The 1,007,575-nt window shown below is 44.7% G+C and overlaps 1 protein-coding gene and 1 long non-coding RNA gene across 6 annotated transcripts; both read left to right on the top strand.

Annotated features, from left to right (window-relative positions):
* The first annotated feature begins 43,885 nt into the window (after window positions 1-43,885).
* On the top strand, window positions 43,886-678,007 carry ADGRG6 (adhesion G protein-coupled receptor G6). 5 transcript variants are annotated; one of them, XM_078648991.1, is made up of 26 exons: window positions 43,886-44,332; window positions 94,797-94,897; window positions 352,301-352,642; window positions 404,896-405,519; window positions 430,241-430,309; window positions 458,847-458,924; window positions 482,328-482,413; window positions 483,128-483,180; window positions 484,257-484,334; window positions 513,956-514,098; window positions 517,609-517,723; window positions 520,347-520,408; window positions 528,605-528,821; window positions 531,625-531,790; window positions 544,451-544,591; window positions 550,748-550,873; window positions 557,107-557,152; window positions 558,056-558,165; window positions 567,233-567,360; window positions 573,308-573,576; window positions 583,352-583,460; window positions 593,626-593,909; window positions 597,527-597,628; window positions 605,123-605,278; window positions 612,857-612,903; window positions 675,769-678,007. In XM_078648991.1, coding segments are annotated over exons 1-25 (3,621 nt in total). In that variant the 5' UTR covers window positions 43,886-44,330; the 3' UTR covers window positions 612,871-612,903; window positions 675,769-678,007. The 5 variants fall into 5 exon arrangements, with proteins under 5 accessions (XP_078505117.1, XP_078505114.1, XP_078505116.1 ...); XM_078648993.1 differs by lacking the exon at window positions 43,886-44,332 and adding an exon at window positions 45,698-45,761; XM_078648988.1 differs by lacking the exon at window positions 612,857-612,903 and having other exon boundaries at window positions 43,951-44,332.
* A 205,420-nt stretch (window positions 678,008-883,427) lies between these two features.
* LOC144761701 (uncharacterized) lies at window positions 883,428-939,032 on the top strand. The gene is made up of 4 exons (XR_013595858.1): window positions 883,428-883,471; window positions 915,623-915,676; window positions 923,415-923,444; window positions 939,005-939,032. It is a non-coding gene; the product is annotated as an uncharacterized LOC144761701 (long non-coding RNA).
* Window positions 939,033-1,007,575: the final 68,543 nt, after the last annotated feature.

The following is a 1,007,575-nucleotide window of genomic DNA, read 5'->3' on the forward strand; positions in this document are numbered from 1 at the left end:
CCCATATTGTCAAAGTGAATGTGGGGCAGTTTGTTCAACTGCCACCAATTTGCCAAACGGGAGGTTGGGGGTAATTTTCTCCACATTCTTAGTCAGGGATGAGAGGCAGTGAAAATGAAGAGGATTGAGTATCTGGAAGACTTTGTGGCCCACTATATGCTCCAGGCCACAGAGAAGTGAGAAAGATCACAGCTCACCTACTTTTCAGTTCACAGTCTGAGCACTGGGAAAGCTGAGAACAGTCCAATTTAACAGGGAAAAAAATAAGTGCCTGATAGGCGTTTTTTGTTATAACAGGGCACTAGAGCATACCCACACCGGGGTGTTAACACAAATGGTTACAATGTTTGATCTTTATGTCGAACAGCATTGTGAAAATGCATGGATATTGTTTATATTTATATATTGTTTACATTATATGATTTTACCATTGACATATAGCAATGTTATGCCTTGTTTCAGCTTAAACGGTCCCAGAAGAAGGTTATAGCGACCGAAATGCATTGGACTGACATAAGAACATTAACGTATTTACAAGATGTTTAAAATGATGAACACCATCAGCTAAAGAATGAACTTTGTGTAAAAAAGTTAAAAATATGAACAGATAAAACTTTGTGGAGTGAATTATATAGGAACTCTGGGCAATCCCCAGTAGGATTTTAAAGCAGTGCATCAAGGGATGCTTTCACCTCTATAGTGGATAGCACGACTTTGGAGTATTTATGGGACGCCCAAGGCAAGAGGCGCCGCTTTGATTGCACGCTTAATGTACAAGAATACATTTTGAACTGAAGAAACTCTAATTATACAGAACATAAGCAGTGCGCTCAGAACCTCTTCCTGTTACAGTTCTGTGTTTTTTCTTGCCACGGAGGTGAGCTGCACGCATAACAAACCATATCCTGTCTTGACTAAAAATGCAGTATGAAGAAATCTCAAAGAGTACAGAAGCAAGGGCAGATACTTTCGCTTTCCAGGAGGGAGAAGCCTCCAGAATGTATTCTTTAATTCAAGAAGAGATGACTCAAACGTCCTCAAGTAGGACCAAGGCACAAAACTTGAAGCAGTTAATTTATATCTCTAAACGCCATGTGAACCAAAAACTTCACGCGAGCACACTGATCCGTTATCACAAAGCACAGCGGATACCTAGGGGACTACGAATTGCCCTCAAACCCTCCCTCTGTAAAAATTCGAAAGCCTTTCAAGACAAGTGGTATGCCATCTTGAATAGATGCTCGTTGGATCTAATTTTACTGGTTATTGAAGAGCTTTCACTTATCTTGGTAGAACTAACTAAAGAGAAAGATGAACTCACAGAGGAGCTATCAAAAATGATGACTACAGAAGAATTAGACACAGCCTTAAAGGAAACGACCGAACAAATAGAGCGCCACACACAAGAAGTGAATGAACGAAAAATCAGAAAATTTAAACGAGATACACTCGATTATAAATTAGGGGAAGTGTACACATGGGCAGATGTGTATGCCCAGAGAAGGAGGAATCGCCCTTATACCCCATTCACTGACACTTCATCATCAGGAAGTGACGCCACAAATAGACCACCGGCCAGCAGAAACCAAGTACCGAGAAAGGCACCACAATCAAAAGAGGGAGTAACAATGGCAGAAAAACCGACAACTTCAGCAGATACCATTACAAGAGATGAGCATTTTTTAGAAGTAGGCCCAGACCTACAAGAAGATCCGGGTGGAGAAAAGGAGGCTCCAAACACAAGGAGTGTCACCATAAAGATGAAGGAGAAAGAAAAAAAGAAAACCACACCCAAGAACGCTTAGTGATAAACATATCCAAATACAAACTAACACCACAAGAATTAGCTGTATTGGAGAAAGGCACCTCCTTTGTCCCAACAACACCTACCAACTCACTTGAACTTGAAATCAGTTTCTTCAAACTGATGCGAAAATTGAGGTTACGTTATTTCTTTGATCATGTAGCTGATAAACGTACCATAAAGGAAGAGTATCAACTTAAAGGCTTAAGAACAAGAAGCACGTTTATGGCCCCATCAAGCCATAAAACATTAGATCTCTTTGAGACGATGGTCAAACAAGATTTGAGTAGGGTAAAATTTGACAAAAAGTCAAGAAGGAACCTCACTAACAAGGACATGGATACTCTTAAAAAACTTGCGTATAACATGGATATTGTATGCACAAAAGCAGACAAAGGCGAAGGCCTAGTTATAATGGATGCCACCATGTACCAACAAAAGGTAGTAGAACATTTAGCTGATTCCAATACCTATGCAGAGCTACATTCGAATCCCACCTATGAATATGCTAAAAAATTGAGAGAACTGGTTGGCCACGCAAAGGAGAATGGCACCATCAATGAAAAAACAAAAAATTTCTTGCTCAAAGAGAATCCTAGCAGCCCCTTGTTTTATATGACACCGAAGGTACACAAAAACCTATGGGATCCTCCACTGCGTCCCATTGTTTCAACGAGAAACAGCATTCATGAAGCTACGGGTAAATTCATTGACATATATATGCAACCGACAGTACAAAACATGACGACATATATCAAGGATTTCACAGATTTTTTAACCAGACTAAACCTTTTGGAAATAGGAGAGAATGAAGAACTACTGTTATGTACAGCTGACGTGAAGTCATTATATACCTCAATACCCCACGGAGCTGGAATTGAAGCGATGGAGGAAGCAATCTTGGCAACAGACTACAAAGAACCCATGCAAATATTCTTGATGGAACTGATAATATTTACGCTTTATCACAGCTATTTCAAATTCAACAACAAATGGTACCAACAATTGGTTGGAACTTCAATGGGCAATTGCGCCGCCCCAGTATATGCTAATTTGTACATGAAGACTTTTGAGGAACAACACATATTGAAAAACGCAACTTGGATTAACAATCTGAAAATGCTAGTCCGATATATCGATGATATATTCATCATATGGAAGAACAATGAAGAATCACTTCAAGAGGCACTAACAACATTGAATTCAAAAAATGACAGGATAGAACTCACCTGGGAAATTTCTAAATCTTCAATCACATTTCTGGATGTTCGAGTGAATTTACACCAAGGCAAGATAGAAACGGAAATGCATAGAAAGTCCACTGACAGAAATAACACTGTTCATTTTCAAAGTTTCCATCAGGACTCGCTAAAAACTCACCTACCTACATCTCAGATGATGAGAGCTAAAAGAATTACCTCGGATTCCAATAAAATACAAAGTACACTAGAAACCATGGGTGAAAGATTTCACAAGAGAGGTTATCCATCCAGCTTGGTAGAACAATCAATTGAGAAGGTGAAAAGTATTCCTAGATCAGAATTAATGAAGACACGAGTCAAAACAAAACAAGAAAGAATGACTGTAGTTTCTAAATACTCTACGATGAGTCACAAATTCAAGAAGATAATACGAACCCATTGGAATATCTTACGAGCTGAAAGTGACTTCGATAAGAGTTTTGAACTTTTTCCTATCTTTGCCTTCACCAGAGGCAAAAATCTGGGCGAATTGTTAAAACAAAAAAAATTGAAAGATGAAACATTTCGAGGTACCAGACCTTGCCTGCAATGTGGGCATTGCAATAACATTATCAGAGGAAGTGCTATCACACATCCAATGAAAGGGCACAGCATTAAACTCCATGTAAATGCTACTTGTGACACGGCCAATGCAATATATATGTTGAAATGTCCCTGCGGAAAGGTGTATGTAGGAAAAACCACCCGTAAACTAAAAACCAGACTAAATGAACATAAGTCAAATATCAGGCTTGGCAACATCAAGTCATCCGTAGCTGCTCATTTTTTAGAAGAGAAGCGCAATGTGTCTCAGTTACAATTCACAGTTCTAGAAGTGATCGACAAAATTGAAGGACGTGACAATAACAGATTTCTCCTTCAGAGGGAGAACAGTTGGATGTACTTGCTGAACTCACATAAGCCTTTTGGGCTTGATGATCGTGTGGAATTTACCTGTTACTTGTAGACATTGTCTATTAATGTATATAAGCACATGAGTGCTCTTCCTTACCTACGTTAATGGACGCCTGAGCCATCTGTCATACATTGATTTCATTTATTCTATTAAGTTTGTTTAATGACACCGTTTTATTAATTTTATGTTTGAATTTTTAGGAGACATAGATCCTTATTTGTTAATTAGCGCATTTTATTCTGTGACAATCCGTATGTTTCTGAGAACAGTACTTTTTACATGTTATTTTAGCGATAACTTTATTGAACCCTTTCTCGAGCGTTCACAATGAACCACAAGGGATAGACTCGCTTCCCATTGGCTCTAGTTCCGATCACATGATCGGGCATAAAGCCAATGAGAACGAAGTATATGGAAAAATGTGGACTATGTGCAGTTAAAGCATTAACGATTGGACCGGCTTCGTGCTAATGCCGGAACCTTTTGCCTCGTGTGTTGAATGAGTGCACAAGAGAGAGAAGACGCTGTTTCATTACGTTATTGAAGTGAGTAACATGGCAATATGAATTTGATGTATCTGATAAAATAGAGACAGAAACGTTATGGGCAAATATTTTTCCTTAGTTTTGATTCCGCTCGTTTTCTTGTTAATTCTCCATATAGTGTGCAATGTGAACTAATTTAACAGGGGAAAAAAATAAGTGCCTGATAGGCGTTTTTTGTTATAACAGGGCACTAGAGCATACCCACACCGGGGTGTTAACACAAATGGTTACAATGTTTGATCTTTATGTCGAACAGCATTGTGAAAATGCATGGATATTCTTTATATTTATATATTGTTTACATTATATGATTTTACTATTGACATATAGCAATGTTATGCCTTGTTTCAGCTTAAACGGTCCCAGAAGAAGGTCATAGCGACCGAAATGCATTGGACTGACATAAGAACATAAACGTATTTACAAGATGTTTAAAATGATGAACACCATCAGCTAAAGAATGAACTTTGTGTAAAAAATTAAAAATATGAACAGATAAAACTTTGTGGAGTGAATTATATAGGAACTCTGGGCAATCCCCAGTAGGATTTTAAAGCAGTGCATCAAGGGATGCTTTCACCTCTATAGTGGATAGCACGACTTTGGAGTATTTATGGGACGCCCAAGGCAAGAGGCGCCGCTTTGATTGCACGCTTAATGTACAAGAATAAATTTTGAACTGAAGAAACTCTAATTATACAAAACATAAGCAGTGCGCTCAGAACCTCTTCCTGTTACAAAGCTGAGAACAGCCCAGAGCTCTGTCAACATGCATATTGCAATTGTGTACTGAGCACTCAGTGAGCTGTGAACTGTTCACAGTTCTCTTTGTGCTCAATTAAAAACTGTGAGCTGAGAATTGGGAAAGCAAATAGCAGCTAATAGCTCTCCGAGAGCTCAGTTCACATTTGATGTTATGCTATGGTTTATTAATACAAGCATGTACACCTTGGATTCTTGGCACTATAGAACAACATAATTGGAAAAAACTGTGTAATAAAAACAAGGAACATCATAGAGAATTATAGCTGAAAAAGACAAAATACAGATTACATACAAGAGTCTTAAGGTTAAGGTTTTTTAATGCACAATACGGGAAGGTCATTCTCTAGCCAATGCAAATGAAAAGGCCCTCTCCCAAAAGGAAGATATTTTATTCCTGAGGACATTCTGCAAATTTTTATTTGTAGTGTGCAAAGTATAGGGCTGTAATATTAAAGTGTATCCCTGTTATAAAGAGGAAAGAGTAGATAAAACCAGGTACAATCACTAGGGTCTTTTATGTAAATGTAAATCCAGTACTTGTATAGCGCACAAATCACCCCCGAAGGGGTATCTTGGCGCTGGGGGCCATTGGGAAGAATAAGCAAGCTATTGCCCAGAGTCACATGGTGCTGGGCAGACCTCTGCCGCCGGAGCCGGGGATCGAACCGTGATCCCCAGCGTCCAGCATCAGTCGCCCTGGCCTCGGCGCCACACCTCTCACAAGAAGCCAGTGGAGGATCTCAAAATTAGTGTAACTTTTCCAGGAGTCTGAAAACGACACCTGGACAAGTTCAGCATATTTCTGTGTGGCCTAACTTCTTGGCAGGGTGGACGGCATTCACCCTGTGAAAGTTGTGGGTAGACACACACAGCAAATTCCGCTCCGACCTTTGCTTTCACTTAAAGTGGAGTAGAGTGATGCCTTAACTTAAACCCTACCAATCCACCCCCGCTGCTCGCTGTCCTTTTTTCCCAGCCGGCCCCGCTACTGGCCAGGGGCGGCAATCTGAGGGATAGCCCCGGGCGCCAGAAGCTCTAGCTACGTCTCTGGTTGTGGGGTTTATAGAGGTAAAGGGTGGGAAGTAAATTATGTTTAATTAATTATTAATTAGTTGTTCATTTATATTAACTAATTAATTGATAATTAATTATGGTAATTGTGGGGTTTTTTAGGTGTGGGTTGTGGGGTTTATTGGGTAAAGGGTGGAAGGTTTTTTATTTGTAAATAATTAATAATTAGTTCTTAATTGATATTATTAATTGATAGAAAATTAATTGCGGAAATTGTGTAATTAATTTTAAGTGTGGGTTGTGGGGTTTATAGGGGTAAAGTGTGGGAAGTAATTTCTGTTTAATTAATTAATAATTAGTTGTTAATTAATATTAATTAATTAATTGAAAATTAAATATGAAATGTGTGTAATTAATTCTAGGTGTTGGTTGTGGGGTTTTAGGGGTAAAGGGTGGGAAGTATTTTTTGTTTAACTAAATAAAAAATAGTTGACCATTAATATTAATTAAATCATTTATATTTAATTAGGGTGTTTGTTTATATTGTTTTGTGTGTGGGTTTTATTGTTATATGGGTACAGTGTGGGGAGTAAATTAATTTACTTACTTTATAATTAGTTGTTAAATACTATGTGGGTTGTGGGGATTATAGGGTAAAGTGTGGGAAGTTAAAACATTTTTATGAGTTTAAATTTGGTTTTTAATTAATAATATTTCTTTGATTGGTAATTAATTGTGTTAGTTGAGGAAGTATATATTTTTAATTTAGATGAGGGTGTGAATTGTGTGGTGTTATGGGCTAGGAAATAAAAAAAAGTACATTTATGTAATAATTAATGTTTTTGTTTCTAAAGAATTTTTTAAATAAAAATATTTATTTGTTTGGAATTTATTTTTATTTTATTTAATATGATATTTGTAGGTATTTGTTATATGTATTTAATATTATAAAATGTATTTTTTTAATTTGATATTAAATATATTTGTATTTGAATTTTTAACATATTTATATATTTTGTATTCATTTTGCTTTTTAAATATGTTGTTAAAAAAATGTTTGTTTTTAATTTTGAACTGACTGGAGTGAGGATATTTATTGTTGCTTCTCTGCAATCAAACACTTTGCCTACTGTTGCACTCACTGGACTGGGAATAGTAATTGTTACCCCTCCACTATCCAACATTTTCCCTACTTTTACAATAATTGGAGTGGGAATAGTACATTTTATCCCAACACTTCTTCTACTGTTGCAATCACTGGAGTGGGAATGGTAATGTTTACTCCTCCGCTGTCCAACACTTTCCCTATTGTTGCACTCACTGGAGTGGGCATTGTAATTTTTACCCCTCCGCTGTCCAACACTTTCCCTACTGTTGCACTCATTGGAGTGGGAATAGTACTTTTTACCCCTCTGCTGTCCAGCACTTTCCCTACTGTTGCACTCACTGGAGTTGGAATAGTAATTTTTACCCCTCCGCTATCCAACACTTTCTCTACTGTTGCACTACCTGGAGTGGGAATATTAATTTTTTATCCTCTGCTATTCAACACTTTCCCTACTGTTGCACTCACTAGAGTGTGAAATATAAGTCTGAAGATATTTAAATAGTTTAATGTTTTAATTTATAATAGAATGTTTTTTTTAAATCAGATTTTATGTTTTTGATACGCACACAGGCCGAATATCTCCTCCAATGGAGGACTCCTGGAGAATACTTCTATCTTTCTGAATCATTTTCTGGCACCTTTTGTCAAGGATTTAAGATTGTACTGCCAAGATAACACCTGCTTTTTGAAAATAATTCATGACATCAAATGGGACAAAGGTTTGTTGTTAATTTCTCTGGACGTTTGTTCACTCTACACTTGTATCAATCAGGAGAAAGGGGTGGAAGTCTGTTTGTATTATGTACAAAGAAAGACAATTGATTTGTATGAACATACAGTAATGTTGAAATTAATGAAGCTATATTGTTTACAGGAAAATATCTTTCTGTTTGACACAATGCTATATCGTCAAACCTCTGGCACTGCCATGGGCACCTGCTTCGCCCCCAGCCTGGTGCAATTTGTTCCTGGGCTGGTGGGTGGAACAGGTGGTATGGATTGATGCCAATGAGAATTTCACTATTCATGTGCCACTATGGCTAAGGTATATCGATGACCTTTTTATTATCTTAAATAGGGATACGGAGTTAGCCCTGATGTTCATCGAGTCCCTTTCATGCAACAATCTAAACCTACGTTTCTCACATAAAATAAGTGAAACACAATGTGACTTCCTAGACATATGTGTCATGGTGCAGGGTAACAAACTGGTAACCAACCTGTTTACAAAAGAAACAGCAGGTAATTGTACCCTACATGCACACAGTCATCACCCCACTTCTCTCCTAAACAGCATCCCTTATGGTGAACTACTGCGGGTCCACAGAAATTGCAGTACTGAGAGTGGCTATAAGAAAGAACATGACACTATGCTACAAAGGTTCAAAGGAAGAGGTTGTTCAACATTCTGTCTCAAACTACTACTAAGCTGAAAGATGTTAAACAGACAGATGCCCTATTTAAAAATGAGAAGATACCTCTTAAGAATCAATTGACCAATGTCGCTAGAATGATCACTACATACAATGCCAGATCCAAAAGAGTCAAATCCATCATGAGAAAGCATTGGGATCTCATTCAGGCAGATCCCATTATTGGGAGAAGTGCAGGCAATTCACCTACAGTAACTTATAAGAGACCAAGTTCCCTTAGGGACAAATTGGTCAAGACTTATCACCAAACTGAACCTACCACCACTTGGTTGCAAACAAAGGATTTCACAAATGCAATGCCTGTAAGGCATGTAAGAACAGTCAGAGTTGCAAAACCTTCAAAACATTGAATGGCAAGGAGAAATCAATCTCAAAATGTATCACCTGCACCACTGAATTTGTCATTTACGCTTTGGAGTGTACAGGTGGTCTCCGTTATATAGGAAGCACCAAACTGCTGGTAAAACAGATATTGGAACACCAAAGGGCATTAACAAACTTGGATTTCAATTATCCTATAGCCAGATATGTTTATAATGTCCACGATAGCAACAATATACTACTTAAGTATGTGGGTCTTGACAGGGTATTGAAACACATCAGAAGTGGGTACCGGGAAAAACAGCTGCGGATCCTTGAGTCCTGGTACATCATTGATTTAAATACCAGAATGCCCTTTGGATTAAACAAAGAGGAGGAGTTGGCCACACACATAGGGGTGTAACTACTACATATTTCCCTTGTGCTTATCAATAGGTTTTAAAAAACATTTCTTTCATTATGTAACTTCTTGTGTGTGGATATTTTCATTATTATTTTATTAAGGCTGTACTGAGCATTTATCTCATTGAGGTTGGATCCTATCCGGATTATACTAATTCATGTAAGGTACATAGGCACTTGCCCTGTATTTTCCCGTCCATTATGGTTTTTCCAGAACGGGGAACACTGGTTGGGCAACAATTCTGTTGTTGATCTAGGTCCATTTTTTCAGGGACTCCTAATGCAGCCCTAGTGATCTTTCCTCACAGTGGAGATAGTTTATATATTCTTTCACTTTGCCACCTATGTATTCACTTTTTCTATGAATACATTTTCTATGTGCCCGCATTATGCCTGCTTCATGCTAGGATTTTCTATTTGATCATTACCTAAAGTCTGCAGGGGACTTCATTTCGATTGTTCCTGGAATATCTCTGTTATGATTTGTAAATATGATTTTCCATCTAGGTGTATGGCATGAATTAATATGGCTATTATGATTCCCCCGAAGAAATCATGTGGGTTTCTCACATATCATATGTCTTCAAAATATAAATTGATTGTCATATTACAAGCACTATATTTTTATACCATTGTGGTTGCCATTGTACAAGATGTTTGTATAGAACAGTCGGGTTGACAGCTGAACTCTTATTTGAAATGTGCAATAGAATCGCCCATTATAAATGTTGATATACTTTTTTGGTATTGTTTCTTTCATTGCACTGTGCTCTTACAGCAAGGGCAACCTAAATCTCTCCTCTATGCCTACTGAAAGGTGAGAGATTAATCAGTCAGTCAGTCAGAGAGCTTTATTTCGGTAAACATACCATAAAAAGGCCAAACACAGATACACACATAAAATGACAATAAAAACTGATAATACAAATGTTAAGAATAATCGAAGGAGATTTCATATAGTCCTTTCCTCCCAAGGTTAAAACATCAATTAAAACACAAGAACAGCAATATGTAAGCATTTCCTATGATATAATCGATTGCAGTAGGTTACAACACTCCCCTAAAGATGGCCCTTAGCTCAGGGTGAAGGCTTCCAACTTTAATATTGCACATCTCGTGTACCACATAGACTGGAGGAATCTAGCTGTGGCAAACACTATCAGGGGGGAAGTGTCATATTTAAGAATCCTGAAAACCTCCCGGTAGTCCCTAAAGCCCCTAGCCCTACACAGCTGCAGAATCCATTTCTCCCTCGCCCTGGCGTAGGAAGGGCAGAAGAGCAGAACGTGCAGATCTGTCTCTCTACCGTTCAAACACCCCTGGCAGGAGCTCGCCGTTGGGAGGGCGTTCCGCCATTTATGTGTTACAGACCTCAGTGGCAATTATTATTATTATTATTAAATGAAATTTGTAGAGCGCGCTAACACCATGGGTTTCTTGGCGCTAAGGGACATCGAATTCTTAGAGCTGAGGGTCGGTGCAGGTTAGCAAGGTGGGGGAAAAAGAAAAGTTTTAAGCAACTTCCTAAAATGAAGAAGGGAGCTGCTTGATTTGATGTTCAAGGGGAGGGAATTCCAGAATTTCGGAGCCAGAGAGGCAAACCTTCGACCACCAAATTTGTTGGTTCTGATTTTGGGTGTGATAAGTGATTTAAGGTGGGTAGGGCGAAGGTTGCGGTTTGGACGGTAGGGAGTGATAAGGGAGATCAGAAAGGCAGGGCTGGCGCAATTGAGGGCTTTGTGCGTGAGGCAGCCCAACTTGAAGGCCACCCTTTGCTCTATTGGTAGCCAGTGAAGTTTGTACATCATGGGTTTAGCCGACTGCCACTTTGGAGATTTAAAGATGATCCGGGCTGCCTGGTTTTGGACCACCTGAAGACGGTGGAGAAGAGTTTTGGGAAGTCCATGATAAATGCAGTTGGAAAAATCCAGGCGGGAAAGCACAAGGGAAATGATAACCTGAGTCAAGGCAGGTGTGGGAAGCAAGTGGCTGACCTTCCGGATTTTTCTGAGCTGGAAGGAGCAGGATGAGATTACGGAGCCGATATGAGGTCGGAGGGAGAGTTCAGCGTCAATTATTACGCCGAGGCTTTTTACGGAGGTGGAAGGGGTCGGCGGGGGACCCAGTTCGGGAGGCCAGAACTGGGTACCCCAGGAAGAGAGGCTAGAGCCCGGGAGAAGGAGCTCAGTCTTCCCGGGGTTTAGCTTCAGTTGGTTGGAATTCATCCAATCTTGGATATGAAGCATAGCAGAGTGAAAGTTATCTATTGCATTGGGGGTGTTGAGTGGAAAGATGACCTGCAAATCGTCGGCATAGTTAAAGACTGTGATGTCCCAGTTACGGAGTGAATGAAGTAGGGGCCGGAGGTAGAGGTTGAACAGGAGAGGTGATAGGGAGGAGCCCTGGGGGACTCCGCAGGTTGTGGGGGTCTTGGGTGCTGTATATGGGCCCAGGCGGACGGCTTGGGATCTGTCAGACAGAAAAGACCGGATCCAGTTGAGAGCAGAGTCCTGGATGCCAGCCTGTTCGACACGGTTGAGCAAGATGTTGTGGTCAACCGTGTCGAACGCCGCCGAGAGGTCCAGGAGGACAAGAGCCTGGGGGGTTCCTGAGTCGGCATTTCTCCTCAGCAATAATCATAAAAAATGTGTTTTTTTTAAATTTCGTTCAAAAAGTCATAATTCACATCCAACAGTCATTTACAGTCAAAAAATTAAATGTTAAAATGTCATCCATATTGACCATTTTGGGAACGTTCGACAGGTCCGGAGTCATCGTTTTTCATCCGAAAATTGATTTTCTGGACTGTACCAAAAATGATTCAAAATGTCAATTGGATCGTGCCTCATGTTGAATAATCACTTTTTAAACCCTCACAGGGACCAAAATTGCCATTTTTACAGAGTTTTGCTTACACAAAAGCTTCAATTTTGACCAATTTCAGGCACAGAAATGACTTTAAACACACTTATTTTAGTTGAAAAAATCATAATTCACATCCAACAGTCAATCAATCAATCAATCACGACATTTTTAGAGCGCACTACTCACCCGTAGGGTCTCAAGGCGCTGGGGGGGGGGGGGTGCCGTTACTGCTCGAACAGCCAGGTCTTGAGCTTCTTCCTGAAGGCGAAGTGGTCTTGGGTCAGGCGCAGGTCCGTCGGGAGGGAGTTCCAGGTCTTGGCGGCCAGGTGGGAGAAGGACCTTCCTCCTGTTGTCGCTCTTCGGATGCGGGGGACTGCGGCGAGGGTGAGGCTGGTTGATCTGAGGTGGCGCTTGGGAGCGTAGAAGTTGATTCGGTTGTTGAGGTAGCTCGGGCCTTGGTCGTGTAGGGCTTTGTGTGCGTGGGTGAGGAGACGGAATGTGATTCTTTTCTTGACGGGGAGCCAGTGCAGGTCTCTCAGATGTCCGGAGATGTGGCTGTTTCGTGGGAGGTCGAGGATGAGTCTGGCTGAGGCGTTCTGGACCCGCTGGAGTCTCTTCTGGAGCTTGGCGGTGGTTCCGGCGTAGAGAGCGTTGCCGTAGTCCAGTCGGCTGGTGACGAGGGCCTGGGTGACGGTCTTCCTGGTCTCGGTGGGGATCCACCAAAAGATCTTCCGTAGCATGCGTAGGATGTTGAAGCATGATGAGGAGACGGCGTTGACTTGTCTGGTCATGGAGAGGGAGGAGTCCAGGATGAAGCCCAGGTTCCGTGCGTGGTCAGTCGGTTTGGGTGCGGTGCCCAGGGCGGGGGGCCACCAGGAGTCGTCCCAGGCGGAGGGCGAGGAGCCCAGGATGAGGACCTCCGTCTTGTCCGAGTTCAGATTCAGGCGGCTGGTCCTCATCCACTCGGCTACGTCTCTCATTCCTTCGTGCAGGTTGGTTCTGGCGGTGGCGGGGTTGTTGGTCAGGGAGAGGATCAGCTGGGTGTCATCGGCGTAGGAGATTATGCTGAGGTTGTGTTTGCGTGCGATGGCCGCGAGGGGGCTCATGTAGACGTTGAAGAGGGTGGGACTCAGCGAGGATCCTTGGGGGACGCCGCAGATGACTTCGGTGGCCTCTGACTTGTACGGTGGTAGGCGGACTCTCTGTGTTCTTCCGTCGAGGAAGGAGGTGATCCATTCCAGTGCCTTCTCCTGGATTACGATGTTGCCGAGGCGCTGTACTAGGGTGCGGTGGCAGACAGTGTCGAACGCCGCGGAGAGGTCAAGGAGGATGAGGGCCGCTGTTTCTCCGTTGTCCATCAGGGTCCGGATGTCGTCGGTGGCCGCGATGAGGGCGGTCTCGGTGCTGTGGTTGGCTCGGAAGCCAGACTGTGAGGGGTCGAGGGATCCATTCGTCTCGAGGAAGGCGACCAGCTGTTTGTTGACGGTCTTTTCGATGACTTTGGCTGGGAACGGGAGGAGCGAGATGGGAACAGTCATTTACAGTCAAAAAATTAAATGTTAAAATTTCATCCATATTGACAATTTTGGGAACGTTCGACAGGTCCGGAGTCATCGTTTTTCATCAGAAAATTGATTTTTTGGACTGTACCAAAAATGATACAAAATGTCAATTGGATTGTGCCTCATGTTGAATAACCACTTTTTAAACCCTCACAGTGACCAAAATTGCCATTTTTACAGAGTTTTGCTTACTCAAAAGCTTCAATTTTGACCAATTTCAGGCACAGAAATGACTTTAAACACACTTATTTTAGTTGAAAAAGTCATAATTCACATCCAACAGTCATTTACAGTCAAAAAATTAAATGTTAAAATTTCATCCCGATTGACCATTTTGGGAACGTTCGACAGATCCGGAGTCATCGTTTTTCATCCGAAAATTGATATTTTGGACTGTACCAAAAATGATTCAAAATGTCAATTGGATCGTGCCTCATGTTGAATAACCACTTTTTAAACCCTCACAGTGACCAAAATTGCCATTTTTACAGAGTTTTGCTTACTCAAATGCTTCAATTGTGACCAATTTCAGGCACAGAAATGACTTTAAACACATGTATTTTAGTTGAAAAAGTCATAATTCACATCCAACAGTCATTTACAGTCAAAAAATAAAATTTTAAAATTTCATCTATATTGATCATTTTGGGAACGTTCGACAGGTCCGGAGTCATCGTTTTTCATCAGAAAATTGATTTTTTGGACTGTACCAAAAATGATTCAAAATGTAAATTGGATCGTGCCTCATGTTGAATAACCACTTTTTAAACCCTAACAGTGACCAAAATTGCCATTTTTACAGAGTTTTGCTTACTCAAAAGCTTCAATTGTGACCAATTTCAGGCACAGAAATGACTTTAAACACACTTATTTTCGTTGAAAAAGTCATAATTCACATCCAACAGTCATTTACAGTCCAAAAATTAAATGTTAAAATTTCATTCCGATTGACCATTTTGGGAACGTTCGACAGGTCCGGAGTCATCGTTTTTCATCCGAAAATTGATTTTTTGGACTGTACCAAAAATGATTCAAAATGTCAATTGGATCGTGCCTCATTTTGAATAACCACTGATTTTGAGCCGTGTCTAAACTGGATGTACAGTTTCTTGGCCAAGGAAGGCTGGATATCGTCCAGGAAGGCTTCAAAGTGAGGGTGGGCCTTAATATTCAGAAAAGTTTAAGTCAACCTACCCAAGGTGGAATTACATGTTAAGAACTCCAATCGGTGGCTCCTTAGCGCCGCATTCAATAATTTCTTGGAGAACGATGGGCAAGTGTCTTGGGGGGACGATCACAGATCACCTCTGCCTATGGAATGGCAGAGATGTTTGATGTAATTCAGCCAAGGTATTTTCCCCGAGGAACCCCTTTGTAAAATGTCTCTCAAGTTCTCCCTATAGGACGACAGCTCCGGGGTCGCCCACAGGCATCTCCAGTACAGAAGAGGACGGTTGGCTACAATATCCTGTAAGGGTACCAAACCCAGATCCAGCCGCAGCGGGATCAGCGGGGAGCTCATAGGCAAGCGAAGCAAGCGCCTGATGAAGCTGTTTTCCGTAAGCGTAAGGGGGGCAACACTAGTATGGCCCCATAACTCTACGCCATAAAGCGCGCCCCCTCTTGCCTGAGCCTTGTAGATCTCGAGGGGCGGGTTGAGCAATTTCAGTGAGGTATCATTGAAGATCTTTAGGATACCGCCCGATGATTGGGCCAGCTTTAAATTGGCCCGGGCCTTTTGTGTCCCCCAATCCATTTTGTGGTTCAGTATGACCCCCAGGTACTCAAAAGTGGATACTTGTTCCAGCACCATTCCTTCCATATGTGGGCAGGGGCAATTAGCCGATTTATTATTATAGACCATGAACTTTGTTTTGGAGATATTGATCTCCAAATCTCTTAGACGGCAGAAAGAACAAAATGCCTCCAATGTACGCTGTATACCCCCTGACGATTTTGACACCAGAAGGGTATCATCAGCGAACATAAGGGCAGGTATCTTTCGCCTTGCTAAGCTAGGAGAGTCCAGGTCTGTTGCCCCCGAGAGGTGATCTATTAACCCATTAAGGAAAAGGGAGAAGAGGGTAGGGGCCAGAACGCACCCCTGCCTTACTCCCCTTTCTACCGGGAAGGGAGCCGATAACTCCCCACTCCTCCCATACCTCACTGTAGCGTATGTGCCCTGGTGCAGACGTTTGAGTAGATGACATAAATAGGGTGGAGCACCCATCTCCAGCAATAATGCCCAGAGTTTGTCCCTGTGTACCAGGTCAAAGGCTGACCTAAGGTCCACAAAGATCAGGAACAAACTACCCGCCCCAATGGTGACCGTCTTCCAGTAGACCAACTGTAATCTAAACAGTTGGTCTATAGTGGAGACCTTTGTTCGAAAGCCCGCCTGGAGGGAGGTTAGGATGTGTTGTTCATCCATCCAACTCTGTAACCTTGATAACAAAAGGCGGGCAAAGATTTTCTGGAGGACGTTGATTAGACTTATGGGGCGGTAGTTGGCCGGATCGAGGGGGGAAGCTTTCCTGTGAATGGGAATTATTTCAGCTCCCAACCAAGTATTCGGGATCTCCAAGCCCTGAAGGATGGTGTTAAAGTAGACACAGATGTAGGGAGACCACACCTTTTGTTCGCTACGGAAAAGGTCACCAGGAATCCTGTCAAGGCCCGGAGCTTTCCCTGGCTTCAGGCTTCCAAGGGCCACCTGCACTTCATGGATAGAGCAAGGTGGGCACAGTGGGTCCGAGGCCTCCAATGGGGCCAATTCTGGGGGGGGGAGTTTGGATTAAGGCTTCTCCAAGATGTTCCATGGGTCCGAGAGAATAGAGGGGCTTAAAGTGCTCTAACCAGACAGCTTCACTAAGGTTAGGGATAATGGCAGACTTCCCCTTGGCCAACCCATCTCGCACAAGGTTCCAGAATAACCTGAAATCTCGAGCTCCCATGGCCACCCCAATACTGACCCACCTTGCAGCGTCCCACTCAGACCTAGCCTCCTTGGTCAGGCGTTTGTATCTTTCCCTCGCCTTTCTGATGCCAGGGATTGAGCCCGATGTAACCTCCCAAATCAGACACCTCTTCGCATCACTACATGCTTTACCAGTGGTTTTGCTTTTTTGTCCTGTGGCGCTTAAGATCTCTGGAATAGAAGAGACTTGCCAGAGAACCAAAGAGTTTGTTGTGAATAAACTGCAACCCCTGAGGATGGGGGTAAAGGGGATCACTAGTAGTACCCAAGAGGTTAGAAACCTCTAAGAGGGAACTTACAACTAATTGATAAAGTTCTGCCAACCTGTCGGGGACCTGCGCAATCCTCTCCCATCTAAAACATCTCCCTCCCGCTGCTAAAACTAAATTGGGATCACCGCCAGTCTCCTGACGCCCCGATGCGGTGTGACGGCCCAGGGGTGCTAGAAGTTCTAATGATAATAAATTGTGATCGCTATCCACCCTTGGGATCACAGAAAAGGCTCTAAGGCAGGTCCAGAACTCTACATTCACCAATATGTAGTCTATTGTTGTTGATCCCGCTGGTCTGTTAAAAGTTCTTTTACCCGGAGCATCTGGGGCCAGTCTGCCATTACAGGCCCTTAATGAATGCGAGAAAACCATCTTATTGATTACAAGGGCCAGGGAAGTAGGCGCTTTTCAGGATACATGGTGCAGTCCGGAATCTGCCAACTTTCATCCTCCTCCGAGGATATAGAAGGGATCCCCAGGAGAGGTTCAAAGTGGCAGTTGAGATCTGCACCAATGATTTTATGAGCCGACGGGGGAAGGGATTGAAAGAGAACCTCCAATGCATCCAGAGTTAGTAGGGACTGCTGAAGCGGGAGGGGGCGCAAGTAGATGCTAAACACTGCACACAGAGTGCCACAAGTAAAATTCAGTAGCACACAAAGGATATCCGGGCAGTGGGAATCAATAACCTTTGCTGTACATCCCAGATGGACCGCAACCCAGATACATAACCCCCCCGATGGTCTACCCCTCACACCCTGGACTGCCGGAACATGAAAGGACGCAAAGCCTTCCCTGAGTGGAGGGGTCAACTGCCAGATCTCTTGAAAGAGACATAGATCATAGGAATTAATCAACTCTCCCCACTCAGGGTTTAACAGCTTTGTTCCTAGCCCTGCTACATTCCAAGACCCAATCAAAGGAGTATGGAGTGGCACAGACGCTGTCGAATGTACCAGCGTTTGGACCCCACTAACGCACAGGGAATCTAAATATAAGGAACTGTCCACTTCCTCGACGGGACAGGGCAGGCCACAAATAGGGGAAGATAAAGATATATTTGAGTTTGCCCCAAGTTGACCAGCTATCTGCCCAGGAAGGCTTTCCTCTATACTAGAGATCCCCACACCCTTGCTTGGGGGTACATTTTTAGCTACTCCTGTTGGACATGGAGTTGGTGATGGTCAATCTGGATAGCTTAATGCGGAAAATCTATTACCCACTGGGACATTTGCTTCAAAATCAAGGTCTACAGAAAAGTGGTAAAGAGATACAGGCCCAGCCATAACAGGGGGTTGAGAATAAAAATACCCCAGGTGAACAGTGTTAATCGTATTCCTATAAGAAGACCCTCTATTGCGTAAGATGTGTCCCACAACCCTTGGGTCCCGGAAGTTTACTAATACACAATCCCCGCTAATGTCCTTTTGTCGCGTTCCTAGCCAGCTAACTCTGCGAGCAAACAGAATTTCCCCCTGGCCAGCACTCATTAAGGGTCTGTGCCTGCTTAACCAGGAAGTAACTTTATTCTTCAATTCTGGAAAGGATTCCCCTGTTTCGCTGGAAAGAGGGGGAACACCTGTAAGCACCACCACTGGGGGTGGGGAGGAGATTTAGAAGAAAAACCCTGCAAGTTGTTATTCCGTGGTGGACCCTGTGAAGACCCGAATGCCTTTGTGCGCCGCAATGGTCCCCGGGTTTTTGGTCCAGACGCAACTGGCGATTTAATAAGGCAAACGTTAGGACCTGGGACATTTGTGGCTGGCAAGGGAGTCGACTTATTGGGAGGGGCTGGAGCAGGAGTGGGGGCATTGGGACAGAGGCTAGCACCCTTGGGTTGGCCTTGTGTGGCTGCCTGGGTAGATCCCGAACCAACTACCAGACTATTGTTCCCCACTGTAGTTGCTGGCCGAGCTTTCCCCAGGCCTTTACTATTTATCAATGAGACTAGTCTATCGATCTTGGAGCTTAAAGACTTAAAACTGGAATTAATGACCTGTTCCATATGCTCTTGGAGATCGGTCAAAAGGTGACTAGCCCAGAGGGGAGGACCAGGGATAGAAGCGCGAGAGCCTTGATCACAATCACCACAAACAGAATTAGGCGCTGGTCTCTTAGTGGGATTAGCAGCCTTTTTAGCTTTCTTGGCTCTAGGGCGTCTTATATGCTCCTTAGGGGGAATAAGGGAAGGGAAAGGGGAGGGTGGGGGTTGGACAGTCTCCATCTCAATATTTAAGTCGGACTCAATCTGGGCACAGGGTAAGTCTACAAAAGAGGGCATGAGGGAAGACATAAAATCAGCCGGAAAAGCTGTGGCTGCAGAGCAATCCTCCAAAAGGGTGGAGGAGGGCATGGCTGGGGTAATGGAGAAGCGCCTTTCAGTGTTTTCTATTGCATTAGCTACCACCCCTATTGTTTTCTGGAGCATCTTATCGATAGCGGTAAGACTAGGGTGTGGATGGGTCGAGGCAGCTAGTTGCCTGGTTATGGGGAGCGGGGCAGGCGTCTTATCAGCTTTACCCATATTAGTGCTATGCGCCACTACGACCCAAGAAAAAAATATAAAATAAGGCGCTTAGCATACACTAAAACCAAATATAAATCAGTAAAATGGCCCAATGTAACGACAATTAGAAAGTCTCACTCTGACTGGAAAATATAAAATAACATTAAAACAAAGTACCACACTACCAATAGCCCAGTAATATATAAAATCTTTTGTGAAGGATTTGGGGGGGGTGGACCAGCCCGGCCCTCTTTGGCCCCTGACGGCCACAGACGGTCCCGTTCTTGTCCCGGGCTTCTCCCAGGACGCTCCTGCGCGCTCCCGCGAGGCGGGGTTGTGGGGCTGGTTAAAATATACCTGGGCAGGGTGTGTCGGGAGGGCGTCTCTCTGCCCCGGTGGCTGCTGGGCAGTGTAGTTCCCCCTCTGGTAGTGGCAAGGTCCCCAAGCTTTGAGCGTTTCCAGCAGCAGGGACACAAGAGAGATGATGACTTACTGAGCCCCTTGGGGGCAGCAGGAATGCAAGCCAGAGGGTGGAAAGAGAGAACAGAGCACCAATATGTTCTAGCCAAAGTTGCAATATTCTGGTGCTTCTCACAACCTCTCTTCGGGCCACACCCGCTCCAACATTTTCTGTGTTAAACTAAAAATCAAGGCATAAATTGTACTGGATTGTGCATAATTTGCAATAATCCTCATCAAGTATAGTTTACTTGGGTAGCTCTTTCTCTTGGTACTAAACTTACAAAATCATGTTGTAACCTAGTGTATGATTTCCCCAAGGTTTGTTGAATAATAGGTGATCTTACAATTTAGAGTTGGTCGACCCACCTCATTAATTTCCATGATGTAGATTGCAAATGGCAATTGGCTTCGATTGACCACAATCACAGCGATGCATGGGACAGCAGACCACCATGTCTGTTATAGCATTTGATAACTTTTATTTATTTATTTATTTTTTGCAGCGGCTCATATTTCTGACGAGAGACAGGGATGTTTATGTTACATTGAAAGTTGGTAGTAGTTCCCAGGACCACTGCCTATTCTTCATGAAAATACTGAAAATAATCACAAAGCAGAAAGGATTCAAAACGGACTTTCCCCCTTTATGAATGAGTTCCCACCCCAAGTTGAAGTTCAGTAACCTTATAATTGTTTGTGGCCAGAATTACAGCTCCAACCCTTCATACATCTAATACTGAATACCTATGTGGAAAGAATGCACACAACATATCCTTCCAAAAATGCGATTCAGAATTCAGTCGCAGCCCCGTTTTGGAAATCCATAAAACTTTACAGATCCCTCAGTCCATTCACCGGGGATGTTATGGGAGGCCGGTAAAGCGGTGGTTCAGGGCGTGGCCAGAGTACTGGTCCACGCGAAGCGCTCGGAACAGACCGCCCAGCTTGTGCGGTTGGAGACTCGGGCCGTGCAGCTGGAGCGTACCCAGCTGACCGAGGGTAGCGAGGACTCCTCTAGACAACTAGCATTGGTCCGAGAAGAGATTCGTCGGATCTCACTGGAGTCCGCTAAAATGCTCTGGCGCTCCTCGGTGGCGCGTATTATGGATGGGGAGACAAGAATGGTAAACTTCTCCATAACCTAGTGTCCTACCCCAGGGCTAACCGTATCATCCCGAGATACGGACGACCTCGGGGTCTTGCCAAGTACAGTTGACGGCCATTGCTCGCACCTTTGCGAGCTACTACGCTGCCTTATACGCCGCTCGCCCTTCTTGCACCTCCCTGGCTGATTGGCTGGATGAGACCGGTACTCAGCTGCCGCGTCTCCCCCAAGAGGCGGCTGACACCTTAGATCATCCTTTCACCCCAGAGGAGGTTCACAGGGCAATTTGCCCGTTGAATCTGGGCAAGATGCCCGGACCTGACGGGTTTCCCCAGGAATTTTACGCCGCCTTCCGAGATTACCTGGTCCCCCACTTGGTTGAGCTCTTCCACCATGTGGTGGAGGAGGGATCCTTCCCGCCCGAGTCCCATGTGGCCACTATTGTGGTCATTCCAAAGACGCAGCCGCCCTCCCTGGAGTGTGCGGATTACCGCCCAATTTCATCGATCAACACAGAGATCAAGATTTTTGCCACTGTGATAGCTCAGCGACTCTGCCCCTTCCAGCAAGACTTGGTCCACCTGGACCAATGTTTGTTTATGCTCGCTAGGGGTACCCGTCACTGTATTCGCCGCCTCCATGTCGCAATGGCACACCGTCACCTGCTGACCCCGTATCTGGCGTTGCTTTTCGTTGACTTCGAGAAAGCCTTTGATACGGTGGACTGGAGGTACCTTGAGGATGTCCTGGAAAGGATGGGTTTTGGTCTTCCCTTCTGCCGCCTAATCAAGGTCCTCTATAGTAACCCTAGGGCCCGTGTCCTCATCAACGGTGAGCTATCCGAGGCCTTCCCGATCCGGAGAGGCATCCGTCGGGGATGCCCGCTCTCGCCCCTCTTGTTTGCGCTGGCGATGGAGCCCCTGGCAGCGCGCATCCGTCAGGACCCCCTCATTCAGGGCTGGGCCTGGGATCTGAGCCAAATCGACAAGATAGCTCTATATGCGGACGGCGTTCTGCTCTACCTGGCGGCCCCGGACTGTTCTGGCCTAGAGGCTCTCTTGGCATTTGAACGGGTCTCGGGGCTCCGGCTTAACCCGGCGAATTCAACTTTGGTCCCTTTACACCCCTCTCGGACTTGCTTTGATTTCCAGGCGGTGATTCCCCTCCGGAGGCACTCAGTCAAATACCTGGGCATGTGGGTTACCCTCCTGCCTGAGCTTAAATGGGCCTTGAATGTCGCACCCCTGGTCGCGCGGATGAAGACAGACCTTAAGAACTGGCAGACCCTTCCCCTCAACCCACTGGGCAGGAGTGCGCTTTTTAAAATGATGATCCCCCCCCGCTTCCTTTACACCTTACAAAACATCAAAATCCACCTCCCAGGTAGCTGGTTCTGGGAATTAGACAGCGCTCTCACCTGGTTTCTGTGGGGGGGAGGGCGGGTGCGAATGTCCCTGGCACACTGTCATGTTCCCCCTTTTGATGGAGGTATGTGGGTTACCAACCTTCACCTCTACTACCTGGCCACGAGACTCATCGTGATCCACGATTGGTTTGCGGGCGGCTGGTCTGACCCAGCTTACCGGGTGGAGCTCAGAACAATGGAGTTTGTGCTGATTCAGGGGTTCTTATACAGTTGCCCGGTGCCACAGACCCTACCCTCAGTCACAAGGTCGGTGCTCACGGCCTGGCGTACCGCCCTCCGTCATGTGCAATGGGATCGGAAGCTCACTAGGCAAACGCCGTTGTAGAGTGGCGCTTGGCTGCGGGAAGTCTCGTCTTTGAGAGGGTTCCACCGCTGGGATCTTGTGGGGATCTCGCTGCTGGGGAACGTGTGGGTGGGAGATCACATCAGATCCTTTGCTGACCTACATAAACATCACGACCTTCTTCATTCCCAATTCTATAAATACCTACAACTTAGACACGCTCTCCATGCACACAATCCATCCGCCATATCTCTCCCAGAATTCAGCCCCTTGGAGGCTCAGGTGATGGTGGGGAACCTGGGAAAGGGGGGGGGGGTGTCCCGAATATACCGGTCACTAGTGAATAACGGCCCTGCAACCCTGGACCGCCTTCGGGAGCATTGGGAGGGGTGGGTGGGCCCTTTGGAAGAGGCGGACTGGCGTGACGCCCTTATGGCACCTAAAACCCTGACTACGTCCTCTAGGCTACGCCTAGTCCAACTTTACTACCTCCACGCGGCCTATTTAACCCCGGCGCGACTCTTCCGGGCCCGGCTGCGATCCACACCGGCATGTGCGCGCTGCGACTCTGCCCCAGCAGATTTCAACGACATGGTGTGGCAATGCCCGGCGCTGGCGCCGTTCTGGCAGGGGGTGGAACTTGCACTCACGAGAGCCCTAAGTTGTGACGACCCCCACGATCTGCTGCGCTTGTTGCTGAGAGTGTTCGACAGACTGGCCGGTTCAAGGGCGGACAAACGCTTCCTGGGGACGGCATTAGCAGTGGCCAAAAGAGACATAGCGCCGCTTTGGTCCCGAGCAGAGACCCCAACCGTGCGGAGATGGAGGAAGGGGGTAGATTGGTGTGGTGTACAAGAGGAATCCCTCTTTGAAGCCTGGGGTTGCCCTGAGCTATTCGGTAGACTGTGGGGCAAGTGGTTTGGTTTACTGCCAGAGTGAGGGCCCGAGTCTTGGTGTACAACTGCACTGTATGGGGTTACCACACCCACTCAGGAGGGGTCATCTTTACCTTAATCGAATGTGTTTGACGAAATGTATTTTAACTGTGATGCTTGGTTTGCTGCCAATGATTTTGATTGTTCTTAAAAATGCCAATAAAATTGATTATCCCCAAAAAAACTTTACAGATCCATCTTTTGGTATAAAGGATTTGGCATATAGGGAAAACATTTTTAGCTATTGCAAACAGACAAATTCACCGAAATACAAGGTTTATAACCAGTAAAAAATGTCCTACATCTGACCCTTGGTTACTTATTCTTTCCGGATCTCTGAACATCCTTTTCGTGACAGTGTTAGCACAGTGAGATTCATGCAAACAGGAGACGTGTTTCTTTCTGTTTACCGTCCATACATTGTAAAGAAAGCACTTCACTTCTGTACCTATGTCCCAAGGTAAGGCTATGCTACACTGTTTGTAAGGAGCAACCACTCAGCCATCTTTTTTTGTTTCTGAAAGATACACTTCAAGAGAGTCTTCATAGTTATATTTAAATCCCCTTCGTTTTAAATATAAAAATAAGTTAATAATTTTTGAGTACTGGCTACCTCTGTTCATTTACAGCATTATATTGACTCAGATTATCTGCTCCTCACCCCAGATAATGTATAGGGCCGGTTTACTGTGCACATCATTGCACAATTATTGTTAAAGCCACACTAAGCTCCACACCTTTGTAAATATCAATGTGAGCTTATCGCAGGTGCTGAGGAGGTATAGGCAGGTGGCAGGCGGATGGTGTGTTTGAGAGAAAACATCCCAAATGTGTATGTGCATTGAGATTCATGGGGTTGTGATTGCGAAATGGAAAAAAGAAATGCCTATAAATTGACACGGAATGTATAGTACATTTTTACAGCATTATTCTCAGGGGCGTAGCTTCATGGGGGTGGTATGGGGTGTCACAACCCCCTAATTTATTGTCTAGTAAATACTTGGGTGCAAGTGCTTTCAGTCGGGTATGGTGAGGTGTCTGTCGGATTTCACTAGGTATTTTTACATAGACACAGACAAAAACACACATACACTCTCTCCTAGTGTCTCTGTTTTTAAAGTCTTCAAAACGGTTGATAGGTTTGTCCCCCTCACTTAGTACCCCCACCAATCTACATTCCTATCTCTTTCCACTGCCCCTTAAGCCCCTCTCATGCGCCCTGCCCACATATAATGTATTTTAACATTAAATGCCAACGTGATTGTTGGAAATGTAAAACTCACCTCCCCCAATCTTATAGACGAAGCTACCCCTCTGAATATACTCAGAAGGTAATGGAAGACAAATCATCATAATTTACACAACCCTGATAGAACCCCTGCAGACATTTTCAGGAAATCCCACCCTAGATTGAAGGCTGAAGCTCTGGATGTGCGTGCTTTGGCTGTAAATGACACTTTAATCTTTAATTGGTCCATATACAAACTTACAATCAATCTTAAGACTATAAATGCTGGCCATGCACAGAGTTCCATCAAACATGTTCAGCAGTAGTGAACATAGGGGAAAATGTAAAAAAAATGTCGGAGCACGGTGTTACGTCAAATTTGGCGACACCGCTCTCTGACATTTTCAAAACGCAGGGATTTGCCCTATTTACAAAAATAGGGCGCATCCCTGTGTTTCCACTAGCGATGGTGCTAAAAAAGCTGGGTGCCTGCACTGTGGGGGCAATTCTTTATGGGCAGTAAGGGACACCTTCCTGCACATGAACAATCAATAAAGGCGATTTGCTTCTTCTATGTGTGCTGCAGAATGCGGCACACATGGAAAGAGCCAAAAACGAGCACAAATTAATAATTTCTCCTCCTATCGCCATTCTAAGACCAGGTCTTTCCAGGCCTCCATTTTTGTCGCTGCCCAAGCATTGTAAAGCGTCAAAGAGCAATGGGTATTGCAGTGGAACGCCCACTGCAACACCCACTGCACGCCCTTTTGCGGCAGAGAACTGAGGCAAAAAGGGTGTTTATTTACAAGGTGGCGTTAAGCCACTGGCTTAGGATCACCTTGTAAATATAGTGACTGCTGCTATGGCACCAGAGCGAAACAAAAACTGACGCTCTGGTGGCGATAAGGGCTTGTAAATATGCCCCATGGTTTGTTCTTATTGGTGGGATGCCTGTGACAAATTGTGAAGGTGACGTAATTTAAAAGATGATTAATACCAAATAAACTGAAGGTTTGTGAGTGTAATAATAAATCTGGTAAAAAGAAGCCACTGCTGCATGCTAGTTGAAGAAATATTTGTGTAATCGCTCCCTTATCAAAGAAATTCTCGATGTATCTGAGCACAAGGAAAATGAGTGAGTGTATACATTTTTATTGAGGCACACCCAGTTCTCAGACTTAATGTAAATTCTAAAAACAATATTACTTTGTCAGCTTGTGTTAGACTTCTCTCAATGATGTTGAACAATAATGGATCTATTTGCCATGTTTGCTGATGGCTAGAATCTAAAAATGGAAAAATTTTAAATAGAACATAAAGGTTTTGAAATTTTGTTGGGAAAAAGACTGACACCAGATATGTACACGTGGAGTAATGTTTTTCATCAGATGGGAAATACCTGGAACTTTCATTCAGTAAAAGCAGAAAATCGAAGATGAAGTCAGAGTATTGTCCTGCTCCGGCTCTCAGTCTTCAAACTGAGATCCATATTTTGTTTTACATCGGCATCTGACACTTTGAACCACAGATGTTGTGGCACTTGTGTGCAGTTATGATTGTGGTTTTAATTTGTAGAGCGCAACGAATGCCTGGAGGCATCTTGGCGTTAAAGTAACAAGAATTAGGCAACCAGCTGCAGCTTCTAATAACTAAACAACCAGGTTTATAAGGAATTCCTGAAAACTAAAAAGAGAAGATGCAGCTTTCAGATCCCGTGGGAGAAGATTCCAATTTTGACCAGTGCAGATAACGAAGCTCCTGCCTCCCCAATAGGAATATTTGCGAGAGGGGACTGCCATCTTTCTGGGGGAGCTTGAACGGAGGGTCCTGCATGGTAAATACCATCTGAACCTCTCCTTCAGATAGGCTGGAATTAAACCATGAAGTGATCTGAAAGCAATACAAAGAGCCTTGAACATTATTTGCTTCTTCACAGGAAGCCAGTGTAGGCTACTGATTGCTTGAGAGGCCAAATGGAATCTAGGACCCTACAAAAACATCTGAGCAGCAGAGTTTTGAAGAACTTGCAGTTTATTCAGTGACCATTTAGGTAGATTTTGATAAAGGCCGTTGCAGTGTTCTCCTCGGGATAAGACTAGCACAGTAACTAACAAATGACTTTAACAGATCAAATGGCAAGAATTAAGCAATTTTCTTGATGATTTGTAAGGTATAGAAGAATGTGGAAATATCCTTGTTAACTTGCTCTCATTGAAACGTAATCTTTCATCTACTAAAATGGAGAGGTTTTTGACCGTCTTGGCAGGCATCGGAAGAGAACCCAGCTTGTCTGGCCACCAAGAAGGGGTCCAGGAGGTATTATTACCAAATAGGATGACTTCTAGCTTAGAGGTGATCATTTTAAGGCAGAAACGCAACAAGGCTAGAGCAACACCCTCGATCCCCAAACTCTGTAACTGGTCAATCAGAAGTTCATGATTGACCGTATCAAATCTGTGGCTAAATCAAGTAGGATAAGGGCTGCATTGCCGCCCTTATCCACAGAGGCACCTGATTTCCTCAGTGGCACAATTAGTGCCTGTTAGATCTGGGGGGCTATAGTTGGCAATGGTATTCACCTTTATCCAAATAGGGACCCTTACTTCTAAGTCAGGATAAGGGGATTACACTCCTTAATAACCCCTGCTCACCCCCTTGGTAGCTTGGCACGAGCAGACAGGCTTATCTGAGAGGCAGTGTGTTAAGCATTTGTGAATATACACAGTAATACAGTGATAACACTACAGATGGACACAACACAGGTTTTATCAAAATAAGTATTCTTTATATAGACTTAAACACAAGACCACAAACGACAAAAATCCACAATACTACACTCAAGATTACTTAAAAGATGATTTAAGTCTCTTAGTTCAAGTTGTTGGTAAATGCAACAATGTTCTCAACAAAGTACCTGGATGCGTAACGCAAAGTGAACAAAAGGCTCGCAAAAGGGGAGATGCGTCGGTTCCGTGACCCGGGGGAACGGTTGCGTCCTTCCTCAATGCTTGCGCAGAGTAGGGGACTCATCGTGAGCATTACTGGTGCCGAGGTGATGCGTAGATTCTTAGCTTGCGGGCCTGTTGCGGTGCGCAAGATGGCGCCTTGATGCGATGCGATGATCCGGTTGTGATGCAAGAAGATGGCGCCCTTGATGCGGCGATGCGATGACGATGCGATGACGCCCTGGCAGCCTTGCGACGATTCTGTACTTTGGAGCCACGACAGGCCCTGCGACGCGCTTCTCCGGTGATGCGATGGCGACCCTCTCGATGGCGTCACGCTTTTCTGAGGATGCGACAGCAGACAGCTTCGATGAACACACGCTTCCAGGGAGATGCGACGAAGGCTCACTTCTCCGGCGTTGCGATGATGTCAGCTGCGGCGGCGACACGCTTCTTCTCGATGCGTCGCGCTTCCAGCTCCCAGCGGCACGCAAGTGTCTGGAGTCAGAATTCCCAGCAAAGAAATTCAGGAGGGAGCTGGAGGTGAAGTCTTTTGTCCCTGAGACTTCAGCAGGAGGCAAGCACAGTTCAAGCCCTTGGAGAATATTCTGTAGATGAAAGTCCTTACAAAGTTCCTACTCCTTTCCCTTGGCAATGAAGCAACCACTGCAGGCCAACCCAGCAAACAGCACACTGGCAGAGGGGCAGTCCAAACTCCTGCAGCTTCCTTGGTTCTTCTCCTTGGCAGAAAGGTTTCTTGTTCCAGAAGTGATCTAATTTCTTGGGATCAGGTTCCCAATATTTATACCCCAAAATCCTTTGTTCTCTGAAGGCAGAGAGGCCTCTGCCTTGTCCAAACCAGTGCCTGAGCACTTTGTTTACATGACTCTCTTCTTCCTTTTACTGTGCAGGGCAGAGACATCAGCCGCCCCACAGGAGGTAGAGCCAGCACAGGGGAGGGAAGATACAGCTATGGAGCACTTTGTTGACATGATTCCTTCTCTCCTTTCACAGTGCAGGGCAGAAGGGGTGGAGCCAGCATTGTAGAGAGAAGGCCCAGCCCTATTCAGGTCCCAGGTGCAACTCCTCCCTCCCATCTAGATGCAGATCTCTCTATTCACCACTGGGCTGCCCCAGCCTGTCTCCTGGAATTCCCCAGCCCTGTCACTCACAAACCCAGACAAGGAATACACAACCCAGCAGAGGCAGGCTCAAATGGTTAGGCAAGCAAATACCTGCTTTCTAAAAGTGGTATTTACAAACACATAATATTAAAATAAACTTTACTAAAAGATGTATTATATTATTCTGCGTTCAGGCATACTAAATTCGAATTTCTACCATGTTCCCTGAGTCAGTTAGGATTATAAGAATGTAATAATCTAACTGCCCATTCTGGCCTATGAGAAATGAGAACCGGTAGCCTTCAATAGTAAAAAACGAAAATGGCTGTAATTCACTATTAGAACATGCTACACACATCAGAGCATGTCCTACCTTATGCTTACAATGCACCCTGCCCTTGGGCCTACCATAGGGGGCTCTAATATGAAGCAAAGGGAAGGTTTATGGACTGGCAAGTGGGTGCACTTGGCCAAGTCGACATGGCAGTGCTAGACTGCACATAGGCCTTGCAATGGCAGGCCTGAGACACACTTTACAAGCTGCTTCTGTGGGTGGCACAACCATTGCTGCAAGCCCACCAGCAGCATTTGATTTACAAGCCCTGGGCACACATGGTGCACTATACTAGGGGCTGACAGATAAATCAAATAACCCAATCATGGAATAACCAATTAGTACATCAATTTAACATAGGGAGCACTTGCACTGTGGCACTGATTAGCAGTGCCCAAAGCATATATCCAGCAAAAACATACCAAAACAGAGGAGGCAATCCGTCAAAATGGAAGGGAGACTCACGCCAATGATGCCAGGTCTAACAGGGCCAATTTAGTGCTGTGACCACTTCAGAAGCCAAACTCTCTGTCATCTAACAGATATTTGTTTTCTAACAATGTGGCTGATGTCCACTGTTTGGGAAAAATTCCTGAACTAAACATGGCATTAAAGATCTTAACCAAGTAAGAGGCCACTGAATCGAGCACTAGATGGGCGACCTTTGGCAGACATAGGTTTGATGGAGATCTTGATTTAGTAGCCAATTTGACTTGTGCCTCAGTGAGATAGTCAAGTTTGCGAAAGCTGATTCTTCCAGAATCCACCAGTCGAATATCATTACTGTTCCGGCATTCAGCGTTCCTAGAGGAAAATCTATTATAGATTATTTCAACAATCTCGTGAAAGAAATTTGCTAATGAATTGCAAAAAGCCCGGCTACTTAGCCGAATTCCTATTTTTGAAACAGTAGTTTATTCTAACTGCTAGCAGACTTTATTTGTGCAATGTAATTGTGAGAGCCAGCTATCTATGAAGAAGCAGGTCAGTGCCATCCCCTCCCCCTGCTTCCTCACTCTACAAATACTCAGGAAGGTTTTCAGATTGCTCCCGCACAACATCAGGCGAACTGTCACTCAAGCTCTCCTCACTAGCAGACTCGACTACAGCAAATTCCTCTATGTAGGAATCACCGCACAACTCTTGAGAAAACTCTATACCATCCAGAACACAGCAGCCAGACTCATCCTGTATCTCGGCAGACAGATGCACATCACCCCTCACTTCAAAAAAGTCCATTGGCTCCCAGTTATGAAATGATGCCAGTTCAGGCTGCTCACCCACACTTACAAGGCACTACACAATGAAGGACCGGCGTATCTTAACAAATGAGTGACCTTCCACCAACCTACTAGGGAACTCCATTCCATATATCTCTCCCTAGCAGCTACCCAGCACATCCTTCTGGTGAAAAAAAGAGGCCGCTCCTTCTCCCGCCTGGTGGCAAAGATCTGGAACATCCTCCCCTTACACCTCAGAGCAGCTCTGTTGCAGCTCTGTTGCTCCAACGAAGGACCTCAAGATTTTCAACCAATAGGAATGGGCAGTGGAATCCTGCTGCAGGACCCGAAGTGTCTCAAGACCCTCACGGGTGAAGCCGCAGCACTATACAAATCTTGATTGATTGATTGATTGATAAAAGGTAGATTTTTCCATCAGTAAGAGTTTTTTATATCATGCAATATATTGTTTATATTTTTCTTTCTCCGTCCGGTCATAAGCTTGCCTCCAAATTCGTTCCTGCTTGTGACAGCCTTGCTTTGCAACTCTAAGTGTGTCACTAAACCAGTGTGGAGAGGGCTTGCTTCTCCTAAGTAGTTTGGTGCTCACAGGGTCCAATTTGTAAACAGCAGATTTCATCCAGACTGAAAGTTAACCAACATAATATTGATGTCATTAGCATATCTGGCTGAGATCCAGCAAGAAGAGAGTGCAGCTAAGAGGCATGGACCCTATTCCATACATGAGAAGCAAATGGTTTTCCAGTGGTCTTGGTGAAGGAGTGTTACAGGGAAGCTTGATTTCCCAAAGTACTGTACTGCGGTCTGAGTAGGTTAAGGAGAGTGTCGCCGGGCTAGTAATGGCTGAATTATTAGTAAATATTCCATCAATAGTATGGGTGGCCAAATGCGTGGGAGGGTAGGCAGACAAAATACCGATTTTTAAATATCGACATACAATAATGTCGATGTTTAAATATCGAAGGGACATAACATAGAAGGTAAGTTATATCGATATTTTTAATATTGATGGGACAGAATTTCAAAGGTAAGCAATATCGATTTTGTTAATATCGATGTTAGTAATATCGATGTTACTAATATCGATGTTAGTAATATGGATGTTACTAATATCGATTTTTATATGATTTTTATGTATATTATTATGTATTTAATATGTATTTTATTTTTATTTATGTAATTTAAGTAAATTTTGTATTTTAGTACTGTAGAGGGTTGTGGGTTTATAGGGGAATAGGGTGGGAAGTAATTTAATAATACTAAATTAATTATTTATTTTAAGGAATTATGAATTAATTTTAATTAATTGGTAATACATTTTTATTAATTGGTAATTCATTTTTATTAATTGATTAATTGATAATTATGTTCTGTAGCGGGTTATGGGTTTATAGGGGAATAGGGTAGGAAGTAATTTAATCACACTAAAATAATTATTAATTTTTAGGAATTATAAATTAATTTTAATTAATTGGTAATTAATTTTTATTAATTGGTAATTAATTTTAATTAATTGATTAAGTGATCATTATGTTTTGTAGTGGGTTATGGGTTTAAAGGGGAATAGGGTGGGAAGTAATTTAATTATACTAAATTAATTATACATTTTTAGGCATTATAAACTAATTTTCATTAATTGGTAATTAATTTGAATTAATTGGTAATTACTTTTATTTAATAGCTTAATTGATAATTATGTTCTGTAGCGGGTTATGGGTTTATAGGGGAATAGGGTGGGAAGTAATTTAAAGGTAATTAAGTAATAATTTATTTTAATTAATTGTTTTGTTAATTTTATTATTGTTAAATAATTATGAATTGGTAATTAATTATTATTAATTGGTATTCATTATTAATTTACTTTTACTTAATTATTTATTGCTAATCATGTGTTTAATAATTATGTATTGGTATTTGTAAATAGTTTATATTTATTTAATAATTATTATTTTTAATATTATAAAATATTAATTTATTTATAAGTATGTTCTTTTTAACTTCTTCGCTATCCAACACTTTCCCTAATGTTGCACTCTCTGGAGTTGGAATAATAATTTTTACCCCTACGCTATCCAACACTTTCCCTACTGTTGCACTCTGTGGAGTTGGAAGAGTAATTTTTACCCCTACGCTATCCAACACTTTCCCTACTGTTGCACTCTCTGGAGTGGGAATAGTAATGTTTACCCCTACGCTATCCAACACTTTCCCTACTGTTGCACTCTCTGGAGTTTGGAATAGTACTTTCTACCCCTACGCTATCCAACACTTTCCCTACTGTTGCACTCTCTGGAGTGGGAATAGTAATTTTTACCCCTACGCTATCCAACATTTACTTACATTTTTAATTTACATTACATTTTTATTATTTTTAATTTATATTAGTATTTTATGTGTATAAATGTATTTGTAATTTATAATATTTTTATTTATTTGTAAGTTATTAAAATGATTTTTAAAAGTTATTATTAAGGAAGTATATATTATGTATTATATGTATATAATAAATAAATAGTTTTATTAAATTCTGTATATTATTTATTAATTTTAAATATTATAATATATTTTTAACTATGTTTATTACATTTATAAGTATTATTTTATTTATATTACATACCTTTTTGAATTAAAAAAACGATATTTTTTAATTACGATATTTTTGACATCGATATTTTTTTCTCGATATTTTTGTACTTATCTTGTTAGAGATAGCATGTCGATATTTTTGTAATCGATATTTTTGTTGCGATATTTTTGTAGGGCGATATTTTTGTAATCGACATTTTGTCAGACATTCGCTTGGGACAACCCACTAACTGAGCAAGTCCAAAACCGGACAGAGTATCAACTAAAAATTCACTGCCGGGATGCATTTGATTCTCCAAGTGAAAACTCAAGTCACCTAATAAAGTGAACTCAGATTTAAAGAGACAGAATTTCAGAAATGATCCTATGGCATGGGTGAAAGAGGCTTTTGGCCCTGGCGGGTGATATAAAAGAAGGCCATTGAAGGACTGTGTTTTAGTTAATTTCAAATTAAACAGAAGAGCTTCTTACTTCGGGTACGAAGTTGGTGTAAAAATTGCAGAGAATTAATCCTGCTAGATAACCGCTGTCCTGTCACCTTCTTGTGGGATCTGCCTATGGGTGCCGCTTCATTGATAGAGCCAATATGTGTAAGATTAATGTGTTGACACATGAAGTATGCTGACCCAAGACGTGACAGACAAAGTCTTAAGTCAATTACTGACAGTGACTGGTTGCAGGAATCCAATGGTTCAAAGGGGAAGACCCAAAGTTGATTCTGTACTGTTAGGAATGCTCTATTATTTACTGGTAATCTTCATTACTCCTGGTCCCGTTGTCCTTTTCGCCATTCATTACTTGTGGAGATAATCCTCTCCCGACAGAAAAAAAGAATAGAGGAATGCTGAGACCCTAACCCCAACCCCTCCCCCTGGGAGTACATAAGCAGTACTTACCCAGCATTCCACCTGAATTACCAGTCCCCCAACAGGGAGGCCAGCCATCTGGGAGGTAGGGCTGGGAATAATGAATGGGACGAGGACAACTGGACCAGGAGTAATGAAGATTACCGGTAAGTAATAGGGCATTACCCACAGGTCCCTCCCGCCCTCGTCCTATTCATTACTTGTGGAGAATACCAGAGCCAGAAAGCCGGCCTTCCAAAATCCTCAAGCACACCCAGGAAACCACAACGAAAGCAGCATCCCAAGTGAAGCAAAAGGGAAACCCACAGGAAACAACAAGCAGCGCACACAGCCCGGAAAGCACCCCACCAAAACGCATGGTCACACCCCTCCTCCCAAAACAAGCAGGAAACAACCAAGGCGAACAAAACAGGAAAACCTGCAGTGCCTCAACCCAGAGGGCAGCCAACACACACCAGGAACCCCCTGAATCAACAAAGGAGGAGAAGCACCCACCACGAAATAACCAGAGGGCGCCAACAACAGAAGGACAGAGAGGAGGCCACATGTGGAAGAAGACCCAAAGCGACCAGACACACCAGCAAGCCAGGAACAGGCCAACAGGGACACAACCAAGGACCAGAAACCAGGACGCCAGAAAGCAGAAGGTGCCAGTGGCACCAAGGGGGCAGTCAACCAGAGAAAATGTTATACAGGGCACCCAAGCCGTACGGAAGGCAACCCCCAAACCACCAAGCATAAAGGAGCACACTACACGTAGACAACAAGGCAAAGAAACCATGGCTATAAGAAGGCATCCCCATAGAGATCCCAAAGGCGAAGCCCCAGAAGGGAAACAGGGGATGAAGCAACCAAAACCCTCGGCACCCAGAGGACCAGAAAAGACAAAGCTCCAAAAGGACACGAAAAACCCGCAAGGGCGCGCACTGGACAAAAAGCTGAAAAGCCCAGCACCACAGGGCAGCCACACCGACCCGGCAGCAGTACTGACACAGAGCAAGCTGGAGCAAATAATGAAAGGGACACCCTGAAAGTCAACTCCCCCCCAACGATAGAGCAGAGGCCGGAAGAGGTGCAGAACCAAAACCATAACCGAAAGCACAGGAGGAGCCATAAGCAGGCCAACTGGCCCTCGACACAACAAGACGGCGTACAGCAAGCGACAAGGAAGACAACGAAATAGTGAAACCCCAACCCAGGACACAGAGCCGCTAGCAGAGGGACTACGCCCACCAAACCCTGCCCCCAAACCCCAGCACCAAGTATGGGAAGCCCCCCCATGTGGCGATGCAGAGGGGGACAGGAGAGGCCACACAGGCAACGTCTAGCTCAGCGACAAACAAAAATCAGAAGATCCAGAACAGCAGGCTAAGGACCACATGACACTCCCAATACCACAGACACAGCCCCAAAGCATCATACAGCAGAAAACCTCCAACTGCACAAGGGCCACGGAAGATGACCTCCGCTCAGGGAGACACTGTGTGAGAGACTCACACCCATGCAGGGTGAGGATCCTTTGACACCAAACACACAGGACCCTGCCCCAGAATGCACTGTTCACAGAGAAATAAAGACGAGAGGCACAAACCTCCAACACATACACCAGGAAAGCACACATCGACCAGAAGCTTGGGACTCACCCACTTGCCCACAAATGCAACCATGAGACAAAACAGGTTCAAATCGCAGATAAATTAGACTGTAACGCTTAGACTGAAACCCTCAGTCTCCCCAGTGAGAGTCTGAGAGCATAACCATGTGCATAACCATCAGCTGGCAACCTGAAGGAGAAGAAGAAAGTGGCAGAGATTGGATCCATGATACAATCCACTGACCCAGAAAGAAAGGAAACAGTCAAACCGCTATGCATAACTTATCCCTGAGGCAGGTACACACTCCAAACAACATCGCCTTTCAGAACCACGCCCCGACAAGGCAGCAGGATAGACACCACAGCGTCTGGAAGGCACCCCAGGCGCACACCAGGACAGCCCCTGAGCCTCCATGTATCCCCCTCGGCCCGCCCACCAGGAAGACGCACACTGTAGGCTGGAACTGACCGCGAGGCCAGCACACCAGCCACAAAGGACAAGCTTGTGCGCATGGGGTTGGAGTTAGGGTCCCAGCATTCCTCTGTTCTTTTTTTCTATCGGGAGATGATTATCTCCACAAGTACTGAATGGGACAAGGACAGGAGGGACATGGGGGCAATATGTCTGTTTGACAGCTTTGCTGTCAGAAGCCAGACCTAACAATTGTCCACTCTAAGAGAACAAGCCCTCGCTGGAAACTATTAAGAATCTTATCAATTAGCTTTAATCTCAAGGTCAGAATATGTTTTTATCTTAAGAGGCATATTTTTAATTCAACAGAAAGGTTATAATTCTATGTTCCATATATTGCTTCATCTCTCTGTGAGGAGCAATGCTTACAAAGAAATCATGCTTCTTGCACAGAGTCGAAGACATTAAAAGAAGAAGAGATTATGATTTATGTTGTTTCTTTTCATCTCCTGTATAGTGCTCTGCACCGCATCTTGGTCCTAGACCATGCTTTATGAAATGTCAAATAAAGAAATTAAATTAAAATTGTCATTTAAGTGACACTTGGGGGCCGATTCTGATCCGGTAAAATTACCGTCCGTACGATTCGCATCCGGAGCCGTCTCCGTACGACTCGTACACACGCCGTACGACCCGACGAGTACGATCCGGACCGGGGTATCAGGACGCGAGTCGTACGGACCACGTCAGGTAAGGGCGATTCGTACGGAAAAGCACACAATCACATACACACACCGTACGGCACGTACACCCCATGATCGCAGTGGTATGCGCCGTACCCCTGCGATCAGGGGGGTACGCGCCGTACACCCAGCGTACATGGGGTACGCACCGTACACCCAGCGTACATGGGGTACGGTGCGTACCCCATATGCGCTGGGTGAATGGCGCGTACACCCCATGATCGCAGGGGTACGCGCCGTACCCCTGCAATCATGGGGGGTACACAACGTACCCGGGGGGGACGTTCCGTACCTGTTTCGGGGTGAACACTGCTTTTATGGCTGTTTTCGGCTCCCGTAAAAAAAGGGCCGTACGGTGCGTACCCGACATGTATCGTACTTGCCGGGTCGTAAAAACCAGCCGCGAGCCGTACAGATGTCGCGTACAGCGGGTTCCGACGGAGACTCGTGCGGGGATTCGAGTCGTACGGTCTTCTGCACGATTCGTACGGATGCAGCTCCTGGTACGAATCGTACTTTGTCGTACCTACGCGGGACGTTGCAGGGTACGATTCGTATGGGAAAAACGCTCCGAACGGCTATTCGGAGCGGTTTTTCCCGAATCGGAATCGACCCCTAAGCTTCCCACTTGATATATCCCGAGGGTGTTAGGGCTCGGTGCAATCTGTGATATTATTCTTCACCTTCAATAAGAGTCTTGCCAAACACAATGATATGATCATGATAAACAATCACTTCCAAAAGATGCGTGTGCCTAACCCTATTCCATCAAACTGGGGAATGGCTCTAAAATTCAAGTGCCCTGCTGCATAGCTTTGAATTCAGAAAATCCAAAGGGGACTACTGAAGGCGGTTTTCTTTTTCTTGGCAATCATAGCAACAACAAAAAAAATCTCAGAACGCCCACTTCGAAGGTCTGAATAGAAACCCATTGACAGCTTGTTGGAGTAGGATGCCATCAACTCAGGGTGTCAGGTACTGGTCGGGTACAGTTCTGCTGTTTAGTGTGGAGTAGTCAATGCAAAAACTGACATCATGGTTGCATTTGTTAGGTAGAACAATTGAGATGCATATGGACTTGTGGTTCCTGGATTATTCTAAATAACAGTAATATTATTTGAATACATGTTCCACATCTGCTGTGGCTAAGAAACATGATTGTTCTCTTTCTCTGAATGGCCCATTATCAGAGAATCTAATGGTCCACGCAATGAACATTTCTGATGTCTCAGTCACAGGGAGAAATTTGTCAGACCTCTGCACTAGTTCAGTTCTTAGTTTCTCCATCTCTGGTTCTGAGTTAGGAGTATCTCTGAAGGTAAGTATGCAAGCTCCATGTCAGGAAAAAAACATTTTTTATGATGAAAACTTTAGCTATTGTAGAGGTCAAATTAAATGATGCTATCTTGCCTCCACTGGATCACGGTTGAAAAGAGTCTTTGGACCACACGTGCCTTTATCTTCTGGTGGTGGTAAGAAAGTATGCTACATCAATGTTTCTCTTGTTAAGGTGTCTCCTTCAGGTGCTTGCATTCCTAGAAACCTAGAGCAATGATTTTCAGGGATTCATGCTCCCACATGCACCATTTTTCTCTTGGCTTTGCTGGTGGTGTATCAGTGCAAGCAGAATTTAAGGTGCGAGTTTTCCCTCTCTAGTAGCATTGTTAGGTCTGGCGTTTCTTCCCAAAACATGCCTGGGGTACCAAAGGTGGTGAAATTGTATCCTCGTCCAATGGGATTGCTCCCCATCATCAGCAATCCTGGCAATTAAGACAAGGGAACACATGCCTTTCTTCATGACATTAACTTTTGATTGAATAGAGAAGTAGACTCTGGTTTAGTCTCATGCGTTCCTGTACCCACAGAGGAAAAGATTGATTCTTTGCATTTGTTTAAAAAATATGGTGTCTTTTAAGTTGTGTGTCATTTGGGTCCTTCCATAGTAACTTTTTTTACATCTTTATTTAACTAAATATGTTTCTAACACTGGTTGTGATTTAATGATATGATAGAAATTTCTTATAATAAATATGAGTATTTGTTGCTCACAGTTGTACTAGCTCATGTATAATGAAGAAAGATAAAACATTATTTTTTAATAAATATATACTTGATGCAAATAAGAAAGTTTCTGGTAATTCTTCATAGGCTTAGGTATGTCTGTCTATAGTTTGCCATGGTATATTGTTGTGCTTTAACACACATATTTGAAAACCTAACATCTCATCTTGACAGTCATTGTACTTTACAAGTGCTATGCCATTTTGTTCAGCACAACAAACGGGAACAGAAACCTAAATTTAGCCTGATTGAGTGACACGGCCTCTGCCAGGGTTTTCCGCTCACCGTTCTTCCTATCAACAGAAGCCCCGCCACACCAGGACCTACTTAATGCAGGCTGCAGCGCAACCCCATCAGTAGTCACCTGGACACCTAGCCTGCCACTTGCCTGTGCATTCCAGTTCCTGCTTGTTCCAGCCTGATCTAATGACATCACTGCTACCCTTGTTTCCTGTCCGTGTTTTCCCATTCACCATTCTTCCCACCAAAAGAAGCCCTGCCTACTCCAGGACCTACTTAATGCAGGCCGCAGCGTGACCGTATCAGTAGGCACCTGGACACCTAGCCTGCCACTTGCCTGTGGATTCCAGTTCCTGCTTCTTCACCGTTACTGTTCGGGTTTTCCTGTCCGTGTTTTCCCGCTCACCGTCCTTTATGCCAACAGAAGCCCAGCCCACCCCAGGACCTATTTAATGCAGGCTGCAGGGCGACTGCACCACTAGCATACCTAAGGTGTGCCAAAGGCATGCCCATTTGAGCCCGTCCTCACCTGAACCGTACTCAGCGCAACAACCCTTGGCCCTCCCGCTTCCCAAAAAGATACACCATCACCGAGCTCTACACCTTCGACCTCAGACACCGCAACAAACACTGCCACCGTGCCTACCCACGCTCCATGGTAGGTACTTTTCACCTGCACCCACTGCCACTTCACCTGCCACAGCACACACAACAGCCCACCAACCAGCCCCAACCCAAATACACCAGAGATACCACCTGAACAAAAACACTAATTCACATGCGCCCTTCTCAACACACGCTCATTATTCAAACATCCCACTGAGATTTGGGACCTCATCTTCACCCTCTCACCCGAAGTCGTCTTCCTCACTGAGACCTGGCTCAACCCCTCTTTTGTGCCCGACGTCTGTCATGTAGTTTCCACTAATCAATAGGAACTGTGCATTTGTGGGCGATTGTGGGGGTGCCAGACTGATCCCATGCACCCCCACAGGGTATGTTGTCCTTTGGACCAGCGAGCTCACAGTACCACCATAAGCCCCCTAACCTAGACAGGGAGAGAACAGTTCTGGCAACTACTGAACATGACAACCCTGTCCCCTCAGGAACCATGGTGACAGACCAAGGACCCTTCGCTCATACACTCGTGCTCCCTTTTGCTCACAGAATTATACAAAGAATATACAAAGAATATACAAAGGGGCATTTTCAATATTTATTGAACCTAAGTGATTCTTGTATAGAAAACATGTACTGCAATGATCAATAAATAGAAGCAGATGAAAGTTATAATAAGTGTCAAGAAACTAGATAAAACGAAGAGTTCCACCAACTTGCTGAGACAACTTATATATGCAGGCATATACAATATTATAACATAATATTCTTACGATGCAAATCCTAACCTACGGTGTGAGTGCACCTGTAGATCAATGTCTTCTCGAGGGAGGGTTGCCCATTATTGCAGGTATCACTGTGGTAGCACTGATAGTACCTCCGAGCCCTGTTGTTATGACCCCAGCCGCAGTCACTCCTCTGGTTGTAATTGTTCCCGTTATCCCAAGCACTAGTGCTACTGTAGATCCAGAAGCGAGATCATGGACAACAACAGCTCTCATAGCAAGTGGACTTGCTGTTGATGTAGACGAGGGCTGTGGGTGACTGTGAACCACAACCGGCCCTGGCAAAGTGCTTGGCCAGCCCCCCTCCCCACTCAGGGGGGGTTGGAGGTGCCGCCGAGCTCTTTGTCAGGGCCGGTTTTCGGCCGATTTTGTTACAGGGCCGATTTAACGGCCCTGTAACAAAAACGGCCCCCAGGGGTCCAAAACCGGCCCCCACCCATGCGGCGCACCGGGGGATTGCCCGGTGCCCGCTATGGCCAGTCCGGGCCTGCACCCAAGAGGAGCAAGAGACCCCCCCAACGAGGGTGTTGGATATTGTGAAAGAGTTTGAGGAAATCCTACAAGAGACACTGAAGGCAGAATTTATATTAGCAATGTAACAATGAAGAACCTTTTTTCTATTTAGAGATACTGCTAGGCCTGCATGTGAGGCTTATTAAGTTTTACAAGGGAATATCAGCAGATGTCCAAAAGTCAAACCCTGCAGACAAAATTAGAATGTTCATAAATGAGCAGACCCTTGCCAATATGCAGACAACATCGTTAAAATAACACTTGAGGGAATTGGTTGGGAGCATTCAGAAATGGGGCGACACTCGAAAGATCAAAGAACTGTGGGCTAAAAAGGTAAAGAAGAAGAGGAAGGATAGTGTAGATGAATGGTGAGAGGGTGAGGCTCGCAAAAGTGACTCAGAGGTTAGAACCTATCCTTTGAAAGATGTACTTGGGGGAACATATGTGCATGTGCCTTGGAGTCATGGTGCTCTTTTCTCATGACAAATCAATTTCCAAAATTGAGAGACAACCCTGATTTGTGGAACACACTACTGGTTGAAAGATTTGTGTAAACTTCAAAGGTGCTGTGGGAGGATCTGAATACCTTCATCAACATTGTTGTTCCGAATGACTTGTGGGTTGAGTGTAAAGTGTCAGTGCAGGGGTCAAGTGTAGAACCGCCAAGGGATGCCCAAACATATGCTCCCTCCATTGTAGAGATGGAAAAGTATACTCAGGTGATTAACTTTTGAAATCTAAGGTTCCCCAGAAGAAAGTTGATTGGTTGCAAATCTTGCGAACTACCCAAGAATCTAAAGAGTCAGTGCATGCCTTTTATGAGTGATTCATGCAGGTTTGCTGTCAGTATAGTGTGGTTAAAAATCTCTAGCAGGGAAACTTGAGTAATTTTGTGTCCCAGTTTGTCCTTGGGTTGCTTCCTGAGGTTAGCTCGCACATACAGCAGAATGTGATTTGTTGGCAATCAAAGCCTATATATGAAATTCTGCAACAAAAGAAAAATCAAGGCAAAAAATGTATGTTTGCTCAGACGAAGTTAGCCCAAAAGGGATTTCAGAATGGTCCATGTACTGTGAATCCTGGCTATGGTCTTGAAGTTATTATCCAAACAGTGGCTCTTGAGCAATACCCATACACTGTGTAGTTAGATACCCATAAGTATAATTCACAAGAACAAAGAAAAAATAAGGAAAAGGCCTGATAAGAACATACTACCGTGAGTAACCATGTACATAGTATAAATAATGTTAATGAGAAGCAAAAAACACTAAAACAATTACACTCCTACAAAACATAAAACAACACATAACATTCAGAAAATCAAAAACACAATGGCAGAGGAAAATATATATACAACAATCAACACAGTGTACAATCAAACAATAGTGTCCTCTGAGATTTAGGCCATGTTGGAAGCGTCGACGATGTTTCAACCCAAAGTTGTTTAAAGGGTCATCATCAGGACAAAAAGCTTCAGGAGTGGGAAGTGACCAGTTAACACAGTTTTCTTTAAAAGCTATTCAGCATGATACTCCTCCTTGTGTCGAACAAGAAATAATATTTTAATGAAAGTAATTTCATTGTACATATATATTCGCTGCCTCTGTATGTTGACATCTGTATAAACTGAAAGCCTAACAACTTAAGCCTGATTTAGATCTTGGCGGATGGGTCACTCCATCACAACCACGACGGGTATCCAGTCCAGAGAAATATAAATCCCATTATATCCTATGAGAATTATATTTCGGAAGACGGCAGGGCTTTAATTGGGCCGGGTCTCACCGATGCTGAGCACCGGCAGTTTTTTAAAGGGGCCCTCGTAACGGGTCTCTATCGGGCTCTGTTATGTGTCCTGGTACAGTCAGTCAATTTTTTTCAGACTTCCGGCACATTGATGTGCACCTGCCCACACTGCTCACTTCTCACTAGTGGAGAAGTTACGGTATGACGTCTTGCCAGGTGAGGGGAAGAGAAATCCTTTAAAGAGTCATTTTCTCTCTGGATTTTCTTTGTCTTTTTGAAACTCAGATGCAGCAACATTGTCGTGGTGTCACCAGGGCTTTAAGTGGAAGCTTTTTCAATATTATATACAAGCCATAGTTGCTGCTTAATTAGCTTATGCAACTAACAACCACTGGCAAAGCCAATAGTCCTGACTTGTAGGTATGCTGTAACTTGTTTTATCATATATCTGGATGCATTGACAGAAATAGCAAAATACAAGTCATGCGGCACACTATGCTAAGCACAGATTTTTACCCCCCCCCAGTGTTGTCATCCCACTTAAAGCCCTGGAAGACGTGATATCGGTCACCGTTGAGATGCAGTAGTAACCCCTCCACCGAAATTTAAATCAGGCAATTGGTGAGTTATGTGGCAGCTGCTGGGATCAGCCTGCAGGTTACACCTTAAAAGTGATTTAATTTTTTATGAGTAATAACTTCGGGTATTGTTGGGCTTGTTAACAAACAGCACACCTGTCCTGACGTGCTGTGTGCTGAGTCACGAAACGCTGGGCTCTGTATAATGTACACACGTTAGCTAGCTACATATGTGCATAGTACTGTGTTGCTGTGTGTGTTTCGCATGCTTCCTGATATTATTGTGTGTGATGCGCCTCGTTACCCACACTTGCTGTGCCGATCTCGCGCTTATGCAGGGAGCACCGAGCTGCAGGTGGGCGGGCCCACGTTCCTGCCTGGGCGGGGGCGGAGGGCAGGGCAGACACAGGCAAGTAACATATCATGTGCATGCTTTCGTGCTCTGGGCAAAGTGCTTCCCCGGAGGAACCCGCAGACCCCGTGTCACACTTTCGAAAGGAGGCGAGAGAGCGGCCTCTCGTCTGAGGAGGAGGGGGGCGGATCCAGGCATCTGCTCATGTGCGGGGGCAGACCAGCTGTGTGGACGGGGCTCCGAAAAGTGCCGATCGGGAGGCGCTGCTGGTTTTCGTGGGGGGTGTAGGATTTCAAACAACCCCGGGGCTATTGATCTCTATCGATAGAGGACCCCTGCCGGACTGTTCCCTTCTCCGCCCGCTGAAGAGGGGTCGGAGAATGACCCTCCACATCTGGTTGGCTGACACATAGCACAGCAGCAGCATGTAAGTTACAACTTTCACTACTTTTCGTTTCTCCATTCATGCTGAGAGCGAGCCCTGACTGCTGTGCAGGACTGCGGAAACGGCCACAAAGGACTCTTCCTTCGAAGAGAGTCAGATGCACTGATGCAAACTTGGATTGATATGAAAAGATCTGCAGATTTTACATAGATACGTGTAAGTTCTGTAGATCTATCTATCCGTCCCTCCATCTGCTTACCTATCTAGCTGCTCCCCCATCCGTCTCTCTGCATGTCTGCCTGCCTGCCTTCTTAACTTATGCCTGCCTACCAGTCAGCATGTCTGCCTGTCTATCTATCTTCCCGACTGCTTGGGGCCTGTGCATCCATAGATCTGACTGTTTGTTATTTGTGTGTATTTCTGTCTTTGTATGTGTTTGTTTTCAGTCTGTTGTCTATTTGTATAGCTACATGCCTATCAGGGCTCTATCTATCTATCTATCTATCTATCTATCTATCTATCTATCTATCTATCTACTATCTATCTATCTATCTATCTATCTATCTATCTATCTATCTATCTATCTATCTATCTATCTATCTATATATCTATCTATATATCTATCTACTTTGCATCCATGTATCTGCCTGTTATTTTTGTGGATTTCTGTCTTCGTATGTGTTTGCTGTCTGTCTGTTGCCTATTTGTATAGCTAACTGCTTATCAGTGCATCTATCTAACTGGTGCCTTTTCATCCATGTATCTGCCTATTTGTGTGCATTTCTGTCTTTGTATGTGTTTGTTTTCTGTGTTTGTTTTCTGTCTGTTGTCTATTTGTAGATCTATCTATCTATCTATCTATCTATCTATCTATCTATCTATCTATCTATCTATCTATCTATCTATCTATCTATCTATCTATCTATCTATCTATCTATCTATCTATCTATCTATCTATCTATCTATCTATCTATCTATCTATCTATCTATCTATCTATCTATCTATCTATCTATCTATTCGCTCCTCGATCTGTCTCTCTGCCCATGGTTCTGTTTTACACATATCACATATGTTTTTGCAGCAATGCGTGTGCGCTGTGCGTCTGTCTATACGTTTTTTGCCTGATTGTATGTCAGTCAGACGGTCACCTCTATCCATGTCAGTCGGTTTACGCGTTTATCTGTCTTTATCAATCCTTGTTATGCCCTTTCCTTCATTGTGCGTGTGCCTCAGTCTGGATATATCTCTCTCTGCCCATTTATCTGTCAGTCTGCGCATATGTCACCCTGCCTCTGCTAGGTTCCGTCTTTATACATAGCATAGGGCACTTGTGGGGTGTTTTTTACTCAAAGCGTGACAACAGGCAGACTAAGGTCACAGCTGGTGCACTGCTGGGGGCAGGAGAGCGTTGAACACATTCTGTGGCTTAAAGCAGCGACCAAGACGCGTTTCTTGCTCGGCGCAGAACAGGTATGACTTGTGCTGCGCCATCCGGCTCTGGGGCCGCCAATTAAACACCTCAGGAGAAACGCGCGCTCGGGGCATCTGTCTGCGCACCGGGACGGACGGATCCAGACCAAATATTGGTTTTTGGACAGGGTGGCTGAAGGTAGAATTATTCTTGGAACGGCTCGGCGGGGCCCCTGCTGAAGAAAAACAGAACAATCTTCTTATGGGGTGTTTGTATTATTTTTAATTTATCCAGGGCATGCCTGAAGGAAATTTCCAAATAAAATATTTAAAAACACAGTTTCTGGTTAGGAAAGCTGATTTATTAAGAGCAAGCTGACATTCACTACGAAACACACATATCCGGAAAAAAAAGGAGAATTCACTTAAGTGTTCTCAATAATTTAATTAGAAGAAAACAGCTGCTCGGAACATTTCGTGCCATCGAGTTGGGGTCGAGTTTTGCTTCAGACAATGTCACTCTTCACCAATATAAAAACAACCCATAAGAGTGTTTACATATGACCCTTGATGCACCAGGACATGGGTACTCTCAAATATTTTCTCAGGGGCCAAAGAGTTTGGTCTGTGATGTGACCAAGGGCCATATTGATACCAGCAGGGTGGTGGCAGTGTGGTGGGGGAGGGGGGGGAGGAGGGAGGGGGTCGGGTTAGAGGTCGGGAGCATGGGCGATTGGCAGTAAGGTGGGTGTTGGGAAGTGAAGCATATACATCTAGTGAAACCAGAAAACATGGGATTAATCCCGGCTTCCCCACTTAACCAAATTGTGTGATCCTAGGCAATTTCTTTATGTCAGTTTCCCCAAAATTTTTCTTCATTGTCATGTATCAGAGGCCCGCTAAATACATGAATTCAGGATGTGCGCTGTACAAAAACTCCTGTGTTTTATTTAATAAACTATAATATTCTTCATGTATAATAGGAACCCAGGGCATCCAAAGAGCAGCTGCGGCCTGTGCAGGTAAAAACGGTGGGGCCGGGTGAGGGCGGATTTTGACAGACGACGACGAGGGAAAATTAATTATTTAATATCCCCTTGTGGTTGTCTGTCGAATCCCTCCCTAGCTCGGCCCCACCGCTCTTACCTGCACGGGCCGCGGTTGTCAAAGAGAGCAGATTACAACCGATTTGCATCTTAGTTCACTATTGGCATTGTTGTCATGGTGGGGGAACAAATGAATGCTTATAAATTCATGTTGAAAACTATCTCTTTAAAAAAAAATACTTTCTAATGCACTGATAATCTGATGTACTATGGTGAAATGGTTCTGCATGTTAATTAACCACACTTTTGGAATTCTGAAGAGACTTTAGCATCATTTCAAAATGTTGCTGCAAGATGTTTTTAAAAAGGAAGGTGATCCTAAAGTTAAGAGGTGCAGGTTACCCTAATCACTTCCAGTCCTTTAATTGACTTTTATACAAATACTTTTCTGTTAATTTAACTTTTTTAAATAATAGTGCTTAATCAAGTAAGCAGCAGCACAGTGCTGCTGTTGACCAGGGGGCCACATATGAAGAACAGCAGGGCCGCATGCGGCCCTCAGGCCGTACTTTGAGTATTACAGCTAAGAAAATCACACAATTGTGCACTTCACTCTTTACTAACTAAATGGATTTTTCAAAGTCAGAACAACACAATCTAAGATTATTGTATATAGTACATTCTCGAAGCTTCATTTAGAAAGGAGCCTTTCAGACTTAATAATGACTTACACCAGTATAAAGGAGTAAATTATGCATGCATAAGTAACACCACAATCACAGTGATCAAAGAATAGTTGTGAGTCAGTAAAATAACAAGTGCAGCTTGCCCACATGCATATCTAACTCAAGTGTTCTTAAGTTGTGTAAAAGGAGTAGAAAGTTACATTTGGTGTATATGTCGTGCACACCACATTTTGGTGTAACTTTTAGAGTATTTACAAACATTTTTATGTGCATTTCTTACATTTATATCTAGACTTACACCAGGAAGGTCCAGACATAGCATAAGAAAGTATGGCAAAGATCACCAATCAGTGCAGTTCTAACAGGTGGGATTGAAGTGGAGGGAGAAAGGACGAATTACAGAAACAGATTTTTGAGTGAGAAGAGAATAAGTAAATGACAATTGTGTTCAATTTCTGAACTGACCTTTTTTACTCAATGCATGAAATAAGCAAATTTGGAACTAGAAAATAGACCTATGCTTGTTTTTGTAACAGATACCATATACTTAATAGGAAAGCTGTAATGTAAGAAGATAAGTAACTTAAAAGAGTAAATGGTTAGTTTTAGTTTAATAAACTGGATGAATGCAAGAAAGTAGGTTTCAGAGTGTTTGTGTGTGTAATATCTACGATGACCTTTCCTTCTTTAGGGTTACAGTCCCCACGGAATATGGTGCAATTGTTGTTTTTAGAGGAGTAACTGAAACCTCATTTGGATGTCTTATTTCGATGCTAAAAATAGACAGTTGACGTTTTCCTAACAGTAGATCTGATACCATGACATATATATATATATATATATATATATATATATATTTACATATCTTATTTTTTTCCCAGGCTTGCTGAGTATAATATGCTATTTACTATCCATTGTTGAGCGGGAGGGGGGACAAGACTCTTGAGAGGTGGAGCCTAACTTGAGTCGGTTATGATGTTGTTTCGTCACGTGTAGAAGTTATAAATAAAAGCATTTAACTAGAAACAGAGCACGAAGGGTTAAATCTGTGCAATGATATAAACACTGGTTCAATAGACCTTCTAAGTTTGGGCCCATTTGTTTTAATCTGCAAAAAGATAGTAGTCTGATACTGGTGAGGCAATAATCCAAGATTTCTCAAATTATCTACAATCTTCTCCTATGTTCTTCTCCCAGTGTCCAGATTTATAATTCCAGACCTGACCCCTTGTGTAGTCTTTTGAAACAGTTTACAGCAGCGCTTTTTACTTCTCTACGTCTCGCTGCCTACTGGTTGGAACCCTCCTTTTTACGTTTCTCCCATTCCCTACACATTTTAGGCACTGGTGTTATGATTACTCTTTACACTCACTCCAGTCTCATTGCGCTTTGAAGGGTCCCTCGGCGGCTTTCTCGCTTTATGCAGTCTCCTCATCCCTTTCTGGTGTTGTTCCACCACCTCCTAGTTTTCTATTTCCACAGTTCCAAAGTGCTGTGAAGTGGCAGGAAAGGGATATAGCAGTACATTCCTAAACATGTCTGAGTAGAATGTCAGTTAAGGTTTCTTACAAAGTAAAGTAAAGTAAAGTCCACATTTGTAAAGCGCACAATCACCCGTAAGGGTCTCTAGGCGCTGGGGGGCCGTCGGGAAGATTAAGCGAGCTATTGCCCAGAGTCACATGGTGCTGGGCTGACCTGCCGCCGGAGCCGGGGATCGAATCGTGGTCCCCAGATTACAGCGTCAGTCGCCCTGGCCGCGGCGCCACACCTCTTCCACAGTATGAACGATGGCTGTTCCAGACATCGGTACTGGCCAACCTTAGCCTATCCTTGTTTTCTGAGTGTCCAAGATAGCTTCTCACAAGAAAAGGTCACATGTTCAGAATTGCTTTATGGCAAGGGGCAAAGTGGGCAATTGCCCAAGCTTTCACCTTCCAAGGGGACCATGGGAAAGTTAAGTTTCTCTCTTTGACCTCTATTTCTATTTTTCGATCTAAACCTCTCCCCTTCTCTGCCCATCACTACCTCTGCATCTCTACTCTATATACTACTACAATACAATCTTTGATTTACATGGTTTCTAACAGTGCAATGCCATCTTAATGAGGTTTGCAGTCCTGGGTCAGACATATTTGAACACTTTTTGTGTGACCCTGTTAAAGTTCAACATATAATTTAGCATGATTTGGCATCCCGAGGGCCCGAGTTATCCGGAAATGGGTAATAAAATTAAAAACTTGCTGCGTAGAGGTGCCCCCAAAGTATGTCGGGCCCGGGGTCCCTCAAATCCTTAACATAACCCTGCACAAAACTCAAAGATTGTATTGTATTGTTATATGTATTGCTTTTTCCATTCCCCGTGCAGCCGATAGTAGAGTGCCCATATGTTACTCCTCGACGCTGAAAAAAGTATTTCCTTGTTTTCACTTTCCCAAAGGATCACTTTCTTCCCACCCTTTTGCTCTGGATAAATGGACGAGCCCTCCACAAGAAACCCCGGGGACAATTCTGTTTAGGCGCGCGGGCCTCGCCAGGCTGAGGCAATGACGCTGCGCGTGCTAGACGGCTCTCGCTTCGTACGTACCCAGAGTGCCTGCGCGTGCGACGTCTCCGCCTTCCGCACGAGGAACAGCGTGTTTCATTTTTGTACCGCTCTAACAAAAGCAGCGCGTCAGCAGCTGAGCTTTCAGCGCAGACGCCGGCCCCAGTCTTCCTGTGTAGGTTTTCAGAGCAGTGCATCGTTTATTCCAAGTTCAGACCCTCATGGGGAATGACTTGGTTTTATATTCTTGTTTACATGTGCTCCAGGGCTTCTTCGTATGGGGCGTAGCTATCGTTAGAGCAGCAGGTACAGTGGCACCAGGGCATGGGCGTTGGAAGTAAAGGTGAGGAGGGTGCTGGGACGCCCCAAAAATAACCACGCTGGAGTTCAGAAGGTGAATGAGCAATACTTTTCATGTTTTTGTTTATCTTGTCACGTTTGCTGCACATTCCGTGACACAGGAGAGGTCAAATGTCAGGCTTTGTCATCTGACAAGTTGGTGATAATTTGGAAACTGGAATTTACTTTTATTTCTCTGAGTACAAAGAGAGAGGGGTTTTGTAAAAGTGATATAGGTGACAATGTTGCTGGGGTACAGGACGTGTGACAGGCAAGGCTGTAGGATGTCGGTTCTTTTCTAAAACACAACAACATTTAAATGCCTTTATATGAGCTATACCCATATTTAATAACACACCAGCAATTAGGAAAGCAAAAATTAAGCACATTTTAATAGGATCAATATAAATCAACACACTTTGCCTGATGATGCACAAATGACAGTGGCTCTTGGTGACACATGAAAATGGCGGGTGAGTGAAGTGAATATTTTGACAGGCCCTGTGAGAAACCACCAATGTCTTTAGGCTTAATACCAAAGCTTTATTTGTTTTTTTGTGTGGCACTTGGAGTTTTCACAGTCCTTATGAGTTCAGAGATGTAACATTAATGGCAGCACTCCCACTCTGAAAATTATTCCAGCACCCCTTCACCAGGGTGCAGGCGATCAGTGCACCCAATCATGAATGTTTAAATGATGAACCAGTGAGAACTTTAATTGATTTACAAGAACAGCTGACTTTTGGCCATTGAGTAATTGTGAGGTCTACTGTGATTATACTCGCTTTTATTTGAGGAACTCCAACCTTGATCAGTATGAAATATTCAAACGTCATATGAATTACATAAACTAATGCAAATTCGATTCCTGTGTCCTTTCAGTGTTAAAGGTTGGTGGAACTCGGCCACATGTGTACTGTGACAATTGACTATGCAGCCTAGCCTCTGTTATACTGAAAGAATCACTTGAACATTTGTGGTTAAAGTGCCAACAGCTTGACCAAGTGCGTCTATGTACGTTTTCTAGTAAATTTTTTGACAATTTTAATGTGTTCAATCCTATGGACGAATGTATTCTTAATTGCGCGGTTACTTTTTTAAATTAAAATTCTAACCAGTCAGTAGGAAAAGAACATATTTTATTTCTAAATGTTTTTTTTTTTTTAGAAATTTCAAATCAACATAAATATGAGTGAATGAATGTTATTTGCTATCCAAAAGCAGAAGGGGACAATGTTACGTGCTTGCATTAGGGCTATATTTCATGAACAACAATGCCTCTGACACCATGAATAACACTCTTTCTTTTTACCCCAAGAGTCCCTTTTATTGACTTTGGGCTTTTAAACAAATAATTTTTCCATTACTTATCTTTTTTTTATATTGGTATTCGACTTTTAAAATGTACATGTGGTTTCCGTCTGTGACCTCAACATCAACTGTGTCTCTAGTTTTCTTCGCTGCACCCAACACTGTGTCGTTTTTAGATCAGGGGTTTGGTAGTGCAGCTTTCAAACAAATATGTTGCTAACAATATATGAGGAGTGGGCTTTGGGTCTGCCCCTTTGAGCCTCTGCCTTTCCACCATACGCTAAATCAACCATTGCAGTGAGTCTTTATTAATCATACCTTAGCTCGGCCCTGTGGAGTATTCATCTATTTCTTAATGCTATTATTGGCTGTTTTGTTGTATCCTTCTGTCTGTACTCAGTTGCTTAAATTGCACGACATGAGGGACTTGTTTACAACTTTAGCCTTCTCTGTCCATTCCTGCTGGCTCCCTCATGCATGTCTCGGTCTGACATGCTGAGGCTGCCAGCATTAGCACATTAAACCCAGACCTATTGACTTTGCTACTGCTTGTTTTTTCTTTTTTTAGTGCCCCTCCTGCTCATGATCTCTTCTATTGGTTTGAGGAAGAGAACAGGTGTAACCACAGTAAATGGGAGCAGGGTGTGCGGCCACAGGTTCAGACCGCTACCCACAAATGAAGTTACCGTTTTTCGTGACTCTTCGCCTCCATGTTGCTGTCTTCATCTTTTTTCCTTGTCTGTTTTTTCCTTGTCTGTCTATTTTGTTTTTTAAAATTTGATATGGGGAGACCCTGAAACCTTCCTTCGTTCTCACGCCTGTATTCCTTATTTATGCTTATTCTGCGATCGGAGGTGGTCTGATGAGGAGGTGGTGATGTATTCACCAGAGGCCATGTGCTGGGAGTGAAACATCTGCAATCCCACTGCTGCACACAGAGTCCTGTGGCAGCTGAACACTTACTGCACTGTTTTGACAGTAAACAAAGCAACAAAGCAATTATCAAACTGAAACACCTCATATATAATTGTATGAATACATTAATACTATGAATAAAAACAATAATATAGTTCGAATCACGATAGAAACTTGTGATGGCAGAGTGCTTTGAAATGTGTCTCTGTTAATTAAATGGTTTCCTTTCACCCTCATTTGTTTGAAGATGTTTGTTGCTGTTGTGAACTGATCCACAAAATACTCACGCGAGTCAGATGAATGAAGATTCTCCACACAAAACTGAAGATTCACCTAACTGATGTTTCAAAGACTGCAGCATATTACAAAAGTACTGAAACCATAGTCCATCAAAGTCAATGTTGTGAAAGTAAAAGCTATTCAGGCAGACAAAGCACTACTTTTTTTTTGTAGAGTTTTATATAGCGCGAACTAGACCCGAACCGAATCAGGTATCAGAGCGCTTTACATAGCACAAGTTACGTTTTACATGAGGACACACACTTTCATTTTTAGGCACGGGGAGATTAAAGGGCACATGCATCAACCTATTTAGGAAGTGCAAACGGTGCAAATCGGTAAATTCGGCCGTTTGCACTTCCTAAATACGTTTTTGGGATGCATCAAACACTTTTTCAACATTCGCATTTTTTTGCATTTCTAAAAAATGCAAATGCATTTAAGGAATCGCATTTGTGCGATTCCTTAAATGCAATGCATCAATTTAAAAAAAATGCGAATTTTGAAATTGGAAGTGCAAATTAACACGAGGTTGACCCTCGTGTTAATTTGCGAAAATCTTTCAAAATGTAAAAAAATGCATTTTTTACACTGTCATGTTACAGACACACATGTCCTTAGGACATGTGTGTTTGAAACATGCACTTTCAAATACATTTCAGGGGTGCAGGGGGGGGTCCTTTGGACCCCCCCTGCACCCTTGGAATCCATCAACAAATTGCGAATTCGTAAATGCCTTCCCATTGACTCCTATGGGCCTTTCGGCCCGTAGGAATCAATGGGAATTGCGAAAAAGCAGTTAGGAATTCGGTATTTATTTGCGATTCGGTAAAAATTGCGATTTTTACCAAATCACAAATAAATACCGAAAAAAATGATGCATAGCATTTTGCAATTCTTAATTTGCGATTCGGTAATTTTCGCAAATTAAGAAATGCAAAATGTAAGAATGATGCATGTGCCCCTAAGTGATTTGGCCAGAATCACAGGAGGTTTTTGGCGTCGTTACCGAGACTCGAACCCAGATCCCCAGGTCCGAGGTCGAGCGCCTTAGCCGTTAGGCCAACTCCTCTACCTTGTGGTTAATGGGAGGATTAGGGAATTCTTGAGCCTGTTTCTTTTTAGTTTTATTTAGCGCGAACTCGACCTGAAGGTATCAGAGCGCTATACATGAGCATCAGTTGCCTTACAAACGGACTCATTCATTTTGGTTAGGCACAGGGAGATTAAAGGAATTGCTCAGAATCACAAGAAGTTGAACATCCCTGCTGAGACTCGAGCCCAGTTCCCCAGCTTCAAGGTTGACTGTATGCTTGACAGCTGTCGTCTCAGTGGTGGTGCCACCCCCTTCCACTTTCTCGCCTGCGTGGTAATAATTCAGACCACACAAGCTAAGGAAGAATAAAGACCACAGATTGAATGCTAAGGTTCAATTTACAAGCAAATTAACTCAAAGCCCTTGCACCCGTCTCCAAGGATAATTGCTGAAAATCAGCAGCATGAAACTTAATGTGTAACTGCTGTGGAAACATAGACTTTCAACATGGTAGTCATCATCTTCTAGTGATCTCTAACTTACATCTTCCAAGCTAATTGTTAATTATTGGTGGCCTTTGGTTGACTCCTACCATTCACTCCTTCCAGTTGGATGACAATGTTTGGATCCTCTGCACACTGTTTGTGATTGACGGAACATCTACTGTTGCTATTCTCAGCGGTATTATACCTTACTCATGAACCTTCAATACTTTTGACCTTTGTTTACCACCTACCATTTAGTTGTCCACTTCTGTCACCTTCAAATTAGAATCCACTTCCAACCTTCTCAGCGTCCATTTGTTCAAGCTCAATGGCCACCTTTGATACTACATTCATTCTTCCTTGCAGGCTGCATATCCGCTTTCGGATTCTCTATCCATTGATTACCTCCATTTAACGCCCACTTCTGGTTCCACACCACATTCAACCTGCCAAGTCTACACCCACTTCCTATGCCCTAAAGCATCTGTTCTGTGAGGTCGTAGTTAGCTTCCTGTACATCTAGCAGTTACCTTTTCACCCTTGGTGGCTAATCACTTTTTGTATCATATTCACTCATTTAGGGTGGATGACCGCTATCAATGTCTCCATGCACTCATTACTTCTGAGTTCAGCATCACTTCTGGGTGCCTCACTCACTTGCATTTCTAAGTGCTTACTTCAATTCAGGGATAAATCCTTCCAGATCAAGGTTTTTTCCTATCTAGAGTATTTGCTTCAGAGTCATAGATAATCACCATCCTCCCAAAGGGAGCTTTGATCATTTGTGGCAGCTCCTTTGATACTAAGGGGCTGATTACGAGTCTGCGGGTGGCCGGCTGTGGAGTTTGGTGGTTTGGGAGCGATGTGCCAGTGTGGCGTCCCGCTCCCACACCGCCAAACTCATAATCAATCCCAAAGTTTGGTGCACCATTGCATTCTGTCTGTGGCCAGTCATTGTGACCTCTGTTTAGCACTAGACAGAGCGTAGAAGCGCCTTCCATTTTTTCTTGCGGACAGTGCTGCCTTTCTGTCGAGAATGGCATTGTTTCGTCATGCCCTGCAACATCAACAAACAGAGGGTGTTGCTGTTGCAGGGGCATGGTGAAACAGAGGGTGCACCTGGAGATGGAAAGGTGGGTGAGAATCACTGTATGGAGGTGAAAATTTAAATAGGACTCCCATATTCTCGCGGGCAGGTCCAGCCCTTCCAAGAACTTCCTGCTCTGTGCTACAAAGGAGGAGGGAAGCGACAGAAAGAAACCACACTCAGGTCCCTCGAAGAGTCAAAAGGGGGACCTCGCTCTCAAAGGTACAGCTGGGGGTTGTTCTCTTTACAGGAGCAACCCAATAAGGCTTCAGGCCCGCTAAACCCCAGTCCCCGGCGACGGGAAAATGGTACACAAAACATTTTACATTTTGGCATAGATTAAACTTTTTAAAACCATCTTTATTACAATTGTATAAATAACAATCAAGCAGTCTACTTTGCAATGACTAGAAGCACTGGTTCACCACATTCTCTGTTAATAAAATAGGCTTAACAACAAAAACTGTTATCATGCACATTAACTACAAAGTAGATTTATGTTAGAAGAAAAGACTGTCACTCTTCGTAAATTATATTCCTGCCTGTACTCAATTAAGGATAAGTCAATGAACAGCATAAAAGTAAACAACAACATTAAACTATCTTTACCAATACTGAGAGGCAGACTAATATTGCAGGGGCGTAACGCAGAAGACCTCTGCAGGGGTGCAGAGCAGCGGGGCTCCCAACCCTTCAAGCTGCCCCCAAACCTTCTTGGGGCCCCCATTCAGTCCAATGCTAATGTATATCTGTGAGAAATGGGGTACTCAGAGGCCCCTTATTACATGCTGCAGGGGCGACCAATCATTTTACATCAAGCCATTCTAATATTGGTAGGGTTGAGGTTGGTAGACATCATTTGTTAGCTCTATCAGGGAGATGACTTAGTCACTACGACAACTAAGTAAGAGTTAGTAAGAAAGATGGTGGATTAGGGTTAGAGGTGTGTGAGATTCGGGGCCCAGCTGCCAAGAAATCTAGTAAGTGGTATGTGTCACTAAATACATTAGATCTGGGCCGGTGTCCCCATCAGGATGAAGAAATATAAGAAGCTGGAGGTCTCAAAAGGATATAAGCGCTCCTGTTACTGCATCAGTGTATTGTCTTTGGGTCCTTCTTTCACATTTATCAACATGTTGCCCCAGTTGTTGGAGATCAGGGGCCTTAGCATTCCAATGACTTCGGCCATGTGGAAGGCGTTGCTTTTGGCCTCTGACTCGGCACCACGCCAATACTGTGAGAGGTATGGACGCCTTCTACCTCATAGTGACTGCTTGTTTGTCAATCAGTGAGGTGAGATCCAAAAAAGGTGGGCAGCTACCCTATCTTTGTTTCCTTTTTGTATAGCCCCAAAACGTAGACCTCCCAGCTATTTAAGTCTGCTACCGCAGTAGTAGCTATAAGCCTGCTCAAAGCTTCAGACCAGTGGGCCGCTATTGAAGGGCAGTTCCATAACATGGGCTGGAGGTCTTCTGAATCTGTAGCACAGCGAGGACAGGAAGCGCTCATGTTAGGAAAAAGTTTGAGGCGATAGGTAGGTTCTGTGTAGATCATTTAATTGTATATATTTAAACTTAACTTTGGACGAGATCGTGTGTGGATACACAGTTGTTAGGACCCTTTTCCGATCATGGAATGCTGTCCCTCCTTTGAACTCTCATGTGTTGCGCAAGGACTGCAGTAATGTTGCTCTAGAGTCTATGTCATTGGAATGCTTTATACAACCAACTGATTAGCCTCCTACAAGTACCAATCACAAATAAGTCTTGGACTCAAGAGTAAGCTGCAGGTTCATCATCATTAATGTACCATTTGACCCAAAAGTCACAGACGAGGACACCATGTGTCAGGAACTGTCCCCTGTGTATTATGAACTGCTCCCTAAGTAAGACAAAGGAGGGACGTTGTCCACCTAGAAATAGATTTACCGGTGTGGTGATACCTGCGTCCTGCCAATACTTCACCTCACCACCTGTAAGGCAGTCAAGGTTCTTAGGAAAACCAAGCAAAGGAATGACCAGGCCATAGGGCGTGACATCATTCTTTGGTGATAAGCAATAGATGTAACTTAGGTGCTGCTATGACAAATACATTGTAATAGGAATAGAGAGGGCAAATGGGGTTTTCTATTAAAGTACCCGCTTCTGCCCATTCACAGGCAAAAATATTGCACAGAGGCAGGCAAGCAAAGCATGGGCGGGCCTCGCTCAGACTGAATGTTAGGCTGTGGCTTTCCTATTGGGAGACAAGAAACAGCTGGGAAAAGCATCCCAAGCGCTGCACCCTACCCCCATACAGTTTTTAAATTAAAAAAAACACGATAAACCGGACAGCTGAGCGCACAAAAAGCAAAAAAAACCTTTTCTGCTGCATGTGTCTGCAGCTGAGCTGAGCTGCAATTGCTCATGTGTGTCACTAAGTACCTGTAATTTGGAGCAAATTCCTGCAGGACGTCAGAGTCCTCTTTGTTTTGCTAATCAATGTAATTGACGTCGTCGAGATACTGAACCGCTCCCTTTTTAACCTGTGCTTGCTAAATCACCAGAATAGTCTCCTGCCTTCCCCTATATATAACTTTGTAAATTTTTCAAGAAAGGCATGGTGATTTTTTGTGCCCATATTGCATCACATTGAATTAACATAAGGTACTTGTATGTACTGAACATAAGGCCAGAGGTACTAAGGTTCCGGTTTCATTGCATAAATAGTGACTCCGTAGGAATTGCTATTTAAGAAATACAAAAGGATATGTACAAAATTTGCGATTCTCTAATAGCGATTCCTACAGATCAGGAATCGCTATTAGAGAATTGCAAATATGAAATGCCATTGCATTCCCGCCTGTCGGAGAAATAGGAAATGGTTTGCATTTCCCAAATTGCGATTTCATAATAGGAAATCGCAATTTAAGAAATGCAAAGCCAATAGTACCGCTGGAGGCCCCCCGAATATCCTAGTGCACATATAAAGTCATATATGCCCTAGGGGCATATGCGTGCTTCATGTCACAATAAAAAAAAGTATTTGTAATAAAATAATTTATTTTGCACTTGGTTACCATCGACTTGAAGTCGATAATTGCATTTCCTAAATGCCCAATTAGCATTTAGGAAATGCTTTGTACATTTGCTTTAGGAATCGCAAATAGCTAATCCCTATTTGCGATTCCGAGATTGCAATTTGTGATTTCTACCATGTAAATTGCGACCGTTTTTAGCCCTTTGTACATCTGAAAAGGCCTATTAGCACTTCTTAACGGTCTGAAATAGTAATTTGGACAGTTAAGAAATGCTAAATGGCTTTGTACATCTGGGCCATAGTGTACTACTTGAGGTAATGAAATAACCTACTGGTGATAAAAGAAAGAAGAAAGGGGATTTTCATCCAATGTCTGAATGTACAGCCTGTAACCAGAGAAAGTGGGTTCAAATCGACTTCCCACTTGATCAAATTGTGGGATCTTTCATAAGGCCCTTTACTTTGCTGTACCACACGTTGATTGGGTATCAATTCTTTGGCACCCTTAAAGAAATACAGTTCAGAAAACGCAGTTTAGAAAATCACGACTCATATATTATTAATCGAAAATATAGATGGTCCGCTAATGTTAACATTGTTGATGATATATAGGTTGCGCCAAAACTTTGTTCACTCACGGCAGCGTAGCCAGGGTTATGTGGGTGGGAAAAAGTTTATATTTAAAAACTATTACTTTTAAAACATGTCAATGTAGTAATGTATTCGAATTTAGTACAATGAAACAGACAGTCTAAAAGATAACTATTTTTCAATTTGAAAGAGTCTTTATAAAATAGCTACATGATGTTTGATGCATCATTTACAAGCCAAATGTTTTGATGGCTCGGCTTATGATTGTCTGTTTGAGCTTAGCCAGAGAGCTGTCTTTACTCCCCCTCTTAATTTACTGGCTTGTCCACTTCAGATGTTCACTATAGTATTCAGAGGTGGGTAAGACAAGGAAGGCCTGAGCCTGTCTTGAGTCAAATGCCTGACTCTAGTTCGCCTTATCCCATGTGGATTAGCTCCAAAATAGAGCCAGGACAAGCTCCCCATAATAATGCAGTTTTTTAAACGCACAATCCGTTAGGGGGGGGGGGGGCATGGCGGGGCAGATGAACGAATAATGGTCAGGTCCCATCGAACTAAAAGCATAAAAGGTAAATAAATATCTTTTCATGACCATCTGCGTTTCACAGATGCACTTCACATATGTCGTGTGTGTGTTTGTGCGTGTGTGTGCTCATTTATAAAATATATGACAGAGTTGTAGATAGTAAATCTGTAGTTAGGGGTACGTCAAAGTTTTCACAGAAAAATATTTTTTGTGTTCTTAAATTTGGCAGAGTTAAATTAATCTGCATAAAGCTTTTTTAAAAAGTTCATTCACTTTGGGTTTGGCATGGCAAGTTTTAATACACATCCAGTGGGGGGCAAAAAAGGGGGTGGAGAAAAAGGGACTTTTTCCATTCTAACTCCCATAGCCTCATTTGCTCTCCACAATTGGGAGAAACCCCTGAATGGAATTACACCAAACACGACATGAAAGTAGAACTTTACTCACGGGGGGAGAGGGGGGCGGGGGCTGAAGCCTTTGCTTGCTTTGGTGTAAATCGGTGGAAGGCCATGCGTATCATGGGTTGACCGCCCGCAGAATGTTGGTTGCAAGGCCTGTTCATCAGCTAGACTGTGCTGTCAAACCCACAATATGATTAAAAGCAGCGTTCCCACAAAGGCATAGCCCTTCAACCAACATCTCTGCTGCGCACTGGCTACCTGTGGCAAGTTGGGCACAGATGTTTGGGTGCAGAGTCTGGGCTTTGGCTAGGCCTTACATGCAAACCCTCTAAGCCAGAGGTCTTCAAACTTTTGATGCGGAGACCCCCTTGTAAAACCTTTTTAGGCGTAAGGACCCCATTCCGACAAAAGTTTCTAGAAACTGGTACTCCTCATCATCAACAACTATCGACAACCATAAATGCGCCTGTTAGACCTCATCACATCCATCCATCCATCATTCATCCACCCACACTTTCACACATCCATCCATCCATCCTTCATCCATCCACCCTTTCATCCTTCCATCCATCCTTTATCCATCCACCCTTTCATCCTTCCATCCATCCATCCTTTACCCATCCACCCACCCATCCACCCATCATTCATCCACCCACCTTTTCACACATCCATCATTCATCCATGCAACCTTTTATCCATCCATACATCTATCCTTCATCCATCCACCCTTTCATCCTTTCATCCTTCCATCCATACATCCATCCTTCATCCATCCACCCTTTCATCCATACATCCATCCTTCATCCACCCACCCTTTCATCCATCCACCCATCCACCCATCATTCATCCCCCCACCTTTTCACACATCCATCCATGCATCATTCATCCATGCAACCTTTTATCCATCCGTACATCCATCCTTCATCCATCCACCCTTTCATCCTTCCATCCATACATACATCCTTCATCCATCCATCCTTTCATTCATCCATCCATCCTTATCCGTCCACCCTTTCATCCTTCCATCCATACATCCTTCATCCATCCACCCTTTCATCCATCCATTCACCCATCATTCCTCCACCCACCTTTTCACACATCCATCCATCCATCATTCATCCATGCAACCTTTTATCCATCCATACATCCATCCTTCATCCATATACCCTTTCATCCTTCCATCCATCCATACATCCTTCATCCACCCACCCTTTCATCCATCCATCCTTCATCTATACACTCTTTCATCCATCCATCCACTCATCATTCATCCACCCACCTTTTCACACATCCATCCATCCTTCATCCATCCACCCTTTCATCCTTACATCCATCCATCCTTCATCCGTCCATCCTTCCATCCATACATCCATCCACCCTTTCATCCTTCCATCCCTACATTCATCCTTCATCCATCCACCCTTTCATCCATCCATCCACCCATCATTCATCCACCCACCCTTTCTGTGCCTCTCTCATGGGGGGGGGGGGTCTGTATCTCTCTGCGTCTTCTTCCTTCTTCCTCTCTCATGGGAGGGCATCTCTGTGCCTCCCTACTGGGGGTGGGCGGGGGGGCGGCCGGCTGTAACAACATCTCACCATGAAGAACAGACTCTCAGGCACATTTCTCCCGCACAGGCTCTAGGTATGAGGGTTCCTGGGACTTGAACCAATGATTTATTGGACGTGTCGGAGGGAGGGGAGAGGACCTTTCATGTGCTTTACTGGCGGGACCCACAGCTCCAGGCCACCTTTTCACACATCCATCCATCCATCATTCATCCATGCAACCTTTTATCCATCCATACATCCATCCTTCATCCATATACCCTTTCATCCTTCCATCCATCCATACATCCTTCATCCACCCACCCTTTCATCCATCCATCCTTCATCTATACACTCTTTCATCCATCCATCCACTCATCATTCATCCACCCACCTTTTCACACATCCATCCATCCTTCATCCATCCACCCTTTCATCCTTACATCCATCCATCCTTCATCCGTCCATCCTTCCATCCATACATCCATCCACCCTTTCATCCTTCCATCCCTACATTCATCCTTCATCCATCCACCCTTTCATCCATCCATCCACCCATCATTCATCCACCCACCTTTTCTGTGCCTCTCTCATGGGGGGGGGGGTCTGTATCTCTCTGCGTCTTCTTCCTTCTTCCTCTCTCATGGGAGGGCATCTCTGTGCCTCCCTACTGGGGGTGGGGGGGGGGGGCGGCCGGCTGTAACAACATCTCACCATGAAGAACAGACTCTCAGGCACATTTCTCCCGCACAGGCTCTAGGTATGAGGGTTCCTGGGACTTGAACCAATGATTTATTGGACGTGTCGGAGGGAGGGGAGAGGACCTTTCATGTGCTTTACTGGCGGGACCCACAGCTCCAGGCGCGCAATGCCCATTGAACTCAAAGGGCTACAGCCTCCTCCCCCAGTCACTCTCCCCTGCCCCCCAGGTCCCCCCCCTCGTGTATGTGAACCCCAGGCCCGGACTGGCCATAGCGGGCACCGGGCAATCCCCCGGTGCGCCGCAAGGGTGGGTGCCGGTTTTGAGCCCCTGAAGGCCGATTTTGTGACAGGGCCGTTTTTGCAGCATAGCTGCAAAATCGGCCCTGCAACAAAATCGGCCGAAAACCGGCCCTAGCAAAGCGCTTGGCGGCACCACCAACCCCCCGAGTGGGGAGGCGAGGCCGGCCGAGCACTTTGCCTGAAACAGCTTCAGGGACACACACAAAGCCACACCGGAGTACTTCACAGGTCTTTAAAAGACCTTTTACTTGTTAATGAGGCTTTGATGTTTTTCACCCCTCGGTGTGAATTAGGCCTCCGCCCGAGCACCCTCAAGCAGCCCGCAGCCACTAAGACAAATGCTCTGACAGAATCTGCGACCCCCTTCCCAGGGCTCCACGACCTCCCTGGGGGTCGCGCCCCACAGATTGAAGACCTCTGCTCTAAGCACTGCCAAAGGCCATGCTCAGCGGGATAGGGTATACTCAGGTATGGCCATGATTTGTATATATATATATATATATATAGAGATAACTCTAACCACTAGTATATGCAGTAGACCTTTGTTCTCTCTACCATTCCTATGTGATTCTTAGAGTTTATCCATTTGTATCTCTTCCTTGAGTGACTTTACAACTTGTACATTTGCATTTTTTTCTGTTTGTATCCTTTATGTAACTCATGTAATCCTAAGTCCTTATGTATCGCAACTGGTTCTTTTGTAAAGCGCTCTGACACCTTCGAGTAATGTTCGCGCTATATAAAATCGTATTAAATAAATAAATAAAATAGTCAGTGGTGGTTGGTAATCTGCCTGAGCTGTGGGGCGCGCACACATATTCACACTCTCCCTTTCATATGAACACTCACGCACATACATTCATTCACAAGCGCTTACACATACACCCATCATTCACAAGCACATACACACACATTCATAAGACATAAAAATACACACACACTCATACATACACACAACAAAGTAAAAAAATAATAATTTTAAAGCAGCAGCAGTAACATCGGAGGAGGGAGGCAAGCCTCAGTGGTTCCTAAAATGTACATTCGAGGATGAGACTGCTGGAAGAACCCAAATCCTACGCTTATTGGCTGTCCTTGTCAAGGGTCAGCCAATTAGAGGAGGACCTTCCCTTATGAATTCGACTTCCCAGCAAAGTTTGGTTCAGGCAGTCAGGGTCATACGTATTTATCTCTTTACAGCTCCTGACTGCCTGATTAGAACATGATGATTTTCTGTCAGGCTGACCTTTGCTTAGTCTGACAGACACTCTGCATGCTTTAAAAAAAGGTAGTGGGGTGGAGCCCCTCCGCCCTTAACGACGGGCCACTCCAGGGTATACTTTCATAGACTCCGGGGTATACCTAGAAGCTAGATCAAAACTATAATATTAAAAAAAAAACCAGAAATGGTTATGAAGTCAAACTGAAAATCCACAAAAATCCACAAATTAGATTTGGCTCTGTAATCCACAACTCTTAGAACAGACAAACAAACTATAACTAGTACATGAAATATAATACGTATGTCCTTGCAAGATTTATACCAATAAATAGAAACACCTAAAAGCACAATGCAATTAAATAATAGGTACATAAACCAGTAAGTAATACTACCTACATAGACATCTCTTTCATAGTGTTATGGGTAACATAATATGTAATCTAATTTGAAAGATTATTTATAGCATTTGTAATTGCACCTGTCTCATCAAGGGTGAGGTCATGAGCACGTTAAAGATGTTTTTTAAATATACCTTATGGTGTTATAACCAAAGTTAACCATAACTTCACTTTAACCTTTTTTAAATATAAAATGCACCCTGGAGACAGATAACAGAAATATGCGCACAAACACCAACACAATTCAACCTTTGTCGGGCTTTGTCATGGTAAGCACAGCCATATTTCTATGTTGTTTTAGAGCATTGAAGATTCATCACGTGACACCCACTGTCCATTTCTAAGACTTCTGTGACATGTTGTTGATCATTACTAGTTGCTATCTAATAATAAAGTGCATCAAGATTAAAAGCAGTCATTTCTGCAATGTGACATGCAAATTAAAACTGGAGGTTCATTGTATCTAGATCTCGTCTGCCTAATAACAGGGAACAATTATTCAGTTAATTTCAACACACAGGATTTCGCATGTTTAGAATGCATCAGTTCTTGTCATACTCCTTGTCCCAACTGTATGTGGATTAATCTATCATGTAGTTGGTATATTCACTTGTCCATTCCCCCCTCATGGGTCCCCCTCGTCCCAGTCCTAACATAGTGAACCAGTCCTGCCTCCAACCAGCCAATCAAAACGCTTTAAACTTAAAGGCAAAGATCATATAAGCCACTCTCACCCACCACCATTGCCTGTTTTTTTTTGCTGTCCAACGGCAGTCGGAACGCTGATTGCTCCGTGTTGCCTGTTGCCGGTTCCGAGCTGGGCGGACTGTGTATGCGGTGCCGTGAGTTTTTACTTACTTTTTGGTCCGTAATGTTTCTTTACTGCAATTTCTGCACCCGGCCGCACCAGTGTTCCGGTCAGCTGCACACTTGCTCCTTGGAGAGTATGCATTTCCCTTCCATGTGCTGGGCTGGGGCGGAAGCTTTCTTGGTGTTCTGGCCTTGGGTCGTTCCTTCGCTGGGGGTTTCCAGCAGCGTCCGGCTCCCGCGGCCATGGTGCTTTGTTCTGTGGCTGTCGGGAGAGACTGCAGGGCTGTCCTTTGTGGTTTCCAAGTCTTGTGTTTCACAGGACTTGGTTAATTGGGGGCAGTATTTTATGGGAGCAGCTGGGCACTTCCTGGTGTGAGTTGGGCTTCCTGTGTGGTTTGCTCTTTCTGCTTGTGGCCATGAGTGATGAGGTTTCCTCTCCGGTGTCTGCAAAATCCTTGTCCAAGCAGCATAATATCCAGGAGTTGCAGGAGGATGACGTTTTGCAGATTTCCAGGGCAGATTTTCAGGATTTCATTAATTCTGTTGTCCAGTCTGCACTGCTCGAACCTGCGGCTAAACAGTCTAAGGATGATGATGAGTACATGGACAATTCCCCTAAGGGGAAGTATGTTCAGGGCAAGGTTTTTTTTGGACATGTTGGTCCATATTCAGGAGGTGCTAGGTTTTAACCCTAAGTCCTTATCTGATGAAGGGTTTTATTCCCAATATAGTTCCTCTGTGGTGGATGACTTGCCATTTCATGCTGTCCGAAAGGATATTCTGGCTAAGGAATGGCTTGAAGTTGACAAGCAGGGGATTCGTCGCTTTCTGGGGAAGAGGTATTGCCTGCCGGACTTTGACACCCAGTGCCCTCCGGTTCCCAAAGTCAATTCTCTTTAGTCCTCCATGGCTTCTTCTTCTTCTTCCTCTTTCTCTTCGGAGGAGGCTTCCCTGGTGGACCCAGTTGAGCAGAAGGTGTAATCCGCCTTCAAGCATTCTTATGCTGCTTCTCATTTTGGGATGCGTGCTTACACTTATTCGGCCTATGCTTCACAGGTCCTTCTCAAGGATTTTGAGAAACTGTTTGACTGTTTACAGGATCAAGGGGACCCTACTACTGTCTTGGTGCAGATGGAGGTCTGGGCGCCGTTTCTCTCTGATGTGACTTATGATTCTTTGTGAACCTTCTCCTCGGCTGCCGGGGCAGCAGTGGCTGGTAAGAGGTCTCTCTGCACCAAACCTTGGCGTCTTGATGCTGCTCAGAAGGGCTTGGTCCATAAGCTGCCTTTTGAGGGTCTCCGTCTCTTTGGGGATGATTTGAACATGATGGTGCAGCGGTCTGTGGAGTAGAAGAAGATGTTGACACCTTTTCAGCCTGTGCCTAAGAACAGATCCTTTTTCCATAAACAGGAGTTTCAAGGGGCTTTGCCTTCTCAGCGCTTTCGTGGTGGGGGGGCTGCGTTCCATTATAAGTCCCTACCTCAGTAGCAGCATTCCCCGGGTGCTGGACAAAAGTGACTATGCCATGGTAGAGGCTCAGCTCCAGTTATTTCTGGCCCATTGGTCAGGTCTGATTTCCGACCAGTTAGTCTTGTCTGTCATCAGGATGGGTTACCAGATTCCCCTCCAGGGCCCTCTCCCTCTGGACTTTATTTGGGTTACCCCATGGTCAAATGACCCCATGCGGTGGTCTGCCATGTTATCATGCATCACCCTTTTCTTGTCAAAAGGGGCTATTGTACCATTCCTGTGGAGGAGAGGTGATTGGGGTTCTATTCCAATCTGTTTCTGGTCCCAAACCAGATGGTCCCATCCCCCCGTTTCTGAATCTCCCTACTTTGAACAAGTTGGTGCGGCTGGATCATTTTCAGAGGGTCACCTTGCAGTCCATCATTCCCCTCATCCAGGAGGTTGATTTTTTGGCATCTTTGGACTTGGAAGATGCCTATTTTCACGTTCCGGTCCATCCAGCCAGTCAGTAGTTCCTGAGGTTTGCGGTGCAGGGGATGCATTTCTAGTTTCAGGTTTTGCCTTTCGACCTTTCCACTGCTGCCAGGACTTTTACCAAGGTATTGGCTCCTGCTGTAGGGGTTTCACAGCATCGGGGTTTCTCTGTGTTTCCCAATATTGATGATTGTCTGATCTCTGCTTCCTCCCTTGCTAAGGCTCTTTTGGCGGTGGAAGCTACATTGGCCTTGTTCCAGGATCTAGGGTACAAGTTGACTTTGGCCAAGTCTCATTTTGTTCCTGTTCAGAGTCTTCCGTTTATCAAGGGTCTCTTCGACACTGCTCTGGGGGCGGTGTTTCTCCCTCCTGTTCGGATTCTTTCCCTGCAGACTCTGTTGTGGGACCTATTGAGTCACACTTCTGCCCCAGCTCGGGTTTGGTTGCGGGTCCAGGGGTTGATGGCTGCCACCAGTGCAGTGGTTCCTTGGGCTCGCCTGCATCTCAAGCCCGTGGTGACTCATCTGTTGGCTGGGTGGGACCCCTCCCGGGAGGATTACCAGACTCTGGTTCCTCTCTCTCCTGATCTGGTTTGGGACTTGGACTGGTGGATTTGCACTCCCAATCTCGAGAAGGGGGTTTTCAGCTTCCTCATCCCCTCTTGTTGACTACAGATGCCAGTCTTTGGGGTTGGGGAGCCACGATGGGGTCTTTGGAGGCCAAGGGTCAGTGGTCTCAGAGGGACAGCGCCCGTTCAATTTGGGAGGCGGTGCAGTTCTTTCAGGTTCCTCTCCACGGGGCGAATGTGTTAGTTCATACCCACAATCAGGTGGCTCGTTGTTACTTGAACCACCAGGGAGGGACCAGGTGCGCGTCTCTGAATCTGCTGGCTTCAATGATTTGTGCCTGGCTGGAATCTCACCTGTTGGCCTTGAGGGCTGTTTACATTCTGGGGGATCTTAATTTTCATGTGGACGCCTTGAGCCGCAACCTTCTGTCCTCTGTCTGTGCCATCTCTCTGTTCCTCTGTTCCGGGACCTTTGTCTTTGGTTCAGGACTCCCTGGATAGATCTCTGCCTCCCCTTCCAATGCACTTCTCCCCAGATTTTGTTCGGAGGAGGTGTGTCCTCAGGTTTGGGCAGTGGATGCTCTTTCGATTCCCTGGCCTTCTGCTTTCTGTATGCCTTCCCTCCTTTTCCCCTCTCCTCCCAAGGGTGCTGCTGAAGATTTGGGGTGAGAGGGTGTCTGTGCTGTTGGCCTCGTCAACTTTGGTTTCCTCTCCTGATGCAGCTGGCAGGGGCCAGGTTTGTCCGACTTTCCTTAGTCCCGGCTCCGCTTCAGTATCCACTCCTGTCTCTGCCTTTTCTTCGTCGCTTGCATCTGACGGCCTGGCTCTTGAGCGGCTGACGTTGGTGTCTTTGGGCTGTTCTTCTATTGTGGCCCGTGACATACAGCTGTCGCATCGGTCTTCGACCCTTAAGTGACATGGTAGACATTGGGGCTCTTTTGTCTCTTAGTGCCCTTCGCATAGTGTGGATCCTGTGCTTGGGGATCTGGCTTCTGTTCTTGACTTTCTCCGGGATGGATTTTTGAAGGCCCTTTCCGCTTCCAGTTGTCAGCTCAATGGGCTGAGGTTCTTGCTTGTCAGGGTCCAGGAGCTTCCTTGGAGGTTGTTGCCCCTTTGGTGAGTTGGCCCCTTAGGAGCTTTCGGCTTTGTCGTCCAGTCTCTCCTGTGATTGTGCCTTCTTGGGATTCGCCTACTGTTTTGCGGGGTCTACAGTTGCCCCCTTTTGAGCCCTTGTTGGAGGCGGACTTGTTATGATTGTCTGCTAAGGTGCCTTTTTGGTTGGCCATCACCTCCGCTCGGCGGTTGGGTGAGTTGAGTGCTTCCCTTAGTTGCAGTTCCTGCAAGATATGGTTGTTTTGTGGTTTGACCCGGCTTTTCTGCCTAAGGTTTCCTCCAAGTTCCATTTACAGCAGGAGGTGATCCTTCCTGATTTGCGTACGGAGGGGGATTCCATTGTTCCTTCTTCTTTGGATGTTCACAGGGCTCTTCAGATTTGCCTCCAGCGTTATCTGGGGTTTCAGCTTTCTCCTGCCCTGTTTGTCTCCTGTGGGGGTGTTGCTAAACAAAAGAGGGTTTCTATTTCTACCATCAGTCGATGGGTGCATTTAGCGGTCTGCCAGTCCTATAAGTCTGTGGGTCTCCCTTCTCCATCTCAGATGCAGGGTCGTTCGACATGTTCTGTGTCTGCTTCCTGGCTGAGGCGGCAGAGGTCTCTATCCAAGAGATTTGTAGAGCGGCCACCTGGCAGTCTCATCACACGTTTGTTCAGCATTATCGCCTTGATGTTTTACATGCCTCTGTTGACAGTTTTGCTGTTGGCGTTTTGAACGCTGCTGTTCATTAATCATTTGTTTGATTACATTTTGTACTTTTGCATGGATCCCTGGTGTCCTGCTTTTTTTATTCTTGGTTCTCTGCTTGTTTGGACTGGGACGATGAGGACCTATGAGGGGGTAATGTCTTGTTACTTACCAGTAATCTTCATTACCCCAATTAGGGTCCTCCTTGTCCCAGTCCTCTTCCCTCCCTCCCTCCCTCCCGCTGCAATTGTGTCTAGGGCTTGTGTGACCTTTGCCTTAAAGTTTAAAGCGTTTTGATTGGCTGGTTGGAGGCAGGACTGCCTCACTATGGGGCTCATTATGATCGCAGACGGACTTGAGTCCGTCCGCGACCATGGAGGAGGAGGGAACCTCCGCATGGCCTGCTGAGTTCCCTCCTCTCCAATTAGGATGTGACCGCCACCCTGGCGGTCACATCCTCTATTTTTAACATTGCGGCGGGTGCAGCTTCAAGCTGTACCCGCCGCAATGTTAAAAATGCAACATTGCATTTGTATGCAGAAAGCAGGGGGGTACCATAGGTACCCCCCATGTGCACCCCCCACCCCCCCCTTCAACCAGGGGGCCCGCAACGGGCCCCCGCAGTGAAGCTCCGTATGCTTTTCCACGGCGGAAAGCCCGCCGTGGAAAAGCATTTCTTTTTGGGCATCCTAATATGGCCGGCGGTGTCTGAGAGACACCGCCACCATATTAGGGCTTTTCCGCCGCGCTTGTAAGCCAACCGTGGCGGAAAAGCTGCGACGTAAACCTGGACCCACCAGCCATCCTAATGTGGCGGTGGGTCTTTGGTGGGTCCGCTGCGGTTTTTCCGTATCCTCCGGGCCGGCGGAGGCTTCCGCCGGCCCGGAGGATACGGAAAAAACGGTATCGTAATCTGCCCCTATGTTAGGACTGGGACGGAGAGGACCCTAATTGGGGTAATGAAGATTACCAATAAGTAATAAGACATTCCTTATAGCTATACAAACTATATAAACCCGAATCTTGCTTTCTCACGTGAGGGGCCAACTTTATTCGTCTGATTGCCCTCATGTTTTTTCCAATTATTTGCCTCTAGTATTGCCAAAAAGACCTAGAGTTTTCCTTTCTTACTTTCTCACTTCATGGGTCAGTGTTTTTCGGGTTGTTTGTCCTCATATCACGCAATCATTTGCCTCTTGTGTTATCAAACAATTTCTCTAGTTAAATCATACCTCTGGTGGGTTTACCCATAAACGTGTATAAGGGTTTGTTCTTCTCAATTCTAATATCTTATACATAGTATGAGATGATGATGAATTCACAAACCATGGATGTGAATTTCCTTCGTATCCGTATATGCACAAGATTTATGGTGCCTTTGTCATCTTTTATTTTATGTCAAAAGTGCTGAAGTTTCTTCATTCAGGTTTGGCTACTACGAAAATACTGGTTTTCATGTAAGCTGTACAAAGCATTCTTCATCCAAAGCTAAAACCCTAGGGGTTATAATTTCCAAGTTGAGGATGTCCCAAGGTACTACTTTCTGCAAGACTGTTTCTCTATTACCTCCTCTTTCATTTTTATTTACAGTGCCGCTACCCCGAAATTTTAATTGCAGTCAATCAGTGTTATGTTTTGTTTCCATGTGCCTAGCCCTGGAAAGTTGCAATCTTGATTTATACTCATTCGAATGTGCTTCTTTTTTGAGTTAACAAGTTGTACTTCCCACGTATGTGTGATTCCACGAGCATGTTAATTTGTGTATACACATTTGATTAAAAAAATATTTTTTATAATTCTTCTTCAGTCTCTAAATCGGTACTCATTTGTTATGTCAGCAATTTGACAGATCTTAACCATGATTTTGTTTAAAGAATTCTCTCTGCTCTATCCACCAGCCACCCATTCCGGCTATTTTGAAGTGGCTATGTACTATTCTGTCTCTGGTGCTTTTGGTTCTCCTAAAAGTGACTGTGTGTCTTCCCTACAATATTTTGTTCATGGTCGGATTGCTGTTTAATATTTCCCAATTCTTGGATAGTATCCTCTCGATTTAATTGGCTTCTTTAGAGTAGCACATTATCATTCCGATGTTGTTTGTCTTCTCAGTGTTCTTTATTTGCTGTTCTTTTTTAGCTATCAATAATTCTGACCTGTTGCAGTCTGCAGCTCTAACTGCTACCTTTTTTAGGTATTATATGAATATCCTCTTTATAGAATTCATGTTATGGTATCTTCCTTCCTTTTTAAAACAAAGTCCCTTCACCGTTGAACAGTTTCGTTTCATTCTAAGGAAGTCCCTGTATGGGATACTGTTGTTTTAGGCTTTTGGCTTGATGGAAACTTGTTTCATGTAAAAAGTCTGTAAATCGATGTAAGTTTTTAATTAGTGTGCTGTGGATTTTCTCAACCTCAATAAAGAGCACAGAGTCTAAAAATGTTACACTGCTATTGCTGATCTCATATGTGAACCCAAGGTTATGTTCATTGTGATTAAAGATTTAGTGATATTTCTCAAATTCTTCTTTTGTTTCATCCCATATAATCAGCAGGTCATCAATGAATCTCAACCATGTTACAATTTTATTGAGGATTTCTTTGTTAGCTCACCATGGGATGACTTTCTCTCACCACCCCATGGTGAGTTTCGCAAAACAAGGTGAGAATGACATGCCCTTCGCAATCCCGACTTTTTTGTTTATATGGCACTCCATTCAATAAGAAGATATTGTTTTCTAAGCAGATCTTCATCATCTTTTCCAACATGTATGTTGAAGGTATTGAATATTTCTCTGATTCATAAACTGCCTGCAAGCATTCTGGCATGTTTAGTGCGTGATGCTTGTGTAAAGTGATAAAACATCTATCCACCACCACATCCACCACCGCCACATCCACCACCACCATGTCCTCCACCACCAAATCCACCACCACATCCAACACCACCACTTCCACCACATCCACCACCACCACGTCCACCACCACCACGTACAACACCACGTCCACCACCACATCCACCACCACCACGTCCACCACCACCACCACATCGACCACCACGTCCATCACCCACATGTCCACCACCACCAACACGTCCACCACCACCACCACATCCACCACCACCACCATATCCACCACCTCATCCACCACCACCATGTCAACCACCACCATGTCCACCACCACGTCCATGTTCCACCACCATGTCTACCAAGACCACCACATCAACAACCTCCACCAGGTCCTCCACCACGTCCACCACCACCACCACCACCATGTCCACCACCACCACGTCCACCACCACCACGTCCATCACCGCCATGTCCACCACCACCACACCCACCACCACCACACCCACCACCACCACATCCACCACCACCACGTTCACCACCACCACCAAGTCCACAACAACATACACCACCACGTCCTCCACCACCAACACGTCCACCACCACCACCACATCCACTATGTACACCACATCCACCACCACCACCACGTCCACCACCCCCTGTGACAAGTAAAGTATCACTGGAGGGCAGGGGTAATAGGAGTGTCAATCCCGGCTGTACATCGGACATTTAAGGATGCATTCGGTGCGAGAAGATGGGAATAGGGGCTAGAAGTATTACACCAGACCCAAGATACATTTTGAAGGGGCGCAATGTCACAGGGGCTCCTGTAAAAGCACTCGCAGCATCTCTACCTCACAGTGGGAAACTTGCACGAGCCACTCACTCAAAACAAGCATTGGCATGGCCAATAGGTCTTGCCTTTGGGACCTTATAAGTGTTTAGCCATGCAACACTTGATGTTGTTGCAGCAAGGATATTGTGCTGAATAACTAAACACTTTTACGGTCCCAAAAGCGAGATCCATTGGCTATGCCAATGCTTGTTTTCAATATGAATGTGGATAAAAAGAATAGTTAAGTTTTCAGAGAAGGAGTCGTGGACATAATATATTGCTCAAGATGTAGTCACCGTGCCATTTGGGAACAGGTCCATATCCTGAATAACACTTCCTGTTGGAACACAAGTCATGTTGCAACCTTGTGTGCATTTTTGTAGCAATAGAAGTGTCTCAGTGCAGTATAGGAAACACAAGGGCTGTGGGATAGTTTATGTTACTACAGACTTTGAAATGGGCTTCCCAAACACCTTCAGAGGAAGCTTATTGCAAGACATGATAGTATGTGTTTGCTAATGTTAGGGATGTGCAAAATTCACACAAATTTGCATTTGTGTAATTACGCAAAAATTGGGGGAAATTATTTAAAATTGCACTTAATTGCATGAAATGCAAAACTGGCATTTAGCACTATATTTTATCCCAAAATACATCCTCGCTTCTTAAACCGACATGTGGTATTAAAAAAATGTGCAAAAACACAAGTGCTGTAAAGAGCAGCCACTCGTGTTCTGGTTGATCATTTTGTTTCCTTGTGCTGGTGCTACATTTTTGCAGTGAAAGGCATGTTATGTGAGATTACGCTGTTATTGCAGAAATATAGCCAAAACCTAGCTAAAATGGCAATCAAAACACCTAATATTGACAGACATGCTCAGCTCTTGTCATTTTGGGTTACTAGTAAAAAAAGAAATGTATTGGTAAAGCACTAACTACTCACCCTTAGGGGTGCCGTCTTGGATATTAAGTGAGCTATTGCCCTGAGTTACATGGTGCTGAGCTGAGCTGAGCTGCCTTGGGTCCCGGGGATCGAACTGTGAACCCTGTGCTCCGAAATCAGCTGCCCTGACCACTGCACCGCACCTCTCCACTCCACCAGTAGCTTAATATAAAGTTTGATGGGCCAACACTGCATCCCTCCAAATAACGGCCAACTTGTTCCCATCTGCGGAATTAAAGACAGTGGTGGAGGGGAACTCTGCCAACTGGCAGTGGCAACCCTCATTTACACCAACCTCTGAGACGCCTAGTGCATGCCAATTCCCGACAGTAATACTCTGTGCCCAATTCTAATAGTGTGATCTAGAAAGATAGGATGCCAGCACTCTTCTAGTTCAGACATAGGGTTATCCTTGTTTTCCCCTCTCTAAGCATCATGGAATCCTGGGAAATCCTCACACTTTTCAATATGCATGCACAGTAGGCCATGGCTTGATCTCCAAGGACTATCCAACTCACTCCTGTGTGATTAGGACATTGGTTCCCGTCACCGCTGTTTATAGCCAGGAACATGGGTAACTCCCTGTATGGACCTTCAATGGATTTATGGCTATTGCTGCCTATCCCTAATGGTACCTCCCCTTGCTGACTGCATTGGGTAAGGAAGGCAAAATTCCTTGATTTCCCACTTGTGCAAGGGATACACATACATTGGCGCACTCCAAAGATTCACAATTCTTAGGGCAGTGAAACCCTTTGGATTTCCTCCAGAATACTGAGCATGCAATGATGCGGAATACTAAGTATTCTCTTCTACCATCAGGTACCAACAAGTAGACCTGCATGGCCACATAATGGATCCAGGCATAAACATTTCCAAAGCTCTTAAGCCAAGCTGACTGTGGCTATGCTTAGCCATGGCAGAGTCACCTCTTAAGCTAGTAGGAAAAACTAGCAGTACCAGTAGCAGGCAGTCATGAGCCATATGCCTTGGAGTGTCCCCACCCAAGGTTGGGTAGGGTTTGTCACTCCTCATTGTCATAAATGCCTCGAAGATAGGGCAATCAATAACCTCATTTGTCATATCCTGGCTGGGTGCAGTTGAAGGTCAAAGTACCCCAGTTGGAAGATAACATTCTTGCTGCAAGAATCCGACATAGGCCCATCAGACGAAATAAAGACACACATCTTGTCAGTTCATAAACTAAAATTTGAGGATTTTTTAATAAGTTTCTGAATCTCTGTATGTAAGAGGAGTATCTTTATGGACTCCTTGTTGAATCTCCGGTATATATGTCCGTGTATTCACACTAACAGCCATGTATTTGCACTTCACAAACAACTGTGTATTACTATCTAAAGTAATATGTTTAAAAACCTTAAATATAGAGAAAATACCTGCAATATTTCAAATGTATGCAATGCAGGTTTCTTGCAGATGTGTAATGTGGATGATAAACTCACTGAGATACATTGTCAGCTTTGTAACTTGTAACCTGCAGGGAACTCATGAATGCCTGCAACCAAATCATTAAGAAGCTGTCTTATATAAAACATCAATCTATGACTTTTAGGTTGCATTTTGTTATTAGAGGCACAACAACTATCTGAGTGATATGATGATGACTCAAACCTGTTACAAAAGGCTGGACACAAATATCTTCAGCAAGTGGATTGACCTCCTTAGTTATCTTACAAGTATTATGCTATCCTGAAACTTGCTGGACACACAAAGATCTCTGCAGCAGGCACCTTATCCCCTAAAGCTATCTTGAAATGTTATTTAATTCTAACCAATTAAATACGCCCAGAAACAACTTTACTATCACACTGTCCTTTTTGGCGATCACCAATTTCTTTGGCGGGAGAGTTTTATAAGCCAACTGCCATCAACACCGATTGTTGTGATGTTGTTCTTCATAACTCCGCCCTTCCTAACTTTACCCCATTTCTATCATCACCCTTACAAACTGCAATTAACTCATTTTGGGTGGGGGGTAAACGTTTTCCCATTTAGAGCACTGGCTCCAGTTTGATAAAACTGGACCTGTGCCGCTGATGCTCTTGTTAATTAAAAGTCAAAGGCAGCGGAGTCTGACTCTTCCACAGACTCCACCGTCTCACCAGCACATTGGGTTAAAGCTCACTCACCATAGATGTCATTTGGAGGTAGTCAGGGGTCGCAGCTGTGACCTGTAGCCTGCTCCCTGATACTCTTGGCACTTCCTTTCCCAATTCCCCTCCCCCAGCGGTGAATTTTACTAAAAAGTGTACGCTGAAAACTCTGAAATTAGAGCAGAAAAACTTTGGCTCCAGCACGGTGCGCTCTGGTCAGGGTACTTCCACCATTTGTGTGGTCTGGTGGTATTGCTTTCAGAGTCTTGGCAACCTTTGCATATGTGGGACTCTTAATGGCCAGTGAAAGCGGTCTAGAGGCTTGGTCAGTGAAGGTCTGTCTGTCCAATGCGTAGTTTAGTGATGCCTCTTTCTGGTTGACGGCATGAATAAGATGCGTCAAGTCTATCAGTGCCATTTGGTCTCCACTATGTATGGAAGTATGTGCCATGTAGGGGCTACTCTTGGCTATTTTGAAGAAATATAATGGTGTGTTGAACGACACAATAAGCACATATGGTGCAACAACACGCCCTCTATGCAGGCATGACGTAATGTACAGTAGAGAGAAAATGTCTTTGACCCGTCATATATGTGGGACAGCTTGTTTGCTGTTTTAAGTGAATATTGATATGTGTAAGAATCTTCTATGCACTTGCATCAACAAAAGCAGACAAGCCAGGGATAGATCTGAAAGAAAAGCTCTCCTGTGGCTAGGACTCCCACATTGTTTGCTAGCCTGGTGATGTCCCAATTAAATCTTCCAATTGTAAATGAAGTCTTTTAAAGTTAGCTTTGTTGGAAAGTAGCAAACATAACAAGAGGCTGGACGGAGTTAATGGGAACAGTCCAGCCCGAACTGCCAGGCCAGGTCCTCCCTGGATGGGAAAGAAGCATCTTTGGACCAGTTTTGGGGTTTCACCCCTCATCAGACAGGCTAGTTGGATTCCAGTGGCACAGCATTCCGTCCATCCTTTGTTCCTTTTGCTTTTGTCTCCCTAAGTGGGAAGGGTATGCCCAGACGTGGGACCCATGCTCACTGTTGCATTGGATTTAAGCTAGCCTGGCTGATGAGGGGTGATGTCCCAGAACCGGTCCCAGGATGCTTGTAGTTTGGGCTGGACTGTTCCAATGTGGAGCAGGGTCAGGACTGATTTGCATACTGCTGGGTCTGAACTAAGACCCAGCAGTGTGCTAAAGAATGATGGATTAAACCCAGATCTTTGTGACTGGGGTAAATATTTTCATTGTTGTTCAGCATTCCATCCCTCATTTGTTCCTTTTGCTTTTGTTTTCATTCACTGTCTACGCCATGTTGATTACCATGCCTTAACTTTCACCGATTCACCGTTAATAAACTAGTTTATTTGGTTTGTACAAAGCCTTAAAACTAATAAAATAATATAGAACTCTGGACAAGTAAAGTTCTAACAGACAAGCTAAGTAGATCACTAAAAACATGTTTTCAATTTAAAAGTAACAATGTAACACTATGCATCGATATTTAAATATCAGAATCTGTGATTAGTAAAGTCTAAGTTATTCATTGATTCACCAAAACAATACCTTTTTTGTCTTCCAAAAATGGACCAACATATGTCTCCTGTAATGGAAATAAGGATTTACACTTTATTAGCCAGTGATCTACAGTTTAATGCCTAGGTATAATCCAGAATATAGCCTTAGAGCCAGCTGTAGCGTGCTCTACCGCCATTAAAGACCAGCTCCAGCGTTAACTGCCTGAGCCAAAAGACACGGTCTTTAACAAGGGAGCGGGCCTTTGATGGTCGGTAGAGCCTGCTACGGAGGGTTCTAAGGCTATTAGAATATTCCACCGCTAGAGGGAAGAATGTTCTAATTTGTAAAACAAAGGCCTCATTGAGCCCGAGGGGATTGAAATCTCCTTGGGATCTGTGAGGCCTTTGTTAACCGCATGCGCGCTAGCGGTTTTCCCGCTGTGCGCTGCGATTTTAAAAATCCCGCGTTACGTGACGAGCTCAGCTCGTCATCCGCGTAGCGCAGGTTACGCCCATGACGAGCTGAGCTCGTCATCCGCCCCGAAGGGGTTAAACATTGGAATATTCAGGGCTTCTACTGGCCATTAGAACCCCGAAGCACTCCATTGTCGTCAATGGAGCGCTCAACATTCCAATGTTCTAATTGGCAGTGTCTAGACGCCTGCTGTAAGCCATCCCAGGAACCAAAAAATCAATAGATAAAGTTGATTAATGCCAAACAGCATGAAAATGCCTCTAGTTGCCACTAAGCTCCTTTACATGTTTTGTTACTAAACCAAGAGTTGTGAATATCTCCCGATTCAAACATGGATCTGTTTCCTCACGTATGATGGCGATAAAAGGCAAACATCACCTGTACATCTTTCCCTGATCAATTTCTATAATTGATCAGGAGTGATGTTTACATATCCTAGACTGGATCACAATGAAAACTCATCCTCCCATTTCCAGCAGTTAGCAAGAGCGCTAATAGAGTCATACATATTCTCATTTAATCCCAACAGGGAACTATATGTGGTATTCTTATGTATATACATGGTGGGTGGCAAAGGGTAGAATGTTCTTAGCTTCTGGAATGCTGTGAGTTCTATCAACTGTTTCGTGTATATTGGGATAGTTCGTGGAGTTACGGCGCACAATGTGGGTCATTCCTTGTCTGTTCCTTTTTGTGGAATAAATCTTCAGATTTACCTTATCTGTGAGACTCTACGCTTTTCATGTTGGTGACGAGTGGGAATACAGAAATAGACAGTGGTTCTATGGTCTGTCCGGTATCATTGTGCCACTGTCTGCGTCTCTCCATGATGGAACGCAGAAGGACTTTTCTGGGGACATGGGAGCATTGCCTGGAGATGTCCTGCATAGTGGGCAGGTATTGTGAGGAGGATTCAAGATGCTGGTGACTGTGGATAGGGTTCGAACTGTGCCAATGTCTATTAGTAAGGCATGCAGGTCGGCATCTCATTTAACTGTGCTGTGCAACGCCGCCTTTGAAAGCAAAGGCCTGTTAGATGTGGTAGACAGGAACGTAAATGTGTTACCACACTAAAGAATGCTGATACGCTGTTATAGACAGTACCTTGTGAGTGAGGTGGCTATTTTAATTGCACCATTTACCTGAATGGACTAAATCAGCAAGACACTAATGCTCATCTATGCACAGTACATTGTGCATGGCGCAACCATTTTGAAGGTACCGTTTGACTGAATGGAATAATCAGCAAAGTATATGTGAACATGTCAGATGTTTGTCAGCGATACTGCTCTGACTTTCGTGAAAAAACACCTGGGATCTTTGGACATTCTAAGTCTGTTACCTTTTCACATTGACTGTCCTTCAGTGACACATGCTTTTGTTTACATGTTAAGTTTTTCTTTGGAATATTTGTGCAATTGTGTATGGTAATTTCCTTGCTTATAATGCAGAGCCAGCATTACCACTGTTTTTAGGGCTCGGGCCTACGTCACCACGAAGTGGGGCGGAGCTTCCGAGCTCTTATGCATTAGAAAAAAAAAAATTCTTTAGGGGTCCGGGCTGCCACATTCCTTAGTGCGCGCCCCGTTTTTTATGGCATCTGCCTAGTGATTCGTCTTCGCTGTGCTGTATATTTAGTAGCCTTGACGTGATAGGCTATATTTACTTTTCGTCCGTCATTTATTTCAGTTTCATGGCATATTGTGTGTGGTTACGTGCACGGCAGACTTATTAATCTTAATTAGGAGCTGTCAGAGTGCCCGTGTAATGCAATACAGATGGTGGGAGCGCGTTCACCATTGCATTGCATGTATCATGCGCGCGTGTAACATGTACCTTTCGCGCACGGCAGTCCATTCATTTTAATTAGGAGCTGTCAGAGTGCCGCGTTCACGGCGGAGATAATTGAAAGCAGTTTCCTGTAGCTTCAAGGGCAGTCACAGTACTTTTTAAGATACCTCGCATATTCTTCAAGCTAAGACAAGCACCCTTGCCTCGCCAATCCGCGTGTCTTCTAAAATAAAAGTGCGCATTTGCCTCTTCTCTGCGAGGAGTGATTTCCGTTGCTGTTTTCTCCTCCCTTCAATATGTTAGAGTTTAACAGAGATGTCCAGGGGTGCAGCAGGTGCAGTGACACCGGGGCCTCGAGGGTCTCACTTAATCCAGACAGTGCTGTATTTTACTACCAGTGGCTGTGAGGGTGCAGCAGGTGCAGTGACACCGGGGCCTCGAGGGTCTCCCTTAACCCCGACAGTGCTGTATTTTACTACCAGTGGCTGTGGGTGTCCAGGGGTGCAGCAGGTGCAGTGACACCGGGGCCTCGAGGGTCTCCCTTAACCCAGACAGTCCTGTATTTTACTACCAGTGGCTGTGAGGGTGCAGCAGGTGCAGTGACACCAGGGCCTCAAGGGTCTCCCTTAACCCAGACAGTGCTGTATTTTACTACCAGTGGCTGTGAGGGTGCAGCAGGTGCAGTGACACCAGGGCCTCGAGGGTCTCCCTTAACACTGACCGTGCAGTATTTTACTAGCAGTGGCTGTGGGTGTCCAGGGGTGCAGCAGGTGCAGTGACAAAGGGGCCTCGAGGACCTAACTGAACCCTGACAGTGCTGTATTTTACTACCAGTGGCTGTGGGTGTCCAGGGGTGCAGCAGGTGCAGTGACACCGGGGACTCGAGGGTCTCCCTTAACCCAGACAGTGCTGTATTTTACTACGAGTGGCGGTGGAAGTCCAGGGGTGCAGCAGGCCTCACTTTACCCTGACAGTGCTGTATTTTGCTACCAGTGGCTGTGAGGGTGCAGCAGGTGCAGTGACACCGGGGCCTCGAGCGTCTCCCTTAACCCTGACAGTGCTGTATTTTACTACCAGTGGCTGTGGGTGTCCAGGGGTGCAGCAGGTGCAGTGACACCGGGGCCTCGAGGACCCCACTGAACCCTGAGAGTGCTGTATTTTACTACCAGTGGCTGTGGGTGTCCAGGGGTGCAGCAGGTGCAGTGACACCGGGGCCTCGAGGGTCTCCCTTAACCCAGACAGTGCTGTATTTTACTACGAGTGGCGGTGGAAGTCCAGGGGTGCAGCAGGCCTCACTTTACCCTGACAGTGCTGTATTTTGCTACCAGTGGCTGTGAGGGTGCAGCAGGTGCAGTGACACCGGGGCCTCGAGCGTCTCCCTTAACCCTGACAGTGCTGTATTTTACTACCAGTGGCTGTGGGTGTCCAGGGGTGCAGCAGGTGCAGTGACACCGGGGCCTCGATGGCCTCACTTTACCCTGACAGTGCTGTATTTTGCTACCAGTGGCTGTCAGGGTGCAGTGACACCAGGGCCTCGAGGGTCTCCCTTAACCCAGACACTGCTGTATTTTACTACCAGTGGCTGTGGGTGTCCAGGGGTGCAGCAGGTGCAGTGACACCGGGGCCTCGAGGGTCTCCCTTAACCCAGACAGTCATGTATTTTACTACCAGTGGCTGTGAGGGTGCAGCAGGTGCAGTGACACCAGGGCCTCGAGGGTCTCCCTTAACCCTGACAGTGCTGTATTTTACTACCAGTGGCTGTGAGGGTGCAGCAGGTGCAGTGACACCAGGGCCTCAAGGGTCTCCCTTAACCCTGACAGTGCTGTATTTTACTAGCAGTGGCTGTGGGTGTCCAGGGGTGCAGCAGGTGCAGTGACACCGGGGCCTCGAGGACCTCACTGAACCCTGAGAGTGCTGTATTTTACTACCAGTGGCTGTGGGTGTCCAGGGGTGCAGCAGGTGCAGTGACACCGGGGCCTCGAGGGTCTCCCTTAACCCAGACAGTGCTGTATTTTACTACGAGTGGCGGTGGAAGTCCAGGGGTGCAGCAGGCCTCACTTTACCCGGACAGTGCTGTATTTTGCTACCAGTGGCTGTGAGGATGCAGCAGGTGCAGTGACACCGGGGCCTCGAGCGTCTCCCTTAACCCTGACAGTGCTGTATTTTACTACCAGTGGCTGTGGGTGTCCAGGGGTGCAGCAGGTGCAGTGACACCGGGGCCTCGAGGGCCTCACTTAACCCTGACAGTGCTGTATTGTACTACCAGTGGCTGTGAGGGTGCAGCAGGTGCAGTGACACCGGGGCCTCGAGGGTCTCCCTTAACCCTGACAGTGCTGTATTTTACTACCAGTGGCTGTGGGTGTCCAGGGGTGCAGCAGGTGCAGTGACACCGGGGCCTCGAGGGCCTCATTTAACCCTGACAGTGCTGTATTTTACTACTAGTGGCTGTGAGAGTGCAGCAGGTGCAGTGACACCGGGGCCTCGAGGGTCTCCTTTAACCCAGACAGTGCTGTATTTTACTACCAGTGGCTGTGAGGGTGCAGCAGGTGCAGTGACACCAGGGCCTCGAGGGTCTCCCTTAACCCAGACAGTGCTGTATTTTACTACCAGTGGCTGTGAGGGTGCAGCAGGTGCAGTGACACCGGGGCCTCGAGCGTCTCCCTTAACGCCGACAGTGCTGTATTTTACTACCAGTAGCTGTGGGTGTCCAGGGGTGCAGCAGGTGCAGTGACACCGGGGCCTCGAGGGTCTCCCTTAACCCCGACAGTGCTGTATTTTACTACCAGTGGCTGTGGGCGTCCAGGGGTGCAGCAGGTGCAGTGACACCAGGGCCTCGAGGGTCTCCCTTAACCCAGACAGAGTAGTGAGTGCAGAGTAGTGAGTAGTGAGTAGAGTAGTGAGTAGAGTAGTGAGTGCAGAGTAGTGAGTAGTGAGTAGAGTAGTGAGTAGAGTAGTGAGTAGTGAGTAGAGTAGTGAGTAGTGAGTAGAGTAGTGAGTAGAGTAGTGAGTAGTGAGTGTAATAGTGAGTAGTGAGTAGAGTAGTGAGTAGTGGGTGGAGTAGTGAGTAGAGTAGTGAGTAGAGTAGTGAGTAGAGTAGTTAGTAGTGAGTAGATTAGTGAATAGAGTAGTGAGTAGTGAGTGCAGAGTAGTGAGTATAGTGAGTAGAGTATTGAGTAGTGAGTAGAGTAGTGAGTAGTGAGTAGAGTAGTGAGTAGTGAGTAGAGTAGTGAGTAGAGTAGTGAGTGCAGAGTAGTGAGTAGAGTAGTGAGTAGAGTAGTGAGTAGAGTGGTGAGTAGTGAGTGCAGAGTAGTGCGTAGAGTAGTGAGTAGAGTAGTGAGTAGTGAGTAGAGTAGTGAGTAGAGAGTGCAGAGTAGTGAGTAGTGAGTAGTGAGTAGAGTAGTGAGTAGAGTAGTGAGTAGTGAGTGCAGAGTAGTGAGTATAGTGAGTAGAGTACTGAGTGTAGTAGTGAGTAGTGACTGTAGTAGTGAGTAGTGAGTAGAGTAGTGAGTAGAGTAGTGAGTAGTGAGTAGAGTAGTGAGTAGAGTAGTGAGTAGTGAGTAGAGTAGTGAGTAGAGTAGTGAGTAGAGTAGAGTAGTGAGTAGAGTAGTGAGTGCAGAGTAGTGAGTAGTGAGTAGAGTAGTGAGTAGAGTAGTGAGTAGTGAGTAGAGTAGTGAGTAGAGTAGTGAGTAGAGTAGTAGAGTAGTGAGTAGAGTAGTGAGTAGAGTAGTAGAGTAGTGAGTAGAGTAGTGAGTAGAGTAGTGAGTGCAGAGTAGTGAGTAGAGTAGTGAGTAGTGAGTAGAGTAGTGAGTAGAGTGGTGAGTAGTGAGTGCAGAGTAGTGAGTAGTGAGTAGTGAGTAGAGTAGTGAGTAGAGTAGTGAGTAGAGAGTGCAGAGTAGTGAGTAGTGAGTAGTGAGTAGAGTAGTGAGTAGTGAGTGCAGAGTAGTGAGTATAGTGAGTAGAGTAGTGAGTAGAGTAGTGAGTAGTGAGTAGTGAGTAGAGTAGTGAGTAGAGTAGTGAGTAGTGAGTAGAGTAGTGAGTAGAGTGAGTAGAGTAGTGAGTAGTGAGTAGAGTAGTGAGTAGAGTAGTGAGTAGTGAGTTGAGTAGTGAGTAGAGTAGTGAGTAGTGAGTAGAGTAGTAGAGTAGTGAGTAGAGTAGTGAGTAGAGTAGTAGAGTAGTGTAGTAGAGTTGTGAGTAGTGAGTAGAGTAGTGAGTAGTGAGTAGAGTAGTGAGTAGAGTAGTGAGTAGTGAGTAGAGTAGAGAGTGCAGAGTAGTGAGTAGTGAGTAGTGAGTAGTGAGTAGTGAGTAGAGTAGTGAGTAGTGAGTAGAGTAGTGAGTAGAGTAGTGAGTAGTGAGTGCAGAGTAGTGAGTATAGTGAGTAGAGTAGTGAGTAGAGTAGTGAGTAGTGAGTGCAGAGTAGGGAGTAGTGAGTAGAGTAGAGTAGTGAGTAGGACATCACAGGCAGCAGCTGTGCAAGCTTCTTACACTCACAAGGAGACCACAGGCAGCTGAGTTGCAAGCTTCTCCCACTCACAAGAAGGACATCACAAACAGCAGCGGTGCAAGCTTCTCACACTCACAAGAAGGACATCACAAACAGCAGCGGTGCAAGCTTCTCACACTCACAAGAACGACATCACAGGCAGCAGCAGTGCAAGCTTCTTACACTCACAAGGAGACCACAGGCAGCAGCGGTGCAAGCTTCTCACACTCACAAGAAGGACATCACAGGCAGCAGCTGTGCAAGCTTCTTACACTCACAAGGAGACCACAGGCAGCTGAGGTGCAAGCTTCTCCCACTCACAAGAAGGACGTCACAAGCAGCAGCGGTGCAAGCTTCTCACACTCACAAGAACGACATCACAGGCAGCAGTAGTGCAAGCTTCTTACACTCACAAGGAGACGACAGGCAGCAGAGGTGCAAGCTTCTCACACTCGCAAGAACGACATCACAAGCAGCAGTGGTGCAAGCTTCCCTTACACACTCACAGCAGGTACTGTGCCAAGGCAGCAGCAGCAACAGAGCAAGAGTCCCTTACAAAGAACAGGCACAGCACAGAGATGCACAATGCAATCTTGTCATACTCACAGGCAGCAGCGGTGCAAGCTTCTCACACTCACACGAAGGACATCACAGGCAGCAGCTGTGCAAGCTTCTTACACTCACAATGATACCACAGGCAGCTGAGGTGCAAGCTTCTCCCACTCACAAGAAGGACATCACAAGCAGCAGCGGTGCAAGCTTCTCCCACTCACAAGAACGACATCACAGGCAGCAGCAGTGCAAGCTTCTTACACTCACAAGAAGGACATCACAGGCAGCAGCAGTGCAAGCTTCTTACACTCACAAGGAGACCACAGGCAGCAGAGGTGCAAGCTTCTCACACTCACAAGAAGGACATCACAGGCAGTAACGGTGCAATATTCTCACACTCACAAGGAGATCACTGGCAGTACACACCACATGAACACACTCCATAACACATAGCAACAATACATTGGCATTTACAATGCCATTAGCTCAAACTCAAATAAATCAGAGCCCGATTGCATTTCTAATGCTTGTTTCTGTAGGCAGTTGGGGGGGGGAATTGGGGTACCCAGCATCGCTGAAATTTGTGGTGTGGGAGTGAGATGCGTGTACTCCCTACAGAAATCTGGTACTCCTTAAGCACTGTCTTGAGTGTTTAGGGTTAAAAGAGTTCAAGGATCTTCCACTCTTAGAAAATGCTGGCAATATTTATGCATCTGAGTATGCCCATAGGCAGTTGGTATGGTCAGTCAGTCAGTCAAACATTCTTTATTCGGCTACGAATGAGCCATACAAGATAATAAAACAATAAATACAATACAGAATTATAATAAAAACAAGCAAAGATGTGTACAGGAACCATACTCAGTAATGCCACAACTACATGATCATAGTGCATTGCCATAACTTTTTCTAATCTTCAGAGACTCAAATATATCTTTTTTCTTATTTAAACTGCATTGTTTAAACAAGAACACATTAGCAGTAACTCTTTTTATTGCAATGTGCTCAGCATACAATACATCCAAAATACAATTGAGTACGGATGCCCATAAAGCAATCATTAATCTGGATTAATTAAGTTATAAACACAGTGAGGTAACATTCTCATCTCAATCTTGCTTCAAATAAAATGTTAAACTGTCAAACATATATATCAGGTGGAAGCTGATGGATTAAGAACAATGCATCCTTATGGGAACAAATATGAAAATTATTAAAAACTGATAATACAAAACTTTGCTTTAGAGATGTAAATAAAGTACAACATAGCAAAATGTGTAAAATGCTTTGTATGTATTATCACAAGGATGAGGAGCAATGTTCTTATCCATTAACCAGTAGTAGGGAATGCAAAAAGAAAATGCAAAAGGTTCAGCCTTAATCGGGTTAAATAAGAGCTAAACGGGGGGCCTCTGACATATAGTAGGTAGGTCTCAATTGCCTTTGCTAAAACCAGGGGCCAATGATCCCTTCCCACTGGAGAGCCTAGCACCTTAGCCAGCCCCTCTCACTCATATTGCTTATAAAGCTTGTCTGCTATTTTACATTTCACTGCTCCATCCATGCCATCTAGATTATCAAATCGTTCTGGCACTCCCAAATCCATAAAGTTTGTTTCACATCTTTAAGCCAAAGGATACCTAGAACATTATCTAACTTTAAGCAATCCTTTAACACAGCTTTTAAGAAGGCAGTTTCTTATTTAGCCCAAACTGAAATCTAGGTAAGAAAGTCAATATTAGGGGCGGGCAGAATGTTCCATTCCGACTCTGGAATTGTCAGAATTTTGTCTATGCCGCGCTGCTCTTTAACGTGGATTTCTGGCCAAATTTCACCAGTTGATGTGTGGCAGAATTTTCCTACTGTGATGCTCCAGAATATGCAAACTGGCAAGCGCATGTGAGATTTTGCATCCCTTTGCACAATTTTCTAATGTGGACGTTCGCGAGCGCCCACAGTCAGAGGGCCGCTGCTAAATTAGATTTGCTGCCCCTGGAGTGGATTTTCTGCATGAGCAGCAGCAAAATCAACTCAAATGGCTGCGCTCTCATGTGCACCGCATGGTGCCAGTCACACTGCTAAATTGTAGCATGAGCTGAAAATGTTCTGCCCGTTGACAAAAGTCTGCTGAATCTCGCTGAGTTTTTCTGTAACTCCTAATAATTCCATCCACCCCTAGTCAATATAGTGATGGAAAGATACACATTTTATTTATGGACAGAAAAAGAAGATGAGGCAATTGAAGAGTTTGTGTCTGCCCTGAGAGCGTTAGCAGGTTAGTGTGAATGTGCCCCCTTTTCCTATGATCAGGCCTTGAGATAGGTTGTGGCTCTGCTCGCAAATTACCTTCAGTGCCACTATTAACGTTGCCAAATGTATCAGCCATTCTGAAAGATTGGTTCAGGAGAGCAGAAGATTATTAGATAATAGCAATGGTAGTAGAATGGAAACAACATTTGAGGTTAATGAAATAAAAAGCCAAGAAAGCTTTAAAGGCAAAATAATAAAAATGGATATAGGAAACGGAGAAGGCTTTAAACAAAAGTTGTTCATGTGGCAGTTTTATCATTTGAGAAACTTTAAGGGGTCTCCTGCAGTGGACAAAACGTGTACCCTGTTCAAGGAATAAGGTCACTTTGGGAGAGTATTTAAAGCCTCTTCAGGAAGCAAAGACTCTGTTATAGACTATGATAATGATCCTAGCCTCCAACCTAATCTTGTTTTTTGTGTTCATACAGAAGTCTAAAGGGTTACAAAGTGGGTGATGCAAGTCAATGTTGTAATGATGGCAGATTTGTGTGCTTGGATTTGTGTATTGGAGAAATCTTTAGTTATGGACCATGAGGAGAGAGAAAATTGCTGACTCCAATATTTTACCTAGTGGTTACATTGGCCATAAACAATTGATTTTTGGGTGGATTTGAGGTTTCCTGGAAGGAAAACCAACAGTAAGATCAATGTAGCAAAGAAAGTTAATGATATCCTCGGGTGGTTTAATGAACAAGAATTCAGGTTTTGTTTGGATCCAAATGGGAAACCTTCATTGTTTGAAGTTGAACTTTGAAACTTAAGAACAAAAATTCCCTGAAAATATAATGAAGAATTGGTAACAATAGTGGGGTTTAGGTACAAAATAATCTTTAAAGACAGGTCTGTTCCAGTGAGTCATAGGGTCTGCTAGTTTTCTTGTCTTTTAGTAAAACATTAAGGAGTATTTTGAATAATCTGTGTTCCAAAGGTGTAACTGAACCTATAGAGTCTTCCTATTGGTTTTCTCCTGTGGTGATAATGTTAAAGAACACAGGGAATTAAGATTGTGTGTGGACTTGCCCACAGTTAACAATGACATTTGGATTGACAAGTATCTCCTTCATAACCTTCAGGAATTGGTGTCCACATTTTCTGGAGCCACAGTATTTTCCACCCTTGATCTTGCAAGCGCACGTTGTCAGGTGAAGGTGTACAAGGGGTCTAAGCACCTAACAGTATTTGAAACACTAGAAAAAAAATTTAAATTCCATAGGATGCCTGTTGACCTGACAAGCGCAATATCACTCTTTCAGCACATAATGCAGAAGGTTTTAAAGAAGTAACTGGCGTGATGGCTTTCCAGGATGACAGTTTGGTTTTTAAGAAAGATGAACATTATCAGAATTTGTTTGCGTTATTGAGTGAATTGAAAAAAACTAGTTGACTTTGAAGTTAATGAATTGTAAATTCAAGTGTGGTGAGTTTGAATACTTAGGACATAAGATCATTAAGGTGGAAATTAAGCCTCAGCAGAACCATGTCCTCACTAATTTGGAAGTTCCCGTTCCTCAAACAAAGAACCAATGACTATAATTCCTTGGGCTGGCATAGTTTTTTTTGCAAAGTTTGTTTAAACCAAAGTCAACCCTTTGTGATGTTTACTGAAGAAAATAGTGCAATTTGTGTAGCCTGTGGGGCAGCAGCAGTCTTTTTAGGTGCTGAAGCTTGATGTGAGAATGGCTGTTTTTCTCAAATCATTTGAATTGTGTAGAAAGTGTGTGGTGGCTTTTGATGCAAGCTTCTGTGGTAAAGGGGCTGTACTGTTACAGCAGGATGGTAAGAGCGAGTGGGTAGTGGCCTATGCCTCTTGAACTTTGATAGAATATGAATGGAATAATTCCATTATTGAATGAGGACCGTTGGTGTACACCTGGGCATCTGAGCATTTAAGACAAATTTGTGGGGCACAAGATGTACGCTCAGAGCAGACCACAAACCTTCAGTCAACATGTAGTCTCCTGCTTATTTGGCATGTTTGGTTGCCACGTTGCAGTCTTATTAATTTTAGTACAATACATGCCTGACAGGGCCAACATGCATATGGACTGTATGTCCCAATTTCTGCTTAATTCTGGCCATGTTTTTACGGATGGTGATGAGGAGCGTGAAGTGGCCTCTACAACTGATTATGTCAATATTTGGAATTGTGGTGGAATGTCATAGCTGTCGATATCAAAAGAGGTATGGGGGAGGGGGATGAATGCGGATGTGAAGATGCGTTTTTGGGAGTAGTTAAGAGTTGGCCAAAGGAATGCATGCTTAAAGGTGATCTTAAAGCATTTTTCAAGGTTAAGGATAAATTAATGAGGAATGATAGCTCGTTGATGGGGTGGAGATAAAATTATCCCTCCGTGATTCTGAGGAAGAGGATTTTTGAGTTGGGAGATGAAGGACACTTAGGTATGTCATCCACGAAACAGCAGCTGTTGCTAGGATTGACAGAATTAGGGACGGATGGGAGTGTGTATGTTCGAAGTATATGAATAGGTGATTTATTGGCTAATCTCTATGTTACTGGGTGTTCTTCTGTAGAGTGTGCCCAAGGCCCCTAGAGAAACTGAGGATTGCCATTTTGAATTCCGTTTGTGTGCTTTCAAGAAAGGAGGCTTTTGTCTTTGTATTGGTTGACTATTTTACCAAATGACTTGAGGTCAGAATGGTGAAGCAAGTTACTGCAAGTTCTGTGATTGCTTGAGTTTTTAGCGGATGTACTTTGAACAGAGGTTTTACTGAAGAAACAAATTCACATATTGGTCTCAATTTGTGTGTAGGGAATTAGCGAATTATTTGTTAACATGCATATTGTGCACAAGAAGGTCACAAATTATAGTCCCAAGCACAACAGTCAGGTTGAAAGAATTAATAGATTGGTGTAATATATCACTTATTGCACAGCACTTTGGTTTGATTTGATGACCAATACATTTTGATGAGAAGGAAGGGGAGGCTCAGATTACCTTATGTAGACTGAATAAATGTTTACCGTTATTCATAATTGAATAATTAGGATAGCTTCATTCAAGTTCAAGTAACTGTTCTATATGGTGTAAATGAAAGTTTAAAACAATGGGACCATTTCTTTTGTATCTTATTGTAATGCTATGAGTCATTTTCAGAATATTTTATACGCTTATTTTTTTACTGTACTATTTTTTATTTTGTTACTATAAACTATAAATCTGGTGCTACCATTCCAGCATTCTATCCTGTTGAGGTCTCTAAAGTAAATACTATTAAATTCAATGATATTTTTATTTTCAGTGCTGAGAAATAGCAGATGTAGTACTTTTGTAAACGAAGTAAGGCCCTTGTAGGTAATCAGTTCAGTAGCCAATAGTTAAGATTATATAAGTAGGTTTATTCAGTTACAAGTTAAATGGTAAGTATTGTGGCCCACAGGGAACAGTATCCTTCTGCTCAGCACCACTCACTCCAACCGATCACTCATCCAAACCATGTACTCATGACAATTCTATTACATCACATTCACACAGGCTGAGCTTGAAGGAACTAGGAGACTACAGGATGTAACGTATCTCCTTCCTTCAGGAAATAAAATAAACAAAAGGAAGCTAAGAGGAAAAACAGACATATTCCACGCCTCCTGTACATATAAGTGACCAATCCTTAAATTACAAAGAAAGACCACATTACATAAATTATTCTATTCCTTAGGTGGGAAATAAAATTACGTCACATAAGATCCCATTACATGAATCATTACACTCCTTGAATTGTAAAGTAAGATCACATAAGATCACATAACATGAATCCTTACACTCCTTGAATTGTGAAGGAAGATCAAATACGATCACATTACATAAATCATTCCACTCCTTGGATGTAAAGGAAGATCACACATATAAAGATCACATATTATATACCTTCTGATCCTGCAAGAGAACACCATATATATATTTAAGTTGCAGGATACAACTTGTACTTGTATCCACCTCACACCTCGCAGGACAAAGGAACTCACGCACCGCCACTACTGCACTCACTGCAGGACAAAGGAAGCAACACACTCCTACTACTGCACACACTGTAGGACAAAGGAACCACATGTTCCCACTACTGCACACCTTGTATGGCAAAGGAACTGATGCATTCCCACTACTGAACACACTACTTGACAAAGGAACCAACATATTCCCATTTCTGCACACCTTGCAAGACAAAGGAACCAACGTGTACCCTCTACTGCACACCTTGCAGGACAAAAGAACCAATGCGTTCTAACTACTGCACAGCTTGCAGGACAAGGGAATCTACGCACTCCCACTACTGCACACACTGCAGGACAAAGGACCTACGCACTTCCACTACAGCAAATTATAGGTATCTTCCAACCACAGATATTTCTACTAAAAGAAAATCTTAGCTCTGTCTATATTACAAACCAAACCCTCCATCATTCTTACACACAGGGAATTATATGTGTATATTCCAACTTACAAGCCGCACATGGTCTCAATATAAGACTTAACCAAACACTTTCCCACACATCGGAAACTATACTGTGCAACATAAGACATCCTACACACCCCATACTGTATAAGATCATGCACCCAACAGAAGTGCAACACTCACCAAAATACTGACTCACATGCAACACACATCCATTAAGCATGGTAACCAATGACTACAACAACCTTCAAGACAATATACATCGGATTCGAATAGCGCTGTAAAACACTTAGTTTGGAATGTAACAGTAGCTTAAAAAATCTGTTCAAGTATTCGGTGAGTGACCTCTCACCCGAGCCCACAACCTACTCAACAACTGTATGTGAATAACTCCAAAGCTTCTGACTCAATGTGCCACAAAGGAGAAATCTGCATTCCTAAATCCAGTTAGGTGCTCACACATAATGACCATATCAACAGATTGCGCTCTAGCCATACAGTTCATGAACACTTCAGGTGAGTACTTAATCCCAGTACAATAAAATGACTCTCCTTTGGCAACGCCGTGCAGCCCCCCCTGGCACATCAAAGATAGCCAAACTGCGCAGGCAGAACCGGTACGATCCTGCAAGTGCCGACTCTCACAGCCAAAGTTTGTAACATAGACATTGCACAGTCAAGTAGAGCGTACTCAGGCCTGTAATTAATTTGAGCATGCATGCACATCAATTCAGGGACGCAAAACACCCAATCCTAAAAGTCTTGTACTCATGCGTTGCATCAGTTCAGCACGACCGCTATGAGCCAACGCTGCCTACGATGACATCACAGCGGTTCCTTCCAAATAGCCGCAGCATTAACGGTTCTCCACAATAGAGGCGGTTGTTATGAAAAACACCCCATACAGGTGCTGCTGCTCGTACCCTCTTGAGCTCGCAACTACAGCTTAAATCACGCTGCTCGCGGACACTTCCGCAGCGACTCCACTGTTCAGCTATTCACGCCAGACTAACACATGGCTGCATGAACGTTCCTCACAGGGCTCGAGTCGGGATACCACGCGGTTGGACGGCGTCCCCCCACTTATTTTACTGGGAGCTCGATAACAAACTACTGCCAGAGACTAATGTGCGTGCTTGTTCACGGCCGTAGTGACAGCTCTTTTAGGGCCAGATGTAGGTCGGCAATTACCGGTCGTAACGGGCGATTTCGGCCGTTACCGACCGGTATTTGCAAATGGAGATGTAGGGGCCTTCAAATTTACCGATTCGGTAAATTTACCGATTCGGTAAAATACCGAATCTGTAAATTTACCGAATCGGTAAAGCCAGATGTAGGTGGCACCATTTACCATGTAATACAATTGCATGGTAAATAACGAATTCTTGTGTACATGCACATCTGTGCATGTACACCTGTGCCATGTGGCACACATACATGCCCTAAGGGCATGTATGTGTGTCACATGGCACACAAGCCAAAATAAGGGGTGCAACAGGGTGTCAAAGTGACACCCTGTTCCCCTTGCAAAATCGGTAATTTTATCGAATCGGTATTTACCGATTCGGTAATTGACATTGATTCCTATGGGCCTGCAGGCCTATAGGAATCAATGGCAATTACCGAATCGGTAAATACCGATTCGGTAATTACCAAATCCTACAGATTCGGTAAAAATTACCAAATTTTTACCTACATCTGATTTACCGAATCTAGAATACCGAATCGGTAAAATTCGGTATTCTAGAGTCGGTAAATCAGATTTACCTACATCTGGGCCTTGATCTGTAAAATACAGTACACATGAAGTGTCTCAGCTGTATTTACACGTTGGCTTCTCTGATGCAATCGCATCTAAGCGAGGGAAGGCAATGAGTCTGATGGTGCAAGCCACCTTTCGTGATGTTACTTCCTGTCATGACGTCAGCGTCTCCTCACTTCTTTTTTTAGGGCTTGTGCCCTGGTTCCTCATGACAACGGTGATTACCACAAGCGTGACTTTTTTTTTTTAAGATTCAAATGTTCACAACATGGTCTTCCTGCAAGCGTGTCACACTGGAGCTGTTGACTCTTCACCCACTAAGCTCTACCCAGGGCCCGACTTATGCCCCAGAACTAATATCTTAATTTAAAACATACAAAGCAGGCAATTCACTTTATGCATGTTAAGCCGGTACCTTCAAAGCAAACACTGCTGGTTCAGCAGAAGTGCACGTCTGGTTGCACTAAATTAACGGTGCCAGTTCATTAGTTCACACCAAATAACCTCTGTAACTGCAGTCAAACGTGCCTTCAAACAATGTTTCCAAATTTCAGATGACTGCAGGCAAGCTTCAAGCCACACAGGTTCTGTAGGCTGTCTGACAAGTTAAACATCCAAAACGTAATTCAGAAGGCTGTCTGTGCTCAAATCACATATATCAAATGCCCAAAACGTCAAATCTGTAAGTTGATTGGTGTAATAAACACCGGTGGGACATACAGGGCGTTGCTCAGGCTTCTTTTCAGACTCTAACAATCTTCTTTTCCATTCTAGTGCAATTTCTTGGCTCTTCACGGGTGGTTCTTTTTTTCAATTGTCACCACTTAGGCAAACAAAGTAATGTCTTAGTAGGTAATCAGCTCAGTAGCCAGTAGTGTAGATTATTTAAGTAGGTGTATTCAGTTACAAGTAAGATGGTAAGTATTATGCCCCACCAGGAACAGCATCCTGCTGCTCAGCACCACTCACTCCAACTGACCACTCATCCAAACCTTGCACTCATGAACATACTATGACATCACATTCACACAGGCTGAGCAGCGAGGAACTAGGAGACAGCAGGATATAACAAGTACGAAGCTGTATGTAAAAAATAGTAATTATTATTAGTACAAATGCTTGTACCCACTTAAATGACTCTATTTTAAAAAAGTGTATTACAGGATCCGATTGCTGTAACATACTGTCGTAGTACTCCGGGCTGACTCCTAAATTCCAGGAGTAAGCCAGGTGTACTACAAGAGGAAATAACACCCACGTATGTCAACATTTTTGTGAATCAGCGTCTAAGCGCTACCGCCCAAACATACAGTAAGTAGCTCGATACGGTTCGTCCTATGCGCAGCTGAGCTAAAGGCTTCATGTGAGACCAACAGACCATGAGGTGAACAGAGCTGCACCGCTGCCTGTTCCTGGAGCCGCGTAGTCAATTCGGTCTTATCATTTTAGAAAAATCAGGAAATCCCCCTTGCATGAAAAGACCACATTACATTGTGTGTTTTTGTCTCCTCAGGATGTCCCGCTTCAGCGGAGTATGGTGCATTCACTGGAAATGGAAGCTGCAACATTTTCTCTGCCTGGTGACTTTCTGCTCCATTTGCATTCAACAGTCGGGTGAGTAATGAAGGGAAGTGCCTCATTCATTTCACACCTAAGTTTAGCTATTGCGCCTTGCCATGTTTCGAAAGATAGTAGTGGGTGTGCTTCCGTTGCTTGGGGCTGTTTTTCCACATTCGTTATCAGTTGGTTGGCTTGTGATTTCGGTCATTTGTTCATTTGCAGATATTTGGTTTGTTCATGTATATTCTTCTGTGGTTTATTTTATGTTAGTCTTGCAAGAAAAAGCTTTTGCTTTTATGAGCTTGTGGCATGTTATTGCCTGTGATTACATGTCCTTTTCTGATTATGAATTTGTCTGTCTTTGCTATTTGTCTGCCACTTGCGACAAGTTCAGTTCATGATGTACCTTTGATGTGTACTATTTAATGTAATATGAATTAAAGTGGTTTTAATATTACTATTCCAAATTGTATTTAAGGTTTACCGTAACAGTATAGTCCTCACTTTGTGTTAGCAATTAGCTGTTTTCTTGCAAATTGTTGCCTTGTCAGGGCAGAGTTGGAAAAATATCGTGGCTGGCATGAAGGAATGTCTGGAGATTCTCAGTCTTCACATATTCTTTTATGTTCCACAACTCATTCATGTGGTCTACCAATGAGTCACAGAATTTTGCAGTAGTTGAATCTGAAATACAAAATAACCCTGAATCATTTCAATGGGTGTCTCCAGCGTAGACTACCTTGCCGTCTTTCAGCAGCGGTCCATGCAGGTAAGCGCGGTGGGGCGGGGTCGACAGACGTAAGTTGTTTGATGACTTCCCCCCTCCGCCCCACCGTGCTTATCTGCAGAGACTGTCGCTGCCATCGTTTGATCGAGCCTGTCTGCTGAAGAAATCAGTTCAGATTCATGTAGCGCAAGTCTTCCTTACCCATTACACCAACATCTTTTAAGACCCTGCACTGACCAACAGTGCAAACCATTTAACACAATGTGCATCCTCTGCAGAGCTTAATTAGATCTAGGTCCTAATCACCTAAGGCAAGTTACTGATGCGTACTATTTCATTAGGTGTGTTCATATATAAGATTTATTTAAGGGCCTGACCGACCTGCTGCCGTTTGAGTGTTTGTAAATGCTTGTTATTTACTGGTAATATTTCTATGTCGAGACCTAACCCATACGAGCAGTAGAGCATATTACAGGCCTCAAAGATCATATGCATTCACAGCACTAACTTAGGAGACGAGGTCCTGCAGGACAATTCAAATTAATTTAGATCATCATATATCACAAGAATGTCCAGAAGAAGACAGTCAGAGCAATGGAGTCATGATGAAATAAATACAGTTCATCAAGGTAGTTGCTCCTATGGTGGTCCTCAGGATGGAAATAGGGTAGGAATTACATTTGTCAACAAGGCAAGAGTGTATCTTAATGGTGTGAAGTTACTATTATCTTCAGAGGGCGGTGAAGTAAGATTTTGACAACCTGACCAAACAGAATACAGAATATGTGGTAACCCAACACTCACTTCCTCTGAAAAGAGTGTTGCTGGGGGAGGACATATGTTTACAGCTCTACTGATGGAGTTTGTCTTCACTGATTCAGATAACACAGTAGGCCTGCAGTAAGGAGGTGAACAAGAACTTGATATGTCTCAGGTACGTTCTAGACTACATACATCTCAGCCTAAGCCACGATCAGCTTGCACTCCCATCGGTGAGTTCTAGCATCAATTCTTTGCACCATCGTCTACAGAGGCTGGACTTCAAAATAGGGAGGATAAGTGTTCTGTAGAGTAGAAGTACCCCTGGAAAACTGATTTGGCGTGGAAAGCTGGAGCTCCAAGGAAATGAGTGAAAGTGGGGGAATATATTTGTCTTATTAGCCACAAGTATTTGCAAATGCACGCTTTCTAACCAGGGAAAACAAGCTTCTTCTTCGGACAAGAAACAACAATCTTATTGGTAATAACAAACATTTCTGTAAATTTGCATAAATGACAATTGTCATTCATGGCCATATTGCTGGTTTTAGTGCAGTTTATCTATCTGAGTCAACACATCAATATGTCCTTCTGTGCACAGAGGAACATTAATAAAACCTAGGGAGAGAATATTGTGCTTTTACATGCGTTGATGCTTGAGTTACCTCAAATTTGTGTTTGCCAAGGAATGTAGCCAAAGGAACGTTTCTTAGGCTTTTGTAATGGGAGACATATTGTTAGATATGTTTTTCCCATGACATAAACATTTGTTCGTCTTTTGGTGTGCCTATAACAAATCCACAGTAATGTGTGAAAGATATTTTTTGCTTAAACACCATCCTGCTCTTCTGAGCTCTGGGATGAGCCTTTAACAGAGGAGGTTTCCTACACACAATCACGCCTCCTGGACAAGAGTTCCTTCTACTGTTAATTTACATTTTAATAGCCTGAAAAGCGGGGGACGGTTCAGTTTTTACTGATTTACCTGATACTTTGACAGCCTTCACCTGAACACATCAGCAGAGTTGGAGAAATATCAGTCGTCTATGTGCCAGTATTGAGCCAAATGTCAGTGCTTAATTTGTGCAGGTGGTAGCAGACTGTGTTTTAAATAGGCAGGCTCTCTCGGGTACTGAGTTCCTGCACATCTGTAATTTGAAAAGGGGTACGAGTTTGTATCCGCAGGGGTGCAGTTTGCAACTCTCAGTGGCAAACTGTTACTCTGAAATAGTACATACCTTTTCAAGCCTTGGTTTTTATCAGGAGACCTGGGCCCAGAGAAAGAGAGAGAGAGGCAGCAAAGGAAAAAGAGCAAAACTGGATAACTGTGACAAAGGAAGAAGGCTAGGGGTGAAAAAGAGTGAGATAAAGAAATAGTAAGTGTAGAGTAGAGGAAGAAAGAGGAACAAGGTGGAATCTTAGATCTGCAACCGTGGCATTCCGCCACCTCTTCATTCGTCTGGACTAGCAGCAGTCTCCCGAGAAAAACGTTGGGCCCCTGTTTATTTGAATGTATTTATTTATTCATACAGTTAAGCGCTTCAAAATGTCCAGACATTCCTGTCGGCGTTTGCTTAACGTTGTCATTTGTGTTCCTCTTCTGCTTTGAGTCGTGGGAAACGAATCAGTGAGGAGAAAAGGGATGTTTTATGCTTCGAAACTCCACTCAGGGCCTGGTGTGTAAGGTGGAGTACTGCTGGAACGCTGACCTCAGGGGGCACGCGCAGCACAAGTTCAGCTGAGGCAGGGCTGGGCAGATGGAAGCAGTTAGGTTAGGCTGCGCTGGATTTCTGTATTTAGTCAGCGCTATGACTTAATACGGGAAGGATTCATCAAAGTAAACAGAGTGAAAATATGGAGCACAGCTCAGTGGCCGCGTATGAATATATGTTTCCTAGATCACCAGTCGCACAACCATGACTTGATCACGTTTCTGAGCGGGGGAGCGTGCTGAAGGGAAGTTTGGCAGGTGGAAAGATGAATGAAATTATTTTTAAAATAAAAATGTTGGTTTGGAAATCTGGTTTTTTTGCCGCATAAGTTGCAGCCCTAAGTTTAGGGAATGTTGATGGCCCAAAGAGCTAGGCGTAGCATCTGAGCATTTTCAGTGTACTGGGGATATACTGTTATGGTACAGAAATGTATGCTTTAAATGGGTTCTCTGTCACCCCGTGCCTCCAACAATGCCTCATTTGGTATCTCCTCCTCCTCCTCCTTTACGTTTTGACCAATACCATTTTAGCTTCCCTTGGATACGCCTTAAGAGTCCTAAGTCCATTCATCCCCCCTCTTTTCTGGTTCTGAATGCTTCTTTCCTGTTTTAAGGCTTCTTGCCCTGCCCAAAGAGCTTGGTTAACATCCTGTCAAATCATGTCAGGCCTGATTTAACCAGTGATTTGGGGATCATTTGTAACATGTAGAGTATACAAGGTGACGCTATAATGTGTAACGTTTTTAGCCTTCGTTAGAGAGGCAGAAAAAAGTGAAGGCACCTCTCACAGAGCTTATACATTCTGGGCCCTACGAAGATATCCAGGTGTGCTCTGTGTGTGGCCTGAATTAACTGCTGTGTTGCATGGGTGCGTGATTGGCACTACAATTTTGTGAAATGTATTTTATATATTGATACCGGTCTGCCCTCATTTACCCCAAAGGGGTGGGTTTAAAGATACTCTTAATTGGCTTATGTTTAATAAATTGTCAAGAGCATTGCTTATGTGTACCTTGCATAAGTCCCTTGCCAACACTGTGATTGACAAAGACCATAGCAAATAATAGATAAGGGGGCAACCTTGTTGATTGTGCCAGTGCGAATGAGAGGAGGTGAGTCTCTCTGTACTGCTCACTCCTTTATGTCACATTTGAGAAAAGCCGACCCAGTGAACTGTCAGTTGATCCACAGGGCCGAGAGCTTTCTGTGTGTTCAGTGGCCATACTACAGGATCTCTGGTACAGGCCAATTCAAGGTCAGTAGATCAAGCAATCTGATGTTGTCCTTGAAGTTGTCTTCCTAAATGAATTCCCTTTCAACCATGTGCACCAGCTCGATGAGTATGCTGAAATTGACAGTGGTAGATGCAAGATAGACAGGTTGCTATTTTTACTGAGAGCATAATTAGTAAATTCCTGCCAATTCCTGCAACCATAACTCTGTAGAAATATAGAGGATAATATCCCTCCCTTCTTTTTATGGATTTCAACTAGAAAGTCATCTAGATTCAAGTTCATTGCGGTGAATGCTGATGCATCACTCCAAAATGTGATGGGTCGTTATGTTCAAGTTTGTTTTCTTCCATTAGTTGCTGGAAGGTTAGGTGTGACAAGAAGTGGTCAATTTTATCTTCCAAGGTTCCATATTGACCCATCATAATATTTTTGAAGGTATTCAGGATTTCAAGAAATACTTGGGATCATCCGTTTGTCATTATTAATTTGGGTGACCGGCCCCCTGTAATCCAACACCCCCATTCTAGTAGCCAGCATTATGGTGGGGATGTTATTGGATTCATACAATCCCTGTATAGATTTCTTTAGGAGGCTGACACTTTCTGGCTCAATGTTGCAGGTTTTTGCATCTTGTAATCGATGTAATTCACACTTGTTGATATTGCATCTGCTTATGCTCCATTGTGAGAGCCTCTATCTTTGATGAGAGATCAGTCTCGGACTTCTGTAAACATTTCTTGTATGTAGTATAGCAGTTCCAACCACAGCCAGTATATAATCCCAGAACCAGCACCTGTCACGTGCTTTTTGCTGGGAGTGGGCGGAACTTGCAGAGTTTCACTCCGTGGAATTCTGCAGTTACAGAAAAACTCAGCGAGATTCCGCAGAATTCCGTCAGCTTGTACTGCAATGCAGTGCCAGTAGCATGAGCAGCACTGAAAATCAGCTTGAAAGGCACTATGTGTAGCGCAAGAGCACGAGGGCATTCAAGTGGATTTTGCTGCTGCTCGAGTAGAAAATCTCCTTGAGCTGCAGGAAATCTACTCAAATGGCAGCACTATGAAAGCGACTGCTCGCAAACACAAGTGAACACTCATGATAGAAAATTGGACTAGGGGATGCCTAATCCCACTTGCGCTTGGCAGCTTGCATATTCTGAAGCCTTAGAGGACTAAAATTTCGCCATGCACCAATTGGCGAAATTGGCCAGAACTCCGCCTTAAAGAGTAGCGCGGAGTGGCCGAAATTCCACCAATTCTGTGGGTAGAATGGCACATTCCACCCACTCCTACTTTTTACAGTCCTATGAACTATTCCGGGGTCACATCCAAATTCAAAGCAAACATTCTAGTAATAGAGCTTAAACAACTGTTCCCAGGCATATTTCTTTTTGATTATAGATAACAAACTTTCCATCCAGAACATCACTGTATATATTTTTTTTAATCCAGCTTTATAGACAAGGTCTGAGGCCTCCAGCATCTGTCAGCTGAGATGTCTATTATCCACACACCACCTTTCCCTCCACAATGGTGTGGCACAGACTTTTTTGTCATTGAAGGTCCCAGAAGCTCCATGCATCCCTCCTTAACCCCTTCACTGCTGGCCCGTTTCCGCTGCTGTGCGGTAAACAAACGAACAGGGCGGAGCCGTGACGAACCCCAGCCGTCATCAGCACACGAGCACCGCGGAGCGTGACGGCTGGGGTTCGTCACCAGCATGCAAGGGGTTAAGATAGTTAGGAGTTTGCAGTCAGGGTTGCCATTGGGCTAAGTGCCTTCGATACAGGCATGGGAGCTCCTAATTATAACTGCCTCTTGCAATTGTCTCTGCTTTTAATTCTTATATCATTTGCACCATTTGTAGCTTTATTAAAGAGTGCAATAGTCCTCACATATGCGGAAAAACAGATGAGATATTTTATATCCAAATACCCTTTGCCTCGAGAAAGCACACAACCTGGTCAGGATAAAATATAATCCCTCCCTCCTTAAACAATAAGAATACAGAAGGAACTGGTGGACCCACAAGTTTCTGTCCTGGCCACAGAATAGATCACTTTATTTTCTTCCGTTACTACAAGAGTATGAAAATGGCATATGGGGCGATCCACCGGTGGCTTTTGACTCGGGGTTCTGTACACTCTATACACGTGAATCCTCGGTCTGCCACAATGATGGCTTTGATAAAGTCTAGCATTAGGGTAGTGCCTTCCATATCCCCTAACATCCCAGCAAGCCAGTGGGTCTTGTTGGACAAGTGATCACCCAAACCCAGTCTTCCAAGTCCATGAGCTTAGCTGTCCTTGCATATCTTTTTGCTTGAAGCAGGTGCACCACCCTGCCTGTGAACTAAAGTTTTCACATAAACTACTGACATTGATCTAGGCCTTTGATTATGGTACCTAAGTATTGGACCAACTGCTTGTGTGGACTCTTGGTTCTCCATAGTTAGCCGTTAAGCAGTTATGAACGCTGGGGACCTGGGGAGAACACAATTGAAGATGCACTCTGTCTGGAGAGTTTGTTGACCGCTATCATAACCATGAATGTTCAAATGCCTCTAGGGCCTCACTGTGGATAGTACTACTGACTTCTCTCTTCCAAAGCATTCCTCAAGGTCACATAGAGCCCACACCCTCCCAAGCCCTTTACACTTAAATCAAAGTCATCTGAAATAACTCCAAGGAATGAGCAGTGGGAGAGTAAGGCATGCAGCAGCTCCAGAACCCACACTGCAACAGCAAAGACAGACACTGCTCAGGCCACAATATACTGTAATATGGGGTGCAAGCCCTTTATTCAGGTCACAACACAGTGCACTTGATAAAATTATGTGTCCACTGCGACACGTTCCACCTTACAGATGGTAAAATGGAGGGTACACAATACAAATGAGACTGGGCCAACATCACTCACCCCACCAATTGTGCCTTAATCAGGCACATGAAGCACTACTCGCAATATGGAGGGTCTATAGGGTCAAATATTGAGTGGTGTCATTTAAACCGCCGTGCCAAAGCTCTCTAAATCTGCTGCCTTTGAAGAAGTGTTGTCCAAACACGAAACGCGTCAGGCTAGATATGAACTGTGTTGTTTGACGGCTGGTTCCGTTGTACCCCTCAATAAAGATTAATGGATGATACTCCCCTGTTGCGGGCGTCTCTTTAGCAGGCAATTTTGTGGTTTGTATATATTTATAAAAAAAAAAAAATATATATATATATATTCATATTAAATGCATGTGTAATTTATGCCATGGCATTTTTCATGTTTATTGTGTTTTTAAAATATATTTAACCAGTACCAGGAAGGAAGGGGTTACGTTTGTGCTGTAAGATAAAGTCACTGGGTTGTTGCAACCCTTTTCAGAGGTTTTCCTGGTGGTGTCACTGGGTGTACTTGGGTGTGAACAGCTCGGTATGCAGTTACGTAAGTAGATCACAGGGACGTCTCCTTGACTCACGGTGCCGTTCCCTGAAGACTGCTGTAGTGTGGTAAAAAACATGATCTACTGGACGGATCCAGTTCAGTTAGCAATAATCAGTGACTTCAACAAGAGGCACAACATGTCACCATCCCACACTTCCGTCCGATAAATGAATCGATGAGCTGAAGGGCCTGAATTTGTGTACTTCATCCTCACTCAGGGCCTGCTTTAGGGCAGTGCGACTGGTGCGACCCGTGGAGGGGGCGCTGACCTCCGGGGGATGGGAGGGGGGTGTGTTTAGCAATAATGTGTGATTGAAGAGCTGAGTGACCCTTTTGCCCGATGGTAGTGAGAGAATCTGAGGAGGTGGTCATGAGTTGTGGCGGCGTCAAGAATGATTGTCGCCTCAGGCACCACCAGTGCTGAGGCCGGTCCTGTCCTCCTTCGTCGGTCATGCAATATCCTAAAGTCAATGCAGAGGTGAGAAGCTAGGTGAGACATCGAAGAAGGAAAGGAATAGGTCAGAAGGCACATTTGAAGAAGAGCAGGAGCACAGGCTATAAGGTATGGGAGAGAAAGGGCAGATGACAATGCACAGGTGACACAGCAAAGGTGAGAAAGCTGAGGCTAGAAGGCACAAGTGAGTAGGTACAGGTTATAAGGTATGGGAGAGAAAGGGCAGATAAAAATGTACAGGTAGAAAGGCACAGGTGAGAAGGAAGAGTCTAGAGGTACAAGCGAGCAGGCACAGGTTATAAGGCATGGAAGAGAAAGGGCAGATGTTAGTGCATAGGTGTGAAGGCGGAGGCTAAAAGGCACAGGTTATAAGTTATTATAGAGAAAAGGCAGATGACAATGCACAGGTGACAGCACAGGGGAAAAGGCACAGGTTATAAAGTGTGGGAGAGAAAGGGCAGATGACAGTGCATAGGTGAGACAGCACATGTGAGAAAGCAGTGGCTAAAAGGCAAAAGCGATTAGGCACAGGTTCTAAGGTATGAGAGAGAAAGGTCAGCATAATGCACAGGCGAGAAGGCAGACATTCAAACACACAGATAAGACAGATGGATGAAGGTAGAAAAAGAGAAGGTAAAGGTGAGAGACCAAGATTGGAAGTAAAGGGCACAGTGAGAAGACACAGGTGAATTGTCTCAGTTGAGGAGGCAAAGATAAAAGACACACAGTTGAGAAGTCACAGGCATGAAGGAAAAGATGAGAAGGTACTGGACAGAAGACAGAGGTGAGAAGGCATAAGCGTGAAGTCTTAGGTATGAAGGCAAGATAAGAAAGAAGAAGGTAAGAGCCATAGATGAGGAGGCACAAGTGCGAGGAAAAGGTGAGAAGGCACCTACAAGAAGACACACGTCAGAAGGAGCAGGTGGAAAGACACATATAAGAAAGCGCAGGAGCTTAGGGACAGGTGAGAACTTTCAGCCATGAAGGTAAAGATGAGAAGACACTGGCCACTTGTACAGGTAAAAAGATGTAGGTGAGAAGCCACAGGTGAAAAGATGGAAGTGAGAGGCATGGTATGGTATGTAGGTGCATCACCTGCTTTCGGAATCCTTTCCTATGAAACGAGGAATGGTGATTTTCTGATATAAAACACTTCAGTGTTATTAGTTGCGTTTAGTTTTGCTGTCTGGATGTTTGCAGACATTTGCTCATAATTTTCGCAAATAATGAAAATTCTTGCAATTAGATATACACAAGAACTTCGAAATTATCTTCTGTTGTATCCACATATATGCACTTTGGCTTATATTTCGAACACCCCACTATTCTTGTTTGAAATAATCCTTCAAATTAACAAATAAACAGAAGTAAAGTAAAAACATCATGAGTGACAGTGTGGTAAATTTGTGTAGTTTCCTTTTGAGTAATTATGCAAAATTTCAGAACAAATATGCGGAACTATACAAAATGTAAATCTGACGTTTAGGGCTTGGTTTTAGCTGAAAATGTATACTTGGACACAATGACGCATTTTTCACTAAAAAGCACAAAAAGCACAAATGAAGCAAACAACAGCCGCTCGCTCTCTGTTTGTTCGCATTGGTGGGCCCATACACGTACAATAGGCTTTTTACCCGAATGGACTTGCCATTATTCGAGATGGGGTAATGGCGAAATTTCACGATTTTTGCAAAACAAGTGTAGCATCAATTATTAAGAAATACACAAGATTACGCTAGCATGACAAACATTTTGCCCTTGCCTAACCGTGTCTGTAAAGGTCTCTAGGTATAGAACAGGCTGATTACATTGAGTGAAGTTTATTAAAAAAGAAATTGAGACTATTCAAAAGAACTTTAGTCATCTCAGTTTTCACACAAAGAAGAGAATGTCAAGGGATATAGTAGCAAAGCATTTGCAGTTAATCTTGACGTAATGAGGCTGGGCGCATTAAGCGTATTCGGTTGCTAACATTTTCATTTGCCACTTATGAAAATCACTCTGTTTTGGTAAAAAAAAGACCTAAAAATAAATTGTGAAAAATGAATCTATTTATGACAAAAAAATCTTGTGAGAAGCAAACAATACATTTGTGATACAGGCCAATCAACACTCAAAAATATATCTTCAGTTAAATAAGAAACCTAATCAGCACAAACATATATTTCTGAAAAAAGTACATACATTTGTGAAATAGGAAACAATTTACAATTTGTAAATCTAATTCATGAGAAAACATTCAGCTAATTCACTGTGCTGTGAAAATAAGCACAGTTTCCTATCTTTCTATTCCTATTTAAAATGTGTCTGTGCCCGCATAATAAAAGCACTCATTCGAGCCTATTTGTAACAGAGGACATCACACAGGCTGCACAGCTCTGCCTACTCTCAGTACCACAAGTGTTAACAGCCAGACTCTTTCGGCAGTTCTCATCTTCCCTTTGCCCTCCCCCTTGAATAATGTTTCTACTGTTCACAGTCCAGAACATCAGTACAGCAAATCCTTTGCACTCATTTCACATCCCCAGTTCAGCTCTCCCCCTCATTCCATGCATAATCAGCTGTTCCACCCCTTTCCTTAATGCTACATTATTAACCTGAATCCAATATCGTGTTTATGTGAATTAACTAGATCTAGGGGAAGGGGGTATGGGGTGGTGGTGAGAGAAAAGTTAAAAGGAGAGGTGTGCCAAACTATTTTTTATTTACTATAATGCCTTTGCCTCAATTTGATGGATCAGCATGAAATATGGAAGAGGCTTCGCATGTTTAGCTCACTATTGATATTTTCACGTTTGTATCAGGTCTTCGAGCCACGTCTGGTGGCTTAGTGGACCATTGCAGCCACTGTAGAAACCTGTGCACGACCTCATGGTCACATGTTCGAATCCCGTTGGATCCACTCAGCCTTTTGTCCTTCTGAGGCTGATAAAATTACCATTGAGTTGAGTAACAATAAGCATCTGTTATTCACCACCAAGATACCCTTGGGTGAAAGCGTGGTTTACAAGTACACAGGTTATGGGGTGGTGGAAGTTAAAAAGGAGAGGCGACAAGTGTTCATTTGTTAATCATTTTTGCACTGTATGATGAAGCTGCACAAAATTTGGCAGAAGCTTCGAAGAATTGTTTTTTCTATTGTATTTCATGTTTTGTGCCATTCTATTAAAAGAGGAACGTGGAAGGAGGGAAAGATAAAGAGGGAAATATACATTTTTTAGTCTTTTTAACTTCAACACTGACGAATCAGTATCAAAGGTAGCAGGCAGTGAGCAGTTTACGAGTGTTGTTATTTGAGGTTTCATTTAGATCAAACGGGGGTGCACAGTTAAAGAGGGGTTTTAAAGATGTTTTGAATTTCTAATAACTTTAGCACCTTTTGAGTAGAGGCGGGATTACGTCGTATAATTCCATGTAGCATAATCACATGGAATTAAACAAATATTCTGCGAGATCAACCAGAATTTTCCCTTGCAAAAATGTCCCCTCTCGTCCATAATAGATGCTAAGAATTCGTGCAAAATGCAAGAGAACATGAATAGCGAGCATGAGAAGCCAGTCGCGCTTGATATGTGTACACTATTTTCTCGCCCAAAATGGATGCGAAGATGCATTTTGATAAGAAACTGCGCTAAATGTAACAGAACACGAATAGTGAGCTTGAGTAGCCACTCCTGCTCCCTAAATGTGCTTTTGCAGTAGGATTTTCCCCTCAAATTACTCTTAATTACATGAGCGGGTGGAATCACATCATTATCGGTGATTCGGCATGAAACAGTAATGCGGAATGACCAAAATTACTCTGAATACACTGGCTTAATAGAAATCCCACCGAGGCATACTTTTGAGAGACCTGAACTATATTTCAGAAAGATTTAGCATGTTTAGCCCATACTTGGATTTCTCAGTTTCATTTAGAAGCATCAATAAGTGGGGGAAATTTAAAATGGTTTGAAGAAATGTCCATTTGCTAAAACGCGGGAACTGTTTGTTGAATACAAGCAAAATGTAGGAGACATTATTTGAATAGATCCATCAAGGAAGGGTGCAAAGGAAAATGGGGCGAGGGGCAATAAAAGTTACATTCGCAATAACTTTAGCGCTGTTCTGTGGATCTGCCTGACATTTCTGTGACATCATAACTTCTACCCCTGCCATGCTAAGAACACCCCTTAGCCAATGGCATGTAAAAAGAAAGGGCTGTGTACGAAGAAGAAAGAATGTTGGGATTGTAAGCTACAGTATGCATTGTGTGTTGCATACCATAACCGATGAATTTTAGGCCTTTTTTCAGTTTTGTGTTTGCTGAACCACAACAAACCTTCAAGCGTGTTTATCAGTGCATCTATTGCATTGGCATTGATGGTGGCAGTGTATTTATAGTTGGGTCTGAGTTTTCATAGTAAAAGCATTTTTATTTTCTTAATAACTTTGGTGCCGTTTGATAAATCTGCACAAAACTTTCCAAAAATGTGGTTCATCCTCTTTGGATAATAGAAAGTTTTGCATCGATGCATCATGGGTGGGTGCATCATGGGGGGGGGGGGGGGGGGGTCGAGAAAAAGGTGGGATCCAAAATAATGCAGTTTCCCATTTTAGTTCCCATTACAACATTTGCTGTCGGATAGAGACAAATAGATTACTAGAATTACACCAAGGAGGAAGAACTTTAGTCAAGTTAGTGCATTTACATTTTTTGTATACATCCCTTCAGTGCTTTTTGAGAAATTTGCAATTAAAAAAGTGATCAGGGTGGGCATAAATGGTTGAAAGAGATATCTGGACTGTGGATCCAGTGCTTGGATCTGTGGATCCCAGCGAGGTCCTCCTGTATGGATTGGTAGATACTCCCCAGATACTTGAATTGTCCCAAGATCTACAAATCCTTGGGCTATCTATGGATCACCTCAGGATTTTAGAATCAATAGAGAATGTGCATATTCGAAAATAAATTAAAAAATAAAGATAAAAGGGTCTGGTCCTAAATCAAGCCCTGCTGCCGTTATGCAGGCCATGTAAAGTGAGGTTCGCTGCCTGCAGTGAGTTGGCTGCAGGCTCTGGCATGTCTTCGCACAGCCTTTTGCAGCACGCAGCATGGGTTGGCCACTTGCAGAGGATTGAGTGGACTTGTAGCCAAATCCTGCTGCACCTTGCCTCCGGTTGCATGAAGCAGGTGTTGTCCACCCGCTGAGTGTTGGGGTCAGAGTCTGGCCAAATGTTCATCATAGCCACATGTTAGGTTAAAAAAAAACACTGAATAAGACAAAGGTTAAAGTGACGTTATAGTTAGGTTTGGTGATAAGATCTTCACATACATTAAAAAAATCACTGAAAAAAACTACTTTAAAATGCAATTAGGTTTACAAAAGAAAACCTAAAAATCATGAAATTCACTAGTTGTAGTTAAGTGAATTAACTACACCTTACACCCCTGTAATGCACTGCTTACAACTTCACATACTACCTTATTGATGGCACATTAAGTGGCATCATTGATGACAATACTGATGACATCTCACATGACATCACTGATGACATCATCAATGATACTCTTTTACACCATATACCTTACATGATTTTTTTGTTAATGATAGTAAAGGGGCTACATTCATGTACAGTGTAAAATGACTGTGTGTACACATGCTGGTGCATAGAATGGACATAGGGTATGCCCTGGTATCAAGACTGCCTGTATATGGTGAAAGTTATATAGTGCATGGGTTTACCCACCATTAAAAGTTTGTGTGTGAGCCGTACGGCTTCTTCAATAAGATAAAGGCTTTATGAACCTGGTGTGATTTGGATGGGCATGTTTCAAAGTCGTCTCTGCCTTAAAGGCAAGACCTGTTGCCAATATATATGAAAACGCCAGCACTTCTAGTGAGAACAGATGATCCAACTGTGGATGTTTGGGCATGTTCTTGGTAAACGGTTGTCATACATTGCTGTAGACAAATTACAAGAAAAGACAAGATGTAAAATGTGTGGATGTTTAATTGCAGCACTTCCCTGTATGTTTTGAATAAGTGTATGTTCTACAAGAGTGTGCATTGTAAGGGTGGCCCACTCAGCCATGTTTCAATTTACAATGTGATTATAAGCTAGTCTCTAACCATTTAGGTGAATCGAGTGCAAACACTTTTTAGGGGGTGTTGACGTTTTATAAAAATGGGTGACTCCATTAAAGTCTATAGAGACATTTTATTTGTTAAGAGGGAGAATACCTGTAGAACAAGCATTTACAATGCAACGGTCTCGCCTTTGCAAAAGTTAGAGCTATTGGCATTGTAATTACAACTTTTTTATTTATGTGTTGGTTTTGAAATCAGATAAATAAATGTCATTGTCATTTACAGTGCCAATAGCTTAATCTCTCGTAAATGTCAGACCTATTGCATTTGCACCCACACACACACACACACAGAGCCACACACACACACACACATGAATGTGGTGGTGGTGGATGTGGTGGCGGTGGATGTGGTGAATGTGGTGATGGTGGATGTGCTGGTGATGGTGGATGTGCTGGTGATGGTGGATGTGATGGTGATGGTGGATGTGCTGGTGATGGTGGATGTGGTGGTGGATGTTGTGGTGGTGGATGTGGTGGTGGTGGATGTGGTGGTGATGGATGTGGTGGTGGTGGATGTGGTGGTGGCTGTGCTGGATGTGGTGGTGGCTGTGCTGGATGTGGTGTATGTGCTGGATGTGGTGGTGGTGGTGGATGTGGTTGTGGTGGATGTGAAGGTGGTGGATGTGGTTGTGGTGGATGTGAAGGTGGTGTATGTGGTGGATTTGGTGGTGGTGGTGGATGTGGTGGTGGAGGTGGATGTGGTGGATGTGGAGGTGGATGTTGTGGTGGTGGATTTGGTAGTGGTGGATGTGCTGAATGTGGTGGATGTGCTGAATGTGGTGTTGGTGGATGTGGTGGTGGGGGTGTATGTGGTGGTGGTGGTGGATGTGGTGGATGTGGTGGTGGATGTTCATTTTGATTACTTTTTGTAAAATGGGCTCGAAGAGGTGGAATGTCCAGTAATGTCGCCTTGCGGTAAATAGAGCCTGTAAAATAGCTGCACCTCTAGCAGCCAGCGAGCTGTCGTATTTTTAGTTAAAAAATATTGCCTCCAATGTCTCACCTCCCAGCCTGATGCACAACAGGGCTGGTCTCCCCCACCCCAAGCACATTAGTGTAAGAGCAGAGAGAAAGTTATCTGTGCATGTTCAATATGAAGTAGCAAGCTGTACGTATACAAACAGTTACAGTAATCGATACTTGCGCATACGCAAAGCATGAGCAATCAGTGCGGTGAAACGGAGGTTCAACAAGCACATTTAATAGCTCAGTCAGTAAATGCATCACATAGAAAAATGACACACTGTGCTTGTAAATAACGAGCTTTTGCCGTTTGAACATGTCTGTGCATATTGTATTAGCTGTACACGCATGCATGGACTGTACAATTAAGGTACTCGGCTGTGGCTAGTACCCTATACTTGAATGCATGGCCCATTAGCAGTTCGTACACATGCATTCTATACATGCACTTTTCCATCAGTCTGTGCATGCGCTGTTTACACGGGTAGGTGGTGCGAGGCAAGTGTACATGCTAAAGGTGCTGTAATAAACCCTAAATGTCGGTCTCATCGTGACAGAGTGCAGTTGCCCTTGGTAATCAGTGCAGCCAGGCAGATGCCAGAGAGCCGCACAACGCGGCTCCGGGACAAAGGCTGTGGCCTCGGGAAGCACAACGAGTGAGTGAGGGGCTCCCTCCAGCTCTAAACTCACCCGAAAGTTCCTGCAAGTGCTGTAAGGTGACACAACAGGCGCGGGAAGGGGCTTCCGCAGACATCTCCCTGTTGCGCCCTTAAGTCTAAACATAGCAGCACCCCACTCCCCGGCCCGTAAACCGGACTCACCGGCAGCGAGCAGCAGCAGGCCGCAGCTCCCCAGCAGCAGCAGCGGGAGGCCCGGCTCCATGGCCGCCTCAGGCCGGTGGCTCCATCAGGCTCCGCAAAGCTCTCTGGCTTTTCTTAGCGCAGTTCCCGGGACACGGGGCAGACTTTTGTGCTGGCGAAATCGTCCCATGGAAATGATATCTCGCGAGAGTAGAAAAGGCGTTTTAGGTCGAGACAAGAAGACTTCCGGCGTTTATCTTTTGCGTTTATGTTTTTCGTATCAAAATAAAGTGTGACGTTTGCTAGAATAGTGAGTCCGTTCACCATCGCGTATTATGTTTTTTTGGGGCAGTTTTATATACCGCAACCTCGACCCGAAGGTAACGGTGCGCTTTACGCGAGCAACAGTTATATTACACAAGGAAATATTTATTTTCTTGTAAGCATGGGGACATTATGTGATGTGTTAGATCCTTGCAGGCGCTGCCCGGGTGAGGAGCGAAGAAGCCCCTCCCGCCCGGCGTCGACACTTCCGTTTCCAGGCAACGGCCCCACAGGCACCAATCCCAGCGCGGCTCCTCGTCTGACGTCAGAGGAGCTGCGCTTGGGATTTGTGAGGCTCCCGAAGGCTGCGGCGGTGTTTACGGGGAGGCAACTTTTAATTTCCCTACAATGCCGCTGTGAGAGGCGGCGGTGATTTCAGACCGCGCACCTTCTAGCACAGTGCCTTCCCATGCGTAAGGGGAGAGGAGCCCGGTGAGTGGGGTTGAGGGTGGGGGTGTACGCGCGTGTGTCTGTTTGAGTGTGTCTGTGCGTGCGTGCGTGTGTCTGTTTAAGGGGGGGTGCGTGTGTGTATGCAGCGTGTGTCTGTTTAAGGGGGGGTGCGTGTGTGTATGCAGTGTGTGTATGTGCGCATGCGTGAGTGTGGCTTTGTTTGCGAATGGGAAAATGAGGCACGGCGACGTGCGCGTTCACGAGGTAGAATCTCCGGCAGGAGACGCTCGTGACAGTCTGCAGTCCACATTCCCCTGAAAGTGATTACATAAGTTGTCTCGCCCTAGACAGCAAAAGCTTACGCTTTTGCTTTCATCTAGGCGAGACCTAAAAAGGGTCTCATACACCATGTAGTTGAGTTGACAAATATGCCATATGCCCTGCACGTCAGCAATGTTTATGTCCATTATCAGTTAACTGCCTATAGAAGATTGAACAGAGATCAAGCTTATTGAAATACTCATAATCCACAAAGTCTATAGCAGACTGCCACAATTATTGGTCAATATCATCTGTGATGTCATCAATGATGTCATTTAACATGTCACAAATGATGTAAAATGTGACATCATAAGCAGTGAATGGCAGGGCTGCAGGTTAGAGTTAGGTCGCAGAACTATAACTTTCGAATTTCAATGGTTTTTAGGTTTTGTTTTGCAACCATAACTGACCTTAATTGAGATTCTTTTTGTGAAGTTCTGAATCTTTTAAAGTATGCTGAGATGTTATCACCCAACCTAACTATAACCTCCCTTTAACCTTTGCTTTTTTCCGTAAATATCTGTTTTTTTAGGTACAATGAGATCTTATTTTGTTGCTAGAGGAAGTTCATTCCTAGAGGAAGAACAATTACAAGCAGTAGCGCTTGCTCTAAACTGGAAGTGGTGGGGCAACACGAATGGGGGTGGAGTAGTGGCAAAAATAAATTAAACAACTTACCTTCACCTCCGGCCGCCGCATCGGTTCTCTGCATAGGCTCCCAGGGGGCAATCACAACACAGCTCTCATGTTAGTAATATTATTTACCAGCATGAAAGCAGTCCTGTGATTTGCCTGAGTGGATTGACTTGACACTCGCTTAGGCACAGGGAGCCTGCAGCTTTTCTCCAACCCGGATGTACACCACTGCTGGGTTGGAGAAACCGAAGTACACGTCAGTTTGGCTGGCCTAAGACTGCTGGCCAAACTGACATGCGCACTTTTAAGAGCCCACCACTCCTCCCTACTGTGACGCTCCATCACGATGGTCCCGCCCTACCACTGGCTGGCAGTGGTAGGATTAGGAAAGTAAAACCAAATGGTAGTAAAATGGTTTTATTATCATTTTATTTTTCAGTGGGGCATCACTCCTCCGCCATAAAGGAGGAGCCACCCCTGATTACAAGTGCCGCACCTTTATGGTCTACCTCCCTCCTTTAACGAGACAATGAGGTCAGAAACACATGCTGCCATTATGCTTGTTCAACAGGTTATGCTCCTGCTGCAGAGATTCTAGCATACAAATTTAAATCGGGTTATAGACACCTTCAGCCTTCCTACGTCGATGAAACGAGGATCAGTATTTTGAGGATGATAAATGTAATCATTTGGCATTACAGTTGATGAAAGCAGTAGCGATTATGCATAAAGCGCTGTATGAAAAGAGGTACAAAATTAAATTATTTTTTCAAGCCTAGAAGGATTATGTGTCTGCAGACAAATAGGCGTAGTCAGGGCGCTAGACCTTGCCAAGTATGATCGCACCAACGCGAATGTTCTGACACAAAAAAACAGAGGGAACTCCATCGCACTCACTGTGTTTGTTTAATTTACTAATGAAAATGAGGCTTTTCTGATTATCATCTCCCCTCAAGCACTTCTAAACTCAATGCGGGGAGATCTCTTTACAAGCTTGAAGGGTACCTTTCATCTTTTCCTTTCTCCTTTAACAAATATGACACTGTAGCCCCCAGGATCGTCTTTCAAGTAAAACAAAAAAAATATATATTTGTAAAATCATTGTGAGCTCTGTCTGGGACAGTGTGGCACCTGCTGTAAAGAGACAGACAGCAGCGCCTCCGCGCTCTCCCAGGGACCCTGCAATTAGGATTCGTGAAAATACCCTGCAGGGCTGGAAACCCTGTGCGCTGAAAGCTGTCGATGACATATAGGAAGCACCTGCTGACTATGCCACTTAATTTAAAAAAAGCAGTCCATCATTGTCAAAAATCACTTTGGGTCTCCAGGTGTTTAGATCGATATGCGAAATATACACATTTGATTACGCCAATTGCAGAATAACAGGTGCAAGGGGGAGGCCTGGTGAGAAACCAGAGCGTTCAAGTTTCCCACGCCAATCTGTAAGTCGCTGATATTTTCCAGTTATCTTCTTTGCATTCTGGGAGTAGAAGTCCTGTTTTTTTAAAGCCTATACAGGACTACAAATCCCAGAATGCAAAAAAAACCTGGACTGGATGAGCTACTCTTGCACAGACATAGGAAATTTGATAGCTCTGTGAACGCGCTGGGACCCATAGGTTTTGATCAGAGCTTGTGGCGCCTGGTGCGGCAATCTTTTTTAGCATCCTCCCCATGACCTCCTCTCAGGGCCTGACTGGCCGTAGCGAGCACCGGGCGTTTCGCCGGTGGCCCGCTAGGGCGGGGGCTGGTTTTGGGCCTCTGGTGGGCCGTTTTGTTACCGGGGGTCGGCAATGTCGGCCCCCTGTAACAAAATCCGCCAAAACTGGCCCTCGCAAACTGCTCGGCTGTACCCCCCCTCACTCCATGGGAGGCCGGCCGAGACGTTTGCCAGGGCCAGTTTGGTTTCCCAGTCTGGCACTGCCTCCTCTTCAGTTACACTCGACAAAAGCCCCTCTCTACTATACATTTCCATTGTTTTAAAGTGCTGGTAAAGGCTGACTTTACTAATCCACTCAGCTATCCTCATAAAATACAGATGTGATATTTGCAGCCGGTATATTAACCCTCTGTGCTACTTTATGGCGAGGCAAAACTGCTACTAGACAGAACTCTGATAGATCTCACTAGCTGGAACATTAATCGCAAGAGCTATTTTGACATTTTTATTGCTGCCTGAAATTTGGACATGTATAAATTATTGCTAAACACAGTGCCCTCCTTCAGGTCAGCGCCCAGTGCAGCCACACCAGTCGTACTGCCCTAGAGCCGGCCCTATTTTTGATTGTGGTAGGAAATATTGAAGTCACAATATCAAACGGTCGCAATATTGTAACCAGAATTTCAAGGGACAAATTATTGAAGATGTCCAAACTGGCATGGCATGGTGAGCAAAATAACAATGGATTTAGGCCCAGATCTTTGTACTGGGGTGAATGTATAACATTGTTCTGCATTCTGTCCATCAAGAGTTCTTTTTGCATTTGTCACCTCGAGTGGGACGGGTATGCTCAGACCCGTGCTCTCCATGCCACTGGAATCTAGCTATCCTGGCTGAAGAAGGATGAAACCCCGAAACCGGTCCTAGGATGCTTGTTTCCAGTCCAGAAAGGACCTGACCTGGCAGTTTGGGCTGGACTGTTCCCATTGGGCGCAGGCTCAAAACTGATTTGCATATGGCTGGGTCCACACTGGCATGGTATGGTGAGCAAAAAAACTATGGATTTAGGCCCAGATCTCTGTACTGGGGTGAATGTATGACATTGTTCTGCGTTCTGTCCATCAATAATTATTTTTGCATTTGCCACCCCAAGTGGACTGGTATGCTCAGACGCGAGTCCCGTGCTCTCCATGCCACTGGAATCTAGCGATCCTGGCTGAAGAGGGGTGAAATCCCGAAACCGGTCCTAGCATGCTTGTTTCCAGTCCAGGGAGGACCTGCCCTGGCAGTTCGGGGTGGTCTGTTCCCATTGGCCGCAGGGTGAAGACTGATTTACATATGGCTGGGTCCAAACTGGCATGGCATGGTGAGCAAAAAAACGATGGATTTAGGCCCAGATCTCTGTACTGGGGTGAATGTATGACATTGTTCTGCATTCTGTCCATCAATAGTTCTTTTTGTAAGTGAACAGAAGGCAGTATGGATTTACTATTCTTGAATCCACATTTACATATCTTGAATATATTTAGGTCCCCTAGTTACATATATCTATTGTTAGGTATAGAAAACCTATACAAATTCACCTTTTGATATTTTGTACCGCAATATTCTTGTCACAATATTGTGACTCTTTGATATTCTGTCACAATATTCCTAACCCACACCAAAGTTTTTTAAAGCAGCCTGTCTCCAGCCCTGCCAAATGCTGCGAATGGCGCTGATCAAGGTTGCCCAGTTTTGATTCTACCTCATCCTTTTTCTTCCTCCAACCTACACTTCCCACTTTTTTTATCTCAATATTGCAGGATTTTTTCATCCCTCTATTCTCCCTTTGCCCGTATTTACCCATTTTTTCTCTCCTCCTCCATTCTTCCTTTTCTGCTTAGCTCTTGTTGTGGGTCAAAACCTGATGATGAATCTGGCACCCAAAAACGAGTGCTGGTGCCCGCCATCTGCAACCATCGGCAACAATGCCAGTAGACTTCTCAGAGTAAATATACATCAGTTGTGTGAAAGATTGACATAATTTTTTTTACACAATTCTAAAAGTCCCATTTTTTACAAGATTTTCTAGGAAATCCTACTTTAAAAGGATTTTTTTCCTGCTATTTATTTCGTTTTAAAACTCGCCAACCTTTGTCAATTTCATCAAACTTTCAATTTCGCAAAATAAAACTTCATGAAGCTTGTAAAGGAAAGAGTTACCAATTTAGCACAGCCCTAATATGCCCGTGTTACAACTCAAACACTGCCCTAACACAGGTCAATCGAGGAATTAGCTTGCCATTAAGAAACTCTGAAGCAGGCGTACTTCACACTTCCAGAGGTCCAATAGTGATTAGGTGTTTTTCGCTAATAAATTCTACCAAATAAGTGGTTCCGAATTGTTCTCCGTTGCAGGCGGTCTTGCATGTGGGTAAATGTCAATAATCCATTAGGCGGCATTTACTGTCAGACTTGTAGAGGGATAGTCAGAACCTCAGCATTTTTTAGCCGTACCACAGAAACAGGCCTCGTGCCATATTCGTTGTGGCCAAGTAGTCTTCAGGCTTGTTTAAGTAAGGCCTGATGAAGGAGGTGCAATAGCATTATCTGTTGCTTGGTATTAGTAGGTGTTCAGATGCAGAGGAAAGCGCTGACAAGATCTAGTCTGGATCTGGGTGGTGAACCAAAACTGAGGTTTTCGGAGAGTCTAGTCAACCTATAAGAACATCAGAAATCACAGAGGTGAAGAGGTGCCAACAGAGGGTTAAAAGCGATTTTAAGAGTGAAAAATGAAGGTCACCCAGAATTGCTGCCGTTTTCACAATTCTGTAGTGTTGAGTGACTACATGAGAACACTTAGAAACAGTGCTCTGCAAGTGAAGTTACTTCCAATGTAAGAATCAATATCCAGCCAGGAGGGAGGAAGGCGAGAGAACCAAGTTAAATATAATTGGGAAGACTATGGCCCTAATTACATTGTTGGGCGGCGACACGGTTTCTGTGTGGGAACCGCCCGACCATAGGTCGGCGGAGGCGGACACAATATTATGATGGGACTGCACATGGTGCGGTTGCAAACTCCCCTTTCCCTGTGGGAGCTTGTACAGTTTCCGCCCGAGGACAAGCACCCATAGAGAAATGGGAGTTGGTGTACATCCCTGCACCGTGTGACAGGTACCTCAAGGTGCCTGTCACACGCTGCAGGGATGGGGCCCCCTCGGCCCCAAACTGGAGGTCTCAGGGAGAAGAGGACCCTACTGGGGCCCCCAAAGTTGCTTTCTACTGTATATCATTGGCATGTGTTTATTTTCCATTCTGACTGCGTATTGCTTTACAAATAGTGAGAGGGTTCGCCCTCTCCTGCTAAGCCCCTTGTTTGTTAGAAGGTAGCATTGAAATGATCTCAAACAGTTTTAATTCAGATAAGTGGATATAATTTGACTTTGGAAAGCTCACTTGGGGTTATCCTTTGATGGCTAAGCAGCTTTCTAAGTGTTTCCAACTTGTGGAAACCTTGCACCTTTTTACCAATCAACCCAGCAGAAGCCATTTTAAAGAAGAGTGAGGGCATGTGAGGTGTAGGTATTTGGCATATTTGGCTGCACATGGCATAAAATGGCACTAATCTGCAAATGAGGTTAACCCTGGTGCAAAAATTGCAGTACATGTACTGGTGATGCTGCACATTGTGTATGTAATGGGTAAGGAGTGCCTCCAAGGGAGTTTGTTAAAGAGAATGTTTTGGATATTTTGAAAATATTTGTATAGGACAAGTTAATGGTCCTAATGAAGCTAAGTTCAGTTGGTCATGTGTATTAAATAAACTGCTAACTTTATGTACAAAGATATAATAAACATTTAAACAATAAACAAGAACAACAAGAAGGTGTATATGCAAAATATTAGATTTTATCAAAAAAGGGTCACAAGGGGTTTAAAATACAAATATACAGACAGGAAATAAAGGAAGAATACAATGAATTTCAGTTAGCTTCTCTATAGAACCTGTAAACACCTATCCAAAATGTAAATGTTATTAATTCATATGGGATAAGGTTGAGAGTCGACGTTTCGGTCTCCTATGAATAATTCCTTGAGACCATCATCAGGACTGATCGATTAATTTTTGTAAAGCCCTATGGAAGCGTCCTGTTTCAAAAGATAAAGTAAATGAAGCACCACGAGCAGGAACCAACCAATAAATCTCATGAAAATCCAATTGATCGTATTGGATAAATATCGACAATGCCTCCGAATGCCAGAATTTTTCAAGGAGCTTTAAGAACCGGTGGTATGACACCAGCTCTTGATTATATGAGGCTTATCGTAGCCAGGAATTTGATGGCTATTCAGAACATACGTGGTCATCTGGACATTTGATGGTTTTAGCTGACTGAGCATGTGGACCTGTACAGGTCATAAGATTGCATTATTATGGCACTTGAAGCTGCACTTGTGCATATGGGATCAAACTTGCAGGTAGAAGTTACACCTCCATTGAGGATCATGGCACATATGATGGTTGTACTAGGGCACGTGAAGCTTGGACCCGGATTTACATGCTCCTACCAAATATATGAGGATTACCTGGATTTAAGAATGTAGTAAATTGGCTTTTGAAGCTGCACACCCCATAGATAACAGTACCTGAACATATATGAGGCTGACATAGCTAATTAGGATTGTACCTACGCACTGCTGTGTGAGGTAGTATATGTTGTCTCTGGATGGTTTTAACAGTCTCTACCTGGGCATATGGTCGTTGTACATGGGATCTGAGAATGCACTTGGCATTGCACAGCAAGCAGCACATAGATAATGATGCAGCACCGGGCATGTAATGCTGAAATTGGGCACATAAAGCTGTACCTGACATGTGGTGATGTTCATGGTTATATGAGACGGTAAAAGGGTATACGGTGGCTGATACGTGGTATAATGTGGTTGCATCTGGGAAAATTCGTTTTTTACAGGAATAAGATATATTTGATACGTGACAGCTGTACATGATATATGAGATGTAACATAAATATGTAACTGCAGTGGGGCTTATGAGGCTGACCTAGTCATGTGATTGTTGCACATGGCCATATATGTCTGCAAGCTGCGTATGGTGGTTGCTCTTGGGCACTGAAAGAAGCACCTGGCATACGACAGCCACATCTGGATATGTGAGGATCTAATTTAACATATGTGGTTGCACATACGATGAAGATAGATTACCATGTGAGGAGCCAAGTCGCATAAAATAAAACCAGATCAGCTGGCTTTGTCAATGTATGTTGTCTGTAAATGGTAAACTATATCCTGGGTGATGTGTGAGTAGTATGAGCGCTAGAAATGAGAGTAGTCTTTTCTAAATTAATGAGCATTTCATTACATGTAACTGATTAGAAGAAAAATCGGGGCATTATTGACCTATCCATGTGGCGAATAAGTCACTATTGGCTGGGATTACAGCCTGGCTCCCTTTTTGAGGTCACAAAGAGAAGAACAGCTAAGTCCGCGGGCTTGAAAATTCCAGATGTAGACTACAGACATAGCTGAGTTTCCAATGAACAAATTTTAAAATTAGATGTCTCCTCTGGTCTCAGTTAATGAGCTAACTGTGCCCCTTCAAATACAGAATACTGGCAACTGTTACTCAACACCAGGGTCTCCAAAGTAGGTCCTGAAGGGTTGGATCCGTGCTGGATTTTAAGATAACTGCATTTGTCTAAATGGGCGTATGCTAAAAATGTGGCAGGACCGACTTTGGAGAACCCTGCTCTACACAAATGGGTGATCCGCACGGGTGCAGGACTGTTACCCTGTTTAGCAGCATGTTATCAGCTGAGTGGGGCCGCAAACTTGAATTTATAACCAGATTGGAGGTAAGTTCTTTGTCAAATCAGATTTTGAGAGGCACCCCTGCTATCTTCATTGTAGTGGGACTGGCGAGAGCCTGAATGCTGAAGCAAGTGAGTCGGCGCATGAAAAATCGTTTGGACATAAGAAGTATAAAACAAAGGCACCTAAATATAAGAAACGTATTGTTATACCAAGATCCCCTTTTGGTGGCCACCAAATATGCAGGAAGTGGAGGTAGAGGGTCTGACCATAAACCAGTACTTAATTTGAACCAATGGTTCCCGATGGGGGCCACTGGAACTCGTTTCGGGGACTGGCACTTATTTTTCTGTATCGAAAATCTACTGAGAGCAAGAGAGGAAAAAACACTCACAGCAGAATTGCGGAGGAAGAGAAACACAGAACAAATGTCACAAAAGGGGAAAGAAAGGACCAGCAGGAGAGACATAAACAGACAAGGAATGTCTGGTAGTGAATTAAACAGGCATGGCGTGGATTAAAGGGTATGCAGGTACGCCGACATGATACAAGCGGAGGGCTTCTGAGCAGAGCTTTGTGCACAGCCATCCTTTTTTTTTTTTTGTAAATTAAGCACTGCCGTAAACAGATAGAAAATATAGGGAGCGTGCCTTCCCATGCACATTGCAGTAAGAAATAAGCATTGGCTTGGGCATGGAGGCGTCCAGCTAACATTCTGCCAAGCTATATTGTATTGTAATTGCATTTATATAGCGCTTACTACCCCTGACGAGGCATCAAAGCGCTTTTTCGGCAAGTAGCATGCTACTCCGGGAGCCATAGAGGATTAGTGTTGAATTAGTATAGTGAAACATGCAAGTACATTTTAAGTGGTGGATAGGTTAGTCAGTTATTTGGAATAATAGCAGAAGGATAGAGGAGGAAGAAGGTTTGTATTTATATAGCGCTTGTTACCCCTGATAGGGTGTTGACGCACGCTATTCAGGAAGCCTATAAAGGATTAGTGGAGAATTAATATGGTGAAATATGAAGTAATTTCAGTGGTGTAACTCATGCAGAAAGATCATATGTTTTATTGCAGCCGGCCTCAATTCTTACCCTTATTTGAGATGACAGCACGAGACACTGATTTCAAGGCTAGGAGGGACAGAGAAGGGCGCCAGCCCCATACAACTCCCTTCCTTCCCTCCACCTACCTTCCTCCATCCCTTACTTTTGGCTTCTAGGCACAGTGATTGATTTCTATAGTTTGAGATCTCCGTTGAATCTCAGTAATCCGCTTTTTTCTGTACTACCATACCTTACCTGCATCGTGGTACTAAATTTGTATTAATATACAAATATTTCAAAAAGACCAAGGTTGAAAACAATTGAAATTGTCATGCTTTTCAGATATTGGCAGCATGTATTGGTAAATCATAAATTTCTCTTCAGACTTCGTTGGTTGAGGTCATATAAAGTGAGAAGCAATAGTGATTTTTTTTGTTCTTTGTTGTTTTTTGGTTCTTTGAAACAATAGGATTTTTGCAAATTTCTTGATGAGCGCAATGAAGACAAACTGACGTCTGTTTGTTTCATCACAGAGGGTTTCATTAAGACTTTTAGCCGTGGGACACACAGAAAGTATTTTGCACGTGAAGTAACTGTTACACAACACAATAACGGGAAAGGTCAGAATCTGACGATTGGATTAACTAACTATTAAGAGGAAGGAAATGGGAACGTAGGTCGGTGTCCAACACTTTGAATTTCAGAGTCACTTTAAACAGTAATTGACAAATTGAGTGCCTCTGTTACTACGACATTTCATCATCTGTGCTATTGCTATAGTGCACACTCATGAACTCACATAAAAAGCCTTCTTCTTCATTTTTTCTGACAAAGTTGTCTTTGTCTGGTTAGTAAGATGTTTGTAGGCAGTCTCTTGTGCTGACAGGCAATATTATTTATGTTTAACTCTTTGATTGAAGTCTGAGATCAGATTGTTGCACACCTGTACATTTTGTGACAGACATTTTGTTATCCAAATAACTGCCTAACATATTCACCACTCAAATTACTTTCATATGTCACTATACTAATTCACCACTAATCCTTTATGGGTTCAAGAGTAGCATGCTACTCGCCGAAATAGCGCTTCAACACCTCATCAGAGGTAGCAATCCCTATATAAATGCAAACCTTTTCCCTCTTCTATACCTCCACTATCCTTCTCAATCCAATAACTGACTAACATATCCACCACTCAAATTTCTTTCATATTTCACTATACTAATTCAGCAATAATCCTTTATAGGTTCTAGAGGAGCATGCTACTTGCTGTAAAAGTGTTTTGACGCCTCTTCAGGGGTAGTAAGCATTATAAAATGCAATTACAATACAATACAATGAAGATAAAGGACAGGTTATCGAGAAAGGGTAAAAGCGTGGACTTAAGTCCAAGGATCAACTTTAAGAGTGCCAGTGCAGCACAATGTGTATCTTTTGTGCAGTGTCATGCTTGTACTTTGCTTGTGTGAGAGAGTGCTATGTTTCTTTGCTTTTGGACATGTAAGAAACGTAGAAAAGTGGGGCATCAGCACAAGAATAGCACTTGTATGACAATGTTGCATAACAGTGTTTTAACCAAATCAAAAGCTACAATCCATGCAAGTAATACGAAATGTCACTTGCTCATGTAGCAGTTTTACAGTACACAACAGTTTACATTGTTGAAATATCTAGCTTAGGGCTTGACCTGCAGTTGGGTGGCAAAGGAAAACATTAAAATGAAGAGTAAAACTTTACACTTTATGTTAAGTATTCTTTTACTATCAAAATGAAAACAGGAAATTAGATGTTATCCAGTATGGTGGAAGGTTTAATCACCATTCGACTGGTGATACTATGAACTACTGCCATCTCTTTCTCTCTACTTATTGTTTTCCATAAAGCATCTTGTAGATGTACAGTGACTTCCATTGATTATGTTAACAACCAATGAGTCTGTGTATTCTTTATGAGGGGGAATGTAGATTCTGGTAGAAAGGTCCACCAGAGGTGGGGACAATGACTTCCACTACCCTTGCAAAGGACAATTTGTTCTATTTAGATATCCCTACCCCTGGTTGTTGGGAATCTCTGCTGTAAAGGGAACCCCACCTGTAGCAGCTCCCTACATAGCACTGACATGTTGCCATGCTTGCCCCATGTTTAATGCTAATGCCGTCTAAACATTTTTTTAGCTCAGAGAAAAGAGATCACTGACAGAATATTGGAAATAGAAAAATCGTGTGGATATAATATTGTGTCAAAAATATTGAGGACCAAAATATGGAGAAGATAAGAGCAAATCGGCAAGTATAGATTTACTATTCTTGACTCCACATCTACGTACCTTGAGGATATATATATATATATATACTAATTCACCACTAATCTTTTATAGGTTCTAATTCACCACTAATCCTTTATAGGTTCTAGAGGAGCTATACATATATATATTGTCACAGTACATATATGTGGGGTTATATATAGTAAACTTTGCTGACCTATAGAAACTTACCTTCACAATATTTGTGTCCCCGATATTCTCGACACAATATTTTGTCCCATGATATTTCTGTTTCTGATATTCTGTCTAGACACAGAAAAAAAAACGAGTTTCTTTTCTCTAAACAGAAAACAAATGGCGGCAATTTGCAAGGGAGTTTTCTCCCCGCAATTTCTCTGCCCATTCTGTGTCAGCCCTGTATCACATGGCAGACATGGGCAAAGAAAATCAGTGATGGTCCCCATCTCTTCAGCAGGGTGGGCAACTGTCACTGATCGGGAGGCCCCTTGTTAGATCAGTTGTCATGTTAGAGGTTTACATAGTGGAGCCATCAATGGCTCTCCTGGTTTAAACCCGTCACTTCCTCCAAATCCAAATAGAGAGGGGGGACACAAGAGTTTGATGAGCAGGAGCACTATTGATTTACGGCGGTGCTCCTGTTCTACCACACTCTAAATAAGGCTCTAATCTGGTGTCACAATTTGGCTTCAGTCCCTATTTTAGTAAGTCTTCTAGTGTCTATCGTCCTCAGTGTTCAGAAAATATTATCCTTCTGGTGGAGGAAATTCACTTGATGGATTCTCCGCAGGCTTTATTGTTATCCTCCAGAAAGGTGATGATTTTCCTAAACCACTAAAATGTAAATGAAGCACTTAGTTTGAAAATTTAAGGAGCACAAATTGTAAAGGAATGGAATAGCGAGATAGAAGAAAAGATAAAAGAGAATTTTCCTTTAACAACAATGTAGGATGATTAGAGATGCATATCTTGAGTACAGAACTTGTTCTAGAGCCATAAATGGTAGAAGTAAACATCATCCATACCATAAATCCCCAAACCCCAATGTGGCCCCTCCTACATTTAGATTATAAGATGTATTCATTTTGCGTGTAGGATTTTAATTGACCAACACATTTGGGCTAAAAGAACATGGTGTGCGGCTGCCAAATTCAGTAATTCTTTGTACTCAACTGGCAAGCAGCCAAATATTTTTGTAATAAAATATGAAGCAGAAGAACATTATAAGAATATTATACCCACTGAAGTTTCTCAGGAAGATTGCTCTTTCCTGAAACAATGTTGGAATTTTGATTAGTAGGAGAAAATAGTGTTCTTCACATTATCTACCCTTTCTTCTATGAAACACACAGGATTTAACACTTTTTTTTGAAAATGTGTTTTTTTTTTAGGTCTCGCCTGTCAATGCGCATGCGCATTGAGCGGAGCGAGAATATAGGGGCTTAAACAGAGTTCAACTAGACTGGCGGTTTAATGCAGTGCATGTGCGCTTTTAGCTCAATGCGCAATGAGTTAAAATGCCCGTGCACAGCATCAAATCTCCAGCCATCGCCATCTGTTCCCCAGCTTGGTGCCGCCAGCACCTCCCCTCTCTCTCCCCGCACACTGCCTTACTCGCATTTCTCCTCCCCCTCCCCAGCCGCCAGCACCTCCCCTCTCTCTCCCTGCACACACGCTCTGACTCAGTGCTTTAAGTTTCACGGCCGCCAGGCCGTGTCTCCTTTTATTTATTTTTCCAGATTTTTTTCGGTCTCTCTCCTCCCCCTCCCCAGCCGCCAGCACCTCCCCTTTCCCCTCTAGACGTTTTATGTATTTTTGCCGTGTCTCCTATTATTTTTTTTTCGGATTTTTTTCGGTCTCTCTCCTCCCCCTCCCCAGCCGCCAGCACCTCCCCTCTCCCCTCTAGACGTTTTATGTATTTTTTGCCCTTGGGTCATTCTACCACAAAAAGTGTAACATTACCTCCCCTTTAAACCAGATGAAGCTAGCATGACACCATTCCCAGCGAGGGGAGTAACCGTTCCTACGTGCATGCTCTTCGAAATCACCTGCTTCTGAAACCTATCCGCTCGTTTATATTCATTGAAGAGAGTGTTGAATTCTTGTTTTACCCGTCTCCTGGGGAAAAAAGAAGATCCATCTATCCAGGGCGATAAACATTTTTGGTTTGGCAGATGTCCAGTATTTCGGAATATAGTAGCATTCCTGCTTCTTTATTTGTGACGCTAAAACTATTTTTTTCCACATACATGAAAATGTGCCGTGAATAAATGGGGAAGGAGTTGCTATGGGCGAGCAGTGAACATCCGGGTCATATGCCAATGTGTTTCATAATAAGTCTCATTCTAGTTGTCAATTTCACAATTGCTTCCAGGTGACGAGCATTTCACTTCCTGAGTTTGTTAGTGAGGTAGTATTCGCTTGGACTTTCTTTTGTGCAAAGAACGAGCGCAAAGGGCTGGAACTGTTGTATAATTCAAGGTTTTGAAAGAGCTTTCGGCTATGCGGGCACTGGTCTCTACATAACTGAGTTTAGCTTATTTGCGAAATATCAAGAGTCTGCAGTGCAGATAAGGAACACGATTCTTTGTTTAGGTGTTTAAATTATACATTTAGACATAATGAAGGAAATTCGAGCTCACTGAGTAAGTATTAAAGTACTGGTGCATACTGGGAAATGCCTGGCCATACCTATGTTCCTCCTTTACCTTCTCGCGTTGAACAGAGAGAACCTTTAAATTTAGAAATCGTGAATAATGTATGTGCTGCTTTTACACTATTTTCTTTGGAAAAATATATATAATCTTTTTGGGATGCTAAAGATTTTTTTTTCTTCATTTCACTGTTACAATACTACTAAGGTCTGCGAAGTTGATGGCAGGAGTGTAACTAAGAGGGGGCGGCTTTTGTTAGGGGCCCAATTCAGCACGAGGCCAATGAATATTTCTGTGATGTGGAAGACTACTGGCCTAAACATTCTACAGAGGGGGACCATCATTTTGCGTTACGCCACTGATTGGTGGACAGCGGGAAAATGACCTTTGCTAACAATTGCACTGCATTTGCCATAACCTCTGACTTAATATACTTCAGCGTCCGTTGATTTTGCTGCCCATCAGTTAAAGCAGTGGTCCAATAGACTCCTTTTGGTATGGCAAAAGATAAAGAAGTGGCAGTGACGCGAGGATGCCTGTACTTAATTTTTAATAAATATTATTAGTTCTGTCAGTACTGTTTGCTTTTACTAAAGCTGTGTAGGAGCTTTAACATATGTTTTTGTTTAAGCTATTGCCATTATAAATTACAATCACTTTTATTTAAGTATTAATTATTTAAAAACTTAAAAGCCATTGTTATTTGTAATATCAATACATCTAAGTCACGTAAATACAAAACATGTTGCATTACAAATGCTATAGGTGTCACATTTGCGAAAGTTATAACTATTGGCATTGTAAATGACAAAGCTATTAATTTACCTACTTTAAAAAACAACGCATAAATAAAAAAATGTCATTGATAAGACCAATAGCTCAAACTTTCCTAATGCGAGACCTATTGCATTTCCAATGCTTGTTTTAAATAGGAGACTCTTAAGAAATGTCAGGGTGAAAGTTTGGCTGAATGAGTGATGTCAAACCATCCAAGTATGCCTTTGAGGTCATTTGTAGTTGGTCTTTTCACTTTCCTTTTTATGTTTCGCCTGCATAGCGCTTGTGCTGTGCTTGAGAAATATATTGCTTTAATATAAACTTAAACAGGACTTACATCCCATTTCCTGTCTTTCCTGGCTTCTCATTGGTTCTTGTGCGGGCCACTTACATTTCCTCCATTTCTTTTGGCTGTAGCATATGTTCTTGCATTTACTAATGCTTGTTCCTTGTCTGCTTCTCTTATCAGTTTCCCGCAGCCAAAACACTATTAACATCTGCTTTAGTGGAACTATATTTTCATAAAGTTTTGCCTTTTACTATTGCAACATATTTATATAACAAGTTATCACCTGAAGAGATTAAGTGATTTGCATAGAATCATACAATATTGTGCGGTGTCACCAAGACATGAACCCGGATCCCCAGCTCTCGAGTCAGCAGCTTTGGCCGCTGCGCCACATACTTTCCACCCCGTGTTGTTTGTCAGGGTGTGCTTTCCTTCTCCTGGATGATGATTGATGAAAACAGCTCTTTATTCATTACATAGGCGAAATCGATGCATTACCAATGCTTGTTCTATTTGTGAGGTCATAGTCCGAGAGTATAATATAAAATTATTTTCCTACCACAACACAAACTATCTTAGACTGATATCATTTTTAAAAACGAAAAGTCCTCTGTGTACTGCACATTCACTTCTGATATTTTAGGGGATGGTGAACGTATAGTGACATATCACCCTCTTAATACTAGTTCAAAACCACAAAGATTCAAACATAACCACATTGGTGATCACCCAGGGATATCCCACAAATACATGCAGGCTTTGGCTCTGGTGCATCCAGATGATCATAGTTCTACATTGCAACACATTGTCCCACACAACCACCATGTTATTTGGGTTGGCACAGCAATACATACCTAGTTGTTCTGTGAATAGTGTTTGCTTCTTAACCGCATGCGCGCTAGCGGTTTTCCCGCTGCGCGCTGCGTTTTGCGAAAGGCCGCGTTAGATGACGAGCTCAGCTCGTCATCAGCGTAGGAGCGCCGTAACTGATGACGAGCTGAGCTCGTCATCAGCATCGAAGGGGTTAATCTCAACCCTTCCTTCGTATTTTCCACTGTTTTAGTGCAGTTGATCAGTTTTTCTTGGGTGCTACATTTCATGCTTTTGAAAATGTCTTTGTTTTAAGGGATTGTTTTGTTAGATCGGTTCTTTCCAGTCAATATAGAAACTATTACCCACAGTGTCTCTGCTGCTCATTATTCAATGTTTTTGTGTAGTCATGCATGAAATTAATACTTGAATGCAAATAATGTATTTGTTAAATTTTCTGACATACTTGTCTTAACAGTCCCTGTATAGGAATGATGGTGCAGCACAATTGCTTCAGATATATGAAAATATGGCTGTTTTTTGTTCCATTGTTTTTTATGAAGCTGATGTACTCCGCTTATTGGCTTCTTAGTGGGTTGACCCAGACTGTTGGATGGGGCTTACGTCGCTGGACCGCCTCATTCTCAATCCATGTTTGTTTGCTTGGACTTCCAGTGTTTCCACTCCTGGCCAGCCTGGAATGCAATAATGTGGCTTGGTGTAGCGAGTACGGTCAGGTGTGTGGCTGTGTAATGTACCGTTGGAGACGTGATGTGGTGTTCGGAGGGGTGGCATGGTGTGTCGTGACATGGTGTTGTAAGTTGTTGTATGATACTGTTTCATGTGTAGTGTGGAGTTTTATAATGTTTGAATTATATGATTCGGTCTGCGTGCCTGTCTCTGTGTTATTATCACATGTTCTCCGAGCCTGTGTTTTCTGGACGGGTCAGGGCCCACAGTTTCTGTATCTAAGCTACTGTTCCTATGTTTGTGCACCCCTCCTGTTTCTTTGTTCCTTACCTCATGTTTCAGCCTCTTGTGTCCTTAGTCCTTGCCCTTCTATTTCTCCATTCCTGTCCCTCATTTTCCTATGTCTGTGCTCTTCTCTCTGTGAGTCTATGTCTGTCTCTTTAAGCCTCTATACTGTATCTGTTTTCCTATGTCTGTGTGCTGGTGTCTGTGATCTTCTTTCTTGAGTCTTTAATATTCTTGCCCTTTCCTTATGACTACCTATCCAATGAGTCTCTGGCCCTTATATCCCCTAGACGTCCCTTGTGAGCTTGAGCCACTTGTTGTTTTGCCTATCCGCTTGGGAAGACCCAGTGATTCTGAAGTTTGGAATATACTGAACACAATGCAGATGTTTAGGTCCGATAGTTACAATAACAGTGCATCTTGCACTATATTTAGATGGCCACACACATTGATGTACTCAGCAGGTAGCCCAGGCAGGAGCAACAACCAGCTCTTTTTTTTGCACTACATCAAGTCCGGTAAAATTGTATTTGTACTTATTTGGTACTGAAACATTCACACTTTTTTATTTTTCCTTGTTTTTTGGAAGTTGTACATCCGCAGAGATGAGTTTGTCTAATGTGTTCCATCCCATAGAGTTGAAAAATATGAAATTTGTATCAAAATTAGTAAGAATGAAAGGAGGAGCTGATTAACTGTGATCCCATAGCTTTATGCTTCTGAATTAACATACTATGGTAAAAGGTGCTCCACCCAAATATTTTAAACATGCATTGGAAAAGTCAGAAGGTCTGGGTTTATTGTGTTGAAACATATTGCATAAGTACATTAGAGCGAGAAACTCAGGAGAGGGCTAGGTGGGGTCGACAGACAGGGCCAAGCACTTGTGCAGAGGTGGAAGGATATACCCAAACAACCAATAGGTGATGGGAGAATACACCACTGGGCTGAGCCAAGATGTGATTGGCAAAGTCCCATGGCACTGGCAGGAAGCCTATGGTTGATAGGGGCAGAGCCAAACCCCACTCTAGGTTTATTGTTAGCAATAGGTCTGCTTGACATCTGTGCTGTCAACCCAGAGCAAAAAGCGCATGTCGGGTATGTCTAGGGTTTTTCCAAAGCACACTTACTTTTTTACATTCCCTGCAGAAAGCTGTATTATCATATAGCCACAGATTGAAAAATCGTTTGAATGTTTGGAAGTGGATATACAATTCAAAGAATCTTCCTGTTTTGCTCTCTATCTCCAAATGCACTACATGAGCAATGCCTTGTTAATGTACAGCTTTAAAAGAATCGTCACAGCTATGGACCTTTAGAGATAATCCACTGTGAAGTGATGATGACAGTCAGGACGCCAATATTTACTCTAAATTTAAGAGTAGAACGAGTTTGTCGATCCGTATTATATAACATGGAAGAATGAATTTGGGCCTTGCTCCAAACAGAGGGTGCCATCATGAGGTTCCTTGAGGAAGCGGCCATAGTTCCTGGAACTTCCCTCTGCACTGGGGGTCCCAATGCCTGCACGCTCGGATTGTGCTATCACTTGGTATATTAGATATAGTAGCAGTGCTTAATTTGAGCCAGTGGTTGCGGGTGGTGGCACGGCACTCATTTTTGGGGACAGGCACTTATTTTTCCTCAACAGACTTTGAGCCACAACAAGAGAGAGAAAAATACAAATGCCAACTTGAACAAAAATGTAACAGTGTGAGGAGGGGGCGAGGTGTCATGCTGAAAAGTACCTATGAGGCAATTTTGCCACACCCTACCCACAAGGCCCCTCCTCCAAAAACAACAAAAAAGCTTGCTGAGGCTGGTGCTGATATCCTGGGGTGTTTTCACACCCCTTAATGGACTTTGGCAGTTCAGAGCCTCTGAAATTGAGCTGAAAATCCACTATTTACAGTGGTTTTCAGCTTGTTTTTCCTGCCACTGCGTGATATCAGCTCCTCACTGGGTGACCGTGTGATGAGAGCCAATAATGTGTGTCACACGGTGGCACCGTGTGAGTTGGCAGGTCTGAAGAGGGAAAGTAGTAACACAGGAAGAAAGGAGGGATGGAAAAGGCCCTTCAGAATGATAAAAAAGAGGCATAGTGCGTTGTGGGGTTGCATTAAAGAGGCATGCAGTGGTATCGAAACCATGCAGCCTTACCACTTGGCAGGGCCGGCCTAAGGCATGTGCAAGCTGTGCACCTGCACAGGGCCGCCAAACCCCAGGGGCCGCCACGCCAATATATATCCTTAGATACATATTTGCGTGGCGGCCCCTGGCAGGGATTTGGCGGCCTCTGGCCCCCTACCTACACTCCCTGCTCAGGGCCTCCGTGAGCCTAGAGCCGGCCCTGCACTTGGCATCGGGACCTTCAAAAGTGTTGGTGGTCAGATTCTGAATAAAACTTTGGGCCCTGGCTCATATTCTCTTACAAATTAAGCACTAACATGAAGTACCGCATACTACAGTGAAAAACTCACTGGTTTGAAGTTTGTAGAAATGAATGCTAAATCAACATAGTGGATGCCTGTGGCCAGTTGCCCTGTGCACAGCCAGGTGCCAGTCTTCATGCTCAAACACTGTAGTATGAAGATGGTACACAGCTGTGCACAGGGTAACACAGTGCCGAAGGCGCTGTTACCCTGTGCACAGCAGGTTACAATCCCCGTACTGGAATCTTCAGTACGAAGACCGTACCTGGATGCTCACAGGGTACAACAGTGCTGAATTCTCTGATACCCTGTGCACGACAGGTTACAATCCCCGTACTGGAATATTCCGTACGAAGACCACACCTGGATGATACTAAAATCTTCCGTACCAATAGCACATCTGGATGTGGACAGGGTAAACACAGTGCTGAAGGCTCTGATACCCTGTGCACGACAGGTTTCAATCCCCGTACTGGAATCTTCAGTACGAAGACCGTGCCAGGATGCTCACAGGGTAACAGTGCTGAAGGAAGGCTCTGTTACCTTGTGCACAGCATGTTACAGTCTTCTACTGGAAACTTCAGTTAAAAAGGTCGTAATTGGCTGTGCACAGGGGAACACAGTGCCCACAGCTGTGGTACACTTTGCACAGTACGGTACAATCTTCATACTGAAAACTGTAGCATGAACCTGGTATCCACGCAGTGTTTTTAGTTTGAGCCACGCTTCCACGAGGGCATTACGAGCTATCACACATGGACCCCATTATTAGAGGAAGCAAATATTGCTAATGCCTTGACAAGAGTTCCCGTTCAGCAAACAGATTTCAGTGCTCACCATAAGTGCAGTTACAACCGGATGGATTTTTTACACCACTAAATTGCTATAAAACTGAACGAGAATTCTCAACAAACGCGGAAGTAATTCAATAACCGAACTCGGGTACTTGGCATACGAACATCACACTTGTACCTACTTTTGGAAATATTCTAAGACATGCAAAACAGAATTAATATGTGGAATTGTGGAGTGTGCACCAAATCGCTATATAAACCCTCATTTTGAGCGCTACCAAAACTAGATTTACTGAATTTTTGCATGCTATTAATACTGAATTAACTCCACTTTTTGATTTATAAAAATAACGAGCAAACAACGCAAATCTCTCTATTGCGGTTCCCCGTATTTGTGTGTCACCGTGCCTTCTGCCTGTGTTCTTATCCCTATGTGAGGCTCCTCTTATCAAGTCTCTGTGGCCTCTGCTGGTGTCTCCCCAGCACACCATCTATTTTTCCATCTTCACTCCTCTTTGATTTGAACTGAATTTCACCTGACTGACAAGGTGTTGTGGGGAATGCAATGGCTTTTAAGCAGCAGACTTTGCTGGAGGTCATTTCGCTCGGGTGATGATTGTTCGTTACCTGCAGTTAAATGAGGAGAATGTGGGATGTATTTTAGAGTCGTCGTGGGTGTGTGGCTTCGGTTCAAGTTTTAAGACATTTCTGAAGTGCCGGCTCTAGCGCAGGAGGCGGCCAGTGAGTCAATGTTTGTTGGCGCCACCCCACACCACCCCCATGACCTCCTTCTCCACGGATTCCCACACTACCAGCCTTTAACAGTGCCCCATAAGTCCCATAACCACTCTCTCTCATGCATTTCTTTTGTTTTATAGTGCCACTCATACCAGTGTAAGGTGTCGGAGCACTTTACATCACACACACTTTACACAGAGACAATGAATCCTAAGTGTGTAAATCAGTGTATTGGAAATGTTACATCAGACAGAGGACTACAAGGTGTAGGCGTCACATGTCAGCCATACTGGTAGGCAGTATATTTTAAGAGGGCTTGGTCTGGAGAAGCACAAACCTAGATTTTAAAATGTAACACCATTGTTGGGGGTTGCCTTTACCAAAAAGCATTGGCGTCTACCCAAGATAACCCTTCTTGCAACATTAGGATAATGAAAGTCTGAGGGGAAAAGTCTTAACGCTCCAATCTATACCTTCCAGTTAGTATGCAGCTCTTTGATGATAGCTAATAGCACACTGTTCTATATTGGTATTTAAACTTATAAACTGCAAGTAACAAAAGAGGCTCTCTGACAGAAGCAGTAACGCTCTGACCTATTTACATCATTTGCCCTCTGTGATCTGCATGGTACACGTGCTTTGCAGCAGGCATTTCAACCTCCTGCACTACCTTATGATGAGTCAAAACTTCCTCCAGACAAAACTCAGTAAGCTCTGCAGCAGGTCCCTCAATCACCGGAGTTACTTAACTTTTTGATGGTTGCCTGAAAATTGCTGGAGGCAAGAAAAGTGGCAGTAGTTGCTTTTAAAACCACATTGTACTTGAAAACATGGTGCCCCCCCGACCAAAGTCAGCGCCTGGTGAGGTGGCACCAATCACACCGCCCTAGAGCCGGCTTTGACTGAATATTGCAGATTAGTATTTCCAGGGCCGGCTTTAGCATTGGTGGTGCCCAGTGCAGCAAGCTATCTTCGCGTCCAGGCCACACTGACATCCTTCCCCACAGATTCCCTCATTACCACACACCAATGGTGCCCCTCATCTCTCCTTAGCCCCTCTTGAACCTTTATTTCTTTTGCAGTGCTACTCACACTCGTATGGTGTCAGAGAGCTTGAGATCACAACACAGCATACAGAGACAATGAATTAATGGGTAAATCAAGGTGTAGGAAATGTTGCATAAGACAATGAGGGCCGCAAGGTCTATGAGCTACATGTGACCCTTTAGGTAGTCAATATATGTTAGTACTTTATCTGGCGAAACAAAGAGGCAGATTTACTTTGCTTTATGCAACATAGTACAGTAACCAATGTTGCTGCAGTGTATTGTGTCAAAAGGAGAGAACAAATCAGCCTCATCTCTACTAAGATAGGGCTTTGTTGCTGTTTCACAGAGCACTGACTTACCTTAGGCTAGCTTGGACTAACACACATACCCTTGCAACTTAGTGCAAGGGTATGTGCCTGTGATGTTATGTTGTACTGGAAGCCTACCCTTTGGTTTTGTTCCATAAAGTACCCTTCCAGTGCAAACGTCTATGCTTTGACAAGGTTTAACATGTTACTACTTTGTATGTGTACTGAACATTTATAGCTGTTTCGAGGAAGTGTAATTCTTTTACACAAATCCCTTTCTACAATGCCAGACTTTTGAGATGAACATCAAAATCCATGGGTGGTTGTGTGCAAACGTCAATGTACCGCCCATAACATGTCACCTTGATACAAAGTAGCGCAAAGTAGAGCATAGTACTACTTCATGTTACCTTAGAGCTACTTTCCAACACAATTCGGAAGTTGTGCTTGGAATAAATCCCAAAACAACACTTTGTAACAGGTTTATGTTAATTTTGTGATGCAAATCTAGCACAAAGTGTTAGTAAATATGCCCCACAAACTACGGATATGTAACGTAACCCAGTGGTGGGGGCTGTGTATAGGTGTATAGTAATAGAATGGTCTCTGTGACAAAAGCAGTAACCCGCAGAGATATCTACAAAAAATAAAAAGCTGTTGCATGCTACACCTTTTGCTTTGAAGCAGGATCATCAACCCTCTATGCTACATTACCTTGAGTCAAAACTACCACTAGACAAATCACAGATCTCTCTATCAAGTGCATTAGTCACGCGAGTAGGCATGCTGTTGTATTATCCCTTGAAAAATGTAGCGCACACAAACATCTCTGCAGTCAGCTCTTATCTCCCAACCTGTTATTCAAATGTGATCTATCAACCTTTAAACCCGGTGCAATTTCACTGGTTGCACCGCCCTAAAGCCAACTCTGAGTTTGTCCCAATGGTCCTCAGTCCGCAAGAATAATTTGCTGTGCGTGGTTTAAGTTCATCTAGAGATTCTGAGGGGCAGATTTACAAACATTGTGCTAAGTGGTTTGCATCAGAAAAGTGACACAAACGGGCACAGAGTGTTTTGGGACTTAATTTATAGTGCATAGGAAAGTAGCCCTAAAGCAACATAAAGTAACACTTTGTGCTATTTTGAGCGATGGGTTTTGTCACAAAACACTCTCTTCTAAAAATAAAGTAGACAGAAAGTAATGCCAAAAATGAACTCCTCCACAAAGCTGGCATAAAGTTTGAGAAGAGCTTTCTTTTCTCAAATCATTCCCTATTTTGTTTGTGCGCTGCACTTCACATCACACATACAAAGCAGTAAAAGTACTAAGCCATGTCTAAACAGGATACCCTTCCAGTACCAAACCTATTCCTGGCATTACGCATACACCCTTGCAACCTAGCAAGGGTTAATGCGTGTCTGTTGCAACAAGGCAACCTATAGAGCACCGGCATAGGAAGAGAGAAACAGCATAATATCTTGCTATATATGATTCCTTGAATGTTTTGTGATGTGTACCTGGTAGCCATTCCAGAGTTTGCCGAGCTGCTATGATGTGCTCTTCTTTTGGGAGGATGTGGAAGAGCATTCTTTCTTCTAATGGAACCTTCTGAATGAGAATGCTGGAGCCCCAAGAATTGTGCATTTTCATAATCTAATTGTGTCATGACTAGTCCCATTAGAGGATGCAAACATTGGCTTTATTCCAAGTAAAGCATTATGCAGCACAGGGTGTAGAGGAGATAGAAACAAGTTTTAACTGCATTGTTTATGTGCTGTTCAATGGAACCAGGGTTGGATTGGTAAGGCGGACACTTGGGCAACGGGCTGGTAGCAGAGTTGCATCTGTGGGACTTTTTTAGCCAGCGTGGTGGGCAATATGGGCTGTGGTTGTGCAGTTCAGTTGCTGCCACCGGCCCAGTGGGGGCCTGAGCGGCCTTTCTGAGGCAGATGCACCTCTATTACCTTCCTTTTACCAATGGGGCAGAGGTTTAATTCCCCGTCTCTCGCTGCCCCAGCCTATTAATGTATGCAGATTGAGCAGGGGGCCTAACCAGAAGTGACCTCACTTATATTCAGTCAGGTGTGGTGCACCATTGTGAGCTAATGTGTAAACAAAGAGACCTGGCAACATTTGCATTTTTTTAAATCCTAGTGAAGTTAAGATAACATGCCTCTTTTACAGAAACCCCCATCCATCTTTTTATAATATATTAAACACTGAAGCAGTGTTTTGAAAAAAAAAACACAATCCCCTGAATGGAACTGCTGCGGTTTGGGTCAACCACATGCATACATGCCAACATTTCAGAAGAGCAAAGTGGGAGATAAAAAAAAAAAAATCGGGAGAATGGGGCCTTGAATCGGGTTACCGACATGTATGGGCTTTGGAAGTGTGCTGCTGCAGGATCGGACATTTGAAACGCAAATGCACTTTTTTCCCTACCTTTCAGAAGCATGGAGCGCAATGGCAGGCAGAGAGAGGGTGATGCAAGGGTTGTGCACTGGCCTGGCTGGTTGCTGGCACTGCATGCACCTCCCCGCCCCCGCCCCCTGTGTGGCAGCCCGGGCTGAAACAACTTCCCTGGCACACACACAGCCGCCCCCCCCCCCAGTACTTCACAGGTCTTTAAAAGACAATTCCCTTGTTAATGACGATTGGTTGGTTTTTCACCCCTTCTAGAGCCCCTGCACGTTACACAATTAATACCAAGCCCTGTCAGCTGAAACCAATCGGGTTTTTGCTTGCAGGAATCGGGAGGCGGGAGACTAGCCTTGAAATCGGTAGTCTCACGCCTGAATCGGGAGGGTTGGCATGTCTGTCAGGAACACATACATGCCTCTGAAATCCTGAAATGCCTGAACAAGTAATAGAACAAAATGTACCACAGTGTTTCTGGTGGATCTTTCGTTCCCACCAACCTGCTTGATCAGTGTAACAAGTGTAACAACCAACTAGCTGGGTAGAAATGTCCCACCTCTCATCCCAGACGTATGTGGAGCAGACAAGCTGTACCCCTTACCACGTTTGACCTCCCTTGTTACACTAGCTTTTTGGCATCTAATCCTGAGATTTAATCTTCTGCAGGAAACCTGGTCCTCCCCTCTGCGGCCGCCCTTTTTTGTCTCTTGAGCTATTATCTCTCACATTTCACAGTGCTGTCTTCTCCTCCAGGGTGCTACGGGCTGAGCCGTGACACATTTCTTCGATGCTTAAACAATGCAGGAGACGAAGGAGGACTATAAGCTTTGCAGGTCTCCCTGGCGTCGCGTGCAGCCAGGGTGATCACCCCCTCGAGATCATATAATCGGAAGGTGAATGCGTGCTGACGCTCTTACGTAACCCAGCTCTGGCGGGCGGCGCCCGGCGGGACAGGAAGGATGCACTCAGAACACAGAAGTTATGTTCGGCTACACCCCCTGGACGTGGCTACTTTTCTTCAGTTACTTAAGCAATGACGTGCCCGTCCTAATAAGTAATGCTTACTTTCTCAAACAAAAGCAAACAAGCAAGCACACGAAAGCGCATGGGCCCAAAGTCCTCCTTAGGAGCTAAACGTTGCTGAAAAGCTGGAATTGCTGAATACAAATGCGGCCTAATCTTGATTCCACCTCGAGCCACTGTCTTATCCCACCCACGCCTCCTAAATCTTTGTCTCAGCCCTGCAGGTTGTTTTTTTATTTTATCCCTATTTTCTCGCTTTGTCACTAGTTTCCTGCCTTTCTCTTACTCTTTCTTTTTTCCTTTGCTAACTTTCTCTCCTATACTCTGGTTCAAAGTCACACAGTAAAAAAAATATATATATAAGTCTCAGTCCGCAAAAATGACTGCCTCTGCCCTCAACCTAAATCCCCAGACACTAATTAATCACTTCTAAAAATGTACAATTAGGGAATGGAGGAACGGGGTGATGCAACTATTTTCCTTTGCATGAAGATTAAACTGCCTCTGCTGACCCAAGCAAGGAAAGAAGGCGCAAACATTGATTCCAAAGGCAGAAAGGAACTAGAACGACTCAAGTGTGTGGACATGTTTCCTGCTACTTATCCGCTTTAATTTACCAGCATAGCAGGCATGCGCTGAAAGTAAACTACAATTTTGCACAATAATTTGTGTTGACAGTGCTGGCCTTTGTACCAAAAAATTAGCAAGTGATGAGAGATACTTCATGTAGCTGTGAGATCAGCTTTCTGTGTACAGTTCGGTGCTTTTAACTCTTTCCACGTTCATGAGGTTGTCGCTGCATAGGATTACAGTCATGCAGGGTCATATTTTCTGTTGTGTAACGCAGTGTGCATTATGGTCAAACTACTTCATTAGTTGAGTTAGTCAGACAGATGAGGCGTTACCTGTTATTACTGTTAATCAAATGTGACTACTGTTAAATAGTGTCAGATTTTAATTTCCTGGTATCATTTCCTGGTATCATTCACAGAGGCTTCAAAACAATCACAGCAAAAACTAACAATGTAAAACAGACAACACTGCCACACGCCCGGCGAAAAAGCTGCACAGGCGCTGGCACATGGTGAATCAATACTTTATTTATTTATTTTTATTTATATTTATTTGAGTTTTATATAGCGCTGGCTAGACCCGGAGGTATCAGAGCGCTTTACAAAGGGTTCCACAAAGTTACAAAATTACATCAGTTACCAGTTACATCAGTCCATCACAGGATAGATTGCAACAAACGAGCACTGGAAAAATTGAAGGCATGGTCTCTGCCAAAGTGTTGGGATGACTTGTGCCTTAAATAGTTGAAGAGCTGGAGCAGGTCTTTGCTGTCACCTTTGACAGCGTCGATTTGTTCGTTGTCTTATAGGAATGGCTGGAAATGCAGCAGTATTTGATGATGTCAGTCAAGTAACTAAAGAGCCCACCTCCAGAGCATAGCACAAAACAAAACAGCCACTCAACAAAAACACAACTTGGGAGAACACATTAAGCTTTTTGAAAAAAAATGTAATCTTAACAATCACAGTACAACACAACTCAATGATGCAAAATAAAAATACAACAGCACAAAAATGACACACCACATCAACTCCACACAAAATGCAACACATTAACACTAACCTACAACACTCCACCAAAACAATGAAGCAGCTCAATCTAAAACATAGCACAACATTAAACACAAAAATGCCTCACAAAAACAAGAAAATAGCACACCCAAAATAACACAGTAGCACACTTACCAGGATGCTGATACAATAGAACATAGCAACATAACAAGTACACACACACAATGCACCACAATAACACAACAGCACATTTTTTCTTACACATAAAAAAAGAACAAAAGCACAATCAGAGCAATCTATAAAATCACCACACCACACCACAAAAACACAAAAAATATAATACATGTTAACACAAGCCAATCATATATTTTTGCTGGTATGTTGTTTGGTTCTGTGTTTTTGTTTTGGTGGGCTATGTTGGTACGATGTATTATAGTAGTGTATTAATGTTTTGTAGTAGTTCCTTTTGCACTGTCATTCTGTTGTTCCATTTTCATTTTGTTGGTGTGTTGTATCATGTTGTTATGGTGTTGTATATTTGTTATTATGTTCTTATGTAGTGTTGTTCTGTATTGCTATTCGTGGTGTGTTCCTGCAATGTGATATTGTGTTGTGGCATTGCTGTACCTCAACACCTGGCTTTCTGCAAAAATGTGCAGGAATATTTGTGTCACACATTACCACTTCACAAACCTATTTTAATAAAACCATGCTAAAAGGTAGTTTATCAAGCACTGCCTTCCATACCACGAAGGTACATATAGAGTTAATCTAAAATGTTTTGTGATCTGTCCCAAATCTCTGGTGGTGTGGACCATGGTGAAGAAAGAAGTGGAGGATTGTGATTCCAGAGTGGTTTTAGAGATAACAACGATTTACGTACGTAGTCAAGATTCTTATTGATTTTTGGAAGATGTTGGGGAGAAGGATATTCAATCATGGGAGTGGTTTTGTGGTGCACATGCCGTCTCAGTGGTGCTGAGTGTGCATCGTCTTAGGGGTATTGTTTCAGAAGACGTGAGGTGTTTGGTCAGTTGGTGAGTGAAGATTTTACTTTGCATTATAGGGTGAGTAGAGTTGATCCTGTGGATGGTTTGTACATCTTGGCTAGCATCTTGAGCTTACTTCTGTTATGAATTGAGAATTAACTGAGGGCAGGGTGAATGGGGGTTGTCAGGGAAGCCCAGGGTCTAATAAACATTTACTAATAAAGGCATATATATATATTTGTATTTTTTATATATATATATCTATATATCTATATATCTATATATATATATATATATATATATATATATATATATATATATATATATATATATATATATCTATATCTATATATATATATATTTATATCTGTCTATATACACCTAGAAACACAAGAACCTTTCTTTGGTTTCCCCAAGTATTATCAGCCCAGGTTTGGAGCATGCTGGGAGTTGTAGTGTCAGCAGCTCTACACTGCAATCAACGATCGCATGGTTGGGGGAGGCGTGCACCCATCAATTAAGGAGTGCTGCAGAGACTTTCATAAGCTGGGCGCACAAACTTTCAGTTGGGCAGTGGCGTCTGAGGAAGGCTCACGCTGAAATGCATAACGCCTTACCTGCTAACAAATAAAGAACCTCTCTACACAGTCCTCGCTTGTGGCTCCTTCCTTCGGTTTCACTGGAGGTTGTTTTGGATGTTTACGTGTCGTCCAGAGACACGTTAAGGAGCTCACGTTTCAGAAAGCTGGCTGCCTTTTTCTGGTGTCTGCGCAAGCAGTTTCTCCCGTCAAGGTATTGGCAACAGACAGCCCACCTACAGCAAAGCAGGAAAGCACGGGACGCTGCGTGATGGCAGTCTGTGACTTCATGGATGGTGTTGGTGCACTGTTACCGACCCACGACCTGGCGGACCTGTACCCTGCAGGTTGAAGCGGTATTGCGGGGACTTGAGGGGTTCCCATGTTTTTAAAGACTGTTTGAAGTTCGCCGAGCACTGCATACGCCTAGAAACACAAGAACTTTTCTTTGGTGTCCCCACGTATTATCAGCCCAGGTTTGGAGCATGCTGGGAGTTGTAGTGTCAGCAGCTCTACACTGCAATCAACGATCACATGGTTGGGGGAGGCGTGCACCCATCAATTAAGGAGTGCTGCAGAGACTTTCATAAGCTGGGCGCACAAACTTTCAGTTGGGCAGTGGCGTCTGAGGAAGGCTCACGCCGAAATGCACCTCTCTACACAGTCCTCGCTTGTGGCTCCTTCCTTCGGTTTCACTGGAGGTGGTTTTGGATATATATATATATATATATATATAGGTGTGTGCATGTTTGCCATTTCAATCCCTATTTAGCCAATGAACCTTGGTTAACACATTTAACCTTAACATGAATTGTCAAGGTTTTTGTCTGCAGTGTGGCAGCCAGCCTTTTTATTTTATCTGAAGAGAATAAGCACAGCTTCATAGAGGTTACTGAAAGTCATATATATGTTCCTTTCACGAATTGCATATGTTCCTTTTCCGCAGAGGAACTGGAACTAAGGCATCACAAGAGCAACTTCCTTTTATTAGAAGGCAAAATGACTCTGTTTAGTCGCCCATCACTATTCCAATACATTTGAGTAATTTAATCTTTGGTGCATTATGCGGGTTATATTTACATGTGCTGCAGGGAGCTATGCCTAGAATAGGGTAAGGGCATTGCTGGGTCATAGCAGCGCATCCTGCTTTGAAATCAGCCGCCATGACAGCAGCCGCCAGGAGGAATAACCTGTCTAATCCTGCTCTTGCCTCAACTGTTGTTCTGCGACGAAAATCACTCGCAGCATATAAACACAAGGAGAGATCACCTATCAAAGGAAACAAAACAGTTACAATAGGCGTGCACCACTTGGAACAACAAACACAAGCATCTTGCAATGGAAAGTCGATCACACAGATGTAAATCAGCTGCCTCAATGATTCCCAGTGGACCAAATTAGGGGCCGAAGGTTTAGAGCTAGACAGAATCTTCGTCTTTTCTGTTCTTGACTGTTTTTCTTACTGCTGCACATAAGCTATAACATGCTTTGAAGAACAAATTAATGAGAATGACTGTTGAAGATAGTATTGCCTTGAATTTGGTCTTTTTAAAGTCATATTGTTAAATATATGTTTACCCAAAACACATTTATTTAAGTTTTCTTAATCACTGTGCCATCCTTCTGTCTGCACTATAGAAATGAGGATTACGGGAGTCATTTCTACATTATGGTGTGACGTCGCATACATTCAAAATGATGGTCAGTTTAACGTATGGATGTAGGTTTTGCATGAAATACAGGTTCAAATAAAAGAGTCAGGCTCATGCAATGGGATTCACTTACGCAATCTATATCATGTTGGCTGTGGTGTCTGGAATAAAAAAGAATCTGAGGTGACAGCTTAACCCCTTCGACGCTTATGACGAGCTCAGCTCGTCATGAGGTACACCTCTTGTACACTCATGACGAGCTGAGCTCGTTATGAACCGCGGGTTTTTGCAATCTTCAGCGCACCGCGGTAAATCTGACCACGTTGATGGTGTTAAACAAGATTGCCTTCATATCTTTTCTGAACTTGACCTCATATAATGTCACTACCTCTCCAAGTGTGCTTTTTCAAAGGTGGTATTGTCACACTGTTGGATGATCCAGACACATGCTGCATGTTCTAGACTTGAAATTCTTTCCATTGTTTGTAACTGTGTGTAGATAGCAAGGTTCTTTAACTGTATTCTGTTTTTTTAATATATCCTGAGAGAGAGAGTGTAGAGGCTTTATACCAGCCTGCCTCTCGTTTTTCCAAGAAGAAATCTGAAATGTTATTGTAATCAATGCATTTGCAATTAAGCTTGTCTATTGATTTGCAGTGGTATGGCAGAGGAGATCAGTGGCGTAGCTGGGGAAGGGCAGGCGGTCCACCCCGGGCAGCACCCCCCACCCCTCAGGAACAAGTGGTTCCTACCCCCGATGTTGACCCACCCCGCTCTTATCTGCAACGGGCGCCAAACTGTGGGATCGCCCTGGGCAGCAATAGGTCTAGCTATGCCACTGGAGGATAGAGCCAGTGACATTCTGCCCAATACTCAACATTTCACAATTTTTAGTTTACTCAAGATACATCGTAAAGTATAACCTACTCTTAAAGGTATTTGGCATGAAATTTACCTGCATTGTTTGGGGCTAGTGTGACCTCCATGTTTTCCATCTTTTCATTTAGTGAGACCTCTTTTTAATATATAGCAAGTGTAATTTACGGTTTTTATTCTTTGCTGGGCTGCTTTATGCTCAAGTGTGGGTAATGGTTAAAGGTTTGCAGTGTATGTTTGCCCCTGGGTGTATGTGCGTGACCCTACAGAGATGAAAGGTGTCAGTTCGAAGTTATCCTTTTCTTCAAGATGTGGGTCTTAAGTAAGTCACACTTACACCATTTACTTACATAATACTCTTCTCAAAACAGACTCATGTTAGTCTATCGTTTATCTCAGCTCTTGCCAAATATATATTATCTCTAGAATACATAGGATTCTGTAATCGCTGTATAAACGTCAGTCTCTAATTTCTTTATAATCGGTGACTTGGGGCGCACCCAGTCACCGATTGTAAGACGTCAGAACTCGACTTTTAAAAGTTATTACAATCGAGTTCTGATGTCACAATGCCTGCTGCTAGAGCCAGTTGCTCAGGTGATAGGCAGGTCAGGTGAAGGAGCATGATTGTAGCGGAATGTTGCTTTTCTTTCTTCTGCTCTATTTTTCTAGCCTACAATGAATGGCAAGCAGAAAGAACATGTTCATTTTTTGCACTCCTTAGATAGTTAGAGAAAAGCTAGAATTCTTCTGCATGTTTTTACACATTCCGAGCTACTGCAGCTTTTATATTTTTTTAAAAACGGACTTGTTTGCGAGCACGAATTCAAATAAAACCTCTAGTACAAAATTAAATCTTGTGTCATGTGTTAGGTATTTTGATGAACAATTTTGTACTTGTCAGCGGTAACAATATGCTTCTTAGCTTTTATATTTCTACCAGAGGTCACTCAAAAGGAGAAACAGTGTGCATAGAAAGTCTTTTACTTCCTCTGTAAAATGTAGCAGCCACATATCCCCAGAGTAGATAATGTGCTGTTGGTTCTTTGTACAATCAACGAAAATCCTACTTGAAGAAACTGGTTCTGATTAATCTTTTTCGATCACCTAGAATAGCTTTCACTAGGTTCACGAAGCGTACCCGGTGAAAGCCATTTGGGCGATAAAATAATTATTTTCTTCAGATTGGGGTTTCTACCCTGTTTTAAAGGGAATTATGCACACCTCAACACCCTGGCAGCTCCCCAGCTTTAAGTTTTCCTTTTTTCCCCTAAATTTCTTTTCAAAAGGGGAGTACCACTATTCACTTATAAAGCTCTCACACTTCCCCCTGCCATTAAACCCTCTTGACCCCCTCCAGCATCCCCTGTCCAGTTACTTTTTTTCACAATCGCCTCGCTCTCCTCTTCTTTGTTTCCTGTTTCGCAGTCCTCTTGTTTCCCACTGGGTCACGGTAAACATTGTGGGGCACGGTAAACATTACAAAAGACTACTATAAACTTTAAAAAAAAAACAAAAAAACCTTTATTGTTAGAATTCCTGTTGTAATGGTAATTATAATTGTGTTTCCCAGACCCAGGAATCTATCCTGAGCCTGGAATCTTTTTCCAGGTAAATAATCTATTTTTGTGGAAAAGTTATTTTGTCGTAATGGTAAGGCTAAAAATGATCCATCATCATGATGCAATGCCGTTATGTTATTATGTTATTTGCAATTGTGTAGTACATTTCTACCATTTGCATGGTCGTATAGCAAGAAATCAGGGTGCTCTTCTCAGTTCCAGGATTCTTGTTGACCAGTTAAAATTGGTCTGTTTACCTATTATTAGGTTGTGTTTTACAGAGTTGAGTTGTGTCTCTTATTGGATTGTGCCCGGTAAGGTTCGAATAGACTAATTTATTTGTCCATAATCTGCACTTGGTATTGTTAAGTTAGTAAGCAATTTCATGAATAGAATGTTATCCCGTCAATTCAAATTGAGGATAGAGTAGCAAAAATAAATTCAGCTAAGGCTCTAGTTATGACTGCAGGCTTAAATTCCATTTCCTGTGAAAACGAGAGTTTGAGCTATTTTTATTGTAAATGACATTACCTTTTACTTATGTTTTGGTTTTTGAAACATAAATAAAAGCCATTGTCTTTTACAATACCAATAGGTCAAACTCGCGTAAATGCGAGACCTATTGCATTGCAAATGCTTGTTGTTACCGTAAAGCCCTTTCTACAGCGCATACTGGCTCTACTAACGTTACTCACAAAAACAAACAAGTACAGGTAAAGCACAAGATGGCTTCGTGTTACCAAAAGCACATGCTCCAGCACTGGAATTATAATCAACATAGTGTCAGAACTTAAATCCCAATGGCAGGAGTCAGGAGGCCTCACAAGGAACATTTTAACCTGTAATAATGTGCTAGAATCTGTTGGAGGAATATGGTTAAAGACCATTGTGCACACTGATGAGAGGAATGTGAGTCTAGGACAGTGTCTCCTATGAATGAGCAGTGCGGACCCTCAATAACAGTCTCTTAATCATGCAGTTTTGCCATCTACACTAGTCCTGTTATCATCTGCTCTATTCTTATTGTTGTCATCGGCACTAGTCTCGTAGTCATTGGCACTAGTCTCATTGTTATCATCAGCGCTATTTTCGTTGTTGTCATTAGTGTACTCATCAGCACTAGTCTCATTGTTGTCATCAGCGCTATTCTCACTGTTCTCGTTAGCACTAGTCCCACTGTTATCATCAGAGCTATAGTCATTGTTATCATCAGTGTTATTCTCATTGTTTTCATGAGCACTAGTCCCATTGTTATCATCAGAGCTATTTTCATTGCTATCATCACCACTAGTCCCGTTGTAATCATCAGGGATATTATCATTGTTGTCATGGGCACTAGTCCCATGGTTACCAGTGCTATTCTCTTTGCTGTCATGAGCAATAGTCCCATTGTTATCATCAGCGCTATTCTCATTGTTGTCATGGGCACTAGTCCCATTGGTATCATCAGTACTATTCTCATTGTTGGCATCGGCACTAGTCCCATTGTTATCATCAGTGCTATTCTCATTGTTGGCATTGGCACTAGTCCCATTGTTATCATCAGTGCTATTCTCATCGTTGGCATCGGCACTAGTTCCATTGTTATCATCAGTGCTATTCTCATTGTTTGCATCGGCACTAGTCCCATTGTTATCATCAGTGCTATTCTCATTGTTGGCATCGGCACTAGTCCCATTGTTATCATCAGTGCCATTCTCATTGTTGTCAGGAGCGCTAGTCCCATTGGTATCATCAGCGCTATTCTCATTGTTGTCATGGGCACTAGTCCCATGGTTATCAGTGCTATTCTAATTATTGTCATGGGCACTAGTCCCATTGTTATCATCAGTGCTATTCTCATTGTTGGCATCGGCACTAGTCCCATTGTTATCATCAGTGCCATCCTCATTGTTGTCAGGAGCACTAGTCCCATTGGTATCATCAGCGCTATTCTCATTGTTGTCATGGGCACTAGTCCCATGGTTATCAGTGCTATTCTAATTGTTGGCATTGGCACTAGTTCCATTGTTATCATCAGTGCTATTCTCATTGTTGTCATGGGCACAAGTCCCATTGATATCATCAGCGCCATTCTCATTGTGTGCAACATACCTGTTCGTTATCATCAGTGCTATTCTCATTGTTGGCATCGGCACTAGTCCCATTGGTATCATCAGCGCTATTGTCATTGTTGTCATGGGCTCTAGTCCCATGGTTATCAGTGCTATTCTCATTGTTGGCATCGGCACTAATCCCATTGTTATCATCAGTGCTAATCTCATTGTTGGCATTGGCACTAGTCCAATTGTTATCATCAGTGCTTTTTCATTGTTGTCATGGGCACTAGTCCTATGGTTATCAGTCCTATTCTCATTGCTGTCATGAGCAATAGTCCCATTGTTATCATCAGCGCTATTCTCATTGTTGTCATGGGCACTAGTCCCATTGGTATCATCAGTGCTATTCTCATTGTTGGCATCGGCACTAGTCCCATTGTTATCATCAGTGCTATTCTCATTGTTGGCATTGGCACTAGTCCCATTGTTATCATCAGTGCTATTCTCATTGTTGGCATCGACACTAGTTCCATTGTTATCATCAGTGCTATTCTCATTGTTTGCATCGGCACTAGTCCCATTGTTATCATCAGTGCTATTCTCATTGTTGGCATCGGGACTAGTCCCATTGTTATCATCAGTGCCATCCTCATTGTTGTCAGGAGCACTAGTCCCATTGGTATCATCAGCGCTGTTCTCATTGTTGTCATGGGCACTAGTCCCATGGTTATCAGTGCTATTCTAATTGTTGACATGGGCACTAGTCCCATTGTTATCATCAGTGCTATCCTCATTGTTGGCATCAGCACTAGTCCCATTGTTATCATCAGTGCTATTCTCATTGTTGGCATTGGCACTAGTTGCATTGTTATCATCAGTGCTATTCTCATTGTTCGCATCGGCCCAAGTCCCATTGCTATCATCAGCGCCATTCTCATTGTGTGCAACATACCTGTTCGTTAAAAGCTGGCTCCCTCGTGCGCTCCCGATCACACCCCTAGGCTGCAGCCAATCACGCCTGACGGGGGAGGAGTCTGAGGCGGGGAACCGCTAGAAATGCCGCTGGCAGCGCAGGCGCGGACACTTTAGCCTTCGTGCCGTTACCCTACATACTGCTTGTTGCACGCTTGTTCATTGTTTTTAAAAAGAAAAGCCTTAGTTTTAAAATTTATTGAAGATAAAAGTTGTTTTGAATTGTGTGCAACATACCTGTTCGTTAAAAGCCGTCTCCCTCGCGCGCTCCTGATCATACCCCTAGGCTGCAGCCAATCACGCCTGACGGGGGGAGAGTCTGAGGCGGGGAACCGCTAGAAATGCCACTGGCAGCGTGGAAGCTCAGCGGACGCGCCGGTGGTGCGCCGAAGGCAAGCCGTCTGCGCCTGTCCGTGCTAGGCCGGGCCCAGGGGCCACTCCCCCTGCACATATCACCACTTACTCCTCGCAGGAACTAAGAAGTCTACATCAGGTGAACTATACACTCTGTCCCGCCATCTACGCCCACCTGAAACACACTGGTATCGCTCAAAGCCAGAGTACACCACATGGGCTCCCGCGCACCATCCCTTATCAGGATCAGACTTTGATCCCTACTCAGGTCAAAAAGACCACACTACGGATACTCTACCTCATGGGTACTCACAAACTTTCTCTCGGGGGCCAAATTTACAGTGTGGGTTGTGTCCGAGGGCCGCACCAGTGGGGGCGGGGTCAGTGGGGGAGGGGGCGGGGCTAGAGCAACAAAAAAAAACTGTGACCATGAGGTTGAACACAGGTCCCTGCAGCGGACGGCTTCATCCACTGAGCCACTAGACCCGGCATACACACATCTCTCTCTCTCTCTCTCTCTCTCTATCTCTCTCTCTCTCTCCCTCTCTCTCCCTCTCTCAACCTCTCTCTCCCTCTCTCCCTCCATCTCTCCCTATTGCTCCCTCTGTCTCACTCAGACTGTCTCACTCCCTCTCACTCCCTCTCTCTCTCTCTCTGTCTCCCTCTCTCGCTCTGTCTGTCTCTCAATCCCCACCTCTCCCTCTCTGTCTCCCTCTGTCTCCTTCCCTCTCCCTCTCTGTCTCCCTCACTCTGTCTCCCTCCTCACTCTGTCACCCTCCTCACTCTGTCGCCCTCCTCCCTCTGTCGCCCTCCCACTCCCTCCTCCCTCCCTCTGTCCGTCACCCTCCTCCCTCCCTCCCTCCTCCCTCCCTCCCTCTGTCTGTCACCCTCCTCCCTCCCTCTGTCTGTCACCCTCCTCCCTCTGTCTGTTACCCTCCTCCCTCCCTCTGTCTGTCACCCTCCTCCCTCCCTCTGTCTGTCACCCTCCTCCCACCCTCCCTCTGTCTGTCACCCTCTGTCTCCCTTTCACTGTCTTCCTTTCCCGTTCTCTGTCTCCCTCCCTCTCCCTTTCTCTGTCTCCCTCATCTTACACGCTAACCGGACCCCAGGGAAAATGGGAGGTGGAGTAGCTGCTATTATTCATAAATACTCATTGTTGGCATCGCCACTAGTCCCATTGGTATCATCATTGCTATTCTCATTGTTGTCATGGGCACTAGTCCCATGGTTATCAGTGCTATTCTCATTGTTATCATGGGCACTAGTTCCATTGGTTTCATCAGTGCTATTCTCATTGTCGTCAGGAGCACTAGTCCCATTGGTATCATCAGCGCTATTTTAATTGTCATCAGCACTAGTCCCATTGCTGTCATCAAGGTTACTCCCATTCACTTAGAACAGGTCTTGAAAACACTGAAATGTGGTGCCTGTTGTGGTTGCTGTTGTCTTCCTGCAGATTTTGAAAAGCCCTTGCTGTTGACTTTACTTAAAGAGCAGATCTGCCTTCCGAAGAACCGGACACAGTCCTGGTTTCTGCTACAGGTGATTCTGGAAGGAAGCCAGGCGCTGACCAAAGCAACCTCCATGGGTGACAATGTATATGCTACGAATGTTGTCTGCTGTGAAGCTTAACGATTTCACCGTCTGCCAACCACATAAAATTAGGTAGACTTTGTTTTATAAACATCGCTATCCTGGGAGGTGTGAAAGTTGAGCCGAACGAAACACAGCTTCTTTCATTTAGTTGCTTCCCTGAGAAATGGATAAAAAAAAAAAGAACAAGCCCGCAAGTGGTGCGCGCGCGCGCCACTGCAAGTTATGTGGTTTCAATTATCACGCCTGTGTCTGGGCACGATAATTGAAACCACATGACGGCCGGTGCGCCTAATAGACACCAATAGGCCATGGGCGGAGCAATGCACCCGCTCTGGCCTATTGCGCGCTCTCTTGGTAAAAAAACACGAACGCAAAGTCCAATAGCGTGCCACAAAAGAAAAAGCACACGCTTGTGCATTTGCCATTCCTAGGTCAGCTTCTAAAACCCCATTTTTACCTACTAAATGTCTTGCGCTGCGGGAGCAATTCTGCACACTGCAAAGCTAGGCGCGAGACCTAAAAAGGAATTTACACATCTATAGGGATTAGGAGTGATGAGGTAATTACCGTACCTCGTGTAATTTTCCACTAACTAATTTTGTCTGGTGAAACCTGACAAATTGCATTAGGGGAAGATGCCAGGAAAGGAATCAAAACGTGAGCAATTTAGTGCAGAAAATACAACATTCACATGCTATGTCTTATTTCCTGCACCATAATTTGAAAGTGAGGTATTTACTTCACCAAGTAAATTCTACACACTGTGGTGTTTGTTTTTCTGGGTGCAAGAAATAACAGACACCCATCCTGACAACTCGTGATCAGGGCCACAGTGTTTGCTGTGTTTATTCAGATGTTGTACCATAATATCAGTGTCAGAATCTAGTCACATAAAAATATCATATCCAAAACATGGTCTAGAAACATTTCTCTCCATTGTGTTAAAAATATTTAATGAAAATCTCCCAATTGGAGTTAATAATAAGAAATCCAAACCATGAGGCAAACTATTTTTGTAAATGATATTTAAGACACCATATTTAAGTCAGATGCTATTTCTGGAAATGATTTTTTAGACATGCAATCTTTGTAATGCATTAAGTAGTAGAAGAGTTTGCTACCTCTTTCAGTCTGTTGCTGCCTATGAATACGCACACGTCTTGATTACTTGTGGAGAAATCTCTTTGCCAATGTGAATGCCTGTATTGTGGGCCATCACATTGATCCAACCTGCTAGCCTGAAAGGAAGTCTCTTGTCTTAATTTGATATGGAAAATAAAGTGTAGTTAAGTGTAATGGATGTTTTATCAAGTAACCAACCAAGCCACCTCTTACACATTTAATCCTGATTTCTGTTGCCTGCTTTTCAGGTCACAGAGATCACTTATTAAGTTCCATTATTCTATTTTAACCAGTTGTATGACAGAATATTGTAAAATAACTATTGTGCGACTTAAAAACTGCGCTATAAATGATATTTTATAAAACATTGTCCAGTGGGTGTAGATTTTCTGTTATTGATTTCAAAGGGTGACATTTTATAAGCTGATGTTTTGTACACAACATTTATCTCAGACCATATTCTGCCAATGATCTTATGAACCACTATTGAGACACACGAGGAGAGATGCTAAAGGTTAAAAACGTCCTGGTGCATTGTGGGACTTTTCCGTGAGCAATTCCCATGAGAGTTACCCATCTGGTTTCATTGGAAAACTCGAAATAAGCATCAACTCGTCTAGCTCTAAAACCAATCTTAGGTGTGAGATTCTCTGCTCTTGATGGAAGGAACCCGGACAGCACAACCTCTAATCATATCAACAAGGTCAATGCCTTCTCCAACATATTTCGTTCAGTAAGCAAATATACATGAACATCGACACCTCCCGCATTCTCCACAGTTTTATTGTAATTGCATTTATATAGTGCTTACTACCCCTGATGAGGCTTTGGAGCACTTTAGAGTGGGTACCACGCTCGCCTCTTACAGTTCATACAGTCCTCAAAAATGATTTGAACAACATCCCATGCCATGAGGAATATTATATTTGATTAATACTCTCAGAATAAGTTCATTCTTGTTTAGTTTTCTTGGCTTTCTTTTTCATCCTCAAAAGTATGTGAGATTTGTAAGATTTCTCTTTTGTTATCTTATGGAATTTTTTTTGGTTATTTTAGTTAAATATCTTCCAGCTCACAGCAGAACAAAATGAAGTCAGAGTTCTGCTTACTTTCACCCAAAACCACCATTTTATTGGCCGCTTCAATTTAAATTTCTTGAATACTTTCCAGTTAGTTTATGCCATTCTCTAATGAAAACAGCCATTATGCTTTAAGATAAGAGACACAGCCAGATAACATGATTCATAATTTTGTATATTTTAAAAGAATAGCCTTCTTTTTAAATTCATTTGCGATTGCAATTTCTTTCTGATAAAATTGCATCCTCATTATCTCTGTACACTAGCATACAATTGACATTTATTTGAAGTTTAATCAACGAAGTTTGATCGTGTCCTGGCCGCCATCTTTTTAAAAATGTATTTTTATGAATTGTCTGATTGAAGACCTTTCTAAATGTGTCTCTAAAGCCCGTAGATTGGGGAGAGAATTAACAACTTTTTTATTTGAAGACAAAGTTGCTTTGTTTCAATAGACACCAACTTGGCTTACAAATCTGTTCCTATTTTGTACTCCATTTTGCTCAGATCATGGCTTGGCTGCAAACAAATAGGTTGACCTCATAAATCATTTACTTTATGGTCCAAAGTTGGTGAAATATTTGAGAAAAATAAAATCAGCTTTAAAGCTGCTGTGAAAAGCAACCAATATTAGGTAGCGTTTCATAAATAAAATGACAAACACAGGTAAAGCCAGTAGGTCTGGCCGTGGCAAGGATGATTTATTAAACTTGTATTTGTTTACAAGCCTATGCAATAGGTATTGCAAGTGCTAAATTAATAAAAAAGTAAAAATACCACTGCCAAATGGTGGCGTGCATATGTTTGCAAAATTGGAACACTACATCTAATTAAAAAAAGAGAAAAGAAATGAAATAATAGGTTCGTCCCACCAGCCTTAGCACTAAAGTTGGCTACTTTTTAGGTGGATGTGCAGAGGTGAGCTAGCAAAATACTGTTGCACACAGTGAAAATAGCCAATGGCTGAAATGGGTTGCCCCATGCTTTATGGTGTGGTCGTTGGAAGTAACATTTGAATGACCATTAAACAGAATGTATGAACTCATACTCTCCCTTTTGGACAAGACCCCCAGCACAAAAAATAAGCACACTTCCTATATGACCAAGGTCGCTAACTGAATGAAAGCCAACCATCTCAAGCTTTATAAGACAGACGTAGTGATCTTCGGCAATAACACCTCACCATAGGATTCCAACTGGTGGCTTTCTAAACTCTGACGCACATCCACACCCTGCACCTGTGCCAGAAACCTCAGAATAATCATCAACAGCAAACCGGACATGGTCGCACAAGTCAACACCATCACTGCATTGTGCTTCCAGATACTGGAGATGCTGAGGAAGATCTTCAAATGACTTTCAATCAATACTAGAAAAACTGTCATCCATCCCTTAGTCACCAGCAAGTTGGACTACGGGAACACCATCAATACCGGGATCACTAAGCAACTCATTAGACGACAACAAACCTTCTATAACTCGGCCATCAGACTCATCTTCAACCTCCCACCAAAACTCACCCCACAGCTCAGGGAGGTTCAGTGGCTCCCGATACAGAAATGCGCTCATTTCAAACTCCTCATACACATATTCAAGGCGCTACACAACTTAGGCCCCACCTACCTGAACAGTTGCATCTCCTTCCACCAACCATCCAGACACCTCCTCTCAGCAGGACACTTACTTGCACACATCCCATGCATAAACAGAACCAGGTTAGTAGGACAGACGTTCTCTTACATCGCCCCTAAAGCGTGGGACGGTTTTAACTCCACATCAGACCCTCCACCTCTGTTCTTGAATTTCACAAGAGGTTGCAGACCTGACTTTTCAATAACTAGTCTTCTATTGGCAGAGCATAGCTAGGCACACACACCTGCTCAATGCTAGGATACCCTCTTGGGTGATATTGCACTTTACAGATACACATGACAGAACACAAGAAAACATAACAAGATGGTTGACCGAGAACACCTGTATATTCATAAATTATTTATAAAACTTGAGACTGGTGATACAGCTAAAGTTATCTCTAGGCCAGATCTAATAAACGTCACATCATCCTGGGGCCACATTTATAATTTCAACAAATTCTGATTTTTTTCTTGCCTTATAGCTTTTTGAATATAATGATTTATATTTAAAGGTATGAACTTTTATGTCTTCAAAGCAGATGCAGCTTTTTTCAAGAGATCTACCATTTCTTTTACACATTTATATGTTTTCATTCTGTGATTGACATCATTGGAGTTTTATATTTATATGGAATAACACTAAAAATAAATTCTCTATAGATTTTGAGTGACTTACTCCTGGACCGACAGTCTGTAAATCACATTATTCCATGGCCAGTAGGAACAAGTCAGAGAGCTTTGGTCAGTCTTTCAAGAATTTGTGATCACCATTAGAGAAGATAGATCTGTTATGATGTCTGCAAGAGAGAGGGAAAGATAGAGAGTAGGAGCTTGACTCACATCCTGAGTTGTGATGGATTAATATTTAAGTGAAGTATGTTGATGCTAAGCCGCTACATGGGTACTTAAGCTTGACACATACATCTAGGAAGTTAAATTGCAAACTAATAAACAGTCACTCAATCTTTGAGTTGATTGGGTATGTTTTCAAGGTTTCAGTGTAGCTGCAAAGCATGTGGCACACTTTTTACCATTTGCAAATGTCTTATATATTTGCGGGGGAAGTTTGCAAACACAATTGTATGAGCCCAGTCAGCTATTAATAAGGCGTCTCATAACTTGTACTCTCTTATTTTCCGTGTGGGAGTATTTTTCTTATCATTTTAGTTTCGAAGTTGTTTTACAAATGTATTTATTTGATAGCTTAAATTATGGTTCTTGTCTAGGATATAACATAAGATGTGTACCATCTGTACTAGATTACATGGTGCTACCTGGTAATGCAAACTTGAAAATAAAGCAAATCCTCCTTTCAGAAAATTGGTGATATGGTCAAGAGGCCACTAGCAGACCCATGTTTTATAAATGTCTCAGAGAAAGATATCCAACAGTTTGAATTGTTGAGTCTTTTCTAGTAAGAGTTGGGTAATAAATGCTTATGGAACCGTTAATAGGTAAGATTGTTATATAAGGGTTTAGGGTCTTGTGGTGTATGATTGGAAGAAAACTGAAGTAAGAAAGAAACTAAAACCAGACTGTGAAAAAAAGGTGCTTACTAGACACTGATTGTCTGAATACAAAAAAACAGACATTGAGCCAGAGATCTCTTTCATAAGTTTATTTATGTGAACATAAAGAACATGTGCTCAGTGGTTTAATTCCAAGCAAGTAGCAGTAATTCGATTTATCCTGTCAAATAGGGTTGACTTGGTCAATGGTCCCTCAGTTGGCATACCATGACTTATGTACTCGAGAAACAGATACATTTCACAAATACTAGCATGAATCACAAACTAGCATTGAATGGTGGAAAGGAGCAAAATTGAAACCTCAATGGATTTTCAATTTAGGGAGGAGTCCCATATCAACCAGACTATTGTTGGATAACCAAGGACAGGGAAAGAGGGATGTGTTAAGAGAACATGAGTCACTCTAAGTAGGTTAGAATCCAAGTTATAACAGGAGTATGGCATTGAGGCCTCAAAGGGTGGCCTAATGAGCCTCCACCTCTGTACGGGTCCCCAGAAGCATGTATTAAAAAAGGATTTAATGATGTTGGGAGGTAAGGAAAGAGTTCACACCTCTTTGTGGTCTCTTAAAATTGTTGATGGAGTGGGAAGCTGTAACACCGGCACCACATTTTTTAGGAACAACATACCTTTAAAGCCTCACATCAAACCTGGGAGTAGACATGTGGGAAAACAAGTGCTTTATCTTTCTTTTATTGACTTGCGGTGACTTCCTGCTTATCAGCCAAGAGTTATATTTTGGAGGGCTTAGGATTTTAGTGTCGATTTCGCATGGTAGGTCGGACACTGACATACCCAATGCCTCTATCACCACATCATATTCACAAGGTGTGCTCGTCTAAATGGATGGGACATGAAGCATGCACCAGCTAAGCCCAAATAATTTCTTTACTTGGTGTTGTCATTTAGTGCTGTGTTATTCTTGGTGGATAGCGCACTATCAGTCATTAGAATGGTACTGTAGCATACTTCTGTAGTCCAGAGTACGGCTTTGCAAATGTTTTAATTGCAGGCCAGAGCCTCATGTGAAGTTGTGGAGATGAGCAGTCAATATTCTCTGTAACCCCATCCCATCTCCATATTACTTTGCAGTCCTTGTCTCCTCTCCTCTCCCTCCCTCTACCTCCATCCACTTCACTGCACCTCCTCTTTCTAGTACCAATCTCGGCCCCAGTTCCCCTGCACTGCAATGCAACATGGCATTCTGGGCACATCGTCAGAAGATCATTGAAAATATCTTGCCTGAGTTATGGATCCGCTATGATCTGAACACTTGTCTTCAGAAGATTTTTTTTTTTGCAGCACCTCACACCTTTTTTCGGTTGGTGTTGTGGGGTGGCCAGAAATAATGTTGATGTGGACGTATGCCTTGCGTTCAAGCCTCTTCAGAGCTATGCATGCAAATGCATTTGGTGTGAGGAGGCATCTGCCCTTTTCCTAAAAAACATTAAACAGGCATACTGACACAGAAATTAGGACGCCATTAAAATAATGTGACTGTTTTTGTGGATGCACTCATCAATTCCAGCACAGCATATAGGACTCATTCCCCAATATTGTGTAGACCTCCTTTGCACGGCAACATGTCTTTTCTGGCTGAAACAATCATGTCATATGGAGTGTATAACTATTTTGCTTTATTTTATAGCAGAAACAAGCTTTTGCCTTAAATAATAGCGATAGTGTCCAAAAGGACCAGCCATTCTTTTTTTCTGAATAGATATTTAGTTTAGGAATGTAAGAGCTTGGGAACAGGTATGTGCTGAAAAGGCTTAAGCCCAGCGTTGCTGCTGCAATGTGAGTTTAAGGACTGTGGGGCATATTATCAAGAAAGGGCGTTACATTATTGCCGCTTTTATCCGCAGGAAACTGCTGATAAAGTGGCGATAATGTGCTTGATAATATGCTCTATGAATTCCAATCGAAGCCCATGTTAGATGTGAGTTTCAGATCTAGAGAACCGTTCCGATATAGGAATAAATATGAAAATTATAAGATCAAGGCAGAAAACATATCACCATAATGAAGAAACAATGAATCTTAATCAAATGAAAACATTCTCAAAATGGAAAAAAATATAGTAGCGGTCAATAAGAGGTATTAGTAGCAAGTACAATGTCAATAAAGTTCATTGAAAATTCTAATTCTATTCCATGTAAAATGAAGGTTCGCTTAAATGAGCACAAATCTAACATTCGCAACAAGTCCATAAAATCCACGGCTGCTAGCCATTTTCAGGAAGCTGCACATAATATCAGTCAATTGAGGTTTTTGATTTTGGAGACAGTTTCTAAACAAGAAGGAGTTGACAATAACAAACTACTCTTGAAACGCGAACATTTTTGGATTTACAAATTAGACACTTTAAAACCCAATGGGATGAATGATAGGGTCGAATTTAGTTGTTACCTATAGAATTAGAATTTCCAATGAACTTTATTGACATTGTACTTGCTACTAATACCTCTGATTGGCCGCTACTATATTGTTTTCAATTTTGAGAATGTTTTCATTTGATTAAGATTCATTGTTTCTTCATTATGGTGATATGTTTTCTGCCTTGATCTTATAATTTTCATATTTATTCCTATATCGGAACAGTTCTCTAGATCTGAAACTCCGTTCCAAAATGGCACTCATATTATCGGTTAGAATGCTTAGTCCTCTTTTTATGTTTACGGGCTATACCTTAGTGGGAGCAGAAACGCCGATCTACTTTAGACGCGAGCAGTCTATCGAGCGGACATTAAAAGCCTTGTTGCTTTTTACTCATGTAAGTCTACGATTGTTTAACTTAATGTTAGGCTTGGAGGAACATTTTGTGTCAATTTGAATTATTTACGCCATTCTGATTGTCTTATTGACTTATAACGCTTGTAGTAATAGCAATAACGCGTAATCGACTTCCTGCAGTCACTTTATTTTATTTTATTTTATGGTCACATGACAAGCGCGAAATTGAATTGTTAGAACTCTATGACATTTAATGCTGCCATTCATTTTACTACTTTATGCCACCTAACTGTTATCTAAGACATAGGAATATGTGAATATACTTGATAATAATTAATTTATTCATGTACTGTTTTTGATCAAGCCACGGGTGAATTGATTTACTTTCTGGAATTTAGTTTTTTGGCTACCCTGTGACTCATTTCTGGGGCGTTGGTCTATTCACTATTTCATATTTCATTTTCTTATTGTCGATAAGTAGTTTCTGTTACCTCATGTATTATACTTTCTTGATTGTAGACATATATCCCTGATGAAGGCTCATTAGCAGCCGAAATGCATTGGATGGTGGATATGCTATAAGGATGTCATTGAACAAAACTCGTTTGGATTTAAATTGAGATACGTTCAAGAGAATGAAGTAATTATTGAAAAAAGATAAAAGAAAAATAAACGAATGTGAATTAAACTACGTTGTTTTCTAATTGGAACTTATTATAAATTGAGATACCCCTTCGGGGAGAAGGAGCTGTGACTAGGGGACGTCTCCCAGAAGGGACACGCTGTGGATATTTGATTTGGACGCACTCCAGCACGGAGAGTGCACCCTAGAGCACGCTGGAATTGAACAGTTAGGCTTTACAAGAGTGTGCAAGTGTGACATTTTTCAATTTCGTTTTTCTGGAAGTGACACTCAGCTCCTGTGGCTAAATGATTTATTTAGTGTGTTTTATATATCTATTTATTTAGTGTGTTTTATATAGCGCGCAGATATCCCAACGGGGTGTCCCGGTGCCCAGGAACTCTGGTTTTCTTATTTTTCATTTAAGCCTGTTGACTTCCAAGGAATGCTAATCTCTGAGCATTGACACTTTTCATATTCTAAATGGTGTTGCCTCCTTCACCTCATCTGGAACATCTTCAATTGGGTGCTGCCTTTTCCACCCAGCCACAAATAATCCTTTCTTAGGAAAGTTTCCTCCTCTTGTAAACAAACCTTTGCACACATCTAATCAATTTTGATACCTAGGTCAAATTGTCATTTGGGCTCAAGGTTTTATGGCATTCTGTCTATATTTATTCTCAGTATTTTTTCACACCTTTTTGGTGTATTGGCATGCATATTGTGTGAAAAAAGGAGTTGCACTTAGTACATTCCCACATGTGTTTAATCTATAAATCTGCCCTCACAATTATTTGCTTGTTGAGCTTTAGTGATATAGTAAGCTATGTACGACAGTGCACTCATATGAAATGTGTAGCACTATATATAATACAAGCAGATGCACACATCTACAGATAGTTAAACCTCGTTAGGCAGTAGTAACTATGTGCCAGATGTAGTAAACACTGATTAAAAAAAACTTCACAATTTGTGACTAGTATTTTTGCGACCTTGTTTGGATTTTGAGAACTGATTTATTTACCAAAAGGTCGGTTACCAAAATTCCAGATTGGAATTGGTTGTGACTGACCCATCTCATTAACATTCTTGAGGTAGGTCACAAATTGCAACTAGACACAGTCAGTATCAGGGATGGTGACCAGCAAGGTTCAGCAGACCACCATGTCTATGAGTATGTTTAAGTAAATAAAACATGTTTTAAATGCAGCATATTTTCCTTAAAGTAATCAGGGTGGTTGTATGATAGAAGCACAAATGATTTTACTATGCGTGCCTCTACCACGCAGCCCAACCACAAATGTGTTTTAACCACGCCTTCCTTTACCACTCGTGCCTTTACCATGAAATTGTGTGGTATAGGTATATATGGCAAATGGCTAAGGTCGCCACTACCCCGCCTCCCAGCCCGACCACCCCACCCCTTTCCCTGCGCTGTCCCTTTAACGTTCCCAACCTCTTTCACTGCCCTAAAACCTACCCCGACCCCCTCAACACTAAAAACAACCCCAACTAACCATTCCCCTCCAACTGCCCTAAGGCCTAAAACCCTGCCACCCCCCTGCCCTTCTGCGGTCCCTTTAACTACCCCAACCCTTTCACTGCCCTAAAACCTACCCTGACCCCACTCTAAAAATAAACCCAACTACCCTTTCCCCTCCTATTGTCTTAAGGCCTAAAACCCTGCACCCAAGCTTACACTACCTGACCCCCCCCACCCCTCTGTGCTGTCTCTAAAACTACCCCACCCCTTCAAGTGCCCTAAAACCTACCGACCCCCTTCCAGCCCTAAAAACGACCCCAACTACCCATTCCCCTCCCACTGCCCTAAGTCCTAAAACCCTACACGAACCACTCCCAACCCGCGCTGTCCCTTTAACTACCTCAACCCCTTTCACTGCCCTAAAACCTACCCCAACCGCCCTAAAACGAACCCAACTACCCATTCCCCTCCCACTATCTAAGGCCTAAAACCCTGCTCCCTAACTGACACTACCCCGACCCCCTGACCCCCTGCACTGTTTCTTAAACTACCCCAACCTCTTCCACTGCCCTAAAACCTACCCCAACACCCTCCCAGCCCTAAAAACGACCCCAACTACCCATCCTCCTCCCACTGTCCTAAGGCCTAAAACCCTACACTACCCCGCCCCGTGCTGTTGATTAAACAACCCCAACCCCTTCCACTGCCATAAAACCTACCCCAACCCTGCCCTAAAAACTAACCCAACTACCCATTCCTTTCACACTGCCCTGAAGCCTAAAACCCTGCACCCTAACTTAAAACACCCCGATCCCCCTACCCACCCTGCGCTGTCCCTTAAACCATCCCAACCCCATCCACTGCCCTAAAACCTACCCGACTAACCTCCTAGCCCTTACAAAAAACCAGCCCTACTTACCTCAACGCTGCGTCCCTCTTCTTGCAGCTAGACCGCGCACAGCCATAACCACGCAAATGGATGTTTAAGGCAATGCGTGGTTGGATACGACATGCATGGTAGAGCTTGCGTAGTCGGAATGCGCGTGGTTCAGATAGCAGTGTTACGACTGTTTCTCAATCAGGACTATGTTTAAAATATAAGTTTTCTTTTTTAAAGAATTTACACTGAGAGTCTCCAGTGGTCCTCTGGACTACTGCCGACTACCCCTGAAACGTGTACAAACATTCTCAAAGCGCAAGGGGTCCAAAGGGTAGCCCTTCCTCTTTGCAAATGTGTTACTATTCCAACTTGGGAGTCAGTAACTTTTCAGTGATTTTCCACTGGAATTCGGGTTGCAAACTATTGATACATTAAACATTGATTCTGTATGTGAAAGGGACAACCCTTCCAAAAACTGAATTGGTATCCAGCCACACTCTCATATTGTGGAGAAGTGTGGCTCACTGGTTAGAGGAGGCAGACCTGGAAGCAGAGGTCAGCCCGGGACCAGGGTTCAATAACCCGGCTCGGCGGGGTCTTGAGTCCTAAAAATGTCCTGGACTTGACAATTCTCGCTCTGGTGCCTACTCGATTCACAGGTTCACACTCTGTGACTCTGGACAATAGCTTGCTTAATCTCCACAACAGCCCCTCGTGGCGGGATGCCTGGCTTTCACCTTGCGGATACCCTGCCGGGGTTATCTCACAGGGGAATACCAGGACGGGTTCCCTAAGCAAGCGCTTAGAAACCGCTCGGTGATTTGCGCTATATAAATTCCTGTACATTTACATTAGGAGTGGGTAAACATTTACCAAGCCTAAAATGGAATGTGTACATTGGAAAATCAATTTTTAGGGTCACAAACGACATTTTAGAGTGTTTGTGACCGAAAACATGACTAGTACATCTGGGCCTCTGTTTTTTCACTTCCCATGCTGTTAATCTGCTTTAAGTAGAGGTCATGAATGGTAGCATGGCGAGTTTCTCAAAAGAGGATACATGCACCTATTCACAAAGGCATTTACAACTGTAAACTTCAGTATATGGACTGCAATATAAATTTTACACCTTTGAGTCACTCACAAAGGGATTCCTGGTGGGCGAAAATGCATTTATTACTGCAGATTTCTCTGTCATACGTGCAGTGGTAAATTGCACTCAAAGGGTGGGAAGTGGGCGTTACAAACCATGCTTGCTTGTCGGTATTCCCAAACACCTTTCTGACCCCTTTCCACCCTGGAAATGGCTGGAGATTTACTCCAGATGAGAGAGTTACTAATCTTTAAGGATGGTATTGGAAACAAGTCACCCCATACTTGGTGGGGGTGTCGAGGAAAGGCTTTCTCCTATCGACAAAATGCTTTCACCCGCTGTGTTTAAAAAAAAAAGTAAAATACACCTGTACATGTCCAAAGGAGGCTGCTTTCCACCTACGTGGAGTTCTACTCTCTATAGCAGTCTGCATATTGGGAGCAGGAGCTCCTGGGTGATGCCACATGGTATTACTAGTAGCACACCTGAAAGTCTGCGCCAGGCAGAGCATTCCCGGTTTGCTTCTGGAAATATTTGGAAGTAGCAAAAAGTAGTAAATCTGCATCAATACGTAGGCTTACTTCTACAGGCGAAAATGTTCTCCTTTTTGCTAAATAAGATCGCAGTGTCCGTTTTTCTGCGTTGAAAAATAATTACAGACAGGGAAACAGATTATTTTGTTTCTGTAAATATGTGTAGGACTCATCAAAAACAGAAAACGGGCGCCTTAATTATAATTAATGTTAGCAGTAGAGGGATGCCTGACTGCGAACTGCCAAAGAGGCGCTAGGGTTTCTTTTTTGCATAGCTTCTAGAAGAACCCACATAGCAAAGAACCGTCAATGAGAGCTCTGAGGAACTCCTTGGTACAACTCCATCCTCTTCTTGAACTCTTTTGGGTCGTTTTCGATAGGCACACTGATGACAGAATAAAGCGCTCAGTTTCTGGTTCTTCTTTTATAAGTTGTTCTCTAGCAGAGAGTGGAAGAGGAGACAGATTCTAAGGAATTTACCATGGATCATACAGAAGACAAATTGTAGCAAGGATGGGAAGATGTCAATGTTTTCGTTCTGATCCAGTTGACATCTGCGGTACAAAAGGGGGTGGTGATGGACGGAGCATCTGAACCAATCAAACACTCACACCCAGTCAACAGATCTGGGTTGAATCCATCACCGTTCTTTAGCCCACTCTGCCACCCCAGTTCAGACATGGCCATATGCAAATCAGTCTGACCCTGTCCCTCATGGGAACAGTCCAGCCGGAACTGCCAAGCCATGCCTTCCAGTTGACATCTGCCCCTCTAGGAATGTCTTCCTAGCTTAGCACGGAAAGTTGAAACGCCCTAAGGTGGATTCCACCGAGGGACAACACTGATCTACCGTAGTCGTAACGCGGACTGTAGTATTATTTAAAGAGGATGTGACCTCGTGCTGGACCATTCCAAGAGGAGCAGAGATCAAATGTCCCCTCCGAACATGACCGTGTGACATTTTGCCATGGGCGATGGTCCCGAAGCCCTGCCTTGGGATGATGTCATGCTTTATAACCTCAGCATAATGGCTTAATTTATGCCCCGTTGAGCTTCAGTAATCAAGCGGCTCGTGCATACTCTGTGTCTCATTTCACAGGAATGCAGTATCTTTTAAAAAAATGTGGCTCTCGAGAACCTTGGAATTATGTGTTGATCACTGCTCTTGGAGAATGCCCAGACAGTGCAAGTGATCTTTGCTGTTATTTATACTAGTTTTTTCATGCACAGATAGGAAATGGACAGCACATATCGACAGCCAGGCACCAGTGAGACTTGCTGTTTCTGAACCTGATATAGTATCATAGATGCAACTTAGTGCCTTATTTAGAGTTTGTCGGATGGGTTAGTTGGTCACAAATGTGGCGGTTATCCCGTCGGCTGAATTACAAGCGCATTGTCCCTTGGCACTTGTAATACAGCAGACCGGCCAATTTTGTGACGGAGCATCTTATCCTCCAAACTCTAGAAATGGCCCGTAGTCTCCAACTTTATCTTTACTCACCACCGACATCATTACACCTCCTTGACGCCTACTGTCTTTTACTCACTTAGAGTGTACATTGTAGGTTTCTCTTTGATAGAGCTGTATAGTATAATATTTTAGTGCATTTCCATTTGTACAGATATTGGTTTGTGAAAGCTTCTTAACATTAGTTCTAAGTAACTCTCGACACGCCTCCCAGTGATATCTTCATGGCACTTTGAGACACCCGGGCAGTAGATCAAAGGATAAGTTCAGCTAGCCTCAGCAACAGGCAATCATTAACATCACAGTGCAAGCACACAAAAGACTGGAAATCTGAAACAGAAACATAGAAAAGCTTCACTGAATATTATGACTGTGTTGCGAGAAAAATAACAATGCCCATGATTTTAATTTGGAAAATGATCAAGGATAAAGCTATCAGTAGTGCAGCAGGTGCAGTGACAGCAGGGCCCACGAAAATTTAGGGGCTCACTGCACAACAATTGTGGCAGTTTTTTTTACCACCTAACCAAGGATCAGAGAGAAACATCTGCTTTGTTTGCGTTTAGTGTCCATGGCACACTTGCTTCCTTCTAACGACCTTCCAAAACCCTGTTGTTGTCACATGTTTTGGATGCACAAGAAAGTAATATCTTATTTTGTGAGACTTGTAGCCTTATAGACACTTCCAATATGATTTCTCACCATTACTGGCTTTCCACCTCCATATCCGACAGATCCTCGGATGCTTACCCGGTTATCCGCAGCAGGTCAGTCAACTGTTACGTCTGGCTCCTTATAGGTGGCTTCATGGCAAGCTTTCTTGAATGCGACCTGATTTCTCGTTTTTTTTTTAATCACAGGCATGTTCATTAAAAGGCTTCACTGACAAACCGAATGATGCATCTCTACAATATTGCCATAATAATGGGCTAATAAATTCAGAGGTTTTGTGATGTATTCTGTAATGATGAATGTGTTGGCACCTCTCACGTGCAGTTGTATTATTGAGGCAGGTTACCACATTTGCAAGGGAGTGTTCATCATTCTAATGACTAAATAACCATTACTGTGGAGCATTTTTCAGTTAAAGAACATTTGTCCGGGCACAATTCATGTCACCTAGGTACCGGGCACATTTTGCTTAATCTTAGCTTGGGATGGACAAGGACAGTCCAAGGGACTCTTTGGGGCCCCACACGTAGAACAATGACAGGTGGTGTTGGACTTGGCCCTTTTTGGCTAAAGTTCCTTAAACCTCTTGCCTTCCTCCTAGACCATTTTCTGACCTGATCTTGCTGACCTAGATGCTTTGGGCAGTTTGTATTGTTCATGAATCACTTTGTATGGAGCGCCTATGATCGCGCTGAACGGTCGACGGCGTTTCGATCCACTTGAATCAGGATCTTCTTCAGGACTGGGTTGGTAGCAGTGCTGTACAAGGAGGCAAAGGAATGGGGGTAAGAGGGGGGCGGGCACGGCCTGTCGTGTCTGAGAAGGGAAAGGCTAGCGGAGCGTCAGGCGTGTTTGGGCGGTATAGGCAGCCGTGGGGGTGCAGTTGCAGGTGTGACAGAGGGACTACGAGGCAGGATATCTCTGATGCCCAAGGCGGTGCGCGCGGTGGCGTAGGGCGTCTACAGGCATGAGGCGTAAGTATTGCAGGTGTGAAAGAGGAACTGCAAAGCAGGATATCTCTGATGCCCAAGGCGGTGCGTGCGGTGAGATCACGCCTGTGCCCCCCCAGGCACCCACTAGGCCCACTTCTGACATCAATTTAGACACACTTGATGCCTACCTCGCCCGCCTTACCCGCCTGTTCCTCTGCCGCCTCCCAGCGCCTCCCATTAGCACGCACCACACACGATATCTCTAGGTGAATTACTCACCCTCAGTGCCCCATAGTCAGACATAGTCGAGCATGTACAATACTTACGCCTTTTGCCTGTAGACGCCCTTGGGCATCAGAGATGTCCTGCTTCGCAGTCCCTCTTTCACACCAGCAATACTTACGCCTCATGCCTGTAGACGCCCTACGCCACTGCGCGCACTGCCTTGATCATCAGAGATATCCTGCCTCGTAGTCCCTCTGTGACACCTGCAGCTGCACCCCCACGGCTGCCTATGCCGCCCAAACACGCCTGACGCTCCACTAGCCTTTCCCTTCTCAGACACGACACACCGCGCCCACCCCCTCTTACTCCCATTCCCTTGCCTCCTTGTACAGCACTGCTACCAACCCAGTCCTGAAGAAGATCCCGATTCAAGTGGATCGAAACGCCGTCGACCGTTCAGCGCGATCATAGGCGCTCCATACAAAGTGATTCATTAACAATACAAATAGAAATTAACTCATCATTTTTCGTCATTTAATCACTGTATATATTTCTGCACGAGTCACTTCGCACCGACCTCGCTGATCACATTGTCACTTGTGCTTCTACTGTGTTCTTCACTCCATCACCCTTAGCACCAAGTACAATTTGGGTTGATATCAATTGTTTTAATTGTTTAATGCAGTTCTGTTACAACTGCCAATTGCTCTGTTTTCCTTCCTTTTTTCCTTACATTTCTACATAAAATGATGCCATGAGCACATGCAATAACCGAAAAGAGTCTCCTTACTTCCTTTTGATAATGCTGTATACATATCATTTCTAATTGCCTTTGAATAATACCAGTTGGGATATCATATGTTTATATCATACAGCAGTACCGGGGCCACCCTTTTAAGTTTACGACCGTTGTCTCTGTTGTTGGGGCCTAGTAGTGCCCGAGCTAATCGCGCAGATTGGCTTATAGCTTATTCTTGCATTATGAACGGCAATATTCTTGCATTATAAACTGCATTATTCTTGCATTACGAACTGCATTATTCTTGCATTACGAACCGCATTATTCTTGCATTACGAACTGCATTATTCCCGCATTACGAACTGCATTAGTATTTGCATTAAGGACTGTTATTTCTACATTACGAACAGCATTAGAAACTGCATAGCATTGCATTAGGACTGCATTAGATCATTGTGAACTGCTCATTAATACATCAAGAACCTACAAGGGATTGTTAGCCTAATAACTGGCCCAGTGAAATATTACGAATACGCATAGACTGGATATTTTTTATCGTTTGGTCTCATCATATTTCTACTGGATAAAGATACCTCTATTTTCCTAAATCAGTGTGGTGTCCATTTGTGGTGTTATCACTGTGTTACGGGAGTGTGGTTGCAAATACTTTACACATTGCCTTGGAGATAAGCCTGGCTGCTCGTGGCACGCTACTGGAGGGTGAGCAGGGGTATCTAAGAGTGTGTCTCTCTTTTCACTGAGTAGAAGCAAGTGTCCCTATTTGGACTAAAGTACCTACCTCAGCCAACTAGAGACCAGTGCCTGGCAGGGGTGGCTGCTCCGTTATGGCGGAGGAGCTTTGCCTCCCTGCCAGCAGATGCAAACCTGGGAAAAATAAAATGATAATAAAACAGGTCTATTATAATTTTATTTTTCTTCACGAGGCCGTGTTGGGGGCAGGGCCATCGCAATAGCATTCATGGAAGAGGAGTGGTGCGCACTGCAGCAAGTGCGCATGTGGATTTGGCAGGCCGTCTCAGGACGGCCACACCGACATGCGCACTGAGATGTCTCTAATGCAAGCGGCGTTGCCCAGTTGGAGACAGCAGGCACAGGCTCCCAGGCCCAGTGGGAGCGCAAATCCAGCCCACTCAGACCAATCCCGGCTCTTCTTTCATGCTGCCAGAAGCATGAGAGCATCATCTGGATTGGCCATAGAGGAGCCTGGGAGCCTCAGCCTGTGCTGAAGTGGAGCCAGAGGAGCAGAAGAGCTGCGAGGCGGCAGGTAAGTTCTTTTTTTGGGGTATTTTTTTATTGTCCAAACCTCCTCCCCAATCCCCCCCGGACTGCCCTACCACTTTATAGTTAACCCCTTCGATGCTGATGACAAAGCCAGCTCGTCATCAACGTTACCTGCGGTGCGCGGATGACGAGCTGGCTTTGTCACGATCAAGCCATTTTTGAAATTCCTGCGCTCCGCGGGAGAACGCGGTAGCGGTTAAAAAACCAAATTGAGAGCCTCTCAAGGCTTCCCATGCTTAAAAGAGTAGCGAGTAACCTGTGTTCAGCAGTCAAGTGCACCCTAACCGTGTGCGCCTGCGCACCAGAACAGATTGCAGAATAACTATTCGTGGCCCCCGAGATAATGCACACCAGCACAGAGGCCTCCACCTGCACACTTGGTACACGTAATTGTCAGGCACATATTTTATGATATCTCTTGTGAAAGGCAAAGTATATAACTCCAATTAGATTAATTGCTGATGACAAGCGAAAGAGCCAGACTTAATACAAACACATAAATTGTACCAACTCCGTTGATAAAGACAACATATTGACTTATGCAGTCGTGCAACAGCTGTGGAGTGGTATGTTGTGATTTGTTTTACTTTTTGCTTTTTCAGATGTTTTCTTCCAAGTAGATAATATTTGAAGAGCGTTTTGTCACCAGATAAACGCACAGGGTTTCTTGTAACATTTGGTCCTCACGAGACAGAGACAACTTGTTCTGTTGCTCATTCAGATTATTTCACTAAAGCATGTCTTTAAATGAACATTTTTGCCTTTCTCTAGAGCGATGAAATGAGTTAGGACGACCCTTAAAATGGCCAGGTGACGAGAGCAGAGGCAGGCATTAATTAAACTTGGTGATTGAGGTGCACAGACAGGTGCGTAAATGAAAATCAGGCAGTCACCCGACAAGCCCTTTTGAAACAATCGCATGCAAGGCGATTAGTTCCTAACGTGTAAACGGGTTGAAAGCTAAAGTAGAAGAGAGGAGAGAAACCCAGAAAATGGCTCTATCCCCCTTTCCGTTAATGGGGCGTAACTTATGTAACAAGCTTAAATGGTTAACTTATTAGCAGGAAAAACCTCTTTTAAACAGGTTTTAAGTTTGTCTGTGTATATTACTGTTTTTGAAATGTATATCTTAGCTGCCTACACTTCTTATGAAGCAATAGAAATAATACAAGATAATCGTATTTGTTAAGGCATTTACAGATTGGGATATAAAATGCGCTAAAAAATACAGATCTCTATTCAGAAATTAAAAAAAAATTCCTGTGATACACATATTAGAAGAAAACAAAGGTTCGCTGTTTTTGCCTGCGGTAGAATCAGTAGGCAATTTTTTCAGCTGGTAGAAGGTTCATGAAACGTTATAGCAAAGCGCCAAACCACAATATACTTTGATCACTTTATTCGTACACACCATTCTTTCTGTACGGACCTTCTTTTATTTCCCTCCCCTCCAGAATTGTTGCAGTCCAATTTAAAAATACAGGGTCATGTCTCAAGATTCTGACAGATAATGGAGGATGACAATATTTTTGCTCCCTGTGGAAATGCGTGTAGTTTACATTCACTTGTGTCACAGATTTAAAATAAAAGACGTTTGCTACTTATTTAAAACATTTTTGCCTGAATATTTCAAAGCTCTTTTCAAAATTTGAGCTCATAATTTTTATCCAGAAGCATCCTAACTGCATTTTTCCAGATTTGGTGTTTTCCATAGAAATGTGGTGCTGCTGAAATTGACGCTGTCTTCTATTTCCGCCTCTGGATATAGTTTCCAACCTTTCCCTACGTACGCTCATCAGTTTCTTGTAAAGATAAACGCTTCCAGCTTTGCAGCTGTGCTTCTCCCGCCTCTTGCATCCCCCACGCCTGACCTTGACCTCTGGCTACAAATGACTTCCAGCTGATCTCCATAATGGATGTATGAGATTGTAAGGCTCATTTCTACACGTCAGTACACTGCCTCCTGCAATCATGACAGCCATAGAGGAAGTGGCTGACTTACTGAGACTTCACCACCAGCGAGAAATAAACATGGTCCACTGCAGATAGATAAACGAAGGCCCCTTCAGAGAAGTACCACAAGCCACTGGAAAGAATGAAACACAGATCCCTGGAGAGAAGTAAACACAGACCACGGGAGAGAAGTAAATGCAGGTCACTGGAGGAAACTAAACATGGAAAGTGATCCTACATGACTAAGCTTGGTTCTTTGGCATTTGTGAGAGTAAATTCACATTTTGTCAATTCCAAATACCAATTTCCACTTCATCACACCATTTAGATCCTTAGGTTCAACCTAGGTGAGCAAATGACTCTGTCAAAAGATTTCTGACTAATTAAAAAGGTCAAATGTCATAACACTCAGGAAGTACACCCAATAATAAATTTCTTTCATAGTTTTGATCAAATGCTTCTACTTGATCGAGCCGTTCAACAATTCTCCAAATTACAAAAAAAAGCAAAAATGGACGCTTTCCAAAGAACAGGCTCAATTAAAGAGCAGGTTCATGTGTTGCACCTTCATCAGTTCTCATTTGCATGTGAGTCATTGCATTTCTTTATCAACTTGGAGTTTGCACTCTGACATCAAGGCTGGTAGACATTTTGCGTGCTTTCCACATTCGTCTCCGATGGTGCGATGCGCCTCAATGCTGTATTCCTTATTCCTGTTATCGCAGATGCCACAGTGCCAACAAGTGTCTCTTGAGTAAACATTGATCACTTATTCGTGGACTTTGCCCTCTTCCTTATCAGGCTTCTCTTCTGTTGAATGTGGTCATTCATTCATTAAGGAGTGCCCTCCATCTCATCCTGAGTGAGGACCACTGTATGCAGGGACACAAGATTTGCCGCACACTATGTTATTATATGACATCATTGGCATTTGTAAAGCACACAATCTGCCAAGGGCATGGCATTTCATATTTTGCACTGTGCAGTTTGTGAGTTTTTGCTTTATAGTAGCCTCACCAATCCCCATCACAACATCTTCACAAAAATGAGGCAATATTGAAGGTTTTCAGTGGCGACTGGTGTCTTTTGAAAGTGGTGGGGTACGCATGTATATGTTAAAATTATAATAATGGATTGTAAATGTTTTAAAAATTGAATGCGCCCCTAGGGCCGGCTTTAAAGCTGTTGGCGCCCGGTCCGATAATCATTTTTGCCCCCTGCCCCATGCCCACCACCTCTTACCCAAACAAACACTTGTCAGCAACATTAGGAATAGATAATAAAAGACTGGGGGGAAAACAGAACTTCCAAACCTATTTTATGCAGTTTGCATGCAGCTCTTTGATGACAGTTCGCAACAGTCACTGTTCTATAATAGGGTTGTATCTTATGAACTGCGGGAACAATCGCACCCCGCCTGCGCAACGTCATCAATCTCTCCCTCGAGACGGCGACCTTTCCAGAGGTCTGGAAACACGCAGAGATCACCGCCCTACTCAAAAAACCAAAGGCAGACCAAAGAGTATGTAAAGTGCTCTGATAACTGATTCGGTTCGGTTCTAGTTCGCGCTATATAAAACTCTGCAAAAAAAAAAAAAAAAGAGACCTCAAGAACTTCCGGCCCATCTCTCTGCTCCTCTTCCCAGCCAAGGTCATCGAGAAAGCCGTCAACAGACAGCTAACCCGACACCTCGAAGAAAACAGAATCCTAGACCCTTCCCAGTCAGGGTTCTCCAGCAACCACAGCACCGAGACTGCCCTCATCGCCGCCACCAATGACATAAAAGACCCTGCTTGTTAAACATAGCCCCCCCTTGAGATCAGCGCCCCCTTCCCAGATCAGTGCCCAGTGTGGCCGCATCAGTCACGATTCCCTAAAGCCAGCCCTTTGTGCCCTGATAACCTCTGCCTTACGAATTGAATCCTGCAGTGCAGAGGTGATCGGAGCACATTCTGTTTATAAAGTATCCGTTATACTGGCAAAATAATAAACATAATCTTACCTGGACATCTGGATTCACCTTGCAACTGCAAACCAGTACATCCAAGGTCACATTTTCCTGCACCGAGGTGCCAGGCTCCAAACGTGCATGCTGACCCCACAGAAAGCCCCAGCATCCCAGCCAATCCAAGCATTGCTTTCATGCTGCTTACAATAGTAAACAACATAAGAGCCGGGCCAGGATTGGCTAGGTCAGGTAAACACAGCGCTCCATCGTAGACCATTGGGACTGTGTCTCATCTGTTCAAACTTCCTGTCTGTCACACTCAAGCCTGGAGAAAGAGCACTGTAGCCTCACCCCTAATGGGGAAAAATGAATGGCACAGTTTGGCAGAAGTAAAATAATGAATGTCTCTCAGGTGTGGGGACTTGAAGTAGGGGGGTCAACACCCCCATTCCTCTATAAAGGGCCCGCCCCTGAGTGTTTTGTTCCTTGCCCATTTGTTTTTAATCACACTATGAGCAGAGACGGCAGACTTTGATAACCGCATCAAGTAGTTACACAAATTGAAAAATAGTCATCATCTTCGTTACTCACATTAGCTACAGCAATAGTTTAAAAGATTAGTTAAGTGTCAGAAATTGTAAAATGGTCTACTGTGGTGGCAAGCAGCAATATATAAGCAGCAATAAGAACGCCCAGTGACCCCAAAATGACTCCCCTCGGAACAATTTTAAGAAATTGCATTTATTGTTCAACTGAGGGCTTCTGAGTATGTTGACCAGAACTTACTTGGTTTTCTTAACCCATTTGCCGCGGCCGCGATTTCGCGGCAGTGCGGCACATCGGCAAAATGGGCGGGGCTGCGTCGGCCGTTTGACATGCGCAGCACTAGGAAGGTAGTGCTCGCGACGTCCAACGGCCGACGGCAGCACTTAAGGGCTTAACAAGATTGTAACCCATCTCAGTTGCAGCCATGGCTTGCTGGTGAACACTACCTGTCTAAAATGGATGATGTGTCTTTTGAATTCCCAACATGTTTATTTAAACCAGTCTGTTTGGAAAACGTGTTCTCCATAAACATGACCTAAATGTGGCTGGAAGACACCTTTTTAGTGCTTTTATTTGTTAAGATAATTGTAGGCGGTGTGCACCGGGATTCATTAATGGGAACACAACCTATTTTTCATCATCAAATTTTGACCCCGAGCAACAGATAGAAAGGCAGAACAAGGAGTAAGGAAGGTTAAGAGAAAGATGGGAAAACAGAGACAAAGGCAGAAAGTGAGCATGAAAAACCATTTACAATAGTCAGATAAAGAGATAGGAAGTGCATGGTGGTGGAAAGAAAGAGGTGGAATCAAGTCTGGGCTTTCTTTATAATCTACAGCTGTGACATTCACCTGCCCCGGCTGCAGCATCCTGAGAAAAATGTTGGACCCACATACTTATTTATTTACAAATTTACGCCTCTGCACTACGCACTACGCCTCTGCACTACGCACTACCACTCTGCACTACGCACTACGCCTCTGCACTACGCCTCTGCACTACGCACTACCACTCTGCACTACGCCTCTGCACTACACACTACCACTCTGCACTACGCCTCTGCACTACGCACTACCACTCTGCACTATGCCTCTGCACTACGCCTCTGCACTACGCACTACGCCTCTGCACTCTGCACTACGCCTCTGCACTACGCCTCTGCACTATGCACTACCACTCTGCACTACGCCTCTGCACTACGCACTACCACTCTGCACTACGCACTACCACTACGCACTAAGCCTCTGCACTACGCACTACCACTCTGCACTACGCCTCTGCACTACGCACTACCACTCTGCACTACGCCTCTGCACTACGCCTCTGCACTACGCACTACCACTCTGCACTACGCCTCTGCACTACGCACTACCACTCTGCACTACGCCTCTGCACTACGCCTCTGCACTACGCACTATGCCTCTGCACTCTGCACTATGCCTCTGCACTACGCACTACCACTCTGCACTACGCCTCTGCACTACGCACTACCACTCTGCACTACGCCTCTGCACTCTGCACTACGCCTCTGCACTACGCACTACGCCTCTGCACTACGCCTCTGCACTACGCCTCTGCACTCTGCACTACGCCTCTGCACTCTGCACTACGCCTCTGCACTACGCACTACGCCTCTGCACTACGCCTCTGCACTACGCCTCTGCACTACGCACTATGCCTCTGCACTACGCACTACGCCTCTGCACTACGCCTCTGCACTATGCACTACGCCTCTGCACTACGCCTCTGCACTACGCCTCTGCACTACGCACTACGCCTCTGCACTACGCACTACCACTCTGCACTACGCACTACCACTCTGCACTACGCCTCTGCACTACGCACTACCACTCTGCACTATGCCTCTGCACTACCACTCTGCACTACGCACTACGCCTATGCACTACGCACTACACCTCTGTACTACGCACTACCACTCTGCACTACGCCTCTGCACTACGCCTCTGCACTACGCACTACGCCTCTGCACTCTGCACTACGCCTCTGCACTACGCCTCTGTACTACGCACTACGCCTCTGCACTCTGCACTACGCCTCTGCACTCTGCACTACGCCTCTGCACTACGCACTACGCCTCTGCACTACGCACTACCACTCTGCACTACGCACTACCACTCTGCACTACGCCTCTGCACTACGCACTACCACTACGCACTACCACTCTGCACTACGCACTACCACTCTGCACTACGCCTCTGCACTACGCCTCTGCACTACGCACTACCACTCTGCACTACGCCTCTGCACTACGCACTACCACTCTGCACTACGCCTCTGCACTACGCACTACCACTCTGCACTACGCCTCTGCACTACGCCTCTGCACTCCGCACTACGCCTCTGCACTATGCCTCTGCACTACGCACTACGCCTCTGCACTACGCCTCTGCACTCTGCACTACGCCTCTGCACTAGGCCTCTGCACTACGCACTACCACTCTGCACTACGCACTACGCCTCTGCACTACGCCTCTGCACTACGCACTACCACTCTGCACTACACCTCTGCACTACGCACTACCACTCTGCACTACGCCTCTGCACTACGCACTACCACTCTGCACTACGCCTCTGCACTACGCACTACCACTCTGCACTACGCCTCTGCACTACGCCTCTGCACTACGCACTACGCCTCTGCACTACGCCTCTGCACTACGCACTACCACTCTGCACTACGCACTACGCCTCTGCACTACGCACTACCACTCTGCACTACGCACTACCACTCTGCACTACGCCTCTGCACTACGCACTACCACTCTGCACTATGCCTCTGCACTACGCCTCTGTACTACGCACTACGCCTCTGCACTCTGCACTACGCCTCTGCACTACGCCTCTGCACTATGCACTACCACTCTGCACTACGCACTACCACTCTGCACTACGCACTACCACTCTGCACTACGCCTCTGCACTACGCACTACCACTCTGCACTACGCACTACCACTACGCACTACGCCTCTGCACTACGCACTACCACTCTGCACTACGCAGTACGCCTCTGCACTACGCACTACGCCTCTGCACTACGCACTACCACTCTGCACTACGCCTCTGCACTACCACTCTGCACTACGCACTACGCCTCTGCACTACGCCTCTGCACTACCACTCTGCACTACGCACTATGCCTCTGCACTACGCACTACGCCTCTGCACTACGCACTACCACTCTGCACTACGCCTCTGCACTACGCCTCTGCACTACGCACTACCACTCTGCACTACGCCTCTGCACTACATGCAAATACAAACACACAGAACAGACCGCCAAATGAATGGACTGCCGTGCGCGTAAGGTAAATGTTAAACGCGCGCATGATACATGCAATGCAATGGTGAACGTGCTCGCACCATCTGGATTGCATTACACGGGCACTCTGACAGCTCCTAATTAAGATTAATAAGTCTGCCGTGCGCGAAACCGCCGAAAATATGCCAAATCGGGCACGCGTAAATTACATATAGCCTATCAAGTCAACGCTACTAAATAGACAGCACAGCGAAGACGAATCACTAGGCAGATGCCATAAAAAACTAAGGAATGTGCCAGCGGACCACTTTCTGAATTCTTTTTTTTTTTTAACGCATAAGAGCTCGGAAGCTCCGCCCCCCACTTCCTGGAGGCGTAGGCCCGAGCCCTAAAAACACAATGATGTGGTTAGCGCTGACTGCGTCATAGCATTTTTTCCTTGACTTTAAGCCATGTTGCACAGCAACTGGTGTCGCTGTGCAAGTAAAAAAAAAACATTGACAAAGCCAATAGATCTCACATAGGCAAGAACTATTGACTTTGCCCATATTTGTTTATGTTGAGACGCGTGATAGCGAAGCGCATACAGCATAGTATTGTTTATTACGGGCCAACCACAGAGTACATGATTTAGATAGTTCTTTAAGGCCACACAAAGCGCGCTAATTGCGACCCCCCCACTAGGGTCCCCCGTATGGCAAGTTATCGTATATCTATGGTTTTGTTCAGCTTCTAGTTCCCCTATGCACAAATTTCATGATAGATATAGCGCTTTAACCGCGCCCCCGCTAGAGTTTCTCGTCCTGGTATGGCACTCCTATGGTGGCGCTAGTCCCTCTGCCCCCGGGTGCCGGGATCGGAGCGTCGCTGTACGCCGGTGGGTCTGACCGAGTGGTTGTTGCCAGGTATGGGGCTGAGGCAGTCACGGAGGCCCTGGTTTTGAATTGTTGGGGCCGGGCTGGTGCCAGCGGCTACAGTGGTGCTTGGTTGTCGTTAAATATATATCCAGAGCGTTTTAGGCACAGGTAATACAATCGGTATCGATGTTATATGCGAACGACTATGGTGACACTATGCCCCAGATATAAAGTACGCTGGGAATTCACGTGTGCCCATATTGCTGCGGTGACGCTATAGGTCTACATTGGGTATTATACGTGTGCCGCTCAAGGAAAATAAGAATGTGCACATGAATAACAAGTTGCTCTTAAAGGGAGAAAGAGCAACTTGTTACCTTAACAGCCGAATGCGGAATCGTTTGCCCTTCTGCGTGATATAGCCCTAGCGTCAAGAGGATGTGGTCCGTCGGCTAGATTGCGGACTTTGGTGTTGGGGACCGAGGTTCGAGCCTCGGTACAGCGGCCAGGCAAATCACTTAATCTCCCGTGCCTGAATGTGTAATGTAAATATGGTGCTCATGTAAAGCGCTCCAATACCTTCGGGTTGAGTTTGCGCTATATAAATATGCATTAGGCACCAGTTGTTTGGTGCCCCCACCTCCCGGGTTTCATCGATGCCACGTGGGTGGAGGGACTTATGGGTTAAACCGTGCCTTTCAGCAGAACAACCAGAGCACCTGACTTCGTAGCGGGAAGCACCAGGTTCGAGCCCCGCCACCGACAGTAAGCATCATGTGTTTCTGGGGAATTCATATATCTCCATTTGCCATAATTTTATGTCCCCTTGTAAAGCATCTGGTGCTCAAGTAATGGCCTCTGATACTGACGAGCGAGTTAGCGCTATGCCTACCTCTCTAAGTTTGTGAGAGGCTGATTCTTTCAGGGAAGAACTGCATAGGGCGTATTTGTAGTGACTGTTGGGCGGCATGAAAGGCTTTCTTAGCGGTCGGAGCGGTGAACCAGGAAGCTACCCTGTCCAGTTCCTGCACCGTTGGCTCCCCAGCATGCAGGGACCTTGGGCAGATGACGTGGTTAGGCAGTCCACTTGGGATTCAGGGTCTCTGAGCTTTAACTGTTCGCTACTGGGAGTTTCTGTCAGAAATCTCGGGTTGTCCGTTTTATTATATTTACGATTGGAGGCAACTTTTCGCCCAGTTCACATTGCCCAGAACGATGTTACATTTGATATAAAAATAAATGTGACTGTTTTGGACTACCAGGAATAGTTTTGGACTACCCTGTTGTGTGTATATTCTGTTTACCGGTGTGTAATTTGTTTGTTTGGTCTTATTTCCTAGACATGGCTGTGAAAATCTTCTTTGTTGCATTGCTGGCAGCTCTGTTCATCCGTTTAGCTGCCCCTCCTGTGTGTTTTGTTGCTATTACAAGGTGAGGAGCTTTTGCACATCTATTAGAATGGTCTCACGGCATGCGGACAATAGTCGGCTCCAAGTTTAAGGTTCGGGGTGGAAATGGAGCGATTCGATGCCCCCTACGAATTTTCAGTTCAATTTGGAGGGCATGAGAGCGTGACTGTGATTAGAACGTTTGCTGTCTGACTGTCCAGTCAAAATTGAAGCTGTTTGGGAAAAATAATGTTTCCAACTTGTTAAAGGCACTGCCAAGTATTTTTGCGATCGGCTGCAGCTTCGACAGGCAAAAAAGTGAAGGGGAAGGTTTTGAAAGGAGTGATCATTTTAAAGGGTAGTTTAGCAGAAAGATTGACACTTTTAAAGTGGAAGTTTCAGTGGCTCCAGTTTGTATGTTTTTCACTTGGATCCTAGGTGATGTCTGCAGGCAGTTCTGCGGTAAAGGCCAGAATTGCAGTTGAGGTATTATGTGGCTAAATTGCCAGGCAGTTTATAATATATATTTATAATTTATAATATATATATAAAAAAAAATACAGGGCCTCTGAGTGCCACGCCACGACAGCTTGTCAGGGGTAGGAAGAATCTTGAGCTTGATCAGCCTCATCATTTCAGAACTGAAGCATGTTCACAAGTATTAGAACTGAGCCATAGTTGTTATTTTTTGGTAGGCAGCTCCGGTCAATGACAGTAGCTGTAGATTACTAGTAGGCATCACGCTAAACTAGCACCAATTTTCAGCTTACTGAGCTTGGGTTGTGGCTTTTTTTTTACTCATGCAACTATCGCCCAAGAAGTACGACTTGTTGGTGTAGCGTTGCTGCCTGGTAAGAGGTGGGCAGGACACGGCAGGGTAACCTGCAATCCCTGGGGAGGTTTATTGGACAGATGGGAATCGCACGGGGCAGCTATTGTTAGGTCATCCCATCTGAGAGTGTACAGTACGCTCAGCATTTCATCCTCCTGGGGTTGTTACTACACCCCTTTTCAGACAAGTACCTGGCTGTAAGTCCATGGGCCACTTTTGCTCACTGGAGGAGCTCTCATAGGACACTTGGAACAATACAATTATCACTAACATTCATAGGAATAAATAGGTTTAAAGTGCAAACTTGATCGGATGCCACTGAAATGGATTGACATGGTTAGGTACTATGAGGACATTCAATCATCTATATACAGAGCAGTTTAAGTGACTTGCTTTCGTTTGGTTTACTGAGGGGGGGGGGGGGTTGCTCCTCTGCAACCAGCCTGTTTCGTTGAAATCCCTAGGTGCCTGATCTGGATCTAGAGATAGACTTCTTGGTGTGTTGGAAATCTTATGGTAATTAGCCCTCTTCCATGGGAGTACACTCTGTTTTCCAATATGTCGAACGGAGAGGTAGACAAAGTTGGCAGAAGTACACCAAGGGCCATCTACTTTGCTTTTTACAGGTAGTAAGCATTTTACAAGGGCACCGGGACAGATTAGGTGAATAGGTTCAGGAGAGTCAAAATCAGCCGCACTGGTTTGATTGGATTTCCTCGGATTGCCTGGAGAAGAAACCTTGGAGGTTAAACAATAGGCCCAGGCACTAGCCAGCATATTTGATGATCTTATTTATGCGCCACCCACCTTGCCAGTTGATCCTTTTGCCGGGGGGGGGGGGGGGGGGGGGGATGCTGGCTGGGCTTTCACAAGTTATGCTTACATTGTTGGCGGCACAATAGGGAGTCCAGCCGGTGTGCTTATGTTACAGGCCAACTCAAATGGGATCTAATATTCGCTGAGTTTGAAGGGGCACTGTCTGTTCTAGGGGTTGGGGGCCATGTCTCCCACATAGAGTTTAAAACTAGTGGGCAAGGAGACAACCCGGTTTAGACCTCTTGTTGGGTAGAGTAGAAGCATTGATAAGTGTATTGGATTTGCAAATACCTTGTAGTACTACTTCCTAAGCTCAGTAGGAGCAGTTCAGAATGGCGGCTTTTGACATTCTTACACGACAGCCACAGTGGTTGCTTAATTATAATAATAATAATAATAAGTTCTTTATTCGGCTTATTCACAAAGGAAAAACCATAAAAGAGACAATAAATCGCATTCATTACATTTTGGATAGTTAAAAGAAACATTTTTCATAAAATTTCATACAAGAAACTAGTAAGTTAGAGAAAAATTAGTAAAAAAATTTTCTGGAAGGATCTGCTCGATGTGTCATTAATAGAGGCGTTTATAAATTTTTCCTGTGTTTCGTGATACATTTTAAAAAGTTACTCACAAAATAACAGACTTTTTCATTTTCCAACATTTGGAGTCTAAGAAGGGCGGGTCTACATTGTCTCAGTCCCCAGTTCCTTAATATTGGTAACAACCAAATTTTTCTGTGCGGTTGATGGTATTTACAAAGCATAATCACGTGTAGATTTGATTGTGCTGATAATCCATCACACGGACAGGGTGGAAGGGTCGCATTCCAACAGTTTTTCAGTGGGAACATAACCAGTCTAAAAAAATTATTTAACCTAAATCTTGTTAGTAGCATTCTCTCGTAAGTTGTTAAATGCAGAGTCAGATACGGATGAATGTCATAGGATATTTGGACCATATTAGCATGAACTACCGCCGTTTTTTGTGAGTTCGATGCCAATCTTAGGGTTTCCAAATGTCTTAGAGCTAGTTGTTTAAGATCTCTTTTTGGGATGTCTATTATAGATTCAGGTTTAAAATAGTAGTTCTCAAGCCCTAGATCTTTTAAAAAATTTCTTACATAGGACAGACACTTTACCTTAAAGGATTTGTCGAGAGCCATCATGTCAACAATGATAGACTTGGTCAGCTTGTTGTTTTCGGATGTCCATATACGCCGCCACAGCATCACAGGTTCTATTTTAATTAGGTCCTCTATATAGGGTATTCCTAATTCCAGGTGCATGGCATATATTGAGGTGCCTTTCGGGGTGGCAAAGAGGAATCTAAAAAAGAAATTTTCCGCCTTCTGGATGAAGCTAGTGTCAGTATACCCCCAGACTCCCGCCCCGTATACGGCGGTAGCCCGGCACTTGGCATTGTAAATTTTTAATAGCTCCACCGGGGGCCTTTTACCTAGTCTCTGAGAGAAGCTTGTTAAAGCGGCTGTTGATCTCTTGAATAGATTACCCCTTGTGACTACAGCTGGCTTCCATGTTAACTGATCATCTATCAAGATGCCCAGGTAGGGGTATTGGGGGGTAGCCTCAAGTTTTTGGTCTTCGAGGTAAATGGCTTTTGTTCTTTTTTGCCCCCTGCCTGCTGTCATGACGAAAGTTTTCTTCACGTTCACCCTTAGGTCCAGGTTGCCCATGAAGGTCATGTACCTATTCAGTGAAGATTGAAGCTCCCGAGGGGTGCGGGCGAGTATGACGGCATCATCCGCATAGAGCAGGGCGGGAATCAGGCGCTGATTTATACGTGGGAGGTCCTGAGCCCCCCTCAACATTTCCCCCTCAAGACCGTTTGTGTAGAGTGAGAAGAGGAAGGGGGCCAGGACACAACCCTGCCTGACTCCACGCCCTACGCCAAACGGGGTCGTCAACTCGCCATTTACACCAAATCGTACTCTAGCCGTGGCTCCGGAATAAAGTTCTCGTAGGAAATCCAGAAGAGGGGGTTCTACTCCCATTTGAGCAAGGACCGTCCACAGCTTTGCATGCGAAATGCAGTCAAACGCTGCGGAGAGGTCGACAAACACCATGTAGATTTTATTAGCCTTGGCCTGTATGTATTTTCCCATTATTAGGGTGAGGTTGAGGGCCTGCTCAACTGTTCCAAATCCCTCACGGAAGCCGAATTGGATGTCGGAGATAATACCTCGGTCCTCGCTCCACTGCTGGAGGCGCTCAAGGATGACTCTCCCCACTACCTTCCCAAGCGAGTCCAGCAGTGAAATGGGCCGATAGCACTTCACGTCTTGTCGGTCCCCCTTTTTAAAAATGGGGACCATTATTGATTTAGTCCAAGAACTTAACACTCCCTCGTTCACGGCAGCAATGCACACTCTTGTTAAAATCGGGGCCCAGAGATCTGGGTTATTTTTAAAAAAGTCCACTGGAACTCCGTCTGGGCCTGGTGCTTTCCCCGGTTTGCTTTTCTGCAATGCTTCCAATAATTCAGGAATGTCAAAGAGAAGTGGGATGGGGTACTGTGCTCCTGAGGGCAATACATCTGTTGGTGAAGTATTTTTAAAAATATTGGAAAAGTGTGTTACCCATGTCTTCTCATCTATGGCAACTTCTATTCTAGGTGTGCCATTGTCCGAGAGAAATGGGGTTTTGACTATGCGCCAGAACTGCTCGCCGTTTTTTGAGACCGCACTCTCATGGAGATCGTCCCAGAGTTTCTGCTTTAGTTGGGCGATTCTCAATTTTCGTTCTCCTATATATTGGCGCCTTAAGAGTTGGATTAGGGCTGTGTCTCTCGGTTTATTGTGGAGTGCTAATTTTAATTTTGTTAGAGCTGATGTGCAATTTTGGTTAAACCACCCTTTCTTTGCTGTGTAATTAGGTTTGGGTTTTGACAAAAGTAGCTCCTTAATGGACTCTAGAATTTGTTTAAAGTTCGTTAGAACTTCCTTGTGGTTAGACGAAAGGTCAAGACATTTTAGAATGTTTGGATATACTTGAATTATAAGTTTTTTTGTTATTTCGGTGGGGTTAATTTTAGCCCATCTGATTGAGTAACCATTCTTTTTGCTAATCTCTAATTTATTTTGTCCGAGCATATTTACGATATCCGAATTTAGGGTATTAGATGCAGACAAGTACAGGTTAATCCTTAGGGCTGAGTGGTCACTGAGTGGATTGCCAATGACCTCAAAGTCCTTGGTTATACCCAACAGACCAGACGATAAGAATATATAATCGACTGTTGTGTGGTGACCTCTACCCAGGTATGTCGGAGTTAGTAGGTTGGAATCTGCATTTTGACAATTGGCAATTTGCAGATCCAGGTCCGAGAGGACAGCGTTTAATGTGTTCCCTGCTTTACTGTGTGAAAAATGAACTAATGGGGCATCGAATTCGTCCGCCATCCCACAACAAAGTGAGTTAGTCTTTGAACATGGATGGAGATTGAAGTCTCCTCCCCAAATTAGATGGGTTGCCCCATTGCCAGATCTCCATTGGTAAGATTGTTTTAGGCTCTCATGTACCTGATTAAGGAGATTTATAAATTGATCTTCAGGAAGATTGTTATATAGGTTAGTCAGGAAGATAGTCTCCTTATTAGCCAGTGATAAGGAGAGGATTTGGAAGTTGGAATCCTGAGAGACTATGGCCATTTTTGTGAGGGTTAGGGTGTTCGCTATATAAGTTACTAACCCGCCTCTGGCTCTTCCCATTGTGCTACTTAGGGCTGGAATTGAGTAGGTTTTATAACCTTGTAGATGTAAATCTTCTAATGTCCAAGTCTCCTGGAGACAGATTATTTGGTGTGGGTTTAAGAAATCTTGTGCAGTCCCATCCTCAATTTTGGTACGAAGACCTGCTATATTCCAATAGAGTATGGAGGTCGGGGGAGTAGTATCTTTTACTTGTTCTACTGAAAGTATGACTTCAGAGTTCGTAAGTCCCGAGGGGATATTCAAATTCCCCGGACTGGGGGGTGCGTGAAGGTTGTTGGACGTGCCTTCGCTTGATGGTCAATCGACCATTTCGAGTCCGCTGTACCTATTTGACAAGGGGATGTTATGCCATGGGTCCCATCGGGGAAAATCTCTGATCGCCGGCCTTTGTTTGTAAGGTCTCCTATCTTCCCAACCTCCCCCCTGATAGCGTGGACCTACTGTGTTCCAAGAGTAATCTGGTTTGTAGAATCTAGGGGGACCATAATATCTGGGGTTCGCTGAATCATTATATCTAGGGGGTGGAACTGCCCAAGGAGGCTCTTGTTCCTGTAGTCCGTTTGTTTGCCTAAATGGATAGAAGAAAGAAAGCGATTTGATCTTTATGCCTCCGTTTGAGGTAATGTCTTCCCACGAACAGATGTAGTCTGCTATTCGTGGGTCCTCGAAGGTAATCGCTATGCAATCCCCAGGAATTGTTTTTCGTGTGTTGCCCACCCATGGAACCCTGACAACTGATCTAATCCTACCCTGCCAGACTGACGGGATCAGACGGTTCGTCTGCAGCCAGTGCTGAGCCTTATTTTTCAAAGACCAGCCAGGTTCCGAGTTGTAATCAGTTAGCTCAGGGACACTGGCCATAACCGCCACGTACGGTGAGGCCTCAGGTGGAAAATCTGCTGGCGGTCTTGGTTTGCCTAAATTTTTGGCGATATTTCCCCTGGACTTGACGGACGGGGTGTTTGAAGCTGGAGTCTGGGGAATCAGGGTTTTAATGGATGATTTGTTTGTAGATTTATTGGTAATTTTATTAGATGGCTCTGAATTCGATGGCAGAATGATTGGCGTTCCTTGGGAAGTCAATGAGGTGATATTGGTGGGATTGTCAGAGATGGTCGGGGTGGTTGTTGTGTGTGTAGGTTTGGCTGGTTTCGGAATATTGATATTAATGGGGGCACTGGGAATTGTAATATGAAGAGTCTTCTGCTGGGGATTAGTCAAATTTAAATTCCCGTTTGTTGTTTTTGTAGGGAATGATTTTTTAATGTGGTTTCCCCCTTCTTTATGCGAACCTACAGGATGAACAGGTTGTTGAGTTTTTACAAGTTGTAAGATCTGTGACTCCAAATTCGCTATTCTTTGTACTAAAGGTTGCAATGAAGTTTTGAATATATTAGCCATCTTGGTTAATAATGAATCGGGGACCTCCATCCCGCACAAGCCCTTAGGGGATTGTGTGACAATTGGGGGATCCAGATCTATCGGAGTAGGTGTTCCGATCTCTGGTTGATGTACTAAGACTGGAACTTCCAATTGTTCTGCTCTAAGCGGTCTTTCTTCTGCTATGTTTAGTAAGTGGGTCGGGTTATTTAATATTTGGGGATTTGGATCCACCCTTTTCTTACTTATCGCGCCCTCCCTTTTTCCCCTTTCTATCATTTTTTCTATGGAGGAAATAGGTGGGGGGGTCTGCGGGACTAGATCTGGTGTTTTTTCTAGATCAAAACTAAGCTGCGATTCAGCTAGTTGGGACACTGATAGATCAACTGTGTTCAGTAGGCTGCGTCTCTCTCTTGGCGGGTTAACCTCAGCGATTGTGACTCCTGTGGCTGGTGACCTGGCGTTCGCCAAGTTCCCCAGTGAGGATCTCTTGGCAAAAGCCAGGTCCAAGGAGACCCTTTCCTCCATTAGTGATATGCTTTGGTCTATGAAAGTGTTCGCCTTCGTAATGAAGTCATCCATAGGACCAAGCAATTTGACAACACTACCCGGGACTTTGGATTTAGTTCCTCTGGTAACAACCATTTTTGTTGGGCTATGAGGCTGGTGTTAGTAGTAAGGAGGGTAATGGTTTCGAATGGGGCCGAACGAAATGTGGCCCAGTCCAGTCTCTCAAGTCCTCGAACGGCCTCAAACGGCCCGCTCTTTGCCCGGTCTTCGCCCCGGGCTGCGACCCGCGCGCGTCCCGCGATGCGCGTTGTAACACTTAATTAAGTTCAGAATAGGAGGGTGGGGGCGGGCACTGGGAGGGGGCGCGGCTCACGCGGGAAGAGGACCCAGCTGGTGATAGTGAATGCTGGTCCTTGCAGTCCCGGGGCCGCGCCTCTCACCTCCTCTGCGGCCTCGCAGTTGTTCTTCTCCTCGCTGTGTCCAACGCTGGAAAGACGGGTCAGCAGGGCTACTCCTGTAGCAGAGACAGGGTCACAGGGCGACAAACAACCTCTAAACGAGCGGCTCCCGCGAAGCGGGGGCCGCGAGAGGTAAGGAAGGGGGGCAGAGTCAGCTGGGGGCGGGCACTGGGAGGGGGCGCGGCTCACGCGGGAAGAGGACCCAGCTGGTGATAGTGAATGCTGGTCCTCGCAGTCCCGGGGCCGCGCCTCTCACCTCCTCTGCGGCCTCGCAGTTGTTCTTCTCCTCGCTGTGTCCAACGCTGGAAAGACGGGTCAGCAGGGCTACTCCTGTAGCAGAGACAGGGTCACAGGGCGACAAACAACCTCTAAACGAGCGGCACCCGCGAAGCGGGGGCCGCGAGAGGTAATGAAGGGCAGAGTCAGCTGGGGGCGGGCACTGGGAGGGGGCGCGTCTCACGCGGGAAGAGGACCCAGTTGGTGATAGTGAATGCTGGTCCTCGCAGTCCCGGGGCCGCGCCTCTCACCTCCTCTGCGGCCTCGCAGTTGTTCTTCTCCTCGCTGTGTCCAACGCTGGAAAGACGGGTCAGCAGGGCTACTCCTGTAGCAGAGACAGGGTCACAGGGCGACAAACAACCTCTAAACGAGCGGCTCCCGCGAAGCGGGGGCCGCGAGAGGTAATGAAGGGCAGAGTCAGCTGGGGGCGGGCACTGGGAGGGGGCGCGGCTCACGCGGGAAGAGGACCCAGCTGGTGATAGTGAATGCTGGTCCTCGCAGTCCCGGGGCCGCGCCTCTCACCTCCTCTGCGGCCTCGCAGTTGTTCTTCTCCTCGCTGTGTCCAACGCTGGAAAGACGGGTCAGCAGGGCTACTCCTGTAGCAGAGACAGGGTCACAGGGCGACAAACAACCTCTAAACGAGCGGCACCCGCGAAGCGGGGGCTGCGAGAGGTAATGAAGGGCAGAGTCAGCTGGGGGCGAGCACTGGGAGGGGGCGCGGCTCACGCGGGAAGAGGACCCAGCTGGTGATAGTGAATGCTGGTCCTCGCAGTCCCGGGGCCGCGCCTCTCACCTCCTCTGCGGCCTCGCAGTTGTTCTTCTCCTCGCTGTGTCCAACGCTGGAAAGACGGGTCAGCAGGGCTACTCCTGTAGCAGAGACAGGGTCACAGGGCGACAAACAACCTCTAAACGAGCGGCTCCCGCGAAGCGGGGGCCGCGAGAGGTAATGAAGGGCAGAGTCAGCTGGGGGCGGGCACTGGGAGGGGGCGCGGCTCACGCGGGAAGAGGACCCAGCTTATGATAGTGAATGCTGGTCCTCGCAGTCCCGGGGCCGCGCCTCTCACCTCCTCTGCGGCCTCGCAGTTGTTCTTCTCCTCGCTGTGTCCAACGCTGGAAAGACGGGTCAGCAGGGCTACTCCTGTAGCAGAGACAGGGTCACAGGGCGACAAACAACCTCTAAACGAGCGGCTCCCGCGAAGCGGGGGCCGCGAGAGGTAATGAAGGGCAGAGTCAGCTGGGGGCGGGCACTGGGAGGGGGCGCGGCTCACGCGGGAAGAGGACCCAGCTGGTGATAGTGAATGCTGGTCCTCGCAGTCCCGGGGCCGCGCCTCTCACCTCCTCTGCGGCCTCGCAGTTGTTCTTCTCCTCGCTGTGTCCAACGCTGGAAAGACGGGTCAGCAGGGCTACTCCTGTAGCAGAGACAGGGTCACAGGGCGACAGACAACCTCTAAACGAGCGGTTGCTTAATTACCTTATGCGACTACTGGCCACAGCTGATAGGTGACAGGACGAGGAACCACATGGGTAGATGGGCAGAAGACTTGTCTGTTACTCATTGTGGGGTGCATAGGGGACCTTTCTAGAAGTTATCTGCAGATCAGTATTTGTGACACACAATGGGTTTTGCACACAGCAGGGGTAAGGGTCCGTACAGGTAGTCTTGGGCAACGCTATTGTCAATTTAGTACCTTGTTTAAACCCACCGGGTGAGAAAGTCAAGTCTGGATTTCCGTAAGCGCGGCAAGGGCCCTCCACTGATTTTCACCAGCAAGTTCTCCTGTGCTATATTTGACTAGGTGGTTAAATAATGTTGTTTTCTGGTGGGAAGCACTGTCACTATTGTCACCAACTGCACCCTGACAGTTTGCCAGGTGGTGGCACTGTCTGGCTTTTAGGGAAGACCACTAAAACAGGCAATCAGTAAGTCAAGATTTTGGTTGACGATTGCCTTCGGCCAAAGCCATCCTTTTAGCCTTAGGGGGGGCCTGGTTTGCCTCATGTGACACACTTCGAGCCCAAGTTACATAGAGGCTTGTCAGCCCTGCAATGTCGAGTGCAACATTTACTGCATGTCATGGACAGAGGATGAATGTCGCTTGATAAGTTATGCTTGCATGTGAGGTTTACATTGGACACCTATTCCTGCACAACACCAGATATATGGTACTTTCAAGGCACATGTTAAACGTTCCACCGACCCCGATGAGAGGTAACCACACATCTTCAGCGGTGTCAATCATTACGGGTCAAGAGGGGCGAGTAGGGGTTACAACTAGACTCTTGCAGCAGGGAGTGCCGCCAGGCAGCCAGGAGTTGGTAAAAAGTAGGACGGAAAGGAACTGCTGGATGCCTGCCGCCTGGCCACTGCAGGGGTTTATGGTGATCTCAAAGGGCCTAGGAGGTTTCATGGCAGAGTAATCCCAGGCTGATTCCCATGCAGGGCATGGTGGGGGTTGTCCCTACCTTGTTTCACACGTCACTCCCTGTCAGGTATAGCTAACAATCATCTCAGTTGTCTTAAAATGTAAAGCCTTTCATTTTGCCATCTGTGAATAGGTTAGCTACAAACATAAATAAAGCAAAACATGGGCCACTAATGATATAGTATAGCATCTAGTTTACCGGTTCTTCATGGGACCAGCACTAGCAACAACAGCTGCGCACATGGGTAGCCGTAAATGAGGGGCACTTTGTGAGAATTGGGCAACATGCTGGGGTCCTGTGAGCTATGGTGGTCCGATATTACGCCTAGGCTGTTTTGTAGGGGTGCGCGGTCAGGGGATGCCATGGAGACCTCGCGCAGGCGGGTGAACAGCGCGATGCACAAATTCACGGAGCAAAGAGGTTTTGGTTTTGTGAGGCATGGGTTGCTGCATGCGAAATGCACCGGGTGCTTTGAGGTTGATGGGATTCACCTGTCCAAAGTAGGGATGGACCTATTTCTGCTGGACTTAGGCGAAGCATTGGTAGCAGCAGGTTGTAAGTGAAAGGTTAGTATAAAGTGGGGGAGCCCTGGGGCGGCGGGGGCCACACCCAGAGCCATGGCGGAGTTACAGGGCGATCCAAAGGCTGTAAGGCACAGAAACACTGGAAAATCATAGAACATCTAGGAATCGAAAAACCACTATTCGCCTTTAAAAAGGGCAAAAATATAAGACAAATGCTTGTGAGAGCAGAGAGAAAAGAAGACAAAAAAATAACGGATCTAAGAGGAATGTTGAGATTACCCCCTATAATTGGCCATTACAGGTGTTTAAATTGTGTGGCCTGCACTTTGACATCTGACTCAAAAGAAATTGAAATTAATGGAGCTATGCACCAACAAAGAAGTTTTTCTAACTGCAATACAAGAAACACAATTTATTGTGTTACTTGCCCCTGCAAAAAGTCTTATATTGGGCAAACCACCCAGTTGGTCAAAAAACGCATCCTGCAACACAAGTCACGCATCAAATGTAAAACTTCAGGGGCTCCTTTAGTACAACATTTCGAAACTCATCAACACTCAGAGGAAGACATAACCTGGTCAGTACTTTGTGTACTAGATAAAATTAGACCAGAAGAGATTGAATCCAAACTGAATAGATTAGAAGCGAGAATGATTGAAAAATATAAAACAGCAACCACAGGGTTAAATGAAAAAGACGAAATCTGGTCCTTACTGTAATGATGAAATGAATTTGAGGTGTAATACACTGTAGTTCTGTTCCTTGATGTAACATGCAATGATACTACCAAAGAATAAAATAATGAAAACATTATTTAGATTGTGAGGAGCGACTGACCGCAAAAGATTGTAAATATGAAATTATTTGTGACATTAGAATCACTAATATTAAGGGCGCAACATTACTAATAATAAGATCTATTTTTTAAAAAATATTGTCCAAATATAGTCGTTTGACTGTATTAATTTGGTCAGCTAGTGAGTTTATATAACATATAGCTCGATTTTTATGTCAGTTTAGAGCACCTTATTGAGGGTGGGCATCGGGCAATGTCTCTCGAATAGAGAATTAAAATAGTCCCTTTTTTGTGGCAACTCTAGCAGCCAGGAAGTATAGCAGTCCTTTCTCCCTTTTTTACTTCGAACCCGGAAGAGGTAGTCTCATGTTTATGTCGTCTACATATAGAGACGAGTAAGCCACAACAGAGTTAGCAGAGCGACTTTGCATTTAGGAGAAAGAGACAAGTAAAAACGTAAGTGCCGTTTTAGACTCTTAAATATGGGCTAGCGCGGCATAGATAATTCGTGAGGCTTACAAGCGCGGGGTATGTTGTATTTTACAGACCCCGGGAAGAGAGCGTCATACACGGCCGAGCTCCGGTAAATGAACGCGAGCAAACAAAATGAAGAGGCGTTCCAATTGACAGCTGAGTAAGTGGGTGCCTCGTCGAGTTCGAGCGCGCGCCTTAGGAACACCGGCACTGTGATATAGTGTACTAACAGGGTTTCTCAATGCCCTCCTCTTCCAGATGCTGTAGAAAAGCTTATAGGGAGATATATTTCACCCAAGCACCGGCAGTGCACGTAGTATTTCTATTACCTGGATATTAGCCGAGCCCAGTGGGAAAAGAGAGATACAACTCGAAAACTACCTCCAGCCCCTGATGTCTCTATAACCCGGTAAAATTTTAAATTTCAAAATTTAAAACTTAAAATGTTAATACCCTGGCAATAATTTAAACTAAGATTGCACCATGTAAAATATAACTTTGTTTAAATATAACAAGATGTAATAACTCAGGAAACTATTGGAATGCAGTATATGAGGAATCTAGTCATCAGAAACATGCCCTCGTCTTTTTAATCAATCAATTAAGTGTCACAATGGTCAGTTTGCTCACAGAAGTAATATCGAGAAAAATGATGCTCAATCTAATGTTGATATGTATATATGTAGATAGGTAACTATGTTATTAGTCTATAGGATCTATAGGTGATGTCTGTCCCAATTTTTATTTTCATAGATGGATTTTGAATAGCCCTAGTCCTGAAGAGGCCAGAATTGATTGGCTGAAACGCGTCGACTGTAAAGAGACAACAGATATATATAAAACACTTTTGATTAATTTAAATAATTTGTTGAGGAACCAAAAAATCATTTGGTTGAAATAAGTTTTACCTATTTGTTTTCCTCACATTATTCTGTTTGATCTCGATAGGAATGTCCGGTCTACTCTTTCATTGTGACATCCTAGTTTGGAAATGAAGGGCTTCTTTTGTATATATGTAAAAATTATTTGTATATACAAATGTGTTTGAATTGAAAACAAATTTTTTTTTTTAAAAATCTCTTTACTTTGATAAAATAGAAAATAAAAAAATCAATCAGTAATAGTCCAAGGCGTATTGTGGTTCATGACGAGACAGGAGATTGTAAAAGGTATACATACATTAAGTGTGGCCATAGTGATATAAACACTTAATAAGGAATATTTGATTATTATTCCTTATTTCAATTGAAAATTTATACCGAGAACCAAGGTACCATTTTCATATTTATTTAGTCTTCTCTACCCAGGTACCGGCTGGTTTAATGGGTTTCCCCTGTTATTCATAGAGTAAGGCACAGAAGGGGTACCCTCTACAGGAGCACAGTAAGGGTGTTAAAGCCAATTAGCCCCAGGAAGGTCCTTGCGTGGGATCCTGGAGGAGTGACGGCGCCCCGTTAGTCCTATGGGCGGTTGTGGACCTGAGCAACCGAGGGTTGCCTGCAACCCTCCGCCCCCCCCGTAGCGGGGAGGGGCATGAGTAAGGGGTGGATGGAGGTCCGCCGGTGGAAGGGGCTATCCCTTCCCCCAAATTGACAACACCCCGCGGTTAATACCACTGGGGTTTTATGGCTCATCAGGTGGGCAGGTGGCGAGGGGCTGCCTGCCCCTGGATCGCCCGTAAGATAACCCAACATGTTGGCATATTGTCATGCAAATAAACCTGCAGCGACTTTCTCCACCAAACAATTGTGTTGTGTCTGTTATTCAGTCATTGTTTTGGGAGGGCTGGGGTATGTGCCGATGTTGGCACTATGACCACAACTAGAAGACAAGGTAGAAATGATAATAAAGGCGGCTAGGCAAGTTTCTCTGTAGTTCGAGACTACAAACCTTTTGCTGATCCGTATTGAAATGTACTTTAACTGGAATGGCCAATAATTTTGACCTAATCTGTTCATACCACAGCATACAGATATTTCTGGGAAGGCTAGATGGATTTTGGCTACTAAAAAGTCAGTGTTCTGAACTGAGCAGAAATTTCAAGAAAGTTCTCAAGAATTGTTGCTCACGCTTTTTTTATGGGATTGCCAGCAGGGTTGAGAAAAATACAGCCTGTCTCCTCTCCTTGACTCCGCCTGTTCTCTGCTGATTTCTTGGCAGCCACTGGCGGAAGGGATTTCAATACCCGGAAGTGATTGCTAAGATAAGTCTGTAATGAGCTTGGACAAGGTGTCGTGAATGAGCCCGATAGTTGAATTCTGCAAAGCAATGTGGATTAAGGAGCACCATCGTAGGAAAAATAGACTTGTTATTTGCTGATGTTACTTAAGCTCTGACTGCGGTTTGCTTTGGAAAGAAGCAATTGCTGTGCAGAAAAGAATATTATATTGCAATTTAGGTAATTACCCTTGTGTTTCTCGAACTTCTACAGCTAAAAGACAAGGAGTCTATTTACTGTATAATGAGAGCATATGCATTCCCATGTTTACACAGTATCAGCATAATAGCTCACAAATATAGCAGGCTGGTTTGTTGTGTTAACAAGATGAAATAAGCAATGCACGCTGACAGTTGAGTTTATTTCAATGTTCAGTTTTTTCCATATTTTCAAGGCATTTTGAATCACTAAATAAATAAAATGGGGTACTGGTTTTGACTTTTTTGGGGGGAGTTTTATATAGCGTAAACTCAATCCGAAGGTATCAGAGCGCTTTACATGAGCACCAGTTGCGTTACAGACGGACACGTTCATTTCGTTAGGCACGGAGAGATTAAGTGATTTGCCCAGAATCACAGGATGCAAGGGTCCATGCCAAGACGCAAACCCCGTTTCCGAGCCTCGAGGTCAACCGCTGTGGCCATTAGGCCAAATCCTTCTAGGAGGAGCTGTCATAACATGTGTCCTCCCGCAGCGCTCAGCTGTGTGCCTGTTTTGTAATGTGCTTGCACTGTTTAAGCTGCATATATTAACCCCTTGGCCGCAGCGGTAATTCCGCCGCAGTGCTGGAGGGGAGGGGGGCCGCGCGGCGCCGCCATGCTCATGACGGAACCACTCCGTCACGAGCCACGGGCGCGCTATGCTTGTGACGGAGTGGTTCCATCACGGCCCCGCCCGCTCAATAGAACGCTCAGCGCAGGCGCGGAATTGATGCCGCGCAGGCGCGGCGGTCGGGCCGTGACAGAACCACTCTGTCATTAGCACAGCACGTCCGTGGCTGGTGACGGAGTGGTTCCGTCACCAGCACGCAAAGGGTTAAACTTGGAAATTCTCAGAGTTAGTGCATATGCTACAGAGTCCACAGCTCAAAAAAACAAACAAACAAAGGCAACCACTGCTCACAGTTTCGATGTTGTGCTGTCTACCGCTCATGCACTAACAGAGAAATTTAGAGTTACATGTCTGTGTTACATACAGTACAATAGCATATCAGGCACACATTCATGATACGGTTCACAGGTTTGAAATAGCATATGGTGCAATCATATAGGTCCTCATTTTGAATGCTGCGTAAATCCCCTCTTATATGCAAAGGGAAGTTTGCCCCAAATTTGGATTCCAAGGACCTGATTTAGAGTTTTTATTATGTGTCCCTGAGGGAGCAACTGCCAGCCAAATTTTGAGATATACGCTGGATTTACAGGAAACTCTTTTATGGCGGTTCCTGTAAATGCATTGGAAGTTTGATGGACGTCTCTGTCAACATGATGGAGCCATGCAACAAACGTTCAATGTTTTGTACTGAGTAGTCTCCGTTGTTGACATACTGGAGGGCCGCCTAGTTCTAAAAGAGGTGGGTGGACCTTCAGTTTGGCAGAGAGGGCACTCCATCACTCTTGCGACTGAGTACCCTCTCTGCCAAACTATAAATCGGACCCTAAGTTTTTGTGAGACATAACACCCGTGCACACTTTTCGCTGGATACAGTAGCAAATAAATCTGGTAAAAGTGTGTCTGCGGAAAATAGTTGGAAAAAAGCAAAATGGGTGGTAATTGAGTGCACAAATTCTGAATCTACTTGTTAAATACAAACAGGGGCTTAGCTATTAGTGTTGCTGCCACTGAAATGCATTTGCTCTTCCCTTGTGGAGAGGGCTGGGGAGGAGCAGTGGCGTAGCTAGACCTTGTGGCGCCGATGACGGTTCATGCATTTGCCGCCCACGGCGACTGCATGTAAGAGCGGGAGTGTACTGGCAATTCCTGCGCTTGACTTGATGGCCACAGGTAAGAGAGGTGAGGAGAGGGCACCACCCCCAAAACTCGCGTCACATGGGGCGGACCCACCTCCCCTTGCTACGCCACTGGGGAAGAGTCACTTTCGTAGAGGTCCCAAACGGGTACTGGAAGAAGCAGAACAGAGTAGAGCTAGGGCAGAACCCCAGGCCAGTGGCGTAACAAAAGCCCTCACAGCTCCTGCAGTACGGGGGGCCCCAAGTTCCAGGGGCCCCCTCCGGCACTGGCAGGTCCCAGGCCTGAGAGCTGTGGACTGGGTCGGGGGGAAGGATGCATGCACTTTGCATGGGGGGTGCCTCACGTTTTCCTAGGCCTTACAAATGGGGCTCGCCTTGAACTGAGAGAGTAATTGGAAAAAACAGCTACTCAAGTTGGTACCTTGCTATCTGCCTGTGCTACACATGCGTTTTCTGGAACTTAGTGGAGGTGAGATAGAAACGGGGTAGAAGGAAAAGGAGCTATGCGGGGAAGAGGAAAAGGAGAGGTGAACAGTTGCCAGGGCATGAAAAGTGAGAGAAAGATGTGAAGAGAAAAAGATGCTGAAAAGAGGATAATTTGCAAAAGGAGTTAAGAAGGGAAAAGAGAAAACAGAGAGAGATAAGCATGCCTGGGAGAATAAGAGGGAAGAGATGAGAGAGAGAGGCAATATATAGATGTGCAGGAGAAACGTATGAAGGAGTAGAGGAGACTGTGGGATCAAAGGGAGGATGGAGGATGGAGAAGGGCATGATGTAAACAGCAAAGAAGAGAGCGGATTAAGGAGAACTGGGGACAGGAATGGGGAGGGAAAAAGAAGCAAATGGGTGAAAGAAGAAATGAATAGTTGATAACTTTAAGGGAGGAAGATAGACAAATCGCAAAGGGAGAGGAAACACAAGCAGAATGAGAAGATCAGAACCCGTAAGGTGGCTCTCGGCTGCATTTAGTGGAGTTGGTGCAGGGGTACAAGTGTCTAGGGGTCTGAGGTGTTTACCGGATCTTTTTCAGCAGATTTCAGCTGGTACGGCCTTCCAAAACTCCAAGGGTGCACTCTGTAATGAGGTGTAGTAAATGCCACACTTCTCATAGTTGAGCTCTGTGCAGGGTTTTCAATATAACTAGGAACACCTAATCGTGTGGAATGCCCAAACATGGCAACGATATAAAACCACTTCTATAAAAAGATTTTTTAAAACTTGAAGGAAGTAAGTGTGATAGTTACATTACAAGTATAAAGCAGCCTAATAAATAAGGGTTCGTTATGAAAACTGCTAAATTCCAGAATTCCATCTGGCTTGAATTTTATCAACATGCCTGCTATTTGTTCCTAAAAATTAGGAAAAGTCAGCAACAGCCTGTCATTTTTCCCTTTCAATAACATTATTGCAGAGGAAAGTACAGGTGGAAAAACACTCACTTGGGTGCTGCAGAGGTTATTAAACGATTTCCAAACATAGGCCGGAGCAGATGGAGTCTACATTCCCTGGCACATTTTTTTGTACATGAGAATTTCAACACTTTTGTCAAAATAATCATGAAAAGCACAGGGCAGGTCATTTTTTTTCTTGGAAAAGTGGCAACCCACTTCCGGCAATATCGTTTGTAAGACGTTTCTTTGAATCTGAAGCGCGCATGAGGATGAGAAATTGGGTGAAAAAGAGAGCTGAAAGCTGCCTTTGACAATTGTAAGTCTAGCTTAGGCACAGCTTCATGTTTAAAAAAAACATATTTAACATACGAACAGATGGGGTGTTTTGGTCAGCTCTCTTCAACCCAGTGCTTAATTTGAGCCGGTGTTTTCCAGTGGTCAGCACCAGCACTTAAGCACCAACACCGGCGCTTTTCATGATCACTAGTTAAGGACACATTCATTTATGGTAGGCATGGGGAGATGAAGTGATTTGCTGAGAATCACAGGTTGTTGAGCCAACGTCGAGACACAAACCTGGTTCCCCAGCTCCGAAGAACACAGCAGAGATTATGCCATATCCCCTCCTCACTTTCATGGTTAGTAGTTGGTTCTGTTTGAGGCGCTAACAGGAGAAATGGGCTAGTGCAAGCTTAGTGCAAGCTGGCTCCTGACGAGAACCTCGGCACTTATGTTTTTGACTAATTAACCACTGCTTCGTCTATTGTTCTGTTCACGTGTCATACACATTTTGTCGTCCCCTCCCGGCCGCAGCATACAGTATGGGGGCAACAGGTCCACATCCTGATTGGCTGTCATGCACTGTGAATAACATTTTGCCTGATCACCTGCACACTTACTTGAAAAGCAGTGAAATTCAATGCAAAGTCTGGTAAGCCTAGACTGCCGGACCCCTCTGAACGTTTTTGCATGTTGCATATATTTGCAAAAAATAAATAAAACACATTCTACACTTGCCAAGGCCAGATATCTAGGCTTTGATAACGCTTGCTATGATGTAATGTCCTTTCCAATTAAATTATGTGTGCAAATAAGTCCACCTCGTACAATGGTGAGAGAAGAGGCAAACACATGAAGCACGACAAGCAGCTCATTTTACAGTATACATTTAGAGTTGCATTTACTAAAATAGTCAGCTCCTTTCGTTGTAAAGATAAGTAAAGAACTTGCACAAGTGTCTGGTGATGTGGCTTCAGAGGGTAACTGGTAGATGTGGCAAGAGCTTCAGCCCTTGCACCATTTCCATATCCTTATCAACACTCGCACACAGTTTGCTTACTGAGTTACCTCAGTGCACTGTGTGGTATTTTATGTTAAAATTGATCTGTATCTGGGTATGTTATCTGGGACTGAAGAGCAGTGAAGTTGTCTGCTATGTCTACCCGTTGTCATGGATATATCAATGATTAGGTCCCTCTGCTGACTTTCTTTCTGGTGTGCTAGTCAGGGGTGGCTCCTCCATAAGGGCAGAGGAGCATCGCACCACAGCCCGTGCCAGCAAACAATAAATGGAATGATAATAAGACAATATTATCATTTTATTTATTCTGAGCCCCGCAATACAATATGTATAGGGTGGGGCTGGGCCGAGCTAAGGAAGAGTAATGCGCACTCATATGTGCGCATGTATGCTTGGCCGGGCGTCCTAGGCCGACCAAACACACATGCAAAATTATGTTTCTCCAACCCTGCTGTGTTCAGACCAATCCTGGCACTGCTCTCATGTGAAAGCAACGTCTGGATTGGGTATGGAACCTGTGCCCTGAGGGCCCATCCCCTTCTAGCCTTAGGGCGACGAGAGAAGCAGCGAGGCGGGAGCTGAAGGGAGCAGCAGGTACGTCTTTTTTCTACATATATATAATTTCACCCCCCCCCCTCCCCCCAACCCACCTCCCTCTCCACCCACAGCTGCCCTGCCACTTTGGGTAGGCAGCAGCCGCCACTGTGTGCTGCTTTTCGATTCTCAGTAGTAGCTTTGAAATAATCCCTAAATAGTGAGACTCCACCGAAGTCTAGGATGCAGAACAGCAGATGGACAATTTTATTAGTAACACCAACCTACCCCTTCCAGGCTGATGACGAGCTCAGCTCGTCATGAGCGTAACCTGTCGTGCGCTCATGACGAGCTGAGCTCGTCATGTAACGTGGTAATTTTAAAATTGCCGCGTACAGCGGGAAAAGCCGCCGCATTGATGCGGTTAAGAACCAGCAAGACTCTTTGCCTCTGTTTAGCTACCACTTGCTTTAGAAACTGCTCCTTTCTTGCCTTTAAGTTTTTTTTGCAGATAATAAATGTTTGGAAATTTGTTGGTTTGAGGTCTGTATTGGTAACTCCAGGGAGCCGAGTTACCAGGTGTCGCTATGGGTATCTTGCTATCATAGTAAGCCAGCTTCACTGGGAGTAGCATCTGCATTTCTTTACTATCTACCCGATTCTAAACAATTTGCTAAAATGCTTACATCATGCTTAGAACAATGTGTTTATTACATGTCCAAAGCAGTGACGTTGATTTGAGAGGATCTTTTTGTTTGATGACCCACTTTTGGGAAAAAGTGCTCTTAAGTCTCCTTTCTCCTCTCCCACCTAGATATTGTAATGCCATTTAGAGTCTACTACATCCAGCCCCCTGCCCTCGAATGCACTCTTCTGTTCCAAGCCAGAAGAAGTGCAAACTCTGGTTTCTCACTTAACCCGTTTAGCACGGCGCAAAACCCGCTTCGCTGAGGCCATTCTATTGCAGGGGCGGGGCCGCGTCGGCCAACGGACGTGCGCAGCACTACTGAGGTAGTGCTCGCGACGGCCGTTGGCCGACGGGCGCAGCGAAGGGGTTAAACATGTGGGGCATATTTATTAAAGAGCAACGCAGCGCAGCAAGAGTCCTTGCTACACTGCTCTCCATTACAGTGAAAGGGCAGCAATGTGTCGTATTTATCACAAAATGGCGCATTCCAGCCTTTTCCCAGCGCTGGCGCACAATGAGCTGTCTAGTACCAACGCAGACACCCTTGCACCATGGTGCAAGTGTTCCTGCATTGCATGCAGGATTGTTTTTGTGCAGGAAGGGCCACCTCAATACTTCAAATTTCGGTGTGACCCTAGCTCACTATATGGCTCCAGCGAAATTACAGAGGCACTAGTAATAAGGCTCTTAGTGATAGACTAGAGATACTGCTTGGGAGAGATCTTGAGGCAGAGCAACTGTTAACCCCTTCCAGGCTGATGACGAGCTCAGCTCGTCATGAGCGTAACCTGCCGTGCGCTCATGACGAGCTGAGCTAGTCATGTAACGCGGTATTTTAAAAATTGCCGCGCACAGCGGGAAAAGCCGCCGCAGCGATGCGGTTAAGTAGACCAGTGTTCAAAGTCAGAGTGCAAAGCTCGCTCATTTTATAGTCTGTGTTGTCAGGTGCTGGTGTCATCATGCAAATCATGCATTATCGGACCCTTGTTTTAATCCTTGAATGTCAGGGTGGCTAGAGGAAGTTAAATGACATTGTGTATAGTAAAATGTGGTGTAGGTGCACTGTGTTTGGCCTTGTTAATAATCTATAAATTGTCATTGTTGCAATTTCAAGTTCCTTCTTTAGGATGTGTGTATGTGTTGTCTTGGAGGAAATAGATATTGTCAATAGATGTTTATCGCTGGTCACTTGTTTTGGAGCACTGAACTGGGTGAGGTGGCTGTGTTCATGTGATAAACTGCACACGTGAGGCTCCCGAGTAATTATAGCATTCTTTCCAAGGATATAATTAACTTTCCTGAATTATTTAATTAAGATCGTATTCATAAGACCTGAACACTATTACGTAGATCAGTTAGGTGTGATTCAGTGTTAAATTATGCAAAGTTTGGTGTGTCTTAATTGAAGCTCTATACTCATGGGTACAAGGTATTTTGTCTTAGTGACTGATACTGTTGAGGTTATTCTACAATTTTGTGATGGGTTCCTTAGATGTGAGGAGATCATTCAAAAGATATTAGCACATTTCAACTGAACTCAACCCAGGCATCTTCTGTGCAGTGCTGTTCAGTGATGGCTTGCACGGATTGGAGGTGGTGGGCCAGAGTGTGTAAAAAAAACAACCGCAGCTTACCTTATCGCTGTGTCTCTCCTCTGTAATTTCTCGTGTCGGGCTGGAAAGAGGAAGCACCCAGGCTCCCCAAAGTCAATCACAATGCTGCAATGCAGCGTGGTGATTTGTCTGAGTGCCGTGGATCGACACTCAGCCAGGGAAAGGGAGCCTAGGCATGTTCTCACCCCAGGTTGAACATGAAAAGTGCGCATGACTGCTTGGCCTGCCTGAGACGGCCGTTCAGACATTCATGCGCACTTACAGAGTGTGCCCACCACTCCTCTCCCTGCTCTGGGAGCAGAGCAGCCCGCCCCACAAAGCTACTGCAGCAGAAAAAAAATAAAATGATAGTAATGTTGACTTGTTAGAATTTTATTTTTCCTTTTTTTACACTTCGAAAAGCAGTGGGGCGACACTCCTCGGCCTTACAAGAGGAGCCGACACTGGTGCTGTTAATAATTTGTTGACAAGTGAACTAATTTGTGTACATTGCCCAGTATGCGGTATTTGCTCAAGTATCCTTCAGGAGTGGCAGCTGTCATCATTACTGTTTTTCCCAAAAGTCATAAGCTATTGAGGTTAGAAAGTAATATTGTGTTTGCAATACTAGTATGAAGGAACACCTAGTGACACCTTCAATGCATACCAATAATACCCCTCTGCTGATATCTCAGCCATAAGCATCCCACCCATTGTTCATGATGGTAGATTGTTCCTTTGAGACAAGATTTGGGATGATTGATGCCGACACATTTTCTTTTGCTTTGCATTTTAAAGTGATTCACGTGGCTCGGTTTCGGCTGAATTACTGATGGATTAAAGCACTTGTTTATTGAGTTCCACTTTCCAAGAGTGATGTTCTTGCAGTTAAAGAGCAAGCTTGATTTCGCCATTTAAACATGGTTTCTGATTTGGTTATCCTGGTGTGGGAGGGTGAATGTGGTCCCCTAGTGCGGTTGCTTTCTCGGATACACAGTGCTTTAGGCATAAAAACACCTCTGATGAGATAAAGCATTGCACAAAAAATACATTATAGTGGCCTTGTCTCTGGATGTTAACTCGTGTCACAGAGCCTTTGCACTTAAACATAGAATTGTAAGGGTTTTCTTACCTAGATGTATCTAACCCTTAAGGCTTAAGACAAACTAAAGGAATATCTGCTGGCACCTTCCCTCAGGGCTGACTTTCTCTCAGTTATTGAATATTGGGCGGGGGGGGAGAACCATACAGGAATCTGTGTTTTTTGCTCTCTTTCCCCTGTTTTCTGCCAGAATTTAGTGCAGACACTCTGATTGAAATCCTCACAAGTATAATTGTTCCCATAGCTTTTATAATCCAACAGGGCTCCTCCTGGGATTTCTGGGGCCCTATTAATGAGGCCCAGGTGTTCCTTTTGGTTGACAGACTTCATGAGCCATGACCTAAAACTGCCTGCCTTCGGGCTATTATGACCACAGAGGGTGCAACTCCGCCTCCTCTCTTTTGAGTAAAAAACATTTGTCCACAGTTTTAACCCCTCCCAGACGTGCAACTGACCACCAGTCCCTCCCGGCCTTCCTCATGCACCTTTTTAGGTTTCGCCTGGCGAAAGCTGCGCAATGCGCAGCTTTTCGGCGCAGGCGAAATCCTAATGAGTTCAATATGTGGGCTTTGTTCCGCCTCTGTCTTTCATTGGCTAGCCCCAAAAAGCTTTTTTAGTGGGATGGGTTTCTAGTGAAAAAAGAAGAAAAGTCCTTCTTTGGTTTTTATTAAACCCCTCACTCACCGACCTAGTCGGTGACATGCTTCATCATCGGGGCCACCTTGACAGCCGAGTGCCATCAAGGTGTGCTGCGACACCTGAAATACAGTGGAGATGGTATATGAGTGATGAGTGCAAGAAAAAAGTGAGTGTGTTAAAAATTGTCCTGGTATGACTTATAGGAGAAGTATTTTATTCTTTAAGACTACTGGACAATGTTAAAAACGTGTGTGTAGATACAATATAGGTTATTTATGACCGTGTGTATCTGTAGATAAGTGAAAGGTCTACATGTTTCAAACCGTATTGGAAATTACCGTTTTTTCTTCAGGACCAAAAAAGAGGGAAAGGGTGGTCAGGGCACACTAACGCCCTGCCATACCTGCATTCCCTTGTCACCTGTTAACAAAAATCTGTTACAGGGCGGAAAGCTGTAACCCGGGAGTGGTTACGCTGAAAATAAAAAAGACCTGTAAGGAAAGAAAGAGAATAAGTCACAAAAAAAAAAAACTCGTTACGTGCCTGCAACGAAGTGATGTGACAAAATCTGCTGTCTCTGTGAGTCATCCCACACAGAATTAATGCGGACTATTTTAGTGCAGTGTGCTGCTCAATTACATAGAGATAACATATTGGCGCAATACAGCCATTGTGGCTACCTAGCACACCTATCAATAGTTGTGTGCTTAGTGAGAAAGATCCGTGAATTTTTTTCACTCGCATCCATCAATTCTAGGTGCGTGGCTAGGCAACAGTCATATCCTTAGAAGTGAAAAGGAGTAACGACGTGCTATTGATTCATCTTGATACAACCGAGACAATACAAGACAAACACAACATACAACACACAGTATCTTCACATAGTGCTTACTCCTTAACCAGGGTCATTAGGCTGCACGGGATTAGAGGGAAGGGTGGCCACTGTTGGAAAACATATTCTGCAATGAAAGGGAGAGAATGGTGGTACTCCTCTTTTTTGTTATATAGATACCTAGCCCAGGGGATTAGGAGAACTTTCCATCCACTCACGTGGATTAATTCCCTTGGCTCTCTCCATTTGTTTATTGTATTTCATTGGCTAGCTCCATAAATGGAGGCTAGCCATTGGAAGACAGAGCCGTCCGTCATTGTGCGAGGCGACTCGTGGGCGTTCCGGCGAATTTTTCTCATCCGGCCCCTTTGTGCACGTCATTCTGGCCAAACACGCCCCCGAATCGCCTTGCCATCTCCTCGCCTTCCTGCACCGGCTGATGCGTGATTTGTGGATTACTGCACACACGCAGACTCTGCAACTTTGCATTTAGTGACCGGCCATCTCCCATCAGCATCTCCACTGACCGGCCAGTTTAGAATCTATTTTTCAGTCGATACTTTGTCGTTCCTCCGTGCAAAAATGCCCAGTCATCAGTGCAAATCTGCTGAATCGTTAGTGAAATACACCACATCCTGTTCCAGATGTTCTTGAAAGCACTTCCTTGGTTGTCACTACTGCACCCACTATGACCCTACCGATGTAAACATAAACAAACATCGCAGGCCTGGAAGAATTGTAACAGAAACGCAGATTCAAGACCTAGCATACTAGGCGAAAAATACATGGCCCCTAAACATTCGCGAAAATATTTTCAACAGGAGAAAATGTGGCAAAACTGAAGTTGACGATTAAAAGGACGTTCTGACGAGTTCCTTATCCCTTTTGGCAGCTCTGGCCAAAACAACAGCATTTCCAAATCAAGCGACCGGGTAAAAAAAAAAACACACACCACTGCTCGACATGAGGCCCAGTCATAGAGCCCCCAACCCAGCGCTGAGCAGAATAGTATAGCAACCCTTCCATAAATAAGCACTGGCCAAAACAACTGCGCCTGCAGCCCGCCCGTGTCCTCGCACTTGCGCAGCCTCACCTTGCATTTTGGCCAGAGAGACGTTAATCAGCTCGCAGCCTGACATGTCTGTTTTACGTCCCCGGGCTCGCACGCTCCTCGCGGGGAGGGCCGGGCCTTCTCTGCTGCTCTCAGCTCCACGCACCGACTTCCTCGCTCTGTAGTCAGCGAGGGACGGAGGGCCGCGGCTGCTGCACACAATGGCCTGAAAGCCCCCCTTGAGTAAAGTTTACTCAGCCGGGGCTGACAGAAGCTGTTTGCAGGGCGAGGTCACGCCCACTGGTCCCTAACAATAACAAAGGCCTGACAAAGGAGCGATTACACAGTTTAGGAGCAGGGCTTTGAAAGGCTGCGCTGATCCTTGCTGTCACTCCTGTCTTTGAATTCCAGAGCAGGCACAACGCTCATTTCCACTGCAGCTTTGGCAACTTCATTCACTTTTTCACACTCCATCAATGAACCCCCTCTTATATCGCACAGATTTATTGTCTTTCAAATACTTAATGTACTAGATGTTTTTATATATCTGCCCGATTAGATTTTAGGTTTCGCCTGGCGAAAGCTGCGCACTGCGCAGCTACCCGGCGCAGGCGAAATCCTAATGAGTTCAATATGTGGGCTTTGTTCCGCCTCTGTCTTTCATTGGCTAGCTCCATAAATGGAGGCTAGCCATTGGAAGACAGAGCCGTCCGTCATTGTGCGAGGCGACTCGTGGGCGTTCCGGTGAATTTTTCTCATCCGGCCCCTTTGTGCACGTCATTCTGGCCAAACACGCCCCCGAATCGCCTCGCCTTCCTGCACCGGCTGATGCGTGATTTGTGAGATCCTCGGCAGTACCAGTAGGGCAGTCCGTTCTGTCCAGTCCTCAGTGAACTCCTTATATTAGGTAAGTGCTTGTTCTGTGAGGAAACCATTCGCACTTTCCAACTGCATACGGAAGTGATGTCAAACTCCCTTTTTGAGGTGCAGCTGGAGAGAAGCTGGAGAGAAGCACAAGCGGTTGCTGAGTGCGTGAGCGATAGGGAGTCGATTACGGGTTCCAACGCGGCGCGCGGGGCTAATTTATTTATCTGTTTTCAAAAGCAACACATAAATACAAAATTTGTCATTTACAATGCCAATAGCTCTAGCTTTTCCAAAGGCGAAACCATTGCATTGTAAATGCTTGTTATCCCATCTCAATAAACACTAGTTGAATCATTGTTGGTTCATAACGGCCGCAGTTTATTCAGAAACATGGAACATAAACATCACATTTTAATGGTCAATTGTACGCTCCATTATTTTAATACTTTATAACATCTGTAATCTTTCTCAACAGTTTGATTAATTGGTCCACAATAACTATTACAGCACTTCCAGCACACCACCCTGATTTACGGCCCTTTAACCCCTTGCATGCTGATGACGGTCCCCAGCTGTCATGCACTACGGTGCTCGTGTGCTGATGACGGCTGGGGGCCGTCATGAACCTGCCCACTTGCGATTTTGCCATACAGGCGCAGAATCGCGTCTGCATGCAAGGGGTTAACAGGTGTCCCGCGTTTAGGCTTCCCTTGCTACCGACAACTGTGTGGGCGGCCGTCAGGCCTTCCCCGGGCTTCAAGTGCTGTGTCCGCCTGCTGCTGACCCTTTGCTGGTCATTCACCGCTCCCAGTATACCTGCCATAAAGCATCCCAAGAACACTGTTTGAGCAGTTCCTCTTTCTAGGCTATTGTGCTTTATTGGCTGTCTAAGTGTGCTGTCTCCATGGCCTCCTTGCCCTCTTCCAACCTGTGGCTGCGACGCCAGCAATCCGGTGTGGGTGGGTCAACATGGAGAGGACAAGGTATGCCCAGGGTGTTGCACCCTGCCCTTTTAACTCTCTTCTTCTGCTGCACGCTTCATTCTGATTAGGGGGGTTTTCACCATGTTGCCTAATCCCCTGCTTCCAATTGTGTGGGTTTTGTAACGATTTTCTCAAGCCTACTGCCTTTTGTCATTCTCATTTTTTTCTCATTTTAAAGCTTTATTCGACATTTGTCATAAAAGCGTTCACCTAGCCCTAATACAATAAATACTACATATAAAAATAGTTCTAAAAATACATATTAAACATTAAATGTCGAATGAATACATGATAAAAATACATCAGATTACATCAGATTATCACAATTCTTAAAAAATAAATTTTCTAGGATAAAATACAATAATCCATGTGACAAAGTGCAAAATACATAATTTCTTTAAGATGCAATTGCCATTAACGATCGGGTACGAATTAGCCATGACCAAGCCAAAAATGTTGCTACCCCAACCACAAGCAATGTGGAACAATCTGTTTCAAGTATCCTGAGGGCTTCAGATTGGCTGCGGGTTCCCAAGTTTGAGCACACAGGTTTGAACCATTTACGTCTGGGGGACGAGTACAGAGGACAACAGAACAAGAGATGGGAAATGTGTTCAGTTTGTTCATTACAATGGTGACAATGTTCATCCCATGCCGGGGACCAGTGCTTCTTAAACGCGTTCAGCGGAAGTGTACCTATGCGAAATTGAAAATAAAGTTTTCTATCGTAAGGTTTTTCAATAATGTCCCAAAAAGGTTCGCAAGAAGGGTACATTTTTGTATTTAAGAAGCGAGATGTTAAATTTGAGCTTGTACTGTCACTAAACATTGTAAGATATACCATTTCCCAATATAGGTCTTTTAACTTTGTCTTTGTTGGGAAGCAAGTTACATCTTTGGTTTCCCACAGATATTCCAATTTCAATTTTATAAGGAGTCCCCGGAGCTCCCTTAACCATGGAATACTATGGAAGCGGTCGAATTTAATGACATCCTTCAATGCCGCTGCATAATGGCTTAGTTCTGGGGTTACCATAATCCGTCTCCAATATAGAAGAGGGCGTAGCCTCGCTATGTCCTCTATGGATTTTCTTCCCAGATCCAATTTTAGCGGGATTGTCGGTGTGCTTTGGGGGACCATCACAATCCCTCGTAAAAACCTGTTTTCAGCTCGACCCAGTTCTCTCAAATTTGAAAACCCCCATAGTTCAGAGCCATATAAACAAGCCCCCAGGACTTTCATAGAATACATTTCCAGCACACAGTTTACTGGCTTTGTCAGCGAGGTGCGATGTTTTAGTGTAATTGCGCCTGCTAGCTGCCTAAACTTTAATAAGGTTGTGGTTATATGTTGTTTCCAGCTCATGTTTTCTTGAAGGGTGATGCCTAGGTAAGAAAAAGAGTCCACTCTTTCTAGGGGTGTACCTTTGTATTTTATTACACCTTTGAAGGTGGACTGCTGGTTGAGGCACATGAATTTTGTTTTGGTGGTGTTCAATTCAAGACCCCTCCCATCGCAAAATACACCAAAGGCATCAACCACTTTTTGGAGCCCACTGGGGGTGCGGGAAAGTAAGAGTGTATCGTCCGCAAACATGAGGACTGGTACACGAGAGCCAGCAATTACTGGGGCGTCACTAGCAACCTTCTCTAGATGTTCGACAATACCATTTATATAAATAGAGAAGAGGGTTGGCGCTAGGACACACCCTTGCCTCACCCCACGTTCTACCGGAAAGGGATCAGTTACTTCTCCTTGTTTGCCCCATCTTATTCTTGCAAAATTATTTTCGTGAAGACGAACAAGGAGTGTAAGCAATTCCTGGCTTAAGCCTACGTCCGCCAAGGTCTGCCAGAGTTTTTCCCTGGGGACCAAGTCGAAAGCGGCTTTTAGGTCCACAAAGACTGCATACAATGTCCCCTGCTTTAGAGTAACGTTTCTCCAGTAGATGGTTAAGAAGTGGAGGACTTGGTCAACGCTACTAGTTGAGGGACGAAACCCAGCTTGATAAGATGACAAAATATTTTTTTCGTCGATCCATTGCTGCAGTTTGTTTTGGACTAATCGGCCCATTAGTTTTTGTGCTGTATCAATCAGACTAATGGGTCTATAGTTTTTAGCCAGGGATCGATCACCTTTCTTATATATGGGAATGATTTCAGCTCCCTTCCATGAAGCAGGCACTTTCCCTCCCATAGCCACCGCATTAGCCAGCATTGCAAAATAGCTACACCAGGACTTCCGGTCCGATAGAAAAATATCTGCCGGAATTCCATCCATACCTGGAGCTTTACCCCCTGCTACACAATCCAGTACAATACTCACATCCCTTTCAACAAATATAGGTGATTTGTAATAAACTTGTAGAGGAGGACAATCATTGTTAAACATAGGATTACGAGCATACTGTGGTTGGAAGTATTCTACCCAATTGCTTTTCGGGACATGATTAGTAGGCTGGAGTGCTATGCCACCCTTTGCCCATTTTACTGAGGCCCAGAAACGCTTTGAGTCCTTGGAGGCACACGCCTCCTTGAGTTCTCGCCAACAATCCTCATCCCAGCGCTTCTTTGCTATTTTTTGGGCCTGTCTATACTGGTTTCTCGCGAGCCTTACTGCTTCTGCACTTCCTAATCTTAGTTTCATGCTAAGATTATCTCGTGCTACCCTACAGCTCTTATCATACCACCCTCTAGTCTCTTGGACCTTTTTCTTTTTATTTGAGGCTACTGTTTTAACAAAAAAACTTTGAATTTTGGAAAACAGTTTCTCATGAGCAGCCATCATGTAGTCTGTGAAGTCAGTCATACCATACCTGCCTTTTGTCTCTTGGCAGTCCCGCCCTCAGGATCAGGACGTTCTTCGCGGGCCCTTCATTGGTCCAGCTTTGCCTTCCCGCAACTTGTTTTGGTGGCAAAAAAAATGGCGAACATTATGCAGGTGTTTTCCTGCCTACTTGGCATACATCAGCTAAGTACAGTTTGAGCCTGCTTTAGCTCAAATAACTTAGTATATGTAACCCTCAGTAGTATTAGTCTGACTAGTGCACTCTGTTCATTGGTATCTCTTACACACTATGTGCATTTTGCAATTGAACCATTTTTTTTGTGGTAATAATTTGGATGTTTTAGAATAATGTGATTGGTGCATTTCATTTACTAAGCATCTTCGTCTAGATCACCACAGAAGGAGTCATGGATAAAATTGTTCAAGTGGATTCAACCGTGTGATCCTCGGGTTACACACAGATCTCGACCATGGATGCATTAGTCCATTGAGCTGTGGTAACGGACGAGAGAAGCAGAAAAAGTGTGGAAGAAAGGCCTCCATAAATAATGAGTTGGAGGGCTTTGGAGCATCTTAAACACTCTGCTGTACTTCAAATTATTGCGGTATACATCTCTTTTATGATGCAGAAAACTAAAGTGATTGAACCAGATACATTTGAAATCACAAGTCAGTGGTTAATTTGTAAAAAGCAGAAGTGCCGGGCTCTCTTCAGGGAGCAGCATACACCAGCCCATTTCTCCTGTTAGTGCCGCCTAAAACAGAACCAACTACCAACCAGAAAGTGGGGAGAGGATGTGGCATAATGGCCTGAGCTGCAGACTTCAAAGCTGGCGAATCAGGTTCAAGTCTTGGCGTCGGCTCAACATCCTGTGATTCTGGACGAATCACTTAATCTGCCTGTAAATTAAGGCGTCCTTAACTGGTGCTCATGAAAAGCACCGGTGTTGAAAATTAAGTGCAGGTGCTGAGCACCGGCTCAAATTAAGCAGTGCATATAGTGTGGACATTGACACAGAGAATTAGGGTGTTCCAACAATTGTGTTGCGAGAGCAAACCTAATACAGTGCAAGCAATCACATATCTAACCCCATCAATTGTTATAGAAATTCTTATGAAGGCCTGTGATCCTAACAGAAGACGTTGTTAGACAGTTACAGTGGTAGACATCCATTGCACAGTCATGGTAACAATCGAAATGCATGTAAATGTGCCAAGTGGGACACTGGAAGGGTCCTTGGGAGAAAATCTGAGGTCTTTGCCTCTTCCACAGCTAAGCGTGGTTAAACCTCACTAACAAAGCTTAACAAGGCCAAAACTACTCTAGGATTGCTTGTGTTGCCTTTTGGAGGGGGTTTTGTCTGGCATTTTGGGATGTTCTGGTGCTGCGAAGAGCAGGGTCAGTACTGAGCTGCATAAGGCGGGCCACTGTCTAGGGTGACAGTGTGGAAAACACGATGGCTTGAAGTGTTACCTGGACCGATTACCAGTGGTTTATACTATTTGAAACAATTCCTCCCATTGTCTTTTGTGTGGTTACTATCACAGCCATTAGACCTGTGAAAATGCACATTCCTGCTTTTCCAGGGCATTCTCTGAAACCACAGTCTGCCTACAGGTCTATAATTTATAGCTTGCTTATGTGCCTGCTGAATGTCATGTATTTTGACCTTTGCAATCAAGTGCCACAGTAAAGTCAGAAGTGCACATTCTACATGATTGTTTTAGTGTATCTTCAATCACTGAGCATTTCAATGTGTTCAGAGACTGCTTGTTCATTTATACTTACAAACAGATGGAGCTAAATTTGTGTGCCCACTGTAGACACTAGAACTGCAGCATCAAGAGATCTTGACCAACTACGTCCATTTTGCTGTTACTGTGTACAGCAGCAAACAAGCACTGCAATGCCAGTAGCTTTATCTTTAAAGACATGTTGTATGGTAATGTGAAGCATTACAAGTAAATAGCATGGGAATGGATATGTATTTGTGTGGAAGCAAAGAACTGTAGAATAACATTGGTGTAAGTTAAAAGGTTAGGTGACAATTGCACTGTAAAGCCAGACCTAAACATCCATGTGAGTTAATGATTGCCCTCCTCCCATCTACGAGATTGCAATATTCAATATCTAGTTATCTAAGACACTTTAAATCCATTACAGTGCCATGTGTGTTCCCCTGAAAGTTCAAGCTCATGTATCTGCATAAATAAACAAAATAATGTGAAGTATTGCAAGTAAATAGCACGGAAATGGATTTGTGTGGAGCCAAAGAACTGTAGAATAATATTGGATTAGGTTAAAAGGTCAGGTGAGAGTTGCACTGTCAAGCGAGACCTAAACTTCCCTGTAAGTTAATGAGACACTTTAACCTGTTTTCCGCGGCGAAATGTCCGCCGCGGTGCGTGTGTTCTACGGAGCGGGCGGGGCTGCGTCGGCCAACGGTCGTGCACAGCACCCTGAAGGTAGTGCTTGCGTCGGCCAATGCATGGAAGGGGTTAATAGTGCTCAAGTGTTATGTTTGTGTTCCCATGAATGTTCAAGCTTAGGCAGCTGGATAAGTAAGCAAAATTATCACAGCTGGTGGAGGGCAAGCACTTTTTTTATGGAAGCACACAACTTCGGCCCAATCAAAATATGTACTTCTGTCTCCCAAGATTTGGGCAGGCCCACACCTCATTTCCTGGCAACAGCTGTGCTGTCAAGCCGGACCATAAAAACACAGAGCATCAGGCGTCATGAGCCCTGATTGTCTATTGCGACTGCGCTGTGAGGTCAGGCACGGGAGACAGCAACAGCGATACGTCTAGTATGCGTTGGTTTCAGAACCGCAGAGTCTGCTGAACAGCTCAGGCTTAAGACAAACTAAAGGAATATCTGCTGTGCACCTGCCCTCAGGTCACACCATCATTGGTTCTCTGCAACCCCTACCCCTTCCCCACGTAGCGCAACCTGGAGGGGGAGGTCTGCTTCAATGCCCTCGGGTTTTAGTCAAAACTTTTCATTTATAAGCACATGGGTGTGAGAAGTTGGCCAGATGTATGATGTCTCTAATTCTGGGGGCACCTTGTATCAGTCCAAACAATCCCTTATGGTGGTGGTTGTAAGTCAACCTTAAAAAGACAAGCTATCCTAATGGTAGCATGGACTAAGCAGCCTAAAGGCTTAACTCAAGAGGGCATGTGAAGCCAGCTGTTTTACCATATGCAATCCTGTAATGTCAAATGAAAGGACACCACACAAGTTATATATTAAAAAAATGTATGTATTTATTACTAGAATAATCATCTGTACTCTTTATGAGTATAGAAGCACAAGCGTTTAAACAAAAGCACAGTATAACATATGAAAGTTGCACAATTCTAGATAGGGCCGGTGGCCACTCAAACCATATATCAAAAAAGTGGTATAAGTATCACCTTTCGAACTGTGGTAAGGCCTGGGGCCTTGGGAATCGCTGGGACTACACTGGACTAACAGCAGTTAGGACGGGAGTAGCCCGCGGGAATCGGGTGCAGCGCTAAAAGCACACGCATGCACCAATGCAAAGTCAATGGTGCGTAAAAGTTATCAAGTTACAGTTTTAAGAGTCTTCCGACTGGAATAGAATTACCACACTTTAAACTTAGACACTAGAGGTGTAAACCACTACAGGAGCACCGGTGTTAGATTGTTACCTCACCCACAGGAAGCGGGTGCATAGGTGCCAAAGTGTGTCGGGTTTCGTCGTGTAGATCTATGGAGCCTGGAGATGAAGATGCTGCAGGCGGCCAGTAGAGAAGAGTCCGGTTGGATCCAAGGGTGGATCGAAGTTGTAGAGTACCTGAAAGCAGAGGGGACAGAGTCTGGGTCACTAGCCAGTGACCAGGAAGGAACCAGGCAATGTCGGGCGCAATCAGGTGCTTGACGGGAAGCTTGTCTCCGCTGCCACGTGGACTCTGGGACCCCGAGGATGTCCAGGAGTGGATCACGAGCTGTCCCACGAAGGCTCTCACTGTCGGCGGTGTCGGCTTCCGGATCGGAGTTAACAAGCCTTGGCAAGTGCAACCCACGCAGGATTGGAAGATCGCTTCTTGTTCGGACCAGCAAGGTCTGATAGATTGCTCCTTTTCAGGGGAGCGAGGGCCAGTCTGGAGCAACCAGACCAGCAGTGTAAATTCAAAGGATTGTCGGTATTGGGGCCACTAGCCAACAGGCAAGCGGCCGGACCAACGCATCGAGCAGGAAAATGCAAAAGGGCCCCACGCAGCACTCGGTGAGTGTGGAGGGGAGATCTTCGGTGCAAAAGCTGCTCGAGCTGGGGCTTCTCAAACCCCAATGCACAGCTTCGAGGGAGCCTCGGGAGCTGCACGGTCAGCACTTCGTAGTTTTTCCAAGATGGCCGGCTCCATGCTTCACGTCACCTCCACGGGTCTCAGATTCGCTGGGACTGTGGATCGGGCTGTTAGAAGTCGAGGGGAGCTGGTCTTGTCGATCTCTGTCGCTCGAGTTCCGGCGGGAACTGCAACAAAGCAAACGGTGAGGCGCTGGATGGTGCCTGTTTGCACAGGGTGGTCACTCATTGACCATAAGGGAGATTCTTCAGTCTTCCACGTCGAGTGGGATGTCGAAGGGTCCAGAGTTCTGTATCAAAGTTTCAGTCAAGATAATCTGATTTGCAGTGCCACAGCTCCTACCTTTATTCCAAATCAAGGGGCTGGATATCCTGCTAGGTCCCTCCTATGGGTGGGACCCAGGAAGGGGGTGGTTACACCCCTTTCCCTTTGCCCAGTTTCGTGCCAGAGCTGGGGCTGGAGTGCCCCAGAACCGGTTTGACTGGATTTTGCATGGGACACCTTGTGTGCCCTAGGCAGTGTCTAGGTTCTTTCAACCCTCCCTGCTCCAATCCACTATCTCCTGTCTGGGGTGGTGTAACACCTCCCTGTGATAGGAAACCCTTTGTCCAGGCCTCCCCTGCCAAGTTTCGGTCAGCAGCAGGAGGCCAGACTTGTATCGGGGCAGCAGCATCCATTTTGTGATGCTGAGGCTCTGGTTAGATTTAACCGCGTTTAAGTAAAGTAACATGTCTTCTCCCTCTAGAAGGGTGGAATGCTACCCCCGTCGCCAGAACTGGCGAGGGGGTAGTATTTCAAAGTGTATGACACCTTACACGACATGTTTTGATAAAGCCAAACCAAAGTTAGCAATAACCGCGAGGATTATAATGCATTTAAGAGTATATGGTATGTCAATACCCTGGAACAGCAGTAAGGAAATGGTTCCGAACACTGCAGACAGGCTCAGCTCATGCTAGAGCACCATCTCACATAAAACCAAGCACTCTGCCTCCAGGATTGTTAAGGCCTGCCATAGGAGTGACTTATAGGTGCATATGTGTCCAGATATAGGTTTAGACATAGGTATACTACATCTAAGCAAGGGGTGATTACACGACCTTGCCCCAGCTGAATGATCAGCCAGTAGTGTCAGTTTGGATGGCCAGCCAGGGGTGGCAAAAGATATGCTGCAGCCCCTGGTAGGCCTTGGATGCACCTATGCCCTGGGTACCTATAGTACACTGTACAGGGGCTGGTAAGGTGACCCAACCCAATTTAGATATGCACCTAGGGTACATGGAGTCCATTTTAAAGAGAGAGCAGATAGCCTGGGGCCTTGAATAGCAGGATCCCAGGCCAACTAAGTCGAAAACCAGCTAAACACTAGGCAAAAAATCTGGGGTAACCATAGTCAGGTATCCACCTTCCTACAATGGGCAACAGCTGTGCATGTTTCTTAAAGTGTGAAAGAACCCATTTTGTAAAAGTCAGAACATTAAAGATGTTAGGTAGAAGTATGGAACACACGACGGTCCCATTCCTATATCCTAGTCTTGCGCCAACCTTGCGCTTCTTTGTGTCTCAAATTTGGGGGCTAAAACAATGGTCAAATGCCAATTGAGTGCCCAATTTTGAGACACCAGTAGCCAAGGATGCGGCATTAGGGCTCAGGTCACACAAGCTCCCAAGCACACAAGTGCAGCGCAGGCTTGTCAAAAGTAACAGAGACCGTCCCCTGCCTGTGTTTAGTCCACATTAAAATACTGCTCAAATGTAAAATGGATGAAAATGACTGCTATGGTGCAATTCTCACTCAGGGCTACACCCAGAATCTAGCCATTGGTCAGGAGTGCTTGGCCTCATAGAGTAATCATGTTGAGGTCCCATGGGCAGTGCAACAAGCTCATCTGGGCCACTTTATTGCTGATGTCATGTATACCATCCGAACTCCGTTGTCATGCACAGTTATGTTATTTACCATTGCCGACAGCTATTCCAGGATTGTCCACTCACCCATATTCAAATAGAACAAGCATTTGCAATTTAATATGTCTATCATTTGCAAGAGTTTAAGCTAGTGGCATTTTAAATGGCAATGCTTTTTATCTGTTTTGATAATTAACACATAAATAAAAGGCATTGCCATTTACAATGTCAATAGCTGAAACTTTAAATGCGAGACCTATTTCATTTAGAAGAAGCAGCCGCCATTGTTCCGGGCCGCGTGGAAAGTGAAAGCGTGCATGGCACGCTGAATGTTGCAGGAAAGCATGTTGTGCCTGCAGTAGGAGAAACTCATTAAAGACAACAGTGCTTTCAGACTAAATAAGACATACTGTGTAACAACAGAAGTAACAGTGCTAGTCCTCATAGGAGGTTACAAATGGAGACAAGGTGGTACTAAGGAGGGACTATTAAAAAATCAGAAGCCAGCATTTACAAAGGACAATGACACAAGCCAATGAAAAATATGGGCGAAGAGTGGGTGGAGCTTCAAGTCCATACTCCAATCCAGCATGCCTCACAGAGCAGCGGATGCGGAGGCGCTGCCCAGGCTCGACCTAAAAATTGGGATCCCCTCGTAGGATCTGCATGATTCCTGAGTGTGACCCAAAGCCTTACCACTCAGAAAGGGAAAGTAACAGGGATGGTTCAATTATTTTCAGTGCTACTTATTAGGGCATCCACAATAGTGAATACTCTGGTGGGAATTACACTTCCCACCAGGCAAAGGAAAATGGTCACATTTGCATGGGTCACGCTCCATATAAATGCAGGAAGCAATGCAATTTAGTTGTACCGGTCAGTAGAGCATTTGAGAACCATGCATCAATAGCAGGGTTGTCTTAACAGCATTATAGATCCCCAGGCAAAGCAGCGCCCTACACAACCGCTCACAGGAATAAAAATGTTGAACAAAAAATTTGTGGTAAATTCTGGTCTGCATGAGGCCCCTATGCTTGTGGGGCCCTGGGCAACTGCCCAGCGTGCCCCACGTTAAGACGGAACTGGTCAATAGCCCTTTTTAAGCTGTTTTAGCAATGGGATCCAACCATAGGGGAAGCAGTAGTTTAACGTTACCCTTGGCACTTTGTCACCACCATTTGTATAATGGTGCCCTTTGAACCCCATGGCGAGCTCACTTTAAGGCAGTGTTTCGAGTTTGTGTAATTTGTGGATGACACACTCATGGTAACTGGCCATGGTACTTAGAAAGCTCCATGATCACTTTAATTGTATTGTTTTAATTGGCAGAATTATTTATTGAATGTTGGTTGGCTACCCATTTTCGGAAATTTGAGCTGATGGCTTCTGTCCCATGTAGGTTACTGGATTCCCACCTTTCACGCAGGAGTCTTGTTCTTTATTGCTGATTTGTCGAAGAAGACCTCAATTAGTAGATTTATATATTCACTTTTATTACAATCGAAAAATCTTGCCTAACGCTTGATCTACAAATGGCAGAGAAAATTATCTCGCCAAGTTACAATTGTACATTTCACAGAAGAGAAGTGTTTCGATGCCGCCAAACTTCGAATAAATTACAAAGCGCTAGTGTTGTTAACTTTGGAAGATTGAGCAGGCTAAATGTACACATCACACCCCCTATGCATTGATGGTAAAAATGTGACACGGTCTGCGTTTTTGTGACAAAAAAAATATATATCTTCCTGTAAGGTGAGTTATTTTTCAAACTTTTGAGAAGTAATAACAATAATTTAGTAGGCCGGCCAAACCTGAAGAGCAGGCAGCAGAGATGTCTGATGAGGGTGTGTGTGTGTGTGTAGGTGTGTGTGTGTACGTGCCAGAAGGAGCAGGGGAGGAGACGCAATCTTTATTAATGAGCAACCCTCAAGTTCCAGTTCTTTTTAATATGCCATTTCTTCTTCATTTGCAAAAAGCTTGATTTGGCCCCTTTTAAAAAAAAATACAGATTTCCTGGTGTCAGAAGAAACAAAAAGAGGCATTTTTAAAAAGCAGCGTTGAGTTCTGAAGTCAGGCCAAACATCTGGCGTTCGTAGCACATGTGCCTCGTCGGACTGCTCAACATTCTCTACTCCTCCCAGGATAGACAGGTCTCTGATCAGACGACGCGTGTCATGTATTCAGTTGGAATGCAGTGTAGAATTCAGCGTGATGGCGTATTCTGAATACCTTCAAAGGTGGACGTTTAACTGCAGACTTCAGCAGCTCTGGTACCGTGCACTTGCAGGCATCGGAAAACATAAATACGGAGTCCCCACACCCCATACCGCCCCTCCTCCCCGCGCCTGAGGCCCCTGTGCCACAAGGCCAAGTACATGCGGGGCGCCGCCGCCGCGCCTTAGTGACTGTGCAGGGCTTTAAGAGAGGTGGGAAAGGGGGCGTGGCCAGTGCAATTAAGGGCGTGGCTTAAACATATAAACTCAAATTCTGTGCTTCCTATAGAGTGCCACTCAACGGGTATTTTGGCGCCTTTCGAGCTTAATGTAATTGCATCAAGGTATATTAGACCTAAAACCGGCAAGGACTATTGGCTTTGACAAAGAATGTTAGCTCATTAAGACAAAGGAATACAACATTTTTGTGATAAATAAATAATATTGAAACGGTTTCAATTCTTAAGTTAATAAACTGTTGTAGTACATTTTATTAAGGTCTTCCGAAGGGGTAGTGGTCTTCAGACTGCTTCAATCACTCTTGTTCTCCCCTTCAAACTATTCTTCTCTGCAGTCTTTGTTAGACACTTATGCCCTTTTTCGCGCCACAACTTTCCGAAATCCTCCGTCTCCATATTTCCCATTTAATCTCTTTCCTCTTCAGCGCACACTTTGCTCGCTCTCCTGCATGTACTTCCTCGGATCTCCTTCACTTCACCCCCCCAAACACACAACGCACACACCCACTCCTAAGCACTGCATATTCTTTGAATTTTTGCCTTGTCAATGTTTGAAACAGGGCCGGATTGGTAACGCGGGCAATGCCCGAGGGGCTGGTGTCCAGTTCCAGCTGTGTGCTTCTTTTTGGAGCAGTCTGGGGGAACAATTTGGGCAGCCGCGGTCGGTAGGGGAGTACCTGCCGGGGCGGTGACGTGGGGAGGGGCAGGGTGGGGGTTAGTCATGTCATGTCATAGGTTTTTGTATGGCGCACTTTCACTGTGAGGTCTCAAGGCACATTAATGGGCCGGCCCAGTGATAGAAAGGGAGTGACACCTCTGCGCATTGATAAAAGGGAGGTAATGGACGCGCACTGCATTGCATTTGGGGATACAGTGCGCGCAATGAAATTCGTTTGATTTATTTAAATGTTTACTTACCTGCAACCCTCAATTATCCATACATTACTAACCTCCACCCTGCCCCTCCCCCTCCCCACATCACCGCCCCGGCAGGTACTCCCCTACCGTCCGCGGCTGGATTTGGGTGGTTTCTGCATTGTTCAGATACCGCCAGCGGCCCAGTGGGTGCCCGTGTGGCTTTCTGGAGGCAGATGGGCGTCCATTACCTCACTTTTATCAATGCGCAGAGGTGTCACTCCCTTTCTATCACTGGGCCGGCCCATTAATGTATGCTTAGCGAGCGGGGCAGGGGGCCTGAGCAGAAGTGGCCTCACTTGTTTTCAGGTGTGTTTCACAGTGTAAACTAATCTGTGCATTTTTCTATCCCCCCCTTTTTTTAAAATAAAATTTCTCTGAAGCAGTGTTTTGCTGAAAGGCAATATGCAAATGTGGGCCACTTTTTTTTAGCATGCCCAGGCTGATTTTTAATCCAAATACAAGCCTGGTTTTAACAAATTGTGTTTCTTCTTCACACACATCTGCATAGAATCACAATTGCAACTGGAATACATGGCCATTGGCCTGTGCACTCTGCAGAGAGGCCAAGAACTGAATGATCATTTTGATTTTATTTTGATTTTGTACAGCACAAGGGCATCTTTGCATTAGCGTTTGCAAGGACAGTACTGCTGTAAGGACCAAACTGCAAATTTCCAAAGATAAAAAGAAAAAACATGTTTTAAAAGCTTTCTAAAAGTCCACATATTAGAGCCATTGTGTTGTAAGTTCTCTTTGTATTTTTATCTAATTGTTTTACTATAAATATCTTATTATTATAGTTGGTACCTTCCTAGTTTCCCCCACCTTATTCCCTTTGTGCTATGCTCCATGAAACTCCTGGGAGTTCATGTTAGAATGTTGGAGTCCAGGTCTGTCAGTTGAAGTACTGGGTTTTTAAGAACCCAGCGGTGCCAGGGGACACACCCAAAGACTTCGGATTCTCCTGTCTCAGACTACAGAAACGCAGAGACTTCTTGGTGACGTCAAAGATCAGATTTATTGGCTGCAGCCAGTAACAGGTATCCTAGAAGTACAACACGGTGTATGTTCTCAGGAGACTGCTCAACTTACAAAGCCAGCCATCCCTTTTTATACAAAATATTATGCTTTAGGCAAACATGCCTTATTTTACAGTTGACCATTCACATATTTCTACGACAAAGAAAAGCAGATTCATGATGACAAGCCCATTTTCAGTTTGTCCAGCCCATAATCAATTACCCGGCAAGGCCCAACACTTTCCATCAGATATCGGACGGACCCCTAATAAAATCGGGCACCTCCTCATTGTAAAGCAGGCCATAAAGAAAGGAACAGGGACAGGTGTGAGTAAGATTAGACAAAAATGTGTGCAATGAAGGGTTTATGGTATGCTGTGCCTTGATCCTAATCTCGACCGGCCACTGGGAAAGGAACTGGCCGAACAGGTTTGGCTTCGGGCAGTGGAGTCAGCTTGCCCAGGTCACACAGAAGTCAGCAAAAGGTGTACGTGTCCAGGGACTCGGTCGACCTTAGTCATCGGCCTATGTGAGGGCAACCACAAAATGGCTGCCGTACACAAAATGGAACCTGAGGGTTCAGAACGGAATCCTCGATTTCAGGGTGATCTCGTTACCCGAATATGACGAAAAGACTTGTATATAGTATACTCGTCATTCTCGGTCTGCTGATACCAAAATCGTCATGATACGAAGATGATTATGACACGGGTCCAGAATTTCAGTACCACACAGTGAAGATACCTGGGAGACTGTGGTTCCTGTCTTTAGGTTCACCAAACTGTTTAAAATAAAGACTTTATACTTACTTCATATCCTGGATTTCTTCAGGCGACATCACTTCATTTTGGCAACGAGGATGGGATAGACGGGTAAAGATTTTGCATTCCTATTTAATTGCTACAGGAGGGACTCGCTTTACAGAGGACTCGGGTAGAGAGGAGGGCTGGAAAGGCACTAAGACAAACTCCACAGCTCTCAATCGTAGCCATTATAAACACCTGGAGGTGACTCAGTCAAAGTGTGCACTATGGAAGAGTAATATGCAGCCCAAAATAAAATACTGTAATAATATCCTGGAAAAATAAAGCACTCCTACAGAATGCTAGATTAAGTAAAACTTGTGAAATATAAACAGGAAAGTCTTGGATTACCTTAACGTTTTTTACATTCAAAGTTCAGAAATTGATCAGTGTCTTTGGCTGGAAAGTTAAAGACTGTCTGTTTTTAATTTCTACCGGATCTGTGATGTAGAGGGGCCCAGCCCACTTAAAGCCTTGGTGGAGGGTGTTTGTTGGGTAGTAGAAGAGAGGAAGAAAGAGAGCACACGACAAAGTAAGACAAATGCACAGTTCCTTCAATATAAAATAATGCAAATTTTGCCTAATGCACACATACTATGTTTCTGTCACTGATGTACGTTACAGAGTGCCCTCCTAAAAAATGTGTTTTCTGAGCAAATTACGCATTGAGACAGAATAAGTTTACACCCAACATTTCTATATCTATAAAACTATACATTAACTTTTCATCTGTTTTTCTAATTTATTATATTTTGTAACAGCATTTTTAAATCAATCTTTCTGTTATTGTTGCAGTGGTTTAGGAATAGCTACAGTTTGTACTGAATTATCATGACTTTTGGTCTCTATCAGTGTGTTCAATACTATATTTTTAAATTCAATAAAGTATTTTAAGTAAAAAAAAATCCCATACCTACCCCTGGCCTCACCGAAGCTTTGTGCTATACAAGAAATATTTCAGGTCTCGCCTAAGACAGTAAATGTGCTGTCTCTTAGGAGACCCTTTGTTACTTTACAGGCAGCGTAAAGGCCATCATTGCTTTAATGTTACTCTCTTTGCTTGCCTCTCATTCGTCAGCTTCTGCAGGCTTCCTTCTTTTCTTGTGTTTACCCATGCCCATGCCCTTGAGTATCAAGGAATTAATGTGCTCTTCCACGGCTTGCTTTTTCCGATGCTACTTTTTTCTTTTTGTATAAGCACTCTATGAGAGTGCATGTGTTTTTCAGCTGTCTTGCTTGTGTACTTCTGCCCCCTCTGTGTTACACTACCAGTCCATGATGCCCACCATTCCTGCATTGTCTGTGTGCTTCCCCAGTTGCTTCTGTCCACCCTGCATTGTCTTTGTGATTGCCCCTAGCCACTTCTGCCCGCTCTCCATTGTATGCGTGATTGCCACTCGCCCCTCCTGCGTACTCTTTGTCCATGTGCTTGCCCCAGGTCCTTCCAACCACCCTCTGTTGCACGTGTTCCCCATCCCTTCCCACCCGTCCTCTCCCACTTCAGATATTGTTCTCTTCCATCCTCCCTACATGTTGCCTCAGGAAAACAAAGCAAAAAAATTAAAAAGCGCCATTCTGTGCAGTAGTGATGGCCGTGTCTTAGAGCTCTTTTTTTGTTACTTTTAGCCATGCTACACAGCAGCTGCACTGCTATACAGCATGGCTACAAAACATTGCCAATAGTAAAGGTAGACAAGCCAACAAATTAACAGGGTGAGCCAGGGTGAGCCAAGGGTCTGGCTTGACCTTTAGAACCCGTGCATGAACAAGGCTGCGAAAATATTTGCCATGTAAATCACACAACAAACTTCATTTAAAATATAATAACGTCTCTTCATAATTAAAAAAAAGTGTATTTCTTTAACCTGCGGAAGCTTTGACATTAATATGTCACATTATCACACTGCACTGAGAAGTACTAATAAAAAGTGATATATTTTAAACATGAATTTCGAATCATTCATCCTGCCCCCGCCCCCGTTCTGGCGACAGTGCCATTAGTGAACTAAGAGGCAAGACAGTTGTCATGTGAGTACTGTATGTGTCCCGGATTGTCATAATTAGAGCAACGTCATAGTCTATTAAATCAAACACAATAGGTTTTTGTACAGCTGGTAATCTGACCTCACGTATTGGAAGGTGCCTCCATATGCGATAGTGAGAAAAAAAAGACGACTGGTAAAAAATAACATGGTTAAGGGGGAACCTACGATTAATCAAGATTTTCTGGTTTCACTTTGTACAAATCAGCCACTAATTGGGTAACCATTTGTCTCTCCTTTTAACCTCAGATGCTAATGCTTTGTTTTTGCCTCTCTGTGCATAAAGATAGAGCGAGGGCAGCAGGCAGAAGCGATTTGAAAGCTAATCTTGTTATGAGCTTGAGGTTCCAAGGGGACCTCGAGATGAGCCAAAGCCAGGCTTCAGGCTCGAGCTTTCAGCTGAGTGCCCACCTCTAGCCAATAGCTCCCAGAGACAAAATATATTGGCTTTGCCTGTGCTTGTTCCTTGCAGTTTGTGCTCTGTTCATGTATGTGGTGAATTTGGTGCAGCATTGCCATGCCACAGACAGCAGGCAAGAAATTTTAAGTTGCACAGTGAGAGGCATGGCCGGAACAACAAAGAAATTGTTTAGCGTCTGACATAATAGGCAGATAGAGTGAGCAAAGGCATTAGATATCAGCCATGTCTTCACCACTCAGAGAAATCGTACCCTAGATATGATATTACAAAGGACCGGGGGCAGAAATCCCCCAAATTCATCTTTTTTCCGTTGCATTTTCATGTCCTGTAGAGATAGAATTGAATTGAAGAAGAACAATGCAGTTGGTGTGTTCGGATCTCAAAGATCTTGTAGGCTGATATAGAGTCTAGTGTGATCTGAGCTATCCATGGCTTTACTGCCAAAGGAACTCGTAGACAATGCATGGGGTCCTCAGTTGACATCCTTGATAAACCCGGCATAAAGAGAAGCACTTAATAGCCGGAATGATATTGTTGCATCGTCATAGACCAGGCAGGAGTGCGATGAACCTGCTGAGCGCTGAAATGATAGAAAGTGGTCACCATGATACTGCATTTGGTTTACCAAAGAGTGTGGGAACCCAATGAAATATTTACTTATTTTAAGTGTTTTATGGTTGTCAGATTATGAAGTCTCACTCTTAATTTGAATGTTCCTCTCTTGCCTACCTTTTTCCTGTTTAAGTGTTAGGGAGTCAGGGTCGTCTTAAGGATTTTGGGGGCCCCGGGGCAAAACATATATTGGGGCCCCTGTATTACCCATTTGCTGCTAATTCAATCCTGCATGATGCCAAACACAACTAAATGATATGTTAAACTTCAGCAGGATCACAGAATAACAGTTGAAATATGTCTTGCTCAGAACCCAGACATCCTTATAATGATACAGGGTAGAGTCAGTGGTAATGGTAGACAGAGAGGGAGAGAGATTTAGCAAGAGAAATAGGATAGAAAGCGGGTAAATAGAGTGAAAATTCACTTTTCCAGGGGCCCCTTGGAAGGTGGGGGCCCTGGGCAATTGCCCACTTTGACCGTGCCTTAAAACGTCTCTGTGTGGAGTTAAAAAAGAATTATCAATCAATCAATCAAAGCATTTATATAGCGCACTACTCACCCGGAGGGTCTCAAGGCGCTAGGGGAGGGGGGGTCTGCTACTGCTCGAACAGCCAGGTCTTGAGCTGCTTCCTGAAGGCAAGGTGGTCCTGGGTCAGGCGGAGGTGGGTCGGGAGGGAGTTCCAAGTCTTGGCGGCCAGGTAGGACCAGAGGCTCCTTCCTGACACCACACACTTACTATTTCACACACAATCCTGTTCTTTTTTACTCAGAGGGTGTTGTTATCCTATATATCAGCAGATCTCACAGTAGATCTACCAACTCTTGGTGCCTTTTCATTCTAGTGCTCCCATTTTGCACCTCAATTCTATGTGGTTTGAACACACTTTAATGCAAAGCTGGATGCAACCAGAAGGCTGGGATGATGCCTTTAATTCCAAATTATATGCAAATGTGTACAGATTTAAACCCTAGCTGTCACCCACTTCTTCTAATACCACATTTTCATGATTTATTTTCAACTATTTTCTAAATCAGGCAACGTTATGTCAATCATGTTCAGGGTTTGTGAAAAATCCAGTGTTATTCAAAGTGTAGGAAATTAGCCATTACCATTTAGCAATTTGGAGCACAGTGTCCTAAATAAATAAAGTTAATTATGCTAGGGTACAGCCTGTTACACAGAGCACAATTTCCATTTAAATGCCCTATTGAAATGCCCATTAATGTCCATCAGTCATGCAGCTTTACTAATAAATCTATGAAGTGCTCCAACAATAACACGCTAAAATATCATTTCTGTCTATATTTATCATTTGTGCATTATACACGTAAAGTGTCTTCGTTTGTTTTGATGTTTTACAATCTATGTTACCTTAAACCTCATAATTACAAAAAAAATAGAAGGCTTCTTCCTGCTGATATATTTTGAAATATTTGTTAATTTCATTTACAAGTATTTAAATTGTTTTTTGTGCTAGGAACTATTTGACCTCATGCAGCCTTTCCTTTCATGCTTCCTGTATCGAGCATGATTGTCACTTGGTTCACATTAAAAAAATTGCATCACTTCACAGTCAAAGAAAAAAAGTAAAACCAGTGCTCATGTTAAACAACCAGCAGTTTTTCAGAAAATGTTGTGTGATACATGACTTCTGTCTTGGAACACACAACGAACGAAAGTAAACTGAAATGCCTTTTTATTGCTCATTCCCCTTCTGAACTTCAGCTGAGTTAACTTGGGGACACTGCAGCCCCCTCCAGCCACCTACTTCCAGCCTCCCTGTCTACCTGTCTATCCTGATTACAACTACGGTCTCAATATTTGCAATATTGGGGTCAGGAATCAGTGAGTTTATAAGGTGAGAGGGAATTTTCAGGGTTCTGAGAGGTGCCATGTTAGTAATGTGTGGCAGGATGGTAGCACCGGGCAGGACAGGGTGTTTGAGCATCTCTTCAGAACAGAAAGTGCCACAGAACAGGGCAGAAGCCCATGTATGGAGCAGAGTGTCGGTTAGATATAACCCAAGGATGTGTGTGGACCAGCCATTGGTTACCATTTGTTGGGGCATGAGACTTTGTGGCAACCCGTAATTGGGTAAATGACGTCGGAAGTTGTTGCTTGCAGTGGCGGCTCCTCTGCTAAGGCGGAGGAACATTGCCCCATTGTTTCCACAGTGAAAAAAAAGGAAAAGTAAAATAATAATAATTGTACGTTGTTATAATTGTTTTTGTTCCTGCTACGGCGTCTTGGCAGGTTGGGCGAATCTTCTCTGCTCTCAGAGCAGGGGAAGGAGTAGTGGGCACTATGTAACTGCGCATGAATGAGCTCCACCTTGGCTGCATTACAGCCTGGGTGGAGAACTTGCCCAGGCTCCCATTCACTGGCTGAGCACCAAACCACGGCGCTCAGACCAACCACAACGCTGCATTGCACCATTGTGGTTGGTTATGAGGAGAGGCGGCGGCCAGCCAGTTAGCTGGCTGGCTGGTAGGTTAGTGATTTATTTACCCCTACTTCCCCGGCCCACTGCTGTTTCCTGGGAGCAGCCGCCACTGTTTCTTGGTGATAAGTTAGGGGACTTGCATTTAGGGCAATGGAACACAGGGGAGGGACGGGTTTGCTCTTATTGTATGGGCCTCGGGAATCGAGTCTAGGAACAGCAAAAGAAGGAAAAGGTAAGGGAAAGGTGAGTAAGGGGCATAACTACAACAGAATGGTGGAGCGCAGTATTATGCCATAGTGCAAAGGTGCCTGCATTGCAGGGAATGATTGTTAATGTGCAGGAAGGTGTTCCTTCCTGCACATGAACAATCCCTACTGGTGATCTGCTCTTTCTACACATAAAAACAGCAAAAGCAAGGAGAAATTAATAATTTCTTCTTGTTGCGCCCGGTTAAGACCAGGTTTTGCTGGATGTATGACTATTCCAACTCCAGCCTACGTACAGTAGGGAAGGTGTTGGAATAATAAATCAGACTATTCCTTAGTCTAGAGCGCCCTCCAGCGCAAGTCGTGGTAACGACTTGCATTCTAAAATCTGCGTTGTAATGGTACTGCGGTGTTATGACCGCGTCGTAATGGTTGTTTCTCGGTTTTGCCTGGTCCTATTTCTGGGCGTGGCCCCATAGTTACACCACACTTGTAAATTGTGGTGGAACGCCCACTGCAACCCTTATTGCTTTCCCCTTTCACGCTAAGTGCTGCGTGAATAGGGGCATTATTTATAAGGCAGCGTTAAGCCAAACTAAATGGCTTAATGCTGCCTTCAAAATAGGGCGAAGGTGTTATCTCCACCAGAACGTAACAAAAAGAGGCATTCAGGTGGCGATTAACCCTTGTAAATATGCCCCTTAGTGTGTTGCTTCGCTGGACAAGACAGAAACGTATTGCAGGTTAAAGGTTGTATTGGGAAAAGAGTCGGACACAGAGGCTGGCAGTGCTAATAACTTTATTGCCCATTGCAGGATTAAAACAGTAAAAACTGTGGGTTGCCTTTTTACCCATAACGTGCCCTCTCTTTCTGCTATGGCTAATAGTGGATGTCTGGGCTATTAACAGTCGTCATTGCCTGTAGCATTATGCAGTAACACTAAATCAGCACTTTCCTTTGACTGTTCTGAGGCGGACAGTTAAATTGCTAGGAATGTAGTCCTGAGTTCAACCTAGAGACGTGTTAGTTGCAGTGTTCTTGTAACGGGCAACTGACTGGTGGAGGGGTGGGAAGGATGGAGCGGTGACCACCCTCGTACAATTGTGTGCTAATAAAATCATTAACCTTTGAGTAGGCGAGTAACACTAGTTATTTCCCGTCATCCTCCTTGGGGGCCTAAAACTATGTCTCAGGCACATAAATTACCGATTATAATCTGGTGACGGCCAAAAACCAGCATTAATGATAGGCTTTTTGGTCAATAATGCCACTGCTGTGCATAAAGATTTCTTTAATATTAATCTGCATGTAACGATAACAGCCTTTATGAATGAAAAATGTTACTGTAATTTGGCTTGTATAGCTATTGGTCTAGGCTACAGGATTTTGTCTGGTATTCACTGTTTAATAATGTATGTTTAATTAATTTAATTAATGTACAGTAAGGTGGCACTTCATTAATCTGAATTCAGACACGTTTTACACACTCCCAGCTCGATGATCTGATATCCCAGGACGAAGATCAGGTTATACCTCACCAGTCGCAGATGCCATTCGATGGGGTTTGCAGGGCCTTGTTGAGTGCAGCAAACCAAGCCCTCGCCGCGCCTCATGGCAATATTTCCATTTAAATAATTCAGGAGCTTTGTTATTCCTACACCCATCTCCAAATTGTTGTGCATACCTTTTATCCCATGAAGCTCCCTTGCAAGCCTTTGTAGCGTACTGCGGTCTGGAAAGGCAAACAAAGCACACACCTGGGTTGAGGCTCACTCGCCACTGAGCGAATTGACTGCAAAGAACAGGCTGTACTCCATGAAGCTGTGCTGAAGCGTGGTATCATGAAAGCTGCCCGTTTTTCAACAAATGCCTAATGTTTCCTGCCTCCTTTCAAGGAACACTGTGCACCTGTCAATGGATTTCCTGCATGTTCCACCAGGAAAGATCTCTGCATGATAGATATATTTTTCCGGTCTGTGCCGCTTTATAATAGCCTTGTCCCTATGAGCTGACCTATTATATCAATAGCCCTGAAGCAGTAGAGTTTGGAATTTTAAAATAGATTAGGCTGCTCTGGCTTGTACTATTTCCAAACAATTTCTATAGCAAAAAACGTAATCAGCTCTAAAAGGTGGCTTTTCAGGATCAAATGCGATTCACATTTCACTGCTCATTGGAATGCATTTGCTGGAAATAATTAACATTTTTAGTACTGGGACATGGACTGTGTCTTCTGAACAAAACCATTTGGACTATGTTTTGTGGTCTCTTTATAATGTAAATGAAGTCAGCTATTATGCTGCATGTTCTTTATTTTTTGAGAATGGTGCTAGGTTTGCCCGTCAGGGAGGCGCTTGAACCTCTCTCTTCTACCAACGTTTCAATGAGGAAATTGTTTCTTTTCTTACTCCTCAACAGCCTTGGCACCTGAAGAGCTCTTCCTTCGACATATACTCCATCGATATAATCCACACCGCTACAGACTTAATTTGCCTCTATTATACTTTATACATCACCAAGGGCATTTCAGAATGCAATCCCATATTTTTCACTTTTTGATCCGGAGAAGGTCCTCAGATAATGTTGTGAGCTTGCAAATCCCAACCCAGATGCCTCCACCTTTGGGTAAAATCCAAATTAATAAGTGGACATTGGTCATGAGCCTGGTGACTAGCACCTAAGACCTCATTAGTTAAAACTGAAGCTGAGTGGTAGGTTTCTATTTATTGCTAAAAGATTGGTAGAAATAATAGATTTTAGAGAGCATTTATATCTAAATTAAACCTAAACTGTATTATGGTAATTATATGATCTTTCAGCAAGTCAGAGGGAATACAACCATTCCTCCAAGACAACTGCCCTAAACGGTTTGTGGTTAATTTCTAAGGGCCCCATTACAAGTCTGGCGGTCCACCGCCATACTCGTGGGGGTGCAGTGGTGGCCGTCTCCTGACCTCCCGATTATGAGTTGGGTGGTCAGACCGTCACAGCCCGCCACAGACATCAGGAAACCGCCATTCCCTGGCAGTGTCACAGCAGTCAGGAGGCCGCAATATGCTTGGCAGCACCACTGTGATCCCGCCAAGCATATTACAAATTTCCTCTCTGCTGGCGGTGTCATGGAGGTTCTTACTCCATGAACACCGTGGCGGAGAGGAAACAAAGAGAACGCCAGGCCCGCCTGTGCCTCCTCTGCATATGGATACACACAGGGGGGCATGTGCATGAACACCAGTCCATGCTGTGCAGGAGATGCTTCTGGCGTTCCCTTGTGATACCCATTTTCAGGGCACCGCTGTTGGGATGCCAAAAAAAAAACACCAGTCACAAGAATAACTTGTAATCTGGTGGGTGGTCTGACCATGTCTTTGACTGTGCAGTGGCGGGGCAAACCCAACACTGCACCCCTAAAGTTATAATTGGGCCCTAAGTGTTTTTGTCCAGCTATTAGGTTGCATATTTATTTATCTTGCGTTAGTTTATATCTTGTGTTATGTTTCCTCAGTATCGTTATGGTAGGTTCATGGCTTGAGCTCAGCCAGGCTACCAAACCGTGAGATAAGATTATCATCGACAGCCTTTGCTACATTGCCATCAGCAAATAGTGGAACCTTTGTGCTGTGGGCTCTTGGGTAGAGCAGGTGAAGTCACTGCACTCTACTCGAACTCTGCAAGTCCATAAGGGATGTGGTTAGGCTCGTAGGCCTTACCTCTAAACTTTAATGGAGCTGTATATTGCATGTTTGTTATGTTTTCTGCACCCCCCTATCCCCCCAAAAAACTCTCTCAGCCTGCCTGGCATATTGGTGGACAAAAATATTGTGTGTTTAATATTGTTTACAAAAGTATCATCCCCTTGTGTATATATTTTCTATTTTAACCCCTTGACCGCAGCGCAAATTCCACTGCGGTGCTGGCGAAATAATGAGTGGGCGGGGTTCGGACGGCCCTGGCTGTCCTCCCCACACGCCAACTGTGACATTGGACGGCCAGGGGCCGTCCGACGCATGCAAGGGGTTAACTTCAATGGGGCAATATTTTTGTAAGTAATATTTAGTATGAAATGTTTTTCTCAGACAATATTTAGTCCACGTTATTGTGGCATCATACTGCACTCTTCGGACAACACAGTCTTTAGCTAGGACGAGTCCTACAATTGTCTTTCTAGAGGAGGTTACACCAACCATATTCCTCTGTGGTTGATGGGACTTTGTCACTTCTGCTCCCTTAGCATCTTAGTGACATTTTCATCTGATCCTGATGTGCCCTCATTTGTGTGCAATGCAATACATTTGGGACATCATTAACCAATCATCACACCTTTTTCAGTCCTCATTGCTTCCGTGACTTTGTGGGTATCGATAGCATTAAAACTGTTACTGTGTATTATCGGCATATCTCATCATTGAGGAGTCACCTTTACTCTGGATACCTTGTTTCTGAGGGTCTCGTCAGGCCTGTAAACTTTGTAGCAATTTGACTGGGACACTTGATAATATGAATACATCTTTCACAGAAGACTGATGTTTATGCAATGACAAGACACTAGAAAATTCAAGCAAAACAATGGGGCTTTACACTTTCTCCCTTTGAGTGTTCATAAATCTCCAAAAGTAAGCCTGTGCACACATGCGCGCACACACACACACACACACAGTTACACACGGCTGTTACAAGGATAATGTCAGAGTGACTCAGATGTAGCAGCAATGCTTTGCACGAGGTAACCAAAATATCATTCTGCAAATTAGCACTACAGCTAAAACTTACCTTTTGTAACCACAATCAAGAGTAACCACCAACCACAAAATAAATGAGCACACTACTTATAGGCTTAGGTTTTTCATCTCAAACCTCAAGCAGGCTATGGTCTGTTGCCTCAGCTGCTCTTCTACTTCGGCCTCAGACTCCTCTGGTCCCTGATAGCTGTGGTAGCCACCTCTTCACAACCCATTGAAGTGAGAAGAAACATACTCCACTAAACTACCCGACATCCCACAATGTTGCACTGTCACTCTTCACCAAGTCGCGGACCTCACAGTAACATTGGCATATCCAAATATCACAACCTTTTGGAGTGAATGGTGGTGAAAATGCACCCCCAAATACCAGTGCCGCACAGGTCAGGCCAGATGATGTACACGTTTTGGGAGGAGTACATAGTGTCAAAGAACCAGAAAGTGAGCATATCCTCAGACCTCAGCATGGGAGGGAAGTGGGTGGTGTGATATTGGTTCAATAGCAGTGCCTCTGGCAATAACCTACTAAAGGGTAGGTGGTATTGGTGGTAACAGGAGGCTATGCAGTAGTGGCTGCTGCCTCCGTTGGGACTGCAGGTGACTCTTAAAGGTGGGGTGAAAGTGATAATGTAGTGATAACATTGCCTCCTTGAAGAAACCCATGCCCGCCACTTTTCCAGTGACTCAGACGGAAACATCTCTTGGAGGAAGAGATGTACATGTTAAAATACTGGCCGTGATGTCTTTACCTGAAAATGGCTATACTAATTTCATTAGAACAATTAGCTATTTTAGAAATGGCAGTGTTGACCTCAGCAGAGAATTGCAATAGTAATCTTAGTGGGACCTGGAATTGTTCAGCTAAGAGGTATCTGCCAAGAGCATGTTTCCACACACCTGCCAATAAGGAGCTAATGGGACTACAACAATGACAAGGTATTTGCAATCATGAAGTAAATGCTTACTAAAGACTGGAAATGGCACAACCGTAACCTAATTGCTAAGGGACAATAGTGTTTTGTACACTACCGGCACTGATGGGCTAACTGGTGATAAGAAATAAACTGAGATCTGGTAGCAATATGCTTGACAGAACCGCCAACAATGTGCTAACTTGCAACCGCCAACAATAGGCTAACATGCAACTGCCAAAAATGAGCTAACTTAGACCCACCAACAATGAGCTAACTTGGAACTGCCAAAAATGAGCTAACTTAGACCCACCATCAATGAGCTAACTTGGAACTGCCAAAAATGAGCTAACTTGCAACTGTCAAAAATGAGCTAACTTGGACCCACCAACAATGAGCTAACTTGGAACTGCCAAAAATGAGCTAACTCTTGGAACCGCCAAAAATGAGCTAACTTGGAACTGCCAACAATGAGCTAACTTGGAACTGCCAAAAATGAGCTAACTTGCAACTGCCAAAAATGAGCTAACTTGGACACACCAACAATGAGCTAACTTGGAACTGCCAAAAATGAGCTAACTTGGAACCACCAAAAATTAGGTAACTTGGAACTGCCAACAATGAGCTAACTTGGAACCGCCAACAATGAGGTAACTTGGAATTGTCAATGATGAGCTAACTTGGAACTGCCAACCTTGAGCTAACTTGGAACTGCTAACAATGAGCTAATTTGAAACTGCCAACTATGAGCTTACTTGGAACTGCCAACGATGTTCTAACTTGGAACGGCCAACAATGAGGTAACTTGGAATTGTCAATGATGAGCTAACTTGGAACTGCCAACCTTGAGCTAACTTGGAACTGCTAACAATGAGCTAATTTGAAACTGCCAACTATGAGCTTACTTGGAACTGCCAACGATGTTCTAACTTGGAACTGCCAACAATGAGCTTACTTGTAACTGCCCCAACAATGAGCTAACGAGCATCTGGCAACAATTAGCTATTTGGAACTGCCAACAATGAGCTAACTTAGAACTGCCAACAATGAGCTAACTTGGAACTGCCAACCTTGAGCTAACTTGGAACTGCTAACAATGAGCTAATTTGAAACTGCCAACTATGAGCTTACTTGGAACTGCCAACGATGTTCTAACTTGGAACTGCCAACAATGAGCTTACTTGTAACTGCCCCAACAATGAGCTAACGTGCATCTGGCAACAATTAGCTATTTGGAACTGCCAACAATGAGCTAACTTAGAACTGCCAACAATGAGCTAACTTGAAACTGCCAACAATGAGCTAACTTGGAACTGCCAACAATGAGCTAACGTGCTACTGGCAAGAATGTGCTGAGAGGAAAGTGGGAATACTGAGTGGACCGGGAACTGCCTATGCTGTGAGGAACGTTTGCTCAACTGTTGGCCATGCTGTATTTTTTTCTGGGCATGAAGGAAACTTGCACTGCTACTTTTTAAGCTGTATATGTTCTGTGTGTTGAATAATATTTCCTTCCTGTTGTATACGTTAATGCTTGAAACGCAGTCCTAGTATTGTTGTAATACAATGCTTATTATTTTAGCAGTTAGCAATACTTTTCTCTGTGTGATGACGTTTCTCGTGTCCACTTTCCTTGTCATCCTTTGGATGTCTGCACATCTTTTACTTTCTCTCACTCGTCCCAGTGTGATATGTTTTCCACCTTTTGTCAGAACTCTGTTCCCCCTTTCACACTCTTTTTGTTCTTCCTTTTTTGTCCATCTTCTTTTGTTTCTCTCTTTAGCCTACTTTTATGGTTCTTTTTGATTTATCCTTTCTGTGTACTGACTTTTTCATCTTCTTTTGAGATAGTTTTGCCTTTCCAACGCTCTACTTTCTCTCTTCTGCACCTGTAAATGGTTCTCTTGATGTGGTGTTTTCATTATCTCGCTCCAATTTAGAGATTTATCTAGCTTTCATGTTATGTCATGCCACATTATTTACCTTTTCCAACCCAGTCTATTTAAATGTGGTCTGACGTCAGTACTGTTCAACCAAAATGTCTACATCCCTATAATTTTCTGTCTCCTTTATCTTTCTTTCCTCCGTGATCCCTCTTATGGCTATATTTCTTCCCATTTACTTGCTGTGTCTCAAATTCGCTTTGATGAGCCTGTTTCCCTAATGTCTCTTTTAAACATTTGTCTTAATCTTTGTGCCTCTGTTGCCTATTTACTTCTCTTTCTCTGTGCCAGTCGCCTCTCTTTTTCTCGCTCACTCTGTCTCTGGGGGGCTCTCCTTCTGACTTTCTCTTTCCTTGTCTCGTTCTCTTCCCTACCACATTCCTGCCCTTTCTCCGTCTCTCTGATGTGCTGTTTTGCTCTCCCCAGCTGTCTAGCTCTCAGACTCTCCCTCTCTCTGGCGCCTCTTTCTCCCTCTATGTCGCCCCTGCCCCAAATCCCCCCACCACCCTGGTGTCTGTCCCTCTCTGCCTTTTCCCCATCTCTTTCTCTCCTTTTCTCTCAGTGTGCTCTAAATCCGACTTCCTTTTCGGATTATTCACTTTTGCTGCTCTGTGCATTTTGCACTCGTGGGACATGTAATCTTGTTTACTCAATAATTGAGCAGGACTACATGTCCCAGAATGCATAGGAAAAAAACGTTGCACTAAAAACAAGCATTTGCAATGCAATAGGTCTCGCATTATTTAAGTTTGAGCTATTAGCATTGTAAATGGCAATTGTTTTTTGCTTTGTGCTATAGTTTTTTTTTTACATAAAAAGCTACATATAAAATATGTTTTATTAAAGTTATTTATGCAGTATCTAAATTTTGTTTGCATAAAAGAGTACAATAATATCTTAGTAAAAAAGTCAAATATTTTAATGGTAATTCACCAAATGTTCATTTATGTGTTGGTTTTGAAAATAGCTAAATTAATAGCTTTGTCATTTACAATGCCAATAGTTATAACTTTGCAAATGTGACACCTATAGCATTTGTAATGCAACATTTGTATTTACGTGACTTAGATGTATTGATATTACAAATAACAATGGCTTTTAATTTTTTTTAATACTTAATAAAAGTGATTGTAATTTATAATGGCAATAGCTTAAACTTTTGTAAATAACTTTTGTGAAGATTATGTTCAGTGTATTTTATTGTAACGAAATCCAAGAACAGAAGTGAAATATTAACATCTTTTTGTGACATTTGTAATAAAGCTTGAAACATTGAGAGAACATATTTGTGCTGTGGTGGTGCTGAGTGATGCTGTGGTGGTGCTGAATGGGGCTGTGGTGATGCTGAGTGATGCTGTGGTGGTGCTGAGTGGTGCTATGGTGGTGCTGTGGTGGTGCTGTGGTGGTGCTGTGGTGGTGCTGTGGTGGTGCTGAGTGATGCTGAGTGATGCTGAGTGATGCTGTGGTGGTGCTGAGTGGTGCTGTGGTGGTTCTGAGTGATGCTGTGGTGGTTCTGAGTGATAATGTGGTGGTGCTGAGTGACTGTACTCACTGTCACTCTGCACTCACTGTCACTCTGCACTCACTGTCACTCTGCACTCACTGTCACTCTGCACTCACTGTCACTCTGCAGTCACTCTGCACTCACTGTCACTCTGCACTCACTGTCACTCTGCACGCACTCTGCACTCACTGTCACTCTGCACTCACTGTCACTCTGCACTCACTGTCACTCCGCACGCACTCTGCACTCACTGTCACTCTGCACTCACTGTCACTCTGCACTCACTGTCACTGCACTCACTGTCACTCTGCACTCACTGTCACTCTGCACTCACTGTCACTCTGCACTCACTGTCACTCTGCACTCACTGTCACTCTGCACTCACTGTCACTCCGCACTCACTGTCACTCTGCACGCACTCTGCACTCACTGTCACTCTGTACGCACTCTGCACTTACTGTCACTCTGCACGCACTGTCACTCTGCACGCACTGTCACTCTGCACGCACTCTGCACTCACTGTCACTCTGCACTTACTGTCACTCTGCACTCACTGTCACTCTGCACTCACTGTCACTCTGCACTCACTGTCACTCTGCACTCACTGTCACTGCACTCACTGTCACTCTGCACTCACTCTGCACTCACCCTGCACTCACTGTCACTCTGCACTCACTGTCACTCTGCACTCACTGTTACTCTGCACGCACTCTGCACTCACTGTTTCTGCACGCACTCTGCACTCACTGTCACTCTGCACTCACTGTCACTCTGCACTCACTGTCACTCTGCACTCACTGTCACTCTGCAGTCACTCTGCACTCACTGTCACTCTGCACTCACTGTCACTCTGCACGCACTCTGCACTCACTGTCACTCTGCACTCACTGTCACTCCGCACGCACTCTGCACTCACTGTCACTCTGCACTCACTGTCACTCTGCACTCACTGTCACTGCACTCACTGTCACTCTGCACTCACTGTCACTCTGCACTCACTGTCACTCTGCACTCACTGTCACTCTGCACTCACTGTCACTCCGCACTCACTGTCACTCTGCACGCACTCTGCACTCACTGTCACTCTGTACGCACTCTGCACTTACTGTCACTCTGCACTTACTGTCACTCTGCACGCACTGTCACTCTGCACGCACTCTGCACTCACTGTCACTCTGCACTTACTGTCACTCTGCACTCACTGTCACTCTGCACTCACTGTCACTCTGCACTCACTGTCACTCTGCACTCACTGTCACTGCACTCACTGTCACTCTGCACTCACTCTGCACTCACCCTGCACTCACTGTCACTCTGCACTCACTGTCACTCTGCACTCACTGTTACTCTGCACGCACTCTGCACTCACTGTTTCTGCACGCACTCTGCACTCACTGTCACTCTGCACTCACTGTCACTCTGCACTCACTGTCACTCTGCACTCACAGTCACTCTGCACTCACTGTCACTCTGCACTCACTTGTATCTGTCTGTCTTTGCTTTATTTTTTTTATATCTGTACATGTCTGAATTAGCTCATATGTGCGTGAGTGCTTGTGCGGTCATATATGTAACAGTAATGAATGTAACTGCATGAACGTGTGGGTTTGTGCTTGTGTGTGTGCGCGTATTGGGGTAACTGTGCATGGTGTGGATTGCATGTTAGCATGTAACCAACTGATTTTGGCCTCAGAAGTTCACATGCCCACAATTACAGATTTCACTCACTGGATCAGGCTGAAATCCTGAGCCAACTGAAACGCCCACCAGTAAGCTGTAACACAAAGACAAAAGACCCACGGGCATTTGAAGTTCCACATGTTTTCAGGAGTCAGCAGCCAATTTAAAACACATTTATGCAAATACGCAAAGAAAACTTCCAATCCTGCATCTGAACTTCAGTAGCACGAACAGGAAGGAGAAGCCAGACAGGACCTGCAGTGTTTAAGAAAGAAAAGTCTGAAAGTAACGGGGGGAGTGGGTGGGGTGCAAATGAATGCTGAAATAAACAATAGAGGAAAATCAGGAAATGTACTTGCTGCTCCAGAATTGAATGCAGTCATCTGTAAATGAAAAGCAATATTAAACACTATTGCATACTGGATCATCGGCAATGCATTGTGATTGGCTAGAATGTCAATTTATACGTATCTGAGGCTTTCGACACAAAACAAATCAAGTGTAACACCTGCCTCGATTTTGAGGAAAGTTACTGTGTATGAAAAACTGACACTTGCAAAAAAGCTAATCCTGAAATGATACCACTGACTGACTGCACTGGACTCTACGGAAGAACTGACAGTGGTAACATAACGTTTTATAAAACTTAAGAATTCATACATATTTGTGTGCATTCATCAGAAGTTATTTCATATAGGTCCCGACTGCCACAGCTTGTGCGCAGTAAAAATTCAACAGTCTAGAAAACAAAACCCATAAAAGGTAAAACTGCATTATATTGTATTTGTTTTTTGTAAAGGTGTATATAATATATATATATATTTTTTTTTTAAAGAGCCTTGTATGCTATAATGTATATGGGACAAACCATGTTGGGTTTTTATCAGGTGGAAGGGTTTATTTTCCATGGGGCAGGGATGGCAAGCACTTTGGTCGAGTACATTAGATCCTGTATACCTGACCCTTATGATCCAGGCTAGACTATAAATCAGTACACTCACCATCTCTAGAGGCAATAACAATGTTGTGTGTAGACTGCAACTTAACGAATAATAAACATACAAAATATGTAAACCTCAGTACAACAGCAGCTGTCATTTAAAATCAGTGCTCATTCACACTTGTGGTAATCAGCTCAGAAATGAAGAGTTGCAATTTATCATGGCATTAAATTAATGCCAAATGCCGTACTGTACCATGAATACAGATTACTACCGGCTATCCGCGGTGCCAAACAAGGGAACCACTTTTTTTTACTGCAGACATGCAGCAGTGCCTCAACCCACTGAGCAATTTCACGGGTGGGTTGTGTCTGATGATCTGTGGTTACGGCAGGGTTAATATTACACGGCACAGCAGCTCGGAATGTATCAACCTGGGGAGGATGAAAGCTTCCTCTGGCGAGGCAAACCTTGTGCGGCAGGCACACGAACCCACCGAACTATCCTGCTGGCAGTGTCAGTAAATGGCTGCCACGTGCGCTACGCACTTGTGACTTGGACAGACTTTCTGCTTTTACACAAGTCTGGCGGCCTGGGGGCTGCGTCCCGGAGAGTGGGGGCAGAAGAGGAGTGTGGGGGCGGGGGCGCAAACACAGGCACCCCCCACAGGATTAACGCACCCCGCCTGAATGTAGCAGCTCACACAGATGGCATTCATTATCCGTCTATCAACCCACTCACGAGACCGAGAACTTGTGCTCCGTGAATTTCTTGGACACGGGATCGAGAAGGATCGACAAGGCCATTCGCTGCTGTTAGTCTGCTATCCCACATGACCGCCCTTTACCACCAGGTTCTTAAATGGAAGTTAGACCGATTGCCTTCTCTGCAGCGTTTCGCAAAGGGAATAGATCAGTCAGCAAGCGAGTTGTAACAAGCTGCATGTGAATACAACAAGCACTGCCATGGTGATAAACATCAAAAAGCACCAAAGACTCACAATCGAGGAACTTACATTTCAGGATGGCACAGTGTTTAATTTCCTGCTTACAAGAACAAGTAAATGAGATATCTGATGTTCTCACATTCAATAATGTGACATTATTACAGGGGGTTAGGCACACCGTAACAGACTGCTATTGCAACACATAAACCCACTGAAAACCCTCACCCACCCTCCGTATCCCCGCCGAAAAACCTACATCCAGGCACTAAAGTGAGCGTGGGTGTCCTCAACTTGGGAGGGGGGAGGCTATGCGCGCTTAATGTGCGAGTGTAGAGGTGGCATGTGAGTGCAAGGGGCGCCAGTACGTGGTAAGTGTGGGGTGTAATTAAATATAATGAAATGAGAACAAACTCCAAGTTGTCGTCCTCCTGCTGGGCTCTCACCTTCCTATACCACGCAAACACCAAACTGCCCATCCCCCTGCTCAAGCCGCCGGCCTCTCCTTGGAACAAGCATGGCGCGTGCTGCAGTCCGCCGCCGGCCTGCGACCAGGAAGTCAGGCAGGCCGGGCGGGACAACCGGAAACAGGAAGTAGGAGGGCGGGAGCCTACCCCGCCTCCCACGGAAGAGCCGCGATTGTTTTGAGCACCGGAGCAGGCAGGAGCCTACCCTGCGCCCCGGTGCCGAAGAAGGAAGGAAGAGTCCTGCTGCCGGTGAGAGCCGAGGAAGCCGGTGAGTGGGGCTTCGCCTTGTTGGGGGGGCATGTGTGTGCGCGCGCGCGCGTGCGGCGGCGGGCTGTGTATGTGTGTGAGCGTGCGTGCGTGTGTGTGTATGTGTCTTGGAGTCTGTGTGTATGCGTGTGTGTGTGTGACTGTGGGGGGTTGCCTGTCTGGGTGCCTGCGTGTAAGTGTAAATGCGTGTGCATGCATGCGCGTTAGCCTGACTTGCTGGGAGTATGGGAGGGAAGTGCACGGCGCAGGACGGAACGTGCGCGTTCGCGCAGCCAAATCCGCCTGCTAAAGCTCGTGACAGTTTTTTGTCCCTCATTCCCCGGCATCGGGCAGCTTTAAGTCTCCGTCCCTGGACGCATCCTTCGGATGCGAATTCCAGGGCGAGACCTAAAAACAGGTCACGTGTGTAGCTGGAACTGCCGAGCTCGGCTTCAGATCCCTGGGATATAAAAGAATATTGGTCGAACGCAGTTCCATTTTAGTACGAAGATAGTGCGACCCTCTGACTGATCTCTTTCCGTGTAGAGGTGTAGTCGCCATGTCCGTCCCTCCAACGGGCCCCTTTATGCAGCTGTGGCAGATTCCACGAGGCCTCTGGTGACCTTGTTCAGGTCACAGCATCCACGCTCCCCTAGGACGATTATCTATTTGATCATCCCAGGGGTTGTAAATGCTCAGCCCTCTTCTTGGAATTCCGGGATGAAGTCATCCCCTCTGCACGAGGTTCTGCATCGGGATCCAGTCCGGCTGCCCGAAGGCCGGGCGCATTCACCCGCGCCCAGCAGGCCCGCGAGAGTCACGAAAGCGCGCGCGCCCTGCTCTGGCCAAGTGGGACCTGCGCGAGGCTTCCAAGGCAGGTGTGTGGCCAATCACAGGACAACGGAAGCGACCACCGTGCCTCAATGCGTGCGCCCAGTGACGTAACGCAAAATGCGAGAACTCCTTTGACCTGAATAGTGCCGCATGAGGGGATTGGAGGCCCCTTGCCACCCCCGTACTGCAAGGGTTGTGCTATGCCCTTGCATACGGCTCGTTCATTAGTCTTTAATCTAAATACAGTGATGAAAAATATATATTTCGACGCCTGAGATAATATTGTTTTAGAATAAACAACTCACAGCTGTCAGCTTAAAATGGATACGCTTTTATAAAGTCATAACTAATGGTGCTGAAAATGAAAAAAAAAATACTCTGGGAACTCACTGGTATGCACGTGTGGGTAGGGTTTGGCGTACAATATTCGGAATGCCCACTCCCAGCCCTGACAAGTAAGCAGTGCTTAATTTGTAAAATATTAAGTGCCAGGGCTCTGACAAGGAGGTCACTGCAGCTTGCATCATCCATCACCCTTGTCATCACTGCCAAAACAAATACAAACCATCTCTCTTGCTTGTTAATGCAACAGTTACAATTATTCCAGGTCCCCAAAGCTAAAGAAATGGCAGGGGAGGCAGGTAAAAGCAATTTTAACCGCTTGACCGCAGCGAAAATTTCGCCGCGGTGTCGGTGATTTATGGCGTGGTTCGGACGGCCCCCGGCCGTCCTCCGCACACGCCCACCGTGACGTCGGCCGGCCGCCGGCCGTCCGACGCATGTAAGGGGTTAATATATATTGTATTCCTCAACAACCCTTGTTATTCTCATCTCTAAATTAGATGAGCAGCACCACCATGTGGTAGACTGTTGTAAGAAAGGTGTTGACAATTAGGTGCCGGTGCCGAGCACCAGAAACCAATTACGTGCCAGTGCTGAGCACTGGAAAGCACCGGCTCAAATTAAGCACTGCAAGTAAGGATGCAACACTTTGAGGATCCATAACAAGGGCGCAGGGAAAGGGCTAGGTAACTGAGCCACCTCCTGGACTTTCTGATACTGTGGGCAGAGGCGCAACTAGAGCCACATTTCCTGTGGGGGGGGGCTGCTAAAAATGTCCGGGGGGGGGGCTGATTCTTCCAGTCTTAGTTAGAGTGGAGATGTGGGGGCTCTAAGAAGAGGTGAAAAAACAACAAAGCCCTGTTAGCAAGTAAATGGTTTTATAAAGACCTGTGAAGAACTTGGGTGCAGCTGTGTGTGTGCCCAGGAAGCAGTCTCAGCCCAGGCTGCTACACACAACGGGGGTGGGGGATGATGGGGGGGCTGAAGCCCTTTCAGCCCAATGGGAGAGGATGTGGTCCATCGGCTAAACTACTGACTTTGGTGCTGGAAACCAGGGTTCAAGCCTCGGGGTCGCGTCCACATCCTGTAATTCTGGGCCAATCACTTAATCTCCCCGTGCCTGAATGTGTAATGTAAATACGGTGCTCGTGTAAAGCGCTCCAATACCTTCTGGTCGAGTTTGCGCTATATAAATATGCAACAACAAAAATGGGCATTGCACGCCTGACTGTGGGTATCAGTAGCACTGGAGGGAGAGGGTAGCGTTACTCTCCCATTAGGATTTTTTTGGGAATGACGTGCCAGCATGTCCAGTCGTGTTCGGTTTCTTGCATATTTTCCCAGGTATTTCAGCCAGACTCCAGTTGCTCTGGCTGGAAATGTATCAGGTGAAAAATCCAGACTATAGAGTTACTTATGTTGCTGCCTGCATCTGATTTACCGGGATCCTTGTGATGAGGCCCTCAGTGGGATACGGATACTCACAAGGATTGTTGCACTTTTGGTTTAGCATCACCAGGACTCAGCTGGGCTTGGTCCATCTTGTTGACAAGTACAGCACTTCTTTTCAGGGCTGTCATTCTTTCAGTGCCACAGTCTTAACACGTCTGTACAAGGCTTCTGTTCTTCAGGGCCCTACTTCAAAACGCAAAGCATCAGGACTTCTCTGCAGGCAGCAGATATTTAGTGGCCTAGTAATTGCATTTTTCTCCCACTCTTAGCACTTAAAATTCATAAACGTCTGCACATAGCAAAACACTTCAAGTAGAATATGGCACGTGCAATGCAAGTAGCCCCATTGTTAATAGATTACCCATTCAATGAAATGATTATATTGTGACATCTGCTTAAAAAAGAACTATATAAACAGTCCTGTTAAGGGCCTCGGGTTCAAGCATGAGGAGCTGTACTGTACTACTATCCCCAGAGCTTTAAGTGGGATGAAAAAACGGAGGGGGTCTCTAAAAGGGGAGTGGCTTATGTAATTAAGGGTGTGGCTTAAAACACATGCTAAATATCTGTGCTTAGCATAGTGTGCCGCCTGACTGGTACATTTGCTGCTTCTGTCATTGCATCCAGATATATAATACAACAAGTAACATTACACCTACAACAAGCCAGGGCTATTGGCTTTGTCCAGTGTTGTAAGTTGCATAAGGTAAATACGCAATAACGATTGCTTGCTTGTATATAATGAGGAAAATGCTTCAGTTCTGAAATGATGAGACTGGAAGAACTATAACAAGTCTCTTTGAAGTTGCATCAAAGGCAGTGAAGGGTGGCACAGATGCAGAGCTAAGATTTTTTTTCCACCCGGAGGGGGTAGAAAAAAATGGACAGTCCGATATTGACCGGTTTCAGTACCTGCTTTTTAGGACTGAAGGTGCTGAGTACCGACAGAACCCGGCCCACTTAAAGAGAAGGTATCATTGTAACATTTTTGTGTGAACGACCAGTTGAGAAAAGATACTGTTTGTCGTTCTCCATGACAATGGCACTTGATACCTGACAGACTTCTCATTGCAGGGGGCATGGCTGGAACAGGTAGACATGTCCTTTTGCGTTTGCTTTTACCGGTTTCAACTTAGAGACAGCTTGCATCATGGATACAAGGGTTCTCCCCCAGAGAAAAATTGAAAAAAACACACAACACCCCTTTACCTGAATCATGCACTGCTTATGTTCGCTGTGCAACATTGTCCTCCTCAATTCCTGGCATCCAAGCTGCATCACTGCGCCTTGCACATTCAGTACTGCTTTACCCATATACAAGGCCACTGGAATTATCCGGCAGGAGAGGGCCAAATTATGTGTCAGGGTTGAGCAAATTATGCAGATAGAAAAACCAAATATTTTGTAACAGTATTACTTCTTTATGTCATCATTTTTAAACTTGGTAACATTGTCTGGGCATTGGTTGCATCTCATTAGTACCAGTTTAACACCCAAATATAGCATTAAGCAACAGAAAGGTGTCCAGTCCAGCTTTGCAAAGGGTGTTTCACTGTGCGCCAACAAGTGTTGCTGCATTTGTAGTAATGTTTGAACAGTTAGAGCTAGAAAAAAAATACTTTTGCTAAAATCTGCAGATTATGCGGCATATGATGGATTATGTGGCAAATGTAGTAGATCTATAATAATGCGAAAATCGCAGTAGTCGCACAATCGCATAATTGCAGTGGCCCTAACCATAAAGCAGTAGCAATCACTACATGTATTGTATTGTAGTGCAACTTTTATATAGTGCTTACTACCCTGTAACGGGCTCAGGAGGAAAGGGCAGGAGTCGGGTTCTGGTCAAAGATGGTTTTAATGACGCAAATAGAAAGTCAGTACATGTTTTTCGGTGGTGTAGAGATCGGCGTGGGGATCGGCTCCTCCTATGTCTTCGGACTCTTGACTTGGGTGCCTTGGCTCTCCTTAGTCCCTCCGGGCTCTTCCTCGACAGGGGCTTGTCGACGTCCGTGATGGCACCTGATCACCGATAACCAAAAGAAAGAGAAGGGAAGTGTCAGGGGAGTGTTCTCAAACACAACAGTGCAAGGAATAGGGAGTGAGGGAGTATCCGTAGTGCAACACACAGGGCTCTCAGGCGGTGAGGGGCAGTGCTCAAGGATAGGGCCACCGGGATTGAGCTGCACTCCCAATCACTCGTCAGATGCGCCCTTCCTTCCAACCCAACCCGCAACTCTCCTCCGTACCTGGGCTAGCCACACACCTTCCCCGGGTGAGTGGCTGGGCGAAGCGCCGTGTCGGTGGCCTCCAGGCGTCTCCTTCGTCGATGGTACGGCTCTCTCTCTTCCGATGTTCTCCTCCGGTCTATCACTCTTCTCTTCGCTGCTCTCTTCTCTCGCCTCCTTCTCCGTTCTCCAACCTCCGGTGTACAAGCACACACTCTCGGACTCTGCTTCCGCATTTGACGCCGCCGCGTCCCTGGGAGGCCCCGCCCACTCGTCCGAGGGCTGCCAGTTAAAGGGCCAGTGATCTTCGTCGTCCTCGGTTTCCCTGGCAACCTCGTAGTCGATAGAGGAGAGTTCCTTCTGTACTGGGGAACAAGCAGGGGGTAATCGGTGAATGTCCTTTCGCACAGTCTCTGTATCAGTACTGGGTGGGGCGGGCATCGCCACCCTGCTACACACCACCCCCCCTGGACACTCCCGATCGGGGAGGGGATGGCTCGACAAATAATCAGCGCACACGTTGTCGGTCCCTTTCCGATGTAACACCTTGAAGGAGAAGGGTTGCAGGGACAGGAACCACCTCATCACCCTGGCATTGTTGGATTTAGCACGGGCCATCCAGAGTAACGGGGCGTGATCGGTGTAAAGAATAAACGGGTGCCCCTCCAGATAATAAGCCAACTTCTCCACCGCCCACTTTATGGCCAAGCATTCCTTCTCTATGGTTGGATACTTAAGTTCTCTAGGGAATAGTTTGCGGCTAATGTATAGGATCGGATGATCCAGTCCATCGTCCGCAACCTGGGACAGGACCGCCCCTATGCCATAGTCAGAGACGTCTGTGTGCAGTGAGAATGGTTTAGAGAAGTCCGGGGAGGACAAGACAGGAGTGGAGGTGATGAGGTGCTTCAAGGTATGGAAGGCGGAATGCATCGCTGGGGTCGGGACGATCCGGGTGGAGGACGTCCCAGTACTGCGAAGGGAATCAGTAAGCGGAGCAGCTAAATGGGCAAACTGGGGGAGAACCCGCCTATAGTACCCTACTAGGCCTAGAAAGGCTCTCATTTCACGCCTGGTTTCGGGGAACGGGGTGTCCGCTATAGCCCTGACTTTTTCAATTTGGGGCTCGATGAGTCCATGCCCCAAAACGTACCCGAGGTACTTCACCTTTTGATATGCCACACGAGACTTTTTCGCATTAATCTTCAGTCCCGCCTGCTTCAGTGCCTCAAATACTGTCTGTAGGTGTCTCAGGTGGGTTCTCCAATCGGGACTGAATACGACGATGTCGTCAAGGTAAGCGGAGGCGAACCCGGTCAGATCTTTTAACACCGTGTTCATCAACCGATGAAAAGTGGCAGGTGCCCCGTGAAGACCGAAAGGGAGGACGGTGAATTCGTAATGGCCATCATCGGTGGAAAATGCCGTCTTCTTTCGATCCTCCTCCCTTAGGGGCACCTGCCAGTATCCTTTTGTTAAGTCCAGCGTTGTGATATATTTGGCATTGCCTAGTCTTTCCACGAGATCATCAACGCGGGGTATGGGATAGGCATAAAATATTGAGACTTCATTCAACGCTCGAAAATCCATACAGAAGCGTCGGGTTCCATCTGGTTTTGGTATCAACACAATGGGACTGGACCAGTTGCTTCTCGAAGGTCGGATGACACCCAAGTCTAGCATGTCTTGTACTTCCTTCCGTATGTGTTTTCGTCTTGCCTCTGGTACCCTGTAGGGTCTTATCTTGACTATCTTGCCTGGTGTTGTCTCGATGCAGTGTTCTGCCATGGTGGTTCTGCCGGGTATATTCAAAAAGAGTGACTCTTATCGTTTCAGGGTGCCTCGCAGTTCCTGGGTTTTCTGTTTCTCCAGTTCATCATTTATAACCAACTGTTCTAGGGTTGATGTTAAGGTAGTGACCTCGGTGTCGGACGCCAAATGCACTCCGGAGGGAAGCGGGCCCAACCACTTTTTCAGCAGGTTTATATGATATATATGCGTCTTGTTTGGACTGATCTGGAGCTTGTAACTAGTCCTTCCGATCTTGGAAATCACCTTGTAGGGTCCGACCCATTCGGCTCTGAATTTCTGCGTGAATGACGGAAGTAGCACTAGGGCCCATTCATTTACCTGCAGGAGTCTCCACTTCTTGCCTTTGTCGTAGGTAAGTTTTTGTCGTTTTTGGCTTTTCTCAAGATTCGTGTAGGCCAGGTCCCGCAGCTTTCCTAGTTTGCTCTTCAATTTCTGGGCATACTCTAGGGTGGTCATTGTTTCTTCTGGTGTTTCCCTCTCCCAGGCTTCCCGTGTCATATCCAATAGAGATCGGGGCTGTCGTCCGTAAAGAAGCTCAAAAGACGAGAGGCCTAGGCTGCTCTGGGTCTGTCCTCGGATCACGGAGAGAGCCAGGGGTAATAGGTGGTCCCACTCCGTCCCGTTGACTTCTAGCATTTTTTTCAAGGTTGTCTTCAGGGTCCTGTTATATCGCTCCACCAACCCATCTGATTGCGGATGGTACGCAGAGGTCCTTATTTGCTGTATCCCGAGGTTATGACATACTTCTTTCATGAGGCGGGATACGAACGGGGTCCCTTGATCTGTCAAGATCTCCTTTGGGAAACCTACCCTGCTGAACAGTTCCACCATTTTGTCTGCTACTTGTTTGGTGGTTGTTGCTGTTAAGGGGAAGGCCTCCGGGAATCGGGTGGCGTAGTCCACCACGACCAATACGTGCTGATACCCCCTCTAGGTCTTGGGCAGGAGTCCGATGAGGTCCATCCCGACCCTCTCGAACGGTTTTCCGATGATGGGGAGTGGTTGCAACGGGACGGCTGGGGGTTTCGTCATGTTTCTACGTTGGCATATATCGCACTCTCGACAGTATACAGCTGCGTCCTTGTATATTCCAGGCCAGTACAAATGCCGAAGGATGTTCTGTGTAGTCTTTTCAGCACCCGTATGACCTGCGACCAGGTGGCTGTGAGAGTAGAACAATACCTGATCTCGGAAAGCCACCGGTACTAGGAGTTGGGAGGGGTCGTCCTTCTTCCCTTGTCGGTATAACAGATTGTTGAGGATGAAAAATCAGGGATATGTGGTTAAGGAGTCATCCGGAGCTTGATGGGCCTGTTCCCAGGCATTAAAGAGGGTGCGATCATTGGCCTGAGTGAACATAAAACTCCTGTCTAGGACCCATGGTTCGGCTGATACAAATGCTGGGAGCGGAGCGCGGGGAGAGCTTGTGCCTGCGCGGCCATGAGTGCCCGGTCCCTGGGCTAGGGTCTTGCGAAACATGTGTAGGAAACCCGGGTTGTCGGTGCCGATAATTAGGTCCTCGGGGAGAGAAGGTAGGACCCATACTCTAACAACGTGAGGCTCTCCTAGCACTGGATGGATCGGGACCTGGGCGACTGGATAAGGTCTAATGTCCCCATGTACACACCTGATGTTCACTATCTCCTGTGACACGTATTGTGAGGGGGTTACGTGTTGGGGTTGGATCACTGACTGCCGGCAACCCGAGTCTAGAAGGGCATGGATAGAGGACCCGTTTACCTTTACACGCACCCTGAATGTGTTCCCCATCTCCGCGGAGTATAATACGGCCTTGGGGAGGTAGCCGACTTCCATTGGTTCGTCCTGGGGCTTTCGTCGTGGGCAAAGTCTGGCTATATGACCCCACTGGCCACATTCGAAGCATTGAGTTCCAGCCGGGTGAGGGGGTTCAGGTTTCCTGGGGCGTGGCCGGGGAGTCTCAGGCCCCCGAGGGAGCAGTTTCTCGGGCTTAGGAGCAGGCCTGGAGAGTTTTTCGGCTTCCCATGCAGGGGTCTTTGGTTGTGCTCTGGAAAAGCTGGCGGCCATTTCAATGGCCTGGGTTGTGGTGAGATTATGGTGTTGCCGTAGCCACCGCTGTGTGGCGTACGGCAGGGCTTCAAGGTATTGCTCCAAATAAATCCGGTCCATAATCTCTTCTTTGGAGCTGGTGTTGGGGCTAAGCCATTTATCGCCGCCATTTTCAGTCTTACAAACAGTGTTTTCGGATTCTCCCCAGGGAAGGCTCGCTCGTTGCGGAACTTCAGACGGTAGGCTTCCGCGTCTAGCCCTAAATGGTCCAATATTATGCGTTTCACATCCGGGTATGGGGTGTCTCCAGTGGGGTTTGCCACTTGGTATGCGGCCTGGGCTTCGCCTACTAGGAGGGGTGCTAGAAAAAAGGGCCATTTGCTAACCGGCCATCCGCAGGCACGGGCCGCCCTTTCAAAGTTTAGGATAAAGGAATCAGGGTCCTCTCCGGGCTGATATTTCTGCAATGAGACCCCTGTTGGCCCATGAGGTATTATCCGCTCCTCACTGCCCCCTCCACGTTTATGGACTTCCGTCCATGTCTGTTGTACGGCGCCTTCTCTGGCGGTCAGGGCTTGCTTTAGGATGTCCCGGTCTGCCTGTGCCGAGGTCAGTTGTTGCTCTACAATCCACTCTAAGCGTTCCTGCCCCTTCACCAGTTGCTGCACCACTGTCTCCATGTCCACCTCTCCTATACAGATGGGCGCGCTGCCCGCATTCTCCACCACTGTAACGGGCTCAGGAGGAAAGGGCAGGAGTCGGATTCTGGTCAAAGATGGTTTTAATGATGCAAATAGAAAGTCAGTACAGGTTTTTCGGTGGTGTAGAGGTCGGCGTGGGGATCGGCTCCTGCTACGTCTTCGGACTCTTGACTTGGGTGCCTCGGCTCTCCTTAGTCCCTCCGGGCTCTTCCTCGACAGGGGCTTGTCGACGTCCGTGATGGCACCCGATCACCGATAACCAAAAGAAAGAGAAGGGAAGTGTCAGGGGAGTGTTCTCAAACACAACAGTGCAAGGAATAGGGAGTGAGGGAGTATCCATAGTGCAACACACAGGGCTCTCAGGCGGTGAGGGGCAGTGCTCAAGGATAGGGCCACCGGGATTGAGCTGGAATCCCAATCACTCGTCAGACCCGCCCTTCCTTCCAACCCAACCCGCAACTCTCCTCCGTACCTGGGCTAGCCACACACCTCCCCCGGGTGAGTGGCTGGGCGAAGCGCCGTGTCGGTGGCCTCCAGGCGTCTCCTTCGTCGATGGTACGGCTCTCTCTCTTCCGATGTTCTCCTCCGGTCTATCACTCTTCTCCTCGCTGCTCTCTTCTCTCGCCTCCTTCTCCGTTCTCCAACCTCCGGTGTACAAGCACACACTCTCGGACTCTGCTTCCGCTTTTGACACTGCGGCGTCCCTGGGAGGCCCCGCCCACTCGTCCGAGGGCTGCCAGTTAAAGGGCCAGTGATCTTCGTCGTCCTCGGTTTCCCTGGCAACCTCGTAGTCGATAGAGGGGAGTTCCTTCTGTACTGGGGAACAAGCAGGGGGTAATCGGTGAATGTCCTTTCGCACAGTCTCTGTATCAGTACTTGGTGGGGCGGGCATCGCCACCCTGCTACATACCCCTATGTCCAAAGCTGAAATGCCTAACTACATGATTAGTACACTACACCATGTAGAAAGAGTGTGTGGTTGGAAGTGCGTTTTGGTTTTATCTTATGTGGAAAGTGTTTCCTTGTCAAGCATGATAACCACGAGGTGCTGTTATCATGTTGTGAGATGCACTACTTATCAGTATGATGAGTAAAGAAGACTGAGGAAGAGACATGCAATTAATGTTTTTTCTTTAAGATGACAGCATTGAGCGGCCTTGAGGGTCGCTTTTTTAATAGTCCACTTAGCTGTTTATTTAGTGGGTTGTTCATTCTGAGATATTTTGTTTATAGTTTTGAGCAGGAATAGTTTGGAGGGAGAAACATTGTTAATATCATCCCATATCTGATTCTCATTGTGCGATGTCAAGAAGCGGCCATAGTATATAGCTTGCTGTGACATGCAGTGGTGGACTAAATTAAAGTCTTCCATTTGCTAGCGGCATGTGAGAGATCTCTTCTGCTATTCCATATCTGTTCAGTTGGTGATGGGTGATTTACGGCCCTGTGCTGGTACACTACTGGACGATGAACATGACCCACAGTTTTGTATTCTGTGAGTGTAACATTTTCAGACAGGCTAAGGAAATTATATTGCAGCCTATATTAATTACAATTAAATGCTGACCGCTGAGAGTTATGGTATTAGAGTCAGCCAGGAGGGTCATATATTGTGTATATTGGTGTATTTGCATATATATAGCGCTTACTACTCCTGACGAGAAGTTCAAACGCTTTACACTGGTCAGTATGCTGTTCCGGAATCTATGGGTATTGTAATTTTTCTAGTGGTTGCTGTTGGTTATTTGGATTAGTCTTGTGCTCTTAAGGAAACCATTCCATACATATACTCCAATTTCTACGTGGTAGATTAAATTAATACAAGTTAGAACATTATCCTTAAGTGGCTGGCGGTATGTGAATTCATGCAAATGTTTGGCTCTATTATTAGATGAGCTACATTAGGTTGGCTATTGCTAGGTTGCAGGGGCATGACTTTTAAAGGGAAGTTTGTGATCTTTGAAATAAGGTGTGGGCAATTTGCAGAACTAAAATAGTAAGCATTAAGGCAAACATGCATGCGACGCAGTAGGATGCTCTCAGAGAGCAGGGGCATGCAGGAGATAGAAAGTAAGTACAGTGTAATTTGAAAGGAAAAAGGAGAGGCATCGATATAAGGGGTATCTCCTTCACAGTCCTTTATACAAGCATGATTGTGCTGTTTTCCATACAGCATCTTAGTGCTCCCATTGGCGGAACGAAACTTGAGGGAGCCCCCCCCCCTGCAAAGTGCATGGAGGCACCCACCTCTGGGTTCAATCAGGAGCTCCCAGGCCAGAGTACTGTGCTGAGAGGCCCCCTGCAGCTCGGGCACACCCACACCATGGGGGCTGCGGGGGCCTATGCTACACCACTGAATGCTTCAGCTTTTGAGGCGAGACACCTCCATAAGATCTTTGTGTGTTCAATGGAAACTGTTTCTTTCAGCAGGGCTACAGTTTGTCCTAGTGTGTGTGGCATTTGTGCACACATGCATGCCTGTGTTTCATCCTCTGCTGCTTTGACCTTACTGCTGTTTCAGAGTCAGGTGCGCCCCTTTGCAGAAAGTTACCACCCAGTACTCCCTTCCTCTAGCTCCAAATGCTCATGCAGTTTTCCATGGCTCGAACCCCTTCACCCTGGATCACTACTGGTGCACTGATGGTTTCACTGGCCTCAGCCTCGAATGCATTTCCGGGCAGAGGATTACAATTCATGTCCTCTTTAACCGGCATTATTATTATCCCACAGTAAATGTATTAATTTGAATATTAAAAAGTCCCTCAAGGACTAAACTATGACAGCTACAGCTAATAATATTAAGAACAGCAGCAGCAACATCGACAACAATATTAATAATAATACATCTCAGCATCCTGAATTTTACTCAGCTGTGTGGTAAATAAATAAATAATTACCGGTACTATTTTTCTATGCATTAACTAAAAAGGATAGCTCAATAAATAAGAGGCAGAATCCGGGGTATCTGAGTCATATGGGCTTTAATCAGATGGCTCGAGCCAATGGACCATCGGGTTCCATCACCCGCAAAGGTTCAGGAAGGGACAGACACAAGAAAAAGGGGAATGGCAGCTGCACCATCTCATTAACATCATACAGTATATATAGTAAAACAGTACAATTGCATTGAATACAGTAGGCGTAACAAGTGACAAACGAAAGATAAGAACACATGGGCGTGAAAAGAAGGCGTGCACAGGGCGTGCACGAAGACATGTGATGTAAACGTCACAGAAGTGTCATAAGTGGGTGGATACATGGAGGGGGCTACCTGGGCAGCTGGAACCTTTAACCTACTGGTGCGCGCAAACGAGTCATGACGTGTAACTGGGGAGAGCTGGGGGCTCTGACTTCTGGCACTAGAAGAGGAGACTAAAGTCTGGGATGTCAGGACGACATGTACCTATAGCATATCTGATATCTCGTGTTTGGAGAACATGTTGATAGAATCTAAAAGTCATCAGGGCAAAGGCTACTTGTCACTAAGGCTGGTGCAGGCATATATTTCTTAATGTATTGCGTGTGCTATGAATCTTCTATGGATACAATTTCAGTAATTCTCTTGCATGGAGACAGGAAGACTAGACTATTAGATGAAGATGTTTATGCAGTTCGTTAGCTAGGAATGTGAAGCCGGGGAGCTGAACTGATAACTAGAGGCATAACATATTCTTGGCAGACAGGCAGGCAGGCCAGGCCGGGCACCGCGCTGCTTGGCAGAAAGTGAGTGAAGGGTCAGGGATGCGGGAGGGGCTGCATCTCTCCTCGGAGTGGTTCAGGAGACTTGAGACTCGAATCTGGTGTCCGGGCCCTGTGAGGCCTAAAAACGGGGACAACTCGATGATTTAACGTGCACAATGTAAAGACGTTGGCAACATAGGCCTAATACTTGTTGCTTTCAGGGGGACTGGATAACTGGCATACTAACGTTGGACACAACTATTAATTGCGTCTTTATTCGGGCAAGGGATAAATATGCATATCGATCATGCACATATAACATATAATGGGGAACACGTAGGGACCCATGACAGGGCAAAATTCAATTTTCCTCATTCCCTCCTTGTTCCCTACGTTTCCTTCAGGAAACATCAATATTCATGATACCATCTATCTGTTCATACAGCATCATTTGCTCGTCTCTTATTTTCTGGGAATGGGACTTTGGACTTGGAATACAAGAGGTAGCGCACAAGCCGCAAATTGCAGGGCCACATTGTAAACAGAGACAACAACTGAATATGATCATTACTACTATTCCTAGGAATGACAGTACTTTCCATCCCCAGGCAGATACTATACTCCAGAGCCAACCGGACCATGTCCAGGTGCCTGGATTCTGGTGTAGCTGATGGGCTATTTTATGAAGTCTAGTTATAGCTGAATATACAGACGGTGCGTTATTAGGAATGAAAATGCAACAACTAGATCCGATGACTCTACAAGCTCCGCCCCTATCGGCCAGTATGACGTCAAGAACAAGGCGGTTCTGAAGAACGACAAATCTCATAGCAGATTGTTCTTCTGTTAAGTTACCTAGAGCGGAAGTAGTCTCATTCACTACTGCTTCAAGGGTTCTGGTTAGCCTACGTATTAGCTTACTATTCTGGATAGGTCCTATGAAGAAAAAGAAACCTTTATTGAAATCTGTATACTGTTCTAATGCAGTTTCAGTTTGATCGACAATTGGGGACTCGATCTCCCTTCTGTGTCTGATGTGTACTAGATGTGTGTTTCTGTGATAATCGGATGGGGCTAGGAAAACTGGTGGCAGTAGGAAGGCAATGTAACATGTTCCATCCCAATCTAGGGGCAGACGTACATATGCGGTCTGACCACATATAAAATATGAATGACGTGAGGCTTTGAAAGTAGATTTCCCACTGTCACTATACTCGACCACAGTATTACAATCACTGTGTCCTAGATGTACTGAACCATTCCTTCTAACACATAACTCGCCTTTCACTGGTAGAACTGTAATAGCAGGCAAGTCTGGAGTAGTCTCGGACTGAACATTTAAAACCATGAAATTCGAGGAGAAATTACCTAGATCATATACTTCATTTTCTAGATCTAACCCTGTCCTATGGGAAAGACCTTCCTTGTCTGGAAAACATGTTCTATTCAAAAGGGACTTATCGTCTAAGGATGATGTTATCGTAAACCATGCTCCACACGAACCATTGTGTGAAAACGGATAGGGAAAGAGTGGCAGAACTCCCTTCGGTGTCTGAAAAGGGGGGAGTCGACCACACACCCAACGATTAGTGGCATTGCTGGTCTGGTGTGAATAGTGTAACATACGTATAAAAGTATTGTTGCGCATGGCAAGTCGATAGGATAACTCGTGAGGGGGTAGTTCACTAAATGTGTGCTCTACTGTATCATTAGAGGAAAGATGTACATGCGAATCAAGAGGAGGAAAAAATACATGTAAAACATAACTTATGCATGTGATCGTAAGACTCAGAAATAACATAAACAATAACGTAATAACGCATCTGCTGCGCAGATTCTTACAATAACGTATTTTCTTGGAGTTTCGTCTAACTCTCTCACTATGGGGGTCTATCTCAAACATGTCAGGAACCTGTCTAACCGCTTCACCCGAGAGGGACTTAAACAATTAAACTGTCTGACTTGCTAGACCTTAATTTGATTTTATACTCCTGCTGCGGAGTTTTCTCTAACAGGGGAAGTTTAGAGTCAGTATCGGGACAGTCCTTGAAAAAAGTCTTTGGACGGAGTCCATGAAAACGCTTGATGTGGCTGGAGTGTAGCCAGCCCTTCCGGCCCTCCAGTTTCACAGCGGTCCTTGTGGTCATCAGAACAAGTTTCGGCTCTTTCCAGCGGGGCTCCAGCGGGCTTGAACGATCGAAATTCCTTACGAGGACGAGGTCGCCTGGAATGACCTCGTGCGGTTTCACCTGGGTGTTGTCTGGAAAGGCAGCCGCGACCTGTGAACGACAAGAGAGTAGTGCAGACATCAAGGAAGCTAGGTAATCTGTCAGCATATTACTGTCAACATCGGTAATTTTACGTGGCATAGGTGTACCCCACATGTTTGGGGGACGACCAAATACAACTTCATACGGTGACAGACCTGAACGGGAGTGAGCGACCATTCTCATATAGAAAAGGGCGACCGGAAGGGCTACTATCCAATCTACACCTTTCTCGGCACAGACCTTTGCAATACGGATTTTCAGAGTTTGATTGTGTCTCTCGACGAGGCCAGCTGCCTCGGGGTGTCGTACGCAGTGGAACTTCCACTGGTACCCTAACAGAAGAGATACTTGTTTCATGAGTTCGGATGAGAATGGCTGTCCGTTGTCTGAATACACGACCCTGGGCAAACCATAGCGTGGGAAAAACTCACGAACCAACTGCCTGGCAGTGGTCGCGGCAGTGTAATCTGGGACTGGATATGCTTCTGTCCATCTGGACAAAGCGCAGACAACTACGAGGGCATACTTGAAACCTCGACATCGATCCATCTGAATGTAATCCATCTGGAGGACTTCAAAAGGGTGGTCAGGAGGATGGAATCCACCTTGTTCCACCGGAACACCTTTACCTGGATTGAACTGACAACAGATCATGCAGGTACGCACTTTCTGCTTCGCTGCTGCTCGTAAATGCTTGTTAAACCAAAGGTTCTGGATACTGTCTAACATGGCTTTTTCTCCTAAATGTGCTGGACTATGTGCTGTGTTAATAATGACTTGAACCATAGAGTCGGGGAGAAACCATGTGGCTTTTCCCTTCGTCAACCATCCCTGATCTGTCTGGACCCCTCCTTGTTCAGACCATTTCTTGATTTCATCTGGGGTAGCATGTGTCTGGATGTGTAGTACGTCTTGTGTAGGGTCCTTAACTGTCATACAAGTCGTCTGATCTGGAACATCTGTCTTTGTTGTGTTAGCTGGAATGTCTGGAGTCTGAGCTGTAAGCTTGGCTATTCGATCTGCTAGATCGTTACCTTGGGAAATGGTGTCAGTGGCTTTCGTATGTGCTTTGCACTTCATAATGGCAATGGCTGTCGGTAAATGTATTGCTTCTAACAGAGCTTGAATGAGGGGGCCATGCTGAATCTTGGCTCCATGAGAGGTCATGAAACCTCTTTCTTGCCAGAGTACTCCAAAGTCGTGTACGACTCCGAATGCATAACGTGAATCTGTATATATGTTTACTTTCAGGTTCTTGGCTCGTATGCAGGCTTGGGTCAGAGCGATGAGCTCTGCTGCTTGAGCGGACAGGGTGTCAATACGATGTGTTTCTATAACTTCAGTTTCAGTAGTCACTGCATACGCGGCTACTAACTCTCCTGTACTAGTTCTCATACATGAACCATCCACGTAAAGTGTCAGGTCTGGGTCAGGTAATGCAATATCCGTCAAGTCTTGTCTTGGCTTTGTCATGGTGTTAATAACTTCCACACAATCATGTGTTGCAGGATTTGAAACAGTCGAGGGTAACAAGGTAGCAGGATTTAATATGTTACAGCGTCTGATTTCTATGTGTGGCTGGAACAGTGTCAGTTCATATCCTGTTAAACGTGCAATTGTCAAATGTTGAGTCTGTGTTCGATTTAAAAGAACTTCCACGGAGTGTGGAACTTGTACTGTCAGGGAATGTCCTAACACTATGGAATCACTTTGTCTGATAGCTAGAGCTGTGGCTGCAACCGATTTGAGGCACGCAGGCAGAGCCTGGGCTACTGGATCTAATGTGCTAGAAAAATAAGCACAAGGCTTGTGTTGTCCTGCTTGGTCTTGCGTGAGAACAGATAATGCTGTACCATCACGTTCATTAACAAAAAGTGTAAAAGGCTTACTGTAGTTTGGTGTCGCTAACACAGGTGCATTACATAAAGCTTTCTTTAACTCATTGAAAACAAGTGTATGTTCCTGGGTCCAAGGGAGGACAGTCGATGTCGCTGCCTCCTGTGTCGTTAACTGTATCAGTGGCTTGGCTAGATATGCGTACTGAGGAATCCATTGTCTGCAGTAAGAAGTGAGGCCGATAAAAGCTCGTACCTCCTTCTGTGTCTTGGGCTGTGGAAGATGTGCTATTAACTGGATACGGTCAGGTGTCAACTGTCTACCCCTCTTGGACAGCAAGTGTCCTAGGTATACCACTTGCTGGACACAGAATTGCAGTTTCGAAGGGGACACCTTGTGCCCCATTTCTGCCAGAAAATACAAGACTGTCAGTGATGCACGTTCGAAGTCACGTTCTGTACGGGCTGTGATCAATAGATCATCGACATACTGGAGCAGGGCAGTGTCAGTTGGCATGTCAATACTGTCTAGTTGTCTTTTAAGTGCTTGACTGTAAATACTAGGACTTTCTGTGAAACCTTGAGGTGCACGTGTGAATTTATAGCTTCTTCCATTTAAACAGAATCCGAAAAGGAACTGGCTGTCTGGATGAATGGGGACACTAAAGAATGCGTTCTTGAGATCAATAACAGTAAAGAACGTAGCTTCAGAATCAATGAGGGGTGCCGCTCGCTAAAGGAGTTCTGGACTTTGTGCTCGTGTTGGTGTTTGTATGCTGCCAGGAGCCCCGTAGGGCATAGAAGCTGCTTTGGGGGTTTAAGGGATATCGCAGGAGGACGGGACTGAGAGGCTTGTCAGGCTGTGCGTAACAGCCGGCACACCTGCCGCCTCTTCCCGTGCCTCCGCCCCCCCTGCCTGCCTGAGCCTTCAAAACTCCTCGCGGCCCCCGCTCCGCGGGAGCCGCTCGCTAAAGGAGTTCTGGACTTTGTGCTCGTGTTGGTGTTTGTATGCTGCCAGGAGCCCCGTAGGGCATAGAAGCTGCTTTGGGGGTTTAAGGGATATCGCAGGAGGACGGGACTGCGAGGCTTGTCAGGCTGTGCGTAACAGCCGGCACACCTGCCGCCTCTTCCCGTGCCTCCGCCCCCCCTGTCTGCCTGAGCCTTCAAAACTCCTCGCGGCCCCCGCTCCGCGGGAGCCGCTCGCTAAAGGAGTTCTGGACTTTGTGCTCGTGTTGGTGTTTGTATGCTGCCAGGAGCCCCGTAGGGCATAGAAGCTGCTTTGGGGGTTTAAGGGATATCGCAGGAGGACGGGACTGCGAGGCTTGTCAGGCTGTGCGTAACAGCCGGCACACCTGCCGCCTCTTCCCGTGCCTCCGCCCCCTAATTACAGCCCTGTATCTATCTTGGATTCACAACGCGTTAGCGGGACGCGTGTGCGGGACCTATCCCGGGACAAAGCCCGGACTAAGGGCGGACCCTCTGAGACCCTCCGAGACACGAGGAGCCGGGGCTGGGCATACCCCCTTGTTCAACAGGTACTGTTTGTTCCTTTTAAATCTTCTCATCACCGTCATTCATTTTGGCAATTATTTATTTTTATTACTCATAGATGGCCACCACTAACATTGAGCAACCCGTGCAGGATATTCAGGGTTTGCTTCTCAATGGGACTCTGGATAATTATTTTTCCAAACCATCACCTGATATTACCCGGGAGCTTGTGATGGCGGAGCGGCGGGCTGACCGCCGCCGTTCCGTGGAAAGTATAAAGAAGGGGTCTGTTTCACTACCTCCAACCCCTGCGACTGGTCCTCTTGATATTGTCACTGATATGATAGCCAATGAGTCGCCTCATATATTGGATAGTTTGCTCCCGGAAGTAAACATGGTTGTACTCTCACCTGATATTGTATCTGGGTCGGACACGACTGGCTTGCTTGGATCACCGATTGCGAGCAGCTTAACGTCACTAAAGGGAGATGTGTCGTTACAATTGCACGTTGCTCGCAATAAGGCTAAAAAATTGCCGGTCAAGGGAACAATTTATGGTCCACCACTGAATAAAAAACGACGGAAAAGGTGGGATCCGTTGCAACCCAAATTGAGCTGCTCAGACTTTGGGAAAAAACTGGCTATGGTTGTCAAGAATCCTTGCGTTGCACAAGCAGACTTAGAGGGGACACATATTATATCTACACCCTCAGGTCAACTTAAAACTCTTGTAGACAAGGAGGATAGTATGATCACCGATGTAATTGATGATGTTTATATTGAGAACAAGGGCCCTGTGTCCCTATTTGATATTGAGATCTTGATTAAATCATATTCTGCATCTATTTTAGAGAGGCTAATGGAGGTGGAGTGTAGACTGTCTAAAATTGAGAATGTACTGGTCAAACAAGATCTTGTAGGCCACAAAGGTGCTATTAATGTCGCCAGTAAAACATCTAACACTGTACCTCAAACCCTGTCAACCACAGTCCAACCACCTCCATCTACTTCCTCTTGTATTGTTCCTAGCCCTTCCCCAATTCCATCTGTCTCCAAACCTATGGGGAATACAGTAACAGCGATTGTCCATCATCATGTATCCCCTAGTTCATCTCAAACAAAAATTGCTGATCATTTGTTGGGTAATGCCATAACCAATACTAGTGTCAATACATCCAAAAGTACTAGTAATTTAACTAATCTGGTTTTGTCAAGCCCAACTAGGGAGACGAGGGAAATTAGTCACACCTGGGGGAAACCAAAAAGGGTCCCGCTGCCCGAACTTCCACCAGAGGCAGTACCCTATGTGGTAGTCCTAACAGGTGTGCCGGTCCTGGAAAAAAATAAGAGGGAGGGCTTCTTTCAATTAAAAAATAAGATAATGCATTGGCTGAGAATGCATAGGCCAATTGCAAACCATATCAATGGGGAAATAGTTCATGTTCGCCGCCTTGAATGGTTGGGGGGCAGAACCAAAGATATCAACGGGGACGTAGTGGTAGTGAATTTCAGGGATCCCATTGCGGTACATTACATATTGAATTGGCAGATGGGTAGTTCCAACAATATTATAACTCCAAGACCTCTAACATACTTTTATCCTAGGTCAGTGGTGTTTCCATCTCAGTATCCCCCTTCACACTGCACAACTGTAACTCAGCCACTTAACTACCCTTTTGCACAGAATGTTGGGAATGTTGGGAGTAATCAATATGCTCAGTATCCTCCGATCCAGCAGGGTATGGGAAATACGTATTACCCCCCTTGTCATGTGAGAGCCCCTGACCCCCTGCGATGGAACTTTGTTCCAGTTAGAAATCAAATCTTCCAAAATAGAAGGATGGACCATCTTAAACCCTTCACACCACTGGAAACGTCAAACCGTTTTGACGCTTTCAGTGGCCTTGATAACTGTGATTGAAGTTTTTGGAGAGGGGGGGATGAGGGAAGAGTTATGAGTAATCCCATAGTTCCGGGAATTTCAAATGAGAGTAACCCATTGTTAACTCTGGCACCCAAGCCTTCGGTTAAATCTGTAATTCATACCATAAATATTCCAGAGACACAGGTAGATCCAACTTGTCTTCCAAGGCACTCACTTCGCGAGGAAACAACCTCGGCATCTAAGTTGGTGCCATATATTGGTGGCAAGACGCCAAGGGCTAATATCGTTATGCCCTTGGTACTTGGGGTGCCAGTTAACCTGGTTTGTTGGAATATAGCTGGGGTTGCTAGTAACCTGAGGGATCCCGAGTGGGCTGTTTTTATAGAATCTTTTGACTTTTGCTTACTCCAGGAAACATGGGCAGTTGATACTCCCCACAGGGTAGGCTACAAGACTTATGGTATTGGGGCAATACCCTCTAGCAGTGGAAGGTCGTCGGGGGGTCTCTTGATTTGGGTGAAAATAAATCTAAAGGTTAATATCGAGGTGTTAGACGTGAACTCTGCAGATATCCTAGTATTAAAAATAACGTCCTCCAATGGGAATAAATTATTCCTAATAAATATCTATAATAGGCCATCCCCCTCTTCAAAGGAATCTCTGACCATTACCAAGCTGGATTCTTTTTTGAGAGGGCTGGATCCTAGGGAGGATTTTGTTATTTTGGCTGGGGATCTGAATTGTAACTATGAGCCAATTTCTGGCCTAAGCGAGATTTTTGAGGAAGAAGACCAGGCAAATAAGATCCCTTTTCTTGGGAATCTTAAATCGGTCAAGTGCTCCATTTTGGCTCTTCAGCTGATTAAGTTATGCACTGAGCACTTCCTTAGGGCTTGTAATGGTCGGTTACCATCTGACATCTTAAAAAAACCAACCTTTAGTAGAAATACTTACAAGAGTAATTTGGATTTCGTGATAGTCTCCAGCCCTCTTTGGTCGTATCTCATAGATCTTGACATAATAGAGAGGACTGAAAGCGATCACTTTCCCTTAAATTTGTCCTTAGATGCTGCACTGTTTAGTGATCCTTCTTTATCACTTTCATCTGAGGAAGGTACTGGTGATAGACATGAAATCCATATTAGTAATAACAGGAGATCGCTAAACTGGCCATTTATTTTGGGTCATAGCGATATTCTTAGTGAGATATATTCACTTTTTGCTGGGACTTTTGCATCATATTTGAGTTTAACTCCCGAGGAGGAAGCAAAAACTCCCTTCTTGACCATACATCAGGAGTTTTTTCTTAAATTAAAATTATTGGTTACCAAAATGCCGAAAAAACCCCAGCAGAAGACCCAGAATCTGTCACACAGTAAACCTTGGTACGATAGATCCTGTAGAGAGTCGAAGAGGGAATTGATAATTGCGATTAAATCCAAATCACAACCAGATGTCCATAAAGCTAGAAACAATTATAAGACTGTCCAAAGGATATCTAAAAGTGTGTGGGAGGAAGAGAAATGGGCAGATCTGTTGACAGCCGCAAGGTCACGTAATACGGTGGCTTTTTGGAGGTTAATAGCAAACGGGAATAAAGTAGGCAGGGTGGTTAAGGATACCTTCTTAGACGAGCAAACCTGGGTAATTCATTTCACTAACTTGTATAAAAAATATGAAGATCCGCACATAGTATCTAAAACAATAAGTCACGCAACTCCAGTAGATCCGCTTGTTTTTACCTTGGGGGAAACCGAGCTGGCTTTAAGCCAAGTTAAAAGTGGGAAAGCCCCTGGTTTGGATAAAATCCCCGGGGATCTTTACAAGCATGATTCAAAAGTATGGGCACCCTATATCAATTATCTGTGCAATAAATTATCATGTAGTTTAGAATTTCCTGAAAGCTGGAAGGGAGCTGAAATTGTTTTAATATATAAGAAAGGTGACAGGAAAGATCCCTGTAATTATCGGCCAATAAGCTTAATGGACATCCTACAGAAAATCTACTCACGCCATATCTTAGTACGCGTGAGTAATTGGCTGGACGAAAATTCATTTTTGACTAAATTTCAAGCCGGGTTTAGGACAAAAGTCAGCACGGTAGATCAATGTTTTAGATTCTGCTGCCTCTATTGGAAGTACGTAATGATAAAAAAGGCCCATCTATATGTTGCCTTTGTTGACTTAAGGGCAGCATTCGATTTGGTGCCTCGTGATCTTCTTTGGGAAACGTTGAGTGCAGCAGGCATGCCAGATAATATAGTAGAACAAATTATAAAATTACATGAAGGGAATTTTGCGAGAATTAGATGGGGTCCAAACGGCGAACTAACCGGGAAAATTCCAATTGAACGGGGAGTTCGCCAAGGATGTGTTTTGGCCCCCACGCTTTTTTCTATTTTCGTAAACGATATTACCTCATACTTAGAAAGATGTAATAATGATGCACCCAAACTGAATGGAGAAAGGGTTGCATCCCTACTATTTGCTGACGACACTATTCTGATATCCCAAACAAAAAACGGCTTGCAGACTTTATTGAACACTTTTAATGATTATTGTAGTCAAAAGGGGCTAGAGATTAATGTCAAGAAAACAAAATACATGGCCCTGAACCCAATCAAACCTGATAAGGGGTGTCTAATGTTAAAAGGAGTGAAGCTGGAGTCAGTGCCTCACTTCTCATATTTAGGGGTGACACTAGACTCCAACTTCACCTGGAAAGCTCAGTTGGAAAAAAGCAAATTAATATTTGCTCAGAATGTCAAACCGATACTTAGAGAGCAGAGCTTAAGCACTAGTAAAGCGGTGTTTCCAGTAATGGAACTTTTTAAATTTAAAGTCCAATCTTCCGTGCTCTATGGTGCAGAATTGTGGGGGTCTGGGTCTAATGAGACCTTCAGTGTCCAAGACAATAACTTCATGCGAAGCTTGGTAAGGGTTCCGAGAGGAACTCCACTAGTACCTCTGCAATTGGATCTTGATTTTAAAAGAACAGACCATCATGTTATTATCAAACCACTTATGCTATGGGTGAGATTGTGGCACATTCCCGAACTACAAGCTTACAGAGAGGGACTTATAGAGATTATGGCGCTGGACAGCCATAAAAAAATCCCATGGCTTAGACATGTTAGTTTTTGGTTGAATAACATAGGCCTGAAACATTTTTGGGAGAATCCTGACCTTTTACCATCTAACCCAAAACTAGTCCTGAAAAGGGCCTTTTGGTCCTATGTAGCAAACATGACTGTGAATCTCATAACTAGTGGTTCATTAGTTTTAAAATTTCTAAATTTTAAGGATGAACCGTTTTATGAGACTTTCATGGACGAAATAGAGCCTCCACTTGCCAAAACGTTATTTTTAAAGTTCAGATATGGAAATCTTTTACTAAAATCAACTTTGGCTCGTTGGGCAAGGAATCGTGATCCATCTTCCGAGGCATCGGACGAAGTTTGCTCACTTTGCGAAAATAATCAAATAGAGAATGAGCAACATATTCTTTTCTTCTGTCCCTTGTATGGCCAAGAAAGAAAAAGATGGATCAAACCAATATGCCTATTATTAGGCTTGAGATCCTACCGTCAGGCTCTGAGAATTTTGACTACAAACACCTCACAACAGATAACATTTAGTGTTAGTAGATTTTTACTTTCTGTTTGCTACCGCAGGAAAAAAATGGGTCATCAGCTGTAACCGTGTTTTCTTTATCTATGGACCTGAATTATGGACTTGAACTTGGTTTTTTATAGCACCACTTTGCTTATGAAATTACTGATGTGTCTTCCTGTCAAATACGATTTCTATTGTTATGCTCCAAGAGTTTTTCTACATGTGTTGCACAGTTATATAGAACGTTCTTAAATTTTTTAACCGAAAGAAATTATCTTTTTATTGAATTGTAATGTCTAAATTGCTCTTTTATGGCGTCAAGCCGAAATAAAGATTTGAAATGTTAAATGTTAAATGAATCAATGGCAGTCAATAGGGAAGAGATATCTGGAACCACTGGGTACTGGGGTATGATACATTTATTGAGTTCTCGAAGGTCAATCACTAATCGATAAACTGGGGGTGCATTTGGATCAGTACGTTTAAGAATCGGAATGATAGGAGAATTACATACATTGGAGTCAGTTTCTACAACTACTCCTTGAGCAATGAGCTCGTCAATGATTTTCGATAAGGCTGCTACAGCCTCAGGTGGCAATTTGTATTGTCGGATTCGTGGTAATACAACACCTTGTTTCAGGGTGACATGATATGGTGTAATGTGCATACAACCTACATCAGTTGGACCTTGCGCCCATAAATGCTGTGGTACATTCAGTAATCTTGGATCAAAATCTCTTAATACATAATGTCCTTTAAAATCACGTAAAAACAATCTCACTCCTTCCGGAGAACAGCATATTACAGCTCCTAAGTCTTTCAATGTTTTAATACCAAGTAAATTTTCTGGACATGATTTCGTAAGTAACAAGTCTGTAGTTCGGGACAATGGACCAACTTCTAGGGAAACTGGTTTCGATATTTCATTAACAATAGGCTTTCCTGAAAATCCCAGGGAAACATTTCTTGAGCCTGAGAGTGGAGCCCCTGGAACCTCGTCATGGCTGATGGTAGTCCTACTTGCCCCTGTATCAATCAGAAACTTTCTGTCTTTCCCTAATACTTGACTGTGTACATAGGGACCCTCTTGATCTACAGGAACCTCGATGAGAGGCAAGCCAACCTCCCTCTCTAGGCTGTTTCATGAATACTGCTGATATTCTGGGTAATCTGACTGTGCATACTGGTACATCTGTTGTGTAACGTGTTGTGTGGCAGCTATAGGCTGCGGTGCTGTAACTGTCTGTTGTGCGTTCTGTGGTGGTTGCGAATTCTGCGGAACATGTTCCTGTCTAGGAGGACGCGGTCTCTCTTTCGTCTTACCTGTAGCTATGTTGTGTTTCAGAACTGCACATTCGTTTATATAATGACCTGGCTGTTTACAGTAATTGCATGTCCCTTTAACGGGAGCTGCAGAATGACTAGTTTGATTCGTACCCCTCTTCTGACTATCTGCTGGAACAGACTGTGCAACTAGTACTTTCATTTTCGTGTCTTTCATACGTCTCCTTTCGTGTTCTTGCTCTTCCCTGATTCTGTTCTGGTGATACTGTAACATCTGTAGCATTTGGGACGGGGTATTAGCTTGCCATGTACTCTCGACCTTTAATACTCGATTTTTAACTTGCGGTAAAGAATTCTCAACTAGTTTAGTAACAAAAAGATGTGGATACGACTCACTACTTGTTTTCAAACCGCTATTAATAATGAAACATTTCTCAAATCTGGAATAAAAATCACTAGTGTCTTCGTCTTGTTTCTGTTTACAGGCTGAGATGGCATCCCAATCTTCCTTTTTCGTGGCTAGTAATCTTGGCAAGACTTGTATTAACAGTTCGGGCAATTCTTTAGCTTTATCCCCAAGACCAGTACCTGGGACTCGTGTGTTATCTTCGTTCTCTAACGCAGTCCAGTCAATCTTTTTCTCTCCCACCTCCCATTCTTTTTCTTTAAGTTTTTCATATATGCCCGCAGGCAACAGGACCTTTAACATTTTGATGATATCGGGATACGTGTATTCCCCCATACGGAGCATGTCTTTTAACTCACGGTGGAACCCTGCTGGATCTTTATCGTGACAGGGCACTAACTTTTTCATTTCTAGTAGTTCTATTTTCGTTATAGGGGTGTAAACAAATACTTGTTTGAGCTCACCCCCCGTTCCCTTAACAGGATGCACTTCTCGCAACGGATTCTGTCTATCTATGTAGAATGGGGGTGAAACAGGAACAAAATGCGGAGTCAGGAACGTTCTGTATTTGTGGCGTTGTTCTAAAATGACGCTAATCAGATCGGTACCTAGACCTTTCCATCTGTTTAGGAGTAACTCGTTCAATACATTATATAAAGGACCTGGATCAGAATGCTGATCCTCATACAGTGTAATGAGGTGCTGGATCATATACATACCCACCAGTCGCTGTTCGGCTGGGGGCAGTTTCAGAAACATTTGAGCCACTACTTCGTCTGAATACGTGGTGGAATCACTAGTCCATCGAACTGCTGATCGGGCTAGTTCTTGTTCATGCATGGTACTAAGCTCACTGTAACCTATTCGTAGTTTCAGAGCTTTATCGGTAGCCTGGAATAATTGTTCAAGAGAACACTGTTCTGGTACAGGAGGAGGAAAAGCTTTCTTGTAGTCTAGGCGTGTGTGTCTATCAGAAGGTCTCGTCCTACCTACATACGCTATTCTGGTGGGATTCTCGTTGTCTACATCTTCGTCTGAAGAGTCATTCTCTTTCTCTGCTATTATTCTTGCTTTCTCCCTCTCGTGTATGCCTATAATTTCTTTACGAATCTTTCTGTACATGGTTTCTATACTATTCTGTGTCTTGTGTTTTCCGTCTGCTATATTGTCACTCCATCTTATCAGGACTTTCATCTCTTCTTTGTCTTTATCAGGACGATCCTGTTCTCTTATTAAACAATTTATTAGAAATTGCAAAATCATGCCTTGAGTCTCGACTTTCCTATGTGCCATGGCTTCGTGAATACTTTCTGGTTTCTCCCCTGTTCGAATGAAATGATATATTTTGTCTAAATGTTCTTTCATATCTGATATGGTAATCAAGAAGTCTACAACTCGTCGTAAACGTACGGAATGCAATATCATGTGATCTTCACCTGGCACTGGGTCATATCTACAATCAGTAAGGTACTTTTTGAGGGCTTCGTACGTGGCCACTTTTGGCGTACGCTGTAATGCTGCGTCTCTCAGCGTCAGGCGCTTTGTTTGAGGCGGGGTGATAGGAATACCTCCCCCTGCTCCTCCTGAACTGGAATCGTCAGTTAATACTGAATGTGCGGCTGCTGGTAATGTGACTGGCAAAGTAGGAGTACGTAATGTGGGTTGGTCCTGGGGCACTGGCACATGGACAGGATTCCCGGGACCCACGGCTGGAGGCACAGTAATTTCATTATTAACAGGAGGTGGAAGTTGAACTGGCGGAGTAGGATTCGTATTAGCATATTCTGGGACAGTGTCGTCTAAATAGGAAGAAAGGAAAATTTCAGCTGCAGTCGGTTTATGACGCAGCTTAGTCGGGACCAATGGTGGTGGTAGATTACAGAGTGTTTCCGGGGTCGCCTTCGGCAGACCCTCGGCGAGAAGGGGATACATACCTTTAATAAGGGCATTTCTCTGTCTGTCTGACTGTTCTGCTCTAACTCGTTCACCTTCTTCTAGTAATTCCCTTTCTTGGGCTTTTCCTGAGGATTCTCTACTTAATTCTGCTTTTCTGAATTCTTTCTCTGTTCTTTTATGGGATTCTTTACGCCATAATTCTATGGCATCTTTCTGGGATTGTCTGGCTGTCTTTTTCCATAATGCTTCTTCTACTCTCATGATGCACTCGGCATCCCATGTTCCTGAAACAGGCCATCTATATTTCTCTTCGAGATGCTTGGTGTAGTCCACCCATAAATCTAGATACAGTATGGCATCTAAGCCATGCTTATGGTACATGAAATGTCCAGGACTGTCCCTAGGAGGGACAGGAACTGATTCTTCGAGTAACCCTTTTCTGGTTTTTATCTGACGTAACTTAGAAAACAGCGGCATATTTGAACCGTACTTGAACTTGAACACAATACACAATGAACACAGTAATGAACAGCAAAACAATCATTCATACCACGACATCAAAAATACATTAATAACAGTTCGAACAGATAGTACCTAATACATTGAAAACATAATACTTGAATTTCTCGAGAACAGACTTACTAGAATTACTGGATGCACTGCTAAAACAGTACAGAACATACCGGTCTCCTAAAGAGACACGTCATACCGTATCCACCTAGGTGAACACGTCGGACCGGATCTGTGTACCCAAACCCGTCGGACCGGGCACAAATTAATGAACCCGTCTAGATACGTCCCAGCAACGGTACTCACCGGGAAGCAAAACTGAAGGCCTCGGACTGGACTGGACAGCTACGACGTCTGGTTACTGCTACGCACTACGCATGCGCCTCGGGCTTCGGGCTTCGGAAACAGGTGGGCCTCCGGATACCTCGGACCTTGCTCTCTCGGCTTGGGCTCTGGTCGGGACGATCCGCCTTCCTCACCGCCTCGTCTGGATGCCGGACCGCAGTCTCCGTCTCCTCCGTGGGCCTGAGGGAGACTTGAAGCAGAAATATCTGCAAGTGCACAGTAGGGGTCCGTCACGGCTGTAGAAGGGTCAGGGGGCCTGCGTTACATCGCCGGCGCGTGGGGAAGGGGCTCGTTCCTATTCGGGCGCCATTTTGTGGTAAATAAATAAATAATTACCGGTACTATTTTTCTATGCATTAACTAAAAAGGATAGCTCAATAAATAAGAGGCAGAATCCGGGGTATCTGAGTCATATGGGCTTTAATCAGATGGCTCGAGCCAATGGACCATCGGGTTCCATCACCCGCAAAGGTTCAGGAAGGGACAGACACAAGAAAAAGGGGAATGGCAGCTGCACCATCTCATTAACATCATACAGTATATATAGTAAAACAGTACAATTGCATTGAATACAGTAGGCGTAACAAGTGACAAACGAAAGATAAGAACACATGGGCGTGAAAAGAAGGCGTGCACAGGGCGTGCACGAAGACATGTGATGTAAACGTCACAGAAGTGTCATAAGTGGGTGGATACATGGAGGGGGCTACCTGGGCAGCTGGAACCTTTAACCTATTGGTGCGCGCAAACGAGTCATGACGTGTAACTGGGGAGAGCTGGGGGCTCTGACTTCTGGCACTAGAAGAGGAGACTAAAGTCTGGGATGTCAGGACGACATGTACCTATAGCATATCTGATATCTCGTGTTTGGAGAACATGTTGATAGAATCTAAAAGTCATCAGGGCAAAGGCTACTTGTCACTAAGGCTGGTGCAGGCATATATTTCTTAATGTATTGCGTGTGCTATGAATCTTCTATGGATACAATTTCAGTAATTCTCTTGCATGGAGACAGGAAGACTAGACTATTAGATGAAGATGTTTATGCAGTTCGTTAGCTAGGAATGTGAAGCCGGGGAGCTGAACTGATAACTAGAGGCATAACATATTCTTGGCAGACAGGCAGGCAGGCCAGGCCGGGCACCGCGCTGCTTGGCAGAAAGTGAGTGAAGGGTCAGGGATGCGGGAGGGGCTGCATCTCTCCTCGGAGTGGTTCAGGAGACTTGAGACTCGAATCTGGTGTCCGGGCCCTGTGAGGCCTAAAAACGGGGACAACTCGATGATTTAACGTGCACAATGTAAAGACGTTGGCAACATAGGCCTAATACTTGTTGCTTTCAGGGGGACTGGATAACTGGCATACTAACGTTGGACACAACTATTAATTGCGTCTTTATTCGGGCAAGGGATAAATATGCATATCGATCATGCACATATAACATATAATGGGGAACACGTAGGGACACATGACAGGGCAAAATTCAATTTTCCTCAGCTGGACAAAAATAACAAAACAGAGTGAGACAAAAGTAGGTCACTCCCCATAGTTCCCAATGGGAAAGCCCTGCAGCTTTATCATGAAGTTGTGCTTTTTAGGGTGGAAGATATTATGTAATTTAATTTTCTGTAACCCCTGGTTACCAAAGGAAGTATGCACTTGCTTCATTTTTCACAAACTATAGGTTTTTATGCTTTCCAGCAGTGTGTAAAAGTGAGAACATGGATTGGGTAGCACCTCAGCATGAGGAAACAATATTATCAACAACAAATTCATTTCATTTAATCATATAATTAATTCACTTTATTAAAGCTTCCGATATTTTGTGCCAACATAAAGGAAAGCACAACTTTACTGCAATATACAAGGAAGGATCCTCCTCAGTCAGATAATCTCAATAAAACCATTCAACCATAACCACTGGTGGCCATGTCGCTGCTACAGTGGAAAGATCACCTCACATTTTCTTGTTGATTGAGCTAAAGTCAATGCACCACCCGGTGTCGCCATAAGAATATTGTGATTGCACATAGGGTATGTGCTTTGCCGAAGTTTATGCATGTGCTTTGTTGTCCCCAGAAGCAACTCTTCCCAGATTCTGGTATTCATAAAAGGTTAACTGGATCAACACACCTCGTGTAATTGGTTCAGTAGAAGGATACTGTACCTCACAGATGACAATGTTGCTATGTTTTACATCTAACACAGTTTGTGAGCCGCGGGGAGCTGTATTGCCGCCTATACCGCAAGGTAATTCTTTGATGCAAGTTGACATTGTTGCATCAGGTCATGCTTTATGCATGGTATATAGCATGATAACTATGGGTTATTCCAGACCTTTTGACTCAAAAGCCACGCTTAGTTTGAGAAAAAAGAATGTGAAGTCACCTAAAGATTTTCTTATGACTTCACTGCCAGTGTGGTAGAATGCCAGGGCTTCTGGCTGCCTAGACTTGCTTCCAACTCATGCATCTTTCTTCTACTAATACAGTGTTCCTGACTATTCATTTAGCTCTTGTGAGTTCTTTTTCATCCTTGAGTTCTCTCTTTGTCTCTACTTCCTCTCTTTCTTTTCCTCCATCTTTCTCCCTTTCATTCATTTCTCTTTCTTGCTCTGGGCCAATGTCTAATGATGAAAAACTAGCCCCAGAGGCCAAACATGAGTGGAGTGGTTAATTTGTAACAAACCTACGTGCTGGTGCTTTCGTCAGAAGGCAGCTTACATCATCCCATTCCTCCTGTTAGCACTGCCTAAAACCGAACCAACTCCTAACCATGAAAGTGGGGAGAGGATATCGCGTAATGGCCAGAGCTGTCGACTTCGGAGCTGAGGAAAACAGGTTAAAGTCTCAGGTGTTAGCTCAACATCCTGTGATTCCAGGCAAACCACCTAATCTCCCCTTAAATGAATGTGTTCTCCTTAATTGATGCTCATGAAAAGTTCCAGAGCTGAGCACCGAAAGCCACCGGCTCAAATTAAGCACTGGGAAGTGCCTTACATCATCAATTATGCCAAAAATTAAGCACTGCTCAGAAGAAAACTTCATCCAGAAATGGGTACTCTTGGAATATAATAAGCCTGTAAAGGTACTCAATGATAGTTTAAATCCCCCTGCACCTCACCACTCCTCCTCCAAAAGATATTGCTAAATACCTTTCATGTAATATTGAAGTGGGGTTTGAGCCTCAATTCTCTGGGAGACAGCTTGCTTCAACAATTATCCACAACGTCTTTCATCTGTTTCCACTTTCCTACTGACACGTTGAGTTCAATTTTCTAGGAACATTGAGGGCAGTCCGGTTCTAAAAATCTGTAAATCTGGTCCTGAAAATGTTATTGAAGCCCAATCTAAGGCAATTGTTAATTGTTCTTAAGGCTATTAATTTTCATTTATGACGTACGCCTGTATGGTGGGTGAGTAAAATACCATTTGCTATCTTCATTGAATTTTACTTCACTGAGATTAAGTATTCTAAAGGGAGAACATATTTGTAGTAGTACTAAAGATGGGGCCCTCCCTGTATTCTAGTCAGCCTCACTTAATTATCAGCATACAGAGAGTCAGTTGGGCAGAATTACCATATAGAATACCTCTCTGCCTGATTCTGAGTGGGTCAGTGTTTTTGGACATGGTTTTTACAGGCATTGGAACTCCGGACCCGATTTTACCCAGCGGTGTATCCACCTGGAAAAATTGCATCAGACACTGGCAGCAGCAGCCAGACCTCTTTGCCCATTGTTTTCTGGCACGGGCAGCTGTAGGAAGGTGGATACCTGACTATGGTTACCCCAGATTTTTTTTGCCTTGTGTTTAGCTGGTTTTCGACTTAGTTGGCCCTAGGATCCTGCTAATCAGGGTCCCAGGCTATCTGCTCTCTCTTTAAAATGGACTCCATGTACCCTAGGTGCATAACTAATTGGATTGGGTCACCTTATGAGCCCCTGTACAGTGTACTATAGGTACCCAGGGCATAGGTGCATCCAAGGCCTACCAGGGGCTGCAGCATATCTTTTGCCACCCCTGGCTGGCCATCCAAACTGACACAACTGGCTGATCACTCAGCTGGGGTAAGGTCTTGTAATCACCCCTTGCTTAGGTATAGTATTCCTATATCTAACCTTATAATCTAGACACATATGCACCTATAAGTCACTCCTATGGCAGGCCTTAACAATCCTGGAGGCAGAGTGCTTGGTTTTATGTGAGATGGTGCTGTAGCATGAGCTGAGCCTGTCTGCAGCTTTCGGAACCACTTCCTTATAGCTGTTCTGGGATATTGCCATACCATATACTCTTAAGTGCATTATAATCCTCGCGGTTATTGCTAACTTTGGTTTGGCTTTATCAAAACATGTCCTGTAAGGTGTCATACACTTTGGAATACTACCCCCTCGCCAGTTCTGGCGACGGGGGTAGCATTCCACCCTTCTAGAGGGCTAAGACATGTGGGTAACAGTAAATGTGGTCAAAACTAACCAGAGCCTCAGCATCACAAAATGGATGCTGCTGCCACAGACACAAGTCTGGCCTCCTGCTGCTGACCGAAACTTGGCAGGGGAGGCTTGGACAAAAGGTTTCCTGTCACAGGGAGGTGTTACACCACCCCAGACAGGAGATAGTGGATTGGGGCAGGGAGGGCTGAATGAAACTAGACACTGCCTGGGGCACACAAGGTGTCCCATGCAAAATCCAGTCAAACCGGTTCTGGGGCACTCCAGCCCCAGCTCTGGCGTGAAACTGGACAAAGGGAAAGGGGTGTAACCACCCCTTTCCTGGGTCCCACCCATAGGAGGGACCTAGCAGGATATCCAGCCCCTTGATTTGGAATAAAGGTAGGAGCTGTGCCCATTGAAGGCAGATAATCCTGACTGAAACTTTGATACAGAACTCTGGACCCTTCAACATCCCACTCGACGTGGAAGACTGAAGAATCTCCATTGTGGTCAAGGAGTGACCATCCAGCGCCCAACGGTTTGCTTTGTTGCAGTTCCCGCCGGAACTCGAGCGACAGAAATCGACAAGAACCAGCTTCCCTGACTTCCAACAGCCTGATTCACAGTCCCAGCAAATCTGAGACCCGTGGAGGCGACGTGAGGCGTGGGGCCGGCCATCTTGAAAAGACTGCGAAGTGCTGACCGTGCAGCTCCTAAGGCACCCTCGAAGCTGTGCATTGCGGTTTGAGAAGCCCCAGCTCCGAGCAGCTCGTGCACCGAAGATCACTCCTCTACACTCACCGAGTGCTGCGTGGGGCCCTTTTGCATTTTCCTGCTCGACGCGTTGGTTCAGTCACTTGCCCGTTGGCTAGTGACCCCAGTACCGACGAACCTTTGAATTTACACCACTGGTCTGGTTGCTCCAGACTGGCCCTTGCTCCCCTGAAAAGGAGCCACCGCTCTGACCTTGCTGGTCCGAGTAAGAAGCGATCTTCAAATCCTGCGTGGGTTGCATTTGCCAAGGCCTGTTAACTCCGATCCGGAAGCCGGCACCGCCGACAGCGAGAGCCTTCGTGGGACAGCTCGTGTTCCACTCCTGGTCATCCTCGATGCCCCCGAGTCCACGTGGCAGTGGAGACAAGCTTCACAACAACCACCTGATTGCGCCCGACATTGCCTGGTTCCTTCCTGGTTCCATCCTGGTCACTGCCAAGTGACCCAGACTCTGTCCCCTCTGCTTTCAGGTACTCTACATCTTCGATCCACCCTTGGATCCAACCGGACTCTTCTCTCCTGGCCGCCTGCAGCATCTTCATCTCCAGGCTCCATAGATCACCATGGCGAAACCCGACACACTTTGGCACCTATGCACCCGCTTCCTGTGGGTGAGGTAACAATCTAACACTGGTGCTCCTGTAGTGGTTTACACCTCTATTGTCCTAGTTTAAAGTGGCTTAATTCTATTCCAGTCGGAATACTTCCAAAACAGTAACTTTATAACTTTATGCACCATTGACTTTGCATTGGTGCATGCGTGTGCTTTTAGCGCTGCACCCGAATCCCGCGGGCTACTCCCGTCCTAATTACTGTTAGTCCAGTGTAGTCCCAGCAATTCCCAAGGCCCTAGGCCTTACCATTGTTCGTAAAGCGGTTCTTATACCACTTATTTAATATATGGTTTGAGTGGCCACCGGCCCTATCCATAACTGTGCAACTTTTGTATGTTTAACTGTGCTTTTGTTTAAACGCTTGTGCCTCAGCACTCCTAAAGAGTACAGAGGATTATTCTAGTAATAAAGACATATATTTTTGTAATATATAACTTGTGTTGTGTCCTTTCATTTGGTATTACAGGATTGCATATGGTAAAACAGCTGGCTTCACATGCCCTCTTGAGTTAAGCCTAAGACTGCTTAGGTCTATGCTACCCCTAGGATAGCTAGTCTATATGGTTGACTTACAATCACCACCATAAGGGATGTTTGGACTGATACAAGGTGCCCACAGAACGGTGGACATCATACATCAGGCCAACTTCTCACAGCAGCATTTTATGCTTTCCCACTGACAGAACTCCCCTTTCTTTCCCTACTGCCCAAACACATCCTCCCTCCACCCCACCACACACAAAGACACATTTACCACCTGCTCGGAGTAGTTGGTAAATATGTGTTATTGGGAATTCCTTGTGGGTTATGACTAATAGTAAATTTGGGTCCACAAGGTTATTTCCCATTTTGTGGGGCTTAACTCATAATTGCACGGCACTAGTGTTTGTGGTAACGCAATGCAATATGAATTTTGATTGGTGAGTTTTCAGCCTGCAAGTACCATGCAACTCTTAATCAGGGTCAGAGTGTTCAAGTAGCTGGGCTGTCAGCAATGTAGCCTGGATCCACCAGTCGTCAGCAGATGGAGGCAGCAGAGGTACCGATTTTAGAGGCTTATTAACAAGCCCCTTGCGCAGTTGATGCATCACTTTTAATATGGAAAAAGGTCACGTACCGGCGGTGCAACGGGCTTGTAAATAAACACCTTTGTTTCTGAGTGTTGCTAAGAGTTGCTTCCGGCTACCAAGCGCCCACATGTGGAGAGTGAAGGGAAACCTATGCCTCTCCCATACCCCTTGAGTATCTGGGGCCATATTAAGCATTAGGGTGCACTTTCCCTGTTTGTGCCTGGCACACCCTAAAACAGATGGCCAGGTGCAAACAGGGAAAGTGCGTCCTTTTCAGGGCACAAGTCCTAAAAAAAGAAGTGGGGTGACTAACCTAGTTAATCAGTATGCAAATGGCATCGCAACGCGTGGCATCGCAGCCTGTGACATCACGGTGCATGACATCACAGAGACTGGGATCACAAGAAGTGATATCAGATCTTAAACCCTCACATATATGTGTAGCAGGTGTATCATGAGTACATTTGAGCACATTTCGAGTATACTTGCAAACCCTCCTGATTTAGGCAGATGATTCACACATTTGTATGCTACATATAAAACAATGTTACCTTTTGTCAGCGTTAAGTTTTCTATAGACATAGTGCTTTAAAAGAAATAGTGATATTTAAATTATTAGAACGCCTCCTCAAGGGTAATAAGCGTATATAAATGCAATTTATTTTGTGCAAATACAGGGAAAGATCAACACATCTGACGTTCTAACAGTGCATGCAAATCTCCTAAACAAAGCCTGAACAAAGTGAAAAGCTGCCTCTCCTAAGTACGTGTGAAGTGCTAACCTTTGTTTCCCCTCTGCTGCATTTGCATCAGGTGTGAAGCTCCTGACTGGTGCAGCCAGGAGACTCCAACAAAAGAAGGCCTGATGACCCCTGAGACTTGGCCTTAGTTATGGTCGAGTATCCCAGCAGGAGTCAGAAATAAGAAAGCCTCATCCCCGCCTGCACGTTGTTGTAATCGAAAGCACACAACAACATGCAGGCGCTGCTGAATGTGTCCCGGTGTCAGGAAATTACACTGGGACAAATTCATCATCTTTTTCAGTGGGGCCCAACTTCTTGGCAGGGTAGACGGCGTCCACCCTGTGAAAGAAGTGGGGGGGACGCCGTCCACCCACGTGGACCCACGACTTGTGCCCTGGTCCTTTTACATAGAATGCGCTGCCCCTAGGGCAGCTGTGAAACCGTGCTGCCCCCAGGGCAGCGCATTCGTTTGAAATATGGAGCGACTTGGAAGCAGCCGCTCCATGTTTGGCTGTACAGGGGGCAACCCGCCTTCACTTTGAAGGGGGATTAGAGATCCCCTTGCTAGCGGCTGCAGTTACTGAGTGCACCCGCCTGCAAGAGGATGTCTGGGGAGTCCATAGGGCCCCCTTTACACCCTGCAGAGGGCTGCTTTCAGGGGGCACACTGATAGTGTGCGACCTTTTAGAGAAGGCACACAGTCGGTGCTCCAACTGACAGCTTGAGGGAAAGGGATTCCCTCATTTGCATGGGAAACACACCCATGCTAATGAGGGAACACCCCCTGCAGATAGCGCTGGTGCTTTATGTGCTCCAGTGCTATCGGTATTACAGAAGGGGCCGCACAAGCATCTGTGGACCTTTGTGTAAAGTGCCCGGGGGTGCACAAAGCGGGTACAAACGCACGTTGTGCCCCCGGCGCACTCTCTAATACAGCGCGCACCAAGTGAACCCAGCTGCACACCAAACTAAATTGTGAGCTTTAGGAATACACTATTGTTCCTAAATTGTTTAGCAGATAAGTGGTGGCTCTTAACAAAATGTCCCTTAATTACTATGTTCTGTTGCCCAGTCTGAGAGCTATCACAGTGACTAACTCCAGTGTTTGTGTTGTTTTTGTGCGTCAGTGTGGCCAAGACAAATGAATCTACCCCTTCGTTTATTTCTTCTGCAGAAAGTTATTCTTCTTGGCACGCAGAAGCAATCAGAATACCCGCGTGTCACAGTGGGTGTAACGCAGGATTTTCACTTTCACCCCGTCTCATGAGGGAAATATCCGCTCCGTGTGTCTGCTGGCGAGCTCCTGCTCACGGGCCATCGGAGGCCCAGCGAGTCGACGTGTTTATCCCATTAGCATTTTTATAGGCACCTGGCCAAAGGAGCAGGAGGAAACCGGCAGGAGGCCCCCACCCTGGCTCTAAGAATATTATGCTTCATTGTGATTCGTACTCGGCGTTTCCAAGATCAGTCCTGGGCCGCAAGGGCTGCTGCAGGACAGCTGGGCAATGTGAGGAGCGGCGGGGGAAGTGGTTCACACCGGGCTGTTACAGCAAGGACCTGCCGGCCACCCAGAAATGCATAAGGAGGCTTCACTTTCATTATGTGTTCATTTGGTTATGCACCTATTTGGTATTTTTAGAAGTGCTGCGTTTCTCCCTTCAGACTGCAGTGCTTAATTTATAAAACAAAAGAAGTGCCAGGGCCCCTTTGCAGCTTGCACCAGCCATTGCCCCTGCCAGTGACAGTGCCAACACAACTACAAACCATCACACTTATACAAGTGTGACATTCAGACTTTTAATGTACATTAAACACGACAAATACCTGCCGTCCACGCTATTCTGATAGCTATGGAGGGCAAGTATTACTCATTTGTAATGTATAGTGAAATATTAAACACCTGTGGCTGTGCTCATCACAAAATTAGACAATCAGCACCACCATATGGCAGGCTGTCATAAGTGCTGGTCTTGACATCAAAGTGCTGGTGCCGAGCACTGGAACCCACTGGCTCAAATTAAACACTGCTTCAGAGCACCGAAAGTGCAATTGGTGAAAAGTCAGCTTTGGTTGCTTCAAGAGGTTTCCTTTACTCAGATAGCACCCGGGGCGAAACAAATTGACCTTTCCCTCCCGTTCCTCCCTCTCTTTAGCAGTGTGTTGAGAAAATGGAAACGGGAGGGGGAGGACGAGGGAGACTAGAGAAGGAGGAAAAGCGACTTAAACTGGTATTTACTACATCTTTCTTTGGACACAGTGTGGTGATCTGCACTGTCAGCCATTCCATGTGATGTCATCTATGAAAGTTCTATGGCCAGTGTTCCCTGTTTGGCAGTTGCAGCTGCTGTATCCTTCCCTCAGGCTGGATGGCTCTCTTCTCCTGAATAAATCCTGATTGACTACCTCCTGCTTCAGCGACATCTTTACACTGGCGACGGAGGATGGGCAGCTGTTTCTCAGCTGTCATTTCAACTCTACTTTACAAAGCGATATAAAATCCAAGACTTCAATTTTATTTCACAAAGCACTGTGAAATCAGAATATCCTGCATACTACTCTACCTCGCGTGAGTACATTTTCAAATTACCTTTACCCCTGCAGAGAGCCGTCGCAGCCACAAGACTCCTTTAATTAACATTTTCTACTAAAAGCGCCACCACGCGCCAACAAACTACGAGCCCTGCCTCGTACTTTGCCTCGTACTTTCAGATTCATTTCCTATACTCAGATTCACTGTCCCAACTGACAGTCAAGAATCCGCTTTTTCACAAGATCCTACCTTCGCCTCTGTCTCCCCAGCGTTGCGTGTGCTTTTCAAGTGTGCCCAGCGTATGCGTGTCTATCAGCTTGTTCTTTCTCCTCTGAGCTGCGCCGCTGAATGATGACGTAGCAGAACCATTGCAGTCAAACGTCATCTGCCTCACGCGCACCAACCACGCCGGTCACCTTAGCAACGAACTCAACACCCTAAACCAATCAGCGTCCTTCTCCTGCCCTGCAACGTCACAGAGGCTTTACCTTCGGTGTTGGAATCTTGTTGCTGCAATCCACAGCTGTAGCACGTCACAAAAGCCAAGTCTTCGTGCTTTCTACAGTGCACAGCCAATTTTTCTCCGCTGATGCACACAGCCTTCTAGTTGAATTAATACTTCTCTATAATACTATTGCTTGAATAACAAACTGTGTTTTGGCGCTGATATGCACAGCCAATACTTACATTTACAATAAAAAGGCACCGTTACAAACTATGTTTTCGCGCTGATGCGCACAGCCAATACTTAAACCTTATTACCGACGCTGACGTGCACAGCATTGGCACACTGACGTACACAGCATTTACACGCTGACGTGCACAACATTTGCACTCTGAAATGCACAGCATTTACAAACCAATGTGTACAGTATTCACTTATTAATGTGTACATCATTTATTCAAAATAATTGATATTGTTTTTAACACATTTTCTTTATTTACCAAAATTTTAGCCTATAGTCATACTTACAACATTATTTGTTACTTTTATTCTATTCGCATATACTTCCTTACAAAAAAAGTAAAAATTGAAAATACCATAATGCAAAGTGTTACTCCTCCAGCTCCATTTCTTCAGACTCCTGGGGACCCCCCTCTTGAGTGGAAACTCTGGTTACGATCTTTCATGGCCTATCTAGGTGCAATTGATGGACTCAGATTTCGTGCAGAAAGAAAAAAAAATCTGATGTACTACCATCTCGGTGTGGAGGGCCAAAACGTTTTCGATCATTTACCTCCTTATGTTCCACCCACTGGTGAGACTCCAGATGAGTTTGACACTGCCATTGCTAAATTGGACAAGTACTTTATCAAAACCAAGAACATGGTCGTACATCGTTACAAATTCTTCACCAGAGTTCAAAAACCAGAAGAGAGTATTGACACCTTCGTTACTGCCTTAAAAATACTTGCTTCCAAATGCGAATTTGACAACTTCACTTCTCAACTTATCAGAGATCAGCTTATTGCTCGTTGTTCTTGCAAACAAATTCAAGGGAAACTATTGTCCTGCAAAGATCCTTCTTTAGATAAGGCTATTGATATAGCCAAAAGTATAGAGACATCCTTGGAAGATTCCAAACAATTAGAAATTTCTCTCTCTAATACTTCTATTTCTAGTGCAGCATCTGCACCTATTAAGACCCCCAACTTTACTCCTCGTGACTCACGTGGTTATTATAGAAGAATGGGAAACACCAGTACCAGAAGACCTTTCATGCCCAGCAGACAATTCAGCCAAAATACTTTTTGTTTTAGATGTGGTTCCACTTACCATGTATCTAATTTTAAGAACTGTCCAGCTGCCAATCAACAATGCACTCAATGAGGTAAACATGGTCATTTTTCAAGAGTTTGCATGAGAGGTAGAAGAGGTGGTGTACGTTGTGTCTTGAACGAAAATGATTCCTCTTCTGATTCAAACACTCTTGAACAGTCAACTGAATATCCTGAAGGTAATGTTACCACTCAAGAATATGTAGTTGTTGTGAAAGATAATAGTGATGTTAGTCGCACCTTTCATGTTCCTGATCCAGAGGTTGACACTACCATTGAGAAGCACCATGTTCAACTATTGGTAGACACTGGTGCTCGCATCACTATCATTTCTCATGATAAATATTCTCATTTTTAGCATGATAAATGTCTACTTCCTCCTGATGTCCTCACAATAGCTTTTGAAGGGAGCAGAATTAATCTTTTAGGCTATTTCTGGGCTGAAATTTCTATATTTGGCAAATCTATTAAAGGGAAAGTTTATGTTGCCAAACGTGGCATTAATGTTCTAGGTCTTATACATCAAGCAGAATTTGGTATCACCATTAAACCTGGTTTACCCAATCCTGTTTTTATTGAAGAATGCAATCTTCCCTGTGCTACATCTTCTGTCCCAGTGTGCAATATTGTAGATAACAAATTGTTAGAGCACAAATATAAAAAAGTCTTTGAAGATCGTCTTGGTAAAATCACTGACTTTCAACATTTTATCAAAGTTAAAGATGGCATATCCCCAGTCAAGCACAAACTTAGAAATGTTCCACTTAGTATCAGGGAAGATTTATCCAAACACCTAACATCACTTTGTGAACAAGGAATTATTGAAAAAGTAGAATCCACCTTGTGGCTTTCTCCCATTGTTCTTGCTAGGAAAAGGTCTGGTGATCTTCGCATGTGTGTGGATTTGCGCAGCCTTAATGAAGCTATCTGGGTTGATGGTTTTCCCCTTCCTCGCATTGAGGATTTGATAGCAAGAGTTGGATCATCCACGTGGTTTTCCAAACTCGATTTGAAAGCAGCATACCACCAAATTGAGTTACATCCCCACTCACGCCATCTCACGGCCTTTGTAACACCGGATGGTGTATTTCAATTTCGACGCCTTCCTTTTGGATTGGCTTCTGCCGCCGCCGTTTTTCAGCGTATTATGTCTGAAATGTTTAAGGAACTATCTAATGTTGTTGTCTTTCAACACGATATTCTCATATTCACCCAAACTGAGAGTGAACATGATAAAGTCATTGACCGAGTTTTTGACATTCTTGAACAAAGAGGTGTAACTCTACAAAAGAACAAGTGTGTTTTCAAAACTAGAGAAGTAGAGTATCTTGGTCATAGCATCTCTGAAAGTGGCATCAAACCCAGATCAGGTCTGATCAAAAGCATCATTGAAGCTCCTGCTCCCTCCAATAAGGAACAACTATTGTCGTTTCTTGGTCTTTGTGAGTTTTACTCTAAATTCATGCGAGACTACGCTAAGACTACTGAATGTTTTAGACTCCTACTTAAAAAGGGTGCCACCTTCAACTGGTCTGACGAGTGTGAAAAAGGTTTTCAGCTCATTAAAAAACATATTACCAATGCTCCTGCTCTACAACCTTTTAATGGTAACAGGGAAACTGTCGTTACTGTTGATGCTTGTGAATACGGCCTAGGAGCTGTTCTCTCTCAACTAGATTATGGTAAAGAATTCACTGTAGGGTTTGCTTCCAGGACTCTCCGTCCTGTTGAAAGGAAATACTCAGTAATAGAAAAGGAACTTCTAGCTTGTGTTTGGAGTGTCGAAAAGTTTAAATCTTATTTATGGGGTAGACCCTTCATCCTTCAAACTGATCATCGACCTCTTGTCGATATTTTATCAGGCAGAAATGTCAATCGCACTACAGCACGATTAGCTAGACTTTCCACCAAATTGTTAGAGTTTAACTTTAAAACTATTTACATACCTGGTGGGAAAAACAAACGAGCAGACTGTTTGTCCAGGTTGCCTATACATGAGCCTGATGAGAATGATTGGGAAACTGAAATTGAGGAATGTTTTGTAGCCAACATTTCCCAGAATTTCATTTCTTTCAATGAGAATGATTGGATCAAAGCTGTTGAAAATGATATCATTCTCAAGGATGTAATTTTATTCACAAAAAAGGGGTGGCCTAAAGAAAAATCTCTATCTCACGAACTTCAAATTTATTGGAAGATTAACCCAGAACTTTCTTTGGAAAATGGCAAAATTGTTAGGGGTGACAAGTTTATACCTCCTTCTGTCTATCGTGAGAAAATTATTGCTGATGCACATTCTGGACATCTAGGAGCCACCATCACCAAGAGAAATGTCAGATCGAACTTTTGGTGGCCAAAAATGGACAATCAAATTGTAGAGGCCATCAAACTGTGTACACGCTGCAATACTAGTGACAAAGTTCTTGTCTTAGAAGGTGTTTGTGACTCTGTAGTTCCTCCACCCATTAGAGCTTGGCAAAAAATTGGTCTAGACTTTCTGGGTCCATTTCATGTGCTTCCCAATACTTCCAAATATTTTCTTGTTCTTGTTGATCATCTATCTAGGTGGGTTGAAGTTGAACCCATCAATGTACCCAATTCTAAAAGTGTCATTGATTGTCTAAGCAAAATTTTCTTGAGGGAGGGTTGTCCGGAAGAAATTCTCACTGATAATGGAGTGCAATTTATTTCAAAAGAAATGGGGGGTTTTCTGAACAATTGCTGTATTAAACATACCAGGACCCCATTGTATCATCCCCAGAGTAATGGCAAAACCGAAAGGTTTAATAGAGTTATTGTTGAGTGTGTGCAAGCTGCTTTCAGGTCAAATAATTGTATTTTTCAAGCTGTGAAAGATCTTATTTGGTCTTATCGAATTTCTCCCCATGTTGCCACAGGTTTCTCTCCCTTTGAGTTGATGAGAGGGAGAAAAGCTTGTTCTCAAGCTTTCCCATTTTGGATGGTTAAAAGTGTTCACCGGGGCTGTGATTTGGAAAAAGTCTGGGAATGTGCTAACAAAAAATCTTCCAGTTTACTACCCAACAATGTGGATTTAAGCAAAAAGTCCTCTCAAAGTATTCGTGCTGGTGATTGGGTCAGGATTAAAAATCCTGTTACAGTTAAGAAAGGGTTCTCAAAATTTCTTGATTCGCAACAAGTTGTAGAGGTTCGCAAGAATGCGGTCAAATTGTCTAATGGCAACTGGTGGAGCACTTCTCGTGTAGCCAGAGATCCTTCTCATGTAACTGTTTTTCCATCCAATGTCAATGCTAATGATGATCTAATGAAATGTTCTGATGTGAATGGTGACAGTGGTCCTAGGAAAAGTTTAAGAACTACTGTTAAGCCTAGCAAATATCGTGATTTTATTTGATTTGTTTTACTACAATTACTTTGGGCTTTCTGATTGTTTTTTTTGTTGCTTAAAAAAAAAAGGGGGGAGGTGTGTGGTGATCTGCACTGTCAGCCATTCCATGTGATGTCATCTATGAAAGTTCTATGGCCAGTGTTCCCTGTTTGGCAGTTGCAGCTGCTGTATCCTTCCCTCAGGCTGGATGGCTCTCTTCTCCTGAATAAATCCTGATTGACTACCTCCTGCTTCAGCGACATCTTTACACACAGGTTGCAGGGAGACTGACGCAGGCTTCTTCTGTGCTCCTCTAAAGGTTGCCCCCTCAGGCGTGGGCCTGCTCGCCCATGTTAAAGGCCAGGTTGTTTGCAAGGTTCACTCGAGTCCGACCAGTGTTGTGGCAGGAACATGTCAGATGTAGTTCACCCACGACCCCATTACTGTATAGTGTTCGGTTCTAGGCAAGTTAGAAGAATTCTGTTTTCCTCTGTTTCGGAACTAGTTTGATTCAGAGGCAAATTATTTGGTAGTTCAAGGCCATGGGTTTTGGGAGGCCTTGAACTTCCAAGAATTTGCCTCTGTATTTAAACCCTTTGAAGGCTCTTTGGGCGAGAATCTGACTGGCCAGCTGTTGAGTGCAGATTTCTAGTTTGTGAAAAAATGGTAGGAGGGCTAATTTCCCAATATAGGCTTTGTGGATTTCAGAAAACCTTAAAGCTAATCGTCGCTTCCAGCAGGAGCCAGTAAAGCGCTTTCAGTACTGGTCAGATGTGATTACATTTGTTCCGGTTCAGACTGCCTGGTTTTTAACCATTTGAGAACCTCAATGAGTTTCTTTCAGAGCCCTGAGTAGACGGGGTGCATTATGACCCATGATCTCATGTGCGGCTTGTGGTGACGAGTTTCGAGAAGAGGGATGCATTTTTTAAGACAAGATGGCTGACAACTTAACACTTTGACAACTGTGTTAACTTTGGGCAGAAAAGAGAGCCAAGGTGCTTGGCATTCATCGCTCTGACTTTTGGGGAACTGGAGACTTAAAAAATATTTGTAACCCTGAATCACCTCCAGACCATCTAACCATAGTGGCTATATAGGATAGACTTAAAAAATATTTGTAACCCTGAATCACCTCCAGACCATCTAACCATAGTGGCTATATAGGATACTCTACAGATCAGACTATTGATCAACCTCAATTCAGGCAAGTCACACCATACGACACTATATATAGAACAGAGAACCCTAAGCATATTGTCTCAGGAGCTTTCAGACTCCAACCTGCAGTGCTAATGTTGGAATGGTATGGACCGTCCCCGAGATGACAGGCAGCATTAGAAGTCCATACTAAGGGCAGGCTGTGAGCCCCTCACTTGCCAACATGATAATAAAACACTATCGTTTAATGAGCCTTTGAGAACTAGTGCCAAGAATGAACACGGAAACAGGCAAATGAATGAATGATGAAAAATAATGAGTCCGTGAACGAGTGGACAGGTGAAAAAATGAATAAAAGAGTAAAGGAAAAAGTGAGGCTTGAAATTGGTTAGTACCTTGATAAGTTGTTTGGATCAATACCAGACTCAATTTATGAGAAAATGAACATAAATATTATGGAGTTGGAAACGAGTGAGTTGCTGAGTGCAGATCAAACAAAGCACATGAGGAGACATCCTTTGGCAATCAACCTTCACCCTCATCCTCAGTACTCAAAGAGACGACTGACTGCAGCCCAAGCGACCATTACGCCGGCTCCAAGTCCCCTGTCGTTGACTAGCTTTGCATTCTAAGAAGTGCTTACCACAGTCCGGCTGACAGTGGATACTGGCGAGTGAAATTGTCCAGATGAAGCCTTCTCATATTGTCTCCTTATTGGACACCTCTCTCACCCTGTGACCTTTAGCGACCCACTTTGCCGCCCTGCTTCCAGTTCCGTAACAGGAATGGGATTAGCAACGCCTGCTGTGCGTTGGCCATCTCTGGTGGACGACCCTTAACTTTTTGAACAATGAATATTTTGTGTCGGACACTCTGTGTCCCGGACAAAGCAACTTTGTACCCTGCCTTAATAAGTACTGCATCTGTTCCAAACTGTGATGCTGCTATCCCTTCTAAAATCTGCCCCAAGCACTCTGTGTCAAACAAGATGTATTCAGTCCAGGGCTTATATGGCCTGACTGGCAGCGCCCTTGCTGATGGGGACGAGCTCCGAGCTATCATTTCATCATTTTTCTTTACATTCTTTCACGAAATCTTTTTTTTGCATGAACTGGAGTCTCGTATTTTTATTTCATTTTTGGTACTTAGTGTTAAAATGGTTTTGTTTTCCTATCCATTGTTTGCTGTTAGGTTTCTGAAAGCAAGCCCTTCTTTGGCTGGCATATTTTGAATGCCCACAGCTAAGTATGACCAATGAGCAGGCTTTCCACATGAGGGTCAGGCAGCAGCATGGCAAGGCTGTCCCGGGCTGTGGTGCAAGCAACGGAAGTTCTCCACCGTGCCCTTCCCGCGAACTGCCCCAAAATATCAGCATGAAGGTCCTTATACATGAATGCTCAACAAGCCTTTTGCATGTTTCTAAATATTTAGGTTTGTGCACAGCATCGGCACCTCTGCTAAGGCGGAGGAGCGTCGCCCCACTGCTCGATGAGCAGTGCAAAGGAAAAATAATATGATAAGAACAGAACGATACTATCATTTTATTTTCAGTATAACGGAGGCAGGTTAGGGCAGGCGGGACTGGGCTCGCATCAGAGGGAGGAGTGGTTGGTGCACCATAATTGTGCATGGCGGTTTGACCAGCAGTCTTGGGCCAGCCAAACTGTCATGCGCACATAGCATATTCATCTCCCAGCTGTATTGGGTGAAGAGCATGCACATGCACATGCTCCCACTCCCTGCCTGAGTGCCGAACCAGGCCACTCAGACCAATCACAGCACTGCTATTATGGTGGTGTCAGCAGTGTCGCAATTGGCTAGGGGAGTCTGGTAGCCTGGGTGCTGCCGTGAAGGCAGGAAAACGGTAAGGATGGAGGAGAGCCAACGGCTGGCGACCGTAGACCAGCACATTTTTTTTCTTAAATCTGAATCCCTTCCCGCCCCCCTTTGTTGCCCCCCCCCCCCTCAACAACTTTCCCTACCAGACACCACTGCAGGGTGCTTACAAGGGCCGGCCAGTGTCCGTGTCCTGGGATATCAGTGTAGAATTACCATCAGTACTGAGATGAGTATTTGAACTTTAAGTGCCTCAGTAATAGGAAGGATAGCTGTGCATATCTGGCTGCACTATAAGTGTATTATGAGAGCTATACAAACGTCTCACAATTGAGATATCAGTGTCTAGTGTAAGTTGGAATATTGTGGGAGTTCGGTCGTTGGCATTGTGAGAGCTCTGTGGTGGTCCCAGTATATAGGCACACTGCAATACCAGTGTAAAGTTCAGGTCAGTAGAGAGGTGACTTACAGGAAAACTCTGCGAATGTCAAGAGACTGGGATATCAGTGCTGGATCATCTCCGTCTTCATTCTCCCTCCAATCCCCACTCATCTTACAGTCATTCCCACTTCAAAACACACTATCCTGAGACAACCACAAATGAGGTTTCCTGCCAGCAACAATGTGGAGCAAAATTACTTCTCTAACCAAGCAGTAGTTATGCTGCTGTGTTGGAGCATTGAGGCTCTTGAGGTCTTCCCATACCTTAAAGTAAAACCCCTGTCTTCTTCACTACCTTCATAGAACTTCCCGAAGTCTCAAGTCGCAAACATTTGGTCTATCCTGCAACCCTAACTCTCCACGATGCAACAACCTCCTACACTTTGTCAACAAGACATAAAAAAGACCCTATTACTCATTCCAAGATATGCAGCTGCTGCAAGACAAAACTCAAGTACTTCATAAATAAAAAAGACCCTTCCCGCCTCCCAGCGGACCCGCCCTCCCTGCTCCCCTCTTATGACGCCCCCTCAGCGACCGCGCAGCGGACGCGCGCAGCGGGAGCACCAAATGAGCGCCGAAGGTGCGCCAAAGGTAAGCCCGTCTGCGCCCGTCCGCGCCTGTACCGTGCCCAGCGCCAGGACCCCTGGCCCCCGCAGACCCCAGCCCACCCGCCGGACGTACGACGCCGCCACCCTCAACGCACTCAACGCCGGCCGAACCCCTGGATGCTACCGAGCCACCCCGAGACGCACCCACGGACCCTTCATCTGCCAGGCCTGCAAGTTCTCCTGCACCCGGACCTGCACTGCACCAGCACCCACCAAGCCGAACTCCAGCAGCAGCCACCTGAAGTGCATCCTGCTCAACACCCGCTCCGTCCACAGACACGCCGTCGAGCTCTGGAACCTGCTCGACACCACAGCCCCAGACGTCGCCTTCCTCACGGAAACCTGGATGAACGCCTCCTCAGCACCCGACATCGCCATCGCCATCCCCAACGGCTACAAGATCATCCGGAGAGACCGCGTCAACCAGACGGGAGGAGGCATCGCCATCATTCACAGGAACACCATCCGCATCACGACCAACACTGACGACACCATCGCACCCGCCGAACACCTGCACTTCCAGATCCACGTCAACCCCAAGACCACCCTCAGAGGCACCCTCATCTACAGACCCCCGGGACCACGCACACAATTCAGCGAGGACATCGCTGACTTCATCAGCCCGCTCGCCCTCCCCTCAGCCGACTACATCCTCCTCGGGGACCTCAATTTCCACCTGGAGAACAACGACGACCGCAACACCACCAATGTGCTGGAAAACCTCGCAAACCTGGGACTCAAGCAACTGGTGACCACCCCCACCTCGCCGGACACACACTCAACGCCGTCTTCTCATCCAGCAAAGACATCGCCTTCAGCCACGCCACAGGACTCCACTGGACGGACCACAGCTGCGTCCACTTCACCTTCAGAAGAACGACGACCCACCACCACCAGCAACAGGTTGCCCGAAGAAGCTGGAACAAGATCACAACCGACCAGCTCGCCGCTTCCCTGAGTCAGCACCCTCCCGCCAGCTCAGCGAACCCCAGCCAGGCCGCCGACAACCTCACGAAGTGGATCAGCAACTGCGCGGACGAACTCGCCCCTCTGAGGACCCCGCCCAGCAGACACGGCAGCAAGAAAGCCCCATGGTTCACCGACGAACTCAAGAACTCCAAGAAGAACTGCCGAGCACTCGAGAAAGTCTGGAGAAGGGAACCAACACCGGACAACATGACCACCCTCAAGCTTGCCACCCGGAAGCACCACCAACTGATCCGCGCCACCAAGAAAACTGCATTCAAGGACCGACTGGACAACAACGCACACAACTGCAAGGAACTCTTCAACATCGTGAAAGAGCTCTCCAACCCCAACGCCGGAAACAACGACATCACCCCATCGCAAGACCTCTGCAACTCCCTCGCCTCCTACTTCCACAACAAGATCGCGGACATACACAACAGCTTCAGCAGTCGACCATCGCACACAACGACCGCAGCAACGCCGCCCACCACCACCCTCCGCGCCTGGACCCCGATCAGCACCGACGACACCGCCCGCATGATGAACTCCATCCACTCCGGATCTCCGACCGACCCCTGCCCTCACCACGTCTTCAACAAGGCCGACGCTGTCATCGCACCCCACCTGCGGGACATCATCAACACCTCCTTCGACACCGCCACCTTCCCGGAGAGCTGGAAGCACGCCGAACTCAGCGCTCTACTAAAGAAACCAACAGCGGACCCCAGCGAACTCAAGAACTACCGCCCCATCTCGCTCCTCCCGTTTCCAGCCAAAGTCATCGAGAAGACCGTCAACAAACAGCTGGCCGCCTTCCTCGAGACGAATGGATCCCTCGACCCCTCACAGTCTGGCTTCCGAGCCAACCACAGCACCGAGACCGCCCTCATCGCTGCCACCGATGACATCCGAGCCCTGATGGACAACGGAGAAACAGCGGCCCTCATCCTCCTAGACCTCTCCGCGGCATTCGACACTGTCTGCCACCGCACCCTAGTGCAGCGTCTCAGCAACATCGGAATTCAGGAGAAGGCACTGGAATGGATCGTCTCCTTCCTCGACGGAAGAACACAGAGAGTCCGTCTACCACCGTACAAGTCAGAGGCCACCAAAGTCATCTGCGGCGTCCCTCAAGGATCCTCGCTGAGCCCCACCCTCTTCAACGTCTACATGAGCCCCCTCGCGCCCATCGCACGCCAACACAACCTGAACATCATCTCCTACGCCGATGACACCCAGCTGATCCTCTCACTGACCAACGACCCCGCCGCTTCCAGAGCCAACCTTCACGAAGGGATGAAAGATGTAGCCGAGTGGATGATGACCAGCCGCCTGAAACTGAACTCAGACAAGACGGAAGTCCTCATCCTGGGCTCCTCGCCCTCCGCCTGGGACGACTCCTGGTGGCCCCCTGCCCTGGGCACCGCACCCACACCGACAGACCACGCACGCAACCTGGGCTTCATCCTGGACTCCTCCCTCTCCATGACCAGACAAGTCAACGCCGTCTCCTCGTCATGCTTCAACATCCTGCGCATGCTACGAAAGATCTTCCGGTGGATCCCCACCGAGACCAGGAAGACGGTCACCCAGGCCCTCGTCACCAGCCGACTGGACTACGGCAACGCCCTCTACGCCGGAACCACCGCCAAGCTCCAGAAGAGACTCCAGCGGATCCAGAACGCCTCGGCCAGACTCATCCTCGACATCCCCCGACGCAGCCACATCTCCGGACATCTGAGAGACCTGCACTGGCTCCCCGTCAACAAGAGAATCACCTTCCGTCTCCTCACCCACGCACACAAAGCCCTACACGACCAAGGCCCGAGCTACCTCAACAACCGCATCAACTTCTACGCTCCCAAACGCCACCTCCGATCAGCCAGTCACGCCCTCGCCACCGTCCCCCGCATCCGAAGAACGACAACAGGAGGAAGGTCCTTCTCCCACCTGGCCGCCAAGACCTGGAACTCCCTCCCGACCGACCTGCGCCTGACCCAAGACCACCTTTCCTTCAGGAAGAAGCTCAAGACCTGGCTGTTCGAGCAGTAGCAGCACCCCAAACCCCCCCCCCCCCCCAAGCTCCTTGAGACCCTCCGGGTAAGTAGTGCGCTCTATAAATGTCCATGATTGATTGATTGCTTAGGGGGATGCCTTGCCCTGGAAGAAAGAACGCTGAAATCTTTTTCTGTCCTACTTCATTGTTGTCCTGACATTATTAATGCAGATATATAAGCATCTCTTTTGATAATTTCTTACTATCACCCCTACTCCTGTCAAAGTCAGCAGATCCCTCATCTCACCAGACACCATATGCAACCCTTACTGCTCCTTCCATTCAGTAGTCGAGAGGAAGAACCTGCTCTTTTCATGACACACTCCAACTCGCCTCTTCGCTTCCATGTCAGAGTTAAAAGAAGTTACATCTACCAACACCCTCCTGCTTTTCCTTTGTCATGGCAACTACTCCACACATGAAGCAGAGTAGGAAGGAGCTGCAGCCATGTCTGGAAGAGGCTCTGAAGAGATGTCTACATCAGGGCAGCCACGGCGGCTCCTACACCCTGCGATGGCCAGCCTTGATGAAGCAGCCATGAGGACCAGGCAATCAAGTGTGATCACACCAGGGCAGAAGTGCAATCCTGCTTCAAAATGGCTTTTTGTTTGCTATCAGGAGCAAACATCTTTTTCATGGCAGCAATATCTGATCATTGAACGTTTTGAATGAAGTTGCTCTCCGTCCAAGAATAGTAGACTCTGCAATCAAAGGGTGAACTCAGTCTAAGGAGTAGGGTCATTTTACAAGGAAGGATACCACTATGAACAGTATACCTAAATGTTAGGCTGGGACGCCTAAAAAATTGTTCCGAACAGGATGGTTCGGATGTTCTGTAATAGCCATTAAATCAATTTGCCGTAATTGTTTTCAATTAATGTGACCTGTTTCTCAGAATTCAAGTTATGACAAATCTACTGGTCTCCATGACATAAATCGTGGTGGAGAACTGCTGTGTATTACCATTGGCTTCTTTAGAAGTTAATTTTAAGGTGGCACCACACACATTGGGCCACAGAAATAAGTGCTGGGGCCACGTACAGAGGTTATATATTTAGTGTCTATTTGTTTTTCTTGTCGCCTCTTGGCACATTCAGCAGATGTGGTGGTGGGGCCCATGGGGGGCACATGGCAACTGGAGCTTGCCCATTTGACCTCATCTGGAGACACCACTAATGGTGACCTACTTGCCGCCCGCAAAGGAGGCGGGTTGCTCTTACAGACCCATAACGCCATGGTAGACATTACAGCGCCATCAATTTCCTACAATAGGGCGTTTGTTGTTCTCCAGGAGACTGCAAGCGCCTTCCAGATTTCTTGAACATGTAACACGCTAGTCCAACCTGGAACACGTGAGAAATTGAAGTTAGAAAGAACAACAGGAGAGAGATAGGTCTCCGTCCTTGAATGGAGCCCGGCGGCAAGTGGATCATTTTCTCTTGCACGCTGAGGTGGGGCGGGCGGGGGGGGCGAGCTTAGGGGAGATTCATGCGACAGCAGATCACATATCTTGATGAAGGAAGGCATGCATGGCAGGGGGACACAATATCCTCTTTGTCTCCTGACTTAAGTGGTCACTGTGCGATTGTTGCATTCATTTGCAAGGGTCCACAATCGCTTCTTTCATGGGCAGGAATATTCCAGTGTGGCCGTGCTCTATTTCCACGTGACCAGTGTGGGCAGTGCTGACGGGGGACGTGAAGTCATGAGAGCCAAGAGCTTGAGTGTGGACCAAGAGCGATGATTCAAAAGTGATTCCGGCCTGAGCTGCTGCTAGAAACACAAGGGGGGAGGGTGGAGGCAGGCTTACCTTCAAGCTCAGAAATTTTAAAATACAAGCGGCACAAAACAAGGAGTTTTCCACTGAATGACCACACTAGTTGAGAAGCTCTTTTTACACTGTTACTCAGAAGGTGCACCATGCACTATTTACACCAGCTTAATGTTGGTAGAGTTTGAAATGGAGACACCGCTGTGCAGGCGCTCTCCGAGTGGATCGCGGTGAACAGTTGCGTGTTGGCAGCATTTGAATTTGAGAGGGGTTTTAGCAGGAATCATGTAACCAGGTGATTGTTTTCTTTATTTGCATCTACTAGCAATAAAAGCTGATGTTGGCATTTAAATTTGCCAGTGGTAAATTACACAATTTCGTTTTTGGCATCTGATTGCGGCATACAGCGTATTGCTGATTGTTCCCTTTGGTATTTCAATAAATAACGTTTTGCACAACATATTCGAATGGCTTGTGAGGCTGACAAACTCCACTTACGCTAAGTAAGAACTGTTTTTGTGACCCAACAGTCCTTTTGCATGGCTACAGCGGCCATTTGAGTAGTGCTGACAATACCCGATTACACGGTGCATGAATTGGAACAGTAGAAGTACAGATACCCTGTACCAGAGTACCTGCTTGTTTCGGAGACGTGTTGTATTCTCTAATTAAAAGCATTATGTCACTCTTGAGAAGTGCTGGTAATCTCCAATTAAAAATATTATGTCACTCTTGCGAAGTGCCGGTACTCTCCAATTAAAAGTATTTCGTCACTCTTGAAAAGTGCAGGTACTCTCCCTCTCAAAATGAAAAAGTGCTCGTACTCAGTACCGGGCAGTACCGGCCCATTTTAAGCACTGCAATTACATGTTCTATAGTCCTATAAGTGCTATAACTGTGCTTTGGAAGCGTCACGTCCAGCCCCCCCCCATTCAGTATAACATATACACAGTTAAAAGAAAATAGTTTTCATAAAAATATCACAGTATTTATACAAATAGTAAACACAAACGAACATAATTCGTGCAATTAGGATATGTATTCTTTTAGGCTTTTTAATCAGACTAAATAACCTTATGTTGGCAACTGAAACAATGATACTGAGGTACAAAAAATAAGACAGGTCTAGATGGTTTCAAGGATATTATTAAAAGGTTTACACAAAGTGGACATCTCAGAGTAAGGAAACATACTTTATACTGACAAGAATATGCATCTTTTAATATTAGCATACATTAACAGTAACGCTGTCATTTAACCCCTAACTGCCTTAAGGATCGATTTACATGCATATAGCTGCTAGATTATCAGATAGAATAATTTAAATTTAGCCCCACACAGTTGTTTTGTTTTAGTTTACTTTATTAGGTTTAACATTACTCTTGTCTTTTTCTACTAGACCACGTGACCCACTAGATTGCTATTGAGTATTTGAATTGTTAGATTAATTATTTTATTTATTTATTTATAAAGTTTTATATAGCGCCAACTTGATCCCGAAGGATATCAGAGCGCTTTACAATTTGAGGCAATTAAATAACTTCTCACCCTATTCCCCTATAAACCCACATCCCACTATGGAACCAAATATGCATGGAACCAAAAATGCAAAATTAGAACAAAAAAAGTTAACAACCACCAACATTTTTTACACAGATAATAAAAACAAATCTTACACCAAAAATACATGCATCATACACATACAAAATAAATACAAACATAATTACATTAATACAAAATCGATATTAAAATGATATATTGTTGCACTATATGTGCCATTTAATCCATCTCAACAGCTTCTGTAAAAATCTTACAGGATTGTGATTAGCAGCAACAAGAAGTACATCACAATCAAACAACTCCAATGACAACATCATTATTTTGTTACCGCTGCCCAAAAACAGAATGCCAATACATATGATCTAAAAACAATAGAACATAGGGCTTCATTCAGAGTTTGGTCGCTGCCTCACCATCAAACTTGTGGTTCCCCAACCTTATTTACAATTGCAGGCACCCCCGGGAAGTGACGGCTGCTGCAGGTAAGAGTGGTGGGGCGGTTCTGCGGGGTGAACAGGGTGGTTGGGAGTCGACAGATGCTGACGAGGGAAAATAAATTAAAAGAAAACCACTTACCTTGAGCTCGCCGCATTGCCTTTTTCTTTACATGTTATATTCCCACCGCTCTTACCTGCACCAGCTGTCACTGACCCTTGGTTTCTAATGGTGGACTCTCAACTAACCCCACAGTTACAAACCCATGAGCTGTCAACCTGTCCTCTTCAAGGTTGCATCGGACCTAGCTCATGGCCACTCGAATTATGCGGCAGGAGGTCAAATTATGCAGCAGGGTTGAGTAAATTATGCAGCAAGAAAAGACAAATTATGCAGCATAATGGAGCACATTTTGTAATAGAATTACTTCATTATTTTGTCATTTTTAAACTTGGTATCACTGTGTAAGCATTGGTTGCACCTCATTAATAGCTGTTTAACCCTCAAATGTAGCAATAAGCAACATGAAGCTGACTAGGTATGCTTTGAAAAGGGCCTTCCACCACGCTGGAACACACGTCACTGCGGTTTTAGTAACTTTTGCACCGTTTGAGCTAGAAACACAATTTTTTGTGTTCAAATCCGCAGAATATGTGGCAGATGATGAATTATGCGGCCAATGCAGAAAATGTATAACTATGCAAAAATCGCCACGATCGCTTAATTCCAGTGTCCCTGACCTAGCTCGACCAAAGTTAATGAAGGATTGAAGATCATTGTTTGATTATGGATTTGTATGCAATAGTCATAAGGACACAGCATCTAATTTACATTGCGGAAATACATTGGAACTTAATTGTTGACACAATCTTGTAACAATTTTGTAGACATTTAGAGGTACTTGTTTTGATTCGGGATTGAAATAAAAATCCGAAGGGTAACACGCATTGTAACTCGGACTACGTCAAGTGACGCACATGGCTTGCTGGTGGCTCCATGACTGAGAGAACGCCCCAGGTCATGCAGAATAAAATACACCTTTACCTACCATTGCACAGTAATACGTTTTGTGCAATTAACTGCCCCAGAGCATGAAGAATAGTTTGCTTTTTTACACTCCTCGCGTACCTTCGTGAAAGTCGTGATGCTTTTGGGAGAATGTTAGTAGCTGCAAAGTGCTCCATGTGAGGTGTGACAAGTATCCTGGACCTTGTAGTTTTAACATTGTCAGTAAGGACTCAAAACTTCAGCATGCAAAGTGCTGTTGATTAACAATCAGGCTGGCCGTGCCACACATGATACTGGGCCACCTAAAAGCTAAGAATATTGGTACAACACTGTCTCTTTATGCACTATGCATGTTATCATCCTTCCACCCACCGCCCATAAACATGGCAAGAATGCATTTTTGCAGGTACCTGCCAGGCAGTGGATAATTAAAGAATGCAGTGGAATGGATCCGTGGGAGTTAGCCATTTTGGCAATCAGTGAGATAATGGAAACACTGCTAAATCATCAAATGTGTTTTAATTCCAACAAATTATTTACAATGTAAAGTAATTATAGTAGATGGAAAAATTGTGTGTGAATCATTCATTTCTGTAGCAATCAAATATATGAGAGAAACAAACAGAAAAAGAAAACAATTATTTTAGAGACATTCCCAACAATCATAACTGGACCCAGCTGTTGTTAGACAATGCTTTCATAACCTTGCCTTCTACAACAGACAGTGTTGCATGGCCTGCCATAGAAACTAGCCCATTCTCTCTCACTTCATTTCCTTGGATGATGTTTAGCGTATGGGAAAGCAGGGAGCTGTGTGCTTTTCAATGTGAGCTATTTTTAGGCCTGGTGTTATACCAAGTGCTTAATTTGAGCCTGTGGTTTCTGGGGCTCAGCACCGGCCCTTAATTGGCAGCACCGGCACTTATGACTGTCTCCCACATATTGAGCTGTTTGTCTCGTTTAGAGTGAGCACAACAACAGTTGTTTACTAATTCCATATATGTTAAAAATGACTAATACCTGCCACCTTTGATAATCTTATAGCTTCTGGCCTGGAATAGTCTCAACTGTCACACTTGTAGGAGTGTGGTGGTTAGTAGCTTGCTTGGTACTGTCACTGGGAGCGCTAGCAAAGGCAATGAGTGGTGCAGGCTGCAGTGCCCTCCTGACGATGGCACATTTTCTTTTTACAAATTAAGCACTGATTACCCACTTGTGGGATATTTATGCCAGCCCTCTTAATCCATTGGCCTGTTACTGTGTCATTCACATTTTGCTTCCGCCCATTGTAGCATACAGCTTGGGGCAGTGGGTCAGTGCACTTTAGCATTGACTAATTTCACTATGAGTGAAGGCTCCTGCCCTTTCACACACCCAGCGGTTCGTTTCAGTGCGAGGCACTACTATAGCAATGGGTGCTTTTCATGACAGAAAAATATTATTACTTTTAGCTTTGTTTTCGATTGATTTGGGGCCAGCAGCTTACCAGCAATTAAGTCTTGCAAACACCATGCCAAAAGCAAAAGTCTGACCGACTCCCCAGGCTCACTGGCTTTGCCAAGGCTTGTTTTATATAGCAAACACCCACTAAACATGCTGCCCCTTAGTGCTCCTTCAAGCAGACGGATATATCTGAAGTTGAGGGCTATCCCAAGGAGAGTTTTTGTGGGAGGTTTGGTGACTGACCAGCCCTGTTTGGTGAGTGCTGTGGTGCATTGGGCTAGAGATTGTGTTCCAAAGGAGGGCGGCCTTGCAATCTGCTGACGAACCCCTGCTAACAGGGTTGTCTCTGCTGACTGTATCACAGTAAGTGTGCAGATCCTCTGAGCCTCTGCCAAATCTCTGTCAGTGTGATGTCTAACCGCTACTTTTGATCTTGTCAGTCCTCAAGCTTGGTTACCACACTTTCACAGGCATGGTCAGATGGTTCTCTGGAATATTGCATCCACCACCGGAATCTTGATTTGACCTCACGGCTACAAATTGAAGCTCGTCCACTCAGCCTTTCATCCATCACAGCCTGATGAGAATGAGTAGCATTCAGTTTGGTGAGGATAAGTGTCTGTCATTCAGTGCCAAAGTTCCACAAAGGGTGAATTTACACTTTACACAACAGTTAGTTTATGTTTGTGCGAGTGGATAAGGCGATCACGACTGATTTCATGGTTAACATGATTAAGTCGATCCTGGTCTCTGAGCTAGTGGTTGGAGTCAGTCCTAATCTTTATAGGTTTGAACTAAAACCATTTTTTTTCATAAGTATTTCATTATCTGATATATAACTTTCCCCATTTACACCAGCCTGGGAATATCCGCAGCTGTCTGAAAGTGAATACCTCAGGACACTCCCATCTTGCATTGCACCCCTTTGGTGTCAATTGCACTAGAAAGGGTATGCTGAGGACGGTTGAAAGAGCAGTGACGAGTAGCAATTCGAAAAAGATTCGAAAAAACAGTAACAGGTAAGAACTAGATGAAGCCCTACCATAGTATTGTGTTTTAAATATTGTCCTACCAAGATATTGTCTCCAGAATATCGTGATAGTGGGAATAAATATATTAGTATAGATTTACTATTCGTGAATCCACATCTATGTACTTTGACGATATATATCAAGTCAAGTCAAAAAGTATTAGCATAGCTACTTAAAACCATTACATAAGAGAAACAAAGCATTATCAGCCTGATTCATCAAGCCGAAATCGGCTCGCAAAGTGCCAGGTTCTGAGAATCTGGCCCTTTGCGAGCGCTATTTTTGCATTTGGGATTCATCATCCCAAATGCAAAAATCGGTAATAGCGATTTCGCTATTTTGCGAGCAATTACATTTAAGTAATCTCTATTTGAGATTCCTTAAATGCAATTCATCATCCATTTAAAAATTGCGAATTCGCAATTTCGGCCCGCTATTTACCGCGAGGTCAAACCTCGTGGTAAATAGCAAAAACTTAGAAAAATGCTTTTAAAAGCATTTTTCTAAGTTGCATGTTGCACACACACATGTCCTTTGGACATGTGTGTGCGCAACACCTGTTTCAATTTGCATTTAAGGGGTGCTACAGGGTGTCCTTTGGACACCCCTGGCACCCTTTAAATCGCTATCTTATTTGCGATTAGCTAATTGCTAATCGCAAATAAGGAATACTCCCCATTCATTCCTATGGGCCTTTTGGCTATTAGGGGCTCGCAAAACGGGAGATTGATGAATCAGGCTGTATAATCCTTACAAATTAATACAATATTGTTTGAGCATGCAGCAGTCCTTTAAAATATATAATATATGATTTTTAGTTCTTAGAGTGTGTCTTGGGCAGCGTTGGAGGGATATCCCTTGGTGGTAGCCCCCCTTGTGGCAAAGATTTATTTGACGTTAAAATACAGAGAGGCCATACACAAAACCAGTGAGTATAATAAAACGTTGCTTGAATTTAAGAAGTGATCAGTGGTGTAGGAAAGGGGGTGCGGTGGGTGGGGGCCGCCCCGGGTGTCATCACTGAGGGAGGTGACAAAATGGCAAAAATATGGAGTTTAAACACATATTTTTGCCATTTTGTCAAGCCAGGGGTGACAAGAAAATGTGAGTACCGGGTAGCACCTGACCTGGCTACGCCACTGGAAGTGACTGCAGAGTTCTTGAGCACCGGATAGCACCTGACCTTGCCACGTTACTGAAAGTGACTACAGAGTTCTTGAGCACCGGGTAGCACCTGCCGTGGCCATGCCACTGGAAGTGACTGCAGAGTTCTTGAGCACCGGGTAGCACCTGACGTGGCTACGCCACTGGAAGTGACTGCAGAGTTCTTGAGCACTGGGTAGCACCTGACCTTGCCACACCACTGGAAGTTACTGCAGAGTTCTTGAGCACCGGGTAGCACCTGACCTGGCTACGCCCCTGGAAGTAACTGCAGAGTTCTTGAGCACCGGGTAGCACCTGACCTTGCCACGCCACTGGAAGTGACTGCAGAGTTCTTGAGCACCGGGCCGCACCTGACCTTGCCACGCCACTGGAAGTGACTGCAGAGTTCTTGAGCACCGGGCAGCACCTGACCTTGCCACGCCACTGGAAGTGACTGCGGACTACTTGAGCACTGGGTAGCACCTGACCTGGCCACGCCACTGGAAGTGACTGCAGAGTTCTTGAGCACCGGGCAGCACCTGTCCTGGCCACGCCACTGGAAGTGACTGCGGAGATCTTGAGCACCGGGTAGCGCCTGACCTTGCCACGCCACTGGAAGTTGAGTCCGGAGTTCATGAGCACCGGGCAGCACCTGACCTTGCCACGCCACTGGAAGTGACTGCAGAGTTCTTGAGCACCGGGTAGCACCTGACCTGGCCATGCCACTGGAAGTGACTGCAGAGTTCTTGAGCACCGGGGAGCACCTGACGTGGCTACGCCACTGGAAGTGACTGCAGAGTTCTTGAGCACTGGGTAGCACCTGACCTTGCCACACCACTGGAAGTTACTGCAGAGTTCTTGAGCACCGGGTAGCACCTGACCTGGCTACGCCACTGGAAGTGATTGCAGAGTTCTTTAGCACCGGGTGGCACCTGACCTTGCCACGCCACTGGAAGTGACTGCAGAGTTCTTGAGCACCGGACAGCACCTGACCTTGTCACGCCACTGGAAGTGACTGCAGAGTTCTTGAGCACCAGGCAACACCTGACCTTGCCACGCCACTGGAAGTGACTGCGGAGTTCTTGAGCACCGGGTAGCACCTGACCTGGCCACGCCACTGGAAGTTGAGTCCGGAGTTCATGAGCACCGGGTAGCACCTGACCTGGCCACGCCACTGGAAGTGACTGCGGAGTGCTTGAGCACCGGGCAGCACCTGACCTGGCCACGCCACTGGAAGTGACTGCGGAGTTCTTGAGCACCGGGTAGCACCTGACCTTGCCACGCCACTGGAAGTGACTGCAGAGTTCTTGAGCACCGGGTAGCACCTGACCTTGCTCCGCCACTGGAAGTGACTGCAGAGTTCTTGAGCACTGGGTAGCACCTGACCTGGCCACGCCACTGGAAGTGACTGCAGAGTTCTTGAGCACCGGGCAGCACCTGACCTGGCCACACCACTGGAAGTGACTGCGGAGTTCTTGAGCACCGGGTAGCACCTGACCTGGCCACGCCACTGGAAGTGACTGCAGAGTTCTTGAGCACCAGGTAGCACCTGACCTGGCCACGCCACTGGAAGTGACTGCAGAGTTCTTGAGCACTGGGTAGCACCTGACCTTGCCACGCCACTGGAAGTGACTGCAGAGTTCTTGAGCACCGGGTAGCACCTGACCTTGCCACGCCACTGGAAGTGACTGCAGAGTTCTTGAGCACTGGCTAGCACCTGACCTTGCCACGCCACTGGAAGTGACAGCAAAGTTCTTGAGCACCGGGTAGCACCTGACCTGGTCACGCCACTGGAAGTGACTGCAGAGTTCTTGAGCACCGGGCAGCACCTGACCTGGCCACGCCACTGGAAGTGACTGCAGAGTTCTTGAGCACCGGCAGCACCTGACCTGGCCATGCCACTGGAAGTGACTGCGGAGTTCTTGAGCACCGGGTAGCACCTGACCTTGCCACGCCACTGGAAGTGACTTCAGAGTTCTTGAGCACCGGGTAGCACCTGACCTTGCCACGTTACTGGAAGTGACTGCAGAGTTCTTGAGCACCGGGTAGCACCTGACCTTGCCATGCCACTGAAAGTGACAGTAGAGTTCTTGAGCACCGGGTAGCACCTGACCTTGCCACGCCACTGAAAGTGACAGCAGAGTTCTTGAGCACCGGGTAGCACCTGACCTGGCCACGCCACTGGAAGTGACTGCAGAGTTCTTGAGCACTGGGTAGCACCTGACCTTGCCACGCCACTGGAAGTGACTGCAGAGTTCTTGAGCACCGGGTAGCACCTGACCTGGCCACGCCACTGGAAGTGACTGCGGAGTTCTTGAGCACTGGGTAGCACCTGACCTTGCCATGCCACTGGAAGTGACTGCAGAGTTCTTGAGCACCGGGCAGCACCTGACCTGGCCACGCCACTGGAAGTGACTGCAGAGTATTTGAGCACCGGGTAGCACCTGACCTTGCCACGCCACTGGAAGTGACTGCAGAGATCTTGAGCATCGGGTAGCACCTGACCTTGCCACGCCACTGGAAGTGACGGTAGAGTTCTTGAGCACCGGGTAGCACCTGACCTTGCCACGCCACTTGAAGTGACTGCAGAGTTCTTGAGCACCGGGTAGCACCTGACCTTGCCACGCCACTGAAAGTGACAGCAGAGTTCTTGAGCACCGGGTAGCAACTGACCTTGCCACGCCACTGGAAGTGACTGCAGAGTTCTTGAGCACCGGGCAGCACCTGACCTGGCCACGCCACTGGAAGTGACTGCAGAGTTCTTGAGCACCGGGCAGCACCTGACCTGGCCACGCCACTGGAAGTGACTGCAGAGTTCTTGAGCACCGGATAGCGCCTAACCTTGCCACACCACTGGAAGTGACTGCAGAGTTCTTGAGCACCGGATAGCGCCTGACCTTGCTACGCCACTGGAAGTGACTGCAGAGTTCTTGAGCACCGGGCAGCACCTGACCTGGCCACGCCACTGGAAGTGACTGCAGAGTTCTTGAGCACCGGATAGCGCCTGACCTTGCCACGCCACTGGAAGTGACTGCAGAGTTCTTGAGCACCGGGCAGCACCTGACCTGGCCACGCCACTGGAAGTGACTACAGAGTTCTTGAGCACTGGGTAGCACCTGACCTTGCCACGCCACTGGAAGTGACTGCAGAGTTCTTGAGCACCGGTTAGCACCTGACCTTGCCACGCCACTGGAAGTGACTGCAGAGTTCTTGAGCCCCGGATAGCGCCTGACCTTGCCACGCCACTGGAAGTGACTGCAGAGTTCTTGAGCACCGGGCAGCACCTGACCTGGCCACGCCACTGGAAGTGACTGCAGAGTTCTTGAGCACCGGGTAGCACCTGACCTTGCCACGCCATTGGAAGTGACTGCAGAGTTCTTGAGCCTCAGATAGCGCCTGACCTTGCCACGCCACTGGAAGTGACTGCAGAGTTCTTGAGCACCGGGCAGCACCTGACCTGGCCACGCCACTGGAAGTGACTGCAGAGTTCTTGAGCACCGGGTAGCACCTGACCTTGCCACACCACTGGAAGTGACTGCAGAGTTCTTGAGCACCGGGTAGCACCTGACCTGGCCACGCCACTGGAAGTGACTGCAGAGTTCTTGAGCACCGGGTAGCACCTGACCTTGCCACGCCACTGGAAGTGACTGCGGAGTTCTTGAGCACCGGTTAGCACCTGACCTGGCCACGCCACTGGAAGTGACTGCAGAGTTCTTGAGCACCGGGTAGCACCTTACCTTGCCACGCCACTGGAAGTGACTGCGGAGTTCTTGAGCACCGGTTAGCACCTGACCTGGCCACGCCACTGGAAGTGACTGCAGAGTTCTTGAGCCACCTTTGTGCTGAAGACTCCTGACTTAGCATTCTGGCATCTTTTTAGCCACCAATGTCAGAAATTGTACCAGTCGGCAGTTCAGCTGCGGATCTTCTGGTGAAAAGCTGGCCGGCACGGCCTGTCTCTGAGTCCGAATCCCTCTTAGTTTAAAATAAGCTTTTAGGCGCTGCCTCCATTCCTTCGAGAGCTCTTTGCAAGTGCAGAGGAGGTGCAGCAGATCTTCCAAACATCAGGGTACATAGCCGTGGATTTAAGAATAGTAAGTCTGAACTTATTTATGTAGGCTTATTTTTATGATTTTGTAGAAGTCGATATTCTGGATAGGATATTCTTGTAGGGCGATATGTTTTTTACACCACGATCTGACATATAGATGTCTGTAGACATCAAAACTGCTTGCTTAAAATGTCTCAGAGTGGTCTGAAGTTTATTATTTATTTATTTATTTATTTATTTATGCATTTTTATATAGCGCGGACTTTACCCGAAGGTGTCAGAGCGCTTTACAATAGAAACAGAACTGATACATGAGAAAATTCCATGTGAACAAAATACAAAAGCAAGCGTTACATTAAATGAAGCAAAATTGACAATTGTGAACCAGCAAAATACAAGAGGTAAATGACAATCGTGAGCCAACAAAATACACGAGGTAGCAAACGGTGCATTACAGGAGGAAAAAGTGACGTGAAGTGGCCATAATGTAGAATATTAAGTTATATACAACACCTAAGCGAATAAACAAAACCCTGCTGGCATTTGGTGTCAGATCACAGTCTTGTAAACCATCCAGAAAACCGGCTCTTCCTGCTCAGCATCGCAGTCAAGCATCGCTCCCAGATCTCAAAGCCGCCGAAAAGGGCTGGCCGAAAGCCACATGCTTTTACATAATAGGTTTCAGGGCTTATTGAAATGCTGCATAATGAATGCATTTGGTAGTGAACTTGGTGGCTTCACAGCTCAAAGCATTGTGGGGTGGAGTGCAAGCCAGTCCTCTTCCATTCTAAGAAACAGACCTTGAACAGACAGGCACCAGTCATGCTTTGGTGAAGGTTTTTAAGGGAAGTTGCTTTCATGAGCGTTGTTTTCATTTTGAAATAGCTTATGGACCTTATTTATTTATTTAGTAGAGCTTATTTAGAACGTGGACATGGTCAAGGGGAAAAGGGCAACACAGGGTGACAGAGCAATAGAAGAAAAAAATAGCAAGGTAAAGGCAGGCTCCATGCAGTGAGAGGAAGCTTAGTTTAGTTTATCTTTATTTCGATCACAAGATCATAAAAGATTACATTTTACAAAATTTAAAACACATATTAAACGACATTAGTGATCATGATAAAGATTAAAGTTAAAACATGTAGCACAATTTTGGAACTGTCTCAGGACTACAGATTATCTAACACATCATTTTTATACGACGACATCGAGCAAACCACATGGAGGTTAAAAATTTGGATAGAGCAAATACTAAAGAGGGGGATAAATCTGTCTTTAGGACTCTATAGGCTGGTAGAAAGGTTCTAAATCCCAAGTTCCTGAGCAAGGGTACTAGCCAGTATTTCCTACTCCTTTCGTACCCCCTACAAAAGAAAATGACATGAACGTCATTCTCCTTTGAATGACCACAGGCCGGGCAACTTTCTGAGGAAGAGTGGGAAGACCAGGATGCTGTGAACGATGCTAGAGGAAGAGTTCCGTATCTCCATTGGAGAAACAATTTCCTGGTTAGTTGTGGAGAAATGGCATCAAGAACACTCTCGAGAAGGTAGGAATCTTTAGTTTGAATGAACTTGTTGGTCAACGACCCCTCCCGTGCACCGTCCGTGGCTCTAAGGAGCATATGATCGTAATAAGCTCTCCTCAATGCCTTTTTTGGGGTCTTTGGGCACATATTTAATGGGTCTGACCATAGATCATAGAGTCCAATTGCTTCCAACGTTCTTCTGATATAAGTCAGCCATGGCATTGTTTTGGCGTTGGGTAGCTCTAAAAATTCCTGCAACTCAGCTCTGTAATTTAAGAGATCTGGACTACTCCATAGGCGCCGCCAAAATGTCAGGGGCTTTAGGCCCAGCTCCTCCGTTATGGGACGAATGTCCAAGTCCAGTCTGAGCGGAAGTAATGGGGTACTCTGCGGGAGCGCAACAATCTGTCTCAAGAATTTGTTTTCAATTTTTAGTAATTTGGACGATGGAATGTGCCCCCACAGCTCACCCCCATACATGACACCTCCCCGAGCTTGGGCTTTATAGATGTAAATTATGGGGCTAAGTGGACGGAAGGGAGATTTGTTCGCCAGTCTCATAGTGCCTCCCGCCAACTGTGCCAGTTTAATGTTCGCTTTCGACTGGTGGGATGACCACGTTAGGTGTTCATTGAGAGTAATGCCCAGGTATTCGATTGTATGCACCCGTTCCAATTGGACTTCTCCCAATGTTGGTGGGGAGCGATTGTGCGGCTTCGGGTTCAGAATCATATATTTAGTCTTTTGAGGATTGATTTCAAGTCCTCGGTCTAAACAGAACTGTAGGAACCCGTCCAAGACGCGTTGAATTCCCATGGGGGATTTTGACAGCAGCAGGGTGTCGTCTGCAAACATAATTGCAGGCACCCTGCTGCCAGTCAGCTTTGGGGCATCGGTGTTGGGAATCCTGGATAGGTGGTCCACTATCCCGTTCACAAATAGGCAAAACAGGGTCGGCGCGAGCACGCAACCCTGTCGTACCCCTCTGCGAACGGGGAACCTTTCGGTTAGGTTACCACCTCTACCACACCTAACGCGGGCATAATTATTGTGGTGCAATCTCCTCAGGATACCTAGAATATCACTGGGGACATTTAACTCCTCCAGGACTTTCCACAACTTCAATCTTGGTACCAAATCAAAGGCGGCACGCAAGTCTACAAAGACTGTGTATAGTGTGCCGCCCTCGATTAAAGCTGTCCTCCAGAATAGCAGGTTCAACCTAAAAATTTGGTCTGTTGTGGACACTCCCTGTCTAAATCCAGCCTGATAGGGAGTCAAAATACCCATCTCGTCTACCCAGTCCTGTAGTCGATTCAGAACGAGTCTCCCAAAGAGCTTCTGGGATATGTCAATAAGACTAATTGGCCGGTAGTTGGCTGGGAGCAGAGGGGACCCCTTTTTATATATTGGGACCACCTCTGCGCCCAGCCAAGTATCCGGAATCTCCATACCCCCCAAGATGGCGTTGAATAACAATGTGAGGTATGGGGCCCATATCCCTGGTTCTTGTTTAAATAAGTCCCCAGGTACCCCATCGAGACCGGGGGCCTTTCCAGCGGAAAGCCCGGCTATGGCCACCCTCACCTCTTTTTCTGTGAAATGGTCGCCACATGTACCTACGGGTGGCGTACTGTTTGTGATACTGGGAGACCTTTCTTCTCCTGAATACAATGCCTGAAAATGGCTCTGCCATAAGCTGGGGGCGATATTAGGCTCAATAGCTGAAGGTAACTCCTCTGTGCCGTTTGAGACCAAGCGCCAGAATTTGCGCGAGTCTCGAGTGGATAGAGACCTCGAGAGATTTTCCCAGAATTCTTGGTCCCATTCGGCCCTTGCATCTACCAAGAGCTTCTTGTATGCTCTTCTCCTGGCTTGGATTACCTCCCTATTAGTGCCATTCTTGATGGCAAGTAGCAATTTGGTCTTAGATTCCCTGCAAGTGGCATTGTACCAGGTCGTCTTGACTAGGGGTCCTGGTCTTTTTCCCGGCTTTGAAAACAGATCTATCTCTAGGGTATGAATTAGCTCAGCATGGATGTGAGCGAGCTTATCTCTATTAGGTAGCCATTCCGACTCTTTCCCTAACTGGAAGGCTTTCTCCAAGTGTGGAATGATCCTGGCGTATAGTTTAGGTAAACTATCTCCCCTAGTGACTAATCTCTCCCATCTAACTTTCCTCCGGTTGTTTTCCAATAAGAGCCCCGAGTTGTTATTATCCGTACCAAGCATAGTGAATTCGTTCCCTGGTGGAATATAAGAAAGTTCCAGGGCATTGTGGTCACTGTCCCTTCTCTCGATGATTTTGAAATCGACTACTTGTGGCCACATAGGTAGTTTAACGAGAATGTAATCTATTCTCGATTCTCGGCCAGTTTTATTATAAGTACAAGTGCTGGGTATGTCTGAATTACAACGACCATTGCAAGCCCTTAATCCTTGGTTGAGGGTGAGGGCAGTAATCTGCAAGGCCAAGGGGGTCCAGGCTCTCGGGGGAGGTGCCACCGTCTCAGGTACGCGCCAGCATAAGTCTTCCTCAAGGGAGGGGCCATCGCGTAGACCTGGTAGTGGTTCGTACTGTGAGTTTAGGTCACCTCCAACCAGACACGGGAGTTCCCAGGGGATGCCATCGAGGAACAGAGAAAGTTGCTCTATGGTACTGGATTCCTTAGACATTTGTACCGGCCTGGAGTATATGTTTACAACCACCAGTTTCGATGAATTAGGCCACTCCAATAAGACGGCCAAAATATCATCTGAATCTGTTTCCAGGTGGTTAGCCTGGCAGCCTAAATCTGTTGCTATCCAAGTCGTAAGTCCTCCAGATGGCCTTCCCCTTCCCCCCCACTTAGTAGGTTTGGAAAAGGCTGCAAAACCCTGTAGCAAGATTTCCTCGCGTGCCCAGGTCTCCTGAAAAAGTAGAATGTTTTTAGAATTAATAAAGGAGATCCAGTCAGGAGAGTCAATCTTACTAACTAGTCCCGCAACATTCCACGAAACCAGGTTTAAGGGGCATGATTTGGTAGAGAATGAGCCCGCGTTGATGTTATTGTTAAATTCCCTAATCTCCGGAATAGCCACCTGTATTAAGGGTGAATGATCCTGGACCAATTTTAAATTAGTATGGGTCGAATTTGGGGCCTCTGGGGAAAACTCCGGAGCTAGATTTAATTCCAAAGGGTTTTGTCTTCCTTTAGTCGAAATTGGTGATAAGAGTAAACTGTTCCCCGTCCCTTCTAGAGCTATCCGTTCACACCCCCCATTGTCCGTGCGTCAATCCACCATTTCCAGGCTACTGTATCTGTTGTAGACCGGGAAATGGGCTGGGTAATGTATTATATGTGGCCCTTGAGTGCCTCTAGTGAATCCTCCCCCACGGCCCCTCCTTCTTGTGATGTTTTCCCAGCCCTCTTCCTCCTCTAACTGCAAGAAATAATCAGAGGGTCTTCCCCTATAGTTAAGAGGACCGCTTCTTTCCCTTTGACCACTTCCCCAGTCATCCAATAGATCTTGATGATGCCCCCATCTTTGGTCCTCCAAGTTATATGGACTTGATGGATAAAAGAATGAGAGAGGGAGAGATTGAATAATGCTGGCTTGGTCATCGGAGTCCCAGGCACAGATGTAGGCAGCAGTGCCCGGTTCTCTGAAGGTGACCAGAACACAGTCTCCCCTTACTGATTTTCTAGAATATCCCACCCATGTAACCCGCCTAACCATAGAGATATCGCTGGTTGTTCCCCTCGGTAATGGTCTGTGAGTGGATAACCAGCTGATAACTTTGTTCCTAAGTGATGACATTGTTTCAATTGTTGTGGGTTTTAATTCCGGAACACATGCCAAAACTAGCGTGTAAGGGGCAGCCTCTGGTGGAAGGTTGACAGGTTTAGGTTTACGGTTATGGTTGGGTTTCTCTCCCGTGAGTGTTTGCTCACCCTTAGGGTTAGACTGAATAGGAGCAGTGTCTTTGGGTTTTGGGGTAGTAGTCGGTAGAGTGGTCTGAATTTGTGACGTTACTGGTAGTGCTTTGTTGGAATTTTGAATGGACGGGGGTAGGGGTATTTTAGCCAGAGTGGGTACTGGATTTTGGGCATCGATGGTGGGTGAGTTGTGCCTCGCCACAGTGGATACGTTACCCTTTTTGAGCTTTGGGTCAGGACCCCCTTTTGCTGTATTGGCTACATTAAGATCAAGTTTCTTTGAGTCGGCTAGCTGCACGGTAGATTTTTCAATATTCGCTAGCCTAGCCTCAATCTTGATCAGTCGTGCTTCTAAGGGGCTTACAAGTGATCTTAGAAGTCACCAATGTCCTCCAGTGTAATATCGTCACTGGAGTCCTCAGCTGGGGTAACGATTGTGGTGTTTGCTGGTGCCTTTGCGGTGTAAGTTATGGGAGTAGTTGCTATGCCCTGGTTTTTTGAATTAGGAACAATGGAATCTCCCTTTGCCCCTCTTCCCCTAGAAGATTTGGATTTTGGAGAATTTCTTTTATTGGGTTCTTTGATGGGGCCCTCCCTTTTTTTTTGTATGGCACCTTCCCTAGTCCCCCTATCTCTGTCCAGGCTAAGCTCTTGGACATTGACTACCGTAGTGTTCAAGTCAGTGGGTAAGGATAGAGTTACAGATGGTATGTGTGGCGGTTGGGTATTTGGGAGGGCCATTATGCTCAAGTCATCAATGTCACTTGGGACCTCAATTGTTGAATCCGGGTCAGTGATATTTGGGTTAAATGGATGGGGTGTTACCTGGTTGATCTTTTCTTTTGTTATCAGTTCGATCCTCCCCTCCGGTGTTCTTGCTTGAGTAAATGGCCCAATTGAAGATCTTCTGACCCAGTCTATTTCTTGGGAAATCCTTCTTTCCAGCCCCTCGATTTCTTCGATTAGCAGAGATCCAGCTTTGACAAAATAGGTGTCAATGGGTCCCTTTACTGCTCCTGCCGCAGCTAGCGTGGATTTGCTTCTGGTCTCTCTGGTACACATTGTTCCGTGTGAGCAAGGGGGCCAAATAAGATTTAAGGGGGGGGGGGGGGGCCCGGGCCGGGCTCTCACGTACTCGAACGGCCTCAAACGGCCCGCTCTTTGCCCGGTCTTAGTCCCGCGCGCGTCCCGCGTGCGCGTGGCTATTACACGTTATCAAGGGGAGGAGCAGGAGGGGGCGGGAAGAGGACCAGCTGCGGCGATCAGCGCTGCTGAGCAGGCTGGTCCTCGCAGTCCCGCCTCTGACCGTGTGTGTGGGGCAGATGGTCAGCAGCGAGGTCGTAGGTCCTTCAATGGCCAGGCGAGGTCCAATAACAATGTCCCCAGCAAAGTTCACAAAACCACGAGCGGCGCCCGCGAAGCGGGGGCCGCGAGGCGTGGCGTAGTGGCCGGCAAGAAGCGATGTGGCAAACTCTGCAGCAACGACACTCCCAAGTAAGGCAAAGAGAGGCTCCCAAACAACACACGCTCCATGAGATTTTATCAGCTGGAGGGGGCGGGAAGAGGACCAGCTGCGGCCGATCAGCGCCGCTGAGCAGGCTGGTCCTTGCAGTCCCGCCTCTGACCGTGTGTGTGGGGCAGATGGTCAGCAGCGAGTGGCCGGCAGTTCCTTCAATGGCCAGGCGAGGTCCAATAACAATGTCCCCAGCAAAGTTCACAAAACCACGAGCGGCGCCCGCGAAGCGGGGGCCGCGAGGCGTGGCGTAGTGGCCGGCAAGAAGCGAGGTGGCAAACTCTGCAGCAACGACACTCCCAAGTAAGGCAAAGAGAGGAAGCAATAGAGAAGTAAAGGAGCCAGGTAACATTTTGTTGGAAAGGCGTGGTTGAGGAAAAAAAACAGTCTAACTCTGTAGGTGATATAAAGATTGGAAAGTAACAAAAAGGACGTTTTTGACAAAGCGAGGATGTTAAGCAAATCAAGGGATTCCATGTCCGAATGAGTGGCCGCCTTTCGGTCCATGCTTGAAAAAGGACAGAACGCGCACCATCCGAATTCGGGTTTGTAGGGCAATCCATACATAAGGGGTGTTTTATGACAGGCATGTAAAACAGCTGGAAATGTTTGAAAAGGACCATACAGTCAGTAAGTAAGTAAGTATTATGCTTATAGAGCGCACGAATGCCAAGGCATCTTGGCGCTATAGCAGCTGTCTAAGAGCATATAAAACGTATGGGAACTGTGATTCTGAGCACAGAGGAGGCGTGGTCAATGAGTGTGGGATCTGGGTTACAGACATAGCTACAAATAACAAAATAACTTGTAACCATTGTGTTGACCTTCCACCTAAATATAACGCAGACACCTTAAGTGATAGTAAATGCAAGTGAAACTAATCTGTGGGTAATGCGTGGTCGTGGTAGGAAAGCTCAGATGTCTGTGCCCAAACCCAAAGATCACGATTTGAAGCTTGGTTTGTGCACTGGTAATAGTGACATATTTATAGTGCTGCGACCTCTCAGCCTGTGACAGGAAATGCTATGAATATGTAAGCGATTGGTTTAAAACAAAGAATTACAGTATGTGTATCAGATAGTTTGCTGCAGTTAAAACAATAACGCACCATGAAGCCTCAAATAACACAACACATTTCATCCTATACTGGGTTCAGCAGCCCTTAGATTTGCCGATTAATCTATAGCACACATTCACATTTCTTTCAGGGAGGTGGCGCCTTCGAGAGAAGCCTTGTTTCCTCTTTTAGCAGCCTGTCCCTTCACTGCAGAAGACTCCCTCCTTCCCTTTCAGCCTGAGGCAACCCAAAGCCGCCATTTACCGCTCAGGAAATATTGGGGCATATTATCAAGGGGGTTTATCTCCGCTTTTTTGGCTTTAAAAGCCAAGAAAGCGGAGATAAAATTATCTCCCTATTACCTAGCTGTCGCTAACACCAGTTAGCGACAGCTAGTAGGAGATAGCGACCATCTTGGGCCCCACTTTGCATGTCAGTGATATTTATCACTAATGACATGCAAAGTGGGCGTGCCAAGATGTTAGCGACTGGAAACAGTCGCTAACATCGCTATCTCCTATTACCAACATTTGGAGATATTCGCGCTAAGCGCGAATATCTCCAAAAACTAACACCTGCCCTGAGCAGTTCTTAGCCATGTTATCCAATGGGAGGTGGATAACATGGCTAAGAGCATTAGCTCGGTAATGCATGAATATCGCTGACTTTTCAGCGATATTTATGCATTGCGGCCGTTTTTTATCGCATTTGCGATAAACCTTGATAATAGCAAGGTTTATCTGCGATAATTTCTGACGATGCTTAGCGTTAAAAAATTCGTTGCTAAGCATCGTTAGCGATAAATATCGCTTAACGTTGGTAATATGCCCCATTGTTTTTAACAGAGATTAAGGGAACTTGTTAAGGTAAAGTTAAAAAAAAAGCTTGTAAAGTAGTTCTCAATAGATCCTCCCCACCTGAACACCTGCACGCAGTTTAAGATAAGTTACTTTTAAATACAAAAGAAAAAAAACACCAGATAACTTCAGAGACATTTTTGGTCAGGGGATTCACGCGTGTTACTTTAGCCACAGAACTGTTGACCGCTCGAACCACCAGAAACGGAACTCATAAATGCTTATCACTCAGCAAATAATGCCGAGCTGCTGAGCTGTCAGAGCCCTTCGGCTACCGATAATCAGCCACGAGTAATATGCGGCCAGCCTTTTTTTCCCACTCCTGTGCCTTTATTTATCTAGTTTATGGCCAGCGTATATGCCAGCTTTTCACCATTTTTACGGATGTTTATTGTTCCTCTAAGATTTGTATCCACTAGTAAAATGCCAAAAACATGTCAAAGGAACCTGCTTAAAAAAGTTATTGCCATGTTGGCAAAGGGTGCTGGGCACCAATATGGTGTTAATATGTGCAAAAAATGCAGCTTGGATATTTAATTCCATGTGTCGAATTGACCCACCAAGTAAGTAAGAATATCCAGCATCAATATCCTGTCATCAGTGGTGAACATTAGCTGTACTGGGCCAGTCCACTTGACTGAACGCCCTCCCTTCTCATCCCTTCCTCCTGTGATATCAGTCGTAGTGTCCGCATATGGAACCTCATTTGTCGCCCCCATCTCTCGAGGATGTCAACCGCTTCCGAGGTTACTCCCTATATTAAGTCATCCACCAGTTCCTCCCACATTTGCATGCCCTCTTGTACGTTTTCGTCCCTTCTGGTCAATTCAATTGGGTTTTCGTTTGCCGACACCCATTCTCTTTCATCACTGCGCCACCTATGAATTTGGGGAGCGTGGTTGCTCATCCAATTCATCACCACCCATCTTCTAACCAGGACCAGGGCACATCTAAGGAATTTATGATGCAACTTTTTGCCTTTGTCTCTAGGGAGTATTCCCAATATACCCTGTGCTGGGCCAGGTTCCAATGTGACACCCGTGGCTGCTGTTAAGATAGCAAAGACTGCTGACCAGTCGTGGTGCAATGTGGGGCAGTCCGAAGTGTAGGAGAGTGGCCGGGGGCGTTTGACATCTCGGGCTGGTGGCTGCTCTATTTGGATACATTTTGCCAGCGTTGCCGTGCTCAAGTATGTTCTGTGGTGGAAACTGAATTGTATCAATTTAAATTGTGCATTGCAGTGGATCTCATTGACCTGTGCACACACTGTATCCCCATGCCTGTCAGTGATCTGTTCTCCAGTATCTTGTTCCCATGCTTCCTTACTCCTATGTGGTCTCGTAAGATCATCCCATTGTAATGCCCTGTATGTATACGTAATAGTAAACCGGGATGTGCCCAGGTGAAGGACGACCTCGCCCTCCAACCCTGTTGTTCCCATGGAATGTTTAGTGGTGGGTGAACTACTGGGTTACCAACAACAAAGCTTCAGCTGGCTTTGCTATTAAAAACTTTTGACTCAATGATTTAGCCATCATGGGACCGCAGCTTCCCTTGTTTTTGCTTCACCCATTTTAGGGCAGTGTGAACATCCACTGAGACACTGGAGGTCATTTGTGAAATCTAAAAAAGGAACGATGAGTAGTCAAACAAAACATTAATGCTTAGTCAGCATTCTGCAGCGCAAGGGTGGATGCATTTGAAGCGAAGTAATTCCCTGCCAGACTGGTGTAGATTTTTCGACCTGGTAGGCTGATGGGGCACTTGCCAGGCTCTAAAAAAGCATTTGTCTCTAACAGGTCGTTATTTGGAAATTACTGAGACGCTGAATTATTCGCTACAACATCTGTAAGAAAAAGATCATCTGACATAAATATTGTTTATTTATTTATTTATTTATTTATGGGATTTTTAGTGCGCAACTAATACCCTAAGGTGTCTAGGCGCAGCGAGATACTCTGGATTACAGCACAAATCAGAGCACGTTCTCATTGATTGAAAAGCCAAGTCTTCAGTAATTTGCGGAAGTTAATAAGGGTGGGAGCGGTTTTAATGTGCAAAGGAAGTGAGTTCCAGAGCACAGGAGTTGTTACCAAGAATCGTCTGTCACCCCAAGTAGCCGTTCTTGTGCGGGGGACAGTCAAAAGATAGCTAGCTGCTGATCTTAGGTTCTTTTTGGGGATGTACACCTTAAAAGCCTCTTTTAATCTTTTTCATCTGACATAAATATTGTGGCCGATCACTTATGAATATGTCGCTAAACTGGTCGTAGATTTTCCATTATTAACTTTAATTGTGTGGTATTTTTGTAAACTATGTTACAACATAGTTGTTCCACCAGACAGTATTTAGGCTATGATATTCTGGCACCACACCTTGAAGCTGCTATTTAAATCACAGATCATGCCAAACCCTTGTCTAATGCTCATTATGAAGTTAGTAGGAGTGGACCATTCCATGGTTGCACCTGTAGAGTTTCACCTATGAAAGGAGGATCCGTTCAACTCGAATATTTGTATACAGTGCTTCCTCTAGCTATCTGCAAATGAACCTTTTCCCCACTCCAACTACCCATTAGTGCAGGTCAACATACAAGGGCCTACTACTGCAGCGTTTCTACATGGAACACGCTTTATGAGAGGACAATGTTTTTCGGCCTTGACTCCCAATTGATAGCACAGTCTCGCTGTCTCTTTAAGGACACACCCTCTAACGAAAGGTTTCATAGCTTGCTTGCCATTCCCCATTGTAATTGCCACCCACTGCCTAGAGACACTATGCACGGAGCATGCTGTATAAATAACCTACTTACTTACACTTGCTAGTCTCCATATGTAGAAGATACGATCATGCTTGCGACTATCCCTTTCCCATTAGAATTGCATACAGATGTCTTTGGCAGCACTCTTTAATATCTTAGCAACAACCTTAAATTACCGGCAGCACCCTGGCACATTAAACTGCACCCTGATATTACTGACAGATATAGTGACACTGTGAATTATTAAAAGGCACAAGAAGCACTGGTGGCACCCTGTCGAATAACGACAAAAATTCTGATGACAGTTTGTTTTCTTGAAAAGGATGCGCCTGGGATTTGAATTGGGTCAAGAACTCTCATGAACAATACCATTACTCTATTCAATCCAACTAAAATACTCACATGTCCTCCCCTCAAATTTAACTCGACCTCCCTATACTAAAACTGTAATCTTATTTCCCTATACGAATCCACCACTAATCTTTTTGGGTTCCGGAGTAGCGGGTTACTTGCCGAAAAGTGCTTCGACGCCTTGTCAGGGCTAGTAAGCTCTATATAAATTAAATTACTATTACAGTAGCTGACACAAGTGGTGCTATGGTGGGCACATATATATGTTTCTAGCATGTCCTTCAACTCTTACAGCTTTTCTGCACTCTCTTTCTTGCAAGTTATTTTCTTAGAGGGACCTACACAAGATTTCTTTTGAGACTCAGCCATATCATTTTCCATTCACAGACTTTGGAAGTAACTTAAGGTCTACTAGGCCTCAAGCCCCATGTATCATGGATATGAGACATGAAAGGAATCTTTGACTAGCATAAGATGAAATGATCTAATGAATCCTTACCTTGAATGGACCTTTCAAGTGAATTGGTGACACTGATGTCCCTCCTGTGTTCCTGTAAGTATAAGATCCCGCAAGTTGGATCTCTCATGACTCACCTTTTAACTGGCAAGATTCAGTTTCCAATTGTCCAGCGAGATGAAAATGGCTGTTTCCTTTCTATTTTTGCCACAGGGTCCATCCCTGCATGGTAGATGCATTGCAAGTTTATCTTGAAAAATGTATCCAATCCTGCCATTGGTAGGACTCAATGGGAGGAGAGGGGGTGTTATCTTTTCATAACTTTCCCCAGGGGTGGCTCGTCCACTAAGGCCGGGTATCACCGCCCCACTGCTCTGTGAGCAGGTGAAAAAGGCAAAATAAAATGAAAATTACGCATTGTTGTTATCATTTTATTTTTTTATCCTTGCTTAGCTGGTTAGAGACAGGGTTGGGCTGGGCTGTGTCTGAGGTGTGGGGGGAGGAGTGGTGGCACTCTGTAAGAGTGCATGACAGTTGGGCCGTCCGTCTTGCGCTGGCCAAACAGTTATGCGCACTTAGCATGTACTCCACCGTGCTGTGTTGCATACCCTGGGTGGAGAAAAAGCCCAAGCTCCCAGTCTCTCTCTGAGTGCTGAACCACGGCACTCACACCTATCACAACGCTGCCATCAGCAGCATCGTGATTGGCTTGGGGAGACTGGAAGCCTGGGTGCTTCCTGTTCCTGCATCCTGCCCCTGGAGTCCTGGAAGAGGACGAAGAGGATCGAGAGGCTGCGGCTGACAGGTAAGTGATTTTTCTTTTCTTTTTTATCAATTCCTCCCGTTGCACTCCCCCCCACATTGCCATTAAGTAGCAGCCACTACCTCAATCTCAAAGAAAAATGTAAACACTATCTTTAAACAGGTGGATTATAATGCAGTTAGCCATCAGGGTGAGCATACTGCAAGAGGGGTCACTAGAGGAAATGATTTGATTATGGAATGAGTGTAGTGGATATTTGAAAGATGGTTGATCGGTCCATGACCTGTACCTTTCATAGAGTTTCTCATCAATATTAATATGGAGACATATGTATTTTTTTCTGAGTTGTAGTGAATGTAATTATGCCATTGAAAGCCTGATGCGGACTTTTTCTCAGTTTCTGGCCCCAAAACTCGATTTCTATCTGGAATAGAAAACGTGCACCTGCTGCATGCAATAAAGAGCTGAATATGCACAGAGGCACTGAGGCAGCACGGATACGATTGGATGAAAATGCTTCAATCAATCAGATTTATTCTTGATTTCGTGCACGGTTGATGCCTGTATTTGTTAACTCTTTATTTTTTTTGTTTAATAAGTTTATTAAGTTTAAAAGTATAAGAAGTAGATAAATACAATACATAGTGATACAATCGAAATCCATAGACATAGTACTTATGATTGAGTCAAATAGAAAGAATTTCAGCAACCAATATAGAGGTAAAAATATAAGAAATTCATAAGGGGAAAATCAATGAACCAAAATATCTGTAAACAGTATCACTATTATGAATGAGAGAAGGAGAAAGAGAGAAAAGAAAGGAAAAGAAGACAGAGGAAGAAAAAAGAGAAAGGAGGTAGCAAAAAGAAGGGGGAAAAAAAAGAAAAGGAAGGGAAGGAAGGAGCCACTGCAGTACTACAAACACACACTACACAAATAACAAACAGCAATCAAGTAGAGGACACAAAAGGATACTGGGCAACCAACCCCTTTGAAGCCAAATCCATATAAGCGTCCAGAGCTTTCCAAACATTACTAGAAATCGTAGGGGTAAGATGAGCCACATCGACTGAAATATGTGCACTGCGTAAAAAAGAAACCCATGCCCACCATGTATGATAGGATACGGAAGAAAAAGATTTCCATTCCATAGGGATTACCTTAACAGCAACTGTCAGTAAAAGATCAAGCAATTGCAAGTCTAAGTTATCCAAAGGCAAGGGTACTCGGGAAGCTAAAGGGCCCAAAAGGACCATGGGGAAGGAAAGCTGAAAATCAGTATTACAAATTAATATGAGATGTTTATTTATGAGATCCCAGAAGGGTTGTAAAAGAGAGCAGGTAAAGAACATATGCAGATAATCGCCAGTAGCCAGACCACAGCTCCAATAGAGATCATCGTCCTTCAAGTGTAACGAATGCAAACGTACAGGAGTCCAATGGAGAAGGTTGAGGGAATTTTTTTTAGATTGGGTTAAAGAAGAGGCGATCTTATCACGGAGAGAAAATTTACCAATCAGCTGCCAGGTGTCTGGCGAAATATGATCGATAAGATCCTTATCAAAATGATGTAACCACTTTTGTTGGGTAACAGTATGTAAGGCCGAGGAAGTGGAAGAGAGAAATGTATAGATCTTTGAAGCCACATGACCAGATCGAAGCCACAAAGAAAATAACATAACAGTAGGAGAATTGGGCACCAGGCGTACTTTAGCAAGAGCTACTTTGATTTTTAGAAAAGTATAGAAATCCAAATTGGAGAGCGAGAACTGTTGAGCTAAAGAGGAAAAGGGCAAAGGATCATTATTGGAGTCATATAAATGCCGAACTAAAGTCACTCCTTTAGAGGACCAATAAGGAATCAACGCAGGATCAATAACAAATTTTAATCTAGGGTTGCGCCATAAAGAAGACCACCTCGATTTATGAATCGGGGTAGCCACTTTCTTATCCACAGACTTAATCGCTGCAATAGTATCTAAAATAATGGAGCGTGAAAAAGGAATAGATAAAGTGGATGTGGTTAAAAAGGAGGAAAGTGGTAAGGGAAATGAGAGATGTTGCTCAATAAACACCCAGGAAGGCGTGTGTACAGGAGACGAGGAAAACCACAAAGCACCTTGGGAAGCCAAAAAAGCAGTCTGGTATCTTTCCCAATCAGGAAAATTACAACCACCCATCTCATAAGGTTTCCTCAAATACTTATACGCAATTCTAGCCCTCTTATCACTCCAAAGAAACTTAGTAGTAATGGAGTCAATCTCACGAAAGAAAGAAGAGGACAATTTCACCGGAAGCATAGAGGAAACAAAGTTAATAATAGGAGTAACCATCATTTTAAGAGTTTGAATTCGACCCCACCAAGAAATGTGTTTGGGGGACCAAGTATCTAGCAGGTGACGAACCTTGAGAAGAGTTTGCGCCTCATTATGTGCCACCGTATCATAGAGCGTACCACAAAACCAAATCCCTAGATACTTGAGATGTTTAGCTTGCCACTTAAAGCCAGCTGTACCCCTATGCGCCGGAAAACAATAAGCGTTCAGGGGAAACATCTCAGTCTTGTCTCTGTTAAGCGTATAACCAGAGACCGTAGAAAAACGAGCAATAATATCTGTAAGCGCAGGAAGAGCTGAAACAATATCATCCGAAAAAAGAAGAACATCATCCGCATAAGCCGCTGTTTTTATGCGATGCTGACCAAAAGTAAACCCCTTGATATCTGGATGTAGATCAATGAGTCTAAGAAGAGGATCAATAGCTAATAAAAATAAAAGCGGGAATAAAGGGCAGCCTTGACGGGTACCTTGACGGAGACTAAAAAACTCAGAAGTAGCTCCATTGACACGGATATTAGCTCTCGGTTGGGCTTATAAGGACATAACCATGTTGACAAAAGAGTCACCAAGATTATGGGCACGAAGAACAGCATGGAGAAAAGGCCAAGAAACCTTATCAAAGGCCTTCTCGGCATCTAAGGCGAGAGCCGCCGCTGGAAGCGTAGACCGTTTAGCAGTACCGAGAATATGACAGAAGGTACGGATATTGTCTCTAGCAAGTCTACCCTTCACGAAACCCGTCTGAGAGGAATGAACTAAAGATGGAATATAAGATTCTAACCGCTTGGCAAGAATCTTAGCAAAGATTTTAGCCTCCATATTAAGAAGAGAAATAGGGCGAAAGTTTTTAGGGTCTGAGATATCTTCCGTCTTTCGGAAGTACAACAATAGTGGCATCCGCCGCAGTACCAGAAACCGCGCTCTCATGAATAAAGACATCGAAAACAGCTTTAAGACGAGGAACCATAGAAGGGAGGAAGGTCTTGTAAAACATAATAGGAAAACCATCCGGCCCAGGGGCTTTACCAGACCGAGTAGACTTGATAGCATGTATAATTTCAGCAGATGTGATGGGGCCACCTAATTTCTCTCCATCCACAGAGGAGACAGAATGTAGAGGAGTAGTTTTTAAAAATTCCTGGCAAGCATCAAATGAGGATTGATTAGTGGGGGTATAAAGAGAACTATAAAAATCACAAAACACTTCAAGAATTTCTTTAGTTTGAAATTTTTTAACCCCAGATTTATCAGTAATAGAAGAAATTTGAGAGGACTTAAAGTTTGACTCTTGAAATTTCAAAGTTGCAGCTAGTATCTTACCAGCCCGATTCTTCAGGAGTAAACGTTTGGATTTCTGGGCCTGAACCCCAATATGAGCTCTTTTGGTAACAATAGTGTTGTAGGAATATTTCAAATTTTTGATGGATTGCAACAATTGTTTATCATTAGTACGTCGAAAAAGAAGCTCCTGCTGCTTAATATTGTCTGCTAACTCCGCAAGTTCCCTTTTGATATCAGCGTTTCTTTTCGCCATAACTTTAATAATGTGTCCTCGGAGAGTACACTTAAAAGCGTCCCATAAGACCACCGGAGAACTAACTGAGCCTTCATTATCAGAAAAGAAATGTTCAATTTCATCGTGTATGCTTTAAACTTGAACATCATCATGGAGAACTTCCGTATTAAGTCTCCAAGAGGAAGGTTTACTCTTAGGAGCGAGATTTAGGAGAGAGAAAGAAACAGCCGCATGATCAGAGATAAGAATAGGATGAATGTACGGAGAAGATGATTGCTGTACTAAAGACGAATGCACTAGGAGATAATCAATACGGGAAAAACTAGAATGAGGGGGTGAAAAAAAGGAAAAATCACTCCCTGTAGGGTTATGAAGGCGCCAAATATCTTGAAGGTTTGTAGAAGAGCACATATTCAACAATTGTTTATGAGATCTAGGAGGGCGGAAAGAGAAAGCCGAATTTCTATCCAGCACTGGATCAAGTGGTAGATTAAAGTCACCACCAACAATCAGATTACCATTATGTGGAGTAAGAGCTAAATGTTTTGTGATCTTTTGCCAAAAAGAAGGATCATCAGCATTTGGGGCATAGATGTTCAAAACATAAAGATCCGCAGAGCCATTGGACAATCGAGATAATAACCAACGGCCCTCAGAATCATGCTCAACAGAAATTACTGATAACCTAGATTTTTTAGAAATAAGAGTTATGACCCCATTCTTCTTACCAAGGGCATCGGAACACATCACATCAAGGAACCATTCTTTCCGTAATAACAACGCTTCTTTATAGGAGACCTTTGTTTCCTGTAAGAACACTAAATCCGAAGAGAGAGATTTACAATAATCAAGAACCTTGGCCCTCTTAACCGGATGATTTAATCCTTTAACATTAAGGGAAACTACATTCAAACCAGACATAAGCTAACATAGAAATAAAAACCGAACCAGAAGTATGGTAGAGGGAGTAAGACGACAAGCAGAACACATACCAAGGACCAACAACGCTCTATACCAAAAGAAAGCACTACACGAGGATCCAGAAAGAAAAAGGAAAAGAAAGGGAATGAAGAGAAGAAAGGGAAAAGAAGAGGAGAAAGAGAAGTACCAGAAAAGAATAGAAAAGGCAAAGAAAAGAGACCCACCAGGGGAGGTCTAGAGAGGACCAAGTTCATACCAGGGGAGACATGGATGCGGGAAGCAAGCAGGCTGCCGGGAAATAGCCAATAATGAAAGTAAAATTAACAACCCGATCATAGCCAGAAAAGTAGAAGATAGGCAAAAAGGGTAATAAAAGAAGCAGAGCAATATAAAAAAGAGAGCGAGATAGAAGTGTGAAGGTCTGAAGAGGTTTGTGAGCTAAGGAAAAATAGGAAAACAAAAGCGCAATACAGGATAAAATAAAAACATCATGAAAATAAATGAGGAAGCAATCATATGAAAAGAAGGCGATCTAAAAAGCAAATAAACACCTAAATGAATAGAAATAACAAGTATCCTGTATATGGATCATAAGGAGAAAATATGCAGACTTATCATTTAAGAAATTCTATAAGAAAGAGACATTATGTAAACTATGAACAAAAAAGAGCAATATAACAAACTATATACATAAAATATAAACCACCAGTGAAGGAGGCAAAATGTCATCAGGCAAAAGTAATGCGTAAGGCATACTATAATAGAAAACATTATGAATCGATATGGACCAGAAATAACAAGAAATAGAGATACATTAAAAGTACAAGAAAAAGAAACGCATAATGAAACATTTAGATAAAGGGTACAATGAGCTTATAAATTATTGAGCCGAAAAAATATGAACTATATACATATAAGAGAAACAATCAGTGAATTAATCAAACATAACAATAGGCAGAATTAATACTTAATAAATACTGTACTAAAAAATAACAGCAATAAATGTGAATGAGAAATAACAATAAATAGAAATTCACCAAAAGAGCAAGAGAAAGGAATATATAGGGAAGCATGGGGATAAAGTATACAAGGAGCCTATAAAATACGGGAACATAAGAAAGCAATCAAATACATGAACCGAGTATAACTCGAACGGAGACTCCAAGCACAAAACAAAAAGACAGAATTAAACATATAATCGTAGAAAGAGGGCCTATACCTACATAAACAGTATAAAAGTAGAAATAGAACCAGAATCACTAAGGTGTACAAGAAAAAGATAGATACAGTATGTAAGTTATAGAGAAGGTGAAGAAAGAACCGTAATAACAAGGAAGCAACAAGATATAAAGTGAAATGAAACCTCCGAAGCACACTAGTAAACAGAAAATTAACGAAAGACCAGAACAAACGGAATGAAAAACAAAACTGCATATAAAGTGAAAAACCATACAGAGAAGGAAGAACAACAAGATAATACGAACCGGAATAATACAACATAAGGGGAAGACGGAGAGATGAAAAATCCTGTCCAGAGGTATAAAAACTAAAAAAACAAAACAAAAGAACACCATAAGAAACAAATACCAAAGGTAATGACATTTAACAATCAGAAAATAACACGAATGTCAAGGGAAAATAATGGAAAGCACAGGTAACCATGATGATAGAGGTACGAAAAGCAAGTCACCTGAAAAGGTGGGTGAGCCAAAAACAGCATGTAACACTGAAACAGCGACATATGTCAGACAAGCATATGTAAGAGCCAGACCAAAAAAGAAAACAGAAGGGGAATCAAGTTCCAGAAGAACCAGGAGCAGGAGAAGAGGGACCTGGAGCAGGAGAAGAATCCATCTGCGATTCAGATTGGTTATCCAAAAAGGAAGAAAGGTCAGAAGGTTCATCAAAAATACGATATCGACCCTTAACAGAAATACGAAACTTGGAAGGACCATCAAAGGAAAAGGGGATGTTCATGTCCAAAAGACGTTTACGCAGATTGAGAAAACCTTTTCTCCGAATTACAGTGTCTCTAGCAAAATCTTGTGAGATAGTAATTCGATGTCCTTCCCAAGTCACCGACTTAACCTTCCTCATATGAGCCAAAATTTGTTCCGAATGTTGATGACGTAGCGGTTTAAAAATGACCACTCTCGGATATGTTGAAGATTTGAGTTTGAACGTAGGAACTCGATGAGCTCTTTCAATTTCAAAATCTTTCTGAAAGGAAATTTGCAAGGTAGAAGGAAGCCATTTGGATAAAAAATCAATCATTGAGGAGGCTGATTGCTCCGTATCCTCAGGAAGACCAAAAATACGAAGATTACTTCTCCGATTGCGATCTTCTTGCTCGGTAAGGTCTCTACGCAAAGCCGCCATGGAATGCTCCATCTGGTGAAGAACCCTCGAGTGTTGGTGCGTATTATCCTCCACCACACTGATACGGGATTCTGCAGTGGAAACCCTGACAGATAGGGCTTTAAAGTCACTCCTGATAGCTGCTACTTCAACTTGCAGTAAATCGGTATTAGTCTTGGTAGACTGCGCAATATCGTGGACAACATTTAAACGCGCCAAAATAGCATCCAAAGTGGTAGTAGAATCTTTCTGAGAGGACTCAGGAGTGGGGGACTGTTGTTTAGAGCGTTTTAGAGTCCCTTTAGAGTCTTTATTAGTAGAAGCAGGCCCCATGTTGTCCGCCATAGGAGCAAGGTCTCAGAAAATGCACCAAAAATGCACCAGGATAGAGATGCGTAGAGGGACCAATCAAAAAATAGGCCAAACGGGACCCAACTGACACTTCACCAAGGTTCACTGACAGTGAACACTGTATAATGCAGAAGCGCAGACTATGGCTGTGATAGGCGAGCTCAAAATGGCTGTCAGGTATAGTTGAAGCAAAAGAAAAAGAAACGCAAGCTACCGCAAGAGCTCAGAAACAGCAGTATCAACCAAGTGACAAGCAACCTTTAGATTAGGCTACGCAGCACTAACATCTCAGGCGGAGTAGCGTACCAGCAGAGACAGCAGAGGGAGGTAAAAGAATCCAGTGAAACATAACTGCGCTTGTAGCCATAAAGGCATGTCCAAAGGACTAATAGGATAAAGGAAAAATATAAATACCATCTCCTCTTGTCATCTTCAAAGAAACAACGCTCTATTGTGCTGCTTCGTGACAGAAAAACGAGCGTCGCCACCGCAAAAACAAAATGGCGGCCGCTCGCGAAAGTCCCAGCAACGAGGCTTCCAAGCGAGGAAAAGGACAGTTCTTGCCTTATTTAGTGGCTGCAATGCACCTCCAGACGTTCACAGGACATTCCGACACATTATTCGGATTTCGGGACTGAAAAACGGCAACGAGCGGGATCTCAAAATCGTCCCGACAGCCGCTGTTGATCCCGAGCTCAAGCACGATCCGCCACCCCAGTGCGGCGCGCAAGCCACGCCCCCTTTGTTAACTCTTTATTTAAGTTTAAAATCCAAGACAGACTACTTTTGTTTTTTTGCGACAGTACGATAAGACAATGATCGAGCATCTTCCATTAAAATAAAGGGCAAAGCATATTTTGGTGAATCGAGAATTTCTAGGCAAGGAAAATATATCAGCTTGCCAGTTTGTCTTCAGGCTTGTTCAATCTTGCAAGACAGCAATATTATTATCCTCCTTGCTCTCTGACATTGACAACCCCTCCTAACTGGGAAAGGGAGTCTCCGGCATGCCATGGGCCAACATTTCTCTTTTTTCTCTTGACATACACCTTGAGGGCAACCATACTTCATCAATTTTCGACATCTTATCAGATATTATGGCAGACAGTCGTTCCGTTGTATATATGCGCCAAATGTTTGTCCACCAAAGTGATGGTCAAGAAATGTGACAGCTTTTTCCAGGACTGTGAGCATAAATCGCTGAAATGGAATGAAGCCCAGATTAGTTACCAGTGGTTAATATGAATTCAAACACTCCGGCCTTAACCTTTTGTTTTTCACAGGGAGCAACCTTAGTGGTGCAGGTATGCCCTGATTCGGATCCTACAGCTCTCTGTGCCATGATGACATATGCTAGACTTCACCGAGGAGACCCAACTGAGGCAAAATAAGTGGTAGTCACGCGTTCCCATTCATAGCAGGGCACAATCTGGCACTTAGACATAAACTATCCATTTTCAAGCCGGGACAAGCTTTCAATCACATTTTCCTTTTCTCTGCAGTTCCATATGCTGTCTGTAAGATGGTACCCAATCACATGTTAAAACAAGTATGAAGTGGGTGTTGGATATAATCCCACCCCAGGGCGGTGCTCCCTTTTTTTCCTCCAGTTCTCTCCACAACGAGGAGAGGGATATATGTCCTCCCTCTGAAGATACCTGTGCAAGATGGCGGATGGTGCAGGTTTACTTATTATTGTTCTACTCTCACTGAGTCCCATGAAACCCGCCGCCATGAATAGAGCACGAGGAATGAGCAAATGGTTGCTTGGCCACAAAACACGAACACTTTATCAAGCGCAAAGCGAGTGAGACAATAATATCCCAAGATAAATAGTAGATGAAAGTCCATTGACAAAACCCGAAGGTTATCAGAGAACAATTGCACTGTTCCATCCATGATGGGTTATCGATCCACAAGGCGCTTAGCAGAGAAAAGCTGCTGCTACGTCAACATTCAGTTCCAGATATGACTTAAGTGTATTTCATCACAGCTCAGCGACAGCTTCAAATTAGATCCTACCGAACAGTTTCTAATTTTACATCTACAAGGTATTCCAGATTTGGGAATACATGTTCATATACGTTATTTTGGTTTCAATTTTTTCTTAAATTTTCTGGAGTATGGCTCAATGTGCTACTGCCATCAGGGTGCCTCAAATTTGATCTGATATCTCCTTCCTACAGGCCAAACTACGAGCACCTACAAACATGCTCCTCCGGTACCTTTGAATACGGGAAATAGTAACACCTGTCTCTTAAAGGGCTTAAAAAAAAGACAAAACATTGTTAGTAAGGGCTGTATATTAACGTGTTCATCCTCCTGTTATCATTATTGATAGGAATGTGAATGCCCACAAAGTTACTGTGTCGTGGCTGGTAACTAAATTTTCACTGAAGAAAACAAAAAAAGCCATCGGGGCGAATGCTTGTATTATACGTACTCAGACACTGGTACCTCCCAGGGCAGCATTGCAGTCCATTGTTTTATGCCCATCATGCTACATCAGACCGGAGCCACCTGTATGCGAACCAGCCTTGGTCCTGCGCATTTTGGAATAGTCCAGCCTGAACTGGAAGACTAGGATCCCCACAATCTGCATGGCATGCCCAGACCCCTCCTCGGACTCTCCCCGGGGATGGCCTCTTTCCATCTCCCTCTTAATTGAGATGTGCAAAATAAAGACCTAGCATGAGTACCTTATGCACACAAGTAATTCTGTAGGCATATTACACATTTTGCATGTGATGAACTCAAGGGTGAATAATCCTTTTATTTCGACCCAAAACAGACCTATTGATGGGAAAAAACCTTTAATCCACCATAAGGGCTTTGTGTGTTATTCGCCTAACATATAGGGCATGCTTCTCCATCGAGCAGCTTGTGAGCTACTGGTAGCTCTCCGGCTACCTTGAAGTAGCGCTCATGTGTGCAGCTCAGGCAACTAAGTTAGAAACATTTGTATAATTGAATATGTATACCAAAATCCAAAAGCCTTTATTTGGGATGGAAATGTGTTTATTTTCAGAATTCATAAGTGGATGTATGACTAAAATGGTTGCATGTCCAATTCAACCACTGCAACCATTCAGTTGGTTAACTCTTTCGGTGCTCATGACGAGCTGAGCTCGTCATAACTGCCGTGGAACGCCCACGAGAGGATGATTCCCCTGCTGTGCTGGGCGTTCCACGGCTGCACAGCGCTGCCGTGCAGCGTGACGAGCCGAGCTCGTCTCAAGCACCGCGGCGCCACGCGCAGCACCCCTCCCTCCTGCGCCGCAGAAGAATTAGCCGTGCGGTGAAGGTGTTAACAATAAACATGTTATTTCAACACCAATATACTTTATAGGGTAAACGTGGACTTTACAAATACACGTTATATTTAAAGCTGCTATTTAAGTGCTACATTATGTGGCATTGCGATTTTGTTGCACTGAAGCTATGCCTGTTATGTAGCCATGTGGAGGTTTACGAACTGATAAAGCCTTTTTCAGATTACTGCTGGCAACTGCCAGATACTCTGATGTGATCTCTGCTCATTTACTAACATGAGATGGTCACTATTCTTGTCCGATGTGGTCACTATTACAACACTAACAATATTAGGAGCTCGGATGATATTTTTTTTAACTTTAGTAGCTCTTATTAAAGAAAAGGTTGGAGACTCCTGATATAGGAAGTATCAGAAGAAAGCTGACTTCATTCAATTTTCATTTGAATGTAGGGTTCCCTGCAAACCAATTACATGAAGAGTTTACTACAATTAAGAAAATAGTAAGTTCTTACAATATTACAAAGAAAAAGATGAATCCATTTTGGACTGTTTGTGACACGGAATACAGCTGCAATTAATTTTACAATAAAGCAGTTATGAGTTATTTTCTGTATAGAGTTTGTAATCACATAATCATGACTTGCTTATTACACACTGCCTCACCCCCTTTTTGAATCGTTTTGGCCACCACAAGTGTGGAAGGGCATGCTCAGATGTGAGTCCCTTGCTCACTGCACCATCAGGATTCAAGCAAGCCGGGCCGAAGACGGCTGTAATGCCAGAAACCGGTCCCCGGAAGCTTGTTTCCTTTCCAGTAAAGAATTGGCTTGGTAGTTTGGTCTGCCCTGTTCCCATGATGCACTGGGCCAGGGTCAGACTAATTTGCATATAGCCAGGTTCTGAACTGGGATGGTGCAGTGAGCTAAAAAACGGTGATGGATCAAGCCCTGATCATTTGACTGGGTAGGAGTGTTCTGATTAATTCAGATACTCTGTCCATCACCACCCCCTTTTTGAATCATATAATATGACTGCTGTTTCTAAATACTGTAAATAACAGATGTTACTATTACCAAACTTAATTGTAGTAAATTTGCAAATACTTGTCAGAGTGGCAGCTGAGTCAGCATTACTGGGAATGAAATGTATAATTTGCAGATAATCATATACCGCAATAGTAAACATTTAACTCAAAGAGCTATCCTGCTGTTGCCTTTAGGCAGTACAGCATGGCAGAGGGTCTACGTGCTATGTATGTTGCCTGTGTTTTCAGCATAAGTATTTGGCATGCGCAGTGAAAGTAGCATAATCCATCTTCAAAGATTTATTTATTTATTGAAGTTTTGTATAGCGCTAGCTGGACCCGAGGGTATCAGAGCGCTTCACAGCAAGTACAGATATGCAACAAAGGAAAATAAGGACAAAAAAACACAGGAATTAAGAACACAAGCAGGAAATAGAGTCTGTACAACAACAACTTGAACGCAATATGGGACGGAGATCAGGAGCGCATCAGCCGTCTCTGGGTTCGGAGAGATAGCGTCCTTTCACCGACAGGCTCGGGGTTCTCGTTAAGCGCCAGAGCGCACTAGGAAGTGGGCTTTGAGTAGCGATTTTAATTGCGGGAAGGAGGCGGTCATTCTGATATGGGGGGGGGATGGAGTTCCAGATTCTAGGAGCGTTCCCGCACTCGGCAACCGACGCACATCGACGTCAGTATGCAGGCTTAACATGGCCTCTGCTCCACGGAATTTGTATATATAACAAATTCTCCACCAACGAATCGGCTTCGGCAACCCGACTGGTGCCGCCCTTTCGAAAATTTTAAACCACCCGATAAGGACCGGGTTGGAATTATCACCGGTTCCCCGACCACGCGCCTTGATCACTAAGATCAGCCCTGAAGAGTCACAGCCACATGTTGTGACGAAACACGTGTCGGCTTGAGTGATATTTGCAGTGATTCCCAAGTGGTGAACGCTGCTGGTGAATAAAACTTTTGAAAACTTACGCTTGGTTTGATCTATCCCTACTAACAGTACTCTAACAACAAACCAGTCTACAGATACATATTGTGTGCTCTGGACCTTTTGCCTAAACAGAACGAAAGGGAGGTCTCTGCCCTTCTTTCATTACAGAGGTTAGGGTTTTCCTCTGGCCAAGAAGCACCTACTACGATATTCGGTCAACTAATATTTTACCGTAACAAGTTGAGCGCCTATTTTCTGAACACTAAAAAACCTAATCACAGACTGTTCACAAGTTTGAGGTGGTTGGTTGAGAGCCAGTGTTGGACCTCCCTGAGGGTAACATTTAGTCTGTGAATGTCTGCGATCGATGAGGTTTCCAGGTAGAGTTGAGTGTTGTCCGCGTAGAGGTGGAAGGGGATGTTGGAGTTCTTTAGAAGTGAGGTGAGGGGTTCCATGTAGATGTTGAAGAGTTGTGGGGAGAGTACTGACTCTTGCAGAACTCCTCTGCTGATGGGGATGGGGTCTGATTCGAAGCTGTTGCATTTAGTTCATGGATCTGATGGGTGTGCACCCTGAATATCAAACCCAGAATAGATAAGTCTAGATTTTCTATACCTAACTTCACGTATATGTACCTACGCAGTACACGTATCTTCAAGGTACCTAGATATTGAGTTAGGAATAGTAAATCTATACTTCCCTCTATGCACTTATTTTTCGTTATTTTTCCTTCTATATTTTATCCTTGATTTTTTTGTATCACAATCTCTTGGGGGTCGATATTCAGTAGTACAATCAGTGTTAGGTCTTTCTCCTGACTGAATTATGCAGTCAGACACTGTGAGTTTATTCATTTTTTTAATTCTAGTGCCACACTATAGCTTATCTTTTCTTTGTTACTGGATTGCTAACATCAATAATGTTGGTACACAAAAGCAGGAAAACACATTGCAGCACCATAAAAGGAAAAATCAATCTTTATCATTGCACAAGGCAGTTATTATTAGGAACATAATCTCTTACATGATAAAGCCCGGGTTTGTATTTTAATTGATGTATGGTGCAATACTGATGCATACAGTTGGCCTAAATACGGTGGGCACACGAGCACTTGTATACATACAGACACACACACTATTAAACCTGTAACTACGAGGTAGATCAGTGAGTAAAGTGAAGTCAGCATGAAATAGGCATGCCACAGGTTCGAACTCTAAGAGGGCCACTGGGTCATTTTATCCTTCCCGGATTACTAAAAATGAAAAGCATCAATTTGGAGAATGCTAGTAACAGTGATAGAAAATAGTATATTTTTTAGGTGAGGCCAACAGACTTGTTTACAAAGGTTGCTATGACTGTGCTGCTCAGGGAATACTTTATTTATTTATTTTATGATTACTAACCCAATGTATATCACCTTCCACCCGTCCCACCCACCCCACCGCTCTCTCTTACCTGCACGGACCGCACCTGAACGTGGGCGTTTGGTAGCGCGACAGAGGGCTCCTTAGAAATCTTTGGGCTTGTGCACTTATTTTTATACAAATTAAGCACAGACCTCGCCTATCACATAATGTACACTGGTGTTACTAGGATTTCTATCACTCAGTGGAACTGGTCTTAAGAAATGCATCCACCGTGGGTGCAACAGTAGGTTGGAGAATGGTGTACAAAATGCTTTTTTAACATTCACTGTTTCCCTCTTCAGCTATAAACAAAATACTTATACACTACTCTGTGTTATCTGGAAGCTCTTGCGTAACACAACTTCACAGCTGTGCTCACGTCGAGGGAAAGATATTATTGGTTAACCAGTGTAATAACCTGGCCAACATTGTGGTGGTGTTATTGGTTTGTTTGGAATGCATCAATATTTAGAATAAAAACACTAAGGCACTTTGCCTACATCTTTCCTGTGAAATTATAAATTACTTATTGTAACTAATGAAAGCGGAATGCCAAAAGGTTCGCCACATGCTTGTTTTATGATCACACAAAAATAATCTGTTTTCCTAATTATATCCATTACTGGAAAACAGCCAGACAGGTCGGAGACAGAATCTAAAAAGATGCATTGACATTGCAAATGTATCCTTCGTTAGCCGGGTGATAACAAAAGTTGATAGTGAAGCCTGACCAATCAGAGTTTTTGTGACTATTATCAAAACCTTTGACTTGTTCCCAGGAAAAAAGCTCAGCAGGCAGATGGGTGATGCCTCAGGATCTCGTTTTATGCCCACTGAGGACTGGTATTGGATGTAGTTCTTAAACTCTGCTTATTATGCCAATGCCTTTGCTGACAAGAATCAGTGGCCCGTCCTGTTGGTGGAGTCCACATCCAGGGGTGAATAGAGGTGTCTGTGCCATATAGCTCTGAGCAGCACTCAATTCCATGTTCTTTAACTTTTCTCAGATTCTTCTGTCTCAGTTGCAAAATCTTTGCCATGTTTGTGGGGCATGTTAGCGGCCTAGAGTGCAAAGTGCATCTTGCTCATGGGTGTCAACTGATGAGCAGGGCTGGGTAGGCCAGCTCGACTCTCTAGCATTATACTGGTAGGTTGAAGAGTAATGGCCACCTTTGGACCAAGACAATTGCCTCGATCCCACCTTGAAGTGTCAGTTGCTCTGTTCTAGCCACAGCCCTGATCAGTACCCACACCTAACCTAGCTATCTGCTTGCTTCCCTCAAACAAAGCAGCAGCCTTTTACATATTTGACAGCAGAATTAACAGTTGACCTAAAATTTTCCATGGAGAAAAAACCCTTGTTCCTTGTTTGCCCACATGACGGAACAGGGACTGGTTTAAAAAACCCATCTGAAAGAGACACGTTAGTATTAGATTCCTTACCTTAGAATATCCCCAGGCGTCAGACTGGATCCGGAAACCTTTGCGTAGCAGTACCCTTGCGCGTCGGTAGGCGTCGTCTGCGGCTCCGCGTCCATCATCGGCGTCGTGGGCGCCGTGATGACGTCGTCGGAGTACTTAGACGCCGCCTCCGCGTGCTGACGTCAGTTCTTCTTTTTTCCGCGCCAGCAAGCGCAGATCTGGAAAGAGCAGTAACCCTTAGTCAATTTTTGATTAACTTTTTGGATCACTTTTGATAATTTCTTGAAGTCTTACGACTCCGATAGGTGCCGTAGGGATACCTGGCTTTAAGCACTGCGAGGATTGCGACCGCACGATGTCGGTCACGGATCCTCACCACCTGTGCCTAACTTGTCTAGGCGTCGACCACGACGACAAGGCCTGCTCCGACTGCCGGGCCCTCTCTTCGAAAGCCAGGCGGGAGCGGTCCCGCAGGCGACTCGAACTCCGGCAGTCGGTCCCGTGCCGCGAGAGGTCTGGGTCCCACGGGAGGTCGAGGGACAGGTCGCGGGCTCCGAGCCACCACAGTTCCGAGAGTAGGCCGCACTCCTCCGGGTCGAAGTCGTCTTCAGGTAAGAAGCACAAGAAGTCCAAGAGGCGTCATCGCTCCTCGGACTCCCCCCGACGCTCGCGCGATGCGGCCAGGGGTTCGGGTGACACCACCCACGCGGCTCGGTCGGAGTCGCGGGCGCCGCGTCCAGCTCCACACCCTCCGGTCCCTGGGCAAGACGCGACACAGGAGGAGATTGAGCGCTTCCTCATGGCCATGAGGAAACTCTCTCCTCCGACGGGCTCCGCGGCGCCTCCGGGCCCAGCGGACCCGTCTGGGGCCTCTAGCGGGTCGGTGGCTTCGGCCCCCCGACGCCATCGGGTGCTTCGGCCCCGACGCCGCCGACGCCTTCGGGCCCGGCGCCGCAGGGCCCCACAATCCCGACACCGCCGGTGCCTTCGGGCCCGGCGCCGCAGGGTCCAGCGGTCCCGGCGCCGCCGACGCCTTTGGGCCCGGCGCCGCGGGACCCCGCTAGACCTTCTTCGGGATCTGGGTCGTCGCCGGTGGACCTTACGACCTCCCCGGCGTCGGACCATCCGGTGTCTCCTCGGGCAGCGCCGTCCCCGATACCTCCTTCGTTCCTGTTCCGGCGTCGGGACGGCCCCGATGGGCGCCGCTCCCGACGCCGCTTGGGGAGTTTAACTTCTATGAACAGGCCCCATTGATTGAGAACCCTGAGTATCAGGAGATGGGTGATGAAGGGGATTGGGAGGGGTCTGAGGACCCTCTGACCCGAGAGTGTCAGTCTTATGAGGACTGGGCAGGAGACCTTGGGGAGGCCAGTGGCCTGGACACCTCTCCAGACACTGGTTTTGTCTCCCCTCCTACCGTGGCTTCGGAGGAGGGGGCAACCTACAGTGTGGTGTTGATGAGGGCTGCCAAGGCCTTGAGCCTTGAGCTCCCCGTCGCGGCCGTGAGGACTAATCTCCTCACTGAGGTCCTTAAACCGCAGTCAAGCTCGGCCGAGCCTCTGCTGGCCTTTAATGAGGCCTTGACCGACATTCTTCTGGGCACTTGGTCCAAGCCCGCTACGGGTTCGCCCGTAGATAGGAACGTGGCCAGACGCCACCGCCCAGCCCCGGGCGACCCATGTTTCCTGTCCACCCATCCTACTCCCGAGAGCCTGGTCATCCAGGCCTCCAATTCCCAGACCGCATTCCCGTCGGCGCCGCCGGAGAGGGAATCCAAGAGGTACGAGCAGTACGGTAAAAAGATCTTCTCCTCCCTTAGTCTGGGACTGCGGTCTTCCAACACCGCATGCCTCTTGGGCTGCTACACCCACTCTCTGTGGGACACGGTTGCGGAAGTGCTGCCAGAGTGTCCGTTGGAGGTACGGGCCAAACTCGGACAAGCCCTTGTGGAGGGCCGGGATGCAGCTAAATATTCTATCCGGTGTGGGCTGGATACCACCGACTCACTAGGTAGAGTGATGGCAACGACGGTGGCGGTCAGACGCCACACCTGGTTGAGGTCCGCCAACTTTTCGGCCGATGTCCAAAACACACTGATGGACATGCCATTTGATGGCCGTCGCCTCTTTGGCGACAAGGCAGACCATGCGCTTGAGCGCTTTAAGGACTCCAGGGCTACGGCCAAGTCCTTGGGCCTCTCGGCGCCGCGCCAGCAATCGGCTGCCTTTCACTCCTTTCGTGGCCACGGAAGGGGTGTACCCACACGTGCTGCCAGCCACGCTCCGCAAGGTAATACCCAACGCGGTGGCGGGTGTGGGAACCGCCGTCCCGGCGGTCGGGGACAACGGCGAGGTCAGTCCACACCTTCCCCCGCAGCATCCGCCTCTAAATCCTCCTAGTCCGTGCTTTCAGGCCCATGTGACGCCAGTGGGGGGCAGGGTTCGCCATCACCACCTCCACTGGTGCACTGTCACTTCGGACAGGTGGGTGCTGCAAATCGTCCGAAGGGGCTACTCCCTCCCCTTCGAGGCGACTCCTCCAGCCATGCCACCGCAGAACCACCGTGTATCGGGGGATCATTTGCGACTTCTGCAGGAGGAAGTTACGGCCCTCTTGGCCAAGGGGGCCATCGAGCGCGTTCCTGGGCCAGAAGTAGGGTGTGGTTGCTACTCCCACTACTTTCTGGTACCCAAGAAAGGCAAAGGGGGCCTACGCCCTATCTTGGACCTAAGGAACGTCAACGGCTTCCTCCGGAAGGAGAAGTTCAAAATGCTGACACTGGCTCAGGTCCTAGCTGCCCTGGACCCAGGAGACTGGATGGTAGCGTTGGACTTGCAGGACGCTTATTTCCACATCCCCATCCTGCCGGCCCACCGGCGCTACCTGCGGTTCACGGTTGGCCACAAGCACTTTCAGTATACCGTGCTCCCCTTCGGCCTTACAAGCGCCCCACGGGTGTTCAGAAAGGTGATGGCGGTGGTCGCAGCTCATCTGCGCAGGTTAGGGGTTTCAGTCTTCCCCTACCTCGACGACTGGTTGTTGAAGGCGGGCTCGCCCCAAACAGTCGTCAGCCACCTCCAGACTACGGCAGATCTCCTGCACCGGCTGGGGTTCTCCATCAATGTGCCGAAGTCACATCTGTGCCCCTCTCAAAAGCTCCTTTTCATCGGAGCGGTTCTCGACTTGGCGCGGTTTCGGGTTTATCCACCCGAACAGCGGATCCGGGATATTCAGGCACTGATTCCCATCTTTCAGCCGTTATCCCGGGTCTCGGTCAGGTTGACGCTGCGGCTTCTGGGGCTGATGGCCTCCTGCATCCTACTGGTGCATCACGCCAGGTGGCGGATGCGGGCTCTGCAGTGGGACCTGAAGTTTCAGTGGGCCCATCATCAGGGCAACCTGTCCGACCACGTCCTGATCTCGGAGGGCACTGCGAGACAGCTGCAGTGGTGGCTCACGGACCGCGATTGGGTCAGCGGCAGATCCCTCTCCCTTCCCCAACCGGAGCACGTAGTTGTGACGGACGCGTCCCTCCAGGACTGGGGGGGCCACATGGGAGAGGCGGAGATCAGAGGCCTCTGGTCTCCGGCGGAGGCCCGGCTCCACATCAACCTGTTGGAGTTACGGGCGATTCGTCTAGCACTGAAGGCATTCCTCCCCTCTGTCCGGGGGAGTGTAGTGCAGGTGTTCACGGACAACACCACCGCCATGTGGTACTGCAACAAACAGGGCGGGGTGGGGTCGTGGACCCTTTGCCAGGAGGCTCTGCGCCTCTGGCAATGGCTGGAACGCCAGGGCGTGACCCTGGTGGCTCAACACCTGGCAGGTTCTCTGAACGCCAGGGCGGACGAGCTCAGCCGTCGGTGCATGATGGATCACGAATGGCATCTGAACTCGGACGTGGCGCAAGGCCTCTTTCAGCAATGGGGAGAGCCTTGGTTAGATCTATTCGCCACCGAAGAGAACGCGCAATGTCATCAGGGAATTTCCAAGGCGGCACTCGCTCGGAGACGCTTTTCGTCGCGAGTGGAGTTGCGGTCTATTGTACGCCTTTCCGCCTATACAACTTCTGCCCAGAGTGCTGAAGAAGATCAAGCGCGACCGGGCCCAAGTCATCCCTTTCATTCATTTGTGTCGATGACACACAGATATTGGTATCCATCACCCAGCCAGCCTGCGAGATTGCATCCAAGTTTAGAGCTTGTATGGAGGCAGTCTCGCAGTGGATGGCGCGTAATTTTTTAAAACTAAATGGTGAAAAAAACGAGGTCATGGTTTTCGGAGGGAGTCAAGATCTCTGGTCTAGGGACTGGTGGCCCTCATCCTTGGGAGACTGTCCTACCCCTACTGTTATTGCCAAAAATCTGGGCGTACAAATTGATCTGGCCCTCTCTTTCGATCGTCAGGTAAATAGGACAGTGTCAACTTGTTGTGGCATTATCAGAATTTTAAAGAAAATTGCCCCTTACCTGTCTCTAGCAGCTCGTAAACAAGTAACAGCTGGCTTAGTACTATCGAGGCTGGATTATTGTAATGCCCTCTATGGTGGCATCAATAAAGGGTCTATCCATCGCCTCCAAATGGTGCAAAATGCGGCTGCCAGGGTGGTATTAAGCCTTCCTAGGAGAGCGTCTGCAACAATGGCCAGAAGAGATCTTCACTGGCTGCCGATCCCATCTAGAATTTCTTTTAAAATTCTCTGTCTGGCCCATGGTGCCATCCATGGATCAGGATCTGAAGGTATTAGATCGCTTCTGTGTGCCTATACTCCTGCCAGAACTCTTCGTTCATCTTCGAAGAATAGGCTTGTGGCCCCCAGGTTTGCAAAAGTAAAGTGGGGAGGTAGAGCCGTCTTGGCTCCTAAACTGTGGAACTCCCTCCCCCTCGAACTCACCAGTCAATCTTCCCTGGTCATTTTAAAAAAACTTTTGAAGACCTGTTTTTTCTCTCAAGCATATTAGACTATGCCTATCCAATGGCGTTTTATTCTGGCTACTTGGTAGTTTGGACTTTTATGTTTGTCTGTATTGGGCCTTGATGCCCCTTGGGGCTAAGTTTTGCGCGGTATAAAAATGCCTTTCATTCATTCATTTCAATTCATTCATTCATTCATTCATTCATTCATTGTGGCTTCGGACTGGGCACGAAGGTACTGGTATCCAGAGCTACTCAGTATGTCAGTCGATCCCCCGGTTCGTCTGCCTCTTCAGGAGGACCTTCTGTCGCAGCAGCAGGGGACGGTCCTCCACCCGAACCTGTCCAGTCTCCACCTCCATGCTTGGAGATTGAGCGGCGACAGTTGAGGCCATTTGACTTGCCTCCTGAAGTCTGTAACGTCATTCTGGCAGCCAGGCGTCCCTCCACAAAGTCGGTATACGTCTGCAGGTCGAACAGATTTGTGGCATGGTGCACAGCAAAGGCTGTGGATCCTCTTGCTGCCCCTCTTTCTGAGGTTCTTCTCTTCCTTCTTTCTCTTGCCCAGCAGGGCTCTGCTCTGGGCACTATCAAGGGCTACCTTTCTGCCCTTTCAGCCTTTCTAAGGCTGCCTGATCAACCTTCTTTGTTCAAGTCCCCTATTGTAAATAGATTTCTAAAGGGCATCACACACACATTCCCTCCTGTTCCGTTTGTGATTCCTCAGTGGGACTTGAACCTGGTTCTTACGTTTCTGATGTGCGCTCCCTTTGAGCCACTTCACAACTGTCCTCTCTGCCTTCTTACTCTGAAGACTGCTTTCCTGGTTGCCATCACCTCTGCCAAGAGAGTGAGTGAGCTCCAGGCCCTTTCTTGTACTCCACCTTTCCTTTCTGTCCATCCGGACAAAGTGGTGTTGCGTACTAAGCCGTCTTTCCTGCCCAAGGTTGTCACGGCCTTCCACATCGGGCAGTCTATCACCTTGCCAACCTTCTTCCCGCCACCGCATCCCTCTAAAGAGGAAGAGCGGCTCCACCGTCTGGACCCAAAACGTGCGCTCTCCTTTTACTTGGATCGCACACGCCAGTTCCCGGGTGGATGACCAACTCTTTGTTGGTTACGTGGGCGCTAAGAAGGGAAAAGCGGTGCACAAGAGGACCATCTCCCGGTGGATCATCTTGTGTATCCAGGCATGCTACTCCTTGGCTAAAAAGGAGCCCCCTGTTGGATTGCGGGCTCACTCTACCCGAGCCACGGCGACTACAACTGCCCTGGGCCGGGGAGTGCCCTTACAAGACATCTGTCAGGCAGCTACGTGGGCATCGCTGCACACGTTTGCAAGACACTACTGCCTGGACAGCCAAGTCCGGAGGGATGGCTTCTTTGGCCGTTCTGTCCTCCAGGACTTTCTGGTGTGATTATTGGTTCGCAGACCCACCACCGGGGTTGGTATTGCTGGGGTATCTATTCTAAGGTAAGGAATCTAATACTAACGTGTCTCTTTCAGATGCACAAGTTACTACTTGTGTAACGATATATCTGTAAGAGACATTAGTTAGTATTAGATTCCTTACCGACCCACCCATCCTCCCCGTTCTGCGAACCGATATCTAGGGTTAGGGTTACCCCCTTTCAGGGCCCTAGTTTCAATGGCACCAGTGTTGGTTTTTAACATGGCTCTGCGTTTCTGGCGCGGAAAAGCTGTGTCTAAGAACTGACGTCAGCACGCGGAGGCGGCGTCTAAGTACTCCGACTACATCATCACGGCACCCACGACGCCGACGACGGACGCGGAGCCGCAGACGACGCCTACCGATGCGCAAGGGTACTGCTACACAAAAGTTTCCGGATCCAGTCTGACGCCTGGGGAAATTCTAAGGTAAGGAATCTAATACTAACTAATGTCTCTTACAGATATATCGTTACACAAGTAGTAACTTGTGCACCAGGACTTGTATTGGTTCCAAGTTTGGCCCTCGATAAGGGACATAGAACACAACAGGCTTCATTGGAACAAACTAAAAATATTTGTTTGACAGAGAAGGAAAAACAATTCATATTAAACAACACATCACATGCAAGACAACACATGTGATTTATGTGGTAGAGTGTAACTCTGGTCTCCAGTACATTGGGAGTACTACATGTATGCTAAAGAAACGAATTCTGGAGCACATAAAAGCAGTGAAAAACAAGGATACCAACTATGCCACAGCAAAACATCTCATGCAGTGTCAGAATGCAGACTGGACTAAAAAATGGAGACAATTGGAATCACAATGTATAATCAGACTCAAGACGAAGACGCCGACAGGCCTTAATAACGATGATGAACTTTTCAGACACCTATTATGGATCAGTACATACCCACTGTGCAATAGAGATAGAATGTGAAGACAATACCATTACTGGAGAACCGATGAATTATGTATGGTACTGTATCTTAACGGCAGTGTCATTGGTACAACATCATCAATGTATTGTTGAAAATCACAAATAATGACAATGATTGGATCACTGACACTCAGTTCATTAGAGGAACCGGACCCTTAAATTGTGCATACAATTTGAGTACTTACTTTAAAATAATTGATTGCCTTCAATATGCACATGTTTGGAATACGGTAGATCAACAACGTTAATTTATGTATGTGAATTGGTACTACACCATGAATTGATGATGTGTCAATAACTTGCATTGAACATTTACATTTTTCAGTATGAATTGAAGGTATGTCAATTAGCCGGCATTACTAATTATATCTTGGTACTGGGCACTACATAAAACATTGTTGTACAAAAACAACAGAATAATTGTTTTAACCTAATGTGAAATTGTAACGATATGATGCTGAACCACAACTCCCACCATGCCTCATAATGCGCTAATGGTGGAAGAAGGTATATATATCACAAGTGAAGAAAGACTCACCTACCGTGAAAAAGATCCTGTGAGGTCAAAACGCCTTGGTGTAGCAGTGGTGTTCACCAAACATAAAAGAATAAATTGAGGATTCATTGAGTGTGGCGTTTCTTTGGATACAATGTGACTTGCCAGCACCCACAGCAGAGGATGCCAGGACTGAACCTTTTTGTGTAAATATATATATATATATATATATATATATATATATATATATATATATATATATATATATATATATATATATATATATATATATATATATATATATATATATATATATATAATTAACAATACTGACCACTGCTGTGCTCCTAATTGAAGGGATTGTTGGCAGCTGTAGTAGTCTATATATAATATATATAACAATACACTTGTTAACCATTTCTCCTTCATTCTAGACATAGCCTGCTGACACTTCTAAGTTGTGTAGCATTTTCAATTCTATTTACACTAATATTGTACTGCCCTGAGGTGTTTCGGCTGACCCTACGGCCTTGGTCACAGTACAATATCAATGTGAATAAAATTGCAAATACTGCACAGCTTAGGAGTGTAGGCAGCCTTTGTTTATGATAAAGGATTTACGAATATATATATATATTTATTTTAAACGTACATAGATGTGGAATTAACACTAGTAAATTTAGACTTACCCGTATATACGTACCTCCATAATACTTTGATTGTAAATATTTTAGCTGCAATATTCTTGTAGCATGATATTACAGCAGTGGATATTGTGACACAAGGCCCCAGGGAGAAAGGCAACATGACAACATGATATGCTGCAGAACTATTATTTATTAGTGACATCATTCACTCAACTCTGATGTATACCTTGATCCTCCATTGTTTGGTGTCCTGATTTTATATTAGAACAAACTTGTATAGCACCAAATGTTGTCTAAAGTCCACTTCAGGGTATTGTTGAGGCACCAGCAGCAGTGACAGATGAAGGGTATCCGGAAATGTTAAGCTTGTTCAGCTAGATGGTTTGTCTAGAACACTGCTTTGAGTTACTTCCTGGAACGTAACGCACGATGTGTAGCACAATAATAAACTGGGGGGAGGGCTTTAAAGCATTTAAAGTGTTTCCAACCCTTGATGGTCTGTAACAAAATTTGGAGTTTAGAATGAGAGGTGTTGTTCAGGGTGGTGCATCCAGAAGTAATGATATTTCTCTTGCGTCACGAAGAGGGGATAAATCACAAAGTTATTCATAAATATTACAGACTGGATTTCATAAAACTTTGAAATCACGCATGCCATTTCAGGATCTGACTAACAGTTTCCTTTGTATCCACAATCATGTTCTTGCTCCCCGAAGACTCAAAGTCAGGCAGACCTTCCCAGTGGTAGTTGGGTTGGAAGATGGCAACGCAACACTGTGTCTATCTTGTTTCAAAACTCAGTGCGTCCTTTCTGTAGCTTTCAGAGGCTTTGACACAAGCGTGCTAAACCAGACACAGAATTCTAGAATGCATCTAATTAACTTTACATAACATAGCTTAGCAAATAACGTAGGATAAAACACCACCACTTAATTTATAGAATGCTATAGCGTACTATTACATAACATAGCACATACCATGACCTAAAACACAAGATAACATATTGTAAAATAAAATAATATTATGTTATCATGACAACCATGAATCTTTGTATAGAGTAATTGGTAACAGACAACACATGTTTCATGAATATTTGCTTCTTCAGGGAAGTTTAGAAAACTGAAAAGGAACCGAAAGCAAAAACAAACAGGAAAACAAATTAGCATCTTGGGGCATATTATCAAGGGATTTATCTCCGCTTTTTTGGCTTTAAAAGCCAAGAAAGCGGAGATAAAATTATCTCCCTATCAGCAACAGGGTGCTAACACGCAAATTCGCATGTTAGCACCCTTTTTCTCTACGCTTCCCCTTGCATCTCTAATGAGATGCAAAGGGGGCGTTCCAGAGAAAAATAATAGGAGAAATGTAGCTAAGCAACATTTCTCCTATTATCAAGGATTTCGCTAACCCTGTTAGTGATAAAAAAAAGCAGCGCTAACCGCGGTTAGCACTGCTTTTTTACTCCTGGTATTTTCCTGATTTAGCCATGATATCCTATGGAAGGTGGATATCATGGCTGAGTTTGTGAGCGCCTATCATCAAGCTAACGCCAAACTACAAAAGATTATCATTGGTTTTCCAGCGATAATCTCTCATTTGGCAGTTAGCGTGAGGATTTTTATCACTTCTGAGATAAACCTTGCTAATAGCAAGTTATCTCTGCGATAATTTCCGGCGATGCTTAGCGTTAAAAAATTAGTTGCTAAGCATCGTTAGCGATAAATATCGCTAATCGTTGGTAATATGCCCATGTTATTTATGACCATAATAGCTATTGTAAATTACTGTTATAAATAATTATCATTGGAACAAATTGCCGTCTTTCCATTGAACTAACATCACTCTACAGTGTCCATCAAATGGTTCCTTTAAGGATTTCTTAAACTTTATGCAACATGCAAAATAAAGTACATTAAAGGAAATCATATGTCTCCGAATCGTTCATTATGAACAAGGACTTTCTCCTCCACATATTAGAGTAAAGCAAAATCTTGTATGTAATCTCTCAAGTCTCTAGTTGCTACTCAACTCTTTCTTATCATCAATATTTAAAGATTTATTCAATACGACCTAAATGATGGTCCTTTTGTTCTAAAGGCAATAAACCCTCCCGTTGTCACTCTCGTTTTTCTTGAGTTGTAACAGGTAAATATGGCATTGTAGCTCATCTCTAATCTGTACTGGATTGAAAAAAAATGCAACAGACATTTCTTTCAAACATTGCCTAAACATATCCTATTGGGTTAAAATTGTGTCTTATCAGTATTCAACTAAGGTACTCACTTTGTTCTCAATTTCATAGGATACTGGTTCTCTAGCGAGTCACACAGGAACCTCATTGCCCCTTTCATGAATTTCAGCTTGACCTATAAATCAAGATTCAAACTTTTCTTTCTGTATGCAGCGTCAAAGTCAAAAACAAATAGACTAATTAAAAATATTACCCAAGACAATGTCTTCTCTATAACCTGACTCCAATCCTCAGTTCTTACGTCACTCTTCAAAGTTACATGTCCTGTTCCAAGCGCTACATTTTACAGTCTGCCTCCATCTTATCCTCTCCTTACATGCCTTCCCAAATTCTCGCTTATTCTAAACCATGCCGTCTGACCTAGGAAATAGAAACAACTTCTTCCGGGTCATTTACACCCATTCACCAAGATGGTCAATCGCAGACCGAAGCCTGAATTTTTGCATGAATTTTCACAGAAGATGCTCTTGTGCAGACAGTGCTTAATTTGTAAAAGAATGAGTGAACTGCCCAAAGCTCTGCTCAGACGCCTGTGGCTAGTGCTACTAACTATCAACGTAGTCTTCCATCCACCTCATGCCTCTTTCATCCAGTACCAGACACTCTCTGTCCTTTTATCTCACTCTTGCAGGTTCCTTTCTCCCTTTTTGATGGTTTTCCGTCTTTCACTTCTTCCTTCCTTCCCCTGTGTGTGTTTTTACCTCTCTTGAGTTCAGTAATGGCTGATAAAGAAAAATAAGTGCCAGTCCCCAAAAATTAATGCTAGTGCCCCCCACCAGCACACCTGGCTCAAATTAAGCACTGTTTGCGCTATAAACTGATGCCTTGTATTTTAGCTAAAACACAAATCTATCTTTCCCTAAACAATACAGTGAGGCATTATCATTCAAAACTGCTACCAATCAAGATGGGGAATTAAATTTGAAACCAGTGGCAGTCTCCACTGGGTAGTTATAGATATAGTTTGGATCATGTTTCCATAAAAAATGCATTTATTGTGTTGCTAATAACTTTGACCCTGGTTGACAAATCTGTACTAAACCTTTTCTAAAAGTTCTACTGTTTAACTAGTTTGCTCATGGGAAGTTTTGAGGTGATCCGTCAAGCACGGGCGAGAAAAGGGGGGGGGGCTAAAATTCATTTTATATTTATATATATATATATATATATATATATATATATATATACACAGATATGCAGTTCCTATGGATACATGATCCTAACTATTACTACCCAGTGGGGACTGCCATTGTGTAATATGCATAGTATACATGCAAATGAAGGGTGTAATATGTTATTTATTACCATTGTTGAGTATGAAGAGGGGACATGTGTGAAGATTCAGCCAACTCGTAAAGTAAATTTGGTTTGTGTTTTGTGGTTCCTACTGTCTTCAAAGTGCTTTGACATCTGGGCTGCAGTACTGCCTTTCTACTGTACACAGGACACTTACGGGCGTTCCAGCTGGGCCGTGGTGTGTTATGGGATGCACCCATAAATTCCTTGTTTTTGTGCTGACAACGGATTTTGCAGTGTTGCAAAGTTTGTCCTTGATTACATTTTAGTATCGCTTTTTGCACTCCTGGTTTTCCTTACTGGGAAAGGTTTATTCTTTATTATTTTCTTTCCCAATATGGAGGGAATCTACTTCCTCTGCCAGACTTATTCTTCCTGGATAGTAAGTATTTAACGAAGAACTAAGCAGTTCCCAAATATGTTGCAACTTTTCAGGTGTGTGGGATGCTCACTGTGATTTCTGTTTTTTGGCTCCTATTTTTTAGTTGGTCTTGGTCCCTATATTCACCATACATTGCTGGTTCTCTTGAACATTCAATAAATGAGTCAAGAAAACATTTGTTTTCAGGCGTGTAAAATTTGATAATTAAAGAATGTTTCTGTAAATCCATGGAAAAGAAAACACTAGTATACTTGCTAACAGTTATCGTATGACTACTCAGAGGATGACTTGGTTTCACTAGTCTTTACACATGATAAGTAATCAACAGGGACCACATTTAAGTTGACATATTTTAAAACTTTACGTAATTGGTACAGGGCACTATTTAGATTACACGAGTCTCAACTACCTATAGATGACAAAAGATGAATGTAAATCTCAAATCCGAGGCTAGATGTATGTTCTATGGTGGTGAACTCGGCTGTCACACTACTGGATAGACATATGGCATTCTACATGTTCCAACCCTTGGCAAGATTGGCCATGCTGTGTGATACCTCAGAGATCACCAATACCTTGTCTCACTGGCAACATCATAATCATTTCCCAAGAAGTGTAGCCTGCAGCCTCACGATGACCCAAGATGATCGAATATCAGAACTTCTCAGATCAGCCATCATTTATAGATAGTTTGACCAAAGACTGAAGAACCGGGTTTTAAGACGCAGCGGCGCCAGGGGCACGCCCAAAGTCTTCGGGTATCACCTGTCTTAGAACACAGAGACACAGGACTCTTCTTGGTGGCGTCAAAGATCAAATTTATTGGCTGCAGCCAGTAACAGAAGTCCTAGAAGTCAACACGGTATGAGTTCTCAGGAGACTGCTCAACTTTACAAAGCAAGCCATCCCTTTTTATACAAAAAATTGTGCTTCAGGCAAACATTCCTTATTTACAGTTTGACCACTTTTTATTTTTTTATTTACAGTTTGTTTCCACGACAAAAAGCAGGAGCATGATGACAAGCCCATTTTTCAGTTTGTCCAGCCCATAATCAATCATTGGTTAAACTTAACATTTTTCATCAGACAGGTCGATCGGACCCATAATAAAAACGGGCACATCCCCATCGTAAATAGGTCATAAAGAAGGAACAGAAAGAGATGAGACGCAAGATAGAAAGGTGTGTGTGGGTATCATAAACTCAGCAATGTCCTGCTCTTTGATCTCTATCAGCTAAAGGGCAAGAACTGGTTTGGCAAGGTCAGCTTCAGGCAGCAGGGTCAGTTCATTTCAGGTCAAACAGGAGTCAGCACAAACTCAAACTAAGGTGCACGTGTCCCAGAAACTTGTTCAGCCACAGTAATGGGCCTATGTGAGGGCATCCACAAAATGGCTGCCATGCACAAAATGGAACCCAAGGGTTTCAGAACGAAATCGTCAAATACACAGTGAATCCATCAGTGTAACATGACGGACATACTCATGCTTGCTGAGCTCACTGTTTACGGTTCGCTGTTACCAAATTCGTAACAGAACCACGACCATTATGACCCAGGGTCAGAATTCACAGAACCTCAAGACCACTTTTTGACCATATCTGGGTTCCTTGTCTGTAATTCTGTGATAGATAATCACAGTGGAAAAGAGATACATGTTCACATCTATTACCTCTCAGTTAATTCATGTTTACCCATGCGTTCAGACAGTTATGGTCTTGTATCCTACCCCAAGGACTCTCCTGAAAGTCGAATTAAATTGCAAATGATGGCCAAGTCCATTAATTTCCTTGGGATCCCTCAAATCGGCGATATAGGACTGATTGACTAACACTACATAACTGCTTTCCTGTAGTGTGGTTTAAACCTATCTGTACATCATTTTAGCAACCACATATTGTTCTTGGCATTTACTACTCTTACCTCTTATCACCCTATCCCATGGCTGTCGAATCGCAGGATCTTTAAATGTACTCTCATTGACACCAGTTCTTTCATATTTTTTATCTGTTGACATGGATGGTAGCTCACCGACCAAGACTCTCTGCCCCTCAGTCGGTTTGTTAATGTTGGACACAGTATGTTATAAGACTCCCCTTCTGGATCTCACTCTAATTCAGTGCATGAAAAAGAAAAAAGAAATGTTACAATTGTTTTTTAAACTACCTGCCTGGTCAAACATACTAGCAAGAGCAGGCATACATGCCAACCCTCTCGATTCAAGCATGAGACTATAGATTTCAAGGCTAGTCTCCCACCTCACCAATCCTGCATGGAAAAACCTGATTCCTCGGCAGGCTATAGATGGCAGGAATAAATCCTGTGTCACTCAGATTATGCACTGTTAATAACCCGCTCCTGCAGACCAGTGCACTACCTATTTGTCAGACTTTCTCTGCCTGCCATAGTGATTTCTCTGATCTTCTGACAGGTATGGAAAAAACATACATTTTAATTTCTGACATCCGATCCTGCAACAGCACACCTGCAAGTCTTATACACGCCGATAGACTTGATGCAGACAGCAATAGAAGTCAATAGGAGACATACATTATCCTGATTATGTTTCAAAAATCTCCCACTTTCCTCTTCCAAAATGTTGGCAAGTATGAGTATGGTAAGTTAGTAATTGAAGTCTAGTCTTTATTATACACAGGTATTAGAAGCAACATCTTGCGAAATCTGCAGCATTATATGACCAAAGGAGAGCTGCCTTGACATTGTGCCAGAATGAATGATTAAGTTAACTTTCATGACATTCGCCGCCCCAGGGAATTTTTTTTTAAACTTTTAATTGCAATGTTCCCAGCCACTAAAGAATTTGACATTTTGCCTATTATTACGGCAGACTTCTTTTGCACCAAGGAGGGCTTTCGGCGGTGCAACAACAGCAGCTGCAGCATGAATTTCTTTTTTACTTTCTCATGGAAATTATTTGATTTTTATCTCTATTTGATATTGAGCACCAGGAAAATAATACACTTGAGGGTTTGGAAGGCCAACCAAGTCCTCATTTATTAGAGGTTTGCACTCAGTAACAAACTGGACTTCTCAGTTTAATTTATGAATGTGTTAAACCAAAAACCGCATAAGATACTATTCTCGCTTATCATTGCTTTCATCGTCGCCATTTTGTGTAATTTAGTAACTGTGCTCACCCATGCATCAGTGTTGAAAGTTTTAGTGCAAAAAGCAAGTCAGTCTGTTACCTTTTGGTGGCGGTATGTGATTGGAAGCGCACCTTAAAACAGATCTGTTTGTTTCCCAAATGTGTAAGCAAATGGACTTGGGACTCCATTACTTTTCAAAAGTGAGAACTGGTTCCTAAGCCCTAACAATTTTCATCGACTAGACCAGGGTTCTCCAAAGTCGGTCCTAGAGGGCTGGATCCATGCCAGATTTTTCAGATAACTACATTTATCTAAATGGGGATATGCTCAAAATCTAGCATAGATCCGGCCCTCCAGGACCAACTTTGGAGAACCCTGGACTAGACCTCTGTCACACAAGAAAATCTTGAAGGATCACACAATTTCGTCAAGTCCAGCAATCAGGATTATAATTTAGTTGCAGTGATTCCTGCAGACGTTGACCAGGCTATATTGTATCAATAAAAAAACAAGTAAAACGTATCAAATAGATTTCCATTGTGTATCTATGTATGTATATATGTATGCATGTACATATGTGATATTTTCTATGTGTGAAACATGCCAAAAGAAGCAGCGTATCACTGTACAGGACCAAAGATAAGCATAAAGTAATTGATTTTTACGGCATTGTGATGTAGTGTTCTTTACAGAGGTGAACTCTTTCCTAATTTAGAGCAGCCTTGAAGTGGTCCTTCTCGGTGTGGGGATGTTGTTGCACATCCTTGGTGCAAAGGTGGTCTTCTACAGCCTCGTGTTTTTCTTTTTACACTTTGGTCTGCAGTTTGATGGCTTCCTGGCTGCAGGTGTGCCAGGAACCAACAGAGATGGTGAACTTGTTTGAAAGATAAGCAGGGGTGCTGGTACTGAGAGCTTTGTAAATGATGCAGTTGGCTTTGAAGATGATCAGTGCCGGTGTCATCTGGCTTGATCATACCACATTAGGTCCGTGTCTGAGTCAGAGCTACGTGACTCAACTGCACCTCAATGAATCTAAATTGAGAAACAATTGGGCAACGCGTTTGCTTGACATTTATTTATTTATAATGCGAATCCCAACATAGATGTTGGTGTGGGTTGCTTACAGCTGAAATACTCCTAAGAGATGGTGTGATGCAAGAATTGGCCAGGCAAGCATTCTCACACCAAGTCTGAAATTGTGTACGCACCAACCGGTGTTAAAAGAGCACCATAGGTCATACACAAACAGGAAAGTTTGGGCTCCCTCTCCCGGTTAGACGGTAAAAGAGAGCAAGTACTGGGTTGCAGAGAGTCTCTTAAACCCTTTAACTTTAGCGCTCATTGTACCTGCTGCAATAGGCCCATGAATTTGCGTCACCTGAGTTGGGAGTCTTTGTAGTCACAAAGGCTAAAAGTGGACAAAAAAAAAAGTTTTTTCATGTAAAATATGTGTAATGTTCTGAACACTAGCATTTTTTTTGCCAGGTTTGGTGCAAGGTAGGGATACTTGTGGGATGGCTGACTCATGGCCCATTCAGGATATTTGTTGAGCTCCAACATGCACATCTTCTTTTTCCTCCTTTCCTCCTTTATCCCCTAATTTCAGTCAGATTTGGGGGACCAGCACTCTTTGGACTTTGGGACCAGAGTACTTGTGGCCTCTTTTCTTGGCCTCTCCTGTAATGCTGATTTTTTTTATTAAGATAGCTGTGCTTCATTAAACTAGAAGTGTACGCCTTTTAGTTAGAATAAACTCATGAAATGCTTTCTATGGCATATCCTCAATTAAGTAAAGATTAGGACGAGCTAGGATTAAAAAGGTAATGCACTCTGATTATACTAAGGGTCTCAGTTTTTCGGTTTCAACAGATTATCACAGTTAAAAATCAACTGGATTACAAAATATGGTGTTCAGTTGAAACAACAAACCTCTGATGTTTCACCACTAGATGGCCTCAAAGTTCTATTAGACCAGAGGTCTTCAAACGTTTTGAGGCCTAGACCGTCTGTCAACCTTTTTTAGGCATAAGGACCCCCTCCTGTCAAAAATTTCTAGAACTGGGTACTCCTCATCATCAACAACCACTGACAACCATCAATGCCCCCAATTCCCATGGCACCTCATTTTTCCAGGGGGCAAATAATATTAAATGGTGTTTAGTAAACCAAAGGTTTGTGGGTGACTGTGATTCGGTGTCAGAGGCTTACCACAAAAAGTCTCTCCAAAAAGAATTACTTAAAAATACACAATGTGTCTTAATTTTTCACAAACAAAACATAATTTGACAAAAAATATTCAATGATAACACCTTTTTGAACCAATCTGATGGTGTGTGTGTTTTTCTCCAGAGAAAAGGTCAATCTGTCGTTGCACCTCATTAGTACCAGTTTAATAATTAAATATATCAATAAGCAATGAAAAGGTGACCAGTTCAGCTTTGTAAAGGGCCTTCTATTGCACCCCTCAGATATATTCATGACGTCGAGTGCTCTCTGATGAGACCTCCATGTTTTTTGACTATAAGATTTATTTTCCTTACCCTTAGGAGGATTGCCCTTTCCTTCGACGCCCCCCCTTGTCCTGAAGAAGACCCTCCTAGCAAGGTGTAATTCCCCTGCACTTCATTTTTGGGTCGAAACGTAGACTACCTCTTCACCCCACCAGCCTCCAACGCTAGCAAGATGTTTACAGCTGTCCTAGGAGCATGGTGTTTTTAAAGTCTACTTAACTGATTCACACTACATTTGTGACCCTGAGACCAGGAGATCACTCTTATCATTGTTGGGAATTATAAAAAAAAGTGTATTAATTGCCTTTTTCCCTTTCTCTAATTGAAGATTATAAGACCGCTTATATAGTTTAACCTAATTTTTCTTGCTTCATCCATCCCCCCCACACCCCCCCCCTTTGTTCTTTTGGGCATGAATTTATAATTAACTCTCATTGAATGTATTCAAATGCACAGCCATTGATTATGGCCCTCAGTACATTGTGAATAAAAACTCTGTACATCATCCCTTGGCTTTATGTATGTATGTATGAATGTGTCACTAATTCCTTCTATTTCCTCCTTTTTCCCTGTCCGGGACCACTCTGTCTATATCGTTCTATTGCACGGCAACACGTGTTGCTGCTTTTTAGTGACTTTTGAATTGTTTGAATAATAAAAAACAGTTTTTTTGTTAAAATCTGCAGATTATGCGGCAGCTGATGGACTATGTGACGAATGCGGCAAATCTATAATTATGCTAAAATTGCCGCATCCACACAATCACATACTTCCAGTGGCCCTGGGTATAATCGCTATAATGCATGGGTTGCAACTTTAGTGCAAGGCATTCAAGGAGAACCATACTGTATTTCATGAAATGTTGACAGCTTGGCTTTTACAGCTGCTTGGAACTGGAGGTTGATGAACATCATTCATCATAATTAAAACATAGTATTTACAATAATTAATGATGAACTGCATGGTCCAAGTAGGATTCTTTCTTGAATCTAGGGGACAAGGTGGTCCCTTAATCTTCTATCATATTGTTGTTCTAAAAAGGTTTTTATTTTTACCAATATGGGAAAAGATACCTCTATTTTAGCACAACCTGACTCCTGGTTATATTAGTTTGCTGTAGTTTTTGACTTCAGTCTTCGTAGAGGGGAGACTAGAGGGCCTTGACATGGGGCGAGGTCAAATATGTGGCTAAAAGCTAAGTATTATGTACTTTTTTTAGGTCTTTCACCATCAGGTACCTACTTATAAAATAACGGGTAGCTTAAATGAAAAAAATAACCAAATATAAAAAGTTGTTACTCAGTGGGAAATGTATTATAGTACATTATGAAACCTCTATTAGTGAATGCACTGCAGAGGTCTGTGTGTAACCAGAGAGTCACAGAATTACATCTTGGTTGGTGCAGTGGGGAATAGTGACTTGTGTATTTTTAGTGCTACGAGGTCACAACCTGTGACAGCAAGCACTGTGAATGTGTAAGTTATTATTTTATACTTGCATTACACAGAGTATATGATAAACTGCTACAAAATAACAAAACTTTTACGATAAAATGGTGCTTCCAAAATATAGATTTTAGTAATACCAGACCATCCGTTCTGCTATTCTTTACATAAATGTGCCTTCAACACCTCCTCAGGGATAGTAAGCACTATGTAAATACAATGCCAATTAAAATCATGCACTTCACAGTTCAGTTGCTAACTCTTTGCACTACCACTCAAAAATAAGCTTCACGTTATTTGATCAAATAAAGCAAGAACCAGCTCCCAGGCATCCTTTACATTTGCAGATTTCCCTTCACCATTGCAGATTGTCATTGTGCTCTTTTGCATTTTTTTCAAGCAAGCAGCACACTGACAGAAATGCGTTTAGCTGTCTGCCAGGCTTCGGTTTTACAGCACAGGAGAGCCCCTGAATGACACACCAGCTGAGGAATGCGTGCCCCCCTTCCCATGACTCCACTACCCCTGTGGGGGTTGCACCCCACAGATTGAAGACCTCTGTCAATGGTTCCTAAACTTTTCACAACCACAACCCCCTTTTTAGAACAACAAACTTTCGCGACCACTACCAGACAGTTTTATTGAAAAAACTACATAGCACACAAATGATAATGTGAGGAAATCTGGTTTCTGTGAATAATTATAATTTCTGCATAAACAAGTAAGTGTCTTGATTTGTTTTTGCCCTATTAAAAATATCTGTTTCCCGCACACTTAGGCATTACTAAAAAAAAGTGCTTGATTTTTGCTTTCCTCACTGTTGGATTCATACAGTTAATTTTTAAGGTATTTACATTTTGTTGTGGACTGCAAAAAACGACATCCTATGTTATCACATAATTCAATTTAAAAACTCATCTCACTTTGCAGTCAGAGATAGAAAACACTAAGACCTATTTTTAAATATTAAAGCATCCTGACATTTGACTTCTATCTTTGAATCACTGCAAATGTGACAAGTTAAACACAAAATGTAAATACATCTTTATATATAGCTCTGATTTTCGCGATCCAAAGGACTATGGTATCACCAGCTCTGACCATCCATAAGGATAGCAATATAAGGGGATGGTGATAATTGGCTTAATATTCTGAACTTGGGAGTTCAAGCTTTCAAGGAACCAGTTGGTAGTGCATTTTAGACTATCATATAAACACAGATGCTGTTTTGGTAAATAGAAATGTGTTTAATATTGACAAATATGCAGGGAAGGGTTCTTATGTTCGCTGTAGGTTGACCTCATCTTTATTTTTCTAAGACCATTGTTGTTTGCATTCTATCATCTTATGTTACTTCCACACAACAGTTGCAATGACCATATGAAACGTTTGCTGTTGATTCTATCTTATCATGGACACCTCGTTACAAACCTGACCTTTTATAAACACTCAGGGGCATATTATCAAGACAGGCGATACAATTATCGCCATTTTAGCGACAGAAAACTGCCGCTAAAACGGCGATAATGGGCTTGATAATATGCTCTATGGAATTCCAATTGAAGCCCATGTTAGATGTAAAGGACATCTAACATGAGCTTCAATTGGAATTCCATAGAGCATATTATCAAGCCCATTATCGCCGTTTTTGCGGCAGTTTTCTGCCGCTAAAACGGCGATAATTTTATCGCCTGTCTCGATAATATGCCCCAGAGTGAGTTCTGTGAATTGTAATGCTGCTTGTTCTAATGAAACCAACTGGACTGAAGGTCCATATTACTATGGTTTGTCGGAAGAATAACTGGAATGGAATTGCTCTTTACCCATGACAAGTGGTATTTTGGTAATCTTATCAACATTTCAAATTTGTAGATTGTTCCTAATGTGCGAACTGTATTGTCTTCTCATGTCCTTCTTTTGGTCCAACAGTGTCGGAATGCTCCAGTTGCAGAATGGTGATCACCAACTCTTCAGGGTACTTCTCCACTCCCTGCTACCCGAAAGATTACAGCAACACTCTGTCCTGCCAGTGGTCCTTTCGAGCACCTCCCGGATTTATTATCCAGATCACGTTTGTGGATTTTGACGTAGAGGAAGCTCCGAAATGCGTCTACGACTCAATGACAATTGACACTGGACAGAGCACAATGAAGTTCTGTGGGCTGACGGCGAAAGGACTCTCATTCAACTCAACAGGCAATGAGATGACCGTGCTGTTTACAAGTGACTTTAGCATCCAGAAGAAAGGGTTCAACGCGTCGTACACAAGAAGTAAGTTCTGGGGTTACTGCTGCCCTATCCACAATATGTCATTCTGTCTGCATTTACATAAGTTGATAGTTGTTATCATGGAGGGGGACACACATTATTTTGCGGATATTATGATGTGATAGTTAGAGATACAACGTTGAATACCAATGTTAATGCATAGTACATGAGTGCAGCACATTTACACTACTTTATGCAAAGGCTTATGTTGAAATGTAACTCAGTGCACACCTGAGTTCCATCTATGCACACCTGTTCTACGTTTCTATGCTCAGATCTTCCATGTTTCCAGAAGCAAAGTTACATTCCCACCACCAACTGGTGAGTGGCTGAGTATGTGAAATGTCTTGGGTTTCATATTCTGCATGGTGTGCTGGACAACCAAAGAAAACGTAGAGCCGCCACAAGGCGCCTATATAACTTACCTGCGCTCTGGATTTTAAAAAAATGGGCAACAGCTCTATGTGGCTCTTCTAAACCTTCCCAGGACTGGCAGCATGTCCATTCAACCTCCCTCCCTTACCTTTCCGCTAAGATTAATAACGTCCATTCTATGAAAATTGTGCAGATGTGGTGTCAACTGGGGTCCACCCCATGGCCGGACTGTGAACAGCAACCAGCCCTGGCTGATTGCTGCTCGACCGTCCCTGTTAGCGGGGGTGGGTGTGGTAGTAAAATGCACCTCTACCTCTTTTGTTACAGGGGGCCGAAATTGCAGCACGACTGCAAAACCGGCCCCCAGTGACAAAATCGCCACCCACGGCCAGAAAACCGTCCTCCACCCCACCGGCCCTGGAGGGGAAATGCCTGGTGCCCGCTAGGGCCATTCTGGCCCTGAGCCACTCCTGACTTATTCCTAATTTAAGAACATGTGTTAATAGGTTAATGAAGTCGCACCTTCTTCAGCAACAAATTTCATTTGCAGACAGCCACTCGAGGCAGAATTGCACACACTTCTGTGATTAAGTTAACCAAAAAAAACCAAGTAAAAAGTGTGTTTTATCAGCTAAATCAGCAGTTATTCCAGATCCAATCCTGTTAAAGAAGCCATTGCATATCACAGTCATCCAGGACATCAAGTAGTTAACCAACGTGGCTACTGTGCTTTCTCCATCTTGTACACTGATCTGAATGGTTGCTTGGAATAACTGAAACATTATTTGCTTTTCGGATATCAAGCTGATGCAATCCGTATGCACTTTCCAAATCTCTTTTAATTAGGATTCACATGAATGATTCCTGCCTAAAGTGAATTATGCAAGGATTTATTTTCCAAGCTGGGAATTTGGGGTTATCTTGACTCAAAGCTGTATTTAGATTACATGTGGAGTATAAGGTGAAAAATGTGGGCATTATTTGTAGGGACGACAAGCATGCGTTGTAATGTCATACATCCGATCTCTAAGGTCCTCATTAGGATATCTGTTCATGTGCGCATTCAGTTCTTAATTTGCACAGGTAGTGGGACTGTCACTCATTTTCGGAAACAGGGGATTGTTTTTCATCATCAGACCTTGCCTCAAGGAAGTTTGAGAAAGGCAGGAAAGGATGAAAGTAGTAGAAACACATTGGCAATTGGAACAAGCATTTACAATGCAATGGTCTCGGCATTATTAAAGGTAGAGCTATTGGCATTGCTCATGACTTTTCTTTTTTTTAATCATAAATAAATGGTATTGTCATTTACATTGCCAATAGCTTAATTGTTAAGTAAATGGCATTGTCATTTACATTGCCAATAGCTTAATCGTTAAATAAATGGCATTGTCATTTACAATGCCAATAGCTTAATAGCTCGCAAATGCATGACCTATTGCATTTACACCCACACAGAGCCCCACACACAAAGCCACCCACATACACATATAGAGCCACACACACAGAGCCACACACACACACATACAGAGGCCAACACACAGAGCCCCCCACACACACACAGATCCCCACACACACACACAGAGCCCACCCCACAACACACACAGAGCCCCCCACACACACCCAGAGCCCCACACACACACCCAGAGCCCCAAACACACACCCAGAGCCCCACACATACCCAGATCCCCCCCACACACACCCAGAGGCCCCCCCACACACACACACACCCAGAGCCACACACACACACACACACACAGCCCCCCCACACACACAGAGCCCCACAAACACACACACAGAGCCCCCCCACACACACAGAGCCCCCCCACACACACAGAGAGCCCCCCCACACACACACAGAGCCCCACACATACACCCAGAGCCCCCCACACACACCCAGAGCCCCCACACACACCCAGAGCCCCCCCCACACACACACCCAGAGCCCCCCCACACACACACCCAGAGCCCCCCCCCACACACACACACACCCAGAGCCCCACACACACCCAGAGCTCCCCCAAACACACACACCCAGAGCCCCCCCACACACACCCACCCAGAGCCACACACACACACACAGAGCCCCCACCAGAGCCCCCCACACACACAGAGCCCCCCTCACACACACACAGAGCCCCCCACACACCCATAGCCCCCCCACACACACAGAGCCCCACACACTTACCCAGAGCCCCACGCACACACCCAGAGCCCCCCCCCACACACACACACACACCCAGAGCCCCCCACACACACCCAGAGCCACACACACACACCCAGAGCCCCCCCCACACACACACCCAGAGCCCCACACACACCCAGAGCCCCACACACACCCAGAGCCCCCCCACACACACGCCCAGAGCCCCACACACACACACAGAGCCACACACACACACCCAGAGCCACACACACACACACACCCAGAGCCTCACACACACACAGAGCCACACACATCCAGATCCACACACACACACCCACCCACCCAGAGCCACACACACACACACACCCAGAGCCACACACACACACACCCAGAGCCACACACACACACACACACACACACACACAGAGACACACAACCACACACACCCAGAGCCACACACACACACACCCAGAGCCCCCCACACACACACACCCAGAGCCACACACACACACACACCCAGAGCCACACACAGGAGAGCAAGCACAGCGAGGGGGTAGGGAAGCAAGCACAGCGAGGGGGCAGGGAAGCAAGCACAGCGAGGGGGCAGGGAAGCACGCACAGCAAGGGGGCAGGGGAGCAAGCACAGCCAGGAGGCAGGGGAGCAAGCACAGCCAGGGGGCAGGGGAGCAAGCACAGCCAGGGGGCAGGGAAGCAAGCACAGCCAGGGGGCAGGGAAGCAAGCACAGTCAGGGGGCAGGGAAGCAAGCACAGCCAGGGGGCAGGGAAGCAAGCACAGCCAGGGGGCAGGGAAGCAAGCACAGCCAGGGGGCAGGGAAGCAAGCACATCCAGGGGGCTGGAAAGCAAGCACAGCCAGGAAAGCAAGCACAGCCAGGGGGCAGGAGAGCAAGCACAGCCAGGGGGGCAGGGAAGCAAGCACAGCCAGGGGGGCAGGGAAGCAAGCACAGCCAGGGGGGCAGGGAAGCAAACACAGCCATGGGGCAGGGGAGCAAGCACAGCCAGGGGGCAGGGGAGCAAGCACAGCCAGGGGGCAGAGGAGCAAGCACAGCCAGGGGGCAGGGAAGCAAGCACAGCCAGGGGGCAGGGAAGCAAGCACAGCCAGGGGGCAGGGAAGCAAGCACAGCCAGGGGGCAGAGGAGCAAGCACAGCCAGGGGGCAGGGAAGCAAGAACAGCCAGGGGGCAGGGAAGCAAGCACAGCCAGGGGGCAGGGAAGCAAGCACAGCCAGGGTGCTGGGAAGCAAGTACACCCAGGTAAGCAAGCACAGCCAGGGAAGCAAGCACAGCCAGGGGGCAGGAGAGCAAGCACAGCCAGGGAAGCAAGCACAGCCAGGGGGCAGGAGAGCAAGCACAGGCAGGGGGCAGGAGACCAAGCACAGCCAGGGGGCAGGAGAGCAAGCACAGCCAGGGGGGAAGGGAAGCAAGCACAGCCAGGGGGCAGGGAAGCAAGCACAGCCAGGGGGGCAGGGAAGCAAGCACAGCCAGGGTGGCAGGGAAGAAAGCACAGCCAGGGGGGCAGGGAAGCAAGCACAGCCAGGGGGCAGGGAAGCAAGCACAGCCAGGAGGGCAGGGAAGCAAGCACAGCCAGGGGGGCAGGGGAGCAAGCACAGCGAGGGGGCAGGGGAGCAAGAGCACTGGCATTAGGATAGATTTACTGCAGTGGTCGGTAATTTATCCATTTTAGACCTTCTGTATTCATAGTTTACTTCCACCCCAATGCCCTGCGCCAGTTACCTGTTGAGCTCTTCCAGTGTGAGGCGGCGGCATGAAAGTCATGGAGGAGGCCTCGGGGAACCGGAACCCAAGCCCCGGTGCTCCTCTCGGCTTCCGAGTCGGGGCTTGTCCGGGCCAATGCCAAGCTTTGACCGGTTCCCGGTTCCCAAAACCGGATGTCAGACATAGACCAGGACCGGGTGGGTCGGCGGGAGGCTGGTGATAGGCCATGGCTTTTGCGGTGAGGTCTGGGGCATAGACACTTGTGCCGAGGGAATCATCGGGAGGCCATGGTTGGCCCGGGCGACTTCTTAGGCCGAGTGCCGGCCTGTGCCCGCCTGCATCGAGTGAGGCAGCGTAGTTTACTTCCCGCCCACCCCAGGTGCCTTGGTAGGCTCTGCGGCCAAATGCTGCCCCAGGCACCCACACTCACCGGCTGCTGTGGTGGGGACTCTGCTTTGTCGTGGGCGGGCTCTCCGGTGCTGCGGCCGGACCTTCCCTCCCGCTCCGGTGCGGAGCCCAGAGACGCGCTGGGTCCTCTGGAGGCGGGGTGGGCTCCCGTCCTCCTTCCGGCTTCTCCTTCCGCTGTGGTGCGGCCTCCGTACGCCTCAAGCGTACGCGGGACAAAGGGGCAATGCTGGCCTTAGTACGTCTCAAGCGTACGCTGCATAGGGACCCGGGGCGCTTTGGTACGCTTCTAGCGTACGGAGCGTACTCCGAGGTACGCTGCAGGCTGGTGCGGCTGGGTGCGGTTCTGTCCAAATGAGGAGTGGGCACCCTCGAGGCCGCAAGCTAGCGGGCAATGCCGGGTCGGCACTGGCTTGGGACAAAGGGGCAATGGGGGCCTTAGTACGCCTCAAGAGTACGCTGCATAGGGACCCGGGGCTCTTTTGTACGCTTCTAGCGTACGGAGCATACTCAGAAGTACGCTGCAGGCTGGTGCGGCTGGGTGCGGTTCCGTCCAAATGAGGGGTGGGCACCCTCGAGGCCGCAAGCTAGCGGGCAATGCCGGGTGGGCACCGGCTTTTAGCAAATAAAGCGCTCCCTGCGCTAGTGGTCATAAGAGCACCATCTCAACAGAGGCTCTGTGCTCCAACCGGGCCTCCCATGTCACAACAAAAACAAGAAAAACAAGCAGAGCGCAACAACAGCAGACATGCAGTACCCGGGATTTAACCAAAATGGCGGCCGCAAAGCTCCGAAAATTTCGGATTCGGGGGCCTGTTTAGGCGTTCTGAGTGACGGGTGACGTCACAGGGCGAAAGAACGCCAAAAACACGCCCCCGAATCCGAAAGAGACGGGGCTTGTTTGGAGTGACTCCCTTCTCCTCCAATGGCTGGCCTCCGTTTAGGAAGCCAGCCAATGGAGGAGAGGTGGAGGAGAGAGGTGGGTTTAAGCACCCATCTCAAAAACATTAAATCTCTTCCCGGAAGCTGGCAAGCCAGCCTTCTGGCCCAGGACCTAAAAAGCAGGGATATAAAAACCTGCAATAGTGAAAGAAAGGGACACCCTTGGTAAACGGCAACCGTGGCATTCAACTAGCGCCGAGACACTCTGTTTGAGTAGCTGAGCGCTCTATAAAACTCGGTATAACATAACATAACATAACAACTCTGACACCAGCTGATGCTGCCCTTATTAATTAAAAAAAATATTAAGCACATTGGGCATTCACCAAAATATTACGCAATAGGCTTTTTTTTCACTTTTAAAGCAGGGTATCACTTGGACATTTATTTACAGAAAGAGGAATTGGGGTATTCAAGGAGTGGGAAGGTTCTGCTGCTGCTAGACACTTATTTTTGCAGAACTGGTTGCAGTGGTGAATCTAATTGGCCATTTAGTATGATTCCCCCTCACTCTTGGCATCGCAAACAATTGAGTGTAAGCTAATTTTTCTTTAACTTTATTTACCATTTAGTACATCATAGCAACATAGGCATACTTGTTCACTGGCATTTTCAGTACACTTGAATAAAAGGAAAGTGGAGCATATAACATCAACATAGCAGACAACATATACTGTGTCTATTGAAAAAAGCTAACCAGCAAGGTTCTAAAATACAGTCCCAACGGCCCATCTCTTACCCCTGCAGATACTGCCCCAGCACCCAGCTACTGCCCGCAGGCCCATCTGTATCCAACTGCCCTAAGTGTAGCCCCAGCACCAAAGCCTCACGGGCATCCAAGACTTAGCAGAACAGAGGGGGGAAATTCACAGGAAATGGCAAAGCTGGTCACCCCAACCCCTCAGGGACAATTCCCCTTTCGAGTTGTGAGTCAGAGGCTCGACGCACAGTTTCCACATAAGACCCGTACTGACCCCAAATGTCTTTAGGACGGGAAGAGCTAGGTAGGGGGCTGGAATATTTTTCACTATTTGTGTTACAGTAAGCCAGACTATTCAGCCAGCCTTGCAGGGTGGGAGCTGTCATGTGGCCCCAGTGGATAGCTATTTCTCTTTTGGCCAGCAGTAAGCTAAGGGATACAAACCTCCTGACGCCTCTTGGGAAGTTTACCACATATCCCAGCAGCGTCATTTGGGGTTGGGGACGAGTGACAGCTCAGTCATGTTGCCTAGTGTACCATATACCCTCTCCCAGTATGATTGTACTTTTGGGCAGGTTAATGTGAGGTGTGCAAAGTTAGTGTGAGGGGTGTCTCATTTACGGCAGGTATAGATGGATCCAGTCTGTGGGTTCTGGCGGGGGTAATATATGTTCTACGTAAACATTTGAAGTGTATTAGTGTGTGCCTGGTGTTCAAAGAGACTTCTTTCGTTACTGCGCAGCATTTGGTCCACTGTACATCCGTGATGGGGAGGCCTAAGTCTTCCCAATTTTTCAGAATCTTATCATCATTGCCCGGTACCATCCGAGAACAAGTCTTATACATTTTAGATGTGAGATGAACACCGCTCTCATTTTCAATGACGAGTGAAAGCGGAGTCAAAGTGTCTGGTTCAATGGGAAAACCTGGCAGCGCAGCACGTAGAGCCGAACGAATCTGACCCAGCACAAAGTTATCCATAAACAAGGCCTCATGAAAGCGGACATCCTCTGTCGCCGAGAAAATTTGCCCCTCTGGGTAAAAATCACCCAGCTTGGAGATGTCGACTTTGGCCAACGTGCGCTGCACCAGCCTTTCACCTGTGATCGACAGCCAGTGGGTGTTCGGGACAGTGAGAGCAGAGGAATACAGTGTGGAGGTGCCAGTGACTCGTCGCAGCTTATCCCCGGCCCAGCTGGTAGTGGATATCATTAGGGTCTCTAGGTATGCCCTTAGGTAACACAGTGGATAACCGGTTCAGGAGGATGAAATCTGCCTCCGGGAGGAGGAGGTGGATCCTAGCGTCGGGGTGGTACCAAGCATAGGCGTAACTGCATTGGACCCTTAAATAGTGCAAATGGAAATCCGGTACCCCAAACCCTCACCTCTCATATGACAGTGTGCGGACCTGCCAGCATACACAGGCCTGCTTGCCCCCCCCAGACCAATCTAATAGGGTGGGAGCGCAACGTTGAAAAGAAACTGTTCGGAATGGGTATGGGAATATTGTTAAACAGATATAGGAATTTGGGGAGAACAATCATCTTAATGATCCCCCCCTGCCGGCGATAGACAATGGCAGCCACAATCATATGTCCACCTGGGCCTCGAAGGCGCTGATTGCCTGCCTATAATTGAGACATAGAATCTGGGCGTTATCAAGAAGGATGGGAATACCTAAATATTTAATTGAGTCAGAGCACCATTCGGGGGGAAATTCACATTCCCATTGGGTCGTAATGGAGGTTAAAGGGAAAATAATTAACTTGCGCCAGTTGATGCCCAAGCCTGAATGCTGACCAAAGCAAAGAATCTCTCTAATGAGCGGTTCTAGGATTGTCGCGGGATCTCTGACATATAGGATGGTGTCGTCTGCATAAAGCGAGACCAGGAGAGGGCCAGTGTTAAATTGCAGGCCTCTCTGAAGCTGTCTTTCCTGGAAATGTCGGATTAGGGGGTCCATGGCGAGAATGAACAATAAGGGGGACAGTGGACAACCCTGTCGGGTGCCTCTGGATAGAAAAAAGGGTTGTGAGAGTGTGTCATTCAGGCAAAGTCCAGCTGCAGGGTGGCAATATAATAGTGCTGTGGTGGCTATGAATCCCGCAGGCATTCCCATACGGTGCATGACCGATATGAAAAAATGCCACTTTAACAAAACAAAGGCGTTCTTGGTATCCAAGAGGATTGCGGCAGCGGGGACCTCAGGGTTAATCCTGTGGAGGACTGAAAAGAGTGTCCAAAGATTCAATGAAGTAGAGTGATGGGGAACAAAGCCAGATTGGGCCGGCGAGATGATAAATTCCATCAATTGAGACAGGCGATTGGCGATGATCTTAGCTAAAATTTTGTAATCTAAATTTAGAAGGGACAGAGGTCTGTATGAGCCACATTACAACGGGTCCTTGCCTGGTTTAGGGAGGAGTATGATGACTGTTTCACGAAGAGTGGAAGGAAGGATTTGTTTCTAGAGAGCCTCTGCGTACACTTCAATTAATTGCGGCGGTAGTAACTACTTGTATGCCTTGTAAAACTCCCCAGTGAAGCCATCAAGCCCAGGAGTGGAAGAGCATCGAAGGGTGTCAATTGCTCCGAGACCTTCGGCCTTGGAGATGGGCTCCAGTAAAAAATCCTGCACACCTTTTTCCAAATACACCAATGCGATCTCAGATAAATAAGCTTCCTGTGCCGTGGAATCTTGCCCCACTTTGGAGAAATAGAGAGACGTAAAATAATCAAGGAATTCATCGCGTATCTCCAAGGTGCTTGTGAGTCCCTGATTTGCGCAGCTCTGTGACATAAGCCCTGCTGTATGGGGACCGAATCATCTGAGCTAGAACCCGGCCGGGGTACTCACCTTCGCCGTATCGCCGAGCGGTTTGATATTTGCCTAAATAGAGTATTGTGCGATTTGCAACATCTCTGTATTCGGTGAGGAGGGCCAAACGTTTCCCCGACATGTCAGGGCTGGCAGTGTGTGTGATTACGTTATCCAGCTCTGCTAGGTCACCTTCCAGGCATGGGAGCATGTTTTAAGCACCCCAGCATGCTTGACAATATAAACGTCCCTTATATATGCCTTAAAACCTTCCCACAGGACCACCCAGGTGTCAACCGAGCCAGTGTTAAGTAGGAAATATTCTTCAATAGCTTCACGCACTTCGGTATGGAAGAGGTCATCACTAAGGGCGCGACCTGGGAAGCACCATTGCCGTTGATACCCTTCAGGCCGAGGAACCCCGAAGGAGGAGCTGGACAGGGGAATGGTCTGAGTATGTTCTCGGGAGAGTCACAAGGGAATGGACCCAGCTGGAAATACCAGGGGAAACAAGCCAATAATCAATCCTAGTCCAGGTGTTGTGTTGACCAGCGGAATGTGTGAGATGTGTTGCGGGTACGCCAAATGTCTAGGAGAGAGAATTGCTCACAAAGCTCTACGAGAGCGCGGCGCGCATGTGGTTTAGTGCCGGGGGAGGTAGCGGTGCCATCTAACGCAGGATTGAGGAGCAAATTGAAAACCCCTCGCATCAATAATAGGATAGGGTCTATCTTGGAAAGCTGTATGTATGTAGGTCATGAAAGAATTCAGGAGAGTCAGTGTTCGGGATATATATACACATCAAAGCTGTACTGTGACCCATGAGTGACCCAGTGACAATGAGGTATCTACCCTCACTGTCCATTATAACTGAACAGAAGTGGAATGAGACCCTTTTGTGAATAAGAATGGCTGTGCCCCTAGCATAATTGCTGAAATTGGTGAAATACCTTTGTGAGCCCAACTTGAACCAAAATGAGCAGAGTCAGATTTAGGTAAATGCATTTCCTGCAGAAAGGCAATGTCAACGTTATGGCAAATGAGATAATGAACCACATGTCTTCTTTTGCGATTGTCGTTGAGACCCCTGACGTTCCATGACAGCAAGGACAGGCCAGCAGGACCTTCAATATTACCCAGCTGAACCATCTGCTAGTTGTAGCAAGGGTGACAAATATAAGCTCCAAAATATAAATGCAAACCATGACAGTGAACTAAATGGAAGATAACTACGAATGGCACTGCAATAGCAAGTGTCTCCCCACCTCCCCCACCCACCCTCACTACAAAAGAAGCAAGGCATACCCATAACAACGAACAATACGTGAAGTACCAAGTATCTTTACAGTGGAATGAGGAAACCCTAGAACGGTACATCCAAGTAACTAAAAACAAACCCAGGGCGGACACCATGACGGGTTGCAACGCCACGTCAGTCTGCCAGCTATCTGAAACAATTTGAATGTATGAATAACATCATCCCAGTACAGTCCTGCTAATAAGCAGACGGAGCCGTATGGCAGCGTCAGCCAGTTCCAGCACCAGAAAAGAGTTCCATGCTTGCGTCGGAGCCGCTGTGTGGAGGAGAGTGAACACCACCGTCCGTGCCTGCCTGCGCATTGGTCTGCTTATATGCACAACAGAATTTGCGAACTTCTGAGGGGTTGTCAAAAATGCGAGGCAGGCCATTAACGTCAGTTCTCAATCTGGCAGGGTATAACATGCCATATTTCAAACCAAGGTTCCTAAGAGTGGCCTTGACCACATTATATTTGCGATGGGCCTCCTGCACCATGATGGTAAAGTCCGGGTACAGGGAGAGTTTGAAGCCCTGCCACGTGGTGTCTCCACGTTCTCTGGTGTGAGGCAGTGTAGTGTTGCGGGCCTGAAAGCTCATAATGCGGGCAATAATAGGTCTTGGCGGTCAGCCTGGGCTAGGCCGGGGCCCCAAGGTGCAATGGGCGCGCTCCACCACAAATCTGGGGGTAAAGGATTCTTTCCCAAACATGTCCGTCAGCAAAGTCTCCACAAAGAGGTTAAGGCGGCCCGTGGCTGTAGACTCTGGAACTCCCAGAATGTGGATGTTGTTGCGCCTACTTTGTGCTTCAAGGTCCTCGTTCTCTATAGCTACCTCCTTTAGGATGCGCTCAACACGTTCTAGCCTTTTAAGGGACTATGCAGTTCCATCCTCAATGTCCAAGATGCACACCTCAGCCACATCCAGGTGGCTGTCATGTACTTGCATTTTGGCCCCCAGGCTCACCAGGCTCTTGTCTAGGGTGTCGAACCGCCCATCCAGCGCTCTGAAGCCCGCTCTCATCTCCTGCAGAAGAGAGGCAGAGGGAGCGGAGAGGTCGTCCACACGGTCCACTCCCTGTCCGCTCTCGGCCATGCCTGCACAGTTCTCAGAGACCTTTTCCACAAGCTTCTCAAAAGGGAGGGTCTTCTGCTTAGGGTCTTTGCGGCCCATGCCGCAGTGCGACAAGACTAGTGGAGCAGCAGAGGAGTGAACCTAGGGTTTGGTTGCAGAAGAAGGACAGGGAAATACCAGGGATCAGAAGGTGCAGGAAACAGAGGCTCAGTCCACAGGGCCTTGGGCGATGCCAGCGTGCATGGTATTCACCCCCCAGCTGCTTGGTGAAGAAACTTGCAGGCGGCCTGGGGGCAGGCACGTGATTTTGGAAGCCCAGGCGCAGTGCAATGTTCAGGTTTAAGGCAGGTTGCTGGGAAGGGGTGCGGTTTCTATGAAGCCGGGATGGAGGGCCCAGGCGTGCCGTTATGACCAGTCTCCCAGCACGGCGTGCAAATGCGATGGAGCCCCTGAGGAGGCCCGTGGAGGGCCCGAGACAAGCAATGACCTGGGAGCCGATGACTGATTAGAAGCCCCGGCACCGGGTACGATGCCAGTCCATGTCTCCAGTCGGATCAGGGCGGTGGCAGCAATGCACGGGTCTCCCGCGGTTGGGGGAGGGCAATGCATCGGGCCCTATGGCCACGGGACTCATGTAGTGTATGGTGCTTGGAGGCAGACTCTTTGCTGGGAAGTGGCCTGGCGCGGGAAGCCGCAGGTCCACTCCGGCTCCCCCCGCTCCTCGCCTCGCATCGCAGAAACCGGGTGGCCGCCACCAGGCTTGCCTGCGAGCCGTGTCCCCGCTCAGCCTCAGGGGAAGAGTGAGTAATGTGGACTAGGGCAGCCGAACGCAGCTGCGGCCCAGCCAAGCAGTCAGGACCCGAGGGAGTGGGGGGAGCAAGCAAACAAGTAGGCCCGCGCCCGGTGCACTCAGCGCCCCAATGGATCACCACTGCGGTCGGGCGTCAGTCCTCGCATGTCTCCGCCTCCCCGCCACGCCAAGTGGATAGAGTGCAGGCTGCAACCGACTCGCGCCTAGGCCCTTAAGGGGTCTCTCAAGGCAAGGCCGTCATTTTACCTGAACAGACAGCCTGTGTGGTTCCGGCTTAGCGTAGGCACTCTTTGTTTGTACCACAGATTAATTCAGATGAGTACATCCTGACTAGATGGGAAGATCGAGGTCCCTCGTTCACGTAAAGCACAATTAGCTGAAGCAACAGCCCTGCCCCTACCCGTGGCCTTGCCTTGAGAGAACCCTTAAACACACAGGAATACCTGCTCCTTACACGGGGGCACTTGCCCTGTTGTACTTATCTGTGGTTGCCAGCCCGTCACCCCGTTTCTCACTCTGGGTAACCAGCTGGGTCCAGTGTGAGTATTTCTTTACTTTTTTCTTCTCACTTGACCGGTGCCTCACATCTTTCAGGTGACTGCGCAATACCTCCCTGTATTCAGATGTCCCTACATCCACAGGTCCTGAAGAGACCCTACATCATTTGAAGGGTCGAAACGTCGTCAACAATTGAGCAAAGCGAACCATTGTGACCAGCACTGACTATTGTATACAGTGCCAGTGATTATTACATAATTGTAAATGGTCGTCTTTCAAAATGATGGAAACCAAGTTGTATATGTCACAAACTCACTAAACCTCTTTTGTTTGCTTTGGTTTCATTTACACTGAGAACACTAAGCACTATCTGAATAAACTTGTCTGTTTTTTGTACATATTTATATACCTTTCAAAAAATATACAAAAATGTTTGTTGTATACACAAACTGAAGTGTTCTTGGTCTCCTTTCCGTCTGACATCTAAGTAACCCATACCTATTGTGATTGCTCACTGTATTATCGATATAGATAAGTACTTTACCACAGGAACCACTGTTTCTGTCATGCATAATTTACCCTGGTTCCCAGTGAGTAGGGTGTCCCTTGTCCTTGTTTCCAACAATTCTGCTTTTTGTAGGCGTCCTTCGTAGTCATTTGCTTGGCACTGTTTATTGCCCTTTTCTTTTCCCAGTACATCCACCAGAAAGTAACCTACTCTACTAGGTGAATGTAAATTTAAATGAATGTAAATTTAAAAGAGAAAAGGAGAGATGCTGGGGAACATGCAAGTACTTTCCTCGTTGTTTTCCAGTTCTTTTGGATACCGCTTTCCTTCCACGCTGATCGCCATGGCTGCACCTATTGAAGAAAGCAGAACAAATAGGATGGGCTTAAGGCTCAGGATGATGTGTTTGTTCCTTGGTGTTACTGACATCCGTCCTCCTTCAAGCATTTCTTTTACAGCACTCTTACTCCATGATATCAGGCATCTTTCGTTTCCTCTACTTTAATAGGTGCGGATCTTGAATATTGACTACAAAATATTGTGTGATACTAATATCATAGACAGACCAAGAGACAAAATATCAAAAGGTAAATCTGTGCAGATTTTCTATACCTAACTCCATATCAATGTACTTTGATGATATTCATATATATCATCGGGGTCACAGAGGTAGAGTTAAGAATACTAAATCTATACTTCCCTCTATGTACTTCCTTTTCAATATTTTGTCCCTCAATGTTTTGCCCACGATATTAGTGTGACCAATGTTTTTGTACTCGATATCCCGGAGTACAATTATTTACATATCGCCCTATATTGGCTCACATGTTAGTTGCCATTAGGAACAGCCTCATCGCTAACATTTTTAAATTCTAAACCCCTTGCAGACCCTCCATACCACTGGGTGCCGTCCCCATTTCCAATTGAAAGGACACAGCAAATATTTCCTGTTAGTCCACAGTTGTAACTGCATAGATTGGATTGCTCTTGGCTCCAAAGACTTCTGCAATCTTTTATGTCAACCATGTTAAATCATGTCATGCTCAGCAATTATTTGCCTTCGTGATTCGAGAGCCCAGTTATGTGTGGTTGATCATAGATTAATGGATAAATATTATCTCTCCAAGGTACAAGTTTCAATTTACCAATTTTGTTTCCCTGTTATGTGCCTTCTTGGCACTGTACATTTGCTTTAGTTGTTTCTTGATTTTAAATATTCTTTGACCATTGCTTGTATCCCCAAAAATCTCTTTATTAGTGCACAAGTCACACATTCCCTCAGGATTTTTTTCTGGTGATGGTAAGAAGTTTGATCCATAGCAAGTTATTTCCACCATTCAACCACTAAATGTCTTGCAATTTCTGCATATTTTCAGAGGTGCCTTTTTTAGTTCAGAAAAATACATATAGTGGTGCATCAGCAATAAATAACCATGTAAGAAAGTTCAAATCAAAATGTAGAATGTTCCATATCTTCTTTATTTTGTTTGTATGGTAATCATATAAATCCAAACTTTGCACCAAAATCAAAGCCAACGCGTTTCGTTCACCCACCACTGTGAACTTCTTCAGGGCATTCCGATTATACACAGCCAATATGCCATAATGTATGTCTTGTGAATCTGTAGTCCACCATATGGAAATTACCATATATACGTGGGATGCCCATTATATTGCAAACCCTGGATCTTTTTTATATCAGGCCAGGCTTCCTCAATAGTTGACATCTTAGTCCGTGTCTAGGATAGTACGCAAACCGCAACTTGCACCACATGAATCCAGAAAGAATTATTTCAGTTCAGTTACCTGCAACATATATGGCAGGAGAACTCATTTGAAACACCTGAGGACATACAAATAGCCAAAACCATGGTGAGGCACTGAGTAGACTGTTCTCACCCTCTCTCTGCCTATAATATCACAGGCAGAACATGCAAAGAAATGTATTATTCCAAACCTGGACTGGAAACCATAATCAGCACTGACATAAACAATGCTCAAACATGCCACACACTGCAAGAAGATATGACTAGAATTGAGTCAAGGGGCGAGGTTTGGTGCAGCATATCCTGCTCTGAAAGCAGCTTCTGAGCATGCAAACCACCAGGAAAGTGCCAGAGTGGTGGATGGGCAGTCTGTCCCAGATAGTGAAAAGGTTAATATTGCTTTTGTATGCCACATTTAACATAATGTGAAAGAGAGGTATACTATAGATATCAATATGCTATAAACTGAATATTTGTGATGTCTTTGGTCCCTTTTCATGTTTCATTTATTATATGGTGGGCCTTTCTCTGTGCAAAGCACCCTCATTTCAGATTACTATAGACATAAACAGTATAGCGTTTTAATTTTTTGATTGAGGGTGTGTCAGTAAGCATGAGGTTAATTTTTGCATTTTTTTTTGTGAAAGACGAAAAGAAGAGTATTCCGTGTTCAAATCATCATGTAGTCCCATCCTGAGTAATTTATAATAAATAAAATAACACCTAAGAACCAGATATATTCATTTTTAAAGTTTCAGGTGAAATAGTACCAGAAAGCACAATTGCCACTTATGATTATCTGGTTGCGCTAGACTAGAGGAAAGTCACAAGTTCAGGCTGACAGAGATGGCGCACAGGTTGGATATAGGACCAGGTTAGTCTCACTGGGAAGTTACCTTCTCATGGTTGGCCAGAAGGGTGCTGTTCACATTAGTGGACCTTGAGAAGGAGGCTTTTGGTCCGAGATGCAGATCAAGCTTCGCTGATTGTCGTTTCTGTAGCACAAATAGCTGGTTGTTGCTGGAGCTTCATGTTGTTTGATCATCACAGATGGTCACTGTTGGCACGAACTGCAGGTCTCATGTTGACAATCGTTGTTGAGGATCACTGTTAGAGCTAAGACCAGGTCTGCTGAAGCTTTGCATAGGTGGTCATCATGGTTGGTTCATTCTCGGTGCAAAGAGGGAACTTTATATTGACAAGGAGCCCAAACATCAGGATTTTCACCTTTTCTTGAGGAGGAGGTCTCACTGATGCCAACCAAGGATCCAGGACCTGGGAGCACCTCTTTTGGATCATGACTCACTCCACCATAGGCCAGGCAGGGCCAGAAAGGCTCGCTTGGTGCTGGTCAGCTGGGAAATTCAGGGATGCCTCTGGAAGCTTGCTGTGTCCCTGTAGTTCACACAGGATGTCAGTGAACTAACCCTTGGATCACTCTGGATAGCCTGGATTCAAGGCAAGCAGGTCCAATCCTTACTTCAGTCAGCAGGGCAGTATCTCTTTATCAGACAGCAGGGCTGTCCTTCTTATGAATCTTCCACAGATCAAGGAGTGTTCTGATGAGAGGTTCTGTAGATTCCATTTTTATACCTGGTTCCAGTCTTTGTGTGGGGAAATTCCCTAGCTTACCCCCAAAACTGTTTCTTGTTGTTTTTTTTTCCTTTCCCTATCTGCAAACTGTCTAGAATGACAAAGGCAAGGGCAGACATGGTGTCAGACTCCTTGTGTGTGCTGTAGACAGAGCCCTTTGAATTGTAATAGGAGCAGGGGACAGTTCCTTTCCAGTCATCCTGCCAGAAAGACTGCCTGCCCTCACAGACATTTGTCTCACTCTTGGAAGCAACAGACAACCCACAACAGCAGAGACATTGACAGTCACGTGACTCAGGACACTGACAGGAAAGCACAGTTGGTTTATGCAGAAAAAAAAAAACTTTCTAAAAGTACAAACAGAACAATTGATGGATGGAATGCTCAACAATGTCAAACACTCACCCCCTGTCAAAGATCTGGGCCTAAATCCATAATTTTTGTGATCCCCACGCCAGTCTAGTATGAGCCCAGCCATATTCAAATCAGTCTTGGCTCTGCTCCCCATGGGAAGAGTTCAGCCCGAACTGCCAAATTTCGAACAGTTGTACATTTTCCATGATATGGCCCATGAAGTCCACTCTAGGTAACATTGCAGTGTGAAGCACACACCTCTGACGTAGCAGGCTTTTATTAGCTGCTTTCAGTAAGCCACCTAGCAGTTCCAGGATGGGTAGTTCATACCAGACTGAGAAGGACAATCTAACTGCAAATGGAGCATTTGTTCGTTTTTTACAGCCCCAACAGCAGAAAGACACAGATCTGCTGGGTTATCACAGGACACTTAGTGCCTAATTACGAGTCTGGCGGTCCTAGGACCACCAGACTCATGCTGGCGCGGCAGTTGCGGTCTTGCGACTGCCGCATTATGACCCTAGTGGTTGTGTTGGTCTGGGACTACCAACTATGCTAGGGAACCGCTGTTCCCTGGTGTTTGTGTGGCGGTCAAGAGGCATCTATATGCTTGGCAGGACTGCCGCCGTCCCGCCAAGCATATTACGACTTTCATCTCCGCCACTGATTTCATGGAGGTCTTTCTTCAATGAAAACATTTGCGGAGATGGAAGAAAGGGGGCCCTGCAAGGCCCCCTTGTACCTCATGCCTTGTGGATGCATACAGGGGGGTACAACATATGCCCCCATGTGTACATGTACAGAAGTTCCAGCACGGCTTGGAATTTCGAGTCCATGCAGTGCTGGGACTTCCTTTGACATTTTCATTGCGGTGCCTATTTTATAGACACTGCTGTGGGAACGCCAGAGGAATCGCCCGCTAATGACAAAAACATTGTTTGGTGGGTGGTTCTCAGGTGGGTTTGGTAGTGCGGACCCACCACCGCACCTTCAAACTCGTAATCGGCCCTTAGTAATGGAGTGGATGTTTCCCATATCCCTTGAACTGAAGTAAAGCCTTCCATTTAATGGATAATGATAGTTGTGCCCCCTTTATTTGAAATTACCCCTTCAGTTTGGGAGAATTTGATAACAACTCTTATGGCTATCATGGGCAAGCCTGCTGCAGCAGCATTTACTTCCTTAGCACAAACCATCTCGATGAAAGATGATGCAGCTTTGATGCTCATTTGCTAAAGAGTAAAAGAAGCAGACAGAACAGAACTACTAACCAGAAGAGGAGTGGTTAAGTTGTGCATTTGGTTGAGCAGGTGTATGTGGTCCCGGCACTAATTTTTGGGGAATGGCACTTACTTTTCAGCCCTTTTGACCCACGCACCTTTTTTAAATTGCGTGCTCTTTTAAATCAAACTATTTTCTTTTATAAGCTTAACGTACAGGTGCAGATGGCTATCTGAATCTTTAGCTAAGTATCTAAGGACTTGTTTTAGAATTTAGTGGTGTGGTGGCATCTACTGAAAAGTGGAGGATGTCCCTTCCTCCAAATTTGCGTTTCCCCTCTCTATGTAAAGTCAGGGACAGTACCATTTTCCAAACAGAATAGACTCTGCTAAATTCATTGGCAGACATATTTTACTGGACTCTTGTTCATTACTGGGCAATTTGGTCAGTTTACAACAGAAAGTCTGCCATATTGTGGACAGCTGTTTTGTCATACATTTTTCCTATTCGGGACTGCCAGTGAAAACCTAGTGGTCTTGAACAGGAAACCAAAGCCATGACCCCCATATCCTGGAAGAAATCTCTCAGCATGAAAATGTCATTTTTGTTTTTAATAACAAACTCCTGCTTTGGAAGTTTGCCTTTGAAAAACAATAACACTTTGCTTTGGGGGTGACTGATTAATGGCACTCACTCAGCAAAGCTTCAGTACCTTTCAGCAGACTTGTTCTGATTTTGGCTGTGTTATAGGGACATAGATCTCCCTGACTGTTAGTAAATATTGTGGGTGTTCTCCTGCAAAGTCAGCAGAGGACAAACTTTTGCTGACCAAGTGGGCTATCTGCCATATGTATTTATTTATTTGCTTTGTTTTTCTTTAGCGCCCCTTCACTAGTTGATGTTAGAGCACTTTACATTAAGGGCCTGATTGTGAGTTTGGTGGACCTGGAGTGAGCCACCATGCCACTGCCCCTCTCCAGGGCCACCAAACCTCTGTGCCCACCGCCCACCAGATTGTGAATATTTCAGTCACTAGTGGGTGGTTCTTTGGTGTTCCCACAGCGATAATACCAGCATTTGTAAAGTGCGTAGCTACCTCAGGAGAGGTGTCCCGCCGCTGGGGGCCTTAGGAAGATTAAGCGAGCTATTGCCCAGAGTCACAAGTTGCTGGTCTAATCTGCCGCGGGCCCCAGGGATCGAACCGAGATCCCCTATGAAATAGGCACTGCAATGAGAACGTCATAGACAGAACATGCACGGCATGGACTGGTGAGGTCCATGCCGTGCAGGTACGGAGTGCATGCACACAGGAGGGGCACAACATGAATCCCATGGCCCAGAGGCAACAGGGCGCCCAGAGGGCCCCCTTTGTTTCCTCTCTGCGACAATTTTCTTGGAGGAGGAACCACCATGAAAACCGTGGTGGAGAGGAAACTCATAATATACTTGTTGCATTGCAGCCTCAAGACCGCTGCACCACCACCAGGGATCTCTGATCACTGGCGGTTGTGCTGGTGCACTGGCAGGTTGATCGCCAAACTTGTAATCGGGAGGTCGGTGGCTGGACTGCCAACTCTGCAGCCCCTAAGTCTGGTGGTCCGTGGACTGCCAAACTCATAACTAGGCCCTAACTGTTTAATCATGATAAGCTTACAATAAGTTCATTAAAAATATGCGAAAAAGGTAGATCAGAAGCAAGGGCAGCAGTGGACAGAAGATAGAGATTGGTAATCTTGTAGAGAATCACTAATATAACATCTGTCAATGTGATGTACTATGCCTTTGAAACCTGCCAATTTGGGGTGTTCTAAGTTATATAAAAAAGTCTTGTGACATCTTAGGGCCTGATTTAGAACTCGGTGGATGGGTTACTCTGTCCGCCGAAATATGAACCCCATAGGAAATAATAAGGCTTTCCTGTTTTCAGTTTCTATTTTTGGTAAATTCTGGTGGGCTTATTTCAGTTTTTTCAATACCTTAAAAAAACAGTGGTTATCAGTGGTTACACATTTTCGCGCCATTACAAACAACAGAAACAGTGTATTTCCAGCGTTTATGGAATTTTGAATTTAATTTGAATTGTTGCTTGCTTTCTACACTGATAGTGCATGTGTCTAGATAGCGTGTGCACAGGGCATATGAGGTCCAAATACATTTTACTTCACCAGAATGGACTACAAAGGCAATAGCATTCTTCATTAACTCTGAAGATTGTAAAGATGCTTTCAGCATACCATCTAGCAAGTGACACGGATCTCTTACAAGAAAGCACTTCAGCTCAGGTATCGATTTTGACAGGCCATCATACAAAGTTTTCATATACGTAGCTGAATTACTGCAAATACAAACAATATCACTCCAATCTTTATTGAACTTGGTAGGAACGTTTTTCAGCTGCATTCCAAGTGACACTGCATTCCAAGTTTACCAAACCTCTGGTGTCATGTTTTCACCACTATCTCAAATGCTTGGTGACAACATTCTTTTCACATATACCAGTCACTTCATCTTGCATTGAATGTTTAAAGCCTGGGGTGTTTGGCAATTCACATACAATCAATACTGACTCGCTAGAAAAGGGGGCTGATATATCAAAGGATTTCACCCATTCTCTGTTTGTGGGTAAATGTGATGGTACATATTAGGAAAGATTCTTATGAAACCAGCCATTTTACCTATCAGTGAAATCAAATGTAGCCAAAATATCAAATAGGATTTTCATATTTCCTGATTCCCTACAGTTTATAAAATAACTAAATAAGACCCAAAACATGCTTCTAAACACTGCATCTTTAGACCAAAGACTACAAAACTGAAAAAAGCAGAAGGAAGAAGAGACAATGTTTTAGTGACATCCTTAAATGACATAACTCAAGCAGAATAATGTTAGCCCAGTCTTTCTTGATGCTACCTTGTATAACAAAGTTACATTGCATTGACCCCTTCAAGAAGAAATAAAAATTACTCTTTCACTCATCTTTTCCTTTCTTTGAATGGCACTTAGTTTGTGGTTGCAAAGGTGTTTTTTCAGTGTTTATATGTTTACACCGGAGATGGCTATTTTCCTTTCGGTGGGGTTTTTATCAGTTATTATGGGTTTAAACCTAAAACCATATAGCCTAGATATAATGGGATTTATTATTTCGGTGGATGGGATATCCGTTACCATTGTGTAGGAGTAGTCCGCCCGCTGAGATCTAAATCAGGCTCTTAGTTCCCTAATGTGGAATAACTTTTCATGAAAGTTCTTAGTTAATGTGGTTTACGAATAGATATCTTTTGAGTTTTTGCAGAAGGAAAGGATATCAGTCACTGTTCTTAAATGGGGTGTTCTAAATTGTGGGTTCAAATTTGGAGAAGGATTGTCTTTGAGCTTGCATTGTTTGGAATTTAGTTTGTTCCAGACCAAGAGAGACCTTCCTGCATGATTCTCTAATGCCACCAGAGAGTTTCAAAAAGTCAGGTGGGTAACTGTGCCTGCCTAGTCGGAGTGCCTTGTACATTTAATATCAGAGTTTGAATTTGATTCGGGCTTCTAGGAGAAGCCATTGAAAACCCTTCAAGATTGGGGAAATGTGATCATATTTCCTTCAATCTTTTGGTGGAATGCATACCATGACTGCTTTGATAAGTAGTTGGCTGGAAGCCCATTTAGGATTGCATTACTTGCTTTCAGTCTGGAGATGATGAGAGCTTGAGCAGCAATATTTTGTTGATTATTGGAAAGTAAGTGTTTAATTTTTTTGGGTGGCATGGATTAAAGTTTCTAATTTCAGCCAGAAAGCTGCTGTGATGTTTGAGAGAGAGGTCTTCTCAATTATGAAGCCAAGTGATTTGAGTGATGTGTTGCATGAGAAAATGGACATCCATAGTCTTTAAGTATAGAAATGAAAACTGGGTCAATATTTATGTTTTAGTCTGGTTTTCTAAGGATTGAGCTTCAAGGAATTGCCTAACACCCAGTTGAATATCAAATCCAAGCCTCTTTTGAGAGTTGTGATGTCCTTTAGAGTGAATATTTTTAAATATAATTGTGCATTACCTGCGTATTGTTGCAGTTTGATGTTTGCGTTTTAAATGAGTTGACCAAGAGGTTCCACTTAGAGCACGGGTACTCATAGTACGGCCCGCGGGCCGGCAGCGGCCCGGCAAGCCTTCCGTGGCGGCCCGCGGACCATGAGACATCGTACCCGTGTTTAAAAAAAAAAATTCCAAGAGTGTCTGCAAACACTGCCGGTTGCAGAGACACTCTGAGAGACTCTGCTGCTCTGTGGGGCTAGGCGATTCATTCCAGGAGGCCAGAGGGGGGCTGCAGGGGCCTAAGAGGTGAACAAAGCCCCATTCACATGCAAATGGTCTTTTTAAAGACCTGTGAAGTGCTCGGGTGGGTCTGTGTGTCTCTGCACGCTGGGGAAGCTGGCTGGGGAAGCTGTCTCAGACCGGTGACACACGGGCAGGGTGTGATGACAGAGGGAGGTAGAGGGACAGAGGGAAGGAGACCGAGACAGAGGGAGAGGGAGGGAATGGGAGGGAGTGAGGAAAGGGGAGGGAGTGAGGAAAGGGAAGGGGAGTGAGGGAAGGGGAGTGAGGGAGTGAGTGAGGGAATGGGAGTGAGGGAGAGAGGGAAGGGGAGTGAGTGAGGGAATGGGAGTGAGGGAGAGAGGGAAGGGGAGTGAGGGAGGGAAGGGGAGTGAGGGAAGGGGAGTGAGGGAGGGAAGGGGAGTGAGGGAAGGGGAGTGAGTGAGGGAAGGGGAGTGAGGGAGGGAGGGAGTGAGGGAAGGGGAGGGAGGGAGGCAGGGAAAGAGAGTGAGGGAAGGAGAGTGAGTGAGGGAAGGGGAGTGAGGGAGGGAAGGGGAGTGAGGGAGTGAGGGAGGGAGGGAAGGGGAGGGAGTGAGGGAGGGAAGAGGAGTGAGGGAAGGGGAGTGAGGGAGGGAGTGAGGGAGGGAGAGAGTGAAGGGGAGTGAGGGTGAGGGAAGGGTAGTGAGGTAGGGAGAGGGGGAAGAGGGGCAAGGGAGTGAGGGGAGTGAGGAAAGGGGAGGGAGGGAGTGAGGGAGGGAAGGGGAGTGATGGAGGGAGAGGGGGAAGGGGAGTGAGGGTGAGAGAAGGAGAGTGAGGGTGAGGGAGGGAAGTAGCGGGAAGGAGAGGGAGGGAGGGAGGGAGAGGGAGGGAGAAGGAAGGAGAGGGAGGGAGGGAGAGGGAAGGAGAGAGGAAGAGGGAGTGAGAAAGTCAGATTGAGTGAGACAGAGGGAGACAGGGAGGGAAATGGAGGGAGGGAGGCAGATATATATATATATATATATATATATATATATTCACTGAAAAAACCATAGGTTATAGACCATATATAGTTAGGAATTAGCATTTAAAAAACCTTATTTTACTCACACAAAACCATTGAAATTCCATATATAGTTAGTTGCACTAACTATATATCGCGCACCCGCAATCCACTGCTGATCATGTCACATATTACATCATTCATGACATGGTCAGTGACATCACTGATGACATCACTGATGACATCTCAAATGACATCACTGATGACATCACTGATGACATCATCCAGTGACTGTGTGTTTCTGTAAAGTTTAAATATGTTTTACATATTGAAGAATGAGTAGATGTAGAAGTGTCTGGATGAAGGATTTAGTAGGTGCGTGACTGACTGTATGAGTGAGTGATTAAATGTGTCTCACTGAATGCATGGGTTAGTGACTAAACTGTCTTAATTTGTGCATCATTATGTCTGTTGTTCTGTAAACTGCTCCATGTGTTGATCAGTAGCTATATGAGTAACTATATGGGTTATTGATTGGTTGCCCAAGCATTTGTATGGGAGACTGAGTGTGTGTGTGGGTGGCTGGGAGGTGTATGACTCTGTGCATATATGTGTGAGCAGTTGATTCACTAGATGTATGGGTTCAAAAGTGCATGTGGAAACAGCTATATGGGCGGTTGACTGTGTGCATGAGTGTATTGGTGAGTGAATGGATATCTCAGTGCTACATGTCAAAGTAAGTACATATGTAAAATACAGTACATGTGAGAGTTGACATATATAAATAACTGTGCATAGGAGCCAGTGAATGTGTGAGTGGCTGTATGCATCATTGTGAACTTGTATCCAGGATTGTATAAGAGAGTAAATATGTTTTAGTATATGTTTGAATAAGTAAGGTGTGTATAACTGTATAGTTGAGAAAATGGAGGTGTGATTGATTCTTTGCATGACTGACTAGGTGTCTGAGTAACTCCATGGATGAGTGACAGTCTGTGAGTATCTGTATACACTGAGTGTATCTAAGGTTATATTAGAGTCTGAAGAGGTTTATCGTATTAGCACAAGAATGATGTCAAATGAGACGTCATCAGTGATGTCATCAGTGATGTCATTTGAGATGTCATCAGTGATGTCATCAGTGATGTCACTGACCATGTCATGAATGATGTAATATGTGACATGATCAGCAGTGGATTGCGGGTGCGCGATATATAGTTAGTGCAACTAACTATATATGGAATTTCAATGGTTTTGTGTGAGTAAAATAAGGTTTTTTAAATGCTAATTCCTAACTATATATGGTCTATAACCTATGGTTTTTTCAGTGAATTTTCAAGGTTTTGTAAATGCTAATTCCTAACTATATATGGTCTATAACCTATGGTTTTTTCAGTGAATTTCAATGGTTTTTTAATAGCAAATATCATAAGCTGTCGAATGTCAAGTACGTGGTAAGTAAAAACATTTTCGTGTTTATGCACACTGATCTGCTTTGAATGCTGCCCCCACCCCTCATTTCTATTAGGAGTACTCTCTCTTTGCAGATAGTGAAGGGTAGTTAACGCAGCCCTTTGCCCCCTTTGTAATCCGTCGTGCCTGCTTCTCTCTCCATTTGATTGATTGTTCTCTTTGGTTCATTCTCTATTTACAAACAAGCACAGAGTCGCAATACTCTGTTTAGTCTTTGCAGATAGCGAAAAATCGTGTAAAAAAACAAAAGGAATCGAACAAAATCAGTAGGCCACTAATGGGATCTCTTTTTGACCTCGCTAAAATAGAAACATTAGGAACAACCTGTTGAAAATAGCAATGCGTATGTACATAAGCGGCGTTCATTTGTGTTCACAGTACCCCTTGTTGATTGTTTCAATCGAGCATTGAATTGTTCGAAGTTGGTTCTCTTAAGGATCTTCTCTGCCTGCAAACGAGGAAGAATAGGAATATTCTCTCTCCCTTTGCAGATAGTGAAGGGTAGGTAACGCAAGCCTTTAACACGTCGTACCTATTTCATTCCTCATTGATTGATTGATTGTCCGAACATTGACTGTTTGGGAATTAGTTCTTTTTGGAGGTATTCCCTGTTTGCAAATAAACGTAGGAAAATCTTTGCAAGTAGTGAAAGGGTACGTAATGCGGACCTTTCTCCCCCGTTGTAATCTGTCATGCCTATCTACTCCCCACTGATTGATGCACCTGTTTCACCCGGACCATTTACTAGAGATACGTTATCTGGCCCGACCAGAGAGCACCCCTAGTGAAAAGGACATATGCAATAATAACGAAGTGATCACTGTATCCTGTTAACAGAAACTTTAGCATGAAACAACCTGGAAAGAAAAGAATAGGAAAACGAAAATCAGTAGGCCACTGATGAACATGAACTTTTATTAAACAACGAACAAAGAAACGATAACATAACGTAATGATAAAACCTATTAATGTCCTAGAAACAAGAAAACGTTAAAATATGCCAGTGGTGAGAGACCAGAAAAACAGTAAGAGAAACCAAATCACCCCTCGCTGTCCCACCGCCTGCCACGCCAAAAAAATCGATAGACTAGGGAAAATGCAAGTCAGTAGAACATCCGCCCCCACTCTGGAAACTTCCAAGGTGGGGCAGGGTTGCGGCTACGCCCAGCCGGGAGCAGCCCATATAAGGCAGGTCCTGCTGCCACGCCTCGGCCAGGAGATCCTAACGTAGGGTGTAGCCGGAGGAGAGGCCGAGGCCAGCGGGACCCGGCCAGGGGATTGCCTTTACAACGCTTAACAGTTGCAGGGGGGGGGAATGTCTCCTCGACCCTCCCGTCTCTCTCCCAGTCCGGCTGCGGTGGCCCTTGAGAGTTGCAGGTACTCCCGCCACATGCTCTTCCGGTCCGGCCACCAACGGTCGGGGGGCCGAGGACGACGGGATCCGGCTGCAGCCGATAAACCAAGAAACCCGTTCATGGGGCCAGAGCCAGGGGCGTCCGTCCGACATCTACCGGAAACCCGGCCCGAAGACGGACGGGACACTTCTTCTTTCTTGAATAATGGCTGCGACAACACTGGGGGGGGATTTCTTGCACATGCCTCCGACCCCCCCCCCCTCGTCCTCGTCGCCTGGTCCGGCCATAACAAATCTCAAGCGAGACGCCGTGGGGTGCACTGGGAGGGAGAGACGGTGCGAACAGGCCTCTCCCGCCTCCCCAGGTGGAGGCTTCCCAGCTGCACCCTCAGCGCTCCAGGCGCCCGGAAAAGGGTTCTTCCACTGTGGCCATGCTGCAACGTCTCGCCCGGCAGGGTGGAGCCCGTCCGCTCATTTGACCCCGCGATCGCCAGTAGCTACCGAACTCTCAAAATGGCGGTCGACCTGGCAAGAGCGGGCCCAGCATAAAGAAATGGCCCGGTCACTGCTTGACTCCACCACCGTAGTCCTCCACGACCTTGAAGATTCTAGAGGAGCCGCGGGAGTCTCCGACCCCCGATGGGGAATGACTGCCATGATCGCCCGTGGAGTGACGAAACTGTATCCGCGGGACGTCGGCGCTCCCATGCTGGCGCCAGCCTCACTTTGAATTACTAGAATCCTGCAGACCTCAGTTCCGGTGAAAGCACAGTGTGACCCGGTAGGAAAAATTGTTGCACCCCCTCCCCTTTTTCACTGATAGTTCAAACCACCGATCCTTTCCTTTGCCCTTTTAACGGAACTTTGGACTGCCTCCCCCTCTTTTACATTTTCTAGAGAAAACAAAACATTAACCACTACATTAGCATAGCAGTTGACACCAGAACTGTTTTCAAATTTAAAACCAACAACATCTTCAACAAAATCCTTTTTGTTTCTGCTGTGACCCTGCTACAGCACAGGCATTGTCCCCAGCAGTAATTCTGCGATGCCGGTAAGAATAGCTGTGGTGCCTACTGGACTCACTCACCCCCGCGGCGCCCCACGCCGTTATTTGCTGGGCGGCAACTTACTAGACATCACTTTCGTGCCATCTAGATTTCAGCGCGTTCTGCTGCCTTGTAACTATTCGCACAACAGACCGCTACTGACAAGAATATTTCATTATTGGTGCTGTCAATTTCAATAAATCTATTGGATAATTCAAAAGAAATTGCCACGGTCTCTTCGTTCTTTAAATGTTTTTACTGTTTTTGTTTTGTTGTATATATTTATATGTTATTAAAGTTTTATATTCCTACTACTTTGTTGGAGTGCTACATATTTTTAATGTGACACATAATTGTAAAAACTTTGATGTACCAAGAGTCATTCCTGGAATCTTCCGCTTCAGGCTCGGTCCCCTCCCCAATCACAATACAGGATGGTTTTCAGATAGTAGGAACGCGTGTGGTGTGACGGATCTCATCGGGTGTGGGCCTTGATCTACTATAACTCCTTTGAAGAGGGGTGATTCTTTACAGCTGGGGCCATAAACTACATCTGCAGGGCTAGCTGATAGCCTGGACAACCGGACACAGAGGAAGAGGAGTGTCAGAGGGTGCGGTAGTGAATAGGGCGAAAGGGAGGTGTCGGGCGGGCACAGAGTGTGATTTTCAGGGAAGAGCAGCGCAGATGGGGGGAGGTTTATTGCCCATGCATAAGACAGAGAGCGGGGGTGACCAGTGCCTGGGGAAGATGCTTGCGAGGGTGAGGAGCCATGCTACGAATCGACAGCGTGCAGAGAGTGGGTCTGGTCAAGACATCTAAAATGGCTGCCGTGCACCACAAAAGTGTGGCATTTCAAAAAAGGCAAGATGGCGCAAACAATGTTTTTCAACACTTCCTCATTTCCTTCGAATCGAACGTTAACAGACGTTGGGGCATATTACCAAAGTTAAGCGATATTTATCGCTAACGATGCTTACCAACGAATTTTTTACCGCTAAGCATCGTCAGAAATTATCGAAGATAAACCTTGCTATTATCAAGGTTTATCGCAAATGCGATAATAAACGGCCGCAATGCATCAATATCGCTAAAAACTCAGCGATATTCATGCATTACCGAGCTAATGCTCTTAGCCATGTTATCCACCTCCCATTGGATAACATGGCTAAGAACTGCTCAGGGCAGGTGTTACTTTTTGGAGATATTCGCGCTTAGCGCGAATATCTCCAAAAGGAGATAGATATCTTGCATGTTGTAATGCAAGTTATTGTGGTATATGGAACTCATACCATAATCTCTCAGGAAAGCAGAAACTGATCCTTTTGGGACCGCCTAAAAAGGCCTAGGGGGTGAGGAGTACTCTACTTTGCCCCCTTTTCACGTTCCGAACTATTTTATTTTACTCTCTTCTGTAATTACACAAAATAGCAGCGATAAGATGCATCGGAGACACAGTGAGAGAAAGGAGGCCGGAGATGAAGAAGAGATGTCAAATACACATTGGAGATAATATAGTGGCAGAAGGGAAGTAAATATGAGTAAACTTACCATGTAACATAAAAATGTTGCACTCTATACTATAAGTCTCATTTTATACTACAATCACTTCGCTACAACCTCATAAATTAAAAATAAAAATGAATAATGTCTCAAACAATTTTTGATTTCTAAATATAAATTTATTCTTCAGAATTTTCTAAATTTGAAAGAACTAGTAACATGTCCTCATCAGCAATGTCCTCATGAAAAGTCTGCAATGATGATTCTTGTAACTCTATGGTCTCCAAACATTCGATAAATTCGCCATCAAGAGATTGATCAAAAAAATCATTCAAGTCATCTCCTCCTTGTGACAATATTTCATTATTGGTGCTGTCAATTTCAATCAATGTAGTGGAATCATTCAAGTCATCTCCTCGTGACAATATTTCATTATTGGTGCTCTCAATTTCAATCAATGTAGTGGAATCATTCAAGTCATCTCCTCCTTGTGACAATATTTCATTATTGGTGCTGTCCATTTCAATCAATCTAATGGAATCATACAAGTCATCTCCTCCTTGTGACAATATTTCATTATTGGTGCTCTCAATTTCAATCAATGTAGTGGAATCATTCAAGTCATCTCCTTGTGCCAATATTTCATTATTGGTGCTGTCCATTTCAATCAATCTAATGGAATCATACAAGTCATCTCCTCCTTGTGACAATATTTCATTATTGGTGCTCTCAATTTCAATCAATGTAGTGGACAATTCAAAAGAAATTGCCACGGTCTCTTCATTGTGAGCCATTTTATTTTGAAATTGCTTGCTGTAAATTGCAGAAAAAAATAATCACTTTCATTTATCGTTTTTAGTAATACATAATATAAAACTAACTTTATCAAGTATTTAGTATAACAGAAGGACTGCAAATAAATAACAGAAAACATTTTTCAAATTATCTTCAAGTGTACAACATAGTTCCCCTTACAAATTAACAACTCACCTTTTTAAAAGTAGGAGAAGTGTTAGTACTGTGTAAATCAAACACCAGAAATTCACCACCAAAAATTCCTCACAAATGTACCTCAGACAGTAGTATCACAAAATGGCTGTGGTTTCCTCTCATTTGAAATATATACATAACCAATTAACTTTCATCACACACAAATACAAAACCAAACTAACATTTTAATTGGTTCTAAATTTCAACACTTTCAAATGTGTTTTCCCCATGCAATTTTCCATAGGACATTTACATACGTCTACAGCCTGAATGGCTGAACGGAATTACACCAAACTTGGCAAAATGGTACATCAAACCTAAGAGGTCAGGAAGGATCTACTATGCCCCCTTATGGTCATTTCCCCCTTCGCTTTGGCCTCCTCTTGTCTCTCAATCCTACCGAGAGACAAGATGACGGCCGCTACGGACTGTTTGGAATGTTGACAGACGCCGGAGAACCAATCAGCTTCGCAAAGCTCCGTAACGCGAAAAGTACGCGAAGCGGAGCGCTGTTACAGATATATATCTTTTTTTGAACGTTAATTTCTCAAAATCCACTGGAGCACATATATTGAGACCTAGCAAAGGCACATCGGGCTACCAGTCCCTAATATTTTGCCAAGTTTCGTGCAAATCCATTCAGCCGTTCGATTATTATTATTTTTTTTTTTTTGCCCCGCGGGGCCCTTTTAAAACCTCCACATCAAACGTAGGGGGTCAGCGAGGATCTACTATTCCCCCTTATGGTCATTTGCCCCTTCGCTTTGGCCTCCTCTTGTCTCTCGATCCTACCGAGAGACAAGATGGCGGCCGCTACGGACTGTTTGGAATGTTGACAGACGCCGGAGAACCAATCAGCTTCGCTTCACAAAGCTCCGTTGCGCGAAAAGTACGCGTCCTGGAGCGCTGCCCGGTCCGCTGTTACAGATATATATCTTTTTTTAAACGTTAATTTCTCAAAATCCACTGTAGCACATATATTGAGACCTACAAAAGGCACATCGGGCTACCAGTCCCTACAATTTTGCCAAGTTTCGTGCAAATCCATTCAGCCGTTCGGGCTAAAAGTGAGGCCAACCGCCCTATGGAAAACTCAATGTTAAAAACACGTTTTGGGACCCCCCTTTTTTCTCAGCCCCCCCTTGACGAAACCCCCCCCAAATTTTCAAGGGCTGCTCAGAAACAAAATGTGCCATTTTCCTGAAAATTTCAGCCAATTCCGTCCACAAACGCCAAAGTTATTAGACATAGAATTTTCAAAAAACCCATAGAGAAAAAATCCTAACTATATAGACCTACTGGCGACCGCCAGTAGGTAATATGTATATATATATATACACACACCGGGTCTGGTAGCTCAGTGGACGAAGGCGTGATCAAGCCTTCGGCTGAAGGCGAAACGCGCTGGGCTAGTGACGATTGAGCTAAAAATAAAGCTGTTGGTCTAAGCTTTATACCTGCCTGTTTGTGTGCCTCCTTACCTCCGGTGCTGGGCCGGATCCGCGAACATATATATATATATAATAAACTGCACTAAACTTTAAACCTTTTGTGGTGGTCCGTTCCTGGTGAAGGAGTTCGCTTTTTTCAACTCAGGATTTGGTTCTCATTGATTTCGACACGCGGTGGCTGTCGGCGTGTTTGACGGACCCTCTTCACGTTTGTGGCTGGTATGTGGCGGCTGCTATCGTTTTTCGATACTTGGATTTGACCCGGAAGTGGTACAGTAATCCAGCCCCCCACTAGGCGGAAACAAGGTAGCTCTGAGCGCAACGAGGGTGAAGCGGTTAGCCGGTTGTGAGCGAGCAGCTGGACTACGGCGTCGGAGGACTCCAGGTCCGGGTCGTTTGCCGAGCAGGTGAGACGCTTGCTCTTGTGCGCCGAAGGAGCCCGTTTGCCAGATAAATGTGGGTGTGAAGATTGAAAGGACATTGCGACCTGTTATTTCCCTACCGCACTTACCAAACATCTTTCGAAATTTAAGGTTGCTGGTTGGATTGGGAGAGATAAATGAAAATAAGTCGCTAAAACATTTTTGAATTGTGCATATCTATATAACTGCCTGAAATAACGCTATGGCGTCCACAACTGACGTGCTCAGGAACCGTGATGAGCGTGCGGATGCAATGTTTGCTAATATGCCGGTAACTATTGGGACCGGGCAACAGCTTAATGTGCAAACAACGGAAGTGAAAGACATAAAAAGCTTACTGAAAAAATTAGAAAAACTACAAAAAAACGAGTTAACTAAGTGGTGGGAGCGTAAATCCCTGGAGAAATACAAGGAGGCTGGAAGGGTGCCTAGAGGATTGCGTGTTCTGATTGCCCCTTTGTTGGACAGGCCACATGAAGGGCCGCTCTCCCCCGGCCCAACCAGGCCCGAACCAGCCACGCAAGTACCACACACCACCATTGCAAGTCCACCGTCCCCGCAGGGACCCCTACACTCGAACCTGTTGACCGCGTAGGCCGACCCACTACCGGCCTGCGCGCCCATCCTGGGCGCCATCTTGGACACTCCACCACGAGGCCGCCTGGCCCCCGATCGACCTCAACCCTGGGCCTGGCCAGGCCTCAGACATTCCGGCACCAACATCCACCCAGGAGGTGAGCGGGCTACTTGGTCAGTCAATGGGAGCAAGAGGTGTCGATGGCTCTCCCCCGCCAAGTACCGCTCGCCCATCGCCTCCCCGGGCGCTGGCTCCACCCCCCTGCTGGGTGTCTGAACCCCCTCATCCCGGACCTCCCGACCTCCAAGTGCGAGGGTCCGGACATCAAAGCACACCGGCCCTATAACTGGGGCAGCTCCAGAGCCGGACGGGAGTTGTATCTTGGAGTCGAGAGACGCAAAGAAGAACTCATCCTTGACGGACTACTGGCGCTGCCGTAGCTCTGTCTTGTGCACCCTCGTCTTGCCTGCTGGCGCTGCCGCGGCTTTGGGAACCACCCTATCCTTCATCGTCGTCGGGACCTGCTGGCGTGGCCGCGGACCGTTTGTAACCACCACCTTCATCGGGACCTGCTGGCTCTGCCGCGGACCGTCGTCTTCCTTCATCCATCTCGGGACCTGCTGGCTCCGCCGCGGCCCGTTCATCTACACCACCGAGCTCGAGGATTGAGAGCTATTTCCATCTCTTTGGTAACAAGACTGTCCCGCTACCCTTTTCCCAAACAGAGACCAGAATAGAGGGGACCCCTGAGTCCAGACCTCCTTGTACCATTCTACCGTACTTGAAGAATTGCCTATAAAGTATCGTTGAACTTTATCATTGTGTGGTGTCCGTCTGTGGGGGGGGAGTTACTTGTCTGTACGATTCACTGGAGACGGCTCTCCCCGGAGACCTCTCCCCTTATCCTCGGCCGACCCTCCCGGTCCGTCTAACATTGGTGGCCAGCGACGGGATCCGAATCACCGCATAAACCGTACAGAGAGTAGCTCACCCCACGGCGAATCACGATGTCAACTAAAGACAGCGGATCAACGGAAAATTTTCCAGATGGAGAAATTGGACGAGTACAGCCATCGTGAACTTAAACAGTTCTGTATCGAATTAGGTATCGCTACCACCGGACTAAATACCAAAGATGACTTTAAGCAGGCCCTGGAATCTTGGGCAGAAACCGGGGCTGCCGGAACCCCCGATCAAGACATCGCAGCACAAACCCCCATGGCCCCTGAAGAACGAAGAACGGGTCTCTCGCCAGACGAGATCCAGGAACGAGAAAGAACCCGACTACACGAGCTGGAAATGGCCCGGCTCAAAATGGACGTTGAACTAAAGTTGGCCGAACAGAAAATCAACTTAGAGCACCTGCGTCTCCGAGAAGAAAGAGAGGAGAAACAGAGACAAAGGGAGCTCGAGGAAAAGAAACTGGCATATGAACATGAGCGGAAATTAGCTGAAATCGACCTACGCAAACAGAATAAAGAAGCAGGGGTGCCCGAGCAACCCCACACTCCAGGGGCAACAGAGAAGAAGGTACACATCCCCAAGGATGTCGTTCGAGAATACTTCCGAGAGGACGACATCCAGCAATGGTTTAAGGCCTATGAAATCGCTATGACTGCACACCGGATCGATAGAAGCGATTGGGGGGCCGGTCTGTGGGGGAGATTCCTCAATGAGGGCCGCGACGCCCTGCTGCAACTCCCGGACCACCAGATGACCTCCTATGACCATATGAAAGCTGCACTCCTCACCCGCTATGGCCTCACACCCGAGATGTACCGTCAGAGGTTCCGAGACTGCACCCGCATCCCAGGTACAACTTGGGTGGACTATGTCAATTACTTTAGCCGAGCCTTCGAGGGCTGGATCAAAGGAAGCAAGGTCACAACCTACGAACAACTGTTCAATCTTATGGTATGGGAGCATCTGTCGAACAATTGCTTCATTGAACTTCGCCAGCACCTCCTCGACAGCAAGTTAACGGATCCCCGGCAGCTCGCAGCCGAAGCAGACCGGTGGGAGATCACCAGAGTGAGTCGAAATGGGTCCTCCGAACAGAACCGGAACAACAATGGTCAGCACCGTCCCCGAGGAGGTGGAGGCCAAGGACGCGGAAGAAGCAACGCTCCGGTCACCCCCACTACCAGCCCCACCCCCCCGGCCAACCGGGGCAGCACCCCAGCGCGACCGGGACATCGAGCCAATGTTACCTGCCATCGATGCCAACGAGTCGGACACTATGCAAACGACCCAAACTGCCCCCAGTACCAGAGCCCAAGACCCCGCCAAGTAGCCGCTGCTGCTCTGGGGGAGGAACAGATCTCAGAGGAACAAGAAGAATATGAACAGGAACACCAAGAATGGGAGCCAGCCGCCATGGCTCTCGCCTGCCTAGGGGGGAGAGACATGGTCCCGCGGGTCCCCCTACCCGCTAATACCCAGAAGTACAGCCAATGGGTGGGCATCAATGGACGCCGGGCTGAAGCCCTTCGTGACACTGGGGCCAGTGTAACAGCCGTCCGCTGTCACCTGGTGACCCCCGAACAATACTTACCAAACATTCTCTGCCCTGTACGTTCAGCCGATAACTCAGAAAGTCTGTGTCGGATGGCCTGCGTCCCCTTCGAATGGGGAGGGGTCTCCGGCATGTTGAAGGTGACGGTCCGAGATGATGCCCCCGTAGACTGCCTCCTGGGTAATGACCTGGAAAGCTCTCCATGGGCAGCAGTCGAACGAAAAGAGCACCTGGGGATGCTGGGCGTCCCGGACTGGGCGTGCGTCACCACCCGGTCCATGACCGCCCGTGCCAACACCCGCCCAGAGGAACTCGAATGGCCGGCGCCACCGCCTCCGGTCGCCCCCGCCGAAACCACCGACCGTGACGTCCCCCCCGAACCAGCTCAACCTCCAGACCTCGCTAACCTCGACCAGTGGCCTCAAGAGGGGGGGCCCACGCAAGAACAATTTCGCCAAGAACAAAAGACCTGTCCCTCCCTCGAGGGACTCCGCCAGCAAGCGCTAGCCCAAAGCGCAGGGGATACCTCCGGAACTCACTGGGTCTACTGGGACAATGATCTGCTGTACAGTGAGCAAAGAATCGCGGAGCTGGGGGCCAGCCGAGTCCTAGTGGTACCCCTCCGTTTTAGAGACTTTCTGCTAAACCTGGCCCACGATGTCCCCCTGGCAGGACACTTGGGTCAAGACAAAACCTATAGCCGCCTGGTGACCCACTTCTTCTGGCCCAAAATGAGGGACAATGTACACCAGCATTGCCGATCTTGCCCCACGTGCCAAGCCAGTGGGAAGAGCGGCCGCAAACTGAAAGCCCCCCTGCAACCTTTTCCCGTGGTCACCACCCCGTTCGAGAGGGTCGGAATCGATATCGTAGGGCCCCTGGACCCGCGCACAAAACAAGGCCATCGATTCATCCTGGTGCTAGTGGACCACGCCACCCGCTACCCGGAGGCTGTTCCCCTGCGGACTGTGACAGCCCCGGTAGTCGGCCGGGCTCTGATGGGGATCTTCTCCCGGGTGGGCTTCCCCCGGGAGGTCGTCAGTGACAGAGGCACGAACTTTATTTCGAAATATATGAAATCTCTCTGGCAACAGTGCGGGGTTACCTACCGGTTCACGACCCCCTATCACCCTCAAGGAAACGGCCTCGTTGAGCGGTTCAACCGCACGCTCAAAGGGATGATCGGGGGGTTGGAAGAGCCCCTCCGTCGCCAGTGGGATGTGCTGCTGCCGTGCCTCCTCTTCGCATATCGAGAGGTTCCCCAGAAGTCCCTGGGCTTCAGCCCATTTGAACTGCTATATGGACACCCCGTGCGCGGGCCGCTCAGCCTAGTTAAGGAAGGCTGGGAGATGCCCCCTCTAAAGAACCCACCAGATGTTTTCCGCTACCTCCTAACACTCCGCAACCAGACCCGGCGATTCCGAGGACTAGCAAAAGCCAACCTAGAGGCCAGTCAAGAGGACATGAAAAGGTGGTATGACCGGAATGCCTCCTCCATCGAATTTGAACCTGGGCAACAGGTATGGGTGATGTCCCCCACCGAACCCTGCGCCCTACAAGACAAGTGGACAGGGCCCTTCAAAGTGGTCGAGCGCAAGGGTCCGGCTACCTATCTCATCGACTTGGAATCTTCCCGGAACCCCCTCCGGGTCCTCCACGCTAACAGACTGAAACCGCACTTTGTACGGACAGAACTCAGCCTCCTGATGGCCACAGACAATGGGGCTGAAGAGGACTCCGAGCCCCTCCCGGACCTCCTACGAACGCGGGAGAAAGATGGTTCCGTAGAGGGGGTCCGACTCTCAGAGGCCCTCACCCGAGAGCAACACCAGGAGTGCCAAGTTCTCCTGTCACAATTCGCCAGCCTGTTCTCCCTCACCCCAGGTGTCACTTCCTGGTGTACGCACGATGTGGACACGGGGGACAGCCCCCCTATCCGCCACCGGGCCTACCGCGTGCCAGATCGGGTACGGGCCTGCATCCAGGAGGAAGTAGCCAAAATGCTCACGCTCGGGGTCATCGAGCCCTCAGACAGCCCCTGGGCCAGCCCTGTAGTACTGGTCCCCAAAGCAGCTGCCCCCGGCACCACACCAGAACTCCGGTTCTGCGTCGACTACCGGGGCTTGAATGCGGTCACCAGGACAGACGCACATCCCATCCCCCGGGCAGATGAACTAATCGACCGCATGGGAGCTGCCCGCTACCTCAGTATCTTCGACCTGACGGCGGGCTACTGGCAAATCGGCCTCACACCCCGGGCACAAGAACGTTCTGCCTTTTCCACTCCCGATGGCCATTACCATTTCACAGTCATGCCCTTCGGCATGAAGAATGCCCCAGCAACATTCCAACGGCTCGTCAATCAGGTCCTGGCGGGGCTCGAAGGATTCAGCGCCGCCTACCTAGACGACATCGCTGTATACAGCAACCAGTGGTCCGAGCACCTCCACCACCTCCGAGCAGTGCTGCACGCCCTTCAGCAAGCTGGCCTCACGATCAAGGCCAGCAAATGTCAAATTGGGCAAGGGTCTGTAACCTACCTCGGGCACCAGGTGGGAAGCGGCCTGGTGGCCCCTCTGCAGCTAAAAATTGCCGCCATCCAGTCCTGGCAGCCCCCCATTACCCAGACCGAGGTACGAGCCTTCCTGGGCCTCACGGGCTATTACCGAAGGTTCGTGAAAGACTATGGTACTATCGTGAGGCCCCTCACAGAGCTCACGTCAAAAAATCAGCCCCAGAAAGTCAACTGGACCCCAGAGTGTCAAGCTGCATTTGAACAATTGAAAGCCGCCATGTGCTCCGCCCCTGTGCTCCAGGCCCCCGACTACAGCCGGGAGTTCATCGTCCAGACGGATGCCTCCGACCATGGCATTGGGGCAGTCCTGTCTCAAGTGAACACCGAAGGCCGTGATCAGCCGGTGGCCTTCATCAGCCGGCGACTCCTACCACGGGAACAACGCTGGAGCACCATAGAGAGGGAGGCCTTCGCGGTGGTATGGGCCCTCAAGAAGCTCCGGCCCTACCTTTTTGGCACACCCTTTCGGGTACAGACCGACCACCGACCCCTGCAGTGGCTGATGCAGATGCGGGGGGAAAACCCGAAGTTACTACGCTGGTCCATCTCCCTACAAGGGATGGACTTCACAGTTGAACATCGGCCTGGGCCAGATCACGCCAACGCAGATGGCCTGTCCCGGTTCTTCCGCCTCGACGAGAAGAGTCCCCAAGAGAATGGGTAACTCTCCCCGCCTTCAGCTGGGGGGGACGCATGTTGGACAGGCCACATGAAGGGCCGCTCTCCCCCGGCCCAACCAGGCCCGAACCAGCCACGCAAGTACCACACACCACCATTGCAAGTCCACCGTCCCCGCAGGGACCCCTACACTCGAACCTGTTGACCGCGTAGGCCGACCCACTACCGGCCTGCGCGCCCATCCTGGGCGCCATCTTGGACACTCCACCACGAGGCCGCCTGGCCCCCGATCGACCTCAACCCTGGGCCTGGCCAGGCCTCAGACATTCCGGCACCAACATCCACCCAGGAGGTGAGCGGGCTACTTGGTCAGTCAATGGGAGCAAGAGGTGTCGATGGCTCTCCCCCGCCAAGTACCGCTCGCCCATCGCCTCCCCGGGCGCTGGCTCCACCCCCCTGCTGGGTGTCTGAACCCCCTCATCCCGGACCTCCCGACCTCCAAGTGCGAGGGTCCGGACATCAAAGCACACCGGCCCTATAACTGGGGCAGCTCCAGAGCCGGACGGGAGTTGTATCTTGGAGTCGAGAGACGCAAAGAAGAACTCATCCTTGACGGACTACTGGCGCTGCCGTAGCTCTGTCTTGTGCACCCTCGTCTTGCCTGCTGGCGCTGCCGCGGCTTTGGGAACCACCCTATCCTTCATCGTCGTCGGGACCTGCTGGCGTGGCCGCGGACCGTTTGTAACCACCACCTTCATCGGGACCTGCTGGCTCTGCCGCGGACCGTCGTCTTCCTTCATCCATCTCGGGACCTGCTGGCTCCGCCGCGGCCCGTTCATCTACACCACCGAGCTCGAGGATTGAGAGCTATTTCCATCTCTTTGGTAACAAGACTGTCCCGCTACCCTTTTCCCAAACAGAGACCAGAATAGAGGGGACCCCTGAGTCCAGACCTCCTTGTACCATTCTACCGTACTTGAAGAATTGCCTATAAAGTATCGTTGAACTTTATCATTGTGTGGTGTCCGTCTGTGGGGGGGGAGTTACTTGTCTGTACGATTCACTGGAGACGGCTCTCCCCGGAGACCTCTCCCCTTATCCTCGGCCGACCCTCCCGGTCCGTCTAACACCCTTCGTTTGATAAACCGAATCCTTTAATGCTGAAGGAATGGGCTATGAATAATTTGGAGTGCTCCATGAACATGGTGATAATGCTTGTGAAATACGCCGAGATAGATAGAGTGGAAATAGCGGCGGAAATCGAGCTATTAATTGCGGAACTTGATGCTCTTGATCAAAAAGATGCTGTAAAGAAAGGAAGAGAGGAGATACAAAGACGCCTTGACAAACACGAGAATGTTATAATGAATCGGAAAATAACCAAATTTGCGCGTGATAAACGCGACTACGAGACTGGACGCATTTTTACTTTCGCCAAGCGCTTCGACAATGTTAAAAAACTGGCGATTAATAGGGTCCAACCACCACTAATCTCTGTGAATCAAGGAACTGTCTCTGACGCTGCATCAAGTTCAGGAATGAGTGTTCCGTCCAGTAATGATGAATCAATTCCAAATGAAAACGAGCTACATTTAAACATGTCGGAACCCCAAAGCTTCACTCCCTCGGAAGAATTGGGGTTCATGATAGAGGATCGACTTCAAACGCTCAGATCATGGGCACCCCAAATGCAGCCACAAAATGTTGCAGACGGAACAAGCAACGTAAAGAGAGGAGGAAAGCGCGGAGGCTTCAAGAAAAGAAATTGAATACTCATGAGAGCCAATCTAAGGACGTAGTTACATCATCTGTAAATAATGTTATAAACATGACTGAGCTCGAATTAAATACTGCAGAATTACAGCTTCTGTCTTTGGGACTTTCTTTCTGTCCAAAAAGCAATTTTAAATATGTACAATCTCGTATTGACATTTTTAAATTTATCAGGAAGTTAAAACTTATAAAGTTCCATAAACTTAAGAAAGCAAATGTTAAAGCAACTTTGATCAATGCTAATAACCAGCCTAGTACTCGCTTTCAAGTAGCTGATGTATCTGCATTACGTACAGTTAGTAGTTTAGCAGATGATAATGATGATATCGTTTTGAACACACAAGAAGATCTTTTAGGTATGGGTATTTCAACCTCTAACGCTGCCCGTACTCCCTTTCGCCCACCATCGACATTTATGCCGGTCATGGCAAGAGATGCCATTGATATTTTTGGTGATTGTGTGATTAATGACCTTAAAGCTCTTCACGTGTCTATGAATAAAAAAGGTCAGTATAGAGAGCAACAATATTCCCGCCTAATGGATAAACTTACTAAAGAAAAGAACATTATAATTAATAAAGCAGATAAAGGCGGGAATATTGTCTTATGGCCTCGTGATGCATATTTGGAAGAGGCTAGAAAACAATTAAGTGATGTCAATTGTTATAAGCAGGTAGCTTTTCCTATTTTATTGAAAGTTAAGGATCAGACTTTTAAAGAACTATCTAAGTGAAGGAGGGAGAGTTTGATTGACAGGGATGAGTACAATTTTTAAAGAACAGAGTACCCCATTACTCCGACCTTGTATTTACTCCCTAAAGTACATAAACAGATAACCCCAGTGCCAGGACGTCCTATTATTTCGGCTCAAGGTAGCCTGCTTGAATCAATGTCTAAGTACGTTGATTTTTTTCTTCATGACTTTGTAGCTGATTTGCCTTCTTTTATTCGTGATACAGGACACTTTTTGGAAAAACTTAAAGATGTAATTTGGGAGGATGGTTATCACCTTTTAGTGATGGACATCTGTTCCGTATATACGAGTATCAATCATCAAGATGGCTTGAATGCTATTAAATTCTTCTTGTCTAACAGAAATATCTGTTATAATGAACACAATAAGATGTTACTCCATATGACGGAAATGTGTTTGACCAATAATTTCTTTATTTTTAATAAGGAATTGTTTCATCAACTTAGAGGTGTAGCTATGGGAGTGTGTTTCTCTCCCAGCTATGCGTGCTTGGACGTTGGCTGGTGGGAGAAGCACGTCCTCATGCAGACCCACATTGATGATTATTCTGAACACGTCATCCGTTGGTGGCGTTTCATCGACGACGTGTTCGTCATATGGAAAGGTACAAAGGAATCAGCCCTGGATTTTGTCAGGAAGATAAATAGCAATTCCCTAAACTTGGAATTTACAGCACAAGTCAGTGATTCTAGGGTAGAATTTTTAGATGTGGAGGTGTTTGTTGACCACATGAATATTTGCACAAAATTACATCGCAAAGTAACAGCTGGAAATTCCATCCTGCATGCCAGCAGTGCTCACCCTAGGCACCTCATCAAAAGTATTCCTTACGGTGAGTTTTTACATATCAAGAGGATCTGTAATAGAAAAGAGTATTTAGACATTTGTTTAACGAATCCAAGGAAAGATTTTTAAATAGAGGATATAATGCCAAAGATCTACAATGGGCGCTTGATAAATTGAATACATGTGTCCCAATAGAGGTTAGTGAGGTTTTTGATAAGAATCCTGTTGAAATAACTGCTCCACCACCAGTAAGGTTAATCACTACTTTTAGTAGTCAGGAGCAAGATATCAGGAAAATTGTGAGTAGCCACTGGCCTATCTTACACACTGACATTACTCTGTCTCCGGAACTTCTAAATCAGCCCACTGTCACCTTCAGAAGAGCACCATCCATGCGAGAGGCTTTAGTTAGAACTAATCCTGAAGTGATTGATAAAAGAAATTGGCTGACTGACAAAAGGGGTTTTGTAAAATGCTTCTCTTGTCGGGCCTGTAAGTTCGGAATTAACAAACAGTCTTTTTTGGATCCTTTTTCAGGCATGCTCAATAAGATCAATGGTTATTTCACCTGCAAAACTGATTGTGCGGTATATGTTTTGGAATGTACGTGTCATCTATCATATATCGGTAGCACCAAACTCCCTGTGTTTAATAGGATCCTCCAGCGCTTGCGGGCAATCGTGAATTCTGATCCATCATATCCGGTTGCCCGCCATTTTAAACTTGTGCATGATAATAAATTGGAGGACTTAAAATACTATGTAATTGACTCTGTTCCTAAATCAATACGTGGTGGAGATAGAGAGAAGAAACTTCGCCAGTTAGAGAGTCAATACATAGTTAGACTCAACACTAAGATACCTAATGGTCTCAATACAGGGGAAGATTTGGCCCACTTTTTATGATTATACAAATCATGTTGTTTTTGTACAGATATAGAATTATGTGTATACTTGATGGTGGGCTCAATATCAGGTTCCATTCCTCTTTCATTTAATCTACATTCATGATATGTCTACCTCTAGATTAATTATGGTCTTCTAATACAAGTTATATGTATGTATATATATGAATTTAGGTTTTATATTATGGGTATTATATTTATTGAATATAATGGATTTTTAACATAACCTTTTATTCTGCGTTATTTTATTGGTCTTCTAGCTTGTTCTAGTTTGACTAATGGACTTTTTGGCAGAGGGTTATAAATCTATTGTAAATATCTGTAAATATATGAAGTAAATATATGATGTATTTATGTACTCAATAATGATCCCCCTGAAATTACCTATTTTTATTCACACATATATATTTATTTGTACTGTATTAAGAACTGATCCTTTTTTACTTTCATATTTGAAACCATAGTTTTAGGTGTAAGCTAAATAACTTATCTATCTCTTTGTTTCTGTAAGACTTGCTTGATGATTGCATCCGCATACTCATCTAACTTATAATCATTATTAATGTATGGCTGTTAACAGCTACATTTCACATTTTGCACATTGGGTTTTTACTATGATCAATTTTTTTGCACAAATTGTGCAACATTGGTAGTCCTTTCTATGAATTAGGATTTGGGCACTTGCCCCGGATTTTTAATTTTTTTTTATTATAACTAATATATTTGTAAAATCCTGTTTTTAATCAATTGCAGCAATATTTAAATCATGTTTAACAATGTATATTTTTAATTGTTGAACCACTGTTTTTTTGATAAGTCTACAGGACTGGATCTTGCATGATTGCATTATGCACTTTATAAATGACTATTAGTCTTTTTACCCTTTCCATGTGAAAAATGGGAGGGTTTTAAATTGCTTCGTAGTATTTATGGGTGGTGTTCTTTCCTGGCACGTCATGTGATCAAGGCCGGGGCAACCCGGCTGAAACGCGTCATGTTGTGAGAAGGCTTCAATAACCTGCACTAAACTTTAAACCTTTTGTGGTGGTCCGTTTCTGGTGAAGGAGTTCGCTTTTTTCAACTCAGGAGTTGGTTCAAATATATATATATATATATATACACACCAGGTCTGGTAGCTCAGTGGACGAAGGCGTCCGCTGCAGGGACCTGTGTTCAACCTCATGGTCACAGTTTTTTTTGTTGCTCTAGCCCCGCCCCCTCCCCCACTGACCCCGCCCCCACCGGTGCGGCCCTCGGACACAAACCACACTGTAAATTTGGCCCTTGAGAGAAAGTTTGTGAGTACCCATGACTTAGAGGGTTAAACGGACTGATGATAGTATGGGTCATTGAGAGAAAGACGCCTCAAGTAGCTTTTTGTAATTTAGGGTTTTCATGCTTCTCATTTTACTAGGTCTAGGTTGGAGTGGCCAATCAGAATAGATTTAAATCAATAAATTACTTCTTGTTTTAGACCTGTTCTGTTTTCTAGTGCATTTAAGAAAGTTTCATTATTAACTGTGACGAAAGCAGTTGACAAGCTTACTAGAATAAACAGGCACTTATCTCCATTTTCAAGAAATTTCATAATATCCTCCAATACATTTACTTTGGCTGGTTCTGTACTATACCCCACTCTAATTCCTGGTTGTCGAGGTGAAAGAAGAGAGTTATCATCAATGTAGTTGTTTAGTTGAGAGGCTAGGTATTACTCCATGACTATGGTAAAATTTTGATTGGTTGGCAAGTGTTTCTGGATCAGCATTGACTTTTTTTTAGGATTAGTGAGATTTGCTCGGTCTTGGGGCTGTCTGGACAGTAGCCTTGTTGTAGCTATACATTTATCATAGAGCCAATATAGTGCTAGAAGGTGGAAATTGTTTTTTTCTTATTTTTGCAGCAAAGATGTCGCACTTGTTTGAGTACTTCTGTTAGATCTACTAACTGTCATACCTTGAATGTGCTCCCATGTGTTGGTAGTGAAGGTAGTTTTTGCAGTACAGGAAGGTAATTGTTGACTTATTTAGTCAATTTTCTCAAACGTATCTTAGGAATTCATTGCACTTTTCCTCACAATCAGTGGTGATTGAGTGCCAGGTGGACCAGTTTGGCTGAAATTGCCTGCAACACAAACACACTTTTAGAGACTATTGAGAAGCGTGGGTGCTTGATTAATCCTTCCATGGGAGACCACTGCAGTTACTGCTCTTAGCTGAGCACCATACACAAGGTTCACCCCATATAAATCTGAGTGGTGTAACTGTTCCCTGTCACTGGGGGATTACAGATTGGACAAAACCATGAGCTCTGATATGGAGATATTCCAGTACTTGTGCCAGTTATTGCCAGTGGTCACATCAGGCACTTATTTCAGGGGACCGAGTCTCTTTGCCACTTCTTGCAGTATCCTGGTCCCAATGTACAGCAGACTCGATTTATAGAGCAGTCAGAGACAGCAGGATCCACAAAGGTTCATAAAGATAGAAGAAAACCAAATCCTATAATGCTTCACCATTTCAGTGTATTGATAGCCCTTCTTCCATTTCCATAAATGACCAGGAAATGAAAGTAGGATTATTACTTTCTCTCCTAGCTTGTATACACGCTTCTCACTAGACAGGCTTACTTACTGTACTGCTGAAGGGAGGACTGATGTCACAGGAATGTAAGTGCTGCAGGCTGGTTAGAAGTGCAGCATATGCTTGCTGCACCAGTCTTCTTCAAAAGAATGAGGAAGTTAAAGCCTGCCATCCAGTGGAGATGCTAGTCGTGGGTATCTCCGCCGGAGCCCTTGAGCCCTTCTGGGATATTTGTTGTTACCATCACTTATTTTTTCACAAATTAAACACTAGGCTCAGATATCTCTCTAGCCCGTCAGTCTATTGAAATGCATGCTTTTATTTGACACACACTGAATTAGTTAAGTATGATTCTCTACAAATCAGGTGTTTTCTTCCTGTGACTTTTACCCACATAACCTGCTATTACCATTTAAAATGAACTTCAGAATCATACTGAGGTAAGCTCCTTTTGTTCTGTGGCCTTTACTATTACATTAGAGGTTTGTGTCCTCTTTTCTACTTTCTGTCTGGATTAAATAGATTTAATAGATCCTGTCTACTACAGCTTGACTAGCACATTTATCCCCTGGGACTTTTGGCTTGGCCTTGCAAGGGACCTGGGATCTAAGCTGGAAACTGCTTTTGGACACCTCCCTGCCTGCCGAATGCTTTATCTGCATGGCCACAGACTACACCCTCCTTTGATGGATGAAGTATCATTGGTGTACCCGTAAGTAAGCATGGATTCATATGGAGACTTTTGTGCCAGTGTCAGGTCACAATGACTAGTAAACACAACACTCTCCAGGGCACACTGAATCCTATGCCAACCTCTATGTTAGTTGAACCTTACTGTGGAGATATGTTTAACAAGGTTGACCATTTCTCAAATATCATCAAAGCCATCCATGATACCCACTCTGGAATGGAGACTAAATTGACTTTGATACTGTGGAGATCAACCTGCTGCTATATGTTCAATTGCAGTTACAAAGATTTGTTCTTGCAAACCTCTTGTAATTCCTGTAAATACTATGATTAGTAGCTTTAGTGTCTTACAACAAAACCTTTGAAAGAATCTTTTCAGTTTTAAAGGTGCGAGGAAAAGATTTTTTAAGTTAACCACAGAAAATGGCATATCCATTTTAAGCATCTACCAATATACACAAGGAAATATTGCCAGTTTGGTGGGTAAACAACATGTATGCATAGACATGAGAAGAACATTAATTTCTGTGAACTGCAGATAGGCCAATACAACATTCTATGCAAGAATTTGCTTGTGCAATAAAAACTTCTTACAGAGCAGGTAGTGCACAGCAAATTAAATTTCTCTTGGCTGTAAAAAGTCATGCCACCCTGTCTAAAATGTTAATTTCCCACAGTGAAGTGTTTTTAATCTTTGTTTATTCAATTCCTTTAGGATGTGTTGAAAGGCTGGCGACAACTTGTCTGTCAAGCAAAGATCTACCAATTAAAATTTTACAGGCACACATAATTAAGTAATCAATTCTATTAGATCAGTCAGTGATTAGTTTAAAAATTGTTACCACATGTCAGGTCAAGTTTTCTTCATGGAAAATACTGCCTCAACTATTTCTTTTCTCAGAGGACTGTGCTTTCAATGGATTTCTCTTCCCTGCAAAAAAGAAATTCGTGCAAAAAGAACCAATAATTCTGTAGCCACAATGAAAAAAATAATTGTATAAAAACTTAAATGATGTACAGTACACACGCCAAGTGACAATGTAACATGTTAAAATAACAAGAATTGCCATGCATGATCATGGACGATGATTAGGGTTGCCACTTGGCTGTTTTTTTATGGGCATGACCTGTGTTTTAAATTCTAGGATGGGACAAAAATTTGCAAAATCACCTGTAGCCATTTTTTTTCTCTTATCAATACATACTCAAAACAGCACTTCAAGTTCTAGAGCTGTCTTAATTATCCATTTCTGATAGTCAAAGTAAACAAAGACAGAACAACATATTAGAAAAGAATAGAGACAATTATATATACACAGCCCTGTTCATGTATCATATCCAGGCCTTTGCATAATCTTAAAACATAAACAAATGGCTGATATTTTTCTCTGGGAAAGGTGGCAACCCTAATGTTGATTCACCAAAATGCCAAGGATATCAGAAGTGACATCATGCACGCTTTGACCCCAATAACATCACAGGAAGTGACATCATATGATTTTGTACCTTGACTCTTCCTACGAAGTTATGTCATGTGACAATTGTAATGATTTCACAATAAATGACATTGTTAAGTCCATTAAGCACACAATTAATAAAATGTGTAAACAATAGTTACAACATAGATACATGTCTCTTTATATAGCACCAATATCTGAAATGATACTCTGCTATTACAATTTTCTCCAAAAGGGATGTCTCCTTTAGATTTACCATCAAATCGAGTGAGGGATAACTTTACTAAGAAGGAAATAGAAACCTCAATTGAATCTATTGTAGCTGCAAAAGCCCCGGGACCCAATGGCATACCCGGTGATTTGTTCAAATATGACAGAAATAACTGGTTGAATTATATGCTGTCACTTTTTAACGCTATAGAAGGGGAGCACAAATTCCAGAGCCATGGAAGGGAGCCAAGGTCATACCAGGTTTTAAAAAAGGGGGATCACAGCAAACCGGCTAATTACAGGCCAGTAAGCCTAATAGACTGCATCCAGAAGGTGTTCATTCGAACCCTCTTAGCCAGAATTCAGGATTGGACGACTGATAAAACTATACTAACACAACTACAGGCAGGCTTTCGACAAAAGACTGGGACAATAGACCAGGTTTGTAGATCCATTCTCCTTTATTGGAAAGTGGTGGTCTTGGGTAGGGGGGGCCTATATGTTGCCTTAGATTTAAAGTCAGCATTTGACCTAGTATCATGTGGAAAACTCTGGGAGGTGCTGAGAGACATGGGGATGCCCCTGGAGAGCCTGGCATTGATTGTTCGTCTTCACGAAGACAACTATGCCAAGGTGCGCCAGAACAATGAGGGCCAAGTGTCTGACCATATTACTGTAAACAGGGGGGTTCGACAGGGCTGCATGCTGGCCCCAACACTGTTCTAGCTATATATTAATCAGGTTGTGGGCTTTTTAGCTAGAATACCAGCTGATACTCCCTCCCTGGGGAACATGAAGATTACTATCACTACGCTCCTCTTCGCGGATGACACTCTTCCTGTCTCCAACACTCCCATAGGGCTGCAGACACTATTAATTCAATTTAAAGTGTTCAGCAATGAGAGGGGGTTAGAAATAACTACTAACAAGACAAAATGAATGATGCTTAATTAACACAACTCTTTTAGAGGCTGTTTTACTCTAAATAACACTAGACTGGAGTGGGTATGTAGCTTTGAATATCTGGGTGTAAAGCTGGCTGAGGGAATGTCCTGGAAGCCCCATTTGACTAAGACCAACCTAAAGTTTAGACAGATAGTTGGAGCCCTGAGAAAGGGACATTCAGGATCTTACACTAAACCGGTCGCTCCAGCATTAGCAAAATCAAAGCAGGAAGCAATGCTCTGTATGGCGCTGAGCTGGAGGTGTTTGATAAAATGGATGATTTCACTTCAACTGAGAACAGATACTTGAGGAACGTAGTCTCACTTCCATCAAGCACACCATTACTTCCTCTCTAATTTGATATTGCTGTCAGCTCTATAAAGGACCTGGCCAAATTAGGTCCCCTTTTGTTTTGGCTGAGATTCCATTCAATCCCGGATCTGCACCCATATGCTCTGGCTTTTGAGGAAGTATGTACTTTAGACACACATAAGAAGATAGGCTGGATAAGGACTTAAACACCTTACTAAAAACACTGGGTTAACAGGAGGTTGCACTAATCCCCAAGACCTCCCCCAAAACAACAATTACAATCCATGTATTGGTATTGGGTATTCGGAAATGAGATTAGGAACAGCAATTTAGGAAGTCTAACAGAGGAATTGCTAGATTTTAAACCACAGTGATAGTTGGAGAGTTTCCTTGACATGATAAAGGTCCCGGCTGATAGAAAGCTTTATATCCAATTGCGACATGGTACAATTCCTCTGAATACATGTACTTGGTCAGGCAATGCCACTGCCAGCTGGTGCTGTCCATGCTGTCCTGCCTCTAGAGAAACTATAGGGCATGCCTTGCTCGACTGTCCAGCATATGCAGCCCCTAGGAGTAGGTGGCTTGTTCCCATATGTAAGCAACTGGGCACTAGGGACCATAGTAAGGCACTTCGTATCTTAAAAACTGATGCTGAATCTTTGTTTGTTGTTATCGACAACAGGGGCAGCCCTAAGACCTGAACCTGATGCAGACTAAATACTAGAATCCTAACAATGGTTCAAGTTTGATACTTAAAGTAATAAAATATACATACTAACCTACCCAAATAATGTTTAAGTTATACTAAAAAGAAGAAAGAAGGAAAAAACAACATAATTTCTCATAAACAGTAAGAAAGAAGTGACCAAATACTGTTTAGATTTGTTTGTTTGCGCGACCGCTAAGTTTTTAAGTCACATGCGGGGAATCAAAAGGAAGGCACAATTGAAACCATCTACCGTGACAATTTGATTCAATGTGATTCCCTAATCCTGGTCAGCAAATCAGCAATTTGTACTGTTTTAAAGTATACAACGTACCAACTTATAAAAACCAGAAGGCCTGTGGCATTTTGATTAACTGTCTACATGTTACTAGCATTAATTTTTGTTTATGCACATTGGCACTTTCAAGAAGTGTTGGAAAGGTATAGAAGGAAGTTACGACTGATACTATCTACCTTGCCAAATTGTTCTATTGTTATTTTCTAACCCTGGCCAGTGAACAGCAGTTTTGAACTGTCCCAAAGTACACAATACATTAACTTATAACAGTAAAAGGTCTAAGACTCAATAATTCATTGTTTTATAACAATTTTATCCTTTTAGCTAATCGATTTTTAATGGATATAGCTTCCTTTTTATTTATTTTATTACATATGTAAACTGTGTCTATGTTCCAATGAGTTTTTTTAAAGAATCTAATGAATTAGGTATATCTAATTAGTAATAATCTATGTATGTCTATGTTGGTGGTTTTAAGAGCTGTGTGACCGTAATAAAGTTTATATGAGACAACATATGAAATAGGGTATTAATTGAAAATTAAAATTGCATGAAAAATTATATGTTGTTCAAAGAGGAAGCTATAATGTGACAAACAAACTGAACAACAGTAGTAACCAAAATTATTACAGCTACAAATTGCCATGCCATAATGGTTCCCCAAGTGTGTAACTCAACGAAATATACTACAGACAGACATTCAAAAGAGATTTAAAAAAACAGATGTAGTTCCATTCACCAATATTAATTCATGTTGAGCAAACCTCATATTCATTGTGGACAAAGTTATACATTTAAACTATTCCTTATCATTGTTACAAAGTTTTGTATATGATCACTTAAAAGGCACTTTACGCCATACAAAGCGAATAGGTGAAGTTGTTGTTAAAGCAAATCATTCTCCATTTATTCACAGTAATGACGCCCAGCAGTGGGTTGTTTTAAAAAGTGTTCTTTTTTATCTATTTAATTTTTTTTATTTATTCAGGAGAGTATGCACTACTCTGCTGAATGTATATGTTTTACAAAACTTAAAGCCTAATGTCCAGGTTCCCAGTAGGAGCTGCAGAAAGTAAACAGTGTTCATCATGGCACTGTTTGCCTTCGTTCCTTCGCACTGCTTTTGTCATTCTGAGACCAGGGGTAGTAATGAGCAAGCGAGGGATACCAGCTGCTACCTCTGGCACCTCCTCATTATTTCCATGCATGGCTCTGCTTTAGAGGCTGGTCAATCGGGGTAAACAGGATGTCTACTTACTTTACTCTGACTTTTCTGCAGCTTCCTTAAGTGACCCCTTAATACTGCCATGACTGTTCTGCAACTTGTCCAACTAGTTTCTTTTCCACATATTTTCTTAAGCAAGAATAAGAATGTAGCACTTAACCTCCCTTACCCGGTGGAATGTTAACCTTCCCTAAACCTGCAAGAAGTTGATTTTGCTGTCATCAGTGCTCCGAAGTAGCTCACAGGTGACATGCAGCGCTTTGATTTACAGAAAAGGGTCTAGGATATGATACTGCACTTATTTATATTATGGGAAATTTTGTAACAATGCGGTGCGTTGACCAAGGAAACATTGGCAGTGTGAAACATAGTGGAGGACGCCGTGCTGGTGCTACACTTGTAAGAGGCATGGGTCAACATTGACCGTATACTGCTCAAGAAATTTCTACAATACCATCTTGTCTAACGACTACAGACTGAAGAAGCAAAGCCATTAATGCTGCATTATTACAAACAGAATCCTATAGGGACACAAAAAGACAAGTGCGTCCTTTAACCGGAAAACCACAGGTCTGTAGGGATACAGAAGAAGGAGCGTAAGGTGTGCTCGAATTGAGAAGAGGGGACACATTTTGGAACAAGACTGATGCCTTATGAGCCCTGAAGAGGTCCTTTAATAGGACGAAACCCTTTGACTACTGTGAAGAAAAAAGAAAATAAAGACTCAAAGAATAAAGAATTGTGTGTACCAACTTACCTGTTGGAATTGACTTCTTGTGTATAGTGTGTGCGGATCAAATTTTTTGTTGATGTGCAGCGCTTTATAAAGCTACTTAATGAATAAGCACAATTGAAGAAATGTGTGGGACGCTTACTTACTTCTGTCAACCCATCATTTTAAGAACAACTAAAATTTGTGTGAAAAAAAGTCAGAAAAATAATTTCCATGTCTCTCGAACTTCATTTACTAAAAATGACACAGATGATTGGCATACACACTTTTGAATGAATTACTGAATATTTGCTATGCTTTACTTTCTGGTATTTGGATATAAAAATAAGATTTCTATAGATTAACCGTTTAAGTTTGATCTAGGGACATTTTAGCTTTTCTGACAGCCTCGTCTTTTCCCAAAAAATCATAATAAAACTACATATATATCCACATATGCAGTCAAGATGTTGGCCAGTTCTCACCAGCTATTTGTCTGTTCTAGAGTCATTCACATTTTTCTTCCACCCACCACAGCAAACAGCACGGGGCAATGGGTCAGTATACGCCAGGCATTGGCTCTCAGCACTGTGAGTGATTCAGATCAGATGTGGACAATCACCTAAAAAGTGTGCACTTCAGTGCCAGGGGTGGTGATTCTGGCCTGCTTTTCCTCTCCTTTATTTTTTTATATCTGTGGCAAACCTGTTTGACATCTTGCATATGTTTTCAAAAAATGAAAATGTCAAAAAACAATACACTTTTGACAAGGCCTGACCTATTGGCTTTTCCAATGCTTGTTTCGCCATGATATCAAGTAACCCTTTTAATGTTTTCCTTTTGCATTCCTTCCTCTAGTTGCTGTATCTTTGCGAAACCAGGTGGTCTCAATTCCACCGGATGGAAGTAACGGGATTGTGTCTGTTTCACCCAGAGTACCGAAACCAGAGCTCACACAGTTTACTCTCTGCTTCGAAGCAACCAGGGACCCCACCAGCACTGCCCAAGAGTGGAAAGTCTTCTCGTATTTGGTTTCTTCAACAGACTCCTTCAGTTTTGGAAAGTCTACCACTGGACACTTTGTCAAAATTGCAGACGCAAACTGCTCCCTAGACAGTGTGTTGCCTGTTAATCCGGAGGGAGAGCTCTTGACAGGATCTTTTGAACAAGTCTGCATAACGTGGGATGGCTCCACGGGATTGGTTGGTGTCAAGGCCAGGAACACCAATAGGACACTGTCCTGCCCAAGAACTAAGGGCCAGTCTGTTCCGAAAGACGGGCATTTAATATTGGGCTCTTATGATAATATAACATCCCCTTTACAAGGAGACATTTACAACTTTCGGCTTTGGAATTACACCATGGATTTCCAAAATCACACCACCCCTGGCTGCGAGGTGGAAGGGAACATTGTCAACTGGGAAAACGACTTCTGGAATATTCCAGCTTCAGCACTGAGAGAAGAAGGAAACTTAAGTTGCGGTGAGTATCTCAGCAAAAGTCTCCACTTGTGTTTCTAGGTGGATTATTGAATGTTTCTTTGTCAGAAAGGAACTTAAAATGTGAGGCAACAGAATTGCCTCACCTCTCTTGTGTCTATTAGATGTTTATTTTGCCGCAGGGTTTGTTTGTTCTCTCTTGGCACCAATGTCATTCATGTGTTTCCCATCAGAGCTAAAATATCTCAGATACTACTTATGACAACAATTACTTTCAACATCTGTAGGGGAGATTTTGCAGGTACTCTAAAATTTGCTATTCCTTTTTGTACTAGGGTAATATTTACTTACAGTGGAGTTTTAAAGACGCAAGACATTAAAAGAAGAGCAATAAATATGACAAAAATATTTGGTGGGAAAATAAAATTAGTTTTCGAATATGATAAATCAAAGGGTTGCCATAGTAGGGAAGCATTATGAAACAAGAGAAAACTGCAAATTTTACCCTGTGTTAATTTACCAACGGGCTATTTACAACTGACCCTATAAACTGTGATTGTTGCATAAACATCATAAGTAGTTTGAAGTTTAAAGCACATGCTAATTATCGAGTGCAATATAATTTGCACCCCATGTTAAATTTTGGAGGGGAAAGGCTCAATATGTGCTTGAACATGATTCCCAAGGTGCAATAAATATCAAAATATGCATGTTATTCCTCAAAACGTCAGACCATGTGACAACTATCACACCAGATAACTACTGACATCTCAGTGTCAGATTTTATAAGGGTGATCATTTTCACAACTGACAAGAGGTACTCATAATCAGGCCCATAACAGTGAGGTTTTAAATCAATGGGATGGTGTGTGTCTTATGCAAAAAGAACAATTGATGGACAGAATGCAGAACAATGTCATACATTCACCCCAGTACAGAGATCTGGGCCTCAATCCATCGTGTTTTTGCTCACCATGCCTTTCCAATTTGAACCCAGCCATATGCAAATCAGTCTTGACCATGCGCCCAATGAGAACAGTCCAGCCAGAACTGCCAGGCCAGGTCCTCTCTGAACTGGAAACAAGCATCCTAGGACCGATTTTGGGCTTTCAGCCCTCATCAGCCAGGATAGCTTGACTCCAGTGGCATGGTGAGCACGGGACCCACATCTTGGCATATCCGTCCCATTTGGGGTGACAAATGCTTTTGCCATGGTGTGTGTCTTCACTGACGACAGCTGTATCATGGGGTGCTGCATCAGTCAGTGATAAATCAGGACCAAAGCAGTGTCTTTAATTCACAAGGATCTATAGGGGGAACTGGTGAAACTGTAGCTAGGTTCTTTCAGTGGTGGCCGCCACATAAATAAAGTGATGGGGTGGGAGGAGAGGGTGCGGGGGAGCACGGGAGGGGGAGCACAGGGGGGAGGGAATTTGAGAATAATAAAAAGTTAAACTTACCTGCTGCCGGCAGCTTCCTGCGTCGCGTCCCCTCTCCTCGTTCTTCCTGGTACCAGCAGACACTGGGACTACGTCACAGACTCCCTGTCCAATCCCCGTGAGAGCAGCGCGGGGATTCGCCAGAGTGGGCTGGAAAGACGGACCACTCTGGTCAGGAAGTCTGTGGGTTTTCTCCAGCCCAGCTGTTCGATGTAGCCGGGTTAGAGAAATCCAAGTGCGCATGTGTGTCTTTGGTCGGCCTGGGAAGGCCAGCCAAACACACATGCTCACTTAAAGAGTGCACACAGCACTCCTCTTATCCCTTCCATGCCCTGGCCCTGCCCCTCCATGCACACGCTGGCTGAGCCAACCGCTTGAAAATAAAACGATGATGAAAAATCGTTTTATTTTTTAGCTGCTGACTGACCAGTGGGGCGACGCTCCTCTGCCCCTGGGTTCTTTGTTGATGAAAAATGATAACATCAAGTTTTCCCTTAAAACATATTTAAAAACAATAGTGCCTGTCCTTCATTAGGAGTGGCAGTGTTTGCGCAAACATATATAGGATTCAGTAAAATCCAACACTGTTGGGTCAGAATGTATCAACTCCCAATTATGAGTTTTCTCTGATAATGGGAATGATATACAGATTATGATGTTTACCTCTTCAAAATCAGTAATTATCTGGCATTAGTGAATGTTTTAATGCGATTTATGGTTTCTATTGTGTTAAAAGTGGCACTGAAAATAAAATCCCACACTATAAATAGGATGAGGGGAAAGGATGTGGCATTACGGCCAGAGCTGCCAACTTTCGAACTGGTGAACCAGGTTCGAGTCTCAATGTAGGATCAACTCCATTTGATTCTGGGCAAATCACTTAATGTCGCTCTGCCTAAAAACAAAAACAAAAAAAATGGATATGACCTTGTTTAATGTACATGGTGATCGTGTAAAGCACTCCAAAACCCCTAGACCGAGTGCGCACTATTTTAAAACTGGAAAGTAAATAAATGAAGAGCACTATTGTGAGTTTTTCAATTCGGCCCACAATATTTTGGCCGGCAGTCCGAACCATAGGATTGAAATTCCTTAACCTGGAATATTATTAAGTCATGGCGAGCCAAAGCTGGTGTTCCCTGATGTTTCAAGCCTGAGAATGAAAGCAACTGGCATGGGTGAGCCTATGATCCAGGACAGAAGCCGAACCTGATGGAGTTGTGGGGGGCGATTGGTTGCCCTTAAATCAGTGCTTTAAATGGACCGGTACTGAGTACCAGCACTTTTTTTGTTTTGAGAGGGAGAGCTGGGCCGGATTGGCCGTAGAGGGCACTGGGCATTTCCCCAGTGGGCTGCCAGGGTTGGGGGCTGGTTTTGGGCCCCTGGGGGCCGAATTTGTTACAGGGCTGTTTTTCGACCGCTGTAACGAAATTGGCCAAAACCGGCCGTGGGGGCCAGCCGAGCACTTAGCCAGGGCCGGTTTTGGTTCCCAGTCCGGCCCTGAGGGAGGGTACCTGCACTAATCAAGAAAAACATTATATTTTCAATTGCAGAGTACCGGCACTTCCCATAAACAAGCAAGTACTCTGTTACAGAGTACCTATACTTCTATATTTCCACTTCAAACACTGCCCTAAATATATATAACTGGAGCAGGAAACCCCAAATCAAAAATGAAAGCGGAGATGAGCTCACTGCTCCACAAGGCGTGTCTCTTGTTTGACAGATAGGGATCGCCTCTGTAGAAAAAGTGAATTTGAGGCCTTGGAAAGCACTTCCCACGAGCATAAGTCAGTCACTGTCTCCCATTTCAGAATGAGGCTGCCTAGTCACTTGGCCGAACACAGGCCTATTCTTGTCCATTCACTGAAAGCATCCTCGCCCCGGGGGATGCTCGCTGGGCCACGCCTCAGAGGCCACAACAGACCTGCGCCATCTGGGAACCTCATGAGAGAGCTTCTGATTCCAGGATGCGTCATAAGGCCCACATTCATCGGGGGTCCAGTGACAGAGTTTGGGAAGAGCTGACACCAGAGTCACTCAGCTGTGGGGTTTCTCTTTATTTTCTTTTTATCAGTGTAGCAGCCTTTCGGTCTCACTTTTCCTTCCTTTAATTAAAGGATTCAGACTACTGTGGTTAAATGTTAATATATGAGCAGTCCATGTCTGTCAGAAACCCATTCCACGTTTATGCACTCGAATCCAACAGAAATTTCCATAAACACAGCCCACGGTGTATTGTGGTAGCAGTACTTTAGGGAAGGAGTTTGGCAAATCGAACTGTAAATAAAGGCCCAGACAGAATGAAGTCGAATTCTAGGTAAAATAGTGTCTTTCTACTGCTGCAGGGGGATATTTAGCCTAAGATTAAAGGCTTTAAGTAAAACACAAAATGTGATTGGTAACATAAAAAAATGTTTCGATAATAAAGAAGCATGTTATGCCTCCTATCAAAAACTCGATTATGAGTGTGGCAGTATGGGAGCGGGGCCGCCACCCCACTGCCACACTCATAATCGAGTTTTTGATAGGAGGCATAACATGCTTCTTTATTATCGAAACTTTTTTTATGTTACCAATCACATTTTGTGTTTTACTTAAAGCCTTTAATCTTGGGCTAAATATCCCCCTGCAGCAGTAGAAAGACACTACCAAACCTGTGTGCACCACCTGTCAGATTATGACTTTTACAGTCACTGGTGAGCGGTTTTTTGGCAGTGCCTATTTTATAGGCCCCGCAATGGGAACATCAAAGGCAGTACCTGCACCGCATGGACTGGTGCAGTCATTGCCGTGCAGATACTAGGGTGCATGCGCACAGGGGAGCACAACATGTGCCCTCCTGCATGTACCCCATGGCCCTGAGGAAACATGGGGCTCTGTAGGGCCACCTTTGTTTCCTCTCCATCACTGTTTTCATGGCGTAGGAACCGCCATAAAAACCGTGGCGGAGAGGAAACTTGTAATATGCTTGACGGGACTGCAGCGGTCCTTCCAAGCATATTACGGTGTGAAGACCACCATACCACCTCCAGGGATCTCTGATCCTGGTGGTTGCAGCAGTGCAATGGCGATCCGACCGCCCAAGTTGTAATAGGGCGGTCAGACCGCCGGTGTGGCGATGCCTTCACCGCCACCTCAGCTACGGCAGTACATAGGAATGCCATAGTCGTAATCTGGCCCTTAATCAGTTCCTGCCAACACTAGCAGTTCTCCTACGTACCATCCTCTGGGAGGAGTGTGCAGGGACTATTGTGTGTGTCTTCTACTAGTGAATTGAGGCCTGCCCCTGCAGTGCCTGCGATTGTGACTGCGTAACTCAGGCTGTTTATCAGGGAAGAGTGATAGGTACAGCCCACGTTTATTTTAGAAAAACCTTTGGTACTTTTCCCCATTGAAGACTCGCAGGAGAGGTAAGTAGCCTCTAGGTGAACCATTTTAGCAGACATCTGGCTATGTAATGAGACAAAGGTCCTGATTTTTCTCTGTCTTTAGAAGGCCAGGGTATGTCCCACCCACCCGATTCAAAGAGGGGTGGTATGGGGCTTACCAATATCTTTTAGAGGTTTTAGTCTGACTACCACTGGGTGGAGGAGTCATGGAAATATTTAGATGTAGCTTACAAGACCTGGATAGCAGTTTTTAGGCAATGTCTGGCCTGGGCCAGTGTTTTTGCCTCTTCCTGCCTCTATCAGTCATGTCTGCCTGGCGAGTAGCTACATCACCGTGGGCACAGCCAATGGATGGTTGGCAGGCTTTGTCCCCGGTCCGTGCATTCACAGAGAAACCTTAGAAGTATCAGAGGTGAGAAGGTAGATATTCCACACTAACCAGGACATTTATGATAGGAAGCTGGCCTTCAAAACCTCCTTGACTTGATAAAGCGATCATGACCTAGCTGAAAGGAAGTGGTGCGGAGTTGGGGTATAGCACCATACAATTATTCCCTTTGTATGTAGGGTGGGGATGTCCCTCCAAACTTATTATTTTATCTAAAGCAAAAATGCTTAGTATGTGAAAATAAATAAAATAGTAATAAGAAAAAGGCCCACAAATGTTATGAGCGGCAAAGTAGCACAAAGAAATGCAGTTGTAGCAACGGACCAAAGTTACACTTAATGGGGCGAAAACTCAATGATAAGTTACTTGAAAATGTAACTTTATGACCAAATGTCACGTTTTTACGCCTGCAAGGAATCCACAAATGAATTCCTGGGAGGTGTCAATGCATTTAATATTGTGGTTTAGATGAGCGTGAAGAAATCAACAACAGTAAATCCTACAAAAAGATGGAAAGTCGGCCTGGTTTGCCTTGGAATTTTGGGACACACACAACCCCCTCTCAAACTCCTTCCTACCCTGCATATGGTCAGAGATTTACTCCAGCCAAGAGTTAGAGTAACCTTCTAAGATGGCAAGGGAAATGTGGACCACCCCCAGATTTGGTGAGGATATAGGGGAAACACTCTCTCCATGGGGAAGAATGTTTTCCATATGGAGAATTAACGTGCATATAGACAAGAGGCTTCATTTCCTATTTGTATAGTTTCTCACTCTAGAGAACGCATCATGGGGGAATTAAAGCCTTTAGAAAAAGTTATGTGAAACTCCCAAAGTACAGCATGGTTCACGGTTGCTGCGAAGATCAGAAAAAGTACAAACCCACAGAATATAAATGGCGCAACCTACATGAGAGGAAAACAAGAATCTAACACAATGAAAACAAGCATCTCAGGTTTCCCTTTCGAGTTCTGCAACTGGGTTTATCTGCTGGTTTAGGATTAAGGATTATCTGAGGTATGCTTTAAAAGGGTACTTTTAGTGAGTGGTACAATGAGTGCTGCTGCCCACTAGTAGTATTTAATTTACAGGCCCTGGGTACAAGTAGTACCACTTTATTAAAGACTTATAAGTAAATTAAATATGTCAATTGGATGTAAGCCAATTTTACCATGTTGAAATGAGTGAGCACAAGCTCATTGTCACTAATTAACAATGGTAACACGCACAGAGTCCTAAGTCCAACAAAACAAATTCCATGAAATAGGAGGGGTGAAGACAAAACCTTTGGGGGTGACCGTGCAGAGAGAGACAGTTCCAACAGGTATGCAATAGGGAGTGCAAGATGGAAGATGGCTGATGCCTACAGAGACAGAGTAAGGACTGCTACAACCTCCAACTCCTCTGCATCACTCAGCTCTTTTGTTGGCCAGGGTGAAATTTCAATTATGTTGGCATACTCTCAGGTAATTTCAGTAATTTCAGGTTACGCCTTTTTTTTTTAGGACTGGGTGAAAAACAGTGCTTCCTCATGTTTGAAATGTATGTGAAGATGCATTTTGCACTAAATATAGCACCAAATCCAAAATTTGCATTTCATGTAATTATTCAGAAATGTTGCAAAAATATGCAAAAACAAACTATGTGACTTTTGCAATCCCATACTCTTTTGTTTACTGATCCTGTCTGAGAAAAATATACAGAGATTCTCATTACAAAGCTGAAATATTATACCTGTTTGGTATCATGAAAGCAGAAGCACCCACAGTCCTGTTCTGGTAGCAGGGCATGGCCTCACCCTTCCCAGAAATATCTCTGAGGAAGGAAATTGTGCCACAACCTAGTTGGTTGGAAATTTGCAATTAACTTTACATTAGTATTGGTGCTTGCTTGCAGTCAACTGTTGCTCATCTACAGAGGGCTCGACTCTATGTTAAAGCCCCACTCCACTTTATCAAGACCGCCCAGACTTGTGTGGGCCCTGCTGTGGTTCTCCCCCCTCCCCCCCCCCGGCACACCCTTCATTCCCTTACTCTTGGACTTGGGCATTAGGCCTATTTATGAAGAGATAGCCCTTAGACCCCTAACTTACTGCCGGCGGCTATGGGTGACCCCAGAACTGGCCACATAGCGAGTTGAGCTTAAAGAGATATTGAGCAACCCAGGCTCTGCAAAGTTACCCTGGTTCAAACATATTAGGGTTCTTTGTAGTAACCTGGGAAAAGCTGAATTTTGGAAATCACCAGAAGAATCATGCCCATTAACTTTCCATGTGGCATGCTCAGCGGACATTTTTAAACTAGTAATTATGTTTCTATTATTCTGAACATATTTTTACCGTTTTAACTTGGGATAGCTGCCCAATTTTATTTGTTTTAATTGTTAACTGACTTTTTTTTTGCACCTGCACTTTAATAACGAATCTTGTCTAGGTTGGTGGAGAATTCCAACATGTATTTCAAATCAGGTTCATTCATTTTCAAATGTACAGTTTTCTTTCCATACATTGGCATACGTAGTAGTTCTATGATGGTGTACTATCTATGATATAAATGTATATACTGTCTTTTTTATATTGCTATGAACTGTACTTTTATGATCCTTGAGACCGAAATAAAGTTATTGAATGGAATGGAATGGCTTCCAAAATGTGGAACTTCATGCTGTCTGATCCCTTGAGACTAAAATAAACCCTACTGCCCTGCTGAACAGTGCTTAATTTGTAAATAAATATGTGCTAGGGCTCTCATCAGGAGGCCACTGCAGCTTACACCATACATTGCTCCTGCCAGCGCTGTCAATGAAAGAACCAACACAACTACTAACCCTCACACTCCTACAATTGTGCTATAAGCTATAGGAACAGCTTGAGCAGCAGGTAATAGTCATTTTACATTTATATAAAATTACTAATTACCTATTGTTGTGGTCATCTCTAAATTATCAAGCAGCTCCACCTTGTGGCAGATTGTCACCAGCGCCGGTGATGACAGTTAAGTACCGATGCCGACCACCGGAAACCACAGGCTCAAATTTAGCACTGCTGCTGAAGTTCTACTGATTTCCCTAGTGGTGATTACCATACTGCTTTGAAAGCCCCAAGCCAACTTAAGTAATTCAGAGACCAAGACACATGTTGCCAAGAATGCGTATTTGACCTCACAAGAGAGCAGAGAAAGTCTTTCCAAGACAGATCTATCTAAAAATGCAGGTGAGCAGAGTGTTGAGCACACTTCCTCAATGTGAAATATATTGCATGTTGCTTTCTTCAACTGTGAGGAACCCCTTCCCCACTTGCCATTTTCTGGCACCCAGTACCCTTCTTCTACATGATGTAAGCACAAGTCCATCACCAGTCAAGTGGACTAGATGCTCGAGGAAGAGCCTCCTTATCCTTCCATGAGGAAGAGGTCCATAAGCCACTTGCTGGCTTACTAGCATGCTAACTGGATCCACATACCTCAAAAAGAGCCCACATGTTCACAGAGTGTTTCCATGTGCCTTCGGACTATACATCACTGGTGCCTTTGAATAAGATGACTATCAGCACCTTTTTACTACCTAGATAGGCCCTCCCTTCCAGCTGTGGTGCAGTTGACCCAGAAGGGCTAGGAACCCAACATCGCTGGACATTTAATAATCCATCATCATTCTTTAGCTCACTCCACCACCCCAGTTCAGAAACCGGTCCCACGATGCTTGTTTCCGGTCCAGGGAAGACATGGCTTGGCAGTTCGGGCTGGACTGTTCCCATGAGGCACAGGGTCAGACTGATTTGCGTATGGCCATGTCTGAACTGGGGTGGTGGAGTGAGCTAAAGAATGATGATGGATTAAACCCAGATCAGTTGAGTGGGGGTGAGTGCTTGCAATGTTCAACACTCCGTCCATCATCCCCTTTGGTTTTGCTTTGTTCGCCCTAAGTTGGCAGGGTATGCCCAGACGTGGGTCCCTTGCTCACTTTTCCACTGGATTCAAGCTAGATTTCACATCTGTTTTGGAGTATTTTAGTACTTTGTCTGTGTCCTTGGCTCTGATGGCATGGCACACTTTTCTTAGGTGGCTGTCTATATAAGAAAACCATTTTATTTTCTTCCAAGCATCTAACATAAGGCAGTCTAATATCATCACCTTTGTAAACTCTGTCCCTACGATAATCCATATATTATGCCACACAAAGATGGGTCTAATGTATGGTTCGTCCTCTAAAAAAGGGAACTGCCACTTCCTTGTGTGTTATGTATTTTAAACTCGTTTTTGGGACGGCCAGCAGTCGAGCCAAGAACAGGTTCTCAAGAGTTTGCAATGGGGCTCAGTTTGTGCACACTCAGAGGGCAGTGCCGTAACCAGCACTTCGGAGGCATTTGCTTTTATACAATATCAGTATCTCCCTGATTGGTTTCTGGCCTATTTTACTCGCAAAACTAAAGATGGATTCTATAGCTCTCTGGAATTTTATTTTAGAGATTGTTAATTGGTTTTCCCAACACCCTGATGAAGTAATCTGAATTTCCAGGTATGAAAACAAACATTTGTGTCTCAGCTAATCTCTCCCCGTTTATACGGTGTATCCTCTTTTTTGCTGTGCCTTTTACAGTCACCATGGTAACGGTTATCTTTAAATTTACTTTCATGTCTTTGTTTTCCATGAAACTAGCAAAGTTATCACTCAAGATCTGCAGCCCATTGCCTGTTCTAGATAGGAGGACTGCATTGTCTGCATATAATAAAATGGGAATTGAGCGAGATCCAATGTGGGGTCGTCAGCCTTAACCTTTTGTAGACATTCATCCACCCCATTTATATAGAGTGAGAAAATCTGCTGGACAAGGACACAACCCTGTCTAATCCCTCGGGCAACCTTAAAACTTTCTGTGCATTTCCTCTTGGACCATAGCGCACCTGAGTGTTTGATTGGTTCTGATGCTCCGTCAATCACCACCCCCTTTTGTACCGCTTTGTTTGCCCATTAGTTGGCAGGGTATGCTCAGACGTGAGTCCCTTGCTCACTTTGCCACTAGATTCAAGCAAGCCTGGCTGAAGACGGCTGTAATGCCACAAACCGGTCTTAGGAAGCTTGTTTCCGGTCCAGGGAAGGCATGGCTTGGCAGTTCGGGCTGGACTGTTCCCATGAGGCACAGGGTCAGACTGATTTGCATATGCCATGTCTGAACTGGGGTGGCAGAGTGGGCTAAAGAACGGTGATGGATTAAACCCAGATCTGTTAACTGGGTGTGAGTGTTTGATTGGTTCAGATGCTCCGTCCATCACCGCCCCCTTTTGTACCTCTTTGTTCGCCATAAGTTGGCAGGGTATGCTTAGACGTGAGTCCCTTGCTCACTTTGCCACTGGATTATTAACACAACACAAGGTTTGAACCATAGTAGCATAATCATCGGACCCGGGGAGGAAAAAAAAACTCAGTCATTTCACTGCGCCCAGTTTACCAGCTGCCAGAATGCTCTCTTATTTGGATTACCAGCCCTAGCCAGGTCTAGCTTAGAGACCTGCAATGCTGTATCGTACCAGTCACTGATGGATGGAGGTTGAGGATCTTTCCATTTTTTGCAGATCTCCCTTCTGGCTAGCAAGATGGAATAAAACACCAGGCACTTTGCCGGACTTTGAACCCCATCCGAGATTCCAAAGATCACAAGCGGGAGGTCGGGAACTACTTGTAAGTCCAGGGATGATGAAAGAATCTTAGATATGGCCTCCCAAAATGGAGACAAGCAAGGGCATTCAAAAAACATGTGGGCGTCCGAAGCAGCCACCAGGCCACACTTAGGACAAGCTACTAGATTCCCCTGGTTGAATTTTGAGAGACGTAGGGGGGAATAATAGGCTCTATGGAACGTAAAGAGATGATTTCTCCGTAACCATGCCGGTTTGACAACGTCCCATAAGAGCTTACAGGATATGTTCCAACGATCTTGCACATTACATCCTCTCATAAGTGGACCCCACAGTTTATCTGGTTGCAAAAATTCACCATCCATTTCTTCCAAGATCAAGTTGTACCATATTGAAATTTCCTTCTTGGCCGGAGGTTTGTCTACTAGAAGAGAAACTAGGTGACTATGCCCACCTAGAGGAAGTTTACTCCCTCGAGAAGGCAAGGCAATATGGGCATGGGTCCAACTGGCAATTTGCATATATTTAAACCTTGCTAGATTCGGACCGATTTTATTTCTCAGACACTCCCAAGGGAGTAGGCTCCCATCCATAAATAGGTCACTCCAAACTTCCACCCCTGCTTCTTTTATCGGGACGGCTAAACTATCTACCAACCACGCGGGACACTCAGGAAGATCCCAAAGGGGAGTCCTACTACCGAAATACCCTATCTTTATTGATTTTGTTAACTGGGCCCAGATTTTCGCCATCCCCTGTAAGATCTTCAATTTTATTTTCTTGAAAAATTTGGGGTCCCCAAATTTGAACAGGAAGCCTGACTGACTGGCTCTTTCACCCTTAAGCAAAGCTGAGTACAAAATCTTAACCCCAGAATCGGAAGGCATTTTTAACAACATTCTGGCGTGGGACATCTGAAACGCCCAAGCATACACCTGTAGGTCTGAGGCTGCAAGCCCTCCCTTCTCTCTACGTCTCCTGAGCTTTTTCCAAGCAATCCTAGGAAGGTGCTTGTTCCAAATAAATGAAGTAATTTCCGCCTGAAGTTTCTTTATTAGAGCTGGGTCAAAGTATAATGGGATAGTGTTAAATAAAAAAGAAATTTTAGGTAAAATAGACATTTTAATTAGGTTAACCCTTCCCAATAAGGATAATGGAAGTTGTGCCCATGACTGCATTAATCTACGACAATCCTTTGCAACTGCCGTAAAGTTTGTTGCGGCGATCTGGTTGATGTCCCTAGTGATGTTAAGGCCCAAATAGCGCAAGCTAGATCCAGACTGAATGCTAGATTCAAGCTGATCCGTATTCCAGACAATCCTCTCAGTCTTGAAGGCGTTAATCTCGTAACCAGATACTTCCCCAAATTTCGCAGCAATCCCAAGGATTGCGGGAAGTGCTGTGTGGACCTCTGACGTTAAAATAAGGATGTCGTCCGCGTACAGGGCCACCTCTCGCTCCCATCCTCTGTACAAAAAGGGCTTGATGTTAATGTCCTATTCTTCTTATGTTTACTAGTACAGAAGTCTGTCAAAATGTTGATTCTATAGCTATTACTTTGTATGTTGTATAGTGGTCAGAGGCGCTAGAGAACTGGTTTGCATCAAAACTTTTACATAAAATCATAAAGATAGAGCATAACAGTGAAATTCCAATAACTGCAAACAACGAATTAGAAAAACTAGACGTCATAAAAATAATTTAAAAAACATCGAGTCCATACTACATTGGTAATCATATTTAGAAAAATGAATATGGGTTACATATATCAGTTATTGTAAGACGGATTACATATGCTGATGGCTACTTTCCTTTTTCTGTCAGTCTGACACATTTTGGTATTGCTGTTGCTTTGTGTCCCCTATTTTCAATCATCGCAAGCACTTTCATGTGTTATGTCATGCCACATTTTGTCATTTTATGGAATTCATGATATTTTATGTTGTGCAATGATTCAAAAGTCCCGGATTTCGCTATCTGGCTACACCAGAGATTGTGGGAGGGGAGGAGGGATGCCTGGGGTGGCAGAGAGAGGAGGGGTATTATTAGGAAGGGGAAACGAGAGAGGGAGGTTAAGCAGACATGTTTATCAATGTATGTGTATCCATAAGAAGTGGAATCCTTGAATAGATAGATGATTTTAGATGGGAGAATTATAAACATTTAAGGTAGAAAAGCAATACTTGATTGATTTAGTTCTTGTTTGTGGTAGTCTAGCACCGCCGCTTTTCATGAAAAAACTCCCTTCTAGGAAAAGGGCGTATCATAAGCAATGTGCACCTGTGCAGAATTTGGTTTGTGCGCCACTTCTCACAGAGGTGCATCTGCATGTGTGCTTTATGCCCTCTGTTGTAATGATCCTGCATCTGCATGTTTTCATTGGCTAATGGACATTTTATGAAGTTGACCCTACCTGAGAATTTGTTGTCAAATGTTATTGTGTTTTATTTGTATCGCATTGTCATAAAATGTCTAGTGAAAAAAGTAATGTACGCATCTGCTAATGTTATGTGGACTTATACAGTGCGGCCATTACCCGCAAAGGCATCAGGCGCTGAGCATGGCGAGGTGGCGCTGAGCAGGGCGATGGTCCAAGAAGGTTGAAGGACTGAATCGTGCCTGTTTTTTCTGGAAGAGCCAGGGCTTGCGCTGCTTTTGAAAGACCATTAGGGAGGAGCTCTTCTGAGTTATTGCAGGAGGACATTCCAGGTTTTGGCTGCGATGTGCAAGAAGTATTGTCCTCCGCATCTGGTTTTCTTGATTCGAGAGGTTCATGCGTTAGAATGGGAGGCCAACCCAAGGTGTCTGGTGGGTTGGTAGAAGTTGAGGCAGTGTTGACCCGATTTTGTTGAAAGCTTTGTAGGCATGCGTGAGCAGCTTGAATTTGCATCTTTCCTGAACTGGGAGCCAGTGGAGTGTGTTGAGGTGTGGTGAGATGTGGGTTTTTGTGGGATGTCCAAGTGTAGTCTGGCAGCTGCATTCTGGGTGGCTTAGAGTCGACGTAGAATGTGGACTAGGATTCCAGCGTAGATTCCATTTCTGCTTGTGATTAGAGCCTGGGTGACTGTTCATCTGGTGTTCATAGGAATCCCTTTGAAAGTCTTGCATACTTGCATGGCATTCGCAGGATGAGGACCCATGATGAGGAGAAAGAATGTTGATCTGTTTATTCATGGCAAGGTTGGGGTTTAGGATGATCCTGAGGTTTTTAGCATAGTCATTTGGGGTAGGTGGGGGCCACCATGAAGCATCCTAGGGGAAGTGGTTGTTTCAGAAAATCAGGACTTCTGTTTTGTCTGTGTTTGATCTGGAGGCAGTTGTCCCTGATCCATGATGTGACCTTGGTCCTGCAGTTGGCAAAGTTGTTTTGGCAGCTCTGGATTGGTCCGTTAGGGAGAGGAAGAGCTGTGTGTCATCGGTGTATGAAACAATGCTGATGCTGTGCGATCTGATGATGTCTGCGAGGGGTGCCATGTAGACTTTGAAGAGCATTGGATTGAGGGACAAGCCTTTATAGAATCCGCAGATGAGATTATTGGACTCTGAGATGTAGGGTGGTAGTCTCACTTGTTGTGTTCTTCCCATGAGGAATGAGGATATCCACTTAAGGGCTGGACCACGGATGCCCAGGAGATGAAACATTCTGATAAGTGTGTTGTGGGAGACGATGTTAACGTCTGCGGTGAGGTCGAGAAGGAGGAGAGCAGCTGTTTCTCCTTGTTCGAGGGTGCTTCTGATGTCATTGGTGGCCGTGATGAAGGTGTTTCAGTGTTGTGGTTAGTGCTGAAACCTGATTGAGATCTGTTGAGTTGGTGGCACTCTAAATTTGAATGTTGATAGCTCTCTCCATGACTTTGACTGGGAATGGTAAGAGTGAGATGAGTCTATAGTTGCTGAGGGCATTGGGGTCATCTGAAGACTTCTTCAACAGGGCGGTGGCTTCTGCATTTTTCCAGTTTGCCTGAGGGATCGCGATGGTTAAGGAGGTGTTGATGATCGTGGTCAGAGCAGGACATATTATGGTACTTTCTAGGTTGTAGATGAAGTGGGGGCAGGGGTCAGAATGGGCTCCTGAGTGTATGGCATTTATCAGGGTAGTGGTGTCTTTGTTCAAGAGGGGCTTCCAGTTGTTGATCTTCTGGTTGGTCGATGGTGGCAGAATCCAGTTGACCGGGGAGTTCGGGTCAGTGGGTTGAATTTTTTGTAGATCTTGGCAAACTTCTTGTCGATAATGTTTGAGAGGTCCTCACTATTTGGAATTGGGCAATGTCGTTGTTAGCTGCTGCAGGATTGGAGAACTCCTTGATGATGGTAAAGAATTCTTTGCAGTTCTTTGAGCTCGCTTTTAGTCTAAGAGCTAGGGATATTTTCTTTGCATCCTCTAGTCATTTTTGCTGAGTCTCCATTTTCTTCCGAGTGGTGTTCGAAATCCCTGTGGTCGCTTTTACACCAGTTGAGTCGTTTGTTGTTCTTGGTGTTATTTTTGGGGGTGTATTGTGGGTGGCGTAATTTGTGATCCAGTCATTGAAGATCTTAGTGCCGACATCCGGGTTTCCGGTGTCGCTGGAGTGTTGTTCCTGTTGGGGTTTGGTCCATTCTTCTTCGGATATTCTACCCCAGTGTCGTGATGGTGCTTTCTTTGCTTTTGTAGGAGTGACCCGGTCAGCAGGTGTCCTGAAGTAAACTATATAGTGGTCTGACCATGTGAGCTCACATAGTCAGCCCACTACATAGTCAGATGGGTAATGATAATCAAGTTGTTTGAAGAGAAGATTGGGTTGATGTTATGGCCTGCTGTGTGGGTTGGTCCATGGACTAGCTGGGTGTGTCCAAGGTTGCTGGGCTTTTGAGGAGGGCTGTGGAGTTGAGGTCTGTGTTGTCTCCCAGGTGGAAGTTGAGGTCCCGAGGATGATGTAGTTTGCCGATCTTATGGAGAGGGGAGCAATGAAGTCCACGATGTGGTTGCAGAATTCCACTTGGAGGCCTGTGAGATGGTAGGCAAGGGTTTCCTTTAGGGTGGTGTTGTCTGTTTGTATTTTGAAGTGTAAGTGTTTCATGAGGTTCATGAGGTTGAAGACCAAGTCCATGGAGGTGGTGCAGTCAATCGTGTTTTTGTGGATGATTGTGAGTCATCTGCCAGGTTTGTGGGTTCGGTTTTGGTTTCCGATTTTGTAAGTGGGTGGGATGGCTGCGGCGATGTCCTGGTTGGCCAAGTTTCTGTCAGAAAGAGAAGGTCAGGTGCATTGCTATTTGGGAGGGCTCTGATTTCTGTAGAGTGTTTCCTGGGTGAGCGGGCGTTAAGGAGCATAGTAGTCAGATGGTGTGGGGTGGTGTTGATGTTGCACGTCGGTTGCTTGGTGGCGTGTGTTGGTAGCTTGGTGGCAGTTATGTAGGCACGAGAGGTGTTGCAGTGGAAATTGCAGTGGGCGTAGGTGAAAGATCCTATCATGGTTCAGTGAGATGCATGGTAGCAGCATGAAAGCCAGTTTATGGTGTTAAGGCAGTGGAGGAAGGCGACAGAGTAGAGGTGGAGTTTGTTGGCTCAGATGTCGGCTGCGACTGTGATCTTGCATTGGATAGTGTGGTGGCCAGGGCTCCTGTACTGGGCACAGTAAAGGCACGGACCAGCGCAGACATTAAGTAGGTTCTGGGGTGGGAGGGGTTTCAGCAGAGGTGGGAACTGGAGAATGGGAACCTGGAAGCAGCGGTGATTCACGGCAAGAATGAGCTGAAATGAGCAGGGAGACAGCCGAAAGTAGCTGGTGCTGGCAACAGTCAGGCAGAAGCCCAGGCGCCTTCTCAATGGGGTCATGCAGCAACCTGCATTAAGGAGGACCAAGGGTGAGCGCATTCAGCAGAGGCGGGAACAGGAGAGCAGGAACCTGGCAGTAGCGGTGATTTAAGGCAACATCGACCTGCAAATGTTAAAAAACTTCCTCTCTGTAAGCCACTGGGAGCAATTTCTGAAACTTTATTTAGCCTTTTGACCACTGTTTTCCTTGATGTTGCCGGGGTTAAGCTGCCAAATATGATTAAAAACACATCTGAATTATCAAATTTCCTGTAACTTTTCCTGATTAAAGAAAGAAAAAATTAGCCCTTTGGGAAACAGATGACTAATTGTGAATAACAGGGATGTTTTTCACTGAGGGAGTCTGAGTGACATCAAATAGAAAACAAGAGAAAACGTCTAGTTAGGTTTCGCCTGGGGCACGGAGCTTTAGCTCCTCCCCCAGGAGAAATCTTTAGTTTTGCAGTGTGGGGGACTTGAATCCGCCCTCTGTTCCATTGGCTAGCTCCATAAATGGAGGCTAGCCATTGGAACAGAGATCTGTCCGTCATGGCCGGACCAGATTTGTGGGCGTTCCTGCATTTTTTTCGCTCTCCACCCTTTTTGCATCGTCATCGGGCGGTGGGCGGAGTTTCGTTTTTTTTTTTTGGTGTTTGTTTTTGTCATTCCATGCCGACCACGGCCGCCGGAAGAAGTCCAGGTGAGTGCCCGTTCCTGCCGACCGTGTGCTGTCCCCCCCCTGTCCGTGTCCGCCCCCCCCTCCCGCTGTCCGTATGCCCGTAGGTTCTTGTTTTGTCTTTGGAAGCAGATATCTGATCCTTGCTGTGACTGCCGCCTGGGGCGGGGCTCTGCCTTCGAGGGCGAGACCTTTACCTTTATCAGATCGCCGAGACTCCAGCTCGCTTTCCGCCTGATGGCAAGGCAGAATGCCTACGCCTCCACAGAAAGGAATTCGTAAAGAGGCCGTATTTTTTTAGAACCTCCGCATTCATACTCGTACACTGAGCCAAGAGCACACGTACGCAGAATATGCCCCCATGGGGGCAGAGGAGGGGCCGCATTCTTGAGTGGTCAGAGTAACAGCAAGCCCATTAGTATGCCTGTCATTACTGTTTGATGCTATTGCACAGTCAAACCAGCACATAGCGAACGAGTCCTCAGTCCTGCAAGCACACTTCAGCGTGTGGGGACACACGACAAGTCTGCCGTGCCTTCGCGCGCACTGTCTCTTTGGAATGTTTGCTGAAAACTCCTCTCAGTTTAAAATGGTTTTGCTGCAACTTGGATGTTTTTATGTTTAGCAACGTGCCTTTTACCTGAAAGTAAAAACCAGTTACACAGACTGAAAACGCTACTCTGAATTATTTCTGGTATGAAATATAGGAGAAGTAGGGTTAAAAATAGCCTGCTCTCAGGGTCGCACTTGGACAAAAAATCGTCCTGGGCACTGAAATAAAAGTGGCCCCCATTAGCGAATCTGATAGCTAAGAGAGTGGCGCACGCTTGCAAGTCAGGCCAGTTTTCATCTTGTAAAGCCTGCGCACTATGGGGATTTTCCAAGGTCTGGGAGCCTGCACTCATTTGTGTTTACTGCAGGCTTTACTTGTGGTAACATCGGGGAAATCGATAGTAAAACCAGCCCACAAGGCCATAAAACAAGTCCACAAAGTGCTAAAAAAAAAAAAAAAAAACTGCCCACACACTGATATGCCGGACCGGCCCATCAAGCACTGCCTGATTGCCCTGTATGCCAATTCGGCCTAGCCTGGGATGAAATCTTATTGGCAAGTTTAATATAGCATTGCTTGCTTGCGTGCGTTTGGGCAAGGTGGACAGAGGGTTAATTGCTAAACCTCAGATCTATGTATCGACATAGATTTTGACTGAAGTGGGTTGTTCCTGTTCTCAAGCCTGTTAGAGACACATTGTAACATCCCTTTTTAATTACTATCAGGCTCTATGTTCGTGTCCTTCGCTAAACTGGCAAATTACACTGTTCGATTTCTGAACAATTCATGTAAAAATAGTTAAGGTAATCTATACCTGCGGTATATTTCCTGTTTATTTACATGTTTTTATTAATCTTGCACAAAAATGCCAGTTGATTGAAACACTATAAGCCGTAAGCGAGACCCTTATTAAAGAGAACACGCCTCTTTAGATACCCCCTGATCCGACTTTTTTGTATCTACCTAATGCCCTGCATGTTGGTAATAGATCAGTGATTTAAACATGGTGAATCCATGCTTCAAAGTAATACCCAGCACTGTTCTGAAGAAGAGTGTGTGTATGACTGCACTTTAAAAAAAGTTTTTTTTGGTTTGTTTTTGTTTTTTTAATTCTCAGAAGAGTAGGGCCCATTGGCATCCCTTCCCGTTTCCAAATGCCTTACCACCTTCTTTGGACAAAGAGTCAAGGGGGCAAGCAATTGGGGAATCCTGGGATTTGCAAATAGCTTGTCTGCATTGCCAAATAATAAGTTGTGGTTGTTGCTGAAGGAAATGTGCATGAAACCAGCAAAACAAACTGAAAGCACACTTGGAATGAATTATGCACGTTTGTTTTCCTTTGACCAGTATCATAAGAAGCAGATTTAGACAAGGCAGTAGGAAGTTGTAGTGCAAGCATGGCTACACTTTCTACAGTAGATTACTTGTCACCATGGAGGGTCATGGCATAAGCACTGGACAACTACAAATGTCCAGGAGTACACTAAATAACACAAAATATGTGAAGGGACGCTTGTGATAAAGGGTATTCGCCAGATGTTTTTTTTTTCACTTTGTTTCTGATCAGAAACATAACCCTCCATTATATAAGGTGGTATTTCCAACCTACGTACCTGAGAATAGACTCGTACCTTTTTGAAGGTGTATATTTCTGGATGTTTCCAAAATAATAAAGTGAAAAAAATATATTTAAAAACCTTTTTCTTCGTGTGTAGGTGTTCCAGATACTTTCCATGACCATACACCTTATTGTGATCCATTCATACACCCTCTTAATGTCTCGGCCAGACCTTTCTGTAGGAGTAAGTCCCTTTCAATAATGATATCGTACATCATCATTTTTGTTTTACAACTGGAAATATTATTTAATGCTGCACAGGGCTCAAGTCGGGGTACCACGCGGGTGGGCGCGTCCCTCCACTTATTTTACCGGGAGCTTGATAAATATAAACTGCAACTGAGTGCAAGCTACCTGTCGTGACGTTACTTCCTGTCATGACATCAGCGTCCCCCCACTTCTCCGCATTGTAGAGAGCAGTGTTCAGAGGACCTTTGTTTCCAGGGTTTTCTCCCCGATCTGTACAGCTGCCACATACGACTGCCTGGATCGATCGCCTGCTCCAACATAGGTGGCTCACCACCGCATCTCACTTCAGTTTTTTTCAGTCGTGCTCGTTCTGAACACACGGTTTTGCTCGTGCACCTAGATAGAGTAGTTCGTTTGTTTTATTGTCCGCCCTTTTCTTATGATCCCTTCCATGTGTGCCTCCTGCCTTTATGCTGTACTTTATAGCACCCATCATGGCATTCCTGCAGCCATGATGGGCAGGCACTTAATCTGCTGACAGACGGAGATGCCTTCAGAGGTTGTTATGGAGGCCGAATCACTAAAAGAACATGTTGAAAAGGAGAGCTGCCGAGGCAGCTCGGCTGCAGCGTCCGGGGAACGTTCTGCCTCTTCACCTTGGGGGTTGGACAGGCTCGGAGCTCATGAGCTAGGAGCTTGAGAGCCACAGCTTCGTTTCTCCTCTTTGGGCTCCACGTGCTGCAAAGGAGGGTGCAGAGTAGAGAGTGCAGAGTAGAGAGTGCGCAGAGTAGAGAGTGCGCAGAGTAGAGAGTGCGCAGAGTAGAGAGTGTGCAGAGTAGAGAGTGTGCAGAGTAGAGAGTGTGCAGAGTAGAGAGTGTGCAGAGCAGGGGCGGCTGGTGACATTTGAAAGAAGTGGGGCGTAAACTAATTTGCATATTGCACCGCAGCGAGCGAGCCCGAACCACCTTGCATCCATCCATACATCATTCATGCATCCACCCATCCATCCACCCACCCACCCATCCTGCATCCATACATCATTCATTCATGCATCCACCCATCCACCCATCATGCATCCACCCATCATGCATCCACCCATCATGCATCCACCCATCATGCATGCATCCATGCATCCATCCATACATCATTCATGCATCTACCCATCCATCCACCCACCCCTCCTGCATCCATACATCATTCATGCATCCACCCATCATGCATGCGTCCATGCATCCATCCATACATCATTCATCCACCCATCCATCCACCCACCCACCCATCCTGCATCCATACATCATTCATTCATGCATCCACCCATCCATCGAGCATGCATCCACCCATCCATCGAGCATGCATCCACCCATCATGCATGCATCCATGCATGCATCCATCCATACATCATTCATGCATCCACCCATCCATCCACCCACCCATCCTGCATCCATACATCATTCATTCATGCATCCACCCATCCATCGAGCATGCATCCACCCATCATGCATGCATCCATGCATGCATCCATCCATACATCATTCATGCATCCACCCATCCATCCATCCACCCACCCACCCATCCTGCATCCATACATCATTCATTCATGCATCCACCCATTCATCCATCATGCATCCACCCATCATGCATGCATCCATGCATCCATCCATACATCATTCATGCATCCACCCATCCATCCACCCACCCACCCATCCTGCATCCATACATCATTCATTCATGCATCCACCCATCCATCCATCATGCATCCACCCATCATGCATGCATCCATGCATCCATCCATACATCATTCATGCATCCACCTATCCATCCACCCACCCATCCTGCATCCATACATCATTCATGCATCCACCCATCATGCATGCGTCCATGCATCCATCCATACATCATTCATGCATCCACCCATCCATCCATCCACCCACCCACCCATCCTGCATCCATACATCATTCATTCATGCATCCACCCATCCATCCATCATGCATCCACCCATCATGCATGCATCCATGCATCCATCCATACATCATTCATGCATCCACCCATCCATCCACCCACCCATCCTGCATCCATACATCATTCATTCATGCAGCCACCCATCCATCCAACATGCATCCACCCATCATGCATGCATCCATCCATACTTCATTCATGCATCCACCCATCCATCCACCCACCCATCCTGCATTCATACATCATTCATTCATGCATCCACCCATCCATCCATCCATCCACCCATCTAACCTGCATCCATCATTCATGCATCCATCCACCCATCATGCATGCATCCATCCATGCACCCATCCACTCACCCATCCACACAGTGACAGCATTAATGGCCGACAGCAAAGTTAAGGCATCAATTAGATCTCAAATAATCCCTGCGTCCTGTTGTCCAAACACCTCCACATGTCAATTCTTACCCACCAAGGGTTCAATCTAGCGTTGGAACTGTTTTATTTTCAATAGCTATTCCCATAGTTTTAGTAAAATGAGCATCAACAAAATTACCAGATGCCCCAGATTCAATCATTGGCTGAATCTTAATATTTGCCCTTTCTGCAAACTAACTCTATAAACAAAAACAAATGCCGCTGTGCTTTTTGCACTATTTGGGTCAAGAAGATCCGGGACACTACATAAAGAGAACTTGAAAGTGTGGCCTCAATCATTAATAGGTCTTCTCTTTTTCCACGTACTGACTTTCACTTGTATAACTTTTAATTTAGATTTCAGGTTTCATGGGACAGTCTTTTAAAAAGTGGATGATTTTACTACAATACATGTAAAGTTTCGTTTTTCATCTTTTTGCCCTATCGTCTTTATCAACAGCACCCCGTGTACATTGGCTCTGGAAATGAAGGAGTCTTAACAAACAGAGGCCGCAGTACGAGGGAGGGAGAGAGCTCTGCCCCCCCAGACAGGGGGTTATGTATCCGGGCTATGTATTGACCAGCCAATCCTGGCGCTGTATGCAGCGCCAGGATTGGCTGGGGGGCACCATGAGTGCTCGCCCAGTCGCCCTGTGCAACCCCGTGGGCTGCGACCCGCCCCCTGGCCCTCTTTCTAATGGCAAATTCACAGGGAAACAATCTGCGCATGCGCGGGCATGTTTGTGCCCAAAACCCACTTGCGCAGCTGCAGCAGGCCCACCATTCTCTCCCCCCCGCACTCCGGAAAAGTCGGGTGTCTCCTGGATTCCCGGCCGGCAGGTAGCGTGATTTTTTAAAAATATTTGTATTTGGTTTTTAGTGAGGACGCGGTGGGTCCATGGGGCTTAGTGGGGCTACGCCCCTACGCCCCAATGGACGCACCGCGCCTGGTGCAGAGTAGAGAGTGCACAGAGTAGAGAGTACGCAGAGTAGAGAGTGTGCAGAGTAGAGAGTGTGCAGAGTAGAGAGTGTGCAGAGTAGAGAGAGTGCAGAGTAGAGAGAGTGCAGAGTAGAGAGTGCAGAGTAGGGAGTGCAGAGTAGGGAGTGCAGAGTGACTAGGGAGTGCAGAGTGACTAGGGAGTGCAGAGTGACTAGGGAGTGCAGAGTGACTAGGGAGTGCTAGGGACTGCAGAGTGACTAGGGAGTGCTAGGGACTGCAGAGTAACTAGGGAGTGCTAGGGACTGCAGAGTAACTAGGGAGTGCTAGGGACTGCAGAGTGACTAGGGAGTGCTAGGGACTGCAGAGTGACTAGGGAGTGCTAGGGACTGCAGAGTTACTTGGGAGTGCTAGGGACTGCAGAGTGACTAGGGAGTGCTAGGGACTGCAGAGTGACTGCAGAGTGACTGCTAGGGACTGCAGAGTGACTGCAGAGTGACTGATACGGAGTGCTAGGGAGTGCAGAGTGACTGCAAAGTGACTGCTAGGGAGTGCTAGGGAGTGCAGAGTGACTGCAAAGTGACTGCTAGGGAGTGCTAGGGAGTGCAGAGTGACTGCAAAGTGACTGCTAGGGAGTGCTAGGGAGTGCAGAGTGACTGCAAAGTGACTGCAGAGATTAAGCTAATGGCAATGTAAATGACAATGCCATTTATTTATCTGTTTTCAAAACCAACACATAAATACAAATTTTGTCATTTACAATGCCAATAGCTCTAACTTTTCCAAAGGCGAAACCATTGCATTGTAAATGCTTGTTTTTGATGATGTAACTCAGAATCCCAGGTTGAAAAATAGCCCTTTTATTCAAATTTTTTGGCCTTCAATTTTATGTTATGCCTGACTGACCCGCCCCCTCTTCCCTGCCCTGCAGTGCTAGAGTGGACGGATCATGGGAAATACAATGCCAGTTGGCCTGCCCCCAACCACCCATAACATAAGGCATTGTTCCTTCGCCGTTCAATCGTTAATAAAGTTATATAATATCCTGTCGCCCTCCCTCCACCCCAATTCAAAACTCTAAACCCTTCGCCCTGCCATCCTAGCGCTTTGTTTTTTCCCTCCCGTCACCCATAATAAATAACATCCCTAAATTTCTTTCAGGCACCATTCCCCATCACCGTCTGCACATTGCCTCCCCCTTCTTGTCCAAAGATATGCTCTCTGCTGTCATAGTGAGAGCTATCTTAGAGCCGCTGTCAGTGCAGCATTATTTTCCTTGTCAGTGTGGATCAGCCAGTGCTTAATTTGAGCCGGTGGTTTCCGGTGCGGACCGGCACTTAATTGTCAACACCGGCGATTGTGATGGTTTGCCACAAGGTAGCACTGTCTGAGATGACCACAACATCAGTCAATTATTAATTCAATATACAATAAAAATACTTTTACCTGCCGCCCAAGCCATTCTTATAGCTTTAGGGGCCTGGAATAGTTCTAATTATCACACTTGTAGAAGTGTGATGGTTAGTAGTGGTGTTGTTACTGTCATTGGCAACATGGTAGGGGCGATGTTTGGTGCATTTTACACTGGTGTCCTGATGAGAGCCCTGGCACATATTTGTTTACAAATTAAGCACTGGATCAGCAGAGACACACAGCAATTGGAGGAAGAAGAGCACTGACCACATTATTTCTGTTTGTTTTGAATTCTTGCTTTCACAGGATGTAACACTTAGCATTCCACACCTCTGACAACCCGTGTTCTTCTTCTCTAGGTACGTTTCAAATGCCTACTACGTCACCAAAACCGACAACCTGTGAAAGTCTGGGAGGAGTTTGTCAAAGTGAGTTTCTTAAGCATCTTCATTTTTTACTAATAACCTACCTGGGATAGTTTTGTAACATTGTAACAGATGATTTAAATACTGTCAATCATACCTAGGCCTACTTAATAAACAAGCATTTGCAATGCAATAGGTCTCGCATTAGGAAAGTTTGAGCTGTTGGTATTGTAAATGACACATTTTTTATTTATGTGTTGGTTTTAAAAATAGCGAAATTAATAGCTTTGTCATTTACAATGCCAATAGTTTTAACTTTCGCAAATGTGACACCTATAGCATTTATAATGCAATATGTGTTGTATTTACGTGACTTAGGTGTATTGATATTACAAATAACAATGGCTTTTAATTTTTTTAATAATGAATACTTAAATAAAAGTTATTGTAATTTATAATGGCAATAGCTTAAACTTTTGTAAATAACTTTTGTGAAGATTATGTTCAGTGTATTTTATTGTGAGGAAAATCCAAGAACAGAAGTGAAATATTAACATCTTTTGTGACATTTGTAATAAAGCTTGAAACATTGAGAGAAGATATTTGAACCAGTTGTTGTTAAATGGTTGCACAGATTGATGCTGTGGTGGCGCTGAGTGATGCTGTGGCGTTCAGTGATGCTGTGGTAGCGCACAATGATGTTGTGGTGCCCCTGAGAGATGCTGTGGTGGTCCTGAGAGATGCTGTGGTGATGCGATAGATAGACAGAGGGAGGGCGATAGATAGAGGGAGGGCGATAGATAGATAGAGGGAGGGCGATAGATAGATAGAGGGAGTGAGGGCAATAGATAGATAGACAGATAGATAAAGTGAGGGCGATAGATAGATAGACAGATAGATAGAGTGCGATAGATAGACATATAGAGTGAGGGCGATAGATAGACAGATAGATAGAGTGAGGGCGATAGACAGATAGATAGAGTGAGGGCGATAGATAGATAGAGGGCAATAGATAGATAGAGGGCGATAGAGTGAGGGCGATAGATAGAGTCAGGGCGATAGATAGAGTCAGGGCGATAGATAGATAGATAGATAGAGTGAGGGCGATAGATAGATAGAGTGAGGGCGATAGATAGATAGAGTGAGGGCAATAGATTGATAGAGTGAGGGCAATAGATAGATAGAGTGAGGGCGATAGATAGATAGAGTGAGGGCGATAGATAGATAGAGTGAGGGCGATAGATAGAGTGAGGGCGATAGATAGAGTGAGGGCGATAGATAGAGTGAGGACGATAGAGTGAGGGCGATAGATAGATAGAGTGAGGGCGATAGATAGATAGAGTGAGGGCGATAGGAGATAGAGTGAGGGCGATAGATAGAGTGAGGGCGATAGATAGAGTGAGGGCGATAGATAGAGTGAGGGCGATAGATAGCTAGATAGAGTGAGGGCGATAGATAGATAGAGTGAGGGCGATAGATAGATAGATTGAGGACGATAGATAGATAGAGTGAGGGCGATAGATAGAGTGAGGGCGATAGATAGAGTGAGGACGATAGAGTGAGGGCGATAGATAGATAGAGTGAGGGCGATAGATAGATAGAGTGAGGGCAATAGGAGATAGAGTGAGGGCGATAGATAGAGTGAGGGCGATAGATAGAGTGAGGGCGATAGATAGAGTGAGGGCGATAGATAGCTAGATAGAGTGAGGGCGATAGATAGATAGAGTGAGGGCGATAGATAGATAGATTGAGGATGATAGATAGATAGAGTGAGGGCGATAGATAGAGTGAGGGCGATAGATAGAGTGAGGGCGATAGATAGATAGAGTGAGGGCGATAGATAGATAGAGTGAGGGCGATAGATAGATAGAGTGAGGGCGATAGATAGATAGAGTGAGGGCGATAGATAGAGTGAGGGCGATAGATAGAGTGAGGGCGATAGATAGATAGAGTGAGGGCGATAGATAGATAGAGTGAGGGCGATAGATAGATAGATTGAGGACGATAGATAGATAGAGTGAGGGCGATAGATAGTTAGAGTGAGGGCAATAGATAGATAGAGTGAGGGCGATAGATAGAGTGAGGGAGATAGATAGAGTGAGGGCGATAGATAGATAGATAAAGTGAGGGCGATAGATAGATGGAGTGATACAGATTAGATTTGGGGTGAAGTCAATGATGAGGGCCAAGATTTTGTTGTTAGTTTTACTGATTGAGGAAGCGTTTAGGAGCATGCATGCAGTGGCTCGAGTAAAGAAGGTGCATGCTGGGCTAGAAGCACGTGCAGAGGATGGACAGCTGTGATTGGAAGGAAAGGGAAAGCTAGGGCCCCGGGATGAGAGTCCAACTCAGCAAATAAATAGATTAATAGGGATTTAGCCATGTTAGAGACTTGAGTTGGTCCTTGAGGGACTTCCTCACGAAGTACCGACAGGGGTACGAGGTGAAAACGTGGTAGTCAGGTGAAAGTTAGGTGACAAAGTAGTGGAGGAGACCTGGCAAGTGGTGAAGTGGACCTAGTGTATAAAAGTGTTTTGGGCAGAGAAGGGGTTTACATGGGTTGAAAAAGAGGCTTTCTGGTAAAGGGTGTAACAAAAACTTGCGAGTAAAGTAAGGGTAGGGAGGAAGATGAAGAATTCTGGTATATGACCTTGGAAGTAAATATGGAGCTGAAGCAGAAAATCAGTCTATGAGAAGGGAAAGGAGGGAATGAGGCTGAGGGGCAGACACGAGGGGCGCTGATGGAGGCTATGCACTGAAAGTGTGAGTGTGGAGGTTTGGGTGGAGGAGTAGTGCACCCTGATGTTTAGGTACGAAGGAACAAAGCACTAAAAGGAGTGTGTTTGGGGGCAGAAAAAACAGTGAAGTAGGTAAGTGTTCAGCTAGGTCGGAAGTAAAACCTGGGAAAGATTTAGGGAGGGAATTATTTTTTTCTTACATACTGTCCAATCCCATCTTTGATAATGGAATCTTTAAGTGAGTATTTCTTATTTTGAGCACTGAATTCGGAGGCTGGTAATACGTTGGAAATGTTTGGGGGAATCTGTGCTCAGTTTCTTCATTCGCTACTGGTGGCTGGTAGATTACAATACGCGACGTTGCACCATAACTAGATTATTTTTGTGGTCCTTCTAAGAAACAGTTGTGTCTTTCGAATCAAAGTATTACAACTTCGTCGACAGAAAGCAGTGCTCTCTCCTTAAAAACGCTGTACAGGTAAGTAGTGCGGTTTGCTCATTTGAAACCAAGACATGATAATATGGTCACATGCTATAAGCCCACTTTATGCATTGTAAAACTGTCACCCCAAAACCTCATTTTGATATATCTCAATGTTACGAAGTAGATCTTATTATTTGATAAGCCTTAGGATACAAATCAATAAAAATAAAAGCAATGTAAACACTCAAATAACAAATCTTTGTGTGAACCAAAACAAAAATATCTGTGCAATGTATTTTACTATAGCTCAGTGTGGGTAGGCAAGCTGATATCTCGGCAGTATTGCGTTCTGTTATTTGTCAGTAGAAAAGGCTTACATTCAAGTTTAAGTATGGCAGAAGTAGGTTCCTCCTCACCTCAGTCTACCAATATGTTGTTTCGGCTGCACGACCTGCTGGGGCACCCGGTGGGGGGAGATCTCCTTGGGATACCGCCTGATGAGCTTGGGGGCGGTCTGCTGCGGCACATCAGCCCCGCCACCCTGCAGGAGAAGGCTGGGGAGCCGCCTACACTGACCGAGCCGAATCCTCGCTGCAGGACCTGACCCCGGAGTCAGGGCAGGACCCTTCCTAGAAACCCACATCCACGTCTATGATTCAGCCCGAAGACCCCGTGGTCCCAGATGTGGAGAAGTGTGGCTCACTGGTTAGAGGAGGCAGACCTGGAAGCAGAGGTCAGCCCGGGACCAGGGTTCAATTCCCGGCTCGGCGGGGTCTTGAGTCCTGAAATGTCCATGGACTCAACAATTCTCGCTCCGATGCCTACTCGATTCACGGGTTCACACTCTGCGACTCTGGGCAATAGCTTGCTTAATCTCCACAACGGCCCCTCGCGGCGGGATGCCTGGCTTTCACCTTGCGGATACCCTGCCGGGGTTATCTCACAGGGGAATACCAGGACGGGTTCCCTAAGCAAGCGCTTAGAAACCGCTTGGTGATTTGCGCTATATAAATTCCTGTACATTTACATTTAGATTTACCAGTTGCTGCTAAGGAGAAGAGGGAGGCTGTGTCAGTGCCAGCGCCTCCAGAGAGCGGGTCTATAGAGCCCAACAGCAGGTCGGATCCTGGGCCGTCGCCTGGGACTCCTCGGAAGAAATATACCGCCTTAGCATCCACTCAGACTGAGCCAAAGCGTCGCGCCAGAGAAGCTCCCGACAGGCAGGAACTAGAGATAGAAACCAATATCTTTTGCCCGCCTCCGATTTACTACACCAATCTACCTACAGAACAGCCTCCTGTCCGCAGCCTGCATCGAGAAGAGCTCCCACGCTTAGAGCTGCACGACGAGCTGTCATCGGAGGACGAGATAAGTGTACACAGACCAGTCCAGGACCCCCCAAAGACCAAACCTAGCCAAAGAACAGCAGCAGCGGGTGCCCCCCCTACATTGTCAGCAGGCTTGAGCAGCTGCCTTTGCTCAATGCCCTCCTGCTGGAGCTGTCTCTTCTGAACAGCGACTCCTCCGGCCCGCAGAGTCAGCATTCTTGTATCCATCCTCAGCTGGCCTGGCTGTACCGGCCTGCCGAACAACCCTCTGCGCCCCCTACCACTCTAGACAAAGGTAGGCAGAGGTCACCAACCCCCAAGCTGAAAAGGAACCGATCGGACATGTCTATGGCTACTGCTACCCCGCCGCCTTCTCCAGCACAAGCCGTGAGCGTGCCCCTCCCGAAACCGGAAGTTCGGGAGCGTCACACCTGTCGTGGGGCGGTACTTCCGTGTTCTGCTAGAATGCCTGAGGGAGAGCCCTGCGGTGGCAGCAGAAGACAGGAGTGGTGGCTGAGGCCGCTGATGCGGTAAGTGGGGCTTAATTGTGGGGGGAGGGGCGTGGAGGGGAGTGGCGGTGTGTGTGTGTGTGTACGTCTGTGTGGGGGGGAGGGGGCGTGGGGGGGTGGCGGTGTGTGTGTGTGTGCGTCTGTGGGGGGGCGACAGCAATGTGTATGTGTGTCTGTGTGTGCGCGTGTGTGTGTGCGTCTGTCTGTGTGTGTATGCGCGTGTGTGCGTGTCTTCGGCCGTCCTCAGTAACGCTGTATGTGTGTGTGTGTGCGCGCGAAGAGCGTCCACACTCCCTAAGCGGCTCGTGCACCGGTCTGTCTCCCTTGGGAGGCAAAACAACAACAATAGATCTAAAAATGGCCCTTGGCTCAAGAATTGTGGCTATACTGGAGGTTGTACTTGCTGAGGAAATTCTGATTCTGTAGGCTTCAGTTTTTCCTCATCACAGTATTACCATCTCCACAAGCTCCAGGTTGTGTTGTACAAAATATGGTAGGATGTGGCAATACCACACGTTTCGCCCCCTTTTCAAGCTGCAAAACTCGGAATATTATGTATTGCCAGGCAAATTTTTTTAGGTTTTACCTGGTGAAAACTGTCAAGAATGTGTGACATTTGGTGCACAAAATTCCAATTTGGACACAGACACTCATTTGCCCACGAGTTAGGATTTCCGCAGCTCATGTAATGAAGGCCACTGTTTAAACCTAATTAAAACCGTTTAAATCTAGGTGAAGTGCCACTTTTAAATAACTCCTCAAAGTCAGAGAAGACCAGTTACTTGCCTCGATTTATGAAATAGATATAATTGCACTCCTAAACAGAAATAAGATAAGAAATGCATTATTCTGAGATTAATAGTTCCTTTAAGACAGCAAAAACTCTAAATTCAAGAAGTCTGCAGGCACGCATTATGTGGTGCAGTTATTGCTTTTTGTGGTATTACCTTTCCATTATGTGTTCTGCAGCTCGCAATGAGGGATACCCAGTAATTCCACATGTTTTAATTTGTTCTGAGCTGCAAAACGTATAACCGTGGATTTTTTTCTGCCTGCAAATATGGACAGTTTTCACCTGAAAGATTACTGCAGGGAAATACCAAATGAACTATGTAAAATGTGCACACTCCTTGTAATGCTTATTTCCGTACAAAGCCCAGTATGTGCTTAAATTGGTGGTACTGCAAAGCCCAGTGTGTGCTTAAATTGGTGGTACTGCACACTTCTGATTTAAGCCCGCAAGCCCTCATCGTGTGGTATACTACATACCCACATCTGTATTTTCACTTATGTTTTACTTAAGGTGCAGTGATCAGTAATAACATGATGAGAAATTACTAGTATATTGCCACTTCTTCCTATGGAATATGGAATCTGTGATAGTTCACCGATTTTGGCAGTTAATTCCAGAATTCTTGGCCATTTTCAGGAAAAACGATTTCGCCAGGATTTGCATGTCCTCGTGCTGCAACGGCATAGGCAGGATTACTCATAATAGATGCTCAAGTGGATACTTGAGGGCCTCAGTGGTGACTATGCAAACATTGAACCTATTTTGAGAGCATGGGAGAACACATATATGCTTAATACAAAACTCACAAAAGCATATCTGCAAAAAACGTGCTCGTCCCCCTCTTCAAAAATGTTTATAATCTCTTTGGTGTTGAATAAGATATTTACCACACACAGACAGTATACTTCTGCTGCCAGGACCCGAGGGATAAGGTGTTGGTTTTCCAATTAGGCAATGGAAAATGCAAGTATTTTGCAATCTTGAGTTTGGATAATTGAAAGGAAAGTACATAAAAATACGTAAGGTTGCGACCATCATTGTGAATTTAAACTATTGTGAAACAAAAGTATTTTGTATGCAAGTGTACTTTGGGTCTTATTACGACTTTGGTGGTCCTACAGCGGACAGTGCAAAGTGCCATCTGCTGTAGGAACACCAAAGCTGTGGTGCTGCCGCCCACCAGATTAGGACTTCAATACTTCTCTATTGGGCGGTCCTGCGGTGGTCTGACAGCTGCAGTCCGTTAGGCTCACAGAAGAACCTAATATGCAGACCGCCGCTGTCAGAGCACTGACTGCACCTTCCTGCACTGTGTGTGTTTCAGGACCTGGGGGTGCATATCCTGGGGGCACAGCATGTGCCCCGCCCCCCCCCCACATGCATCCCCAGATCCAGAAGCAGTAGGGGGCTCTGTTAGGGCCCCCATAGTTGCCTCTCCGCCACCCTTTTCATGGCGGACTCACCGCCATGAAAGGGGCAGGGGACAGGCAACTCCTATTATGCTCTACGGTGCCGCAGCAGCATTATCAGCTTATTGGTGCTCCTGACAGCTGCGCCACCGCCCCGGGTTCCTATATCTCCAGTGGACGCAACGTTCCAGTGTCGGTCCAACCGCCACATTCCTAGTACTGCAGGCGAGCTCACAGTGTGGCAGTGGTCGGACCACCACCACAAGTACAGTGGTCCTATAGTTCGCCGTTCTCTTAAAAAGGCCCTTTGTGTTGATAAAAGATATACACTTGCCAACAAAATGTTAGTGAGTTGGAAGCATGACATGGCCACAGACTTCTCATGAGAAAAAGCTAAGCAAGGAATGCACTTGCATGCAAAATGCTAGCAAGTTACTGGAGCCCACAAGAAGAAAATACTATGTGAGTCCCTAGGCATGTGTAAATCAAAAACCTAAAAGAACCACATGTAGGGCTAGAATCAGCAAGTCTGGGAGACAATGCTTGCGTAATGTTATGTTATGTTATGTTATGTTAAACGTTTATTTGTATAGCGCACGGCTACTCAACAAGAGTGTCCCGGCGCTTTATGTGGGCGACTCAGCAATAAAAGACATAACAATGATAAAAACAGAGGAGACAGGAAGCAAAGACAACCTAAAGGTTAAAAAGCCAGGTCTTAAGGCTTTTCCTGAACAAGAGCAGACTGGGAATACTACGTAGGGCGAAAGGCATAGAGTTCCATAACTGGGGGGCCCTGAGGCTGAAGGAGCGGCCCCCCGTGCGAGCCTTCCTCACTCGGGGAACCACGGCCATGAACAGAGACTCCGACCGCAGAGAGCGGGCCGGGCAATAGAGGGCCAGTCTACGCTGCAGATACTTTGCTCCCAAACCAGAAAGTGCCTTATGTACCAACGTCAAAGTTTTAAACATAATTCGCTTTCGGATGGGGAGCCAGTGAAGTGACTGCAGCACCCCAGATGTTCTCGCCCGCCTATGAAGGCCAAAAATGGTGCGGGCCGCAGAGTTCTGCACCACTTGCAGCCGCTGAACCAAATAATCCGGAAGCCCTAAAAATAGGGCATTAGCATAGTCCAATCTAGATCCTATTAGAGCTTGGACAGTGATCTTTCTATGCTCCTCTGTAAGCAGAGGTAAGAACTTCCGGAGCATCTTTAAAATCCTGAAGCAAGTGCCTGTCAAACCGAGAATGTGAGATCTGAGCGTGAGGTTGTTATCAAACTTGACTCCCAAATTTTTGGCAGCCATTGATGGCTGAGCGGGAGGACACATGCCCGCCGGCCACCACTCACGCCATTCCGGTTCCGAGGCACAACCGAAAAGCAGGACTTCCGACTTACTGGAGTTGGCCTTAAGACCGTTCCGCTGGAACCAGTCAAAGACCCTCTCCAGACACCCCCGTATGCTCTCCCCATCAAATGTCTGATCTTTCCTGCAGGTGAAAAGAAGCTGCGTGTCATCCGCATAGGACACGATCTGGGCCCCAGAGGCCTCCATGAGTGCCGCCAAAGGGGTCATAAAGATGTTAAAAAGAGTCGGGCTCAACACAGAGCCCTGTGGAACTCCGACTCCCAGTGGCGGCATCTCAGCGGAACTCGATGAGGCCCAGACCGTTTGTCGACGGTCCTCTAAAAACGATGTAAACCATTTGAGCACCGTCCCCCTCAGACCGATGTCATAGAGTCTGGCAAGAAGTGCCTCGTGGGGGACGGTGTCGAAGGCCGCCGACAAGTCCAGCATGACAAGCATAGCCTTCCCTCCCGCATCCAGCGTCTCCCGGATAACCTCTGACACCTCAAGAAGTGCCGTCTCCGTACTAAGGTTAGGCCGGAAGCCGGATTGCGAGGGGTGCAGTAAATCATTTGATTCAAGGAAGCCGGAAAGCACGCCATGCACGTGCTTCTCCGTAAGCTTCGCCAGGGCCGGAAGAAGAGAGATTGGCCTATAATTGGCCAAAACCTCAGTATCCAATCCCGGCTTCTTGAGGAGGGGGATCACCATCGCCCTTTTCCAGGGCGGAGGGAGCCTCCCCTCTCTCAAGGATGAATTCAGGAGGGGATTCACCAAAGGGTTCATCAGCAACGCCATCCTGGCCAAAAATTTGGCAGGACACGGATCTAGAGGCGAGCCTGACTTGAGACTGGCCAGAAGTGAAAGAGAAGCATCGGAGGAAACAGGCGGAAACTCCGCCAGAACAACGTCTGGCGTAGCCGATTGAACTCGTCCCACCCCGATGCTGACAAGCCCTTCTGCAGGCTCTACTGAGAAGGAGGCCTGGATCAATCTAATTTTATCCGTAAAAAACCTGGCAAGGTCACAGACCCAAGACTCAGATGGCACTACTTGCTGTAGATTGGATCGAGGGGCCGTAAACTCCCACACCACCGTGAAGATCTCCTTACAGGAGTTAGAGGCCGCCTCAATCCTCCTGGCAAGATACTCTTTTTTTCCGCACAGAATATTACGATGGTACGCTTTAATCGCCATCCTATAGATAAGTCTGGCCTCCCCGTCGTACTGACAGCGCCACGCCCTCTTGGCCACCTTACACTGGCTACGCTCAGTACGCAGCGCCCCCGTAAACCATGGCGCAGACTGCCGCTCGGCCATAGGTCGAATAGCCCTTACAGGGGCCAGGTCATCCAGCCTCTCTATCAGCCACGTCCGTAAAGTCTCTGTGTCCAACTCTAGGTCACCCACAATAGGGCAAGGGTGGTCAGCAAACGCCTGGGCTAACAGTTCTGGCGTCACTCTATGTAACGCCCTGGAGGCTGCTCGAGGCTGGGCAGGAGCGCTGCTGGATAAATACTCGATCCCCTGTATGGAAAATCTGGCCAGTCTATGGTCAGACCAGAGCACCGGGAGAAGTTCTATATCCACTAAGGGGACCGATGAAAACACCTGGTCTAGGGTGTGTCCCTTATCATGTGTGGGGCCCAACAGCGAGGGGACCAGACCCAGAGGGGTCGTGATGTCACGCAGTTTATTAGAATTCATGTCACCCGCTAGGTCCAAGTGAAAATTAAAATCACCTGCCAGCAGACAGTGCTGAGCAGACAGAGCCAGTCCGGATATGACCTCCTGGAGGTCTTCAAAAAAAGAGCCCACCAATCCAGGAGGTCTATAAACCAGCAGGCCTTTCAGGGCTTGATGCGGGGACAGCCTAATAGTAAAGGCAAGAGACTCAGAGCCAGCGATGGTATCCATGGGGAGAATGGAGCAAGAGACACTCTTCTTAACCACCACCGCCACCCTGCCACCCCTACCCGTGGCTCTATCCTGGCGGAAGATGTTATAATCCGGAGGAATGGCAGCTAAGATGTCCGGATTGGACGACTCCCCCAGCCAGGTTTCAGTCAGCAGGAGACAAAGAGGTTTTTCCCTGACCAAGAGATCAAAAATGTCAAGGGCATGCCTACCTACTGATCGCGTGTTAAGCAGTAAGCACAGGTGCTTCACACGGTCCTCAGCTACCCGAAGAACGGGGGAGGGGACATAGGTGGGAGACCAGCCGCAACCAGGACAGAAACGCTTACCCCTGTACCGACCCGGAAAAACGGATCGACACGCGCGGGTCGTAGATTGCAGGGAGCGTAGAGTCGTGGAGGAATAACAAATCATTCTCCCAGCCAGGCCAGAGTCCTGCACCGCACCGCCGCCTCCGAGACGCTGACGAGCGCAGACGGGCAGGACTCTGGCAAGACTCAGGCAAACGCGAGCGCGACCCCGCTGCGCGATCCCGCTGCGCTAGGAGGACAGGTTTAAGTAGGGCCTCCAGATAGGAGAGAGACCGCCCACGAGGACGCTCAAGATGGCGGCAACAAAGTGTCACTGCCCTGCCCAAGATGGCGCTCAAAGAAATAGCGCTGCAAACCCCCTATAACCCCAGACCCGGGCCCGCTAAAGCTGCGTTGCAAACACAATTATATGCAGGTAAGGGGCACTCCCTAGTAAAATCAGGGGATAAGGATGAAAACAATAAAACCAAAATACAAACCGGGTAGTTTAAAAGAAACGCGCTGAACGAGCAGCGCAAAGAGCAATACTGAGGCGCCCTTACGGGCCAAACGATGTAATATAAACTTTACACCCTTCTGTTGCAAACAATTGGAAGTAGTACGAGGTGGGAGAGATACATTAAAGGACAGCATGTGGTAGGCCGATTGTGAGGTTGTCCTGTGTGTCACTGTCACAGTGGTTGAAAAATTGACAGATTTCATGTTCAGAATAGGAGGAAAGCTGATGTGAACGTGGAGGAGATGTAGCCACCGTAAGATAAATTGTGTTAGCATGATCTGTATCACTCGGACAATGTACAGAAAATGACATACAATTTTGGAGGCACAATCTGATGAGAAGCAATTCTGGTATGGTCTATGACGATGATGGTTAACTTATAGCATAATACTTGCATGGAGAAGCTGAGGTGGTAAGGGAGGACGAACTATTATGGAAATATTAGTATAAGAAAGAAACTGGAAATTATAATATGAGACAGAAAGAGGAAAGCTTAAGCAGCAGGAGAAGGTGACATTGCGTCACTGAGAATTAGTGGCGCTTCGAATTTGATGCCTACCTGCACCTCTAGCTATGTTCTCTGACTGAAGGTTAATAATCTCAAGTAGAAGACCATAGCTAGGGGTGCAGATAGGAAACAAATTAGAACTCCCTCTAATATCAGCTATTGGTCGCCATGACACACAGAGAACAGTGGGTTATAAAAGAGCCCTTATCTTAAAGTAGCTGCTGCTCGCTTGTGGGTAGCATGCTAAGCACGAGGCTTCTCGTTAGAAGTCGTGATGAGGTAAAGGTAAATCAGCGTCACAGCTCAAACATTAAAAATTAAAGCAGGAACTTCCTGTGCTGATAAATGAGCTCAAATCAATAGTTTAATAAAGCTACGGCATTAAAAACCAAACATAAGTCAGCAGGACTTAGAATGAATTCACTAGTCTCTATAATGAGCAAGGATAAACATTTGGTGGTAGAAAGGTGCTTCAGTGTGCATGTTTGAATAAATACTTAAAATATAAATTTTAAGGACTACCTTTGGAGAATAGAATTTAATTTTTTCTGAAGGATTCCGGTACAGTGCTGGGTCTCAGCTGTCACAGCACTCCAGAGGATGCAGTAATGAGTCACAATCACTCTGGCAAGCTAAATTGCACTGAGAGCTGGCCCTTGCTCCGATAGTTCTCCTGGCAGAATCACATTTGGCACCCTTCGCTGCTATTGCGCTTGAGTAAAATTAGGCAAGATAGCGGACTTTTTGTGTTCACAGGTCAGTCCCTAGCTGATCAGCGCATTGGTTTTCCTCTAAACACAACCCCCATGCTCCTCCCCCACCTTTCCAGAACTGACCATTGGTTAGCTTCTTCAAACCGATGCTGCATGTTTAGCCTTAATCAGGGCCGGACTGGGAACTAAAACCGGTCCTGGCAAAGTGCTCGGCCGGCCCCTCTGGGGGGGTTGTGGGTGCCGCCGAGCTCTTTGCCAATTGCCAGGGCCCCAAACCGCACCCCCCCTCCTGTGCAGCGCACCGGGGGATTGCCCGGTGCCCGCTACGGCCAGTCCGGCCCTGGCCTTAATTCAGACAGCTCAATGCACCGCTCTAAATGTTGGCGCCCCAGGCGTGAGCCCAGTTGCTCATGCCAAACATCGGCTGAATAGTGGTCCAACCCTTGCCAACACCTTGCAGCATGGCAATAGGAAGAGTTCTGTCCGGATGGACGGTCCACATCTTTTTCAGTAGGGGACCAATCACAAATCAGCTGGTAATTCCAATTCAGCTGGGAGCTACAGGCCTAATCAGAATTACTGATCTCACAGAAAACCACAGGTCAGAAGACTTTCACCTGGGCATTTCCCCTGCTGAAAGTAATCAAAATGTCTGGGTGAGATGGGTTTCCTTCTCTGTCTTTCTTGTACAGAAAATGTTTTGTGAGTCAGAGTTTGACTCTTGCTTATTATTATTGTTTTAGTGATGGATGTTTGTGAGTCCAGTTGACACATTTGGTTTTTAATGCTGTAGTTTAATTAAATGATGACAGACTTTGCCTAAAAACACACATTTTTCTCACATTTCTGTAATAGAAAGTTTTGGAATCTGTGGGGAGCCACAATTTTCCCAAATTTACGATAAAAATGGTACTTCACTGGTGTGAGTGGGCCTAATGTTTACGACAGGATAAGGTCAAAAACCCAACAAGAACAGATCACATTTTCTAATGTAAACCGACCCTTTTTTTTGCAACTTGGCTAGCTGTAGATTTTGGGCCCTAGCACAGCCGGCACTCGGGGAAACCTACAAAACGAGAACATTTATGAAAACTAGACACACAGAGGAGTCCAGGGTGGTGTTGCTTGTGTGTCTTTCACAATGATATTTTCACCAGAAGCCATTGAAATCTTCAGGCTTTGTCTAAAGCACATTTTCTTTACAATTCAGTGACAGAAAGTTCTGAATTCTGCAGGGAGAAACATATTTCGTACTACCCAGCGTTACCTTAAGTCTCCAAATAAAAATTGTACTGCACCTGGTGAAACCTATTAAATCTGCACATTTCGGAAAACTAGACACCCATGACTTTTGTGGGTCTCACCAGCTGTTTTTTACTCTGATGCACTTGCAAACCTCAAACTTTGTTAAAAAGTACACATTTGCTCACATTGCTGCGACAGAAAGTTCAGGTCTGTACGGAGCCACACATTTCACCCAGTTTTTTAAGTCTCCTGATAAAAATGGCACCTCATTTGTGGGGGTGAGCCAAGCATCTGCAATGGGAAAGGGATACAAAAGCAGCATGGGCGCATTGACTTTTTCCATTGAAAACAAGTTTTTTTTGGGCAATTTGGGTTGCTGTGGAATTTGGGTCCCAGCTCAGTTGACATCTAGGACAAGCTACTAAAGTTGCACATTCCTGAAAACTAGGTACTAGGGGAGGTCAGGGGGGTGTGACTAGCATGTCTCTCACCAGGTTTTTCACCTAAAAGCCCTTGCAAACTGTATCTAAAAACAAACTTTTTCTCATATTTATGTGACGAAAAGTACTGGAATTTGCAGGGAGCCACAGATTTCCTACCAACAAGTGTCCTAACCACGTTTCCAGATAACTAGACACAAGGGAGAGTTCAGGGTGACGTGACTTGTGTGTCTCTCACCAGGGTTTTCACCTAAAAACCCTTGCAAACTTCAAACTTTATTTAAAAACACACATTTTCACATATTTCTGTGATTGAAAGTTCTGTAATTTGAAGGGGGCACACATTTCCTACCACCCAGTGCCCCCACCTTGTTTCTCGATAAAAAATAGTGCCTTACTTCTGTGGCAAGAACCGACTCAAAGAGCATAATGGATTCATCAATGTTTCCCTCGAAACCAACCCTATTTTTGCAATGTGGGCATATGTGGATTCTGGGGCTTGTCTGGACTGCCACCCAGGGAAACTACCAAACCCGCACAGTTCTGAAAACTAGACAACCACAGACTCCATGATGGTGTGGCTTCCACGTATCTCACAATGTTTTCTCACCTCACTCCCATTTACCTTGGTTTGACCCGTTCCTGTTGCAGCTGGGAATTAGACCCAGCCACACAAGTGGGGTAGCATCTTTATCAGAACAATAGGGTAACGGTGGGTGGCAGGGATTTTGTGGGTTTCGGATGATTCTAGTAGTTTCCATCGGAAATATGGAAGGAAAATATGTGATTTATAGCAATGTTTAGGTTTGCAGGGCATTGTGGGTAAGAACACATTGTGAGATCCATGTAAGGAACACCACCCTGGAACCCCTGGGTGTCTCATTTCAGCACCATGAACACCTCCAGGTGTTCATTTCTCAAAAATGTGAGGGGTTGGTACTGTTATTTCAAAGTGCAACCACCACTTAAACAGGGTGGTTTTGGCAGCTCCAAAAGTGTTAGCTTCAAAGAGTACATATTAATGACAGTATCAGGCTATTGAAGGTGAACCGTAAAGCCACAACAAGGCACCAACCACTTTGCAGTCCATTCAAACCCTAAGACTTTCGCAACGCCAGCCACGTGCACATATGAAAACAGCAGTAACCTCACATTAACAAGCACCTAAGGTTCCTTTTGAACCCTCCCAGACCTCATCCTCAGCTGACATCCGGCCAATCCCCGCTCTATAGGGGTTAAAAAATTAAGAATAGGGCTGAGTAACTCTTGTTCATTTCTGAGATATCTCTTCATGGTATTCATAATTCTTTCACTTTCTCTTAACCTTCTGTGATTTGCAGATTTTACATCCAAGGTATCATTGTTGAGTTTGTAGCAGTATTTAGGAGATAACTGTTACTGCAACACAACACTGAGAAAGAACTATATAGGGGCGATGGAGTAAAATAGATCATAAGCCTCAGCTTTGGCATAAAAAGTCTTTTATTAAACTAATACCCACGAGGGATGTAGGCTGTAGCACAACTGAAGGATTGCATGAACAGTTAAAGATTTCGGATGTGCATAGATACAAAGGTTTTATCCTACACAACGATCTTTTTAAACTTAACAATCTCCAATAATCTCATAAGGTACTCAAAATTTTTAAAGAATTAGGCCCTTATTATGAGCAGCTCAGTTAATTGCAAAATGTGCAATAACTACTGTTGCAGCTCACACTGCAATTTTGAGTTTTGTTACAGATCGGCAGGTCTAACCTGGCAATATTTATCAGGGGAAAGCAGCCTGGTGTGTAACAAAAAATAGGGTTGTTAATACAGAAAATAGCAACATCTGCATATTATTCCCAAAAAACTCGTAATTGGACAGTAGTTGTTGTTCCCAATAAATTTCAACTCACTGCAATCAGATTTCTATCATGTGCCATAAATATCTCAGCAATTAGCTGGCCACTTGAAATGAGGGTCCCTGTGAGAAATAATTTCAGCTAGTAGTAGATTTATTGGCAAAACAACCCTGCAAAGCACTGTATAGGGCTGTCCCAAATAGGCTAGATTTATCAGCTAATAGTTTTACTCTTGGGAAATATGTGCTCTTCCTTGCAACAAAACATACTTCTTCATTTCTAGTCAATGAGAGATAAACTGGGGTATTGGAGTTTGCACACGTGATTAGCATAGGTTTGACCTCTTTCTTACTCAGTGCTTAATTTGAACCTGTGGTTTCCGGTGCTCGGCACCGGCACTTAATTGCCAACTCCAGTGCTTGTGACAGTCGGCCACAAGGTGGCACTGTCTGGTTAATTTGGAGATGACCACGACAACAGCTAATTATTAATTCAATATACATTAAAACGACTATTACCTGCCACCCTAGCCATTCTTATAGCTTTGGAGGCCTGAAAGAGTCTGAATTGGTACTTGTTGGAGTGTGATGGTTAGTAGTTGTTATCATCATTGGCCGTGTAGCATTGGCACTGTGAGGCCTGGCATTTTTTTTTTTACAAATTAAGCACTGTACATCTTACTTCTTTTCCCCATTCAAACTTCACCGGGGTTTTCCTGATCTTTACATGGAAAAAATCCAGGCGTGCACATCTAGTAATCTTAAATTGGATGTAAAACCCAGTTTGAGGTTGAGCTGGAGGCATACTTCTAAATTACTGGGCACTAGGAACAAGATCCTAGTGAGAAATTGTTTTGCAGATTTTCCTTGCATCAAACCTCTTCTGCAGGAAAAGTTTGCAACTGCAAATTTTGACACTGTGCAAAGTCTGTGAAGCCTTGGTCTAACTGCAAGGGCAAGGTTTCGGGCTTAGCAAACTTCTACTCAGAATTTAGGATGCGGTTGTTTGAGATGTCTTACGACTAGTGCAGGTAAACAATCCTTTCAAGCCTCTTCGGCAAACCCCTTGTACTATGGTGAGTTGGATGGTGTTTCATAGGCCTATCTTTGTAACCATTTACAAACCTGCCTCCGACGTCAGTACACAAGCCTTGCAGCTCAATCAAGTTCAGTCTCTGTTCGCCTCACACAGAAGTTTGCTGCCAAAGTAACTTTGTAAAAAAGACATTGTCGTGGTTTAAAAGAAATCTTACGGACAAAAAGGCTGTTGTCTCAGCCATTTTTTCTGTAGGAGTAATGATTGTGAACAAGGGCACTGTGCCAGAAATGTACAATAACAGCACTTTTGTTTGCTTGGACATTGCTTGCGTTGGACCCGCCCTACTTTGTTAAAGTACTCGAGACGCACAGTGTTACTTACTGACTGCAGCCTTGTGCTCCGCAAGTCTTAGGCGAGGTTCTGCCTTTTATTCAAATTAAAATCAGGAGGCATTTAATAACACTGATAAAAGAACACTCAAGGTCACTAACATTGTGTGCAGATCTCCATTAAATGTTTCTCAATGACGATAAAACGAATGCCCGAGTGTCTCCATCTGATTATACGTGCTCCTGCACTTATGTTTCATCAGAAAATAAGAGACATGGTGGAAAACAATGGTTTCAAGGGGATGTATGACGTTACAACGCATACTTTTACCACGACTACCATTACCACGCAATTTTTACAACGCAGGATCCATTACAACGCAGTACCATTACAACGCATGTATTTACAACGCTGGTACCTTTACAACGCATACAATTACATCGTAAGTATTGGTAAGTTTAAAATATTTTTTTTAATGTAAATTAATTAAAATTAATATAATTTAATTTAATTTAATTTAATTAATTTTTTTTAATGTAATTAATTAAATTAAATTTAATGTAATTACTTTATTTTAATGTAATTTAAATTTAATTGTATTTAATTTTTACCCTGTACTCCTTTACCCAAAAACCCAAAACTGACCCTTAATCTTAAAAATACCCCTTTACCCAAAAACCCCAAACTGACCCTAAACCCTAAAAATACCCCTTTACCCAAAAACTAAAAACTGACCCTGAACCCTAAAAATACCCCTTTACCCAAAAACTAAAAACTGACCCTGAACCCTAAAAATACCCCTTTACCCAAAAACTAAAAACTGACCCTGAACCCTAAAAATACCCCTTTACCCAAAAACTAAAAACTGACCCTGAACCCTAAAAATACCCCTTTACCCAAAAACCCAAAACTGACCCTAAACCCTAAAAATACCCCTTTACCCAAAAACCCAAAACTGACCCTAAACCCTAAATATACCCCTTTACCCAAAAACCCAAAACTGACCCTAAACCCTAAAAATACCCTTTACCCAAAAACCCCAAACTGACCCTGAACCCATAAAATACCCCTTTACCCAAAAACCCAAAACTGACCCTGAACCCTAAAAATACCCCTTTACCCAAAAACCCAAAACTGACCCTGAACCCTAAAAATACCCCTTTACCCAAAAACCCAAAACTGACCCTAAACCCTAAAAATACCCCTTTACCCAAAAACCCAAAACTGACCCTGAACCCTAAAAATACCCCTTTACCCAAAAACCCAAAACTGACCCTGAACCCTAAAAATACCCCTTTACCCAAAAACCCAAACTTATAATATTTTTAATAAAATTATATACTTACCAATACTTACGTTGTAATGGTATGCGTTGTAAAGGTACCTGCGTTGTAAATACATGCGTTGTAATGGTATTTCGTTGTAATGGATCTGCGTTGTAAAAAATGCGTGGTAATGGTAGGTCGTTGTAAAAATTGCGTGGTAATGGTTGTATACCGTTTCAAGGTCATTGTCAATGGCCAACTTAAGGTGTGTGGCACAGCACCAATACACAGCATTTCAGATCAGGTTTTGGTCATTGTGAAACATGACATGGCGTCGATTTTTCGCAGCAGTTCCATCCATTGGACAAGTTGTAAAGTCAGTTTCCTGGAATCAGTGCATCATCTTACTGCCCAAATGTGTGGCATGTTGCTTGCCAGCAGTACCTTCAAATTGTTCTCTCATCCAGATTGTTTTGGAAATCAGCACAATGGGGCTGATTCACAAAGTTCTTAATAGCTGAAATTTTTTTCTTTACGCCTGTCTGTCAAGAATTCACACAAGAATTCCTTACAGCAGTATATGGTTTCCCTATTGCAGTTTTTCCGGCTACAAGTGATGAGAAATCTGCTATGGTATATCCCAAAGGTTGGGCCGTTGTTTGCCTTAAACGTTTGTCAATACCCGCAGACTTGTGAGATTGTTGGTAATCCCAAACTCTAAACTGACACCTACGCTCCCTGGAAATGGTTGGAGTTTTTTTTGCACGAGAGGGTTGTAGGTACAGCCATTACCATTCCTAAACATGTAAGGGCTGTAGGGAAAGTGAATTCTGTATGGAGAACATTTTGTTCACGTAGTATGGAAAAAAAAGGAAAGAGAAAATTGTTTAATTGCATTTCAGACCGTATTTTCCCAGTGTATAAATGCACGCATAGAATTACGCTTTGCGGAATATATCACATGACATTACCAGTAGCACACATGTAAACCTGTGCTTGGGGAATCTTTCCAAGTATTCTACTGGGAATACAAGTCAAGTCAAGTCAATTTAGCTTTATTCGAGATGGACTCATAAAAGCATAAAAATTCCATATATTTCAGAGATACGCAATCAATAAAGATTTTTAAAATATAAAAATTACATGCAAATAGATAAAAACACAATCCTTAAACAATCATTTAAAAAGTTCATCTCGATTGCTATGTACAAAATGACTTATAGTTCTAATTGAATAAAAAAAAAATACATAATCAAACTGGATGAATCTTCCTAGCCAACAAACACACAATCAGCGGTCAATGCCTAAAATTTCTGTCTTAGCACCCATGCCCATCCTAAATATTTGGCAGTTGCTATTGAGATGGACAATAAAGTGCTAGTGCATATGATTCTTAGAGCTTCAGCACTACTAGTAGTACCCAAAGACTTACACAGTGGGATTAACCAGACTCGTCTTGGAATTACATAGGCGGGACAAACAAATAGAAAATGACCAATGGTTTCCTTGTGGTCCCCACATGCAGGGCAGATGCTGGTAGTTGCACTAGCCCACCTGCCGGTCAAAGACTTGAGGGGTAGGGATCCTGCTCTGAGCTGGAAGTAGAGCTTCCTATCCCCTGGTTTGGTAATGGCATCCCAATAAGGCTCTAACCTGGGGATAAGCTTTGCCTCTAGGAAGCCTCCAGCCATAGTTGAAGAACCAGTGCCACTCCAGATTCGGTATGCCAACCTCTCCCAGTAAATCTCCTTTAAAACTTTTTTTGATGGGAAAGAAGCTGTCTCTGGATTTTCCCACAGCATTTCCATACCCAGGCCTACTAAGCTATCTCTGAGCTCATTTAACCAGTTAATTTTATGGAAAACATCGGATTTAACAATATCCAAGAATCCTGCTGCATAATGCAGGAGCTCCGGAGTAGTCCAAAGCCTACGCCAATATAAGATTGGGCGGAGCCTTGCTAGATCCGAAATAGCTTTCCTGCCAAGATCATACCTGAGTGGCAACAAAGGAGTACTCACAGGAAGTCCAGTGATACTAGGAAAAAACTTGTTTTCAGAAATTATTAGTGGCCCCAATTTCTCGAACCCCCATAGCTCCGCGCCATAAAGCGCAGAGCTAAGAGCCTTGGCCTCATAAACTTGGAGTACAGACTTTATTGGCTTTGTTAAAGATTTTTTATGCTCCATGTTTAAGGCTCCTGCAAGTTGTCTATGCCTGAGTGCCGCTATGTCTATATGTTGGGCCCATTTATTATCTTTCGCCACATGAATCCCTAAATACCTAAAGGCCTTGACCACCTCCAACGATTGGCCATTCATAAAAAGTTTACCTTTAAAACTATGGTGCGGATTAAAAACCATGAGCTTGGTTTTAGCCACGTTAACTTCCAAGCCGTGGTCCAAACAGAACTCCTCAAAAATTAATAGGGCACGCTGCAAGCCACTCGGGGTCTTCGATAAAATCAGCGTATCATCCGCAAACATTAAAATCGGTGTCTTCACGCCAGCTAGAGTGGGAGCATCTATATTTACTGATGACATGCGGGCAACAACTCCATTAATATATAATGTAAAAAGCGTGGGAGCCATTGAGCAGCCTTGGCGGACACCACGCTCCACCGGGAAGTCAGAGGTAACCTTTCCCTGCCCGCCCCACTGTATCTTGGCATAGTTGGCTTCATGCAACCTCATCAGCAAGGTTAAAATTTCTTCAGATAGACCCAGTTTTTTAAAAACTGCCCATAACTGGGACCTGGGGACTAGATCAAAAGCTGCTCGTAAGTCGACAAAGGCAGCATAGATACTGCCTTTGCCTAATACCACAGTCTTCCATTGTAATAAAGTAAAACGAAAGACCTGGTCTACCGTGCTTGTTAGCTTACGAAATCCCGCTTGAAAGGAGGACAGAACACTATTCTCCTCGACCCAATCAAGTACCCCATTCAGGATCATCCTCCCGATCACCTTTTGGATAGTATCTATAAGGCTGATGGGCCTATAATTACCTGGCTGCGCTTTGTCACCTTTCTTGAATACTGGAATTATCACAGCTCCCTGCCATGATACCGGGACTGGTGCTCCCTGAGCCACAGCATTAGCAAGAAGCATGATATATTTGCCCCAGCGTTCTTTATCATAAAGAAAAACATCCGCTGGCACCCCGTCTTGCCCCGGCGCTCTACCGCTGGCCACCGTACTAAAAGCCATCAGGACTTCATTAATGTTAAAAAATTCACCCTTATAAAAGACAGGCCTAATATCATCCATCATATTATCTAGTTGATTACGTGCATATTGCGGTCTAAAATAATTCACCCAATCCTCCTGCGAGACATTATTTTCAGGAGGGTCGGACTGCCCCCCCCACCCCACTTGACAATGTTCCAGAATTGCCTAGAATCCTTACTATCACTTGCCTCCCTTAAATCCTGCCAATGAAGTTCATCCCACAGCTTCTTGGCATTTAGTATGCACCTCTTGTACTCCTTTCTGGCAGTACGAACAACGTCCACGTCCCTCCCCTTGATAGCAGTGCCTAGTGCAATTCTAGCATTCCTACAATCGGTATTACACCACTTAAGCAACTTAGGGGTCGCTTCCTTGTTTTTCTTAACTGGTTTGAGAAAGTGGTCCCTGATGCCCACAAAAAGGCTATCACGTAGTTTAGTTACTTCAACCAGACCTACAGGAGAATTATTCATTTGCTCGAGGACCAATGTGGCTTTGTCAACCTCCTCCCCAATATTGTCCATGACCTCTTGATTGGCCATGACGTGCGCCCATTTAAACCTGCGCAGATCATTAGTGGGGACGCTTCCAGGAGAGCAATACACAGCCATATCCAGTTCTAGTTGTTCTGGTTTCCACCATTGATGCACCACACTCAACGGATTATGGTCACTTTCTATTCGTGGCTTAACCTCCATGTCTCCTACCAGATGCCACAGATTCATACTGCAAAGGACATAATCAATCCTACTACTGTAGCGCCCATTGTCAAATGTATTAGTCCCTGACATGTCGCTCACAGTTCTCCCATTTAATGCTCTTAATCCCTTTTCACAACAGATCGCATTAATACAGATGACATCCTCAGACCACCTAGTTACAGGTTTCAAATCCAGTTTAGGGACCCCCCATTGCCTCTCTTCCTCTTCTCCAGGATACAGGTCATAAGCAACCAGGGGCTCAAAGGTTAGGTTTAAATCTCCTGCTACAACTATATTATTATTCACCGAGTTAGATTCTAAGAGGGAATCCAAAGTCGCTATAACCTGGGACCTTCCTCCCTTATTTCCCCTAACATAGACATTATAGATATCTAAACAACCCAAGGGACTCAAATGTACTCTAATAAGCTGGATGTCATTACTTTTAGTCGATACCTCTTTGATAGAAAGTGATAAACTCTGCCGAACTCAAATAACAACCTCCCATCGGGACAAAATAATTTAAATAACCCTGGGCAAAAAGTGGCTCACATAACCAAGTCTCCTGGAAGACACACACATTGAAATCATTGATGAATGTGAGCCATTCCGGAGACTGCAGTCTGGGACGTAGGCCTGCTATATTCCACGAGATTAACTTACCACCCCCAGGTCTACTGCTGCTGACCGAACAAGAAAGTGCATCAATTGTAGGGATTATGCAAGGTTCCCTCTCTTCCCCTGATTTTGGTCCTACATTTGGAAGGGTGGTAGAGTAAACCTCACTTTCCCTACTCAACGGCAAGTTCATAAACTCAGGGTAATCCGCACCAATATTGGAACTTCTAGCCATCACTTCATCCCCAGTCACTGGGAATACTTGTGAATTTTAAAGAAGTGTAAAAAGTACATGCAAACAAATGAGTAAATCTCCACACATACTTTTACAATGTATTTTTTCTAATTTGGTATAGTAGGTGCAAATTTACAACACTCTTTTGGGAGCTCGGCCAATCTGTTCTGAGAGCAAAACATAAATAAGGACAGACATAACATAAATGTTATTTATTTACACTTCTAGGTAGGATTTTTCACCACCCTTGGGTCTTTGACCATATTTGTAGCCATGCCCCATAACATCAGGTTTAGTGTTGTTTCAGGAGGAGAGCTGCCTTCTCAGGGTGAAATACTCCCAATCTGTAATATTACTCCTATAGCGGCTGGGAACTTGGTAAGTCGGGAATACTAGGGCATTTGTAATGAGGTCTCAAGTGTCCCCAATCGACTTAGGCAAAATCTGTAGTGATGTACCTTACAAGAACTGTTTCTATTTTTTCTTGTTGAGGGTCCACTCTTAATGAAAGTTGGTGGAAAGCGCACTCAGTTGTGACGGTAATTCCTGCTTATGAATTCGATATGTGTGCAGTGTTAGAATGTATGTCTAATAAACAGAGGGTCCACTCTTTGCCATGTTACCCCAAATGATTGGGGTCACGTGCAGTAGATCTCATAAGCCCTAAAAAGGGACCTTTTGGAGAAAAGGAGAACGTGCAGGTGCTCTCACTCCTCTCTGCTCTCAGCCCTCTCCTACACAGTTGTCTTCTGAATGCGTATGATTGTTAGGAGTCAAATAAACTGGTTAGAGATTCTCTAATATGCTAGCGGAAAATGTAAAACTTCAACCTGTATCCTGAAATCAGTGCAGGCACACACTAGTTGGTATTTCACATTATATGATTCTACAAGACATGTTTGATGTCGACACAGGACTCCACATCATTGCCCTGGAGCTCCTCGGAATCGCTGTTGCGCGACGCATCCTCCACGTGATTTTGGTCTCAAATAATTTATTAAATTAATATGTGGCACTTGGCAGGGCTGCTTTGAACCCCACATACCTCACCTAACAACTTCCATACTGGCCCAGCTGCAACCAACAAGCATCCTTTAGAGCTGTGCGCTTGTTCAAAAGGCGCCAGTAATCCAATGCAAATTGGAGGACTTCGCTGCCTGATCGAATGTACTGAGCACTATATAAATGCTACAAAACACTGTTGGGTCTAAACTCCTGTCTGAGAAGGACTACACTAAGTGGAGGCCACATGTCCCCTTAACACCCACCCTTGCTCTAGGAATAAAATCACGATCAATGACAGACATACATTTTTTGAAATTTCATTTGATATCTGAGGCCTAGCTCCTTTTTGCAAGAGCAACCACAATGTAATAAATCCATGTTTGTTTTCTTTGATACACTCTGGAATTGTGTACCAACACCACATGACATCCAGTCAGCAGCTTGACCCAGAGGTGGCATTCCTCTCCCTTCCCCCACATTCAAACATTTATGAAGTAAAACTCCTACAGAGATTTGTAAACTGTAGAGTTCCAACCTACACAATTTCCAAACAATGAAACAAGCCTGTGTCAATATCACTGAGACTCTTGGACTGTTGTGTCTTAAGGCACTATGCTGCTCACATAAAAGTAGCAGGCTACACGCTGTGTTGAAAAATGAATTAATACATTTTGTAACAATTAAAGCTATCTCATTCAGTTGAGTCAATTATGGAATCCCAGCCAACTACAGGCCAATTAGTCTAATTGACGTGCCCCAGAAGCTTTTTGGTAGGATACTATTGAACCGTCTCCAGGATTGGGTGGAGGAAACTGGCGCCCTTAGCCCATACCAGGCGGGCTTTAGGAAGGGAGTTTCCACAGTGGACCAGGTCTTTCGTCTGAATATTATCTACTGGAGGACGGCGATATTCGAAGGCGGCAGCTTGTACACTGTATTTGTGGACTTGCGGGCCGCCTTCGACCTGGTTCCTAGAGGGAAACTCTGGAGTGTTCTGGCCAAGATGGGGGTCCCCCCCGGACATTCTGGTAATCTTACAGAGACTGCACCAAAACAACTATGCCCGGGTTAGGTGCGGGAAGCTTGGGGAACTAACGGATAGATTCCCCGTTGGCAGAGGGGTGAGGCAGGGTTGTGTACTGGCACCGACCCTGTTTTGCCTCTTTGTCAACGGGGTAATCGCTCATCTCAATGGCACTGAATATACTGATGCCCCTAAACTGAACGGCAGCAGGGTACCTGCAATTATGTTTGCAGATGATACCCTGCTGCTGTCCAAAACCCCCATGGGGATACAGAGCATCCATGATTCTTTTGTGGTTTTCTGCACGGAAAGGGGGCTTGAGATCAATGCTATAAAAACTAAGTTCATGGTCTTGAACCCAACCCAAAGATCACGCCCGAACCCCTTGCTGGGATCATCACGTCTAGAGAGAGTCTCCACCTTTGAATATCTGGGTGTAACGTTGAATGAAACCATGTCCTGGGGAACACACCAGACTAGGGCTAATCTTAAACTAGTACAGACCACAGGTGGCATTGCACGGATGATGAAAAGTTCCACATATTGACCACTGGGGCCGGTTATCCAAATCTACAAGGCACAGGCCAGGGGTGCCATCACATATGGGGCGGAATTGTGGGGCCATACACCTGCCCATAATTTGTCTATAACTGAGAATAAATTCATTAGACAGATAGTTGCACTCCCGTCTAGTACACCGCTCCTCCCTTTGAGGATGGACTTGGGCCTGAGACCCATAGCAGATGAATTGGGCCTCAGACCCATAGCTTTCTGGCGAAGGTTATGGAGCAGTGAGGAACTCCTTACTTACAGGGTAGAACTGAGGGAGTTTTTAACCCATCCCAAAGCCTTGCAGATTCCCTGGATAAAATATATAAAAATGTCCTGTGAGAGAATAGGGTTCCCAGATCTATGGTCTGATCCAACTAATGCGTCACTTATGATCCCGCGAAGAGTTTTGGCCAAGGCTTATTATGAGCAGAAACTGGCTATTGTTTTAGATTGCCAGCGCGAGGGGTCATTAACATCTGCATTTATACAAAGCAAGGATTCCTACAGGCTGGAGAGGGTCCTGGATGGGATGACTCCTGGGCTGACCAGGAAGCTATTTCTCCAATGGAGATATGGCACACTGCCTTTGCGGTCATACACCAGCTCCTGGTCAATACCGCCCTCCACCAAGCAATGCCCGGCATGCACTTGTGCTGAGGAAAGCGACCTACATGTGGTCTTGTTCTGTCCAACTTATAAGGCAGCCAGGAAATATTGGCTTTTACCCCTTATCAGAAACTTTGGTTGTAGGCAAAACCTCCCGATGTATAGAATTTTAAAAACTGATGTCTCGGGACCAACGGTGTTTGCACTAGCCAAATTCCTTACAAGTGTCTGGCATACCCGCACCCGTATTTTAAAGTCGCAGTTGATTACTCAAGTATAAGAATATGAATTTTAATGTATGACCTTTTATCTACTGTCACTTAAGAAGTACTCATTTTTTACGGTGGAAAGGTTTTATATTGTATTATATGTGTTTTATTGTATATCTTTGATGGTCAAACTGGCCGAAATAAAGATTGAAAATTGAATTGAATAGATAAGGTAAAATTGACAGAATCAATGAATGAACTTATGAATGAGCGATTAAATGAAAGGGGCATTGAGCTGAATCACTATTAAATCCTGCTTGGCATGGCAAAAAATTTATAACAGGTTGATTTCCATTTTACTCTGATGGTAAACATATTTATTTAAATGTGTATAGGCGGAGGGAGCACATTCTATGAATCAGTTCCAAGAAATGCACCTTCTTTTAGAGATTCAGGATTTTCAAGGGGCTTTCTGACGATATGTAGACACTCTCAACTTGAAGCGAAGAAACATAGGGCCTGATTACGATGGTGGACAGACTTCTGTCCGTCAGCCATCATCCTGGGGATGGGGACCGCCTATGAGGCGGCGGTCCCACATGGGATTACGATGTGACCGCCACCATGGTGGTCGCATCTGCTATATTTAACACTGTAGCGGGTGCTGCTAGCTGCAGCACCCGCCGCAATGTTAAAAATGCACCTTAGACATTCCCCTGAACTACGTGATAGGCACCACATGGTGCCTGCCACAAGGTGCAGGGAAACGTAGGGAGGCACCAGAGATGCCCTCCACTCCTCTTTCCCCTGGCCCAGGGATTAAGGAGGGCCTGCTATGGGCCCCCAAATCCGTTTTCCACCTGCCGTTTCGTGGCAGGTTGTCTGCCGCAAAACGACTGGCGGAAAAGGGATATCATAATCCCGATGGCGGTTACACATGTGTTATTCAGATTTTAGTAATACATCCAGCCTTTTTAGTGTTTTTTAGTCTGTTTTACCCATGGTGTAATATAATCGCTGATTGACACATGATTTGCCTGGTTATCCAGAGATCATATGAAGAATAGTATGTATAGCTGTAATTAATATTTTCGTAAGTCGCATGTTGAGGCTGTTTTATTGTTCATCTATTTATTGTTGGTTTGTGTTAAAAATGTGATTGCATGTTTAATGTACCACCTAATACCTTTTTTACAAAAAAACTTGTAGTCTCAGGGACAAACAGACTAAAATTCCATTGCTTGATATGTAAGTCTCTGAGATTTTGAGTTTCTATTTGCCGGCCACAGGGCACCTTAATGCTTGGTCCACATGAAAACAATCATACAAGACCAGTGTTGGGAGGTCATGCCTCCCGAGGCAGTTCAAACCTATGAGACGCAAAGCTAAACCTTATGCACAAGCATGTTTAACAAAACAGAAGATTTACAGCGAGATGATCTTGAGGATCTACCAGAGGTTCATTCAAAGGTAAGAGTCCAAATTGAGTATAAAAAGCACAATCAAAAAAGAGTTAAATTTATCAGGAGTTATTATGCCTGACTGATGTATCACTTCCCATTGATCGCTATGAATTGATTGCGGCTCACGAGCTGCCAATTAGGCACCCTGCTTTGTTTACTCCTATGGTTTGTTCATTCCTAGAAGTGTACCCCTACATGTCTCCCGGCATGCACTGTATTGCAGTAATTTGTATTGTTTTCCCAGACTGAATATATTTCCATGCCAGTTTATGTATTTCTTGTCTTTGTTACCAGCTACCACTGAACTACCTCCGCAACCCACCCCCACCACTAACATGCCTGTTACTAATACGCCAGGCAACCTCCTGAAGGGTAAGACACCTTGTCCTTTGTTTCCCCTTTTCTTTCTTCTTCCAGGAATGAAGACTGGGCTCCTGTTTTAAATGTTTGTCATCCTTTAATATGTGGGATCATGTCTGGTTTGTTCTCCACAGTGCTTACTTTCAGGACCCAACAAGCAATAGTGAAAGTGAGAATGAGTGTGGTTTCTTCTAATCATGATACCCAGTAATCGGTCTGAAATGGAAAACCAGAATTACTAAGTGGCTGATGTATCAAAGAGTTTGACCCATTCTGTGTCTATGGGAAAATGTGTTTGTACATAAGAGCCTACATCTCAATAACCATACAAGAAGACATCGAGGCGCAATTATTGGTCCCTAGCTCCAGAGAGGAGGCGTGGAGTGGGTCTCTTTACAGTACAACATGCATTTCACAGTTCCTCTACAGATGTCAATATTTAGCCAACATTGTGAGTACAGAACACTTTATTAACCCCTTCCCTGCACTGCGAATTCTGCAGTGGAGCGGGGGGCTAGGGGGCGAGCGCGGCGCTGCGGTGCTCATGATGGAACAACGCGGTCATGAGTCACGGGCAGCGTGTGCTCATGATGGCGTGGTTCTGTCATGACCCCGCCCGCTCATTAATTCGCCCGCACAGGCGGGGAATTAGTGCTGTGTGGGTGAAGCGGCAGGAGCATGACGGAGCTAGGCCGTCATAAGCACGCGCCGCCCGTTGCTAATGACGGCGTGGTTCCGTCATGAGCACACAAGGGGCTAATAAATCAAAAATGTAAAATCTATTTTTAGTATGAATCGAAGTAGAAAGTATACAAATTACAGTGCACAATAACACTATAAAGCAATATAAAATGTTGGAAACCCATGGCCCGCTAGCATGCATACTATACACTCTTAGCAGTCATTTAGATGTTCACGATCTCCTCACAAAAATCTAATTCCTATATTATGAGGCTAAACATTTATTGTTCTGGACCTTGTCACGAAAAAAAGACAATCAATGGCAAACACTTGCATGTGTAGCTGGTAGCCTCCATATGGAGGGAACAGTGTCTCAGCAGTCAGAAAGTGTGTTCCCCGAGTCCTGATTTTAGAGTCAGTGATGCTTTTGCCGAACATGAGATTATCATGCCACATAGAGGAAGGTAGCTCTTCACTTAAGGGGAACCAAGCTCAGGGCTGGACTGAGAATTCAAACTAGCCCTGCCAGTTTTGTGGGACCAACCCCCGGGAGGAAGTGGGGGCACAAGTGGAAAGCACTTCTGCTTTTGTTACTGGGGGGCTGATTTTGCAGCACCACTGCAAAATCAACCCCCAGTTACAAAACCGGCCCCTTGCCTTCCAGCCTCTTCGGGAAACGCCTGATGCCCCGTACGGCCAGTCCGGCCCTGACCTAGCTCACTGATGAAGGGGACATACAATTCGGTTGTCCACAGAATTGGACATAAAGACTCATAAACAAGTGCTTAATTCAGTAAGAGCAGGCTCTCTTGATCTGGTTAGTTAGTCAGCCAAACGGTGCTGGACCAGAGTAATAGCAGCAGGCTCAATGAAGAACAGTGAAGGGAAATAAGGAACATACTGTTAAATGGATCTATGGGTACTGACCAATACCTTAAGGAATACTCTGAGGTACAGAATGAGCTCTTGAAAGCCTGAATAGTATTAGAGCTAACATGGTCGTTTCCAGGTAACCCAACTAACAGTTCATTCAAGACCAGTTGAAGTACGCCCTGCATTTCACAGGACTACTCATGTAGAGTGAATTGCCATAGATGAACCTAGACTGCTTCGGCACATTCACCACTGGTAAAAGATGGTCCGGGTTCAACATAAGACCGTTTTTCTTTGAGTGATGTTATTTGCATAAATAGGGTGTTGGCCACCTGGGTATCAAGTGAGAGGTTACCACCAAGCTAGATACTTATACTGCACATTCTTTTAGAAGGTAGAGGAGGCGGACCCGTGATGGTTGCTCATGTGAAGGAGTTTGAGCTGTCGAACTCACCTTTGGTAACAGTAAGATCCCTCTTTGGAAGATAAACTTTAAGACATATTTTTATTGGTATTTTGTGATTTTGTAGAGCAAAGTATTCCCCTCACTTGCATCCTGGCACTGAGCCCATCAGAACGGTACAGAAAGAGAGGGGAAAAAAGTTCAGTAAGCATCAAACATAAAGTTTTCCAGTTTTTTTTTTAAGGATATGTGATCTAAAGGGGCAATGAAAGATGGAGAAAGTTTCCATATCCTACCTGTTGAATAAAAGAAGGAGCAACCTCCAGCGCTGCATTTACAGTTCTAAGGAATAGATAATAAGCCCGTTGGAAGCAGAGCGTACGGTGCTGGACAGGTGGTGAGGCGTGATCAGCTTCAATATAAATGCAGGAATATTACCTTAAATGGCTTAATGACAAATGAACAAACTTTTGAATTTGATATTTTTAATAATGGGAAGCCAGTGTAATTGCTTCAGCTGTTGATGCCAAACGTAGTAGTCCCAAAAATAATCTAACAGCCAGATTGTGCATAATTTGTAGCTTTTGAAGCTGGTAGAGACAAATAAAGTGTGTCAAGCCATGATTCCATGATAGCCGCTATGACTATTAATTAATTGAACATCTGTGGGCAGAAATGGCAATACTTTCCTTAAACTTTTCAGATGATAAAAGCAGCAAGATGGTAGCTTTGAATTTGAACTGAGCCGTCCAGCTTTTTACCAAAAATGAACCCCAAACCACATACATTAGTTATGAGCCACCAATTATTTGACCAGTACACATTTGGGAAATCATCCAACTAATAGTAACTTTCAGAATTCAGCTTCAAAAAATGAGTCTGTATATAATTGCCCACTGAAGACATACAGACCCAAAGCTTAGATTGTGTGGTATGCACGTCTCCAATTAGTCTCAAAATAATTTGTGTATTGTTCATGTATGACATGGCCTCTACATTAAAAGATTGAATCAGTTTTACAAGTGAGGCACATAAATGTTAAATAAATTCAGGCATAGAGAAGATCCTTGATGGACGCCACAAATGAGGTCCTGAACCGCAGATGTGAAAGGAGAGCTCTTTAATGCCTACGTTCATTCCTTTTTTTATTTTTTTTAATATATTTTTTTTATTGAGCAGGCTTAACGGAAACAATCATTATTTACACAACACAGAAAAGAACAAAATTTGGGGGGGATGCAAACCAAAATCATCATTATCACTTTTAACAGTCAGCAAAGAAATCCCAGACCCGCGAACATTTCTTAATTGCCCCCACCCGCTTAGCATATGCTTCTTCAAAACATTTCGTACGTTTCATTTTGCTCAACCATTTCTCAAACAAAGGTATTTCCAGTGAGTGACCTCCAGTTTTGTAGAATCAATGAACGGGCACCCAACATAGTAATAGCAAGAAAACGCCCCTGACAATCACAGAGAGTAGCCTCTATAATACCTATACCAAACAGAGCAGCTTCTGCTAAAGGTTTATAAGTTTTCATAATCGCGCCACTAAAATATGCAAATATTTTTTCCCCAAAAACTTTTAACTTAGGACAAGAAAAAAAAATATGTCGCCATACCCCTTCTGCTAAAGTTCCACAATGAAAACAGCTATTTATCACCTCTGGATATATTTTGTTCAATACTTCTGGAGTATAATAGACCATCCAGTTGGCAAAAAAAACCCATTCTTTTATAGTTAGCGGCTCTCAAAACCTTATTACCTAAAAATGAAATCCTTTGCCAATCTTGATAAGAAAAGGCACATTGTGTATGAGCTTCGACAGCATCTTTACCACCAAAGGGAATTCATCTTGATGATTCAATAATCGATACCAATTGCCTACCCCAGACAATCTTGATATGTAAAGTGCAGAAGCAATTTTACCAGAAGGGATGTTGAATGTAAAATTATATTTTTTCAAAAAATGTATAATTTGAATAAATTCAAAAAAGGAAGGTTTACTAGGACCCGAACTTCTAGCCTGGACTCCTTCCTAGGTGACCAGCCTGCCCTGTATGCCCAATTGATTCACGATTCCTAAACCTGAGTCGTTCCATTTTTTCAATTGAGTAGAATGCATATATAAACCTAAATCCCGACACTCCGTTAGTTTTAAGGAAAAAAAACCAGAGGAGTCCTTTTGTTTAAAAACCATACACAGTCGGTTGGAAAAATCTAATAGTGTTTTATAACAAGTTTTTTTGTTGAAGTTTTGTAGTCTTTAGGAAAGTGGGGAGCTGAATTCCGGCCCCTCATTCCTGTTAAGAAGGAACTTGGCCAACCAGGGGTCTCACCTCATGTAATCAAGTTGATAGACTACATGAGAGACAGTGTTAAATGCTTCTGAAATATCCAACAAAATTAGGGCAGCATCCCATTATGCTGGATCTGCCAGCAGTTTCATCAGAGCCACCAGCTCAACCTTCGTACCAGGGAAACATCTATAACAACACAGGCATTACAACGTAGTGCTTTTACAATGCAGTCAGCACGACAACTGGAATATTTCCACGAGTTCCATTACAACGCAAGTCATTACAACAACTTGTATTAGGGAATGCAGTGTTGGAGTGGTGTTGGATTTTAAGTCCAACACCTTCCCTACTGATACTCTGACTGAAGATGGAATAGTAATTTAAACTATTCCAAAGGCCAGCGCTTCCCTAAAGCAAGTCGCTGTAATGACTTGCTTTGTAATGGAACTCGTGGTAACGCACCATCATGACAGCGTTTTAAGCCACATGTTGTTTTAGCATGTGTGGCAACAGATGCTATTCTTAGTACCAAAATGAGTACGGAAGCTGGCGTGCACCACCTGGCAGATGGTATTTGTTTCAATAAATGAAGACAGCTATTAATTAACCTCCTTTTCAGTCACTTTTGCCATAAAAGGCGAGTGAGAAACTGGCTAGTAGCTATTCAAGATGGTTGAATGAGCAATTGACCTTTTGAGCAAAGAAATCAACATTTCTTGCATGGTGGGACCGTGACCTAGACACAGAGGAATGTAAGAAACACCTGTGTGGATGCAATGATGTCTATAACTATGTGAAAGATCATAGCCAGGAACAGGTCTGATGGGAAGCCAGACTTGATGAACTAGTTGATAGTTGCTATATCCATTTCACTAACCAGGGTGAATTAAGTACGTAAAGGTGCATGAGATTACAAGGCTTAGAATTCCTACAATTATAATATCACACTGATGAGTACCCAGACTCAAATTAAAGATGAAGTTGATTGACTGCTTGGGAAAAAATGAGAAGAGTGTCCTTCTTATAGTACCAAAGAAGGGATAATTGCACTGTCACAGGCTACTGGGTGGCTCAATTCCTTGACAATCTTAAATATGAGTATTATTCCTGCTTAAAGAAATTGTTTTTTTCCAATCTTTTTCAAGAGTTCTTCTCTGTTCTAACTGCTTCAATATATACTGAGTGACGCGATTTACACAAGCGTACCAGAAATCCGATAGTTGTTATTTCTAATGGGCATTTCCAAGGGAGGCCAAGATTACTGAGGGGTGACTCTTTAATAGTTTCTGTTATAAATTTCACAGGCACTCGTCTGACGTGTGTGTTTGCCACCTCAGAAATGCTAACCTAAAAGCGATTAGATAGTAGTTTGATCAACTTAAAACTGTACAAATTATTTGTGTTACAAAATTGGAATTGAAGAATAATAAATCATTGCAGCGTCTAACCTTGTGAGTAGGAAAGTATATCTATTGGATGAGTTCCAAAATAGAGGAGGAGTCCAAAGGGCCTTTAGTGGTAGGAGAAGAATGTGGGAGCCAACACCCAGAGTATGAGGGCAAAGGAGTCTGTCATGTTGGCTGTTATAATGCTCCCTCCATTGGTTCATGGGACAGTTGCAGGCCAAAGATTAGCTGTGTGTTGTCACTCAGAAAATGAAAGCGAACCTCTGCCTGATGGAGCAAATTTGCTATTGGTAGAATAGTCATATTGAATAATAGGGAGGGCAATATAGAGTCCTGTGTCACACTACAGATAATAATTGTTGGATCAGAAATAAATAGTGGACGAGAAAATGACTGGCTCTGTTCAGTCAGTCAGGATTTCAACAAGTCTGTCTTTGAAATTCAAACTTTTGTTAATCTGGAAATAAGGATGAACTGACTGATGTAAATAAAGGCGACTGATGCTCCTAACAAGTTTAGCACGGTGGTCCTCCAGTATCCTGAGATCTAGCACCACTGCAGCTAATAATGTTGTGCCCTGTCCTATACTGAATTGTGTCTGGTATGCGCCCAGCAGTCCATCTCCCTCTAAAAACTGTTACATTTGAGCACACACTAGTTTTTCAAGTATCTTCCTAAAATAAGTTTAAGTCACAGTCTCTTTTCAGTGAGTGGTATGGGAAGGTACTCTCTCAAGATTGAAGTGGATAAAATAGCATAACAATCATTGCATACATGCAAGTGACCAAGTACACTTCCCAGGGGGCTGCTGTAGCAACAATTATATGGTTTCTATGTAGAAAGCCTTGCAAACAAAGAACAGTAGAGGAAGAAGCGGGTGCAGGGTTTTCCTCTGCTATGTGGGCAGCATCCATCCGCCATTTTGCAGCTGTCATTCTTGCAAGAGTAAATGTTTGTGAATAGCTCGGGTCTCAGGAAAAGGCTGGGACCCTCACAGGTTTTCAAGTACCAAAGAATGGTAATGAGTGGGTCAGGTCAGGCTTTTAGAAGGCACAGGCCATGGAGTTCATTATCCCTGCTTCAGAGGTAGTTTTAGATGCAACACTCGCAGTCGGGGATTCAGTTTTTGTTAGCTGCTTGAGGGCAAAAACCAGGAGAAATTGTGCCAGGGACAATATGCGTGCTCTACATTTGTAGGACTTTGAAAGAAACCCCAAGTACAGGTAAACGAGAAAGTGATTGCAGGAATAATGTTAGCTGGGAAGGTAGACTGCTATATAGTGAACCTACAAACATATGCCAGGAACCAGTAAGAGGCTCATGATTCCCCCAGTAAGAATGAAAGGTACCCCCTCAACACACTATTAAAGGTCTGGGATAAAGGGGGTAAAAACAAACCAATTATACCTGATGCATGGTCCCACTAGATCTGTATTGCTTCACTAAGCGCTACATGAAGCTCACATGGCTAACCACATGAAAACTGCTGTTAAATTCCAAAATATACTCATTATAACACTATTATTTACTTATTTTTTTTATTTTTAAGCCAGGTTGTGATCTACAATTGGCACCAGGTATGCCTGACCCCACTCTTTTACATTCCTCCATCTTTTCTCTCTCTACTGATTAACAGGAGTATGTTACCTTCTCCGTGATCAAGTGGTTCCGGGGACTCCCAATTCGGGGCATTGAGGGATTTTCTTGATAACTGGGATCTGAAAGGTCCTGATGAAAGCTGTGGTGAATTGTTAACTATAGGCACATCTATAAACAGCTGAAACATGTCGAAAACCTGGCAGTAAGGAGGGGTGAAGGAACTCCTAATACTTTCCTGTCACCACCATCCTTCACACTTTTTAATCCTAGTCAGTGGATCTAAGAATACATTATTTTAAAAAAGATACCACTGAACGAGTTTTAATTTTCACTGCACTTTTTCTTTCGGTGATCCCAGGATCCATCATCCATATTGTTTTGATATGTTTTTATTGTCTTCCCTTCCCCTTTGCTCCACCATCGGTGTTGGTCTGCGCAGCTGTGTATTGTAAGCAAGTCAGATGATGAGTCACAATCTTATGAGTGAGGGCAGTATTTTTTCACAAAGCATGTGCCACCTCTCTTAAAGTACCTCACACACACTACTCCTCACTGTGTGCGTTAAAGGTGTGTGACCGCCCACTCCAAGAGTATAAATCATGTTTTATGAAGTCAGATAAAGCTCTTTACCTGTGCAGGGCATGTACAATTACATTTGTGCCCTCAGTGTTATCTTAAAGACTAAGCCTGCCAACCCCTGCATCTCCTCTTAATTATTTAGTATTGTTATGGTTCATGGTATCTGATACCCATGGGTTCCCAGCTGTAATCTTGACTCCTTGTGTTGGCTGTTGAAATTCACCTTTCTTCCTCAAAACAGAAATCAGCCGTTCCTAAATGGGCTCCAGTTTACAGAACCACCATGGACTGAATACAAGTTCATGACTCATAAATGTAACCTACCACAGTTAAAAGATCAGCGTCAGATTCTTGCTTAAGCCAACAACAGAGTATTTTTGACCTCTTAAAGTATTGTAAATACACTGTAAAGTATCAGGTTCAGAGTATAAACAAGGAATTTGCTCTGTACTACAGATGTTACTGCAGCAGAGTAGAGCAACTTCCAATGCATTTGGAGGCCAGGCTTGGGTAAAACCGTAGGGTGAAAAGAGAGTAATAGAAAGAGAGAGAGAGATAACACTGTTTTAAAGCAGATGACACCACCACAGCCTCGGAACTATCGGTCTGCTCTCAACAGTAATGGAGTTCAGATATCCAGGTGGAGTCTGGAGCAAAAAGGCTGAAAAATGAGTACCGTAAGTCTAAGCATTTCTACTGATTCAAACAAACATAATGGATCAATGAACAGCATGATGCTGTGACTAGGCCCTCTAGCTACCTGGAAACTGCCTGATAGCCAAAGTGATAAGTGATGGAGTCAGTCCACACTGGAGCAAGTGAAGACTCAATGATTTCTGGTGTCCTATCCACAGAGTGATAGCTGGAAGGAAAGAAGGGGATAGTGAAAAGCCTTCCTAACCAGAAAGACTGCCCCAACCAAAAAACACCGCAACAGAAGTGCAGAGATGCAAATTCAATTGCAAACCTAATGAAACAAAGGAAAACATACCAATTGCTGTTGCCAGGTACCGATACTCTGGGACTGCAGCTTCTTATCATGTTTATGTTTCTCTTGTCCTGGGAACTTTCCCACATCTAACACCAAGCACTGATGCGCCAACCTCCTCTTTTCCTTAGGCTCCACTGTTGCCTGTTGTTCTGTTTAGAGTGCACATTTCTCCCTTGAACTACCCCTTTCCTTATTGACAGTAAGTTTATCCGTATGCAAGGATGAGTGATCGTTGGATTCCTGACTTTGGACCCGATTTTGAGTTTGACAAACAAGCTACTCTGTTACAATGTGATGGCTATCATGTCTGTCTTATTACATATTTATTATGCATTGTATCCTATGGCATTTGTAATAAGACAGATGGAAAATCCGTAAACCTGTGATGGAGTAACCCATCTGTTCAAACTCTGAACAAGGCCTTTACCATCCTTTATGACTTCCCACAGATAAACAATCCACTGGAAGGACCTTATGTTGGCAATCCAGCTCTTGTAATCCCTAGTGAGACAATCTGTTTACTTTTTTGCCAGTTACTAGCATGGGTGCTTCACATGCTGGCCTTCTAAGACTTTTGTATACACTTTTCAGACAAACTATAACCATGAGGTTTGGTTGGTCTTTGTTGACGTCATGTTGAACCTTTTATGTGCTCAAAACCTTACATGCTGGGTCTCCTTGCATCAAAGTGAGGCATTTTAGATGCTGAAAACTTTCAGTGCTCTGAAACACAATATGCCATACTCATTTTTGCAGAGCCATTTTGGAATAATGGCTTCAGAGAGCCCTAGGGATCAAATTTCCATCTGTCTCAGTGAGTTTACATATGGAAATCACAGTCTGGGAGGTGCTTATTTTCCTTGTTCCTCTCCCATCGCTGTCTTTGTGGTAGCGAAATAGACTTTTTCAGAGAATTCTCATTTCTTGTTTGGGAGTTAGGTTAAACCATAGAGACAACAGTTTTGCCATTTAGAGCATAGAAACACATACTTCAAACCCGTTGCTAAAGGTGCTATGTGCTTGTCAGCATCCACTTTGTAGCGGTAAGAGAATGGTGGCACATAGACTTAGCGGACTGCCTACTGTCTTCTTTTGGAGTGTGCATTTCTATGTTCTGTTCACTGACAACTTGCCTTTGTGAATTGACATAGATGCCAGAACCGCCTGCTTTGTATAATTCACCGATTGGCTACTTCTCCACACCATGGTTTACTTGAAGCTAAATATGGAAGGAGTTTTATAACCAGAGACAGAGCATTCATTAGAAGAGCATACAGAGTACAGCTCAAAGATGTCATATAACTAAGATTGTGCAACACTATAGGAAGAATATAATTCTGTACAAAAGGCATGATGTCATCACATGGTGGCAGAAGACAACGTACATCATTATTGCAGATATCGCCAATCATGGCAGCCTAGGGATAGCGTATTAGATAAGGATGGTATTTGCACCGCTCTGGCTTGGTACAAACTCAGAACTCAGCTATGTCCACTAGTGTGGACCTTTTTCTCAAACTGACGATTAACTCACAAATTCATTAACATTTCATTGACAGTGAAGCAAATTTTACCCCACAGTAACAACAGAGAAGAGTAAGCTTACAAACCATAAGCATTTATTAGCAAATTAGTAAAGTTACAGTCTCAAACTGAGTCAATTAGACATAAATCCAAATTTCACCTGAATACAACATATATGGAGTACAGCATACGGGAAAAAAAACGGCATACATGAATATGATCAAATCAATTTAGTATAAACAAAGTTTCCGTTATTGGAGGCAACATATGGAAATCAAGGCAAACTCTAATTTCCATAAAGGGAACTCTCTAATGCTAGCTAAGGTTGGGGGCATGTCGGAGAAATTCAGAAGCAGCAGGTGTCAGCAAAAGAGCACATAAAGAAGGACCCCAAAAACGTTCCAACTACACTATTAAGCAATATACTTTCGCTCAAGAGTATATCCATTGACAGAAAAGTAAAGAACAATTGGCCTCAGACTTAACTGACAAGGTTCACACCATTAAAACATAAGTTTCGTTCAAATGAAACATTCTTTGGGTTCCCATCGGGCAGGAACCAATCAAAACCCATTGAGCGTACGGTAACTCTGGTGGCTGCAACAGAAAAAGTTTTATGCACAGTGAGCAAAAATAGAATGTTTGTCTCAAACATGGAGGAAGGCACCCAGGCCGATCCACGACAATGTGAAAGTGCACATAAGCTAACTTAAGTTAATCAATCTATAATTCATTCAATTTACTGTACATAAATATAAATCAACATGCAGAATGATGTATTGAAAATGTGTAAATAGTAAATATATCATGCATAAATCATGCAGGTTATGGTTATGCGGGTTACAGATTAACATTTTATTAAACACTAATAAATGATGGTGACTCTGTGTCACCACTAGTTTAGCATATCTAATATATAATACATAAAATGGTCACAATAGCACAAGGGTCTGATTATACCAATTTACATACTTACACACTTTTTTAAATTGAAAGTAGACGTTAGCATAGGGACCCCGAGAAACTTGGTTTGAATTCTTGAGAATTCCAAATGCTGTGTTCAAGAATAAGGGCAAAAGTCTGCAATGACAACATGTTTCCAAAGTAAGAGTGGGTGTGTGGTAACCAAGTCATGTCGGAATAAAGTTAAACTTTACTTTCACTAAGATGCATTTCTGAAGGCAACAGCACCAGTAGAGGGAATCATGGGTAAGTGTATGATATTTCTAGAATAATGGTAGACCCTGGGGTAATAGCCCATGGGAAGTAAACAAAAACAGAATATATTTGGTGCGTGCACATTCACAAATGATTGCTCCTTAGGAAGGAGAATTTGATATCTTGGATTTATTCAGATCTTACAGTACTCTTTAGTGCAGTATAAAGGTTCCACTCTTTATGTACCTCTGTATGGTGACAATGTACCTTAAAGTGTCTGGCCGTCCCTTCCTGAGTATCCCATTTGGCAGAAAATATACTGCAGTTATATTCCCACATTTCATAGGGAACAACTGGTGGATATGCCCTGGGTCATCACATGCGAATGTTACTGGCACTCAGATTGTCTGCACTAGGAAGCGGCGATTGCAGGGAACGCCTGAAAATTGCGTCACACTCTCATGTTGTTTCAAAATAAATGTTCTAAGTTTCGAAAATCTAATTCTGGTCCCTAGTTCATTAACGCGGTTTGAACTGTTTGAATTTTCTGACAAGAACCACATCCAATTCAAAAACATGTTGCTGTGGCTTACTCTTGTAGTATTCCTGACATCCACCTCTGTTCCAGGAGCTCTCTTGGCTAAAGACTGGAATTCTGGAATAAGTCAAGAGTACTAAAAGAGTAAGGCGCATCTAGTCACATCAGTGGTCTAGACTGCTATTAGGAGAATTGTCATTTGATTGGGTGGAGATGTTTGACAGCATTTGTGTACTTCATATTTTGCAGTTGACTTTATGATTGTGTACCTTTAAAATGTGGTGCTGTCCTTAACATATGATGATATTTAAATGAGACTGGAGTAAGTGGTGGGAAAGTACTTTGATGCATGTAAGGTTTTATGCTGTCAAAAAAGTGATCTATAGGTTTTTACTTTCCCTGTTAATAACCAACCATCAGTACCCTCATCTGAACAGCTAACATCAATAAAGGTAAAAGTGATGAGTAAATAACAGATCTCACAAGCAATCACAGCATAGGAGAGTGACAGACTGAGTCAAAGAATAAAGTGAGGGGGGTATTGTTCGCAGAACAGGTTGTATGGTCTTAAGGTAGCACATTGTAAATTTACTTGAGCTATGCTTTTTTGTCCATTAACTTTGTCGGCTTAACGCATTCAGGATTGCAGGGATTCAACGTACCTGCTACGTTTTCAGTCAGAATGAAGAGAAAGTCATTAAACCACGTTCATGACCAAGCGCAGCTGGACAACCATGTAAAAAGAGTCCGAAGCATAGGAATCATCTCAACGCCAATCATCTGGCCAGTGAAACAAAGACCCCTCCTTTTGGAGAAAAGTATAACATCGGAGGATCAAATGATAGAGAGAAACAATATGCACAGCTTGTCTCTTATGCCAACTGCAGCTGTTTTAGCAGTATCTGGGAGGGCAGATTTGGAGGCACTTGTTCCTACTCTAGAAAATGTGAATGCAGAGTACAGCACAGCCCTAAATGTGTCATCCCTTGAACAGTTGGCTTTCTCTGAAGACTATGTAGTTGACATCATCAGAACAGTTCCATCTCATTCTGTCTTCTTGGATACTGCTATGGAAGCTGCCCTGCCTTTGAATGCAGAAGGGGAAGATCACATGCGTGCTGACTCCTCTGGCCATCAAAGATGGAATGATGAATCTAAACTCCTTTCTTTGGAGCGAGGATCCGCTACGCAATCTAACATCGAACCGTCTCAAGAGGTGTCTATTCCCTGGCGCGATACTGCTTACTTCATACAAGCAAATGCACAAGGCACACTGGGCCCGGAGAACAGGCGCAGCCAGGTATCATTAGATCAGCTAACTGCAGAGAGTTTTCAGTTGCGCAAATATTTAGCAGACAGTATTTCATTGAGTCTAAGTGTGCCGCTTCCAGGAATTTTCCCAGAAAGTTCTTCTCTTACCACTGCAGTGAAGGGTGGAATACAGTCTATATCATCAATTTCCTACAAAGGTAGTAATGAAATTAATGCAGAGAAGAAGATTGCGCAACCAGCATCATTTAACCAGTCACTTATGGAGAAAATTGGAGAAACAATCATCCCGAAGGAGTCAGATACTCACACATTACCACTGGAGTACAGCACAGGGGTACCCAGTTTATCATTATGGAACAGTGCGGAATACACACCGTCAACCCCACAACAAGGCAAGCATGTGTTTTCAACAAGAACACTTCCGAGCCAACCGTTGTTGAGTGCCTCGGTAATACCTCATCATGGACTTGTAGAAAGTCCTCCACCCACATTTGCCACCAAAGACACATCTGTTATAGCACAGAATGGCAGAGTACAGGGCACAGCTGTGCCCCATATCTACCACATGGAAGCACAATTAAACCCCTTTATCAGTGTGCAGTGGAAACCCAGTGAGTTGCTTCGAGTTGAGCATGCAAACAACAGAGAAGGTTACCCATCTGTGGATCTTCTTCTCCCCTCTCTGCAGTCAAAAAACTCTGCACCCCATAGTAACTCTTGGGAAACAGAACTTTTCAGTCTGCATGCTCTCACTGAGGTTGGATTTGCTTCCGCACAACAGCATGACATAGAACCATCGGTGCTGTTTTCTAGGGCTTCTCATACAGACTGGAAATACTCTGCTAATGAACAGCATTATTCAGACAGTGAAAACATGTTATCTGCAAGAGCCTCTCTTTTAGATAGTGAGATAGGACAACTTGCAACGTTTGGTACGGGAGGAGCTAAATCACAAACCATGACCATTTCTAGATACCTGGTCCCCACTGCCTTAGACACAGCTGAAGCAGTTACATTCCTGAAAACATTAGATTTTACTGATGGATCACTTTTAGTGGGAAAAAGCACCATTTCACTTGACACCAGTGATTCTTTAAAGCCTACATCTCACACTTCATTTTTTCCTGAGGAACTGTTCCCGAGTCGTCTATCATTACAGTTGCAGAACTCTGCCTCAAGAGCACCAAGCGCACTTCCGGAACCTGATATGGAGTCATTTGAAAATGCAATAATTGTCTCATCTGAGGATAAGCAAATTGTAAAAGGTATGTCTAGAGATCAAGGACACATTCTGTTCCCATCTACACCAGGGTTTCTCGCAGACATCCATAGTCAGTCAAAATGCACTGACATTAATGACCCTGATGGAAGCTGCTTCCAAGAGAAGCTTTTACTTACACCCGTATCCTATTTGGACACCTCGGCGTCAGCTGATCCAGATCTGAAACCTTTTTCAACATTGAGACATCCGAAAAACATTTTTTCCCATCAGGAAAACCTGACTGATATTAATGGAAACAGAAGCAACTTAACTGAAGAAATTCAATTTTCAGGAACCATGACACAATCCAGACCAGGCGACCTGACGGATTCTTTGGAGCCAACCCTCTTATCATATCCCGAAACACTTGAAGGGTTTAGTACAGATATCAACAATTATTTAACAGATTTTGCCTATCCTACAACACCTTTATTAATGAACCATGAACTGGCTACAGATCAAATCTCAACAAGCTTAGAAGTCCCAGAGACAGCAAAGGGATTTCATATCACAACACAACCAGTAAGCAATCACTCAACGATTTCAGTGCCTAACTCACTTAAAACTCTGAATGTAGACCCGATTTCTATGTATTATAATGGTCAAAGTATAAGTGCAATGGGCGTGGGACATTTGAAAAGTACTTCTTTTATGATGAATGATGAAGGTGGTCTGTTGTTAAGTATGCCCCCTGGGGAGCAAGGTACCTATTCGTTTGGTCATGATGAAGGGTCTGGCCAGCATCACTTCTCCCTGGAAACTGAACTACCATATTCTAGGTATACCTCTGACGAAGACTATGGACATGTTCTTGAGCCGACCGGTAGCAGCATTGATGCCGTTTCTCTAAAATCAGAGCAGATTAAGCAACTAGGTTCAGCCTCTCCTGCATCCAGTGGAGATATGAGGGGAAATAGTTTAAGCTACTTGTCAACAGCTGAATCAACCCTGTTTTCATCCCAAGGAAAGGAATCTCCAAAAAATGACAAGCATTCATACACCACTCTCGGAGATGACAGCTTCAGCCGTACTTTGTCTCCCGGAACAGATCAACATCAAGATGCCAGTAAACATTTGGATCCACTTGTCCGACCCTCCGTTGTTGTACCCTGTACATGTGATCCTTCTACAGGTTCTAACTGCCTTTGCAGACCTAGCGGCAAGTCCAGTATGTTAAGATGTTAGTGTACAATGATGTAGATAGTCCTGCTTTTTATAGAACTAGATTTACTGTTGAATGATTGCTTAGAAGTAGAAGTAGTATGTATAGGCAATTAGAAGCCCATAACAAAGTAAATTGATTAGATTATTTTTATAATATTATACCGTAACTAGTATTAGACTATAGACTCCAGTATCTACCAAACCCTGTTATCTAGCTCAAGTATCTCAAAGGAGAATGCTGCATGGAAACACATAGAGGTGAAAACGTAGAAGTCAATACTTTGATGATTTTCACAAATCTATGTATTAATGCATGCAAGATGCCTTTTATCTGTATTCAATTTGCTCTGCTAAATCCATTTTACAAGATGGTGCCTGTGGATTCTCTTGATGCCATGAATAAACACAGCCCATCAAATATATATAGAGCAGATATTCAGATGCTATATTTGTTCAGACTGCTCATCTAAACTTTCTTCTGCTCAGATCCAGAAAAATAGATAACTCAGGTTAGACTTCTATAGACATTTTCAAGACACATAAAACAGACACACTATCAGGATATTTATCTTAAAATACAAAGTACCCACATCTTACAACCTAGGAACACATTTTTCATCCAAGACGTGGGGTGGACCACACAGTAGCTTAGTATTATCAAACCGTACTGGAAAGATAATCCTCACCTCTGTGTTTTTAATAGAATCCTTCGCAATAGAGAATACTTTTTTTTCTAGTTCTGGACCAGTGGTGAGGATGATAGTTTTTCAAAGTTTTTCCACTTATAGAGAAGCAGCATCTACTACTGCTTTTAAATAGAACTGCTTAATGGTAAAAATCTATTGACTATTTGGCCAAACAACTTTATATCCTCCAGATTACTTCCGACTAAAAAAGCCTTAGGGAGTCATGGAGCCCTTCACCCCTTACCTTACCCAATGAACCCACCTCACTAGGGTTGGTGATAACCGGGGCTCAAGATTTCTATACCGAGGTCACCGTTTCAAATTCTTTACCAAGTCTCGGAATAGGAAATTGAATTGGTTTAAGAATTTTGCTCACTTAGCAATGGTGAAGTTGACCCCTTTTGGGGTGACAAGTACAATGCCCAACATCTCATCTGACACCCTTCTGCATGACACTAAATCATGGGTAACAAAACCAACAGCTCATTCTTAGAGAGACCATCATTTGACATCCTGTTAAAAGCAGATGTAAAACACTGTTCAAATCCTTCACTTGGAAGTACGTACTTTTGAGTGACAGTGAGTCTCCCTCCCTTAAATTTCTCATCTAATGTTGGTCCCACACAGGTGATCCATCTAACAGAAACTGACCCTTGAAAATAATGGACTTAAAAAATGTATTGTATTTCAATCTAATCTTTTCTCGGACAGTTCTGACTGCAAAGGAGCCCGCTTTGAGTTGCAGATATTTACTGTGAAGGTTCAGCTCCACTCCTGACCATGCATCATCTGTAGCAACATCCACAGAATGCTTTCAAAACTAGACAGCTGCCATCCACTTCAGTAGCAAGATCTGGAGTCGCACCAAAAATATCACTGCCATTTCAGACTACCATGTGATCCAACCAATATTAATTTTCTCTCCTATGTTCTTCTGTCAGGATTATCCATTCTGAATGGGCAAGGTCCTTGCTCAGATGCACCACCTTCTGCCAATGCCACCAAATGTTTTAAGGAAATGTTGCTTTTTTATTATTATTTTTTTTTATAGACCTTTATTTAAAATCAATGCAAAATCAAGAACACAGTATAGGGCCTACAACCTCTAGGGTCGGCCGCTGCAATAGTATGTTTCCTTCAGCTAATTCGTTAGTACACAGCCATAAGGCCGACAACCCTGAGGTCCGGCGGCGTATCTTAGCACTTTAACATCCGTTGCAATCTGTGTCGTGTCTAACAATTTTAAGGTCTATCGTTTTTTAGATTTTTGTGTCATGAACCAAAACTTTAACTGTGGTCAAGATGAATCATCACACACATCGAGAAGCATTATGCCTGCGTCTACCCACTGATTAGATCCATATTTATACAGTGATGTAGCTATGGGGTATGTCCTAGTTCTGGTGTTTCCCCGCTTCTCCCCATTTGCCTACACTCCCATCCCATCTCTCCCTAGTCTCCTTCGTCTTCCTCGTCTGAGCCCATGTTGTCCTCTTCTGGCAAGGGATCACATAAATCTCCCCTGTAAACATTCCATGCTGACCATACTTTATTCAATTTACGCGGGCAGGCCCTAAGGACATAAACTGCCCTCTCCGTGAACATTAATACGTCCATATTCTTGCTCCACAGCGACACTGTGGGCAATTCTGATGCGCCCCACCTCTGTGCGATGTCTCTTTTGGCCACCATGAATGCCAAAGTGGCCCATATGCGGCCATATCTAGATAAGTCATTCGGTTCCCAGATATTTAGTAGACACTTACGCGGTTCTGGGAGTAGGGAGACCTGAAGTGTCTGTGAGACAGTGCGCATCACTTGTCGCCAATACTCTATTATGTGCGCGCAATCCCAAAGCGTGTGGAATAGTGTACCCTCTTCCCCGCAGCCACGAAGACAGAATGGGTGTGGCGCCCTGCGTAACTTATGGAGCAGGTGTCTGGTGTAGAAAATGCGGTGTAGGATTTTCAGTTGCACTAATCTAAATTTCGCTGAGATGCCCACTTCCTTCGGGGATGCCAACGCCTCATTCCACTCTGTGTCATCGACCTCTCCAATGTCTCCCACCCATTTCTCCCGCAGTGCCAGTGTGGGGTCCGCTAGATTGTTAATTAATTTCCTATATGTGAGGGATGTTGCACCCTGCTGCATATAATCAGTAAGTAGCCTGTCTTCTAGTGGTGAGGAATCTGGGACCTCGGTGTCAGCTGGTATCGCTTGCAGCAAAGCGTGCCTGATCTGTATGTATCTATATGTTTCGTTCAGGCCCAAACCATATTGTTGTTGGAGCTGGGCGAACGGAATCACAGTGTCCTTTTCCCACAAATCTCCCACCGTGGAGATACCAATGCTATCCCATTGTGCAAACCCTTTACTGTGTCGCAGGTGTCCTAGTGCTTTCGTGTCCCAGAGAGGGGTGAGTTTAGTGATCTTTCCCTTCCATCCCAACGTCGCCTGAGCCGTGTGCCATAAAGTGGCTGTATGTCTTGTGGGTCCTATCAATAGTACAGTTGTAAGCTCGGTAGGGCAATGCCCCCATCGTACCAGCTTCTGGTCAGCTTGATATGGGCAATACGTGCCGGCCGATTACTCCACAGTAAGTTGGAGACTAATGCCGTGACCTGTTGGAAATAGCGTGGAGCGACCGGATATGGTGTATTTTCCAGGACGTATAGGAATCTCGGAAGCGCCTATCATTTTGTAGAGGGCCGCTCTTCCGAGGAGGGTCAGTGGCAGGGCCGCCCAGTGCCTCACGTCTGCTCGGAGACGTTCCAGGGGAGGCCCAAGATTTTTCCGGAAGAAGTCCGAAGCGTTCTCAGTGATATGGATGCCGAGATACTTAAAGGAGTCCGACGTCAGCGTAAGCGTGCAGTCCTCTGCGAGTACGGGGTTCGGCCCCCTCAAGATATAGATCACTGATTTCGACCAGTTTAACGTGTAGCCCGACACTTTCCTATGTGTGTCACAGAGGGTAAGCAGCACCGGGATGCCCCTCTCGGGATCCGTTAAATAAATCAGCATATCGTCCGCGTAGAGTGACACCCGGTCCTCCCATCACTCCTTCCAGCTGATTGGAAATGTTGCTTTTTAACATAAACTTCCTAAACTCTGTGCTGATGTTTGTCATAGTGATCTGTTAAAGCTTCAATGTCACTGACTTTATCATAAACTAGAAAGTTCAAGGATCACTTGATGGTCAGTTCTGACTTATCAGCATTTAATACAAAAGCCTAAGTCCTGAAGAAGGTATGCCACTTGGACAAACTGTTTCTGCTGCATCTGTTGCTCCTGGCAAGTAAAAAGGATATCATCCAGGTGTACTATAAAGCCATAGTCTCCTTATCCTTAGGAACTCCACCACTTGCTCCATCAGTTCTGCAAAACAGAATGGAGATGAGGAAAGTTTGAAAACAAGGGATCTGAAAATTAACACCTGCCCTCTCCAGGAAAATTGTACAAACCTATTGTGAGGAGCAAGAATAGGTACCTTCAGGTAGGAGGATTCTGGACCAGATGAAATATTTGGTCACCCTCCAGAAGGATTTCCCTAAGAAGATGGATGTCGATTAAACTTGATATGTATTTAAATCCACCACATGTTCAACTCCCAGATTTTTCATCAGGTCTAGCTGATATTCTTTGTGTTTCTTTTCCGCCAGAAATAAGTTGCTCAAGAAAGCACTGGAGTGTAAAACTGCCCTGACTTTTGCCCCTTTGACCTCAAACTCTGCTACCTTTTGTCTATAAAGGAGTGCTTGTCCTCTGAAAACATCATCAAAGGTAGAAATTTCACCGCCTGTCTCAGTGGTGGGGGTCATACAATTCTGTGTGGAATCTTGTTATAAGCTCAAGCACTCAAGAGCCCCAAATCAGTAGACGCCAGTTCAGAACTAATTTAGCCAACCATCCCCTCAGTCATACTCAGGAAAACTGGATTCTTCTTCCCTGAGTATTGTGTGGCATTGTTCCCTTAGAACCCTCAGTAGTTGCCCCTGCAGCCAAAGTCTGTTTTGACTCTGGATGTAAAAAAGCCAATCAATCACATCTAAAATGCTTCTGATTTCAACTATAGGAACCCTAACCTCTCCTGGAGCCTTAGTTTACCGCCCCACAGGCGGAGTATCCCCTGCTATGACCGGCCACTATAAAAAATTGAACTAAAGACCTTTTGATCATAAATTGAACCTTATCCAAAGAAGTACATGTGCTAACAAACGTATCCAACTCTTTAATGAAAGGGTTGCCAAAGCATGGGGTTCATATTGATGAACAGCAAATTACATCTTTCTGTTGAAATTGGACGATTTATGTTTCACTACACGCAAATGTGTATGCTGGCCTTTTTAAGAAGCTTGTCTCGGGAAATGATGGTACCGGGCTCTTTAGCCTTCTCTGCCATAGCTAAAATCTTTGTAAAGGGTGGTGAAACATCTAAGATTTTGTCTTGGCAAGACCACCAAGAACGTCTAATCCCCTTCTTAGTATTCCTGGTGAATTTGGCCTTGGAGGTCACATCTTCAAATGTATCTCTATTTCCCAGTCTTAAGATCTAGTGTAGTAGTAGGTATCAGCAAGTGTGTACACCCCTCCCCTTTGTTGCATTTTATCCCATACAGTTCCAATGGGAAAACCTGATACTCCAACCTACTTTACAGACTGCCACTTGGGGTGCAGCACCACTGCTAGCCAGAATCAGGTTCAGCCTCACACGAGAATTTCTTGTCATCTGACTTCTCATCTGCCATAAGAGGTTTCTTCTCTGTTGGAGGACCTTCTTTAGATAAACTGAGTTGCCACATGAACCAAATTCTACAATCTCCTGGACTGAGGGTATGGGATGCATCCTCTGGCCTTTTAGAAGGCTGTCCTCTTTTAGAAATTGATGGCATCTAAATGCTCTGGGGGATTCCTCTTTCTCTTGGGTTTCACATTCAGCATGAGTTCATAAGTACTCCGATAGCTAAGGACTATTGGATCCCAAAACTCGTCTCCCTTCAGGGGGAAGGGCTCAATGCTAAGGGTGCCAGTTTCTGCAGCTGTGCACATAATGTTTTTAGGGTGTCAAATATAGCCCATTGCACAAAGGAATCGATGGCGTAAGGAAATTCTTTGCTCTTCCGCTAGCATCTCACCTTGTGAACAAATCACTGCCTATGTCTTTGTGCCATACTAATATCACACTGCCCACAAGGTACAATGGATTCCCTGCCCAACAGTTGACTTGTACCACTGGCAGTAAATGGCCATGGGTGGTTCTCCTAATAGTCAAGGTCAAAATAACATTCTCATGCACAGTGATCTTAATTTTGGGACTTAGCACCAATCACCTTGACGGTATCCCCAACCTTTCACTTTGTAGCTGGTACCATGTCTGTTGACCTGGAAATGAGATCGGCTGCACTCCAGGTGATTGCACGCAACCCCTTTACCCCTTGCACATGGTGGTGCACCAAGCTTACAGTCGTTGTGAACTGCACCATGCAGGTTTTCCTCACCTGACAGCAATTCTCAGAGTACCTGCTGAGGACCTGATGAGAAAAGATTGCCAAGAACATGGCTCTGCAATGAGCAGTCTTGATGGGCACCGTAGTCTGTGGGACTACCACTCTGGCCTCCGGCTGTGAACAAAAGGCACCAGAAGTTGTAGAGCCAGATAAGATAAAATAGAATGACAAATGCCCAGGGAGACAGGGGAGTTGTTTGTTAGAATCTCTCATCACTCCCACAATTGAGAAAAATGTCTGTAGCTACCGAGCAACAGGAAAAAGAGTTTGATAGGGACAAGCTTCTGCATTTTGAGGACATTTAAGGATTGTGATTGGCTCTGTTGGTCACATGTTACAGTTCTAATCTCACCATCTGTGGGGAAGGTATTTTTGATAAAGCATAATTATCACCTCTGGTCAAGACTTAGAATTGTTTCCTATGATAGTAAGTTGCCAAAAGTTGTCTGTTCACATTCTTTTCCATTTGGACTGGCGGCATGGTATTTATTCATATTACTTTTGCTTTGGAATGCCTACATTTATGGCATTAGGCTGTTGGATTAATTCAACTGGCCAGACCAGGTTGTTCCACTAATCCAAGCGAACAAACCATTTCACTCATCATAATTCTTCATCTAATCTGTTTTTCCATCAAGAGAAGTCAAAGGATTTGCCATTGATTGAGGTACCCATAGCTTTTATGTAGAGATGCCCTAGAATAGCAAGACATCATATATATTCTACTAGATTCCTACAATGCGCTAGCCTTTACTAACACTGTTTTGTGTCTACATTTGTAGGAGGGGGAGTAGAGGGATCCATTCTAATGCATCTTCCTTTAATTTGGCGAATTATCTTGAAAACTATACAACTTGTAGATTTTTGTTAAACACCTGGAACAAGCAAGCTCAAAGCAGGTTGCATTGTGTGACCTACATACATCCCTTTGGCACCGGGGGGGGGGGGGGGGTATATTAAAGAGATCTAAGAAAGCTTCTAAATTTAAGACGTCCGGCAAAAATGTCTCCTAGTTCAGCATGGGTGACGGAGATGCAAAGGATCCTTTTTTGAAGTTCCTCAGTCTCTTCACTTGGAGTGCCAACACGTAAAGCCTTCAGCATTGTCTTTTGCTGCATGAAGATGTGGTGATTTTAATCAATCAGCCACAGTCATAAGGAAATTGAATTACTATTAAACAAACAGGAATAATTTTTTATTCAGAGTTTCCTGATTGGCGCAACTTCACACATTAGTCGCTTATGGCCATAAACCAACAATTTCCTAAAAGGCTGCCATAAAAAATATGTACACATAGACCTATGAATTGATCAAATTTATATCAATGGATCCGCTTTGGGTTTGTGTGCTTGCAGGTATTCCGAGCGCAATCGGCATAGTTCACCTAGTGATCCCCTATACTGTATATGTATAACACAGTATTCTATGTATAATATCAAAGCATTCGATGTGTAAATGATGCCTTTGCTTAACAGGTGGGATCTTCTACCGCATTTCTTTAACTGTTTTCAAACTTAATCTGGATTCAGACGCAGAGGTACAGAACAAGGTGTCAGAGTGGGTAAGTATGAGTTGTGAGTATGTTCTCATCACACTCCTGTGTATTACTGACATATGTAAAAACAGGAATTTTGTATCGGCTTGTGCATGTTCATGAATGCCTGCCAATGCAGATTCAATGAGTAGGTTCTACACCAGCAAGGCTTTCAGTGAAGGTGGTCATGTCTGTACTAGTCGGATACAGGTTGTTGTTCCTTGTCTTAAGTCCTTGCAACTTCACCTTTACTAGCAATGTAACCAATATCCACTTGAAGTTTCCATCCCAGCAGTTGTATCGTGTAGACTTTTTTTTACACCACCTAGGCAGGAATCAGCCATTTCAGCCTCAGCATAGCATGTATGTCAACAACAGTCCCAGTGTGTCTGTGAAAGTGAGGGACTAGTAACATCCGTGTGCAGAGATATGTGGGACCTTCAATGCCACAATTTGTTGCCTGTGGAAATAAGCTCTAGTGCAATGATTTGCCATTTTGTACTCCCCAACAGCGTGGACATTTAAAGCTGTTTGTTGCACTGCGGTGTCCCCTTGTACCCTCTTGTGGCATGGTAAGTTAGATGACTACAGCGGCCTTAATGTAGTACGAGTCCTGCAACCAGGGGAAGAATAAAGAAGCTGTGCGTCCCTCCACGCTCTTTGTGTGTGTGCTTGTGTCTCTGCGTTTCAACACACTAACTGTAAGGCTTACTCTTGACTCTAATTTCTTTCATTTTTTAGCTGAATGGAACATTTCAAAACTGGAATTACTCTGTGTTTGTGGTAAATGTCAGGTACGTAATCAATTGATAAGCATGCATATGTCTATTTTTCTTCTGGGGTGTGGTCCGTAATTAATACTCATAAAAAAAAAGAATAATTGTTTGGTAAAAAGCGAGAGAAGTGAAAGGTGAAACTAAGAAAGGCAACCAATGATCGAAAACGGACAGTGGTATATTGGTAGCATCAAGAGGTGGAAGTAGGACCTCAATATTAAGGTTTTGGATGATTGGAAATTCAGCTGTGAACTGAACTTTTAGCGTAGGCTGGGCACAGAGATGGGAAAGATAGCTTTTTCTGCCTTCCTCCGCTGGCCTGTTCTACTCAAGATCATGAGGTAGCAGGTCGTATCAGATCCTGGATCATTGTGCAGCATTCAGTATCTTAATCCTAAAAGCTTTTAAGGGACTCAGCAGTGACTGGACTAAATTGGGTGAACAAACATAATCCAATTTCACGCAAGTGAGACCATTACTAGTGTCACACCACCCTGATTTGAAAACCATCAATAGTATCACCAATCAATTTTAGGAAGCCACTTGGTGCTCCACCAGCTCATCAAGGTTCCAATGGTGCGAGAAGAGTTAAAAATTATGACATAATACCTATATCACCACTCTGGCACACAAGCTGTTTGCCCAAGACCCCATGACACATGCTCACTAATGTCTTTCCTTAATAGTAGCCCCACACCCCTCTTCTTAGTATTGATCTGACGATTGGTGATGGACAAAAGGGTGACTGCATTGTGTTCTCTGTCTACACTTATTGTCCACTTTTTTTCGGTCCACAAAGGTCAATCATTGGCCAAATGTAAACATGAAAATATAATTGAAACATTTAACCTGAATCAAGAAAGTCTTCATTGTCAGGGGAAGAGGCCAGCAAAAAAACTCTCTTGATATATAGTGTTGCATATTCGAATGTCACCCTGATTGGAGATAATTGTACAATTTCTATTGGAAAATTGATCTTTGTTCTATAAGATAAATCCACTCATTTTACACACTGACAGTTCTAGAGTGACAAATGCTGGTAGCAGTGAAACGTATATCTTATTAACATGTATACGGGCCACTTTTCTTTTCAGTATCGAGATTCTAAATTTGGGATCTCCCAAAATTGTGAAGAGAAGTGTCGACAGTCTCATCAACATCAACAGTACCAGGTAATCCACCATCTTTACCTGTTGTGAAGTGCAGTCGAAGTCAAGTGAGGATTAGATCGCTTTGCCCGGACATTTGTCGCCCCCGGGATGCAGATGCAATACTCCTGGGGGTGTCTATTCAAAGTCACACATGTGATGCAGTTGTCATTTGCTTCCGCATCTTGCTTACTGCTTCCATGTGAGAATTTAAATGGCACTGTTGCAAAGTGCAAAACTTTGCAACTTTGAGAAGCTTGGCATCTTCCCTAACTTAGCCTGCATGTGAAATTTCCCATTAAAAGTACATTTTTTGTGGGGAGATTTTTAGCTCAATCTTTTTTTAAGGATCGTTCTCCTCCAGTAAGAAGGTTTCACAGCGTTTTCATTTAAATTCTAAAGCATCCTCTTTTCATGATGTTTCTGGCATTTTTTTATTTACATTGCGATGTTCCAAAACTGGCAATTATATACTTCAAGATTCAGCAAAATTACAAAGCGCCCGATTGCAAATTATGTGCAGACATTCCTGGCAGTTGTGATTTCTGGTAACGGCCAGAATGTCTGCACAGAATCAATTTCAATGCTGCATTTCAAAATTTTAAGTCCAGGCTTCACTCACCACCCCCGACCCTACAACATCCTGTATAAGGTGTGAATTGAGGAATGATTTCAGCAATAAAGTTTTGTTTTACCACACAATCTAGATTCTAACACAATGTTACGATAATATAAATTCTGACTGTACTTTTGAAGGATGGGCTCTTCTTTAAATGTTAGCAAAATATTATTGGATGCATCTAGTGAATCACTTTCAGTTCTGCTAAAAAGCAATTTCTTCATCACGTCCAGAGGAGGCCTAATCCAGTGAGTAGGATACAGTGGAACTTGATTACAAAAATACACTGAAAGGTCTAATAAATATCTTCCTTTTCTTGAAGGAGCTGGGTGAGTAAAACATGCAGAAAGTAGCCTGAGTCTCAATAAGGTTATGAGTAGGAAAGTTTACAGCAGAATCATATCCCAGAAGTGATGACAACATTGTACATTGCTGCCTCTGGGACATCAGAGACCATTAGCCGACAGAAACAATGTGGAGATGATCATGGTATAAACAGTGTACAAGAACACAAAAACCCTGAAACCCACCTACTAGTATTTCCATACATATTAAGCATTAGAGACCATGTGGATAGTTATTAAACATACATTAGCTCAAGAGCGTCCAACGGAGACCCCAAAGGCAGGAAGAATGGCGCATTGCAACTATGAGGGTTGACTATCTAATGATGTTATGCTATTCAAATTTGTGCAGTCTTTTAAACTATTTCCATGGCATCCTAAAGTATTCTCAAACTTGGCAGCCTTTCAGGTTAAATAGGAAGAGCCATCAATCAATTGTGCTTGATTTTGGTTTTTGCTTTATTGCGACATCTGTTTTCATTGATTTAATGTAAATTGATCAAGAGTATGTCCAGAAAATCTGGCATGGATTCAGGCCTTTTGAACACCCCTAAGTTAGCTGCTTTTAATAGAAAATCAATTATATGTCCAATGTAGTTTGCAATGGTTTGCAGCATCTGCTCTGTACTGCCAGAACGCTCTGCTGATAGGGTCTGTTCATTTTTTTCCTATGGCTGAGAATAATGAAGCAAGAATTGTATTACAGCTGGGAATAAATATATCCATATGGCTTCCTTCTCTGAATCCTTCCAGAGTTTGATCGAGGTGCTAGAAAAAAATACCAGCGGAAATTGTGCCACTGGGATGTCCTTGCACGTTTAGGCAAATTTTGTTAGAACTTCTCAAATTAGTATTGCATGCCTGCCAACTCACACGGTGCCACCGTGTGGCACACAATATTTGCTCCCATCACACAAAGGAGCCGATTAACACATGGTGGCAGGGAAAACGAGCTGTAAACCACTGTGAATAGTGGCTCGTTTTATGAGGCTTTGAACTGCCGACGTCTATCAAGGGGTGTTTATACAACCCCAGACATTGGCACCAGCCTCAGCTAGATATTTGTTTGGGGGGGGAGAGGGTTTGGGAGTGGGGTGGGGTTCAAAAGTACCTCGTAGGTTCTTCTCTGCAGAAGACCCCCGCCCCTTCAACCCTTCAAGGTCCCGTCCCCTACTCACACGGTGAGATTGTTCTTCAAGTTGACAGGTTTGTACTGTTTCTATTTGAGCGCTGATCCAATGTAACCCACAGAATAAAAGTTATATTTTCCACTTTCAAGCACACCTTTCTCATCTTCTCATTTTAGTCTCTCTGGCTGGAACAGATTCAGAAACACAGAGGCTGACTGTTCATGATCCATTAGATTCTGCTGTTACCCTTTTCATGAACTTTCTTTCGGACCTCTGCTAGGTTCTTTGCCCTGTGTTTTAACAATCAGACATCTTTGTGTTTTATCCCATTTTAATGATTAGCTAGCCTACACCTTAAATGAAAGGTAGCGACTTGGAAACTAATCTGACATACAGCCTAGCAGCATATGTGTGTACGTACAGTCCAAGTTGATGGTATCACAGCATACTACAATTCTTCAATATATTCTAGTTTCAGCATGGGGAAAGTAAAACAAGACAGAGCAGGTATTATGTTTTTAAATATATCTTTTCTAACTATCTCATCAAAATAATGGGACGTTATATAAAACATAATTTTATCCAGAAACATTATTATGCTGCCTTTGTATTCTGTGTCTTTGTGTGGTTGAAATGTCGAATTAGGCCAGGTATCAATGAGAAGAGGCGAGTTTTTGTCCTCGCTGATAGAAAGGTGAATCTACCCTTGAGATGTCCCTAGGTGGGGTTTTTCATTGACAGGATAACTGCCCAAGCAACAGATTCAGTCTTCTCAGTCAAACTTGCAAACCGGAATGAAATCCAGTTGTAAGATTAGTTGCGCAAGATACTGTTTGTTTCTTGAGGATGGTCAAGTCTCACATGTGAGAGAAATGCCTGGTTTGTTCGGGTAAGGCAGGGAAAGAAACAGCCACAGGGTGACCGAAAGAAAAACCCAAAATACTGTGTTGTGAAATAAAGAGCCTGGTTGCTGATGTTAGATTGAGAGATTAATGTTCCAGAAGATACAATTTCTATTGTTTCGAGTGGATATAGAGATATATCTATGTGCCTTCGTGTGCTAAAGTACTAAGGAAAGAGATACTTGGACACTATGGGCCAAGTTTTATGCAGAGACTATCAGAGCAAATGGTTATTCCATTATATTATATATCTATGCGTTAAACAGTCCTTTGTCTGTTTCCTAGATTGACACAGGGTTAGTTTACATTTATCTTTAGCTCTGTTGAAGGGGCACCTGACCTATTGGTCTGTGGGCAAAAACATGTAATGGAAAGCATTCAACATTGGTTTCAAATATGGTACTCTGTATTTTACAGTGAGTGATGAAAGGTTATACTAGTGTATGATGAGGTGTATCAGATTGTCACATGGACGATGTCATCAGTGATGTCATTTGAGATGTCACTGACCATGTCACTGACCATGTCATGAATGATATAATATGTGACATCAGCCCACGCAAGCAGTGACGCAAACCAGCTCAAAGACTGCCTCTCCCTTATACAAGGCTAGATGTTAAGGTTAAGCCTGAAAATGAATCCTACAAAGTCCAGAGATACCTTCTATGCCTACAGCTCTAAATAAATATAGATCCAGGAGCGCAACTGAAAGTTAATGGCCCTTTGGAAGAATTTACTGGGGCCTCTGTTTATATGCTGATTATGTTTACTGCCAGGTACTTTTCATTTCTTTCCTGAAATGGGATTGCTGTATTGTGCCGAGACTGTACTGTCATTTTTTGTAGCGGACAACATATTGAACTGCCACTGTCGAGATATACCTGCTTTACACTACCATTGAATTCTGTGCTTTGCTTTGTATTATCGAAACTTGCAAAATAAAGTTTAAAAAAAATATATATATATACATCCAGGAGTGGTTCTCTGTTATAATCCAGCGTCAAACACAAAATTAATTGGATTCATAATCATGGGGCGGATTTTTTTCACAAACAACACATCAAGAAATGTCAGTAGTACAATTTATCCCTCCAATTCACAATAAAATATTACCTTTAACTTCACCAAACCAACTTTGGTCCACTTCTGCTTAAAGGATAACAATGCCATCAGCATCGCTAGCCTCCTTCATAGTCTTATATCTTCTCCAAGGCTTTTTATGTTAGCTACAAGATAGTAACAGCCACTACACTAGAATACCTGACTGGAAGAATCACCATCTTAGCGGCCAACCTAATACATAAAGCCAATTCATTGTTAGGTTGGATATCAAGAGGTGCTTAAAGGAAATGATTAGAGGACAAGAATTGTAAAGCTACACATATGATATAGAACAACATCAACCCACATATCATGCTCTTCTCTGTTTCTAAGAAAAACCAAAGGTGGCGATGGACGGAGCGTTGACAATACAAACACTCACCCCCAGTCAACTGATCTGGGTTTAATCCATCACCGTTCTTTAGCTCACTCCGCCACCCCAGTTCAGACATGGCCATATGCAAATCAGTCTGCCCCTGTGCCTCATGGGAACAGTCCAGCCCGAACTGCCAAGCCATGTCTTCCCTGGACCGGAATCAAGCTTCCCAGGACCGGTTTCTGGCATTACAGCCGTCTTCAGCCGGGCTTGCTTGACTTGCATTTGTCACCCGAGTGGGACGGGCATGCTCAGACGTGAGTCCCGTGCTCTCAATGCCACTGGAATCAAGCAATCCAGGCTGATGAGGGCTGAACGCCCGAAACCGGTCCTTGGATGCTTGTTTCCAGTCCAGGGAGGACCTGGCTTGGCAGTTCGGGCTGGACAGTTCCCATGGGGCACAGGGTCAAGACTGATTTGCATATGGCTGGGTTCAAACTGGAATGGCATGGTGAGCAAAAAAACGATGGATTTAGGCCCAGATCTCTGTACTGAGGTGAATGTATGACATTGTTCTGCATTCTGTCCATCACCTGTTGTTTTTGTATTTGTCACCCCGAGTGGGACGGGTATGCTCAGACGGGAGTCCCGTGCTCTCCATGCCACTGGAATCAAGCTATCCAGGCTGATGAGGGCTCAAAGCCCGAAACCGGTCCTTGGATGCTTGTTTCCAGTCCAGGGAGGACCTGGCTTGGCAGTTCGGGCTGGACTGTTCCCATGGGCCACAGGGTCAAGACTGATTTGCATATGGCTTGGTTCAAACTGGAATGGCATGGTGAGCAAAAAAACGATGGATTTAGGCCCAGATCTCTGTACTGGGGGAATGTATGACATTGTTCTGCATTCTGTCCATCACCTGTTGTTTTTGCATTTGTCACCCCGAGTGGGACGGGTATGCTCAGACGTGAGTCCCGTGCTCTCCATGCCACTGGAATCAAGCTATCCAGGCTGATGAGGGCTGAAAGCCGGAAACCGGTCCTTGGATGCTTGTTTCCAGTCCAGGGTGGACCTGGCTTGGCAGTTCGGGCTGGACTGTTCCCATGGGGCACAGGGTCAAGACTGATTTGCATATGGCTGGGTTCAAACTGGAATGGCATGGTGAGCAAAAAAACGATGGATTTAGGCCCAGATCTCTGTACTGGGGTGAATGTATGACATTGTTCTGCATTCTGTCCATCAACTGTTGTTTTTGCATCTTCTCTGTTTCTTCCACTTCACAGAGGAGCTGAAAATTAATTTCTTTCATACATGATTAATCTGCTATATTGACAATGGACCATCCATCTTCACCTTCCTCATGGGCTAAATTATGAAGAGAACCTATCTGCCAAACCAACTATGTACATGATGTTGTATCATTTGATACAGTGCTCCTTCACTCCTAAGCTAAAGTAATGCTATGTGTACTTCAAAACCAATGTACCTTCCTTCCATGTCCTCTGTAATATTTTTATTCAAGCAAAGCTCAGTCTACATGGGACTGATTTTGGTTTGGACTATCACAGTGACACACACTGATAAGTTCCCCACCCCTCCCCACCTGCTTTCACTATTTAATTTTTAATCCCACCATACTCCTCTGTTACTTCAATGGCACCCTAAAAGCTCCCTGTTGCTTCCCGGCATTGACATCTGACTCCAGCACTGCTCAACCTCTTTTCTGTTGATCTCTCAACTTTCAAATTGCATTTTTAAAGTAAAGTTCTTTTTTTCAGGGCATAAAAACTCCTGTTTACTACTGGCTCTCTCCTTTTACCTCCTTTTATTAAATGTGCTTTTGTGCATATTTGTTATTAGTTTAATGCTCCAAGATTGGTGTTTGACATCTTGAAACTGTAAATTAAACACAAAAAAGAGAAAAAAATGGCTGCCATGTCATGATGCATATCTGCTCAAGCATGGCGAAATACATGAACGTGTATGCCATCTCCCCTGGGCCTCACAACCATAGTATAGTGAGGCTAGACCTAGCGAAGGGGGGCCCTCCTATTGGCACAGTTGCAAGGCGATACCTTTGCTGGGTTGTCCTGCAATCAGGACTTGTGTCCTGCTGCCCATTCAGAGGCACCATAGGACGCCCATTGTCCTGCAGCAGTGCTAAACCTTCCTGTTGAAAAGCAACTCTCACGCATTCAGCCCATTATGAGCTGCTGAGAGGGGCTTGTAGGTGGCTGAGAGGGAGGGGCTGAAACCCAGGAGGGGTCTGTCCCCAGGTCACTCCCCACGCTGCTCGTCTCCTCAGGGACTCGAGTGCCGACGAGGGTTCGCCACTGGTGTGCCCCAGGTTCTTTTCTGCATTCCTTTTCCTGTTTTGTATCATTGTCTTGTGGTTCTTAGGCACTCCTCATGTGCCCCTGCCCTCTGTGCCCCCCCGCTCCCCGCTTTCCGCCGCTGCTCCCCCGCGGCCCGCCCCCTTTTTCCCTTCTGTACCCCGTGCCCTCGCCCATTGGTCACCCCGCTCCCGCCTCCCAGCTGCCCCTCCCTCCCACTTGGCCTCTTATGGAGGCCGCGTGGCGCTGGTGAGCGTGACCCGACTCCAGGTCACTCCCCACGCCGCTCGTCTCCTCAGGGACTCGAGTGCCAACGAGGGTTCGCCACTGGTGGGCCCCAGGTACTTTTCTGTATTCCTTTTCCTGTTTTGTATCATTGTCTTGTGGTTCTTAGGCACTCCTCGTGTGCCCCTGCCCTCTGTGCCCCCCCACTCCCAGCTTCCCGCCGCTGCTCCCCCGCGGCCCGCCCCCTTTTTCCCTTCTGTACCCCGTGCCCCTGCCCATTGGCCACCCCGCTCCCGCCTCCCAGCTGCCCCTCCCTCCCACTTCGCCTCTTATGAAGGCCACGCGGCGACCACACAGCGGGCGCGCCACCAAAGGCAAGCCCGTCTGCGGCCATCCGCGCCTGGATCGCGCCCAGCGCCAGAACCCCTGGACCCCGCGCCCCCTGCAACACCAGACTGCTCTACGACTCCAACACCCTCCACGCACTCAACACCGAACGAGACCACCCCGGCTACAAAGCCACCCCGAAGCACACCCAAGGGCCTTTCGCCTGCCGGAACTGCAGATTCACCAGCATCCAGCCCACCAAACCACCAACCAGAGAACCCAACCACCTCCGCAGCATCCTTCTCAACACTCGATCCGCTCGCAAACACGTCATCGAACTCTGGGACCTCCTAGACTACACCGACACCGACGTCGCCTTCTTGGCGGAGACCTGGCTGAACGCCACCTCAGCACCAGACATCGCCATAGCCATCCCACATGGCTACAAGATCTCCCGCAGAGACCGCACCAACGGCGTGGGAGGGGGAATCGCCATCATCCACAAGGACACCCTCAGAGTCTCGACCAACACCGATGACACCCTCATCACCGCCGAGCACATGCACATCCAGATCCACACAGACCCCAACACCACCCTCAGAGGAACACTCGTCTACAGACCACCCGGACCACGACCACAGTTCAGCGACACCATCCGCGACCTCATCAGCACCCACGCCCTCGCCTCCACGGACTACATCCTCCTCGGGGACCTGAACTTCCACCTCGAGAACAACGACGACGCCAACTCCACCGCCCTGATCGACAACCTCTCCAACCTTTGACTCAAACAACTTGTGACGGCACCCACCCACGCCGCCGGACACACGCTGGACCCAATCTTCTCCACCAGCCCCCACGTCTCCGTCAACCACACCACCGAGCCACACTGGACCAACCACAGATGCGTCCACTTCACCTTCAGGAAACCCACCACACACCATCGCACCCAACAGCTGCCACGCCGCTGCTGGGGCAAGATCACCAATGACCAACTGACTACCACCCTCGCCCTGAGACCACCCGTCGACCCCACCGACCCAGACACCGCCGCAACCAACCTCAAACAGTGGATCAACGACTGCGCCGACATCCTCGCCCCCCTCAAGACCTCCACCACCAACCACACCAACAAGAAAGCCGCTTGGTTCACCGAAGACCTCTGGATCTCCAGGCACACCTGTCGGAAGCTGGAGAAAAAATGGCTCCACGACAGAACACCAGACAGCCACACAGCCCACAAGAACGTCACCCGCAGACACCACAAACTCATCAGGACCACCAAGAGGACCGCCTTCAAGGACCGCTTAGACATCAACGCACACAATACCAAAGAGCTCTTCAGCATCGTGAAAGAACTCTCCAACCCCAGCTCCAACACCAACGACATCCCACCATCGCAAGACCTGTGCGACTCCCTGGCCGCCTTTTGTCACCGCAAAGACACCGACATCCACGACAGCTTCAACTCCGACACCCCCGCACCCACCACCGAGTCCACCACCCCTGCGACCACCACCTGCACCAGCCACCTGACCACCTGGTCCAACGTCAGCGACTAAGACACCATCAAGGTCATGAACTCCATCCACTCCGGATCCCCATCTGACCCCTGCCCTCACCACGTCGTCAACAAAGCCAGCACAACCATCGCGCCCCACCTCCGAAAAACAATCAACAGTTCCTTCGAGGCAGCAACTTTCCCGAAAAGCTGGAAGCACGCCGAGATCAACGCCTTTCTGAAGAAGCCCAAAGCGGAACCCAAGGACCTCAAGAACTTCCGGCCCATCTCCCTGCTCCCGTTCCCGGCAAAAGTGGCAGAGAAAATTGTCAACAAACAGCTAACCCGCTACCTCGAAGACAACAACATCCTGAACCCCTCCCAATCCGGCTTTCGCAGCAACCACAGCTCTGAGACCGCCCTCATCGCCGCCACTGACGACATCAGGATCCTGATGGACAAAGGAGAAACAGCCGCCCTCATCCTCCTGGACCTATCAGCAGCCTTCAACACAGTCTGCCACCGAACCCTATCAGCATGCCTCCATGACGCCGGAATCCAAGAGAGGCCCTGGCCTGGGCCACATCCTTCCTCTCCGGCAGAACCCAGAGCGTCCGCCTCCCACCCTTCCGCTCGAAATCCACCGAGATCATCTGCGGCGTCCCACAGGGATCCTCCCTCAGCCCGACGCTGTTCAATATCTACATGGCACCGCTCGCCCACGTCGCTCGACAACATAACCTCAACATCATCGCCGACGACACCCAGCTGATCATATCCCTCACCGAAGACCCCCACACCGCCAAAGCCAGCCTCCACAGAAGAATGAAGGCCGTAGCTTACTGGATGAAGGACAGCAGAGTGAAGCTGAACTCAGACAAGACGGAGGTCCTCATTCTCGAACCCACCCCATCAGCCTGGGACGACTCTTGGTGGCCCACATTGCTAGGCACAGCCCCGGAACCCACAGACCACGCACGCAACCTGGGGGTCATCCTCAACTCCACCCTCTCCATGACCAGGCAAGTCAACGCCGTCTCCGCATCCTGCTTCAACACCCTCCGCATGCTCCGTAGGATCTTCAAATGGATCCCTCCCGACACGAGAAAAACCGTCACCCAGGCACTCATCACCAGCAGACTCGACTACGGGAACACCCTCTACTCAGGAACAACAACCAAGCTCCTGAGACGACTTCAACGAATCCAGAACGCCTCGGCACGACTGATCCTTGACGTCCCCCGACGCAGCCACATCACACCCCACCTGAGAGGCCTGCACTGGCTCCCCGTCAACAAGAGGATCACCTTCAAACTCCTCATCCACGCACACAAAGCCCTACACAACACCGGACCCACATACCTCAACAACCGTCTCAGCTTCCACACCCCCACCCGAAACCTCCGCTCAGCCAACTTCGCCCTTGCCACAGTTCCTCGTATCTGGAAAACCACCGGCGGCGGCAGATCCTTCTCCTACCTCGCCGCCAAGGCCTGGAACTCTCTCCCCACCAGCCTACGACAGACTCAGGACCTGCTGGCCTTCAGGAGACTCCTCAAGACCTGGCTCTTCGACCATTAGCGGACCCCCATTCCCCCCAGCGCCCTGAGACCCTCACGGGTATGTAGCGCGCTTTATAAATGTAGTGATTGATTGTACAAAAAAAGCTTCAGGACCAGGGTAATCTATTGAGATGCAAACAGCTCTGAATGTGTAAGCCTGTATGCAAATTAGAGGGGCCTCTCACACTGCGTTTCTGCCCTGGACCCCCAAAACACTAGAACTGGCCCTGCCTGCACTGCTATACCCCAGCGACAGAGGTTGTTGTGTATGCGGCTCAAACGAAGAGAGCCTCCTGCACCTAACTTGCCTCTGCCCCATGATAGCAGTGCAGAGGTGGCGTCTCCTCAAGCCCTCATTAAAAAGTAAAGGGGTCTGCACATACAGGCAGGCGGTCATATCCTGTCTAGAGCCCAACAACCCTGTAATGAACTGGTGCTTCATGACATTTTTAAATAAATGAGAACAAAAATTAAGCAAACAAGTAAACGAGTGCATCGAGGTGCAGTGAAAAGGGTCACCAGCCAGGGGTTGTTCTGGGACTCCCCTGACAAAATCTCGACAGACTGGGCCAGACTGCCAGCCGTGACACTAAAACCTTAGGCTATCCTGGTACCTAGAACCTTCTGAAAAAGCCTTCAGACAAAGCTATGATAAACTGGACTAGGCTCCTATCCGGGAAATAGTCATTTACATCAAAACCTGGGCTATCCTGGTCCACTGGAACCTCTTGAAAAAGATGGGCGCATGTATCTACCACGCTGTGTACTTTCATGATTCCATTAGACAGCTAGATAAGACCGTAAACCTGTACGCACGCACTAATTGATCTACTATGAAACAGTTTGTTAAAACCTTTTACTTAGGACATTTGCTCTCTAAATCAGGTCCTCGGGAGGCATCCGACAAGTCCTGGCCTTAGCATCCTCCAGGCAGCATTTACACACTTTCAAGCTTCTATCTCAGACGTTTGCACTTTAAAAACACCCCTGCGGCCCCCCCCCCGCCCCACCCCCGGACCTCATGAAAATGTTCGGGATACCTCGGCTAGTTTGATAGCAAGGTAACAGAAACTAATATCAAAATCATGGGCAACTCCGGCACCTGGGAACTCTCCGACAAAGATGATTGCTTGACTTTGTGACTTTTTTTTCAACTTCACAAAACAGTTTGATAAAACTTTTCACCCCGCACACCTACAGTTTAAGCTAGGGCCCTAGGAGACCTCCAGACAAGTCACATGCTTGATAAACTCCAGACAGCATTTACATATTCATGGACTTTAAAACGACTTTTTTACTTGTTCAGAACCTATACCTACTAAACGGCGCAAATGCTTGATTTTTCCCCACCTCTGTTTTATTTTGTCTTATAAATTTTAATCATTGTTTTTCTCTTCTGTAAGATTTTAATTAATCAATACAAATAAAGTTACATACTTACTTACAGCGAGCCATGGGACTACTGCTCACTCTAAAAAAAAAAAAAAAACTGTTTTGTTTTAAATGCACCGCCATGTCCTTTAAGGCAAACTGACTGCTTTTAAAAAAACAAAGTTGACTATAATTAACCCCTCCTATGCTCATGACGAGGTCGGCTCGTCATGAGCCACCGTGCTCGTGTGCTCATGACGAGCTGAGCTCGTCATGACCGTTGGAACGCTCGCACGCTGGGCTAATTCCCCTGCTGTGCGAGCGTTCTATGAAAACGGGTGTGGTCATGACGAGCTCAGCTCGTCATGAGCACACGAGCAACGTGGCTCATGACGAGCTGACCTCGTCATGAGCACCGGGGCACTGTGCGCGCTCCCCCGCCCACCAGCACAGCGGGGGAAACAGCCCCGCATCCAAGGGGTCAAAATGTGATCACGGACATGGTAGTCTGTTGACCTCAGCAGGGCACCATCCATGTGATGGCAACCAATTGCAGTGAGTCACAATTTGCAACCTACTTCATAAATATTGATGATGATTAAGATCGGGTTTCGACTCACCACGATTTGGAATTTTGTGAAGCAACAGATTAGCGCACAGGTAGTTTTGCAAAATTCCTTTCTGTTCGAAAAAGTCAGTGCACAATTTGGGAGCACTTTCTGCAAGTGGAAATTTCATGTATCAGGCCCAATCTATCCATGCAACAATGTACTATGGATTGCACTACGCATACATATGCAAGGTTTGGAATCTGAAGTGTTGCACTGATGACAAATGTAAGGATATTCATTTAGATGCTGAATGCTGTCAACGTTTTGGTGTTAAGTGAAATAGAACGAGCCTCAGAATGTGGGTATATTTTTCTTTTTTGGCTTCTTGAACTGGCTGAGTTCAGAGTAAATAATACCAGTGCTATGTTTGTTGATAGTATGGAGATATAACTGCAGCCACTTACATACTTACCAAGCCCAAGAGAGCATAAGAGCCTCATCCTCTAGAAAAGAAAGGTAGATCTGTCTAAATTGGGCAAACTAATAAACAGATGTGGCTCTGCCAAATGTGGGCTGTGTTAACATCTGTGGTGCAGGTTTGGAAACACTGTGCTGCTGCCTCAAGATGTCTTCCATGTGTGCACCGTGGGAATCTATGTTGCATCTACATGAGCAAGGATCTTGATCATTTTCCAAAAGGTGGATGATGCCTTTGTGGCAAAGGTGGAACAAGATGCCACCTTCGTTTCAAAGGGTGGTCTAGTTTTTTGGTCTGGTGTCAGACAAGGCATTTTGATTTTGCTGTATAAGCCCTGTGTATCCACTAGTCTGTTGTAGCGTCATTTACATTTTGCTTCAACCCACCACAGCGTACATTACCCAGTGGTTAATTTTGAGTAAGCGACAATTATTCTGCCAAAATACAAAGTCTTCAAACCGTAGCAGTCCCTTTTTAGTGCCAATGAGTGTAGGCTATTACGTGCTTTTTAAAAAAAAGTATTTTTTTTTCCATTCATTTTTTAACTTTAAAAGGGCCAGCCAATTTCCAGACACTGCTACCAGACCTCTACAATAGTTTGCAGTGTGCGTTATCCCCATGCACACTCCTTACGGCCACCATAGCTGAGCATGGCATTTTTTATACATTTTCAGTAGTTCTATAGCTTGAAGGTGAATTGGAGTTTTGAGATAAGTTAAAATGGCAATCCATGCATTTGCTAAATTACTACTTTTTCGCAATTCCATGTGTGTTTTAATTTAGCAACTGATTTATCAACTGCACCTTAGAATTGTTTTTGCATTGCTTTCAATTTGTAAGAGGACTTGAAAACTAAAATCACTGTTTACCTCTCTATGTTTACGTAACAAGGCAATGTAGCTAGACGAAGAAAACAAACAATACATTGACACAAACAATGCGCCACAGATATAAAAATGTAATCCATGCACTTGACAACTGTTATCGTAAAGAGGCACAAGACCGAGATATGTAATTGTCAGCTTTACAGCTTGTTGAGTCACTTTACGTGGCCCTACGTGATCGCGGTGAAAATAGAAATATGTAGACCATAGATGTTTTCGTAAATCAATGCTTGCCAAAAATGACAAGAGAAGAATATAAAAAAGGCCTTCTGTTTCCTATTTTTCCAAACACACAACATCAATATTATGACATCAATTTCTCAAAACGTAAACAAAATATTTGTATGCTAGACAACTACCGACATCCCTCCCTTCTGCCTTACGCAGCTAAAGTCCTAGAAAAGGTCATCAACAAATGCCTAGTCACCCATCTTAAAGAAAATGATCTCTTTGACACCACACAATCTAGATTCAGGCCTAACCATGGCACGGAAACTGCCACAAAAGATAACATCCAAATGATCATGAACAGAGGAGACGCCGCCGCCCTCTTCTTCTGGAACTCTCTGTGGCATTTGACACCGTCTTCCACCACATCCTCATACAAGAGTTGAAGCTGGCATCCCAAAGGCCTGCACTTTGCTGGCTAAACTCCTTCCTGACAGGCCGTACCTAGTTAGTCAACCTAATCCCTTTCTGCTCCAACCCCCTCAACCTCATCTCAACCTCATCTGCTGAGATCCTTCAGGATCATCGCTTGGCCCCACCTTTTTCAACGGCTACATGACCTCTGTTGATAGCATCATCCGCGCACATGGATTCTATGTCTTACCCTATGTCAACGAGAGTCAGCTCATACTATCCATCTTCAACAAAGCATTGGGCACTTGCATCAGTTTCTCTGCCTGCATGGCCAGAGTTGCAGGATGGATCAACATAGTCATCAAGAACCAACTCAACATGGCCGGCCAAGTAAACCCTCCTGCTTCCACACATTAAAGATGCTAAAGATGTTCAAATAGCCGCCCACCAGCACCCAAAGAACCATCACCAAAGTCCTCGTCATCAGCAAGCCAGAAACAAAACTCAACTGACCAGGCAACTCCATACCACATAGAACTTAGTAGCAAGGCCCACCCTCAACATCCCACTATGCACCACATCACACAGTACCTCAAAGAACACCACTGGTGCCCCATCCACAAATGAGCTCTCTATGCTCCTCATGTGCACATTCAAAGCCCTACACACAACATGGACCCTGCATAACTAATGGCTGATGAGACAATACATTAACAAAGAGAGTCTATCCAGAGCTGACCAAAAAGTCTTGCATGGCTCCAAGAAGTTAATCATGAGCTGAACCCTGAAAATGTTGTAAAAAACAGGGTTCCTTCTCCTGGATTCAATACAACATAAATGGTGTTCATACACCCACAACAGGGCGTTTGTAACGGCGAGAGGGGTTGCAATGTTGCACCGGTTACCAAATTTACAACTATGTGCATATGGGGCTTGAAGGTACCACAAACAACATGAAACAGTTATATTTTATAAAAACATTGTTCATTCATTTATTTCAAAAAGATTAAAATTAGATGGCAACATGTACAAAGTCAATACACAATTTATCATAATTTTTTTTTTTTTAAACTTACATCATCCTTTAAAAGTTGCTTGTTATAGCAAATATGTTATACAGACATTACAACATCATATTTACAATTCAAAAGGTTGTCATAGGAACGAAAAGTGTCGACGCGGCGTTTCGGTGCACCTTCTTCTGCGCCATTGTAGATGCTACTCTCATGCTGGTATTACCCATCTTGAGAGAAACGTAGGGATTGGATGGAGTGGGATGGTTCCACGCTCCAGCAGGGATTGGGAGCCTGAGCCCTGTTGATATCTCCAAGCAACAGCCTAGAGATTTCCAAGTGTGCATGCTGGTTTGGCCAGTCGTGGACGGCCGTCCAAACCGACATGCGCACTGGCAGTGCCCTGAGCCCACCACTCCTCCTGCTGGCCCCACCCTCAAGACTCAGTTGCAGCTCAGCTCTGGAGTAAAGTAAAATGATAAAGCAGTTTAAATAACTGCTTTGTTATCATTTTCCTTCACATGCGTCTGCTGGTTCCAGCAGTGGGGTGACGCTCCTCCGTCATAATGGAGGAGCTGCCCCTACGTCCAGTGCATGCAGTATAAAATCAACCAAGTGTGGCTTAACAGCGAGTAAGTGCGGTAGCTGCAATTACAGTGGAATACATTAGTTTATGGTCATAACTATGTGGGTGAAAAAATTCAATACACCCTTTGTTCTTTCTTGGGGGTTTTTCTTCATAGACTGTCACGGAAAAAAAACATAGCCAGTTTCCAATTTCCATTGTTCGTAGCAGTTTTTTGAACGTGGTTCAAGTATTAAATCTGGACAACAAACCCCTGCCTTGGGGCACTCAGTATTAACAATAGCTTCTTTGAGTGTACCAGTCTAAGATGCAATTCTTATCCAGGGCTAACTGATAAAAACGTCTTGTTCTATGCCTACATGTTGCCTAACTAGTTTTAGGCGTGATTCTACTGTCTGCGATTGATAAATAAACACATCAGAAATAGGTGAGACGGCAAGATTGATACGTGCCATATATGTACTAGACCTTCAGCAAGGTACATAGGGCGCGGCCAAAGAACCACTGCCCCGCCCTTATCCGCTTGTTTTATTACTATTGACGTGTCAGATTCTTGTAGCGGGAACAAACTTAACCTGGGCCTCAAGTTTGTTCCCGCTACAAGAACTGATTTCACGAAACTAAAATTAGAAGCACTTGACTTCTGCCGCAAGGTAAGGTTGAAAGCTTATTTCGCAGGAGCCGAAATGACGTCACCACAGGAAACTACTGGACTCAGAGTGAAGTCACGGTTTACTCCAACCTCAAACATCCCCAAACAGATCATTGCTTTTGAGCAAGCTGTACTGTCTTCCCTGACCAAACTTGAGAAGCAAAATAGTTTTGTCAATAAAAACATTAGCAAAGGTGTACAAAAAGCTATTGGTGATTTGAAATCTGACACGTCAATAGTAATAAAACAAGCGGATAAGGGCGGGGCAGTGGTTCTTTGGCCGCGCCCTATGTACCTTGCTGAAGGTCTAGTACATGTGAACAACAGGGATTGGTACAGACCGTCAAAAGAAGATCCCATCCATGCAATTCAGGATAAAATATCCAGAATTACAAAGGAAGGTTTGGACGAAGGTTTTTTAGGGTCCAAAGAGCACGAATTTTTGAATAAAAAAATGCCGAGAACTCCTATTCTCTACTTTTTGCCGAAGATTCATAAGAACGAAAAGGCACCCCCTGGCAGACCCATTGTCTCGGGTTGCGACTCTGTGCTCGAACCCATATCGAAATATATCGATTTCTTTCTAAAACCATGTATAGCACAAGTCCGTTCGCATCTCAGTGATACAACAGCCTTCATCAAAAAGATCGAGGGGCGCGCATTCAATGATCAGACAGATTTGATGGTGACATTGGATGTCGCCTCACTCTATACCCAAATACCACAGGATGAAGCCTTAGAGGTCATTGAACTCTACTTAGAACAAAGGGAGAGGCCAACAGCCATGGGTTGTCCCTATGCGCCGGAGCTGGCCGTGCTCTATATGGCACAGTACGAGGAGAGATTTGTCTTGAATGGCAACCCCTTCTCAGGGCATATCATTCAGTGGCTAAGATATATCGATGACGTCTGGCTCCTGTGGCAGGGGAGCCAGGCGGAACTCGAGCAGTTCCATGTATGGCTGAACTCTAGGCACCCAGACATCCAATTCACGCTGAACCACAGTCCAAAAGAAATGACTTTCCTTGACGTCACTGTAGGCTCCAGCGAAGCTAAGTTAACGACCTCCTTGCATAAGAAGTGTAATTTTGCATTACACTAGTTCACATCCCCAATCATTAAAAAACAATCTGCCCTATGGGCAAATATTGAGGATCAGGCGTAATTGCACTAATTTATGCGATTTTGACTGCCACGCCGCAAGATTCTGCAGTGAGATGGCAGAGAGAGGATACCCGAAGAAACTGTTGAAACACTCGAGAAACAGGGCCAAATTCACTCCAAGAGAGACACTATTCAAAAAGAAAGAAAAGAAAGATTTGGAACAATTGGTTTGCGTTACAACATTTGGCCAACACACGAACCAATTTAAGAATATAATTCGGAAGAATTGGCATCTACTCGAGACTTTGGAGCACCCCCTCTCTAAACCCATCTTCGCTATGCGTAAGAACAGAAGCATAGGGCAACAATTGATCAAAGCGGACAGTCACATCCCAGCACCCAAGAGTGACCTTGTCGCACAGTGGAAGCTGAAACCAATATGCGGGCACCACAAATGTGGCAACTGTGTGTCGTGCTCCAGTACGCTGGAAGGCGACACATTCACGAATAATGGCATCAGATGGAAGCATGAATGCTTCACGAATTGCAAAACTCGCAATGTCGTCTATGCGGTGGTTTGCCCTTGCAACAGAGTATATATAGGCAAAACTAACCAGCCTATTAATGTCCGGATCACCCAGCACCGATCCCGTCTTAAGAAAAAAGTCTTGACCGCCCCTATGGTGGAACATTTCATCGGCAATGGCCATTCTGAGAATGACTTTAAATGGACCACATTGGCATGGATCGACCCTAAACACTTTCAAGATGTGGACGCAATGCTGTTGCGTAAGGAGGCATATTTAATCCTCAAGTTCGATAGCGTCAACAAGGGTCTGAACAGTTTGAGTGAAATAAACAGGGCTTAAACATCCTCCCTGTTTTTCCAAAAACTCCATGCCCCAGAATGCATCATAATTTTTCTTAAAAGCACTTGCCTTGTTTTTTAAACTACATGTCCCAGAAGGCATTTTAATCTGTTGTTCAATTCTGATTGGCCGTTCATGAATCACATGATCCAAACTTGTGACTGCCAGGGACATTCACATCCCTGTGTTTGCCTGTTTGGAGCAAGCAGTTTTTGCAGAGGTTCATGAAATTTTCGAGGTAAGACTGGACCCCCCCGGGACTTGGAACTGCTATTAGTGCAGATTGAAAGCATACATGACAGCGCATCAACGCGCTAATCTGCCCTTGCTTGCTTACTCCCACAGATCAACTAAACGTCCTACTGTGTGAAAAACTCGGCCCCAGAGTCAGAATCCCCTTTTTGCGGCCACCGTGGACCGGTGTCTAAGTAAGTGTAGCTTTTGAGGTAATTATTCCCCAGCGGTGCACCAGAGTGTCACCGCATTAGGAGCCAACTAAAACGCGCTGTGTTTACTTGTTCTAGGAAATCTAATGAGCTGAATTTTAAACGTCTAAAGATACCGCACAGGCTGGCAACATCTGGGTTAGGAGTCAGAACCCCCCCCTGCGGTCACCGCGGTCCGGTGTCCAAGTAAGTCGATCACTTGTTGAGATGACCACTAGTGTTGCACAAGTGTGTCACCGACTGAGCAATTGACTAAATTCCGCCTTCTGTACTTACTTTCAGAAATTAAATAAAGCAGAATTCTAAGTGCTTTAGAACACCGCACAGGTTGGCAAAGACCCACGTAGAACGCAGGTAATCAATTTCAGTACAATCACGACGCGCACGTAAGGTCCCCCTCTACCCCGCTGGACTTGACTTACTTTTTACTCTGTTGCAGCGTAAACCCTACAACATAGACGACATTCCCATAGAACACAGGAGTAACTGTGGGCAGGAATTACACAAGGTACGCAGTATTCCGTCACTCGCATTGTTCTGAGAGCAGTGGCTTGAGGACCCACTTTTTAGTAAACAAACTGTTTTTTTCTTCCTTTCAAACAGTTCCCATGGACTAGATTCATACTGCCCTGACGAGAATCCTGCAAGTCTTTTATCAGGATTCGAAACGCGTCGGCAACCCCCCCCTTTTTTCACGTTCACTGGCCAGTTGGCCAATGTTATTGATGCGGAAATGGGCAATATTCCTGATATTTAATTGATTGTTTCTTGTTCAGGTCATGGTAGTTGAATTGGTTGAAAACATTCTTTTTCCTTTCCATTTATAATGGTTGGCTAAATCATTTTTCAAATGTATAAGGTTTTGTGGTCCATGCTTCATAAATGTATGTATGGTGATATTTTCTCATGGTAAAAGTACCCCCTGTTTTTTGTCATAATGTTCGATACATGTTGGTATAATAGTTTCCTTGTTGTATAATGTCTAACACATGTTTTTTCACTGTATATATGCATAAACTGTTTTTCTGAAATTGTGTATGGCTAAGACTTGAGGTTGATAGTGGCCTTTTCTCTGCCTTTTCTGAATATCCCCCCCTTTTTGTAAAGTGAGTAACAATTGAAAACATAAACTGTTTTTGGGTAAACTAATAAACTGTGGTTTACTTGTACATAAATCAGTGTGTACTCTAAGTAGCTCGGAGGCATAGGCAATTGTTTCTGTTCATCTGACGTGGAAGGAGTCACTTGTGCAGAAACACTCAACCTTGATGTGTTATTTCATCTGGTTAAGCACTCTGATACCTCTGGGTCTAGCCAGCGCTATTTAAACCCCTCAAATCAAATAAATTCAAAACTGGTAATCAATGCTTCACACTGCGCCTTATTTGCAAAGTGACGCAGCTAGGCAGATGTGTCACTTTGTAAAGGCCTGTGCTGCATTATACCATCATCAGGTATAATGTATGCAGGGTGGGCGTGCCCCCATAAAAAAGCCTCGTAGAAGTGGTGCTGCGCCACTCCTATGACTTGACCGTCACAATCCTTAAGCCTGCTGTAACCCCTTCAGTGCGCATGACAAAGCCAGCTCGTCATGGGCGTTACCTGCGCTACGCGCATGACGAGCTGGCTTTGTCACGTAACACGGGTTTTTTAAAAATCCAGCGCGCAGGGGGAAAACCCGCTAGCGCGCATGCGGTTAAGCAGGTGCAAGGAGTGACACAGGGCTTTTCGCATGGGACTCACCCATGTGCAATGAGACTTTGCTGGAGTTGCATCAGTTATCCAACACACTCCAGAAATGCGTCACCTTTGGTCAGCAGAAACATCAGGATTCCTGTCATATCTGTTAAATCCTTGCACCATGGAGCTCTGCAGTGTAAATACGGCTCATCCATGGTGTCAAGGATGGTGCAATGAAAAGTGTTGCATCACTGTTTTTGCCCAGCCATTTATAATAACCAGGCCCTTAGTTTTTTTTCCATCCTGGTAAGTTTAGGTGTTTCATAGTTTTAAAGTTTGGTTGATTGACTGCACAAATAATACTACTACACAGGATGCTTTGAGTAGAATTCTGAATAAATATCCTAGCATGATAATTACTCAATATTAAGAATACTTTTTTCCATGTTACATATACGTTAATATTTCCAACTTAGCTGCAACAGCGCACTATGTGCCCCGTCAATGCTGTAAAAGAAAAGGCTGAGGTCTATCGACTTTAGTGGTGTTTGCACTCTACTATCTACAATGTTTTATCTGTACTGCTCAAAGTTCGCATGGTTAGTAAAAAAGATCATTAGAAATTGGTTGATCTCACAGCCCTGGCAACTAAGCCTGCTACGGTTATTATTGAATGCTCTTTAGTATTGGGCCTTTTATTTACTTCATAACTTGTTATTTGTTTTTCCGCATTACTGTCAAGCGGGCCAAGGGCTGCAGTGTTAACATTGATGGACCGAAAGGTTTGGGGGTGGATGCACAGCTGTTTATTCCTAGTTAATCCTTGTTAGGTTCTCCATGGGTGGCGTTACTACCTCATAAAACGCCCACTAGTACAAATAAAGATGTGATGCCAGTGGATCACTGGGACCATCCCCTAGGGAACACTATTCACTCCTCCTAGTGACAGAGGATTCCACACAGTTCATTCGGTTTCTTTAACCATTTATTTATCAGTGTTCATATATTTGTAAATGTTCATCAAGATATATTGTATATCATATAATCTTCATTTGTTCATCGATCAAAGCATCATCATAATACATGACATCATTGTTTAGGGCATCATTATAGTGTGTAGCATCCAATGCATTTCGGGCTAACAATAGAGCCCTTCATCAGGGAATAACAATGCCTGTCTTTATCCTTTGGGGATTTTTTGCGGTTGATATTGACCAATATAACTCTGTTTTTCGTCTGAAAATCCAAAAACGCCATGAACGCGGCTTCCTTGTTTTAACATTGATGGACCAACAGGAGAGAAACACACATTGCATTCACCTCTGCAAGACCTATTGGTTTTGTCATTGTTTATTTTAGACATGTTGCATTTTTTTTTTTAAAGACGCTTTGATGCAGCTAGCATTGACCACGTCATGGCATTTTATTTTCGTGCAGAAGCTCGTGGTGCTGCGCAATATGTGTAAAAACATGGGTAGGGGGATGATTAAGCAGCAGAGGTAAAAGGAGGGTGAAAGGTGTGGGAAACAAAATAGACAGCAGGGGATGTCAGGGAAATATGGAGAGCAGGGTGGTGGGGTTAAACAGACTGCTGGGGTGTGAGAGGAAAAACAGATGGTGTTGGGGACCTGTGGGAAATGGACAGCAGGGGTGTGGTGGAGGGTGATGAGACTGTGCAGTACCATGCACTCTTATAGAGTGGATGGCCAAACGTAATAAAAACTAAAGTACCTGGAGTGGAATGCGGCCAGTGCAAGGGCACTGGCCGCAAACAGGAAGCTGTGCTGGGCACAAGCTCCACGGCAGGGACAGAAGCAATGAGAAGAATGCAGAAGGAGGGAAGCAGGAATCAGGAAGCAGGAGGCATGACCAGTAAGAGGCAAGGAGACGTGAGTGAAGTGGAAACCAACCAATGGAAATTATTGGTTAGCAATGGGCAGGCTCTAAGCCTGTTTTTAAAGCTTTTTTTTTTATAACAATAGCTTTTGCTGACTGCACATGCGTGCTGTAGGCGAAAACTAGGGATATTCAAACAAAATCAATCCAATATTATTTTATGTCAGCATAAAAAGCCTTACAAACATGTTTCCCTAATAAAAATAAGAATCCTTCATAACGAAATCTATATAACAACATTTCATACTTGACTTCAGAAGAATATGATGCATAAAATTCACCATACAGCAATGGAGATAAAATCAAAGCATTCCTTCATAGAGTGCATAACATAAAATGGCTCATTTATTCAATAAAACAGAAGAGAATGACAGTAAACGAGTTAAGAACCAGATATATGTTGGCCAATAGTAAACAATTTTGAGATGGGGTATAGGGAGAACAGATATTTCACAGCCAACCGGATCATCACTGGTACACGTTACGTTGAGCGATAATATACACCCCAGCATTCAGGACTTATTGGAGTACCCTACGCTTTTAAAATACTTCTTTTGCAACTTCACTCTGGGTATCATCCTCGACCAGAGGGCCGCTTAGTGTGATATAAAAACAACATTAAAGAGCCTAGTGAAATAAACATCAGATTTAATAAATCCGCTGAGTGTCCACCAACTAACTGGCACACCATTAGATATAAAGTGCTAACAGTTATAAAGTGACTTGAGTAGTAAGCATCAGACAATTAAAGTACAATTCATGTTGCTAAGATATGCAAGGAAATAAAAAGGGCTGTGTTCGCGAAACGATTTATCACAGTTAGAAGGTTTTTATTGATATGAGGTCGGGGCATGCAATTCCATACAAAGATACCCACACGTGACATGAATGACTCCGCTACTGCTTTATATGAAACTGCGGGCACTATCGGGTGTGGGGGGGAGTGTTCTGCTACTGTCAGTTACCTGACAGCCGTCCAAGTCCCCCAAAGATTGGCTGATACATTATTGAAAATATCCTCCCTATCTATCCTATAACATAACTCAGTCGCATCTGTAATGGTGCAAATCCCGTATGATTCAAAGAGAGACCGTAGCCACCTAGATTTAATGCAAGTGTATTTTTAACAAGACAGAAGCAAGTGGATTATAGTATGCTCTCTCCCCCTTCAGAGCAATTGCAGGGAGAGTCCTCCTTTATTTTCATGAGCTATGACCTTGTTGGGAATATCCCTAGTCTAAACAAAATATATATCGACCTTCTTTGCTTTGGCTGTATTTTATCCAGGTAATCTTTAAACCCCACATCAGTCCTAGACCTGAAATAAGCCATGTCAGGTTCAGGTATTTCAAAACAGCAATCCTTCCATATCCAAGGGCTTTTGACTTTTTAAAGGCTCTAAGTAGAATATCACATTGGACCATAACAGCTATGCATCCTCCCCCCATCCTGGTGGAATATATAAATGAATTATGTATATGCAGGCAACATCCTCATTGGTTTCAGCAGCCTGACATGGAGTAAGTTAAGACCAACCACTGTCTTGGAACATTAGACAATTTAACAATTTAATTACATGCGACATAAATTGCCAAACCCCCACATGGTCTTCCCTTTTTCTGTCTAACTGCCGGTGTGTAGAACTCATGATAACCCTCAAGGCAATGTTCATATAAAGACCATGTTTCTTGAAAGCAACAGATGGTAAATTCATTTACAAACTTCACCCAATTGCTGTCATCCATTTTTGGCCCCAGTCCAGTAATGTTCCATGACAAAATGTTCAAATAATGTATGTCCTTGTTGTTAGAAATGATTATTTTATCAAGTATGTCGTATTCGTGATCAGCCTTAGCATAGAGGTGCGGAGTCTAGCAAGATGGTCACTCGATAGAGGGCCTTGCCGGCCGACTGCACAATCCTTCATGAATCCAGCCTCAGAGGACTCCTATACAACACAAAACGCAACAGCGGACCCAGAATCGTAACAGAGGAGCCGCTAGCGAATTTTGACCAACGTTACTGGTACCTGTGGGCCATCCTTGTGCTATCCGGGTCGCAGCCATTGCTGAGCCTGGGTGCGGCCTGGTGTGCTCAGATGCGCTGTGGCATAAGGCCTGAGTTCATTGGGCCCCTGGTTTGGAGCCGAAGAGAAGCGGTCACACACATGGGGTGATATCCACCCTCCCACACCTAGCAGATCTATGCCAAACGGCTGCTACCTCCTCGATTCCATGGAGTGTTGCTGTCGCTGCCTTGGCCGTTGTCAGACGGGGCGGTCTGGCGCCAGACCAGCAAGGTTGAGGGCTGGCTTAGGTGCTACCTTTTCCAGCCTTGTGTGGGGCACCAGTGGCATAATCCATTTTGGGGAGATAAGCTTTCACCCTGCCTCAGCCCTAATATCCTCTGCATGGGCAGTACCCGTGGACAGTGGTCCATCACGGCCCAGATTGGGACTGAACTTTGCTTGAGCAGACATGTGCCTACAACACAGTTACAGATGGTGAGGGAACTACACTGCTTTACTTATAACTCTGATCTTTGTGCAACCCCATGTCGGACCCACGCCCCTGTTTTGTTGGAGCTTGATCTGCTACAGACGGTCCTTCAAGTTTACAGCTGGTGCATGCCCTCTGATTTCCGGTCTTTTGCATAAAGACCTACAGCGCGATTGTTGATTACTTTTAGCACAAGAGGGCTCTGCACCTTCCCCATCAACTCTGTGGGAGGCGTTTAAGGTGGTGATCTGGGACACTTGCATTGCAAAACAATCAGGTATCCTGAGGCTATCCGCGGGCAGCTCACTAGATTGGAAAGGGACATCCAATATCGTGAAATGGACTATTTCACCTCAAAAAGTGTGGCCACTATGGCTGCCATTCAGGAGAAACTGACCGAGTTCAATGAGGAGGCCATTGGCGAGATGAAATATCTTGACCGCAATGCACGGGCACCCTCGATTTCTGCTCCCAGGTAGACTGGGAACCTGTGCCTGTACTTTCCAACCCGGCAACGCAGCTCGGGATGGAGAGAGCTTCTGTGCGTATGACGGTTTAGCCGTCCTGAGACGGCCAGGTGAACCGTCATGTGTGCTAAAAACAGTGGAAAAAATTCCCCTAGTGCCTGTCATCCCCTGATCCCGCCCCCAAGCCTCTGCTCTGAGAGCAAAAATAAAACAATAATAAACAAGGGTTTATTATTGTTTTATTTTTCATGTTTTTGGCTGCTGGCGGGGGGGGGAGGGGTGACGCTCCTCTGCCATAGTGGAGGAACCACCGCTGTGACACTGAACCCTCTATTTCTAATGCCCAGTGGCCCTACTGTTGTGGCCAGATGGTGACCCTCTATCCAAATTACAGACTACGCCTAATTCACTTAAATTTTTTACACCAATTTTACCGTACTCCTTTACAGCTCCTCCATATGGGGCTGGTCACTGACACACTGTCTTCAATGAACAGCGTCACAAGCCTCCTTCTTACACCTCGCATGGAATATCCGCAGGTGGTGGCCTTCTGGTCTGAAGTGTTCTCTACTGTGCATGCCATTACCGTTCATTCTCCGCCACACAGTCCACTGGTGGGCCTCTTGGGCTATGTACTGGTTGTACCCATGGGGAACCACAGACTCACCGCCATGCTCCTTCTCTTGGCCAAGCGCATGGTTGCCATACATTTGGCCTGGCCCCACTATAGAGGCTTGGTTGAAGGATGCAACATATTGTCAAGAACAATTAGACCATTTTCTGGAACTAATGCCAGTACAGTCCTGCCCCAAGGATATTTGAGAACCTCTACCTACCTTTCTAAGATGAAGGGATTCCCCCCTCACTGTAAATGGATGCTAACCCTGGAAACAGCACTCAAACCCTCGAACCTAAATTCTTAAGTGCTATGTGCTCTGGTGAGTCCGGCGCCCCTGTGCCATGGAACTTACAATGCAACCACTCAGAAGCATGGCACTTCAAGCCCAGTTATCAGTGGTCCGACTAGAGGGGCACTCTTAACTTGAGGAGCATATCCTCCCAGTTGTGATACTTGAGGCCATGGGTGTACGAAAAATGAGCACATTGTTGTTGTGAACCTTATTGCTTAGTACTGTGATCCTCCCACGTTTCCTCCCCGACCCTCCCTTTCTCCCCTCTCCTGCTGTTCTCACTCGCCTAGGGATATTGTTGTACTGTTGTTTATACCTAAATGCCAATAAAGAAATGTAAAAAAAAAAATCTTACCATAGGAGGTACCAAACTGTACATTTCAATTTATCTCCTCCAATACTTTCCCTGAGCTTCTGCCGTCCAGGGCCTGAGATAACCATCCCCAATCTCTGTCAGTGCTTACTACTTGATCCTCAGCCACTTGACCCTGGAGTGAGCGATATTTCACTTGAAGAAAATAAGACGTTGTGATATCAGATTTCCATAGCCATTGGGTAGTAGCTGGTTAATGGTCAACATTTTTCCTATGGTTGCTGATTTGTCGCACCCAGTTTGCCACTGAGTCCCTTCTGCTGGGTGGATGAGATCTTCGGTGGATATACTGCTCCCTTCTGCGGTATATTCTTTAGGCGGTAGCATACATGGAGATGGTCCAGATGTTGGAGGATTAGTATGTCATTATTACTAAAGGCAAACTCGACCGTGGAGGTTAAGATGTTTCTGAGATCGCCATGGCCCCCCTCCCCTTGTTTTCTAGTCGCCCTTTTTTAATGTCATTAGATTTGATGACTTGTACCACTGAGACCATGTGAAAGAGATTCAATAGGATTAGATCAAAACGGGGAGAAGGAAGAGTTTGTGATCCCTTCAGCTTGCTTGGTCATAAGCAAAAAAATCAAAATTGGAAAGGATCACTTGTCCTGAGTAACCAGGGTTTCTTAATTTTTCGTTCTCGTACCGATAAAAAACCCTCATTCACGTACTTAGGCTCGAATGGCGGTATATCTTGGTTCACCGCCTTTCTTTGGATTCTAGCCATGTGACAGCATCATCATTGGGTTAATTGGTGTGCTTCCTCCACCCGGAGGTGAACCACTGGTTAGTGATATAGGGCCATATGTAGGTGGCCAAATACCGGTCGGTAACGGCCGATTTCAGTCGTTACCAACCGGTATTTTGAGTTTCAGATGTAGGTGGCCAAAATATTACCGAATCTGTAAATTTACCGATTGGGTAAATTTACCGATTCTGTAAATTACCGAATCGGTAAAGTTACAGATTCGGTAATATGGGATGTAGGTGGCACTGAAAACAGTGCCACAGGCCCTCAATAATTCGTTATTTAACATTAAATTCTATTTGGTGGTAAATAACGAATTCCTGTGTACATGCACATCTGTGCATGTACACCTGTGCCATGTGACACACATACATGCCCTAAGGGCATGTATGTGTGTCACATGGCACACAAGCCTGAATCCGGGGTGCAACAGGGTGTCAAAGTGACACCCTGTCCCCCTTGTAAAATCGGTAATTTTACCGAATCGGTATTTACCGATTCGGTAATTGCCATTGGTTCCTATGGGCCTCAAGGCCCATAGGAACCAATGGCAATTACCGAATCGGTATTTACCGATTCGGTAATTACCGAATGTTACCGATTCGGTAAGTATTTCGGTAAAAATACCTACATGGCATTTACCGATTTGTAAATACCGAATCGGTAAAATTCGGTATTTACAAATCGGTAAATGTCATTTACCTACATATGGCCCTTAGTGATGAAAAAAGGAATAGTGCATTAAGGAAAAAGAAAAGGTGTTCTTGCTAAAAAGCCTGGATAACAAAGGAAAGTACAGATTTATTAAGTCTTGGTGTCAGGCTTGTTAAAAAATATTTAACGTCCCTTCTTACGCACTTTAATATTTTTTAACAAGCCTGACACCAAGACTTAATAAATTTGTACTTTCCTTGTTTATCCATGCTTTTTAGCAAGAACACCTTTTTTTTTTCCTTAATGCACTATTCCTTTTTTCATCACTAAATCACTACTGTACTAACCAGTGGTTCACCTCCGGGTGGAGGAAGCACACCAATTAACCCAATGATGATGCTGTCACATAGCTAGAATCCAAAGAAAGGCGGAGAACCAAGATATACCGCCATTCGAGCCTAAGTAGTAAATGAGGGTTTTTTATCGGTACGAGAACCGAAAATTAAGTAACCCTGGTTACTCAGGACAAGTGATCCTTTCCAAAGAGATTCAATAGACAGCCTGGATTAATGGGTTAAAGCTGTTTAGATCTGGGAATACATCAATAAATACATAATGACTCATCACTTCTCTTACTTTATTGTCAAGAAGACCAGGCGAAGGTGTACAGTGTAGTTCTTAATTTTTGCCCCTGGTACTGGTTGTTCCCAGATTATAGGAGAATCCAAAGGTGCTGGAGTAGTGGAGTGACATTGGAAAATCAACCCACTTGCATTTTCATTGCTGTGGTTTGAGGTACTCCCTATTGAACCACATGAAGTCTCATCATAATCTATCAAAGGGCGGTGAAGATACTAATTTGTTCAACTTTACATGAGCACTGCACCACTTGTAAGGTTTGTTTTAAAGAGCAAATACACTTTAATAATAATGACACAGAATGTGTATCTAGTGCACAATGGAGCTCTACATGTGTCAAGAAATTCCAGGAATTTGACTTGCAGTGGGCGAAACATTCAAGTGAAACACGCAGTGCATAGAGTTCCACTGCAAACAGACTTGGCAATTTCTGAATATTTCTTGCAGTTGGCGAAATTCTGTGATTTATGTTTAATTTCGCAGGTTTTGTGGAATTTCGGAGGCTCTTCCCCCTTTGCCAAACTGGAAACCCCTCTGCAACAATTTTCATTTTAATACGCGTGAAAAAAACAGTTTGGTGCATTTTTTCGCTTTGCATTTTATGAAAAAAGTGGCCCAAGTAGGTATGTAAATGATGTACATGCCACTTGTGGTAAACATTTAATTTGACCACCTATTTCCTTTAGGTTAGTCATAGTGATTGCGCCCTCAGCGTCATTTTGTGTGTGTAACCAACCGTGTTATATGGCATTACAACCCCCAGTGCAGAATATCAGCGGGTTTGTGGTGGCTCTCGACTCACTTCCTAGTGTATACACCTTTAAAGCGTGCTGCATTGACCCGCTCAACATTTGCAAGTTTTTAACAGACCTTTCTTTACTTACAGCTATGTGGTGTGGGCTCTTCTGGTTTACAACAAAACCAACAATGCCACCTTGACAGACCATGTCATTGAGGACAGACTCACAAACAACAATCATAGCGTTCCGGGTGGACTGGTGCTTCGGAACGTACATGTACGAAAAATTGGTAAGCAAATCGAAGAAAGGCGATCCATATTCGTATGCTTCCCACGTTCATTTTTTTTTCTTATATTTTACACACAGCTCTCCTACCCAAGCTAAAGTTGCCATTTTTATTTCTGAGATAAACCCTTTCATGGATGACCGCCTAATGAGCCCTGCACCTAAAAACTTCCTTAAACTCATGTTAACTAAATTCAGTTAGCTGTACCTTTTCTCTTTTCAGAGGTGACTTTGCTGTAGAAATGGCAAAAGACTTTGGGCCAGATGTAGGTAATTCTATTTTACCGATTCATAAATACCGAATTTTACCTATTCGGTATTTATGAATCGGTAAAATAGAAGGGGGGAAATTTAAGTAAACTCGGTAATTGAATTACCGAATCTGTAAAAATCGGTATTTACCGAATCGGTAAATACCGATTCGGTAATGCCCATTGATTCCTATGGGCCTTGAAGCCCATAGGAATCAATGGGCAATATACCGATTTTTGCAAGGGTGCAGGGGGTGTCACTTTGACACCCTCTAGCACCCCGAATACAGGCATATGTGCCATGTGGCACACAGACATGCCCTAAGGGCATGTCTGTCTGTCACATGGCATAGGTGTGCATGCACACATGTGCATGCACACCTGGATTCGGTATTTTGCCACCCAATTGAATTGGGTGGTAAAATACCGATTCTGTAAGGCCTTTGGGACTCAGAAGAGTCACACCTACATTTGGATTTACCGAATCGGTAAAATTACCGATTCGGTATTTTACAGAATCGGTAAATTTACCGATTCGGTAAATTTACCGATTCTGTAAAATAAATGCACCTACATGCCAATTCTTAAATACCGGTCGGTAATGGCCGAAATCGGCCGTTACCGACCGGTATTTAGGCTCCTACATCTGGCCCTTTGTCCTTTTCCATCTTGGCGTGGATAGCACCGTGCTAATCCTATGCTTAAAGATTTTGATAGAAAAGAGATATTTGAGGTGAGCAGATCTAGAGTGTCGCTGGTGTTGAGAGTGCTCTAACAGGAGCTGCTTGCACCTAAACTTGAGAACTACCCAGAGTTCTCTGCTTCTTTTTTTGCATATATATATAATGCATACTTTATAGGTGTTTTCACGCAAACCTCTTCATCCATTGGTTTCCTGTGTTATTCACAATTTTCTTACACTCACTTCAGCAAGAAGCATTGGGTCAGTCAACTTCAGCCATTGACTAATTTTACCGTGAGTGACACAAGTCTGTTCTTTCATAAGGAGAACATCCACATGCTATGCAGTTGCCTTAAATGTAGGGAAATATGTGCTTTTTGAGATCACAACAGATTTTGGCTTTCAAAATTTTTTTTCATATTGGCAGCTCCTCCGAGAATAAATTGGAAAGGATGTTGTTTTCTCCTAGCACACAGCAATGATTAAATACTTATAAATGAACTTTACAAATATTTCAAAATAAATGACTTGAGGGAAAAGGGAGAGGGAAAACAAAAGAGGATGGCAAGGAAGATTAGGAGACAAAAAGGTGGGGGGAATTCAATGGTTAAATGAGAACTACAGAATAGAGTGGAGAAGAGTACAAGGGGGGTAGTAGGAAGGAAAAAGCAAAAGAGAGGAAGACGAGCAGAGAAGAGACAGAGAGGTGAAGAGTGGGCAGTGGGCAGCACAGAAGAGAACACTGGTAAACAGATGAAGTAAATATTTAAGAGAAGAGAAGGCAGAAAGGAAGACAAAGGGAGGGTTTAGAGGGACAAGAGATGGGAGGGAAGGAGGAGGTGAGTGTCAGTGACGAGAAGTAGAGGAAAAGAAAGGTTAGGGGTCAAAAAGTAGGCAAATGGGATTGTGATTGGACAAGAGAAGAAGAAGGAAAAATGAGAGAATTAAATAATAGGGAGAATGCTTAAGTGAGAAAAGTATGGCGAGGGTGTCTGAGGGAGAAAATGTTAAGGGTGTGAGAGACAAGGAAAGAATGTGAAAAGGGGAGAGCACGAGAGAAAATGTAGCAAACAATCAAAGTAGGAGAAAAGAAGAGTGGAGGCAGAAGAAGAGAGCGGAGGGGAGAAAAGATACACATAGGGATAACAAGGCAGAATGAGGAAACTAGAAAGGATGCGGATAACGTGGGTAAGGGGTGAGAGGAACAATGGTGGGTAGAGATAACGAACAGTAGACCAGAAAGTAGGTGGGAGGAAAGTGATAAAAAAGAGAACGAAAGGAGCATGGTGAAAGAGGATGAATGTAAGAAGCATAAAGGGAGAATGAGAAATAAAGGGATAGAGGGAGATGAGTAAACTGTAGAGGAGAAAGGGAGAAGAGGATGAGGAGAGGAAGAGCAGGTGGGAGAGAGGGTAAGAGGAGAGGAGGTGATGGACAAGGAAAGAGATGGATTATAGAGAAAACGGGGTGGCGAGAAAAGAGCATGAAAAGAAACCAAAAACGAGAGGTGAATTTGAGTGAGACTGGAAAGAGAAAGTGGGGAAGGAGAGGAGTAAAAGATGGGAGGGTTGCAGAGGAGCCTGTCCTAATCTTAAGAACAATTAAACTTTTGGAGAAAATAAAATAAAGATATTGTCCTCTTCTCTTTGATATACAAGGTCATCCTTTCGGGTGTGAGATACGGTGGCCCAACCTTCATATGACCTTGCCTCACAATTTCTCTTTGTCGGGTCCATGGTCAGCGAACCTCAAAATGAATGCCAGAGAAAAAATGTCTGATTCATTTTGATCAATCGGTTACCCATCCCTGATATAAATTTCGGGCTGTAAACTATTTCACAATTTCAGCTCTCACGTATGATAACTTTATTGCACTCTGCTATCTTTGCTTTTTCCAAACTGCTAAACAGATTTTCATCATATTTCACAGTGTTCTCTGACTTCATGCCTAGTATGCTGCCCTTAGTAGTCTTTTGCCTAAAAAAAGTCATTAGAGATATTTAAATGTAGCATTTTGGTTGTCCCTGGTAACTCTCCGGATTAATCTGCAGAAAGCTGTGCTAAAAATGCACTTTTTTGGAAAGTTTTGCACAGATTCATAGAAGGGGTAAAACATTATAACAATGCCAGAATTTTCCGGGAAGACTTGCGAGCCACTAACTAGCACAGGCTGCAATATTGCCCTACGGCGGCTCCGAATTACTTTCAAGAACTTTATATAATAGAAATATTCCTAACACAGATTATGATGAATTTTGAATTGATTTTTAGAAAATATTCGCTTTAACTTGTAAAATTCATAAATTGTCTCGAGGTAAAAAAAAGAATGAAATTACATTTGTTAAAGTACAGTTAAAGTACAGTGACACACTGTAGACATAACGTTTAAGAAAGGAATTCAAGGCTTCCTGCCACTGTGATAATATGAGCAACCTTCTCTATTAAGAACCGCAGTATTATTTTACATCCTTATTTTACATTTGAACAATTCGGAGCAAAGTAGATTAAAGAAGAAATAATTTTAGACAAATAGAAATGTGCTTCGTGACCCTTAACAAGCTCGTGTTCTTTCTTCACTCAGAGCAATGTCCAGCAGATGAAAGTCCTCCGTTATATTTGTGGCCGGCAACCAAACCAAAGGAGACCCGGACTATTCCCTGCTTCGGAAGTTTAATCCACACAGCCTCAAGGATGTGGTAAGAGTTGGTGTCCTTCTGCATTCCTTCATGTCAGCCACTTCATTATGCTCTTCATTGTTAGGTCTCTCCAATAAACAATATGGACTTAAAGTCCCTTCATTCTTATGCTTGTGTTTGTCCTGCCCATGGAGAATTTCTGTCTCACTATGTTTTGCTGGTGTGTATTGTATCCTTTCTCCAGTGTTGTAAGGGAACTATTTTTTTATTCTTCCTTCTGAACCCCATGGGAGTGCATCACATCCCTCGCTCCCTCTCCCGCCTCCTCTATTTTTTCTTCATTTTAGTTTTTGCAAAGGCTAAGCAACTGTATGCTGCTACGGACTGCTATTGTTAGCTGATTTGCACCTAATGTTGAAGTGCACCCTGCTCCTTGCATTGTTTTGACATTCTTTTTTTGTTATTTTTGTGAGGGTCTGGCAGTTGCGCACTGCTCCAGGGACACTCAGGTTAGTCGCACAAATGGTTAGGTCAGGGCCATGCCCCAGGTTAAGACCAATAGTGGATCCCCAGAAAGCAGCAGTTGGCCGCAAATGAAGTTGAGTACAGGGTCAGACCTCAGGCCAGATCCTATTCTCAACCCACATGCAGTGTGAGTTGGTCCAATAGAATTTGAGTGCATGCCCTACAGTCAATCCCAATGCAGCATCAAGCATTGGAATTATTGAGTATAAAACCATATATGCCTGCAACCCACCACCTCCTCAGGGATATAACTAAAATGAATAGGTGAGCCACGTAGACTCCTCGAGACCCAGGTACCACCACCTCCCCGGAGCTTATGTGAAAATGAATTGGGTAGTGTGTGGACCTCCAGGGCTCCGGGGACCACCACCACTTCCCTTGGGCTATAAATAAATTGAATAGGGGGGCTGCGTGAAACCCTCCCGAGCCCCAGAGACCAATACCTGCCCAGGGCTACAATTAACATTAAAAAGGGGGCCACGCGGCCCCCCTCCTGGAGCCAATAATGACCCTGGGGACATCCACCTCCCAGTGCCAGCTCCTGCTGTGTCCCCGGGTGCACACATCGGGACATAGCTGTTGGCATTTGCTTGGTGTGAGCTGTGACAGCTCCTGCCAAGCCAAAGCAAACACTCTGGTTCCAGCAGGCGGGAGCAGGTCCTCCAGTGCCGGTTCTCTATCTCACAAGGTGCCCACGCACGGGACATAGCAGTTTTCTTTTTCACTTGGCAGGCGCTTTAACAGCTCCCACCTAGTGAGAGCAAACTATAAGTCTGTTCTCAGTCGACGGGAGAAAGAAAACTTCTCCCGCTCTCTGGGAGAAGTCTTTTCATTTGTTTTGCTGCCCACTGTCAAGGGGGCAGGAAAACAGATGAAAGAATTGCTCCTGCACACAGGGGGGCAGCATTCAATCTGCTCAGTACGTGGCGGAGCAATGCTGACTCCCAATGCTGGTGGGGAGCCAGCAGGGACCGATGGGTCATTGAGGCTCCCCCCACGGTCCACAACGTTGCACACTGGGTGCCCTGGTACAGCTTAAAATTATTTTACTGTTGGATTGCTATTAAATTCTGCCACTAAAACAACTTTTGCAGCACCATTTTCTCTCTAATAGCCTGATTTTGAGTCCCATGCTATGCAAAATTAAAAAAGGAGCTAAGGCCATCTTGAAATTATGAGATCGTTGACGAATCTGCTGATCTGAAGTGTTTCACCCTGACATGTGAAAAAATAATTACCAGTTAATCAGATGCAGTATTCATAATTTCACAACAATCCCCAATTTGAGGATACCCACAGGGGTGCTACTCAGAATCTATGCTATTCCCTCTCCAGCACCCATCACCATAGTTACTGATGCCCCAGTAGGAGAAACTCATGGAGGGTGGGATAACAAGCCATTATAGTGCACACTTATAAAAAGAGACTGTGAATAATGATTTCCTCATGTAATCTCACTCAAACACCAACTTATGGTAGCTTTTTTACTTTTGTTTTTATTTTAAAACATTTTGACAATATTATACAGTTCACAAGGGTTACGATTTGAAAGAAAGTCCTGAACTGAGCTGAAACAACAGCTAACAAGTTCACACACCACTAGTTACAATGTCGAGTTCACCCAGATCCTTTTTAGATTCCTCACATGCAGTACTTAATTTATAAAAAAATAAGTGCCAGGGTCCTTATGAGAAGACCACTCCAGCTTGCACCATCCATTGCCCGAATTAGCATTGCCAATGACAGTACCATCACAACTAATCATCACACAACCTTGCAAGTGTGATAATTCAGACTTAAAATATACATTAAAAATTACTTATACAGGCCGCCCATGCTATTTTTAAAGTTTTGGTTGGCGGTTATGAGTGATTTTAATGTATATTTAATTATTAAACAACTGTTGTGCTCCTCTTAAAATTAGACAAAACAGCACCACAATGTTGCATGATGTGGACATTAAAGGGCAGGTGCCAAGCACAGGAAACCACCACCTCAAATTAGGCACTGCTCTCATGTGTTTACTTTGACTTGGGAGCTCTCTGAAATTGATTTGTAAAAATGTATACCTCAGACAAATGTAATTGATTCTGAATCAAGAATAAGAGTTGTGTGACAGGCAAAGCCAATGAACATTCATTTATATTTTCTCTATCAGCATTTTGGATTCACGTAATTACACTCCAACCTGGGGCAGTCCTGATCTGTCAAACTGTAGTGGTAAGTGTTTTGTTTTTTCATCCAATTTCCGTAGAGTAAATGCTTTTAATTAAATACTAGATGCATCATGTCCCTTGTTATATGCTTGTGAGAAGAACCTGCATTTTGTTGACCTCATTACTGACTGATAGTTTGACTATATTCAGTCTTTGGTGGCTCAGCTACAATGGGCATAATAGCTCTAGTACTGAGAACTTCTACCACGAGGCAACGACAATAAGACTGCCAACAAGTTAAACAAATGCCCACCAATACTTTTTTTGATGTGTATTACATTTAATCATAGCGAAACTGCATATGATTTGAGTAGCAAACTGTGGCATACAAATTATTGTAAAGTTGGTGTAAAAGTTCCAACCAGTAAAATATCCAGTGGCGGCTCATCCGCTAAGGCAGAGGAGTGTTGAGTGAAGTTAGGTTCTGTCTCGTGGAACTTCATTACTGTGTCATACACGTTCTTTTCTCTCTGTTCTATGGAATGTGAGGTTGACGGCACTCAACAGTTGTCAGTTGCAACTGGACTGTCGAGGTGGTCAGATGCCAGGTTGTGCTAAAGATTAAACTTTTTTTAATTTATTTTTTATTTCAATGAATCTGCTCATAACATAAGACAGTATAGTATTTACAGTCCACCTAGTGCAGATCATCATATTCTTGATATAATTCAGTCCACTTCAAATATAGTAGCAATCCCCCAAAAAAAGGGCCCAACAGAACAAAAAGAAAACAAAACTAACCAGTTCACATCATTCACAATGCATGATTCTGGGTTGTGGTATCTCGCACTGGCATTATAACCAAACATTACACAATAATTTGTTTACCCCTCTGAACTCGTCACTAGACGTCCTCTGACTCTTCTCGACTAAGCAGATATATTCGCAGCGGTTCCCAAATGTCTCTGGGCCTCGAAATCGTGGGCAATTCTTCTGCATATTCCTCTAAGTTATCTCTACAATATACCAGGTCTTTTATCCATAGTTCAGCCTTTGGCCTGCATCTACCCCCCATGTAATCGCCACTCTCCGAGCCGCAAGCAGCAAGGCCAGACGCACACATTTGCCATTCACCCCTTTAATATACGGCACGCAGCATAATAAACAAACAAGCGGAGTGCACTGAAGATCCACAGTCACCATATCATTTAAACAACTCACCACCTTCCCCCAAAACTCCCATACCTTCTGACACTCCCAGGCCAGGTGCATAAAATCTGCATTCTCTCGGCCACAACGTACGCAATTGGCAGATGCGCGCAACCCATATCCATGCAAACGCGTTGGGGTGTAGTAAACCTGGTGTATGTACTTAAAATGTATGATCCTCAAATTCCCGTTCATGCTAAGCGTCCCCGTCAGACCACAAATATATTTCCAGTCTGCCTCCGAAATTGGCTCAGGTAAACATTCAGACCACCGTTTCCAGCTCCGGTCCCGAGCATCTACACTTTCGAGCTTTATCATTTTGTACAACTTCGATATTAAACTTTTATTGCTAGGAGCAGTGAGCGCATATTGCTAAGAGGCCAACGTGGGAGGTTCCTGTGGATAGGTGTTATAATGCACTTTGATCGCGTGCCGCAGACGATGCACTGCAAATCGGAACAGCAATGACTGGTTACTAACATAATCTAGGTCCTCCTGCGTGATAAAGGAACCGTTCGGATAAACATCTGACATGTGTCTGAGACCTGCCTCATGCAGCAATCGGAGTGATGGCGTCTCCTGCGTCACAGACATGGAAGCATGATGCTCCAGGTACAAATATGGTGCGTATAGCGGGAGCTTTTTCGCTAGGTGCCCTATCGTCCACCAAGCGGCAATAGTAGCATCAACTGTGTTAATTTCCGCCTTTGGAGTACCGCGAGTTCGCTGAGTGATCACACTGTGTAGCGGGATCGGGGCCGCATCACCCTCCTCCACCGCGACATGTGGGGTAAATGCAAGCAGTCTGTACCAGTGATATATGTACTGGGCCTGCGCACTTAGGTAATACACATAAAAATCAGGGGCCTCAACCCCTCCCTTCTCGTATCCCTTAGTCAGAATCGTCCATTGTACATGAGCATGCTTGCCCCCCCACGCTAGTCTGATCAGCTAACTCCTTAAATTCTTTAAAAATTGCAATGTGAGCACTATTGGAATGTTAAGAAAGAGGTAAAGAAATCGTGGCAATACCACCATCTTTATCAGAGCAATTCGATCTGCCAACGACAACGGCAGTGCAATCCAGGTATCCACCTGGCTCTCCAATGCCGAATATGCCCTCCCATAATTTTCCCTGACCACTACCTTCGGGTCTCGATGTACCCAGACTCCTAGGTATTTCACCGGGTCTGTAGACCATACCAGTGGGAACTCCAGGTCAGGACAGACAGTTGACGTTGTCAGTGGTATTATAAAAGATTTGTCCCAATTTATACAGAGACCTGACAGATGACCAAAGCGTACATATTCTCTGAGCAATTGCGTCAGGTATCTAGATGGATCGCGAACAAAAAGAACCATGTCGTCTGCATATAATGATACGGCTACCGGTCGAAAATTAAAATTAAGTGCTGCCTCCCTGTGCCTCTGTCGGATCACACACGCTAACGGTTCCAAGACTAGTGCAAATATCAGCGGTGATAGTGGACATCCCTGACGTGTGCCTCTCCCTATTTGAAATGGATCCGATGTGAGACCCCCTATGCGCACTCGGGCAATAATGGCCTCTCTCACCGCCACTTCATATATAGGATCTAGTAGTGCCTCAGAACGCAAGCGCCATGTAAAGGGAGGGCATATAGCTGCCGGGAATATCACATCCATTTGCAACGGATTGTGATCAGACAGTGTTCGGGCAAGAGGCGCGATTCCCTTCACCCAATCAATCACCTCTGTCTCTACTAGCCAATAATCCGGTCTCGACCAGCTGTCATGTGCGGGCGTCGCATGTGTACCCTCCTGCACCTGTGGGTTATGCACTCGCCAAACGTCTCTAAGACCAAATTCTTCCTTTGCACATGCTAGACTTTTAGCAACATTAGGGGTACGGTGTGATATGGGATTAGACTTGTCCAATTCTGCATTCAGATACGTGTTCAAATCTACCCCCAGAAGACAGGAGTTTCCAGCCATTCCCTCAGTACCCCACATACGTGAGTCACACAGGATGTATCACGACAATAGGTCCATACATATTTACTATTGTAATCAATCGTCCACTGAGGCGGCCACACACCATAGCACACCTGCCCTCTTCATCTGTGTACGTATGCAATGGTTGAAACTCCACACCCCTCTTGACTAGTATCATAACCCCCCTCGCATAGGAGGAGTACGATGCAGCCAACCGAAAGCTTGCCCATCTGCCCGCCACGCCACCATCTGTATATTTAGTTAAGTGTGTCTCTTGCAACAGAACAACATGTATCATATGGCGATTCAAATATGCTAACACCTGTCTCACTTTTTAAGGCGAATTCAGGCCCCTTACATTCCAGATTAATAATCTGCACTTATCTGCCATTCATTTCCTGATATCTACAGAACAACATGTATCATATAACGATTGCAAAGCATCTTTTCACAGAGGAGCAACGTGAATGCCGGTTCAGCACCTTCACAACCCATTCAACCGCTCTGATTGTACCTACATACATTTGAAGAAATGTGATGTGAAACAAATAGACTAAAAAGAACATAACCCCCCCATCTCCTCCCCCCTTCCTCCCACTCCAACCTCCCGATCAGGTCGAGATGAAAACCCACTACCCACCCTCTTAACTACATCTAACTCCATACAATCCCAACATTCGGGGAGCACCCGCCAGGGGAAATGGTTCAGCAGTGAGTATCCGCACCAAGGTGCGGTCGACGGACCTCATCAGTCAGCCCCCTATGCTCCTTACGTCAACACACCATGATGGGTATGCAATATTGTCCCCCTCGGAGCATACAGTGTTCAGTGTCTACTAGGCCCCGTCAACTTTCCCCCGCCGCACCAGAGCAATTAGTCAGACCTTTATCTCTATCTGGACATCCGCAGCCGGCAATACAGTTCCCACAACCATCAATGTTAATGGAGGATCAGCCATACATTCCTAATCCGCTTCGTTCAGACCAGATTCTCCAGTTGCTTCCGCCTGCATGTGCTGTGTTGGCCTTCTCTTACAAATATGTTTGGTAAATTTCAGTGCTGATTTTGCATCCGTAAAAAAGTGTGACTGCTCCTCATGCGTGATCTTCAACTTGGCCGGATTAAAACATAGCGTAAGGGACAGAGGCCTCTCTCAACAGTTTCTTCACCGGCACACATTCTTTCCTTGCCGCCTGAACTCCCGGCGTGTAGTCTGGGAAAAAGGATAACTTGTCCCCTTTATAAACCACCGGGTCTTTGGCCCTCGCCTCCTGCAGCACAGCATCTCTATCAGCATAATTCAGAAGACGCGCTATGATCGGGCGCGGTGGTGCGCCCGGCTTAGACCGTGGTCCTATCGAGCAATGCGCCCGCTCCACTATCATCACGGCGGAGAGCACAGGACTGAACAGGTCACGCAGCAGATCCTCCACAAATGTCTCCATTTTGGATATGGACGTCGACTCCGATAGCCCAATGATGCGCAGGTTGTCGCGTCGCGAGCACGCCTCCAAATCCTCATTTTTCGCTCTTATGACTTCCAAGATCTTTTCCATTTGCAGGATCTGTGTTCTTGATTCAGCCTGCGCATTGTGGGTGTCTGAGACTCGATTCTCCAGGACATCCAGCCTGTGCTCATGTTTCTCCACCTTCTTTTTGACCATGTCCAATCCGGTCGCCAGCGCGTCTATCTTACTATCTATTGTTTTCATGCCAGCTCGGAGTTCCAGTAAAATAGACCTGGTGTCATCTGCTGCACTCTCGTCAGGGCCCTGAGCACCCCTCGAGTCACCCTGGTCGCCCATTCCATCCGCAGCGCGGGTAGTGCGCTTGTTATCAAACTGTAGCTTGGCCTGCTTAGGTTCCGCCTTACCCATGACGAACACTGGAGCCGCAGTATATACAGTGGTGTCTCCAGCCGTATGATCAGCCACCTTGTCCACAGTATCAGCCTCTCACGCCACTACCGTAGTTGTCTAAATATGGACCGCGTCCTCCGAGATAGAGCAATGTTCAGCATTCAGGCGCGTGTCCTCTTCAGTCAGCCAGTGTATCTACACTTCGTAGACACAGGCAATACCCCCGTGAACTGTCTCGACGCCTGGCAGTAATACTTCTCCGTTCCACGTTTCGGGAGGGTCACAGGTACCCCACGCACCGAAGAGCCAGTCTCAGCACCCCGACAGGAGTCTAGATGTAGTAGGTTGCGCCACGCTCCAGAGTAGCGCCGGCCCCATCCGACAGCCCGACTCCCACTAAGCGCCACCGTATCTACCAATATGGCGCCCAATGTCGGCCGCGCCGCCCCAACGGCCTAGTATTACAAAACAATGGTCCATAGACTATTACTTCTCAATATCACAATTAGTCAGTGCTTCATAATTATGCTTTCATGAGTATAAAAAATCTACTCTAAATCAATAAATGCATCAATATCATGAGACGCAACAGCAAAACTTATAATCACAGGCAATGTATTCATTTATCGCCACTAGAAGATCTAAACGACTAACAATACATACGGGTCATATTGGTTGCCCCAAGGGGAGCGTGCAAAATTGGAAGATGTGAATTAGATAGTATTGCGTGATGAAAAAAAGGAAAGAATTGCAGAAATTAGTGACATAAAAAAGAGGCACTGTATTTTATATATTACAAGGTGGATCAACAATCATCCATGTTGTAAGACCTGGCCATAAATCAATTCATCCATAGTATTAATACATTTGGAAACCCATATATTTGGTAATTGTAATGCACAGAAAAGTTGGAATATATAGGTCCAGGTAAAAAATCAAGAGGGCGTCGACGTTTCGACTCGACTTAGGGCCTGACGGTGAGTTAAGCCTGGGCCATGCAAGTCTTCATCAGGACTGTAAAACAACGGGCAACCTTAAGTTTGTGGATGACCCCTCACGACGTGGGTAGTTCTAGTATTTTTATTCCTTTTTCTTTGTCAATTAATGAGATGTCCTCCTTGTCTCCTAAAGGATGGCGTCACCCACAATGAAGGATCACTCTAGGATTTCTCTCTAGAAGGCGGTAAGGTCCCTGTTCACTAGGTTGCGAGGGATGATTTAATTGGAGTTGTCCCTTCAGCAAATAACGGCGTACCAATGCTTTTGATATAACACCGTGCCTCAAAGGTCCTCTCAAAGTTGGACCACTAGCTCAAGCAGCATGTCGTCGGTTCAATGGGCGTCTCGCGTCTTGACTAGTACGCGACAGCCCCAACGGCCTAGGCCCAGCCCGCCCAGCCGTGACTCTTACCCCGCCTGGGCACCTCCAGCTTCGCTCCCCGGCGCCGATTCCGCCTCTCCCCTCTCGTTTCCCAGGCGCCTCTGTGGTCTCCTGCACAGTCCCCGGGGGGGCAGAGGAAAGCCCGCCAGACGCCGCCAGTCAAGTGCGTCGGGAGGCGATCCAGGCCCTCTCCTCTCGCAGGCCTCCCCAGCGCCTCACTCTCCCTTAGCCTCCTGTAGGAACGCGAGCGGCCCCAGCTCCAAGTAGCTGTCTCTCAAAATTTCCACCGCCGATGAGGGTCCCAGGTCCGCAGGCAACCGCCGGGAAGCGATGCCCGCCCAGTATTCACAGCCTCGTTCTCCAGGTCACGTTTACTCCGTCTGCGCCATTTTCTCCTCGGAGCCGCGATGTTCTCAGGGTCGCGGTACAGCGGTGGCGGCACAGCCCATCCAACACCGATGCCTCTGTTACACACCTCGTCTTTCATACAATGCCCCGCGAGGGTTTTTCGGCGTATAGGGGCGCTTATGAAGGATGATATTTAAGGATATAATTGCCGGCGAGCGGAGCTCCCTCAGCAGGCAGCCATTCCGCTTCGCGCCGAAGCCACGCCCCGCTAAAGATTAAACTTACCTTAAAAAGGATCCTGCTTCCAGTCTCATGTGTCCTCGAGTGTTCACAACAAGGAGCGTTGCCCCACTGCTTTAGCTGCAAGATGAATACAAAAAATAAAATGATAATAACATTTGTTATTATCATTTTGTTTTTTGTATTCAGCTTGCCGCTGAAGCCAGGCGGGAGGGGCTGGGCTCCTCACATCACAGGGGGAGGAGTGGTGGCAGCTCCTAAATTGCGCATGATGCTTTGGCTGGCTGTCTCGGGCCAGCCAAAGTGTCAAGCGCACTCCGCATGTTCTCCACGCAGGCTGTATTACAACCTGGGTGGAGAACATGCACAGCCTGCCAGCCGTTGTCAGTGCACCGAACCACAGTGCTCAGACCAATCACAACACTGCTAAGGCAGCAGTGTGATTGGTCAAGGGATTCTGGGAGGCTGTGTGCTTCCTGCCGAGAGGAGGACGGAGAAAGAAGAGGCAGCGGCTGACGATCGGTGGTAAAGAGGTAAGGGCTTTTTTTTTATTCCCCACTCCCTCGTCCCTCCGCCCTACCACCCCTGGTCGGTGGCAGCCGCTACTGAAAATGTTGCACCCCATCATATAAGAAACTGAACTTTTTATCTGGCTATGACTGCTTGGCAAGCAATACAGACAGTAAAGACTGGATACCAGGTTCGTTTATAGCATGATGAATTATGAAATAAGTAGGTTTCAAATTAGTACAAATATAAAGGTAATTGCATGAAAAATGTTTAAAACTAGAACCAGATATCCAGAATGAAAGGTGTAGTAATTAGACTTGTGGGCTTCCCTATACGGTTGATGGACGTGAACCCGTGCAGGGAAGGTTGTCTCTGCTCACGGGCCTTGAAGAGGAAAGGAAGTTGTCGATCAAAGTCACACAGAACTCCCTGGGGATTGCAGTAGAATTTCTGATGCCGCATGCAGGCCAACAAAGTCAAATCACTTGGAAAAACCTGGAAACATTTTAGACTTGATTTTTACTGTAGTATTGTTACTTGTTTATTTACAACTGTACTGTATATCGATGCCTTGTCTTCCCTTCTTTCTTCTTCTTACCACTTTTTCTCCTTATTTGGTGACTGCTGACCCACTTAACCTCCGAATTGGAACAAAATCGAAAAGTCTATCAAAAAAGACCTATTGGTTGAATCCACACAGTACAAAATGCACACGTACAATATTTGTATTTTTTTTAGATATCATCGAAAACCCAGAAGAATTAGCCAATCAGCTATTGAATCTCACTGGTGACGGTCAAGAGCTGACGCAAGAAAAAGTAGACACCTTTGTCCAGCAACTCAAGAAGCTCGTGAACGGCGCCGAGATCAACGCTTCACTGGGGTCCACTGTTTTAAATGTGTTTTCTAACATCATTAGCAGTTCAGATGAGGCGCTCTCGAAATCCTTCTCGGAGTGAGTGTGACTTAGGTGTCTCAGTTCCTTAAAACATATATTGTGCTGCTTTTAATGCGTGTGGTGAGTTTGAGACAGACTTTATTCAACTCTGGAGTCTTATATTTTAAAATGACATTGGGCCTAATTTAGACTTTGGCAGAATGGATACTTTTGGCCAGCTGTACACAGCAAAGGTCGTAAAAAATGTTTGCGACCAGTGCAGTATTTAGCAAATTGACCTATGTGAACTAATATGAATATTAATGAGGTAGGTCCAAAGTGCAACCTATCGCAATTAACAGTTATCACATGGCTGGTGGCCTGCTAGGTTCAGCAGACCACTATCGGCCAGATTCATCAATATCCCGTTTTGCGAGTCCTTAATAGCGATTATTAAGGAATCGCTATTAAAGACTCGCAAAACGGGATTCTTGTAGAAATCGCAAAAAAAATTGCGATTTCTACAGCTTCCTTATTTGCGATTAGCAAATTGCTAATCGCAAATAAGGAATAACTCCCCATTCATTCCTATGGGCCTAAAGGCCCATAGGAATGAATGGGGAGTCAATCCTTATTTGCGATTAGCAATTTGCTAATCGCAAATAAGGATGCGATTTCAAGGGTGCCAGGGGTGTCCAAAGGACACCCTGTAGCACCCCTGAAATGTAAATGTAGACTGATGTTGCGCACACACATGTCCAAAGGACATGTGTGTGTGTAACATACAACTTAGAAAAATGCACTAAAGTGCATTTTTCTAAGTTTTCGCTATTTACCACGAAGTCAGACTTCGCGGTAAATAGCGGGCAGAAATTGCGAATTCGCAATTTTTAAAAGGTTCATGAATTGCATTTAAGGAATCTCTAATTGAGATTCCTTAAATGCGATTCTTCGCAATTTTGCGCTTTCTGTAACAGCGATTTTTGCATTTGGGATGATGAATCCCAAATGCAAAAATAGCGCTCGCAAATTCTCAGAATCTGACACTTTGCGAGCCGATTTTACAATGATGAATCTGGCTGTTAGTCTATGACTGCTTTCAAAGAAAGCAAATATATTTTTTTAATGCCGCCAGTTTTCATTAAAGGTAATGAGACTGCATTTAAAAACAAAAGATTCCTTTTTCGTTTTTGTTTGTTAAAGAGAAAGAGTGATCCTGGGGAGCACTCCTACTCTTAAGCAAGTTTTTTTGTACATTCACAAAGCGGACGGGGACCCCTTTTCCACTGGCAAACAAGTTACCGCTCCATCATGTGGGGGGTCTGTAAAATTTCAATATTTTGCGACCGGATTTCAGCTGCAAAACATTGCTACATATGATACTGATTAGGTATTTGGAAGGGACACCAACAACACATCTCTTCCAGATACAGAATCAGTATCTATTTGTAAGCACATTTAGCAATTCGAAGACAAAAAAATCAAAATGGCTTAATGCATTTAATACATAACTAAAAGGGTTTTTGTGTTCGCAACCCCACTGAGTTTCCGAATCAGAGGGTTTGCACATGCTAAACCCTTTGTACATCTAGCCCAGCAGCACACATGTGGTGGAGGTCCCGACTGATATATTACAAGTGCATTATTTCCTATGGCACTTTTAATCCCACCCATCATACTCTAAGGGCCTGATTACGAGTCTGGCGATCCATGGACCGCCAGACTCACGGGGCATGGCGGTGGCACCCTAGTTGCTATAGAAACTAGGGTGGCTGGACCGCCATTGAACGGCTGCAACCGCCAGGGATCAGAGATCCCTGGGGGTGGCGCTGCGGCCTTGAGGCCACAATATGCTTGGCAGGACCATAACAGTCCCGTCAAGCATATTACGAGTTTGCTCTCCGCTAAGGTTTTCATAGTGGTTCCTCCTCCATAAAAACCATGGCAGAGAGGAAACAAAGGGGGCTCTACAGGGTTCCCTGTTGCCTCTGGGCCATGGGTTAAATGCAGGGGGATACATGTTGTGCCCCCCTGTGTGCATGCACCCCAGTACCTGCTTAGCAGGGACGTACCAGTCCATGCCGTGCAGGTACTGTTTTGGATGTACCCATTGCAGTGTCTATTTCATATGCACCGCCAAAGAACTGCCCGCCAGTGACTGGAAACGTCATAATCTGTTGGGCGGTGTGCACACAGTTTCGACGGTCCGGCAGGGTGGACCCGCTCCCTCACCGCGAAACTCATAATCAGGCCCTAAGAAAGGCCCTCAGTCTTTATAATGGTGAAGACCAAGCAAATCAGGGATTTAAATAAACTTTAACATATTACATTATTGTCCCCATGAGACAGCCTATACAGGAAAATCATTCCATATGAATCTACAAACCAGTACATACAGGACAGACTTAACATTTAGAACATCCTATTTTTTTAATACGTGCTGATTTTCTAAAATACAATTCACCTTAAAATTAAATACATCGTGCTTATTTTGAGAGTGTTAAGGAATTGTAGTAAGGATACATGACTTAAGCTTTTCAAACCAGAGTTGTCTCCTTTGTGTTTACTTTTCTTACTATTATATTGTTAAAATCCATTCTTAGTCAATGCAAAAGTGGTCCACTCGTAATTTTAAATTACTTGGTGTTGCAACTGTGCATGCCAGTATGCTTGTGAGCAATTCTTAACTCAAGTGGGGCAATTCTAGCTTGCATATCCAGTAACACCTCCCTCATTTCAATATCTATTGTCATATTTATCTTTTCCTCATTCCCAACACAGTATTGTTGTGTGTTCCCTAATTTGCTTGGCTCGCCTCTTTAAAGTTCCTGGAAGTTCTCCATCTATAACCATGATATCTGTGTCTCCTCTTGTGTTGTAGAGCTCTAAAGACCATTGACGCCCTGGCCTTGAAGCTTCAGTTCACCGGGCCGTCTGTCAGCATTGGTTCTCGGAACCTGGGTCTTGGAGTCTCTCATCTCAATGCCTCCTCCTACAATGGTTCCTCCTTCAGCGCTGGGGAGCAGAGCAATGTCACTGATTTGCAGGTATTCCGCTCTATCAAAAGCACCTGCGTTCTGTTTTCCGTTTGCGACTCTTACATATGATGGTGCTAGTCTTGGGGATCATGGAGGCCGTAGTAGGACTACCTAGTAAACTGAAGTGTATCAGGGCCACCTTCCGTTGAACCCCTTACTTGTCCTTACCCTAGTCCTGTAGCATCAAACATGAAGTGCTAGAGGTGGGGCAAGGGCACACACTTGTGAGGTCATCAATAGTCAACAGGTGTGAAATCACGTGTTACTCATGGCATTATAATGAGTGAACTTAAATACACCAAACCCTTTTCAAGTGGCCACCCGGCTGTGTCCTTCTTGCCATATTTCCTGTTGTCACTTAAAATTTCTATTAAGAACTTGGCCTTGTGAGGCAACATCATAAAGTGGTATGACATTTTGCTTCACTTGACTCCTTCAGCTATTTGAACTACACCAGTGCAACTTGGGCGTCCGCAAAGGTGGGGTGGGGTGGGGTGGGGGGTTGCCCCCCCAAGATCCTGGATTTTTCACTTGCCCTTTAAAAAACAGATTGTGCTGCCTGTATAATATTGGCAGCGCCATCTTGAAATGTTATTAATTATGCCCCCCCCACCCCTCTGAAAAAATGTCTGCGGACGCCCATGCAGCGTGATCTGCTATTTCGGTCTCAAGATGAATTAGCGTTCTGATGATTCATTCAATGGTATATGCTTTATGAAGACAAATGTTGCTACCCAGAATCTACGCACCTAACAATTTACAACCTGTCCCGAGCATTCTTTTTACACATCATTACTGCCTCGTGCTGTCGTCCAGTTGGTCAACTGAAGTAAAACATTAACAACCACCAGAATGCAGTTGGTGTTAAATACAATTCCAAAGACTGACATTGAATCATCCGTAATCCTAGCACAGGGGTGTCGTACCTTCTCTACAATGCACCCATGTGAGTCTTAACGTTTTACACCAGGCACAGAAGCCACTTAGCTGGGCTTCTCCGCTCCCTGCTGTCAAAGATATGAGGGGAGAGCTCATTAAAACCAGATGAAGGCGCTATCTCTGGACTTCGGTAAAGCACTGACTCCTCTCGCCTCGCTGCTCCTTGCTGCCTTGCTTGTGGGACATGGCTGAGCAACGCGGCCCACCCTCACAGGTCAAAGGCACTTGTTTTTCTTGGGCTTTATCATCTCTCGGCTGCGTGTGTTTTCCTTGTGCACTCCTCAGAAACAGGTTCCGAACAGGGTTGCATTTACATGAACTTCTGGCTTGCGAGGCGATTAGCAGCCGAAAGGAAACTCACCCTTCTTACAAATCCGCACTTGTTTTTTTTCTCCATAAATTGTTTAACGCGGAAGCTGCAGGCTCTGATAAGCAGATCCCGTGCCCCCGAGGCGAGAGATTGACACGTTTATTATCATGAGGCCGAGACACCGGTCTTGGGCTGTTAGTTATACATTGTTCGCTATAGGCCGCAGTGCTCGCAAAGGAAACTTCACTTTCATCGAACGTGTACCTCAAGTTCAAAGATGAGGTTCAAGGTCGTTGTGGTGCGAGGAGGAATGGACGCATTAGCAATGGACTGCTGCTGGGCACACACACACATCTGCGTAGTAGCCATGCTTTTCAATGAGTGAGTCTTTCATTAGCTTCAGTGCTTAATTAGTCAAAGTAAAACAGGCGCAGGGTTGTATATCTCAAGAGCGGCTGTTGGCGCTGCTGAATGCCGGGCAGGGTACAAGTCCTAAAAAAAAAAAGAAGTGGGGGGACTACCCTAGTTAGGCAGTATGCAAGTGACATCACAGCGCACGACATCACGGTGCATGACATTACGGTGCACTGCATCACGGCGCATGACATCACACATGGCATCACAGGAACCGACGTCATAGAAAGCGGCATCACAAGCCATGACTTTACAGGAAGTGGCATCACAAGAAGTGTCATCAGATCTTCACACTAACTGACATCATAGAAAGTGGCATCACAAGCCACGACTTTAAAGGAAGTGGCATCACAAGAAGTGTCATCAGATCTTCACACTAACTGACATCATAGAAAGTGGCATCACAAGCCACGACTTTAAAGGAAGTGGCATCACAAGAAGTGACATCAGATCTAAAGCCCTCACATATATGTTTCGCAGGTCTATCGTGTGTACGTTTGAGCGCCTTGCGTGGATAATATCACAGCGAGCTATGGAAGATGCTATGTGACATCTACACCTTGCAAACCCCCAGTTTTATGTAACACATCCTGTACATTCATTTACAAACGTATATAATTTATTGTACATGTAATATGCACGTGTTGATTTAAAGCGCTCTGACACCCTGCCTTGGGATGAGTAGGGCTATACAAGAAAAAATTGTGATACTTAAATTATTTCAACCCCATCTCAGGTGTAGTAAGCTCTATATAAATGCAATTTGCTTTGTGTAAATATTGGGAAAGACCAACACATCCGGCATTCTTACAGTGCAAGCCTATCTCCTAAACAGGGACTGAACAAAGTGAGAAGCTGCCTCTCTTAAGTATGTGTGAAGTGCTAACAAGGTGTGAGACTTTCTTTCACCTCAGCTGCATTTGCATCAGGTGTGAGGCTCCTGACTGCTCCCAGCCAAGAGACTCGAACAACAGGAGGCCAAATGACACCTCAAATTCGGCCTTTGTTGTGGGCTCAGCAGGAGTCTTAAATAAGAAAGCCCTGTCCCGTCCCCACCTGCACGTTGTTGTGGATCGATAGCAGACAACAACAGTGCAGGCGATGCTGAAAGTGTCCCACTGTTGGGAATTTACACCGGGATGAGTTTAGCACATTACTCAGAGGGGCCCAAATTCTTGGCAGGGTAGACGGTGTTCACCATGTGAAAATATTGAGAGGACGCCGTCCACCAACGTGTACCCCCGACGCGTCCCCTGTTGCCGAGTTTGCAGAATACCAAAGCTGTTTAAAGTCTTGATTTCACCTCAGGCCTCTTTTTCCACCACTTAACACTTTGTGTCTCTTCACCTCGCTCTTGCGGGTTCTTTTTCAATCTTGTTTTGTTCCCTATGCCGCTGTTTTCCTGTCTTATTCTTCCTCTTTCTTTTTTCCCCTCCACTGTCTTTCTTTCTTTTGCTGTTGGTTAAAGTTTGATGACAAAAAGTAATCCTGAGAGCCAAAAATTAGTGCCAGTGCCCACCACCTGCGAACATTGGCACAAATGAACACTGGCTTCCAGAGGCGAAACACATCTTCTACAAGAAACCAGTAGCAGAATACAAAACGTTACCAGACAGCCAGAGGTACAATGAGGAACTGTAGTGCCATTGAGTTGGTGCTTGTAATGAGGGCCTACACTTGGCGTGCCACTGTATTTTAAAATACTACAACTCTGCATCAAGGCGTGTTTCAACAACTGCAGTTACTCAATCAACATTTCAGAAATTTGGCCTAACGGCTAAGGCGCTCGACCTCGGACCTGGGGATCTGGGTTCGAGTCTCGGTAACGACGCCAAAAACCTCCTGTGATTCTGGGCAAATTACTTACACCCACATGCATCATTGTAGGAATTTGCGATTCCTAAATTGCGAAAAATAAGGAATCGCAATTTAGAAATCGCAAATTCCTATGCATCAAGAAAATGCAAACATTTTTGCGCTTTCTTATTTGTCTGTATTTGCGATTCCTTAATTGCGAATCGCAATTAAGGAATGGCATTACATTGATTCCTATGGGCCTAGAGGCCCATAGGAATCAATGGGAAGGCATTCTCATTTTGCGAATTCGCAATTAAGGAATCGCAAAATGAGAATGCAATTTCAAGGGTGCAGGGGGGGTCCAAAGGACCTCCCCCTGCACCCCTGAAATGTAACGTAAGTACATTTTACTCACACACATGTCCCAAGGGCGTGTGTGTGTAAAATATAAATTTCAAAAATGCCCTTTTGTGCATTTTTGAAACTTTTCACAAATTACCACGAAGGTATACTTCATGGTAATTTTTCCTTTTAAAATTGCGAATTCGCAAATTTAAAAAAATCATGCATAGCATTTTAGAAATCGCAAAATTTGCGATTTCTTAAATGCCATCGCAATTTGAAAAATCGGAAAAAATTGCGATTTCTTAAATTGCGAAAAAATTGAAAAAAATGATGCATCCCAAAAAAGCTTTTTGCATTCGCAAACGGCCGATTTTTGCGATTCGCACCGTTTGCGAATGCAAAACAGCCTGATGCATGTGGGCATTAATCTCCCCGTGCCTAAAAAAAATGAAAGTGTGTGTCCTCATGTATAAAAAAAAAAAAAAAAACGTCTTACCATAGGGACCATCTATGCGCCTAACGCAAAACAGGAGGCGTTTCTTACGGGGGCACTCTCGGAGGTTCTCGGCACTAGCTCACGACACATATTGATTGGCGGGGACATCAACTTGGTCATGGATAATGTCAAGGACAGGTCAGGTCGTAGATTTGGCGATTCAGGGGCACTGTCCACTGCAGGGAAGCGGTGGCTCACTGACCGGGGGTTTCTGGACACCTGGAGGGAGGCTCACCATACAGCCCCAGGGTATACCTTCTACTCTCATGTGCACCACACGTATGCTAGAATTGATCATTTCCTTAGCTCCACTGACTTGGCCCCCATGACACTGGATGTAGAAGATGTCCCGGCCGCCCTATCGGACCATGATGCAGTGGTGCTGCGCATGCGGGTACCACGACAGCGGGCGCACAAGGGCAGTTGGCGCCTCCGCGAAACCTTACTCTCCCGCAAGGGAGTCACCGAGCAGATTAGCCAAAGAATCAAGGACTACCTTACCCAGAACGACACGGGGGAGGTGGCTCAAACAGCGGTCTGGGGGGCGCTCAAAGCGGTTATTAGGGGGGAGTTGATTGCAATCTCGGCAGCAGACAACAGGGAACGGAAGGACCGCCGCCAGGAGCTATCGGCACAGGTGCTGGAGTTAGAACAAGCGCATAGTCGCACGGGGGCCCCTAGAATCTGGCGCAAGCTAAAAGCGGCCAGGGCACAGTTGGCGAACCTGGATCTTGACCGGGCGGAATACGCCGCACTGCGCCTTAAACATATGTACTACGTAGGGGGAGACAGGACGGGTCGGTTACTAGCCAATAAGCTCAAGGCGAAAACGGTCCGGGCCAAAATCCCACTCATACGCGAGGATGGGGGCCGGGAGCTTCGGGACGACGACCTTATAGCCAAAGCATTTCAGACATTCTATGCTACACTGTATGCGACTGACCCCATCGCGGCTGCGGATGCGGGAACAGCATACCTGGAGGGAGCTAATGTGACGGCCCTCAACGAGGCAAGCGCCCTGGCGTTAGACGCTCCTATCCGCTTGGACGAGGTGATCTCCGCTATCGCCCGCCTCAAGCCGCTAAAGGCGCCGGGCCCGGATGGATTCTCTGCGGGCTTCTATAAGTCCTTTTGCCCCCTCCTGGCCCCGGTGCTAACAAAGCTGTTCAACTCCTTCCAGGGGCCGGGATCGATCCCTTCAGAGATGCTGGAAGCGGCGGTTATCGTCCTACCCAAACCGGGCAAGGACAAAACTAATTGCGCAGCTTACCTGCCGATCTCCCTCCTAAACATAGACCTGAAACTTTTCACGGGGATCCTGGCTGCAAGACTGGGCCCTTGTCTCCCCGGTATAATAGAGCCGGATCAGGCGGGCTTTGTCCCAACCCGCCAAAGCGCAGATAACACCAAACGCCTGTTGCACCTGATCGATAAAGCGTGTTTTAACGCCTCGGATGCAGCCCTTCTATCGGTCGACGCTGAAAAGGCGTTCGACCGGGTTGACTGGATCCACCTTGACCGGACGCTTGGGAGATTTGGAATGGGCGAGAGGTTCAGGGCATGGGTGGCTAGTTGCTACACCTCCCCTCAGGCAACAGTTAAGGTAAACGGAACGAGCTCCACACCATTCGCCATAGGCCGCGGCACGAGGCAGGGCTGCCCGCTCTCGCCCCTACTGTTTGCCCTCTACATAGAACCGTTTGCCCAACGAGTGAGGGACAATCGGGCCATCAAGGGCATTACTTTTGGGGGCGAAGAACATACGATCAGCTTATATGCAGACGACGTCTTGGTGGCTGTTAACGACCCCAGGGTCTCGATCCCAGCGTTCCTGGAAGAGATGGAACGTTTCGGTGAGGTGTCGGGCTTTAAGATGAATGTTAGCAAATCGATCGTTCTCCCCCTGGGGTGCAACGCCCACCAAGCCCACAGGGGCTTGTTTAACATAGGTGGGCAAACCACACGTACCGCGCTCCCATATTTGGGGATCGAGCTAACACCTAATACGGCGCAAACAGTGGAGCTGAACTATACTAAACTGCTCACAAACGTCCAGGAGGATATTCGGCGTTGGAAACAACAGCCGCTCTCGTGGCTTGGTCGGGTAGCAGCAGTTAAAATGTCCCTGCAACCAAAGATACTGTATTTGTTTCAAACCATCCCAATCACCCCCCCGATAGGCATGATCAAGAAGTTGCAAGACACCATACAGCAATATGTATGGGCAGGCAAACGCCCAAGGATGCGGCGAGACCTGCTCGCACGCGTTCCCACGGAGGGAGGGTTGGGGGTCCCCGACCTGCGGAGGTACTTTCAGGCTACACAGATGCGATACTTCCTGCAGTGGTCCAGGCCAATGTCAGGGAAGCGCTGGCTATTCCAGGACCGGGCCATGGCTGGGATGCCGCTTTGGAAGATCCCATTCTTAGCTCGAACGGACAGACCAGCATACATTAAGAAATCACCCATCACCAAAACGCTTCTACAGGTCTGGGATGCGGTTGCAGTGACGCACGGCCTCACATCCTTCCCCTCTCCAATGACGCCACTGTTCGGAAATCCAGCATTTCCTCCGGGAAGGGTCCCTGGCTCCTTCCCGCAGTGGAGACTGACCGAGTGCAGTTCCGCAGGCCACCTATTCGACACACAGGGCTTTATGTCACTTAGGGACGTACAGGAAGGGTACTCAATCAATAACCCGCACAATTATCAATATTTCCAACTGAGGCATTGGCTCACTGGAAAGGACATCATACCGCACGTGGGCCGTGCTCTCAGTCCTTATGAGAGATGGCTTCTTGCCAAGACCTCGGATAAAAGGGCGATCACTGAACTGTACAAGATTTTAACTCCGCCCCAGCCACCGAATAAATCCGCGGGCCAGCAGCGATGGGAGAGGGAACTGGGACGCGAGCTCTCACACAGGGAATGGCAGGACATCTACTACCGGGCGCATCATACGGCCCGTAATGTAGCCAGCCGGGAAGCGGCGGTGAAGGTGGCCTATTACTGGCCAGAGCGCCTACACAAAAGCAACCCCCGCAGGGACCCCTTGTGCTGGAGGGGCTGTGGACACATAGGGACCATGCTTCACCTGCTATGGGAATGCCCGATGGTGCTGGACTACTGGGTGGAGGTCCTTCGGGATGTGGATGACTGCTTCGATACAGAGATCCCCCGCTTTCCTGCGTATGCGATCCTGGGCCTGCCCAACAAACTCACCTTTCCACTCAAATCTATTCGGGGTCGCCAAATGGGACTGGCCATAGGGGCAGTATCGCAACATATTCTTTCGCTTTGGGGTACCCCTAGGAAACCCACTCACACAGGGTGGCTCCATAGATTGTGGTATACACTGGGGATGGAGCGGATACAGGCGTCCCTCACACAGTCCTCAGACGCCTTTAAAGAAACATGGGCACCTTTGATCTCCCTGTTGTCCCAAGAATTCCGAGAACTCACCTGCCCCAAGTATCTTAGAGTCCTTAGACTAGTTGATGACTTCCATACGCCGCCAGGAGATGGGACGTGAGGAGTCAGTGGAGGACACACTTGTACACCATACACCTACATAGCTATACACACCGGACGGAAGGGGGGGGGGTAAGGGTTAGTTCTGAGAACGGGGTAGTTGGGGTTAGGGAGGTCCTCTGGGAGGCGGGGTAAGGGGGGGGGTTTGAAAGACAGTTAAATAAGGTGCGGGACTCCAGCCCTCTTGCACGGACTCAAGGTACTCTGCTCCGTAACTGGCTTCCTGCTAAATGCATTGGATTTTGGGGCGGCACTGCACTAGGGCTTTGTCTATCTGTTGGCTGAAATGTTTTACTTGAATGCAACTGTCAATAAAAATATATTTGATACAAAAAAAAACAAAAAAAAACGTAACTTGTGCCAATTAAAGCGCTCTGATACCTGATTCGGTTCGGGTCTAGTTCGCGCTATATAAAACTCTACCAAAAAAAAAAAAACATATAAACTGTGAGCACACATTCTTAGAACATTACAAAAAACCTAAACATTGCTCAAGCACATTCCTCAGTGTTTACGCGTGTATGTATACTAACAATATTGCCTATACAACTTAATTTTGTGACATGCAAACACCTTTTTCTGTGGCCTTTAATGTACTCAGTTTACATGAGTACACATCAAATGGACTAGCGCCTGCAGTTCGTTTCATTCGCACGGGAAAGAGCCTAATTTTGTGTTCATTTAGTAGTGGTTTTAGATATTATCAAAATATATGTTCCGACACAACCATTCCAGGGTACTTCCTTTTGGTACTACCTTTTGGTACTGTGGGTCAGATGTTGCAAGTACTGCAAATATCCCTCGTATTTGCGCATGGAGGGCGTTCTCTTCTCAAAGGTGCTGCTGCTAGAACCTTGATGGTTCAGTACCAGTTCCAGCAATCATCGGTTACAGCAAAACGAATCCTCCGGTAGGAAGAAAGTCAGAGTTCTGGAGGACATAGCCTGCCAGATGTGCTCAGTGGCCAGGTCATCTCATTTTGAGTTTTACATCTTCTTTCAAAATGGTAGCTGGAGTTTGATTGCTATCTCAGGTTTTGGGCAACAGCCTTCCAAATATTAAATCCAAGTACATTGAGCATTCTTTCTCCATCTTTTTCCTTTTTGGCTTGTCATGGCATATTAGGGTAGTATATTACTCCTGAAAGTCCGGAGAGGTATGAAATTAAAGGCTAATTTTAAAAGGTAGAGGGCACCTCTATGTTAAATGTTTTGTGTGGGGAACAGCCTTTACAACGCGGGTATTACCACGCGCTACCATTACAACGCTGCTATTACAATGCAAGTCGTCACAACGACTTGCGCTGGAGGGCGCTGTTGGATAGGGAATAGTTTAATTTTCTATTCCAACACCTTCCCTACTGTAACGTGGGCTGGAGTTGGAATAGAAAATTAAACTATTCCACTATCCAGCGCTTACAGCGCAAGTCGTTGTAAAAACAGCGTTGTAATGGCACGCGTGGTAAAAGCCCTCATTGTAATGCCATACAACCGTTCTGTGTATGGTGCCCAAAACTTTGAACTAGATACTTTGATGTACTGGAAGTAGGTGAAAGGTTCCAAGGCCAGAATGATATGCTCAAATGTTGGTAATTCATGAGAATCCTCTATCGCTGGTCCTGAATCCTATGAAGTTTTGGGGGTTTTGTTATTGTCAGGTTGGCACTTATAATGTCACAGTGTTCCAGCCTTTGCTAGGAATCTTCTTAGTTGCACCTTGTGGGTTGAAAGGAGTAGTTGGGCCACTACTCTGAACATGGCGTTAGAATTTAAATTGTTCAACAACTTTATAATCTGGGAGTCAAAGGACGATTATTGTAAGGACTGTTGGGTTTTTCACTTTTGAAACTGCAAGTTCTATATATGGGGTCCTGTGAAAGGCAGGAATAATCTTTCCAGAATCCATTTTGCTTAAGTAAAGGAAATTTTCCCTCATTCAAAATTAGATATGTCTAAGAAATGTGGTGATACTTCCTCCCATAGCTCATTCACTCCTCAGCTCAATCAAGTGGTATTTGATGGGCCACCATGTCATAGGTATTGGTGATGTTGAGCAAAATAAAAGTATTAATTGGTCTTTCTTCTGGTTTGTAAGGAGTGTCTCACAGATGTCTTTTAGTGGTTTACAACCCTCTTGTTGATCTGAATCCTTATTGGTGGTGATTGAATATGTTTTCCTGGCGTAACTTTGTGACCCTTGCCATAATTATAATTTGGAATTATATCTTGGAGCATCGCCATAATAACACAGACCATCACGATCTTCAGAGATCTTCTTCAGCTCCTCTGCGACTGTGCCATGGGAGAATACAAGGATAACTGCACAGATTTAAAAAGGTTACGGAATGGAAAGAAAAAAAAATATAGTCAAATTAAAATATTGTCCCATCTGCCCTCACACTGAGGTCCACTGCTTTTTAAACTTATGCGCATATATGGTCTGACAAAACTCCCAGTGCAAAATACCTCTACAGTGTATTATAGTGGGTGCAGGGGCAGCCCACCACTAAGGGATGTCTGGCTCCCTCCCTTTTCAATTCATGAGTGTCTGTCAGGCTGAGAAAAACCAGGAAGGCACACACCATACCAGGGCCAGGAAGCTAGGAAAGAGAGGAAAGGTTTTCTGTATGTCCCTTTCTTTCCTAAACCCCGCAGGAACCACAGAGGCCTTTCATCTTATCCCCCCTGGCCACTCAATTTCACTGCCGCAGCCTGGTAAGTGATTATTGAATACTGGTGTGTATGCATGAATGTATGGGTCACTGCACGTGTACTGTGAATGGGTGTGTGTGCTTGTGAATGGTGGTTGTATGTGTGCATACTTGTGAACGGATGGATGGGCGGGAGTATGCAATGTGGATGGGTGTGAGAATGTGTGTGCATTTGTGAGCGGATGGGTGGGAAAATCCACCCACCACAGGTACAATGCCAGAAATGTCAGAAATTCTCAAAAAAAATGATTAAAGAAAGTATAAATGACCACTGCAATGATTAGATTTTCAGAACTCTGGGGGTAGGGGAGGGCAGAGATGGTAGAGGATCTAGGCGATAGTTTTATATTTTTAACCAGTTATTAAAAATGCTTGCTGCAGAAAATAACACAAATAAAGATGAGAAAGACAGAGGAATCAGAAAGACCAACAAAGGAATGTTTGAACAGAAGGTCTGTAGCTACCATCACTGGGCTTCTGACACTTTAGTGGCAGTCTCAGATTATCAATGTTCTAATTAATCATAAATGCTTGGATTTACTGCACAAGTTATTCTTTTTTATTTTTATTTTATTTGTATTGTGGCATTTCGTTAAGCACAAGTTATTCTTGAGAGAGGATTTTCTAAATACACTTCACATGTTTTACATATTTTCTCTCCCTTTCTTGGTCTCGCTTCTGTTTTGACTTAGACTGTGCCTGTGTCCAACATACTTCAATTCCTTCCTTTGTCTCTTTTCTGTCTTATTCTGTGCTCTGCCATGCCCATCTTATTTAGACTCCCCCCCCCCTTTATTTCTCAGTGAGTTAAGTGGCTTTACCATCATTAGGTAGGCGAATCAGCACATTTGGAGTGGATCAGCAAAACTAAAAGAAAAGAAAAAATCCAAATTCCTCCATGATCACAATGCACATAATTAGTGTAATGCCTGTCTGTTTATCTCTGGAGCTGCCAACTTGTTGCAGTTTTGCCAAGAAAGAAGTTTAAGGTGATCAGTACACATCAAGATCGTTCTTTGGTTAGAGTACTGAAATTTGTTGGTTTGCTTTGCTTCATTTTAGTTTGAATTTTAGATGTCAACAATCATCAGATTAGGTAAATAATAAATATTAAACATTTAGGGCCAGATGTAGGTAATTTTATTTTACCACCTCTTAAATACCGAATCGGTGGAGATGTAGGTATTTCAGATTCGGTAAATACCGAATCGTTAAGATTCGGTATTTACAGATTCTGTAAATACCGATTCGGTAATGCCCATTGATTCCTATGGGCATTGAAGCCCATAGGAATCAATGGGCATTACCGAATCGGTATTTACAGAATCAGTAAATACCGATTTCAGCAAGGGTGCAGGGGGTGTCACTTTGACACCCTCTAGCACCCCAAATACAGGCATGTGTGCCATGTGGCACACAGACATGCCCTAAGGGCATGTCTGTGTGTCACATGGCACAGGTGTGCATGCACAGATGTGCATGCACACCTGAATTCGGTATTTTACCACCCAATTGGATTGGGTGGTAAAATACTGAATTCTGAAGGCCTGTAGCACTGTAAACAGTGCTACCTACATCTGGGTTTCACCGAATCGGTAAAATTACTGATTCGGTATTTTACAGAATAGGTAAATTTACCGTTTTGGTAAATTTACCGAATCTGTAAAATATTGGCACCTACATCTCGAAAACCAATTACCGGTCGGTAACGGCCGAAATCGGCCGTTACCGACCGGTAATTGGCGACCTACATCTGGCCCTTAGCAACTAGAGGCTCATTCCAACTGGCCTGTTAATTTGCGATTTCGGAAAGAACTAGAGTTAGCTCAGGGATCACAATTATAAGTGGTGCAATGTTTATCACACCCGGTAATTAGCAGGCGCTATAAAGACCACACTCTTTGTTAAGTTTCAGAATGTCAAACCTGCCGGAAGTTAACACGGGTAAAAGTCCTGATATTAGGGACATGCAGATTTTGGTGTAGAAAGCACCAACATCCACATATCATTCCCCCAAAAAGTCAGAATAGGTGATAAATATAGTATCTAATAAGTTCCAAACAATTTTGTGTTGGAGTAGGATACGGTGAAATGAATGTTTGATTCCTTTTCATATGTTTTAAACAGATTGACATGGGGAGCTCTCAACCAAACTCCTTGGCTTCGGTGGTCCTGCCTTCAAGTTTATTGACAGCGTTGCAGCCATCTGACTTCGATGCAGTATCCAGAGCTCAGTTTACTTTCTTCAAAAAGAAGGGTCTGTTCCAGGTAAGATTAACTGCATTTCAACGTGCACATTTAAACGACTCATTGAACATAATAGAGTGGGTCCAAAATTTGGCAACACATAGCTGTAGGTCTGATATCAGAATGAGATGTTAACATTCGTCTGGCCAAAGTTGTGCGAAGTTGTGAAGTTCACGAAGTATCAAGGTTTGTGTTCATCTCACAGCTTTTACCTGAGGGCAGTGATTCTTGTACAAAGACTCAGGGTCTTCCTGCCCAAAAAATTATTCTCCACATTTATGATGATTGCTCTGGGCATTGCCCATAAAAACATACTTTACAACTTTTATGCTTATTACTTTGTCAGGAACTTGTTGAAGATTAAAGAACTTCACAAACAAGTGGGTGTCCTTTGACAATTTGGCCTACCTCTTTAAAGAGAAAGATGAAGAACATACTTGCTTCATTAAATTTATTCTGATAAAGAGACTAGCTTGGCGTTCACAATATGACTGCTGAATTCGAATTGGCTCGTGGACAGTTAATGTTTGCCTGGGCCCTCTTGTGAAACTATGAAAATACTGGAGAGCAGGTGAGAAGGGTTATTAGGCCTTATTTAGAGATTGTCGGATGGTATACTTTGTCAAAACGTGGCTAATATCTCTTCGGCCACGTTAAAAGTACCATATGCTATACTGCACTTGTAATAAGGCAGATTGGACATTCGTCATGTTTATGAGTGTTCCATCCACCAGTCTCTACATAAGTCCCATTGTCTTCCCACTCATATGTCAGTTGTCTCAGGACAGAGGGGAGCAAGGAGTCTCCAGCTGTAAAAACCCAAATTCAAGTCAACTGAAGCTATAAATCAATACTTCTCTGGGATGACCATCGACCAGTGGGCCACTCTTCCCAAGCATCTGAGAACTCAACACTATTATCCTTCAGAAAATTACCAAAAATATATATTTTCCACCTGCACATATACTAGTTCCATCTGCCCCATGCTGAACTGGCACCTATAGGCGCAGAATTGTTATCATACTTACCGTGCATTGTGTTGTACACTCCAACTCTTTCCCTTGATCTGTTTATGTACTGCTACACTGTTCTACATGTTCTCTACTGTTTTGGTTATGTAATGCACAGAAATACAATTTGGTCCAGTCCACGCTATAAAACAATGTTAAATACAAATAAATAAATGGCAAACATTTCTGTGTGTTAGGAGGAAAGTCCTCTGCACCTGGGGGGAACCCCTGCTCCTGCATTCATAGGTAGGGGATTCTCCTGCTTCCTTTAGAGCAGTGATTCTTAACGTGTGGTCCGGGGACGACACGATGCCTTCTGAGGGGGTCCGCAACTGCTTAGAAAATCAAACATTATTAACACATTAATAAAGTATATAAATAAAGAAGCAACATGTAAAATTTAACATTTTAAAACGTTCTCAAAGTGTGAAGCAGTTTGCAATTGGAGGTTGAAAATTAAGTTAGTATCCTCAGATTGATTCTTGGGAGCAGTGCAGGTGCATCAAACAGAATATAGCATGGACGATGACAGGCCCAGTAGAGTTTAGAAAATTGCCAAGTTTCCCTTTACAATTACAATTTGTTTTATTGTGTATCTATGTTTATGAATTAAATAAAATATTTAATCATTTATTTTTTTGTTTGATGAATAATTGTCTGTATTTTTGTGTATTGTTTTGCAGTTCAGATCAATGAAAATGATTAGGCTGGGGTTCCAGGCTTACAGTCATGACTCAGGGAAGATTGGGGAGGGTGGGAATCTTGCATTTAGTAGGGGTCCCTGGATTCCAGGTATGACTAATTGGGGGTCCACAGAAGTCAGAAGGTTAAGAACCTCTGCTACAGAGCTACCCAGATGCCTCTGTTACTTCCCCACATTTAACTGGCAACTGTGTCAGTATCTCAGGTTTGAAGGGGCAATTAGTGTATGTGCTAGGGATATGTGATCACATTTTCTACTGTTACAGCAAACAATGCAGAACACTCCATTGCCATGCCTTCCTATGAACCCATGAACTTTGCAGTTAAAATTCACCAATGATACCACAATCCCTCTAGCCCTATAGGCACTCACTCTATTCTTTCGATTTTTGGACCAGTTTGGGGTAGTGCTGGTGTATATTTGTCTATATACCTTTTAACACAAAATGTGTGTCCTAAATACTGTTTACATAAATGTTGCCCATTTGAAGCTAATATCATAAATTCTAATTCCAAGAGTAATGTTTGCTTGTAAATTATATTTAGGATACAATGCTTCTGTCAGACAATATTTTTGTCAACGATAGTCTAACATGCTATCACATATTACATGGACAGATTAACAAAGGAGAACACAACCCTTTTCAACTTCTTCTTACTAGAGACAACCCCCCAACATTTTCTAGTTTACTAAAAACTCTTGTCACTAGTGGGCCCTTAAACTACACCCTATTCTCAATGTGCCTGGCTATGCTTTGCACATTATTGCATGAGCCCTCTAACTGTATTTACTGTGTCACAGCCATACCTATCCCGAACAAGCCGCTTAAAAACACGCAGTTAATGTGAAGTTATGAGTACAAAACAGCACCTAATCACCATTGAAATTCTTCAGTTATGGCTAGTTTTCAATCCGCTTTATGCACAACAGCCATGTAAACCATAACTCGCACACCAAATGCAATGCTCATTGCCTTACCCTTAATGCAACAGATGCAATTGCAAATCTCAAAAATACTCGTACAGTTCTGACTACATACTTTGTTATCACTAACACTGTGAATGAGACAATTATTCATGTAGTATTATCCAGTGGTCTGAGTATAAAGTGCAAATTAGTGATCACATGCTTTCAGGTGTTGTTGCTTATTGGTATACATTCTGTGAGGTCATAAGCATTGCATGTGATGTTTGACTTATGGTATTAATGGCTGTTGTGTGAGTTGTGGATTGCCAAGCTAACAAATAAAGGGTGAATTTAATTGGCGTTTAGGTTTTGTTTTGAAATCATATCTCCACTATGATTATGGTATGGTTTTTAACTGCCTTTCTGAGGTTTTTCAAATATAGTCTAAGGTGTTATAGCAAATCCTAACCATAACTTCACCTTAATTGTAGTCTTCTCTGTTCATTTGTATTTTTTTATATGACATAATACATCCAACCAATGTCTTTGAAATAATTCCCTTTCACTGCTGCCCACAGCCACCGACGTTGGGCCAGATCTTGCTCCTAGCCTGCCCCGGGCAACCAATCACCGCTGCGCACATACTTTGGCCATGTGCCGCAGGGGTTAACCATCATCCCGTCTTCAGTCAGGTCCCCCTGTCCCCAACCTGACACGAGTTGAACCCCCCCATTGTGCATGGATCAAGTAGGTCCGTCCGTCACTCTTTCTGTTCGCCATGTCACGAGTCACCACTTTTCACCGCAGCACTTTTCTCGCACTTTCTGTTTTACATACAGCGATTTGGGGCCAAAGAGCTGACTGCATGATACGAGTACATAAACACAAATACCAAACATTCCTGCACTTGTTATGACTGATTGGTATTTTCCAAATACGCAAGTGAAATCAAGGGCCGGAAGCAGGGCGCGATGATGAAATACATACATTGGGATGTCTCACACCTCAGGGAACTGTGGGAGTAATCAGGACAGCCAGCTCCTCACTCACAAGTGGATTAGGAAGGAAGGCTTTCAGAGTTTTCACAAATAAAGGAAACATAAAAAAATCCCTTTCCCTGGAAAGATCACAGGGTCATTAAGTAAACTTTTTCTTTAGGAAGGACACAAAGCCAGGCTTCTGGCACGAGCCTTGGATTTCCTTGAAGGGTACATATGCAGACGTCCATGACTGACTGCAGTATATGAAACTGTGCTTTTATCTTTCAGCCTCAAGGCTTGAAACCATTCAGCAATCCCACCTGTGGTCAGACTCCAAGTCCATTCACAAATTCAACTAATAATGTACATAACAGTGTTTTCATACATTCATTGCAGAGATGCCAGCAAGAAAGTATACCCATATTAAGTCATATTTTGAAGAGTTCTTAAAGGCTTTACTAGTGGAGTTGGATTTGAGCATACAAATCATCAAAACTATTTTCTGGGAATCTGAAGGAGGTTGGGGAAGAGATTCCTGCACCTAAACTGCCAGAAATGTGATGCTCCTGTCACCGTTCAAGAGAAATATACACCTTTCTGTAGCAAGAGGACAGATGCATAAATATCTATTTTTGTGTCACCCAAGGGCACACATTTCTACAGTGTAATTAAAGCAGAGTAAATTAAAGGAACTCTACAAAAGGTTGTGAATTTTTCTAATTTTTGGCTGAACAATTTGAATACTAAACGAAGGTTTTTTTAAGAACTATCACTAGCATAACAACGAAAAGGTGTTTAGGCATTTGTAAAAATGCTGAGCCAGCCTCATTACATTCGTGCCAGAAATAATTAAAAAGTACCTGAAGTGGGCTTAGACTTAGTTGAAGAATCTCACCCATTTCTTATTAAAAAGGTTGCCGTTGGAAACATAAGGGGGAATGGTACTATAGTTAGATACTACCTGCGTCCAGCAGCCATTGTTGTAATATGGTCAAGCTTTTCCAGCAAATTGTCTGGAAAGTTTACATTTAAAGAGGTTGCATTCATTGTCCATGCGCAAGTTGAAAGCAGTTCCGGTGGGTCATCTCTGATTCAGTTAACAGAATAAACCCAGTACATTTTTTTGCATTTGTAATTGTTAATAAACCATATTATAGAAAAGCGCTATCAAATTTGAAATGTAATCGCTTGACTTCACCTTTAGTTTGCTTTTACAATGCAGTCTGCCGCTTACGTCTTCCAGAAGCCCCTTCATGAAGTTGAGGGGCTGACTTAAAGTTGGGCAGTAATGAAAAAATCTCAGAATTCCAGAAGAAATGCTCAATCTAGAAGAATACCCAGTAGTTGAATTTTCTCTCCCAGTGGAATTATAAAATGGAAACATTTCCATTTACTCCCAAATACACATCAAGCCCTAAATGTATTATTTGCAAATCTATGGAAATGAAGAAAAGCTATTAAGATTTCATGTTACAATTTTTATGCAAAACTCTGTCATTATGCCTCATGGTGTGGTTGGCGGTTGCTCATGTAAAGATATCATGTTGCGGGAGCACCGGTACAATGCTAGCGGACAGAATGAGTGGCTCTTGTTTGTGGCCTTGTGTTTTTCGTGCTATTTTATCAGCCTAAAGTGCGTCTTTGTGCACTGTGTGCTGTAGAAATGGTGCAAAATGCCAGATTTTCATTTCATTTAAATGTTCTAAAATTTCAATCAATTACGCCATAGGAAATAACACAAATTTCGCAAACCCAAGTCCTCTCTACCCTGCATCTGACGAGATGGCATAGGATGGCGATGAATTGGCGCACCGAGCTATGCTAGTGTGGTGGTGTAAGATGACAAGGAATGGGACCTTCAGTCGGTGGTTAAAGCTAGCAAGGTTCAACTATTCAGTCACCAATTCACTAAATGCTGGGAGGCAAATCTGAGATGTTTGAGACGCAGCTAGTTTCCTTTTACCGCGAAAAGGAGCATCTTAGCACTTGCCACAGTGCCCTGTATACAAAATATTCCTCAATATCTCATACCTGCTTTGAGCATAAGAGCCCACTTAAATATGCCACTCGTGGTTCATGCATAAGCTGCCAGTAAATGTTCAGCTTTTTCTCTCCTTGATTTGCACGATTCTGCAGTGTGCCTATGTCTATTTGACACTAGCACGCAACAGACAGAAAGCAATATCAGTTGTTTACACAGCCATTTTTAATAAGGGACTTGTGTGCCTATCAGATAAAGAAAACTAGTGCATTATTTGCTAAGGAAGTGATCTAATTAAATGACCCCTTATCACTCGGCATTGTGTGCCTTATAGAGTAGCGGTGTTTGCCGTCTGAGTCATAAGGAGAAAAGCAACGCGGGCTGACTATGACCCTTGCAAATTCCCTTCTGGTGGTGCAAAATTTAATAGGGGAGGAGGGCCCAGAGACTTTTCAGAAGTTTAGAAATGTTCTGCTTGCAGAGTAGTTGCCATGCAGCTATTAGAATTATATACAAGTATGTCTGATCTGTCATGTTTGTCCTATCTAATTATTGGAAATTTATTTAGCTTGCTTTGTTCCATCTCTTTTTGAAAAGGATCCCCAAATCAATGGATCCGGGCAAGAGTTTGCCAGTTTCGTGGTTGCATGCAGTATCGGAAACCTTACTATTCGGGATCTCCAAGAAGAAGTCAGGATCACCATTAAGCACCTCAAAGCACAGGTGAGGTGAAATCCACCTACAACATATCTAAAGACACTATTACTGGAGCTACTTTAATATCAGTAAGCCTCTCTAAATAATGTCCAGAATGTATCTCATGAAAGTACATTAAATGCAACAGTCATGTGTCCTCCTGAGTCATACTCACATTTATGCCTTACACGTTTGAGAGTCTCCTGCTTTATCCACACATTCTTCAGTTTGTGTTGCATGATGGCTCATTTTAATGTTTTCCTTGAGTCAGGGATTTGCATATTCTCATGAGATTTTGACTAGTGCATGTTCCAGCTCGGAAGAGTTCTCTCTTCTCTCATCCCCAGCCAGTGCTTAATTTGAGCCAGTTGTTTCCGGTGCTCTGCACCAGCACTTAACTGTTAGCAACCGCTATAGTGATAGTCCACTACATGGTGGCGCTGTCTGAGATGAGCACAACAGCTGTGTTTATTAAGTGAAATGGCATTAAAAAGGGGTGTGGCCGGTACAGGTAAGAGCAGTGAGGTGGAGCCAAATCAGCAATGCAGAGGGCAAAAGGTAAGTGATTTCATGTATTTATTTCTCATATCCTGTCGTCTGTCAGCTTCCCCTCTGACCTGCCCCGCCTCACTGCTCTTACCTGTACCGACCGCGCCTGATTGAAAATGAATAATACTAGCCTCTCCCAACATTGTTTTGTGTGGCTTGAAATACTCCAAATTGTGACACTTGTAGGAGTGTGATGGTTAGGTGTTATGTTGGTACTGTCATTGGCAGCACTGCCTGGGCCAGCCGCGGCCCATGGAGGGAGTTACGATGGGGCAAGGAGGCGGGGAGGGGGAGGGGCAGGGTGGGGGGTGCTAAAAACCGGCATATGGGTAATTGCAGGTAAGTAAACAATTTAATTAATAAAACGAATTTCGTAGCGCGCACTGCATCACAAAATGCGTGCTACAAAATTCGTTTTATTAATTCAATTGTGTACTTACCTGCAATTATCCATATGCCGGTTTTTAGCACCCTGCCCCTCCCCCTCCCCGCCTCCCTGCCCCACCGTAACTCCCTCCACGGGCCGTGGCTGCCTGGGGCATTGCGTGGTGCAGGCTGCAGTGGCCTTCAGAGAAGGGCCCTGTCACTTTATTTATTTTTTACAAATTAAACACTGATCCCAGCTCTCCATTACATGACATTCTTTACAAGCCTCAACCCAGCAACCTTCCCCTCAGCAGTGTATCTCCCACCCTTGAAGCTAGAGCTGCACTCGCCCCCTTTTCACTTTATCTGTAAAACACCCATCGAGTACAGTGTTCCATTGTTTGTTGCTACTTCCATATAAGCTGACTTTGTCTTGGACAATTTACAGCAGTTATCGCCCTCTGCTGGAGGCAGAAACAACTGCGTACAATGAAAGATCATGACGAAAGTGTTGTCCAGCTCAATGGTTTTTCATTTCATGGCCTCAGGAAAAGGAAACCATGAGGCGTTGCTATCAGGCTTCAAAAATGTGACCCCAAGGTCTTTGGAAAGGCAGACCACACAGTGAATTCCTGTGAAGTTGAAAAAAATGCCTGCTCACTGCTTTGTGATTTTCCAAGTCTATAAACCTGTTCTCCTGTTCTTTTTTAACGGCTTCTCACCAGGTACCCTGGGCAGAGGTGACACACGTCCAAATCTGATAGCACCCTCACATTCAGATCCCTACGTCCTGCAAAAGCATCCGACAAAACTCACAGGGCCTCATTTACAAGGCCATTGCACAGCTGGTGCCTCACTGTTTTTGACACACCAGCGGCGCAGTGTGCCTGCCCATATTTACAAGGCCATGTAAAGTAACCCTGCGTGACTTTTCATGGCCTTGTAAATATGGACCCTTTTTACGCATTACTCTGCGTGAAAAAGGCATTCCATGGGTTTTTCTGTGGGTGTTCCCATGCAACATCCATGGAACATGACACCTTCAAAGATTTACAACGTTATGTAAACCTGGGAATGCGTCAGAATCCAAGGGAGGCGTAAGAGTGGTGCAACGCAGAGAAATAATTTTATTTCTTCTTGTTTTTTCCTCTTGCTCTGCGTGCTGCATAGAAAGAGGAAAATTCCTTTAATTATTGTTTTTGCGCAGGAAGGTGTCCCTTACTGCACAAAAACAATCACCCCCACAGGCACCCTTGCAACATGATGCAAGGGTGCTTACGCTGGCCCAATTGTGCCCCAGTGCAGGGGAAAGCACTCGGATGCATTGTATCGCTGTTAATATGACGCATTCCTGTGCTTTTAAAATGGCGCCGCTCAGTGCAGCAAGATGGCTTGCAGCATCGCGCCTCGCCATTTTTTCTTGCAAATGAGGCCCACAGAATCTAAGAAACACCAGTAGGGTGAACAAATGTAACTGGGTTTGTGCTTCCCATTTGTGATTGTTTTGATGCTGTTGTTTAGTTAAACTTGTGTGACCTTCACCCTTTTAAAAATGTGTTGCTTGAAGGTAAGCAGCAACAAGGCGCAGGATCCCTCGTAGACAAGAGCAGACTGCATCTGGCAGACATTGCTTCCTGAATAATTGGCAACAACTTCTACGAATGTGCACAGAGGGCATCTCGTAGCATTTCCTGCAGTGTCTGCGGCAAAATGCTCCCTGACCTGCGCGATAACCTCCAGCGCGCTCCCTGACGGAGCTGGAACAGCGACTCCGTTAATCAGCGGACCTGTCCTCTTAAGATCCTTGTGCGCAAACCAGCTTCCCATCTGAGAGAACAGTTTCTGAGCGGATTCTTCAAGGGTGTTTGTAGGGAACTCACTGTCCCAGAAGTGGAAGAGAGAGCATACATTTATAACACTCTATAACTGACCCCCGTCCTTAACCCCTTTGCCGCTCGTGGTATTTCCCCGCTGGGCGGGGGGCGCGTACAGCGCCCCAATGCTCATGACGAGGTCAGCTCGTCATGAGCCACGGCGCTCCGGTGCTCATGACGAGCTGAACTCGTCATGACCGCGCCCGTTCCAATGGAACGTTCAGCACAGCAGGGGAATCAGCTCAGTGTGCGAGCGTTCCACGGAACGGGCGCGGCCATGACGAGCTCGTCATGAGCACCGGAGCGCCGTCGCTCATGGCGAGCTGAGCTCGTCATGAGCATCCAAAAGGTTAAAAAGGATACAGCTCAAACACAGAGACGAGCCCAGTATCCCACAGCCACCCCTGCCTCACCATCATGTTAACTCGGTATGAGCCCAAGACGTGAACCCTGCACGAGGAGAGCGTAAGATTTGACGTAACACAGGAGGGGCGAAAATAAATGTATGGCTCAGAAAAGGTAAGATTAAAAGTAGAATGATTTACCATTTATTGCGCGTAAAGAAATAAGGTAATAACAGCCAGAGGAGGTGGAAAATAAACAACCATTCAATTGAACCTGGAATATAACAGCCTCTTATTAATAGTTTATTCTACAAGACCCGAGAGTTATCCTTGTAGAATTCTCAGTAGGGATTATTATTGAGGGCGTAGATGGACAGAACGTCTTATTATGAGTACCATTGAGTTGGGTAACAATAAACATCTGTTATTCAGCCCCAAGATACCCTTCTGGGTGAACGTGCACTTTACAAATACACATGTTGTATTATGTCATAATATTAGCCACTTCCTGCTTCCATTAGTCAGTCTGGCAACAACTGGAACTAGGACTGGCTTCAAAGAAAAAGCAGTTTGCACAAGTGAGCTCTTTATTTTGCTCATGCGTAATGTTTGTTGGTAACTTAAGAGGTGGTCTTTGGTGAAGCAGGCAAGTTGGACACTGAGGATAGAGTTTGGTATTCAGAAACAGTCTTTTGCGAGACAAGGGCATATATTAGTACCTGGGACAAAGTGCGGAAATCTGCTCAAGGAACTCTAAACGAACATCTATGGAAGGAGGTGCAACAACAAACCACTTCACCTGCTGCCAATTATCTCAAAAGCAGCCTGCACTATATGGGGCTGAACCAGCTCTGGGATACACCCACAAATACCAGCACGTTCAAAAAACTGGTCTGGAAGACGGTCAAATACTTGCCATGGACTGAGGATAAGGCATCTCTCTCGAAAAGGACACATGGGTGGATGACTCTGAACACCTATACGGCACCAGCTGCTCAAAATTATATTGATTTGGGCTATGCCAAAACCACAAAAATCTGATTTTGAAGCACAGACTTGACCTGTTACATTGTATACAGCATTTCACACCCCGGCTAAAGGAAAAAGGGGGCTCCACATGTCCCTTATGCGGCTCAGCGCCAGAAGATCTGTTGCACCTGCTGAGTACATGTAAAGAACTTTTACAAGAATGGAAACAACTTCTAAAATGCCATTTCAACCAGCGAGGGGTATGCACTAGAAGACAAGCAGTGTTTTTGCACCCAATGATCCACAACAAATCTGCTGCCTAGTAGCGCCAAGAAACCGTTTGGTGAACGCTGCGCTTTACAAATGTTTTAAATTCAAATTCAAATTAAATTCAAATTCAAATTAGTAAAGTTCCTGAGGACATGCGAAAAGAAAATGCCAACTCAATAATTACTAACCATTTTAGACAACAGGAACAAGTGCAACGCCAGCACGGAGGATACAAGATGAAGCTCCCTTCTATTTACTCTACTCTTGGCACTAAAGCACTTTATTAAAGTCTTAAGCACTCTTTGCACTTTATACTGAAGTATGGCACAAGCAGTGAAGGGAAGTTACGGACTGGAAATAAATACCTTCAACCTTTAAATAATATGTGCAAATTCAAAAAACAGTTTGGTTAGGAGAACTTCCATTCTCTCTGATTACAACACTGATTTAAAATGTTGTTAAATATATAATATAGGAACTATAACATTTTATATTATTACTATTATTAATCTTTATTTCCGCTCATTGAGGCCATAAAAGATACATAAAATCAAGTACATTTCACATTTCAATGAGGATAATTCACATGATGCTGGATTGGGTAATACTGGAGTACATAACATTTTATATGTATAAATGCTTTTAATTGATGATCGTATTTGTATTGCAACGGTTTTAATTAACTATGCAAATAAATTAAACTTGAAACAACCTTTGCACTCTGGTGGGAAGGTAGCTCCTGAAACCCCTGATTCGTCCCCACCAACTGCAGAGATGTTTGATATAAAGTTGTTAAGGGCAAGGCCTTATCTCGTGATGGCTCTAGCTCATACAGGAGCAATACGAGTTGTTTGGCTTTTTTGGTTAAATAGAATCTATAATCATATCGCCACCAAAAAATAATCTTGAATTGATACCATCTCCCTTGCAGAGACAATGAGCAATGCAGCTCAGCTTTATCCAAGGCTGGCATTGTTTTCCATGCACACGGAACAGAATCACAATTCAAACCTCATGTTTGGGTCAAAATAAACAAAGGGAGTCCCATCCACGTTAAAGATCACATCTGAAATATTGTAATGTGCTACTTTTAATTATAAGATTAAAATATTTCACATATGATTTGTAAAACATACCTTTATGAAAACCAAGGGGCCATTTGCATGTTAATGCTGCAAAACCAATGTATCCTTCAGCTATGCTAAATATTTAATGCATCGATATTAATGGGCGTGCCCAGCGCGAGAAAGTGAGTGACACCTCTGTGCCGTTGGTAAAAGGGAGGTAATGGACGCCCATCTGCCTCCAGAAAGGCCACTTGGGCATCCACTGGGCCGCTGGCAGCATCCGAACAACGCAGAGCTGTTCTAATCGGCCCCCTTTGCTGCTCAAAAAAGCAGCCCACAGCTGGAACTGGACACCTGCCCCCTGTGTTACCAATCAGAAGCTGGGTGATGCAGCAGACTTTGACAAGAATGAACACTCGTAGTGTAGTGAGTTTAGGTATTTGAGGGTTTGGGGAGGTTCTGTCAAAACGTCTTCAGTCTATTAATTAGTCAGGAAGCAGAATGAAGGGTGCTCTTCAAGTGATGTCAGATGTGATTTTGTGATTAATTGATGCCATTGAGTAGGTGGGGGGAAATTATATGTGTCCAAGCCTGTTCAGCTTTTTTGAAATCTGCTTCAGAGACAAAAGCCTTTTCTTTATAGAGCAAGATGAGTTGGTCGGACGGCTTGATGACGGGTGATGCTACGTCTTACTAGCATGTAGTTGAGGAACAATTAAATACCTCCATGAATTTAAGCTGGCACATCTTGCTTAAGGGAGGTAGAAAAGTCCAGGAAGATACATTGTCAGAAGTAATTGATTTTGATTTCTCTTTTACAGGAAAACCCAAAGCCATCGTGCGTTTTCTGGGATATGACAAAAAATAGTAAGTTTAGAAATTCAATGTCTCTGAAATTAAATCATTTCAAAAAGGGGGTGGTGATGGACAGAGTATCTGAGTTAATCAGAACACTCCTACCCAGTCAACAGATCAGGGCTTGATCCATCACCGTTTTTTAGCTCACTGCACCATCCCAGCTCAGAACCTGGCTATATGCAAATTAGTCTGTCCCTGGCCCAGTGCATCATGGGAACAGGGCAGACCAAACTACCAAGCCAATTCTTCACTGGAATTTTGTCCACCATAAGCGTGGAAGGGTATACTCAGATGTGAGTCCCTTGCTCATTGCACCATCAGGATTCAAGCAAGCCGGGCCGACGACGCCTGAAATGGCAGAAACCGGTCCCCGGAAGCTTGTTTCCTTCCCAGTATAAGAATTGGCTTGGTAGTTTGGTTTGCCCTGTTCCCATCATGCACTGGGACAGGAACAGACTAATTTGCATATAGCCAAGTTCTGAGCTGGGATGGTGCAGTGAGCTAAAAAACGGTGATGGATCAAGCCCTGATCTTTGGACTGGGTAAGAGTGGTCTGCTTAATTCAGGCACTCTGTTCATCACCACCCCCTTTTCTGAATCTGAAATTAAATCAGTCTCTATCACTTCTTCTCTCCACTTCCCCCGCCACTTCCCCTCCTTTCTTCTCCTTTTTTCTCCTCTCCTCGCCTTTCCTCTACCCTCCACTGCACTCCACTCCCCCGCCTCCCCTTTTCACTCTCCTCTCACTACGTTCAAATATATTCAAATATGGCAATGCCTTTAGGTAGAGTTAGTTTTGCCACAAGACTTCTGCAATTCCTACTCCAGACACCTTGAGGAAAGACGATGGAGGTTGACTAAATCCACTTTTCTGTACATTTCCTAAACACAATCACCCCCTCCTTCCCACAGATTACAGTGGTGGGTGGAATTCGACGGGTTGCAGCGTGCTCTATGCGGAATCCAGTGCAGACGAGACTGTGTGCCTATGCAATCACCTCACACACTTTGGGGTACTGATGGTAAGTGGTGAAATTCAATCACTGTTGTAGCCTTTGCCGATTGTCAAACATTGAGAGATAACATCAAAGGCTTGGAATCTGTTCCCTTTGCTTGAGAAAATGTAAAAATATTAATACAGCACCAGACAGTATTAACTCTTACTTTTTCTGGAGAAGATCTTGGATAAGGTAAGAGAAGAGTAATCATTATACAGTGACCTTCAGTGTAAACAATAATAAGGCGAGTGCAAGTCGTGGTCTCACATTGAAGTCAAGGTAATCTAATCCTTATTACCAATATCTGTATCTCCAGTGTCTGAAGGCAATGGCTCTTACAACCTTATTCTTTGGTTTTGGGATACATTAACCCAAATACTATTTAATGAGACTCATTCATGTTATATATCTTTTATACAAGTTTGATTCATTTTATAGGAAATATGTTTAAATTATCAGTGCTAACCTGAAAGCCTTCTATGACTTCCAAATATTTAACTGCTTAACTTCAACTAGTAGATTTGAATGTACATGATACTTAGAAATAGAAATCTTCTGTATCTTTCGCATAAGATTAGCTTAGCATTTTTGATTTTGTACCAACACGATTTTCTCAAAAGAATGAAACTTTCACAAATTTTCTTTATTTTATTTTTCTGACCTAATTTTCTGGCTTACATTTGTTTTGCACCCATCATGCGTCCTATATTCTGTTCAATGAGTATTTGTAATTTTAATAATATTACTGCTTACACAGTCTGCTTTAATATTTTATTGATGTGAAAAAGAGCCCAAATGTGATGAAAACCGCAATTTTAGAAAAGTCTTTATCAAGGCATAATCAGTGAACAGACGAAGCTATTATAAGTGGCATAGAATGCAAACTTGTTTCGACTGCTGACACAGCTGCACAGCTTTCTTCAGGCTATCAATCCTTTTTTGCAAGGAATATAAAAATGGCTGCATATCTTCATAGGCTAGTGTAACATCTGATGAACGTATAAAGCAAATTCAGAAATGCTTAAAAAATGTAAACCCCCAAATAGAATCTAAAAGAGACATAGGTACATGCGAGAGAAACTGATAAACAGGGCAGGGATTGGAAATTTGTGGCATAGCATTTTCAACAATTTTTATCTATTGTGCGATAGAGATCGCAAGTCTCTCCATATACAGATTACTCATGTCTGATCCGAGATGTCAGACTGAGGTTCGGGGGACAGTAGAATGGGGAAGACTTAGTGCTGGTGCCCTGCTACCTGCCACCAGTCTTGCAATCAAAGGATCTGGATTAATTGGGGAACTGGATAGTGGGGTTTCCAGGAACTCTCCTTCTTGTCGGAGGAGTTCTAAACCTAATGGCAAGAGCTGACAGCTATGGGGAGAGGCCTGGTCAGACCACTGCCTTTCCACATTTCTAGAGGCTTTGGGGCTGGTTGACCTATGAAGAGAGGAACACCCATGAGCCTGTCAGTACTTGCATGCAGCTAGTATGATGCGCTTTGTGTCCAGACTACCTACTGGTACCGAGTACCCAGCGGGGACAATTTGTTCGCATGGTCTTTCTGCCTAGGGGCATTTCTGATCACTCTTCCATTGTTACTTACCTGACTACCACTACCCCATGACTGAAGAAAGAACTGACAGATTAGAACACTTGTAAGCTTGTGACCGAGGCTATGACAAAGTACTTTTCAGGCAACAATGGGACGGTAGCCTCTGAGGTGATACTCTGGCAGTCCTAAGGGGTCAAATAATTGCACACATGTCTGGGGAAAAAAAGGTGAGACACTGGAAATTGAGAAAGATGGAAGCCCAATTGAATACCTTGGAAGAGGAATGTGTGGATGCCCCCTCCCCGGGTCTCGCCCATAAAATTGAGAGGCAGAGGGCATATCTGCAAGCACATACTTAACAGGAGGTGAGGGCACAGTTCCAGACCCAGCAGGGTAGGTTAAATGAAATGGGAAACAAGACGGGGAAGCTCCTGGCCTGGTTGTCACGTAATGAGGAGAGCCACCTTGGGTGTCTGAAGCCAGGTCCTCCACAGGAGATGTGGCTGGGGTGTGGCCATCGCACAAGCTTTTGCCTCTTATTTGGGGGATCTGTAATGGACCTGGGCCAAGAGGGAATGAGAAGTCATGAGGGGCTACATGGCGGACTTCCCAACCCCTAGATTGTGGAGAGAGGCAAGTGAAGATCTTGAAGGCCCTAGGCCAAAAGAAAGGGTGGAAGTCTTCCCTCTGAATTCTTCAAGTGTGTCCGATCACGCATGGAACGCTCAATGCGGGATATGTCTTACAAAGCCCGGCAGAATGGGACCCACCTGTGTGTTGCGACTCTCCTGAGGGATCTGAGGAAGACAACAATAGTGATGATCCATAAACCTGAGAACACTCCCCCTCCCCCCCCCCAAGGAGTACATCTCATGTATGCCAATATCCCTGCTCAACCTTGAGGCTAAGGCCCTGATGAAAGCCTGGTAAATCTCCTGATGCAAGTGACAGACTCCCTCATATTCCCCAACCACTCAAGATTTATGCCCCACTAGGCGATGACACTACCTACGACGATTGGCGGGATGCCTCGTCCATAGGAACAGAATAGCTGAACCCAGCCATTCTCCAAGCCCTCGACACAGAGAAGTCATTCAACTCCCTCGAATGGCCCTACATGTGGGTGATTTCGTAAACTATGGGCTTCGGCCTGAATTTTCTTGCCTTGGTGCGGATCCTGTATACGGCACCAATTGCCAGGATAAAGGTCAATGATACAGTCCCAGTGGAATTCAAGTAAGTCTTTTGGCTTGGTCAAGTTTCAAGTGTAAGAAACCACGTTAAAATAATCCTTTTGTACTGAAATGCAACCCTCAAAAATAATAATTCTGTGTAAGTGCACTTACTACTGTGAATATAACATATACACTGTGAGCAATAATCATTGGTAATATTATGAAATCAATAAAGCATTTAAAATTAGCAAAACATGTTTGTGTATGTTTCTATAAACTTTCTTGTTTTTTTATATATATATATATTTTTATTGGTATATTTCAACATCTAAAAATGCAATTAAAAAAGCAGCCCTAGAGAGTATCATATTTTCTGTTACGTTGTGTGCAACCATAAACTTGACGCATAGAAGGCGCTTCAAGTCATGTAACTCATTTAACAATTGTCAGGCCTTTTAGACCACAACAACTGCAACCATAAACACAACCCAGTGAATATTTAAGTGTCGGTTCTTCCTCTGCTCTGGGGAAAGCCATTTAGCTTTTTCTTTTCTTTTCTTTTTTTTATTGCTAAGGGGGTTGCTTGGTCCCACTCAAGCACCCCCCATGCCACCTAGGATAGAGGCAGCCAAGGGAGCCCACCCCTAGCTGCCCCTGCCGGCTCCCCACATGGGCAGCTTCTCCCTTGTTGCCCGTGGAAGCCAGCACCTCTTCTCCCCTGCCTGCATCTATGGGCAGAGATCATCTTGTGTGCAGACGGCCACAGACACTGGCACGGGGAGCGGGGAAGGCCCACCACTACTCGGGGGTGGCACAACAACGCTCCCCCTGATCTCATCTGCTTTGGGGCAGAAATGGGGCCCTGGTCCCCTTTTTCCCTTTTTCAATAAGAAAGGCCTGGGGGATGGGGTCCCGGGCCAGGAGAGTCCAGGGAGAGGGACCCACGCATGCCCCCATACTGGCAAAAATGTAATGCCGACCCCCTAGTTCTGGCCTATTTAGGTGGTAAGAAGTGAACTGGAAGCGCAACCCCATGAGCTTCGTTGCTGAACAAAATGTCAAAGGTCGCCAAACTCGTCCCGTGGGGCTGATTTCGACGATCATGGGTTAATTTTGCTCCTGGTAGCGAGCGCTCTGCACCAGGGGTAGTTGCAGCAGATCTCATCACCTACAAAGTGGTGCAGTCCTCAAAGAGGTGGTTGTCCTGGTCCCCTACGCCAGCCTTCCTCCTGGTCTTTGTCTCTGGGTGCAGTAGTCCAGGGCTTTCTCCCCACTGGTCTTCAGGGGGTGTAGGGGGCTAGCCTCACTGGCCCTTGGGAGACTCACTCATCCTAGAGTCAACTGGGAAGAGTCCTTAGTCCTTTCTAGGCATCGGGGGTTCCTACTTCCATGGCTGTCCCAGGATCCAGCAGTGAAGCACATAAAAATCATCAGGCAAGAGAGAGTCTTCCCCTTGTGCAAGAGATTTTAAAGGGCGATGAAGGTTCTAGAAGTCAGGATCCCATGGGGAATTCTAGGGTTCCACCTCGCCTTTCAATCCCCGTTCTAACCCTCCTGTACAGCATGCCGGGACAGGTCAAAATGGCGTCATCCAGTAATCACTGGTTACATGTGCTCCCGGGGTCTCAGAGAGGCATACATATTATGCCTGCGCACCTTGCAGGGCAGGACGTAACCAGACTCAAGTGTGGATTGAGGGAACAACTCATCATGACTGGTTACTCCACTTATGTGAGAGGGGCGCTCACTAGAATTGATATGGACGGTAAATGGGTCGTAGTGGCAGGCAAGATTGATGGGCAGGAGATTCTCCTGGGTAGCATATATTCTCTGAATCACAACTAGCTTGAATATTTAGACTCTCTCTCACAGCAACTAGGGAATTTCTCAAACAGCCTTCTACTGTTGAGTGGGGATTATAACTATGTCATCAATGTGGGACTAGACCACTTCACTCAGCAGGTGAAGAGGGCATAATATATTCGGGTTGCTAAATGGTTTTCCACCTGGGTATGTAGCTCGGAAATGGTGGATGTCTGGAGGCAGCATAACAGGGACACCAAAGACTGTTCATGTTATTCTACCATGCACAATGTCCATGTAAGTCCTGATAGGGTTTTATGCTCAAGACAAGTTGGCCCGTCATTGACAAGCGCAGAATATCTTAGAGAACAATCTCAGATCATAACCCCCTCATATTCATATGCAGGGTGGGACGAGCCTCTCCTCCGATGCCCGCCTGGAAGCTGCAGCCCAATTTCTTGACTGACTCACTCTTCCGAGAATCACTTTGTCGACCCCCTCTTAGTACTTCGTTCTGAACTAATGAACAACATCATCAGGCCTTATCGTTTGCGAGTCTTTGAGGTGGTAATAGAGGTCATTCCCTCGGTAAGACTGTAGGAATTCAGCAGGAACTGGATAAAGAGCTGATGCGACTGGACAAGACTATACATGAGTTAGAACTGGAGTCAATTGACATCGAAAGGCCTAATAAAGACTAGCTGATAGCAAAGCTGACTACACAAAAATTATTGAGAGGTTAGATGACACCACTAAAGGGAGTATAGAACCAGAGTGCATTAAGAAGAGGGCAAACCAGGGAGGGTGTAGGTGAGGTTGGCTTGGCAGGAGTAGTGAGGCCCTCCGATATTTATCATCCAGGTTCCTGATGGCACCAGGGAATATGACCAGGACCGCATTGATGATGTCTTCCTTGATTACTATAAGAACTGTCTGGACCATAAGCAAAGGCTTCCCGGGAGGAAGCTGAAGCCTTTCTTGATGGGGCCATGCTCCGAAAAGTGAGCCAAGGCAATAGGAAAAAATTGGGGGCCTAATTACCCAGAACGAAATACGAGGGGCCATAAGAGAAAGGAAAACTACCAGGGCTGGACAGATTACTGGCTAAATTCTATCGAACATACTCTACTCTCCATGCTCCACAGCTGGCCAAAGATGCTGCGTCCTTAGAAAAGGGAGCGCTCCTAGGGACAACACGGGAGGCTTTGGGCGTACCCCTGCCTAAGCCGGGTAAATCCAGGGAGACTGCAAGCACCTATACAACCACTGTCCATGCTGAACCTTGCTTTTCAAATATCCAGCAAGATGTTGTCAACATGCCTGTACCCTTACATGATGACAGTGATTTATAGTGATCAGAACATATTTATACTGATGCAGAATACTTCGCATAACCTACGGAGACTCTACCAGGTATTAGACGAAACCGGTTTTTAAACATATGCAGCAGTAATCTGGGCCTTCAATTATGGGACCCTAAAGAAGCTAGCTCCACACAACACGACATCCTGCACTTACTCTTGACGATAGGGAGTGGTAAACACTTCATTACAATGCTATATAAGGCACTCAATGATAAGGTACGAAAACACCAGCTTAAAGCCGAACTAAAATGGCAGGCAGACCTGGTGCACAATATGATGAATAAGGAATGGGATTGGATCTTACAATGCGCACAACAAGTGTCCCAGAGCACTCGGCTGAAGTTTACAAAGTTTAATTCTCTCCATCAAACCGATCTTACAGCCAAGAAAATTGGCGGTATTTATAGCGTGGAGCCTAGACACTGCCCCAAATGCTCGTCTCAAATGTAGCTGGAGTGCAAAAAACACACTGATTGGTCTAAGGCCTTTCCTTTGCATATGGGCTCTAGGCTCTGTCAAGGTGGTTTGCATGAACTGAAATGAAAGTTCTGATGGGTAAATACACCACATTTCAAACATGATCATTATTTTTCAGTTTTCTAGTGTGTACTCTCTTGCATGCAGCCTTCTATGTGGGTCGTGCATGCAGTGATGGCGGAGGTCTTGATGACGGATGGGGACAGGCCTTGAGAGAGTTCAGATTGTAACTGCTTGCATATGTTCTTGTAACCCACTACAAAAGGTGGCTTTCTCAGGACCTCGGTCTGTTTTCTCATAAAAAGCTCTTGGACCAGAGGCTCACTTTTACGTTCTGCAGTGGTTTCACATAGACTTTTTTTTCAAAAAGCGATTTGACCCTGCATTCTTGCACTTTAAGCAAATGAAACAGGAGACTTTGTTCGAAGTTAAAATATATTCCGATAAATGTGGTAATTAAAGTAAGTACTTTTAAATATCAAAACTTAATAACTACACCTTCCTTTGGACTTATGGACAATATCGCCTCTGCCTCCTCCCAAGTTTAAGTAAGAATTCCTAAAAAGGGGATGAGAAAGTTGAATAATCCGAGGAAGAAACTAATGCTTGTGTTTCAGTGGTTCACCCAATGCATGCACAACAATGCTCATTTCCTGTCAATGGCGGATTTTCTAAAGAAGAGATAGTATAAAAATCTCAAGATTTCTTTCTTTAAGGCAACGAGAACAACTGTAAACTGCACTGAGATATAGTCCAACTCACCACAGGGCCAATGTTTTGAGAGAAGCGTAAGACGAACGATGTGAAGTGTATAAAGTAATTCCCCTCCTTCTGTTTTCTTTCCCCAGCTAAATTTTTTCTCTCACCCATTCTTTGCTCTGACTCATAGGTGTCTCTTTATGATGATCTAACCATTTTATTTCTCTCATCCACTGTCTAGACTAAGCTGTAGTACTTCTGCTGTTCTTTTTCCACAGTGTTTGCTCTTTCCCACTGGTGTATGTGATCTCTGACCACCACTTGGTTGCCTTCCCTCTCCAGAGTGGTCTCCTCCACCATTTGACCCACGTTCAATCTAGTTGCCGCCTCTTGACTCTGTGCCCATTTGCTGATCAGTACAGAAAGTTGGGTGTTGGAACAGGGTGGCATGCTTTGTCCATAAGTGCCGGGCAGTGCAGCAATGCTCTGATGTTGCACTCTTATGTCGATACCGGCCAGGGGCAGAGTTTTTATGCAGAGGACTGTGTGCTGTCCCTTTCCCTATCATGTTCTTGTTTTCTCTCTTGTTAGTATCCCAAATGGGAAGAAGACCTCAGTGGTGTGGTCTCACTGTAAAGGTCTATGCTATCAGCATAACACCTACTGATGCCGTTTTTACATGTAGACGCTACTGTGATTTATTTGTAAAAGACTATGGGGCATATTATCAAGGGGGGGCGATAGGCACTTTTCCCCAGTTTAGCGGCGAAAATTCTATCGCCTCATTATCAAGCTGTTGCTAACAGCAGTTAGCGACAGCTTGAAGGCGATATCTAGCGGTTTGTGGCCCGCTTTGCATGTCAGCGATATTTATCGCTAATGACATGCAAAGTGAGCGTACCCAAACCGTTAGCGACTGAAAGCAGTCGAAAACATTGCTATCGCCTATTCACAAGGCTGGCGTAGCGATGGAAATATTCCCGCTATCGCCAAAAACTAACGCCTGCTCAGACCAGTTCTTACCAATGTTATCCAATGGGAGGTGGATAACATGGCTAAGAGCATTTCGTCGCTAATGCGAGAAAATCGCTATATTCCCAGCGATATTCTCGCATTACGTCGCTATCACTGGATATTTTAGCGCAATGGAGAAAAACTTTGCTAATAGCATGTTTTCTCCGCTAAAATATCCAGCGATAGGCAGCGATAAAATAAAAGTCGCTAAGCGCATTTAGTGATAAATTTCGCTAGTTGTTGGTAATATGCCCCTAAGTGCTGGGGCCATATGTGTTGCTGCAAAAGGCACCATCGAAGGCTATGGCGCTGAATACTAAGAGCACAGTCTTTATTTCACCTCATGCAGTTTTAATCCACCACCAAACTCTCCCTGCCGCTTTATCACTTTCTTACAGGTTACTTCTCATGGCGCTCTCTCCCTTTCTCACTATTTTTCTGTCTTCCTCTTCCTCCTTCTTCCCGCTTTTGTGTGTTTCTCTTGCTTGCTCCGGATCAAAGAGGAAAAATGATGCCCCACCTGCAAGCACCGCCGCAAATTAAGCACTGTTGTCACTACAGGAGTAACTCTCATAACTCTTTCTAAGGGGAAAGAGTTAACTGGGGTGGCTGGATTGTCTTGTATCTACTTTGGTGAGAATTTCTAGAGATACTTTAGAAGGAATGTATGTATCTGAAACTGTGCTGTTGAGTCGAAACATATCAGTTTAAAGAAACATTTGGCAAATGAATGGTTGTTACTCAAGGAGATCGTGTGTTGCTGGGGGAAGGTTAATCAGTATGTCTACTACACAGTGTAGAAAGGCCACTGAAGGCCAGCTAGCTTTTTTTGGTGTTGATCGACCGAAACGTATCTCTCTGTCGCTCCCAGCGAAGAAGTATGTCCTTGTTAATTACAGATGATAGAAATGTTAAGAAACCTAACTTGAGCAATTTGTGTTTGTGGAACATTTTGGCTTAAGATCTGGTGTGATCGCTCTTGTTCCTGCTTTTTCCAATTTAGGACCTCCAGAGGACGAGTACACAAATTGACGCGGTCAACAACAAAGTCCTTACCTTCATCTCCTACATAGGGTGTGGAATATCTGCTATTTGCTCAGCTGCTACTTTACTCACCTACATTGCATTTGAGTAAGTACGTTTGACCCTTTTTGAATTATCTATAGCAACCCATTAGACAAGGAAAGTGTGTGCGCCAGATTTAGTACGTGCTGTCTTCTGGTGATGGCACGTCGAGTAATCTGCAGTAACTCCGTCCCCCAGAGCTACTGATACTGACACTTGATGGGTACCTCCAAGGGATGAAGTTATAGGCGGGACCTTAAAGGTTTCCTTAGAAATAAGGAACTACCGGAGGTATTTTTAATTACAGCCCTGAATCCCCACTGTAAAACCTCATTTTCCCCAAATACTTCACCCGGAGTCCCTGGATGAAAACCACAGATCCAACGAGTGACCACAGATCTTGTAATTCCTCATTCTGTTGCTAACTCCCATTCACAGCCAAACTGGGATTACTGTAGACCTCGGAATGAAACCCTGAGTCTGACTTGTAGGGTATAGGGGTATAATCTACAGCTCCCCCTCTCTGCCGGCATATAATATTCTCCTCACCTCTTGACCCCACAAAAGCAAGTTGTCAAAGTTTAGAAGCACCCTATGCCGCTGCATAGCAAGGGAGCCATAGTTGCAAATACATGCAAGGAAATTAGGTCCCTGTTGGTAAGGTGATAACATGCAGCCACAAATTTGGATACAGTTTACCTGTACAATCCAGGGCTGTGGTGTCATTGCACCTACTGCACTAATGATAGCTGTGGCCTCTGAGGCTGGGCTGATGTAGTACCCCCTATATACAAAGTGACTTAGCATAAAAAAATGAGGTCAAGACATTTGCATGGCCTGCCATATGTTTTTAAGACTGCCATGCACTACACGTTAACATACATGCCCATATACACTAGTTGGCTGACACAATTATTCATTGCAGCCCGTTTACATGGATAAGGAAAATACAATCAGGATTTATATTACTGATATGAATTAAGAATGTCAAATAGTATCATGACCCTTGTAACATTACGGGAAGTATGGTAAGGTTAATCCTCCCTTCTTCCCATATATATGGTCCCACTCCCTGCATCACATTCCACCAGAGTAGGTAGAACCTGTATTTAAAAAAAGGATTGAGATGGTGAGAAATTAGAGAGAAAGTGACACTCATTTCCAGCAGGGTGATTGTGAGAAAAACTGGACTGAACTCTTTGAGGTACTGGATGGCACATCATTGCAGAGGCACCATAGTACTCACTGTTAAGTGAGGAAACAGAAGACAGTGATTATCGGATAACAGGTAAGTATTATGGAATAACTTTGATGCACTTTACCCAGTGTGAGAGGTGGCATTGCTTTAACTAGCCCTAGTCAAACCTGGAATCTTGCCCAAGAACCTAAGATGACTTGCACACTACTCTACGGGAAAGTAGGATTGTAGTTGGCAGACCAAGAAGGGGAAATCTGAAGGTAAGTCCAAAAAGCAGGTTATTAGTCCCCAAAACCAAATCACAGGAGATAATGAGAGCAGGTTCAAAAACGATATCTGCATCAGATACGAAGGTTCTTCCAAAACATAAATAAGGGTCAGTGCAAGAAATAGGGAGAAGGGAAACCAATGGAACCAATATGGGGGAAAACATCAAAGGTGAGGAAATGGAATTATTGGTGCGAATTAAAGCGTTAAGCGGAAGAGTCAAAACAACTGATGTTTCCAGATATGGTCTTCTGGGTCCACTAACACTTTCCAAGGCTCTGACCTTTATGATGTCGAAGTCAACTGCACGTCTACTGGTGGCTGAGTCAGAACGTTTTAGACCCCACCCTGGATGGTATTGTCCGTCATGACTGTTCTGCATCGCCTTCTCGTGGTGCATCTCCTGACTCTCTTAAATGGTATCTTACCCTGGAACCTGACAGACACAGAGGCAACAAAACCACAAAGGGAAGAAAAATGCTCACCTGAGCCTCAAATAAATTTGTCGTTCATTGAAAATACTTTTCTGCTTAATTTAGTAACCTGCTTTAAGATAAATCATGTGTTGTTATTGTCACCCAAAGCGTATAGGGCATTGCCAAAATACTGAAGCACGTATCTAGTGATTGGTAAAATTCCATAATGTTTCCCTTTTGTAATATGTGTGATTTTCTTGAAAACTATATGAAACTCTCTGCATTACATAAAATGAATTTGGCAGGTATTACATGTGAAGATTGAACGAGACGGCCTTCCTTGTGTACACAATTCAAACAAGACGTTTGTATGAGACAGTGTCTTGTTCAAGTGGAAAATACTTTGCCACCTTGGCAAGCATGCATGCATCACACATGCCAAGAGGAAAATACAAGGAAAGAATATTTCTCCTAGTTATACCAGCCTCAGGGAGGCACAAGATTTTGGAGCAAATCTATACCTACAATCCTTTGTAGATATGGATTTGTATAAAAATCAATGGGTGGATGCACAGGAACACCCATGCACCATCCATTAAATACCCCTTGACGCAAAGTAAAGCTTGTCACCACATTGTTCTGTGTGGCGTTTCTTTGTGTTACACAAACCACCATTTGCATTTATTTGTAAATAGCGACCTGGATTTTGCGTCGGGTCTGCATTAAAAGATAATGCAAACTTGTTGCTAAATATTTTTAATTCTGGGCCTAATTGTTGAAATGTTATTTACAATAAATTGTGCTTGCATTTAATCTTTTAGTACTTTAACAGATTTATTATTAATGTATTTTTTTTATACTTTAAATTGTTTCAATAAGGGGTTATATTGTACATTTTATTTTGTTTTCATACTAGCAATAAATGACATTGTGAATGAATGCAAAGCCACTTTAAAGGCATCACAATTTTTTGCCATATTAGTATAATAACGTTTTTAAAATCAAATAATTCAGTACTGAAAGTGTTAGACTATTTTTGTTTAATATCCGTTTATTGTGTTTTAAATTAAAATCAAATAACTGAAAATTAACCTCAATAGGTGCATGATCTGAGATAAAGATCAAACACATCTGAATCAAAAATTTGCTTTGAGTAAGGGATATGTTAATCATAAAAGAATCATTTCAGGTATAAAGTATTATAGCCTGGAGAAAAGAAAGAACATTCGGAGTGGTCTTATTTAAGAAGTCTCCACATATCATTAGCTTTTCTGTTTATTATCACAGATTTAAATGCTGTATGAGATTAATATTTGCATGTAGGCTTTATATCAAATGAAGGGATCAAGAACATTTTTTAAATCACCACTAATGATAATTATTTTATTGGAGAAATGTATGATTTCAGTTTTGATGTCATTCGAAAAAGAAGTGTCTAGTTTTGTAAGACCATATATTAAAAATGGAAAACTTATTTATCAATAGTGACATCAAGTAGTATCCATCTTGCTTCAGTATCACACTCCTGTAATAAGATATCAACATCAATAGATTTATGAAAGAGAACTGCAACACCTCCTTTGAGATTTATAGCTGCAGAATAGGCAACATTACCTACCCAAGAACATTCACACATATGCACACTTAGGGTAGTGCACATAGCACTCCTCCCGTGCCCCACCCCTCTCTGCACAAGCTAGCTCAGAGCCGGCAAATGAAAAATAAAACGATGCTAGAACATCGTTCTCTTTTTTCATTTGCTAGCTCTGAGCCAGGCAGTGGGGCGACGCTCCTCTGCCATTGCGGAGGAGCCGCCTCTCCTTCAAATATGTAATTTTGCTGCTCAGTTTATAATTAGAAGTGTTTCCCCATACTAGAACTAGAGTGCATCAGAAATGCAGTTCTGAAGTTTGAAAGAAAAGCTTTCTCAGTGAATCAATGATCTAAAATAGTGATCAAGCTGCTTTCCTTCAGCAAGTGCCCGCAATAGTGATGAAAAAACTGTTTTTCCTTATGTTGAAACCCGCCTTCCTTTTATTTCCCTAGTTGTCCAGAGAGAGACACCTATAAAAGTACATAGTGAGTCGACGCAAAGTGGTGTTTTTTCTCCAAAGAAGCACCGCTGAGAGACAGAATTTTAGAGCTGGTAGGGCGTCTTGATCGGCCCCAACACCACTCCTCCTCTCAATATAATTAGTGATGTGATAATGTGTTTTTTCCTTCTCACTGACACACATCTACCAGCCATGAACGGCTATTAATGCTTGAGATGATAGAGCAATTTTACAGATAGACCGAATTAAAGATAGCATTCGTGGTAGCTTCACCTTCTCAACAAATTCTATAAACAAATGACCACAGATACTGTATTTGTCTCAAATGAAAAATTATGACATTGACCAATAACTTAAAACTCATAAGTAACCTAGAAAGGACTTTGTTGGTGTAAACATAACATAACATAAAAGCAAAATGCACAGCAATCTCTCAAATATGTTGACATATTTATGGTTAAATCTAATCATTTTACACTGCACTTAATGATGTTGTTGAGGGAGAAGAAAAAAGCCCTTTTATTGGACCCCAAATTGCTATCCACATGTCGCTATTGACCTTGTAATACCTAAGCTGTCTTCTCCATTCTGGGCTCCATAACTGGTGAGGCTCGAAGTTTGGGGTTAGGTAATTCCTAACCAGGTACTTCCCCATTTAAATTCCCAATGTCTCGTAATGAGGTCTTTAATTTCCTTGCACATAAAGTTGTAATAATATGTGTAATGAAATTAAATTTTAAATGTTTAATTCAAATATGTAAAATACTCACCTAATCCTCATGGTCTTGGTTTGTCTCCTACATTTCCCCTATACATGTACAATGCTCGTTTACTTCCCTGGTAGGTTCCTGCAATATAAACATCAATCTATAAGCAGTGTAGTGGGAACTGCGCAGCACCAAACAATTTATTCAAATGAGGAATCTAGAACTAGAATACATTCCTCATGGTTCCTGCTTGGTTTTAAAGGTAGGATAAAGAGGTGATTTTATGCAAGTGTCACCTATGAAGGATGATGGCACGTGAAAAACCTGAGTGAGGTCTGCGGAGGGAATTAGGTTGGCCTTGGACTGAAGCATGGGTTACTAATACCTTTTCCCCTCCTTTCATGCGGAATTTACTGCTCTTAAGCCATCAAACGTATATCGGATTACTTAAGTATACGTTACATCTGTTTTTTAAACCACTCAAATTCATTTTGGGTTAGTGAATTGTATCTCCTGATTTATTTTTCTCAGTGGCCTATGCCACTGTTCTTTGTCTCCTTGCTCGTTCGCTGTGTTCCCACTCTTTATTGTAACATGCCCACATTCTTCACAGTGCATAAAACTGCTGAATAAATAAATACATTGCTTATGGCAAATGCATAAAGGTAGTTGCTTTAGGGACCTTGACAATTAGAGATCATTCTACGAAAACAGGAAAGAAGGGATAGAGAAGTGCATGGGGATTAAAGGGAAGTGGATTGGGCAGTTTTTGTAGCCATCTGCACAGGTGAAAATTGAAATTGAGTGGAAATGAAAGGGTATGACTTCTCCAAATGTGAATTGAATGTACTCGAGTGTGGCAAACGATCCAATGAAAAAATGGAAGAGTTGAAGAATGGGTTACAGATGGAAAAAACAGAAGTGACAGATTGCCCAGCAGTTGTATCATCAGGTTTAGTGGTGTTTTGACATTGCATCTTTTATGGTATTCTGGAATTTTAACAATAATCAATAAAGATAATTCCTGTAATTTGCCATGTGTTGGTGTTTGTTAAGCAGCAACAAAACTGGTATTAGATGTATTGACCTAATTCTGGCCAGTTCTTTCAAAGCTCTCATAACATAGGAGTGGTCAGTTCAAGCACGGCATATGCAAATCTCTATTTGAGCAAAGATGCCACTGCATACTGCCTACTAGTCCAGCTAAAACAGATCTTCACACTGCTAGTGTTTTTGATAAAATCACAAAACAAGCCCCTTTTTTGGAGATCTACAAGTCCTACATGTCACGATCTGTCCCCCTTATTAATGTATCCAATCCATGTACAACGTCTAGCTTAGATTTAACTACTGTCTTGTGTTTTGTTTCAGAAAAATACGACGAGATTACCCATCCAAGATCTTAATGAACCTGAGTACGGCCTTGCTGTTCCTCAACCTGATCTTCCTGCTCGACAGTTGGCTTGCCTCATTTGACATTGAAGGCCTGTGTATCGCAGTGGCGGCCCTTCTGCATTTTTTCCTACTTGCAACCTTCACGTGGATGGGGCTGGAGGCAGTTCATATGTACATTGCACTGGTTAAAGTTTTCAACACCTACATCAGGCGCTACATTCTTAAATTCTGCATTATTGGCTGGGGTGAGTTTGAACTTTTATTGATTTTGTACATGATTTAAAATAGAACTGCAGAAAAACATGACTACTTCTGAATAAGTCATGTTTTTCCATTAAAAAAGGACTAGCCGTGAATATTTGTTCTTTACTCTATAGTAAAACAGTGCAAAGAAGTGCATATAAAAGACACAGTGATCATCTATCTTGCAGAATTACCATCTGCTAATTAAGAGACTCTACAAAGTAAAGCTCAACAGATCCACAGATTTCCCCCTTGTCCCATTTCACAGGAGCAGATACAGCTCTTCTGCTATTCGTACCCCTCAAAGTGGGGAATAGAATGTGTTACTAGAACATTATTCTGCAATATAGTTTGCATTACTCATAATAAGGTGCAAACTACAAACCCATCAATTTGCACATCCCAGTGGTAGTTTAAGTGCTCGGACAAAGCGTTCACTTTGGCCAAGTTATATTTATTTTTCGTTCCGTCTCAAAAAGACTTTTGCGCTCCCTCTAAATATGGAGGATTAGTTCAGCAGGGCACAAACACTCCTCCAGACCACTGACTAGGGACCTGCAAAAACGAATGCTAGAATCTGTTAGAATTTACTGTAGTATCCTGGATTTCAGCCACAAGCACATTTTACCTTCCACTTTCTTTCACTATTTCAGTTTTATTATCCTGTTTGACTAATTCATTTGGGGTGCAGTACCCATTCAAACCCCTTAAACTATGTTTCAGCCCTATTCAGGCTTGGTACAGTAAGTCCACATCCTGCGGTGAGTAATGCACCCTAACTTGAGACACACTACATATCAGTTGTCTTGATATGCTGTAGCAACCCACACTCTGCCTGTACAAATCCTTCTTCATGTGTTTGAGTGTAAGGGAATTAGACATTTTGGTGATCAATGGTCCATATTTTCAAGCATCGTCTTTTGTAATTTCCTGTCAACCTAGTCAAAAGAAACTCAAAAGTCAATAGCGAAGGACATTAACTGTTGCCTGTGCTCACTGGACCTTCAAATCAGATAATCCAGGATACATCCATGGTCCACATTACTAAGCCAACCTCCAGCTAGCCTAATTGGTAAGTACTAGAGAGTTTTTCTCTGCCCAGTTAACAAGCTAGAGCAGGTACCATTTTGCAAACAGCATTCCTCACACATCCAACAAAGTCACTATGCAAAGGAATGATCTTTGGCTCATAACAAATAAGAGATGGCCCAAACTCTATTGATAAACAGTTTGCTGATCAGAAAACCAGTGCGTTGCCAAGCTATAATCTGCCTCAAAAGGTTGTTCTTGGCATATACATACAACAAAGAAAGCTAACAACTGTCCCGCTCTTGGAACAGAATATTCTCTCACAGTTGAGTCTTGGTTTGAAAGAGTTATCCAATTCATGGGATTTTTAAAGCCCTCCTAAGCTATATGTCTTCAAATTTCTGTGTAGTTATCACAATTAGTACTCTAGTTCACCTTTGAAAATTTGAAAGAGAAAATGACTAACATCTGACCCCAGACTACATCCTGAAGGAAAACCAGGTACTTAGGGCCTTATTAAGAGTTTGGCTGTCCTCCTGTAGGACTGCCGCTGCAGAGGTCCCAGGAAGTTCGCCAAGTCTGCGGTAAACCCACCCGCTGGATTACAATAGCAATCTAGGGCTGGCAGTGCATCAGTGTTACGGTGGTGGGAATGTTTGGCTCATAGGAAAGCCTAAAAAGCATATTGACGCCATGACAGCGCCGCCAGCACATCTGTGCACTGTGTGGCATGCAGCATGTCGTGCATGCCACACAGTGCATGCACGACGGTGCACTTTTGGGGGTACACATCATGTGCCCCCCGCATGCACCCCCTTGGGCAGATTGCCCCTGGGGCCCTGTTGGGGGTCCCTTTACATGCTTTTCCTCCAAGCATTTCATGGCGGGGTCCCTACCATGAAAGGCTTGGTAGAAAGGCAAGTCTTAATCTGCTCTCTGGTGCCGGAATCGGCACTGTCGCGATTCCCACCTGCATTCCCCAGCGGTCTTGTGGTGTTCCCACCACTACCATCGTAATCAGGTGGGTAGCCAAATGCGATGGTGGCAGTTTAACTGCCATCCACGGGTACGGTGATCCCAGGACCACCGTATTCGTAATCAGGTCCTTTATGTTTCGTGAACAAGAATCTTCGTATTCTTAATAGAGACCCTTTTACAACCTACCTGGTCTTTCTTTACCTTGTTGTCATAGTGGCTGCGCATTTCTCATTGAGTTTCCCAACATCTCTTTATAAAAGCATGCATCTTCCTTCACTTTATAAAGTTTTAATGCATTTATTCTTTGCCGAACATGACTTCCCCATTTTAAAGATGTTTTTTGTGTCCCCCAAATACCAAATCAAAAAATATTTTTAGAGATTGGCACTTCCAGTCAAGAGCTTTATTTTCCGAGCCGTATCCTAATCCCCTTCTCGTTCTCGTTGAAAGTTCAGAATTTCTTCCAAGGGGTATATTGACTGAGGAGAGGTGGTCTAGCAGCTAGAGCTGCTGACTTTGTCACTGGGGGAACCGGGCTTAAATCCAGGCCTTGGCTCAACATCCTTTGATTTAGGGCAAATCGCTTAACGTCTTGAGTTCGTAAAAAATGTGTAACCTATGGTTCTCACGTTAAAATGTCTGGTTCTCATGTATAGTGCCCTAATTCCCTTGGATTAAGTTCATACTATATAAAATTGCAGAAACAAAATGTATAGGGGGTGGCATTAGCCTAGAGACTTATAAAGAGAGCATATTTGTAAAATCCAGCTTACTTTAGTGGGCCACCCAGATTGAAATTGCTAGATCCCCAAATAGTTTATGGAGAGTATTATGCTTAATAGCGAAACCACCATTGAGATTAACCCAGAGAGTCCACTTCCTGTGCGTGTGCTCACAGACAAGCAGACAGATGAAAAGACATACACACACGCAAAAACCCAAATTTTTTGCGGGCTTGCAATTTCAGGATTTTCAAAGTATCAGAGTGTCAAACTTAAAGTCTCATAGCGTGTTTTTGGGTACTAATACATTCCATGAGACCAATGGAACCTCAACTTACCTAAGACTAAATATATGCTAAGAACTCTAATCTACATTTGCTAAGCTCACACAAATGATCTGTTCAGGAAGGGTCCATACAATACGCTCCATTCCTTCAACATATATTCTCAGTCATATGATTTAATTTAGTTGTTGTGACCTCAAAATTGTTTCCAAATACATCAGGACAAACATACCATCTCAGTTTGTGTATCTGACAATGATGATCAAACATAATTTCCCTTCTGACCAAATCATGCATCTCGCCTCACATACCAAGAGATGTTAATGCAAATCTCTCTTCAATCACTGTTTCGGGAAAAGGGTTAACATTCAACTCTTCAGCTAAACTGTTTCTTTTTGTTGATTTTCCTTTTCTTTTTCCTTTCTGCCTGTCTGTTCAACCACCAACATGGCCGTGAACAGAAGCTGTACTCTATATTAATAAATAAATAAATAAGGACCGATTTGCATAGTCTTGTACTCCGCATTGATTAAGCAAACCACAGAGTCTACATCATTGGAGATAATTAATTTCAGCTCTCAAACGGCATTAAATATCAGATCAGTTCTAGGCTGATGAATATGAGATCTTTCCAGTGGGACTATGAATTGCCTTGCCCCGGTGGCATAACATAAAATACTTTTAGTGGGAGTAGAGGTAGCTGAAAACCTAATTAGAAAATAGACTTCTTTTCTAATGCTGAACTGTATAGTTTTGGGATATTGTGGAATATTTTGTTCCTACATAAATATCCGTACTGCTATCATAATTGAGATTATTAGCAAAGGAACTAAGGACACAAGATAACCCTTAATAAACACATCCGCTGGTACCACCAGTGTAGCCTAAATAATTCTCCTAATGTAGATAGGGGGAGTAATATGCAAAATAAAAGATATTAATTTTCTAACGAGGAGGGGTGTATTTAGGACTTCTCGCACCTACTGTTTGTTTTTTTACTGAATTTGAATAATAAAAGAGAATGTTAACGCGTTTTCTTATATCTGTATGTCAGAATTGAGGCAGCATTGGGTACCAGAAAGAAGGATCTCAGCAGATACAACAGCACCTTTGATTTTGCTTCTTTGTGGTAGACTGAAGGATTCACAGGGATATAAGTCAGGGCAATAACTAGTAAGATGAACCCTACATTAAACGTAGCATATTACATTCAGGATTTCAATTTGTTAAATTAAACTAAATCACCGTTATAGGTTACACAAAGTGGTGCAGTCCATTTGTTATATCTAAAAGGGTCTATGTGCCAACAAATCCGTTGCAGTATCACATGTTAAATAACCATAGATAACAAAAGGAGTCAGCAGTCGACTTAAAAACAAAGCACTTGTCATTATTACTTGAAAACAGTCACACTTAAAGTTAGCAAGCAAGCGCTTTTCACATTGTTCACACTAATGAAATTCGCAAAACTTGGCCTAGACGAACAAGTATAAATCCCCAGGATTATCCTAAATAACTCATCTATCAGATGGCTGTCAAAAGGTTTTTAAGATTATAGAAACTTAAGATTTTCCATCAAATATCCTACTATTAATTTTTTGGTTCGTCAATAGTATGATTTTTTAGCACTGGTTCAGAAAATGCAAGCCTCCAGTGCACAATTGGCCCAAGACTACTAGGTCACTTTTGTATATTTGAAATGTGATTTAACGCATTTCTTGCCCACCTTTCTTGCCTATAACTTTGTGCTTCTTAACACTTCACTCCAAGCTATGAAGGATGTCTTCTGATCATTGCCTCATCCTAATGAGTGAACAAATTGTATGGAGCTGAGTAACCCTTGTTTCACACGGAGTAGTGGAAGATTTTATCCCTCATGTACATTAACTCATGAGCAAACTCAGTGAACATACAAAATGAAAACATATATCATGAACAAATATCATGAGCAGAAAAACGAAAATATGTTGCATGTTTGCCAGGTGAAGCCCAAACCCAGAGTACAAGGATCGAAAGACTTGGGAGTAGGTACCTGTGAGAAATTGGGTTACTTGGTCAAGCAGCAACCACAATCCTTGGCAGGGTAAGCACAAATAACCCCCATTTTTACCTGTGCTCAACCCTCTGCGGCTTGGCAGAGAGCAGTCAAGCTTAACTTAGAGGCAATGTGTAAAGTATTTGTGCAGCACCCCAAATAGTAAAACATAATTCACAAGGAAATAGTGGTAACCAGTCCTAGTTTTGCCTAAAAAGAAGGTTGCCCTTTTGGTCTTGTTTTGTTTATTAAATGTTGCTTTATTTTTCTAATTTGGTGTGGGATCCTTTTTGTGTGGTGGTGTCACTGTCTCACTATTTGAAGTGTTGTTCAAATACTTTATATCAAAACAACAGGAGAGAAAGGGAATATTTATGGAGCCACTCTTGGTCCCTTGTAACAAATAAGCAATCAACAAAAGAGTGATTCCCAACAAAGAGCATTTAGCACAAGGAGTCACGCCTATTGTTAAGAAGATCCCTCACTCACCAACCTAGTTGGTGACATGCTTCATCATTGGTATCCCACCCGAGGGGCCGAATGCCTCATGGGAGTGCTAAGACGCCTGATTACAGCGGAGCGGGTTTTTGTGAGGTGAAAAAGATGAAAGTGCAAAGTTAAAAATGTATTTACTTGTCTTAACTGAATTTATTGGTGGATAAGTAAGACAAGGTTAAAAAATAGTGTAGGCGGGTGTGCAATGTGGTTGCAAGTGGCCAGTCACATCCTTATGTGAAAGTGCAAATACAGTGACTCCTTGTACTAAAAGCTCTTTGTTGGGAATCACTCTTTTGTTGATTGTTCAAATACTTTACACATTGCCTCTAAATTAAGTCTGACCGCTCTGTTCCAAGCTACCAGGGGGTTGAGCACAGGTTCATTTGGGGTTCAATCAATCAGTCAATCAATCAGGGGTTTGTAGAGCATGCTACTCACCCGTGAGGGTCTCAATTCTGAAGGCACTGGTGGGGTGGGGGAGGGTTGCAGCTCCGGATCATTCGAAGACACAGATCTTGAGGCTCTTCCTGAAGGTGTGCCGAGTGGAGGAGCGTCTGATGTTGACAGGGAGCTCTTTCCAGGTCTTTGCTGCGAGGTAGGAGAAGGCCCTTCGCCTGCTTTGGTTCTGTGAATGCGTGGGTCTCTGCCAGGGCGAGGTCAGCGGAGTGGAGGTTCCTTTTGGGTACGTGGAAGGAGACTCTTTTGTTGAGGTATTTGGGTCCGATGTTGTGGAGGGATTTGTAGGCATGGGTGAGTAGCTTGAATGTTACTCTCTTCTCAATGGGGAGCCAGTGTAGGTCTCGTAGGTGCTGGTCTCGTAGGTGCTGGTTCATGTGCTCGTGTCATGGGGTTCCGAGGACGAGTCTGGCTGCGGTGTTCTGGATGGTTTGGAGCTTGTGTAGCAGGATTTTGTTGATTCCTGCATAGAGGGCATTACTGTAGTTCAGTCTGCTGGTTATGAGTGCGTGGGTGACGGTCTTTTTGCATTCGGGGGGATCCCCGTGAAGATCTTGCGGAGGATGCAGAGGGAGTTGAAGCAGGTGGAGGTGACGGCGTTGGTCTGGTAAGGGAGGAGTCTAGAATGATGCTGAGGTTCTGGGCGTGGTCCGTCGGTGTGGGTTGGTTTCCGAGCGCAGGGGGCCACCAGGAGCTGTCCCAAGCAGTGGGGGAGGATCGAGGACGAGGACCTCAGTCTTCTCCGAGTTCAGTTTTAGGCAGCTGTCGTTCATCCATGCTGCAACTTCTTTCATTACTTCTTGGAAGCTGAGTCTGGTGTCTTTGGGGTTCTTCGTGAGAGAGAGGATGAGCTGGGTGTCGTCAGCGTAGGATACTATGCTGAACCCATGCTGTCTGATGATGGCGGTGAGCAGGGGCCATGTAGTTGTTGAAAAGCGTGGGGCAGAGCGAGGATCCTTGGGGTACTCCACAGTTGGTAGGTTCAGAGAGGAAGGGGGGAGTCTGATCCTTTGGGCTCTGCCAGAGAGAAAGGAGCAGATCCAGTCGAGGGCGGTTCTCATATGCCGGCGTCGTGGAGTCTGGCTGTGAGAGTGTGGTGTGAGACAGTGTTGAAGGCTGCGGAGAGGTCTAGTAGGATGAGGGCCACAGTGTGGCCCTGGTCGAGTAGCATGCAGATGTCATCAGTGGTAGCGAGGAGGCTCGTCTTGGTGCTGTGGTTGCTTCGAAATCCAGACTGGGAGGAGTTGAGGATGGCGTTCTCTTCGATGAAGGCGGTCAGCTGGGCATTGATAAATATCTCAGTGTCTTTGGCTGTGAAGGAAAGGAGAGAGATGGGCTGGTAGTTTTTCAGGTCTGTCAGGTCGGCCCAGGTTTTCTTGAGAAGGGGCTTGACCTCTGCCCGCTTCCAGTAGTTGGGGAAGATGCCGGATTCGAGGGAGGTGTTGATGGTCCGGCCCAGTTCGGGTGCTATGGTGGCGGCAGCTCTGTGGTAGATGTGCGAAGGGCAAGGGTCCGTGGGGGCTCCTGAGTGGGTGTTCTTCATGGTCGTGGTGGTGTCTTCGGTAGTAGCGGTTTTCCAGGTGGTGATGGTCGGTTGGTTGTCGGTGGTGGGGAGGGGGGTGGTGACCGAAGTCTGTTAGCTGAAGTCATCGTAGAGGGCCTTGATTTTCAGGTGGAAGTAGGAGCCGAGCTTGTTGACGAGGTCCTGGGATGGATGGTATGATGTCTGTGGCTTTGCTAGGGGGGTGTCGTGAACTGCTGTATGAAGTTGAAGAGTTCTTTTGCGTTACTGGTGTTGGTGTGGATTTTGTTCTTGACAAAGGTCCGCTTGGTGGCTCTTATGCGCTGGTGGTATTCATTCATGGCATTCCAGTTGTTCTGGTCTTCAGTGGTTTTCTTTTTCTGCCATAGTTTCTCGAGGCATCTGCAGGAGCGCCTGGCTCCTTGGAGTTCAGTTGTGAAGCAGGCGGCCTTCAGGAGGGGTTGTTTGATAGGGTGGCGGAGGGGTACGAGAATGTCAGCGCAGCAGGTGTAGTTCTTTGGCTGCGGAGTTGGCGTCAGTCGTGTAGGAGGGTGGTGTTGAGGTCTTCTTCTGTGATCTTGCTCCAGTTCCTTCGGGGTGGGCGCATGGCGGGATTGGGTGCGGTAGTGGTGTTGAAGGCGAAGTGTATGTAGTGGTGGTCTGTCCAGGGGGCCTCCATGGTGTGGCTGAAGTGGATGTCTGTCCCTCCTGTGAAGATGGAGTCGAGGGTGTGTCTGGCTCTGTGTGTAGTGGTGGTGACGAGCTGCTTTAGTCCGAGGTTGGTGAGGTTGTCAAGGAGGGTGGTGGAGTTGGGGTCACAGCGGTTGTCGAGGTGGAAGTTCAGGTCTCTGATGAGAATGTAGTCCATGGAGGCGATGGCTTGGGGTGCGACGAGATCGGCGATGGTGGAGGCGAAGGAGGCGCAAGGCCGGGGGGCCCGTAGACGAGGGTCCCATGCAGCTTGGTTCTGGGGGTGGTTTGGATCTGGAAGTGGAGGTGTTCAGTGGGGAGGGAGTTGCTCGTGCTGGAGGTGGAGAGTAGGAGGGAACTCTCGTGTGCAATGGCGAATCCTCCTCCTGGGCGGTTGGGGCGGTCCTGTATTTGGATCTTGTATCCGTTGGGGAGAAGGTGGCGTTGGTCCATGTTTCCATAAAGAATGCGACATCTGGAGAGAGGGTGTCGAACAGTTCCCAGTGGCGTGGCGTGTCTGTATGGGAGCGCACTTTGAGGAGTATGCAGGTCAGGGCTTCGGCGGTGCAAGTGTCCGTTGTGGGTTCAGCGGCCGAGGGGTGACTGATTGTGAAGGATTGTCTGCAGTGTCGGCAGGAGAACTGGCCGTGGGTGGTGTTCGGCGTCAATCTCTGGCAGTTGTTGTTTCTTCCGGGGTTGAGTGCGAGGAGGGTAGTGGAGTTGAAACAGTGTGAGGTCGTAGGCCCAGGGTTCCTCGCGCTGGCTGCGGTCAGGTCACGGATAGGCACAGACAGGCTTGCCTTTGGCTTTTTCCCTGACAAGGATTGTGGTTGCTGCTTAACCAGGGCTTACACCCCATTCAACCAGTAACTCAATTTCCCACAGGACCACAGAAAACTAATACCACTGCTTGAGCAGGTGTGGAGCCTGTTCAATAATGAGTTAAGAAGTTACTGATATAGGAGTTACAGGGCGGTCTGGAGGCCGTTTGGTAGAGAGGGGTACCATCTGAGGGAGCACAGCAGGGTTGTTTTATGGCAGAAACCTGGGATGTAAGCGACGATGCCGCATTAGTCCTTCGGGCGGTTGCAAGCCTGAGCAACCGTGGGCTTGCCTGGTTTACGCTCCATCCCTAAAAATGTGTGAGTAATAATCCTGGACTGGTGGTCACGGATTTAAGGGAGAAAACTCTCCAAATAAAAAATGGTAGCACCGAATGGGTTGGCCCAAAGTGCTGTTTGCCTCATCATGCGGGTGGGCATCTTAGGGCACTCACCGCTGACTGCCCTTGGATCTCCCGTAAGTTAACCCACCACGGCGGCATATTTCATTTATAAAACAAACCTAGACCACACTGTTTTCCACTAAACCATGTCTTATCTGATTTATTTCATTCATTGTGTGCTAAGTAGCTATTTACCATGTTTGCAGGAAGGGTTGCCGATATCGGCACTAAGTGCCATTAAACTCATTTGAGTGCATTGTCTTTGGAGAATACATGTAATCTGGTCCTTTTGTTATTCGGTTATACTTAACCCTATATTATATGCTGTTCTTATACAGGTGTACCAGCTGTAATTGTGGCAGTTATTCTAGCAAGCACGAATAAAAACAGTGCCTACGGAAAACAGCACTATGGCAAAACTACCAATGGAGATGGAGGTGATGATTTGTAAGTAAACGACTGTAGCTGTACCTCTCTTTAACGTGCTTTTATTGATTGCCAACAAATCTTCGTTACTTGTGTCATGGGTCTTCTGTTGTGATAACAAAAAACACCCTGATATTCCAATACCATAAGGTGTATTAATTTTTCGGGTGGAGTATTTATGGACCTCCTTTGCTACTGTCAGTGTTTTCACACTGATTCTTGGATGCTTGTGAACATTCTTTCTGTGAGCATATTCTGACAGGTTTTAACTATTAAAATGTGTCCCAGAAAATCCCCTAAGGTTCAGGATTACTGCATTTCCTGTAATCCTAATTACCGATTGAATCAGTATTTCCTCAGCACTCGTAATGAAGGTCGAATAAGAGCCCAGCCTAGCATCAGAGACCGATTTGGAAGAGGGGCAGAATGTGCAGCGGAACACTGTGATGCAAAACAGGTAATTGGGATTCAGGAGCGCTTAAACCTTGTGTTTCATTAGCACTCTTCCACATCTGGAACATGGATGGAGTCATGCTGTTGACTTCGGGCTTGTGTCCTGGAGTGAGAAAATCGACATTGTCATTGCTGCCTTAACAGGCTAGGCCCTGAGAATTTGACTGCCATGCTTTCCACAGAGGCGGAGCCACAGACTACAGGGCCTAGCATCACCGGCGGCAGGGAAGCTGCTCTGGCTGTTTTCCTGCCAATAGGAGCTTATCACCCCTGCAGGGCTCCCGCAGAGTGGGACACTTTTGACAGAGGCCGGGTCCCCGGACTACAAGCCGTTCCAGCTGTTTTCGCATCAGGAGGCGCATATCACCCCTGCAGCACTCCCGCAGAGTGGGACGCCTTCCACAGAGTTGGGAACCATGGTCTATAGGACCCATCATCAGTGGCAGTGAGGTGGCTCCGGCTGTTTTCGCACCAGAAGGTGTGTATCACCCCAGTAGCACTCCGACAGAGGTGGACACACGGGGGACATCCCCAGGCACGTGTCCAGGCCAAGAGCAGGCTGGTCTGCACCTGTCCGGGGCCAGATGAGTCTGGGCTGAGCCCACTCTCTTGGCCCTGCATTTTCCACTTTGCGCCATCATGGTTAAAAAGAAAATTCCCCACCTCCAAGACTCAAGGCAAGCCCATAACATCTATAATGACTTTCCTGTCAAGCGCAATGTGCTCGATCCATAAAGAGATTACTTCGGCTGAGGCAAGACTGGGGGCATGTCTCCAAACATCAGCAGACATCATAAGTGCTGTCCCTCCCTCCGCGTCGAACTACAAAGATGAGAACCTTAAGGGTTTGACCACGTGTTCAGCCAATAATGGGTGTGCCCAGGTAAATTCCAAGGATATGTTTCCCAATTCTCCTGCTGACTCGTCCTCCCCCCCCCGTGAAGTGTAAGAAACTGTCACCCCCCTCAATGAAAGCAGTAGATTACAGCGCCTGGGCTCAATTAGGATCCGCTGTGAAGCCTAGCGGGCCAAAATGGGCATACCTTATCAGCAAATCTGAGGACATTAAATGTATCCTTACAACAGTACAATCCTTGGGAAACCTAATGAAGGTCATCATTAGACTCATTGTCCTCCAGACTCTGTCGTCGAAAATACCCTGGCAAGTTGTTTAGAAACATTTCATTCACACAGCAAATTCATTGCAAATTCTGCTCTAACCTCGAATGCCATTTTTCCATCTGCTGCTCCTTGTCATATTCAGACGCTGTGCACTAATAACCAATTTAGCCTTCCGCGATCTGAGCCCTTTACTGCAGCTGTCCCAGTCACTGCTCCAGTCACCAACCTGCCTCCCCAAAACATTCCTTTACCGTGCAATCTGATAACTCTAAAACCCTTGCCATTGCACTGACATGACTAGGCCCATCCCCACTTCTAGACCTTCTCCCAGAGATCACTCCAACCGTTGTCATTTTGGGGAATGTACCAACCCTTTCTCAACACAATACTGAATCCTGGAAAAGCGTAAAGAATAAATCCATTCATTGGGTGGGCAGTAACACTGGCTTAACTAGGGCCCTCTTTGAAGACTTGAAAATAGTAAGAAGGGTTGGATGGATTGGCAAGGGAGCTACATTACTGCCTGGTGACTGTGTAATTATGTCTTTTAAGTCCCCTTACTTGGTGGAATTAATTTTGCACAAAACCAGGACCAGATCACCACCTACTTCCCCCATCAAGTAATAACCCTTTCATTGGGGTATTTCTATCACCCCGTGGTTTTAAAGGAGGGATCTGGCTCTGACACCAATGCTGGCCTTGTCCGGTCCTCTGCTTCTATCCATCTATTACAAAGCACAATTGTGTCACCCCCCCCCCCCCCCCCGGTGAAGCTGAATGATATTGATTGACAACCTATTACTAAACTGAAGAACAACTTCTCCACCGATTCACATATACTACCCCTTGCCTACTTTTCTCCATGAAGATGTGTTTTCCTATTGCCCTTGATTCTGCCTCCTTCAAACCTTCCTGTCCTAGTGTGGGCTGTCAGACCCAGCTAGTTCCCCTGCTTGTGAACTTGGAACCTTTTCTATCATCATGCAAGTTCCTATTTTGTAATGTGGCAGATCTACGTTCCAGGTTAACACAAGATGATGGATGGAGTGCTGAAACTTTGCAACCACTCACCCCCAGTCAAGGGATCTGGGTTTAATCCGACCTTCTTTTGCCCCCTAAGCCATCCCAGTTTAGATCCAGCCGTATGCAAATCAGTCTTGACCACGCTCCTCATGGGAACAGTCCAGCCTGAACTGTCAGGCCAGGTCCTCCCTGGACCGGAAAAAGGCATCCTAGGTCCAGTTTCCCATGGGGAGCAGGGTCAACACTGAAGTGCATATAGCTGGGTTTTAACTGGGGTGACATGGCGAGCAAAATAATGATGAATGAATCTGAGAGTGGGGGTGAGTGTTTGGAAAGTTTCAACACTTTGTCAATCATTTTATTTTGTGATGTTGCTACGTTCCAAGTTGTCATCTATTTCTTGAGGTGAGTTTATTATGGTTTTTCCTTTTCTCTGTTTCCAGGAGACTTGAGGAGCTGAACCTATTCATATGAATGGCTTTAGAACATTCTACCAAACTGCAGTTCCTTCTACTGCAGGTAGATCTAAAGGCGTGTTGGCTATTTTTGTCTCAAATACACTACCTTCATTTACGCTCAAGATAGAGTCCAACTTTCCTTACTACCTGATTATTCTTTCGGAAATTTTGCACAATCTCAATTTTATAATTGTTGATTTGTATAATAACGTTTCACCATCAGATGTTGTTACATTACTAGTCCAACTTGAGTATGATTGAATAGGTTATATTGCATTGAAGGAAAGGAGTCTTTTACAGTAGGGAAGTTATGCTATCTCCCTACTAAAAGGGTGTGTGGCATGGTGGAGTGCTCCCTAGATAATGCCTCGCTATCCTCCCAAAGTGGCACTTTGCTGCACTGCTCGGGGATCAATCCAGATACTCTCCTTGAAATTACTACTCACAGGGGTGCCTTTGACATTTGTTTAGATGACTCAACTAATGACCAGGCGGTTAAGATGGCTTTTATCGAGATCTCTAATGGGACCAAACAAGCCTAAATTAAAACTATGACCCAGTCCAACTCCCCTAGGCCAAGGCGGCTCTCTATCAATTGTTCAACAGCACACAAGCTTCTAATGAAAGCTCTCTATAGAGTGCTGCACTTTCCTATGGAAATGGGTAGGTTTAGGTCTGAGTATAGATTAGTTCTGAAGACAAGGAAGAAGAAGCTAAAGCACCAGGCCTGGGAAACCCTGATTGAAGCCAGTTTGGCTCAGGATATGCCAGCCTTTTGGCACTAAATTAATCGCTCCTTTTTAAGGGATAACAGTGCCCCGAGATTAGAGATGGGCATTAATGAAACCAACTGGATTGCACAACTCTCTGAGATTTACTCCATCCTTAGTACGCACAATCAGACCTCTGATTCCCCATCACCCTGTGGTTTTAGTAATTTATCATTTACCCTGGACTAAATAAATAGGGCAGTAATGGGCAGCAAGGGCGGTAAAGCCCCTGGACCACATGGCTTCTCTGTTGACTTGTTCAAGGCTAACCTCTCCATGTGGGTACCTATTTTGACTTTGGTCTTAGCGGCCTGTTTCCTTTCTGGCCTCCTTGGCTCATGGTCAGAGTCTGTCATCGTACCTATATAAAAGAAAGGGGACCGTTCTAACCCTCCATGTTACTGCCCCATATCCTTACTCGATTCACTGTTAAAAGTTACAGGCAAAAACGCATGGAGTTGTCTCGAAGAATGGGATGAAATTTCAAACATCCTTTCAGATCTCCAGTATGGTTTACGCGGAGGGCTGGGAACAATTGAGCAGGGGCTCAATCTCAACCTGATCATTGCCAAATACACCTTAATGAAAAAGGGCCAGCTGTATCTAGCCTTTGTCATCCTTTTGGGTGCATTTGACTGTGCCCTTCATAGCCAACTGAGGGTTATTCTATCTGAGATTGGGGTGGACGTATCGCTAATTGCTTTCATTAGAGAGCTGTACTCCAGTGGAAAGACTAGGGTGGGCTTTAGCCGTATAGATGAGTATACTGGTGTCTTTAAGCTTCAAAGAGGGGTTAGAAAGGACTGGGTTTTAGCACCTTTTTTGTTCACTCTGTACATCAAAAGCTTAGGCTCTACACTAAGTGACAACTTTAAAGATCTCGCCCAAATTGGCGACAGACCAACCCTTTGTTTGCTGTATGTTGACAATGCAGTCCTTATGTCACGTACCATTTTGGGCCTACAGAGAATACTCACCTGTTTTATTAATTATATGTCTGAGCTTGGCTTGATCCTCAATAAAATCAAGACTTTGGTTATGAAATGTGGGAGGAACACACGGAAGGGCCGGAATCTTCTGGCAGGTGCTTCTAAGTTAAGTTTTGCCCCCACATTCTCTTCTCTGGGTATTGTTTTCGATGCACATGGCACAGAGTCTTCTGTAGTGAATAACAGTAAGGTGCATTTACTAAATCTGTAAATGCTCTTTTAAACTTCGCTGCCAAACTAGATACCAAACCTTTGAGAGAGATGCTTACTATTTATAATGCAAAATGTGTCTCTGTTGCTCTTCATGGGGCTGGCATCTGGGGCTATGCAAACATTAACCATCTTCAGACAGTTGAGAAAGGCCTCATTAGGAATGTTTAATCAGCTCCCACAAGCTGTTCCACTACTGTATGCCAGTCTGAACTGGGGGTGAAGTTTTTAGTCGACCTGATTAAAATTAAGTCAATTTTATTGTGGCACAAGGTATGGAACTCCAAATTTACTATTTTAAACCGATCACTTATCGATGATTGTCGTAGATCAAATGACTTCCCAGTGGTGTAACGAAACTTGATGGGGCACCCCTGCAAAGTACATACATGGGGCCCACCATGCTACACACCAGTCCGGAGCTCTCAGGTCTGGGACCTGCCAGTGCTGAAGGGGGCCCCAGAGCTCAGGGGCCTCCCGCACCGCAGGAGTTGCGGGGGGTTTTGTTACCCCACTGTGACTTCCACTTCACACAAATGGCCTTAAGAAACTATGTGTGCATGTACTTGAAGATCGAAGCCTTACCAGGGAATTGACGAAAACCGGTGTCATCAAAAACCAGTTGCTACATGTAACAAATGGTGTACAACCTTATCTTTTCTAACTCACTTCAGACTAGATATTTTCTACTGTTTACTCAGCTTCCTGGCAATTAATGACTGATCAGATGTCTTGGTCAATTGCCCCAGTGAGAATATAAACTCGCAAGGCACTATGCACATCGTCCTCTTCTGCACATTTTACGATACACCTCGCAGACACTTTATATTGCCTATCCTTAGTTAAATACATTTTAACTAATGTTCTTCCTACAACAATTGCCTTCTGCTGCAATTTTCTGTGGAATGACTAGCTCTTTAATCTCAGTGATGCATAAAAGGAAAACGCTGGTTGCTTAGCAATGATGTGGCACTGTGTGTTTTTCTTTCTTTTGAGATGGTTTTAATTTACCTATGTATTCACTATGTATTTGAGTATGTATATTATACTGCACTGTATGCTTTTGTTTTTTTACGACAATTTAATAAAGCTGCTTTTGATTTATTGATTGACTACCATGTACTTTCGATACCCCATCGGAAGGGGTACTAATGAACAGTGGCAGTGCGTCCATTAGGGCACTGGGCGTTGGCCCACTAGCTGCCTGGGCCCACAGCTCCTTCGACGTTTGTGAACTTAAGTAAACTGACTCACTTTACTTAAGTTCAGAGACGCCGAGGGAGAACTGACAATCATGTCAGTCAGCATGACGTCGGACCGCCCACCCCATCAGAGTCTGAAGGGGGTGGGCGGTCCGGCATCATGTTGACTGACATGCATGATGCATTGTCAGACCAGGGGCAGGCAGCACCACAAGTACGCATGACTGGTGAAGGTCGGAGAAATTTTCCGCCGTGCCCAGTCATGCGCACTAGTGTCTGCTCTGGTTGGCATGCCCATTAGGAGAGCGAGGGTTGATCAAAGGCTCAACCCTCGGTCTCCTAATGGGCAGGCGGGCGGCGAGTAACCCTGCTCTAAGCCAATCCTGGCACTGCTGGAGTAGCGCCAGTACTGGCTGAGGGGTTGCCACTCCAGTGAAGGCGCCAAGGGCCCAGCAGAGGCGAAGCGGACCGACGGTCAGGTAAGTTTTCTTTCTTATTTTTCTTTTTCTTTTAATTCCCCGTCCTCCACCACCGCCCGACCCCCCCGCGCGTATTGCGATGCGAGCCGCGACTGACATGTAGTGAGTTGCATAGTGCTTAAGACCGTTGACGAGGCGCTTAAGCGCTTTGCGGACGGCTAAGACGCTATTCCGTTAGTACTTCCAGGAGTCACGGTTACCCATAGTGGGTGGAATCATGGGTGCAGCACATCCTTCACGAAGCGTCACTGGCTATTGGACTAACTGTAAGAGAGTACCCAAGTAGATGCAGTGATTGTCTTGACTATAAACAAGCTGGACTGTTGCGCGTGAAACGCGATAAATAGATGCAAATACAGTTTATTGTGTTTAAATCTATATGTATTTTAGAAAGTACACAGAAGTATCTTTGCCACACAATGTGAAAGGTCGATGTGAAAGAAATGATGGTATGCATTGTTTTATTAATGCAGTTTGAATGCATAATATATTTACACTGAGATAGGGTAACAACTTGTTTTAGAAATTTACATTGTGTATGCATTAGAGAAGATTTTACAGGGTAAGGGTTACCATATAGATGCCTCAGTAGGTGATGTGCTGCAGAGAGTATCAATAGTCAATAAAAGTGCTTGCAGTCAGTTGTCATTCTAGTGCACTTGCAGCTGCAAGTTTATTGTGTAGTAGAGAATTGAATAGCTCACTGAGCCATACACTTGCTATAAGCAGTTTTAAAGTATCAAAGGGCAAGGGTTGCTGGTAAGGGACTTCTTGAGCACAAAGGTCAGTGCTGCAGCCGGTGGGAGAATTGTGTGCTGTTTCCATCACTAAGCAGAGGTTTGCACAGGCATTTCCAGTTGTAGGGTGACGCTTACAGACAGCAAGCAGGAGATGTGGGAGAGGGGAATTCCATCAGGTCCGAGACCCTGAACTCCTGTTTTAGCACCTAGTATGCACTCCTGTTTTAGCGCCTAGTATACCCGCTGGCACTTCGTGTGTTTAGTTTCAAACCACCACAAAATAACTGTTCTTGGAGATGTCTGCCTCATAGCAAGCTGCAGTAGCCTTTCAGTACATGCACCCGTACACAGAATGCGCCATACTGACCCACGTCAGAATCTGGCCCGCCAATAACCAGACTCCAGCACATGCTCACCTCGCTGACCACCACCCACAGTAACTCATCTCTAAACAGCCTGAAACGTAACCAAACACAATATCAGCAGACCTCTTTGGCTCGGTCAACCACGAGCCAGAGCCGATTGGAGCGCTCAGATTCCAAGAGCGCTACGGAACTTTACAAGCGTTGTCTTTGGTGGGCGTTTTTCGGAACTTTATCTTTTAAGTAGCGACGTCATGCGTTGCATTATTTCTTTAAGGCAGGCAGACAGGGTTGGTGCAAGCTTTGAGGTCAAATGAGAAGACCTACTCCGCTCGAGGGGGGTGACAGGCGTATGTCTGAAAAAATATCGAGCACACAAACACCACCAAACAAAAATATCGTTCTATAAAAATATTGTAATTAACTGCCATGCTCATTTCATTCCTTGTGCGTGCTGCCAGGTTTCAGGCAGAGCACCTACCTCCTCCAGGTAATACATCTGGACTTACACCACCTTGTGAGGCTTGCCCTCTGCTTAAGGCCTCAGGATGATGCAAGACTCAGGTGACAAAAGGAATCCCACAGCTGCCATTAGGCACTGGAGGTGAGGGGGGATAACACCACTTTCACCACTTGTATTTTGATCACAGCCACTCAAAACCTTTGTAGTTTGAGCTTGAAAATGCACCTCTTTTTTCAAAATTTTCGCAGGGGAAACTCCCCCCGAACACCCCTTAAGACCTTTGGGCTCGCTCACTGCGCTCGCTCGCCACAGTGCACTCCAACAGTAAGTTTACGGCTCACCACTTTCAAATGTCAACAGCCACCACTGCTAATAAACAGGTCTATTGTCGCACACACATCCCTTGGGCCCTAAAGCAAGTGCAACCAAAAAAATGTGCTGTAGGGGTGTAGGGAGAACGAGGTAGACATTCAATTAGCAATCAACAACTACTGTGTTGTTACATCAGTAGCAATACCTAAATATGAAAATTAATCAATAAAGAAAGTGGTGCCTGTCAGAAATCCAATTGAACATATGCAATCAATAATGTCAACAGGCTCTATACACATATATGTAACACAAAATCTAGTGGTAGACAGAAGAATATAAGCGGAGACAGTGCAGTAGTAAATTTAGTTTTTCAAACAAGAGTGGTTTTTAATGCACCTAAAACAATTGTGGCTGGGGATATCAAATCCTGAATATTGATGTGAAAGAATATTTAATGAATAATATAGATAGACAATATAACAAAAGGTTAGTGCACAGAGGGAGGTTCTTCACATCTGAGTACCATGAAGAGATATTTATTTATATATATATTTATATATATATATATATATATATATATATATATATATATATATATATATATATATATATATATATAATCAAGGTACTGGGGTGTGGAGTTAGGTGTAGACAATGTATAGAAACTTACCTTTCGATATTTGTCCCTCGATATTGTTGTAATGATGTTCTTCCTCGTCGATATTCGGGATTCGATATTCTCAGCCTACGCCACTTAGAACACAGAAATTAAGGAATCTGATATAATTATAAATGCATATATGAGTAGAGTTTACAGATAGGAAATCCTCAATTTTTTCTCTTCTTTGTTGCTTGTTCATGTTTTCATTTTTTAGCTCCTATGTGGAGTGTGGTACTTTTAATTCTTATTTACATTATTCCTGAATCCGGTGATGATCATTACATAGAGCAAAGGTTCAACTTATTGTGGATTGTACGTTGATGTTGTTCAAAATGCAGGTATTTCATTCAGAAGATGCTTTCTAGATAACATGGATATTGTAATTTAATGTGTTGGTCAACCTACTTCAATGTTAAATATACGTAGGTATTGAATACGTTTTTCTCAGCTTCATAAAACCTTTTTCATAATATTTGATTAATTTAAAAAAGGAAACATTGCCATTTCCTGCATTTAGAACTCTCTGAAGTCAATGTAGGTAGTTGTAGCAGAAAGACACTTCTCCTGGAGCACACTTGGAAGGCCAGTTTATTTTAAAATATTCACCATAAGAAGGAGGGAGGAAGAATGGATGTAAAACACAAAGCAGAAAGTGCTGATGGGAAAACATGCCAGTGTTCAGTGACCAGGATGTGTGTCTGGACTTGTTTGGTGTATAATTAAGATGTAACTGTCTGTCAAGTGGCTGATGTGTGATTACCGGAGCCAAATAGGAGCATCCAGGAGCAATGCTTACTCCAATACCCATTTCAAATGCTTGAATGTTTGGGAAAACAGATAAATGCAGCATGAAGCACTTTAATCAGACATGCATTACTGTGCCTTGTGTGACACCTGCAAGCACCAGCAACACACTAGCACTAATTGACTTCCTCCTTGCAGTTGCTGGATCAAGGATGACGTCGTCTTTTACATCGCCTGCGTGGCCTACTTTGCCGTGATGTTTCTTATGAACGTGGCCATGTTTGTGGTGGTGATGGTGCAGATCTGCGGGAGGAATGGGAAGAGGAACAGTCGGAGCATGAGGGAGGAAGTGCTGCGGAACGTGCGCAGTGTGGTGAGCCTCACCTTCCTGCTGGGGATGACCTGGGGCTTCGCCTTCTTCGCCTGGGGACCTGTGCAAGTCGCCTTCATGTACCTCTTTGCCATCTTCAACTCTCTGCAAGGTAAGAAGGACTGTTTCAGTGGGGACAAAACAAACCGTTAGGGAAGGGTCCTAGGGAATATTTTAAGACCTAGCATGGACACAGCCCCCAATTCTTACTGTACTACATGTGAAATGTCCATGGGTCTAGAAACAAGAATCTACCTCAAAGAAGCCATAATCCAAAAAACCTAAACAATCTATGTGTATATGCACTGAGAAGTCGCCTTCAAAGTAAGGATACCCATCAGTCACCACTCGATACCGCCCTAGTCATCATCTGGGCTTCCTCCTGGCATTTCAATCGAGAAGCATAAATGATGAAAAAGAAGGACCTGATGACAATGTCCTACACCAAATTATGGATCACTGGATAGCCCTCTAGATGTCAGCTGGTAGTGATATGTGATGGGGGAAATAATTGCAGTACATAAGTGATGTATGGGAAAAAGTGACTTAAAATTGGGTAAATGAGAGAGACATTATTTTTATTATTATCACTCAACTGCCCAAGGTTAAAAACAGAGCAAAAAAAAGCAGTTTCAACAAATATCTGCCAGTTATTCCCCACCCTTCTTCAAGCGCCTTGAGACCCTATGGGTATGTAGCGCGCTATATAAATTAACTGAATTGAATTGAATAGTCATTATTAGGTCGACATGTTTCAGCAATACATACGGACACTTCTGTCCTTGCCTTCTTCAGGACCTTTAAATATAATCGCTACTGCAATGTGCTACATAAACACCAAAAGTGAGAACATAAGAAGAAAATAACCGTTTTACCTGGAATCCTAGGTGTCTAGTAATATCCTTCTTCATATGGGCTGATTCGCCACTATTTAACAAGAAGATAAGGCCTCACCTCACTTGGCTGCGGCTCAGGGAGAAGAAGCACCGCTCTATCCGTCGGTACTCCTGACGGAATTCCAAGCCATCTCGGGGAGGTGAAACGGTTATTTTCTTCTTATTTTCTCACTTTTGGTGTTTATGTTGCACATTGCAGTAGCGATTATATTTAAAGGTCCTGAAAAAGGCAAGGACAGAAGTGTCCATATGTATTGCGGAAACATGTCAACCTAATAATAACTCTGGCAGATATTTGTTGAAACTGCCTTTTTTTGCTCTGTTTTTAACCTTGGGCATTTGAGTGATAATAATAAAACATAATGTCTCTCATTTACCCAATTTTAAGTCACTTTTTCCCATACATCACTTATGCACTGCAATTCTTTCACCCATCAGATATCACTACCAGCTGACATCTAGAGGGCTATCCAGTGATCCATAATTTGATGTAGGACATTGTCATCAGGTCCTTCTTTTTCATCATTTATGCTTCACGATGGAAATGCCAGGAGGAGGCCCAGATGACGACTAGGGCGGTATAGAGTGGTGACTGATGGGTGTCCTTACTTTGAAGGAGACTTCTCTGTTCATATACACATAGATTTTTTAGGTTTTTTGGATTCCGGCTTCTTTGAAGTAGATTCTTGTTTCTAGACCCGTGGACATTTGGACCTTCCCAGTGACCACCATGGCGGACAAAAGTAGGAAGAGGGATAGCTGCAGAAAAAAAGAGTGGTAGGAAGAGTGAGATATATATACAGACAAAGACATGGAGAGACAGAGAAAGAGCGGGATAGAGAGAGGAAGGAAGGGAGAGTGAAAAAGAGAAAGAAAGACAAAATGAAAGAGAATGAGATACAGATTACAAGACACTGAGGAAGTTAGAATGATAGAGACAGAAAGAGAGCCAGAAGGACATTGAAATGAATGAGAGGGAGAGAGAATGAGAGGGAGAGAGAGAGAAAGAGACAGTGACGGAGAGAGAGAACGAAACAGGGGTACTAGAAAGCAATAGAAAGAAAAAGAAAAAGGAGGAGGAGTGAAAACGACAGCATGCGAAATAAGAGTTCAGATTCAAAGATAAAGAATAGAGACAAAAATATTGAGTAAGCAAGGAGAGAGTGAGATAAATAGGGCACGAATGAGAGCGAGAGCCAAACAGAGAGTGCAAAAATGAAAAAGAGAAGAAGGTATTCCATGAGAAAAAGAGCATGAGACATAGACAGTAGGAATCGGAGCAAGAAAGAGATGACACAATTAGTAATAAAGTGTGTGAGAGGAAGAGAAAGGAAACAAAAGAAATAAAAAGGCAGAATGGGAAAAAAGAGAGAGATGACTGATAGATAAGTAAGACAAAGGGAAAGTCAAGCAAAAACAGATAGTTACAATAGCAACCATTTTCAGCAGAAATCCTGGATAAGAGCATTGCATTGTAGGGATAGGAATAAAGCCTAATTAGTTTAGGTTAGAAAAGTGGAGGTCCCATCACGAATATTGAAACTAGTGAGCGCCATGGTGTGCCGCTTCACACCTCACAGCATTTTAAATTAAGCTGTATCAATCAGCAGCTGAGGTACAGTGAATGAGTCTGCTGAACTTTCGCCTTCATCCTATCAGTGCCTTGCAGTGAGTAGGAAGAGTAAATCCTAACACTCCTTTCTGAAAAGCGCTTTGAGGAGGATGCACTTGGCTTCAGACTTGTGAATGCTTTCAAGCAGAAGAGAGACTTCAACCTATCTTTACCCCTAGCTAGTTTCACTCATCATAAGCAGCCCCATATTTGTTTCTGAATATTCATTTAAAACTTGAGGCTCAACCGAGCTGTCATGATATCTGCTTACGGTACATTTACAGTCATTTAAACTAAATAGACTTCATTTGTGTCGTCAGTAGATATCCTGAATATCTAGTATGGATCACACCCCCTCTGCCATGGCGCAATGTTGAGCAATAACACCATCAATGCTGTTTTATGTTTCTTTTTAAATAAACCTAGATATAATTATATATGGTTACAGGATTTTTAAATGACAAATATATCCTTTAATGGGCAAGAAAAATGGGCATTGGCAGTGCAGACTGAATGTTCCCATTGGAGCAGGGTCAAGACTGATTTGAATATGGCAGGGGCCGAACTGAGGTGGCATGGTGAGCCAAATAACATGGACTGGAATGCGGCCTGAGTGATTACCAGTGTCTGAGATTAATTCAAACAGTCCATCCATCACTTTTCTGTGTACTTTAGTGTGACACCTCAAGTGGGACAGATATGCACAGACATGGGACCTGTGCACACTGTGTCATTGGAACCAAGCCATACCTGGATGATGAGCCCAAACTGGGGTGAAACCGGTCCTGGGTTGCTTGTGCTCCAGTTGAAGGAAGACCTTGCCTGATAGTTCAGGCTGGACTGCTCTCATTGGATGGAGCAGGGTCAAGACCGACTTGTATATGGCTGGGTCCAAACTGAGGAGGCATGGTGAGCAAAATAACAATGGACTGGAAAGCGGCCCGAGTGATTACCAGTGTCTGAGATTAATTCAAGCATTCCATCCATCACTTTTTGTATACTTTAAAAGAAATACGTTCATGAACTAAAACAGTTGTAAGTATGAATAAATTACAAGGTCAGAGCTTTGAAAACGGAAGTTTCTGGTGAGACTAGGTGCCCACGGCATCGCACCAAAAGACAACCACACAGCTCTACCAATATTTATCTGCCTCCGTGAGCAAGATGCAATAAGTTCCTTTGAGGGATGCCCGATTTCTAACATGAGTTTTTCAATTCCAGGTTTATTTATATTCGTCTTTCACTGTGCAATGAAGGAAAATGTGCAGAAGCAGTGGAGGCGGCATCTCTGCTGTGGCAAACTGCGTCTGGCGGACAACTCTGGTAAGGACGCGCATCCTGGCTGCTCCCGAACAGATTGTAGGACCTCACTGGTCTGCTTGCTGTGAACGATGTCACTTCTGCGCATGCGGTGGCAGGTGATACGGACACCACTGGATCAGTGGCGTCACTAGGGTTGGTGTCACCCGGTGCGGGTAACTCATGGTGTCGCCCCCTTACGACTTACCGCTCGGACCATCTCACCCTGTGCCTGCACCGTCTTCCCCCTGCCTGCACCATCTCACCCTCTGCCTGCACATCTCACCCTCTGCCTGCACCATCTCCCCTCTTCCAGCACGATCTTTCCCTCTGTCCGCACCATCTCTCCCTCTGTCCGCACCATCTCCCCTCCGCCTGCACCATCTCACCCCCTGCCTGCACCATCTCACCCCCTGCCTGCACCATCTCTCCCTCTGCCTGCACCATCTCACACTCTGCCTGCACCATCTCTCCCTCTGTCTGCACCATCTCCCCTTCGCCTGCACCATCTCTCCCTCTGCCTGCACCATCTCACCCTCTGCCTGCACCATCTCCCCTCTGCCTGCTTCATCTCTCCCTCTGTCCGCACCATCTCCCCTCCTCCTGCATCATCTCTCCCTCTGCCTGCACCATCTCCCCTTTGCCTGCAACATCTCCCTCTCTGCCTGCACCAACTCTCCCTCTGCCTGCACCATCTCACCCTCTGCCTGCACCATCTCCCCTCTGCCTGCACCATATCTCCCTCTGTCCCCACCATCTCCCCTCCCCCTGCACCATCTCTTCCTTTGCCTGCACCATCTCCCCTTTGCATGAATCATCTCTCCCTTTGCCTGCACCATCTCCCCTCTGCCTGCACCATCTCCTCTCTGCCTACACCATCTCCCCTCTGCCTGAACCATCTCTCCCTCTGCCTGCACCATCTCCCCTTCGCCTGCATCATCTCCCCTCTGCCTGAACCATCTCTCCCTCTGCCTGCACCATCTCCCCTCTGCCTGCACCATCTCCCCTTTGCCTGAACCATCTCTCCCTCTGCCTGCACCATCTCCACTCTGCCTGCACCATCTCCCCTCTGCCTGCACCATCTCCCCTCTGCCTGAACCATCTCTCCCTCTGTCTGCACCATCTCCCCTCTGCCTTCTCCCCTTTGCCTGAACCATCTCTCCCTCTGCCTGCACCATCTCCCCTCTGCCTGCACCATCTCCCCTCTGCCTGAACCATCCCTCCATCTGCCTGCACCATCTCCCCTCTGCCTTCACCATCTCCGCTTTGCCTGAACCATCTCTCCCTCTGCCTGCACCATCTCACCCTCTGTCTGCACCATCTTCCCTCTACCTGCACCATCTCCCCTTTGCCTGAACCATCTCTCCATCTGCCTGCACAATCTCCCCTCTGCCTGCACCATCTCCCCTCTGCCTGCACCATCTCCCCTCTGCCTGAACCATCCCTCCCTCTGCCTGCACCATCTCCCCTCTGCCTGCACCATCTCACCTTTGCCTGAACCATCTCTCCCTCTGCCTGCACCATCTCCCCTCTGCCTGCACCATCTCCCCTCTGTCCGCACCATCTCTCCCTCTGCCTGCACCATCTCCCCTTTGCCTGAACCATCTCTCCCTCTGCCTGCACCATCTCCCCTCCGCCTGCACAACCACTCCTTCGCCTGCAACATCTTACCCTTTGCCTGCACCATCTTACCCTTTGCCTGTACCATATCCCTCTCTGCCTGCACAACACTCCCCTCCGCCTGCACCCCACTCCCTCGCCTGCTGCTCTTTTAACCCTTTCCTTGTCGCCTTCTTCCCCCAACCCACCCCGATGGTTTCTCCCTCACAGTTCTCTGCTCTTCTCAAAGTGACTGAAATAAACTCATGAAATGCGTTTTGAATGCATGTGTGCGTGCGACATTGAGTGAAAAGTTAAATAGACACAGAAGACACACTCGTCCTCACCTTCTAGCGCAGCAGGGACGGGCGGGGGGGGGGGGGGCTGTCCAGGATGGTGGCAGAAAACGTCTAAAATGAGTGTTTTAGGGAGAAAACGTGACCAAAAAACATAGCGCGCCTTGCAGTGGATATAAACACGGGAGAAGCCAGGCCTATTAACTAAAAGTCAAACTTGGTTTGCATTAATTCCAAGTGCCTTGCTGCTCATTGGCTCTTACCTCAGGAACGATCAGCTTGCTCTGCGGCGACATTAGTCGTCTGTCGAACATGCTAGAGGGGCTCTAAGTCCAGGGTGGGCACGCAGCACGGGGCTTACATGAAGAAATCCACTTGTGAAATGTAACATAGGCAAAGCGGCCTTCTGAGGCCTAGTCGGGCAACTTCCCGGGACCCTGTGACAGTGCGTTGATCCGACCCCGCTCAGCGTGAGCCCATCAACATCAATTAACCAGCAGAGGGGGCGTGGCTGATACTGAGTGATGACGACAAGGAGCCTTGGAGAGCAGCCTCCTCGCTTGTCAGAGAGGCACAATGTTTCATTAGGCTCAGATTTCCTCTTGATTATGAAGCAAAGCAGAGCAGAGGCGAGGCTGCAGAGCTGTGTTACCCAGCGTAACCAGATTGGTGTCACCCCAGGACGATGGTGTCACCCGGTGCGGTCCGCACCCCCGCACTCCCCTAGTGACGCCTTTGCACTGGATGATGATACACCTGGAATAGTGTAAACCCCTAAACAAAGGTTTTTAACATGTGGCAACGTTCATGATAAACCTTCCCTTATTGGTTCAGAGAAGAATGCTATGATTATAGAATATGGCTTTGCAGTTCGGGCTGGACTGTTCCCATGAGGCACAGGGTCAGACTGATTTGCATATGGCCATGTCTGAACTGGGGTGGTGGAGTGAGCTAAAGAATGATGATTGATTAAACTCAGATCAGTTGACTGGGGGTGAGTGCTTGCAATGTTCAACACTCCGTCCATCATCCCCTTTGGTTTTGCTTTGTTCGCCCTAAGTTGGCAGGGTATGCCCAGACGTGGGTCCCTTGCTTACTTTGCCACTGGATTCAAGCTAGCCTGGGGGATGACGGCTGATTAGCCAGAAACCGGTCCCAGTATGCTTGTTTCCGGTCCAGGGAAGACATGGCTTGGCAGTTCGGGCTGGACTGTTCTCATGAGGCACAGGGTCAGACTGATTTGCATATGGCCATGTCTGAACTGGGGTGGCGGAGTGAGCTAAAGAATGATGATTGATTAAACCCAGATCAGTTTACTGGGGGTGAGTACTTGCAATGTTCAAAACTCCGTCCATCATCCCTATTGGTTTTGCTATAGAATATCGACCCCACAAAAATTGTGCTGCAAAAATACCATAGCCAGAATATCGACTACCAGAATATCTTAAAAGTAAGTATGTATAGTAGAGATTTACTGTTCTCACCTGCACATTTATGTACCTAGAAGATATGTACCAGCATGGTAGAAGTATGTGGAGGTATGAATATTACATCAATACTAAACACTATACACCTAGCTTCAAAATATTGTGGAAGCCCATATTCTGGCTAAGATATTTTTGTACCACAATATTTGTATATTTGATTCTCCATATACTGGTAATATACTCTTCAGTGACACCTATTCTAGGGTGGTATATAGGATTCCTAGATGAATATTTCTGCATCCTCTGCCTTCATTTTCTTGGGTTTTTGTCATAATCCCAACCTCGGGCAAATTTAGAGTTGCGCTTTAAGGGTAGCATGACAGATATACTCCCTAGCTTGGATTTCCTGACACTTCAAACTCATAACAAGGGAAATTACATATATTTTTATTTTAAATGATCCACATGTGGATTCGAATGTTTAAAATGTTTATTAGAAATCTTTAAAAAGCTGCTCACCCAATTGCCATGAAAGTATTATAGAGAGTAGAGTGGCTCTGGCTAGTGTGCACCACCAAGGGAATTGACTGCAGAGAAAGGATATCCCATTTCCAAGTTCAGTGGTGCTTAGTATCTTCACATATCGAAGATAAATGACTGGGCTAGGCCTGCCGGGGTTTGAATCAGTTAATATCACGGTTAAGCAGAAAGCGCTGCACATGGTTTCCTCCTCGATCCATTTTATCAGTGTGTAGCTTCTGGTTACTTTCTGCAAGGGTATTATTCACTCTGATTCACCAGCTGGGCTTTTGTATACAACAACAGCTGGATGTAGATGCGATAAATGCAATTATAAACCGTATCAGAATTGTGTAATATTATGGCCCCCGTCCAGTTCTCCCTAGACAGTACGCTCAGAATAGGGAACTCATGGTCCATCCCCCCCCCACACACTCACATATCCCTTCTGCACCTCCCCCGCCTGTGACACATTGAAGGGCAATACCTCGCTGATACATATCTCTCCCTTACACTTTTCTTTTCCAGATTACGTCCCCTCACCTATTGTTCCTCCTATATTGTAAGGCGAAGCTCATGGGACCGGGGGAGTTTTTCTCTCCCCCATTCCAATCACAGATCATTTGGCTGCTGCAACCTTACTTTTCTAATCAATGAGGACTTAGGGGGCATATTATCAAGAACAGGAGATAAAATTATCGTCGCTTTATCGGCAGGAAACTGGGCTTGATAATATGTCCTTGTGAATTCCCATAGCAGCCCAGGTTAACACCAGAACCTAATAATAATAAAAATGATAATGTTATCACCTGTTCTTGATAATATGCCCCTAAGTTATGCTGTTCTTTTGCTTTTCTTTTATGTTCTTTGGGTTGATCCGTTACATTTGAATGGCATAAACTGGCTGCCCTAACCCACCTACACGACATTGTTTATTGCACCCTGTTGGCCAACATCTGTCAGTATTATACTTGTTCTTGCCATGCTTATATACCTCCGTCAAGTCTTCTATTTTTTTTTTATGAATAAAAATAGTTTATAAAAAAATAAAAAATAAAAGATTATGGAAAGCTAACACAAGTAAAACAATGTAAGTGCATTCGTCATCTCAAAATGGTCATCAGGCCTCATGTTACACCCCCCTCACTTAATACAATCAATAAGTCAATGATGAACCATAGTATTTTTTTTGTAGTTGTGTGGTCTGTCTCATTAACTAGTCCCCAGCATTTACTCACTGAGCTGCTCCTCCCAAGAGACTGGTAATTTTTTTTAATCTTTTTGTCTCTCGTTCATCATGCACTAAACTGCCTCACACAATTGTCATGGCTTGCCATGTGTTTTAGAACACATGGTTCTAGGAAAGACGGCCTGCAGCAACTGTGGGTTGAGAATGTTGCTGTGACCGTATTTTTTGTCATTTTTTAATGGCACCACAGGCTGTGCTTAATTTGAGCCAGTGGTTTCCAGTGCTCAACATCGGCTCTTAATTGTCAACGCTGGCACTTATGACGATCTTCCACATGGTTGCGCTGTTTGCCTATTTTTAGGGATGACCACAACAACAGTTGTTTATTAATTCAATTCACATTAAACATTACTAATACCTGACTCCCAGGCCCTAGCTTTGGGGGCCGGGAATAGTCTGAATAGTCACACTTGTAGGAGTGTGATGATTAGTAGTTGTGTTGGTACTATCATTGGCAGCTTAGGCAGGGCAGAAGGTGGGGCAAGTTGCAGTGGCGTCCTGAGGAAGGCCCAGGCACTTATTGTTTTTACAGATTAAGCACTGATCACATGCCACAAATGGTGTCCTTTGTAGCTACCTGACAGGTGAACAGGAGCAGGCAAGACAAGAACATTATTTTAAAAAGCTGCTTAGTGCCACACCGTCTGTGTGTAGAAGGCATCAGCAGCTTCCTATATGTTGTGGGGAACTTTTCCAGGCCTACATGTAGGAGAAGAAGGCACCTAAGGCTTTGGCCTATGGCAGAAAGTTCCGTACCAGCACAAACAGAACTGACATTCAAACATAGGACTTTCCATCTCTTGAAACCACTCAGATCCAACCCAAAGAGAAGAAACATGTGTGAACGCTCCAAGGCCTTCACTCAGATATTTTCCAGGATGGTAAGCTTCAAATGGGGAGGGTCACATATAGGCCAGCTTGAAGGCAACTAAAGACATATGTTCTCATTGCTTGCGAGTGTACAATATCTGTTAATGGGCACATTACTTGCGTGGTGTCCGAATTTTACACACTGTTCTACTTTTTATGTGATGTTCTCCTGCCTGATGAGAATCCATCTCCCTCCTCCCAGCTGGAAGACGCTCTGGTCCCCTTCTCGACATGTTTCTCTGCACTGACTAAATCATTATTGTAAACACTGTCCCATTCTGTCATCTACTTTCCCTGGATGTATGACATTACAAAGCATGCTTTTACCACGCATGCCTTTACAACGCAGTTTTTACAACGCATGCTGTTACAACGCATAGCGCTTAGGGGTGCTGGATAGTGAATAATTTAATTTACTATTCCAACTCCAGTCCCCGTGGATAGTAGGGAAGGTGTTGGATAGTAAATTAAATCTATTCCCTATCCTAGAGCGTACCCCCAGCGCAATACGTTGTAATAACATGCGTTGTAATAGTTGCGTCGTAAAGGCACTGCGTGGTAAAAGTTGCGTTGTAAAGGATGTTTCCCACTTTCCCTGCACCCCTTTCTTTTTCTGTAACCCTCTGTTGTGCACAGGTCTGAATTGTTCAGCCTCCGCTTGTTAAGCCTTACTTTGCCCTGTCCATAGGCTCACACTAATATACTTACATTGCTAATTAGAAGAAAAAAACTGCCTGCATTGCCAATTGGTGACCTGTCTTCTTTTGATGTCGGGCTACTTGGCAGCATGCACTGTATGAAAGGCCTAATGTCATCAACTCTTCAAAAAAAGTACAATAAGACACTGAGTGCAATAGTGGGCTTTGAATGAGCCTTTTCATCCACTGGTGTTCGTGGGCTTCGCATGGTCTGACATTAGTTGGATAGGCTGTCCTTCAGGGCCTTGGGATTTCGTAGATTGATACATTGTCTAATTTGTGTTCCCATCAGGATTTGGTGATGGTGCATCAAGTTGTTTTCTATGCTTAACTCCACATCCATGTACTTTTACGATATGTGTATCGTCAAGGTACATAATTATGGAGTTAGGAATAGTAAATATATACTTCACTCTGTGCACTTACCTTTCCATATTTGTCCCTCAATATGTTGTCCATGATATTAGTGTGCCCTGATATTGTACTCAATATTCAAGAGTACAAACAATTCTGCTGTGTATGCCTTTTAATTTCACCACTTCCAATGCAAGTCATTTGCTGACTGCTTTTCACAACACTCTTCTTTGAGGAAACAGCTTAACTCTGCTAATACAGTCTGTTTAGCAAAGGCATCCTACTCCTGTCCTCATTTTCTTATAGCCTAGGATGCTAATTCATTATTGAATTTTCTTTGTTGGACACCTGGAGGTATAGTGCAGAATGTCCCCATACTACTACCTATCACTTCCCCTAATAAACACCAGGCCTATTGGTTTTGCCAATGCTTGTTATGCTTTGTTTTCTTTACTTTTTTTCTCCCTTAACACGAGTTAATGATGTGCTTGTAACCACTTTTGCAGATTGGAGTAAGACACATACCAACACCACAAAAAAGGCCAGTTCTGACAACATGGGAAAGTCCTTATCCTCCAGCTCGATCGGATCCAACTCTACGTCCTGGACATCGAAATCCAAATCCAGTTCCAACCATTTCTTCAAAAAGAACAGCAACCCTGGTGAGTGTTTTCTATTGTGCCTGTGAGTTGGCAATCTTGTATGTGTATCTTCAGCGAATGACACCGGACACGAATGCAGAATGTTCATGAGCTGCATTTGAGTGATCTAGTGATGTTCCACTTGCAACATGCAAGCATTTTCTCAGTCAAAACACAGGGGTTGCATGTTTAATAGGAGTACTTTACAATTTTTTTAAAATCACTGATCGAATCTGTAACAATAGTTGCGAGTCCCTTCGAGTTCTGAAATTCACACTTTTGATGCAGATCTAGTAACACTGGCCTGGAGATTCTGGTTGCTGAGCACTACAGTCTACAAAAGAAAATGTATAGGGGAATGGGAAATTACCAAGGGAATAAGCCCAGAATTACTGATTCCCCCAGTAATTCACAATTTCCTAATGAAATCTAAAGGTGCATCTCTGAATTTCCTTCAATTCCACACCCCTGAGTAAAAGGTACACTGAGTATTCTTTACTCATTTGGGATGGAATTATGGCGACAATGTGTAAGCGGGTCAGTTACAATGTTAGACGGGTCAGTTACTATGTGTAAGCAGCTCAATTACCATGTGTAAGCGAATCAGTTACAACATATAAGCGAGTCAGTTACAATGTGTAAGACAGTCAGTTCGTTTAGCTCAGTGAAAATTCATTTACTCCACCCTACATCCAGATGCACTTGTGAACATTTGACGAATTTCAACAGGAAAATGTCGGCATGCACAAATCTTGATAAATAAACGAATCTGACTCCAGGCAAAGGGACATGTCGGATGCCAACACTGGCTAGTATTGAGTCAATGTCATGCCTCTTTCCCACCCACCCCAAGCTTCCTGTCTCTATCTCACTCTTCCAGATTCATCATCCTTGCTCTCTCCATTTTCTACTATTTTCCTCTTTTTCTCGTCCTAATTGTCTCACTTCTCTTCCTTACTCATTCGTCCTCCAAATATGTTTAATGAAGAAAAAAAAATGATGGTCCCCAAAAATGAGTGCAGGTGCCCACCACATCCGCCCAGAACGTTGATTCCGTGCACACTATAAGGTGGGGTTGCGCTGCAGCACAGTTTGAGTAAAACAGTGCCCAAGCACAAGTGTTTTTGGTAAACGTTAGCAACTCTTGTATGTTACCAGATGCACTGTATAAGGCTTTGTTCCACACTATTGTTCGCCCTCTGTTATGCCTCCCCCCCCCCCGGGTTTCTGCCATTTTCAGAACCCAGCAGGCCAGTCGCTTCCGAGGCAATTTCTTTGTAAAATAAAAATATAACTGGGCAACCCATAACTCATAGCATAGATTTTCATTTTGGATTACAAACTTTGAACTGTTCTTCCTGACAACTCAGTAACCTTTGAGAAATTCAAAATTCAGGATTAATCAATATGGTATTATTCAGGCCTTACTTCGCAGAACACACTGACAACGTGATTATATAATTGTTGCACAGAAATATTTACATTTTGCATCACCACACTGCAATTCGGCACAATTATATGCACATTTAGCATCACCTATGCTTAAATATGCATTCAGCGATACTGAGTGGAAATATATCCCTGCATATTTTAGCTGCTCCCTACAAGTTCGGGATTGTGTTATGATGAAACTGATGCTGCGATCGTCATATGCCCAATATTGCCTTTGCTTTATGGTACAGGCGAATGCTAGCAAGAGCCTGATTATAAAAATAAGAAATTATGGGATCTTTTTGGAAGTATTTCAAAATTGTGCAGGGTATTTTCAAAAGCCTTAATATAGCATCTTTTTTTGTAACTTCAAAATTACTATTATTGAAAGGTCTAAGATTACCCTGACAACAGTCACCAAATAACTCGCTGACTGGCTCTTTGTTCTTCACCGCATCCAATGTCGTTCCACACAGTCATCAGTTAAGGGTCCATTGTTCCATCCTCCCCCACTATGTCCCCTCCTCCTCCAAACGCCTCCAAACCTTCTGTGATTCGACTCCTTCCAATTGGAATGCAAAGAGGTTTTCCATCCATTAACGCAGTCACTCACCACCTTCAAATTACTGCTAAAGAAGCCCTCTCCTACACTCCCTGCAGCAAGGAGGAGCTGTGACGTACTTCCTCTGGAGGTACCAGGGGATAGAAAGCCCTCTGATGCAGTCTTTCTTAGGTTGCACACCCTGGCCCGAGAATCTGGAATTCCTCTTTCACCACCCAACCAGCCTGAATAGTTCACATTCAGTGTTCAGAAAAGAGATAAACAGTCTACTTTTCTGCAAGACATCTCACAACTATATCTTCTTACTGCCTTAAATTCATTCTATATTTCTTTTCGGAGTTCTCCATGTTAATTAACATTGTAAATAGAGACTCTTTTATATAAACACATCTCTGGATTATTTTTATTTAATCATTTTTTTAATTTACTGACCTCTGTAGAACCCTCTTGACACCTTTTGGGTCCTGTGTCACACTATTAAACAAGCATTGGTAAAGTTGTAGCTTGCTTAGTAGTTGTACAATATAAAATAGAAAAAGTATGTTAAAGTGTTATGATTTGTTTACGCACAAAAATGCAATATACTGTGCTTTTACTAGTAGTTCAGTGCAGGACCGTTATGACAGCATTTTGAAAAATGAAATGAAAGAGGGAAAAATAGAATTAATTTATGTTATGGCAATATTATGTGTTTAGAGGAGCTCTGACAACTTTTGGGCCTGGTTCCACAGCACCTGCTGCACCATTCAAATCATGCCCCTACTGCCTGCAAGATAACTGCATTTGTGACTACCTGTTTAGTAGTAAAATATTGGAATATTTGGTGTTTAGAAGGGTTCCTAGAGCTTTGGGCCCCGGTGTCACTGCACCTGCTACACCATTGTACTCATGACCCTAGTGCCTGCGAGGCAACTGCGCTTTTGACTTCTTATTTAGTAGTTAAATATAGCAATATTTGGTATTTAAAGGAGTTCTGACAACTTTTTGCCCTGGTTCCACTGCACCCGAAGCACCATTAAATCAGGGCCCTAGTGCCTGCTAGATAACTGCACTTGTGACTGCCTGATTAGTAGTAAAATTTTGCAATATTCTGCGTTTAGTGGGATCCATAGAGCTGTGGCCCCTGTGCCGCTGCACCTGCTGCACCATTCAGATCAAGTCCCTAACTGAAAGATAGCTGCGATTGTGTCTGCCTTTATAGTAGTAAAATATAGCAATATTCGGTGTTAGGAGGAGTTCTAACACTTGTTGGTCCTGGTGGCATTGCACCTGCTGCACCATTCAAATCATGAACAGTTGTCTGCAAGGTAACTGCACTTGTAGCTGCCTGTTTAGGAAAAAATATAGCAATATTAGGTGTTTAGTGGGGTGCCTGGAGCTTTGGGTTCTGGCGCCACCCCACTCCTGCACCATTTAAATAATGCTCATTTCAGCTGCAATTGTGACTGGCTGTTTAGTAATCAAATATACTAACATTATGTGTTTAGAGGAGTTCCGACAACTTTTTGGCCCAATGCCACTGTATCTGCTGCACCATTCAAATCATGACCCTAGTACCTGAAAGATAACAGCACTTGTGGCAGCCTGTTTAGTTGTAAAATATAGCAATAATCTGTGTTTAGTGGGTGCCTGGAGCTTTTGATTTCAATGCCAATGCACCCTTGGCACTATTGAAATCATGACCCTAGCGTTTGCTACATAACTGCACTTGTGACTGCCTGTTTAGTATAAAATATAGCAATCATTGGTGTTTAGTGGAGTTATGACAACTTGTGGTCCCAGTGCCACGGCACCTGCTGCACCATTTAAATCAGGCCCCTGTTGACTGCAAGGTGTTTGCATTTGTGACTGCCAGTATGGTAGTAAAATATAGCAAAACTAGGGGGCCCATTAGTATGTCGGGCGGATTGCCACCGCCCGCAAGGCTGTGGCAATCCGCCCAACATTTCTGCCCGTCCGCATGCCATTTCCCCCGCCATATTACTATGGCGGGGGGATCCCGGTGGACAGAAAGTCCGTCTGCCGGTTATCCGCCCAGTCGATGAGTGGGTGGAAAAGCTGTTAATATGGTGGCGGTGTCTGGTAGACACCGCCATCCATATTAGAATGCATGCAGGGTTTTGCTTTTCCGTGGTGGAAATGCAGGCGGTCTTCAACATTGGGGGCCATTAGCAGGTCCACAGGGATTCTAGGGGGTGGGGGGGCCAGGTACCCCCCTACATTTCAATGTACAACATGGCAGGCACCGCGCGGTGCCTGTCACGTTGTGCATTGAAACGCACAACTTGCATTTGTGGCGGGCTGTGCTGAATGTTGCAAATACGGGATGCCCCCGCCAGTGTGGCGGGCACATCCTTATGGTAGGTGCAGGACCGCCGCATGCAATGAAGGCGGTCCCATTTCCCGGGGGTATGGCGGGCGGATGCTAATGACCCCCTTGGTGTTTAGAGGAGTTCTGACAATATTTGGGCCCGGTGCCATTCAAATCATGACCCTGTTGTCTGCAAGTTAACTGTGTTGTGAATGCCTGTTTAGTTATAAAATATTGCTGACATTTGAGGATTCTCTGACAGAGAGTAACAGTTTGTGAACAGTTCTTGCACACACAAAGTGAGGAAAGTTTAAAGGTAAGTCTGAGCATAGTATTTTGTGCCATAAGGGTACCCTTCCACTATACAACCAAAGCTAAACTCACACAGACATCTTGTGTGGATGATGCTAGGTAGCTAGAATGTATTACAACACTTGGGAAGAGAGCAACAGCTCCATACTGTAGTAGATCTGGTGTTGTCCTGCTCTCCCTCTCCAAAAAACCCAGCCCCCCTGGTATACCTCTGTAAAAGAAATTGCTGTCCTGAGATTTAAAGTTTTGCTTTGTGTTTTTGAATCATTAGAGAAGTAATGTAGCTTTGGTAGACATTGCTTATCTGGGCCGAATTTTTCTGGACGACATTTTAAAAATGGCAGATGTGTTGCATAGATGATGTAATATTTCTGGAACCATGTGCTCTATATACTTCATTTTGGTGTCAAGACATAGATTTTTGGGGTCAAGTAGTCTTATAGATATAGATAATAACTCCTCAGAGTAACCCTTATGCCATTTTCCAAAATGGCATCTGTAATAGAGGAAGTAGAGACATATATAGATATCAAACAAACAATAATGTTTTTTAATCCTTTTATGGATACACCAAACAATTTTTATGATCTGAATAGGAAAACAAATAATGTATATCACTCCTGTTTTAGACACATTTTCGAAGTCCACTCTTGTTATTTGTTTCAGCATTTGCTAGTGGTACAGATGCAGAATGTTGAACATTTGAGAAGAGCATATCGACAGGGACATCTTTTTGTAGCACAGGTTTCCAAGTACATGTAAGTGTACGTTCTGTGGGTAGAGGCTTTTAAAATGTTGTAGGTTTCAGCACCCCATCAATATCTTCCCAACCTAATTCAAACAGATCTTTCTCTACATGCGCATGATCCAAAATGTAAATGTATTGTATTTATATAGCGCACTTCTACCCGGAGGCCTCGTAGCGCTGTATTCAAACCGCTGTGGAACCCATCCTGGCTTTCCTGTGAAATGTCCACTACTGGACATCCCCAAGGTGAAGCCAGGCATCCAAGCGGTGTTGGGGCTGTTGTGGAGATTAAGCAAGCTATTGCCCAGAGTCACAGAGTGGAACCCATGATTAGACTAGGAACCGAGGCGAGAATTATCAGGTCCGGGGAAATTGAGTCCAAGAGCAGCTGAGCCGGGAATTGAACCCTGGTCCCGGGGCAGACCTCTGCATCAGGGTCTGCCGCTCTAACCATTGAGCCACGCTTCTCCACAACATTTACATATCTTCTGATCATGTAGAACACTCTTTTAATGTGTCCACGCACAAAATATGACGTCAGTGGAAGGTCACTTAGCGGGACTGATCTCTTGAACTCACTGTACCAAAGGTCATAAAATGTGTGATGGTCAGAACTCGGTTTCCTCACACAGAAGGTGTTTTTCTACGTCTCTAAAGTCACATTCTTCTTCTGCCTCAGCAAATCCTTTTAATCCTTTTAGAAACTTCACAGGTTCAGCAGTTAAAGCTCCAGGCTTTGTTCCAATTTTGCTTAAAGTGTTATCACCTGGGCATCTCTGGGTCAAGTTTCTTGTACAGAATATGAAGTGACTTTTCCCACCTGTTCCATAACATATCAATAACTCTGACTATCCTTGACTTAGGAACATTGCAACAAATCTAAGTAGCACAATAATAATAAGCTCTGTGTCATTTGACAGTACAATGACTCGATTGGAACCATTTCGAACAGCCTACTCAATATGAGGCACAACATGAAGGTCAGCTTCCTCTAATTTGCTGCTGAGTTCTTGAACAATGTGGTCCATACCTTTTGAATATATCTCTGCAGGCACCATCTCCTCATTGACATTGTATACGATTTGTAGCACTTGTTACAATGATAAAATATTTGATCCTCTTCACCCATCAGTTTCAATCTTTTGTGAACTCCGTCTTGTCGTATTTCTGCAGCATCTCAAACTCTCTTCTATATAGCTGCAGTTGATGTTAGTTTTTCTTTTGGATTAGTTTAGCATGTGACACATTTTTCTTTGTTGAAGGAGTCCTCAGATTTTGTAGTTAGCCTCAGTCTGTCGGGAGGTAAAGATCCTCTGCTTCCGCCTGCTTCTCTCATGTTTATGAATTAGAATCAATGGAACACCTGAAACACAAACAATATTGAAATTAATTACCAATATGATGGCTAAAACACATCATTATAGAGCTGCCATTTTGGAAAATGGTAGAAGGGTTGCTCTGAGGAGTTATTTTCTGTCTCTATAAGACTACTTTACCCCCCAAAACCTATGTTTGACACCAAAATGAACTATACAGGTCTCATGGTTCCTGAAATCTTACATCACTGCAACACATTAAAAAAATGTCCTCTAGAAAAATTCAGCATCGATTAGCAATGTAAACCCTAACTGATTGCCTTCTCTAATGATACAAAAACACAAATCAAAAATGTAAATCTCTGGACTACAATTCTTTTACAGAAGTATATCAATGGGTCAGGACTATAGGTTGCTGCACTGCATTCAGTGAGGTATTACAAATTCTTTCCCTGTTTATTTAAAAAAAAAAGTCACAATTCAAAACTTTAAAATTATAGCAACCTCCACCATTGGGGACAATTTATCTTAGTCAAACATGGTGTCATTTCATGCATGCGGACGTTTAAAATGTCATGCTTATCAATGTGTGCTTTTTTAAGACAAATATCAGACAATATTTCCTTTAGTCAGGGTTGGTAGCAGTGGAAATACACCGTGAGAGAATTTCAAACTTTATTATTATTTCGTTTTGAAAACATTTCCTATCATTTCAATTTAGAGTTCTTTGCATAATGTATTTTTTTTTGTTTTACTTAATCGTGAATATGTTTTTTTATAAGCGTGTCAGTGCACTGGCAACATATTCTTATTACTTTCTGCTCGTGTGTGCCTTGAATGCTAATGTTTATGTTGTACTGTTATAACGTAACTGCCGAAATCTGGAAATGACTGAGACATTCATATGTTTATGGCATAGATAATATCTTCTAAGAGCATTCCCTAAGCTGAGGTGGAACCTTACAGGTAAAGTTTGTCACTTTTGCTGAATGCATGATTTCTTTGGAAGAAAGCAGTGGGCATGCTCTTGCATGAAGGCAATGGAGATGAAGAAATCACTGCTTGTTCTCGCTGCCTGTTTCCCCATGTCGTTGATTCTCATGGGGGAAGGGAGAGGGGCTTCGAACACTTGTTCTCTCTGTCATGCATGGGCTTCTGAGACAGACCCTGCCAGACAATGTACCATGGCAAGTACGTCAAGTGAGCCAAGAAACGGAAAATCCTAACTCGAAAACTCAAAATTTAACAGACGTTTGTTCTGAAATTACTACAAAAGACATGAAAAAAGTTGTGATTTAGAATCAAGATTCTACTTGCGGCGCCATGGTACATTACTAAAAGGGGCTGAATACATGAACATCTGCTCACAGAATCTGCCCTTTATTTCTATTTAAATGGTGGATGCTCCAGAAACGTATACAATGCCAGCCTTTGGTTTTAAGTATCATTGATTGATTCACAGAATATAATATTTGACACATAAATACTTGAAAAAAGCCAGTATACCTGAATTACATACAATCCACTGTCCTAGGCTTCACTTGTATTGGGTAATACGGGCAGGTGAGTTTGTTTCTATATGGAAGTGTAATGCTGTTTTGTTAACCTGCGGGAGAACAAAGTTCTTTGTTAACTTGGGACCTACCAAACTGTACACAGAACTAATACATTCTTTTTAATTGGCAAGATATACAAAAAATTAAATCATAAAACCAGAGGCACAGAGTATCTGAGAGAGAGGATAAAATAAGTCTAAATGCCTCTCCAAACAAAATGGTGGCATAGTTTCAAATTCGGCTATGCTTTATAGTGGTGACGCCCTGGTGTAATGTTTCCTGCCTTTTTCTTTATTCTTTTAATTCATCCGTTGTATATTCTTACTTTTGCTCTTGAAAATGTTCAATGTTTTCATTTGTTGAAATTATCTTGGTCAGATTTATTCTTATTTATGTATTAGTTATGTATTTCTGATTTCTTGTTGTGTGAGAAAGGGTGAAATAAAACCCAATACCAGGTTTGATAAGTGGAGCTCAATGGCATATATATATTTCAACCCTTATTATCAGGATTTACACAAAGGTAGCTGACGAGTCATGTATGTAAACCTATGCTGAGCATGTGCAAACAACAAACCTTTCGTGGTGTTCCATGCCTATGATTGGGTTGTTTTGGCTGCAATCTCCAAAACCCACTCAGACAGATCTGATCATAGAGCCACAATTTTGGTTGCAGCAGCTTGGAGTGAGTCCTGAAGAGGGGCTTGGTCTGAGATGATCGTGTGTGATTGGAGCCAGGTGTGTACATTTCGTAGAACAACTGGTCAGAAGTTAGACAGAACCCCCCGAATTTCCCGATTCTCCTGTTTTTCCACACAGACATTCAGAATAATTTTTATTTGAATTAGTACATTTCTGGAAACAGAACAAGATGTTTCTTCTCTATCATCATGAATTGGTTGCAGCTTGTGTCTTTCCTAAGGAGCAGGGTATTTACTTCACAACAGTGACGTCCAGATTGGGTGAGGCTAGAAGCCAGGTGCAGGGTAAAGGTAAGTATTTTTTGGGACCAGGGCCAGGCATATTTTGGGACCTCGTGTTTTGAACAACTTTGATTTTCTGCTAATTCAAGTGAGCATGATGGCAAGCAATATTGAATTATACAATACCTCTTCAAGAAACAGGGTCACAAAAAGCAACTGAAAATCCTTCAGATGATCCTGGATTGAAGCAGAGTCAGAGTCAGAGGTAGGCAGAAAGAGAGAAAGATTTTGAGCTAGAAAAATTAAGGTGATATATAGAGAAAAAAACACTTTTGTTTGGAAGATGGGGACCTTGGGAAATTGTTCATTTTGCCCATGCCTTGCAATGACTCTAGCCAGGAGAAAAACAGTGATTGAGAAAGAAATGTATGCCAGATGATGCAGCGAAGAACCAGAGAAAATCTAGAAACACTATATCTCTCAAACTGCAGGGGAAACCTGCGAAAGAAAGAGTGAAAACCATATTAAACATCAAAGACACATTTTCAATGCACACAAGATGAGAGAAACTGGGAAGCAAGAAATTAGCATGACATTTCTCAGATGACCTAGACCAAAGAGATACCATCTCCATGCCTTCAGTGTGAGAAACTATTCTGCAAAAAAACATAGTATTTCCAAACACCTTAAAATAAAAAGCCAGAGAACAAAACCATTTAAGCCACCATTTGCAAGACAACGCTGAGTGAGTGGGAACTGCTATGTGGAGACTTGGCCGACAACATAATTCTGGTTTGTTTCAGGTAATGTTGGAGGAAAAGTAGGTTCACTCATTTTATTGTCAGAAACCCAATAACAAATTAAAAAGAATCAGTATTTGGTGTGATATGTTTAAATACTTAGGTCCCTTCCCTCTGCTTCATGATGTCAGGTTACTGTGGAAACGAAAGACAAGTTAAGAGGATGAGTTGTTTATACTGGCATTTAGAAGAACACTAAGGGGCCTATTATAATAGCGGGAGAATCACCACTGCCCGTATGGCAGTGGCGATCGGCGCGCCATTACCTACCGCCCGCCTCCCATTTCCCCCTGCCATATTACGATGGCGGGGGGACCCCGGTGGACAGAAAGGACGTTTGCCGGTTTTCCGCCTGTCGACGAGTCGACCGGGTGGAAAAGGGGCTGAATATGGTGGCAGTGTCTGCAAGACACCACCATCCATATTACAATACAGGAGGAGAAGTGCCTGTCCATGGAGGCAACGAATGCGGTGCCTGATTGTGGGGGCCTGTTGCGGGCCCCCAGGGTGTTGGGGGGGTTGGGAGTTCACATGGAGGGTACCATAGTACCCCCCTGCATTTGCATGCACATCATGGCAGGCACCGCGCATCGCCTGCCACGTTGCGCATGCAAATGCACAAGGTGCATCCACAGCATTGTGGCGGGCGGTGCTGTGAGCACCGCCCGCCTCAATGTTGTGGATGGGGGATGCCACCACCACAGTGGCGGTGGCATCCTAATTGCTGGTGCGGGACCGCCGCACCACTGGCGGCTGGTCCCAGCACCGCTAGGGTCATCCGCCCGCCATTCTAATAGACCTCTAAATGTGAGGTATTGCTCTTTCAAGTTTTCCACATGGTACATGAGGCAACATTGACTTTTAGCTTGTTTTTCCTCCCTTAGCCGTCTCAGAGCTAGCTTGTCAAACTTAAAGTATTGCAAACAATTCCTTAAGCAAAGCTTTGGGTCGCAGGCCCACCAGTTGAGCTTCTGAATCTCCGGATGCCATGAGCAAATCTTTCACTCTTGAATCCATATGTGGTTTTGACATACACAGCTGCTGAGGTCTACTCCTCAGTACGGACACTAATATTTTCTTTCGCTCATGACTGGCAAGACACAAGATGCTGTCCATTGTTTTGGCAGATAATCTACAGTTCAGCGTAGGAATGCTTCCAGGGCTGTAGAGAATAACAATCCAGCACACTCTCTGGGTGTATATATTATATGTCCTCCTACATGTAGCAGAATTCTCCTTTTATAATCCTAGATGGTAGCATGTTTGTGTGTCTTCATACTGTAGGCCTGATTCACAAAGGTAACTTACACTTTTGAGTAATTTTACTGTCTATTCACGAAGGGCCTTTGTTTATGAAGGTAACTAACACTTTTGAGTAATTTATACTTTTGAGTAAGTTTAATAAGTGTAAGTTGCTGCTAAAAAACGATAGTAAGTCCAGCATAGCACTTGGTCAAACAGTCCCACTACAACACCATCCTAAAGAAAATAATGGCGGTAGGGATTTCATTAAACCACATAGGCAATATTTTAAAATTAAATTAAAATATTTAAAATAGTTAAGATATAAATAAATATAATTTAATATTAAAAATGATATAAAAAAAGTACCTATTTATTATATAATTATCATTTTTTTCACCCTATTTTGAATTTAAAAAGTAACATACCAATACTTTTTATTAAAATATAACTACATTAATGTTACTTAATAACTAAATTAATTTTAATGAATTGTGTACATAACTTTTAATAAACAATAATGCATATAAAAAAGGAATATTCTTTTCTTTAGGTAGGAACATATTTTTACTTAAACTTCCCAAAAATAATTCTAATTTAATAAACTATGTTTCAATTTATTAAAGTTTTATATCAAAATTTAGTTAGTAGTGCTATAGCATTTTTTTATTTTGTTCTACATTTTAAATAAATAGATCAAATTAATTTATATTAATATTTCACATAAAATATTAATAATGTTTATTTTCAAGTTAAATAAACCTTTTATTTTTTCTAACACTTTACCATGTAGAAACCTCTGCCCTGATTGAGAAGTTTCCCTGTACCCTGCGCAACTGTAGCATGAATTTAGGATGGCTTTAGGCATTTCTGAGAACTCAACAAACACATTCAGTGCTTCGTGGCCTCCATGCCCTTATATTTCAATATGCTGACTTTCGAGAAGGCTTTTTCGGGTTGGCCCACCAGGCTGAAATTATGCTCCACTCTCTTTATCATTCTGAATCAGATTAAGGCTCTGTAAGTTTGTTACATATTTAGGCATCCCACAGTGGTGCATTTATGGCCGATGTTCTTTGTAAAGCAGTTTTCAAAAACAGCATTTGCGGCTTGCCTACTGTTCTTTTCTCTAAGATCACTGTGTGGTCTCCTCTGCAGTGTCAATACTTCTACGCTGTTCTTTAACCCGTCCTATTCCTGAATGATGAGGATGCTGCTAACTTCCGCCTTTCTCTTGGAATCCCTGTTGATGGCCAACTCAGAAGCAGTGTTACTATCTAGTATATTGGCCTGAGAATTGTGTGTTTTCCAGAGTCTTAGCTCATCGCGTTTAGCCAATCACTTGCACCAGAGCATTATCGCTGATATCTACCTAAGCGAACATGCAGCCCAACTCGACCAGTCAGCCATGGCATAAGTCAGGGGATGCAGCCAAATTTCTTTTGGAGTATTACAGTATTAAACTCTCTTAAACTTGTTGCCTGAAGGCTGATATTCTCAGCAAGGGCCTTCACAGTAGTGTTTCAATCTGCTTTATGGCCTTTGTTGCATTAGTATGGTATTTTTTCTGGACACAATCACAAAGTAATTTGTTAATGTTGCCATACAAAACAACCACTGTGGGTCAACGGACATGGGCATCACCCGGAAGGTCATGTCAGAAGCGGCTACATAAATTATCCTGAGTGTGCTGCATTCACTGACCCATCAGGCACCTGACTATTCACCAGTTGGTGAAATTCCCACATGGAAATTGAGAATGGCGAGTACAAAGAAAGCACAGCCACTCTGCATGCTCTCTTGTAATGGAGCACTCACTTTCGTTGCTCCCATGTGCAATATTGCAGAGTTTCATGAGTTGGTATGCTGGTTTGCGTGTGGGAGAGTTCAACAAACATTTCTGTAAGAGCAGCTAGTTCCATATTTGCAAGTCATAATCATTGGACCAGTCAAGAGACTTGTGAGTTTCAGTTCATTAAAAAAAATGTAATTGCATTTTAAAACCCCACTAAACAAATCAAAAAGAAGTGAGAATATAAAGATGTTAGTACAAGGAGCCCTTTGTGTTTGGAGTGTATAATAATACCTCCAGATGTGTATAATTCTTACAATACACAGTGAAAGATTTGGACTTGCTGTGGGCTAAAGGATGATACATGAGTGATAAGCTGGTCAGTGCATGTGATAAATGAATCATTGATTCAGGTACTTGACAACTGACACTATGTTCAGAATGCTGAGGCTAGTGCCGCCTCTAGGTGAACAAAGGGGCTAATTTTTACAGACTTCTCATATATTTGCAAGATTTATACATAATCCTGGAATTTTTGAGATAGCTGCTACTTGTGTCTTTGACTGGCAATATATAACCTCACATCCACTAAGCTGTTTTGTCGATATGGGATAGGTTGCTTATGTCAGTAGCCAGGAAAGGGGAATCAGACATGGGTTGTGCTGTACTGTTCCACACTCGATGATACCTTCCTGTGTTGCAAATGTAGACTGTGCCGAGCGTTGAAGCGATTTTCTAAATTAAAAGATTGGCGGAGGAAGCAGACAGTCACAAATCTAGACTGAGTAAGCCGTGCCTACCACAGCCGCAGAAAGTTGTCACACACAGCTAGATATACATTGTTATGTGCATGTAAGGGAAATGTCTGTGCAAAACAACATATTGTGGAATCAGGAGGGGTCTCCATTTATGCTGGTAGATAAGATGTATTACTGTGGAAAGTCCGCTAGGCAAATTGTCAACTGTCATAGCTGTAGTGTTATGGAAGGGTAGTGGGAGTTCAAGGTAGAATCGAGAGAGATGCCCATGCAAGATATGGTGAACCCCAAAACACATACATCTGTGGGTGTTCACAAACAGTTCATTTTCTTGGATTTTATATGGTGGGAAAAGATTAGACAAACTTCAAATTTAAAGGCAATGGAATAATGGAAAGGGGGTTCCTATGGATCAAATATTTTCCCATGTAGAAAATTAATTGACAAAATAACCTGTATACCTGATAAATACAGTTGGCACCCCGTATGTACTCAAGTGGATTGTCCCCTCTATGGTCAATCGACAGGATGGGTCTGGGAGTCAAGAAGAATGCTTTAACATTTTTGGATTAACATAGATTTAACATAGATTTCCACTATCCAGCTGTTGCATTTTGTAAATACAAAAATCTATGTAAAGAGTAGAACCAAGTGTACACAGTTTTGTGAATCGGTCCTGCGGTGTTTGTCATCCTCATTGTTTACCCTGTGATAGATACAGAGGATGAATTAATAAAAATGAATAAATAATGCAACTGGCCTCCAGCAAAAACTGCGGTGCATTGCCTTGCAAGAAGTTAAAAAGACAGATCCACACCTATGTCAATGCTGCTGTTCGGTCATAGAGTCTGAGGACAGACTCTGATAAATAGTAGACAACTAATTACTATAAATCTTTATAGACTTCATCTTATTTTCATTTCAGTGAAACATGTCACTTTACCTCTATGTGCAGGAAACATACATTCCAGTCCGTACATGCGCTCATCTAGCCATTCTCAGCTAATCTTAGGTGACCTACTTCAAGAGATGTTAAGTGATCAGTGGACATATGCTGGGAAAGGAGGACAGGCTTTTGGCACTCTGCCTTCTCATGGTCCACCACTATTTATTGCAATAGTGGATGACAGTGCAGGTTCTGGTGAAGGCTCGAGCAAAGACTTCAAGAAGAATCTAGATGTTTAGAAACTATTGGGTCGGTAACCAGTCTCAGCTTCTTCAAAAAGAAACACATTATCTGTCTAAGATAATGACTAAGCTCACTGAATTAAACTGCAGGCAGCATCCAAGTTAAATAAATCTGTAGCGTCCCAGGCAAAATATGACTTAAGAAGGTAATTTGCCACATAACTCTGCTGTATATTATGTGTAGGAACAGCAATTAAAACGCCTCTCTGTGTGAAATAAACTCTAATAATTACTGGCTGATAAGTATGGCATATTGTAACCTAAATTATGACGTATACGCCTCCATGTTGCCCATCACATCCCGCCCTGGGCCATTTGGGCCGGCCCTCTTCAACAATATACGGCAACAACACAATCTAAATCAGACGCACGGATAGATGCCGGACTGGAACCCGTGGGTATCAGTTAATCCAGGACCACCTGTACAATGTAATTGGACATAAGCTTTCTGATGTTACAATTAAGATGGTTATTCATATTAAGTATTGATAGATATGCGGGTACAGGGGTTATAAATGGGATGCGAGAGGTAGCACTCTGTGCAAACGTACTCTTGTTTGAGCACACTGTAAATCTTGTAGAGATATTGCATTTCATGTGTTAGGCACATTATGTAACAGGCAAATGTTTGTATCTATTGTCATGGTACTGGAGCTGGAATGTTTTTTTTTTTGCAATTTGAAACTGATAAATAAAGTTAAAACAAAAACTCTAATACTTAAGCCCATTTGATCAAAGAGCTTTCACTCTGCATACACCAACCCATTAGGAGAAATTACAGAAACTACACTTGCACCAAAGTATCTTGTTAGTCTCCTCGGTCTTTTAGATGTTTGACACCAAATACATGCTGGTGCTGATGACTGTGATAATGTTGGACATATTATTCTACCCACATAAACAATGCTTAAGATTGGACTATTTTTTTCATCTCTCCTGTGCAGGTACATGACCGCAACATACAGACGATGTTAAGGCTGAGCTCTGACCATAAATAACCCCTTAGAACTGTTGTTACCCATTAAATCACCTACCAAATGAAAGAGTTGGAGTTTCTATAGGCGATTATTATAGGTTCAAGATTTTAAGAATTGGATACATTCAGAAATCAGTACATTCATACAGTACAATAGAAACTCTGCCACACTAATAGTGTTATGGAATGCTATGAAAGGAGTATTTAGGGGCGTTATTACCGGCTATGTCATTCAGGAAACATTCTGAGCCAATACTGAGATTCCCCAACTAAAAACAAGAGCTTTCAAGTTAGTGGAGATGCATATTAAAGCTATTAAGAACTGAACATCTAATTGGGTAAGTATATATCTTGAACTCCTCCAAACTAAAGTACAAGCCGGGAGAATAGATGAAGCAAAGAATGCACAGCTACATTTACAACATCTCACCCCTGTGTGCAAATATAGCAAGACTCTTGGGAAAATAATGTTGTACAAGTCTGGAGAACAACAGACTAGAACAGATGTAAAACAGATTAAGGGGACACGTTTTACTAAGCCCATAGCAAAAATTGAATAGCTTCGACAATTCTACCAGTTATATTCAAAAGAACAAACATGAATCTTGAGGGAAAGCAGTGAATCGACATTAATATCACAAGACTTGGGTGGGGCGCTAGTGTGCCGGCTGCAAGATGGCTGCCACGTAGTGAGACTTTGCAGGCTGGATTGCCAATCTGCCAGTTATCCTGCAGTTTGGGCGGCCATTGCGGTTTAAAAACGCATGTGGGTGCTTCTAAACTGCCGCAGCTACCACTGAACAACAGTTTGCTGAATTTGGGTGGCTTTTGAAGCGGCTAAGAGGCGTATGCTCGGGGGCTGACTGCGGTAAGAAAATGGCGACCCCAGCCTGGTTGGAGTGGGAGCAGTAGCGCCGGACCTGACACAAAGGTGTGTGGAGTGCCCAGCGGCCCAACTGCTACATGGGGTGACTGAAATTGTGGAAAGTGCGGTTGGAGCCCCGTGAGCATTTTGGACCTGTGAGGCGCCGCCTGCTGGCAGGCTCCACGTCAGGCCCTGGTGGTGTGCTCTGTGCAGAGGACCCACAGTGAGGCCTGAACCCTCCGGTGAGGAACGTGAGCAGGTGCGCTGCCGTCTGTCGAGAGGTTGCCCAGCGGGGTGCTGCAGGAATCACTGGGAGGCTGCCTGTGGGTGTAGTCTGCCCGGGAGACTGTGGCACTGTGGCCGGGCCTGCGAGGCTTACTCCTGGCCTGGCCCCGCTGGGCCGGATCGATCACGCTTGATCCGCAAGAGTGCTGCCACGGACTGATGAGGGGAAGCAAAAGCCTGGTATAGTGTAGCGCAAGAAGGAAGGTGCTGTGGTCGTGGAGGCTTTGGTGGCCCTGTACCACTAAAGGACCCTGCCGCAGACTTGAAGTGACCGTTCCCGCCCAGACGGTGCGTCACGTTCTGGGATCTCCCGGCTGGCTGTGGAGTGCATCAGAGCAGTGAGGGCGGGCCTCTGAGGCCCCGTAGACTCTAAACCTGACAGATTTCGGGACTTGTGTGCAGCCACTGTAGGACATGGGTACCTGCTTCATGGGGAGCCCCACTGACTAGTGAACAGCGGAGGCCCAGTTCAAGCCTAGCACAATGGTGTGCTGCTCGACCATTTCCTGGGAGCCTTGCTGACAAGGCTGCCCCCCATGTGGCAGATAAGGTGCATTTGCCCCGCGGGGCATCAGGCCCACAGCGACCCCTAGTTGTGGGGGCTGCTCCTGGCTGGGCCCGATCGATCTTGGGAGGGGTCCCCTCGGTCTCCTAGGATCTGGAGAAAAAATGCACTTGCGCCTTAAAACAGGCGGAGATGGCGCCGCGGTACAGCAACAGCTGCCGCGGAAAAAGTATCTAACTGCAGCTCGGAGGAAGAGCCCCAGTAGGGCCCATGGACAGGGGGATGAAGCTGGCAACCCAGGGACACGTTGGCGCAGCACGAGGGGCGCTAGTGGTACGCGCTGTGCACCAGCTCTGACAGCCACGAGTCCTTTGGGGAGGCTTAGACTACCCTTCCAGCACGAGGCTTTGGAGCGCATCTTCATTGATACCAGACTGAGCTGGGACCGGACGGATCTGCCTAGGGGGTGGCCGTTCCTGGCTGCACGACCAGGCAGTGCGCCATGGGCAAGGCAAAACAGTCAAAGATCTCATTGGACCAGCAAAGAACCCCCAAGGGAGTCACCCCCTCAGTAGAATAGCAGACTGAAGTAAATATGGCTTCTACATCGTCCCCTGAGCCAAAAATCTGTGAAATGTTCACTTACCTGGAACACTCTATCAGCTATTGACCTGAAAACCGACTCGATGTCAGACCAACTGGACCGGCTTAGAGACAAAGTATCGAATCATGATGAGCGTATCACAGAGGTTGAACAGCGGACCTCCTCATTGAAAGATGAAGATGTGGCGACTCGAGAGAAACTGCTCCGCCTGGAGAAGGTGTTGGAGGTCATAATGAATAAGAAGGAAGATCTTGAAACCAGGTCCCGGAGCAACAATGTGCACATTCCCTCGGAATCCCTGAAAACCCTGCAATGACCTGAGTGGAGGACTTTATTGAGGGATGTGCATTGTGGAGCGTGCCAACATCAAGTACTCCTTGTTATACCCAGCAAAGCTATGAGTTTTCCACTCCGGCAAGACATCTTTTTTTGCCGATCCCAAACTCGCCGCAAAATTCTCACGCAGCCTCAGGCATTCAAGGTAGGCAGCTCCCGCAGACAGGGATCAGATGGCAGAGGACGATTAAACAAACCTGATGGAGCTCTTCAGAGCACGATTGACAGGGGAGGCTCAAATGCTTGGCTGAGCTGGCTTATGCTCTGTGCCTTTTGGCATCACCAACTCTGAGAGCACACAAGACAGCAGGTACTGAACTGGCTCGCCCGACTGAATAACTGCATGGACCTTGTGGGCGCTTTCTGTCCAGCCACCCAACACTAAACTGTAGGGCAACGCCGAGCCCCCTGGTGCCACTTCTTGGGATGAGCCCTATGTTGCATTTTGATGTTGGCCTCCTTTGGCCTTGTTTGGGTAGAGTAGATGCTCTCCAGCCAAGTTTGGCAGCTGTAGTGGGTGAGGGTGTGTTGTTAGGGTGACGAGTGCATTATCCGGGATGTGTTGTTCTTCTCTCTATGTGACGTCCCCCTCTTTTTCCTCCTTCTCCCCCTCTCTGGTCACAAGTCCACAGCTTCTGATATCTGCCTCCCTTTTAGTGAGGTGTCTTGGCTGCCGGATTCCTTAGGCCACGGGGCGGTGCTATGGGGAGGTGATCTTAATGTGGTACTCAACTCCAGTAACGATAGGTTGAGCGGATCTTGCCGGCCTCACCTGTGAGCAGTGGCGCAACTTCAGGCCCTTATGGAAGACCATGGTTTGATATATGTTTGGCATCGCCAAAACCAGCATAGTCTAGAGGGGACTTGCATTTCTACTGCAGGCCCCACATGGTCCAGAATTGACTATTGGCTTATCCCACGCAATGTGGACACTTGGGTTAGACATAGCGCCCATCTTGCCCGAACCCTATCGGGCCACACTCCAGTACTAATCGAATTTATATTACCAGATGCGCCAAATAGGGCCTTCAGCTGGAGTCTTCTAGCTGGTGCCCTTCGGGACCAGGTATTCCGGGAGGAAATTGCGTCCGCCATAACGGAATACTTTGAAATCAACACCGGCTCCGTGGACTCCCTGTCCACGTTATGGGAGGCGTTCAAGAGTGTCATCAGGGGCAAGTGCATTGCCAAAAAAAGTGGCGTTTTGCGCTCTGCTGAGTGACTTGCGGAGGGTTGAAAAGGAGATCCGCTTGCTCGAATCAGAATTTTTTAGACCAATCAGCTCTCGACCGTCGGGCAGATCAAGGCAAAGATAATGGAATTCGAAGAGACAGTGCACAGAGAAATTCACTACTTAGGAAGGGAGGCACGCGCCAGCCATTATGGTGAAGGTGATCGAGCCAGCAAAACCCTTGCGGTTCTACTGAAAAAGCCATGGGCAAATTACTATATCAGCAATTGCGCACGGGCGAGGATGCAGTGGCGGTTGGGCAGGAGGCAGTTCAAGCTGAAATGATCAAATACTACACTTTCCTATATGCCGCACAACAGTCGGAGGCACTTCTTAACCTGCTCTCCTTCTTCGATTTAATTGAATTAGTCTGGCTCAGCGATCCACACCGCATGTATACGAGTCATATGCGGAGGAGGAGATGAATAGGGTAATTCGGCCATGCTGGATGACAAACTGCTGGGGCTGGACGGACTTACGTCAGTTTTTTAAAATGAGTTTGCGCCACTTCTCGCACCTTACCTCCTCAACATGTATGAGGAATTGCTTGAGCGGGGCGCTCTTCCCCCTCCCTCCACGAGGCTCTCATAGTGACCATTCATAAGCTGGACAAGGAGTCGCAACTATGTGACTCCTATAAGCCACTATCAATGCTCAATATTGACAACAAAATCCTTGCTAAATTGTTGGCTATGCGGCTGCTCCCACTGCTCCCCACGATACTCAGGCCTGATCAATGTGGCTTTGTCCCTTGTAGAAGCACGGCTCACAACCTCTGCACCCTCTTTGCGGTGATAGAGGAGGTGGATCCCTCCCTCCCTGCTGCGCCGTTTTCCTGGACGCAACCAAAGCATTTGACACGCTGGAATGGCCTTATCTATTCTCATTCCTTGCCTATGTGGTCTTGAGCACTGTCGTTCTTAAAAAGATAGCATTACTTTATACCTCCCCGACAGCCAGGCTGCGGACTAATGGAGTGGTCTCCCCTCAGATTGTTGTGGCCCGCAGCACAAAGCAGGGGTGTCCACTTTCCCCCCTCCTCTTTGCCATAGCCATGGAACTACTGGCGGGCAAACTACGGCAACACCATGCTTGGCGAGGGCTTGATTTTACACCCAGGGTGATTCTGGAATCCATGTATGCAGATGATGTGACTCTATACGTCAATCATTTGGCGACCAATCTTAACCCCCCTTATACACGAAATCACCAGATTTGGTGGCCTTTATGGCATCATTATAAACTGGGGGAAATGAGTGATTTTTCCACTCACTGCCACCACGGACATGTTTCATGCAGAATTCCCTCTTAAATGGGCAGACCCCAGTGAAGTACCTGGGTATCTGGATCAGCAGGGATCACGAGGAGCGGTGGTGCTATAACTATGGCAGGCTCATGGAGTGGCTGGAAAGTCAATTACCTCCCTGGAGAGCGCTCCCCCTCTCTTTGGCAGGCCGAATTGTCATTGCCAAATGGTGATACCGCCCAAATTCTTATATGTTTTTGTAAACCTCCTGCTCCCTCTTACCCCCGAATTCAAGAGGCTGATCTCAAATTTGATTTCCCTTGCATGGGTGGGCCGGCAACCCCATGTAGCCTGGGAGACCCTCACACTCCTGTCCGAGCAATGTGGCTTGGGAGCGCATGCCATGGAACTGTATCATACCTGCGCACAGGCCCAATTCGGGTTCCATTGGATATATCCGACTCAATTTATGGCACACACTACCCCCGAAAGTGACCAAGCGGGGCCAACTCCATTACACATGGCATTGTTTCATCTGCGAAACTGCCCACGCTCTGGGATTGATACAGTAGGCTGCACGGTTTCGGCGTGACAGAAACTCAGTCGCAGAGCACAGCTTGACACTTTATACACACCGTTGGATGAGGCGGGGATCTGTCAACGCAAGCTCCAGCTGCACACACTGGGACGAGCTTTCCCGGACGGCATCTACATCAGACTAGATGCCACACTAGGGGAAGAACACACTGGCCTCCTCGATAGAATTACTTACTTCCAGCTGCGGGCGGCGTTGCGAGCACAATATGCATCATTTCCGGTCGTGCCCCCAACTTTACATGTTCTGGAAGCATTTTTAACTAATCCCTCACCTCGCAAATTTATAACACCTCTCTATTCTGGCATGCAGCGTGAATCCCCAATAAGCATACCCCCTGCCCAGTGCGATTGGGAGGAAAGTCTGGGAACCCCATTTGTGGAGGGAGTATGGACCTACAGCTGCACGCAGTCAAGAGATATGTCAACCACTTATAGATTGAGGCATATTAATTTTAAATACCTCCACAGACTTTACAGGACTCCTGCATGGTATGTGCAAATCGGGATTGAGCATGGATGCGCGATGCATATGCTGAGGAGTGCCTGAGGCCTCCTTCATGCACTTGGCCTGGGAATGCATGGATGTTGCGAAATCTTGGGATTGTGTATTTGATGCGTTGGATGAAATGCTGGAGTGCAGGTTGGAGCGCTCTCCGCTGACTGCCCTGCTAGGATATATTAAGAACCTCCCGGCAGACACGAGAAGGCTGGCAGCCATGATGCTGCTATTGGCTAAGAGGCATGTGGCTCTCTGCTGGGGCTATAAGCGTAGGCTGCGTAGGGATGAATGGCTTAGGGATGCTGCTTTCTGCCTTAACCAACTGTCAGAGTTTTGGGAACTAATGCCTGCACCGGCGCGTCCTCATAACATATGGGAACACTTGCAACGTTTTTTACGAACATACCCAGTTGACCATGCACATGCCCCCGCAGTGGAGGTGTAAGCGATCACGGGGATTCATGCGACGTAGGGGGGACCGTTCCGCACATCGGCGTACCCTTTTCTTTCAATTAGACCAGAGAGATATCTCTCCCACCCCCCTTCCCTTCTCTCCTCCTCCCCTTTCTTCCCTCTTTCCCCAGATGACCCCCGCTCTAGACCTCTTTCTCTATTCTATTTTCTTTCTCCTTCCTTTTTGTTGACATGCGGCTGCTGCCCTCTGGACTGATATACAAATTGGTCTGGTAATATGCAGATTACAGAACGTTGCATGTATTGCTGGACTTCCACTCCTGATGACTTAGTAACTGTGTATCCGAATGTACTCGCACCATTACTTGCCCTTACATGTCTTCCCAGCACCACTTACAACCAGTGCAATATGCCGCTGTCTGTACTTGCTGAAAATCTATAAATAAAGTTGTTGTTTTTTTTAAATCACAAGACTATTCCGTGGAATCGTAATTTTTAAATACTCCATTCACTAAGGAAGAAGTCAGACTTGGAATTCAAAATTTAGCAAATGGGAAAGCAACTGGGGAAGATGCCAAGCCATCGGAATTCTACTAAATATTTTTAAATGGTATTCTCCCATTATACATGGATTTACTGATTAGTATTAATAATGGGAGGGAAATTCCAGCAACTTGGCAACATACTCTAATCTCTTTTTTTTTTTTTTTTTTTTTTAAAAGACAAGCCTGTGGAGGTTTGGAGAATATACCAGTCTATCTCCTTAATCAATACAGATGCCGACATTTATGCTAAACTCTTGGCCTGTAGGCTTTCTGCAAAAATGCCACAGCTATTCTCAAGTAAACAACACCGTTTTTTACTAGGATGAGACACCATTGAACATATAAACATGACCATAAGTATGTTTGATGCCGCAAGCAGGAGGGCTACTTTGATCATACTTGACCCCAAGAAGGCATTTCATAGAGTAGACTGGGAGTATTTGTAGGAAATGTTATGCCATATGAATTAACAACAGCAAATCGAGGAAAAACCAAAGCAAAAACAGCCAGTAATGGTCAATGAGCCCAGTGAGTCCCAAAGCAGCAACGAGAACACCAAATTGCTGCTAATTCCAGAATTTACTTCAAGGGGCCCCCACGACATCCTTAACCGAGGGAATATATTGAAACTGTTCAAATCCCTATCAGATTTAAATCATCTATAATCGAGAGATATAATCGCTATTACATTTGTTCCATTCACCGGATCCAATACGGGCGAAGCTACACAAGTAACACTGGTATCACCGGCAATCCAGCATTTGGTCCTGACGAAAACCGACCAATTTAAAACCTGGGGTATAACAATAACAATACCAAGTGCCCCTCGTTACTCCTCAATATTGGAAACAACCAGGTAGGCACTTCTAGCTCCTCCTTAACCCCATATTCAGTATTGAGGTCCGCAAGAGGCAGTTCTCCAACTGGAACCACTGACCAAGCAATTGACCAACGAAATGTTGGTGAAACAGACTGGCTATGGCTGCCGGGGATTCTATCCAGTAACAAGACCGATTGAGCCCCCATTAACCATAGTCTGACGATATGCTCCTGGAACATCAATGGATTTGGCCTGGAAAAACAATCTCCAGCCATTCTAAATTTTTTAAAAGAACATGACATCCTCCTTCTACAGGAGACATGGGCAGGAGAAAGCATCCCAATAGTGGGCTATCTGGAGTTTATGACTCCTGCTACCAGGCAGTCCAAGTTCGGTAGACCAAGTGGCGGTCTCTCAATCTAGGTATCAACAAAATTAACCAATTGTATTGAACAGATTAAATTTGAGGAGGATTGGCTCTCAGGAATAATCTTGGGAAGTTCACCCATGGACCCGCAGCTGCTCATTCTCAATGTTTATATATCTCCCTGCACTACTAAGAAAAAATCCAAAATGGACAGCCTGATCAACTCCATCTGCGATCTAATAGGCAAGTATGGCAGTACACCAAGTATAATTTCAGGTGATTTCAACACTAATTTTTTCTGCAATCTTTCCGACGATCTAGGACCCGGCCTCCCCAGAACTCCCCCACATTTTGCATACCAGTCAATCCCAGTTGGAAATAAATCATCACCATTGGGTGAATATGTGGTAATGCAATTCTACAGCTTAGGTTTTACCTTACTGAATGGGCGCTTGTCTCCTGCCATCCCTCCCGCATGGACCCGGTCAGATGGTAGATCCCTTTCGTTTTTGGACTTTACCCTAGGGAGTAGAGAAATACTGCCCTGGATTAAGAACTATCAAATTGCTCCACAAGGAGAAAGTGACAATCAGGCACAAATAATAACACTTTCCACCCGCAACCCATATCACCAAGAACTGGCCCACTCCCATTCAGGCAGCCACACAGAGGACTTAAAGCGGATAAAGTGGACAGATTCCTCGGCTCCATCCCTGACGGCAAAAAGCAGAGCCCTATTACAAAATTCTTTAGAGCTAAATACTCACATTGTCAGTGGCTGGACCTCTCTTACAAATCTCCTTCTCAATGAACTTCCAATAAGGAGGGGCCAGAGAATCCAAATTTCTCAATTCTACATCTCAAAAGCCACAAGGAAATTAAGAACCGAGAGGAATCGAGCACTCTGCCAATTAAGAAAGATCCCCAGCAATAAAACGTATTACAATAATTATAAGCAAGCTCAAGCTGCCTTCAGAATCGCCACACAAAAGGAGAAACTAGCGACCTCGGATCAATTCTGGCTGAAGTTGATCCACGAAAGTAAAAATCCTAACCCGAAGCAATTCTGGTCCCTTGTAAACAGGAGTAAACAAAGCGCAAGTGGATATGGTAACGCAAATATTAGTGAAGCAGTTTGGTGTAAGTTTTTATCTCTTCATTTCAGAGACACCAACACAAACAGCACTGACTCTGCCGGCCCTGTCAACCTCTTGAGATTTATCCCGGGTCTGGAGAGTTCGAGGCGGGCTTGGCCCGTAGTCACTCCATCTGAAGATCAGATTCACAAGGAACCAATGAAACGGAGTGATACTTCACTAGAGCCCACGGTGTCGCCGGATGCCTTAAAAAACAAGATCTCAAGCTTCATAAGGAAAGCCAGAGCCGACGGAGCCCCCGGCCCGAACCGCCTCCCTCAAGCCATGTTTAAATCTGACATTAGCCTATGGTCAGAATACTTGACTCCTTTATTTCTCTACTGCAGTCTAAACAACACGGCCCCAGAGTCCTGGCGAGGTGCAGTCATTCACCCAATCTTCAAAGGTGGGAAGAGAAATGAGCCAAAAAATTATCGAATGGTAGCGCTTCTTGATGTGGAGTCTAAGTACTTTGCTAATATTCTTTTGGAGGAGCTACAGGCTTGGGCCGAATCAACTGGACGGGCTTCGTGGCTAATTCCGGTACCTCAACCAACTTGTTAACGCTAACCGTCTTGATGGAAAAAGCAACCTGCCAACATATCCAGCTGCACTGCTGCTTTGTAGACTTCAAAGCAGCCTTCGGCCGTGTGCCCAGGGGGCTGTTATGGCAGAAACTAAAATCATGGGGCATTCCACAGCCTCTTCTTCAGGCAATAATTCAACTTCACACAGAAACGTGGATAAGAATAAAGCTAGGCGAAGACTGCCATGTCTCCAGGAAGATCCAAACTGAAACAGGAGTCAAACAAGGGTGTGTATTGGCCCCACTTATTTTCAACTTGTTTATATCCGACCTCTCTCCAGTTCTCAACAGTGTAAACTGCCACCCTCCCCAACTCGACGGGACACGTATCACCAACTTGCTTTACGCCGATGATCTGGTGCTTTTAAGCCACACAAAAGTGGGTCTCCAGAGACTACTGGACGAATTGCTACCCTACACGAGAAGAAACCATCTAGAGCTTAACTTGTCAAAAACTAAAACCATCTCTTTTGGGAAGCAAAAAAGGTCAACAGAAAGGTGGTACTTCAACAAAATAAAGCTAGACTCAACCCCCAGTTACAAATACCTGGGCATCTTTCTGGATAGAAGAAGCTCCTTCAACAAGCACAAAGAAGCATTAGAAATCAAAGCCCTGTCGCTAGACGTGGCTGCCGCAAAGTTGGCAAAACAGTTACTAGGTCCCAGTTTAACACCTATGCTGATAGTAATGAAAGCCAAAGTAAACAACTCCTTGACGTATGGCCACGAGATCACCAAAGGCACAACCAATATATTAATAAACAAGTTAATAACAACAATTTTTAAAAGAGCCTTTGGATTGCAAAAATCTGCCTCACCAGCTCAAGTGAGACTTGAATTTGGTCTCCAAGATCAGCATGGAGTGGAGGCAGGTGCATTCATTAAACTTTGTCATAGACTGCGCCTTGCCCAGGAGGGTTCCTTGGAGGCCCGAATTTGGCAGGAAATACAGCAAAAACAGACAAGCCACAAGCATCGGCAACTCCTGGGTTACAGCCTACAGTTACTAGGCGCAAAAGACCTCTGGGACATTAACCCATCTTTTTCGGTGCTTAAGTCCACCGTCAAAAAATCCGTTAGATTGTGGTCCTTTCACTCGGACAGGGCGATACTCTCAAAGAGGAGGCACGCCTGGGCTGTGATTGGTAATTTTAAAATGGATGTTCAGCCGCTCTACTTATCAAGCACATATGCACTTTATTGGAAACGCAAGTTTCTAGCCTTGAGGATGGGAGAATGGCCCTTTCTGATGAACCTCCCGGAATGGCGGCGGGTGTGTAGTAGCACGGAATGCAGATTGTGTGGCTACCATTCAGAATCTACGGAACATATTGTCTGTGCATGCCCTGCACTGCTCATAGCCAGACGGTCACTGTTGCAAGGCCAATGTATTATGTTGGGAGTTCGATCTTGCCGTCAAGCAATAATGGCCGCTCTTGATCCTGACAACACCAAGCTAAACATTGGGCTTGCGAAATTTGTCCATAAAGCGTTAAAACGCCTCGAAGCCACTCTCCAACCTAAAAGTCTTCCCAGCATAGCAGAGTGGTCGAGTTAAAGAGTCACAACATCCAAATCAGAGACTAAAAGAAACCTAGATGTATGCACTGTATCGGAACATTATCAGATTTGATTGGCCCTCGAATTTTAAACTATTTCAAATTAATTGTTTTAAAGCTTTTATCACAGTCATTTTTATTAATCTTTGTCATGTCGTAAATTGTAAATGTTTTTTTTTCTTAACCAATCAATAAAGAATTATATATACAAACAGCAATTTGTGAAATTTACACAAAAATTATATCACATCCAATACTTTATGTAGTGCTGATGGGTTATGAATCAGCAACTATAGAGATGCACCGTGGTACATACCAGGAATGTCTGCTCTCCCCATTACTTTTTGCATTATATCTAGATCCCTATCTATGGAAGGTAAAAGAAGAAAGTCACATCTGTGGTGAATCTAAATGAGAACCAGTTGAAGTTTGCAGATGATGTGGCATTTTTTTTTAGAAATGTTAAAGCCGCTATTCCTGCTATTTAACAAATACAACAAACTGGGGTGGCAGGGTGAGCAAACATGATGCATTAAACCATTATCTGTGACTGGGGATGAATGTTTGATCTGTTCAGCATTCCATCAATCATCTGTTCTTCTTGCTTTTCTCACCCTAAGTAGGAAGGGGATGTCCAGTTGCCCGTCCCATGTTTACTATGCCACTGGATTCAGTCCAGCCTGGCTGATAAGGGGTGATACCCCAAAACCAGACCAGGATGCTTATTTCTGGTCCAGGGAAGACCTAGCCTGGTAGTTCGGGCTGGATTGTTCCCATGAGAAACAGGGACAAGACTGATTTGCATATAGCTGGGCCCCCACTGGGGTGGTGTGGTGAGCAGAAAATGATGGGTTAAACCCAGATCTGTGACTGGGAGGGTCAAGGTTTGATTTGTTTAGCATTCCATCCATCCATCATCTGTACTTTTTGGTTTTATTGCCACAAATGGGAAGGGTAGGCTCAGACATAGGTTACTGTGCCATTGGATTCAGGCTATCCTGGCTGATGAGAGGCGATACCCTGAAGCCAGTCCCAAGATGCTTGTCTCTAGTCCAGGTAGGTCCAAGCCTGGCAGTTCGGGCTGGACTGTTCCCATGAGAAGCAGGATATAGAATAATTTTCATATGACTGGGTCCAAACTGGGACGGCTTGGTGTGCAAAAAAACAATAGATTAATTCCAGATCTGTGACAGGGGTGAATGTTTGATTTGTTCAGGATTCCACCCTATAACTGTTAGTTTTGCTTTTGTCTCCATAAGCGGTAAGGGTGTGCCCAGGCGTGGGGCCCATGCTCACTGTGCTACTGGATTCAAGCTAGCCTGACTGATGAGGGGTGATACCCTGAAACCAGTCCCAGGATGCTCGTTTCCAGTCCAGGGAGGACCTGGACTGGCAGTACGGACTTGACTGTTCCCCTGAGAAGCAGGGTCAAGACTTATTTGCAAACAGCTGGGTCCAAACTGGGGTGGCGTGATGGGCAAAAAAGCCATGGATTAAATCCAGATCTGTGACTAGGGGTGAATGTTTGATTTTTTTAGCATTCCATCCATCATCTGTTATTTTTGCCGTTGAACAAATAGCCACCAAGTGTGGGAGAATTTCAGGCTATAAATTCATTATCACCAATATGGCGGTTTTAACTAACATTATTATTGCACAAAATACAAATTAGAAACACAAAGCAGTCAAATATTTGGGTGTATATATCTGAACCACTATGTATGAGATTTTAGCATTTGAATCACCATGCACTTCTTGGGATTATTAAAATATTAATGAAAAGATGGGATAAACTCCATATATCCTTTATCGGCAGATCTCATCTAATTAAAATAACTATACTTCTGAAATTTTTATACTTATTTCATTCTAATCCAATATGTATTCCTTTATCGTTTCCTAACCAATTAAATTCATCTTTATCACGTTTGGATAAGGATTTAAGCAGTTCCGCCACACCACCAAAATGTTGAAACTTCCAATTCTAATTCTAGGCTGCCATCTGAAAAGAATTGGAAACCTGCTTTGTCCTTTGAAAAAGGTTAATGGTAGTAATAGATATTTGATATGCCTAGGTAGTAAGACTATGGGTTGGCTACCCCATCCCTTTGATCCCAACAATTACAAGCACGTAAAGTTCAAGATACTATTGGTTACAATGGGTAAAGTATTTTAATATTCCATCACTCAATTGGCATACCCCATCGGTGTAGAAACAGACCTACTGGAAATGTTTTAGGATGGCATACACAAAAATGGGTAAAAAGAGGGGGTTGTTAAATTAAGCTATCTCTTCAAGCATGAACACATGCTTTCTTCTGAGGATCTTAGCATCATAGATCTCCTCACCTGAAGGAGGATTTTTAAATAACTTCAAATGAGGGACTATTTACTGAAGAGCACATTATTAATGTAAACAATTGAAATAATGGAAATACTGAAAGAGTCAGTGCTATTATGATTAAAAATGTATACACTTGTTAGAAAGAGCACATTTCAAATTGTTCTCCACAGTTAGTGGGGAAATGGACTGTGGCTTTACATCGCCACATAACAACAGCAATGATGTTATAATGCATCAGTCAAGTCCATAAATATCTGTGGGCAGCCAACTTATTATTGAAATATTGTAAAACAATACATTGATTATATTTTTTCCTAGCAGGCTGCACTCCTAGAAAAAATCATTTGCTCTAGTTTACCTAGATGCACCATGGAAGAGGCAGATGAAATACACATGGGTGCCATGTGTAGCAACACTTAGGAATAAGTGGGACTAGATAACAAATGAGCTAACTGGAAATCCAGAAACCAGGATTAAGCTTAGTGCATTGTTTATGATATTAGGAGTAGACATTTAACAGTGAAGTAACGGTTTAAACCACAACTAATGAATTAGCAAGTGTTTAATTATAAGGTGCAGCTGGAAATCAGGAGCTCCCTCATCTACTCTCCATCACTCATCTACCGTCCTTGGAATTTCATAGCTTAACAAACCTTGGTCACTGTGGTAACAAGAAAAGAAGTACGGAGTTTGGAGAATGGAGACAGAGAACACACACATATCATACATTTGTGAACAATGTAACTATACAACATTTCTCATTTCAATACAGAGAACAATAATAACACCTAATTTTATTTATTTATTTTTAAAGGTTGCATATAGCGCTGGCTGGACCCAAGGGTATCAGAGCATTTTACAAGGGTCACATGAGTAGATATGAAAATAGCAAAAAATACAATGAGGTAGCATTCAAGTCTAATTAAAACAATGGAAAGCATCTTAATTTATACGATCTGGTTACAACAAATTGCGATATTCAACAGCAAGTCAAGAGTAGACTGGTTGTCGTGGAGAAGGGGGATAGAGAAAAGGGGGCAGGTTGTAAGATGGTGAGAGGCTGTGAGGGGGTAAGAAAATATCAAGTATGTCAAGCAGGGCCTATGAAAGGGAATAGTGAGATAGAGGGAGAAGGAAATAAAGAATTGGAAAAGGGGGTGGAGAAAGGGTGTCGGGAGATCAGAAGGGGGATCCTAAACAGTAGGAAACCGGGTTGGGATATGAGCCCTGAGAAGGGCTTAAGGACCCCAGAATTTGCCAAGAAGAAGGTGTAGTTTGAGGTCTTTTTTTAAGCTGAAGTAGGAGGGGTTGCAACAAAGTTCTTTACGGAGTGCATGTCAGATGGTAGGCGCATTTCCGGAGAAGGAGTGTGATTGAGTGGACTTCTTGTTTAACAGAGGAGGGAAAAGAACTAGAGTGTTTGAGCTCCTCACTGTTCGAGAGCAGCCCGCTTTGGGCAGTTTATCTGTGAGGTACAGCGGGGTGTGTTGATGCACGGATTTGTGCGGAAGCTGATTGAGGGCTGTAAGGGTAGGGGAGATATGATCAAACCGTTTGAGGTTGCCAATGAGCCTAGCAGCAAGGTGAAGAACAGATTTGATTGGGGCTAAGTGGACTTTATGTGTTCCAGAGAGAATGGCGTCACCATAGTCAATTTCAGACAGGACCAGTGATTGGACAACTGATCTAAAGTCATCAGCAGGAATGAAGGGTTTTAATTTCTTGAGGTGACAGAGTGAAGAGAGCGCTTTTGGACAGGTTTTTTTGTGAGAGATGATAGAGAGGTTCTGGTCAATGTTAATTCCGAGGGATTTAACTGACTTGGATAAGGTGAGGATAGGGAGCAAGCTGTTTTTAGGAGAGAAAATTATGATTTCAGGTTTTTTGGGGTTGAGTTTGAGGTGGTTGTAGTGGAACCAGGGTTGAATCTTAGCCAAGGCGTCATTGAGGTGTAGCACGTCAGAGCAGGATTGAATCTTATGATAAAGTTGAGTGACATCGGCGTAAAGGTGATACTTGATTCCTGCATGCTTAAGAATAATGGTGAGGGGTTCCATAAAGAGGTTGAAAAGAGCGGGAGAGAGAATAGCACTTTAAAGGGAAAATTATCAAAAAACATAACACAAACAAAATGTGTGATACCTCAAGAGAGAAACACCAAATACCTTACAAACTGTGACTAAAAAACTGCATATATTTTGTCAATTCACCCCACAATATTGAAATCTAGTTGACAAACAATGTTTTCTACAACCATTTTCCTGCAAATCAACAACAAACATCTCAATCCTCTGCACAATTCTCAATCACTCCTCATTGGCCATTTAATTCACATCTATTTCCAATGCGTTTTCATTCTAAACTGTGTCTCTATCATCCTTTATCATGAAACTGCTACACACTTTACTATTGTTTTCACTGTCTTCCCTCAATCATCAATGCTGTTTTTTATTGGTTTTCTTTTTGCTTTTGTCTAGGTTTTCATACAATATAATGCAACTATCCTTTTATTCCATTTTTGACAATTGTCAGTACTATATGTCAATTATGTACACACTTTACGACCATGTGCCAGAGAATGTATGTCTTCCATCATTCCTCCTTCCCAATTTGATTTTCACAAAATCACCCTCAGAAACTCTTCTTTTTGACTCATCACTCTCCACACCCTTATTTCCACTGGTCTCCAGCTACTGAGATTTCAGTTTTCTTCTGCGTACTCTTCCTCTCCTACTCACAAATGGCAACTCACCAGTAGCCCCCTTCATTGTAGTATTGTACATCTAAACCAATATCTCCACAAGAGTCCTTACTTCTTTCCTTCCTCTCAGAGCTGTCTGAATGGTGCCCTTGGCCACCCTATCTGCTCATTCCACTAAACCATTTCCTGAGAAGATTATACAAGGCATGCATGCTTATATTTGATCTCCTGACCTTTTAAAAACCTCCTGCATTGATACAGATATACATTGGGTCCTGTTGTCTGTCACAATTACTCTGGACAACCTTCTCTTCTGAAAGTTTTATTTAAAAAACTGACGACAGTTTCTATGGTGATGTTCCTCACAAATTCCACCACCATCCATCTCGAGAATATGTCTACCAACACTATAGCAAAACGCTCCTTTTCAGATAAATAATCCCTGAGACTAAATAAATCTACCCTTACTTTCATCTAGGCTTCTTCAGAATTGGTCAAAGTAACCATAGCTTCACCTCCTAATTTCAAACGCTTCTCACTCTCCCTACCCAAATCACAGGCCTTTACCTATTCCTTGATTTCATCATTAATTCTTGGCCACCAAAAACGTTTCCTTCAAATGTCTTTTGGTAAGTGATTTACAGCCTGATTCATGAAGCGAAATTGCGCCCGCAATGGCTGCGAAAATGCAATTGCGGGTGCAAAACACGGAATCGGCATTCAAGTACAAAATAGCGATTTCGCAAACACAGATTAGCGATTAAAATAGCGATTACGCTATAATAGTCGCAGAGTCCCGGTAGTTGCGCATTAGCGATACGGAAATAGCGACCAACCACGGAATCTGCGAAATGAATAGCGAAACGCAATTCATTCTCAATCGGCATTCATGAAAAATAAACAATAGCGGAAAACCCCAAAATCGCATTTTTGCGCGGCGTAAATTAAGGACAACTCAAAGCAGGTGGTAACCATAAAAGCCATGTTTAAGTAAAATTTGAAAAACAGTTGGCCAATCACCAACAGGTCCAGGCCTGACCAATCACACATAAGGACATTCAGCAGCAGCATTAGGCGTTCCACAATGCCAGGAATGTACATGGTGGTGAGGCGGCGAAGGCTACAGCGAGCAGCACGGAGGAGACGCATGAGGCAGGAAAGGATTTACCGGCAGCGGGTCACCTTGCTGGGCCAAACCAGAGAACAGATTTATGCCAAATACAGGCTGAATGGGGAAATGATCACCTGGCTGATACAAGAACTTGACCCCCTCATGCAGCACCCAACAAGGCGAAACAATTCTGTGCCTACACATGTGCAGGTATTGTGCAGCCTGCACCTCCTGGCCTCCGGCAGTTTCCAGGGCATAGTAGCGGCTGCTGGGGGGATATCCCAGCCCACCATGTCACGCTGCCTCCACACTTTTGTTGACGCCATGCTCACCCAGCTCCACCGCCACATCACATTTCCCACGAGCCAACAGGAATTGGACCTGACAAAACTACAATTTTACAATGTAGCCCATTTTCCCCATGTCCTCGGCTGCATCGACTGTACCCACGTCGCCATCTGGCCACCAGCTGCCACGGAGTATATGTACCGCAACCGGAAGTCCTACCACTCCCTCAACATACAGATGGTCTGCAATGCCAAGACCATCATCACTGACATTGTCGCACAGTACCCAGGGAGTACCCATGATTCCTTTATCTTCAGGCACAGTGGACTCCACACACGACTGCTCAGAGGAGAGTTTGGGGAAGGACACCTACTTGGTAAGTACACTTTGTCGACAATGTCACATTGCAATGAAGTCACTGCTCTGCACAGGCAATCAACATCTGCTCCTCTCATTCAGGTGACAGTGGCTACGCCCTACGGGAATACCTCCTGACCCCTTACCTCAACCCTGCCACACCTCAGCAACGGCGCTACAATGTTGCTCACATCCGGACAAGGAACTGTATAGAAAGGACATTTGGCCTGCTCAAGAGCAGGTTCCGTATACTGCACAAGACAGGTGGGGCCATGTATTACAGTCCTGCTGCGTGCTGCCGCATTGTGGCTGTCTGTGCAATGCTCCATAACATTGCAACCAAGCGCCGGATACCTGTTGACATCTCAGGCAGTGAATCTGAAGGGGACGACCGGCCACCAGCACATGTGCACCATGCACGCGGGGAGAACCCAGCTGAAGGCCACAGACGTCGCAACCACATCACAGTGAACAATTTCTAGCCCACCCTCTTCCCCCACCCCACATATCACAATTGCATGCAAAATGTAATGATTACACAAGGCTAATGTGTGCAGCAAAATAAATATATTTGTTTCATTCACAACAAAAAGGTAATCAGTCCAACTATTTACAAATACCAGTATTGCGTCATACTGCAGTGTGCATGTACTTGGCAGGCTTAGCGTCAGCCTGTGCCAGTGTTATGCAGACAGTGTCAATGGCGCTTCCTGCGCGTAATGCCCAAGCGCCTCTGAGGCTCTTCCTCTTCCTGGGCACCTGTACCAGGCGTTGCCCTGGTGCTGCGCCTAGGTGGCGGGACCAGTGTGACCGATTGGCTGCTCACGCTGGAGGCACCCTCACTGGCATCGTGGCCCCCTACAGTGGCCGGTAGCGCAGGTGTGTGTAGTGCCGTTACCGCGGTGGTTAGGTGCTCCAGGACCCTGGTGATGTCCTCACAGCACTGCACTAGTTGGTGCTGCTGGGTGAGAGAGCGCCGCGACAACTGGGTGGTGGCATTTGCTGCCACATAATTCGACCTGCTATAGGCCGACAGCCGGCTCATCAGCTGGTGGTGGCGCCGGCTCGCTACACTGCGGTGCTTGAGCAGCGCAGCAGTGTTCTCCTCCATGGCTGCAGTCATGCGGCCCATGGCCGCCGTCATGCGGTCCATGCGCTCTCCAACTCCCGCCACATTGCGCCCAATTTTGTGCAGCTGGAGCTGGATGGCACCTTGCTGCTGTGACTGGCGCTGGTGGATACGGAGCATGCGTCTCTCAACGCTCATGCAGGCATAGCGATGTCCATTGCCCCTCCTGCTGATTGCCCGCGGTGTTGCCGCTGTCGCAGGCCCAGATCTATTGGCACCAGCTGCAGGTGGTGTTGCAGCAGGCGTTGCTGGTGCGGCAGGGACTGGGGGCACATTGGTGGGGGGCCTGGCCTTGGCTGCGGGTGGGGCAGCAGATCCAGATGCAGCAACGGTGGGGGGCCTGGCCTTGGCTGCGGGTGGGGCGGCAGATCCAGATGCAGCAACGGTGGGGGGCCTGGCCTTGGCTGCGGGTGGGGCGGCAGATCCAGATGCAGCAACGGTGGGGGGCCTGGCCTTGGCTGCGGGTGGGATGCTAGATGCAGGGGCCACAACGGTGGGGGGCCTGGCTGCTGGTGTTGTTGCAGCGGCAGGGGCTGGTGCCTGGGTTTCTGGTTGTGATTCCTCCTCCTGGGCCTCCTCATCTATCAGCAGCCTCTCGCTGTCACTGCTGTCTGCGCCACCTGTGAGGGTAAGTGGATACTCATTAGTTGCATGTGACTGTCAGACGTGCTGATGTTACATGCATGCTGGGTGACATTCCCTGGATGGCTGTGGATTTGCGTACTTTGGGACCTGTCTGGCTGCATTGGGGTACTACTACATTGTGGACATACTACATCTCCCACAATGCTTCAGGGCATTCCCTGATGCGCAACAAAGGCATGACTAAGGGCCAATAAGTGAGACTATTTGGTCAGGGACGGTCATAGGGGACAGGGTCGCAGTCGCATGCCACTTACCTTGGGTGTCTTGGGTGGGGCGGGAGGAGTCCAGAGGGGTCACGCCAACGCACGCCTCCCTCTCAAGGGTGTCCTCGACCTGGTCCTCCAAGGGTGTGTTGGGTGGGACTGTCGGTCCGCCACCTCCAGTGCCCGATGCCTCTCCAAGGCGCTCCGCCACCCTCTCCTTGGCACAACCTCGGAGGTCATACCAGCGCTTCTTTAGCTCCTCCAATGACCTATCGGCCACACCCACCGAGTTCACGCTGGCGGCTATACCCAGCCAGATCCTCCGCTTGTCTTGCTCTGGGACCTTTCTGGAGTTGGTCCCAAAGAGCCGGTCATGGTTGGCCACCACCCCTTCAATGAGGTTCTCGAGCTCCTGCTCTGAGAACTTGAGCTTTCGCTTTCGTCCTGCGCTGTTGCTGGGGCCAGGGACAGGTTCCTCAGACATGGCAGCAGATATGTCGCTATTTCAGTCGGTAGAGAAGTCGCTATCGCTGGTTTAGCGTCTGCTTTCCGACTTGCTCCCTCTGAGGTTTGCCTCGCTGTGGTGTTTGGGGGTGGGAACTGCCTGCTTCCTGGTTGTGATGTCATCACTGTGCTCGGAAAGCGACTTCCCGTTTTCCCGATCGCGTGAGAATGCGAGTCGCATTCCCGATCGCACGGGATTGCGAGTCGCATTCCCGATCGCACGGGATTGCGAGTCGCATTCCCGATCGCACGGGATTGCGAGTCGCTATCCCGACGCAGGTAGCCGGGAATAGCGACTTTTCTGCGTTTTTAGTTGGTCGCTAACGGATTTAGCGCCCGCGTGCGAGTCGCTATTTTTTCCCCGAAAAGTACATGAATGCCGTTTTGCGTTTCCTCAATAGCGAGTCGCTATGATTCGCTATTAGGGCCACGCAAAACGGCCCGTACATGAATCAGGCTGTTAGTGATTGACCAAAATTTCCCTCATAAATTAACTTATTAACTTCCTTTTAACTCCTTCTGGAAATATATATATGTTCCCTCTCATAAATATCACCTCTAACCCATAGACAATTCATGTTGAATTTTAACATCTAAAATTGCTTCTCTCTTCCAACTGTCATAATCACTCACAATGAATCCCGCTCACTCTGGGCATCCTTTTCCCTTTCTTCCTTTGTAATTGCATTTTACTCATCTTCGGTGTTCACAAGGAAACTCTCATCACTATTTCCATTAGCCTCCCATGTCAAAGGATGTCTCGATAAACAATCAGCTGGTACATTCCTCCAATCCTCTACATAGTCAATGTTATATTTGTACTCTTATAAACGAGATGCAAATGTGGCCAATCTTGCTGAAACTGTGCTAATTTCCTCTAGTTGTAACGCTTTAAGTAAAGGTTTATGTTCCTTACATAATGTGAAATATGCTCTTCACAAATAGGTATGAAAGAACTCAGCCCCTCATTCAGCTGCAGGAGCCTCACACTCACTTAATTACTGCATAATTGTGTTTAATGGCACTAAGTTCCCTGGGGGCAAATGCAACAGGTTCTTCAACTCCCCCCTATATGTTGTGATAAAACTGCTTGCAACCCATGAGCCCTGGCATCCAAATTCAATATACTTGTGCATTTTGGATCAAACAAAGTCAATATTCGTTTATCACTAATGTTGTATCTGAGCTTCACAATAGTGTCATCTTGTTTCATTTCCCAATAAAATTCCTTCCTTTCCTCAACAATTTTCTCAGTGTCTTTGTTTTTTTCTGCAAAATCGCTAACAGATTTAGCATAATATTCAATTAGTCCCATGAAGTACTATAACTGATCTCTTCATTGGGATGGTAGAGCCAATATGATATGATTCACCAAGTCTTCTTTAGGCTTAATACCCTGCTCTGAAACAGTGTATCCTAAGTACTCAGTCTGTTTCACTAGAAAATTAATTTCTCTTTACAAAGTTAAAACCGGCTTTCGTCAATATCTCTAACACTAACTAAAAACCTATTATGCTCCTCCACTGTGGCACTAAAAAGTTAATGTCGCCCTGAAAAAAACTAACATATGGCATGTTTTTAAACAAACAATTCATCATGCACTGAAATACTCTTGAAGCTAACGCTAACCTAAAAGGATGTCTAGTAAACTGAAAAACTCCTTCCATCATTAAAAAAGCAGTGAGCAGCTTGGATTTGGGATGTAATTTAATTTGGTGAAATGCAGACTTCAAATCTAGTCTAGTGAAAAATCTGGACCCAATGAGTAATAAAACCATCACTGAAATGTTGGCTAAATGGAAGCTGTCCATCACTATGCTTCAGTTTAGGCTCCTGAAGTCCACACACAACCTTAAATGGCCATCTCCTTTTTTTCTTATTACTACCAGAGACAACCACTCTGAAGCCTCAACAAATTCTATACGGAATATATCTCATTACAACGTGAGGCATTACATTGCATGCTTTTACAACACAGTCATTACAACGACCGCATTGTTACAACGCAGTACCATTACAGCGCAAGTCATTACAACGACTTGCTCTAGATGACATGCAAAACTTAGGAATAGTATAATTTACTATTCCAACTCCAGTGTGTGCAACAGTAGGGAAGATGTTGGAATAGTAATTTATACTATTCCTTAGTTTAGAGCCCCAGCTAGAGCAAGTATTTGTAACGGCTTGCGTTGTAATGGTTCTGTGTTGTAACAAAGCAGTCGTTGTAACGACCATGTTGTAAAGGTAATGTGATGTGATGACCGCATTGTAAAGGTTGTTCCCCCTCTATAATACCTTCATTTTGCATGTCTTCCAACATTTTTTTACTTTACCCTGGACTGCTGTAGGATCTCTCCTTATGTAATCTCTTACAGGGACTATGTCATTATTAAGTTTTATTGCATGCACATACCCCTTAACTGATCCAATTGTGTCTTGGAAAACAATATTAAATGTATCTACTAGTCTTTTATTGACCCACTTCCCCCAACAAGCAACACCTGCTCCTCAGACATGGGATCTAGAATTATATGCAGACCATATTGATGAACCCATCCTAAAATAGCAGGACCACTCTGTAGCAAATACATTTTGCCTTTTGCCACTCCATGTATCCTAAAATCAGAATGTCTCCCCCACCATATCCTTTAGGCTGTATATCCCTATGTTGTAAAGTGTGAAGCCATGTATTTTCAAATAATATCTTCAGAATAAATGTGTACATAGACTCTGGATTAACCATTGACTAATAAGCAAAGTCAGTTCAAGGTCAATTTTGTCATGCCTCTCCTTTATCTTCAATGCACAGAACCTTTCTGTATCTTCTTTTACACATCCCACCTGCATTTTAGACATGTCTCTACACACTTTTGCTATAGGATCTAGTTTCCCATACTTTGAACAATCCTTGTCTCTTGCTAGACATCCCTTAAAGTGTGCAGCATTTGACATGCTACCACACCTATAACATCCTTCAAATTACAGTTTGTTGTTAGTTTGTATGTTTTTATGTTTTTCTATAATACTTCCCAAATAATCTCATATACTGTTTAATGTCTTAAACGATTTGGCTGCACTGTCTTTTCTCTGTACAGCATTGACATATTCATCTCTCTTTGCATCTCTTTTTTGCATTTCTCACATGTATAAAGCTGACTGTTCTACAATGTTTGCAATTCCTATTGCATCACGTAATGTGGGATTATGTACGGCCCAGTGTCTCTCCAGATTTTTTTTATTATTGCACTGTACAATTAATTGAGCTCTAATCTGATTTGTCATTTCACCAAAGTCACACTTCACCTCCAATTCATTTGGTGTAGTTACAAACTGACCCACTGTCTTATGACTTCTTTGTGGCTATGTATAAAATGTGTGTCTACATCACAATAATACATTGCTTGCCAAAACATATATCTTACTGTTTCTTGGCTTACACATGCATATCTGTTATTTCTGTGTTGTCTGCTCCCATAGCAACAGATAGAATTTAAAAACCTGTAGCCCCTCCTTTCCTAAAGCATTGATTAAAAGAGCTCTCTTCCTTATTGGTGTAAATTTAGTCAGTCAGTTGCTTCAAGTCCACTTCTCCCATATAACTGGCGGTGGACCAGCTAGAGGCAAAAGCATTGGGTGCGCAGCAACTGATTGTAATGAATAGTTATCCATTATAACTATTGAATAAGCATTTGTATTAAATACTTCAAATGTCAGTAAAGATTAGATAAATTAGCCCTTCTTCTTTTGTTACTAAGAGAAAATAGTTCTCTTTCTCTCTTTGCTACATAAATCCTTTTGTAGAACGAGGTAAGCCTAGTCTAAAGTGTCAGGCTTGGCAAAATGCAGATGGTAACAGAGTTCGCAACATACTCCTGACTATAGTGGATCGAGGTAAACATGTATGTGTCAGGCACATGCCTGGTTTCTGCTCCTCATTTTAGAGAATATATTTTATGAATAGCCCTCAATAAAGTTTACCTGTGTGGATGGAGAGCAAACATCAATCCGCCCTGTTAATCAGGTTATCAACAAATTCAAGGGATACTGTTCTAGTTACTCTGACACCGGTTTCAAGAATATCACCATGTCCAACACCTTCAGCCCAGCATAAAGTTCTAGCTGAGTGCCAGTTCAAAGAGTTGCAAGAAGATAAAAATTGGATGTAACCACCACCTAAAAGTAACACAAAGTAGATAGCAAGGTGATATAATGTTAATGGAAGCTTACTGTTCAGGACCCTGTGCACTGACAAAGAAGGCAGCAGTTGTGACCTCGCTCTGAATTCAAGAGTTGTTATAAATCGTTACCATACTGGCTCACACTGTGAACCAAATGTGATAATTTAGCCGCAAAAAGTCAAGTTCTGCTCCTGCTCTCACCGATAAACTTGTGAACAGGGTACCTCCAATTTCTAATATGTTGATAAACACATCCTGGGCTCTGCTTCCTGACTTTTGGCCTGCATCTGAAACAGGCACTTGTCGCCAAATTGAAGTAACGGTTTGAACCACAAGTAATGAATTAACAAGTGTATATCAAAATAACCAGATTAATATTCAGAGGTCTCTCATCTGCTCAGCATCAACCGCCAACCATCCGTGGAACTGCATGACCTCACAAAGCTTGGTCACTGTGGTAACCATGAATGACGTACGGGATCTGGAGAACGGAGACGGAAAAACACACATATCTCTCATTCTTGTACTACTTAACTATTACAAAAAAACAGCTTATACCTCTAGGTACCGTTGCCTTTTATTTTGTTACAATCACGGTAACTAAATTAATAATTGCTAAATATTGGACAAAATTGAGATTTACCTTTATATGCACATTGGTGGCAGAAAACGTTCCCTATTAAGCTAAATGTGCACTTTACAAACTAAAGATGGAGGTGGTAGGAAATTAGATCTGGAAATATGGGGCAAGTTCAAACTGTAGAATCATTGAAAATACAGTTTTAAAATGTACTATCTTGTTCTCTCTTCTGATCTATTTTATATGTATGAACGTAGTAGCATTTGATTTGTAAATACTTATTTTGTCTTACCTAGATTAAAAAAGAGAAACAATATAGAAGAAGTTAAATTTAGGTGATCTAGAACTGGAGATTGAATACTCAAATCATTCCATTCATATCCAGAAACCAATACTTAGAACATAAGCTCAAAGACCTTATGTTAGGTTAGGCAATGAAGTAACATAATGAAGCATGGGCGGATTTTGCGGATTGGCAATCCGCGAACTTGCGTATTTACGGATTCGCAATCCGCGAAGATCCGCGAACTCTAGCGGACTTGCGGATTTTTCCGTTTTTTGTGTTGGCGCGTGTTCGCGCCGATTTTGGGACAAGTTCGCAATTGCGAACTTACTTTTCGGCTTGCAACGGCCGCGACTATGTTGTTTCTACGTCTGGTTTATCATCACAGGTTCACAGCACCCTCTGTTTCACCACTGCCACCCTCTGGGACACCCATGCCACCCTCTAGTACATCCTCACAGGCACCTATTAGGTTTATTTATTACTGTAGATTATGGTGGTTGAAAAAAGCTAGCACACCTGCCCTTCTTCAACTGCCATCAATTAATTTGTGTTTCATTAATGTGTCAGTAATTTTGAAAGTTCCAGTCTGGCTGGCACCTGCTTCCTTCCTTATCTGTAATTTGCTATTTGTTGCAGTGATTTTTTTTTTTTACAGGACCTTTATGGTGCTATTCTATGAGCCTGCTGTTTGGGTCATAGCAGGGTCATAGAATTGTTGCAAACTCTGGAGGGGCCCATCAGGAAGCACTACCTTGAATGTTACTAATGTTAAGTTTGAACTTTTGCACCTGCTCATTGCTTTCATTTTAGCTAAAATCGTTTTTTTTGCAATTTCGCGCGTTATTTGGGGCGCGAATCCGTGCGAGATCGATTTCGGAAGCCGCGAATACGTGCGAATACAAAATTGTTTTTGTTGCGACGTGTATGTTCGCGTGATCTTGCGCGTGTTCGCGAGGCGCTTCTAGCTATTCGTTTGCCAAGTTACCCTATCGGTCGTACACGGGCGCGGCCATCTTGTTGGCGTGACGTAATTCCGTTTCCGCCCGCTATGTGTAATCTCGCAAAGTGTGCTGCTCGCGAGTACAAGTTCGCGCGTACTCGCAAGGAAAATCTCGCGCGAACTTACCCACGCGGTCGTGAACGGGCGCGGCCATCTTGTTTCTCATTCATTGCTATGGTTCTGGGCATGCTTTCTCTATCCTCTCTCAATCTCTGCCATCCTTTGCTTGTTTGAAGTTTTTTTGATCTAATTTTACTTATTATCTAACCCTCTATTTTTCTAGCTCTATATTTTTGTGTTTTCTGCAGCTTTTAGTTACTTTTAAACTACTTTTTTAAACTCTTTTATTTTCTTCTTCACTATTCTATTTCTTCTTTATCATTTAAGTTTATTTCTGCCCAGACCATGGTAAAGGGAGCCGGGAAGCACCCTGAAAAGGGGAAGGGTCCCGCACCCCGTGCCCGGCTCCCGTGCGGGCGTTTAAGGGGGGAGCAAGTGGTCCCGAGGGAGATCTTTAGCGCGGAGGAAGTGGCGGCACTGATCTTCCATGTCCAGCGCCGCCTCCCCAAGACGATCCTGGGAGGCGGCAAGATCGCGACCGGCTATGGCATCCGGGAGCGCCGCCAGCGGTGGGAGAAGGTGTGCCGGGCCATGTACAAGATCTCTGGGGTCCGGCGCACGTATAACCAGGCCACCCACCGCTGGACCGATGTCATGGACCGGGAGCGGGACTTGCTGGACGCGCTCGGCGTAGAGGTCCCCGGGCTTGGTGAGTAGTAGTAGTAGTACATTTACTACTCTGTTTTATCCGGCTCTGTTATTTGCAAATCTTTGTTCTTTACCAAGAGCAATAATGCTGCCGATTACATTGAGGTAAATTATATTTCAAAATCTTCTATGCATTTCATTTTCAGGTGCACTGCTCTCCTTCTCAGTAGCCTTGCTTGCTACTATGCTTCTTTGTTTTGTATGTTGTGTTCAGAAGCATTTCATTGGCCTGAGAAATTATGTATCAGTGTACTGTAAAGAAAAGAACTGCGTAATGCTAGACAGTAAGGGTCATATTTTCAATTACCGGCGCATCCCTGCAAAGTAGCAGGGATGCGGCAGTAATTGTGTGCCATGCCACCACCACCCATTGGCCCAAAACGTCACAGAAGCCTTACGCATCTGTGCCGTAAAGGCAGCGCATTGCTGGAGTTGCGTGCCAACGATGGCGCAGCTCCAGCAATGCTCTGGGGTACCCTATCTCCCCAATGCTGCATCAAGCCGTACGTCGGCTTCAAGCGCGCAGGGTTTGAGTCATGCATCATTGTCATAAAAATGACTGATTGACATCTTGTAGATTTCCCTCAGCCACTTTTAGGATTCGTTCCTGCGCAGGTACGCCCTCCCTTGCGCCGGAACGCCCCCTGATGGCGCAGGGCTTTACAACGTGATGCATCGCCCATATGCCCATATGTGTTTTTTTTTTAATATATACGCCGCACCAACACCATGGCGAGTCTTTTGTTCTGCCGCTGCGTCAGAAAAGGCACGCAACAATGGAGGAAAATCAGCCGCAACTTCCGCAAGGGACTTATAAATCAGCCCCAACAGACTGAAGTCCAGTGTCCTTCCTTTAGACAGTCACATGGCTATCAGAAGAAATAGTGGCGGTGGTGGCGGGTGGATTGATAGTTTGAGTATTCACTGATCTGCAAGCAGGATGGACTTTGTCTGTCACGTGTTGTGCACTACTGCCTGCAGTGCCAGGCCTAGGCAAACCTCTTTAGTAGTCTGTTTATTGAGTTACATAGGAACTTTCTAAGTCAACGTTCCGCAAATCAGGCAATACGAATAACGTAGTATACCACATGAGATAGATCCCGTGGAATAGTTGTCTATCTATTTGCTATTTTTCCAAAATATGTTGTTATTGTTCTTTTGAAATGTTTGATTTGGTTGAAAAATCTCATCCATGTTTTATGGTTTTTCTTTCTTTCATGTTGTACATCAGCTCCCCCCAAGGGCAAGAGGACACAGGAGGAGGGTGCTGAGGATGCAGGCCAGGATCGGGCAGGCGAGGGCTCCTTTGCTGGCCCCAGTAAGTTTACATTTTACTAAACAGTACCTATTTTTTCCTAGCGTTCCTCATTCGATTTTTTCTAAATCGTCTTTGATCTTCTTGTAGACTGAATATAAATTCTTATCCTGCCTCGAATATGATGACTCCCTGTGGTATTACTAGACTATTTTTATTAGTCTGTCTGTGTAGCTAACTAAGATTGGACATTTGGCAATTCCATTGGACTCCCATTATATTCAGCAATACCTCTATGCACTGTCTCCTTACTGACTAGATAGTGTGGCAGAGTCATTCAGCTCCCGAAGTCACCGATTATAGATCCCCAATGATCTCTAGATTATCGTACGCAGGACAAGAGAGTAGTACGGAGTCACAGCACAGTCAAGAAGTGTCAGAGGCACTCATGCTTGCAAAAATTCCAAAACCTTTAGCTCATCCACTCTAGTCTAGAGGAACAAAAACCACAGAGTCTATTTAAGTGTAAAAGCTTTATTAAAAGTAAACACATTTATTGAAATCTACTTTGTCATAAAACTATTTAACTGTAAACGGAAAAGTGGTTAGTGCTGACGATTAATTGGACACATTTCTTGTGGTCGAGCCGAACTCTCACCTACTTTGAACTTGATCCTGGTCGTGTTCTTAGGACTCAGGAGTCAAGCTTCTGTCTGTTAGGAGAAAAAGTGGTGCGTGTTAAAAATCAAAAGCAAGCATTCATCAGTTGTGCATAAAAGTGCAGCAAGACAACAGCCTTCCCTGGAAAATGGGACATTTTTACTATGGAGTAGACAGTCACAAATTATTACATTGTATTCTGTTTTTTTAACATTTCTCCTAGACCAAATATTATATAGTAGTGAGTGGTGTATTCTAACTTTCTTAAATGTACTTTGTAGGTGTAACATCTGGTGACGGGGCCAGCGCGGAGGTGGCTGATGTGTTGGACTTGGACTCGGAGGCCTCTGGGGAGGATGCGGCGGTAGAAGAGCTGGTGGCCGTTCCTGTGGGGGATCAAACGGTGGTGGCGGAAACAGGTAAGCTATATATTCCTTACTTATTGAGATTGAAGACTGCATAGTGTGCTTTCTGCACGGGTGTATTACAATTACAAATCAACCAGGTAGTAGCCTCCTCGAAATGTACTTCGACTTAGCTGTGAAGTTTTTGGTGAGAAGAATCCCAATAAGTTCTTAGACGAACGTGATGGATGGGATGAACGAAAAGCGAAAGAAGGGTGTAAGTAAGTGGGACGCGAACTTGTATGATGGCTGGCAAAGAAGAACGATATGTGTTTGCTTGGACCCAGAGGTGGCTGGGAAGGAAAGAATATGGTATGGTGCATGGCTGGGTCAATGATGAAGCAAGGATGGGTGGAAGGACAGCAGCCTGGGTGGGTGAAACAGAAACTGTATGTGTGCGTATACTTTGAATGAATGGATGCCTGGAGCATGGTATTCTCTGACTCTTACATAGCAAATGTGTATCTAGAGAGAGTAGATGGTCGCCAGGTGAAGTAAGTGTTACCTTGAAGAGCATGTACCACCGCACCCGCACGTCCGTCCCAGTGCAGGGAAGGCAAGGAAAAGAAATTGTAAATGTGTCCAATACTTCCATGAATAGTAGCAGTACTTTGTATTGCGTTTGCATTCACAGCATATATCTGGTTATTACGGTGGACACTCCGTACCTCTCTTAATAACTTTAGTTTACTTGTAGTACGTCATTCATGTGTGGGTGTATCACTGTGTTCACTCAATATTAAGCAAAGCACCTAAAGTCATCTCATCTGTCATTAAATACGTCCCATGTGAAGTGATAGATAATCAAATTAGTTAGCTTCTTCAGTTTCCTTTTCTAGTACTCATTTGCACTGTAGGGTGAAAGGTAAATTAATTAAGCAGTAGCCCTTGTAACAGAGTATTCTCAGTGCCACCCGTAATAGAAAAGTAATAGCTTCACCACCTGCATGTACTGGACCGGTACAGTAACGCAAGTCTGTCTCCATCATCATGGTGTGCAACTTTTTTTCTCGGGTGCAACTTCACTGTGCTGTGTCCATGTCATTCTGCCGGCTTGCATAAGATAACGTACCCATTTCCCTAAACAAGAGAGAAGAAGAAGAATAAGACTGGTGTACTGTCATAGTCGACTGTAATGGAAGTCCATAGTGGTCGTAGAATTAGTTCATTAAACTACCACTACTGTTAGAGCAAGGATGCAGAAGTGGGAGGGTTACATAGATACTGTCCTCAATAGTTATGTACTGTGCTTTCAATTTGCTACTTGTACTCTGTGACCCAACTTTCGGCTCAATCACTTTGTGTTATTAATAAGGAGCATTGGTTACAGACTATGTCTTTCTTTCTTCATATAGTTGCTCCTTCTTCCAAATCAACAACAAGGAGGGAGCAGGCTAGATTGGCCCGGCAACGGAGGCTGGAGGCCACAGTCGCCGAGTATCGGCGGCTGGTGGCCCTGGAGGAGGAGGAGGACACGCAGTCGAGCGGGGCAACATCTTCGACTGCATCCTCCTCCGTGACTAAACCAGCGGGACCGAGCCGGGCTAAGAAAGCCGACCGCCACCGCCAAGCACCGGAAACACCAGCTGCCCCCCACAGGAGCTGCAAGGAACGCCAACACCGCCTCCGAGTCCGCATGTCCAACCTGGAGCAGGAGGTCCTGAGGTATAAGACCTTGGTTAAGGGCCTCCGCTCCGAGCTTGCCACCCTCCGCAAGGAGTATGATGCCCATGCCGCATCATGCACCAGCACCAGCACCCTCCAGTAGTGGAGTGTCCCTTGCCCTTTTTTTATAGACTTTTGGGGGGTGGGATTTGGGAGTTGGGATCGTTTTGGGACGTTTCAGAGACAATCGTTGGGGTTAGGGTGGGTGAGGGAGATTATTTTGTTAGGGATAAATAAATATATTTTTCAACTACTTTATCTGACCATACCTGTTTTTTACTGCTTTTCAGTCTGGTGGGTGGGGGGCGGGGGTGTAACAGTAACTTTGTTTTCCTGAACAGTCGTAGGACTTTAGTAGTACAACCGTCAAACTCTTGTCTACTCCGAAATAATACTCCATTATACTACCTCCCACCAAACGCTTATCTTACCTGTAATTTGTGTTAGAAATTAGGGCTAGGCCCAGGGCTGGCTCCAGGTGAAATGGGGATTAACGTTGTCATTCCTGGGCGGGTGACATTTCCTCATTGCGGTGTTACTAGTGGTGTGACACAGTGGCAGTTGCATGCCTATGGAAAAAAAGAAAACGAAACCTTGTTTGTACTCCTTACTGTAGCATTACAACGGTTACGGTACGATCGAGAAAATAGCAGGTGACAGTACACTAGAACAGTGCCATAATGTAGCCTAACAAATGGTAAAGTATTGCAAGTATAACTAGTACTTGCGTTGAATTTATTTGACATTGGCTACTACTACTAGAAGATATAGTACTGAAGCTGAGTAAGTCTAGAAGATATCCTCGTATTCCTTCACCAGCCTGTTGCTGCTATCACCTTATCCTCCCCAGCAAGTGTGTGGAATTATTGATGTCATTTTAGTCAGACATCAAGCAAAACAACACAGCCCGGGGGAAGAGGGTTAGGGTTTGTAAAATGGATGGGAATGGGGGTTTCTTTTTGGGTAGGTTTTGTTGAGAGAAGAAAAAAAAAGCAGAGCATGGACAAACAATAATTGAAGATACAGAGTTTACAGACAATCTTTGGTTACAAAGTAAAGGTAAGCACATGCAGTCACACTCATAGAATAAAAGACAACAATGGATACTGTATCTGTATTGCGTATGTTGTTGGAGTTGTCCTGTTGAAATTGGTAAGTAAGTTGCATGCAGCAAACAATTCCTCTTATTGGCGGCACTCCTCCATTCCAGCTGACGCTTCGTCCATCAATGTGGTGGTGACCACTGACAGAAGAGACACCCTGTCCACTGCCTGCCTGGCGGATGTTGACTGAAACCCGGCCTGTAATTATTGAACGGAAAACAGGAAGTGCTATTACAATACCACTGATAAATAAATAAAAGGTATGTACGCTGTGTGGTTCAAAAAGTCACACTTTGATGATGCCTAGCAGAAAAATGGTTACAAAACGTACTTTGAAAGTAACAGTAGACCCAAATACAGACCGTGGATTGTATTCAAACCACTTGCCTGCAAGCAAAAGTATCCATAGCCAGCATCGCTCCAACAGTGCTCTACAACAACAGAACCGCGTTGCAATAGAACCCCCCTAAACACATGCAATCCTGCTGCTAGGGCTAACCCTAACGAACCCTAACTTACAAAGTGCCAAAACTGGTGTTTCCTTATGGATTTTGTCCAACTAACTTCTAGCCGGTATTAGACCTTCCCAGGAATGCCCCAGGCAAGACCCGCCAACCCACCCGCAAAAAAACACCCGACACAACACCACCAAACAGCGAAAAAGCTAAATCTCATACTTACAATGTCTCTCGGCCTTCGGTCCAAACGCGGCGCTGTGCAGCTAGGTCGTCATCATCATCAATCATCATAACTCCTGTTTTCCACCACGGATTTCCTGAAAAGCAAATGCAATCAAGATTAGACTGTCGCAGCAGTGCTTCGACAGAGACCCCGGCCGCAACCCACCCACGAACAGCAGGAAGCCCCCCAAAATGCTACATTGAGCAAGATGTCTGAAGAAATGGCAAAAAAAAGGCTGTTCCTTATGGATTTTGTCCAAAACACTTGTATCCGGTATTAGACCTTCCCAGGAAAGCCCCAGGCAAGACCCGCCGGCGCCAACCCACCCGCAAAAAAACACGCGACACAACACCACCAAACAGCGAAAAAGCTAAATCTCATACTTACAATGTCTCTCGGCCTTCGGTCCAAACGCGGCGCTGTGCAGCTAGGTCGTCATCATCATCAATCATCATAACTCCTGTTTTCCACCACGGATTTCCTGAAAAGCAAATGCAATCAAGATTAGACTGTCGCAGCAGTGCTTCGACAGAGACCCCGGCCGCAACCCACCCACGAACAGCAGGAAGCCCCCCAAAATGCTACATTGAGCAAGATGTCTGAAGAAATGGCAAAAAAAAGGCTGTTCCTTATGGATTTTGTCCAAAACACTTGTATCCGGTATTAGACCTTCCCAGGAATGCCCCAGGCAAGACCCGCCGGCGCCAACCCACCCGCAAAAAAACACCCGACAACACCCCCAAACAGCGAAAAAGCTAAATCTCATACTTACAATATCTCTCGGCCTTCGGTCCAAAGTAACGCGCTGTGCAGCTAGGTCATCATCAATCATCATAACTCCTGTTTTCCACCACGGATTTCCTGAAAAGCAAATGCAATCAAGATTAGACTGTCGCAGCAGTGCTTCGACAGACACCAAAAATTACACACAAACCCCCGGAACCCCGCCAAAGAGCACCTCAAAGGCAAGCAAGTCAGCAAAAACGGCAAGAAATTTTCACCTCATATTTGGTCCAAAACACTTTTGTCCATTATTAGAGCTTCACAGCAATGGGCCCAAAACCGTCAACTCACCCGCAAAGAAGTACAACACCCCCACAAGTGCTGAGTCTTTCTTCATTGTGCGTAATCCAGCACTCTGCTTGGAGGGAAATCGCAGTCTGGAGGAGGAGGATAGAGGAGCATGTTCTTCAGAACTTGTGAACCTGAGGAATGTAGACTGCGGCACCTTCAAATCAATAAGCAAACAAGTGAAGACAGTACTGATGATGGTCTTCTTTTTGGGATTAGGTGATTAAAGTTTGAATTAAATTAACTGTGCAAAACAAAGAAAGAGAGACACAAAGCACACAGGAATAAAAGTGAATAAGGACGAAAAAGAAAGTTCTTGATTGATTGTCTCATTTTCAGGGCTCGGTGTCAGGGAATAAGAACAAGATTTCGTCATCATACTCTGCGAATTCAGGCTGGATGAGGTCAGTGGCACCGAACAGAGAAAAAATCCCCTCATCTACGTTGCTGTCCTCATCGTCTTCATGTGGCGTGCTTTCTCGCACTTTGTAATCTGGTGGTATGAGGTGCTGATTCATCTTGATCATTGTCAGCCGCTCCACATTTTTGGGCGATAGGCGGCTCCGTTTGGCAGTTACAATGCCACCAGCAGCACTGAAAACACGTTCAGAAGACACACTTGCGAGTGGGCAAGACAAATAGTTTATAGCCAGGTTGTAGAGCTGTGGCCACAATTGTTTTTTGCCATGCCAATACTGCAATGGCTCCTCATTAAGAAAGACCACTGTTGAGTCATTCAGATAGTCCTGCACCATCGACTCAAGGTCATCAACTGTTCCTCCACTTTGCTTACTTTTTGCTGTGCCTGTGACATTTTTTAGAGAACCATACCCCATCAAACTTAGCCAATCCTCCTCCCCAGCCACTGTTAGTGTTGTCATTGTGTGTGGTGCAGATGATCCAGTTGCCGGTGTCTTTAACGGCTGAGAGGTCACTTGTGCCCCAGCCACAGGTGCAGAAGTGGATTCTTGTGACTGCGGATGGCCTGCTGATGCTGATGTACTGGCTTCTCCTTCAATAACCTGCCGTTCTTTTTCAAACCTCTTGGCTGACCAGGCTAACCAATGTTTGTACTTTTGAACATCTGCATCAGCGAAAGGAAAGAATGCGTTGTCTGCCAGCGCCTTTTTGTAGCGTGGATCCAGAATAGTAGCACAAATGTAATGCTGATCTGAGTTGATGTTTTTAAGACGTTCATCACCACGTAGGCGATGTAATAATTTCTCAGACAAAATGAAATGGTTTTTTTTTTTTTCATCTTTTTCAAACTCAGAAGAAACCGCCATCAGTTGGTGCTCCAGTATGCACAACAATGGGATAGCTTTTCCCAAATTACAGTCCTCCTGGCTGACTGCACGCGTGAAGAACTCAAAAGGACGAAGCATGTCTGTCAGGCTTTTAACTATGGCCCATTGCGCCTTACTCATCCGCAGGTCCTCCTTCTGAGATGTAGCCTCTGTCAAGAAATAGTGATCGAGTACCGTATACTGCTCATGCAGACGCTCAAGCATGTAGAAGGTTGAGTTCCAACGTGTTGCCACCTCCTGGATGAGTGCTTTCACTGGCATTCCACGTTGAAGTAGCAGTCTCCGCAGATGCTTCCGGGCCTTAAAAGAATGGCTGAAATGGTTGCACATTTTGCGGCAGGTGGCCATTACCTCGAACGCTGGACTCTCTTTATCACTCAAGAATTTTTGAACTACCAGGTTGATACAGTGCGCCAAACACGGCACTCTAACATGGTGACCCTGTGACATGGCCTTAACTACATTGGCGCCATTATCCGTGGAAACATAACCAATCTTGCGTTTTAGGGGGGATAGCATTGACAACACCTTTTTGTCAAACTCTTCCAAAAGGTTTTCTGCTGTGTGACTTTTCTCCAAGGCAAACATGGCTAGTGTTGCATGTTTCCGAGCAGCTTTGAAAACTTGGTCCGGGTCAACACCTGCGTTTAGCTTTGCTATAACACCTGAAAAAGAGACCCAGTGTGCAGTGATGCACATGTAATCATCGCCTGGGCCACTGGTCCACATGTCTGTTGTCAGATGTATTGTGTGAACAGCACTCTTCTGCAAAGCTGCCCCAATCGCCTGCAGCACATCTTCATGTAGTGCTGGAACCGCAACTCTGGCAAAATAGAACCGGCTCGGAACCTTCCATTTAGGGCAGAGCGTTGCAACTAATTCAAGAAAACCTACCGCTTCTACAAAAGAAAAAGGTAGAAGGTCCACAGCTAGCATTTTAGCCAGCTTAGTGTTATACAGACGCGTCAGTGGGTGGTTGCGTTCATATGGCACGTCTGAAGTAAGCATTGTTCTAATGTTGCCCTGGACCAAGCATTTACGGGCTGATAATGACTTCGTTGACCCAATTTTGCTCGCTGGTGAACTTTTGTGCGTTGGTGTCTCACTCGCTCCAACACTCTTAGTGTGCCTCACATTGGGTGTGCTGCTGACAGGGGTACTGGGTGTAAGGGAAGTGTTTGACACGTCTTCTTCCTGCTCGTCATCATCAGATGAAACATCAACGTTTCCTTGAATTTGGCCTTTCTTGATCGCATCTAGGTGCGCAAACCATTTGACAGTGTGCTGTCTCCTAAGATGACCTCTCTGGCCTCCGGTACCATAGTTGGTACCTGGCTTACCACGACTAACTGCTTGCTTACAAATGGTACAAATGGCAAACTTTGGATTTTTTGGACAAACAGTAAAGAAGTCCCAAACGGGGGACTTGAAGTGTCTGTGGGACATGGAGGAGGCGGCGATACTGGTGGTGGTGGTCATGAAGCTAATGCCAGATGAAGTGGAGGATCTGGATTGCCCAACTTTTGTACGTTTTGCACTTTCACCGCCACTAATTAAGGTCGAGGTTGACGGAGGTCTCTTCTTGCCAGAAAGAAATATGGAAGCGGGACGAGTTGGTGTACTACTTAACTCCAATGATTGTGGTGTTTCCACTGCCTCCTCATCGACAACATCATCATCATCATCACGCTCAGCAGCTCTTCGGGCTAGGGTCAAAATGTCTGTTTGCTGCATGCCCGCTGGGGCTGCAGTGACCTTTATGATGACTGGGTCGTCGTTGGCAGAGTCTTCATCAGCAGCAGTATCCGCCACTTCTTGTTGAGCCTCATCACACTCCATAAGTCTGAGACTTTGGACGAGCTTCCTTTTACGCTTAAGTACCTTTGTTGGATCATGGTGTGCCTCACTCTCAGACGGCTGTGGTGCTGGTTCCCAAGTTTGATCCGTATCATCAGAAGGAGGTGTGCTTGAAGAGGATGTAGACACCACCCTTGATCTCTTCCTTGCTAGGGTTGTGGAAGACAATGAAGGATCATCAGGAGGAGTGGCTTCCTCAAATGATACCTCGCCTTGATTGTCGATTTCCTGATGTGCCCCTACTTCGGGAGGAACAACTATTGTGGGCACTTGTTGTGACCCTCCATGCACCTCTGCATGCGCATCTCCTTGCGCTGCCTCTCCTTCCACATGTACTTGGGCTTGTACTTGCACATGTGATTGTTGTTGCCGCTGTGGTTGTTCAACACTCGTCAGATGAGCTACAACAACCTGTGTTGATTGAGGGACATTGCTGCTGCTTTCTTGCGATGAGCCAACATCACTGGTCGATGGTGATTGAAGAAGTATACTGGCTGCCTCTGCAGCACTCAAGGGCTTGGACTTAAGTTGGCGTGGTGGTGGTGGTGGCACTGAGCCCAATGGAGCGGGGGTGCTGCTGCCAGCTTGGTCCCCAGCAGATCCCGCTGCAGCTGCTGCAGGCATACTTTTTTTTTTACTCACAAAAAAAGGGGCGGGCGGCACACCAGTGTCCTTGGTAACTTGCTTCTTCTGCTCCTTACTGGCACCTTTCTTGCTAGAGGAGCTACGGGTTACTTTTTTTGGGGCCATCTTCTTCAGAGCAGGTCAGCAGGCAGCAGTTGCACGAGTTGCAGAGGGTTCTGTGTCCAGACGTGACGTCGCGTGACGTTATGCTGCACACACCGCTGCAGGACTTCTTCCTGGCACTGGTGGTTCTATTGAGTCTTCTTGTGCACCTAAAAGCAATGGAAGACAGAGGAACATCAGTTCAGTTATACACCCCAAAAAATCGACAAAACACAGAAAAATGAGCACAATCCCATGCCATCCATGATGTTTACATTGAAGACACCCCACAGAAAGACTAGGGACATGCAAGTATGCAACACTCACTACCCCTGGGCATAAGGGATGAAAAGTAGGCAAAATAAGTGCAGGCCTCAGACACTGCCTCTCCTCAAAATGGCCCCCTTACACCCCAAGCACATGTTGCTGCCTGTACCAGCCAGCACTCAAGATGGCCACCACCACCACCCACATGGCCAGTCCACATCAACAGTACACCCCCAAAAAACAGAAAAACAGCCAGAAATCACCACAATCCAATGCCATCCATGATGTTTACATCAAAAAGAGTGAGACAACACCACAGGCACACTCAGTCCATGCACCACCACCACCCCTGGGCAAGCAAAAGGCCACACCAGCAGCCCCCCAAAAACGACAAAAAACAATAAAATAAGCACAATCCCAGCCCATCCATGGCCTCAATTATGTTTAAATTCAAGAAGACACCCCACAGAAAGACTAGGCCCATGCAACACTCACCACCCCTGGGCAAAGGGCCACACCAGCAGGCCCAAAAAAACGACAAAAAACAATAAAATCTGCACAATCCCAGCCCATCCATGGCCTCAATGGTGTTTAAATTCAAGAAGACACCCCTCAGAAACACTAGGCCCATGCAACACTCACTACCCCTGGGCATAAGGGATGAAAAGTAGGCAAAATAAGTGCAGGCCTCAGACACTGCCTCTCCTCAAAATGGCCCCCTTACACCCCAAGCACATGTTGCTGCCTGTACCAGCCAGCACTCAAGATGGCCACCACCACCACCCACATGGCCAGTCCACATCAACAGTACACCCCCAAAAAACAGAAAAACAGCCAGAAATCACCACAATCCAATGCCATCCATGATGTTTACATCAAAAAGAGTGAGACAACACCACAGGCACACTCAGTCCATGCACCACCACCACCCCTGGGCAAGCAAAAGGCCACACCAGCAGCCCCCCAAAAACGACAAAAAACAATAAAATAAGCACAATCCCAGCCCATCCATGGCCTCAATTATGTTTAAATTCAAGAAGACACCCCACAGAAAGACTAGGCCCATGCAACACTCACCACCCCTGGGCAAAGGGCCACACCAGCAGGCCCAAAAAAACGACAAAAAACAATAAAATCTGCACAATCCCAGCCCATCCATGGCCTCAATGGTGTTTAAATTCAAGAAGACACCCCACAGAAAGACTAGGCCCATGCAACACTCACCACCCCTGGGCAAAGGGCCACACCAGCAGGCCCAAAAAAACGACAAAAAACAATAAAATCTGCACAATCCCAGCCCATCCATGGCCTCAATGGTGTTTAAATTCAAGAAGACACCCCTCAGAAACACTAGGCACATGCAACACTCACTACCCCTGGGCATAAGGGATGAAAAGTAGGCAAAATAAGTGCAGGCCTCAGACACTGCCTCTCCTCAAAATGGCCCCCTTACACCCCAAGCACATGTTGCTGCCTGTACCAGCCAGCACTCAAGATGGCCACCACCACCACCCACATGGCCAGTCCACATCAACAGTACACCCCCAAAAAACAGAAAAACAGCCAGAAATCACCACAATCCAATGCCATCCATGATGTTTACATCAAAGAGAGTGAGACAACACCACAGGCACACTCAGTCCATGCACCACCACCACCCCTGGGCAAGCAAAAGGCCACACCAGCAGCCCCCCAAAAACGACAAAAAACAATAAAATAAGCACAATCCCAGCCCATCCATGGCCTCAATTATGTTTAAATTCAAGAAGACACCCCACAGAAACACTAGGCCCATGCAACACTCACTACCCCTGGGCATAAGGGATGAAAAGTAGGCAAAATAAGTGCAGGCCTCAGACACTGCCTCTCCTCAAAATGGCCCCCTTACACCCCAAGCACATGTTGCCTGTACCAGCCAGCACTCAAGATGGCCACCACCACCACCCACATGGCCAGTCCACATCAACAGTACACCCCCAAAAAACAGAAAAACAGCCAGAAATCACCACAATCCAATGCCATCCATGATGTTTACATCAAAGAGAGTGAGACAACACCACAGGCACACTCAGTCCATGCACCACCACCACCCCTGGGCAAGCAAAAGGCCACACCAGCAGCCCCCCAAAAACGACAAAAAACAATAAAATAAGCACAATCCCAGCCCATCCATGGCCTCAATTATGTTTAAATTCAAGAAGACACCCCACAGAAACACTAGGCCCATGCAACACTCACTACCCCTGGGCATAAGGGATGAAAAGTAGGCAAAATAAGTGCAGGCCTCAGACACTGCCTCTCCTCAAAATGGCCCCCTTACACCCCAAGCACATGTTGCCTGTACCAGCCAGCACTCAAGATGGCCACCACCACCACCCACATGGCCAGACCACATCAACAGTACACCCCCAAAAAACAGAAAAACAGCCAGAAATCACCACAATCCAATGCCATCCATGATGTTTACATCAAAGAGAGTGAGACAACACCACAGGCACACTCAGTCCATGCACCACCACCACCCCTGGGCAAGCAAAAGGCCACACCAGCAGCCCCCCAAAAACGACAAAAAACAATAAAATAAGCACAATCCCAGCCCATCCATGGCCTCAATTATGTTTAAATTCAAGAAGACACCCCACAGAAAGACTAGGCCCATGCAACACTCACCACCCCTGGGCAAAGGGCCACACCAGCAGGCCCAAAAAAACGACAAAAAACAATAAAATCTGCACAATCCCAGCCCATCCATGGCCTCAATGGTGTTTAAATTCAACAAAACAGTTGTATCATGCACCCATAACCAACCCTGGTCCTACTGGATACTGTGGCTACCCACAATATAATTTATTTAATTTTCTGAAAAAGTTCCAAAATTGTACTTGCAGCAACTGTAATGCCCCAAACAAACTTACTTGTGAAAGTTGATTTCTAATCCAAAAGTGATCCAAAGACAGTCAAAAAGGCCTCAAATCCAAATATCCAGCAGCACCCACAAAAAGTAATCCTTCCAGCTCCAGATCCAAATGAAAGTGACCAGGAGATGGACAAAGCACTGGGAGGAGCCTGCTGGACAGGAACAGGAAGTTGGAGACTGTGGGGCACTTCCTTCCTCCCCCCCCCCCCAAAATGGACTCCTTGCAAAAAAAAAGGCCATGCAAATGTCAACCTGAGGAGTGATTCTGATAAAAATCATAATTTTCTGAAGGTTTATCCTGTTTGCTGGTGATTTTCTTGTGCGAAATTGCAAAATCTCTATTTCGCAAGTGCGAGATTGTTCCTTTCCGCCGCAACTACATGTTCGCAATTGCGAACTCTCGCGAGGTGTGCTGTGCAAGGTGGCAAGCCGCGAGTACGTATTCGCGGGCGACAAACTCCCGCGGGAACACGCAGCAAGATCTAAAATGGCGCGTCACTCGCAAAGAAAAACAACTCGGCAAACGCTAAAATGACGGAAAGTGAACGCCGTGCACCACGCCGCGCGCCGCAACCAAGCAAAAAATCCGCCGCGAGCGGATTCACGGATTTTCGACAAATTCGCGAGCGTTCGCGGATTGCGGATTTGCCGAAAATCCGAAAAATCCGCGAGCGGAGCGGATTTTACGCCCATGCTTAGACTCTATCATTTGGAAAATGTATGTGTGGAAATCATAAATGGAACGTAAATTACTAGCGGGTCTATATATAGTGCAAATAAAATTGGGGAACTAGACGGGTCCCCCGGGAGATGAAAATTCTATCCGAACCACCACCCATTAGCTGAACTCTGGCATACGGGCCGGAATACATTGCCTTAATGGCCTTGTTTATTTTGGGGCCTAGGCCCCTCCGTTCCAATATCCCCCATAAATACATCCAGGTAACGCGATCAAAGGCTTTTTCGGCATCGAGAAGTATCATGGCGATCCGGCCTCCCGAGGCAGCAAGCGCATCAAACAGTGTGATAGCCCGCCTTATATGGTCCGTTGTTCCCCAACCCGGGATAAACCCATGCTGCCACGGGGAGACCAAACCACCAATGACCCCTCCTAGCCTATTAGCCAAATCCTTTGAATAGATTTTAGTGTCTGCATTTATGAGGGATATTGGACGTTACGACCCGGGGTCCTCCTTGACTTTACCCTTTTTATGGAAGACTATGATGTTCGTCTCTTTCCATGAATCTGGAATTATGCATGTGCTTATAATACCACTAAATAGGTCCAGTAGTATTGGAGCCAGAATTTCCTGCAGGCATTTATACACTTCAGCTGGGATATTATTTGGCCCAGTGGCCTTGCCAGCCGGAGAGTTCTGCAGTGACATTACCACTTCGCTCAATTCTATGTCTCTATCTAGTATATTTGTTTCTTCATATGTCACAGGATGTCCACAATCCTCAAATGTTAAACCAACCGGGTCTGCCCTGACCTCCTTTTGGTATAGTTTTTGGTAAAACTCCATGAATATCCTTCTAATGTCTTCCGGTTCTGTATAATCTTGGTTATTCATCTGTATTCTATCTATCAGATTTTTACTAATCCCCTGCCTAATCCTCAATGCTAATAGCTTACCAGCCTGTACCCCGGTCTCATAGATTCTTCCCTTGTGTACCTGGTAGTCATCGGCACTTTTCTGAGCCTCCGCTTTATAAATTTCCGCTTTAGGAGCCAAGATCTTGCATAAACTTTCATTTGCATCCTTCCCCTCTATGATATCTCTTAAATGTTGTTCTTCGCCCATTACTAGTTGAGCCACTATCGTCTCGTGTAATTCCCGAGCTTTTTTCCTTAGGCTCGCCGAAAAACTGATTATCTCCCCTCTTAGTGCTGCCTTAAAGGCGTCCCAAACGGAGTTGCGATAGGCACTATACCTATTCATATCAAAAAAGCCCTGAGTCCAGTTCTTAATATGATTCAAAAATTCAGGGTCTAATAATAGTCTCTTCTCGTACGTCCACCGAATGGAGGGGTTTACGATATTTAACAGATCATATTCTAAAATCAGTGGACTATGGTCTGATAGTACCTTCGGCATTTTACGGATCCCTATCCTTCCTGCCTCTGTTCGTGAAATAAGGAAATAATCCAATTTGGTGTATTTTTTGTAGGGGCATGAAAAATAGGTAAAGCCTGGGTTCGATGGTTCCTTAAAACCCCAAACATCCAGCAAGTTGTGTGTGTTAATTAGGGCGCATAGAGCTCTAAACACCTTAGGTTTGCGCACTGCTTACGAGACACTATTAACTCCACTAGTAAAATCTGCGGATATATTAAAATCCCCACAGAGTATTAGGGGATATGGCCAATTCAGAAGTTCCAGCTCCAGTGTATCAAATATATCTGGTTCGTCCTGATTGGACCCATAAACTGTACACAGAGTGATCCCTATCTTTAATTCGACTATAGCCCACCTTCCCCAAGGATCTGATAAGGAGCGTTTGCATCCACCCAAATTATTTTTAGCCAGAATGGCGACTCCCCTGACCATGGACGTCTGGGTGGAGCACCTCACAAGATCAAAACCCTTAATGTTTAGCAGATGTTTCTTGGACCAAGGCAGATGTGTTTCCTGGATGCATAGAACATCCAAGCGGTTCAAGCCTGCATAACATCCTAATTTCTGCCTTTTAAGCCCTTTGTTCAGACCCCCTACATTTAACGAGCAGATCCTAAGTTTTCTCATCATATCTTAGCTCAAAAAATGACCCACCATACATTGGAACTGTAACAGTAATACACCTGAATCTATTGCTTTTTCCCCTTTTTACCCCCAAGTGCCCACCCATCCCACCCCCAAACGTGCCCCCACCAGCCCCCAACCCCCACCCATCCCGTGCCCCCCACCCCCCAACCCACCCCTACCGGAAGGGTACCAACCCCCCCGAGAGCGCTCAGACCTAAGTCTGTGCATGCGATGTACACGGTTTTTAGAAAGTAGAAAGTCTAGTACAAAACACAAGCTTCTAATCCGTGTGGCAATGAGAAGAGAAAGCAACTCCTTCTATAAAAGCAAATAGACACCAAATGTGATACCCAACTATCGCTTTCTCTTCCACAATTCAACATTTCAACAGCACATCACAGCTAACTGTTTAATCTAACCTCCTTACCATTGCCCCCTACCCAACCCCCACAGCAGTTCTCCACAGTTCACACCTTAATATAGCTACAGCATATTATTTGTCCAGCGAGTCCAGATACTCCTTTGCTTTAATCTCCGAGGAGAAGTACCTAGTGGTCCCCTGGTTAATGATCTTTAACTGAGCAGGATTACCCAGATATGCCTGGATTTTCTTGTCCTGGAATGGTTTCAGCATCTGCCTTAATCTCCAACGCCTCTCTACCGTTATATGGCAGAAGTCCGGCCACACAAAAAATTAAACCTCACCGCTTGATCTCCTGGCGTCAGGTCTTGCCTTATCTGATATAGACTGCCTCAAGAGGAAATTTCCAAAGAAGACCAAAATGGCCCAAAGTTTGTCGCCTTCCTTTACCGGTGCACGCTGTTTAAAGGGAATGCGATGGGCCCTTTGAATTTCAGATGCCCAGTTCCAATCAGACAGTTCTGGAGAAGCTGCTGAGAAGAGACTGATTATATAGCTCCTGGTGTCAGACCCCTCAACACCTTCCTGCACCCCCAGAACTCTTAGATTATTTCTTCTTAGTCTATTTTCAGTCTCCTCCAGCTTCCATTGTATGTCCTTGATCTGGGCATCGTTAGCCTCCACCTTTGTAACCACTTTATCCACATCATTTTCGGCACCCATCACCCTTTCCTCCAAATTTGCGACTCTTTCCCCCATACTGGAAAATGCTTTTGATAGTTTCCTAACCACACCTTGAATTTTCCTCATCCCAGCCTGCATTTTTCTGCTATCTTGGTGTGCCTCCTCCCTGTGGGCAAGTATAGCCTGGTGGATAGTCTCGAGCGTAGGGGGGTCTTGGGTCTCAACTGGGAGGTTGATTTAAAACCGGAGCCGGAAAGTGGTGTGCTCGCCGAATAATCCCATGATAGACCTTTTCTCCCTTTGTTCTCCCTTCCCATTAGATATGGCACCAGATACTGGGGTGTGGGGATATTAAAACAGTGGTAAAGAATGGATTCGAAACAAAAGTGCTAGGCTATGCGGATGATATAGCAGTTTTAACTACAGATCCGGATACTGCTATGCTTGCTTTGAAGGCAATTACCTCAGAGTTTGGCTGCTGTTCCGGGTATTTACGTAATGAAAAAAAGACCCAGATAGTCTGCTCAAACAATATGGTAAAGCGGGATGCTATATATACTGACTCGGCAAACTATCTGGGAGTTAGAATTAGCTCTTCAATGGAGTCTATAATTAAAGGAAATTATGAGCCGTTGGTTGACTCAATTATTTCGGAGCTAAAGAGGATAGATGTCATTCACCTTTCATTAATAGGGAGAATTAATGTTTTAAGAATGACCATGCTCCCGAAACTGCTGTATCTTTTTAGATCGATCCCGCTTTTTGTGGTGAAAAGGTGTTAAAATCTATAGAATCAGCATTTAGTAATTTTCTTTGGCAGTATGGAAAGATAAGAAGATCCCTAAAATACTTGTCATTATCGCAAGAAAGAGGAGGTCTCGGGGCACCGAATATTAGGTATTACTTTGCGGCCTCTTTGTTTAGCCAAATGGCGATACTTGTGGGTAACGGTGAACAACCTTTACAACGCAACTTTTACAACGCACTACCATTACAACGAAAATTTTACAACGCAAATGTATTTACAACGCATGTTTTTACAACGCATGTTTTTACAACGCAAGTACCTTTACAACGCAAGTACCTCTACATCGTAAGTATTATGTTTATTTATATATTATTTATTATTAAATTATTATTTTATATTGTAGTTGATTTGTATATATTATTATAATAATATTGTAAAAAATGTGAATTAGATATATTAATTTGAGTATTTAGAAATAATACTGTAGTATTAATATTTTTAAAAAAGTATTTATTTAAAAAATTGTAAAAGAGTATTTATTTTTTCTATGTATAGATCAATTTGAAAATTGTTAAAAACATTTTTTTATTTATAGCAGTTAATTTATTAAGTTAAATTAAAATAAATAAAACTTTTGTTTTATTATTTTATTATGAGTATTAATTATTTTTATTTATATATTTAGTTAAAAAATGGAAATTAATAGACCCTGCGACCCGATCTGCTTAGGTGCCCTGTCGTGTATTTCTATAGGTTCTGAATCAGTCCCCCTATTCCTGACCCTATTCTGGTTAAACTAACTATCAAGTTAACTAACAGTCAGCCCATGAGGCAAGAAAACCCCCATGATGCAGATACCGTTATCTGACGCAGTCACACTCCGGCACAGGAACGTGTTATCTGATTAGGTCATAACGCTTGAGATCTAATTAGACAAGCGACATTCCTCCAGCCCCTGATAAGGCATACGACGTTCTCATAACAAATCAAACCTATGACAACCTGGAAAATCCGTGCGGCCATTATTTTGATTTCACAGAGAACTTTAGTAAAGAATGTGCTAACGAGCAAGTCGTATGACATCTTTATTGACGTATCTATGTCCATCCTTACGTCAATCTCGGCACCTTTAAGGTATAAATATTGCCGACCTTGCCCTATGCAAACACACGCGTGGTGACAAGACGGAGCAGCCATACTTGCCGAAGCCGAGAGCAGAAGCAGACCCCGCTGGCAGCAGCCCCGCCTTCCTGACGCGCTGAGAGACGCGCTGCTATCTCAAGCCGAGAGACCCAGCACCGGCGCTTCTGGGCAGCCCTCGCAGGCAGCCTGGAATATCGAGAGCAGAGAAAGAGATACCATTCCTCATTCATCCTAAACTCCAGGTACAGAACTGAATAACCCCTCACAGAGAATTCTTTAGTTATTCACTTGGCAAAAACAAACTTAACTTAAACTGTAACTTTCTATTCCCGCCCACGCATTAGACTTAGGTCAGGTACACGGGGTAGGCGTATTAGTCAAATGTATATGTGTATGTAAATATATTTTAATCATTTTAAACATCATATGGCTCAGAAACCATATCAATGTTTTTACAGTATTATTTTATACTATTGCTTTTAATGTATGCACTTTACTTAACTATAAGTATTGCAATAATATCGATCCATTTCTCTTGTACGAGAAAAGAGACTGATCAATAAATAACACCTTTTTATTGAACACGCCCGTCTCTTCCTTTTCTCTACATTCTGATGAGACTAAGAATGCACGTACTGACTGAGTAAAATAATTGCCTTGTGCTCACACGACTCTCGAGATTGACTCTTGATTAGGGGAGAGCAAAGTTGTCATGTTCTATGGTTGTCAGAAACTAAATCCTTTCTTGTCTAATCAGGGAAGTTAATCCTTCCTTGAACATTCGAGAAAGTTTCTAGCGAACTCTGAGCTTAGCTGGCAAACCCAAAAATTAAGTCTAGTATCGACAGTAGTAGACCTAGTTAACGTCTGGCCTAGGCCTTTACTGCTGTAGGTACTATTCCAATGCGCAGAGCCTATTGGGAAAATAGGAGCTACACTACACGTTGGGCGCCATGTAGTGTAGCTCCTATTTTCCCAATAGGCTCTGCGCATTGGAATAGTACCTACAGCAGTAAAGGCCTAGGCCAGACGTTAACTAGGTCTACTACTGTCGATACTAGACTTAATTTTTGGGTTTGCCAGCTAAGCTCAGAGTTCGCTAGAAACTTTCTCGAATGTTCAAGGAAGGATTAACTTCCCTGATTAGACAAGAAGGGATTTAGTTTCTGACAACCATAGAACATGACAACTTTGCTCTCCCCTAATCAAGAGTCAATCTCGAGAGTCGTGTGAGCACAAGGCAATTATTTTACTCAGTCAGTACGTGCATTCTTAGTCTCATCAGAATGTAGAGAAAAGGAAGAGACGGGCGTGTTCAATAAAAAGGTGTTATTTATTGATCAGTCTCTTTTCTCGTACAAGAGAAATGGATCGATATTATTGCAATACTTATAGTTAAGTAAAGTGCATACATTAAAAGCAATAGTATAAAATAATACTGTAAAAACATTGATATGGTTTCTGAGCCATATGATGTTTAAAATGATTAAAATATATTTACATACACATATACATTTGACTAAACGTACTCAACTGGTGTTTCTAAATACGCCTACCCCGTGTACCTGACCTAAGTCTAATGCGTGGGCGGGAATAGAAAGTTACAGTTTAAGTTAAGTTTGTTTTTGCCAAGTGAATAACTAAAGAATTCTCTGTGAGGGGTTATTCAGTTCTGTACCTGGAGTTTAGGATGAATGAGGAATGGTATCTCTTTCTCTGCTCTCGATATTCCAGGCTGCCTGCGAGGGCTGCCCAGAAGCGCCGGTGCTGGGTCTCTCGGCTTGAGATAGCAGCGCATCTCTCAGCGCGTCAGGAAGGCGGGGCTGCTGCCAGCGGGGTCTGCTTCTGCTCTCGGCTTCGGCAAGTATGGCTGCTCCGTCTTGTCACCACGCGTGTGTTTGCATAGGGCAAGGTCGGCAATATTTATACCTTAAAGGTGCCGAGATTGACGTAAGGATGGACATAGATACGTCAATAAAGATGTCATACGACTTGCTCGTTAGCACATTCTTTACTAAAGTTCTCTGTGAAATCAAAACAATGGCCGCACGGATTTTCCAGGTTGTCATAGGTTTGATTTGTTATGAGAACGTCGTATGCCTTATCAGGGGCTAGAGGAATGTCGCTTGTCTAATTAGATCTCAAGCGTTATGACCTAATCAGATAACACGTTCCTGTGCCGGAGTGTGACTGCGTCAGATAACGGTATCTGCATCATGGGGGTTTTCTTGCCTCATGGGCTGACTGTTAGTTAACTTGATAGTTAGTTTAACCAGAATAGGGTCAGGAATAGGGGGACTGATTCAGAACCTATAGAAATACACGACAGCCCAATCCATGTGTCTTCAAAATAATTTAGGATGGGTGCCAATTTGTCTTCATTTTGATTGTAATATTCAGATTCAGTAATGGCAGTGTAGTACTCATCTACACTATCGGGAGGAACAAAACAAAGTGCTATTAATTTTTTTAATTCAACTTGGAGTTTGCTGTCTGTGGAGTAATCTGTAACCAGGGATGTTTTCTGTAACTTACGGCAGAATGCCTGGGAAAAATGGAAAAAACACCCCTGAATTTGGGTATCCGTGTACGTTTTACTGATCACATTGATCATGCTCAATTCAAAATCTACTATTATTTTCCTAGGACTTTTTGTTGTTGTATTTTTAATAACTGTTAAAAGTTCAGTGTAGGTTGCAGAAGACTTATCAGGCAGCAAACTATATACTACGGGGATCACATTATGGTTAATTTTAGCGTGAATAGTGTAAATTTGGTAGAATGGATGGGGTGTACTTTTAAACGTCCCATCCATCATCCAAATTTCACTGTTTTCTAACTTTACAAGGTTGCGGGGAGTACTAAAAATTAGAATACGTTTTTGAGGGTTTTCATTGTCATGGAGAAGGAAGGGTTCATTAGAAAAAGAAATAGTTATCTCATGTGGAATAATAATGTCAGAAAAAGTATGAGGTGTTGTGGTTTGAGTGTTACTTGCCTGCTTTTGTCTTTGAATAATTCGCCTCAAATTAGGAATTATAGGCATATTACTAGCAACATGAGAGGGGACATGTTGTGCAACCTGTCTTAAAATGGATCCTGTTGAATCATTGGAGGTGCTTGCTAGTTCTTTCATCTCGTTAATGGTTTCCCTTACATCAATCTCCATTGCAGAGGCAGAGTGGTTGTGATCAGTAGTTTTGATAATGATATCATCATGGGTAACTGCTCTGCCGCTGCAATGGGTTGTGTAGTATTGCACACACCTCCAATGATTTCTAGGAAAACTTATCCTTTCTTTACTATATATGTATCCTGCATGGTTAAGTAGTTTGTTTCCTTTTCTGGATTTGATGTAGGAAGCTTTTTCCTGAGTAGACATTATCTGTGGGGGGGAAAAATGTTTTAATAATGTGTTTGATTAAATAAAAATTCATAGAAATATATCTAACAGTTTCTCTGCTTTTGAATTTTTCTGGAATTTCTATTGTTAATCCTCCTGTTACTTTATTCTTGTCTTTTCCTAATGTTTCTCTTCTGTGCAGTAGAGATAGACAAATTTGTTTTAGAGTTTAGCACATTTTTCATTTTGCTGAATTTTGTATAGAGTTGAAATACTATCTGTTTCTACCATACCATCCTATACTGTCACAACTGCTGTACCAAATTGGAGTTAGAATAGTATTTGATACCCCTACACAATCCCACACTTTCTCTACTGCTGCACCTACCTGAAATTAGAATAGTATTTGATACCCCTACACCATCCCACACTTTCCCTACTGCTGCACCTACTTGGAGTTAGAATAGTAATTCATACCCCTACACTATCCCACACTTTCCCTACTGTTGCACCTACCTGGAGTTAGAATAGTAATTCATACCCCTACACTATCCCACACTTTCCTTACTGTTGCACTTACCTGGAGTTAGAATAGTAATTCATACCCCTACACTATCCCACACTTTCCCTACTGCTACACTTACCTGGAGTTAGAATAGTATTTGATACCCCTACACTATCACACACTTTCCCTACTGCTGCACTTACCTGGAGTTAGAATAGTATTTGATACCCCTACACCATCCCACACTTTCCCTACTGTTGCACCTACCTGGAGTTAGAATAGTAATTCATACCCCTACACTATCCCACACTTTCCTTACTGCTGCACTTACCTGGAGTTAGAATAATAATTGATACCCCTACACCTAACCACACTTTCTCTACTGCTACAACTATCTGGAGTTAGAATAGTAATTGATACCCTATACCATAGAACATTTTCCATTGCAGTATGTATATTATTTACCTTTTGGTTTGGTTACTCTCTTTGTGGTCTGGTTTCTGCTCTGGTTTTTCTTTGGTTGGTTGGCTTTTGGGTTGTTGCCCTTTTGTGATTCGGATTGATATTTGATGATCAGAAGATTATTGTGAATCTCTAAAAAATGCATATGGGAAAGGAAATGTAAATTAAATCTAAAATGTTTCTGATGCAGTTGAAAATGTGAACAATACTGTGTATAATTTACATTTCTCTTTAATGTTCGTTTTATACTATATTTAAACTTTTCTGTTATAGCATTAAATATATATATGGATTTAAAAATGTATTTTCGTTTCATTTGTTTAGAATTGACATTTGAAAAAATTCGAAAAGTACCTTCAAAATATTCTCGAAGAGGAGTGTCGCTTCTGTAGCAAAATGCAGTTTTTTTAAACTGGGCTTTTTCGTCACAGTTTATAGTAATTAGACTAATAAAAAAAAAATTAACATTTTGTGATTTTCAAAAATAATATTTGTTTATTTCATTGAAAATAATTTTAAATAATATACATTTCTATTTAGATTTTAATCTGCTTTAAATATGTAGTGTTTTTCATTTATGGATATATGTATCCATAATTATAATAATATCTTGGTACTATATTATTTTCTTTAAATAAGAAAAACAAACTTCTTAGGGGTAACCTTTTAAATGTTTCTAGAAAACATTTCTAACATTAGTTTTAATAACTCACTTGTATTACGAGAAATAATGCTCCTGAAATCTATTCGGATATTATCTTGTTGAAGAGGTCAGAGGGTCAGCTTTTGGCGTCTGGTCACTCTGGGAGTTGAGAATCAACTGTTTTTAAAATGGTGTCCGACTCGTATTTATAAGTTTTTGTCAGTGTCATTGTTATTTTTAAGAAACACAGCGTTGGTAATATTTTTTAAAGTACGAATTACTACAGTGGAAAGTTATCATTTAAAACTTTGTGTAAAGAAATAATGTTTTCACTTTTTCGTTTTGTTTTGGCATCCATTTTGAAAGTAGTGTTGTGGTATTATATTCATGGAAAGAGTTGTAGGACATATTTAGGAACTACACAGTTTAAAATGGCGGCTATGTATGTATAAGTTTTCTGTTTACGAATAATTATTTTATGTCATACTAATATATTATAAAATAATTTTATAGTTTTTTTCGTTGCCTTTGTAAAATTTTAAACAGTTAATAATACATGAGTATTACTTTTTAATACTCGAGTATTATTTTTAATACTTGAGTATTCATTTTAATAAAATCGTTGCCTTTTTTTAAATTAACGTTCAGTTTTTCTCAACATTTTAAAACACTTCCCCACGCAAAACCCCTAGTTTCCCTGCATCCCGTGCCAGGTTTTATTTTACAAAAAAAAAAAAATGGTATTTTGGCGTTGTAAGGGTATGCGTTGTAAATGATTTCGTTGTAATAACACTTTACTATTATTAACACTATCTCGCGTTGTAATAGTATTCGTTGTAAAAGTATTTGCGTTGTAAAAGTATTTGCGTTGTAAAAAATGCGTTGTAAAACCATGCGTTGTAATGGTATGCGTTGTCACGTCATACATCCGTGGGTAACACCTCCGGATATTCCAATAGCCAATCTGTAAATACTCTTTCCCCCTTTATATACGAATTATTGTTGGGGAAAGAAGCATTAGGGTTCTTGCTCCATAATACCGACCGTCGTTATCATAACAAAAAAAGATATAAGGTGCTGGACGGTGCTTGGGGGGTGTGGAATCTGGTCAGGAAGGTACTAGGAATTCCGAAATATAATTACTATACACCGCTCTGGAAGTCAAAACTCTTTCCCCATCTGAGTAGTGATGGAGGGTGGGCCGCCTGGGATTTGCAAGGAATTGGCAGAATAGGGGACCTTTGGGAAGGTGCTGCCCCGTTGAGCTTTATGCAGCTTCAACAGAAATATGGAGTAGATGGGAAACATAGTTTTAAGTATATGCAAATATGCAGACCCTAGTTTCCATCAGACCCCGGATTAATCCAGGTGGAAGAATTAAGATCATTGATTAAGTTCTAGGGGGGGGCACCAGGATTGGCATGATATACAGGGCTTTATCTGATACCCTTGAAGATGATATGGAGAAGGTGGAGGCTTCTTGGGCGCGAAAGTTAGGGGACCCAGATGTGTATCTGGATAGAGCGCTCCAGATGGCCAGCAACTTATTTCGCTCCACGAACCTTAGGGCACGACATTACAAGACGCTGTATAACCTATATTTTACCCCAGCCAAGCTGTTTGAATGGGGGAAGAGAGATGATGATAGGTGCCCACTGTGCTCCGTAGGGCCGGCAAATTTAGTGCACATGTTTTATGAATGCAGTGCATTGAAAAAACTTGGTCCAAAGATTGAGAAATTCTGGGAGGGGCTGCTAGTGATTAAGATCACCCTATCCCCGGTATTGATGATGTTTGGATTAGATGTTACGACTGAATAAGGAGGAAGAAGCTTTTGTTTTTTTCTCTATATCAGTTTTAAAAATACTCCTGGCAGCAAGGTGGAAGGATACCTCGGTCCCCTCATTCCAGATGTGGCTATCAAGATTGCTAGGCATCCATAATATGGTAGGGTCCTTGTACTCCCGTAGGGGTAGAAGGATGAGGGAAATGGGGCAAAAGATCTGGGCCCCCCCTTTCGAGCTGGAGGGATGACAGAATGTAGTAATTGATAGATACTTAGCCCTGCTTTTATTTCTTGGATTAATTCTGAACCCTATTTTATCATGATGTATTGCTGTATTTATGGATTCTTGTGATGAACTGTTACTACACTGTTTTTAAATTGATTGGTACCTCATTGAATCATTTGTTTTAATTGGAAAATGATTTTTGTATACACCTGAACTATTTAATAAAAATGTAAAAAAAAAAAGGAATGTAAATTACTATACTACTAAACATACTTGCACTTTGACGTCTGACTCCTCATTTACTCATTGTTAACTAACCCTTCCCTGTTTCTGCTCCTCTTTTTAGAGAACGTATTTTATGACAAGCCCTCAATAAAGTTTGCCCGTGTGGATGGAGAGCAAACACCAATCATCCCTGTTCACCAGGTTATCGACAAATTCAAGGGATACTGTTCTGGTCACTCTGACAACTTCTACAAGAATATCATCATGTCCGACACCTTCAGCCATAGCACAAAATTCTAGCTGACCCCTAGTTTGACGAGGCGCAAGAAGATGAAAATTGGATGTAACTGGCACTAAAAAGTGACACAAAGGAGAAAGCAAGGGGGAACAATTTAAATTCTGCTCTTGCTACAGCATGATTCACGGAGTGCACGCACAAATGTTTGGTTTTCTTTGTTGTGTCGCATTGTCAAGGAAATTCCCGCTATGCGTTTAGTCTATAAAGACGGTTCGTTTGTGTGCCTTCTCACATTGTGCCTTTAGCAAGTATAAACATATACTCATAAAAAAGATTGAGAAAAAAGGGATTCTATTGATTAGGAGAATCAGGAGACAAAGAAAGCAATGCCTTATGAGTTACACTTGATTCCTCCCACCACTACCCTCACAAACAGAACCCAATTCTATGAGTCTGTTGAAGGAATACTTTCATTTCTTTCCTTTCTACTGATATTATTAAAAAACAGATGAGATTTTTTTTTAGAGTGACCGATCTGAGACATTCTTTATTCCCTAGACTCAGCTTTAACAATATCCCGCCTCACTTCTGCACTATCCAAATTTGTCAGCATCAGCTTTTCAATGTGAGAAAGCAATGCAAGCATACGTCTATCTGAGTTTTCTCCTTTTATTTAGTTTTAGACATACAACAACTATATACATCATAGTTGCAATGACAGTGCAACAGCAATACAATTTTCCTTGCCATGGTGGCTTTAAGGTGACTGTGAATATCATGCATACATCTGCAGCCTAAGTGCTCCTGGACCAGAGGCAGAAATGTTCTCAGACTGTGATAGTAAAAATGAGTCATCAAACTTCCGGAGAGATATCTTTGATGACGAAAGAGTTACAGATATTTAGCAAATGGTTATGCTCCTGCTAGGATTCGACTGAAACGTGCTTGCAATTTCGTATCCAGTCAAATGAGTGGTGGCCTGAAAAAGGCAACTGGATTTTTGACACGGATTGTAGCTCTGGTTAGACCATAGTGCGAAAGGTCCTCCTAACTGGTCTAATGAACTTTTTCAAGATGCAATTCAGTGAATAAAAAAAAATATTGTTGTGACACCCCAAAGGGGGTTGTATCCTCTGAGTCAGGCTGAATGATGCCAGCCACATGCAGAAGGACAGCTGAATAAATCCAGCCAGGCCACACTCTCCTTGGGTACGGATTTGTACATCACGCAATCACAAACTGCTGGTCTGAACAGAATATCACCAAATACACAACCCAACCTTTATTTAACCAGCCAGTGGATAATAGTTGTTAAATATATTATATATCTAATTAAATAAAGAAGGGCAAATGTGAATATTAACATTTTCAAAGATGGTGCGAAACTTGGAATCATGTATGCCAAACTGCTGTAGTGTAGCTAAGGAGATTATAGTTTTTAACAGAAATGCTTCAGTGAATTTTCCTGTTGGAGGTGAATAGGAATTTGGAAGCAAACTGTATGGAAACAATGTGGACAAGCAAGTGAAGTAAAGTAGATCTAGAAAATGTTAGAAAAAAAAGAACTGTATTTGCAAAAGACCTGCTGTTGCTAGCTTCTTGCAATGGCATCTTGTAAACTCTATGTTTTTCTAAACCAAAAAGAGGTTTTTACTACCATGTAGTAGAGTCTAAAATGCCCCAAGCCTATTAGTTGTTCGCACATGCTCTTACTTTTCAATTTGACTTGCAACTTTATGCTTATGCTTTCCCAGCTATTGATGTGTCTTGCTTTGTACATAATTATTTATTTGTATGGTTGACCATGTTCACAAATGATTTCCCCCCATTCCTACACATTGTCATCCCCAAGAGAGTCTGTCCTTCGTTACCCATAGAAGAGAAATGTGGAACAAGGTTTCTAAGATTAGATTTCAGTTTTCAGTCATTTTCTCCAACAACTGTAGCTCCATCTCTTTGATGGTTCAGGAAAACAATGACTGTGTAAATTGAAAAGTAAATCAGTGACGTTTGAGGTCATTGGTTTATAGTTTGTTTGTTTTTTCCAAAATAAACAGATATTATTGTCGTTATTTGTGTATTTAATGTATGTGCTCTGGCAATAAATTCTGGTTAATGAGCATTTTTTAAGCATGTCCATTAATTAAAGAAGAGAGTGTTATATTACATGTTTTATGTGGAACTTTAGATTAGTAGCCAAATCTTGACTGAGACAAGTTCATAAGTTTGGAGCAGGCAGTAATTACAAACCTGCATCTACCAATCACATGCCTGCAAAACGAGATTGAAGAGGAGCCTCGTCCATAGTAGATGATTGTTCTTCTCTGACATATATGTTTGCATTTGGTCATTAGTCAGTTGATGATTCAGAAGGTGAAGATATTCTTGTTCCACTGTAACAAAATTGGGTTGTTGGCTGACTGGGGTGTCAGCCCTGGTCAAGCAGCAACCACAATCCTTGTTCGAGTGAGGCACAAGCCAACCCTAAATTAACCTGTGCTCAACCCTCTGGTAGCTTGGCATGGAGCAGTCAAGCTTAACTTACAGGCAATGTGTAAAATATTTGTGCAATACTTCAAACAGTAATACAATTAAAACATCACATGAAAAGGATCCCACACCAAATTAAAATAATAGAATTTTCTTTAATAAATAAAATAAGACCAATGTGACAAAAATCCAATCAGTAGAACCGGAGATATGCAATTTTACATTTTTTAGTGTAAATAGCACTAAAAAGCACAAAGCACCAACTGTGGCTCTCTGGTCGCACTGGAACGGGACAAAGTCACAAAATTAAGGCTGACCGCAATAGAACATGGGGCAGCTACAGGGAGTCTGTTAGGCATGCTAAATAGAGTCCCTTAAATCCTGGGCTGCAGAACAATGTTAGCATGGTCAAAGTTGTCTGGCGCAGCCAAAGCGATGTCGTCTGTTCCGAGATGAAGCAATGCAAGGGCCGGTGTCATCGTCAAGGATCCCGTTGAGGCTGGTGGTGCGCAGACTGGCATCAAGGATGCGCTGCATAGTTGCAGCAATGCGTCAGTTCAGAGATGCTGCAATGTAGTGTCAATGAGAGATGTGAGGGCCTGTGCTATGGATACATCATGCAGAGGTGGTTCTGATAGGGCTGCGTAAAAGATGCCGTTCTTTGCGATGGGTCCAATCCACGCAGCAGAAGCGATGTGGCAATTCTGCTCAGGTTTGCCCCATGCAGCAGGGGAGGTGTGTCAGTTCCGCTAGATCCACTGAGGCTGGTAGAGCACATCAGGTTCACTTCCAAGGGTCCACAATTGGAGTGGCACCACTTGGCAGGGAAGACTGACAGATGACAGAGTCCAAGTGCAAGGTTGTAAAAAGCCTGTTGTGTCCCTGAGGCTTCAGATTAGGAGGCCAACCAACTAGCCTTAGGAGTCACTCTGGATTCTGGGTTTAAGAGATGCAGGTCCATCCTTCTTACCCAGGCAAGAGAGTAGCAGATCAGCACAGCAGAGCAGCGCGGGAGGGCAGCAGTTCTTCAGTACAACAGTCCAGAAGCATGGCAGTCCTTTCAGCAGCACAACAGTCCTTCTCCCTGGCAGAGTATCCACATGCCCAGAAGTGTACTGTAGAGTTGGTGTCTGAGGTCCCAGTTGTGCCATTGAAGTGGGGACAAGCTTCTAGAGGGAGGCCCTGTAAGTGCACAGATGCCCTGCCCTCCTGGCCCTGGCTCCAGACTAGCTACAGGGGGTATGCAGCCCTTTGTGTGGAGACAGGACACAGCCTACTCAAGTGTAAGTGGAGTTGGGCCAAGCTTCTCCCTCCTATTCTGCCAGAGATGGCAAATCCAGACACACCTAAGCTACCTATTGTGTGTTGCTGTCTAGAAGGAATACACAAAGCCCATCTATCAACTATGCCCAGTCATGTGACCCAGAGACAGGCTGAAGGCAACAAAAGGCTAAGGCAGGAAAATGCCAACTTTCTAAGAGTTAAACACAACTAAACCACCAGAAAAATTATTTCAACCAATGCTACTCCTTACAACAGCCTATATCTGGACATTAACAAAAATGTAACAGGATGTCCTCACACGTCACAACATGTCATGCTACATCTTAGGACTCACCACACTCTTCAAAAAATGCTTTGATGATGAGCAGGCCTACATTTGGAGGCCAGGAAGGCACTTCTAACTAGGAATGGAGCCATGACATAGAAAAAATAAAAACCAATGTGACATACCAAACTGACCTTTATATTTGAATGAAATACCACTTGGTATTAAGAAAACATTGTGAGGGAAAGGGGAACTGATACCCCATCACTACTCACACTGTCAATACATTTCTGGCTGATGGCTCATTCTAGTCCGTGGCATTCTTCAGGACGGAAACACGGGATCCCTGCATGGCACACGCCACCGTTTATGCCACTATCAGCATAGGGCTAACTTTTGTTGATCTTCTCAAATCTAAGGTCCCTAGGTACCTGAAACACAATAATGATAATGTTAATGTAGGAGATTTATAGAGCACTCTGTTATCAATCAGTGTCCTGGCGCTAGCCAATAATCGGATAGAAGGCAGGTATCTTACCAAAAATCTGATATACCCAAGAGCCAAGTTTTCAACTCCCTTCTGAAGTTGAGAAAGGAGGTGGCAGATCAAATGGATAATGGAAGCGTATTCCAGATTGTTGTAGTTCCAAAAAAAACCTTCTGCCACCCCAGTTCATTCCATTGAATTTTGGTACTACCATAGTTCTCGAATTGGATGATCTAAGTGGTCTATGAGGCAAGTACCATCTGAGTTTCTGGCCTAGATATTGTGGTCCTTGTTTATGCAAGGCTATGTATGCGGAGCACAAAGCCTTGAATTGAATCCTCTCCTTTACTCACAGCCAATGCAGCTGCTTGATGGTTTCCCTGACTGAGACATGTTTAGGGGTGCGAGTGAGGACTCTAGTTGCTGTATTCTGCAATACCTGATGGGTTTTACAATGTTGGGCCCAAAGGTTAAGGTAAGGCCGTTGCAATAGTCTAATCTAGCCAGTACCAAGGCCCATATGACCAGTTTTGAGAATTTTCTAGGATAAATGCCGAAATCTTTCAGATTTTTCTTAAGGTGAAAAATGTCGAGGATGTCAGAGCATTGATCTGGTTGGCAAAGAGAAACTACTGTCTATATGTATCCCAAGATTTGTCACTTTTTCGACTGACTCAGGCAGGACGCCTAGAGGGACCAGAAAGAGGGATTGTTGCCAAAAAGCACAACCTCAGTTTTATTAGAGTTCAGTTTTAAATGATTAAAGCTAATCCATGAACTTACTGCTGAAATGCTATCATTGAATTGCTTACTGATGGTGTGAGGTTGTTTAATGACGGCTACGACAATTTGTGTGTTGTCGGCATAAGAAGTGGGAGAGGTGTGGCGCCGCGGCCAGGGCGACTGACGCTGGAATCTGGGGATCAGGGTTCGATCCCCGGCTCCGGCGGCAGGTTAGCCCAGCACCATGCGACTCTGGGCAATAGCTTGCTTAATCTTCCCGACGGCCCCCCAGCGCCTAGAGACCCTAACGGGTGATTGTGCGCTATACAAATGTGGATTATTATTATTATTATATTATTATTATTATTATTATTATTATTATTATTATTATTATTATATTATTATTATTATTATTATTATTATTATAAGACGTTAAGGCACAGCCAAAAGATTTTACGACTGGGGCTAGGGCTGCAATGTGAACATTAAAAAGGGTGAGACTAATGGAAGAGCCTTGTGGAACTCCACATGGGAGCTGAAAAGAGTTAGACTTGAACAGGTCCATAGCTACAAATGGCGTCTTGTCTTCCAAAAAAGAGTTAAGCAAATGGATTGCTGATCCCTGGCCTCCTATCGCTGCTAGCCTTTCCACCAAGATGGTACGGTGGACAGTATTGAAGGCCGCCGACAGCTCTAATAAAATGAGGGTGGCCCTCCCACCACTATCCAGTGCTTCACTGATTTCCTCGACTGATTTGATCAGGGCTGACTCAGTGCTATGACCGGCTCTAAAGCCATGTTGTGTTTCATCTAGCCAACTATGTAGGTTGATAAATTCCTCAGTCTGTTTATTCATGACCCTCTCTAGGAGTTTGGCAGGTAAAGGCAGACGTGATAGAGGATGATAATTGTTAAGGTCCTCTGGGTTTAGGTTGGATTTCTTTCAAATAGGCCGAATTGATGCAGTTTTCCAGGTATTGGGGAAGTCTCCTGTCTTAAAGATTAGATTGAACATTTTTGACAGGTTGTTCACTACGATTTCTTGTGCCAATTTTACCACTACCACTGGGCAGGGGTCGGTCGGTGAGCCTGATTTAGTTTTTGCAATTAGGTCCACAACTTTTGCCTTATCCATAACCAATAAATTTGTCAAGACTCGGCTCCCGGCAGGCCTACCTACAGCATGCCTGATGTCAGGAAAGCAAAAGGGACTGCGAAGGTTTGGGTCCTGTCACCATCCGGCCTGGACCACTCTCAGTTAAGTAAACAAACAAAGTGGCCGGACAGTTTATGTTAAGATACTAATGCAGAACCTAGTACCATGAATTACCAGGTTGAACAGACGTGTGTCTGAAGTTACTTTTTTATTTTATAAAAAGATTCGAAAAAAGTTTTTTTCAAAGCGTCAAAAGACACAACAAAACATTTAACGAGTTTTACAAACAATACATTCCATAGATGAACACAACAATACAAATCAATGAAAATTTCAACCAATGAAATCCAAAACAATATACATTACATGGACAACTGTGCTATGCCTCGAATTGAATAATCTATGAGGCACCAATCCTGGATATAAAACAAACAAGTGGTCTAACAGAATGGAACACTAGCCTACTTGTTTATCATCTGCAAGAAGATACACAGTGCATTTATCACCCAGTGCTACACCGAATAGGAATTACATGGAGGCAATTCTGCGGTTTACACATGCATTGATTACATTCCTATCGAGCCTTAGAACATTGGTATCTTGCAGGAAAAGACGTCGACGCGTTTCGAACCCGCGTGTATTTAGTGGGTTCTCCTCAGGACATGGATTGGGGGGTCGTTGTCACTTATTGGATGGGGGTTGGATCTCTCCCTCTATGATGCGCCAAAAACGATCACTGGGAGGGGTGCCGGCACACGTCAATTATGCGGTATGCAGATCAGGAAAGCTTCGTTAAACGGGCAAAAAGTCCCCTTATGGACGCTTGTTCAAGCGGCGGCCGCCGCCTGGACTTGTGCGCTGTTCTCTGTGACGGTTCAAAAGAGTTAAATTTCGGCACCCGGCTCCGTGCCACAGAGAACAGGGCACAAGTCCAGGCGGCGGCCGCCGCTTGAACAAGCGTCCATAAGGGGACTTTTTGCCCGTTTAACGAAGCTTTCCTGATCTGCATACCGCATAATTGACGTGTGCCGGCACCCCTCCCAGTGATCGTTTTTGGCGCATCATAGAGGGAGAGATCCAACCCCCATCCAATAAGTGACAACGACCCCCCAATCCATGTCCTGAGGAGAACCCACTAAATACACGCGGGTTCGAAACGCGTCGACGTCTTTTCCTGCAAGATACCAATGTTCTAAGGCTCGATAGGAATGTAATCAATGCATGTGTAAACCGCAGAATTGCCTCCATGTAATTCCTATTCGGTGTAGCACTGGGTGATAAATGCACTGTGTATCTTCTTGCAGATAATAAACAAGTAGGCTAGTGTTCCATTCTGTTAGACCACTTGTTTGTTTTATATCCAGGATTGGTGCCTCATAGATTATTCAATTCGAGGCATAGCACAGTTGTCCATGTAATGTATATTGTTTTGGATTTCATTGGTTGAAATTTTCATTGATTTGTATTGTTGTGTTCATCTATGGAATGTATTGTTTGTAAAACTCGTTAAATGTTTTGTTGTGTCTTTTGACGCTTTGAAAAAACTTTTTTCGAATCTTTTTATAAAATAAAAAAGTAACTTCAGACACACGTCTGTTCAACCTGGTAATTCATGGTACTAGGTTCTGCATTGATGTCAGGAAAGGGCAGTTTCTCCTTGGTTCCACTTTGTGCACAAAGTGCGTGCCGATCTTGTCGCACCGAGATGGGGTTGGCAAATTATCAGGGGTGTGTATCGAGGTGAGAGATAACACAGTACTAAAGAGATCCTTGGAGGAAGTTTTAGCACTCTATTTTTTGTGAAAAATATATTGTTTTTTCACTCCTTATCATTTCTTTATATTAACCCAGGCTTTCTTTCTATGTTTGTCTTTCTGCCTGGTCATAGGCCGACCTCCAAATACGTTCCGGTTTTTTACATCCTACTTTGCACTCCTTCAGACTATCCGAGTACCAGGGGGCCATCGGGCGACTGTTCAGAGAGCGTAAAGATGCCAAGGGGGCTAATAGTGAAACATTTGTTTTCAACCAGTGGTTGAAATTACTGGTGTTTTTGTCTACATCTTCCCTGTACTCTAGTTGGGAACTGGCGTAAGTTTTCTTGCGGTTTCTGTTGATTAATCCCGTTCCAAGCACTCACTAATCTACTCCTAATTACACCACCAGTTTGGGAGGCTGTTTCTGATAGTCCAATATTGAACATGATGGCCGAATGATCGGACCAGATATGGCAGGGTGTCCTTTACTATGATATGTGGATTGTTGGTAAAGGTCCCATTGAGCGTGTGGCCAGCCCGATGAGTGGGCTCCTTCACCAATTGCGAAAGCCCAAAACTCTTCATAGGGGCAAGGAGGCTTGCTGTATCAGCCTCTGTGATGGCTTCCAAATGGAATAATACACTGATTTGTAGGTATTCCGCTCTATCAAAAGTGCCTGTGTTCTGTTTGTGCAGGAAGGTATCCCTTCCTGCCAAAAACATTCAATAATGACAATTTGCTACTTCTATGTGAGTTGTACTCTGCAGCACACATAGAATTAGCAAATCGCTATTATTTAATGATTGTTTTATGCAGAAACGGACACCTTCCTGCACAAATGCAATAATTTATAGGTTTTTTGCAGCAGACATAGAAAAAGCAAAAACGGGGAGAAATAAAAGTATTTCTCCTCATTGCACCAATCTAACACGTGCTTTTGCATGGCTTTAGTTTTCAGCGCTGCCTCAGATCGACACATCCTTGTAAAACTGGGGCATCATCAAAAAGCAATGAGTGTTGCAGTGGAATGCCCTCAGCAACGCCCATTGTACTTATCCCTTTCACACAGATATCTGCATGAAAGCATACCATATTTGCATATCGAATTTAAGCCAGTCAAAGTGTCTTAATGCTGCTTTGTAAATATGGTGCAGGGCATTGCACCACAGGAACATCAACAAAAGTGACTGTCCAGTGGGGCAATCCCCTTGTAAATATGCCCAATAATGTAATCACTATGTCCATCCTTCATGTGCTGCAAAGGGGGGTCGTGTTTCGTTACTTGGTGTGTATTATGTCCTGCGGCACCTAAGGTGGCTCGTGACAGACCTCGAATGCTTGGAGATTTGTGCAACACATGTGTTTTTTCACAAATGTAGCCATGGTATCTCATCATTGAGGCTCCTTATCCATGTTCTCAGGTGGTACACCCACCTGTGTTCACGTGTCAACAGTTTCTCAGAAGTGTCAGGCATGGTAGCAGCCACTTTCTCAAGAACCACCTAGGATATGTCACCATCATGATTAGCTTCCAAACAGGGGCGTGTCAAGTTAGGTTTGTTTTTTCTTGCAATGTATAGTGCTTCGATGCGCACCTTTATTTTGCGAGTTGTCATCCCAACATAGAACAGGCCACATGGACAGGTAATTAAGTACACCGTGTTCTCACTATTGACATTTTTTGGGACTTTTGAGATCCTTGGTCTCCCTGTTCTGATTTCTACCTCCTTCATAGGTTTTGTGAAGTGGCAGGCTACAAAGGGGTAATGACCGACTGAAGGTTCATTGTTCCAGAGGGTGATCTGTGATGGATTGATTGGTGCTTGAGCTTTAGTGTTTACCAATAGGTCACGTAGATTTGTGTTCAGTTTAAATGCAGACAGTAGGGGAGACAACTGCTTGGTTCCACTATTCAATGTCCTCCAATGTTTCTTGATGTCATGCTATACTTTATTCAAAATGGGGGTATATGTAGTGACACAAGCAAATCTGTCAGTGTTGTGTTTGTGGTGGGTCTCTAAAAATGGCTCTCTGTTATTATTTCTTGCCTTCCTAATGGTTTTACTGGGATAATGGTGTGCCAGAAGTTTTTCTTCAAGTATGGTGGCCTGTGTCTCGAAGGTTTTCAGGAAGGAACGGTTGTGCCTTACTCACAGGAACTGGCCCACTGAAAGGCTCCCACATACATAGGGCCCTAGAGTGAAAGCTGTCATAAAGAAGCAACCTGTTCTTGCCTGTGGTTTTATTATGAACACTCATCTCAATGCCACCGTGCCCAATGGTAATCACCAAGAGCAGGGACACTGCCTCTTCTTTACATATCGTATGAGTGAACCTCAAGTGTTTGTCTCTGGAGTCGATTCAGTTGGCAAAATTTGCGGCCTGTTGTTCACTGCCATGCCATATTATCAGTACATAATTGATGTATCTGCGCCACAATTTAATGTTATCTTTGTATGGGTTCTCCTGGGTGAAAATGTGGACCATCTCAAATTGGTGCACGTAGAGGCAGGCAGTACTTGGATCGAAAGTACTCCCCATTTATGTTCCCTGTATCTGATAGTATATCACTCCTTCCAATTCAAAAACAATTTTTGTTAGTGCAGTTCTGCACATTCCATAACAAAGTGCTTCGGAGTCATGAAATCCCACTTTGTTTCTGCCAGAATCCCCTCTACCATCTCCAGGGTACATCTCTGAGGGATGCTGGTGTACAGCACTTCTATAACCATAGTTATTACCATATCTTCCGGAATCCTGATCTCCATATCCTGAAGTAGACATAAGACATCCTTAGTGCTAAGTAGATACGCGGTAGATGTTTTTACAATTGGCTTCAGGGACCAGTCACAGAACTGTGAATGTGGTTCCAGTAGTGATCCTACCCCCAAAACCATTGGTATCCCAGAGGGTAGTAATCTTTGTTTATGTATTTTAGGTAGGGTATAAAACCTCGGGAATCTGGGTTTCTCTGCAATAAGGAATTCTGCATCGCGATTCATGATCCAATCTTTGGATTGTGCCTCCTTCACCACAAATTTAATGCTGTTGGTTAGTCTCAAAGTGGGGTCTTTTTCTAGTCTTTATAATTCGCTCTATCTGATAAAAAGTGGTGACACTTTGTCCATGACAACTGTTGCTCCCCCTTTGTCAGCTGGTTTAATAACAAGCTCAGTGTTGTTCTTCAGGGTTTCAAAAGACTCATTTTTATTTAGGTTATGGAAGATCCTAATGGTGTTATACTCGAAAGCATCAATCTCGCTGAGGATTGCCTGCTTAAACTCTGAAACTTCACATGTGAGTCACGGCAATGGGGGTAGAAAGGTAGATTTTCTCCTTAGCCCTGTATTTTCATTTCCCTCTACGAACATACCCTTATCTCCAAAGAAGGCCTGTAACTTGATCTGTCTGAAAAATTGTGCCAATTCGGTAAGTAAGGTTAACAGATCACTTCTAGGTGTGGGAACAAACCCCAACCCCTTTGACAGGACACCCCATTTCATCACTTGTAAGGGTGGTCATGCTCAATTTTACTACAATGGAGTATTCCTGCTAGTAGATGGATTGGGTCTCCTCACTTTGCTCCTCGTGACCATCTGGGTCGGCTGTTCGTCCTCCCACTGCACACTGGCATCCTGATTGTGAGGTTTTTGTCTCTTTCTTCCTCTGCCTCTGTATAAAAAAGCAGGGTCGCCTTGATGGAAGGGAAACCCTTGTTGCATTGTTGGGAAGGGTTGGGGCCAGTATCCAACGGGCAACATTGGTAGACTGCTGGTTGCATCTGGACAGAATGGTCTAGGTGGATCACTCAATCTGCCCTCATCACAACTGCTACTGCTCCTATCATCCCCAGAACTGAAGATCCAATTCAGAGGAGTAGGTCTGAATCTTGGCTGACGTCTCTAAAATTGGGGGTTCTGTGGTTTATCGTAATGCTCATCAGTTGTCTATAGGAACAATTTCTCATGGCTGAATTTTTTAACATCTTTCCTGAAGTTTGTAAATTTTGACTGGGTAATGTATTCCTTATACTGTGATTGGTGTGTGTTAATTTCCTCCTGTTTCTTTGTGAATACTGAAATGTGTACAGAGGATTTAAGATTATTGTCATTGGTTTGGATTTCGATAAGCTGAAAATCTGCTATCTTTTTTGTTGTGTTTATAATCATTACCAGCCAATCCCTTCTACACTTCCAGGCTATGAAAGACCAGTTCATTCTGAATTCCTTATTATTAAAAAAAAACACTTTTCTCACTAGTGACAATCAGCCTCCTAGGAGCTGCATTTTTGCTCAGATACTTAGCCATTACAGCCCCATGTAATGAAGTCCTTATCTGTTCCTTCTTCATGGTAATAAATGTTTCCCAATCATCTGCCCTTATCAAAGTCTGAGTGACTATAGTCTCTGATTGGAGTGATTGTGCTCTAAGAATTTCTGCCACTGTAGTGTCATTAAAGAATAATTCATTGTCTCCCTTCATCATGACTAAAGAGTGAAGTACTCCTACATTCTGGGACTAATATAAGGGTTAATGAATCTGTCTCTTGGATTTTCCCAATATATTCACTATCTATTTCTAAAAGTGGCATTTTCAAAATTGTAATTTCAAATCCGACTTCACCATAAGTTAGGACTTTTTATTACCATTCCAAAGACACAAACCATGAACTGCTGACCTGCTCCCATTTGGAAATCACAGCTTATTATATGTAATAAGATGAATCCAATGTTGTCCTATGTGAGAGGTTGGCCTTGTAGTAGTAAAAAACAAATTTATGAAACCTATCATCTGTGATAGTGGTTACTTAAAAAAAAAACAATACATCAAGAGTGCCTCTCATTTCAAGGGGAGACCCTCTTCATGGTTAGGTGGACATAGGCCAAATAGACCCCCTGCACAGGAGCATGGGGTGTGCTTAATAAAAAGTTAGTTTCATTGAATGTTTATGTTGGGAATAATCCATAAAACATCAGCGAAAAAATAAAGTTAAATAAGTATGTTATAAATAGTGAGATAAAACATTACAATTTGTCAATTAAATTTGAATATACATCAGCAGATCCATAACAGATCTCCATACAAATCAAGCAGTACCTAAAACGTACTCCCAGCATAAACAATAAAATCAGACAAATCAGTTTTAAAAATCATAAGAGTAAGTAAGTACAGACTAATACTTAAGATCTTGCAAACTGGCCATAGCCACCTGTGTCAAGCTTCTTGATGCGATAGACATAAAAGCAAAAAATGTGCTTTGGTTTCGAGAAAAGCAAAGCATGCATCACAAAACTTTTATTCTGCAAACGCTTATCCAATTTAAAAGTAAAGCTATTTAAACGTAAGGTCCCCAGCCTAAATTTAACATACAAAGGGGCATATTATCAAGAAAGGGCGTTACATTATTGCCGCTTTTATCGGCAGGAAACTGCCGATAAAGCGGCGATAATGGGCTTGATAATATGCTCTATGAATTCCAATCGTAGCCCATGTTAGATGTGAAGACATCTAACATGGGCTACGATTGGAATTCATAGAGCATATAATCAAGCCCATTATCGCCACTTTATCGGCAGTTTCCTGCCGATAAAAGCGGTGATAATGTAACGCCCTTTCTTGATAATATGCCCCAAAGTTCTTAACAAAGGAGGAAATAAAACATTGTCTTTCTGCCTGGTCATAGGCCGACCTCCAAACTTGAAATCCAAAAATTGCCTTGTCAGCCCTCCTCTTTTCAAACATATACACCAGCTATCACTGATACATTGCCAATAACCAAATATCAATTATGCAACAGATTTACTGGAAATAAAACTGTGATTATCTGATAGGTCTGTAGCCCTATGTTGTAAAGCCAAGTGTGTATGTATTTGAGTCACAGAGTCTTTCTGGCCAATTCCCTCAAACCATTCCTTCCAGGGGTGGACCATACCCTAAGCCTGTATAGTAATGGTTTTATGGTCACTAGGTAGGATATTCTTTTTATATTCATATCTAAAAATAGAGGGCGCATTGGGGTGCTCAGTGATATTTACCAAAGTACTGCACAAACCTATTTTCCTAAAAAACGAATGTATGAGTAGCATGCAAACTCCATATTTCTGCATTGTATAAACTGCACTTTGCACTTTTGCCCTTTACACAGCCAGGGCTCGCTGGAGTTACTTTATATCTTGTGGCTCTGAACACATGTAAAATTGCCTTTTCTCTGTGTTGAGTTATTAGACGACTCTTGTTGACGTTGAGGGCTTAAGAAAGAGTGTCAGCTTTCTTTATGCCCATGTAGTCGAAGTTACTAGCTTGTTCTAGCACATTACCCACATACAACCTGCTCCTATGGTTCTATGTACCTTAAGCACCAAGGGCCAGATGAAGGTAACCAAATACCGGTCGGTAACGGCCGATTTCGGCCGTTACCGACCGGTATTTGGCTTTTGAGATGTAGGTGGGTCGTTATTTACAGATTCGGTATATTTACCGATTCGGTATTTTACCGAATCAGTGAATATACCGATTCTGTAAATCCATATGTAGCTGACACTCCTAAGAGTGCCACAGGCCCTTAAGAGTCGGTATTTTACCACACAATCCTATTGTGTGGTAAAATACCGAATTCAGGTGTGCATGCACATCTGTGAATGCACACCTGTGCAATGTGACACACAGACATGCCCTTAGGGCATGTATGTGTGCCACATGTCACACAAGCCTGTACTTGGGGTGCTAGAGGGTGTCAAAGTGACACCCCCTGCACCCTTGCAGGATTCGGTATTTACCGATTCTGTCAATACCAAATCTGTATTTCCCATTGATTCCTATGGGCTTCAAGGCCCATAGGAATTAATGTGAAATACCGATTCGGTATTTACAGAATCGGTAAATACCGAATCTTACCGAATCGGTAATTGGAAAATAAGATTTACCTACATACGCCTCCTTCCTATTTACCTACTCTTAAATACCGAATCGGTATGATTCGGTATTTAAGAGTCGGTAAATAGGAATTACCTACATCTGGCCCCATATATTTAGTTTTCGAGGTGTTTAGCTCACGACCTCTCTGTGTACAAAATACAAAAAACTTATTTAAAACGGTTTGCAGGCCATAGGAGTTTTAGATATGAGAGGGGGATCATCTCCAAATTAAAAAGCTGAAATTTTGATACCACCTAGTGCATTGATACAATCCATCAGAGAGAGAATCACATCATTGATGTTTAGAGAAAAGAGTGTCAGCACTAACTCACACCACTGCCTCACTCCTCCTTTTATTGTATTTCTCTCAATCACTTTCTCTTTGGTTCACTATCACACCTAAGAATAAGTCTTGTGATGCAGTCTCGCAATCACATCTAAGTTTTCTTTCCAGTATGTCAAAGCAGGTCTAAAAGCCTGATGAACAGTGCAGACCTTTGAGTGAAAATCTGACCAGAGAGGGGATAAGATCTAACTGTTTTGCATCCAGTTATGGTGCTTGTCCAGTCCAGTACCTGTCTGGTGGAGACAGATTGTCCAGTAGACTGATAGTTCTATGTAGGAAAGTGGAATTTTATTTGCTATGGCAGGGTGACCTTATCATGAAATATTATAATACCCCAAAGATGGTCCTTGGATTCATACTAATAAATCCATAGCTCTGTTCTGTCAGAGTGGCAAACAGCCATCAGGCTTTACTAGAGGAACATGTGTTAAGCATTTTCAGAGTACCAACATGGACAATAAGTAATTGACACAACTTGAGAGAAATCAGACACCAATTTATAATAAATAGAGTGTATTTTTGTCTTATTTAAGACACCAAAATGAACGGAATATCATACATATAAGTGGAGATATAGATTTTTGAGGCAATATCAAATCAGTGCAGTACAAAACATAGACAAAATAACATTGTGGTCAATGGCAAATTCACTAGTGACAATTGGTCACTTGTGGTTCGAGTTACTTGGAACCCTGATAGGGGTAAGGCCACAACGGTCAGGTCAATTTTACCTATCCTGTGGAGTTCGGGTGCAGAGTTGTTCTGGCTGTCGTTGGTGCTGAACAGGAGTTGTGCTGTTTTTACTGCTTACACAGCACTGCAAGAAACAAAAGGCAAAAACACAACAGGTACACAGCTAGTGATGTCAGATGATGGTTGCGCAATGTTCTCTGTAGCTGCTACGTCGAGTGAGGGGGTCTGTTATCAGACTGGCGACCAACAAACCCTGGCAGCGGTAGGCACAAGAAATAGTGCTGGGAGCTTCACTGGGTCCAGGGGAGAAACATTGTGGTCTGAGACTTCAGGCCAGGCAATACTAACTCTCTCCTGCATAGCTAATTTCCCTCCTTGCCCATGTGCAAACATGTCTGGGATAAGGTGAGGGTGTTTCCTCCTCCGAGGGACAGCCCAGATGCATATCAGAGGTCAGAAGCTCACAGCTCTGATGTGCCAATTCACTAGCCATCTGGGGTGGAGGGAGGTGTGACCTCCTTCCTGCCTAGCCTTTGTCTCTGACTCCTGGGAGGGATCACACTGCCTGTCAGGAGGTCAGAATCTTTTCTCGGTGGCAGCAAGCGCCGGATAGCGCAGTCAGGTCAGCCAGAACACAGTAAAGCTGGGTGGGAACTGGGGGTAATCTCTAAAGAGTCCACTGGGTGCATGCCACATCACCCAGGGCACGAGAAATATTGTTTGATACCAAACATGACATATTTTAGTGGTACCATCACGGAACTGGCAATCAGAAGGGTACCCGGTTGGCAGCACATGTTATCCTAAGGACCAATAACACATATAGGGCCACATGTATCAAGCAATTTTGCGTTTGCAAATGGTGCGGATCACAAAATTCAGCCGTTTGCAAATGCAAAATGGCCTTTACTCATGTATGAAAGGCTTTTGGATTTGCAATTTAGGTACTAGCAATTTTTTGTGGTGACCTAAATTGCGAATGCAAATAGGGACTCGCAATTTGCGACTCCCTAATGCACATGTAAGAAGCCTTTCCTAAATGCGAACTGGGCATTTATGAAACTCTATTACCATCAACTTCAAGTTGATGGTAACCATGTGCAAACTTTGAAAAATGCACAAAACTGCATTTTTCAATGGGCCATGTATTGTACACATTCCCCTTGGGCATGTATGTGCCTTACATGGGCACCTTTTCTGTGAGGGGCGTTTCAGGAGAACTTAGGCCCTTGGGCATCCTTGCCTTTGCATTATGTAATTTGCGATTACCAATTAGGTAATCACAATTTAGGTAATGCAAGACCATTTCACCTATGGGCCTCGAGGCCCATAGGAACAAATAGAGTCGCAATTGCAAATAGCAATTCCCTAATTCTGTTTGTGATTTTTAAGAAATTGCAATTAGGGAATCACTATTTGCTGTCTGTTTTGTATTATTACACTTTGTGATTACCAAATAGAGATTTCTTAAAAATTGCTAATTGGTAATTGCAAAATGATACTTTCATACATGTGGCCCATAGTGGTATCCAATGGGAAATACCACTAAAGGGACATATAGGCTTGCACTTTCATGTCCACGCCTTAATATAATGCAGCCTGCCTCCTGGGCTAAGGCGCACTTCCTTGGGAGTGCCTTACATACATTAAGGGCAGCTTATGGTGAAGGCACAGTCGAGTTCAAGCAGTATCTGGTCCTATTGCCTCAGGGGTTTCCAAAGGTACTCTCTGTCCACACTGTTGAATGCTTTCTAATAGTTGATGAATTGAGATAGGTGGGGAAGTTCCATTCCACCGACTGCTCAATGATGATACGCAGTGTTGCAATTTGGTCTGTGCAGGATCTATCTGTGAGGAAGCCAGCTTGCTAGTCTCACAACTGAGCGTTGACTTGTTTCTTTATTCTGTTCAGGATGACTCTGTTGCACACTCTTCCTGGGGTTGTTAGAAGAGTTACCCGTCTGTAGTTTATGCAGTTATTCAGGTCACCTTTCTTTCTGGCTTTCAAACAAGGTGTCATAGCTCCCTGTGAAGGAGATCCCTCTCGCCTCAATTTCAGGATGTCTTTTAGTCAACGTTTCTGCAGCTAGGATTATTTAACATAGGGAGTTAGCTAGCCCTATATTTAACCCTCCTCCTTTTGAAGCTGGGTTTGGGAACAGCCATGGCGCAGCTCATTTACCTCCTCCTATTCTTCTCTAATGTTCTTTAATACTAGGTTTTTTCTTTGCAAACGGCGGATTATGTATGAGTTTTAAGTTTGTTTTCATCCTTTTTCTTTTAAATAATCTGTCTAAATACGTGTATGTAATCTCTTCCTCATCATCTAACTGGATTTATGGAGAAAAAGAAAACTCTCGATTGGGCTAAGGGAAGGGGAAAGATCCCAAAGCACGCTGTGGATAAATGTACGTATGATATTGACCTCCTGATTGAGGATGTGGAATCTATTATAAGCCAGGAATAATTTCCTAAAGCATTGGAATGCCTCTGACAAAATCCATGTCTTTTTAAAGACGAGAAGGAAAACCAATGTAGCCACCCAGCCGAGTGATGTGTTTTTTTTGTGGTTTTTTTCGTACAGACCTCACAGCCTGCAAGTCTCCAGTAATCAATAACAACTCACCATCTCCTAAAAGATGTTGCCTCCCAGAACTGATCCAGCCTTCACTAGGTGTCGGTGGTGATATTGCATTAGAAGCACAAGTAGCTAAGTCAGTCACAGACCTCATGGATGATGCAATTCAAACCTGCCAGGACGGGTAGGGATTGGAGAGGATAGGTGTGCTTGAGGTCTTGAGGGCTGAGATAAAGTTTCTAGCATTGTCACATACACTAGGCAACAGTTTTAAAGCAGGGTCACACATGTTAGTCATAGCCCCACTGAGGTAACGGGTTTTTAGGAACCCGTTTGGTGCCAGGGGATAACACCCGAAGACCTCTGAGTTCTCCCTGTTCCGGACCACAGAAACACGGAGTCTTCTAGTCGCAGTCAGAGATCAAGTTTTATTGGCAGCTACCAAGTAACTGGTGTCCTAGAAGCACGACAAACACGGGTCATGTGTTCTCAGGAGACTGTTCGTTTTTACAGAACCAGCCTTCTCCTTATATACAGAAATAATAGCTGCAAGCAAGAATTCTTGAGTTTATGATATGGCTATACACATATTTCTACAATAATACAAAAGAGCGAAGTCATGTAGGCAAGCCCGTATTTTAGATGTCCAATTCGTGATAGATTACCTAGCCAGGCCCGGAACTCCCATCAGATATCGGTGAAGCCCCAATAAAAGAAGGCACCTCCTAGTCATAAAACTGGCCATAAACAGGGAGAGTGGACAGGTGTGTATGTGTGTAGAAAACATGATCTGTACGCGGTGAATGGTTTGTGGTATGTTGTGCATTGATGCTATCGTGTTTGGCCACTGGGCGAGGAGCTGCCCAAACAGGTTTGGCTGGAGGCAAGGGAGTCAGTTGGGACAGGTCAGGGGGGAGTCAGGGAAGGTGGACGTGTCCTTTTAGATCAAGCTCGACCTTTAATTGACTTATCATGAGGGCAAGACACAAGATGGATACCGTTTACAAAATGGAGTCTGAGGGGTCGGGACGGAAACTACGATTCAGGGGTGTTAGCATACCTCGATCATGACGAAAATGCATAGGAATGATGTCCTAATCATTATCGGTTCGTCGACACAAAATTCGTCATGGTACGTTGATGTTTCGGGACACGGGTATTGGACCTCGATACCGGGACAACGGTAGGGTCCAGAATTTCAGAACCACAGACCCTCCTTTTGCCCTCATATAAGGCAATAATTCATGTTAATCCGAGTCTAAATCTGTATGAAGGAATTCGTGGAGATGCTGCTGTAGCATCATTCTGTTGCTCAGTTCGTCCCTTGACACAGGCTTCCGTACACATGAGGTAGTACAGAGGCCACATAGTGCAGGAGCGCACTGTACACACAGGCAGAACATAAACAGAAGTGCTAAGATCATCCCAATGAAGATCAGTGTTTTCCATCCCCAGGTAGCGATCAGTTCCCAGAACCACCCTAGTAAGGACCAGTCCCCTTTTTCTACGTGAAGGGAACCAGATATCTCATGTAGCTTAGAGATGGCCTGGTACACTGTCGGTGCGTTATCAGGGATGAAAATGCAACAACTGGATTGGATCACTCTACACACACCACCACGATCGGCGAGTATGATATCTAGGGCAACTCGGTTCTGAAGGGTCATAAGTCGATCCGACTGAAGTTCGGTCGTCAAATTGCCAAGGGCTCCGGCCGTTGTAATCACGGCGGATTCAACTATCCTCGATAACTGGCGAATATTCCTGCTGTTCACCATAGGCCCCCAAAATGGCAGAAAACCCTTTGCGAAGTCAGCGAATTCCTGACCCGCGGTGTCGTCTTTACTCACGACCCCTCTAGCTGTCCTTGTCCGATGGTAATCTGCTCTGGCCGTGTAGGTGGGAGGCAGCAGAAATGAGATAAAACATGTACCTGAGAAGTCAGGGGGCAACCAGGTGTAGGCTTGGTCATGGCAGACGAAATACGTGCCTTTGGCTGCTAATAGTATAGGGGAAGTTCGGGAAGCGAACACATAGGTTTCCGTGCATATACTCTTTCCTAATTGTGCTTTGGGATCCCTGCCGATACCTTGTAAACATAAGTGACCTCGGTTGGGTACTATCCAAACTGGGCGGGATTTCTTTGCTGTCTGGCTCTTACTCAGGTAAACCCCATATTTAGTTACGTTCCAACGAGTGTACGGAGTGAGTTCATCTTTGGGAATCGTAAGATAGGTGTCGAACTCTCTACTCATATTTCTTATCCCTGCTACTAGTGCCTTGTTACTGGAATCACTCTCAGTAGAACGGGTCGGGTATGGTTCTAGGGCGAATAGGAACATGGTCTGGAAAGCCCACAGAGAACCATAATAACTGAATGGCAGGATGAAGTATGGGATACCCTTATCCGTTGTGTGTGGCATGAGTCCACATATCCAACAGTTCGATGTGTTCATTATGGACTGGTGTTGGTGTAGAAGTTGAATGAATGAGTTATTTACAAATTCGAGTCTTCTGGCAGACTCGTGTTCAGGTAGAGGGTGAAAGTAGTGTGGAGAGATAGTAGGAGGAGGCGGTGGCCGGGTGTCATTTGAAAAAGTAACTTGGAATACGAATAGAGTATAACCAGTCAAAAACATCGTTATGCTACACAACATTAAAATACACGTTATCAAAAACCTTCTTTTGGCGAGTACAGTGCATAATTGTCTTTCAAAGTTCGTGAGTCTGGTAGGTCTCTTTACCCTAGGAAACTCCATCCTCTAGTTGCTGCCCACGGTGGTAGGTTGGTTCTGCCAGGGAGTGCGCTCTGTTCAGTCCGGGGTAACTCCCTTGGACCAACCAGAACCGTTGACCTAGACGTCCCCAGTTGCACTCCCCAGACTTCAACCGCGACCCTAGCAGCAGAACCGGATGGCGGTTCGAAAATCAAAAATGAGCAAGTTTCCTGAGAGTGAGAGAGCTGAAAAATCAAAAATAGTTCTTGGGGGAAGACATTAGTTTGCTTTTTATTAGTCTCTTTGTCTTGACCTTAGATTATATTGTTGTTTCCCAGGTACGGTGTGGTCTTCAAACAATGTCTTAGGTTCTGAAGTGTCCAACTGCATTGACGGTGGCACAAGTCCTTGTAAAATATGATCACTCTCCTTTTCGGTACCAGTTTCTTTTAAACGTGCATCGCTGAAAGGGATGAAGCGAGGTATGGATTCTGTCTCGGAGTCGGCAATTCCTTCGTTGACCCACCGGTCGTATGGAAGGGGCAGAGGGACCCGTTTACAATGGGTCCCGTGCACCCAGTTCTTTTTGCCTTCCACCCGAACAGCTGATCTCGTGGAAAGAAGTACCAGGTACGGTCCGGTCCACCTCGGCTGTCCGTTGTTTGTGCGCTGGAAATTCCGCACCAAGACCCATGTGCCGGGTGCGATGGAGTGACCTGGATCGTCAGAGGCTGGCGGAGAAGAACTGTGAACCTGTTGGTGTAAAACACGCAATTTAGTTGTTAATTCGCACAAATAGTCAAGCAGTATGGGGTGCTCTATTTCGCTGAGTTTCTTTGGCCTTGGCACGCCCCAGACGTTGGCTGGGCGGCCAAACACTATCTCATGGGGGCTAAGTCCTAACCTGGAATGGACGGTCATTCTGGTTGACAAGAGTGCTAGGGGCAAGGCGTCAGGCCATTTAAGACCTGTACAGGCTTGGATCTTGGCTAATTTGAGCTTTAAAGTGCCATTGTAGCATTCTACTAATCCAGCTGATTGGGGGTGATTCGCAGAGTGAAACTTTTGTTGTATGCCTAAACACTCACACACTCTCTTCATCACGCGTCCTACGAATTCACTTCCATTATCACTCCAGACGATTCTAGGCATGCCGAATCTCGGGAAGAACTCTTTGACAAGGGCTTTGGCAGTTGACAAGGCAGTATTGTCCTTAAGGGGGTATGCTTCCACCCACCTGGAGAAAGCGCAAACAACAACGAGCACATACTTCAGATTGTTGCATCTCTCCATGTGAATGAAATCGAGCTGCAAAACCTCGAACGGATACGTTGGAGGCGCAAAATGACCAGCTGGAGTTGGGGTTCCCCTACCGGGATTGTACTTCAAACACACCATACAGTTTCTGACCACATTCTCTGCATATTTCGGGATATTGCTATTTTGCCATACTGGGGCCAATACTTTACAGATTCCTTTCGAACTGATGTGCGCAAATCCATGAGCCATTGTTACTACTGCAAGTACATAGGCGTTAGGTAATAGCCATCGCTGTTGTTCTGACAATTCGACCCAACAACCATTCGCATCTAACCTACCCTTACTTTCTCTCCATTCATTCACCTCTTTCTCAGTTGCCTCGGCTTGTATAGATTTCACGCTTTCGATGGTGTCCTCACACATTCCCACATCAGTAATCCATCTAGCGGGACCTACAACATACATCCGACTCATTGTGTTCCTTGCAGTCTCTTTCGCAACCTCGTCTGCAAATGCATTCCCGCGGCCAACATCATCCTGAATCTTTTTGTGTGCACTGCATTTTACAATTGCAACTTGTAGTGGCAAGGTCGGTGACTCGAGGAGTTCATTAACTAACTGACCATGTTGTATCTTTGCACCATGTGACGTAAGAAACCCACGTTCACGCCACAATCTCCCAAAACTGTGAGCCACACCAAAGGCGTATTGGCTGTCAGTGTACACATTCACTCGCTTTCCTTTCGCTAACACACATGCTCTGGTAAGCGCAATTAGCTCTGCAGCTTGTGCAGAATTATGGGAAATGCGCGCGGTCTCTATAATGGTGTGTAATGTCGTTACGGCATATGCTGCAGTCGTATCACCATTCGGCAGCTTGAAACATGAACCATCAACCCATAAAGTATCGTTGCATTCAGGAAGGGGAGTGTCCTGTAAGTCTACTCTCCCTTTTGTCTCTTCTTCTGTCCTAAAACAGCAGTCATGGTTATCAATCTTGTCTGTTTCTGTCGGAATGGGTAATAACGTTGCGGGATTCAGTGCATCGCACCTCTTTATGTGGATGTGACTTGCTAGCAGTGTAAGTTCGTAACTGGATAGTCGAGCGCTAGTAAGGTGTTGTGTCTTCGTCCTGTTTAGTAAAATGTCTACTGCATGCGGAACCATAACGATCAGAGTATTATTCATGACTAATCCAGCGGATTGTCGGATGCAGACAGCTGCTGCGGCGGTAGCCCTCAGACAACTTGGTAGGGCTTTAGCCACAGGGTCTAGAGTTGCCGAAAAATACGCGCATGGGCGCTGTCTGTCCCCAAAATGTTGTGTTAAAACTGATAATGCACAACCTTCCTTCTCATGGACATATAATGTAAAAGGCTTACTGTAGTTGGGGTTTCCCAACACAGGAGCCGAACATAATGCATCACGCAACTTGTAGAAACTCGTCTGGCAATCTTCAGACCAAGGCATAGGATTTGGCGTGTCTTTGCAGAGTAGTGCCAGCAAGGGTTTAGCTAGTAGTGAGAAATTCGGTATCCATTGTCTACAGTATGATGTAATGCCCAAGAAGGCTCGAACCTCTCTCTGTGTCCTTGGGGCACTCAGTTCTGCAATTGCCTGTATTCTTTCTGGTGTCAGTCTCCTTCCCTCCTTCGACAAGATGTGACCTAAGTAGGTTACTTCTTGTCGGCAAAATTATAGTTTGGAAAGAGAGACTTTGTGCTTCATGTCACATAAGTTACGTAATAATGATAACGTAGCTTTCTTGCAAATCTCTTCAGTGTCTGCAGCGATCAGCAGATCGTCTACGTACTGAATCAGAGTTGAACCATTCGGTTGAATAATCGTGTCTAGTTGTGTTTTCAGGGCCTGACTGAATATTGATGGGCTTTCGCAGTAGCCTTGAGGAGCGCACTTGAAGCGGAAGCTTCGTCCTCCTAAATTGAATCCAAAAATATCTCTACTCTCCTCGGCAATCGGGATGCTGAAGAAAGCGTTCTTCAGGTCGATCACCGAGAACCAATTTGCTGAAGCTGGAACCATCGTCAATAAAGCAGTAATGTCGGGGACAACTGGAAACTGTGGGATAACTATCTTGTTCACTTCTCTGAGGTCGATCACGAACCTGTACACAGGCGGTTGTAAAGGATCAGTACGCTGTAAGACGGGCAGAACTGGACTGTTACAAACATTTCCTGTTGTTTCTTCGATGACGTCTTTATCAATCAGGTCATAAACAATCGTCAATAATGCATTTTCGCATTCGCTAGATATTTTGTATTGGGGAATACGTGGCAACCTAACGTTGGCTTTCAATGTTATGACATACGGTGCTATCTCCAAACGACCTACATCATTAGAGCCATTAGCCCAAAGTATATCAGGAAGTGATGACAATTCAGTCGGAATATTGTCCTTTGACAAATACATTGGAGAAATGACTTTCTTACCTAAAGTAAGTTGTACTCCCAAGGGGGAACAGTACAAAGTCGCATATAACCTTTTTAGCAAATCCAAACCTAACAAATTTTCACCGCAGCCTGTTGTAAGAATGAGGGGTGCTTCTAATTCGCACGGGCCAATAGAAAGAGATATAGGACTGGAGATCGGGTTTCTAACAGGGGCGCCAGAGAAACCTACTGAAACGTTCATTTCGCCAGACAAAGGTGCGCCAGGAAGTTTCGAGTGCATGATAGAACTTTTTGTAGCACCAGTATCCAGCAGAAATGGCTCTGACACTCCTGAGGTATTTACCTTGACATAAGGTCCATTCTGATCTACTGGAACTGAAACAACTCCCTCTCTTTGTCCATGGCTGTCCTAGCAATCGTTACCCTCATTTTCGTGTTCGGTGTAATAGTCGTCAGCATAGTACTGAGCTGACCTGGACGACGCATTATTCTGTTGGTCAAAGCTGTTCATCGAATTCTGAGGCGGAAAAGAAGTTGTATTCTGGGTGAAATTTCCACGGCCCCTACCTCTAGGGGCATGTTGAACACCTCTTCCCCTTACACCTGAAGCACCGCTCGAACGTCGCGCAAGAGCCGGACAATTACCTTTAAAGTGACCCTCTTCTTTGTAATACGCACATTGATTCGGGCCATAAGCAATACGCTGATGGGAAAACTCGTTTCCTTGCGCGTTTCTCGAATACTGCTGTTGTTGTTGGTAATTGGGCTGACTAGTCGTACGAGGCGGATAGGCTTGCTGGAGAAGAACGTTAGTTTTTAAATCTTTTGTCTTTTTGTCGACTTTATCTAGCTCGTCTTTGCACCTATTTTCATAGTACTGGGCTGTAGCTAAAATTTGCGCTGACGTAGAGACAGCCCAAGCACTCTCTGAATCTTTCAGTTTATTACACAGTTCAGGGATTAAATTATGTACGAATTTGTCTACAAACAATCTTTGACCACCCTCGGTAGCCATATCCTGACCACTATGATCGGTGAAAGTCTCCTCAAATCTTGTGAAAAAGTCAGACACATTCTCATCTTTCTTCTGCTTGCACGCAGATAGCTTGTCCCAGTTTACGCGTACTTCAGGCATTATCGTTTTCATGTACGCGATAATTCTACCAGGAAGTTCAGCTATTAACGGCTCAGGTTTAGAACCACCAATTTGTCTAGCATCTATAGCGGCAATGTTCGCCCATGAGTCACCTAGTTCTTGGTCATGGTTCGTATGACGTATTTTGCTCCATAGAGGATGTGGAACAACGTTCCCAAACAACATGTCGATATCCGCTAAATTCATTATACATGAGCTTGCAGTTTGTGATAACTCCTTATAATACCCAGTCGGGTTTTTACGAGGATCAGGCAGTGTCTGCTTGAGTGCTAAGACATCGGATCTTTTCCAGGGGACATGTACCCATACACGCTGGAAATGAGGCAGAATTGGTGGATTCGCATTCGCATCACCTTCCCTCCAAACCGGAGGAACCTCTCTCATGGGGTACTGTCTCGCTCTTTTCCCGCCTGGTGCATCGTCTTCGTGACATGATCTAGAGACGTTTCCCTTACTCCTATAAGAGAGCAATAACTCTATCGCTTTCTCAACATCTGCACCTATAATCATACCTTCATAGAACTTAAAGCGTGTACGCCATAGTTTGTTCATTGTGTATTTGGGATCATTTGTCTTCACATCTTCGCCCAGATATACGCACATTTCTTCGAATACGTATCTCTGAGTGGGTGCATTCCATTGACGGAAAACTTCCATAACAGACTGAACATCATATCTAACAGTATCTGTAAGCCATTTACGGGCTAGTTCATTCAGCACTTTTCTTTCCTCGTAATCAGGCAGTTGACTACGTAACTGTCTATCTTCTGTTTTAGGGATCGTTCTAGGCGACCCGAAGAAAGGTGAAAGCAGACCAGTGACAGTACCTGTCACTCTTTGTCTAATAGAAGGAGAACCTTGCGGAGGAGCAAGTGCATCGGAAAAAACAGGCTGAGGCAAAGAAGAAGTAGAGGCAATAGCAGAGGAAGTTGAAGTAGTAGCAGACGTAGTATCATAGACAATAGCTGGAGCTGTAGGCAAAGTCGTAGAAGTAGATGGAGTAGGTAGCAAAGATGGCGGCCCTTGAGAAGGCTGCGCCGGAGAAGTAGAAACCAGCTGAAGAGGAGCTGGCGTTCGTGCAAGAGCTGGGTTACGTGCGCCGGGGCGCGGTATAGTAAAATGCTTTGGCGTTGTAGTAGTGTCTAACGCATACAGTGGAGGTGAGCTTAATAAGTGGACATTAATGGATCTTTCTCGGATCTCTCCTCTTGACCTTGTCCCTTATTTGGTAATATCGGGTAGCATTTATCTACTGCTAGTTTCTTGCTCCTAAGTATTTGTTCGCTTTCTTGCTCTTCCTCGTTATCCCTGTATGCAACGGCAGCTTGCACCATTGACATACCTCTTTTATTCCTTTTTGCTAATTTTATTTCTTTCTGTTTGGCTTCTTTGCGCCATAAGCGGAAAGAGTCAAACATCGCCGGCCGGGCTTTTCTCTTAAATAATTTGACCTCTAGGTTATCTAATATTTCTGAGTCGAAACTACCATATTGGGGCCATTTTAAAACACCATCCTTGCGGGTGTATTTTATCCACACTTCATTATATGTGATAGGACCTACGCCGTGCTTTACATAGAGCTCATATGTTGGAGTTCCAATCGGAGTAACCGGACAGGAATCCTCTAATCGGGAGTCCTTACTATAACCAAGACAAAACAAGTTTCCAAGTCTGCTAAAACCAGGCATCTTTGCTCACTAGTCTAGCTTCAAACTTCAAAGTATTATCTGTTACGATATTTCTCGTGAATACACAAGTCCTTCGGCTTTGGGGCTTGCAAGTACCAAATCAAAGCGTATCTCAAGGATACCAAAAACTAAGGACAAACTAAGGACTGGGAGACGCTCCACTTATACTTAACTGAAGTATTTGAAGATCGGTGACGTCGCTAGAAGACTCGTCTATCGTTTCGCTCTACCAAGGATCACTGGGTCCAAAACAAGGCGATAGTCAGGGCAGCAGTCCTTCGTAGCCGTCGGGACGCGGGGAACCTCACAGCAAAGACCTTCGGAACCACGTCGACATACAGGGGTCGCTGAAGTGGCTGGCCGTCCTCTGGAATTTTCACACGAAGCTCCTCACGAACATCTGGCTTGGACCGTCGCCGCTTGATACCGCCCTACGTTGGGCGCCAACTGAGGTAACGGGTTTTTAGGAACCCGTTTGGTGCCAGGGGATAACACCTGAAGACCTCTGAGTTCTCCCTGTTCCGGACCACAGAAACACGGAGTCTTCTAGTCGCAGTCAGAGATCAAGTTTTATTGGCAGCTACCAAGTAACAGGTGTCCTAGAAGCACGACAAACACGGGTCATGTGTTCTCAGGAGACTGTTCGTTTTTACAGAACCAGCCTTCTCCTTATATACAGAAATAATAGCTGCAAGCAAGAATTCTTGAGTTTATGATATGGCTATACACATATTTCTACAATAATACAAAAGAGCGAAGTCATGTAGGCAAGCCCGTATTTTAGATGTCCAATTCGTGATAGATTACCTAGCCAGGCCCGGAACTCCCATCAGATATCGGTGAAGCCCCAATAAAAGAAGGCACCTCCTAGTCATAAAACTGGCCATAAACAGGGAGCGTGGACAGGTGTGTATGTGTGTAGAAAACATGATCTGTACGCGGTGAATGGTTTGTGGTATGTTGTGCATTGATGCTATCGTGTTTGGCCACTGGGCGAGGAGCTGCCCAAACAGGTTTGGCTGGAGGCAAGGGAGTCAGTTGGGACAGGTCAGGGGGGAGTCAGGGAAGGTGGACGTGTCCTTTTAGATCAAGCTCGACCTTTAATTGACTTATCATGAGGGCAAGACACAAGATGGATACCGTTTACAAAATGGAGTCTGAGGGGTCGGGATGGAAACTACGATTCAGGGGTGTTAGCATACCTCGATCATGACGAAAATGCATAGGAATGATGTCCTAATCATTATCGGTTCGTCGACACAAAATTCGTCATGGTACGTTGATGTTTCGGGACACGGGTATTGGACCTCGATACCGGGACAACGGTAGGGTCCAGAATTTCAGAACCACACCACCTCCTCATTCTAATACAATCAGAGACCTACATAATAAAGCTCAGGATAAACTGTTATCAAGAGAACAGGTGCTGGCTCCAAACTACCATAGCAGCATTTGGAATGGTACTTCTACTCCTTCTGGTTCCCTACCCAACCATGCTGGCTTGGTTAATTTTCAGGCTGCAGACGAAAACATACATTGTAGTGACTATAATAACTACATAAGGGAAAGGGGCCCAGAATAAGCAACCTATTGTATTTATGACCAATGTTCCCAAACTGAATTCTAATGCAAGGGAAGATATTGAGTCCCTTAAGGACTAAGTAATACTCTGAATCAGAGCTACAAATCAATGTTATTACATTGTATAATCTAATATTATCAGTGTGCAATGGCATTCTTTTCTAACTAAGCTGTATTATTATATGAAGTTGACACTCATGAACAGTAGTCAGTTGAAGGTCTTATCTCCCTAGATCAGTGCACCTTACATGGCGTGTCCAGTATGAACAAGTTCTGGATCCAATTCCTGCTTAATCATCCGATTGGAGCAGGTGCCCACAAGAGGATCTGACTGTCTTGTGCCCTTCCTGACTGTGGTGTCTTCCTGCATTGCATTCATGCGATGAAAGTTCCTTGGAACATACAACTTGCGCTGTATTTGGTTCTGCGTCTCATCTGGCAATTACTGACCAGCTGCTGGTGGATGAGGTGTTTATAATAAACCTCTGCTGTGAATCTACTGCGTGTGTCCTGCTTATTTGAAGATCTTTTACTGACCAATTTCTCCCCTCGGTTGCTTTGACTGGAGAGTGAATAGTAAATATAACCCCATTAAAGTCCAACACTTGCATTACTGTTTGATAGGATGGAGAATGAACAGTAAAATAATTAGTGGTAAGTAAATTACTTTATGGAATGTTTGTTAACCTGCATTCATAGAATTGTTTTAATTTCTATTGAATATTGTGTGTTTATACTGTTCCGATGATTCACAGAATTGTAGGGTTTATATTATTATTAAATGTTTTACATTTACTTTCTATATTCAATATATTAATTTAATTAATAATTATGTTTTATACATATGAATGTATAGCTGTTATTATTATTGGACTTGTTAAATTGGAAATATGTTGATAACCTTTTTACACACACACACACACGCACACACACACATATAGAAAGTTTCACTTACCTTATGCATACTTACCTTGTGTTGTAAATGCATATTTGGTAAAGGTGTATACGTGGTAAAAGACTGCTTTGTAAAGGCAATGCATGGTAAAGGCATTGTGTGGCAATGGATATGGGTAAAGGCATGCATTGTAAATAAGGCATGGTTCTGTCATACAACTCCCTGGCTTCAGCGATGGCTGACTGGTGCTTGAACGCTGATCTCCTACGCCTTCCATTATGGGTGTATCGTATGTTGACCCCTCTCCACTATCGGGGTCATGTGAGAACTGGGCCATGAGATCGATAATCCTCCATCAGAGCTGCGTCATCGCCTTGGTCACAATACAGGCAGGCACTTCGCCGGAAGTGGCACACCCCTACTCAAAGATACCTACATGCATATGAGAATTGGCAGGCTGTGGGAAATTAGAGGCGAAGTCATTTAGGCTGGAGCCTGCTTCTGAGGAATAACATGAGGATAGGAAACGCCGAATGGGCAATACTACTTTTAGTCCTGCAAGCTTTTGGACCCTCTCCCATAACAGTAGCCAAAAGCGGCTCAGAGCCTTGTGTCACCCAACAAGACACTTTTATAAGGGCCTCAGAGAGCCCATCGAACCTTTCTCAGGACTGCCACGCACATAGAGGACATTACGATTAACAACGGCTAAGTGTGGAGCCCTCCCATGTCTTCTCCCACAGCGGCAGGGAAAAGGGCGAAATCAGAAAAATCTCTTGCACTGTCCACATAGAACCTCCAGGCAGTGCAGAGCTAAGAGCCTGTAATATTCTATGATGATACCATCTTGCTGTTCCAAGACGTCTCCCTTTCTGCCCTAGATAAACAACGAGAATTCAAAGATGTAACCGCATACCTGCTGAGAGAAAATATACCCAACAGCTGATGGTGCCTGTTGGACTTGGGCCTTTTTGGCAGGTTCACCCCTAAACTTTTTGCCTTTAGCCTCTGGCATGGTGGTAGTGATTTTAGGCCTCTGCACACTTTAGCACTGTGGCCCAGTGTAAAGTGCGTGCACACTGTGAGTGCGTGTGGTGAGATGGCCTGCCCTCCCATAGGAATGCATGGGGGATATGGGTGCCCATGGTAATTCCTGATATGAGAGGAGTGCAGGGGAGAGTTTGGTATGTGCAAACTCTGGAGAATAAATGCTACGCAATGGTGTGCGCAGATTTATTGTGACTAGTGGAGAAGTGCCACTTTTAGAAGTTTTATTTAACAACAAGGGGTGGTGATGGACAGAGTTTCTGAATTAAGCAGAATACTCTCACCCAGTCAAGAGATCAGGGCTAGATCCAACACCGTTTTTTAGCTCACTGCACCATCCCAGTTCAGAACCTGGCTATATGCAAATTAGTCTGTTCCTGTCCCAGTGCATGATGGGAACAGGGCAAACCAAACTACCAAGCCAATTCTTACACTGGGAAGGAAACAAGCTTCCGGGGACCGGTTTCTGGCATTTCAGCCGTCGTCGGCCCGGCTTGCTTGAATCCTGATGGTGCAATGAGCAAGGGACTCACATCTGAGTATACCCTTCCACGCTTAGGGTGGACAAAATAGAAGTTGGCATTTCTGTGTGATGTGAGATGTGAATTGCCTGTCTGGCTTGTGAGTGACAGGGGCTGGCTGGTGTGGTTGGCTCCAGGGGCCAGGATGAGTTTGCCCGGTGGTGAATAGGGAGATCTGCATGTAGATGGGAGGGAGGAGTTGCACCTGGGACCTGAATAGGGCTGTGCCTGCCCTCCACAATGCTGGCTCCACCTCCTGTGGTGCGTCTGATGTCCCTGGCCTGTCTTGTGAAAGGGAGAGAGAAGCTGGGCAAAACAAAGTGCTCCTGAACCAGTTGTATCTGGTTCTCCCCTTGCCTGCACCTTTGAGACAAAGTATTTAGTAGTATAAAAGGAGGGGCTGTGACCCCATGAAAAGGTTCTTGTTCATGGACTTGAATATACCAGTGGCGTGCTGCTGCTGGGGCTCAAGTGAAGGCTTGCCTCCCTGGGCTCTGCCCTACCCCTGGATGCCTGGAGGACTTCTTGGGACCCTTCTGCGTTGCTTGAATTATTTCCAGGACCTTGGAAAGACTTTGGCCTCCTTTCTTATGCTTGGGGACTTTGTGCTACACCCTAGCACCCTGTGAGCGCTTTATTTTCCTCTCTAGGGAGCACTGTGATTTCTCCTTGCAGCGCTGGATTACGCGCCTCTACTGAGAGGGGATCCCCTCCTGCCTGGGTAAGCATTGCGGGTGCCCGCCCCGATTATTTTAGTATTTACGTGCAGGTGCCCACCCTGCAATATGTCCGGTTGCTTGTATTTAATGTAGCAGGTGCCCACCCTGCGTCTGCATTTTTGATAGATGCACGGGTGCCCATCCCGCGACTTTGGCTCGTTTATTGAGCGGGTGCCCACTCCACAGGTTGCCTGAGCCAATACTTTTAAATTGAAGCGGGTGCCCACCCAGCTGTATATGTTAACCTGAGGGAACCTTACCCCTCGTTCCGCCGCCCGGACCGGAAGTTCAGGCACTCCTGCCCGTGACATGGGCGGAGCCTGAAACCCGGCCGGAAGAGGAGGCGGCAGCCTGGAGTATCGCGGGCTCCACACTAAGTCCCGGTCCCGAGATGGGGGACCGGGTGAAGCAGGTGAGGCGGGGCTCCCATGAGACGAAAAGGAGAGAGCCGTCCTGATCAGTCCGGTGAGTGGAGAAGAGTGGAGGCTCGCTTGAGGCACAGTGTGGGGGCTCGAGCGATCCCGCTGTTGCGGGCCGCTCCTACATTGCCACGTGCCTAAGGGGCAATTCTCCTGCTATTGTGAAGTGAGTGGTCTTTTTATGGCGTTTTGTATTCTTTCCTGATTGAAGGTGTGTTTAACCATTTGGTACTTTTTACGGGCATTCTCAAGAAAAGAAACATTTCGGGCCCCTTTTTACATTGCAATTAATATTAGGCTCATGAAAGTTAATCAAGACACGGTCAATGTATACCTAGCGGAGCACTAAAAATATAGATCAAGTGCTCCTGCTGTTATTGCCACAAAATGGTGTAGCAGTTCCATTAGATTTAATTGGGACTTATTTTATTTCAATGATTTTTGTTTATTCAGATATGTATTGTATCTATACATGCTGAATTAAAGAGTATCTGGAAGAACCTATGCATTGAGTGGGTGGGTTTTGCTATGTGCATGTAGCTTCGGTTACCTTTTGGAAGCTATCCCACTAGCAGTTACAGATGATTCTGCTGAATGATTTACATGTAAAAAATTATTTTTTTCAGATTGATCATCCCTCAACTGTGAAGGGGGTTTTGCGCGGAAGTTTGCGTGCATGAAATTACAGGTAAGTTCGTAATTTTAATTCTTCTTTCTTCACCCCGCCTTCCATGGATTTGGCGCCTCAGTGAGCGCTTCTCATGAGGCTAGGGTTTATGTGGTCCTGAGGAATGCTGAGCTGATGTTAGGCTCTTGCAAGAAACATGTCGACCTTTTAGGACATCTGGTTCACATTAACTCAACCTCTTATATGTCCGACTTTGCACTATTGTTTTTAATAGAGTTAGAGCTACCCCTATATTAACCACTTCGGCGCTGATGACGAGCTCAGCTCGTCATGAGTTGCGCCGCTGGCACGCTGATGACGAGCTGAGCTCGTCATGTAACGCGCGTTTTTAAAAAACGCCGCGTACAGCGGGAAAAGCCGCCGCGCGCATGCGGTTAAAAGAATTTTCTGGTCTGGGGAGTAGCCCACACTCTTTTTAACTGTGCACTCCTTTTTCCTGCTACGTAGTGTTTCACGTACTCACAACGAGGACCCAATGAAGACAACTGGCAACCAACTATTTAGTTGGTGCATGAGGGTTCTTTTTCCTCACAGAGGTTTCTTTATCCTACTTTTGTGCATCTCTTGGTATATCTCTTCTATTCTATGGTGGTGGTAATTAGCTTTTTATCCCTCCATTTTTCAGTTTTAGTCTAAGCTAGTCTCCTATATTTTGGTACTCTTATGTTGTTTTGATATATTAGCTCCAAGGGGTATAAGAGTGGCCTATTGACCTTTTCTCTCTTGTTGTTGGTTTATGCTTTACAGCGCACAGCTGTGAGAGTATATATACAAATACTTTTTTAGATTTTTTCTTAAATTGAGAAGTGTACAGTTTACACCTTCATGATGCAAGATTCAGGCCTTTCCTTTTCGAGGGAGGAGGCTGACGCCATTCTTAATGACCCTTGTCTGTTCGCAGATCCTCTTGTTGCCCAAGCCATATCGCAAACATCCGATTGGGACAAGTTAGGCAAACAGAAACGTAGTCGCATTAGAGCCATCTTGCATGGCACTATGATGAAAGAATATTTAACAAATAAGATTGCCCCTAAAGGCCTTCTAGTGACTAACGCTCCCCATATTTTTCTAGAAGACAGTGTCTTTAGAAAAGAATGGGCACAGATTGCCTGGCACTGTACACATGACTGGGCACTCCTGATTATAAAAACGGCATTGCGCCTTTCGGAGGCCTTGTTAGTGGAAATACAGGTAACTGAGACCCATATAAAAACAACAGTAACGGGTTTTAAAAAGAAACTCGAAGAGTTCAATAAGGAGCTTAATGATTATAAAGATAATCTTGCCCAATCTAAGGTCTTAAAATTCCAGAAGGATTTAAAAAAATGGTCGCACGACAAAATCTATCCCTATGCTAGCGCGGAATATACGCCACCTAATCGTACTAACTATAATTCTGATACCTCGGATGATTCCAATTCTAATGGTTCTGGTGCTGGGAGCATGGGAAATAAGCAACGTGGTAGGGGTCGACGTGGAAAAACTCAAAATACCCCACAGTGGTTGCCCTATCTACAACAAGGAGGTGGGGGATTCCCTCCCAACCCATACAATCAAACATTTTTCCCCCCCAAACGGCCTGGAACCCACATTTTGCACCTCCTCCACATTTTCAACCAAACATGTATCCACAACATTTTTTAGGGTTTGGTCGGAGGGGACGGGGCAAGAGGAGAGGTACGAACCAAGTTCATTGGGAAGCACTAGAGTCCGTGGGCGACAACACACGAGCAAGACCCAGGAGCAAAGGGCAGACCCCAGCAACTCGAGAGTCTAATTACAAATTTGTCATCAGTAAATTTAAATCCTGATGAAACAGCAGTTTTGGAGAAGGGGTTGGGTTTTATCCCAACACCCCGTTTGGACCGCTTCAAATTGCTCTGTGAGCTTAGCGATTTCTTTAGAAAACTCAGACTAAAGATCTTTTTTGAACACCATAATCAAGGTGTAAGTCAGACTACAACTTGCGACACGACTTTCAGAAAAAAGTCTACTTTTACACCTCTTTCACATCAGGTTCCCGTGGAACTAATTGCCTTTGAACAGGCGGTGTTTCATGAAGTAGAAACAATGGAAGAACCTATACCATATAAAAATCTGACAGCAAACCAATACAAAGCCATTGAATCCCTTGCTAAGAACCCCGACATTGTGATCAAAAGCGCTGACAAGGGTGGTGGCATTGTTATTCAAGATACCATTGCATACGACCAGGAGTGCAGACGCCTTCTGGATGACACCAGAAATTACCTGGTCCTTGATCAAGATCCCTCCCCCTTTTTGAAAGATGAAATATTTGAACTTGTAATGACAGCGGAGCGCGATGGTTTCATAAGCAAGCATGAAGCTGACTTCTTAACGATTTCTGAAGGTAGGATCCCGTACTTTTATTGTTCACCCAAAACTCATAAAAATTGTCTTCCCCCACCCGGAAGACCAATTGTTTTGGGTATAGGTTCCTTATTGGAACCTCTTTCCAAGTACTGTGACTTCTTCTTTAAACCACTTATTCAGGCCACAAGTACTTACATCAAGGACACCAAAAGACTACTAGCATGGCTTTTAAATGTCAAGATGCCAGAAGAGCCGTGCTTCCTAGTCTCTCTAGATATAGAGAGTTCATATACCTGTATCCCACAGGATGCAACTCTGAAAGTTTTGGCTGATGTCTTAGACCAGGGTACGTGGGATTACACTACTTCTCGCACTTTTGTTATCGATTGTGCCACACTGGCCCTTAAAAGGAATTTTTTCCAATATCAAGATAAGATTTACCTTCAGAAGACAGGGATGTCAATGGGCAGTACTTTTGCTCCAAGTATAGCAGGGTTGTATGTGTATAATTTTGAAAAAAACCATATCTTGGCAGAAACTAACCCTTACGCTCTCAATGTGATCCTGTGGCAGAGGTACATTGATGATGTGCTTTTAATCTGGCAAAGGTCCGAGGAAAGTCTTTTGGCCTTCTTCGATTGGGTCAATACCTGTGACCCTCATTTGAAATATACTCATCAGTACCACCCGGAATCCATTGTGTTTCTAGATGTCATCATTACCAGAGTAGGAGATCATTTGACTACAAGAACCTACTACAAGCCCACCAGCAAAAATAATTTGCTCCATTTTTCGAGCTTTCATCCTCGTCCCTTACGGACTAACCTTCCATTTGGCCAGTACTTACGTATTCGTAGGAACTGTAGTGATGTGAAAGATTTTAAGAAACAAGCCCAAGTTCTAACAGATAATTTGCGCACTAGAGGTTACCCTACCAAAATCCTAAAACAAAGTTGTAAGAGGGCCCGCAATCAAAATCGGGAGGCTCTATTGGAGGACTATGCTAGGGACTCTGAAACTGAAACTCCTTTGACCTGTGTGACGACCTATAGCAATATCTCAAATGCGGTTAGTCGGTGCATTGGTAAGCATTGGAAAATCCTGAACAGTAATGGGCGGGAGTGGCAGAAACCCCTGTTCTCTTATAAACGAGAGAGAAGTCTACAGGATGCACTTGTACATACTCGTCCAAAAAACATAGATAAAGTACATGACAATAGTGTCTTAAACACTTGGGGCTTGCCCCATGTTGTTGGCCATTTTCCATTTGGTGGATGCAGCGTCTGTCATCTGACGACTGCCACCAAGACATTGAGTTTGGAAGCAGGAAAGCTCTGGCACCTTAGGGGACACACAAATTGTAATTCTACAAATGTCATTTATTTAATCACGTGCCCTTGTAACCTTAAGTACGTGTGAATGACCACACGGAAAATAAAGTTACGCATCTGCGAACATCGCAGTAATGTACGGTGTCGCAAAGGAACAACAATACTAACCACTCACTTCTTGGAACACGGACACTGTCCTAATGACATCAGATGAACAGTTATAGAACAAATACAACAGGGCAATGAAAGTACCATCTTTGAAAAAGAGCAAAGATGGATTTATCGTTTGTACACACATTCACAAGGGTTAAATGATGATATACCGTGGGGCTCTGTGATGCGACAATAGATCAGCTTGTCCTTTAACTGTGTTTAGTGATATAGCCGTAGTGAGGCTGTCCCTTAGTTATTTTTGAGTTACTTAAGAAAGGGCAATTTTTCACAATCTGAAGTTTCATCTTCAATGGCTACTCACATACAAGAGGTGAAATGTTTCAAAGTGTTCCATATCAATTGAGGCTTCCACATGCACACTCCACATTTTTGTTGTTGTTAGGGTCTGTTAAACAACGAGAGCACTTATGACAGTTAAATCTTCTAATGAAGACATTCTGTTCTTGAACACGTTATTTTTAATTTAAAAACATGGGATTTAATTTTATGTTGTGGACTTGTTTTGTGAGGCAGGAATAAAGTTTTCTGCAAATTGAATACAAAAAACAAGGGGAAGTTGTGTGTGATTAAGTATCTGCCCCTTTAAGATACGGGCACTCTAGAACGGCGGTCACATGATCGCGAGTAATGCAGTGAACGCTGTTTACGCGTTTATTTAAACAAGATGCCTCCACGGGTTCAGTGTTTGCAGGCCGTGGATGTGCGCTGAATAGGTGCTCCTGTGGGGAGTCGTTCAGATGAAAGTAAGTGACTTTTTGAATACGAGTGCGGGTGAATTTGTCAGCGTGGTATTTATTGGAAACCTTGGTTCTGAGCCAACATGGCCGAAAACAGGGAGAGTGATATGCTTTTCTTTCCTGGTTGTGTTTTCGCAGTTATTCTGAACGTGAAGGTTTCCCCTGCCACGTGCCTAAGGGGCAATTCTCCCGCTATTGTGAAGTGAGTGGTCTTTTTATGGCGTTTTGTATTCTTTCCTGATTGAAGGTGTGTTTAACCATTTGGTACTTTTTACGGGCATTCTCAAGTAAAGAAACACTTCAGGCCCCTTTTTACATTGCAATTAATGTTAGACTCATGAAAGTTAATCAAAACACGTCAATGTATACCTAGCGGAGCACTAAAAATATTGATCAAGTGCTCCTGCTGTTATTGCCACAAAATGGTGTAGCAGTTCCATTAGATTTAATTGGGACTGATTTTATTTCAATGATTTTTGTTTATTCAGATATGTATTGTAACTATACATGCTGAATTAAAGAGTGTCTGGAAGAACCTATGCACTGGGTGGGTGGGTTTTGCTATGTGCATGTAGCTTCGGTTACCTTTTGGAAGCTATCCCACTAGCAGTTACAGATGATTCTGCTGAATGATTTACATGTAAAAAATTATATTTTTCAGATTGATCATCCCTCAACTGTGAAGGGGGTTTTGCGCGGAAGTTTGCGTGCATGAAATTACAGATAAGTTCGTAATTTTAATTCTTCTTTTTTCACCCCGCCTTCCATGGATTTGGCGCCTCAGTGAGCGCTTCTCATGAGGCTAGGATTTATGTGGTCCTGAGGAATGCTGAGCTGATGTTAGGCTCTTGCAAGAAACATGTCGACCTTTTAGGACATCTGGTTCAAATTAACTCAACCTCTTATATGTCCGACTTTGCACTATTGTTTTTAATAGAGTTAGAGCTACCCCTATATTAACCACTTCGGCGCTATTGACGAGCTCAGCTCATCATGAGTTGCGCCGCTCACACGCTGATGACGAGCTGAGCTCATAATGTAACGCGGGTTTTTTGAAAAACGCCGCGTACAGCGGGAAAAGCCGCCGCGCGCATGCGGTTAAAAGAATTTTCTGGTCTGGGGAGTAGCCCACACTCTTTTTAACTGTGCACTCCTTTTTCCTGCTACGTAGTGTTTCACATACTCACAATGAGGACCCAATGAAGACAACTGGCAACTAACTATTTAGTTGGTGCCTGAGGGTTCTTTTTCCTCACTGAGGTTTCTTTATCCTACTTTTGTGCATCTCTTGGTATATCTCTTCTATTCTATGGTGGTGGTAATTAGCTTTTTATCCCTCCATTTTTCAGTTTTAGTCTGAGCTAGTCTCCTATATTTGGGTACTCTTATGTTGTTTTGAAATATTAGCTCCAAGGGGTATAAGAGTGGCCTATTGACCCTTTCTCTCTTGTTGTTGGTTTACGCTCCTACATTGGGCCTGAGTTCTTTTAAGCGCTAGAGCGCTCCACGATGGGGGCCAAGTTATTGAGAAGCCCGTTGGGGCCACAGGGCCCCTTATGCCGGGCCCCTCTTTGAATTTACAGCTGCTCCCCCTTGCTAGAGGGCAGCTCTGATGACTGGGCATAATTGTTTTAGGAGCCAGCGAGCTCCCACGAGGGCCTAATAGTTTAGTTTACCTTATTGTGGCCTGATGATCTCAGGAGCCAGTGTGCTCCATAGGGCATGATTATTTTGTAGAGCCTAGGTGGCTCCAACGTTTTGCACATTTGTCTCTGAGGGCCATTGATAGCCCATGCCACATTTTCTAACTTTCACAGCTGCCCAGCAAGTAGTGGGCAGCTGCACAGTTTAGGCCGTGCTTTATTTTAGGGGACATGTCTTAGACTCAGGAGTGAGACGCATTCCTTCTCCCCATCTTGACCTGCACAGCTGTGCAGCACTTAGTGCCAGCTGCTACGTTTCGGCCTTCATTTGAGATTCACAGCTGCCCAGCAAGTAGTGGGCAGCTGCAACGTTTAGGTTTGCACCAAGTGCGCACCCTTTGACTGTCGCTGCATTGACAGCGCGCCCTTACTTTGGACCTAGGGCATTTGAGCCCGTTAGAAATGGCCAGTTGGCCCAGGGGACTGTTAGGTTTGTAGGGCGCCAGGCCCTAGTGTGATTATTATAGGTGCTAGGAAATGTAATGTCTATAGTATGTTTTATGTACTTGATTTATGCTTATAGATGTGATTTTATGCTTATTAGGTGTAGGAGAGTAGGGTCTGCTATCCTATGGTCACCCCAATGTTTGCTTTTTGCTTCACTGGTTTTCGACTTAATGTGGCTGTGGGCCTGCTAATCAGACCCACAGCCTGCTGTTCTCTCTCTAAATTCACATACATGTACTTTAGGTACATCACCAATTTGGTACTGGACACCTTGTTAGCCCCTGTACCATGCACTATAGGTGCTCAGGGCATAGGTGTATCCAAGGCCTATCAGGGGCTGCAGCAGATCTTTTGCCACCCCTGGCTGGTACTTAAATCGACACAACTGGCTGATCACTCAGCTGGGGCAAGGTGGTGTAATCACCCCTTGCTTAGATATAGTATACCTATATCTAAACCTATATCTGGACACATATATACCTATCAGTCACTCCTATGGCAGGCCTTTACAATCCTGGAGGCAGAGTGCTTGGTTTTATGTGAGATGGTGCTCTGGCATGAGCTGAGCCTGTCTGCAGTGTTCGGAACCATTTCCTTACTGCTGTTCCAGTGATACTGCCATACCATATACTCTTAAGTGCATTATAATCCTCGCGGTTAATGCTAACTTTGGTTTGGCTTTATCAAAACATGTTGTGTTTGGTGTCATACACTTTGGAATACTACCCCCTGCCAGTTCTGGCGACGGGGGTAGCATTCCACCCTTCTAGAGGGAGAAGACATGTTACTTTACTTAAAACGCGGTTAATCCTAACCAGAGCCTCAGCATCACAAAATGGATGCTGCTGCCCTGACACAGGTCTGACCTCCTGCTGCTGACCGAAACTTGGCAGGGGAGGCCTGGACAAAGGGTTTCCTGTCACAGGGAGGTGCTACACCACCCCAGACAGGAGATAGTGGATTGGAGCAGGGAGGGTTGAAAGAAACTAGACACTGCCTGGGGCGCACAAGGTGTCCCAGGCAAAATCCAGTCAAACGGGTTCTGGGGCACTCCAGCCCCAGTCCTGGCGCAAAACTGGACAAAGGGAAAGGGGTGTAACCACCCCCTTCCCAAGTCCCACCCATAGGAGGGACCTAGCTGGTAATCCAGCCCCTTGATTTGGAATAAAGGTAGGACCTGTGCTGATGCACATCAGATTATCCTGACTGAAACTTATGAAACAAAACTCTGGACCCTTCGACATCCCACTCAACGTGGAAGACTGAAGACTCTCCCTTGTGGTCAAGGATTGACCACCCTGTGCAAACAGGCACCATCCAGCACCTCACAGTTTGCTTTGTTGCAGTTCCCGCCGGAACTCGAGCGACAGAGATTGACAAGACCCAGCGTTCCTGCCTTCTAACAGCCCGATCCACAGTCCCTGCAAAGCTGAGACCCATGGACGCGACCTGAAGCGTGGGGCTGGCCATCTTGGAGAAACTACGAAGCGCTGACCGTGCAGCATCCAAGGCTCCCTCGAAGCTGTGCATTGGAGTTGGAGAAGCTCCAGCCCCGAGCAGCTTTTGCAGCGAAGCTCACCCCTCCACACTTATCGAGTGCTGCGTGGGGCCCTTTTGCATTTTTCTGCTTGACGCGTTGGTCTGGTCGCTTGCCCGTTGGCTAGTGGCCCCAGTACCGATGAACCTTTGAATTTGCTCTGCTAGTCTGGTTACTCTAGACTGGCCCTCGCTCCCCTGAAAAGGAGCACCCGCTCTGACCTTGCTGGTCCGAGTAAAAAGCGATCCTTTGAATCCTGTGTGGGTTGCATTTGCCAAGGCCTGTTGACTCCGATCCGGAAGCCGACACCGCCGACAGCGAGAGCCTTCGTGGGACAGCTCGTGATTTACTCCAGGACATCCTCGGTGCCCCAGAGTCCACGTGGCAGCGGAGACAAGCTTCATGACAACCACCTGATTGTGCCCGACATCGCCTGGTTCCTTCCTGGTTCCTTCCTGGTCACTGGCTAGTGACCCAGACTCTGTCCCCTCTGCTTTCAGGTACTCTACACACTTCTCTTCTGGACGCCTGCAGCATCTTCATCTCCAGGCACCATAGATCTTCGTGACGAAACCCGACACGCTTTTGCACCAGTGCACCCGCTTCCTGTGGGTGAGGTAACTCTTGAACGCCGGTGCTCCTGTAGTGGTTTACACCTCTAGTGTCTAAGTCTAAAGTTTTGTCCTTCTAGTCGAGTCGGAAGACCCTTAAAACTGTAACTCGATAACTTTTACGCACCATTGACTTTGCATTGGTGCATGCGTGTGCTTTTAGCGCTGCACCCGATTCCCGCGGGCTACTCCCGTCCTAACTGCTGTTAGTCCAGTGTAGTCCCAGCGATTCCCAAGGCCCTAGGCCTTACCACTGATCGAATAGTGATACTTACACTACTTTTTTGATATATGGTTTGAGTGGCCACCGGTCTCATCCATAATTGTGCTTTTGTTTAAACGCTTGTGCTTCTATACTCATAAAGAGTACAGGGGATTATTCTGAGAATAAATACATATATTTTTATAATATATAACTTGTGTGGTGTCCTTTCATTTGATATTACAGGATTGCATATGGTAAAACAGCTGGCTTCACATGCCCTCTTGAGTTAAGCCTTTAAGGCTGCTTAGTCCATGCTACCCCGAGGATAGCTTGTCTATAAGGTTGACTTACAACCATCACCATAAGGGATTGTTTGTACTGATATAAGGTGCCCCCAGAATTGGAGACATCATACATTAGGCCAACTTCTCACATTGGTGTGCAGTGGTGCGTATTTGAGCTTGCTGTTGTTTTATCATTGCAATCTTTTTATCAAATTGAAAGATCACATTAAGTACCATAGGTACATATAAACAAAGCTTAGCATATTTAAGTTCTACTGAACTTAGTAGTTGTAGATAAAAGGGCTTAGCACACCCTGCCTACAACTCACTAGCAAGGTACAGTAGGAAAACACTTAGTGTAGGTAAGTGCATCACTTACACCTCACTAGAGTCATGTCTGGCACAGGTGAGCAACCCATTGTTCTGCCTGTGGAAGGTGACCTGGCCAAGGCAACCTCCAGCTATGAAAAACTCAGCCATAAGGACTTGGGTGCCTTGTGCAGTGCAAGGGGGCTGAGAAAGGGTCACAACCCTACCATTCCCATCCTGATAGCCATCCTGGAAAAGGATGATCTTGAGAAAGCTAGAATAGTTCCCTCAGGGTCAGGAGAAAGAGTGAATCCCCCAGATACTGAGAACACCACCCAGAGGTAGAAGATGAGGAGGTGGACCCTGAATCAGAAGGTGAAGAGTCAGATCATGATCAGAGGGATAACCAGGTACCAGTTGGGAGGCTTAGCCAAGTCAACTTGGACCTACATGGAAATGGAGAGAGCCAGCATCTCCCCAGAGTACATAACAGAATTCTTCCAGGCAATAGAAGGGAGAGATCTCTTTCCAGGGATTCTCACCTTTCTAGTGCCTCAAGGGAATCTCAAAGGGGAATGACTTCACCCCCAGAGAAAAGAGCATAAGGCCAGGATGAGAGCTGTCAAACTCCAGATAGAGAGACAGGAGGTAGCCCTGGCCCAAGCTAAACTTGCTTTAGCAAGGGAACAAAGACTTTGTGGGGAGATACCCACTGGTGGAAGCAAGATTCCTAGAGAGAAAGACAGGTCCTATGATAATGGAAACCTGACAAAGATTGTGCCCCCCTACAAGGAAGGGGGTGACATCCACAAATGGATGACTGCTCTGGAGAGAGCCTGCATGGCACAGCAGGTTCCTGAAGATCAGTGGGCAGCTATCTTATGGTACTCCTTTTCTGAGAAAGGGAGAGACAAGCTCCTCACAGTTAGACCTGAGGATACTAAAAACTACTCTGTCCTGAAGAGTGCTCTTATTGATGGTTTGGCTTAACCACTGAGCAATACAGGTTGTTGTTCAGAGATACCCAAAAAGCTCAGACTCAGGACTGGACTGATTTTGTTGATTGTGCCACTAAGGCTCTGGAGGGTTGGTTGCAGGGAAGTAAAGTCTCAGACTATACAGGATTGTACAATCTTATAATGAGAGAGCAGATCCTTAATAACTGTCTTAACCAGCTATTGCATCAGCACCTTGTAGACTCTGATCTGACCTCTCCCCAAGAATTGGGAAAGAAGGCAGACAAATGGGTCAGAACATGGGTTAAGCAGAAACCCCAGAACCAAGGAGGTGATCAGAAGAAAGCAGGCCAGAAGGGTTGAGATAAGAAAGAAAAAGACCAGAAGTCTTCTACAGGCCCCCAAAATAGTAATAATAAGGAGGGTGGTTCCCAGAATAGAAACAAGAAAAAGAAGAATGATGGCCCAAAGAAACCTTGGTGCAATACTTGTAAGTCCACTTCCCACGGGGGAGTGAATGCACCAAGAAAAATCCAGTTCCTACCACTGCAGCCCCTAAGGCACCTGCACCCCCTAGTACAGTTAGCAGTGGTAGTGCACAACCTAAGGGGATAGTAGGGTTAACCCTGGGTACTGAGATGGAGTATGGCTTAGTCAGAATCCCTACTCAGGCAGTTCTGCTATATGATGTGGACATATCTGTGTCCACTCCTATGAGTCCCAATACTTTGGGCAAATATAGACAGACGCCTTTAATTAATGAGAAACTGGCTCAGGCCTACAGGGACACTTGTGTCAGTGTCACTATGGTGACACCTAACTTTGTGGACCCTGGACAAATCATACTAGGTGAGAACTACCTAGTGACCAATGCTAGCAATGCCACTACTACACATAGTGTGGCTGTTGTTAAATTCTCCTGGGGAGGGGTAACTGGCCTCAAGAAAGTTGTTGTTAGTGCAGACCTCCCAGTTGACTGTCTTTTGGGCAATGATCTTGAGGAATCCTTATGGTCAGAAGTGGAGTACAGGACTCATGCAGAAATGCTAGGGATTTCAGCACATGTCCTTGCTGTAACCAGGTCCCAGGCTAAGAAGAGCCTACCTGAACCTGTGGTGGATCTTGAAACAATAGACCAACCACAACCCAAGAGAAAGAGCAAGAGGGTTAAGGCAGTGCCTTCCCAGTTGCCCCAGGTTGAGGATCAGACCTCACAGGAGGATGATTCTGTGATCCAAGAGGAGACTGTCCCTGAAGAGCTTGAACCTGATCAGGTTGAGTTTCTAGGGGCAGGGGGACCCTCAAGGGCAGACCTGGGGCAGGCTCAGTTAACTTGCCCTTCTCTTGAACCCCTCAGACAGCAAGCTGCTGCTGAGGCTGCTGGGAATGCTCAAGGTACCCATAGAGTGTATTGGGATGATGGGCTCCTGTATTCAGAGGCTAGAGACCCCAAGCCTGGTGCTACTGGAGGTTGGTTATACCTCTGCAATTTAGGGGCTTCCTTCTAACCTTGGCCCATGATATTCCCCTTGCAGGACACTTAGGCCAGAACAAGACTTGGGACAGGCTTGTCCCTCACTTTCACTGGCCTCACATGTCAGAAGATACCAAGGAGTTTTGTCGCTCCTGTGTCACCTGCCAAGCCAGTGGCAAATCAGGTGGCACCACAAAGGCCCCCCTTATACCTCTACCTGTGGTGGGGGTGCCCTTTGAGAGAGTTGGGATTGACATTATTGGACCAATGGATCCCCAAACAGCATCTGGGCACAGATTTATCCTGGTGGTAGTGGATCATGCCACCAGGTACCCAGAGGCAATTCCCCTGAGGACCACAACAGCTCCTGTTGTGGCAAGGGCCCTACTTGGAGTTTTCTCCAGAGTGGGCTTTCCAAAGGAGGTACTTACAGACAGAGGTACCAACTGTATGTCTGGATACTTAAAAGCAATGTGGAAGGAGTGTGGAGTGAACTATAGGTTCACCACACCCTATCACCCACAGTGCAATGGGCTTGTGGAGAGATTCAACAAGACCCTAAAGGGAATGATAAAAGGATTACCTGAAAAGCTCAGGCGTAGATGGGATGTCCTTTTACCCTACTTACTCTTTGCTTACAGAGAGGTCCCACAGAAGGGGGTTGGCTACAGCCCTTTTGAACTTTTGTTTGGCCACCCTGTGAGGGGTCCATTGTGTCTTGTGAAGGAAGGATGGGAGTTACCTCTCAAAAAGCCTAAACTTGATGTTGTGGACTATGTACTTGGTCTCCGCTCCAGGATGGCTGAGTACATGGAGAGAGCATCCAAAAACCTGGAGGCCAGCCAAGAATTACAGAAAGCTTGGCATGACCAAAAGGCTGTTCTGACTGAGTACCAGCCAGGGCAGAAGGTGTGGGTGTTGGAGCCAGTGGCCCCAGCAGCTCTCCAAGACAAATGGTCTGGACCCCACACCATATTTGAGAAAAAGGGAGAGGTCACCTACTTGGTGGACCTTGGCACCTCTAGGAGCCCCCACAGGGTGCTCCATGTAAACAGATTGAAATAATTTGTGGACAGGGAAGACATGGGTTTACTCCTGGCTACAGATGGGGAACAGGAGGAAGAGAGTGACCCTCTCCCAGACTTGTTATCCCAAAACCCTGATGATGGTTCAGTAGATGGTGTAGCCTTGACAGGCAGCCTCTCTGACCAGCAACAGATGGACTGCAGACAGGTGTTGCAGGCCCATAGACATATGCTTTCTCTTACACCCAGTCAAACTAACTGGTGCACCCTTGAGGTGGACACTGGTGACAGTCTGCCTGTGAAGAATAAAATCTACAGGCAACCTGACCATGTCAGGGATTGTATAAAGGCTGAGTTGCAGAAAATGCAAAACCTCATACCAAAGATGGAAAGAGAGAAATTAGATTTTGTGTGGACTATAGAGGTCTCAATACTGTCACTAGGACAGATGCCCATTCCATTCCAAGGGCAGATCATCTCATAGATAAATTGGCTTCTGCCAAATATCTGAGCACATTTGTTTTGACAGCTGGCTATTGGCAAATCAGGTTAGCTGAGGACTCTAAGGCCAAAACAGCATTCTCTACCCCCCAGTGGACATTATCAGTTTATGATGATGCCCTTTGGTTTGAAGAATGCACCTGCCACCTTCCAAAGGTTGGTGAATCAAGTCCTTGCTGGGTTGGATGACTTTTGTGCAGCATATCTAGATGGTATTGCTGTCTTTAGCTCTACCTGGGAAGATCACCTGATCCACCTGAAGAAGGTTCTGGAGGCCCTGCAAAAGGCAGGCCTGACTATCAAGGCTACCAAGTGCCAGATAGGGCAGAGCAAGGTTGTGTACTTGGGCCACCTAGTAGGTGGGGGTCAAGTTCAACCATTGAGAGCAAGATCCAGGCCATACAGGACTGGGCTCCTCCAACTACCCAGACACAAGTCAGAGCCTTCTTGGGCCTGACTGAGTATTACATGAAATTTGAAAAGAACTATGGGTCCATTGTGACACCATTGAATGATCTGACATCCAAGAAGATGCCCAAAAAGGTTCAGTGGACAGTTAGCTGTCAAACGGCATTTGATGACATGAAGAAGGCCATGTGCTCTGCACCAATCCTTAAGAGTCCTGACTACTCCAAACAGTTCATTGTTCAAACAGATGCTTCTGAGTTGGGGGTGGGAGCTGTGCTTTCACAACTTAATGTAGATGTCAAGACCAGCCCATTGCTTTCATTAGCAGAAGGCTGACCCCTAGAGAGAAACGTTGGTCAGCCATTGAGAGGGAGGCCTTTGCTGTGGTTTGGGCCCTGAAGAAGTTGAGACCATACTTGTTTGGCACTCACTTCCTAATTCAGACAGACCATAAGCCCCTCTTGTGGCTCAATCAGATGAAGGGTGAAAATCCCAAACTGCTCAGGTGGTCCATTTCCCTACAGGGGATGGACTTTACAGTGGAGCACAGACCAGGGACTGACCATGGTAATGCAGATGGTCTCTCCAGGTACTTCCTCTTAGAACATGAAGACTTATCTGGTCAAGGTTAAGTTTAATGTCCCTGCGTTTGGGGGGGGGGTATGTAGGAGAGTAGGGTCTGCTATCTATGGACACCCCAATGTTTGCTTTTTGCTTCACTGGTTTTCGACTTAATGTGGCTGTGGGCCTGCTAATCAGACCCACAGCCTGCTGTTCTCTCTCTAAATTCACATACATGTACTTTAGGTACATCACCAATTTGGTACTGGACACCTTGTCAGCCCCTGTACCATGCACAATAGGTGCTCAGGGCATAGGTGCATCCAAGGCCTACCAGGGGCTGCAGCATATCTTTTGCCACCCCTGGCTGGTACTTAAATTGACACAACTGGCTGATCACTCAGCTGGGGCAAGGTGGTGTAATCACCCCTTGCTTAGATATAGTATACCTATATCTAAACCTATATCTGGACACATATATACCTATCAGTCACTCCTATGGCAGACCTTTACAATCCTGGAGGCAGAGTGCTTGGTTTTATGTGAGATGGTGCTCTGGCATGAGCTGAGCCTGTCTGCAGTGTTCGGAACCATTTCCTTACTGCTGTTCCAGTGATACTAAAAGCCTAGATTAAAAAGGGTAAAGGGGATATATTTAACGACCTGTCATTTCATTTCCCCCACCTAAACATTATACACAAAAAAAGAAAAGACCGGTCTCATATATGTTGCTGTACTAGTACCAGAGAAAGAAGGAAATCATGCAGAAAGAGTTACAGCTGGCTGAGATATTCCCATCAGACCACCCTTTGGCGGAGTCTCATCATATGGGGTGTTTGTATTTCATCCAATCAGCCGCCCAACCCATCAATTGATGGTGCGGATATGGATATGAGGTAGAAACTCTAGCCAAACTGTTACTCAAAGGGTAGTGCTCAAGGTGTGCTGTGCAGTGTTGTGGTGAAAACTTAAAATTAACGACTCAGATCGAAAAAATTAATTTATTAGGATTTGTCTAAGTGTCAAGGTTAAAATCACACCAGGCAGTCTAAATATATAACTGCACTGTGGCGCTGTGCAGGACGGTCAACATGTTTCAGCCAAATTGGAGAAAATTATCCAGCTTTCGTCAGTACCCAATAAATGAGCTACTGCAACAATATAGTAGTGAAAGTGCTTAAATGTGAAAAGATAAAGTGCCAAAGATATTTATATCTATAAGAATACTTATATCTGCCTGGAACTTGGAGTCCCAATGTTCACAAGGAAGAGGTGCATTCTATTGAAATCCTAAAGAAAAAAGCACAATAAAGATACTTATTTGCATATATAACCCAATATCTACAGGAAACTGTACAGCCAACATATAAAACAGAAGCACATTATGCTCCGTTTATTCAAAACAAGGTGAACTCACCTATTCACAGTAAAAAGAATCATAAACTGTGAATACTCACCGCGCTCTGCGTGGAAAATGACCTCACCTCACCCGGCATCCGCTCGGGAATATGAGGCCCCGCTCTAAGGTGCAAAAAAAGAAAGAAAAAAGGGCATGCCATTTAAAATTTAAATGCCCTAAGCTTATAGCTATAGCATCCTTATATCCAACTTTCTAGATGTAGACCATGCCACCAGATACAAGGGAGACATCCTAGGGATGTACCAGTGATGAAAAGCACATCAAAATAGGTGTTCCAGACTCTAGACCATTGTCATAAACAGCCATTCAAAAAGCAATTCAAAAGGCACTTGTAGAATTGCCCATATACCAACTAGGAGGGAGCCTTACCTGTCCGTCGGTACCTCTCTCTGTCGTCCGAGAGGAAGTGGAGGTACCGACCAGGACCAGGCTCCTCCTTTTTATATTGCCGCTGATTGGTTTAATTAGCGCTGAAACTACCCGCCAAAAACGGGTAATTGATGGTTAATAGCGTTAATCTAAACGCGCATGGGCTCGTTCCTCAGCAGATGTAAACATCGCGCGGACATGCACTGATCGCTCACGCATGCGCACAACGGTGCATACGTGACGCGTCATGCGTCTGTCTACCGCGCATGCGCGCTACACATTAAGCTGGTCTCGGCAAAGTCGCTCTTGCTCGAGTCAGCGGTAATGCTGTAATTAACAAAGTCGATCGATGTTAAAAGATTCAGGAAAAGCGATTTGGTAATTTCTGCAGCAATAAGTATGACCCATTTGTCAATACACTTGCCAAAAAAGTCCAGCTTACTGCAATATGTTAACAAATTTAGCTCGATTCTAGACTCTAAAAATTAAACTAATGCTGACAAAAAGAAAAATTAAAAATTAAACTGATGCTGACAAAAAGGAAAGACTGGTAAAGGAAAGGGCCACCGCCATGCAGGGCAAGTGTGGAAGTTGGGATCCCATTTATATTTTGAGTGAAGAGACCCAACAGCGCGACTAGAAGTTAATAGTCAAAAACGCTATGCGAAATGTGAGAGACATTTCATACATTTTGTGATCATAGATCCAATGGGGTCTAACCAAATTGGGGGAAGGATGAATCATACCTAAAGTATGTAAAGTCCAACATACTTCCAAAGAAGGCCACCCCGTGTATTGTTAATAGTGTGATCATGTGTGCCATATTACAGCATGGATACAATATAATCAGATCAACTGAGTCAGAGCCGATATATGACATTCAAATAGAGACCCACGGAATGGAATCATTTAATCCTCTGCTGTCACTATGAAGCTTGAAAATCCATTTTTGCTCTTTGACAAATAAAAACTTGGTTTTGTCACTAATATGTGGTGGAATATAAGGTTGTTCCAAGATCACCCACTTCAGATCTTCTGCTCGATGATTCATAGTCAGGAAGTGGTTAGTGAGACAGGTGGATTGCTTATGACAGCGAATTGTGCTCTTTTGTTCGCTGATGCGGACCTTTATTTTCCGCGTGGTATGGCCAATATACTGAAGAGAACACGGGCAGGTAATCATGTAGATCACTCCCTCAGTATTACAATTGGTATGTTTCCGGAGTAACCATGGTATACCAGTGTGATGTATTCCTATAGGTTCTGTATAGATCCCCCTATTTCTGACCCTATTCTGGTTAACAAATTAACTAGCAGCCATCCCATGATGCAGAAACCGTTATCTGATTAAGCCAGACCACGGCACAGGAGCGCGTTATCTGATTAGGTCATAACGCTTGCCATCTAATTAGGCAAGCAATATTCCTCCAGCCCCTGATAAGGCATACGGAGTCCTCAAAACAAATCAAACCTATGACAACCTGGGAAAAACCCTGCGGCCATTGTTTTGATTTCTCAAAGAACTTCAGTAAAAGAATGTGCTAACGACCAGCTCGTATGACATCCTTATTGACGTATCTATGTCCATCCTTACGTCAATCTCGGCACCTTACAGGTATAAATATTACCGACATTGCCTTAAGCAAACACACGCGGTGGTGACGAGATCGGAGCAGCGAGACTTGCCGAAGCCCAGCAGAGAGCGAAGCCCACTGGCGCTGCCCCGCCTTCCTGACGCGCTGAGAACGAGACGCTGCCTTTCTCCTGCCGAGAAATCCAGCTCCGGCGCTTCCGAGCAGCCCTTGCAGGCAGCTTGGAATATCGAGACCACAGACGAGAGATACCATCCCTCAACCATCCTAGATCTCAGGTACAGAACTGAATAACCCCTTGCAGAGAATTCTTGAGTCAGTCACTTGGCAAAACAAACTTAACTCAAAACTGCTACTTTCTACTCCAGCCCACGTATTAGGCTTAGGTCAGGTACACCGGGGTAGGCGTGGTTAGAAGCACCAGTTGAGTACGATTAGTCAAACGTATATGTGTATGTATATATTCTATCCATTTTAAATAGCATATGGCTTAGAAAACATATCAATGCTTTTACAGTATTATTTCATAATTCTGCTTTTATTGTATGCACTTTACTTAACCATAAGTATTGCGATAATATCGATCCATTTCTCTTGTACGAGAAAAGAGACTGATCAATAAACAACATCTTTTATTGAACACGCCCGTCTCTTCCTTTTCTCTACAAACTGGTGAAACTAAGAATGCACGTACTGACTGAGTAAAATAAGTTGTCTTTTGTTTTCACACGACTCTAGAGATACACTCTTGATTAGGGGAGAGCAAAGTTGTCATGTTCTATGGTTGTCAGAAACTAAATCCCTTCTTGTCTATCCAGGGAGGTTCAACTCCTCCTTGCCTATTCGAGAAAGTTTCTAGTGAACTCTGAGCTAGCTGGCAAACCCAAAACTTTAAGTCTAATATCGACAGTAGAAGACCTAGTTAACGTCTGGTCTAGGTCTATACTATTGGAGGTATTATTCCAATGCGCAGAGCCTATTGGGATAATAGGAACTACACTACACCAGTGCCTATGTCAACTTGATCTGTCTTATATGTCTGCGCACATGCACTTCATGAACCACATGGGAAATGCCCGCGTACTGGTTGAGTGTTCCAAAGTGTATTCAATGTCTCTGTTGTTTTCGCTCTAGGTCTGGTATGAACCAGACTATCTCGTAGACTGTGAGCCTTTTTGAAGGAAAACAAAGGCAGGGGGATATTTGTTTGGGCTATATTCAAAATTTCCCAATGTTTACGCACTGTCTTTTGTATTTGATTGGAGAAAACATTGAAAGTACTGACAAAGGTAAGCCTATCCAGAGGCACCTTGTCAGTTTTCTTCTCTAGCAGTGCCTCTCTGTTGTTATTAGAGGCACGTTTCCAGGCCTTCCGTACCAGATGATTAGGATATTGCCGATCTTCCAGTTGTCTAGAGAGGATACGGGCATGTTTATTGAAGAGTGGTTTAGAGGAACAGTTTCTGCGGACTCTCAGAAACTGTCCCACGGGTAAGTTCTCCCGCAAGGCCCTTGGGTGGTGACTAGTAAAGGCCAAGAGGGAGTTTCTAGACATAGGTTTTTTGTAAAGCTCGCAACCTAATTTCCCATCCTCTGGAAAAATTAGAATGTCCAAGAAAGGTAGTTCTGTCTTACTGAATTCAATTGTGAATTTCAGATATTGGTTTTGATGGTTTAACCAATTGTGAAATAGTTGGACCTCCGATGGTGTACCTCGCCAAACCAAAAAGATGTCATCTATGTATCTCTTCCACAGCACCACCTGATGGAAGTAGGGGTTGCTGTGGTTGAGTACATGATGTTGTTCAAACAAGTGAACATAAAGGTAGATAAATTTGATCTTCAAATTTGAAGTAATTTTCCCTCATTGCCAACCTGGCACACTCCATAATGAAGTTCACTGGAGTGATGCTATGGAGGTCACGTGAGATGAGAAGAGATCTGATGGCTTCCAGAGTGTCTTCCTGAGGTATACAGGTATACAGTGATTCAACATCGAAACTGACCAAAAGGTCAGTCCCGATGTCGAACCCCACTTCTGGCAAAAGTCTGAGAACATCGGCCGTGTCTTGCAGATACGTAGGCATTTCCTTTACTAGGGGCCTCAGAAAAAAATCCACAAAGGTGGATAAAGGCTCCAGCAAGGAGCCTATGCCTGAAATAATCGGGCGTCCTGGGGGAGGCCGAGCAGGTTTGTGAATCTTTGGCAAACAATAAAACCCAGGCATAACTGGTTTGTTGGTAACCAAGAATTTTGCTTCGTGAGGAGTAATCCATCCTTCCGTACTCCCTTCTTCCACCAGAGTTTTAATCTCGGTAAGAAGGCGAGGGGTTGGATCGCTGGACAGACGTTGGTAGGAACTTGTGTTTTCTAATTGCCTCTGACATTCTTGGCGATAAGTAGCCATGTCCTGAACAACAATGACCCCACCCTTGTCCACCGGCTTGATAATGATGGACTGATCAGTGGATAAGTGGTCCAATGCAATTTTCTCTTTGGTGGATAAATTTTGAAAGGTTTGTTGGTCCTTATCAAATAGAGCCATGACATCGTGGGTCACTGCTTGCTCAAAAGTTGTGACTTTAGACGGAATCTGATGTCCTAATGGAGTAAACGTAGACTTAGGGCGAAACCCTTTTTGTCAGCATCAGTTTAATTTTTAATTTTTCTTTTTGTCAGCATTAGTTTAATTTTTAGAGTCTAGAATCGAGCTAAATTTGTTAACATATTGCAGTAAGCTGGACTTTTTTGGCAAGTGTATTGACAAATGGGTCATACTTATTGCTGCAGAAATTACCAAATCGCTTTTCCTGAATCTTTTAACATCGATCGACTTTGTTAATTACAGCATTACCGCTGACTCGAGCAAGAGCGACTTTGCCGAGACCAGCGTAATGTGTAGCACGCATGCGCGGTAGACAGACGCATGACGCGTCACGTATGCACCGTTGTGCGCATGCGTGAGCGATCAGTGCATGTCCGCGCGATGTTTACATCTGCTGAGGAACGAGCCCATGCGCGTTTAGATTAACGCTATTAACCATCAATTACCCGTTTAAACCAATCAGCGGCAATATAAAAAGGAGGAGCCTGGTCCTGGTCGGTACCTCCACTTCCTCTCGGACGACAGAGAGAGGTACCGACGGACAGGTAAGGCTTCCTCCTAGTTGGTATATGGGCAATTCTACAAGTGCCTTTTGAATTGCTTTTTGAATGGCTGTTTATGACAATGGTCTAGAGTCTGGAACACCTATTTTGATGTGCTTTTCATCACTGGTACATCCCTAGGATGTCTCCCTTGTGTCTGGTGGCATGGTCTGCATCTAGAAAGTTGGATATAAGGATGCTATAGCTATAAGCTTAGGGCATTTAAATTTAAAATGGCATGCCCTTTTTTCTTTCTTTTTTTGCACCTTAGAGCGGGGCCTCATATTCCCGAGCGGATGCCGGGTGAGGTGAGGTCATTTCCCACGCAGAGCGCGGTGAGTATTCACAGTTTATGATTCTTTTTACTGTGAATAGGTGAGTTCACCTTGTTTTGAATAAACGGAGCATAATGTGCTTCTGTTTTATATGTTGGCTGTACAGTTTCCTGTAGATATTGGGTTATATATGCAAATAAGTATCTTTATTGTGCTTTTTTCTTTAGGATTTCAATAGAATGCACCTCTTTCTTGTGAACATTGGGGCTCCAAGTTCCAGGCAGATATAAGTATTCTTATATATATAAAAATCTTTGGCACTTTATCTTTTCACATTTAAGCACTTTCACTACTATTTTGTTGCAGTAGCTCATTTATTGGGTCCTGACGAAAGCTGGATAATTTTCTCCAATTTGGCTGTAACATGTTGACCGTCCTGCACAGCGCCACAGTGCAGTTATATATTTAGACTGCCTGGCGTGATTTTAACCTTGACACTTAGACAAATCCTAATAAATTAATTTTTTCTGTCTGAGTCGTTAATTTTAAGTTTTCACCACAGCACTGCACAGCACACCATGAGCACTACCCTTTGAGTAACAGTTTGGCTAGAGTTTCTACCTCATATCCATATCCGCACCATCAATTGAAGGGTTGGGCGGCGACGGGGGTAGCATTCCACCATTCTAGAGGGAGAAGACATGTTACTTTACTTAAAACGCGGTTAATCCTAACCAGAGCCTCAGCATCACAAAATGGATGCTGCTGCCCTGACACAAGTCTGACCTCCTGCTGCTGACCGAAACTTGGCTGGGGAGGCCTGGACAAAGGGTTTCCTGTCACAGGGAGGTGCTACACCACCCCAGACAGGAGATAGTGGATTGGAGCAGGGAGGGTTGAAAGAAACTAGACACTGCCTGGGGCGCACAAGGTGTCCCAGGCAAAATCCAGTCAAACCGGTTCTGGGGCACTCCAGCCCCAGTCCTGGCGCGAAACTGGACAAAAGGAAAGGGGTGTAACCACCCCCTTCCCAGGTCCCACCCATAGGAGGGACCTAGCAGGTAATCCAGCCCCTTGATTTGGAATAAAGGTAGGAGCTGTGTTGATGCACATCAGATTATCCTGACTGAAACTTATGAAACGAAACTCTGGGCCCTTCGACATCCCACTCGACTTGCAAGACTGAAGAATCTCCCTTGTGGCGAAGGAGTGACCACCCTGTGCAAACAGGCACCATCCAGCACCTCACCATTTGCTTTGTTGCAGTTCCCGCCAGAACTCGAGCAACAGAGATCGACAAGACCCAGCGTTCCTGCCTTCTAACAGCCCGATCCACAGTCCCTGCAAAGCTGAGACCCGTGGAGGTGACCTGAAGCGTGGGGCCGGCCATCTTGGAAAAACTATGAAGCGCTGACCGTGCAGCATCCAAGGCTCCCTTGAAGCTGTGCATTGGAGTTTGAGAAGCTCCAGCCCCATGCAGCTTTTGCACCGAAGCTCACCCCTCCACACTCATCGAGTGCTGCGTGGGTCCCTTTTGCATTTATCTGCTTGACGCGTTGGTCTGGTCACTTGCCCGTTGGCTAGTGGCCCCAGTACAGACAAACTTTTGAATTTTCTCTGCTAGTCTGGTTGCTCTAGACTGGCCCTCGCTCCCCTGAAAAGGAGCACCCGCTCTGACCTTGCTGGTCCGAGTAAAAAGCAATCCTTTGAATCCTGCGTGGGTTGCATTTGCCAAGGCCTGTTGACTCCCATCCGGAAGCCGACACCGCCGACAGCGAGAGCCTTCATGGGACAGTTCATGATTTACTCCAGGACATCCTCGGTGCCCCAGAGTCCACGTGGCAGCGGAGACAAGCTTCATGACAACCACCTGATTGCGCCCAACATCGCCTGGTTCCTTCCTGGTTCCTTCCTGGTCACTGGCTAGGGACCCAGACTCTGTCCCCTCTGCTTTCAGGTACTCTACATCTTCGATCCACCCTTGGATCACACCGGACACTTCTCTTCTGGACGCCTGCAGCATCTTCATCTCCAGGCACCATAGATCTTCGTGACGAAACCCGACACGCTTTTGCACCTGTGCACCCACTTCCTGTGGGTGAGGTAACTCTTGAACGCCGGTGCTCCTGTAGTGGTTTACACCTCTAGTGTCTAAGTCTAAAGTTTTGTCCTTCTAGTCGAGTCGGAAGACCCTTAAAACTGTAACTCGATAACTTTTACGCACCATTGACTTTGCATTGGTGCATGCGTGTGCTTTTAGCGCTGCACCCGATTCCCGCGGGCTACTCCCTTCCTAACTGCTGTTAGTCCAGTGTAGTCCCAGCGATTCCCAAGGCCCTAGGCCTTACCACTGATCGAATAGTGATACTTACACTACTTTTTTGATATATGGTTTGAGTGGCCACCGGTCTCATCCATAATTGTGCTTTTGTTTAAACGCTTGTGCTTCTATACTCATAAAGAGTACAGGGGATTATTCTGAGAATAAATACATATATTTTTATAATATATAACTTGTGTGGTGTCCTTTCATTTGATATTACAGGATTGCATATGGTAAAACAGCTATCTTCACATACCCTCTTGAGTTAAGCCTTTAAGGCTGCTTAGTCCATGCTACCCCTAGGATAGCTTGTCTATAAGGTTGACTTACAACCATCACCATAAGGGATTGTTTGGACTGATATAAGGTGCCCCCAGAATTGGAGACATCATGCATCAGGCCAACTTCTCACATTAGGTTTCAACTACTGTCTTATGTTTTATTTGATTCTCTACTGTGGTCTGGGTTTGATTTATTCCCTACTGCAGTTTATGTTAGTCAGTTTATTTCCTAATGCGAGTTATGTTTAGGAGATTATGGTCTACTATGTTTAGGCTTATGAGGTTGGCGCAGAATAGAGTTCTCGCCTTATGTGATGCTGATTCTCAATGTGGTTCTTAGCTAATTTAATATTGGATGGCCACCTTCATTCAGACCAGTTGGTCTCTTTTCAAAGGAACATTCTCCTCGGACCTCCTAGTTTAATAAACATGCAAAGACAACAACAACCGGTATGGATGCCCTATTCTGCTGTCGTGCACCAGGTCGTAAATTGTGGTACGTAGCTTCTGCCCAACAGTCTGGCAATTTAGCGTGCTGCAACCAATCGTACATCCCTAAAAGCTTGACATAAATCAAGGCAGGATTCTAACCATCCGACATCCCAAACAACATTACCCCAGCATATGAAGGCACAGAGACGTCAGTGGTGCTACTGAGGCATTCCGCAACCTCCTTCCAAAACACTCGTAACTGCAGCATTCCAAATAAGGAAAACGTACATGGCTGTCTACATCCTTTCCAACGTAAATGAATATTTGTTTTTATAAATTCATAACATCTGTATTTGAGTGTAGTAGATACTGGCCCTCATTATGAGCTGGCCTTTAAATTTCAATTTGTACATTAACTCCATATCCTGCACATGTATGTATCAGTAGTAATAAGTAGTGAAATGCAAATCACATCCTCTGGATAAATTTCAGCAGGTCAAACCTGCGGATATTACTTGGAAGGGGGTGATGCCCAGAAAATACCAGAACATGTTGATTTTGATGTAGTAAGGACTAAAATATGCGTATTATTCCCTATTATCGAGGAAAGACTCATAACTGGGTGGTATTTATGTCACACAATAAATTCCAACTCAGAGGAGTTGGACTTTATTCGGAGGAATACATTTCACACCAATTACTTGTAATCAGAGCATCTATGTAAACGTTTATATTTTACCTGCCTGAAGCTTGGACGAATCCTCACAACTTTAGGTTACATCATTTATTCCTAAACAGTTTTATCAATATGGCCTAGATCAGTCAGCCATCCAGCCTGGAGACATTCCATACTACATGGTTGTTGTAAATTGGTTTGTAGATCATGGATACCATTGTGTATGAAAAGATTAATTTAACATGTTATACTTCATGGGCGAGGTGTCCTGTGCCTCACTCTCAAGACCCACAATTCTTTTAGGGCATGGCGCAGAATCAGGTAACGAAAAGCCTCAGTATCCACCATCTCGTATTCAATTTTTAGTAGGTGAAATGCTTTTAGACTCTTTGGTCCCCAAACATCGCTCAGGGTAGCTGTGCCTAGAGAATTCCATCTCCTTAATCCTGTCATGAGAAAAGTCTGCATGTCCAGAATATGTCACTTAGGAACAGCATTTGACAACTGTCACAAAACCTACATTCACTTGCCGCCTAAAGAAGTCTTCAATGGAGCACTCAAAAAGTTACATTTACCACCATCAATAATGAATTTAGTGATTTTTTTTTTGTAAGGAAAACAAATGCCCATTGTTCTCTTGAATGAAGACAATGAAATGTTTGCTAAAACATTAGTTCAAATACTTCTGCCTCTCTTTGTGATAGCCAAAATGGTTTTACACTTGCACAAAAGACATGTAAGTATGTGTGGCTGGAATTTTGCACGATTGTGAAACTAAACTTAATAATTAAGGCTTTCAGGTTTCAGGGTACATAGTAGTTAGAATTAGCACAAGCGGTACTTGGCACATGAAACGGTGGGAACTGTGATCATTAGCATATCAAAGTGATCAAGTTAAGGCGTGACAGGTGAGGGTCAAGGCCATAAATTCGAAGATTACGATACACATTTTATGCTGGGTTTTGCCATTGGCTGCAACTCAAACACTCTAAACGCAAGAGGGAGAGATGGGTGTTTTATGTGAAAGGGAGAAGAATGTTCAGGTTGAGAAGCTCATAACATTGTCAATGGGAGAGAATACATACTTGTTGAGTGCTATTGCAGTAATCAAGATTACATAGATTACTGCAATAGCTTGTTCCTGGAACAGGTGTACAAAGGAGATTTGTATTGGGATGGAAAGGGAGGTGATACTGGATTTTTCTAATGCATAGGAGCTGATACTCTGTCCCTAGGTTGTGGAGGAGATAATTCCTCAATTGTGAATCAATAGCATCAATAATCATTCCCACGTTTCTCCCCGTGGAGGATGGAGTGATGGTCTCTGAGATGGGAAGGCGATGAGAAGGTTCGTGGAGGTTGGAAGTTTATCTATTTGATTTTACAGCATGAATTAGAAGGAAGTCCATGTCGATGTAGTAGCAGATAGTTAGGATACAGGTAAATAAAAGGTAGATATGTAGAAAAGTACTTTTAGGGTGAAAGAGATTTCAGTATCATCCACATATATGAGTGCATTACACCAAAGCAAGAAATAAGTGCTGCCAAAGAGGAGTTGCAAAGAATATCCTTTGCAGTGACTCCAACAGGATGAGAGATGGATGCTGAATTATCCGATATTGCAAAAAACTGTTGGAGAGTTAAAAAGTGAACCACCCCCACACTCCCATTGCTGGGAACTCCCTCGTCCTACCTGCCCTACATCCCCATGTTTTAGCTGAATGGCTGTATGGTGGGTGTAGAACAATTAGGGACCTTTACGTGGGGACAACCTTTAAGACTTTTAAACAATGTAAACAGGAGTTTCAACTCCCCGAAGGAGCTCAGCTACAATATTTGCAACTTCAAAACTGGCTACACACTGAATCTCTGACGCAGGCAGCCACACATGCCCTTACTCCCTTTGAGCGGCTGGTTTGCTCGTTTGATAACTCTAGGGGCCTTATCTCTCGTATGTATCACATTCTCCAGCACCCCTCATGGATAGCCCTGCATCCCTATCAATCTCGTTGGCAATCCGACCAATCCACAGACATCATACCCGCACAATGGGATCGCCTTTGGTGCGACATTCCAAAGGTCTACTGATGCGTCTCTCAGCGGGAAACTGCTTATAAGGTGATGGCCCAGTGGTACTACACCCCTGACAGGCTACATAAAATGTTCCCTACATCCTCTCCTCTTTGCTGGCGATGCTCAAATTCTTTCGGAGATTTCCTCCACATTTGGTGGACTTGTCCACTTCTGGCCACCTACTGGAAAGAGATCCTCAGCCACATTAAATTGGTTCTTGGTTTCCCCCTGCCTGAAACTCCAGCTACAGTTCTCTTGGGTATCAAGCCTGACAATCTGGGCGCGCTGACACGCAGAGACTGGCACATCTTTCTTCATATGTTGGGCGTGGCTAAACAACACAATATTAGAAAAAAAGCGGAGACTCCCCCAGTCACTATTTGGTTCACTCACTTGTGGCATACCATGGCAATGGAATTACACACTGCACGCTTACAGTCCTGAGACACCCATTTCAACAAACTTTGGCAACCATTAATTGATCATTTCTGTAGGATAGAACATGCCAGTTTTCAGTCCCCGAAACTCCGGGCTTTACGCCTTTTTGAAGATGCAATACACCTTCCTATCTTCGATACACTCCCTTGACTCCAATACTCTGCAATTTGTCCTCCCGGCCACGCTCTCTGCAATAACCACCCCTCGTGCCCACCCTCCCTTTCTCTTCTCTTTCTCTTCATCTCTTTGTCTCTCTTTTTTCTCTGTTTCTTTTATTCCTTCTCACTCTTTATCCTCTATGAGTCTCAGGGGGCTCCTCCCCTCCTCTCACGTCTCCTCTTCTTTTTTTTGCATATTGTTTTATGTTTGAGTCCATTTGTTTGTTATGGTTCTACCCATTTGGATAAGCCCTAAAACCTGCACCTACCACATTTGATTGTGATGCTACGCGGCCGGCCCTGCTTGGGTTGTGGGCGACTTGCTGTGTAATCCAATTTCCATGCATAGCCTCGCAATTCCACACCCTTGCTCACTGCTTGTTTACATCATCACGCGGCCTCCCTGCCAAAGGGCTGTAGGCGACATGCTGTGTACATGTTGATTCTTCTTCTCTTCCTTAATAAAACAGAGTTATATCAAAAAGTGAACCACCCGAGCAACCCCATCAGTGACAAGGAGTGAGAAAAAGTATTGGCTATGTGAATAGCTCAGAACATTTAAAGATCACAGTAAGGATTCACATACAATAAAAAGCTACAGATTTGTGTATGTTGGGCACATAGCATGAAGTGAAGTAAAAAGAATAATTTGAGAGTGTGGGAAAGGAAGATGTACACTGCAAAACTATGTAGTAGTACAACAAATAGATGTATGTGAAAATGTACAAGACAATGTTAGGAGATGTTTGTAAAAATAATAGGAAAAATGGGAACATGGTTGGAATCCAGATGATGGAGATTAGAAAAAAAGATGGATAAACCACACTGTGTTGCTCATATAAATTAGGGAAATATTGAAGATTATGTAGCTTATACACACTGATGGGCAAAGAATCATATATGCACATGGTTTCTGTATCTGTTGATGGACTGGGATTGCGGTGAAGGGCTTAAACTCAATTGAAAGTATGTTCAGAGAGGTGATGGAAACAGATCTCTGAATAATGTTCTAATTGTGGACAACTTCTTGAATGTAGTTGAAACACAAAGAAAAGCAACGTAAAGATGGGTTTACATGGGATGATGTGTGCACAGAAATGATTGAGCGCATAAAAAACAATTACAAGTGAAGATCCTGTGTTGATAATTTTGGTGCTAAATGTCACACTAAGTTTACCATGGATTCTAGTAATGTATGTTTTTGAGGTTTTGGACATAGCTAATGGAAGAATAAAAAACGTGTTGCATTTGTCTCGTGGGGGGTTGAATGGTGATGTATGGTATTCTGCAATGGAGATGGAGGCACTCGAATATTGTTGATCAATCATTCAGTTTAAAGCTAAACTGATTTCAGACATATTACATATATCTTTGAGTATTTGATAGATGTGTAACTCCCAAGTGTGGAGCATGGAGTATAGTTTTGAGGTACAGTAAGTGAAAAGTTTGCAAAATGTAGAAGCTGATGGACTACAGAGATTCCTGAGCAACCAAGAAGGAGATAAAATGGAGGACAAAAACAGAGTAGCAGTTGTTTGTGGAAGCCCAAGGACTCGCCAAGATGGTTCAATCAATTACACTCACTTACAAATATCACCATGGAGAATCCTCGGGCACTGGAGAGGACCTTTTCCACTGTGCTATAGTTACAGCCTTGAAACAAATCCCAAAATATTGAAAGACATTTAGGATTTTGTATGAGTCAATGATGATAAAGTTTAAAATCTTTATTTTAGTTTTAGGTTAGAATTTCAGCATAAAACAAACACAGTGTTCCATAAAGAAACCCTGATAATCTAACTCTACTCTAAGCAGAACCCATAAAGAGTTCCATCAGGAAAAGAGCGAGAGAGGATAAGGAACTCCTCATAAAGAGTAGTTTTGGAAACTCAGCCGAGTCCCCCCACAGTTGTAGTACTAACTGTATTCTAAGAAAATGATCTGTGCAGTAGCATTGATCATAAGATTCAGTCACATCAAGAACAGCCAAAGGAATCAACTCTCCATAAAGAAGAGTCTAAGGACAGGGAATAATCCAGCAGTGTGACCACTGGACAAGGCAAAGGAATAGAAAGTGTGGCCATACTAGGAACACTCATTATTCAAAGACAATGAGGTCAAAAAATGTCAGAGCGCTCAGCAGCGGGTGCAAGCTACGGGCCGGACCCAGGGCCAAAGGTTAATTTTTCACAAAGTTTTAGCTGCACACAACAGTCCTTTCAATTCCAAAGATTTATTTGCCAAACAGAGCCAGTCTGTCAACCGACGCATTTCGGCCTTGCGGCTTTTGTCACGGTAGGGAGACACTACTATCATCATCCATTTAAGCATTTCCTGTTAAAAACAACCCCATTGTATTATGGGAGTTGTAATAATTTACGACATTCCCCACAACGACAGAAAACATGTTTGTAACAAATATGTGGCTTTACATTGCATGCTTCCGGCATTTCATTATTTGTCTAGTACATTATTTTACTAATAGGTTTTCGGCACATCTTTAGATTAGAATCTTATGTTGCACTCCTATATTTAATTGCACCCACAAGGCTTACAAGGAGTACACTTTTATATTGTCCCCTATGTCTCTCATGTCCAGCAGTTCTTATTTGTTATTATTCATGATTCATGTGTATAGTACACAAATCCATATGTCAGTTCTCATTTTTATTTACTTGATGATGGATTAGTATCCTGGTCTTTTTTACGCCTTTCACACAGTTCCGCTGGGCATCCGGTGTTTGGAAGACCCTTTACTTGTTGTATAGCAATTTTCCATGTCATTTCATTTCATTTCTACATCTAGAGGTGAGTGTACATCTCTTCGTCATTGTTTAGGCCCCTCGTAGCCTTGGTTCGTAGGCGTATAATGTACTTGGATTCCATTTGTCTCAATTTTCTTCTTCGGTCACCAAGTCATTCATTATATGTAACAGTGTCCAAACTGAAGAATTCCATCCTTCTCCAATCACTGTTTTGGCACAGATGTTTCGATGTTGCATAAGTCATATCCTTGTTCTTGACAGCTCTTATGTGCTCTAGTATTCGTTTTTTGAGCATGCATGTTGTACTCCCAACATATCTTTTGCCACACTCACATTGTATCAAATACACTACAAATTTGTTGTGCATGTGATTTTTTGGTTGATTTTTATAATTTTTCCCTCCGGATCCATTACCTCTTTTTTGTTGGTGGCAATTTTGCATGCTTTGCAGTTTGAACACTTTCTGAATCCCAGTTGTTGTAGTGTGAGCCATGTTTCTTTTTGAGGAGTTTGGAAGTGGAACTAAATTGTCTTTTAGCGATCTTGCTTTTCTATAAGTCACTAGTGGTCCTGTTCCAATTGTTTTACCAATATCAGTGTCTTGTGTTAGTAGATGCCAGTATTTCTGAATAACTTCTTTCACCTTCTCATTTTCTTTACTGAAAGTTAGGATCAGCCGAGGTTTAGTTTCTTTTGGTCTTTGTACCATTTTGGTTGTCTCGTCATTTATTTCTTCTTTCTTATTTGAGTCTTCTTTTCCTTTTTCTTTTTCAAATCTTGACATCAGGATCTCATTATGTGTCTTCTGTTCCACTTTTCTTTTGCTCAAGACTCTTTGTCTGTATCCGCAGTTTTTTAATCTTTTGGCACTGGTTTCTATTTGAGCAGTTGCATCACATTCTTTTGAACATTTTCTCTTAATTCGCAAAACCTCCCCGTATGGGATACTGTTAAGAAGTGTATGTGGATGGAAGCTTTTAGTGTGCAAAATGCTATTTGTTGCTGTCTTTTTGCAATATAACGTGGTTTGTATTGTTCCCTGGGCAATGTAAATTGTCGTGTCTAGGAAGTTTATCTTGCTTTGCTTGTAGTACAGGTGAACAATAATCCAATGCTGTTGTTATTCAGGCGATCAAAGTATTTCATAAAATCTTCTTTCTTTCAGTCCCAGATTATGAATAAATCGTCAATAAATCATACCCACAGCACGATTTTTTCTAGAGCTGTGGAGTTTTCTGGGCCCCAGGCTATTTCCTTCTCCCACCAACCCATCGTTAGATTGGCAAAGTTTGGGGAGAAGGAAATGCCCATGGCAGTACCACACAGGTGATGATATAGCTGGTGGTCGAAGAGGAAGATGTTATTACTCTGACATATCTTGATCATTGTTAGCAACATAGCTGAATGTTGGAGTTCTGTTATCTTTCTTCGCTTTAGAAAGTATGCACAAGCTTCTAGTCCCATATTATGTTCTATTGAGGTATACAATGATACCACATCAACCGTTGCCATTAAGAAATTGGAGTTCCATGTGATGTTTGCTAAAGTTCTTAAAAAATCTCCCGTGTCCTGTATGTAGGAGCTTAGATTCTTTACAATTGGTGCTAGGTACTGGTCCACATAGGTAGACATATTTTCATATAAAGAATCACATGACGAGACTATGGGTCTTCCCGGGGGGTTGATCTGAGTCTTGTGAATTTTTGGAAGAAAATATATTCTTGGTATTGTTAGGAATTCTTTGAAGAGATATTGTGCTTCTTCATCATTAATCAAATGTTCTTTCCGCCATTCAATGAGGGTTATTTTCAGGTCTGCAATCATTTTGTTGATTGGATTTGAATTTAATTTCTTATATTTTGTAAAGTCATTCAATTGTTTGTGTGCTTCTGTACATAGTCTTCTGTATTTTTAACGACTATTTTACCGCCCTTATCAGCTGGCTTTATTGTTATAAGGGCATTGCTTCTCAAACTTATTATTGCATCATTTTCTTTTGTTGTCAAATTTTCATTCTTCTGTCGATTGCGTGTTTTTTCTATCCCCTCAAGATCTTTGGAACAGAACCACTAGTGACTTATAGAAAAGCAAGGTCGCTAAAAGACAGTTTAGTTAAGAGCCACTTCCAAACTCCTCAAAAAGAAACATGGCTCACACAACAACAACTGGGATTCAGAAAGTGTTCAACCTGCAAAGCATGCAAAATTGGCACCAACAAAAAAGAGGTAATGGATCCAGAGGGAAAAATTATAAAAATCAACCAAACAATCACATGCACAACACATTTGTAGTGTATTTGATACAATGTGAGTGTGGTAAAATATATGTTGGGGACATGCATGCTCAAAAAACGAATACTAGAGCACATAAGAGCCGTCAAGAACAAGGATATGACTTATGCAACATCGAAACATCTGGCAAAGTGCCAAAACAGTGTTTGGAGAAGGATGGAATTCTTCGGTTTGGACACTGTTATATATAATGAACGACTTGGTGACCGAAGAAGAAAATTGAGACAAATGGAATCCAAGTACATTCTACGCCTACAAACCAAGGCTCCGAGGGGCCTAAACAATGACGAAGAGATGTACACTCACCTCTAGATGCAGAACTGAAATTAAATGACATGGAAAATTGCTATACAACAAGTAAAGGGTCTTCCAAACACCGGATGCCCAGAGGAACTGTGTGAAAGTCATAAAAAATACCAGGATAGTAATCCATCATCAAGTAAATAAAAATGAGAACTGGCATATGGATTTGTGTACTATACACATGAATCATGAATAATAACAAATAAGAACTGCTGGACATGAGAGACATAGGGGACAACACAAAATTGTACTCCTTGTAAGCCTCGTGAGTGCAATAAAACATCGGAGTGCACCATAAGATACTAATCTAAAGATGTGCCGAAAATGTTAATTTCATATGTCAAAACCTATTAGTAAAATAATGTACTAGACAAATAATGAAATGCCAGAAGCATGCAATGTAAAGCCACATATTTGTTACAAACATAACATAATGTGTTTTCTGTCGTTGTGGGGAATGTCGTAAATTACTACAACTCCCATAATGCAATGGGGTTGTTTTTAACAGGAAATGCTTAAATGGATGATGATAGTAGTGTCTCCCTACCGTGACAAAAGCCGCAAGGCCGAAATGCGTCGGTTGACAGACTGGCTCTGTTTGGCAAATAAATCTTTGGAATTGGAAGGACTGCTGTGTGCCGCTAAAACTTTGTGAAGAACACTCATTATTATAGGTTTTCTGAAATTGTATAATTATACAAAGGTGTCTTCACTTAATGAAGAATGAAAGTCATCCATGGGATGGTGTCGCCAGGCGTGCAATGCATTTTCTTCTGATTTCTACAGTCTGCACTCGTCTCAAAGTTTGATACAAATTGTATTATGTTTGTTACTTGAGGGAAGGTTCTCATTAGAACCCTCTTACCTAAGCTGAGGATGCTCTATCAACTCATTGTGTAGACAAAAGCTATTCAGCAACAGAGAGATTGGTATATATTTTATTCAGAAGCAATATTTTACAAAAGTCTATGTCACCATTTATTCTATAAAAATCTAGTAAGCTCATGGTATTCTATTGCAAGGAACTAACATGGGGTGAAAAGTTCAGCAAACATCTTATAGTCAGCACATTTCTAAGATGACATCAGTGCTAAGCAGACACACAGTACAGCTCCACTGTGAGCAAAGGTTGAAAGAAAGGCCTTTGGGCCTTGTTACTGTTCAGGATTCAATAAAACTGCCTGGTAGAACTTTTTTTTAAAAACATGCATTTATTAATGAGCCATTTTAAAGACATCGTAAATTATTACATACACAAATAAAATACATAGCACAGTTTATTGATTAACATTCTATCAAAGTGTATTCATATATCTGTATGACATTTTCCATGGCAACATTTCAACATCATTTAAACACATCCTAATTGAGTTCTACACTTAGTGAGCATTTCGATTTTATGAATTTGCATTCATTTCTTACATGGTCATGATGATGGGAGAGGAACTAGTCCAAAGTAATAGAAAAATGAGATGAAGTGGTAAAGAAGGACCCTTCATGAATTACATAAAAAAGAAATAGCGAATGGTTTGACTGATAGCGATCAATTTCCAGAAGCAAAGAAATGTCTTTATTTTGTATGCATGAGAGTGAACCTCTGAAGAGGACTTCAATTGTACCACTTCTAGTCATAAGAAACTGAATAATACTGTAAAAGTCATCCAGATTGTCGTGTGGCTTACAGGAGGACGAGCCAATCATTCTGAAGTGACAGATATGGAATTTTGGAGGACAGTGATTGTAAGGAATGAGGAATACATGTTGTATGACTCTGGAGCGAAGATAATAATTTGTGATTGGAAAATGTTTCGCTTTTGTCAAGTTATAGCAAGGACAAGGAGTGGGTTTTTATACGTTTTTGGGTATTGAGGGGTACAGGGTGGTTTCCAGCACTGACTGAAATTGGGATTGTAGTTTGGCTTTCAGAGATTGGACATCAAAAAGGATCCATTGCTCTGCATGTGGTACTGGAGGGTTAAAGATTCTGAGATGCAAGTGTGGATCTAAGAGTGAGGGAAGTGTGTTTCTGAGGTTATAGAAGATGTTGGGACTGGGTGAAGTAGAGGGATTGTTGTGCACGGTGGTACAGCAAGCAGAGCTAAAGTAAAGAATTTTATATCTAGAGATAGATGAGTTGACACTCAGTGGATCATCATGGAGGTAGTGTAACTGGTATGTGCATGCAGGCGTGATCAGAGGGATATGGACATGGAGTGCCAGAAGTAACCTCTGTGTCCAGAGGTCAGTATGAGGTTGTTGTGTTGTGAGTGGAGCATGCGTGAATATTAATGAGTATCTGGTCAGCATCAAGTAGAGAGGAGATTGTTTTCTGTATGTGGGTGTTAGTGTATCTGTTACAAACCCCAAGAATGTTCAGAGGGACCAGTGTGTGAAGGTTATCTAGCATGTTCTCAAGATCTTAAATCAAAGCTTTTGTGGGTTGAGGTTTATTGTAAATAGCATGCTCATGAAATAGGGTGGTGACAGTGTCAATCAGTTGGTCAAGTGTTAGTGAGTTATTGTTTTGGAGTATGGTTGTGAAAGCTGTCAGTGATGTTGTTACGCAAAGGCTCAGTTTGCCAACTTTACATGATGAATGAGGGAAATAGTTGAAGTTTGCATAGTGAATCACTAATGCAGTGTGTATTCAGAAGACCAGGCTTGCCATTGACTTGCAAGAGGTACTGGACTAATGCTGGTCCTGGACTTCGAGGGGCGAGCCAAGTGAAATCCTCATGTTGACAGCTGGACTACTGTTGCTGTCAGGTGCTTCACATGTGTGGCACAGTGATGGCAGCATTAGTTTTCTGCTGGTCACTGTGATCTTGGATCGTAGCACCAAGATCCAATGCACTTAAGCATGTACGTGTATGCTAGTGTGGTGCTGTGCACTGTATGGGTGAACAGAGTGACACAGGTCTATGGTTTCCATTTTAGAAGCCCTTGGCTGTTCATATACACAACATGGTTATAAGTATGCTTTGCCAGTGGAAATGTATTGCTGACATTCCTAAGACTAGAGGAAGGGAACCCAGACACTGAAGTGGGAAAAGTTGAGACAAGCCTCCCCCTTATAAATTCAATTAGTTCCTTTCTGATACAGAGGGCTGCTGATGGAACAGTCATTTGATGGACGGTAGGGTTGTGGAACTGCAGAATCTGTTAGTTCTACTTCCCAACACACTCTAATTTCAACCTAAATGAAACCTTTTTCAATGTGCAGTCGCATTGGTCTGGTAGACCATCTGTCCACAAGCCTTAAAAACATGCCAAATGGTCAAGTGGTATGTATTTGTTTTGGTAATCATGTATCAGGCTTCCTCAGTTGTGAATAGTTATATTTTGATTTCAGAAATATAAGATCATCTCCCCTGAAGGACAGTTTGTCCGAAATGCATTGGTAGTTGATTTACATGCCTTTCAGTTTCTAAGGAATCATGGAGGCATTCTGTTGCCTCAATCTGGGGCACACCTGGAGACTCCCACGTCACTTGTGGAGTTAAAAGAAATTCTGAGCCTAACACTGATCATGGGGAAACCTACACAACCCAACTGTACAGTCCTTCTACTCATGCAGTTTGGTCAACACCCAGCTTCGCACTGGTCATGAGCACAGCTAGGTTTTTGATTTTGGAGCCTATGTTGCTTTTCAATGAAAATTCAGCTGCATTGCCCAGGATCACCCATACCATGACAGACTGTTAAAAATACAGCCTGTCGTGGAACATTTGTCTGCCAAGTTTCTAGAGATTTATATTCTTGGAAAGAATATAGCAGTCAATGAGTCCTTGATCTTGTACAAAGGGGGATTTCTGGTTAGGCAATACATATCAAGTATCAACTAGTTACCACATCAGGATGAACATGTTTTGCGAGAGCTCTATGAGGTAAATGTACAGCCTAATAGTATATACAGAAAAACACTCCACAATAATCCTGCTGGTTGCTCTTCCACTTTTAGGAGTTTGTATGTCAGCTTGGTCCCTCCTGCCCCAGGCATACCAGCATACTAATCTAATACTTTCTACTCCCCGGTTGCATGAGCAATATGTCCCTACAGTATCTGTGCAATTCACAGACATTGTAAGTGCAAGGAAGCCATTTTGAGTGCATAGGCTGGGAGTATGTCAGCACTAACTCCATAACTCCATGATGACTTTAATGAAGACTGAGAAGTTTGGTACCAAACGTCTCAGCACTTTAAACCCACACTGATGCCAGTGTTGGATTTAATGTAAAATGCCCTCAGAGGGCACCTTAGAGGTGCCCCCTGGAAAACGACAAGCCCTGGTGTGGTTCCTGAATGGCTACCCACCATGTACCAACTCTAGACAGGTTTCTGGCCCCTGGGTAGACAGATTCCGCTCTCTGGGTCCTGAAACAAAGCACATCCTGGGCAGAAGTGTCATGTCTTCTCCCCCAGCATGGGCCGGGTCCAGGAAGGGGAAGCTTCAAAGGCCTGCCGCCTTTGTTAGCTACCCCTGCTGCTATCAGCAACTGGCTCCAACTAGATCTGATTCCCACTTTGGGCAGGAGAATCAGCAGGAAAACCTAGAGAGAAAGGGAGATGTGCCCACCTTTGTCAACCCCACCCCTCAGGTGGGGGAGGTGAAGCGAAGCACACATCTCTTCCCCTCCCTCTTGAAGATGAGGGTACTCCCCCAATCAGGACGAGGCATATGCCCCCTCCCACTGGAGGGTGGCATAAGAGGGGGTGAAGACACTCCAGGGAAGGAACATATTGGTCCCAACCTATACCCCCCTGTAAATCCACTAAATATAGGTATTTAAGGGCACCCGTAAACCTTGTTCCTTAGATACGACTGTAGGAGAGTAGGGTCTGCTTCCTATGGTCACCCCCACTTTTTGCTGTGATTTTCTGGTTTTTCGACTTTAGTGTGGCTGATTGCTCACCTGTTGCTTTTTTACATTCACTGAAGGCGTTCTGGACTGCGAGCACCAAGGACTCGCTCTTCCTGTTGCTGCTGTTTTTTTAAACTTGTTTTAGCCTTCACACCTCGCGGAACCCGCTTCGTGGGTCCCGCTTCGCCTGCATTCATCTGGGACAGCGCTCTGGAAACTTTGGCGCTTGAGCTCCTGAGGCGGTGGTGATAGCAGGGCTGCGAGCGAGGGGAGGCGCAGGACTTCCAGTCCCAGGAGCGCCTACCCCCGGCATCTACACCAGCTGACCCGCTCTCCCTGCTGGCTCCTCCCGCCCCTCAGCGCAGCTAAAGCCAGCTCGTTACTTGCCCTGGTGGATTGCTCACCTGTTGCTTTTTTACATTCACTGAAGGCGTTCTGGACTGCGAGCACCAAGGACTCGCTCTTCCTGTTGCTGCTGTTTTTTTAAACTTGTTTTAGCCTTCACACCTCGCGGAACCCGCTTCGCGGGTCCCGCTTCGCCTGCATTCATCTGGGACAGCGCTCTGGAAACTTTGGCGCTTGAGCTCCTGAGGCGGTGGTGATAGCAGGGCTGCGAGCGAGGGGAGGCGCAGGACTTCCAGTCCCAGGAGCGCCTACCCCCGGCATCTACACCAGCTGACCCGCTCTCCCTGCTGGCTCCTCCCGCCCCTCAGCGCAGCTAAAGCCAGCTCGTTACTTGCCCTGGTGGATTGCTCACCTGTTGCTTTTTTACATTCACTGAAGGCGTTCTGGACTGCGAGCACCAAGGACTCGCTCTTCCTGTTGCTGCTGTTTTTTTAAACTTGTTTTAGCCTTCACACCTCGCGGAACCCGCTTCGCGGGTCCCGCTTCGCCTGCATTCATCTGGGACAGCGCTCTGGAAACTTTGGCGCTTGAGCTCCTGAGGCGGTGGTGATAGCAGGGCTGCGAGCGAGGGGAGGCGCAGGACTTCCAGTCCCAGGAGCGCCTACCCCCGGCATCTACACCAGCTGACCCGCTCTCCCTGCTGGCTCCTCCCGCCCCTCAGCGCAGCTAAAGCCAGCTCGTTACTTGCCCTGGTGGATTGCTCACCTGTTGCTTTTTTACATTCACTGAAGGCGTTCTGGACTGCGAGCACCAAGGACTCGCTCTTCCTGTTGCTGCTGTTTTTTTAAACTTGTTTTAGCCTTCACACCTCGCGGAACCCGCTTCGCGGGTCCCGCTTCGCCTGCATTCATCTGGGACAGCGCTCTGGAAACTTTGGCGCTTGAGCTCCTGAGGCGGTGGTGATAGCAGGGCTGCGAGCGAGGGGAGGCGCAGGACTTCCAGTCCCAGGAGCGCCTACCCCCGGCATCTACACCAGCTGACCCGCTCTCCCTGCTGGCTCCTCCCGCCCCTCAGCGCAGCTAAAGCCAGCTCGTTACTTGCCCTGGTGGATTGCTCACCTGTTGCTTTTTTACATTCACTGAAGGCGTTCTGGACTGCGAGCACCAAGGACTCGCTCTTCCTGTTGCTGCTGTTTTTTTAAACTTGTTTTAGCCTTCACACCTCGCGGAACCCACTTCGCGGGTCCCGCTTCGCCTGCATTCATCTGGGACAGCGCTCTGGAAACTTTGGCGCTTGAGCTCCTGAGGCGGTGGTGATAGCAGGGCTGCGAGCGAGGGGAGGCGCAGGACTTCCAGTCCCAGGAGCGCCTACCCCCGGCATCTACACCAGCTGACCCGCTCTCCCTGCTGGCTCCTCCCACACCTCAGCGCAGCTATATATCTTTCACTTGGTACCGCAACGCGGGAGCGCGCGGGAGCGCGCCGGGAGAAGCCCGGGACAAGGGCGGGACCGTCTGAGGCCGTCAGAGGCTGTAGTAGGCTGGGCTGGGCCCTCTCCCTTTGATTTCTGTTTTGTTATATTTCTGCTTGGTATTTATTCTTGCAGGCTAATATTGCATTTTGGGGAGTCGTAATCCTAGTTATACCTTTACTACACTTTTCTCATGACGGCCAAAAAATTACGTTCTGGTCGCGTCCTAGTAGGGAAATCTGGGTCTAAAACGAAATCTAACCCTTTACGCAATAAAATTACGTCCTCCATGCAACTGAAAGGCCAGTGTCAGCTTTTTAACCTATGGGACAAAGGGAAAGATAAGTCACCTGAGTTGCAACCCCCGAGTGAGGGTCTTGATTATAATCTTTCGGAAGCTGCTAATATGGTTATTAACGTATCATCTTGCCTGAGTTTAGTTCCTAGTCAATCTCTGTTAATACCTCTTAGTCCCGAAACATTAAGGGGTTCATGCTTGATTTCAAATGGCTTACAACCGGGCCCAATTTGTCTTTTTGAGTCTGCGAGTGGTAAGGATTTGAAATCTGATAGTATTATTTACCCCCAAGAGTCTTCTGTGGAAGTTCCCAATGCTATAGTAACTACTGGCCCTTTGTCAGTTTTGCCAGTTAATTTGCCGATCCCAGACAGTAATTTTACTTTACCTGACATCGATTTAACAGCTCACAAGAATCGGTTGATATCCCTTCAGGGGAAAGCTAGGGCTATTCTAAATTCTAATGAAGTTATAACTATTTCAAGCACGGGTCCCTTAAGTAGTACACCCTCTAATAAATTGGATTTTTCTCCCGCTCAATTAAACTTTTCCTCTTGTTCTGGTCCTATTCTGAACAATGCAGCGGAGGGGTCTCCAAATGCTGATGGGAGGTTATTATCTAAATCTTTATTTTCTTTGGAATCTATACTTTCTTCGATTCTGAGTCTACTTGAAAAATTTGTTGGAGGTTCTGAATGTATTTTTGACACGGTAAATCAAATCCTAAAAGTGCTTTTGCAAAGTAAGAACGGTCCGGTGTCTGATTGCCCTCCTACGTTTGTCAACTCGATGGAGATCCCTAAAAAGAGTCCTCCAAGTGTTCAAGTAGAATTGGATCCAGTTCGTCCCTCTCTCCTCAAGGACGGCCAAAAAGCTATGAATTCAGTAGCACTACCAGCTGATCTTAAGATCCGCAAAGCGGTATCGGCTGGTATTAATTGTATAGCTTCTATTAGTGATAAAATAGAGGTAGTACCCACGTCCCCTACCGACCATAAAATTGATACTCCCTCTCTTTTTCCTATATTTTCCGTACAGTCAAAAAATGAGGAGATTTTTATGGCAAATACTGGAATGGTTAATGAATCGATCCCCTTAAAACATAAAAAGATTAAAATAAAGAAGAGAAAACCCATTCGAAGATTCTCTAAAAAAAGACAGAGAAAACTCTTATTTGACAAAAGTGCGGAACCAATTTTAGAAAATTCCTCTCAGGTTGTGCAGTTGCCTGCCCCTGTAGAAGTTATGATTGCCTCCCCTAAAGTGGAGTTTATCTCCACAGGTCTAGGTCCTATAAGTTCCACTAATCCTTTTTTCCCCAGGGTTACTTCACCCGCTGTTAATCCTTTCCTTTCCTGTCTTAACCCATCAGCAATACCTTATCATGATGTTCCCAAGGTTACTTCCCCTTCTGCTAATCCTTCTTGCTCCTCTTTTAATCCTTCAGCACGACCTCTCCTAGAGGCACCCCCAATTGTAGTCAGTCCACCCAAAGAAAAAATAACTGTAGATACTTTTTTCCTTGATTTTTTGCCCTTATTTGATACTGATTTAATTCTAAATAGATCTGCCCTACTTATTTGTTTCAAAGAGATTGAAGGCTTAAAATTAATTCAAACATCTGATTTGGATGTAGTATTCCTTCTTAACTCTTTGTTAGGGAGATCCACAAGGGTGAAATTTCATTCTAAAGTAGTGTTAAATCTTATTCTACAGTGGGCTGCGGAATTGCAAATTAAAGGAATAGATGTTATTCCATATTTTGGGGAAAAACGAAATCCACAGGCATTCTCCAATCTGTCATCTTCTCCCCATCAGGGTTTGAAGTTGTCGGATTGGTCTAGCTCTCGATCAGAGGATTTAAAAATATGTGTGTCCAGGAATGAAAGGCAAGTGTTGTATAAAAATCCTCCTTTGAAACAAACGTTGAAGGATGATCAATCTAAATGGAGTTGGTTACCGGGAGTCTTAGCAAGTAAAGCTACTTCCGGCCTCAATCCGCATTTAAATTTTTAACAAAGAGCTGAAGATTATTTCGTGGAACACAGCAGGTTTTAAAGATTATAAGGAGAAACTAGACTTTTTGTATTCACACAAGGTGGATATAATCTGTTTACAAGAAACATGGGTGGAAGGTAGAATAGCGCTAGAAAAGGATTTTTTCGTTTTGGAAAAGAGTGCAACCTCTTCTAGAAGAGGGCATGCAAAGGGAGGAATAGCATGTTTGTTAACAAATAGAATAAAATGGAATTATTCTCATTATCTCGATCCAGGGAATTTGTTCCAAGCAATAACCTTAAAAGATGTTTTTGCGGATTGCCCTAATAGATCGCTGGTAATAATAAACATCTATATCCCCCCAAATCGCTGCTTTAATGACGGTTTAAAAACGTTATTTTCCTTCTTAAATGCAGCGCTGGATGTTGTCTCACCTCCTTATGTATTATTGTTTGGGGATTTGAACTGTAATATATCCAATTGTGGGCTAGCTCTATTCAGAAATAAACTCAGGGAAGAATCTCTGAATATCCCATCGGCCCAGTTCCCTATCAAAGTTAAAACTAATAAAAGAGGTAAACTTGTCCTAGAAGGTCTACATAAAGTTGACTGTTTAATAGTAAATGGGAGGCTCCCTTCTGACACCCCGGCAGCTTTTACGCATAAATCAAATAAGGGAAATTCAATCATTGATTATGTCATGGCTGATTATGCTCTATTTTCCAAGTTGAAAAATATGAAAGTCATTGAGTCTAATCTTAGTGACCATAATGCGTTGTTGCTTACAGTCTCCGTCAGTCTTCCGAAAGTGGACTCTTGGTCTATGGAAAGGGATCTGGTGAACTTCGACTCTAATTCTGGAAAATGTTTCTGGAATTTTCGCTGTTTTGAAAGTCTGCTCTCCCTTTTGAATCAAACTGTTAAGAGTTTATCTCTCTGGGAAGGGAGAGAGCTGTTAGGATTTGCTAACTTTCTAGATTTGGTAACTTCTATAGCGAAGAAGAAACCTGGTGTGGAAAAATCGCTTGCAGTCCCTCCTCCTCTGCGGGTTTTAAATATAGAAATAAATAAAGTAATAAGGGGGCAATATTTATCATTTACTCAAGAAGCCAAGCATAAATTGTCCATTTTAAAAAGAAGGAGAGTTAGGCTTAAGGCTCGTCTAAAACGTGATAAGGAAGACTCTCTTTGGATACAACTGAGGGAAGCTTCCTATAACGGTCAAGCTAAAATTTTTTGGTCTTTAATTGGCAAGGGCTGTGGGACCAGAGCCAGTGCCACTCCGATAGCCATCGAGGAACAGATTTGGGTCCAATACATTGAGAAATTGTACAGTAACAATAATTTGCAAGTACATAGGGTGGAATCCAATGATGTTACAGGCATATTTGATTGTCCCTCTGAAAAAGAAATTGAATTTGCTATTATGAACATGCGTTCCTCTGGTGCGATGGGGCCAGATAAAGTTCCCATCTCAGTATTGAAACAACAGAGTGAACTCTGGAGCAAGATTCTATTTCCAGTTTTTAAATTCTGTTTTTTTAGCGGAACAGTCCCCCCCTCCTGGAAAGGAAGTATCATTGTCCCCTTATATAAAAAAGGGGCAAGAGATCTTCCCCAAAATTATCGTCAAATCGCTTTGCTTGACGCCATAGGTAAGGTTTTCGCAAAATGTATTCTCACTTTAATGAATCAATGGGTAATTGAATTTAAAATTCTACCTATTGAACAAACAGGTTTCAGACAGAATCACGGAACCCTAGATAACCTGTCGGCACTACAAGTTCTTACAGAAAAATATGTTAAAGTCCGTGGTGGGCAGGTTTATGGAGCTTTCATTGATTTCTCCACCGCTTTTGATAAAGTGGATAGGATATTACTGTGGAGAAAGTTATCTGATTTAGGTATGCCCTCATATCTCATTAAGTTAATTCGTGCACTCTATTCAGATACCTGGTGCAGAGTTCTACTGGGAGGTGAACGTGATTTATCTAAAATAATTTTTACCTCTAATGGGTTAAAGCAAGGCTGCCTTTTGGCTCCCTTGCTGTTCTCCCTTTATACAGTCGATTTACCTGTTGCTCTTTCAGCGTGCGCTGGTATTGCTCCGTCCTTGGGGGGGGTTCCAATTGCCTGCCTTATGTATGCAGATGACATCCTGATTTTGGACCTTACCCCGAAGGGCTTAAATAATCGCTTGCAGGCACTGTCTGAATACGCCGAAAACCATTACCTAGTGATAAACACGGCAAAAAGTAAAGTGATGTGTTTCTCCGGCAGGAAGAAACCTAAATTTCTTAATTTTCCTTGGTGTGTGGGGGAGCAAAAATTGGAAACTGTAAAATCATATACCTTCCTTGGTAAAATTGTCACAACCAATCTAAGTGACAAAGCCCATATAGACAATAACTCCCGAAAGGCTATTTCACAGGGAAAGAGTTTAGTAGCCTTGTATAAAGCTACGGGGAGAAGGCATTTCTCTATTCTTTTAGATGTATTTAGAGCAAAAGTCCCTGCCTCCTTGTTATACGGTTTAGAGTTAATAGAGCAAAATAAATGGAGTTTTCTATCCTCCACCGAAGGGAAAATCTTGCGTAGTTTACTATCTGTTAGTTCAGCAAATTCAACTGTTTCCATGAGACAGGAACTTGGCCTACGTAGCAGTTGGGCTCAAGGTTTGGCTGGCTCTATTCGTTGGGTAGTAGGCATAGCAAAAAGTGAGTCTAACACCTTGAGATTTCTTATAAAAAATGAATTGCTGGGAAATCTAAATGAACATTCCTTGATTGTAAAAAACTTTAGATTTGCTGTGGCACAATTGAAATTGGATGAAGAAACTTTATTTTCGTTATCCTCTTATCAATTAAAATCTTTATTGAAGACTTCTTCATGGGAACTGGGGTTTTGTCATGATAGAGATTCCCGGCTGTTAAAAAAAGGTTGTACTCCTGTTATTGAGTCATGCATCTTGCGGAAAGCGCAACCTTATATGTACTGGAACATCCCTCATGGCGTTCGTCGCTTAGTGTACTTAATAAGACAAAACTTGCTTCCGCTGAAAGTTCTTTATGCCAGATGGTATGGTCACTCTCCACTCTGTGATCTTTGTCAGATGCATGTCCAGGACTTAAATCATGTCATTTTTGTTTGTCCAGTCCTGATGCCCTATAGGCGTAGATGGTTACGTCCAATTTGCCTACAACTTAATATTCTTTCTGCCCTGTCATTTCAGATGGCCTTGATTAACCCTCCTAATGAAATGTTTTGTTTTAAACTGTACGGCTTCTTTAAATGTTTTTTGGATCTTTATTAATATGTTATTCTCATTTGTGTTTAGTGTTAAAAGGACATTCTATGCATTTTTTTTTTTGTATGTATATTTTGGTTTTGTGTGGACCTCGAAAGAGTTCCTTTATCATAATAAATAAAACTTGAAACTTGAAACTTGTGTGGCTGTGGGCCTGCTAATCAGACCCACAGCCCAGCTGTTCTCTCTCTAAATTGATACCATGTACTTTAGGTACATACCTGATTGGGTATTGGGTCACCTTTGTGAGCCCCTGTAAAGTGTACCATAGGTACGCAGGGCATAGGTGCATCCAAGGCCTACCAGGGGCTGCAGCATGTATTATGCCACCCCTGGCTGGCCATCCAAACAGACACCACAGGCTGATCATTCAGCTTGGGTAAGGTGGTGTAGTCACCCCTTACTTAGATATAGTATACCTATATCTACCCATATATATAGACACATATGCACCTATAAGTAACTCCCATGGTAGGCCTCGACAATCCTGGAGGCAGAGTGCTTGGTTTTATGTGAGAGGGTGCCCTAGCATGAGCTGAGCCCCTCTGCAGCTTTCGGAACCATCTCCTTATAGCTGTTCTATGATATACCCATACCATATACTCTTAAGTGCATTATAATCCTCGCGGTTAATGCTTACTTTGGTTTGGCTTGATCAAAATATGGCGTCTAAGGTGTCAAACACTTTGGAATAATACCCCCCCCGCCAATTCTGGCGGCAAGGGTAGCATTCCACCCTTCTAGAGGGAAAAGACATGTATGTTACTGCTTTACCCGGTTAAAGTTAAACAAAGCCCCAGCATCACAAAATGGATGCTGCTGCCACAGACACAAGTCTGACCTCCTGCTGCTGGATGAAACTCCAGCAGGGGAGGCCTGGACAATAGTTTTCCTGTCCAGGGAGATGCTAGCACCTCCCCAGACAGGCAAATGTGTATTTGGACGGGGAGGGCTGCATCAGCAGATGCTTTTTGAGACACTGCCTGGGGCACACAAGGTGCTCCATGCATAGCCCGGTTCAAACCAGTTGCTGGGGCACTCCAGCCCCGCTCTGGCACAAAACTGGACAAGGAAAAGGGGTGTAACCACCCCCATCCCAGGTCCACCCATAGGAGGGACCTAGGCAGGTAATCCAGCCCCTTAGCTTAGTATAAGTATAGGAGCTGTGTCCCCATGACTTTAGATTATCCTGGAAAGAAACTTTGATACTGAACTCTTGCACCTTCGACGTTCTATTTTGACTAGAAGACTGAAGACATCTCCCTTGTGGTCAAGGAGTGACCACCCTGTGCAAACAGGCACCATCAGTAACTTGCCGGTCTGCTTTGTTGATGCTCCCGCCGGAACCCGAAGACTCAGCAAAACAGGAACTGAACTTCCAGACTTCTCCGACTCCGACCCTCATCCACAGCAAAGCTGAGACCTGTGGCAGACACGAGAGACGTGGGACCGGATACCCTGGAAATCCTGCATTTGGCTAACTGCATCGACTCCTGAGGTAACTCGAAGTTGTGCATTGGAGTATGAGAAGCCCCAGACTCAAGCATCATTTGCACTGAAGCTCAGCTCTCCACACTCCACGAATGCGGCGTGGAGCCCGCTCCTGCATTTCAGCTTGACACGTCTTCCCGGTTGCTAGCCCATTGGCTAGTGAGCCCCCTGAAGACAATCCTTTGAAACCAAACTACTTTCCTGGTTGCTCCATGCTTGCTCCAGCTTCCCTGCAAAGGAGAAGCTCCTCAGACCTTGCTGGTCTGACCCAGAGCCCATCTTCACTTCCTGCGTGGATTGCGTTTGCCAAGGCTTGTTAGGTCCAATCCGGATACCAATGCCGCAGTCAACTAGATCCTTTGTGGGACAGCTTGGTCCAGCTCCTGGTTGTCGTCGACACCTCCTGGTCCTCGTGGCTGCAGAGACAAGCTTCACCTCTTCACCTGAGATCATCGCAACTTCGCCTGGTTCCTTCCTGGTCACTGTCTAGAGACCCGGACTCTGTCCCCTCTGATTTCAGGTTCTTCACATCTTGGATCCACCCTTGGATCCACCCGGACACTCTTCTTCTGGTCGCCTGCAGCACTTCTTTGCAGATCTCCATTGAAAGCATCGACGAAACCCGACACCAAAATGCACCTATGCACCCGGCTTCCCTGGGTGAGGTAACACGAGTACTCCGGTGCTCCCGTGGGTCTTGACTCTCCAAGTGTCCTAGTCTAAAGGGGTTTTGTCGTAGTCCATTCGAAAGTGCCCTTAAACAGTAACTTTGCAACTCTTACGTTCTCCATTATGAGTCAATGGTAACTCGCAACTGTGTTTAGACACTGCACGCGTCTCCCGTGGACCTCCTACTCCTTAACCTTTGGTTTTTTAGTGTAGCGCCAGCGATTCCCTAGGCCCTAGGCCTACTCACTGTTTCTGTTGTGGTTCTTATACCACTTCTTTAGTATATGGTTTGTGAGGCCCCTAGGGCATAACTGTATTTGTGCAACTTATCGTATGCTAATTGAGTAACTTGTGATGTACTTTTACCTCTGACCTCATAAAGAGCGCAGAGGGGTTGTGTTAGAGATAAATACATATATATTTGATATATACCTTGTGTGGTGTCCTTTCATTTGGTATTCAAGGGATTATAATTGGTGAAACAGCTTGCTTCACATGCTCTCTGAAGTCTTAGCCTATGACTGCTGGTCCATGCTACCACTAGGATAGCTTGTCTATAAGGTTGACTTTACAACCACCATCAATAAGGGTCGTTAAGACTGGTGCAAGGTGCCTACTAGAAAAGTGGACATCATATGCCAGGCTACCTTCTCACAACGACAAACTAAGGAAAAGAAGGCCTGAAGAGCTGTGCTGCAGAGAAGAGGACGAGGACACTGCTTTGGCCTCAGCTCTACCAGCTTGTCTCCTGCTTCACAGACCCTGCGAGCTGAAACTGGTGAGTCCTGCAGCCAGCAGCCTCCAAGAGCCCCAAAGACCAGCCCTGCCTTTGAAAAATACTCTTGAATCCTTAGGACACGGATTGTCCAACAAAGAAACTCCAACTTCAAGGACCCTTGATCAAGGCAGGTCCGCATCCCCAACACACTCTGCACCTGATGCCAATGGCCCGAGTTAGAGTGACTCACCTATATTGTGAAGTCTCCTCGGTAATCCTGTTCTCATCTGCATCAGTGGCTAATCTCACCAGGACCCCCTCTGAACGCCTGCAGCCTCTGTTCGAAGGGTCCCCCGACCACGACAAGAACCAGATGAGAAAACCCAACACCAAAAAGCACCCCTGTTTCCTCCATCCCAGACATTGGAGAACCCAGCTGACTGTGCACAGGTGTCCCCCAGCTATTCAACTTACCTGCCCAGCCGTTGATCTCCTTTGTGCAGCTTCATCGTCCAAGACTGCAGCCCCTTTCGGAAACCGACGACCTCCATTGGAAAACATTGGGCGTCAGACGCTGATTTGCGCCCTGCCCCCCTGTGCCACTGGTGGTGTAACTTTGGTGCTGCATTGTGGCCACTCCCTGTGCTCACTACAACCCCCAGGGCATATGCTCTAAAACTGTGGGTACCTACCTGCAAACTGTGCCTCGTCGAGGTACCCCCAGGCTCTATTGAATAACATTGTGCCCAGTGATATCTGCATCCGGCAGCCCTAGTATTCCTGTTGGTTCAGTACCTACTTGGTCTTGAACCTTGCCCTGTGTTTTTCTAAACCCCCAAAACCTGGGGAAGTAAGTTGCGTACTTACATGCAAACTGTTTAACATTGTGTTTTCCTCTATAGAATTGCATTGTAGTTCTATCTATTGCACTTAACTGTCTAACCTTATCACTGCAAAAGCATACCAATGTACTTGACTGACATCTACAGAAAACATTCTTAACACGGTAAAGTATATAACTGCATTTACAAAACATTACTGCATTCTTGAAAAGTATTGCTATTATATACCACTGTGAAACTTACCTGCACTAAGCGGTTCTTAAAATAACAAAATAACGTTTTGTACAACCTAATGGTCGGAATTCAGTCTTTGAGTGCCCCTTTATGCATAGTTACCCCTTGCCTGATACATGATGCCAACTTGAGTGAGTGTGCCCTGGGTCCCTGCCAATCAGGCTTACAGGACCTATGTTCTCTCCCAAAACTGTACCTAAGTCTCCATAATTGGCACACATGCAAGTCCCTTCTAAACTGTACCCCTCGTATCAAGTGCCTTGTGACCAGAGAAGGCTCTGAGTGCATGCCACCCTCGGAGACCCCTCACCTTAACACCCACACACTGCCACTGCAGGCTGCGTGTTTTGGTAAAGACCAATCTAAAGAGTTGACACAGCTCACATCCCTGTGTGCAATGTCCGCTCACACTGCCTGCCAAATGAGTAAGTTACCCCTCCAGCAGGCATTACAGCCCTAAAGTCAGGGCACACCGTACCACAGGTGAGAGCATAGCTGCATGAGCAATATGCCCCTACAGTGTCTGTGACATTGACAGACATTGTAAGTGCAGTGAAGCCATTTTGAGTACATGGGCTGGGAGTTTGTCAGCACGAACTCTACAGCTCCAAGATGACCTTACTGAAGACTGAGAAGTTTGGCACCAAACATCTCAGCACATTAAACCCACACTGATGCCAGTGTTGAAATTAATGTAAAATGCACTCGGAGGGCATCATAAGCATTCGCCCTGGAAAAACGACCATTCATGGAACGGTTCCTGAATGGCTACATGCCATTTGCCACCTCTCTGGGCCTTAAAAAACAAAGCACATCCTGGGCCCAGGTGTCATACCTCCTCCCCCTGGATGGGCAAGTTCTACAAAGGGAAGTGCACTTTTCAACAGGAAGGTTCAAATGCTTGATGCCTTTGTTAGGTAGCCCCAGCCTCTGCTGCTATCAGCAGCTAGCTCCCACCGGTTCTGACCCCCACTTTTGGCAGGAGAATCAGCAGGAAATCCTAGAGTGAAAGGGAGGTGTGCCCACCTTTGCCAACCCCACCCCTCAGGTGGGGGAGGAGAAGTGAAGCACACATCTCAGTCCCCTTCATCTTGAAGATGAGAGGACTCCCCCAGTGAGGACAAGGCATATGCCCCCCCACTGGAGGGACGTATAACAGAGGGCGTAGACACCCCAGGGAAGGGACCCATTGGGCCCAACCTGCACCCCTATGTAATGGCCCTAAATGTAGGTATGTAGGGGCACCCATTAACCTCACTCCTTAGATAGGACAACCTAAGTAAAACCAAAGAGCCATGCTGCAGAGAAGATGACAATGACAACTGCTTTGGCCCCATCGCTCCCAGCCTGTCTTCTGCTTCAGAGACCCTGCCAGCTGAAACCAGCGAGTCCTGCAGCTAAGCAGCCTCCAATAACCCTGGAGACCTTCCCTGCCTTCGAAAAAGACTCTTATCTTCCAAGGACATGGATTGTCCAACAAAGAAACTCAAATTTCAAGGACTCCGGATCCAGGTGGATCCGGGTCCCCAGCACACTCTGCACCTGATGCCAAGGGCCTGAGTTCGAGTGACTCACCTATCTCCTGTGAAGTCTCCACGGCAATCCTGATCTAGTCTGCATCAGTGGCTGACCTATCCAGGACCCCCTCAACAACTGCAGCCTCTGTTTGAAGGGTTCCCCACGACCGCAACAAGAACCAGATGAAAAAACCCTGACACCAAAAGCAACCCCTGCATCCTCCGTCCCCCTATTTGGAGAGCACCTCTGGCAGTGCCAAGGTGTCCTGCAGCTATCCAACTTACCTGCCCAGCTGTTGATTGCCTTCGTGTAGCTTCATGGTCCAAGGCTGCAGCTTCTTTCCGAAACCGATTGCCTCCAGTGTAAAACAGTGGACGTCAGATGCTGATTTGAACCCTGCAACCGACCGCTAAGTGCCGCTGATGGTGTAGCTTTGGTGCTGCATTTCGGCCCCTCCCTGTGCTCACTTCAACCCCCAGGGCATTTGCCAGAAGACCGCGGGTACCTACCTGCAAACCATACGTCTTCGAGGTAACCCGAGGCTCCTTTAGATAACATTATGCCCAGTGACCTCTGCATCCACCCGCCCTAGCGTCGCTAGTGGTGCAGTAGCTACCTGGTTTTGAACCCCCAAAGCCTGAGGAACTAAGTTGCCTGCAAACTGTTTAACATTGTTTTCCTCTGTAGGATTGCATTGTAGTTCTATCGATTGCACTGATCTGTCTAACCTTATCATTGCAAAAGCATACAACTGTACTTGATTGACAACTACAGAAAACATTCTTAATACTGGAAAGTATGTAACTGCATTTACAAAACATTAGTGAATTCTTGAAAAGTATTGCTACTTTTAAATCAGTGTGAAACTTACCTGGACTAAGTGATTCTTAGTTCTAGAAATAAAATAACAAAGTAACAAGGTTTTCTACAACCTAATGGTCTGAATTCCGTCTTTGAGTGCCCCTTTTTGCATGGTTACTCCTTACCTTTTTTCCAGATACATGATGTCAACTTGACTGGGTGTACCCTGGGTCCCTGTCAATCAGGCTTACAGGGCCTATGTCTTTTCCAAAAATGGTACCTTTGAATCAACATGTGGCACCCCTCTGGGCCACATGCAAGTCCCTTGTAAATGGTACCCCTGGTACCTAGGGGCTTGTGGCCAGAGAGGGCCTCTGAGGGCATGCCACCTTTGGAGACCCCTCACCTTAACACCAAAACACTGCCACTGCAGGCTGCATGTTTTGGTGCAGCCCAAACTAAAGAGTTGACATTGCCCAAATCCCTGTGTACAATGCTCACCCACACTGTCTATGGCATGGGTATGGCACCCCTCTAAGCAGGCATTGTAGCCCTAAAGGCAGGGTCCACCATCCCACAGGTGGGGGCATAGCTGCATGAACAATATGACCCTACAGTGTCTGTGCCATTCACAGACATTGTAAGCGCATTTTGAGTACATGGGCTGGGAGTCTGTCAGCACGAACGCCACAGCTCCATGATTGCTTTAATGAAGACTGAGAAGTTTGGTACCAAACTTCACAGCACATTAAACTCACATTGATACCAGTGTTGCATTTAATGTGAAATGCACTCAGAGGGCATCTTAGAGATGCCCCCTGAAAAACGATCATCCCTGGAGTGCTTCCTAAATGGCTACCCGCAATCTGCCACCTCTCTGGGTCCTGAAGCAAAGCACATCCTGGGAAGAGGTATCATGCCTCCTCCCCTAGAATGGGCAGGTTCCACAAACGGGAAGCTTCAAGGTTTGCTGCCTTTGTTAGTTAGCCCTAAGCCTTTGCTGCTATCAGGAACTGACTTCCAACTGTTCTGACTCCTCTTGGGACAGGAGATTCAGTGGAAAAACCTACAAAGCCCAATTTTGGACAGGAGAATCGGTGGGAAAACGTAGAAAGAAAGGGAGGTGTGCCCACCTTTGCCAACCCCAACCCTCAGGTGGAGGAGGCGAAGTGAAGCACACATCTCAGTCCCCTCCATCTTGAAGATGAGGGGCTCCCCCAATGAGGACGAGGCTTATGCCACCCTCCACTGGAGGGTGGCATAAGAGGGGGTATAGAGACCTCAGGTAAGGGACCCATTGGTCTCAACCTGCACCCCCTTGTAACACCCCTAAATCTAGATATTTAGGGGCACCCCTGAAGCTTGCTCCTTAGCTACGAAAACCTAAGAAGAAGACCCGAAGAGCTGGGCTTCAGTGAAGATGATGACAAAACCTGATTTGGCCCCATCCCTACCAGCCTGTCTTCTGCTTCAGAGAACCTGCGATCTGAAACCAGGGAGTCCTGGAGCTAAGTAGTCTCCAAGTACCCTAGAGACCTGCCCTGACTTTGAAAAAGACTCTTGTCTTCCGAGGGCATGGAGTGTCCAACGAAGAAACTCCAACTTCAAGGACTCCAGAACCCCATCGGATCTGCGTCTCCAGCTCACTCTGCACCCGACGCCCACGGCCTGAATTTGAGTGGCTCACCTATCCTATAAAGTCTCCCCGGCGATCCTGACCTCGTCTGTATCATTGGCTAACCTATGCAGGACCCCCTCTCCCCCTCGATGCTTGCAGCCCGACTTCGACTGAATCAGTTGCGAAACCTGCGAAACCCCGACCCCAAAAGGTACCCCTGCACCTTCTGCCCCCTGAATTTAGGGAGCCCGAGGATGGTGTCCACCAGCTATCCAACTTACCTGCCTAACCGTTGGTTGAATTCATCCAGATTCCACTAAACCCAGATTGTACCGCTTTGTTCGCTATAAGTTGGCAGGGTATGCTTAGACGCGAGTCCCTTGCTCACTTTGCCACTGTATTCAAGCAAGCCTGGCTGAAGATGGCTGAAATGCCAGAAACCGGTCCTAGGGAGCTTGTTTCCGGTCCAGGGAAGGCATGGCTTGGCAGTTCGGGTGGACTGTTCCCATGAGGCACAGGGTCAGACTGATTTGCATATGGCCATGTCTGAACTGGGGTGGCAGAGTGGGCTAAAGAACAGTGATGGATTAAACCCAGATCTGTTGACTGGGTGTGAGTGTTTGATTGGTTCAGATGCTCCGTCCATCACCACCCCCTTTTGTACCTCTTTGTTCGCCATAAGTTGGCAGAGTATGCTCAGACATGAGTCCCTTGCTCACTTTGCCACTGGATTCAAGCAAGCCTGGCTGAAGACGGCAGAAATGCCAGAAACCGGTCCTAGGGAGCTTGTTTCCAGTCCAGGGAAGGCATGACTTGGCAGTTCGGGCTGGACTGTTTCCATGAGGCATAGGGTCAGACTGATTTGCATATGGCCATGTCTGAACTGGGGTGGCAGAGTGGGCTAAAGAACGGTGATGGAATGAACCCAGATCTGTTGACTGGGTGTGAGTGTTTGATTGGTTCAGATGCTCCGTCCATCTCCACCCCCTTTTGTACCGCTTTGTTCACCATAAGTTGGCAGGGTATGCTCAGACGTGAGTCCTTTGCTCACTTTGCCACTGGATCCAAGCAAGCCTGGCTGAAGACGGCTGACATGCCAGAAACCAGTCCTAGGGTGCTTGTTTCCGGTCCAGGGAAGGCATGGCTTGGCAGTTCGGGCTGGACTGTTCCCATGAGGCACAGGGTCAGAATGATTTGCATATGGCCATGTCTGAACTTGGGTGGCAGAGTGGGCTAAAGAACGGTGATGGATTAAACCCAGATCGGTTGAGTGGGTGTGAGTGTTTGATTGGTTCAGATGCTCCGTCCATCACCACCCCCTTTTGTACCACTTTATTCGCCATACGTTGGTAGGGTATGCTCAGACATGAGTCCTTTCCTCACTTTGCCACTGGATTCAAGCAAGCCTGGCTGAAGACGGATGAAATGCCAGAAACCGGTCCTAGGGAGCTTGTTTCCAGTCCAGGGAAGGCATGGCTTGGCAGTTCGGGCTGGACTGTTCCCATGAGGCACAGGGTCAGACTGATTTGCATATGGCCATGTCTGAACTGGGGTGGCAGAGTGGGCTAAAGAACGGTGATGGATTAAACCCAGATCGGTTGACTGGGTGTGAGTGTTTGATTGGTTCAGATGCTCCGTCCATCACCACCCCCTTTTGTACCGCTTTGGTCGCCATAACTTGGCAGGGTATGCTCAAACGTGAGTCCCTTGCTCAATTTGCCACTGGATTCAAGCAAGCCTGGCTGAAGACGGCTGAAATGTCAGAAACCGGTCCTAGGGAGCTTGTTTCCGGTCCAGGGAAGGCATGGCGTGGCAGTTCAGGCTGGACTGTTCCCATGAGGCACAGGGTCAGACTGATTTGCATATGGCCATGTCTGAACTGGGGTGGCAGAGTGGGCTAAAGAACGGTGATGGATTAAACCCAGATCGGTTGACTGGGTGTGAGTGTTTGATTGGTTCAGATGCTCCGTCCATCACCACCCCCTTTTGTACCGCTTTGTTCGCCATAAGTTGGCAGGGTATGCTCAAACGTGAGTCCCTTGCTCAATTTGCCACTGGATTCAAGCAAGCCTGGCTGAAGACGGCTGAAATGTCAGAAACCGGTCCTAGGGAGCTTGTTTCCGGTCCAGGGAAGGCATGGCGTGGCAGTTCAGGCTGGACTGTTCCCATGAGGCACAGGGTCAGACTGATTTGCATACGGCCATGTCTGAACTGGGGTGGCAGAGTGGGCTAAAGAACGGTGATGGATTAAACCCAGATCTGTTGACTGGGTGTGAGTGTTTGATTGGTTCAGATGCTCCGTCCATCACCACCCCCTTTTGTACCGCTTTGTTCACCATAAGTTGGCAGGGTATGCTCAGACGTGAGTCCCTTGCTTACTTTGCCACTGGATTCAAGCAAGCCTGGCTGAAGATGGCTGAAATGCCAGAAACTGGTCCTACGGAGCTTGTTTCCGGTCCAGGGAAGGCATGGCTTGGCAATTCGGGCTGGACTGTTCCCATGAGGCACAGGGTCAGACTGATTTGCATATGGCCATGTCTGAACTGGGGTGGCAGAGTGGGCTAAAGAACGGTGATGGATTAAACCCAGATCTGTTGACTGGGTGTGAGTGTTTGATTGGTTCAGATGCTCCGAGCATCACCACCCCCTTTTGTACTGCTTTGTTCGCCATAAGTAGGCAGGGTATGCTCAGACGTGAGTCCCTTGCTCACTTTGCCACTGGATTCAAGCAAGCCTGGCTGAAGACGGCTGAAATGCCAGAAACTGGTCCTAGGGAGCTTGTTTCCGGTCCAGGGAAGGCATGGGTTGGCAGTTCGGGGTGGACTGTTCCCATGAGGCACAGGGTCAGACTGATTTGCATATGGCCATGTCTGAACTGGGGTGGCAGAGTGGGCTAAGGAACGGTGATGGATTAAACCCAGATCTGTTGACTGGGTGTGAGTGTTTGATTAGTTCAGATGCTCCGTCCATCACCACCTTCTTTTGCACTACTTTGTTCGCCATAAGTTGGCAGGGTATGCTCAGACGTGAGTCCCTTGCTCACTTTGCCACTGGATTCAAGCAAGCCTGGCTGAAGACAGCTGAAATGCCAGAAACCGGTCCTAGGGAGCTTGTTTCCAGTCCAGGGAAGGCATGGCTTGGCAGTTCGGGCTGGACTGTTCCCATGAGGCACAGGGTCAGAATGATTTGCATATGGCCATGTCTGAACTTGGGTGGCAGAGTGGGCTAAAGAACGGTGATGGATTAAACCCAGATCGGTTGAGTGGGTGTGAGTGTTTGATTGGTTCAGATGCTCCGTCCATCACCACCCCCTTTTGTACCACTTTATTCGCCATACGTTGGTAGGGTATGCTCAGACATGAGTCCTTTCCTCACTTTGCCACTGGATTCAAGCAAGCCTGGCTGAAGACGGATGAAATGCCAGAAACCGGTCCTAGGGAGCTTGTTTCCAGTCCAGGGAAGGCATGGCTTGGCAGTTCGGGCTGGACTGTTCCCATGAGGCACAGGGTCAGACTGATTTGCATATGGCCATGTCTGAACTGGGGTGGCAGAGTGGGCTAAAGAACGGTGATGGATTAAACCCAGATCGGTTGACTGGGTGTGAGTGTTTGATTGGTTCAGATGCTCCGTCCATCACCACCCCCTTTTGTACCGCTTTGGTCGCCATAAGTTGGCAGGGTATGCTCAAATGTGAGTCCCTTGCTCAATTTGCCACTGGATTCAAGCAAGCCTGGCTGAAGACGGCTGAAATGTCAGAAACCGGTCCTAGGGAGCTTGTTTCCGGTCCAGGGAAGGCATGGCGTGGCAGTTCAGGCTGGACTGTTCCCATGAGGCACAGGGTCAGACTGATTTGCATATGGCCATGTCTGAACTGGGGTGGCAGAGTGGGCTAAAGAACGGTGATGGATTAAACCCAGATCGGTTGACTGGGTGTGAGTGTTTGATTGGTTCAGATGCTCCGTCCATCACCACCCCCTTTTGTACCGCTTTGTTCGCCATAAGTTGGCAGGGTATGCTCAAACGTGAGTCCCTTGCTCAATTTGCCACTGGATTCAAGCAAGCCTGGCTGAAGACGGCTGAAATGTCAGAAACCGGTCCTAGGGAGCTTGTTTCCGGTCCAGGGAAGGCATGGCGTGGCAGTTCAGGCTGGACTGTTCCCATGAGGCACAGGGTCAGACTGATTTGCATACGGCCATGTCTGAACTGGGGTGGCAGAGTGGGCTAAAGAACGGTGATGGATTAAACCCAGATCTGTTGACTGGGTGTGAGTGTTTGATTGGTTCAGATGCTCCGTCCATCACCACCCCCTTTTGTACCGCTTTGTTCACCATAAGTTGGCAGGGTATGCTCAGACGTGAGTCCCTTGCTTACTTTGCCACTGGATTCAAGCAAGCCTGGCTGAAGATGGCTGAAATGCCAGAAACTGGTCCTACGGAGCTTGTTTCCGGTCCAGGGAAGGCATGGCTTGGCAATTCGGGCTGGACTGTTCCCATGAGGCACAGGGTCAGACTGATTTGCATATGGCCATGTCTGAACTGGGGTGGCAGAGTGGGCTAAAGAACGGTGATGGATTAAACCCAGATCTGTTGACTGGGTGTGAGTGTTTGATTGGTTCAGATGCTCCGAGCATCACCACCCCCTTTTGTACTGCTTTGTTCGCCATAAGTAGGCAGGGTATGCTCAGACGTGAGTCCCTTGCTCACTTTGCCACTGGATTCAAGCAAGCCTGGCTGAAGACGGCTGAAATGCCAGAAACTGGTCCTAGGGAGCTTGTTTCCGGTCCAGGGAAGGCATGGGTTGGCAGTTCGGGGTGGACTGTTCCCATGAGGCACAGGGTCAGACTGATTTGCATATGGCCATGTCTGAACTGGGGTGGCAGAGTGGGCTAAGGAACGGTGATGGATTAAACCCAGATCTGTTGACTGGGTGTGAGTGTTTGATTAGTTCAGATGCTCCGTCCATCACCACCTTCTTTTGCACTACTTTGTTCGCCATAAGTTGGCAGGGTATGCTCAGACGTGAGTCCCTTCCTCACTTTGCCACTGGATTCAAGCAAGCCTGGCTGAAGACGGCTGAAATGCCAGAAACTGGTCCTAGGAAACTTGTTTCCGGTCCAGGGAAGGCATTGCTTGACAGTTCAGGCTGGACTGTTCCCATGAGGCACAGGGTAAGACTGATTTGCATACGGCCATGTCTGAACTGGGGTGGCAGAGTGGGCTAAAGAACGATGATGAATTAAACCCAGATCTGTTGACTGGGTGTGAGTGTTTGGTTGGTTCAGATGCTTCGTCCATCACCACCCCCTTTTGTACCAGGTTGAATTCATCCAGCCTCCTGGGCCAAGCCTGCAGCCTCTTCCCAAAACGACAACCTCCGTTGGAAAGCATTGGTTGCCCGACACTGATTTGAACCCTACACCCGGCCACCCCTGTGCCGCAAGTGGTGTAGCTTTGTTGCTGCCTTGTGGCCACCCTGTGCTCACTTTAATCCCTGGGGCATTTGCCCTAAGACCATAGGTACCTACCTGCACACCGTGTCTCTTCAAGGTACCTCCAGGCTCTATGGGATAATATTGTGTCCAGCGACCTTTGCGTCCGGCCGCTCTAGTGGCGCTGGTGGTGCAGTACCTACCTGGTCTTGAACCTTTCCCTCTGTTGTCCTACACCCCCAAAGCCTGGGGAAGTAAGTTGAAAACTTAACTTCAAACTGTTTAACAATGTCGGTGCCTACCTTCAAACCGTGCCTCCTCGAGGTACCCCCCGGTTCCATTGGATAACATTAGGCCCAGTGACCTCTTCACTCAGCCTCTCCAGTGCCGCTGTTAGTTCAGTACCTACCTGCTCTTAAACCTTGCCTTGTGTTGTCCTAAACCACTAAAGCCTGGGTAAATAAGTTTATGTACTTACCTCCAAACTGTTTAACATTGTTTCCTTCCATAGTTTTGCATTGTAGTTCTAGCTATTGCATTGAACTGTCAAACCTTATCACTGCAAAAGCAAACAACTGTACTTGATTGACATCTACAGAAAACATTCTCAATACTGTAAAGTATATAACTGCATTTACAAAACATTACTGCATTCTTGAAAGTATTGCTACATGTAAACCACTGTGAAACTTACCTGCACTAAGTGATTTCTGGTTCTAGAAATAAATTAACAAGATAACAATGTTTTGTACAACCTAATGGTCTGAATTCAGTCTTTAAGTGCCCCTTTTTGCATGGTTACCCCTTACCTTTTTGCAAGATACATGATACAACCTTCATTGAGTGAGCCCTGGGTCCCTGCCAATTAGGCTTACAGGGCCTATGTTCTTTCCCAAAACTGCACCTTTGTCTCCAGAATTGGCACACCTCTGGGCTACATGCAAGTCCCTTCTAAACAGTACCCCTGGTACCAAGGGTCTTGTGACCAGAGAGGGCCCTCTGAGGGCATGCCACCCACGGAGAACCCTCACCTTAACATCCACACTCTGCGACTGCAGGCTGCGTGTTTTGGTGCAGACCACACTAAAGAGTTGATATGGCCCACATCCCTGTGTACAATGCCCACCCACACTGCCTGCAGCATGGGTAAGTCACCCCCTACCAGGCATTATACCATACCACTGGTGACAGCATAGCTGCATGAGAAATATGCCCCTACAGTGTCTGTGCCATTCACAGATATTGAAAGTGCAGTGAAGCCATTTTGAATACATGGGCTGGGAGTTTGTCAGAACGAACTTTACAGCTCCATGATGGCTTTACTGAAGACTGAGAAGTTTCATACCAAACTTCTCAGCATATTAAACCCACACTGATACCAATGTTGTATTTAATGTAAAATGCACTCATAGGGCTTCTTAGAGATGCCCCCTGGAAAACGACAAGCCCCTGGTGTGGTTCCTGAATGGCTACCCACCATCTACTACCTCTAGACAGGTTTCTGGCTCCTGCGTAGAGAACCTCCGCTCTTTGGGTCCAGAAACAAAGCACATTCTGAGCAGAGGTGTCATGACTGCTCCCCCAGGATGGGCAGGGTCCACGAAGGGGAAGCTTCAAAGGCCAGCTGCCTTTGTTAGCTACCCCTGCTGCTATCAACAACTGGCTCTGATTCCCACTTTGGGAAGGAGAATCGGCAGGAAAACCTAGAGAGAAAAGAACGTGTGCTCACCTTTTTCAACCCTACCCCTCAGGTGGGGGAGGTGAATCGAAGCACACATCTCAGTGCCCTTCATCTTGAAGATGAGGGGATTGCCCCAATCAGGACAAGGTATATGCCCCCTCCCACTGGATGGTGGCATAAGAGGGAGTGTAGACACCCCAGGGAAGGGACCTATTGGTCCCACTAATAAACAACAAACTTAGGGGTCTATTTTAGAAAACCAATAGTGATTCTATATTTTTGTGCCCATGTCAGTTGTACATCAGGACAAACACAGTTGAACTAACAGACCATATCACCAAAAGTGAAGCACCAGTAAGCGTAAGTCACCCCTAGTTAAGGATTCCCATCAAAAGTCCTGTATGAATCAATATTCTCATTTGGTAATCCTTATCGGGTATTGTATCTCTTGATCATTGAGACCAGCGTACCCTGATAGCCAGTTCGGGGTAGCGACCCACAATCACTCGGTACTACCACATGATGTTGATATGATGGGAAAGTGCAGTGCAAAAACGAATAAGTGGTGATTAAAAAAGGATAGGAACTTAACAAAAACCAATTTTAATAAGAGCTAGCCCCTTCCTCTTTAAAAACAAGAACAGTATAACATCGTCATCGCAGTCCACACAAATAGCTGCGAGGAGACCAATATGTTTCAGCCACAACGGGATGGTTACCTGGGCTTTCGTCAGGGTCTCTGTTCTATATATATGCTACTGATTCTAAGTGAATAAAGTGTGAAAAATTATACAAAAAACACACACAAGTGAACACCAGTAAAGGATATAGTATTCCTTCATCTGTGTAAACTCCTCTCTTCGGTACCTGATTGACTTATTACTGTATGTAGGGAACAAACGTACAAATGAATCACAATCAGATATCATGGTCTGTTGCAAGAGGTGCATAGTTTCTTAAATAAATACAAAAATTCAAAAATTCCTTACTCACCCAGAGTACCCGGGGAGTGGACCTCACCTCTTCCTGGACCTGGCTCAGGATATGTGAGACCCCGCTCTACAAGGACAAAAGCCGACTTCGTAAGGACAAGGAACAGAGGGATCAAACGTTGATCTGCTCTGGCAGTGTACAAGAATACGAAGTACCAAGGTCTTCTATACATGGAGCTCAATAGCATCTACCCACTGGTTCCCAATTAAACCTACTATCCATTCTATTGTTAACTATAGTATGAGTCAATAATAGCATTTTTTCGCTAAGTAAGAAGTCAAAAGACAACTAGAAACAATGATATTGGAATAAGAACGGTGGAATGGTGGTCCTACCTGTCCGTCGTTATCTCCGACTGTTACTGAGTCAGGGGGAGGCACCGGATGTCCTGCGTGGCTCCCATTACACTAGTCTGTTGTGCCAGAACCAACCAATCGGAACACAGCAAAGGAGGGGCTGTCCTGAAGGGCTGGGACGAATCATATGCATAATTATATAACGACGAACTCTGATGTCCGAGGTTGTTTATTAGCAGGTGGGGGGGCCGGTATGTATCTCGGACCGCCCCGCGTTTGTTTATCGGACTTATGCACGTAGTCTCGCGAGGCTACCAGGTAGAGAACTACCAAGTGATGTCACGCCTCGATCTTGTGTAGTCTATTGATTTCGACTTCCGCCCTCTGAGGCAGAGTCTCGGGCTAAAGGAAGGAACTACCAAATGACGTCATTTTCGTTATGTCGGTAGTTCATGTCCGGATGAGGCCATAGCGGTGTATTTCTACATGCTCTCTCACAGTGTGTTAAACCCTTCCCACTTAGAAGAGACACCAAAATACAGGGCAATAATAGAGGGATAAGCAAAAATACAAGTTAAAAGATATTGCTCGAGGGAGGTTTGCTCGTCATACCACGTGGTGGCAACATGACACATGAACCTATCAGGACCCCCATAGTGTCCACCCTAATTAAGTTGTATGATTCAAAATGGTCGCTAAAGATCTCAGGGGCACATGAGTGGCATAAACTAAGTGACTGATCTCTTTTTACTTGCTCATTTTTCAGTCGTGTACATGAGAGAACTAGTCATCATATTTACTTAGCCAAACTAGTGCAGCTCAAGAAAAGAAGGACACTGCTCTTTCGCCTATCTTTATGTACAACTACGATAGATTGAGCCAGGGTATATCATCGTTCAATCCTCGTCTATCTGTACCCAGTTTGAAAACCCATTTTTGTTCACGCAAGAACAAAAATCTCGACACATCACTCACGTGTGGTGGAATAAATGTTTTTTCCAAAACATGCCACTTGAAGTCTGTTTCTGCATGGTTGTGTGTTATAAAGTGTTTCGTGAGTCTCGAAATATCTTTCTTGCACCGAAACGTACTTCTATGCTCTTGCATTCTCACGCGCACCTTTCTCGTGGTCATACCTACATACCGTTCATTGCACGTGCACGTTATGAGGTAGATAAGGTTGGTACTATTGCAGTTGGAAAATTGTCGCAGTACCCAGGGCCGATCAGTGCCAATGTCCACACTAGTAATTCTCGAGGTCAGTGGGCAAACCGAGCAACCTCCACAGGGATGGTGACCCACTACAGGAGGTAAGTCCCATAGAGTTCCCAACTCTCTACTAGGTGTGGCTCTGGGGCGAGTGTGTACCAAGTGGTCTCTTAAGTTTCTAGAGCGTTTAAAGGCAAAGAGCGGAAAAGCAATCTTCTCTTTGCCACTGTTCAGAATACGCCAGTGTTTCTTAATAACTTTCTGAACATAGTTGGACTTAGTGTTAAAGGTGCTCACTAGTGTCAGGCGATCCAAAGGTGGTTTCACTACGCGAGGTTCAAGTAGTGCAGCTCGATGGTTATTCGCTGCTCGTTTATATGAACGCTGAACCAATTTTTTGGGGTAATGTCTTGCGGTCAGCTGCTTAGATAAGTCCTCTGCATGGTGTTTAAAAGTTTCAGGAGTGGAACAGTTCCGTCGAACTCGGAGGAACTGTCCAAAGGGCAGATTATCCCTCAGGGACTTAGGGTGTTGACTTTCGTACAAAAGGAGGGAATTTCTAGCCATAGGCTTGCGATATAGTTCGCTCTCTAAGCCAGTCCCGGTACTATAGATCGAAAGGTCCAGAAAGGGGAGCCTATCTTTACTCATTTCTATAGTAAAGCGAAGGTAGTTGTTCTGATTATTGAGCCATTGGTGGAAACTGAGGGCCGATTCACTGGTCCCTCTCCAAACCATAAGAATGTCATCGATGTATCTTTTCCACCAAATTATGGATGAAAAGAAGGGATTGGTGGGATGCAATACTATGGTTTGTTCGAACTCATGAACATATAGATTCGCTAGGGAAGGGGCAAAAATGCTGCCCATGCTCGTCCCAGAGACTTGATGGTATATCTGGTCCTCGTACATAAAGAAATTTTCTTTCATCGCCATGGTAGCCAGGGCCATAATGAACAGCACAGGGGTGATGGAGTCCAATTCCGATTCCTCCAGGATGGATCTGATGGTATCCAGAGTAGCATCCTGGGGAATGGAGGTGTACAATGACTCTACATCTAGACCTATTGGTCCCAACCTATACCCCGTGTAACACCACTAAATCTATGTATTTAGGGGCACCCGTAAACCTTGTTCCTTAGATACAACAACCTAAGAAAAAGAAGGCCTGAAGAGCCATGCTTCAGAGAAGAGGACAACAACACTGCTTTGGCCCCAGCTCTACCAGCCTGTCTCCTGCTTCAGAGACCCTGCAAGCAGAAACTGGTGAGTCCTACAGCCAGCACCCTCCATGAACCACCGGACCAGCCCTGCCTTCGAAAAAAGACTCTTGTATCCCAAGGACACGGATTGTCCAACAAAGAAACTCCAACTTCAAGGACTCCCGATCCAGGCAGATCCGTGTCCCCAGCACACTCCGCACCTGACGCCAATGGCCCGAGATCGAGTGACTCACCTATCCTGTGAAGTCTCCCTAGTGATCCTGACCTCATCTGCATCAGCGGCTGACCTCTCCAGGACCACCCCTCAATGCCTGCATTCTCTGTTCGACAGGTCCACCCGACCGCAACAAGAACCAGATGAGAAAACCCCAACGCCAAAAGGCACCCCTGCATCCCCCGTCCCTGACTTTGGAGAGCCCAGCTTATGGTGCCCAGGTGTCTCCCAGCTATCCAACTTACCTGCCCAGTCGTTGATCGCCTTCGTGCAGTTTCATGATCCAAGGCTGCAGTCACTTTCCGAAACCGACGACCTCTATTAGAAAACATTGGGCGTCAGATGCTGATTTGCACCCTGCACCCGACTGCCCTGTGCCGCTGGTGGTGTAGCTTTGGTGCTGCTATGTTCTTTCTGAAAACTGTACCTGTGTCTCCAAAATTGGCACACCTCTGGGCCACATGCAAGTCCCTTGTAAATGGTATCCCTGCTACCAAGGGCCTTGTGACCAGAGAGGTCCTCTGTGGGCATGCCACCCTCAGAGACCCCTCACCTTAGCACCCACACACTGCCACTGCAGGCTGCGTGCTTTGGTGCAGACCAAACTACACGGTCAATATGGCCCACATCCCTGTGTGCAATGCCCACCCACAGTGCCTGCGGCAATGGTATGTCACCCCTCTAGCAAGCATTACAGCCCTAAAGGCAGGGTGCACCATCCCACAGGTGAGGACATTGCTGCTTGAGCAATATACCTCCACAGTATCTGTGCGATTCACAGGCGTTGTAAGTGCAGTGCAGCCATTTTGAGTACATGGGCTGGAAGTTTGTGAGAGCACAAACTCCACAGCTCCATGATGGCTTTACTGAAGACTGAGACGTTTGGTACCAAACTTCACAGCACAATAAACCCACACTGATGAAAGTGTTTAATTTAATGTAAAATGCACTCAGAGGGCATCTTAGAGATGCCCCTGGAAAACGACCTTCCCTGGAGTGGTTCCTGAATGGCTACCCACCATCTGTCACCTCTCTAGGTCCTGAAACAAAGCACAACCTGGGCAGAGGTGTCATGCCTCCTCTCTCAGGATGGGCAGGTTCCACGAACTGGAAGCTTCAAAGGCTTGCTCCTCTGTTAGCTAGCCAAACCCTCTGTTGCTACCAGGAGCTGGCTCCGATCGGTTCTGACCCCCACTTTGGGAAGGAGAATCAGCGGGAAACCTAAAGGTAAAGGGAGGTGTGCCCACCTTTGCCAACCCACCCCTCAGGTGGGGAAGGCAAAGTAAAGCACACATCTCAGTCCCCTCCATATTGAATATGAGGGTACTCCCCCAATGAGGACGAGGCATATGCCCCCCACTAGAGGGTGGGATAAGAGGGGATGTAGACTCCCCAGGGAAGGGACCCATTGGTCCCAACCTGCACCACCCTGTAATGCCCCTAAATCTAGGTATTTAGGTGCACCCGTGAACCTTGCTCCTAAGATACAATAACCTAAGAAGAAAAACAGAAGAGCCGTGCTGCAGAGAAGATGACAACAACCACTGCTTTAGCCCCATCGCTACCAGCCTGTCTTCTGCTTCAGAGAACCTGTGAGCTGAAACCAGTGAGTCCTGCAGCTAGACAGCCTCCAAGAACCCTGGAAACCTGCCTTGCCTTTGAAAAAGACTCTTGTCTTCCGAGGACACAGATTGTCCAACAATGAAGCTCCAACTTCAAGGATTCTGGATCCAGCTGGATCCACGTCCCCAGCACACTCTGCACCCAAAGCCCACAGCCCGAATTCGAGTGACTCACCTATCCTGTGAAGTCCCCCCGGCAATCCTGACCTCATCTGCATCATTGGCTGACCTATCCAGGACCCCCTCTCCCCTTCGACACCTGCAGCCCGACTACGACTGGAACCAGTTGAGAAGCCCCAACACCAAAAGACACCCCTGCACCCCCCCCCCCTGACTTTAGGTAGCCCAGCTAATGGTTTCCAACTTACCTGCCCAACCATTGGTCGCCTTCATCCAGCCTCCTGGTCCTAGCCTGCAGCCTCTTTCCTAAAATGACGAATTCCGTTGGAAAACATTAGCTGCCGACACTGATTTGCACCCTACACCAGGCAACCCCTGTGCCATTGGTGGTGTAGCTTAGGTGCTGTTTTGTGGCCACTCTGTGCTCACTTCAACCCTGGGCATTTGCCCTTAGACCAAGGGTACCTACCTTCCAACCATGCCTCTTCGAGGTACCCCCCAGCTCCAATGGATAACATTGGGCCCAGTGACCTCTGCACTCAGCCGCCCCAGTGCCGCTGGTGGTGCAGTACCTACCTGGTCTTGAACATTGCCTTGTGTTGTTTTAAACCCTAAAAGCCAGGGGAAGCAAGTTTAGGTACTTACCTGCAAACTGTTTAACATTGTTTTCCTCCATAGATTTGCTTTGTTGTTCCATCTATTGCATTGAACTTTCAACCTTATCACTGCAAAAGCGTACAACTGTACTTGATTGACATCTAATGAAAATATCCTTAAGACAGTAAAGTATATAACTGCATTCACAAAACATTACTGCATTCATGAAGTGTTGCTACTTTTAAACCACTGTGAAACTTACCAGCCCTAAATGATTCTTAGTTCGCGTAATAAAACAACAAAGTAACAACTTTTTGTACAACCCATTGGTCTGGAATCAGTCTTTGAGTGTGAGACATTATTTCTTGCCTGAGAGTGTACAATAAATGCTTAACACTACCCTCTGACAAGCCTAGCTGCTCGGCCCAGCTACCACTAAATTGAGAGTAAGGTATTATCTACTTTAACCTCTGTCTGCCATACCTTTGGGGAATCCCTGGACTCTGTGCACACTATACCTCTTTTTGGTACAGTATATACAGAACCAGCTTCCTGCAAACATCCACACCCAAATTTCAAAATGCAAGTGCAAGACAAAGCCTTTAGCACCCAGGGATTCTAAAGACATTGCTGACCATAAACAATCCATATGAAGCATGTAAGATAAACAAAACTCCTGAGGAGCTCTCGATAGTGAAGGCCTTCAGTGCAGTATGCAGACAAGTCATCACATCAGCCTAAGTACAGTACTATACTATCAATGAATCCACAAAAAGGGGGAGGCGTTTTTCTGACATCAGCTGTTGCACTCGGCCGGGCTTTGCTCCGCCGTGGTGTCTGTGGCCGGGCTGGGCTCCGCCATCATTTCCCTGCACCGTGGTGTTCTCGGCCGGGCTTGGCTCCGCCAGGGGGACGCTCTGACTTCAACCCCCAGCTGCCTCAGCGCTACATGACGCCGCACACGCAGAAGGGCAGCGCCGGGAGGCGCATAAAGGAAAGCACGCCTCCTCGTCCCGCGGGACGCGCGCGGGAGCGCCCGGGCCCTCTGTGGCCCTAGGAGGCCTGAGGAGACTGGACTGGGCCAGGGACCCTGTATCGCCTCATCTGGAAGGTTATCGTGCTGTGTGCACGTAAGACTTTATTTTTAAAATTGTCTTAATACCCGCTTGTGATTGTGTAGACTAGAGAGTATTTGTGTGTTAGTTGATAGCTCCATTGCTTATGATGTCTAAACCCAAAACTGATAAGGTGATGGTAGGCCCTGCGTCTATGGATAATTTCTTGGTTAGGAAAGTAAACCAGATTAATAATGATAGACGTGCATCGTTGGGGAAGGCTTCTATGACAGGGGACTTACTAGAAATATCCCCTGACATTACTCCGCTCACAGATTCTGATGCTAATACCAATGATGTTATTTTTAATGACTCATCAGTGCGCATTACAGTGAGTGCTGAGGTCTATTCTGACCCACTGGTGCAGTTAATTGATGATACTGGTGTACTGCATAAGACCCAAACTGAAGCCAGGCCCCTGAGAACCTGTAGAACTGTATCTAAAAAAAAAAACAATGGTAAACATAATAACTCTAAGGCTAAAAAAACGGATGGTAAAACGACTAGTGGCCCTGTTGCAATAACCCCTTTTGTCTTCACAGGCACTAATGGTAATGGGGGTAACTTAAACTCTGATTCACTTGCCTCATTCATAAAAAACCTTAAAGTTTCTATAACAACAAAAATAGAAGAGCTTATTAAACCTCTAATTAATAAGATTGATAACTTAGCAAAGGAAGTCACAAGGCTGGGTGGTCTATTATCATCACAGAAGACTGTAACATCTGGTGGCTCAGTTCAGTGTGGGGGGAAAGGGAAAGAATCTGTTGAAGTTAATGTCACGCAGAATAAGGGCAGGGGGAATACTGTTGTAGCGGCACCAGCAGGGCCTGATAGACACAACATACTGGATGTCCCAGTGGTATCGGCCCCGCAGTCACAACCATCTATAACATCCCAAAACAGCAGAACCCCCAGACCCCCAAGGCATAATCGTTATCTAAATTTACCACCTGATTGTGCTCCATTTGTGGCAGTACTGACAAATGTTCCTCCTTGTGGTACGCATCCTGCATCTCCCTATGACGAATCACACAGTTCCCTGAAAAACAAGACTGTGGCGTGGCTCAATAAAAATTGTGGTTTTCCCATCACATATTCTGACCAGATAATGGCAGTTAGACGCGTAAATTGGGTGGGACCTTCTAAAAAATCTGGCTCTGGAGACTGTATAGTCATTAATTTCAAACACCCCCAGCATGTGGCAACTGTTCTCTTGAGAGCTTCTTCACTGGTCTATAATGTAAATAGTATTTGTGTACGCCCTTTGGGTTATTTCTATGCGCATCTCTGTAAATCCACACCACAACAGAGCTTAACCAGGCAGGCGTTTGAACCATATACTCCTGTTCAAGATACCCAATTCTTTTATAACATCACAAATTCTTGTAGGTCAGGTGGACCCAATAATGTTTATAATACTAGTGCTAGCCATTATCGTAATGGTACGGATCTAATTACACAGAACAGGTATGAAGCATTATCTGGGCTTGAGACGTGTGACTGACGGATGGCACCTGTGGCTCAGGACACTGTGGCTACAGGTGAACTTACAAATATAAATTCAGATAACCCGGTGGCTACTAACCTAGGATGTCATGTTGTTTCCTGGAATATCGCCGGTCTTGCGGCGAAAATGTGTGATGTAAATTGGGTGACTTATATCAAACAGTTTTCAATCATCTGTCTACAAGAAACTTGGGAGGTGAGCTGTAACCTCTTTCTGGAAGGTTACAAGGCTTTTTATGAACCAGCTTTGCCATCTCTAAGGGGTAGGCCGAAGGGGGGCCTTGTAATTTTTATCTCTATATTAATACCTTGCGGAGTACGTAGAGTTGAAGCCAAGCACACAGCTGTAATGGGCTTGGCCTTATCTGGAGGAAATGTCCGTGTGGGTTTGGTGAACTTCTATAATGCTATCTAGGATAGTGAGGCCAGGAATGACATTTTTAGTCTAAATTCTTTTGTCTCTAATAACATGAAAGACCTAGGTCATAACTTGATGATTATGGGGGACTTCAATTTGCATCCTTGTATAGATCCATTACATAAGCGCTTACCAGAAATGTCTTGTGAGCGTGCTTGTTATCTCCATATGGAACACACTAAGGAGGGGGAACTGTGCAACGATCTAATGGACGACCTTGACCTTTCAATGGCCATGTCTTTTAAAGACCCTTTATATTGTTTTGATACCCCAACCTTTAAGGGACATGGTAGGGGTACCTTTATAGACCATATACTGGTCTCTCGGACAATGCACATTTTTATAGACTCTTTTTGCATTGTTTCGAGTGAATTCAGTGATCATAATCCTCTAACAATCTGCCTAAAATGTCCCTGGGTAAAGAAGGGAAATAAGACCATTAGTCAAGGCAGTCTGGGAACAACTGATGGGAGGAGGAGGTTAAAATGGTCCATGGTTTCTGCAGATATCCTCTACAAAACAATTGTTGAAAGGTGTACAGAGGACATCAAAGTTTGCACGATTGAGGGGGCGACCCCAGGCTAGTGTTAGAGTCCTATCAAAATGTGTCGGAGAAGGTGTCAGCGCTTCTTACTGTCCCTAATAAAAATCAGGCTAAATTAGGCCCGAAATGGTTCAGTCATGATTGTACCAAAGCTGCTCGCAATTTGAGGGTTGCATTGTCAGCTTCACCAAGGAACCAGGAGGAGGTAAAAGCTTGCAGAAAAGAATATAAGGCTACTACTGTCACCCGTAAGGAGTTCCTTAGGAAGGAGGCTTGGCAGGAACTACTTGATCCCTCCACCCTGAAGTGCAGCACCAAGTTCTGGGCACTGGTTAAAAAACCCTTTTTGACCGCTGATCCATGTAATGAACTTGCTTGCTGCATAACAAAAAAAGAATGGGAAAGCCACTTTAAAAGCCTGTACTACTCAGAGGGTGTTGGAACCAGGGCTGTTATTCCCCATGATGGAAGCAGTAATATAACATTTGAAAAAAGCGAGGTTTTGGTTGCCATTATGGGCCTTACAGCAAATAAAGCGCCCGGTCCTGATGGAATTCCGCCGGACCTTTACAAATATGATCCAGCTTTCTGGGCTCCAATTCTGGCTGCTGTATTCAATGCTGCGGCCAGAGTGGGTTGTCCGGGAACGTGGGGATTATCAACCATAGTCCCGGTTTTTAAAAAAGGTGAAAGGGGAAGTCCTCTTTGTTATCGACCAATATCCCTGATCGATTCAATGGTTAAAATTATGGGGAGAGTCTTGCTTCAACGTTTAGTAAACTGGTCGACTGAAAATAATATTATGTCGGCTTCCCAATATGGTTTTTGTGAAGGTCGCTCTACCATAACTCAGTGCCTTAATTTGTTTCTTATTCTGAATAAATACACTGTTGTACAAAAAGGAGCAATTCACCTAGCCTTCATGGATCTGTCATCAGCCTTCGACTGTGTTAACAGGGGGAGGCTGTGGCAGACCATGAGGGACAAAGGTGTTGACAGGGGGATTGTGGATTTCCTTGCGGACCTCCATAATGATACAAGAGCCAATGTGAGGTTCTCAGCGAATGGGGATACCACAGGTAATTTCTGTATTAATAAAGGAGTACGACAGGGGTGCATCCTGGCCCCATTTCTCTTTAACTTTTATAGAAATGACTTAGAGGTTGAATTGCAAGAGATAAAATCAGATTGTCCCAGAGCTGGTGCGAGGGGTATTCCCTTACTTTTATACGCTGATGACGCGGTTTTAATATCACGAACAGAGAAGGGTCTCCAAGCACTTTTGAATGCTTTTAATAATTTTATGTCTGATAGGGACCTTATGGTCAACAATTCGAAATCCTATATTATGCATGTTGGCCGTCAACCGAAAAAAAAGTTCGTTTTTAAATTAAATGATGTTGTGATCCCTGTCACTAATACGTTTTCATATTTGGGTATTTTATTTGATACTAAGCTAAGTTGGGCTCCGCATTTGGCCAGGAAGAAGGGTGAACTGACCAGAGTGAATCGTCGATTTTAAATTTTGCCAGTAAATTGGGGAAAAAGCCGATGGTGGCCATGATGCAACTATATAATGCTAAATCTATATCCACCGCAGTTTACGGCAGCGAGATATGGGGCTATATAAATGGTGAACAACTACAAATAGCCGAAAATAATTTCTTAAAACGCCTGTTGTGTGTCCCAGGTAGTACACTGAACTTAGCTGCACATGAAGAGCTTGGTTGTCAGTATATTTCAGACATTGTTGGTCTGAAACCACTGTTATGCTGGCTAAAACTATGGTTAAGTCAGGATATTCCCCTAACCCACCAGATACTGGAAGATCTTGTATCAATGGATTATGCCATGTGTGTACCCTGGCTCAAATATTTGAAGTCCCAATTTCTGAAGCTTGGTCGCCTAAACGTGTTTGAAAATCCGAGGGATATAGTTAAGGGTGATGTTGCAGCAACTAAGAGGGCCTTTTTTATGAACTGTAGTGCCCTAAGAGATGAAGTTGAGCTTCTGAAACCAAATGTTAGAAAGTACATTATGTTAAGAACTTGCGATACTATGGAAATGTACCTAACATGCTCCTTTACCTCTCATGATAAATTTTTGCTGACACGCTTTAGGCTCAACATCTTTCATCATATTTTAATTAGACCAAAGTTGGACATTTTTAAAAAACCTGCAGCACCCTGTGGCTGCGACGGGAAGTCTCCACAGGATATGCTGCATTTTATATTTTTATGTAAATTTTATGAGTACCCCCGTAGGCGGTATCTTGTCACTCTTTTAAGGAAATTAAATTTTAAACTAATCAGACCCGCCCTTGTATATTTACAGCTATTGCATTCTGATTGTGTCCTCCAGGTGTTAGAATATTTAAAACTATCTGTGAGAATAAGAAAATGCCTAGATGAATAACTGTGATTTCAGCTCGAAGCATTTTTTGCACTTTTTCTGTATATGGGCTCGTCTTGCACTTTTTCTGTACTGATCTTGTCTACTCAATTTATTTCTATTTCTATTTTAAATTATTTATTAAGCGCACGTTCGCCAGCGGCTTCATGGCGCTACAACCAACAGACAGCAGGGCAGGAAAGCAAACTACTCTAAGGGATATGAAATGTTGGGGAGCTAGTCAAAAGCCTTAGTGAATAGGTGGGCTTTAAGTTGTTTCCTGAATTGCAGGTAGAGGGTCGAGGCTCTAAGCTCTGGGGGCAGGGAGTTCCAAAAGAGTGGGGCAAGGGTTGCAAATTTCGATCCTCCCCATTTCTTCCTCCGGAACCGCGGGACTGAGAGAAGGGATTTGGTAGATGAGCGTAGCTCCCTGGTAGGGACATAGGGGGTGATCTCGGAAGAGATGAAAGCCGGGGCCGTGCCCAGTCGAGCTTGAAAGGTGATGGAGGCGAGCTTGAACTGGACACGCTCACGGACTGGAAGCCAGTGCAAAGATTTAAGGAGAGGGGTGACATGGTGAAATTTTGGCAGTTTGAACACGAAGCGCGCCGCCTGGTTTTGAATCTGCTGCAACCGCCTTAAACTATATGCAGGTATACTTGCATATAGGGCGTTGCCGTAATCCAGGCGGGAGATGACCATTGCCAGAGTGATCAATTTCAGAGCATCAAAGGAAAAAAAACGGGACACCTTGCGTATAGTGCGCAGTGAGAGAAAAGAAGAGGACACCACAGAACTAACCTGGGAGTAAAGAGTGAGTTGGGAGTTAAGTTTAATGCCTAAAGTTTTGACTGAGGTAGAGGGGACAGGAGAAAGACCTAGGGAACGGGGCCAAAACATGGAAGACCAGGGACTGGATGAACCACCTGTCAACACCAGCTCAGTCTTGTCTGGGTTGAGTTTAAGATGATTGTGGTTCATCCAGTCACACTCTGTTAAGAAATGTATATGTCTTATGTATTTATTTTATATTGACTTGTAATTTTTGTGATGTTTTTAAATGCAATGTATAATGTATTGTACTTTTATGGATTGCAATATATCCGAAATAAAGTGATTTTGGATTTGGATTTGGAATCCACAAAAAGAAGAAGAACAACACACTGAAAAGTACAATGCCATCAACCTCTTCTTCAGTGGAAAAAAATGCAGAAGATCCCAGAACACATTGACGACCCTAAACCTACTTCATCTCATGCAGGACCTGGCCTGGTAGTTCAAGCTGGACTGTTTGCGTTGGAGCAGTGTCGAAACAGATTTTCATATGGCTAGGTCCAAACTAAGATGACATGGTGTGCAAAATAATGGATTGGGATGCGGCCTGAGCAATTAACAGTGGCTGACATTAATTTAAGCATTCTATCCATCACAGTTTTGTATACTTTAGTGTTGTCCTAAAGACTGTGGGCATACAAAAACATGAATAGCTGGCTAACTGATCAGTAGTTAAAATGGGCTATCCCACTGCCCTGTGCTGTATGCTGTGCTAGGTCAAAGTAAAATGTGAATGGCACAAAAACGAATCAGTAGCTGAAGTAGGCTGACACTACTGCCCAGCAGGAGGCACCTGAAAAACCCGGAGGTGGCAGCAGACACAAACAACCATGGACAAAGTCAATAGCTCTTGCCTATGCAAGACCTGTTGGCTTTGCCAGTCTTTTAGCCATATTGATCAGTAGCATGGCAGCTGTTCAGCATGGCTAAATTGTTATTTTTGTAAAAAATTAGTGGCATGGCATAGAGTGGCATGGGGAGAGTGGAGTAGCGTAGAGTAGTGTAGAATAGAGTTGAGTTGCATGGAGTAGAGCGACGTAGAGTAGAGTGCAGTGCCTTAGAGTGGAGTGACATTGAGTAGAGTGGAGTGATGTAGAGTGGAATGATGTAGAGTGGTGTGGCACAGAGTAGAGTGGGCGTGGAGTGAAGTGGTAGAGTATAGTGACATAGATTGGAGTGGAGTTGAATAAATGGAGTGGAGTGGCGTGGAGCGGAGTAGTTAAAGTGAAGTGGCGTAGACTACAGTTGAGTAGCGTAGAGCAGAGGGGTGAAGAGTACAGTGGCTTAGACTTGTGTAGAGTTCTATGGAGTGGTGTGCAGTAGAGTGGCATAGAGTAGAGAGGAGTGCTGTAGAGTAGAATGGCATACAGTAGGGTGAAGTAGAGTAGAATTGCAATGCAATTGGAATGGAGTGGTGTAGAGTGGCGTGGTGTAGAATGGAGTGGGGTACAATGGAATGGGGTAGAGGACTGGTGTGGAATGGGTTAGAGTAGAGTGGTATAGAGTGGTGTGGTGTAGAGTAGAGTGCCACGGAGTGGCGATGTGTGGAGTGGCGTAGAGTGCGGTAGAACTCAATTGTGTGGAGTGGTGTTGAGTGGAGTGGCGTAGAGTGGAGGGCGTAAAGTGGAGTGGCATAGAGTAGTACAGTTGTGGGTGTAAGTAACTCAAACAAGCAACCAAAATTCAAATGAGTGCAAAGGTATAAGGCATGAAAGGGTTGAATATTTGAAAGGCAACGATGATAGGTGTACGGTGGCGGCAAGCATTATGAGGGTGCAATCTGTTGTTAGTGTGGAATTTTCCATTGTAACAGCTTCAACCAAACCACATAGAATAGCAAAGGATGATCTAATACTAGAGTTTTTGGGTAAGAAGGTTCAACTTCTAAAGCAGTACATTTGGAATGGGCTGATGTTTTCTGGGGGAGAGAATACAGTTCTAGTTTGCTTAGTCTGTTCAGGCTAAGTTGATTTCAGTTAATCAAGTTCTGGAAGTATGTACTTTGACTGTTCTATACTGTTCAGACGTTCTGATCTTCCATTGTGGATCAGTTGTTTCTTTCTTGGCTGTTGCACCAGCACTATGCACTTCCTTCTAGGCACTGTATGCTTTGATGGACTGTACCTCCATCTTTTGCTGCTTTTGAGATCTTCTTGTTTAGAGCCTAACAGCTTACATAATTTCTGCTTGCAATGCGCACTTTCCAAATTCTAACTGCTTTTTAAGAAACTACACAAGACCCTTCATTTCAGCTCACCGCTCCCCACATTAGTGAGGATTCCTAGGATCCATAGACTTCATTCTCTGGACTGTTCTCCAAAACTTCGGCTGCATTCTTGATATAGTAGATAAGTTGCAAGTATCACACTCATAGACACATATGAAAACCTCCGGAGCGATTGTCCTTTCTTTCACGGACCTCAGTATGAAACCCCACGAAAGAGGCATCAAATGCTGCAAATGCGGTATTACTTGAAATGGACATTTACACCTTTGCCCTAAAGTCTGCCATGATATGGGTAAACCATAAGGTAGTCCATGAGATGAATATATTCATGTTTTACAAGAGGAGAGCACAGCTCCAGCGTTTCTGCAGGGGCAAAAATAAAAATGTAATAAGGAACTAATTGTCTGGTCTATGTATCACGGTGTGCTTAAATATTATTGTTGAGGTATTCTCTATGAGACTGCTGGGTGGGCTTTGTGAGTTTGAGAGGGTGTGAAGGGGAAGGAGAAGAGCTGCGTCTTGCAATATTATAGAGATAAGGTCCCTTTTATTCATAATTCTTTCACCACTTTGCCCTTCCCTGGGATTTCTAGCTCAGTTTGTCACTTCCCCTTTCTTGAAGCCTCAAGGTTTTGCAGATAATTTCAAATGGATATGATTTGAATTGGTTAAGATGAGGTCAAATAAAAACCACAGGTATGAACAAACATACATTCACCACCATTTTAAGCAAAGGATTAGCTCAGGTGGCTTCCATGCGAAATTAGAAAAATGGCAAAAAGGATTATTTAGAGTTTGGTGGATTTGGGAGACCTAACAAAAAATTATGAATGTTCTGTGTGCACTATTAAGAGAGAATATCCAGGATTAAACTCTAACTAGTATTGACAATAACCCACTAGTTGTTTGCAGATGTCTCACATCCACCAAGCACTGAATAATCCCCGAAGTATTTTGTCATTTTTCACCAGTCTTTAAGCACTCTATAATCTATGGGGCATATTTACAAGCCCCTATGCCACAGGACCTTCACTTTTAGTGACGTTCCTGTGGTTATATCGGCTTCGCCTTATTTATAAGGCAGCATAAAACCACTTAATGTGATTTAACGCTGCCTTGTAAACAATGCCCCCTTTCACAATATACTTAGCGTGAAAGGGGCGGGCAATGGGTGTTGTGTGTGGGTTCCACCGCAACACCCATTGGTTTTGATGCTGCTCCATATTTACAAGGGCGGCGTAAATATGGGGTAGTGCCAAAATTTAGACCAGGGAAAACCTGGTCCTAAACAGGTGAAATGAGAAGAAATGTTTAATTTCTCCTCGTTTTTGCAGTTTCTGTGTGTGCTGCGTTGTGCAGCACACATAGAAGCAGCAAAAGACCGTTGATTGTTTATGTGCGGGAAGGTGACACTTCCTGCACATAAGCAATTTAAAAAATATTATGTTTGGCAACTTCTATGTGTGCTGCCTTGTGCAGCACACATAGAAGTTTCAAAATGCCATTTCAGAATGTTTATGTGCAGGAAGGGACACCTTAATTGTCAGGAAGGGACACATTATTGCACATAAACAATGTTTCTCTGCAGCGCAGGCACTCTTGCACTGTGGTGCAAGGGTATCTGCATTGGCGTTAGGCAGCACAAATTAGCACCAGCACAGGGGAAAACGCAGGGCTGCACTGTATCCTTGTCAATACAGTGCACCCCTCCGTTTTGGAAGTGGTGGAGCGTGGTGTTAAGCCAAGGTGCCTTACGATGGTCTCCGCCATTTCCTAGTAAATAGGACTGAAAATGCTGAATATAAATTAACTTAATTTTAGAGTGATTATTCAGGAAAACCACTATATCCTAGGGTAATCATTAGTTACATTTATAAATTCAATAATTTCCCATTTGCTCAATGTTTTTAAACAAGTATTTGCTTATACATTAAAACAGCAACCTATTTTTCAACCAACATATCACAAAGAAGATGGAGACGGCATGAACATAGCGTGGAGCTACTATTATTATAAACCACTTTCATTGGCCCTATGATGATTGATTCAATTACTTTTGCCCTATTAGAAACATATTGCTCTGTTTGTAGTTGATATTCTTGTTTGTACTGGTCCTGCATCATCTTTAAGACCTGCTCCATCAACTACAAATCTGTTACAGAAGGCTGATTATCATACCTAGCAGAAAACAGTCCATCTTTGGTGTTCACTGCAATGCCAGAAGCCAAAGCATTGAGAGGCTCGAACCTGCGAGAAGAAAAATAATGTTACCCTCTTCAGTCAAGGCTCCAGGGAACACCCACAATTTTACCAGACAACCTTTTATCCTCCCCAGGTAGCTTTTCCATCCTTTTTCTCAAATGGTGGTTCCACATGGAAACAAAAACTCCAAAAGCATAATTTGCTGAGAGATAAACTCCATGGATTGGCAGCATCTCAAACCTACTCAAATATCTCCCTGCAAAAATGTAAACTTGTATTTACTTCCTAAATTCTGCCAAACTCACTACCTATATCAGTGGCTAAATATACTGTTTGAGCTCATGTAAGACCAAAATTTGGGCTATTGAAATGAAATGAAATGAAAAACAATTTTATTAAGCGCTACAGCTGCCCTGAGGTGTCCAGGCGCTAGACTAAAGCAGTACCTTCAGAAGAAAGAGATCAAAAGATGATCTAACTAATTAAAAAGAAAAGTCTTGAGCTGTTTACGAAAGCTCAACAAGTTAGAATTAGTTCTAAGGTGGAGGGGAAGAGCATTCCATAATTTGGAGGCATTATAGGCAAAAGATCGGCCTCCTGCCCTCACTCTCTGAATCCTAGGGACTTTAGCCAAAAAAGCGTGTGATGAACGGAGAGCTTTATTGGGTTGGTAGGGTGATATCAAAGAGTGACTGATTTCTGGACCGGATTTCCAATATGCTTGGTGGGCGATGCACATAGATTTAAACTATTGGGGTTTACAGTCTGTTTTATAAAATAAAATTGAAATCAATGGCGTTGTTACAAATGCCACAGAATTATGGCTTAGTAAAAATCTCCTAGAGGTAACTCAGTTAACAGTGTTTTGCCCCGACGATTTCACTTCCCCCTTCAGAGTAAATGAGGTCGGAATAGGAAACAAATGCCGGTTTACCACGCCCAAAATCTGCACTTTTCCCCCATTACAATCAGTTATGCCTGACAACCGAAAGTGCCGCAATTTAACACTACTCCGAATTCGAGATTAGGCTCAAACAGTGCTTATGCCCAATATTTGATGCAGCCAATAAAGACTATCTTTATTTATCAATAAGCCATAAAAGCATAAAAACACTTCCATAAACAACATAGGGCCAGATGTAGGTGGCCAATTACCGGTCGGTAACGGCCGAATTCGGCCGTTACCGACCGGTAATTGGATTTTGAGATGTAGGGGGCAGAATCGGTAAATTTACCGATCGGTAAATTTACCGATTCTGTAAATTACTGAATCGGTATTTTTACCGATTCGGTAATTTTGAGATGTAGGTGGGACTCTTCTGAGTCCCACAAGCCTTACAGAATCGGTAATTTACCATCAAATTCAATTTGATGGTAAAATACCGATTCCGGTGTGCATGCACATGTGTGCATGCACACCTGTGCCATATGACAGGCAGACCTGCCCTTAGGGCAGGTATGCCTGCCACATGGCACCCGAACCTGTTCTGGGGGTGCTAGAGGGTGTCAAAGTGACACCCCCTGCACCCTTGTGAAATTCGGTATTTACCGATTCGGTAAATACCGAATCGGTAATGCCCATTCATTCCTATGGGCTTCAAAGCCCATAGGCATGAATTGGCATTACCGGTCGGTATTTACCGAATCGGTAAATACCGACTTTTACAGATTCGGTAAATCCACATCTGGATTTACCTACATCTCCCTCCTTATATTTTACCGATTCATAAATACCGAATCGGTAAAATTCGGTATTTATGAGTCGGTAAAATATATTTACCTACATCTGGCCCATAATGATTAAAAAATGTATATTCGATGTAACCCAAAGTTGTAATGATAATGGAGAAGTGGAGTTGTTGGAAATAGGGCCCAGGTGGGATTTGGGTAAATTAACGTTTGGGACAAGGGAAGTAGGCGTGGAAGGTTGGCAAATAATGGAGGATGGAGTGTGCAAAATGGGGGGCTAATTGAAGTGAGTGGCAGTCAGATGGAATGTTTTCTTTAGCTTTTTTTATAGCGCGAACTAGACCCGAACTATAGATCAGGTATTAGAGCGCTTTACATGAGCACCAGTTTCGTTACAGTTACATTTTTGTTAGACATGGAGAGATACAGGGCCAGATGTAGGTGGCCAATTACCGGTCGGTAACGGCCGAATTCGGCCGTTACAGACCGGTAATTGGTTTTTGAGATGTAGGTGGAAAAAACAGGCATTTTCGGTAATTTTACCGAATCGGTATATATACCGGTCGGTAAAATTACCGAAAATGCATTTTCGGTATGTAGGTGCCAAGTTGCACATTGACACAGGGCTTTGAAAATCGGTATTTTACCATGCAATACAATTGCATGGTAAAATACCGATGCAGGTGTACATGCACATCTGTGCATGTACACCTGTGCCATGTGGCACACATACATGCCCTAAGGGCATGTATGTGTGCCACATGGCACACAAGCCTACAACAGGGGTGCCAGAGGGTGTCAAAGTGACACCCCCTGCACCCTTGCTAAAAATCGGTATTTACCGATTCTGTAATTACAGAATCGGTATTGCCCATTGATTCCTATGGGCTTCACAGCCCATAGGAATCAATAGGAAATACCGATTCGGTATTTCCAGATTCGGTAAATACCGAATCTTAACGATTCGGTATTTCCACATCTGGAAATACCTACATCTCCCCCCTTCATATTTACCACTTAAATACCGAATCGGTAAAATTCGGTATTTAAGAGGTGGTAAATATGAAGTACCTACATCTGGCCCTAAGTGATTTGCCCAGAATCACAGAATGTTAAGTGTCGTTAGTGAGTCTCGAACCCGGTTCCCCAGCTCTGAGGTCGTCCGCTCTAGCCGTTAGGCTTCATCCTCTAGAAATCGGTTACGAGTAATAGGGATGATGGGCTAATGTAGGGGAATAGAATTAAGCACACTGGGTTTTAAGGGAGGGACTGAAATATGATATGGGCAGCGTGTGTGACAAGTTGAGGTGGTCGAAGGTAATGAGAGTAAGGTATGGTGCCTGATGGGAGTAAGGTATGGGCGTCAGGGAGGTATACAAACAAGGGACCCAGGCTTGACATAAGGCAGTTTTTGGAAATGGACAGATTAGGGAAGGAATGAAAAGATTGGAAGAAAACTAAGTGGCTTTGCAGATTTCGGGCATAGAAGGCCTCGTGAAGTGGTGTAAGAAGGGAAGATTTGCCTAGAACGATTTAGAATGGGTATAGTTGTGAAGATATTCCTGAAATTGTGGTTACGGTGGATTATCACATCGGGTTTCAGGTCTGTTGTGAGCGGTATTGCTTCGCTGACTCACATTCTCTCTTTGTGTAACCCTCTCCTCTTCTATTGGGGGAGTCCGTGTCATTCAGCCATGGACTCTCGGTGGTCCCGAGGCTCCCGCAGAGGTTGCCTCGTGGCCATGTGAGGGTCTTCAATGAGGCGGCTCCCTGGTAACTGCCCCTTATATACCCAGAATATGTCACAATGCATTCCTCATCACAATTGGGAAAGATCATGTGCATCGTGGCTGTGGGGGGTGGAACGGAAATTCACAGCAGCAGTTGTGCTTTCTAAGTCATCGTTCTACCTGTTTAATTCATGTGGCCAGTGACGTGGACAGGTCGTCGTGTAGTTTCTGAGGTGACTGCTGATTTTACGATGTCCTCTCCTTGCTTCTGCTACAGCGGAGTCGTCCCCGTTTGAGTGCGTTGTTTTCATGTTCCCGCCGCCTTGTGACATCATAGTGCAGATGGTGTGATGTCATCAGGGGTTTATGCTGATGCTATGGAGATAGGCAAAATCCATAAGAGGGTTAGGATTCTGCCTTCTCTGAGATCACCTCATCGGTGTATTACTGTACTTTGCCCTAAGTCTCTAAAATTAAGTGGATGGGGGATGGGGGTCACAGGTCACCTTTCAGTTTCAACGTATGCTAGGAAACCTCTTTTTCTGGATCGCGGTTGGACTTAGAACTATATTATTTACTTAAATGTTTTATTTATTTATTTATTTATTTGGCGCAATTTAAAAACCTGATAATTACTCGGCGCATTCCCGGAAAGGAATAAAAGAATATAACTGAATAAACAATGACCTCCGGACCACGTTAATTAGAGAAGAAATACGTTTGGAAGGTATTTTTTTAAACCAGTAGGAGATGGTTTATTGTTTATACATAATTGAAGGCATTACAATACGACGAACAGCAGTGATCCAGAACTGAATGTGACTTCTGTTCCAGAGTCCTAATTCAAAAGGAAAGACATCGGATTTAAAGGCAGCAATATTGAACGCCCACAACATAATAATGTCGTGTGGCAAGACAAGTGCATGTTAACAGATTATCAGACTGCAGTGATCTTTATATTTGTATTAAATATACCCATAACTTGAACTATTCAGGTATTTATGACATTTTGTAGTGATGTGTGTACAAATGGGCATGTCAACAGAGGGTGCATGAACTAAATATTGATGGAAATATGTTAAAATGTCGCTTCCTTTCATAATAACTAATTGCAAGGATAGTTTACTGCTTAGTGGAGCACTCAAACCCCTTGTGATTAGTTCCAGTCGTTCAGCACAGCTCAGACCTAATTTCTTCTTCATTGCATAGGAAATAATATAGCTTGCCTTTCTAATTTGGCCCTGCAGTTACTTGATCGTTTACAATACTTCAAATATAGCAAACACTTAACAGCGAGGCTATATTTTAAAGAAAATATCTTGCATCCAAGTATTTCTTACACAAGTTACATGAAACAGTGCTGTTCTATTGACTCAGCAGCTCACCCTTCTTCCCACTCTCCTGTTCGCCCCTTCTTTCTCGCTTTGCCTCCTTCCCCCAACTGTCTCACTCACTGATTTTTTGGGCAAATTTATGACGTGATTGAAGCTGCACCAGAAACTAACATGACAGCAGATGATCGTTTTCTCGTCTTCCCTCATTCCTCCTTTCATCTTGTGTTCCTCAGAGCTTTGAAGCAGCCTTTTCCTGTAACAAACGCTATGCGAGAAACCATTATTCCGCGAGTCTCTGATACCTCTGAATTTGACCTACTGCTTTCTAGTACATCCTCATCCCTTGACCTTCGCATCCCCTCTTGAGATCAATGTCTATAGAAGTGTCAGTCTGTTGTGTGTGCATTACTAGCAACCAACATGACTTGAAATGTATTTATTTATCGATTTGAAAAGTTTTATAAAGCGCAAACAAGACCCAGACGGGTATTAGAACTCTGTACAAAGAGGAAAACTGATGTTGACGTGCAGAGACAGTATAAGTACAATACAATAAAGCATTATGAGAGGAACCTGAGGCATAAAGTAAATGAGGGTGCTAGGGGAAGAAGAGGTAGCAAGTGATCAAACAGGTAAAAACCCACCTAGATGGGGAAGAGCGGTTTCATCATCGAATTACGTCCAAAGAACGATGAAATGCGGTTTAAACCCCAAGTAAAAGTGAATGTCAAGCACATATTTCAAACACAAAGTGAAAATAATTGTCAAGCATACATTTCAACACACAAAGTAAAAATGATTGTCAAGCACGAAAGGTAAGTGTCTAGCAAATGACATAGAGGCTATTGCTGATGAAGTTCTTCCAACAGTAGCCATTTGACCTGTATTTTGAATGAAGCAGTTGAGGGGTTGGCTTTGATCTCCATTGGAAGGCCATTCCAAATTCTTGGAGCCAGCACAGAGATGGCTGCATTAAGCAGGTTGCATGCCACATACTGGGACATTAGGTCATTAAATTGGTGAAGAAACATCTTTAGTGTTCCCTTCTTCTGAGCAGTAGTGCTGTCTCCCGCATCCTAGACAGCAATGCATTAAAGTGAAGTTGTACCATCTCCTCTGTCTCAGGAAATCATTTGATCTTTCTGTCTTTCCTGTTACCCCCTCACCTTTAAAGTCACATACTTCCCTCTTCTTACCCCTCAAATGTTTAAGGTGGCAAGTGCACTATACAAGTAACCAACATAACATTATATTCCCTCTCATCTTCTCCTGTGTACCATTGCCCATTCTCACTTCTGTTCCATTTAACACTGTGAAGCAGACATAGGGGTAATTTATAGATTGGTAGAGCAAGTCAGCTACCATAAATTGGCAGTTTACCTCCCCAACCAAACTTGCTTTTCTGCCCCACCCAATTTGAGGATAGGCAACTGCAGGGTTAGTCCTGTCAGACCCTCAGCTAGCTGTGTTGGCACAAACCCATGAATTTGCAGACTGCCCCTCACTGGAGTGCAAGGCAGCCTTAGGCAGGGAAATATATTAGTAACCCAGGACACAACATAGGAGATCACTGTACATCAGGATACTGGGTGTTATTGTTTTTAATGGCCCGAATATGTTCTTGAATTCTATCTTTCAAAGATGGTACTCCCTATGTATATTTTACCACAGATGCATTTAATACAATACACCACAAATTTGGTGTTGCAGTTTATAAAAACATAAAACACCTGATGGAGTAAGCTTGTTAACTTATGCATGCCAAAGCAACAGATATTACAGTTTCCACACCGATAGAACCCATTGGGTGCACTGGGTAACCAAGTAGTGCTGTTAACAGGTGGAATAAAACTGGGACATAGATGTCGTAATGTTCGACCTCTGGCATGAGTCACAATGGGATTTTTACCTACAATAGTCTTCAAGGCTGTGTCATGGGTTAGTAAATGCCAATGTTTCTTAAGGATCTTAAAAACATCAGTACTGGCAGTGGTGTATGGAGTGATAAAGTTACATCTCTTCACTCTCTGACTACTTTTCATGCAGTTGGGCTCAACAGTCTTGGTGGTTTTATTACTCCTTCTTTCTTCAGCACAAGCCAGCTTTCTCAAATAAATGCCTCCATTATAAAGGCATTTTTCATTCAGCTGCAGTGTACTGTATTGTGCGATATGTCTTGTGTAGTTGTATTTCTTACACTGTTTTTTTCATTATTAGACTCTTCAAGCGGTTCTCCAGAAGAAGGCGTGTGATACGCCGAAACGCGTAGAGATTACCATTTAACCCACTTTGTTGTTTTTACAACCAAATTCTGTATTCATATTTATTGTATATATATTGTATTTGTATTATTATATGCCTTATATCATTTGACATATATTGTTATTTACTGTTTATGTGATATTCACTTTGGTTTTTATTTGTAATGTGTATTTATGTTTTTTATAATAAATGAACAACATATTTTTAAACTTATTTTGTCGTTATTAGCTCAGTACACTGTAGCTTTTGCTATCTTCTGTGTTGCCTTACCTGTTATCCTACAGGACCCTTAAGTTGCCTAGGATTCTGTTATTTTTTAAATATTGTTGCCCTGACCTAGGAACTGCTCACTAGTTACAGGGGGTCCCTTTCTTCACATAAAAAAAAAAGAAAAGAAAAAGAAGGCAAATTGATTACATATGGTTGGAGATACATATCTATATACTCTGATACTCTTTCTGTGGGTGAATTGATGCCTGAAATAATTGGTCTTCCTGGGGGAAACCTGCCTTGTTTATGTATTTTTGGGAGTACATAAATATATGGATTGGTTGGTGTATCATTGTAGAGATACTTGTATTCTGTGTCTGAGATTAGTACCTCTCCTCACCAATGTTGTAATCTCTTTTCAATCAATGCAACAGTTGTTTTGATTGGATTTGAGGTTTGTTGAAGGTAAGTAGTCTGGTCTGCAAGTTGTCTGTCTATTTCATTTAGATAATCTGCACGATTCATGAGGACTATGTTCCCTCCCTTGTCAGCTTCACGTATGACAAGGGATGTGTTGCTGACAAGCTTTTTGAGAGCTTCATTTTCATTCATGGACAGATTGTGTTTCATCTTAAAATGATTTGCCACAAATTTGTCTTCAGGTTTGTATAAGTCCTCATGTACCAATTGCTGAAAAATGTCAATCACATTAGGACCCGGAGAGATTAACAACAAGATGATATAAATGTTATTAATCTCTCCAATCATGTACTTACGGAAGATGAAATGGGAGGATTCCCGAGGATTCCCGAGGGGTGGGGGTACCAGGAGTTGTCCCATGCAGAGGGGGTGGAGCCAAGGATGAGGACTTCTGTTCAGGCAGCTGTTCTTCATCTTCATCCAGGTGGCGATGGCTTTCATCCCTTCTTGGAAGTTTGTTTGGTGATGTTGGGTTCGTTTGTGAGGGCGAGGATAAGCTGGGTGTCATCGGCGCAGGAGATGATGTTGAGCCGTGGTTCCTGATGATGGTTGCGAAGGGGGCCATGTGGGGGCCCTGGGGCACTCCACAGTTGGTCTCTGTCGGTTCAAAGAGGTAGGGAGGGAGGCTGACCAGCTGAGTTCTGCCAGTGAGGAAGGAGCACATCTAGTCGAGGGCCTTGCTGCGGATGTCGGCGTCATGGAGGCTGGTGGCTAGGGTGCGGTGGGAGACGGAGTCGAAGGCAGCCAAGCAGTCCAGGAGTATGAGGGCTGCCATTTCACCCTGGTCGAGGAAGGAGCGGATGTAGTCGATGGCCACGAGTAGGGTGGTCTCAGTGCTGTGGTTGCAGCGGAATCTGGATTGGGAGATGTCCAAGATGTTGTTAGCTTCGATAAAGTCTGTTAGCTGGGTGTTGATGGCTTTTTTGATGACCTTGGCTGAGCATGGAAGCAGGGAGATGGCCATGAAGTTTTTTTAGGTCTGTTGGGTCTGCAGAAGGTTTCTTCAGGAGGGGGTTGACTTTGGCATGTTTCCAGGGTCGGGGAAGGTGGTGGAATTGAAGGAGTAGTTCATCGTTCAACTTAGTTAAGATTTGATAGTCGAGGTGCCTCAGTGGAAGATGTGGTGTGGGCAGGGGTCTGAGGGTGCTCCGGAGTGGATACTTTTCATGGTCTTAAAGTTGTCTTCTGTCGTGACTGGGGTCCATTTGAGCAGAGTCTCTTGGGTGGCATCATATGGAGGGGGAGCTGGAATGGTGAGGGGTTCTTTGTTGTTGAAGTTGTCGTAGATCATCTTATTCTTAAGGTGGAAGAATGTGCTCAGTATGTTGCAGAGGTCTTGGGAGAGTGGGACGTCTGTTGTTTCGCTGCAGGGTTTGGTGAGTTCCTTGCTGATGGAGAAAAGTTCCTTGGTATTGTGAGCGTTGGCGAGGATTTTGTCTTGGAGGGATTTCTTCCCTGTGGATTTGATGAGATGGTGGTGTGCGGTGGTGGCTGCTTTGTAGGAGGCACATGTTTCCATGATTTTGTTGTTCCTCCATGTCTTGTCGAGTCCAGCTTGCTTTCTTGATGTGTCTTCCTGGGGCTTTCTTGAGAGAGGTGATCTGTCCAGAGGTGTTCCGTGGTATGACTGTAAAAGACTCTGTTTTCTTTGGTGAAGACGGGGTCGAGTGTGTGTCCTGCTGTGTGCGTGGGGGCGGTGGCTAGTTGCTTCAGTCCTTTGTTGGCGATGTTCTCTAGGAGAGAGGCAGTGTTTGAGTCATCGTAGTTGTCCGGGTGGAAGTTTAGGTCTCCGAGTATGAAGCAGTCTGTGTAGGCGAGGGCATAGGGTGCAATAAGGTTGGTGATGGGGTTGGTAAAGGGAGCGCTGGGGCCTGGCGGCCTGTAGGTGAGGGTTCTGCGAACAGTTGCTTTAGGGTTGATCTGATCTGGAGGTGCTCCATGAGGGCTGTTGTGTTGTCCGGGACGTTGGTTTTCATGCTGAAGGTGCTTTTGTAAACAATGGCAATGCCTCCTCCTGGGCGGATGGGGCGTTCCTTGCACAGGATCTTGTATACGTTGGGAATGGTGGTGGTGATGTTGGGTGAAGAGATGGCTTTGGTCCAAGTTTTTTTTTTTTTTAAATTTTTTTTGTTGTTGTTGCTATCACATGGTATACAATGGTAATCATTCGTTCTGTAGAGCAGCGTCAACATTCAGCTGTCTACGCTTAATAGAGCAACCTTTTGTGTTTTTCCCCCCCCAACTTAAAACTTGCTACTTCAAGGGTTGCATTGCATGATCATGAACTGTAGTCTATTGCAACATTGGTGTGTATCTATGCGTTCAGCAGCCCCAAATACAGTCTCTGGTAAGTACATTCTCTCCATCATTTACGTTCCCCAGGTACCGGGCCATGCTACGCATCAGGGCCTCCCCCCTCCCCCATCTCATTACTCCAGGTCCTCGTCGTCCCCTGAGCTGTCCCCATCCTCCTCTTCAGGCAAAGGCTCACAAATGTCCCCCCTGTAAGTATTCCATGGAGTCCAAATTCTGTTCCATTTACGTGGATTATGTCTCTGTTGATACACTGCCCTCTCTATCACCATGAGCACATCCATATTCCTGCACCATAGCGCTAGTGTCGGTGCCTCCAGTGCCCCCCAGTTTTTCGCGATATCACGCTTTGCCATCATTACGCCAATGATTACCCAGCCCTTTGCATGCAATGACAAATCTGTTGGGCCCCATATATTTAAGAGACATGTTCTGGGGTCAGGCGTGAACGGTTTCTGGAGGGCCTGACTGATCGTGCGTGTGACACGCCTCCAGTAGTCCTGTATTGTTGGGCAGGTCCAAATAGTGTGGAACAGTGTACCCTCCTCCCCACATTTTCTCAGGCAATACGGGTGTTCTGCTCTGTGTATTTTATATAGTGTGGTGCGGGTGTAGTAGACCCTATGAAGTATTTTGAGTTGGATCAACCTGAATCGGGTGGAAATACCCGCCTCCCTGGGCGATGCCAGGGCTGCGTTCCAGTCTGCCTCATCTAGGTCTCCCACCTCGCCCCCCCAGTAGCCCTTCAGCTTTCCAAGGGGGTCCGGTAGGTTGTTCATCAGCTTGCGGTAAGTGAGGGAGGTTGCACTGGACTCCATGTAGTCCGTAAGCAAACGGTCCTCTAACGGGGCCGATTCCGGAAGCGCCACACCTGGTTCCAACACTGATAAGAGTGCGTGCCTAATTTGTATGTATCTGTATGTTTCGGTCACCTCCATGTTATATTGCTCCCGCAGGGTCGCAAATGAGAGCACGCCCTCTCCTGTCCATAGGTCGCCCACTGTGGAGATCCCAATGGTATCCCATTGATCAAACCCTTTTGAGCTGCGCAGGTTGCCGAGAGCTTTGGTGTCCCACAGTGGCGTGAGTTTGGTGATCACTCCCTCCCAGGCCAGTCGCCTTTGTGCTTTGTGCCAGATGGCTACCGTGTGTTTGGTGGGTCCCTCCAACTTTCTCACTAATCCTTTGTTGTAGAGTGGGGCCAGAAGGGTGGATGTGCCCAGCTGGTGCCTATCCGCCTCATATGCCGGGTCGTCGCGTGCCGCGTGGACCCATTGGTTGATCACCTTGAGGTGAGCGGCCCAGTAGTACAGTTCGAGGTTGGGGAGGGCTATCCCCCCACTGTACCAGTCCCTGGTTAACTTCGATTGGGCAACCCTAGCCGGTTTGTCACCCCACAGAAGGCCGGACAATTGTGCCGACACGTGGCGGAAGAATGATACGGGGACCATCGCCGGCGTGTTTTCCAGGACATAGAGGAAGCGAGGCAGCGCCATCATCTTAAAGAGCGCTGCTCTACCTAATAGAGTTAAGGGGAGATTTTTCCAGTGGCGCACGTCCGCCTTCAGCCTGTCCAGCTGGGGTTTAAGATTCATGTCAAGGAAGGTCGAGTGATCCCTCGTGATCCGTATCCCTAGGTACTTAAAGGAGACGTGTTCTATGAGTAATTGGCAATCCTCAGGTAAGGCTGGAGTGTCACCCTGTACCATGAAGAGTATGGACTTGGACCAGTTAAGTTTATACCCCGAGGCTGTACCGTGTGTTTCGCACAGTGCCAATAGGACCGGGATGCTGTTCGGGAGGTCCATGAGGTAGACGAGCATGTCGTCGGCGTATAGGGATACTCTATCTTCCCAGCCACCTCCCCATTGTATGCCTCTCAGCAGCTGGGTGGTTCTAATAATTGTGGCTAGGGGTTCCAACACTAGGGCGAACAGTAGTGGCGAGAGTGGGCACCCTTGCCTCGTGCCCCGTGCCAGCGGAAACTCCCTAGATATGTGGCCATTTGCGGTTACCCGCGCCATGGGTTCGGTATACAGTAATCTGACCCATGATATGAACGTCGGGCCAACACCCATGTGTTCCAAGACCGCAAAGAGATAGTGCCACTCCACCATGTCAAACGCCATTTTGGCATCTAGTGACAGTACCGCTGCTGGTTCCTCCAACCGCGGGGCCTGGGCCAGCACCCCATTCAGCCGTCTCAGGTTCAGCGCCGTACTCCGGTGCGGCATGAAGCCCGACTGGTCCGGGTGTATCAAATACGTCAGGTGAGGCAGGAGTCTGGTGGCCAACAGTTTCGCCAGGATTTTGCTCTCAGCGTTAAGGAGGGAGATCGGGCGGTATGATCCGCAATCCTCAGGGGGTTTGCCTGGCTTGGGTATCGCGACAATTGTGGCCGTACGTTGATCAGGAGGCAGACGCCCCTGTTCCCGACACTCCTGGAACATATCAAGCAATGGCGTGGATAGTGTTTCGGACATAATCTTGTACCACTCTATCGGCACACCATTGGGGCCTAGCGCCTTCCCCGGGTGTAGTGCTGTTATGGCTAACTGTATTTCTTCCGCTGTCAGGTCGGAGTCAAGTTCATCCCGTTGGTCGGGGGCGAGAGTGCGAGTCGGCACTCCACTGAGCGAGCTCTCTGCCATCTCCCGTGTGACCTCATACTCGGGGGTGTACACGGAGTGGAAGTGGTCTGCCAGGAGTTCCACTATTCTTGCCGGACTGGTATGTATCTCGCCAGTCGGGTCTTTCAGCTGGAGTATGGCCCTCTGACCTCCCCGTGCTTTCTCCAGCCATGCCAGGAGCTTCCCTGCTTTGTCGCCTATGTCGTACACCCTACTCGTAGTCGCTGACATGTGTTCCCTCACTCTGTGGCGCAGAAAATCGGTATGGCGTTGCTGGGCCATTCGGAGCGCGTGCTGTGTGTCCCCGGTTGGGTTCCCTTCGTGGTCCTGTGTTGCCTTGTCAAGTTGTCCCTCCAGACCTATTAGTTCCTGTCGCTGCGTGTGCTTGTGTTGTGCGATCACTGAAATCGCCTGTCCGCGGAGTACCGTTTTGTAGGCCTCCCACAGGATCGTAGGCGACGCCACTGAACCTACATTTTCGGTGAGGTAGGATCGTGTATTTCTTTTCAAGGCCTTGGCTATAACAGGCTCCCTAAGGTAGCCCGGGTAGATAGGGAAGAGTCGCCTACGGGTCCGTTCCTGACTGGAGAGAGTCAGTGTTAGTGGGGAGTGGTCGGAGACCCCTCGCGGTCTAATCTGAGAGTCAGTGTAAGTGAGGTGACCCCCTTCCAACGTCAGGAAATAGTCAATCCGCGACATGCTGTCGTGGACTGCTGAGTAGTATGTGTATTGCCGGTCCACTGGGTGGAGCCGCCTCCATATGTCCACTAGGCCCTGCGCTTCCATGAAGTCTTGCAATTTGGAGTGTGCCGGTGTTTGTGTACGCATTGGGTATCGGTCTAGGGAATCTTGAGCCACTGCATTAAAATCCCTGCCCATTACGAGAGCCCCCTCTGGAAGGTCTAATAGGAATTTACCTAGTTCCGGGAAGGCTATGGTGTGTAGTGCCGGCGGGATGTATACTGATACCACGTTAAGTGGTTTACCCTCCCACTGTCCATGCACCGCTGCGAAGCGGCCCTGTGTGTCCACTGCTACTGATTGGATCACAAACCTGGAGGAGCGGTGAAGTAGTATCCCGGTGCCCCGGGATCCCCTTGTAAACTCAGAGTGGGCCACCATGCTATAGCCCTTCCTGTCTAGGGCCTTTGTGGCCGTGCCTGTGAGGTGTGTTTCTTGTAGTAGGACCAGGGCGGGATTCAGTCTTTTTATACTGTGCAGGACCAGCCCTCGTTTAATTTTGTCGCCCAGACCCTTCACATTCCAGGACATAAGGCTCAACGGGGACGCCCGCTCTACATCAGTGCCCTCCCCCATCATGTTCGGGTATGCGGACTGAGAAGTCGTGCTCGTGGAGGACCCGGAGGTCCGTGTAGTGACTCCGCGTGCAGTATCGTGACATCATCATTCTGTGTTCATGTGCCCCTTTGTAGCAATCGTGACCCCGTGTAGAAACTAAGAACCATAACCCCATCCTACCCCCAACTCCCCCCCTCCCTGCCCCCCTGCTCAACGGACTCAAAACTGCCCGCCCCCCCAACTCAGCAGAGTGCTTGATCCCAACCCATAACATAGTACTTGCTCGCTGGGGTGAAGGTGTCTCCGTGGTCGGCGGCCCCCTCCCTCAGCTGCGGAGGCCCTTCCGCCCAGTGTCCAAAGCGGCCTTGTTAGTCTGTGTTTTGCATCGATTCATCCAGGCAACAGCAGTGATTCATAGCCCTCCGTCAGCACTGTCCTCATGATGATCGGCCAAAGGAGAGTGTCTCTCTGCGTCTTCGTCGTTGGCTTGTGGGCCCTGTCGAGAGCCAGCAGTACGGTGCTTGTTCGGTCTGTTGGACCGACGGGGGAGGCCCGTCGTTCTCCATCCCTCCAACCAATCTTGCGCCACCTCCGGGGAATCAAAAAACCAGGTCTTGTTGTCAGCCACGACCCGAAGCCTGGCCGGGAAGAGCATGGAGTACGGGATTTCCCTGGCCCTCAGTTCTTTTTTGACTTCAAAGAAGGTTCTTCTCCTTCGTGCAACCTCGGCCGTGTAGTCAGGAAAGAATGCCAGTGTCGCGTTTTGGATCTTAATGGGAGGTGAGTTCCTCGCCGCCTGTAGGATGGCGTCCCGAACCCTGAAATTGAAGAGTCTAGCTATTATTGGTCTGGGGTTGGCGCCCGTCTTATGGCGCCCTCCCGGTACCCGGTGTGCCCGTTCCACTGTGAAGAAGGCTGAGAGTCCTTTGGGCTTCAGAGTCTCTTTGATCAGGTTTTCCACGTATAGGTCCATCGCCCTCGTGTCTTCCGATTCCGGCACACCTATTATACGGATGTTGTTCCGCCTCGAGCGCCCTTCCTGATCATCAAGCTTGTCGCGCAGTTCCTTATTTTCTTTTGAGATGCGCTCCATGCTGATTTGTAGTTCCGACACGTCTTCGACCAAGGATTTGGTCACCACCTCCATGTTATTCACCTTCTCTGTCATTTTATGAAAGTCCGCCCTTATAAGTGTAATCTCAGCTGAGATCGACCCCACCGTGGCTTGTACCTGTGTGAGGGCCCGCATGACGTCGTCAATTGTCGCCTTCTTGCCACTGGGCACGTCGGCCGTCTTGCTCGATTGCGATTTGGCTTCCTGCGAGGGAGAGCCGGGCTTTTCATATGCAAACCGGTCCAGGCGTGATTGGGCCGCCCCGTTTTTAGGCCCTTTGCCGGCCATTTCGGCGTCCCTCGGGCCGGCCTGATGTCGTGTGGTCGCTTCACCCCAAGGTCCACTGGGGGCCGTGCCTCCCTGACCTCCTCAGACAGGTATTCGGGGATTATCTCGGGGCCCTCTCGGTGCGTAGGGGTGAGGTGCAGCCTTTGAGGGCCAGTTTAGGTGCTGCGTCCAGTGAGGGTATCAGGCTGGTCAGGGTTCCGGACGTTTGATGGTGTGAGGCTGCCAGTAAGGTTTCGAGCTAATTTGCGTGGTATGCAGTCAATCGGCGCCGCCCTGAGGGAACTGTCCCTGCCCCCCGTAATGTCCACGTGTGCCACCTTCTGCTCGTGGCCGTCGGATCCACTGCTCGGGACCTCTGATGCAGGTGAGGGGCCCCGGGCCGGCCCCAGACGGACCCCACCAGGTAAAGGACGAATGTCCCGTGTAGATGCCCGTCAGGTGTCAGGGCCCCAGCCTGGCGGGGGTGTCTCAAAGTCAATCCTGCATGCGGGCTCCTCGCCGCTCACTGCGCCTGCGGGCGGCGGGGGGGAGTTGCTGAACGGTGCGGTTTGTAGCGCGGATTCCCGGTCTCCTGCCCCAGCGCTCTGGCCGCCGCCGGCCAAGATGGCGGTTGCCGGTTCTGTGCGCCTGTCTCCTCCCTCGCCGGGTGCCCGCAGTTATGTCTCCCTCACCTCCGATGCGTCCCACGTCAGGAGTCGCGGGCCCCCGATGTCCGGTGAAGGCGGCTGGGTGCTCCGGTCTGTCAGTCGCCGCTGCTCTCCGCGGCCGTGCACTTCTGGTGGTTTTGGTGCCCGAGACAGGCCACTTCCCCCCGGTTTCGCCGCTCACTGTGGTCCCCGGTCTGGACGCCGCGCACAGGCCCCTTCCGGATTCTGTCGGAACCGTACTTCCCGACCTCGGATTGAGGTCCCGCTGGTCCTGTTCGTTGCCGCTTGGTCCTGGGTTTCTGTGCCTTCCCGCCCGGGAAGTTTTGAAAAACGGATAGATGATCGGATTGATCCGGGAGCCGCCTCAAGCACGGAGCTCTCCTTCTAGGCTGCCGCCATCGCCGGCTGCAAGCCACGCCCCCTTGGTCCAAGTTTTTGTGAGGAAGGCGACGTTGTGCGAGTGGGTGATGAGGTGGTGCCCAATTTCTATGATGTGTTTGTGTAGGGAACATACATTGAGGAGGATGCAGTTGAGTGGTTTGCGAGCGGTGATGTACAGTAGGCTGGGAGATGCTGCTGGGGTACGGAGGTGGAAGTGTGACAGCAGTGTAGACTGGAGAGAGGGCCTTGGGTTTTGTTCAGCGTCTAGAGCTGGCAGTTGTTGCTGCCCCCAGGGTGGAGAGTGTGGAGTGTGCTGGAGTCGCAGTGGATGCAAAAACAACAGTTGATGGACAGAATGCAGAACAAGGTCATACATTCACCCCAGTATAGAGATCTGGGCCTAAATTCATCGTTTTTTTGCTCACCAAGGCACCCCAGTATAGACATGGCCATATGCAAATCAGCCTTGACCCTGTGCCTCATGGGAACAGTCCAGCCCGAACTGCCAAGCCATGTCTTCCCTGGACTGGAATCAAGGATCCTAGGACCGGTTTCTGGCTATCAGCCGTCATCAGCCATGATAGCTTGACTCCAGTGGCGTGGAGAGCACAGGACTCACGTCTGAGCATACCCGTCCCACTCAGGGTAACAAATGCAAAAACAACAGTTGATGGACAGAATGCAGAACAATGTCATACATTCGCCCCAGTACAGAGATCTGGGCCTAAATCTATCGTTTTCTTGCTCACCAAGCCACCCCAGTTCAGACATGGCCATATGCAAATCAGCCTTGACCCTGTGCCTCATGGGAACAGTCCAGCCCGAACTGCCAACTGGTCCAATTTTTTGTGAGGAAGGCGACATTGCGCGAGTGGGTGTTGAGGAGGTGCCAGATTTCTATGATGTGTTTGTGTAGGGAACATACATTGAGGAGGATGCAGTTGAGTTGTTTGTGAGCGGTGATGTACGGTAGGCTGGGAGATGATGCTGGGATACGGAGGTGGATGAAGTGTGACAGCAGTGTAGACAGGAGAGAGGGCCTTTGGTTTTGTTCAGCGTCTAGAGCTGGCAGTTGTTGCTGCCTCCAGGGTGGAGAGTGTGGAGGGTGCTGGAGTCGCAGCGGAGGCGGGTTTGAGGACGCTGGTCTCTGGCACTGGTCGTGGTCTGTCGCGGAGGGGAGCAGACGGGCTTGCATTTGACACGCCTTTGGCACGCCAGCTTTGCGGCTGCACAGCAGCCCCCATTAAGTAGGGATCAGGGGATGGTGGGTCAGCTGGGAGGCGGGAAGGACACACTAGAGGGGGGAGAGGCCGTGGCGGCAGCAGCCACGGGGGGAAATGCGGTAAAAAAAGAGAAAGGGGAAGACAGAGAAGAAAGGAAAAAAAGGAGGGCATTGAGGAAAGAGCCAAGAGAGAACAAGAGGGCATGGAGAAAAGAGGCACGAGAGGTTGAGGCAGAACAGTAGAAGAGCAGAGTGCTCTTCCACAGTGCTCTTCCACTGGACAACCAGGAATGAGGCTTTCCTGCGGGTGGAGGAGGGCCTCGAACACCCTGCAACAGTGAGCTCAGGGGTCAACACTCAGTGGGGGAGCTGCGCGGGGGAGAACAGTCACGCTGACCAGGTCAGTGATCTTGCTCTTCTTGCCACGCAGCAGCCGCCATTTTAAGGGATCGGGTGGTGGCAGGTCAGTTGAGAGGTGGGAAGGACATACTGGAGGGGCCATGGGGGAAGCAGCAGCAGGGGGGAAAATGCTGTAAAAAGAAAGACAAAAACTCTGTAAAAAAAGAAAAAGTAAAAAACAGTGAAAACATCGAAAAAAGAGGGGACAGAGGAAAGAGGCAAGAGAGAAAAAGAGGGCGCCGAGAAAAGAGGCAAGAGTGACAGAGGTGAACAGCAGAAGAGCACAATTCTCCATCCTTTCCAAGAAACAGAATTAACCCACATGGAACTAGAAATCTGTCCATGACCATGCTTCAGTCAAGTGTGAAAGCCAGGATCAGCACTTGTGTCTCCTTGCCACACAGTTGACAGTTCAAGTAGTGTCTCCAGCCCTGATTTGCCCATAACACATTAAAGCACATCACTGGACACATGGATAGACAGCTAATCTTTGCAATTTAAAGTTTGCACTCATTTATAGTTAAATTCCTACAGTAAGTTGACAGACCCATAGTATCAACTCCTAGCTTGCCAATTTTCTCGGCCTGATGGACTATTAGTCAAGGCTAATAGTAAAATAAACAAAGGAAATACCTTCTACACAACCCTGAAAGAGGATATGCAAACAAAAGAAACTGCCAGATAAATATAGTATTCTAGTTCAGGGAAAAAGTCCAGCCGGTAGAAGTAAAGTCCGTAGCAACTTTGTTTGAGAGATTTCCCACTGATTCCAAAAATATACCTAAGGAAGAGATAAAGATAGTAAAAATGAATGGCAATCAATTAACTTCCATAAAAGATTCTGGTATTATATGCTAGTTAAATTACACAATGTACATGAATGGAATTAGACTCTACCATGCACGTCTAGATAACCAAATACAATAAAATAGGCAGATTTGAGTCAATTACATTGTGTTCAACATACAAACAGATTTCGACCATGGCGGACCAAGTACCATCCTTTACGGTGGCAAAGGATTTAAAGTTCACCACAGTGATGAACAGTAGTCTGTCTTATTTAGAGATGACCACTGGCTAATAGCCATTGATGTACACTGAAAAGGACTGCAATTATTACAGTTCCCTTCAAGGCACAAAAAGGTGGGTGGATGGCCACTATCAGTTTTGACAGTAGAGTGCCAAACTTATGATTTTTTTTAAATGTTCTCCCAAAAAAGAACTTTATTAGTAAGAAAAAAAGAATGACTCCACACCCTGAGAGTTTTCTTTCATGGTGTGGGTGAGGGGCCAACACATTTTTTTTCTGTGCCCCATGGCCAGGTATTCCCTGGCGATGATGGACAAACAAAAGACCCATCAGACCGTAAACTCTAAACAGAGTGGAATTTGTGATGGCTTTAGTCTGATATACTATACTGTCGGGACATCGGAAGTAGCTTTCCGTCAATACAGCCCCTGCTTTCAGGGGCTGACCGCCCTTTCAACCTTAAGCGGGGAGGGCAGACTGTCAGTCTGGCGGACAGGGTAATCTGTCATGTTTGCAGTGAAGTACCTTCGGCCAAACTCTAAATTACCCGCTCAGTGCTTTGTGGTTATTGGTGTGCTCTGTCATAATAGTCTATAAAGCACTGCAAAGAAGGAAAGCATTTCTTAAAACTGACAATTCCTTCATTCTTCTACACTGGTTAGCTGCAAAAACTTGCATTATAGTCCTGTACAGTGCTATGGCCCAATGACCCATTGGTGATGCCATTTGAATTGCTTACATTCTTAAAGGTGAGGATAGCAAGCTGAGCTAGTCCTCTGAGACATCTATGGCTGAGGGTATATTGGGAACCACAAGTCCATGATTTTTTATTTTTTATTTATTTATTATTTTATGCAAGGAAATACAGCAGTGAACAGTCTCGACTTCGAAAATGCATTTCATTACAAAACATTATTAACATATGCAGCATAAATCGATATTTAGATCCAATCAGCAATTGGGGCCCACATTTCTACTCCCAAAGCCCTTCTTTTGACCCCCTTAACTTTATACATAGCAGATTCTATAATATACATAAATAATAATCTCTCCCTCCAGTTGAAAAAAGAAGGGGGATCCGGATTAATCCAATCCCTTGTAATACATGCTCGGGCTACCGCCATGCAAATGAAAAGAAAGCAAATTAAAGGTTTAGGTCTTGGGGTGCCTGAGTCAATGCCAATTAACACCAGCTCTGCGGTTACTGTGATCTTAGACTTAACAACTACAGCCAAAAAGTTCTCAATTTGTTGAAAATTCTCTCCAAGCTTAGGGCATTGGAAAAACATGTGTACAACATCAGCTGCAAACAAGCCACATCTATTACATTTTGTCCCTACTGTCGTGCTCCATTTAACAACTTTACCGGGAGTATAATAAAGATCGTGTATGCACATAAAATGTTGAGATTTCATCATCCCAGTTATTAAAAATTCAGAGGCAAGTTTAACAGACCCATGAACATCAATTTCAGGAATCCCCAGTTTAGTTACCCACTTCACCTGACAAGAAGTAAAAAAGCACTTTATGGACTTGTGGTGGGGGAACCACAGGTCCATGAAGTGCTTTTTTACTTCTGACAGCTCACCGCGAGCTGTCATTTTAAACTTTTGATGGCTACAGATGAACTTATGCCAAGGTGGTTTATTACTATTTCTTTTTTGTTTTTAGGCTACTTTAGAATACCAGTTCCACAATGTTACAGAAGCTGGAGTTTTAATTATTGGTTAGTTAGATGAGGACACTGCCCATCGGCTATGAATGGAAAACAATGAACCGTGAAACTCGCTGACTTGTGGCTCTGTCCCTCACTGGAGAACGGGTGCTTTTAGTCTGGTTAAACTAAGCAATAAACACCATCTTGAAATGGGGCAACTATTTGTTGCTGCTGTAAACAGGAAAGCTTGGCAGACTCCCAGATGAGGTTCCAGCAGGTTACAGAGGAGGACGGCCTGTAACCTAATGAATTTGCCTCTATATTTTCTGTCTGTTCTTGGTGCAGCAAACTGTCCCTACACCAAAGGACCCGATGTTTTGTTTTCAGAAGTATCTGGATGCCACCTTGTGTAACTATTTCAGGCCACGGTTCCTGTCTGCATGTCCCAGGGAGCAAGTAAATGTGGCCATATGCTGTAGGATCTTTTTTTTTAATGGCACGCATATCCAGCTCGCTTATTTTCAATCCTCTAAAATGCCTACAGTTCTCTTACTGAGCATCACAGACTGAATGTTCGTGCCCCTGATGACAGCCTTACCTACAGAGTTGAGAGGTGTGTGTGCAATATTCTGCTCAGCACCTGATGCCAGCATTACCTATGTGTGTCAAACATAATGCTCATGGACGTATTTGAAAATGGTATGCGCTGTGACATAAAGGCTTGTGGTGATTGAGGGTATGTAGTTACTCTTCATATGTCCAAAAATGAGGATCTCTGCAGAGGCCAAAGTCTTCAAACCAGAAGTAGATCAGTTTGAACCTCTTGCTAATCTGTCTGCAAGCTGGTTCACCAGGCAGTGGGGAAGTTAAAATCCCCTGAGCCAGGGAACTGTCTAATGGCAAAGAGAATATGCAGCTGGACTATGCAAGTAAGAGGCCCTATCAGCACCTGTTTCCTGCATCCTTTAATCCAGGCAGCTCCTTCTCTACCCTCTTCAGACCATGATAAGATACCCTCTCTCAGCAGTTCAACAGTAAGCATAAAGGCACAATAGCAATTGTGAGCCAATCTGTCTTTATGAGCATAAATATGCCATAGAGCATTCAACTAAATAATACAATAATAAATTTGCAACCATTAAAAGATCTTTTAAAACAAATAGCAGCAATCCCATCCCTTTAAAATCACCAGTTTGCATATTTCACACTACATATTCAGCCCCCTATAAAGGCTGTAAACTACAATGAGGCACATTTGTCATTGATTAGGTGATAAACTATTGAACAAGCGTCCTATACTTAGGCCACTAATGCTTCGTTATACTAAAAGAACATCAACATTGACGATTACACAAAGGAACACCACCAACATAATTAGGGGCGTATTTATGAGCCTATGAACTACAAAGGGGAATATCTTGGTCATAAAATAAACAGGTGTGTCCTGAAACAAAGTTATAGGCAAAACTAAGAGACTAACAGCTAACCAAGGAGAGTAGCCAGAGGCTGAGAAACTCTCATCAGACCACCCAAGTGGTGGAGTGTCATCACATGAGATTAGATTGTGGATCCAGACAACACCCAGCCCATCATGTGACGGTACAGTTGTGGATACCAATTGTTATCTCCAGCCAGGGGTTATCTCAAATGGTTTCTGATGAGGTGCAGTGCGTAAAAATAAGTGAAATTAAAATTGATTAACAGAACACAAATTATGTTTAATGGGTATTGTTCTGGTATCAAACATAAAAACCACGCCTGGTAGTCTGACAATATGGCTACCCAGTGGCGCTGTGCAAGACGGTCGACATGTTTCAGCCAGGAGAAAGTATTATACGGCTTTCTTCAGGACCAAATTAGAATGTAATGCTACTGCACAGAATTTTTTTAAGTGTTACTTACAAAACTAACAACATGAGACTGCAAGTGTGATTATATAAAGATAATATCTTCCTACCAGGACCTTGGAGCCCCAATGTGCCCTGGGATGTTGGATAATGTAATCCTTACCTAAAAGACATTAGAAAAAAACAACACATACAAAAAATAATAATTTTACATATATAAATCTCTACATTTGCCAACAAAACACTGTACAGGACACACATAGAGAAACATTATCTCCATTTTACCCCATAGTAAAAAATAGACTACGGGTTTTGATACTAACCCATTGTGTTACATATGGGAAAGAAAACTCTATTTGAGTATAGTTAATACTCACCCAGCTTTGTATGGGTGGTAGACCTAACCTCACCCGGCATCCGCTCGGGAAAACTGAGGCACCGCTCTGTTGTGCAAGGTTGGAAATAAAAATTGACGCAATGAGGAAACCATCGTACCTACTTCCATTCACAACATACTGGTTTGCACAACCTGACTAAAACCTAGTTGTTTATAAAAAAGGGGGGGGGGACACCCTGCTAGCCAGACTAGATGTTGAAAAGTGGATTTATGCTGACTATGAACAATGAGTATTGGTGCGACCCTGAGGGTTTTGAATAGGCTTGTGCAACCACATTTGACATTATGAGTTCAAACGACAATGTTACAGTCCGTTGACACACTCTTACCGTCTTTTACCATGTATGATAGCACCTGAACAGTACAATATAAGATTTCAGATTACATCTCAGGTGATCACCTACAGTGCCCTCCTGAGAGTTTTTTTTAGTTTTTTTCGTGAGTGAAATGATCAGGAGGCGGGGTCTCCCCTCCCCTCTTAAGTGGTTCCCGAAGGCGCCCCCCCCTGTCCATTAGTTTTTCTTTTCTTTTCAGGGTCTGGATCTTTGTATAATAGGGCCTTAAATTATGGAAACCTCTTGTTTTATTGGTATAAGCACGACTAAAATTGGCAAATGCGCGAATATAGCAGGCCGTGTGTTTGAGCTATGCCACTAAACAGTTTCCTTGCAGGAGCGGTGCTCTATTAAACAAATACAGCAATGGCTGAACCACGCACGTGCGCGTGAATGCACTTTGACGTAAGCATCAATACAAGCTCTGGGTATGCCGGCATGAATACATCGCATGCGCATGCGCTTCAATTGAGTCACTGCTATGCGTGTAGGCGGAGAGAAGTGTGCGGCTATGCGCATGCCTATTAAGGGGAACATTACCAATAATACCTACTGCGCATTCTCCGATAATCAGTATTGTTTATTACACATGCGCAAGACGATAAATTAAGCCTCATTCATTAGACCTTAAAAAACAATTATCCAATTAGAAGCAGTATAAATAGTGCGCGATTTTCTGGAGACATTACCTTCACTTCCTCTCGGATGCTAGAGAGGGGTACCGACAGAGAGGTAGGTCCCAGGGATAGAGGGTCAATGCTCTTCTTTTTCTTTTTCTTGTTTCTTCTGGCTAGATATCTGAAGATATTCACCTCATACCCACGTTGACGATTTGGGATTTGTCTTCTCACTATTACAACTGAGAGCCAGATACAGTCCTAACTTTTTTGACTTTTTCCAAATAATTTCTTTCCCATGGTTTTTAATAATAAATGTAACAATAAAGGACAGATTTTTCAACTATGATTCCAGCACTCTGACTACTTTGAGCCAATTGATATAATTCCAAAATATGCAAGTTAAGAGTTGAACAGAATACTCATTGTTCATAGTCAGCATAAATCCACTTTTCAACATCTAGTCTGGCTAGCAGGGTGTCCTCCCCCCCCCTTTTTTATGAACAACTAGGTTTTAGTCAGGTTGTGCAAACCAGTATGTTGTGAATGGAAGTAGGTACGATGGTTTCCTCATTGCGTCAATTTTTATTTCCAACCTTGCACAACAGAGCGGTGCCTCAGTTTTCCCGAGCGGATGCCGGGTGAGGTTAGGTCTAACACCCATACAAAGCTGGGTGAGTATTAACTATACTCAAATAGAGTTTTCTTTCCCATATGTAACACAATGGGTTAGTATCAAAACCCGTAGTCTATTTTTTACTATGGGGTAAAATGGAGATAATGTTTCTCTATGTGTGTCCTGTACAGTGTTTTGTTGGCAAATGTAGAGATTTATATATGTAAAATTACTATTTTTGTATGTGTGGTTTTTTTCTTATGTTTTTTAGGGAAGGATTACATTATCCAACATCCCAGGGCACATTGGGGCTCCAAGGTCCTGGTAGGATGATATTATCTTTATATAATCACACTTGCACTCTCATGTTGTTAGTTTCGTAAGTAACACTTAAAAAATGTTTGTGTAGTAGCATTACATTCTAATTTGGTCCTGAAGAAAGCCGGATAATACTTCCTCCTGGCTGAAACATGTTGACCGTCTTGCACAGCGCCACTGGGTAGCCATATTGTCAGACTACCAGGCATGGTTTTTATGTTTGATACCAGAACAATACCCATTAAACATAATTTTTGTTCTGTTAATCAATTTTAATTTCACTTATTTTCACGCACTGCACTTCATCAGCAACCAATTGAGATAACCCCTGGCTGGAGATAACAATTGGTATCCACAACTGTACCGTCACATGATGGGCTGGGTGTTGTCTGGATCCACAATCTAATCTCATGTGATGACACTCCGCCACTTGGGTGGTCTGATGAGAGTTTCTCAGCCTCTGGCTACTCTCCTTGGTTAGCTGTTAGTCTCTTAGTTTTGCCTATAACTTTGTTTCAGGACACACCTGTTTATTTTATGACCAAGATATTCCCCTTTGTAGTTCATAGTTTCAATATAAGGCCTTTGGGATATCGGGGTCGGTAAATATAGGCCCTCTTGACCCTCATCTCACTGTGTTTTCTGGCTTATTTATGAGCTCCTTGTGCTGCAGGTGCATCACTTCTTGTGAGCAACCGGCGGCGTAAAATATGCACCACTCTGGGACATATTTACAAAGTGACACATCTAAGCAGATGCATCACTTTGTAAACCACTGTGCTGCATTATACCTGCCTCAGGTGTAATGTATGGAGAGTGGGCGTTCCAACGCAAAAAAGGGTCGTAAAAGTGGTGCAGTAAAAAGATTTCACTAGGCCACTTCTAGGACACCACTGCGTCAAATCCTCACGCCTGCCTCACAACAGGCGTAAGACTGATACAGGCCCTTTCACATAGGGCTTGCCTCATGTGAAAAGACACATTGCTGGAGTTGCGTCTGTTGTCAGACAAACTCCAGCGAAGCGTCAATTTTGCAACCACAGATACATCAGGAATACTGGCGTATCTGTAAATCCTTGCGATGTGGAGCACCGTACAGTAAATACAGCGCATCCATGGTGTCGCAAGGATATCGATATGAAAAGTGTTGCATTGCAGGTTTCCTACAGCGATGCGATACGTTTCATAAATGAGGCCCATAATCGTCAGTTGAGCCTAGGCTATCAAGTACCTTCTTGTAACTGGCCAAGAAGCCTGAAAATAACTGATCAATGCCATACGGACTGATAGATTAACCGTTGTGTAGCAAAGTGCAAGCGCTTTAGTCAAGTCACAGTCGAGAACTGCTTAAACAGTGGTACAAGCAATTTGGAGTGTAAGTGCCAAGTTTTTGTGCAAAACAGCAAAACAAAAAGTGTGTATGTTTCCCACGCTCCAAACATACATTCACAGCAATTGGTCCCAAAACGGTTAATAGCAAACTTGGCCAAATATACTCTCGTAGGTAGAGTACCCAAGAGGAATTTTTAGTACAAAGTGCAGCGTGCAACAGTGGCAATCTCATTTAGATATTTTTCCATACCTAATGTAGGTTTTACTTGCAAATAGTTAACAATCAAATGTAAGGAAAAGTCCTGTCCAAAGTCTCCAACTCCTTGAGGTGTCTTTTACCCAAGCCAACCGTAGTGCTATCTATAGGGGGAAACAACCTTTACAACGCAACTTTTACAATGCACTACCATTACAACGAAACTTTTACAACAGAAGATCCATTACAACGCATGCCAATACAACGCAACCATTACAACGCATGACACTACAACGCATACCATTACAACGCATGTCATTACAACGCAGTCATTACAACGCATACCATTACAACATACCATCACAATGCATAGTACCCTTACACTATCCAAAACTTACCCTGCTGTTGCACCCCCTGGAGTTAGAATAGTAATTTTTACCCCTACACTATCCAACACTTACCCTACTGTTGCACCCCCCTGGAGTTAGAATAGTAATGTTTACTCCTACACTATCCAATACTTACCATACATGCAATGTAATGGTATACGTTGTAATGGTATGCGTTGTAAAGGTAGTATGCGTTGTAATGGAATGCGTTGTAAAGGTAGTTTTTAAAAATGTGTTGTAATGGCATGCGTTGTAATGGAATGCGTTGTAATGGATGTTGCGTTGTAAAAAATGTGTTGTAAAGGTATGTGTTGTAAAAGTATGCGTTGTAATGTCATACATCCTGGAGCTTGATTGGACCAAAGATGACAGAGTTCAAGTTCATCCAGGCATCTCTTAACATAGATTAGCCTGGGTTTGTACTGGAAGTTTCCTAGGGTTGATCCTTCCATAACCACTCTCAGATATGATGCTTCATGGCGGTTGCGATTTACTCATATTCAAAAGGGGAATTGCAGGAATGAATTTCCAGTTTTTTGCAATTGCAAAGCAGTCACTGTACCCCCAGAGTTGCTGCTGCTACAGCTATTTGCCTGTGAACTTGGAAGATAATGCTCAGGACGTGGCAAACAATGTTATATTTAATCCAAAGGATGCCGTTTGCTTGGCGCTGCAAGATATTTGTTGCCCTTTTCAATATGGTCGCGCCAGTTAAATTTGTTATTGAAAGGGAGGCCCAAGTAGTCATAGCTCTTAATGGTTTCAGGCACCTGGGGATGCATTTTCCCCTAAAACTGCATAGCTGCATTAAACATCTTAGACAGGACCATCGACCAGACCTTGGGGTCAGAGCTGAATTTGTTCACTAGGACACGATCAGGGCTTGGGCTTTATTGGCCTTTTGCTCTGTGATTGCTCTTTCTAACTTCAGACGTAGAATGTTTAGCTCTCCAGTTGGTCTATGTTTGGCGAGTTCTCCCAAATGTGTTAAACCATCACTGCCATTATATACTGCCTTTTAGTGGTCCACCCAGGTCTGTGAGCAAATCTATGACCATGACTAATTGGATCATCCCTGAACACTCTGGTAATTTTTCCCCAAAAAGGATCTAATATTTTGCTCTTCTGCTGCCTTATTCAGGTCGCTCCACACTCCTTACAGGTAGTTTGATTTTTCCTTCCTTAGGAGGGCTTTTTTCAATTTGTTCCTTTCACTCTTAAACATGTGATCGTTGATTAACGGATGATGCCGGTTCCTTTGTCTTGGCAGGTATACCCTGCTTATCGTACCACCCAGAGTAATTCTTTAAACCACCATTCTACTTGGTCATTCTCAATGTAGACCAATAGCGTGCAAGCTCACTTGCTAGAACCCTATAATTTTCTGCTGCCACAATATGGTCTCCATTTTCCGCAGCTTGAATATTCAGAAGATATTCCTCTATGGATGCCATCGGCATGTTCTTGTCTGCTGAGTAGGTATCCTCAATCCATTTTACATCTCTCCTACTGTTATCTGGCACGATACTAGTGATATAACATGAAGGACTTTCAAACCCTGTCACTAGTCCATGCTTGAAGCACAGAGGGTCATGATCATCCTTAGGCCGCTGAATTACTTGCATTTCCATCACCAGTTCCCATTGACTGTTTGGAAATAGAATACTACTTCTCTTATTGCTTTGTAACATAGGAGTCGCAGGGCTATCCGAGGTGGTTCATCCATTTAGGAAGCTTAGATTTAAATGGGAGAGGAAGTTAGCAGAGGATCTCCCTTCACTATATCTTCTGAATGGAATCCCATATACATTTGGGCAGGCGAATATTAAAATCTCCACAGACTATCAGATAATGCTTGTCGCCTGGTTCACATTGGCCTTTATTCTATGGATGACTTCCTGTGGTAATGCTAATTGATCCTTAGGTTTACCACACTGGTTGGGCTTCAAATAGACATTAACAGCATCTATTATGGATTGTGGTTTCTCGTAGGCCTTGTTAAGTCTTACATGCAATAAACCTAATCAAGTCATGGCTAGAGAAACTTTTGATACCATATAAGCTAGATTTGTTGAGATCCAGGAGCAGAGCCCCCCTCTCTCTCAACTGGATCTATTTGCTTTGTTGGCAGACCCCAAAGTAGCCTGATGGCACCATATGACCATCTACAGCCCAAGTCTCCTGAAAGCAGCAAATCTCCTTAGAACTAACCAAATGCCACTCAGTCCCTATCCTCAAACTTTGATTGTAGGCTGGCTATTTGTCAGTTTATAAAGTGCCTCCAGTCTTCTGAGGGGGACTAGTTTATCTTGTTGCTCCGAGTTATCCTGGCCCAATTCTATCTGGCATTCATTCTTGTGAATGCTGTGCTCCAATCCATGCAGATGATCCATGTTATCATTGATCAGATTTGGAGTAACTGGTGTATAAAACTCCACGTCAATCCGGCAAGGTTATCAGACTAAGTGCATGAATAGCCCGACACACTTCTAGTAGGAACGCTTAATTTAATCGAAGTGGAGATACTGGATCAGGGAATAGATCTATGAAAGTAAATTTCGCTAGTGCTTGGGGAGTCAAAACATTACAATTCTCAAGGATCCCCAGAGATTTAGTTCCCACCACTGTGCTTGTTGGTTCATGCAGAAAAACCCTCACACAGGGGTTTAATGGCACAGAGCTCCTACCAATTGCACCAGTTTGCTCTTCACCATGAATTCCAGTGTTGTTATCTTCGAGGACACTTGAGGGCGTCACTGTCTGGATGGCTGTGCCTCCACTAACATTTCCTGCATCTGCATTGCTCTCCTTATCTTTTTTGTGTGCTTCAGAGCCAATCTAGCTTGCTTAATTCTCTTAATTTCTTCTTCCTTTTGCACTTTAGGTTGGGAGGTGGACTTGGCAAATGGCTCTGCAACAAGGTGGATCTGTTGGGGTACCAGGGGTTCTTTCCTAAAAATTGGATACAGTTGCATATAGTCTTTGTTGTGTTTCTCTTGCTCTCCAAATAGCTCTCCCACTACTACTGTTGAACCATTTTGATTTGAAGATTTTCGTTCCCTCCTGGCTGCTTTACTTCTAATATGGCCTCCTTTTGTTCCCATTTCAGTGGCCAGCTCTGTGCTATTTAGTAATGCCTGGTCATTTGCACCGGGCTTTGTGACAATCCCATTGCCTTAGGGATTCTACCTTTGTGTCTTTCCCCTTTAGATGGTAAGGGCCCCATGGCGACCCCTACAATATGATTTTCTGCTACTACGCTGTTATCCCCATTTAGTGGTGTAGGTTTCATTACACCAAACAGCCGCTACACACACTGTGCAGATGCTGGGTGGTTTCACTTTAAGGTTGCCAGCACTGGTGGATTTCTCCGGAGATGCACACAGCGTGTACTCATTTGGTAGCTACAAGTCTGTGGTTGGGGCATCCAATGTTGACATATCTAAAATAGTTTGCAGTGTGTAAACAGTCAAAATATCGACTACAAAATATCGAATGGACATAATATCGAGTTTAAAATATAGAATGGACAAAATATCGAATGGACAGAATATAGACATCAAAAATATCGTTTTTAAGGAAAGTAATGTAATATCGAATGTTAAAAATATAGACAGTTAAAATATCTAAGTATATAATATACGTTATTAAAATGATCCAATTTTTAATAATATCAAATTTTTTATAGTGTTTTTTTATGTTATTATATGTGTGAAAATTGTGTATTTATGTTATAATTTATTTTAATTAATTATTTTAGTTTTTTATATTTTTGCGTAATTTAATTCTGGAGCGGGTTGTGGAATAGGGTGGGAAGTAATTTAATTATAATTAATTAAATATGTAAATGTATTTAATGGTATTCATTTTTAATTAATTGTTAATTAAATTATATTTGGTAATTAATTAAATTTTAATTGGCAATTAATTTTAATTAATTGATTAATTGTTAATTATGTTAATTTTACTAATTTATTTTCTGTAGCGGGTTGTGGGTGTATAGGGGAATAGGGTGGGAAGTAATTTATTTATAATTAATTAAATATGTAAATGTATTTATTGGTATTAATTTTTAATTAATTGTTAATTAATTTATATTTGGTAATTAATTAAATTTGAATTGCCAATTAATTTTAATTAATTGATTAATTGCTAATTATGTTAATTTTACTAATTTATATTCTGTAGCGGGTTGTGGGTTTATAGGGGAATTGGGTGGGTAGTAATTTATTTATAAGTAATTAAATACGTAAAATTATTTATTGGTATTTATTTCAAATTAATTGTTAAATATTTTTATGGGTATTTAATTAAATTTGAATTGCCAATTAATTTTATTTAATTGATTAATTGCTAATTATGTTAATTTTACTAATTTATTTTCTGTAGTGGGTGTGTGTTTATAGGGGAATAGGGTGGGAAGTAATTTAATTATAACTAATTAAATAAATCAATTTATTTAATTGTATTTAATTTGAATTAATTGTTAATACATTTTTAAATGTTAAATTATTAAATGTTAATTTGTAATTAATTTGTATTAATAGGTAAATAATTGTATTATTTAAATTTAATTTGTAATTTTAATTGATTGATTATTATTATATATTAAATTGGTAATTATTTTTAATTAATTTTTTATAGATATTAATTTATATTTATTGAAATAATATATGAAGTATTTAATTTCTCTACTGTTGCACTCTCTGGAGTGGGAATAGTAATTTTTACCCCTACGCTATCCAACGCTTTCCCTACTGTTGCACCCACTGGAGTGGGAATAGTAATTTTTACCCCTACGCTATCCAACGCTTTCCCTACTGTTGCACTCTCTGGAGTGGGAATAGTAATTTTTACCCCTACGCTATCCAACGCTTTCCCTACTGTTGCACTCTTTGGAGTGGGAATAGTAATTTTTACCTCTACGCTATCCAACACTTTCCCTACTTTGCACTCACTGGAGTGAGAATAGTAATTTTTACCCCTACGCTATCCAACGCTTTCCCTACTGTTCCACTCTTTGGAGTGGGAATAGTAATTTTTACCCCTACGCTATCCAACGCTTTCCCTACTGTTGCACTCTCTGGAGTGGGAATAGTAATTTTAACCCCTACGCTATCCAACGCTTTCCCTACTGTTGCACTCTTTGGAGTAGGAATAGTAATTTTTACCCCTACGCTATCCAACGCTTTCTCTACTGTTGCACTCACTGGAGTGAGAATAGTAATTTTTACCCCTACGCTATCCAACGCTTTCCCTACTGTTCCACTCTTCGGAGTGGGAATAGTAATTTTAATCCCTACGCTATCCAACGCTTTCCCTACTGTTGCACTCTTTGGAATGGGAATAGTAAAATGTACCCCTACGCTATCCAACACTTTCCCTACTGTTGCACTCACTGGAGTGGGAATAGTAATTTTTACCCCTACGCTGTCCAACGCTTTCCCTACTATTGCACTCTTTGGAGTGGGAATAGTAATTTTTACCCCTACGCTATCCAATGCTTTCCCTACTGTTCCACTCTTTGGAGTGGGAATAGTAATTGTAACCCCTATGCTATCCAACGCTTTCCCTACTGTTGCACCCACTGGAGTGGGAATAGTAATTTTTACCCCTACGCTATCCAACGCTTTCCCTACTGTTGCACTCAGTGGAGTGGGAATAGTAATTTTTACCCCTACGCTATCCAATGCTTTCCCTACTGTTGCACTCTCTGGAGTGGGAATAGTAATTTTTACCCCTACGCTATCCAACGCTTTCCCTACTGTTGCACCCACTGGAGTGGGAATAGTAATTTTTACCCCTACGCTATCCAACGCTTTCCCTACTGTTGCACTCTCTGGAGTGGGAATAGTAATTTTAACCCCTACGCTATCCAACGCTTTCCCTACTGTTGCACTCTTTGGAGTGGGAATAGTAATTTTTACCTCTACGCTATCCAACGCTTTCCCTACTGCTGCACTCACTGGAGTGAGAATAGTAATTTTTACCCCTACGCTATCCAACGCTTTCCCTACTGTTCCACTCTTTGGAGTAGGAATAGTAATTTTTACCCCTACGCTATCCATCGCTTTCCCTACTGTTGCACTCTTTGGAGTGGGAATAGTAAAATTTACCCCTACGCTATCCAACACTTTCCCTACTGTTGCACTCACTGGAGTGAGAATAGTAATTTTTACCCCTACGCTATCCAACGCTTTCCCTACTGTTGCACCCACTGGAGTGGGAATAGTAATTTTTACCCCTACGCTATCCAATGCTTTCCCTACTGTTGCACTCTCTGGAGTGGGAATAGTAATTATTACCCCTACGCTATCCAACGCTTTCCCTACTGTTGCACCCACTGAAGTGGGAATAGTAATTTTTACCCCTACGCTATCCAACGCTTTCCCTACTGTTGCACTCTCTGGAGTGGGAATAGTAATTTTAACCCCAACGCTATCCAACGCTTTCCTTACTGTTGCACTCTTTGGAGTGGGAATAGTAATTTTTACCTCTACGCTATCCAACACTTTCCCTACTGCTGCACTCACTGGAGTGATAATAGTAATTTTTACCCCTACGCTATCCAACGCTTTCCCTACTGTTCCACTCTTTGGAGTGGGAATAGTAATTTTTACCCCTACGCTATCCAACGCTTTCCCTACTGTTGCACTCTTTGGAGTGGGAATAGTAACATTTACCCCTACGCTATCCAACGCTTTCCCTACTGTTGCACTCACTGGAGTGAGAATAGTAATGTTTACCCCTACGCTATCCAACGCTTTCCCTACTGTTGCACCCACTGGAGTGGGAATAGTAATTTTTACCCCTACGCTATCCAACGCTTTCCCTACTGTTGCACTCACTGGAGTGGGAATAGTAATTTTTACCCCTACGCTATCCAACGCTTTCCCTACTGTTGCACTCTCTGGAGTGGGAATAGTATTTTTTACACTTCTGCTATTGTACGGTAATAATATTGGATATTATTTAATTATATTATGTTACTATATATATGTTTTAACAAATATGATTGTAAAAAAATGTTTTTTTAAACTTTCATTAATTATTTAATTATTATAAGTTCATTTAAGTATTTTTAAGTATATATTAGTAATTAAATTTTAATATTAATTTAATTTAACACTGTTTTTAATAAAGTCGATATTTTTATAAACTATATTTTTGTAAACGATATTTTTAACTCGATATTTTTGTACTTACCTGTTTGTAGATACAAACTCGATATTCTGTCTGTAGATATTTTGTCATCGATATTTTTGCTACTCGATATTCTGTCCCTCTATATTATGTCAGTGATCCCTTGCAGTGATCCATTGTGTGGGTGCACTGCCCTAAGCAGGGGGAAAGTGAGGAGGGATGCTCCCTGTAGTCACGATTCACTCCCTGCACTCTTGTGCCCACCACCAGAGGCGTGCATAGTGTGACCTTACTGTGTTCTAATAAGCTTCCAGATACTCCCCTGCAGGCATATTCTAACTTCCATCCATTTGGTCAGTATTTGGGAATTGACATCCATTCCCAACCCATGCCGGGTTTTGTGAAAGCCAGCCTACTCATGGTTAAAGCCAGCCTGCAAATGTTTGATGCCCTGTTACTAGAATTCCCTGCTCACTGCTTCGTCCTCACACCTGCAGGCAAAGGATGAGTGGAGGAATTCAGCTCACCTGTGGCTGGCTGCTGCTAGCCTGCTCACACCTGATGCTTGTGATTACTGTGAGCTCTTCTACGCCCCAGCTCCCTCAGTCAAAGGTTGGTCATTGTAGCTGTGTACTGGTGAGACCAGCCCTTGTTTCAAGTGTTTCCTAGGCTTTTGATATCGTTGTTTCCAGTGTTTCTTGAGCTTTTGATATCTTTGTTTCCTGAGCCTTAGCATTCCTTGTTCCTGGTCTGCAGCAGTTTCCCTTGTTCCCGAACTAGCACTGCCTGCAGTGTTACCTTGACTCCTGAGCTTTTGCTTAATTCTAGTTCCTTGTCCAGCACTGCCTTTGGTGCTACTTTGTTTTCTTGATTCCTGAACCTGCACTACTCTAGTACACCCTTGTATCCTTCCATTTTGTATATCCTTTTCCAGTCCCTGCCTTTCTTCCCATTTCCATGGTTCCAGCTCTAGTTTGCTGTCTTTCTATTCTACTGTCTCGCTTCTATTACCTTGTATGTGTGTTACCTGCTCTCTGCCAAGTTTGCCCTGTGAATTACTCCCTTTCCTGTTAAGCACTCCTTGCCAGCTCCTTGTCTATCGTGCTTGTGTTTAATTTTACCCCATTGCTGTTACTGCCTTGAGTCTTCCTGTTTGATCACCAGGATCCGTGGGCACAGCTTACTACCTGGGTGGTGTTTCTTGTTCACTGTGAGTATTGTCTTTGAGTTACATTTATAACATCACTATAGGTATAAGCTCCACAGACCCTGCCTTTGCATGCATGTCCTATATGTGGGTATTTGCAGTCAGTATCTGTAACAGCAATTGTGGGTGAGAAACTTACTGAGCTTCAGTCTTACCATGTGGAGCTCACGAGTGCTTTACCTCACATTTCCCTTATTGTTAATGTTGTTTTATATATAATTGTATTGCACATCCATCCTGTGTGGAATGATTCTGAATGCTGAACCGTCTCATAAGTGCCTGTCCTTTCTGAGTCTTAGCCATCTTGTTCCTTCGTGCAGGCTTCCCCTTTGGATTCCTTTTCTCCTCTGACCTCCTGTGTGATCCTGGGCAGTGCTGTACTCCTTTTTCCACTTCATTTTCCACCCAGTCACCAGTATTTGCCCAAGTTCCTGACTGTGTCTCAGACTCTCCCGGACAGTCCCTGACCCCTGTTTGACAGTGGTTATTGGTCCCTGGACCTCCCTGTTATTTACAGGCTTTTTCTTGCCCTCGACCATTGTGCAACTACCTGTGTTTTTTCTATTCCCCTCCAGCTTGGGTGCTTCAGCCCCTGCTCCATTACTCATGGTCATGAAACTAGGACGGCAATTTACTAGGGCACATTGCCAGCATCACACATTCCTATATACAGTTTCTAAGGACACATAACACACACTTTACCCATTACAGAAACATAACGAAAGGAACACACATCATAAAAAGAAGGAAAAGAAATCTAAAGCTACCACAATCTACAACATATTGTAATCATAAACTTGGCAGAAAGGTCCCTAGCTTTACTACTAGCCTAACTCAGCTGTGTCCCAAACCTACTCCATTTGGACATAGGAACATAAAGCACCATCATCAATAAGCAAACATGGCAAGATGTTGCCAGGAACAGGGTAAACAGTACAAAATTACTCCTGCCCTCTATACACAGATATCTTACTCCTATTCCACACATTATCCCCTTCAACTGCTCATTCCTATTGACAGAGACAGGATTAGACAGTTTAGATTGTGATTTATTATTACTCCTATGATGTCTCCTTCTTACATAATCATACACTCCAGGCAGATTTTCAGAAGGGTCCCTCTCTCTCCATCCAAATAAATGATATTTCTCTTTATATATTCTTCAACTCTAAGTATTACCCCCAAAAATGATCTTCATGTGTAGGTTCCTTGACATTCTCCTTCAACCACCATGGTGCTAGATGAGACCTTGTTTCCACCTGTGCTACAATACAAATGGTAAAACCCCATAACTGAATTAAGCGTAGCCATGTAAGCAATATAGATTGAAATGCTCTGTTCCTTGGATTAAGGTGGTAAAAAGTAATCCTTTTATGCTCCACACCACACCTGACAAGACAATTTGCAACCCGAATGCAGGTCAACCCGTGGCCTATTATCAGTAACCAAGTACCCAGTAACGCCCTAGTTACAAAAGGCATCCTATAAAAATTGATTACAGTACTCAAAGTCACACTTTCATCAACATTCAACTCTGGACATTTGTCATACTAATTTACAACCACAATAGCCTAAACCTCCCTCCTTGTCAGAGCCTGGAATGGTCCATTCAGATCAATCCCAAGCTTCCACCAAAGCCCTTCAGAAAGTTCCACAGGCAAGGTCTGAACCACACAAAATATTGCCAAAATATCACTTCCACCACATAATTTGCCTTGCCTCAGCCAACGATCCACTACTTTATCCACCATTTGCCACTGAACATGTGAAGATTAATACCACAACCCCGGTCGGCATAATATCGGGAGGGAAGGGAATTAAATGGGGCCTGGTAAAAGCCTGCTCTTTGGTAAAACGTGCCATAGAACTTAATGTCCTACTGGAATCAAATGAATGGGAGATCCTTTTCATTACTGAAACCTGGATTCTCCCTGACTAAGAGATGGATGTAGGAATAACTTGCTAATCCATCAACCGAGGGCTGAGAAGATTGAAGGGGGAGTGGCTGTTATCTTTTTTTAAAAAGGGAGTTAACCCTCAAAACGAAAGGTGGGGCTGGTGGCTATGGGCCTCCTTTAGCCCTCGATGGGCAGAGGACCGGCCAACCAGGCCAGCTGAGGTTATGGTTCTCCACCCTGCCCCTCTACAGAGGAGACACCATGCAAGTGGCTACACTGTAGGCTGGGGGATATGTTGAGAGGCTGCCAGGCTGTTTTAGGGCAGCTCAGAACCTCTGTTTCGTTTATCAAACACAAACTTACAAGTGTAAATGTGTTATTGAAGAACAATCAATATTTGCATCTCTTAAGCCTACCGGAAGCAAACTCCAATACATGAGGGGCCATGACACGCTGCTGTGTGATCTGTTCCTTTACAACTCTGAGAGTGCATGTGAACCTAGTATTGTGGGTGGGGGTAGGACCGGCATGGGAATGTCTTTTGCTTTTCTTTTATTCTGTTGACTGTTACCATGTAGTTAAGCAAGGATGTTTATCCGAGGCATATATAATGATGCTAATTTACGGTTCTCTGCATTCCTTACAATAAAAAGATTTGAACAATAAAAGTGTTGTCGTCTTTCCATCTGTTTCGGGATTTGATCCTTACGACCTTTTTTTCCAGCCCCGTCCTCAGAGCAGGAAATTTCATGGCACTCCTTAGTTTTAGTTAAAGCCCTCACCATTTTTTGGATAGACCTCCTCCTTCAATAAAAATAGATTACTTATTTTTTACCTTTGGTTTAAATACTAAGGGCAATGTTCTACTGGTTCCACTTTGAGTAGATGGAAAAATACTATTATTTCATTAGCTTATTATCGCATTACTGGTATTTCCCTTCTTGATAACATTCAGAGGCACTGATAGAGCGCGCAGGTCACCCGACTACAATTTTTTCCATATGCACATTTGGGCCCATAAATTCAATTTACCATATTTATTAATCGGGTAACCTACACTCTACTACCAGTAACCCAGTTCATTCCTATTTATTTCCAATGTACCTGACTTACCAATCCTTGTCACAGGTACCTATGATCACAATGGATCAGGGAGCTAGCTAAAAAAAGATAGGCAGTCACCAAAATACAGTATCATTTATAATATTTGCACCCTTTATAATAACCACAGACTCAGGAAGTTTTGAAAACCTTTATCTAGTTCTCGTCAAAGTCAGAAAGCAGAAAATTCACAGCGAGTAAACTATCAATGACCAAAAGCATGAAAATTGTGTAACCATGTCGAAAATAGATTATGCCAACCATTTAGAACTAAAAGGGAAGGTAAGAACAGGGAACATGCTAGTAAGTATTATCAGAAATCAGACTTGGTATGATGAGTCTAAAGGACGGGAAAAATAAGGAACATGCTAGAATGTCACAGTTTGAGTACCCCTCGAAGGTGGGTTAGGCAAAAGAACTTTAATTTGTGCTAAAGGAATTTGAAATGACCATGTAGCTAAATGGGTAGGGAAGACTGGAACATGCTAACAATTCAGAGCAACCATTTAATTTGACTAAAGGACAGGTAAAGAAAGGGAACATCTATATTTCATGAGCAGTATTTCACCATTGACTTAAAGGATGGGAAGAAAATGGAACATGCTAGTAAACAGCTAAAGTGTAAAACGTTATTATTGGTCAGCACAGGGAGGGTAAGAAAAGGAACAAATGCGCAAATAAGACTTGTAGCAGTTTCAAAGAAGGCAAGAAAAAGACGTAAGTATGTTTCCCTCACACAAATATATTTACCTAGAACGGTGTGGAGACCAACCCTGGCCACGGGTCAGTTAAGGACAGTACGAACCCAAGGAAATGCAGTCGCCAGTAGGCCAACAGGTGCAGAATGGAAACCCAGGACAGGAAAACAAGATTAGGATCAGGACAGGACCACCAAGGCAAGACCAGCACCCGCAGTTCAGTTGCAACGCCTGCGCTACACCTTCTCTGCAGCTATCAGTCAAAATCCTGATTGGGTTATCGAATTCCCCAGCAAAGTGCTTCGCCAGCACTTTAAGGTTCTCAAAACCCCGATTGGGTCTATGAGTATGTCGGACAGAGTGGGTAGGGTCAGTGACAGGTAAGCTATTCGGACAAGTCGGACAAATTCTCTAGCTAAACCTAGGCTAGTTATACTGTTTTTGGGTCAGTGTACCACCCCCCAAATGTTGCAAGTGTAAGAATCCCCAATTTCGATTGGGCAAAAGAAAGGACAGGTCATCACACCTCCTATGATTTGACTTTCTCAAGCTCAATATTTGCATTTTCAAGACCGCCCCTTGCATTTTGGGTTCCCATGACATGTTCCTTACACATAACAATGGTGAATTTAACATTTTATACATTGTAATACATTTAGTACAATTCGGTTTCTTCGACTAGGTGAAGGTGCCTCTTCCCAGGCGCATCTTGGCTGGGACTGCCACTTGGTAAGATTCCAAAGGTCATTGCTGTGGAGACTTGCAGATCTTGCGCAGACTCAGTTTCAAGCAAAATGGAGTACAGCAGGGGACATCAGGCCATATTTCGTAATGTACCATGAAATGGGAAAAAAACAGTTTTAGAACACAGAAAAAACTAAATGCACGGTATACTACTCCCATTACTTTATAATAAACTATAGCATTAAGATTAATGCAGAACGAACATCATAGCACAAGCATCGCTGCAAGCTTCAGACATGTGAGAACACAAAGCAGCCATTTTTAACTCTAATGTGCAAGTGCAAAAGGTTTCCCACCAGAACTGCGAGTACGTCACGTCACATGGGTATGACCGACGCATGCGCAGAAGAAATTCCCGCGTAGCAGCAGCCATTTTAATCTGCAACATATTACTATTAGTAAGACACATAAGCAAGCTTTACTGGGACACCCCGATGTCAGAATAAAGGGGAAATTAGTAAGACAAACGGGTTGATTAGTTTATTAGGGTTTTTCGAGGTTCATTTTTTTTTAAACTTTTTATTATTTGAAACACAAAGAAACAAAACATCAAACAAACAGCAAGGCAGTACAGTATGAATACAGACATTATATATGTGCTCAAGGAGGACGGGAGACACATGGTAACAGGAGAAGAAAATTCCACGAATACAGTTGAGGGGAGGGAGGCACAGGCAGAGTTGCATATGAACAGTACGACATATCACAGCTGGAAGGGATATGGGTCAGGGCGACTGAGGAGGACTCTGGGAGGCGGTGAGCGGGGGTGTACAAATGTCTCCACGGTATGCGTTATTCAAGGTTCATGATTACAAGCAAGTCGCTTTACGTGCGAATCCTTGCTCCATCAATCCCCTCTTTGATGATATTTTATATCATCACAAATTAATGGAACCAGATGCCAACTTTTCACATTTTTCCCAGTTCAATCTCTTCAAACATTCTGTTCATCTTTTTCTCAGTATCTTTGTTAGGATGAGAATTTTTCACCCTTTTATAAATTTGATTATTTAATTCTTCTAATTCAAGCTCATCAACATTTCTCTTCACTCCTCTCTTGTTCACAGTGTATTTCTTTTTGTGTTTTCGACATTTGCAGCAGATTATTATTATAAACACTACTAGACCTATTCCCGCAATTGGCATCAGTATTTTACGCACAAGACTCTTACCTAGGTTAGAAAACCAACTACCTACAGCAGAGAGACCATCTGTAAGTCTCTTCCAGGCACTGTCAACCTCCAGTGGTTTAAGCTCTTTTTCCAAATTTGTAATGTTTCTCACATACCCTTTAATTTCCACACTTTTGTCAGGTATGTAAGTGCAACAATGTTGCGCTTTCAACATTCTGAAGACTCTGCCCTCTTTTGCCAATAACGTATCAAGAGCAAGTCTGTTTTGTAAAACCATTGATCTGATCGCAACCATTTCGGTATTGACCATCAGGAAACCTCCAGCAGTGTCAGTGGATAACCGATCTACTACTGTTGACAATTTGCAAATTCTGTGTGTGTTCAGAGCCACTCCCACTGTAGGTATTATTGCACTAAAAATATCACCTACTATTTCACCAACACTTTCTCTTTTGCTACGTACTAAATCATTAGTTCTTTCAGTGCTTCCAGTGATTTTCCCCACATGGTATATCTTTGGGAAGACAATACCAAAATAACAGCTTCCGTACCAATGGTCGGGCAATTTGAAATAAGCCTTGTTCCCACATATATAATAAATTCCAGGAAACACAGGCTCTGACCCATCTTTGAAACCCCAACCCCCAATTACCTTGTAATTGTGTTCGCATTCACTGGAACCAATGAATATATTGTTATAATAACTGGTTCTTTCTCTTTGAAGACAAAGTTTCCCCTTTTTTTTCGAAATCCAGCAACATAGCAGCATTAGCCCCACCATTTGAGGTGCTCTCTATGCTTTCAGCCCATTTGGGAATTTTCTGATTCTTGTCTTTTGCTTTCTTTTGGAAACGTTGCCTTCTTTTCTCTACCATATTCAGAAACATTTTCTCTTTTTCATGTAATGAACAGGTTAAGTTATCTTTGTGTGCGTCATCTATATTTATCTTACCTACAGTTACAAAATAATCACTCATGTATTTTGCTACATCCCTAGTCGTATGTACAGGGTTCAGGTTTCTTCGCACAGGAAGTTCAGAAAATATCACATCAAGGTTTGAGTAATAATACTGTAAAGGTCCATAGGTTAAGGGCAAGTGGTGATACGTTACACCTTCGGCAACCGAAGTGGGCAGCTTCATACAGACATAACAGTCGTCTATTTCCATAGCTTCTACATAATGTACTAACAGGTTTGCGAAAACATTTAAATGAGTCTTGTTCTTGATTTTGTTATAATGTAATTCTCCCTCATCTGGTGCTTCTAAATTCAATTTCGTTTGCTTAAGGTTAAGTGTCTTCTCTGGTGCATCTACTCTTTGTGGTGCATTTCTAGTGTGAGATTCTACAGTATCTTCTGGTAAGTGATTATTTGGGTACAGGTTCGGGTCTTTACTCATCAGAGAAGGAATAGCTATTGTTAGTCCTATCCAAAGTATCAGTACTATTGCTACACTACATAAACATACTTGGCAGCATGTTTTTTAAACAACCTCGTCTCGGTCTCCCATTCACAGAAGAATCAGACATTTTGACTCAAAAGAAGCGTCAACCCCTATTTGTAACTCTGCACAGTTTGCTTACTCTAGCAACTTTTCAGGTTGGTTCCGCTTCTTCTTCAGCCTTGTCAGTAATCAATTCTTCATCACTTTCGTTACTTATTTCCAGATTTTCAAATTCTTCCAATACAAAGTAAGTCCACTCGGGACTTTGATACTTGTTATTCAGTTTCTTTATACGGGCACTTCTTCGCTTCGATTTTGTTACAGCTGGGTCAGTTTGACTTGATACTTCATTTATTTGCTCAGGTTATTCGTTTATTGTCTTTAATCGCAGTCTCAGTCTTTTTACAAATCTGGGTACTGAGTCACCTTTTCTGAGTCTTTTAACTGGCACTGTGTCTTGACTTTCCTCAAACACTCTTTTGTTTTCGTTCAGTTGTGGCACATTTATTTCAAGTTCGTCTTCAGTATTTAACCCTAACTGACTAGGTCCAGGTCTTTCATCAGTTTCTTCTGCCTGGTCCCTAAACTGGCCTTGTTCAGGTGTATGCTGATTTTGGCTTTGGTTTGTATCGTTTTCTTCTTCCTGAACACAATTGTCTAGTTCTATCTGGTCCTGTTCAAGCTCTTCGAACTCTTGATTTTCGTCCGCTTGAACTTCCGCCCTAATTTCTATCTGTCCCTCTCCTAGCTCAGGTGTTCTTGGTGGAGTGGCAATTACCTGTTCTTTCCCTATCTGGTCCTCCTCAGAATCAGATTTGATTTGGATTTCGATGATCTGAGTACCTTCTTCTATAGCTGTCTCGTCCTCACTATCCCACTGTCTATCTAAATAGATTTGTCTTCTGGTTCTCACAGGATCTATAGTCAGGTCGACTATTGGGATCCAATCATCTTGACTGGAGCTCGGTTGTTCCTCTTCAGCTACTTCAGGACCGATTTCTTGGGACCCCTCAGCTGCACAACCTTCAGCCTAAATTTCTTCCGGTTCTGTCACTTTCTTTGTATGGCTGGCATGGATCCAGCGAGGTACTCCTGCACACTTCACAGCTGTGGTGGTTGCTAGGATAACCTGTTGTGGCTTTCCCCACCTTGGTGCAAGGCAAATTTTCCGAGTATGTTTCTTTATTACAACCCAGTCACCTGGATTCAGGTCATGTGCTGGAGTCGTTGGCCTGGCGACAGCGTCTACCCCAACCTGGTGAGAGAGAGAACGCACTTGGTCATCCAGTTCTTTACAGTATTCTAGTACCAAATCATCAGATATGCTTATCAGTTTGTATCCTGGCACCCATGCTGGCCGCATTGCTCTTCCCATCAGTATCTCGTGGGGACTCAAGCCCGTGTTCCGGTCTGGAATACTTCTGAGTCCCATCAACACGAGTGGCAAAGCATCAGGCCACTCCAATTGAGTATATTCACACATCTTTCCCAATCTTTCTTTAATTGTGCCATTCAGTTTTTCTACCACTCCAGAAGCCTCTGGGCGATATGCACAGTGCAGTTTGTGCGTGATTTTGACTGCTTCACAAATCTGTTTTATTATTTCATTTTGGAAATTACTTCCTCTGTCAGATTCAATCAGGACTGGGAAACCGTAACGAGGTATAAGCTCTCTAAGTAATAATTTGGCTACGGTAATGCTGTCATTTCTACGTGCAGGGTAAGCTTCCACCCATTTTGAAAATAGGCAGACAATGACAAGTAAGTATTTCATTCCTCGCCAAGGGGGTAACTGAATAAAGTCTAGTTGTAGTCGAATAAAGGGGCCCTCTGCCTTTCCAATTTTTCCTGGTAACACCACAGTTTTCTTTCCGGGGTTAAATTGCTGACAAACCAGACACCTTTGGCAGAGTGCCTCTGCTACGTTTATGAAATTTCGAATTGAACCATGTCTGGCGGAACATGCGAATCATCGCATCCCTTCCCAAATGTGTGTCTCCATGTATCAACCTAGCCATAGGAGCAAGCAGGCAGTCTGGCAACACAGGCATACCATCCTCGTAAACAATGACACCATCTTCCACCCTCCTCTGACAACCAAAGTTTCTCCACCTTTGTTTATCCTGTGGCTCTGCTGTGTCCTGTAAGTCTCTCACTTCCTCCCATGTACTCACTCCCTCTAGCATCAAAAGTTGGCAGCTGTTTCCGTTTCCCCCAACCTTTATATTAATTGCTATTCGGTATCTTGCACAATGTTGGGCTAACTGGTCAGCATATCGATTACCTGCTGTCACTTAGTCATTGCCAGATTTGTGAGCAGCACACTTGACCACAGCTAATTCTTTTGGTAACTGGATTGCTTCCAGTAAATCCTGCACATAATTTCCCTTTCTGAGAGGGGTGCCTGAAGAAGTCAGGAACTCCCTTTGCATCCATAACTGGCCAAAGTCATGCACAACCCCATAACCATATTGGCTATTAGTATATATGGTTATCTTCGAGTTCCTCCCAAATTTACAAGCTTTTGTTAAGGCAACCAATTCAGCTACTTGTGCAGACTTGACTCCATGAAAATAGGATGCTTCCACTGGGCCTCCCAATGTACACACTGAGTAGGCAGCGCTTAGGCCTCCTTCCTCATGTCTCATGCATGAGCCATCTACGAATAGCTCATAATCTTCATTAATTAAAGGGTCTTCTTTTATGTCTGGGCGTGGTTTTGTACTAAACTCGGTCAAATCAATGCAGTCATGTTCAGTTTCCTCCCTCACTTCTGCTGCGAATTAACTTGGCAGTAAGGTAGCTGGATTCAGAATATTACATCTAGCAATGGTTACATTTCCTGCACCTACAAGGATTCTCTCATACTTAGTCAGCCGACTTGTGTGAGATACTGAGTCTTTGTTCTTGTCAGCAAAATCACAACAGAATGTGGAACATACACAGTTACCGGATGCCCCATCACAATGGACTCACTCTGTTTAAGACTCATGCACGTTGCAGCTACAGCTTTTAAACATCCAGGTAATCCAGCTGCTACTGGGTCCAATGTGGAAGAAAAATATGCCACTGGACGTCGGGTCAAACCATGAATCTGGGTCAGGACTGAAAGTGCACAATTGTCTCTTGTGTCACAGAAAAGTGCAACATCTTTTGAATAGTCAGGCATTCCTAATGCAGGAGCTGTACACAGACATTCTCGCAATTTTACAAAAGCAGTCATGCTTTCGTCATTCCACTCCACAGGATCTTTTGCTCCTTTCTTTGTCATTTTTATCAATGGTCTTGCTAGGACTGCAAATCCCACAATCCACTGCCTACAGTATCCTACAACTCCTAGAAACATTCTGATATCTTTCTGGGTGTTTGGTAATTCCATGTTTCTAATTATTCTAATTCTTTCTGTGGTAACTTTCCTGATACCTCTCTCTATCTGGTGCCCCAGATATTTTACTGATGAGGTACAAAACTGTAGTTTTTCTGGCGACACTTCATGTCCTCCTTCACCTAAATGGTTCAGTAAGGCAATGGTGTCAGTGACACAGTCTTTCCTGCTCTTAGATGCCACCAAGAGGTCGTCTATTTATTGCACCAGGACTGATTTTCCGGGCAATACCAGGATTTCAAGGCAATTTTTCAGAATTTGATTAAAGATCGAAGGGCTTTCTGTGTACCCTTGAGGAACACTATTCCAGACGTATACATGACTGTCAAATTCAAATGAGAAAAGAAATTTGCTATCTGGATGTAATGGAATTAAAAAGAATGCATGACATAAGTCAATGACGGTAAACCATCCAGCATTCCAAGGTATTTGGTATAGAATCACTGCAGGGTTTGGTACGACAGAACAGCAAGGAACTACAATTTTATTAACCTTGCGCAGGTCCTGTACGACCCTGTACTTCCCACTAGGTTTCTTGATGCCAATTATCGGTGAGTTACAAGGACTGCTCAATACTTCTTGTAAAATGCCTGCTTCTAGCATTCTTTTGATTTCTATAGCAACCCCTGCTTTGACTTCTGCACTCATTTTATACTGTTTGGTATTTGGGTAGACTGCATCTTCTTTTATGGCTATTTTAATTGGGTCAACATTTGCCATTAATCCTACATCTTTTCCAGTAAAATCCCATACCTCTGGTTTCACTGTCTCTTGGAGTTCTTCAGGTAAGTCTTTTAATTTCTGAGTCGGGTCTTGCTAACATTAATTTGTATATTCCGTCTTCATCTGGGGTCTGAATTTCAACACCATTTGGAGTGCAAAAGATAGTGCAGTTCATTTTGCACAACAAATCTCGTCCTAATAGGTTTACAGGACTGGAATCACAAACTACAAATCTATGCATTTCTTTAAAATTCCCAATTTTAATCTCCATTGGTTCGGTAACTTGGGTACTAATTAGCCGATTAGAAATGCCCACTACTAGGAGGAGCTTGGCGGGCATCCGAGATGGCCGCGTGAGCACAGCGCTCTCCGGACCCCCGCCGCTCCCGGCTTAATATCCTGCTTTAATCCTGATTTTTTGCGAGGATTCATATAGAGGACGTTGGGCTGATCTACCTGGACCTTTCAGAAACTGATTTGGACATCGGGTGCCTGAATTATGTTCAATTGAACTTTTGGGCTCCACCCTCGAAGTGCGCCCGGGATTGGGTGAGGTTCGGTGGCCGTCTTGGAGTTGAACAACAACGGCAGGGGGATTGGTCTTGCGGGTCCCCTTCTTAAGTTTCGGTTTCGTTTCTGCCTCAGACTGGGACACTGGTGAGAGGGTCGGGCCAGAGCTGCGGCCGGGACACGAGTAGGTTGTCTGGCCCTTGGCTGCACTGTTCCTTGAGTGGGCTGCCTCTATCCTGGTGATACCCCTCTTGTAGTCCTTTGGTCCCGGGGCCTCCATTTCTGGTGCCCGGTCCGTCGACCCTGGTGACTTTACTCGTGACGCATCTTCAAAATGGCGGGCAGAGGGGACCGAGAGACGCGCAAGACGAAGACACCTCTGCGCGGGGGTCCGGTTCAATCTAATGTTATGGATCGTTATACCCACTCTAAAGGGTCCCCCGGAGCTGCCCTGCCCGGTCCCATTGCGTCCGATCAAGTGGTGGATGCGTCGACGGAGCCCTCCTTGCAGGACATCATGGGCGCCATTTCTGGCATGAGGGAATCCATAGGCCAACAGTACGAAACCTTGGCCCACAAACTTGACACTGTGGCAATTGAGGTGAATTTGATTCAAGCCGATCTCTCCAAGACGAACGAAAAGGTGAAGTCGTTGGATATCAAATCATCCAGCCTCACGACGGACGTCTCTGATATTCAGACGGAGATTGGCAATCTCCGTAGGGTGAACGATTTCATGACCCGGCGCTTGGAGGATTTTGAGAACAGGGCACGTCGCTGTAATGTTCGCGTGGTTGGTGTGCCGGAGAATCCAGAACCCCACTCGGTTGATCTCCTCGTTGAAGACCTCATCCAGAACCACCTTTCCCCGTCTGGCCTTAGTACATTTTTCGCAGTGGAGCGCGCACATCGTGTTCCGGGGGGCCAGGGCAAGCCAGGCGCCCCGCCGAGACCTATTGTTGCAAAGCTTTTCCACTATAGAGATCGGGACGCTATCCTGCAGGCCTCGCGGGTGAAGGGCCCGGTGGCCTTTGAGAATGCCACGGTGAACTTTTATCCGGACTTTTCCCAACAGGTCCAGAAGCAGCGTATGGGATTTCGTGGTGCCAAGAAGCGTCTTAGGGACATGGGGATGCGTTACGCAATGCTCTTTCCGACCAGGTTGCGGGTGGAGTATAATGATCGAACTTTCTTCTTTGATCGGCCAGATGCTGTGAATGACTGGCTAGACTCCCTGCCTCGTCGACCTCCTGAGACTGAGTCCGAAGCCCACCCGGGCGGTGCTGAAGGTGGCATAGAGAGCTGAACATTTCATCTTGGACTGATGCCTTGTTTTGTATACCTTCTCCAGGGATGTAAGCCTATGTTCCTCTACCTCACATGTGTTTTGATGTATGATCTTTTTCTCGTCATTGGTTTGATCGGGAGGCGGGTGGGACAGAGCCTTTCCTCCTCCGGGGTCTTTGTGTAGAATAGGGGTTCTTGGGCGACAGGCACACTGCAGGTTGGGGTGGCTTTTTAGCTTTTTGCAGGGGTGAAGGGTGGGGGGTGTTTTCTTGTTACCTGGGGGGTGGGTGGTTGGGAAGTTTGTTGTTTGTGTGTTCTGTGTTCAAGGCGACTTTATTCTGTATCTGGACTGCTTTTTATGGTCATGCTCATTGGTGGGGGGTTTGGGCTTTTTCGGGTGGGATGGGGGGTAGCGGGTTGAGATTTGTTTCGTGGAACGTTAATGGTCTGGGAGATCGTATCAAGCGAAGTGTGGTGTTGAAATGTATACGACGTTTATCTCCTGACATTGTTTTCCTGCAGGAGACTCATTTGATAGGCAATGTTTGTCATGCAATGAATAGGTGGGGCTATCGCCTCGTAGCGCATTCGGGGTTTACCTCGGGTTCCAGGGGTGTGGGTATCCTTGTCCGGGCTTCCCTCCCCCTGGCTATTGATGATGTTATTCAGGATGACCGGGGGCGGTATGCTGTTCTATGAAGGCCGTGCCCTCTCCTTATTAACTGTTTATGTGCCCCCCGGCTTGCAGACTTCTACCTTTTCAGATTTGGGCCGTGTCTTGTTAGACCTCCCTGATAGTACTCTCTTTCTGGCTGGTGATTTTAATTCGGTAGTCTCCGGTCTCCACGATCGCCACCCCCCTAGGGATACCCCTGCGGCTCAGCAGTGGTTGGGTGGATTTTTGGATACCTTTGGCCTGGTGGATTGCTGGAGGCTTTTGCATCCTACGCAGCTTCAGTACACCTTTCACTCTGGGGCCCATGGGAGTCTGTCTCGGCTGGATTATTTCCTGATGCCTGCGGCTCAGTCCCCAGCGGTGCGTGAGATTGTGCACCTGCCCAGGGGTATCTCTGACCACTCTCCGCTCTGGCTTCGTTTTGAGGTTGGGGTGGAGGCAGTGGGCCGGGTGGCCCCCATTAATCCGTGGTACCTCACCTCCCCCGAGACCCGCACCCTTTTGCTTAAGTCTTTGGACTCGTATTTTCTGGATAACGAGGGGTCGGTTTCCTCTGCTGTGTCCCTATGGGAGGCCTTTAAGACCGTGATTCGTGGGCAGGCCCTCTCCCTTGTTGCTGAGGCTAAGAGAGCGAGAAATAGAGAGGTGGTTGATCTTGAGGGGGAGATTTCTGCATTGGAGGAGGGTTTGGAATCTGGTGTTACACCTGAGAAGCTCCATGCCCTGGGTCTGAAACAATTTGCTTATAAGTCCGTGGTCACAGATGCCGCCAAAGTGATGTTTCGGGAGCAACAGGGTCGTTTGTATGATGTGGGTGACAAGGCGGGTAAATTGCTGCCATGGCTGGATAAGAAGGAGAGAGCTAATCGTGTGGTACCCGTGATTCAGTCTGCGAGTGGTGTGAGTGTAACGGACCCGATTGGAATAGTTGACCGGTTCGCCGATTACCTCCGTGTGGTGTATACCCCTGTGTCTGAGAGGGATGTGGTTGACTCTCGCCTTTTGTTGCGTGATATAGCCCTGCCCATTGTTTCCGATTTAGACCGTGTGGCGTTGGACTCCCCCTTTACGGTTGATGAGATAGCTACTGCCATCCGTTCCCTCCGTTCGGGCAAAGCATTGGGCCCGAACGGGTTGCCAATCGAATTGTACAAGTTGCGTCCCGATAGGGTGGCTCCGTATCTTCGCGCCATGTTTCTGGAGTCCCGGGAACGGGGTATTCTCCCTTATGATCAGAGACTGGCCACAATAGTTGTCATCCCCAAGGAGGGTAAACCTCGTGATCTTTGTTCCTCCTATAGGCCCATATCCCTGCTAAATGTTGAACCCAAGGTATTGGCGAAACTCCTGGCATCCCGTCTCTTGACGGTCATTAGTGACTTGGTCCATCCGGATCAATCTGGATTTATCCCGCATCGCAACACGGCTCTGAACCTGCGTCGTCTTCACGGCGCGATCGCGGGGGCGGGGCTTCTGACGGAGCCGGCCATTTTGGCATCGTTGGATGCTTCCATGGCCTTCGACACGGTGGAGTGGCCTTATCTTTGGGCGGCTCTTGAGAAATTTGGTTTTGGGACTGAGTTTATTGGTTGGGTCCAGTTACTGTACACGGAACCTCTGGCGCAAGTAGTGGTGAATGGTAGGGTCTCGGCTCCTTTCACCCTTGGTAGGGGTACCCGTCAGGGATGCCCCTTGTCTCCGTTACTGTTTGCGCTCGCCCTGGAACCATTGGCTGCTTGGCTTCGGTGGGAACCTTCCCTCAAGGGGATCCGCTGGTCTCCGGACTTTGAGGACCGCGTTTCGCTTTACGCGGACGATATCCTTTTATATCTCACCTCCCCGCGTAAATCTCTGTCTGTTCTGTTTGACGTTCTTGCTTCCTTTGGAGCCAATTCGGGCCTTGTTATTAACTGGACCAAGTCCTGTGTATATGTTCTTTCGGGGGTGTTGCCCCCCTTGCCGAGCAGACTTCCTATTCAGGTGGTCCACTCGGGTTTCAAGTATTTAGGGATTTTTATTACGTTGGACCCGACGCTCCGCTTTGAGCGTAATCTCCTCCCACCGTTGCTTAGATTGCGCCTGGATGTGGCCCGTTGGCGTAAGCTTCCTTTGTCTCCTCTGGGCAGGGCGGCTCTGTTTAAAATGATGTCCTTGCCGCGATTCCTTTACGCGCTCCAAAACTCCTATGACGCTATTCCTAAGACCTATTTCCAAGAGATTGAGAGTCTTCAGCGGCAATTGATATGGGATGGGCGTCCGCGTATCGCGCTCGCAAAGCTTACCATCCCTTGGTATGACGGGGGCATGGCGCTCCCCGATATCAAGCGATATTACTGGGCTTCCCAGTTGTCCGCCATTAATCACGCGATGTTTTCCCCGGGTCGTAATCCTGCATTCGAGATGGACAGATTCCAGCTCCCGGGTGGGGACTTTACTAGAGCACTTTATTCTCGACCGGCCGGGCGCCATCTTGTGGGCCCATCCAAGATCGCAGTAACTGTATGGCGAGCCGCGAATGTGAGTTTGGGGTGGGAGGATCGCTTGACGTTGGCGATGCCGCTCTATGCCTCGGAACGTTTGGGCGGACTTTGGTCTACCAAGGGTTTCGACCGCTGGGATATGATTGGGATTTGTAAGGTGGGTGATGTGTGCTCGAACGGTTGTGTGAAGTCGTTCCAGGCCCTCCAGGCGGAATATGGTTTGAGTGGTAGGGAATTTTTTCGCTACCTGCAGGTCCGGCACGCCCTCGCCTCAGTTTTGGTTCCTGATGAGACCCTGCCTGAATCTTCCCCCCTCGAGGACCGTGTCCTTGATGGGCATCTTCCCGATAGTACTATTTCTCTGATTTACAAGAAATTGATCAATAATCGGGCGGACTTATTGGTCCGACTTCGGGAGGCTTGGGTTGGCGATGGGTTGGAACTGGACGACGAGGATTGGCAGTCGGCACTCTCTTCTCCCAAGGAGGTGGCCATTCCTGCCCGTCTCCGTTTGGTTCAACTTAAGATTCTTCATCGAGTTTATGTCACGGGTCCGCGTCTGGTGACGATGGGCTTTTCTTCGGATGGGCTATGTAAGCGTGGTTGTGGTTTGAGTGCGACCTTTTTACATATCCTTTGGGAGTGCCCGGTGGTAGCGGCTTACTGGACTGCTGTGCTTGAGGTGATGACTGCTGTGACTGGTGTTGCCCTGCGGCCGGAGCCACGACGATGTCTGTTGAATGTGTGGGAGCCCACTGACTACTTTGTGGCCCAGACCAGATGGGCTACCCTGGGATACATGATTGCTAAGCGGGATGTTGCGCAACTCTGGGGCGCTTCCAGGCCCCCTGAGGTCTCGAAGTGGGAGGACAACATGGACTGGTCCATGTTTCGTGAGAAGACGGTTTATGTGGCCAGGGGCAGACCCAGGGCGTGGACGAAGGTTTGGGGCCAGTGGAATGATTATCGTGGGGATATTTGCACCCCTCCCCTTGTAGGCACTGCTGAGATTGTCCTATCTCCCTAGACGTGCGTTCCCGGAACCTCCCCATACGGGTTTTTTTTTTCTGTATTTCCGGTTCTCCCCGCTGCTCCCCTCCCCCCCTCCCGACTTGATTGGAGCCTCCGGGCTCTGGGTGTGTTCTCCTGATCGTGGACCGTCCCCTCCGTTCTTTGGGCTGACCTTAAGTATCGTGCATTCGCCTTTTAGTGTTTGTTTTTCTTTTGTAAAATAAAAAATTCGAGTTGCTCTGTGATATATGTAGAGTATGCTTTGTGCTCGAGCTGTACCTGACCACGGGTGTACATTTCTGTTTCATGCATTGTGCCTTGTTATTAGCGGCCAGCCCGTGCGGTTGTAGGCCCATTCTTGTACGTTTCTATGCTTGCTCCAATAAAGGTTTTTGAAAAAAAAAAAAAAAAAAAGAAATGCCCACTACTTGGATCGCTTGTCCCGAGAGGGGTAGGTTTGGAACGTCTGCTGTTCTCACAGTAGAACGGGTAGCACCAGTGTCCAACAGAAAGGTGACGTCATTTCCTTCTACCTTTCCTTCAATGTATTGCCCTGACTGGTCCACCGGCAAGGAGGCGCCAAGCACGCACTCCCCGTCTTCCCCCCTCAGGCACCGTCAGTAGGTATCGTCACAGAGGAATGTGTCATTTAACAGAAATTGTGAAGTTGCTGCATTTCTATCCTCCCTTCCTTCCCAAACTTCGGTGTCTTCACCCTGTTGTGCTTTGCTCCTGTAATTTGGCCTTTAGGTGCTCGAGGCAACTGATTCTGTTTTACCTGCTGCTGGGTCTTCCGTGGAGTCTCATTCTGCGTCTGTGGATTTAAATCATTAATTTGCACATTACCATTCTGCACAGCCTTACACTCGTCTCTCCAGTGTCCTATCTTTCCGCACCCGTGACATGGGAATTTCTTCCTTGCCTCTTCTCGGCTCATTTTTACTCTCGGCTTTCCCCCACCCCCAGGGCCCTGACTCTGATTATTAGTCATTTTGCTTAACTGGTGTTCCTGGTGCTCTGCTAATTTTACCTGTGCCCACATGACCTTTTCCTTTAATTCTTTTCATTTATCTTCCAGCTCATCTTCACAGTATTTAGCATATTTAAGGACTTCATCGATTGGTTTAGCCTGCCAGCAAATCTTATTGTCTTTGACCCACTGTGAAATCTCCGGCCTTAACCCTAACACAAATCGATAAATGAAATGGGTCATGTCCTTCATCTCTATGTTATCCAGACCGCTGTATGTCTTGAACCCCTGTAACAGTCGTTCATAATATGAATGCACAGTTTCATCTCGATTTTGGGTAGTTCAATCCATTCTGGTCCAATCAGTTTCTTTTGCAGGCACCTTTCCTTTCAGATACAACATTACCTGGTTGTACTTCCTCATCACATCCGAGGAAGGAGCCCCTGTCTTTGGGTCTCTGGCGTATTCTTCACTAGGCCAATCGACAGCAATTTTACATTCTGTCCATAAATCTACGGTAACTACAATGTCAAAGAAACCATCTAGATCTTTCAGGAGGCATTTTTGAACTTTCACAAATCTCTCGACCTGTCTGTACCATTCTACAGGTTTTTCTCGTAATTTTGGGAAGTCATTTGTAAAGGACACAATATCCTGTCGGGACCATGAAACATGTACATATCCTCCACCTGGCACTTCTCTCATAGGATATAATTTTTCCACTTTTTCTGCTTCTTTCAAGACATACTCAGAAGTCATTTGCTTTGATCTACTATCTTCCCTTTTCTTGGCCCACCTGGCTTTCCATTTTTCTAAATCTCCCCATTTTTGTAACAGTTTTTGTTGAAGTGTTTCCAGAGATGGATGCATTGACTCTGGAACAGCTGATGGGTAAAATTAAATCTGGCTCCCCAGCTGATCCATGCCCACCTGAGATCTTCCGTGTTGCGCGCCCCTTATTGGAGGAATGTATCATCTCCCTCCTCAATAGATCTCTAGATATGGGGTATCTACCGGTTGAACTTAAGGAGGCGCGTGTAAGACCCCTATTGAAAAAACCTGGGTCGGACCCTGCGGTGTTGAAGAATTACAGACCTATTTCCCAGCTGCCTTTTCTCTCAAAAATCCTTGAGCAGCATGTGCTAAAATCCCTGTCCCTCTATCTGGAATCCTATCATCTACTCCATGAGCGACAGGCAGGCTTCCGAGCTCATCACAGCACCGAGTTGGTGATGCTCTCGGTGCTGGACGAACTAAGAGGCATGGCTGACTGTAAGAAATCGAGCGCCTTGATTTTGCTGGATCTATCAGCGGCGTTCGATACTGTCAGCCATGCCTTGCTCTTGGAAAGACTGAAGGATTTTGGGATTAAGGGCTTGGCCTTTCAATGGTTGCAATCTTTCCTTACAGGAAGGACCCAAAAGAAACAACTGGGGGATGAAACATCTGAGATGGGGATTTTAGAGTGCGGGGTACCACAGGGGTCTGCCCTGTCCCCGCGTCTATTTAACCTCTATTTGCAACCGCTGATTGCTTCTTTGGCCACCATGGGCTGTAAAGTCTTTAACTACGCGGATGACACGCAACTGCTGTTAAGTGTCGATGACACTATGGCCGCACAACTCCAAGCTCAGAACATCTTGAGGTTCACAGTGCAATGGATGACGGATAACCTGTTAAAAATCAACCCAGACAAGACTGAGGTACTAGTGATTTCATCCACTACCTCACCTTGGTGTGACCTCTATTGGCCTATGGAGTTAGGCCCTGCTCCAAAACCAAGCCCGTCTGTAAAAAGCTTGGGGATCAAGCTGGATGGTGATCTGTCAATGGCCCTCCAGATCTCGTCGGTTGTGGGCAGTTGCACAAACATCCTTCGGCAACTGCGGAAACTAGCTCCTGTCCTCTCACAATCCATGATGCGATCAATAGTAGCAGCCACTGTCATCTCCAGAATTGACTATGGTAATGCCCTTTACCTTGGCTTACCCAAAACTCTGACCAGTAGGCTTCAGGTCATAATGAATGACGCTGCTCGGTTGATTTTCAGACTCCCGAGGAGATCTAAAGCTACTCCCCTACTACATAGCTTGCATTGGCTCCCCATTAAAGAAAGAGTGGAATTTAAGAACTTATGTACGGCCCATAGGGCAATTTACGGCAAAGCCCCAGCCTACATTAAAGATCGTTTGCAGCTGTATTGCCCTATGAGAACACTTCAGTCCTCAGACTCCCAGCTACTGGTCTGTCCTCGCTACAGGTTAGTGACTAAAGGAGGGAGAGCCTTTTCAGTGTTAGTCCCCCAGCTATGGAATAGCCTGCCTGGGGTGCTGCGTGGGGAAGGAAATCTGCTACGATTTAGAAAGAGCTTAAAAACGCTTCTGTTCAGTAGAAGCTTGAGTACAGTATAATCTAGCTTTGGCCTCTGCTTCCACCTTGTTAAGTTATTGTCTGTTACCATCTTTTTCCAAGCGCTTAGAGACCTGCAGGTGATTAGGCGCGATACAAAACCACAATAACAATAACAATAACAATTCTCTTATCTGCACCTTTTTCCCTGACACATTCATGTTCTCCAAACCTTTGTCTGAGAATTCTGCCCTGTAGGGTTTTTGCAAAACTTTAGATCTGCTAATGTCTATTCCCATATTAGCTGCGGTGTCCATTAGTTTCTCATGATACACTCTGGTATTTCGGGTAATACTTTTACAAATGAATAACAATTCCTCTTCACTAAGGGTGTTTAGTCTGTCCAAACCCACATTCCCAGCCATTAGTTCCTCTAATTCTATTCTCAGTTTGTGTATATCCAATGGTCTTGGCTGAGGATTTGGTTTCTCTAATTCTCGGGTCCATCTGTCTATTTCTTCAGGAGTCACTACCGTAGCACTTCTAGTACCGGAAGATGACGCAATTTGAACTTCTCTTGAGGTAAAAGGAGTGTTCTTTCTCTGTGAACTCCCTTCTGGTTCCCTTATCGGTAAATCCATCATGGAAATTACAGATTCACATTCACTTGCCTGATCATCTACTATCAAGGGCTCTTTTCTCGGCTGTACTTCAGATGGGGTTATAATTGGAGTTTTCGGACTACTTTGCTTATCCCCGTACAAAGGAACAACTGGTCGAATAGTTACTGGGATTGTCAAAGCTTCAGGACTGGTATTCAATTGGGAAATTTTCTGGATTAGTTCAATTCTTTGTTTAATTAAAGCCTCTCGTTCTCTATCCTGCAGTACCTTATCCATGGAGGTTTCATGTACTATCTGCGGAATTAAGGTAGGATAATAATTCGGGGCACTTGGATTTGTCATACTTGGACCCTCACCATAATTAGGTTTCAGGAATGGATTTCTCGTACTTAGGGATCTTGGTTCCTCATTATAAGGTGGTGGATTCTTCATTAACAAATCCTCCAGATACTCATCGTCTGAATCACCACTGGTCATTAAATGTTTTGTTTTCTCTGTCCTTTTCCCTCCCACGGGCTCTTCTACTGTTAATACAGGGTACAGTCCTTCTACCATCATGTTTTGTCTCCATTCTTTCATTCTTTTTTCTCTGGTTTCTTTCTGTTCTTTCGGATAAAATTTAGCTAACCCTTTGTCAATTCTGGGTCTGTCTCGCTCAAAAGCCTCTATTTCCCATTCTTCTAAGGCCTCATATTGCGTTAGTCTGGGTCTGGGATGTAAATCATTCATTCGGGTTCTCAAATTGAACAAAATTCTCCCATTAAATGTCCCTTCTAAAGGAAATGCTAAAATTCCGTCATCTTTAGTATATTCCACCCAATTGTCTAGCCATACACAAGCATGGTAGCCTCTGTCGAATAACATAAATGATGCGGGAGTATTTGGTGGTGGAATAATAACTCCTTCTCTAGTTTTGATAGGCTTGCCTTTCTTGAAATAATTATTTACTTTGTCTACAAATGTCATTTTTCTCTTGCTTCTGTACATAATGTTATATCTACGACCTTTCCACTGATCTTTCCCAAAACCTTGATACCTTGGGTCAGGTCGAATTTCTGGATGAGTTGGATACCACATATACTTTTCCGCAAATTACTCTGTTTACAAAACCACTTCCAATACAAATGCGTCTTTTATTTTTCTGCAACCAATCAAATGCGTGATTTCAAACAATTTCAACCAATGGGTGTGTGGCGTTTCTTGTAAGACGAGTTCTCACGCTCGTGTGCTCACCCCTCCTTTACAATGCTATCTCAGCTACACGCCCGCTATCTCGACCAATACCAGCGCGGCACTGAGTGACGTCAGCGCAGCTCCGCTACTGACTCCCTCCTTCACAAGGTATCGTAAAATGTAATTCTTTATTTAAAGTGCAAGTGCTCTGTTCATTTTACAACGCAAAAACATTTGCCACTGTACTCGAGTGTCTAGAAAGAAAAGATTTGTTTCACTGCAAGTAAATCTCTTCAGTTTACTTTTCAGATACTGCGAGTAGATCCCTTCTGCCTACTCTTCACACAAGCATTAGAGAACCTGCTACTCCTTCGACTCATCCACTCAGGGATATATACTAAGCCAAAAGTTTCACCAGTGAACCCCTTTGCTAACAATCAAGCTCAGATGAACCTGCTACTCTTTCCGTGTGACCCTTACTAGGTGATATCACAATAGAAGTTTTGCTAGCGAACTCTTTGCTATCATTTATTCATACATTTATACAGAAACCCTAATTAGTGCTTCCAGTTCTGCCCAACCCGCCACAATTTTCCTCGAGCAACTAACCTCACTGCGACGTGGCTTCTATTCTACTACTCGCTATTCTGCCCCCGGGGATTCCAGACAAAACATATAACAATCACTAACAAGTTTATTAGTACATAAATCAATATAACAGTATTTCAAACATTTTATAACATTTCAAAAGACCTTTGCATTTGATCGATCAATACTTTTAGCAGCAATACAATTTTCACAGTTTAGCAGCAATTTTACCTATTTTAACTAGTCCTACCTACCTTTAACTAGTGCCTAACCATCATTCTGCTACCAGAAAATTACTGATAGAGCGCGCAGGTCACCCGACTATAATTTTTTCCATATGCACATTTGGGCCCATACATTCAATTTACCATATTTATTAATCGGGTAACCTACACTCTACTACCAGTAACCCCAGTTCATTCCTATTTATTTCCAATGTACCTGACTTACCAATCCTTGTCACAGGTACCTATGATCACAATGGATCAGGGAGCTAGCTAAAAAAAGATAAGCAGTCACCAAAATACAGTATCATTTATAATATTTGCACCCTTTATAATAACCACAGACTCAGGAAGTTTTAAAAACTTTTATCTAGTTCTCGTCAAAGTCAGAAAGCAGAAAATTCACAGCGAGTAAACTATCAATGACCAAAAGCATGAAAATTGTGTAACCACGTAGAAAATAGATTATGCCAACCATTTAGAACTAAAGGGGAAGGTAAGAACAGGGAACATGCTAGTAAGTATTATCAGAAATCAGACTTGGTATGATGTGTTTAAAGGACGGGAAAAATAAGGAACATGCTAGAATGTCACAGTTTGGGTACCCCTCGAAGGTGGGTAAGGCAAAAGAACTTTAATTTGTGCTAAAGGAATTTGAAATGACCATGTAGCTAAATGGGTAGGGAAGACTGGAACATGTTAACAATTCAGAGCAACCATTTAATTTGACTAAAGGACAGGTAAAGAAAGGGAACATCTATATTTCATGAGCAGTATTTCACCATTGACTTAAAGGATGGGAAGAAAATGGAACATGCTAGTAAACAGCTAAAGTGTAAAACTTTATTATTGGTCAGCACAGGGAGGGTAAGAAAAGGAACAAATGCGCAAATAAGACTAGTAGCAGTTTCAAAGAAGGCAAGAAAAGGACGTAAGTGTGTTTCCCTCACAGAAATATATTTACCTAGAACGGTGTGGAGACCAACCCTGGCCACGGGTCAGTTAAGGACAGTAAGAACCCAAGGAAATGCAGTCGCCAGTAGGCCAACAGGTGCAGAATGCAAACCCAGGACAGGAAAACCAGATTAAGATCAGGTCAGGACCACCAAGGCAAGGCCAGCACACGCAGTTCAGTTGCAACGCCTGCGCTACACCTTCTCTGCAGCTATCAGTCAAAATCCCGATTGGGTTATCGAATTCCCCAGCAAAGTGCTTCGCCAGCACTTTAAGGTTCTCAAAACCCCGATTGGGTCTATGAGTACGTCGGACAGAGTGCTCCGCAGCACCTCTGTTTCAATCAGCTATTGAGTGCGTAGGGTCAGTGACAGGTTAGCTATTCGGAAAAGTCGGACAAATTCTCTAGCTAAACCTAGGCTAGTTATACTGTTTTCGGGTCAGTGTACCACCCCCCAAATGTTGCAAGTGTAAGAATCCCCAATTTCGATTGGGCAAAAGAAAGGACAGGTCATCACACCTCCTAGGATTTGACTTTCTCAAGCTCAATATTTGCATTTTCAAGACCGCCCCTTGAATTTCAGGTTCCCATGACATGTTCCTTACACATAACAATGGTGAATTTAACATTTTATACATTGTAATACATTTAGTACAATTCGGCTTCTTCGACTAGGTGAAGGTGCCTCTTCCCAGGCGCATCTTGGCTGGGACTGCCACTTGGTAAGATTCCAAAGGTCATTGCTGTGGAGACTCGCAGATCTTGCGCAGACTCAGTTTCAAGCAAAATGGAGTACAGCAGGGGACATCAGGCCATATTTCGTAATGTACCATGAAATAGGAAAAAAACAGTTTTAGAACACAGAAAAAAATAAATGCACGGTATACCATGAGTCGGTATACAACCTTTACAACGAAACTTTTACAACGAACTACCATTACAACGCAACTTTTACAACGCAAACTATTACAACGCATTGCTCTGGGGGGCGCTCTAGGATAGGGAATAGTTTAATTTACTATCCAATAACCTTCCCTAATGTCCACGGGGACTGGAGTTGGAATAGTAAATTAAACTATTCACTATCCAACACCCAAAAGCGCTATGCGTTGTAATGGTATGCGATGTAAAAACCGCGTTGTAAAGGTATGCGTGGTAAAAGTATGCGTTGTAACGTCATACATCCCATGAGTCACTATACTACTCCCATTACTTTATAATAAACTATAGCATTAAGATTAATGCAGAACGAACATCATAGCACAAGCATCGCTGCAAGCTTCAGACATGTGAGAACACAAAGCAGCCATTTTTAACTCTAATGCGCAAGTGCAAAAGGTTTCCCACCAGAACTGCGAGTACGTCACGTCACATGGGTATGACCGACGCATGCGCAGAAGAAATTCCCGCGTAGCAGCACCCATTTTAATCTGCAAGCGTATTACTATTAGTAAGACACATAAGCAAGCTTCACTGGGACACCCCGATGTCAGAATAAAGGGGAAATTAGTAAGACAAACGTGTTGATTAGTTTATTAGGGTTATTCTAGGTTCATGATTACAAGCAAGTCGCTTTACGTGCGAATCCTTGCTCCATCAACACTCCACACGAGTAATGTCTTCATCTTGTGGGGTCTGTAAGGGAGCCTCTGTGAAAGTAATTTGCGCTGCAGCAATGTGGTCAGTTCTTTAAACCTCCTCTTTTTAACTTAACATCTTTTTGAAATGGTGGTTTGCACATGTTTTTCACTAAGATGAGAATGTAACTTACACGCATATATTTTTCGTATACATTGTTGTTCTGTAGTCTGCACTGTTAGTTCCAGAGACACACATACTACAATGTGATGTCCTTGTTTTATGTGGGGCTCGTAGGAGATTGCTCATTCTCTCCAGACTAAGTAAAGTTATTACTTTATGTTACTAGTAGAATGCAATAAGGCTGGTGTTTTATTGTTTAAATCATGCCCATATTGAGGTCGGTGAAAGGTACTTCACACAGGGGTTATCATGAAAGCTGCAGAGAGTTTTGAATGAGACTCAGCCCACGGGCCCTGACATGCATCCTAAGAAGAAAGATAGCTGAACAAGGAGAGATGTGTGCAGGCTTGCACTGTGAAACGAAGTGCACTCATTAGTGCACTGAAGACCGGATTCCTGATACATTATACCAAGGTATGGGGTTAGATCATTCCAACTGGGTCTGGCAGAAGGGTACCCCCATCATGCTCTCGCTAGAGTAGTAGTATTAATGATAGATGGGAATGATGTTGGGAGCAATTAACATGGCTAAATTGTTTGTGTTCATCACCATTCGAATAATGCTTATAGCAATGATTTGTCTCATCTGTTTATTATTTGCAGTTCATCTTTTATTCACAAGGATTGGATCTTTTCAATAAACATTTGAAAATGCATTATTGTTTCTTTTCTTTGTAAAAGCGTTAGGCATTCAAAAGTGACAAATGCCAAATGAACGGTTTAGATCTGTTTCCAAGAATTTCTTGGACATCAGAGTAGTTACCAACAGCAATTATAACTCTTGAGGTTTAGGAGTTTAGATGCAGTACTGTGATCAACATTTACTGATGATATTAGTAGACTCAGTCTCTATATTGTGAAGTGTTGTTGACCTAATACACAGTCCTACTAAATTTGTTACAATAGTGTTCCTTGACCCCACATTCCTATATTTTCTCCCGCCCACCCTGGGAGAGGAAAAAAGAAAAAAGTGAGAGTTTTTTCTATAGTATATAGCTCTTATGTCAAGCACTTATGTCACACCCCACATTTATGGTCCGAAAGCAAGCTATTTCCTATAGGAGCCATATTAGGTGGGGCATAATTTTTAAATTGTGTATCTGAATGCTGTATAGGAGAGACATAGTGCTCAACTAGTAAAGCGTGAGGCAAGGAAGACTATGACTCGGAGTAATGAGTATTACCAGAAAGGAACCAAATCATTCTTCATTTCTAACTTTTCAGCAAAGAACCTTTAGGACATGAAGTTTTGGATAACTTCAGTTTAATAAAATGTTGTAAAGTACTATAGGGCTGATTTTGATAGCAGGCGGTCGGACTGCCGCCTGCTATTATGGCGGCAGTCCTACTGCCTAATTATGGTGCGACAGCCATGCTGGCGGTGGGAAAGTGCTGTTTAACACTGTGGCTTGTGCTGCAGCCCAGGAAAAGGGCTGCAGCACAAGCCGCAGTGTTAAAGAGCACTTTGTGCACATCCATGCGCAAATGGCGACCCGCGGAGGTAATCCGTGGAGCACAGGTGAAAGTTCCAAGATGAATGCGGCGTGGCTGCCCGTTGTGGGTTAGATAAGCGGTTGCCTCGTGGAGTGAGGCAGCATGGGTGTTGGATAAGCGTCCCAATTGCGAAGTCACGGTCGTGCATTCACGGATTCTGACCCCCCGGTTCAGTATGCCGCATCGCCCGGCTTCAGGCCACCGCGCCGCTATTTAGCAAACAACGTGACTTTGCAATTGGGACGCTTATCCAACGCTCATGCTGCCTCACTCCACGAGGCGACCGCTTATCTAACCTGCAACCGGCAGCCACGCGGCATTCATCTTGGAACTTTCACCTGTACGCCACGGATTACCTCCACGGGTCGCCATTCGCGCGCTGGCCAGACTTCCATCACGGATTCTTTACTCCAAGAAGAATATTCCTCGCAAGATCAAAACGCCGTTAACACCTCAAACTTCTCATACATACACTGTGATGTTATTATTTCCTTCGTAGAGATGTCCCTTGCGATTTGTTTGTCTATTGATGATTTGTCTTTGAAACAAACCGTGAGCATTGCCTGAGCCCCCCCTTAATGTTTACCAAACTGTATGTCTTCATGTCTCTGTAGTAGGACACAGGCTTGTGTCCCACTTTCAGTATCCTTGTTCGCATATTACCTAAAGAATTATTGATTAATTAAACATTGAACCTCTGTCTGGCTGGACAAGTTCAACTAATACAGCACTCATTGGGTATTCATTGCTCTCTGCTCATATTCTCTTTTAGGGACTACTGTTGTGTTAAATAGGTTGTGAATCTTTGGCAGTGGTGGCCGGCACCGATCGGGGGTGAAGGGGTGGCAGCGGGAGGTGGGAGGGTGGCTGTGAGCTAAATAAAAAAAATAATTAAACCTACCTACTGCGGTGTCCTCCTTGCCGCTCCTCCTGGTCGAGTCTCTTCTCCTCCACTGGCAGAAACAGGAAGCAGCCTGGAAGCACCCAGGCTCACCTGAGCCAACCACAATGCTGCAATGCAGCATTGTGATTGGTCTGAGGGCCATGGCCAAGCACGGTCGGCCAATCCATTATGTGCACATAAGAGAGTGTGAACCACTCCTCCTCCAGCTCCTGGCAGCCCCCCCTCCCCATGCCTGGGGTGGAGGGCCCTTAGTGGCACCTCAGGAGGGAGCCAACCTAACTTCCAGTCCAGAGGGTCAAGGGGTTTGAGGGGGCGTCGCCAAGAGACAGGAAAGGTCGGAGGGCGTCACCAAGGTGCGCTGGCGACCCTCCTAGGACAATGGAGATAAAAGGCAGGGGTCACAAGGGGGAAACCCTCTTTGTCCCTTCACCGCGGTGTTCGGCGGATCGGAGCTGTAAACGAGTTACCCACCCACCCATCCCTTAGATTAGAGGTTTGTTGGCGGAGTGGCGGGGTCCCGGGTAAGAGAAATGGCAGGGACTCCGGATTGGCGGGGACTGTCTGATTCTGGAACAAACAGGAAGGGCTGTTTATGGGGCGGGCAGTAGAGGGGGCTGACCTGCTGGTGGTCCTGGACTCTCCGGCCCTACCCGAGATGCCTGCGCTTGTGGTAAGCAACTTTGAGGGAGCTGGCACGCAAGAAAGGTGCCAAGCAGTGCTCTGGTGGCTGCGTCTAGGGGATAGACGATGGGTAGTTATCACAAATGGGAGCTGTGAAGAATTGAATGTGGCCTGCTGGTGCAACACACAAAAGAATCAGTTGTGACCTGCTGGCGCAACACGCATCAAGTGTGGTTCTGGAGATTCAGAATGTAAATGCAATATATATCAACCTTTGGCTTAATTGTATATTTCACAAGCCAATTGCCTTTATCAATGTGAGTTGATTTGGAATTTTAATAAAAATGGTCGAGAGTTGACTGTACATCAACAAAGTAAAGATTGCGTTCATCTGAAGTTAATAAAGAATTTGCAGTGAAGACCTACTACTTGCCTGATTTGCTTTGTGGAGGGGAGTGTAACAAATGCGAGATTTGGGCGCTATGGATGGGAGGAATCGCACGCGGTATGCCCTCTATCTGTGAGAGCTCAGCCCCAACTGCACCTACCCAACTGAGCAACAACAGAAAAATACATATGATAATAACAATGAGTAATTATCATTTTATTTTTCCCTTTTTGGCCTGCTCAGTGGGGGACCTCTGGCTTAAGGGAGGAGCCGCCCCTGCACACACAACCTTGTCTCCCATTCGCATCATACAGAGGCTCACTGCAACTTATTTGTATGTGTACGGTGCTCTTCTGTAATGGCAGGGATACAAAAAGACTCATGGCCCCCAGTGCTACCAAAAGTAGTTGCTTGTGGCTGAGATTAATTAATTCAAGTACTCCCCCATTCGTCAGGTTCGCCTTTCTACTCTAGATAAAATATGCCCAGTATGATCAACATGTTTAAAATTCCATTTTAACATTTAGTTCAATTATGACAGCCCCATCTCTTTTATATCAACAATGTGTCAGTCTACCTTCCTTCGAGCCACCTTCCTTACACTGCAGAAAGCTTTTTTTTTTATGGCGGGCACTTGAATACCAGCCATGTTTTCTTGGGCAGAATGTAGTGCGTGCCACCCTGCCAAGTTTTGGAAATTTTATAGTTAAATGTTCCCTGCTTCCTGTGTTTTCTTTAATACTCTCCTCGATCATTTGCTGAACCTCTTTAGACCTTGACAGCCACTGGAGATCAATGAATATTTAGCGCTCCATAGGAATGTTATGCCCCACAAAACTCCCAAGAAAGAACGCTTTGATGTTCATTTTCAAGTGATGCTCGCTTGTGAAAATCACATGAGGGGACATGGCCCATTGGGCGATCCATGAAACCCTCCAAGCTTTTCTGCACCTTCTAGGCCACATACAAGACCTGCGGTTAGGATATGCACTATATAATTTGGGAAGAGTGTACTTTTTTTCTTCTTTTGCAGCGCACCAATCTTGGAAAAAATCCAATATTTTGCCACATGACGTCTGAAACTGCAAACTCTATCCACAACTCCTTAACTAAAAATGTATGAAAATTGTGCTGGGATTTAATAAACCAAGTGGCATATTTAGAATGAAGTGGCAAAGGGTGGTGTTAGCCTTCTTGGTCTAACGCCGCACTCTGTAACTTCAGAACAGCAGAGCTGCACCATATTTACAAGCATATGGTGCAGCCCTGTGTTCCCCTCCTAGCAACAAACACAGAGCAACCCTTGACCCCACCAGGTAGGTCTCTCCCCCTCCGCACAGCACCGCCTGTGTCTCCCTGCCCCAGCTGCCGCTGCTGAGGAAGTTCGAGGCTCTCCTCCACCCGCAGGCTACCACCTGCGCCTCAACCCTGGTGGCCAGTGGTAGGTCGTAGGTAGGTTTGTTCATCCTCCGCTTTATTGCTTTTATTGTATTGCCTGGATTTTCATTGTTGTGTCTGTGACTGCTGTTGTCTGTCTTCCCCCGCTGCCTGTATGTGGTCCATGACCCTTTTTCTTCCCTCTGTTCCCCTCGCTGTCCCCGTGCTCTCTCTGCCCAGTCTTTCCTTCTGTACCCCTCGCTGTCCCCGTGTCTCTGCCTGGTTTTCCCTTCTGTTCCCCTCGCTGCCCCCATACCTCTCTGACCGTTCTGCCTTCTGTTCTTAGCTGCCCCTGTTTTTCTGTATTCTGTATTTTGCCTTCTGTGCCACTCGTTTTTCCCTCATTTTTGTTCCCCTTTTGCCCTCTGTTCCAATCGTTTTTTGGGCCCTTCTGCCTTCTGTGGCACTTGTTGTTCCCTTGTTTTTGTTCCCCTTTTGTCTTCTGTTCCACTCGTTTTTTGTGCCCTTATGCCCTCTGTTCCACTCGTTTTTTTGTGCCCTTCTGCCCTCTTTGCCACTCGTTTTCCCCTCGTTTTTGTGCCCCTTTTGCCTTCTGTTCCTCTCGTTTTGTGCCCTTCTGCCCTCTGTTCCACTCGTTTTTTTGTGCCTTTTTGCCCTCTGTGCCACTAGTTTTTCCCTCGTTTCTGTACCCCTTTTGCCGTCTGTTCTACTCGTTTTTTGGGCCCTTTTGCCTTCTGTGCCACTCGTTTGTCCCTCGATTTTGTGCCCCTTTTTCCTTCTGTTACCTTCATTGTCCCTCACCGCCCTCGCCGCTGCGTCCCCTGTGGCCCCGCCCCCCTAACTGCCCACTGACCATTCGCTGTCCATGCCTCCCGCCTCCCAGCTGTTCTTCCCTCCCACCTCCCCATATATGCTGGCCGCTGTGCGGCGGCGCAGCGGGCCCGCCGCTGGCGCGTCTAAGGCAAGCCCGTCTGCCCCCGTCCGAGCCTGAACCGCGCCCAGCGGCAGAACACCTGGCCTGCACCCGCCACGACGACCACCGCCACTACGACGCCAGCACTCTGCACGCTCTCAACTCCGAACGGAGCCACACCTGCTTCGAGGCCGCCACAAAACGCACACACGGCCCCTTCACCTGCCGGAACTGCAGCTACACCAGCCTCAGAGCCGACTAACCACCCGTCAAGAAAGACCCCAACCACCTCCGATGCATACTACTGAACACCCGCTCCGCACGCAAGCATGCCGTCGAGCTCTGGGACCTGCTCGACACAACATCCCCGGATGTTGCCTTCCTGACAGAGACCTGGTTTAATGACTTCTCTGCACCTGACATCGCCATAGCCATCCCAGATGGCTACAACACCCACAGAGACTGCACCAACGGAGTCAGAGGAGGAATCACCATCGTCCACAAGAACAGCATCAGGGTCTCGACTAGCACCGACGACGTGCTCAGCCCCACCAAACACATGCATTTCTAGATCCACACATACCCTTACTCCACCCTCAGAGGCACCATCATCTACCAACCCCCCCGGACTCCGCCCCCAGTTCAACTACTCAATCACCGACTTGATCAGCACGCACGCCCTGACCTCCACCGACTACATCCTCCTCGTAGACTTGAACTTTCACCTTGAGAACAACAACGACAACAACTCCACAACCCTGATCGATAACCTCACCAACCTCGGACTGACGCAACTCGTCACAACGCCCAGCCACTCCACCAGCCACACGCTCGACCCCGTCTTCTCCTCTAGTTCGCAAACCTCGCTCTCAGCCCACCCACCGAACCCTCCAACATCGACGACGCTGCCCACAGCCTCAGACGCTGGATTGAGGACTGTGCCAACACCCTCGCCCCGCTGAAGAAACCCCCCCACAGAGACACAAGCAAGAGGGCCAGCTGGTTCACCCCAGACCTCCTAGCCTCCAAGCAAGCCTGCCTGAAACTAGAAAAGAAATGGCACAGTGAACAAACTCCTGACAGCCACGCAGCACACAAGGACCCTATCCGCAACCACCACCACCTCATCAGGGTGGCCAAGAGGACCTCCTTCAAAGACCACCTTGACAACAACGCACACAATAGCAAGGAGCTCTTCCACAACGTGAAGGAACTCTCCAACCCCAGGTCCAACAACAACGACATCCCACCATCGCAAGCCCTGTGCGACTCCCTCACCACCTTCTTACACCGCAAGATAGCATACATCCACGACAGCTTCAACACCCAGACAGCCCCAACAGACAGCAACACAACAGACCCTCCGCACACCACCGACCACGACCCCCTGCTAGCCTGGGCCAGCGTGAGCATTGATGACACCATCAAGACCATGCGCACAATCCACTCCGGCTCTCCGTCAGACCCATTCTCGCACCACATCTTCAACAGAGCAAGCAGCTCCATCGCACCCCACCTGCGCAACGTCATCAATCTCTCCCTCGAGACCGCAACCTTCCCAGAAATCTGGAAACACACCGAGATCAACGCCCTACTCAAAAAACCTAAGGCAGGACCAAGAGACCTCAAGAACTTCTGGCCCATCTCTCTGCTCCCCTTCCCGGCCAAGGTCATTGAGAAAAACGTCAACAGATAGCTAACCTGATACCTCGAAGAAAACAGAATGCTGGACCCTTCCCTGTCAGGGTTCCGCAGCAACCACAGCACCGAGAATGCCCTCATCGCCGCCACCGACGACATCAGGACCCTGCTGGACAACGGCGAGACCGCAGCACTCATCCTCCTAGACCTCTCTGCCACCTTAGACACCGTCTGCCACCGCACACTACGCGCATGCCTCCACGCCGCAGGGATCTGAGACAAGGCTCTGGATTGGACCACCTCCTTCCTCTCTGGCAGAACCCAGAGCATCTGCCTCCCCCATTCCGTTCCAAAGCCTCCGAAATGATCTGCAGCGTACCCCAGGGATCCTACCTCAGCCCGACGCTGTTCAACATTTACATGGCCCCGCTCGCACACGTAGCCTCACAGCACAACCTCAACATAATCTTCTACGCCGACGACACTCAGCTGATCCACTCCCTCACCAAGGACCCCATCACTGCCAAAGCCATCCTCCATGAAGGAATGAAGGCTGTCGCCAACTGGATGAAGACCAGCCGTCTGAAGCTGAACTGGGACAAGACAGAGGTCCTCATCCTCAGCTCCAACTCTTCAGCCTGGGACGACTCCTGGTGGCCGACGGCACTGGGGGCAGCCCCGACACCCACCGACCACGCACGCAACCTGGGAATCATTCTCGACTCAACGCTCTCAATGACCAAGCAAGTCAACGCCGTCTCCTCCTCCTGCTTCAACATCCTCCGCAAGATCTACAGATGGATCCCGACAGATACAAGAAAGACAGTCACCCAGGCCCTCGTCTGCAGCAGACTCGACTACTGGGAGCCCCGACCAAGCTCATCAAATGACTACAATGCATCCAAAATGCCTTGGCATGACTGATCCTCAACGTACCAGGCCACGGCCACATCACCCCCACCTGAGAAACCTGCACTGGCTCCCCGTCAACAAGAGGATATCCTTCAAGCTCCTTCAAGCTCCTCACCCACGCACACAAGGCACTCCACAAGACCGGCCCAGCCTACCTCAACATACGGAACGCCCCATTCACGCAGTGTAATGCAGAAAAGGAGGCAACAAAAAGAGGCCATATTTACAATGCCATGAAAAGCCCTGCAGTGTGGCTTTATATGGCCTTGTAATTATGGACAGGCACACTGTACCGCTGGTGCGACACAGAAAAATGATGGACCGACCGTGCAATGGGCTTATAAATAAGCCCCAGAGTATGTTCCTCAAGTCGAGAACTACATGGAGAGCGCCAAAAGTCAGCTTAAATGTACAATTGATGTGGGAGAATCGAAATGTGAGACTGTGTGTGTTAGAACCGGAGTCACCAATTGCAACACTGTAGCTTGGCGCGAGGCAGGAAGGCACCCGAAGGCAATGTGTATAGCAGTGGTGCAGCACACACTCACACTGACTCAAGAATACGCACGCAATGAAGAGACACCACACCAGGCTGGTTGATAAACCAAGACTCTTTATTTACTTTTGGTTCCGGCAGGTAACGCTGGGCTCTCACTTAAAACAGGGTTACCCGTTCTCATAACCATAAATCAATGCAAGTACACTTCTTAGGCATAAATTCAATTCAGGTAACATTTCTGGTAATCAGGGACAACACAGGCAACATTTCCTATATGCATGGTCATAAAATGCAACCCTTCGTGGCATGAATGCAACATCAATAACATTTCCTATAGAGGGGAACCATATAGGCAACATGCACAACATTTCCTATGCAGGTGCACACTAAAAAGAACAGTCCCTATGCAAGGGTTAATTCAGGGTACATTTCCTAAGCATATATGCTGACTCAGGGACACATTCATGAGATGCAACACTTTGTAGGCATGTATTCCACCTCAGTGACATTTCCTAAGGTGGATGATGCAGGCAACACTTCTCTGGCAAGGAATTAGCATGGGGTATCCAGGAGTGTCAACCAGACATTTAACACAACTTCTGTGGCATAGATTCCAGGCCACTACACATCCTTAGGCATTAATGCAGTAAATGTGAACAGTCCTCCACCCCCGATACAGCGGCAATGCTGGGCAGATTCTCTTAGGAGGAGCAGTTCCCCCTCCCTCTAGCGTGAGTTTGCAGGCGTCAGGGCCTCAGCTGTCCCTCACTCACCAGCCGAGTCCCGAGTAGGCGCCCCCTCCCCAGGCAGCCCGCTGCTCTTCTATTGCAGGGCTCTCACCTGGTGGGGGCGGCGGGATTTCCTCACTTGAATGGAGTCCGTGCAGGTGGGAGAATTGATTGAGGGGTTCCCACTGGAGGCGGAGCCGCTCCGGAGATGTTCGGGACCAGCCCCGGGTCTTAGACCTCCTCGCGGCCCAGGAGCCAATGGGGTTGCGGCGTCCTGGGGGCTGGGCGCGGAAGCCAATCAGGTGGCGGCTTTCAGTGGGCGCAGGAGCCGATGGGGCCGCGCCTGCTACGAGACGCAGCCGATGACGTCGGCCACGAGGAAACGCTCCAGGGCCTAGCGCAGCCCTCTCCACTACCACGGTGGCCCTCCCCTGTAACCAGGCGCTTTATAAATGCAATTATTATTATTATTACTATGAGCCAATGTACTTAATTCAAAAGGTGGAGATGAATTCCTGAGGGGGGCTGTAGGGAATTAGCCTGGTGGCCTCGTTCTTGAAAGCCATGCAATGCAGTCATTTGGTTGTTCAAACAAGTGGAAATATTCCATTTTATAGTTATAGGGAACTCAAATGATTTGCATCTCTATTTGCATCATTTCACACCTGTAGTTACTTCTATGACCATTCATATAATTTGTGTGTGTAGAATTCTTGTATGGTTTAAATTTATGTATATTTTTTCACTGATAATGTTTTATAGCAACATTGTAAACAGTGCGGGGCAATCCCTGTCTATCTCCTAGACGCAAACTGCTTTGCATGAGTGATCGGTAACAGACTCGACATAAACTCATATAGATATTTTCCCTTTGTTCTTACACACTGTTAGACCTGTCAGCCCTAGGGTGGTCTTACCCCATTTTTTTCCCTTTTCGCCTCATTTTTGCCACCATCATTTTGTTGGACCTAGGCCTCTGGGCGCCTTACCGCTGCCAAACAGTGCTGAGGTGCAGGTGCTCTCTCCTAATAACATGGCTGCCACAGGCCCCTGCTCTTGCCTTTTTGTCCCATAGCCAGGCTTAGTAGAAGCTCCTGGAACCTTCCAGCCCAGGGAGGAGTTATGCTTTACCGCATTTCAGGATGGTCACCTGACCTAGGGGTATAAGTTAGAGTGACCAGATTTTCAAAATTAAAAACCGGGACGGGCACAAACATAGAAAAGGGACTAAATTTTCTGTTAGGTTTCAGGGATATATATGTATATATAAATACATACATGTAAATAAAAATACATTTTTTTAAGAACACAAACATATATATGTGTGCTCTTTTAAAGAAATGTATTTTCACATTACCTCCCGTTCTGTGAAGAGCACCAGGGTCCAGCTACGGCTAGGCCTGGCCTTGCCCTGTGGCCTCTGCTGCCCTGATTCACACCTCATTAAATCCTGCTGTGCTGCTCAAGTGAGGCGAAGCAGCACAGAAGGAGAGGTAAAGAACTGAACTTCTGCCGCCGTTTCCTGGAGGGCGGGTCGCAATGTGAGCCTGCATAACACTAACTAACTTGCAGGTTCACCCAACCCTTGCTTAAAAACCAGGACATTTCTTTTAATAACCCAGGCACTACCCAAAAACCCGGACATTTCTCCAAGTTGGAGAAAAGTGTCGGGACACCGGGACACTTCTCCAAAACCCCGGACCGTCCGGGGAAAACCGGGACGTGTGGTCACTCTAGTATAAATGGAAAGGAGGGAAGCCTGACTAGTTAGTTGGGGCACCACTGGACCTGGGGGAACCTCTGCCGGAGTATAGGCGGTTTGGCCTAGGGGAGAACCTACACTAGTGAGACTGACTGAGCTTAGGCTCTACTGTACCTAAGATAGGTGAGGGACTCTGCCAGCCTGCTGACCTTGCCCAGTGAGGGGGAAACCCAGGGGACCAACTCCAATGTGCTGCAGGGAACCATCCTGCCCCTTGTGCCTGCCAACTCAACCCCCCTACCTTTTCTCCCTAAGATACTGCAACCAAGGAAACCACAACCAAGATCTACTACCACCTGCGCTGGGACTGAAGCGCTGAGGACCCTGTGAGCGCTACTGCTACTGGGGGATCACCAGGTACAGTGCTGTGCCCTTCCAAGCGCTGCACTGCCAAAATCTGTCTCCTCCTGCTAGGGCTGTGTCCTCCCAGCGCTCTGTTACACCAGTTTGCCCCCCTGCTGTCAGAGCTGCACCCCACAAGAATCTGCGTACCTGCCGGTGCTGTGTCCTCCAAGCGCTACACCCCGGGGTTGCCGCCTGCTGCTGGCTGGGGCGCTGCATGCACCAGAACCTGTGGGTGACCTTGAATCGGAGCGCTCTCCCCGAGCACGTCTTGTGCCCCTGGATCGCCGCCGCGGTGTCAGAAAAGGCCAACCTGGGTCCGAGTTGTGCCAAAGGGGAAGCGCCGGCGAAGATCTCCGCTGCTGCAGGTGGAAGGCCTCATATAAATACGAAATCAGAGTTCTCTCATTCAGGTAACCTCTGCAGAGAGGCGACGGAGTGAACCACAGCAGTCATTCACATCTGCAAGCACGTGTAACTGACAAGCTAGATAGATAGATAAATAGCTGCCCTTTGAAAACACTGCTCGCAAACTCACAACTACAGCAAACACAACTAGAACAGCGCATCTGCTTTGCTTTTCCAAAGATGCGGCAATGGTGCAGTCACAAAAGCATCTTTAAGACCGCAAGGCCAATGAAACAGGCAGTTAAGTACCAATATCTCTAAACTCACTCACTGGCACTTTCGGGTGTTTTAATGCAAAGTCCTCTCTTGCCCCAGTATATGTAGGAAAACTTCTTAAAAGGTTTACCAGAGCTGCCTTTTGTCTGTGATTCCAATAGGCATCGCTGGGTGGAGAGACAAAGGAGAAGAGGGTCCGTTTTTTTTCAGATTTATATAGCGCGATCTCGACCCTAGTGTGGTGTCCGGAGACACGGGACAAGGGAATGCCTAGGCCGCAAAGTGGGGCCTAACTATGACGGATAATGAATGACGCAACACTGGCTAACAGTTAGGGCCAAAAGACCTCGAGCGACCTTATGACCGTTTATTTAACCTCAGGGGCTGCCCCGCCCCCAAGGCGTATGCGTGCGTGCGTGCGTATGTGTGCGGGCCGGGTGGCTCCATTACTACATCCCTCCAAACTCACAGATCAATAGTCCCGGCCATGAGATGTCTTGAGTCAGTTCATATTCCATGCATAGTCCTTTAATCGTTGGTTGGGGGTCGGATTGGGTCGCAGGTGATATCGTTGGCTTTGACGACTTTCCAGACCTCCTGTCTCCACTGGTTGCTCAGGGCGATGTTGATCATTGCTCGATGAGTTTCCAGGGCTGATGTTGTCGGCTGGTTCGGGTCTCTGTGAAGTCGATCTTTCTTCTTCTTGTGGGGACGTGGGTGACTCCATGCGCGCTGGCTCCTGGTCTCCGTCTTCCGCTTCCTCAGATGCAGAGCCGGCGTGTCCACTTTCGCGAGAGACACGCTTAAACCATGACACGTTTCGAGTCACGGCTCGTGTGCCTCTGGATGCAGACACCATGGTGCCGTGCACATTCACGATCTCCCACACTTCTGGTTCAAAGGCTGAGTCGTATTTTGAATGTCGGTGTCGGTTCTTGAGGACCACTTTGTCTCCAACTACTAATGACCTGGCTTGGGCTCTCCTGGCTTGACTGGCTTTGTCGTTTGTGCGCCTCCGTCGATCTTGGGTGGCTTCGTGGTTTATTTCCGGGGGGCACCAGGTAGGTGTAGCTGGCACGCAGTCTCTGGGTACCTTCTTGAATACTAGGTGCGCGGGAGCGCAGCGGGTGGTCGAGTGGGGTGTCTGTCGATATGCGCTGAGGAACTGTGACAGGCACTCTTCGGCGTCCTCCCTTCTTTCCACGCCAATTTGCAGCGCGCGGTTCAGAGTCCGCATAAATCTCTCGACTTCCCCGTTTGCCTGGGGCCATTGTGGAGTGATTTTTCTGTGGTGGATGCCCCGGGCGGCGAGGTATGCCTGGAAGTCTTTCCCCTGAAAAGGAGGGCCATTGTCCGACCTCACTTCATCTGGCAGGCCCACCATGGCGAATACTCTCTCCAGGGCCTTCTTGACATGGTGGAACGATGTGGAGGGTACAATTTCCACTATTGGAAAATGGGAGTAGGAGTCGATTAAGACAAGGGTGTGCCGTCCATCTGGGAATGATCCAAAATCCACACTTATTTTTGACCATGGCTCTTTACAGGGATCTTCCGTGATCACAGGGTGAGGAGCAGGTTCCCGACCTGTGATTGTGCACGAATGGCAGTTGCCAACCTCTTTCTCTACCGCTGCGTCCATGCCGGCGAACCATACTTTGTTGCGCAGGCGTCCTTTTGTTTTTGACACCCCTTGGTGGCCTTGGTGCGCGAGGCGTACGACTTCTCCTTGCAACCTTGCAGGTACCACAATCGCTGTCCCTCGGAGGATCACACCATGGGGTCCGACGCTCAGCTCGCTCTGAGCCCTCCACAGTTGTTGCCTTGCCAGCTGTTCCTGGGGCATGAGAGCGCTGACTCCATCCAGAAAATTTTTCCAGTTTCTATTTGCCAGCGTTGCTTTTACTTTGATGAGGCACTCGTCCTCATCTGTGGCCTTTCCGATGTCTTCCAGCGTCAGGGCTACTGGGCAAGCGTCTTGAGAGATCATTCGGACGTATTCCTCAACGTCGTCTTCATCACTTCCAGTTTGGACTGCATTTGAGGAGCCAGGGTGTCTTGATAGGAAGTCCGCAGGGTTGTCGGCTCCAGGCCGATAGATGACCTCGAACCGGTATTTTTGGAGTTGCACAGCCCATCTTTCAATCCTGGGCGGGGCGAGCCTAGCGGTTCCTGCAAACAAAGGCACAAGGGGCTTGTGGTCAGACACTACTTTGAACTCATGTCCAAACAGGTAGAGGTGAAAATGCTGGCACGCCCATTTGATGGCCAGTGCTTCACGTTCAATTTGGGCGTACCGCATCTCCGTTGCGGTCAGTGCTCTGCTAGCGTAGGCTGTCGGCACCCATTCATGGGCTTCTGTCTCCTGCATGAGGACGGCCCCCAACCCAACGGGACTCGCGTCCACAACGACTTCCGTGCGCCGGTGTGGCCTGAAGTATGCCATGACTTTATCGTCCATTAACGCAGCCTTGATTGCCGCGAAGGCTTCATCTTCCTTGGCAGTCCACGCCCATGGTTGGTTCGATTTGGTGAGGGTGCGTAGTGGCTCGGAGAGGGATGCCAATCCAGGGATGAAACGACCACAGTACGTGGCCATCCCCAAGAAACTTCGGACCTCAGTAGCTGACATCGGTTTGGGAGCTGCCCGGATGGCGTCCGCTTTCTTCGGATCGACCTGAAGTCCCTCCCTGGAGAAGATGTACCCGAAGAAGTCCACTGATTCCTTGTAGAAGGAACATTTTTCTCTATGGAGAGTGAGGCCGTGATCGGCAAGGCGCTGCAACGTGGCTCGGAGGTGAACGTGGTGCTCTTCCAAGGTTTTGGAGAAGACAAGGATGTCATCACTTAGGTTTATGACCCCTGTTAAGCCTGAGAGAGTCTCCCTGATGGCGTTCTGAAAAACTTCAGCCGCAGACGACACCCCAAAGCTCAGCCGTTTGTACCTCCGGAGTCCGACATGGGTGGAGAATGTCGTGATGTTGCGGCTGTCCGGGTGAAGCTCAAGCTGGTGATATCCAGCATTGAGGTCTAATTTGGAAAACCAGCGTGCACCGTTGAGATCTGCCACGATGTCGTCCATAGTTGGTGTTAGATGCCTCTCCCTTTTCACTGCTTTGTTTGGAAGACGCATGTCCACACACAGGCGTATTGCACCTGGCTGCTTCGGCTTAGGAGCGATCACGAGCGGCGATACCCAGGGCGTCGGGCCCGACACTTTTTCAATTACCCCCAATTCTACAAGTTTGCGCAGTTCTTCCTCTACTTGCTTCCGTAGGTGAAACGGCACTCGTCTGTGTCGGAGGGCAGTGGGACGGACCGTTGGGTCAACGTGTAGTCTAAACTTTCTTCCTTTTAAGCATCCGAGTCCTTTGAAAAGGGTCGGGAAGTCTCGCAAGATGGCATCCGCGTGCAGTTCATGCACTTGTCGCGCGAAGAATACCAGTTGTAAATCTTCCGCCGTGTGGCAGCTCAGGAGTGTGCCACGCTTGCCCCCGGTAACATGGAATTTGGTCTTGACTTGTTGATCGTTGCAAGCGGCTGTCACTTCGATTACTCCCCTCAGAGGAAGCGGGTCGTCGCTGTCGTAAGTGTATATCCTTGCGTTTGAAGGAGACAGTGGTGGGCGTGGAGACAATAACTCATATTGCGTGCTGTCCATCACGTTTACTGAAGCCCCAGTGTCAATGAGTGCTTGCACGGGAGAGCCAGCAATGGAGATCTCACACATCGGGGGTGGGCGTCTTCTAGAACCTTCTCTCCCCACGAAGGAGACAAAGAAAACATTGTCATCATCGTCGTCGATGTGGAACGCTGATCTGGAGGCATCACTGCACGGGCCTTGATCTTCCAAAGAGAGTTGCCGCACCGCCTGTGTAAGGCCTCTTCCGCTCGAGCTAAACCGGCGGTTCCCGCTGCTGCGACACACTTTCGCAAAATGATTCGCTTTTCCGCAGTTGGAGCATACTTTTCCTCTCGCGAAACACCTTCCACTTGCAGGGTGTTCCATGCCGCAGTTCCCACAGGGGTTCCGGGAAGTGGCTTGTGAGGCTCCCCTTTGTGTTTGTGGCCGGCGCCTTATAGCGTCTACTTGTTCCTCCTTGATGTGAGGGGTCTTTGTGGGGGCGCCAGGTCGGTCAAGAGCAGCTTGCATTTTGTCAGCTCTGGCGTTGGAGAGCTCATGCGAACGCGCAAGGACAAGGACCTCATCGAGAGAGATACGTGGTTGCCTAAGGATGAGGCGTCTGAGTTGTACCGACCGGCACCCTTGGATCAACTGTGCGCGAATTTCTAGGCGCTGGTCAGGAAGTTCGCAGGCAATAGCTAGTTTCCGTAACCGGGCATAGAAAGAATCAATGGGCTCCGTCTCTCCCTGCCTGGCTTGGCGCAGCTTAAACCATTCGTAGTCAGGGTTCACCCTGGGGTCGAAGTAGAGATTTAATGCCCGTACAGCAGCTTCGTAGTCATGTTCTCCTCCACGATCTGGCAATGTCTCAAAGAGTTCATACAGCTCATCCCCACCATAACACATAAGCAAAGAGCGCTTGACTTTGCCATCAGTCTCACGGACACCGATAAAGTAGTGCTCCAATCTTCCAATCCACAGACGCCATCTAGCCGCAGCCGTGGGTGGATCCGCCAGCTCGCTGAACGGAGGAAGCGGCGCTGCAAGGCCATGCCCAGGGGGGGCTGCAGCAGCGGTTGTGGCAGCACCAGGAGCCGGACCAGGAACAACGAGGGGCATGGCCGGGGGACCAGTTGGAGCAGGCGGTAGGTTCTGTGCAGGTGTCGCGGCAGCAGCACCACCATCGGCTTGCTGATCGTTCATTGTCGTAGCAGTAGTAGGGACACGTAGGGAAAAACGATGTGAGAGGGTGAGGCAGGGTAGGCGCAGTGATGTACAGATCCCACGTGGCAGAGGAGAAAATGCCGGGTAACTAGGCTTTTATTCCAAGCTAGGCGTGTAGAAATTATGCTGTAGGACAGGCTCCAAACAGCCAAGGGTGCAGTGTTGGTTGTTGAGGCGGTCGATCTGACTAGGAGCGAGCCGATTCGCCGTCTGGTCAAAGGCCGAGTGAAAGCAAAACTCCTTTCAGTCAATTTCAGCGTCCGCCCAATGCGTGTGTATACGCAGGGCCCTTCGCACCGGTCGGCAGCCTGAAATCTGAGCTGACAGGGCTTACGCGACTTTGTGCAGTGTGCGCATGCGCGAGCCCACGGCTCTGAGCGCGGCCGCTGAGGTACAGGCGCGAGGGCCGAGGATTACCCCCCGAAGCGCCAGCGGCAGGCGGTGAAGCGCACACAGAGGCGGCAGGTAAGTGAAGGCAGCGTGAGCGACGGAAAGCGGCCAGAAAGGCTGGGTGGCGGGCGTCGGTAGAGGCCTCAGAGAAGCGCAAGCTCACCTGACGCACCACGGCTTGGCGCACACGTCACACGCGGCAGCACCACCTCAGGGCTCGGCCGAACAGGGATGACCGGCACAGCTGCGTGGCGAGGCACGGGTAACGAAAGTCCGCCTCGTCGCCAGTGTGGTGTCCGGAGACACGGGACAAGGGAATGCCTAGGCCGCAAAGTGGGGCCTAACTATGACGGATAATGAATGACGCAACACTGGCTAACAGTTAGGGCCAAAAGACCTCGAGCGACCTTATGACCGTTTATTTAACCTCAGGGGCTGCCCCGCCCCCAAGGCGTATGCGTGCGTGCGTGCGTATGTGTGCGGGCCGGGTGGCTCCATTACTACACCTAGAGTACAGGAGGCTTTACTTGAGCACCAGTTACGTTACGCGTGATCACCTTCATTTTTGGTAGGTGCGGGAAAACTTGCCCAAAATCAGAGGATGCTGAGCTGACGCCGAGGCTCGTAGCCGGTTCCCCAACTCCAAACTCGGCAGCTCTAGCCGTAAGGCTACATCCTCTCTCTTTTAAGATCCTTCCTGTGAGTACAATTGCCTTCATGCAACTTAACGTGTCGGATGCAGCAAGGCTGCGGACGGTCCTGCGGCTCCCACTCTGGTTAAGAGCCCCAAGCTTCACGAGAACGAGGGAGAAAAAAAGGTTGACGGGCACAGTGCCTGATAACGGATTACACTGGGAGTGATAAGCTGACCCGCCGTCAGCAAATGTTAATCATTTTTACACCGAAGTGAGTGTAATGTTTCTATAGGGAAATGACTTCAATCAGGTCGGTGCAAGGAGCAGTTTGTATAATCGGATTGTATATAAGGTGTGATCGCTCTCCAGCTTAATCCACTCTCTAGGCACCGTTTAGGGCACTAAATCAAGGCCTGGGAAGCTGCAGGTGCGGTTTTACTCTCATGACACCCCAGGGGCCGGGGCATGGAAGCAGCAGGCTTGGCGGCTGCGGGGCATCTCTGATTATGCAGCCGTCTGGTGGCGCAGCATCGCTTTGCCCTCGTGTCGCAGATTCAAGGGCGGTGGCATAAAAATTTTCACGATTTTTCCCCTCACGCGTGTTTATCATCTGCGCACCCACTGCTGTGAGACGAGGTTCCTTCGAGCATAATTCTTGGATAGACCCACTTTAATTACAGAGCATGTTAAAACCACCACCCAAACACGTAGCGCCCCGCCCCCCTCCATACCTATTAGCCAATTTCGCCTCCATGTCTCCGTTGTCGGTGGGTGGCATTGAGACAGCCAGCAGAGGGTGGTAAGGCGGTGGGCACCGCAGGTTCTGGCATGTAATAGCAGGGAAGGAAAGAGGACATGCGAACCAGGAAACAAGAAAAAAAATGGCTGCCGCAAAGCTCCGACATTTTCGCGATTCGGGGGCGTGTTTTTTGTTGAGTGACGGATGACATCACAGATAGAAAGAACGCAAAAAACACGCCCCCAAATCGCAAAAAGACGGGGCTTAAAGGGAGTGAAGCCCCTCTCTTCCAATGGTTGGCCTCTGTTTAGGAAGCCAGCCAATGGAGAAGAGGGGCGGGTTAATGCCCCACTCTAGGAGACATTAATTCTCTGACCGAGACTGCGCAAGCGCAGCCTACGGTCCTCGACCTAAAAAGTACTCTCAGGATTGTTTTTGTGCAGGACGGTGTCTCTTCCTGTACAAAAACAATCCTGCATACTACACAAGGACCCTTGCACGGGAAACGGCCACTACAACGAAGCCGTTTCCACGAAATCCTTAACCACGCATGCAGTACAACGCATGCGTGGTTACCACTAAAGCCTTTACCACGCATACCTTTACTACGAGATTTGTAGTAAAGGCATATGTGGTAAAGGTAAAAAGTAAAAAACTCACCAGAAGTCACGTCGGAATATGAAGATAATCAGCGTCGTTTAAGAGAAATCGGAAAAAAAAATCTGTTTCCTCTTAACGACGTATGACGTCACCACGCAAGTATTCGAGGTAAAGGTTATGCGTGGAAAACGAATTCCGTTGTAACGCATGCGTGGTAAAGGCTTGCGTTGCAACGGAATTCGTTGTAACGTCATACATTCCCCTTGCACATGGTGCAAGGTTGCCTTCGGTGGGGCTAGGCAGCGCATTTTGAGCGAGTGCAGGTAAAAGACAGGAATGCGCTGCATTATGTTAAATACAGCAAATTACTGCCCTTTCCCTATCAAGCGGCAGGGTGACTTGCTGCTGCTGTGTGATTTTTTCATATATATATGCCCCCTAATGGCGAGTGGGCCTCACGTCATGTCAACTCGATCACCACGTTGGGTGGTCATTGACGATTTTTTTTCCTCACCAACAGTAGGCCCATCATCAATAAGAAAGGCCTTTTGATGCTATAAAGAAGACCTGTAGTGAATTGTCTGCTGTCAATACATTTCCAACAGCAGGGACATCCAAAACTCAGCGGTTCCTCCAATTCTGTTCTACGCCACCATTCTTTAAATGACGTCACCCCCACCACCCTTCCCTAATGTCTTAAAATTCCTAATATTTATACTTGACAATAAGAGCCCACCACACAAGTGGCCCTCAACAGAAAAACAGCCTAAACCACTGTCCCTGTAGGTGCAAAAATCAATTCATTACAAAATTTCCCTCGAAAATAAGTATTCGTCTCCATAGCAACACAAACAGGAGCTGACGTGATGATGTCATAAGGAAGCATTCTGAAACTCTTGGAAACATGACTAACATTCTGTCGCTTCCGTTCATACTTCATTTAACTTCAATTAACGCGGAATTCTGGTAAGTCCTGAAGTCAGCTTACAAAGCTATAGATTAAAAATGAATAACCGGGGTAATGACATTTAAAGTTTGATGTTTGTGGCAATGATTTCCATATATTAGGGGATTTCTCTTTCCTTGATTTTGAAGTGCCTTTCACCCTTTGTCAACCCCAACCAAAATGTGTTTTTTCTTCATGTAAATTTATTGCCGTTTGTTTGTACCAAGTGATGGTCTTGGGCGTCTCGGCTGCTGCCAAAAAAACAAGAAAGAGAAAGAAATGGAGCTGCTTAATCACCAAAGAGCAATATCCAACCTATGTGTTTGTTGTTTTCTAAAGGAAAACGAATTGTGTACAAGGGAAGCTACATATGTGTAAGGAATTATTTCAATTCCTTTAAATTGTCCAAATGTTTTACCTTACATTGTCTTAGACCCGTTATCTGAATTAATTTAAGCCACTATACGTGTTATAAACACGTAAGGGCTTTTATAACTTAATTGTAAACTGTTTAAGAGAGAGCTTGTTGGGCTAGGGTCTAATACAGCGGCTGCCGGAACTCTGCTCATCCAAGAACGTGACTACACAGTGTTTTATGTTCTCATATGGATTATTACAAATGGTAATCTACAAAAGTCGTGTATAAAAATGAATCAGTATCTTTTAAACGTCATACGATTGGTACTATTGTGTGTTTTTTTGGAACTTGAAACTATATAAGGCTTTTCAACTTTCATTTCAACCTCAAAAAATGGTATAAAATGACATTTTAGGAGACAATTTTTAATTAGAGGATAGAAGAAATAAAAGAGATTAACCATTCTTGGAAAACACACCCTGCATAGTAACTGAAAAGAATGTAAGCCCCAGTACTCCTGTAGAGGCTTGTTATGCAAAACTCTTTTGGAATCACAAAGCCTGCTATTCGCAATATCACAAGGTATGCAACCCCAACTTAGGGGCCTATTAGGATGGCGGACGGACCTGCGTCCGTCTGCCACTCCCGAGGTGGAGGGACCGTCCGCAGGGGCAGCGGCGGTCTCTCCGGTGCAATTACGATGTGACCGCCACCCTGGCGGTCACATCCTGTATCTTTAACCTTGCGGCGGGTGCTGCTTGAAGCAGCACCCGCCACAAGGTTGAAAAAGCATGTTTTATATTTACATGCAAGGTTAAAAAAGCATGTTTTACATTTACATGCACAAAGCGGCAGGCACCGCGCGGTGCCTGCCGCTTTGTGCATGTAAATGCTGGGGGGTACCATAGGTACCCCCCATGTGCACCCCCCACCCCCGACACCCTGGGGGCCCACACCAAAGACCACATGCTTTTCCGCCAAGCCGCCGTGGAAAAGCATGTTGCAAGGCACATCGTATTTTGGCTGACGGTGTCTTGCAGACACCGCCACCAAATAGCCCTGCACACCCCGCGGATCGGCGGACGGACCTGCCGTCCGCCGCTGGTCCCACCGCAATCCCACCGCCATCCTAATCTGGCGGTGGGTGTTTTCTTTGGCCGCGGCGGTGAATCCGCATCCTCCAGGCCGGCGGTGGCTTCCGCCGGCCTGGAGGATGCGGATTCACCGCCATCCTAATCGGCCCCATAGTGTGTTGCAAAATAGGAAAGATACTCTTTCCAACTTAACAAAGGCACTTAAGAGTGAGAAAAGTCTTTCGAATCACAAAGTGTCTTTTGCAACTCACTACCAATCTACGAGACGAGGTGGCATGTTTTATGCCCCCCCCGCTTATGAGCCCAAATAAAATGTATCAATGGTTTGAAACTGCATTTGTAGTTAAAAATCTTTAAACAGATACCAACATGGGGACTTATTTATGAGAAAGTAACACAGCATGGGGCTGCGAGCCATTTGGCTGCGCTGTGCTGCGTTACTTTCAGAGCACAGGGATGCGTCATATTTACAACGATATGATGGATCCCTGTACTCTCCCCGGCATAGAGAATGCAGAACGCATAGAAAGAGGAAAAAACAAGGAGAAATAAAAGTATTTGACCTCATTGCCCCTCTTTATGCCTCCCATGGAGAGGCGTAGGATTCTGACACATTCCCAAGTTTACAAAACCGTGTCAATCTGGGAACGCGGCTGAATCCATGGGTATTGCGTGGGAACATCCAACGCAACACCCATAGAACGCCCCTTTCACGCAAAGTGCTGCGTTAAAAGGGGATGTATTTACGCCGAACTGGGCAGCTTTACGCGTCCTTGTAAATATGGAGCACCGAAATGCGCCACTGGTGCGTCAAAAAAAGGGGAGCACCGGCAGCGCAAGGGGCTTGTAAATATGTCCCTTGGTATATAGAGTGGTATCTGGGTTACAGGTGGAAGCTGTACCACCTTGGGATTGTCCTCAGACAGTTGTCAAGGACGCCATTGCATGCTCTACCATGATGTCATTGCCTTCATGCAGACTTTCATTTTTAAAAGCAGCCACTGCCCTCTTAATGCCTCCTGCCTCATGCATAATAATAAGCCTGGAGTTTTTATTTTACAATCTCTTGCAAAGAGTCATATTGTGATGTGACTGATTTGTAAATCAGTCGCATCTAAAACTAAAGCCCGGGTCAAAGACCAGTGATGTGTAAAAAGATCAACTTCAGTGTGACCTGAGGTTAGTATATCAGATCCTAGAGCACTTCCATTTTGGAAATTTCAATTTTAATCAAAGACATATGTTTTAACTTTTGTTGTTGCCAGTGGCCTGTGCTAGTCCTGTAGTCAGGATTTGACTGAGAAAATCCATACAGAGTGAGATTTAGAGGGCAGGCACTATTTTTTTTATCACATTCTTGAAGAACAAACCCCAGTCGACGGTGATGTCAACATTTTCATCTCAGGATATCACTCTATGTTGCGGTGTTCCCTAGGGTTCAGCTGTGTCCCTTTTCATTACAACTCATATGTGCAACCCCTCAGTAGAGTGATCTGATCCTCTGGCTATAATCATTCTTATAAAGCTGATGTCATCCAACTACTCTTAAAATGTGATCAAGGTTCCATAGATTTTATCATATGGCTGAGAAATGGTGTTATTGATGACCAATAACTTATTGAAGCTACATGGCCACAAGACTGAGAAGCAAGTTGTTGTTGCAGAAGTTGAGCGCTGGTCCCTGATCTCTGGCCACAGTACATGAGGGTAGTCCTTATCTCAGGTAACAGAACAATTATTGATGGCATTTCCCTTTTTCTATGCGTGCTGCAGAATGGTGCATGCATAGAAAGAGGAAAAAATGAGGAGTAAGAAAAGTATTTCTCTCGTTCCCCCTTCCTGCACAAAAACAATCAGCCCAGCAACACAGGCACCCCATTTTGCGCCAGTGCAGGGGAAAGCACACAGATGCTTTGTATTGTTGGTAATATGAGGCATCCCTGTGCTTTTAAAATGACGCAGCTCGGCACAGCAAAATGGCTTTCGGCGCTGTGCTGCGTCATTTTTGTAAATAAATAAAGCCCTGAATTGGGGTATATCCTCACCTATCCGATAAAGGAAATTGAGATCGTTTGCTCTACTCCCTTGCTCTCTACAATCTGAGGTAGGAATTTACATCAAACCACTTTCGGTGATCACCAACCACCCCTCCTCAATTTACCTTCCTCTGTAAAACTTACCAAGAAGCCTCATTAAACTTGGATGTATGTGACTCTGCCTCTTCCTAAAACCCTTTGCTGACTATAAAATTCTGTGTTCAGATTAATGAGAGTTAAATATTCAATTATTGCTTTTGTTGACTAACGTTGACAGATTTTGTTTTGTGACAAATTGTAATGTGTTGATACTTTTATTTTTAATGAAGTGTTAAGCCATGGAGGAAGAAAACAGACATTTGAAGCAGCAGGTAAATGCTATATTCCCTCTCTGTATAAAAAATAAAGCATTCATCATACAAAAAGCAGTGTCATTCAGTCAAGAACCGAGAAAGGCTTTTCAGCTTTCCAGGAAATGCCACTTACTGTTGGGGAGCTTTCCTTTTTCTACTATAGAGAGAGCATCTTTCTGACCTTGTCTTGTATTGTGGTGTCACCTAGTGGTAGTACCCTTTAACAGGAAGGATAGTACCTTCATGTACACTGGACTGGGTTTAAAACTGGAATGGATATTACTGGCCTGTCTCCAAGCCTGGGTTGGGAGAAGCTAATATTAATAGGTGCCCACTATGGTTTCAGGGTAGGCAGGGAACAAAGAGCAGTCCCTGGATTTAAACCTCAATAATATCTAAATTCATACTGGATCAGGCCACTGCCTCTTTAAACCTCAACTTTGAGGGTGTAAAGAGGAGGATGGTCTTGGCACCGCTCCTCACTAACCTGTATATCAGTGAAGTAGATGAAATACTAACAGGAGGAGTCTGGGACAGAAAATAGGGACCAGGAGTATAGAATAATATGCCATTTTCACGAGAGCTGCACCGCAACAATTTTATTTATTTAAAAAGTTTTATATAGCGCTGGCTAGACCCGGAGGTATCAGAGCGCTTTACATGAGCATCAGATCATAGTTACAGGTTACATCGTTACAAAGGTTACACAGTTCTTAGAGCATGGCAACATAGTTACTTGTAAGGTCGAGATAAACAATAAGCACAAATACGTAAGGGGAAAAGAAGGCAGGGTGAGAGATTCAGGGGAGGGGGTTGGAGTTGGGGAAGTATGCAGATAATGAAGGTGGGAAAGAGGAGGGGAGGGTGAGAGACACAGCATGGGGAGAGGAGGGGAAAGGTGACAGGGACACAAACCGGTAGACAAGTCAAGGCAACGTCTAAAGTCCAGTAAGCTATGATCCCAGGGGAAGTGGTATCCCTTCCCTATCTCTATTGCGAGAGGTTCCCTTTACGCAGTGGACTCTCTCAGAGGGGTCTCTGAGACTCCACGGCCTACATACTGGATCCTTCCCCAAAAAGGGGGAGAGGGAGTGCTTTGACGAGGGGTGCCATACCATACCTCAAGTGTGAGTGGCTCCCTTGGCGCAGTGGACTCACTCAGCGGGTTCACTGAGACTCCAGAGTATAAATATTGGATTTTTCCCCAACAAGGGGAGAAGGAGTGCTTAGTCAAAGAGCACAAAGGACAGGGGGTAGGCAGAGTAGCAGGCAAGGTACTGACAATAGTCTTTAAAACGAACAGTGATGAGGCCACCTGATCAGAAAGCACGGTAAATGTATCACAAAAAACAGGTAAAATATTTTGATTAAACTTTTTCACTGTCTTTTTCCAAGAAAAAACTTATTTGCAGAGATACTATGAATTCAATAACGCACTTTATTTTCTGAATAAATATATGCAGAAAAATGAATATTGCAAATTAGAAGAACCAAAACAAAGGGACTCAGAAATACATATTTTACAGCAATAGTGTTAGTGGTTAGTAGTTAGTGGTTATGCGCAATAGCAACACAGACAATCACAGAGAAAACGTGAATAGTTATTTTGAGCAAACAAAAAAAAGAGTAAAGTCGAGTCTCATACGTTAATGCGACAGCTCTGGTGAAAGCGAAATCTCTTCCCTTGTTCTTCATGTATAATTGTATTACTCTCATGGTCGTTAATGGTCGGTCTGTAGTCTGTTACATGTTGCAATTAAATCATAAAATGATGTAATGAAAAAAAATGGTGCAAAACAAAAGAGTAAAGATGTTGGTCCAAGATCATTTTAGTGGGTTCACTGAACCCAAACGTTTTCATCAGGACCAAAGGAACACATAAATGTATTTTATTTTTTTAAATGATCCCCTGGTCCAGATACATTTTATATATTGATTTATAATCCTGTCAAGTCTCAAAATTGTGCTCCGAGCGGTTGAGTAAGAGGCTACTGTCTTTTTGTGCATGATTGTTATAATATCAGTTAACGGGTGGCCAATATGCAAAGAGATTGTGTGTTGTGCATAAGGTTTATAGGAGTGCTTGAACAGTGGAGGCCCATGCAGGTAAGCGTGGTGGGCCGGGGGCAGAGCGGGCGGGGCGGAGTGGGGTGTGTGGAAGTGACCAATGACGGAATAGTGAAAATAAAATAAAATAGAAAACCACTTACCTTGCGCTCGGCGATGCGGCGAGCGCAAGATGTGGTATTATTTATTTATTTTCACTATTCTGTTGTTTGTCACTTCCACCGCCCCTCTGTAAATGTAAATGTAAATGTGGGATACTTGTAAAGCGCACTGTTACTCTACCCGAGTGTCCTGGCACTGTAGACCGCTGGGGAACCCGTCCTGGTTTTCCCTGTGAGAAGGTCCCTTTCTGGGTATCTCCAGGGTGAAACCAGGCATCCCGGTGTCTGTGGGGGGGCCGTTGTAGAGATGAGGCAAACTTAATGCCCAGAGTTACCGAGTGTGTTCCCTGGTTAGAGTAGGCACTGAGGCGAGAATTATCGAGTCCGTTGACCCTGGTCCAAGACCCTGCCACGTCGGGAATTGAACCCTGGTCCCGGGCTGTTCTCTGCTTACAGGTCTGCCGCCTCTAACCAGTGAGCCACACCTCTCCACCTCTCCTCTGTGCTTACCTGCACGGGCGGCCACTGTGCTCGAAATGTATTCTGGTGAATATGTTGGACATCTCAGTGGTGTAGCGTGTAGGGTCACTGTTGCCCCAGGCGCAAAATTCTTAGAAGGGTGCAAAATGTTAACAGAAAAAAAATTCGTGGTACCATTTTTTAAAACATTTTGCACCAGGAAGTGCTAACAGGGAATGGGATAAGGGGCGCAATTCTTGCCTTGCCCCGGGTGCTGGCAACCCACACTACTCTGCTGGCATTACTTACGCATGAAATGAAGCAGAGAGATATAGGAGAGATAGATTCATGTTTGTGCATACTTACCATCTTCGAATGAGAGGCAAGTCTGCTAATCATGTATGGCTGGGAGAGAGTGAGTTTAAAGACTGATATGCGGGAAGAGTTTGGGCATCAAGCGTGGTGTTTAGAGGGATGATCCAAATGTGTTGCAGCAAACCTATTGCCATGCCTAATCCTGGGGTGAAACAGACAGATTTGAGAGAGATTTACATTTAGGTCTACATATTACCTTCAGGTCGTTGGTTACGAAGCTGCAGAATGCAGCACACATTGAAAAAGTAAAAACACGGAGAAGTCAAAATATTTCTCCTCATTTTGTCATTCTAATGCCTGCCCTTGCTTGGCGTTGGATTTTTTCACACCCCCTTGTAAACCTGGGGCAGCATCAAAAGCAATGAGTGTTGCAGTGGAACGCCCTCCGTAGCACCCACTGCACGCCTCTTTCAGGCTAAGCGATGCATGTAAAGGGGCCTTATTTACAAGGAGGTGTTAAGCCACAAATAATAACTTAATGCTGCTTTGTGAATATGGAGAAGAGCATATTGCCACCAGAACATCACTAAAAGTGATGTTCTGTTGGCGACATCCCCTTGTAAATTTGCCCCAGGTTTCGTAACTGCACTTGCATCTTGAATACAGCATAAAATAGAAGGATGGATAGGGTAAGGTAACATTAAATATAACTTCCTTCTATATGATTAGCTGAGCCTTTATGAGCTATCTGATTTAGAACAACCTGGATTTTACAACCTTTTGAATTACAATCTGCCATGGATAATCTGTATACTTGCCAATATTGTGTTCCAAAGCTTGCTGTCTGCTAAGAGATGGATGTCCCTTCAAGGCATGTTCTCCTGAAATTAGGGATGACCCAGAGTGGTGCCCGTGTGAAATGGAGGATCCTTATTTGAAAGTATCATCAGAGATGTATTTGGAGAAAAGGGGGTCTGATGTGTTTGATAGGCCGTTGAGCTAAGTAGAGAGATTTGAATGTGCTGTGTCTGGCTACAGAAAGCCAGAATGACATTTGCAGGATAGGACAGATGTGGTCATTATACATAGATATAGGACTAGGGGGGCGGGGACTCCAGTAACAGACCTTTGTCCTAACCTATGCATGAAAGGACCAAGACAAATGTGTTCCAAACTCTTAGAGTGAAACCTAACTGAAAGAACTTAATGCCTAGGGTTTGCATTGTGTACAGCAAACCTTTGGAGACTTGGATCTAGATGTAGGTAATTTCATTTTACCACTTCTTAAATACCGAATTTTACCGATTCGGTATTTAAGAAGTGGTAAAATAGGGGGGGGGGGGATGTAGGTATTACAGAATCGGTAAATACCGAATCGTTAAGATTCGGTATTTACCGATTCTGTAAATTCCGAATCGGTAATGCCCATTGATTCCTATGGGCATTGAATCACTTTGACACCCTCTAGCACCCCAAATACAGGCATGTGTGCCATGTGGCACACAGACATGTCTGTCTATCACATGGCATAGGTGTGCATGCACACATGTGCATGCACACCTGGATTCGGTATTTTACCACCCAATTGGATTGGGTGGTAAAATACCGAATCTGAAAGGCCTTTGGGACTCAGAAGAGTCCCACCTACATCTAGAAGTTACCGAATCGGTAAAAATACCGATTCGGTATTTTACCGAATCGGTAAATTTACCGAATCTGTAAATTTACCGATTCGGTAAAATTGCCCCCCTACATCCCAATAACCCATTTACCGGCCGGTAAATGGCCACCTACATCTGGCCCTTGATGTATTTGTGGCACAAGCGAGCATGATTGTTGGAGATTGAAAAACACATACAACAAATCATTCCATCAGCTCAACTTCAAAAAGAGGAAACACACCTAACCAGACTAACCGGGTAAATGTGATCTTGGAAAAAGCTAGGTTATGAGAGACTTCCTAAACTTGCATAAATTTGATTTCTGATAAAGTGTAACAGGAAGCGTATTCCATTTAATGGCTGCCGCCAGAGATAGCCCAACCACCTCAAGCTTGCTGTAAAACTCTCAGCGCCTCAATGATCTCAAAAAGCAACGTAGAAAAGCGGTAGGAGTCTCTTTGCACATACTGCTTTGAGGATGAGGCATAAACACTTTAAAGCAATCCCCTCCATAAGCACGGCAACCAAAAAAGTAGAGATGTGATCCCTGACTTTCAGATCTAAGGTCAATCTCCCAGCCTCATTTTGTACCAATGTAATTTGTCAATCATGCACAATGAAGATCCAGATAAAATGAATTACAATAATCCAGCCTCGCTGTGACAAAGGCATTGAAAACTGCGAAAGAGAGAATAAGAGCAAAAGGGTTTTAAATGCAAAGTTGAAAAAATCAAGAGCTGACCTCAGTGTTCACTTGAGCAACCAAGGTCAGCCTTTCATCAAGCTTGACACAAAGATTTTTTACACAAGCAACAGGGGTAGGTTAGGGACCCAAGACACTGGCCAACAAAGGTGATTCTCAAAAACAAGGTGGTCTCATAGGAAACAATATTTTCCTCTTATCACAATTGAGCTTCAAGTGATTAAGGCACATCCAACTCTCGACCTCAAACAGTCATGGACATGACCAGCTCAGCTGGAGATATTCCTAATTGTAATATCTCTACATACGTGCAAAACCCGAATTCAAAAGATTGAATAGCATATACCCGAAGAATTGTATACAGATTCAAAAGAAAAGGGAAGAACAATGAGCCCTGGAGAACTCCACATGTCCAAACTGTAAGCAAAGACGTAGAGGAAAGAGCAACCTGATAGTCTCTATCTAGAATTAAGTTCGAGCACCAGTTTAGGGCAGTATTCTTCACACCCAAAAATGTCGATGCTTACCAGCAAGGTTTGGTGGTCCAATGTATCAAATACAGACAACAAATCTAATACAACCAAGGCAGCATGGATGTTACTGTTTGTGCTATGGGACAGATCATACAGCGTGGCGAACACTGCCTTCTTAGTTAAACAACAAGAGAGAAAAGGGTCAGTCTGCCACTCTTATACCCCTTAAAGTCAGAATATCAAACAACGAAAGAGCAAGAAAAAGGAGGGTAAGTATGCCAAGTCAAATACCACAACCAGAATGATAGTAACTGGGTGAAAAAAGGTCAGTGCACACTGAGAAAGGAGAACCCTCAGGCACCAACAAAGTCAGTGGCCAATTGTCGTCATTGGATTCTTATTAGCAAAATGTGCATTAGTACCTTATAGTGAAAAGAGTGATCTAAAAGGAGGTGTACCTGTTCCCTAACACAAATAATTCCTTTTAATAGAGGGACAGTTCATCTCCATTAAAAACAAAGTGAGTGCGGACAGGAGTTGGTTGAGTCAATTTGAACCAAGCATGTCCTAAATACTATGTGACACTGCCTTCTCCCTGCTAATGCAAGAACAGAAGCCAACTTGCAGAGGAAGAAGATTAGATTCAATAAAATCCGATCAGTGAGAAAAAGAAGAGCCTCTTCTTTGAGCTTCATTGTTTGGATAGGTTGGTTTTCCATCAACTGAGTTTACACAGCATTGACGTTTAGTGTCTTCCGTGGCACAGATTGAGTCTTGCTGTTCACTTGTGTACTACTAGAACTGGAAGAGAAGATACAGTTCACGTGAACAATGTAGTGCTCACTCCAGACGATGGGCAGATTTACTGGTGCAAGGGTGCCTGCGCTGGAGCATGGCAGCAAATTGTTGTGCACCCCCCGCAGGAGAGAGCAAAGGGATCCACCATTTTCTTGTAGATTAGAAGCATCCCTGTGCTTTGAAAGTGCTGCAGCATGGCACAGCCAAAGGACTTGCGGTGCGGTGCTGCGGCACTTTCTTGTAAATGAGGCCCTTCATATTTAGTTAAGTGGCATACCAAGTGTAAAGGAACCATCATATTATACAGAAAACCTATTCTTTTCTGTTTAACATTCTTATAGAGCTGTAATCTGGAATCTCGGGAGTCGTAGCTTCGGGGGGGGGGGATAGGGGGAAGTATGATTGGGGGTGTGAGCTTCAGATTTTCCGACAATCACGCGGCCATACAATGTTAAAATACGTATACACAAGCAGGGCGCATAAGTGGGGCTTAAGGGGCAGAGCAAAAGGCGAGCAATGCGGAGTGGTATGAGTACTACGTGAGATAAACACAATATGTTGTATAACAATCAACGTTTTTGAGGACTTTCAAAACAGAGATGAGAGATAGTGTGGGGGTTTTTTTGTCAGTGCATGCATGCAAAAATACCTGCTGAATCCCGACAGACACCTCACGTTACCCGACTAAAAACACCCCCAGAAGCTACGCCCCTGGGTGGGGGGTGTATGGAGTGGAGCGCCCCCCCTAATAATCACTTAGTCGGTATTGGTCTAGCGGTACCAGTCAGACTGGGTAGCAACAGTGACCTCACCATACTGCGGCCTAAGGAGGGGTGGAGTTCGGCAAGCCAACATATTAACAGGGAGAGGCAAGCCAAGGGTGGGGCGTGGCTCTAAAACCCCGGGCACGAGCCTAGACGTGAAAATATTTGGCATGTAAATCATGCAACAAACAACATGTACAAATGTGATAAAGTCGCTTAAAGATTATTTTTTCTTTACCGTGTAGGTTTGTTTCATTTTAGTAATTCCAATAATATCACTGAATTGAGAGGCATTTATTTAAAGCACTAGTTTTGAAAACTTAAATATATTGATGCCTCCATCCTACCCTGATGACAATCCCCTACTGAAATCAGAGGCAATTCAGTTATCACGTGTACCCTACACGTGGATCAGATTCTTATTATAGAGATTGCAACATCATAGTCCATTAAACATTAGGGGCCTTATTTATGAAGTCCTTGCACCGCCGATGCGCCACTTTTTCCCATTTTAAAAGTGGCGCACCGGCGGTGCAAGGCCTTCATAAATAAGGCCCTAGGGTTTTTATACAGAACGCTTTCTAAACTTATCTATGTGAGTGGACACTTATTTGAGCTATTGAGGAAATAGGATGGTCTGTAAAATTAAATATTTGTCTAGGATCACACAATTTGTTCAAGCGTGGAAGCTGGGATTGACCCCAGATTTTCTGTCTTCTCATTGTCAATTCAGCTACTAGATGGGCCCCCTGACTATTCTTTGTTTATTCAGTGCATCTGTTTGTCTCACCCATTTTACATCAAAGGTCACTGTGTTGTTCATTAATCTTGGTGCATGGCATTAGAATTTGGGAGCAGGCAGATGCCACATAAACGCTCAGCTCATTTTGGGCTCGAGAGTCTCGGAGGACCTCAAGATGATCCAGAGCCAGGCATCTGGTTTGAGATTTTAGGAGCTTGCCCCGTTCCAAGACTCGGTATGAAACTGGAGAGTGACCTACGAAGATGTTTGCGATGCACAGGCAGAGTCGAGGGCATCTATCTGACCGGGCCCCTTCTGTCACTTATTCCATAAAAGTGTGCCAGCTGCGGGGCTTTAAATAGGTCGGTCCTACCACGCCTCAGATGCAGCAGTAATTAAGAACTTTGGGGCATATTAACAAGGGCCTTATCTACGCTTTTTTGGCTTTAAAAGCCAAAAAAGCAGAGATAATCTTATCGCCCTATTTGCAAGCCACTGCTAACATGCATTAGCGCATGTTAGCAGCCGTTTTGCAGACGCCTCGCTTAACATATCTAGTGAGATGCAAAGTCGGCGTCACTGAGCATACCCCTGACGGACTACCTTGTAAATTATTGCAAAATACACATCGCGATATTTACAAGGTGTCTCTCAGGATTTTTTTCGCCAAAAACTAACGTCTGCTAAAATCCTGACTTACCTATTCACAACATAGGGTGTGGCTTATGCTGATACGACCACATGTTCGTATCACAGGGAATTACCCCATGGGTAATTATACATAATGTAGAAAGGTACGTAAAAATGCTTACAAAAAGTGATTTGCTACTTTTAGGTCTCGCCTACGCAGCTTGCATGCACTGCATAGGAGGACCTTTAGCCGTCGCTCTGCTTATTTTTAAGCACAAACTCATGCTTGTGGCGGCATCCACCTTGTGGGAGCGAGCAGGAGCGCCCCACAAGCACAAGTGCAGTGCTTGAAAATGAGCAGACTGCTCTCCTGAGCACATGCACACGCACCAGTTGCGGGCTCACCTCCTGCTCCCCCTCTCACAACAATTAACTTTCGCGGCCGCGGGGCGGGCTTGTGTTTTAGCGCTTGTTCCTCTTTGATCTTGAAATGTTTGACACATTCGCACCCGTGTATGCCGTTTCGATTTATATACTTTCCATTCAGTGTCTTCCTTTTTCATCTTTTACCTATTTAGCCCTTTCCTTAGGTTGTCTGTTACTGCTGATTTTTGCTCTGGGTTAGTGCCTGTAATATTTACTCATAAGCAGATTTGGCTTTGTAATCGTTATGTCACATAAACTGTTCACTACCTTGATACTAGGTAAAGGGATGCGCTTGAAAGTTGTTTCTCCTGGGTAGTAGTTTAGGTTTATCTGCTCGTGCGATAGTCGAGAACATCATCATCTTGTGCTAATTTCATCACACAGTCCTCTGACTGGTTTCAATATATTTGTAACTTAATTTCTCAGAGTTTTAATAAATTGCAGCTCATTCTCAAAATTGGGTGTGCGCGCGCTTTATAGGTAATCCGTCACAGGCAGCAGAAGGGAGAACAGAAGCCGCTCTGCCAGTGAGGAGTCACTGCCCCAACCATGCTTTTCCCCTCTGCCCGAAATCTATTCCCTGTACCCTACATCAGCCCATCCGTGGCATTGGGCTGCTATCTCCCTGCCTGTGCTTTTTGCCCTGTGTATCTTCAGCCTTCCCGCCCTTCCTCCACCCTGCATCATGTCACCCTCACACCATCTCCCTGCAGCGCTCCCTCCTCCAGGCCCATCCTTCCCTCACCATCACTTCCCCGCTCTGCTTCTTTCTCGCCGCATCCTTTGCCATCTCTTGCTACTAATTCTATCCCTGGTCATGGCTTCTCCTCACTACGCTTCCTACACACATCTCTACTGCTTCCCCGATGCTCTTTTCTGCCCTCTTACCTGTCTCTCACTGCCCGTTCTCTTCCCTGAACGGGCAGTGAGAGACAGGGAAGAGGGCAGAAAAGAGCAGCGGGGATACTACTCCTAAACTGAGAAAAATTCTAATTGTAAGACTTTCGGTAGTCACAGAAGGCATTTAGGAGTCCTAAAGTTAGGAGTCCTAACTTTACCACTTCTAAACTGAGAAAAATCCAAATTTTAAGACTTTCGGTATTCACAGAAGGCATTTAGGAGTCCTAAAGTTAGGACTCCTAACTTCTGTGAATACCGAAATGAGTAAGTGCCTTCTGTGAATACCAAAATGAGTAAGTGCCTTCTGTGAATACCAGAATGGTAGTAAGTTTAGGATTTTGTCTTAAGTTATTTCTGTGAATCGGGCCTTTGGATTATACACTGTCTATAACAGTTCATACCACACTAAGTAGTGTTTATGTTTTATGGAAAATGTACTTAAAAAGGCCCACGTGTATCGTTTTGTCCAAAGGTGTCAAGTGGGAAATGACGTAGGAATTGCCATTCTCAAACAGAAATGGTTTTGACATTGTCCACACTTGTTTGCTCAATTAAGCAACTGCAATGACTATAATGAGGTGGCACCAATGGCCTTCACACCCACTCTGAAAAAGTACCAACACCACTGATTGGATGCTACTTATGTTTTACTGTTGATGTGGAGCTTCCCATCACCCCTGATATTGCTCTTTTTTTGCATTCAGTTCTAATGTTCTTGCTTTCTTTCTAGCTTCAGAAAGCGAATCAGGAGTTGGATGAGATAAGAGATGCAGTAAGTACATTGCTGACTTTGAAAACAATGATTCATTTGCCCTTCTTTGCTGTGACACCCAATCAGACTTATGATTTCCTAACGTGTTATTAACAGTATGTGAATATTTTAAATTTTGTAACAGATTTTTTATTGGGTTTTGATATCATTCTTTATGAATGCCGCATGTTGGCCCATTAGAGCCTATCCGCAGTAGGCTCCAACTATGCTCAGAAATATCTGATACGTCATATTTGGACATTAGAGCAACATGATCCCTCAGACTGCAACTCCTTAGCTCTCAATTGGCCTAACCCGTGCAATGTACCCCTTTTAATCCAAACTCCCCAACTCTTTGTGTCCCTCCCTCTCTACTAACAGTATGTGAATAATTAGGAAGTTTGATGGTCAAACAACTCTTACCACTGACTCTCAGATACATTCATACCGTTTCTATTGTCACTCACATATTATGTAGCTTTTGAGAAAATATGTAGCAAGGACTGGTCCAAGGATTCTTTTCCAATTTAGGTGAAGACACATTTTGACAATATTGCTGTCTATCTTGCCTGCATTCTCCAACCTACATTTACCAGAAGCCCTGAAGTGCCCGGCCCCTAGCAATTAAAACGTGTGTCTTTGTCTCAATCCGTAAACTATTTCAGCTGATAGCAGTGAAGTTCTCCAAAGCCATAGTCCTTGATGCCCCATCAATGGTGTTCACACAGTCTGTCTGATCTCCTACCATCAGATTCCCATGCTGATTATAAAGGGAACTCATAGGAGGTAAATTCAGAGGCGAGGGCTGGTAGAGAAGCAAGGAACTGGAACCCCTAATCTGTCAATACTGGGTTTCCCCAGTTCGAAACCCCCCGCCTGCCTAGACCCCACCACCACTTTGTACCAACCACTTGGTGGCATGAGCACTATGTAAAGGCACACAAAAACAGAACAAATTAACTGGTGGAGCAACAAGAACTCCCTTTTGCATGCCAGATAGAGCTTGTAAAGGAGATAGAGAAAGGTTAACTCACAGTGAGAAGATAAACCAGTTGGGTACAAGTAGAACCAGAGGCAGTGGCGTAACATAGGTACCCGCAGTCCCCGCGGTGCGGAGGGACCCAGAGCTGCAGGGGGCCCCCTAAGCACAGTAGTCTGGCCTGAGAGCTCCTGATTAAATCTGAAGCAGGGGGCCCTCCATGTACCTGGCAGAGGGGGCCCCTCAAATTTCGTCCCGCCCCTGACCAGAGAGTCTGCAAGAACAGAAATTATTTGGAACATCAGTGATGCAATGGAGGAAGTCGTTAGCAGAACGAAACAGCTTATTAGAGTAGCGGAGACCTAAAGAGAAACAAGCAGTGTATAGTCCAGTATGGGACTGGCAGACCAGTGGGTGGTAGGTAGAGTGATTGGCGGATGTTAGCACATTAAGGGTGTCAAGCTCTGTTTCTTTGATGTGTCACCAATACGGCGTTTACTTCTGAGAGATGGCTTCTTGCTCAGAGAATTGTGTTCCAGGTCCAGGTTGGTTTATTGCTACCCTGGAACTAGGACAGATCAAAGAGCTAACGGGGACTAGTCAAGTATTAAAAGGAAAGCATGCCTGGAAATTCAGGAAACCCCCACTGAATACAGACAAACTCAAAGCAGACAAGCAGGAGCAAGAAAAACAGTGGAACACTGGTCAGAGTGAGCAGCGTGAAATTCAAAGTTGTGATGCATTGAACCACGTTTCCTGACTCATATTTATCTCAAAAGGGCACAAAATGGCCCAGGACATTACCACCAGGTTTGGAAGGGAGCTAGCATTCAGGTAAATAGGCCAAAAACCAGAGATCTCAAGACAAACTATGGCGTGGACTCCAAGATCCTACGTTTTATGGATCTGAAGCCTCGCCGAGTCAGTTTCGGGAATCCTCCATTTCTCAAGTGGAGCTTGAGAGCTGGGGCACCATCCACAGCCTCAACCACCATGTCGATGACCTCTAGGAATAAAAGAAACCACATTCCCTTCCCTGGTCCAGATTCTGTTAGTTTCCCATATTTAATGATGGCCACCACGTTAGCCGTCTTTTCTACCTCACAGCAACATCCAACTTAATCATGGAGCATATGAGATTGTGGAAATTTTAGGTCAAGTTATTTACATAAAGTTTCAGAAAGCATAAGTGTTGACAGCTCGTTCCTTCTCCACAATTTGTATTAATATCGAACTATTTGGGATCATTGGAAGACCCAGAGGTCAACCTTTAAATTAACATTAAAAAATATGGTGCTTTTTTAAGCTTATACCCTAATTTGTATTGTATCTCAACAATAATAAATAAGAATCTCCTTTCTAGAACCCATCCTCTTTTAACAGATACTTGAATGTAAGGGAAAACTTTCACTCTTTAGGTAAGGTGTCTGTATTGGACCCTGGAAACAGTAAGATTGATATTGACCACTGTGCACCTAAAATTAGTTATTTTAAAGGAAATGTTCACAATTTTGGAGCATGCCACGTAGGAAACAATCCTTCGCTGCAGTTTGGGCCAGCTATTTATATTTAAATGGTTTTGAAGCTGAATATTTTATAGAAATTACTCTGATTGTTCCATCCCACCAGTAGACTTAGTGAAGAGAGGTGCACTTTCAATCAAACTTTCAATATCAGCATAACACTATCCAAACTGTTTATGCATACTTTATAATAGAACAATGTCTGTGTGTATATGACTTTTTAGCTTGATATGGTGGGAGTTATAATTTTCTCACTAAAGGTTTATTGATTGAGGGGTTGAAACCATTAACACAATTCCATGTAACTAACAAGAGCTTTTCCAATAAAGAATTAAAAGTAGTGCAAATCCTGTTATTAATCAAACACCTGGGGCCATATTATGCAAAGGGAGCACTTTCCCTGTTTCCACCCGCCGAACCTTAAAACAGGTGTGCCGGGCGGAAACAGGGAAAGTGTGCCCTAATGCACTGCCACCAGGGCAGCCACGAACTTGCAGTGCCCTGGGGGCAGTGCATTAAGGTGAAAAAACTGAGCTGCTGCTTTAAAGCCGCGCCATGTTTTACTTTGCAGGCGGCAACCGGCCTCCACTTTGAATGGGATTACAGATCCCCTTACAGACGGGTGCAGTGAGTGACTGCACCCACCTGCAAGGGAATTTTTTGGGGGGTCAATGTGACCCCCTTTTCCCCCTCCAGAGGGCTGCTCTAAGGGGGCGCACTGATAGTGCGCCACCTTTCAGGCGATGCAATGTTAATGTGCCTCCTGACAGCTTCTTTGCCTCTGCGCCTATATCTATAATATGGTGCGGGCGCAGAGGCAATGGGATTCCCTCATTTGCATAGGGCCACGCCCTCTGAAGATAGCGTTGGCGCTTTATGTGCACCAGTGCTATCAGTCTCACAGGAGGGGGCAACACAAGCGTTTGCGGACCCTTCTGTGACACCAAAGTGCCTCACTTCTATAATACAGCCCCTGCTTTCTTAGGTTCAACTGTTGCACTTGCATTAGTCAGCCTAAATGACTTCATATTGAGCAGTCAGTTGTATGAGTAGTACATTTGAGTCCACAATTAAGCTATTGGAATTAATCCAAAAGATTTGTTTAATAAATGTGAACATATAGGGCAGATAGGTTCCTATAAGGAAGCTTCCTAACACAAAGAAAATTGTTGTTTTCCTAGAATTAAACATAGACGAGTCAATGGTATTACCTTAATGTAAGGAAATTCAGATTGTTTCATGTTAAACGTTTTATAGTGCTGAACATCTAGTATTTTGACCTCTTCAGTGGCTGCCAACAGCTAACCAAGCACATCTCACAGCACTGTCATAACTGCTGCCATGTAATGAAACTGTACATGTGCAGGTCACAAGTGAAAAGGCACAGGGTACAAATAATGGAGGCAAGAGAGAAGGCTATGTTTGTCACGCTTAGTCTTAAACTTAATGTGATTTTAGAGTGGGTACTGTCCTAGAAGCATCTGCTTGTGGTCATAGCCCCTACTTTAGGACCTATGTGACATTAAATGTGTCACTTTTAATTGAAAATAGTCTTAATGCCACATTTTCTGTGTATATGTAAACAGTCTGACAAGTCCAGTGCTGAAAGTAAAGTCCTGCTATCTATCATCCATATAGTAGTTATGAGAAAAGAAATATATTCTGCCTGAATTCAGCTAAAGTGCATTCTAGTGGCAGGCACATATCATTCTGGAATGACACCCCATTCACATATTTTTTGTTGGTCATCCTCATCAGCTGACACTGTATAGGGCTGAGCACACAGAACGGGAGGGAAGATGGGCCCTGTCAAGAGGAAAACCTGTAACTGAATACAAGCTGGAGCACCATCATTCTCCTTTCAGATGGTGCTGCTAGGGATAGCCTGCACAATGTCTGGGCCAGGAGAGAAGTGTTGCTATGAAGCTGACTTGCTGAATTGGTAAGACCAAGTTAGGGTTTAGGAGACAAGACTGTTCTGCAGACCTCAGTATGGAATTCTATGGGCCTTATTTTGAGTGCCTCGTTATATTCGGACTCCTGCATAAACCCCTGTTTACGTACCGGTCGGAATTATGAGTTAAAAGGTATTTAATGCATCCGATAATTATCGAGTGCATTAAATATCTCAAACTTCATTACATTTCAGCAGGTTAAACCTGTCAAAATTGCACAGGGGAAACACGTACAGTATTTACCATACCATGCACATTATGGGTGTTAAATGCTAAAATGTGCATGTTATTCCGCAATAATTCTAATAGTTGTTTTTTTAATGCACTCAATAAATAAAGTACCTGGTGGTGTCGTAATTTATCAGGGGTGATAAATAACACCTAAACTCGTTATGAGGGCCTATATGTTTGTATTCTGATGCACAAAACTCTGGGATAAACATAAGTCCAGCGCACTCAAATCAAATAACAACAACAGTGTGAAATTGTATTAAAAAAGAATTGTGTCCAACGTTGGTTCTTGAAGTTTCATTCATATCTCCTTTTATTCGGTCACCAGATATTTGACAATTTACAGCCAGCCGACACGTGTTTCGTTGTAGGTCCGTACAAACACAGTAACTACAACTCTTCAGGGCTCAAAGGCTGAATCCTTAGGACTTTTTGGGCCCACGTCCGGTGATAATTCCAACCCGGCAGGGTAACCTCGTATTTGGAAGACAATAGTATATGGCACTCCGAAATATTAGAATGTAGCCAAGGACGCCAGAAAAAACGCACACCTGTGCAATCAATAATGCCGTTTCCAATTCTCGAGGTATATTCACAGTCTTTAAACCACATGAGTAAATGTGGTATTGATAGAGCGCGCAGGTCACCCGACTCACAAATTTACCATATACGCATTGGGCCCATAAATTCAATCTTCCATATTTATTAATCGGGTAACCTTACACTCTACCAGTATCCCAGTTCCTTCCTATTTTATTTCCAGTGTACCCGACTTACCAATCCACCGTTACGGGTACCTATGACCACAATGGATCAGGGAGCTAGCTGTAAAGAAAGGCAGACACCAAATACCAACTATTGTAATTTTCTTTGCACTCATATAATGACCACAGACTCAAGAAAAGTTTAAAACCTTTATCTAAAGTTCATCAGATTCCGTAAGCATAAGATTTACAATAAGTAAGCAATCAATAACCAAGATTACAAAGAGCACGTATCCATAAAGGAAGTATATGAGACCATCCATTTGATGAGTCTAAAGGAAGGTAAGAACAGGGAACATGCTAGTAGGACATTTTCAGATTTAGACTAGGCATGGAACAGCTAAAGAACGGGGAGACCAGAATAGTACAAGATTTTATCAGTCTATGGAGACTCGAAAGATAACATGGGACTATTAGGAAGGGTGGAAGTGGCACATACACACTACTATTTCAATGCAGATTTATTATAATTTGCTAAAGGAGGGTAAAGAAAAGGAACATCTATATATCAGGAACTGAAAACAGGATTATACTTTAAAGGATGGGTGATATATGGAACATGCTAGTATAACAACAATAATGTATGACTTATTCACTTAATGGTGCAAAAGCATGGAAAAATCAAATATGCAAGAGTAGGATTTTATTGAAGCAAAGAAAGGAAATATAGAAGATGTAGACTTTCAGCACTATATTTACCTAGTATGGTGTGAAGACCAATCCTGGCCACGGGTCAGTTAAGGACGGGAAGAACCCCAAGGGAAGACAGTCGCCAGTAGGCCAGCAGGTGCAGAATGGACGCCCCAGGATAGGACAGGGAAACCAAGTTAGGATCAGGACGGGACCACCAAGGTAAGACCAGCAGCCGCAGTTCGGAAGCAACGCCTGCGCTCCACCCTCTCTGCAGCTATCAGTCAAAACCCTGATTGGGTTATCGAATTCCCCAGCCAAGTGCTCCGCCAGCACTTCAGGTTCAAAACCCCGCTTGGGTCTCTGGAAATTACGGACAGAGTGCTCCGCAGCAGTCTGTATTAGTCACCTATTGAGTGCGTTGGGTCAGTGACGGGTCAGCTATTCGGACAAGTCGGATGATTTCTCTAGCTAAACCTAGGCTAGTTATACTGTTTTCGGGTCAGTGTACCACCCCCAAAATGTTGCAAGTATAAGAATCCCCAATTTCGATTGGTCCTCAAGTAGGATAGGTCAACACACCAACCACATTTCACCTTTACAAGACTTCATTTGCATGATCTGGGACCGCCTATTTGAATTTGGGGTTCCCATGACCTAACTCTCTTATTACAATAGTATATCTATGAATTATGATACATCGAAAACAGTTCAGCTTCTTCTGCTAGGCGAAGGTGCATCTTCCCAGGCACATCTTGGCTGGGACTTCGGGTTGGCAAGTTTTCAATGCCACTGGCAGAAGACTGTCATGCGCAGAAGGGCTGTTCAATATGGAATCGCGAGTGTTCCTCAGGCCCCTCAGAATACGATACATGAAAAGTAAGCGAAAACAATTTAGAAATACAGAAAAAATGAATACACTGTATACCATGAATAGCTACTCTATACCCCTTTACTTTAATATAACTATAGCGTTAGGGTGAGTGCATAACAAGTACCTTTGCGATAGCAGCTTTGCAAGCACGGAGCATGTGAGGAGACAAAGCGGCCATATTAGCAGTATTGCGCATGAGCAAACTTTTCCCACCAGAACTGCAAGTGCGTCACATCACATGATTATGACTGACGCATGCGCAGACTAAATTCCCGCCAAGCAGCGGCCATTTTAATAGCAAGCGTTATTACTGTTTAGTAAACATAGGCAAGCGTCTCTGGGACACCCCCGTGTAGTGTAAAAGTGCAATATTAGTAAGACAAACATTTTGATTAGATTTTATTAACACTATTCGAGGTTCATGAGTCCAAGCAAGTCGCGTAACGTGCGAATCCTTGCTCCATCAATCCCCTCTTTGATGATATTTACTGATTCAATACTCGGGGGGTACCTTGAATCTCCTGGGTAATAAACAATCATCTATCCGGCCCGTTGGCCCTCCCATACAGATCTATAAGGCACAGGCAAGGGGGGCTGCCATGTATGGGTCTGAGCTTTGGGGGCATGCAATAACATCAGATCTGGTAAAGGAGGAGAATAAATTCATCCGGAGGGTTGTAGGACTCCCCTCCAGTACGCCTCTTGTTCCCTTAAGGTTAGACCTAGGGATGCGACCACTAGATGAAGAACTGGCTTTTCGCCCCCTGGCCTACTGGCGCAGGTTGTGGGTAACTCCCGAATTGGCCACTTACAGACAGGGATTACAGGAGGTGCTTGCTATGCCCAACGCTGGGAAAATCAAATGGTTGAAATTCATTAAATCAGAGTTGGAGGGTCTGGGACTTTCAGAGATGTGGTATGATCCTCTAACCAATTGCCCACTTTTTCCCAAAAAGAAACTAGCGAAGTTATACCATGACAGTAAATTAATGGATCTCCTACAGCATCAAAAACCTGGCTCATTAACCGAGTCTTTTGTATGCATTAAGGACACATACAGCTTCGAACCAGTTCTAGATAAACTGTATCCTCCCTTGCTTAGGAAACTATATTTGCAATGGAGGCATGGGTCCCTCCCACTTCGAGCATTCATAAGCAAGTGGAGTGAACAATCAGACAGCATGTGTCCAGCTTGTAGAATGACCGAAGAGTCTGAACTCCACATACTCTTTTTTTGCCCTGTTTATTGTGGGATTCGCAAGAAATGGATAGTCCCCCTATGCAGGAACTTGGGATTCGGAGAGTGTCTAGCTGCCTTTAGAGTTCTGAAATCAAATCTGTCGGACCACATTGTTTTTGCAGTGGCCAAATATTTGGGTGCCATTTGGTTTCAGAGAAGAAAATGCCTTAAGGCTGGCCACTGACTCTAACGCACTAAGGACTTGTTATTGTACTATGAAACACTCTTTTGATGAAAATGGATGATCTCATAAAGTACACTTATTTTTGTAATAATTTTATGGATGTTTTTAATGTCTTTTATGGTGAAAATGTTACCGAAATAAAGATTTATGAAATGAAATGAAATGATATTTACTATCATAACAAAATAGAACCAGATGCCAACTTTTTTTTACATTTTTCCCAGTTCAATCTCTTCCAACATTCGATTAAATTTTTCTTTAGTTTCTTTATTAGGGTGAGAATTCTTCACCCTTTTATAAATTTGATTATTCAGTTCCTCTAATTCAAGTTCATCCACATTCCGTTTCACGCCTCTCTTGTTCACAGTATATTTCTTTTGGTGTTTGCGACATTTGCAACAGATTACGACAATTAGCACAAATAAACCTATACTTGCTATTGGCATCAGTATTTTACTCACAAAATTTTTACCTATGTTAGAAAACCAATGACCTATAGAGGAGAGACCATCAGTTGGTCTCTTCCAGGCACTGTCAACCTCCAGTGGTTTGAGCTCTTTTTCCAAATTTGTAATGTTCCTCACATACCTTTTGATTTCAACACTTTTTTCAGGTATGTAAGTGCAACAATGTTGCACTTTCAACATTCTACAGACTCCGCCCTCTTTTGCTAATAAGGTGTCAAGAGCAAGTCAGTTCTGCAAAACCATAGATCTGATCGCAACCATTTCGGTATTGACCATCAGGAAACCTGCAGCAGTGTCAGTAGATAACCGATCCACTACTGTTGACAATTTGTGTGTTCAGAGCCACTCCCACTGCTGGTATCAATGCACCAAAGATATCACCTAGTATTTCTCCTACGCTTTCTCTTAACTGCGTACTAAACCGTTAGTGCTTTCACTGCTTCCAGCAATTTCATTCACATGGTATATTTTCAGGAAGACAATTCCGAAATAGCAGCTTCCATACCAGTGATCCGGCAATTTGAAATAGGCCTTGTTTCCACATATGTAATAAATTCCGGGAAACACAGGTTCTGACCCATTTTTGAAACCCCAACCTCCAATTACCTTGAAATTGTGTTCGCATTGACTGGAACCAATGAAAATGTTATTATAATAACTAGTCTTTTCTCGGTGAAGACAAAGTTACCCTTTTCATTCGAAATCCAGCAACAAAGCAGGATTAGCTCCACCATTTGAGGTGCTTCCCATGTTTTCAGCCCACTTAGGAGTTTTCTGTCTTTTATCATTCGCCTTTCTTTGGAAACTCTCTCTTCTTTTCTCTGCCATGTTTAGAAACATTTTCTCTTGTTCATGTAATGAACAGGTCAAGTTATCTCTATGTGCTTCACCTGAATCTATAGTACCTATAGTCAGAAAGTATTCTCCCATATAACGTGTTACATCACTTTTGGTATGTACAGGGTTCAGATTTCCACGTATAGGAAGTTCAGAAAATATTACGTCTTAGTTAGAGTAATAGTTCTGTAACGGTCCTCTTTTATAGAATAAGCTAGCTAAAATACTACAGGAAATTCCATATGTTAGTGGCAAGTGATGGTAAGTCACTCCCTCAGCTACAGAAGTAGGTAGCTTCATGCAAACATAACAGTCTTCTATTTCCATGGCTTCTACATAATGCACTAAAAGGTTTGCGAATACGTTTAAATGAGCCCTGTTCTTGATTCCATGATAATGCAGTCCTTCCTCATCTGGTGCTTCTAAGTCCATTTTAGTTTGTCTAACGCTAAGTGCTTTCTCATGTCCATCTACACTTTGTGGTGTCAGTTCGTCAGTGTCTTTTGCCATAGTCTTTGTAGAGTCAAATTTAGTATCTTTACTCATCATATAAGGAATAGTAATTGTTAGTCCTATCCATAATATTAATACCAAAGCTACACTACATACATCTACTTTGCAGCATGTTTTACAACAATTGCGTCTAGGTCTTCCATTCACATTGGAATCAGACATTTTCGCTCAAAAGAAGCTTTCCAACCACTCTTTGTAACTTTGCACAGGTTGCTTACACAGGGCAACTTCAGGTTAGTTCTTCTTCTTTGGTAGACTGGTTAGCAGTCAATTCTTTCTCACTTTCGTCACTTATATCAAGATCCTCGAATTCCTCCAACACCAGGTAAGTCCATTCAGGATCCTGATACTTTTCGTTCAGTCTTTTTATTCGGGCACTTCTTCGCTTAGTGTTTTCTCCAGTTGGCTCTGTTTTACTGGAACCTTGCTTCCTTTGCTCAAGCTTCTCTTCTACTGTTTTCAGTCTCAGTCTCAGTCTTTTAATGTACCTTGGTTCTCTATTTTTCTTCTTAAGTCTTTTAACTGGCACTGTTGTTTGGCTTTCTTCCAATGCTCTTTTATTTTCGTTTTGTTGTGGCACTTCTGCTTCTGTTTCCTCCCTTTCTATCTGACTAGTCCCAGGTCTTATTTCAGTTTCTTCTGCCTGGTTGCTAAGCTGGCCTTGTTCAGGTGTATGCTGGGTTTGACTTTTGGACGTTTCAATCTCTGTGTCCTGAACACATTCGTCTATTTCTATCTGATCCTGTTCAAGCACTTCGAACCTTTGATTTTCTTCCGCTTGAACTTTCACCCTAATTTCTATCTGTCCCTTTTCAATCTCAGGAGTTCTTGGAGGTGTGTCAATAACCTGTTCTGTCTCTATCTGACCTTCCTCCTCATCAGATTTGACATGGATTTCGATGATCTGATTATCTCCTTCTATTCCTATCTCCTCCTCACTATCCCACTCTCTATCCGGGTATGTCTGGCTTCAGGTTCTTATTGGATCAACGGTCAGGTCGATTACTTGGATCCATTCATCTTGACTGGTGCTCGGTTGTTCATCATCAGCTACTTCAGGACCAACATCTGGAGACCCCTCAGCTGGACAATCTTCAGCGTCAGTTTCTTCGTCTTCGGTTACATTCTTCGTATGACTGGCATGGATCCACTTTGGCACTCCTGCACACTTCACTGCTGTCGTGGTTACCAGAATCACTTGTCTTGGCTTTCCCCACTTCGGTGCAAGGCAACTCGATCGGGTGTGCTTCTTAAGTACCACCCAGTCACCTGGATTCAGTTTATGGACTGGAGTTGCTGGCCTGGCGACGGCGTCTTCCCCAATCTGGTGAGAGATAAAACGCACTTGGTCACCCAGTTGCTTGCAGTACTCTAGTACCAAATCATCAGAAATGCTTATCAGTTTGTGTCCTGGTACCCATGCTTGTCTCATTACTCTTTCCATCAGGATCTCATGGGGACTCAGGCCTGTTTTTCGGTCTGGAATACTTCTGATTCCCATCAGTACAAGAGGTAAAGCCTCTATCCAGTTCATGCCAGTAGATTAACACATCTTTCCTAGTCTCGACTTGATAGTGCCATTCAGTTGTTCCACCACTCCAGAAGCCTCTGGACGATATGCACAGTGCAGTTTTTGAGTAATTTTGAATGCTCCACAGATCTGATCAATTATTTCATTCTGAAAATGCCCACCTCTGTCTGATTCAATTGTGACTGGAACCCCGTACCTAGGTATTAGTTCTCATAATAACAATTTAGCTACAGTGATGGCATCATTCTTCTAAGCCTCTACCCATTTTGAAAACAGGCAAACAATGACAAGGACGTACCTCATTCCTCTACAAGGGGGTAACTGAATGAAATCAATTTGTAATCTTATAAAATGGCCTTCTGCTTTCCCAATTTAGCCCAGTGAAACTACTGTTTTCTTCCCAGCATTGTATTGCTGACATGTCAAGCACCTCTGGCAGAGTCGCTCCGCTACCTTCTTGAATTTTGAATTGAACCATGTCTGTTTGAAGACACAAACCATGGCATCCCTACCAATGTGCGTATTTCCATGTATTAGCCGGGCCATAGGAGCAAGCAAGCTGTCAGGCAATACAGGCATACCATCAGAGCAAACAATGACACCATCCTCATTTCTCTGTTGACAGCCAAACTTTCTCCATCTTCTCTTTTCCTTTGGTCCTGCTGCATTCTGCAAATCTCTCAGTTCCTCCCATGTTGGCACATTCTCAAACACCATAAGTTGGCAGCTGTTTCCATTTCCCCCCAATTTGATATTGACTGACATTTGATGTCTTGCACAATGTTGGGCCAGTTGGTCAGCATATCGATTACCTGCTGTCAGATTGTCATCGCCAGATTTGTGAGCAGCACACTTGACCACTGCCAATTCTTTTGGTAACTGGATTGCTTCCAGTAATTCCTGTACCACTTTCCCATTTCTAATAGGAGTACCTGAAGAGGTCAGGAACTCTCTTTGCAGCCATAATTGGCCGAAGTCATGCACAACCCCGTAACCATATTGGCTGTCAGTATATATGGTTACTCTTTTATTTTTCCCAACTTTACAGGCTCTTGCCAATGCAATCAATTCGGCTACTTGTGCAGACTTTACTCCAAATAGATAGGATGCTTCTACAGCGCGTGATACTGTGACTACAGCATAGGCAGCACTTAAGCCTCCATTCTCATGTCTCAGACATGAGCCATCTACAAACAGCTCGTAATCTTCTACAGGTAGGGGCATTTCCTTGATATCTGGGCGTGGTTTGGTACTAAACTCAGTCAGGTCAATGCAGTCATGCTCGACCTCTCCCTTGGCTTCTGCAATCAATGAATCTGGTAATAGGGTTGCTGGATTCAATATGTTACAACGAGTAATTGTTACATTTGCAGCACCCACAAGAATCCTCTCATATTTAGTAAGCCGACTAGGTGTGAGATACTGGGTTTTAGTTCTGGTTAGTAAGATTACAACTGCATGTGGAACATACACAGTTACAGGATGTCCCATAATGATGGATTCACTCTGTTCAAGACTTGTGCAAGTTGCAGCTACTGCTTTCAGACATCCAGGTGATCCAGCAGCCACTGGATCCAAAGTAGCAGAGAAGTATGCTACTGGACGTCTAGTCAACCCATGCTCTTGAGTTAGGACTGACAATGCACAATTGTCTCGTGTATCACAAAATAGTGCAAATTCCTTTGAATATTCAGGCATTCCTAAGGTGGGGGCTGTACATAGACATTCTCGTAATTTAGTAAATGCTGCCATGCTTTCTTCATCCCATTCTACTGGGTCATTTGCTCCTTTCCTTGTCATTTTTATCAATGGCTTGGCTAGGACTGCAAATCCCACAATCCATTGTCTGCAGTATCCTACAACTCCAAGGAACATTCTGATCTCTTTCTGAGTGTTCGGTAACTGCATATTTCGAATTATCCTAATTCTTTCTGAAGTAACTTTCCTGATACCCTTCTCTATCTGGTGCCCCAGATATTTTACTGAAGAGGTACAGAACTGTAGTTTGTCAGGTGATACTTTATGTCCTCCTTCGCCTAAGTGGTTCAGTAAGGCAATGGTGTCAACAACACAGTCTCTCTGACTTTTAGACGCCACCAAGAGGTCGTCTATATATTACACCAGAACTGAGTTTCCAGGTAAAACTAAGGATTCAAGGCACTTTTTCAGAATCTGATTGAAGATTGAGGGGCTTTCTGTGTACCCCTGAGGGACGCGATTCCAAACGAACACGTGACTGTCGAATTCAAATGAGAAAAGAAATTTGCTGTCTGGGTGCAATGGGATTGAAAAGAATGCGTGACATAAGTCAATGACGGTGAACCACTCAGCATTCCATGGAATTTGGTACAAGATCACAGCTGGGTTCGGTACAATAGGACAGCAAGGAACAACGATTTTATTTACCTTTCGCAGGTCCAGCACTACCCTGTATTTACCACTAGGTTTCTTTTTTTTTTTTTGGTGTAAGACATTTATTTCTCATTGCCACATATTTAAAATACAGTTTTATCGCCTACAACCTGGTTAGGCCGGCTAAACATTTTGTTGGTGTCATCAGTCTAATAGCTCTTCATACACAGCCCATCAGCCAACAACCGTAGGTCGGGCGGCGTTATTTTGACATTACTATCATGCTTGTAATTGGGCAATGTTGCCTGCTGGTACAGTAACGATCTCGGTCTTACGTTTTATTTATTATACATTTAACCTCAATAACCTAGAGGAACAGTTGAAAACAAAAAAAAACCCAATATGTAAAACACTGTGTCACAGCATTCTCCCCCCCGATCACTCCTCAATTCACCTCACTTATCGTCATGAAGCCAGTTTCAACGCTGCTCTACTTGTGCGTCTTGGTCTGACGCAATCTCTAGCAGGTACTGTCTAAAGGGTGCCCAATAATCTCTTGGGCGTGATCCTGCCGGCAGCTCCTCCTCGTATGTGGCTAGTGTGTCACAACAATATGTCAAGTCTTCCAGCCAGTTTTTCACCCTTGGCCTCAATCTACTGTTCCAATGCAATGATACTCTTCTTTTTGCCATTAGCAGGGCAATCACGCACAGTTTTCGCCTCTGCGCTTTCAGCTGCGGCACTATTCCTAGCAAGCAGATTTTGGCCGTGCATTGTAACGCTGCCCCCAGCATGACATTAATGGCCCGTATCACTTGTTCCCAATATTGCGCTACCGAACTACAGTGCCAAGCCAGGTGCATAAAGTCTGCATTGTCCAGTCCGCATCTTATGCAGGTGGCGTCTTCCCTCAGTCCATACCTATGTAATCTTTGAGGTGTGTGATACATGTGATGTAAGTACTTATAGTGGATGATTCTGAGATTGCCATTCGGTGTTAGCATTCCCGTCTGTATACAGGATGTCTCCCATTCCTCTTCTGTGAGGGTATCGTCTAACGCCGCGTTCCATTTTTCCCGGGCCCTTGCAGTGTTTCCCCCTATGTTTGTTTGTGCGCTGGTATATAGTCTGGATACCAAATGAGAGGCCGTGGGTGTAGTGAGCACCATTTGTAGAGGGGCTAGTGTCTGTGGTTCGTCCGGGTATGTCGGGAAATATTCTCTCACCGCCCTCTGTAATCTGTGATAGTTGAAACTAAACAGCAGTGTTGGATTCCGAATGTAGTCTAGTTTGTCTAACGTTATGAATGTCCCATCCCTGTATAAATCGCCCAGTCTATCTATGCCAGTGTGTTTTAGTAGGTCCATTCCGACCTGCTCTTGCGTAACGGATATGGCCGGGTGGTGAGCTAGTGGGAGTGCTGGTGCGTATAGTGGCGTGCTTTGTGTTATCTTGCCCAATAATCTCCAAGCCTCGATTGTGGTATTTACCGGGTTGATATCATGGTCATGCAATCTGGGTCGTTTATGTGGCAATATACTCGTTAGCGGTATTGGATCTGCATCTCCCTTTTCCACCGCTACATGCGTCAGGAAGGGTATCTCGTGGTACCAGTAATGCGCAAATTGCGCCTGGGCGCAGAGATAATAGAGGTATATATCCGGAACCTTAAAGCCTCCCTTAGCGTACGGTAGCGTCATTGTTTGCAAATCTAACCTGGCTTGTTTTCCCGCCCAGATTAAGGACAGCATTAGAGATTTAATGTTGCGGAACACCTCTGCTGGGGGCTTGATAGGAATGTTGTTGAACAGATACAGGAATTTAGGCAGCAGCACCATTTTCACTATTGCGAGTCTATCAGCCAGGGACAATGGTAGCCCCACCCACCTTTTGATCTTGTCTTCTAATGTGGAAATAGTTCTGCCGTAGTTAGTACGGATGACCACTTCCGGGTCCCTGTGGAACCATATTCCTAGGTATCTTGTCGGCTCGTCCTGCCACTCCAGAGGATAGTCCAGTGCAGTTGGCTGTGTACCATCTGTCAGTGACAGCACAAGGGACTTGGTCCAATTAATCTGCAGCCCTGAGTATTGGCCAAATTTAATATACTCCCGTAGCAGTGGGTTAAGATGTTGGTCTGGGTTTTTAACATAAAGCACCATGTCGTCAGCGTACAAAGATATGTGTATGGGACGTGTTGGGAGCTGAATGGCTGAATAGTGATGGTGTTGTCTAATCTTGCACGCCAATGGCTCGAGTATGAGGGCAAACAGCATTGGCGACAGTGGACATCCCTGCCTGGTGCCGCGTCTAATGACTTTATCCTAATGCGTGCCGTTAAATTCGTGTACAGCATCGTTATCCAACCTATAAACAAAGGCGGGAAACCCATTCGTACCAGTACCGCTTGGAGGAAGGGCCAAGCAATCGTATCGAACGCCTTGGCCGCGTCCAGTAGGACTGCAACCGCCTTTATGTCAGGGGCCAGGGTAGTGTGCCAGGGCAAATAAAGTGCGGGTATTGTGCGTGGTTGATCTGTCCGGTATGAATCTGGATTGGTCAGGCCTAATCAGCAGTGGCATGAGCGGCCTCAATCTGTCTGCCAATAAACTCGCTAGTATTTTGGTGTCTACATTTATCAGCGAGAGAGGGCGGTAGGAATCACATTGCTCTTCATCTTTGCCTGGCTTGAGTAGTGCAATGATTAGCGCCTCCCTCATCGATGCCGGTAGTGTTTGTGCTTCATGAGCAGCTTCATACAGCCTCAATAGGTGCGGTGCCAGTATGTCCGCGAACGCTTTGTAAAATTCGATCACGAAACCATCCGGTCCCGGAGCCTTGCCATTTGGGAGTCGTCTAATGGTGTCAACTACCTCCTGCACTGTAATCGGTCGGGCTAGGTATTCCCTGTGACCGTTAGCCAACCACGCTATTTCCACATCAGCCATGTAGGCCATCACTTCTTCTTGCGGTATGACCTGTCGTGCCTCATACAGAGCCCCATACGTGTCCATGAACTCTCCCAGTATATTCCCGATATTGTGTGTGCGAGTGCCCGCCTTGGTCTGTATGGCTGTGACGTGTTGTGGTGCTCTGCCTGTACATATCTTTTCTGCTAGGGCCCTTCCAGGTCTTCCCCCCTCCCCGTACTTCCTGGCAGTTGTCCGTTTGTAAATATATTTTAGTTCATCCTCTGCAAACTTACTATGCTCTGATAGAAGCTCCCGTATTTCGCTCAACACTGCAGTATCCCCAGTTTGTGTGTATCGCTGTTCCAGCTCTTTCAACGCCTCCTCCCGTCTCTGTAATTGTTGGCGTATGTCTTTTAAAATGCCGGAAGTTGTGCTTATGCATACTCCCCGCACTGTTGCTTTGAAAGCTTCCCATAGGAGGCACGGGTCCTCCGTCGTGGGGGAGTTTAGCTCAAAATAGTCCGTGATCGCCTTCTGGATGGTGTCAGCATATAATGGGTCACGTAAGGCTTGTGCGTTAAACCTCCACGCGTATGGTGGCGAAACATAGTGAGGGATGTGTAACTTTAAGAGCACAGGGCTGTGATCTGATAGTGTCCTGGGGAGATGTTTGATACTGTCTACCCATGATATTGTATCCTGCGTGCCTAACCAAAAGTCCAGCCTGGACCAACTACTGTTGGCCGCATTAATGTGTGTCGCTACCTGTTCCCCTGGGTGTAGTATCCTCCACACATCCCCCAGGTGCAAGTCAGTCATCGCATCCAATAGCATCGCTCTTGCTTGTACATGTGGTTCCCGTGTGTGTAGTGTTCTGTCGAGCCCGTCTTTCAGCGTGACGTTAAAATCACCTCCCCAGATTATATTCTCCGCCTTTATATCCGCTAGTGTGTGCCATAACTTATCATAGAAGAAGGAATCGTCTATATTAGGGCCATATACATTTACTAAAGCAACCTGCTGCTGTCTCACTTTGCCTACCACCACTACATATCTGCCCTCAGTATCTTTGTGTGTGCCCGAAATCTGAAAGTGGGTTCCCTTCCTTATCAATATACTGACGCCTCTGGAGTATGTCGAATAGTTTGAGTTAGTGGCTGACTCTGCCCACTTATTGCCCAGCTTGGAGGTGCTATTGGGTGCCATGTGTGTTTCTTGTAAAAAAGCCACATCCACTTTGGTTCTATCAAAGTACGCAAACATTTGTCTTATCTTTTTCGGGTTGCCTAGGCCCCTGATGTTCCATGTGATAAAGTTTAGGGTATCAGGACGTGTCACTTCTGTTTGTCTGGGTGTCGATTCCCCGTGTTAGTGCCTGCTAGTGCAGTCAGTGTGCATTCTTTCAGCCCCAATCCATGTGTGCGCTTTAGTCTGTTGACAAGGAGTGTAATCCTAGCTACATCATTGCTGGCAATGGAAGAGGTCGCAACACCTCTCAGACACAGTGCATACATATGAACATTCCCCAACTTCCCCTCCCTCCCCCTCCCACTTCAGCGCCCAAACTGTGCCAAAGCCATCCCCCTAGTAAATTCAAACCCATGCCATAACTTGAATTGGGGTACACCCGCCTGGGGGTGTCGCCAGGTGCACACGTCTCCATCCACATGGTGGATGTGGACGGGTGCGCAGTTCAAAATTGCAGTTATCAACTTTTTTCCCCTCCCCATCCCATCTTGTCTCATGCATTGTTATAGGACCCCTCCCCCATCATCAAGTTGTCCACTTTCAGGGCAGTTTCTGGCAGTGCTCCTCAGTTCTCCCATGCTAGCCCAACTATGCCCTTATCGTCTCAGTTCAGGAGCGTATGTGCTCATGTCCATTAGTTCGCTGCTTATGTACCCTGAGCAATCCTCCCCATGAGTCATGTACAATTGCCCTGCGCTGGCGAGCGCTAATTGTACTCACCGTGCAACGTCCGTGCTCTCACTCATCGTTGCTAAATTTGATAGACACCAATGTTCCTCATTGTAGCCCACTCAGCTGCGCATCTTCTGCGGTAACGTCCGCAGTCCTCAGTTGCCTGTGCTATAGTAGCCTACTTCCTCGTGTGAGTCCGCCAGTGAGGACCTTAGTCGTTATCACTCATTCTGTCCTCCCTATCCCGCTCTTTACGGCGTATACCAAGTTTCTTGACGTATTCCTGTGCAGCCTGGACCGTCTGTAGAATCACCGGCTTGCCCTCTGTGAGGATTTTGAGTTTCGCTGGGTAGAGCATTGCATATCCAACTCCCATGTCCCGGAGTTTCTTTTTGACTGAGGCAAATTCTTTCCGCGCCATTTGCACCGCCATAGTGTGGTCAGGATAAAACTCCAAGTTGTTTCCCTGAAACGCGACTGAGCCTTTTTCCCTGGCGAGTCTGAGTATAGTGTCCCTGTCCCTGTAGTTGAGCAAGTGGGCAATGATCATCCGAGGGGTGGCTCCCGGTTTCGGGGTGGGTGCTAATGAACGGTGCGCTCGTTCCACCAGGAACACCTCCGAGAAGCTCCCGGCTCCAAATATGTCCTTTAGCATTGCCTCCACGTAGGTCTCCATCTTGCCAGTGTTTGTCGACTCCGGCAGGCCCGAAATACGCACATTATTGCGGCGAGACCTCGCTTCCTGGTCCTCCACCTTCGCTCTCAGTGTTTCCACGGTCTTTTCAATGTCTCCGCACGCTTTCGTTGTGCCCCTGGACTGATCTTCGACCGCGGAGATCCTCTGTTCTGCTTCCACCAGTCGCTCCTCGTGGTTCTCCAGTTTCGCTGTCATAGCGTCCACCCTCTGCACTACATTATCCATCTTACTGTTCATCTCCTGCAAGCTTTGTTGGATGGCCCTTAGCACTGATTCCATGTTGGCGCTGTCTCCCAGTTCTTGTTCCCCTTCTGCTTCCGAAACGGTCCCAGTTTTATGGGTTTGCTTCCTGGTTTCGAAGTGTAATTTTGACTGTTGTTTATCGGGTTTCCCCATTACGCCAGGATTAGCAGTTGGGCTAATATGTCGTGCTCCCGGGCTTGTCGAGGTCGGGGACGCTGTTGTTGTCCGCTTTCGTCGCTGTAGAGTGCCTTGCGCCCCCTGTATCTATTCATTGGACCATCCACTCTTCCACATTTTTGCCCAGTGCCGTGCCATTCATTTCCGTGATTGCCTGTTAATTAGTGCTCTGCGGTCCCATGTTTGTCTTGTCAGGCCGCTCCAGTTTCTCCTTGGCGCTCAATATCAGGACGCAGTTTAATAGGAGCCCAGCCCCTGTTGCTCTTATCGGTGTTTATCAATGCCGAGCCGCTAGTTACAGTACTGTCCTGTGCACAGCGTATCACGCACTCAGGATCGTGCGCCTTTAGGTTCGGGCCCCTGCACGTCTCCTGTGATGTCCCTCTTGCCGCTAGCAGAGTGTTGTGCCCACACGCGCCGACCGGCCGCGGCCGTTTTGCCTTGCCTGCACCTGCTACCGGCCAGTGTCCATGGTGCCCACCTCACAGTGACGTGCGATGACGTCCCTCGCCGAGCGCTGCACAGTATGCTCCCCCACCAGTCGCACCGTGCGTTTCACCTCCTCCGCTACGCCTCTGCTCCCGCCCGCTTACTTCTGTCGTGTGACCAGGCGCAGCTGCTCATTATCAGGGTGCTGGCAGGACCTTAAACGGTCGCGCTGACCGTGCGTTCCACCGCCGCCGCCATCTTGTCGTTCCTGGAACGCAACCTCTCCGCAATTCTAACACCGGTTGGTGTGACCGCCCAGCACACTAGTTCTGTTGTTGTCGTGGTTCCGCTTCTGTGGGGTGTCATTTCTGCAGCGGCCAAAGCGTCTAAGGGTGTTTATCTTCTGCGAGTCCCGCAGCTCCGTGTTGCGATCGCCGCCATTTTGAATCGCCGCTCACCCTCACCGCTGCAAACTTCAATTTCGCCCACCGGGACCGCTGCCACACGTCCGAAAGTTCAGCCCTGTAGCGCCGCCACCTTCCGATGTTCCATTATCCGTTTGGAGTGCCTTTTGAAGCAGTTTTGGGGGTATGGGGATCGCTTTTCCCGCACCCGTCCGGCGGAGCTGACTCACATGCCAGCCATCCCGCAGTGCGCCCTCTAGCGCCCCCCTCTACCACTAGGTTTCTTGATGCCAATTATCGGCGAGTTACATGGACTACTCAACACTTCTTGTATGATGTTTGCTTCTAGCAATCTTTTTATTTCAATGGCAATGGCAACTCCTGCCTTCACTTCTGCACTCATTTTGTATGGTTTAGTATTTGGGTAAACTGCATCTTCCTTTATGGCTATTTTAATTGGGTCAACATTTGCCATTAATCCTACATCTTTTCCAGTAAAATCCCATACTTCTGGTTTCACTGTCTGTTGGAGTTCTTCAGGTAAGTCTTGTATTGTCAGTCTTTTAATTTCTGAGTCAGGTCTTATCAGCATTAACTTGTATATTCCATCTTCATCTGGGGTTTGAATTTCGACGCCCTTTGGTGTGCAAAAGATGGTACAGTTCATTTTACACAACAAATCAGGTCCCAATAGGTTTACAGGACTGGAATCACAGACAACAAATCTATGCATTTCTTTGAAATTCCCTATCGTAATCTCCATGGGCTCGGTAACTGGGGTACTAATCAGTTGAATAGATACGCCCACTACTTGGATTGCTTCTCCCGAGAGGGGTAGGTTTGGAACGTCTGCTGTTCTCACAGTAGAACGGGTGGCCCCAGTGTCCAACAGAAAGGTGACATCATTTCCTTCAACCTTTCCTTCAATGTATGGCCCTGACTGGTCCACCGGCAAGGAGGCGCCAAGCACGCACTCCTTGTCCTCCCCCCTCAGGCACCCTCAGTAGGGTTCATCACAGATGAAAGTATCATTCAACAAAAATTGCGAAGTTGCTGCATTTCTATCCTCCTTTCCTTCCCAAATCTCAATGTCTTCACCCTGCTGTGCTTTGCCCTTTAAATTTGGTCTAGGTGCACGGGGCAACTGATTCCGTTTTACCTGTTGCTGGGTCTTTCTTGGTTTTTCATTCTGCGTCTGTGGATTTAAATCATTAATTTGGGGGTTACCATTTTGTGTGTATGGACACTCGTCTCTCCAGTGCCCTATCTGTCCGCACCCGTGACAGGGGAACTTCTTTTTGGCCTCCTCTCGGCTCATTTTTATTTTGGGCTTCCCTCCACCCCCAGAACCTTGGTTTTGGGTATTACTATTTATTTTACCTAACTGCTTTTCTTGTTGTTCAGCTAATTTTACTTGTGCCCACATGACCTTTTCCTTTAAGGCCTTTCGTTTGTCAGCCATCTCATCTTCACAGTATTTCGCATACCTTAAAACGTCATCAATTTTCTTAGACGGCCAACAGATTTTGTTGTCTTTGATCCATTGGCAAATTTCAGGTCTTAAACCGTTTACAAACCTGTAAATGAAATGGGTCATGTCCTTCATCTCAATGTTATCTATACCGCTGTACATTTTGAACACCTGTAACAGTCTTTCATAATAGGAATGCACAGTTTCATCCCGATCCTGGGTAGTTCTATCTATTCGGGTCCAATCAGTTTCCTTTGCAGGCACTTTCCCTTTCAGATGTAACATTACTTGCTGGTATTTTTTCATTACCTCATCAGAAGGAGCCCCTGTAATAGGGTCCCTCGGGAATTCCTCACTAGGCCACCCAATGGCAATTTTACATTCTGCCCACAAATCTACGGGAACTACGATATCGAAAAACCCATCCAGATATTTCCACAGGCATTTTTGTACCTTCACAAACCTTTCTACCTGTCTGTACCAATCTACAGGCTTTTCTCGTAATTTTGGGAAGTCATTGGTAAAGGACACAATATCCTGTCGGGACCATGGAACATGCACATACTTTCCACCTGGCACTTCTCGCATGGGATATAATTTTTCTGTCTTGTCTGCTTCCTTTAAGACGAACTCGGAAGCCATCTGCTTTGATTTAATTTCCTCCTTTTTCTTTGCCCACCTGGCTTTTCATTTTTCTAATTCTCCCCACTTTTGCAACAGGTTCAACAATTCTCTGATCTGTACCTTTTTCCCTGACACATTCATATTTTCTAAATCTTTATCCGAGAACTCTGCTCTGTAGGGTTTTTGCAACGATTTAGATTTCCCAATATCTATTCCCATTCTAGCTGCGGTGTCCACTAATTTCTCATGGAACACTCTGGTATTACGAGTGATACTCTTGAAGATAAACAGCAGTTCTTCCTCGGAAAAGGTATTTAGTCTGTCTAACCCCACATTTCCAGCCATCAGTTCTTCTAATCCTATTCTTAATTTGTAAATATCTAGTGATTTTGACTGAGGAGTTTGCTTCTCTAATTCTCTACTCCATCTCTCGATTTCTTCAGGAGTCACTACAGTGGCACTTCTAGTACCAGAAGCTGACTCAATCTGCACTTCTCCTAAACTGAAAGGAATATTCTTCTTTCTTGAACCCTTTTCTGGTTCCCTTATCGGTAAGTCCATCAAGGAAATCACAGACTCACATTCACTCTCCTGATCATCTACAATTAGGGGTTCTTTTCTTGGCTGCACTACAGCTTGGGTAATAATTGGAGTCTTTGGACACCCCTGTTTATCCCCATACAAAGGAACAACTGGTCCGATGGTTACTGGAATTGTCAAAGCTTCAGGACTGGTGTTTAATTGGGAGATTTTCTGAATTAATTCTGTTCTCTGTTTAATTAATGCCTCTCGCTCTCTCTCCTGCAGTATTCTTTCCAGGCTTATTTCAGGTACTATTTGCGGAGTCAGGGTTGGGGCAGTTGGATGTGTCATACTTGGTCCCTCACCATAATTAGGTTTCATGAATGGATTTCCTGTGCTTAAAGGTCTCGGCCCCTCCGGATAAGGAGGTATTTGACAGCCGTCTTACATTTACAGGTCTAGGCCCCTCCTGGTAAGGAGGTCTCAGGCAAGCATCCCCTACGCTAGAGGATCGGGGTCCTTCATTATAAGGAGGTGGATTTTTCATGAACAAGTCATCCAACAAATCGTCATCTGAATCCCCACTGGTCACCCAAGGTCTACTATCATATTCTGTCTCCACTGTTTCATTCTTTTCTCTCGGGTTTCGGGTTTCACTTTAGGATACCATTTGATTAACCCTTTATCCATTCGGGGCTTGTCCCTTTCAAAAGCCTCTATCTCCCATTCCTCCAAGGCTTCGTACTGTGTCAATCTGGGTCTGGGGTGCAAATCATTCATTCGGGTTCTCAAATTGAATAGAATTCTGCTATTAAATGTACCATCCAACGGAAATGCCCAAATTCCGTCATTCTTTGTGTATTCCCCCCAATTTTCCAACCATACGCAAGAGTGGTACCCTTTATCAAACATCATGAAAGATGCGGGAGTATTAGGAGGTGGGATAACAACTCCTTCTCTAGTTTAGATAGGCTTGTCTCTTTTGAAATAATTTTTCACTTTGCTTATTAAAGTCATTTTCCTCTTGTTTCCGTACATAATGTCGTATCTATTACTTTTCCACTTATCTTTTCCAAACCCTAGATACCTTTGATCGGGTCTAGTCTCCGGAGTATACGTATGCCACATATACTTTTTCCCAAGCGACTCTGTTTACAAAATCACTTCCAATCCAAATGCGTCTTTTATTTTCAACAACCAATCAACACGGTGGTTGTAAAATTTTCTGACCAATGGGTGCGCGGCCTTTTCGTGAGACAAGTTCTCACGCTTCTGCGCTCACCCCTCCTTTACAATACCAGCTCCACTACACACCCGCTGTCTCTACCAATCCCAGCGCGGCACAGAGTGACGTCAGAGCAGCTCCGCAACTGACTCCCTCCTTCACAAGGTAACGGAAACTTGATTTCTTTCTTAAAGTGCAAGTGCTTTATTTAATTTACAACGTAAAAACATTCGCCACTGTACTCGAGTGTCTAGAAAGATAGATTTGTTTTACTGCAAGTAAACCTCTTCGGTCTACTTTTCATACACTGCGGATAGATCTCTTCTGCCTACCCTTCACTCAAGCATTAGAGAACCTGCTCCTTCTTTGACTCATCCACTCTTTCCGGGTTATATACTAAGTCTAAAGTTTCACTAGCGAACTCCTTTGCTATCACTGAAGCTACGATGAACCTACTACTCCTTTCTCGTGTGACGGTTATATCACAACTGAACTTTCATTAGCAAACTCGTTGCTATCATTTATTCAACTATTCATACAGAAACCCTAATTAGCGCTTCCAGTTCTGCCTAACCATGCACTAATTTTCCTCGAGCCACTGACCTCAGAGCGAAGTGGATTCTCCTCACCGCTCGCTATTCTGCCCCGGGGATTCCAGACAACATATAACAATTACTAACGAGTTGTTAATTACATATAAAATATAGCAGCATTTCAGAGAAAATTTTCAAACATTTCAAAACATTTCAAAGCAATTTTAAAGCAGTACGATTGATCAATCTTTTAACAGCAAAATACATTTTAGCAGCATATAACCTATCTACCTATCTTAACTAGTCCTTACCTATCTTTAACTAGTCCCTAACCATAGCTCTGCTACCAGAAAAATACTGATAGAGCGCGCAGGTCACCCGACTCACAAATTTACCATATACGCATTGGGCCCATAAATTCAATCTTCCATATTTATTAATCGGGTAACCTTACACTCTACTACCAGTATCCCAGTTCCTTCCTATTTTATTTCCAGTGTACCCGATTTACCAATCCACCGTTACAGGTACCTATGACTACAATGGATCAGGGAGCTCGCTGTAAAGAAAGGCAGACACCAAATACCAACTATTGTAATTTTCTTTGCACTCATATAATGACCACAGACTCAAGAAAAGTTTAAAACCTTTATCTAAAGTTCATCAGATTCCGTAAGCATAAGATTTACAATAAGTAAGCAATAAATAACCAAGATTACAAAGAGCACGTATCCATAAAGGAAGTATATGAGACCAACCATTTGATGAGTCTAAAGGAAGGTAAGAACAGGGAACATGCTAGTAGGAAATTTTCAGATTTAGACTAGGCATGGAACAGCTAAAGCACGGGGAGACCAGAATAGTACAAGATTGTATCAGTCTATGGAGACTCGAAAGATAACATGGGACTATTAGGACGGGTGGAAGTGGCACATACACACTACTATTTCAATGCAGATTTATTATAATTTGCTAAAGGAGGGTAAACAAAAGGAACATCTATATATCAGGAACTGAAAACAGGATTATACTTTAAAGGATGGGTGATATATGGAACATGCTAGTATAACAACAATAATGTATGACTTATTCACTTAATGGTGCAAAAGCATGGAAAAATCAAATATGCAAGAGTAGGATTTTATTGAAGCAAAGAAAGGAAATATAGAAGATGTAGACTTTCAGCACTATATTTACCTAGTATGGTGTGAAGACCAATCCTGGCCACGGGTCAGTTAAGGACGGGAAGAACCCCAAGGGAAGACAGTCGCCAGTAGGCCAGCAGGTGCAGAATGGACGCCCCAGGATAGGACAGGGAAACCAAGTTAGGATCAGGACGGGACCACCAAGGTAAGACCAGCACCCGCAGTTCGGAAGCAACGCCTGCGCTCCACCCTCTCTGCAGCTATCAGTCAAAACCCCGATTGGGTTATCGAATTCCCCAGCCAAGTGCTCCGCCAGCACTTCAGGTTCAAAACCCCGCTTGGGTCTCTGGAAATTACGGACAGAGTGCTCCGCAGCAGTCTGTATTAGTCACCTATTGAGTGCGTTGGGTCAGTGACAGGTCAGCTATTCGGACAAGTCGGACGATTTCTCTAGCTAAACCTAGGCTAGTTATACTGTTTTCGGGTCAGTGTACCACCCCCAAAATGTTGCAAGTATAAGAATCCCCAATTTCGATTGGTCCTCAAGTAGGATAGGTCAACACACCAACCACATTTCACTTTTACAAGACTTCATTTGCATGATCTGGGAACGCCTATTTGAATTTGGGGTTCCCATGACCTAACTCTCTTATTACAATAGTACATCTATGAATTATGATACATTGAAAACAGTTCAGCTTCTTCTGCTAGGCGAAGGTGCATCTTCCCAGGCACATCTTGGCTGGGACTTCGGGTTGGCAAGTTTTCAATGCCACTGGCAGAAGACTGTCATGCGCAGAAGGGCTGGTCAATATGGAATCGCGAGTGTTCCTCAGGCCCCTCAGAATACGATACATGAAAAGTAAGCGAAAACAATTTAGAAATACAGAAAAAATGAATACACTGTATACCATGAATAGCTACTCTATACCCCTTTACTTTAATATAACTATAGCGTTAGGGTGAGTGCATAACAAGTACCTTTGCGATAGCAGCTTTGCAAGCACGGAGCATATGAGAAGACAAAGCGGCCATATTAGCAGTATTGCGCATGAGCAAACTTTTCCCACCAGAACTGCAAGTGCGTCACATCACATGATTATGACCGACGCATGCGCAGACTAAATTCCCGCCAAGCAGCGGCCATTTTAATAGCAAGCGTTATTACTGTTTAGTACACATAGGCAAGCGTCTCTGGGACACCCCCGTGTAGTGTAAAAGTGCAATATTAGTAAGACAAACATTTTGATTAGATTTTATTAACACTATTCGAGGTTCATGAGTCCAAGCAAGTCGCGTAACGTGTGAATCCTTGCTCCATCAGTATCACTAATTCTGCGGCCGAATCGCCATTGCATCCCTGGCGTCTGTAACCCGTAAGTGTAACGGGCTCCCCCGGAAGCGGATAGATAAATCCTGCGCCAGTCAGAGCGCTAGAGAACAAAACTCTGGGATAGTTTTTGCGATGCCATGAGGCAGGATAGAAAGTGCTTCAAAACTGGGGTTGGGGAGTGGGGCACTTCATTAGCATTGGGTAAGGTGTCATGGCCATTGACTGACTGGTTCACCATTTAAAGTATCACGGTTGACCCAGTCTGCCAGATCGGAACAGGAGAGTAGAACTCCTGGGCAGATTCACTGAGGAACCACTTCCTGCCGGTCACAGATCTTCAAAGAGAGGTATTTTTCTGCGCTTACTGGTATTCTGCTTCCAGATTTTTGCTCTAGGATTTTTGTTGCAAATCTCCTCCACAGTAACTGTTGTCAGGGTATTTCTAGTGAAGCCTGCCTTAAGCCAGAGTGAGTACAAGATCCAAAGACAGGTAATGAGTAGGTCCAGATGAAATTTAAATTACGTCAGCGTAAAGTTGCTTTGCTCTTAAAATTCCCAAAATACCTCATAACACCACATTGCCTAATTTCAAGTGCGTTCAGTTAAAAATCTTATTGCCAGAGCACAGGTCCAATGCGACCGAACCGAGGGTGAGCAGCTGTTGTTTGCGGCACACGTGTTTTTGCACTAAAACATAGTGTCAAATACCAGATTTGCATTTTGTGTAGATTTGCACAATTCTGTTTAATATTTCTGTGAAATTTACACACCCTAATAATGAGAAGGTCCATTGTCTGATAACACTTTTCCCTACTTGGAAGAATACCAGTGTGTCGGTTTGAACTGGAAATTCCTTTTTAATAAGAAGCTGAGTTTGGGAATTCCCTTGCACTTATAAAAGTGGACTGGAGTCTGAGGAGCCTGTCTTGAAGATCTGAGGACTTTTCTTCTTGGCAGAACTGTTACCAGAACTTCTGGAAAAACGTTGGCCATTGTTTGAAAAAATTGACTAAACTACTATGCCAACTAGAAAGTTCTCCTGAAAATAATGTGGATATTCACATTTAATTATTTGATGCACACCATTCTCTGCCATGCATGTGTTCCTTCTGCTTCTCTCACTAGCCCACATACCTGATTGGACAGACACAGGGGAAGAGGCACCATGCACTCTTTTCAGGAAAATGTTAGACAATGGAAATTAAATGAAGGAGTTACTGCTCCTAAATGATGCTCTCTTATCGGACAATGGAACATAGAAATACAATGGAGAAGAGGATACTCCTGTTCATTGATTTGTTTTCTTAAATTCCAAAGAAAAGAATCTTTAAGTGGGGGGAAAAGTTAGGCTTTTTCTGCCTTTGAAGCTGCCTCTGTTTGAAGGACTCTTGAGGATGATGATGAAAAGTATTTCTAAAGCTCGACTCTCCCCAACAAGGTATCCTGGCAGTGGGGGGTTCTCTGAGAGGAGAGATACCTGGCAGACTCCTCAAGAAGTTGAGAAGAGGAAGGTGTTTAGAGATTTACAGAAAAGGAGATGATCATCTGTCAGACAGATAGAAAGGGGGTGCGTAAGAGAGGGTTTAGAGTCAAGAATGGAAAATTAGCCACCTCCAGTATGGGAGTGGAGGATTTCTGGGATTGAATAAATTGAGAGGCAGAATGCAAGATTGATGGCGGAGGTTATGTTGTGGAATTTAAAATGTGCCTGTTTACTACCAAAGGGGCCTCTGGCACAGTTGGGTGTAGCATCGTTCAAGCTGGACATATTCAAGAAATTTGACTTGAAGAAAAGGGGACCTAATTTATGAGAGGCTCGTTAGGCCAAGCCAGGAGATTTGACCAAGATGAGAGCAGGGTCAGAATGCCAGTGTAAAGAAGACAAATAAGGGGAGATGTGGGAGCTTTGGGGCATATTATCAAGCACGGAGTTAAATTTATCGCCGCTTTAGCGGCAGAAAACTGCAGCTAAAGCGGCGATAATGGGCTTGATAATATGCTCTTGAGAATTCCAATAGAAGCTCATGTTGACACCAAAACATGGACTTCTATTAGAACCCTCAAGGGCATATTATCAAGCCCATTATCGCCACTTTAGCAACAGTTTTCTGCCGCGAAAGCGGCCATAATTTTAACTCCGTTTCTTGATAATATGCCCCTTTGTCTTTTGAAAAAATGTGTCTATTGAGAAGATATATGAAATGTAAAAATGAAAACTGTAAAAGGTAAAATGATTTTATTCTTGCTGATTATGATCTGAAATGAATGTAGGATGTTGCAGAAACATTAGATAACATGGTACAAGTGGCTGCTCACTGATGTGGGTGTCAGGGCTCTGCCCTCTTAGCTTCTACCCTAATTGTTTTTTTTAGATGTTTTAAGAAGGCAATTAAAACAAAAAATACTCACTGGTTAAGGGCAGCACTGTGTGGAGATGTCTTGTGGTATAGAATTAGTGATTGTGATGCGCATGTGATGATGCTCATAGAAAGGGGATGTGGGAAAAGGTCTAATGAGGGCATTTGCCCTGTGCATCCCAGCTGGAGGTCACCTACTTGTTACCATCTGATGAAGAATACCACTAGAATAACCTTGAAGGAATTTGTGTGGATCACTACATACCAAAGCACTGACAACTGTTGCCTCATTTTTCAGGCTTTGCAATGTGCATGTTCAGACTGCTATCATTAATGAATGATTGCCAGGAAGATGATCTCACAGCCTTGAGGCCTGTGAGGTCATAAACCTGGCAGAGCCACCTGGGGTAAGCTCAGGCACGGCCCGTGCAGGTATGAGTGATGTGGGGGGGGGCAGCGGGGTGGACGGAATTCCACATAAGACGACAAGGGAAACCTTAAAAAAAGAAAATATGGTTTTCCTTTTTTTAAATATAAGTTCCCCTCATCGTTGAATGTCGAATGCCCCGAAACCGCTCTTGCATGCACGGGCCACACCAGGATAAGCTCCTTCCCAATGAAGTGAGGGAAAAGCCATGCGGCACCAAGAGGCTCACGCAGTCGCGGCCAGCATTAATCGTGGGTGAGGGGGTCGGGGGTAGTTCGAAGAGGAGGGGGGCAATTTACTAATAACACAAAAAATGTACCTGTCTGCAGGAACAGGAAGCAGGCAGCCTCCCTCCCCTCCCCTAAGCCTTCACAACGCTGCAATGGCAGCGTTGTGATTGGTGGGGACGCCGACCAGCCAGGGGCTTATGGGGAGGCAATTTTCTGCATGTGGACTGCATTGTAGCCTGCACGGAGAAATGGCAAAGTGCGCATGACTGGTTTGGGGGCCCAGAGGACCGACCAAACAGTCATTGCCTGGGGAGTGGGCACTCCACTCCCCCCTCCTACTCCTTCCCCACCGCCCGCAACCAAACCCTTCTGCTTTCTCGCAGTGGGAGAAGCAGATACATAAAATGATAGTTATTACAGTTTAATGTTCCTGCTTCTCGCACTGCGAGAAAGCAGTGGGGTGACATTCCTCCGCCCTAGTGGAGGAGCTGCCCTTAGGCTCACGTTAATTAGGGGCTGAGCTCATGTTACCCCACCATTTTACTACTCATCATAGGATGGGGTGGGACAAGCAAGCTTTAGTGATCCCATGCCACCCTACGTTGAATGATGGAAGGGTGGGATTAGACACTGCAGGCAGGAAGCTAGAACCTTCCCCAGTGGTAAACATCTATTCACTCCACCCTATCCATGAACCAGACACACCAGACCCAGTCAAACAAAACAAACACATTTATCCCATTATGGAGGCCTCACCAGAAGAATCATTATCAAGAATTGAAGCACATTTCTAATCTGGCAAAGAATGAGGTTCCAAAGTCGTTTTCAAATCCGTTCCAGAGTTACAGACAGTAAGGAGACAGGGTATGTCGCCCAAGATTGAGGTGTGCAGGTCCAGCGACAGACTTTCTTCTTTTGTAGTCTAAAGGATTGACAAGGACTTTGCAAAAGGTATCATGTATATGTGTGCGATTTTTAATGACATGCTGTGTGGGCCTGTCACCACATCTTCCTTTTCAGAAGCACATGGAGGAACAAGATAAAGCATGGAAAAGACCTTCATTCCTTCTCTAGAGCACCACAAAGAGATGGATGGAAATGATTACATCACACTTCTTACCACACGCAACTTCCTGTAGTAACATCACATTCCAATATTTTAGCATGTCTATGCCACTAGATAACATGACCAGATACAGGGATATCAGTGCTGAGCCCTCAACTGGGAAGAAGCCCAAATTACTAGTCCATGTCCCTTCTGCATAGGAGGAAACACCACATCTACTTTGGGATTTTAGGCCAAGAGTGAGGTGGCACAGAATAAGGAAGCCTGAGGCCGCGTGGCTCAACATTACAAGAGGGTTGGAGCACACTACATGTAAAGTATAGGAATGACCTAGTTCCATTTAGAATTAAAAGCTAACCGTATCTCTTTATTTTTAGCTTGAGAAGGCATATCGTCATTCCCTCCACCTAGAATTAAAATGGAAACACGCAGTAAGTACCGCCATATCATTTGTTATTCACAGTTAGATATTATTAATGAGGGAGGTGGACAGGTATGAATAAACAATGACCACACAGCCCTACTACACATATGATTGTTTATATAGTCAGCAGCATATGAGAAAACTGTAAGCACTCACCCACTCTGCAGCTTCATGACTTTCCCTCTATCCCTTTCAACTCCATTGCTTGTGGAACAGCATGAACCCGGGTGGCAAAGACCACTAATCCCATTCCATATTTAGGGCAACTAGAAATCTATGAATAGGAAAAGTTGATTCATTAGTTCTTAATCATTGGGAATTAGACAGGATAGAATTCAATTCCATTGTTTTGGCTCTTCAGTGCCATTACAGAAGTTGCTCATCCCAGTGCTTATCATCTTTGATCATGCCACAAAAGAGATGCTCAGCCCAAAATATTAGGAAACGACCCATATGTGCGGTAATACGAGGATCCACAGAGACATATTGATGTGTTTGGGCCTGATCAGTGAGGTGCAAGAGTGTTGCAGAAAGTCCATTGAGGGGTGTTTTAAGTCATCCTCACCAGCTCATTCTTATCCACTTGAGATTGGTGCATTTCTTTTTAAAAAAAATGTTTTTATTGGTATTTACAGGTTACATATATTGACAAAACATATAGACTTGACGTTCTTTGAAGGTTTATCGCGACGGGCATTAGTGATGAGTTCGGCAGTACGACTTTGTTTGCCCTGTTGGACTGGCCCACAAGTAAAATGTAACACTTATTGTCGCCATTGGCTGGCTCTTAGTTAGAAACATAAAACATGAAACATGGAACCTGGAGTGATGGTTGTTGTTTGTGACAGAAAGTCCCTACCAGCTTAGAGTTCTGGTTATGTTTTCTCTATGGTGGTTTGAAGGAGTCTATCTGATTGTCTAGTTTAGGCCACATCTCTCTATTGGGGTGTCTCCCTGGTGTGTTTCTGAGGGGGTAGTCTGCACCTCTGAGGAAGATCACCCAATTTAGCCACCCTTTGAATGTGGCCTTGGTTGTGTCCTTCCAGTTCGTGAGTACCATTTTTGCTGCTGAAGTGAGGAGGAAGTCAAGGAGATTTCTGTCTTCGTGGGTGAAGATGTCTGGTGAGATGTGTGCTGTGACGATTGTGGCGAATGTTTGCTTAAGGCTGCAACCTAGCGCTCTGTTTGTGAAGTCTAGCACCTTTTTCCAGAAGCTTTTGACTTTCATGCAGCTAAAGATGAGGTGTTCTAGGTCTCCTCTTTCTGTTCCATAGTTCCAGCAAGTGTCGTTGTCCTTTAGACCTATGGAGGCTAGTCGTGCTGGTGTCCAATGCGCTTGGTGGAGTAGCCAGAATTTGGTCTGTGCTAGTGCGGGAGATATCATGTTTTTGGATGCGGAAGCCCATAATGTCTGTATTTCATGTTCTGTAAGTTTGTAGTTTATCTGGGTTTCCCAATAGGCCGTTTTTTTGGCATTAAGTTTGGATGTGACGGGTCGGAGTAGTTTGTATATGAGTGATACTTGGTGCCCTGTCTTGTTTATGTTATCCATAAACTGGAAGATGGATGGGGTTTGCTTGTGTAGTTTAGATTTTGTAACGGCTGTTTTGATAGCTAGAAAATTGTATAGTTCTACATCTGGGAGGTTGTGTTTTTTTTTTTTAGATTGTTGAAGGTGTATGGCTTTCTTTCCGTTTCCAGTTGTGCTGGGAATTGAATTCCTAATTTCTTCCATGTGATCATGTCTAGTGTTTTCTGCCTGTATTTAATCTTGGGGTTAGACCAGAGTATCTCCCATTGTGAGTTTTTGATGCTGCTTTCTAGGTTACGGTCTACCTTCAGTAGCACCTGTTTCGTGATCTTTAGTATCGGGTTGTTGTTGAGTGCCTGTTTGTTGGATGTGAGTAATGTGAGTGGATCGGTGTCATGCAGCATGGCTTTCTCTATGGCTAGCCATGTCGGCGAGTATTTCTGTGCAGGAAGTATCCAGTGCATCCCCTGTCTGGCTATGAATGCTAGCTGAAATGTTCTCAAATCCGCTATGTTGAGTCCGCCCAATTTTTTCCCCAGCCTTAGCTTACGTAGACCTATTCTTGCTTTTTTCCCTCTCCATATAAATTTATTGATCATCTGGTCTATTTTTTTGTGGAAGTCTTCTGTCAGGGCCTGGGGGAGCATGTCTGCAAGGTAATTGATTATGGGAGTTACCATCATTTTGATGGTGTCTATTCTACCCCACCATGTGATGAACTTGGGTGACCACGTGTCAAGTAGATCTTTTATCTTTCTCAGAGTGAGCCTCTCGTTCAATTCTAGGGTGCCTCTCAGGCTCCTTTTAAATTGGATGCCAAGATATTTGACAGCTTTTGGTTGCCACACTAGGCCTGAGTCTCCTGTTACCTCCCTGGTTGTGTGTATGTTGAGTGGCATGCATTCAGATTTGTCTTTGTTAAGTTTGTAGCCTGAATGTTTGGCATATGTATCGATTGTACGCATGAGTGCTGGTATAGAGTGGGCTGGTTTGTTCGTTATTATAAGTAGATCATCCGCGTAGGCGGCGATCTTGGCTGTTGTGTTGCTAATTGTTATTCCTGTGATGTCTCTGTTTGCTATTGTGTCTGTGATCAGTGGTTCTAGGTCTAGTAGAAACAGTAGCGGGGATAGTGGACACCCTTGTCTTGTTCCTCTCTCTAGTTCGAACGGGGACGATGAGCTTCCGTTTATGGCTATTTGCGCCATCGTTTTTTTGTATAGTGCCATGACTTTCTTCGTGTATTCGTCCCCTAAGCTGTACGCTTGTAGGCATTTCTCAAGAAAGTGCAGGATACTCTGTCAAATGCCTTTTCGGCATCTAGTGTGATTGCGACAGCCGGGCATGGTCAATTTGAGGAGTGTTCTATGACTTGGCATAGGATTCTCGTGTTGTTGTGCGACATGCGAGATTTCATGTACCCTACTTGCATATTTCCAATCAGCTGGGGTAGTATCTTGTGGCCAGTACTTTTGCGTATATCTTGCAGTGTAGGTTAATTAGTGATATAGGGCGTAGTTTTTGGTCCATTGTGGGTCTTTACCCTCTTTTGGGATGACAATTAGGTTGGCTTGTGCCATTGTTTCTGTTATCGTCCCTTCTTCTGCGCAGTGGTTGAAAGTTTTGGCCAGAACTGGGAGTAGACGTTCTTTGAACCTTTTGTAAAATGGTGCCATATATCCATCTGGGCCTGGTGCTTTGTTGTCTTTTAGTGAGTCAATGGCGGTTGCTATCTCGACTTCCTTGAAGTCTTGACCTGTCATTTTCGCCTCCTCTTTCGATATCTTGGGTAGGTTAAGTATTTTTAGGTAGTCTGTGGTGCCCGTCTTGTCAATGTTGTCGTCTTTTGTGTATAGGTCTTTGTAGAATTCCCTGAATGTTTGTAGGATATCTTTGTGGGATGTGTGTGTCTTGTTGTTCTGGTCTGTGATAGTAGATATGCAGTGTTGTCTTTGCTTGCGTTTGAGGTATGACGCTAGTGTTTTCCCTGCCTTGTTAGCTTTGCAGAGGTTTATCTGTTTGTACTTTCTTATCCACATTCCTGCTCTCTCACTGAGGATTCTACTAAATTCGTATTTCTTCCCTGTAAGTTCTAGTAGGATCTCCGAGTTTGAGGTATTGTCTATGTGTTGGGTTTCCAGTTGTTTTATATCTTTTTCTAATCTGTCTAGCTGTGATTTTGCTTCTCTGTCCCTTCTGGCTTTGATTTCTATCAGGCTTCCTCCGATGGTCGCCTTTAAGGCCTCCCACAGGCATTTTGGGTCAGTATCTGGTGTGTCGTTCTCACTTATATAGTTTTTGTTTGCTCTCTCAATCGTGTCTTTATCTTCCTGTTTTGCAGTCGTTATGTTGTTGAACCTCCATCTGCAGGTAATGTGGTCGTTGTGCCTACCTGCTAGGTGTAGACTGATGCAGGAGTGGTCTGATATCGTTCTTGCAGCGATATCTGTGTGTTCTATTAGGTGCGTGTGCGACCCTGAGATGTGAATGTAGTCTATTCTGCTATATGCGTTGTGCGGGTTGGAGTAGAAGGTGTAGTCCCTGGTATCTGGGTGCTGTTGCCTCCATGGGTCTTGGAGGTCAAATCTGTTGCAGATATTTTTTAGGACGTTATGGGAGGCTTGGGGTCTAGTCTGGCAGCTTGATTGTCTGTCTAGGGTGTGGTCTAGGGCTAGATTGAAATCTCCTGCTACGATGTTCAGGTTGTTAGTATGGTTTTTTTCCAATTTCCTTGTTACCCCCTCCCAGAATGTTGTGTCGTCTGTGTTTGGTGCATAAATGTTGGCTACGGATATTATTTCTTCTCCTCTTTTGAGTTGAGTGAACAGTAGTCTGCCTTCCTCATCTTGGTCTATTCTTTCAATTGTTAATTTGGACTTGGAGTTCACTATGGTGACCACTCCTTTCTTTTTCCCCACCGCTGGAGAGCAGGCTAGCTGGCCTATCCATCTTGCTTTAATTTTGTTCGCTTCTTCTAATGAAAGTTTAGTTTCCTGTAAGAGGATGATGTCCCCTTTCGTTTTTGCTAGGTAGTCTAATATTTTTTTCCTCTTTACTGGGTGGTTGAGACCTTTGACGTTCAGGGATACGACCTTGAGGTCGGACTGCAGTGTGTCTGTTTTACTCATTGCGGTGGGGTGTTAGTCGCTGTTTTATCAGCTTGTGAGTACTGTGGTAGTAGTTAGGTGAGTGAGATCTGCTTGTGTGAGTGGCTGCTGTACTTTTGGCTGGATCTTGTTTCTTGTCTACGGGCGCGTTAAGGTTCTGAACGTGACTTACTCGACAGACATGACTGACATGACAAACATTACAAACTGGATGCAACAAACCCCCCCTTTCTTACCCTTCTCTCTCCTCCCATCCCTCCTCCCCTGCTAACATGTCGTACTGAAAGCGTGTGACAGCAAGGTCCCCTGCCCCCCCCGGGACATAGTGTAGTCTGGTTATATTGTTCATTACTTAGTGTTCCCTCTTTAGCCCGTCATTAAAAGGATATCTTTGTCCTTGGTTACGTCATCACTTCCTGCTCACAGTCTTGTGCTAGTTCTGCACTCGAGTTTTATATTGTTAGTTTGGATGTTCTTCGGTTTGGGTTCGTCTTGTGTTGACCTTCTGTGAGGTAGATACGTTGATTTGTTGTGCTTAGATACTTTGCTTCTGGTCATCTCCTCCAGGTTGAGGTATTTTTGTGTTGACCTTATTTGAGGTAGATATGTTATTGAATGTGTGCACTTTCGTGTTAGTTCCTTAATTTGTGCCACTTCCTTTATGTCATATGCTAGTCTATTCTTCTTCGTTATCCTGTGACACTCTTCTTTTCGATGTTGTGGTCGTCATTTCCATCTCTTGTGGTTCGGTTGTTGGCAACGCGATAGATCTGCCGGGTTATCAAAGATTATCGTTGTTCCTTTGTTGTTTACTCTAAACCTTGTCAGGCCAATGAAAGAGTAGATGATGTTTTTTTCCTTTAGTTTGTCTCTTTGCATCAGGAAGCCCTTTCTGACGTCTACAGTTATTTTCGACTAATCCTGCGTGAGGATGATCTTGTTGCCGTTCAATTGTAGGTTTGGGTTTTTTCTCGCAACTCCGAAGATGGCTTCTGTTTGGTGCGAGTGCAGTGGTTTGCAAAATATTGGTCTTGGTGTGTGCCTGTGGCTTTGTTTGTGCGCTGGTACTCTGTAGGCTTTGTCTAGTTCGAAAGCATTTTCAAATTTGAGGTTCGTGAGTTTCAGTATGAGATCTTGTAGCATAGCCACACAGGATCCTGCATTGTCTTCTTCTCCTTCTGGAAAGCCCAGTATTCTTATGTTTCCCTTCCTTTGTCGGTCTTCGAACTCTGCCGCTTGTTTGTTCAGGTCTGTTGTCGCTTTCGCAATATTTCCCATTGCCTTGCTTGTAAGCTGTGCTTTGTCTTCAATGTCTCTCACTCTGCTCCACCGACGATAATCTATTATTAGCTGCGTGTATGTCAGCTCTGCATGCTGCTAGTTCTAGTTGTATGGCGTCAGTTGTTTTTTTAGTCGATTTTGCCAAGTCGTGCACTTCGGCTAATTTTTTTAGTATGCTTTCTAGCGTGCTGCTTATGTCCGCATTTTGTTTAAAGGGAGAATCCGGTGGGCCTTCGGGTTTTGACTTTTTTGGTAGTTGTGACCCCTTTCCATTGCTCCAGCCATTTTGCCTGTTCCTCTTTTATTTTGTATGTGCTCAAATCTTCTGCTGTTGCACCGTGTTGTCAGTAGGTTGGTGTCCCTTTTTTTTATGGTAAGTTTGGCTTTTCCTTTGGAGCCTCGACTGTTGACAGTTTGTTCTCTTTCTTTCCTGCTTTCCAAAACTGCTGTGTCTGTTTTGCTTAGCTGGGGCGCCACCGTGACCTTGCTCAATTCTCGCTCTGGAAGGCTCGGTGCCTGTACGCTTGATTTTCTGATTGCAGATTTGCCTTACGTGCTGTCCTGGCCGTGGTAGCGCCTGGTCGGATGTATGTTATATTGTACGCTTGCTGTTTTTCCCGTTGCTGGAATGGGCGGCTCTTGTGTTGCAGTTGCTGACCCGCCCTGCGCTGTTTTCGGTCGTGTCGTGGCGTGGCGGGGGTATGGTGGTCTCTGTTGGGTGATCTCTTTGATTTTAGCCCTGCTTATTGCGGTTTCTTTTCGCTCTGTCGGTTGCTCCGTGCTACTCTTCCAAGATGGCGGCGCCAAGGAGGCTGTTTGGTTTCGCCTTCACCTCTGGTTAGCAGTGCAATTAGACGGTTAGTGTGTGATCAGGTTGCGCTGCCGTGTTCTGTTCGCTTCTCATCGTTAGGATTTCTGTTGGATTTCAGCCCTATCTCTGTCCCTGTGCTCCCTGCTCCCGTTATTGTGGAGGCTACACTCCCTCCGTCGCCATATTGCGTCACCGTTTTTGCTTCTTACAGTTTGTTATTTTTTTTGGGTGGTTCTGGGTCTGCGCGATTGCCTTCGGTTGTGCCGCTTGTGCCGCTAACTATTTCGGCTGATGTAGCTTCTTGTCAGGCTGCGGCTGATGTAGCTTCTTACTATCGCGCTGCGGGCTCTACTGTGCTATCTTTGCTTGTGTTCTCCCGTTATTGTAAGGGTTTCACTCCCTTTGGCGCCATCTTGCCATCTCTGATTTCCTTTCTTTCGGTCTCATCTGTTGTGAGTTTTGGCACTCCTGGTTGTTCCTGGAACCTCCCTTTCCTGCCGACTTCCGATTTCAGCTGATGTGTCTATGGCTTATTATAGTGCTGATTTTTCGCTGTTTGCCTCGCTAGATTCCCGGGGGATGGCGGAGCTCCGGACTTAGGCAACTCTTCCCATTGCCGTCCAAGCCACGCCTCCTTCTTCCCATTGCCGTCCAAGCCACGCCCCCTTCTTCCGATTGCCGTCCAAGCCATGCCCCCGATTGGTGCATTTCTTTAACAAAAAAGGGTGAAATTCATCTGAAAAACCTTGAGAAAGTTCTTAAATAGTGGTGGTGAGAGGCTAATCTTGGCATCACTGATCATTCCTGGATACTATCACCTTCATGGAAATGTTGTTAATTTTACAAGGGAGCTCCCTTTTCCATAGATTCCATGACGTGTCTGATCTATTTAAAATGTGGTTTGCTTGATTCATTTAAGTTACCAGCTTACTGCTGATGATCACTAGAAGGTGTGAACAAAATAGATGCACTGCCATTTCTCTCTTTTTAAAACTGAATCTCTCTCTTTATGCAGCAAAAGCAAATCCTCCAAGGAAGGACTCTAGTAAGTATGGTTCTGTCTTTGAAAATTATTTATTTATTTATTTAAAGGGTTTTATATAGCGTTGGGTAGGCCCGGGGGTATCAGTGCGCTTTACAAGAGTTTGAAGAAGGAACAGGAATAAAACATTTGTTCAATAAAATAGCATTCAGATCGGTTAAACTAAAAAGTACATATTGGTTGATACAAGTTATGTTAAACAGCTAAGCGAAAACAAAGGGCTATCTACATAAATAATATGGATATAGGTAAAAAAAACTTCAGCGAGTAATCAGTAATTAGACTTTGGTAGGGGGGTGAAAAATAGATAGGGGAAGGGGGGAAGTATAGATGGAGAGAGACTATGGAAGGGGATAGGAACATTGGTGTTCATTTAACACTTAGGCCAGGTCCGGACTGGGAACCCAAAGCATCCCTGGCAAATTTGTCAGAAACCCCCCGCCCCACCCCTGGAGAGATGAGGGGGCAAGTGCAGGGCTTTAAGTGGGCCGGGTCTCGAGGGGTCTGGGCACCGGCAGTTTTTTAAAGAGGGCCTCGAAACGGGTCTCTATCGAGCTCTATTTTGAGCCCTGGCACAGGCGGTCCGTTTATTTCCTGGACTGCAGTGGCAGCGTTTGCTGTCACTGCAGTCCGGAAAAAAGTGCCAAGGCATTAAACAGAGCCCGATAGAGACCCGTTTCGAGAAAACAAGCACATCAATGTGCGATGCTCACACTGCTCACTTCTCACTAGTGGAGAAGTTATGGCATGACGTCATGCCAGGTGAGCGTTGTAGGGGAAGGGAAATCCGTTAAACAGTTATTTTCTTTCTGGATTTCCTTTCTCTTCTTGAAACGCAAGAGCAGCAACATTGTGGTAGGGTCACCAGGGCTTTAATTGGAGGCTTTTTCAATATTATATACAGCAGCTTATTTATCTTATGCAACTAATAACCATTGACAAAGCCAATAGTCCTTACTTGTTGTAGGTATGATGTTACTTGTTGTATCACATATCTGGATGCAATGACAGAAACAGAAAAATACAAGTCGGGCTGCACACTATGCTAAACACAGATTTTTAGCGTATTTTAAAGCCACGCCTCTGATTATACTGGCCACGCCCCTTTGAGAGACCCCCCAGTTTTTTCATCCCACTTAAAGCCCTGGGCAAGTGTGAAGCACTTCTGCTTTTGTTTATAGGGGCTGATATTGCAGCACTGCTGAAGACCGGCGCCCAGTAACAAAACCGACCACCACCCTTTCAGCCTCCAGGGGAAATGCCAGAATCCCCCTGCGGCCAGTCCGGCCCTGACTTAGGCCCTCATTAGGAGTTACACGGTCCTGGCAGAGTGCAAAGTCAATACCCGTAATCACGGTTGCAGTGCAGTAATACAGCACCAGGACCTGCAATGAAGAGTTAAACCACATGAAACGAGAATAGCGGCACAATTTTAACAACACCCGTACGAATTCCCTGCTCCATAGAGTATATTTCCCACCTGCTTTTTGCAGGTAGTAAACGTGAGACGGAAGCAGGTGCTGGGCGGGGTTGGCAGGGGGAGTTTAAGAAGGGGAGGGGAAGGAGAAAAGGGTGCCCCCATCAGGGTTTAGAATGTAGCTCGCCCTTTCAGAAAAAAAAAACCTTGTCAAGGACAGGGACAGAGGCTTGGGGGGTTTTGAAGCCAAATATTCCCCCCATCAGGGGCGTAGGAGACACTAAAATTCTGGGGGGGACAGGGACAATCTTGTGGACTTTCCAGTGACCCTATACAAATCACCGCCCGTTAAACAGTTACAATCGCATACTTTTGAAGTGAAATATTAAGAAAAGCAGACATGTTGTCACAATTTTCATTTATGCTTTATTGTTATTTACATTCATATAGTAATCAGACCAAATGTTAAAAAAACATGTATATGAATCATCTTGATGCACCAAGCAAAAATAGGTGGCTGACTTAGGGTGGGGGTGTCGTGTTTGCAAGTGCATTATGATTTGAAAAGTACCTGTTGCTGCATTCCTGGTCTCCAGCAATTTTCAGGCAACAATAAAAATGTGAAGATAACTTTGGTGATTAATGTTCTTTATTGAGAGAGATCGGAGGTTTGTCTAGTGGAAGTTTTGATTCTTGGTAAGGTAGACACAGTGGGTTAATATGCATGCTGCAAAGAATGTGTACCACGCAGATCACAAAATGCATATTATGTAAATTGGTCAGTGAGTTACTGCTTTTGTCTGAGAAATTCTGTTGGTATTTGCAGTTTATAAGTTAAAATCCTAACATTGAACAGTGAGCTATTAACCGTCATCAAAGAGCTGCATGAAAACTTCAAGGTATAGATTAGAACATTATTATTTTTCCGCAGTATTTCCTTATCCTAATGTTGGAAAATGGGTTAATTAGGATAGAAATCAATTCTGATTATTAAAGAGAACCCCCCCAACCATGGTGCTATGCTTTAAAGTCTGAGTGTGTGCTTCTTTAGTGTTGTAAAGCCATCCTGTGCCCTGGGCACTCCCCAACGTTTTGCTGACTGGTACTGGTGGTACCTGACTCTGACTGACACTGGCCTCTACCTGAACAAGCACAGGGCCAGTGCTATTCTGAAAGAGACACTTAAAGATACTGTGAAAACACCTACATACACCAGGGTGCACTATGCGTTAGTGTGCCCCTATGATTGGCATGACCTCTTCTATAAGGCCCTAGTTCATAATAGGTATAAAAGGGGGTGGTGATGGACGGAGCATCTGAACCAATCAAACACTCACACCCAGTTAAAAGATCTGGGTTTGATCCATCACCGTTCTTTAGCCCACTCTGCCACCCCAGTTCAGACATGGCTATATGCAAATCAATCTGACCCTGTGCCTCATGGGAACAGTCCAGCCCGAACTGCCAAGCCATGCCTTCCCTGGACCGGAAACAAGCTCTCTAGGACCGGTTTCTGGCATTCCAGCCGTCTTCAGCCCGGCTTGCTTGAATCCAGTGGCAAAGTGAGCAAGGGACTCACGTCTGAGCATACCCTGCCACACTTATGGCGGCCAAAGCGGTACAAAAGGGGGTGGTGATGGACGGAGCATCTGAACCAATCAAACACTCACACCTAGTCAAAAGATCTGGGTTTGATCCATCACCATTCTTTAGCCCACTCTGCCACCCCAGTTCAGACATGGCTATATGCAAATCAGTCTGACCCTGTGCCTCAAGGGAACAGTCCAGCCCGAACTGCCAAGCCATGCTTTCCCTGTTGTTTTTGCACTAGTTCATAATAGGGCAGGGAGATTAGAACTACCTTTAAGTCCCTAGAATATATTAGGGCATGACAGTTTAGAGGCCAGCAGCCCTTTCTGCATTTGCATGTGTGCATTGCTGAACCCTGAGGTCAGTTTAAAAGTAGCCCTGTGTTGTGGGACTGCTTTTAAAATGCAAATTGTGCCCAAACTCGACTTTTGGGTTTGGGGAACATATAAATTGATCAACTACAATGCTGGGGCAAAATTAAGTTAAGTGGAAAAAAAATCCACTTAACTACGGCTGTATCATATTTGCCACATAATACATCATCTGCTGCATAATCTAACAATTTTGTAGCCCAAACGGTTCAAAAATTACTAAAAGAAATGTGACTTATGTTGCTGTGAAGTGTAGGGCCCTTTGCAAATGTTGACTGGTCACCTTTCCCTGTGCTGAATTTGTATGTTACACAGGAACTAATGAGGCAAAAGCTTTGCAGAGGCTGTTAGTATGTATAAATATGTTAAAATAATAAAGTATCATAAAATGCACCGTATTACGCTGCAGCCTTTTTATTGTTGCATCATTTAGTCAACACTGCAACATAATTTTGGCCTCCATTGCTGCATAACTCCAGTGGCCCGAAAGAAGGCTGCACATGTTAAAAGTGTTTGTGCATGAAGCAGAGACTATGAAGTTTGCAAACTTAGGGGCTGATTACGAAGGCAGGCGGACTTCAGTCCGTCTGCCATCGAATCGGGGAATAGGACCGCTGGCCTTCAAGGTGGCGGCCCGACGATAGGCATTACAATGCAACCTCCACTATGGCATTCGCAGTGCCTATCTTTTACATTGCAGCAGGTGCTGCTGGCTGCATCATCTGCCGCAATGTAAAAACTGACATGTCAATCAATCAATCATAGCATTTGTAAAGCGCACTACATACCCATGAGGGTCTCAAGGCGCTAGTGGGGGGAACTGCTACTGTTCGAAGAGCCAGGTCTTGCGGAGTCTCTTGAAGGTTAGAAGGTCTTCGGTTTGTCGTAGGCGGATGGGGAGGGTGTTCCATGTCTTGGTGGCGAGGTGGGAGAATGATCTGCCACCGGTGGTCACTCTTCGGTTGCGGGGGACGATGGCGAGGGTGTGGTCTGCGGAGCGGAGCTGGCGGGCAGGGGTGTAGAAGCCGAGTCGTCTGTTGAGGTATGCTGGTCAGGTGTCGTGGAGTGCCTTGTGTGCATGGGTGGGGAGCTTGAAGGTTATCCTCTTGTTGATGGGGAGCCAGTGCAGGTCTTTCAGGTGGGGTGTGATGTGGCTGCGGCGGGGTATGTTGCGGATCAGTCGCGCGGAGACATTCTGGATGCGTTGCAGTCGTTACAGGAGTTTGGCCGAGGCTCCTGCATAGAGTGCGTTTCCGTAGTCCAGTCTACTGCTGATGAGGGCTTGGGTGACCGTCCTTCTAGTTTCGGTGGGGATCCACTTGAAGATCCTGCGAAGCATGCGGGGGGTGTTGAAACAGGTGGAGGAGACGGCATTGACCTGCTTTGTCATGAAGAGTGTGGGGTCGAGGATGATCTCTAGGTTTCTTGCGTGATTGGTGGGTGCTCCTAGTGCCGTTGGCCACCAAGAGTCGTCCCAGGCCGATGGGGTTGAGCCGAAGATGAGGATCTCTGTCTTGTCCGAGTTCAGCTTCAGTCGGCTGTCCCTCATCCAGTCGGTGACAGCCTTCATTCCTTCGTGGAGGTTGGTTTTGGCAGTATGGCGGTCCTTGGTGAGCGAGAAGATCAGCTGGGTGTCGTCATTGTAAGAGATTATGTTTAGGTCGTGCTGCTAGGCGACGTGGGCGAGTGGTGCCATGTAGACGTTGAACAGCGTTGGGCTGAGGGATGAGCCGTGGGGTACGCCGCAGATTATCTCGGTGGTTTTGGAGCGGAAGGGGGAGGCGGACGATCTGCCAGGTCCCATGTCTGGGGGCTGAGGGGAAAGTGGCCCGCTATGGGCCTCCAATGTCCCTTTCCGCCAACTTTTCCATGGAGGGTGAATTGCCATGGATATGCTGGCGGGTAAGGGGTATCGTAAGCCCTACTGTGGTGCCTGGTAGGCACCACCAGCATTGTAGGAACCAAGAGCCCCTCCGCCGCACTGGCGGGCTCAAGGAGCCAGTTGGGTGCGTGGCGGTTGGTCTTTCCGACCGCCAGGAAAGCACCCGCCATTGTAATATGGTTGGCGTTGATGCAGTCACCAATGACGGGGTGACGTGGCAGTTCCACCTTCATTATAATCACCTCCTAAGTTTGGTGTGCATGCAAATCCTTCATTGCCAACCCCTGGTAAGTTGCACCACTACTGCTGAAAAAGGCCAATGGAGGTACCAATGGGTGCGGTGGACTGGCCTCAAGGATCTTGTGACCTCAGTGACAGTCACTGTCGATCTAGGGTGTGCTTCTTTGTATGCCTGCTCGCAAGACTGGAGGTGAACTGCAGTATGGATTGTGGTGGACAGGCGTTCCAGGTTAACTCACACTTGCCACCATTGGGGTCCACCTGCGGGTGCTAAGACACCAGGGCTTCTATGGTCTATCGGGCCTTCTAAGGTGTAGCATCGGAATGAGCTCTGTCAGGAGTGTGGTCTGGTGGACTGGTCATGAAGGCTGAAAATGGTGCTCCAGTTCCGAATTCAGCAGCTCTAGCCAGAGTGCCACATCCTCTCCCACTCTGAACACCATAGTGCCCCACTGAGAGAAACTTGCACTGCCTTCAGCTACAACTCAATTGTGCTGCAACTAAATTCAAATTATGCACTAGACAACAGTAAAATGCTGCCTGATAAAAAAATGAATAACACCCTGAAAAAAGCAAACACTCATAAGGAATGCAAGAATAAGCAAATCATGTGAAATGTATTCAGGAACAACATGGTTACCGTAACAGTTTTAACCTCATTATTCAGAAATCAGTAAGTTATTTTGCCTGAAAAATTCAGGACATGGCTACAGGACCAGGAAGGGACCCGTTTCAATGTCCATTGCTCATATCCTTTCAAAATATAAGTTTGGTTAAAAAAAAAATCACATCCCTGAACACAGAGCCGCAGTGCACATTTTATAAGCTAAAATAATTAAAACAGTTGAAAACGATCATATTAAACATTCACTCTCTACTCAGTCCCTTTAGAAATGGTGCACTTCCCGTGGGAAAACAATGTTGTTCAAAGAAAGAAGAAAAAAAGAAAGTAGCGCTTTCACTGGCAAACTTTGTAAGGTGGTTCTAATGTGTGTGGGTGTAAATAACAATCTGGCCTGTCTGCTGACCACTCGGTATTGCTTAATTTAGGTATTTCATTTTATTTTTCTCCGTCCCGAGGTTTTTCTTTGGAATTATAAAACGGTCAGTAAATGAGGAAATATCCAGCCAGTGTCCGCCTATTTTGGATCCATTTCACAGAGAAACAAATGAAGAAAAGGAGATGCAAGAGAGAGTAATAAGAGCTCTTGAAATCAGAACTTAAGGAGGATTGAGACAAAGACAGAAATGGGTATGAAGGAAAAGAGACAGTTTTTTCCCCTTCTCTACCCTTCCCAGGCCTCCCAGCCTTCCTGCAGCATAACAAAGGGCAGAGGGCGGGTGGCCTCTTTGACTCCGGACGGGTGGCTTCTTTGACTCCAGGCAGGTCAAGTGCAGGGCCATTAGGTAGCGCTTTCGCATGCTAATGGCCCTGCTGAATTACAGAAGGGAGAGGGTAAATTCTTTTGTCCCCTCGTCCCCCCACCCTTGTCCCCCATGTCCCCCCCACTCCAAAATCTGGAGGGGGATATATCCCCCGCGTCCCCCACACTTCCTACGCCCATGCCCCCCATTTTTCTGGCCGATAAAATTGGGTCGGTTGTTCCCACACCTGGGAAATCTGGGTACAGGATCTCTGGCTCTCTTGTGATCTGGGAGGAATTCCACACCATAATTCCGCTCCACCAGACTTGTAATGAGGGTTCCTATCAGAGTAGAGATGTTTTAAATGTTTTAGCCACAGATGGCTATAACCAATGAGTTTGTTGGGCTCTGGAGCTCTCCTTCATGTTGTCACATATACCTCTATTCATATTCTGCAAAATAAAAAGTTGTATCATGCTGCACATTTTGAAATTTCATGTTACTCATCAGCCACTACCTTCCTGTAAGTTCAGTGTACTTTTTGCCTTTCGCTGCTCATGAAAGAGTCAAAGCAGAGACAATAGAAAACACCTGGTCCTTGGTGCACATTTCCTTCTCTGGGACACCAAAAGATTCCTCTGGCATCATTCCTGTTCAATACCTTCTACGTGTCAATCCCATTATAGAACATGACAACCAAATTGAGTTCACACTTTATCCCTCCCAGAAGTACAACCTTGTAAAATTACTAGCCCCTGTCCCTTCTATTCAGGAAGAGAAGTAACTACACATGGGCATACATGTCTACATTTGTCGACCTAGAGATAAATACTCATGAAGGCATACGTCCTCCTCTTTGAGAGACTCATTGAAAACATTAAAAATGGACCATGGAAATGATCAGGTCTTCTCTTTATGTGCATCCATATGCGTCCATTGATTTCATTTTCTTTTGTGGCATTCCATAACGAGAAAAGACACATGCATTGGGCAAATGCCCTCTGCGCAGCAATACAAGCACTACAAAGAGATTTTAACCTTGTTGGGCATCATCAGTGTTGTTCAACTTGGGTCCATTGTCAAATCGATAGGGGGACCCACAACTGGGAATAGCCTTCTACTTAGGAAAACTACTAAGGCAACTAAAAAGCTGGATAGAATTTCTTGAGCTTAAAAATATTATCCACATGGGGTCTCATTTACGAGGCCCCTAGCAGCACTTTTGCACCGCCGGAGCGTCACTCTTTTTTGACGCTCTTGTGGTGCAATGTGCCGCAGCATATTTACAAGGCCGCGCAAAGCCACTTTGTGTGACTTTTCACAGCCTCGTAAATATGTGCTCCTTTCAGGTAGAACACTGAGTAAAAGGGGCGTTTCATGGGTGTTGCTGTGGGTGTTCCCACGCAACACCTATTGAATCTGAAGCATTCCCAGATTTACTAGGAATTGTAAACCTGGGAATGCATCAGATTCTAACATCACCCCAGGGGTGGCACTAGGGAGGCACAATGAGGAAAAATATCCTTATCAGAATTCAGCACACATAGAAAGAGGAAAACACCTATTGTGATTGTTTTTCTGTAGTAAGGGGTCCCTTCCTGTCCAAAAACAATCACCCCTACAAGGCAGACATCCTTGCATCATGGCGCAAGCGTACCTGCGTTGGCGCGTGGCAGCCCATTTTATGCCAGTGCAGGGGAAAAGAACAGGAATCCACCGTATCTTATAGATACAACACATTCTTGCCCTTTTCTTTTGACACAGGGCAGCGCTACAACAGTCTTTGCGGTCCTGCCCTGCTCCAAAACATCGTAAATGAGGCCCATGATATTAATTTGGTCAGCACGCCAAAAGACAATAGTTATTAGTTTGCCCCTTGCCATAACTGATCAGAAATAACCACATACCTATCAGCATAGAACACATCCCAAAAGAGAAATCAATCCTGGATTACTAGGACATTGGCATGGGACGACAAGCAATGCAATAGGCACTTTGCGCTTGTTGCTCCTCATAAGACCCCATACAGTTATTCATTAAAAGCTATGTGATGGGGGCGTAGCTAGCAGCCGATGAAAATGTCCGCAGCCTAGGGAGGTTCTGTAATCCCTGAACTAACCCCGTCGATCCGTATACTAATCCGGCAGCCTTCCCACCCGTGTCCACGAGCTGAGGTGGCGGAAGGCGCAGAGCACTGGGCGATCTGGTCCTAGACTGCGGAGGACTGTTTCTGGAGGTGCTGTCGGTGTGCGACAGACTGAAGCCTGGTGAGGCGAGGCAAGCCAGGGCCTCGAGTTTAGAGTCAATCCGACAGAGCCTGATCGGCACCCTAGCCAAGTGAAGGGGGAGGCGGAGGCGGAGGCGGCTGGCGGTGGGTGTCACTGCTGGAGTCCCCTCGCCCTGCGGTGATACAGTGTGCTATGAACTCCTGGGCGGGCCCTGTCGTACACCGGTGAGTGCAGCACAGCTACTTTTGCCCGCCGCTCGGAGCTGTTGCGGCCTGGGGTGCCAGAGAAATGTGAAACAGCGCGCCATTTTCCCAGGCGCTTATCCGTGCCCGAGGCCCAGGACTACTGTCGCTGAGGCCGGGGGGAGACGAGCCGTACTGAAGGGCATAACGGAAGCACTGCTGGTGTGGAAGGACACGCTGCAACATACATTGTGGGCTCCCGCTCCACAGGCTGCAACCGCTTATATCTGCGTCCGGGAGCAGGAACAGGGTGGCAGACCTGCTGGCTGTCGTTGTCTTTGGCCCATCTCCATGCCCAGGATTATATAGGCACCGGCAGGCCCACTGAACCGCAGTCACATTGAGGCCCGGCACCCCCCCCCCCCACTACGGGGAAAGACATAGTGACGGGCGCCATCTTATGCTGACCAGCTGGGGAAACGCCGGATCAGGCTCAAAGACTACGTGCAGGCTACACTAATAGAGATCGTCCTAGGTGCTGAGAAAGGGACCTGGGGCGCGAAAACCGACAGGCCGCGTGGGTCAGAGTAGCCCTCGGGCAGGCGGCGGTGATTAACGTTCAGGCCCCCCTGACTTGACGCACACACTTTCAAACTGACACAATGAGTAGCAGAAACGCAAAAGGCCTCAACCAGTCAAAGCTGGTAAAATGTGCCTATGCTAAGGCACAGTCGGATGCAGTGGACAATGTAATCGAAAAAAGTGCGGGCGAGGCGCCAGAAGTGACCTTGCAAGATATCATGACAACTTTAAATAAGGTGGATTCGCGCATCGGGACTCTTGCAGTGGATCTCGCTCTCATCAGAGCGGATTTTATTAAAATGTCAACAAAAATGTCGGAGGGCGGAACCACTATGGCGACGCTGACGTCTGACACCTCCACCCTCAAGAAACAAGTGCATCAACTCATGACAGATAATAAACTATTGGCTGCAAAACTAGAGGATCATGAAGGCAGATCGCGACGGAACAACATCCGCCCTATTGGCGTGCCGGAGCGGTCAGGTGGTCCTGCCCTTGACCTATTCGTGGAAGATCTAGTCACAAACCACCTGCAGCCACGAGGTTTGTCCAACTACTTCTCTGTCCAACGGGCGCATCGAGTCCCCGGAGCTAGACCCAAGCCAGGTGCTCCTCCCGACCAATTCTCACCCGCATATTTAATTTTCGGGACAGGGATGCAATACTACAAGCGGCGCGCACTGCCCCGCCGTTGAGAATACACAATGCGACCATCACAATTTTTCCGGACTACACGGCGGTGGGTATGAAACAACGCAGAGGCTTTCTTAATGTTAAAAAGACTCTCCTTGACAGAGGAATCAAGTATTCCATGTTATTTCCGGCCAAATTGAGGGTGAAGGCTGAAGGTAAAACGTGTTTTTTTGTAACGCCTGAAGAAGTACAGGAATGGCTGGAGGGCTGGCGGAAGACCGCTCGGCCTGGACGATCCGGAGGAAATGACGCTAGGCACAAAGATCACGATGTGGGTGAAGATCAGGAGTAAAGACACTTTCTGGAGGTTTGCTGCTTGTTAAGAGACGACGTGGACGTATTATGTCCAGCAGAGACAGTTGTAGCACTGTTTAAAATTGTTAATGGCCTCGAAATTTTCTAACCAGAAATTTGGACTCAAGAGCCACTCCTGATACGAACACTGTTTCCTTCACTAACCTGGAATTGCTCGATTGGATGAGGGAGGGTAGGGAGGGGATTGCAGGACGGGTCGATCTTAAAGGGCTGTTGGGGGCAACAGACGCTCACTCTCACCCCCGTCAACTGGAGACTGGGAAGGGTATTAGGCACTCTGCATGGGTGGGATGGCGGGTAGTTTTGAAGCCATCAGGCAGGGAGGCAGGGAGGGGGGTGGGATGGGGCGAACTGTTGATGAGGTTTGTTTTTGTGTTTGTTGTAAGGTTCAGAAGGGCAACTACACTGGGCCACATGGCTGCTAATATCCTTGGGGCATACCGCATTATGGTTTTGGTGACACTATGTGCTATTCATGGCAAACGAGGCAATGCAAGACCAACGGGACCCTAGTCTGCACACCACCTCGATGGCCCCGGGGACCCCCTTAACAATACTTACATGGAACGTCCACGGATTAGGAGATAAGATAAAGAGAGGTTTAGTTATGCCATACCTCAAGCGATGTACACCTGCAGTGGCCCTACTACAAGAGACGCATTTGATGGGTTCGGCATGTAAGGCACTAGACTGATGGGGGTACAAAATGGTGGCACATTCCGAATTCTCATCTGGTTCACGGGGTGTAGGTATTCTGATTAAAAAACAGTTCCCGTTGGTAATACAGCAAACCCGGATAGATGACCAGGGCCGTTTCGCAGCTATCACTTGTCAAATGGAAGGGAGACCCCTTAATATAGTTTCAGTATATATCCCGCCAGCCCTTCCCGCAATAGCCCACCCTGCATTCACAGTCTTTTTACTACCTCTCCCAGAAGGGGGGATGATAATTGGGGGAGACTTTAACGACATAATGGATGGGACGTTGGATAGATATCCCCCCAAAGTAAACATGACAGGCACTACACGTATGCCGGGATTGGTGGACGCCCTTGGCCTTACAGACACATGGAGGTATCGGCACTCCACCGTAAAACAATACACTTTTCTGTCAGTTGTACACAATAGCCACTCATGAATTGACTAATTTTTAACCTCATCGGACAGCTTAGCAAGAGTGGTAAACGTTGAGATCCGGCCCAGAGGCATATCTGATCATTCACCGATAGTACTGACATACACAAACCAACGGTGCATCTATCCCATATATCCGGGTTATCTGCTTATCCCCAAAGTGTTAAAGGACGTCACTAGGACGACACAACACTATTTCCGGGAAAATGTCTCATCGGTTCAGACACCTAGCATACTATGGGAGGCCTATAAGACAGTTCTACGTGGGCAAGTTATAGCGTCAGTCACAGGACATAAACGGGAAAAACAGGCAGAACTTGACACTATAGAATCCGAGCTCATTAGAGCTAACGATCAACATGCCGAAAATCCTTCACCCCGAACTTTGCAGGCTGTGCGTCTTAAACAACGCGAGTTCCTAGACTATCAGAAAGAGATGGTCAAGGCACGCCTTCAAACCACTCGACACAAGATATACGAATTAGGTGACAAGGCAGGTAAACTGTTAGCCTGGCTAGATAAAAAGGAACGGGCAGACAGAACGATTTCGCAATTACCCACTCCGTCTGACTCCTTGGTGAATGCTCCGCAGGACATTGTGGATACATTGGCTGACCATTTTGAACGCGTGTATGCTTCACAGTCTAACTTAACAACCTAGGAGGCTCAGACTTATATCAAAGATATCAACATACCCAAACTATCACAAGAGGCGGCCCTCCTGCTGGAGGCTGCCATCTCGGTTGATGAACTGCAGATGGCCATCGGCTCACTGCACTCAAGGAAAGCAGTGGGGCCAAACGGCATGCCTATTGAACTCTACAAAAAGAATGCGGATGTAACGGCCCCATACCTCCTAAGTATGTTTCATGAAAGTCTCGAGACAGGGGATCTGCCACGAGATCAACGGATGGCCACCATAGTAACGATCCCCAAACCGTGTAAGCCCCCCGAGGAATGTACCTCTCACCGCCCAATCTCACTTAACAACGCTGAAGCCAAACTTCTCGCCAAACTTCTGGCAACACGTCTAACCCCTCACCTAATAACCTTGATTCACCCAGTTCAATCAGGGTTTATGCCACACAGAAGCACAGCCCTTAATCTAAGGCGACTATATGCGTTATTAGCACGCACATCCTACATCCAAGAGCCCACAGTCATCCTCTCGCTGGATGCGCATATGGCGTTCGATATGGTGGAGTGGCCTTATCTCTTCGTGGTTCTTAGACACCTAGGCTTCGGTCCAAAGTATTGTGCATGGGTGCGCCTGCTATACTCCAACCCACTGGCGCATGTTGTGGCTATGGTCACATGTCAAGGGACTTCCCGCTTTTGCAGGGTACACGCCAGGGATGTCCACTATCCCCATTACTGTATGCATTGGTTCTTGAACCACTGGCGGCGTGGATCAGATGGGAACCAATGATCCACGGGTTCCGATGGACACATACCCTGGGAAGACCACATTTCCCTATATGCGGATGATGTGCTGCTTTATCTAACGTCCCCTAGGCACTCCATTTTAGTGCTCTTGAATATGTGCAAAATTTTGGGTTGGGTGTCGGGATACACCATTAATTGGTCTAAGTCGATTCTATATGTTCTACATGGTGCTCCTCCATCACTACCTGAGAATTGCCCACTACAAATCACTGTTGAAGCTTTTAAATATTTGGGCATTTATGTGACGCCTAAGTTTGACGAATTTTACCGGAAAAATCTAAGGCCCCCGCTGGAACAGTTTAGGCGAGACACGGCGTGCTGGTGTAACCTACCGCTGACATTGCTGGGTAAGTCGGCGCTTTTTTAAATGATGACACTACCCCGGTTTTTATACATCTTGGAAAACACCCCGTTTGCCGTTCCACCAACCTACTTTAAGGCAATAGTAGCCGAAGTCTCCAGTTTGTTATGGGGGAATAAGCTGGCGCGCATTGCTCAAGACAAACTTGTATGAAGCTGGTATGATGGGGGATTGCCCTACCAAATATACAGCTGTATTATTGGGCAGCTCACCTCAAGATAATCAATCAATGGGTACATGCCCCCCAGACAGACCCAGCGCTCCTAGCATATAGGCAAGGATTAGGGGAGAATGGATTGTTATCGGCACTATATCAAAATCGAAGCCCCCCCCTCCCTGCTTGGCCCGACAGCACACACGGTTGATCTATGGTACAGGGCACACGTCAGATTAAAATGCACAGGAGTGATCACGCAGATGACACCAGTTTGGGACTCACAACATCTTGGGCGACTTAGGAACTGTAAAGGGTTCAAAAACTGGGATATCATAGGCATCTCCACAGTAGGTGACCTTTGGAAAAAGGGAGAAGTGGTTACATTTGAACACTTAAGGACTCAATACGAGCTGGCACCGACTGAGATGTTCAGGTATCTGCACATTCGACATGCACTACAGGCAATCTTACCACCCGGCACTATCCTACCGGAGGCTACTCCTCTGGAGGATAGGCTACTGACTGAATACATGCACAAAAGGGCTACATCCTTCACCTATCGCAAATTAATTAATAATTTGCCAGACCTGATGGTAATGCTCAGACGAAAATGGTCCCAAGAGCTAGGAGACTTCGACGATGCGGAATGGCAAGTTGCATTGTCATCCCTGCGAGAAGCTGCCATACCTTCATGACTAAGATTAGTGCAACTCAAAGTGCTACATCGTTCCTATTACACTAGACTCACTCTCCACAAAATAGGAATGGCTCAACATCAGTTCTGTCTGAGAAAATGTGGGGAGGAAGGCACGTTCTATCATACCATATGGCACTGTCCACAAATTACCGCATACTGGGCTAAGGTGATGCGTACCATCTGACAAGCTGTGGGAATATCGTTACTACCAGACCCAAAGCGATGTCTGTTAAATGTATGGGAACCTAACGATTTCACACACCAAGAGCAGGATTGGGTGACGCTGGGACTGACATCCGCCAAACGTAATATTGCTATGTTATGGGGTTCCGGGGAAACACCTACACTCCGGGAATGGTGCAGGGTCATGGATGAAGCCATGGTGGCGGAGAAGGCGGTCTTTATCCACCGCAGGTGTCCACGCAAATGGGGTAAAATGTGGGGAGCATGGTACGAGTTTAGAGGCTATATTTGTGACCCTCCTGCACTCGAGACAGATGATGTGTCCGATTAATGGAAAGAGGAAGTGGTATGAACATGAACACAGATCAATTGTCTTACTGGGGTTTCAACAGGTATTGTCGAAGTATGTAATGTCGCCAAATGTTGAAGCTATAAACACAGCCATGTATATGTGCTATACAAATGTATTATGCCCTGATTGTCAAGCCAATAAAAAGTAAAAAAATATATATATATATGCTATGAACGTTATTTTAGGAACTGGATGATAGTGTACTTTCATATTTTGTGTATTATTTGTAAGGATCTATTTTAACATAGGTTTCTCACATCCATTAAAATCATATTCTTTTGAAAATGCTTCTTATGTTTGCTTTCTGAAATAAAACCCTAGTAAAACAGGTAAAACATTAAATAACTGTAATCTTATGTTTTTTTAAGGTTGAAAAACTAATGAGAAGAATTGAGGGTAAGATTCTTTACAAATCACGTTTCACATGTGCATGTAATTTCCAGTTCTGTTGACCTTTGCATGTATAATTTTTTGCTCCTATATTGATGGTGCTTTTGATTGCACTGAGGCTCATTTAGAACTGTGTGAGAGATGACAAAGGAACACTCTTGTCAGTGTAACCTCATGAGTAAAAGAACTGGATGTCCCAAAAAATGTGTTTTTCATGTATCAGCTTCCGTCTTCTTTTGGCAACTTTCTATGTATATTATATCCATGTTTTGTTTGTGCTAAAAGATCTATTATCAACTGTCTCAAGTTCTTGTTTCTAGGCCATTCATACGTTTCAGTACATATAAACAAAAACAATAATTCACACAACGTAGACACCCTAACACCATGGAGCAAGGGTGCCTGCATTGGGGCATGGCAGCCAATTGTGCCCCAGCGCTGGGGAACAGGACAGAAGCACACGATATCTCACAGTGCATTCCTGCCCTTTTCTTTTGCCGTAGGGTTGTGCAGCAGGAAGGCTTGTAACACCAAAAAATAAATTGTAAATGAGGGCCTTTGTATCCAGCCACAGGAAAGGTTTCTCTAGAGCAGGAAGTTTGACTGCCCTCCTGAAGAGTGGAGAGCAAATTCGAAGGACTCCAGAAAGGACTTGTGTTGCTGAGATCTGAAGGAGATCACATTAGGATTACCTACGTGCTGAGAAATCCATAGTTATCAGCTAAAGAATACAGGGCTCTGCTACCCAAGCTCTGCTGCGAGGACTACTATCTGAGTATAAAGTGCTGCTGAGACTTGTGATCGCTCTCCAGCCAAAACCCACTGATGACACTACAGAGAACGGAGCTCTCTTCATAATCTGGCAAGATTTAAGCACACCAAAGAGCCATTGTGCCTGGCATGAGGTGTGAGAGGCATGTGTTAAAGTAATTCAAAAGTGAACTGCCAAGTCTAACAAATTGCTTTAGGCACTCTTCCGCTCCCTGACATTGATAATTCACAGCGTGTGTGCCGACTGCCCTACTGCAGACTTTGTTCCACCCATCGCATGGGTCCTTGAATCTGAACAACCTAAACACAAAGTTCATGTCGTCCAGTTTTCAAGCATAAACTTTGACTGCTCACATGTGCTACTCCATGAGACTTAAAACTTTAAAAGGAAGTTGGTGGCTTCCACCGAGCTTGCCCCAGTAGCTGTTCCTGAGGTTTATGGGACCGAAGACAATTCCTGTTAAATGGGTTATCCGGCTGCCCTTGAATTCCTTAGACTATGGAGATCTGGCCTCCCACAAACTCAATGATAAGGCAGTCTTTACATGGCTCAACAGTTATACTAGAATGCTGCAAATAGCCTCTTACAAAGAACAGAGCAAACTTTAATAAAAAATACGTCTATGTAATTATGGAGAGGTGAAACAATTTTCAAGAGTAGGCCATGGCACTTTTAGATGTGACCTTACTTTGACAATGGCTTTTCCGGGTGCCCTGAGGATTAGTTTGATATATGATTTACCCTGATGGGGAGTTGAGGTCATCATCACCCCCTCTTACTATAGGTAGTCAGTCGATGAGAAGTATCAAGTCTGGCCGCTGGTCATGACCCCAGCTTTGGTAGGTTGGGGAGATGCACAGCCATGTTGCAAGTGGCCTGTTGCCAGCATCCTGCCCCAACATACATGTCTATTTGATATCTTGTATGATCAATGTTATGTTTAGTTCCTCCTCGGACGCCTGACCCAACTTCGCAACATAATAGCGGGCTGCAGGGCGAACTATTCATCAACGTGGTAGCGTTTTTTAAAATCCACGTTTTTGTATTTGAATTTGTTTGTTTTCCATTTACCTTGTTTTTAGCTCGTGCTCCGTTCCCTCTCCTGCACTATAATTTTTCAAACACCGCGCTTTGCAGGTCCCTGTCTCATCTCTAGGTTTGGCCACCATCTTGGGGGAGTTTTTGGATGCCTCGCCATTTGGGGTTAGCAGACCACCTGTCGCAAGGACACGCTGACCTGCATTTAAAGCAGCCATTCTTCGCGCAGCGTTTGCGCGCAGCGTTTCGCCGTAGTGACGCCGGAGTCACGCCAGAGTCCAGCCAGTCTGCGCCCCCGTCAGCGTCCCGGAGGCGAGCGGAGCGGCGGGCGGGGCTGGCTCTACGGGACTATCTTCTCCTGTCGTCATCATGGTATGTTACACATCGTTGGAGCTTCGTTCTCTGCAAAACGTATCGTGCGCTTGTTACAAAGTTTTCCCCGGTCGATATAGGGGTAAGAGGAGATGTCCTGGTTGTGGTTGGCTACCAGGCAATGCCCCGGCCACGTTATCGAACAGGGAAGCGGACAGTGTGAAGCATCTCTGCCTGCTTTTAAACACCAGATCAGTGCGTAGACATGCTCAGGAGCTCTTTGATCTCCTGGCCACTGAAAAGCCATTGTGTCTGATGCTGACAGAGACTTGGTTAGGAGATTCATCTAATCCCGATATCGCCACAGCATTTCCCCCAGAATACAATATCTTTAGGCAAGATAGATCGGAAGGGAGAGTTGGGGGCGTGGCACTCGTAGTGAATAAATCCGCCGTATGCTCCATTATTCCTATGGAGGCTATCGCAGGATCTGAATCCCTTGCTTTTTCCATTGCATTGGCGCCTCATCAATCTGTTAAAGGGCTTTTAGTTTATAGGCCCCCCGGTCCGGCCGGATCCTTTTTTGATGATCTCCAGTCGGCAATGTCAGTGCTGGTCCTGAGAGCTGAGCACTGTGTACTGGCTGGGGACTTCAATTTCCATATGGATGAGGGATCGGACCCTGACACGATCAAATTGACCGACATCACGCCCCCCCTAGGCTTTGTCCCCTATCTCTTTGGACCAACACATGATAAAGGCCATACCTTGGATCAGGTCTTTTCCACGTCCCCCATAGAGGTGACGGCACTTTTGCCGGTGCTCTGGTCAGATCATCGGCTGGTCAATTTTTATGTGCCGGGCACAAAGAAACCATCGAGCACTGCTCTCAGACAGCAGGGACTAGCGCTGAGGGCGTATCATCGGGTGACCCCAGAGATGCTGGCACAGGCATCTCTTGACCATCCTTGCCCTTTCACAGGTGATCTGGATAGGGATTTGGGGCCAGATGTAGGTGGCCGTTTCAGGCCATTTACCGACCGGTAAATGGGTTTTCGGTATGTTGGGGCAATTTTTTACAGATTCGGTAAATTTACCGATTCGGTAAATTTACCGATTCTGTAAAATACCGAATCGGTATTTTTACCAATTCGGTAAATCTGAGATGTAGGTGGGACTCTTCTGAGTCCCAAAAGCCTTACCGAATCGGTATTTTACCATCAAATCCAATTTGATGGTAAAATACCGATTCCGGTGTGCATGCACATGTGTGCATGCACACCTATGCCATATGACAGGCAGACCTGCCCTTAGGGCATGTATGCCTGCCACATGGCACCCGAGCCTGTGTTCGGGGGGCTAGAGGGTGTCAAAGTGACACCCCCTGCACCCTTGTGAAAATCGGTATTTACCGATTCGGTATTTACCGAATCGGTAAATACCGAATTGTTCCGATTCGGTATTCCAGCACATCTGGAATACCTACATATCCACCCCTCAGATTTACCGATTCTTAATTACCGAATCGGTAAAATTCGGTAATTTTCGGTAATTAAGAATCGGTAAATCTATTCTACCTACATCTGGCCCTTGGAGTCTCTGCAGACGTGGCTGACGGACAGGCTGAACGATCTAGCTCCTGCGATGGCGCCTCGTTTAACATCTAAGTGGGTCTCTGCCCCTTGGTTCACTGAAGCGCTGTCGGCTTGTCGAAGGCAGTGCAAGGTGGCTGAAAGGGCTTGGCGTGCACAGTATGATTCTGCCGCCAGGCTTGCCTATAGGACAATGGTTAAAGCGTACCATCGGGATATCCTCCTTGAAAAAAAAGGCTATTTCGCTAGGAGGATAGAGGCTGCCTCTAATTCTTCTAAGGAGATTTTCACGATTGTTAGGGAATTTACGGCCTCACGGTCTAAAACGAACCAGGCCGCTCCTTCCGAGTCGTGGGTTTCTGCCCTTGCCAACTTTTTTACTACCAAGATAAAGCTGATCCAGGACTCCTTTCCCTTGAGGCTGGTTGAAGTCTCCCCCAGCCTCGAGGACGGACCAGTTCCATCGGCCCCTTCGGGGTCAGTCTTGGCAGACTTTCCGCCAATTTTAGTTCCTTCGTCATTGACACTTATGGCCAATCTTAAATCTGGGTCGCCTCTTGACCCATGCCCGGCCAAATTTTTGGCGAAAATGGCGGCAGTTGTGAATCCTTTGGCGAACCCACTTCTGAATCTCTCTCTGAGCCGGGGGGTGGTCCCGCAGGCCTGGAAGCAGGCGATGGTCATTCCCCTCCTCAAGAAGCCTGGCCTAGACCCTGAGGTTTTGGCCAACTATAGGCCCATTTCTCTCCTCCCTGCGCTGGTCAAGATCTTGGAGAATCATGTGCACATTGTGCTTTCCAATTTCTTGGAATCCCACAATTTGCTACATTCAACTCAATCTGGTTTCCGCCCCAATTTAAGCACAGAGACGGCGCTTTTGGAGGTGTCCGAAGCCATTAAAGAGGCACTGGATTCGGGAGGCAAAGCTATGCTTGTAATGCTTGACCTGTCGGCGGCCTTTGACACCGTCCCCCACGAGGGTTTGCTCGTCAGACTTCATGAGATCGGTCTGAGGGGGACGGTGCTCAGCTGGTTTAGATCATTTTTGGCTGGCCGTCGACAAACGGTCTGAGCCTCACCTAGCTCTGCCGTGATGCCGCCTTTGGGAGTCGGAGTCCCACAGGGCTCTGTGTTGAGCCCGACTCTTTTTAACATCTTTATGACCCCTCTGGCGGCATTGGCTGAGTCTTTTGGGGCCCAGATCGTATCTTATGCCGACGATACCCAGCTCCTCTTTACATGCGGGAAAGGAGAAGATTTTGATGGAGAGAGTATCCGTGAGTGCCTTGGGGCTGTTTTTAAATGGTTCCAGCTGAACAGCCTCAGGTGCAACTCAGATAAATCTGAGGAACTCTTCTTCGGCTGCCTATCTGACCCAGATTGGCAGGAATGGTGGCCTGCTAATATGTCTCCTCCAGCGCGATCGTCCCAGCTAGCAAAGAACTTGGGGATCAAGATTGATAACGGTCTGACTTTAAGATCTCAGATCCTTGCTCTTACGGGTACCTGTTTTGGCCTCCTCAGGATGCTCCGGAAGTTTCTTCCTCTGCTCAGGAAGACCACGGTGCAGGCCTTAATTGGTTCAAGACTGGACTATTTCAACGTCCTATACCTTGGCCTGCCGGAGTATCTCTTACAACGGCTGCAGGTGGTCCAGAACACGGCCGCGCGGGCCATTTTTGGCCTTCACAGGCGAGCCAGAGTCTCCGGCCTTTTGCAGTCACTTCATTGGCTGCCTATCCGGAAGCAGATAGATTTTAAGGCCTTGACCTTGGCACACAAGGCTCTTCACGCCTCGGGAGCTAAATATCTCCAAAGGAGGCTTGCCTTTTACCATCCGGCCCGATCTCTGAGATCTGAATCGTTGTTCCTTGCTGTGGTTCCTCGAGTAAAGAAGGCCCGCATTGGAGGCCGCTCTTTTAGGCTGCGGCCTCCACAGCTTTGGAATACTTTGCCTTTGGCATTACGCAGCACCTTTAATTTGCTGACTTTTAGGAAGGGCCTTAAAACTTGGCTCTTTGCCCTTTAGTGTGCTCTTCTTTTCTCTGCTGGCTTTGTCTTTTTATTTTTGTGTTGTGTTTGTCTTTCACAGGCTGTCAATAAAAGCGCCGGGACACTCTATCGGAGTAGCCGCGCGCTATAAAAGACCAAATTAACATAACATAACATAACATCAATGGAAAGGACAGGAATCAGGTTCATACACTTTGATATTTCATCTTAGAACATTTGGAAACCTCCTTGTAATGGATAGCTGGTGGTTCCTTCAATATTAGATTGTATCTAGCTTCCCTTCTGATACATGACTCCAGCACACTCAACTCTTATTTGGTTGGAGAGTTGTTCTGTGGTCTCTGAGCAGGACTTACTGTAAGGAATTGCATGTGTTTTCCTACGAACAGGAAACATTCACGACTCCTTGTTACAACTAGATAAGGATTTTTATAAGCAGTTTGAGAAGACCATATTGATTACAGGGATATGAGGCGTGTCTTCCCTCTCAGCAATTGATAAGTGGAGAAGTTCTTATCTCTGCAGATCTCTTCTGAAGACCCAGTTAAAAATGTTGGTGAAAATCCTTGCCAGCAGAATACTCCTGGTTATACCTGACTTGATACACCTGGACCAATCTAGGCTTATATCACCATGATCCACTAGCCACATTCTGCGAAGACTGTACATCTGAATTTTATATGCTGAGAGAGGGTCATGGAACCAGTAGTTATTCTGTCACTTGATTCGAAGAGACTTTTGATTCTGTCAAATGGCTCTTTCCGCTCTTGCTATTGGAGAAAAAGGGATTTGGGTGAATTTGTTTTATACAAATCCATTGGCCAAAATAAAAGGCATTGTCATTCTAAAGACTTTTGATGCTTGGAGGGATACGAGACAGGGCTATCCACTTTACCTGATTTTTAATTGTGACAGGAGTTGAACTTCTGAACCACCGGATTCAAGAAGATATGCTGGTCATCGAATAGTGATGGAGCTGTGCGTGGTACGACCATGTTCCACTGTATCCTCATGACAATCCTTCATGTTGAAGACTCAGATTCATAGAAGCTGCAGTACATTTTTTAAATGTATGGATAGTATCCAGAATTTCGTATCAACCGGGTAAAATCTCTTCTGAACCCACCGAGATTGGACATGCAAACGGGACTAGATAAAAGGGTCCCTTTAAATTATTGGGTTTGTGGATCTCGTGTGGCCCTGTAAAATATCATATTGGTAAAAACTACTTCTTTCACACTTGGAAAGCACTGCTATATTTAAGATCTTTATGCTTCCCTGATTCTCTCCAATATATTTAAAAAAACACGTCATGCAACATATGGGACCAATTTTCTTCAAGAAAACGGACAAACTAATGAGAACCCTATTGTGGCAAGTTGGGTCGCCTAGAATTCCCTCAGCACGTGCCAGAAGGCCACAGTCCAGGGTGGGATCGCTCTGGTAAAGGTTGGCAAATATTATTAGCGAGCCCAACTCACAGTAGTTAATGAATGGGCCTCGCCTCGACAAGCCAAATAAGCGTATATACCCATATTGAGATAAGGGGGTTAAATGCCTAACGGCATCTCCAGTAGCTACACAGACATTCATTAATACAAGGAGAAGAGTCAACAGAAAAATTGAGTGAAAATACAAGTCTCTATCGGATACATTGAGTAACCTCAAATGTTTGAGAAATAGGATGTTGTAGGTATCTCTGTGGGTCGTGAAGGGCGTGTCATCATCTGAACACCTGTAAGGTGACTTTTGAAATTGAACTCATCACAGCTTTTTAATTACCTACAAAGTAAGCATGGTTTGGGCAGAAGTGACTCTTAGCAAACACCCGTCCTGGAGGAATCCCCCCCATGGGAATACTGGAAGCAAGACATGGGTGGAAAAAAGATATGGGGGCCAATAATCCAGGGCCATTTCGCCGATGTTTTGGTTTTAAAAGCCAAAAAAGCGGCGAAAATGACATTGCTCTATCTACAAGGAGTGGCTAACATGCATTAGCGCATGTTAGCACCAGTTTTCCAGACACCTCGCTTTGCATCTCTAATGAGATGCAAAGTGGGCGTCAGTGGACAGTACTCCTTGTAAATTATCGCTGATGTGCATATCGCGATAATTACAAGGAGGCCCACGCATTTTTGCAGCTGTTAGTTTTTGGCAAAAAACGCGGTTTTAGCCAAAAACTAACATCTGCAAAAATGCTGACTTAGGTATACTTACCATTGGGGGTGGATTATGCTGATACGACCACCGGGTTGTATAAGCAAGGTTATAGCCGTTTTTCATGAACATCGCTTGAAAACCTGCGTTGTTCCATGGAAAACGACAATATCCCCACTATCGCTGGAATTTTTATCACCTCAGTGATACGCGTTGTTAATTACGCGCTAACCGGGCGACAAATTCCTGCGATAGACGGCGATAAATAAAAAAGCGCTAAGCACGCTTTGCGATATTTAACGCTGTTTATTGCTAATATGCCCCATAATGTGGGAGGGAACACTTGTCCACCCCTGAAAAGTTTCGACTAGACCTAGTTTACGTCTGATCCCACCCAAAAAAAATTGCGTTGAGTTTATTACTCCAGGACGCAGCTCGAGCACACTGCGACAACTGCTTGAGAGGATATGAACCAACTGGTACATTTATCCATATTCTGTGGAAATGGCATACAGGGTAACAGTAAAAATAGTAAAAAGGGTGCATAAAATAACACAGCACTTACAGACACTCACACAATTACTCTGAATACGGCGCGACAAAGATCTGGCGTGAACCAGAAGCTGTTGGTAAATCTAAGCTTCATTGTAATATACATAGCAAGGAAATGGGGTAGAAATAAACTACCAGCAGGTGAGGAATGGCACATATGACTGGTGCGTGAAGTGGAAAAAGTGAATATACAGGAGTAAGGGTTGCCGCAATAGAGTTGATCCAATATATGGTTTGGGTTAGAAGGCACCATTGGCTGAAGGGTAATCACAAGAGCGAAGGTGCATAGATATGACGGGGCCTGTGTCAGGGAGAGTGATGCAGAATTTACTATATAGTGCCTTTGTTTTTGCAAAAACATCCCTTTTTATAGCGATATTCCTCATGGTACTAGGTGTTGGACCTTTAGACATTCAACAAAAGAGACATGTTGCTTTGTGGTTTGGAAGTTTTCAAAACAACAAAATGTTTGAAAAATAGAAATGGAGAAGAGTGCGAGGTAAAGGATTGTCCTGTAATGGTGTGCCAGTATCTAAGAAATCCTGAAAGCCCTAGCTGTCCCCTATCACAGCTGTTTTCTTGTTCCACAGGCTCCTGGTAGGTGGTCCAATGCAGGGCAAGAGGTGTTTAAGCAGGGGCATTACACGGCTTTGATTTTCCATTGGGACATCACCCAGTCGTACTCACGTTGCTTGATACTCTCTTTCTTCTCCAAGGCGTTACCAACTTGAATAGTTACTGGTCTTTGAGATGTCGCTTGGATCTCGATGATAAGTTTTCTGGTATAAGCCGGTGGTCTTTCCAGCCCGTAGATCAGATTATTCTGCTCCTTACATTTAGGCAAGTGTAGAGTGGTAATTTGCACTTTACAAAAACTCTACGGGGCATTTTTACAAGCCCCTATCGCCACCATAACGTCACTTATTTTGACATTGTGGTGGCGATAGGGGCTTCGCCTTATTTACAAGGCAGCATTAAGCCACTGAACGTGGCTTAACGATGCCTTGTAAATAAGGCCCCCTTTCTCGCTATACTTAGGTGCCCCGTATTTACAAGGGTGGCGTAAATATGGGGCAGCACCAAAATTAAGCCCAGGGAATAGCTGGTCTTCCCCTTGTTTTTGCTGTATTTATGGGGTATATTTACAAGAATTGCCGCTAAGCAGTTCTGATGTTGTTTAGGTGCAATTGTTTTACCACTGCTGATCGCCAAATCCTAACGCTATGTTTGCGACGTATTTACAAGACGTCACTACATGGCGTTAGGATCAGCTACCAGCCAGGAAAATTGTCGCTAACACTAGCGTCAAAGCGATAGAAGAATACACGCTAACATTAATAAAGTGACGGCAGGCCAATTATTAGCAAAAAATGTCACGTTAGTCAGGTCGCGTTAGTCAGCGTCTAGAGGCAAAAAAAGCTTACGAATCACCTCTAAGGAAAAATAAAAAACGGAATGCAGAACGGAGCAGCCAGGACCAAGCCCCCCAACAGCCAGTTAAACCCCCCAACAGCCAGGATGACAAGCCAGAGTCCCATGGGAAAACAAAATGCAGAATCAGGGCTTCATTTATGAAAAGTGGCGCATCGCTGGGGAAAACCGGTGATGCAGCACTTTCATTGTGCCATTCTTGCGACACCCGGGTGGCTGATGCCAGGAAGCATGGAGAGTCCTTTGGGGCCTGGAGGCCTCGCTGGGCCTGCGTCTGACATCCGGAGAGGAAGGCACCAGTGATGTGGAGTCGTTGCAGCCTGACGGTGGAGGTGGGCTGCGTCAGGCCGAGCTTGTGGGCGCTGCAATAGAAATTGAGACGTCGGAGATCGCCCTTACCTGGTGGTGAAGTCTGGCAGGTCTCATGGAGACACATTTCTGACCTGTGTGAGAAGATCTCCTGGTGCCTCTTGGAGCTGTGATGGGTAGCAGCGCTTCTGCGTATCAACGTGGGGACGTCTGCGTTGCATAATACATGCCACCACTACATTGGGGTGCAGGGAGGAGATTGACAATTGTGGGCATCGCCTCTCTGCATCACAGGCCGGAGGAGGTGAAGCTGCCAGACGCTGTGGATGGCGAGGCCCCAACTTGTGTAGTGGGAGCACCGCGACTTCACGCCTAAGAGGGCTCTATTGCACCACCTTCAGTGGGAGGTTCCCTAGCGGACTCAGCAGTGAATGCTGCACCCAGGCTTGTGAAATCCAGCCTGCTGAGGCTCCTGCTTGATGAGTCATAGATTCGGAGAGAGCATGGTGTATTGAGCCCAGGTGTTGATGTCCAGGTGAAGAGAAGGTGTGACGGGATCAGTTGAGGCCCAGGGATCATGCCGGGCCTAGGCCTAGCACCTGTGGATGGGGGTACACCGTACCCTGAGCAATCACTGCACTGCAGCAGACCCACATCTCAGAGGGCACCGCACAAGACTGGTGGGGGACTCCACTAACTGACTCTAGTTGCCGCTATCGGCCGTTGGTGGCGTTGGGTGCCAGGGGCACTGGCGTCAATTCAGCCCAAGGCCCTTGGGTGCGCAGCTTGATCTACTGTTACTTGCTGGGGCACTGCTAGATCGGAGGAGGCGACCTTTCCTCTCCCCCTGTTAGTGCTCTCTTGGGTGTACGGTGGATTTTCATCGGAGCCGCCCGAATGTAGATTCCTGGGTAGCATACACCTGACTGGAGGAGAGGGGCCGGCTGGCCACACTGCACTGGGTACTGCTTGTCATAGATAGTGCCTGGGTGTCCAGCGCAATGATGGGCCTCCTGCGCACAGGGGCAGCATCTGCACCTGCCTGATCCTCTGTGTCAGTGAGCTGAGCAGCTGGGGGTCCCTGGCACCCGGGGCAGGTGATAGCGGACACCCTGGACTCCAAACTAGACTCTGTACTCGCAGCTGTGGAGCAAATAGGTGCCTCCCTTGAACAAACACGCACTTCCCTTAAGGGCTGCATCAACAAAATTACAGTGGACTTCACCCTGGAGCGCGCAGATAATCGCAAGCTGACTGACAAGGTATTTGACATTGAGCAAGAACTGCCTGAAGTCCACCCTATTACCCAGACCACAGCGTTGGAGGTAAAGGAGCTAATGGCAAGTGTGAAGTCACTAGAAAGAAGTGTGGAAAATGGAGAGGACCACTTCTGGTGGAACAATGTGCGGGTGGTGGGTCTGCCCGAGGGAGTAGAAGGAGCTGATGCTGTACCATATACTGAGACATGGTTGCGTTGATAGAGCGCGCAGGTCACCCGGCCAACAATTTTACCATATATGTATCGGGCCCATAAACTTCACTTTATCATATATTAATCGGGTGACCTTACACTCTACTACCAGTAACCCTTGTTCCTTCCTATTTATTTCCAGTGTACCCGACTTACCATTCCACTGTTACGGGTACCTAAGATCACAATGGATCAGGGAGCTAGCTGTAAAAGAAAGGCAGACACCAAAATACTTATACTTTATATATTCTATTTGTACTTTTATAATAACCACAAACTCAGGAAGTTTTGAAAACCTTTATCTAATATTCTTCGATCTCGGAAAGCATGAGGTTTACAATGAACAAACAGTCGATAACCAAAATCATAAAGAGCACATATCCATAAAGGAAATAGATCAGGCCAACCATTTGTGAATCTAAAGGGAGGTAAGAACAGGGAACATGCTAGGCAGCAGTTTCAGAATTTAGACTTAGTATGGAGAGACTAAAAGACAGGGAAAATAAAAGCATACTAGAATTTCACAGTGAAATAATTTCCCCATAAAGAGGAACTATAGGTAAATGCACAATTACTTGAATCGACTAAACCATGGGTAAAGACAAGGAACATCTATGTATCATGAACTGAAAAGGAATATACTGAGGATGGGTAAGATAATGGAACATGCTAGAATAACGACAATTTTAGGTATGACTTGTTCATTCAGAGATGCGAAAAGCATGGAAAATCGATTTTGCAAGAGTATGACTTTATTAAAGCAAAAGAAAGGAAAATATAGGAGGTGCAGAATAGACTTTTCAGCACTATATTTACCTAAAGTGGTGTGATGACCAACCCTGGCCACGGGTCAGTTAAGGACGGGAAGAACCCCAAGGAAGGACAGTCGCCAATAGGACAGCAGGTGCAGAATGGACACCCCAGGACAGGACAGGAAACCCAGATTAGGATCAGGACAGGACCACCAAGGCACGACCAGCACCCGCAGTTCGGAAGCAAGGCCTGCGCTCCACCCTCTCTGCAGCTATCAGCCAGAACCCCGATTGGGTTATCGATCTCCCCAGCAAAGTGCTCCCCCAGCACTTAAGGTTTCTTTAACAAAACCCTTGAGTCTATGGAAATTTCGGACAGAGTGCTCCGCAGCCCTCAGTATCAAGTCACCTATTGAGTGCGTTGGGTCAGTGACAGGTCAGCTATTCGGACAAGTCGGACAATTTCTCTAGCTAAACCTAGGCTAGTTATACTGTTTTCGGGTCAGTGTACCACCCCCCAAATGTTGCAAGTGTCGGAATCCCCAATTTCGATTGGTTCCCAAGTAGGTTAGGTCAACACACCAATCACATTTCAATTCTACAAGCCTATATTAACATATTCTGGGACGGCCTATTGATTTTGGGGTTCCCATGACATACTCTACAGAATACAATGGATAAAATACATTTGTTGCATTTGCGGGACAGTTTAGCTTCTTCTGCTAGGTGAGGGTGCATCTTCCCAGGCACATCTTGGCTGAGACCTCTGGTTGGCAGGGATTCAATGCCACCGGCAGAAGACTGTCATGCGCAGAAAGGTTGTTCAAGATGGATTCACGAGTGTCTCTCAGACCCTCAAGAACGCGGTACATGAAAAGTAAGCGAAAACAAATTAAAACACAGAAATAAATGATTACACTGTATACCATGAATTGCTACTCTATACCCCTTACCATGTCTGTTGGAAAACACGAATCATGGCATCCCTACCAATGTGTGTATCTCCATGTATCAATCTGGCCACAGAAGCAAGCAGGCTGTCAGGCAACACAGGCATACCATCAGGGCCAACAATGACACCATCCTCGCCTCTCTGGCGACAACCAAATTTTCTCCATCGTCCCTTTTCCTTTGGTGTCACTGCATTCTGTAAATCTTTAAATTCTTCTCATGTAGGCACATCCTCAAACACCATAAGTTGGCAGCTGTTTCCATATCCCCCCCAATTTGATATTGACAGACATTCGATGTCTGGCACAATGTTGGGCTACTTGGTCCGCATATCGATTACCTACTGTCACATTGTCGTCACCTGATTTGTGAGCAGTACACTTGACCACTGCCAATTCTTTTGGTAACTGGATGGCGTCCAGTAATTCCTGTACCACTTTTTCATTTCTGATGGGAGTACCTGAAGAAGTCAGAAACTCTCTTTGTAGCCACAATTGGCCAAAGTCATGCACAACCCCGTACCCATACTGACTGTCAGTATATACTGTTACTCTTTTATTTTTCCCAATTTTACAGGCTCTTGTTAATGCAACCAATTCGGCTACTTGTGCAGACTTTACTCCAAATAGACAGGATGCTTCTATAGTGCGTGATACCGTGACTACAGCATAAGCAGCACTTAGGCCTACAGTTTCATGTCTCAGACATGAGCCATCAACAAACAGCTCATAATCTTCTACAGGCAGGGGCATTTCCTTGATATCTGGACGTGGTTTGGTACTAAATTCAGTCAGGTCAATGCAGTCATGCTCGACCTCTCCCTTTGCTTCTGCAATCAGTGACTCAGGCAATAATGTTGCTGGATTCAATATGTTACACCGAGTAATGACTACATTTGCAGCACCTACAAGAATCCTCTCATACTTAGTCAGCCGACTAGGTGTGAGATACTGGGTTTTAGTTCTGGTCAGTAAGATTACAACTGCATGTGGAACATACACAGTTACAGGATGTCCCATAATAATGGATTCACTCTGTTCAAGACTCATGCAAGTCGCAGCTACTGCTTTCAGACATCCAGGTGATCCAGCAGCCACTGGATCCAAAGTAGCAGAGAAATATGCTACTGGACGTCTAGTCAAACCATGCTCTTGAGTTAGGACTGACAATGCACAATTATCTCGTGTGTCACAAAACAGTGCAAATTCCTTTGAATAATCAGGCATTCCCAATGCTGGAGCTGTACATAGACATTCTCGTAATTTAGTAAATGCTGTCAGGCTTTCCTCGTCCCATTCCACTGGGTCTTTTGCTCCTTTCTTTGTCATTTTTATCAATGGTTTTGCTAGGACTGCAAATCCCACAATCCATTGTCTGCAGTATACTACAACCCCAAGGAACATTCTGATTTCTTTCTGAGTATTAGGTAACTGCATGTTTCGAATTATCCTAATTCTTTCCGAAGTAACTTTCCTGATACCATTCTCTATCTGGTGCCCCAGATATTTTACTGAATTGGTACAGAACTGTAGTTTGTCAGGTGATACTTTGTGTCCTCCTTCACCCAAGTGGTTCAGTAAGGCAATGGTGTCAACAACACTGTCTTTCTGACTTTTAGACGCCACCAAGAGGTCATCTATATATTACACCAAAACTGATTCTCCAGGTAAAACTAAGGATTCAAGGCACTTTTTTAGAATCTGATTAAAGATTGAGGGGCTTTCTGTGTACCCCTCGGGACGCGATTCCAAACGAACACGTGACTGTCAAATGCAAATGAGAAAAGAAATTTGCTGTCTGGATGCAATGGGATCGAAAAGAATGCGTGACATAGGTCAATCACGGTGAACCACTCAGCATCCCAGGGAATTTGATACAGGATCACTGCAGGGTTCGGAACAATAGGACAGCAAGGAACAACAATTTTGTTTACCTTTCTCAGGTCCTGTACTACCCTGTATTTGTCACTAGGTTTCTTGATTCCAATTATGGGTGAGTTACATGGGCTACTCATCACTTCTTGTATGATGTTGGCTTCTAGCAATCTTTTTATTTCAATGGCCACTCCTGCTCTCACTTCTGCACTCATTTTGTATGGCTTAGTATTGGGGTAAACTGCATCTTCTTTTATGGCTATTTTAATTGGGTCTACATTTGCCATTAATCCTACATCCTTTCCAGTAAAGTCCCATACTTCTGGTTTCACGGTCTGTTGGAGTTCTTCAGGTAAGTCTTGTATTGTCAGTCGTTTAATTTCTGAGTCAGGTCTTATTAGCATTAATTTGTATATTCCATCTTCGTCTGGGGTTTGAATTTCGACGCCCTTTGGTGTGCAAAAGATGGTGCAGTTCATTTTACACAACAAATCACGTCCCAATAGGTTTACAGGACTGGTATCACAGACTACAAATCTGTGCATTTCCTTGAAATTCCCTATGGTAATTTCCATGGGCTCGGTAACTGGGGTACTAATCAATTGAGTAGATACACCCACTACTTGGATTGCTTCTCCCGAGAGGGGTAGGTTTGGAACATCTGCTGTTCTTACAGTAGAACGGGTAGCTCCAGTGTCCAACAGAAAGGTGACATCATTGCCTTCAACCTTTCCTTCAATGTATGGCCCTGACTGGTCTACCGGCAAGGAGGCGCCAAGTACTCACTCCTTGTCCTCCCCCCTCAGGCACCGTCAGTAAGGTTCATCACAGAGGAAAGTGTCATTCAACAGAAATTGCGAAGTTGCTGCATTTCTATCCTCCTTTCCTCCCCAAATTTCTATGTCTTCACCTTGCGGTGTCTTTCCTTTAAAATTCGGTCTAGACGCACGAGGCAACTGACTCGCTTTTACCTGTTGCTGGGTCTTTCTTTGTTTTTCATTCTGCGTCTGTGGATTTAAATCAGGGGTTTGGGGGTTATTATTCTCTGCATATAGACACTCGTCTCTCCAGTGCCCTATCTGTCCGCACGCGTGACAGGGGAATTTCTTTTTGGCTTCTTCTTGGCTCATTTTTACTCTGGGCTTCCCTCCACCCCCAGAACCTTGATTTTGAGAATTACTATTCATTTTACCCAACTGTTTTTCCTGTTGTTCAGCTAATTTTACTTGAGCCCACATGACCTTTTCCTTCAAAGCCTTTCTCTTATCAGCCATCTCGTCTTCGCAATACTTTGCGTATCGCGAGACTTCATCTATTTTCTTGGACTGCCAACAGATTTTATTGTCTTTGATCCATTGACAAATTTCAGGTCTTAAACCGTTTACAAACCTGTAAATGAAGTGGGTCATATCCTTCATCTCAATGTTATCTATGCCACTATATGTTTTAAACACCTGTAGCAATCTTTCATAAAAGGAATGCACAGTCTCATCTCTTTCCTGTGTAGTTCTATCTATTCTGGTCCAATCTGTCTCTTTTGCAGGCACTTTTCCCTTCAGACGCAATATTACCTGATTGTATTTTTTCATTACGTCATCAGAAGGAGCTCCTGAAATAGGATCCCTTGGGTATTCTTTGCTAGGCCAATCAACAGCAATTTTACATTCTGTCCATAAATCTACGGGGACTACGATATCGAAAAACCCATCCAAGTCTTTCCACAGACATTTTTGGACCTTCATAAACCTTTCTACCTGTCTGTACCACTCTACGGGCTTTTCTTGTAATTTCGGGAAATCATTGGTAAAGGACACAATATCCTGTCTTGACCATGGAACGTGCACATACTTTCCACCTGGTACCTCTCGCATGGAATATAACTGTTCTGGTTTATCAGTTTCTTTTAGGATATACCCAGAAGTCACCTGTTTTGACCTAACCTCCTCCTTTTTCTTTGCCCACCTGGCTTTCCACTTTTCGAGTTCTCCCCATTTTTGCAACACGTTCAACAACTCTTTGATCTGTACCTTCTTTCCTGACACATTCATATTTTCCAGATCTTTGTCTGAGAACTCTGCTCTGTAGGGTTTCTGTAATGGCTTTGATTTCGAAATATCTATTCCCATACTAGCTGCAGTGTCTGTTAATTTCTCATGAAACACTCTGGTATTACGGGTAAGACTCTTACAGATAAACAGCAGTTCTTCTTCAGAAAAGGTATTTAGTCTGTCCAACCCCACATTTCCAGCCATCAGTTCTTCCATTTCTATTCTCAATTTGTAAATATCTAATGGTTTTGGCGAAGAATTTGGTTTCTCTAATTCTCGACTCCATCTCTCGATTTCTTCAGAAGTCACTACAGTGGCACGTTTAGTACCAGAAGCGGATTCAATTTGCACTTCTCCTGAACTAAAAAGAGTGTTCCTTCTCTGCGAACCCCTTTCCAGCTCTCTCACTGGCAAATCCATCAAGGAAATTACAGATTCGCATTCGCTTGCCTGATCATCTACAATTAAGGGCTCTTTTCTTGGCTGTACTATAGCCGGGGTAATAATCGGTGTCTTGGGACACCCCTGTTTATCACCATACAGAGGAACGACTGGTCCAATAGTTACTGGGATGGTCAGGGCTTCAGGACTGGTATTTAACTGGGAGATTTTCTGAGTTAACTCTGATCTCTGTTTACTCAATGCCTCTTGCTCTCCTTCCTGTAATATTCTTTCCAGACCTATTTCAGGTATTATTTGTGGGGTCAGGGTTGGGGCCGTGGGATGCGTCATACTTGGTCCCTCACCATAATTAGGTTTCATGAACGGATGTCCTGTACTAAAAGGTCTCGGCATCTCCTGATAAGGAGGTATTTGACAGCCGTCTCTTACATTTGCAGGTCTAGACCCTTCCGGGTAATGAGGTCTCAGGCAAACATCCCCTACACTAGAGGATCGGGATCCTTCATTATAAGGAGGTGGATTTTTCATGAACAAATCATCCAGTAAATCGTCATCTGAATCCCCTCCGGTCATCAGATGCTTAGTCTTTTCGGTCCTTTTCCCACCCATGGGATCTTCTAGGGCCATCATAGGGTACAGTCCCTCTACTATCATATTCTGCCTCCATTGTTTCATTTTCTTCTCTCTTGTTTCTTGTTTTAATTTTGGATACCACTTTGTTAAACCTTTGTCCAGTCTAGGTTTGTCTCGCTCAAAAGCCTCTATCTCCCACTCTTCTAAGGCTTCATATTGCGTTAATCTGGGCCTGGGATGTAAATCATTCATTCGGGTTCTCAAATTAAATAGAATCCTGCCATTAAAGGTACCTTCTAACGGGAAAGCCAAAATTCCGTCATTCTTTGTATATTCCACCCAATTTTCCAACCACACACAAGAGTGGTACCCTTTATCAAACATCATGAAAGATGCGGGAGTATTAGGTGGCGGAATGACAACTCCTTCTCTAGTTTCGATCGGCTTGTCTTTTTTGAAATAATTCTTTACTTTATTTACAAGGGGCAATTTTCTCTTATTCCCGTACATGATGCTGGTGTTATGGCCAATCCACTGATCGTTCTCAAACCCCAAATGTCTTGCATCAGGTCTAGTCACTGGCCTATACGTATGCCACATACAATTTCCTGAAAGCGACTTTGTTTACAAAATCACTTCCAATCCAAATGCGTCCTTTATTTTCGTGCAACCAATGAACTGCACGATTTCAAATAATTTCGACCAATGGGTGCGCTGCCTTTTTCGCGAGACAAGTTCTCACGCTTCGGCACTCACCCCTCCTTTACAATTTCAGCTCCGCTACACACCCGCTGTCTCTTCCAATCCCAGCGCAGCACAGAGTGACGTCAGAGCAGCTCCGCAACTGAATCCCTCCTTCACAAGGTAACGGAAACTTTTATTTCTTTCTTAAAGTGCAAGTGCGTTATTTAATTTACAACGTAGAAACATTCGCCACTGTACTCGAGTGTCTAGAAAGAAAGATTTGTTTTCCTGCAAGTAAACTTCTTCTGTCTACTTTTCAAATACTACGAGTAGATCTCTTCTGCCTACCCTTCACTCAAGCATCAGAGAACCTGTTACTTCTTTGACTCATCCACTTCTTTCCGGGATATATACTAAGTCTAATGTTTCACTAGCGAACTCCTTTGCTAACAATCAAGCTTAGACGAACCTGCTACTCCTTCCGTGTGACCCTTACTAGGTTATATCACAATAGAAGTTTTGACAGCGAACTCTTTGCTACCATTTATTCAAACATACATTCAGAAAACCCTAATTAGTGCTTCCAGTTCTGCCTAACCTGCACCAATTTTCCTCAAGCCAATGACCTCAAAGCGAAGTGGATTCTCCTCACCACTCGCTATTCCATTCCTCGGGGATTCCAGACAACATATAACATTCACTAACGAGTAATATTAGTACATTTATCAATATAACAGCAACAAAAACAATTTAAAACATTTCATAATTTTAAAGCAAAAAACATTTCACGTGATTGATCAATCTAGCAACAATAAAATGTTCACAGTTTAGCAGCAAAATTTTCACAATTAGCAGCAATAACTTTTTAGCAGCATCCAACCTACCTATCTATCTTAACTAGTCCTACCTAACTTTAACTAGTCCCTAAAACCATCCTCTGGTTACCAGAAAATTACTGATAGAGCGCGCAGGTCACCCGGCCAACAATTTTACCATATATGTATCGGGCCCATAAACTTCACTTTATCATATATTAATCGGGTGACCTTACTATAATAATAATATATTAAGGGAAATTTATAAAGCGCATGGTTACGCTAAGAAGCGTGTCCCCACGCTAACTGAGAAACTCAGAAGCGGAAGTGAGGAGTGGACCCGACTATCCTGAAAATAGGTGTCTTTTTAGTTTCCTCCGGAAGCTAGATTCAGATGGATCCAGACGGAGATCAAGAGGTAGAGCATTCCAGCTCTTTGCCACCAGGTAGCCAAAGGATCTTCCTCCCATGCGGGCCCTTCTCACCCTAGGGACCTTTAATAGGCCTCCATGTGAGGAGCGCAATGCACGAGATGGTGCATACCTGGTGACTAGGTTCTGGAGTGGTGCAGGCGCCTTCTTAGCAAGGATATGATGACAGGTACAGAGGGATTTAAATTCAACTCTGCTCCTTACTGGCAACCAGTGGAGGGTCTGAAGGGCAGCTTTGGAGTTCGATCTTTTTGGAAGTTTTAGTATGAGGCGGGCTGCAGCATTCTGTAGCACCTGAAGGCGATTGATTGCCTTACAGGTTACTCCCAGATACAGCAGATTGCCAAAGTCCAGACGCGATGTGACGAGGGCATGCACCAGTGTTCTACTGGCGGACGTAGGGAGGAGAACTAGGACCTTCCGTAGGCTTTTTAATACGCTGAAACAGACGCCCGTCACCCTGTCTATCTGGGGCCCGAAAGACAGGTCTGCATCAAGCCAGACCCCAAGATTTCTAACTTCTTGCCGGGGTGTTGGGGCCTCACCTAGGCATGGGGGACACCTTGCCGACGACCAAACAGATGGGCTCCCTCCCACCACGAGCACCTCGGTCTTGTTGCCATTTAATTTCAGGCAATTTGTGGACATCCAGGTTGCAGGATCTTGCATGCAAGCCCTGTAGCTGTCCATAGCAAGGCCGGGTGCACGCGAGAGGGAGACAACCAGCTGTGTATCGTCGGCGTAGGATACAATTTGCAGTCCATGACCCACAGCAATCAGAGCCACTGGGGAGACATAAAGATTAAAAAGGGTTGGGCTCAGGGACGATCCCTGGGGAACGCCCTGACCCAATCCTATGTCTCTGGAATAGTGGTCACCTTGGCGGACTTGGAAACTTCTCCCAGTCAGGAAGGATTGGATCCATTGGAGTGCGGCTCCAGATATTCCTCCGCTATTCAGACACTGTACCAAGGTGGAATGAGCTACAGTGTCGAATGCCGCACTCAGGTCCAATAGGATGAGGGCCATAGTGTGACCCTCATCCACCCCCTGCCGTAGGGTCTCCACCGCCATCAGGAGCGCCGATTCCGTTGAATGACGAGGACGGAAGCCAAATTGGGTGTTGTGCAATAAGGCAGCTTTGTCCACGAAATCCATTAGTTGCAGATTAACCGTTTTTTCGGCCACTTTGGCCAAGTAGGGTAGGAGAGAGATAGGCCGTAGGTTTTCGAGTTTATCAAAACTGATAGTAGGTTTCTTCCTAAGGGGTAGGACCACCGCCTTTTTCCAGTCTTTAGGCACGGTCTTTGTGTTGAAAGACACGTCCAGCAGATGCCTAATGTAGGGTTCCAAAACCACTAGGCTGTCTGCTAGGCGTTTAGGTGTGGTAGGGTCCCGTGGAGATCCCGATTTTACAGATCTACAGATTTTTAAGAGATCTTCTGGGGGCGGGGTGACAAAGTTGGTCAATCTAAGTCTGTCTCCCCATTCCCTTGGGCTTTCCACAAATTCTATCCCATTAGTGGGTTGATTTGGAAATGCCGAATAGATTTTAGATATCTTTTCTGCAAAGAAATCTGCGATCCTATCGCAGGACTCAGGCAAGCAGTCATCAGGAATGGTGGCTGATTTTCCACTTGAAAGAGTTTTGTAGAGCGAAAATAGCTCTTTCATCGAGTTACCAGCTTCGCTAATTCTGGTAGCGTAATACGCAGCTTTAGACTTCCTAATTAAGCCATGGTAAAGTCGTCTCTCAGTCAAGTAGGCATCTCTAGTATCTTGGAGAGAACCCTACGCCATAGTCTTTCGGCTCTCTTCAATGCGGTTTTCGTGCCTCGTAATTCATCATTGAACCATGGGGTGGTTTTTTGAACACGGCCACCAGGTTTAGCTTTTGACAGAGGAGCTGTACAATCTAGTGCATCGTTGATGCGCTTACAGAGATGGGTGTTAGCCGTGTCTGCATCATCCCCCCTAAGGTTTCCTCCTATAGTCAGCGCCTCGCAAAACTTAGACTGGGAAAAGGTCGCCCATTTTCACCTGAGATGATACAGTGCCGTTGGCTGCGGAGATCTACCTTCAGGAATTCGAATAGTGAAAGGTACCAGATAATGATCCGACCAGGGAATGGGGGTAAGGGTTCATAGCTTCTACTTCCCCCCAGTTAACGAATATGGGATCCAGCAAGTGTCCTAGCTGGTGGGTAGGACCACTTACAATTTGATTCAGTTGAAGGGCTCCTAATGCTTGACAGAAATTCTTGCTAACGTTATCTGAAGGGTTATTAAAGTGTAAGTTAAGGTCTCCGAGTACCAGAAATTTATCTTTGCATAGCGCGGTCTCAATAATGCTTTCAACCAGACTCTCCTTACACTCTACTACCAGTAACCCTTGTTCCTTCCTATTTATTTCCAGTGTACCCGACTTACCATTCCACTGTTACGGGTACCTAAGATCACAATGGATCAGGGAGCTAGCTGTAAAAGAAAGGCAGACACCAAAATACTTATACTTTATATATTCTATTTGTACTTTTATAATAACCACAAACTCAGGAAGTTTTGAAAACCTTTATCTAATATTCTTTGATCTCGGAAAGCATGAGGTTTACAATGAAGAAACAGTCGATAACCAAAATCATAAAGAGCACATATCCATAAAGGAAATAGATCAGGCCAACCATTTGTGAATCTAAAGGGAGGTAAGAACAGGGAACATGCTAGGCAGAGGTTTCAGAATTTAGACTTAGAATGGAGAGACTAAAAGACGGGGAAAATAAAAGCATACTAGAATTTCACAGTGAAATAATTTCCCCATAAAGAGGAACTATAGGTAAATGCACAATTACTTGAATCGACTAAACCATGGGTAAAGACAAGGAACATCTATGTATCATGAACTGAAAAGGAATATACTAAGGATGGGTAAGATAGTGGAACATGCTAGAATAACGACAAATTTAGGTACGACTTGTTCATTCAGAGATGCGAAAAGCATGGAAAATCGATTTTGCAAGAGTATGACTTTATTAAAGCAAAAGAAAGGAAAATATAGGAGGTGCAGAATAGACTTTTCAGCACTATATTTACCTAAAGTGGTGTGAAGACCAACCCTGGCCACGGGTCAGTTAAGGACGGGAAGAACCCCAAGGAAGGACAGTCGCCAATAGGACAGCAGGTGCAGAATGGACACCCCAGGACAGGACAGGAAACCCAGATTAGGATCAGGACAGGACCACCAGGCACGACCAGCACCCGCAGTTCAGAAGCAACGCCTGCGCTCCACCCTATCTGCAGCTATCAGCCATAACCCCGATTGGGTTATCGATCTCCCCAGCAAAGTGCTCCGCCAGCACTTACTGTTTCTTTAACAAAACCCTTGAGTCTATGGAAATTTCAGACAGAGTGCTCCGCAGCCCTCTGTATCAAGTCACCTATTGAGTGCGTTGGGTCAGTGACAGGTCAGCTATTCGGACAAGTCGGACAATTTCTCTAGCTAAACCTAGGCTAGTTATACTGTTTTCGGGTCAGTGTACCACCCCCCAAATGTTGCAAGTGTCGGAATCCCCAATTTCGATTGGTCCCCAAGTAGGATAGGTCAACACACCAATCACATTTCAATTCTACAAGCCTATATTACCATATTCTGGGACCGCCTATTGACTTTGGGGTTCCCATGACATACTCTACAGAATACAATTAATAAAATACATTTGTTGCATTTGCGGGACAGTTTAGCTTCTTCTGCTAGGTGAGGGTGCATCTTCCCAGGCACATCTTGGCTGAGACCTCTGGTTGGCAGGGATTCAATGCCACCGGCAGAAGACTGTTATGCGCAGAAAGGTTGTTCAAGATGGATTCACGAGTGTCTCTCAGACCCTCAAGAACGCGGTACATGAAAAGTAAGCGAAAACAAATTAAAACACAGAAATAAATGATTACACTGTATAACAAGAATTGCTACTCTATACCCCTTATTTTATAAGAACTATAGCATTAGGATTAGAGGCATACAAACAGTAGCGCAAAAGCAGCAGCGCAGGCATCGGCATGTGAGAACACAAAGCGGCCATCTTAATGCTAGTGCGCAAGTGCAAAAGATTCCCACCAGAACTGCGAGTACGTCACATCACGTGATTGTGACCGATGCATGCGCAGAAGAAAACCCCGCCAAGCAGTGGCCATTTTTAATGACAAGCGTTGTTAAGGTTAATACACACATAAGCAAGCATCTCTCGGATACCCCAAATGTCAGAATAAAAGGGAAATTAGTAAAACAAACAGGTTGAATTAATATATTATAGTTATTCGAGGTTCATGAGTACGAGCAAGTCGCATAACGTGCGAAATCTTGCTCCATCGGCGTGACCTACTGCCAGCAGGTGCACTCTCCCCATTTTTTGTTGTGGAGCCACGGGCCCATTGAGTGGTGGCGAGCCATCCACCAATAGGGACAGGTCCTGGACCGTTTTATTTCCCCCTCCTACAGGGATTATAACGCTGTACTAGGGGAGGTATGCAAGCTGGCGGAGGTGAAAGTGGATAACACCACAGTACTTTTCTTCCCTGACTTTGCCATGGGGTGCAGAGGCAGTGGGGGTCATTTCTAGTGGTTAAGTCACACCTCTGAGAGGTGGGAATCAAATTATCCCTCTTTATGGTAAGGCTGTGAATGGTCTCAGATGGTAACATGCAGTTGTTTGACGCCGCTGAACATATCTGGACCGGTCTGGCATCTACTGGTCGCTCGGTGCTGTGGACAGGGAGTGAAGGGTCTGTACAACAAGCTGTCATTCACGGACCCAGTCATAGTGAGAGGTGTAGGAGGAGCAGGCGCCCCTGCCACACCTACAAGCAACCCCTAATCTGGAGCATGTTATACAGAAGAAGCGGAAGGCTCTGCATGATGTGACGACGATGCGCGATCACACTCAGAGACAGGATCCCGACACTTCCCTTGAATGTCCCCCAGTGACGATGGCTCCACTGCGACATGGCCAACTTGTGCGGAGTCTGGGCACCAACCCAGATTTGACTCCTCAGTTGGCAGATTACCTAATTTAAGGTGTTGGCTACCTAATGGAACACGTGGTGCAGTGATATCTGATGCATTTGGCATGGGCTTTTGGTGCGCTGGCTGGGATGGTGCCAGTGGCGGAGAGAAGGAAGGTAGTGTGGGAAGCTCACTGCCCTCCCTCACAGCTGGACTGAAGACTGATACAAATGACACTAAGTGCTCTTTCCTGTGGACATGTGGGGTACTGGTGCGCTAGACTCTCTACCCCCCAGATCCTTATACTCTGTTCGGCTGGCGATACTTGCCGGCAAGTACCATGAGGCGTTATTGCCAGTTTGGGTGGATACATGTTGTCTCTCTGCTCTTATTGTGTTCAATGTTACAATGCTCCCGCTCTCCCCCTCACCATATTGTTTAGCATGTGCATATTAGAGGTAATCTTATCCTGCAGGTGCTGCCTACATCTGCGGGCTTTTGACTGGATACTCTGCTCCCTCCCTTCTGCTGAGTTCCCCGTGTACCTCCACACGCCTGTGCCATTCCATGCATGCCGGTTACTAACATAATAACCTGGAATGTGAGGGGCATGCACATGCCATTGCACCACTATGCTGTGTATTCCTACTTTAAGCGCAGGTCAGATCACATTGCGTCATTGCAGGAAACACATATCACACTGCCTGAAGCCCGTAAGCTTCAGTGCAGATGGCGTTGCAGGGTATTTGCAGGAATAACACTGCTTATGCGAGTGGGGTGCTTATCTGGGTGTGGCTGTGCATCCCCTTTTTGGTTTAGGGGACGGAGGTGGACGATAAGGGCAGCTACATATTCATACTGGGGAGGTTGGATGGGAGGCATTTATTACTCGGGAATGCGTACGCAGATAAAACGGACTAGACAACCTTTTTTCACACAATCTCCGGTACACTAGCCTGTTGGCTCATAGGAGGGGATTTGAATGCTGTCACCAATCTGGCATTAGATAGGTCTTTTCTGCCACTTTCCCGTACAGTCACCATGTCTAACGCCCGGGCACTAGGAGATTGGCCACAGCACTGGTGTTTAGCTGACATCTGGAGAGCGTTGAACCCAGTTGCGCTTGTCTTTTCTTTTTTCTCCCTCGCCGCATGACCTCCACCTCCACATCCTCATTGATTGCATTGAGAGCTGTCAGAGCTGCTCCCGGTTTGTTGGTGTGGAGACTACCTGGGGAGCACACATTCAGATCACAACCCCTGCTTCTCCAGCGGGAATGGGAAGACACCAAGCAGGCGGTGCATATCTGGTGGCTCCAACCTGGGGCGATGGAGGATCCTCCTTTTCCGGCTTCACTGGGCAATTTCACAGCAGACTCCTTTCAAACAAACACCGGCTCTGCTGCCACCAGTAGCGTGGAATGGGAAGCATTCAAAATCATGATCAGGGCACTGCATGGGACTCGGCTGGGGTGCTCGCAAGCAAATTGATGGTGATCACATGCGTATTATTTGCTCCCTCCTGAAGCTGGAGTCTGCCTCAATAACATACTCGAGCGGTACTCTGCGTTTGGCGGGTGAGCGACATGAGCATGTGGACCTAGTGGAGCGATTACAATGCCTGAACTATTCTGCACATTCCGCTCGCACTCTTGCAGCTGGGGACCAAGCGGGGATGTTGCTCGCATGGCTGATCCATCAGGAGCAGGCACCGCACCCTATCCTTTTGCTGCATTCATTTTCGGGACAGCTGTTGTACACTCAGCGGTAGATCCATGGGGAGCTCACCAGACACTACTCAGCCCTGTATGTACCTGCTGCCAGTGTTCATCCGGCTGATCTTGCGGGTTTCTCGGCATCCACTTGCTTGCCCACCTTTACGCCAGAACAGCAGGCAGACCTAGAGGATCTGATCACCCCCCTTGAAGTTGGGGAGGCCGTCAGAGCTCTGGCCACAGGCAAGAGGCCTGAGCTGGATGGACTGCCAGTGGAATATTATATGGTATCCGTTCCCGTGTTGGCCCCTCCCCTGCTCCCCTGTATGATGATTCACCTGAAGCTTCCATCCTCCCGGGCTCTCTCCATGAAGCTCTGCTTATTTCTTTGCCTAAGCTGGATGGAGACCCAAGGCTCATGGGCTCCTACCAGCCACTGGCGCTTTTACACACTGACTATAACATCCTGGCCAAAATACAGGTGGATCAGTTGGCCCCCCTTGTGCTCAATCTGGTGCATGCTGACCGGAACAGATTTGTGCCTTCCCAGAACACGTCCCTTAACCTGTGTTGATTTTTCCGGGTGGCCAGCTATTCAGCCTCATTTTGGCCTCACTCCGGGTGTCTGGTGCTTAACTTGGAGAAAGCATTGAATGAAAATACCATGGAATGGGAGTTTCTATTTGCCGCTTTGTCCCACTGCGGACTTGGGGCTTATTTTCTATGCCTAATACGGCTGTTATACACCTCTCCTTCTGCTAGAGTCAAAACGGCTGCCCTCGTGTCAGACCCTGTGCCCATCAGTCATGGTACCAGGCAAGGGTGCCCGGTGTTATCTCTGCTCTTCTCGCTGGCTATGGAGCCGCTCAAAGTAGCCATTTGTGGAAGTGGGGTGGAATGGGATATCCCCATTAGGTGATGGGGCGCATGCAATCTCCCTGTATGCAGAAGACCTGCTCTTGCACATATGGGACATAAGAGGAATACCTGTCGACTTGGCACAGATCCTCAAGGATTTTGCGTCCCTCTCTGATTTCAGAGTGAATTGGGCAAAATCTTGCTTGTACCCATTCAACCAGGCTTGCCCCAACTCCAAATTGCCCATTACCAATATACAAGTGAAGTGGCAGCCCACTGTCTATCGGTACCTTGGAGTACCTTGATATCCTCAGTCAGTGGACCTACTAGAGGGGAACATCTCGCGGGCGATAGTAGCTGTCAAGGCGCAACTGCTCTTCTGGCAGAGTCTACCCTTGACCGTCATGGGCCGCATAGCGCTACTTTAAATGGTGGTGCTGCCCTGGTTACTGTATTTCTTCACTAACTTGCTAGTGTATATTAGGCTTCCTGCTTCTTCGAATGTGTCATGCATGAGTTCATATGGGACTGATCGCGGTGCAGGGTTGCACTGTCCAAGCTTGACTTATCAGTTGGTCAGGGAGGCCTCACATTACCTAATATGGAGCACTACTACCTGGCGGTGCAATTGCAGTGGGTGGCCATTGGACTAAATCTTGAGGATACAGCTGTGCTATTGCTAGCATAGATGCACTCCTCAGTCCTGCCACTCTATCATTCCGGGAGAAGAGGTGGGGTGTCTAACCAGATAATGCTGGAGGTGGCGTGGCGTGGTGCAGGTGCTTGTTTCTCACGTGCTTTGCCATCCCATATGCATAGGCATTACCGCTGCAAGACAAGCCGAGGGGTGGCCGCGCCACAACTAGGGTGGAACTTTCTGCCTGGCAGCCGGTGACCTGCAGACTCTGGCGAACTATACCAAGATGGGTTGCTGGCGCCCTTTAATGCCTTAGTAGTGGATGCTGGATTGCCGCAAGGCCAGTTTTTACTTCATACCTCGTTACTTACAGTACTGCGGACCCTATGGGGGTACATGTCCTGTGAGCCTGACATCCATTAAAAATGGGATGACAATTGTTTAATACAAGGAAGACAGCACTTTCCTCCATGTCTGAACATTTAAAAAGACGCCATCTTTTAGTTAAGTATACAGTACTACAATTTTGCATAAAGGATTCACCCCCAACAAGTTTGCAGGGAAAGCTGGACTCACATAGAACGTGTATTGATCTTTTATAGGATTTTGTTTTGTTCTCCAACCTGAAGTCGTTCCATAATGGAAAGGGACCAACGACCAACTAATATTGTATATTTTTGTAATGGTACCATTTCTAGTATGAGACTCGATTCCTTGGTGCTATTTGGGTAGAGGTAAGGTATATTTTATCCCTGGATATTTTCACTAACAAATAGTGACAATCTCTAATATGGTGGAAGAGGTGACCTCCAAAAGAGTGAATTACAGTGAGTATCTGTAAGAAATGTACATTTTGTTCGAACACCCCCACTATTTGCTGGATTTTATTCCTGCGGTATGGACACTCACCCAAAACAACTTGCTGAATCGATTAAAAGCAATGATTGGCACCTACAAGTTTCTTGTATATGCTACCCAGTGTACCCATGACCTGTCAATTAAATGTCACTAGTGGACCACAGCACATATTGTGCCACTACCAACGTGACAATTCAAAACATGTCTTCAAACCTGCCCCTGCAGCCTGAGTGTGCAGTTTTAAAAATACAAATTGTACCTGAAAAAAATAAACCTTTTGCTAGGCCTAAACCTTCCTTTTGAATACATGCAAGTCATTCCTAAGGGTGGCCCTAAATACCTATAGAGCAGGATGCATGGTGTTAAAAAAGTAAGCATGTTTCCTTAGATTTGAGATGTCCTGGAGAGCCAACCTTACCAGTGAAAAATCTCACTGGTAAGGTTGGCTCTCCCATAAAAAAAACATTTGATTACAACATGGAATGGAATGGAGTTTGTAAAGAGCACTAACCCAGAAGGTGTCAACGCGCTGATGTCAATCAGGAAGCAGCCATTGGTGTCTAGAAACTTCACTCATAGAAGCGAAAAAAGACAGGTTTTGAGTTGTTTATGAAATTCCAGTAGAGTCCAGTGCCGCACTATGTACAGACAGAGTGTTCCATAGTTTAGCCACTACTACTGAAAAGGAATGGCCACCCCCTCTGGCTTTGCGGAACCTGGGAATGGTCACTTTTCTGAGAGAGGATGGCCTGAGCAGTCTTTTAAGGGGGTACCTTTAGAAAGCTGTTCTGAATGGAGCGGGCCCCTGATGTGCAGCTCCAGGTAGACCATGCAGATAGCTTTATGTGTGAAACGCTTTGTGACTGGCAACTTGTGCAAGGAGCGAATGCCCGCCTTCACCGAAAGATGTTTAGGCACATTTAGGATCAGGTGGGCATCTGCAATCTGCATTCAGTGTTTTGATGATGAAAAAGCAGGAGCTCACAGTCCTGCTGTCCTTGGTTTCAAAGGTGAGAGTGTTGTCAAAAATTACCCCCAGATTTTTAGCAGATTCAATCAGAGGTGGTTGAGGGTCACAGGTCTCTGGCCACGAGAGTTCAGACCACGATGAATGTTCCTCCCTAAAAACCAGAATCCCTGTTTCTTCAGCATTCGAATTTAAACAATTATCCTTCATCCAGAGGCTAATGCCATTCATACATTGTTTAAACTTGTCTGCTACCAGTGGCAGAGTATCCAAGATGGAGATAATAATGCCATTTATAACACCTTATAGTGCATAACATCTGTTTGGGACTAGCTAGAAAAATTATTCAAGGACTCAAATTAATAGTTATTTAAAACCCAATTTAATGGTCGAGTCAGATTTTAGATTACTATTTTGAAAATAGCACTTTTAGAAAGTTGCCATTTTCATGCCTATGCCAACCATGCCTTTCCACCGGTGTTCAGTGACACCTGACTGTTACTGCCTCTCATTTAGTGAGATGTGTATTGCTCCTAAACAACGGACAAAAAGCTTAGGTGTGGGGAAATGTTTTACCCTGACAGAATGGCCATGTGTGTTAGGCCCAGGAACTGATACTTCAAAATGTGCCTACCCTGTTACAAGCAGATGTAACTCACACCTAGTCCTGTTGCCTTACTTGTCCTGTTAGCCAACCAGGTGTGGTTCGGAAAATCTGGATTCATATAATTATACTGGACTCGAGAAATAAAACTTCGTCGAAATATGACGAATTTGGTATCAAAAGACCGAGAATGACGAGTACATCATGTACATGTATTTTCGGCGTGTTTGAGTGACGATTTCACCTCGAAATCGTCACTTACATTCTGAACCCTTGGCTCCCATTTATATGTTGCCCTTTACATAGGCCTTAATCCAGTTGAATTTGATTCCACAAGGACACATACTCCTTAATCGACTTTTCCCTGACCTCAGTACAAGTTAGAACCATTGCCCCAGGCCGAACTCGTTAGGTCAGTTCCCTCCCAGTGGCCGAGCAAGATAGCATCTAGGCTCAACCAGCCATAAAACCATTTCAGCGCGCACACCTGCCATATCTCGCTCACATCTTTCTCCACTCCTTTGCTTCACTTACTTTATGGTGGGGAGGTGCCCGTTTTTATTAGGGGTCCAGTGATATCTGATGAAATGTTGGGCCTTGCCGAATGGTTTGTTGTAGGCAGCACGAAGTGAAATATGGACATGTCATCATGACTCTGCTTTTTCTTTGTACTGGAAACATGTTAACAATTTACTTTACAACCAAGAATGTTTTGCCCAAGGCCCAAAACTGTGTATAAGAAGAGAAGCCTGACTTCATGAAAGTGTGCAGTCTCCTGAGAACATACCCGTATTGTACTTCTAGGACACCTGTTACCTTGGTTGCAGCCAATAAACTAATCTTTGACTTCACCTAGAAGACTCTGAAGTTTCTGTAGGTCTGGATCAGGAATAACCCGAGGTCTCTGGGTGTTGATTCCCTGGCACCGCTGGGTTACCGGTTCTGTGCCGGTTCTTAAAAACCCAGTACCTCAGTTGGCGCCCAACGTTTGGGGCGATTCCAGTGGTACCAGTCAGCCAGAAGATCGTGAGGAGCTTCGTGTGGAAATTCCGGAGGACGGCCAACCACCTCATCGACCCCTGCATGTCGACGTGGTCCGAAGGTCTTTGCTGCGAGGTTCCCCGCTTCCCGACGGCTACAAGGACTGCTGCCCTGGCTATCGCCCTGATTTGGACCCTTGAAGTTTTTGGTAGAGCGAAACACTGAGACGAGTCTTCTGGTGACGTCATCGAGATATTTTCAGTTAAGTATAAGTGGAGCGTCTCCCAGTCCTTAGTTGGACTTACTTTGTGGTATCTTTGGGATACAAAAGGTTTTGTATTGGTACTTGCAAGCACCATAACCGAAGGACTCGTGTATTCACGAGAAATATCGTAATCGATAATCCTTTGAAGTTTGGAACTAGACTAGAGAGCGAGGATGCCTAGTCTTAGACTTGGGAATTTGTTTTGTCTTGGTAATAATAGGGACTCCCGATTGGAGGACTCATGTCCGGTTCCTCCAGTTGGAACTCCGACTTACGAGCTATATGTAAAACATGGGGTAGGCCCCATCACTTACAACGAAGTATGGATTAAATACACTAGGAAAGATGGTGTTCTAAAATGGCCCCAATATGGTAGTTTTGATTCTGAAATCTTAGACAACCTTGAAGTTAAACTCTTCAAAAAGAAAGCCCGGCCGGCAATGTTTGACTCCTTCCGCTTATGGCGTAAAGAAGCCAAACAAAAAGAAATTAAATTAGCTAAGAAAAATAAGAGAGAAGGGGGACTTTCAGTAATGCAAGCTGCTGTGCAGTTTAAAGATAATGAGGAAGAGCAGATGAATGAGCAGTTGCACAGGCAACGTAAAATGGCAATAGATAAGTGTTATCCAGTTTTGCCGTCTCTTCAGCAAGAGGCAGCAAAAGAGCGTGAAAAAGACCCATCAATGTCACATTTGCTAAATTCATCACCCCCCTATGCGCAGAATGCCACAGCACCCCCGCAACCTTTAGTTGCACAAGCTGCGCCTCCTGCTCCTCAACAGCACCCACCAGCTGTTCTTCAGCTGGCTCCTACTTCTTCGGTGCAGCCTCCTCCAGGCCCACCGACCACTTCTGTTTCACCTGTGTTTTCTACGATTTTGCCTACTGTACTTTTTACGTCTCCTAATGCTTCCTCTACGATTTTGCCTAGTGCCCCCTCTATTTTCCCTGATACCTCTTCTGCTATCTCTACCCCCGCCTTATCTCACCCCGTTTTTCCATCTGTTTGTCCTTCAGTTTCACCTTCCATTCGGCAGAAAATGGCCAGCACTGTTACTAATCTTCTTTTACCTCTTTTCGGGTCGCCTGCTACGACCCCTAACATAGGAAGAAGACAGTTGCGAAGTCAACTGCCTGATTATCAAGAGAGAGATTCCCTGAATAGTTTAGCTCGGAAATGGGTCATGGGCACTGCAAAATATGATTTACAGTCTGTCATGGAAGTCTTCCATCAATGGGAAGCAGCGACACAGAGATATGTTTTCGAACAGATGTGTGTTTTTCTTGGCGAGGATTTAGAAGATAATGATCAAGACTGCATCCCACAAGAGATGTGTCGTGTACGGTTTAGGTTTGGAGAGGGTATGATTGTAGGTCCAGATGTGGAAAAAGCAGTTGAAATGTTGTTATCATATCGGAGTAAGGGAGGCAGTTCAGGGTCACCATCTGAATCTAATACATCCAGTAGGAAAAAGGCGCGACAATACCCTATGAGAGAAGTTCCGCCACAATGGAGAGAGGGAGACACAACTGCTGTCCCACCTATTCTGCCACACTTCCAGCGTGTATGGGTACATGTCCCATGGAAGCGAGCTGAAGTTTTAGCACTCAAACAAACATTACCAGATCCACGTAAAAATCCTGCAGGGTACTATAAAGAATTGTCACAAACTGCTGGGTCATGTATAATGAATTTAGCCGATATCGATATGCTATTTGGAAATGTCGTTCCACAGCCTTTATGGGGTAAAATTCGTCATGTAGATCATGACCAGGAATTAGGTGACACGTGGGCTAATATTACTGCTGCAGATGCCCGACAAGTTGGTGGTGCCAAGCCTGAGCCTTTGATAGCAGAACTCCCTGGTAGAATAGTAGATTACATGAAAACGATAATGCCTGCAATACGCGTAAATTGGGATAAGTTGTCTGCATGCAAGCAAAAAAAAGAAGAAACTGTTTCAGATTTCTTCACCAGATTTGAAGAAACATTCATTGACCACAGCGGTCAAGATATGACCACAGAAGGTGGTCAGAGATTGTTTGTCGATAAATTCGTGCACAATCTGCTTCCAGAATTGTGTAAAAAATTAAAAGATTCAGAAAGTTCTTGGGCAGTCTCATCTTCAGCGCAGATATTAGCTACTGCACAATACTACGAGAATAGAGACAAAGATGAGAAAGATAAAGTAGAAAAGAAAACTAGAGAACTCAAAACGAAGGTTTTGCTACAGCAAGCCTATCCGCCACGTGGTGGTCGTAATCAACATAATAATGGCCAGAATCACTACCAGAATACTTTTCAGCAGCCTCAACAGTATCAGAGAAACTCGCAAAGATTCGATTACACTCAACCCCGTGTAGGTCCCAACCAGTGTTTATATTGCAAACAAGAGGGTCATTACAAGTATAATTGTCCTGCCCTATCACGACGTGCAAATGGAGTTTCTGGTGTTAGAGGTCGTGGCAGTCAGCAAGCGCCTAGAGGTAGAGGGCGTGGAAACGCCACTCAGGACACACGTCCCCTTCCACCACAAAACTCTATGAACAGGTTTGATCAGCAAAATAACGTATCTGACAGGACAGCTCAATACTATGTTGAAAATTATTACACAGAAAATGAGCAGTGGGAGAATGATGACTGCTAGGACAGCCATAGACAAAGAGAGGGAGTTGTTTCAGTTCCAGTAGATCAGAGTGGACCTTACGTTGAGGTGATTACATCAGGTGTGTCAGAACCTTTTCTGTTGGATACTGGTGCTACAAAGAGTTCTATTATGCACTCCAAACTCCCTGGCGCACCTTTGTCTGGCGAAATGAACGTTTCTGTAGGTTTTTCTGGCGCCCCGTTTAGAAATCCGATTTCTGACCCTTTATCTCTTTCTGTTGGTCCTTGTGAATTTGAAGCACCCCTTATTCTGACAACAGGTTGTGGTGAAAATTTGCTAGGATTAGATTTGCTAAAAAGATTGTATGCGACTTTGTACTGTTCTCCTTCAGGAGTACAACTCACTTTAGGTAAGAAAGTGGTTTCTCCCATGTATTTGTCGAGAGATGCACTTCCAGCAGAATTAGCACTTCTCCCAGATATTCTTTGGGCTACTGGTCCTAATGATGTAGGTCTTTTAGAAATTCCACCATATGTTGTAACATTGAAATCGAATGTCAAAATGCCACGAATTCCCCAATACAGAATATCTAATGAGGGTGAAAAAGCTTTGCTAGCGATTGTCTACGAACTAATTGAAAAGGATGTGATTGAAGAAACACGAGGCAATGTTTGCAATAGTCCTGTTCTGCCTGTTTTAAAACGAACTGACCCTTCTCAGCCACCTGTGTACAGATTCGTGATTGATCTTCGAGAAGTAAATAAAATAGTCGTGCCACAATTCCCAGTTGTGCCCGACATTACCACATTATTGACTATGATTCCAGCTTCTGCTTCATGGTTTTCAGTGATTGACCTAAAGAATGCTTTCTTCAGCATCCCAATTGCTGAGGAGAGCAGGGATATTTTTTCCTTTAGTTTAGGAGGTCGAAGCTTCCGCTTTAAACGCGCTCCTCAAGGCTACTGTGAAAGCCCCTCAATATACAGTCAGGCTCTGAAAACACAGCTTGACACGATTGTTTTGCCAAAAGGTGCCACTCTTGTACAGTATGTGGACGATTTGCTCATTGCTGCAGATAATGAGAAAATTTGTAAACAGGCCACATTGACATTATTGCGTCATCTGTGTGATCTGCATCACAAGGTGTCACTTTCCAAGCTTCAATATTGCCGACAAGAAGTGACCTACTTAGGTCACCTCTTATCGAAGGAGGGAAGGAAACTGACCCCAGAAAGAATTCAGGCAATAGCGAAATTGAGTGTGCCAAGAACACAGAGAGAAGTGCGTGCTTTCTTGGGCATTACATCGTACTGTAGACAGTGGATTCCAAATTTTTCGTTATTGGCCAAACCCTTGGTGGCATTAATGTATAAAAATACACCCAATCCCATTCCCTGGTCTGAAGAGTGTCAGAAAAGTGTTCTCGAATTACGCACAGCATTATGTTCTGCTCCTGTGTTAGGTACCCCCAACTACAGTAAGCCTCTCACATTGTATGTCCACGAGAAGGAGGGCTGTGCATTGTCTGTGCTGACTCAGTTATTCGGAGATAGACAGCGGCCATGCGCCTACTTTTCATCCACTTTGGATCCGGTAGCACAAGCATTGCCGAGTTGTTTAAGGGCCACAGCAGCAGCAGCTGTTTCTATTCGACAGTCTGCTGGTCTAGTGATGAATAATACATTAATCGTGATGGTCCCGCATGCAGTAGACACATTGTTAAAAAGGACCAAGACACAGCAATTAACTAGTGCTCGACTGTCTAGTTATGAATTAACGCTGCTAGCGAGCCATGTGCATATAAAAAGGTGCAGTACCCTGAATCTAGCCACGTTGTTACCAATTGCAGAAGAGTCAGATGCTTCAGAGCAGCACGATTGTTTCCTCACAACAGACGAAGAGACAAAAGGGAGAGTAGATTTATTTGACACTCCTCTCGCTAAATGTGATGGTACATTATGGGTAGATGGTTCATGCTTTAAACTCCCAAATGGGAACGTGACTACAGCATATGCTGTCACAACTTTGCACACAGTCGTTGAAACTGCACGAATACTACATGGTTCAGCTCAAGCCGCAGAACTAGTCGCACTTACGAGAGCATGTGTGTTGTCTAAAGGAATGAGAGTGACTGTCTACACTGATAGTCAGTATGCGTTTGGAGTGGCTCATAGTTTTGGACGATTGTGGAGAGAACGTGGATTCCTGACTTCGCATGGAGCTAAGATTCAGCATGGTCAGTTGGTGAATGAGCTTCTTGAATCACTGACCTTGCCCCTGCAAATGGCGATTGTGAAATGTAGTGCTCACAAGAAGGTGACTGATGATGTTGGTCGTGGAAATGCATTTGCTGATGAGACCGCTAAGGAAACCGCAAAGAATGTGATGAGCCGAATGTATGTTGCAGGCCCTGAAAGATGGACTGGTGAGGTTGGAATATGTGAGGACACGATAGAAAGTGTGAAGTCCATCCAAGCTGAGGCCACAGAGAAAGAGTTAAGCACGTGGAGAGAGAGTACAGGAAGAATGGATGCAAATGGTTGTTGGGTTGAATTGACAGAGCATCAGAGATGGTTGTTACCCGATGCATATGTGCTTGTAGTGGTTACAATGGCTCATGGAATGGCTCATATCAGCGCGAAAGGGATTTGCGAGTTGTTGGCCCCAGTGTGGAAGAATTCAGGGATTCCCAAGTGTGCAGAGAATGTTGTCAAGAATTGCATGGTATGTCTGAAGCACAATCCTGGTAGGGGAACCCCCACTCCAGCTGGTCATTTTGCACCTCCTACGTATCCGTTCGAGGTTTTGCAGCTAGATTTCATACACATGGAGAGGTGCAACAACTTAAAATACGTGCTCGTGGTTGTTTGTGCCTTCTCAAGATGGGTAGAAGCCTATCCCCTAAAAGACAATACTGCCTTGTCCACAGCGAAAGCCCTTGTAAAAGAGTACTTCCCCAGGTTTGGAATGCCTAGAATGGTCTGGTCTGACAACGGAAGTGAATTTGTGGGTCGTGTGATGAAAAGAGTGTGTGAAGGGCTAGGCATTAGGCAGAAGTTCCACGCTGCAAATCACCCCAATCAGCTGGATTAGTGGAATGTTACAATGGCACGCTTAAACTTAAATTGGCCAAAATCCAAGCGAGCACAGGTCTTAAATGGCCTGACGCTCTACCCTTAGCACTCCTATCCACCAGAATGACTGTGCATTCGCGAGTGAAACTCAGCCCGTACGAAATCGTCTTTGGCCGGCCAGCCAACATATGGGGAGTGCCTAGGCCCACGAAGTTCAGCGAGCTGCAACACCCTATTTTGCTTGATTACTTGTATGAATTGACGGCTAAATTGCGTGTTTTACATCAACAGGTCCACAACACCTTGCCTCCGGTCTCTGAGACTCCGGGTCTCTCCATTGACCCCGGTTCCTGGGTTCTCGTCCGCAACTTTCAAAGAACAAGAAACGACCAGCCCAGGTGGACCGGGCCTCATCTCGTCCTTCTGTCTACAAGGTCAGCTGTTCGGGTGGAGGGGAAGGCCAACTGGGTCCACGGGATCCATTGTAAAAAAGTACCCTTCCCTCTGCCCTATGACCAATGGGTCCAGAAAGGTGGCACTGACTCAGAGCTCTCAACTGATGACCGTGTAAAAGAAACTAACCCTGAAAGTGAAAGCGAAAACATTTTTCAAGAAACTGTGCCACCACCAGAACAATTGAACTCTTTGGAACCTGAACTCCTGTTTCAGGACCAGACAGTACCAGGAAAAAGACGCTACAATTTGCGACCGAGAAAAGCAGACTAATAAAAGTGATTCCTTTTTATGATCTGAGACCAAGACCTATGGACTAATAAACATATCTTTTTCCCCAAATCCTATTTTTGAAAGTGCAGATCTCCCATTTAGGAAACTTGCTTATTTTTGTTTTTCGAACCGCCATCCGGGTTCCGCTGCCAGGGCCGCGATTGGTTAAAGTCTTCGGAAGTGCAGCCAACGACGTTAGGTCGGTGGTTCTGGTCGGTCAAAGGGAGTTGCCCTAGACTGACAGAAGCACTCCTTAGCAGAATCAACCTCCTCGTCGCGGGCAGCACCTTAGAGAGGATGGAGTTTCCTGATGTGGAGAGCCCTGCCAAACAAATGAACTTTAAGCAGAGACTATGTAACACGATGGCGAAGAAAAGTTTTATCATATTGTGTATTTTTATGCTATCCAGCGTAATGATCTTTTTGATAAGTTATGTTTTATTTTATTTCCATGTAACATTTGCGCCTACTACATCACCCATACCTCCTCCTACTATTTCCTCTCATTCTTTCCACCCTCTGCCTGACCACGAATCAAATAGGAGATTAGAGTTCATTAATAACTCCTTCGTTCAGTTATTACACCAACACCAACTTGTAATGAACACAACTAACAGTTGGGTGTGTGGTCTCATGCCTCACACAACGGATAAAGGTATCCCCTATTTGGTCCTGCCATTTAGTCACAATGGTTCAGTATGGGCATATAGGACAATGTTCATATATGCACGAGAAATCCAACCCCTACGTTCTGTAAAAGACAACCTCAAGACTAGCGCCCTAGTCATAGGTATAGTTGACATGATCAAGGAAGTAACTTCCTATGAAGATACTCCGGATGATGAGATACTTGCATATGTAGGTTGGAACGTGACCGGATATGGCACTACATTAAGTGAGAAACAGCAAGCCAAAAGATCGTCCCCTATCTGGATCGTACCCCATCAAGGTCACCTGTGTCTGCAAGGTATTGGCAAGAATCCCAGAGCTCAGCTAGGGAAGAGTATCTGTACAGAAACGTATGTTTTTGGATCTCAGACTTCCCCTGCGTTTTTAGCCGCTAAGGGTACTTATTTCATCTACCATGATAGAGCCTATACATGGTTGCCCCCTGACTTCTCGGGCTCATGTTTTGTTTCATTCCTGTTACCTCCCACCTACACAGCAGCGGCGGATTACCATCGGACAAGGGTAGTTAGAGGTGTTTTGAGTAAAGAAGACATTGCAGGTCAAGAATTTGGGGACTTTGCAAAGGGTTTTCTGCCGTTCTGGGGATCCATGGCTAACAGTAGAAACATAAGGCAATTAACAAGGGTAGTTGAATCCACCGTGATTGAAACTGCTGGTGCCCTTAGTAACCTGACTGCTGAGCTCCAGTCGGATCGACTTATGACCCTTCAGAACCGGGTCGCTTTGGATGTAATACTTGCGGACCGAGGTGGAGTATGCAAATTGATCCAGTCTAGTTGTTGCATTTTCATCCCAGATAATGCTCCAACCGTGTACAGGGCCATCTCCAAACTACATAAGATTTCTGAATCGATTCATGTGGATAAAGGAGATTGGTCGTTAATGGGATGGTTCTGGGAGCTGATATCTGCCTGGGTATGGAAAATTCTGATGGTCATTGGGATGGTCTTAGCCATTCTTTTCCTGTTCTGTCTGTGCATACAGTGTGCTCCTGCAATATGTGGCCTCTGCGTCACATCATGTGTAAGGAAGCCTGTGTCAAGAGATGAACTAAGTACTAGAATGATGTTACAGTAACATCTCAATGACTTTAGGAATATAGATCTGGACTCAGACTAACATGAGGATAGATTAATTGCCTATGTAAGGGCAAAAGGAGGGTTTGTGGTTCGGAAAATCTGGATTCATATAATTATACTGGACTCGAGAAATAAAACTTCGTCGAAATATGACGAATTTGGTATCAAAATACCGAGAATGACGAGTACATCATGTACATGTATTTTTGGCGTGTTTGAGTGACGATTTCACCTCGAAATCGTCACTTACATTCTGAACCCTTGGCTCCCATTTATATGTTGCCCTTTACATAGGCCTTAATCCAGTTGAATTTGATTCCACAAGGACACATACTCCTTAATCGACTTTTCCCTGACCTCAGTACAAGTTAGAACCATTGCCCCAGGCCGAACTCGGTAGGTCAGTTCCCTCCCAGTGGCCGAGCAAGATAGCATCTAGGCTCAACCAGCCATAAAACCATTTCAGCGCGCACACCTGCCATATCTCGCTCACATCTTTCTCCACTCCTTTGCTTCACTTACTTTATGGTGGGGAGGTGCCCGTTTTTATTAGGGGTCCAGTGATATCTGATGAAATGTTGGGCCTTGCCGAATGATTTGTTGTAGGCAGCACGAAGTGAAATATGGACATGTCATCATGACTCTGCTTTTTCTTTGTACTGGAAACATGTTAACAATTTACTTTACAACCAAGAATGTTTTGCCCAAGGCCCAAAACTGTGTATAAGAAGAGAAGCCTGACTTCATGAAAGTGTGCAGTCTCCTGAGAACATACCCGTATTGTACTTCTAGGATACCTGTTACCTTGGTTGCAGCCAATAAACTAATCTTTGACTTCACCTAGAAGACTCTGAAGTTTCTGTAGGTCTGGATCAGGAAGAAACCGAGGTCTCTCGGTGTTGATTCCCTGGCACCGCTGGGTTACCGGTTCTGTGCCGGTTCTTAAAAACCCAGTACCTCACAGGCACCAGTCCCAGTCAGGGAGGGGCTACCTTCAGAATTAGTTTTGAGTGACCACAAGGGAGGGTTTGCCAATTATCATAGCCACCTCTCTGGGTGAGTTCAAAGAGCTCTTACAAGGGAAGAATGATTCTATTATGTTAGATTTAGATAGAGAGGGTCACTGTGATATTTTGCAGGAAACACACAGGAAGTGCTGCAAAAGTGGATAGAGTCACCTGTGGGAAATTTTACCCCATTGGTTAGGGATTTGACAAAAGATTTCCCCACCCACAGGCTGACACTGGGTAGAATTTGGTACACCCAGTACCCTCTTTAAAGCACATCTGGACCTGTAGAAAACAGAAGAAGGACTGTATCCGCTGTTTAACTTGTGAAGAGAGTCCCCGAGGGCTCAACCTGTTCCCACTTGTAACCAAGACAATGAAGTGGCCTCAAAGAATCACAAGGGCTGACCTCCTTTTAAGCTACAGGGTCTCTAAAGCAGCTAGAAGCCTACTTTCCAAGAGCCCAGCTGACCAGCACCAACTAGATTTGTCTTGGACCATCCAGGTGGATTCTGAGTGAGTGAGTCCCAATCCCCAAGTGATGCCCACAGCGTCCTGGACCCTTGGCTTCTCTAACTCTAAATTCTGCAAAATTTGACATTTAGAAATGTTTTCAGAATTTAGAAAACCAGCAGAGACCAGAGGAGACACCTAAGCCACAAATACTGATGCTGAATCATGACACCCCACAGGTGTGTTTGGGCTCTTGCTCCTAATTGTAGCTACCCCACCTTCACTCCTTCCTTCTCCTGCGAGCACCTGGCACCCTAGACCAACCTCTCCCTGCCTTTCCTCCCCCAGCCCCCAAGAGAACTGCATACTCTTATTCTTGCCCAAAAATAAACTTTTGCCAGACCCAAACCTTCCTCTTTCATACATAGAAGTCACCCCTAAGGTAGGCCCTGGCAGTCCCAAGCGCAGGGTGCAGTGTGTTGAAAAAGTTGGACATGTATTTTTAAGTTTTACATGTCCTGGCAGAGAAAAACTGTTAAATTCGTTTTTCACTACTACTAGGCCTATGTCTCCCATTGGATAACTTTGAAGTTATCTTATTATATCTTATAAGTGTTAATTCCAAATGGGAAGAGATAAGCCCTTTAAAGTTGATGTATCTGGAATCAAAATTTAAAATCTTAGCTTATGGTGAAGTCGGATTTTAAAGGGGAAATCTGAAAATGCCACTTTTACAATGTTGGCATTAGTTTGTCTTAGCCATTTGGTGCCTGCAGCCTGTCTCTGATCCCATCACTGGGTGTAGTTGGCAGTTGGGCTTTGTGCATCCCTCCTAAACAGTCATACACAACGGGGAGCTTAGATGTGACTGAATTCGTCATCACTGGCAGCATGGGAGGGAGGAGCCGGATCCAGCCTCAATAACACCTGAATGAGCTGTGTCCTGTCTCCACACAAAAGGCCTAACAACCCTGCATTGTCCCTTCAGTCAGCTTAGAGCCAAGGCAGGGGAGGTAGGGAATTCCATGACCTTCAAAGAAACTGTCTAAAAGCTTCCCAAGTTATGTTAGGTTAGGATTTGTTAAGCTCGCAAATCACCCTGGAGCATCTCGGCGCTGACTAGCAATCTATCTGGAGGTGAGAGGAGCAAAAGTGTCTATTTACTGAAGAGAAAGACTTTCAGCTGTTTCCTGAAGGAGCCATAGTTTGGATTAGCGCGTAGGGTCTGTGGGAGTCGGTTTCAGTATGTGGGAGCTAGATAGAAGAACGCTCGACCACCGGTCCGGCACAGGCGAATTCTGGGGACTCTTAGAAGTTCTAGAGTAGAGGATCTCAGCCTCCTACTGGGGCAGTACTTGGTTACTTTATTTTGCAAATACCCAGGGCCTTTTTTCTGAGAGTGTTATGGGTGAGGCAACAAATTCTAAAAAAGGATCTCTTTTTAACAGTGAGCTAGTGCAATTCTCTGAGTAATGGGGCAGAAGGAGAGCCTGGCGGACGATTTAGAATCATTTGCGCGGCTGTGTTCTGAACAGTTTACAATTTTGACAAAAGGGTTGAGCCCACCTCCACCAGCAAGGCATTGCCATAGTCTAAGCGGTTAGTTGCCATCACATGAGCCAAGGTTCTGCAGTGGGCGATGGGAATGAAAGGAAACATTTTCCGGAGTAGCCAAAGACTGTAGAAACAGGTGCCAGTAGTAGTGGTAATGTGATCTTTCATACATAGGGAACAGTCAATTTTTATTCCCAAGTTCCTCACAAATGGTTTGGGAATGGGGGCGGAACCTAGTTGTACAGGCCACCAGTCTTCTGACCAGATAGCTGCTGCTTTTCCCATAAGCATGATCTCGGTCTTGCCTGGTTTTAACTGGAGATAGTTCATTGCCATCCAGTCTGAGATCAGCTTCATGCCATTAGAGAAACAAACTTTTTCTACTTCTGGACAGTTCCCGATAGTGAACATGAGCTGTGTATCGTCTGCGTATGAGATGATTTCAAAACCCAACTGTTCCACAATCTGGGCTAGCGGGCCATGTATATATTAAAAAGGGTCGGGATTAAACAAGAGCCCTGTGGCACCCCTTTGTCTAACGGTAGCTTATCTGAGGAGAAAGGGCCTAGGGTGACCTGCTGAGAAAATGTTGTAGCCACTTCAGGGCTGTTCCTTTGATACCACATTCCGATAGTCTCTCCGCTAGCTTGAAATGGGAGATGGTATCAAAAGCTGCGGAGAGATCTAAAAGGATGAGTATTGCCGAGCCGCCTGAGTCAATGGTCTGTCTTAGTGAGTCGGTGACTGCTAAAACGCGGTTTCAGTACTGAAACCCGGGCGAAAGCCCGACTGTGAGGGATCCAGGATATCATTCTGTTCTAAGTAGCAGCTCAATTGTTTGTTTATGACTTTCTCCAGCATTTTCCCACACCTTCCAGAACCAGGGCACCAGTGTATAAAAGAAGGACCACAAACACCACCACTGCAGTACACTTCTGAACCTGTGGATACTCTCCCAGGAAGAACTGCTACTCTGCTGGACTGCTTTTCTAAAGGAGCTGCTGCCTTGCTGTGCTGATCTGCTGTCTGGGAAAGAATAACTGGACCTTCAATTCCATCTTGAACCCAGGAACTCAGAGTGACTCAAAGGACTAGTCAGCTGGTTTCCTGATCTAAACTTCAGGGACATAATAGGCTCCCCACAGCTCTTGGATCCATCTTCAATGTGTTTCTGATCCTCAAGATGCTCCTGTCCTGTCCTGGGCCCTTGGTGTGGCTCTGGAGCTCTTAAACTCAAGATGTTGGGCTCTTTGCGAACGCAAAAGGGCCCGTTTGCACCCAAAGCGCTCCACTCACATGGAAAATCAGCACGAGCCAACGTAAATTTGTCTGTTAGCACAGCAAGCATCATGTGGACCGCCAACACTGCCCGCCCGGCCTGCTCCTTGCGCCACACTAACCACTGCCAACGACAATCTCCTTTCCCCCGGCGATTTTCTTCCACACGAACTGTGGTCTTGGCACAAAACTTGAGAAGGTAAACCTTCAGCTGGACTAATCTGGGACCCTAGCTGACCAGCGCTTCATTACGGTCGGCCTGAACTTTTGAATTTGACCCCGTCTAGATCGACCAGATAGCCGCGTCTGGCGCTTTCTGCTTCTAGGGGGCTATTTCACAGTTTATTCTTCAAAAAATCATAACCGCTGTTCTACTGACTGGATTTTTGTCGTGTTGGTCATGTTTATTTGTTGCATTTTGCATTAATCTGCTGTGGGATATTTTTGTGAGGTGTTCTCACTGTTTTTGTTTGAAGTGTCACACAAATACTTTACACATTGCTTCGAAGTTAAGCCTGACTGCTCCTTGCCAAGCTACCAGGGGGCTGAGCATAGGTTACTTTGTGGTTTGCTTCTGCCTTACCCTGACTAGTGCTGTGATTGCTGCTTGACCAGGGCTCAATCCCCAATCAACCAGTAACCAATTTCTAACATGATTGAAATAAATTAAGAAAATGCAATTAGGGATGACTCGGAATATCTCAACTATTAAATCACTTTAAAATATTTTTAAGTACAGAGTGCTTCATTGGGCAAGATGACGACTTTGTATTGTTGCATCACCCATCTTTGATCTATCAGTGACCATTTACTAAGGCTAAACAGCTGTAGAGAGTAATGATTTCTACTCAGCCCCCTCGCCAGTGGCGTTTGGCTACCAAGGTAATCATGCACAGTGCAATTTGAGACTCAATTGAAGGGTTGAAGTGGTCCACGTGGCATGACTTCACTTCCACACTGCTAGAGAGCTAGACCACTCTGAGGTACCAATAAACCAAATCCTGTTTACCTGCTCTTTATATCTAACTCTTTCTCTCGCGCACTCTCCAATTTCATGCCTTCAGTCTTCTTGAATGCCCAGCCGCTGCCAAAGACAGGTCCTCATGTGCTGAACAGCAATTGACAAGTATGTGTCAAAAGCAGTTCCCCTTCAATGGCATTCACCTTTCAATTCCAACTTTATTTTAAAATCTTCACAAAACACAACAAAATAGCCGCTTAACATGCATCATGGCAATGGGGCCAGTTATGGCTGCATTAAGAGTGAAATTTACTCATAGGCAGTATCATGATGCAACAGTTAGGAGAGATATGCCAGACAGGCGATACAGGGACTGTGTTTACAAACTGATAACAGAAGTGGTTACTTGTTTTGATGAGGTGTTCACCCAGACCAGAAAAGTCAACAAGTCATTTTAGACCACCCATGAAGTCTATGAACAGTGATTGAATCATGAGTGTGATTGCTTCATTCTTAGCTTGAACTGTGTGCGCTGTCATTTAAAATAATACAGGGTGGGCATCATATGTCTCATGAATGGGTGGCATTTCGGATAAGGGCACAGTAGATCTACCATATCATTATATGAAGCTATATTACAAATACATTCGTTACGAGAGGGGATAAGACTCCACATCCATCCAATAGCTACACATACCCGTAACCAATTGACTGTCGGATGAGATTAAGACCAGATACTTAGGAGGGTGATCCCTATAGGGTGAATAGAGAAACAAAATGGAGGGCGATATAAATGTGTAAACTGAGGGTGACCTTATGGTAGACTATGGAGGCAAGTAATTTTTGCAGGAGGGTGAATATCATTAGAAAGAGAGTGACAACTGCCAAAATGCAGTTGAGTTGCAGGTATGGCTACACTACATAAGGAGGCAGTCTGACATCTAATCTTCTGTGGAACAAATGGACTCATTTTATGTACCCTAGGACATCATGCAGGGACCTCAGCTTCTATTTGAGGTATAGTAGTTGAGACACAGGATTAAACACCACCTCACAAAAAAACAAAGGGGCATATTTATAAGCCCCTATGGCCACCACAGCATCACTTTCAGTGACATTGTGATAGCGATACCGGTCTCGCCTTATTTACAAGGTGGCGTTAAGCCACTTAACGTGGCTTAACCCGGCCTAGTAAATAAGGCACCCTTTCACACTATGCTTAGCATGAAAGGGGCAGGCAATGGTGTTATAGTGGGTGTTCCACTGTAACACCCATTGATTTTGACCCTGCCCCCTATTTACAAGGGCAGCCTAATTAGGAGGTAGGGCCAAAAGGAAGACCAAAAGGAAAACCCGGTCTTAAACAGTCGAAACGAGGAGAAATGCTTTATTTCTCCTCGTTTTTGCTGTTTCCATGTTTGCAGCCTTGTGCAGCACACTTCGAAAAAGCAAATTGCCTATGATTGTTTATGTGCAGGAAGGTCCTCCTTCCTTCACATAAACAATCCTTAAAAAAAATGCACTTTTGCAACTTCTTTGTGTGTTGCATTCAGCAGCATACATAAAAGTTACAAAACAACATTTAAAGATTGTTTATGCGCAAGAAGGGGAACCTTCTTGCACATAAACAATCTTCCCCTCAACACTGGCACCCTTGCACCACGGTGCAAGGGTGCCTGCATTGGCTCTAGGTAGCTAAATTTAGCACCACAGCAGAGGGAAACGGAGGGCTGCACCATATTCTAGTAAATATTGTGCAGCCCTGCGTTTCTAAAGTGACAAAGCGTGTCGTTAGCCTTCTTGGCTTAACAGCACACTTTGAAAATGTGCCCCAAAATGTCAGCGCCATTAACCAACGCACTTATACATACGGGACATTTTGGAGGCAGAGAGGGTTTAACGAAGCTCAGTGACAGATGTCTATATGGTGCCAACACGGGAGTACAGCAGTTTATGTTTCGATTTGGCGAGAAAAGAACAAACAAAAGACCAACTTAAAAAGAAATACAAATATGTAGGTAAAAATAAGTATTATTTGGTATTGATGAAAAATGTAATCAATGTCTGTACTATTCTGGTCCGAGTTTTTAACTGCAATTATTGTGTGTCATCTTTCGCAGAGATGATGGAGGGCAGCTTATCATACATGAGGTAAGCAATGTTTTCTAATTTGCAGTTTGGTGCATTTTTGCATAGCTTCTTTTCATGATCGCCTCTGTAACATCAATTTCAGGACTTACATGATGATGATTTGGATTCCTAGCTCTATAGGAAAACATTTAAAAAAGAGTGCATGGTACATTGATTGGCTGTGGCTACATTATGACTGGGTTGCAGTAACCTTCAAACAGCAAACATCATTGGCTCCCCACTCTTCTACACAAAGTTTGAAAAATAAAGACTTCCTTCAGTAAAACAGCATGTCGTCCGTACCTGTTTGGACCATTCAATATCAGCTGAGGAGGTGTGTAACACCACCAAAAGTGATGTTGTTGTTTCGTAGGAACAAAACAGAACAAATGTCAGTACTGAGTACTATTAACTAAATCATTTAATATTCAGACCCATGAAACTAAACCAACAGACCCACACTGTTTAAAGTGCCATTATTCATTTTATTTGGCAGCAAGCTTTTTAATTGCTTATCACAACACTCTATACACATACAAAACTTGTATTTACAGAAAAACCATCAAAAACATACTTAATGAAAACCACTAAACCACAGAGACACCCTCAATCATTCAAAACATAAAATACATTCAAACCTCACACCACGCACACGCCTCACCGGGTCAGGCCAGACCTGACTGCTATAACTTAAAGGTGGCCACGTACCAGGGAGGCCTACTAAACAACAGAAGTCAAACAACCAGACAATTAAACTACAATCTCACAATGGCGCACACCCAAATCAAAACTTCCAAAGTCTACAATGTACAACAAACCATCCTTTGAACCGTGGTTACTGAAGGTGTCAATAAAGTTCAGTGTAGAAAAAGGCCTCTTAAAACTCCAATTCCCAGCTATCCGTGACATCCCAAAAAGCATCGCGGTGCACCGCGTCAGACACTGACGTCGAGTTAGGTGGATGGGCGGTTTTCGAAAGGTCCGAAGTCGGAATTTTCAGGTGATTGCTGCGGTGCGATTCTTTTCACTTAATGTTTCAATGGACTTTTCATAAACAACAAGCAACTAAAAGACGCTGTGGTTTCTTTGCAATTTTGGTGAAATATATAATTGAACGCAGCAATCAAAGATCGTCCTACACACTCTGGTAATATGCATTGACAAGGTATGCCTTGGTTGCTTTCATACAAGTATACGCTTTTTTGATTGGAGTACTACCCAGCATTAAAACGCTTGTCCTTGCTTGGCAGGTTATTCGGAATTCATTTCAGCAACTTGAAAGACTTGCTGGAGACACCTCTCTGTAAGTCTTTATAACAGCAAACTAAGACAACTTGTTGTGTGACTAGACAGGAGGAATTTTAGCAAGAACAATTTTTGTAAGACTGTCTTGTTGTCAATCTTTTTTAGACACTCCCTTATTGCTTCATTCCTGAGATAGCAGATTGGGTCTGCCGCATGACTATGGTAGGCTGCATGCACCATGGCTTGTGTTTCTTGACCCATTAGATATAGATGCTTTCCAACTAAATAAGAGTATGTGTTTCTCTCTTTATTTTAGATTCTGTGGTCCTGATGAGAACCCTGTAACCTGTTGGGTTCGAAACGCGTCGACCTTTTTTGTTGTGTTTTTTGTCAAACAAATCTAGTTGTTAATTAGATCGTCCACTGGTGCACTGTAAATAATTGTTGGACATTGTAGACTTTGGAAGTTTTGATTTGGGTGCGCGCCATTGTGAGATTGTAGTTTCATTGTCTGGTTGTTTTACTTCTGTTGTTTAGTAGGCCTCCCTGGTATGTGGCCACCTTGTTATAGCAGTGGGTCTGGCCCGACCCGGTGATGCGTGTGCGTGGTGTGAGGGTTGAATGTATTTTATGTTTTGAATGATTGAGGGAATGAATGAAGGGATGCATTAAGTGATTGTGGGTGTCTCTGTGGTTTAGTGGTTTTCATTAAGTATGTTGTTGATGGTTTTTCTGTAAATACAAGTTTTGTATGTCTATAGAGTGTTTTTGATAAGCAATTAAAAAGCTTGCTGCCAAATAAAATGAATAATGGCACTTTAAACAGTGTGGACCTGTTGGTTTAGTTTCATGGGTCTGAATGTTAAATGATTAGTTTAATAGTACTTAGTACTGACATTTGTTTTGTTTTGTTGTTATATTGACTCAGCCTTACTGAGTAGAGTCAAGGCCCTTTGGTGTTCTTTGGTTGTTTCATAAGAGGCACCACTGGCACTACTGACATCAGTTTATTCCTTCTACATATTTCCAGTCTCAGGGATCCAGAAATGTTCCCTGATGTCCACTGACAGCAAAAAGCTAACCTCTTTGAAAGGCAAGCAGATGAAACCCACAAATTTACAGGCACTTCAAGAGATCACAAATATAAACGCTGTTCCTATGCCACGCACAGGGGAAAAACCAGGTCCAGGATGCCATTCGACACTTCCTCAGACCCAGGGGCAGATTTACAAGCTCCTAGCGCCTTTTTTACGCCGCTGTTGTGTCACTTTTGTGTTTACAACATGACGCATCTGGGAGAGGCGTCATGTTGTGAAGCCCTGCGCCACATGTAGGTGTTCCGGCGCGGGGGGAACGTTACGGCGCAGGAACACCTCCTAACTTTTAGGGCCATGCTGCGTCAAAACCCTGCGCCTGAAGCAGGCGTAAGGATTGATGCAGCATGTTAGGGATGGGGCACCACCGAGCCTTGCTGGAGCTGCATCGCGCTTGCGACGCAACTCCAGCAATGCGCCGCCTTCTGACGGGGGTGCGACGCGCATCTGCCCATCCGTGCACCACGTTGCACCGCATTGTAAATGTGGCACATCAGTGGTGTCACACGGGTGGGCAGGTGCATTGCAACTCTTCTTGCTCATCCCTGCTGATTAGCAGAGATGCGCCAGAAGTAGTAAATCTGCCCCTTAGTTCCCATCCTTCTGACTATTTCAAAGGTGAGCATCCCTTCATCTGGTGGATCACAGGACCAGAGTAAGGCATTTCAACAAGGCCATCCTGGTGACTTTGCTCAGGACCACTCTAGTGTGTATTGTGGGGGCTGCTGCTGGTTCATCTGCACCATCATCATCAATCAGTTCTGTTCTAGCAGCAGCGGATAGTATGACCTCGGCACAACAGCCCAACTTTATCTTCAGACCAGAAATACAAATATTTTGAAGAAGAAAAAGACAGTTGAAGTAGAAGGAAACAGCTAAAATGTAAAACAGAATGCTAGTCCTGAGCTCCTTATCAGAGGTGAAGACCCTAAGTTTTTCAAAAATCAGCTTTTCCTACAGATGAGGTCAAAAGTGAGGCTGACAATTTCCTGCCTCATTGAACTCTGTTCCAGTCTTCTAATCATACTTCAGAATAGCTGTGAGTTGGACACGCCCCTTGAAAATAAATTGCTCATATCAGAATGGTCTAGCCAGTCTTTTGTGATATAATCTAATCAGCTAAAACTCTAGGCAGACACCTTCATTCTGAGCATGAATTAATCTCTTTATTGAGATTTTATCAGATAAACATACCTCAGAGCAAAGTTCTTGCAAAGCTCTAGCAGTCTTCCGAGTTGCTTCAAGAAAGCCCCGATATGGTCCCTCAGATTCTCCATTTCCATCAACTCATCTGTCGTAGAACAATTTGCTGGTGGATCTCAACTTTCCGCCAAGTTTAGAGAGAACATTGTCCTACTGTACAATAAGAAAGGATAATTTAGAAAAAAACTAGATGTCTTCGGACAAAATATTTTTGTGAATGGTAGCCTGGGGAGAAGGGTGATTAACAGAAATTGCTTATTATACCTTAATTACATGCTAACCAATGATAGCTACCCTTGTTGTTTTAAAGTTACTCCAACATAGCAGAACGTTATTTTCAACCTCTGGTTCAGGATAGCTAGGTCCATGAAGAAGTGTTTGACTGAGTCAATGATGTTACTTACAGTGGCTCGCCTTTTGGTGCACTGATCCCTCTCAAAAGGCAGGCCTGGATGTGGTTCACTTGTTTCTCCAATGACATACAGGCCCAATTATTATGCCTTTCCATGGGCAGCATCTTTGTAGATAAAAAGCAGATCATTCTCATGAGCGATTGAAGGAGATTAAAGCTACTCCTAGTACCTTCAGATCGGCTTCACCCATGCAGAGTTGCTCCAGAAGTACCAACAATTCTTGGAATATAGGTACAAGGCCAATAAATCACATCAGCAGCAGCATTTTGTGACCCAATATAGGTTGAGTGTCAGATACAGGAAGGCAGCTGCAGCCCCTCTCTTCTTCCACTTCCACATGATTTGAGCATGGCAATGTTGTGTTTTGGTGACTGGGATAAAATACCATTATCCATGGCCAGTGGGTATTGCAAGCTATTCGATCATGTTACACTCTTCACCTCCTAAAGAAACCCTTGTTCCCTCCACCGACACAAACTTTCTTTTTTCATAAACAAGGTTAGTGGCATATGTGGAATTTTGAGAACATGAAATAAGTAGGAATTATTCATATACATTCATGGCCCATTCTCGAAAAAGCATCAAGTGTTCCCCACCACGCTTTGCCAATGTCAGTTTATCACTAGGGGTCACCCTCATCAGGGGCATTCATGCCTTTGTTGCAGATAGGAAGAGTGATATTGAAATGTGACTTTCAAAGACCACCCATCTTGCTTCTATGCAAACATTTTGATAGAGGAATTTCAAGATAATGTATTGAATTAATTGAACTAGCACTTCAAATGCAACAATATGTGTCACAATGCACGATTATAAAATAGTTTGATCCCTGATCTAAATCTGATTCATAAAACCCTTAAAAACATAATGGGCCTGATTTACGAACTGCACTTCACTAGAGCAGTACTGCAAAACGTACTACAATGTGCTATTTACAAACTGCACATTTGTAGTAAGTTACACTTTTGAGTAGGTTAACTACTTTCGGTATTCATAAACTGAACTTTTGTTGCAACGTATTCTTTTGTAGCCACCTACACTTTTGTGGTAAGTCCCTTGCCCCATTATGTTCTATGGTACGGTGTTACAACGGTAAACAGACATAATATCGACTACAAAATATCGACTGGACATAATATCCAGTTCAAAATATAGGCTGGACAAAATATCGAATGGACAGAATATAGACATCAAAAATATCGTTTTGAAGGTAAGTAATGTAATATCGAATGTTAAAAATATAGAAAGTTAAAATATCGAAGTATATAATATAGGTTATTAAAATTATCGAATTTTTTATAATATCGATTTTTTTTAGTGTTTGTTATGTTATTATATGTGTGAAAAGTGTGTATTTATGTTATAATTAATTTTAATTAATGAATTGTTTTTTTAATTTTTGTGTAATTTAATTTTGTAGCGGGTTGTGGGTTTATAGGGGAATAGGGTGGGAAGTAATTTAATTATATTTAATTAAATTTGTAAATGTATTTATTGGTATTCATTTTTAATTAATTGTTAATTAATTTATATTTGGTAATTAATTACATTTTAATTGGCAATTAATTTTAATTAATTGATTAATTGCTAATTATGTTAATTTTACTATTTCTTTTCTGTATTTCTGTAGGGGTTGTGGGTTTATAGGGGAATTGGGTGGTAAGTAACTTATTTATAATTAATTAAATATGTAAAAATATTTATTGCAAATTTTTTAGAATTAATTGTTAATTCATTTTGTATGGGTAATTAATTAAATTTTAATTGCCAATTAATTTATTTTAATTGATTAATTGCTAATTATGGTAATTTTACTAATTTATTTTTTGTAGCGGGTTGTGAGTTTATAGGGGAATAGGGTGGGAAGTAATTTATTCATAATTAATTAAATAATTCCATTTATTTGTTTTTAATTTGAATTGATTGTTCATTTTTAATTGTTAATTAAATAATTGTTAATTTGTAATTAATTTGAATAGGTAACTAATAGTAAAAATTAATTGTAATTTGTAATTTTAATTGATGAATTATTCAATTATATTAAATTGGTAATTACTTTTAATTAATTTTTTATAGATATTAATTGATACTGTTTTTAAATAATATAAGAAGTATTTACTTTCCCTACTGTTGCACTCTCTGGAGTGGGAATAGTAATTTTTACCGAATCACTGACATATTATCGAAAGACACAATATCGTGATACAAAATTATCGGCACAAAAATATCAAAAGCATTAATATCGACATCCTATACTTAACTAGTAACATACAAAAATATCGGGTACACAATATCGACATACATAGACACCGATATCAATAATATTGACTACATACATATCGAAGGTAATAAATATCGATCACATTAAATTTAATACACATGGACAAAAATATCGAAATAACAAATATCGTGAACAATAATATCGTCTAATTAAATATATCGAAACCTATTATATATATATATATATATATATAAATACTTTCAAGCTAAAACTAATCTTATTGCCAATAAAATACACACCTCTCATTTAATTATATATTTATAAACATTTTTATAAATTCTAAAACATATAATAATTATAATTTATATTACTAAAATATTTATATAAAAATATTTTGACTTATTTTAAATATAAATAAGTAGCATTTGCCTTATCTAACTAAACATTTACCCACTAAACACAAACCACATGCTAAAACAAACGAAAGGAGATACATCTGTGGATAAATTGGACTACACCTACAAGAACATCAAAATTAACCCGAAAAATTTATGGATTTAAAGTAAGTAACTCTAATAAACTAAATATAAGTAACTGCTAAAATGTTAAATATTATAAACCTATTTTAATTATTAATAAATATCCACTTTTCCTTTTCTCAAACAACTACAGAATACTTTACTAACAAATAACAGACAACTGATTATTTCTGAAAACAATGAAACTACTAAGAAAGTAATTATAATCTCAATATTAACCAAATGGTAAAATCGTTTAAATAAAATACAAGTTATAATAAGTACATCATATCCATTTTTATTTTTCTCCTAACGCTACAGAATACTCTACTGACAAATACAAGACAACAGAACTCAAAAACAAAGATACAACTAACAAAGTAAGTATAGTTAAACACTAAAGTAACTAGTAAAATTCCAAAAAATGAGCACATGTTCTAATTAATTATACATATCTACTTTTTATTTTCTCCTACCACTACAGACAACTCTACAGACAAAAAACAGAGACCAAAAATCCGGAAACCAAATATACAACGAACTAAGTGGGTATATTCAAGCACTAAAGTAACTGGTAAAATGTTTAAAATCTAAACACATGTTTACATTTCTAACACATATCTACTTTTTCTTTTCAGATACCACTACAGAATACTCGACTAAAAAAGAACAGACAAAAAAACTCCAAAAGCAAAAATAAAACTAACACAGTAAGTATAGCCAAACACTAAAGTAACTGGTAAAAGTCAAACAAATAAACACATGTTCTAATTAATGACAGATATCTACTTTTTATTTTCTTCTACCACTACAGAAAACTCTACTGACAAAATACAGAGATCAAAAATCCGAATACCAAAGATACAACTAACTAAGTAAGTATATTCAAGCACTAAAGTAACTGGTAAAATGTTAAAAATCAAAACACGTTTACATTTCTAACACATATCTACTTTTTATTTTCAGATACTACTACAGAATACTCTACTAAGAAAGAACAGACAACAAAACTCCAAAATCCAATATAAAACTAACAAAGTAAGTATATTCAACATTTTTATTAAAATCCTACACTTATTTACAGCCAAATTTATAGCAACAATTGGCACTGAAACTCAAACAATATACAAGATCAAGTAATAAAAATACATGTATTTTTTCCTAACAGATCAAAGAAAATCAGAAAACACAGGCCACAACTAAAGAATAAAGCATATCAAAATATTAAACAGATTTCCCAAAAATGTAAGTATATACAATACAATTGTTTACTTAATTAAGTTTAAAAACATACATTACCTTTTAAATAACTATTAAATATATCTCTTGTAGATTAACAAACAACAAAATGACTGAAGGAGCTGAATTTGTAACCAGCCAGAAAGGAAAGCTATTACTCTGCTACATGGGTTACACTTATACCCAAGAGAAACAATTTGGGATGAAAGTAAATTGGAAATGTTGCAAATATTATTCCAACAAGTGTTATGGAAGGGCAACAACTAGAGAAGCAACTGTACTTTATACTAGGGAACACAACCACCCACCAAACGTAACAGAAATAGAAGTTAGAACAGCATTAGAAAACATAAAAGAGGCAAGCACAGGTTCCCAAAAACCAACCAGCGTCATATTAAAAGAAGAAATTCCCAAAATTCCAAAAACAGCAACAACACAGATGCCAAATATTCTTGCACTAAAAAGAACTATAGCACGAACAAAAAGAACTACTACTACTACCACACCACTTCCAAGAACATATAGCGATATAACTTTAAATGCCAACCAAATTATAACTTTAAACAAACAACCATTTATCATTTACGACAATGAAAGCAATGATAAAAGTCTTATAATTTTTGGAACAAATATGAACCTAATAAAACTTCAGCAAAGCCAATATTGGATGATGGATGGGACTTTTAACATCTGTCCCAAACCCTTTTTCCAATTATACACTATACATGGCCTATATCAAAACTTCAACATACCTCTTCTTTATGCACTACTACCAAATAAAACGAATTCCACATATATGGAATTATTAAATACAATCAAACAAAAAACTAATGACTATTCCCCTGAAAAAATAATCCTACATTTTGAGCAAGCAATGCTTTCAAGTATCTTAAAAATACACCCCCATACCTGCATTCAAGGCTGCTATTATCATTTAAACCAGTGTCTATGGAGACATCTACAAAAGACAACTTTAAGCATAGAATATGCAACAAACTCATCTTTTGCATATCAAATAAAAAAACTCATAGCACTGGCTTATGTTCCAGAAACAGACGTAGCAGAACACTACAACATTCTAATAGATAGCACCTTTTATAAACAAAATGAAGCAAAATTAAGTCCATTTTTAGACTACTTTGAAGACACCTGGGTAGGCAGACTCCATAGATCTGGCCACAGAAGAAACCCAAAATTCCTAATACCCTGGTGGAACGTTTACAGAAGCACCTTAAATGGTGAATCAAAAACAAACAACGCAGTCGAAGGTTGGCACAATGCCTTTCTACAATCAACTGGCAGAAGTAAACCAAGTTTAGAAAATTTTGTTAAATGCCTACAAAAAGAACAAAGCTACCAAGAGTTCCGAATGGAACAATCCATTACTGAACTAGTCCCTAAAACATCTAAACAAAACAAGCAAATGCACAAATACCTAGAACAACAAGTAACATTATATCCTAGGACAAAAGGCATTGAATACCTAAACATAATTGCCAAAACACTACTCTAAATATTTCTGAACACCAAACCAGTCCCTAAATATAAAACCTAAACAATCTAAATAACATGTAATTATTTATTTTCAAAACTATTTAATGTATGCAATATATATAATATTTAATTACATATATATGCACACATTACTTACAATTAACAGCAATAAAACAGAACTATAATCATAAGTACATTACCGACCCACAAATAATAAAATAAAAATAACTTACCAAGCATTTTGCAAATCCAGTATAATCCTTCTCCACCAAAACAATCCAGTTAGTGAAAAGTTTACCCAAAAAAATGAAAAAATACAACTGTTCCGAAAATCGTCAATCCATCCAACGAAGATCCTTCGAAGAACCATAAAAATCCCGAAAATTGTTAAAAAATAGTACAAACGCTCCAGGAAAACCGAAAAATGTAAAGAAGTGTTTGAAATCCATTAGTTAATAAAACTAACAAACACCTCCTTAAAAAAAAAACGCTCCTTCCGATATGGCGAACACCTGCAAAAAAAATACATAAAACATACATTCCCACCCACATAAAACAACACATAAACAACTACTAACATTAGTATTAACATTATATTCCTACTACATATACTTTAAACATGGATATAGTAACTCTACAAACAAGCCTAAAACAAGCTAAAACTACGAGCAGCTACCACACGTAAATAAACCATCTCAAAAACTTTAATACAACTCACTTACATCTAACAACACTGAAATAGCACCAGACTACTCTCAAAAATACATTAAAACACACATAAAACATATAAAACAAACCTTACCTTAAGCGACGTGAAGTGTCTCCCAACCACGAGCTGCTCTCCATCCAAATGACACAAAACGACCTAACCCTGTTACAAAATAAAAGACCCAAAAGTAACAAAATAGTCCAATATAACAAATATATTATTAATTCTTTCAAAATTCACAAATAATAATTAAAAAATCACTACTATATTTTATAAAAATGTTTTTTTCTTCTTTGTATTAAATAATTGTGAAATATGTTGTAAAACTGTAAAAATAAAAATTATGAAAGAAATAATATTTATTAAAATATTATTTAAAATGTTCCGAAATTTTGTGATATCAAATTTCAGTTTGTATATAAATAAACCTATGTTAAAAAACAATTGGTATACAAATATATTGTTTAAAAAATGTATATTAATATTTTATATATTAATATTAATTTAAAAATTGTATATACTAGCAACATGTGTAACACTATAAAAATGTTATATTACATTTGCCAATATTATATTTTCTTCTTATTTTTTAAAACAAAACTTACATCTGTATAATGTTTTGTGTAAAAAAATATACATTTTTGACAAATGTAAAACATTTATTTTCACAATTATTATCTCTGCAAAATATATCATACCTAATAAATGTATGTTAAAGAAACAAATATTAATACATTTCTGTATTTTTATTATTATGACCTAAAAGAAATATTATTTCCCATACACAAAAATACATACATTAATTTATATACATAAAGAAACTACTCTTCCCACACCAATCCACATACATTTCATGTAGGTGCTGGACACTAATTAAATATAATTTACTATTCCCACTCCAGTCTACATAAAGGTGAAGTAGGCGCTGGACACTAATTAAATATAATTTAATATTCCCACTCCAGTCTAGATAAAATTGAAGTAGGTGCTGGACACTAATTAAATATAATTTAATATTCCCACTCCAGTCTACATAAAATTGAAGTAGGTGCTGGACACTAATTAAATATAATGTAATATTCCCACTCCAGTCTACATAAAATTGAAGTAGGTGCTGGACACTAATTAAATATAATTTACTATTCCCACTCCAGTCTACATAAAATTGAAGTAGGTGCTGGACACTAATTAAATATAATTTATTATTCCCACTCCAGTCTACATAAAATTGAAGTAGGTGCTGGACACTAATTAAATATATTTTTCTATTCCCACTACAGTCTACATAAAATTGAAGTAGGTACTGGACACTAATTAAATATAATTTACTATTCCCACTCCAGTCTACATAAAAATGAAGTAGGTGCTGGACACTAATTAAATATAATTTAATAGTCCCACTCCTGTCTACATAAAATTGAAGTAGGTGCTGGACACTAATTAAATATAATTTACTATTCCCACTCCAGTCTACAAAAAACTTGAAGTAGGTGCTGGACACTAATTAAATAAAATTTAATATTCCCACTCCAGTCTACATAAAATTGAAGTAGGTTATGGACACTAATTAAATATAATTTAATATTCCCACTCCAGTCTACATAAAATTGAAGTAGGTGTTGGACACTAATTAAATATAATTTACTATTCCCACTCCAGTCTACATAAAATTGCAGTAGGTGCTGGACACTAATTAAATATAATTTAATATTCCCACTCCAGTCTACATAAAATTGAAGTAGGTGCTGGACACTAATTAAATATAATTTACTATTCCCACCCAAGTCTACATAAAATTGAAGTAGGTGATGGACACTAATAAAATATAATTTACTATTCCCACTCCAGTCTACATAAAATTGAAGTAGGTGCTGGACACTAATTAAATATAATGTACTATTCCCACTCCAGTCTACATAAAATTGAAGTAGGTGATGGACACTAATTAAATATAATTTAATATTCCCACTCCAGTCTACATAAAATTGAAGTAGGTGCTGGACACTAATTAAATATAATTTACTATTCCCACCCAAGTCTACATAAAATTGAAGTAGGTGATGGACACTAATAAAATATAATTTACTATTCCCACTCCAGTCTACATAAAATTGAAGTAGGTGCTGGACACTAATTAAATATAATGTACTATTCCCACTCCAGTCTACATAAAATTGAAGTAGGTGATGGACACTAATTAAATATAATTTACTATTCCCACTCCAGTCTACATAAAATTGAAGTAGGTGCTGGACACTAATTAAATATAATTTAATATTCACACTCCAGTCTACATAAAATTGAAGTAGGTGCTGGACACTAATTAAATATAATGTACTATTCCCACTCCAGTCTACATAAAATTGAAGTAGGTGCTGGACACTAATTAAATATAATGTACTATTCCCACTCCAGTCTACATAAAATTGAAGTAGGTGCTGGACACTAATTAAATATAATTTACTATTCCCACTCCAGTCTACATAAAATTGAAGTAGGTGCTGGACACTAATTAAATATAATTTACTATTCCCACTCCAGTCTACATAAAATTGAAGTAGGTGCTGGACACTAATTAAATATAATTTACTATTCCCACTCCAGTCTACATAAAATTGTAGTAGGTGCTGGACACTAATTAAATATAATTTACTATTCCCACTCCAGTCTACATAAAATTGAAGTAGGTGCTGAACACTAATTAAATATAATTTACTATTCCCACTCCAGTCTACATAAAATTGAAGTAGGTGCTGGACACTAATTAAATATAATTTACTATTCCCACTCCAGTCTACATAAAATTGAAGTAGGTGATGGACACTAATTAAATATAATTTAATATTCCCACTCCAGTCTACATAAAATTGAAGTAGGTGATGGACACTAATTAAATATAATGTAATATTCCCACTCCAGTCTACATAAAATTGAAGTAGGTGCTGGACACTAATTAAATATAATTTACTATTCCCACTCCAGTCTACATAAAATTGAAGTAGATGCTAGAAAATAATTAAATATAATTTAATATTCCCACTCCAGTCTACATAAAATTGAAGTAGGTGCTAGACACTAATTAAAAATAATTTACTATTCCCACTCCAGTCTACATAAAATTGAAATAGGTGCTGGACACTAATTAAATATAATTTACTACTCCCACTCCAGTCTACATAAAATTGAAGTAGGTGCTGGACACTAATTAAATATAATTTACTATTCCCACTCAAGTCTACAAAAAACTTGAAGTAGGTACTGGACACTAATTAAATAAAATGTAATATTCCCACTCCAGTCTACATAAAATTGAAGTAGGTTATGGACACTAATTAAATATAATTTAATATTCCCACTCCAGTCTACATAAAATTGAAGTAGGTGTTGGACACTAATTAAATATAATTTAATATTCCCACTCCAGTCTACATAAAATTGCAGTAGGTGCTGGACACTAATTAAATATAATTTACTATTCCCACTCCAGTCTACATAAAATTGAAGTAGGTGCTGGACACTAATTAAATATAATTTACTATTCCCACTCCAGCCTACATAAAATTGAAGTAGGTGATGGACACTAATTAAATATAATTTAATATTCCCACTCCAGTCTACATAAAATTGAAGTAGGTGCTGGACACTAATTAAATATAAATTACTATTCCCACTCCAGTCTACATAAAATTGAAGTAGGTGCTGGACACTAATTAAATATAATTTAATATTCCCACTCCAGTCTACATAAAATTGAAGTAGGTGCTGGACACTAATTAAATATAATTTAATATTCCCACTCCAGTCTACATAAAATTGAAGTAGGTGCTGGACACTAATTAAATATATTTTTCTATTCCCACACCAATCTACATAAAATTGAAGCAGATGCTAGAAAATAATTAAATATATTTTTCTATTCCCACACCAGTCTACATAAAATTGAAGTAGATCCTGGACACTAATTAAATATAATTGACTATGCCCACTCCAGTCTACATAAAATTAAAGTAGGTGCTGGACACTAATTAAATATGATTTACTATTCCCACTCCAGTCTACATAAAATTGAAGTAGGTGATGGACACTAATTAAATATAATTTAATATTCCCACTTCCGTCTACATAAAATTGAAGTAGGTGCTAGAAAATAATTAAATATAATGTAATATTCCCACTCCAGTCTACATAAAATTGAAGTAGGTGCTGGACACTAATTAAATATAATTTACTATTCCCACTCCAGTCTACATAAAATTGAAGTAGGTGCTGGACACTAATGAAATATAATTTACTATTCCCACTCCAGTCTACATAAAATTAAAGTAGGTGCTGGACACTAATTAAATATAATTTACTATTCCCACTCCAGACTACATAAAATTGAAGTAGGTGATGGACACTAATTAAATGTAATTTAATATTCCCACTCCAGTCTACATAAAATTGAAGTAAGTGCTAGAAAATAATTAGATATAATTTAATATTCCCACTCCAGTCTACATAAAATTGAAGTAGGTGCTGGACACTAATTAAATATAATGTACTATTCCCACTCCAGTCTACATAAAATTGAAGTAGGTGCTGGACACTAATTAAATATAATTTACTATTCCCACTCCAATCTACATAAAATTGAAGTAGGTGCTGGACACTAATTAAATATAATTTACTATTCCCACTCCAGTCTACATAAAATTGAAGTAGATGCTAGAAAATAATTAAATATATTTTTCTATTCCCACTCCAGTCTACATAAAATTGAAGTAGGTGATGGACACTAATTAAATATAATTTACTATTCCCACTCCAGTCTACATAAAATTAAAGTAGGTACTGGACACTAATTAAATATAATTTACTATTCCCACTCCAGTGTACTTAAAATTGAAGTAAGTGCTGGACACTAATTAAATATAATTTATTATTCCCACTCCGGTCTACATAAAATAAAGTAGGTGCTGGACACTAATTAAATATAATTTACTATTCCCACTCCAGTGTACTTAAAATTGAAGTAAGTGCTGGACACTAATTAAATATAATTTAATATTCCCACTCCAGTCTACATAATTTTGAAGTAGGTGCTGGACACTAATTAAATATAATTTACTATTCCCACTCCTGTCTACATAAAATTAAAGTAGGTGCTGGACACTAATTAAATATAATTTACTATTCCCACTCCAGTGTACTTATAATTGAAGTAAGTGCTGGACACTAATTAAATATAATTTATAATTCCCACTCCAGTCTACATAAATTTGAAGTAGGTGCTGAACACTATTTATATATAAATTAATATTCCCACTCCAGTCTACCTAAAAATGAAGTAGGTGCTGGACACAAATATTTGTTGTAAATTTATAATTTTATAAAAACTAACCACAAATATTCCATATACAGCCAAGATGAAGCTACTAAATGTAATATTTGTAAAATATTTTTACCAATTTAAAATACATTTTGATTTTTTTTCAAAATTTTAAAACAATTTTTAAAATTTAGAAGTGGTTTAAATGTAAAAATGTTAATTTGTTCATTATATATTTAAATTCATAAATCAAATGACTCCCCAGCCTAATCCACTAAAATTAAATTAGCCACTACTACAATAAATATTAAATTCATTTTAAATTTAAAAATTTAAATTAGAAATTTAAATTTTCAAAATGTTTTGATTTTTTTTAAATTTAAATATTTTTAAATATATATTTAAATGTGTTAACTATTAATTTTTTTAAACATATTTTAAAAAAAACTCTCCACCCTTATCCCCTATAAACCCAATAACACACTCCTAAAAATATATAATTAATGTTTTAATTAAAATATTAAATATTTAAATTAAATTATTTCATACATATTAATATTTTTAAAAAATACTTATTAAATATTACTTATAAATTATACTACCATTTTTTTTATAAAATAAACTCAAAATTTTTTATTACTGTTTTTTTATATAGGAGTTTAGTTAACCAATTATTGTTATTTTTAATTTTTTTTAAAACACTCCCCACCCTTATCCCCTATAAACCCAATAACCCGCTCCTAAAAATAAAAATGTTTTTTTAATTTTAAAATATTATTTAAGTATTTTTCTTAATTTTACACATATTAATTATTAGAACAATTTATGAATACTTATTATTTATACATTTTAAAAGAAATATTACAAAATATTTGAATTTTTTTTAATAAAAAACCTACATTTTGTATTTTTAAATTTGTCAATATAGAAATTTCTTACACAAATAATTATTTTTTTTACATAATTTTAAAACACTCCCCACCCTTATGCCCTATAAACCCAATAACCCGCTCCTAAAAATATATATTTTTAAATTATTATAATATATTTATTTTATTAGTTTTTTTTATATAACATTTACAGATTATACTACGATATTAGCATAAATTATATATTTTTAACTATTATTTACAATTATACGATATTTTTCATTGTCGATATTTTGTCTTCCGATGTATTTACTTACGATATTATAATACACATACTAAAAACGATATTTTCGTATACGATATTTAAATTTTCGAAATATTTTACCTTCGATATTAAATCTTTGATATTTTGTCATATCGATATTAACATTTCGATATTATGTCTGAATACCATTTTTACCCCTACGCTATCCAACGCTTTCCCTACTGTTGCACCCACTGGAGTGGGAATAGTAATTTTTACCTCTACGCTATCCAACGCTTTCCCTACTGTTGCACTCTTTGGAGTGGGAATAGTAATTTTTACCCCTACGCTATCCAACGCTTTCCCTACTGTTGCACCCACTGGAGTGGGAATAGTAATTTTTACCCCTACGCTATCCAACGCTTTCCCTACTGTTGCACTCACTGGAGTGGGAATAGTAATTTTTACCCCTACGCTATCCAACGCTTTCCCTACTGTTGCACCCACTGGAGTGGGAATAGTAATTTTTACCCCTACGCTATCCAACGCTTTCCCTACTGTTGCACTCTTTGGAGTTCGAATAGTAATTTTTACCCCTACGCTATCCAACGCTTTCCCTACTGTTGCACCCACTGGAGTGGGAATAGTAATTTTTACCCCTACGCTATCCAACGCTTTCTCTACTGTTGCACTCACTGGAGTGGGAATAGTAATTTTTACCCCTACGCTATCCAATGCTTTCCCTACTGTTGCACTCTCTGGAGTGGGAATAGTAATTTCTACCCCTACGCTATCCAACGCTTTCCCTACTGTTGCACCCACTGGAGTGGGAATAGTAATTTTTACCTCTACCCTATCCAACGCTTTCCCTACTGTTGCACTCTTTGGAGTGGGAATAGTAATTTTTACCCCTACGCTATCCAACGCTTTCCCTACTGTTGCACCCACTGGAGTGGGAATAGTAATTTTTACCCCTACGCTATCCAACGCTTTCCCTACTGTTGTACTCTCTGGAGTAGGAATAGTAATTTTTACACTTCCGTTATCCTACGGTAATAATATTGGATATTATTTAATTATATTATGTTACTATATATATATGTTTTAACAAATATTGTAAAAATTCGTTTTTTATAACTTTCATTAATTATTTAATTATTATAAGGTAATTTAAGTATTTTAAAGTATATTTTAGTAATGAATTTTTAATACTAATTTAATTTAACATTGTTTTTAATAAAGTCAATATTTTTATAAACTATATTTTTGTAAACGATATATTTTACTCGATATTTTTGTACTTACCTGTTTGTAGATACAAAGTCGATATTCTGTCTGTCGATATTTTGTCGCCGATATTTTTGATATTCGATATTTTGTCCGTCGATATTATGTCAGTGATCCGTTACAACATCAGTGCTTGGCCAGCTGTAGTGCTAGACATTTACAACAACATAAGTTACTACAAAACTGTAAGTTACCACAAAAGTGCAGTTTGTGAATACCGAAAAGTAGTAAACCTACTCAAAACTGTAAACTTTCTCAAAAGAATGTTAGCTTTGTGAAACAGGCCATACGATTTATTAACACAATTTGTTAGATTACAAATATGTTGGAAATGTACCCTTTCTGCAGTATCACTCTGGATTTATTTGCCTCTTTGCTGAAACCTATTTTTGCTGGCTTTAGAACTCTGAGCACTTTACCCATGCTAATCAGTGGGAAAGAGAGTGTGCTCCTCTTTTCAACAATGTTAATTTGGGCTACACCTCAATGTTTTATTTAATTTGACTATAACCCCCGGTATTTGGTTCCACGTGTACTGAGGGCCTCTAAATTAATGCTCATTGTGCCATCCAGTGTAGTGGTATTGTAAAGACAATAAAAATCCTGGCCTAAGTAATTGCAACCCAGTTGGCGTTGCTGATGGATCAGATAAATTTGCCAGCCAAGATAGGGTACGTTTCCCACAGGTCCACGTCTTTCAACCTCCGCACAGTATTTGCGGTGCTCAATAGGGTCTCACCAGAGATACCAACGGCCATCGCTCTGCTTGATGTAGAAAATGCTCTCTATTTAGAGGAGTGGCCTTTTCGTCAGGCGACGAAGCAGAATCTTTGGCTCCCTAAAGGTTTCATTGCTCTGATTATGCTTCTTTACTCCAAACCGGTGGCACAACTTGGAGTAAATTACTTGCTCACTGACCCGTTCGTGGTTGCCATGGGTACACAACAGGGAGGCCACCTGTCCCCACTACTTTTTAGTATTGCCATGGACCCTCTGGTACACCAGCTCCAGGAAAAGCACATGCATTCTGGTCTTCATTTCTGTCCGGGCCCCCTACTCATCTCCATGTACGCAGATGACATCTTATTGCTTATCCGTCAGCCTACTCAAACCTTGCTCCTGTGTTTTGGGAAATTATCCAATTTGGGTTTTTTGGGGACTCCATATCAACTGTGCGAAATCAGAATTGTTTCCCTTAACTGACACTACCGCAGAGAGCGCCAAGTGAATACCTGCTTAAGTGGTGCGGTGACTTCACCAAATACCTGGATGTCATGCTCCACAGGGACAAGGAGCAGGTGATCTGTCTGAATTACGGTCCCGCAATCGATAAACTCACAGTCCAGATCAAGCAGTGGTTATGTCTTTCCCTTTCCATGGCCGGCCCGATAGGCATTGTTAAAATGATTGTCCTACCCGTGAGGTTCTGTAAATTACAAATTCGTTCGTGCTCAGCCTCCATTTTGTACGTCACCGCCATTTTGTGTTGCCCTCACTCAGGCAGCGTGGCGCGCGCGATGTTTTTGTCGTTTCTGCATTCACGTGTCAGGTGGCTTCTTTGCTTATGTTTACTAACGAGTGTCAGGGCCTGGTCGAGTACACTAATTCCTGTCTGAGCTGATTATTCCCTGTCCGGACTATTTGTTGGATCACACCATTCTTTCCTCCAGGTTAACTTATCTGCTGTCCTTCGCTATATGTCTCATGTATTCTCCTGTTTCACGATTGTCCTTCTACAACATGCAGCTGTGTTTTCTCTACTTGTAAATCGAATTGTGTGGATTCACTCGTAATTTACTCAAGGGGTCGAATAACAAACACACCGGGAAACTTGAGTTGCTTTTAGACTTAAAGTATTGTCTATAAACGTTTGCTTATGTCGCATGCTCTTGTGTAATTGTATTTTGCATTGTATTGTACCGTATATAAACTTGTGCGCCACGGAGTTAAGTGGCAGTCTCTTTTGAACCTCGTTATACTGATGACTTCTAAGACCACTGTACTAGCTGCAGCTAATAAATACCATCTTCTACGCCAGACGAAGAGTCCGTGTCTCTGTATTTGGCAAGGCAGGTGAATCCTGGGGATTTCAGGCATACCCTGCGCCACCGGGCCTTAAGGCTACGGTTCTACAACTGCCGCCCAACGTGGGGCGACTTCAGAGGTAGCGGTTAAGCCCGAGGATCGTGAGAAGCCCCGCAAGAAAATTGTGGAGGAGGCGCACCACGTGATCGACCCCTGTATGTCGAAGTGGACCGAAGGTCTTTGGCAGCGCGGCTACTCCTTTCCGACGGATACTGAAGACTGCTGCCCTGACTGCCGCCCTGCCTTGGACCCTTCTGATGATGTTTGGTAAAGCGAGACGATAGACGGACCTTCGCTGGTGTAGGACGATCCTTAGTTAAGTATTTGGTGGGTCGCTCCCACGATCCTTTGTTTTGTTTTTGGGTTTTATTCAGGTATTGCAATACCCGAAGCCAAGGGGTAAGTACGTTTGTACTGTTTCAGTGATTTATACCCCTTGTTGTTTGTAAACAGTTTAGAGAAGTAACGATACCTGGACTGAGTAAATTCAAAAGAATTTGTTGTTTGGGTTATACAAGGGATTCCCAGTTGGAAGATTCATGTCCGATTCCTCCAGTTGGAACTCCCACTTATGAGCTCTATTCCAAGCATGGTATTGGTCCCATTATATTTAATGAGACATGGGTCCGATACACGAAAAATAGTGGAGTTTTGAGATGGCCCCAAAATGGTAGTTTTGATTCCGCCATACTAGATAATTTGGAAACGATTCTGTTTAGAAGAAAAGCCCGGCCGGCAATGTTTGACTCTTTTCGTATTTGGCGTAAGGAAGCCAAACAGAAAGAAATTAAGCAAGTAAAAAAGGATAAGAAAGCACAAAAGATGTCAATTATAGAGGCTGCTCAACAATTTAAAAATAATGAAGCAGATGGTGCAAATGAGGTATTAGAAAGACAACATCGCATGGCTATAGATAGATGCTATCCGGTGTTGGCTACTTCCTCTTCAGATAAAAATAAGGAATTAGAAGAAGATTCCCTAATGTCTTGTTTATTGAATTCAC

This window comes from Lissotriton helveticus, chromosome 6, assembly GCF_964261635.1.
Source record: "Lissotriton helveticus chromosome 6, aLisHel1.1, whole genome shotgun sequence".
Lineage (NCBI taxonomy): Eukaryota > Metazoa > Chordata > Amphibia > Caudata > Salamandridae > Lissotriton > Lissotriton helveticus.

Coding starts and splice junctions, on each gene's coding strand:
- ADGRG6 (XM_078648988.1), top strand. Junction 573,577..583,351: donor ATTCTGCATTATTGGCTGGG/GTGAGTTTGAAC, acceptor GTTCTTATACAG/GTGTACCAGCTGTAATTGTG. Junction 593,910..597,526: donor CATCTTCAACTCTCTGCAAG/GTAAGAAGGACT, acceptor TTTCAATTCCAG/GTTTATTTATATTCGTCTTT.